The sequence below is a fragment of the Sciurus carolinensis genome, chromosome X (assembly GCF_902686445.1).
Source record: "Sciurus carolinensis chromosome X, mSciCar1.2, whole genome shotgun sequence".
Classification (NCBI taxonomy): Eukaryota; Metazoa; Chordata; class Mammalia; order Rodentia; family Sciuridae; genus Sciurus; species Sciurus carolinensis.
The window spans coordinates 104,028,180-105,181,612 of NC_062232.1; the positions used below are offsets into that span (position 1 = coordinate 104,028,180).

The window sequence follows — 1,153,433 nt, forward strand, 5'->3', positions numbered from 1 at the left end:
TTTTTAAAACAATTATTTTAAATAAAACAGATGCAGAGAATAAATAAAACAAACAGCTCAATAAACTATGTGAAAAGAACTTTCTTGTAATTGTTACCCAGATCAAGAAACCTAGAAGAGGCCGGGCACAGTGGTACATGCCTGTACCCTCAGTGGTTTGGGAGGCTGAGGCAGGAGGATAGAGAATTCAAAGCCAGCTTCAGCAAAAGTGAGGCACTAAGCAACTCAGTGAGGTTCTGTCTGTAAATAAAATACAAAAAAGGGCTGGGGATGTGACTCAGTGGTTGTGTGCCCCTGAGTTCAATCCCTGGTATCCGCCCCCCAAAAAAAGAAACCCAGAAGAAGCCAGTCACCCCAGAAATCCTTTTGTATTTCCCACATTCCCATTCTAAGTTGCCATCTGACTTTCAGTGTAATCATTTTCTCGTGTTTTAAAGAGTTTAATTTATTAAGGCATTCATATTTTTATATATGTTTTCAAGTATATTTTAATCTGTGGTTTACCCTTTGTCCAATTCTTTCCTTGAAATTTTAACTCTTGATGAACTTGTAAGATTTGTAGTTTCCTATAGTCTGGGGTTTGCTAATTTCACATGGTGGAGTACAACATGTTTCTCTGTTCTCTGTGTTTCTGGTAAATTGGCAGTTAGATTCAGAAACTGGCTCAAACTTCAGTTTGATTCCTTTGGCAAAATTATAGGTGATGTTTGACAAGATTGTGGGAGGCATATATTGTCTGTTCATCTCTCTTTGAGATGTTAGCAGGTACTGATTGCTTAATGCCTATATTTATTTAGTAATAGAGGTTGCAAAACTGTGGTGTTTTAATTGTTTCTTTTTTATATTCATTATTTTCTATAGTTCATAAAGAGCAATTTGCCTCATTTACTATTGGGTTACCCAGTGCTACAGTTCATATGATTTAAACATATTACATGAGATTCAATGCTTCATAATTTTCATCAGTTTGGCTAAGCTAGAGTTGTTTTCTAAAACCCCTTCCCCTGATGGTATCAGGTTAGGGTTCGCCAAAAGAGACATTTGTGCAAGATTTGGAAGGCAGAATTACAGCAGCTATTTCATGCCCTGAGGGTTGCTGTAATGTTCAGTGACAGCTAGATAGATGCAGAGGTGGGTTCTAGCTTATCCTTGCTTTCTGCCACTCAGAGGCCAGCTCTTCTTCTAAACTGCTAGCCTTGCTGACTAAGAGTGAGCAATCTTGGGCAACTGCTATGGGTTCCCAAATAAAATGTAGGATATCCAATTATACCTGAGTTTCAGCTTTTATAAAGTGTTAAGTATGGCCCATGCCCCATGCTATATATACACATACATATGTGTATACATTTTACATGTATTTTTCACATGTATTTTACATGTCCTATTTATATATATACATATAGATAAATCTATGTGTATATATTGCATATATGAATGTATATATTATGTTCTATTAAATCATATGTACATGTATATGTATACATTCATATCCTCTGGTAACTCTATACCAGACCACTATCAGATACAGACTAAGCAGTCTTCTGTAGACGTCTCCATCATCAATCCTTTCTATTTCCACTCTGGCAGCTGGACATGTCTGGCTCTTTAGTGACATACCTCTGATCTTCCAATTCTCTGTGATCCTTACTTTCAACTTCTTTTATAAGTATGCAGTTTTATTCCTATAACAAATTTCTTATTCTGTAATACTCATAATGATTCATTTTTTCATGATCAAATACTATTATAATTCTGCAAATACAACCATGATTTTCATACTCTGTCCATAGGCTAACTCCAAAATTTGAGAGCCAGGTAAAATAGCATATATATGTTTGCATAATGATTATCCATTGCTCAGACATGTAATGTTGGGCCAATAAATGTCAAGTTAGTCAGTGTGCTAAAATTAATTTACATCTTCTATGAATCCTAGTATCAAAGTGAAATGAATTTACGGTGTGTGAATGTTTTATATTTTCTTATAATTTGTCAATTGAATAAAACCTATCTTCTTTTAGTTTGCTGATGTTTGGATCATGATTTTCCTGTACTTTAAAAAATGTCTTTTAGAATTTTAAATTACTTTTATTTATTTCCCTCCCTCCTTCCCTTTCTCCCATCATTCCTCCCTTCCTTCTTCTATCATTCTAATTTTGGCCAGAGAGTCAGATGAAATCTCAGAAAAAAACACAAAATTCAATTTGTTGTAAATTAGGCTTATAACATTTTAGACTTTTATCAGGAAATAAATATTGAGATGATAGAATCAGATAATCATGTGATGAAATATCCAGGATGTGGGGGTACAGACTTAGATTAGAAAGAAAAAATAGGTAATGTGTAAACCTAATTTTGCATATTTGGGCTGTAAGAGTATTCCATTTGGAAAGTTTGAACCACAAGGGTTTCTTCTGGCATAATTGTTACTGCCTAGGGATCTTGGGTTTGTTGTCTCCATTCAGCAACAAATTGAAAAATAGAACCCAGAGATAGCAAGCAAGCAGCAGGTTTATTGCAAAAGTAACAGTAACAGACTTCTCTAAAGAGAAAGGGACCTGAAGCCAGGGGTTTGGTGGGGGAAGTTTTGGCTTGTTCTTTTTATGGTCCCTGGAACTTTCTTCTTTCCTTATCTCCATCCTGTCCTTGTTCTTCTTGCTATTTTTCATTGCCCACTATCCTGCCCACCCTGTTTCCATGCATGTATTTTCACCTTCCTTTTGGATCCCCACTTAGGAGCATGAGTAGGGAAGTATCTGTCTAATTGGGTCCCCTGCTTGTGTCCATGAGCCCTTCTGTCAACTGGGAAGTTGACCTTATTGGAAGACCCTCTCCATGCTCCTTTGGTTTCACCCCCAACTTCTTCATTCCCCATCTTGCCCTGGCTGCCTCCACCCCTCTATGTCTCCCTCATGATGGCATTAGAAAAAAAAGTGTTCAACTTATCCATTGATGTTGTGGAAAGTATCAAAATCTTAGGTCCTGGCCTCAAACTTTGGTCAATAGAAAACTTAAATCCTTTGTGACGGGGACCCTGACTTTAGGAAAACATTTCTTACTTACATATGGTTGTCTTTTTAACTTTGGGAAAGCTTTTGATTAAGTACAGAAATCATGAAATAGATGAAAACTGGACAGACCTGGTGGTGCATGCTTGTAAACATGGCGATTTGGGAGGCAGAAGGTTCACAAGTTCAAGGTGAGAGTGTGTCTCAAAAAGGACTGGAAATATAGCTCAGTGGTACAGTGTCCTGGTACCAACTAAATAAATAAATAAAACCAGTACTTCCATGTTCAGTTCAGGAATGGGAGTTTTTAAATCATTGGGAAAATTTGTACATATGGTATTTTAAACATTTGCAATGTTTAATGGATTTGGACACATAAAAGTATCAGATTAACTTTATGATTTTCATTGAGTAATTGATTTTAGATTTGTGGTTTTAGCCTGAAAGAAATAATAGAATTCTAAGTTTCTAAATAATAGTAGGATATTCACATAGAGAAGATTCACCTATATTTATACATTTCATTTATTATTTACTAGAATTGTTTAATTCTTCAGTGCTTGCTAAGGGTATTTAAATTTATGATTACACAAATGGTATGCCTTTACGCCATGTACAGACAGAGAAACAACATGTATCCCATTTGTTTACAATAAAAAAAAATTACTATTATGTAAACAGAAAAAAAATAAAGTATTTAAAAAGAAAATTAAATATACTTACAAATGCACTTGAAAACATTTAAGGAAACTTAGTTATGAATTAGACCAATTAATAAATAAAATAACATTAATAGATTGAAATTAAAAGTTCAAGAAAAACCTCTGTACAAATATACTAATTTAAATAAAGTGAAAGAAATTCATGAAATCAAGTCTTTCTTGTGTACATGGGTAAAAGTCACTCTTAATCACATTGAGAAACTTGCACTATGACTTTCTTTTAGTTCTATTTAACTTTGCAATGTCTTGAGATTTTTCTGAAAATTTTCATTATACCATTTATCCCATTGAGGCCACATTCTTCTTGTAGAGCCTGTTTTTCTGTACTTACCTGGATTGGTTGTCCTTCAGGCCTATTGCACAACTATAGTACTAGACCTTCATTCTCCTTAGGTTATGACCAAGACTGCTGGTTGCTATTCAATTTTTATTCTCTCCTTGTCTGTTATTAATTTTTACGTTCATTTTTATCAATGTTCAGAGAAGACACTTTGGATGATTTCAATCTTTTCAAATTTATTGAGATTTGTTTTGTAGTCTACTATGTGGTTTATCCCAAAGAATATTCCACATGGACTTGAGAAGCATATGTATTCTGCTATTTTTGTATGAAATGTTCTGTAGAGGTCTGTTAGTTCTAGGTGGCTTATATTATTGATCTCTATTTTCTTAATGTTTTGTCTAATGTTTTGAAGGGGAGATTTAACTTTTCAACTATTACTGTTGAATTTTCCATTTTGTCAATTTTTGTTTCATACATTTTTGGCCTCTGATGTTAGGTGTATATATAATTGTTTTATCTTCTTGATGGATTGATTTATCAGTAAAGTACTTCTTAGTTTCATAATAATTTTTGACTTAAAGACCACTTTGGTGTTTGTATAGCTACCCTGGCTCTCTTTTGGATACACTTGCAATGGAACATCTTTTTGCATGGAACATCTTTTACCATCCTTACACTCTTATAGAAAGCACAGAGTTGGGCCACATGTTTATATCCATTCTCCCAATCTCTTTTAATTACACAGTTAATACCTTTATAGTTAATATAATTACTGATAAGGAAGGACTTCTGTCATTTTGGTATTTTCTATATGTCTCACATCTACTTTGCTCTTTAATTTCTTTATTCATGTTTAATTTTTTAGTGTACTATTTTAGTCCTTTCTAACTTTTCTCCTTTGTATATTTTCTAGTTACCCTGAGTATTAACAACTGACAAATTTATAACAAACAAGTTTGAGTTAATACTAAATTGGCTTCAATAGTGTACAAAAATTTTATGTAAAACTCTGATCCTATATAGGTGTATCCTTCTCCCATTTTGCTGTATTTTACATCATATTTTACATCTTTATTGTGTATAGATTAGCATACATTTATAATTATTGTTTTATTTATTACTATTTGAAGTCATAGAAAAAAGGAGTTACGAACCAAATATATAACAATATCAGATTTTTCCCAGCTTTGTTGAAGTATAATTCACATAAAAACTGTGTATGTTTAAGGTATACAACATAATTTTTGACATAATATTTTATATTTACCTATATAGTGACATTTACTGGTATACTTTATTTTTTAATGGATTTCAAATTACTGTCTAGTGTTCTTTCTTTTTCTCTAATTAAAAATGTAAGATATCAATGACAGTAGAATGTATTCTGACATGTTATATATACATGGAATATAATTTGTTATAATTAGGATCCCATTCTTGTGATTGTACATGATGTGGAGATTCACTGGTGGTGTATTAATATATGAACATTGGAAAGTTGTCTGATTCATTCCATTGTCTTTCCTATTCCCCTCTCCCTCATTTTCCTTTGTCTAATCCAATGAATTTCCATTCTTCCCTCCCCCTCCCTTATTGTGTGTTAGCATCCACATATCAGGTTGAACATTCAGCCTTTGGTTTTTTGGGATTGGTTTATTTCACTTAGAATGATAGCCTCCAGTTCCATCCACTTACCTGCAAATGCCATAATTTCATTCTTGTTTAAGGCTGAGTAATATTCCATTGTGTATATATACCACAATTTCTTTATCCATTCATCTGTTGAAGGACACCTAGGTTGGTTCCGTAGTTGAGATATTGTGAATTGAGCTGCTATAAACATTGATGTGACTGTGTCACTGTAGTATATTGATTTTAAGTCCTTTGGGTATAAATCGAGGAGTGGGATAACTGGGTCAAATGGCAGCTCCATTCAAAGTTTTCTGAGGAATCTTCATACAGCTTTCCATAGTGATTACACCCAATTTGCAGTTCCACCAGCAATGTATGAGTGAAAATTTTCCCCCACATCCTCAGCAACATTTATTGTTACTTGTATTCTTGATAATTGCCATTCTGACTGGAGTGAGTTGAAATATCAGTGTAGTTTTAATTTTCATTTCTCTAATTGCTAGGGAGGTTGAACATTTTTTCATATATTTGTTGACCAATTATATTTCTTCTTCTGTGAAGTGCCTGTTCAGTTCTTTGCCCATTTATTGATTGGGATATTAGGTTTTTTTTAGTGTTTTTTGAGTTCTTTATATATCCTGGAGATTAACGCTCTATCTGAGGTACAGGTGGCAATGGATTTCTCCTGTTCTGTAGGCACTCTCTTCACGTTCTTAATTGTTTCCTTTGCTGTTAAGAAGCTTTTTAGTTTGATACCATTGTGTTTATTTATGCTTGATTTTACTTCTTGAGCTTTAGGAGTCTTGTTGAGGAAGTCGGTTCCTAAGCCAACATGATGCAGAGTTGGGTCTAATTTTTCTTCTAGAAGGCACAGGTTCTCTGGTCTGATGCCTCAGTCATTGATCAAATTTGAGTTTTGTGGAGGGTGAGAGATAGGGGTTCAAATTCATTCTACTACATACGGATTTATAGTTTTCTCAGCAACATTTATTGAAGAGGCTCTCTTTATGGCACCTTTGTCTAGTATGAGGTAACTGTATTTATGTGGGTTTGTCTCTGTGTCTTCTATTCTGTTCCATTGGTCTTCATGTCTGTTTTGGTGCCAAATTCATGCTGTTTTTGTTTCTATTGCTTTGCACTATAGTTTAAGGTCTGGTATTGTGATGCTTCTTGCTTCACTCTTCTTGCTAAGGATTTCTTTTCTATTCTAGGCCTCTTATTTTTCCAAATGAATTTCATGACTGCTTTTTCTATTTCTATGAACAATGTCATTGGAATTTTAATAGGAATTGCATTGAATCTGTATAGAGCTTTTGGTAGTATTGCCATTTTGGCAATATTAATTCTACCTATCCAAGAACATGGGAGATCTTTCCATCTTCTAAGGTCTTCTTCAATTTCTTTCTTTAGCATTCTGTAGTTTTCATTGTACAGATCTTTTACTTCTTTTGTTAGATTGATTCCAAAATATTTCATATATTTTTTAAGGTTATTGTGAATGGGATAGTTTTCCTGATTTCTCTAGCTGATTCACCATTGGTGTATAGGAATGTAATTGATTTGTGTGTATTAATTTTATGTCCTGCTAGTTTGTTGAATTTATTTATGAATTTTGTAAGCTTTCTGGTGAAGTTTTTTTGGGTTTTTTTTGTTTTATTTTTTTTTTTTTTTTGGTCTTCTAAATATTGAATCATGTCATCAGCAAATAGGGATATTTTGAATTCTTCGTTTCCTATTCATATCCTTTTAATTTCTTTCTTTTGTCTAATTGCTTTGGCTAGGGTTTCAAGGACTATGTTAAATAGAAGTGGTGAAAGAGGGCATCCTTGTGTTGTTCCAGTTTTTAGAGGAAATGCTTTCAATTTTTCTTTATTTAGAATGATGTTGACCTTGGGTTTAACATATATAACTTTTACAATGTTGAGGAATGTTCCTACTATCACTAGTTTTTCTAGTGTTTTGAGCATGAATGGATGGTGATTTTTGTCAAATGGAGATAATCGTGTGATTCTTCTCTTTAAGTTTATTATTGTGATGAATTACATTTATCGATTTCCATATGTTGGACCAACATTGCATCCCTGGGATGAGCCCCACTTGATTGTGGTGCACTATCTTTTAACATGATTTTGTATGCAAATTGCCAGTATTTTATTAAGGAATTTTGTGTTCATGTTCATCAGGGATATTGGTCTGAAGTTTTTTTCCATGATGAGTCTTTGTTAGGTTTTGATATCAGAGTGATACTAGCTTCATAGAATGAGTTTGGAAGGGTTCCCTCCTTTTCTTTTCATTGAATAATTTGAGGAGGATTGGCGTTAGTTCTATTTGAAGGACTGGTAAAACTTGACTGAGAATCCATGTAGTCCTGAGCTTCTCTTTGTTGGTAGGCTCTAGAGGGCATCTTCAAATTTTTTTTTTTTTTTTTTTTTTTTGCGGTACTGGGGATCGAACTCAGGGCCTTGTGCTTACGAGGTAAGCACTCTACCAGCTGAGCTATCTCCCCAGCCCGGCATCTTCAAATTCTTTGCTTGAAATTGATCTTCTTAAATTTTCCATGTCTTCCTGCTTCAATCTATGGAGGACATATGTCTCTAGAAGTTTGTAAATGTCTTCATGATTTTCTATTTTATTGGAATATAGATTTTGTAGTTTTTGATAATCATCTGAATTTCAGTAGTGTCTGTGGTGATATTTCCTTCATTATCATGACTTTTAGGAATTGGAGTTTTCTTTCTTTCTTTGTTATCAGGCCTTTGGTTTACCAATATTATTTATTTTTTCAAAGAACCAACTTTTGTTTCATTCATTCTTTTGAAAAAATTTTTTCAATTTCATTGATTTTGGCTCTGATTTTAATTATTTTCTCCTTTCTCTGCTTTTGATATTCATTTATACTTCTTTTTCTAGGACTTTGAGATGTAATGTTAGGTTATTTATTTGGTGTCTTTCTATTCCTTTAATGCATGAGTTCAATGCAAGGAACTTTTAGAACTGCCTTCTGTAGTGTCTCAGTTATTTTTTATTTTTAAAAATATTTATTGGCCTTTCTGAACAAAACCAGCTCCAAGTCCCGGAGCCAGCACGGCGAGCTCTGGCCTGCAAGTGACTTCAGGGACCAGGACAGGGCAGCCAGGGACTTCCCCAAGCAGCCCGGACACCTCCAGCGGGAGGTGCCTTTCAAGGCTAGCTTCTTGGAGCAGACCGCCCAGTGAGAGACTTTCTACACAGAGCCAGCCACAAGTCCCCAGGCCAATGGAGAGCTTCGATCCGCAAGCATCCTCTGAGATCAGAGCAGGGCAGCCAGAGAATTCTCCAGGTGGCCCTGCCCCCTCTGACCGCAGGCTCTTTCCACGGGGTGATCCAAGATGGCGGACTGGAGGGTGACTGCATCTCCAGTAGCTCCAGAACCCAGGACTCAAGAAGGAGAGGCATTGAGAGACTCGGACTAAAATAGAGCCACGGGGTGAGTCTCCCCCACCGGGTGAAGCTCGGCCTGGGTGGCAGGCACGGATAGGGGTGGCTTATCAGAGCAGGGCAGGGCAGCTAGAGTCTTCCCCAGGTAGCCCTGCTCACTCCGGTGGTGGGCTCCTCCCACACGGCCAGCTTCCTGGAGCAGGCCCCCCAGTGAAAGCCTTTCTGCACAGAGCCAGCAAGCCCTGGAACCAGTAGGGGGCTAGGGGCAGCTTTCTTCGGAAGCACTGCATTATCAAGTTCCTCCAAGACTTCAGGCTACTTAAGGCTGGGAGGTGATACACTGGAAATCTACAGAGACACTATAAGCCAATAGAGGAAATCTGCAATATCTCAGAGTCCCACTGACATCTGACCAATATGAGAAAACAAGGGAAGAAAATGTCCCAAACAAACCTAGATACTATATCAATAAAACCCAATGACAGCACAGCAGAAGAAATGTCAGAAAGGGAGTTCAGAATGTACGTAATTAAAACGATCAGGGAAGCTAATGAGGAGATGAAAGAGCAAATGCAGGCATTGAAGGAGGAGATGAAAGAGCAAATGCAGGCATTAAATGATTGCACCAATCAACAGTTAAAAGAGCAAATATGGGAAGCAAGAGATCATTACAATAAAGAGTTAGAGATACTGAAAAAAAACAAACAAACAGAAATCATTGAAATGAAGGAAACAATAAACCAAGTTAAAAACTCCATAGAAAGCATAACCAATAGGATAGAACACCTGGAAGACAGAACCTCAGACACTGAAAACAAAATATTTAATCTTGAAAACAAAGTTGACCAAACAGAGAAGATGGTAAGAAATCATGAACAGAAACTACAAGAATTATGGGATATCATGAAAAGGCCAAATTTAAGAATTATCGGGATTGAGGAAGGCTTAGAGAAACAAACCAAAGGAATGAACAATCTATTCAATGAAATAATATCAGAAAATTTCCCAAATCTGAAAAATGAAATGGAAAACCAGGTACAAGAGGCTTATAGGACTCCAAATATACAAAATTACAACAGACCCACACCAAGGCACATTATTATGAAAATACCTACATACAAAATAAAGACAAAATTTTAAAGGCTGCGAGAGAAAAGAATCAAATTACATTCAGGGGGAAACCAATAAGAATATCAGCAGATTTTTCAATCCAGACCCTAAGCTAGAAGGGCCTGGAACAACATTTACCAAACCCTGAAAGAAAATGGATGCCAACCAAGAATCTTATACCCAGAAAAACTTACTTTCAGAATTGACGACGAAATAAGATCCTTCCATGATAAACAAAAGCTAAAGGAATTTACGAAAAGAGAGGCGGCATTACAGAACATTCTCAGCAAAATATTCCATGAGGAAGACATGAAAAACAACGATGCAAATCAGCAATGGGAGGAAGTAGCCTAAAGGAATAGCCAAATAAAGGAGAAACCAAATCATGTCAAAAAACAAAAATGAGTCAAATGACTGGGAATAAAAATCATATCACAATAATAACCCTGAATGTTAATGGCCTGAACTCATCAATCAAAAGACATAGACTGGCAGATTAGATTAAAAAGAAAAATCCAACAATATACTGCCTGCAAGAGACTCATCTCATAGAAACAGATACCCATAGACTAAAGGTGAAAGGATGGGAAAAAACACACCATGCACATGGACACAGCAAAAAAGCTGGAATATCCATCCTCATTTCAGATAATGTGGACTTCAAGCCAAAACTAGTCAGAAGGGATAAAGAAGGACATTACATACTGCTTAAGGGAAGCATAAATCAGCAAGACATAACAGTCATAAATATCTATGCCCCGAACAGTGGCTCATCCATGTACGTCAAACAAATCCTTCTCAATTCCAGAAATCGAATAGATCACAACACAATAATATTAGGTGATTTTAACACACCTCTCTCACCACTGAATAGATCTTCCAAACAAAAATTGAATAAAGAAACCATACATCTCAATAACACAATCAACAATTTAGACATAATGGACATATATAGAATATACCATCCAACAAAGAACGAATACACTTTCTTCTCATCAGCACATGGATCCTTCTCTAAAATAGACCATATATTATGCCACAAAGCTACTGTTAGCAAATACAAGAAGATAGAGATACTACCTTGTATTCTATCAGATCATAATGGATTGAAGTTAGAAATAAATGACAGAATAAAAAACAGAAACTACTCCAACACCTGGAGATTAAATAATATGCTATTATATGATGAATGGATAACAGAAGACATCAGGAGGGAAATTTAAAAATTCTTAGAAGTAAATGAGAACAAAGACACATCATATCAAAATCTCTGGGACACTATGAAAGCAGTACTTAGAGGAAGATTTATTTCATGGGGCGCATTCAACAAAAGAAGTAGAAATCAACAAATAAACGACTTACCACTACAGCTCAAAGCCCTAGAAAAACAAGAGCAGACCAACACCAAAAGTAGTAGAAGACAGGAAATAGATAAAATCAGAGCCGAAATCAATGAAATTGAAACAAAAGAAACAATTGGAAAAATTAACAAAATAAAGAGTTGGTTCTTTGAAAAAATAAACAAAATTGATAAACCCTTAGCCACACTAACAAAGAGAAAGAGAGAGAAAACTCAAATTACTAAAATTCGGAATGAACAAGGAAATATCACAACAGACACGACTGAAATACAAAACATAATTAGAAGCTATTTTGAAAATCTATACTCCAACAAAACAGAAAACCTCAAAGACATCAACAAGTTTCTAGAGACATATGAATTACCTAAACTGAACCAGGAGGACATACACAACTTAAATAAATCAATTTCAAGCAATGAAATAGAAGAGGTCATCCAAAGCCTACCAACAAAGAAAAGTCCGGGACCAGATGGATTCTCAGTCGAGTTCTACAAAACCTTTAAAGAAGAGCTCATTCCAATACTCCTCAAAGTATTCCATGAAATAGAAGAGGAGGGAACCCTCCCAAACTCGTTCTATGAAGCCAATGTCACCCTGATACCTAAACCAGACAGAGACACATCGAGGAAAGAAAATTTCAGACCAATATCCTTAATGAACTTCGACGCAAAATTCTCAACAAAATTTTAGCAAATCGCATACAAAAATATATTAAAAAGATAGTGCACCATGATCAAGTGGGTTTTATCTCAGGGATGCAAGGTTGGTTCAACATTCGGAAATCAATAAATGTCATTCACCATATCAACAAACTTAAAGTCAAGAATCACATGATTATTTCAATAGATGCAGAAAAAGCATTTGATTAAATACAGCATCCCTTCAGGCTCAAAACACTAGAAAAAATTGGGGTAGTGGGAACATTCCTTAACATTATAAAGGCCATCTATGCTAAGCCCATGGCCAATATCATTCTAAATGGTGAAAAACTGAAAGCGTTCCCCCTAAAAACTGGAACAAGGCAGGGATGCCCTCTTTCCCCACTTCTATTCAACATCGTCCTTGAGACTCTAGCCAGAGCAATTAGACAAACCGAAGAAATTAAAGGAATACGAATAGGAAAAGAAGAACTCAAACTATCCCTGTTCGCTGATGACATGATTATATATTTAGAGGAACCTAGAAATTCCACCAGAAAACTTTTAGAACTCATAAGTGAATTCAGTAAAGTAGCAGGATATAAGATCAATGCTCATAAATCCAATGCATTTTTATACATAAGTGATGAATCTTCAGAAAGAGAAATTAGGAAAACTACCCCATTCACAATAGCCTCAAAAAAAACCAAAATACTTGGGACTCAATCTCACAAAAGAGGTGAAAGACCTCTACATTGAGAACTACAGAACACTAAAGAAAGAAATTAAAGAAAACCTTAGAAGATGGAAAGTTCTCCCATGTTCTTGGATAGGCAGAATTAATATTGTCAAAATGGCCATACTACCTAAAGTGCTATACAGATTCAATGCAATTCCAATTAAAATCCCAATGATGTACCTTGCAGAAATAGAGCAAGCAATTATGAAATTCATCTGGAAGAATAAAAAACCCAGAATAGCTAAAGCAATCCTCAGTAGAGAGAGTGAAGCAGAGGGTATCACAATACCAGATCTTCAACTCTACTACAAAGTAATAGTAACAAAAACAGCTTGGTATTGGTACCAAAATAGACAGGTAAATCAATGATACAGAATAGAGGACATGGACACAAACCCAAATAAATACAATGTTCAACATCTCTAGTAATAAGAGAAATGAAAATCAAAACTACCCTAAGATTTCATCTCACCCCAATTAGAATGGCAATTATCAAGAACACAAGCACCAATAGGTGTTGGAGAGGATGTGGGGAAAAAAGTACACTCATACATTGCTGGTCGGGTTGCAAATTAGTGCAGCCACTCTGGAAAGCAGTATGGAGATTCCTTAGAAAACTTGGAATGGAAACACCATTTGACCCAGCTATCCCACTCCTTGGCCTATACCCAAAGGACTTAAAATCAGCATACTACAGAGATACAGCCACATCAATGTTCATAACTGCTCAATTCACCATAGCCAGATTGTGGAACCAACCTAGATACCCTTCAGTTGATGAATGGATAAAGAAACTGTGGCATATATATACAATGGAATATTACTCAGCCATAAAGAATGATAAAATTATGGCATTTGCAGGCAAATGGATGAAATTGGAGAATATCATGCTAAGTGAGATAAGCCAATCTCAAAAAACCAAAGGACAAATGATCTCACTGATAAGTGGATGAGGACATATAATGGGGGGTGGGAGGGGTTAGCGTTAGGGTTAGGTTTAGGGTTGGGGATAAGGAGGGTGGTAAGAATGGAGGAAGGAAGGACTGTATAGAGGGAAGAGAGGGGTGGGAGGGTTTGGAGGGGTTGGGGGGAAGGGAAAAAATAACAATGAATCAACCAACATTACCTTATGTAAATTTTTGATTACACAAATGGTATGCCTTTACTCCATGTACAAACAGAGAAACAACATGTATCCCATTTGTTTACAATAATAAAAAAAAAGTAAAATAGAAGTATGGTTAAAAAAATATTTATTGGTTCTTTTTAGTTACACATGACAATAGAATTCATTTTGATATTTATTGTACAAGCATGGGATATATTCTATTAGGACCATAGTCTTTTTTTCAATTTATTTTTTTAATTTGAAAAAAAAATTTTTATACATGTATATTGGGTAGTAATGTCTGTCTTATTCTACTGTCCTTCCCAATCCCACTGCCACACCACTCTCCTCACTCCCCTCTGCATAATCCAAAGTTTCTTCATTCTTCCGTACCCACCCCCGACTATGGATCAGCATCCACTTATCAGAGAATATTTGGACTTTGGTTTTTTGGGATTGGTTTGTTTCACTTAGTATGATATTCTCTGGTTCCATCCATTTACCTGCAAATGGCATAATTTCATTCTTTAAGACTGAGTAATATTCCATTGGGTATATATACTACAGTTTCTTTATCAATTCATCTATTGAAGGACACCTAGGTTGGTTCCATAGTTTAGCTATTGTGAATTGAGCTGCTCTAAACATTTATGTGGCTGCGTCATTGTAGTGTGCTGATTTTAAGTCCTTTGGGTATAAACCGAGGAGTGGTAGAGCTGGCTCAAATGGTGGTTCCATTCCAAGTTTTCCTAGGAATCTCTATAGTGCTTTCCAAAGAGGTTACACCAATCTGCCATCCCACCAACCATGTATGAGTGAACCTTTTCCCCCCATCCTCGCCAACACTTATTATTGCCTGTATTCTTGATAATTGGCATTACTATTGGAGTGAGATGTAATCTTAGAGTAGGTTTGAGTTGCATTTCTCTAATTTCAAGAGATGATGAATATTTTTTCATGTTTGTTGATTGATTGTAGATCTTCTTCTGTGAAGTGTCTGTTCAGTTCCTTAGCCCATTTATTGATTGGGTTATTTGTTTTTTTGGTGTTAAGTATTTTGAGTTCTTTATATATCCTGGAGATTAATGCTCTATCTGAGGTGTGCATGGTAAAGATTTTCTCCCATTCTGTAGGCTCTCTCTTCACAAAAATATGAAACACTTCATGAATTTGCATGTCATTGTTGTGCAGGGGCCCTGCTAATCTTCTCTGTATCATTCCAATTTTAGTATTATTTGTTGCTGAAGAGAGCACTGTCCAAGGTATTTTGATATGTTGTTTTGCTATACTCACTAATGTCTAAGAATTTTTTATTTCATCTCTGATTTCTTCAGCTATTCACTGGTCATTCAATTATTGTTTAGTCTCCAGTGGTTAGAGTAGCTTCTGTTTTTAATTTTATCATTGATTTCTAATTTTATTCATTATGATCTGATAAGATACAAGATATTATCTTTATATTTTGTTTTTGCTAAGAGTTGCTTTGTGACCTATTTTAGAGAAGGATGTGTGTGTTGCTGAGAAGACAGCGTATTCAGTAATTGATGGATGAAATATTCTATAATGTCAAGTCCAAATTATTTGTATTTTTTTAGTTCTATAGCTTCTTTATTTAGTTTTTGTTTGGAGGATCTATCAATGATGAGAGAGCATGTTGAAGTCACCCGTTATTATTGTGTTGTGGTCTGTTTGATTCTTGAAATTGAGAAGGGTTTGTTTGATGTACATAGATGCTCCATTGTTTGGGACATAAATATTTATGACTGTTATGTCTCATTGATGTACAATTCCCATAAGCATTATGAAATGTCCTTCTTTGTCCCTTTTGATTAACCTTGACTTAAAGTCCACTTTATCTGATATGAGGATAGAAACCCCGGCTTGTATATGAGATCTTTGAGAATGATAAGTTTTTTCCTCATCCTTTCACCTTCAGTCTGTGGATGATTTTGCCTATGAGGTGAGTGTCTTGGAGACAGCATATTGTTGGGCATTATTTTTAATCTAATCTGCCCATCTATGTCTTTTGATTGATGAATTAGGCTATTTACATTCAATATTATTATTGAAAAATGATTTTTATTCTGTATCATTTCAATTTATTTCTAGTTTTTAATTTGAATTAGTTTCTCCTTCAATTGAATATTCTTCTAGTGTAGTTCTTCCCTGTGCTGGTTTTCACTTTTGTTTTTCATTTCTTCTTGATGAAATATTTTATTGATTATGTTTTGTAGTGCAGGCTTTCAAGCTGTGAATTCTTTTAACTTTTGTTCGTCAAAGAAGGTTTTTATTTTTTTATTTTTATTTTTGGGTGCTGGGGATCGAACCCAGGGCCTTGTGCTTACAAGGCAAGCACTCTACCAACTGAGCTATCTCCCCAGCCCTGGAAGGTTTTTTAATCATCAATTCTGAAGATTGATTTTGCTGGGTATATTTTTCTTGGTTTGTGTCCATTTTCTTTCACAACTTGGTTTATATTATTTCAAGACCTCCTAGGTTTAAGGGTCTAGGTTTGGAAATCAGCTGATATCCACGTTGGTTTCCCTCTACATGTGTCCTGACATTTTTTCTGGCAGCCTTTAAAATTCTATCCTTATTCTGTATGTTTGGCATTTTCATAATAATGTGCCTTGGTGTGTCTCTTGTAATTTTGTATATTTGTGGTCCTATATGGCTATTGTATTTGATTTTCCATTTCATTCTTAAGGTTTGGGATATTTTCTCATATTATTTCATTGAAAAGATTGTGCATTCATTTGGTTTGTATCTCCAAGGTTTCATCTATCCCAGTAAATCTTAAATTTCGTCTTTTTATGTTATCCCATATTTCCTGGAAGTTCTGTTCATGGTTCTTAACATCTTTTCTCCATGGTCAACTTTATTTTCAAGATTATACATTTTGTCTTCATTGCCTGAAACTGTCTTCCAAATGGTCTAGTCTACTGGTGATGCTTTCCAATGAATTTTTAGTTTGGTTTATTGATTCTTTCATTTTGAAGATTTCAGCTGTTTTTTTCTTTCAGAATCTGTATCTCTTTATTCGTGATGTTTTCATTCCTGTATTTTGTCCCTTTTATCATCCTTTACCTCACAGATTAGTTTAACTATGTACATTCAAAACTCCTCTGACTTTTCTTCCAATGTGGTGTTGAAGGATTCTATTATTAAAGTATTTTGGTTTGTTTGTCATGAATTATTTCCTTGCTTTTTCATGTTGTTTGTGTGTCTACCCATCTAACGTTTGGTTTTGAGGCAGTAGAGTTTCTACCCTCTGGATTTACAGTGTCTCTGAAGGTTTCTAGAACCTCACAGTTTAGGAAGAGAAAAATAACAACAACAGATGCAAACAATTATAGCACTAAGCTAAATAGTTCTTGTTATGAAATCTACACTATTGATTGTCACATAAATCAGAAATGATATGATCAGTTATTGCCTATGGTAAAAACAGTAAGTTTACAAAAGGGTTTATAATTTCCTGTGGTGACCAGGGATAGACCAGAAGTGGTGTAGGATGTGATTATTATGAGAGTGGCAGAGAAAAAATAGAAGTAAATAATTAAAGGAAAAAATGAAAGAGAGATTAGTAGAGATTGGTTTTTAGCAGAGGAAAAGAGAGAAAGAGAGTCAAGGGAAACCAATATGTAAGAGAAGTGTATAAATTAAAATTAAAAATAAAATAATACAAGAACATAATCAATATGTACTAATCAAACATCTTAGTCCTCAAAATACTGATCCATGAAAAATAACTGTCTTCAAAAAATGTTAGAAATGAAAAAAATAAATAGATATGAAAATATATAAGTAGTCAGTTAAAGGTAGAGTTCAGTAAGAAGAAGAAGAGATGGGGGTTGAAAAGGGTTTGTAGACTCAAGAGTTGAATAGAGCATTGAAAAGGGTTTGTAAACTCAAGAGTTGAATAGAGCAGATGCAGAGTCAACTTAGGATGCATTTATGAGGGAGGAGAAGAAAAAATTAGAAGTTAAAAAATGAAAGGAAGAGTGAAAGAGGGAACAACAGAGTTTGGCTGTTAGCAAGAATAAAGAGAGAAATAGAAATAAAGGAAAACAGAGTTGTGAAACAGACAATAGTAAATCAATCCAAAATATAGTGGAAAAAATTCCTAACTCTAAAAAATCAGAGCATGGAAAAATAACTACCTTCAAGAAATGCTGAAAATGAAAGAGCGAAAACAAATATGTATGTACACAAATGTGTAAATGTCCATCTTGTATTAATTAGTACCCATTCAAAACTAAACAAAAACAAAAACAAAATAATAGAAGTCAATGAGTGTACTTGTCTGCTGTCTTTGCCAAACTGTCTTTCCATTCTTTAGCTTCCCTTCTTAGTGGGATAGCGTGAGAAGCTGTGGAAGATGGTTTTGGTTTTACTTCCAGAGTATAGTAGCCACTGGGTTCTATGAGATGAGTTTCTGCAAGTGAAGCTCCCAGGGGCTTCTAGAAGTGTACCCCACTACTCTCCCTAGGGCACCACTTGTGGGAAGGGGAGTTGGTCCTACACTGGTTCTCTTGTTTGGGATACTGTCCTTTTTGACCTTCCTAGAACTGTTTTCAAGTACTAAGCCCAGTCACTCTGTTGCTGGTCCTGCATGCTGCTGGGTTCAAGGAGCCTTGGAGGGTGGGCTTTCTCTAGCCTCTCCAACCCGTATTACCCTCAGGCAAAATGGTCTCCCTGCCAGAAATTCTCCATGCTAGAAACTCTCCTGGTTTTCTAGGCTCAGTTTATATCTCATGGTTGGCGTCTGCTGGAGTCATGTACTGGACTCAGCCCCAAACTCACTGATCTTCATTCGTAGTCTGAGTTGGTGCTGCTTTCCGCTGTAGCATGGAGGTACCAATTCGTCTCCAGCTTTGACTCACGTGCACAGCAGGTAGACTGGAGTGACTTTCATGTACTAGTTTTAAGCATGGAATAACCTCTGGATTGGCCCAGGGCAGGCTGACCCTCTGATCCTAGAATTCCCCATGCCAAGACTTTCCCAGCACTTTTCAGTCTTTTCCAAATTTATGTATTAATTTTCCCCACTCCCGCCTGGAGCTCAGCTCCAATTCTGTTACTCATCCTTGTCTTCATACACCCAATATTTCCCAGTCTTCATGTCTCTGTCCAATATTGAGTATCAGTGGAGTGCTTTTTCTCACTCACCTCACAGAGAAGTAGTTTTCTCACTGTTTGAATCCCAAGTCATGGAGCCATGAGAAAAGCCACTTCCCACTAATCTGCCATCTTGTCTCTACTACTGTGCTTTCATTTCAGGATGAAGGACTCCTTTTAGCAGTTCATGTAGATTAAGAGTACTAGCAATGACATTCCTATAGCTTTTGTTTATCTGGGAATGTCTTAAATTCTACATCACATTTGAAAGATTTTTTTTTCAAATATAGAATTCTTGGTTGATGTATTAGTCAGGTTTCTATAGAGGAACAGAATCAACAGGAAGTATGATTATAAAAGAGGATTTATTAGGTTGGGTTACATGACCAGAAGCTGGAGAGTCCACAATGACCATCTGTAGGCTGGAGAGCTGGAAGAACCAGTAGCTGCACAGTCCAAGATGCAGATGCCCCAGAACAAGAGGGATCAACAGTGCTACCCTAGTACCAGACCAAGGCTTCTGGAAACTCCCTGGAGAATCACTGGCAGAGTCCACTTTGGAAGAGTTGAAGAAGTGAGAGTCTGATATCCTCAGATGATCAAAGCAGCCATCAAGTACCTGTTTAAGAAGAACCCAGCTTGTATCTGCATCTGCTTCCTTGTTCTTCCAACTGTTATTCCATCTTATTGGATGATGCTGCCCATGCTTAGGGAGGGGTTCCACTTCATTTCACTATCCCACATTCCAATCATTCCTAGACACGCCCTCATTGACACACCCAGAAGCCTCTTTATCATAGGCATCACTTAATCCAATTGATAATTCAAATTCACCATTACAGTTGACAAGGTTTTGTTTCCTTTAAGTGCTTTAAGTATTTCATAGTACTACCTTTTGGAATCCCTGGTTTCTGGAGAGAAATTGGCCGTTGATGTTTATGAGAATCCCTTATAAACATGAGTTATTTCTTTTCATGATTTCAAGATTCTTTCACTGTCTTTTTAACAATTTGATTATAAAGTGTTTCAGCATAAGTTTCACTGAGTTTATCCTACTTGGCATTGGGTGATCTTCTTAGATGTTTAGATTCATGCATTTCTTCCAATTTGGGAATTATTTTGCCCTTATTTCTTCAAGTTTTCTTTTTGTTCATTTATCTCTATCCTCGTCTGACACTTCCAGTATGCTTATATTAGTATATTTGATACTGTCCCACATGTCCTTCATGCTATTCATTTTTTTTTCATTATTTTTTCTTTCTGCTCCTCAGTCTGGATCATTTCAATTAACTTATCTTCAAGTTTTCTCATTCATTTTTCTACCTGCTTAAGTCTTCTGTTGAATTGCTATAGTGAATTTTTTATTTTGGTTATTTTGATTTTTGGCTCTATAATTTCTGCTTTCTTTTTATAATTTCTTTAGCCTTTTTGAATATTCTGTTTTTGATGACACAGTATTCTCAGTTCTTTTTTTTCCTTCCAGGGATTGATCATAGGGTCACTTAAGCCACATCTATGTCCTCAGTCCTTTTTATTTTTAATTTTTAATTTTGAGACAGAGTCTTGCTAAGATGCTTAGGGTCTTGCTAAGTTGCTGAGACTGACTTTGAACTCATGATCCTCCTGCTGTAGCCTTCTAAACTGCTGGGATTACAGGTGTGCACCACCTGGTTTCTTTAATTCTTAATTCATGGTTTTCTTTAGCTCTTTGAGTATAAAGATACCTGATTTAAAGTCTCTGTCTCGTAGGTTCATTGTCTGGAATTTCCTCTGGAATAACTTCTATTGATTTCATATTTTCCTGGGAACTAGTCACACTTTTTTGTTTCTTTGCATACTTAGTAATTTTTGTTGAAACCTGGACCTTTTAAATATTATGTGGTAATTCTAGAGATTACCTTCTCTCCATATCCCATGTTTTTTTGTTATTGTTTATTTGTAGCTGTTTGTTGTATTCTCCCCCTCACCCCACCTCTGCTGGGTATTGAATCCAGGGTCTTAACACTTGCTAAGCAAAAACTCTACCATTGAACTACATCTTCAGTCTGTTTATCTAGTAGTTTTTATAAATTAATTTTGTAGACCGGGCATTTTTTTGCTATGTGCAAATCACTGAAGTACATGGTCCATTAACTTGGTGGTAGCTAGTGTGTTAAAGTTTTTTTAAATGCATGGAGCCAGAGAAAGAAAAAAAAAATCTACTCTCAGTCTTGACACTGCCTTTGTGTTGGGGACACATTCAAAGTTTAGCCTCATTGTTTAAAATTCTGCCTCTGCCTTCACTTCATGCTTGTGCAGAAACTGAAGATCATAAGTGAAAGCTTAGATTTCTCCTGGCCTTTTCTGCACATGCATCCAGTCTGAGTATGCTTATAGCTTTCATAATCCACCAATATATCTGAAGCTTTAAAAATGATTATACCCACACATAAGTCTTTTCTAATCCTCTTCCTTCCCATGCTTCTTAGTCTGTTTGTTGCTTGTTCCCACTATGGTACTTAGCCACAGTCTTCTGCATCCAATAATTATGCCTTTAAATACTTTTGGTAAATGCTGCCTAAGAAGTTGCCCTATCTATGCAGATGTACCGAGTCATGTGACACAAAGGCAAGCCCTTGTGCCTGTTCTTCAGGGAGTCACCAACCAGGTAGATATGGATAACCACAATTCTTTGAAAATAAGTTCTGTATTGCACTGTGTGGTACTCATAATATGTGCCAGGGATTCAGGCTGACATCATTATTGCTTCTGCTGATCTGAAGGTTGGAGGATGGTAGGCAGGCAATTTGAAATGCTATATCCCTCTTTTATTACATTGCAGCCACTTCTTTATCAACACTTCCTTGACTTTTGTAAGTTTTTGGCTAGATTCCACAATCTTGCAAAAGTTAATGCTGTGAAAATAGAAGGGAGAGTAGTGGGATAAAGGAAGGTGATCAAGGGGGAGGGAGGAAGGATCAAAGAACTGTGAAAAGAAATTGAACAAATTATACTATGTGTATATATGAATATATCACAATGAATTCCACTTTTGTGTATAACTATGATGCATCAATTAAAAATGAATTAATAGAAGGAAGACCAATAGAGGAAAGATAGGGGCTCAGGGGAAAGAGGAGAGGGAAGGGGTTAGAACTAGGGATTGAAATGGAACAAATTATGTTATATGCATTTATGAATATGTCAAAATAAACTTCAAAATTATGTAAAACTATAATGCACTAAGGAATAATTACTGGGTAGCTGGTATAGGTTTTCACTTTGCTGTTGCCTAAGGCAGTTTTGATTTCTAGGTAGTTCTCCCTTCTGGGGCTGGCTGGGATTTCTGATCAGGAAAACTTTATGAGGTAGGGTTGTCTGGCAAGTTTTGTTCTGTGGTGAATTTGTTGAGAATTTGCAGTTTGACTATGAGCCCTCTAAATGGCTAGTAAGATAGGTATTTCTCTGAGAGGCTAATATACAGGGTGAGAGTCTTTTTTGTGTGGTGCTGGGGTTCAAATCCTGGGTTCCTTGCATGCTAAGGCAAGCACTCTACCACTGACCTAAATCCCCAGCCTTCAAAGTGGTAGTCTTAACTTTCTCAATAGCATTAATTTTTTTCAGATAAAAGTCTTCTAGTATTTGTCTTGTTTTTTGATTTTTTTTTTTGTTGTTGTTGGCAAATGCCAATAAATAGTACTCTGGACAAGAGACTTAGTAGGAATATGGTGATAGTGACTGTAGCTGTTCTGTTTACAAATCTTCAATTAATTTCTCAGTTTAAAGCCCCATTTTCATTCCTATTCTTACTGTATTTGCTGACTCAGAACCCAGAATATCTCCAGGGTTCTGCCAGGAATGCTGCCTCCTGTATCTTCTACAACTTCCTCTTAATATAATCTAGGCTGTGGTTTTATCCATCTGTTTAACCTGCCAACCTGCTCTGATCCACTTTCCTTCTTCCCAAAATGTATTGTGATCTGTGTGGTTGGCAAACTTCTCAATTTCCCTTTCATTGTTTTTACTCTTAGAGGTTTATTTCCTATGTATCATTGTATTTTTATTGGAATGGAATTTAGGAGGGATTGGAAGCAACACATGTACTTTTCCCACCATCTTTAACTAAGATCAACAAATAGTTTTGAGCACCTTCCCTGTACTAAGTATCATGCTAGGTAATGGGAGTATAAATATGAATGAAACTTATTTCTCATATCAGGAGGCCTATAAAATAGTAGTAGATGCAGTCCTATGCAATGGATGTTAAAATGGACCTTTTTCTGTTGCCTCAGTTTTGGATAAGGATGCAAAGCTCAAAACAGAGGGGATTAAGGACTTACAGATACTAAAGAAAGGTGACATACCATATGTATAGAACTTGGAAAAAAGATAATTTCCAAAATGTGGTCTGTGACTCCTTAGTCCATTACTCACCTTGAAGTTATATGTGAGAAACTGGGGATTAATTGAAAGGAAAATGGTAAAGTGTATTGTTTTGAACAGAGGTATGCTATGGAGTTTTTCCTTCCCATGGAGGAGCAAAGGAAGTGCTTCTCATACATTAAATGAAATGGTGCTTTATCAGAATCACTCCAAAAGCTGGACATGTGTTCCCTGTGGATTGATATTTGTAGGAAATGGCAACTGATTTATACCTGAAAGTAAATAAAGGAAAGAGAGAATGCCTGGAATAGTGGCACATGCCTGTAACCCAAGTGACTTGGGAGGTTAAGACAGAAGGATTTCAAGTTTGAGGCCAGTCTCAGCAACTTGGCAAGACCCTGTCTCAAAACAACAAGAACAACAACAACAACATAATAATAACAAAAAAATGGGAATGTAGTTCAGTGGCAAAGTGTTTCTGGGTTCAATCCCCAGTACCACGAATGAATAAAAGAAAGAGAGGCTATGACTAAAGCAACCAGGAAGTTCTATATTTGCCAATGTGTGGGTAAAGTTTTGTTTCCTGGAGTCCAACTGTCATTTCCATGATAGGAAGTTAGTGTTGTATCAATTTAAAAGGGATCTCCCCTAAAAGGATTGCTCAGAGTTGTGAACTGATGGAAACCCAGGACACAGGAGTTGAAATTGGCTGACCAGCAGAAGTGTTTCTCAGATCAAGGAAACTTCATGAGAGAGATCTTCTGTGACAGGAGGTTCCAAAGAAACAGACAAAAAAATATCAACCTTGTACATCTGCCACACTCTTCAATCAATGCCAGGATAAAATTGAACCAGTCAAGGAAAGTTTATTTTTGTTCTTTACTTTCTAGTCCTTCCTGGTATCCTAATCCTGGAGGCAATACTGTGTGTGTGTGTGTGTGTGTGTGTGTGTGTGTGTGTGTGTTTGTGTAGGGGAGGGCTAGGAAGAAATGAACCACTGGGGAAAACTGACCATGTTCCCTACTCTTCCCCCACTACAAGTCTCCTGGCTAAGTTAGATCTGAGCTAGGGAAGGAGTGATGCTCAGAAATGAGCAACAGATTGAAGCTGTTCTGTATTAGACTTGACTGAAATTTTTAATGCTTAAAAAACAAGAACTATTTTTTAATATCTGAGAGTGACTGAAAAAGGTATGAGATCTGTCTGAAATTTCATGCAGGGGTGGGAAAAATGATTCCCCAGAGTTTGTGGTGTAAAGCAGTGATGTGAAAGAATTATATTGCTTTTTGCTTACACCCTACTGTGTCTAGCTCATTCAATAAACTACTTTATATAAGGCCACACTATATGTATAGTCAAGGTTCAGTGAATGGGTAGCACATAGGAGAAAGTAATAACCTCTTCCCAGGGAGGCCAGGGAAGCCCTGATAACATTCTCTGAGAGGAGTTAGTACCTGAGCTGCATCTTAAAGAACAAGAAAGAATTTTCCAGAGGAGGATGAGGTGGGAAGACCGTCCAGGGAAAAGGTAGCAGCATGTATAAAGGTAGGAGATATATACAGGCAACAGCATGTGGTTCAGTGATCCTCAATCATTGTGGGATGAATTACTATTGGGTTGGGGAGGAGTGGATTACATTTAGGACACTGCTTAGGATAATATTTTTTTTTTTCGGAAAGTGATAGAGGGCTAAAAGAGCCAAGTATTTTAAGTAGGGGAGTGACAAATCATAGTTTCATTTTAAAGGATCATTGTATTCACAGTAGAGTGGGTGGATGGGTAGTAATTGTAGAGACTGGGAGGTAATGCCAGGTGAAAATTGACCCAGTTGAGGAGAGCACATGATTATCTAGAAATATACTAACAAGATGATGTATTTTTAAAAAAAATATTTCATTTAAATATAGCAGGATACCCAACTTGAGTCCTGGCTGGGATTTGAACTTGTCTGGGTATATGCAATGAACTGCAAAGATAGGCATCTGCTTTTTAGCACTAGGCCCTGTATGGATTCCCTAAAGAGAACTTATTCTAAGGCAATGGTTCTTAACCTGGGGTCCAAGAATAGAATTCATGGGGTCTGTGAACTTGGAAGGGAAAACAATTACATCACTGAAATGCAATTCTCCCCTAATTATGAACATAGGCATTAAACAAGAATAATCTTAGTAGTATCTATGACTCTGTTGACAGAAATCAGATATTTTTACATTATATTACAATATTTCCAGATTACTCAAAATATTCTATTCAGTGTACTACTTTTGTTTTTTTGGTACCAGAGATTGAACCAAGAGGCCCTTTACCTCTAAACCAAATCCTCAGACCTTTTTATTTTTTATTTTGAGATAGGAACTTGCTAGTTATTGAGCCTAGCAATTGTGATCTTCCTGCCTCAGCTTCCTGAGTCTCTGGGTTATAGGTTTGTGCCACTGTGTTCTGCCTAATAAATTTTAAAAATGGCCTGAGGATATAGCTCAAGGGTAAAGTGCCTCTGAGTTCCATCCCCACTACAGCTTGTACTCTACTTTCAATTGTGGTATGAGATCTGGATCATTTATTTAATGTGTTAATGTTAGAAATAGCAAGGTGCCTTAGGAAATCAAACATGTGCTCAGAAGTGGGTGGGCAAGGCATTTACTCCTGCCAGAACAGTGTGCTAACTGGAACAGCCTAGCAAATGCCCCTGGGAAGGCAGTCCACCTGCTTATATCCCTAAACACAGTACTGCCCTTCACCCTGATTAGAGGAGCCTGGGGTATAATCTACACGATTAGCTAATTTTAAAAATTGGGGCTGGCAAAGGTAAGGGCTATAATTAAAAATATAATTGGATCCAATTAAGGCTATATTCTGAAAACAGACCATCAGACTTTTTATTTCTCACAGTTAATAAAAGGCATTTACATTATCAGATAGAAGTTGTTTTAAAAATAGCATGATCATTATGTTTCAATGAAACTGGTTTCTTTTGAAATTCTAGTTATTGTATGTATTTAAGAACATTATTCATGTAAGGGCCCATAGGGTTCACCAGACTGCCAAAGTTGGGTGCCTGGCACAAAAATGTTCAAGTGTCAGGCACTGTGGTGTACATCTGTAATCCCAGTGACTTAGGAGGCTGAGGCAGGAAGATCCCAAGTTTAAGGTCAGTTGCAGCAACTTAGTGAGCCCTAATCAACTCAGCCAGATCCTGTCTCTAAATAAAATTTTAAAAAGGCTGGGGATGTGACTCAGTGGTTAAGCACTCCTGGGATTAATCCTGGGTACCAAATAAAACAAACAAACAAAAAAGGTCAGGAACTCCTGTTCCTTTTTAAGTAGATATTATTTTAATTTTTTATTTTAAATTTGTTATTGTATAAATTAATGGGATTTAGTGATTTCCATATAGGCATCCATAGTGTACTGAATATTATATTAATCAGTTTTGTCATTGGGCTCCAAATACCTGACTGGAACAACTTAGATGAAGCACACTTTATTTTGAGCTCATGGTTTCAGAGGTTATGTCCATGGTTGGCTGACTCTCTAACTCTGGGCCCCAGTGAGGTAGAGGAGTGTGGCAGAGGAGAGCTTAGTTTGTTACAGCCAGGAAGCAGAGAGAGCTTGAGTACAAGGATCCAGAGATCATATAATCCCCAATAGCACACCCCCAGGGACCTACTTCCTTTAGCCATGTCTTACCTGCTTATATTTACCATCCATTAACTATTTTGAATTATTAATCCATCAAATGGATTAATCCACTGATTAGATTACACCTCTCATAATCTGATCATTTTACCTCTGAACATTCCCGCATTGTCTAACATGAACTTTTGGGGGGATACTTCATATCCAAACCATAACAATCATGTTTATCTACTTGTCTACCTTTGCCTACCCTCCTGTCACCCCTACATTCTTCTAAGTTCTTGCTTCTACTTTCTGGTCAATATTTTTTATTTATTTCTGCTTTATTTTTAGTTTCCATATATGAGAGAGAACACATGATACTTGCCTTCCAGTGTCTGACTTAGTTCGTTCAACCTAACATTCTACAGTTTCATCCATTTTGCTACAAAAGAGGATTTCATTCTCCTTTATGGTTGAATAATTGTCCATTGTATAAGTATATATTATGTTTTAAAATTATTCCTCTGTTGATAAGCACTTAGTCTCATTCCATATCTTGGTGATTGTGAATAATGTTGCAATAAACATGGGCATGTGGTTATCTCTTTTGCATATTGACTTCACTTCTTTGGATGTATAATCAGGAATGGGATAGCAGGATAACTGGCAATTCTATTTGTAATTTTTTAAAGAACCTCTATAATGATTTCCATAGGCGCTGCACTTGTTTAAATTCTCATCAACAGTGTACAATGGTTTCCTTTTCTCACCAGCATTTGTTATTATTTTTTTTACATATTGTTGGGGGCTGTGCCATGTGGGCTGCGCCGGGATGGCGCCTGGCAGCCAGCTGGAGGTTGCTTTGATCACATTGGTAGTGAGGAGGTTAATTAACATAAGCACACTCAGGTGATTTATCATTGGCCGTATTCAATTAAGTCCATGCACACAACGCATGCACAGGTGTTCCCTAGTGCTCCTGCTTGTGCCTGCTTGCTTTAACCTTTGCCGTGATAGGGCAGCTGGCTCCTCACCTGATCTCAACTGGCGTGTACCCACCCTCCGCCTCCTGGAGGGAATATAAGCAGGCAGTAGGCAGAAGGCAAGTAGCAGCAGCTAGCAGTAAGAAGCAGCAGAGAAGCAGCAGCAGCTAGCAGAGAAAAGCAGAAGCAGCTAGTGGAGAGAAGAAGCAGCTAGCCCTCAGATAGATAGCACCTAGTTCACAGGATGCAGGATGCAACTCTAAGAAGAAATAGATCTCTGAGAAGCGTAGAAGCCTCTCTTTCTCTAAAAACTTTCTCTCTAAGCAAAGTCTCTCTTTCTATAAGCAAAGCCTATCTTTCTTTCAAAGTTTCTCTTCCTCTAAGCAAAGTCTCTCTTCCTCTCACAGTCTCTCTTCATCTATAAATTAGGGAATATAGGAAAAGTAGTTTATTTTCAGTCCACCTCTGATAAATACCTGTGCAATTGTTGCTGTGGGCGGCGACAACATATCATTTTTTTAAACAATATTAATTCTCCCAACCCATGAACATGGGAAATATTTCTACTGTTTAGTGTCATCTTTCTTTCTTTAGTGTTTTAAAATTTTTTTATTATAGAGGTCTTTCACATCCTCAATTAAGTCATTCCTAGGGTTTTTTTTTTTTCTCTGTGCATGTGTGACTATTGTGAATAGGATTTCCTTTATGGTTTCTTTTTCAGAAAATTTGTTACCACAATGTAGAAATGCTACTGATTTTATATGTTGTTTTTGTATCCTGTTGATTATTTCTATGTATATGACTATATCATCAGGAGATGATTTCCTATTTGTGTACCTTTGATTTCCTTCTCTTGTCTTATTTCTCTGGCTAAAATTACTAGACTTTATTGAATAAGGGTGGTGAGAGTGAATATTCTTGTCTTGTTTCTGAATGTAGAGGAAATACTTTCAGCTCTTCCCCATTCAATATCATGTTGGCTATGTATTGTCATCTATAACCTTTATTATGTTAAGATCTGAGTCTTCTATACCTAATAATATTTTCAAAGCTGTTACCATGAGAGGATGTTGAATTTTATCAAATACTTTTCTGCATCTATGGAGATGATCATAAGATTTTTATTCTTTTTTCTATTTATATACTTTATTACATTTATCAATTTGTGTACATTGAATCATACTTGCATCCCTGAAGTGAAATTAACTTGATCATGGTGATCATGCAAATGTGCTGTTAAATTTGATTTGTAGAGGATTTTTACACCTATGTTCATCAGGATACTGGTCTATAATTTTCTTTTTATGCCATGCCCTTATCAGGTTTTGGTAGCAAAGAATGCTGGCCTCACAGAACAAGTTTCAACATGTTTTCTTCCTTTCAATTTCATGGGAAAGTTTAAGAAGCAGTGGTATTAGTTCTTAAAAAGTTTGGCAAAATTCATCTGGTCCTGGGATTTACTTTGTTAGGAATCTTTGTTACTCATTCAATCTCATTGCTTTTTATTGGTCTGTTCAATTTGTTTGATTTAGTTTGTAATTCTCTTGGTTCAATTTTGGTAGATCACATAAACATTTTTTAGATTTTAATTTGTTAGTATGTAGTTTCTAAAAATAATCCCTAATGATCCTTTGAATTTCTATATTATCAATTGTAATGCCTCCTTTTTACCTCTAATTTTATTTCTTTGGGTTCTCTCTCTCTTCTTTTTGCTTAGGCTAGCTAAAGGGTTGTCAATTTGTTTATCATTTCAAAGAAACAATACTTTCTTTCATGATCCTTTGCATTGTTTTTCAGTCTCTATTTCATTTATTTCTGCTCTGATCTTTATTAATTCTTTTCTTATACCGATTTTCTGCTTGGTTTCTTATTGTCTTTATAAGAACTTGACATGAATTATCAGGTTATTTATTTCAGATATTTCTATTTATTTGATGTAGGCACTCATAAACTTTCTTTTTACTACCACTTTTGCTGTATCCCACAGGTTTTAGTAACTTACATTTCCATCATCTTTTTTTCAAGGAATTTAAAATTTTCTCTTCTGACTTCAATAGCCCACTGTTCAAAGGAATAGTCTAGTCTCCATGTATTTGTATAATTTCTAAGAATTCTCTTGCTATTGACTTGCAGTTTTGACTTGTAGTTTCATTCCACAGTGATCCAAAAACATGCAGGATATGATTTAGATTTTTTAAAAAAATTGTTAAGGCTTATTTTGTGGCCTAATATGTGTTCTATTCTAGAAAAAGTTATATGAATTAATATAAAGAATGTGTGTTCTATAGCTGTTGTATGGAATTTCTGTAAATGTTAAGTTCATTTAATCTATAGTGTAATTTAAATCTGAAGTTTCTGTATTGATTTTATGTCTGGATGATGTATCTGTTGGTGAAAATGGAGTATTAAAATTCCCCACCATTATTTTTTGAAGCCTCTCTCTCCCTTTAGGTCAAAATAATGTGTGTTTTATAACATTTGGTATAACATTTGGTGCTCTGACATTTGGTATACATAGATTTATAATCATTATATCTTCTTAATGAATTGATCCTTTGATCATTATATGGTGAAAAACTTGGTATCTCTTGTTTTTGTTTTAAAGTCTATTTTGTTGGGTGTAAGCATAGCTACCCCTGCTTGCTTTTGAATTTCATTTGCTTTAAATATTATTTTCTATTCTTTTATTTTAATTTTTTTTTAAAAAAAACAGGTTAGGTGAATTTCTTGTAGGCAGTTTATTGTTGGGTCTTTTTTAAAAAATCTGTTGAACTCATCTGTATCTTTTAATTGGCAAAATCAAGTCAATTTACATTAGGGTTATTATTGAAAGGTATGAACCTCTTGTCATTTTGTTCATTTTCTTGCAGTTTTTAAATTTTTCTCTTATTCATCTTTGAGACTTGATGGTTTATTGTATTGATAAAATTTGATTCTTTTCTATTTCTTATTGTCTATCTATTCTTCTAGTGGAATTTATATTTTCACGATGGTGGTAGTTATCTTTTTTCCACTTCTTGGTGTAGGACTCCCTTAAACATCTTTAGTAAGGCTGGTCTGGTGATCATGAATTCCCTTCATTTATTCTTTTTATCTTGGAAGATCTGTATTTCTTCTTTGATTCTGAAGGATAGCCTTGCTAGGTATGTCAATCATAGCAGATATTTTCTTTCAGGACTTGAAATACATTATTCCATCCCCTCCTGACCTTTAGGGTTTCTTCTGGAAAATTTGCTGTTAATCTAATGGCCTTGACTTTAAATATGACTTTGCAAATATTTCTTGAAGATCTAAAAGTTCTTTCTTTGTACAGAAATTTCGATAGTTTGATTATAATGTGTCATTGTGAGGCTCCTTTCTGGTCATGTCTATTTTGATTTCTAAAGGCCTCCTGAACCTGAATATCCTCATCTTTCTCAAGATTTGGAATTTTTTTTGCTGTTATTTAATTGAATAGATTTTCTATGCCTTTATCCTTTATTTCTTCTACTTTGGGTATGCCAATAATACAAATGTTTGTTCTTTTATTGGTGTCCCAAAGACTGGAATGCTCTCTTCAATTTTTATATTTTTCTTTATTTATGTCTGAATGTAATACTTCAAAAGACCTGATTTGAAGCTCTAATATTTCTTCTGCTTGATCTAATCTGTTGAAGTTTTCAATTGAATTTTTCTGACTTACTGAGCTTTTAATTTCCAAGATTTCTGATTGATTTTTTTTTTTTTTTTACAAAATCTCTACCTTTTTGCTGAATTTCTCATTCACATTCTATATTGTCATTTTTATTTCATTTAACTGTTTATTCTCTTGGATCTCATTGAACTTTTAAAAATGATTCTTTTGAAATTGTTATCAGGTATTACATACTTCAATATCTTCAGAATATGCTACTAAATAGTTATGAATATCAGGAGTTATCATATTACCTTGTTTTTCATATTACTTATTTCTATGTTGAGATTTGTGTATCTGTTGGGATGAATGTCTACTGCTTTTATAGGATAGATTTGTTAGTAAGCATCTTTCTCTGGATGATGTGTCTTGGGGTATCAGATTTTAGTTTGACACCAGAGTGTAATCTCCTTTTAGCTTCTTTGGTAGTGTCAGCAAAAGTTGTGTTATTTCTCTCAGCTCAAACTGGGCTTATCTGCCCAGGAGCAGGACCTCAGAAACCCACTGCCCATCACTGTGCATACCTGTGGAAAAATGAAAAGCTAGGGGCTTTTCTCCTATCAATTTTTAAACCTAAAGTGCCTGCCAGGGTTTGAGTAGGAGTAGGTTATGACTGAAGCTAGGCAAAGTTCCTCTCAGCTGTGTGTGGGATATAGCTGAGTGCCCACTTAGTGTGTATGAGACCCTGGGCTTGATTACTAGCTTTGCAAAAACAACAGAATAAAAAAAATAAGCTCCCTCTCAGCTGAGGTGCTCTGAGGAGTAAGCAAAAATGGAATGTAGATTACGCTGAGAAAAATTTCTTTCTGGACTTTCTTAGGCTCTACACTTCAGGGGAAGAACTTTGGCCAGGAATTTTTCCTTGCCTTGAATATTTCAGTTGTTATATCTGACAGGCATCAAGTGGCTATATGCCTTGGGGGATGGAACAAAAGCTGGAGCCATGTCAGTTTGGTTGTTACTATCCTAGGATGCCTCTGTTGGTAGGGGAGCTGTGTAACCACCAAGTTATGTGCTGGGAGAGGGGTGATAGGAATCATGTGGGCTACCACCTTTGATCCTGGCACCTCAGTTCTGTCATCTGTGCAAAACCACAAATGACTGGGTACTTCCCAGGAATCAAAAGAGCAGGCTTCACAATCTCTTGATTCTAGAGGGTAGTTCTCTCCTCTCCTCTCCTCTCCTCTGCTCTCCTCTTCCATATTGTACCTTCTATTCCCCACAACATAGTAGTCTTAGCAGCTTTCTCTGAGTTACTCGACCAAGTCATATCTGTCTCTTGAGGTGGCTACTCACTGAGGCAGTATAGTGGAATGTCTGTGGGGTCACAGAGATGGGGCTATGTGGTAGTATCAGACCCCTACAGAAGACTATACTCAGATAATAGGTACCTTTTTCAAGATGGTTCTTGGCTACAGCATCCTGACGGTTTGCTGGAAGATTTAGTGAATTCCATGTCCAGACCCACTTTAATGTAGACCCCAGGCCTCTTATCCATTTAGGCCTAAGCCTACAAGCTGCAAGCACTTGTGCCCTCAGGGCTTGCTGGAATTCTGTTTCACCTTTATCTCCATGGAGAGGAGAATGTCCCTTCTCCCAGCTGTGGAGCCAGATGACAGGTGCTGGAGTATTTTGTTTCTTTTGGCATGCTGTTGTCTCAGGTCTCTGTATTTCACAAGATTTCTGCATTTCTACTGTCGAATTCCAATGTTCTTGTTCAGCCACTCACTTCAATAACCAGCTAAACACCTGTTGCTTTGGTTCTTCCTCGTGGAGGTGCAGACAAATGCCATGTGCCTCTATTCCACCATCTTGTCCCATCTCATTGATAGAACTTCTTTTAAGGAAAATAGCATCAAAGTTTGTCTTCTTGTCCATTTATGTTTGAGGCTGAGTAGTTGTTCATGAAAAGCGTTATTTATATGCTCCTAATAAGAAAAAGGCTTTGGTTAATTTATACTCCTCATTTTTCCTCCTTTGACTGGAAAAAAATAATAGGGCACAAGCAATCTTATTTCCCACTTTTCAGCAAAGAAACATGAAGATTTGACATCTCTAGACTCTAGTGCTTCAGATGCAGTGAGACATTGGTGAGAGATGGTGGAGATACCCAGTGGCAGGAGGTGGGAGACAGGTACTGGGCTGATGCTACAATGTCCAGCTAAGAGAGTAAAGGGGAAGGTATAAATGGAAGAAACATCTGAAGTATCAGTAGTTTTTTGGATAGCTGGATAGATTAGTATGTACTCATGGTTGTATTCACTCTCCATGAGCACCTAGAAACACTCTGGAAGGGCCTTCATTGAAGGAAGCTAGTTTGATGTATTGAAAGTAAGAACTGGTAAAATTGGTGATTAAATTTAATTGAACTCCTATAATATAATATAATATAATATAATATAATATAATATAATATAGGAGAAGCCTAAAGAAATGTGGGTGTCAAAGCTATTTTTTCTGGGAGTGACAGTTATAATGGTTTTATCATTACTATTTTGTATAAAAGATAAAAAGTGAGTTCTTTCATGTTCAATATTCTAATAGTTAAATTTCTTATACATGTGTTTATAGGAATATTTTGTGACATGAGAATAACATCAGGGATTGAGAGTATATTTCCCCCAGCATTTGCTTTAGAGCTCACTTGAGTAATCAGCACTCAGCTTCCAAACACCAGTATTATCAGTCATTTATTGACATATATTTGAATGGAAAAGGTGCCAAGTGTCTGAACTTATCCTCAACATGTTTATAATTAAGCTTTCTGAAGCTTGCTATTGACTTTATATACTAAAAAGTAAATCCATAATCCCTTGGGTGGAGATGTGCCACTGGAAAGGCTTTTTATCCTATGACAAAAGATGTTGAATGTACCATGAGTTGTGACTGTTGAAATATATTAATCATAAATTAAAGTCCCTTGTATTATAAATGCAGAGTATTTTTAAAAGTAGACCATGGTTTTAAATAAAATGGTATGCAACAGATGCCTAGAACAGTGCATATCGGCACAGAGTGAGTGCTTGATAACTATTAGCTATCTTAATCACCATCACATTCCACCCAATAAGTGTAGATTTGAAAATAACACCACAAACTGCCATCCTTCTATATAGAGTATATATGGCAAAGGAGGTAAAATAATGGCTCAGTTAGCTTGGTAAGTGCTTAATTTGTATAGAAGAGCATTGCTTAAACCGTTTTCTGTGGAAAATTAGCCCTGCAAGGTTCTTAGGAGAAAAGGGATACTTTGTCAAATATGTTTATAAAGTTCTCTCTTTAACTCACCTTAGAGGGCCATGTCATTTAGTACATTAAGCAAGCTAAGTAGTCCCCAGAAAAGATATTTAATTTTAAAAACTCAGTTTGACAAATTTCCTTGATAACAGCTCCTTTTTCATGTAACCCATCTTAATACCCTTGGCACTAGTGTTCTACATGCAGTAGGATGTCCTATCAGAGGTATTTTTTTTCCTCTTGAGAAAGGAGCTGCCAGTTAATTTCCATACAGGCAGAGTTGAATGGGTATCCTGGAGTAGTTCTGTTTTAGTCAACTTTTCAATACTCTGACCAATATATCCAACAAGAGCAATTTAAAAGAGGAAAAGTTTATTTTGGCTCATGGTTTCAGAGGTTCAGTTCATAGTTGGCCAATTCCATAGCTCTGGGTCTGGGGTGAGGCAGAACATTATGGTGGAAGGGTGTGGTGCAAGAAAGTTGCTTAGTTCATGGTAGCCAGGAAACAGCTCATGTGTTAAGGAGCCAGGAATAATATAATGCCCAAAGTCATGCCTCCAGTGACCTACTTCTTCCTGCTATACCCTACCTGCCTACAGGAACCACCCATCCATTCAAATTAGTCCAACTAATGGATTAATTCACTGATTAAGTTATGCTCTCCTAATCAAATCACATCACCATATCTCACACATTAACTTTTGGGAGACACTCCCAAAAGTTATATTCAAATCATAATAAGATTTTGAGAGATGATTTGACTTATGCCAATGCTCACCAGTTAGATGTGCGGATGTCTGGAGAGAGAATGGGTCAATCACTGTGAGAAGTCCAAGGAAAGAACTTCTAGCTGCTTTGTCCCAAGATTTGAAGTTAGGGGGACTGATCAAAGTACAGAAGGTGGCCTCTTTCAAGGCATGATTTCAGGAAATAATGTTAACATAAATTTAAGAGAGGGAGGTCTGGTGAGTTGGTCCTGTTGCTCAGTAAAGAGGAAGGAAGGAGATAATGGTAGGATTGACTATTTAATTTGTAGGATCCAGTACAAAATGAAAATGTGGGGTCCTTTAATTTTTTTTTTCAAAAAACCTTAATAAAGATTTGAGGACAGCAACAATGAAGCATTAAACCAAGGGTGAAACTGCACAATTTTTCATGCTTTAAGCATGCCCTGGATTGTGATCTTGGTTTTCTGAGGATGTACACAAAAGAACTGTTTTGGTCTTGGTTCACTTGGAGATGCCTTAAGTCCTGAGAAAGTAATTGGGTGTGAACTAAAATTTCTGGTCACTAAACTATAACAAAATTTTAAAAAATTTTACTTTATATATATTTTTTCTCTCATGTTGCCGCCTGCAGCAACAATCCCGCGGGAAGGAATCGGAGGCGAACTGGGAATGAACTACTTCTATTATCTTTTTCTGGGCTGCTTTCTTGCTTGCTTGCTTGTTCGCTAGTTTATAGAGGAAGAGAGGCTTCCTTGCTTTTAGAGGAAGAGAGGCTTGCTTGCTTTTACTATGCTTTCAGAGAGGCTACACTTATCAGAGAGACTACATTTTCAGAGGAGCTATTTCTTAGAGGTCTGCTGCTGCTTCTTAGAGGTGTGTCCTGCATCCTGCATCCTAAAGGTGCGTGCTAGAGGTGCGTGCTATCAGAGGTGCTTCTTAGTGGTGCGTCCAGCGTACTGCGTCCTTCATTCTGTGATCTAGAGGTGTGTGTGTCCTTCCGAGGTGAAGAGAATGTCTTATATACACTAAAGCAGACAATCAGCTTGGATTAAATAGCATGATTGGAGCATGCACCACGGTACCAATCAATCTTTAGCTGTTCATTCACATAGATCTTGTAAACAAGCAGGGATTTCTATCCTCATATCAGATAAAGTGAACTTCAAGCCAAAGTTAGTCATAAGGGACAAAGAAGGACATTTCATACTGCCTGTGGGAATAATACATCAACAAGATGTAATAATTATAAATATTTATGTCACCAAAAATGGAGCATCTATGTACATCAAACAAACCCTTCTCAATTTCAAGAATCAAACAGACCACAACACAATAATACTGGGTAACTTTAACAACCCTTTGATAGATCCTCCAAGCAAAAACTAAATAAAGAAGTCATAGAACTAAAAGACACAATAATTTAGACTTAACCAACACAAACAGAATATTTCACCCATCAATGGCTGAATACACTTTATTCTCATCAGCACATGGATTCTTCTCTAAAATAGACCATATCTTAGGCCATAAATCAACTCTTAGTAAATGTAAAAAAGAGATAATACCTTGCATTCTATAAGATTATAATGGAATGAAATTAGAAATCAACAATAAAAAAATAGAACCTACTATAACATCTGGAAACTAAATAATACACTTTCAAATGACTAATGGATAGCAGAAGAAATGAGGGATGAAATTAAGAAAACTTAGAGATAAATGAAAAGAACAACACAGTGTATCAAAATCTCTGGGATATTATAAATGCAGTTCTAAGAGGAAAGTTTATTACATTGAGCTCACTAATGAAAAGAATGTTTAGTGACTGCCAAATAAATAACATTACATTTCAAAGCCCTAGAAAAAGAAGAACAAATCAACACCAAAACAAGTAGAAGACAAGAAATAATTAAAGTCAGAGCCAAAATCAATCAAATTGAAATAAAAAAAAAATTAAAAAAATCAAACAAAAGTTTGGATCTTTGAAAAAATAAATAATATTGATAAATTGTTAGCCAAGGTAATGAAGATAAAGAGAGAGAAAACTCAAATTACTAAAATGCCTGCTGAAAAAGGAAACATCATAATACTAGGGAAATGAGACAATCAGAAACTATTTTGAAAATTTATACTCTAATAGAAAATCTTGAAGACATCAGAAAATTTCTGGAGATATATTATCTACTCAAATCGAAACAAGAGGACATAGAAAATTTAAACAGATCAATTGCAAGCAATGAAATTGAAGACCATCAAAAGGCTACCAAAAAAGATAAGCCCAAGATCAGATGGATTCTCAACTAAGTTCTACCAGACCTTCAAATAGAACTAATGCCAATCCTCCTCAAATTATTCAATGAAAAAGAAAAGGAGGGAACCCTTCCAAACTCATTCTATGAAGCTAGTATCACTCTGATACCAAAACCTGACAAACACTCATCAAGGAAAGAAAACTTCAGACCAATATCCCTGATGAATATAGATGCAAAAATTTCTTAATAAAATACTGGCAAATTGCATACAAAAACATTAAAAAGATAGTGCACCATGATCAAGTGGGGTTTATCCCAGGGATGCAATGTTGGTTCAACATATGGAAATCGATAAATGTAACTCATCACAATAATAAACTTAAGACAAGAATCTCATAATTATCTCCATAGATGCAGAAAAAGCACTTGACAAAAATCACCATCCATTCATGCTCAAAACACTAGAAAAACTAGTGATAGTAGGAACATTCCTCAACATTGTAAAAGTTATATATGTTAAACCCAAGGTCAACATCATTCTAAATAAAGAAAAATTGAAAGCATTTCCTCTAAAAACTGGAACAACACAAGGATGCCCTCTTTCACCACTTCTATTTAACATAGTCCTTGAAACCCTAGCCAAAGCAATTAGACAAAAGAAAGAAATTAAAAGGATATGAATAGGAAAAGAAGAATTCAAAATATCCCTATTTGCTGATGACATGATTCAATATTTAGAAGACCAAAAAAAAAATAAAATAAAACAAAAAAAAACCCAAAAAAACTTCACCAGAAAGCTTATAAAATTCATAAATAAATTCAACAAACTAGCAGGACATAAAATTAATACACACAAATCAATTGCATTCCTATACACCAATGGTGAATCAGCTAGAGAAATCAGGAAAACTATCCCATTCACAATAACCTTAAAAAATATATGAAATATTTTGGAATCAATCTAACAAAAGAAGTAAAAGACCTGTACAATGAAAACTACAGAACGCTAAAGAAAGAAATTGAAGAAGACCTTAGAAGATGGAAAGACCTGTTTTCTTGGATAGGTAGAATTAATATTGTCAAAATGACCATACTACCAAAAGCTCTATACAAATTCAATGCAATTCCTATTAAAATTCCAATGACATTGTTCATAGAAATAGAAAAAGCAGTCATGAAATTCATTTGGAAAAATAAGAGGCCTAGAATAGAAATCCTTAGCAAGAAGAGTGAAGCAAGAAGCATCACAATACCAGACCTTAAACTATAGTGCAAAGCAATAGTAACAAAAACAGCATGAATTTGGCACCAAAACAGACATGAAGACCAATGGAACAGAATAGAAGACACAGAGACAAACCCACATAAATACAGTTACCTCATACTAGACAAAGGTGCCATAAAGAGAGCCTCTTCAATAAACGTTGCTGAGAAAACTGTAAATCCGTATGTAGTAGAATGAATTTGAACCCCTATCTCTCACCTTCCACAAAACTCAATTTGATCAAGGACTGAGGCATCAGACCAGAGAACCTGTGCCTTCTAGAAGAAAAATTAGACCCAACTCTGCATCATGTTGGCTTAGGAACCGACTTCCTCAACAAGACTCCTAAAGCTCAAGAAGTAAAATCAAGCATAAATAAACACAATGGTATCAAACTAAAAAGCTTCTTAACAGCAAAGGAAACAATTAAGAACGTGAAGAGAGTGCCTACAGAACAGGAGAAATCCATTGCCACCTGTACCTCAGATAGAGCGTTAATCTCCAGGATATATAAAGAACTCAAAAAACACTAAAAAAACCTAATATCCCAATCAATAAATGGGCAAAGAACTGAACAGGCACTTCACAGAAGAAGAAATATAATTGGTCAACAAATATATGAAAAAATGTTCAACCTCCCTAGCAATTAGAGAAATGAAAATTAAAACTACACTGATATTTCAACTCACTCCAGTCAGAATGGCAATTATCAAGAATACAAGTAACAATAAATGTTGCTGAGGATGTGGGGAAAAAGTTTCACTCATACATTGCTGGTGGAACTGCAAATTGGTGTAAGCACTCTTGCAGTATGGCAATCCCTCAGAAAACTTGGAATGAAACCATCATTAGATGCAGTTATCCCACTCCTTAATGTATACCCAATTAACTTAAAATCAATATACTACAGTGACACAGTCACATCAGTGTTTACAGCAGCTCAATTCACAATATCTAAACTATGGAACCAACCTAGGTGTCCTTCAACAGATGAATGGATAAAGAAATTGTGGTATATATACACAATGGAATATTACTCAACCTTAAAGAAAAATGAAATGATGGCTTTTGCTGGTAAATGATGGAAGTGGAGAATATCATGCTAAGTGAAATAAGTCAATCCCCAAAACAAAGGCCAGATGTTCTCTCTACTATGTGGATGCTAACACACAACAAAGGAGGGTAGGGAGGTGAAGAATAGCAGTTCATTGGATTAGACAATGGGGAATGGAGGGAAGGGAGTGGGCTGGGAATGGGAAAGACAGTGGAATGAATCAGACAGCATTCCTATGTTCATATATGAATATGCAACCAGTGTAACTCCACATCATGTACAACCACAAGAATGGGAAGGTATACTCTATGTATATATATATGTCAAAATACATTCTACTGTCATACTTAACTAAAAAGAACAAATTAAAAAATAAATTGTAATAAGATGCATTGAGGTCAGTTTCTTTGCAACAGTGACCCATTTTCCCCTCTATTCCTGTTATAACAAATTACCACAAACTTAGTGGCTTAATATAAATTAATTTTCTCATAGTTCTTTAGTTCAGAAGTTTGAAATGGATCTCATGGGCTAAAATCAAGCCACTGATTTAAGTTAGGGCTTACTCTAGAGGAGAATCTTTTTACTTTTCTGGCTTCAAGAGGCCATCTGAATTCTTTAGCTGTTCATGGTCTCCCATCTTCAAGACCAGTAATGTTGTGTCTCTCTGGTTTTGTAGTCACATCTCTCTCTGATTCTATTCTTGTACCTCTTGCTTTTATTTTTAAGGATATTGGATCCCCCTGGTTAATCCACATTAACCCCTGTATCTGTGGACCAGCAACCTTAATTTCATATGTAATATTTATTTCCCATTTCCATGTAAACTGACATATTCACACATTCCAAGGATTAGGGCATCACTGGAAGCCTACCACACTTAATACCGAACCAAACTGGGCCTTGCCTTTAAAACAGACTATTGGAATATAACATACAAAACATGCCTAAATCTTAAGTGTGCATCTTGCAGAATTTTTACATAAATACTGTTTTAGTCAGCTTTTTTCACTGCTGTGACTAAAAGACCTGACCAGTACAATTTTAGAGGAGGAAAAGTTTATTTGAGGGCTCAGAGTTTCAGAGGTCTGAGTCCATAGACAACCAGCTCCATTCCTCAGGGCTCTAGATGAGGTTGAACATTGTGGCAGAAGAGTGTGGTAGAAAGAAGTGGCTCACATGATGATCAGGAAGCAGAGAGAGACTCCACTCACCAGATATGAAATATAAACCCCAAAGGCATACCTCCACTAAACCACTTCCTCCAGCTATACCCTAACCACCTTCAGTTACCACTCAGTTAATCCCTATCAGGGGATTAATCCACTGATTGGGTTAAGGTTCTCATAACCCAATCATTTCACCTCTGAATGTTCTTGCATTGTGTAATACATGAGCCTTCAGGGGACAACTCACTTCCGAACCATAACAAATACAAACCTGTTTAGCTTGTAAACATATCTTTGTATAAAGCACAACTCAGATCAAGATATAAAATATATCCAACACCTCAGAAGACTCTCATGTGCTCCTTTTCAGTAAATATCTATACCCTAGAAATAACCATTTTTCTGCCTTCTAACTTTACATCAGTTATTGAACTACTTCAAAACTTTGTGGTTTAAAATAGCAACCATTTTAGTTGCTTATGATTCTATGAGTCAGAAATTTAGACTGGGCTCAGTTGGGTAATTCTTCCACTGACATCATTTGGGTTCATTTATGTGGTTGTAGTCATTTGGTTGCTTGACTGGAATATTCTTGGTGGTCTCATGTGCCTCGTGGTCTGGTGGTTAGTGCTAGTGATTAGGTGGGCCTGCCTCTCCATGTTGGCCTAACTCTCAAAGAGGTTAGACTGGGTTGCTTTACATGCAGATCTCAAAGCAGCAAAAGGGCAATAGCAGAGCACTCAAAAGTCACATGATATCACATACACTGCTACAGTCCATTGTTCAAAGAAATCACAAAACCATCTGAGATTCTAGGGGTAGAAAATTAATTCTACCTCTTGATGGCAGGAACTTTAAAAGTCATCTCCATAAACATATGTTAATGGCCCATTTTTGAACATCATATAAATGAAATCATACAGTACTTTTGGAACTGTCTTGTTTCATTCAACATTACATGAGATTCAATTGTGTTTTGTGTGTGGCAGTAGTCTGCTATTTTTATTATTGCTACGGTTCCTATTCTATTGTCTGAAAATATCACAACATATTTACCCATGCTACCATTGATGAACATTTGACTTGTTTCTAGTTTGTGGCTATTATAAGTAAAGCTAATCTTAAGTGACTATAGTACATTTATAAAAACTAAGAACTTAACATTGTTTCATTACTATTAATGATTGTGCAGACTTTATTTAGATTTCATCAGTTTTTCCACTAATATCCTTTTTCTTTTGCCAGCATTCAGTCCAGGACACCACATTGCATTTGTCTTGTCTTGTTTACCTTCTCTGAGCTGTCAGAGTTTCTGTCTTTGTTTTTCATTATTGATTTTGAATGGCCAAGAACTTGGTACACTGTCCCTCAATTTGGTCTTTTTGATGTGATACTTTCTCATGATTAGTCTGGGACTATGGAATTTTGGAAAGACCACCATAGAGGTGAATTACCCATCTCATTCCATGAGATCAGTGGGTATTTGATTTCAACATGACTCGTCATTGGTGGTGTTAAATCTAATCACTTGGTTAAGGTAGCATCTTCTAGGTTTCTCCACTATGAATGTACTGTTTTTCCCTTTCCAAACATTATTCTTTGGAATTGTCATTAAGCACAATCTACATACAAGGAGTAGGGAGTTATGCTTCTTTTACTTTGGGGTAGGGTATCTTCATAATTTATTTCAAATTCTTTTGCATGGGAGATTTATTCCTTTCCCCATTTATATATTTATTAAATCATTTGCTTATATTAATAACAGTTAATAGCATTCATTTTACTGTATTATAATCCAATATTATTGATTTTTTTGTTCAAATTGTATAATGAACAACTTTGACCTAATGTAAAGGTATAGACTACTATACCAAAAGCTGCAAATAGAATTGTTTTCAAACTTGTATGAGCTTGACCATGAATTGAGTCATGACAGTCCTGATACACCTCAAATCATTGAAATCATAATTTGTTTTCTAACTTCAATGCCACTGATATCAATAACAAAATATATACCCAGAAATTCCCTACATTTTGGAATTAAGAAATGGATTTTGAAATAACCCTTGGATCAAAGAAGACATCACAATGGCTATATCACATATCAAAATGTGTGGTGTGCAACTAAACTGTTACCTGCAGGGAATGGTATAGCCTTATATGTCTATATTAAAAGAAGAAAAGTCAATTTTCTTAATTGAACATTTTTATTTTGTGTCTCTTACATGAGCCACTAAAGCCAAATTACTTTCAGCAGATTAAGGATTTTTCATTTTTAACATTTAAAACTTTTAATTGACAGATAATTGCACACACATATGGGATATAGTGTGATATTTCAATACATGTGAATAATGGATAGCAATCAGATCTCAGTAATTGGCACATCCATCACCTCAAACATTTATCATTTCCCTGTGTTGTGAACATTAAGAATTCTCTCTAGTAGCTATTTTGAGATATACAGTTAAGTGTTTTTGACCATAGATACTCTACTTTGCACTAGAGTATTAGCAATTATTCTTCATATCCAACTTCACCTCTGTACCCATTAATCATCTTTCCATCCACTGCTGTCCCACACCTTTCCCAGGCACTGGTGACCACTATTCTACTCTTCACTTCTATGAGAACCACCTTTTTAGCTTTAATATGTGAGAACACATGGTTGAAATTGAATATACTAAATTCATAAAGTTAAAAAAATTCCAGAGATAATAGAAATAAGAAAACAGTAAAAAAGACAAAATACACTGGCCAATTAAGGAGATGATTTTATCCAGGCTATTACAATCAAGTAAAATTTCCTAGTGAAAGGGAAATATTCTTGGCCAGCTGTGGGGGTGCAGGCTTGTAATCCCAGTGGCTTGGGAGGCTGAGACAGGGGATTGCAAATTCAAAGCCAGTCTTAGCAACTTAGTGAGGTCCTAAGCAACTCAGCAAGACCATGTCTCTAAATAAAAATAAAAAGGGTTAGGGATGTAGTTCAGTGGTTAAGCACCCCTGGGTTCAATCCCTGGCACCACACACACACAAAAGGAAATATTCCTAGTGAAAGGGACCTGGGGTTTCAATAGAGGCAGGTAAACAAGGGAATTATAGGTAAGTCTTATGGAATATGAAGGATGGATATTGGACTTATCTGCTTTGAAGGAGAGTTGAAATAGGTGTTTTCTTGGGATACATAAAAAGAGGATGGTGTCTTGAAAGTTAGCCAGAATGCAAAAGACTCAGATAATGTATGACATTGTCAGTAAGAACAGAAATTAGTGAAGTAGAACAAAATAATAATGCAACAGAGTGGACCATCAGTGCCAAAAATTGTTCCTTTGAAAAGTCAATAAAATTGATAGATCTCCAACAAGACTGATCAAGGAAACAAAATGCCTAAATAATCAATACTGAAAATAAAAAATGGAATATCATTACATATAGTGTGGGTACGAGATAATAACAGTACATTATAAAAGACTATATTCAAAAATTTAGATGAAGTTGAGAATTTTCTAGAAAGTATTACTTACCAAACTGAGTCAAGAAAAATTAGGAAATTTTACTCTTACACACCATTATAGGCCACATCTTTCTAAGTTGAAATTAGTGAAAGTTATCAGACTTTCGTTAATACTTCTTCTTGTTCTAGTATCAATTATGGGAATGGAGGTGAGCTTGGGAGCACCAGAAACTTTCCCCTAGTTATTTTTTCTTTTGAAAGTTTATAGCACAAGGTTGTTTCCCTTTCCTTGTGTAGTTGCTTTTGGTGAATTTAACAGCTAAAATAGGTATTTCCTTAATTTAATTAGGAATCTTAACACAGAATACAACAGAATGAAACAATTACAAAATTTAAACCCTCTCAAATCTTGTATGTGTCTTCTACAATAGCCCTTAGTAAAATTCGAGCACATATTCTATGGTAATGGGCAAAGGGGAGAAGTTAATGCAGCCACATGTGTTGCTTTCTAATGTCTAATATATGGTTAAAGAGAAAAATCTAGTATACGGGATGGTCAGAATTTAGCTGAGATAGTGGTCTATAAACTCTAGTTTACAGATCATCTGCATCAAGATCACCTGGTGAGCCTTTCAAGGTATTATTCTTAGAGAATCCAATTCAGAAGGTTTGGGTCCAGGCCTGGAAATCTGCATTCTATAAGCTCACAGGGTAATTTTCATGGACATTTAGGTTTAGGATATCATACTATCTTTCTTATGTATTAGTTGTCTTAACTGTGCTATCACACTTAATATGCCTCTCTTCAGTAAGTTCCTGGAACATAGGAACTCTGTATTTGTAACCAGAGTGTAGTGTAAACTCATGAGAACATTCTGGAGAACAATAGCATTATCTAGTAAAATTGTCAATGCAGTCATAGGGGAAATTCCACTTTTTTTCCTTTTTTTATTATTATTTAAAAAAATTTTTTACAGACCATTTTGATTCATTGTACACATATAGGGTACATCATTTTGTTTCTATGGTTGTGCATGATGTAGATTCATACCATTCATGTGATCATACATGTACATAGGGTAATGATGTCTATCTCATTCCACCATTTTTCATACCCCCTTCCCTCTCATTTCTCTCTACGTAATCTAAAGTTCCTCCACACTCCCAACCCCCATTATATATCATCATTCACTTATCAGGCAAAAAATTTGACCTTTGGCTTTTTGGGATTGGCTTATTTCACTCTGCATGATATTTTCCAATTCCATGCATTTATCTGCAAATTCCATAATATTTTTCTTCTTTATGGCTGAATAACATTCCATTGTGCATATATACCAGTTTCATTTTTTTATTGTAAACAAATGGGATACATGTTGTTTCTCTGTTTGTACATGGAGTAAAGGCATACCATTTGTGTAATCATAAATTTACATAGGGTAATGTTGTTTGATTCATTCTGTTATTTTTCCCCTTCCCCCACCCCTCCCACCCCTCTTTTCCCTCTATACAGTCCTTCCTTCCTCCATTCTTGTCCCCCTCCCTAACCCTAACCCTAAACCTAACCCTAACCCTAACATTGACCCCTCCCACCCCCCATTATGTGTCATCATCCACTTATCAGCAAGATCATTCATCCTTTGTTTTTATGAGATTGGCTTATCTCACTTAGCATGATATTCTCCATTCATCCATTTGCCTGCAAATGTCATAATTTTATCATTCTTTATGGCTGAGTAATATTCCATTATATATATATATATATATATATATACCACAGTTTCTTTATCCATTCATCAATTAAAGGACATCTAGGTTGGTTCCACAATCTGGCTATTGTGAATTGAGCAGCTATGAACATTGATGTGGCTGCATCACTGTAGTATGCTGATCTTAAGTCCTTTGGGTATAGGCCAAGGAGTGGAATAGCTGGGTCAAATGGTGGTTCCATTCCAAGTTTTCTGAGGAATCTCCATACTGCTTTCCAGAGTGGCTGCACTAATTTGCAACCCCACCAGCAATGTATGAGTGTACCTTTTTCCCCACATCCTCGCCAACACCTATTTTTGCTTGTGTTCTTGATAATCGCCATTCTAATTGGGGTGAGATGGAATCTTAGGGTGGTTTTGATTTGCATTTCTCTTATTACTAGAGATGTTGAACACTTTTTCATATATCTGTTGATTGCTTGTTGATCTTCTTCTGTGAAGTGTCTGTTCATATCCTTAGCCCATTTGTTGATTGGTTTATTTGTATTCTTGCTGTAGACTTTTTTCAGTTCTTTATATAGTCTGGAAATTAGTGCTCTATCTGAAGTATGAGTGGCAAAGATTTTCTCCCACTCTGTAGGCTATCTCTTCGCATTGCTGATAGTTTCCTTTGCTGAGAGAAAGCTTTTTGGTTTGAATCTATCCCAGTTGTTGATTCTTGCTTTTATTTCTTGTGCTATGGGAGTCCTGTTAAGGAAGTCTGGTCCTAAGCTGACATGTTGAAGATTTGGACTGTCAGGGACCAAGAAGAAGTTCTCATTCTGAGAACATTCTGACCTTTACGATAAGCAGCAGCGCCCCTCCCCCCTCCTGGCTGATAGTTCTGACAAAATGGCGCCTATGGCACCGTCCCTGCTTCTCTTCCAGGATTTCACCTTCCCGCCGGTGCGAACTTGCACCCTATCAGGAGCCCAATAGAAGAACACAGCCAACCAGCCTGTGTCTCATCATACCCCTCATTCCCTCAGCATAAATACCCGTGAGAACAATAAAAATTTGCAGCTTGATCAGAATTCCTGTCTTGCTGTCACTCCCTGCGTCTCTTGTCCCTTTCATTCCTTCTCTCTTAGGTTTGCTGTCCCCGTTGATGTCCCGCAGGCTGGGACAGTTGGCGCCCAACGTGGTTGATTGGAACCTTTGCCTGAGAAGCGAACGCTGCCCTCCGGGGAAGCCTTGGCCAAGTGGGATTCGGGATCGCCTCGGTTAACGCCACCGGGAGTCAGATCCAGGAGGAGAGTGAGGCCGGCGCAAAGTGAGTGACACACCATGGGACAAGCAGTTTCGTCACATGATTTGTTTCTGACGGGTCTCAAGGAGGCCCTCAAGACTCGGGGAGCACATGTTAAGAAAAAGGATTTAAGATCATTCTTTTCATACATAGAGGAATTGTGTCCTTGGTTTCCCCTCAAGGGGTCAATTGATGGTAAAAGGTGGCTCAGAGTAGGAGACTGCCTCAAAGATTATTATGAGACTTTTGGTCCTCAAAAGGTGCCTGTCACTGCCTTTACTTATTGGAATTTAATTAATGAGATTCTTAAAAGTTTACCCTTTGACAGTGGTACTTTAAAACTTGTAAAAATTGGGGAGCAGGCAATGCAATCTACCTCTCGCCCCCCATCGGCATGCCCTTCGGTTAGTATTCAAATGCCCCCTACTCAGCCTTCTCAGGACCCTGGGACCCTCCCAGACCCCGGGAACCTCCCAGACCCCACCTTACCAAAAAGTCCCCTAAAAGTCCCCCTAAGATTTATCCGGTTTTAAATCCCCATGATGAGTTGACCCCAGAGGATGAGGCTACCCTGGAGGAGGCAGCGGCTCGATACCATTCTCCAGACCTGCCACTCTTAAAAATCCACTTCCCTCTTATACACCCCCTGCCTTTTGTGCTCCGGCCCTTCAGGACCTACTGCCCCCCCCCAGATATTTTTTCCCCGCTTCCCTTGCCTAATCTAACCCCTTTACGCGAGTCTCTTCAACATAGGCGGGAACAAATCCAACTTTTAAAAGAACTAAAAGCCCTTGATGCCGAACTTCGCTCACTGGCCTTGGGCACGGAGTTAACACAAACTGGCCCCAAACCCCTTAATACTCGTAAGGTGAAGCCACGTGGTCAGCCTGTTCTTGCCTTTCCAGTCACTCGCAGTCAAGCAGATCAACCCGCACAAACTGAGGCAGAGAATTTAAAAGGAAGTCAGGAAGAGGAATCAGGGGAGGAACAAGAGGTAGAACCAGAGAGAGAACAAGAGGAGGACCAGGAATCAGGGGATGAGGAGGAGCCCACCTCTGGACAGAGTGGAGCCCTTGGTTCTTATAAAAGGCTGAGCCTCCGCTTTCTTGAAAGACTTAAAAAGGCTTGTGCTCAGTATGGTCCCACTGCACCTTATACACTGACCTTGCTAGAGAACCATAGTACACAATGGCTCACCCCTAATGATTGGAAATTTTTGGCCCGAGTCACCCTCAGTGCGGGTGACTTCCTGTTATGGAATGCAGATTTTAAGGAATATTGTCGGGAAACTGCTCAAAAAAATTCAACCAAGGCTTCCTCTAAATCCTGGACCTATGTTAAACTAGTGGGTAATGCGCCATTTGATACTAACCCTAAACAGGCGCGCTTCCTTACTGGGCTCCTAGCACAGGTTCAAACTGCTGGTTAGCACGCTTGGAGACGGCTCCCTCAAAAGGGCTCGGCCACCACCTCCCTAGCAAAAATTCGTCAGGGTCCTGACGAGCCTTACAGTGACTTTGTTGCCCGGCTTAATCTAGCTGCAGAGCGCTTACTTGAACCAAGTGAAAGCGAGAGCTCCTTTGTAAAATATCTTGCCTTTGAAAATGCCAACCCAATGTGTCAAGATGTTCTTCGGCCCCATAAAGATAAAGGGGACCTTTCTGACTTCATTAGGCTGTGTGCCGGGGTGGGAATGGCCCATGCCATGGGTCTCGCCATTGGCGCCGCCTTCACCAAGGCCCTTCACAACCCTGGCCCACGTACTTGATTTACTTGCAAACAACCTGGCCATTTTGCGCGAGAGTGCCCAACAGGGAGACTGGGTCAAGGACCCATATCTCCTGAAACAGGGGCTAAACCACCTCCACTCACCCTTTGCCCTAAGTGTGGTAAAGGTTGCCACTGGGCCAAGGAATGTAGATCCAAGACCAATGCCCTTGGACAGCCTATTCCCTCTAACTTCTTGGAAACTCCTCTCGGGGCCAGCCCCTGGCCCCGACCGCCCCCAGAACAAACCCAGGGGCAATAAGGTTTGTTCCCTCTCAGACTCCCAACCCAATCCAGGCCCCCTGTCCTTCTCCACAATCACCTCCCTCCAACGTGCTACCCCAGGCAGCGCAGGATTGGACCTCTGTGCCTCCACCGATACAATATTAGACTCTATGCAAGGACCCCAAATAATACCCACTGGGGTTGTAGGCCCCCCTCCACCTCATATGTGTGCTCTTATTCTTGGGAGAGCTTCTACCCCCTTACAAGGTGTTCAGATCTTCCCTGGCATCATTGATAATGATTACACTGGAGAAATTAAAATACTGGCCACAGCTATTAACAGAATAGCGGCCATCCCTGCAGTATTAATTGCACAATTAATACTCCTTCCCCTCAATTCAGGAAACACTCCCGCTGCCCAAAGTTCACCACGAAACAGGGCCTCTTTAGGTTCCTCTGATGTGTATTGGGTCCAACCTATCTCCCACAAAAGACCCACTCTTACCTTATTTATTGAAGGAAAGAAATTCCAAGGGATCCTAGATACTGGTGCGGACACCACAGTTATTTCTCAAAAATATTGGCCATCAGAATGGCCCCTCACCTCATCACTAACTGACCTTAAAGGAATAGGGCAATCAAAAAACCCCTTAGTTAGCTCCAGGGTGCTCAATTGGACTGACACAAAAGATAACACAGGAAATAAAGGAACCGTTACCCCCTTCGTTGTTCCTGATCTCCCTGTCAACCTTTGGGGACGAGACATTCTAAGCCAAATGGAAGTTATTCTTGCTAGTCCCGACTCTTTAGTCACTCATCAAATGCTTCATATGGGCTTTATCCCTGGTACAGGCCTTGGGAGGCTAGGACAAGGACAGGTTGAGCCTGTACAGCCCATACAAAAAACAGACAAATTTGGACTTGGGTATGTGGATTTTTAGTGTCGGTCCCTGACCCTCCTGTACCCCATGCAGACAAAATTATTTGGGAAACTCAAACTCCTGTGTGGGTGGATCAGTGGCCCCTTACCCAAGAAAAATTAGAGGATGCCTCCGTGTTAGTACAGGAACAGTTGACAGCCGGCCATGTGGAACCCTCAACCTCACCCTGGAATACTCTTATTTTTGTTATTAAGAAGAAATCAGGCAAATGGCGCCTTTTACAGGATTTGCGCGCTATCAATAAGGTTATGCGCCCGATGGGGGCACTACAGCCAGGCATCCCTACACCGGTAGCTATTCCTAGGGACTATTATAAAATGGTCATCGACTTAAAAGATTGCTTTTTTACTATTCCTTTACATCCTGAGGACAGACCCTATTTTGCTTTCAGCCTTCCCCGCATCAATTTTCAGGGCCCTATGCAAAGATTTCAATGGAAGGTCCTTCCCCAGGGTATGGCTAACAGCCCTAGTCTTTGCCAAAAATATGTTGCTCAAGCAGTAGACCCTGTGAGAGAGCAGTGGCCACAAGTTTATATATTACATTATATGGATGATTTGTTAATCGCTGCACCTAATACCTATGATCTTAACAATTGTTATTTGGATCTCTATAAAGCCCTTACTGCCTTGGGACTTCAGATAGCCCCTGATAAGGTTCAGACACAGGACCCCTACACCTACTTGGGCCTCAAACTTCAAACTAATCAAATTCAAATCCCTAATATACAATTGCGTGTGGACCATCTCCACACTCTTAACGATTTCCAAAAATTACTAGGGGATATCCAATGGCTAAGACCATATTTAAAACTACCCACCTATGTGCTTTTGCCTCTTAATGATATTTAAGGGGAGATTCTGACCCTTCTTCTCCTCGAGAGCTTACTCCCGAGGCGTGGCAAGCATTAATTCAAGTCACAGAAGCCATTGCTCAACAATTTGTTACACAAATATCTTATAACCTTCCTTTGGTTTTGGTTATATTACACACCCCTCATACACCCACGGGACTATTCTGGCAGTGGGATCCACATTTTAAAAATAAAGGTTGCCCCTTGCTTTGGGTTTATTTGCCCGCCACATCCTTTAAAGTTATTGCTGTCTATCCTGCTCAGGTAGCTTCTATCATATCCAGACAATTGATTTCTGATGTACAGATACTCTCAAGCACCATACAAGATCTTCAAGATCAGGTGGATTCCTTAGCAGAAGTGGTCCTACAAAATAGGAGAGGTTTAGACCTTCTAACTGCCGAACAGGGAGGCATTTGTCTGGCTTTGCAGGAAAAATGCTGTTTCTATGCCAACAAGTCAGGAATTGTTAAGGACAAGATCAAACAGCTGCAGGAAGACTTAGAAAAACGCCGACGAGCACTGGCTGATAATCCACTATGGACTGGATTCAGTGGACTCCTTCCCTATCTCCTTCCCTTCCTAGGTCCCCTCCTTTGCTTGCTGCTTATCGTATCTATAGGTCCTTTGATATTCAAAAAGATCATGGCTTTTCTTAGAGCTGAAATTGAGGCTATACAGGCGAAACCTATTCAGGTTCATTACCATCAACTGGAGATGATGGATCGCGATGGTGATCTTAAAAAACCATCACCCCTGTGAGCTGAACTGGACAGCCAATGACGGGTAGGATTCGTGAGAGCTCATACCAACCTAAGACAGGAAATGAGGGCTAGAGCCTCATTAGCCAATGACGGGTAAGGATGTTGCTCTGTCACGGACAACCTAAGACAGGCGCAGTTCCCGAGGGATTGTCACTCCAGCGCTGTACCTGTTCGGGTAAGCCGCGCCCCCGCCTCACCACATAGCCTCTATCACCCCCTTAAAATATGGCTATCAAAATATGGTCAATAATTTTATATAAGAAAGGGGGAAATGTCAGGGACCAAGAAGAAGTTCTCATTCTGAGAACATTCTGACCTTTACGATAAGCAGCAGCACCCCTCCCCCCTCCTGGCTGATAGTTCTGACAAAATGGTGCCTATGGCACCGTCCCTGCTTCTCTTCCGGGATCTCACCTTCCCGCCGGCGTGAACTTCACCTTCCCACCTGCGTGAACTTGCACCTATCAGGAGCCCAGTAGAAGAACACAACCAACCAGCCTGCACCTCGTCATACCCCTCATTCCCTCAGCATAAATACCCGTGAGAACAATAAAAATTTGCAGCTTGATCAGAATTCCTGTCTTGCTGTCACTCCCTGCGTCTCTTGTCCCTTTCATTCCTCCTCTCTTAGGTTCGCCATCCCCGTTGATGTTCTGCAGGCCGGGACATTGAACCTACTTTTTCTTCTATAAGAAGAAGCGTCTCTGGTCTGATTCCGAGGTCCTTGATCCATTTTGAGTTGAGTTTTGTGCAGGGTGAGAGATAGGGGTTTAATTTCATTCTGTTGCATATGGATTTCCACTTTTCCCAGCACCATTTGTTGAAGAGGCTATCTTTTCTCCATTGTATGTTTTTGGCACCTTTGTCTAGTATGAGAAAATTGTACTTATTTGGGTTTGTGTCCATGTCCTCTATCCTGTACCATTGATCTACCTGGATATTTTGGTACCTATACCATGCCGTTTTTGTTGCTATTACTTTGTAATAGAGTTGAAGATCTGGTATTGCAATACCCTCTGCTTCGCTCTTTCTGCTAAGGATTGCTTTAGCTATTCTGGGTTTCTTATTCTTCCAGATGAATTTCATAATTGCTTGCTCTATTTCTGTAAGGTACATCATTGGGATTTTAATTGGAATTGCATTGAATCTGTATAGCACTTTTGGTAGTATGCCCATTTTGACATTATTAATTCTGCCTATCCAAGAACATGGGAGATCTTTCCATCTTCTAAGATTTTTTAAAATTTCTTTCTTTAGTGTTCTGTAGTTCTCATTGTAGAGGTCTTTCACCTCTTTTGTGAGATTGATTCCCAAGTATTTTATTTTTTTCGAAGCTATTGTGAATGGGGTAGTTTTCCTAACTTCTCTTTCTGAAGATTGATCACTTATGTATAAAAATGCATTGGATTTATGAGCATTCATCTTGTAACCTGCTACTTTACTGAATTCACTTATGAATTCTAAAAGTTTTCTGGTGGAATTTCCAGGTTCCTCTAAATATATAATCATGTTATCAGCGAACAGGGATAGTTTGAGTTCTTCTTTTCCTATTCATATCCCTTTAATTTTTTGGGTTTGTCTAATTGCTCTGGCTAGAGTTTCAAGGATGATGTTGAATAGAAGTGGTGAAAGAGGGCATCCCTGCCTTGTTCCAGTTTTTTGGAGGAATGCTTTCAGTTTTTCTCCATTTAGAATGATATTGGCCATGGGCTTAGTGTAGATGGCCTTTACAATGTTAAGGAATGTTCCCACTATCCCTATTTTTTCTAGGGTTTTGAGCATAAGGGATGCTCTATTGTATCGAATGTTCTTTCTGCATCTATCAAAATAATCATGTGATTCTTAACTTTAAGTCTGTTGATATGGTGAATGACATTTATTGATTTCCGGATGTTGAACCAACCTTGCATCCCTGGGATAAAACCCACTTGATCATGGTGCACTATCTTTTTAATATATTTTTGTATGCGATTTGCTAAAATTTTGTTGAGAATTTTTGCGTCGATGCTCATTAAGGATATTGGTCTGAAATTTTCTTTCCTCGATGTGTCTCTGTCTCTGGTTTAGGTATCGGGTGATATTGGCTTCACAGAATGAGTTTCGGAGGGTTCCCTCCTCTTCTATTTCATGGAATACTTTGAGGAGTATTGGCATGAGCTCTTCTTTAAAGGTTTTGTAGAACTCGGCTGAGAACCCATCTGGTCCCGGACTTTTCTTTGTTGGTAGGCTTTTGATGACTTCTTCTATTTCATTGCTTGAAATTGATTGATTTAAGTTGTGTATGTCCTCCTGGTTCAGTTTAGGTAATTCACATGTCTCTAGAAACTTGTTGATGTCTTCGAGGTTTTCTGTTTTGTTGGAGTATAGATTTTCAAAATAGCTTCTAATTATGTTTTGTATTTCAGTCGTGTCTGTTGTGATATTTCCTTGTTCATTCCGAATTTTAGTAATTTGAGTTTTCTCTCTCTTTCTCTTTGTTAGTGTGGCTAAGGGTTTTAACAATTTTATTTTTTCAAAGAACCAACTCTTTATTTTGTTATTTTTTTTAATTGTTTCTTTTGTTTCAATTTCATTGATTTTGGCTCTGATTTTAACTATTTTCTGTCTTCTACTACTTTTGGTATTGGTTTGATCTTCTTTTTCTAGGGCTTTGAACTGTAGTGGTAAGTCGTTTATTTGTTGATTTCTACTTCTTTTGTTGAATGCGCCCCATGAAATAAATCTTCCTCTAAGTACTGCTTCCATAGTGTCCCAGAGATTTTGATATGATGTGTCTTTGTTCTCATTTACTTATAAGAATTTTTAAATTCCCCTACTGATGTCTTCTGTTATCCATTCATCATATAATAGTGTATTATTTAATCTCCAAGTATTGGAGAAGTTTCTGTTTTTTATTCTGTCATTTATTTCTAACTTCAATCCATTATGATCTGATAGAATACAAGGTAGTATCTCTATCTTCTTGTATTTGCTAACAGTAGCTTTGTGGCATAAAATATGGTCTATTTTAGAGAAGGATCCATGTGCTGCTGCGAAGAAAGTGTATTCGTTCTTTGTTGGATGGTATATTCTATATATGTTGGTTAAGTCTAAATTGTTGATTGTGTTATTGAGATGTATGGTTTCTTTATTCAATTTTTGTTTGGAAGATCTATCCAGTGGTGAGATAGGTGTGTTAAAATCACCTACTATTATTGTGTTGTGGTCTATTTGATTTCTGGAATTGAGAAGGATTTGTTTGACGTCTATGGATGAGCCACTGTTCGGGGCATAGATATTTATGACTGTTATGTCTTGCTGATTTATGCTTCCCTTAAGCAGTATGTAATGTCCTTCTTTATCCCTTCTGACTAGTTTTGGCTTGAAGTCCACATTATCTGAAATGAGGATGGATACTCCAGCTTTTTTGCTGCGTCCATGTGCATGGTGTGTTTTTTCCCATCCTTTCACCTTTAGTCTGTGGGTATCTCTTTCTATGAGATGAGTCTCTTGCAGGCAGCATATTGTTGGATTTTCTTTTTTAATCCAATCTGCCAGTCTATGTCTTTTGATTGATGAGTTCAGGCCATTAACATTCAGGATTATTATTGTGATATGATTTTTATTCCCAGTCATTTGACTCATTTTTGTTTTTTGACATGATTTGGTTTCTCCTTTATTTGACTATTCCTTTAGGCTATTTCCTCCCTTTGCTGATTTGCATCATTGTTTTTCATCTCTTCCTCATGTAATATTTTGTTGAGAATGTTCTATAATGCTGGCTTTCTTTTTGTAAATTCCTTTAGCTTTTGTTTATCATGGAAGGATCTTATTTCATCGTCAAATTTGAAGGTAAGTTTTTCTGGGTATAAGATTCTTGGTTGGCATCCCTTTTCTTTCAGGGCTTGGTAAATGTTGTTCCAGGCCCTTCTAGCTTTTAGGGTCTGGATTGAAAAATCTGCTGATATTCTTATTGGTTTCCCCCTGAATGTAATTTGATTCTTTTCTCTCGCAGCCTTTAAAATTCTGTGTTTATTTTGTATGTTAGGTTTTTTCATAATAATGTGCCTTGGTGTGGGTCTGTTGTAATTTTGTATATTTGGAGTCCTATAAGCCTCTTGTACCTGGTTTTCCATTTCATTCTTCAGATCTGGGAAGTTTTCTGATATTATTTCATTGAATAGATTGTTCATTCCTTTGGTGTGTTTCTCTGTGTCTTCCTCAGTCCCAATAATTCTTAAATTTGGCCTTTTCATGATATCCCGTAATTCTTGTAGATTCTGTTCATGATTTCTTACCATCTTCTCTGTTTGGTCAATTTTGTTTTCAAGATTAAATATTTTGTCTTCAATGCCTGAGGTTCTGTCTTCCAGGTGTTCTATCCTATTGATTATGCTTACTGTGGAGTTTTTAACTTGGTTTATTGTTTCCTTTATTTCAAGGATTTCTGTTTTTTTTTTTCAGCTTCTCTCTTTATTGAAATGATCTTTTGCTTTCCTGTATTGCTCTTTTAACTGTTGATTGGTGTGATCATTTAATGCCTGCATTTGCTCTTTCATCTCCTTGTTTGCTTCCCTGATTGTTTTAATTATGTACATTCTGAACTCCCTTTCTGACATTTCTTCTGCTGTGCTGTCATTGATTTTATTGATATAGTATCTAGGTTTGTTTGGGACATTTTCTTCCCTTGTTTTCTTATATTGGTCAAATGTCAGTGGGACTCTGAGATATTGCAGATTTCCTCTATTGACTTATAGTGTCTCTGTAGATTTCCAGTGTATCACCTCCCAGCCTTAAGTAGCCTGAAGTCTTGGAGGAACTTGATAATGCAGTGCTTCCAAAGAAAGCTGCCCCTAGCCCGCTACTGGGTCCAGGGCTGGGGGCTGGTTCTGCGTGGAAATCCTCTCACGGGCGGTCCCTACTCCTAGAAGCTGGCTGTAGACAGGGCCTGACTCCGCCTGCGGGAGCCGGGCTGCTCAGGAAAAGCCTCTCCCTGACCTGCCTTGGTCCCAGAAGCCACCTGCGTGCCGGTGCCGCTTCTGGGTTCAGGGCTTGGGGTTGGCTCTATGCAGAAAAGATCTCTCTGGGCGGGCCTGCTCCTAGAAGCTGGCTGTGGATCGAGCTTGCCACCGGAGAAAGCAGGGCTGCTTGGGGAAGACTCTCGCTGCCCTGCTCCGAGAAGCTGCCCCTGTCCGGGTCTGCCACCCAGCTGAGCTTCACCCAGTGGGAGAGACTCACCACGCGACTGTATGTTGGTTCAAGTCTCTCAATATACCTCCCCTTCTTGAATCCTGAGTTCTGGAGTGACAGGAGATGCAGTCACCCTCTCGTCTGCCATCTTGGATCTTCCCATACTACAGTTTCTTTATCCATTCATCTGTTGAAGGGCATCTAGGTTGGTTCCACAATCTAGCTATTGTGAATTGAACTGCTATAATATTGATATGGCTGTGTTACTGTAGTATGCTAATTTTAAGTCCTCTGGGTATAAACCATGGAGTAGGATAACTGGGTCAAAAGGTGGGTCCATTCCAAGCTTTCTGAGGATTCTCCACACTGCTTTCCAGAGTGGCTGTACCAATTTGCAACTCTACCAGCAATGTACAAGTGTGCCTTTTTCCCCACATCCACACCAACATCTATTATTGTTTGTGTTCTTGATAATAGTCATTGTAATTGGAGTAAGATGAAATCTTAGAGTTGTTTTAATTTGCATTTTTCTAATTACTAGAGACATTGAACACTTTTTCATATATTTATTAATCGCCTATATGTCTAACAATAGTAACAAAGGACATGGTATTGGCACCAAAATAAAGAGGCAGATCAATGGTACAGAATAGAAGACATAGAGACAAACCCACATAAATACAATTACCTCATACTAGACAAAGGAGTCAAAAACATACAATGGAGAAAAGATAGTCTGTTCAACAAATGGTGCTAGTAAAACTGGAAATCCATATGTAGTAAGATGAAATTAATCTCTATCTCTCACCCTGCACAAAAACTCAACTCAAGATGAATCAAGGACTTAGGAATTAGACAGAGACCCTGAACCAATTAGAAATTCCACTTTTAAATAGATGTACACCACCAGACATAGACAATGTCATTTATTTGCAACTGTTGCTACTGGTTAAAAATAAACAAACCCTGTTAAATAAGCTAAATATACATTGAAAGGGTGAACTCTTAAACAGTAGTTAAAATGAATGAACTAATCTGTAAGTATCAATGTAGGAAGATCTAGAAAGCATCATGCAAAGTGAAAAATGGAAGTTTGAAGAAAGTTGATAACCTGTTTATACCAGAGGTAATACTGCATATTGTTTACAGATATATACATATCTATACTAAACACAGAGGAATGTATATTCCAACCATGGGTTACTTTTGGAAAGGGAAGGAGAAGGAAGGAAAGAAGAAAATGTGATGGAGGAGAGCTCTAATTGTATCATTAATAATGAAGTCCCTTAAAAATATTTGAAGCAAGTGTGACAAAGTTTTCATAAAAGTGCTAAGTCTGTTTCTTGGATATGTGATGTTGGGCAAATTACTTAGCCTTCATAAACTCCTGTTTTTCCTGTCTGCAAAACAATCTAGTAATTGTACCTCTAATTAATTGAGTTGTTCTGAGGATCAAATGAAATAATATATATCTTTTTTTTATAGTAACCACATAGTAAGCATTCCCCAAACCACAGCTGCTATTTTGACAATGAGTTATTCAGCTGTGGGTCAGTAAGGTGCATTCCAGAGAGAGATGGCATTATCAGAGCATAAGAACCTCTGATGAGAGTACAGAATTCTGAGTGTGCCCTTGGGCAGAGAGAGCAGGGTTGAAATATTGCCTTTTTGTTGTTCGCTCTGTTGAGTACAGTCTGTCTCCCCTGAAGTGTATGTAAGAGAGAGAAAGAGTTTGTTTATTTGAATGGTGGGTTATGAGTGCCCTAATCTGGAACAAAGCATTGTATGATCTGGATTCTTCCAAGCTCCAGTCAATTCTAATTTCCAGAGGATGACACAGAACCTAAGGGAGAAGTTTGCAGTCTTCTGAGCCATTACCTTGGGAAAAGCATTATAATAGTGGAATGCAGAACCCGGGTGCTGGCAGAGTTGGTGAGGTCACCACCCTCTCTTCTCATCCAGCCAAATGTGGAAGGAAACCGATTACTTCTATTAATGCCTTTTTGGGCCTCTCACTCTCAGAAAAATTTGAATAAAGTCCCTACTGCTCTCCACATCAACCTATTCCTTTCTAGTAGTAATCTTGAGCTCACTTTTCAAGGTTCCAAGAGAGGTGATGGAAAAATCACAAGCATAGCTTAAATGGCATTTCAAAAGAGACTGTGGGGTGTTTGTGGTATTCACTTGTTGGTTCTACTCTCATCAGTGAAAATAGTCACTTCTTACTATAGACATAGCCTATTGACCTTCAGGTATATAGTGCCCTCAAAAGTCTTCCTCTTGCCATCAGATTAGAACTATACAGTTATAGTACTTCTACCCTCTAGTATACATGCATTTATATTAACAATACGAGTGTACATTGGATGTGGCATTATTGATAGGCAGTTTCAAAGAACTGTTGAAGCTTGTCAATTTCCTCCATTCTGGTCCAGAGATTTTTCTTAAGAGCTGTGCCTACCCACATTATTATGTACCATTCAGTCTATGCTTGTCCTGAGGTTATTAACTGTTCATAGAATGGCAACCTAGTTGTTCTTCCCCTTCTGCTACAGCCTCCTACCTTTTGCCTCAACCTTAAGACTCTCTACTCCTTGGGGATTCAGGATCCGTCCTCTTGTTTCACACTGCCACATTTGGCTGATTCATGTCTCTGCTTTCCCTTCCAAGTGTGATAATCCAAGCATGACTTACTAGCTAGTCAATCAACTAGTGCTTTAATGTCCCAGAGTCCCTGCTTCCTTGTGCCCTCCAGGCACTTTGAAATGTGAGCAGACATAAGAGATTATGAGTATGAGTGTATTTGTTGGGGATAGGTGGAGATGGGAAGACAAATTTGTGAAAAGTTTCTGTGAAAATATTCAATAGTGATGTTTCACAGATTTTGGAGATCTAACAAGGAGAAAGGAAATATGAATATCCAGTTTGAATAAAATGAGTTTGTGTCTACTTACTCTTTATGATTAATTTTACCATGTGTACAATAATAATTTTGTGTGATATCAGTATGGGTCAGATGACCCATTCATTTGCTTACAATGTGACATTGTGTTCAGCTCTGCTTGCACTTGTGTTGACTATGTACTATGGGCTTCTGCATGTGTATTATGCTCATGTGGAAAAAATTCAGGGAATGTTGCTCTGGTATTTTTGAGATTAGCTGCCTAGCTGCTTCTATTTCTTGGCATTTGTTGGGCAGCTGTATTGAAGAGGTCACTGTGGGTGCAAAATACAAGAAAGAAAGCATGTTATAAAAGGTGTAAATTTTCCTAAAGCAGTATTAAAACCGTCCTCAGTACTCAGCATATATAGCTATATTTACTGTACATGCCTTTTTCTCTATTCTATTTACCACTTTGACTCCTGGGAGATTAAATCTACACACGCGTAGATACCATACTATATGATGAACTTTAAAATGTTTTTTCCTTTCTTTATCACCAATGATATCATTTAAAGTTGTATGAAGGCTTTGTGACAGAGGTTATACTAAATTGAAAGTATATGAACTTACTGAAAATCATGTAAAATTATGTATGTTTTTAATGTGGTTTCTCAGATTGATTAATTTATGCAATTGAATTGTTTTACTCTCCTGTAAACATACATTCACACTTTGCAAACTTGCTTACCTGCAAAGTAAAGTGTGGTGGTATCTGTGATATTATCATTGTTTCACCAAGAATGATAACTTAGTCAAGTTACCTTTTAAACCTCACTTTATAGGCCATTATATATCACCTTCCTGTTTCAATGCAGTGTAAATGGATTCCATAAAGGTCTCAAAGGCCAAATGCATTTTAAACTTAATACTTTTAAAACACCTTGGCATTTATGAACTGTTGTTACATTAATTTGGAAATAGTTTGAAGTTGTTGTAAAGTTTAACAGTATATGAAACCACTTTCCCATTAGATAAATGCATCCGTTTGGATGTAGTTTTTAGGAGTGTTTATATGTTTAAGGAAATTGCTTTTCTCTGGATTGAAACCATGACATGGATATGCCCTTATGTTTCACTCTGAATTTTAACCAGGACTATAGGAATCATGGAATAGTCTTTGTTTCTCCTTCTTTCTTTTCCCCATCTTCTATATATTTCTTTGTTCCCTCATTTTGGCATTTAAGCATTATATGTAACAGAAACCCTGTTAGGTGCTAGGAATTTAGAGATGAAAGGATAAAATTTCTGCTCTCAATGGACTAAGACTTGTTGGTAAAAAGAAGAATAAAAAGTAATTACAGTATTGGAGATTGGTCATGAAAGGCTTCCTGGAGGAGGTGGTTGTTGAGCTGGAAGGATTAGAGATGACTGACAAGGAGAGGAAATTAATCTTATTTGGGATATTAATGGTTTTGATGTCTGATAGTTCTCTTTATACAAACATGGGCAGAGTAGTTAACACCAGGGTCCCATCTCTCAATACATAAATACATTAATAGCTAATGAGCTATTAAAAAATGTCAGAATCAACTTGTGCAGAACTCAAATCTAGTCAAAACTCACAACAATTATGGGAAAGTTTAATGAAGAAAGAAACTGCTACATTTCAATATGGGAGTTCTCTGGTGCTTTAAATTGCCTGCCTCTTATTCTCCCACACATCAGATGGGAGGCAGCCATGAAGATAGCAGCCTGAACTCCTGGTGCAGGTTGCCAAGTGCCAGAGGGAGCAATGTGGAACTTATTCTTAAAGAACTGTGGTTATGTGTTTCAATTTCTCCTGTAGCTCCCTGAAGGACTGATACAAGGGCTTGCCTTGTTTGCCTGTCCAGGTCAGAGCATTCTCAGAACTGGGGCAGCTTGCCAGGTGGCATTTGTTCAAAAGCATTTAAAGGTGAAAGTATTGGCTACAGCAGCTTGAAGTAATGCATAGCAGTTAGGAAAAGCAACAGATAGACCAAAAACCTGGGAAATAAGCTATGTGAAGAAATGAAGGCTTTAAAACAGCCCTTGAATAAATTAGGGTCTCGAGAAGGTCATGCACATGCAATAAACTGGACACATATTCAGAAAAGGCCGAGAAGACCCTAAGGTACCACTTGCCACATTTTAGGTTGTGCAGAAGCAGGAAGGGTGAAGGCAATGTATAACTGATCCGGTAAACATTGAAGGAGTGTCCCAAAATGAAGCCAATCTTCAAAGAGTGGAAAAATTCTCTCTTTTAAAAAATGCATTTTGGATCTACATGATTATGAAAAATCTGTCATATATATTATCTGACAACTAAACTAGTGGAATACAGACATCAGTGGTCACATTAAGACAAGTAGAAACTACAAAACTGTTTAGGAAAGGAATAAAACAACAACCACCACCCCAAAATAGCAACAAAGAAAACAAAGCAAATTTGAGTTAATTTTTGTATGTAGGTTCACATAGTAGTCCATCTTCATTCTTTCAAATGTGGTTATTCAGCTATCTTAGAACCCATTTGATGAGGATATTATTCTTCCTCATTGAATTCTCCTGGGGACCCGTGTCATAAGTCAGTTTACCATAGATACATGAGTTTATTGCTGAACTCTTAATTTTTTCCTATTAACCTATATGTCTAGCCTTATGCCAGGATCATTTGTTTGCATACTCTTACCTTGGAGTAAAAAATTTAAAACCAGGAAGTGTGAATACTCCAAATTTGTTCTTTTAAAGATTGTTTTGATTATTCAGTGTACCTTATAATTGCATGTAAATTTATGATCACTTTTTATATTTCTGCTCAAAAGGCAATTAGGATTTTGAGAGGGATTGTATTGAATCTATAGAACACTTTTGGGGAGTATCTTAAAAATATGAAGTCTTCCAGTCCAGATGTCTTTCCACTCTTTAGGATTTCTTAATTTCAGCAGGTTTTATTGCATAAGTCTTTCAGTATATAAGTATTTCACCCCTTTGTATAAATTTATCCCTAAATATTTTATTTGTTATTATTTTTAAGGCTATTATAAATGGAATTATTTTCTTCATTTTCTGGAAATGAAATTGCTCACTGCTAGTGCAAAGAAATACCATTGATTTCTGTGTGTTGATACTGTATTTTGCCACTTTGCTGAATTTATTTATTAGCTTCAGTAATTTTCCTATGGATTCTTTGAGGTCTTCTATGGGATTGTGTCCTCAACAGAGATAATTTATTTCTTTTTAATTTTGATGCCTTTTCTTTCTTTTTCTTGAATAACTGCTCTCAAGGGAGTACCATGACAACATTGAATAACAATGATGAAAGCAGAATTTCTTGTCTATTCCTGATCTTAGAGGGTAAGTTTTCAGTCTTTCACCATTAAGTCTAATGTCGGCTATGGATTTTTCATAAATGCTCTCCTTCAAGTTGAAAAGCCATTCTTTTTTTTTTTTTTTTTTTGGTATCAGGGATTGAGACCAGAAGCACTTTATCATTGAGCCATATTTCCAGCTCTTTTTAAATTTTATTTTGAGACAAGGTCTCATGGAGTTGCTTAGTGCCTTGCTAAATTGCTGAGGCTGGCTTTGAACTCATGATCCTCCTGCCTCAACCTCCTGAGCCACTAGGATCACTGGTGTGTACCACTGCACCCACCTTGAGGAGGTATTCTAAAAAGTTTGTTGCTTTTCTATTTCTAGTTCATTTAGCTTTTCTCCTATTGAAAGAGTGTTGGATTTTGTCACTTTTTCTACATCTATAGATTATCAGGTAGGTTTATCCCTTTCATTCTAGTAGTTTGATGCATTGCATTGACGGATTTTCATATATGAAACACCATTGTATTCCTGAGACAAATCTCATCTGGTCATGTTTTATAATACCTTTAATATGCTTGTGTTTGTTGCTTGTATTTTGTTAAGGAGTTTTGTAGCTTATTTATAATGATATTGGTCTATAGTTTTCTTGTGATGTTTTTGTCTGGCTTTGGTATCAGGGCAATACCAGAATTATAGAATGAGCTAGAAATTCTTCAATTTTCTTATATTTTTAGAAGCATTTGAGATGAATTTCCATTTATTGTTCTTTGAATATTTGGTAGAATTTAGCTGTGAAGCTATCTGGTCCTGGGCCTTTTGTGTGTGTGTGTGTTGTTGGTTTTTTGATTACCGATTCAATCCTTTTATTGTGAAGGGTCTATTCAGATATTCTATTTCTCTTTAGTCAGTTTTGATAGTTTGTGTTTTTCTATGAATTTGTCCATTCATCTAAATATTTAAGTAATTGGAATATAATTGTATTCTCCTTTGATCTCTCTTATTTCTGTAAGATGAGTAGTAAATGTCTTGCTTTCATTCCAGATTTCAGCAATTTGAATCTTGCTCTTTTTTCTTCAATGATCCATGAAAATGTTTATCAATTCTGTTGATATTTCTAAAGAACCAAGTTCAGTTTAATTTTCTTCTATTGTTTATCTTTGCTCTATTTAGTTTCTCTTCACTCTAATCTCACCATTTCCTTTCTTCTGCTTGTGTTAGGTTTAGTTTTATTTTTCTAATTCCTAAGGTAGGTAGGTGGTTGGGTTAATAATGTGACATGGAAGAGGGAATTGGTGGACTAGGGGAACCTATCATATGGTGGTTTCTGAGACTGAATCAAAACAAGAGTTCCATGATGGCATGTTGAGATAGGAAGGCTGCAGGAAAATGATGGAAAGCAAAGTAGAGAGCTAGCAACCGGGTAAAAACTAGAAATATCAGTTTTTTGATTAGAAAGAGAATTAATAAAAGGGACATATTATGGCAATACAGGGTACATGTTGGCTCAATGAGTGAGTGAAAGGTCCCTTCTAACAACCTGAAAGAAATTTCCCCAGAGAATTTGAGAAAAATAGGCTCCACTGTCCAACAAATTCACAATCTGAACAGAAGCAATGCTCAGATACTGTGAAGTGACCCAGCATGGGAGAGTCCATGCACTTCCGAGCAGTTAGTGAAAGTGGAGAATTGCTAATTTATAAAGCCTTTGTTTAGACTTCCTGAGCAGGGGATTAGAAATTCCTGCAGTACCCCCACTTTTTAATTTTTCTCTACATTTTTTTTCTTTTTAGTCTTATTCTTAGTGTGCTGTATTTTTGAGTACCCAGGATCCAATAGCCAATTGTGCTTTGCTTTTCATCAGAGCAGTGGGCACCCAAGCCATGGGTCAATATGAGCACAGGAGTGAGAATGTGGCATTGGACATGTGGGAAGCTCTGAGTGGTAACAGCTCTGCAGATACTGTCTGGTGAATCTGCAGAGTGGAGAAGAGCAAATGGCACCTTCACTTGAAATTAGTGGTCTGAACTTTGTGATAATGAGCAAAGTTGACAGGGAGGTGGAACTAGGACGGATCAGGATGGAAAGCAGCAACCTGAAGCATCCTCCTGAAGCCCCCACCACCTCTCCTATGCCTAGAAGGTCTGGAAGGTCTGTTTCCCCAACCTGGATACCTTCCATGTACATTGTCTCAGTGCATGAATTATGGCTTTCAGAATGAGCATCATGGCACCATCTGGATCCGTCTATGGGTTACTTGGGTGAGAGTGCTGAATGATAACACCTACCAGATTGCAGTCTCATCCCTGGTTGCAGCAACATAGCTATATGGAAGGTAAATTCTGCTTTGAAATCATCAGTGTCCCCCTAATAATTGCTGCTAGCCAAGAAGTGGGTGGAACTCATCATACAGACTCCCCTAACAAGTTTGGCTGCTTTGGGTCAGAGCTGAAAATTAACAAATGATATTAACTGTGCTATACAACCACCCTCATAGCTGGGGGATTCCAAAATTGAAACCCCAGAAAGAAAGGTTTCCTTTTTGAACCCAGAGGTGCATAACCACTGAGCAGCATCTCCAGCCCTTTTTATTTTTTTATTTTGAGACAGGGTCTTTATAAGTTGCTTAGGCTGCTTTGAACTTGCCATCCTTCTGCCTCACCTCTAGAGCCTCTGGGATTTCAGGTATGTGCCACCTTGAATGGCAGAAATATCTCCATTTAAAGAAGAAATCTGAATTATTTTAAGATTATTGTTGTAGTAGCTGCTCTCTAAAGAGATTTCTACTGTCTTCCTTCATTATGTGTTTTTTCAGAGTTCTATATAATTTTATGTATTTTTCAACTAATTGGATCCTTTCTCAATACCTATTTCTTTCTTTTTCAAGTCCATTCCCTTCATTTTTCTTTCTCTTTCCACATTTTATCTTCCATTTTCTTCCCTCCCTCACCTTTGTTTTATCTTTTCCCTTTTCCTCTCTTCTTTATTTTTTGTTCCTTTTCCCATTACAACTTAAAATTCAGTGTACTATCATTAATGTTTAATATTTCAGTCTATTAAATATATTATCATTAATGCTTAACCTTTCAGCTTATACTATATTCTTTTTCACACACTTTTATCATTGGTTAACCAATTTGTAGAGATGGTTAGTAATAAGTTTTTAAATACATGTTGATGTATAGTTTGCTATTAAGTTTGCACTGTTATTGAAAGTTAATTTTCCCTCTTAAAGTGGTATTGGTGGTTGAACTTAAAACCTTGATTATGCCAACTGGATGTTTTGAAGCTAAGATAAACCCCCAGATCAGGGCAGATTGTAAAGAGATAACTATTCACTAAAAGACTATCATAATACAAGTGGAACCCATGATAACAAATGTGCAAATAACACAGAACTTCCAAAAGACATGAGGAAACAAGCCAACAAGGTGCCTCCAAAGTTTATAACCCTTTAATAACTAAAACACATCAATACACCTTAGAGGTAATGACATCCACAGGCTGAAAATGAAAGATGGGTATCCTTATGTAGAAAACTAGACCCCTATCTCTCACCCTGCACGAAAGTCTACTCAAAATGGAGTAAAGACCTAGAGGTAGAGCAGAAAGTTTGCAACTGCTAGAAGAAAAAACATAGGGTCAACACTTCAACATATAGGTGCAGGCAACAACTTCTTCAATGGGACTCCCAAAGCTCAGAAAATAATGCCAAGAATTAATAAGTGGTATAATATCCAATTAAAAAGCTTCTGCTTGGCAAGGGAAACAATAGCAAGAGGAAGGAGCCCATAGAATGGGACAAAATCTTTGTGAGCTACTCTTCTGATAGAGGATTTATATTCAGAATATAAAAAGAACTCAAATAACTTAAAATTAACAAAAAAATCCACCAATAACATAATCAATAAGTGGGCAAATGAACCAGACATTTATCAAAAGAAGAAGTACAAATGGCCAATGGATATGTGAAAAAATGTTCAACATCTTTAGCAATTAGGGAAATGCAAATCAAAATTACACTGATATTTTATCTCAATCTGGTTAGAATGGCAATCATCAAAAATACAAATAATAATGCTGGCAAGGAGGTGGGGAAAAAGAAACACATACACTGTCAATGGCATTGTAAATTAGTACAACCACTGTAGAAATCAGTATGGAGGTTCCTCAAAAGACTAGGAGTGGAAGCACCATATGAACTTCCTATACCACTCCTGGTATCTATCCAAAATAAAATAAGCATAGTGTATGGATACATGCATATCCATGTCTATAACAGCATACTTCACAATTGCCAAATCATAGACCGGCCTAGGTTTCTGTCAAAAGATGAATGGATAAAGAAAATGTGGTATATATTCACAATAGAGTTTTATTCCACCTTAAAAAAGAATGAAATTGTGTTACATGTAGGAAAATAGATGGAATTTGAGAGTATCATATTATGTAAAATAAGCCGGACTCAGAAAGTCAAGGGCTATATGTTTTCCCTCAATTGTGAAAGTTAGAAACAGAGGAGGTGGGGCAAAGGAATCACAAGTTCAAAGCCAGCCTCAGCAACTTAGTGAGAGCCTGTCTCTAAATAAAAAATTCAAAAAAGGGCTGGGGATGTGGCTCAGTGGTTAAGTGCCCCTGGGTTCAATCTCCCTGGTACAAAAGAAGGGGGGATCTTGGTACCTTTTTAGCACATCTCCTGTGAGGGGCTGCAGGATTTCCACATCCACCACGGACTGTGCAATGGTGCTGGACTCACATGAATTTCAAGGTGAGAGGCCTGCTACTTGCCAGGTAGCTGAGCTTGCACAAAAGAGGTCTTCTTGGGCAGATTCAGGAAGAACCTAGCAAAGGTGAACTTAATGAAATCAATCCCTTTGTGAGACTCATGGAAAAGTTCTGAAAAGAGTATGTGTGGTTTTCTTTGTCATCACCAATTCCCGTTGTTGCTTGGGACTTTCTAGCACCAAGTACAAGTGGCTGGAGCAGAACATCAGCTTGAATGGGTCCATCACATTGACTCTGGCAGCAGAGTGAGCTATCATCTCAGAATCAGTTGACTGGGGATTCTATCTGGTCATTTCTGGAGGAGGAAGGAGGCTTGCTTACTTTTATGAGAACTTGGAAAGTCCTTTTTGAAAATGCCAGAGAGCCTTTTCCAAATGTCCTTTGAGAAGTTGCAGTAAGGTTCAAGGGTATCCAGCTGCTCCCACAAGAGCCTCCATCTCCCAAACTCAAGCTGTGCTGTAGAAGAGGAGTACACAGAGGCTGATATTTTCTAGAAATTCTAAGAGGCAAAGCACCTGTGGGTACCTGGTGTCAGTCTCATGCAGATCTTAAGTGCAGGATGAGGAAAAGATATTGCAGTGACTGAGGGCATATCACACCATCAAGTTTCCTAAGGGGAGACACAAAAAAATGACATTCTTTTAAAATTTTTTTTTATTTTTACAGACTGCATTTGATTCATTGTACACAAATGGGGTACACCATTTTGTTTCTATGGTTGTGCATGATGTAGATTCACACCATTTGTGTAATCATACATGTACATAGGGTAATGATGTCTGTCTTGTTCCACCATTTTTCATACCCCCCCATTTCCCTCTATGTAATCTAAAATTCCTCATTCTTCTCTCACTCCTCACCCCCACCCTCATTATATATCATCATCCACTTACCAGAAAAAACATTTGTCCTTTGGTTTTTTGGGATTGGCTTATTTCACTTAGCATGATATTCTCCAATTCCATCCATTTATCTGCAAATGCCATAATATTATTCTTCTTTATGGCTAAATAATATTCCATTTTTGAATTGGGTTTTGTGCAGGGTGAGAGAGAAAGGTTTAATTTCATTTTACTGCATATGGATTTCCAGTTTTCCCAGCACCATTTGTTGAAGAGGCTATCTTTTCTCCATTGTATGTTTTTGGCACCTTTGTCTAGTATGAGGTAAGTGTATTTTTGTGGGTTTGTCTCTGTGTCTTCTAGTCTATATCATTGGTCTACCTGTCTATTTTGGTGCTGTTTTCTTACTATTGCTCTATAGTACAGTTTAAGGTCTGGTATTGTGATACCCTCTGCTTCACTCTTCCTGCTCAGGATTGCTTTGGCTATTCTGGGTCTCTTATTCTTCCAGATGAATTTCATGATTGCTTGCTCTATTTCTATGAGGAACATCATTGGAAATCTAATTGGAATTGCATTGTATGGCACCTTTGGTAGTATGGTCATTTTGACAATATTAATTCTGCCTATCCAAGAACATGAGAGATCTTTCATCTTCTAAGGATTTCTTTAATTTCATTCTTTAGTGTTCTGTAGTTCTCATTGTAGAGGTCTTTTACCTTTTAAAAAATGACGGAAGATAAATGGAGAAGAGGTACAAAGTTGTTTAACATCCAAGTGTCAGGTGATTATTCTCGGATTTCCTGTCAAATATATATAAAATGCATAAATACACAAAATTTTACATGTTTTAATATTATTTTGAGATGTATTTTTTTTTTTTTTTGGGTGCTGGGGATTGATCCCAGGGCCTTGTGCTTGCGAGGCAGGCACTCTACCAAGTAAGCTATACCTCCAGTCCCTGAGATGGATATTTTTAAGATGCAGAGGGTCTCACTAAGATGCTGAGACTGGTTTTAAATTTGTGATCCTCCTGCCTCAGCCTCTTGAGGACCTGGGGTTACAGGCATGTGCCACCACACCTGGCTTATCATTCAGCTTTTTTTTTTTTTTTTGTGGTGCTGGGGATTTGAACCCAGGGACTTGAGCTTATTAGGCAAGTACTCTACCAACTGAGCTATATCCCCAACCAATAATTCAGGTTTTATAAAGAAGGATACTATAGGTGGAAGTGGTAGCAAAAGTTCAAGGTCAGCTTCAGCAATTTAGCAAGATACTATCTTAAAAGTAAAACATAAAAATGACTGGGGATACATCTTAGTGGCAAAGCAACCCTAGGTTCAAACCTTAGTAACAAAAGAATATACTACCATTTAAAATAATGTGAATGAAGCTGGAGGACTTCATGGTAAGTGAAATGATCCAGTCACAGAAAGAAATACATTACATACTGTATGTGTGGAATCTGGAAAAAAAAAGCTGAGTGCATAGAGAATGGTGGATACTAGAGGACAATAGTTAATGAATGATACTGTATCATATATTAGAAATTCCAGAGAGAGTAGAATTTTAGATGTTCTCACTGCAGAATGAATAATTATGTGACATAATGGATATTATTAACACATATCTACTATACATAATAATGAAATTTGGTGCGATATTTTCATAGATACTTACACATATACTGATAGTGTCCAACCACCCTTCTTCCACTCTTGATGCCCTAGAACCCTTCCCAGTCAGAGTCAATGCTTTCACATCAATTTATTTTAGCTACCATATATAGTAGGCAACAGGTGATACTTTGCCTTCTGTGTCTGTCTTTCATCACTTAGCATTACATCATTCATTTTGCTGAAAATTTCAGGATCTCATTTTTGTTTATGGCTGGATAATAATACACCATTTTGAATACATAACATACTTTCTGATACATGTGTTAAGTTGCTTACATATGGCACTAATTTTTCTCTGTATGTATTGCTAAACATACTATTATACAACTTAAATTTATACAACAAAAAAAGAGAAACAAAGAATAAAATAAATTAGGAAACAAAAAAATAAGAAAGGGATCTCATGAAAATAGATAGGAGATCAGTAACATAGAGGAAGAGGGTCAGGGGAAGGAAAAGGGAGGTACCAGATGGGGAATGAAATTGACTAAATTATGTTATATACATGTATCAATTGTCACAATAAATCCCACTATTATGTATAGTTATTATATGCCCATAAAAACAATGTAGCAATGATATTACCATATACTATAGTATAAACTCAAAATATAACAATTTAATATTTTTTCTCATATATAATAATGATAACCCTTTGCATTTAACCTTCATGTAGCTATATATAGAAGCAGTAATGGAATTTTAATTTGTAGCTAAAGGCAGGTGTTTTCGTTTACACAAAAATATAATATTAACCAATTTTGGAGTGTCATAGGAACATATTTAATATTGTATACAAAAATAATAGGTCATTTATATTAAGTAGTTTTGAATATTCAATTGTCTGCATGCATTCTTTCAGATTACATCATTGTGTGGATACCAAAATTATAATGCACACAAATCCATTCACTGATGAATTTCACTTTTCCACAGCATAAATATTTTAACAAAAATAATAACAGGCAAAAAGAGGAAACAGCTAGGAATGGTGGTGCACACCTGTAATTCCAATAGCTTAGGAGTCTGAGACCAGTGCATCAGGAGTTCAAAGCCAGCCTTAGTAATTTAGTGAGGCCTGTCTCTAAATAAAAAATAAAAATAGCTAGGGATGTGGTCAGTGGTTAAGCACCCATGTAAATCATACAATGTGTGGCCAAAAAACATAAAAATAAAAACAAAAACAAAAAACTGGACAACAATAACAACAACAAAACCCTAATTGTTCAATGAATAGGCAGAAGGAAAGAAGTACTGATTAATACTTCAACATAAATGAGCCTTGAAAACATTATGCTAAATGAAAGAGGACAGACACCAAAGGCCACATATTGTATGATTCTATTCTCATGGAATGTTCAGAAGTGGCAAGTCCGTAGAGGCAGAAAGTGGAGTAATGCTTGCCAGGGACTGGGAGAGGAAGGAAAATGTATTACTGCTGATGGGTACAGGGTTTATTTCTAAGGTGATGACAATATTCTAAGATTGATTGTAATGATACAACTCAATATATTGTTAAAACTTTGAATTGTAGAACTTATGTGGATGACTATGAATATGCACTCTATCATAATATACTGCCAATATGAAAAATAACATATGCTTCTTTGTTAAAAAACAGATATTCATAAACATAAATTATCTTCTAAACAATACTTTTGCTGAATTCCATTAATTTTTGTATGTTGTGTTTTGTTTTCATTCATCTCAATGTGTTTTAAAATTTCTCTGTGACATTTTAGTTGACCCAGTGGTTATTTCAGAGTATGTTGCTTAATTTTCACATATTTTATATTTGGAAAATTTCTTTCTGTTTGGCAAGTTTCATTCTGTTGTGGTCAGAGGACATAGTATGGTTTCAATCTCTTCAAGTTTAAAAATTGAAGCTTGTTTTGTGGCCCAATATACGGTCCATTCTGGAATCTTTCATACTCCCTTGAGAAGAAAATGTAGCTTCCTGTTTGGGTTTGACTATTTTATAGATGTCTATTAGGTCTATTTGTTTTATGATGTTTGTGTTAGTTAGCTTTTCATCACTGTGATAAATTCCTGAGAAAAACAATATAGAGGAGGGAAGATCTATTTTTAGCTCATGGTTTCAGTCTATGGCAAGCTGGCTCCAAGGCAGAAATATCATTTTGGAAGGGCATGGCATAGGAAATCTGCTCAGCTTGTGGCAGCCAAGAAGCAGAAAGAGAAGAGGAACCAAGGATAAGATATGTTCCATAAGAGCATGCCCCCAGTGACCTACTTCCTCCAAGCATGCTCTGGCTGCCAATAGTTTCTACCAGCTTTCAGTAGTCTGTTCAGCTATCAATGGATTAATCCACAGATGAGGTCAAAGCCTCATGATCCAATCAATTCCCAAAACTTCTGAATAGTGCTTCATTGGGGAATAAGCCTTCAACACATGAGCTTTTGGGGAACATTCCAGATGCAAATTATAACATTCTCTTCCATACTCTAAAAGCTCATGCCCATCTCATAAAGCAAAATTCAGTCAATCTCCAAGAGTCCTTGTAGTCTTAATAGTTCTAGCATTGCACAAAAGTTGTAGTCCAAAGTCTGCTCTGAGACTCAGGTCACTTTAAGTTCTGAGTCCCTGTAAAAATCAAAAAGCAAATTGTATGTTTCCAAACATACAATGGCCTGGGGTAAACATTCTCATTCCAGAAGGGAGGAATAGTGGTATAGAAAAGAAGGATGGACCAAAGCAAGACTGAAATGCACCAGGGTAAACATTAAGTCCTGTAGCCCCATGTCCTGTATCCAAGGCTCATGATGGCAGGATGTGGGTCCCAAAGGGCTTGACCTTTTTGATTGCAGTCCACATGTTCTCTCTCTTGGGATGACTGCTTGCTGCCCATAGCTTTCTTCAGCAGATGTTTCCATACTCCTGGCATCGCTAACTTCCTGGGGGCCTCCACTGCAATTGTGGCTTCACTCTCATTGCTCTACACATCACCCTCTCAGGGGTTGCTTGCAGGTATTCCAACCCTGGGATATGCTGCCTGGCCTAGATTACCTTCATTTGAAATCTTGGTGCAAGCCTCCATGACCCCTTGATTCTTGCTTTCCTCATGCCTGCCAAATCAGCACCATGTGGATGATGCCAAGGCTTGCCACCAGCAGAGCAATAACTGGGCCCTCTTGGATCATGGCTGTAGTGGCCTCAGAGTACCTGGGAACCTGTTATGGTGAAATGAAGCCTGGGGAAACAGCTTCCTAGGGAGCCCTATGGAAGCAAGGCACTTCAACATTCTTTCCTCAAAGCAAAATCTTTCAAACGAGTTCTCACTTTTATACCTTTGTGCCTGAGATGGTGGGGGTCTTGCTTACTCCTGAGATGCCCTTAAGTCATCTTTCCTACTTCTCAGTGCAAAGTGCTTATTTCTGTTTAATGGTGCTAATCTTCTCAGACACCACACACTTTTCTTGGCCCCAATTTTAGTGCAGTTATTGAACCAATCTGCATAAAAGCAGCTTCGAATCTTTCTCCTATGCTTTTTGCTCATGATTATCACGGTAAACCTGGCTGAAGGCAGCCAGCAATACCTATACAACCAGCTGACTGCTGTAGTGCCTTGATATTTCCTCTGCCGGGTGAAGTGTCCTGTCAGGTTTAAACTCATCCTCATGAAAAAATAATCATCCTCACACAGTCTTAGGGCATGGACAAAATAAAGACAAATTCTTTGCCAGAATGTAACACAAATGACCTCTTGTTCAATTCCCAATAGAGTCCTTGTTCCCATCTAAAACCCTACGAGTACAGTCTTTGCTATTTACATTCCTATCACCATTCAGGTCTTCTAAAATCATGCCAGCATTGCCCATTTAAACTCTGTTTACAACATTCTCTGACTTATCTAGCCTGCATCTCTAAACTTTTCTAAATTCCTCCTGTAAAGGAGTTCCAAAGGCTTCTGAACCACATGGTCAGGTATAGGCACAATAGTATACCTTCTCTGTATTCACTTCTGTGTTAGCTTTTTGTTGCTGTGACAAATACCCAAGAAAAACAACATAGAGGAGAAAAGATTTATTTTCACCTGTGGTTTCAGAAGTTTCAGCCAATGGTCAGATGGCTCCATCACTTGGGACCTGAGGTGAGGCATAATATGGTCAAGGAGCCTGGTGAAGAAAAGCTACTCAGCTTATGTTAGCTGGGAAGCAGAGAGAGAAAGGAGCCGAGGACAAGATATAGTCTCCAAGGGCATGCTCCCAGAGACCTACCTCCTCCAACCATGCCCCACCTGCCTAAAGTTTCCACCACTTCCTAGTAGTTCATTTAGCTATCAATAGATTAAAGCACTGATGAGGTCAGAGTTCTTATCTGATCACTTTCCAAAAGCCCCACCTCTAGACATTGCTAAAATGGGGAACAAGCCTTCAACATATGAACTACTGGAAGACATTCCAGATCCACACTGTAACAGTGTTCACGTCTCATATTTCCCTACTGATATTTTGGTAAGTCCTTCTATCTATTATTAAAAGTGGGATAATGGAATCACCACCTATTATTGTAGAACTGTTATATCTCTCCATAGTCTGCCCATTTTGCATATATTTTGGGACTTTGCTGTTAGATGCATGTTTATAACTGATATATTTTATTGATAGATTATCATTTTAAATATTATATAATCTTCTGTTTATAACTTATATCTTACTCATAAGAGTAACCATTTTAATATCCCCTTCTATCTAACAATTTTTGTGTTAAAGCCTACTTTATTTGTAGAGGTACTGTAGTTCTCAATAGATTATAATTGATTATTTGCATGGAATAACCTTTTCCACCCATTTACTTTACACCTATTTGTGTCTTTGGGTCTAAAATTAGTCTCTTGTGGATGAAATATATTTGGAACTTTTTTTTAGTTATCCATCCTTCTAATCTTTGCCTTTTAAAATTTATTCACATTTGATATACTCACTGATAGGAACAACTTCTGACATTTTGCTATTTGAATTTTAATATGTCATGTCTTCTCCTCTCCATTTTCTCCATTACTGACTTTTTTGTGTTTCATTAATTTAAAAAAATTATTTTGTAGTTTTACATGGACAGGAAGACTTTATTTTATTTGTTTATTTTTATATGGTGCTAAAGATTGAACCCAGCACCACATGCATGCTAGTCAAGTGCTCTGCCACTGAGCTACAGCCCCAACCCCCCTAAATTTTTATAGTATACAATTTTGATTCCCTTCTCAGCTCCTTTTATGTATATGTAATATGTATATTTACATGTATATAAATATATATACATTAAATTTTCTTAGTAGTTACCCTGGGAATTACAATTATAATGTTAATTATAAGAATATGGTCCAGAGTAATGCCAACTTAATTTGAAAAACCTATCAAAAACTTTGCTCTGATATAGTTCCACCCCCTTCAATGTTGTTATTGTCATAGATTACATATTTATATATTATATATCCAGCGTATATTTATATTGTTTAATGCAGTAGTTTTTAAAATCATATATTAAAGAGGAGTTACATTCTAAAAATGAGTTAATACTCTCTTTTGTGTTATTCTATATAGTTACCTTTACCATGTGCTTTATTTCTTTGCTTGGATTCCAGCCTAGTTTAGGCTGGAAGTCTCCCTTTTGTATTTCTACTAGGGAAGGTCCAGTTCATAGGAGGAACATTTAGTCTAAAAAAAAGACAAATACCATCTGAGGTCAGAGTTGACCAGATAAAGATAGGAATGAATTTACAGACAAGGGCTCAGGGATGTCATGGCTCAATCACCTGATTTTCTTGATCACAGGAATTCTAAGTTCATCTGCTCAGGATGAGGAAGGAAGTGTGCAGAGAGCATGGCTGACCCAATAGGAGGTTTGAAGTAGTAACCAAGAGTACAAAGAGATGGAGCTGAGACTAAAGCAGTCCTCATACATTCATCTATTCAACTTTGACACCTGGCTATGTATCATTTCCTGGTACTGGATATTTTCCTAAGCTCTTATAAACACCTGCTATTGGCTCACTGCAATTCCTACCTCAGCCACTTTGCCTGTTCTTCCAGTAGGTGGTGCTGTGCGGAGGGAGGCTAGTCCCAGCAGGCCTTGCGGCATGACTCAGAGCTTCTCTCTGTGACGTGTCACGACGTCCTTGCGGCGCAGAGGTTGGCGTGGTGAGAGGATCAGCTTTGTTCTTCGTGAGGGGGAGAGTGTGGGGGTTGAGGGAGGAGGAGGCCGGACTCGGCCAGGACTGGGCAGAGACTGAAGGAGGACTGAGGAGGACGTGTTGGGGAGAGCGCGTTGGTGGCTGCAGCCTACCCGGGAGCGGGCGGAAGTGGCAGCGGCCGGGCTCGGGGGAGCGGTCGCTCTACTAGGCCGCAGCAGCCATGGCAGTGGAATTTGGGGACCATGCCAGTGGCTTCCGACACAACGAGGTGATCCGATTCATTAATAATGAAGTCCTCATGAACGGAGGTGGCCCAGAGTTCTACATGGCCTTTCGCTCTCGTCCCTGGAACGAGGTGGAGGACCGGCTTCGCACTGTTGTGATGGACCCGCAGGTGCCTCGTGCCCTCAAGAGGGCGTGCACCTGGAGCGCCCTGGCCCTGGGCGTGCGAGTGGTGGCGAGGCAGCGGGAGCAGCAGGGGCGTCGGGTCCGTCGGCTGCAGGATCAGGTGGAGGAGCGCGAGGCGGCTTGCTGGGCTTTGGCTTCCGAGTTGCAGCAGCTGCGTGAGGAGCGTGATGAAGTGGTTACACAGTTGCTCTTCACCCGGGCTGCCTTGCAGCAGGCAACGAATGAGTGTGATATGCTGCGTGGGAGGCTGTTCCAGGTTGAAGGGTTGACACAGGTTACCCCCCTGGTCCATGCTATAGTTCCTGGGCTGCGAGCCGATCAATTTGGCCCTGCAGTTTGGCCCCTGAATGCAGAGCAGCAGAGAGAAGTGGGGGCCATAGGGAGAAACGACAGGGTGTGTTTCGAGGCTCCAACACCAGCTCCGACAACTGTCCTTTATGTGCCGGGACACCCGAGTCCCTGGGCCCCGCCCATGCAACCCCCTCTGCAGATCCCATTGCCGTACCCAATCCCTTTCCAGCCACCATTACCAGTGGGATTCCCGTACTTGCCACCTCCAACACCTGCAGTAGTCATGGAAGCAGAAGCAGGAGTAGTCCCACTTCACATGCCACCTGTGGGGATCTATCCACCTGGTCCCTGGGTTGCAGGGGGCTTCCAGAATGAAATGGCCCCTCTGAGTGACCAGAGATACTATGTCCAGGCAGAAGGTCCTGTGAACCTTCAGGAGTCTGTCCTAGGGGACAACAGAAGCCTCAGTCAAGCAGGTCTAGAGAGACCCCAGGTGACGCCTCCCCTGGTCAACATGGGGAACTATAGCCAGGAAGGAGGCCCACTGAGGCATCAGGGGACACTTTCCATGGTCAATTCTGGGAAGCACAATGCAGAAGAAGGTCCACAAAGGTCCCAGGGAATGCCTGCTTCTGGGGACAGTGTGTGCCACAGCCAACAGGAAGGACCAGAGCAGTTTCAAGGGATGAACCCCCTGGTGAACAGAGGGAGTCACATCCAGGAAGAAGGTTCGGAAATACCCCAGGGATTGGTCTCCCTGGGAGACAGAGGGACCCATAGCCAAGAAGGTCCACAAAGTCCTCAGGGGATGGTCCCCCTGGTTGACATAGGTAACCACAGCCAGGAAAAAAGTCCACAAATGTCCCAGGTAACATACCTAGTTGAAGAAAATGGGCACCACAGCCAAGAAGAAGATCAACAGATGTCAGAGGGAATATATTCCCTGGAGCACAGCAGAAGCCACTGCCAGGAAGAAGGTTCAGAGAGGTTCCAGGGAATGGCACCCCTTGGATTTAGTGTGAGCCACAACCAGGAAGAACAATATCCAGAGAGAGTCCAGAGGATAACACTCCCAAGGTTGAACAGAAGATACAGTCTGGAAGAAGGTGCAGAGAGGCCCCGGAAAACCACTGTGTGGGAAAGCTGGAGTCAAGCTATGAGAGAAAGCCCAAGGAAACAGCACAAGGCCAAGCAACCACAAGGTAGAAGAGCCTTGGGTTCCTACCATCAGGAGAAGTATGCATCACGCTACAGTCAAGAGAATTGGATCTGCCTATGGTGTAAAGCGATGAATTTTTCATGGCGCACAATTTGTTACAAATGCAAGGAAGCCTGTGTGCCAGTTGAGGGTGGAGGTGTCAACACAGGACAAATTCACTGATTTCAGGAAGGTAAGTAAGACTGGAATCGCTTTAAAGAAAAACCAATTTCCTAAGACACACCCCTGGTTTCTGACCAAAAAGTAACTTCACAGACAATTTAAAATCAAAATTATAGAGAAAATCAAGTAAAGTAACCTGTTATCCCATTATACAGATTAACTACTTTTTTTCATTGTGGACACATATGTAGCTATTTACATTATTTCATTCATTTACTTCAACAAAGAGAGACTATTGAATAACACTCTTTAAATTGGAAATTTCTCCTAATTGCATTTAAATTTTGCAGGTAGTGGCTTCTTGATGGCTGTTATGAAGTGGTTGACATCCTGGAGAAACTGGTTATGAAGACTTTCCCCATGCACCTCCTTCTTTCTGTTTTCTTCTTAACCCCCTTTTCCTGAAAATGCCATATATTTGGGAACAGCCTTATGGTTAGAGAGTTATAAGCTGTGTTGAATTTTAGAAACCACTTTTTCTTAAAAACACTCTTGTCCCATTGAAAACTACTGTAGTGTTCATGTTTGCTTCTTTGTGGTTTTTAAGTTTTATAGGTGAGGTCCTGATTTTGTCTTAATCCAACTGAACTTATTTGTTGCTGAAGAAGCTGAATCTGTCCCACAAGAAGATCTCACCGGAGCTGAAAGAAATAACACCTTTGTTTTGATGTACCCATACTTCACCACCCCTGGCTGGAGCTGAGAAGAGAGGAAATCAAAGAAGAGATGCCTTGGTACTCATTAGGTGGACAATGGAAGAACAAAATAGTTTTGTTAGAAATTAATTTCTCCATTGGGACAAGGAATTAACTTGCAAGAGTTTGGCAGGGGATTGAAGTGTTAAAATCTATATATGGCAGCAAGTTGATTAATTTCATTTAACTTAAAATGCTATTAACTGCTTAGTATTTGTTAGTTGGAACAAATACTTAGTATTTGTTAGTCTGATATTATCTGGTGCCTACAGGATAATCTTTTTCTGTTGTTTACATGACAGGAAAGAATGTAATTTGAGATATAATGTAGATCAGGAATGTCTTTTTTGCCTAGCATGTAGTATAGCCTTGGAAAAAGCCAATTGAGATAAGAGTCAGATCATTTTGTATTCTGGGGATAGAGGACTTGAGTGACCAAGCTACTCATCTCCTTGGTCACAAGGGAGATAAAATGAGCAGTGGCAAATACCTGCAAGGTGTCCTAATGAAAGTGTGGGCCAGCCATTTTCCTGGCTGCCTTGCAATCCACCTGAAAGATCACTGGGCTGTCTTGAAAACAGACAGTGGTTGGGGAATGTTGACTACACATTCTAGCCTTTCAGGCTGCCCACATCTCAAGTACCTTTCCATCCAACAGTGAAGAACAAAATGCATTCCAAAGATAGTCACCTGGGCCACTGCTCTTTGTATGAATAGTACTTCTCTTGGGAGAACTAATTTGGTTAAAAATATGACTGAATCAGGGCTAGCATTCCAGAATGCCCTTGGGCCCTTTGCCTTCCACTGGGTGTGTTATCTGCCAGCTCTTTGCTTCCCCAAGATAGCTGCAAGGCAAGGAGGAGCCAGGGCTCTACCTAGGGGATGGGAGGTGAGATCTACCTTCAGTATGAACAAAAGGTTTCCCAAAGCTCCCTTGGAGATCCTGCCCAGCTCGTCAACATTAACCATTGTTGGGGGTTTTCTGATTATAACTAGCAATAAAGAGTTTACACTTCTATCATGTGTATTCTGTGTAGTGTGTGTCATGGGGGAATATAGTGGGAGGGCGCGTGAGGCAGTTTTGCTCAGAGATGGCAGATTAAATCCTTCCCTCCATCTCAGTGAGGCGAAGGGAATTTCAATCTCATTGCCCCTTCTTGCCAGTCACCAATAATTGGAAGTAACTTTTTGGGGTCTTCACTATCCAAGTTTACATGATCCCTTGAAGGTGGGCATATCTGCTGCTCCAAGGCTGGTGGGGCATGGTGGGCATAAAGGGAGCTTAGGTTGGGAGGATGCTTCTGCCTAGTCTGGAACCCTGAAGCCTGGGGTCCAGCTTTCCTCAGTGTATGGAGAAGCCATTTCCCTGAGGCCGTGTTTCCCCCAGGTCCCCTGATATCTCATGAGCAGAAATTTCCCTCCTGCCTTTCTGCCCTCCAAGGCACTGTCCCCTCCTATATATAACCTTATTAAGGTGCTTATGATTCTGGGAAGCAGCCATGCTGTAGGCTGTTCAGAACAAATATTACATGAAGCTAAGGGGAGTAGAGACTGGCTACCTCATTGGTTTAGGGACAGGAATGGGGACAGAGAACAAAAGAGACCTTGCCTCACCAGCACGTTCACTTCCCTAAGTGTTTATGATTATTGGGGGGTCTTGGTTACTTGGGAGGGGAGCATTGGAGAGGAAGGGATTCAACATGGACATCAAACCCAAAGCTAGGTTGTCTGTGTTGGGGAAGATTTTGTAATATTCATATTTATAGATAGTTCCTTAAAATTTTTGGAATATAGGACACAGATGAGACTTGGGAATGTTCCAGCATAATCTATTTTCATGTACTTGCAGGTCATTCTAGATCTCACTATAATTGCTTCTTTTATGGCTTCAAAACAGACTCTGCTATTCATTGGTACACATTTAGGTCTATATGAAAATAGACTATGTGTAGCTTTTATATATTTTAATATGATTATACAGTCTTTCAGGGATGACCTTTTTCAAAGCAACCTGAATTCATTGAGGTTGACAAATCACTATTTTCTTCTAGGCTTGGTACACAAAAGAAAGGGCAACAGGTTTCTGTGACAAGAGCCTGGGCTTTGGAGCAACAAAGACCTGAGTTCAGAAACTTGCTGTTACTCACTAGCCATGTGACCTCAAATTACTAAACTTCTCTGGGCCCCCCAAAATTTTAGTTACTATTCCTTACCATCGGAGTTCTGCTCTTGATGCTATGGTAATGAGTATAAGGTTTTATTACAGGCTAATGGTGAGAGCTACCATGGGGTACTTACTGTGTGCCAGGCTCTCTGAGCATATTATTCCTTTTGTTGACTGTAGTTATGATAAATATCCATATTACTATTTCTTCAAAGCGGGCACTATCATTCCATTTTAGAAATGAGTTAAGTCAATACCCAAATTTTGTGATTGGTGAAGCCTGACTTCAAAATGAAATTTTACTGACTCCATGTATCTGTTCTTCCCATTACAATATATCACACTACCTTAATCTTTTACCCCTACTGAGTAACATATATGCATATCAACAGGGATCATCAGTGCCTCAGCCAAATGAAATGACTATAATGGAAGGACTTTGAGGTATGGTGGCAGTCTGTTGATCACGGAACCACTTTTAAAATCTCCAAGTTTTAAGATGTGTGATCACCTAGGCTACCAGTGAGTACGACCATTTATAATCTTAATCATGAAGAGTAAGTGATAGTTTAGTGAGAATGAGTTGTGTTTGATTAAGCAGACCAGCCTTATGAAAAGTTTATATGTGAATTTAATTGATTAAGAGAACACATCTTGACTGTTTAAAGCCTGTCCAAATTATTCAGTTTTTGTTTTAAATGGATAAGGTATCAGCTGTACCAGATGTTTACATTTTTTTTGGTGAGGAAGGAGGAAAAGAGTCTTCAAAAACATCAAACTCATGTTGCAAAATAGGGAACAAAATTGATGCTTTTGAAATCAATCATGGTGCTAAATCTGTGACAGTGGCAAAGAAATACATAATTTCCTTATCACATGCCTTTCAAAGTCTCAACACCAATGGTAGCAGATTTCTGTTTCGTGGTACAGGCATTGTGCATAGCATTCTGAGGGGTTTTCTCACTTCTGGCAAACAATAGAGTGATTGCATCTGTTGGTACTAAACCTCCCATGCATTTAAAGATCTTAAAGAACTGTAGTCTCTGACCTTATAAAGTTGCTCATGAACAGGTTTCCTCATTGACTAATGTTTATTTTTGATATTTAATAAAAATATTCACAAACACATTGCAATAAGCATATAAAGTGTTGCTGCACTAGTTATCAGTATCCAGGATCCCTCATACAATTCCTTGAGTACAACACCCCATTTGGTTCACTGTTGGAAACATTCTCTTCAATGGACCTAGGAATTCCTTCAGTCAATTAAATTCTGACCTCTCTAGTCTAACTTCTCTGGGGTATAAAACAATTGTTGATAAACATTGTGTCATCCCAAGTGTCAATATTAGAGGTAAGCAATGCAACTAGGAATCTCTAGTTTTTTAAAAAAATTATTTGCAGATCAAGTAACCAGCATGTATTCAGGACAGTGTTGTTATGAGTTGAGCAATGTACTCTACTCTCTAGAAGTAATTGTTATTGCCTTCATTAACCTCGTGTTCCATTAGAAAAAATAAGGTAAGTGTGCAACAAATGGAAGTTCTCAGCCTTTTCCTCAATTGTTCCATCCTATTTTTGGCCTGTAGATGTCAATTTTTGAAAGACTCCATATGTCAAATGGCATAAATTAGTAAATTATTATTTTCTCATTTAAAATTAAGAAAGCCTATATGAAGTTCCCTCACACAGTCAATATACTTCTAACAAAAAGCAGTCTTTTACCATTTGAGTATAGGATTTTTGTGAGGATTCATTGAATTCTGTTATTACTGTTATTGTTACATGCAGCTGAATCACAGGCAAATGAACCATTTTTGTAGGCTCTTTGTAATAGTGAAACTACCTTAGAATCCCTCAATATTGCCATCTTAAAAGTCTACCTAGTGTCTTGGAAGGCTGAGGCAGAAGGATTGTAAGTTCAAAGCCAGCACCAGCAACTCAGTGAAGCCCTAGGCAACTTAGCGAGACCCTGCCTCTAAGTAGAAAATTAAAAAGGGTTGAGGATGTGGCTGAATGCTTAAGTGCCCCTGGGTTCAATCCCCAGGACCAAAAAAGAAACCCAAAGAACAAACAAACAAAAAGTCTATAAAGTTTGGGAACACACGTTTGGAACAACCTCTAGAAAGATAGTATTTTAAATACATACTAAATCCCAGTATGTGCTAAAGGATTTTAGAAGTGTCCAAAGTCAGTATGTACCATTTTGGGTTGCAAAGCTTCCATGGTAGCCAGATGGTTTCAAATTGTGCCCCCAGTGAACCACAACATTGTTAAGAAAGTTGGCTTTGAGTTACTTCAAAGTAATGTGCAGTATTACAGCTTCACTTAGACAAAGTGTCCAGGTCTTTGCTTTTTATGTCTATATCTACTATTTTAGGCTTTATTTTTCATTATGCACTACATTACAAAAATTATTACACACAAGGCAGAAGCCTATGATTACTTTTGTGGTAGGCAGCATTAAACCATATCCTAGTGCTTATTAAATGATGACAAAGTACTCTCTGAGGGTTCTGTCTACAAGTAAAAGTTTTAGGAGATTTAATCTCATTTTTTTACTTGATATATATTTATTTTTATCATTTTGATGAACAATATTGGTTCCAGAAAAGGAATGAACAAATATTGAAAATCTCATACCATTACCACTAAAATTCCTTATATTGCATAGACAGTTTTGAAATTTTAGAATATATGTAACTTGCTTTGTATAAGACTCATACTAGTGAATTCCTCATTGATCAAAGATTCTAGCATTTTTCATGATATCCTTATTACTGAGAAGGAAAAGAAAAACAATGCTAATGTTGCCTTATGTAACTACACAATGCATTTAGAAATCCATCATTAGCTATTTTGTTTACCAGATTATACCAGTTAGTTTGTATTTTCAAGCCTGCTTAGGTGGATGTTTATAGTCCATTTCATTTTATTTCTTTTCCAAATTTTGGTGTTTGTGATGTATAGATCAAAGTGATAATTCATGTCTTAAAACATCAAAAATTTTAAAAAAATGTTCAGACAAAAATTATTGACAAGATAACAGTCTCTTGGACTTTAATCTTTTAGATTAAGTTCCAGTGGTGGAACTTTAGTCTTTTTTAAAATATTTTTTTACATGTTGATAGACCTTTATTTTATTCACTTATTTATATGCAGTGCTGAGAATCAAACCCAGTGCCTCATGCATGCTAGACAAGCACTGTAGCACTGAGCCACAGCCCAGCCCATGGAAACTTTATTCTTGAGCTTCCAAAAAAGGGAACAATTTTTTGATAGAAATTTGGAGGCTCATTTACATAGAAGTGATATTTGCTTGTGCTGATGTCATACCGTGAGGGCCCCCACCCAGGGTCGAAGGAGACAGAGAGATTTTGTCACAATCCAAAGGCAACTGGGTTGATGAGGCTGAAAGAGCTACATGATGATTTATTTCTCTGTTAGGTGCTGAGGTGTGGAATGTGAAGAGTTGTTTACCAAAATGAGGCAGACCTCAGGGTAGATGTTGTTAAATGATGAATGTGGAAAGTCAATGTCAGAAATGATACACAGGAGGCAAATTAGAAGTTTCTCTCCTTGTAAAGGGTTCTCTCTACACAGGGAAAGAGGAAGGGGAAATGGAGGGTGCTAACTACACTTTAGGTACTATACTAAGATCTAGGCTAAGATCTTCCAGGGGTTCACAAAGTATAGTAAAAGCAATCTTAAGTATCTGTTAGGTTCAAGGGACATTGTATACTCACTCTCATTTATCCTCATGGGAAAGATAAGAAAAAAACTGTCAAAGAGTTGCCTTCATTTGGTTTACAAAGGAACAAAAAGGAGAATTGGGCAATAAGACTATCTGTATGCTCACATTGTCTCAGGATAGAAGGTGCCTATATCACTTAATTTTTCAAAGAAATGGGGTCTTGGTTTGTTGCCCACGCTGACACTGAACTTTCGGGCTCAAGCAATCCTCCTGAGTAGGTGGGACTATAGGTACATGCCACTGTACCTGGCTTGATCACTCTAAAAACAAAACAAACCCCAAATTACTCAGTGTTCTGTTACTTTGAATAGATGAACTGATGATCCAGATTATAGGCTTATAAGCTTGGAAAACAAACCTTGACTCTAAAGAACATTCCACAACACAGTAACCATTGAGATCCAGGCTAAAACAGTGTGTCTGATCTAATAAGGGATATCAGATGCCTTATTTTACTGTTATCCCAAGAATAAGACCTCAGAAGCAGAAAGTTTCAACTAGAGTTAGGGGGCTTTCTTTTAGGAGTAAAAGGGTTTATGCATAGCAGACAGAAATATAAACAACTTGCCATCTTGAAGAAATCATGCAGGTGCTGAATGTCAGTTGAGTTAGATGTACCACTATAGAGCCCCATCCTTTCCTCCATCACAGCTCTTAAGTGAATTGTAATATTCTGTTTGCTTGTCTTCTTCACTAGATTGTGATGTACTTGAGTGCAGGTCATATGCTTTTCTTCTCTCTAACCTAAGTACCTACTGTATTATCTGGTATCTAGTAGGTATTCATAAATGATTGAAAGAACAAATATATTTAAAACAGGTTTAATAAATACAACAACCCTGTCTTTGGCTTCTCACTTACAAAAAGGGCTTTTAGAGAAAAATAGCCTCATATAGCCAGTTATTATCTAAAGGAGGTGCTTTTATTTTTTTAAAGAGACATTTAAATTTTCTCTTTACACATTTTTGTAGAGGAAGTGAATTTTAGTAAGTGCTGAGAGAATGTGTAAACTCATCACAGGTGACAATGTCATAACACTGTCACAGGAGAATTCACACCTATAGATAAGCTAGTGGAAGAAGAAAGTTAGCTTGGAAAGGTTAGAGAAAAAGATTTTGAAATGTCAGATCCACTGTATAAAACTGACCACCCTTGGCATGGTTCTTTTAATCTACTTGGGTTTGAGAACAGCCTAGGGCATTTGAAATGAAGACAATTAACACCTCAGACAGGGCATCCACATGCAAATTTCTGTCACCTCTCAGAGACCTCAGGAGGTGACAAGTTTAGATAAGAAGACACTTTCAACCTTGGCTGATGGTTTTTCTAACTTGCAATGCTTTTATATTTGATTTAAATGGCATCTATATTCTAAAAGATTGTAGTTTTCTTTAAATTGTGATGCTTTCTTCTTCCACCCTATGATTTTCATTTCTTAGGTTATTTGAAAACAAGAACAAAAATCTTTCCCTTATTGAGTGAGCCTTGAGGAAACAGATCTTGTTTCTTGCACACAAACGAGAAACAGCTCATTTCCCCTGTTTCTCTCTAAAGAAGCACCTTTGGTCCTCATTTAGAGCACAGGCTGGAAGTGACATTAGGGGTCATCTGGTCCAACTTCATCTGACAGATGGACAGAACGAGGCTCGGAGAGAAAGGAAGTGATTTAGTGGTAAAACATCAAGTATTGTTGAACTAGTGTTCCTTCCAGTTAATCTTGATGTTTTAAAGGTGGGCCTGAGGTATGTAGAATGAATTGTGTGGATGTGTGTGTGTGTGTGTGTGTGTGTGTGTGTGTGTATAAAAGATCATTTCTGTGTTTTTATTGTTTTATTTTTATTTTATTCATAAATTTATTCACTCAGAAAATACATTTAGTATCTACTATGTGCCAGACACTGAGGATACAATATTGAACAAAGCACACAAAATCCTACCATCATAGACCTTAAAGTCAAGTGGAGGAGATGAATAAACAATTAGTTATTCTGTTCCGTAGTGGTTTATATTTGTTCTTGGGGCCCATTCCTAACTATTTGTGTAAGAGTGCCTCTACCATTGCCATTGTTCCCTTGTCTCATTCCATCCCCCTTCCCCTCTTTGGGTATGGGGAGAGTGAAGGAAGACAGCCATTTCAATTCCACTTTTCTCATATTTCAAGCTCAGCATGAAGGTTTGAATTTGCTAAAATCAGGTTTAGTACCAGTGTAGCTCTAGAGTGAAGATGTCAGTATTTTTCATCAACACTCCACTAGTGGGCTGACTCAGCTGTCAGCTTGCTTGTGAGATGACAATGAGGTACTGGATGTGAGAGTTGTACTATTACCTTATAATTTATCTGTTCTTTTTTTATACAATTTTAGTTGTGCTGAACCCCGCTGTACCTGGCTGCTTTGACAGGTGTGCTATTTTAGCAACACAGAACAAAACAGAGAAAGAAAAGAAGAATGCATGGTACGCTTGTGCTGTCAGATCCAGGTTTCTCTGTTCCTAAGTTTGTAGATGATTTGTTCAGAGCTGTTCAGACAGACACACACACACACACACAAAGAAAGAAAAAGAGAAAAGAAAAACAACTACCAACACCAAAACTGGTTAGTTAGGTTTAGTTTTTAACCTATGTAACACTGAATGTTCTCACAGTTCATATGACAGCTAGGATGTTGCCCATATTGACCAATGTAAGAGAATTCTCTTCCTTGTCTTTTCTTCTCATATCTGAAATATCATCATTGTGATTAATTTCTCTGGGCTTACCATTTGCTTACTCAAAATGCAGAGTCCTGAGTGGACTAATTTCTCATGTCTTTAACATTGGAGTATGCATTTACATATCACACTAGTTTCCTTCTTGACCCAAGGTGTGAAAAGATGTGGCAGGGAGTTGGTCAAAAACACATGAGGTTGGAAGATGATGAGATAATCAGTTTCCTAGAGGCATCCCCAAATGTCACCTTGAATGCTGTTTTTAAAGTGTTGAAAATGACTGTAGGAGGCTTTTGCTGATACTAAGCTACTAAGGCTGGGCCCTCTTCAATCAAGCAGTTACTACTGGCTACCACCAAAATGTTAGAGGGTTGTTATTAACTCTAGTAGGTAGGGAGTAAATACCTGCCTTTGGTGCAAACTCTGTGCCTTGCAAAAGGCAGATATTGAGCTTCACTGAGGATTTAATATCACTTTCTTTATTGAGATCCCAGCTTTGCCATACTCTTAAGGAACTAGATTCTGAAGCAGTGGAAGCAATACAACAGACAACATAGCTTAGCTCTTCAAACTCCAATTTTAAAAAGTCTATTACATAATCTAAAGGTACACATATAAAGCTGTTCAGCTTTAAGCATTAAATAAAGTCTTATTTTGGTGAAAAGTGGAGGACATTTTTGGGAAATATTACTTAGCATATTTTGAAATAGAAGCAACACTTTATATAAGAGAAGGAAATGAAGGTTGAAAGGCTTTTTTTTTTAAATGACAGTTTAGCATTAATTGTAGAAGAAACATTCTCTAGAAATGACAGAGAATAAAAATTACAACATAGTCATCAACACTTGCAAAATGATATATAACAAATTATGTGGCCAAAATGCTGAAATCTGAGCCCTATACACCAAAGGGCACAACCACATCCACATAAACACAAAGTACCAATGAAATGATGTATTCTCTCATCTAAGGCCTTTTACATAGATAAATTTGGAACAGTTTTGCACATGCTTTTATTTTTCCTGTCTTGCTAAGTTACTGAGGCTGGCTTTGAAATTGTGATTCTCCTCCCTCAGCCTCTTGAGTTGCTGGGGTTACAGGCATGTGTCACTGTGCTTGGATCTGCACATGCATTTTGATTTTTGTGCCTCAATCAGTATTTTTGGATCTTGGATAAGGTGTCAAGAAAAATCAGTATATGTTCAGGACCAAGACTGTTCAATGGACCAGGGGTATAGCTCACTGCTTAGCATCTGTGAGGCTCTGGGTTCCATCCCCAGCACCAAGAAAACAATAACAATTAAAAAAAAATAACCTGTTCATGAGGTAGGAGGAGGAAGGAGACAAAGTCTGCTGTTCACCTCTGACTTCTGATGTTACAGAAGCCTCATGGCCATGTTCAGTAGTGATTGTATACTTATAGTTTTGGTGTTTTAGTTTTAGAGCTTCTGGGTCTTTCATTTTATCATTGTTTCTGTCGCACACGATGACATACACAACTTGCCTCTATCATCAACCCCTTTGGGGAAAAATCATCCCCAGGGGTCTTGGTGGGAAAATGCAAGCACAGAAGCATTACCAAGCACTCTTTTCAGAGCACAAGGGCTACACAAGCAGTACAGTCCAAATCTTGTAAGGTCCTATTTCCAATGTTCCTCTCCTCTCCATATGAACCCTATATTGGAGAGCAGGGCATCAAGCCTTGTGGAAAGTTTGAAGGAACCTAGCTGCTAAGTTGCTGAGCTGGTTTTAATTGAAGTGTGAAAAGGAGGTTTTAAAGCAGGTAGACAACATCCTGTTGTTCGGGCGCTTGTCTCTTTTTTGCACATGTGGCTGAACTGGGAGTCAGGTGGCTGACTTGTGCCTGGCTGCAGCAGCAGCAGCAGCAGCAGCAGCAGCAGAGATATCTCCCTTTTACAGTCCCCTGCCTGGGCCCACTCAAGAGTCCACCAGGTCATGGATGCAGTGACTGTGTATCATGGGAAAATTAGCAGGGAGACTGGAGAGAAGCTCCTGCTCGCCACAGGGCTGGATGGCAGCTATTTGCTGAGGGACAGCGAGAGTGTCCCAGGCGTGTACTGCCTGTGTGTGCTGTAAGTATATTGTGGCATGCCCTGAGCCTGCCAAGGGTATAGGTGGTAGTGGGTTGAAGCCAAGCACACAGAGGTCTATTCCAAGGCCCATCTCATGGCCCCTGGGTTTGGTCCAGGGAAATGATGGAAGGTGCTTTGGCCGAAGTCTCTCTCTGGAGATTTTGTCCCCTAAGCCTCCTGCTTTCCAGATGGACTTCACTAGGGTCTTTTGTGGTGGCTGTATTGCCTTTACAGTGGGCAAACATTGTCTAAAATTTACCTTCACTCTGAGAAAGACCTGGGCTTTGGACTTCTGTTTTGATGTCTAGTAGAGGTCACCAGCTTCTGAGAGAAGTAAAGGCCTCTCTCCAGCTTTCCAGCTTTCTATAAAAGGGTTTGAAAGTGTTATCCCAAAGGAAGAGCATCAAATTCAGGGAAGAGGCAGAAAGGAGTCCATTATTTTAAGAATGCAATACTGGTTAAGTCAGAATGCTGAGGGGTGGTGTGTGTGTGTGTGAAAACTACCTCTCTGAATCTGCTTATTTAGCTTCATTTAGAGGAATAGTGTGGGGGGGCAGGACGTTTCAGAAACAAGACCCTTCTTGATAAAAGCTAGGACTGACAATAGTTGTAAAGAGCGTGGAGGGGAAAACACCCTTGTTATGATTCAGCTTTGTTCTTTGTCTAGGCATGTCTCAGTCTAAGGCCCATTTTGAATCAGATGTGCCTATCTCTTTGCTCCAGTGCTGTAGAAGTGAGCATTTCTGAGACCTAAACTTGCATTAGTTAGATGCTAGGCTTGTGACCTCAGCAAATTAATCTCATAGACCCTCAGTTTTCTCATCTATTAAGTAGATACTATATTATAATGTATATTATAGGATTGTGATGATTAAATTCCATAATGCACATAAAAATGAGCATAGGACTTGAGACATAATAAATGTTTGGTAAATATAAGCTCTTGATATTATTTTTATAATATCCTTCTCTTTTCAGTTGATTTCATTTAGTTCTCATGGGCATATTTGTATGGAATGACCTAGCACAGTTATTGTTGTCAGTAGGATAAGAATACCCATGAAAACACCAGTCCTGCACAGTAGGATCTAGACAGAAACAAAACAAAGGAAAATGCTTGGTAGTTACATCAGTATCTGATGATACACAGCAAGATTTTGAAGTGCTTTATAGATCAGTGAAGAGAGATTATATACTGAGGCCGGTGGTAGAGGATTTTCCTTGTATGTTGGTTTGAAAATGGTCAAGTCTTGTTTGTGGCAGTTATCAGGTCATGCTTAAGTACATTTGTCATAAAGTCTTCAAGGTGAACACGTGGAAGCTACTCAATCTCTTAGACTTGCATCTTGATGTTTTGCTTATATGATTGTTTTCCTTAAGAGGAGCCCAAGGAAGGGCAATAAAACCAACTATGATTCTTATGTTCTTTTTCTTATCAAAAAAAGATGAAGGAAGCCAGGAATAGTGATGAATGCCTGTAATCACAGCAACTCAGGAGGCTGAGGCAGATTGCAAGTTTGAGGCCAACCTCAGAAACTTAGTGAGGCATTGTCTCAAAATTAAAAATAGAAAGAACTGGGGATGTGACTCCATGGTTAAGGGCCCTGGGTTCAATGCCTGGTACCGCCCTCCCCCAACAAAAAAGACGGCGTGATCAGCAAGCAAAATAAGCTGTTTTAGGGAAGCTGATGATGAAAGAGGTAATGTGTTCCTTAACTCCTTAACCTAGAGGAAAAGTGAGGATTCAAAAGAAGTCTGAGCAGGTGAGAGAGGGCAGGAGACAGTGTGTGACAAGATAAATCTAAGGATTCAGCCTCAACAGTCACCTGGCCATTTCTCAAAAGCATTACGCGTGGTTCCCAGTTAGGATTTTTATGCTATTGTTCTTTCTGCCAAATATACATTTGGTTCACATAGTTGTTCAACTGGTTCTTTCCTCTGAGAGGACTTCCATGACCACCCTATCTAGAATTAGTGCCCTCATCTTGTTGCTGTCACACTCTTATTTTTTTCTCCAAGGGGCCTCAAACTGTCTGACATTCACTTGTTTACTTATTTATTGTTGGGCTCTCAGGCAAAAATGTAATCTCCATGAGAGCAGAAACATTATTTCTGGTACCAGGAGCACATTCCTAGGTTCTAATAGGCACTCAGCAAATATTTTTGAATTAAATGAATGAACTGTTCGGGCAAATTCTATTCTTTACTGCAAAGAGCTTTGGACTGATATCAGAAGGCCAGGGTATGGGAAGTTACTCAAATTTTCTGGGCCTCAGTTTCCATATTTATAAAACAGGAATAGTAATTTATGTCTTAATGTCTGCAAAGCATTGCAATAAGTGAAATATTCAAGAGGAGGCCTTTAGCTTTTTGACCATGTAGGACAGAACCACATGAGGAATTAACTTAGGCTGGCAGGAAATTCTCAGACACTCAAGTTTCTACGTAGAATGGATCTTGCATAAACGCAGTTTTTTGACTCTGAGTTCTCCATGAAATCCTCCTCATGAAGGAGCAGAAAATAGCAGGGAAGTTGGGAGTTGTCTTACTGTGTCTTCAGAATGGAAGGCACACTGGGGCTTCAAAGTCTTATGGGGCTTTACGGCAATAGCCAGACTGCTGCAGAAGGAAGACAGTGATACAATGCCTTTATCAGAGTTTCTCAACTTATTTGAGCTGAGTGTTCCTTTAGATGAACATAAATGTTTCCTTCCTTCTTTTGGACACTACACAGTAATTACAAAATCAAATTTTATTTTGGAATAAACTATGAACTCATTTAAAACCAAAACATTTATGCCTACGATAAACAGTAGAAATAACAATGTAAATTTTGTCATATATGCATGAACAACAAGGTACAGCTAATAAACATGTATTGATTACAGAGCTTACCCAGAATGCTTGCTCATTCTCCACTGTTTATTCCTATTAATCAAGAAGGTTTAGTTGTGCTTTAGTTTCTGTATTTTTATTGATGAGATACAAATTTCAAATGCCTTTCAAACTGTACTTTAAATTGTACTCTCAAACTATTCTTGCCCCTTTGCCCAGTTCTGAACCCTCTGATCATGGCTCTCAGATGTGGCTTTTCTTTCTGATCAGGTTTAAAAAAGAGTCACTCAAGGGCTGGGGAGATAGCTCAACTGGTAGAGTGCTTGCCTTGCAAGCACAAGGCCCTGAGTTCAATCTCCAGTACCACAAAAAAAAAAAAAAAAAGTCTCTTAAGGCACTAAAGAAGAAGTTTCCTATTGATAGAATTGCTCACCTTCATTTCAAATGACTAGTTTTTCTTGCAACTATTTTCTCTAAATAAATTTTGATTTTTGTATAAGTCTGTTAAAAGACTTATACTTATTGATGATAGAAAATTTGAAAAACATAGATTAATGGAACTGAGGGAAAAATCATCTAGAGTTAATAACCTAATGACAACTGCCATTGAAAATTAAGTGAGCATTCTTCTTTATTTTAATAAGATAAATTGCAATTCCAAGCATGGGTATGCTTTTATGATATTGTATTCTGCTGTATTTCCCACTGAACATGAAAAAATTCCACTCATATATTTTAAGGCATTATTTTTAGTGGCTGCATGATAGTTCAGCTAACTACTGAACATATTGTATTTTTCTTAACTGGGCACCTATTTTTGGACATTTGAACAGTTCATTTTTAAATTATAAAATTTATCATGATTAATATTTCAGAGCACAAGGTTTCCTTGTATTTATGATTATTTCCTTATGTAATTTTCAGATGTGGAATTTTGAGAGCACAAAATATGAATGGTTTGGGATTCTTTACATACATACCAAATATTTTTTTCCTAAGTGCTTTATTCCAGTTTGTATACTTACTAGTAATGCATGAGAGTGCCTGTTTTACTGTACCCTTCCTAGAAATGGGTACTCTTGTTAAAAAAATAATTCTTGAAATTTGGTGTCTCATTCTTTATTTTATATTTGCACTTTATTTTTCACTTTTTAGATTTCCTTGAATAGCAATTGAGTGTCTTTTAATGTGGTGGTTATGCAGCTGTATTTTTTCATTCATGAATTGACAGTTTGTGTACTTTTCTCATTTAATGTACTGTATTTAGGTTCTAGCACAATTTTTCAAACTGAATTACTAAGAAAGTTGCTTAGAAACTACTTTAGAAGACAAGACACTCATTTTAGGAATCCTATTGAACACTTGAGGACTTATTTGACCAAATATATAATAAAATTGACTGCTATAATTCTTAATACATTATAAATATAAATATACATACATTTCTATATGTATACATATGTATATATAATATATACTCTATATCTATGTCTATGTACACTTATACATACACACGAATTCTTGATCTATTGCAGATACCCTTTGTCAGTGTGGTGTTTGCCATTACTTTTTTGATGCACAAAAAATTAACACTTTTAGTGACAAAATCTAATACTAATTTTCTCTGTGTTTGATTTCTTCCTTTATTTCATAGCTTAGAAAGTCCATGTTTTTGCTAATACCAAAAAAAGTAAAATAAAATAAAACCAACTGCATCCCAACTCCCCTACATTTTCCCTGCACATTTGCCCTTCTATATTGAGGTTTTGCTTTTGTGAGGTGGAATATTAGCTGTAGGATTATTGATCAAACAAATGCTCATTTTACATCTTAATCAGTCTATCAGATCAGTTTCCCACAGCACAGACCTCCCTAATATGAACAGGATGTGTCCTCAATTTGCTCTCATTAAAGCAGGACCATGCACTCAAATTACCTTGGGAATCCCCAAATTTATATGACCCTGCTCCAACGTCCTTTGTAGAACCTCCCTGTAGAACCTCCCTCTTTCCTGAACAGGAAGTCTCAGGAGAGGCTAGGCTGGCTTCCTCAAATTTGAATGGACTAGGATAATTCTTAGAATTTTTGATCAGGGTTTAGCCCACTATTCCTTGTAAGCTGCAGTAGCAGTTTACAGGCCTACTTAACTTCTCTGATCCTCAATCTCCTCATCTAAAATGGGGATATAAAGAGTGCAATAAAGAGTGCAAAAAAAAGTGCATTGCTTATTGGGCTGTGAGAATTCAGAGAAAGTCAATGTGCAGAGAGCATACCTGATGGTGCACAGAATGTACAGGAAAGGTACAGGAAAGGGTAATTTCTATGGAAAATGAACAAAAGTACCAGTTAGACTTAAAAGTAACTTGTTTTGTAAACTTTTTAGACTAGTCTAATTGGATATGGGAAATGACCCTACCTCTCCAATCCAATCCAAATTCTGGGTAGGCAGGAAGAACTTAATGAAAAATTGATATGAAGCAAATAGGAAACATGGAATCACAGCTTGCTGGTTCAATGTGATTCCACTCACATAAAAACCAGTGTATAACTCAGAAACTCAAAGGTCAAATATTTTCTCTCATATTTGGAAGCTAGAGTAAAATAAAGGAAAGGAGGAGGAAAGGATACAATTACATTAAGAACCAATCAAATACAAATTAATAGAAGAGCAAAAGGAAGTCTAGTAGAGGAAGGAGAAGGGAGTGGGGAAGGGGGAGGGAACAGAGGGGATCATGAACTGAAATCAATTTCCTTGCATGTATGAATTTGTCAGGATGACCCCAAAACTATGAATAACTATGAAGCTCTAATTAAAAAAAAGCAGTACGTAAGAAATTGAGGTTATTAGCCTATAAGACTAAAAGGAAGGACTTGCATTTTTGTGGTATGCCTGGTAGACCTCAGGCTTCCAGTAGCATGAGGATCTGAGGACAGTGCTTCTAGAGTCTAATTGGGAGGACATTTGGACCATCTATTTACCCAAAGCTGGAGCCCCAGTCTGGTTCATTTAGCCTTGGGGCTGGTGGTAGAGAACTTACCACCTCAAAAAGAGACCCCTCCTCCTTTGTATTTTTTAATTATTTTTTTTATTTTTACGGAGTGGCTGCACCAATTTGCAACTACACCAGCAATGTAAAAGTGTGCCCTTTCCCTCACATCCACACCAATATCTATTATTGTTTTTTTCTTTTGTTTTCTAGGTATATCATGTTTCTTCTCATTGAGGTGCATGTGTTCCCTCTCATTTCTTCCCTTCTTATCCTCTGTAGATATAGCCATTGGGAAAGACCTGACTGCCCACTGGGATTAACTGATGGTATAAAGAGGAAAACTAATTTAAAATATTTTATATATTAGCTTGAAGAGACAACTTACTTTCATAATTATCATCCTTCTGTACATAACTGACTTTGCTACTTATCTGATGGAAGATTTAGAAAAAAGCTATTATGGTTCTTTTGCCTCATGGACTCATAATAAAATCATTTGACATATGTATGTTTAGGTAAAAGTATAACTATCTTTTTGTCTTTTAAGATATTAAAGGGAGCCAGGCATGGTGGTGCATGCCTGTAATCCCAGCAGTTTTGGAGTCTGAGGCAGGAGGATTTCAAGTTTGAGGTCAGCCTTACCAACTTCGTGAAGCCTTAAGTAACTTAGTGAGACCCTGTCTCAAAATAAAAAAATAGAAATGGACTGGGAATGTAGCTCAGTGGTCAAGTGCCCCTGGGTTCAAGTTCTAGGAACCAAAAATAAATAAATAAAAGGAAGAAGAAGAAAACAACAAGAAGAAGAAAGAACAGAAGAAAGAGGAAAGAAGAAGAAGAAGAAGAAGAAGAAGAAGAAGAAGAAGAAGAAGAAGAAGAAGAAAAGAAGAAGAAAGAACAAAGAAGAAAGAGGAAAGAAAAAGAAGAAGAAGAAGAAGAAGAAGAAGAAGAAGAAGAAGAAGAAGAAGAAGAAGAAGAGGAGGAGGAGGAGGAGGAGGAGGAGGAGGAGGAGGAGGAGGAGGAGGAGGAGGAGGGGGAGGAGGAGGAGGAGGAGGGGGGAGGAGGAGGGGGAGGAGGAGGAGGAGGAGGGGGGAGGAGGAGGAGGAGGAGGAGGAGGAGGAGGAGAAAGAAAAAGATTTAAAGGAATGACCAGGAACAAAGCGCCTATCAAATAACTGGAGAAATGGGGGAGGAGCAGTGATGAAATGAAATTCCAGCTTATCAGTTATAATGCATAGAGGGGAACAGTGTGGCAAAGAACTTGACATTATAACTTAACTTCATTTAGTGAGAAACTACAACTTAAGTTGCATTTAGTTTTTGAATTTTGTTGGATATATGTATTGGTGCCACATCTTCATGATAACTTGTGTTACCAAAATTATTTGGAATTATCTGAGCACAGTTCATTAATGGCAGAGGGAGCTTCAATACCAGCCTAGGATTCACATTTACCATATATAAACCACCAAATAAGCAATTCACAGGCAATTAAACCAAATGCTGATTTTGGTTGATAATGTAAAATTGAAGTTGCAAAATTAGTATGAAGATGTCATTAGCTTAAGCAAAGTAGGTATTCTGGGTTGACCTCTTTTGGGCTCCTCACCTGGCTTTTTTCCTTTGGCTCCCTCCCGTGCACTCTCCCTCAGTGCACAACTCCAGTCCTATGTCCAAGCAAATTCCCTCTCTTTTTGAGAATTATGCTTCTGGAATTGCCTTTAAGACCCATCTATTAATACATTCCTTCCTGTATCACAGAGGCATCATAGAATGCCAGTTAAGAACCCAATCTCCCAGCTAGATCCTCTCAATATGCATCCCAGTTCTGACCCTTAACTTGATATTTTACCTTAAGCAAGTTGAACTTCCTGTGCCTCTGGTTTCTTATCAATAAAACAGGGAATGGAGATAATAATAGTACCTACCTCATAGTGTTGTTACAAGGGTTATTACATGAGTTCATATGTAGAAGGTTACCTAATAAGTGTTGGCCAGTATAAGTAAGATATCTATACAAAATTGTTAAAAAAGTTAAACTATCAAAATTGTACATAAATAAAACTTTAGTTTCAGTTCAGAGGGAGAAGAGATTAAATTTATTGTTCTGACTTACCAAAACTGATATTACACAGTTTTACCTTTAGTTTTGAAGCTGAATGACTTTTGACTATTCCAAAAATTCAGATTCACTGTGAAAGAAATTTTCACCGTAGGAAATTCAGAAATCTTTCGAATCAGAACATAGTCTCAAAGATGATGGTTTTACATAGGTTATTATTCCTCTGGATATAAAATATTTATTTAAAAAATCAATCACATGATTGTGCCTTGGATTTTGTACCTACAGTTACTTAGTATAGACAGTAAGGGAACTAGCTTGTTTTATTTGCAGTGTCACAAAGAAGCCAGATGTAGCTAAGCCTTTTCTTTTCTTTTGTGTAGTCCTTGAAGTGGTAACTGGGAAGGAATTGATGTGGTTTTGTCAGTTTGAAATCATGATCTGACCCCACACTGACCCACTGAGAAAATAAGAAATAAGTTGAATGGTTTTCTTCTTATGTATTTCTAATTTGAGCACTTTTTAGAGGGTTAGGGGCAGCTTTTGATGAAATACAGACAAATTTTAATATCAGCAAAGACAGGATAAACACAAGCATGTGGTCATTAAAATACAAAATATTAATTATAAAAATAAAATAATACTAACAATTTTTTAAAATTCCATGGATCTCTACCAATTATTCATTTCCTGGGTTTTTTCATGACAAATTTTAAATTCCAGACTTATCAACAAGTTCACAAAACAAATTAATGGGAAAAGAAAGTTAAAATTACACTACATTCTCTCCCACCCTGCTTTGGTACGGGGGATTGAACCCAGGGGCACTTAACCACTGAGTCACATCCCCACTTTTTTTTTAAATATTTTACTTTGAGACAGGATCTCACTAAGTCGCTTAGTGCCTTGATAAATTTCTGAGGTTGGTTTTGAACTTGCAATCCTCCTGCCTCAGGCTCCTGAACCACTGGGATTACAAGTGTGTAATCTTATTTTTCTGATTTGTTATTTATAAAGTGCAAAATTATAATTCTATGGGGTATTTTTGTTTAAAATTTTGTTTTAGTCACTTGACCTCATAGGGAGCCAAGCAGAGTGGTACATGCCTATAATCCCAGTGACTCTGGAGGCCAATACAGGAAGATGGCTAGTTTGAGGGTGGCCTCAGCAACTTAATGAGACCCTGTCTCAAAAACTAAAAAAAAAAAAATTGAAAGAGCTATGGATGTAGCTCAGTGGTATAGTGCCCCTGGGTTCAATTCCCAGTACAGTAAACAAATAATTACTTTTCGTACTACAAGCTATAGAAAATAAAACTATGAAATTAGGTTTGGGAAGAAGTAGGTAAATGGTTCAGTTACATGTCTCTATGAAGACTGAAACAATTGACAAAACTTCAGCATATATTATAATAAAATTAAATTAAAGCATACACTGAGTGACTATGGGAGAGATGGTATAGAAGTACCCTGGGTAGATGAAATAGGCCAGTTTGACTTTGGGGAAGTTATCATCAATATTGCCAATAAGGCATGGACATTCTCTTTGTACTTTAATCAGTTCTTCTGTGACTTTAATGTTTATACAATTCCCATGGAAATGTTCAAATACAGATTCTAATTCAGCAAATCTGGGTTAGGGTCTGAGAGTCTACATTTTCCACAAGCTCCTAGGTGATGCCAATGCTATTACCCTAGGAATGCAATCTGAGTTGCATCTTCCATCCATGACATACTATAATGAGAATTGGCTACAGGAGATCCTTGGTCAGTTACTTAAGTGACTTAAAAATGGAAGTCATGAATTGCTGGCTCATTTGAGGGGCAAAACTATTTTACCCATTCAGAAATTTGAGAGGTTTGTGGTGGTGGGGTGGGGGAGGATATTGTTAATATTAGATGCATTAATCATGAGAAATTTTGTGTGCCATTGACACCAAGTTGTTCAGAGTCTGAGGGAGGTAAGAACTTTTGAAGTGGTACTTAGGTTCCTGCTGCTTAACTGAAAGTGAGATAAGATCAGATTCGTTAGGAAACAATTTTGAAAACAGAGTCATTTATTTTGACTAAATGAGGCTGAATGATGGTAAGGAAATAGATTCATTGTATGTTTTAGACACTCACTGCTTTAGAATGTGGGAAGCCAGTTGCTTACCATTTTACTTGCATTGTTGTGGACATTTTAAACTGCATTTCCATACCACCCTTCTTGTCGCTAAATTTTTGCCATTAATTGCTTCCCATTGGGAAAATGGAAAGTAAAGACCTATGTTGATTCCCTACTTTCATCTCCATTTTGCTGTGTGGCTTAAAGAAAGAAACTTAAAGCTTATGTTTCAAATTCAATGGTGAAAAATGGTAATCAAATCTATTGTTCCCTGTATAGGATTTACTAAAATAAGTGGGCTTTATGGTAGATTTCCATGGCTACAAACAAAACAAAATAAAACAAAAAGACTTTAACAGTGTCATATTTTATATTTATTCAGCATGTTATATATGATCTACACATTCTGACAAATCTTCATAACTAAAATGAAACATGTCTTATGATCACACCAGCAGTTAAGTTGACATTTTGTTCAATGTCAGAAATCAAATGAACCTGATTAGAATATTTTAGATGTATTTCTTTGTTTTTTAGGTCATCTTTGCTGATCAATATTGGTTAAAGGGATAGTGTTTAACCCACATTTTAAAGACTTTTACTTTTATAAGGGAGTTAAAGCAAATGTGGTCATTGACTCAAGCATGACCCTGTCTTTGTAATACTTTAGCATCATCTTTAACTTTAAAAACACTGATTTTTAACCAGATTTTAGTGTGTCTTAACCAAAGATCTCTGTTGATCCAAACATGTGCTCAAGAACAACAAATAGAGCTAGGCATGGTGGTGCACACCAGAAACCCCAGTGGTTTGGGAAGCTGAAGCAGGAGTATTGTGAGCTTGAAGCCAACCTCAGCAACTTAGTGAGGCCCTGAGTCAAAATTTAGAAAAAATGGGCTGGGGATGTGGTTCAGTGGTTAAGAGCCCCTGGTTTAATCCCCTGGTACCAAAAAAAAAAAAAAAAAAAAGACCCCTGAAAGCAAAAAATATATAAATAACAAATAGAAACTATATTATATAAAACTCTATTAATTCACATTCATATTCAGATTCAAAATTTAAAATAATTCAGTATGAAGTCTACCTTACTTTTCAATGAATTTAAAGTTTGTTAGGCAAATTATGAAAAAATGTTCAACACCACTAATCATCAGTGAAATGCAAATCAAAACCAAATGACATATTACCTCACTCAATAAGAATGGTTATAACTAAAATGACTAAAGATAACAAGTGCTGGTGAGGATGTGGAGAAAAGGGAACACTTGCACATTGTTGGTGAGGGTATAAATTGGAACAGCCATTATGGAAAACACTCCTCAAAAAATTAAATATAGAAATACTCTATGATCCAGCAATCCAACTACTAAGAATCTATCTAAAGAAAATGAAATTAATATGTTGAAGAGACATCTGCACCCCCATGTTCATTGCAACATGATTCACAATAGCCAAGATAGGGAAACAACTTAAGTGTCCATAAACAGATGTCTAGATAAAGGAAATGTGGTACATATGCACATGGAACACTATTCAGTCGTAAAAAGAATGAGATTTTGTCATTTGTGACAACATGGATGGAACTGGAGATTATTATGTTAAGTGAAATAAGCCAGGTACAGTGAGACAAGTACTGCGTAATCTCACTCATATAAGAATCTAAAAAAGTTGATCACATAGAGACTGAAAGTAGAATGGTGGTTATCAGAGACTGGGAAACACAGGTGGGGGAGGGAGAGATGGGGAGAGGTTGATCAGTGGGTACTAAGTTACAAATAAATATGGAGCAAGTTTTGGCATGTTGCACAGTAGGGTGATTATAGATAACAATAATGTGTTTTACTTTTCTAAGAGCTAGGAGAGAGGACTTTGAAAGTTTTTGACATAAAGAAACAATAAATATTTGAGGAGATAAACATGTTTAATTTGATTTAAGCATTATAAAATGTATACATGTATCATAACATCACATTACCCTGTTAATACATGCAATTTTTATTTTAAAATTATTTTTAGTTGTAGTTGGACACAATACCTTTATTTATTTATTTTTTATGTAATGTTGAGGATCGAACCCAGTGCCTCACATGTGCTAGGCAAGCACTCTACCACTCAGTCACAAACCCAGTCCAATATATGTAATTTTTATGTTCTTATTTACCAGCTAAAATAAATTTAAATATTAAAATTTAGGGAAGTTTATTAGGCAAATTCAATAGCATTACCACATATCCTAAAATAAATTTTTATCCATTGCAGGAGGGATCAAGAACCCAAGCTCTAGAAGCAAGTCTGATTCAAGTCCTATCTTTGCTACTTGATTTCTGCTCTGGCTTTAGTTGCTTAACTTTTCAAAATTTCAGTTTCTTTATAATGAATTTCATAATATAAAGCTTGTAAAATTTTTGTGGGATCCAAAGGAGATAATGCATGTGCTATGAACTTGTGTTCCCCCCAAATTCATGTTTAAATTCTGATACTAATGTGCCTGTATTTTGAGTTAGGAAATCTAGGAGGTACTCAAGGTTAAATGAGTTCATAAGGATAGAGCCCTAATATGATAGGACTGGTGACTATAAGGTCACACACTAAGAAGAGGTCATAGGAGCACACCACAAGAAGGTGACTGCCTACAAGCCAAGAAAAGGTTCTGAGAATAAAACCTACCTTGCTGGCACTTTGATGGTAGACTTTCCAGCCTCTAGAACTTTAAGAAATAAATTGTTTAAGTCACGCAGTCTACCATATTGTGTTATAGCAAACAAGTTTAGTACCACAGATTTTGGTATTGTGGAATAAGGTGCTGCTGTAACACATACCTAAAAATGTGGAAGTGGCATTGGAACTAGTTAATGGGTAGAGGCTGGAAGAATTTTTGGATGCATTCTAGAGAAATCCTATTACAATGAATAGAATTTTGGTAGAACTGTGGATGTTAAAGGCCATTATGATGAGGTCTCAAGTGAAAATGAAGATCATATCATTGGAAACTGGAAGAAAGATGATCTTTGTTATAAACTGGCAAAGAACTGAACTGTGTTCTGGTATTTTGTGGAAAATAAAATTGTGAGCAATGAAATTGGATAATTGGATATTTGTTTGAGGTCTTTCTTTTCTCTCTCTCTCTCTCTCTCTCTCTCTCTCTCTCTCTCTCTCTCTCTCTCTTTCTTTTCTCTCTTTCTTTCATGCTGGGAATCCCAAGGCTCACATAGGGTAGGGAAGAGCTCTACCACTGGACTACACTCTCAGCTCCCTGAACTGAAATTTCTAAACACAGTTTTTAAGGGGTGACTTGGTTCCTTTGGTTTGCTTATAGTAAAATGCAAAAGAAGAGAGGTGAGTTGAAGAAGAAATTGGTAAGCAAAAATTAAGTGCTTAAGGACCTCTGGGAACTGAACCCAGGGGCCCATAACCACTGAGCCACATCTCTAGCCCTTTTTATTTTTTATTTTGAGACAGGGTCTCATTAAGTTGCTGAGGCTGGCCTCAAAGTAGTGCTCCTCCTGCCTTAGCCTCCTGAACCCCTAGGATTCACAGGTGTGCACCACTGTGCCCAGCTTCTCAGCATATTTACATTGCAAAAAAGTGAGGAAAATTATTCTGAAGAGAACATCAAGGGTGTGACTGTACTCACTCCTTAAGGAGATTATCCATGATGTTAACTAGATATCTCAGCAGAATCCATGAAGAAGTTTGGACCAAATTACAGAGATACTGACAGTTTGTAGCAAAAGGAACAAGACGGCATGGCAGACCTATTTGACTGCAAACATGCTTCATCCTTCAAGAAAAGGAAAGAATGACCTGAAGGCAATTCAGAAATCGCCAGGGCTAGTCTGGTGTGGTGGCGCCACCTATGATCCCAGTGGCACAGGAGGCTGAGGCAGGAGGATTGTGAGTTCAAAGCCAGCTTCAGAAAAAGCAAGACACTAAGCAACCTAATGAGACCCTGTCTCTAAATAAAATACAAAATAGGACTGGGGATGTGACTCAGTGGTTGAGTGCCCCTGAGTTCAATCCCTGGTACCCACCCCCCAAAAAAGAGAAATCACCAGGGCTACCACTCCCACAACAGAACCAGAGTGCACAGGCTAGTTGTGCCAAAGGGCAATACTGAGGACTGAAAGAGATGCATGGACAGGGCTGACTCTCCAACAAAGTGGGGTGGGTGCGGCTCCACGGAGATGTGAAGGTGACTCTGTTATTCCTATGGGCTTAAAGGGCAGTGTGTTGAACTAAAGATTATTCAGTAACCTTAAGTTCTAATGGAATTTGTCTTGCTATATTTTGGATTTGCTTGAGACCTCTCATCCCTTTATTCCTTCTAATTTCCATCTATTGGAATAGGATTATCTAGCCTACGTCTCTCGTACCCTTGCATTTTGGAAGCATGTAACTTGTCTGGTTTCATAGGAGAGAAATTTTGCTTTGAGGTAAATAGTACCTTGAATCTCATCCATATCTGATTAGATGATATTTAGATGAGACTTTGGACTTCAGACTTTAGAGTTGATGCTGCAATGTGTTAAGCCTTTTGGGATGGAATGAATATATTTTTCATGTATTTTCAAGGGGCTAGGGATGAAATTCTATGAACCGAATTATGTGCCCCTAAAACATGTTTCAATCAGTTCCCCTCAATTTGACTGTATTTGGAGATAGGTTTTCTAGAAGGCAATTAAGGTTAAATGTAGGTATAAGAGTAGGGCCCTAGTCTGATAGGATTGGTGGTCTTGTAAGAAGAGGAAGAGAGAGAGATTTTACTCTCTTTCCCTGTACTCATGCACTGAGGAAAGGCCACATGAGCACACTGGGAGAAGTCGGCTGCTCACGAGTCAAGAGACAAGACCTCAGAATAAAAACTTTCTTCCTGGTAACTTGATCCTGGGCTACTAACTTCCAGAAGTATGAGAAATAAATTTATGCTGCTTAAGTCATCCAGTCTATGATATTTTATGGCAGCTGAGCAACATGTGAAAATCTTGGCATAATAGAAACCAATTGTATAGATATGCAATATGCATATAAACTAAATAATGAGGGAGATTGTTGACTGCATTTAAAATGAAAAACTTTTTCAAATACATTAGTAGCACTCCTTTTTTCTCATTAACACATTCTTATTTTATTTGAATCATAATAATTGTCCAAATTTATGGGATACTGTATGAGATTTCAGTGCATGTGTACAATATGTATAATGATCAGATCAGGGTAACTGGCACACCCATCACCTTAAACATTTATCATTCCTTATGTTGAGAATATGTGAAATCTTCTCTACTAGCTAATTAGAAATATACAATTATAGTTGTTTTCAACCATGGTTATCCTGCCATGCTATAGAACATTAGAATTAATTCTTTCTATTCAATGGTATCCTTGTACTAATTATCTACCCTCTTCAACTCTTTCCCTCCTCCACACCCTCCCTGTTCCCTGGTAACTACTGTTGTATTTTGTACTTCTTTGAAATCAACCTTTTTTATTTGCACGTATAAGTGAGAATGTGTGATGTTTGTCGTTCTGTGCTTGACTTGTTTCACATAATGTAATGTCCTCCAGTTCTATCCATTTGCTGCAAATGACAGAATTTCATTCTTTGTTAAGACTGAATAATATTTCACAGTACAGGATTCTTTTAAAATTCCAATTACTATGACTAGTATATTGTAATATGTTATATAGAGTAATTTAGTAATATGTTACTGTTATAAAGAATAGTAATTTAAGAAGAGTTATATTCTTACAGTATTATATACTTATAATATTACTATTATATTATTTTTATAACTAAGAATATCAATATTCCTATTAATTTCAGTGGGCCTGGTAGTCCTTATCCCAGTGAAAAATTTTCACCTTATGGCCCTCTGTATATTTAAAAACAATAAGACTATAGTTTGTTAAACCTATTTAATAAATTATGGTTTTTATCAATTACAACAGGTCTCTAGTTCATTTCCATCCAAGCAGTCTACCAACTAGAAAAATCCTTAGAAGTGTGAATTCCCACTTTTAAAAAACATGGAAAGAGAAGGAAGGTTCTCTGGAAGCTGCACTTAGGCATATACAATATGTAAGCAAGGTAGATTCGCTGGCCTTTGCTTCCTATGAATACAATGGCACCATACTTGTGTATCGTAGTATATATGACATTTATATATAATAGTAAACTCAAATTTGGAGCATTCATTGTTCTTTTGGAATTTTCAGTAATGGACATTTATTCTTTCACAGGTATCAAGGTTACATTTATACATACCGAGTGTCCCAGACAGAAACAGGTTCTTGGAGTGCTGAGGTATAGCTCTTTTATTTACTTTTGCTTCTGTGGGTATCGGGAGGTGTTTGAAATTTAGGTTGGCTTTATAAAAGAGAAGTCATATTAAACATTATCAAAATATTCATCATATTTAAATCACTAAAGCTTCTATCCAAAAATTTTCATGACTTATTAAGAAATCTTTAGAGAATTTTGGTCCCAGTCCTGTTCAGCCACCATTGTGTGAAGTGGTTTGACTTTGGGGAAAGATAAAAAACTTGAAAGATTGTATCAAACTTTTAGTGCCTAAATGAAGTTTCAGAAAGCCTATAAAAGTCAATGAAATAGCTGGGCACAGTGGAGCTTGCCTGTAATCCCAGCAATTTGGTAGGCTGAGACTGGAGGATCTCAAGTTCAAAGTCAGCCTCAGCAACCTAGCCAGACCCAGTCTCAAAATTGAAAAAAATAAAAAGAAAGGACTATGGATGTGGTTCAGTGGTTAAGCACCTCTGGTTTCAATCCCTGTTTAAAAAAAGAAGAAGAAAAGAAAAAGGAAAAAATAAAATAATTAAATCAGACATTTTCTGAATGACCCCAATAGAAGTTTAGTACTGTTGGGAATTAAAAAAAGACAAATTTCTCTTTTCTAGGAGTTTATAAAATCTTTCAGAGATATAACATGTAATTAAACAGCAGTGGGCTTCATTGTCAAGTACATCCAAGTTCCATTCAGGTCTGGTCTCTATTCTTCCCCCAAAGGTCTGAGACTTAGGATAAGTTACTTCACTGTTTTGTGAATCAGTTCCTTCATTTGTAAAATGAACTTGAAAATACTCAAAGGACTCATTTTCAGGACTAATTGAGATAATGCATATGAAGAATTTTTTAGCCATAGGGTCAGTCACATAGTGAACCTGCAAAACTGTGAACTCTTGAAAATTGCTGAGCAAAGTGATTATATTAGCCCGGTGCTAAGTTACCTGGAAGTTCAAAGAGAGAATTTCCAAGTATTAGGGTGGAAAATGATGCTGTGTGTAAAGAGGCAGCATGCCTAGCTGAGCCCTGATGGAAGCCTATGGAGAGTTGGAATAGAGAAGAGGAAATATTGTTGTGTTTTTAATATATGACCTACAAAATCCTAGCGCTCATCTGTCTGGAACATTGGGGCTTCTGGGGTGGGTGCAGAAGGAGAAGAGGAGGTAAGTAGGTATATTTCTTGGTACCTATCTTGGCTTCAATCTGAGCTGTTCCCTTTTTATTTTACTTATGATCTAGGGCTCAGAATAAGATTTCTTTAGAACAAGAGTTCTTGTGACTTTGAAAATGTTTGAAACTCACCGTACCATTATAAGAAATGCCTATAGAGTGAAATCTATTTCCATAGTATTGTATATCACTTCTTATCAATCACTGAGGCCTCTACTGAAACTTTCAATTACATATGTTTTCTATGGATTCTCTTTACTGCTGTCCATCTTTATAATGAAAATACTTCATTATGAACTTTTGGAAACCTAAGTGCTAATATCAACCTTTATTAAGAGCTTAGATTATGCATTTAGGAAACTCTAAAGTATGCATTTAAAAAAATTAAAATCTCGAAGCTTTACAAATTCATCAGTAAACTTGAAAGTACTAATTAGAGATTACAAACATTTTGAACTATTGAGATGTATTAGGGCAAGTTTTCAAATACACTGTTACTTTATACTAGGATAATTAATGCTGTACTACTAACTAAAGGAAAAGCAATATCATTTCTAATCAAAACTATACCTGCTTATTTTTTGAAATTCTCTGTATCACTGCAGAGATATTAAATAAGAAATTAAACTTCATTTATCATGAAGGATAGTTACAAATATATATATACACATATGCGTGTGTACACACACACACACACACACACACTCACACACACACACACGATTTGACTAGATATTGTCCTTGTCTCTAGAGAAGTACACTTTAGTTGTTGAAAAATGCTTTTCAGATCAGAAAGATCTTAGATTCTTAGGGTTTAACAACCTTGTTTTTAAACGTGTTTTCCTCCATTTCAAGCATAACATCATATGCAGATTGTTACACCCTTGTGATCAAGTTAAAGAGAGGGTTTATTGAACATAAAGACCCCTCCTCCTTCTGTTTGATCTGACCCTGTTTATACAATGATATTGCAATTATCTGCACCAAGAGAGCAGAAGATTGGCATGGATTATCCCCCAATACAAAACAGTTCAAAAATTGCTTAATTTTTGAAATGCATATTACATTTTTTTCTGTCTGCTAAATTTGCCCTCTTGTGTTTTGCTAAGGTGAATATAAAACTAGTGTGTATTCTCGGAGCTCATATCACCTGACTAGAAAAAATTTCTCTAGAGCATATTGAAGACCAGCTGTGATCCAAAACATGTTTCCTTGGATAGCTAAGAGGTGACAATATGGGAAATGTACAGATTTGAATAACAGCTGAGTTCAGTGACAGGATGAGAGTTGTCAGTGGTACTATTTTTGTGGTAAATATATTTCAAAATTGGATAAATGATAGATATTTATACTGCTTTTTGGAACAACATTTTAGTTTGCCACTCTGCAGGAAGAATCGTGGCAGTGACATGCCATCCTTTGTGAAAAGATTATGCTAGAAATCTAAGCAAGTCTGAGGTTTGTTTTGAGCAGTGGGATGAAATTGAAACTTGGATCCAGTTAATTACAAAAGACAAATATTATGTGTATTTTAATTTTAGGTAGACTTTTAGTCTAAGCTATTAACTTAGCTCCTGTGACTCAGGCTAAAAATTTGCTGAATTGTTAATTTAAAAAATTCTATATATAGCTAACTATCATTTCTTTAAAAAATTTTTTTAGTTGTTGATAGACCTTTATTTTATTTATTTTTATGTGGTGCTGAGGATAAGATCCAGTGCCTCACACATGCTAGGCAAGCACTCTTCCACTGAGCCACAGGTCCCAGCCCACTATTGTTTCTTAATATGTGAATCATCAGCAGTACGTTGTAAAGAATGTATTGACCTCTCCCTGCCAACTTTAGTGCCTTTGGGCTTTTCTGGGTATTTGATCATGAGATCAGTGGATACTAAATAATTTTACTTATTCGTCTAAGCAAAACACTATAAATTAGGTCAATCATGTGCTAAGGAAATATTGCATTCCAAATTGAAATTATTTATACACATGCAGTGCTGTCATTCTTCTCTGTCAGCATGGATAATCAGTCCCCATAAAAATGATGCTTCTGTTGATAAATGGTTTTATGAATCACTGGAATAGTTAAAAAGATGTGTGATTTGAAGTCTTTCCACAGAGGGGAGTGCAGTTTCTCCTCTTGGTGTTGACCCTGACTTTATTAGAACCGTGTTGCTTTGGATGAAGTCTCAATAGAGTCTTAGGAAGGTGTCTGGAACATAGAGGTTGAGCTGGGTGGGAGACTATTCCACATCTACTAGAAACATATGAATGGACATTAATTGGGAGCTAAAAGAACTTCTGCAGTGTTTTCAATGAAAAATTACGTACCCCAACGTAGGAAATGACCAAGAGTTAGAATGGACCATCTAGTTATTTCTAGCATACTGTCTATTTGATAGAAGTCTGCATGCCAGTCTTCATGTTTTCTCATTAAATACTAAAAAACAAACAGCTTCCACCTCAAATAATTTCCAGATAGAATAGCCAAAAAGTAACTTTCTAAAAGAAAAAAACTAGTCATTGTTCAATTGCTCGTAGCAATATTATTTTATTTTATGTAGAATGACAGTTTCGAACTAAAGCTTGGCTCATAAACTTTTATGGGAAATTGTTGTTGATTTCAGGCAGTATCTTTGCAAAGGAACTGATGTTAGGGAAGAAAAACATTTCAATAGTCACCTGCAAATAATGATCTCCTTAAAAACAAATAAATAAAGGTGACCTTATATAGCTTTTCATTTTCATGTCACAGAGAAACCTTGTCACAGTGCAGTGCTAATGGAAAGAGCAGTTTGGGGGAGGATAGAGAAGTTTCCCAAAGAAGAAAAATTTTAATGTGAAGGATGAAGCAGGACACAGGAAGTGAAAGAGTATGAGGACTAACCAGCCATGCGTTGTGTATATCCTAACAGTCAATTTTTAATTTCCTTTGTAGTATTTTGTATTGTGAAATAATGCCAGGGACAAGGGATTGTTGGTTGTTTTGGGGTTCCTCAGGCTTTTTATTAATGACCTGTAGGATCTGTGCTTTTTCTATGTTTAACTGCATCCCCTTTGCTGCTGAATTCATTGTGGGTAATGGCCTGTATACCCTTAGAGGTTCAGGATGTACGATGGGTAGCAGGGAGGAAGGGCAGGGCGATGAGCAAGAGCTTGTACAAACTAATACCACCCTAGGGAGAACTGAAATGACAGCTCATTAGCTCTTCTTGCAGGGAAATTCAACCAACCAAAGTAAGCTCTTCTGGGATGTTGTTTTTCCTTCTTTATGTTTTCAAATATTTGAAGAAGTTACACAAATGTTACTTCTCTAAGCATCCCTCCTGCATTTTGTAGGCCTTTTTGTAGTATTATGAGGTAGGTAAATAATTTGCTTGGCCTTTTATTTTCCAGACAGCACCTGGGGTACATAAAAGATTTTTCCGGAAAATAAAAAATCTCATTTCAGCATTTCAGAAGCCAGATCAAGGCATTGTAATACCTCTGCAATATCCAGTTGAGAAGAAGTCCTCAGCTAGAAGTACACAGGGTACTACAGGTAGGGTTTGCTGTTGATTTTTTACAGGGTTTGGAAGCTGTTAAGGAGTCAGCCTATTCATAACCATGTAATCAACTGCAAGTTCTATAACAAAAATACAATGAATAGATGTAGCCAGCAAATCAAGAGAGGTGACTATATGCCATAATTTCAACATGCTATACTATAAGCTTTTAATAAAACTACAAAAATATAAAAAGTCCCATAAAGTCACACTCCTTTATTTTGTTCTTTGCAGTACTTGGGGATTGAACCCAGGGCCTCGTATATACTAGGCAAGCATTTTACCACTGAGCTACATTCCCAGCCCTAAGATGATATGACATTTTAATCTCTTTTGGCCCATCTTGTTCTTTCAGTCCCTTTTTATAGATATACACTTGAACTTAGCCAAAAGGCTGAGAAGCAGTTCCCTTTTGTAGCTATGTAAGTACCATTTCACTTTGGTCATCCAGACATAATTTGAAAGATGGGATAATTCAGAGAACTCCTGGACTGTCCTTCACCATTGCCTGGTTCACTGGTTTTTTTTCTTTAAGAATGTAAAGGCTAACGTTAGCCTAGTCCATGTGGTTCTTATTTCTGAATTGGTGGTGCTAGAATGAATTGTATTTTATTATCGAAAAGGAAATTCAATTAGTAAATGTTTTTGTTCCACTGCCACAAATTAACTAATTGTTCTTTTCTGCTCAATATGCCAGTCTTTATAACTCAGCTTTAAATAATAGTTGCTTGAAATCTATTAATGCTTTGCATCATTGTGAGTTTCAAGTTGTTGGAAATTTTACAAGTTAACCTGTAATTGTAATACTTTGTAAATTGATCTTTTCTTGATTTTTGTATTCATTTTCACTAGGAAGAAGAGATTCTGATGTCTGCCTGAAAGCACCGTGAAGAAAAATAAAACATCTTGTACTTTATTTTCAATAATTTAAATATATGTTAAGTCTTATATATTGCAGATGATACAGTTCAGTGAGCTACAAATGCATTTCTAACATCATCATAGTCCTGTGTTGGAAGCATCAAGTCTGATGTTAAAGTTGAAATGGATATTGTAGATAATGAGAAGTTTTGAAATGAGGATAGGGAAAAAATAATTCCTTAGATTATTTTTAGTTATTATATTTACAAATAGGAGACAATTTAAAGCATAACAAATACTTTATAGATTAATGTCAGTTCTTGCCAAGTATAAATAAAAATAATCCTCCATATTTTTTAAAAGCACCATTTTTAGTGAAATATTATATGATAGTTACCAATTTTTAAATTCTTGCTTGATTATATGGTAGAAAGATGTTGGTGTCCCTCATCTCTGTCACATGCAGTCCTCTACTTGGTATGGTGTCCTAGGCTCTTTTGCGAATTATGAATAAGTATGCTAAAACAAATACTAAAGCATAAAGAATTTTTATTTAAATCTGAAAGAAAACTTCTTGCCACGTTCTGATGTTGGACAGTAAATTTCACAGACAAATCTGGAGTTTAAAATCCTATGCTTTAAATGTTTATTGGTTTACAGGTTTTGAGATTATATCTGAAATTCTATGACCAGATTTTTCTTTTCATTTTTCTCTGTCCCAGTTGTTTGTACTACATGTAAACACTCATTTGGAAGGGGCTCTTCAACAGCTGTGGCTCATGATTAACTGATTTGTAAGCAGTCTCCCTACTAGGTAACCTTATAAAGCATTGGAAAGCTTATGGCATGTTAATTTTTAACAATTCCGAATGATTGAAACCTGAGTGAGAATCAAAATTGTATGCAGTATTTTCTTCTCACATTTATATATTCATTACTTTTGTGATTGATTATATGCCAAATTGCTTCCAGGCTCCCAGAATTCACTCACTCAACAAACATAATAGTGCACTGGGGATACAGAAGTAAAAACACCTGGGCCCTACCCTCAGGTAATTCACTGTATAGCTGGACAAGAAGACAATAATAATAAAAGACAATAAAGGAAAGTAAAAATGACAAAAAAAAAACCACAATAAAAGTTCCAAAGTACTTAAGTGAGGTTCTCAATGTGTAGGTAGATCTGTCTTTAGAGTTAGAAAGAATCACCACAAATACTTTGGCCCATGGTCTATAGGAAAAACTATAAGCTGATAACTGTAAACTAATATATTGGAATTCTTCATTTTACATGAATGTCATGAGCTTTATTAGGAGTTAGTGAACTGTTGAGAGAGTTACTCTTTGTGTGCTGATTAGATCTAATTTTTGAGTATTTAACATGGATGCTATGGGAATGCAAAGGTGGAGTATGGTCACAGTAATGCATCATGGTGGTTCATCATTTCTTGAAGTAAGAGCCTTGCTTTAACTTGTAAAGGAATTCAGAAAGCCTACATTCAGAATAAAACTTATATGATTAAATAAACTTTATTTGTAGTTTGCATTTAAATTTTTAATACATGTATTTTTTTACTTTCTCTAACTTGTTCATTCTGGAATAATCTTAAAAACATGAATGATATTTGCATGTTTTTCTGAGGTTCTTTTTTGGAAAAAGCTTTCTACAATTATTAGAGCTTTTTTGCATTCTAATAAAGTATTTGGATTCTTTATTTACCTAACTTGTCTTAAAATATTCCCTTAAAAATATTCAGAGACAGATGCTAATTAATAAACTAAGTAAAGCATTCATGAAGGCTACCTTACTTATCTTACCGGACTGATTTCCCGGAAAAGATAAGTGCTTTTCTGATTTTACTATTGTCAAACTTTCCAGTTGATGAGCCTATCCTATCTTCTTTGCCTTATCTTTTATTCATCAAGTTTTTTTCACTTTTGCATTACCAACATGAGCATCATTATTATTTCTCAGTATGTAATAGGTTGCACCTATACAGAAAGGTCATTTTCTTGCCATGTCTAAAATATTGCCATGCTAACATGAACTGGTAAGATGCTGAGTCGAGGTAGAAAAATGCAGATCTATTTTCAAGTATACACCTCTCTTTAGAAAAAAAATGTCAGCAAGCCCACAAGGAGCATGACAGCTTATCAAATACTAGTTTATTTCCTCTTAAATTTGTTCTTAAGAGATAAGGTCAGCTGGGAGACAAGCTTAGGTAATTGTTTGTTACAGGCAGGGAACCTCGTGGCAGTGCACAGGTAGAATAAGTCTACAGAGGATACTGCTGATTAAGTCCTCTGGTATAAATAAAGGGCTGGATTTAAGGTACTCTTTGGTACAGAATGGATAGAAAATTTTTTAAATGTTAGAAATGTTTTCAAATCTATTAAGAATATTTTGACATTAGCTCATGTTTTATTTGATTTATTTTATTGAGCTCAGAATCCAATGTCTATTGATAATAAAACCCAGATTTGCCCTTGAGCATTTCAAGGTTGCAAGATGCCTAGTTTTCCTGTGAGGGTATTATAAATTCAACTTTCCCACCTGTTTGCCCTTACAGTAAATGGAATACCATTGTTTTACTGTTTGCAGCTAACGACGAAATTAAATTACCTATTTGGAACATTTTTATAATTTGGGATCACTGGTCAAACTTGTAGTAAAAGGTTGAATTCTTATCACGGGGTTATTTATTTATTTATTTGTTTTTTGTACCAGGGATTGAACTCAGGGGCACTTGACCACTTAGTCACATCCCCAGCCCTATTTTGTATTTCATTTAGAGACAGGGTCTCACTGAATTGCTTAGCGTCTTGCTTTTGCTGAAGCTGGCTTTGAACTCTCCATCCTCCTGCCTCAGCCTTTGGAGTCACTGGGATTACAGGCTTGTGCCACTGCACCTGGCAGGGTTATTTGGGTCTTGAATGAAAAAAATTTTTCATGTATGAGGATAAAACAAACGTGAGAAACTGGATAGAGCACATTAACATACACACACACGTACATATGCATATATATCTTGACTACATGTCCCACTATACACACAGAAATTGAATTGTTCTCTCACAAGATGACAGGAAGTGGTGCCACACTCAGTATTGAACAGAGAGTAAAAACAGTGATACATGAGACCTGAATTTTCCTTTCACCTCAGTTATTGAAAATCCATGTAAACTACTTCATTTGCTAAATCCTACTCACCTCAGAGGATTATTGAGGTATTAGAATTATATAACCTGTGCAGGCTGTATAGCCCATCTCGTAGAATTATATAACTTGAAGATAGTAACATTATTAAATATTTGATTACATTGATATTTAAAGATCTCTACAAGTGAGGGTGAATAGGGAAGGAAAATGGAGAAAGTCCTTATTTCTTTGAATAATTCTGCCAATGTAGGAATCCCTGCCTTTTTATTATTTATTATTATATTTTTGGTGCCAGAGATTGAACCCAGGGATGCTTAAACCCTGCACCACATCTCTAACCCTTCTGTTTTTGTTCTTTAAATTTTGAGACAGGGCTTTGCTAAGTTGCAGAGGCTGGCTTTGAATTTGCAATCCTCCTGCCTCAGCTTCCCAAGCTGCTGGGATTAAAGGCATGTGCCACTGCACCTGACTTCTTCTTTTTTAAATACTCTGAGAGTTTGGTGTGGTGTATATTTTGAAGAAAATCCCCAGGTGATGCTAATGTCAACCTCCTTTTGCTGACAGGTTATGAATCTTCACTGTATCTGTGTATATGTGTGTGTACACACAACTATATACATATATATGTTTATATGTACACATATGCACATATATACATATATGTACATATATATGTCCATACATGTGTATTACATATATATATAAATAAGAAATCAACAGAGCAATTTGAAGTGGTGTACATTTCAGCAAGGGATAGTTGGACTCTATCTGCCCCACTAGATGATTTTTTTATCAAGATGATTTTTTTCTTTTGGCCAATTTCCCCAGTGTCACTTGGAAATATCTTGTGAAAAACAGTGACAAATGGGGATTGTAATTGTTTATGGCATAGTGCCTTGGAAGAGTTGTTGTATTTTTTAGCCTATTATGAGTGACACCCCCTCTACCCCAAACATCCATTTTTTGCCAAATGTATTTGGGCACCCTGGTCTCCTAACTGTCCTTCCCCCACATTTTCTGCAATTTTTAATTTTCTTTCTATTGCTTAAAAAAGCATCAAAGGGATAGAGTAAAACCTTTGAAAATGTCATAGCCTAGAGGCATTTAAATTCACAGCAGCTACTCTTCTTTGTTTATTAAGTGGTCATTTGTGTCAGAGATCCTATTTGTATGAATAATAAAAATGAAGAGACATCTGACTAGGATTAGTGCCTTTTTGATTTCTGCACCTACATTTTCAAGATGATGTGGATTTTATTGTTCCCCATCAGGGAGTTACTTTTCCTATCTCAGGTGACCAGACTGACTTGAGAATGCAGTTTGGCGCATGAATAAACTGGGACACAGTGTTCGTTTGCAATTTTATTTTTTAAAAATGAAATATTCAAAGTACTTTTCTTTCAAATATCGACACATAATGTTTAACTTTAAATATTTACAGCATGTTGTTGTGATGCTCTTGTAGAAAAATGCATGCTTCTGGCCTGAAAGCCAGAGCAAAATGCAAAAGACCATTTAACTGCAGCCAGAGAACATGAACCTGTACAGTATCCAGTCACTTTTCAGCACAGGAGTGAGAGCAGGAATACAAAATTGGAACCTATTGTTTCCTAGCAACATGGCTCAGGCCATTATAACACAATTTTCAGTATGATTAGAACCTCTAACTGTTGTTATATAGAAACTGAAAATCTTGGCATACACTGTAAACATCTTTACTTTTCATGAGAAAGTAAGCAGCTAAAAAGAATATTTTTCTGACATAAAGGCTATACTTCTTTTTCACCTTCTCTCTTACTGATGCTTTTGCCAGAAGAATAGTAAAGATTTAGACATTGTCATGATTCATACAAGTAAAATATTTTTCAAGGACACAATCTGATATACTAACATGTATTTAAGAGGTTAAAGTCCACCACTAAATCTAAGGAAAGATTTTCAACTGCCAAACACACTTCCTTTGACAAATAATGTAAGGTGACAACTGCCAAGACAACATCCACAGCAAGTTTAACTAAGTATTTTCAGTTACTGTTTAGGAAGTAATTTCTTCTTACACATAGTTATATATTTGGTCCCCAATAGCTTTCACACAGAGGACACACTGAAATAATAGTCACTATTTTATGGTTGATTTTTTTGTTCTTGTTTTCTTTTTTTTTGTTTGTTTGTTTTGCTTTGCTTTTTTGTGTTTTGCTTTTTTTGTTTTGTTTTGTTTTCTTTGCAGAATAAAGAACCATACAGAAGGCTGTGGAAGAGCAGTCTGGGATCTGAAGTACTAGTCAGGTCAGCTATGTGTATGTGACTTCCTCTAAGAAAGCAAGAATGTTGCATCCAATCTGTAGCCTTATGTTTTCCCCCAAAGTTATATGTTCCAATCTCTCTGGATTTTTCTTTCAATATTTTACTACTGTATTTTGCTTCCATTACCACTGAACTCTATTAAATTGCCTTTAACATGAATACATCTTTATAAATGCAAAAACTTCGCCCTGACTCTCTCAGGTGATATTATAGTGGGGCCTGGTCTGTTTAAAAATATAGTTTGAAAAAAAGAAAGGGAAAAAGAGAGAAACAAAGAAAGAAGAAAAACCATGATGGAATGTCAGAAACTGTGTCAACAGTGATGAATAAGAAGTCTTATGAAAATTATAACTTAATTTTATACCTCTCTATGGAGGTTGTACATGAATTCCAAATTATACATTGTCAAGTTTTTATATATTTGGCTATGTTGTATATATATATATATTATATTATATATGTGTAGTCTATATATTATAAATCTTTTAGATAAATTGACAATAAATGACATGTTTATTTTATACATTATTTTGTTGGGTTAAAAATAAAATGTACTTATTTCTATGGTATGAGTTTTGTTGAAAGTTAGTGTGAACTGAGCTTTATTTCCCTTTTCTTTGGGAGTCATGCTTCAAATCAATAATGATTAGAATGATAACTAAAAGTAAACATACTTAAATATGTCTTAAACTGAACTTTTCAACTCATTTGGATCCCTATACTATAGTGCAAGAGTCAAAACAAAACAAAATAAATAACACAAATAAAATGGCCCTAACTTAGAAAAAGAAATGAGCATAGAGTATTCCCTGCCTCCAGTCCAGAATGTTCTTCACAGGAGAGTCCAACTACTGTGCTCTCACTTTAACTTACTTGAATGGTATGTGGCTATGCAGTGTTAGCCACCTGTCTTCTGGGTATGAGAAATCCATATATTTCTCTTAACAATGTTGTTATTTTTATCAGGAAATGCAACTGAATTATTCTTCCATTAATTTAAACTTCAAAGTACAAGTCAAAGAAGGCATTCTTTCTATTCAGTTGAATAGGAAGCAGTGTACTCAATATCTCTATATTCTTAAGAAATGCCAAAATGTTTCTCTTAGATTTACTACTCATTAGTGCTAATGTTTTGGTTTTTTTTTCTTTTCTCCCCAAAATTTTAGAGAACAGTAATAGTTCAAGGCAGTATTAAAACCACAGCAGTAAGTGATAAAAAGTGCATTTCCTGAATATAATACAAATACAACATTAAGAAACTAAAGGCACAAACTAACTAAATATGTATTACAAACTAGAAATGCACAGTTCAAGGTAATTACTATTAAGTAAAAGCTTCAAATACTTGTTTCTAATGAATATTTAAAGGAGTTTGAAAATGATACATCATCAGTGAATTGCAAAAACATGTAATCACTTAAAATATAAGCAAAATAGACTCTAATATTGACATCTTGGATTAGTGATAAAATACATCATCACATTTAAGAATGCACTCTTTATATACAGTTCACAAATTATTTTTCCATTGATTTAAAATAACATCAGAGGTTCTAGGAACTTAGAGTTTATTTTTAGGTTGGTGTGGAGGTATTCAAATTTTCTACAAGAGTGTGAGTCATTTTAGAATTCCATCCTGAAAAAATACTGCACCAATAAACAGGTCTGATTCAGGAAAAACCCAATAATATGATTTTAGTCTGGATTAGCAATATCTTGAGTTGGTGTGCTTCCAATTACAAAGAGATGAGTTCATCATGAAGTTTCTGTCTCTCTCTGTCTCAATACTTGTGTAAGAATGGAATAATCCCAGCCTGAAGGCTTTGAAAATGAAATATTTGAATATACCCTCACCTATTGTCTGCTGGGTTCCTTTCCTATTCCTTTTGGTCTCCTTTGTGTAATAAGAGGCAGACTCTTTAAAAACCTTAACATGAGCTGGGATTCGGACTTTGCATATTTTCAAAGAAACTGTCATCACAAAGCAAGGCAATGACCCCAAACTACATTTAGATAGTAGCTGGAAAGAATCCAAACAAACATTCTATCATAAATTCTCCTTTAGACATAGTAAATGTTCAGGCTCGGTGATAAAAGTGCAGAAGCTGGCTCAGGAAATTTTCTATAGGCCATACTGCGCTGTCATGTATTTTCATTTGTGGTAACTTACAATTACACAGCATTTTACAAACTGCCTTTGTGTCACTGGGCACAAATCTCCCAGCTTACCAAGAGGCTTCTTTTTACTGCAGGGGTTCATAGAGATTGAGAAACTGCAGCTGCTATTAACACTAATCCTGACCTTTCTCCAAATTTTAATGATCATGGAACAAATAACCCATCCTAGAAAATAGTTATTTTCATAGGCAGAAGAGAAGATTAAATAAAAATAAATGGGTAAAGACAGAGAACTAAAATAACCATATAAATTATGTTACTAAAAATTAGTCTGCCTCTCTATAATTAGTTGAAATGTTTTAGGTTGGAAAAGGTTCACTCAATTCGATTTTCTGAATATGGCTGGGAGAGGTTCAATACAGAATTGTACATTTGAAAGATAAATCTAAGTGAGATGAAACAATGTGGCATCAACTACTGTGATGTTTCTTTTGGTTTTCCCCTTGGTACTTCCCTTTTACTTTAGTACTAGGTCTATTTTTTAAGGTTGGCTCTTATGAATTTCTGCACTAGTAGTTAATGTATTTATGGGCGTCCCAGGCACATATGCCTGCTAAAGCCTCATTTTTTTGTACCAGAATCATACGTTTTAGTAAATTACCTTTCATGTGCACAAAACCATTGGATTAGTGTATAAATACTGAGTCACTAAAGTGAAACTATGACCAAAACACACCCTATATATAAATGAGAGATTCCTACCCAGGTTAATAAAAACTGTTTACATGACCCCAAAAGAGCTGGACAACTTGGTAAAAAATTGAGTCAAAACAGGTTATGTGAGCAAAGTCACATCGGCCAGCTGCTTTGGTATCATGTACACACAAGCAAATAGTGGCAATTCAGTCTGCTTACCCCACTCACAGGGAGGCATGGTAGACAGAATCCAGCCACCACACGCCAAAACACAGCACAACAACATGGCATTTACTTTAACAAGCAAGGAGGAATAATCAGGTAGGGAGGGAAATGGGTCCTGATCCTAGGAGATGGTGACTAAGGACATTTTACACTTCTTTTTAAGTTCCCTATAACAGATCTGGGAAATGTGAAAGGGTTGGCAGTCTTTGAGATGCAAGGTTCAGATACTATTGCACCACTTTTTCAAATAGCCAGCAAGTTCTGCCAACAGTTAAATATGAAACTTGGTGTCACAATCGAGATAGAGAACCTTGGGTTCTTTCTGTATAGTTGAACATATGCATGGCTTGACAAATTTTAAGTGGTGATTTCTGAAAACGTTTTTTAGCTATTTGAGTTCTGCTTGTGTTATTTTGAATACTGCCACACAAGAACTAAAAATCTCTGTCATTTCTTAAAGAGTTTAAACAAACAATATTAAAATACCATCTTCCGTCACATTGAAAGGCAGTTGGATATGTTTTTCCTCCATATTTACATATACAGAGTTCTGATCTAGAAAACCAATACAATAAACCATTTTATGTTTTAAAAACAGGCAGTCTTTGGTGACGCAAAGGCAGAGGTTTTTTTCGTTACCTCCTGCCTATTTCGCTCTGTCTCATAAAGTGAATATTGTTGGCACTGTCAGAAAGTTCTAAATACTGCTCAACGGACAAAACAAAATACCCATCATAACCTTGTACCCTCCCAGTGCTCAAAAGCTGCTGCTTTTCCCCCTCTGTCCATGCCCGAATCCCCTCTTCCCCTTCCTGCAGCCTTCTTTGTTCCTTAGTCCAGGCCTGAGCGACAGCGCGCTGTCTGGCAATCTCCAACACATGATTCTTTTCCTCTTCGACAGTTGTCCCGTATCGGATGTTGAAGCACAGGGCCCCATGTTGGAGCTGAATATCTGCAAACCGTCTAGTCCTCCCGTTCAACACCGAAGTCATCTGGGACACAGTGACATTGACACCATTCTCCAGAATTCGCCTCCCCCCAGTGTTACCAATGAGCACCAGGTCTTCCTCCAGAGACCCAAGCTTAATGAAGTAGTGAGTGTCCCTCCCCTCTATGGTAAAATGTAGGTTTTCCAGGTAATGAGCATTATTGAGAATGGCAGCAAGCCGACGGCTATCTTCATTGGCTACCCCTATAATATCAGCTGTTACTATGCCATCCTTGATGGCAAATTTTATACCTTTTCCGAAGACAGAAGGGACAGCCGCAAACCTTGGTTGTTTCCCTCCTTCAAGGCACCGTCCCTCATTGTACTGGGGAGTCATAGGAAGTTGGTCCAAGGAAATGAAATTCCTGAGCTGTTTCTGGAGCTCACACTGAATGCCCAGGATCATCTATGAAAGAAGAAGGCAGAGTATGACTGTATCAGGGTTAGACACCTGCCTTATGCTTGGTGATTGTCAACAGGAAAGGCTGCAGGGTTGCTTCTTTCTAATATGTTGGTAAGTCATTATTAAAAAACAAAACAAAAAAGAAACAACAACAACAAAAAAACAAGCCAAGTCTGGAATCTCTAACAGAGAAAGGGAAAAGACTAGTGATCCAATTACCTAGCATTCTTATATCTTGGTTGAGTTTAAGAATGTTAAAAAAAATATGTTCAAACTTGGTATCATAGAATTTTGGAGCTAGAATGCTTCCCCCAAACACACATATTTTATTTCCACCAATTTAATTGACACCGACTAGACGTTATTACTGCATGTAGAATAATACATTAGGCACAGTGAGGTATAAAGAAATGCATAAGACTTAGTTCCTGCTTTCAACAGCTTATGACCTTATAAACAACTATGGCAAAACAGCAAGACATTCACTGCTCTTTTTATATGTACTTTCAAAAAACCTTTTCATTTGGGCGATTTTCAAACATGCCAAGAAATGAAGAGAAAAGACTAATGAACCTCTAAGTATCAATTAGGAAGCTTCAGCAATTTTCAACATTTTGCTAAAATTTGTTACGAAGGATTTTTGAGGGATTTGGGATTTAGCTCAGTGGCAGAGTGCTTGCCTAGCATGCACAAGGCCCTGGGTTCGATCCTCAGCACTGGGAGGAAGAAAAGAAGAAGGACTTTTAATTATGAAGAGTATTCACATGTTATATGTATTTACAAAAAGGGAAAAGCCTTCAGTACCTCCTTAAAGTTTCCTTTCCTTTGTAACTTTTGACTTAAATTTCAAGTCCTTCTACCTAAATTTCAGTTTTATTTTATTAAAGACTTTTTTTTCAAACACAGGTATTCCTAGTTCCTTCTTTCTTTTATTTGTACCTCATATTCCTGATGAAATAACCTGCTGAATCTTGAATGCTTTTGATATTCCTATTTTTCAGACTTTATCCCTGTAATATTTATTTTTCTCATTTATTGTGCTTATATACTTTTTATTTATCAGAATAATTTTATTCTGTTATTCTTATGCTCTTAAGGCACCATCCTTTAAAATTATTTCACAGCCAGAAGTCTGATGTTTTCATGTCTCTTAGTGAACAATTTTCTCTGTACAGAATTCATATGCCCTTGGAAGCCCATTTCAGAATTTGAAAAGTTTGGTTCCTTTTTCCTCTTGTTTATCTTATTGCAGCAGACATCAAGTAACCTTTTAGTTTTTCATATTTCAAAAGCTCCAATTCCCTGGTCTTTTCGTCATGGAAGCCTCCTCCTAAATCATACACATTTTAGTGATTATTCAAAACTCAAAAATAAATAAGCAAAAATATGTAAATATATTACATGGTGTTAGATGTGCTTCTCTCTTTTTTTCCAGCTAAATAGAGAAGGTAAAACTTTTACTAACCTTTCCAGGATCCCACTCTTGAGTTTTTGTCTGAAGCTGTAGAAGCTCATAAGTTAATTCCAGATTTTCTAATTCTGGTTTGGGAAATCCAGGTAGTACATTGTGTAACTGGAAACCAAATAGCTCCAACCAACTTCCAATATCTGTAAGATACAACATTTAAAAGAAAACAACATTCACAAAGCTCATACTTTGAATCCTATATTGAAAACTTGAGGCATGCCCCTCCTGCCTTCAAAGTATTTAGAAAATGGGGAGGCAGGGATACAACTTCCCTGCGTGACTCACTTTAAAACAGATTATCTCTCTATATGGAAACCTTTTGACTTGTGGAGGATCCCAGAGATAGGCTCAGTTTACTGCATTGCAACTCTTAATGTGGTAGTGGCCTAAGACCACATGGACTGTGATATTAGAGATATTACATGCAACATAGTCCTGAATTTTTCTTTTATGAAATTACTCAGACAAATTTTTAAGAGGGAAACACAGAAACAGAAACAGTTTAAAGAGAAAAAATAGTGGGAGGCAAAAGCATCAAGTTTGAAGTTAACTGGTACATTTTGCTCACTCTAGAAAACTAAGGAAGAGAGTAAATGCACAATACTTGTGGGCTAACTGGCAGGAAGAGGAAACATTTACAAAGGCATTGAGATTATGTGATAAAATAAACAGCACTGAGTTATCTCGAGTTTAGCTTAAAGTTTTACACCATTCAAATACCTGTGGTATACTTTGCAACATCTTGAATTTTGCCAACTGGGTAGTTATTTTCAAAGGAGTAGAGGTTGAATGGTTTAGGAAGGAGGTTCAACTGTTTCCATATGTGATGATTAGGCGTGGTCCATCTACCAGCGACAACATCATAATCCCTTTGCCCCAGGTGCACTAATTTAGTAAGGAAATCATAGAGTCCTCCATGAAAACCTATGATGACCTGAAAGTCAGGGTAAGTGTCATGATAGATGTCACCATAAGGTGTGTACAGTATCTCCTTTATGACCTGACCTCGACTGCTGAACACAGCTAGTGGGGTACCTGTATTATCACAGGCTACATAATATTCTTCACCACTGCTTAACTCCATGGCAATAAGGTGACCTTGGAGATCATAATACAGAGATGTAATTTCCGAGCTTGTGTGGTTATACAGATGAGTAACTCTTATGGGGTTGGCAAGGTCTGCATAAAAGAATTGGAGGTGCTGCCCTAGGCTGGACTTACTGGCAACACGTCTCCCAAGCCCGTCATAGTAATACTGCACAGTCCAGCCAGAAACCTTATTGTAGGCTTTCTGCAGCAGACCATTAGAATTATATTCAAATATGTCATTTCCTCTCTGCCTCAGAAAGCCATCTTCATCCATTTTATACTGAATTTCTCCTAGTCTGGTGATGCGGTCTCGGAGGTCATATCGGAGAGGAGTGAGACGAGCACTATTCCCATGGCTCAGAAGGTTGATGTTTCCATTCAGATCATAACTATAACGCCACTGGGTTTTGTCATTTACAGAAACAGTTTGCAGTTGTCCATCAGCATCATATTCATAGAAATACCTAGTTATATTGGCGTCTACTCCCACCCTTATATCACATATTACCATACGGCCCATGTTGTCATATTGAATAGTCATCCAGTAGGCAATTGCCTTTAGGATTTCATATTGGACTTCAATGACCTGTCCATTGGCACTGAAGATCTTGGTGTGCTTCATCACTGTAGTAGTTATGACTTGATTTAAATCATAATTAATTACACTGAATTTTCCAAACTGCTCTGTTCTACCAGAGACATCAACATATCGGTACAGATCTATGGGCAAAGGGGTTTCATTGATCACAGCTTGCATGCTAGTGACACGGAAGTTGTTGTAACTGTAGTCAAATCGTGCATTCACAAGACCTTCTTCACTGAATCTGAAAATTTGACGTCCAATAAGAGGCCCTGTAGGAATAAAAATAATGAGAAAAAAAGTTGGTGATAGATGTAGAACAATCGGGTAGGTCTAGTGTTACTCAGTACTGACAATACTACATTCAAAATGAAATAGTATAGGCTGATCTATGATGTCTGAGGTCTGGGCATATCATCTCATATATATTCTTAACATGGTGATCACAATATATGGAAAAAAATACTGTATAGCATAGTTATAGAATGATTTAATTATAGACACTATAGAAGTAACAACATCCAGGAACCTGGGTGGTGAAACTGGTATCATGACTATGCATTCTTGCTATAATCGCTGATACAAATGCTTTCATTTCATTTAACCTTTCCTACAAAGTCAGAGGATTAGGTTTTCCCAATGTCCAGCATCAAAGTAACTGGATTCGGGCACGTTATAAACCCAAAGAATGAAATACATTAGAAAGTTGTGACTCTTGTCATCAACTGAGGCTTACAGAGGTTACCTAGGGTTTGAGCTAGTTTCACTGAGATTCATATCTTGCAGCTGCCTCTTTGGGAAGATTTGGTGGTGAGAAGGAACGGATATACAGTTAGACTAGGTACTTAGATCTCAACTTTCTTGAGAGCTGAAGGAAAGAAACAGAAATGTACTACATGTTTGTAAGGAATCCACTTTCGGGCAAACTATAAAACGTTTTAATTTTCAATGCAAGATAATTTGAAAAGTAGAGCAAGGTTTTTGAATTGAATGTGCATAGGATAACACTTCTATTTCCAAATGTGGCCAGCTAAAATTGTATAAAATACTGACATATGCATCACCACACTTTCATAACAAACCTGTTTGCCTATATCTGATTGTGCAGATGAATCCATCGTGCATCAGGTGTATTGTCTTGATCACTCCAGAAGACTCTTCATAAGTTAATGTGACCTGAGTGGTATCATAGAGAATCTCAGATAGCCTTGCTTGCTTGGTGTACTTGTATAAAACTCTGCGCCCTGTCCCCAGATGCAGAGTCTGTAGTAATCTGCCATCTCGACTATAGTCTTGGATGAAAGAAGTGCTGCTGTCTGGTGGGGTGTAGATGTTCCGGTAGTACCCCACTGAAAGCATGGTTTGTAAGCTGTGGCGCACCATGCTAGGCATGGTGACTGACAGCAGACAATCCGATTGGTCATACTCAAAGATGTAACGCCGCTGGCTATGTAAGAGAAGCATGACAGACTGAAACGAGACAAAGGCAATATAGCATAATATGTACCACTAAAGTTGAGATTAAAGGAAATATACACTCATCCATTCAACACAAATTTATTAAGCATCTGTTATGTGCCAGGCACTGTGGTAGACCCTAGCAGATATAGTAGTGTGCAATAATGGTGCCTACCCTCAAGTAATTTACAGTTTAATGGAGGATAAAGGCAAGTAACCAAGCAATCAAAGTAGAGTGTGAAACATGCTATGACAAGGAAAGTATAGAGTACTTATGAGAGGTAGGGGAAGAACAGACTTAAGGGGTCAGAGAAAGTTTCCTGGAGAAAAGAACATCTGAATGAGGACTTAAAGGATGACTAAAGATTGGCCAGGTAAAGGCAGGGAGGGGTCTGGGGATTTGGAGAGATTGCTCCAGATAGAGGAACATCATTGTGACAGTCTGAATATTGAAGAGAACACATAGTGGAACTTTGTGTGGCCAGAGCATGGATGTGCTGGGGGTCAGGGTGGTGAATGGCAAGAGGTGAGTACAACTGGGTCTATATCATGTGGGGCTTTTGAAGCCATTCAAAGGGGCTTGAACTTAAAGCATGTTGGTAACCAAGAGTCATTGAGAGGTTTCAAACAAGTTGAGGGTTGGTGCTTGCACAGCTTGGAGAAATAGTCAAGTTGGTATTTTAGAAAGGTCATGGTTGGTTCAATGTGGAGATATATTGGAGGGAAGTAAATGGAGGTTAGGGGATGTCACATATTAACTTATAGTCACCAAAAAGTGTTGATTTCACATGGTAGATGTTTTTCTGAAAAGTTGCTCATTGAACATTACTGTCGTTTTGTATTACATGTTTCAACTAGTCATGTTTCAGTATTTGGGGAGCATAAGATTAAAAGTAAAGAATTCTCTGGTTATGCAATTCCTCTTCCCCAAACTGATTTATATTTCAGGAACAAACATTTGTTGAGGTATAATACCTTACATGTAATAAGTGTTTCATAAATATTGGTTGATTTTATTTTAATTTAAAATATAGACATAAAAAGTACTGTTTTAGGGAGGACTTTAATTCACTAGCATTGAAATCTCATCTTTTAATAAATATTTCTGATATAACTCCCTAAGAGAGTTTTACCCCTCCCCTCTTGGGAATCACCTTATCAAGCAAAAGAATTTAGTTGAGCCTTATTTTCTGGACTTTGTGTTATGAAAACAAGTAGTTTTCATTTTCTAGATACAAATTACATAAATATTTATGATGGTGAATTATATAAACATATAATGTACATTTGTATCTTCCAAATATGAAACTATATTCTAATACCGAATGTGCTTTTTGGAACCACATAGCTTTCCTATCCTTTGAGAATTACTGATTTTGAGTTATATATCAGTACCAGGAAGTGAAAAGTCAGTGGTGGTTTGCTTTTTCCTTCAGTCTTGTTCAGTCTTTCTTTTCCACCAACATGCCTGGGGATCCAGAGGTGAATGCAGAAATCCTGTCAGTTTGTCATCTGTGGACAACCTGTATCTCTCCACAGCCTGTAGTTCCACCATTGTGACCTCTGAAAAACCTCCAGAACAAAGGCAGAAGACCTGGAAATCCTGTATGAGCCTTGAGGGCAGGAAGGCAAAACTGTTTCCCTTGATCAAGGTGGAACTCAATAAAACCATCAGGGATCTTTTTCCTATTAATGGAGCAGCATGTGGCAGTGGCTGAGGGCAGAGGGGCTTTATACAGGAATTGGTGGAAAATGCCTTTGGATTATTTTTATGCTGAAAGATTTCCAAGCTCCTCTGCACTCTTCTGTCAATTTGCCATGGACAAATGACATCTGTCACCTGTGATGCTGGCCAGGGACGACAACCATATGGCCTCCTCATATTATCTAGTACCAGCTTGCTTGGGCCATGCCTTTTCCAGTTGCTGTATCAACCTTGCCAAAAATTTATAGCACATCATTATTGTATTCTCTCCTCTGTTCTCATTCTCCAGCATGCAGTAAAACACTGCCTGAACCCTGTTCCTAGGTGGTGCTGATGCTGAACTGTCTCAAAAGCTCTCTAGTCTATTTTAAAGCTTCCTGCCAATGGCAAGAATGTGGATGACGTGATTAGCAATCTTGTGAATGTAACTGTCATGTTGCCAGAATACCATTTAGCTCTCACTTGGCTGCTTTTTCACTTTGGGTGGGCATTATTATCAGTTTGTTCATAAACAACGCTTATGAATCTATCCAATGTCCACATTGCTGTTGCAGGATAAAAGACCATATCTTATTAGTTCACATAATAGAGTGGGAGGCTTTTATTCCTTTAATTGATCATTATATCCTAAAAAGAGATCCTTGTAAAGAAAAAAAAATAAAAAAGAACAATCATGGCCGTATACTTACTTGAACAAAAATAGAAATGAGAGCAAAATTTGAAAAGTTAAAGCATTTGAATGACCACCAGATGGCAATGTGGGGCCATATGGAGGCTGAAGCCAGAGACAGCGTTTTGTCCCTGTAGGCAGCCTTTCTTTGAAAACCTCAGTCCCAAAGAGGCAATTTTGTATAAATGTGTAAGACTAAAGCAGCTTATTAAATGATTATAAAATTTATTTAAATGCATTTTAAAAATGAAGTTCATAAGAATGATTTTGAGAAACTGAAAGATTTACATTTACAGTAATACAAAATTTTAGCTCCACAGGTCTTCAAAATATAATTAACTCAGAGAAGTGTCATAAATCAAGACAGAGAATTAATGACTACATAGAGAAAATTTAAGAAACAATAATTGATTTTTTAATAGAGGAGAGATCATTTAAGCAACTTCAGCCATTACCCAAACAATTATTTTTCTCCTAATAGCTACAAACCATTGTTCACAAAAATGATATGTATAACTTTGAATTACTCTAGAGGAAGTCAAATTATTTCTACAAGATTTTCTGCATGTTAAGGTTAACAATGTGCTGCTTCTTTTAAAATATATAATGGCAAAAGTATGGCAAGCAAATTTGCAGAGGTGAAAACAGAATTATTTTGGGGTGAAAAAGAGAAATACATTTTACAGTTTGGGGGGTTCTTATTTTAAAACATATCACGAGGACAAGCCTCTTTGTCCCTTCTCTTCCCCTTTCTTGAAAGGATGTGTCAGGAAAGGCCATGTTAAACAAAGAACTAGAGAGAACACAAGGAATCCCAAAGCCTCATCAAGTCACTGAAAAAATTACAAGTAAATTGGATTTTAGCAAATTCAATATTCTTTCATTTTTTCCTTGAATCACAATTTCAAGGATGTTTTAATTTCTTTTCTTCCTTCTTTTCTATCTCTCTCCATTTCTTTGTTTTTTTTTCCCCAGTTTTGATCTATCTTCAAGTGGCAGTGAGTGCTAACTAACATTTAAATTCTCTAGTTTGGTACTTTATATTATTTCATTTAATCACCATATCAATCCAGTGAATTAGTTATTATCATCAGTAATAACAATATTAATAAAACAAGTTTCATGATAAATGATTTTTGGAAAGTAAGGAAATATTCCATAATTATGTGTTTTGTAGGTTCTGAGTTTTGCATAATAGGATTGCTTAAATAAGGAGCTGCCCTTTTAATTAGAGAACAAATTAAACATTAAATAAAGAGAGGAACAAAATCAAATAAAAGGCCAAATGATTTCGCTTGTCTCACTGGTCAGTAAATTAGTCTTTGGAAGTCACTAGGGTTTTTCTTGATACATCATTCTAGGTCAATATGGTCTTATTTCTGTCCACTGAAAACATTGACAATCTCATAAAGCTTTTTGTTTGGTATTTTTAAAAAATAATTATTGCTCACTAAGTTTCTACAGCAAAGAGAACTCATATGAAGTGTGCTTCAAAAGATTCTTTGCTCAAGCCAATTTGATGAAATAATCAGCTAATTCAGAAAAGAGAAATAATAAGATGTTCTCATTGGTGTTTGAGAAGACTGCATGCAGAGCAGAAATTTAAATTTTCAATAGGTTCTTTTGTTATTGTACAGACAGCCTAAAGGGAAAGTCTTAGGAGACCTAGTTGTGACTGTCTGTAAGCAATTAGCTCCATTGGTCACACTCTGGTGCTACTGAGGTTGGGGTTAAGAGTTCAAACCTGCATATGCTCCTAAGGAGTTTTGGCTATCTCACTAGTCACATGGAGGACCTGTGTAAGGATTATTCCTGGAAGACTAAGTCAGTCAATATGATGTTAATGATCAGTGGCATCTTTTTAAAATGAAGGTCATCAATACATGCCTTAAGAAACACTTTGCCTATGTATACATACCACCATAAATTTGGGTTCCATTAATGTTTTAACAACTTTGACACTTTGTAGACCTAAAGCTACATTATTTGCCAGTCATTCTTGTTATACAAATTCAAAAAAGGAAAGCCTTGCTTTGTAAGATTCAAATTTTCCCAGTGTAGATGATGGATCATAAATTTCATCAGAAGAAAACAACACAGGGTTGATATAGCAAAGGACTCCCTTCTTTTACACTGGCTCCCAAGTGAACTCTGTTTTATCTCCTAAGCATATCCAACTTGGTAAAATCCCTAGCAACACACTCTGGGAAGTAGTAAAGAGTTTTATGACATACAGCAACTGACATTATTATCATTATCATCATCATCATCATCATCATCATCATCATTATTATCATTATTACTTTGATGGGTATATCAGAAAGGCCTGGCATCATTCTGCACAAATAGTGACATTTTGCTATGTGAGATATGAACTCATGTCTAAGAGCGTCTATAAGTTACCGTGCACTGATTGCCCTTGAATCCTTAAGTGAAGATATTTAAAAATTTTCCCAGAAATTAATTCAGGACTAATTATTCAGTTGAATGGGTAAATGTGGGAAAGAAGAGGCACTATCTTAGGAGATCAGAAGTGAAAATGGCAGAGAGAAGTCAATTGCTCTTATTGTTCCCTGGTACTGATCTGACCAGAAACCATTTTGCTGTTGTAGGGACTGATGATTGCAAATGGTTCCCGTGGTGGGATTAACATCCTTTTCTTTTTTTCCAGACACAAGCCACAAGCTCCCATTATGGATGCTACTGGAGACTTACTCCACACAAAAGCCTATTACCAATGAGGCCTCCCTGCCACCATTTCCTCAGGCTGATTATTTTGAAAATTAGTCCTCAAATGTATACAACTAAAATTTCACTGACTTTGCTAAGAAAATTAGAATTCCTTATCCACTGGGTAAGAGACCTTTACCAGAGTTGAGATACATTAACACACAGTTTTATAATTTTCTAGGTATTTTCCCTCAGTATGAGATTTCTTAATAATAAAGATACCTTTTCAAGAGCATGAACAAATAGGCTCAAATGAGGAAAAAGCCAAACCATTATCCTGACTTCAGTTTGAATCAGTACTTGGCAGAGGATGGAACTGGGGAAAGTTTTCAACTGAAAAATAGCTTATCATCATTGGCTCACCATTTTTTGTTGTCATTTATATAGAACAGCTAAAACAGATTTTTCTCTGTAGGTCCTCACCAAGGTGGGTAATTAGGGCTACTATCAATATTCTCATTCAGGAATCTCAAAACTAGGTTTTCCCCCTACATACTTACTTACCTTTTCTAAGTAGGTATAGCTCCAAATTTTCCCATCGGCCCAAGTTCTTGAAATTATTTTCCCACTCTGATCATATTCCATTTTTTCATTCCATGTCCCTCTTTGAATAAAAGTAACCAATCCTGAAGGTGAATATGTGATGTTCACTTCATTATATCTGCTTACAGGAGACCAAAGAATAGGTCGCCCAGTCTGGTCATAAAGAATTCGAAGGGTGAATTTTCGATGGTCATCATAGATTTTTCCAGTGCGGGTAATATGATCAAAATCTATGGAAAGCAGGTTCCTGTTATGGGCCTACAAAAAAGAGATATGAAGTAACATTTTAAGCACTGCCTTGATTCCTAAACTAGTGTTTTCACAATCCTGAAGCTTTTTCTGATTCTCCAATGATCAGTCTCTCTTCACCTCTGAATCTTCATGGCTTCACATTCCTCGGATGCCAGTTATCTCTATTTCCTCACAAGTGTGCACTCCTGGAGGGCCAAAGCTATGTTTGAATTCCTGGGACAGTATTTGACATACTCTTTGCATTCGATTTATGGTTGTTGATTGTTTTTTCTGTAGCTCAAGCTTCAAGTGAACTACCACAATTTTCAATAATTATGTGATATTATTTTATGTGAATCAGATACCTACTCAAGAGTGGGGGTTCATGGTTGGCTTCTCCCCCTTTCCCTTTCAAGAGGCTAGACATAAAATGGTGAATTATTTATGCAATAAGAAATCAGTAAAAAGGAACATAGTGAGTCCTAATTTATACAGAGATTCTCTTCTTTGACTTCGTTGTACACCTGGGAATAGGGAACTTCATATCTGTCACAGGAGAACTCAGATTCTCTAGAGATGGAACCCCACTCAACAATATTTCCATTGAGGCAGTTAAGTAAACCTGGTAAGTGTTGGTAGGTCCCCAGCATTTGAAAGGGTGGTACAACTAACCAGTTAAATTTGGATTCCAAATTAAGCAAATTAGTACAAGCACTTTGGAAAGCAGCATGGAGATTCCTCAAACTACTAGGAATGGAACCACCACACCACCCAGCTATCCCACTCCTTGGTATTTACTCAAAAGAACTAAAATTAGCATAGTATAGTGATAAAAGGCACATCAATGTTTGTAGCAGCATAATCCACAAGAGCCAAGTTATGGAACCAGGCTGCATGCCTATCAATAGACAAATAGTTAAAGAAAATGTGGTGTATATACACAATAGAGTTATACTCAGCCATGAAAGAATTAAATTATGTCATTTCCTAGTAAATGGATGGAACTGGAGTACATCATGCTAAGTAAAATAAGCCAGATTCAGAAAAGTTAAGGGTGAAATGTTTTCTCTCATACACAAAAGCTAGAGAAAATAAAAATAAAAAGGAGATCTCATGAAAATAGAAGGAAAATCAGTAGAGTAGAAAGGGGATGAACTGGGGAATGAAGTTCGCCAAAATTATTCTATGTGCATGTATGAATATATTACAATGCATTCTAATTTTATATATAACTAAAATGCATCAATTTAAACACTAAATAAATAGAAGGAAGATCAGTAGAGTAGAGAAAGGGTATCATAGGGAAGGAGGAGAGAAGGGAAGGGAATGTTACTGGGGATTGAAACAAAGAACACTATGTTATGTGCATTTATGAATTTGTCAAATGAACCCCAAAAGTATGTATGATAATAATGCACTAACAAATAAAAAAAGAAACAATTCATTGTTTGGTTTGGTTCTGGTTTTAGTCTTCTCCTACTGCATGTTATTATTCTGTCTGGTTGTCCTAAAACCTGGCAGTTGATCCAGAGTGAGGCTGATTCAAGGGACCTCAAATTAGAGTCTATGAAAGACAGCACTTGATGGCACCTGACTGTATGGAAATTCAGCTAAGTCTACATGAGATAACCAAGTATCTAAATGACTTGGTAAAAACATTAAAACTCAGCAAAAAGACTTTTAATGGGTTTTCAAACAACCAGACAAATGACCTGAAGTTTTCCACTTTTTAGTTATGTTAGCGTTTGGCAAATCCATCAGTATATTCTGCTATGTCCAGCTGATTATAGCACAACCACTTAGAAAATCCAGTACTCAAGTTATTTTGTGTTTCAGAAAAAAGTTGTTCTCTTTGTGCTTTTATTGATGCATTATGATTATATACAACAGTGAGATTCATTGCTATGTGTTCATATATTCATATAACATAATTTGTTCCATTTAATTCCCCAATACTTCCTCTTTTCCTCTCCTCCTCCTTCCCTTGGTCCCCATTTCTCTACTTTACTGGTTTTCCTTATATGTGTGGTTTTTTTTAAATACTGGCGCTTTATAATTACACATAAAAGTCCTCATATATAAAGAAGAATAAAATTATGTCATTATCTGATAAGTGGGTGGAACTGGAGAACAGCATGCTAAGTGAAAAAAATTGCTTTTCTTGATTTTAGTCATTAAGGGTGTTCAGTTCCTGCTGGTCAGTGTGCTGAAGAAGACTCTGGAAAGGGAGCTCTGAAGGAGAGGTAGGTAGGAGGTTCAGGGGAGGGCTTTTAAAATTAATCCAATTTATTTTAATTTAGTTTGATTAATTTTTACTTTTACTGTTTTTTTTTTTGTTTTACCATAACTTTTTATTTTGCAATAATCTGACTTACAAACAGTTGTGAAATGGTAGTGTTACCTGTACCCTTCACCGAGTTTCCAAGGAACACCTTTTGATTTGAATGGAGGAAGGTCAAGCATATTTGGCAGAAACAAAGTCAAGAATAAAAAAGGAGAGACTTTGAGAAGTGTAAGTAGTGGTGAATGGAGTCAGGAGACATTTAACTAACTGCCAGTTACATGGATGTACCAGTCATTTCTTCTATCTGGACCTTAGTTTTCCTGTCTGTGAAATGGGAATGATATTACCACTGTATGCCACAGAATTGTGCCAAGCTTTAAACAATACACAGGTACTTGGTAAACTGTGAAACACCATTAGTAATTGTTATTTTTATAATATGTAATGATTAATTTTCTCATTTTATTTCAGCTTTTGAATAGGCCCATGTGTCACATATCCATGTGATTTAAACTCAGTTTATATTTGTGAACTTTATATCTGTGAGAACTGTCAACACAATCCCAAACAGAATGTTAAATGGTTAATGAGATAGGAGGGGGAAAAACCTATGTTAGGGTTTGACTATATTAAATATAGTCAGACCAAACTGATTCAACAAAACAATACTAATTTTTAACTTTTGTGGTCAAGAATTCCTTCTATATCTGAAAACTATACATTGTGTCTCTGAAAAAATGCACATAAGCATATTCATGAATATTTTGGATATCATCTCACAACAACTCCACAAATCATATCTTTTTCAACTAAAGTGGGGACTCCAATGTCTCTCACAGGGCAACATTTTACGGTAGAGATGCCTGCTTTACAGTCCTTTGCTGTAAAAGCATCAATTTCTGCAATATTAGCTATTAGAGTGTTCTAATTAATCAATCATTAATTGGATCCAAAAACATTCTTATTACTATTAATATGGTATCGTCATGAAACACTGCCAATGAATCATCAAATGCATTGAAAAGAAAACCTGAAGATGATGATGATGACTACGATAATTTTTAATCTAGCCTCAGTGCATGTACCTGTATACTTGGTTTTGAATTCATTGTAATGAAATTAAAGAAGCATGCTGGTTGTTTTCAAGTTATGTTTCAGAAAACTTCTTAAACAGTATTTAATGAGTAATTAAGAGTTACTATTTTTGATAGAAAAGAAAACTTCTACACTCACTCCTTGATTAGAAGAGTGATAACTTTTTTGTTGCAAAAAGACTTTGGAAAATGTAGAAATGTACAGGAAAAATATAATAATCTGTAATTCGCCCTTCCAATGAGGATTACTATTAATACTAGGCTGCATTTCATTCTATTTTATCTTGGTTTTTTGCATAATATTTGTTCATAAATTTAAAACATATGACTAGGGCTATACTGAAAGTTTTGTGCCCTATATTTTCAGCCAATGTTTTATCTTTAGCATTCCTCATGTTATCAAATAATATTAAACTATGACTTTTAACGATTGCATAATATTTTACAATATGATAAATATTTATTTATCCATTCTCCCTCAGTTGGAAATTAGATTTCCTTTTTTCCATTTTTTCATATCTTATGTGCTGTTGAACATTTTTTGTATATAAATATTTTCTTAATACAGAACCCCTGGGGCAAAATTACTGGGTCAAATGAGAAGAGCATATGAAATGACTCCTGACACAAGTTGAGAGATTATTCTGCCCCAAGGCTCTACAAATTCATACTCCCATTGACTACTAGTTGGATAGCCCATCTCTTTTCTTTCCTAGAGTATTATTGTTCATAAATGTTTCCCAATATGAGAGAGTGGGAAAAGGATACATTACTGTGATTTAAATTTGCATTTATTTCATTACTACTGAGATTGAGCGTCTTTTAACATCTATTGGTCTATGAATGTCTTCCATGAATTGTCTGTTCCTGACGTTTGTCCATTATTCCATAGGGCTGTGGCACTTGGCTCTTTTGGTTTTAGTTTCTTCATGAACAGGCTGGGACTAATGATATTTGACCTTAATTTTGAAGTTCTGCAAAAAAAAGCACTTATCAAACGTTAAATGCCATCAATTATATGTAAAGATTAGAGGTAAGATACTCAAATTATTTGAGGAATGAGCTGTTAGTCTCAGGAGTAGGTTTAATTCAGTAAATAGAGCCACAGATCAGGAATCATGACTATTTAAACCATCTGTAGCAAATGCATGCAGTGTCATAAATATATAGACTGCATAAATATATAGTAACCCGCTGTGATCACCTAAAAGGTGATAGAGAAGCACATATTCCCTGTATTTTGATACGCAGCACTTGGAAGCCTTTAGGAAACCAGGTGTTCTTTCTTCAACTACCTTTCCTGTGGTTTTATAGCCACATATCTCCAACTGTAATGCCGTTCATTTACAATAGCTGTAAAATATCCATGTACTCCTGGAGACGATTGTAACTGTTACAATTTATGTTATAATGATAGTTAAAGAGCCAAAGTAACAAGTGATTTCCAGTTCAACTAAATTTGTGGTTTTATTTGTCTGATAGATTAAGTTTACTACTCAAGAACACATTTCTTAATAAAGTCATTATCGCTACACAAGCAGTGATCACTGTTGAAAATTCACTACAAAGCAGGCAGAGGAGGGCAGTGTGATGTTCTTTTTCTGCTTGTCAGGACTTCTACATCCATGATCCTCTATTTCTGGATAATGCACCCTGATATTCAGATGCTGCTGAAACACTGGTTTCAAAGTCAAGTTTGGAAGTTAATGCAAAATTCAGCAAGAGTTGAAAGGGGATGAAGGGATCAAAGATGCCACAGGCTCCCGGCCACCCCTGCCAAGTCCCCTGTGGAAATCATGTGTGAGAAGCCTGGGAAGGTGAATGCTTTTCTAGGTGAGTCCTCTCAACCTCCCTCTGGAGTGCTTATGTGCGACCAACCCCTAGAGCAGAAATCAGAACTGGGCTGAATGCCACTGACTGCTGGCATCACCGGCAGGGCTGGGAAAGCTTCATATTCATGTATGTGCTTGCTTTTCTGAAAGACAATAGCCCTTGATCTAAGCATAGGTGAAAAAACCTTTTTTCCACCCTTTCTCCAAACATTCTACATCAGTCCTTCCCTGTAAAAAGCTGAGGGTGGGGAGGAGAAGGGGAAGGATTGAAATTTGGGAATATCCCGAGTATAAAAGGGTCTTTTCAGACCACTACACATTGAGCAAGACCTCTGAGTTTGGCCACTGATGAGGTGTTATGATGCGGTAAGAAAGCTGGACTGCATTTTTTTTTTTAAACGGGGGAATATGCTTCTATGCTGCAATTTATCCTTCAGTTTCCCTTAATTGTTTTCTGGCTATACTAAGGAGAAGAAGGGTTTGATTTTTGTTCACACTGATCAAAGAGGAAAGAGGGAAGAGTGTGTTCTGGAAAACCCTGGATAGTGTTGACAGCAGAAGTGAAAGTGCTTGTGAAGTGTGGGTACCAGGAAGCTGCAAGGCATGTGTTCTTTGTCTCCCATTCCTTTTCTTTCTAGGATTTTGGAATTTCCTGGATTTTCTAGGAATTGCTCAAGAGAAAGCCCCTCAACTCTTCTAGTTTGAAACTCATTTGGTTGTTGAATTGAATATACTACTTGTAACATTTTATCAGGTGGGTTTAGATCACATATTTGGTTGATCTACAGGCAGTTCCTGATATTTGACCGTTTTGGCCTTCACAAAGGGAAATTCACTATGTTTTAACCGAACGCGCGCGCACACACACACACACACACACACACACACACACATATGCTGTATTCTGAACTATGAGCATGACAGCTGATTTTCTTTCCTTTATACAAAGGAAAAGACTGATTTTCAAGGACACTCTCTGGCATTTGTGCACAGCACAACTGAGTCGCCTGTAATTTTTGCTGAAGAAATCAGAAAGTGAATAAGTGAGATGAACCAAATAGCCACATCAGAGTTTGGAAGATGCATTGCATTTAATTTTCATGAAATTATATGAATGGATAGAAGAGTCACAGCTGACTTTAAAGTAGCACATGCTACTCTACTCCCACTGGTTTTAAGGTAATTAGAACTGGATTTAAAAATTAATAACTACATTAATTCCACAGATTTTATTTTTTATTGATAGCTTTAATTTGACAATCAAAAGTTTACTTAGGTTTGCTTTTATTTCACATAATTGCCTACAAATGCACAGAGCATGTATTCAGTGTTAGTTGACCAGCCTCTAATATTTTATTTGGAATTTCCTTTTTCCTTTTCCTTTTTTTTTTTTTTTTTTCCTATTTTACTCTCAAAATACTTCTCTACTTTGCCAGCCCACAAAATCTTAGTCCTGGAAAGGGATCTTAGTTGCCTCAGATTTATTGGGTCAGACTGCCTGAATTTCACTTTTGTCATCACTACTAGTAAACTGTGACCTCTCTGTGCTTCAATTTCTTCATCTGTTAAATGGGAATGGTAATTTAAAGACCCACCTAATAAAATTCTGAGTAGTAAATGAGTTACTATTGGCAATACAAAGAGTAATACCTGGGGGCAGAGGTTGTGGCTCAGTGGTAGAGCACTTGCCTAGCATGTGTGAGGCGCTGGGTTCAATTCTCAGCACCACATATAAATAAATAAATAAAATAAATGTCTATCAACATCTAAAATATACATTTAAAAAAGAGTACTACCTGAATGAATGTTAGTTGCTGTTTATGTGGCTCATGGAACTACTACTACTACTGCTACTACTACAAATAAGAGATTGTACAATCTATACTCCTCATTTTGTAGATGAGAAAATGACAAAATTATGGGCATGCCAGTTCTTTCTCAAAATGTTACCTATTCTTCTCACCTGAATTTGACCAGATCATTGAACTTGTACCCTTTTTGCACTATATTAATTTGCTCTTGTTTACTTTACTGCTGATTAAGTCACCTGTGTAACCATAAACACATTTAAAAAATTATATCGAATTAAAGCTTACATATAGGTGAAGGAGTATGTGAAATCATTCTTTCTAGTTACATTAGAAGGGTTGACCCAAGATTAACAAAAATTGTAGTTTTTATGACTTGAAGTCCCTAAGAATCCTCTGACCCCAAAACCTAACATTGCTGAGTAGTTTGGTTGCCTGAAATCTACTGCCTCTGGATGACTCATTGAAGTACTGTTATTTGGGACTGAAAATTACAGATGCATTTTTAAAATCTATTAATCTATTCCTAAGCAGCTCCTTATATTAATCATCACAAAACAAATGCCTTCACCATACCTGAAGAGAAGGAAGTTATAATAATGTGAAGTGAGACGTTCAACTTGGAGAACCTTGTAGCTGAGTGTTCTGTCAGCAAAGGTGATGTCTGAGAAACAAGGAAGAGGCTAGAACCTTCTTGACCACCTCCCAATTCCCCATCATTTGTCAGTCTGGAGCCCTGTGTTTCAACTGGGCTTATTTTCCCTTTCAGAGCTCAGCTTGTATTTGAACATTCACATGTACACTTAAAAACTAGCCTGTGTTGGGGCTGGGGTTTTGGCTCAGTGGTAGATCACTTGCCTAGCACTATGTGAGGCCCTGGGTTCGATCCTCAGCACTGCATGAGCAATAAATAAAATAAAGGTATGGTGTCCATCTACAGGTAAAAATATTTTTTAAAAAAGTAACTTGTGCAATTTTCAGTTATCTTTTAGGGGAAGAAAAAAAATCAGTTGTGAGGTTTTAGTCTTTGCTTCATTTTGCTTGTAAGTACATAACCACCACCCTTGATTTCATGACTTTGGTTTTAAGTGGTAAGCTGTCTCCAGTTTTGAAAGCTAAAGTAGGCTGCAGTTCTGGGGTTTTGCTATAATCTTACAATTTAGTCTGCAAAATCTTATAAAGAACACTGGGATTCAATGCTGGGATAAGTCTCATATGACAACATTATTATCCACGGACACAGCAAGGTGCAATCTGGTTGTAGTTCCTAAACCAGTTTGCTTTTGGTAACTGTCCAATTCTTTTACAATTGCCTCTCTTGTTATATGCACTCTAATTTCTCTATTGTCCAGGGAAATGTATTTATGGGGACAGATTGATGCAGCAGATGAGAAGATACATGGATTGGATGCAAAAGTACTTTGCAAGGAAGATGATTCAAACACAACTCAGGTTGGAGGAAATGGATTTTTTACATAAATGAAATTTAAGGATGTTAATGTGATTTATTTCACTTAATGGTGCTGGTGAAGGATGGCCCAGAGGTAACAAATCCCTTGCCTGCTCAGGCTGAGCAGGATATCATGTTTCCCAATAGTTTGCCTCTCTCACTTGGAAGGGGATCCTGACTTTGTGTGAAAAAAATCACTCTTTTTTGGAGAAAAACAACTCTTATTGTTTTATCTCCAAGAAGGGGTCTATTGCTTTCTGATTTCTTTCTTTTCAGCTAGAAGGTCTGGTGTAGGTATGATTGGTAGCTCTTTGGAACACTTGATGCCCATCATCTTACCAAATGGGCCTTTAAATGAACATGTCACTTTGTGCCTGAACAATTAGTGCTTTATGACCTGCTGCCTAAACATATTTATAGATTAAAACCACACCTTTGTGTGGGTTTTCAGAGGAGTCACATTTCCCATAATACAGCAGGGCCTTCTATGTTGTGTGACTATTTGAAATTCTGTCTCAAAGGCTTTGATGATCCCATGTTCTGGAGTGGTAGCTTCAGCAAGAGAAATACATGATCAGTTGAGGTATTCAGATACTTGAGGGCATCAGAGAGGCTTATTCTTTACAGGTATATTTAAAATGGGGTCACTGCATTTTTAGCTTGAAAAAAGATAAAGTTGTCATTCGTGTGTCCCTTGATAAACTACCAGAAGAGCAGGGCCATCTCCTCTGAAATAACATGGTCAGTGGGAACAGAGAATTTGCTTGCTCAAAATTGGATCCATGCCTATCTTCTGGGAGCATATTCATTCCGTTCAATTGGCTATATGTCTAATCTAGGGAAACTGAGGCAGCAGCATAAACAAAAATCCCCATGAACAGGGAGGGCAGATAAGAACTAAGTTAAACAGCCTGCTTCCTCCTTTTGTCTCCTTCATGCTTCCTCTGCCTGGAGGTCAGCCAGTTGCCCTATACCACCCACACTTGCCAGTACATTAGAGTCGATTATTTGTCTCTTTGTCAGCATTGAAATGAGGAGTCAGGCCCTGCCAAGGTGGCTCTACTGAGTGGGGCAATGATTTATAGATTAATTATTGTAAGGAACAAGGCAGTTCAGAATGATGCAGTGGAAAGAGTGCTGCACTAGGTGAAGACCTGCATTTTGGCTCTGCTCTGACTCTTAATAGCTGTTTGACTTTGGGCAAATCACTTAACCTCTCTGGGCCTCAGTCTCCTTATCCATAAATTGGGAATAACAACAATTGATCTATGTGGAGGTCAAATAAAATTCTGGCTGTGAAAGCACTTTGTTAACTCTAAGGCCCTAAGTATATGTAAAGGATTGTTATTGTTATTAGATGTCTAGGGAAATGCACAGTTAAAACCCCTTAGCCAGTAAGGAGTTCCATTCTTCAGTTCTAGGACCTTAAGGAGTACCATAGAGGTCACACAGAGGAGGAGGCCTTGAATTTGTTGCCTTTATAACCCAGTGCACAAATCTGTTCAACTGTATCACAAGATGTGAAATGAGTCAAATTACAATTAGTACTAAACAGAATACGTCACTCCTTGACACTCTAAAGAGCTCCAGAATGTTTTATGGCCATTCACTTGTCAATACTGTATGTATAATATGTCAAAATACACACTACTGTCATGTGTATCTAAAAAGAACAAATAAAAAAAATCTATGCAGGGGAAAAAAAGAACAATTTGGGATACAGGCTATATATTATTTTACAGTTTTTCTCCATTATCTGTGCATATGAAGGGGAGAACACAGGGTAAGTTTCCTTGAAATTGGAAAATCCCAAGATCGCAGTACAGGTGGTTATCCTAAAGAACTGAAAATTCCAAAGTCACTCAGTATATAATTTTGTTTGCAATGTTTTACCAAGGCTATACACTGGGGGAATCACTAAGAGATCACTTATTCACTGCAATCTTTCTGTGCAATCTGTGAGGTTGAGAAGCCATTTGTAGATAATCCTTACTTTTCTCTAGTACTGTTTATTTCACATGTAAAAATATAAAAGAATTTTAAAACTAGGTATAAAACTGAGTATGAAGTCCAGGTCATCTAACTTTCCCATCTAAGCTTTTCTGCCCAGGAGATCCCATTTCTTGAAGAACTCTGATAAAAACCCTTTCTCTCTCTCTCTCTCTCTCTCTCTCTCTCTCTCTCTCTCTCTCTCTCACACACACACACACACACACACACACACACACACACACACGGTTTGACTACTTGGACTGGCTTCAACTTTCAATTCAGTGGCATATCTGGTAAATGCTCTGTTAGAAACTGAGCAATAGAATCAAAACATACAAATTGATGTGTGCACTTAGACAACTTCAGTTGCTATTATAAAAAACAACCACTGACATCTGTGTCTCTGTGTCACCAACAATTGAAAGAAAAGTGAGCTCAGTTGCAGATTCCTTTGTCCATATCAAACCATATGACTGGTTTGACTGCTTCTCCCTAGAACTGGATGGTTGCTTGGCAGTTGCATTTCCACAGCCTTAAGGTTACTGTTTTATACCATGAATGAAGAAAGGGCAAGCATTTCTACTATCCTAGATGTGACACAGGTTGTTCCTCACAGGCCTGGCCTCAATAGTGATTGAGTGTTTCCTGCAGGCTGGCAGTTGCTCTAGGGCTAATACTGAAAGTTACTATATTTGGAAAGTTGGTCATGTCATCCTAATATTGGTTAGTATTGAAGAAGGGACAGGTGGACAGTGCTGTGGTGTTTATAGGCTTCATGTATCGCAGAAAAGTGATTATGACAGAGATTTCTGGTTACCAAGGAGAACTGTGCCAGGTAAGGACTTGAAAACTTCCAAATCATTAATTTCCTTCTCGCAGCTCTCTCTAAGTGTTCTCAGTCCTAGTTTTTTGCTCATCTGGTCCTGAATATGTATTCACAGCAATGAGATCATGTACAGAGTTTTCCTCCTATCTTGCCTTATATCTCTTATCCTTTTGTGTGTGCCTGCCTGGTATTTCCAAAAACTACCCCAAAGTAGGGACCTGGGTCAAAGTGTAGAACCTGATAAGCATCTCCAGGGCATGCTGAGATGGGTACTGGAGGGTCTCCTGACTAGACATATTTCTCCAGCCCGACTTTCTTGGTGCTTGAAATTGCTACTATTAGAGCACTTTAGCTGGCTAATGACAAAGAAAGCTCCTATTAGAATGCTCATTTAAGGATACTGAACCATTATCAGCCATTAGTACCTTCTCTTGAATTTGTATATCATATAAGCTAGTCAGTCACCTAGAAAAGCTTTGGAGAATTGGGACTTCCAATCAGGAAGGTTCTGCAGTTTCCAAAGAAACCCATATAATTTGAGAAGGTCAAACCTTACCCTCAACCTCCTTTCAAAAGCTGAAATATTGCCTTTGCTTTGCTCCTTCCTCTGCCGCCACTCAATGAGGTTTGCATTGTGCTCTCCCGGCAATGAGATGTTGCATTTGCCCAGGGTGGGGTTGACTGCTCCGGCCAGGATGTGGGGCTCTGAGCTGAGGCTGATCTCCATCCCGCTAGCAAAGGTTACACGTAGCGAACCATCTGGACTCACCCGATAGGTACTTTGAGTATTTTCTGTAGACAGAAAAGGAAGAGGGTGAAGAAAAGGGAAGAGTAGGAAGCCAGTTAGAGACACATTTAGTTGCTTTAGTATGCACATTGGGAAGGGATGAGCAGGTGGGGCGCTGAGGACCTAAGTGCCTTCCAGGCTAGACCACCACTCTAACAGGTAGATGTGCTTTCTGTCCATTTGGGTCTTGTTAGTTTCACAGCTGGGGTATCTTGTTTCTAGGATCAAAGAGTGCTATCTAACACCATGGGCTGTTTTGTTTTTATTTTTTATTTCATTTTAAAAACATTGCCTTATAAATTCCCTGACTTCTTGGATCAACCACCTCAGTTTGATATGCTGGGAGCTAGAATGAGAAGAGTATGAAGTTCAATTCAGCATCCTTACCACCCGGGACACCATCACAGTTGCTGTACCCTACAAAATGCTAACACTGATAAAAGTTGATATTGTCCTCCTCTGAGCATCTGAGCCCACAACACAAAAATAGAATGAGTCCTGCATGGTGTTTCTAATAACTACCCCAAAGCAGGGAACTGGCAGAGGGAAAGCACTTTCTCAGTCTACTCCCCCTTTGGTTTTCAGCACATTCCTTCCAGATTGACCTTTTTTCTTCCATTCTTTCTTCTCTTTGCATAGAATGACTCTTTAATTCTCTCATTTTACTCATAGTTTTCCCTGGTGTGTATCATAATTTTTCTTTTTATTCACCCATGTCAATGCTAATCTAGAATGTTAAATTCAGTAATAAGATAGTATTACTTTCATGTAACCTAGTCAGACCTTAAAAGAGCTTTACAAACAGCTGGGTGTTGGGAACTGACCTGATGGAAGAGCAGACTTGGCAGGGATTTAACCTCATTACACCCTCAGAGATGTGATCCAAAGTTGATATGTGAAATTGTGAAAGGTGTGAATTTGTCTGGGTCTTAGCTGGAAAATAGGGGGAAGACTCCATCTTCTCAGTCAGAAGTGAATTCTATTTATTAATGGTGTGCACAGGTTTGAGGGTACACAGGGTGCTATGCTAGTCAGGTGAAGTTGTAAACATTCTTACCTTGTTTTAAAATATATATGGTACTAGTTGCTGTCAGGTTGGTTGACATGAGGACATTCTCACGGTTGGAAGTATCTAGTTCCACTTTTGTCAGCTTCTCCAGGTCACTGTGGAAGTTGCTGACTTCTCCAGTGGGAAATGTTGCATTGGTCAAATGTCCCTCGGGGTCATACCTGAGGAATATAACCAATCCCAACTCTGAAGCTTCTTGGCAGTGATAACAGGCCTTTGCAAAGTAAAAATCACTTGGCAGCTAATACAGTTTAACTTTGAGTGATAACAAGTATTATTAACCTTGTTCAATAAGAGGAAAAAGGTCAGAGAGATGATTAATCAAACGAAGGTATTTTTTGCAGCTTCTGAATTCCTGATGACTTCCTTGAGCTGTGCTGTTTTACAGAAAAAATATATCTGGTAATGAATCACCAGGGTGGAAAACTGATTTATGAATCATGTCCTGCTGTGTGCAATGTTGCAGGGAGGCCTCCTTTTGCAATTTGGGTCGATCCCACTAGATGTGATGGATTACAAAAACCAGCAGAGGGTGCCATTGTCAAAGAAAAAGAAGGCACAAAAAAAGGGCCCACAAAGCCTGAGCAGGCCAATAAACTGCCTTTGCATTGTGATGAGAAAATTATAATTTGCTGCTGTTTAAGTTGCCAAATTTGAAATGAATGAATCATTCTTCCAACAAAATGAACAAGCACAGAGGATAATGGAAACATGTTCATTAAAACATTCTGGAGCCCCCTGATCTTGGTGTCATATTCTTTTTATCTTTTTGGAGTATGGTGCATAATGTTTTGTAATTTGCCTATATGAGTAAGAGACAAAAAATAATAATTACCTGGAATAATAGGCAATAACCCATATCTAGAAATATAGTCTAGCGAGTTTACTTTTTTGAAAAAAAAAATCAGAATTATTGGCAATCTCACTGTCCTCCAAATGGAAACTGCTTCCCTGAAGGCTTTTGATGTGAAGCTGTTCTTTTATTGCCAATAGAACCATGAAAAATAAACACTTCATTAAAAGTAAAGACATGCACTTGGAAACCCATTACTGTTTTCTTTTCAAGTTGCAAATTGCAAAATATTTAAGCACTTTTATTTGCTTTTAAAATGTTAAACAATTATATCCTTTTTACCCAAAGTGAGCAGGATAGAGCCTTGACACAATGGTGTAGTCTGGCTCTACTATCCCTTCCTCTGACAATTATGCAAAATGGCATAGTAATTCAGTGTTAATCCACTAGGTTTTAAAGAACTCAGCCTGGGTAGTTGCTGAAATTTTAAAACCTATACCAGTCTGTGGTAGGCTTGGGAAAAGGGGTTAGCCCATAATTTATAGGACAGAACTGAACTTGGGGCTATAGCCAATGCTTTATTGTGTTTGTATGTATGTACACAGACTATCAATTAAAAGTCTTGTGTAAAAAAATAACCAAACCAGTCATTTGACATCATAGATATGCCAAATGTTAGTTGGGTGCCTCCTTTGTTTAAATGGATTTTGGTCAAAATGCTTGTGTGTTGCTTATCTGCTCTTAAGGATTCATTATAAAAAAAAAGCCAAAGGATGCTATTTGTGCCTAGGGTTAATGGCAAAATGCCTCCTCTGCCCAGCCTGTTTGCTCCTGGCTTGCTTTGGGGCTCCTTGACTGTAAGAAGCAGACCCCTGGTGAGAAAGGAGCACAGAAAGGCTTGCAAATCCTGTGCTGCCCCAACCTTTTCTGCCTGGTGTTCCTTCCAGGGGAGGAAAACAATGTCCAGCCTTTACTCTCCCAAGGTATCAACCTGCTTTTCCCTGCAAGGAGGAGTTTCCAGGCAGCAAATAGAAAGAAGCTGCCTTATGTCTTCCTCACAAGGGAGTCTGGATTATGCAGGCAATTCCTCTCCGTTCACTATTCAGCACCAGCAACTGTCCCTCATTCATTTCCCTTTCCTGATTTCCAAGGGGTTTCCTCAACCCTTGGCCAGTGTGGCTCTTTACCATGCCTCCATGAAATCTGACTTAGGGTGCTATGGATGCAGGTTGTCAATAGGCTTTCCAGCTTGGGGCAGTTGCCTTCTTTCTCAGTCACACAGTCCCTTGTTTTATTTTATTTTAAAAAAAAACATTTATTGATTTGAGGTGCTGGGAATGGAATCCAGGGCCTTGCATGTTCTAGGCAAGCACACAGTCACTGACCTAAACTCTTAGTCCTCCCCTTGTTTTAAAGCAACATTTCATGTAAATGAGAGATCAATGGTTGTGTTTACTCTTGAGAGTAAGATGACAAGACCAGGTACCAACTGAGTCATTCACTGAGTAGAAGAACAAGAGTCAAAAGTCCCACCTTTTAAGTCAAGTTGCTGGTGCTCTTTGAGATATATTTTAGTTTTAAGGTTTATTCCCAATAGCACAGACATGTTCCCACATATTCTGTTCCCATTCCTACTTTCCAACTGACTTGTACATTTAGAGAGGACAGCTGAAGAGTCTAGGACAAGACTATAATTATCCAGTTAAGTCCACTGGGGAGGAGGCTGCTTTTCTGGTGAAAGAGTCAATGGTTTGGGGAATAAGGTATCATTTCCTACAGGACTGTCCAGCTGCTGAGTAGCTAAAATGTTGAAAAGTTTTATTGCCTCATGTCCTTTCTGTGGCTGCCTAGGTGTCCTTATTTCAAAGTGTATGTTTGGTTGCCACTCTATCAATAAACAAAGCACCCCAACCCAACACACTCATGCACCCCAAATTCTGCTAGTTACAGTCAAAGCAGTCACATTTGAAGGTGTCTGCAGTATGACATTTCTCATGTGTTCAATCATTTATATGGTCCTGGATCAAAACATATAGACCCACCTCTGTTCTGTGGGGTCATTTCCAAAGGAAGAGTGACAGGCAGATGTATATACATCAGTGGGTAATTCCCACAACTTTGGAAAATTGCTCAAAGTGGATAAGAAAGAAAGGAGTCTTTGATTTCCTATGGCTTGCTCGGTCCCCCCACCAACCACCACAGGGGAATGCATCTTTCCAGACTGAATGTCAAAGAAACAAGTTTAATCAAAATCTCTCATGTTGTGTGTTTCCCTTTGGCGCCTACATCCTTTGGTGTAAAGTATAAGCCAATATGCTCCAACGGATCCCCTCAGGCCACAACACGGGAGCAACCCCCTCCTTCTACCTGGCAGGGTGCAGCATTCGCCTAGCCAGGCATGCAAATCTTAGGTGTTCGTGTGCATGTGTCTATGTCCCAATGGAATAAAGAAAACATTTCTAAAGGAAATTGAGAATTCCTTCTTGTCCTTGAGGAGCATATAGTTTAGTTGGGAAAATTATATTTATATATTATTAAAGTATATTTGGTCTCATATTTTCTCAGAAACGATAGCCTGCTCTTTCCCTTGAGGACTATTTAAGCCACAGCTAAACTCCAGAGTAGAAACTAGATGCTCCACCACCTTTGCTTTTAAGAAAATATTGCAGATTATAAAAGGAAAATTCATTACTTATTTTTAAAGGAAATATAAAGGTGTCAGATCCTGTTTACACTTTCATGTCAGAAAACTGACCAACCTAAAAAATTTTTTTATGAAATACCAGATTCCCTTTTCCTCACCAAGAATTTCATATGAAATTTCTTATGATTTACTTCCAGGGCTAGGAGTTTAGGTCAGTGGCTGTGTGCTTGCTTAGAACATGCAAGGCCTCTTATGTCATTTTATCTTCATTTGTCCTTCATTCAGTAAATATGAGAGTCTCATGCTAGGTATTGGGGATATACTATTATATGAAGTTCAGAGTCTAGTAGGGCAGGTAAGATAAACACACAAACTCTAATGGCAGAATATTTCCAAGTACTTATGTAAAGAAAGAACTGGAGAAGCTCAGAAGAGGCAGAGGTCATTTCCAACTGGGTGAGCAGAAGAGGAGGAAGAAGAGTGGGAGAAGGTAGGGTTTGAATCCTGAAAGGTAGGTAGAAATGGAAGAATGAAGGAAGGCATGGAAAACAGAGGCAAGATCATAGAAAGCAGACAGGAGGGTGGAGTACAGGTTCCTCCTGGAGGGTGATGAGAGGTGAGTCTAGAGAGGCATGCTGACACCAGAGCACAGGGGAACTTGCATACTGACTTTGGAGGTAAGCACGTAGTTAGTAGACAATGGAAAGTCATAGAAAGCTCTTCAGGGGGAGACTAGGAAGATCCAAGCAGTGCTTTGGTCATAATGACTTGTGGAAGGGGTGACACGGGGCAGGGAGAACTGTTAGGAGGCTGCAGCCTCAGTTGGTGTTAAGATAAGATGGTGCACTCTTGCCTGTATCAAATGTACCGTGAGTGCCTATCACTGGGACTTGTCTTCTGCACTAGTCCGTCAACTCTCACATTTTCCAAGCAAGAGTACCAGTGTCTCATTAATCTTTGTATTTTCAGTGTCTGGCAAAGAGTGAATTCTCACAGCCTACCCTTGCTGAGTGAGTGTAAATATGATGCTGTCAGTGGAAATGGAAAGGATGGGGTGAATGTGAGAGCCAAAGTGGTTATAGAACAGACAGAACCATCTATAGAGGGTTTGGGAGCTACACTTAGCTTACTTAGATGTCCTGTGCAGTGAAGCTTTCTTAGCAGCTTCTGAAAGCTTTTTCTGCCAGTAGCCCCTTGTTACTTGTTTGCTCTTGTTATTTCAGTTCTCCCTAACATTACCCATGACATTTTTTTTTGCCTCATTCTTGATCCTTATCAAGGGCATAAAGCACAAAGAGAATAGTGTCTGAGCAAAGGTATTGAGTCCTGTCTCTTGAGATCTGAAGGAACACTCAATGATTCTCTATTCTTGTTCAAATAAAATAATGTACGTACCTAGAAGCAGGGGGCTAGACCCTATGGTTCCTTAGTTCCCGTTCTACTCTGGGATTCTAGAAGGCATTGAAAACATTTCATGTACTTGGACTGACTGATCATTACATAAGCATTTCTGCATGGGAATCACATCTTATCCCCAGGCAAATATCCTACAGAGATGTGGCTTATTTACCTGGTCCCCTCCCTCCTTTCTAATCTTACGGGGAGAAGGGGAAATTCTTTATTAGCCATACTTGATAAAATCAAACTTTTGTAAAATAGCCTAGAAGGCTTTTCTAACTTGTCAAGGGGTAGCTTGTTTGTGTGTGTGTGTGTGTGTGTGTGTGTGTGTGTAAGGAGGAGATGCACTAACAAAGACCAATAACAGAGGGAATGCAGAATATCAAGGATAAAAGATTATTTTAATTTACTTGCTTATTGTGGTGCTGGGGATGGAACCCAGGGCCTTGGACATGTTGGGCAAGCACACTACCATTGAGTCATATCCCCAGACCCATCAAGAGATTCTGTAAATGAAGAATGTCCTTAAAGTTGGAGAGGCTTGCCATAAAGGGAAAGGGGACTGAGGAACTGTCAACTTAGCCTGGACTTGCAGTAGTGACACAACTGATGCTCTGACTTTAGTCTGGGGTCTTTTCCATTTAGTAGAGCACACACCTTTGCCACAGTCATGAGCAAAAGCATCACGGCTGCTCTTACAGTCTTGGGCGGAAGAAGGTTTGCCTGTTGTGTGAGTCATGGGACTTATCCTTTGGATTCCAACTGTGGCAGGGTCATTATTAGAAACTCACTAATCCCTCAGTGGGAATGCCTGCCAAGTATTCTTGTCTTGATAATCATCTTCTTGTTAGCCATTTCTCTATGGTCAGCTTTCCCCTGATACTACAGAATTCTTATGGGCAGTGAGGCATAGAGTACTGATACTTTGGATGTGCAATTTTGATCCTGGTCCAAGTTAAATGGGATTATGGGAATGAACTGTTTAAACAACATCACACTACACAATAAAAGTTAACACACTACCACTGCTCAAGATACATTTCCAAATCTCATTCGGATTATCCACTGTTCAGGGTCATCTGTGTCATCTCTCCTTTCAATAGCTGCAGATAATCAATAATGGATTACTGGTTTGGCTACCTTTAGTAAACACAGTAGTTTTCCATCCCACAAACAAACCCTGTACTCATTAACAGTCACTCCCATTCACCTTTCTCCCCAGTTCTTGACAATGACTGGTCTATTTTTTGTCTTTATAGATTTGACTTTTCTGAATATTTCATATAAATTTATGTGCTGAAATGTAATTGCCAATTGTCTTCCTACTTTGCTGGCCTTTCCTTTTCACTCTTTTGCTGCTTCCTCTTCATACATCCCACTTTAAGCTTTGAAGTGCTCCAGAATAAGCTTGTAGATCTCTTTTCTTCCTTGTCTACACTCACTTTCATGGTGATCTCATCCCATATCAATCTAAATACAATCTAAACACTAATGGATGCCAAATGTCACCCTTCTCTACTCATTTCCAGACTCATCTATTCACCAGCCTACTTGATATTTACACTTAGATGTCTAACTAAATTGCTCATATCCCAGGTTTAATTCTTGATCTTCCACCTCCTTGCATAATCATCTTTTCTGGGAAATTGAAACCCCAATATCTACTTGCTTAGGCCCAAAACTTTGCTGTTGTCTTTGACTTCTCTTTCTCACAAATAACATATCTAATCTATCAGTAAGTCCTGATAGTTCTATTGTTGAAATGTATTCTGAATTTTAACACTTCTTATTGTCCCTAATCTGGTTCAGGACATCATCTTTTGCTCAGTTTATTGCAATAATACCCCCCACACCTCTTAGTTTTTCCTGTTTCTTATACTGTTTTCAATTCAGAATGACTTGGAAAATGTAAGTCAGACACATCAAGCCTTTACTCAAAACTCAACTCTTAGAATAAAAAGCAAAGTCTTTATAGTGACCCACAATGCCCTACATGAAGGAGCTCTATCCAGGCATGGTGGCACATGCCTGAAATCCCAGCAACTTGGGAGGCTTAGGCAGGAGGATCACAAGTTTGAGACCAGACTCAGCAATTCAGCAAGGCCCTAAATAACTTAGAGAGACTACGCCTCAAAAGAAAAACAAACAAACAAACAAAAAGGGCTGGGGATGTGAGTCAGTGGTAAAGCACCCTAGGTTCAAATTCCTCTACCAAGAAAAAAAAAAAAAGAAGTAGCTCTGGCCACTTAATGGATTTCATCTCCCCATTACTCTTTTGTTTATTTGTCTAATGTTGTGATTTGTGCCTTATAATTATATATAACACTCCCCCTTGCCTCCTTTCTCCCTCCCCACCTCTCTCTCCCACTACGCGTACACATTCAGTTCCATACATACATGACTATTTCTTGAACATGTTAGGCTTATTCCCATCGCAGGGCCTTTGCACTTGCTGTTCGCTCTTCCTTTAATACCCGCTTCCTGCCAGATATTCACATGGCTTACTCTTTTACCTTCTACAGGTCTTTGCTCCAATGTCACCTTCTTTGTGAGCTGTCCTGCTCACCCTTTTCTCTCACACATTTCATCTCCCTTATCCTACTGTATTCTTCATATAACTTATCACCACCTGAAGTTCTACATATCTTACTTGTTTCCCTCCAATAAAATGTAAGCTCCACGTTTATCTTTTCTGTTCATGGCTATATCCCCAGCCCCTAGAAAATTGTGTAGCAGAGAGTAGATGCTCAGGAAATATTTGTTGAATAAATAAATGGTTGAACTTGTTATTTTGAAAATGAGTCAATACTTTGGCCCTTTCTTATTAGGGGACTGAGTTAAACCAGTAGCTTTCAAAATAGTTGTTTGCCTAAGGTCAGCTACAATGTGACCAGGTATGAGTTTTAAAAAAGACATTAAAATTTCTCATTAGAAACAAAGTTTCCTAAAGGTAGTATATTTTGAAATGTGGGTTTTTGAGACAGACTTTTAGGGTTTGAATTGTGGGCTTTGGTGTGAAATACTCATCCAGAAAATGGACATACTAGGGGCATTGATCCCATGTTACTATAAAAGGAGTCAATTAAAGCAATGTACATTAATCACCTAGTCCAGCACCTAACACTTAGCAAATCCTTAGTGAATAGTAGCTTTTATTGCTCTCATTAAGAGGTAAGAGAATTTTTCAAAAAATAAGGAAGACTTGCAACAGGAACAAGTGAATACATTTTTCTAAGTGAAACTAGAATAGCTGTCCAACTCTTTTGTATAAATGGCACTTCTTTGGGACATGATCCAAAACTTGAAGGCCAAGTGTTTTTTCCCTTTCCTCAGGAGGCTTTTGTGGGACTGGCCATATTCTCTACATCCTCATAAGAGTGGTCAAACTTGGAAACCTTCATACTTAATATCTCTACTTCTCACAGTCTTCAACTTTAATGCCATTCCAGGCTCTGGGTTCAGATTCCACAGATCGCCCTCCCTCAGTATTTTGGCCCCAAATTCAGCAATTCCATTTGTGGGGAAAATGCTTTCTGAGTGCTGGCAGACTAGCTTACTAACTGCATTGGTGTGCATACAAGGTTGTCCATGCTTTAAGAGGCAAGGACAATGGTCTCTATTTCCGTGCCTTGACACCCTCCTAGTAGCTTGCTGTCAAACACATTTTGTGTTTGTTGCAAGTTAAACAAAGTTGTCACAGATTTGGTCTGCAACTAATATGTGCTGAATTCTTTGACTTGTGAAGGGACACTGAGGAAGCCCAAGCCCATAACAGGAGCATTTGGCTCCACGTTTCACAGAAGCAGTCAATGGAATGGAGCCACTATTCAGCATTTGATCCACAGGTTACACTTGCTTTTCAGGGTTCACTTCTTATATTCTAACTTCTCTCTTACCTCCCACAGCAACTTACACTGAGTTGGGCTGGGCAGGGCTGGGCACACATTCATGTATTCATTCATTAAACTCCACAGGGATCAATAAATACTTGTTAAATCACACTGCTTCTTTACTGCTTTAGAACTATCCTCTCACTTTGTTATTTAAATGCAATTTTACCTTGTCTTCCCAGGTATGCTGTAGATTGTTTGAGTACATGGACTTCTACCTCATTCCTGACTCCTGCAGTGCTACACTTGATTCCTCCTTCATTCAGTCTATGCTTTTATTATTATGCTCTACAATCTGCTATGGGAAAATGGGTCCAAACCCTAGGAGTTGGGTAAAATTTTCTCCTTGACTATTTACTTTTTATTGTGATTGTTAGGAGAAAAGAGCATACAACACCCAGCAATTACTAAGCCATTTTCTACTGTCATGCAATTGCAAATAAAAATCTAACAAAGACTATGTTGAGAATCTAGAAACTTACTCATAAACAGTTGTCCATCCATTTTCATTACTTTTGGTAGCTAGAAGTCCCGTGTTCCCAGGATAGGTCATCAAGGCCAGATTATAGCCTTGGGCTGACACTCTTTTTAGGACTCCATTGCTGCTTATGGTCAGCCAGTACACCTGCCCGCCAGGCACCACAAGCCAAAGGGGCATCCCCCCTGCATCACGGCGTATGTGCACTGAGTTGCCATTGCTGCTGGTAATGGCACCCAAATCACCTTCAGCATTGTAGGTGAAGTTGTACACATAGTCCCTTGTTATCAAGTTCAGGGTGTGCAGGTGGGTTCCATTGACAGTGAACTGATAGAGTTCCTGATCAGCAGGTGAGGCAATCTCATAAAGGTTCATGTCATTCAGATGGGCTTGGTTCCTGCTGATGGTACGAATTCGAACGTTTCCAAGGTCTGCCACATAGAGGGTACCATCAGGTGACACTGCTAAGGAGGAAGGTGCTTTCATCTTTGCATCTTTGGCATAGCCCCCATCACCTACGGGAGAAAGATCTGGATTTTAGTAATTGGTATCAAAAACATTTATATGAACACACCATAGACAGAAAGGACTGCACGTCAAGAATCATTTTAAAAGGAATAATCAGTGAACCAACATTCTCTGCATGGTCTCCTTGATGATTTTGAAACCCATTATTCGAAAAATTGTAATTCTTGAGTCAGTACCACTAAAGATGAACAGTAAGATGTAATTATCTCAGTTACACCAATTTTGTGAAATCCTCAATCCTGCTGTTCAGAATCTATTGTATTGTAAGACACAAGAAAAGCAAATAATGATAGCTACACAAAATTTGGCTAGAAATCCATGAGAACTATGCCTGTCAATGCTTGTAGGATCTGTTTCATAATTTTCCAGTCCTACCATGCCTCGAGGCCCTTTCTTCTGTTAATTCCCATTTTTGTACTGTTAGAGTACACTAAGTCTATAAGTGTAACAATGATTGAGTACATCAAATTTGATAACTAGACTAAACATTAGATTTGCCTTGAATGAAAGATACAAATTAGCAAAATATCTATAAAACTTATTGTCCAGGAAATCATTGGAAATATTGATCAAAAGTCCTTTTGACCAAATTGCTGGCTCCTGATTGCTGTGGCCTAAGGAAAGGCAAAAGATAAGAGAAACATTTGGGCTTGGATGAGTAGTTTAATAGGGCTGCATGTAGCAAGGAGGGGTTTCTATATAATGTATCTGTTGACATTTAGAGGTCTGTTTGCTATCTGGAATATCCACTGCATGCTTTGGGGAAAAGACTCTTTCCTCCCCATTTCAAATAAACTAAAGGGCCCTATAGGTTATGGAGATAATTTTAGGTTTTTAAAAAACAAGGTAGGTAGCAGAGTGCTGTCCTTAGAACCCTCCATTGTGGGGTTTAATTTTGTCATTCTATTCCCAGGGCATTCTGTTCTTAGACCCTCTGAATCTCAAATAGCATCATGCTTTTAATCTGGAAACCAGTCACCTAGGGCAATTATTTTTTCCTTAGCTAAATCAGTAAATGTGGTTTTTACCTATTTTTCTTTTCTCTAAATTACAAATAATGTCATACTCTTACATTGGCATAATGACCTTAACTTTTGAAGAGTCTAAAATTTTTCCTTTAACTAGTTTATCTTCAGAATAACAAGGTAACAAAACTGAGACAAGTACTTATCTCAATTTGAGAAATAAGGCAAATAAGTCATGAAGAGGTTTCATGGCTTTCCTAGGGTCATTCAGTGATTCAAGTGTCAGAAGAGCTAGGTGATCTGACTGAACCCATTCGTTTCTTTGCTAGCCCACACCAATGTTTACAAGGAACCCTTTTGACTTTTCTGATGCATGTTTTTCTTTTGAAAACAGAGAGGGGGAGCTGGTGAATTGCTACAAGGGTCATACCTGAAAAACAGTCACAGTTAGGATCAATTTTGCAGTCACAGTCAGTGGGGGCACCAGCGATGATGGAGATCTCCCCATTGGTGGTCACTTGCTGAATTCGGTTTACTTTCCTCTCATCTGTTTCAGCTATGAAGAGCAGCCCGCTGTGGGAGACGCTGATGGCCCTAGCTGACTCCAGAGTAGAGTGAATTGCTACCTTGCTGACCAAGAAATGATCGATGCCTGGCACCTGGCAGTGAATGGGGCGCCCTGCAATGATCCGCACACGCCTGTTCTCAGAAATTTGCAGCACAATGTTGTTATCCAAGACATACAATGAATTGTCCATGGGATTGACTGCAAGGTCTGTTGGCCACTCTAATCGCACCTGCAAAAAGAATAGAACACACACCATTAGGCAGTTTTACCTTGAAAGAAACATTGGCTTATTGTTTCTCCCCACCTCTTAAAAATTTCAGCAAATGTTGGTGCATGGTTAATCACATGTTCTGGTAAACATATTTATGATTTATACTATTGCCACCATAATAAAAAGTTTTTTTTTCCCCCAATTCCAGAAGATCCTCTAAGTAGTGGTTTTCAGGGTGTAGTCTCTGGACCAGTAGCAATGGCATCACCTGGGAACTTGTTAGAAATGCAAATTCTCAGGCTCTACAATAGTCCTATTGAATCAAAACCCCTGGGAGTGGGGACCCAGTCACCTATGTTTTAATAAGCCTTCTAGGTGATTCTGAGGACCACTGCCCTAGGGCTTCTGGATTGCTATAAACACAAATCTTTCTCATTGTGTGGTAGATGCATTGAAAAAAGTCATAGAGTCTTTTGGACAACAGAGTGAAGGAAAAACTGATTTTACTTAGCAGTCATTAGCATAGATGTAATAGTCATCTTGTGGATTACTCAGGTGTAGTACATCAGCTGTTGATTTGGAATCCTAGATTGTACCACACCACTCACATAGCTTGGCCTGTGATGTGACTCTATGTGCCACCTTTTTCAGCAAAGAAACAGGTTGTTTTTTTCACTGGATGTTTGCTGAGCATATTCTCTGGGCTAAGCCTTATGCTAGACTTTGGGGATTGAAAAATGACTATCACACAGCCTCCACCCTCAAATGACTTTTGGTCTGATACAGCCCTTGGAGGAACCATTAGCAATTACTCTCCATGTTATGAGAAGGAGGCAGCAGAGAGGGTATGAGAGCACTTCACCTGAACTGGGAGTCAGGAGGCAGGATATTACTAGAGAACGTGATAGCTTAGTAGGGACTGAGATGACCAGTAGGAAAGGAGTGGGTTGGAAGTTGAGGAGACAGCAGAGCTGAAGTCAATGTGTCCAGAGGGAACGGCAAGGGTGAAGGCCCAGACATTAGAGACAGAATGGCCTATTTAGGTTACTACAAATAATTCAGAAACACTAATGTATGAAAATATTGAGTGATGTAGACCAGAAGGTAGACAGTAACCAGGTGGTATGAACTAAATTGTGTCCTCCCCAAATTCATTTATCGAAGTCCTAAATCCTAATGTGACTATATTTAGAAACAGGGCCTTTAAAGAGTAAATTAAGATTAATTGAGGTCACTAGGGTGGGGCCTTAATCCAAAGGACAGGTTTCTCTATAATAAGAGGAAGAGATGCCAGGAATGTACACACACAGAGGGACATAGCACAAAGCTGGCCATCTGCATGCCAAAGAGAGAGTCCTCAGGAGAAATCAAACATGTCAACACCTTGATCTTGAATTCTAGCCTCTGGAAATGTGAGAAAACAAGTCTCTATTGTTTAAGTTACCATTTGTTATGGTAGCCCAAGCAAACTAATATACTAGGCAACAGAGGGAAGGACATGTCCAATTTAATTCTGATGACTGGGGAAAGCTACTAAAGGGCTTTAAGTAGGAGTGTGACATGGTCATATTTGGCTTTTAGATGGATCATATTTGGGTTTTAGCTGTTGTTGAGATCATATTGGAGGTGGAGGCAAGTTTGGAGGCTCCTGCAGGGGCCCAGTAAGGGATTATGGTGCCTGAACTAGAATGATAATGGAGGGCATGGAAAAAAGATGGATTTGAGCCACGTTAAACATATAGAAGCAAAAGGACTGTGTGTGTGTGTGTGTGTAGGGGGGTGTACTAAGTGCTGTGCTAGGTACTGGTGTACATGTGAATTCCTGCCTGGACATTGGAGTTGGTGCAATGCCTGCCCTGACATCTTGAAAGTGAATATTTATCCCTGGGCATTTCTCAGAGAACTGTGTTCCCTGCCCCTCTCCACCTCACCACTCTAGTTTCTCTTTCTCTCCTTTTAGGCTAGACAAAGGCAGAAAAAATAATACATTTGTGGCCAAAATAGTAGCAGTAATGTAGCTACTTTATTTTTGCTTTGAGTGAAAAACCCCAGGAAGGCTTTGCTATTCTCATAGAAGCTGAAAGTCTCAAGACAAGATATGGGCTGTTATTGCATTCTGAGGCCCACTGCTTCCCCAGCTGGAAGAGGTATGATATGTACTTAGTAAGGAAGGCCAGGTATAGTGAGATAAGGTCCTTCCTCTGCTTGTGTCTCAAAATGGAGGGCAACTGGTAACGGTGTAAAGAGGACAAAGGTTGACTTTGACCTTCCCTATTGCACCACCTGGGGCTCTTTGCCCCTGCCTCTGGGTGTTTCCCAGATAGCTAGCGAAGTTCATTCTGTCTCTACATCTCTGCATGCCCTCCACCTCCACATCCACACAGGCTGGCCTTCTCTGGTCAGTACCATATGCCTCTGGGCAGTTAGGAATTTGAGTGCTAATGGGGTATAAAGCTCAGCTTGTGTTATGCATGTTCTACAGTGCCTTTCAGACTGAGGCCATTGGATAAACATTAAACACCAGCCTTAACAGCTCCCAGAGCAGTTTGTGATGATGTGTTCCTCAGCACGTCTGTCTGAGGCCTTTGCATGTCAGTGCCCTGCCACGGAGAGAGCCAGCAAGTGCCTGCTGCTGCTGAAGGTGCTGACTCTTCCTCCGCCATGTGCCCCTGCCTTGGACCTCTATATACACTATCATGCTTGTACAGAAACTGTCTGTGTGCACTGGTCCTATGGAGCGTGGTCTCCCAGGAAATAAGCCAGGGCTGGCTGAGGAAGAGGAAATAAATTTATTTCATACAACACTCCTATCTTGATGGAGTCTGAAGTCAGTGACCCAGAAAAAACAAACCTGGCAGAAATGACATTCTAATTATCCCCACTCTGGGAGCCAAGGCCAGGGCAGAGGCTGGGGATGGCACACACCTGGCAGGAGCAAGAGAAGGAGCACATTTTGGACTCTGTTCTCAGCTATCAAGACTGCTTCTGAGATAAAGGCTGGTAGTTGGAAACTAAGCTGTTAAATTCTCCAACTCAGTCAACCTGATTTAGGCCAATACTATTGGTGTCATGTTTATTAGATTTAATATTGCCTCAAAATACAGCAGCTATTGTGTCTGTTTGTTTTCTTCTCCATCAAATAAGCCACCCTCTGGCAGTTTCCTATGACTAAAGTGGCCTTTGTGCTTCTGAGACACTTTCTATACCAACTACACAGAATCCCTTTAATTCCCATCTGATTTGGCTGCGCAGCTTGTCTATGAAATCTGCTCAGATGAAAGATGTGTGGCTACTTAGTAGTCGAGGGGCTGCCTTTTTAGAAGATGGGCCTTTTCACCTGTTTTAAGTTGTCAGTTCCTTTTAGTACCTTCTCATGTTAAATACTTCCATTTCCAGGTAATTTTTCAAGGAACTGCTGCCTTATACCCACACAATAGAAGCAAAGTATTTACTATCAAGGTATTTCTATAACATACAACCTAACATATGGGATGGAGTCTTTGAGCTGATTCTGGCACTCAGAATTAACATCTATTAGTTGCAGAGAGAGCCTAGAATTATATGCTACTAAGATCAGGCTAAGGTTAACTCCTGAGAACTGCTGGCATTTGTCCAAGTAGTTTCTCAGGGGGAGGGTGACAGAAAAGATTCCTTTTGTGGTGGGGAGCAGAAAGAGTTTGAAAAGCAGCAGTGAAGCTCTATAAACTCTGCCTAGTGACCTGGCCTACAGGCAAGCCATTTGGCCTAATTTGTGGTGCTTGCCCCACCTTGTAAAAATACATTAATTTGTTTGAAATGTCAAAATGTATTTAAGCTAAACTTGAATTAAAGGTCACTGGCACAGCCGCCAGCTGGTGGAATGTGCCCATCTCCCAACAATCTTCCCTGGAAAATAACCCCAAGCAGGAAGGAGCTTTTGGTCTTGATGTCAACCCTTGACAGCACTATGTCTTCTGCTGCTAATTGAAAACTTGCCTTGAAGGGAGCTGACTCTTAGGTCAACCAGTTCCCTGGTTGGTTTAAGGATCGAGCTAATTTTGACCTAAGTAGAAGTTTATAGTAGCAGAACACTATGTGAAAAATCCAGGTGTAAAATCTAAAAATGGGCTCTTGACTAGATTAGGTTAGAATATCCCTCAATTATAAACCTAACCCCACTCCATAGACACAAACTATCATTTGTGTACTCGGGCTCTCTTGAACAGTTTGACTTCGCGTTTACTCCTTCCACTAGTATACAACCCTAGGAAAATTAGATTATCCTCTTTGCATGTCTTGTTTCCTTATCTATGACAAGGAAAAAAGGCTAATGATTGTGTATGGCATTTCTAAAGTGTAGAAGTAGTATTATCTATTTGTGTGGATTAAATAATACAGTGATGTAGGGTGCTCAACGTGGTGTCTGGCACATAGTAAGGGATGATAAGTGGCATTAATATAACAGTTTCATAATTACAGACATTTAGAGCTAGAAGAAACCTAAACCAGTTACCATTCAATGTAGTTCCCTTTCAACTATTTCTTGGACTTGTTTGTCCACATAGCACTTTTATGAATTTTGCCTTACTCCTATGTCAAGTGCAATATAATTGACTTAATAATTTTCTTTAAATTGACCTACTTTTTAAACACGATTAGGTGTGCTGCCCCTTTCTTTTAACTGGTCCTAATTTATAGTACCTATAAAATTACAGAACCACTAATACAGCCTATTAATAAAACTAACTACTATTTATTGAGTACTTCCTCGGTGTCAGGCAGTTTATATGGATTATTAGTTTATATACTTGAGAAAAAATTCACTTGAAAAAATTATTACTATCTCAGTTTTTAGATGTGTTCTTAGCCCCTATGTCATCAGATTTCCTCATTCAGAAGAATGGTCACATTCTTTACTCTCTTCTCACCAAGTCTGACCTCCCCTTTACCAATGTTAAATCAATCTAAAGGTTGCTCTCTGACTGAGAAGGTCAAAAACTTGTTAGGAGTCGAGTGACTTGTCTTTCTGTTTGCAATCTGTTATCTTTTAGTTCAATGCCTTGTGGGTGCCTACTATGTGCCAGGCACAGTTATAAAGGTGAACAAAATGGGTTTCTGCCCTTCATTAGTTCACAGTTAAGTGCTAGCAGGCAGATACAGAAATAGATCATTTAATATAGTGTGGTTAAGTGTCATGATAGATGCCCCGGTGGAGGGGCATGGGAACACAGAGGAGGGAATTTGGGTGAGATACCTAAGAGAGAAATGTAAATGACATGAAGGATGAAACAAAGATATCTAAAGCAAGGTGGGAGGAGTGATCTCAGCAGAGGAATAGGAATAAACAGAAGCACGGAAGCATAAAATGAGGTAGGTAGCGATGAGTTGTAGACAAAGTTCTAAATGTTTACTAGGGACTATGTCCAGGTTTCTCTACTGAGTCACTAATTTTGGGTGTGGTTAGTACTGTGCATTATAGAATGTTTAACAGCATTGCTGGTCTTTGTTCTTTTTATAATATGAGGGTTTTAAAATTTATTATATTTATTTATTTGTTTTTATGTGGCACTAAGGATTGAATCCAGTGCCTCACACATGCTAGGCAAGCGGTCTACCACTGAGCTACAGCCCCAGCTCCGGTCCTTATTCTTTAGGCCAGTAACAGTTTATCTCCAATCATGATGACCCAAAATGTCTCCATGCATTGGAGAATGTCCCCTGAGGGGTAAAACCATCCGTTGTTGAGAATCTCTGGACTAAGTCATGGTGGGCTGTGTATGCTAAGACCTTCAGACTTAGACTGTAGGTGTTGAGGCATTAGTGAAGATCTTTAAAATAGAGAGCTGACATGGTCAGTTTAGTATTTTCAAAGGATTCCTTAGGCTGTAGTCTGGAGGACAGGCTGGAAGAAAACCAGACTAGATATGAGAAAATGAATTTGAAGGCTAGCCATTCATTAGTACTACCATCCATTAATATATCCTTCCATCCAACCATGTGTCATATTAAGTGTGGATCCGGGTAGACATAGTCTCTGCCTTCTTGGTACTTGGAGTCTAAAATATTGCTTTGCATACTTTTTTGATTTACAGAGATGTTTGAGAATTGATAAAACCTATGTTATTCTCTCTCTAGAAAAAAGTCCCAGATGTAGTAGAATGAAGTGGTAAGGAACCCAGGCTCTGGAGTTAAGACTTCCAGGGTCAAAAAATTTGACTATATTATTTGCTATTTCTGTGACCTTGGAGCAAATAAATGAGCGTACCTGAATTTGTTTCCTCATGTAGAAATTGACTAAAATTCTCAAAAATATTATAAGAATTTGATGAAAAAAATTTACATAAACCACCAAGCATAGTGCCTGAAACATAGAAAGAGGTTCATCAAGGTTATTTATTGTGGAACATGTCTGTAATTCCTCTGGTCACTTTCTGACTATCACAATGTTTCTTCCTTGGCTATCTTATAAACTCTTAGGTTTAATTCTATAGTCATGCTCTTTTAAGATTTCCCCTGATTATACATCAATAGGCATTTCCTCCTGGCTCATTTATTCTATTCTTGGGGGATCTTTCTAATCTATATATCCTCCAAGAAATATTTAGCTTATGTTGGGATATGTTATCTCACATTTGTCAGCCAATTTCAATTTCATGGCTAATATTTTAGCTTATTACTTGGATTCGAACTATTATGTGTAACAGTACTCTTGGTACAATTCTAAGCACAGTCCGTACTATTTTAATTTCCTTTATTCTATCAATAGTTTATTTGTCCCATGTTATACACGATACTAGGCACTAAAAAAATCAGCTCTAATAAAGACAGAATGAATTACTCCCCTCATGGAGTTTACGGTCTTTTGCTAACCTAACTTCTTTTCCCTTATTTTCCAGTATGTCCAAGGGGTTGCCAGTGGCATAGAACAATAGATTACTGCTGTTCCATTACACTCATTTTAAGAAATTAATTTTCATGAAGAGCTTCCAAAACACAGCACAACTGTTAATATCTTACAATTTACACCAACTGCTTATAATTCTTTTCCCCAAAGTTCGACTATGCTGAAGAAACCAGTTGTTTCCCCAAAAGTCTTGTGTCCCCACCCCAAATATGACACCTCTAATCTCCCTCTTGTACTCTATATTTGGAGCCTTGTAGCTCATTTTAAAAGTGACTCTGCTTGAGTTTGATCTCTGAGGCCTCTTCAGTAGGAGTTTCCAGGAAGTATATGATTATCTCTTCTGTAGTATGCCAGCCCTGGGGAAGATACAGTGAAGGGACTGAATGCTCTCTGCCAGGTGTTCTGCCAGCTCTACATTAGATTTCCTCATGCTTCTAAAAGCTGACAACTCCACATTGTTAGCATCACTTTTTTGTCAGTTTTCAAATGGTCTTCTCATTTCTTGACACTGATACTGCCAGAGCATCTTTAAATTTATAAAAAAGGGGTAAAAAGTCTGGAGAAAGTTTGGTTTTTTTGTACTTGGAAAGCACAATGACACCTTTGAGAGTGAGAGCTCCTATTGATCTTGCTTTAAAAAGTAGAAATTATTAGAAGATGAAATACACCAAGATTATATGGCCTTGTCAACAGGTAAATTATTTCCCATTATCTCAGATCCACGCTCTTGTATACCTCTGCATAATGGCTGGAGAGTTTGAAGAACCTCTTGACCTTTGGTCAAATGCATCTGCATAGTCTGTCTCCATGGCTGTCCAATGAAAATAACTGACACTTAAATTGCATTATGCATTGCAAATGAATAGTTAGTATCAATGTAATCAAAATTTACAATAGGATTGAACTTTAGAATTATTTTACTAGACAGGATATACATTAAATTGCATCTACCTCAGTGTCCCTAAAGCATTTTGGAAGTAGAGGAAACAAAGCAGAAAAAAAAAAAAAAAAAAAAAAAAAACCTCTACAACAATACAGAAACTGCAAAGTAGTCCTGGTGTATTTTATCTTCTACTAATTTCCACTTGTTATGAGCAATATCAGTAAGGGCCATCACTCTTTTAGTTGTCATTGTGCTTTCTGATTGCAGAAAACCAAACTTTCTCTAGATGGATTTTCTCTCTCTTTATAAATCTGAAGAAGCTCAGGAAGTATCAGGGTCAAAACAAAATGTTAAATTTGTGGTTGCTAAGATTCCTGTGGCAGAGACTGCTAGTTTTAGGCCTACCCCATCATTAATTCACTCTTTTCTCCATAGTAGACCCCTGATTTTTTATTTGGGTACACTGCTGTCTAGAATTCTTATTTGCAATTATCTGTAGTGTGATAAAGTTCCAGGTAGCACCATTCAAGAAGAAGTATGGAAGCATTGATACTTTCAAATGAATGCTTTTAAAAACTGGTTAAGGAAAGTCGACCCCTGGAAGGAGCCTCTTTTTGCCCTTGCTTCCATTCTGCCATATGAAATACTGGTGAGAAATTTAGCAGACATCTTGGACCATGTAGAGGTCCAGAACATGGAAGTTATATGCTAGGATGGCAGGTTAGAAATACAGGAGCCTGGGTCCCAAATGATATTGTGGTGCTTCCACCTCAGTTCTTAACTATAGATCTAGTCTGGCTCCTATCTTGCTTACATCAGTGTTATTAGAGGCTTTCTATTGTACTCAGTTGAATATAATCACAATGAAGACAATGCTTGGTTGGACTTTGTTCTTAAATGGACCTTTGTTCTTAACTGGACCTACTAGTCAAATTGGTCCAACACATTTCTAGTTTTACACTTCTGAATAAATCACCCATTTGCAAAATTAAATTAAATTAAACTGAAATAAATTAATATCTAAAAGTGACTGACATATGTAGCAAAGTTCATTAGGACACTCCTTTAAATTTTTTCTTTTGTTAATTGATACATAGAAAAAATTGTACATAATAACGAAGTACCATGTACAGCTTTGGTTTTTGTACCAGGGATCAAACCCAGAGGCACCTAACCACATCCCCAGTCCATTTTATTTTCTGTTTTGATGCAGGGTCTCATTAAGTTGCTTAGGGCCTCACTAATTTGTGTAGGCTGGTCTGGAACTTGTAATCCTCCTGTCTCAGCCTCCTGAATATCTGGGATTACAGGAGTGTGCCACCATGCTGGGCCCATGTAAAGTTTTGAGATTAATCTATATATATATATATATATATATATATTACACTATATAGTGTAATGTTTAAATGAAATTAAATATTTTTTCTCCTCAGACATTTATCATTTCTTTATTGTAAAAATCAGTATGTTATTATCTATACTTACACTATTGTGCAATATAGCATACCAGGATTCCTTGCTCCTATCTAACTGTAACTTGGTACCCATTGATAAGCTTTCCTATCCCTTCCTCTCCCCTAATCCCCGTGGCCTCTGATAACCACCATTCTATTTCCAATTCCTATGAGGTTAACTTTTAGAGATTCCACATGTGAGTGAGATCATGTGATACTTGTCTTTCTATGCCTGACTTGTTTCACTTAACATAATGATGTCCAGTTCTATTCATGTTGAAGGTCGGTCCTTTGTTAAGAGGATGACTAATTGCTTAAATTTAGTGATTAACCTCAAGCATTCTTTATTACCCAGGGTTCATTTATGGGCCCTTCAAGCTGTTCTTCCAGCTCCATGACTGACTCAATCAGAACCAGTGCTTCTTCATTATATTGTAAATACTGCTTTGCCTTCCTATGTCTTTTACCTGGTCTGAGACCTTCAAGACAAGGATGAGGACTCATTCATTTTTGTGTTTCCAGTATCTAGTATTACAGTTGGCAAATGTTTGTTGCATGAAAACACAGGTGCTTCATTGATTGTAATAATTTCAGTCCACGTAAGAATTTAAAAATTATGACATGTAAACAGCCTCTCTCCATCGTGTAAATCCACAAGACTGGAATCCTAATTAGAATAAGATAAATTATATGCTTGTATAAATATATCAAAATATTCTACTGTCACATATAACTAAAAAAATCTACAAAAAATGTAAATAAAATAGCCTCTAAGAAACTGTTTTGCATCAATGTGTTCAAGCTACTATATCTGGGTTTCTAGAGACTCACTGAGCTTAGTGGGAGTTGCCATAGTTCCTCAATTTTAAGAATCATATTTTCTACTTCTATGTATTAACATTTATAAAATGATAATGTGTCTTACAACTGATGCATATGTTTAATGGAACACATATCACCACCTCCCACAGTTATCAGACTAATGCTATGTCTTTCAGTCCATGATATCTTAAAGTTGAGGAAATACAAAATTCCAATTTGGTCTGGGGACTTTGGAGACCCCTGAGACTCTTTCAGTAGGACTATGAGGTCAAAGTTACCCTATAATAATACTAATTTGCTTTTTCTACTTGCACATGTGTGTACAGTGGAGTTTTCTGGAGGCTACTTTAGGCTGGTATATCCTTAGTTAAAAAACCTTCACATTCTTAATTTCTAATAAAGTAAATATTAGCATCGTAAAATTCATACAAAGAAAAGTTCTTATAGGACCTCCCAAAAAGTTTAGGAATATAAAGGTAGACCTGAACCGAAAACTTAAGAATGGTTATTTTAGAGGAAAGAAACAGTGAAAGAAGCCATCCTTCATATAAGGAATTCATTCAAGGTCATTAAGAAAAAAGCACATATCCTTTCCAAGATGGTTGCTGGGGCTATAAGCCCTGTCCAAAAGCATACTGATGGAGTGCCTGAAAATTTTCACTTCCTCTGGAGACTCAAGGTCTGATGGGTGCTATAAAAGTTTGTTTTTACAGGCTCCCTCAGAACAATCAGCATGTACACACTCCCTATGAGTCTGCTGTATAATTGCCACTACCTCATCTTAATAACAGGCATAATTGCTCTGAGTTTCCGTCAACCCTTTCTTGCATCTTCTTTCTGAAGCTTCAATTTTGGAAATGGCACTTGTGAATACACAGAATGTTTAACTACTTCCAGTTTTCAATTTACAGCCAAAGTCATCTATCAGCAGGAGATGAAGGCCCAGTGTGAAAACTACAGAATGTCCTTCAGACTCCACAGCTAATTTGTTTGTAAATTTGATTGTTATTGTAAGAAGAACATATTGTACATGATGCTACTTACATGATGCTACTTGCCAATTTACTATTTGTATCTCTGTATTTTCGGTTTTATCATTAGAACTGGAGAACGTAACCCTTTCAGCACTTCTGGGATGGGAACAGGAATATGAAAACTTTATCATTTTGTCTTTCAAGTCTCTATTTCAATTTAATTGTACAAATGTTTTTAAGTGCCTACTGTGTATTCAGCACTGTTGGGGACACAGATACAGAAGGAAAGGCAACTAGAGAACAGTCCAAGGTAAAATGAAATCCTAAGTGAGCCTGGGTGATGAGACTAAATTCTGGGATAATTCAGAATGAGGACTGCTATCCGTCTTCATGCAGTAGGAGGTGGGATTCTTGTACTCCTGAGAGCCAAGGCTTTGGCCACATCAGAGCCAGGGACTTATAAAGAAGCCCTTGAAATCATTTTGCAGTTTCTTCCTGCTGAGAAGTTGCAGAAACTTGTCTGTTGTAGGTTGTTAATATTACAGTATTGGCTCAACAGGATAGACTAAGCTTCCAATTCCCTTTGGCACCTAAAGCAATTTACAGGCCAGAAGTATGACTGCACAGCTTTTATGAAATGGTCTGATTTCATTGATCAGCCACTCTGAGATTATGTTTTCATTTCTGTAGCTACTGCTAACCCTTCTTTGTGGTATAATATTTCAGGAGGAAACTATTAAAAAATTTCACCATGGAGATGTTAAGATATAAGTGGGCATGGCTCTGAATGGGAAGCGAAACATCACAATTCATGATTGCTCTACTCAGAAGTTCATTTCAAGTTAGACCAGAATTCCACAGACTGTCTCTCTCATCTTAACTCTGTAATGTTTCCAAATGATAAGGACGCTAATAAGAGCAGATGGCCTAATGAACATTTAGAGGGAGGATTTGACTGGTCGAATTTTCATTAGGCCTCCAGTGTGCTTCTGGGTTCTGCCCACTACTTCCCTGTGTGTAATACAAAACTGCACACACTCAACAGATGGCCCAGCTCAAGCTTCATGCTTCCAGAACTCTGGAGATGGACACCTGACCACTTATCATGTGTAAAGAATCATTTAAGGAAGCACGCAGGTCACAGACTTGAGTCTGAACAATAGCAAAACTGGTGATGAATATTGAATACCTGAGTTTCAATAAGAGGGGAGTCAAAATCACCCTCACAAACACATTGAGCAGCTCTGGTTGAGGTCTACTAATAACAGCTTCTTATAGAGTCAGTAATGATGAAATCCTCTGTGGCAAACAGTCCACTCTAATTAATGTTTCATCCAAACTGTAAGCATATCTGAGTGACTCCAGCAGCAGCAACAATGACATGAAAATCTAACACCTCATTGCACAGTATGCTAGTTATTAAGCTACTGTCTCACAGCTCCAAACTCACCCCTTTAAAGATGTTGCTTTGTGATGCTGGGGTTGAGACTCTGCAATCTACATTTTTCTTTTGCTAGCTAGATTTCTGATAGATCCTGACAATATGGGAAATAAAGCAATCTTGGGAGGCTAGAGGAGTGAGAAGGGACTTGCTCCTTCCTGCTTGCTTTCTATTCCTATCAGCATTGTCCCCAAAGTAGCCCTTCATCTTGGCAGCAGTAGCTGGCAGCACTTATCAGCTTGTGCATTCTGAGAATCAGTTTTATCATGCCCCCTCAGAGGTACCAGAGGCAAATTTGATTGTTACTGTAAGAAGAACATTGTTATTATAAGAAGACTGCCATCCTCTTCTCAAAGGACTAGGTCCTAACTCCCTGTGAGCAAACCCCCCACATTTCTAGGTTCTGACAACTCCAAACTCTTCCCTTTATTTCTGCAGTCCTAGAGGTGGTGGCCACTTCTTGAAGATATTCTTTCTATTTAACCCTTTAACACCTGTGGAGCCCATCCCCTATATTAAATCCAGTTAGAAAAACTAATGTGATTCTGATTTTTTTTTTTGTACCAGGGATTGAACCAGGGGTGCTTAACCATTGAGCCACATTTTCAGCCCTATTTTATATTTTATTTAGAGCCAGGGTCTCACTGAGTTGCCGAGGGCCTCGCTGACTTGCTGAGGCTGGCTTTGAACTTTAGATCCTCCTGTTTTAGCCTCCCAAGCTGCTGGATTATAGGCATGCACCACCATGTCCAGCAGGTTTCTGTTTTTATGACTGGGTCTTGACTAGATTCATAACATGAACCCATACACAAATATAGAGGAAGAGTAATACACTATTGTAGGCCGGGGTAACAGTAAACTAGTAGAAGTGAACAAGAGCCAGCAAGGACCCTCTTGTTATTAGTCAATAGCATCTTTTACCCATGTACTGGCCTAGGTACTTTCTAACTAATAGATACTGAAATTGCCATGAAAATTCAGAAAGTATCCATAAAAATAAATTCATTGTGGCTGGAGATTATAAAGTTGTTTGCGATTGACTTTAACTTTAGCCTCTGTGACCCTCTGGAAATGCCATGTTGATGTCATTATTTTCTAGAAACTTCTCATTCTTGTGATTTTTGAGGATGATTTCATGGTGTGCTTCATGTAAATCTCCCATAGGCCTTCTAAAGACACAATTCTGTACTGAATAGTTCATGAGGCTGACCTAAAACAGTGTTTTCTGTATGTTTGAAATTTATAAATAGTAATAAATTGGGTATTTTTTTTTTACTAGATTTCTTTTATACTCCCACTTGCTAGTTTCCCTGTCAGACATTGGAATTGCTCCTTCAGAATCATCTCTTTGATTTGCTGTTGGGAGAATCCTCTGAGGTGGACCAGATGAATATCTGTTCTTACGTATCTCAAGATAAAAATCTCTCAACAAATATGGTGTGTTGGTAAATGCTTTATATGTCCTCTGTTCACTTTTCCAAATAGAATAATTTTTGCATGAAAAGATGGCACTTTTGCTAGGTGGAATGCTTCCTCTGAATTATATTTTAATTTGATACAGAAAATTTGGCATTGATTTGTGCACTTTTCCCTCCCATAGTCAATAGAGACTGGGGCTATGCCTAAAGATACAGTCTGAAATATAGCTAGGGTCAACTGGTTTAAGTTGTGACTTAGCTGAGGATGTTGGCCCCAAAACCTCTGGACATTAACCACTGAATTTACCAACCAGACATCTGTATCTAAGAGAGCTTTGGGTTCATCTCAGGTCATGGGGCATGCTGAGCAAAATGTGTGAAAGACTGAGCAGATCAAAAGTAGTTTGCAAGCATTGCATCTTGTGACTCTCCCTGAACTTTGAAGATGCTTTTCCTCTGGTGCTTAATAGTTTTAATAAGAGCTAACGTGCCATTGTCCTTTGTGTGGAAAGAGGACACTGCTGAGGGAGTTTTATTTATGTGATAAATTACATTTTCGATACAGCATTGAGCACGGTACTTGACTTTTATTTTAAGGCTCCTGACAACTCTGGCTATTTGCTTCTGTGCAGACATTTCAGCAGAATTTGGATATGCTGGAGTTGAAGATGTTGGCCTGCTATCCTCTACTTCTTATATAAACAACCTGAGCTGTCATTTTGGAGGAAGCAAAGTAAATATCTCTGATTAAATTTATTATATTATATTTTACTGATTATGCTTTTACCTAGAGATACAGGTAAAAAAAGTGCAGTTAAAAAAGTGTTTAAGTGAATGTGGAGAAGGGAAACAATATTTAAAATAACTCTGGATAATCTTATTACAATATTTCTCCCAGTTTATCAGTTTGTTAAATTTGTATTTTTATGTACTAAAATCTTTAAAACTGATAGACATGCTTGGAACCTGAATATCTTGATTAAAACAGAAGAGTCATTGGCTGGATGAAGGAACTCATAGACTAAACTTGCTTCAAAAATCCTACTTAGGACACTGTTTTCTTCTTATGATACATCAGCTTCACAACTTTTCCTTTTGATTTTATACTAAGCTGGGAGCCTTTTTGTTTCATCTTGAGAGAGTCATATTTTTCATATTGACCTAGATAAACTGACTTCTTTATTATCTACTGTAATATTTATTTATTTCTTTGAGAAATTGACCCACCTAGAATGGCTGCAGGCTACTCACTGCATAACCTGCTCTTTACCTCTTGATTTCAAAGAGATGGAAGATGTTCTAAAATCTCACATTCAAAGATTATGAAACTCACATTACTTTCTAGCCTTAACTCTGTATAATCATCATATTACTTCTTGAAAGTAGAAAAAAATGAAGGATTTGGGACACCTATTCAGTGACTATTGTGAACATTCACTAAGTGGTCTACATAGAACTTCACATCACCACTAGGCAGATAAAACATTCTGTGAAGGTCAAAGTAGGTTAAGACTAGTGTCTGGAGTATGTTTTCTATAATCCATTGAAATAACTGTGGATATAGGGCTATCTGAAAAGGTAAACCCATGTGAAAAGACAGAAGGGCAGATTACACAATTTATCAGTTCCAATCCCAGTTTTACACAATTTATCAGTTTATCCCAGTTTTGTAACACAAGTTTAACTGTTTTGAGAGCAAAAGGTCAAATACTACTACTGGTAGTAGTAATAATGATTTATTGTGCACTTAGAGTCAAACACTTTGCTAAGTGGTTTATATATATTGTTTCATTGAATCTTCACAACCTCAGTATTGGGGAGGTAACATTATCATCCGTATATATAGATAAAGAATTTGTCCCCCAGGGGCACACAATGAGTGTGGATCCAGGATTCAAACCCAGGCAATCTCTGTTCCCAACTACTATGCTTTAGTGACTTTTTGTATTGATATAATTATGAAGGAGTATCTACCTTCAAGACCTGACTTTGTCTCTTGCATCCTCTATTAAAGAATTAGAGAAAGGTTTGGCTCTCCTTTGCAGTTCCAGAGGTGCTTTTTTCTGCATTTGACAGAGCCAGGAGACTAGGTCTGGGCTGCATGAGCAATAAATAACATTATCCATGAATGCATTTAAATTAGAGACTGACAGCGACAGATATTACAAAATCAGAACAACCACCTTGCAGACTTATTTTGTTCTTGTGTCCTCCCATTTTAGCAAGTGTATGATGAATCAACAGAAAATATTTCCTGAAGATGCCAATTAGCATCTTACATCATCCCTTATATTTGTAAAGCACTTCATACTTTTCCAAGTGCTTTCACATTAAAAAAGAGAGGCCACTTAATCAACAATTGGGTAATTTATTGAATTAGCCTTCATAAGGAAGAATAATTAGCCAGCTCTGAAATTCTAGTGTCAGTTTTCCAAGTGTACTGCTGAATCTAAAATTACAGAGAACCCTCTTCTAGGTCAGGAAGCAAAGTGATTGAATTTTTCTATATTACCAAATTTCAGATGAGAGCAGAATAAATGATAAAGCTCTTTTCCTTACATATAGAAATGGCAACTGAAAGTGTATTTATTTAACATTATGCAATTTCAGCCATAATATCTAACGTATCTTTCATTTATAGGCAAGTAACATGGAAAGCCACTAGGAACATTGAAGGAAAACTTTTCAAATGGTTTTTGGTGGTGCTGTCAAATCAGAGTCTAAACAACAGTGTCATCTTATATTCTGCGACAGCATGATTTGATTGCTGTGTAGATTGAGGTTTGTGCCACTTCCCTTTCACATGCCCATCTAACTAGTGTGGCAAATGAACACATAAAAGTCAAGGTTATATGCAATGCCATATGGTCCCTTGCTTCAGTTCAACAATTTACAGTTGCAAACACCTTTCAAAACAGAAAGTTCTTTCATGTGTGTTTTGACTGTTTGGTGATTTTACTGAGTGCATGTGGCACAAATGAATAGAGCTGAATGTTGCTGATTTAAGATGCATATGTTTGGACTATTGCAATAACCAGTTGCTGAGCAGTTATATCACTGTACTATTGATGTTGTCTAGGTATGAGAATAGTGGAAGAAAATATGAAAATTCATTGCAAATTTGGTTGCTATGACTTTTAATGGCATCTCAACCATTATTTGATGTTTATTATAAAGATGGTTGGTTCAGTTGATTAAATGAACCATGGATGATTAGGATGGAGTTAAGTGTTTGGCATAAGGCTATGGAATAACTATTTCAGTTCCATTCTGCTACTCCCTGGGTCTCATTAATCTGCTGTTTTATCCTCTTTCTACTCCCTTCTCTTATCCTTTTTGTCATTTCTCCTTTACTCCCATGTAGCTGAACCTGTTGCCCATTGGTATTGTTGGCCCCTGAGAGATCTGTTTCCAGTTATTTCAGATACCTTGGTTTCATCTTCCTTGTCTTGCTGTTGACTTGCAACTCATTCTTTCATTTTACCACATATGCCTGTAGCTGAATTATCTGGAGTATGACCAGAGACATTTCCTTTGAGTTGACAGTGCAATTGGCTCCACAGTCACTGAAGCATTGAGAGGGTGTGGTAGGGGTGGAGGTGGTGAGATTTTCATCTCTAGTGGCAAGAACTTTTAAAATAAACTTTCCTTTTTCCCCTGGGAGATCCCTTTATTCAAGCAAACTTATTATAATTCAGATTTTCTTGATTCCCTACAGAGCTTCACAAAACTCAGAAGTCTGTCCCTGCAGGGAATTTCACTTATAATGGCCTCCATTCGAAAGATCTAATTCTGTTCTCTTCTAGTGTGCACATGGGAGAGTGATGGAAGTGCACAAAGAAAGGCAAGTAACCCTTGAAAAACTTGAGTTTCAATATCATCCATATCACTCAGGGTGATGGAGGACATTCTATAGACATGAAAGGGCTGGCAGGGGAGAGAGAGAGACAATGAGAAACATTAGGCAAGAGTTTAAGAAGGGGAAAAGAAGGTGCCTTTTCTCCTCTTAAACTACTGTTTCTTTTCTTTTTTTTTCTTCTCAGATGCTGTGACTTTTCATGCTTGGATGTTATTATACATATTTTTTGAAAACAACAGAAAATGCTGAATCTACTTGTGTAAAGTCGAATTGACATGTAGATTTTGAAAAGGAGGCTTTATATTCCCCCTTATATCCAGTTGTGGTTAGTTTAGTTGAAGCTTGCAAAAAAATTCTAAGGACAATAGAAAATGGATTTTTCAGTTATATAGAGAGTGGAAGACAACCAGGGAAGGCATAGGTCTGCTGCTTGGGGCAGGTGGCATAATGCTGATGGATGAGAGAGAAAGGGAAAGTATTGTTTTCTCTGTTAAGGAAAAATACCACAAAGAATATTGATTCAAAGTTACCAAAGCCCAAGATGAGTGAAGGAATTTTAACTGAGTTTGAATAATATTTTCCAGGAAGAATTACCTCATAGAACTTAAAAATGGGATTTAAGAATCTGTGTGTGTGTGTGTGTGTGTGTGTGTGTTTTGATTATTATGAAGTAGTGAGCAATCAAAGATGTGATGGAAGATCAGAGGTGGTTATACTTGAATGTGACTTCAAGAAGAATCAGTTATGTTACACAAACTGCATGAAGGGAGCTTGATTTGGAAAAGATTCTCAAACATTATTTCTTAGATGAGAAAGTGGTGTTGATAGCTAGTATGACTGGAAACAGATTTTTGTCAAGCAGTTCTTATTGCCTTTTAAATAGAGTTACCAATATGGTAAGGAATCTTTTAATTTTATGACACCTTTGTGTATGAGTTGGGGGAAAATTGGTGAGAATAGCTTTCAGACCTGTTTGTTTTGGTTGTGACTCTCACTCAGAACTATTTTTTACACTATCATCCAGTTTAAATAAAAAGTATGAACTAATACTACCCTTATTACACATGATACATTCTGAATTTTTTTTGTTGTGTTTCATTTTTAAAAAAGCTCTTCAAGGTCTGCTATGAATCATAGGCCATAAGTGATAGTTCAGATAGAAGTGTCCATATCCTAAAAGATAACTGGTTCACTGATGCCACAATTGTATTTTGGCTTATCTATTTATCAATTTTATCATGAATGAAGACATAAAAGACATTCTTCAAGTCTGTAGGTGACACAAGGCTGGGAAGGATGGTAAAGACATTGGATAATAGCAGAAAAATATAAAACAAAATGGACTGAACCAAATGACATGGAATTGAAGGCATGCTAATAGAAAACCCTGTTGTTTTATTTAGATAACCAACTGTACAAGTATAAGATGAGGACACAGGGATGAGAGAAATGAATTTTTAGTCCACAACAATAATATCTACCAAAAGTGTGATGTAGTTGTGAAAAAATCCAAATGAACTTTAGCTGTTGTTTCTTTACCTGTGCTCTTAGCATTTTGCAAAAGTGTCTTGGTAGTCACCAAAAGAACTATCACTGGATGAGAGTAAGACTAATAGGGAAGGTTCTGGGACATCACTTATTTGAATTTGCTGTTTTTCAACATTTTAATAAATTGGTAATTATTTTGTTTGAAGTAAATATTCTGTGTCTAAAGTCCTTTTAAAAACTACTGGGACAGAGGAACAGAAACAGAGAATGTAAAGAATTGTGATAGTCTCCATTCTATTTCCAAGTGGTCAGAGCATACTTGGATTACTTTATTCATTTCTAGAAGCCACACTTTCAAAGAGATATGGATAAATGGAAAGATGTTCAGAGGTGAGTGAGGAGAGTGATGAAGGAACTCAAAACCATGACAAGTGAGATACAGTTAAATTAATTTGGGATTTGATTATGGAGGAGACAGTTTGATAGAGCATTTTGCTGAAAATAATGTGGATTTTGGCATCAGGTTAAACAGGTTCAAATTCCAACTCTGTCCATCTTATTGGCTGTGGGGCCTTGACCAAATTACTCAATTCCCCTGAATCTTTTTTCACAGTTATTAAAAATGGGTAAATGTAATACCTATCTTGAAGGATTGTCAGGAGGATTAAATAAGAAAATACGCATGAAAGAATCCAGCACAGTACTTGATTCACTGGTATATTAGTTTAATAGAAAAAAGATTAAATTTATCACTATAGTCTGAAGAGTCACAGTAAGACTGGTGGAAAAAGTTAAAGGAACAAAACATTACAGTTAAAGGGATCTATCAGTCAGAAAAATTCAAAGATGGAATGAACTGCTTGGGGGAAGGTAGTAACTTACTTATCACAAAAAGCATTTGAGAAGAAGCTGGATTGTTTCTATATGGTGAGAATATTCTGGAGGGGAGTCCAGCATCAAGCAACTGGGATTATTCCCAGTTTCAGGACTACTAGTAGACTAGCTTGATAGACTAAATGTATTGGGCTAATGTTTCTTTCTCTGAAGAATCCATTACCTTTCTTCCTTCTTCACCATGGATGATCCCCCTGCCTTTCATTACGCCCATCTGAGAAATGGGTACTATTGGGAACCAGTGAGGAGTGTACAAATCATCCAACAAGCATTTGTGTAGGCCCAGCTATGTATTGGACCCTTTAGACAAATAAATCAAAGTGTGCGCCTTATGGGAAGTGGGTCAACAGGATTATCTATGCATGCAAAAGATCCTTGTTGCTAGTGTATTTGCTATTGGGCTGATTTTTGAATGGCCATTGGGGTGGCTTCATGAAGCAAATCCAGTGTTTAGATTTGCTATCCTACCAAGAGACTTGGTCAAATCCCAATTCCATTCTAGTCAGGCATGAGATGGAAATGCAGAGCAGGAAGATTCAAACACAACAACGGAAATAAAGAGCCAATCTCTTTATAATCAACTCATCTCCTGAAGTGAAAGGCCTGGTTGTTTATAGCAGTGCTTAGAAAGGGAAGTTATGCTTCAGAGTTTATACTGAGAGTTCAGTTTCACATTTCAGTAAATAAAAAAAGAAAAGATATTGATTTTGAACAAATGGCTGATTTTATTGTCAAAGCAAATTTCATTTCTTGAGATGATTAGATTTTATTAAACTATTTCCTAAGTGCCACTAAACACACATTCTGCAAATCAACAACACATTCCTCAACCAAGCAGCATTTTTCACTCAGCTAAATACAATGACATTTGGTCAACTCCAATTGTCATTGAAAATATGGAAGCTGGAGAAATACATGCTTGAGGTCAGAATGCTTGTGCTCAATTTGCTTGTATCACTGAATAACTCTATGATCACAGCACAAAACATACCAGTTAAAGGGTGGTTGGGTGTTGGAGATAAAATGCAGCAGTATGAGTAAGATGCTCAGCATAGTTCCTGGCCCATAGTATGCTCTCAATAGGTGACGGAAGTTATTCTTAGTACTACTAGAGGACATCAAGATCTACTGAAGTCTAGGACAGGCCACAGAGGATTGTTTCTTTCTAGAGCTCTAGTTTGTCTCAGAAAGTACAAAAGACAAAACAACTATGAGAAAAAGAACCATTTTGTTGCATGACTTCCCAACCTCCACAGATATTTTACTAGCATAGATAGGACTTTCCTTGTTGGTGACCTTTTGGTTTCAAAATGATGGGAAGATAACAAGGAACTTTAGGAATGTAGTTATATTTCGGTAGAGAAGCCTTCAAGAAGTGAGGATAGTTGGTACATCTTCCTAATTCCAAAAAGTCCTGGATGCCAAGCATTTATAGATTTTTGCTATCCAACATTTGCATGAGAAGTTCCAAGAAGCAGGAACTCTACAGAAAGTTTTGATAATACATGGTGCTGCCACACAGTCTTAGAAACAGTAAGCTCTTCTTAAAGTCTGAATCAGATCTTCATGCTGCAGCACAGGCCTCTATTTTCTTTCCTGTCTGTTCCTGTCAGCAAAAACCATGTGCTCTCATTTAGACATTTGTCTCTGCCCTCATCCATCAATATATTTTGATTTACTGAAATATGAAACTGAGCGCTGTGTAAGCTCAGCTGGATCACTGTAAGTACTACTATAAACAACTGGGCCTTTGCTCTTGGAAGGTGTTGCGAAGCTCTTTACTCAGCTTTCTTCTTTCAAACTGAAGACAGCCCCAGTTTTTAAGTACAGTCATGGGAAACATTGGTCGCCAACCTGCCACGGTTGTCTAAACAGACAGGAAGTTTTGGCCACAAAGGCTGAGCATCTAGGCAGCTGTGCCACACACAAGCCTCCCCCTGGTAAACACTCTATCCACTCACTCATATGATTTCATTCAGTGTTCTCCAGCTTTTGTCCATCTGTGTCCCACCTGGATGCTGATTTGCTCACACCTGGGAGCTCTGATTTCTTTCAAATCCAAAGCCTCCCCTTCCCAGTAAACAACTCAAAAGAAGTGATCTGTTTTCATTTTATCTATTTCCTCACTTCTCATTCTATCGCTCACTCCAGTTCCCATTAATTCGTACCCTACAAAAGGCACTCTAATTACAGTCCCTAATGCTTAAAACCAAAAGGCTTCTTGAAAAAAAACACTTTATTTTCCATGACCTCTGAGCAGCATTTGACAGTGACCTTGAAAAGCTTGCTTCCCTTGGCTTTTTTTTTTTTTTTGTCCACAAAACGTTTTGGTCTTCCTCTAATTTGTCAGGTCCCTTCCTTTCAGCCACCTTTGTGGGTTGGTTTTAATTTCTCATCTTTCTCTTGACTATTGGTGTTCTTCAGTTTGATCTTAAGCCTTCTCTCTCTCTCTTTTTTAATTTGGTACCAGGGATTGTACCCAAGGGCACTTAACCACTGAGGCACATTCCTAGACTTATTTTTTTGAGTCAGGGTCTCACTAGGTTGCTTACAGTCTTGCTAAATTGCTGAGAGTGACTTCAAACCTGCAATACTTGTGCCTCAGCATCCTGAGCTGCTGGGATTACAGGCTTGCACCACCACACCCAGCTAAGCCTTCTGTTCTTTTCATGTAATGTACCCTATCTATGAGGACTTGTCCACTCCCCTATTTGCCATAGCTAAATGTAAAATAATAATGACAAATCTGGTCTTCATTTCAGACCTTGAGATTTAGACCTACATCCAGGTATTTTTACCTGGATGCCAAAGAGGCACCTCAAAATCAACATGCCTCTAATAGAACCCATCTTCTAACCCTTGCTCAAACCTGCTTCTCTTGTATTCTCTGAGTGAATGATACTACCATCTGTGTACTTCTTTAAGTCTGAAATAGAGTCAGTCAAAAACTTCTTTGATTTTGGCTTCAGCATTTCAAGAATCTGTATAGTTTTCTCAACGCATACTGTGATCCTTTGAATTCAGTCATTATCCTTGCTTGCCTCTGTAACATCATAAAACTGAGCAGCATCGTGGTCAGTCTCACCATAGAGTTGTATTCCAAAGAAATATCAGCTGAACATCCAAAAAAGCATTGGAAAGCAATTTAATCTGTATGGATTTTTTTGAAAAAGTGCTAATCATTGCTATATTCCTATGTTTTGTTCCTGTCACACTCATATTACTTCAATTGCCTCTTAAGTGATCTCCCTGCCTCTACCACTGATTTGCTCCACCCTATTCTCCATATTATATCTAGAATTATCTTTTAAAAATGAATTTCCCTGCTCAATGGCTGTTTTTGGTTTCTGATTGTCCACTGGATAAAATAAAAACTCTATCATGCTTATAGGGTCCTTCACCATTTCACCCCTGCTAACCACATTAGTTTCATCTCTCACCACTCCTCATATTTTTTTCACCACAGTGTTCTTTTGGTATAGGAATATATGTTAACTGTGTCTGCTGAGTACTTACTACACACATTCAAAGAACATATAGTCTATGTCTCAAACCAGAAGAGATGAGGTAGTTTTTACCGTGGTAATTATGGAGATGAGGATCATGTTCGCTCTATTTAGCCAAAGGATTCTCTTTTTCGGCCTAACTTTTGCACACAGAAACAGATAAGTTGTTTAGAGTTGACTGATCACAGTATAAAGTGTCCTATTTTAAGTTAAAAATACCCCACAAGTGAATCATATATATGCATCTTTTCTCTCCCCCTCCCCCACATAAATACATTCACACCCTTCTTTATTGTCATAAATAAAGTTTCTTTTCTTTGCCTTCTGCAGGATTGAATCACAGAAAACTTAAGACTATTCTAGGACTTGACAGTCTGACCCACTCAAATATGTATTAATGGTTTGTTAATTTTGTCTGTTTTCCAGGCATTCCAACTACCCATTTTATTATTGATGACTATATTTGACCATTTTCTGAGTTTCTGGGGTGAGGCAGGAGGCACACACAGAAGGAGAAACCCCAAATAGGTACATCTCTAGTTTTTTATAGATTAGTCATGGTGGGTAGAGGTGGGAGGAAGACATTAGAACTAATGACTAAAGTAAGGTTTCTGAGTGATGCATCCATTTTCTTTTTCTTTTTTATCCTGGTTTTCAGGTGGTATGACAATGGAGCAACAGGAATATCCTAACTGTGGAAGACACCACTAGTTGCCTATGCAGTAGCAACTTTAAAACTCCTTGCTTAACAGAACTCTGATACTGATTCAAGAATCAGGCAGCAATACATGTAAGGAAGGTGTCCCGGTTCTGGAAGGTCTTAATCTATTACAAAAATCATATTTCCCCTTTGTCAGTGACTAGTGAAAGCAAAATGCATGTGACTGAATTCTAGCCAATGTGACCTAAGAAGGGAATCTACTAGTGTCTTTAGTTATATCATTATGTGAGATGATGAAGCCTTATTTTGTAAACTACTTTTAGACAAGTGTTTTATTATTTGCACCCAAACCATCCTCTCTGAGACAATAACCAATCATAAAACTCTCAATATCTACTCTAATTTCCTTGAAAAGATTATCTTTTCAATAATATACTTCATCAGAGTCACAGATTTATGAAATATTAGAGCAATGAAAGTCCCTCTGAGGATTGTGTAGTCTATTTCCTTTACTTCACATACCAACCTCTTGTCTATAGACTAAGCATCCACACAATACTGGGACCATGTGGTATGCTCCATAATCTCCCTATATATATAGAATGGTGATAGTATCAGAATTTTGGACCCAGATGACAGTTACAGTCATTTTTTTCTTACTGGCTAAAAATTTTTGCTAAACAAATGTAAAACAGAACTCAGAGAGGATACTGCTTTTACTTAGGTAAATTTTAGAACATCCTAGGTGTTTATACATATATGAATAACAAGTCATGCTCATATTCATTATAAAAAGATTTCTAAAGACATTTAGTGGTCACCACTTTTTGAAATTTGAGTTATTGTTTCATTTAAAAACAATAAAATTATATATCTTGGAAAATGTTCAATAAACAAGATTGGCTTTACCCTCTAATTGTTTCCAATTTGGGAAACTTTGTTATGCCAGCATTCCACCTAGCATTACCATTTTCTCCCAACTAAGTTTTTCTGAGGAAGCAAAAAGTAACTTACATAAAAAGCAACTTCTGCTATCTGGCATTTTAACAAATACACCAGGCTTCCTTTCTACCTAATTTCTGTATGAGAAAATTGTTATCCATTTCCATGATGCCAAATGATGATAACACTTGAAAACCAGTGGTGCCTACCTGAGTGATGTCCATTCCTGAGTCACAGCTCAGTGGCTGTGTGGAAGTCAGACCGTTTGAGCCGATTACAGTTGTGATCACAGCATTCTCATCAATTCTCCGAATCATAGTCCCATCCACAAAGTAAATGAATCCATGCCTATCAACTGTGATGCCTGTTGGGAAAGAATAAATGAGCATTAGTAGTCTGGTGGGTCACATTTGCACTAAGATCAGTATTTTGAAAGAAATCATAGAAATGGGAAGGCATTTTAAAGACATATGGATTCAATTTTGCTCAACATAGACGGGACAGTAATGGGAGAGGTTTGTTGGGACACATATTCCCTTCTTTGTATTTTAAAAAGAAATGACAAAGATAACATAAAGAGATAAAGCCAGGTCTAATAATTTTGTTGTATCCTGTTTATATTTTCATCACCTTGATACTTGCTTACTCCCACAAACAGAAAAATGTTCTTTTTAAAATAAATGAAAAAAGACAGGATAGGTGTTCTATGTTACATTTCTTTTAGAGTATGGATATATGAGCCACTACTTATTTTCATGGTTATATTAGGAAATAACTGTCTTGAAAGATATTAGAATTATTTTTATTAATTTATACTCAGTTAACAGTGTGTTTCTAATAATTCTGATAAACTGGGTTGAGGTTTTTCCCTCTGTATTATCTATTAAGAAGGGGTTGGAGAGCAAAATTGTGGCTAAGTGTCTAGAAAAAATAAGTCAAAAAATTTCATAGTAGTTTTTGCACACCATGTTAATTATAGTCTGGTTTCTTGGAAAGTATAATAGCAGCTAGAAGGCCTGGGCTCTAATATTGAATATATCACTTAAAACTGATGCGTTACTTTGAGTTATTGTCTCTAAATTTCAGCCTCCTCTTTGATAAAATAGGGAAAATATGATCTGCATTACCTAACTAAGGTCACCTAAGGTAGGGCTCAGTTTTAAAACCTAGTCAGTCCTAAACAAACTGGGATAAAGTTTAATTTATAAATTAGGCACAGTAAAGGATTAACCACAATAACTGAATGAAAAGGGAATAATTATAATAGTATACTGCAACAAAATTTATGTGAATGTGGTCTCTCTAAGTATCTTATTGCATCATACTTACCCTTCTTGTGATGATGTTAATGATACAATGCTTACATTATGAAATGAAATGAGGTGAACGATGTAAGCATTGTGACACAGCATTAAGCTTCTACATAAGGATTACTTGAACACAACACTGTGATACCCCAATGGTTGATCTGGTAACTAAATGGTTACTAAGTGACTGATGAGCAGGTTGCATATACAGTGTGGATACTCTGGACAGAGGGATGATTCACATCCCAGTCAGACAGAGCAGGATGGTGCAAGATTTTAACATGATACTTAGAATGATGTGCAATTTAAAACTTTTGAATTATTAATATTACATTTTCCATTTACTATTTTTGAACCATGTTTGACCACAGATAACTAAAACTGTAGAAAGTGAAACTGTGGATAAGGAGGAGACTATTGTACTCTCAAATTAGTCTAAAACCTGTAATTTTTCATCTCCCCTTTATTGAGATCTGGTAAAACTTACTGCGCATGTGTAAAAGTTAGAAACTTCTATGCTAACAAGCATGTTTTTCTAATACAAGATTTTACACACACACACACACACACACACACATACACACACTCGCATGTATTAATCTCATCTGAAGACAATTTATAAACTCAAGAAATTGCTTTTATATGAGCTAATTCCTTGGCAGGAGGTTAATATTAGAACTTGGATCTATCATATATTTGATTAGTCCTTATTTTCCTTATAAAGAACTAATCCTTAACATCTATAAAACTTACAGATTCATTTTAACTTCCCCTGAATGCCTAAAAAGTAATCTGCTAAAGTGAGTTCTCCAAGAAAACCAGGATTTCCAAACAAGTAAATTCTACATCAATGAATGCCATTATCATTTTTCGAGACATAAGGACCTTTAAAGTTTATAAGCAGACTCTTAAGATTGAAGCAGGTCAAACAATAATGAACATTTATTTCCTCTGCAGAATATTTCAGTTGAAGATGAACCAAGGGGAAACTCTGCCTTTTATTTTTGTATGTGTTTTGGCAAAATCAATTTTTAACTGCCTAAAATTTGGTCTGGTTTGTGACAGGCCTATGCTATATGAATACCTTCTATGAACTGACTTCTATATTAAATATTAGTATGTGTAAAATTTAAAAATTGGTTGTCAGAAGAGGGAGGACTGAAGGATTGAGATTCAAGCAAGGAGAAGGGGTGAGAGTAAATGTGCTCAAAGTGTATGAAATTATAAATCACTTATTAAACATTCAGTAAATGCCACTATGCTAGATCTTTTGAGACCCAAAGGACCAAGATTCTGGGTATACTGAAACCAAGAGTAAGAGGAGTACTATGAAACTTTACTAAGGTATTAAAGATAAAATTAAGTATTGCTCCTTTTAGAAAGTAGTAAACTTAGAGAATCTGATCCTCTGAAAATTTAAGCAGGTTCATGAAAGGTATAAATAAATAAATATTTATTTAAAGTATTTGTGGAGAGGCATTAATCAGCTTTCTGTTACTGTAACAAAAATCTGAGATAATATACTTAAAAAAGGAGAGGTTTATTTGGCTGTGTCAGAATTTTAGCCCATGGTTAGTTTGCCCCATTTTTTTTGACGTGTGGTGAGGCAACTCATCATGGTGGGAATGTATAGTGCATTAAGTCTTCTCATAGCTAGAAGTGAAAAAGAGGAAGGAGTGAGGTCCCACTACCTACTTCAAGGGCATGATTTCAATGACCAGAAGACCTTCCCATAAGTCTTAATACTTAAAGTTTCCACCACATCTCAATAGTGCTATGCTAGAGACCAATACATAAGACCTTTAACACATGGGACTTTTGGGGGACATTTTAGATTCTAACTGTAACTGTCGGTATATTTATGCTGACAACAGAGAAGGACAAGTCTGTTCCTTAAGTACATTATTATCCCCATCAGAGTACAAGATTTGGGATGACCCAGGGAGAATAATGTTGGACTGTACATGGTTTTCCTACTTTTAACTTTTGTAAAATTTTAAACACTGTGAACTTATCTCTCTCTGTTCATGTCAGCTGAGTTCCACAGATGAGTGAGTGCCCTTTGAAATAAGTCTGGGCTTATTAAATACTCACTACTGTATTTGCCTTCAGGGCTTATTCTGCTGATAGTTTGTAAAATGTTCTCCTTTCATATATTTGTGTAGCAACTTCTTTTATCATGGTCCAAATTCCAACACACTCTTTTTTCCTTGACAGTCTTTAATTAACTTTGATTGGGTTACACTTAGGCTTGGGGTTGAAAAGATACAGTAGAAGGGCTTTGAGGAAACTGGGGGTATATGTGCTTTATAAATGAATATAGGCATATTTTAAATGTACATATTTTCCTCTCATTTTCTTTCCCTTACCAACCAACCAACCAGCCAACCAACCAACACCCAAACTATTTCCCAAACAACTAGTTTTACAAACTCTTTGCTGGTGGGATTTAAGGGATGTTTAATTTTCACTGAGGATAGAAATCAAATTGGAAATGCCAGGCAGGAAAAATATAATTATTTTTGTCCATCATTTGGAGAGGTTTTCCTTCCTATAATGAGTATTGCTATAACCTAGGGATAGTGATGATGTAGTTTGATCTATTACTGCTTGTTAGACTGAGTGGGAGGAGGTGACACATACCCACTATATTTTAAACTTTATTCTTCAGAGATGGAGATGTGAGTGATTTCAGATCACATAAAGCCATCTGGGGCTAGCAGCATCTGAAGATTAAATTTACTTTAGTATTTTGATGTTGTTGTATCCAGATCTCTAAAACTTGTTACCCAATGTTGTAGGCATAGCTTGTTCCAATAGTCATGTTCATTGATGTGCTTACTGACAGTGTTTTCATTAGCACTTAAAACACAATTAAGGCACAGTCTTTGGATAAAGAAATAGTTCTTCATTAAGAAAACCACTTTCAGGGTTTATTTTTTTTTTTAAATTTTAACCAGTATTCATGTTTAAAGCAAGCAAGAAAATATATATCTGTCATATTACCACAAGTTTAGACAGTGATGCTGGGAGGGTGGGCATGGAGGTGGAAAGAACAACACACAACAGCTTGAGTCCTCATACCCACCCACCTCCACCAAGGAAAATATTAGGCTCAGACGCCCATGCAGCATGTTTAGCTTGGAGCACATTTTTACATTTGTGAGAAAATAAATAAATCCTTGTAAATTAGTGCACATAATGAAAGCACTGACAGACCATAACCTGGAAGTGTGAATGGTGCTGCCTCCATTCATCAGCATTAAGCCCTAACAAGCTCCTTCTATGGAGGGACCTGCTCATAAATAAAGTGCATCTTGTAAAAAAATTATTCACAATGTCTTATGCAAAGTAGGGGACATTATATAATATCTGAACTGCAGGTTCTCTTCTCTGTGAAGCATCCCTCTGTATGAAATGGCTGCAAATTACAGGTGAAATTATTTGACTTCCTTCCTTGTCTTATTATCCTCCAATGAATAAATGCTATAATTCTTAAGAAGACAATTGCCTAAAGCTTGGACAGTCAGGAAAGTTACTAATAAATTTATCACCTTTTGGGGAAGAGGATGCTGCTGATCAATATTAAAGGAACAAGGGCATGCTGATGTGATCACCAGAAGTCCAAATGTGGAACTTAATAGCCTGGAAATAGTAGGTAAAATCCCAAATTAGATAACAGCAAAGATGAGTTTTGGACTGTGCACAATGCCAGTTTCAAAAGTTGGCAGAAGGCATCTTTACACTTAATTTAAAAAAATTACAGCTGATAAGCGGATGATGACATATAATGGGGGGTGGGAGGAGTTAGCGTTAGGGTTAGGGTTAGGTTTAGGGTTAGGGTTAAGGAGGGGGGCAAGAATGGAGGAAGGAAGGACTGTATAGAGGGAAAAGAGGGGTGGGAGGGGTGGGGGGAAGGGAAAAATAACAGAATGAATCAAACAACATTACCCTATGTAAATTTATGATTACACAAATGGTTCGCCTTTACTCCATGTACAGAGAAACAACATGTATCCCATTTGTTTACAATAAAATTTAAAAAATTACAGCTGTTGAGGCCACCTACATTTTTATTATTTCTATATGAAAAATTAAGCCTCTTTTAGAATATAAGCTTTGGAAAGTAGTCATAAAATTCTTTTCATCTATGGCCCTGACAATCACGAAACTGAAATACTGGATTTTTTTTCCTGCCACAATCTGCTCTTTAATTTTATGAGACAGAGATAAATGGTTAAAATCAACTTCCAGGAAATGTCCTAAGCTCAATATAGTGTCTGCTCAATCACCAATACTGAGAGTGCTGAACTGTAAATGACATTAGCCAGTTGATCCTAAAGTGTTCTTTAAGTTAGAGACACTTTGCTTTGTTTTTGTGCATTCCAATTCTCTGAAAATTGGTATCATATATGTGATATATATGGAATCTCTACTAGACAGAAAAATCTTTTCTCCAACTGATCTGACTACTGTCCACTTAATTAACCACTGGGATCAGAAAGGGCCAACTTACTTCTGCTCCATAAGCCTGTGAAGTTCTCTTGCTAAGTAACCACTAAATGAAGCTTCTAGAACTCAGAGGACTTATAGATACAAGTGTGTCATTAGGGGTTGGAAAGAGGCAGAATTTAATGAACAGCTGAGGTGATTTCACTGAGTAGTTAACAATGAGATCAGAATTTTTCCAATAGAAGGCTTTAATAAACTCATTGTAATATTGCAAGTCTAGTGACTAAGTATTTAATCAGGTATTCTGTTTAATAAAGAAGTGATAGTCTATTTTAAACAATAAAAGTAATTTCCAAAGCATTTAAATACAAATTTAAAATGATAAACACTCAAACTAATGTTCTTCTGCTTAGAATATCCTTTTCTTGATGACTCAGAAAGTATTTTAAAAGGCTTCAGAGACATCATAAGGAACAATAGATTTATGGACTAGTTAACCAAGAATTCTGATTGAGAGAAAGATATACAGGGCCAGTTTTTAAAAATTCAGTTCTCAAAGTTTTAGATTTCAGCTTTGCTGCAAGGTGAGGTGTATAAACAGTTCTTCTACTGCTATCAACCACTATTTTCTAAGAGCTTACTGAGGAAGCTGTTTTTCCCTTACTAATTTATTCAAAATTTATGCTAAATATATTATATATCAGGCACTGTGTTAGGCACTAGGAGTAAAATACAATTTAAAATAGGTATGATATTGCCCTTGAGGAGCTCAGAGATGTGGGGGAGAAGGGCAAATAGCCAGGCACAAAGCCATTAGATAAGCACTAGTTTGGGGCGAATTCAGGGTGCTATGGGAGTACTTGGGGCCTGGGCTGGGGATATTAAGGTTGCAAGTGGTATCTGTGTTGAGTGATGTGTAAGCTTAAATCTAAAGAAAGATGTTTAATTTCTGATGATTCTAGTATGAAATCCAGGTAAACAACAATGAAAATTCATGAAGTAGGACTAATATTATTAAATAATGACTATTCCCATTTGTTGAGGGCACTGTGGTATTTCAGATACTGTGAATTCTTTCATGTATTTTATCACTTAATACTCATAATAGACTTGGGAGTAGGTGTTATTTTCATTTTTTTAGATAAGAAAATGGAAATGCAGAGAAGTAAAGTGACTAACTCTAGGCTACATACTAGCTCATGTTTATTTGAGTTCAATACCAGTTCTCTTAATCACTATATCATTTAGCTTAAATAAGGCTATCAATTGCTTTACCATAGGAGTACTGTATAAGACTAGTTTAAGAAGGTTCAGAAACTCCATCAGATTATCTACAAAGTGTTTTGTTTAAGGGTATATTGTCATAGGGAGAGGAGTCATTGGTTTTTTTACATTGTCAAAGGGATCGATGCAAAAATATTGTTAAGAATCTTTGTATTTCTGTATATCTCCTAGACTTCTTCAGAATTGTTCTTCAAAGACATTCTGTAACTTTATCCCGGCAAAATTAGTGAATTTGATGGAAGTAATAAGAGTTTCCATGTGGTAGGAAGTTTGATTACTTGGTTATTATTATATGAGCTGCCACTTAAAAAGGAGGTCCCAGAAACTCATATACATTCAAGGGTCTGGTAGGTGACATAAATGTAAAAGTTAGGCTAGGTGTTAGACCATAATGGTTATAGGGGAAATGAAAGTTAACTAAAGAGAACATTTCCCACCTAAACGCTTTCATTTTTTTAAAAAATTAAAGGCACGATGTAAACCAAATGAATTATATCTTTGAACTGAATCTTATCCTTTACTTTCCAGTTCATGATTCTTGCTAGAGCATAATCAGGAAGGATATATCAATACTGAAGAGGCTGCTATAACTAGAGTAGATCTATGAACTTAGAGTAATTCTAAATTACTAATTTAGTACTGCTGTTAAAAGTTATGTCTTGGTAAAAGAACCATGAAACCAAAGATAACCAAAGCTAGTTGTGATTCTCACCTCTGGAAAATGAAATAATTGGATAACTGTTAATATAATACTTTTTAAGAACACAGTCTCTTTTCTTCCCACCAAGATTAAATCCCATAGTTTGTGACAAGTTCATCAAATTTAGTCAAATCAAGTGAGAATAGTAGGTATTCAAGTTGAATTCATCTTGTTTTTGCTCTGGCCCCCTTTCTCTTCTTCATTACTATTTCAGAAGGTCATTTCCTTTTTAGTATGGCACAGACAGTACTACGTATTCAGATCATTCATTTTTTCCTTCTGAGAATAAAGTTAGATTGCATTTCCTAGGTTCCTCTACAGTTAGGTGTAGGCAGAAGTGATGTATGTCACCTCTAGGCCTGACCCCTAACAAAACCTCTGTTGAGTTCCTCTATGAATCTTTTTCTCCTCCTGTGGTCTAGCTGGATACAGAGAATCCAGTAGAAAAGTGAAAGGCCTAAAGTATCTAGAATCCACTAGATGGAAGGAGATGGGTTGCCTGAATAACTATTTGGAGCAGAGATTCTACATCCCACCACTTGGCAATGCATATTGGACTGTGATGTGAATAAGAAATACATTATTGGTTTTTTAAGCCTCCAGGATGATGTAAGTGTGTTTAATATAGTTTTTAGGTTGGCCTGACTATTATATTCACCAGCCCCAAATCATATTCACCTTTCAAGGCTTTTATAAGATATTTCTCTTTATATTTTAAAGTAACAGAAAATTATACATATTAGTGGTATACCATATAATATTCAATACATGTACACATTGTGTAATGTTCAAATTAGCATAAACCTATCTCCTTAAACATTTGTTATTTCTTTGTGGCAAAAACATTTAAAATCCTTTCTTCTAGTCTTTTGGAATATATAGTAGATTATTATAGTTACCCTTCTCTGGAACAAAACATCAGAACGTATTTCTTTCATCTAACTGTAATTTAGTACCTGGTGACCAACTTTCATCCCCTTCCCACATTCTCCTCAGCCTCTGATAATGTCTATTCTACACTCAACTTCTGTGAGATTAAGATGTTTCTCTTTCATGAAATCTTCCCTGAAAACCCAATTCATCATGGTCTCTCTGGTTTCTAAACCTCAGAAACTGTGGGTTACATATTTTTTTTTTGAAATTTTGAAGATTATTTTTCTTTTCAGTGTACTGTAGTTTTACATAATAGTGGAGTTCATTTTGATGTATTTATGAATACATAAAATTATTTGTTTCATTTTAATCACCAGTATTACCCCCTTTCCTTCACTTTTCCCTACCCTGATCTCCTTCTTCTACTCTATTGGTCTTCCTTCTATTTATTTATTTTTAAAATTTGTGCATTATTGTTACAGATAAAATTGGAATGCATTGTGATATATTAATACATGCACATAGCATAATTTGGTCAACTTTATTCCACAGCTCTTCTCCTTTTCCTTCCCTTATTTATATATTTTTAATGTGAATTCTCCAATCATGCTAAGCTAAACTCCTTGAGGGCAAGAACTTGATTTTGTGGTTTATTTTTATATCTCAACAAATCCAGACCTGGACACAAATGTTGAATAAACCTTCCTGAATTACAGACTAAATTTCCACATGTTTATGTTGAAACACAGCTAACTTGAATAAAATAAAGCATGCCAGGAGGTCAAAAGTGCATACCAATATCTCTAAAAATGTGTTTAGAAAGGATGCAATGATAATCTATTTTTCCCAAGAGCTTTAACAAGAGTATAGCACTTAACAATTAGTGATGATTGTTGTATGGAAAGAGGGGATTTGACAGTTAAGGGCAAATAGATGAAGGACCATGGATTAAATTAACTGCAAATGAATGTGATCTATGTGGGTAACCATACTGAATAACTTAGTGCTCCCTCACCATGCCAAATCCATTTTGCTCTGCCAACACATCCTCGTTGTTATGATCTTGTAATCTTGTTCATCCTTACCATGTCAAGAGTTATAAAGAAACACAAACGCCTCAAGATATTACCTTAATTTGCTTCACTACACACCACAGAAGGGAGAGCAGAGAGAACACTGGCTCTAAGGTTAGGCTGGGAATCAGAGTTTCAGTCTGCCTTACACTGCAGATCAGCTGTAGGACTTTGGGTAAGGCACTTAACTACTCAGTGTCTTGATTTCCTAGTCCATACATTATTACTGATTATACAGAGTAAAACTGTCTGAAGCTCACAAGAGCCAATGGAATGAAAAGACTTTGAAGAGGATAAAGTGTGGTAGTGCTAAGTGGTGTCCTAATTGCATAGTCACTGCTGTAATTCTTTCTGAAAGTGACTTTTCTAAGCCTAGAATGATAGACGAAGATTTCTACGCAGGCTCTGTTTCAACATTTTAAGCTTTTCTGTGTTGTACAGATAAAACAGTATATGATTTAAGTCCATAAAGTCTTACGTAACCTTTGCCAGCACAGTGCCCTATGTTAGATTTGCCACAGAGACAAGGCAGTAGTTGAAACAATTTTGTTAACTCAGGGGAAATACTGTACTATTGAACTATTGATGTAGAAACTTTCAAGCTTTTATAAGATGATTAAAGTTTTCATACAGAGAATCAAATAAATAAAGCTCCGTGCTGTGCAATTGGCTAAGGAAGACACTGGGCCAAGGGTCATAGTGGCATTTCAACATTTAACAGTGAAACCAGACACTAATAATGATAGGAGTTAGTTTTCCTTGCTTTATAGAGGTGTGTGTGTGTGTGTGTGTGTGTGTGTGTGTGTGTGTGTAAAAGAGATTGGGGTAAGTAGAATGTTGTAGTTCAAATCAAAATGCATATATTTTGTTTTACTTTTGTGCTACAATTCCTGCCCAAAAGATTCCTGGAGAGTGAGATTTAATGGAACGCAGTACTTAGTATTTAGTATGGGCTAAGATAAATGAGATTTACTAAATTTGAGCTAGAATTTTATTGCCCCCCCCATTAAAAATTCTTCAAACCTCAAGCAACTGTATACAGGACAAAACTCAGATACATTTTGAAGCAATGCCTCTATCATCTTAAGAAAACAAACCATCTCATAAGATCCTTATGTGAACAATTAGCCCGAGGAAATAAAGTTCATTTATTGCCCATGGGCCAGCAAAAAACTAATTGCGTTTGTTCCACTCTAGGGAAAATGAGTCTCTCTCAAGGTATGTGAGCATCCAAGAAGTTCTAATAAAAAAAAAGCAAACTAAGTAGAATATCTTGTCCTGAATACTCTGTAAAGGCAGGATATGAGGAACAATCCAACAGTGCTTAATATTCACAAAAGTGGGCAAACTCAAGAAGAATTAAAATTTCTTTAGCATAATTATTTGCCCATTCAAAACAACACAGAAGGCCCATCTAAAATTCTTGCAACATCTGAACATCTTGACTAATGAAGCTAATGCTAAAATGGAAGTTCACCAAGTCAGGAGTGGTACAGTCATTTGTGAAAGGTAAAGCACTCTGTGAATACAATTTTTCAGCCTTTCTAATGGAAGTTCAAGAGGCATTTAGGAGGACTGATTTGGGCTCAATCAATAATACATGAATATAGTAACAGCATGTATGTATGCGCACACACAAATGTGACAGCTGAGTAAAAGCAAAAGATAGCCAAATCAGTTGTATGAGACAACTCATTGCACTGTTTTCTCTTTTCCATGCTCTGACCTACAAGTTTGACAATCTGTGGGCATGAGAAGGTTATACCAAAAGGTATGAAAAAAAACTCAATGCCTTTTTCACAGGGGCTGACAACTTCCTTAGCCTTGTCTTCATGAGAGTGGGCTTTCTGAGGCTATCTCCTTACCTTTTTCCTCTAATTCAATCACAAAGATAGCTTCATGAGAGATCCAAGAGAAAGAAAGAGTCTGGAGTCTGGTGGTAGAAGTTGGAAGATGTGTCTGTGAGACTGTGATTCAAATGAATTTATATAATTTCCCAGAGTTCAGGTTTTCCCTTTGTCTATGGTGAGAATAAAAGCTGAGCTGCCCATGTCAGTGGATTACTGTAAAGGCCAAATCAAATAACAGCTGTTCTGTCTGTGAAATCTTTCCAAAAGGTTAACACAAGTGATGTTAACATTTATTTATGTTTTTGATTAACAGTTTTCTAGTATCATGCTCTGGTTTATCTGTTATATGATTGCCTGCTTCAACATGGTTCTCCTTAGGTGCCAGGAGCCTGATGTGTATTTCTGTCGGTATCTCCTCCAGGCTCATGGTGATGATCAGTTTGTACAGGATCCTATATTATTTCTTCAGCCAAACTGGTCTATGTGCTGGTTCTGAAGAATACCACTCTTTCCCTTCATTACAGGTTTGCTTGCACCATTCCCTGAGCCTGGAATGAGCTTTTCTTCTAGTATTTAATTCCAGTTCATCTTTCAAGGCACAGCACAAACCTCAAGAATTTTGATACACAAACTGACTCAGGGACTTTCAAATATATTGATGGAAGTATTTCCTTGTCAATTACATCAAAAAATTTCATTGGTCTTGTCACTACTTTATTCTCCACTGCCCTATCTTCTCTCCTTTACCTTATTATTTTTTAAAATTGGTTCTTTTTAGTTATACAGAATATACTATGATATAATTATGGGATATAACATGTAATATAATTTGCTCATTCAGTCCCTAATACTTCCCTTTTCCCTCTCTTCCTCCCACTCCCTGTTTCCTTCGCTCTACTCTACTGATCTTTCTGCTCTAAACTTATTTTTTTTTAAATTAGCATCTTCTGGATGTACCTTACTCTTTCATTTCTTATGCTTTTTGGAGTTCACTTGACTTATTAGGAATAGAGGTTAAAATCCGTTTCCCAGTTTTTCTTTACCTTTGTGTCCAGCTCTTCTTCAGATTAAATTCTTTTCTTCTACATCTTCCTCTTCTGCTTATTTCCCTCTCCTTTTCTATCCAAACCCCAAACCATTCTCCATTCCCTGAACTCTTGTAATGTTTAAAGTTTATATCACAAAACTTAATGCTCAATTATGGTCTTCTCTAATAAGTCCCTCCCTTGCCTTCCCAACCAGCTTATATTCCACTCCAAGGCAGGGACCATATCATTTTACTTCACTTATAAATCTTGATTTTGCTGCTTGGGAAGCTTAACAAAATAGTAGATCTCAGGGAACTTTGTTCTTTATCTGACAAGATATACTGGGAGCATGATGTGGGTTTGACAGAATAGTTAAAACCAGTGGGAGTTTTATGAATAGGAAAGCAAGGCCATTGGCCCTAGTGTCTTATTGACATCAGTTAAATAGTTTGAAAGCCTTAATTAAAATGACAGCATCTCTTGATACCTGTCTAATAACCAGGAGGTTTTTGTGTAACAAGAGATGGTCACAGTGTTGACCTATAGTATTGGCATAGTTCCTGCATTGGGGGAGTACTTTGTATGTTTATAGAATTAATGACTAAGATCTTTATTAGAAACAGAACAATTTGAGCAATTAAAAAAGTAATTAATAATAGCCAGTGAGTTTTATAAAGGAGCTAAAACAAAATCAAACAGAAGCATATTAAAATAATGTCACATCCTATTTTTCCAATGGCAATGGTTGTTAATCCAAAACTTCAAACACATCCAGAATTTCTAGAAACTAGGGAAATATATTTATGGCTAATTTGGGAGCCAGTAGTCTTGGTCATCTCTTAATTGACTAGTTTCATTTAAAATATTCAAATTGATTATTTGAATAAAGCCATACTGTTAAAACGGAACCAGATATACTTGGGAAATAAAAGTGCCCAGCATTGGTAAAAAACAGGTTTTTAACTGTTGCTCTGGGTTTTTAAAAAAATTCCAAGTTTAATGAGCTAAAATCAGAAGATGTAAGATATAAAGTAGTCTTTTTTCAGTTCACTTTCCTCAGAAATGCCCCCAGTTTTACAACTCTGGGAAAGGTGAGAAGGTACCCTGTGAAAGACTCAAAGTCCTAAAGCAGGGCTGGAGCAGGAGCATTCCTGCAGTTCTGATTTTGCTTTGTTCAAGAGAACACAGAGAAAGGATTGTGGAAACCAATGCAGGTAGTCCTTGTAGAATCCATTCTGATGAATTTTGGCTTGGGGAAGGACAAAACAGACATCAATTTATTACTATGCCTTCAATTTCCTTGGGTTAGACATGCTTTCCAAAATGAGAAATGATTCCTACCCACTCAGGGAAATTACCACTGTAATCAGTTTCCCTTCCTGAGTAAATACTGGTAAAAAGGGGCACCTACCCACCTTCTTTTTCCCCCAAACCCTTACACAGTCTAACAAGATTTTTGAAAAACCAACTGGAATAGCTAGCAAATGAAACTGGAAGAAAAATAGAGCAAATAACACTGGGGCTTCCTAGCTAGGTTTGATAGTTGAGGCTTGAAGATAAGCTCACATTTGAGTTATTAAGCCTGCAATTCCTCAGGGAAAAACTTTAAATGGGCCAGAACTCACTCCCAAGGAAACAGTGACTTTCTTTGGTCAATGATAAAATTGACTATATTCAGGCTCTTCCAGGAATTTCATAGGGAACTCCGCATATGGATACATACTAGAGGTGCTGATGAGTTAATGAAAGTCTTAAATCTAGTCAGTTCAAAATATAAGAGATTAATGCCAGTCACTTACAGGGGGTCTTGAAGACTGTTCTCATATGTTGGTACCTATATCTTACAGGTCATTAAATACTCTATCATCTCTTTATGAGTGAAAACCTTATTTAAAACAAAACAAATCAATTTTTGAAATGGTTTCGTCAGGCATAAAATTTCCAGTTGCTCTCTCACCCTTCTTTTTATATATTTCAAAATTATGAAATATTTCAAATGGGAGCCGAGTTGGAAAATGATACTACAGACTGCCATGTATACATCACCGGAATTTAATAGGTACTAACACTTAGTTCACCTATCTTACAAAGAGGAAATGTTATTGATAGAGCCAAAACTCCATCTCCTTATCCCTTTACCCTTTCCCTTCCTTCCCTAGATGTAACCACTATCTTGAAATTAGTATCTTCCTGTGGATATTTTTGTAAATTTTCTACATTTGTATATCTACAAATAATATATGGTATTGTTTTTGTGCTTTAAAAATTTGTGTAGGTAGGCTTAGAGTGTGGCTCAGTAGTAGCATATGTGTTTAAGCATGCATGAAGCCTAGGGTTCCATCTCCAGGAATAAAAAAAAGTAGGAAATAGATGGATTAATGGTTGCACAGTAATATGAATATACTCAATGTTTCAGAACTGTACATTTAAAATGGTTAAAATGATAAAATTATGTTATATACTGTTTATTTTACTACAACAAAATATGTAAGTGATATTATACTTTATATATCCCTTTGCAATTTTCTCTTTTATTCATCCAACATTGTTTTTGTGATTATGGATGCTTTTGCATGTACACCTAGTTCATTCTTTTTTTTCTGTTGTATAATGTTCCATCATTTGAGTAAGCACTTATTAGATTGTTTCTATTTTATACTTTAATGAATATTTTAGGACGTGTCCTTATCCCATATGTACTTGTGACTTTCCATACTATTTTCTTCAGCTGAGCACTTCCCAGTAACTCTCTCTGACATGGTTACCATTTTTTTCTTTAGTTGGCTAGTTAGTTTTGCAAGGCTTAGAATTAAATTACAACTGTGTATATCCAATCAATGAAGTTTGAAAGAGAATTTGAATACAAACAACATTGAAAACAAAACAATACTAATCTTGAAAACAATCCAGTTAATAATAGTAATTAGTCTAAAATATATTTCAATTTTTATCATTATTCTCATCATACTTTATTTGTACAAGGTATTAGTTTAACTCATCTTTGTGTAATTTCATCCTATATAACCCTATAAAGAAGGTAGGTACTATTTCCATTTTACAGATGAGAAAGTAACAGCTCAGTGATGGGTCCAAAATAGGTTTGAAGTCAATTTTAACTGAAGTTTCTAGTTTTAACTGTTCTAAATATTTCCTAAGATTTCCAAATTTCCAAGGGATCAAATGGGAAAGACACATGGAATGATTTAAGGTTCACTGAAAGGCCTGTCTTAAAAATAACTTTATCATTGGAGGACTTTTCTAGCAGGACACAAACAGTAGAGATGTTAAGGAAATATGTTGATAATCCAATGCTATCAAATTACAAAATTTCTATAGGATTTTGAGTGGCTGGTGATGTAGCTCAGTGGCAGAGTAGCTTCCTACACATGAGCAAGGTTCTGAGTTTGCTCCCCAGCACGAAAAAAGAAAAAAGGAGGAGGAGAGATAACAAACGTGGAAAAATATTTGCAACACATGAGAAACAAAGGGATGTTTTTCTTATATTTCAAATACTGAAAGAACTTGATAGAAAAATTAGCAAAGGATATGAAAGTGAGCTTACCAAAAAGAAAATACAGATGGTCACAAAACATGTGAAAATGACATTCAACTTCATTGATAATTAATAAAATACCAATTAAAGCTACAAGATATCATTTCCCACTGATGAGATGCACATGCATTCAATAAAAAGTTTATATTCAGAGCATCTGAAGGTATGGTAAACAAGTACTCTTAGTAACTATGAGTTAGAGTATAAATATATTCAATCTTTTGTGAGGATGATTTGGTAATATGCACTACAGTTATAATTTAATGCCATTTATTCACAAAATTTCTTCAAAATACATGAACTATGTTATTCCCTGAAGAAGTGTAATAATACAAAATTAAAATAAAAAAGTTCATCATGATGTAACTGGCTTAATAAATTATGATAATTCCATGTTATAATATTAAGCAGGTCTTAAAAATGAAGAGGTAATTATGTACATGCTTTTATGGAAAGATATTCAAGATATATTATTAAATGAAAGAAGCAAGGTGAGTAGTTATCTATATGGTATGATTCTTAATATATAAGGAAAATTAAATATAAAGGTCTAGAAGGAATCTGAAGACTGTTAAAATAGGTTACATTTAGAGAGATGGACTGGAGTGTTTGTGGTAAAGAAGTTTAAAAGTTTCTTTTAGTATTTTTCTATACAGTTAAAAAATTTAAACCATATATATGTTATTTTTATATTTTTATTTCTCAATATCAGTAGGGCTTATCTAGATTATAAGATTATGGATTATTTAAATTTTTTATTTATACTACTCTCTTAAAATAGGTGCAATTAATATCTTTCACTATTGATGTACCGGGATTCCAAGGATTTCCATTTAGGTCTCTCTCTTTTTTTTTTTTTTTTGCGGTGCTGGGGATTGAACCCAAAGGTTTCTTTCTTGACTTATGGTATTAACCCTTTAGCAGGTGTCCTGTAACATGCTCAGAATGAGAATAACCCATTGTCAACCATCAGAAATATGCCTCTCCTTCTTTGGAGTGCTATCATCCATGAAAAGAGAGAACTGATTCCTCAGAGATCAGGCCATAGGACAGGACAGTGTGTGCGTGTGTGTGTGTGTGTGTGTGTGTGTGTGTGTGTGTGTGTGAGAGAGAGAGAGAGAGAGAGAGAGAGAGAGAGAGAGAGAGAGAGAGAGAGAGAGAAAATATCCTATTTTTGAGGCTGCGCACAGTGGTGTGTGCCTGTAATTCCAGCGACTTGAGAGGCTGAGGCAGGAGGATCATGAGTTCAAGACCAGCCTCAGCAACTTAGTGAGGCCCTAAGCAACTTAGTGAGATCCTGTCTCAAAATAAAAAGGGCTGAGGATGTGGCTCAGGGGTTAAGTACCCCTGGGTTCAATCTCCAGTACACCTAAAAGAATAATAACTTATTTTTAAAGAATACAAAAGTTATATTTTATTTCATAACTAAGCACTTGATCATTTGAAAAATAACATTTTTGTTTTGTTGAATTACAAAAATGAATGCTCAGAAAATGAAAGAGAAAGTAAAATCAATTATAATTCATTATTCAGAAATTATTATTGCCATGAAAGAATGAAGAGAAGACATTTCAAACATTCTTCACTTTACCAGTTTGCTGCTTAGATTCATCTAACTTATATATCTTGTAAAAAATCTGCTTTTTCTTGATTACAAAGAAGCAGCAGCTGTCCTTCTTACATGCATATAACTTAGGTCATTAGTGATGTTGGTGTAAATGCCCTGTGTGATGCCATCTATAATCCTTGGGCAGAAGTGGTCAACAATGCAATAAGTTGTTCAATTCTAAAATAAAAATAGACTTCCTGACTCCATTTCCAGCTATGTTTTAGTCCACGATGATGTTAAATTCATGGATTTCCAAAGACATCTTGGTTTACTGTATGTCATTTGAGTTTTACATTATATATCTGCTCATTTATCCAGTATTTCTGGAGGATCGATGAAGCTAAAAATATATTCTGATGACCCCTCCATTGTGGAGTGAATATTCTGGATTCCCTGAGAAGTCAGTGCAGTTTGCAGATTCCTTCAAAAATCAGCAAAGCATGCTACACTCACCAGGAAATTACTACTGTTTCTTTGTTTTTATAGTGAGCTCTGTGCATTTGGTAAACTTGGAATTGTGGGGCCATCTTATATTGAAGATGGAGCAATAAGGGACCATGATCAAAGTTTTAACTCTAATACAATTTCATGTTTTAGAACCTTAAAAACAAACATTTTGCATTGAAAGAGATTTCCTAATTAACTTCTGAAGAATTTGTACATTAAAACATCTTACCCTGCTGGAGAAGACTGATAAAGCAAATGCACTACCTTCTGCTGAGGAGAAACTGTATTTAGAAGGAACTTGCTATTCTCATAAAACTTTTAATAGGAAGAAGTGAATCAAATTCCTTAATTACCATTTTATGGTTGGTAAAAGGGCAAATTACATGCCATCCATTTCTAAACTTCTAAATGTCTCTGGTGCTTTTAATTAAAGCTGCCATCTAGAAACTACTAAAGCAATTTTATGCAATTAGTTATTTATAGGTTACCATAATACACCACTCAAAATATGATTTAAGTGATTTGCAGCCTGTTAGTGTGTGATCTCTGTCATTTTTTTTTTGACCAGAGACTCTTCTTTTCAATCTGTGGAGGCAATTCTTAAGTGGACAGATAAGAAAGGTGTACATTGAAGAACTGTGATAAGGAAGCAAAGTTATTTTGGCTAGTGATCTTAAATAAAAAGAATCATCATTCTATGCTATCAGTCTTTACAAACAAGAGGTCCAAGTTTCATTCTAGACAAGACTGTGGAGGTGAAGCATAGTCAGCCCTCTGAATCCATAGGTTCCACACCCTTGGATCAGCCAACTACATATTTAATAAATTAAAAAGAAATTGTATCTGTACTGAACATGTACAGACTATTTTCCTTGTCATCATTCCCTAACGATACAATATAACAACTATTTACATAGCATCTATGTTTTATTAGATTATAGCTTTTCAGAATAGCATGTACATGCCAGAGGAAGGAGTAGAGCTTCAGGATACATCTCAGCTAGATCTAGGAAGGGATGGAAATTGTTTGCATCTAAACTTTATTAAACCAAGATTTCATAATTGACAATAAAGTTAAATACATTCTGTATATCTGGTGTTATGAATACCTAAAACCACTTTTGGAAGCTGTCAAGATTTAAGGATCATTTCTCTCCTATGGAATAACCATTTGCAGTCACCTGGTATTGCTTAAGTCCTGCTGACTTCTGAGGTCACTTTGCTTAAAGATATGCATGAAAACAGAGATATAATCCTTGGTGAGATCCAAGAAAACCAAGTTAAGTCATTGATTAATTTCATCCTGTCCAGTCACTCCTTCACCCTCTGTATGTACTTAAAAAAATAAATGCATTCAAGCTTGTCACAAATTTTATTTTATATCCCCACCTAGTACCATTTCACATTCTGCTTAAGTACTTGGTCATCTATTACATGACTCATTAGTTTGAGTTCTCCGTAGAATTAAAGAAAGTTGCAGTAAAAATAATAAATGGAACCTAAGTTTCAACTACATCATCCATGCATGTTTTAAAAGCATCTTTCAAAGTCAATTCGAACTCATATACAATGCAGGGATTAGCACTCCATCAACCTCTTTGCTAAACTTTTTTCTTTGCCCCATTACATTGAAGTATTGATGAGTAAAATGGCAAATGTTTCTCTTTATTGGGATTCAAATCAAAGTGCATAAAACTGGATCAGATAAAGCCTTCTTCCCAGGAGAAGTAGCCAAGGGCTATCATATGAAATTCTATTTGGAGACGCTTCCATTTTTCCTTCAAACAAAATTTGTAGTTAATACTGTAGTCAGGAAATTTAATAAAATGAAAGTTTCCTGTCTTGGTCCCTTAAGTAAAATTTGGTGATGTTCCTAATTGCAGAATCTTCCAAAGAGAAGTGACAAGGTTTCCTGGAGATTTATTTAAATAATTACATTCATAGACTATGTAAGTGCTATGTAGTTCACTATGCATACAATCTTAGGTTAGAAAAATCAGAGAAATGAGTTCAATAGAAAAGAAAACTAGAATAAAGGTTATTTATCTTGTAAATAAAGCTACTTTATTTCCATTGAATACATGTCATTAGATTGAAAACTATTTCCCAATATATCTATCCTTCCCAGAGATCATGGATTTTAGCAGAAAGGCAAGCAGTGTGAGATAGTTGAGGTATCACGATTCTTTATTTCTTTTTCATCATTTTTTTTCTTTTTTTAAATCAGGCAGACTTGGTTTGAATTCCAGGATTACACTGTAAACTATCTGACCTTGGGTAAATTTCTTAACCTACCAGTTTCCTTGTTTGTATGATGGGAATAATATTACAGTACAAACTTGTGCATTATTGTGAAGATCATAGATACTGTGTATAAAATATCTAGTACAGAGTATGACACAAAATAGGCACCCGGTAAGTTATCTATGGCTATTGTAATACTTTTGGGCTTGGGGAAAGAACATTCTGAGCTTTCAGTTTACAATTGAGGAATCTCAGGACCCAGTGTTGGAATGGCTAATGTCACCAAACCAGTAATGGCATCATTAAGTTGTGTTCAGAAGATCACAGTGAGGTACAGTGACTTGCACAGAATCATTCAAAGAATCACAGGCATTACATGAATTGAACAAGAAAGTCCAGGCTCCCTCACTGGGTATGTATCACAATATTGCTGCAATTTTTCAAAAACAAAAAGCCCCCAATAAACAAAACACTCCATGGCTTCTGACTTTTTATGTTTTGCTATTTTTTTAATTCCATTTGGTAATTGACTCTGACTTTAGGATGAGTGATCTCAAAAGCAAATTTTATTTCATCCTATTTTTAGAATAGATTTGGAAAGTAAATTAGCTGTCTTACAGATTAACATTTGCTTGACTTACCTTGCATAATTAAGGACATGTTGGAGAGTCTGCCTATAACTGCAATATGTTGCTTGTTAAAGTCTTAGAGCAAGCTCTCTTTTCTAACCTAGAAATTGTACTCCCTAGATGTACATTTCCATTTTCTACTGATCCACACTTTTTCTTTATGAGCTTCTGAATAGAGGGGAAAAATTCAAACCTTTCCTTAAAGATATCCATTAAACAGTTGCTGTCTTTTAAGGGGGAAGGAAGAAGCTGATGTGCATAGTAGTTGTAAAGCAAAAACCAAATTGGGCTTTCTTGAGAGACAAAGAACCTGCAGGAGAACTTCAAAGATGAAATTAGCAATTAGCCATACTCTTCTCTCAATTTTCACACTGTGCTTTAATAACTTCTTGCATGATTTTTTCCTTCTACGGAAGTCTATGAAATTGCCCTGCAGCATTCAATATAATGAGAATCTCACTTCTGATTCACTGACAAGGGTGAGTACTATCTATATTCAGCATAGAGATAGGTGCCATAGCTAGGCACCTAAGTTTCTGAGCAGCATTTTCAGAGAAACTTATGTCTGAACATAGGGTCTGCCATGTGAATGATTTTATATAGCACTATCAGGGTTTTAAATACTGTCAGCATGGTTGAAGGTTATGTGGTGGATATCTAGCATAACCCATACATCCCATTCTGATAAGTATTCTTGTTTACTTGCTGAATTACGACAGATGTTGACAACGCAAATTTCAAGAATGTTATATGAAAGCTTTCCTGGACGGATTATGCATTCAGCTATCTGAAGCATAAGCTAGGTGTTCTTAGGACAATTTGCTGCTCTAGATGAATAAAGTGTACCAAATTATAGTAAAGACCACTTTTGGAAAGAAGGATAAATAAATCAAGCCAAAGGAAAATATACCACCAGCTATGACAAGGAGAAAAACTTAGTTTAATATTAGCTTTAATAGATATATAAATTTTGGCACTCTCATTACCAGTGCTTCAAGAGTTCATGCAAATCCTGTTCATCAGAACTCTATTATTGCTGCTTTGCAGGCAAAAAAGATGCAGTGAACCAATTATTTGCTTTATTTGGAAAAGCTGAGATATTCATTCTCTATGAGACAGGTTGAATGTGGTAGGTGAGATGAGTGGTTTTCATACTAGCAGCAACTCAGGAGGATGTCAATTTCAGGCACAATACAAGCTTGATTCCTCCCTATTTCTTATGCAGAAATCATTATGATACCCACAGAGTTTTAAACCTGTGCAAAAGGTGGGACCCAGCCTGATGTACTTCTGTGAAAGATGAGCTGATTATAAGCTGCACCTGAGTTATTCATTCATTCATTAAATATTTATTGTGGACCTACTATGTATAAGAAATGAGAGCTGGCACAGGGAAGAACGCTTTACTGTAATACTTGTGGGGCTTATGTTCTTCAAGGTAAAATTCATTCCCTTTAAACATCACTGAAATTACCTTTTAGGGATACCTGGCATAAGAACTAGTTAATTAATTGATCAATTACACAATAAGAACCTATAGAATATACTGTGCTAAAAATTGGAGTAGTGGGGAAGGTTAAGAACATAAGATGTAGTTTCTCATCTCAAGCAATTTACTTCTGTAAAAAAATCTCCCATTTGTGACAGAAGTGGAAAACAAAAGAAGGCAAAATATAATAGAGTACTAATTTGATAGTGTAGACACTGCTGAAGAAATTCAGATTTAATGGATTGGGGCTAGCTGGAAGGACTTTATGAAAGACAGAGACCTTAAAGAAAGAAAAGGCTTTAAACTCTCATATTTGTTGGTACTTAGTCTCAAAATGGCTATGTCAAAGGTTAAAAAGTAACTTCTTAATATTTGAAATAATAAGTGACCAACAATTCAAACACATTAATCTCACTGTATTTGTTGGCATGGGAAGATATTCATAATATGTTAAGTGTGAAAATCAAGTTATAGAATAGCATCGCATAATATGATCCTACTCTTAGAGAATTAAAATATATGATGGGCCTGGAAAAGAGTAAAAATGGATAAACACTAAAACATTAATGGTGGTTTTCTATAGGAGGTAGTTTATAGCTATTTTTTCATTCTCTTTTCTAAGTTTTCTGCAACAAATATGTATTATTTATGTATCAATTTTAAAAATTGGTTTCATATAACCCAATGAAATGAGCACTTTGAAAAGCTCACTAAAATAAATGTACACACATATTCATACTTCTTGGAGAAGGAATACAGAAAAGTGATTAAATAATAAAGCAGATGGGGTAGACAGACTTAAAAGTTGACTATCCTTCAGCATAGTGGCCTAACCTAGGAATATAAACCAAGTCTACAAAATCATGAAGTTCACTGGGAGACAAATTTGTTCACTAACTTTTAGGCAACCAAACTTGGTCCTTAAAGATTGAGAAATAAATTTAGGACAAATAAGAGTAAGATCGACTTACCACAGAAGGCAAACAAAAAATGCAATTTGTTATCCTAGAGGGGGATACAAGTGAAATACAAGTAGCTTCAGGAATGATCTAGATAAATTAGTGGAAGAAAGATATGTTAAAGATTGTGAAGCAAAAGGTAGGAATGGTAAGGGTCTGTGAGATAGATATTCAACACACTTGACAGTGGTAGAAGGTGGGTACAGAACTGATCTCACTAAATGCAGACCACTGACCTAAAGCAGGGGTCTGAAGGCTCCCTGCTGTGCCAGCTTAACTCTTTAGTTGCTGGATTGTGGGGAGTTTTCAGGAGGTAGTCCCTGGGAGAAGTTGGGAGACAGGGAGGCAATCAAAGGGTTTTGGTCAATAGTTATTTATCAACCAGAAAGGGAGTGTTTCAATCTTTTACTATCAATTATGACCATACTAATGTATATTGGCTAAAAATTCACCATGTATGTGCCTATCTTCTAGGATAGAGTTCAAAGTTGTCTGTTAGAAGCAAGAATTGAGATGGATGGATGAAGTACAGTGTGGCAGCAGCCTTAGGATTTTGTGAAGTCAAATGAAATCTTTAGTTGATGAATGGATGATTTTTTGTTTTTACCTCGAGGGCTGTTCAAAGAAGCTTCTGATGCTCTCCCACCATCTCCGCAGTGACTCTGGTCAAAGGGAAGGCACTGGTCACCTGTTCCTGCCACCACTTCAAAATTCTTTGACAGATCTTTTGTCTCCACAAGAGACTTCAACTTGTAGACTTTTCGAGTATTGGTGTCTGAGAGATACAGTGATTCAGACACTGGGTCCATAGCCAGATAGTATTTGTGAGCAGGACTTGTGCTAAGAAAGAGAAAAATAAAGTTACTCAAAGCAATTTGTCCAACATGCACCCCCTGGGGTCTGCCTTGTGTCACAAATTGAAAAAATCTCTTAGAAGAAAGAATTCTTGAATCTTCCTGCTTATGTAAGGAGGGGACAGATACTTTGATTTTCTCCTCATGGGTCTAGGTATGAAAAAAAGTTCAATGTGTACTGCTAACTTGAAATGATGCTGGCATTTTAATATTATCCATTTGAGGGTAGAAAGAAACAGAGGAGAAAAAAAAATCCCAGGAGAGAACTTTTCTCATACTTTTCATACCCTGTTATCCAATTACCAATTGGGAGACTGCCTGGATACCTCACAGTCACTTCAAACTCAAAAATCCAAAACAGAAGTTATTTTCTTCTACCTTCCCCATCTCTCATAAATGTACTCCTTTTCTGGGCTTTCTGCCTTACTTGGGGACACTGCCATCCTCCTAAGGCTCTTGCTGTCAATTAAAAGGCATGGCCAAAGGTAGAGGAGTGTTGCTGGAAGGGCTGTGCTGTAGATACACTGCCAAACTTTTCCTCTCCAAAGTTTCCTTTTGTAGCTGATGATCAATTCTCTTATCGATTTTTCTTCTTTCAGGAATAATAATAATAGAATTGATTATATATAACTTCATTTAAGGTATAATCCTATCACAGGATTATGTAATCAAATGCCTTACCTCCTAAAGGCAACACTGAAGTTACCTCGACTGATTTTTGGCATTCTTGAATCTCTTCAATTGCAAAAAACCATAGGATCTCATGTTACTTTTATCTGCATAGATGATTAAGCTCATTATTTTTGAGTCTTGCTAATTTCAGTGATTTGATTGCTGCAATATTTTACTTGAATGCAAGGTTCATGTAAGACCGGCGTCACTCAAGCTGCAAACCTGGAAGTCATCCCTGATTCTTTTCTCTCCGCAGGCACTTGTGTCTGTAAACTAGCTTTCAGAAACATTCTCTTCTTTCATCCCTTCTGCCATTGCATTAGTTTTAGCTTTCATCATCTCTGGCCTGGAGTATTTTCTATAGTCTGGCATATAGATGTTTTTGAATATTTAAGTCCATTTTCTCCCACACTGCTTTCAGGATTATTCTGATTATTTGGCTCTCATCTTTAAAAACTTTTTAATGTTCTTTGGTGTGGTATACAAGCTTTCTACACTTGATTCATTCTCATATGCCTTTTGAGGCTTTACTCCTTAAGGAAACCTTCCCTAAATCTCCAACTTGAGTTATTTGTACTGTGCTTAAGGGGATTATATATTATGCTAAATTATTTATGTGTCAGTATCCCCCCAAATAAACCATGAGATCTTGAAGTAGAGCAAACTTTTGTTGTTTATCTCTAAAATGTTCAATGCCCAGAACTCTGCCTAGCACCCAGTTGTCAAGTCAGAAACTAGAAGTCACTCTTTTCCAACTCTTTCTTTTCACCATTACTCAAATCCAGCAACACACCATGGGCTTTTGTTTATTCTACCTCCTAAATTCTTCTCCAGTTTGCCCACTTTACCTCTGCTATCATTAGTTCAAGGCTCCATCACCTTTCATCTGAACTCTTTACTTGGCACCATTTCTGTATTATGTGTTTGTTTATTAATTCATTAAAAATCATTTACTAACTGCTTATAATGTGCCCAAGATCTGTGCTATGGTCTAGAGGCCTATCTTTGTGTAAGATACAACCCCTTTTTTCATGAAACTCATAGTCTAGTGGGGGAGACAGATAAGTAATCAAGGTCTGACTGTCATTAATCCAAATATTATGACAGGAGAGGTAGAGGGAGAGAAATGAGCAGAGAGGAGGGAGTCATGGCCTAGTAGAACCTATCACGTTGTATTAGCATTATTTTTTAAAATTATTAACTGAAGTTAATAGTTTATTGAGGTTTCCTTAGTTTTTACCTAATGTCCTTTCTGTTCCAGGATTCCATTCAGGGTAACAAATTATATTTAGTTATCATGTTTCCTTATGCTCTTCTGGACTGTCACAGTTTCTCAGAATTTTCTTGTTTTTGATGACCTTAACAGTTTTGAGGAGTACTGGTCAGGTATTTTGTAGAATGATCCTCTATTGGACTTTCTGTGACATTTTTCTCATGGCTAGACAGGAGTTGTGGGCTCTTAGAGGAAGACCACAAATGTCAAGTGCTGTTTTGATCAAATAATATCAATGGTACAAACCTATCAACATGACTTATCACTGATGGGGTTGACATTCACTTCCTGGCTGAGACAGTGTCCCCCCACTGGAAAGGTATTCTTTCTTTCCCACGTTCCATGTTTTCTGCTTTGGAGAGAAGTAACTATGTACACCCAACATTTGAGGTATAGGAAGTTATATTCTACCTCCTTGAAGGTGGAACATTTACATAAATTATTTTGAATTCTTCTGAATGTGAGCTTTATCTCTTTTTCATTTATTTAAGAATTCATCAGTTTATTTATATCAGTATGGACTCATATTTATTTTATACTTTGCATTAAATATAATGCAATTTTATTCTGTTGCTCAAATTGTTCCAGCTTTAGCCATTCAAAGCTCTTTCTGTTGGCTCATGTGCCCCTTTGCCATACTTGCATCAGTGTTTATCTTTTTGATAGCATTTCTATACTTTCTGGCACTATAAGATGTTCCACAGACTCATCTTGTAGTTGCCCCGATCCTTGAATCAGTTATTTCTCCAAGGATCTCTGGTTCCTTTTATTGGAGAATGGTATTAGAAACCAAAATCTGGCTGGGCACAGTGGCCCACACCTTTAATCCTAGTGACTCAGGGGACTGAGGTAGGAGGATCACAAGTTCAAAGCCAGCCTCAGAAATGGTGAGGTGCTGAGGAACTCAGTGAGACCCTGTCTCTAAATAAAATACAAATTAGGGCTGGAGATGTAGCTCATGATAGAGCACCCTTGGGTTCAGTCCCTAGTACCAAAAAAAAAAAAAAAAAAAAAAAAAGAAAGAAAAGAAAAGAAAAAAGAAAGAAAGAAACCAAGATCTTAAACACACTATTTTTGCCACACAGCTCTCTCTCTCCAACTACAGTGTGAGCTCCTTGCAGGCAGTTACCATATTCATCTTTCTATTTTTGGTGCCAAACAGAGTGCCTGACAGACTTGGTGTTTGGTAAGTACTGAACTAAACTGGACTGTGGGACATGAAACTAAGACATAAGAGAGTTCAGGCCTTGGCTACTTAACCAAGCAAAATGGAGGGGGGAGAGTCATCAGAACAAAGCTATCTTTAAGGACTGGTTTGTTCTTAATTGTACTTGTAATTGCATTTGCCCTCTAAGCATATTTATGTATGTTAATAATAATAAAGGTGGAAAATATTAATGAGATTCAGTTTATAGTTTCTATTGGAAAGAAATGAGGTCCAGTTGGAAAACTTGACTTTTCTCTACTTACCTTCATCAAGTAAGATAATCCGGTAGATTCCAGGGATATCTTCAACCCTGGAACCACCATGACAGGTGCTGTAAATACACTGTAAAGGGACCCAACAGACTCCAGACTGATTTGGCAATTTTATCAGACAAGGCATCTCTGTAGCAGAGACTTCTTAAATAGGGGTTTGAGTGAAAGTTTTTACATATTTAGTTGAATATATACCTGCAGGATAAATTTTTTCCTATGTGCTTAGATCTTTCTAGAATAAAGAAGGGGTCACAACCATTCCCTAAAACAACCATCAATACTTTGGTAGCCAGTTTGTGGAGTTTCAACTAAGCCAGATTAATCCTGCTTTGTTTAGAAAAAGTCCATAAGCTATTTCTCCAAGAGAAATGTTATCCACACAAAAGTACTTTGGAATGCATTACATTCATTCATTATTGAATATCTCCAATGTGCCTGTGAGGGAAGTCAGAATTAGCATTCCCCTCAAACCTCAGCTGGGGAAACCCAGACACAGGGGGGGCTTGCCCAGGGTCACTAACAAATCTGGGCCTGTACTAAGATTAGATTAGATCAGATCATATGTGACTATATGTGCAACATGCCTTCAGAATACTCTTGTTCTGAAATTGGAACAAAAATCAGTGTTCCTGCCTTCTGAGTAACATGTCCTATTTTGCTCAGTGAGGCTATTCTCAAACTTTGTGTACTGGCATTTAGAAAGTGGAATAGTCTACCATAGCAAATTTAAATCTGATTAATGTTATTTTTTTTTTTGACAGTCAACAGTCAGGAACATCCCCTATATTGGCATGTAATTTCTTGCCATTTCATGCCATTGCCCAAGTGCATTTCAGTTCTTTTGAAACTGATTACTTTCTACTTCCTGAAAACATGCCATACCTTAGAAAGAAAAGCCACTGCACTACATTCCAATTTGCTTTAATCCCTCGTGTCTAAATACATATTGCAATTTGAGAAATGTGAAGATTACTTTTATAATTTGGGTGTTAGACTTACTGTCACCTTCTGGTTAGTTTTACATTCAAGCAGTGTCCTTCAACTTAGCAAAGTTCACTTCATTCATGCTAGTTAAAATCACACAGATTATTAAATGGACAATTAATGCTTATAATTAATACTGTGCAACACTTTACCAGTAAGCAATTTGACAACCAACTTAATTTGCTTAAGGAATCGGTTATGCCAAAGTAGTGAGACTGATCTTGTGCATTGGCATTTGGAAGTGGCATCTCCCAAACAAAATCCAAATTAAAAACTCTATCGGTGCCATTTTGATGACAATTGGCATTTGGGAGTGAATAAATTCAATTTTCTCCTTTGCAGTTTCAGGAATTTAGAATAGTTTTGACAAGTTTAATGAACAAAAAATTGAATAGAAATACTCATTATAATTAATTTCAGAGTTCTGTGATGTTGATGGTAAATGGTAAACAGTTAATTCAGAATTTTCCTATTCTTTTTGGTGGGAAGAAATAGAAACCATAAGGTTATGTCAAAGAAAGAAAGAAAACTCTTATTAAAGAAGGTCATCATATACTTGACAACTCAATTTCTGGATCTAGGGAGATTGCCGTATTATTCCTCCCTTTACCTGCATCTTGAAAACAATCAATCTGTTTGAACTTACAGACTAACTTGTGATATCACCTTAGGGAAACATGATGAGACTTATGACCTTGCTTTCCCATGAAGTACTGAACTGCCAGATTTCACTTATCTTGTTTTCTTTTCAGTGTGTTCTGCTCCTCTAGCAAATTTCTACTTAGTGGCGGAGCCCTCTTCTTTTGGAAGACACTTACCTGCATCATAATTTCCAAACTCACTTTCACATCATTTCTTTAACCTTATTTAAGAAGCAAAATTTCTGTTAGCACATTATTAGGAGGTGGCCTTTCAGGCAAGAGGGAGTAATAGGCAGCTGCCCACATGATTTGCTTACCTATGTCTGGTATCTCTGTTTCTAGGGTGCACAAGGTATCCACGAGTGGCAAGTAAAAGCAAATAGAGAGTTATCAGTATCATTCAACAAGCCAAATATAACCAGACACACCAACTCCTAATTCAGTTTGTAGCAGCAAGAGACTTCACAGGGATCATTTAGTCAGGTGTGCAAGCTAAAGTTCGCCCAATCCTCGAGGCTTCTCCCCACATGGTGTCAAGGTAGTTGTGCCAGGTTCTAAGGCAGGTTTTTCAAAAAGTTTTCCCTGGACCATCTGTATCAGAATCACTTGAGTTCTTGTCCATGTGCAGTTTCCTGGTGCTCTTCCCAGTCCTACTATATCAGAATCCTGATATGGGGGTGGGGTCTGGGAATTTTATTTTTAACAAACTCAGCTGGTGATTCTGATGCAGAGTTAGGTTCAAGAACCACTGGGCTAGGAACTGAAAATCAGCCACTGCAAAGGATCTAACCATTATAAGTTCTGCTGTGATGGCCTTAATAACCCTATTAAATGCAAAACCATTGTATTTTATTATTAACTGGTGTGTTGGACAGGCATCCCAACCCTAACCCTAAGCCTCTTATTTAATCTTAGAAGTAAGATACAGATATCTGTTGTGTACCTTCCTTAATATTAAAAAAAATAAACTTCCTAATGGGCCAGGCATGGTGGCACATGCCTGTAATTCCAGGTACTTAGGAGGCTGAGGCATTTGGATCCTAAGATTGAGGCTAGCCTGGGTAAATTAAGACCCAGAATGAAAAGGGTTGAGGTTGTAGTTTAGGTTTAGAGTGCTTGCCTAGCATGTACAAGGCCCTTGGTTCAATCCCCAGAAACACACATGCACACACACACACACACACACACAAAGTTAACAAGTTGAAAGTATGAGGGTTTTTTCTTAGACCGTGACAGAACGTTCATGGTATCAAAACTGCTGCATCAAAACAACCTCAACAAAACATCATGTGTATCAACTATTAAAATTTTATCTTCCAATCATCCATGCTCCAAGTGGTAATTGGGGTGGGAAAACCAGAATTGTCAGTCCAGACTCAGCAGAACACTTTGGAGGCCCCTGATTCATGAGCCTCTTGGCACAGGGTATTACCTAGGGTGTTTCACTCCAGAACATGGTATGAGGCTTCTTACACTGGGGGCACAGTTTGTGTAAAGGCCTGACTTTGGGTCAAGTCTGCTTGGAATTAAAAGGCTATAATCATCTGTGAAATACAGTTATTTTAATTTTAAAATCCTTTTAAATCTGGCCCTTATGTCATTTTGAAAATGTGAAGATAACAAATCTTTTAATCTAAAGTAGAAAACATTCTTGTTCTTTGGAACATTAGAGAAAAAGAAAAGATCCAAAATTATTTCATTTAAAATTATCTGCTAAAAAGAATTCAACTCTTTTGAAAAAGAACCTTTCTGGGATTTTACTAGCATGGCCACAGGTCAGGGTCTGCTGACTTTTCTGTTTCCATGGCTCATCTCAAAAGGATAGTATCCTGTGGGTTGACAGGAAGGTCAAGCTGTAAGGATACAGAGCTCTGATTAGAAACCCAGCCTCAGGCATTTGCACCTCTTTCAGTTTTCTTTGTCTCTTAGGCACCTGCTTGTTTTCTAGGCCTCTAAATTGTAAGGTGAGTACACTGGAGCTGGTTCTCTTCACTGTAATGTAGTTGATCCTCCTGAAGGAAGTTCAGTTGTGAAAATACTAGAAGGACCTCATTAAAACATGGTCCCATCTGCAACAGATTCTTATGGCACAGAACCATTTGCGTGGCTACAACGGGTTTTGAAATTCTTAGGTGATGGCAAGGAGTAGGGAGGGGGATGGTTTGATTTTCTTGCAGCTGCTTCTGATCCTGCCAATAATGTCATTGTGAATTTGGAAAGATGTCCCATATTATGCAGAGCAGCTTCTCTCATTAACATCTCAGAGGGAGGAAGTGAAAATGACGGAATTTATTTCCAGTGTGTGACCTTGTTCTGTCTCAGAATTACTTTTAGTTAAGGATTTAGGATTGAGCCACGACCAAAGTCAGCCTGCTGCGCAGCTAGCAACTGATTACACACTGAGGTGCCAGTGTGTGAGCTCTTCACAAGTGCCTAGGCCCATCAGCGGGCATCACCACCTGGCAACTGACTGACTTGAAGCTTGCCATGAATTATGAGGAGAAAGGAGTGGAATCACAAATCTTTTTAGAGCAAGCAATGCTTCTAATGATAGGGTCTCTGAGTTGGTCTTTGATTTTCTCAGGATCCACATGATGGAAAGGGCCATCTACTTTTCTTTTTTAATTTAAAAGAAAATCATTGAGACATGATTTATGTACCATGAAATTCACCCTTCTAAAACATACAATTCAGCAATTTCCAGCACATTCAGAGAGTTGTACAACTGTTACCATCATCTAATTCCAGAACATTTTCATCACCCTGTGAAGAAATTCTGTACCTATTTGCTGATAATTACTTCCCATTCACCCCTCCCTCAACTCCAGGTGACGAAAAATCTGATTTCTGTCTCTATTGATCTGCCTATTTTTGGTATTTAACATAAATAAACCATAAAATATTTGTCTCTTTGGGCCTGGATTCATTAACACAATGTCCTGTTTATTCTTTTTGTATTTTTGTGAGGTGAGTTGCAGAAAAGAGGAGATATACAAACTTTGAAGCTACTGTCTAGTGAGTTAGCATCATAAGAGTTTGAATGGCCTGCTTCGTGGTAGCTGCAGCCCTGTCTTTGTTCTTCATGCTGTTCTTGACTTCTTTCCTCATTCTTCGCCACAAATATTTGGTGTTGAAGAATGGACTGCCTTCCCTGCTCATCTTTCCATGGTCTTATTCCTTTGAATACTCAGTGTCCACTCTTCCTTTCACTACATCCTAGCGCTCACTCCTTATTCTATCAACTGTTATCTAAGACTACCTTTGGTATTCTTTGGCTCTGTCCCTCTCTCTTATCTCTCTTGTGTTTTAGAGCCCTGCTTTCAGCTAGCAGCCCCTTTGAAAAGTAATCTGATAAATGAATGAATGTTGAAGGACTAATGGATGAGTTTAGTTTGAGGGGCCACTCTTAAAGAAGTTATTATATTGGGAACTCATAAAAATGCAATGTATCAACTCAAAATATCCCATTTCTTACAGTGGAAAGTTTGAACACTGTGGAAGAACAGCGAAGATGTTTTTGGGTGAAGTGGAAGGAGCCTTTCAGTGCCACTGCTAACACAGATCAAGCTGGGGAAGTAACCACCTGTGTCATCTAAATATAGTATTTCTACTATTTGTAGCGCCAGTGCTGCGGATAAGAGAATGTTTCATGAACATTTCTCAGCCATTTTCAGAGCTCTCCAAAGCCCAGGCTCTATTTGTTCCTGCAGCAGAGTGCTCTACAAGTTCCACTGCCCCTCAGCATACTAACTGCCCCTAAATGGGTGCTATCTCAGGTCTACTCCATTTCCAGTCAATGACAGGAGCCAAGTACTAAGAACAATATGAGAAATATTAACCAGTCACTGGAAAAAAATAGTAAAATCTCAAGAGAAATTTTCATGTCACGTTGACATTTGTCGAGTTCAAATTACTCAAGGTACCAAGAAGCATTTACCAGTCTCCTATTTTTTCTCTCTTTCATTTTGAAGAGAAGGACAAAATAAATATCTAGAGACTAACAGAATCCTTAACAATAGCAGCATGAGGTATTTATAAAGAATAAATCACTTCTAGTCATGCTTAATAGGTTTTCTAATAGAATTGTGAAATGATAAGATGAGAGGAGAGGAAGGGAATGCTACATGTTTGAATTCTTGCAAAGTGCTTTATATGGTGTCTCCTATTTTTACTTATTTAATTATCCCTGTGAGTTTTGGAAAACCAAAAAGTGGCCCTGAGGCCATGATCAAAGAAAAAAGAAGCAGTCATAATTGATGAGAAATAGTTAAAAGACTTAGGGATGTTTGAACTGAAGAAGAGAAAGCTTGGAAAACTACAACAGTTGTCTTCACACTTGTGAAAAGTTTGTCAAGTGAGTGACTTGTGTGCTGCTTCAGATGCTAACATTTGCCTCTACTAAGTGGATGTTTCATGAAGGCAGATTTAAATTGAATATAAGGAAGAAATTATTAATGGGGCAATCCAAAGGTGAAATGGATTTACTTGAGAAGTATTTAAGCTTCCTATTACTGAAAGGGACCAAACAAAGTAGAGATGACAAACTGTTATCACTTTTATGCTAAAGAAGTGTGTGTGTGTGTGTGTGTGTGTGTGTGTGTGTGTGTGTGTAAAGTTTTAACATGAGAAGCAAATCCCTTAGGGAAATCAAGACCTGAACTATCTCACAGAGTAATGAATCTATCTTCAAAAGTCTTTAGAGAATGTATTTTTGAAACTTCTTTAGGTTTAATTGCATGATTTTATAAGCTTCTTTATTATCTTATCTCCATATCCCACTGTTATGATTTGGATGTGAGGTGGCCCCCAAAAGCTCACATTTGAAACAATGCAGGAAGGTTTAGAGGTGAAATTATTGGGTTATAAGAGCTTAACCCAATCCATGAATTAATCCCCTAACAGGGATTAATTGGGTGGTGACTGTAGGCTGGTGGTGTATGGTAGAAGGAAGTTGGTCATTGGAGTGTGACTTTGGGGTTTATGTTTTGTCTTGTGAGTCAACTCTCTGCTTTCTGATCTTCATGTGAGCTCCTTCCCTTACCACACTCTTCTGCCATGATATTCTGCCTCATCCCAGGCCCTGAGGTATAGAGTCAGCCATCTATGGACTGAGATCCCTGAAATTGTGAGCCCCAAAATAATTTTTTCCTCCTTAAAATTGTTCTTGTCAGGTCTTTTGGTCACAGTATTGAAAAATCTGGCTGAAACACCCACACTGAAAGGTAGCATTAAGATATTAATAAAGCACTAACTTGTATTTTTATGGATAAAATCTGCTAGAAACAGGCAAAGGGTTATTATAGGCTTAAATAACAAGAAATATTGTTTCTCTAAGCAGATTTCTAATGATAATGACATCATTGACTTTTCCTTTCCCTCCTTGTTCAGCCAATGGGTGACAACTACAGGAAATAAATGACTGGCAACCAACAAATATTAAATTATTTTTTAGGTCAGGTGAAAGAAACTCAATTGGGGAGAATTTGAATTGGCATGGTTGAGGATGGAAAAATCTACAGTCTTCCAATTTTTGAAATGTCAAGGGGCATCTGGAATGGTTCGTTGTGGTCAAAATATTGAATAAAAGGATGGCAGAGAGGGAAATATGACAGGGTATTCATTAGAACCAAACTTTATGTCCTCCCAAAATATCAAACATTGGGCTGAGAACTACCCATCTGTGGATCTCAAAACAAGTGGAAATGTGTGAGACATGTAAGAAGATATTCAAATATAAACCTGAATGCAATTTTATGGATAAGGAAATAGAAGATGGAGTAATTAAGTTGAATAATATATAATCTGACAAAGGGTAAAGATCTAGAAAATTCTCTATCCTTTTCTATTATAACCTGTTAATAATATTGTTCTTCCATTCACAACTTTGAATATAAGCAACAACATAATGACTATGTTAGTATGTGTTTCCAAGGAAACAGATGATTCAACCAAGTAAAATGACTAATATGCATGGGGCAGGGAGCAATTAAATTAACTACTCTTAATAACAACAACAAAACTGGCACAGAATGAAGTTTCTACCTAAACACAGGAGAAACTAAATAAGTATTATGGTTCTTAAGCTATCATGGCCTTATTAAATCAACTTATTTCTCCCTAGGAAGTTTAAATCTGGAGGTTATAAAGTAAATATATAAATCCACCAATATATGAAAGATTCAGTGTATACATATAAGCTACTGATCTGGATAGATGCTTTAAAAAATGAGTCTAATAAGAACTATATTAGTTTCTGAGTAAATATGACAACTAATATATGCTGTCATAAACTAGCTTGATGGTTTTGATTAAAGTCAAATAGGGAGTTACCTGTCAATTAGTTCAAAATGATCACTCATATTCAATCAGTTTTTTTCTCTCATTGGCCAATCACAGGAATATTGGAATAGAGAAGGGAGAATTGCTTTTTTCCTTGAACTTACTGCAGGAGATCTTAACCATGACTCGATGATAGCATTTGTGTGGAGAGTCAGGGGAGGGAAAAATGCAACCCTGTAAATCATTATGTACAATTTTGGGTAATGTGTATTTTCTGAGAGGGTCTATATCCTTAAACAGATTCTCAAAGAAGCTTGAGACTAACAAAAAGAAAATGCTTTAAAAGATCCTAACTCAAAAAGTCAGCTAAGGAGCCTTATGCTAAGTGGGAGAGCTTGGGTGTATGAGTTCATGGTGTATACATGCCTATGTGTTTGAAGACCTGTGACAATGAGAGAAAACAGTGTTGTGGAGTAAGACTGCATAGAGGCATTGGACAATACTTCAAACTGTCAGGAACTAATTTTTCTTTATACTGAGAAAATCACTTTGCAATTAAGGTTCAAGATATTCTATTTCATACTTCAAATGACTTTGTGTTGAAGGTCATAAGGTACTTTGGACTAAAATGCAAATTTGTGAACTGTTAAGGATCCTTGACCAAGAGAGAATCTCATCAATGAATGACAATTGCTCCACCTTATATAAATTTACATTTAAATTACAAAGGAAAAGACTAAACTTAGCTGGGGCTTCTTTACGTTAATATTATTTTTAAATATTTTACTATCTTTCCTTCACGGAGTTAGCTATATAAGGACTAGATATAAAGGCTTTGTACAGTTCGCTATTTAAGCTCAGACAAAGTCTTTGTCTACCTGACAACGAATATCTGCATGACTGGAAATGTTCAGATGTTGAATGAATTGTTCAGTGCTCCCATCCATGTTTGGAATCATGTGAATTGAACACCCATAGGGTTTTTAAGACAATGTATAATGTTGTACAAATCATTTCCATATCCAGGCATACAACCATCTTGGCCTTCCTGTTGACTTTTCAGTGAGTAGGTGCCCAAAGAGATATACTATTGGAAATAACAAGTCCCTGTGACTTCCTGAGTTACTTGAACCCTTGATTAGGGTAGGGCAGTATGAATTAGTACCTCTCCGTACTCTCCGGATGTGCTTTGTCTTTATAAAATCTTAACTTTACAGTCTATTTTTATTAGCCAAGGGATTTAACAGCTTTCTTCCCTATGACAGCGTTTGCAATTATAATTAAGAAATGTATTAAAACTGGAGTGAATTAATGTGAAAATGGATGGGGGCTTGGGACTAGAAGATTTCCCCAGCTAGGTGTGAAGGAATAACTCAGTCTGAGAAAAGGGAGGTAGGTTCCCAAGCAAGTATAAGAATCTGAAAAATATCAAGGAATATCCTTATAAATTCAAATTTACCTGCTACTGTGAATGTAAGTGTTAAATGAAAATGGCCTGAGACTTCTCATGTATTTTGACAGGCCTTCACAGTTCTCTGTACATACAAGTTGCTCTATTGATGGGTCTGCTCTACCAGTTACTATTTTGGAGGTCATTGAGGAGATGTCTGAGGTGAAATTTTTTCTGTGGTATAGTTCATAGGACAGCATCAAAATCTTCTGGAATATCGAGAACCTTTCAGTCTAAATTTCCAGAGGCATATATCAGTGATAGAGCAGTCATAATCAATTAGAAGGAAAGCTCTATCAATTTACCCAGGGACAAGAGCAGATTTGTCTATACCTAATGAGATGGGAGTGGATGCTTCTCTTTTCTTAGACTCCAGAAGACATATATTGTGTCTAATAGCTTCAGAAAGGGAAAAAAGATAAGCTGATTAGGCCATGGTCTACTTATTTGTAATCTTTATGTAAACTTGAGAATGCAGAACACCAAAGGTATGAATTCCTTACAAAAGACATCAAAATTCTTTTTATTCTGGTGAAATTCTAAGGGTGAATGCTTCGCTCATCATGGAGTTGAGCTTTTAAAGGTAAAGACCTAGTTCTTTCCTTATCAGGTCATGAAAAAGCAGACTGACATTTTATTCTTTATTGAAGGACCACTTCAAAAGATTGAACCCAAAGAATTTAGAAAGTTTAGGTTTTTGGATATGATGATACCTCTACTTGCTAAAATGGAATAGATACTTTTATTAGTCTTCATAGTGACCAGCAGTGGGTGGGTGACTTACCTGAACACTTGGAAGTATTGAGATCAATGTCAGTCACAGCAGAGTACATAGGAAAGGCACCACATACAGGGATGGGATGTCAACACTTCCTGGTTCTCCAAAGCAGTGCTCAGAGGTTCCTTCAAATAGGAGGTGTGGGCCCGTTGTCTACTGTTCCTATTCCTGCATCTTAACTCAGTGCTACAATACAGGCAACTGCATTTGCCGCTCCTTCTGGCAATATTTTGTCTCTTCATGTTATCTTAGTTTTGCTTTTTCCTTTATCCGCTAAGCAAACATAGTGATTAGAGGAGACTTACCTTAATTCCAAAATACTAACGGAGTTTCCCGAGGGAAATATTCGCCTTACAAAATTGAAGTCACCAACATACACACTGCCATCCGGGCCAGAAGCTAAGGCAACAGGAGCAAAGAGTTTGTTGTTGTGGGCTGGACCATTGCAGTTGGTGCAAGCTACACTCCTTTGGTGTCCATTACCCATTATGGTTGATATGACCGGGGGCTGCTGGGAAATGAACATATTTTCTCCATTCCCTTTATGTATGATTCCTAGACACAAGGAAAAAATATTTTTTTTTAAAAAAAGCTATTACCACAAAATAATCTCAGCTACATTTAAATTCCTTTCTCATTGTTCAAAACAGGAAGGAGCTTTGGCCTGGTATAAAAGAATCTGAGAGTGAAACACACTGCCCTTGGTTCTGTTTAACTGCATAACTACAACAAATCTGTTTGTCTATCTGTGAAGTGGAGAAATACAATGAGATCCTTTAATGCTGATTCTGAATGCCTCAATAAGGCATTCAATGACTAACTTTTGGTAACTGCCTCTTCTCTGTAGCCTCTGTGCAACATCTATGTCTATTTTTTCATCTCTGATTGGCTTTCTCCTGATGCTGGCACACACCTGTCTGATTTCAAATTACCTTCACTATACAACTGGTTCTTGAAAGGAGACTATCAGTCAATTTTAATATTAACCTCAGCAAAACACAATCAGGAAGGTAATCTACTTTTGTGAAAAAGAAAAGAAATTCTACTGCTAGAATGCAGTGCAAAGATACATGAAAGGGACTTGAATTTTTCACTCTTTTGGACCATATCTCACTATCATCAGTGCAGGAAATAGATATACTGACTTATGAAAATGCTTTGCAGTCATTTTGTTTGGGCAATCTCATCCATACCCACAGTTTAAACTCTGCTCTCCATATGTCTCAAATTTCTCCTGTCCAGAGTTTTTACCTGGCATACAATTTCCTATTAGACCTCTTTATTTGGATGCCCCACAGGCACCTCAAACTGGAAAAGTTTCAAACTGAACTCATTATTTTTCTGTAACTCCTACCAAATCCTGCTCTTCTCATGTTCCCTACTCATCCATGAATGGTATTTCTGTCATGTAGTTACCTAAATTGGAAATCTGAGCATCACCATGAGTCATCTTTTCCTCTCATTCTCCAAACCTAATTAATTACTTATTCCTGTGGAGCCTATCTTCTAAAATGTATTAAAGCTATCTTTTCCCTATTCCTACTATTATGGCTTTAATTTAATCTTTCTTAACTTGTTGGTCTCCTGGTCTCCATTTCCAAACCATTCTTCACATTCCTGCCATAGAGGTTCTTTCAGTCTGTGGCTTCAAATCTTTCAATAGCTCCACATCCCCTAGAGGATTAGGGGCACACTCCTTACTGTTAAGACATACAGTCTTTCATGGTTTGGCCCTTGTCTGCTTCTTCAGGCTCTTCTCTCATTACACCCTCATTTGTATCTTCAGATCCAGCCACAGCAAACTATTTACAGTTATATTTACACATTTCCTTTCCTCTCTGCTTTTGTACATGTCATTCTGTCTATCGTGAATGTCCTCATCTTGCCTGCTCAGGGAACTCTTTTTTTTTTTTTTTTTTTTGATACCAGGAATTGAACCCAGGGGTGCTTAACCACTGAGCAACATTGCCAGCCCTTTTTATTTTGAGACAGGGTCTTGCTGAGTTGCTTAGGTCCTTGCTAGGTTGCTGAGACTGACCTTGAACTCACAATACTCCTGCCTCAGCCTGCCAAGCCACTGGGATTATGCCTGGCTGCTTGGGGAACTTCTACTTATCCTTAAAGGCTCAGCTCAAATCTCCCCCAGTGCTCCATCCAGGCAGAATTAGTCACTCCCTCCTCTGTGTGCCCATAGGTTGTTTTCTATAGCTCTATTACAACACTTACCACATTGTATGATACAGTTTTCATTACTTCTCTATCTTCCCCATTAGAACATGAATGAGCTCCTTGAAGGCAGACCCTCTGTCTTACTCCTTTCTGTATTTTAGTGCCAATCCCTGTGGCCAAGTCATTATAAGTGCTCAGTAAATGTTGAAAATAGGCTTTGAGTCTCTTGTAGTTTCCTTGTCCAAATCCCAATGATTTTGCAAACCCGCTGAGCCTGGGCAGAAAATCCAAGGAACAAGTACTGCTGTGCTAAATAGCTCAAGTCAGCCCAGAATGAGCCAGGGTAGGTAAAACATCCATGTTGTGAGAAGGCATGCCAATGTGTCAGACCAATGTAACTGACAGCAAATAAATGAATGCAGTTATACTGTACAGCCCTATTTTTTCTCCCTAGCCCCCTGCTATCTGTCTCCTCAGAGTGCCTGTTACTCTCCCTAAACATTTCCTGAAATTTCTTCCTAAGTTTTTCCCCCTAACTTTTGGTCCTATAGACCTATGACAGAAGCTTTTGATCACTGTGAGGTAGAAACACTGCTGGTAAAAATAAGAGGGTAAAACATGCATACCATGGTACCAATATATATTTGGAAGGGGCCTTCCAGGAAACAGAAATCCTGTCTATCATCTGGTCTTTGTATTTCAAATTTAAGTAACTTTACTTTCCCTCCCAGGGTGATTTCTGGCTACTTTTCAACATCTGATTGGCAAGAGCAGCTGTGTGTTTACACCCTAGTAAACTGCTCTTTTATTACAGAACTATGAGATATGTTGAGGACCACAAATTTCTCATTATTTTATTAATAACTTTATTAGTTACTAAGGAAACTTCTCACTATTTAGAATAGTTCCTGTTAAGTAAGATTAATAGGACTGAATTTCATTTCCCCCCAAAACACTGAATTGCATTGTGATCAATATTGCAATTTAAATGAACAGAGGAAGTGAATGAGAATTGGAATGACAGTTGCACAACATTGTTGAAATCTCCTGATGATGTCTAACTTAATATCCTACCAATGAAACTATGATACGTTCTTTAATAAATGAGGAAACCACTGTTTAGTATTTTAGTATTTGAGCAATGCACTATGAGGTATATTATTCAAAAATATTTCCAATTATTGGCTTAGAAATACCAGATTTGTTATTAACATCAATTTTCACAGGTAGATCTCCATTTTTTTATATCAATATAATGGTATAGTTAACAATTACCCTCAAAATGACATGTTATTACCAGGATCCTGGCAATTTAAAAACTAAAGATGGCTATTCTAACCTATTCTTCTAAGCCTGCAATTGTAAAACTCCCCTTTTCGATTAGAAAGTCTAGTACTCCATCAAAAAAGAAGAATGATTAAAGGAAATAAAACATAAGGCAATGTACTTTCTGATTACATCTCAACAATTGATGTCTTGCTTTCATGCAAGGTACTAAAGTGCTCGTGTACTGAAATTACCATTCCTGTTTAAAGCTGAAGCAATCAAAACGAAAATGGGCAAACCCCTTTTGTATAGCCCTGGAAAAATAGATCATTTTGAAGGGTGTTTTTGTTGTTTCAAGAATCTGTTTAACCTTCCATTACATAGAACCAGGCCATACCATCTAGCAACAATGATTTAACACCAATTCTTCTGCAAAAGGTTGCTCTGAAAATATTTTGTTTATGTTCCTGGAAATCTTGATCAATTACTGCTGCCTCCCTTCTAGTTTATTCTGCCACACATGCTCATTTTCAAAACAGAATCAAATGATCCTAGGACAACACACATTATTTATATGAAGGCCAACTTCCTGCTAAGGATTGGGTGTCCTGTTTATAGTCAACAATGAAACCCCACAGGATGGGGCCTACTGCACATTTCCTCTCCTAAGCTTTCCTTTTCTCTGCCTAAATCTAAGTGTGTTGTGTAATAAGGTAAGAACACTTTTAAACACACTATTCATACCCTCCCACTACCTTGCTCAGAACTTCTTTTTTGAAGCTTATAAATAAGTCTGAAATAAAAATTCCCCTTGGAAGCCAGTGGGTGGTGCTTTATGCTGATTTCAAAGAAGAAACCATTCTTCAGACTTATGAACAACAAGGGACACAATACATATTTCTCTTACTACTTGACTGAGAGGATATAAACACAAACTGGGAGATATGTCAGTGTGATCAATGGGAGTTTACTTCCTTTCCCAGTAAAAGCATTTGTTGACAAACTACTAGCCTATCTTGGAGGCTAAGTTAAAGGAAATTCTTTACCCATTTCAGACAGATGACAATGCCCAATTAGTACCCTAGATAGTTCTTTCTAATAATTTTTAATACTCAACTGGTAGGAAACACTAGGGGATATGTTTGATTACAAAATACTAAACAAATAGCTGCTCTGTAAGTAGATGATTCATGTGCCCATTTTCTCAGAATTTAAAAAACTAAGTTTTCTTGAAAGGAATGAATATGCATTCTATATAAACACTAACAGGATATATTTTGAGAGAATGATGTTGAAAAACACATGTTCTTAGTGATTTTATCTCAGTGAAAGTATGCTCTATCTATCTATCTGGCATAATATTTGGAAACAATTCTCCCCAACCAATGGTTAATTGTCAGATAAATATAATTGCTGCAACTGAAATGACAAATGGTCTGAAAACACTGCCTACTGGAAACTACCCACTGCATAATGATTTGGGAACCAAAGAAAAATTGGAGAATAGAATGGCAGCAGACATCCAATCTAATTATAGGTGTCTCTTTAACCAGTGAGAGGAAATTGGAGGAAGAGAGATTCTTGTTTCTAATCTACTATCTGTCTCAGATCAAAAAAGCAGGGTGCCTAAAGAGTTAGTGGGAGATTTGGAAAGATGGTGCTCTTGCCTTAATCAGTCAGAAAAGACCATCTGACCTCAGGGAGAAAGAGCATTGCTTTCTAAATTGATGTTCCCAAAGCTGCTCCCTCACACTTATCATTCCTGCTTCTAAAACTGCCTTTGTGGGTGGGATTTAGACTTCAGAAACATCCTAAACGGGGTGTTCATGTCCAAGGTCAGACCAAAAGGTAAGGGCAGTACTGGCTTCAGATCTGTTTCTGGCAAGTGTGACCAGTTCTTGGTTAGAAACACAATACCTTTACAAATGAGATGATAAAAAGAACAAATGTTCCTTTTTAAAAAACTATCAAAAGCAGGGTTTCTTTCTCAGGATAAAATTATCAGAAAGGTAGAGAGAGAGAGAGCAGATTTAGTGGGGTTGCAGATAAGCATAAGAAATCTTTTTGGTGGGATAAAATATTCTAAAACTGGGTTTTGGTTCTGGTACCACAATTACAGATTTACTAAAAATCTGTACACTTAAAATGGGTGGAATTTATGGTGTATAAACCATACTTCAATAAAGCTTCTAAAAATCTCTCAGAAGTAATGTGGTACCTGTTACCTTAAAACTAATTATGGGTGAATTAGGAGCGGACGGAACACATGGGCTGAAATCAGGTGGCCCCTAAAGCTGACTTTCAGAATGGCTCCCCTCTGTTCTAAAGTCTGTGTGAAGCAAATGATAAGAAGATACAGGACTGGGAGCACACAGCTGGGGGCTAGCTCGATTGAGGTCATTTCCCACTTTGTGTTTAATGTCAATGACAGGCATTTGAAAGAGACAATCCATATACGCCAATAAAAGTGAGTGGAAAAGAAACGGCTGCTTAAAATGTCAAACTCTTTCAAATCAAAACAAAAAACCTAATAATTTAATAAGTGGCATCTGCCCTTTCGTTTTTGTACTTTTAGAACTGTGGCTCTCCTTTTGACAACAAAAAAAGTTGACATTTTCTATCTGCCTGAATCTTTGCTGTTAAAAAAATTGGAAATGGAATTTGGAATCTTCCCTGAAGGAGGGGAAGGAGGTACAATGGAGGCATACAGAAATGGTTTTATTCACCTTCAGTGGCTCACACTGGGACTATGATTGGTTGTCTCATTCTATGTTGAAGGAAGCCTGGTTAGTTTTGCCAATCAAAATTTCCCAACCTATGTGGCTGGTTAGCATGGCTGATTTGACTACGGTGCAAATGAAGTTAAGATCATGGGCATGATTAAAAATGGATCTCTCAGCCTCATAAGATAACTCAACTGTTCCATAAAGGTAGAATGAATACAAGGATGGCTGGAAGAGTGTAGATAACCTGGATACATTCTCACTTTCTGGAAAAATAACCCCATGTACATGTCCTTCCAGAGTACATGTTTGCTCAGAATCTGTCTCTTTAGATGGAAAGGAATATAACTCCATGTGAAAAGTTATGAATATATGTTCATAGGAAAGTTGGATGGAAATACCGATGATTGCTTTCTTAGTAGGATGCAAAAGTAATTTGGATGAAGGAGTTATAACCAGAGAAATAAAATTCTGTTTGGGAGAAGCATGAGCTCAGGGACTGCATGTGGTCCCTTCTCCTGATTCATTTAACATTTAAATTATAAACTAGGAGGAAGTGACAGCAGGAAAAGTAGTCCAAAGAAGGGAGACACTGAAGATGAGAGTATTCTGATTCCTGTATGCTAACACTAATTCAAAATCAAATTATAGTACTTGAAAGGAAATTTACTAACTTGGTCATCTCTATGTGGTGTTATTAAGGTATTTTTCCTTTTGTAGTTTTCCAAGTTTTGTGCAATGAATATATATTAAATAGCATTAGGACACCAGTATTAATACAAATTGAAAAAGTTGCTTACCACTTTGAGGATTCAAAATGTGATGCTTATTCAAGGACCAGCCTCCTAGGTTAGAAGCATCCATTTCAAAACCCTGTAAAATGACTGTCCTTTGCTCCCAGAGAATAAAGTCAGGACACATCTCATATTCATATCCCACAGACACTGCAAACAAAGAGTTAAGAGCACATTAGAAAATTTTAAAACATTTGCTTCATGTTCACACTGGTTGATAATCCTGTGGTTATTGCATTTGATGTGAATTCTGATGCAGATTAATTTCTATTTATTTTTATTTTTACATACTGCATTTTGATTCATTGTACACAAAGGGGGTACAACTTTTCCTTTCTATGGTTATACATGGCAAGTTAAAATTTTATGGCAAATGCCTTTTAACTAGCATGGTACAGCATTACACCTAGCATAATATTGGTTACCAAAAAGTGATCAGTCAGTGTACACCGGGTAAGTATAAGGAGGTAAGAATGAATGAATGCTGTCATTAGGTACATACTGTAAATTTATGGGCATTAAGTTTTATTCTGGGCTTTTGGGTTGGAGTCTGTGCTATAAAACTGAAGAGAAGCTCTCCGCAGTATTAAGCTGTAGTAGTATAATTTCTTTCCACCTTTGTAGAAGAAGTACAGGAAAAGCTGTTTTCTTACTTCTCTAGAGAGCAAAATGTATTGGGTCACTTATACAATGACTGAGTACACATAAAACTAATAAAAATTGATTTTCCAAATTTATATTTTTTCTGTACTAACTGGCCTTTAGTTTGCTGAGAAGACTGAGCTTGCTTAGAGTGCCGCAAGTATAAATTTCACTCAGTGTACATTATGTTTTGGTTTCTGCATATAACTAACCAATGGGACATCATCCAACATTTGGCACCAACTCCTATGAAGCACAGATGTTGTGCATTAAACTTGGAACCCTGGTATGCCACTAAAATGGAAAGTGCAGAATGTAGGATCTTGGGTATCTCTGCTCCACTGAAATATGTATAGCCCAATTATACCAAGTCCTACCCATTTTCCCAGTTGGTAAACCTGTTTACCTGTTGGACCCCCAAATTTCTGCTTCCTGAATTTATAATACTTTCTATCCTCATAATATTCTAAGCCTGAGAGTACTGGTTCATTACACTGCCTATCCCAAAGCTGCTTACCCCTTTCTGGCAGCTTAAAATGATCCCAGTTGGTCTGTCATCTGCCACTGCTTTTGAGTACCTGTCTTTACCTGACTCTTTAGATGCCCCTGGAGGGATCAGCCCTTCTTTTGTCATTTGATTATGAAAACTGGTAATGAAAACAGGTGCTTAAACAATGCCAACACAATAAGTCCAAAAAATGAAAAAAAAGAAAGCAAACTAGCTTTGGATTTGGCCTCATGTGAAGGGAAAAATGATAATTTAGTCAAAATGATTTATGTGTACATGTGCATGTGTGTGTGAGGCCACATGCACAGATAAGCCAAAAATCCTTATGAGTATGAATATAAGAGTCTCCAACTTTGTGGACCATATGAAGCCTATTTTAAAACACAGGCTGGTTTCTCTTTGTTCTCTACTCCTCCCAAGTTTGTAGTAGGTATCAGGGTGGTCTTCAGAGGGGTGGCCCATGTACAGAAGAGCCCCACAATTGGTTTAAGGTGCTGATGTCACCATCTTGAAACCCTTAATATTTTTTAGACAAAAGGCTCTGTATTTATTCATTTCCATTTCACTGGGGCCCACAAATTATGTAGCTAGTCAGTCTTTATGGAGATGTACTTCTATCAACCATCAACAGATGAAGATTTATGTAATGAAAACTCATTTGAATATTAGTCTCAACCAAGTATTATTAGCAAAGAAGATCAGTGGAGTGGGGGAGACTGATCATAAAATGGAAAAAAATTCTAAGTGGAAATTATTGTGGGACCACCCATGAAATTCTGTTCTCCATTAATGTGGGTGGAAAGAGGATCTCAGAGGTGAAAGGAAGACAAAGATAATCTAGTTCAGGTTACGCTCATGGCACAAATCAATGCCTTCCTCAATCCCCCAATATCTCATTATAGCCCCTATACTTGCTAAAAAACTCCAAAGAAATGGTTTTAGACTAAGAGACAGAAAAGGTTTCAACTCTCAGAACTGCCATTAACTAACCATGTGGGCTCAGGAAAATTATTCTTCATCTCTGGGAGTTGTGTTCTCAATTGGTAGCAAAGTGAGGACAGAGTGGCTAGAATTGGTAGTTCTTTGAACTTTTGGGTCAGGAAGCACTTTATTATGAATCTGGTGAAAGTAATGGCTATTCTTTCTCAAAAAGGGCAAATGCACACAAAATTATGTGTCTAATTCTAGGGGGCTCACTGACTTCCTGAAATCCAAATAAAAATCTCATATTAAAGACTTCTGTACTAGATAATGTTTTCATCCCCCATTTAGTACTAATACTCTATGATTCTAAATTGCATTCCTTTTAAATTGTGTTTGGTAAGTGCAAATTGAGGATCAAACCCCAAATCCAAGTAGAGCATTATATCTCATGTTAGAAAAATCAGGTGGTTAGAGAACATACCAATGGTCGTATTGATGTGTAGAATAACATGATTTCTGCTTCTCTTGCCAACATTTAAAAGTCTTGATTAATAAATAATCACAACACCAATTACAAGTTCTCTTAAAGCCATCATCTCCTTCCCCACAGTATGCCTGGCAATTACTGGATCTGCCTTCTGTACACTGTAAGCCTGGTGAGCTCTCCTAGAATTCCTTCTCCGGAAGGTGATTGCACAGTTTTGCAAATAAGTAGTGTGCCCTGGTGACCTCTGATGGTGGTTTGGAGCCTGCTTTCTCCCTCTCAGTAATAGTTAAAGATCATCCCAACTCTGCAGCAGGAAATGCTTACATAAAGCATCAATTAAAGAGTTCTCAATGAAATGGTAATGAGACATACATACCCTTTTCACCTCCTCCTATTTGCTCTCTGAATTGCTCTCTAGTCCACAACAAAAAAGTGCATTGGCTGCAAACCCCACACTTATATTACTTTTTTCTCCCTAGTCACAGCAAATAGCAACAAGGCAGCCACTTAATAAGTTCCCTCTAATTTTTATTAGATTTACTTTCTCCTGAGAAAGCTCTATGAACTAATAAAGTTATAATTTATACTTAAGACTTGTCCAAAATTCCAACTGACTTTAATGAGAATGGCTGTGTGTTGGGGTATTTTTGTATGTGGCTCCTTTCTCAGAGTAACAAGGCAAGGTTTCTTTCTGACAGTAGCCCACTTTAACATAATCCTGGAACATGCAATCGGCTTATGAGAAGGCAGAAATTTCACCCCACAGAGTTGAGCTGCTCTCCAAATGCATGGGAACTGGCAAATACAGTAGCGACTAATCCTAGACTTCCTCTCATGGAAGCTGACTGCAAAGAACTAAACGCCTACTTTTTTCATATGATTAAATATGGGGGAGAAAGGGATTATACTGGAGCTGGTAAGGAAAATGCTGAGTCTTGACACCATGCTCAGATACTGTGACAACTGAGCTTCAGCTAAGTAAGCAGAGTGGACCAGTAGCATTTTTCAGGCAGCCTATTGTCTATCACATCTGATAATCAACACAGCCTGGTATAGGGCATGGATGTAGCCTCTGGCACTCTAGAGTGAGTACAAGTAAGACTACTCTAATAGGAAGGAAAAATGATTCATCAGCATTTCAGAAGAACCATGGAAGATTGACTAGACTGGCATTGAGCAGGGGTAGGGAGGTAAGGAGTCTTGGGCAATATATCACAGGGGCTGGCATAGGGTGCCATGCTGGTGCATATATTGGGAAGGTAGTTAAGAAAGAGTCATTAATATGGAAGAGTACTTTCTCTGAGTCATGTAACCATGTCTCTTTTGATGGTTAATTCCATCTAGATTTCTATCTTCATGTATTCTCTTCTTCACCTCCACACAGAGATACTAATGGAATACTCCTTAACCAAAAGTCATTCATTGTCAAGTTACATATATTATTTTTGCAGAGGATCTGTCCTCTGGTCATAGGACTGCATATCTGACTTCAGCATTAGTCATCTTTCAAACATTATGCTGGTTTACAAAGAAAACTGAGTGAAAGACTACAGATTGTTCCCCAAAAGGCATCTGACACGGGAAAAATAACTCTGAATGCCCATTCTACTTATCCAAGTAGCAATATTTGTATGGCATGGGAACTGCAAGAAGGCTGAGGGCCATAGAGTCCTAACATCCAGTTTAATGACTATACCATTAATCTATAAGGGCTTGGATAAGAGATTGACATTAAATAGTCAAAGTAAAGACACCATGCAATGAAAAGCTGATGTGTGAAATATGACATGATTAAGCAGATGATTTTCAATAGCTTCAGGCTAAGGCTTCAGAATTCATAATGGTTGCATTTATGAAGGCAATATATAATAAAAAGTAGTCTGATAGTATGAGAAATTTACATGTTACCTTTGTGAACTCAAGGTAAAAATAATTTCGTGACATTGAAAGGGTAACTAACAAGGTGAAAATCTTTTTTTTCCAATAGGAGTCATTAATAGAGCAATAAATATTTCCAATTCTTTGAAAATACAAGATTAATGCAAAACGAAACAACAACAGAAGACTAAAGACCTAAAGAACCAAATGAAAGACAACAATAGACCCAGATATGCAGATAAAATGCTATCTATTAAAAAAAGTGTCAAAGTTTTTCTATTTCTTTTCCTATTCTCTAGTGATTTATAATGGGATAGTCTGACCCTAGAGGCTCCTCAGTTTGACACATTGCTCAGAGACCTTAAATACCTTATCTATTATTCCTAGCTTACTAAGAGTGTCATCATCAGGTGTTAAATTTTTAACAAGCACCTTTTTAGCACTTGCGGAGATATTTACATAGTTTTCTTCTTTAATGTATTTAAATAGTTATAGCAATAGATTTCCCAATGTTGAACCATTTTTGTGGTCTTAAATTAAACTCCATCTGGTTCTGATATAGTATCCTCTCAGTTAATCACTGGATTTGATTTGGTAATGCTTTACTTAGGATTTTGTTATGGTTTGGATATGAAGTGTCTTCTAACAGCTCTTGTGTTAATGCAGGAACGTTCAGAAGTGAAATGATTGGATTACAGGAGCTGTAACTTAATCAATCCATCTTAGTTTGAATGGACTAACTGGGTGGTAATTCTGGGAAGGAGAGGCATGGCTGGAGGAGGTGAGGCACTAGGGGCATGTCTTGAGGATTATATATTTTGTCCCTGGCTCCTTCTGCATTTGCTCTGCTTCCTCCTCTGCCTTCTCCTTTGCCACACACTTCTGTCATGATGTTCTCCCTCATCTTGGGTCCAGAGCAGTAGAATTGGCCAATGATGAACCGAACCTCTGAAACTGTGAACCAAAATAAACCTATCTTCCTCTCAATTGTTCTTATCAGGTATTTTTGTCATAATGATGAAAAACTGACTTACACAGATTTCTACACTAAACCATTTACAAAAATAAGGGTTAAACAAGATACTGTAAAGAGTTAGATAGTTGAATGTAAAGAAAGTACACATGGGAAAAAGTAAAATCATCCAGAAGAGTAGCAACTTTTTTGCCAAGAGATCTTGCAAACAGAAACCAAATATCATGAGATTGTTTCTGGGTGCTTTGTCCAAACCTGGCTGGGTAAAAGCCAACCTGGATGGCCTATTTGTCATGGAAGGCAGAGTGGTGTACTGGTTCATGTATATATTTGTGAGTGCCCTTTGTGTACCTGTGTACTCCTCTTCCTGACAGGTCCACCACCCCATTATATAGGCAAAGCAAAGGGGTCACCTTGGTCCTTTGACTTCATTTACTTGTTTATTCAGTCATTCAACAAAAGTGCAATATTTATTGAGTATCTTCTGTTGATAGGCACTTGTATGAGGCATTGGTGATATAAGGATGATCAAGATGGAGTAAGATAGCAATAACCCAGCTGGAATTTATATTCTAGTGGAAAAAAATTAAAAAACCCATGCACACATATACAAATAAATTGTGATAAATGTTATAATGGGAAAATGTGGGGTACTATAAAACAATCTAACAAAGGGATTTAGATTGAATGGGGGAGCCTAGAAAAATCTTTTCATGGGAGAAGGGGTTTACCTCATGAGGTATAGTAATACCCCATCACCTGCAAGGGACACGTTCCAAGAACTCCTACAGGATTTTTGAAATGGAGGATAGTATTGAACTCTATATATGCTGTATTTTCCTGTGTTCCCTGTAGTGTTGCCACACAGGAACAGTTAATCTGTCCTTCCATGTTTTATGCCTTGGTGTCTCCTTTGCATTATTATTCTTGTGTTTTGTAAAATAAGGTTTAACTGAACACAAGCAGTGTGATATCATGACAGGTGATCTGATAACTGAGATGGTTGTTACATGATTATGGCTTGGTAGTATATAGGGTATGATATGTTGGACAAAGGGATGATTCTTGTTCTAGACAGGATGGAAAGGGATGGTGGAAGATCTCATGACACGATTCAGAATGATATGCTACTTAAAACTTATGAAGTGTTTATTTCTGAAAATTTCCATTTAATATTTCCAGACTTCAATTAACTGTGGGTAACTGAAACCAAGGAAAGCAAAACCATAGATAAAAGAGGACTACAGTACAGAAGCTCCTTGACTTTTAATGGGAACATGTTTATAAGTTGAAAATATTGTAAGCAAAAATGCATTTAATACACTTAATATGCTGAATATCATTTGCAACACAGCAAACTGCAGGGTTTCAATTATTTACCCTTGCAATCCAGTGGCTGACTAGGGACTATGGCTTACTGCTCCTCCCCAGCATTGATAGAGAGTATCATACTCTTATGGAAGAAGGGGTTCACCTCATGAATTGTAGTCATACCCCATCACCTGCAAGAATCCCCAAAAGGATTTCTGAAATGGTGGACAGTATTGAGTTCTGTATATGCTGTATTTTCCTGTGTGTCCTGCAGTATTGCTTCACAGGAGCAGTTAATCTGTCTTTCCACGTTTTATGCCTTGGTATCTCCTTTGCATTATTACTTTTGTACTTTGTACTATGTAGCATATCATTAGCCTGGGAAAAGATTAAAAACCTCAAAATTCAAAGTAAAGACCCTACTAAATACATATTGCTTTTATAACATTGTAAATTTGAAAAATTGTAAGTCAGCTTCTCATGAATTGGGGACCATCCATATGGGGAAGAGCATTCTAGGCAAAGAACAGGATTTGTGAAAGGTCTTGAGATTTGGTATCTTTGGGAAATTTAAACAAGGTCATGGTGGCTAGAGAGTTAGTTTCTCTGTACTGCATCAAAAATAAGTGAACAAAAATAACCCTCCCTACCTTCACCCAGGAAAAATAAAAATAAAACAGAAGATCACTGCCCTCTACCACAGTATTAAGGTATTTTTCTTTGGATAGGGATTTAAGAAATAAATTCACTTTGTAAATGAACTTGCTATCTTTAGAAATGATGAGATTGATCGAAAAGGCTACAGTGTTGTAATAGAAAGAATAGTATTGATATTTAATGACTTAATCATTGTTGTCTTGATGTAATTATTAACAGCATCTCCATTTACTCTAAAAAATATCGGGTTTGAATGATAAATTATATGGTCACTCAATCTTAATGAGATATCTACATAATGCCCTCTGATGGACAGGTAGAAGGGACTTGGATGCTGAAGTGGAAAATAAGTCATATGATTTGACAAATCATTTAATTTTTTCTCTTGGCTCTATCATCTTACCAATGGCTTTCAAACTTTTATGTCTGAAAGTCATTGTAAGAAACACAATTTGTTAATTGTGGTCCAGTATACACATGGACACATACATAATTGAAACAATGTTTTCCAAAACAATACTCTCTTGATAGAATCAAGATAATTGATATTTGTTACTTTTGGATATTTTATATTCTATTCTGTTCTGTTCATTTTGTTCTATTACATTCTATTCCACTATGTAAAAAAAATTCTAATTGACTCACTAAATGGATTTCACAATTTACTAATAGGTGTGAACTATAGTTTGAAATGGGCAGAGACCACTTGTTTATCAGTATTAGTCTGATACATTTGAAAATGTTAGTAGGCCCTAGGATTGCCTACTTTTGGAGGTCCTATTATATAACTTGTCAGAAATATTAAAATGAATACAACTCATATCTCACATTAAACATATTTTCTTATGTAAGTATGAAAACTGAGTTGCAGTTACCAACCTGACATAATGTTCGATTTGCACACTTAACATTTATTAACATTGGTTTTCTAGTTTTCCTTTTATACTTTGGTGCCAATAAACTTGCTTTTTAAGTTACAAACATTTAGTAGGTCCTTGAACTACTCATGTCCTTGGTCCTGTGCCCATAAAGTTGAATGGGTAAAAGAGCCCTGCTCTCAGTTAACAATTATGAATTCATGAGTGGGAGAAAATGATGAAAGATTATTTTCTTTACTAGCTTCACTGACAAAGTCACTGGGGCATTGAACTGGATACTTGATAAGGTGGGTTGGTCACTTTGTTGAGGAGAAGCAGCAGTAAAAGGCATATGGAATTGAGCAACTTGCGTTGAAATCCCTGTTCTGTATAAGACTTGAGGCAAGTCACTTGCTCTTTCTGAACCTCAGTTTTCCCCTCTGTAAAATGAAGACCATATTAAATCCTGCCATGCCTACCAGGCAGGAATGTTATATGGATTAAAGTGAGATAATGTATGTGAAAGTACTTTGCAAATTGTAAAGCACTACCCCTTTATTATTAAAATATTCAGTGGATGCTATTTTCGTGGCTGCCCAGCCTGCTTAGGTTTTACTGAAGGGAAATTTATGAACACTAACGCATGGTACTCAGGAATGTTTTGTGTGCACAAAGCAACTGTAGCTTAGCACCTATTACTATTAATGTCCCCCAGTTTCTCTCTAACACAATTTAGACAGACTCCTATGTGTTGTGAACCTTTAGGAAGTCTAGTTCTCCCAGAAACACCACTCTTCTTGCCAAACTACTGTACTAAATAATTATGCAATTGCTGTTGCCAATAAACGTGAAGAAAAATAGAATTGTTTATAGCAGTGCTACTAAAGGCGGATGGCTGATTTCCTGAACTTCCAGGACTCCAAACCACTGCAATTTAATTTAATTAAAATGAAGACCAGGCAGAATGCATTATTACACATTGATAATGTATGCAGACACAGGCGGACATAGGGAATTATTTTGACAAAATTCACATAATGGATGCAGATCAGAGGCCCTGAACAAGCCAGTTTGTCAAATTAAATAAGCCATCTCTAGAATTTTAACAGCACTATGAACTTAACAATAATGATTTTTTTACATTGTTTTGCAAGCAGCAGAGTAGGGAGAGAAACTAAATAAAATACAATGATTTCCAGACACTGTACCTTATTTAGAGCCAGAGGATAAAATGCTAAAGCCAAATTATTTTAAATGCTCACATGGAGTTTTTAGCAGGGGAGCCTCGTTTGTGTATTAGACAACAAAATCTTTAAGCTGGATGAACTAGTGATTGTGGCTTTTGTAGTGGAACCCTGGGGTGATTTTACTCTTCTTCCACTTGATCGATATTGTACTTGAATTAATCAATCTTATCAGTTGCCATTGATACTTCACCAAGGAAGGAGTTCACACAACCTGTGCTGATAATTTATTCACTTTGGTATTATCCCAATTGTATAGTCTGTTTCATTACCAAAACATGATGGGATATTCTAGGATCTCGAGCACTCCCTTTTTCTTTTTGGCTGTCCTTCAACACTTTATTCTTCTTTTGTGACATTCTGGTCTGTAGAGATCACACCAATTCCCCAGAGCTGAGCTATGTGGGAAACAAGATTCCTCCATTTCAAACTAAACAGACATTTCAACTTAGATATTCACAATCATTTCAAATTCAGCTTCTTTAAATTTGAACCCCTCTTTGTCCATCACCCAGAAATGGGTGGGCTATAGATTCATATTTAAATGCCATGAGAAGAAAGAACAGTGGGAAACTTTTCTAGCCATAGTCTTAACCAAAATCCTTGCTATAACTGGGATTCAGTTGATGTTTGTATTAATTTCCTATTGCTGCTGTAAAGAAGTACCACAAACTGAAAGACTTCACACTATCTTACAGGTAAGGAGATCAGAAATTCAAAGGGGTGTCAATAAGTAAAAATCAAGGGCCAGGATTGTGGGCAAGTGGTAGAGCACTTGCCTAGGTTGTGTGAGGCACTGTGTTTGACCCTCTGCACCACATTAAAAAAAATAAATAAAGGTATTGGATCCATAAAAACATGAGCAAAACTCAAGGTGTGAGTGGGGGTGAATTTCTTCTAGGGACTCTAAGGGGAAAAAAAAAAACATTTCTTTGCCTTTTCCCCCTTCTAGTGGCCACACATATTCCTTATTTTGTGGCTCCTGTTCCTCATCTTTAAAGTCAGCAGTGTTTCATCTCTCTGTGTTTTTTCTTTCATAGTTATGTCCACTGTAAATCTGACCTCTTCTCCTGCCTCTCTCTTCCACTTTTAAGAACACTTTTGATGATTTGGGGCCTACTCAGGTAAAACTAGGATAATCTCCAATCTCAAATCTAACGCTGATTAGCAACCTTAATTTCACCTGCAATCGTTTTTGTTTGTTTTGTTTTCTTTTTCTTTAGCATTGGAGATGGAACCCAGGGCTTCACACATGCTAGGCAAGCACTCAACTACTGAGCTATATCCCCAGTTTATCTGCAGTCTTGATTCTCTTTTGGCATGCGACATAACTTATTCATAGGTTCCAAGGAGGAACACATTGAGAGCAGTGGGCTATTTTGCCTACCAAATAGCTATATTAGAATTCTGAATTCAAAGCAATCTGAGAAATGTCATGTATAGCACCACTGTTAATATCTGGTGGAAAATTTAGTCTATCTCTACCTGTATCAGTTAAGTAACTATAAAATATTATGAGGAGTACAAATAATATGTTTGTTGGTTCAGAGTCAATCATAGATATTAAGATATCAACTTAATGGTTACATATTTGATCTCTTTGTCTGTAGTCATCTATCACTTGAAATTTCTATTGCCTATTGTGTTCTTAAGGGGTTCAAAAGCCATCTTCAGAATAGCAGTTTCTTTAAACTCATACTGCCAGCAGTTCAAAATGCTTTTCCATTGTCAGAAAATTCTCTGTGTCTCCATGGAGATGGTGATGAAGACTAGGTAGTAAATAAAATCCGTTTAACCATTAATTCATTAAATAATGATTAAATTACCAGGGACATTTTCTACAAGGCAAATAATCTATATTTAAGCCTAGGTAATACTGGCACAATTATTTTGGCTGTTTTCTTTGGGAATCTTGCCAGTTTTCTTTCTGTACACTAAAAAATATGTCTATGAAGTACATAGAGAAATGTTTTTCACTCCTGCTTTGGATATTTCTGAGTGGGTACATTATATCTTGCTTTTATTACTGTTATTAGCTTTAAAAAGAAAACCAGTAGTATATATTTTTACATTTTAATCAAGGCCATTTTATAGTTGGAATGCATGAAGGCACACATAGGCAAATAATAGGAATGGAGTTTTCACTACCCATGTCCATACCAGAAAGTCTTTGTTTATGTCTTTGGTTTAGATGTTTACTCAATTATTCACAGATATATTAGAGACTAAGTCATTGAGGGTGGTTATCTGGAACAAGGAGGAAGATTTAGAACCTTTAGCACTGGAGGTATTTATAAGAAGAAATGTAGGGCTGGAGTTGTGGCTCAGTGGTAGAGCACTTGCCTAGCATGTGTGAGGCACTGGGTTCCACCCTCTGGACCACATAAAAGTAAATAAAATAAAGGTCCATCAACAACTAAAAAGTATTAACAAAAAAGAACAGATGTAATACATCTTATGTATAAAGTAAGGTTGATTAAAGAGTACAGTGACTTTGGGAAAATAGTTTGGTGGTTCTTTAGTAATTTAAACATAGGATTATCATATAACCCAAATAATTCTACTTCTAAATATATACTCTAAAGAACTGAAAACAGGTATTGAAACAAATACTTTTATATAAATGTTTATGGTAGCACTATTCAAAATTGCCAAAAAGTAAAAAAAAGTCTCAATGTCCATGAGTTAATAAATATACAAATGGCACATCCATACAAGACAATTGTTATTCAATCTAAAAAATGAATGAATTATAGAATATGCTATCAGATGGATGAGCCTTGGGATGCTTTGTCAAGTGAAAGAAGCCAGACACAAACAAATCCCATATATTAATGATACTGTTTGTTCGAAAAATCCAGAATAAGGAAATATATAAAGACAGAAAGGAGATTAGTAGATTCTAGGGCCAAAGGGTGGCATGGGAGATGTGTGGAGTGACTGCTAACATGTATAGTGTTACTTTGTAAAGTGATGGAGAAATTGTTCTGGAATTAGATATTGGTGATGGTTGTACAACCTTGTGAATTATAGCAAATCATACACATTAAATGGGTGAACTTTATGGAATGTAAATTATATCTCAATAAAGTTGTTATATAAAAAAGTTCAGTTGCCTTAGTAAGAAATGATTGCTAGATATGGTACTACTCAAATCTTCATGAGGATATTGGGTAACTTAGTGTTACAGCTTAAGAAAAAAGTAAACAAAACAAAACAGACAAATCCCCCATATCAGCAAGTTTCTAAGGAGACTCTTAAAGAATGAGAAGGTAAAGAACTATAGAGGAAAAGGGAGAGGATTTGGGATTATTCTGCCTAGTGAAGCAAATGCTACAAAATAATATCCTGGAAAGGAGAACATGAAGCTGAGTGCACATCAGTCAGAGTTCCAGAAGGAATCAGATATCATATTAGTAGTTGCCGCAGAGAGTTTGAATGAAGGTGTGCGCACAGTTAAGGGAATCCTTAAGGGATAGAGACCCACCAGGGAACTGGCAACATTGAGAGGCCTTCTGGGCTTGCAGGGTCAAGAGGAGGGAATGATGATATAGAAGAATAAAGAAAGCTTGGAGATGTACAGGAGGGGCTGCTAACTGTCATCAATGGCAGGAGTACAGTAAAGCAGGAAAAACAATAAATACCTTTTATCTACTCTGTAATATCCACGTGGTGCCACCCATTGACCAAATCATATGGGAATTCAGAAAACAAAGGCATGCAGGCAATGTGGTGCATAGGACCCAGCATCTCAGCATTCAGAGAGGGGCAGATAAAAGTTGTTTGTGTGTTGGAGGGTGGTGTGGAAGGGAAATGGAGAATGAGTAGCACAGAGTGCCTGCCACTATACCTATGGCCATCTTCATACAGCAAGAGAGCTAACAAACACCCACATAGGCTCCATGCCTTATATTATGTGATTGCAATACCCTGGCCACAGCAACATTGATGAAAACAATACTAGCTGCCAACATGTGTTGAGTGCTTACAAGATGCCAGGTACTTTACATTACTCATCTAATTGTCATATAATAACAGTATTATGAACAGGATTAACTGTATGATACCCATCTTATAATGGAGAAACTGTGGCACTTCAGAGTTGAGGCAATTTTCCTCATGTAACACAGCTACTAAGTAGAGAAGGGAAGATTTGAACCCTGGGAGGAAGCCTGGCTCCCAAGTTGTTCTCTTACCCATTACACAGGGACTAAGCAGGGCTCTGTTGACTGGCCAGCAACCTCATTGGTAGTTACTTTAATGGTAGAGTTCTGCCTTACAGAGATTTTCTATGCTGTATGGTGACACACTGTCATAATCCAAGAGGAAAATGAATGTAAGAGCAGGTCAGCTGACTTAAGTCAGTGAAGAGCTGAGAGAAAAAGGGTAGTTACTATGGCAGAAGAGATGGGCTATCATATGACTGAGTAACTATTCTGAGAAGCAGTGGACTCTTACTACAGAAGGAACAACTAGAACTGTTATTGAGTTGACAGAGCAGATGCTGGCCTCCTAGAAGTACAACACATCCTAAACAAGGCTGTAATTCTAGAGATTTGCCTGTGAAGCTGCTGTTGCTATTTCTTTCTTACTTTTCCATGTGTGTTTACATTAACTCTTCATTAAGTGAGGAAATCTGAACCTGTCCATGTTCCCTGCATCCCATAAATTACAACAGAGATGAGATGATTATTTAAATATATGAGGGTATTCAAGGCAGAGAAAGATCACCAGTCTTTTTTTGTCTCTCCATATTTTCCTCTGGAAAGAGATGAAATCGACACACTGTACTCTAGAAAATATAGGTCAGTTATATGGGAGTTGTATCATGATAGACACTTCCAAGGGAGGATGTGAAAACAGCGCCACTGGAGAGTTTTAAAATAGGCTCATCATCTGTCCAAGGGTGGTTTCTATGAGTTACTGCCTGAGGGCTCAAGGATCAATGGCTCCCAACTGCAGGCCGACAGACCTGTATCCAGTCCTTTAGGAAGTTTTCACTGCCTTCTACAGAGTAAAAGAAATAAAGACTTTGGTGTCAACCTGTCTGTCTCTCTCTGTGTCAATGCTAGATAGCTTACCATTATTTCTTAAAACAGATTGTTTTGATTTGTTTTTGGTGTTAAGGTATCTTACCTTTATGAAATTATGGAAGTGATAGGACACTAGATTATAACCCCTGTAGATTATACAGGGGTTTCTTCATTTAAAAAAATAGTCTTGTTTGGCAGTATAAAAAACTGGCAAATATTTCAAACTCATTTTTGTAAAAACATCATTTGTTTGAGAGAATTAAATATCTAAAACCTGTGGGCCCAAAGGACCTCTTAAGATCCCTGCTATCTATAAGATTTTAGGTTTTGAAGTCTTGAGATTAAAGAAAATCTGAAGGAAGAGAAAGGCAGGATGATTTTTTATTTAACCTACTGAAGTAACAAGTTAATGGAGTCTAACCATTTTTGACATAAAAGATAATAAGTAAAGATGCCTATAAGTTAGAATTTTGTAGTTTCTAAGTGGAAATGACAATCTAAATGTCAAATCTAAAAACATGGCCTAAAGAACACCATACCAAAGGTCACAGTTAGAAGGCAACATTCAGCTCTGGAGACAGTTACAAGTCAGAAATTGTGTGATTCTACTGTTTGCAGTCATCATGAAAGGGGAACTAAAATCATTTTGAAGTAAAAATGTGTCAAAAGGGAACATTAAACAGGCCCAAAGGGAGTATCTAAATAAAAGAGTCTTAGATCATTTAAAAAGAAGAAAATCAATAATTATTCCAAATACAAATTAATATGCAACTAGTATTTTCTCTGTTGTGAGCATAATACTGCTGTTTACATTAGAATTAGTTCAACATACCCAAAGCTTCTGCCAGACCCCAAACCTTCTGTCCATAGATGTCTGTCTTGTTCCAGGCAAATGTGTAGACAAGATTAATTGCAGCAGGAAACCACTTCTGTGTGAGTCTCCCTTCTACAGCTACTGTGAGGTGTACTTTAATCATCCCCACAGGAATTGTTGAATGTGTCAAAAGGATCCGTAGCAGGGTTTTATACCCAGGGGTTCGGCTGCTCAGGTAACTTAGCCTCACAAAACTGGAAGGAATGGGGATTTCCTCCTGTACAACCTGAAAGAAAAAAAAGTCCAATTGGCTTTAATGAATGGCCACAGTGGATGAAGATGTTACATGGTTTGTTTTCTTTGAAACATGTCAAAAGAGAGAGCCTAATGGGATGCAAGCCACTTGTTCCCAGATTATTTGACCAAGGTTTCAAATTTTGTACCAAATCTACACAGGGACAAGGCATTAGCTAACACTAGGGATTGCTCTCAGTTTTCTCCTGCCAGGAAAGACTATGTAAAGAATAATTTCAGTTTTTTGACAGTGTTCCAAAAATTTCTTGGTAGGAGTTGGAAAAGATCACACTGCTGAATGTCAAGCAATTCAGTGCTATGAGCTCCATTAAAGGGTCTCTTTACTTATATATACATACTCAAAACCTTGTTTGATGTTAAGTCATATATCACAAACCCATTGCTGTAATCCTTATTCAGGTTAAGCTCTCTAAGAGAAAGGACTCCAGAAGAAGGCCTAGCAAGTGATATTTTGTGACAGAGATTGTGGTATCCCTAGAATTAATCTTTACTGATGTCATCAAATCTATTTTCCTGTGGAACTCTGGGATGACTCTGAGGTAAAATTTTTAATCAAACATTTTTCTTACAACCACAAGAATGGGAAGTTATACTCCATGTATGTATAATATGTCAAAATGCATTCTACTGTCATCTATAACTAAAAAGAACAAATAGAAAGTAAAATTTAAAAAAAAATTCTTTTGCCTGTATGTACCAATGGTTGGGAACATAGTTCTTCAAGTTGGCACCTGTGAGTGAGAAGCAAATAACTCCCACTAATTCCTCTGCAAATTTTATACTAAACATTGGTCTCAGAGTGAAAATACTTTTGTCATTTCTTTGTTTACAACTATGGATGGAGTTAAATGACCAAGAATGGTAGCTAAAATTGAATCTTGTGTTCCATGACTGTCGTCTTTTAAAATGGAGAAGCTGAAGAAAAAGTCCATCCTATTCAAGGAATTTAAAGTGTATGGGTAGTACGGGTATTTCTGTGCCCCCCTTATTTTTTGCCTTAGAACCTTGTCTTTTCTTACTTCCCAAACTTGTGTGTAAGATGGTCAACAGAATTGTTAAACACGTGGCCTCCCATATTATCCAGGATTCTTGGTCATTTTGCTGTTTCTGAGGACTTAATCCTTCTTGGATTCTCTTTGCCCAATTTTCCTTCCTGTTTATTAGCTATTTGATACAAAAGTTGTGCACTGACTGTCTTCTCAGATAGTGAAAGAAGTACAATAGTAAAGAACAAAATGACACTTGCTACCTTAATATTTCATTTCCCTAAGGAAACATATGATCCTAAATCAGTTTGAAAACTTTCCATACCTCCTAAATGATATCCATGAAAGAATTGGTATATCAATCTAATAAACTAATTACTGTCAATTTTTGTTCCTTTCTAAGGCAAAGCAATGGGAAAGCTAGAAGAGGGCAACTCTTTGGACTGTTTTTACCTTAGAGCACTAGTGTGTGTGTGTGTGTGTGTGTGTGTGTGTGTGTGTGTGTTTGAGCCTTTTCTAAGTGGTATTCTCTGGGCACTGCTAATAGCTGGTGGGGATGTTGTGATAGAAGAAAAATCAATTCATTCTTGGAATATCCATTTACCTCCTTTCTGAGTGTGCTTATAGATTTCCAGATATGTAAGACTAGGAGTCCATTTTGGTGACTTCTGTATTTAACTATTACTAAAATGTTTCTATAATGTGGAATGGGAATTTTACTATGGCTATTTGGCTTAATATTGAAATTACAATATTGAATGCTCAATAAAAAAGAATTCTCAGGAATGCCAAAATATTTTGGTTCAAAAATGTCTTCTCTTAACTATAAAGCTTAGATACTCTGAAGCGAAGTTTAAAAAAATCCCACATTTGGAAACTACCTTTTCTAAACACAGCTAACTAAGTGTTGTCATGATTTCTGAAAACTATGAAAATGGATGCATAATAAACAATGGAAGAAAACTAGGTTTTGTAAGGACCTTTAATCTCAAAATCACAAATGCTCCAAGCTCATTGTTTATACTTTTATCACTATTAAGCCAGTTACCTCTGTTCTTTTTTTTCATTGGTTGTTCTTTAGAGTACAGCATTCATTAGGTCAAAGTTGGGGGTTTAATTCTCATAACAGCTGGTTTATTTTGTTGTTTCATGGACACAGCACCCTAATGCCCTGGTCAATCACCTTGCAAATGTGTATTGGAGAAACTACATTTAAAGGTCTTGACAAAAGAAGGACCACATGATATAGTGCTGGCAGGAACAATAGGAACATTAATTAAGCAATTATACACTGTTGACCACTCCATGACACTGTGACTTTACAAAACAAAGGCCAAAATACTCACCTGTAGTTCAGGAACAATTGTTCCCCTTTCTGGACAGGACCCTCCAAATGATGTTAGCGGTGAAGGAAGCACTATAGGGTTTGGGCTCACAAAATTGGAGATATCACAGGATGGTGGGTCTGGAACAACTCTCTGCATGATTACTTTCTCCACCACAATAAACTGATTCCAAGGCAACCAGAGTGTCCTCTTTTCAGATAGGAATGGTGATCGGTCAAAGATTAAGACGACAGAGATTCCACCAACGGCTACAAGGTCAAAGCTGAGAAGCAAAAAGTATAAGACAATATCAACCAAAGAAGTAAACAAAATAAAATTAAAGTTGGGGGCATGTGTCCCTTGTGTTGGTTGTGGTAAAGGTTTATTGGCTGTTTACTTATATCAAAACTTATCAAATTGTATACTTTAAATATGTGTAGTTTATTGTGTATCAATTATATCTGAATAAAGCTGTTTAAAATTTAAAAAAAAATTAAAGTTAAAATTGGTTAATTTTAGTGCTCTTTCCTTCTTTTGAGACTCAATTATATCCAATTGTATTTTCTATTTTACAAATTCCTTCCAGCTAAATATTAATTCCATGGATGATTTCTTTTCATTATCTAGTAGACTTCTGAGAAGAAATTCCATACCACCAGTTGATATCCACCCAGAATTCAAAGCTAATTTTAATACTATCTTAAAATAACTGCATGCATTTCTGAAAAGCCAAAACTGACATTGCTGCTCTCCCTTGTACTAAAGCTAACAGAAAGATGGCCATTTAATATTCAGCAACATCTTTAATATAATGCATTATTCATCCTCAAAAAATTATTATAATGAACATAAGAAAAGTTAAGAGTAAAAGGTTAAATATCTTGTTCAGGGTCACAAACGTGGTGTCAGAAACCAGACAGTGTCTTTGAGATAACTTTTGGAGAAAGATACCAGCAGAGGAAAACTGTTTAGTGAAATCTGCTTGAACTATAGCATGCATGATCCAGCCACATCTGACAACCCCCTTTGGCTCCCTATTCTGCCTGAATCCCATATTTAGGATTTCTGGTTTGCTCCAGTATGACTCTAAACTTCCTTTTGTAAGACAGTCTATAATGGACCCTGCTTATCTCTGCCAATGACTCTTTCTCTATCTGACAAAGCAAGACTACCTCTCCAGTAAGCCAACTCTGTCCATTTGTAGATGTGGTCTCTGACAAGACTATTGTATTGAAGCATAAAAGACTCAGATTTCAGTTCATTCTACACTAGATGGTCCTATCTTCCTTCTCTTTTAAGTATAAAGATGTCTTTGAGATAATGTACTTGAGAGCATTCAAAAAGATAAAATACTATATGAAAGTAAGATAATGATAAATTATTATCATTATATCTTAAAAATGGATAAAGGGCAATATGATGCTCCTTAAAATTCAAAGCAACGTAAATCCACAGGAGAGCGATGTAAGCATTTCCCTGCATTAAAAAAGATCTTTCAGTAAAACACTTCTTCAATGATAAAAAGCCCTGATAGGGAATCGGACTTAATTATGGACATCTCATCACTCCCTTCCTATGACATTTATTATATTTATTAGAGTATTACCCATCATCTCTTGTTGCAGAAATCTTCCAGATAAAAATAAATGGACAGTAACAAAGGATGGATAACACTGTATTTTTTATTGTTGCTTTTTCGGTGAAGTAGCTGCAATATTAAGGCAGTTTCCAAAAAGAGGATTTGAAGAAATGTGTTAGCTATAGAAAACAATCTAGGTTTGAACTAAAAAAGAAAAAACAAAATGGCTTATTGTTTAAGACAGAGAAGCTGAATTCATGAAAATAAGGGAAAGTTTAAGACAAGTGTAGTGGGGAAAATCCAACACTGTTCATCAGGAAACCTTTCCTTTAGTTCACCTTCTACATAGATTTAACTGTGTCCTTGGGCAAATCTATTTGCTTCGCCCAAACATTGACTTGACTCCTTAAACTAAAGGGTTTATTTATTTAAAAACATAAAACAAAAAACAAACACAAACACAAAAACGAAACTATTCAAACTAGAATATATGTATCTGAGAATTATTCTCTACTTGTAGAAAGATTAACCAGGCTGGGTAGTCATTTGTTTTGTAGTCATCATGTTTTATTTGGCTTCATACATATAAGAGTTGAAATCTCAGCTCTATCTTATTAACTTTGTATTTTTGAACTAATTATTTAACCTCCATAAACTGCAGTTTTCTTATTAGTAAAATGGGAGCAATGTGGTACACCTCTTAGTTACTACTGTAAAAGTTTAAATGAGATAAGACTTAAGGGTCAAACATATAGTAGGGACTCAATAAATGTTGACTTTCTCCACAAACCAAATCAAATACCTCACTAAACTTACCATGTATTTTTTTCTTGTAGTTGAAATAGAGGCCAATTCTTTTTTGAAAAAATACTTTTAGTTGTAAGTGGACCCAATATCTTTATTTATTTATTTATTTATTTATTTATTTATTTATTTATTTATTTTTTATGTGGTGTCGAGACTTGAACCCAGTGCCTCACACATGCTAGGCAAATGCTCTACCTCTGAGCCATGAACCCAGGCCCTAGGCCAACTCTTGATTACCTTCATGAACAGATCTGAATTGTAAGTTCTTGGAACTTCATCTAGTTTTCTTATGATAACTAGTTTTATGTCTCAACTTAGGTAGGTTATAGTATCAAGTTATTCAAACAAACACCAACCTAGGTGGCACTGTAAATGTGGTTTGCAGATGTGGGTAATATCTTAAAATTGACTTTTAAGGAGATTTTCTTTGATAAGTGGGTGGGTCTCATCCACTCAGTTACAAAATTGATGTTTCTCTGAGGAAGAAGAAATTCTGTCTCAAGACTGATGCATCACCTCCTTTCTGAAAGATTTCAATCTGCCATCCTGCTCTATGGATTTTGGATTTGCCAGGCCCATGATCAAACAAACCAATTCCTTGAAATCTTCCTCTACCTCTCTTTCTATAAGTAATATATAGAGAGATATATTATATAACATACTTAATATATATTATATACACACATAAATATGTGTATATATTACACATATATATCATATATAATATAATATATAATGTTACATATAATATATTTATTTATATTTCCCTGGAGATTCCTGATACATTTCTCTTACCACTTAGCTGTTATGTGGTACACACTGTCCAGCTTACTCATTAGTGGACATGGAGGTGGAAGGAGGATCTGTGGCCAAAAAATCTATCTAAACCATTACATTGCTAAGTAGAACAAATAGAATGATCTCTGAATGATTAATTCTTTGGGATTTCTCCTACCATAAATCCTCTTTGTTTTCATGGATCATTAAAAGAAGAGGTTTCCAAGAGTGGATATAAAAGACCCAAGGGAGAGTATTGGTTTGCAGATTGTTGTCAGTCCACAATATGTCAAATTAGTCTTATCCATAGATGGAAGATGGCTGAAGCCTATCCAAGGTCTTATGGTATCCCTAAATAAAAAACTTTTATCTTGAGGGGAACCAGAGGGAGCACTCTCTTCATCTTCCAGTCTTCAGAACAAAGTTCTTCAGACATTTAATGTTTCTGAAGAACCTTCTAAGAAAGCTATCACTTCACCTGTTTTGCTTATCATTAACTGAACTATTTATGAATAGTTCTCTTTCAGCACTTTATTGAGTACCAGTTATAAATCTCAGATGAAGTTGGTAAATCAAAGAAGATAAAATCTAGATCATTTGGATTCAAATCTTGGTAGCTATCTTTATTAGCTATGTCAATCTGGATAAGTTTTCTCATTTGCCAAATGGGGATGGTGAAAATAATGTTGACTTCATAGGGGTGTGAGAATGAAGATAGAATGACATTAATGAAAGTGTCTGTCACAATAAGAGACACTCATAAATGTTTTTACTTCAGATTTATGTTTTCTGTTCTGCTGGTCCCTCTCTATCTGAATATCTGTTCTTAATACTTTCGAAGGGTTCAGTCTTCCACCATCATCCTTCTTTTTTATCTTCTTCATTTTGTTCCCATAACATACGTGTGTGTGTGTGTGTGTGTGTGTGTGTGTGTGTGTGTGTATTCTAGTTCTCTAAGGAAAGCTGTCAAATAGTAAGGTGTTGATAATGGGGTAAGTAGTTCTACATCCCTCACCGGATATTTGCATATAAGGTGGACTTTGAAAAAGTCAGTAGCTTAACCCAACACAGTAACACAACTGCAGCAGATTGTTGGGCTTGATATTTGGAAATGGAGGCCTCTTTCAACATTTCACATATCACACTGTCTACTAGGTATCAAAATGCTAAACTCAGTCTTTCAAAAATCTTTTACCCTCAGGTATATTTTCCTTATGATTTTCTATTTTTGAAGTGTACTTAATCTGAGGTAGTAATAAGAAGAGACATATAAATGGAAACTTTCATCACACTGTCACTTTATGTTCAAGAAATGACAGTGGGACAGTCTGGTTGGCATTTGGGGTACATTTTTGAACACTTACACCCTTTATAGTGCCTGAGAGGAGAGTTATTGCCACAGGGGACTCTGGCTAGTAGCTGTCATCTACATAAACCTAGTTCTCACAGACAGCTCAGCAGAAGAGGGTCTTGACATTTCACATAAAAATAAAAACACAAAAATAACAACAAATTACCCTTTTAATATTCTCTGTAATCCAGAAACAAATTTAGATTTTTTTAGACATTAAGATTCTTTTGTAAATATCAAATAATTGAAACCTTTGGCTCTAAGCTTAAAAAAGCAAAACAAAACAAAACTGAAGTCATGAGAAGTCAAATGTCTTCAGCATATTCTATTTTAAAAATAATCTATTTCTCAATTTATGCTGGATGCTTGAAGATGCTCACAAGGGGGAGGCTAGTTTTGTGTACCAGTTACCAGTAAGTGAACTACAAAAATCCCATCATTCAAACTAATTGGGAGAAAGGTTCATTTGAATTAATAAAGAGTTCCAATTATCGAATATCTGACAGGAAATATAGTGTGTGTGTGTGTGTGTGTGTGTGTGTGTGTGTACTACCTGTTACCCAAGTGGTTTTGCTGAGCTTGTTATAATGAATAGATGCTAGTTACTATTAGCAATGTAATTTACATTCAAATAATTCACTGAACTCTAAAATGGTTTGTTTTCTTAAGTAGGTTAAAACTTCCTTATCTTCTTTAACTAAATTTTATAAGCACTTTCTTGACAAGCAATTGATAAAGTAAATTCAGCACAGCCCAAATTGAATAACTAGCATTTCTGAAATGGTTAGGACTAATAAGGTATGACCGTGGGTTCTTAAAATGAGATAGTCTCTCATATTGTGATAAAGCTCCTAGCTATCAGGTCTTTTTGTAAGTATTGAAGTGCCTTGTTATAAGTAGGACATTTTAAGGGTATCCACCTGGAGAACAGAGTACCTTAAGGTCATTATTACAGTATTCCTGAGAGTCATAAATATGTACCTTCAAGGTGGACATGTGGGCCTATTGACTCAAATATTATGAACAAGTGTCTATCTAAATGACAGCAACAAAAATGTTTTTTTGTGAGTAAATCATTTTCCAGGATGAAAATGTTTTACTTGGAGGTCTTGCTTCCCAGGTCTCAGAGAACCTAGAGAAGCCCTCAGAGTGTCACTGGCTGGTTGATGATTAAGGTTAACTCACTACAGTTATATAGGCTGGCCATGCTTGTCGATCAGTTGTAGTTACTAGGCAAATAGGCAGCCTTGGGAGGACACATTAAAAAATCCCTTTAATATGGTTGAAATTTGAGCTTTTAGAAGAAATCTTTTGGACATGTTCATTTCTGAAATATTTTGGGCCTATTTTGGAATAATAGCCAGAGTGTTCCTCAGTTCCCTATTTATTATCTGCATCATCACACTGAACTTTGAAGTTGGAATTATAAATGGAAATAGATTAAAGATACAAAAGTTTCCACATGGCCAGTGGTTCAAGAAAACTTGAGAATAACAGTGAAATGTTCAAGAGTAGTTTGGTGTGACTTAGAATGAAAATTGGAGGAAATAAATATTACCAGTGACTTTCCTAGATGTATCTGGGAGATGGGCTTACTACCACTATATTGTCTTGAGCCCTGGGTTTACCCATGGTTAGAAGTCAGTACTTGGTTCCCACAATGATCAGAAGCAATCATGTTGTACCTTCCATCTTGCCGGCTGATGGTAAACCCATAATCATTGTGGTGCAAGAAGCTGACATTCACCCCCACAAGAGGGGTTCCATCTACAGCCACCACTTGGCCTCGAATCACACAAGCACGCCTGAAACACAAAACCAAAGGCACATGACAAAGCACATTAAAGCTAAATCTAGAAGTCAAGATGCAGAAGCTTCAGAAAACAGTCAAGTATAACCAAGAAAACAATAATTTTGCCAATCAGTAGTAAGTACTAATAACATTTTGGAGAGGTTATGTGTACCATTTTTAACCATCAAAGTTGGGATCACAGAAAAGATATGGTTATATTTTTAAGATGATAGTACATTATCAACATCATCCAATGTAATTAGAAGTTCATCAACATATATTTTGTTATTATATACCCTTAAAATAGTACCTCAAAACTTGTTTAACTCACCCCTCATTTTAGGACATTTAGTCGTTTCTTATTTTTTTTCTACATGGAATTTCTTATTTCTTTGGGAAGAGAGCCCTAGTTGTGGAAGGACACTTTCCTTTCATCTAAATCAAAATTAATTGTTAGTTAATACATAAATACATTGTAAATATGACTAAAGTCCTATTGACCACCTACCGCCCCCCCCCCCTTTCTTTTTCTGGTGTTTTCACCAGAAGGTAATCAGCAGTAGCAATTTGTTGTGTGTGTTTTCTGTGCATGTGCATACACAGGTATGAAAATTTTTAATGCTCTTGATGCACACTGCTAAATTGCTTTATCTGAAAAAAAAAAAAAACACAACCAAACAAACATATATTGGTGAACCTTAAGTTAAAGTCTGCAAAGGAGACACGATCCTTGATTATGGTATCCTATTTTTCTTGCCCAATTTAATAAAATATATCAGGACATTTCCTCTTTAAACAAATGAGTGGCATACTTGCCAAAGAATGGGATTCCATTAAACTAACCCCTAAATAGGGCTGTCTCTCAGGGACTTAGTCCACTAAAATGTCCATTACTTTCAACGCTGGCTTGGCTGACAAGCTTTAACAAATTCCTGGAGTCTGGCAGTTAAGAAGAGGGCCCTGGGACAAATTCCAAGCAAAGATTTTTCACTGGTCTACCATTATTTGGGGTGGGGGAGGAGATAGTTTTTTCACTAGAGTCCAATCCTAGTCTTGGCAGCTCTTAGCTCTTGGCTATGCATTTTATAGCTGGAGTTGGCAGGGTTGAGGAAGGTTGAACAAGGTCAATGTTTTTTTTTCTAGGGCACAAATATCATTTTTTTTTCACCAAGTGGGATTTAGGGTATCCTGGGCAGCTCAATCTTGGATTAAAAGGAGCCATGTTATTTTGGCCAACGCGGCTTTTCAGAATAATGCTAATAATTTCACCCTGGGATTATACATTTATCTAACAGAATCAGCAAGCTGAGGGAAGTGTCTAAAGGCTCAAGACCACAAGGATCATTTGAGGAAAAATAAAGCAAAGCAGAAAAACCAAAACACCTCAGAATAAGAAAAAGACAGTTAACAAAGTCTGTTTTATATGTTTCAGCTGATAAACCTCATTACTAAATTTTATTGCAATCAGAGGAATTGGTTATAAATTATGCTAATAGGATTTATCCTGAATTACCTAAGACTTTTCCTTAACACAAATTACAAACCATTAAGTATTACACAAAGGTAAGCTAATATAATTGTTGCTATTAGTGTTTGTGTATATTCTGAGCTCTCAGACCAACATTCCTAGTTCAATGATATAGATAAGTGGCTTTCTTCTTTCCATGAATTATGCAAATCATGGTTTGGAATGGCATGTAAATGGCATATGGACACTTGCTTTATTTCCATGTTTGATTTTCCTAATTTATCATTCTGAAATCCATTTGTTCTAATACTAAAGACATTTGAAGTCCTTGAGTTTTGGAATTTGAACTAATCCTGATCAATCTGATCCCAGTTTCCAAGTTCAATGTAAGAAAAAATGAAAATAAAGAACATTTTTGGTTTTATATAGTAAAATTTTAGAGGTCTTTACAAAGCAATATTGGACAAGAGGGGTATAGATTAAGTGGAAAGGAGCTGTGGAAATCTCCTTTGAATTACACAGGGATTAGAGTCAGGGAGACTGAGAAGAGATTATGTGTTAGGGAGACCAAATAATTTAAAAATTAAACATTGTCTCCTGAGCTCTTAATGTTGTTGGTGATTTTGGGGGTTTGGCAGGAGTTGATTATGAACTTGCCAAACCTTTCTACTAGCTAACAAGGTGGACTTTGCAACAGTAATGCCTACCTAGAAACTTGCTGATTCCCTATTGGCAATACAATTCTACACTTGCTCATTTTATTTGTTCATATTAATCTAGACATTGTGTCTTTCCACAGCTGTAGTAGGTTCAATTATTTTTGTTTTTATTTTGTCAAGTCTAGTTGGCATTATTTCCTCATTATTTTATGACAAACACAGATCTGTCTCTTCATTTTGCTGCTTTTTTATTTTCTATATGGCTTATATTTATGAAGGATCCAGGCTGGTGAGTGAAAGTCTCATAAAAGTCATCATTATTCTGTGCATTTCCCTTGTATTCTTCTCTTCCTTCATTCCATATCTCACTCTGAGTAGACTTGTCTTTTGACTCTTCTGCTCCTTAATATTCCTCATATTTTATGAAGCACACAGATTTGTGTGATAATGACTCATCAAAGTCATCATTATTCAAGACATTGTCTACCTGCTCTTCTTCTCATTCGTTTCACTCTTCATCATTCATAAATAATGTGCACAGACTTGTCTTTCAACTCCCCTACTTTTTTATTCCTCATATTTTATGATCCACACTAACTCACAGCATATGATAAAGCCCCATAAAACTTATTATTCTACATTTATCAGTATTGAAATCTCTTTGTAATGTACTCGACTTTAAATGTTCTAAGATTCTTTGTATCTTACTGCATTTGCTCCCATTATTTACATACTCCATGTCAACCATTTTTCACAAGAATAACTCTTAGCTACTTTTATTCCTGGATTACTAGTACTGTAATCTTTGACCAATATCAGTCATCCAGTGTCAGTATAAATTGTCTAAATTTTGGGACAGTATTAAAGTATTATTTTTAATTTGCAATAATATTCACTGACACTGCATGTAGAAACCTAGGGGAAAAATTTACTTCTCAGGCAAACTCTCTTTCTCAAAAAGTCTACTCACTTCCCTGGGTTATACCAACTCCAGATGATTCTTGGGGAGCATTTGTGTGTATTCTTGCTTAATATGGTGTATTGAGTTTTGTTCAGCTCAACTGCCATTTTGTGAACTCCCAGATTCTAAACTCAATTTTCTTCCCAGTTGTGGATGATAGCTATGTCTCTGCCTTGTGTTTCCTGATTCACAATGGCACTAAAATGTAGTTTCTCCCCATTTATATAACTTATTCTGATTATCCTTCTCAGATTCAGGGCAGATGCTATAATTCATCTATTTCCAAGGATATACCCTAGCTGAATAGTGAGGTGTATATGGCAGGGGTCTGCCTTTGGTAGTACCACGATCCTAATTCCTGTGTTTTTCTTTACCCTCACTGGCATGCCTCCCCATTTTCTATTCTGTAGAGTTCTCATTTCTTTCAATCACATCAAAATTAGACAGTCCTTCTTGGTCCATCCGTGGCCTACCTCAAAACCTCTTAAACTCTTAAATTTTTGCCACATCAAAACTACTTCAATCTGAATCCTAGTCCTTCAAGGGCCCATCTTTTTCTGAGATCTTTTCAACTCAATAATATAGAGAAATCTTCAGAATCTTTCAAGTCTGATGATAGGAGCTTCTGTCTGGACTGTCATGAGGATGGACAAGTACATATGTACAACAGGTATCTACCCAGTGTAATTGTCTTTTGTGTTGGTTGTGTGTGTGTGTGTGTGTGTGTATGTGTGTGTGTTTGTGTGTGCATCCACTTTCATGTATGGGGGCTTTTATACTCTCAATGGCTGGCATTGCATGCTACCCATCTTTGCCTGGGGCTCTCCTTTGATTCACATACATGGATGGGATGTTTTGCCTCCTTGAACCTTTAAAAACAAGAATTTCTTCCTGATGTTGTTGGTCATAGCAAAATAACTTGAACTTAGATGGGCATGTCCAATGTGACTTTAAAAACATATATGGGGAAGATCGCCCCTCACAAATGTCTGTTTCCCTATTCTCTAGAGAATACAGGCTGCTGCCAAACTGTCTACCTGCTGTCACTATGCAAAAGCAGCAACCCCAAAGGAATTGCTTCTCCACTTTAACTAAATGCTGAATCTTCCAAGTGTTTGGAGCTTGGACTGAGGAAGAGGGCATCTTGGGAAATGCAAGTCAGAATAAACTTTACTGAGAGGCTTATTTAACTAACAAGCTGCTTGTTAGACAGCCCTGATGCAAAAGGTCTAATTCATTCTGTATTTGTTATTTTCAAGGCATAGTCAAATTATCCCTAGCCTTCAATCAGCTCTTGGTTCCATTCTCCTCTTCCCTTATTTGTTGTCTTTTGTCTTCTGTGTCAAATTTCCAATATTCATTCAACACCTCAGGCAACAACATTAACCTCAAGCACAAAAGTTGGTTTGAAAAACAAGGCTGAAAACTAAATTGCTGAAAGAAGATGTAATTTACTGCTTTGTATTTCTGATTAAAATCTTTCGTAGGGAAAATGAGGCTTGGGGCTAGGGAAGTTATAGCTATTTGCTTTTGTTGCAAACATGAGCATAAGCAACTTTGAAGGGTAACATTCAAAATCAAGGACCTAGCCAGCAGGGGACCTAGCAGGAGGTGGGCAAGTTAGTCTGCTTTCTCCATAGGAAGAGATGAAATCCTTTCCAGAAGCTGACAGGTCTGGTCAAGAGATAGCATTGAGAAGGCCTGGACTGGAAGAAGCCATATGAATCCTCTGCTCACTAGTGTTTGAATCCTGCCCTTTAAAATCCTTGAGGAGTTGTCAGTTGGTTTGACTCTTCAAGGGACAGAAACCTACTGCATATGAGGTGTGGTTGGAGGGTTCCCCAGACATTTTCTCCCTGGACTTATTATTCCCTAAATCCCACAGTCATTGATCCCATATATCATTTGGGTTAAAGCACTGCTTCCAGGGGCCCTGATGGAATCCAAATATCTCTGAGTGGTTAGAACAAAGGGCTTATGATATTTCTGTTATTCAGTGCCATCATGTAATGACTAAAAGGGCCTATTCTTCAGAGTCCCATTGTGGGACTCCAGTGTTTGTCCTCAGTAGTTCCTGGTAACCTTTCCTATTGGCCAGTGATTCTCAAGCTTGACCATGCTGGCCATGCACCAGAATCCCCTGGAGGGCTTGTTAACATACAGATTGTTGAGCCTTATCCCCAGAGTTTATGATGCAATAAGGTCTGGTGTGGGACCTGAGAATTTGCATTTCTAACAAGTTCCTAAGTGATGTGATCCTGCTGGTCTAAAGGCCAAACTTTGAGAATTGCTGCTTTAGTAAAAGCAAGACCATAGCATAATCAGCCAATTAAGGTGTATGAACCCCTTGGGGAAGAAGGCAGGAAGAATAAACCACATAAAGGAAGGCAAATCAACAACTGATTCACAATCTTACCATTACAAAATCTGTAACATGAATTTTAACTCTTCCACATTAACCTCTGGATAAAGGTTTGCAACAACTGCAATTTGGGGAGTCATAGTAAAACTGTCACCACAAAGTGCTGGCTGAACAATAAAACGAACAGTCGGGACCCTTCAAATCCAGAGATCATGAAATGGAAATACGTTTTAACCCAATTTATCTGCCCCAAATAACGTCAATTTCTCCCTCATTCCTATTATTTTCATTATACAATGCTTGTACCCACGTTATTACACTTGTCACAGCCCATGTTGGATGACAGTTATAGATCTGTTTGTCTTTCCTATTAGTCACTCCAGGACAAGGACTGTATGATTTTCTTTGTATCCTTCCCACTGCCTGGAGTAGACAACATGGGCTTAACGAAGATTCATAGGATCTCAACTCCAGTATTTTTTGAATAAAGTTGTAATGTACTTGCAACTCATTCTCATGGCACTACTTCAAGGGTTGTAGAGACTACTTTGAAGTTCCAGTGTGATAGATGCCTTAACAGTTCATTTATCAGAAGCCAACATTCTGGACTGTACATTATGACATTCTCATCATGAGAGTTTTGTTTGATAATTGACTACTTCAGGGAATTAAATAGCACCTGTGTTATTGGGAGAAATGAATGAATAGCTCTCCTCAAATGCTTAATTTATGCACACTAACTTCATTATGCCTGTATATATTATCACAAAATTACTATTTGGTATTTTATAATTTAAATATATTTGATGTTTCTAATATCCAGGTTTTTGGGGGGTTCCCACAGAACACATGCTGTTTTGTTATATATTATCTAAGCTGGTGCGGCACCATGAAAACACCTAATGTTCTAGCATAAACTAGTTTTCATGTTCTAAAAATGTGAATGCAGTGAAAGTTCATATGCAAACCCAATAAAATCTCATTAGTTTTTACTTAAATATAGCAGGCTGATTTAATCCTACTCCATTGATCACCAGCCCAAATAAATAACACCTACCAAATGGTAACACTAAAAGCAGCTGGAAGCATTACCCATCAACATTCTAGGACTCGGGGAAAGGTGGTGCTATTGAAAATGCAGATAGCTTTTTAAGCAGAATTATTTTCCTCATGGCTAGTGATGTTTCAAGTAAAACAAAATGGGGGCACTCACCCTGAGGTAGGGTGGCTATTTTCCCATCTGCCCTGGTAATTGCTTGTCAAAAGTAGGCTTGCTTTGGATGCCTGAGATCCCCAAAGTAATGGGAAAAAGATCAAGTGTTTTGAAGCAATAAGAAAACTGACGACACAGTCACATTTTCAGGACTGCATAAGTGCCACTTTGCTTCATTTAGACACATGATTACTTCTGTCCAGAATTTGAATCTGAAATATTTGTCCTGTAAGCCCTTGCAACTCTTGAATAGTCTGAAGTTAGGTTTTTTTTTTTTTTTTTTTTTTTGGCTTGTGTTTTGCCTGTTCTACACATTACTCAAATTGTTTATCTTTGTAATCAGCCTTATGGGGTTTTGTTAACCTCATTAACCTCTCCTGACACTTCTCTGTTGATCTGCCTTTCAAATAATGGATAGTCATTAAACATAGGCCAGGTCCTTCTTGTTGGCTATTTCCTGGGCATGGATTATTCTTCCTGCCATGAGGAAAATGTTTGGCCTAGCTGTAGCCACTGTTCTAGCTCTGCCTTGCTAGTGATCACCACTATGACTTTCCTACAAAACAGAATTACTTTTGACTTCATTTGCTCCTTATATAAAGTAGGAATAATAGTTCTTTCCAGTTCTCTATCACCACACAAATATATCATAACAATAAAATTACCCAGTAAAATGACCATATTTAGAATTGAATCTTCCAAATTATTTCTAACCCTGATAATTATTTTCCGAATGCTGATAATTATGATATAATTGTATAAAACACTGCACACTTACTATGAGTCAGGGACTATGCAAGTCACTTTCCTTACTTTATTTCACTTAATGTCCATATAACCTTGAGTGAGGACAACTATTAGGCCTGTTTTAAAAATGAAGAAACTAATTTAGGATTTGTTAAAAAACCAAGATATCAAGTGGTGGAGTGGTGGAGATCTCTTGATCTGGGCTTTCCAAAGAGCCTGAGCTGTAATGCAGATCTTTCTGTCAAGATGTAAATGATGTGGCTACAATTGACAGTGCTCACCTACAAACATGGTGATATCCATAGGAAATCATTACCTACAGAAATTTACCAACCACTGAGCACTTTCTAAGTGTAGGGTGTTGTGGAAATGAGCTACAGAATGCTATTCATTCTTATCACCAAAGTACTGGTTCTTCCCTCTATAGGAACAAGATCAGAGGATTTAATTAGCTAGAGTCACTGCAAGCACATAGTATGGCTGAGAAGTAGGTAATAAGGATTTGAGCTTTTTTACTTTTGATCCTAATTGAGCAGAAAGTGGGAAAGATAAAATATTAGAAAAAAAATTTGCACTAAATTATAGATAGTTACTGGTATTACTAATTATTAAGCATCTCAAAATATCTAAGTTTCAAAATATCATAAATAATCAGAATGAATAACATTTTGAAGATTTACTCTCTGGTTTCTTTCAGTCTTTTTGTCCAAGAGCATTTGCAAAGAAGTGAAATTCGCACATTCTTTCTTTTTGGTACCTTTAGGTGTTGACTGCTGATTTCAGAAGCTAGTCAACACTATAAATCTGGGAACCTTCAGCACTTTGTAATTTTTTAAAATGTGTCTTGAACATGTGTTTCCAGAATTTTAGCATTAGACAAAACTCATTTGAAAATCAGGAGATCCTGTCTTCACATGAGTAATACCTTTTACATAAACGAGATCAAAGTGCTTTATTAGCATGTATCAACAACTTTACTTCCTACTTAGGATGACAACTGCAGAAGCTATGAACAAAGGAGGCTGCTCAGGGAAAGCAAGATGAAATGACAAGCAGAACACAAAGAACCCTGGTCAAGCCAAACCATGCTTGGATACCTTTCCCAAATGTGGACAAGTTATGTGCAGTGTCTCTTTTTAGAAAGAAAGGTGACTACAAAGCAGATTTGAGGATGTTGATGATGTGTGAAGAGATTCCTCCAGTCCTTAGTCTATTCAATTTATTTGGCAATTGTTGCTTTGTATGTTTATCTAGTCCCAGTTGTGTACCCGGTATAATGTTTTTCATGTTCCTAGATTAAAAATACACAAAAACCTGCCATTAGCAAATAGACTTAGAGTTCTTTAACAAACAGATTCATGAAAATGTTAAACACAAAGCATATGGATACAAATGGGTACCTCAGCAAAATTATAAATGATTACGTTATGGATCTTCTGGGGTTACTTGTAGATACACAAAACTATGAATACTAATTCTTCAAATGCTTAAATACTGTAACAACATTGTATTTCCTTTTATATATTCTAAAATATAAACTGTCTTTATTTTTTATAAGTGTAAGTAGTTGTTGAAGATCTGCTATTTTTTCCCTTTCATGACTAAATGGTCTAGAGCTGCTGCTGAGTTTTTTTCTAGGGTTTGTTCAGTTTGTCTGAGGTATTCAAATTCTCTGGATGGGCAGGCACTCCAAGCATTTATCAATAAAACCTAGTACAGTAACAATAAGTAGTAATTCCTGGAGAAAGGTTTGTTTTACCTTCCTATTGCACATAATGGCACAGAATCTTTAATTCGACAGTCTCCTAAATGTCAATGTCAGGCTCTAGCTTGTGTGAAAATCTATTTCAAATGGGTCCAAGTGGCAAGATGTATTCATGCCCAAATCATCTAGCATATAGATGAATGCTATTAGGGTTTGCCCAAGTGTTATGTCCACAGACTAGATTCTCTGAACCACTCTGTCTAAAATGGTGATTCTCTGTCCCTAACTTTCCTTTATCTCATTTGACAGTATTTATACCTTCCTGATGTTTACCTTTTTCATTATTGTCTGTGAGCCTCATTATAATGAAGAGAGGTCAGAGCCTAGGAGAGTGCCTACCACTGAATGAAGAAATCAACCAAAAAAAAAAAAAACCAACATTCGAATGTACATAAACCTCAAGAGTGAGATGATTATCAACCTTCTCTAATACAGATTATCTTGAAATTATAGAATCCATTATTATAAAATGAATCCTACGTGTAGTTAATAGGAATGCTTTATTGTTTTAAATGGAATTTTTTGATGACTGATTGTTTTCCCCCTGAATTTGTTTAATATGAACACTTTAAATTGTAGAAAAATTTGTAGCCCTAAATGTCAAAGGATGAAACTACCTGTGTATAGTTAAACTGTTCCCTGTTCAAATAAGCTTCATATTTTTATTGCATGTCATCAATAGTCTCCTGTGTGTATCAATTTTAACAGCTCTTTGTGCTCACCTGAATCAATTATGTCTATGTCATAGCTGAAAATGTCCAGGTCAGTTTCATTTCTGTTACTGTTTAATGACTTTGTCCTATTTGCTAGAATATGTCTTGTCTTGCATCAACTTAGGGTACATATCTGCCCCAACAAATCAGTTAAATTTGAGACCCTCTGAGTTGATGAACTTTAAGTTCCTTTAGAAACCTGGTGTTCTAGGTCATGTGGTCTCCATTATTCCCTGAAATTCCTGTCCAGCCTGTGCCAGGCTCACTGCTTTCTTTATGCTCTCTGTCTTAGGTTCACAGAACTTATTCCATGTGCAATTATTTTAATTATTTATGTATTTTTCTTATTTTCATTTTTAACTGATGTAACATTTATACATGTTTATGTTGTACAGTATGGTAATTTGATATCTACACACTCATATGCACAATGTGCAATGATCAAATCTTGATGTGTGACTGCCTCTTTCACTAGAATGTAAACTCTGTGAAAAACGGGACTGTGCGTTTCTTTTGTTTATCTTCACCCATATAATTCTTGGTACAGAGTAGGTACAAGAAATATGACTTAAATGAATGAATGAATACATATTCTCATCACTCTTTTAAAAATGAATTGATATCAGGGTACAAGATTACATTAAGAATGGCAGAGGAGTCTGATATCTGAGTACTTATAAAATCATCATTTACTCTGGAAATACCAAAATTTTGATAAAAACATATTTAAGTCTGCAATTAGTATTTGTCAAGTACAGTTATTCTTAAGTCTTAGTCTTTATTCACAATCAATAGCTTTGCAGAAATGACCACCTTCCTGCAACCTTCCTTTAACCTCAGTCTTAGGTCAATAATTTGTTTTGATATTCACATAATTTCAAATGGTATTCATTCCCAGCTCAACCAAGTGCAGAAAAGCATGTTTTATTAAACAAGTTATGATAAGCAATTATGGCTATTACCAGGTATTATGACTAATCAGGAGCAGGAATCAAGATTTTATTATTAAGTGGGGTGTAGTAAAAGAAGAAAAGAGCTTGGATAAGTGAAGTTTGCCGGGGATTCCATACTTTAGGCATCTGTAGTACCTCAATTTGTCTGGCAGCACTTCTCTTTAGTTTTCTAGCGAGAAGCAATAATGATGCATACCAAAATTAGCCAATTAACAGCAGTCTTCCTACTGACTTTTTGATAATGCTCCCTAATTTATCCTTGTTGCTACATTTTGATTATATATCCCATTGAAGGCAGATGCTTCTACAAAGTTATAAATGATATCAGTTATTGGCAGGCTGTGACAGTGGTGGAAGGTCTTTTAAGTTTTAAAAAAAGTAATCACTTTGGTACTGTTACATAATAACTTCATCTTTTATGAATTTAGTTCTTGTACTATTTAGAGAATTGTAATCTTACCTTTAGGCTGATGCTACATTAGGGAATTGGCTTATTTAAGGTCCTGATATCATCTGTGTGTTCTGGGCAATCAAAATGTTTTTCATTAGCAAATGTGGAAAGAACACTTGCACTTCAAAATTACTATAACTAAACCACCTACCCATTTAATCACTCACTCATTTTTTACTTGTTATATGCTGGGTACTAGTTAGGATCTTGGAATACAGTGGTATGATAGATTAAAGATGATCAAAGATTCTTTGGTACTTCTCCCTTCAAGAGGCAGGACCTATGTCCTTCCCCTTGAATATGGGCAAGCTCATTGACTGCTCTGACCAATACTATATGACACAAATGACACCATGGCGACTTTTAGACTCAGGACTTAAGAGATTGGCATCTTCCATTTCTTATATTTTCGAACAGTCCCTCTCAGAACCCTGAGCCTCCATGTAAGAGCTCTAACAAATTCAAGGCTTGCTACCATGCTAACAGGAATCCCAAGTAATCAACAGAGAGTTTGTATGTGGAATGATTCCTAGACATTGTCCAGATGTTTTAGTCCCCAGCTATTTGAGTTATCTTGGCTGAGGATCCAAATATCATAGAGCAGATATGAGACATTCTGGTCAAGTCCTGCCTGTATTTTTGACCCATAGAATCATGAGATTTAATAACAAAAATTTATTTTAATATACTACTTGAAGTAGATTGCCACAGAGCAATTGCTAAGGTTTGGATCTGAAATGTCCCACGAAAAGCTCATGAGTTGGGCAATGCAGCAATATTCAGAGGGAAAAAGATTGGATTATAAGAGCTGTAACCTCATTTGTAGATTAACCAATGGCTGATAATATGAATGGACTACTGGCTGGTAACTGTAGGAAGGTTGGACATGGCTGGAGGAAGTACATCACAGGGAACTTGACCCTGGGGACTGTATTATGTCCCTGGCTTCTGCTGCTCCTCCTGCTCTTCCTGTTCCTCCTCCTCCTCCTGTTCCTCCTTCTTTTTCTGTTTCTCTCTCTCTCTCTCTCTCTCTCTCTCTCTCTCTCTCTCTCTCTCTCTCTCTCTCCCCCTCCCCCTCCCTCCCTCCCTCCCTCTCTCTTTCTCTCTCCCCTTCCTGGTTACAATGAGCTGAGCAGCTTTCCTCTGCCACACCCCATGCCATGATTTCTGCCTTACCTCAGTCCTCGGGCAATGGCTCTGGCTGACCATGAACTCTGAAACTGTGAGCCAAAATGAACTTTACTTTCTTTAATGTGTCTTTGTTAGGTATTTTGGTCATAGTGATGAAAATCTATCACAGTCATAGATATTCAAAAAACAAGAGAAGAAATCAGACTTACTTCTTGTCCTCACAAAAATATTAACTAATGAGAACAATTCAGAGCTAACAATGTACATCCCAGTGTGAATCAAGAAACTGAAATGTAACAACTCCACAAAAAGTTAGAACTAGAATAAAGTTATCATTGTGTTTAACTTCTTAATTTTTTAGCCTGTTCAGAATGCTTAGTGCAACCACTTAGTGCAACCAGAATGCTTTAGCCTGTTCAGGTACTTAGTGCCATACTAATTTGGTCCCAATTTTAGAACTTTTCAACTAAGGGTAGGTGTTCCATAAGTGGTTGGCAGAAAAGTCACCACAATTTCATTCAGCAGCACTGCTGTGAAGTTTTAGATCTTTAAACTGATCATAAAACTTGCTCAAAATGATAAACACAATAATCAAATGCCTGTGAACATACACATTCTTCTCATAAAAATGCACTTTTTGTTACTATAGTGAAACCTGGATTGATACCATGATATGTGGGATATAAGACACCGTATATTAAGACCCCTGACCCCAGAGGAGTTTATCAGCCTCATGAGGCAGAGTATATACCATATATGCCAACATATTCATGAGGTGTACAAAAGTATTATGTGTACTATGGGTAGAACTATTGTTCCATTAATGTGATTCCTATTTCATGTTTGGTCATCTTTTTTTTAACTGATATAATAAGCAAAAATGATGATATCTAAAGACTCTCAGGGAAAGAGATCAGAATATACACACCTGTACATGCACACACACATACACACACACTTGAGCTCTTTCTAAGGAAAGTTATAGCTATAGAAAGTGTACAGAGCAGAGGTCAGGAGCTCAAAGAGCAGGGGTAGGCATGACAATGGAAGTGAGTAAAATCAATCGGGTGTAAGGGAAACAGTGGATAGTGATTTAGAGAGGCATGTTATGTCCAATTCTGAGTGGTAGCTGGCCCTCAGTTCCAGATTACTTATGCCATGTCCACGAGCCCAGACAAAATTTGTGAATTTTCTAGAGAAGGAATATATTCCAATGTTTATGTTAGATCTTGATTTCTAAATGTCAGGCCATCTATGGGCTAATTTTAAGCAACGTCTGATATAGACACTTGATGTAGATTGATGTGGGGATCATTCTTTCATGATTACAAAATGGACAAATGAGTTTGGCCAGACCTTGCTGTCAGTGGTTGCACTAACCTGGGTAGGATTTTGTTTTTTAAATGCACTTCTCCATTAGTGATGGTGAGTGAAATGTCTGGCTTTGCAAATTACTGCTGTCATTTAGTTTAATGTACTCTTGTTTTTACATATTTATAAAAACCTTTTACATTATTAATAGTGATTAAATGCTTAGACACTGAAGATCAATAATGCTTCTGTTCACCTATTTACATTATTAAAAAGTAATAAGTCATCCAGGGCACATAGAATATGTGGCTTACTTTGTAGTTATGTTTGAAGAAAACATAGATTGAAGAAAAGAAAGCAACACAGGTAACAGGGTAAATGGTCTTTAGAAAAAACAGTGAGTTGAGTTTGCTAGAGACTTCACCATGGGCAAGTTGCATGTCCACACTGACATTACACCAAACATGGGCATACATGTTCTATGTGCTTTCACATGCCAGTGCAGCAAATTCAGAACAAGAAAGTTCAGTCTCCCTTGGATGCACAAGGATGAACAGTTATTTAATATCTGTGAGTCCTTGTAACTCTTAGTTACCTATATGCCACTGTCTTTAGTTCCAGAGACTTCTGATTGTGGCAGTGCTAGGCAGCAAGTCAGCTGTGTGGGTCATCTTTTGCCAGTAGGCAAATCAGCCCTGTAGCAATGCTTTCTTCACCTGCCTCCCCAGCTATCTCCTCTCAGTTATGCAGCAACAGCAAAAAAAAAAAGGGAAATGGTTCATCTGATTATGACATACAAGTGCCCTAGATCTGTTGGAGGAGAGCAACCCCATAGTCAGGAATGTTTAAGAGTCATTAAGTCTTTGTGGAGACTGTCATCCCAGCTTTCTGACTAGCCAAAGTGGCTCAGTACTGTAGTTTAGAGACCAGGCTTTTACCACTCATCTGCTTGGGTTCAAATCCTGCCTCTGACACTCTGATTTTGACTCTGATCAAGTCATTTACTTGACATCTCAGTTCTTGTTTCCTTGCCCAAAAAGTTTAGCTAGTAATAGTACCTGCTATGAAGAGTTTTTGTGGAGTAGCATAAGTAAAAACTTAGTATGAGGCCTAACATATAACAAGTGAACAATAACAATTTACATGTAGTAAAACTTCCATTTCATATCATTCAATTGTCTTCTACAAAGAAGTAGTGCATTAGCACTGATTGGAAATTTGTAGATGATGCCATTGGAGTGTATTAAAATGAACTGGATTTTTTAAAACCACTTGGTTTCTGAGTTTCTTTTGTTGACCCAGATGCCATTTACCTGGGATAAATTTGGACCATGTCATTAGACTTATTTAAGGGCAAGCTAAAAGGGGGCAGCTGTGGCATAATGGAAAGGTTACAGGAGTTGCTACAAATGCCAATTTATGGTCTGTGTGATTTTGAGCAAGTTATTTAACCTCTCTGAACTTCAGTTCCCTCATATATAAAATATACCTAGTATAATTACCTACTTAATGGGATACTATCAGGTAAAATTAAATAATGTTTGCTTGAAGCCTTCGCAAACTAAAAAGTACTGTATGGATTTAAGAGATTCTAATAATTATTATTCATATGTGTGATCAGAATTGGACTTATTTCACCCAGAGATACCCAAAATTAAAAACTATATTTTTTGAGGAAACAGATTGCTTGTTTTTTAACTACTTTCCTTGGAAAAGACCTGCACCTATTCTGACAGAATGTACAAATCTGTAATTCTGAGACCACTGGATGGAGACCCATCACTCTGAATTTAAATGTGACTTGCAGAGTCAAATGATAACTTGGAGCATTTTACAAAAGAATGGGAAAACTCAGTCAAACCAGGAGGAGGAGAAGGGCATTAACCACCACAAGTAATAGGTTTGTACACTCTGTGAGCTGCGGGCAAGCTCTGCTGAAGCATGAAGCTGAACCGCAGGGGTTTAAGTTTGTCCTGACTTTTCAAAGTTTATTGCTCAAATGTCCTGCTCTGGGTTACAATGACTTGTCTCTTGTCTCTCTCAGGCCCTGACTTCTTCCTCTTACTTGGATTTAGTGTCTTTTAACACATCTCCATGAATCTCCATGTCACGGAAGTGGTTATTATTTCTCTCATTTTTTAAAACTGACTTGTCTTTAAGTGTAGAGGAAACTACAACATTGATGAGTTACCTCTACTTTCAATAGAAAAATGTGGACAATGGCTGTTTTTGTTCTCTTTGTTCCTCTGGTGTATAATAAATAAATCTTCACTATCTAAATAATTACTATGACTACACATCATCTGAAAGTTACTCCAAGTTTTTATTGCGCTAGGAGAAACATTTCAAAATAAGGCTCACTGAATCTCTTGGAAGGAGGCAAACTTTGACAAGATCCCCTGGCAGAAAATTCCTTTCTTGTGATATATTGGCATTTGAGTTTTGATTTCTGTCACAGGCCTAAAAGGTCAAAACTGCACAAAAATAAAAATAATGAAAAATATTTTAGTTTCAATAAGAGTTCTAGTAGACAACTGAAGGGAAGGGAGTTGAGTGTTTCAAATTTTCATGCATATCTTCATTTTCCCTTTTTCTACTGTGTACTTGTCTGTGACTTGTCTCTTTTCTCTCTCAGGTCCTGACTTTCTCCCCTTACTTGAGTTCAGTGTGTCATTTAATATATCTGCATGCATCTTCATGTCATGGAGCTTATTATTTCTCTCACTCAAGATTGAATTTCAGCTTTCTTAGAATGTCACTGATATCAATATAAACTTGACCAAAGAATTCTTGGGCACTGATAATGCTCATCAGGCTGCAATTGAGTGAGTTCAGTGAGTAGGGTGTAGCTGTGCACTTCTAGAAAAACATTTTCCATGTTTTCATGTTTTTGTTTGCAATAGTCTAGAAAGCCACTGAAATAGCAACTTACAGAATGAATAGAGGAGGAAATTTTTAAGATGGAAATATTGACTTCAGTGAATTACCAAAATATAGTAATAATTAATTAATTATATCATTGATGAATATGAAGCAATGAATATTAATGAGCAAATTCATGTTATTGTACTTCAAATAAGTCAGTCAATTTTTAAAATTTCTTTGCCCAAAAGGCTGAGCTTGGTCTCAGGTCTTTAGTGACAACTGATGCATTTGAGCTTTCCTAGAAGACAGATTTTTACAAGTCTTGCATTTCACCCAATCCTTTCATATGGAAATATTTTTCATCATGGAACAAAACTTAAAATTTAGCTTTTCAAACTCAAGAGTTTTTCAAGGAGTCAACACAATAAATCCAAATTGTCCTTCCTTCCTTTCTGTCATTAAAAGTTGTGTGTGTATGTGTTTATATGCATGTATTCACATACACACATAACTTTTGTGATACAGAATCTCTAGAAATGAATATTTTCCTCAGTAATTGGTAAGGACTTAGGCATTCTAGTGAAGTCTGAAGAAAGATATCAATATGGATTGTGTGGAATGGGAAGTAGTCTGATCTTTAGAAGATATCTTCTTTTCACAGTTAAAAAAAAAACATGACCACAGTTCATTAAGAAGTAAAATAAATATACATGTACCTGCTGTCAAATGAGATCTCTGGAGGAATGACATGAGTACTGTCTTTTCCAATGAGGAATTTGATTCGATCATAGAAGAGTCTTGAAGTGTGCTGAGAGAAGAGGGGTTGGCTTTGCTGAATGAGGTCAAGAGGATCTGGTGAGCCCTGACAGAGAGGACTTGCATAACAGTTGCTTTGCTGACAACAGTCAGGGTCCACACAGTCAGTCAAACCATCTGGAAAAAAAAAAAAAAAACCAAAATTGATGTTTAGCTTCAAGAGAAACATCATTTAAAATCTGCAAAATGGAGAAAAATCTAGAATATAAGGGTAACCAACCATATTCGAGTTTAGAATCTGCTAAATGTGCATGTATTTCATGAATTATTGCTCACTGGGTTTATATGGTGCCTCAGAGAAATTCAAAGTATTTCATGCATGAATCTTTCTTTTTGGAATTCTCCAGCATTTTTCAGTTGAGGAATAGTTTATATAGTTAATAGTATGCTTTGGGGTAGAGTATTCTGTTAAGTCTCACTCTTTAGAAGTGTCCTTCTTCAATGAGACCATTCCTTCAGAATAGCAAGTATTTGTTGTAGTTCTCTTGAATTCCTCACACCTAGTACATCAATGAGCACAGAATTAAAAAGTAATTGCCAACCTGAATTTGTTTGTATTTTCTAAAAAATCCTCCCAATATTGTTGTCTACTGACACTTCCCCAAACAGAAATTGAGATTTTCATGATAACAAAATATTTAGGGCAGTAATTGTCAAATGTGCACTCAATTACCTGAGAGTTTATTAAATATGCATATGCTGGAGATCCACCTACTTAATCATAATTTCTACAGAGCACAGGATTATGTATGGTTAATCTGGCTGTTTCTGAAGCATAGCAGAATTGCCAAACCACTTTTTTTTTAGGAATCTGTAGAAGCAACTAGAGTTACACCTAGCAGCAGTTATTTAATACAATTACTGCTAAAGTTGAGGTATATGAATGTAATCAGTTGCTCTCTTTCATTTTCTGAGCCTTCACCATTTTCTCCAGACTCCTGAACCCACTGTTGGACCAATAAAAGGAAAATCATATAAAGGCTTCTCTCTTTGGTCAATAGATGATGGGATACACAGGGGTTACACGAAGAGGAGAGACTATTGAGAATCTAATAGATTCAAAACACTGTTAGGTGTTTGAGGAGGTAAAGAGAGAAAGAAATCCTTTTCCTATTTCTGTGAGCTCAGAGATTAGTAGGAAAAATAGGTGTGTAAACAGCTGACTCTTAAACTAGTGAAATGTAAGAAGTGCTATGAGTTCTGTGCAAAGAGAAGGGTTTGGAGAGATTAACTGAGCATATGGGCACTCCATACCCAATAAGAAAAAAAAAAAAAATTTAAAGTCCTTCCAAGGTCCTTAAAGCAGGCAAGTGGCTCTAATTCAGTTGTTTAACAAGGGTAAATATAAAGATGCTAATCTTCTTGACTTGCAGTGGAATAGGGAGGTTCAGATGGATCCCTGGCTCTTTAAAGCTGCTGATGAAAGATACTGACACTGGTTTCCTGCAGCTCCATGCTTGCTCTCTCTCCCCCACTTCGTTGCTCCTGTTGAGCAAGAGGGGGGTGTACCACAGCTGGGGGCAATGAAAGCCAGAAACACCAAGAGAGTAGGCGGTTGGAACAGTAGCCCCAGGGCACCCAGGAAATATTTTTCCCCACATGTGGTCTTTTCAAATTCCCTGTACCACAGACACTACTTTGATTTAAAATGCAGTTTGCTTCTTTCTTGCTTTTCCTGTTTGTTCAGTATATTTTTGTCCCTGATTTCTATTTCTCCATACACATATTTCTTATTCACTGATGACTAACTTTTAAGTGTGGATCTGTTTCAAAAAGAAATTCCCCTCCTCACCCAATTCAGCAAATTACATTAACAGATTTTCTATAGACTTTAGATGCCACTGCCACCTCTCCCTCCAATATATTGTTCTCAATCTCTTATTAGCACATTATCTCTTTACTCTGCTAATTAAACATCTGGATGCACTGAAAAGCTGGCAAAAATATCAGACTGATTAAAAGAACACTCTGATATCTGGAATTGGTGCATGATACACTAAACAATGAAAAACTTCATTTCAAATGGGCAACCACCTTTACCTTGCATTTTTATTGAATAGTGAATTTGTTATTATTGAGATAATATATGTGGAAGCACTAATGTCATGCCTGGCAAATATTAACAAATGCACTAGTAATAATCAGATTGGGCATTCACAAGCTTCATCCTATCAACTACAGGATTCCAATTCATTATGGAAAAGAAATAGATTTTAAATACACACTAATGCCAAAATAATCTTTAAAGTTGAATTCTAAAACTAAACATAGAACCAATTCAAAATCTGGACTCACATTCTCATATAGTTAAGTGCTATAGATTCCAAGCTGATGTTTCATATTAGTAATTGCCTATCACACAGAGTTGACCCTCTAAGACCTCTGTTTTTCTGAGAAAACAGCAAGGCTTCTGTTGAATATAAAAGGCCACAGGCAAGCAGACTAATAATGGCACACAACCCCTAAATTATAATTCATAGGCAAACCAGTACATGGGTAAAAATCTACTTACCAATTATCACATTTAATAACACCCCATACAGTATGTTTAGACTGTTGCAAAGAAGTGCAAATGATAGTCACACTGGATGTGTGTGTTCTCTCTCTCTCTCTCCTCGCACTTTTGGGCTAATAGCAGTTCTTTTATTGTTCTAAATTAGAAGATGTGGCACCCTACTGACAGTTAAGTTATGGGCATATCAAATGTTAACTATTTTTACTTTTAGGGCTTTTCCCCTTTAAGTTAATAAAGCACAAGGTAGCTAAAAAGAGGGAGGTTACATTGTTTTGAAGGACTAAATGTGGCATTCATTGATCCTAGCTTTGCTTCCCAATTTGGGACTATGCCATTTGGCTCAATTGGTGCTGATGATGAAAATCAAGGACACTAGTTTTTTTTTTTTGTTGTTGTTGTTTTTTGTTAAGTGATCAAGTCATCACTATTAAACTATTGCCTACTAGATGTCTGCCCTTGGTTGAGAAAGATAATGGAGAAGGGAATATGAATGATAAAGGAGAAACCCATATTTTCCTAGTTCATTATATATATCCTTTGGATACTGTATCCATATTATCACCTTGATAAAAATAAAAGCTAACTCTTGATAGGTGATCCCAAGGGATGTGGAACCACATATATACATTAGTTAATATTTGCTAAGCACTAGGTACTTCCACATATATTTTCTCAGTTAATCCCTGCAATAACCCCATTAAGTAGATACTCTCATCTTCATTTTACAAATAAAGGGGAAGCTAAATGTGATTGCAGTAATCTGAGAGTCATATTAACACAAAGCTTTCTGATTACAAATCATACATTCGATATCATCATTTAAGCAGTACTGACCTATGCTGTAGGACTTCTAAGTGCCTGACTATGAATAGGTATTTAGAGCACACGAAGTGGTTAAAATTAAAATACCCAGACTACTTTTGTTCTAATTTTGACTTCGCCACTTACATTCTACATGATTCTGGACAAACTGGTTCAACCCTTGGATTCTCAGTTTCCTCATATATATAATGTAGATAACAATAATATCTACTCTCTAGAGTTATAAGAATCACATGCTATAAAAACCATACAGATGACATTGTGTGCATTCAGGGTGGTATGGCAATAGACTGAAGGACATTATGCTAAATAAAATAAGTAAGCCATGATAGACAAATATTCCATGATTCTTATATGGGGCATCTAAAATAGTCAAATATATAGAAGTAATAATAGAATGGTGGTTCCCAGGAGCATGGGGGAGGAAGACATGGGAATTTGTCATTCAGTGGGTAGTAAGTAACCATTATACAAGATGAGCAAATTCCTGTACAACATAGTACTTACTTAGAGTTAACAATAAAGTACTGCACATTTAAACTAAGAAGATAGACCTTATGTTAACTGCTATTACCACAAAAACAAAATAACCCATACCCCCAAAACCCAAACAGATGCAAGGAAACTTTGGAGATGATGTATATGTTTATTATTTTGATTTTGGTCATGATAACACAAATGTATAATATGTCTGAACTCATTATATTTATTATGTATTTTATACCCTTTATAACTCAATAAAGCTATAAAAAAGTCAAAGAGCTGAGCTAGCTTAGTGCATAGCTAGCACTTAAAAATGTCAGCTATTGTTATTATTTCAAATTCTGATATATACAGACTGTAGGGTGGCTAAGGATAGAGTCCTACAGGTAGGTGACAATGACCTCCAATGGCAGCTTAAAGTGCTCGTCCTTTTATTAAAGTTGCCTTAATGCTGACCAGAGGGCAATTTATTTCTGGGTAGCACATTCAGTTCACTGTAGTGTACTCAAACTACATTTGGTTATGTTGTCATGTAGATAGAATCCTATATGATTTTGAGTAGACAGACAATAATACTACAGAAATTTCTCTTTGATTGAATTTCACTGATTCAGAACTTGTCACCATAAGATAGGGGCTGGATTAAAGTATGACCTTTTCATCGCCTACAGGATAGAGGGTATGCCAAACCTGAAAAATCCTATTTCATTTACATTTACATTTACATTCATTTACATTTGTAAATTTGCTTTGAGATTAACTAACAGACAACTAATTCATCAAAACATATGTTGAGCCAGGCACAGTGGCCCACCCCTGTATTCCAAGCAGTTTAAGAGGCTGAGGCAAGAGGATCTCAAGTTCAAAGACAGTCTTGGAAAATTAGTAAGGCCCTAAGCAACTTAGAAAGATGCTGCCTCCAAATAAAATATAACAAAGGCTGGGTATGTGGCTCAAGGGTTAAGAGCCTCTGGGTTCAATCCCTGCTGTGTGTGTGTGTGTGTATATATATATATGTATATATATATGCTAATAGATTCTTCATTGATGCCACATGTTTATTACCCACTTTAAATTACTTTATTTCAAGTATTATCTCATTAATTTTCAAATGCAAAGTGTGCAGATGGATGTCAAGTATTATCAGTCTTAGTTGATAAATACTGTGTCAGGCTCAGTCATAGAGGAGTGAATTCAGTCACAGTGTGTGAATTTTCTACCTTCTAAGTGCACCTGGAAGCACTTGGAAATTTAGGCTTTCATTACTAAGTGAAGATCCTTTAATAAATAGGTTTCTTGAAAATGCAGTGGTTATGATCAGAAAAGAATAATTTAGAATATGCTTTCTGGGTGCCAGGTCTTTTATCTCCAACCAAATCTTAAAAGTAAATGGGGAGAATGTGTCTGGTCCTTAAATAGAGCTAATGTTATCAGTTCACTGCTCCTCTTTTATTTTCCTACTTATTAAATACTGCATTATTCTGGTGACATTCTAAACATGAGGTTCATTGATCCATGAGCTTATATGCGTTCATAACTCAGCCATGGTGCTGTTGTCTAGATCTAGAAACACTATACTATAAAAGACTTGCAAATAACTATTGCTTTTAATGAATGGTGACTTGTTATGAAGAATGATTCCTGGAAGATCATTCTCTTTTAGGCAATTAACTCATTGATTTTGCCAATGAATATGAATATAGACCTCTGGAAGAATTTGTACAAGAGAAGCTTGGGCAAACATGTGACAAACACTCAAAAGATTGTGGGGGGCATTTAATTAAACCCTCTTATTGTACATCTTTTTAACCTCCTTGACAATCTTCCCACAACATCACAATTTTCCCACTTTTGTTCCTCTGTAACTAGAGTGAATAAAATGGATTCTTTATCCGATGACTGAAAAGCTTATAAAAGTCATAATGCTCTATATGATCTGGCTTCTGCCCAGACTAATACCTCCCTCACTGTGTTCCAGCAATAATTACTTGCCTTCCACTTCCTAAAAGAGCCTAGTTACCCAGGGCATTTTTACATGCTGTTTCCTCTGCCTGAAACATTCTTTCCTTAAATCATGTGAGCCTTGTCCTACTATCCAGACTTAGGTCCTGTATATGGTTAGGTCCTCCATATACATTTATGTCACCCTCAAATTTTTATAGCACTCTTCGCAATTTTAAATATGTAACCATTTATGTAGGTTCTTGTTTAATATATGTTCCTACTAGACCATATGTTCAATAGAGGCAGAACCTTGTCATGTGTATCATCCTTCCAAGTGCCAAGCACAATACTAGGCAAGAAGTGGTAATGAATGGAAACAGTACTCACTGTGAAATGTTTGACTGAATGGTAAACATTTGAGTCAAATATTTGAATCAGCAGTACCCGATAGAGTATTTTACCACATAATCATCACCACTATATTAACACATATTAACAAGTATTCCTTGCATCCTAATCTTGCAAAAAAGACAGTTTAGTAAGACATGACTTTTAAGTAATACTAGCACCATTTTTTTAAAGCTTCATATAATGGTACCCCATTGAATCTGTGATGATTATGCAGAGAAACGCAGTGAAAGGTTTTCCAAAGTTGGGGATGCTGTAGCACTGAGCTAATACAAGTCACTAGTCTCATGTGTCTATTCCACTTGAGATGTGCCTAGTGAAACTAAAAAAAAACAAAAACAACAACAAAAAAACAAATTTTAAATAAAATTAAAATACTAACATGTGGCAGGTGACCAGACAATGCAGAATTTGATTTCTCCAAATATTTAGATATTGGATGGTTTATAAATTTAACCCAAAATCATAACATTGTTTTCAATTTTTACTGTCAAATGTATCATTTTTCCCTACTGTGGTTTCTTTCTTTGATTTGAAGATCTCTTTTCCAATGTAGTATCTGTTACCTCTATTTTCTTTTCATTGTATTTGAAGTTTCTTTTACCTTTAACTGAACAATCTAGCTGAAGTGTTTTTATTTATCTTATTCTTTTGGCATATGCTATGAACCGAATCTAAGTTTTTTCTTTTAATAGTTATTCTAGCACCATTTATTCCACAATGCTTCATTTCCCCACAGATTTTTGAGCTGGTTTTATGATACACCAAAATTTTATTTGTGATTGGGTGTGTTCTAGAGCTTTTATTTCATTGTCTTGATCTATTATAATATCAGCAACACTTTATTTTAATTATCATATCTTTGAATTATACTTTAATGTCTGGTGGTTACCTTCACTAGTCTTTGTTTTAGCTACTGCAATATAGCACTTAAAATTTTTCTCATATCAATTCATATGTGTGTGTAATGTATGATAATCATATTTGCTAAACTCCAAATTAGACCACAATGAACTAATGAAAATGTGTTCACCATAATACCAATGTTAGTCTCCTCCTCCAAGCATAGGGTTGTGTACATGCTAGGTACTTGTTAACTAATAGGATAAATGAACTCAACACATTTGATAGGTGTGTGACTTCTATAGTAATTAGTTTTTATAGTAAGATAGCTTTCCTTTTTTCAAGTTAAGAAAAAATGCAAAGGTTATTTGCTGTTTTGTTTTTACTGTTCAAGGATCTCTTAGGTGGCTTATAGTGAAGCTGTGTCACCCACATATTCAACACAACCCAATTAGTTACTAAGAGTCACAATGCATTGAATCAGAGTGTAACTAAAGTCAAAGCTGCAGGAAGTAGCAGCAATACTAATGAATATTCAAAGATGATTAGGATGCAAAAAAATTCCACCATGCTTAAAGTATCAGCTATAATATGGAGTAATCAGGTAGCAACTACTTGAAGCAACTGCTTAAAAGTGATGTTTTTGATTGGAAGATTTCTTAAGTATTACAGTTAAAAAATTAGGACTACTTTTTTAAAAAAGGTTCAATTGACACTTTCTGATTTAATTAAAACATACACACACATATACAAACAAGTATGCAAATGTTAATCATTAGTCATATCCAACTAAATGAATCCAGCTGTTCCGATAAGCTGAGATCACCAAATGAAGGGCATTTAATGTATTCTTAGGGGTAATACTTAAATATTATGAAAGTGGAATTGGTCTAAAAGCTTAGTCATGGGGCTTTCAGAGGTTATTCTATCTATCTTTCTATCTCCAAGTAGAACTGAATCTATATTTATCATCAATATCATCTTAATCCTACTAAAGGAATAAAATGGTAATTGAAACTCTCAAGGAGCCTTCCACCCTGCTCCCTAAAGAGACAATCATAAAAATACACTGAGCTCATATCAGGGTCTTTGATTTTTAATTTGCATATAGATACACAGTTTTTAAAGAATGTTCAGAGGTCAATACAAATTCAGAAAAAAATCTTCTATACTCTGTGTATCCACATATGCCACAGACATTGAGAATTGATAATCCATTAATTCATTAATATTTAATTGATCCATTCATTAAACATTTTTGGCTGCCTTGAGGTGAACTTGAGGTCATAAAAATGCTTGATAATTAAATATTCAATTATTTTTATTACTTGACTAATACAGGAAACTTATTTTGGCTCAACCTTAACTGAGCCAGAAATTATAATTGCATAGATTTTTAATGTGTTTTTTTCTGAGCATAATCTTTTACTCAATACATCAACTGAGAAATCTCTATAACTGCACTAGTGAGGCAGATCACCTACTTTTACATCCTGGATCTATCATTTGCTTTCTGTATGATATTTTGTTACTTTCTCAATTTCTCTGTGCTTCGGTTCCCTAATTTGTAACATAGCATCCGTGGTAGATCCTACATCATGGGGATTAAATGAAATAATTCACATAAAGGGCTCAACACAGTGACTTGTACTTAGTAAAAGGCTTGTCTTCAGCTGGTATTGTTATTGAGAGCTAGTGGAAACTTTAAGAGTTGGGGCCTAGTCAGAGTAAGTAGGTCACTGGATATGTGCCTTTGAACCATGACCCCTTTTCTCTATTTCTTCTTCCCTTTACTTCTCCCTCTCCTCTGCTTTCTGGCCACCATGAGCATGAGAGACAAGTGAGCAGCTCTGATTTGCCACACCCTTCTACCATAATATATCACCTCATCACAGGCCAGAACAATGGCGCCAAGTGACCATGAACTCAAACCTCTGAAACTGTAAGCCAAAATAAATATTTCTTCCTTTAAATTTATTTTATCATGGGTTTTGTTATGGTCATGGAAATCTGACAAAGTCGACCAAGTAAGAGGAATATAATGAAAAGGAAGAAAATGAAGGTGAAGATGAGTTGTGGAGGGCCATAAAAGTCAGCTAAGTAGTTTATCAGTTTATCATTTAATTTGGTTTCCCAAAGAATGTTTTCATTTATATGGGGAGTAAATAGTCTCTTTAGATAATGGTCTGTTCTAAGGCGTGTGCCCTGTGTATGTGTTTGTGTGTTGTTTATTGTCCTTTCACTATTTCAATCGAATTGTCTCATTTAATAATTATAACCACCCTTTTAGACAGTTAGTATTATTATCAACCCATTTTAATTTTGTTCTAGTTATAATAAGTAAATGAAAAAAAAAACTCTTAACATCTAATTTAGTACTTAACTCATGATTCCTAACTCATTGATTTAAGCTCCATGTTTGGATTCAAATGACAACGAATTCAATTGTCTAAGTAATACAGAAAACTACAGAGTCAAATTGAATAATTGACTTCATTATTAACTAAGACACAAAAATTAGAATTTTTTGATATTTCATGTTTTCTTGGGAAGGAAGTATGGAAAAAGTGAAGATTTGTTATTTTAAGCATACTCAGAGGTGGTTTGGGCTGTTTTGAAGTCTGATTGTACAATGTATTAGATATTTTTGTAGACTTGACTAAAATAGAAGTGGTTGCCTTCTAGCCTAGGGGGCACATGTAGCTTTTTAAAATGTCATGTGCACAGAAACTAAAAGTTGATTTCATAGAAGAATGGAATGGAATAGCAGCTAGTAGACACTGAGGAGGATAGGAGAGAGGAGGACAGAAAGAAGTTAAATAAAGTAGTATCAAAATACAGTGGGATAGGAGAATTTAGTTTTGATTTTCTATAGCACAGCAGGGTATCTATTGGTTATACTGATCTACGATATGTTTAATATAAATAGAAGAGTATGACAATTCCCAACAAACAGAAATGATTGATGTTTGAGAAGATGGAAATGCTCTTTACCTTGATTTGATTATTTATTATATATTACATATGTGTATCACATTATTGTACTAAAAACTATAAATAGGTACAATATTATGTTTCAATAAAAATAATAAAACAAAAACATCATATGTAGATCTTGAATTAAATACACAAAAAAATCTGTTGTGAATTTTTTCCATGCTGTGTCCTCTGAAAGATGTTACTAAGAGAGATGTAGATAATTAAGAACAAAGAATATTTTGAAGTGTGTATAGTCCCAAGTACACTAACATCTGACAGCTTGGACTGTGGTACATTAATTCAATTTAGTAAAATAAATGCATGTGGCAGCATGTTGTAGCAGTTAAGAAAAACATCTCTGAAGTCATGAGTTGGAAACTTGGCTCTGCTACTTTCTAGCTGTGTGACCTTGGAAAAGTCATTTACCACTCTACCCTGAGCCTTAGTTTTCCTATTTACAAATAGGAAAAATAATATTTCCTATATCTCACAGAGATATTGGGGAAATTAAAGGAGATATAACATACCAAATGGATTTAGAGTATTGTCTAGTCATTTATTCAACAAATGATCTTTTTAATATTATTGAGATTAAGCAGTAGTATAACCTCAATATAATTTATACTGAGGATTCCTAATTTTCACCCTTGTCCAGGTTGGTTACCACTGTGCTAGAAGTTGGGCTAACCCTTTCTTATATGAACATTTTATAAATTACTGACCTCCATCATTGTCCAAGTTGTCACCACAAAGCATTTCCATGACAACATTGCAACCTGTCCCACTCCATCCCACCTGACACACACAGTGCCAACCATTTTGATCCAGGGTACATCGTCCATTTCCAAAGCAGAGCCCTGGGCAGCCATCTGAAAAGACAGCAGAGAGTAACAATCACAGAGACATCAGAATGGGATTGGCCAACAATGATGTATCTGCCTACAGGGAAACATCTAATCATCTGGGCCCCCTTCAGATGAGGTGTTGAATAAATGGAAGAGGAGCTTGCTTACTTGCAAAACCTTCCCAGGGAACTTGTTATCCCTTATTTTGCAGTGTTTTTCCTTAGAGAGCCAATTAAGCATTATTAATGCTAACCCCAATTCCCAACCTCTAGTTTGGACAGGATGAAAGCTATGGTGGGGATAAGAAATGTTTTTTATTTCTTTTCGAAAAACATATCTCCTCATCTCAATCAAAACAGGAAAGATGATGCTGTATGTAGTTTGGGACAATAAGTTTGGGGAAAAGAACAGTTTCTGTGAAGAGCATCTTTCCCTGTCTACCTCTAGCCTATGCTGATTTTTCCCTTGTGATATATTGTTTCAGTTTTTAGGTATGTCAGTATACAGTTCAAACCATACCATTAACTGTTTGTTCATATGGTGCCTTAGAAAAGTGATGCAATTGCTTTGCATCTATTTGTCTTTTCAAGATTATTATTGATCCAAGTGTCAATTGGAATATTCACTTCTCTCATGTCTCCTGCAGAAGCTAGCATAATATTATGCCTGTAACAATAATAGTACATGCTCAAAGAATGTTTATGGATTGATTCATGTCTGATTTAGACTTTCAGAAATCTAGAGAGTAACTGGAAATATATTTAAAAGGAAATTGTTGGGGCTGGAGTTGTGGCTTAGTGGTAGAGCACTTACCTGGCATGTGTGAGGCCCTGGGTTCAATCCTCTGTATTACATATAAATAAATAAAGCAAATAAAAGATCCATTGACAACTAAAAATATTTTTTAAAAAGAGGAAATTGTAATGTTTAAATGGTCTTTATCCATTGATAAAGTACCACCATCAACAAAGGTCCTTATTTAGACTTTTGTTTTTTCTTTAATTTTCTTTTTTCAAATGCCCTACTCTTTCTATCAGTAGTTCAGAGATAGTTTCTATTAAAAGGTAACTGTGCATGTGCCAAGTGATCAGTGGCAGATGAATGTAGACAGCAATAATACATATATCTTCTGGATATTTTCCCAGTAGCAATACAAGGTCAGAGACCTGGATTTTACTGGGGATAATACAATCAAGATTTTTTTTATTTTCTGCCTTTGAAAGAAAATCTCAGAAGTATGAAGAACAAAAAATAAATTTAAAAATTTTTAGAAGTAATCCAGTGTTCCTTTCAAATGGTTTTCCATGCAGTTATCAACAGACCAGAGGAAGAAAAAAAATTTAAATAAAATGACAGATGGCTGTTGGAAAATATGAAAAGTTTGATGTACATAATATCTTCAAGTCATGGCATAGGATGAACATACATAGACTTGAGAAAGTAATATATCCAGAATCATTCTAATGGATATTTAATGGATAAGGAGAAATTAGGGATAATTTTAGATGTATTCAACTTCTGAAGCTGAAGTGATTAAAGGCACTAGCATATTTGACAGAAAAGTCATTGTCTCTGTCAAAGGCAGATCCCTGCAGGGATGGATGATAGGGCACTTCTAAGTGGATAATTTTGCCTTTGTAAGGATTTAAAAATCCTGGTATATGGGCTTAGAGATATGTTGTTATGCTAAATAGATAGTTCAGCTAACTAAACCTAGTTTATTTAATGGTTACCTGTCTTTGTGTGTTGTACACACACACACACAGACACACACACACACACACATACACACAGGCACACTCAATAAAAAGACAAAAAAAGTATTCCTTAAAGCTTCTCATCATGGGGGCTGTGGTCGTAGCTCAGTGGTGGAGCCCTTGCCTAGCATGTGTGAGGCAGTAGATTCAATTCTCAGCACTGCATAAAAATAAATCAATAAAATAATGGTCCATCAATAATTTAAAAAAATTAAAAAACCTTCTCATCGGTCCATTCTATACTATGTGTAAAAGTGACTCTTGAAAGTTGGTAAAACAAATTATCTTTTAGTTCAACTATTACAGTCTAAATCTGACAATATGACTCTTAGACAAGGTTGCCAAAAGCAAAAACAAACCAAATAAAACATAAAACAAGAAAAACAACCAAAACACCACCCTTCTTTTCCCACATGCATATTTTCTGCTTAAAGTTTATTTCTGCTATAAAACTGATGAGAAAAGTCTTACCTCGAACAGCATCTAAGTAGTGAGCTAAAAAAAGGAGGGAAAAGAGTGATTGAATGAATTTCTGGGAGACCAAAACCATACAACATGTACTAATGGTTTACCATCTGTTGCCTGGGAGGAGAACAGCAAACTGTGAACTGCTGAAATGCCTGCAGCTCAAAAGTTGGTACACTGGCCTGTGAAGTTTGTGAATAATATTTTCTGTGGGAAAAATATTAATGGCTTTTCTGCAAGAAACTCTATTAGGCTTCCTAAAAAAGTGTCATATTTCATTAAAAGCATAAGAACCGCATTTTTACATTTCAGTAATAACTGCTGTGAAAGAGCACTAGCTTCAACTTCTTATTAGTAATATCTTTAGAAGGGAATTCTGGAGTAACCACCTTTGGTAATCATCACAATATTTAAATCCTCTTATGTGAAGGCAATAAACTTACCGTAGTGCAGGAATGTAATTACTTAAGCTGCATCTGAATCTCACCCCTCACCACCTTTTTAATGAATCTTAACTATTTTTCACAGTCACAGAATAAGACTTACTATACTTATAGTGGAGTAGTAATGCAGTTTATTAAGATTATATGTTATATATATTATATATATTATACATTACTTTGGCAGGTTCAAACCATTATAACAAAATACTTTAACCTAAACATAAAAGTTGAAGTGCAGTCTACTGGGGAGAAAAGTACACAGCTAATGAATTGTATATCTAGAAACCCCCCTCTTGCCTTTGCAGTGTGAATTTTTTGTCTAGTCATGGAGTGCCTCTGGAACACTATGACCTATTTTCCTTAGCTGAACAATGGGAATTGTATGTGTCCCTCTTTCTATGCAAGAAACCTTTGTGGCAGGCATGTGTATGTGTCAAGGGCTTTGATTTATTTTTTGGAAAAAGTGTTTTATTGTGGAAATCTTAATTATTATTACTGTATTTTATAATGTGAATATCAAATGATAAATTAATTATTATATAGGCATTCCTATGCCTACTGAATGTTCTTATAGGCAGTATCCTGAAAATTCATGAAATTGTTGAAAGAGGGTGGATGCTTCAGTACTAACTCTGCAATATAGAATAAGGACAAACAATTCAACACAGATGTTCTATTGATGATAGGTCAGGAGTGCCTTCCTCATATACATTAAAGACAGCTTCTAATGATATCAAATGACCCCTGTTACAGTAGTCCCATTTAATGAAATTGCCTGTAAGTGCTTTCAACTGAAACAACCTATACTTTTCAAAAGGAAAAAGTGGACAGTGAATGTTACCTTCACAACAAAAGCACTTCTCTTATTAGCTAATGACACTTTACTCCAATGTATCATCTTTTGTTTGAATAACTCATAGCACTTGAAAGCAGAAAATATAAGGAATACTGAGGTAATGAGTAAGAAAAACGACATAAGGAATAAGTGGGATATTATCAACAAAATATGAACTCTTCCTGTTCACAAGAATTGGAAACTTATAGCCAAACCTCTACTTCCTCCTCTTTTCCAGCCTTGAGTTCTATTAAGATTCTGGCAACTGACTCACTAGATGGCTCTTACTTCTCATTAGCCCAATTTACTTTAGTCAAAGTATAGTGGTACTTACCAATTGTGCAGTGGTCGCCCTCCCATCCAGGGCTGCACTCACATTTTCCATCTTTGCATTGGCCATGCTCAGCACAGTGAGAATGACAGGAGCGTTCCTCACATGTTGGTCCTACCCAGCCTTCTTCACATTGGCAAATTCCCCTTGAGCAGACCCCATGGCTACCACACTCCATGGTACAGAGCTCTATGGAAAATTCAAAGAACATATATTAAAATATTTTGTTAACTATAGCATTCATTCTTTCCAAAAACACAAGAATTAACAATTATCCAGTCCATACACACATTTTAAACAAAGTGGTTATGAACACTGATCCCTATGTCACAAAGATCCCTAGCATCTTGGTGAACATACAAGAAATTCTGTAAGAAAGGTAGTTAAGTATCCAAGTATAAAATAAACCTTAAGCCAAGTTGATTTTGAGAATTCCATAGGATTATATTGACATTCAAGGCTTAGAACTGCAATGGATGTCCAACAAATGCCAAGGAGTTTTCCCCCAAAATTCATTAAGATCACAGATAATGTTGCAGGGAATTTTTGATACTAAAAGTAATCACTGGGGGAAAAACAATAAAATAGTTTCCTAAATTCATTCAGGAAGACAACCTCAATAGTTGGAAAGATAACTTTCTAATACCATTCATAATATACAAAAGGTAAAACTGCCAATGACAGTAATCAACTGATTTCTCTGATCATACAATCAAATAAAATGACTCCTTGTGGATTAAAGTACACAGCCTTATTATTCTGAAATGTAATTCAGTATTAGGCACTATAATGATGGTGTGTAGTGGCTCTGCTGAAGTTCTCTCCCTTGTCCCCTTGACTTTTTGATGACAAATGTTGAATATCAATAGAGAAACCAAAAGAAAAACTTGCCAAGTCCTTTTTTGGTGTAAATTCCTTTGTTGGAGGAGAAGTCTGATACTGAAAGAATGCAATAGATTTGGGGTTTAATGGCCATGAAGAACAAGAGGGTGTTATAGAGGCCAAGTTGTCTGGTTCATAGACTCCAATTCTGAAACTGGTTTTATATGTTAAGAGGTATTGAGATGCAATGATATTAATAAACTTCATTGGTAGAAGAGTACTTTTTTAGTGAGAGGAAATATTTTTCTGATAAACACTTGATTATAGACATTATGATAATTTGTATCAATTTATTCACTAATTTATTCACAAATATTTTTAAAGGTAAGGGAATGATGGAAAGACTAGTAGATTTGAAATAAAGATACCTACATACCAGTTAACTCTGTTTAATAGGTATGCACCTTTGAACAGCATACCAACATGCTCTCTTAATCTCTGCTTGTGTAAGTACACAATGCAAATAAATATTTATACCTCAAAGGTCCACTGGAGAGATTTGAGATTTATTTTAGAGGCAGAACCATCAGTACTTCCTCGATGTTACATATGGGTGATAAAGAAAAGGAAAAATAAAAGTTTGTCTTAAAGAAATGAAAGGATAATGCTGCTATCAATTGAATGGGAAAGGCTAGGGGAGGAGTAAGAGTGTAAGACTAACAAATCACCTTAAGATAACATATAGAGAGCCAAGTAGAAATGTCCATTAAGCAGTAAGATATATGATTTTGACAGGTTAGGAATGAGATATAAAATTGGTAGTATTTAGTATATAGGTGGTATTTAAAAGCACGGATCTGGTTGATATCCCTAAAGAGAGAAACAGAAGAGACTTAGGAATGAACCCTGGAATAGTAAAAAAATTATCAAATGGACAGATTGTTTTAATACATACAATTATTATTTGTCATTTAAAAAATAAAAAGATCAGGTAGAAAAAGGGGCACCAAGCAAAGGATACTGGGAAGGAGTGGTCAATGAGTAATAGGAGGAAATCCAGTGAGACTGCAGTGTAACTAAACAAAGAAGACACTATTTCAAGAAAGGAGTGGTTAAATATAATCAATAATGCTGAGAGGTCAAGTAAGAAACAGGCAGAGAAGGGTTAATTGGGTTTATCAATATGGAAATTGTGTAACTATAGGAAGAGCTGTATCTATAAAGTAGGAGTTTGTAAAGGCAGACTGGAAGAGGGTGAAGAGTGAATGGAAGTTAGACAGGGGATCATCAGGTTGTAAGAAAAGTCTAGGTCACAGAAAAAAATGTATTTTAAAAAGTTCAGTCTTGGTCTAATAAGTGATAGCTCAGATAAAATTATCCCGAAATAGTCCCTGGTTCCTATATCTTAGTTCTGAATCTCTGATTGACAATAAGGGCTTGTAATTTCAATTTTTGTAGTGAATCTGAGATTATCATTCTGTTCCCCTAAATGGTCTCCTCCAAGAGACTAAAAAACTGAACTTAAAGTGCCATTCTAAGATTAAAGGGCTAATATGCCAAATCCAATCAAGTCAGAACTTACTAGAAAAAGTAGAGACAAACAATTTATGTATATATTGCTTTGTATTGCTACAAATCTTAGGCATAGAGAAATATACCACTCTGTTTTGCTTGAAAAGTAAAAGGATTAGATGAAACGTATCAGAAGATGGTAGACTAGGCAATTCTCAATGTAAGCTCTTGGATATAATGCAACAATTTTCAAATCCTACTCACAAGAAAGAGAAATCCTCAAGTGCCAGAGGCAAAGCGGATGCTATGAGCCTAAGCAGTAAGAATATGAGTCCATTCTCTGGCACCCTTGAGGATTATCAGACACAAAAATGACTATGGGATTGTGTATTTATGCCCACAGAGGGAAAAGAGAGGCAGCTTTGGGTCCATTGAAGTTAGGAAGTCAGACTGAAACTCCTGCAGAAAGCCAGGACTCTTGAAAAACTGCAATTTCAGTGAAATGGTGACGGATAAATTCCACTCACTATCTCAGAGAGATGGTCAGGAAACCTTGATGATATGATAAAAATGATGATAATGGTCACAGCAATAAACTGGAGAGTTAGAAAACAATGTGTGAATAAAATACTATGATATAATAATATATAAGGTGGAATGCCTTGATGGAAATATTTGTAAAGTCTCATATCATTTAGGAGTTAGATAAGAGATACTTTATCAACTATGCATATGAAACCCTAAGGTGAAATTTCTTTCTAGTAATAGAGGACAAAGTAATTTTTTACTACTCCTTCCTGATAAGAACCAGAAAGTTTGTAAAAAAATACTTAAAAATCTTTTGGAAGATACTGGATTTCACAAAAGAGTAAAGAATTACTGTGTCAAGTTCCAGGAGAAAAAGTAAACCCAGAGAGGTGAGCCTGACATTTATGAATGCTTTTCCTGTATAAGTGTCTGTCTGTTATGGTAGAGGAAGCTAGAAAGACTCAGAAGCTGGGTCGAGCTTTGTCAGTCTCATGGGTGCAGAAAAAGTATTTGAATAGATAATGACTAAGAAATGTTCAATATTAAAGAAAACATTGGGCTGGGGATATAGCTCAGTTGGTAGCGTGCTTGCCTCATAAGCACAAGGCCCTGGGTTCAATCCCCAGCACCGCAAAAAAAAAAAAAAAAAAAAAAAAAAAAAAAAAAAAAAAAAAAAAATTAATACAAATATATGAAGTAAAATTGAAGAAATATAAAATAGGACAAATTTATTCTTTTTATATTTGTTCTAATTAGTAAACACTTTCCTGTCTCCCCTGCTCATTAACTGATAGAATAAACACACAAATTAGACAAAAATGGAATATTTGAACATGATTAACGAATTTGATCTAATTGACATATATAGAACAGTGCAATAAATGACTACAAAATACACATAATTTTCAAATGCATATGGGACATTTACAAATATTAACCATATGCTGGGCTCTAAACCAAATCTCAACATATTTCAAAGTATTGAAATCATATATAGGATGTTTTCTGCTTACTAAGGTATTAAACTTAAAAGCAGAAACAGAAGATGACTATAAAATTCACATTAGAAAATCAAGACTACACTTCTGAATAAATTATGGAAACAAGTAAAAAATCATAAAAATTGTAAAATAGTTTTAAATGAATAAAAAGGAAACTATCCCATATAAAAACTTGTATACTGTAACTAAATACATGTGTACAGGAAAATTTATAAGGTTGAAAGGAAAATCAGTGGAAAGCAATGACCTAAGCAGACATTCAAAGAAATTTTAGAAGAAGAGCAAAAACTAAAACTAAAAACTAAACTAAACTAAAAGAAGGCAGAATAAATAAAATAATAATTATAAGAGCTGAAAGTGGGAAAATAGGAGCATATACTAGAAAGGATAAACAAAGCTAATACTTGATTTGCCTAAACCAATAAAATTGATTAATCCCTGGCAGGGACTGATCAGGAAGAAAATGCAAAAGACCCTAATATTCAATATCAGAAATGAAAACTATGACACTGGTATAGATATTTTACCTTTCTGTCAATACGTTTGAAAATTTTGATGAAATGAACAATTCCAGGAAAAGTCAACTTACAAAGACAGCAACACAAGAAAAAATGGGGACTGAATAGTTTCTATAAAGAAACTTAATCCATAGTGAAGGTTATTTCTGTAAAGAAAACTTCAGTCTCAGATGACCTCAATTGTAAACATGCCAAATTTTTAAGGAAGAAAAATTGTTAATCTTAAATATACTTTTCCAAATAGAAAAAGATGAGATACTTCACAATGTGCTTTATGAGGTCAGTATAACCTGGATATAAAATTCCAACAAGGAGATAATGAAAAACATTGGACAATTTATGCATATGAGTGAAAAATCCTAAAAAAAAATTAAAATAGCAATCAAGCATTAGATAAGAAGAAACAATATCATGATTGATTTGTGTATTTTTTCTAGGAATAGAGATCAGTTTAACATTTGAAAAATAAATTAATGTAGTTACAGAATAACAAATCATATGACCATCTCAATAGATATATAGTAATAGAATAATAAACATCCATTTATGATAAAAACTAAGACTAAAAGGAACTTTAAATCTGGTAAAGGTTAGCTACAACAAACCTACATAAAACATCATATTTAATAGTGAGATATTAAAATTATTTTTATATCATTGAGACTGAGAAAGTACCTATGATCACTTACATACAACACAATTTTAAAGGTCTTAGCCAGTGAAGTAGTGTAAGAAAAATAAAGAAAATAAAAATTGAAAAGGAATAATGTTGTAATTGTTTAAAGATAGCATTATGGGTAAAGCCCCCCAATAATCTATGTAATTTTAATTCACATATAAATTTAGGAAGATGTCTAGATACTAGGTTAATATATGTTTCTATATATCAACAAAAGATGGTGAGAAAAATTTTAAATACTATTTACAACTGCATCACAATAACATGTACCTAGTAAAACATTCTTTTAAAAAGGTACAATGTCTACACTGAAAAAAAAATCTTGGGGCTGGGGAGATAGCTCTGTTGGTAGAGTGCTTGCTTTGTAAGCACAAGGCCCTGGGTTTGATCCCCAGAACCCCCCCCAAAAAAAAAAATCTTTATGAGTGAAATTAAGGAAGACCTGGATAAATGAGAAGTTATATCATATTTATGGATTAGAAAATGCAATTTTGAAAGATGATAGTTTATTCCAATTGTTTTGTACATTCAATGTAATGCCAATCAATATCTCAGAACCTTTGTATGTGTGTGTGTGTGTGTGTGTGTGTGTGTGTGTTTTATCAACTAAAGAATAAAGTATAACAAGGTAAGAAAATGTTCTGTAGTTAATAGGAGGACTTCTTACAAAGATCAGTTAAACTAGATAGTAGGTATTGGCACACTAGCAAACAGTCCAAAGAGCCACTCATAAGAACACTTGATTTATAATAAAGATGGCACTGTAGATAAGTTGGAAAAGACTGTTATGTAAAATTTTGTGGTTGTGAGAAACTGAATATCTAGTAGAAAAAAAAAAATCTCTATCTCTCCCTGTACATGAAATCAATTCTAAATAGAATGTGGTAAACGTAAACAGACAAAGTTTCTAGAACACAACGTAAGAAAATAATTTCATGATCTTAGGGTACAAAGAAAATTTTAAAGAATACTCAAAAATACCATAAAGGTAAGAAATAGCAAATTGGGCTACATCAAAATTAAGAGCTTATTAAAAGAGAAAAGATATGCTACAAGTGGCAGAATATATTCACAGAAAACATAAGTAAAAAAGAACTTATATCCAGAATACACAACTTCTTCAAATTAATAATTAAAAGACACATGGTTCATTGGAAAAATGGGCAAGAGAACTAATCAGGCACTACACGAAAAAGGATATCTAAATGGCCAAATACAGATGTAAAGGTGCTTAGCATCACCACATATCAGGGAAATACAAATTAAAGTAATAATGAAATGCCACTGCACATTCACAAGAATTTAAATGACCCACAATAATATCGATAAGTGTTATTGACAATGAGAGGTAACAGAGAATTTCACAAACCACATGTGTTTGTCTAAGTTGCTACAACCCATTTGGAAAACAATTTGAAATTATCTGCTTAAGTTGGTTATATGTATACTTTGTTATTCCATAATCCAATTTCTTAGTCTTTTCTTGACAAATCAAGCAAATGTTCATGAAAAGATGTATACAAGAACTTGTAGGAGAATTATATGTACTAGAAAAAAATGGAAACATCTCAAATATCTACCAGCAAGAGAATGAATAATTAATTGTAAAGCAATAACATACAAAAGTAGAAACAGATGATCCATAGCAACATGCCACAATAGGATTACATCTCAACAAATAAGTTGAGTGAAATAAATAAGACCCCAAATCAAAAGAGTTCATTAAAAATTACCCAAAAGCAGGCAAGTATTAGAAACAGGGTAGTTACCCTGGGAAGGAGAGAAAGAGGAAGGAAATCGGGGAAAGAAACTGAAGGGGACATCCGAGTGTAGTGTCCTATATTTTGACTCGGGTAGTGGTTAACAGGTATTTCATACTTGAATCATTTATTGAGCTGTACACTTATGTACTCATACTTTTCTGTATTTGTGTTGTATTTTAATAAAATGCTAAAACATTAAAAGTAACCACCAAAAGAAGAGCAACAGAATATATAGTTATCTAACCATAAGAAGTTGGAAATAAATAAAGATAACTCATTCAATCAAAGAAAAGGCTTAAAGGAGGGCAAGTCAAAGAAAAAATAAATACTGTAAATAGGAGACACAAAAGAAGGTGATTGTATATCAATCTAAACACATCAATAATCCTAGTAAATAAAAACCAATTGAATGTACAATTTAAAAGAAAAATATCTGGAACTGAATGAAAAAGAAAATTTAGTTTCTTTCTGTTAAGAACACACGTGCTGAAAACATTCTAATACAGAAAAGTTACTAATAAAAGGAAGAAGCATAATAGAAGAATGGCAACCTAGAGAAACTTGAGGTCTCCATAATAAAAGAAAATAGAATTCGAGGCATAAAGCATTATTATGGATAAAGATAGTCATTATATAATGACAAAAGAATAATTCAGCAAGAAGATTTAACAATCCAGACCCTGTAAGAAAATGGAGCTTCAAAATTTATAAAGCAAAACCTCACAGACTTGTAGTAAGTTACATAGATAATTTCATAATCAGTAAAAGAAAGTAAAAAATTGGTGAGGATGTTGAAAATTTGAATAGCACACTTAACAACTTTAATATAATGGACATATTTAGAATCCTGAAGTTATAATCCTACAATATGTATTCTATTCGAACACACGCTGTACCCGCAGAAACTGAAAAAGAGTAGTACACAAAACAAGGTTCAACAAATGCAAAGATACCATATCATACAGATCAAGCTGTTTTAGCAAAATGAAATAAAATTGGAAATCCTAAATGAAAAGATAATGAGAAACCCAAGAAGTGTTTATTAACAACACGCTTAAAAATAATTTGTGGGTTACAGTTAAAGATTTTATTGGAACTTAGGAACAGAAAAACAATGAAAATACTATTTATAAAAACTTGTGCGATGAAGCTTAGATAGTAACTTAGAAGAAATATATAGCCTGAAATGCATTTAGTAGAATACAATTAAAATGTAGGGAGCAAAGTGCCCAATTCAAGGAGTTCTGAAGGGAACTACAAATAAAAAGATGAAGGGAAAAATAGAAGGAAAGAGCAGAAGTCAATAGAATCAGAAAAAATAGAAAAGATCATTGAAACCAAAATTTGGGTCTTTGACATGAATACCAAAATAGAGAAACTTCTGACAAGGTAGAGCAAGGAAAAAAAGAAATGAAAAGATACAAATAAATAATTAAAATTTAAATTTAAAATGCTACTAACAACTTTATTCTAGGAAATCTGAAACTTTAGATGAAGTAGATATTTTTCAAGCAAACAAACTTGAGAAGAAATAAACAATTAACACACATAATGGGTGTCTCCTCAAATTTTCAGAGGACAGATATCAACATTTTATAAGCTGTACTACAGAATAGGGAAAGGGGGAAAGCTTACTGTATCATCTTCTGAGATTACTCTACTGCAGTTCCAAAATAGGGTAAGAAAAAGAGAACGAATTTTTAAAAAATAGACCAATCTCAATTATAAATATGACTACAAAAATCTCCAATAAAATATCTGAAAATCAAGTCAATAATATACACATACACCCTAGTATATAAATAAAAATCAAAACCAAGTAAGCACAAATTCCAAAATGGTTAACTTTAGAAAAATCTATCAATGTAATCACGATTGAATTAATTCATTTTACTTTAATCCATTTCATAATAATTTGAAGAAATATAACCTTATGTATAAGGAGCACTAAAATTTAGATACTATGTATGATAGACTCTTCTAGAAAAATAGGTCTACAAGGAATCTAGTGAATATGAAAAATGTGATTTACCAAAATCCTATAGTAAGCATTATACTTACTAATAAAATAATAGAGATATTCCCCTTAAAATTGGAAGTACTAGAATTAACCACCGCTTCTATTTCAGTGTTGTATTGTAGATCTTAGCCACCACAATAAAACAACCAAAAATATAAAATGTGTGATACCTGGACAGGGAGAGACAAAACTGAATACAAAGTTAAACTATGAAGACTGGAAAAGAGGATAACAAGACTACTATATACAAGATCAAAAGAAAAAGATCAACAACATGCCTGTGTATCTGGGACAACCAATTAGAACATGTAATTTTTTAAAAGACCCCATTCACAATAATAACAAGTCTAAAAAAAGTATGACATTCTTTAAATCCAAATTTTTAAATTATGTTGAAGAACACATATGAAGGACCAAATCAATGGGGAGAAAAATTGTACTGTGTTCATGATTCACAAGACTCAATATAATTAGGGTATAAACTTTCCTCTGCTAGTTCTATAAATTCAATGTAATTCCAGTTACTATCACAATATTTTTAAACACAAGTAGAATAATGCAATATATTTTATAGATATATGCATATTCAGAAAAGCCTAAAAATGTGTATGAAAATGATTAAATTTAGGATAGTGGTTTCTCGGGCAGGGAAGGGCAGCTGATGGAATCACATGACAACTACCGTGATCATTACATACTGTATAAATGTGTCAAATTACCACACCATTCCCCATAAATATGTATAATTAAAATATTTATTAATAAATAATTCATAAAACAAAGGCTACATAGAGATTTTGTATTTGTTAATTTTTAAAAACAAAGTAGTGGTTTTAGAGCTGTTCATTATGGTAAGTTATATGCCTGAAACATTTAGTAATAAATTTAGAAAATAAAAAAAATCAGTAAGAAACAACTGTCTTTAGGGGCTGCTCTACAGAATAAAAAAGCACAGATATGGCTTAACCTGACTCTTACACTCCTCAACACAAAACCCTTTACAGATAGAAGCCACAACCACCAGTGTGATTTATAGTTTCAGCACTGAAAGTATCCAGGTGGGAAGCAATATCCTCATGAGTAAAGGAATCCTCTAACAAATAAATTACTACAAATGGAGCAGCAGATCTTAAACAATAAGCATTTCTCATTTTGAATGGCATCAACATTCCTTCAATTGTATCCAGTTTCAGAGGGAGTATCTGGACGGATATTAAGATGTTTTCAATCCAACCTTTGTATAATCAGTAGCGGGGTTGGTGTGGGGGAAAGACCAACAGAAAACAGATGCTGGCAACTGTATAATTTATAAACATGATAGAAAAGATATTTTTCTCTAATATATTTTTCTCATGAATAGTTCTGTTCCATATGTAATATTTTCTATCTGATTGAAAATACATTAACATTACAGGCTACAAAATTTGACAAAAGAATCCTAAAATATAAACATTCTTCCATGAGAATATATTGGAAAAGAACATGAAAAATATAGGTAGACAATTTAAAGTTCTATTGAGACATTTCATTTTTAATAAGTTTCTTTATGCATGTCAACAACGAACAACACTCATATAAAATGAACTAGGATACAACTGGAATACTTCTTTTTTTGCATGCTGACAAAAGAACAACTTGATTAAATAGTAAATCCTTCAGAGCCTCCCTTAGAACAATTTCTCCAAGATTTACTTTTTAGGCAAAAGTTCCTAGTAAAGTAAATTCTGTTATTCCTGGCACTACAGCTGTTCTTAATATTGGGCAATGATAATATTGGACCCCTTAAATATTAAATCTGGTTATCAGGTTCTAAACTATGCATTTATGTAAAACTTTCAATACTACAACATGCCATTCTAAACAAGGAAGGGATACCTCTGATTTAAAAATTTCTTAAAATTAAGATATTATTACTTATTTTTCTGCCCAGCACCTAGTAGAATCGGTTAAATGACATCAGGCAGGGAGGGAAAATCAAGAATGGGGAATGATCATAACAGGAAAAAGTAGTAAGTTGATACTGGTAACTCTGGGCAGTTCCAACCTATTATGGTTTAGATATGTGTTTTCCCCCAAAAGCTCATGTGTGAGATGATGCATGAAGGTTTAGAGGTGCAATGATTGAGTTATGAGAGCCTTAACCTAACCTGTGCCTTAATCCATTAATAGGGATTATCTCGGTGGTAACTGTATACAGGTAGGGTGTGGCTGGAGGAGGTTGGTCCCTAAAGTGTGCCTTTGGGATATATATTTTGTCGTTGTTGAGCAGAGCTTGCTTCTCTCTCTCTCTCTCTCTCTCTCTCTCTCTCTCCTTCCTGGTGCCATGCTCCCAACTGCTTTCCTCTACCACATTCTTCTGCCATGATGTCTTGTCTCACCTCAGGACCTGAGGAATGGAGTCATCCATCTATGGACTGAGACCTCTGAACTCTGAGTCCCCAAATAAACTTTTCCTCCTTAAAATTAAAGAACTGACAAAAATTTCAGTGTATATATCAGGCACCTCACTAGAATCAAGCACTGCAGTCAAGAATAATATTAAGAACACAAGTATGTAGTCTACATTGTTTAACCAAATATCTGAATCACTTTCATTTTACTGCTTTTCATTTTTTATTCCCTCCATCAGCACATATAATATATCCCTTCAGCAATATATAGTCTATTAGAGAGTGGGACTATTGTAAGTAACTGTCAATTTACACATGTATGCACATTTGCACACAAAACAGGCACATGTGCATGCATATATACATGCATGTACATATGTACAATTTTTGGTCCCCATATCCATGAAAAGTAATTTGAAAAAAATATTATTTGATGGTGAATCTTATCTACTTTATTGCACACAGTAGTTCAATAAAACCTCTACACAATCTTTACAAGTCCCTGGCTAGGACAAATATTGGTTCCACTGAGAGCTATATCACATTTCCTGTGTACTGTAGTTTGGATCTTTTTAAAAAAATTTTTTAGTTGTAGATGGAAACAATAACTTTATTTTATTTATTTATATGTGGTGCTGAGGATGGAACCCAGTGCCTCACATGTGCAAGGCAAGAACTCTATCACTGAGCTACAACCCCAGCCCTCTAGTTTGGATCTTGAATGTCCCCCAAAGACCTGTGTGTTGAAGGGTTGGCCCCAATTTGGTGCTGATGGGAGGTGATGGAAACTAAAAGTAGGGCCTACTGGGAGGTCTTTAGATCATTGGGAATATGTCCTCCAAGGAATACTGGAGCCCTGGTCTATTCTTTCTCTTTTTAGTTCCCTGGTCATGAGGTGAGCGGTTTTGCTCCATCATATGACTCTGCCATGATTTTCTATCTTCAACAGGTTCAAAAGCAACAGGGGTAATTGATTATTGAGAGACCTCTAAAACTGTGATTCCAAATAAACCTTTTTTCTTTATATGTTGATTATCTCAGGTATTTGTTACAGTGACAGAAAGCTAACACACTGTCTTTGAGGCATAACAATATATCCCATTTGAATACAGAAAATCGATGGCATAAGCATAATACTTGCCCTTCAGTCTCAATATTACAATGGTGCTTCAATATATTTTAGTCGTCTTAACATTATCTTACACAAAGAACAACAATCTAACTGAAGATACAACAAAGTGTCAGATACCTCTATCTACACAAATAGCAGCATACAAGCAGCAGTAACAAGAACAACAACAATATATTCTAGCCTATACACAGTTTTGATTCTCAAATTCTTGATGGATAAGAACAGAAATTCCAAACAATATACTTGAAGAACAAGAACTGTATGACTTTTAGCTTAATGTTTCTTGGATCTTGGTTACCACATATGGCCTTTATAAAATGGCTCACTGTTGTTTGGTAGATATAAAAATCCTGCAAGGAAGAAGTATCCAAGCTGGGCTTATCATTTTTGAATATAATAAAATAGTCAGCTGGCTTTTTCACTATGTAGAATCTTTCCTTTGGAATAAATCATGTTTCATTGTTGGTTAAATAACATGTTCTCTTCTAACTCTACATGTCCCATTTTGCTTTGGTCAATCTTCTGGAACTTTGGAGAATAAGGCAAACTTTTACTCATTTACGACTGCAGATTGTGAGACAGTGTTTTAATCCTTTGATTGTGAACCTGACACTCTTACCTACACAATAGCATACATCAATTCCAAAACAAAATGTTAAAATCTGGACACTATCTCACAAATGCTTATCACTCAAACCAATAGGTTCCAGAACGTCTGGGTAAAATCATCACTCTTAAGGAGCAAATGTTAATTTTGAAGATCTTAATCATTTGAGGTAGGCCATGTGTTTTGAACTGATTATTTAGCTATGAGAAAATTTATTTTGGTCTATCCACAGTTTTCCAGACTTTCTTAACACCATTGCTACATATTTTGTAGTTTTTGACTACCATCAAAGGCAAGCTTATCTATGTATAACTACCAATAGAATAATTATTGCTACATTTTGGCTCAGAGTGGCTATTTAGAATGTATGTCTTGATAAGTTAGAAAGATAGTCTTTATATATGAGGTTTAGCACCCTTTTGTCATAGTTTGGTATAACATTAAAACTGCAATAGGGAAAAGTTTATCTCCCTTCCCTGACTGATATTTCATGTGTTTTTTGTTCACAAATTTCTGACAATACCTCTCCTCTCTGCAAAATGGATTTTCATCAGTCCACTTGAGGCCCATCTAAATTTGTCTGCATGGTGTTTTTTAAAGACAATAGGCCTTCCCCTTTAGCACACAAGTGTCCATATTCCCTGAACCTCTACAAATGATAAAGAGATTTCCAAGTCCCCAAATGCATCTGATGCATACTTCAGTGGAGAAGTTAAAGCTGTTTGTTGGAAGGACACTTCATGCAGACTGAAAATTTTACTCTGAATGAAAAAGAACTTCAGAGAGTTGTCTCCTTACTCCCACATTCAATTCTCTTGGTAAGGGCTCTCCATGCTTTAGAAAATGAAGTCTAAATGGAATCTATGAGAGAAACCATACTAGCAATCATCAGGCAACCTCTGTAATTGTGGTAGGCTCCTGCAAGCTTAATGCAGAAGGTGAGTTCAAGGCATTCCAAAGGCATGGAAAGCAGCTTTCTGTCAAAGACTTGGGCAAAGGCTGCATACATATTTACAAAGCTGCCATCATTGCCCAGCAGAGCATGCATCTACAATTTATTTTTACCCCTATAAATAAATATGACAAGGAGAAAATATATATAAAGAACCCAGAGTCAACAAAATCCTTAGCATGATAAAGACAAAGGCATGTAAATGCCCATATATAGCATTTGAATGTACAGCTTCACATCATTTAATATATTTAGTGGGTTTTAAAAAGAATTTATACTTTTATTCTGTGACAATCACTAAAATGTTTGAAAGGCTATGTGGTTGGTTATTAGTGCCATCTGCTTTCAGAGATATATTTTGCATGTTTCATAAAAGTTGCCACACCCATTTTTCTAAGGATTAAATGAATAAAGAATTTGACTTTACATCTACCGTATCCCCTAATACCAACATTCTAGTGAGGTTACACCATAGTGTAGGGAAACTATGTGTAGGTAGTATACTAATTAGTTACATTTAGTCAAGTTAAAAATCCTTTACTCACTCAATTTCCCAAGGAGCATGCTACATTTTTGTACCTGTGTAGGCCACTAGAATCTTTAACTCAACACTTTTATAATCAACCTTTCAATCTACTCACAAACCAGTTCTTTCTCCTGATTTCAGTATTTTTGTTAATACCACAATGATATTCCTGACTTCCAAGGCAGGAACCCTGGCATTACACTTTCATCTTCTTTTTGCATTATACTCTTATCTAACTAGGTCTTACGATTGTTCTTTTTTAAATACTCCTTGAAAGTGTTATTTCTCCCCCACCCATAGAGTGTGTATAATTTGGTGATTGAGAGTCTGGCCTTTGGAACCTGATTTCCTGGGCTGAAATCCTATCTCAGTCTTAGGTATATGACATTGGGCAAATCAATACATCTCTCTGTGCTTTGATTCCCATGAATAAGGAGATCTAGGAAAGGCAGTGATTGGAATAAGAGTTAAATTTGGTATTTGCTAAGCTAAGATTCTATTCTTCTAGTTTATAGTTGTATATGGGGAATAACCATACCAAGTGCTGCCATTATGAATGTAAACAATGGTAAGCAGAAGGCGAGCAAATTAATCCAGGCCTTAGACTTGACACTGAGTACCATGACAACCATAGTGAACCCCAATTTTGGGTAGAGCCCATGGCTTCTGTCCCCATGTCAGGTCCCAGAGACTGAGCCTCTAGACCCACATTGGCCAGGTGGTCAGTGGACTGCCTCCACCACCTATTCCCCAAACTTGGGTAGCATACGGAGCTGAACAGAACTCCCGAACAGATGGAGGTAGAATGGGAAAGTGAGTGTGAAGATAGTCAACTTCTGCTGAGATTTCAAAGGTCCATTATCACAAGTTCAACCGCCCAATACTTGTAAACTATCAATAAATACATTAGACAAATATCCTTGCTCTTTTGTGGGACAAAATGTATTCCTTTGAGGTTTGTTTTCCAACCTTTAAAAACACCTAGAGCCTTCCAAACTCAAAGGGGAGCAACTTCTTTTCCCTCTGTTGTTAGCCATCTCCTTGGGAAATGTTTTTCCAAGTGTTTTTACACACTTCTAAGTCATTCACCCCAAGAAACCAAGGTGTCCTTTAAATAAAAATAATATGAGTACACTTGAAATTTGCTGAGAGAGTAAATCTTAAGTGCTCTCACCACATACACAAAGGTAACTGTGAGGTGATGAAATGTTAACTAACCTGATTGTGGTGCATTTCACAATGTATCAGTATATAAAATCATCACATTGTATACCTTAAATATATGCAATCGTTTTTGTGAATTGCACTTCAATAAAGCTAGAACAAAAAATGAAACAATTTAAAATGTAAATGATCAGCTAATGATTTCCAGTTATGTGAAATATCCTTTTACAAAACAGAAAACATGGACTTGAAAATTATACTGTATTCACAGAAAACAAATGTTGATCGATTATATTAGAAATAAAAATATCCCCTTAATATTTTTAATTTTATTATCTAAGTCTGGGTTGAGGTTTATTTGGTTAGCTCTTACGAAAAGTAATGAAAATCCAAACTCTTATTTAGGTTTTAATATATTCAACCACATTTTGGATTTTCCTTAACAAGCTTAAATATTAAAACAGCTTTTAAAAATGAGCACATAAAATAAACAAATCATCTTTATCATGAAAGTACTCTGATTTTACATCCCCTGAATATTTAAATGATGACCCTTTTAGAGTTATCCAAACCCAGTAACTGTCAAAATCTTAACTTTCCATTTTTTAATAAAAGTGATTTCCATAAAGATTAGAAATTAATCTAACCTGACTCTCAAACTTAATATAGTTTAGTGCTGGAAGCTGTAAAAATTCACCTATCTTGGTTTAATAAAGAAAGTTTTTCAATTTAAATATACATTGCATTTAATAAGCTTGCATGATAATTTCAACAATGTTCATGGGTTCTTTAAATTGCCTTCCTGCTGTGCCCAGGATACAATCCAATTTCATTTTGAGCAACTGAGTTAAGAAAAGCTTTCAAAATCACAAAGCGATTTCTGAATGACACAGGGTGAAATGACTAGAAGCTAGCCAATCAGATTGTTCTAGTGCCTGGTATAAAAGAAAAAAAAGTTTATATTTATGTAAACCTAGAATATGTGTCTGTTTGGACATATCTGAATTTTTGACTGATTTTTTTTACCCAAACACTTGTTATTATGAGGATCAGCAACCCATCCTTCTTTCCTGCCTTTCAACTTTCTATACACTTATACATCTCATAAATATTTATTATGTGTGTACCATTAGTTAAGCACTATGCTAACTGGTAAAATATAATAACAAAGACAGATATAGCCAAGTCTTCCTGGAGCATGAAATCTACTGCATAAACACTTAAACATATGTACTACAAACTGAAAAATACTATGAATGAACAATGCAGAGTGAAATGGGAGACTGTAACAGGGTGACCTAATTTAATTGGGGTATGTCAGGATTTTGACTTCTTTTAGGCATTGATATTTAAATTCAAAGCTATAGAATGAGTGGGTATATTCTGTATGTAGTGATTAAGGAAATGCAATGAATAATATGTGTCTACACCAACATAAGAGAAGCAGAATGGTAATGACATGGCACTGGAGAACGCAGAGGTCAGTGAATTCCATGCCTTATAGACATTGCTAAAAATTTTGGACTTTATTGTACCAGCAATGGAAAAATATTGAGCAGTCATAGAGAGTAATAAAAATATTTATATCAAAACCTTCTTTGAATATAATATAGAGACTGGTATAAAAGGAAGAAGAGATTCAAAGAGATCATTTAGGAGACTACTGTAAGAATCTACTGAAAGAAGACTACTAGGTGAGAGACAGTGGTCACTAGGGATAGAGTGGTGAAAATGGAGAAAGAGAGGGGGGAGAGGGGAATGGATACATGCAAAATATTTTTTGGAAGCAGATTCACAAGACTTTGTGATTGATTAGATCAAGTGAATAAAGGATATGGAGATGATGTGAGTGACATCTAGGTTTGTCAGGGGCAACTCTGTGAGAGGTTATGCTCTTTTTGTCACTATGGAACCACTGAAGGAGAGGAGATTAAGGGTACAATCATGAGTTAAACTTTAGACACGTTGATCTGCAGTGCCTGTGAAAAACCTAAGTAAAAGTGTCAAGTAGGCAGATGGATCTGCGAGTCTACATTTAAGAAGAGAGGTCAGAGCTAGCTACTGAGATTTTGATTCTTCAGTAAAAATGGTAATTGAAGCCAAGGGATGAGTGTTGAATAAGATGAGAAACAAATGGGGCCCAAGATTGAGTAACTTTAACATTTAAAGTTCACACAGAGGAGGAATATTCAGCAAATGAGAGTGAGAGGAACTTCCCCCAGATATGAGGAAAATCAAGAGAATGTACCATCATAGAAATCAGTGGAAGAGAGTTTTCCATAAATATGAAACATTTAGTTTGTAAAATGCTACTGAAAATCAAGTAGGAAGATGATCTTTAAAAAATGTTCATTTTATTTAGTAAAATGGTGATCACTGATAACTTATGGACAGTTGTTTTAGTGAAGTGATGGGGACAGAAGCCAGGATGAAATAAATTGACAAATGACTGTAACAAATATATTAGGATAAGGGGATCCAGGTTTCACAGTGTTAGAAAAGAATGTTACAAATATGATAAAGAACAGCATAAGAATTGACCTTGTGGTGTTGAATTGAAATTTGAGTAACCATGGTGAGTCATGGTTCTCAACAGATTAATATAGACATAAATTACTATGATGCGTATGCAAATATGCATTCATTTTTCCTATCTCTGGTCACCATGAGGTCTGGAAATAGCAGCATCCCAATAGCAAAGAACACTTATACTCCAAACTTGGCTTCTAAATTCCTTCCACCAAAAAGCATAAGGCTCCTTCGGAAATGCTTGATTTCAAGGACATGGCACAGAAAGGACAAGATGAAACTGGAGCATCTTCTTGTGGTAGAAAGTAAGGAAATTCTCAAAGAATGAAGAGGACATGTGAAAAAGAGCCAAAAGCCACTGGCCAAAACAAAACAACATGAGCATCAAAATAAACAGACAGAAAAATATAATCTATTGAATAATATGAGAAACCATTAATTCACACTGGTATAAATAAATGAATGAAAAAATTGCAAGTTTGATGAATAATTGAACACTTATAGTTTCAAATTTCTCCTTACGAAACACTTGTTAATTATAAAGGGAAAGGAGAAAAATACAGGGGAAAAGCCTGATGAATACCATCTTAATTAAACAAAGTTAACATCGTCAGTAGTGGGACAAATCAATAATGGGCACTGTCTGGTAAGGTCAAATGAGAAGAATACAGTATTTTGTGATATTCTGCTAAAGATGCATATCCTGAATCTATTTATGAGGAAACATTAGAAAACCTCAATTTGAGGGCATTCTACAAAACAACTGATGTACAACCTTTAACAGTGCCATTCATGCAGTTAAAGAAATATTGTGGCAATATTTTAAGCTGAAGGAGACTAGAGGGATATGACAATAAAAATCAATGCTTGGTTCTGAACCAAATTCTTTTGTTATGAAGGACATTACTGAAATAATTAGCAAAACAGGGAGTCTGAGTATTAGATGGTAGCAATGTATGAATGGTAATTTCTTGATTTTGAAAATATATTGTGATTATGCAGAATAATGTCCTTGTTTCTAGGAGATAAACAACTAAAAATCAGGAGGAAATGGGACCATAACTTTTTCTTAAGTGCGACAGGAAAAAAAAACCTTTTGCTCATACTTTCCAGTAAGCTTATGATTGTACAGTAAGAAAGTAGAGAAAAGAAGTTGAAGAATTAAAAGGAGGCAAGAGATAATTAGGTGATTAGAGGAGAATGTAGGATTAAAAAAGGCATTTTTTTTTAAAGTGGGAGAGACAAGATCATGTTTAAAAGTCCTAGAGAAAGGTATAGTAGAAACTTTGGGGATTAAATTTATATGCAAGAGAAAGTGGGACAACGGTGTGATCCAGAGCATGGGTGGAGGGACTGACTTTTAAGAGGATACTTGCTGCATTGTAACCAGAGGAAGAAAGAAAGAAAGCATGTGTTCAGACACAATATGGTTATCACAGCAAACTGGGGGAATTCTTGTGTATAGTTATCATAAAATACATGATCATGGATGGGTGGGCATTCATTGAGAATGAACAGACAAAGGTAATGTTGGAAGTTTGAGAAAAATAGAGAAGTTCTGAAAAAGTAATCATGAAGATCATAGAATGAGGTAATTTGAGGAATACAGTAATATTGCTGGGCAGTGTTGATGGCCCTGGTGAGACTGGTGACTTCCATGGTCAGAATGGGTGTCTCCCAAAGGCTCATGTGTTAAAGGCTTTGTTCCCAGCCCATAGTACTGTTGGGAGATGGAGGAAGGTTTAAGAGGTGTATCCTAATTGTAAGTGTTCTGGACATATGGGAGTATACACTTGAAGGAGATATTGGGACGCTGGCCCCTTCTCTTCTCTTTTGTTCTGCATTTGAGATGAAAGGCTTTTTCTGTCACAAACTCCCAACATGGTACACTACCTCACCACAGCCTAGATGCAATGGGATCAACTGACCATGGACTGAAATCTATAAAACTATGAGCCAAATTAAACCTTTCCTCTTTTAGGTTGATTACCTCAGGTATTTTGTTATAGTAATGTAGAGTTACTAACTCAGTCACTATGAAGTATTATTGGTACTGATGAATCTGAACTATGATTTTTGTCCAATAGAGCTTTGTTGCTGGGTATAGGCAAGGATAAATCTTAGAGTTGACATTATTCATTGCTTGAGTTTTGCCAGGGAGAGCCAGTGGATCAAGACATATTAGGGCATTTCCAAGGTAAATTGAAACAATATACTATTTGTGTTGGAACATTGGAGAAATATGTTTTTCTAGATTCTGTCTTAAAGGAATGCATATATATATGTATGTATATATATATATACATATAAATGTGTACATATAAAGATATATGTATATATACATGTGTGCATCTGTGTATGTGTCTATATATAGACATATACACGTATATATATGTGTGTATATATATACATATATACATATATGTATATATATATATATATATATATATCCTGAAACCATTTACTGATAGAAAGCACCAAAACTAAAGTTTAGTAAAATTCCAAAGTGTCAGAATAAATGCAAAATTGAATATTCTCCACACTGAAAATCTCACTCTTCCCAATAAATTACAATAATGGTTTCTAGTTTGCTTATCATTTTGAATCATTAACCAGAACTTTGAAGTGCTGGAAAATAATTACACATTTTAGGATGAGAGAGTCCTATCTTTTCATTGTCATTAGAACTGGGTTAAAGACAAAAGACTCTGGAGACAGATTACAGCTAGTCCACAGTGCCTGAAATCCCAACAAGATATTATTCCATCGCAACATAAAAATACTTGCATTCCCACATGAGCCATTTCATTTTTCAATTGATGTTCTGAAGAAGACTTAATTTTCTGTTGTCAGAAAATGAAATTCAAAAATATTGACCAGTCTATTTAAATGAATCCTTAGTCAGTGTGTCAGTTTTTTTCCCCCAAAATTTTCACAATAATATCTGCATTATTTTTCTTACCAGATTTTTTGGGAGAATGAGCTGATGAAGCTCATTAAAATTTATAAGATTATTGGGAAGTTAAGGAAAATGTAAGTTTAGAGTTTGAGGCACCACTCATGGTAAGTTAAGAGCTGGTTGGGATGGCAATTGGAGGTCTTACACAGAATGAAGATGCTATGGGTAAGGGAGAAAAACATGGAATGATGAGCCACATAGAGGAAGGCTAGGAGCCTAGGGGGAGGCCACTGAAAATGAACTTGCTATTTTCTCAATTTTGATGATATTTGGTTCCTCATGTAGGATAATCTGATAAAAAGGATATAAATCTTTCCCAGGATGTATCGTTTTAAAAGATTATGAAGAAAGAGGAAATGAAACTAAAGATGTCTTACAAATGTTAATGGGTTGAATGATATGTCTGTGTCGTAACCCCTGGAACCTGTGCATGAGACCCTATTTTGAAAAATGGTCTTTGCAGATGTGATAAAGAATCTTGAGATGAGATCATTTTGGATTAACCTACTGGACACTAAATCCAATGTCAAGTGTCCTTATAAGAGACGGAAAAGGAGAACAGAAGTAGATAAAGTCATATGAGACAGGCAGAAATTGGAGTTACATAGTTAGTCACAAGCTAGGGAATATTGACAGCCACCAGAAGGTGGAGAAGTCAAGAAGGGTCTTTCCCCTAAGTCTCCAGAGGGTCTACTGATACCCTGATTTCATTCTTTTAGTGTCCAGAACTGTGAGAAAATACATTTCTGTGGTTTTGATACACTGATTTTGGGGTAATTTGTTTTGGCAACCATAGAAAACTGACATACTGAACATATCATTTAAGCATGTTCCACTATAGTTATGAAGACCATATAATACATTCTGAATCTGCAGGTTTTTTCAAACTATGCAATAAGAGTAGTACTAGGCACTGCTTACATTTATTGAGGATTTTAGAAAATAGGTATTGTATAAAATAATGTAAATGAATTGTTTTCAAGGATTTGAACCCACATAGTGTAACTTTAGAGCCCACCCTTTGAACATCTATCCTGGATTGCTTTCAGGAGTTCTTTGGATATACAGTAGTTGGTTAAAGCTTATGGGCTAATAAGTCTGATTAGATAGACAATAAATGGAATTTTGTTTTCAAGTTCAAAAAAATTTAAAATCAGAAAGTTCATTCCTATACAATAAATACAAGTGTATATCACAGCAAAATGGAAACTTTTCAAGACACTACTTGTCATTTACTTTGAGTGACTAAAATTGACTACAACAATAACAACATCTATAATAGCAGAGTTCACTCAGCTAGCATTATTCTGAGATGTTATTCTAAGAAAAATGCAAAATGTTTCTTTCATATATTTAAGCTATTTTCCTTATAATATATGCAAAGAGCTTTTTAATAAAATCATTATACCTTGTGAAGTAGTTATTTCTTTTTTATATCATAATAACATTTCACCCTTTAATTTGACCATAGACTTTCTTTCTTCTCAAATCTTTATGCTGACTCTTATTATAAATTTAGTTATTATACATATATTAATGAGTATAATTGAAAAAAAGACCTAGTAATAATGGTGTAATCTCAAAATTAGCAGCTCGTCCTCAAAAATGAAGGTGCTGTGCTCTGCCTTGACATTTGGATTGCTCAGATGTAATAGGAAATCCTCCCACCAAGATGCCTTTCATTCTATTGTCATTATCTCTTTATATTTTTATTTTGGAAACTATCAATGACATAAAAGAGTACCACAGTGTTGTTGGTTCTATCTCATATTTTAAATATCTCTGTATGTTTGAGATGTCTTGAAATGTTGTCTTCCTCAAATAGAATCACATTGTTTATTTTTTCTAAAATTTCATTCCTTCAGGGGATAGAGTCATTTACTTTTCTTAAACCAAAATGCCCCAAATGATCAGTTTGAAGCTGTTAGGACAAAAACTTATCTACAGATATAAAGTCAATGATGTGTGAGTAGAATCAACAGACCTAACTAGGAGTCCCATATCGCCTAATTATTAGCCATGTGAACCTGAACGTGTTATTTAGTTTTTCTGAGCCTGTGTCTTCATTTGCAAAATGAGGAAGCTATGTCCCATCCTAATTTACAGAAGTGCTGAAAATAGAGTGTAAATGTGTGAGAATGCTTTCAAAACTCAAGTAGTAAACCAAAGTGATCTTTAATATAAGAAAAAGTAAGCTTTCATAGAGACAAGGATTTGAATCCTCCATATGCCACTAATAGCTGTGTGGATTTGGGTAAATGCTTTAAGCTTAACTTTTCAATTTGTCAGATAACTGTTTACTAAACTATCCAATGAGATACCTACTTGGAAGGGTTGTTTTAAATAGACATTTATCTAAGTTTTTAGTACCTTGAGTGGCACATATTATTTCCCTTCTCTATTCCTACCTCTTATGCCCTTTCTATTTCTGAAGAATATCTCTACATCTAGGGAAAATATGGTATTCTATTTAGGACGAGTGGCAAGTTTCCCTTACATGGGTCTCTTCAAAAAAAAAAAAAAAAAAGGCCCCAAAGGCAAAGCCCTGGGGACTGCTGTAAAGTCAAAGCATCAGGTTCCAAATTTTCTAAGAAAAATCAATTTAAGTTCAACCAAAAAGGAGACTGCATTTCAGAAAATTGGCCTTTAATATCTAGAATATAAGTTTTCAAAGTGTTCTCTAAAGTTCAATACCACTTACACCATACTAGATGGGCTTTTCTTTCAGTAATGATAATAAAAGGGGTGAATTTTACTACTTTTGACTAGGTGGCTTTACTTTATGTGTATAAGAAGAGTTTTGTCCTTCCTAGGTCCAGCAGAAAGTTTTACCTTAAAAATCACAGATAAAATACTTTTTTTCTCCTTTGGTCTATTCCCTCAAATAACTCCAGGTGTGATCTATGGGACCTCCCATTATATATGGAGTCAAGGGGCAAGAGAATTGTTGGTGAGCTTTGGGAGCAAATTCTATTTTCTAATCTCCAGTATCTTTTTCTAATATTGAAAGCACAGCTAGCTAACATTTACAAATAGCCTTCTGGTTTTGCTTTGCCAATTTTATCTTCAGTAATGTTTGCTTTTCAGTGTTGTCTTTCTGTATTTTCAGTCTCTGAGGACTGATATCACTTGTCCAGTAACCCAACGATGATTGTAAACTTGATTTTTTCATAATGAAACATTATTAATCCTTGGGGTATTTACTGCAATACAATGCATTGGTTAATAAGGAACATGATCTACTATTCCACTGGAATTCCAGTGTCATGCATCATTAATAAATGCACATTTCCCATTAAGTGTGAGACTTTTAATTACCATACATTTTTTTGTCATCATATATCAAACCAGGCTGACTTTTTATCATCTTGTGTTATTTTTAGTGTCTTGAAAAGTTGAATTCTTACTGTAGCAGTGTATATTAAAGCTTGAACTTTGCAAACCACTGCAAATAATTTTTGGTATCAAAATGACAATTTGATTTTCTCTAAGCTTTCTAAAAGGAGCAATGTAATAATTTTTCTTCTTAAAAACCATTGCTATGGTACCTTTACTAAAGGATCATATGCTGTTAATCTAAACTTTGCATATTTGAATTATACAGGGTCTTGCCAAGAATGGCCCACAAACTGTCTGCTGGTGATTCTTAGGACTCACCCCAGAAATACTGAAGGAAATGTGGGAGTGGAGCCTGTGAACTTTCCTTGCAACAATAATCCATGTAATTTTCACGAACTTCTAAAATTTCAGAATCACTAATTTGATGCAGGGAGAGTAGGCATTTTTTCATTTCTCTTTACTTTGCCTAAGAACCTTTATCATTTCAATCTGAATACTTTCTCTGTAAACTTACTTATGTGGTGTTTTTGACTATTTAAATATCTTTATGTGTAAATATAGTGTGCCAATTAAAAAGTATAGAAGACAAAAAAGATTATTTCAATTGTTTTACTGAGTTTCTATATACTCACTAACAATTGCCAACTAAATAAACATCTCTATGTGTCCTAAATGGAACACAGGACTGGGAATAAGAAGGTTCTAGTCCTCATTTGCCAATTAACACCCATGTAACATTGGACAGATCTTAATATTTCTAAGCTTTAGTTTTACCAACTGCATTATAGTAGAAAATATGAAAGAAAGAAGAGGAAGAAAGATGGTTAGTGATTTAATGTCTAAGGTTTTTTAGCATCTTGGATGTCATGAGTGTTCAAGCTAGTAGAGGGAGAGTAGCAAAGACAAGATGAATACAGGAAGATAGAACAAAGACATTGGTGGGTTTGGAAGAGTAGAGTGACCATGGATTTTAGATTCAGACAGACTATGGTATAGATCATATAACTCTGATGTACTAATTATGCCATCTTGAGCAAATTTTATCACCCTTTGAGTTATAGTTTCCTTATTTATTAGCATGGGGATATTATATACCTCAGAGAATCCTTACAGTGATTAACAGAGATAGCATAGTACGCATATCAGTAGCCAGCAATAGGTGCCTAACAAGTAATAGACATGATGTAGAAGAGAGGAGGAAGAAGAGGTGGAGAAGGAGGAGGAGGGAGGGAGGAAGGAAGGAAGGGATAGAGGAAATAACAGGGAATGAGACAAAATAGTTGGCACTTAATATCTTATTGGATTTATTTGAAAATAAATATTTGTTGGAAACCTTTGATGCATCAAGTACTGTTCCAGGCAGTGGAGGTAAAGTGGTGGTCTACCTTTGAGGGGGGTTTCATATTGTGTATGTATATACAGAGGAGGCATGGGTATGGCAGACAACCATAAATGAATATGGGATATTTCAGGTGGCGATAATGGTCATGAAGAAAACTAAAGCAGAGTAAGTGGAACAGAGAGTGGAGGGCAAGAAGTTGAAGTGAAGGTGGTTACTGGTCCCTATAACAATAAATCAGTTTGAGACTTGGGGGTCTTATAACTACTTGAGGGAAAAGGCAAAAGAAATAGTAAGTAGAAAGGTCCTGAACTAAGAGTCCGACAGAATGTTGAAGAATAAAACAGAAAGTGGGAGTCCAGAATATAAAGATGAAGCAGAGTAAAAGAGGGGAAGAGAGGGTGGTAGAAATAGGAGACTGTGTGAGGGAGGTCATGGGGGTGAGAGGGAACAGATTGGATAGGACCTGGTAGACCATGATAAAGACATCAGCTTTTACTCTGAATGAAACTGGGAGACTATGGAAAGGTCTGAGCAGAGGAATGATATGATCTAATTAAAAAGGACCACTTTTGCTTCTGTGTTGAGAACAGACTCTAGGGGAACAAGACAAAAACTGGAGGCTATTATTGCAATAAATCTAGGCAAGAGGTGATAGTGGCCTGGGTCTAAGATAGTAGCAGTTTAAGTGGTGAGATTTAGTCACATTCTGGATATATTTTGAGGCTGGAGCTAGTAAGATTTGCTGATTGACTATATGTAAATGTGAGAGATAATGATGACCTTGTGGTTTTTGGTCTGAGAAATGGAAGAATGGAGTTGCATTTCCTGAGATGGGGAAGACTATGGCAGTAGCAGGTGCAGGGAGGACAAGTCTGTGTGAATCAGTTGAGACAGTAGAAAACATCAGTCAACTAACATTTGGTGAGCATTTCCTGTGTGAGGAGCCCTGTAACAGGTGCTCTGAGATTTTGTTATTGAAGAGCTTTTGTTAGTATCATAAGGGAGCCAGGGAACACTGTCTTTAGTTTTAGTCTAGTGCTTATAAAATTATTTTGGGAATAAGCTGCAGTCTTTCTCACGCATGGAAAGTCCACATTCAGAGTTAATATACATCACTTTTCAGCTTTCCAAAGCCATATTCATTATCTCTGAACTTCAGCTTTAACCAAATCAAATGAAAACTAGTACAAGTTGAAGGGCTGCAACTTTGCTATTTGCTTACTCACAGTGATGCCTTACCATCGCTCCAGTAACTGCCTTAATTGCTTTCTGGAAATAATCCTACCCCATCTGGTGGGATGTTTCTGAAGCATTAAGTGCTCCAGGAAAAAGAGCTTCTGTGCTTTACAGCAAGCACACTGCCGTCAGGAGCCTCACTGGCTGTTTTGTACATCAGTTTGTGCTGTTTCCCAAAGAGCTGAATGGAATGCTATTGTGTCATTTAAATCTAAAGAAGGCATTTGCACGCTGATGATGTTATCTGAAGTCCTAATTTGTGCGAACATTGATCTGCTTTGAGTAGAAAAGAAATCTCTACTCAGACAGCAAGGACTGAGCTCAGATTAATGGGGGAAAGAACTGAAGCACCAGGAATGTTAAACTTTTTTTTTTCATTTTAGGATGCTTTATCTGATTTTCTTTCCAGATTTATTTCTGCTCCAAAGAAGAATATTCTTTTTGAGCTAAATCCAATTTGTATATAAAAAATACACACCCATATTGATTTTACTCTGGTTTAAAATGGTATTTTTGCAGTGCAAAAATCTAATCAATACAATCTTATGAGTTGGACTGGTAATGGTAAACATACTAACAGATATTTCATTTCATGGGGCCAAAGCTCTGGAAATTGATACTACTGAAAAGGATTACTCATTCACCATTGGGTATAACTTTGTTTACCCAACCATGATATAGGTGTAAAGCAGAAATACAATTATGCTGTGACCAACACACAAGGGGTTTTTGAATGGTAGAACTTGCCTTCCCTATTCCCCTAAGGGCCATAGATTGTACAAGCTGGCAGTTCAAATAAGGATATTGTGGGGAATCATTTACAATAAATGAAATAAAAGCTTTATGTGATAGGGTAGAAAATTAGACTGACATAGACATTGAAGAAGTAAAAGTCTCTAAGATCAACCTGTTAAAAATTAAGCATTTAGAGGAGATAGATATGCAGATTTTTGAATCAGGGCTGCTCATTCTCTCACGTGTATCTAAAGCATTTGGTCTTGAGGAAGGCATGCTACAAGTGAAAACTCTAAGACAGTAGTTGCCAAAGTTTCAAATTGCAGCCAACAAGCCTTTTAACATGCTTAATCAAAGCTGCAGCAATACCAAAGGAACTATGTTTCATCATTTCTAGTGGACTTAGAGAGGGAGATGAAATTAATTAAAAGATAACCTGGACCTGCTTCTACCTCATGTTCATGTAACTCTTGCTTGTCCTTGCTGGAGTAAAATGTAGTGGAAACCTACTGTGTGGAAACAAACATAGGGTTGAGAATGGGAGAAATAATTCAGCTAGAGTACAAAAAAAGCAACCTGTCCCTAAGGATTATGACCCTTGAATATAAGATTGATGTGAAGCCAAGGCAGCATGAAGGTAAGGAAAATGTATAGCTATTTCTGTAGATATATAGTCACCATAGGGAGTGGATACTAAAAATTCAGACATAGATTTTACTCTGAAAACATTAAAGAGCAGTCTAGGCGTAAGATAATGCCAGCAATACCATGTTGTAAACACTGTGGGTGATCAGAAGATAATAATCAATATTTTCTATAATCAATTTATGAGAGTCTTTCTCACAGTACCTCACAATGTTTTCTAATTTACTGGCTAAAGTTAACACAGGGACAGATCACTCCATCAGACAGAGAGGAAATAAAAGTAGCTATTTTCATTTTGATAACTGGGAAACAGAAGCCCAGAATAATTTGTCCAAAATCCTATAGCACTTTAGTTGTACTACTTTAAACCTTCAGAAAGCTAAGAATATATGAGCCTTAAACCTTCAGAAAGCTGAGAATATATAAGCTCAAAATATCTTCAGATTCTCTCAAAATGGATCAAGGACCTCGGAATCAGACCGGAGACCCTGCATCTTATAGAAGAAAAAGTAGGTCCAAATCTTCAACTTGTTGGCTTAGGATCAGACTTCCTTAACAGGACTCCCATAGCACAAGAAATAAAAGCAAGAATCAACAATTGGGATAGATTCAAACTAAAAAGCTTTCTCTCAGCAAAGGAAACTATCAGAAATGTGAAGAGAGAGCCTACAGAGTGGGAGAATATCTTTGCCAACCATACCTCAGATAGAGCACTAATTTCCAGAATCTATAAAGAACTCAAAAACTCTACACGAAGAATACAAATAATCCAATCAACAAATGGGCTAAGGAAATGAACAGACACTTCACAGAAGAAGATGTACAAGTAATCAACAGATATATGAAAAAATGTTCAACATCCCTAGTAATAAGGGAAATGCAAATCAAAACTACCCTAAGATTTCATCTCACCCCAATTAGAATGGCGATTATCAAGAATACAAGCAACAATAGGTGTTGGCGAGGATGTGGTGAAAAAGGAACACTCATACATTGCTGGTGGGGTTGCAAATTAGTGCAGCCACTCTGGAAAGCAGTGTGGAGATTCCTTAGAAAGCTTGGAATGGAAACACCATTTGACCCAGCTATCCCACTCCTTGGCCTATACCCAAAGGGCTTAAAATCAGCATACTACAGAGATACAGCCACATCAATGTTCATTGCTGCTCAATTCACCATAGCCAGATTGTGGAACCAACCTAGGTGCCCTTCAATAGATGATTGGATAAAGAAGCTGTGGTATATATACACAATGGAATATTACTTAGCCATAAAGAAGAATAAAGTTATGGCATTTGCAGGTAAATGGATGAAATTGGAGAATATCATGCTAAGTAAGATAAGCCAATCCCAAAAAACCGAAGGATGAATGATCTCACTGATAAGCGGATGAGGACATATAATGGGGGGTGGGAGGGGTTAGCATTAGGTTTAGGGTTAGGTTTGGGGTTAGGGATAAGGAGAGCAGTAAGAATGAAGGAAAGAAGGACTGTATAGAGGGAAAAGAGGGGTGGGAGGGGTGGGGGGGAAGGAAAAAAAAATAAACATCATTGCCCTATGTAAACGTATGATTACACAAATGGTATGCCTTGACTCTATGTACAAATAGAGAAACAACATGCATCCCATTTGTATACAATAAAAAAAATAATGACATAGTAAAAAAAAATTTAAAAGTAGCAGCAACTTTATCATGTGTGAGAGTTTATCCTTAAATGTGTCTGCCTCACTTGGTGGCTAATACATCCTGGCCCCTGATTTAGGATTGTGGAAAGAAATGAGGGATAAGGGGAGGGGCAGAGGGAAGGAAAGACAATGGAATGAGACAAACATCATTACCCTTGGTACATGTATGATTACACAAATGGTTGACTCTACTTTGTGTACAACCAGAGAAATGAAAATTGTACCCCATTTGTGTACATTGAATTAAAAATAAAAAATAAAGTGACTAAGGAAAAAAATATCTTCAGATTCAGTTTATTGTGCAATAATAGGAGGCAATACTTCAGAAATGAGTAGAGAAAAAGACTGCCTCCCATGCAATATAAATTAATATAATTTGGAGAGTGGGTATTCACCCTCTACCTTTGAACATATGAAGTCACTGTAAGAGGAACACAGCACTGCCATTGTCCAGACTTCACTGCCTTAAGAATCTATTTTGTAGTAAATGTTATAATACAGAAAAGCTATGAATTCTACCTTAGTCTGGTCTTTAATGAACTTTGTAAAGTTTACTATCATTTAAACTCTTTGATTAAAATAAGTATTGCATTTGTGTATAGTAAGTGTGTGTAATCAAATTTCAACAGAAAATATGATTTCTTGGTGGATCCTTACTCAGTAAAATGAATCAGCCAGATTTTGATATTAAGAATGGCTTAAATAAAGGATGATACCTCCTTTGCACAAGATCTTTTATGCCAGGGAGGCATTCTTGAGAGAGCAAATTTAAGAATTTGGTTTTTTTTGTTTTTCTATTCTTAGAAATTTTGAGGGTTATATTTATTTGCAAACATTTATAGTGGTAAGCGTTCCTAAAATAATATCATAATTAAATTATTCCTTTCATACTGAATATATCATTTAATCCTGTATACATTCTAAGAAGCATTCATAATGTTTATTTCTGCCTAAAGTGAGGCTCAAACAAATGAGCTACCTACTAAAGTCTTAGGGCTAGTCAGTAGCAGAGTTGGAACTAGATATAGGACTACTGACTTAATTTCAGACTCTAATATAGCAGTGGCTTTGAAAGGATACTTGTACCAGTCAATAGATTAGGTAACAAAGGACCCACTCCAAGCAAATGACAGTGCTGGAAACAATAGACATTTACTTTTCATTTATGCTGTGTCCAACATGGTTGTGAAGGTGATGCTCTGACCAACATTTAGGACACTCTCATCTCAACATAAGACTTTCAGGGTCTTCCAAGGCAGCCTAAAAAAGCATGGAGAACTGTGCAGTGCTCTTAAATGTTTCACTCAGAAATAAATGCTAATTGTACCTGTGCTCACCTTTCATAGGCCAGAGCAACTCACATTGTCATGCCTAATAACAAAAGAGCACTGTAATCCAAAGGAGAAAACAATGAGAATATTGCTGAACACTTATATGTACACCAAAACATCCTTTGTTCAAATTAAATCTTATTCAGAATTCCATGATATAAAATATATATATATATAAAGTGGTAGGGAGATTCAAACCTCCTGAAATTGCCCCTTGCTTCTTTGGAAGTTTTTAAAGTGCTTTCAAGTAACCTCAGGATTTAATGAACATAATTCAATACCAACTGCCTCTAATGTACATAGGAAGAGGCATATGGAATAGTATCTTTATACTAAAGATAAGAAAACCAATAATCTCTTTCAGGGTCATGAGATAAAACAGAAGTTAAATTTGGAACATCATACAGAATGATCCAGTATTTCTAGTTCTACTTACTAGACTTTGGTTCTTCCACTGTGATCCAGAAAATCCTCAAGAATATTGTAACTTTTCATGTCACAATGTATTAGGTGCACATAATGTTACCTGTAATGAATGCTAAGTCTCAAGTGCACAGCATGGTTTAGAAACTAATTTCTAAAGGAGGTGCACATTTTTAGATTCATTTTGAACTCCACAGCTGCCTCTTAGCACTAAGCAACTTGCCTTGCATGCAAGGGTAAATGCTTTAATATAATATGCCTATAAGTTTTCGGCTTTGCTGAATTTTAAAATATGATTTGTTCAGAAAACAAAAATTCTTTTATTGGATTATGGTAGGAAGGAAAATGATCCCTTCAAATGTGATGAAGGTCATTCAGTGTCACTGGCTTTTATGAAAAATGTTTTCAATCAAGACAGAAAAATCAAATTGTATGTATTTTTCAGGGATGCTAGTTTAGACATAGAATAAAAATGGTTAGAACACTGATCTCAAGGTAGGGGTGTGTGTGTGTGTGTGTGTGTGTGTGTGTGTGTGTGTGTGTGTGTGTTGGAGGAATATCAAAATCATCTGGAGGGGGTTGGCGTTGTGACTCATTCCTTGCCTGGCATGTGGGAGGCCCTGGGTTCAATACTCAGCACCACATATAAATAAATAAAACAAAAGATCCATTGACACCTAAAATATATTTTAAAAAATCATCTGGAGGTGACTATTCAAATTATACACACTCCACCTCCCATTCTGATAATTTCCCCAAATTGAGAATCTATGTAGTACCACCACAAGTCACCCTTACTGATAGGCAGAGCCAATCACAGTCTCCTTTGGGCTGGCTAGCATAAAAAGATTGAAATCTACTAGGTTAGACAATATTTTGTACTGCAAACATCTGTGGCAACATTTTTCCTAGGAAATTAAACACAGAATTCTTCTCCTTCCAGCAGTGTCATCCATCCCTGTGGTAATAAAAATTATACTAGCATTTTTTACCCCAAAAAGTTCTCAAGAAAGAAAAGATTTATTGTTGTGCCATATGTTTGCAAAAACAACTGGTCACAGAATTATATACAGAACAAGAATATTTTTGTTTAAGACCTCGAGTTTGGAGAGATGGAAGGAAGTGGAAGACCTATTAACCTCCCCTCCCATATTTCCTCTTATGTATCTGTCTACCCACTCATCTACCTACCTACTTACCTACCTGCCTACCTATCACTATCTATCAAAGTATATTTCCACATCAATTTTATGTTTTCATATGAATCCAAATACTTTGAAGTATGAGATATATGCAGTTAATCATCCTGGTGCTTACTAAAACAATTTACCAGTCCTGCAATCTATTTTTACCCTGAGTTGGAAAGAAAACAAAATCCACATTCCATCCTACTAACTGAATGTTGTTTGTCTTTTCCTTCTACGATCTGGAGCGAAGGCCCTACCTCAAAGTTCCCTTTTGGTGTTGAGTGAAAAGTACCATTTGAAATAAGGTTGCCATGGAAAGATGCTGCCTGCTGAGATGATCAACAACTGACATTTGTATAGAACTTTACCCTTTGCAAGCACTTTCGGATCCATTATCATAATGACTTGAGTCATGTATATCACCTTAAAATTTCCCTGCTTCCCAGGCCTGAGGCATTATAAGAAAAAAAAAAATAGAAATGACCAGGATAAGAAATTAAGTTGAGAAAAATCTGGGAAATGGACACCTGCTGATTCCAGTATGTTTGGTTTTAATGTATATGTAAGCTGAACTTATTCTGAAAACAATGCAAAGGAAGAATGGAGTGGTTTCCCAGGTTCTCTTTCATCAACAAACCATTAAAAAATCACATGTGCTTGAAAATTCAGATAGGTCTTGGGCATGGAGTAAAGAGGCAATGGGAAATGGAAGATTGAACTATAATGTGGGCCAGGTGGTCATAAAGTATTTACTTCTTAAATTATTCTTATAATCTTTAAAACTGCCTATCTCATCCTGTCTGATACTATTTCACCAGATAATATCATGAGAATCTTTTCCTCAATATTTTTCTATAGTCCAAGGTAACTGGGATTGAATTAATAATACTAAAATCTTCAAGACTATGTATTATTTCTGACCCTAGTATTACTCCTAGATCTGGGGCATTAGAGTCTCCTTTCTGAGTCCATTTAAAATGGCTCTATCTCACCTCCCTTGGAGTAAGAAGTTCACTGGGCCAGTGGTATATGTGTACCTGGAATTTGAACCATGGTTCATAATTAGACCTCTCCCTGGGCAGTTGGGCATACAAAATTCCTCATCTATATGGTCCTGAGACTACTTCCAGAGCCTATGAAGAACTCTTCCCAGTCTGAACTGTGTTGCTAATGTATGTACCCATAGGCTTGAGGAATGCCAAAGGACAACCATTTCTGGAGTTGGGGGCATGACATATGGTGAGAGTTTGGCTGGTGATGTCAAGTTCATGTGTACGAAGCCACTCATAATGTAGAACAAAGTTAAGCCTGGGAGGAGACGGGAGTCAGGACATAGACAGGAGGTCTCCATTTGTATTCTTGCCCCAGGCTTGACCAATGTTGGGGATGGCCCTAGAAAAGTTCTGTCCCATAAAAATTCTCTCCTGATCACCCAGTGTGTGGAATATCAAATTAATCTAGCAAAATTATCCATAACATCAATCATTGCTCCTAAAAAGTTAATATATCTACCTCCTAAGAAGCTTCATGCTATGCTTGATGGTCCACGAAAGCAATATCCCATTCTTTCCACTTCTAGGTCATGCATATAAATCAAAACTAAACTGAAATGGGGTGGTTGCCCATGGGATGGCATAGAGGAGGAGGAGAGGATCTAGAGTTTATTCAAGCTAGAAGGGATGTTAACCAGATAGCATTTTAGAAGTACTAAGTGGTAATTTGAAGGCAGAACCAAGAATAGAGACTAGGGGAAATTGACCATGCCTTCAACTGGAGGGGATTTGATTGAAAGTATAAATATAAGAGGGGTATAAATATCATAAATAAAGAAGTTAAGAGGAAAGAAGCAAGAACTGAGGCATGAGATGGACAAAACCAAATGTTTTAGGGTCTAAATCTATAAATTTTGAGCTCAAAGTCATTTGTATGTCTTGGCTTGTTTAATACATTAGGCCAAATGCCCCAATCTGGTAAGTTATGATAAAGGTATTTTCAAGAGCAAAACATGGTCCTTTTGGTAGGAAGAGGACCAAGATTTAACATCAGGTCAGTAACTATTAAGTATCAAATGTTATGCCTAGAAGCCATCTTCCTAACAGCATTCTTAACTTCTGTTTTCTTCATCAAACAGGAGAAAGAGGGGCTGCAGCTGTAGCTCAGTGGTAGAGCACTTGACTAGCATGTGTGAGACCCTGGATTCAATTCTCAGCACCACATATAAATAAATAAAATAAAGTTCCATCAACAGCTAAAAAAATATTTTAAAAAAGAAGAAAGAACCAGGTGTGATGGCACTTGTTTGTAATCCCAAGGACTCAGGAGGCTGAGGCAGGAGTATTGCAAGTTCAAGAACAGTCTCAGCAAATTATCAAGTCCCTAAGGACTTGGTGAGACCTTGTCTCAAAATAAAAATATTTTTAAAAAAAGAGCTGGGGATGTAGCTCAGTGGTTAAGTGACCCTGGATTCAATTACCATAACCAAAAAAAAAAAAAGGAAAAAGAAAGAAATATGTCTTGATGATAACACAAAGACTAATGCTTAAAAAATGTAGCTTTAGGTATAGAAGGACAAGCAAAGCAGTCAAGTCAATGTTGGTTGAGATATCATTTCATGCATAGATCAGAGGAGATTTTGCATTAAAGATATCTTGTTTTTAAACCTGGAATTGAAAAGTTGCTAGAATTCTAGAATTCAAACTCATTTATTTATACTTGAGCATGAACTTAGTTATTAAGCAATCTGTAGAAAGAGAGCTGCAATAATTTAAGAAACTTAGTATTTATTATGGGCACTTTATGATTGGGTGAATTGGAGCAAACCACTTATCCTCTCTGTGCCTTGGTTTGCTAAATGGTCAAATAATATTATCACTTGTTCACAAGGTTTTATCGTATGCAATAATGTTTGGGGAAGAGCTTTGAAAAGTGTAATGCCATGCAAAGGTAAGGTAGTACTTATATTTGGCAAAAACCTTTTTCAAAAACCAAGTTTCTAGGAAGAAACAAGAAAATGATAATGCTATGTCACAACATATCCAACTATTGTGTATAAGTATGATGTAGCAATTAAAAATGGCAATGCATGAATTACCTGAGTGGGGTTTTTTGTTATTCCCATTCCTCCCTTTTTATTTTGGTTTTAGGAGTGTCAGGCATAGTCCTATCACAGTTACTTGACAACTTTTGGATATCAATTAGTTTCTATGAAGTGTGGATGACTCCTATAGGGAAAAGATACGTATTGAGCATCTTTTGGAGCTCTATAATAAGTATTTTTAATTTTGGTGGGGAATAAGTCTTTAATCTAGAAGTACTTTACTATTGAACCACATCCTCAGAATTTTTTATTTTTTAATTTTTTATTTTGAGACAGGGTTTTATTAAGTTGCTTAGGGCCTCACTAAATTGTTGAGGCTGGCCTTGAACTTGTGATGCTCCTGCTATAATAAGTATTTTTACATGTTATGTCATTTCATCATCAAACAAGTTAGTAGTAGTATGTTCCTTTAGGAATGAAGACATAAACATTCCTTGAAGTGACTAGCTGCCAAAACTCAGATCTGAACAGGCTTTTGTTAGGTCATAAAAATGAACTACTTCAATGGAAATCACTTAGAGTATTCTTTAATCTTTGTCACTATGATAAGGAAATAATTAAATAAAGCTGTCTTTGCTGTGATTTTCCAGACATTGGTTATGTCTAAGTGTTAGCATGGCACCACCAGCTCATTTTCCTGGCCATCTTAATGGTTGAATTGACCACATACCTATTCTGATTGATTGCACAACAACTGGCTATTAATATGGCAAAAAGCCCCAAATTAACCACAATATGGTCAATTTCAGGCTATGTCTAGACTTCTTATATGAAGAAGATGCTGAGCATCTATTTTGTGTCCAGAGACAAAAGTCAATGGCCTTAAATTAAAATACGTGAAATACTAATTAGCTATAAAAGGAAGAGTAGAAGCAATGTTTTCAACATGTTGTCCTTGTACTGCCTGCATTACAATAATCTGGGTAGCCTGGTAAACATGGTGATATCTGATCCTCATTCCAGACCCCCTATGTGAGAATCATGGATTAGAGAAGAAAGAAGAAATCTGTATGTGCCTTAAGCACTCCAGTTATTTCTAATACATACTCAAACTTAAGAAACACTGCTGCAGAATCTGTCCCCTTGTAGAGCTTTAAGAAACACACTTAACAACTATATGAGTGTTTATTTTTTGTGAGAATGTTATAATGAAAATAGAACACAAGGGTTCTACATATTGCATCACTCAGAGTATGAGTTTTATAAAGGAAATTGGCTTGGAGTTTTTCTTTTCCACCATTACATATGTGGTCTAAGCACAGTGCTTGGCACATACTGAGTACTTGGCAAATATCTATAGGACGGATCAGTGCAAGACTTTACATAGACAAGCGACTTCACATGTATGTACAGGAATCCAAAGGGGAAAAAAGAAAAACTACCTAAGATGTTCCTATCTAAATGGGACAGAATGTAAAGAGATATGTTGAGATCCTCGCCCACTTCATCTCTTTGTGCTAAGGAAAGAAAAGCCTCTAATGAAGGTTAAGTGTTCTTTAGAAAGACAAGAACCCTAAGACATGAAGTATCACTATTATTAAAATTCTTAGTCTTAAAATTTTTAGGTTTATAGTTGGCAGTACCAGTTTGAAGTGCTATTACTCTTGATGTTGTTAAATAGGTTTCCTTTTTTAAGTAAAAATTAAGGTGCTTGCTATCTTGCCATATGCCTTAATCAGTACCCCTGAACAGATATCACTAAATCGGAATGACAAGAGTGGCTGGAGACTACACAATACTAATGGATTTCTAATTGTGTGCTCCCAAATTTTCATAGCTGACTAAATTGAAAAGTGGCAAGTATGAGGAAAATGATATATGTGTAATAAAGGCAGACTTTCCGGAGAAGGTTTATTTTTGAGGTAACTGGAGCTGAATCAGAGGGGAATTGAGAATTGACTAGCTATAATACAGAGAGGAAAGGGGGCAGGGAAGAGGTAATATTTCTGACCCTCCTGCCAGTAATATCAAGCAGCAAATGATCAAGTAAAGGTTGGCAGGCTAGCCTCTGCCTTGTAGGTTGCCTCGTTGTAACTCTAATACCTTTGACATATCCTATCTCTCAAATCAATGAATGACTGCATTAGGCCCTTCTGGTTCAGCTTGGATTAGGTCCAAAAACCTAGGGGTTTCCATCCTGCTGCCCTATGATTTTTACTTTAAATTCCTCTGGGACTTGAATTAAGCTTTTCTTCCTGTTATGATGATGATGTTTTCTAATTTTTTCCCAGAAAGGAAACTAGTTCACCAGTTAGTTTTTCCCCTGAGTTCTTTTAGAGTCTATAAGAAATACTAGGTTCCTGGACAGAAAGAGTCTCTGGAAGAGGCAAGAGACTGTTAATGAATTGGAAGAGAGGATTCAATAATTAAGGGAAAGGAAAACCTTGACTCTACTCATAACCACAATGGTCCTTAGAAACCTCCCTTATCCCTTTTGTGTCATCACAAGAAAGTAAAATCTTTAAGTAAAAACAGAGACCCAAGCTTCCTTATCCTGTGGAATTACTCCTATTCTGGGGAATTCTGTGATTGACCTATTCCATCCATCATTTTCCTACTTAGAGAGGCTTTCTTGTCAGGTATTCTTTCATGCTGCTTGAGCTAAGATGAAGCTTTTTTTTTTTTTTTAGTATATATTGGTTTATCTATCCTATCTTTACTGATTTATCATACCTGAAATTGTTATCTCCACTCAGTTGCTTTCCAGACTTTCTATCCTGTTCCATAATCTGTCTTTCAGTAACAACTTGTTTCATTTACTTAAGCTTGATGACATGTTTTTGACACCTGATAGTGCAAGTTCTCATTCATTAATCAGTACAGTTTTATATTTTTCTTCACGGTTCTACACATTTTGAACTATTTAATCCTAAGATTATTTTTGCTTTTGTGTGTGTGTGTGTGTTTTCCATTATATTTTCTGCCTCCCTCTGCAACCCTGTTGCCCCCACCCCTTCTAGCTTTGTTGTAATCCTTTTCCTTTGTCAAATGCCACAAACATCTATTTTAATCACTTGTTTTCATTCACATATTATGTATGTGTCTTAATTTTTCTTTTATTTGTCTTTAATTACATGCTATTATAAGTAATTAGAAATAACATTCATATTGTAAAACTTTCCCCTATGGATGAAGAAATAATCCACTTTGAGCTGCCAATTATATTGCCTTCTCAAGAGGGAAACCACTAAATCTGTTTTGTCACATACTCTTTCTAGATGCCTTTCTCTACATTTACACTAATGTATGAACACAGAGATATATAACTAGGTTATGGGTATGTTTTAATCTGAATGATATAATTTGTATATATTTGTCTAGAACTGAGAAATATTTCCAAGACATACTATTAAGCCTAGATGACATTAACCCTTCCTTTAAACTCATATTTCATGGCATTATAGTCTAGATAGGTTCTTTAATTTAATCTTTTTCAAACAGACATTAGATTATTTTAAAACTTTTTTTCTATTATATACAATGTCACTTTGTGCACTTATGCCAATATTTCTCTGGGATATTTCTTACAAATGAAATTAATGGGAGGCTATAGGATATATGCATTTTAAATTTTGGTAGATACTGATAAAACGCTATACCAATTCAAATATTCACAGTCAGAGTAAGAGAACAATACTTTCTCCACATTCTTTACCAATATGTCAATATGATGAGTTAAAAAGTCTCTTTTCCATTTGTATGTCCCTAATAACAAGTGAATTGAGCATCTTCTCCTGTTGCTTTCCTAAAGAGTATCAAAATAAGTTTGAACATATTTCAGAATGTCTCATTGTAAAAGGTACAAAGTTTAGAGGTCAGAGATGTACCATGTACTGTGTAGGCACAGAACAAATGATGCAATCAAAGAACTTTAAGCGACTTCAAGAGTACAGTCAACTAACACTTCTGCATAAAAATGCTGCCTGGATTGTTCCTGAATCTGTATAAGTAAATGAAAAGTTGCTGATTATAACTTCCAAAAAAGGGAATGCCATATTTATCATCATAAACTGTCATATTTAAATTATTCTCTTCCCCACTGAAGATTTGATTTCTAGCCAATTTTGATTTCTCTGTATTTTGCTTACTTCTTCTTCTGTTTTTTTAAGGGATTGGAGACAACCTGGTCACCCTACCCTACCCCAGAACTTTTCAAATTCTCGAATTCTATTGTTAAGTCTCTTCTAAACCCTCTTTTATCTAAATGAATAAGGGCCTTAATATATCCTCAGGGATCTTATTATTCAGGTTTTAAAATCATGTTGCTTTGTATATTCTAAATCCTGAGTCCCTTAATACAAAAACGAAGAAAAAAATATTTCCCAATTTAGCAGAAACTCTTGTAGATATTTTGCCATCTTTCTTTCAGTTCTGTAATTTATACACCTGTTGTGACATTAGATACACATTTTAGCTTATTTTTGGACTTCCCATGTTATCTTAAGAACTTTCTATTATAAATTAAAAATCATTCCCAAACATTTAAAATGGTAACAGTATTCCAAAATGTACCCTAATTTACCTACCCATTCTGATACTGTTATGATTTATGTTGTGGCTGATATTTTTCTCTTCTGAAAAATTGCTGTGAATAGCCAAATTGCCAAATTGCTGTCTGGGAAGACTACACAGGTTACTATTATGTTTGTATATCTTGTTCCTAGAAGCTACAGGATTCAACACATAGTAGGTGCTTAATATATGCTTGTTTCCTTACACAGAGCCTAAATCAAGCTCTCTTTAAGGGATGAAATAATAATAGTAGTAATAATAATCATTTTTATTATGATTGTTTAAGACCATAACCAAAGTATGAAATATCTTCATTATTTCATTGAAGAATAAATAATACAAGGAGTTAACGAGTGGATAGAGTATATCTTGCCACTCCATTTGATAAGGAGTTGTTAGAGACTCAAGTAAATAAGAGAAAGATAACAGAACAGAATTGCAGGCACCTGTATGGACAGAGAATGGGTTGAGTACATCTAAGAGAGAAATCCAGATAATGTTGAAGATTTCACTAATCCCTCTCATGAAGGAGTAGCTGGAGAGAAATGTTTTTAACATGCAAATAATTCAATTGTAAAGTATTTGGTCTTGATAGTACAAATAGAGAAACCCTTTGCACAAGCAAGTTTGCACCCAAGAATAGTCCATAAAAATGAAACATCAAGGTAGATCACATAAGTTCATTTGTGCTGGAATGTGGACTATCTAAAAACATACCTGTGGGGAAGTAATAGGGAATGAAATCTTCCAAATTATGCTATATCCATGTATATCACAATTAATCTTGGTTATATATGTAATTAAAATGTAATAATAACAATAATAAAAACAATAGAAGGGAGGTCAGTAGAGTAGAGCAAGATGATTAGAGGAGGAAGGAAGAGAGGGAGAAGGAAGGTAGTAGGGAATGAGATTGATTAGATTATGTTATGGGCATGTACAAATATGTCATAATGAATTCCACTGTTATGTGTAGTTATAATACACCAATTAAAACCACACCTGTTGTTTCATTTTATCTTACTAACTTTTGAGTTATGTATGGTAGGCTGGAATTATTCCCATTTTTTAAATTAATGAGATAATATCAGTCAAGCATCTAGTTACATGTCTCAAAAATGATTTTTAGGTCACTTTTCACTCTACAGTTGAGATCAGAACTGGAAGGCCACTTCCTAGATAATTACAATGCCTTTCCCTCCTAAATCCAGTTACACTGAAAATATTAGGTTGAATCATAGGAAAATATTAATAAGTTTAACATCAGCAATTTCATACAGTTCAATCTATTATTAGGAGTGGGAAAAGAGGAGGAGATGCATAGCCTGACCATTTCTTCCAGTGTAGGGTCATGAGCTTCCTTTGCACAAGGCTCCCAGGGTCAAGTTTCCCAATGATAAAAGGTTTGAAAATTCTTTAGTGAATGAAGCTCTCACACTGATATGTAATACAAGTGAAAGAAAGACCCAATCTAGAAACCAAAACAAAGTAGCAAACCTTAGGCACAATTCAGTTTTCAAGAATATTTTAAGTAGCGGATGTTTTCTTTTCATTGACAATCCTTGCCCTTGCCAAATCAGGATGACTGACACCGTTAATTTGCAATTTCCTAAATTTCAAGAGGTTTTTTTCTTTTTGATTGCTACATAATGGTTTACCTAATTATTTTTTTCAAGTTGCAATTTTTGATGTTTAATTTCAAAATCAATTTAAGATGTCTCAAGCTCCATTAATACACTGTGATATTGCTTCACTCATTTTCTAGCGAAGCACTTACTTTAAAAAATGCATCGTTCTAATGATTTTAAATTACTCTACAGTGCACATACCAATTTACAACTATTACAAAATTTTACATTTTTTTCCCACAGCACTTCAGTTTTAAAGATGTTCTGTATTTCAAGATAGAATTAGAGTCAACTTTTAAAAGGGCATGAATCCAATTTAGATTCTTTAAAATTGTCTTCCCTCTTTGATGTAGAATATAACTTAAGCAAATAAAAACGTAAGTGCTCAATGGGCATATAAAATAAGCTTAGAATGAGGACATTATTATAAAATAATTCTTTTTATACAAACTAATAATATTCTTTATAGATATACAAAAACTCATTGTGTGTATATGTGAGTACAGAAATGCATACGTGAATTCATGGCAAATGTGTGTGAGTATATATGAGTGGGCGAGCATGTGTTCAAATGCATGAATAAGTATGCAAACATGTTTAAGTATATGAGTAGCTGTGTAACAGTGTGCACATGTGTGCGAGAGTGTAAGTGTATATATGCACACAAGGATGTGAGGGTAGTATGTATGCATGTACATAAGTGTGTTTAAAAGCATTGTATGAGAGTTTGGATGTAGATCTATTTGTGTATTCACATGCTTGATAGTTTGAGTGTGCAAGAGTGTGTGTCTTTCTGGATTAAATACATGCTTGGAGATTAAATGTCACTTGCATTTTTATATAGGTAGTCATTATAGTGTGCCCTAGGAATTATTTTACTAATTTCATATAGAATGGGAGAATGACTCCCTAACTCTCTGTAACATATCTACAAGATATTTGCATTAAACATGCACACAATTTTTACCCTGCTTGAAATTTGTATGGAAAAATAGCTATACTCAAGCTTGTTCCCAGGATTTTGTACCTGGTCATATCAGTTTAATAGATGTAAATCAGTTGCCAAAGTTGGGAAACGTTCCTTCTTCATCACTTAAAACTTTTTTTGATTACTTTATTCTCTCAGGATTCTTCATTCACAGTGGTACATGCCACTCTTGAAGCAATTGAAGGCACTTTGGGATTAATAGTTAGAAGACTGTAATTACCATCCATTTTTTTTTACCCCAGACCACCCTTGAAGTTGCAGAGGGCAACAGCCACGTTTCTGGAACCAGATTAATGCTCGTTCATTGACAGATATCTCTTCTGTTGATTAAAGCACACTGCTCTAGAAAGCAGAAGGGAAAGCCCTAGGGGCCAAAGTTACTATGTACTGAGTGTCAGGTTTAGGGATAGAATCTCTACATATATTATCTCATTTAATCTTCTCCACAACCATGCAAAGTTGTGTTAGTTCTGTTTTTTAGATGTGGTGCTGTGGCTCAGAGAGGTTAAATGAGTTGTCTAGGGTTGTGTGGCAAATTAGGGGTGAAGCTGGCATCAAATTCAGATCTATCTTTGCATTATACCAGATTGAATCTTTTTGAATGAATCTCAAGGGATGACCTTTCCAGAATTTATATCTTCTCTTACTGGGCACAGGGTTTATTGGACTGCCTGCTACTCTCTGCCTCTCAATTGCCTTCTCTAATGATGCCTAAAACTAGATGGACATCAAGTTCATATCCACCTTCAAGGCAATAAATAAATTCATGAACCATACTTCCAGTGTAAAGCCTCACTTTGTACTCATTTTAAAGTATACTGGCTGAATTGATGTCATTACTAAACTATTATGTGCCAGAGGTTTTACATGAATTACACCCATTTTACAGATATGGATATTGAAATTTCAATATATTAGATAATTTGCTTAAGGATTCATAACCAGAACCAACCAACTCTACATCCCTGCTGACAGTCCTGGATAAGTTTCTTTGCCAAGATCTGAGTAAGTCAATGGATCTAACAAGCTTGTTTTTCCAGTTATAAAATGAGGACAATAGTATTCTTATTGCATGAATTATAGGATGAGAGAGTATACAAAAACACCTTGAAGAAAACGGTGAGTTATTGTATAATAGCTTTTATTTGAGCCATAATAGTTAATGATAACTGTGGGCATTGTCATTAATCCATTAAGTTACATTTTTTTCAATTCTGCCAATATTGTAATGAAATTGATGAAGATGCATTAAAATAGGTGAGAAATCATAACTTAGAGCTTATATATTATTATATTAATTAATAGTATATAATAATCATTATATTATAATTATATAATTAGTTATGTTATATATTATATAGCTACATTATATGTTATATACTATAAGCTTTTATAGGTGTTCCACATCTGGGATAATGGGACAAAATGGGTTAAATAAACTTAAAAGCCTCTGCCTCCTACTGAGTATGTGTTTCAAGGCTATTGAACATCTCTAAGAGTTAATTCCTCATTTAAAAAACAAAGGTAGTATTTTATAGTACCTTCTCCAAACTGTGTTCCAAAGAACAATACTAAGTCCGTAAGATAGAAAGAAATGTGAGGTAATGATTATGTTTCCTAATCAAAGATTTGTGGGAAACTTTGAACAGATTTTCTTATGAAGAGTTTTTTCAGCATCTGTAATGTGGGAATGTGCTTTGTGAATTTCCAAGTTGGGGGTAGTACATGTAAATTTTTCCTTCCCCTCCCCATTGCAGAATGTTTTATATTTGCCTATTCTATTTTTTAGTAAAATGGTTGTATAGGAAATATATTGAAAATATTGACTTGTCATAAAGTTCACATGGATACTATTTTTAAAGCATATATATATTAACAGCTCAATAAATTTAACATTATTGTTATCCTTATCATAATCAACAGTATAATCATAAAGAAAGAATAAGATAGGAGAGATAGACTCAAGAGATTTATTATATACCATGGCAACTACTGTTAATAACAATATGTCATACAGTTGGAAATTGCTAAGAGAGTAGACTTGAAGTGTTTTCACAACAAAAAAAGTATGTGAGGTGATGCATATTTCAAATAGTTTGATTTGGCCATCCCATGATGTATACAGATGTCACAATAACATGTTGTACACCATAAATAAATTTTTACTTATCAGTTAAAAGAACTAATTAACTTACAAATAAAATTCCACCATGGAACAGATGATCCATACCAGAAAATGTAAGTCTAACAGATTCCTACAAATCGAGATCTACAGGCTCTGCAGCAAGAAGTTTCTGTTTGTTAGACTGGGGTGAGCAGGTACAACAGAGATAGAGGCTTCTGTAGACAATATACTACATAATAATTCTATTTAATGTATTTATTTAGGTTACATAACTTTCTTAAGAGTCACCAAATGGTTCTATGATGACTAAGATTTTTTTGCAAAATCCTGGGTTGGAATTTCAAGTAAGCACCCTGTTCTTGCACTGCATTTTCTGAATAGTTTTAGCGTACTCATGAGATTTCTATTTAGCATCACTATCTTTGCATGTATGAGAATTTTACCTCTTTCCCACTCCACTTACTGAAGAAAGACAAACAACTAAAAACATGGTAGTGTAAGGTAGTCTGCTGCTGAATGCCTGCCTTATACAACTGGACTATCTTCCTTTTCATCCTGATTCAGTTCCCTGGCAATCTTGAAATAATTTGCTTTTGCCCTTGTATATCTCCTGTCAAGGGTACACACAGTTTGCTTAGATATATGGTCCTTTTAAAATCATCTTTAAACTTTTATCCATTCTAGGTTCCTTGTGGTAGAGTTAATCATATCTTAGGAGCTGAATTCCAGGATGGTGGTGGATCCTATTGCTTTCTGGTAGAAGTCTTAAGGGACTGTGTGGGTTGCTTTCCCATGAACCAATCTTTTAGAGAAAGATATATTAACCCAAAAGGAAAATTCCTCACACAAATAAAGAATGTATTTCTGCATTAAACCTGCTGGTCCTGAAAAAGATAAGATGTGGGATAAATCTGCAAAAAACTTTGTCTATATCCAGCCTAGGGGCAAACTATAGATTGTATTTGCTGTAGAAGATTATTGAGTAGGGTTGGATTCTCCTTTTTAACTACCATCCTTAAGATGGATATTCTGAGAAAAGAAGAAAATAACACTATTTTAACCCTTTGTTTAGTAGTTCCAGAGCTTGTCTGCATTTATGATTTGACCAATGATGTAAGAGGTCTGAAAGGCTGAAATGGACTGAGAGGCTTTCACACTCTATTGGGAATCCGTTGACTCCCAGGAACCATTTCAACCCTGCCTTTATGTGTTGGAAGTGAGGGACATGGCTCATTATGGATGGGTTGATGATAGTTCAAATGAACATATTCATTCTCTGTCTTACTGTCTCACTATTTGATTTAATATGAATGTTAGAAAAAAACTGAAAAAAATTCTGGTAAGGTTAATGTGCTGACCTGCAAAAATAAAATTAGAAGAGGATATGTGGATTTTTCACACACAAGTCTATTGATGAACAGCTTTTTGCTAGAACTCACCTTTAATATAACCTTGTGGGAAGATCTGAATGTGGTTGTCATACTCCATAAAGAGGCCAGGCACTATGGCAGTTACACAAGATATGAATTTGGAGAATAAGGCCATGGCAGCTGACATGCCAACTGACAACAGGTGATTCCATGCAGGCTCTATTTTCTAGTCATTTCTCCTTATAGGACACACTTGATTTTTTTTTAAAGCTCAAGCTAAATAAAGCACTGAAGAAGATTTCTTGGCCTGGGAATCATCCAAGGACAACCCTGAATGATGAGGTATAATCCTTGTCAGTTTGTTTACTGTTATTATCCCTACAGGTCTTCCGTCTGAGTGAACCCAGAATGTGCCTAACTCATTTTATTCCATTCAAGTTATAAACCTATTAGTTTATTAATATATGTTTAAAACATATGTCGATTTCCATCATTTTTTTTTCTTTTTACAGTCTGCATCTTGATTCATTGTACACAAATTGGGTACATCTTTTCATTTCTGTGGTTGCACATGATATAGATTCATACCATTCATGTAATCATACATGTACATAAGGTAATGATGTCTGTCTCATTCCATCATTTTTCATACTCCCCTTCCCTCTCATTTCCCTCTACATAATCTAAAGTTCCTCCATTCTTCTCTCACCCCCTTCCCCCCACCCCCATTATATATCATCATCCACTTACCAGGGAAAACATTGACCTTCGGTTTTTTGGGATTGGCTTATTTCACCCTACTCAATAATCTTCTACAGCAAATACAATCTATAGTTTGCCCCTAGGCTGGATATAGACAAAGTTTTTTGCAGATTTATCCCACATCTTATCTTTTTCAGGACCAGCAGGTTTAATGCAGAAATACATTCTTTATTTGTGTGAGGAATTTTCCTTTTGGGTTAATATATCTTTCTCTAAAAGATTGGTTCATGGGAAAGCAACCCACACAGTCCCTTAAGACTTCTACCAGAAAGCAATAGGATCCACCACCATCCTGGAATTCAGCTCCTAAGATATGATTAACTCTACCACAAGGAACCTCCAATTCCATCAATAGACTTAAAGTTAAGAATCATATGATTATTTCAATAGATGCTGAGAAAGCATTTGATAAAATACAGCACCCTTTCATGCTTAAAACACTAGAAAAAATAGGGATAGTAGGAACATCCTCAACATTTTAAAGTCTATCTACGCTAAGCCCACGGCCAACATCATTCTAAACAGAGAAAAACTGAAAGCATTCCCTCTAAAAACTGGAACAAGGCAGGGATGCCCTCTTTCACCACTTCTATTCAACATGGTCCTTGAAACACTTGCCCGAGCAATTAGACAGATCAAAGAAATTAAAGGGATACAAATAGGAAAAGAAGAACTGAAGTTGTCACTATTTGCTGATGACATCATTCTACATTTAGAGGATCCACAAAACTCCACTTGATATTCATCTTGAGAAATTGAAAGCCTAGGTTTTTCTGGTCTATGTTCTATATAAGAAGTAAAATGGTAGGAATTTAATTATTCTACTATTTTTACATATCTGTATTTTTATCATCCTGTGCAGAACTCTTATCACTGAATTAATGCTTCTCCTGCCTTAAGAAATGTAAATATAAGAATTCTTATATAGAGCTGGGGAGATAGCTCAGTCGGTAGAGTGCTTGCCTTGCAAGCACAAGGCCCTGGGTTCGATCCCCAGCACCGCAAAAAAAAAAAAAAAAAAAAAAAAAAAAGGAATTCTTATATACTTCATTTATAAATTTTTATTGTCAAACTAGAAGTAGATTTAATAATGATTGCCTTGATGTGTTATTATTGCCAAAGAGGATTGCTGCACAATTATATTAAAAGTCAAATCATCATTTTTGGTGGACCATCTCTGTATTTAACTGACTTTGTGTGGCATTTGTAAATAATTGGTTAAATTTGGTTATATTTTCCAGGGTAAACTTAGTACTGGTACATGCTAAAGCAGCACTGTCCAACTGAATTGTAATGTATTCCTCAGTATGAACCACATATGTTTTATATTTAAAATTCTCTAGTGGCCACATTAAAGAGTAAAAAACAATACAAGTGGAATTAATTTTAATTACATATTTTATTTAATCCAATGTATCTAAGATATCATTTAAGCCTATGATCAACATAAAATTAATTAAGAGCTATGTTAATTAACTTTGTGTAAATATTGAAGAGTTTTATAGAGAAGTGCCTCACTGATTTCATTGCAAATAATTTTTTTCCCATTTGTCTCTGTCTTGAGGACACTGACTCATATAACCGATCAGGTCCTTTTATAGTGGTTGGCAGAGAGCTAGAAACCTATATTGAAATTATATGTTAATTAATTGTGCATGTGGCTTCCTTAAATAAGGATTATATTTTCCAGCTTTCTGTGGAATTAGGTGCATTCACATGACCAAGTCATTAGTGAATGAGATATAAGTGAATGTTTCTAGCAGTAGCTTCAGCGAAGTCTTAAGAGAGGGTAGAAAAATCCTCCCTTCCCCATTGCTTTGTCTTTCTTAAAATGAGGATGTTGTAAGAGCTGGAGCATTGACTAACATTGTGAACTATGAGGAAAAGGGCCCCATCCTAGGCATAGTAGAGTGGTTAACTGAAAGCTTTCTTCATGGAGTCACCAGATAAGCTCTGTACTGCCTACTCCTAAATTTCTGTTGTCTGAGAGAAAATCATACTTCTATCTTGTTTAAGTCACTCTTGTTTTTTTCTTGAGGGAGGTAATTCATGTCACTGAACTCTAATCTTAGCTGACACGCAGAGAATATAAATTTTCCTTCAATGTGATTTTATAATGAATAGCAGAGCTCAAAGTAAAGGCAGTGAAGAGAGAGAACAACTACTTTATAGCTAGATTTTCAATCATACATCTATCTGTGTTCTACAAACACAGGAAACAACACCATTTGGGTAGGGACAAAAGAATGTAATGACTTTGAAATAGAAAGAATTTTCACACTCCTTTAAATTAATTCAGCTTTACAATGTCTGAAAATGAATTTCTTTGAGACAGCTACTAATTTATCTCCTACTTACAAAAGATTTGTCTTTGAAATGTGTCTTTACAATGAGAATTGAAATATAATGACAATAATAGCTACCATTTTTTATTATAATTTAGTGTCTACTAGGAGAGAAGCATTATACCAGGTGATGTTCATATATTATGTTATTTAACCCTTGCAACTACCTTACAAAATATGAATAATTTTCCCATTCTGTAGGAGAGGCTCAGAGAAGCCAAATAACTTACTGAAGGTCACACACATACAAGCACAGCTGCGATTTGAATTCATTTCTGTCTGAATTTTTCTATGCTGAATATCTGACAATTCTCATAACATTCCAATTGATAAGGAAAAGATTCTGAGATTTTTCTCTGTATATATGCATTGCAAAATTTCTAGATATTCAGTGGAAGTGTTCATATGTTGAATTAAGTTTCTCTGAATGGTATATTGGTCAAAATGTCTAAACTGGAAATCATGAGACTTGTTTGTCATATTAAATATTTACCTAATGAGCTACATGACGATACAGAGTTATTTAACATTTTGAGGACTCAGTTTCCTAATCTATAAAATAGGATGCAGAATTAGGTGATGTCTAAAATCTCATCTAGTGTCAACATTCCACAATTGTGGCAATGAGTCTGTCAAAGAAGAAATGAACAAAAGGAAGACTGTTGGAAAATAAAATAGGCAATAGTATTTAGAGTGCCTGAATTCCTATTACTTGACATGCAGAATTCAATTTTAAAAATGAATGAACCTAGTAAAAAGTGTGGGAGGCTTGCTTTGATTGTTGAAACTTCCTACTCTTGACTCCATTGTTAACCTCACTGTCTTTGAATGCTGCGGTTTCCAAATTATGTTTTGAACAGTACTTCTCAGAATATTCTTCCATTGCACACTAGTAGAATTGTTTTGCTAGCAGAGTGACCTCTTCTGGGTTTGTTAATGTTTACCCATACCTTAGTAGAATAAACTTTTGATTTAACTGGAACTTAACAAAAATATTTATCTTCTTAGAGTACAAAATGCTAATTACTAAAAATAAGTCAAAATGTGAATTTAACTTAAAAGCACAGTTTGTAGATGTATAATTGAGACCCATAGTGGTTGATATGTCTAAGACTCCATGGTGAATCAAAGGTTTTCCAGGACACTTGGGGTCATTTGATTATTTGGGTGACCTAGAGTTTTGATGAAGGTCCAGAGTAGGTAACAAATGCTTAGCTAAATTTTGTATGCATATAAGGTCAAGGATCGATACAGGGAATTAATCTAGAAGAAATAGTACAATGCACGTCAGAGTAGAAGATAATAATCTACTTCAGGCATGGGTCTATGAGGATGTTAAATAACAAGCCTACTCTAAAACTTAACGGCCACTAGCCAAGTTTAATATGAGTTTGGGTCTGAATGGATACTGTTTGCCAGCCCCTAATAAGGAGTTGACTTTAAAGTAAGATATTTAAAGTTTACCCTAATTTTATATTACAGGCAAGTTCTTGACCTAAACAAATGTATTACAGAGGAATACTTTGTTCACACATGACTTAGGAAGAATTCCAGTCCATTTGGGCCTACAAGTGAAAAAAATCAAAGAAGTAATTCATATACAAGGGTTGAGAGAAACAACAAACAATAAACTCAGACCCACAAAACCTATGTTATAATTTATCAGATATGGTATATAAAAGACATATTTACTGTATTTAGAAGAAAAGTAACCAAAAACAGGATTAAGGAGCTAAGAATTACCCAAAATAATGAGGCATATTTGAGAAAAACCAAAACATGTATTTTAATAACAAAAAGTAATCACTGAAATTAAAAATTTAATGGAAGGGTTAACAGCCAAAGAGAGGTTTAGTGAGCTAGAAGACCAATGTGAAGAAATTATCTATAAGATAACCCAGGAAAGGAAAGAAATGGAAAATAAGAAATAGAAGTAAAAGAGACAGAGGATAGATGGGACAATCAAAGGGGACTTCCAAAAACAGATCACAAAAAAATGGGGAAAAATAAAGATTCATGAAGATGATGACCAAATTTTTCTGTAATTTATTAAGTCATGGGTCCTTAGATTCAAGAAGCTCAGTAAGTACCAAAAAGAATAAAAAATTAATTTACATTGAACTTTAAGAAAGGACATTGGGGTATGAATACATCTGGCCTCAACTCTGAAGTATGCAGAAAAAGTAATTTGCTCTGCCTCTCATAGTGAATTTGTTTTTTTCACCTATAAGATGAAAAAACTATTATCTACTTTACTTACACCTCATAGGCATTTGATAGTAAGGAAAACCTTTGTGCTAGGTTACTGGAATCTTGGTAGCAAGGGGGAAAGTCAATTTCCTTACAATAGACTCAACCACCCACTTAGAGTCTTTATGAATTCAACTTTATAGGTTTCTAAGTGAAACCTATTGTCTTTCCTAATAACTCATCTCTGTTATTCCTATCCCTCTTGTTCTTGTATCCCATAATTCAAAGGAATATGGACATAAACCTGTTATCTGAAGCATTCCTATAGGTATTTTGTATCATTAGAGTTCAATATGAATCCCGATTCTAACAACAACGTTGGATTGTGGCCATGATGATGAAATAAAGAAAATGGGTCAATAAACATTTGGAGAAAAAGTAAAACTATCAGATAAAGGCAATATATTTTTATTACAGGAATAATATCATCCAGCTTATTTGGGGGAGACATAAGGGGTGCTGCCAACATCTGATTTTGGCACACAGGATTGGGACAATTAACTATGATTCATCCCTAAATCCTGGTCACTGTTTTTGCACGATTGAATACTGGTTTCCTTCTACCTCTTAACCACCTCTACAACAAAATCTTTCTATGTGTTCCTCCCCTGTCAGAAGACTATTATGGAAGCAGGGCATACTGTGAAAGTAGGCATCCAGGTAGCCACTTTCTCCACAGGATCTCATGCACAGGGAAAATTACACGTTTTAGATACATCCTTTTCTGGGTCTATTTTCACTTCATATAGCTAAATATTAATTGAGAAAAATGCCAAATAGCAAATTAACCTGGAATTTAGAATAAGAGTTTGAGTAAATTAGAGGAATACATTTAACAGTGAAACACAACATGTGCTTGGTTTTCTTTGATGTTCCTATTGGTTGGTCCAAATGTGTCGCTTATTGTACTATACTTTAACCATGTAAATAAGCACACATTCTCACTCTCAGGCTTGCTTACACTTTTTTGCTTCACCATTGCCAACTTACTTAAATATGTCCCTGGTTTGAAAAACAAATTTAAAGCTTAATATCCTGAAATAGTCAGCAGAGTTAGCTCAGATTTACAGAGAAGTATCTGCAAATTTATCTCTAACTTCAATCTTGTCAAATTGTCAAAACTTTCACTGCAGTTTTACATTGCTGCCTGCTAATGATGGCATAACAGGTGTGGTTTTTATTGTCTCAGAACAAAATGTAAAACCATTCTTTTGAAAATATTAGATATTTGATGTTCTTTAAATTACTTCACTATATATATGTATATACACACACACACACATATGTTACTACCATTAAATGAGCTCTTTTAAAAAAATAAGAAATTTTTAATATCGCAGAATATTTTGGTTCAATTTCTATTTTCACTTGAGCCAAAAAAAAGGCTTGGGGGTGGCAAACCATGTCTGAGTAGAATGTGTTGCTAGGAAATCATTATAATAGTGTGATTTTTTTTCCTATTTCATTTCTACCTCCCAAAGATATTTCTGTGCATTCAGTCTTAATTTAACTTGCAATTTTCTTAAGGATGCTTTTGGGTTGCATTTCTAATGTCACCAATGAACTTCATTTACTTCAATAAACTCGAGTTAATGTTTTGACCTCACTTTAGTGTTAGTGGCATAGCTGCCATGTTTGAAATAGAGGGTTGTTTTATTCAATCAATCAAATCAAAGTCACCTTAAATTTTATCTTATTTTTACTGAGTAGAAAAATAATTACTTTAAAATGAATTTGAACACAGGCTATTATACCTTGAATATCAAGTTAAAGATAATTAAGCCTATATGCAAGTCATAAGTCTTTTATCTTTTTACACTAAAAAGCATTATAACCCTTTCTCCCCCATCATGTTTCAGTGATGAGTGTTATCTGAAATTTTTTTTTAAGTCCAGGGGATCTGTAGCATTATGATATATTAACACTCTTACTCACTAATAAAAAAAGGGTTTATTTTTTTCTGAGAATTTTAGCTACCATTCCTAATAAATATGGATATGTTTCCAGAACACAGAAGGAAAATTACCTGCAATCATGGGTTCCAATTCTAGTTACATTAATGATTTCTTTTCTATTGAAGTTGCCAAATTCTAGGTACTTAATATTTGAGTATGTCCACACCCTTCAGTTACATGATGAATGAATGCTACTCAGTCATTCCTAGAGCACCTGCATTACATTTTTAACAAAGCTTCTTTATCAAACAGCATGTATGACCCTGCCATAACTATAATATTTGGAAGAAAATAATACTTCTGTACACACAAGTCAATTTAAAAGGCCTTAGCAATTTCTGGAAATTGCGAAAAAGTGATGCATTACATGTACTAGACATATAGTCAGATGAAAACCTTTTGATTATTGGCACTTTAAAGACAGGAGGAAACTAATAATGTTTTTAAAGCATATGGTACTTGTATAATCAAGGAAAGTTTCCCTAGCAACAATAATTATATGAGCCTCTTACAACTTCCTGCTCTAATTATCTGTTTTATTAGTAGATGCATATCACCATCCTTTAGGGAACATTTAAAAACATAATGAGACATTGTTATAATGAAGATATATGCATATATATATATACACATATATATATATACACATTTATATTTGTATGTATGTGAATCTCCACATACACAGGTAAATCCTCCAACAACAAGATCTATATATCAAAATGGGAATATACTTAATGAGAACAAAAATATTTTCGATTAATATTATCTCACCATAAACATTATGGAGTTAAAGAAGTTTATAGACTATATCCATGAACAATTCATAATCAGCCTCAATAGCCTAATATACAGGATCAAGAGTCATAGAACTCAGTGTTGAAAAAGACCTCCAGGGCCTTTTGGCTAATCAGCCATTTTACAAATGAGGCAGCTAATATTCAATGAAATAAAGTGAGATACTCAAAGTCATCATTCTGTGAATACATGCATGTACACATGTGCATGCACACACATACTGAGTTTTCTATATGGACAAGATAAAAACATGTTATAGGATGGCTTAAAAACAAGTGTCTTTTTAACAGATCCTTTTAACATCTTCAGGAACTAATCCTCTTTGGATGAAGTACATAATGATAGTACTTTGTACTTTATTCTCATAGTAAACAGTATGTTTAGAAACATCTAAACATCTATGCAACTGATTAATTCTTTTCTAAGACGCAAAGAATAAGAAGATATTGTGGTAGAGAAAGAGCAAGAGTTGTCTTCTTTTTGTAAATGCTTACCTCTCATGATTTTTTCTGTTATATTCAACAATACAGGGAATGGGTGAGAAGACTATAAAGTTCTAACTTTATTTTATGCTTTTTCTCAAAGACCATGTGACCAGGAGAAGCCAGATTTTACAAAAGAAATATTGTAGACACATTTTACAATGCTGATCTCAGATGCTAGGGCCAGTACACTTAGAAAAAGCTAAATGTATTACTGTGATTTTTACAGCAAGGAGTTATCTTTTAAGGGAGCATGATTTGACCTGTGGTATATCCACATCCAAACCATGATCTAACAAGCTTCTATTGTATTCCCTTTGAGGTATTTTTAAAGACTAATGAGTTAAACTTTGTGAAGTGCCATGAGACTATCAGGTTAAAGAAGTCTATATCAAGTATCAATTTAGGGCTGCTAACTATATTCATACTTAGAAAAACAGACTGAAAATAATCAGTAAACCATTCACTGAAGTCCCCTTGGTATAAGAGCAGCACAGTTAACATGCTAACAGCTAAGCTTCATGTGCCTAGAGGAAGAAAATGATCAATGGCAAAGAGCATATCCACCTTTGAAATGACATGATCCATTATAAGAATCAGATGTTAAATTGCTTCCTGTACTGAGCACACTCAATTAAAAGTATGCACAGTGAGATCATCTAGATGGTTAAATATTCTCTGTGGGAACAACCTTTATGGAGCTTAAAAATCACAGAAGGACCATTCCTACCATGACACTGGAGATTTGGAAGGCATTTCCTTTTCCTATTTTCCAATTTGGTAGTTTTATTAGGAAGCCTTTTGCCTGAGAGGCTGCTGAGTTTGAGATCATACCTATTCACCCTTTTGCTTCTGTGAGCAAGATATGTTTCTAGTGAGCTTTTCTATTGGGCCCAGAATAGATGAATGCAGCTTTGGTTCAGGATCTCTGTACAAAAATGTGCCATTCATGCCCTTGGTATTTGAGGTCCTTCATCTTCTTTTTCAGTAAGCTAATTTACTCACCTGAGTTCTATATCCTTCTCTAACTTCTGTCTTCCATGGGCAGGGGTGGAGACAGTGGGGTGAAAAGAACGCTAGACATAGCATGAAATCAGCAGACCTGGTTTTTACTCACAGCTTTGCAACTAACCAGGTCTTTGATCTTAGACCGAGTTATTTAACCTCTATGATTCTCAGTCTCCTCATGTTTCAAATACTCACATATTTCTTTATCATTGTTTGCTACCTCTCCATGCCAGACTGCAAGCTCCACTAGTGGAGAAATCTGTTTTCCTTACTGATGCAGCCCAAGAGCACAGGACATGGCACAAAGTAGGTGCTCAATGAAAATTTCTTTAACAGATAAACATTTCATGTCTCAATTAGTGGTGTTACCTATACATGCAATATTCCAATGTAGAAAACAGAGTTAAAGTCCCTGACTCCATTTATACCCATAGAGTCACCAAGTACTATTTCTTAACTTGTATCACAGCTGTTCTTTCCTTTGCACATGCACTTAAATTCCTTTATAACAAATTCTCCACAATTTTTTAGTATATTCTCCAAACCATTTCCAGGGTGATTTAAAATGGTCACCCTCTTTAAACTCCTCCTATGATTTTTCCATTGTTTCAGAACCAAGTAAACTCTTAAGCATGACATACATGAACATTCACAATCTAAATTTTTTTTATAATCACATCCTAGACCTTAAGATAATGTTAAACACTCCTGTACATTGCATCTCTCTCTGTTAGCACTTAGTGCATGATATTTAATGTTCACATGCGTCTCCTAAATCATATTTATTATGTTTCATCCTTCATTATATAATATTGCCTCAAATACTGATGGAGATATAGTAGTGGCTCAATAAATATTTGGCAAATGAAAGGAAGAGATTAGGCTAGTGCAGCAGTTCTCACCATTTGCCTTGGGAAAAACCACCTAACCTCTTTTCTTTGGTTGGTGCGTTAGAATCCTCAGGGATGCTGAGGCAATTGGACTAGACACTACCATATTTGAGAAGCACTGGACCAGATTATCTCTATACTTCCTTCCAAATCCAATATTATATGGACCTGTGTTAGCTTTCTGTTACTGTAACACATATCTGAGATAATCAACCTACAAGGAGGAAAGGTCTATTTTGTCTCACAGCTTCAGAGGTTTTAATCTGTGGTTCGTGGATCTGTTGCTTTTGGGTGTGTGCAGAGGCAGTACTTCATTATGGGAGTGTGTGGCAGAGGAAACCACTCACCTTATGATGACCAGGGAGCAAAGGAGAGAGAAGGAAGAAACCAGCACCCCTCCTGAGGCATGCACTCAGTGACCTAACTTCCTCCTACTAGGTCCTATCTCTTTTCGGTTCTACCATCTTCCAATAGTGTCATGGGCTGGGAAAAAATCCTTTCACACATGGGCCTTTGGGGGACATTACATATCCAAACTAAAATAGAAGCTACCATTTTCTCTCATCATTTGACTTGCTTTTGTGAGTTAAGGATTTTTGGGGGTGAGGGAGGAGTAGGGTGGTGTTTAGGGTACTAAGTCTGGAAGAAGAAAGGAGGGGGATTTTAGAGGAATGTTCACACTTAGCCTTTTTATCTCCTGTGATTTTCTTTGCCAAGAGAACAGGTACATGACTTTTCATGTTAGGGAGTATGGGTGAGAGGGGAAAAAAACTCTATATTAAATTTAATATTAATTCATTGTAGATATAAATATTTGAATTTATGCAACTGGTGAGTGGTGCTTTACCAGAAAGTTTACTCAATTTTGAGGTATTAGGAAGGGATCTGTGTGGTCTGAAGGAACAATTATATGACATGGAATCACTATTCAATCAATACACACTTATGCAGTCACATACGAAGAGATAAATATTTGACACAATGTGAAGAACACTATTATTGTAAATACATGTTGATCTTCTCCAGGGTTCTGACTTTCTTTATTCTCAATTTCTGTATTTTCCGTGGATAATCAAGGACATGCCACAGGCCTATGATCCAAACTACATAATAATGTTTGCCTCTAGGTCAGGATTCTTCTGTAAGTTTCTTTCTTGATTATCAGGCACTCACTGGACATGTATGTCTATCTGGATCTTCTGTGTATGCCTCCAATATCAGATCTACAAATCAGCACCTTATCTGGCCCCTCTGTCTTAAATAAGGTTTTCTGCCTGTATTCTCTTTCTTCCTCAGTTGGTGGTACTTCCTTTAAATCAATCACCTGGCTCCCCCTCCAATCTGCCATGAAAACTCACTCTCTGATTTGTCTCCACCTCATCATTCTTATAACTGCAGTTTCAATTCAGACTCTTCCCACCATAATGTTCTTAGATCACTCCAAAACACCACACAGTATTTGTCTCTTAGTTGCGTATACCATTCATCTCCAACTGGTCTTTTCAGTTGCCATTAGATTGAACAATCTTAACTATAGTTTGTTTTAAAGCACTCAGTGCTTTCCTGTTGTATCAAGAGGAAATGTAAGTGTCTTAGCAAACTTTGTTAAGCTCTCTCTGTTCTGGTCCCTGCTTTCTCACAGGTTTAATCTCCTTCACCCTTTGTCTATAACTAATCCAATGGTTTATAAATCTCCAAGTGTTTTATTTAGATTTATATCTTTTATTTCATTAGTTAAACTATTCCTTCTGCTTAAAAATCTCTTTTCTCTCTTTCCAACTGATGAATATGAATCATCTTTCTAGAGTTAGAATGTACAGACTTCTATAACATCTTATCTGACTTAAGGCCTTTCCCACAGAAACAACTTACTGCTCCCTCTTTTTCGATCTGTGGCTCATGGCCCTGGACATGTCCCAACAATGATTTTTTTATATATGATTAATTAGACAAGAGACACCTAGAGTACAGTACAGTATTGTGATTAAATGCAGGGACTGTAAAGCCAGAACAACTTAGTCCAAATTCTGACTCCAATACTTGTTATATGGGTAACTTTGGGCAAGTTATTTCCCTCACCTCTCTGTGCCTCAGTTTGATCATCTGCAAAGTGGGTATAACTATTACACTTAACTCAAAATAAATTCATATATGTGCAACACTTAGAATAGTGACTACCATGTGTATACTAATAATAATGCTAACATTAATATTATTTTACTTGAAGCTCTAGACTGAATACTATAACTGAAACATGGAAAGTTGGAGGTATTCAGTAACATTTAATAAAAAATTAATAATCATATTAGGTCTTTACTATGCAATACCACAATACCCAGTAACTCTGCTTTTGTAACCCTCTCTTAACATGTTCAATGTGTCACTTGCACTATACCATAAGATCATCTGTGCAAGAACCACATCCATCTCATTTACCACTACATCCCTGGCACAAAACACCAAGCCAAACTCATAACAAATACTTCTATATTTGTTAGATATATAAATGAATGGTTTTTAAGATTTGCATTTATTATTACCTTTAGCATTTTGATAATTTTCTGAAATTTTAAAATCTTGTCTCTCATATTATTTCTATGTGAGGCAAAAAAATTTTAGTGAAGTTTGGTTAGAATTATGGTAAAATGTTAAGTTAGAATTAAATATCTTATCATTCTCCTCCTGTTTCCTTAGTGTAGATCATGAGCTAATTTAGTGGTACCAACAGTTCCACAGTACACTGATTCCTTCTGCTTACCACATGTAATTATGCATCCTTGACAAAATTCATAGGCAAAGCCTTTTTAGGAGTTTTCGTTTACTAATTCTACTCATTTAATGAGCATGAAATCTGGAGATAAGAAAAATGTATAAAGAATGGCCAATTTTTTTCAGTGTTTATAATTCAGGTAGAAAAACAAGCCATGTGCACAAATACCTACATCACAATGTCTTGTGTGCTCTCTAGCAATGCAGATGGGATGCATTTCAGGGATTCTTATTGATGTGATCAGGAATGGTTTTATGGAATGACTAAAATTGTAATTGGTCTTGGTGTATTTTCCTAGGGGGAATGAAAATAACATTCCATGATGAGAAAAAGACATAGAAAACAAGTGTGAAAATAAGATGCCTTGGGAGTAAAGAGTGCATACAGATTATTTGGGCAGAAGGAGGAATTTATGAAGGAAACAGAAGTAGACTACAGGCTGGACATAAGAGATTTGAATAGTTTATGGTGAACTTTTGATAACAGGATAAGATACTTAAAAGTTTATTCTCAGACAATGGAGAAGTGTGGAAGATGTTGGGGCAGGGAAAGGGAAAAGGAAAGCGATGTTGTGAAAATAGGAATTGTGTAGCAATATGGCAATATATAAAATGGAGAGGAGTTCTTGGCTAAGTTGTGTTTTCAAGTGATGGGACATCAAATGCAAATGCCTGATTTCCCAAGTTTGGGGAGATAAGAGATTTGAAACAATCTCCATAGCACTGATAGTAGGAGACTTGAAATGAATGAAATAACGAGAGAAGAATACAGAATATGAACAAAAGCTGCAAGACACAAACCTACCATAACAAAAAATAAGATGAAGAAACAAACAGTAGCATCATGTTGTAAATGAAATGCAGTAAATACTAAACTTCATACCTGAAAGGATCTTATGATTCACAAAGCTCAGTATACTTCAGGAAGGATAAAACTAAAAAGACACATATCAAGGCATATCAGAATTTAAGGAGTACTTTAAGGTAGTTCTCTGTGTTAAATAAAGGATCATTTAGAACTTAGGAGCAGAGGAAGGAAGAAAAGGAAATAACTCCAATGTACCTGTTGAGCAGTCAGATCCTGTCCACTTGGGATCACAGCTGCATACTCCAGTATCCAGAAGAAAAGTTCCATGTCCTGAGCACTGCTCTTGACATATAGGAAGTGGAGTTTCACAGTTGACTCCTCCCCAGCCAGTGGAACAGTGACATTCTCCTTTTACACAGATGCCATGGCTGGAACACATTGGATCTAAGCAATCCTCTGAAGGTCCAAATAAAGGGAGAGGGAAGGTTAATAGGGAACAGGTGCAGGATAATGAAACTGAGATACTCACATTGATTTCCTAGTATCATATCATTAATGTAGCTTTAATTGGGCAATAAAATGACTCATGCAAACACTGTGTTCAAATCATAAGATTATTAACACTTAAAAATATGGTAGAGTATCATAAAGGTTGCAACCTACATTTAGGAGAAGAAAATCACACATGGTATGTGAAATTGTGAACAGTGTGTAGCAACCCTACAAAAATGGGGGGGTGGACTCCACTGTGGGCCTTCAACAGGAATTCCTCAGTTTTGAAGAAAGGCCCAAGAATTTGTGGTAAGTCATTCCTTATCTTTTCTGAAATTGGAATTAGAACTCCAGAAATGACTTTAAGTTGATGTGCCTAGTGGAGTCAACAAAAAAAAAATTAAATTTGGATTGTTCAAGTTATTAGGCTAGGTGACTGCGGTTTGTATGAAATAATGAAATTTATAACAATTTATTTTAATCTCTCATTTATTCCAATCTCTCATTTATTCCTTAGAAGCACTAAAAACGCAACACTTTAAACCTAATTCAAAAATTATTTTATTTATGATTTCTCCTATCAGGATACTGTGACATAGTTTCTAGCGTCTGAGAATATCACAGACCTGATTCCATTTGTCTCTGTTTCTATGATTCTGGAAAATTTTCTACATTTTAACAAAGTTATAAGCCTTTCTGGAGGTAGGTTCCTGTATGTGCCTTGGGGAAAATTGTTTTGGGCTTTTAACCAAGTAACCTTTTTATAGCAAAATGGGAAGGTTACTTCCAAAGTTCCAGTCTTTGTATACAAATGAGATTAAAATATTTATCGAGCATGCATACTTTGAATTACTTTTGCAGAAATAGAAATAGACAGACTGATACAAACTGCTTGCATTTGAAAGACTGGTTTAGCTGTAAGGTGTGACTTGTGGCCATGGAACAGACTAAGTCTAACTAAGATAACTAGTGTTATTGCCATTATAATTAACCCAAGATCTCAGAGTCATTAGCACAATACATTAATACCTGAGCTAGTCAGTAAATAAACACACAAAGGCACATCTAATTTGATTCATCATTTGAACAGAGAGAGAAAGTATATAGATTGTTTTAGAAGGAGCCCCTTTTGTTATATTAAAGGAAAATAATCTTAATAAACAAAATATTTAACAATACATCTTATTTTCTTAAGAGGCCTGCTGCACTGTATTCATGTAAGTCATCACAAAGTTATATTTAAATCAGAGGCACAAAATCATGGAGCTAAAGGGGCCATATATGGATGAAATGGGCTGGATGTAAGAAAACAGTATGTTTGGAGCAAACTGAAACCAAGTATCCTGATTAAAGGGAACAGCTGCTGCTACTTGGATCTAGCAGATTGCCATCATGTAGCAATGTGGGCTCAAGGTCATCAGATTTTATAGTAGTCAAGAGTGACCAGAAATAGCAATTTTTATATGACACTCCTCTACTTTTAAATTTTGGCAACTAAGTCACATTGAACAACAACAAAACAACATGGCATATGTGAGTCAAACAAAATCCATCTGTAGGCTCAATTCAGCCTGTGGTTTGCTGCTCAGTCATGTCTGAAGAATACTTTTTTCCTATTGTATTTGAAAAGTGTACACCATTAAATCTGATGAGCATCGTCCCTTGCTATTTTGGTTGTACTAACAATTTTCTTAGTGACCTCAGAGAAGGCAAATTTAAGATAAATCTTTCTTCAACTGCTTACAAAATTTAAATTAGAAGAGTCTAAAATAATTAGTTACATGATTTTCATGGCAAGGTGTAGATATTGTAATAGACACCATTTTTGTTAGCAGTGTGTGTGTCCATGTGGTATCTGAATTTACAAGTTAAATATAATGACTATAGTTGGATCGTCACTAAAACAACTTTTAAAACAAACTTAGGAACTCCAGTGCCTTGTGGAGGCCCAATACCATTCACTGGAACACATATCATTGGAACACATAAAATCTTCAAACCCAAATTCTACTATTGCTAATGGGAGGTAGAAAGCTGAAGTCTTTCTTGTTCATGGACTGGAATGAGATTAAACCCTTTAGAATGCTGTGTAATAGTCTTTAATGAGCCATCTTTAAAAAGCAATTATAGTGCATTTTTGGCAGCCTCTTTCCTGAACAACAGTTGTGATGAGACCATCTCCCATGGTAATGGTTTAATATTATTTGTGAAATCAGTCTTGTTTGAGGAATGTGGCATGAAAAAGGTCTGATTACTAGTAAACTTATTTTCCAAAGCATCTCTTTAAATGATGAAACTATTGCCATTTCAAAATATTTTTGTAAAGACTCCTTTGGGGTAAATTTAATATAAAGGCACTGGTTTGAAACTCATTAGTGGTAAGCCTGCTTCCTTAGGCACAGAGGTCAAGTTTCAGCATGAGGTATGTAAAAATAAAAAATTTAAAGCAATAATAATAATAATGGTAATTACAAATTACTCCCAAAGAAAACATTTGCATAATGGCTCCAAATGTGCATATATCATTATTTTTATTGCTTTCTTTAAAGTGAGATGTAGCATAATGCACTCTGTAATCAGGAAAGCATATGAATTAACAGAGAAAAATCATCCGTATGGAAATTCTAAATTCTCAAATTTATTAAACAATATTAGAAATAAGTAGGAAAACAATTTTTTTCATTTCTGCTCTGCAGGTGTTTTAGATACAGTCTCATGTAAAATATTAGACTGTCAGAAGAGACATGAGCTTTCCTAATCCCACCCCTCTGCACATGTACTAAGGATATGTTAGCATTTATTGTTCACAAAGAATACTTGCATCCCTATTAGAAGCACAGACTGAAAATTCAGAGAGAAAAGGCTGTAGCAATAGATTTAAATGGGGCTCTCACCTTCCTCACATATTTCTCCTTTGTATCCTGGCACACAGATGCAGACTCCCATGATGCAGGTGCCGTGGCCAAAGCACGTTGGGTCAATGCATTGCTCTTCTGGAACATCGCATTCTGGTCCCTTCCAGCCATTCCGGCAGACGCAGTGTCCTTTCTCATATTCTCCATTCCCACCACACAGAACAGGGCATGAATCTGAAGGTTGGTAAATGAACTTGTAATGTCCTCGTAATGCTTTCAAAATCTCCAAAGAGCAATTTTTTATTGATTCTTATATAATATTTCAGGCTAAAAAAGCACTATTTCTGTCCTACTCTTTATTAAATAAATAGGCATATGTTCGTGATTACAAACATAGAATTTTCCTCTTACAGGAGTGGGGTAAACGATAAAGATACCCTGAATGGAGATATTATATTGAGTATTTGCTGTTGATTCTACCATTTTCTCCATTTTATTCATCATCATCATCATCAGCAGCAGCAGCAGCAGCAGCTAGGGGTTTTCTCTTTTATGGTTTTTCTTCCTCAAGCAGATATATACTGCTCTTAGGAAGCAAAACCTGAAAATTTAGAGCTAATAAATAGGGAATTATTTATACTATACAACATTATCTTTAAAAAGTTGTGCAGTTAAATTTATAATGGACAGATGTCTACATCTGTAATATATTGTGCAGACTTTTATTAGAACATTTGTTCTGTTTTGTCATTGTTTGTCTCCCTATGAAAATTATGGGTTTTTTTCTTCAGTATAAAGCCTGTATTTTCTATTTTATTCACTTTTTAAATGTCAACTATCACCACTCTCCCTATCTCCCATTCTTTGTGATCTATCATGGTGCTGGGAACCTAGCTAGTGCTTTAGAATTCTGTGGCAAATGGGATTTAATCTAAGGAAACTGAGTGTCTGAGAAATTTGAGATTAAAGTATTAGCCTACTGGGAACCTTAAGAATACATTGAAAATAATCAGAAAGCATCTCTAAAACAATAAGTGCAAGCCTATGAGAAAACATGGTGTGATTTACCATAGGCTTTTCAAGAATTAAACTATGGGCAAGTCTAAGAAATGGTCATTTCCTGAAATTAATTTCTGACTTGCCAGTCTTTACTTTCTAGGCTACTTACAAAATTGTGATCACCCACCCCTTTCAGTTACACTGGTGTGTATAAGCACACAGTAACTTTGCCCACTTTTAAACTCAGTCTATTATGAATGAATTTATGAAGATAATATAAGTATGACAGAGTGGTTTGGTTGACAATCTGGGTATAAATTCCAGCTATTAGGTAAATTTTGATGTTATATAACCTCTTTGAAATCTTCCTTTGCTCACAAAACTGGGATTAATATAGACCTACCTCATAAGGCTATCGTAGGACACAGGAATTAAAAGAGATAATGCAAAGCATTTAGAACAGCACCTGGTAGAGTAGGTACTTTGCATTTGGTGGCAGTGGTGGAGCACAGCTGCTACTTCTATTATTACTACTAGTACTAATTCAGAGTTCTCAAATGACATCTATTTCCCTAGACCAATCAGAATCACAGAGCAACATTACCTCTAGCACAGTCAGGTCCAAGGAATCCTGGGAAACAATGACAATGGCCAGAGATACACTCTCCATTTCCATTGCAATTAGTTGAACAGTCATCCATTATTTCTATTAATATAAAGAAAAAAAAGAACAAACCTCTCAACCATAGAGTCTTTAATTTATTTAAGTTGCAAGAACTCTGGGCCTATAACAATCTTTCCCTATGCTATCTACAGAGCATTTGCTGTTAAAAATCAGATGCCAAAGACTTTTGTAAGATGTCACATGCAGTACAGGATTATTAAAAGGGCCCTGGACTTGCTGAATTGGTTATTCGAGAGCAGAACTAAAAACCAACCTTACCTCTCAAATGTGTAAAGGGTATAGATGAATTATATTCTTAAGAGACATTCATTATAAAGCTAAAAATGTCTGAGGATTATAGAACATTTCTCCAAAGCAAAACAGGCTTAAAAATATAACCCAAAAGACAAAGACAACTGTTTATTTTTCAATCTTAGGTTCTAGCAAATAAAGCTTCTTCTCTAGCAACTTAGAAGATTTAATCTACTATCTTGACAGCTTAAATATGACAATCAGTATTTCATTTTCATTAATAAGTGACAATGGAAGGCTTTTAAAGTAAGTGTTCATATTAAATTCACCACCACTAAAAGCATTAGAACCTCAGTATTTGTTGAGAAATGCCTTCTTGGCTATAAATGCTTATCAGTTCTCTGCAACTAATTTCCTTTTAATCCATTCTTGGAGGAGATTTCAGGGGAATTGAGAAACCTTTGAATGTGCCCATAGGTAGATCTGGTAACATAAAGATGTGCAGAATTCCCATTCCTCCCTTCTATAAATTTTTCATAGTTAGCACTCTTGAACTCAGTGTTTTATATTGTGGCCTATTAAACTCATACTTCTCTTATGTACCAATTTTTCCTTTTTCAAACCAATTTTCACTTGGATAAGATATTTCCAATTAGAAGGAGAGTTCTCAGAGGTGATCCTGGCAACTTTCATTGAATGATGAGAATGAGAACTCACATTGATGGTTGAAAAATACACTTTCTATATTGTCATCTGTGAACCATTTACATCAGTAGGATCATCAGAAGCATTTAAAATACAGATATCTGGGCTTTAGCTCCAGATCTACTGAATCTGTCTCTGAAGAATGTAGCCCAGTAATCAACATTCTAGTAAATATCACAGTTGAACTTGCATGTGCTCACAATTGAGAACCAATGCTTTAAATAGTTACGTTCCCTAGTTAGAGAACTTGTGGTTTAGATGTTAGAGTTCTTCCTTGAGCAGGATAGAGACAAGAGAAAGAAAGTAGTATCTAGTCCATCTGAGAGATTCTTAGAAAGTTGAGAAGGAATCCAGTGGTTGTATATTTAGCTACCTATTATCAGAGGAGATTACTCTTTTCACCCACATATGAATATATCAGATTGTCCTTTGCAGGGTTATGATAGTCCATTCTCTGATCATTGTGTTAGAAAACTGAACTCAATAAGCAAGTGACACATGACATTAACTGAACTACAACTGGGCTGGCTAGAATGTAATATTCAGCAAAGAGCCAGTCATTGTTAACTTAATAAAACATTAGTTATTTCCAGAAAGTCATTAATGTATTTAACGAGTAATTACAAAAAATATAAAGAATCTTTTTTCATTCAGAGATGGAAAATTATTTCTCTATTTTCTACTTAACTGAATTTAATTTACCAAGCAGTGGTAGCAGTTCTTAAATCCACATTTGGATTTCTCCTACCCTGGATGGTTAATAGGAGGCCATGGAGGAAGCTTTCAAAAGTAAATATATTTGAATTTAATTTCACACAAGATCCCATTGAAAATTTTATGGAAGCAGCCTTGTGGGAATGTAGCTATTCTGAAAAAAATATTTAATAAAGTTTGCTATCACAATAAATAAAAATCCCTATATCTTATTGATTTATATAAGAACTGTCCCAGAGCTCACGCTGCTGCACAGAGCTTAACTCCAGCAATGCAAATGAGAAGAGAAGGCAATAAAGGAAGATTTTGAAGTTGCCATCTCCACTGGGTGTGAAAGGGATATTGGGACAGTCTAGGGACTCCAAGAAGGTGACTGTAGCAGGAAAACATAAACAACTATTGATAAAAAAAGGAAAGAATTTTTCTATTTATTTTGGCCTCCAGTAAACTTTGCCTTCTATCTTTTAAATGTTATTTCAGAATCATTTCTCAGACTTCAGTTTATTAGAGTTAAGAATAATTTTGAAGCTATATGTTTAAAACCCCATTCATATGATACAGTAAAAGGCCCCTTAGTATTCGCATCTGTACTGATGATAGAATTTGCTTCTGGCAGTTTTTCTCATGGGAGAAATTTAAGGCAATAAATAATCTTGTGGAGTGAGTAGAGTCTAAAGGGCATGGACTTTGGAATCAGACATAGTGGGTCTCAAATCTCCATTTTGCCTCTTGCTGTCTGAGAGACCTTGCCAAATGATTTACTCTTTCTAAGTTTCTGTTTCCTTATTTGTGATATATGTATCACCGTACCTGAGCTATCAGGGTTATGATGAGAATCCAACAAGCTAACTGAATATAAAGCATCTAGTACAGTGCTTGGGGCAGAGTGACACTCCATGAGTGGTATACATTATCATGTTACAGGCAAGTTGCCTGAGGTTAGGGAATATTGACAACTCTGCCTATACTACTAGAAAATAATATATATTAATATAAGTCATTTAACTTTCAATAAATATTAACTGTTAATTCTGTCTTGATCCTCATTAGTAGTGGACCAAATATAGTCAGGATCAAGAGATTCTAATGTCATGAACTAGATGAATGAGCATCATTTAGAACAAATTCACACAAAACCTAATTTGTTTAATGAAATATAATAGCCTCTTTTTATTTTGAGTAAGATATATTATATAAATGTTAAAAATCAATGGAGAGAATTCAGGGTTACTTTATATGACTGTAATTGTTTTTGGAAATTTACTTGATTTTTTAAAATAAACAGTAGGAGAAATGTTTCCATTGCTTCTAATCTTAAAAAGACAATGGAAAGGTAAAGAAACTTTCTTGCATAAGCAAAAGGCAAATACAGAAACTGGATCTCAAATATTACATTCCTTGTGGTAAAGTAAGGTATAGGAAAAAGCTCCAAATATATTTCTGGGTCTACTGATTTTTGAAAAGTTAATCACTAGGTCAGTATTTTTAAAAAGTTATTGTGTTGAAATAACAGGAAGAGAGAAAATCTTCACAAATATTTCATATCTTCTAATTTCTTAGAGTAGTTACTTGACCTCTAATAATTTAAAACCAGGCCTGGATAGAAAAATGTGAAATGTCCATCCATTGAAACTTCTGCACTGAGTTGATGAGTAGCAAAACAGTGATGTGATTAAAAAATGTATATATATTTGCATATAGATAGATAGATAGATTGATTTAACAAGCACTTTGTTTTTGGAAGATGTAAGAGAAGTGGAGGTTTTCTCTAGGAGAAAAATCATCAGTGCAATTTTATTGCCTTTCTGATTACTTTAGAGTTAAGGTTTAATAATTGTATGGCTGGAATGCCATTTTCTACTCACTGAAGGTCTTCAGCATCAAGTAAAAATAGAATATAATTATTATAAAGAGCAGATGGTATATCTATTAACAGTCAACACATCTTACTAAACATATGGCTGAACAGGTTAACTAAAGGATAAAGTGGTGAGGTTTGTATAGAAAACTAACAGCTGTAAAATATTTTCTTCTTTTAAAAGACACGTGTTTTAGGAAAATTCACACAATAGTATACGGTGTCTATGAGTTGTTTACCCTCAGGACCCTACAATTGCTAAAGAACTCAGCTTTCTTCACACAAAGGGTCATGGGGAATGAATTTAGCAGAAAATGACAGAAGAGTGAGATGTCTCTGACTAACCAGGGTGACAGTGAATAAGAGTTTGTGTAGGCATTGTATTTAAAAAGAACATGTTTTAAAAGGTCTTGAATACACTGAGGGAGCCATTGTGAATATTTTCAAACTAAAAAATTCTGAAAGAAAGGAATTTGAATGACTGAAGTTATTATCCTTAATACCCTTCTCTAAATACTCTCATGTTGTATTTTGACGCCTTAATGGTTCTAGAATCAGTTGTTCTAAAGAATTGTATTGATGCCAGTTTGCCTATTTTAAAAGGTATTATTTGCCTTTTATTTTATTATAGAACTTAAAATAATAGGGCTTCTCTTGCTTATTCCCTTCTTCACTGAAGTTGTTATTCACCTATGTAGCCTCGGTAATATTACCCAGGTAATTATTTTTGTTGAGAACATGTTAAAAAGATGAAAACAGTAAGTATTCTGGAAGGTCAACAAATAATGGAGAATTTTAAAAAAATCTTAACCAGTATTTAAACAATATCAATAACAATAACATAAACTTTTCTCATAGTGACCTATTCTGAATAATTACTTTAAGGTAGAATGAGCAATAAGTTTACATAGCACCTGTATGACTTTCATTACTTGTGTCTTCTAGAATTATACTGTGAATTCAAATTATAGCCAAGGCAGCTTACCAATTGCTGTAGTTAACACAAATACTTGTTCCACCTTTTTTCCATCATTGTAAAATGCCAGATACCAAGGTCCTTGGTCCATATACTCTATGAAACCTGTCTCCTGAAGGGAGGTTAAGATTAGGTTCCGAGGGGAGTGCTGGGTATCATCAGAGCTCTTGGAGTCCTGCTTCACCAACTGTTTGCCATCCATTAGTTTTACAAAATCAAACTGGAACAAATACAGACACAAATATAAGCACTACTTTTACTTCTAGACTGACAAACATCCCTAATTCACCTGATCTATTCCACATTTCTTTGTTTTGGAGGTGGGGAAAGTGGAAGACATGGTTATTAATTCCTAAGTATATTTGAACTCAAAAACTTATTAATTTTGAAAAACATTAATTTTGAAAAAAAATCTCACTATGTTTATAAATGTTATAAACAGATTTGGAGCATTCAAAATAATTGTTTAAAAGCCACAAACTAAGAAATAGAAAAATCTTTTAGTATTATGCAAGAGAATCTTGACATTTTGCTAAAGTATCTGATAGAAGATACTTGAAAACACACATTCTGCTCAGAAATGTTACTGTGACCTTCTCTACAAATTAAAAACAGTTTTTATGGTTTTTAAAACAAATAAATGAACAGTCAAAAATTTGAGAACATTCATCATAATTTAATACCTTTGTGGTAACACATTTAGAATATTCAAAATCTCTCCCCACCATCAGTACAAAAGCACATGGCACATGTTTCTTTGAACATTTTATTTTTTTAAGAGATACCATTGATAGGATTCTGATTCCCTGCCTATTCTGGCCAAGAAGGTAAGATTTTGATTCTAGTCATATCTGTTGGATAAAAAGCAAGGCTGAAATGTTTGATTCTTTTTGCTACTTCTTAGATGGAGCAGGAATCCAAATGGACTATGGAGGGAAGAAATAAGGGAAAGAAAACAAGAGAAATGAGGTTGCTAAGGTTTATGAAAAGTTATGTAAATGGTACAGGTTTTACATATTTGAGTTATTATTCACAATAAAAAAGGAACATCTACCTGTTAGTTATAAACAGGCCTTATGAAATTTTTACTGACTGCATTTTGATTCATTGTACACAAATGGGGTACATCTCTTTTCTATGGTTGTGCATTATGTAGATTCATACCATTAGTGTAATCATACATGTACCTAAGGCATGATGTCTGTCTCATTCTACCATCTTTCATACCTCCTTCCCTCTCATTTCCCTCTACATTCCCTCTAAAGTTCCTCCATTCTTCTCTTACCCACACCGCTCACCATCATTATGTGTCATCATCCAATTAGCACGGAAAACATTTGGCCTTTGGTTTTTTGGAATTGGCTTATTTCACTTAGCATGGTATTTTCCAATTCCATCCATTTATCTGCAAATGCCATAATATTATTTTTCTTTATGGCCAAATAATATTTCATTGTGTATATATACCACAGTTTTCTTTATCCATTCATCTGTTCAAGGGCATCTAGGTTGGTTCCACAATCTAGCTATTGTGAATTGAGCTGCAATAAACATTGTGGTGGCTGCATTTAAACAGCCCTTTTTTAAAAACTTATTTCCCACCAACTCCTGATTGATATTCATTCCTTTGTTGGGGTGAGGGGGTAAGGATGTATGAACCAGTGAAGGAACTGAGGGCACTAAAGCTAACTAAAAGGAGAAGGCTCATGATTAACCTATTCCAGGAAGCAGAGGTCAAATTTAAAGAATATTTTCTTAAAGTCTCTTTTCTGAATCTGCCCTGATAAATGCTATTCCTTTTCATGCCATTTTTTGATCAGAATGTGATTATTCTGGATATTTCTTTGTATATTTTCCTGCCCTTACCTTTGATACTTATACACTTCAAAATCATAACCTCTGAACTGCTCAACCTATAAGCCTCTAAAAGGGTTCAAGAAAATATGTATAATATCAAATACCTGAGTATGTGTAGGTGGAATGTTTCTTCTGCCATAAATTCCCAGCAGAGAGTCCTTGGCTAGTGAAATATTGAATTTCAGGTATATAGGATGGTGGATAGTAATCTGGAAACGCCAGAATAAGCCAGGTGGAATGGTTTGCATGACCTGTGCACCAATGTCAACTTCTCCAGTGTCAATTGCTCGTCCCTTCTGAAACACTAGTTTTGAAGGTAGAGAAAATTACATACATATTAATCTTAATTTATAATGCAATAGATTTAGCATTTTAGGAATGGGCATATTAAACAACTTACTCAGCTTTTTCTTCATCCCCACCCTCCCCCATCTTTCAAAGTCTTACACAAATTAAATATCTTCTAAGGAGCCTTCCCTTACCAACCACTATGTCAGTCTTCCTTTTCTTAAACTTCTATTGCATTTATTTCGATCAACTTGATTCATTTTAACTATTATTTACCAAGTGCCATCTTAGTAGCTGCAAGAATTACAAAGATGAATAAGATGCAGTTGTTTCTCTCAAGGAGCTTTGAAAATAGCAGAGGAAATAGGACAAGTACACAAATAACCACATTGTAAAGGGAAATAAGTGTTCTGGGCATTTGAAGGAGGGAAAAGTATTTGACTAAGGGATAATTCTCAATCCTATCTCTACCCCCTTTATTATCTTTTATTTATTCTTAGCATCTATCACCATCAACATACCATGTATTTTACTTATTTATTGTTTATTGCCTGCTTCCCCCAAAGAATGAAAGCTCTGGGAAGAAAGGACTGTTGTTGCTTTGTTCATCGATTTATCCCCAGTACATAGAAGACTGTAGGTAAATGTAGGTCAAGAATATATGTGATAAATACATATTTATTTAATGAGTGAGTGAATGATAATAGGACTCTTGTGAGAGGTGACATTAAAGATGAGCCTTAGAGCAGGTACAAAATTTCAACATGGCTACTGGAAAGGGTGTCAGGGATAAGAAAGCTAAAAGATAAAGGGAACTGTAAAGCTAAGGTGTAGAGTATGTTTATAAATAGAGGAGCAGTTAGAAATAGGACTGGAGGGAAATAATGATGTCATATTCTATAAACCCTTGAATGCCAGTTGAATGGGTTTATTTAGTAAAGTATGGAAAGCCATTATGGTAGACTGCTTGCTTAGCATGCAGGCAGCCCTGGTTTGATATCCAACACTGAAAAAAAAGAGGTTAGGGTACATAAGATAGACTAATCTTGAGGCAGAAAGTAGAATGAATTAGAGAAGGGAGATACAAAAATAATATAAGATTTATAGGGCAATGACTCAGGTGAAGTGACATGAAGATCTAAATTTAGTGTCAACCCAAACGACTCATGTAGAAAAGGTATATTTTCAGTGAAAAATAATTTAGCATGAATAAAAAGAAGGAGGAATGCCTGAGAAACAATGCAAAGGAAAATTCTATAGCAGAACTTCTCAAACTTTAATTGTAGAAGAAAGGGAGGGTCTTGTTAAAATGCAAATTCAGGTTCAGTTCTTATAATTTCCCAAGTGATATGCACGCTGCATGGTTCACAATTCACACCCTGAGAAGCAATGTTCTTGAGGACCTTACATGTGAAGGCTAAGGGAGAGTCAAAATTGATCCCATAATTCTGAGTTTTGGTGATTTAGACAGTGCTAATAGCCAAAACAAGAAACCCAGAAGAGTTCTGTAAGAGAAGATGTTGTCCTTTTCTAATTCTGATGTTGTAGTTTAATATGCATTTTTGTGGAATCCTTTGTCATGTGGAGGGAAGGGATACAAGGGATAGAAGAAGAGGAAAGGGAATTAGTTTGCCTTGATTTTAAGCAAGGAGGATTACACCTCAGGAGGGAAAGTTCAATTTGGCCTCGTTTCATCCTGCCTTTATATTTTTCAGCCATCAACTCCGTCTCCATACCAAACAGTTTAAAAACACACATGGTCTCTGTCCTTTGTGTTCACCAGCTATAAAATTAACAGCCCATTAAGAAACACACCTGCGGTGGCTTTATTCAGAGGCCAGTGCCTTGCAGCTCTTAACTCCCTAAAATACTTCCATTATTGCTTTTTGTGTTAAGGCCAAGAGTAATAACTATTTTAAGAATGTTCACTGTTAACTGTTAATAATAGATTTCAAATGCAATTTTGAACATAATTATGTATTACAGGACACATAATTTTGTGGAATTGACATTTATAATAAAATACACCCTTTGAGATAATAAATGACCAACTGAGGACCTTATTTTTCACTGAAAGTTACATTTTTCCATGTGAGACAGAGCAATTTGGTTCCCAAAGGGTTGATTAAACATTTAACTCTTAAGGTCCTAGAACTGACAAATGTCTTCAATGAGCAGATGATTAACAGACCATGTTTATGTGGACACTTCTGTTCTCAACTAACTGTTCAGTTTATTCAACTGCTCTCCTCATTAGAGGCTTTTATCACTTCTTAAAATGCATCATTTGGCTGTGCAAGCTAGTATAAATCTAAAACAATTATAAATGTTCTAGAGCCAACAGATACTATTTTGTAGGTGCTAAAAAACAGTCCTTAATGAATACATGCAATTTTTAAAATCCTAATCAAAACTGGTCGATAGAGATTAACCTTTCTATATCAACTTTATCAAATGCTAGAACATCTCCTCCTTGTATACCTTATGGCATCACATGTTACATAATGAGGCTACTTAAATGTTATTCACTAAATCAAAAGAAACTCATAAAGTTGTGTTGTTGGGATTTCCTCATTATTAACAATCATTGTATATCTAGAGCACATCTGCACAGGTTATTTATGAAAATAATTTAAAAAGAAGATGATCCTACCCTTTGAGAGCTTACATTTAAGACCAGTGAACAGAGATGACAATATAGTAAATGAATGTGTGGACCATGATATAAATAAAGATAGTAAAGCAAGGTAGTTGCAGTGACTTGGTATTAGAGAAGAGAAATTCCCTTAGTGTACAGAGGAAAAACTTCTCAGTCTCTAACTTTTCAGAGCAACATACATCAGAAAGGAAGATATCTCCCTTTTTGAAATGTATACCACTAAGTAACCTGCTCCATTTTTATCAACTCTCAAAATAAGTTATGGATTACAATATCATGATTATGATGAGCCCATTTATTATTTCACTATCTACTTACTATAGTTCAAAGGTGGAGCAAACTAAAAAGAAGGAAATTATATGCAGAAATACTACAAAGTGTGATGTTTTGAAGAAATTCTACATTAATGTAGGTAAGTGAAATAGATCTAGCCAAACTTAACATTGACTGTGATCCTTTGCAAATTGTTAGTAGCAGAACACTAAGGTACAGTTTGTATAATGTTCATATTTCACTTATTATTTAATCACTTGTTTTGCTGAAGCATATCAAAAGACCTAAGAAGATCATATTCTCCAGTAACAGAAAACTTTTCCTTGTACAAATTCAGAATGAAATGCAGAGAGCCACAAATCATATCACACTGTGCAGTACTATAGTTATCACAGTTTCACCAATATCCCCCAATTTAGTTTGAGGTAAACACCCTCTTTATAGGTTGCAACACAGGCATCAACTGCTGAGCAGGAAAAGCCAATGGCAGAGAGGTTGTGTTGAAGTATGGCACATTAAGTGATGGTAGTTTAGTTCAAGAAGAAGAGGTCAAACTTCCTGGAAGGTAAAAAAAGGGAGGGGGACTGGAATTGATGTCAGGCACTGTGCAGTGACTGTATCACTTAAACCAATGTTTCATATATCTGGACCCATATATGATTATTAATAATTTCATTTATCTGTACCTGGACAAAATGATTATTAATAACATTGTCCACATAAAATAGGGGGTAATTAACTATATTTTGGACATATATACATATTTATTTTTTCTACTTAATCTAGATAGATATGCTTCAATCAGTGATTCCATGACAAACTCAATCAAACACCGGTAGAGGATTCTGACATGTGGTTATTTAAAAATATCCGCTATTAGTTCTTCATGTAAAATGACCAGGTTAAAGGCTATGCTATTGCCCATAACAGTAATCCAAGTAGCCTTTAGAGACATTTGGAAATTCCATGAGACGTATCTAAGCCTGTCCAAAGAAAAGAAAAAAAATATGCACTAAGAGAATATTTATTCTTCATTTCATCCTACAGTATGTTCAAAATTTTGAAAAGACATCAGTGTGGTCTTTAGCTGAATTAATTCTAGTGTATGTCTCATGATTTATGTACCATCTTTATGGTCCTTCAAATATAATATTAGTTTCATAGTAACAAGTGTTTGTAAATTTTAGACTATCAGTACTTGGAGTAAAATGGGGAGGTGAAATCAGCCTCCATTCCCTGTGATCAAAAGCTATGAAGTGATGAGGAGGATAGAGCATAAGCTTATCATTTCTATCTATGTAGCTTCATACAACTTTTCATGTATGAACTATTGAAGAAAAATACGTAATGAATTCTCAATTCTTCAGGGTAAGATTATTCATATTATATATCAATCATGTTTTTATATCCATTATATAACCCAAGAGAGGTCAAGATAAAGAAAATAATGAACCTTGCACATAGTGGACACTTCCTTAATAACTACTTGAATGAATTAATAAAATAGAAATATTGATAAAATTTAAAACTTTCTTGCTTCAAAGGATACTATTAAGAAAATGGAAAGATGCCAGGCACAGTGGCATATGCCTGTATTTCAGCAGCTTGGGAGGCTGAAGTAGAAGGACTGGGAGTTCAACGCCAGCCTCAGCAACTTAGCAAGACTCTAAGCAACTTTGTGAGACCCCGTTTCAATTCCCAGTACAAATAAAAAATGAAAAGACAGCCTACAGAATGGGAGAATATATTTGCCAATCATAAATTGTGTAAGGGATTTTTAATGTAGAACACATTAAGAAGATATATACGTCAACAGTAAAAAGACACATAATTGAAAAATGGGTAAATTACTTGAATAGATATTTCCTTAAAGAAGATATATAAACGGTCAGTAAGCACAGCCATAGAAATTCCACATCATTAGACAGTGGAGATATGTGAATCAAAGCCACAATGAGATGCCACTTTACACCCATGAGGGTGGCTAACATAAAAACAACATAAAATAACAATGTTGGCAAAGATGTGGAGCAATTCACATTCTTACAAATGCTGGTGGCAATAGAAAATTATGAAGCTACTTTGGAAAACTGTTCACAAGTTCCTCAAAGAGTTAAACATAACCACATGATCCAGTTATTCTACTACTTGGCATATACCCCAAAGAAATGAAAGCAGGTGCTCTATCAAAAACTTGTGCACAAATGTTCATAGCAGATCATTCATAATTGCCAAAAAGTGAGACTCCACAAAAGTTCTATCAATTGATGAATGCATTAAAAATGTAATATATTCATCCAATGGAATGTTATTCATCCATAAAAAAGAATGAAGTATTGATATATGCTATAACATTCATTATCCTTGAAAACATAAAAGTGAAAGAAATCAGACCCAAATGTCACATGTTATATGATTCTATTTATATGAAATGTGGAAGTATGCAAATCTAAAGATACAACATGTAAAGTAGTGATTTCCAGGGTTTGGGTGGAGGTGGGGATGTGGGGATATGGAGTGATGGCTAATGCCTGTGAGGTTTCCTTTTGGTATGATGAAGACGACTTAGAATTAAGTAGTAGTGATGGCTACACAATTCTGTGAATATACAAAATTTAGTGAATTGTAAATTTTAAATCTGAAAATAATATATAAATTACATCTCAACAAATCTCTTATAAAATATGGCTATAAAGCATAAATTGACATGGTATACTCACACATACACATATAAACTATAGTGTACTGTCACAAGAGATCTGAGTTATTTCCAAGTGGTTTCAGAATGTCACTTGCTACAAGATGAACTATTCCCTGGATGGTTCTTTTAAAACATGTGATTGGGAATAAGCAGAATAAATGCCTATTTTATATATTTTATACAATGCTAAATTTTGTTGTATATAGATATGTAAGTTATTAAGTTCACATCATCTGGACTTTAGAATGTTGGTAGGAAGGTTAGTCATAATTCAGTTTATCCAGATCTTCCTACTTTAACTTAGAATAAAACTCTCCAAAGGTTAAGGTACTCACATCTACTCACTGACATTTAATTAAAAACAATTATATGATGATCTACCTATCATGTAGTTGAGAGTAATAAAGGAGTTGTACAACCTCTTGTACTTGATGTTCAGACAGAAAAGCATCTGGCATAAGCACCGGTTTTCATAGGCTGCATATGGTTGCAGTCTTTGATGTCTATCTTTAGGAACCCAGAAAAAATCTTCAATAATATCAAATTAAAATTTCTCAAAGACAAAATTCACTGCAGAAAGTAACAATAACAATATGGATAAAAATAGATGCTAACATTTATTGAACACTTACTGTGTCCTCTTTTCGAATTTATATATATATAGTTTCTTTCATATTCAATGCCATACAGTTTGATGTCCCTCTTTTATTTCCAAGGCTCATCAGTTCTCTTTTGCTCTGCTTCCTCTGGGACTTTTGTTCCTTCAAAATCTCCTTTCTTACAAGCATACTCAGTCTCTCCCTCTCTGTTGACTTTCTATTCTTTGTTTTTCAACAAGCACGAATCTCTCTTCTTTTGAAAAAACAGAATAAAATAACCCAATGTCCCCTTTTCTAGTTATCATACTATTTATCTCCTTCCTTTCCTTGCCAAATTGCCTCCATCTGCTTGATTATGCCCTTATCTTTTAGACTATTTCCCTCTATATTTTCTCCTTACCACTCTATTATTTCATTCTCCTATTTATGTACTCCTTAAGGTCACCAGGATTGATTTTTCTTGTTTCCCAACACCTTAGCCAAACCATTTCTAAAAAATAGTGACCTTTTCAACTTTCTTTAAAGCCTTTAAATATCTTATTTTTATTTCTGTACAACAGTTTATTGTATGTTATTTTGCATTGTGCATATATGTTTGCAAGTTTTTTCAAGTTCTCCCATTTAATAGGAATCTTCTCAAGGGCAAACTATGTCTTCTGCTTCATATTTAGTACAGTTAAATTGCCAAGTTGGTTGATACAGCATTAAAGATCATGAGTTTCTGTGTTTCTGAATAGTAATATTTAAATTTTTCTTCTCTTGTTATTATTTTAATGAAGAGTTTAAGTGGTTAAGCATGTCTTTGTCAACCCAACTTTTTACTTTTATTCTTCCCTTCCTAGAGGAAAATTGTACCTCTGGTCAAGACACTTTCAGGAGGACATACAATGGAAATAAAAAGGCATCTCAAATGACTAAGTTAACCCAAAGACTCTTAATATTAGGTGGAGGCTGAGAGGAGATATGATTATTATACATGGGATTACAAAAGTTATACACTAGGAAAATGTAGAGTTGTGCATTAAATTCCAGAACTCTAGAACTTTATTTTCAAAATTAAATTTCACATAAACTAGAAGTACAATTAACTTCACAAAAACCTAGTAATGTTTTGAACTTCCTCCAAAAGTAACATAGGCTGAAACAGATAAATAGATCCTCAACTGAATGATATACACATGGATGATAAATTTCTATAATGGCCTGGCTACTCCAAAAAACTAAGATGTTATAAAGATGCTATGGGAAGATCCCCTCACTTGGAAGCACAAGTCCAGGAGGATAAACATTCAATTCTATAGTATACCACTTAGTGTCCCTATTAGATAGAGCCTATTGAACTGTAAGGACCACATGTTAAGACCATTTTTTTTCTGGTATCACAGGAAAGGTATGTATTAGTTTTTTTAAAATAAGTAAAATATAATTAAAATGAAATAAGAATGAAACATTAAACATATATGACCAAGAACATTTAACATGAATTTTTTATACAATAAATAAGTTTGCCTCTTAGCATAGGGAACCCTTTCCATAAATCTGTTTTAGAAGTCAGGTCTCCAGTATGCTTTAGAAAAGCTTTTGTTAAAACTGAAGTATATTGATAAAGTGATTTAATATAGTTGAAAACAAGCTGCAGCACTCTAGCTGGGCCCTCTGAAACCTTGTGTTAGAGAAACATCTATATAGCATTATAGGAAACATTTACTGTAATTTGCCATCAATCTTTAAAAATAATAATGTTAAGCTCCCAACAATGTTGTCTTTGTTAGTGCATTACTACTATTTTATTCATGTGGTTTGCTGTGCTTATATGAATTATTCCCAATTCTACCACAATGTCCTGGGCTATGATATCCTTTAAGTAAAAGATACTGCAACTATGGGTTGACTCAAAGGGCAGCTGAGTGCATTTTAATATCCACATGTCCTTTGAACCAATACTGAAGAACCACAGCATTATGCTGCAGGACTGTGTTCCATCTGAATGCACAATGATTACCTAGGTAGGGTACGTGCAGTTCTTTAGTTTCATACCACAAAATGAATATTTACCTGCTGATTGAGTCTGTGAAAAAATATCTGTGAAATTCTAAGCAAATATAAAATTTAACCTGTTATTCAAAGGTCACAACTATCATTGCATAAATTGTTTCAATCTCTCTGTGCTGTCAGGTTAGACAAAACAAAGGGGAAAAAGGCACACACACACACACACACACACACGCACACACATACACACACACATACACACACACACACACACACACACACACACATACACACACGTGCACGATCTTTCCACTAGGTCCACAAGGAAAGGTAGTTGCTAAATGTATATTTTGCACTGTCAGTTAAATTTCAAAGTCCCTATGGCACCATGTGTGTTTGTTTGTGTACATGTATCTTTTAGTTTGAGGAAAAGGACTGAGAGCATCTGAACAAAGGTCTTTTATATGAAATTTGAAATTTGCAAAGTACTCTTAGGGAAGGGATAGATATTTCGACTGGATGCTTGGAGATCTGAAATCAAGATAGCTGTTAAACAATTGGCCTTGAAAAAAATGATTTTATGGAAAAGAAAGAAAGGACCCAAAGAAGAGTAATGAACTAACTGTGAGGAAAAATTAGATCCCAATCTCGGCTCTACTTGTACTTACTATGTTGAATATGCAAGGCAAATTACTTAACTTCTTGTGTTTCATTTTCAACTATAAAACAGGGTAACAATAGCTGCCACAGCATAAAACCGTTATGTGGTAAAATACACTAAAATATTTTGAAATTGCAAATGGTTTCTAAGTGCCCTCTGTTATTGTTATATACCTGTCAGAAATCCAAACTTGCACTGCAGAAAACTGGGGATTAATTATTTGAATTATGGCAGAATTTGCAGCAAGTACTTTAAATGGTGAATGTGGTTTACAAACATACTTTTCACCCACTTTTCCAGAGTGTATCCCTTTTGTAAAATAAGTCCATTTTTATTTGAATTGGCTAATTGTTCTTCCTTAACAGCAGAATTTGAATTCACTGACTCATGACATGCACAACTGGACAGGACCTTAGAGATAAACGGAGTGTGAGGTTTGACAGAGTTGTGTACCCTTCCCTCTTCTTATTTGTTTTATATTTAAATTTCTAATTTTCAAAATTTCAAATTTGCAAAAAAGGATTCACCGATACATTGGTCCTGTTCTCCAGCCCCTGAGAGGGTTGAAAGACAAGCTCCCTTATTTTTCAGATGAGAAAGTGGAATATAGAGATGAAACTATAGTCACTATCGGGTCTTGGCTAAAGCATCTTCATGACAGGCTATAAATTGTGTCATATCAATCAAATGAGTGTTGTTTACATGGTCATATATTCAGCAGACACTGACTAGAAGTGTCATTTTTTTTCCTTCAGCTTTGTGGAGATAGATCTTGTAGGATGAATTTCAAAGAAATGCCACTCCCAGTCAAGGCCAGCCTTTTGCAAAACTGTAAAGCAGACAAAATCTGCCTTTAGTATCCTTCAGTTTTCTCTCCCCATCAGCCTTCTTAGTTTTCGGTGTTCTATTTTTGCATCGACCTGCAGGAATTCAGAACCCTTGGACTTAATGAATTTCATCCTCGTTGAGATGGCTACTGAAAATGTTGGACTCTACGTGGGCCCTAAGTTTCTGGAAAACACTATTGGCCCAAAATTCCCTCTACTCTTTTGTTTTCTGAAAAAATGGTTTGCTGGAAAAAAAATCTACACACACACACACACACACACACACACACACACAACCCCAAACACACATGACATACTTTCTCTACATGACTTATTAGATAAAGCTCTCTCTTCATTCTTTGTCATGACTTCTGCAATTGATATATTTAGTTTGTGTTCCACTATTACAATAACAGATGAAAAACAAGATGTGGAACCAGGTGTCCTCAGTTTTAGACACAGACACAGGTTCTCTAATTTCCCATTATTTGTCTCATAAATAATTACCTGAGATTAAAACTGTACCCCAAAACTAAGTACAGAGATAAACATTTCCTGTACAGTTAACTGAAGGAGACTTCTCCTCAGTACGAAACAGTCCCCCTGTGGATTATCCCACACGAAACTTATATATTCCTCCTTATAAAAGACTAAGCTAAACCTCTGTATTGCATTAGCCTGAAAAAATCAATTTCCTTACTTTTTCTGTTTGTGTCTTTGACACTTCCTGATTGAGAACTTCTTCAGAAATATATATATTTAGTTTATGTTACATCATTACGGCAACAGTCGAAAAACATAAGATGTGGAACCAGGTGTCTGCAGTTCTAGTCCCAGTTCTTTCTGTATGATCTTGACCTTTTTGGGATTAATTTCCTTCAACTTTAAATAAGGATGTTGGACTCGATAATCATTAAGATTTTAAGGGCTGGGGATGTAACTCAGTTGGTAGAGTGCTTGCCTCATAAGGCCCTGGGTTCAATCCCCAGCACCACAAAAAAAAAAAAAAAAAAGATTTTAATATGCTATACTTGTTGATATTCCATTTTGCAATTATTTCAATTATTTATGAATGTTACACAATGCAGATTTAGGAGTAAGCCTTATTTGTTCCTATCTTCCCTGCTCTGTTTCAAGTAGCTGCTATATAATGTTTCCTAGTTAAATAGAAAGAGTTGTGACTAGTTTGTAAGCTTCAAAGATAGTTAGGGATTTTATTAGTATGATGCCTTGAATTCTATATGTGTTTACTGAACAATGACAACTTAGGTTTGTTTAAAATTTTTATTTTGGCATATGCCAGTGTGAGGGTGTGACATGTCTCTAACCAAATGCCCCTTTTTTCCTTTCATTAAGAAAATTAAGAGGTGAGAAAATAATCTATTTCCTACTGAGAGACATATACATATAATAAATGTTCATGAGGAACCAATTATAGTAGAATTTGATTTTTTTTAAAGTGCCATTTTACTTATCCATCATCTGATGATGGCGATAATTTAAAAAGAATAGATGTTAAATTGGTAAATAAAAATAGCCCAAATTTTAAGGAAAGAAAACATAATTTCACAAGAAGGTCATAATAAATATAGAAAAGTTGTTAACAGAGTTGTAGGTCCTAATAGAATGTAAATGAATATTTTAAAAACTCAAGGTAATTTTTTGGTGCAATAATATTTATTGTGAAATTAAACACTGTGCCAGGAATTGTGATATATGCTTTACAGCCATTGTCTCATTTAGTCCTCCCTACAACCATATGAGACAAGTACTATTATCATCCTTATATTACAGATAAGGACACTGGTTCAGCAAGGTAGTATCAATTATTAAGGTTGGAGAGTCAGTAAATGACACAGTCAGTATTCAAAACCATGTCTGCCTGACTTGAGAGTCCAGGCTTTTAACCATAATGCTACAATGCCCAGTCCTCCAGGAGAGTAAAGAAAATAATGTTAAAAAAAGATGTGGTTTTCAGTTTCAGAATTTAGGGCATAAAGCATCAAGACAACCTAGAACTGTATTTACAGGGTGTGTGCTAACTAGAAAATTATAAAGGATTCAGCTGATCATTTGAAAATATCTGTATACTGTATTACATCTTCTGCAAGATTTGCTTTACTATACACATGGCATTATCAAAAACAGAGCTCTGTTTTATTTGATAAGTAATAAGCAGTAAAGACCAAGTATAGTAGAAACTATGATGTGCATTTATAGTTAAGTTTTTGTCCAGGCTTCATAAAAAGTCAGTTTAAGATGATACTTGGTTTATATGGTATTAACCTATAATGATTTTTCATAAAATATTAAATTGAAATTGTTTTGCCCTGTGTGTTATAATTGAGTAGAAGACAACTTATTTTTAATTTATAAAATTTGTCACAACACTTTAAAAATATAGGTGAATAGGATTTCTCTAAATTCTATTGTGAATAGACTCTAGGGTTTTGTTTTATTGTGTAGAAAATTTTTGTGGTCTTCATACACATTTCATGTGTAGATTCAGTATACAGTTGACCCTTGAACCATTTGGAGGTTAGGGGCACTGATCCCTACATGGGAAAAAAATTCATGTAAAACTTATGACCCCCCCAACAAATCTTAACTGCTAGTAGCCTGCCATTGATAAGAAGACTTACCAATAACATAATCAATGATTGGCCCATATTTTGTATGGTATATGTATTACAAATGGTGAAAATATTCAAGAATTGTAAGAGATCACTTTTTACTGTGCAACACAATTCACTGGAGAAACTGCTGACATTGAGATGATCAGTGTCACATGGTGTTTGAAGCAGATATTCTCATACCTGAGCTCACTACAACAGGTACAAGAGGTGGCAACAAAGGTATTACACTACTACTGTATGCACTACAGTTAATTTTATGTAATTACAATTTAATACTGCAGCTTCATGTTTACATTATTCTCGACAATGATAATGCCACCTATGATCTATAAGTATTTGTGAGCATATGTTTTGATAAATTTTAACTTTTAAAAGTTTTTTACATATTTTATGATAGTAAATTATAAATAAGCTCTTATCTACATATATTTTCTGCATTCATGACATACATATTTTTTCTTAATTTTGTTTTTGCTATTATATGCTACATGTTTGATCTGTGAGTTCTTTCAAATTGCGTCACATCTTCAAATAATAATGGGCATGTAAAGGACCCTAATATATCAAACACCTGGTGTTCCAGGGTTAATTGTAGCGTAGAAGTTAAGTTATGGCCTCCATAATCAGTTCACCAGCTTCTAGCTCTGTGATCTGGGGCAAATTACTTACCCTCTCTGTGCTTTTGTTTCTCATTTGGAAAACTGCAATCATAATATTACTTTCATGATATAATCCAGGTAGTGTCTATGACAATTCTTGAAACCTGATAGTTGTTAAATTTTGGCCATCATCATCAACCTACTTTATAGAAAGGTATCATACGAGATCTAAGTTAGAATACAAAATTAAATATACCCTGATGATACCTGTGTGATAACATACTCCTAACTTACATTTTTCATTTTCTTCAGATGTTTCTGATTCTCAATGTGAATGATAAGAAATCCTAGGCAGATATATATTCCTTCAGATATAGAGGAATAACATAATAAGAGAGAAAGGAAATGAGAAAAAGCAGGTAATGGAAGTTAGGAAGAAAAATCTGAGCATACTCAGACCCCTTCTACTATCACCTCTGAATCCTTTACTCCCCTCAACTCCTCTCAACAGTAACAATGAAACTGCTGAGAAAGATCAGTCTAGCCAAGAAACGAATATTTTCAAACAAGATGTAAAGCAACCTGTATCATTAACTGAAAACTAGAACAAAGCTATTAGCTCTTCCTGAACCATAAGTATTATTTTTTTATTGAAGCATGGACTACAACAAAGTGGCCTGTTTCAGAAGCAAAGAAAAAACGAAACCTACAAAGAACCCTCCAAAAGGAATTGAACACACACATGAAGAGTACTAGCTGAAGCAACCAAAACCCAACATATCTTATGTGGAAGTAATGAACCAAAACAAAATTGTCCTATTACCCCTATAAAATCATAAGCTTCCTGAGTGTAAGGTTTGGATCACTCATATATTTATTTGTTTATTTTTGATCTCCTAAAAATACCTATGATAGTGCTGGTTACATGTTCTCAATTTCTATGTTTCAAATTGGCTTTCTGATATTTTACATAGCTTGGGTCCTTCGTACTGAATACTATTTCAAGAGTAGTCATAATACAAACACCCATCTGTTTTTAATGCTTGTATATTAAAATTAAGACGATTCAATGTGAATAAGAAGTTGGAAGTGCTGTATTATGATATTGATTTTAAATAAGTCAGATAGTTCAAGTCCATGTTGGTTAAAGTTACCAAATCAGAACTCAAAGTAATTCTCTCTCCTTCTCACTCTAATTTCTCCTCTCTGTCTCTCATATCTCCTCTTTCTCTCTCTCTCTTCTTTCTCCTCTTTTTCTCTAACATTTCCTCAACTAGAAAGATTCAAGGTCTCCAGCTAGAAAAAGTCATGTTCTCTTATTTTCACATAAACATTCAATCTTATATTAAGCAGAAAAAAAGCCTTTTTTTTTTTACTGTAAACAGAAGAAATTCCTGTGTACCTTTGTAAATTGTTATATATAAATGTTGAGCTTGGACACAGAGAACTTAATCAAAATCCCATGTTGCTTCAGGGTAGCTATATGTGAAATGTAATTTCCATTGTATTGAAAGTTCCATTCAGTAAATATTTATCTATTTTCAAAATTGCCAACGTATTTGAAAAGTTTAATTGGTTTATACTCAAGGCACTGGAGAAAAGAAAAATTTGTTTTCACAATACATTTACATGTATTTATTCAGTTCACATAGAGTACTTCTTTCAAGTGATCATGAAATGTTATGTGAAGTGAAACCATCCACATATGGTCTTAATGACCAATTTAGAAGAAAAGTAATCAATAATCAATTATTTTGATAACTGTACCTTTTTTCTCTGATTTGTCAGAAACTTTTCCTCCAATTGGAGAGTAAGTAGTATCCATGGATTCGGTCCCTCTGTTCCCTTTGCTAATTCCATTTTCATAGAGCTGTCCTTCAACTGGTTGCAATTGCCAAGTCAGGCCAAACAAATGTACTGCTGCAAGAAAACGAGTCATATATTAACTTATTCCAACTCACTGACAAGGTCTCCAAAACCTGCTATCCTTTTGCACCTAAAAACACCATAACAAGTTGTCTTCTAACTAGGTCAAGCAACTAGGAGTACACACCTACACCATACATGTCGCTACTTTTCCAAGTAGCTGCTGTTAAAGCTCTGAAGCTAAAGCTATCCAAGCAATAGGATTAGAAATGGAAGGATTTAGGAGCTGGGGAGTTGTGGCTCAGCAGTAGAGTGCTTGCCTGGCAAGTATGAGGGCCCTGGGTTCAATTCTCAGCACCACAAATAAATGAAAATAAATAAAAGATCCACTGACAACTAAAAAACATATTAAAAAAAAGAAATGGGAGGATTAGTTAAGCAGTAATAGTGGGATTGAACTCAGCTCCTCAGTACCGTGACCCCTTCCCTCTCCATTTACCTTAGTTATATAACTCTAGTTTTCACAAGGAATCTACTGCAAGTAATGTGGATAGACTATAATGAGAACATGGGAAATCTTCCCTATGGTTGTGATTCAATTCAATTCAATTCAGAAAATATTTCCTGAATGCCTCCTGTGCATAAGGCCCTATGATAGCTGCTACACATGTTAAAGTCTAGATGTCAATTGGCATGATGTTTGGTAGTATTGCAAGTATAAAATAACCTTAATATTATGTGGAAGAATTGACACAAGAGGTTCAGATTTACATAAGAAGATTAAAAAGTATATGCAGGGAAATGGGCACACTTATACAATATTGGTGAAAATATAAAATACAGTGATCTTTATGGAGGGCAATGTGGCACCATTTCCCAAAAACAAATAAACAAAACCCTTAAAATTTGACTTACCATTTGAACCAATAATTCAATGTCTATGAATTAACTGTGAATGCATCAAACTATGACTACCCATTGTAATATTTGAAAATAATACTAAAATGTTCTGATAAATCTAAATATTCACTAAGTGAGGATTCATCAAATAACTGACTAAATATAGTAAATAATAAAAGACTGTGGCTATTGAAATCATGTTGCAGAAGATCAAGCAATGAAATGGGAAATATTCATGATGCATCAAATATAAAATATTAGGTTCCTAAAAAGATGAATAGTATGATCTGAAATGTGTGTTTTGTGTGTGTGTGCTCATTTCTGGAGAGAGAATATACTAGGAGGATATAGTACAGGGATCTTACAGAGGATTTTTAATTCCCTCTTTATGGTTTCTGTTTTTTTCTGTGTATTTTACAATGAATATGTGATATTTGCCATCTGGAGTAAAAGAAAATTTCATTAGAAAGGAAACAGTTTAAAGGAATGATAGGATAAATTTGGATGAGCTGATCAAGGATGATTTTATGAATGAAAAAATTTTAGAGATGGACTTTGAAGAATGTGTAGAATTTTGATGGGTAACAGTTGAGTGGGGAGAAGAGGCTGGTTGAACAAATATGAATTTGTCTAGTACAGGATGTACTTGAGGCAAAAGATGTGAGGTGTCCCCCAAAAGCTCACGTGTGAGACAATGAAGGAAAGTTTAGAGGTGAAATGATTGGGTTATGAGAGTTTTAACCTAATCAGTGCATTCATTCACTGATAGGGATTAATTGGATGGTAACTGTAGGCAGATAGGATGTGGCTGGATGAGGTAGGTCCCTAGTGTATATGTATACATTCCTTGTTGGGCAGAGCTCTCTCTCTACTTCCTGGTGACCATGTCCTGAGCCACTTTCCTGTACCACACTCCTCTACCATAATGTTCTGCCTTACATTGGACCCAGAGCCATGGAGCTGACCATGTATGAACTGAAATCCCGGAACTGTGAGCTCCCAAATAAACCTTTCCTCCTGTAATTGTTCTTGTCAGATCTTTTGGTTATAGCAGTGAAAATTTTGACTAAAACAATAAGTTTCTGGGGTTCATTAGAACTTAGTTATGTGTAGGTAGTAGTGGAAGATAAAGCCAGTAAGGTAGATTAGGGCCATATTGTAGAAAGACAATGAATGCCACACTTGGATATTTGGATTCAATAACTTAAGTAAAAAAGCAACTATTGCTATTTTCTGAGCAGATGAATGATCATCAGAGTTTTCTTTAAGAAGAGTAATAAGATAGCAATGAGGAGAAAATGAGAGTTTTAGGCAAATAGACACCATCAGAATACCTTTCATAGAAAGATAAACCCAGTAATAGAGTTGGGGAAGGATGGACAGGAGGCCTAAAGATATGTCAAGGAAACATACAATTCAGATGGCATTGCAATAATATAGATGAGAAATCATTAGTGTCTCAATTAAGGTAGTGTCCAAAGAATGTCTCAACTACTTAGAATGAGAAAGCAAGGAAGGCAATTCCTTAAGAAGAAACTGTGTAAGGCAACTTAGAATTTGGCAACAGGCTCTATTTGTGTTCATGGTGTGTGTTTGTACATATTCTATACAGGTATGTAGGTATACTAGGAAAAAGCATAAAGAATGTGAGGGTAAATTTGTAATTCAAAATGATTGAGATTTTCAACTACAGTAACTGAAAGAATGGTGGGATTGTTAATAAATTTAGGGAAATGCTTCACTTAGCCTATGAATACTTGGTATTAGATATGTTTTATTTAATGATGACTAGTTGAACATATGTTTTGAGGGGATTAGAGAATGTAATGAATTCAACTTTGGGGATGTTGGACTCCAGGGATGGGTGGAATATGTACATAGCTATATGAACTACACAAGAGTTGAAGTTCTGGGGAAATATTTAAACTAGAACAAGACTACAATGTCATATATGGACAGAGGCAATGGTTTAAGTTGTGAGAATGAATGAGGTAATTTAAGGGAGAGAATATTAGGAGAGAATAGTGCCTGGGGCAGAAGCTAGAGAATTCTCTTGTCTTTTTTCTCATTATATTTTTCAATATCAACTATATGCTATCAAAAGGCAAAAAAAGTGAACCCACTTTTAAGCCATCTTATGTTTTTCTTTATGTTCTCAGGCAGTCTGAAAGGGCTCATTTGTATGTCTAATAATCATGTAGTATATGAACTAGTGACCGATAACTGAGCAGCTAAGCAGATAAACTATTTAAAAATCATTCATCTACTTTTAGTTGGAGCTAAACAGATTGCACCTACTTTTTAATTTGTCCTTAAAACTTTTAAGCATTTAATTGGTTTCTATCCTTTTCTTTGGATTAATGCCAGTACTGTCTGATGAATTTCTCTTGCAATTACTGGAAACAACTAAAACCAAATGACAGTGGTTCTGAGTAAAGTATAGTATGGCATGTTAATAAAGCTGTATTAGTGACATAATTGAAATTTCCTTGCCAAAGCACTCAAAGTTTGGTTTAACATACTTGTTCCAGATAAAGGTGTCTATCAGTATTACAGAAAATTTGGTATTTTCTGTGGCCCCCAATAATTTGAATATTATGGATATTACTAATCATATTGAAAATGTGTTTAATTTTCTTAGTTAAATTGCTTTTTATGAAATTAGATGAACCATATGTAACAAAAGGCAACTGTGGCTCTCATTTTGAAGACCTATTTTACGAAATTTAAGTTAAGCCAGTTTCCTGAGGGCACTAGAAAGTGTTAGAAAAATTCATGTGGTAAGAGATTCACTTTCAAATACATAAGGTAAGCATTAGTTTTTCACCATCAAATTAAAGAGTCTGCTTGCAGCCAATCAAGGCAGGTACAGAGGTACAGACACATTTACTGAATACTCTCTGAGAGCAGTGAGGCTTTATAATTCTTTAAATTTAATATATTTTCCTGGGGAACAAACTATATGGAATGTGTATTTGAATATATAATGAAAGTTAATTATTTGTTATAGATCTAGAGTTCCATGGCAAGGTTACTGGCCTTTTCTCTCTGCCAAATTGAACTTCTGTATTGTTGAGTTGTGAAAGAAAGTCAAAAGTGCATTTATATGCAGGGTAGATTGCGGTTACTAAACAACTCCAGTGTTTCAGTTTTATTAGAAATAAATAGTAGATTTTTCATACTAAGAAAATAATTAAAATTATGTTGACCTGTGGGATATATCAATGGACAACTAAAAAGATATGCTAGTACTTCTCCTATGGGGATTATTTATTGATTTATTTAACACATATATTCAAAGCATATGCCAAGCACACTGGGAATGTATTTTCCATATTTTATACAGGGGAATACAGGAAATATAATATAAAAATAATTAATTGTCAAGACAGAGTAGGTACATGCCAACCAAAAGGTATTATCAGATATAAATAACCAAGATTGCTTAATTAGTACACACTGGCTATGTTTCAGCTTTGGGTAGAACATATATATATGCATAGAGAATATGGACATGAATCCTTAGATTTTAGCACATCAACATTCACAGCTGCACTAGTTACGTGAGTCCCTCAATTCCAAGTATAAGCATTATGAGCTAACTGGCTAGAATTAAGGGTAATGAAAAACAGGGTGATATTTTATATTCATATATTAATTCAACAAATATTTTGAGGACCTTCTTTGTGCCATGAACTATTTTATTTTTGTTTATAACAGTGCCTACAATGAAAAATCTTTACCTCCCAGAACTTATATGACAGGGTAATGGATTAAGACTGGCAAAGAAAAATATGATAAAATATAAATTATGAAATAGGATATAAATGCTATGGAAACATAGAAAAAATTAGATATTTTAAGATAGTTATAAGTGCTATGAAGAAAAAACAGGTAAAGGTGGTCAGCAAAGGCCTCTCAGAGGAGGTGATATTTGAACCAAGATTGAAATGATGTGAATTTATTATGAATATCTAATGGTAGAACCTTCTGGGCAGAGGAAAGAGAGATTACAAAAATCCCTGAAGTCTTACATGGGCTGTGGGAGGAAGGCTAAAGAATGAAAGAGTGATAGAAAACTCATACACATAAGGATTGGATTCACAATTCTGTTATGTCAGTGCTCTAACCCATTTGAAGAAATTGCCGCCAAGAAACAGGAAGTGACTAGAAAGTAATAAAAGCAAAATTTCTCATACCAGAACACATACATACAATGAGCATTGTTAGTTAAAGTACATGTAATATAACCTCAAACAAATTAAAATTATTCTTCTAAAACATATACAAATATACATTCTCCAATGGTTTGGAAGGCTGAGCAAGAAGATCACAAGTTCAAGGTCAGCTGCAGCAACTTAGTGATGCCCTAAGCAACTTAGTGAAACCCTGTCTCAAAGTAAAAAAAAAAAAAAAAATTTAAAAAGGCTGGAGGATGTGGTTCAGTGGTTTGAATGCCCTGGAATTCAATCCCCAGTACACACACACACACACACACACACACACACACATACATGTATACATATATATGCATATATACATATACATTTATAAACTCAGTAAGTAGAGATGGAGACTATCAAGCTCTCTCAGGGAATATGGCTCTCATTATTTTCATTTCACTGAAGTCCAATAGCTGGGCAGAATATGTATGCCTATTTAGATATCCCAGGAGTAATGCTTTTTCAGTTGATTAAGAATGGCAGTCCCTTAATGGTCTTTTAACAAATGTTCCTTTCCAATGAACTCTGTATGTTTTATAATTACTACTCTTCTTGTTTTATCCAATTACAAAGAACTATGCTCCAAAATTATAAATTCATTACAAAGTTAAGGTAACAAATGGATTATATTGCTGTTTTCAATTGCCAAACTCAATCAAGCACCTTGGATCTCGAGGCAGGCTGACTCCACTGAAGCTCTTCTTAGCTTGCACATATCTATAGAAACCTCCAACTCTTGCTTCAGTTATATCTCTACACTCAGGATGTTGGACTTTGTTTCTCTAATGTTAGACTGCTGGTGTCCACTAAAATATATAACAAATAATACTTCCCTATTCTACTCCCTTCAAAAAACAAATTCTCACTTATAAGGAGACCACAAGAATGCTTCAGAAGTAGATGTGGGAAATACAATCTGAATGACTTAGGCCTATGCTATCCAATTCAACAGCCACTCACCACATGTGTCTACTGAGCTCTTGGAATTTGACTAGTCAAATACAGTATGAAAGAAAGAATGTAAAATATCACATTAATAATTTTACACTGATTACATATTGAAATGATAATGTTTTAGATATATTGGATTAAATAAAATTTTTATGAAATTTAATTTCATCTGTTTCTTTTCACTTTTTTAATATGGCTACTATAAAATCTTAAATTACATGTGTGGTTCGTATTACATTTTTATTGGACAGTGAAGATTTTGACTAGAACATTACACAGAGATGTTTCTCTTTTAGCACTCTGTCATAGAATCTACCAAATTAAATTGCAGCTATTTGATTACATATTTGCCTCATCATTATTAAGCTCTTAAAAGACAGGAACCATGTCTTATTCATTTTTCTGTCCTTGGTACCTAACTCAGCACTTGGGTATTAGCAAGTACTCCATTTATACATTGCTTATAGGAATGTGATGTGATAAAGTGACCTTACAAGGCAATTTTGATACCTATCACAATTTAAATTGGGAATTTTCCTTGAATGAGGAATTCTATTTCTGGGAGTCTATACTAAAGAAACAATTACATATGTCATAAAGAAGAATGTATAAGAAAATTCATTACACTGTTATTAAGACTATTGGCTTTGTTAATGTTTAAACAATCAGAACAGCCAATATATCAAATTATGGGAGAGAATGCTGTATCTATACTATGAAATCTTATGTAAAGTTGATTTAAACATTACATAATGCATATGTGTATCAGAATATCACATGGAAACTTTTATGTTTCAGTTAAAATAAATTTAAGTTTAAAATTCTTGGAAAGGGGGATCTGAGAGGGCAAACTAGAGGGAGGCGGCATTGCTTGTCATTCCAAGACTTGGGATTCAAGCAGAGGAAATACTGTATGCAAGGCAGTTGTTGCTGCTCACTGATTCTCTGCTGTATGCTCTCCCACTCCCCATTATTTTGCCATAGACTACCCGCCTTTTGCCTACCCATCACCCTCCACCTTACATTCACCTGCTGGTCGCCCGCTGCCTGCTGCTGCTTGGAAGTTCATTGTCAGGGTACCCACAGGTTTGGTTACACATGGCCACTGCCATCTTGGGATACTGGTCAGGGCTTAGGAGTCCAGGGCTAAGGGGCCTGCAGGTTTGCCACCAAAACTGCCACCATCTTGGGATGCTGCCTCCTCAGTCTGGGGACACCTGCCAGGGCCTAGAGATATATTGTCGGGGTACCTACAGTTCTGGTTGCACCTGAGGTCTTCCTGCTGGGTGTGCTAGTGGCCACCATCTGGCTGCATCTTTGCAGGGCACTTCTTTGTGTGAGTGCATCCCCAGTGGTCTCTCTGCAAGTTGAAACAGCACTGAGATCTTGGGACTGCAGCAAGGCAGAGCCTGGGGAATCTGAAGCCCAGATAAATCGGATTGCAGCTGGGTTTGGGTGGACCAGTTTGGATCTGGCAGGACTGTGGCAAACCACAGACTGAGGGCATTTCCTGGGGACAGGTTGGAGAAACTGGAGAAAACTGGGCTCTCTCCAGTTCAGTGAGTCCTGAAGTGCAAGGGGACAGAAGTGGCTGGCTAAAAGGGGTGGGAAGACTGGATGAGGTTGGGAGGGCATCTTGCTTTTGGCTCACCCACCCAGCCAGTCCAGCACCCACTGAATGAGAGTACCATGAAACTTCACACAACCAAACCTATTGGAAGGGAAGGGAAGCTGAGAAAATTTTTGAAAGTCAACTGAAGCAATCATTCAAGATTCCATTGAGTGTTTCCTTCTTCCTTTTCTTTTCTTTTTTTGCCCTCTCTCACACATCTACCATCTTTGAATCCAAATATTTTTCATGCATCAGTTTATTGAGGAAGGGAATATGTGAATAGTATCTTACAGTTTTGTTGTGTATTCTTATATTTATACTTAAAAAAAAAATCTGTGTATATTTTTTTCTCTCATCTATCTGTCTCCCTGGATTCTCTTTCTCAGTCTTTCATGCTAACAGCCAACCTCTATTAATTCCTCCTTCACTCTTATTATAAATTTTTACCTCTATCTTCTCTCCTCCCTCATGAACATCACATCTTACACATCTTCCTTCATTGTCCATCATTTGAAACAGTAAACAGTTTTAGGTAACTTACTGTTTATATTGTAGACAATAATTGAACACTTCATTTCTGTTTATTGTGACAAAACTGTAGATGCCTTAATGGGAGTCATTTGATGTAAGGTGGTATGTCATTTGCAATGGGTACTGTTAATATCAGTCTTCTCCTTAAAAGTGAGGTACTGGAAGCCTTCAGGGACACTATAAGACTACAGGGTAGAATCTGTACTCCCTCAGATCCATATCACTAAATGAGAAGACACACAAACAACATGAAAAAACAAGGGAAGAAAGTGCCTTGAACAAACCAAGATGTTCCAATAATAGAATCCATAGACAACACAGTAGAATAAATGTCAGAGAAGGAGTTTAGAAGGTACATAGTTAGACTGATCTTCAAAATCAAGGAGTTAAAAACCAAAATAAATGATGGTATCAGAGAGAAAATATAGGAAGTGAAAGATTACTTCAATAAAGAGGCAGAAATTAAGAAGGAATCAAGCAGAAATCCTCAAAATGAAGGAAACAATAAACCAAATTAAAAATTCAATGAAAAGTATCACCAACAGACTAGACTGGTTGAAAGACAACCTCTGGCAGTGAAGACGAAATATATACTCTTGAAAATAAAGTCACCTGCACAGAGATGGTAAGAAACCATGAATAGAACTCTTAAGAAATATGGGATAACATGAAAAGATCAAATTTAAGATTTATCAGAATAGATGAAGGTGTGGAGATACAAACCAAAGGAATGTACAATCTTTTCAATGACATGATATCAGAAAATTTCCCAGATCTAAAGAAGGAAATGGCAAATCAACTACAAAAGGCTTACAGGACCCTAAATATACAAAATTACAGCAGGCCAACACCAACCCACATTATAATGAGACTGATTAACATACAGAATAAGGATAGAATGTTAAAGGCTGTGAGAGAAAAAAATCAAATTATATATAGGGGGAACCAATTTGGATCTCAGCTGATTTCTCAACCCAGACCCTCAATGTCAGGAGGTCCTGGAATAACATATCAAGCCCTGAAAGAAAATGCATGCCAACTGAGAGTTTTATATCCAGCAAAACTAAGCTTCAGATTTGAAGATGAAAAAAAAATTCCATGATAAACAAAAGTTAAAAGAATTCACAACTAGAAAGCCTGCACTACAGAACATTCTCAGCAAAATATTCCATGAGGAGGAAATGAAAAAAAATGACAATGTAAATCAGCAAAGGGAGGAACTACACTAAAGGAAAAGTCAATCAAAGGAGAAACTAAGTCAAGTTAAAAACCAAAAATAAACCAAAATGACTGGGAATACATATCTCAATAATAACCCTGAATGCTAATGGCCTAAACTCATCAATCAAATACATAGACTGGCAGATTGGATTTAAAATATGATCCAACAATATGCAGTCTTCAAGAGACTCACCTCCTAGGAAAAGAGATCCACAGACTGAAGGTGAAAGGATGGGGAAAACCCTAACACTCACATGGACTGTGTAAACAAGCAGGGGTTTCCATACTCATGTCAGATAAAGTGGACTTCATGACAAAGTTAGAAGGGATGAAGAAGGACATTTCATACTGCTTAAGGGAACCATAAATCAGCAAGACATAACAATCATAAATATATATGCCCCAAACAATGGATCATCTATGTACATCAAATCGTTCTCAATTTCAAGAAGCAAGCAGAGCACAACACAATAAAACTGGGTGACTTTAACATACTTCTCTCATCACTGGATAGATCTTCCAAACAAAACTAAACAAAGAAAGTATAGAACTAAATAATACAATGAATATTTTAGACTTAATGGACATATATAGTGTATTTCATCCATCAACAAGCAAATACACTTTCTTCTCAGCAGCACATGGAATCTTCTCTCAAATAGACCATATGTTATGCCACAAAGCAACTCTTAGCAAATACAAAAAACTAAAAATAGTACCCTGCATTCTACCAGATCATAATGGAATGAAACTAGAAGTCAACTATAAAATAAACAAACTACTCCAAAACTTGGAGACTAAATAACATGCTATTGAATGATGAATAGATAGCAGAAGAAATCAGAGAGGAAAGAAAAAATACTTAGAGGTAAATGAGAATACCAATGCAACATATCAAAATCTATAGGACACTATGAAGGCAGTGCTAAGAAGAAAGTTCATTGCATTGAACTCATTCATTGAAAGAATAAAAAGTCAACACATAAATGACCTAACATTACATGTCAAAGCCCTGGAAAAATGAACAAATCAACACGAATAGCAATAGGAGTCAGGAAATAATTAAAATTAGAGTTGAAATCAATGAAATTGAAACAAAACAATTCAAAAAATTGACAAAACAAAAAGTTGGTTCTTTGAAAAATAAATAAAATTGAAAAAACCTTAGCTACACTAATGAAGAGAGAGAGGAAATACAAATTACCAAAATTCTTGATGAAAAAGGAAATACCACAATAGACACCACTGAAATACAGAAGATAATTAGAAATTATTTTGAAAATGTATACTCAAATAACATAGAAAATCTCTAAGACATCAATCGACATATTTCTAGAGACATATGATCTACTCAAACTGAATCAGGAGGACATATACAATTTAAACAGGTCTATTTCAAGCAATGAAATAGAAGACACCATCAAAAGCCTACCAAGAAAACCCAGGACAAGACAGATTCTCAGCTGAGTTCTACAAAACCTTTAAAGAAGAATTACCACCAATAGTCCTCAAAATATTCCACGAAATAGAAAAGAGGGAACCCTTCCAAATTCATTCTATGAGGCTAGTATCACCCTGATACCAAAACCAGACAAAAACACACCAAGGAAAGAAAACTTCAGACCAATATCCCTGATAAACATAGATGCAAAAATTCTCAATAAAATTCTGGAAAATGTCACACAAAAACATATTAAAAAGATAGTGCACCATGAACAAGTGGGGTTCATCCCAGGGATGCAAGTTTGGTTCAATATTTGGAAATCAATAAACACAATTCATTATATCAATAGACTTGAAGACCAGAATCATCTCAATAGATGCAGAGAAAGCATTTGACAAAACACAGCACCCCTTCGTGTTCAAAACACTGGAAAACCCAGGGATAGTAGGAACATACCACAACACTGTAAGGGTTATCTATGCTAAGCCCAAGGCCAACATCATTCTAAATGGAGAAAAATTGAAAGTATTCCCTCTAAAAACTGGAACAAGACAGGGCTGCCTCCTTTCACCACATTTATTCAACATAGTCCTTGAAACTCTAGCTTAGAGCAATCAGACATACAAAAAAATTAAAGGAATACAAATAGGAAAAGAGGAACTCAAACTATCACTATTTGCCTATGACATGATTCTATATTTAGAAGGTCCAAAAAATTCCACCAGAAAAATCTTAGAACTCATAAATGAATTCAGCAAAGTTTCAGGATATAAAATCAATATCCATAAATCAAATGAATTTCTATACATCACTGATGAATCCACTACAAGAGAAATTAGGGGGCTGGGGAGAAGGTTCAGTTGGTACAGTGCTTGCCTAGCACGCACAAGGCCCTGGGTTCAATCCCCAGCACCACAACTTATGTTATATTACAAGCTTCCCTCTGTGAATAAAACAGGGCTGTCTCTCAGAGCTGCATTCATGTTACCTGATGAGATCAATGTAGAGTAGAATATGTTGAATGGAACTGACTTTTCATTGTGATTGTACCATTACAATGTTTAGCACATATTGAGTGCTTACTGCATGTTAGAAACTGTTCTATGTACTTTCTGTGTATTAACTTGCTCAAGTTTCTGAACAACCTTGTAGGAAAATGCCGCTTTTATATTTGTGAAGAAAAGTAGGCAAAAAGAGATTGCATAGTTTGCAAAATTAAATGACACAACTAAATAAAAAAAGAGAAATTAGGAAAACTACCCCATATGCAATAGCCTCAAAAAAAAAAAAAACTTGGGAATCATTCTAACAAAAGACATGAAAGACTTCTACAATGAAAACTACAGAACACTAAAGAAAAATATTGAAGACCATAGGAGATGGAAAGTTCTCCCATGCTCTTGGATAGGCAGAATTAATATTGTCAAAATGGCCATACTACCAAAAGTATTACACAGATTTAATGCAATTCCTAGTAAAATCCCAATGAAATTCTTGAAATGGAATGACCTACAAGTTCTGACATAGATAATTCTATGGTAAATGTTATAGAACAATGTATATTCTAATATCCCATTTCAGCAGAAAATATGTATCTTTATATATGAAAATGCATAAAGAGTATCAAAATGATGCATACTAAAATAATGATTTTTTTCTGTGGGGGGCTTGGGGAACTGGAAGAATACTTTAATATTTTCATATTATTATTAAAATCTTTCTGGGACTGGGGTTGTAGTTCAGTAGTAGAATGCTTGCCTAGCACATGTGAGGCACTGGGTTCAATCGCACCACATATAAATAAATAAATAAATAAATAAATAAATAAATAAATACGTAAATAAAAGAGTGGTAGTAATATAGTGTAACACTATAGTATATAAAAAGCAATAAAAGTAGAACAGGAGTCTTACAATGATGATATATTCATGTATTATTACATAATATAAAAACTGGATGCTCAACAAACTTTGTTAAGATGAATGGATAAAGGCATTGTTTTCTTCCATCTGTTTTTGCTGTTTTCTGAAATAGAAGTTTTCAATTTTTTGTTTATTTATTTATTTTGATTCATTGTATACAAATGGGGTACAACTGTTGTATCTCTGGTTGTACATGAAGAAGAGTCACATGTAATCATACATGTACATAGGGTAATGATGTTTGTCTCATTCTGTTATTTTTCCTTCTCCCCACCCTCTCCCCACCCTTAAAACAGCACAACTATTTAGTAATTAAATATAAATAACTCCCAAACACATAAAACAGACAAAATAGAATTCTTCTGATTGAAATGACTTGAGAATCCAAAAGCCTTGACCAAAGGCTCTATACAATATGGTTTGAAATCTAGTGACCTAAAGGCTGATGCAGGAGGATGGCAAGTTCAAAGCCAGCCTCAGTAATAGCAAGGTACTAAGCAACTCAGCAAGACCCTGTCTCTAAATAAAATACAAAGTAGGGTATGGGATGTGGCTCAGTGGTTGAGTGCCCCTGAGTTCAATCCCCAGTACCAAAAAAAATCTGAATAAGGAAAATTTGGATGCTAGGAAGAATTCCTTTTACGTATTTAAACTTATGGAATTACATTATGGTGCTAGTGTCAAGAATTAGGACTAATATTTCATGCTATTCTCTATCTTTTGGTACTTTGTGTCAACTCTCTTACAGAAAATATTTAAATCCATTTAATAACAAAGTAAATAGGACTTTGATAAAAAGTGTGCTATTGAACCTTGAAATTGCAAGATTTTAAAGACAAATATAACTCCACTTCTAAGAAATTCATCTTGCATCTTAAAATGCATACATATTCAGATCAGGATATTTTATTTATTTGTTGAAAGAATTTTGGAGATTATTTTCTAATTCTACCAAATAAACCTATGTAGAAAGTTTAAAATCTATCTCACAAAGTGTGACTATTACAGTTGATGCCATAAATTTTAATCATGTTCAGTTAAAAGCATGCAATATTTTTGAAGTAATTTATTTTCCAATCTTGCCAGCATTTCCCCCCTACCTGTTCTTTTACGTATCTTGCTTTGTGTTCTTTAAGGCTAGGGAATGCTACAGATTTTGTACTTTACTTACAAAGCTTGTCAAAGCTACAGATCTACTGGTATGTTGGACAGTTTCCTTTCTGAAAAATACACCAAATACATTACCCAGATGGTGACCCCTGATGACTTCAGGCTTTCAACTTATCTTTTAGGGGAAACAATTTCACCAGACTGATACTTTGTGGACATCATCTGAACTAGATGTTTCTGCAACAAGGAATATCACTGCAGATATAAATGCTATTTGAATTAAATGCAGTGACTACAAACATTACAGAAACCAGGTTATCATTCCATTTTAAAATAAATCCCATTTGTATTACATTAAACATCAAATTGGTATATGGGTGAACTATGGCCCTTTAGATCTCAGTTTTATCCTGGTAATAACCAGATTACATGCAGAATTGAAAACCATTAGTTTTCAGCAAAGCATTTTTTAAGAACTAAATAAAGGAAGCAATGCATATTTATTTATGGTACCTTACTTTTGCCTCAGCAATTTAATTCAAGTTTTCTTTTTTCCTAGGGTCATACATATACATTTTCTACTAAAAATATTATCTCTCCTTGCCCTACATCATGAACATAAATAAAACATACTTAAATGTTCCTTTTCAAAGCAATTTGAAGGTAGTCAATATGTCTTTGCAATCCCTTTCAAACATTTTTGAAAGCACAGAAAGCTGTTGTGTCGGGTATGGGTAGAATTTCTTTTGGAAGATAGAACTTTACTAATTTAAACAAAAACAATCAAAAGGAAGAAGAGAAAGAAAGGAAGAAAGGAGGAAAGAAAAAAGAAAGAGCAAGCATTTCAACTTGAATAATTTTACAGAACACATTTTGCAAGTCTGCCATAATGAAAAAGTAAAATTAAATGCTAATTAAGATTGAGAGAGTACAACAGAGGCATTGAGTGCATCTTTCTTGTTGCTGCACAGATTCAAATTCCTACTTTTCTTCTCCTAAATGAAATGAATTACTATCTATTGCAACATACATTTTTTGCCTTAGTATGGTCCTAGTTTTATTCAATACTCAGGCTAGAAAAGATTCTATCAAAGTAATAAATCATTTTAATGTTCTAGTTCTATATTATATTATCTTAAAACTTTCATTTACTATGTATTTTATATTTTCCATTCCAAGGCTGCAGCAATATTTATAAATAACATGTCTATTTGGGTACCTTATCATAGGTTTAATATATGATCTCCATTTGTAGTTGCATACAGGCCCATCTGTGGATTCCTTATCAGCAGACACAATTATTTAGTGGTTTCATCTCAAGTCAGAGTACCAATAAGTGTTATTCATAACTCAAATCTTATTTATTTTTGTATTGGTATTTGCTTTGTGAAGTCAGGAGGAATAAGCAGCATAATGATGGATAAATTAAAAAAAACAATTTAATAAATAATGCAGCAAAATATCAGTTTGGCTAGGAATCAGCACTTCTTTTTTTTTTTCTTTTTCTTTCCAATGTTACTTCACATTTTATTCAACTAATTCTTCCTTTCCCTGTGGTCCAAATCACTATTCATCATTATGATGATGGGAGTCTCTTAGATTCCTTAACAATCTGTCACCTCTATCCTGGCTTGAGTACATATTAATATTATCAAGGTTTTTTCTAAAAGATTCAAATAAAACTAGTGACTATGGAATGTAAGAAATGGACCTACACAGTTCTTCTCTCTTCTTACTCATTTTCCCTATAATGTTTAAGTTTTAAAAAGGTAAATGTATTAAATGATTCATGTCCACACCCCCTGTTGGTTGATCTTCTGAAACTCACTTTTCTGATTATTTAAGATCATGTAGTAATTGCCACAGATATAATGTATGTATTTTATGCCAATTTTTGACTATTGAGACTTTCAAACTCTTTCCAATCTTTGATTATTCATAGTTAATATTAAAGAACAGGGGTTAAGTGAGGCTATGGAGGCAAGAGATATAATAAAGAAGATGGATAGTAGAGAAGTGGTAGAAAACTACTGAACCTTCTAAGCTGCCTTTAAGATGTGATCCATGGGGAGGTACATAGAATGAAGTGTTGGTGAGTCTAATGATTCAGTTCGTTCAGGGTTTTCTGAGGTGCCACTATAACAGTGTTCTTCTGAAAGAGTCACCAATATTTAATGAAATGAGGTTGATTCATGATCAGGATCCTCAAGCCATTCCTCTTTCATGCGATTATTATTTGTTGCTTTACTACTATGCACTAGACATTGTTTTAGGTGCAGAAGATACAGTAGTAACTGTTTGATTACAAAAAAAATCATCTTTTCCCTCCTAGAGCTTACACGCTATACAGTGGGGTGTTTGTCATGTGGTATAGTAAAGAGGAGAGGCTCTGGAGCCAAGTTTCCTTGATTCAAATCAAACTCTGCTACTAACTAGCTATGTGACCTGGGAAAACTACTTAATCTCTGTGTCATAGTACCTCAACATAAAATGTACATGATAATTGCATCTTCTCTATAAAGTTCTTATGAGGACAAAATGAATCAGTCAAGCAAAACATCTAGAAGTGCCTGGCACATACTCAATGCCCAATAATTGTTAGCCATTATTATTGTCTGGATAATGCTCCCTTTAGGCAAGCCTTTCCAAACCATCTTGGAGTAGATAAGGCAGAAGGTCATTTCCTCATTGAATCCTCTGCTTTCTTCCTCTAATAGAGGACTGTACAGTTTTATTTTTTTCTGGAAAGTGTAAAGGGATTCAAATCTTTGAGGGAACTTCAACTTCCATTTTAACACAGCAGTACAGCAGATTAAAAAATAAACTCTCACCTTATTTTCTAATTCCAAATTTAGAACAGACTTTCATATCTCTTCCCTCATCAACATTCCCCAATGCTTATTTCCTTTTTTCTACCATCAAGTTCCTGGGGTCTAAAAATTGTACATTTTGGATAATTTTGGTAAAACATTTTTAGGAATTAGAACAATTCTTAATATTTTAAATATGTCATCATTTTGGTAGAATACACATTTTATAAAGGTTAACATAAAGGAGTTATAGTCTCACTTTATGAAACATAACTGAAGATTTTCACATAGTCACATATTATGAAAAGGGTTCCAAAAAAATTCTCAGCTGAGTTACTAGCACAAGTATGCAATCCTGAGTGATAGATTCAACTCTAAAATTGATCTGTGCAGATGAGGAAATCTGTCTGCAATGCAATAAGATTATTGTATGTTAGAATTCAAAAAAACCACAAATCAGTTGGCTGGGGAGGTAACTCAGTGAAAGAGCCTAGTGTGTGCAAAGCCCTGTGTTCCATCTCTAGCACCAGCTGCAAAAACAAAACCCCCACAAACTAGTTGAGTAAACTGTGAAAAGGAGGCAGGAAAATAAGGTTAAAGAAACTTTGCTAATACTACGTCATCTGGGTGATTAAAGTTACCATCACTAGTGATAACATATACACTTAACACGATGCATGACAATGGCACCTCAGGGATCTTCCTTCTAAAACTCATAACTCCAGTATAAACACAAGAGCAACATTAGCAAAATCCAAATTGAAGGACATTTTGCTAAAATTCAGACCAGGGCCTGGTATGTGACTCAGTGGTAAAGCACTTGTCTAGCATGAGCAAGGCCCCAGTTCAATTCCCAGCACTGAAAAAAAAATCAGACCACTCAAAACTGGCAAGGTTATCTTGTATAGGAAATTGTTACAGGCCAGAGGAAGATAAGGAGGCATGACATTTAATGTAATATCCTATCCTGGAATGGAAAAACCACATTGGGGAAAACTGGCAATACCTAAATCAAGGATCAAGTTCAGTTAATAATAATTATCAATGTTGGTTTCTTAGTTGTGACAAATGTACCATGATGATATAAGATATTAACAACAGGAGAAAGCAAATGAGAAGCTTATGGTAATTCTTGGTACTATCTTTGCAACTTTAATGTAAGTCTAAAAGTGTTCTAAAATTAACAGCTTGTTTTGGAAATAAAACACCACAGACAAACCATGTGGTTCAATCTCTTTGTTTTAGAGAAGAAGAAACTAAAACTTAGAGGAAATGATTTGTTCTAGGACACACAGAGTTCACACTGAGCCCTTATTTTTTTCTACCTCAGTTTGATTTTAATAAACTCACTGCTTCTGCCTTGTTCAGGCCAAGAGAAGATGGAATTCATTTCTTCTATTCAATGCCTTTCAGTACCAAAATAATTTGGCTGAAATATTTGGTTAATGAGGCCAATGGTATAGGTTAAATTTTTATGCCAACCAGTTGCTTTTACATAGAAAAAGCTCTGAACTTTGCCACAGATTGATTATTCAAACTAATTTTGTCCATTCATCTCAGGTAAGTGCATAGGACAGTCTGGAAGGTCTACGTTTAAAAAATCACTACAATTCAAAATGGAAATATCAGTAAAATAATATTTTTATGAAAAACTCTGATCGCTTTATTGCATTACTAGGCCTATGTAACCAAAGTCAAACATTATATATATGTATTGTATCTACAGTCTCAATCTTCTTAGGATTTTTCTTAAAACTGATAGCTTTGCTCTCCAAATTCTTGTTGTCTATTTTTGAAATATATACAGATTCAAGTTTTTCTTTAAAGAAAAGGTAGGTAATAGGAAGTTTACCCACTTCATATGATCCTTGAAAATGGACCTAAATTTATTCCTTTTGTGGGGGTACCAGGGACTGAACTCAGGGACACTCAATCACTAAGCCACATTCCCAGCCCTATTTTGTATTTTATTTAGAGACAGGGTCTCATTGAGTTGCTTGGCACCTCACCATTACTGAGGCTGGCTTTGAACTCACAATCCTCCTGCCTCAGCCTTCCAAGCTGCTGGATTACCCAGCTAAATTTATTCTTAATGTTTCTGGAAATGTCTTGGCATGATATCAGTAGATATGGGAAAAGAATTTGGCAGTCTCTTGTTTTCATTATTTTCCTATGGTTTAAAATTTTAATTTTCATTTTTATATAACATTAAAATAAGCAATTAATGTTAAAATTTTAATATATAAAAATTCCTTATGAATTAATAATAAATATCAGTTGGACCCTCCAATAGAAACACAGGCAAAAGATATCAAAAGGCAATTCACAAAAGAAGAAAAGTAAATTAACAGTCATAATCTGTTCAACCATAGTGGTAATTTAATTATGCAACCTAGAGGAGTATTTCATTAAGATGGTGGAATAAGAATTTCTAGTGCTCATTTTCTCACAGAAACATCAATTTTAATAATTATCCATGGTAAAAAATTCCTTCACAAGAGCTAAAGAACCAAATTGGGAGATTATGGCACCTGCATAGAGCACAGAGATAAGCAAATGCATTAAAGAATGTGGGAAGGACAGTTTTATATGACCAACATCACCCCTCCTACAAGCCCATGCAGCACAGTGTGGAGAGAATTACTCTTCATATGGAGGAAGAAGAGGGAAATGAGGACCCCAATTCATTGTGGACCCCAGCAGCAGATCCACTGTTATGTTGACTCCCATAGACCAAAGATCCTGGAATTGCCCAGTTCCAGGTAAGCCCTTGTAGCCCAAGGCTCCAAGATGCCCTCAGAGTCTCAGGCTCTAGGTCTGCCGCTGGGTTTATATGACCTCTATGACTCTAGGTTTAAGGTCTGATCCTACAAACCCAGGTTCTCAGCCTGCCTTATTACCAGGTAGCTTCACAAGGCTTTAGCCTATAGTCTGACTACTACAGACCCAGTCTTCAGACCTACTTTAGCACCAGGCTGGAACTCAGAGCCCCAAGTTCTAGGCTCACCTCTGTGGCCCCAGGTTCCAGGCCTGTTCCAGGCTATCCTGACTGGCCCAAGGTATCAGTGGGACACCTGTGGCCTCAGGCTCCAAGTCTGCCTGTCTACTAACTCAGTCATCAGACCCACCTGCCTCAAGCATTCCAGTAAACAAGTTTGCCTGCAGATCCTCCAAGATGGCCCACAGAGAATCTGTGGAGGAGCTGACTGATTAAGCACTTTCCTTGCTAAAACTGGTTTATAAGGTCTGGAATAGGTGACAAAGCCACAAAGATCATGAATAATCAAGGAAAATGACACCTCCAAAGGAACTAGATAAAGCACTTATAACGAACCCTAAAGAAATCAGAATTTATGAACTTCCTGAAAAATACTGAAAATAATCAACTTTAGGAAGCTGAGTGAGGTATAAGAGAACACAAAGAACTAAATAAAACCAAGAAAACAATACATGAACACCATGAGAAGCTCAACAAAGAAACAAACAAAACAAACTAACAAAATTCTCGTGCTGGAAAACACGATGTATGAACTGAAGAATTCCATCAGGAGCTTCAATAGCAAACCTGGTAAGGCAGAATGGATTAGTGAGCTGGAAGATATCTCATTAGAATTTACTCAGTAAGAGAAACAAAAATTTAAAAGATGAAAACAGAATGAATAAATGGATATGGAATACCATTAAGTTAACCAACATATACATTTGGAAGTTATAGGAGGAGCAAAGAATGAGAAAGGAATAGGAATATCATTTTTTTAAAATCCAGAGAGGGAAATAAGCATCTAGATTAACCAAGTTTAAAGAACTCCAAATAGATTAAACATAAAGAAAAGTGCATTGAGACATAATCAAATTATGAAAAGTCAAAGAAAAAGAGAAAATGATAACAAACAAACAGAAAAGCAACTCATCACATAAAGGGAACTGCCATAAATAAATCAGTGGATTTCTCAGCAGAAACCTTGCAAGTGATGCGGGTGGAATGATACATTTGAAGTTCTTTCTTTTTTTTTTTTGGCATTCCATTTTCCTTTATTCATTTTTGTTATATATATTTAAAGAGTATTATATGATGCTTTGAGAGACAAATACATAGTGAAATGGCTACTATGCTCTAGTAAATTAACATCATTTCACATAGCCACCCTTTTTGGTGTATGTGGCAAAAGTACCTAAAATTTGTTTTAGTGAAAATTCCAAATACAGTATCACTAGCTACAGTCCTCATGCTGTATACTTATTGGAGCTGAAGATATGCGACATTGTATTCTTTGACCTGCATCTCCCATTAGAAGTTCTGAAAGGTGGAAAAACTTCCAATCAACAATATTATAATTCACAAAGATGTCCTTTAGACATGAAGAAGATGTAAAGACTTTCAGGGACAAACAAAAGGGAGTTCATCATCACTTGCAAGAAATACTAAAGGATGTTCTTCAAGTAGAAAAGAAAGGATTCTAATGTCAAATTCAGAGTTTCATTTTGCCATTCCACAGAGTATCTATATTTCAAAGAAGTGTATACAATAAGCATATTCAATTCTTAATTGTCATTTATAATAAATAAAAGAAAAATAGAGGAAAATAAAATTCAGCAGAAAGGTAAAATACAAATTCAGAACACTAATACTCTGAGAGTGTTACATAAACCACTTTTAATTGTAGTATGAAATTTAAGAGGCAGAAGTATTAAAATAAAGCGAAAATAATTTATTGATGGATATACAATATCAAAATATGTAAACTGCCATCAATAACAAAAAAAGTGGGAAGAGAAGTTAAATTGCAGAATTCTGTATGCAGAATTCTGTATGCAATTGAAGTGAAATTGTTATCATCTTAAAATTAACAGCTGCAACTTTATGGTATTTCATGTAAGTCACTAAGTAACCAGAATAAAAACTGTAAGTAGATACACAAAATATAAGAAAAAAAGAATGAAGGCATATAACTACAAAAAATCATATCATAAAAAAGAGAGAAAGAAACAAAAGAAGTACAAAATAGTAAACAAAATAGCAATAGCAAGTCCCTCCAATCAATAATTTATAAGTGGATTAAATTTTCCAATCAAAAGATATAGATTGACTGAATGGATTAAAAACAAAACAAACAAAAAATAAAAACAAGATCCAACTATATCCTCCCTACAAGGGACTTGTTTTTACCTTAAGACTGCACACAGGCTGACTGGGAAGGGAAGAGAAGAGATATTCCATGGAAATGGTAATCAGAAGAGAGCAAGGGTGATTATATTAATATCAGACAAAATAGACCTTAATTCAAGATACAGAAACAATCTAAGTGCCTGTCAAAAGATGACAGGATAAAGAAAATGTTATACATATAACCACACACAAATACACATACACAGAGGATACTGTATTATACGTTTATGTCCTTAAGAAATAGGAAAATCTTTTCACTTGCAAAAGATGGATGGACCTAGAGGATATTACACTGAATTAAATAAGCCAGAGACAGAAAGATAAATACTGCCTTATCTCATTTATATATGGTATCCAAACAATTCAAGCCAACAGAAGCAGAGAGACAACTGGTAGGTGTTAGTGACTAGGGATAGGAGAAATGGGAAGATAATGGTTAAAATGTGCAGTTACAGTTATGTAGGATGAATATATTCTGGAGATCTAAAATGTATAGCATGGTCACAATACATTAATATAGTATAGGTACTTGAAATTTTCTTTCTTTTTTTTTTTTTTGCATTGCTGGAGATTGAACCTATGACCTCAAGCACTCAAGCATGCTAAGTGTATACTTTACCTCTGAACTGTATGCTTGAATCTTCTTAGATAAGATCTTAAATGCTTTCACCACCAAAAAAGATTTAACTATATGAAAACTATGTGAGGTGACAGATATGTCATTTAATTTGATTATGGCCATCATTTCACAGTGTATACATGCATTAAAACATCATGATATATACCTGAAATACATTTTGTCATTTTCATCTCAATAAATATGGGTGGGGAAAATGCATGCTAAAACACTGAAATATCCTTTTGCTTATCAAAATGGTTTCTTTTTGATTTTGAATAAATTATGATATCAAAAGTTTTCAAGCATTCAGAGAAATGAGCACCCCCACATACTGTTGGTAGTGCAAAGTGTCAGAAAACATTTGGGACAAATTGGCAATTAGCTTGGGAAATGCTTTAAAATATTTTCATTCCAGAAATTACATATTTAAAAATTTATATTAAGAAAAGATACAGGATATTTTATATAATAGCAAGATATTGAAAATTACTAAAATGTCCAACAACTGGGATTGATTAAAGCAATAACTATACACAATATAGAAGGGTGTTACCATTAAAAATAATGTTGCAGAAAATATTTCATAACATAGAAAGATGTTCAAAAAGCAGGTAATAGATAGTATATAACAACAGCTCATTTTAGAGACTATTTAGTATAATAAGTGAAGGCACAGACTCTCTTTAAGTCAGAGAGAGAACCAGGAGTGTAGCAAAGTGGTTGTCTAGTCTGTAAGAGGCCCTGGGTTGGATACCCACCACTAAAAATGAAAAGCCAGATAGACCTGAAAAATAATGACCCTTCCATTTACTAGTTTATGACATGGGGTGGATTAAACTTTCTGAAACTCAGTCTCCTCATATGTAAATTAGAAATAATAATTATTCAAAAATATGTTAAACAATAATTCATGCCTATTTTGAGAAATTAAGCACTGGATATTTTTAGTACTACAACACTATATTCTTTTTCTGGTTGTTCTCATTGTTGTTCTTTTTGATGATCATATTTCTCCAAGGGGAGTCCCTTCAATTTGACTCATATCATTTTGAGATGCCCGAACATTTCTTGCTTTCTGGAACAAGATAATCCAGGTTTACTTTGTACTTACTTTTCCTGTCAAAGACCTAGAAATAGTTATTTATTCAAGGACATTTCAGTAGGAATGTATTAAGAAACCAAAGTTTAGATATGAGGTGTGCTCATTACTACTTAGGTGCCATTGCTTTTAAGTCCTTTCAGGAGGCAGAGCAAGGATATATACATAGAAAAAAGCTTTTAGGTTTTATAATCAACTTTGTAAATATGCACATGTATACAAGCATATTTATACACATGTATGTTTTTAAAAGCACATATTCACTTTGATAATTTCAATTGTAGTCCCAAATCACAGTTCTTCCTCTCCCTCAATCCACGTGCTGAAAACTGAACCCACAGCTTTGTATATGCTAGGCAAGTGCTCTAATGCTGAGTTACATTCCCAGTCCTCATTCCATATTATTTTCTTTTTCACACAGCAAACCTTGCTTCCAATTAGATCAGCATACTTAATTTACTTATCCTAAAAGACATATAAAATAGTATTAGAATTATTACACCAAAACCATTATTAGACCTAAGCATACAACAGTAATTTCCAAGTTTGTGTTTTTGACCTTAGAACGTATCTCCCTAAGAGTGTACAGTCAGAATTACATGTTGAAAAGGATGAATCTTTTTAAGTACATAAAACTCTTAAAATTTGTAATGAAATACAAAAAATAGAGAAGTAGGCAACAGATGTGAATATAAAATTCACAAAACTATCCTCAAACATTATAAAAAGATACTCAATTTCACTCAAAATAAGATAAATACAAAATAAGACTATATGGAGATACCATTTCTAAACTGTTAAATTGACAAAGATTCAAAAGCTTACAACATAGTCAGTGGCAAAGTCCATAAAGATTTAGGCACTTTCATAAATTGCTGGTGGATATAGAAAATAGTATAACCACAATGCAGAGGATTGATGCAAAGTAGATAATTACTTGAAAGTTTCTTTTTCCAATATTTATTCCTCCTTATTTCTTATTTTTCATGTATTACTCTCCCCTTTTTGATTTAAGGTTGTTTGTGTTCTCCCTGTTCATTGATTTGAATACCATTTTATTTATTATTCCTTACTTTTCTGTTTAGCACACCATGAACTTTTGCTTTATCTGTATTATTTTCTTCTTGAGATCTTCTTGATTGTGAAGATTTAGTTCCTTCATTTTTATATGAATATTTCTTATTTAAATGTTTTAATTTAGGTTTCCATAAATTTTGAGATAGGATATGTTTATTAACATTACTTCTTGGAAATTTTGTAATTTTACACTTTATTCCCCCAGATATATAAGGGTTGCTAAAATTTTTAAACTTTTCCAGGTGGAACAGTTTCTCTGGGTTTTAAATTTTTTGTTACTTTATAGTTTCATCTCACCATGATGTGGGAAAGATATTTGCATAGTTTCTAATTTATGAAATTCACTGAGACTCCCTTTGTGACATAATATATGATCAAATTTTGTGGATGTTCTACGAAACTTTGAGAAGAAAGTATACTTTTTATTACCAAGGTGTTGTAGTCAACACATAGCCATAAGATCTGTCTTACCAATTTCACTTTTGTTTTAGGTCTTCTGCATACTTATTTTTGGTTCACATGACATGTACTGAATTGAGCCCGGTGGGATAAAATTTCTTAGTACTGGTGTTTTTTTTTTTTTTTTTTTTTTTTTACAGTTTCTTTGCATTTCTTTTTAGTTTTTGGCTTTATAAAGGTGGTTATTGGGTTATTTAATATATAGTCATAGTTTGTTATAAAGTATCCTCTTTGTTGTCTTTAATGGTTTTTGTAAACCAGAGTTCTACTTTGTTTGGTATGAAGTTTGTAGTCTTTCTTACAGTTTCCATTGGCTTAGTAAATCCTTTGCTTACCCTTTAATTTTTTGCTGTTTCTGACTCCTTTAATCTCAGCCATGACTCTTAGAAGCTCATGGGTTTTATTTTTTGAGCTATTTGAAAATCTTTTCCTTTTAATACATGACTTAGATCTATTTACATTTATTGATGTGACAGACAAATTTGGTTTCAACTCAATTGTATAAATATTTTATCATATATTTATATCATTATGCTAATTCTTTTACATATTTATAGTTCGTTTACACTTTTAAAACTTGCTATTTGAGGTTGTACTTTTGTTCTACTGATTACCTTTATACTATTATCTTTTCTAATTCCTTTAGTCTTCCTTTCACTAGCTTTCATAGTACTTGCTTTCTTACCTTGATTGTCTATGTGAACTTATTCTACTTTCCCTTTTTTCCTTCTTTCTTCTCCCATTTTTTATCTGCATTGAGTACTCTGTGGGGTACCGGTAAAACAGCATTTTCAAATATCACAAGAAAGAGAATGTAAGCCAAGGATTTTACATACTAGTCTTCCTCTATTGGCCCCACCTTTGTTTAAATCTTAAATATACAATAAAGGAGATATAGCATTCACCACCACAGTTTTTACCAGAGTTCCTCATGTCTTAGTTGGATAAAACTTGTCTTCCAGAACAGTTCAATAAATTACAATTCTTTGCCAAAAATGGGCCCATTGTCTGGTATGCAAGCTAAGAGTAGGTGTTACATTTTTACATGATTGAAAAAAATTGAAGAGCCATAATATTTCAGGGCACATGAAAATTTTGTGGATTTCATATTTGTATGTTTATAAACAAAATTTTATCTGAACATAGTCAAACTTACTTGTTTACATATAATCTATGGCTGCTGTAGGTTATAAGTTGAGTAGTTGTGACAGAGACATCCAAAGCTTACAATATTTACCATATGGTCCTTTATAGAAAAAATTCACTGACTCATAGCCTAGTAAGGTTGTAAGTAGAGTATTACCTAAGCTCTTGCATGTTACCACCATTTTTCTATGCCCTTAATAATGAAAGGATACCTGATTTGATTCAAATCCTTAGCTCACACTCTTTCTTATGAGATTTGAAAATGCTGTTTTACCCTTACCTCACTTTGTTGTTACAATGCATGATGTCAATCTGATTTTCTTTCTTTCACTCCAAGATCCAAAGGATTATTATTTTTTCTTTATCATTAGAGCTCAATATTTTTAATAGGATAAGTCCTGAAGTTGACTGTTTTGACAGTTTTCCAAGGAACTTGAGGATGTTTTAGGTTATTTCCTTTGTTACTTACCATCAGGTCTCTTATTTCTGGAAAGTTTTCTTTGATTATAATTTTTAATATTAGTTATACTTCATTGTTTTGTTTTTTCGTTGGAAATTATAGTGATATGCAGTCTAGGTGTCTTTGCCTACCTCCTGTATCAATAATTTTCTCTGAACTTTTTTATACTTCTTTCTTCATTTCAACTCATTTTTTTTGCTATTCTAGGGTCTTTTATCATTATGTTTCCTTATATTTTAAAATCTTTTATCCCTTGGTCACCATTAAGTATAGTCTTCATTTTGAAGATGGTTTTATCTTTTTATTCAATTTATTTTCTGCATTCAGTTAACTCCTATTTTGCACGTTTCTGGTCTGAGATGAAAGATTTATTATTTGAGCCTTTTTTCATATCTTCAAATGTTTGTTTAAAGATTCTTTATTAAGATTGAAATGTTTTATTACTGTTTTATTCTGCTTTTGGATTGGTTACTTAGGTTTCTCATCTGGTGAAATGACATTCTTATTTTCTACTCTCTTATGGAGCTTCGTGGGAATGTTATCTGCCTTTTTATGTTCATTCTGAAATATTTTATTTTGCTGGACCAACAATAAGAGTTGTATGCAGATAGAAGTCAGGAGTTTGGGTGACTTGCTAGGTTACTTAATTGCCTAGTTCTTATCAAAATGCAGTTTTTAAAATTGATGATACTTTTTTGGATAGAGGTTAGATATATCCCTTAATTTGTAATTGACTTTTATTTCTATAGTGTCTTAAAATTCTACCTTCTGCTTCCTCCTTTCTTTTCACCATTAAGCCTCCAACAGATACCCTGGCAAAGTCAGGGACCCCACCACTTCAGAGGTGTTTCCCCAAGGACACCAACTCTAGTTCTCTGCACTTTAAAGCACATTCCTCTCAATTTTCAGTAGGCAGTGCCCTGTATGAGAACTGTTCTTAGTATCAGCCTATCAAGGATGAGACTTCTAGTGGGAACCATTTGATCAATGCTGGTATAGGTAGGCCCAGGTTTTAGACTTTCTTTTCCATTTAATTTTTCTGACTGTCAGGTCTGGCATGGGCTATAGAGCTACTCTGCTTAATTTGGGTGTTAATTTTTCTACTTATGTATAATTTAAAGTTTGAAGAGTTCTCTGTTTACTGGTTATTTTATTGGAGTGGGTTATGTGTGGTTTTGTTTGCTTTCCTTGTTGATTTGAATTGCTTTTTGAAGTACAGTGGAGATATTTCAATTTAAGAGGCTAATGCTGTCCTGTAGGAACTCAGAATTCACTCTCTCTATATATATTTTGATTTATGTAATACATATGAAAATACATACATCTGAACATTATATATTTGGTATCTATAGCCCATTCATTTGAAAAGAATCTCTAGTAATAGGAATGTAATAAAATTTTAAATATCTGGTGCTCTTTTCCTTCAATTCCATAAAAATAGTTGTCCATGTTTAGGACTATCATTTGTAAATATGAAAAGGGCCAGATTTACTAATAGGGTGATTGTGTTGGGCTTTCAGGCCATGTTTTCCTGCCCTTCACATAATAGTTCCACCAGGATTTCCAAGGCTTGGCAATCCATGAGTATCTCATTTCTTTGACTTGAAGTACTGATGGCTAACATATATCAACTTCTGAGCCAACTCTAATTACAGAATCTAGACTGAGAAGAAAAGAATGTTTGTTTGAATTTGATTACTTATATATTCCATGGGTCTGGGACAGTGAAGTAATGAAATCAATGTCAGGGATTTGCCATTCATAATTTAAGACTGTCTTCTGATAAAATGCAAATGACCTAAGGGAGATATAATACATTTTACTTCAGTGTGAGTTAACATATTACATGGTTGCAAGCTTAAATGTCTGTCTAAAAGGAAGGCAGGTCATGTAAACGAATGAAGAGGTGGGATGAGTATTCTGATGGACTGGTGAGTTCATGGTCCTGTAGGAAGCAGCCCCTACTTGGTTCTAGTCAATGACAGCCATATTATCTTTGCCACACCAAATACTGAAGTAATGCTTGGAACATAGTATGTACTCAATAAATGTGTGGTCAAATGGATGAATCCAGGTCTAGGGGTGTCAGATATTTGTTTTTCAAGAGAAAACAAATTTTATGTAAAACCACAAGTTTTAGGTAAAATCTCTTGACTCACATTTTTGAAAAATTTTAATAGCATTTAACAAATTCTATGTGTGCCAAGTAAAAACTGACTAGTTCATCATATGAATCTCTGAATTCAGTTTTTGTTAGGGAGTAGAAAGCAAGACCAGGTTGCTGATTTGGGGAGTAAAACACAAAGGAAGATTAAGGCTACAGGTTTTGGTAATGAAGCAGAACAAAGCTAACAGGTTGAAATAGTAACTTAGCCCATGACCTTAGACTCATTACCAGGATTCTACTGAGATAGTATGTAATGTAAATATTTTATGTCATTCCTCTGTACTCAAATCACAAAAGCATGTACATTATTATTGCCTATAAAAATAGGACTATTTGTTCACCTTGTTATATATGCTAATAAGGAATAATGTTTTCCAAAATACATCCCTATTGCTGGCCTTCATCTTCTTTATTTTATCATGTTTTTCAAAGTATAGTTAGTTGTTGATTGTTCATTAATTTCTTATTCTTTAAATTACCCCCAATTATTATGTTCTGCATTTACTATTTCACTGATTCAAAGACTCCATTGTTGCCTATCAGCAAGTAGAGATACATGTTGACTAATCCAAGGGTAGGATATGGCCTGGGAAACCAATCTAAAAACATTCAGCACACTGGAAGAGAAAACAAAGATACTAATTATTTGTTTGGGTTTTGTTCAGTCTTGGAACAGTCTGTGTTTTAGCCATGACAAAGAAAGGATCTATTTGTTCCATCTGGCTTTCAAATACACCCACAGCCTCTTATGTTGGTAAATCTTGACTAGTGCCATCTCAGCAACATTCTATATGATAATGTTTGAGCATGTGCTATATAGCCTTGAATAGCACCGAGTATGTGGAATACTTTACCACATTTTCCGACTGGCATAAGAACTTTCATTTCCAAGAAATCAAATAATTCAACTAGGCTCAAAAGTCATCTGATCCACTGGGCATGGTGATGCACACTTGTAATCCTAGTAACTCAGAAGGCTGAGGCAGAAGGATTGCAATTCAAGGACAGCCTCAGGAGCTTAGCAAGGCCTTAAGCAACTTAGCAAAATTCTGTCTACAAAAAGGGGTGAGTGGGGATGTGGCTTAGTAGTTAAGTGCCCCTGGGTTGAATCTCTGGTACCAAAAAAAAAAAGTCATCTGACCCTCAACTACTTAAGGACTGCCAGACTGAGGCTAGCTTTACCTCCATGATTAAGACAAAGCATATTTTTGAAGTCATCTTGACTCTCTGGTAGTTAGTGGGGAGATCACTACACTGTTAGCTTCAAAGTATTTGGTTCATAAGGATTCTATGTCTGAAGGTAGAACATTATTTTTAACAAAACCATTCCATTTCAAAAATGTCCATTTTCTTTCCTAGTACAAGACAATTGATCCTTCATATCCATGAGCTCTGTATCTGTAGATTCAACCAACTGCAGATGGAAAATATTTGGAAAACTTTATATCCATACTGAACATGTACAGACTTTTTCTTGTCAATATTCCCTAAATAACACAGTATGAGAACTATACACAGAGCATTTACAATGTATTTGTATTTACAAGTGATCTAGAGATGATTTAAAATATATAGTAGGGTGCACATTGTTCATATGCAAATACTATGCCACTCTGTATAAGGAACTTGAACATCTATAGACTTTGGCATCTGCAGCAGGTCCTGGAACCAATCTCCCATGGATACCAGGGGACAGCTGTATACTTGTTTCTAACTTGACAGCTAGGATCTATCTCTCTATAAAGAATTATAAAATTAGTATTAATTTGAGTAAACTCCAAAATCTTTACTCTGTTATCTTTACTTAATATTATATTCATTTAACTCCATAATGTTTTTAGTCAATTCTGCAAAGCATTTGTAGATACACTATACAAAAGACAATAATGGGAATGGGGTTATAGCTCAGTGACAGAATGCTCTTCTAGCATGTACAAGGTCCTAGTTCAATCTGCAGTATCAAATAAAAAGACAATTATGTATTATTGTTATTTGTCACATTTAATATCTATTTGGTTAAAATTAAGGTTCAAGATCAAAGGGACTCTCGGTTCTTCCTTAAATGAACAAAAGGCAAAACTAAATTAAGCACTTTGTCTAAAACAATGGAGCAAGTTGATTTGATAAAACCTATGACTATTAATGAGTAAAATCTTGCCTCATCAGTAAGAGGTAGTAAAGCAGTACAGACTGGTTGCTGTCAAAATCGTATTTGTAATGATTTGAGGTCAGAACCAGAACTAGTTTATCTGGGAGTTCAAAAACCTTCTCTGAAGTTATATGTACATATGCTTGCTTGAAGTTTCCTGATCATTTCATCAGGACACCAAGGTCCTTTAGTGTAAAAGGAATGACATAGAATCAATGTTTCTTTACAAGGCACCAGATCATATGTGTTTTCTTTCAGTTGAATTTCCTGTTGTCACAGTCAATCAAATATCAGATTATTTTGAAGGCCATCCTTAGAAACTCTCATGGTGGGCAATTACTTTGAAAGTTAACTATGCTGCATAAGGTTTATATTAACTAGATTGGTAATGCTTTGATGAGATTTTGATCAACAGAAAATTACAGTGGGACATTGAGACCCTCTTAATTTGTTCATTATTATCCCATAGAGAGCAATAGAATCCCCAAGGGAGTTTATTTTTTTCTTTTCCATTGCATTTTATTAATATGGATTAATTTTACACACTAATGGGACTCTTGATATTTCCATACATGCATAGAGCATGCATTGAAAAAATCAAAAAATCCAACCACCTTTTCCTACTTCTTGCCCCCCACCAACACATACCCACACAATATTATGGTCAAATAATATTTCATTGTACACATATAAACATTTTCTTTTTATAATTTATTTATTTTGATTCATTGTACACAAATGGGTTACAACTATTGTTTCTCTGGTTGTACATGAAGTAGAGTTGCACCATTTGTGTAATCATACATGTACATAGGGTAATGATGTTCATCTGATTCTGTTACTTTTCCTTCCCCCCACCTCTTCCACTCCTCTTTTTCTTCTATACAATCCATCCTTCCTCCATTCTTGCCTCCCTTCCACACCCAGTTATGTATCATCATTCGTTTATCAGAGAGATCATTTGATCTTTGGTTTTGGGGAATTTGTTTATCTCACTAAGCATGATACACATTTTCTTTATCCATTCATTATTGACAGACACCTAGGCTAGTTACATATCTTAGCTATTTTGAGTAATGCTGCAATAAACATAGGTGTGCAGCTATCTCCTTGATATGCTGGCTTTATTTCATTTGAATATACACCTAGAGTGGGACAGCTGGATCATATGGTAGATTTGCATTTTTTGAGGAAACTCCATGCTTTTCTCCATAGTGACTGTACTTATTCACATACTCCAAGGTAGGAGTTTTTGAGAAGCCATTATATGATATAGATTTCCAGGTGGGTCTTGTGTGCATGGAGATTCTAATACAATATCGTGTTCTAATTTATATGTTCTCTGTACTTCTGTGTAACTTGTTAATGTGCCTATGAATCCAACCAGGAAAGACTATCCTGTGGGATCATTCTTGGCCAAGAATCTAGCCTTCTCAGAACAAATGATTCATCTGGAAAGAACTCTTCATACCTCTTCCTTAACTAGGTCCAAAATAAAAAGGGAATCACATTTCATGCTGTAGGTCAGAAATCTAAAATTCTGATATGTTACCATGACTATCTTAAGCTTTTCGATTCACTCACAGTCATAACTCCCCTACAATATCATTAAGATCTCTAAACATGTGGGCCCATCTCATATTTTTCATACTATCAGCTTCCTCCTGTTATTTTCCTCCTCTGTTAAGATTTTTTTTTTACTCCAGTGTACTCTGTGGTATCTATCTGTGCTAGAAGTAACCCATAAAGTTAGAAATATTGAATATGATACTATTATGAACATTTTAAAGTATTTTGTTGCCATTGTATTCTTCCACTGATCACTTCAAAACCTATCACCAGTAACTGTTATGTCCTTACCCCTCTTGTCTTCTTGCTGTACTTGCCTATTTTGGTGCAAACAATAAACCCTTATTTCACTTAATTACTATTCTTGAATTTTTCTATGCAGTTGTTTTCTCTACCTTAGCCTTTTACAAAATATTCTCAGGACCTCTTTATGCTCTGAAAAAAATTACTGAGGAGGTCAAAGAGCTTGCAATGATATGGGTTATAGTTCTTGATATTTACTGCATTAGAAATTATGGCCCATAACCTCTAAATATTTGTTGAATTAGGAGAAACCTTTACATTTTAGGATAAAGCCATATTTCATGATAAACTAATATACTTTGGAAAACCACAAAAAATAGTGAGAATGACACTGCTTTACATTTTTTAATATCTCTTTAGTAAAATAAGTCCCAACATTCTAGATGTAGGACACCTATAAAAACTGAAATTTACCCACAAATATAACACACCTGAAATGCTATTTTTAGAATTCTATTCTTTTGAGAGAAGTAATAGATGAATGATCAGAGCACTTGAATATATATATATATATCCATATATAAAATATAGATAAAGGATATATAAGCTCTAGAGTATTACCAACCTATTAATGCGCCTTTTTCAATTTTGTTGAAATATTAGCAGAAATAAATTTGGGGGTTAATGTCTGACTTAAAAAAGAGTTAGATTTTCATGTATGCTTTTGTATGTAATTTTTTATGATACAAATATCATGCAGTTTCTGGAAAACTACACTTTGAGAATAATAGTGAAAAAGATAAATCTCTTTGTCATTAAGATAGTTTTATTTTAGAGATCCATGGGAGGTGTTGGGGTCATTCCTAGTCCCCAGACCACACACTGAAAACCACTATTTCATCTCTACCATCTAATGGTTCTCTTCCAATCTTTCTAGTTGCTCCTTAGTCTGTTTAGAGGATTCTGTTTATTAAGCCTTCTTGAATATCAATATCACCAAAAGATAGTGTTCATGATCTTTTATTCTTTTCAATTAGTTTTTTTAGTTGTACATAACAATAGGGTTCATTATGACATAATCATAAAAGCATGGAATATAATTTGTTCTAATTCAGTCCCCAGAATTTCCCCTTTCCCTCCCACCCTCTCTCCCCCTGTTCCCTTCCCTCTACTCCACTGATTTTTCTATTATAGTTTTATTTTTTCAAATTAGTGTCTTGTGACTGTGCATGATGTGGAGATTCACTGTGGTGTATCCACATATGTACATAGGAAAATTAGGTCAGATTCATTCAACTGTCCTTCATATAGTAGTTCTATTTTTAGTTTTTTGAGGAGACTCTATATTGTTTTCCATAATGCTTGTTACTATTTTACATTCCCACCAACTGTGTTCAAAGGTTTCTTTTTCTCCATATCCTTACCAGCACTTGCTACTTTTAGGTCTTTTTGTAGTATCCATCACATGGTTCAGTGAGGTGATATCTCATTGTGGTTTTATTTTGCATTTCCCTGATGCTTAGTGATGTTGAGCATCTTCTCATATACCTGTTGACTATGTGTGTGTCTTCTTTTGAGAAATGTATAGTCAAGTGCTCTGCCTATTTTACATTGGGTTATTTGTTTTCTTAGTACTGAATTATCTGATTTCCTTATGTATTTTGGAAATTAACTGTTTATCAGATGATATATCATAAATATTTTCTCCCATTCTTTAGGTTATCTGTTCACTCTTGATTTTTTTCCTTTGGTGTGCAAACGTCATTTAGCATAATGCAAAATCATTTGTCTATTTTTGCTTTTGTTGCCTGTGATTTTGAGATCAAATCCGAAATGTTACTGCCCAGACCAGTGACATAGAGCTTTTCCCCTGTGTTTTCTTCTAGTAGTTTCATAGTTTTGGGTCTTTAATCCATTCTTTTGTATATGATATTAGATAAGGATCTAATTTCATTGTTCAGCATGTAGATATCCTGTTTTCCCAGTCCTATTTATTGAAGATACTGTCCTTTCTCTATTTTGTGTTCTTGGTGCCTTTGTCAAAAATCAGTTTGATGTAAATGTGTAGATTTACTTCTAAGTTGTCTATTCTATCTATTCTGTGAGTCTGTTTTTATACAAGTAGCATGTTGTTTTGTTTAGTATATTTTGTAATAAATTTTAAGGTCAGGTATTGTGATACTTCTAGCTTTGATATCTGTGCTCAAAATTGTTTTATTTATTTAGGGTCTTCACAGTTGCATAAAATTTTAAGGTTTACTTTTCTATTTTTAAGAATATCATTGGTATTTTGATGGAGATTGCACTAATTCTGTAGATCTCTTTGGGTAGAATGGAAACTTAAAAATTTTGATTCTTCATGGGAGCCCTTTACACTTTTTTTATATTCTCTTCAATGTTGATATTTATATTTATATGTGTGTGTGAATTTTTTTTTTGGTACTGGGAATTGTACTCTAGGGTACTTTACTTCTGAGCTATATCTCCAGTCCTTTTTATAATTTTTTTTTAAATTTTGAGACAGGGTCTCACTAAGTTGCTTAGGGCCTCATTAAGTTGCTTAGGGCTTCGTTAAGCTGCCAAGACTAGCCTTAAACTCACAATATTCCTTAGTCTCCTGAGTCACTGAGATTACAGGGGTGCAATACTGCATCTAGTAGTTTTTCCTTAGAGATCTTATGCTTTGTTTGTTAAATTTATTCCTGTCATTTTATTTTATTTTAATTTTTGTAGCTAATGTAGATGGAATTGTTTTCTTGAATTCTTTTTCAAATAATTCACTGTTAGGGTAGAGCAATGATACAAATTTTTGTATGTTGATTTGGTATCCTGCAACTTTACTGAATGCATTTATTAGTTCTAATAGTTTTTTTTTTCATGGAGTCTAGGGTTTTTTAATACATAAGTCCCCGCTGTATCTACGGTTCCCTTTTAGTGGTTTTAGGTACTTGCAGTCAACTGCAGCCTGAAAATATTACCATAGTATAATGAGGAATTAAGATATTTGGAGAGAGAGAAAGAGACAGCACATGCTCACAACTTTTATTATAATATAGTGTTCTGGTTGTTCTATTATACTACTAACTATTATTGTTAATCTCTGACTATACCTAATTTATAAATTAAACTTAGACATGCACGTATAGGGAAAAAACATGATATATGTAGGGTTCAGTACTATCTGTAGTTTTAAGCATCTGCTGGAGGTCCTAGAATGTGTCCCCCATAAGTAGGGTGGAACTACTATACATATAAGATTATATTGAAAGAATATATGATACAGGTACACAATGGAATTCATCCATAAAATGAATGGAATCATTTTATTTACAAGAACATGGAAGGAACAAGAGCTTATTATGCTAAGTGAAATAAACCAGGCACAGAAAGACAAGTACCACATGATGTTACTCATGTGGAATCTAAAAAAGTTCTCATAGAGGATGAGTAGAATGATGGTTACCAGAGGTGAGGGAGAGTAGGAGGGAAGGAGGGATTGGGAAAAGTTGATAAAAGGATACTAAGTTACAGTTAGGAGCAAGAAACTCTGGTGTGCTATTGTAGAGTAGGGTGACTATAGATGACAATAATGTACTGTACACTTCAAAAAGATGGATGGATTTTGAAAGTTTTTGCTATGAATAGTAAATATTTGAGAATATACATATGTTCAACCTCATTTAAACACATAATATATATAAGTATTGAAACCTCCTAAATAAGAATTATTTCTATTTTTATGTATCATTTAAATATAAATTAAGTATGAAAAAGGATGATGCTATCTGCAAATGGTGATGATTTGACTTTCTCATTTCTAATTTGGATGCCATTTATTTCTTTTGCCTCCTTTCTATGACTGGGAAATTCAGTATTGTATTGAACAGAAGTGGTAAGAGTGGGCATCTCTGTCTTACTCTGAATCTTAGGGGAAAATCTCTCAAATTTTCCCCATTGAATATGATATTAGCCGTTGTCTTGTCATTTATGGTCTTAGTCTGTTGAAAAACATTCCTTCTATGCCTAATTTTTTGAAATCTTTTAATCAGAAAGTGATACTGAATTGTTAAATGTTTTTCATGCATGCATTGAAATGATCACATGTCTTTGACCTTCATTTTGTTAATGTAATGTATCACCTACTGATTTATATACATTGAAATATCCTTGCATCGGTGGGGTGAATCCCACTTGATCATGGCTAGTGAAATTTTCAATGTGCTCTTGAATTAAGTTTCCTACTATCTTGTTGAGGATTTTTACAGCTATGGTCATTGGGGATATTGGCTGAAGTTTTTCTTTTATCTTTATTTTTTTCTTTTTTGTAGTGTCTTTGTTTGGCTTTGGTATTAGGGTGATGCAGGCCTTGTAAAATCAGTTTGGAAGTATTCTCTCTTTTTCATTTTTTTGAAATAGTTTAAGAATAATTGGAATTCATTCTTCTTTAAGTGTTTGGTGGAATTCATCAGTGAAGCCATCTGATCCTGGACTTTGCATTGACAGGAGGCTTTTTTATTATTAATTCAATCTCCTTACTCTATTTATTTGTTAAGATCTTCTATATCTTTATAATTCAGTCTTGGTAGGTGATATGCATAAGGAAGTTTATTCATTTCTTCTAAGTTATCCAATTTGTTGATGCACAATTGTTCATAATAGTCTTTTATGATCCTTTTTATTTCTATTATATCTATTTCCTCAATTTCCTACCTTGGCTAACATTATCACCAGCTACCCAGGCCCTATATCAGACAACAACTCTTCTTTTTCCTGCCACATCTAATAAGTCAGTAAGTCAAGTGTGTTTTATCTTCTAAGTACCTCTTAACTCCATCTCCTTTTCCATTCCCAGAAGTTTATGCTCTCACTATCACTCACCTGTATTACTATTATAGTTTCCTAATTTGTCTTCATGGCTTCAGTTTTACAACTTTCATCACACTGCCTACCAAACCCAACTCAGTACTGCCATTAGGGTGATTTTTCTAAATGTAAATTGGACCAAATAATTTTCACGCCCTAATGAAAAACCATTAAAAAAAACCCTCCCCATTTGTTCTTGGAATAAATTTCAAGCTCCTTACCATGACTTAAAATACCTTTCATGATCTGTCTCTGCTTACTATCTTCATTTCCTGCCAGGCATTTGTGTCCTTCATTTTTTTTGCAACATTTGCTATTACTATATATTTGCATTTATGAAAACATATGTTTTCACTTCTCTCTGAAGGGAATACTGCTGAACCTCAAATAGATAAGTCCCCACTTTGTAAGATGCCACCTCTTGGTGCTCACTGCAACAAGTCAGATATTTTATTGGTGATAGTTTACCCCCATTCTGAGTGTTCTACATGAAAATTTATTCACATTTCTGGAGTTTAAAATGGGTTAACCTCCAAAAGACTTAATATCAGCACACTACAGTGATTCAGTCACATCAATGTTTATAGCAGCTCAATTAAAAATAGCTAAACTATGCAACCAACCCAGATACCCTTCAACAGATGAATGGATAAAGGAATTGTAGTACATATAAACAATGGAATATTACTCAGCTTTAAAGGAGAATAAAATTATGACATTTGCAGGTAAATGGGATGGCATTGGATAATATCAGGCTAAGGGAAATAAGCCAATCCCAAAACACTAAAGGCCAAATGTTTTCTCTGAAATGTGGATGCTGATTCCTAATGGGGGGGGGGTGGCAAGGGATGAATGGAGGAACTTTGGATTGGCCAGAGGCAAGTGAGCGGAGGGAAGGGGTCAGGGGAGTGGGAAAGATGTTGGAATGTGATTGACATCATTACCTCGGTACTTGTATGATTGCACTAATGATATGACTATACATCATGTACAACCAGGGAAATGAGAAGTTGTGCCCAATTAGTGTACAATGAATCAAAATGCATTCTGATGTCGAATTTTTAAAAGGTCAAAAAAATAAATAAACTGGGTTAACCTGTTATCTGTTTAAAAGCCATTGCTCTAATTTAGTTTATTCTTGATAAGTTTGGAATACATATAGCTTAACAACTTTTGTGATATGCATCTAAAATATTTATATAACATATCTATATATTTATTATATACATAAAATTGGGTGAGGTAGAAATTGTGTTAAATAAGAGCAAAACTTCTTTATGTGATAGAAATAAAATCATTCATTATAAAGTCATAAATTTATTGAGAGATTTTTTTCTGAATTTGCAACATTGATTCTTGCTCTTTTACAATTTCTTAAGCATGTGAATCTCCCAAATTACTAACCTGCTGTACATGTCCCTTTTACTATGCCTTCCAGTGGATATTTATGTAATTTACATGTATTTCATTTTAACTTCCCTACCCTAAGAGGTCTAAGAAATTTCTATATGAGAAGAAGTTAGAAGGGTAACTTCTTCTCCTTGAGAAAGTATCTCTTGATGCAAGACCTGTATTTAGTGTCCACCAGTCATTTATTCATGAAATAACACCTCTTACTATATATCTTAAGTACACAGCATTCTGGGGTTCTAAGAAAAAAAAAAGTATAGTATTTGCCTTTCATCAAAATGCCTTCATTCTGAGCACCAAGAGCTAACTATAGTTCTGGAAATTAGTTTTATGTGACGAGGTCCATCCTGTCATTTTAGAATGTTTAATTTATATTGAATTTATACTTTTATTTTTGGCAGGTAAAACTGCCACTTAACATAACAGAGATAAAACTTATGGAACATATTACACCAAAAGGTGATGTATGATGAATATACAAATTATTTTAAAGTAGGGCTGTGATAAATGCACAAATGGCAGATTTGTAATTAGACTGTTATACCACCATTTTCCAGATTCTTGCTTAGAGAGATTGCTAGAAAGTTGGTAGATTCTTGAATTGAAGAAAAAGTCAGTGGTAAGACAGGATCTGCCATTATGGTCATTATTACTGCAAGAAGTAATTGGATATTAAGCATGACACCAAAAGGATTGATCGTTTTCTATAGGATAATGTAAAATGCTTTTTTACCATTTTATGCTGAATCACTTTTTGAATGTTATAAGCTATAATAAGTTATAATAAAAATATTTTTCAACCTAGACATGGCTTCTAGATAAAATTACAAAATCATTTGAAAGGTGAAACACCACAGAAGAAGAAAATTAGCAAAATGAAGGAAAAGTGATAGCTATTTTAGAACAGGCAGAAGTAAATAACAAACTCATTAGAGGATTCTGGTGAGACATACATTTAGGCTCTGAAAATTGTTTTAGATGACTTTGGAAAGAAAGGAAATGAGCAGTTCATGTTAGGATAAATTATATGCTGATTATGCTTATCTCATCTCAAATTAATAATCTTCATAAAAATCCTACAACACTGATAATATCATTAATCTTTATTTAGATCTGCTAAGCAATGTCCTGGGTGTTTTACATGCTTCTGTTTCCTTTAATCATGAAGAAAACCCTGGAGGAAGTTATTATCAACATTCCCATTTTAAAGATGAGGAAACATAGGCACAGAGACACTAATGAAGTGGCTAGCAATTAAAATGTATGGTTTTGGCAAGCATATTTAGCAAATATTGTATTAGGGGATATTGTGCTTTTGATTGAATGGGGAAAAACCTCCATTTCTATTTTCTTATTAAAAATCTTGAATATTCCAAAATTAGAAATGCCACATTCCATTATATTGCTTCCCTTGATAGGCAGGTTCTTGCACTTTTGTTGTGAGATGGGAAAAATGAAGCAACTGCACTCCTCTGACTATATAACATTTTCACCTTTCCTACTTTACTGTAAAAACAGCCACAGAAAAGAAGGACAATTTGGGCTAGTATAAAGGAGGTAGAAGAAAGCACTAAAATCAGTGTTACTTGCAGAGAATAATGCGAAGTAGGCCCTTTTCCCTTTTGCATAGTTTCATTCCTAAACTTTGAATCAGATAACTGGGTTCTGTATTCTATCTTTCCTAATTCTGTATTGCTAATATCCATTCTCATCAACCTTTTACATGTGGACCATACAACATATTATGGCAAAATTTATGGAAAAAATGATTTCATCTGTACAATTTGAACACCACCTGCATCCTCTCAACGGGGTAGGAATCACTGCTAATTACATGGCAAAGCAAAAAGATCATTCATGTCATTAACTGATGATATTGGGTCTGAGAGCCAGAAACTTCTACTCCCCAAGTGGTTCAATGCAAGAGCCCATCTGACCCCAGTCACAATGTATTCTTGTAAGTTTCTATTGCCTCTTTTATAAACTGCTGACTGTGGAGAAAGTTGTTCAAAACATCAGAGATTGCCAGAGAAAGTGTGTTTGTACCCTTCACAACCACTGATGAAGTGTCTTAACCTCGCCTTTTCTTGATGCCTTGCATATGGTCATCTGTCTTTCTGACTACTACTTCACATGGCTGATTTGTAAATTCAAGCAAATGTGTTTCTGACTGGCACTGATACATCACTGATGCCAAAATATCAGAGAGGATGAAGCATAGGGGCATACTTTTTTATTCAGATCAAAAATAATACAGATTTATGGAGAAGTGATGACAATAGTCAGTCCATGATGTCTTCATATAATCAGTACCACTCCGTGTCTTTCTTTACCAAATTTTATGACTTCAAAACTTATTCAAAGGAATTATTTTCATTCTGATCCAAAAGGTATAGTGGGTAGATATGGGGATGGGGTTGGTTGCCATGCTTTTCATGTACTGGATTTCCTTTGCTTTCCAATGACCACTTATAGAGCCATAATGCATAGAACATCTATTGATGTCCCTTTGATATTGATGTAATTTCCTCTAGTGGATTGAGGGCAGCATAGCATACAACCATTACTATCTAAAGGTTAGGTATAATGGATAATAGAGGGAAATGAAATAGCAGAAAGGAATTTGCATGGAAAACAGAAACAGTAAATAGTTTCAGTGAAAGATTTTACTTGGGTTGTAGAGAAACTGCAAAAGGGATTGTAAAAAATGATGACTCTTACAGATTCAACAAGAGTCAAAAGTGAAATGGTTTTATATTTTGAAATATAATACTATTTTATTTCAACCACAGAAAGTCATTTAAAAATCATCTTATATATTACAGTTCTTATGGGGCATCTTTCACCTGAATGTGTATTTATGAATTCTTACTCTACCCTCCTGAGATGGTCAGCAATATAGCACTGATGGAATAAATCAAGGAAGAGATTTTTAGTAATTTATCCAAAGTCACACAATGTCTGGATTGTGACAGAAACAGGAAGAAAGTTACAGTGTTTGACAAAAACATCTCCTCATTTTTTCATTCACTAAACCTTCTGTGCCAGTATTTGGCCTGATATTTCTTTCTGCATCTAGAAAATCGCATAGTAAATAATTTCAAAAGGTAACTGTCACCGATCAACATATCAGTTGCACTCACCATTGCAATTGAGGACCTGGTACATCTAATTGAATTTGTAATTTAAAGAAAAAAATCTGCTGGATTTATTTAGTAGTCCAAGAAGTAAATGAAGTATGAAGTTTACTACAGTGCTAAAAAAGAGGCAGCTAGGCCTAGTGCTCAAGGGTGTGTGCTCTGAAATCAGTCTGCTCTCAAAGCTCAGGAGATTCACTTCTTAGTAATGTGACCTCTTAAATTTGCTGTGCCTCAGTTTCCTCATAAAACTGATACTCTCAAGGAATGTTGTGAGAATTAAGTGAGCTAATACAGGTAAATATATTAGCATAATTCATTTTTTCGACAAACTTTTATTGAAAGGAATGTTATGTGCCAGGCCCTGTCAGTAAAACAGTCATGGTCCATTCTGAGTGAATTTTAGTACTCAATAATAATTATAATGATAATAATGGTAATAGTAATAATATTTAACATTTGAAGGCCACTTTCCATATTTTAAGCCCCATTTCAGTGCTTTGGTTATATTAACTCATTTCATTCTCATCACAATCCCATCTTATAGGCACTATTTAATAACTATTCTACAGATGAGAAATTGGAAGCTTGAAAAGGTTAAATAATTTGCCCATGGCAACATACCTAAGTGACAGAGGTTTGAAAATCTATGCTCATAACCTTACTCACAGTCTACACTGCCTTACTGTCATGCCATGTTGATATACCATTGTTTACCTATTCAAAAAGGCAGTTCTTGAAATGAATGAATTCTACTTTCATTTAGTAAATGAATAAATGCACAGCCTAATTAAACATGTCTCAGAATACATAATGAAAATTTTGATCCAGGAATCGCCTTCAGAATAAATTTAAATAGAAACATAGTTATAAATGTCATGCAAACACGTGAATGATGAGTTTGCTATTACCTGGATTTGTTTATACCAAGGGTTCATTCTTGTATCTAAAACATTACCTCTCTATACAGTAAAAGGTAATGGAAATGAACCCAGAACACAATAGTTGATCTCATAATTGAATAAGAACATTTTAAATAGTCTTTAATTATATTTAAATTTCTCAAATTATTTCTTGTATTGAATGATTTCATATTAAAATCATTTTTGAGGTACAGTAATTTTTCATCTCCCACCTTCATCCCTTAAGTAGTAATTCATATTACAGGTATTATAAACCAAATAAACATACATGTTGGTTTATACTGAAATACCTGAGATAAAAGATACCACACATTTTAATATTATAGGGTAATATTCACATTTAATAGCATCATTATTTAAATATATCTAGATTATGTGATGGAAATATAAAAGAGAGAATCCTGAACATCAACATAGGCTATGATCCTATATTGTTGACATCTTCAGTAACCTTCCTACAAAACATGTTTTTTCACTTACCATCCCCTATTTTATGACTCCAATGGAAAATGGTTATGTGAACTCTCTTATTATTCACACTCTAGATAAATGGGAACCAACCAAACATAGTTTATTATTTATAATTATAATAAAGGCCAATTCCCATTTTAACTACTTCTCAGAATCATATTCATTATATCTTAGTGGGTAATTCTTCTTCAATTAGCAAACTGGTTTAAACCTGAAAATAAGTTACTAGTGACATATCTGGATAGAATTTTTTTTCTATCATGACATTCTATTCATTCTAAGAATAGTACTTCCACAAAATACATTTTCTTAATTTACATTTTAGACTTCAGAACCACTCAAGCAAGTAAATTAATATTAAGTCAAAATACAATTCTATCCAGAAAAAAATCAATATAATTTGCTATTAAATGAGGACAACTTTAATCAGGGTTACTCAAGAACAGCAGCAATATTTTTCCTTTAAGTATAACAAGTGCCTTACAACTGTTTTTACACCTTCTCAAACACAGTAACCACACAATTTTCAATTACCTAATGAAAATAAGGATACAATTTTTTATCTCAGTGTAAAAATCTGAATTCTTGGGAAAAATTATGCACTGGATTTTCTGATAGCTTCCAAATAACTACTGCTTTAATGAAATTGCTACCTGAAAATTCAATGGCAGTATTATCGTTTAACTGTAATTTAAGAAGCTATTGTAGATTAGTACTTATGACTTCTAATGAGAAAACCATAACAACCTTTTAATTGAAAGGAAAATGGCTAACTACAGTAATTGCAATCAATAAGACTGTGTTAGTAGTATAAATATTTCTTCTCAAAGAGCATTCCTTACTCTCTGCAGCAGTATTTAAGGTTAAGAAATGAAAAAAAAAAAACAAATTAGAAATCCATTTGTTATTTATAATACTAAGCTGTGATCCAAATTTGTACATCCCAGAGTGGAGAGAGAAACCCCCACCCTCATCATGAGTAAAATAAGACTTTGATTAAGAAGAAAATGTAGGCATGTAAAGGGCTTACCAATCACATAGGCTAGTAACAAGGCCAAAGTCACCGTAATTGCAGTGGCGCTCAAGGCTGTGCACTTCCAATTACAGCACCTATAAGGTTTGTTAAAGGTAAAGGCAGGTCGAGAAAAGGTGCTTCGAGGAAGTGGTCTGGGAGGGGGCGAGTACACGGTATTGGATGTCAGAGGGTAGTTCTGACTGGCAGCACTGAAGATAGCAGAAGAACCAGATCCATGCTTGAACAGGAAATGCCTGTAGGGGAGACAACACAAAAGTTTGCGCTATAATACCAAATCTCACTGCTACAAAAACACAAACTCCACTAATTTCAAATAATGCTATGACAGAGCTCAGAGGAATCAGAGGGGCTTAGAAATTTTCATATACCCAAGAGGGAACTTTAAATTGCCTGTGGTGGTCTTTGTCTTCTTTTCTTCTTTTCTTTTCTCATTTACAGCTTTCCTCATTTAGACTTTCAAGAGGAACAAAGAAGTCTTGCATTTCCTGACTTTCTGGCTAGTGAACACTAACAATCCACATTTCTTATTATTTGCTATATTTCTGTCTTTTATTCAATACAGAAAGATAAGCATCATCAGGAATTTTGAAAATTAGAATGGGCTGAACACCACTGTTCCTCACTATCAAACCTTGGAAACTAGCTTTTTGTCAAATTTTCACCCAACATTTTGCCTTAAAAAATTATCTAACACACAGTCAAATCAAAGAACTTTATAATAAACACCCATACACTCAACTAGATTCTACAGTTAAGATTTGGCTATATTCACTTTATCAACTACCTATATATCACTTCACTCTTCTACCCATCAGTTCCTCTCAGTTATTTAAGCATTTTGAAGTATACTGCATACAGCAGTTTATTTCCATTCACATATTTCAGCTTCATATTATTATCTAGAGTTTGATACTTTTACAGATATTTCAATGTAATTTTTTACATGATCAAATGCACAATTTAAAGTACACATTTGCTGAGATTTGACAAATGCAAGCCCTTTTGCAAACCAAACCCCTATCAAGATGTAGAACATTCTCATCACACTAGGAAGTTTCCTCTCAACTTCTTAAGAACATTCCTATCTCCATTACCAGAGACAACCACTATTCTGTATTTTTTCCACCAAACATTCATATTGCTTCTCATAGAACTTCATACAAATGGGGTTATGCTGCTGACAGATTTGAATTACTGCAAGATGATTATTGACTGTTTCATAAATATTGTAATGTAGGTCTTCCATAAACAGTAGTGCTATATTTACCTGGAAGAAGTTGCCAAAAAAAAATAAAATTTTGGATAAGAGGTGTCCCCCTAAAAGTTCATGGGTTATCCAATGTAGTAATATTTAGAGGTGAAATGATTAGATGATGAGAGTTGTAAGGTAATTGGTGGATTAATCCATTTGATGAATTAGTAATTAAAAAGACTGTACTGGGTGGTAACTGTAGGCAGATGGGACATGGCTGGAGGAAGCAGGTTTTTGGGAGCATGTCCTTGGGGATTACATCTTGTCCTCACCCTCCTGCCCTCTGCTTCCTGGATGCCATGATGTGAGCAGCATTCCTCTTTCATACCCTTCTGCCATGATGTTCAGCCTTACCTCAGGCCCAGAGCAATGGAGTTGACTAACCGTGGACTAAACCTCCAAAACCATGAGTCCCAAAGCAAAGTTTTGCTCCTCTAAATTGTTCTTGTCAGGCATTTTTAGTCACAGTGATACAAATCTGACTAGCACAGGAAGTATATTTCTTTCCACATATACTTTATGCCAACTGAGGGCTAGGTGCTATGTGTTGTGATGGAGTCATTATCTCCTATTTCATATGAAATAGGTCATGTTATTTTCTTCATTGTGTATTTAAGGAAATGAAGGCCTAAAGATGTTAAGCGACATACCTAAATTCACCTGGTAAGTGAATGACAGAATTGGAACCCAAGTCATCTGGGTTCAAAAGTCCTTAATATTAATTACTCTAATGTGTCACCTGGGGCAGTGAAATACACTGCTAAACAAAGCAGTGCATTCTGTTGCTACAATTAAATGTACAAAACAAAATCTCCTTGCTAAGGAAAAAGTGCACAAATGCATAAATCACTAGATGATTTTAAGACTGATTTCTAGCTTCCATATTTATAGAACAAAAGCATATGCATTTAAAGGGGAAAAGCACAACTCTACCTGCCAGTTATTGAAAAATATTCACAATGGAGAATTTTGATTTAGTATTCTGAGGTTAAAGAAATTTTTAGAGTTGAGTTGCAGAGAGGAGTTGGGATTCACAAGTCTTTCTGGAGGGCAATTTGACATTATGTATCAAAACACTAACTATATACACATTTGTTTACACAATAATTATGCTTATAGGGGTTTATCTTCAGGAAACAATGTGTATGACAATGTATATAAAAACCATTCATTGCAATGTTATTTAAAACAGCAAAAACCTCCACCCAAATACCTAATGATTGGTATTTTATTAAGTCAATTATTTTACAAACATAGAATTCTATACAATCATTTCAGATTGTGTTGTAAAAGAATATCTGTTCACTAGGAAAAGTGTTTATAAATAATGCCTAGTGAAAGAAGGCAGGCCATAAAAGAACATGAGCAATAGGACATAATCTTTCAAAGAAAAAAGTATATGTGTTCATGGAAAAATAATAATTTGTGTTATGTTTGGATGGGAGGGTTATTTCCTGACCTTTTCTGTCTTGAGCTTGCATTGATTTTGTAACTAAGATAAAAAAGATTGGTGGGGAGGGAAGTGGAAAATTCGCTGGAAAGTACCAACTACAGGAACAGTTGCTTCCATTTAAGTGGACTTGATTTATTGAGCACCTACAAAGGTCAGGCATCAGCTTATGCAATTTATATGCATTATTTTGATCCTCATATGTCTGCAAAATTGATACTATTTTCCTAATCTTACAGATGATTAAACTGAGACACAAACAGGTTTATTAGAAGTAGAGTAGTGATAAAAATAATTATCATAATACTGTTGAGAGATGACATTTGAGTGCTTGCTTGTGTCACACATCATTTTAAATATTGCACAAAGCATTTTATCATTTAATATTTTTCAACAACTTTATTACAGTTAGTATCTTCATTTTCCAGAGGGAGAAACAAAACACAAAGTAATTAAGTAACTTTTCCACAGTCCCACAGCTAGTAACTGGTGGAACTGAATTTCAAACCCAGGCAAATGGCTCCAGAGGCATTGCTCTCAACAGATACACTACGATACACTCTGCTAGGTTGTGCAGTTAGGGAGTACATTAAGACTTGAATCTAGGCCTTTCAAGGCACAGGACAAGCATGCCTTTTATAGGATCTGGCATGTAGATGATATTGAATTGAGCCACATTATTACCCTTTTCCATTTGGGACTAATGACAAGAGTGTGATAATGAGGGCTTACAGAATCAGAGTTAGAAGGAACCTCAGAAATCATCCAGAAGCCAAATCCTTCATTTTTCAATTAGAGTAACTAAGATCCAGAAGATGAAAGTGACTTAACCTAAAAATAATGTAGGTCATTAGGCACATGGATAAAATTGGTATCTGGAACTTCCAAAATGGTATATTTATCTTTTCCTCTTATACCTGTACTCCAGTCTTCACCAGATTAATACCAAGTTCTAATCACCTGGGTTAAAAGACCCAGGCTTAACAAATATTATCCATTTAAACAGTACTACATAACATATGTCTCTTCTTTTGTTTGTAACATGTTCGTGCAGTAAGATTTAAAGACCATCCTAATTATTTTGGATGCATGGGTGAGCACTACAAAGAAGCCACCCTTTAGTTGATGAGAACCTAAAAGAGTTATTGCTGCTTCTAAAGGCACCTAATTTATCCCCAGGATAGAGAAACAGTATATAAATAGTAATAAGAATAACTATATTTTATTGAAGAAGTGACTCATAGCATTGTGCTCTTTTCATTTGATTGTGCTTCCTTTTTCAGGTTTTGAAATAATCTCCTCTGTGCCATAAAGAGGCAGATTTCTTCTTTAATGTCTGCTTAGCAATCCCAGCCTGTGTTTTCCCCTCTGGCCATCTGATTTACTAGTAAGCAAGAAGTAGAGTTCTTTGCAGGCAGCATAAGGGAGTAGCCTCCCTACCTCCCTGCCCCTACCCCATGGTTACTTTGGAGGTGACAAAATGTCAATTACATATAGCTAATCCTATAAAGCAATACTCTCGTATGTTCATATGGGAAGTTCAGCAGCATGCAGCTCTCTTACTCAATGTTTGGAGATAAAATCTTCAATCCTTTGCATATTTATGAAGGTGAACAATTGGATTTTTAAGACAATGTAAGTGGCCCAATATGTTGGATATTGATTTGGTTTGGTATATCATTAAGAAGTAGAAGAAAGACAAAGAAAGAATTGTTGGCTATTATGATGGCAATTACAAGCAATAATCAATATCCCTGAGCACTGTAATTTCATCTGATGTACACCAAAGGATTTCCAAATGCAGTTTCATAAGTAAAATATTACAGCATAATGAATAAATTCAACACTAGTCATAGCAGAGCAACATTTAAACTAATTCATATTTGAGTGGAATCCAAATTACAGTCCTTGGTGAGGATAGATAATAAAGTAAATTCATATAGTATGGTTCTTGTTTTCTTATTAACAAGCTCAGATTAAGATTCAATGCTGAAAGTTATCTATACTTTGATGTTCATCATGAAAAACAGCAATGCAAATGCTAGGTAGTGTCATAGGCTTTGTAGTCCATTGTTGGAAAGTGAAATCAGTGCCTAATATGCTTTCATAGTCCTTGAAAAAAGTAGGAGCATAAAGACAAATGTTCAGTGCTAGACTTCAGCTATGTGCTCATAAAATCAGATCATCTGTCTAAGCACATTGCTTTTCCCTGGGGACCTGAGGATATACTAAAATGTTGCTATCAATTTCATACAATTGGTTTTTTTCCACAGAGCAAATGATAAAAATGCAGTTCAAGAGTTTATGTGTAAGTAGTAGTCTTCTTTGCATCTGTTTTAATATTCAAGTTCAAATTTAAAAAGGAAAAGCAAGATATTGCCAAAAGGAAATGGGCATATAAGGAAATTGAAAAAAAATCTTCAAAACTAATGAGACCCAGTGGTGGTAAATGGGAATATAATAAATGTTCCTGTAAGGATTTTAAAGTCATCTATAAAAAAGGGGAAAATGTACTCTCTCCTTTTAAACCCCTCATACTACATAATTCTGAGGGTATCTGTTAGCATTAAATATCGTGATTTAATGTGGCACTTAAAATTCTACAGGAAACAAATCTACAGCTTTTTAAACAACAGATGTATAAATAACCAATTTTTTTTTTTACATCTTGTAAACATTCTTATGCAACACATAGCTAAACCTATATTCCTGTAGCTATAAGCATTTGACTCATTTTTATACCCAGAGGAAGGAATGCATATGCTTTTGGAAGGAGCTGAACTTGATTTAAAAAAAAAATGTAAATAGGTCCAAATCACATTTGGATAAGGTAGTGAAATTTGGATAATTGCTTATATTTTAAAAATTATTAAATGTATTTTGTGATAAAAACCACATGACACAAAATTTTCCATCTTAAGCATTTTAAGCATATTGTGCATATTGTTCAGTACTGTTAAGGATATTCACTTTGCTGTGTAACATCTCTGGAAAGTTCTTCTTACAAATCTGAAACACTATACCCATTATAAACTCCTTTTTTTCCTCTCCCCCAACAACCATCATTCCACTCTTCTTAAAATTCGACTACTTTACATACTTCATAATCATACTCTTTATGTGCTTGGTTTATTTCACTTAACATAATGTCCTGAAGGTTCATTCATGTTGTAGCATGTGACAGAATTTTCTTCCTTTTTAGGGTCAAGTTATATTCCACAATATGTCTTTATCACTTTCTGTTTATCTGTTCATCCACTGACAGACACTTGGGTTGCTTCTACCTCTTGACTATTGTGAATAGCATTTCTATGAATGTAGTGGCATGAATATCTCTTCAAGGTCTGCTTTCAATTCTTTGGGATAAGTACCAGAAGAGGGATTGCTGCATCATAGGGTAGTTCTATTTTCACATTTCTGAGACACTTTCATGCCATTTTCCATAGTGATTGCTACTTTTCAATCCCACCAACTGTGTACAGAGGTTCCATTTTGCCACATCTTTGATGTTTGATATTATTATTATTATGGGTTTTAGTAGTATCCTAATGGGTGAGGTGATATTTCACTGTGGTTTCAATATACTTATCTGACTACTAGTTGTTGAACACCTTTTCATATGTCTTTTGATCATTTGTATGATGTCTTTGGAGAAATGTCTATTCACAGGTATTTATCACAAGGGCTCCAAATAACACATGCAAATAAAGAAAATGCTATTTGGGATCTGCCCTATTTTCTTCTCTGACAAGGATACCTAGCATTGTTTTGTGGAAAAGGATGATTTCTGGCCAAGTATCAACCTCAACATCCCTAGTTTTCCCTTAATAACCCTTTCCTGTATTCCTCTTTAGGAAAAACACTCCTAAAGAGTATTTATCTAAATTCTTCTTGAGCCTAATTGTATTATCAGTTTAGAAAACTTCCTGAATTATCAAATTGTGCTCCTCTACTAACAGCAACACAAAGGAGGATTTTGATTTGTCCTGGGACTCTCCCAACTATTATGCTACTATTATCTGTACATCTCCTCTAAACCTTATATACCAAATGTGGGGGGGATTAAAAAAATAGAAGATCAGTGGAGTAGACAGAGGGGAATGAAAGGAAGGGAGGGGGACAGGAAAAGGAAAGACAGTGGAATGAATCTGCCATAAATTTCCTATATACATATATGCAGAAAGATCAGTAGAATAGAGAGAAGGGAAGGGAACAAACAGCAGAAGGAAGGCAGGGAAGTAAAGCGGAAGTACTGAGGAATGAATTAGAGCAAAGTATATCCCATGCTTTTATCATTATATCAAAATGAATTCTATTGTCATGTATAACTAAAATGAACCAATACAAACACGTGCTTTGTGTCATTCATTATTTTTAAAGGAGTTTTAAGGTACCTATTGAAGCCTTAAGGCTTAAGTCTTAGCTCTATAATCTGTTTTCAAATGGAGATACTCTATGGTCTTTATTATTATTATTGTGATTGTACAAATGGATTATTCAATAGCAGAAGCAATACCTGTAGTACCTCGTCAACTTCCTCTAAATTGCATATGTCTTGAAGGCCAGAAACAGGTCTTAGTTTTTGGTATGGTATAGAAGACATCAATGTTTATAGCAGCTCAACTCAAAATAGCTAAACTCTGGAACCAACCTAGATGCCCTTCAACAGATGAATGGATAAAGAAACTGTGGCATACATACACAATGGAATATTATTCAGCTTTAAAGAATAACGAAATTATGGCATTTGCTGGTAAATAGATGATGGAGTTGGAGAATATCATGCTAAGTAAAATAAGCCAGTTCCAAAAATCCAAAGGCCTAATGTTTTCTCTGATATACGGGTGCTAATTCACAATAAGGTGGGGGGTGGGTAGGGAAAAACAGAGGTACTTTGGATTGGACAGCGGGGAGTAAAGGGAAGGGATGGGGTATGGTGGTAGGAAGGATAGTAGAATGAATCAGACATTATTACCCTATGTGCATATATGATTACATGACCTGTGTAACTACACCATGTACAACCAGAAGAATGACAAGTTATACTCCATTTATGTATGATGTGTCAAAATGCATTCTACTGTCATATGTAACTAATTAGAATAAAAAAGTTATAGAAGAAATATGTATTACTTTGTGTGATATCTTTGCTTCTTTTCAAAGGCTCTTGTTTCATTGTGCAGAATGAACAAAGCTTGGGGATTTTAAAGAAGAGAAATATGAAAGATATTATTCATTCATATCACAACTCTTTTAAAATATTTTTTAGTTGTCGATGGACCTTATTTATTTGTTTTTAATGTGCTGCTGATTCTATCCCACTACCTCACACATGGTAGGCAAACACTCTACCACTAAGCCACAACCCCAGTCCCTCTCAACTCTTTTTATGAGTCATTTTGGTAAGAAAAGAATTACTGTTAATAGAAAGAGTAACAATTTTTAAATAATTGCTGTTTATGATAATGGCAAAAGCAATGACCACTACTGAACATATAGTATGTACTAGGCACTTGATAAAGTACTTCATGACACTGAATCCTCAAAATAGCCCTCTTAGATAGATTATCTGCATTTTACAGGTGATGCACCCAAGAATCAGGTATGAAGACATATAAATTTCCTAATATCACACAACCAAAAAGGGAGAGTTAGAAAATGTCTTCAGTTTTATTGTTTAGTAAAATGAAAGCCACATGAGAGTAGGGATATCTTACTCACTGCTGTATTCCTAGCATCTAAAATGATGCACGGACAACAGATACTCAATAAATATTTTAAAATCCATGCATGAATAACAAAATCTATTTACTTAACCACTGAGCATACATTAGTTCACAATATCAGTCATACTATTAATCATTAAGGTAATACAGTATTCTTAAGTCAAACAACCATCGGGTATTTCTCTTTTCAAAGATGACTATATATTTAAGCTGAGTAAATCATTGAATATGTGTTCATGAAAATATTTCTTTCATTTCTTGAAATTACAGAAATTACAAGATGATATTAGGAGGGCAGAATATACTTATAACCATTATGAAAGTGAGCTAATCATCATGCCTCCTTGTTTAGAATGACAGATATCAGAAAATTTTCAAGCAAGAGTACATTGGACTATCCTACAGAACATAAACATTTTTGTTACAGGATATTTGTAGGTAAAATGAAACCAGGAGTGCTGGTGTAGAAATATAAATGCTAGAGAATGAAAATACTGCATATTTTACAATATTTGACAAAGTTGTCTCAGTAGACCCCAAAATAAATTAAAATAAATAATTCTGTACCACTTCATAATAATGTCCTTTCAAGTCCAACCACCTCTCATTCTCTTTCTTCCAGTTAGACTCTGTGGATTTGACTTTAATTTAAAAATTGATATTTAAAAACTCTACACCAGTTGAAAGGTAAATATCAAATTAATATTTTCTATCAATGCAAATGTTCTCAGGTCAATATATAAACTTATTTACTTAGATAAGCAAGCTTACCTTATTTTTTTTCACTTTTCACTTAATAATAATTTAGATCTTGAGATGTGATGTGGAAGGTACAATCCTTTCAAAGCAGAAAAGTTTAGAAAGCTATTGATGGGTGCATTTTCAATCTTCTTTTCATTTTATATATGGTTCCCATGAAGAAATAACAGAAGGCCACCTCACAGTTTTTAGTAATTCACTTCCTTATAGGACTACTTAAAAGAGGAACAAACAAACATGTGACCTGGGACAAATTTGTAACTACACCTTTAAAACTAACCAGACTCTATATTTTCTGGTACTTCTTAATAAAAAACTCTTCTTTTATAAAAGAAATTCAATTATTTTTCGTTTTGCAAATGCTGAAAGCCAGGTCCCAATTTAACTCATCAGAACCACCCTCTGATTTTATAGAATTCTCTTTACTGGCTATTTACTTTGGTTGTTTTTTTTTCTTTTTAAAGGAGGGGGTAGTGGGCAGAGTAGTACATACTTTGATTACCCTTTTATTCATCCTCATTTTCTAGACATGTATTTTTTTCATTTATTTTATGAACCTGTTGACATAGTATACTTTTCTGTATCATTTGTTTTTATTGAATTGTAATCTACATTAGCAAGGGCATCTTATTTTAAAGAAATATTGTTTAAAATTAATTACAAAGTAGTGCAAGAAGGACGGAGCCTAAGAGTTTCTCATTAAACTCTTCAACTTGAAAATCAAGATTGTTCTAATGTAGCCTTTTTTTTTCTTCTTGCAGTACTAGGGATTGAACTCAGGGGGGCGCCACTTTAACAATGCGCTACATCTGCAGTCCTTTTCATTTTTTAATTTCAAGACAAGGTCTCATTAAGTTTCTGAGGCTAGCCTCAACCTCGAGATCCTCCTGCATCAACCTCCTGAGTCCCTAGGATCATAAGTGTGCACCACTGTACTGAGCCCTTAATGCAACTTTTAAAGGATGTTTATGAACATCCTGTACTGAGCCCTTAATGTAACTTTTAAAGGATGTTCATAAACATCCTTTAAAAGTTGTTTTTAAAACTGGTATTGCTTAATACCAGTTCTTATTTCTTTGACAGTCTTACTCATGCATGTAATTTAAAGGTAAAAATGTTTTATCATGTCATAAAATATTAAGAAATGCCACTCAATTCAGTCTCTTAATCTCTGTGGCATAAAATTTTCCTAAAAGACAAGCATATAAAAGGATTGGTCATTATTTGAAATAATAGTCACAAAATCAAGGAGGTGGCCTGAGGCAGAGAATGCCTGCTCCTAACAAACAGCTCCATTCTCTCCTCCAGGGCACACAGGTAGAATACATTTCCCATTTCTCTTAGGTGTAGTCATGTGACTGAGTTCTGGATGAAGAAATATAAAGTGTGTGCAAAGTGATGTTTTGATACTTCCAGGTTTAAAAATTTCCAAACTCAGGGTCCTCAATCTACTTATGGGAAGTAAATAGACCCAAGAAAGAAAGGAACCTAATAATTAATTCCATGGAATACTGTGCAACATAGAAAATACAAAAAATTTGCAACCATATAAGCATATCAGATATGCAGATTATTCTCTCTCAGCACAGAGCCTTTGACAAGGCATTCCTATCCATGATTTCCCCATCCCTCAATTCCCATTCCATGTAGCCATAGTTAATTGAACAAGAATTAGGTAGCCAACTTGAGAGAAATTGTATTCCTTCTCTGAAATCTAGACACGGAGACACAGTCTACTGGAGAATCCAAATGCAAGGTCATCTTGATCCAGAGATGAGGATACAATATAATAAGGGAAGAAAGAAAGAAATTGCATCTAAAGTAAAGCCTGAAAATAGAACAAATATGTAGAAAGAAACAAAAATGATACATCCATGTGGCCCTAGAAAGACAAAGAATGATGGAAAGAGTTCCATCCTTTATTAGGTTTTTATTGTGCTTTTTTCATTGCGAGAATAGAATACCCATTATCATTTTTTAAAACCTCCTTTTTATTTGATTTAGTTTGAAATGTTATCTGCTCTCAGTTACTGCAAAATTCCTAAGGCAATAACAATCTTCCATGTTGGGGGGAAAAAACTGAATTCTTAGAGTATATATTTTCAACATAGCCCTGTGCTGTCCTCTTCCACCCCAAAACTAAAAACAAATAAAGCTCAAATACCTACTCCACAGAAATTTAATTTAGAGCAAAACACATGGAAATATTAGTGATAATGATCTTTGGGTGACGGAAATTGTAGCTATTTGAGACTGTATGTGTTCTTTCTATGTTTGAAATGAAGGTATACCACTTTTATAAGATCTTTCATGTTGTGCCCTGCCCTCTGTGGGCCTGTCAGCCTCACCACTACTATTGTCTCCAATGCCCTCTATGCTTCTAGTCATCCTATGCCATATGCGTCTTTTCAAATATGCCATTTATTTTTCAGGCCTCTGAGTCTGTATAACTTTTTGGTGAAGAACAATATCAGAACAGCCTGGAAATCCCCCAAAGCAGTATAGGTCTGAAGGAAGGCAGAAGATAGAGAATAAAGAGTAAACATGGGGAGAATGAAGAGTATTGAAGAGAGAGGAATAAGATAAGAAAAGAGATGCTATACATAGGTTGATGATAAATAAATATAAAATGGTTATATTTACAAGGTTATAGAATTTTTTTTTAGTTGCTCTAGTGATCACCTGGCCTCCTTTGCTATAGGCTGTCTTCATAAGATCTAAACTGTCACCAAGGATACAGTATAACCTTCCATTCTTATGTAGTTCCAGTCAACAAACCAATTAAATGTAGTACAAAGCCATGTATATATCCAATGTGTCCCTATACACTCCTCTTGCTTGAGACTCTAACAAAGACAAGTTTATTAATTAAAAATTATATGAAAGCAATAGGAGGAGGTTTAGAGTTACATGGATTTAATTTTGTGGTTTCCACTCATAATCACAGTATAAACTGGAGAACTATCTAAATAAACAAATGCCTCAGAAGTAGGGATAGGAAGAGGGAAGAAGGGAAGGTAAACACGGAATTGTAAGAGTCTGAATAGGGGTTGCATAAAAAGGGAACAAGTAACAATAAATTGTCTCAGTAATACCAAGAATAGGTTGGGAAACATCAGTGACAAAGAATGTTTCTTGACTGTGGATAAATTGACCCATGGGGAACATTTGGTAATGTCTGGAGACATTTTGGGTTGTCATGATTGGGGAAAGGGCCACTGGCATCTAGTAGGTACAGGCCAGACATGCTGCTAAACATCTTACAATGCACTGGACAATCTGCTTCCTGACGGCATATATGCAATGAATTATTCAGCCTGAAATGTCAATAGTGGCAAGGTTGAGAAATCTTGGTCTAAAACTATTCATTCAATTGGAACATGCAGTTTTGAGTATTCAACATCTCTATGGGAGGGAATCTGCCATTAAAGATTTCTAGAAAAATATTTTCTTTCCAGGCACTCAGGATCTTATCTTCCTCTCTCAAGCTCACAGCTATTCTTCTTTGAGACTACTTTCACTTGGAATTTGTATATTATCCAAACAAATACACTGAACCTTGGAGCCAGGGTGCATATACAACTCACTCATAAATGCCTGAAACATTCACCCTTGCTGACCAAACAAGGAAATATTTTTAAGATATGGAGAATAGAAAGCATTTTTATTTCAATTTTTAAAATTGCCTCTCAAATTGTTTCCCTCCTGCACCTGTCACAAGTCATAAATTTAAAAACTGAACTACTGATTAAAACATGCAGAATATATAATAATCATAGCAACTGAAACAGTATTAACTCCCCTCAGGTTAGGTCACCTAAGAAACGGTCAAATTCAGCTTTGTGCTATGCTTTAAAGCTCAGTAGCCACAATCCCATTTGAGCACAGGATAATTTGTGGGAATCAGGACTTTCTTCCCATGAAATGTTCTCTTCCTACTTCCTTATTGTGGTGATTTAAGAGTTCAAAGACAAAACACATCAGTTTGCTTTAATTATTTAGTGACGGCAGAGGGAGATAAACAAGGAAAGGTCAACTTCAAAATAATAGTGAATTTATGCACTTCTTTGACCTCTAAATATGCATCTTATTTGGCAAATATATTAAACTAGACTTTATTTTCTGCATACATCATTTTCAATACTTAGGAAAAACATCATGAATTCACAGGACCCAGAATAGATATGGCCAGCTGGAACCTAAACCAACACAATTTTTATTTTTCAGTACAAAACATAAAGTTTTATTTATTTCATATTAGACTTAGAATGACAATACAAGGAAAGACATTGAAATTGAATCAGAGGTTTATAGTATGAACCAAGGAATGGTAGATTGCTATAGAAGTTGTTACATCTTAAATCTTGTGTCCATGAAGGGTTTTGTTTTCTAAATGGATTTATTTAACAAAGTTTTAATGACAACCTATTTTGTATCCGGCAAAATGACTTCACAGACTAGTCTTGCACTGCCCTAACACTGTTCCCTTCCCTACACTTGCCTGCCATTAGTATTACCCCCTGACAAACAGGCAAATGTAGTATCTTCTTCATTTTGTTTCGGATATCGGAAATTCTGAAGAAATCACAATTGTTCAATTTTATTTCACTTGTTTGGGGGTTTCACCTTGAATTAACAAACTTGTGATTAATTAGACTACAACTAACTGGAAAGCTCAATTGATCAGTATTCTTTCAATGGAGGAGCAAGAAATAAGAAGCAAGTCACAGAATGACAGAGATTGTAAAATCAGAGTATCTCAAATATTTAACTTCATTCCCTCATATGACTATTGAGGAAAATGAGGTTGAGAGGCAAAAAGTGATGTTGAGTTTGCAGTTATTGAGTGGCAGAACTGGCCTTGGACTCAAGATTTGTAACTCTAAACCCATTGCTTTTTTACCCAATCAGAGGAGGACATTCAAAATTGGTAGAGGATATCCTGGGGCCACTAGATATTTTGCTCATCTACAATATCCTCTATATCTAGAGCACTGTACAATAAAATTTCATGTTTGAAATGACAACTCTGGTAACTATAATATTTTCAATTATAAAAGATTAAATTATGATCATTTGGATTAAAATGGAAAGTGTATTCATAATTAAGAATAGTTTTCAACAAGAATGGCAATTTTTGAAAAGTTCCATTTAACCTTAAGCTAATCACCAAATCCAATTAACCAGATCTTCCCAGTTTTCTGGGCATTTAAGCTCATCAAGATTTTAATATAAATAGAATAAAAACTGGATGATGTCTCCAGGCAGGGAAATTTAACTGAACCATAAATATTCACCAGAAGATAAAAAGGGAGACTTGTGGTTCTTTATATACCAGAGATGAATTGTTAACAATTGGAATAGTTGTATGGAGACTTCCATTTCAGCTCGAAATCTTATTCCAGCTACCAATAGGATACATTAATAAAATTTTCTGAGACCCTGTTACACATCTTTAAATTGGGCATAATTTCTATTATGTCTACTTCCCAGGGCTGTTTAGAGTTTGAAATTAGATAATAAGTGTAAGTATTTTAGATGATTGAAAATTATCCATACATACTTACATATGCACATGCCTATATGTGCATATACACACACATACTTACATGTACACATTACATAAAATCTGAGTTTTTTAACAAAATTTATTCAGCTACTAAAAATGAACCAGCCATGCTGCCATAAATTTTCTAAGTAATTGACCATTCACTATGTTAATTACAAAATTTGAAAGATTAGACTGTCATAGATAAAAGATAATTATTTTAGTTGAAAGTTAGGGGAAATAAAAGATTGTAAACATTTTATGCCAAAAGAAATTAAATTTACTTTAGAAGCTAATATCATATTGTAGTTGATATTTTCACAAACTAGAAATAGTCATTTATATTAGCATCTATTTTGTTAATGCAAGTCTTGAGAATACATATCACTATTAAATATTTTCATCAATAACAAGTCATTATCTAGTATATTGTGTATGTCTGATATAGATGAGAAGTTTGAGTTAAGATCATGGATTGGCCAATGACAGTTATTTGCTTTTGGGAATATGATTTATATTTGAAAGTCAATTTTAAGTAAAGGTAGGAGGATATATTATCACTTTCTACTGTGAGAATAACCGAGGCAAATTTTTGCACATATGATATATATTAATTCCTGAAGTTTCTGTCATCATCAGTTATGTGCTCTTGTTGTGACTTGGCAACTTTGGAAGCCTCTACTGCTATGTGGAATCACACAGTTTCTTCAGCACTATGTAATGATGCCTGCACATTTCTATGTCCTTTACCATTAAAGACACTTGCTCTCTAACTTGATATGCCAATTTCTTCCTGTTCTTCCTATTCATAACATCACCATCCTGATGACCACTGTGTACCTCCTCATGGAATATAGTTCTTTTTTTATTCCTCTTCCAATTTGCATGAAACTTTTACCTAGATTCAGCTTCCTTTCAATCTTCTATCCCATTTCAAAAGAGGAGTCTATTTTATGTTTCCATTTTCTTATCTCTTACCCATTCTTCAAACCCAAGGCAGTGTAGCTTTAGTTTCACCACATTACTGAAATTGGCTGCTTAAAAGTTTGTAATTGACAGATTCAATTAATAGTCTCTTCTCATCCATGTTTTATTTGGCTCCTTTGTGGCATTTGAAAATCATGATCACCATCTCCTTGCAATTTTTCCCTCTCTTGTTTGTGCTCTTGCATGATTATTTACTCAATTATTTACTCTGGCTTTTTCTCCTTCTTGGACTGCTATGATAAAAGTGTTTTCATGGTGTTGTTTATGTCCTTCTCTTAGTCTTGCATTGAACTTACTAAGTTATTCAAGATTTCCTCTATCATTCACAGAAATTCAATTACTATATCTACCAATTAACCATGCCTATCATGAGCGCTAGAATCAGATATATCTGGTTTGAACTAGTTCCACTACTTACTAACTGGTGACCTTGTGGCATGTTGTTCAACTTTTCTACACCTCAGCTTTTAAAACTGCAAGTTGGAATAAATGGTATAATTCCTTAGCAAATACTTGGCACGTGGTAAACATTCAGTAAGTGGGAGGAGAAAATGTTTCTCTCCCTTCCTCTCTGCACCTAGATACATATTTTTAACAATTTATTGGATATAGGACACTTTGACCTGGATATCCCACACAGATATTCCAGTATTTCCAAAGCAGAATTCATTCTTTGCTTCTACCAACTTCTGTTCTTGATTTTAAATATTTACTCCATCTATAGTTTCCTGCTCAGATGTCTGTCTATGCATCCTATAAAATTTTTGTTGAAAAGTATGAGCCAAGTGCTAAAGAATATTAGTAAGAAAAGACATAATTCTTTATTTAAGTTGTGATTGGGGATAAAGACAAATAAATAAAAGATTTGTGGTGCAAATATACAATGAACTAAAGGTTCTAGTAGATATATGTGCAGGGAGCTATGAGATCACAGATTAAGAATTTCTATATGGGGCTGGGGAGATAGCTCACTCGGTAGAGTGCTTGCCTTGCATGCACAAAGCCCTGGGTTCGATCCCCAGCACCAAGAAAAAAAAAAAAAAAGAATTTCTATATGAAAGTTGAGGTGGGGAGGTTGCTAAATTCTGAATGTTTGTGTCCCTCTAAAATTCATAAGGTGGAATCTAATCCCTCATTTGTTACATTAAGAGGTGGGGCTTTTGAGAGGTGATTCGGTTGTAAGGGTTCCACATTTATGGATAGGATTAATGCCCTCATAAAAGAGACTTCAGGGAACTTGTTGTCCCCTTCTTCCATTTAAAGACACCATAAGAAGGGGCCATCTATGAGGAATGGGCCGTCACCAGAAATTAAGTCTTCTGGGGCCTTGATCTTAAGATTTCACAGCCTTCAGAACTGTTAGGAATAATTTTATATGGTTCATAGAATACCCAGTCTAAGTTATTTTGTTAAAGTACTTGAATTGACTAAGATAGAGGTAAAGGCAGGTAAAGTAAGACATCTAAGAGGTATCTTTGACTTCTTTCTCCCTTCTTTTTGAATCTCCTCTCCCATCTTCCAAATTCCATTCAACCAAGTACTACAACATTATTAGCCTCAATAAGATTAACATTTTTGGCTTCAACAACTAAAATGTTAATCTTATTGAGGCTAATAGTATCATCAATAATACAAGTAACAATAACTGCTAGCAAGGATGTGAGGAAAATGTACACTTATATATTGCTGGTGAAACTGCAAATTAATTCAACCACTTTGGAAAGTAGTATGAAAGTACCTCAAACTAGGAATAGAACAACCATATGACCCAGCCATCCCACTCCATGATATTTATCTAAAATAATTAAAATTAGAATACTATAGTGATAAAAATATGTCAATGTTTATAGCAGCACAATTCACAAGACTCAAGTTATGGAACCATTCCTAGTGCCAGTTGATAGATGAATGGATTAAGAAAATGTGGTATATGTATACAATGGAGTTCTGTTCAGTCATAAGGAAGAATGAAATTGTCATTTGCTGGTAAATGGATGGAACTGAAGAATATCATGCTAAGTGAAATAAGCCAGAATCAGAAAATTGAGGGTCAAATATTTCCTCTCATATGTTGAAGCTAGAAGAAAAGAGGAATAAAAAGAGGGGTCTCAGAAAAATAGAAGGGAGATCAGTAGAGTAGAATGGGGAGAGAGGAAGAGAGGAAAAATAGAAGTAGAGAATGAAGTTAACCAAATTATGCTATGTGCATGCAGGAATATATCACAATGCATTTCAATTTTATATATAACTTTAATGTATCAATTAAAAATGAATAAAATAGAGACCAATAGAGTAGAATAACTGCATCAAGGGGAGGGAGGAAGGGAAGAAACGAGGAAGTACTGGGGATCAAAATGGAGCAAACTATGTTATATTATTCATTTATGAATATGGCAAAATGAACCACACTGTTATGTATAAATATAATGCACTAAAACAAACATTAAAAAGCTTAACATTTTAGACGAAAGGTGGCTCTCTCCCCTACTACAATGTAAGCTCATTAAAGGCAGGGTTTTTGTCGTTTTTTTTTTTTTCTTTGTTGTAGCCTCAGCAAATAGAACAGGGATGGCATGGGGTAGAAGCATAATAAATATTTGTTGAAATCTGCTGAAACTTACCTACACTAAAATTAATTCATCATTATTTATCAAACACTAGTTTTCATTTAAAGTACTTTCATTATATACTTTCTTATATCTTTGCATACACACAAAATTTTTTTTAACGGAACAGAGATACAGATGTTACTGTTTATTTGCTTATCTGTTTGCCAAAGGGAGCAATTCTTTTTGAGCTTTCCTGTTCTTTAAATGGAATACTGAGTACCACCCTTTCACAACTCTTGCAGAGACATTTCAAAGACCCCAAGACTTAACCTGATCTTATCTTTCAGGTTTAAAGCTACAAACATTTCTGTGTTGTGGAATTAATAAAGAACTAGCTGGTTTCTCCCAAAGGGAGAGGTTTACTGTTATGTCTTTGATACACACACACACACACCTGTTGAAAATCAGAATAATGAACAGGAAAATCACTTTCTGCTACTTCAAATGTACTTTATACTTTCTGTAAAATATAATACGCAAGTGTCTGTTAACAACATGATAATGAAAATATGTATTATGATTAACTAGATAAGTAACTTTGTAGTTAATAAAGTTGTTAAAAATTGTTTTCTCTCTTGCTCAAAACCCTACATTTCTGTTTTAAATATACAATCTAAGGTAGGAAAGTATATAAGGTAAGGGGAGGCAAAAAGGAGATACAGAGATTCCTCTAAAATTTAAGTGTTGGTTGATATATAGTACATCAACCAACAAACTTTTAAAAATTCTCTAAAATACCTATTTATGTTCACATTTGGATTGCTAAATAAATCTTCTCCTTAATAATATCAGATATTATTTCACCTATGGTGAAATTTTCTTTCCTTATAAAATGAAATAAATTGTGTTTGCTTATGGCTTTGTTTTGAAATGAACTTAAGAATAAACAATTAAAAAGAATGTTTAAAAATAATACGACCACCAAAGAGATTAGTAACTGCATCATAATGACCTCCAAAATATTGTTTCTCAATGCCTAAGTACTTAGACTATTATAGATATATTTTTACTCTCAATATGTAAAACACATTTTTGAGGATACAGAATTCTTTTTCATGTAAATTTAACATATTCTACATCCATCATTTGGTGTAGACTGAAAAGCATGGTTGATTCCTGCTCATGTGTAGTAAACAGGATTTATAGGTCATAGAATAGTTCTAAGAAGTCTTTTCCTGTCTTAAAAAGAATCTTTAAATCTGTGGCTGAAGATAGATTTTGCTAACCCCAGTGCTGTTAAAGGATTAAAGCATGAGATATTGTTAGATCTAAGCTCTGCATATGTACATTCTGAGGTTTTTTTTTCCTCGCTACTCATTATTGAAGGAAAAAATATGTCTGTAAATTGATTTTTCCATTGCAAATGTCCTATGGAAAATGCTACTTATAAATATTAGGTAGATTTTAGTACTACTAAATAATAAAGAATTATAACTGGTACTAGAGAACTTACATTTATGGGTTAACATGTAAAGGCTATTACTCCATAGATATTTAAATCACTGCCATTGCCCTTAATGAATATTTCTTCCAAATGGTTCTTATTTCCCCAAGACAGACACTAGCTCTATGAGTGTGGAAACAAGCATTAGTCATATAGATTTCTTTTCCCTTTTCAGTCCTTGACAACATCTCCTCCACCAATGGCCTTTGCTCTTCTTTCATAAAAATAACCCTGTGGACTCCATTTAGTTGTCACATTGGCCTAAAGCCAGCAAGGACAGTTAGCCTCATACCAAACTACAGCCATCTGTCAGAATATGCTAAAAATCAATAAAGATGGTTGCTAACCACTTTTCTGGCAGATGTGACTACTCCATGCAATTCTGATTTGTCTTTGTGAGCTGGGTGATCATGTTAATCTGAAACTTAGGTTTCTAAATTTAAAGCAAAATCTTTAACCAGGATACATTTTGTTGAATAGATCGTGGCTAATATTTATCAACAATGCTCTGAGAAAAAATACCATCTAAGAGTAGGTCAAGCACAATTAGTTGGGGTATTGAACCAATGCTTGGCCAAAAATTCTAATAAGCAACAGATTATCAAATAAACTTTGAGTTAGGAATATGAACTGAGGGACAGCAAAGAGAATAATGTAGGGAAACCAAAAATGACTACAATTCCACTTAGAAGTGAATCTAGATTAGGGGGATGAGGAGCTAAGGGAACTATTCCAGTGCTATGCAGGGAGTGAGTTAGGTTTGAATCCTGATTAAAATAAGCATCACTCCACTTAACCAAGTGTTAAAGGCAGGCCAGACCACTTGTACTCAAAGTGCTTGGATTGGAGAAACAGATAAATGAAAGCAGTTAATTAGGATTCTGAAAAGCCAAAAGGAATAAAACTGATGTCAAGGGGATGAAAAAGGGAGGGATATGACACAGGGGAAGAAAATCAGAAATGAGGGGGAAGGAAACAGAAATGAGAGTGCAAACTATAAGTGAGGTTTAAAACACTCCCTGTGATAACCAAATTATGTGAATGCTATTAACCTATTTTTAAAATCAGAAAACATATTAAGAAAGGTTCTGTAATTTGACTAAGTTCACACTGCTAATTAGCAGCAAAACTGAACCTTAAAGCCATATCTGTTGGCTTCTAAAATCCAAACACTTAACTACTTTTAAACATTTTTTATCAAGAAGGTACAAGGCTGTGCCATCAAAGCTAAATGATATGGTTGGGACTGAGACTCACTTGGCAGGGAGAAAAAGAAGCTTTCTGAAGGAGAATTAAAGCATGAGAGGATCTGTAAACTCTAATATATCCATAGATGGACCCCTGAACAAGGATGGAAAAAACAGCAGTTTAATAATATGAATTTTAGCATGAAATTTCAACTTTTGGCCTTTACCTTGAGAATGATAGTTCATTGGTTCCATAGTGATTATCTCTCATTAGTACTAGAAAGAAAATACTTTCTCAAAGAATAATTAACCTGGTCAAAAGGGTCTAAATGGCAGTGGAGGAAAAGGGAGAGGAATAATATGAAGAATTGTGCCTAATATGACTTAAATGGATACTGCTGACTATGTATGACTTTGTGTTATGATATGCTTTTACCAGAATACCCTTTTCTCCATTTTCATCTCATTTCTCCTAATTTTATAAAAATGATTTCAGGTAATTTTCTCAAGGAAATTTCCACTTTTCCCCTTTTACCTACTTCAACACTTCCTTGGCCATCATTATTCCCATTTTGGTTAGGTCCGCTATCCCCAAATGTTTCTACTTTTGGATTACTTAAATATAACAAAGCACACATCATGGTTTTATTTATCTCGCTTTGCCCCCACACACTACTACAGAAAGGCATTAATGCATAGTGGTTAAATGTGAAGACCTTAGATTCATAAGCTGTATTCAAACCTGATGTGGTTCCATTTTATTGTATTATGGGATCTTATAAACTCTTTAACTTCTCAGAACCTCAGTTTCTTCATCTCTCAGTTGTGTATGGTGGCACTAATAGTAACTACCACAGGGGCTGGGGTTGTAACTCAGTGGTAGAGGGCTTGCCTAGCACATGTAAGGCACTGGGTTTGATCCTCAGCACCACATAAAAATAAATAAATAAAATAAAGGTACCATGTCCACCTATGACTAAAAAAAAAAATTAAGAAAAAAATAGTACCAGGGCTGGGATCGTAGTTCAGTGGTGGAGCACTGTGTGAGGCACTGAGTTTGATTCTCAGCACCACATATAAGTAAATGAATAAAATAAAGGTTCATCAACAACTAAAATTTTTTTAATAGTACCTGCCATAAAGGGGCACTAGTGTAAGGATTATAGGAACTGGTTCATAAGGGACTTGGAGCAGTGCTTCATATATAGCGATGCTATATATTGAGCTATTATTGTTATGAATACTAGACCTTAAGTTTTTGAAGTTCATGGATTCCTATTCTTCATAGTAGCCTCAGTGCACAAGAATTACCAATAAATGCTTGCTGAATACCTTACTGGGTGGGATGCACTCAAAATCCACAGACTGGGAGATATATGTGAATACTGAATTTTTAAAGAACAGATTAAAACTAATGTGACTCTCTAAATGGTAGTGACTCTGAATTCTTCTCCTTTGCCAGAAGATCAGTGCTAGGTCTTTATATCAAATAAATAATATTTATTGTACACTATCTAGGATTCTGGCTCTGAACAGATATTTCACATGTGTTTTCTTATTCAGTTCTTAAAACAATCCCACGAGGTAGGGCTGTCATTTTCTCCACATAAAGGATGGCATAATTGAGGTCCAGAGAAGTTGGGTGATATGTCTAGGTTGACAACAATATAGGTAGCTTAGTCCTGAGATGTTGAAGCACACACACATTAGTCAGCCTCTCCAGCTTTGGCAACATGCCCATCTTCCCAGGTTGCAAAAGATCCCTCACCCAAAATAGATAATCCAGGTATTGGGTATACTAAAAGAAGGTCTGGAGGTATAGTAAAAATGCTAATGATTTCTGAGAAAGGGAAGGATCAGGACAGAGAACAGCTCTGAATGTACTAAGTAGCCAGGGCATTGATTCTCTGAATGACAGTAAGCAGGCAGCAATCCAAAAGATGTTTTGGAGTTGATCACAGCACAGTCTCACAAAGCCTCACAAGTATGTATCATCAAAACATGGGGAAGGGGGTTGGTGCTAAAGAGTGGAATACAGTGATGAAAGAGTATATTCTACTTAAAAGTTTACCAAGAAAGGAAGTGGAATAATGTTGTATGTGTTTACTTAGGGGATATTGTGAACATAAGGACGGAAACACTTTTAATTAGAGAAAGGGACAAAAAGTAGAAGCATTATGTATGGTTATTATTATTGCTATTATTATTACTACCATTTATCAAGTGCTTACTATGTTCCTTGGTGCTCTAAGCACATTGCAAGTATAAACTCATTTAATCCTCACAACAGCCTTATGAAGTTGTTGTTCATTAAAAGGCATCTGACTGTTCTAAATGAATTAAAATTCTATCCCAGAGTGGTGAAAGGTCTTGTAGATTGGATCACCTAGTCACAGTTGATAAAGTTTCAGAGACTATGGCATGGGTAAAATGTGGCAAAAGACTGGAGATGGCACGAGGCATGGTGGCATATGCCTGTAATCCTAGCAATTCTGGAGGGTAAGGCAGGAGGATCTTGAGTTCAAAGTAAGCCTTAGCAAAAGTGAGATGCTAAGCAACTCAATGAGACCCTGTCTCTCTAAATAAAATGCAAAATAGGGCTGGGGATATGGTTCAGTGGTCGAGTGCCTTGAGTTCAATCCCCAGTAACTTCCCCCCCAAAAAAAGAGAGACTGGAGATGGCAAACACTAGCTTTAGTTTTCAAAAGTGATAGGAAGTATATGGGCTCCTTTGACCAGATCATGAAACATCATGAGGATTAAATTAAGTATTTTAGAACAGGTTATTAAAAGAAAGGTTTGTGTGCACCTAAGGGAAAAAGTAGTAACCATGAGAAGACAGAATAAATTCTCTACGAAGAAGTCATATTAAATAAATATAATTTCATTTATATTTTTGAATGGTTATTAGATTGTCAAATCAGTAAAAATGGAGGCATACGGTATCTAAATATTAGCAAATCATGTGACAAGGTCCCTTGATATACCTGTGAACAGATGGAGACGTATAGGTTATATGCTAGTAAAAGAATGCTGCCTGACAGATAAAGGTCAACCTGCAGGAAGGTTTCTAATGGCATGCCACAGAGCTCTGATCTTGATCTAGTTCTAAGTAAAAATTTTTTAATGACTTAGATAAAAATGAGAAGCATATCAAGCAAACTGACATAATGCACAAATATTGGAGTAAAGCAAACACCATGCATTGCAGAATCAGAATTTGGCTATACCTCCACATGCTAACAACATGAAACTGAATTAGGCCAGATCAAGGCCCTTAACATATTTCTACCAACACTCCCTTTCTCAAACATACAATTAAAAGTTTCAGTTTTATTATTGTCGAATAAAATATGGCTTAGCCCTGGAACTTGTTAAAAAAAGTTTAGGTGTTTATTTACTAGTATTCTCAATGTACATCATTATTGCCATGTGATCAACCAAAGAAATAATTATTAAACAAGGGAGGTGACTGATTGTTGGTCATAGCCCACAACTGTAATGCATCAGTCAAGGTGACTGGTAAGAGTTTCATTTAAGGGGCATCAATCAGATCTGTTCTCAGCTCTTGCTCAAGATGCATCCACAGGTGGTCATGTTACTTTGTTTGAACATATCATTTTTGTCTCCCTGTAGCCTCAGGTGACTGAAAGAATACCTGACAGGATTTACTAAGACACTTAAACACAGTATAGTACAAAAGAGATGAATTGGGTTAATCAAATTTCCTTTCTTAGATTTCTGAACCTATAAATATAAAGAGAATTAAACAGTTAGAAATGAGACATTATAGCTAAAGGAATAAGGTGAAAGGTGTCAGGAGGTACACTTGGAGTCATGTGGTACAGTGGAACCATATATTTCTATGAAAAATTAGAAAATCTGCAATAGAAAAAAGAAAGATTGGGCCAATAGAAAAAAATATGCTATTAGGCAAAGAAAGATATTGGAAAAAAAATGGAAAGCATTTCTGGGTTTTATTTATGTTAGAGATCTCTAGGCTGTGCTCTTCCTTTGGATGTTGACCAGTGCTTTCTGGGTTCCCAGGGACTAATATCACACACATTGAAAAGATATTCTCAATTAGTCAAGGCAACCAGAATTCACTCTGCTCCCTGCAACCAGAAAACCTAATAATCCACACCTGCATTCAGTCTTGAACATTACCTTTCAAGAACTGTTTGGACAGACCAGAGTGTGTTTTAAAGGAGACCAAGAAGGGAGATTTGAAACCAGTAAATTGTGAAGAACAGGTGAAGGAACTGGGGAACCATTTCACCCAAAGAGTAGACTCAATAGTGAAGGGCTATCAGGTATGAGAGGGGTTTTATTTATTCTATGAGACCCTAAAATTAGATCAGGGGAAAATGGGCGGAATTAAGAAGGGTCAGGTTTTGGTTCAAAAATAACCTTCCAACCATTAGAGTAGACAGAGGGGAACAGGGGAGGGAGAAAAAAAGAAAGAGGAAGCACTGGGCAATAAAATGGAGGAAATTATATTCCATTCATGTATGATTATGTCAAAATGGACCCCTATTATGTATAACTAGAATGCACTAATAAACATTTTTAAAAAAGACAAAAAAAGAGGGGAAATACCTTTTAGTAGTGGTTTGAGGCATAATAACATTACTTTTCAATTGTGTAGTGCTTTACAGTATATGAGGCACTGTATAAAGTATCTCTACTAACTTGACTTTCCTAACAACTGGCTATGGAAGGCATTTTTTGGGGGGGTGAGGGTGGAGGAATAAACCTAGGGCCTTATATAGACCAACTACACACTCTACCACTGTGCTACAGTTCCAGCCCTAGCAGGTATTTTTGTATTATTTTTTACAGATGAGGAATCTGAGAATTGGAGAGGTTCTGCTACACAGCTCATGTACAAGTTCCTATACACCCACAGTAACCTTTTATTGACTAAATTTGAAATGAACATTTTAAAGTATATATTTGGAAAATTCTAGCTGATCAACCTGATAAGGCTTCTAGATATTTTTAACTCATTTTTGTGATGCTGTATATATTTTCAAATGTACTAAAAAGGGTCTCTGCTCAATCTTACATGAAAACTTATGTTCTTCTCTACGTCTTATGAAACTGAGACCAATTAATATATTCCTTGCATAGATACAGAAGGTCCGTGGGTGCAGTTTGTACAAACATGCCTAGATGTACATTTCAAATAAGAATAGTTTTCTCTCTCCATTTGCCTGAGCTCATGCCCACCCTCCTTCCAGATTTCCTGTTATTTGGATTCAAAGAGGAAAGGAGTATGTGTGCTTGTCAGAATTGCTAGTTAACCATATTTGCCCACTGTTTCCTCAGTACTCTATCACTAAGCTTTGCAAATGAAATCAAAAGAATGAGGAAATCACCACTGTTTGAAAACTCTTTGAAGAAGATATACATTATTCTGTTTTTCTGTTTGCTCATTTCCCTCTTTTAATTGAAAAAAATACGCAAATCCTGCTATTAGTACTGTTCCATTTGTGTTATCTTCCCTATAGGTGCTGACTGCCATGTTTTCTCTTGGGAGATGGCAGGGAAAAAAACAGTTTATGAGCCCACTTAATCTGATAAGTGATAGATGATACAGAGTTTATCTGTCTTGAGCCATAGTACTTTCCAATTGTTGATGGTGACATACTCTGATGCCACAGCTGGCATTTAATTTAATATGCTGCTAAGGAAAAAAACAGTTTTGTAATATGATTTTATTAGTGCTTCCTTTCTGTTCTGATTCTCAGAAGATATTAGAAGTGTATATCAGACACTGTCTATCAAGTGGTATATTATACCCATTGCTAACATACAAATGTCTTTAGGAAAAGTTAAAGCATACAGAAGACGGTGTAAACTTCTTGAATTTAAAAGATGAACAGAATTCTGGGTTTTATTAGTTCATGTTTTGCTAATAGAAAGTTGAAATTTTTTGGTGATACTAAGGATTGAACCTAGGGCCTTGTGCATGCCAGGACTTGCTCTACTACTGAACCACACCTCTAGTCCTGAAAGCTGTAATTTTGATTTAAGAACAAGTAACTAGAAATGATGATTAATTTCTCAATTAATCACATTTAGTGCTAAAGTCTATCATGACTAAGGGACCGAGAACTGTGGAGGAGTAGAATTTTAATCACATGACTTAGAGTACAGGACTGAATCTGGAAACCTAAACTGTGAAGTGACAGAAAAACAACAGCATTTCTTTTTCTCAAAAGACCAAACTTCATCCCAAAGGCTGAATCCAGTTTTTTAAAGTCACACTTATACTTCTCCTTCATGAGACCAATCCTTTTAAAAAAAATATTTAAAGGCAATTTACTTTTTCAAATGACCTTATAATAAAATGGAAACTATCACTGTTCCTTTGATTGGTTGGATTTTCCTGTAATAGTGCAGGACAATTTAACATATTCAAACAAGGGACAAATGCATTTCACTTTGAAGCTGCAGTGACAGCTTAGATAATTGTGTCATTTCATGTTTTCGTGGGTATCTGACAGTGAAGTGTTTATGCATCTGCAATTTCATCTGTACATGTGTATCTGATTTGATCCATGTCTGTGAGTGTGCCCAGATCTAGATGTATGTGCCTGAGTGCTGTGGAGTTCCCTGCCCTTTTGCCCATGCTTCTGGGTGTAAATTTGTGTGTCTCGGCAGATAACTATGGTGAGATGAGTTTCTGCAATCAGTGGAATCATCCTCTGCCAATATTTAAGTTGAGTGTGATCAATAATAGTTCAAGTACCTGGTCTCCAGTGGTATGTTGCTATTCAAGACCCAGCTGTTATGCAGATGAACTGAATCCTGTGTACTGGTTGGGGGAGCTGGAGCAGCTGGGCTGGGCTGGCTCCGAGTAGTCATTGATCTCCTTTGAAGAGAGTCCGCTGTAGGGGGTGGCTTCCTGGCACAGGTGCAGGCATGTGGAGGTGGAGGTGGCGGTGGGAGGGGTCTGAAGGTGAACTGGTTGTGTGGGCTGCTCTGCATTTCTAAAAAAGAAAGAAGAAAAACACAAAATAGAGACTTACTCTCCCTCTTGGCAGACAGGGAAACACAGCATGACAGGCTTACCAGGATTTCAGATAATATAACCTGTGGTGGGAGGGAAGAGTTTTAAGTTCAGTCTATCTGTAAAAATGCCACTTAACTTACAAAAGCACGTGCAGCATGCTCATGAAATGTAAAACATTCACAGTTGCATTTCCATGTAAATTCTTCAGGGCTGTAGCAACTAAAAAGTAAATGAGGTCGCCTCACACAATTTGTCATAGTTTCTGCTACTGAACAAATAAATCATCAACAAGACACTAAGTTACAGAACAGAAGTGAGCTGATTTCCATCAGTTGCAAAAATCTCACTTTGGAAAATACCAGTGAAAGGCACAAATTCATTGCAAGGAAAATCATTTGGCACTTCAAATAAAAATATAAGGCCACCTTCTGGCTTACCTGAGAAAAAGAGCAAATCCATACTTCAGAAAAACAGCTCACAAGTGTGTAACTCATCTATGTGAAACTAATCTTTTCACCAGCCCCCTACTTTAGAGTGCTACTTGTAAAAGGTAGGCTAAAAGGAGTGTGTTCCAGTTACTATACATATTTCCAAGGCCACGCAAAGAGTAGTCTGCACCCTCCCCCGGCCACACCTTTCTAGGAGCCCTGCCATGTTAGCAGCAGCTTAGGCAGCAGGGAGACTGTTATAATTTTTTTTCTGCTTGTTTGCTGAGGGGGCAGCCTGGGACAGCAGTCCTCAGACTTCCGTTTTTGCTATTGTTTGGTATTTTTCCACTGCTTTCCTGGCAGACACACATAAAGACAGTGAGGTAGCTTTGGCCCAATGAGAAATACCCCAATTAAACCCCTTTGAAAAGAAATCGCTATTGTAGCTGATAGCCACCTCTCTTCCATAGGAGAAACATAATAGATGTCAAGTGATTGCTTGTAACACCAGCACGTTCTGGATAAACTTTGTAGACAGCATGGCTTTGTCCCACCTCCCCAATGACTGAGAGCTGAAAAGCAGAAAAATGCTAGAGGCTTTCAATGCCTAGCAAAGGACTCAGCTGCTTTGTGCTGAGGCCCACTATGCAGTGACTGATCACAGAATAAAATTACTTCTTTCGATTCTTCCACCTCAGACACAAATTTTAAAGACATTGGCATTTTTTTTCATATTTTAAAACAATATTACTGTCCCCCGAGCATGACAAATTTTTGGTTGAATTTTCTAGTACAGGTGGCACCGCTTTTAAATAAACTTGCTTTATGACAATTTGAACAGGATAAAGAAGGGAGTGATGATCATTCATTCATATAAAGGATTCTTTTAGGTGGTCAGCTTTCTTTGTGTATTTAAAATGCTTCATGAATTTTCTAAATCACCCCCATTATTCCAGGCTCAGCCCAAATCCCATATCCACTAAAATGTCATCACTAGTACTTAACATCTCATTAATTTTTTAAGTCTCTGTGCTCATACTCATAACCATAACCATAAGTATGCTCTCCAATCTTGGAACTCAGGGAAGCATAGAATACTGGAACCCAAAGGACCTCAGAGATTCTTTCATTTTGCAGATGAGAAGACTTGTCCAGGGACACTTGGCAAAAGTATAGTGGAGACTAGAACCCACATCTCCTGACTTTTTAGTCAATGATCTATTCCCTGTATTGCAGATTTCAGTAATACAAGTTCTCTTTTCCTTCTTAAGACTGAGAGACACTGAATCCTTCAAGTTTTCCGGAATTTTCATTTATGTTTACATATCTGCTTTCCTCTTAGACCATAACTCATGAAATGTAGATCAGAAGGCAGGGTAGTGTGATGCTATGTATACTGGAAAGAGCATAAGATTTGGAGGTGTGACAAATCTGGGTTTAAGTTCTGCCTGTCACATAGAAGTTTAACCTCTCATTTGTAAAATAGAGATAATGATACTTTTTCTTAATGATTAAATTTATTCATATAAAGTATATTTGAACGTAGTACATCAGTAGCTATTTGTTTACTAAATGTAAAATCATAGGGTCATCTAGTTCAGCTACAGATGAGGAACCCATGGCCCAGAGAGGTGATGTAACTTGCTCAGTTATTCAACTAGTATGAATTTGCCTGCCCATGTCTGATGATTCCCAGTTCAGGACTTTTTCTATTATGCTATTTTGGTAAGTAAATGTGACTCTTCTCTGACTAACACTTACTGTTCTTGCCATAAATTTGGTCCCTGAGTTTGCAATATTATGACATTCTCTTGATGTCCTATGTGTTTTATCTTATCATCCATAATAGACGAAATGTTTCTTAAAGCAAGGCCATCTGCTACTTCTCTTATACATCATATAGCACTGAACACAGTCCTGGGTAGAGAGCAAGAACCCTAAATGTTTTTACTAATTGAAAAGGATTTGACTGGTAGAGGGTAGTGTACCCTTTGACTCTCATTCTAAAGCAGCCACTGGATATACATTCAATTGTTCACTGAGAAGTAGGTTTCTCCCTTGGAGGTCTTTTCGTCGATTCTCTTCCAAAGCCATGGGGAAAAACAATACCCCGAAGGAGGACTTTAAAGTAATGCCCCTCCAAGATGTCAAAGGAGTAGTAGTGACAAACTACAGATTTGCTATCTAAAACCATGTACAGGAAAGGGTTTAATGACCTAAGGAAAGGTAAACAAAGCATGAGATCCAGGGTTAGAGGAAGAATTACTCTTAGATAAAGGCTCAGAAAACTTTGAAACAACACATATGACATCTACTCTACTAATTGCTAGGCATTTCTATCAGCACGGTTGTTCAAAATAAAGTTTCTATTCAGTACATTTGTTCAAAGGAAGGATAATCATTTATGATCACTTGGATTCACTGCTTCATAGATTTCCTTACAATCTTTGCAACTCTTATTTTATGAAAAATGACAAAAAATTATTTCATTGAAAATTGCAATTGTGGTATTATAATATTTATATTAATTATATTATAATATAATTATAAAGCAGGAAGAATTGCTTTATATAGTCACTTTGATTATTTATATATATGTATGTTTATACATGCATATGTGCACATACATATATATGCATATTTTATGTTTATCTATTTTGCTGTATGTTTTTATTCCCATATTTCATATGATAAGTTTTCTTTATTAGTTAATACTATCTTTAACACTTTCACAATATTGGATTGTTACACTAAGTGGAATATATCCAGACCTTAAGCCCTTATGAAATGCAAATGATCTCAGATTCATTCTTTCTTTTAACCTCAGGAAAAAGATGGGGAATGCACTTGTTCCCTCCCAAATGAAGTAATTTAATCCTTGGTCTCTGTGAAATGGGATTTCCCAACATTAAACACTAATGAAAAATACATTAGTGTTCAGTGTCAGGAGCTCTAGAACACCAATTCCAGGGGGTTAAGAGTCACATGCACTCACTTGCAAATGTATCTGGCAAATGTATACTTCTGTGCTCAAGAGAGAGAAGCAAGGGAGAAGGAGGGAGTGGTAATTATGCAAATGTAGATATCCAGACATACTTATAGAGCTTTCTGAAAGTAAATTAAGTTTTCAGATGGAAAGGTCTAATTCACAGAATATACTTGGAGAGGAGCCAGTTTCAGGTTTGAGGTCCCTAAAAAAACTTGGAAAGATAATTTCTCAGAGGGAAAATTCCTCCAAACTGTAGATCTAAGACACTTTTGGTGGGGGTGAGCTGTTAAGAGAAGTTTCAGCCTTCAGAAACAACACTCTCCTTGTCTCCAAAAGGTAAGTGGGAAAGTGGTTAAACATATATTTTTTTTCTCTTCTTGCAAATAAACCTTAATTTGGATCATGTGTTAGAGAAAGTTTTCACGAAAAATTAGAGTATCTCTGCTCAGAAACACCATGTGGCAACCTATCAGGGTGTCTATCAGGGTGTTTTGACCCTTACATTTCATTAACACATATAGTCAGTTCTGCTATAAGGTGATGCATGCATTTCTAAAATTCACTGCTCTGTGCAAAATCACACATGGGAAAAAAGTTGATGAGAAAAATGGTATTGGGGCACTACACTAAATAACACTATGATTGACACATTTTTTAAAAAAGGAATCTAGTAGAAATGCTGCCAGTTTTATACATATTACTAGTTAAGAAATACATGAATGACATACCAAATATGACAATTTACCTTTAAAATGATCTGAAGCTTGCTTTTGACACTGGGTGTTGGAAGAGTTAAAAATACTGAGTTATCGTAAAGTGGTAGAAGGAGAGTTATCTGACTAGGTCCAAAAGTTCTAACACCAGATATGGATGGGCAAGGCTCCTAGCACATGTGGTGAACTGAGATAGCCGGTAACTATTTCAGGTGTATGCATGTATGTGTTCATTTGTCTTCTTACACAGCTCATTCTGTTGTATGCAGTTTTCTGCATTTATCTAGTGCTTTTAACAGATGGAAAAACCACAGAACTTGCCTTAAGTTCAAACTGTTCTCAAATATACCTATAGCAAGAGAACAAATTAACATTTTGAAAACAACCATTGTGGCAGAATTGACTGAATATGCAAAATAATTTTATGTAGGTGTTAAAAATAAAAATTGCCAGCATTATGGTAATGACAAAGAGATTATTTTTCTTGAAAAATTTGACCCCAGTAGACAGATGCCCAGTTTTCCCCAGATCTAGGTAATAAACTTATCATTCTTTTCTTTAGAGAGCCTATGATACTATTCCCCCAAATACATTTTTTTTTCAAAAGTTACCATGCAGTATATGTTACCAAAAGGGGCACATATATTCCTGTAGCTCATGGTCAGAAGCCATGTCTGCACTTCCTGGGCTTAGTTTGTGTTTCACTATCTCATTGGCCACCAGGAAGGTAGTTCCCCAATTCTTTATCTGCAACTCTGGAATAAAGAGATCCCTGAAAACTGTTGTTTTAATTTTCCAATTCTTTTGGTGGAAAATCCTGACATGAAGGGATATATATATATATATATATATATATATATATATATATATATGGTCTTTATCTCATTTAGTGAATTTATATACACTTATCTGTGAATGTACTAATGCATTTTATTAAGAGGTGCTAGCCAATATCCCACATGGTGTTATATAACATTTAGAATATACACAGTACTACCTTTGCTAAATCTGAAAAATTCTAAATTCTGAGACAAGTGGACCCCGAAGGTTTTCTTGATAAGGGATTATAAGCCTATATTAGTTTCAATCACTTTCCTTAGCTCTTATGGGGCAATATTAATTAATACTTATGAAGACCATAGTAATCTACATGTGCAAAGAACATCAGAAAACCAAGGGTTATTGCCATAATTACTTATGTCAAGTGTCTCAAGGCCAATTATGCCTGTGGTTCTTTTGGTTGCTTTTCTGAGTTGTCCTCCTAGATAAGAGAGGGAATAAAAGGAATCAGGTTTAAGGAAACAAAAGAGGTTTATTATTAGCATTAACTATTACTACTAAGTTCTGAACATATATTTACAGTACTTTACTTGTCATGAGGAGTTTTCATATTCTGTGAGGAGGTACTTTATAAATTTGCATGTTTGGGCTAATATTCATTAACTTCATAGTGCTTAAGTATCATTAAATTAATCTTAAGTGTACCTGGCTGTGGACATTTCTATTCTCAAGCTTATAATTGCTATTAGAGGCTTAAATAAAATAAAGAAAATCGATTGTCAGAAGAAAACAGAGTAAACAAGTATAGTTTATCACTTCTCTGGTTAAAATACTGCTTTAATATTAATGTAACAACAATCTTTAATAAAAGTAGATTCATCAGCTAAATAAACCCTTATATTGAAAACAGAAATAAAATATATAAAAAGAGCTAATGTTTAATAAATATTTGTGTATGTATGGGCCTGTGTATGTGCAAGCCACAGTCAACAACCAAAAAATACAGGAGGGAGAAACAGGAGAATTCACAATTAAAGCAGATGACTGAATGATAAGAGTCACAGAAGCTCTGGGGGAAGGCTAGCAATAAATTATGATGTTTCCTAATTTGAATGGGTTCAGTAGGGTTTTGGAGTATTGCATTCTGCAAGGCTCCCACTACCCTGAGACACCATGCACCCTTTGAGATTTTATAGTACATCTTTTTGAGAACTTTGAATGGTCCTCTTGCTAAAGTGAACAAGTTAGTATGCTCTGTAAATTTCTGAGTTGTTTTTGTTAAAGACACTAGAAGTAAAGGTCAATACTGAAGCACTTAAGAATCCTTTTACATGTTTGTGCTGATACCAATATTTGTACTTTCGTCTCTTCATAATCTGATGTTCATCTTCAAAGGATGTGCTGGTCTACCTCCAGAAAGTCTAAACTTTCTATTTTGGAGGGCTAATTCATCAGTTTTCCTGTTTTCTAATGTGTTATACAAGCATGATGATGAGCCAAAGAACCACAAAGAGCCCTCCCCAAGTCTATCTCTCCCTGTTTCTGTTGTAGAGGAAATATAACTGTGCTGTGCACTATGTTATCATTACATGATGAAATTAACTCAATCTTAGGCACAGTAGTTAATATTATGCCAATAAGTGGCTAGTGTATTAATTCAATCTCAGATATAGATTAAGACAAAGTAGAACTTTATAATCTGGGAACAGAGAGAGAGAGAGAGAGAGAGAGAGAGAGAGGGAGAGAGAGAGAGAGAGAGAGAGAGAGAATGACAGCTTTGGCTGTGTCAAATGCTATTTTGCTTAAGTTAAAGTAAGTCCTCAAACTAATTTTCTCTGCTGTGAAAATAAAGGATGTATACATCTTGCTTATATTTTCAAAGTAGTTTGGCAAAGTTAAAAAAAAGAGAAAAATGGAACCAATATATTTATTACCTTACAAAAATTATCATTTCTAAGTAGAATGGTAAATGCTCTACTTAATTGTACAATTTGGAATTATAAATGTCAATACTTAAATATTAATATATGATACTAATTAGCAATTAAAATTAGTGGTTGACCAAAGCCTTTTCACTATGGTCTTGAAGGAATCTCTATTATCCATTATGTACCATGAAACATGAAATAGATAATTGCCCTGTTTTATCTTATGCTGACAATGGTGCTGTGGCTTCCATTATTAGCCAGTGAAGTATATCAAAAAGAAAATATAAAAATGTAATGATCCTTAAAAATTTCATATTTAGTTTATATTCAAACTAAAGTTGTATGTAGGTATTTCAATTACTTTCAATCCCCAAGTTCATTATTTATTTGAAAGTAGGTAATGAAGGGTTATGAATTAATTGACAGTGAATTATTTAATAAATTAGCTAATAAGAGATATTCTGGAATTTTACAAAGTTTTCATTTTCAGTGCTTCATTTTTATTATGCTATTACAAATGGTTACCCGATATTTGTTCAAAAAGCAATGAATGAAAATCATTCTACTCTTATTTACGAAAATGAAATTCTAAATGTTTGAAGCACAAATCAAGAAAACATTACGACTGTGTCTAAAGCTCTAAGAAAAATATTTCTCAAACTACCATATGTTAAATAGTGAGGCTATATTAAGAGTAATGGAAAAGAAAAAACAGAAGACAGAATGTCCAGGAGGATTAAAACAAAGCATGAAGATTAGGGCAGCCTGGAAAGGTTTCACCTACTGCCCAGACTTTTCAAATGAAGTCTGAAGAAAAAGTTCTGATTATTATTAATACCACAACCTAACCACCATTGGCTGGTTGTTTGGTGAGAAAGGTGCCCTATAGTCTAGTTCTTCCCTATCAGCACAATTTTAGAGACAAAGAGGACCTGAAGACTTCCAGTGGAGTGGTGAAAAGGAGTCCTAGTTTTTGTACATGAGGGGCTGAACATGTATACAGCTCCCCACCCCCTGCCAATGTGGGACAATGGGAAGAGATGGCACTGTTATAGCAGTATTCAGAAGACCCACAGGCTTAAATTTCACCCATATTTTGGCCTATTGCTCTAGCTCAACAGTTCCCAACCACAAGATTGAAATATAGCAGTGTTTTTTAATGATTTATTACCACAATAAAGGAAATTTACAAAATATTTATTTTTAAAATAATAGGTGAGAGTGGTTTCAAGGCAGTATCTCTTGATAGTGCCACTCTCACTGAGTTGCAATTGAATGCTTACTGGGATAGGTGAGGAAGAGGTGTGCTTATACATTGTGACAGGAATTGGGTAAAACCCTGATCTTATAAACCATTTCAATAGGTGATTTCCATATCCACATGCTTGTAAAATGATTCAGTGCATATTATGGGAATGATGGTTTGGTTATTCCTGTCCCCACTCCTACCCCACCCCCAAAAAACCTGAAAATTAGAGGATTGAAAAAAAAGTCCTGTCATTCTCACAGGAATGTTTTGCACATTTACATGTTATTCAAATGTATTGGGGCCAAAAAGTTGAGAATTGTGATCTTGATGGCTTCTGTAGAACATTACTGGCTGCCACCAATCTTTCTGCCTGACATCTTTTGGGTTATAGAAGGAATCTATTAAGAAATACGAGCAGGAAAGTAACAGTTCTATGTGAAGGAGGAAGTTTTATTTCCTGTCTTGCTTTCAAGCTATGCATATACAAGTCTTGTATTAGGATCTGGGTCTGAATCATATTTATATCTCCCACACATGGCCCATAATTTTACTCAATACATTTATTATTCTGATTATTTTCAAATTTAACTGATTTGAGTGAATTTAAAATTTTAAAGTTTGAATTGATTGAAGTTTTATTTTACAAAAAAATTACAGGTACTATGGTGGGAGAGAGTGTTTTATGACTGCAAATAACTTATTTTATTGAATTCTTCACTTTCCTACCAGTTGCATAGCCCATGCCTGAAAAGGTTTCTTCTTGAAATGTTCATTGAATAGTTCTCATTATTACAAATTTTCATTTTCTTGTTTTTAACACGGTATTTTAGTGAGATATTAAATAGACCTATTTTTTTGGAGAGGTGCCAATATGAAGACCTATTACTAAGCCAACCTTGTAAACTTTGCTTATGCTAACCTATGCATATTTAACTAATTTATTTTTCCTTCAAACTCTGATTCATTCCTTCAATTACATTACTGCTTATCTCCCTGGACTCTCTAATTTAACTAGGTCTTTATGGTTCCCCAAACAAAATGCAGATGAACATCACCAAGAATACAAAAAGTTACCTGATAAATTCTTTTGTAACGATGTGTTTTCACATGTACCCTTGAACTATGTATAGAATGCACTTGAGACTTCATTAACTAGAACATGGCTAATGAAGTCATGAGAAAGCAGTTCAATTAGAAATATACTGATATATTGATATAGATGTTTTTGCTAGTGGATCAAATAAAAAATGTCCATCAAAAATAAATAAATTAGTGGAATGTAGTATAACAAATCTAGGATGGACTGAACAATGGTGATTTCAGAGACTGCCCCACACTGAAATTAACGTAATGGATGAATGCCTTAGGGAAGCTGAAAAATTAGCTTATCTCAAAGAGAAGAAAGTCAGCCTGCATAAAATAAGGGAAAAAATGAGAATATGCATTGAGGAAATTATGAGACTATAGTAATAAAAATAAATGGTGATTTTGGAAATTAAGAAAATATTTCATAGGTAGTGATTGCTGAATGTTTCCTTTAAGCAAGTATCTTAAACAAGTGAATTTTTAGTTGAGTTAATTTAAATAAATTTTTCAAAAAGTACCCAGGGAAACATTTTATGTATGATAGGTGGGATGCCGAGAGGGACAAAGCATTAAGCACATATTGCTTACGTGCTCAGAGAAATCTTTTGTAGAAACTGAAATCAATGATTGAGTGCACAGACACTCCTATCTATGTATTAATATGGGAGGTTTACACCAGCCTGGACCACAGGATGTGATTTGGGTTCATGGATGGGCATAATGACAACCTAAATTTGATCCAACTTTGCTTTTACTTAGGTTTACTCTTGAATGGCAAATAAGTACTGCAAAGGATACAGATAAAAATTAGGATGTAGGTGTGTGCACTGACTCTGTTTTGTCTCCCTTGTACTTCATGAAGAAAAGCTTTTGTTTGTTGGCTTTGGTAAACTACACAGTGAGATGATATTCTCTCAGTGTAAAACAACATATTATTATGGGATTGCTGCTTTTTTATATTCCCAGACCATCTGCAATTGGAAACTGCTATGCAAAATATGATTCTGTTATTTAGGAAGTCAAGTCACCCAGGGTTAATGGAGAGCTCACTGATGTGCAAATTCTTCCAATGGCAGCTCTAGGGCAATTTTCTCTTGTCATTACTCAATACAGGGCCTAGGTGTTTTTCATTCACTCCTGCTTAGGGATTTCCATTGATCTGACTACAGTCCATCACAAGTGGACTTCTAGTGGTGATCATAAAAAGTCACTTGAGGGTCAAGGTGTACAAATACATAAGATAAAAGGCCAAGTGTCATCCATATTGAACTACTGCATGATCTTCTTTAAAGCTGAACTAATGCCTTGCTAATATGTTTATTTCTACTTATAACTTTGAAAATGAATGATGGGGGAAGCAAAAGAAAAGAGAGAATCAAACTAATAGGTCATGAAACACTTGGTTTCAGAAGCAGAAGACAGAGAGGGGTGTGTTGGTTTCATTTGTTTTCTTTCAATAAGGTTTATCAAGTACTTTCTCCTTTACTACTTTACTTATTTGCACATGACATCTGTACATAACTTGTTTAAATTAGTTACATCATGACATTTCAAAATGATATTGTAGTTAAGTATCAGATATTAAAATCAGATCAATGTGGGTTTAAATCACAGTTTTAGCATTTATTTTCAGTTTGAGTATGAGCAATCAAATCATTTCAAGTCTGTTTCTTTATCTATAAAATAGGGATAATAATAAACATCTTTTAATGTTTATGAGATTTAAATGAGGTCAAGTGTATACAACACTTAGAGTGCCTGGCACGGGGTGAATTTAAATAATATTAAATGAAGGATGAATTAAGGAGCCCAACAAAATTCATAAAATTCAAGTACAATCTGATAAATAAGCTAAGAGAAAACCTATATGACTCCAAGATACTTGGTTATTTAACACTTCATTATAGTTAAAAAATTTAAAATTTTTATATTTCCCAATCTTTCCCAATAGTTCTAAGCAGCTATTATTGAAGTCATTAGTCAATAGAAGAATAGTTGACTCCTATCCTTTACTCTTCCAAGCTAAACCAAATACCCTCTATTGATTAGCTTTCTTATTATGTTCTCAGTTTCTTTTACTTTAGATAACAGTCTTTGTTTCATGACTTTTAAGATCTTTGAATGTGTTCACTTGCATTTTCCATTATACTAAATGATCTGAGGGCATACATACATTTCTAAAGTACTTATTGCAATAACACCCCAGGACTCAGACATTAGAGCAAAGGATGTGAAGAAAAAACATTTCCACAAATATGGCATTAGTGCTTTGTATTTGGGAAGCACCTTTCATCTACATCCCTCAAAGACTTTCACAAATATTATCTGATGCTTTATTCACTGGGCCCAGCTGCAAGCAAAACTATCTTTCAAAGAATTCCCTCAAAGAGCAGCAAACCCCATGAGGGAAGGAGTTGTGGATAGCTGGTTAAAACGTCAGAATGCTCAGAGACAGACATTTAAAAATAGTATATACAAAAATACTACTTAACAAACTACGACTGCTGCTTAGAAGTATAGTGTTTCATAGGTAGAACTTTCACAGTGAATAAATAAACAGAAGTTTTATCATACAGGCATCAAGACCAACAACCACATTATAAGCTAATGATATCTGATCAATTTTGTAACTATATATCAACCTAATTTGGGGCAGATGATTTGTCTCACAGTGTATTCAATTATTTATTAAAGCTTTGTGTATCAACAAATAGTCTATATTATATGTAAAGGGCATAGGCATCAGACCAGGATTTTATGCCAAGTGCTAAGCATAGTGCCTGGTACATGTGACAAACTCAGTTAATGTTAATTACCAATATAATTACTGTTGCAATTGTTACCACTAAGAATTTAGATTAGTTTTTTTTTCAAAAAGAATTCAGTGAAGACTAACATAAATTTGCATTTATTGTTGTTGTTTCTGATGATGATGATAATGCTACTAGTAGTAGAATTTTTATTTCCTATTAAGATATGTACCTGTAAAATAAAAACCAGAAAAATAGTCCCTGTTTCTCTCTAGGAGCAATCACTCAAGATGAGGAGAAGCAAGGCAAGACAGATGTTACAACCTCTTTCCACCTTCCAACTGAAGTCATTTATATAGTCTTCTTGTCATGGAGACTTATGACTATGAGTATGTCATTAAAACATGTGCTAATTATTTTTGGGGGAAGGCAGAATAAAATTAGGTACTTTCAATAATTCAAAGGAAATAATTGACCTAAAAATTTTTAATCAATTCTACTGATGCCATGAAAACACAACATTAATCTATAGACACTTACTATGGAATACCAGTAGTTTAGTTTATTACTTCTTCTTACTGTGATTATTTTTAGGTTCTCTATTCTCTCTTATTATACCTTCTTGCTTACCTAACTAGTATGTCGTAAACTGGACTATATGAAAAAATGTCATTATTAAGAATGTAGGATTATTAAAATCTTCCGAGGATAAGAATACTTTTCACTTTCTTGATGAAAACACAGTATTTTAAAGTCATATGCTGTGATAAAGATGAAGAATATAAGACTCAGAGACGTGAAGATGCTAGTCCAAGGCTCTGGTTACTACATTATACTGACTCAATTTTCTGCCATTCAGGCATCTTTCCTGGGCTTCAGATCAAACCACATCAACCGTGCTTATACTATACTTGGCTATCATCTTTATCGCAATCAATGAAGATATAACATAGAATTGGAATCTGTATGTAATAATGAATAATTCAATTTGCATAATGGTTACTCTGTTAGTTCCATTTAGTTTGTTTATGTGCATATTATTAAATGTTTCTTTTAATTTTTTGGTAACAAATATCCTTATTTCAACAGTACCTATATAATTTATGTGAGCCATAGTAACAGTCTTCGACTTATTTGGTGTGTGATTTTAATCCCAAGTTGATCTTGAAAATACCAGAAAAGACTGCTTAATGGATCTGCTTTTAAAAAACAGCTGAGCAATTTATTTTTGCTGTTTTTCTTTGTATGAATTAAAACCTAGCTGTATATACTAATGAAATAAGAATTATTTTATATAGCAACTGTCATTTCTGATAACCATCTCTATTTATGGAGAGTACCAACTGATCTCAAATAAATGCTATTTAAATAAAATGAATTTTCTTATACTATGAATCACATGTAGAGATTTTCCTCCCCTAAATACACGTTAGAATTACAACAAGGGGTAATTATGAGGATGGTTTAAGATTATGTTAATTCAAATAGTAATCCTACAAATAAAACCATTACATATGTTACTAAATACATTCTTCTAATGATAGGCTATCTTATATAAATTAATAGTGTAATGTTCCATGGATATGCCAAATTCTAAAGTCTAATAATCCTACGGGAAAAAAATAAAAAACAGTGAAAATCCTGTGGATGTTATATCTGACTTTTAAAATATATGAATTGTTATTTTACATTTTATGGATTTTGGTAACTTGTTATACATGAATTACTATATCCTTCACAACACAATATGCTAATGCAATCAATATGTATAGCACCTCCATTTGATATAACTGAAAATGTAAAACAAACATACCCTAGAGCCCTAAACATTACAACAAACATTTGTTTATATAGAAGTCTAATGAGTATAAATAGCCAAACAACAGAATTTTTAAAAAAAAATTACCTTAAAAATGATCGCTCATTTGTGCAGCAAAAAATGGAGTGAAAATTCTCATTGGAAAGAGAGAAAACATTTACAATGCATACATCTGATAAGGGATTAATATCCATAATATATGAGGAACTCATACAACAATAGTAAAAATAAATAACCTGATTAAGAAATGGGCAAGGATCTGAACAGACATTTTCCCAAAGAAGACATATAAATGGCCAATAGGTATAAGAATGGATGCTCAGCATTACTAATAATCAGAGAACTACAAATCAAAACTACAAATCAAAACTCACAAACATGCTAGAATGAGCAGCATATAAAAACAAGGAAATAGGTCTTGGTGAGAAATTGGAACACATAGGTACCATGTGTGAAAATGTGAAATGGTGCCCCTGTTATGGAAAACAATATGACAGTTTCTAAAAAGTTAAAAATAAAATTACCATATGATCTATGAATCTCACTTCAGGGAATATATTTTTAAAAATTGAAAACAGAATCTCAAATAGATACTTGTACATCCATATTCACTGCAGCATGAGTCACAATAGTCAAGAACTAGAAATAACCCAAAATGTCAATCAACAGATGAATGGATAAACAAAAGGGGGTATATACATACAATGGAATATTACTAAGCCTTAAAAAGGATATCCAGTCATTTGCAATGATGTGTATGAACTTTTATGCTGTGAAATAAACCAGCACACAAAAGGATAAATACTACATGATACCACTTAAATGAGTAATCTAAAATAGTCACTCTTTAGAAAGTAAATTATGGCTTCCAGGTCTGAGGGAATGGGGAACAGGAAAACTGGTCAATAAACATAGATTTTTAATTTTTCTATATGAAAAAGTTCTAGAAATATTGTTGCACAACACTGCACACATAATTAACACTATTGTACATTAAAAATTATTAATTCTTAATATGGTTAACATTATGGTATTTTTAAATGGCAATAGAAAATTATGCCATCCCTTCATCAATTGAATCACTTATTTTACTTCAATCTTGTGCTTGGGTGGGGATATCACAGTGACCAAATGTAAGCATTATGGAGGAGACAGACAAATTATAATAAACTATTACAAAAAGAAAAGAAAAACAGAAAAAAAAGGAAAAACAATAAATTATTACATGGTTATAGACAGGGAACTTGCTGGTCAGCATAAGAATTGTGATGTTCTTAATAATTTATTAACTTTGATAGGTAATAAAGTAATTAATTGAACTGTGCAAACATATATAGTCTTTAAGCTGTATAATAGAAGGAGAAACAAGTTATTGCATTTGGAAAATTTGGGAAGTTTCAAGTGATGACAAAATTAAAAGACATGTACTTACTAGACACCAAAACCTGGAGGTATAAATGTATATATCTATATAAATGAGATGATAAATAGTTATCTTGGTTCAGGTTGCCATTACAAAATACCACAGACCAAGTGTGTCTTAAACCACAGAAACTTATTTTCTCACAGCCTGGAGGCTAAAGTCCAAATTCAAAGAGCTAGAAATTGTTGACCTCTGGTGAGGGCTCCATTTATAGCTAGGTATACAGTGGCCTTCTTGCTGTATTCCCACATAGTGAGGAAGAGTAGGTCTCTTCTCATAAGGGCACTAATATCATAATGAGGGCCCTACTTTCATGGCCTTATCTAAATGGAATCATCCCTCAGAGGTCCATCTCCAAATACTATTAATTGATTGGTTATGGTTTCCTTATCATAGAATTTTCCTTGCTAGGGCTTCAACCTATGAATTTTGGGGGAAACACAATTCAATGCACAGTACCAACTAATCTGGGTAGTATTTTGACATGCAGTAAACATTTTCTAAGATGTACACTTAAAAACGTCTTCATTTTCCACTATCTTTATTCCAAATTATGTATTATACTTTCAAAGACACAGGAGATTTTAAAACTTATTTCTCAATATACTTTGCATCCCACACTATATAGCATAATTTATGAGCTAACATGCCTTTAAAATTGTGATGCTCATTTGGAATTACGATATCTAAATTCTAATATAATTAATCTGGAACATATCAGGTCTCAGACACTCAAAGTAAGTGGTTTTCTACTGATTTAATTAATTTCAGTTCTCTGACAGACAGAGAGGTGCAAATATCATTGCATTTATTTATCCTTCCCATGATCATTCTCATTGTAATATGTAGTAAGTTATTGTGAGTGTAAAGTTGCTGGTGCAATAAATACATTTAAATAAATGATGAGGAGAATGAAGCATGGGAAATTTATATTATTTGCCCAAGATCACAAGGTTAATCTTTGGTAGCATTTGAGATGAACATGCCCTTCCTCCAAATCATAAGTACTTTCCACCTTTGCACCATATGGTCAGCATCATACATCCTTCAGAAAATACCCTATATGTTGGAGCTAGAAAAACAAAGACATATTTCTGTTCTCTTTACTAAATAAGCTCATCCCAAAGATTATAGAAATCTGTCTGCCATTCAGCCCTTCCATCTTTTTTCCTAACAGATGTCTCTGCCTGCAAAATAACCACAAGAAACAGTGGGTGGTCATCAAAATAGAAGGTCATACAAGGTGACATGGGGAGAGGGTAAGCACATGAATATTAATACAATTGACTGAATGAACAGGGAATAGTAAATAGGGGCAGAGTTGAAAAGGAAAAAGAGAACAAACTAGTCTAAAAGGTTTCATAGAGAAGTTGAATGATACACAGGGAAGAGCAATGGCACAATTCAATTGGGAGCAGAGTATCTTGGTGGTTTGGGGAATTAATGACATAGGGGAGTAGTAGAGAAGAAGAAGGAAATAAAGAAATAAAGACAGGAATAAAAACAATAGACATGCTAATGGTGATTTAATACATTCCCTATCCCAGATAAAAATTTTTAGACAGTCTATTAAGTGTTAGGTTTAGTATGTTCCCACGAGTATAAGAGTAAAAGTAAATGTCACTTCTCTCAAAAGCTCACAGTGAGGTATGGACAGGGGCATGAGGAAAGTCAGATGTACCATTAAAGTACTTTATCTAACCCTAATTGGAGTCACATTTTTAAGTGCCAATTCCATTCATTATAGAAATTTTGCCTTATCATTGCACATTATTGTCCACAAAGAATCTATTATGATGTATTATAATGAAGTAGGATTATCTTGTTTTGCTATCTTGTGTGTTCTTAACACAAAGTTCTAAAGTGAATTTCAACAAAAAATAAATATTTTTAAACATTCAGAATACATGACAAAGCCAAATTCTATTATCATGTGTGTGTGCAGACACACACACATCTTTAAGAAGCTTGGATTCAGGGGAAGACATGATGAGATGAGGTTTTCTTGTCTCCTCAGAAGCTCACCTGCAATTTTCAGTAGAGTTACTACTACTGTCACATCATTGATCCATGTATTATCATTTTACAAATATTCTCGGTTTCAGGTGAGGATAGTTACCTATTTTTAGAACCATTTACATATGTGCTTTATAAGGTGATCAATGCTGTGTCAATATCTGAATAGCTGGATTAGGTAATAGGCACTGTTATATCTTAGATTTGAAATTTAGTTGGAATATTCTTGGATGTGACCTTCTCTTTCTCGAGGACATTCAAAAAGAGCAAGAAGATACTTTTCTACCTGAAGCAGACTGAGATTTTTTGAATCCCATTTTAACCATGTCACCTTAGATTACTTATTCTCTATCACCTGGAGAATTAGTTGGGGTGGGAAGACTTTTTCTGGTTCATTTTATTTAACATAAAACTGTTATTTTGAGGGTTTGGCTAAGCTTTGGCCCAAAATTTATTAATGAAATTGTGTTTTAAACCTTTGTTCATATTACTTTATCAAAGGTGTTTAAATTTTATCAGTGATTCATTATTAGCTCTCCTGACTTAAGACATTGACATTCTCAAAAGACAATATTTTTCAGTGACAAATAAGTTTGCCTCCCTGGAAAAGAGAGAATGGCTGGGTAGAAATGAGAAATGAATATAGTTAGATGAGTACAGGAGTGGGGACAGCAATTGATAGGTGGCCTTTAAACCCAGCACTAGATTTTTCCATTTGAGAACCAATTAGGGGTCTGAGGAGCTGTGCAGAGTAGAGCAGACTAAGAAGTAAGGGATCTAAAAAAGATAAGGGAGTAAGAAAGGTAATGAAGGAGACTGTGTAGTACTACTTGTGTACAGTGGTTAGAGATTATGCAAGAAAGCATTTGGTTAGAGTTGTATATATGTACTTGCCTCTGGTATCTTTATGTATGTGTTTGATCTAGTCGATCTTGTCCCTAAATTCTAAGGACAGGGAAGTTATTTTACCAATCCACACACTATCCACTGCCATGCCTCACTAGATAAGCTTGTCGATGGAGTGATAAATGTGCTCCAGTTTCTGCAAAATAAACTGAAGCAAAGGCCAATAGAAGACATTTTTGAGGAATGCTTTGTTTGAAATATTTCTTAAATCAGAAAATACCAGATATTTTAAAAATATGTACATACAGATTGATTACATTACAATTCAATACAAAGGTTTAAAAATGTTTTTAAGAGACCAGAAAAGCATGGTTTGGGACCAGTCTTCCTTTCCATACTTCCTGTTATTCTGTCAAATGCAAAGTATGCCATTGAATAGACAAAATTGAACCTTTACAATCACAATTTACTTGCCACTTTGAATGTTTTTTACATCCCAAATTTTGTCTACATCTCAATTCTTCAAGGATCAATATCAGTGCTATCCCTTTCATTAAGCATGCTTTGAAGACTAAAGAAAGACGCAAGTTTTCTCTTCAGATCTCTTAGAGCACTGTATTCATCTTATGCACACCAAACTCCTAAGACACGTGAAGCCAGATGGCAGCAGGAAGGGAACAGGCAGATACAGAAAAAAGCAGACGTGAGGCCAGTCAATGTGTCATATGAATAGCAGAACTGTAGGATGAAGATACATAAATTCCTGAACTGGATTCATTTTCAGTTTTTGGACATGCACCCTTAAATTGTAATCACTTAAGCTAGTCTGAGTAAGTCATGAAGCCCAGGAGACCTGGTATGGTGCCTTACATTTTTCGAATTATTGTGCCTCTCCTAAAACAGGTTAAAGCTCTGTGAAAGGCAGTGACTACCATAGTACTTCCAGTGGCACACAGTCAGTACTCAACAAATGCTCATTGAAAGAATGAATGGAGAAAACTTGACAACTCAACTTCAAATCATATTGAATTTCAGGTCATTTTTAGTGAAACAAGAACTGAATACAGGTAGTTCATAATAATATTTTACTAAACATTGCTTTTTCAAATGAATGACTTGCCTGCCTTCCTCTTTACTGTTATAGATGTCTTTCTATTAGAGTTCTGCAAACGTGTTTATGACATATCTTTGCCAAAGGCTAACTTTAGCAGTAGAACCATGTATCAAAAAAGATATGTCATATAAGCAAATTATATAATAGAAAGCCATGCATTTCTCCCATTATTTTAACAAGCATCTTTTTAGTTTAAAGGGTGGTGTTCTGTATCAGATTCTTTCCTGAGAGGCTAAAACTGTAAACTGTTCTTGAACTGATGTCACTCTTGTCTCTTACTCAGGATGAGAAGCACTTTGTCAGCCTTATTTTCATATATATCTGGTGTAACTAGATACCTTCAAGGAAATTATTTTTCAAGAATGAATTTGAAGGATTAAAAGATTCACCAAAGTCACATGAAATACATAACTATGAAGTATAGTCTCATTTTATGGATATCATCTCCTTACACTTACATAGTGTTTTATGGTTTGCAAAGCACTTTGAAATATATTATCTTGTTTACTCCTTACAACAGGAACCTGTGTGATAGACATGGAAAGCATCTTTCCATTTTGTATATAAAAACCAAAGAAGTTAACTGACTTTACCAAGGTCATGGAGATAATAAGTAGTGAAATCAGGAAAAGAACCCAAGTCTTTTAACTTTTAATGCAGTATTCTTTTAACTTTGAATCTAGTTTTATTTCAACTCTTCCATTTATAACAGTGTTTTTCAGGTGTCTGGCTATGATCAATTGATGGGTTATGAAACCAGATTTGACCAGCAATAAAAAATGAAAGAGAATAGAATATATCATACAACATCACATTTAGTAATGGTATGAATTATTCCATGAAGCTTTTGTTTCAGTTTTGTATATTATGATGTAAAATATATTTCTGACTGTGGGAAAATATACTGGAAGTCTCCAGTTTATATCATGTCCTGTATTAAAATCATTAAGTTGCTCATAATTTATGATGGCAAAAGTGCACATTTTATTGGTTTTAACATTAAAATAATTATGGATAAAAATATATTTTTGGCAGTCCTTGAGTTGGGTATTAATTATGTGGAGTTAGTTTCATTGCTTGACCCTTTTAAGAGTTCTACTTGAATATTGTATTTTTAAAATCAGGCTTTGTATATAGTCATGATACTGCTTTTACTCCTGTTCTTGTGAGAAAAAGTGCTAACTGTGCTTTATGAAGAAATCATGTTATAATTTCTTTACCCTACTTAAATATATTCCAGGGACTACGGAAAACATTGACTGTAGATGACACCCTACTATTCACACATTTGATTCTTATCAAAATAAAGATATCTTACATTTCTGAAATGTATTAACAGATAATTGTATGTATTATCAATGAATAATCAAAAGGAATGACTATGCAACTGTGTTCTTAATGATAATGAAGGCAATGTATCTTCATTGCCTAAAAAATACAGCACAAAATCCTTAGGGCATGTAAGCACAACAGTCTTATCTACTGTTCCTTTACCATGCATAGATCCTGAACTTCTTTATCTCCATGGTACTGCATAAGCTGCCTTTGCTTGGGTGTTACTGATTCCCACCATCCTTACTGGAGCTAGGTCTCAAAGGATACTCCTTTTAGGAAATATTACCTCCTTTGATGCCTCTATCCATTCCTGTTTTTGTATTCTCACATCACATATTTCAGTTATCTATCAGAAACTTCACAATATTATTATAATTATTTACTCATTTGTGTTTCTTCAGTTAGGCAGTGTGATACTTGAGGGTGACGTCTATATATTATTCATCTTTGAGTCCTTAGTGCCCAGCAAAATGCCTAGGTCATATTAGGACCTGATTCTTTGTTAAATGTGGGAACAAATATTATTTAGCATGAATATGCTAAATATACCAAAAAGACATACAGCCATCTTATATGTGCTCAATAGAATTTTTAGATCTATCTATCTATCTATCTATCTATCTATCTTCTAATCTTTTCACAGTGAAGGCTTCATCATTCTTTTCTAAACGTGTAAATATTAAAATAGTAATTCGGGTGTAGGAAATTATTTAAACATATTATTCTATAGTTCATATAGTGGCAAAAGAGCTGGCTGATTTGGTTAAAGTCAACACCCTATCAAAATCAAATTACTAGTTGGACACTGTGACATATGCCTGTAATCCCAGAAACTCAGGAGGCTGATGAAAGAAGAAAGCAAGTTTAAAGCCAGTCTCAGCAACTTAGTGAGGCCCTAAGCAAATTAGTGAGAACCTGTCTCTAAATAGAAAAATATAAAAGTGGCTGTGGATGTGGCTCAGTGGATGAGCACCTCTGAGTTCAATTCTCTCCTCCCCCACAAAGAAAATCAAATTACTGATACAAAGGAGTTCAGGAGGTTGAGATGGCAGGATTGCAAGTTCAAGATCAACCTCAGCAACTTATTGAGACCCTAAGCAACTTAGTGACACCCTGTCTCAAAATAAAATACAAAAAGGGTTGGGGATGTGGCTCACCCCTGGGTTAAATCTCCAGTACTCCAAGAAATTACTGATATGATTTTATATGCTTATGTGCATAAGCTAGACCAAGGCATGTTTATTTCCCACAGGTTGAAATGGTGAATTAGAGATATAACATAAATGTTAGAATTTTCTCTCTGTGTTTTAGTCATCGTTGTATTATGAAAAAAAGAAAACCTAAAAGATAAGCAATTTTTTATGGATAGTTGGGTCATTTAATATTTTCTGATATGGTGCCACTAAAGTTTCATTTATATTCCTATGGGGTTTTCTCCTCACTGTTTCAGCTAATAGAGTTTGAAGTCCCAATGTGTCTATCACTCCTTTGAGGGATTTTTAAAATTGTTGTTCTGAAAATATAGCACTAAGTTTCTCAACAGATAAAACAGAGGAACCACAGCTGGAGAAGTGTGAACGTCAATTTACCCTTCACAGCACATAAAATTACACTCTATGAGTAGAGAAAGGCTATATTTAATTGACAGATATTTTAATACATAAATGTATTAGGACACCATCTGTTTGAGAGTTCTACTGTGGGTATCTATGCTATAAAACATTTTTCGAAAAAATATATATGGTAAGATAAGGAGAATCTTATTTGAATTTGGGAGATAAGTGTTTTTTATTTATTTTCCTGACTTGAATTCTTCATACAGTTTTCCCACATATTATCATTGATTGTTTACATGTCTAACCTAAATAGTAAGCTTAGGATGGTTTCCAAATCTTACTCATTTCCAGATTCCCAGAGTGGTCAACATTTTGATGGCATATTATAAGGGTTTAGCAAATGTTTATGGAGAAAACAAATGAGTACACTATGAAACCCTTGCTTTTTAAAACATTTCCCCTAGGATTCATTTGATATTTTCTCTTGTGTTACTATGCCACAAAGATGAAAACTCCAGTATTTTTTCTCTGCCTATTGAAACACATGTCAGTTATAATAGAGGGAGAAATTGAATTATTCATAGTACACAAGATAATCTTTCATAGCAATATGGGTCTCCATGTACGAAACATATGAACCAATGGTGAAAAAGCAGTAAAATATTTGAATTTATATCTTCAGCTGAAAATCAAACTGCAAGATAGTAGGAAATATCTGGGTGATTAATTCATTCATATATTCACTATTACATACTCAGGTCCTCAAAAGTCTAAACATTGGCTAATTGCTTTCAGGTTACTTGTGGAAATCACAATTGACTTTCCTATCTTTTCATTTATATTCCTCTTTAACAACATGTTATATTCCTTAAATATATACAAAAACTTTGTTTAGTGAAAATGTAAGTGTAACTGAGAATTCACTGTGGTTTATATTTTAAGATGTTTAAAGGTCATATTGTATATTTTTCTTACTTATTTTTTTAAAAATCCCTTATCTTTGAGGTTATTGAAATGCTTTTAACTAACTTTTTTGGATAATAATAGAAATCACACCTATCTGATATTAAATAAAACAGCTCTTATAACAAATAAAAGTAACTATTCAGGGAAACATACTTTGTCATCTGATTCTAACCAACAAAATATTTTTAATGAGTACACATCTATTAAAAGAATCCTCAAGATGCTGTAATCATTATTCATTTTCTAGAATTGTTTTACCATGAAGCTTTATGCTTCTATGGGGACTTTAATGTTTATGTTTTGTGACGGCTGCATTGACTATTAAAAAGCAATTTGGCTGACATTTTAGGTCTTTTGTTGCCAGTTTTAATTGGATTGTTCATCAAGCATCAACTCCCCCGTTAACTGCAAAAATTTCAGGCCAACGTCAGTTTACAGTAATGATTGTTTAATGATTTTATCCTGTCAGTATGCAAGCTTCGTATGGATATATGCATGATTAGTTTCATATCAAGACCTGTAATTAAATAATTGAAACCTAAACAGAATGGATATCAAACATGAACACATATTTAATAAAGACTCAGAAGCTTATCAAAATACTGATTAGCAATTAAAAGTCAATGTTTTGAGTTCATCTGGTGTTAGTACATTTATTATACTTCAGCAAATATTTGTACAAAGTTTTTGCCTAAGGTTAAATGACAGAAATTCTTTTTAGCATGGCAGTAGAATTGGGTTTTTGAAGGGTAATTTATATCCAGTGTATACCTATCTGCCATTTTAACTACTATTTAGTTTAGAGAAAAAAATTATCTAAAACAGAAAAACCCTAGAGTAACAATAAATACTCTTACCAATCACACACAATTCTAGTCCTCAGGAAGTTGTCTATATACATCATACTATGCTGTCAAACCTGTTTCCATGTCACAGGATGTTAGAGCTATGAGGAACCTTGGAAACCATTTATTCTAATTTCATTATTTTACAAATACTGAAGTCTAGATGGGTTAAATGACTTGCCTAAGGACACAGAGTTAATTAGTGGCAGAGCCAAGAGAAAGATTCAGGTCCAACATTTAAACTTATATATTCCTGGCAGGGAGAATCAGCAGCCAAAAGTTCTTGTGTATTGGTTGATTCTTTTTCTCCTCATTTCATTAAATTACTGTGTTTCCAAACTAAAGCAAACAAAGGTATTTAGAAAGGTATACATTGAGAAGCTTCACTTTTTCCTTTATCCCCATCTATCCATTTCTTCCTTTACTCCCTGTAAGTAACCATTTTACTAGTTTTTTTCTTCATTTTCCCAGTAAGTGTTAAGATATCTCAGGGGCTAGGCTTGTGGCTCAGTGGTAGAGTGCTTGCCTGGCAAGTGTGGGGCACTGGGTTTGATTGTCAGCACCGGATATAAATAAATGAATAAAATAAAAGTCTATCAACATCTTAAAAATATTTTTTAAAAAAGATATCTCCGTATCAGTGTATAGAAATCTCTTTTTTCCTGTTAAATGACATCATATTTCCTAACATGGATACTACAGTTTATTCAATGTGTTTGCAAATTATTAATAACTATTTAAAAATATTTTAAATACCAAAATTTATTTTGCCCCTCATATATAAGAAATACTTATTTGCATAACTGAAATTTTGAACATACAGAGATCAAGGTGAAGCCTAAACTCCAGTGCATTGTGCACAGCACTGAGGAACAATTAGAAAAACTGTTACTTTCTCTTTGAATTAAAGTTCTACCTCTAAAGCTCACTGAATAAGGAAGATGCTTTCCAGATTTTACTGTCCCGGGTAGGTGTAACTATGTTTTATTATTTTAAATATTTACAATTGAAGCAAATAGAACTTTTTAACTTTTATGCTATATTCAGTAAGCACAACATTTTAGAATCTTTCCATCTTTGGTCCAATAGATCATACTACTTGCCTTCTATTCATGGTAACCCACATATATCTCCTGCATTTTAAAATAGTTTCATTTCACATTAGAATGGAAGGTCTGCCCATGCTGCTGTAGTATAGTGAAAGGCATTAGGGAGCCAGACCATTTAAGGTAGAAGCAGTTTTCTTATTAAATGACAGATCCCAGATTCCCATTTCATGAAACATGTACTTTGCCACATGCCAAATTCCCATTAACTTCAGGAAGGAATTATGCACAGAAGAAATATGTAGGCTAAAGAGGGCAGGGTAAATTAGTTCAGAGCAATCCTTAAACATCAGTTTAGAATGCAGCAAATGCTTTAAATTATGTGTAGTCAAGATGTTTGAATTGAATATTATTCACTCACCCCCATCTGACCACATCCTCAAAATGAGAGGGGCAAAGAATTGCTTAAAATAGAGAAAGAAGCCATGGACAGCTCGATTTGGAATTGTTAATAAATATGGAATTCTTAGGTGTGAGTCATGAAAATTAACATTTATTCAAGAAAATAGCTTAAGAAACTGTTTTCCCTCAGCATATAAACTATTTGCATTTAAGAAAATAGGTAGAAATATTATTTAAAACCCTTAATTTATACTAATTTAGAAAGGTAGGTTTTATAAATTGTTAGGTCCAAGTGACATTTAAAAATATAAGTATATGATAGCTATGTTTAAGTACATTGTATGAATGTTACTATTACCAATGTCCCATAGAGGTCTTTAGGCTCACTGGTTTAAAGAAAAACAATAAATATGACAATTGTATTCTTATTGCTTTTAAAGTGTTTAATATAGATTGTTCTGTTAAGCAAATAAAACAAATGTCCTATATTCTTCATAGTACCCTTTCCATGGAATGGTGCAGATTAAGTTTCATCTTAATGTTGTCAAAGTGATAGTCAGTTTTAAAATTATGAGAATTTAATATGTTAAATTCACCAAAACTCCCCCTTAAATGGCATATAAAAGGTGTTAACATTTTAAAAATCAATCTCTAATTTAGAATTGGTACTTAGTAGATAATTTGAAATTACCTTAATAGGAATTCTAAAACAATATTATGACAAACCATAAATGAGATTTTCATTAAAAAGCTGATGTCAAAAGAACTGATATAAGTCATTCTTTGTCAACTGTACCAAAAATAGAAACTTTTAAAATGTTCATCAATTGTACTGACCTGAGATTGCATGACATTTGCCACTAGATGGGACCTTGCATCTGTGATAATAATCTAGAAGCTGACTTCTTTTCATTCAGCTTTTATAGGACTCAGTAACACAAACCTTCTTAAGAAAACTAAGTCTTTATAGACAAAATAAAACTTTACAACTTACACAACTAGCCAGCTGGGTCACTGTAGGATTATTTCTTCACTGTTTCTTAGTAGATGATAGAAAACAGATAACATTTAGAGGAATTTCCTTGAAACAAACAATAACCTACACTAAAAAAAAGGAACCATATGCCTTTCTAGTACTCTCTCCAAACAAGACCTCTGCTCTTTCTTCAGTGACACAATAGTAATCTTGGTCAAAACATTTTCTAGCAGCCCTCTGTCTAGCATGTCCATGACCTCTTCTAGTTGCCCTGGAAGCACTGCAGTTTTCTCTGAAGCTGGTTGTATCCAGACTTCTTTGTAACATCATGATTTCTTATGCTATAAAGAGAAGGTTTGCTGGTGGCAAGCAAACTTTTCTGTTTGATTGGAAAGCAAACTACAGGGCAGCAGTAGAGAGAAGGAATTAGGAATGAAGTTTCTGGTCATAATGATGGACAAGGAAACCTAAACACTTTCACTCTATAAAACCCATAGAAATACTGGATAAACATAACATGCATCCTTTTAAGTAGAGAATTGAGCTCAAAAGAAGTGGGGAAAAAAATAAAACCCAAGAGCTAAAACCAAGGTGGTAATTCTAAACAATATTGGTATGCCTGGGAGTCTATGTTGAAGCTCTTCTGCTAGTGGGTCATCTAAAGACATGTGTTTATAAAAGCTAAGATGGGAAATCTGGGAGAGGAGGTCTAGGGGCTTCACAGGGAAGGAAGCTGCAATTGAGTTCTCATATATAGTCGATATCTATATCTATATATTTATGTATATATGTAGAATACTACACTTCGAAAAAGGGTATATTGGAAAATATCTACCCATTGCACAAGGTGACAACAAAGAAGTTTGTCTGTCCTGGACTGAGCTCCAGATAAAAAGAATAAAAATATTTCCTTGAAATGTATAATCATGGGATAATATTAAGCATGGATTTAGAGTATGTGTTCTAGCAACTACTAACAAGAGAAATTAATATAATAGTATCTGGAGTCCTGGCAGAGGCAAATGCAAATAAGAACACAATACAAAGTTAAAAATGATATAAGGAAACAACTCAGAAGGAAAGTGTGAGCTGCAAGAAGGAATGGTGAGTAAAGCAATTGATGAATATATAAGTACATCTAAACAAGTACTGAATGGGGAAAATGTTATTAACAAATAATTTCAGGGCGTTAAGAAAAAGTAGAATCAGGATACTGGATAATAATTACGTATAAGTGAAGGGGGATGATAAAAATTAAAGCATTTTAATCTCCATCTATTGTTATTAAAATGATAAAGACAATGATTAATTTTAGATTTTAAGTAGGGATGATTAAAAATTAAAGATATCTGCTAAAATAGTACAAATAACAAAAATTTTCAGTGAATATTCACTTACAAGCATACCAAAGATGTTTTTACTGTCTATGCATAGTCCTTAGCTTTAACATTTTATAAATTTTTAAAAGTAATTATTAACTTTTCTTCAGTATGTCATCAATAATTTCATAACAGAAAAGTAAAGGTCAAAAGAAATAGAAGATAGGAAAAGTGCATAAGAAATGTGTCAGGATGTGTTGGAAGTTAGATGAGCTGGGCACAAAAATATTTCTTCTCTTCGAGTAACATTTCTGATCCACTTTCAGTAATATTCTGCTATTTAAAAGTATATAGTTTTTTTCCACAGAGGAGATAGTCATAGAGAGGGAGAGGGATCCAATCAAGTAGAATTATATTCCAAGCAAGCAAAACTTTAAGATTCCTCCTCCAAAGCTTCATCAGCACCTTAAGTTTTTTATTTTTCATATCTTGGGTTTCTACTTAAAAAAATATTGTTTAAATAAAGGTTTCAGCAAATGAAGTCTAAAGACACTTTAGCTTAAGAATCAAGGGGATTTCTTCATTTTCTAATATATTTTAAGCTATAAAAAGTGAAAGAAAGTGTCTTATCTATATATATGATTAAGTAATTCCTCATTATCATGTTTCCCCCAGTCTTCCTGACAATTAGCTCCAGTATAATGAAACCCACATTCTGCTTATTGCCTCAAATTCTGTCATGATAGCTCCCTCTGTGGGATGGCTTGAGATGTGTGTTGGCATTTTTTTCCCCTCTTCATCAGGTGTTCAAGGATTCTGTTGAAAATTGGTGCTTGTGGGGTGTGGTGGTACATATCTGCAATCCCAGCAACTTGGAGGGCTGAGGCAAGAGAATCTCGATTTCCAAGCTAGTCTCAGCAACTTAGTGAGGCCCTGAGCAACTTAGCCAGACCCTGTTTCTCAAAATTAAATAAGTAAAAAAGGCTGGGGATGTGACTCAGTGGTAAAGTTTCAATGGGTTTGATCCCCAGGACCTGCCCCCGAAAAAGAGTTGATGCTCATTGGCCTTTCTAACTTCAAATATTTTTTAAATCACCATGGCATGCTTTATTTCCCCTGATATAAGGGTCCCCTACCTTGTTTGGTCTAAATTCATTATCCTTCTCTAAATTTTATTCACTTCCATTTTCTATATCTTGAGGTATGGTGATTGAGAGTTTGGTTGCACTGGAGTTGTATAGAATGGAGGAAAAATATTCTATTTAATTTCCAGTATTTCCAGATAATAATTAACATTTAAAGTATGAGATAGCCTTTCCTATGTTTATAAATTTGCTCATGCAAACATGTATAATGTTTTATTTGTCATGTGAAATAATTCTATATTACATAGGTCAGCAAACCTTTTCTATGAAAAGCTGGATAGTAAATATTTTAGGCTTTGAAGGTTATATGGTAACTGGTGTGTAGCAGCAAAGCAGTCATAGAGAGAGGTGAATGAATGAGTATGACTTTGTTCCAATAAAACATTTACAAAACAGGCAGTGGGCCAGATTTGGCCCATGGGTCACAGTTAGCTGACCCTTGGTTGTATTGGCTTGGTTTTCATTACCAATGGATTAATTTCACAAAACAGAGTTTAATACTAATATTACTTAATCAGTTTCTTAAGTTATAAACTACATTTGTTCCAATGAATAGAACTTTTGTTAAAAACTTGCTTTTGAGGACTGAAATAAAAGAACATTGCCTTGGCTTTTCAATATTCTAAAGGTACTTCTGTTTCACAGTCAAGGGGATTCATTTATATTTCCAATATATTCTTAAGTCATAAAAAGGTAAAAGAAGGAGTTTCATATGTCAATGTGAGTAAATCATATTCAATTCAATCATCTTGAGGAAGATTATTTACAAATTTTACATTTAAATTCATAGATAGTGCCTAATCTACTTATAATTTTGTTGACAGCTGAATTTCTGCGATTTTGTCTACCTACAGAAAAGCCCTTGAAATTCAAGAATCTGTATGGTTTAGTGCTTTATTTAAACTCTATTTCTAAAGCATTTGTATAAAATTTTAAGAAACCATTATATTTTTAATTAGCTGCCATTTATAATCACCCAAACAACTCATCTTCATTAAAAAATATGGATAGTGGCAGAATCATGGCATAATGAATGCAGACTGCACACTACATAAGAGTGCTCCATCCCAGACCATGCCATTCACACTGGAGACACTGAAAATCGACAAATTCATTAAAACAGTTCTCTGGAAGATGACTAGACACAGTATTATTCGAACAACCAGTATTTTGCAGTAATTTTCTGATGGAATACAGTGAAATGTTTGGAAGAAAGAGTGTTGTTCAATAATTTTGGGCACACGTTATAGCTCACCTCTTTAGGAAGAGTATAGGAAATTTAGGAAACCATGAAAAGTTTATACTTCTCCATTCTAAAGAACAACTATTTCCCATATATTTCTTTCTGAAATGGTAGGTCAGAAGGCATAGTACACAATTTTCTCTTAAGTCTCTATTACGGTGCTTTTTATCACACTTACCATAAAAGAAATATTTAGGTCATATAGAGATCTACCAGAAACTACACAATGCTTTCTTAAGTATGTTCTATGTTTTCCTAATACTTTTAAAAGTGTACCACTGAGGGAATAGTTTTCAAATTGTATTTCAAGAACATGTCTTAGGGACTAAGATGGTGACTGGACAGAGGGTCCCTCACATTCACTTTTACCTGGAAGCTAGACATTATGATGCAAAGGGGAAAATTTTTTAAAGTTGTTACAGTAGTCCTTCCCCTCCACAATCCATGTTTTCACTTTTCATGTTTTTAGCTACTCATGCTCAACTGAGGTTTGAAACCATAAAAGAGAAGTTTTCAGAAATAAATAACCCCTCAGTTTTAAACTATGTGCCATTCTGAGTAGCATGAGAAAATCTCATGCCTTCCTGCCTGAGACACGCCTCATCCCTTTGTCCAGCAGGTTTACACTGTGTATGTTACCTGCCCATTAGTCATTTAGTAGCTGTCTTAGTTATCAGTTCAGCTGTTAAGCTATTGGTATATGTTCAAATAGCACTTATTTTATTTAGTAATGACCCAAAAGTACAAGAATAATGATACAGGGAATTTCATTACTATTACTATTATTATTTCATTATTATTAAAATTCTTCTATTTTTATTTGTTATTGTTCTTTATCGCTTACTGTGCCTAATTTATAATAAAAATTTTATCATAGGAAGGTATGCATAGAAAAAAACATAGAATATAGGGTTCAGTACTGTTTACAATTTCAGAAATCCCCTGGGGATCTTGGAAGATATTCCCTATGGATAAGGCAGGGGGGATAGTGTATATATAAAGGGCAGTTCCAAATATACTTGCTCTCCCAGAAGTATGAATGTAATTGAAAGATGCTAACAACAACTTTGGTGACAGAGTTTTCATTTTTTAAACACCTTATACGTGGTAGTTCCCACAATATTATTGCTTACTCTCACAAATAACCTGTAAGGAGGTAGTTGATACTATTCCTATTTCATAAATGAAAAATTCAAGGCTCAGAGAGTTCAGTAAGTTATTTAAGGCCACACTGTTTGGAAGTAGCAAACCAGGGAAGTGAATATAAATCAGTCTGACTTCAAATATCTACCCTCCCCTACTTTTATTTTGATGCAAGGCGTTTATTATGAGGAAAGCACAAAAGAGTTTCTAGGTATTCCTAATTTTAAAAGTATATCATTCTGCTTGGTGTGGATTAGAGACTGGGCTTAAGCAAAATTAGACCAAAAGGTCTAAATTATAATAGATACTTATTTTGTGCATAAACATACAAATGAGGACAGACACGAAAATGCCAATGAAATAGAATTGCACTTTTCAAACTCCTTGCCCCAGTATTCATTTCTTAACTTATTATCTTGTTCTGAAATATTTCAGGTTAAAATTATTACCCTTCAAGGACCAAAGTGTACTTATACACTTCAAACAGTAAATTTCACTATGAAAATATGGTTGTTAGGTTTTAAGAAATATAGTTCTGCTACAGTAAGAGAAATTCAAACCTTTGGTGATTCACATCACATAAAACTTTATTTGTTGCCTCAATCTGATTTTGAATTCAAGATGGTGTTTGGTGACACTATTATTTCAGTTAGGCATTTCACTTTGTACAGAAATTGGGACTTAGATGGCTTATATCAGTGATAGTTTGCAACTGTGATTTAAAGCAACCACATACATCTGCAAATGACTGTGTAGCCTTAGGGGAATGCAAAGTGAGGTCACCAACAGGGACAAGCAGAGCCTTCAACCACTGATGGAAAAATCATTATTTCACCACCTCTGTTAATTAGTTAGATGTCTGAAGTTGGAGACAAGTAAACTAGACATACTAGCAAGGACTATGGGGAAGGCATACAAGAATAGAATTCAATATTTTCTGAGCATCTGCAAAGGGCCAAGAATAATGTGGAAGTTTCAGATATTAACAAGACCTGGTCCCTCCCCTCTTTACTTCCTCTTTGTCTCTGCATTGCAAAGACCTTCCTTCTCTCAGTTTTTACTTTTAGTTTGTATGGGCACTTGTATTCTTATTCCATGACAAACTAAAGAGACTCTTCCTCTAAAATATTTCTCTGAACACTCCTTCTGTTTTGCCCCAACCAGACTCTTGTATCATAGTGCCTGTTAAATTTTATCATAATAGCTTGTTTGCCTCCATGTTAGCCATACTGGACCATATTGTTTCTTTCCAGTAAATCCCTCGAAAGCAAAGTCTGTGTTTGTCTCATTAAACAACTAATATTTCTCTTAACAAAAATTATTTTAGCCTTTGTATCAACAAGGCAGTATAATTATCTCATATACTACATGCTTAACATATTTGTCAAATGAAGAATAAAATCCAAACTTCAAACATGTGTGCAAATGATCCCATGTGTTCCTGATCACAACTCTTCCCCCAAATCTGTTAGCTACTTTGGATTCAGTTTGTATTGAATTAATTTGCATTTACTGATATACACATACATAAAAATTCTTAAGTTGCCGTTTGGATAAATTCTCCCTCCTAAGGTAGATTAAAAAATTCCTTGATAAAAAGGGACATAAAAGGATTCCTACCCTACTTTCCCATAGTTCTTTTTCTTTTCATTCTTTCTCCTCCCTTCCATGTGTGTGTGCATACATGCTAGTAATGGAACCCAGAACCTCATACCTACTAGGCAAGCACTCTACCACTGAGCAACATCCCTGGCCCTCCTATAGTTCTTAATAAAGGGCTCTGATTTATTAAACACTCAATAATTATGAGTCTAAGAAAGCAACCATTCACCTTGGGATAAATATAGAAATCAGTATTAGTCTATTTTATCAGTATGTTGTTCAAGTCAACAACCTCCCTACCCCGAAATTCTGTCACCAAACCCTATTTCTGAAGTGTATCTCTGTCTTATCTCCCAGATGCCTTAAGCATTGCCTTTGGCACCTCATTATCTCTACTTAAACTATTAAAATACCTTTTTAATGACTGTTTTGGCCTTTAGTATCTCCCCATTGAATCCATCATCAACACTGCAACCAGAATGTGCTTTCTAAAAACTAAATCTAAACATGTATGTCAAAGACTATGCTGCTGTTCATTAAACCCTTTCCCACTTTTTTTTCAAGGAACGCAAACTATGTTTCCAGCCTTTTCTGCATATAGGTGTAGACAAATTATGAGTCTAGAAATGAAGTGTTGAGTACCACCTTCCAGGTCTGGTCCATAAAAACCTTTCATTCATGATCATGTTTGCTCTTCTCCCTCTAGCTTGATGTACACAAACATGGGAACTTTTCAAGCCATGTGCTGAAGATAGTGGTGGTGTATGGATGAAAAGAACTTGGGCCCTGAGTCAAAGCTGGGAGAACTGCCTATTTATCAGGAATTCTCAGGTAGCATTAGGTGAGTGAAAAAAATCAACCAGTATTTTTGAACCACTGTACATTTTTAGGCTTGTTTATAACAGAAACTAGCATTGTCATAACTAATACACCATGCTATTTCTCTAGTAAAAATCTTTCACCCATTGACTATTATACTCTAAGCAATTACTTAGAATGACATATATAAGAACCTTCATAATCTAAATGTGACTTACTCTATAGTCTCATTCTACTTTCAATCCTTGATTCACTCTTTCCCATGACCATATAAATCATACCCTATATGCTTCAACCACAATGAATTATTTAATATTACCAGAAAAACATACTTTCATTCTTCAGTTATGCTGCTTTTTTACCCTACAGTGGGAAAATGTCCAATAAGTGATTAGAAGGGTTGAATTAAGTAACTTTCCACTATAACCTACCCTTCTACAGATAATAACTTCTAGACACATTTCAATAAAAAAAATTCAATGTCCTGCAGGTCCCAGAGAATGAACAAAAGAAGCAGATTCTGGTGGGGAATCAACACTTGGAAAAAGGAAAGGCAAAGGTGAGTGTCTAGTTTTTGTTTTATCTTAACCTGAGGGTAGTTTGTTTTATCTTAACCTGAGGGTAGAAAACAATCAGAACTGTATATGGTGGTCAATACCTTGACTAAACTCTTAAAGGACCAGGGCACAGAGTTCAGACAGTCACAGCCTATAGAAAGTTAAAGCGATATGCCTAAAAGAAGATAAAGAAAAAGGATGTAACCCACATTCTGTATATAAACTCTGCCCAAATTTCTGGTTTACCTGAAAACCATGCAGGTAGGGGGCAGATTCCAACTGAGAATGAAGAAATGAACTGAGATTTGAGCTGAAACTCAAGAGATGGAGTTTGCCATTTGAATCAAAAACTTTAAACACTTTCTAAACCAAAAAGAAAAATCAAAACTTTTTAGAGTAATATGATAGAATCCAGAGTTTCCACAAATAAGTACAATGTCCAAGATATAATCCAAAATTATTTCACATATGATAAAAGAAAAATGTTACTGAGTATTGAGATAAAATAATTATATGTAGAGACTAATTCCAAAATAACTCAGATATTAAAATTAGAAGACCAGGATTTTAAAGTAGTTACTGTAATAACTATACTCATAGATATGAAGGAAAAAGCTCACAAGACATGGGAAGAAGAGAGATCTTACTAGAGAAAGAGAAATCATTAAAAAAAAAAAGGCGGGGGTAGCTGTGACTGTGGCTCAGTGGTAGAGTGCTTACCTCACACGTGTAGGGCACTAAGTTCGATCCTCAGCACCACATAAAAATAAAGATATTGTGTCCATCTACAACTAAAAATATTTTTTAAAAAACAAGTGGGAATTCTAAAATGGAAATCACAGTATTTGAAATGAAAAGTGAAGACATCCAAGCCAAGAACATGCCCATGCCCAGTTTTCATTAGTTTCTTCATATACAATACCCAATTTAGGGGTATTTGTTAAGTTCACTCTCCTGCTTCTCTGAAAATTACCTACCACACACAGAGATAAAGCTTCTCTAGCAGGTTTGTTACTATTTCTCTAATATTCTGAGTCCAAATATTCTGTTAGTAGGTCCCTAATCTAAGCTTTACTAATAAGATGATCTTTCCTGGGATTTGAAAATTGGAACAGAACCTTAGACTCAGGTCTTAACAATTAGATGTCATATACATCCACTATCAAAAGTGTGGCACTTTCTGGCAATGTGCAGACAGAAGCTGACAGATCATGTCTAGAAAGAGAGATGAACAAATGTGCACAGAAAATTACACAGAGTAATTGAGACTTTGGGAACTACTAAGTTTTTTCCAATTCCTGATTCCAGTCCCTTGGCCTTATACTGATTTCTGTGCTTCAGTTCTGAGATAATTCCATAATCTTGTAGCAAATTCATCTCCCCACATTTTTGGTATATACTTCTGTAGTTTACCATCATGAGTCTTGATTACATTGCAATGTACATTTTTATTCATTTGACATTCACTTAGGAAGAGTTGGATAGGGCAATGGCTCAAGGCTGAATATTAGAAGTAGAATGGACATGAAAATAAAACAATCTTACAAATTCCAAAGTAAAGGCTACTAATAGAGAATAAATTTAGGGGAAATGTAATAAATGTGATCCGTTATTTGTGGAATGAACCCATTCTAAACAATAATCTGCAAATGAGTGGCTAAGTATTTTAGGGATAGCCAGATGGGATCAAATTGATATAACAAGAGTTTATAGTAGTTTGTCTGAAGGAGTGTGCTATCAGAAACTTGGGACATGCGTAAAAGGGAATCATAGAAAGACTTTATCATTGTTATCCTTTCCAATTTGTCTAGTTAAAGGGGTCCTCTGATTCAGGTATCTGAGTATATCTGGTGTTGGTTCAGGCATACCACATATTGGGATATTCATAATTTGCTCTTGTAACTAACTCTCTCATATTCCTTGTGAAGGAATCTACTGGTTAATATTTGATTTTCAATGTAGATTCCCAACAAGAAATAAATACAGTGGCACGAATAGCTTGACCTGCTTGAAATTTATACAGTTGATCCTTGAACAATACTGGGTTTAAGGGCACTGATCCCCCATACACAGTGGACTATCCACCTATAATTTTGACCCCAAAGTTTTTAATGTTTTTATTAGTACATTATAGTTATACATAACTTTGTGACTCTTTGGGTATAATCATACATAGACTGTTGTTGATCAGAAGCCTTCCTGATAATATAAACGATTGAGTCACATTTTATATGAAATATGTATTATATATAGTGAAAAATATATGAGAACCACATGATATCACTTTTCATTATGATGCACAAATTACTGGAGAGATGAACTGATCATGCAGAGATGTTTAAAGTCATACTGTGTTTTAAGCAGATACTCCCAGCATTTGAGCTCAAGGCAAAGCAATAGGAAGTGGCTACGGAATTATTAAAATATGATATTACTACAGTTAATTTTATGCAGTTATGGTTTAAGACCGCATTTTTTTTTGTAGGAAATGATCAAGACTTTGTCTTTTATTTCTAGAAGTCTGGGAAGCCATCATAGAGCCTGGGCAGAAAAGTTACTGAAGGAGGCCGACTTGAGGACCTTGCTTCTGAACCTAATGTCTCAATGTCTGGAGATAGCACACCATTAAAAAATAAGAGACAGAGTATATATGGGTGCTGAAAAGCCTAGAACATTATCTGGACTTCTTCAGGATAAGTAATTTTAGGGAATTAGATAAAGTTGGACAAGGAAAAGAGAGAGGAAGGAAGGAGAGAGAAAAGAGAAAGGGGGAGAGGTGGGAGGGAGAAAGGAAAGAAAGGAATTAAGACTGTATCTTTACACTCACTTATATTTCTGTTGACTGAATAGTGTCACATATGGTCTGTAAGGGTTTGCATACCTTTTAATATAATTTAACTTTTGTAATATATTTGTGTATATTTTGTGGCAGTAAATGATAAATAAGCTATTATTTACATATATTTTCTGGATTCATGACATACCTAGCTATGTTATTCATCTGCAAGTTTTTAAAAATTGTTCTGAATCACCAAAAAACAAACAAAAAAATCTGAGTATGAGTAGACCTATGCAATTCAAACTCATATTCTTGAAGGGTCAATTGTATTTCTTTTTTGTCGTTGTTGTTGTTTTTGAGGTACTGGGAATTGAACCAAGGGCCTTGTGCTTGTAAGGCAAGCACTTTACCAACTGAGCTATATCCCCAACCCTCAACTGTATTTCATATTATAAATCAATCAATTGAACTATGAATTTAATATATCAGTCTCTTATGAGTGTGGTTATGGCAAGGAAGATCCCTGGTGATCAATTAACTCCAGATGAGATAACAAAACAGAATGGACTTGAGGTACCAAACAGTGGAACAGGACAGTACTTCCCCTAAGAGATCCTGATTTACCAGTCCAGGCTTCTTGACAATGATTCTATTTTGTCATTTTTCATAATGACTATCTTAGATAGTGAAATTTCAAATTATTTGCAAATATTGTACTTTGTTCAAGAGTGTTTACTTTGGTTTTGAATCGTCCATGAATATTTCTAACATCTCATAGTAGTTTCATATGGTAAATACATATGTCTCAAGTAGCAACTTTATAAGACTAATTTATTTTATTATTAGTAAGTAGGTCAATGTTACTCTTGTATACAAAAAATCTATATATACAAATTATTGAAGCATTTCCAAGTAAAGCTGAAAAATGCATTGTTAAGAATTTATAATATGAAGTGTAATATATATTCACTATGATATTCTTTTTTCAAAAGCAGGAAGAAAAAGATGCTCTATATTCTCTACCATAACCCTGTTTCAAAGTGGGAAGCAGTCAATATTGGTACAGGAAGACAAATGAATAAGTGGTTATTTTCTTCTGCCATTGAATTTTCAGATGGATCTCTTCAATTTCTAACATATATACTCTGCCAAATGTATATACATAATCAGCATTCTGTTGAATTATATTTTAACCACATGATTTAAAATGAACTTTAGTAATTCTACAAAACAAAGCATCTCTTTTTTTGATATAGATTGTCCCCTTCTAATTCCTACACACACCAATATAGGTTTGTATTATGAAGAGGTCTATTTGGTCAATTTCAAGGATTTATTGGACTATTATACAACATGCAAATTATTTTCTCAAACATTCATGAAATTCTTTAGTGAACACTACCCACAAATTTAGCATCTCTATAAATCAACTATATCCAAGTGAAAGATCTTAACAGAAATGTGTGTGTGTGTGTGTGTGTGTGTGTGTGTGTGTGTTATACTACAAAGCAAACCTGGAAAATCAATGGGGGCTTGCTGTTCCTGTGACTGAGTTTTAACATGAAATATAAAATTATTATGGTTCAACTACTGGTTTCATTTAAGCCAATGTGTATATGAAGAATGCAAGTTATTTCAGAAGGCTTATCTCTTCTCTTCCTATCCATGATAAGGCAAAAAGTAAACCAGCAAGACAAAGCAAAGGAATGAATATGACCTAACAACTCAATAAAAACAAGTGATCAAGAAACTTCCTTCTATTCTTTCAAAAATAATGTAACCCAATATGAAAATATGATACCAAAATGTCATTTTGAAAGGAGTGTATAGTTCTGTAATCTTATGATTTCTATATATACCTTTCAGTATTACTGAAAACATTAGTAATTTCATGGAATATGTTCTGTCATTTAAATAAAATGACATAACCCACCCATCACAACTCTCAAAAGATTGTGCAGCATTTCATTACAGTGCTAATCAGTTACATTTTTCTGTACAAAAACAGATGAATATTAGTTAGAACTGATCTGAGATCATCAGTTATGGTATTGATCAGGCATTGAAGTTAATATTCTGTGAAAACATATGGGAACTGTATTCATGCTATTAATATATCTCTACAAACATTTTGGGTGTGCTTTCAAGGTATGAAACAGATTCAGATAAAGGATTTCACAAACTTTTGGAAAATTTGTCCTCTTATAAATCTTTCCTTGATATTATTGGTTATAGGCAGAATTTGGAATGAGTTTGCTTTTGTACCCTTTTCTTATTCTTTAATCCTGTAACGTCAGGCTGTATATTTAGTGATTGCAGACAGATATATATTGTTTAGTACTTGGGTCAACCTCCCTCCAAAAGGTATTGGAGAGACACCAGTTTTCAATAGGCTCTCTCTTATCCCTAGAGATCATACTCTAATAATAGCAATAAACTTTGTCTGTCTGGGGCTAAAGATATTCTGACAATGATGTAAGCTTTTCTATTACTTTCTAAAATTTGCTGGGGAAAGATTTTAATATTACTTTTATAATTTTTCAATAAAAATACTAAATCTGATAAATGATTTGCAATGACTCAGAATTCTATAGAACAATGAAATAAGGAAATGGGTTGCATAAGGTAGCATATGCACTTCAACAGTAGCAAATCCACTAGTGATTTAAAGGGAGCACAAATGTAGTTCAAATGTGGCTAAAGGTTCAATTTGGAAGTATACTTTTGCATTTCGTCATACCTTACCACATTCTACTACTTCTGATAATACTTGAAGACATTTGTATAATACTTTATATTTTACAAAATGCTTTCATTTGATTATCTTTGTGTATAAAGTCACTCAGAGGATGTCACAGGCTACAAAAAATACTTCATAAACCACTTTCAAATGTGCTGCACTTTTCTCCAAAAGCTATGAGGCATACTATTTCTGTAGTAACTTTTCATTGTGAACATATCCAAAAGAAAGAAAAGTACTGAGAAAGAAGAACATGAATGATTATTAATTTTATTAGCTCCCCTAGATTGAATACAAGTTAACTTGGTTGAATAAAGGTGTTTATTTCAACTTCTCATTCAGCAAGGAAGAAAAATTCGTAAGTAAAATAAAAGATGAGAATGTAGTTTGAACTGAAAGAATTTCATTGTTTTACCATTTAAGCATTTATTATTTATTCAATACATACTTATCTATATAATGTTGACAACCATAGGCCAAACAGTAGGTAATGCCCATAGCAGAGATAAAGAATTAGTAGATGAATTAATCAGCATTTTACTAAGGCTTCTACTGTGAAGAATTCTAATTTGTTAATGTGCAAGGAGCCGCATTAAAGTGCTAAATTAGCCTCAGCCCTTGTTGTAAAATTTAGGCAAGCAGAAAAGTTCAAATACATTATCATATATTAATTGCCAATAATGACTTGTATCAAGGTAACTTGTGTTATTTAAAATAAATTAACTGATACAGAAGGAATACTAATTAATGAATTTACCAATTATCTTCCTTGATATAAATATGAGTTCGTTGTTCGTTTTTAGTCATATCCTACTCACATATGACTATGCATTCTATTTATCATGATTTCTGAAGATACAAAGGTTATCTACATGATCCATGGTATTCTCTTCACTCAATGCTTTCTCATAAAAATGAAAACATCAAAGTAAATTTGGATGGCAGTCCATGTATACACAAAATATTTTTTAAGGAATGACTTCTTTTTAAAAAAGTATCTTCATGAGGTACTCAGACAATATCATACAGAAAAGAGAAATAATTCAAGTGAGTCACTATATGGTGAGACTCAATTTTCTTTCATTCTCTTAATATGCATGGACAAAAAACGATTCTTTTCAATTACTTCATCTTAAGTAGTTTTTCAAATCAAACCCATACTCACACTCATGCTGTCACTGATAATGGATCTTGTGTCAAAGAAAACGAGTAGAGAGGACCTGATAATAAGTGCAATTATCAAACATCAAAAATGTAGATCAAAGTGTATTTCTCAACTCTTCTATATGCAGTCACTTCATAGCATTTCACTATTCATATCATGTGGTCCTGACAGGATATATTAATTTTCTCCATTATGAGAGGAATGGGATTGGCATGCTTCAGTCAAAAGCTGGCAATAAGTAGAGTCATTATTTCTCTTATTTTAATGGTTTGCATGTATGTGTGTAATTGTGTGTATGTGTGTGTATTTGTGTTTGTGTGTGAAAAATATATTCCCCAGACACACCACACTGTGTCCCCAGAGGATAGAAAGCCTTCAGGGAGATATTAACTTCCCTATGAAGGATGGATCCAGGCAAGGATTTTATTTCTTTCAGATAGTATAATATTTCCTCTCTCTGAGAAACACCCGACTTATCTTTGGGAGGACTGAATTATTTCAGAGGGAAACTGGGAGTACTTCTAGAAACTTGCCAGCCAGAATCATTTCAATAACTCAAGTAATCTAATTTCCACCACCCTCACCCCATCCTATACTCCTTCAATTCCTCAAAACTTTCCCTGATGTATGTTTTTCTTAAAAGAATTTGCATGTTCTTTTTCTATCAAATGCTGAGGTATTGAGTTGTGAATTTCCAGTCTATACAGCCCATCAACCACCAGTACCTGTAGTTCACTTTGTTTTAAAATTGTGTCTGTCTCTGGGTCAGTGCATTATAAAAGCATGTCAGTGACATAGGAATTAACACTTCTAAACTCACCTTCACCTGAAATATTGATGGTGATCAGAAAAAAGAAAATTCTCTGGTTCTTTTTGCAAAGATTCAACTATAACTCTTTAAGACAGATGTTCTCAGTAATAAACTCATAAGAGTCATAAGTTTATGCCATTTTTCAGTCAGAGTAAGAGCAAACATTATTTCATATTTGTTATGAAAATCTGGTACATATTTGTTAAAAAGGAAATAGACCATTTGCAAAAGAAAAAGGGTAAACTCATACGCACAATGACAGATGGGACTTAGCCATGAGAAAAAAAAAATCCCTAGGATTGAAAAAATAACTTCAAAAGGCAAAATACATTCAAATTAGTAATTTGAACATCAATTGTAACAAAATTTCAAATGGGTTGTAAGTATTTTGAGGTTACAAATTAACTGATCATTAACATTATTTTAAACTCAATAAAAGATAATTTTTGTTTTATCTTACACACTTCAATCAAGCTTTTGCTTTATGTTTGGGAAGTTCTTACATGCTGGTTTGAAAATAGGCTAGTTTTTACACATGGACTCTCACATATGGCTACACTAACTTAAAACTACATCATTAAAAAATTAATATTATTATGCATATAGGTTAGCCAATTAGTATACTTCATTTTACTCTCTGGAGTAAAATGGCTCTGAATCTGGAACAGCTGCTGGAGTTGTTCACCACAATGGTTGTTAGATACAAGTTTCTGGAATTAAATGTGCTAAGTAAGAAAATAACATTATAGCCTTTTCCTCATGGGAAGAACTATGGATAAAGAGTTTGAGATGGCAGATATCATCAATAGATTATGATCAATATAATGAGGTTTTAGAAATGAGTGTGGTTTCTATAATGATAAGTAAATACTACTCAGCACTCTTATCAAAGGACAAAAGGATAAGAAATATGAGAAGAAAGCAAAAATACAATTAAATAGAACAAATCAAAGAATATATAGGTTAGAAGCAGATATCTCAGTATTTTAGAAACATAAATATAGTTATTCTCTAAGTCAAACTATTTGGAGCTCACAGAATAAAAATAATGAACATTAAGATGTCAAAAACACTTGGCAAAAAACCTACTTATCAAAGACACAAAACACCATATGCAGTCACATTTTATGTTATACTCAAATGCATAATATAGTGGTTCAGACCATGGGTTCTGAAAATTGACCACTAAGGATAAAATAAAAATGAAACACTTAATACCTTGGTTGATTAAGAAATTATCTAACCTCTATGTGCTTGTTTCTTCATCTACACAAGTGGTCAAATAACATCCCATAGCTTTCTGCAAAGATCTAAATGAGTTAGTGCATGTACTGTAGTTAGAGCAGTTCCTGGAACACAGTAAATGTTCACTAAGTATTGAAATTTTTATTAATAAAAAGGAACTCAGAAAAATATAAAGATAAATATTTAGTAGCATGGCAAAACTCTGCAAAGTTTTGAAATTACTCAAAGCTTCTTTCATAGCACATTTCCTCTCCCTTCACAGTTTATTCTTCTCCCAAGTGCTCCTTCAACTCTGTAGTGTAAAATTCCACTCCACTCAAATCTTCTGTCTTAAATAGAATCATGTAATTATGACGTCTCTTATCAAACACGCATCCTAACAAATATTATGCATCTTTTGACATATTCTCTCAAGGCAGTGTAATGAGACAGTATCTAATATCTCAAACCACCATTGAGGTGGTGCTGATATTTTTAGTGAGTCATTAATGCCTGAATACAAAGGAGTTAAGTATTCAGGGATTATGAAGAGCTGTGATGATTTTATAGGCTGTAGAATTCTCCCAGTTAGTTGAAGGCTAACTCTAGTGCTCCTTGAGCTCAGGTTCATATATTCAGTTTAAACTCCACATATAGTTTGGATATCTCATACACATGCATTTAATATACCTAAAATGTAACTCTTGTTTCCCTTAATCTGTGTCATTTTCCTTTCATAACCTAGGAGACGCCATAAGATATTTAGTTACTTAAGCAAGAAAGTGGAATCATACTGGACTTCTCCTTTCTCCTTGCCTTTCACATTCAATCCATAAACAGATTCTATGGCTTCCTTCATAAATATACCTTTTCTCTATCCACTTTTCTCTGTTTGCACTCTGATATTTCATTTGCACAACTGTAAGAGTTCTCTGGTCTCCCCACTTCCAATCTTACCCCCTTCAGTCTATTTCCTGTATAACAACCAGCACTAGAGTAATCTTTTTAAAAATTTCCTGGAGTTCCAGCAAGTTAGCTAATTAGAGGTTCTAGATGCATTGCTCCTGAGAAAGAAAAATCAAAAACAAAGAACAAACACCTACTATCCAGCTAGTATATTTGGGAAACGTACCACAACACAGAGCAAATTAAACCAGAGAAATAGTGGGATGTGGAGACTCCAAAAGGTCTGGTAAAGAAAGGAATGAAGTGTCTTGCATCAACGGCCCCATCGCCCTAGTCTGGACTGCTTTGAACTTGGGAAATATGAGATACACATTATTTTCATCATAACATAGAACATGAAACATTCTCATCAGAACACAAAATGTTCTCATCAGAACATTTTATCCAACAGTTTCATAATGCATATCCTTCTCATTCGAACATGGAATCTTGAATGTGGACCAAAATATAGTCCCAAAGCAGGTGTTTACAATTAAAAAAATTGAAATCACATAATGTATCTTCTCTGATAATAATGAACTAAAACTAGAAATCAACAGCAAAGGGCTGGGGATATAGCTCAGTTGGTAGAGTGCTTGCCTTGCAAGCACAAGGCCCTGGGTTCAATCCCCAACACCGCAAAAAAAAAAAAAAAAAATCAACAGCAAAGGGAACTTTAGAAATTTTATGTATACATGGAAATTAAACAATATGTTCTTGAACAATGAGTTACTGAAGAAATCAAAAGGGAAATTTAAAAACTCCTTGAAATAAATAAAAATGGAAGTAAAACATATTAAAATACAACTAATAATACAACTATAAACCAATGTCCCTAATTAGGTTAGATGCAAAAATTCTCAACAAAAGTGTGGCAAATAATCAAATCCAACAGCACATCAAATAGGTCATTCACCAGGATCAAGTGGGATTTATCCTAGAGATGAAAGGATGGTTCAACATGCACAAATCAATAAATGTGATACATCACAATAACAGAATGAAGGATAAAAATCAGATGATCATCTCAATGCACAAAAAGCATTCAATAAAATTCAATATCCCTTCATGATTAAAAGAAATCTCTGAACAAATTAGATCCAGAAGGAATATACCTCAATATAAAAGAGTCAACATATGATAGCCCAACGCCAACATCATACTAAATGGGGAAAACCTGAAAATCTTTCCTGTAAGATATGGAAGACAACAAGGAAATTCACTTTCACCACTCTTATTCAACACAGTATTGGAAATCTTAGCCAGAGTAGTTAGGCAAGAGAAAGAAATACAAGGCATATGAAAATAAAGGGAAGAAGTCAAATTATACCTATTTGTAAACAATATGTTTTTATATAGAGATGAAACTAAACACTCCATCAAAATGTTATTAGAAATGATAAATGAAATCAGGAAAGTTATAGGACATAGAATCAACATACAAAAATCAGTAGCAATTTTATATAAAAATGAGGAACTTGCTAAGGAAGAAACCACGAAAGCAATCCTATTTATAATAACTAAAAAATAAAATGAAATACCTAGTAAAAAAAATTAACCAAGGAAGTAATTACTTCTACAGTGAAAATTACAAAACACTGGTGAAAGAAACTGAAGGAAATACACACAAAAAAGATAGAAAGATTTTCCACATTCCTTGATTGGAAGAATTGATATTATTAAAATGCCTATATTAAAAAATGCCTATATTACCTGAAGCAATTTATATATCTGATTTAATCCTCATCAAAATACCAATGGCATACTTCACAGAACTTGAAAAAATTAAAATTCATATAGAAGCATAAAAGACCCCCAAAAGCAATAATAATAGTAAACATAAAAAACACAAAGCTAGAGATAACACAATATTTGACCTCAAGACAAATTACAGGGCTATAGTAACCAAGAAATCATGGTTTTGGCATAAAAACTGACACATAGACCAATGAAATGGAATTAAGGTCTCAGAAATAAACCCATGCATCTGTAGCCAACCAATTCTCAACAAAGACACCAAAAATATACACTGGACAATGGAAAGCCTCTTCAATAAATGGTGGAGACAAAATCGGATATCCATATGCAGAAAAATCAAAGTTGACCACTATCTCTCACAAAAACCATCTCAAAATAGATCAAAGTCTTAAATGTGTAACCTCAAACTATGAAACTATTTTAAGAAAATATAGGGGAAACAATTCAAGATATCAGTGTAGGTGATATTTTTTGGATAAGACCCCAAAAGCACAGGCAGCATAAGTAAAAAGAGACAAATGGGACTATGTCAAACTAAAAAGCTTCTGTACTGCAAAGAAAATAATCAACAGAGTGAAGAGGCAATCTCTATAATGGAATGGCTATCATGAAAAAGCAAAATCAATAAATACTGTACTATCTTGAGTGTGAAGAAAAAGGAGAACTCTCATATACTGGTGATAATGTAAATGGTCAGAATGTAAATTAATCTAATCATTAGGAAAATAGTATGGAAACTCCTCCAAATACTAAAAAAAATAAATCTACCATATGATCCAACAATTCTTCATCTGTGTGTATGTTCAAAGTAAATAAAATCAGCATATTTACTGCAGCACTGTTCACAATAGTCAAGATATGGGATCAACATAGGTGCCTGTGGATAAAGAAAATGTGGTACATACACATGGAAGATTATTCAGCCATAAAAGGGATAAAATCTTGTCATTGTGGGAACATAGATGGAATTGGAGGACATTATGCTAAGTGATACAAGCCAGATACAGAAAAGCAAATACTGCATATTCTCTCTCATATGTTGAAACTAAAAACGACTTTGTGTGACCTGGATGCTACTTAGCTTACAGATTCCTAATCAACTGTTCTCCCCTTAGTTTACCACATTTTTGGCATACTGTCTTCTCGTAGTTCCTATACAGGGTCATCTTTTGCTACCACAGGCCCTCTGCATGCACTGGAAAGAGTCTTTTCACCTCATCATCCTTTGAGTGATTGATTATTTTTCCTCAAAAATCAAGTTACACCTTAATTATCATCACCTAAAAGAGGTCTTCTCCAACCTTCCCTGTCACTTTAGCAGATTTTTCAATTATCTCCTTTATTCTCTGCAATTAATGCTATCAGAACATCTTGTATATTTCCATTATACACACTTATATCTTCGATTAAAAATTTTCTGCTTTTGTAATTTCCGCCTTTCTCCCACTAGAATATAAGCTCCATAAGCAACATCATTGAATGCCATATCTGCAGCATCAAGTGCAGTGCCTGGCATGTAGTAGGTATTCAACAAATACATACTAAATTCATGAATAAAGAACAGTATTAATTTTTTGTTGAATGGATGGTTATAAAGGGCCACCTTTTATCTCATTAAACTAAAATAAGTAATAGCTTCTCGTTTCCACCTCAAATAAGTAAACCATCACCTAAAAATTGTTACTATAATATTGACACAATCCAGGTGGCATTTTGATAATATAAAAGCTATACTACATTGCAGAGGGAGCTAATAGTTTAGGGATAAACATAACTAATTGTAATTTTGTTTTTCTTTGTCATGCTGTGTTCCAGATAATTCCTACCATACATGAAAGAATGTCTGCTTCAAACCTCCTGTGTAGTAGTAGGTTCAATCATTTTTTTACAGAAAATTTGGGGGAAAAAATCGTTGGAGATGAAGTGTCACTTTAATCTAAGACGGTACATTTTTTTCTTTCTTCATTCCTTATTTTTAGGTGATAGTTTCTGTGTACTTAGCATGCCAACTAAAGACAAAATTTTTCACAGCCAAAATGTGAAACAAAACTGAGTTTAAAATGATAGGTTTGAGATAACTCTCAACTCAAATTTATTTTGGAGATCTGCTTCAGAAGCTGGACTCAGAAAATAACAGAAATAAATCATAATGATAACTTGTTTATATGCTCTTTCCTTTTTAAAGATTAACAATGTTTACTTGGTTCTATTTTATCCTAATAATACTCTAATAATGTCAATTAAAAGTCACTCTCATCTTCTCTCAAGGACTGAGATAGTCTCTTAATCAAAATCATTTTATTAGCTATAGTTTTGATTCATGCCAGTATATTCAAAGAGAATTATTTTTCTTTTCATAAGAAATATCAACAAAATTCAAAAGAGATAGTCTCTTAATCAAAATCATTTTATTAGCTATAGTTTTGATTCATGCCATTACATTCAAAGAGAATTATTTTTCTTTTCATAAGAAATATCAAGAAAATTCAAAAAGGAGCCAACAATATACTTTTACCTCCAGAATTACTGTTTAAACCTAAAGAGAATATGACAATCTTATTTGTGTTATCTTTGCAGTAACATAATTGCTCTCTGTGAGAAAGAAGTAATTTCTTATGAGGAACTCATATCCCTAACTCCTTTAAGTGCTTTTGGTATCAGATTAAATATTAATTTGAATACATCTGTGCTTACTCAGTTCAGCAGGTCCTGCTTACAAACAGTGGTACAACATATTTTCATTTTGCAGCACATGGCGATATGCACTACTTTGCTTTTCCACCAGGGATCACTATTTTGGAACAGATAACAGATCCATATGACCTCTGCATTATATTTTATGTACTTTTCTATCCAAGTCAATTTATAAAACTCAAGATTTTTCAACTTAAAAACACAGGGTAATCTCCTTGTTTTGTTCTTTCTAAAACAAGTACCTTGAGTACCACTCTTGAGACCTGCATCAAACATTAGATTTCAAGAATACTGTGTTCTGCTGGGAAGAGCTCATTATTATACTAAATATAGAAGATACAGTAAATCAGACAGGATAAAATTTCTATACAATGTATCAACTTGTGTTTTTTGGAGTATCAGATACAGCCTTAGCTGCTGAAGGCTCATCTGTAAGATTTATATTTAAGGAATGTAGATATTCATTGCTAATTGGACATTTTATGACACAAGAGAGACCTTTTCCTAAATTGTGAATGATGATAATTATATAGGTGAATATTGCCTTGATATTTAAAACAGTTATTCCACTACAATGAATATTTCTAGATTTCTACTAATTTCTTTTCCATGAGAATATTAAAAGAATAAGGAGCATCAATTTAATTTGAATCACTTTATCTATGAAAGAACAGTCATTTCCCATTCCCTAGCCACCTGGCCACAAGTACACTTCCATTCTTATTTCAGCTCTAACATGGATTAGATATGAATTTGTTTCATTACAAAAGTAAACATTAAACTCTGCATGTATTAGAGTTGTATTTTACCCAATCTGTAGCCCATAAAGTGCCCTGTATGTTGTAATGACTCAAATATCTGTTTTAGTGAAATTTGTGCTGAATTGGGTGGGTCCACTTCCCTCTCTTTAGTAAGTGAGTAGGACAAGGTTACTATTCACTCAATTATTCTTTGAGTGGTTTTCCATATCACCTAATTACTTGGTGCTGCCCAAGATGGTTTCAGGATCCTTTTCTCCCCTGATCTTTTTGTCACTAGGCATTCCTAGAGAATTGTCAATCCAGAAATAATATTACCTGGATAGGACAGGAGGTTTAAAACATGGCCCCACCTTTACTTGGTTGCAATTTTCAGACATGGTAGCATGACTTATTCTTCCCTGGACACATAATTAAAGAATTAACACTATAACAGAGCTGGCTAAGTGATAATAGTGTTTAATGCAGGATGGGATTATTTAGTTGTTTTTAATAAAGGGATTTGGTTTTCTGACAGTTAGCTATAAAGGTATCATTCTAAGTTCCACGTTTTAACCCCCAAGTGGCCCTATTACTATAAAAACAAAATACTGTAACTCTAAAGTAGGGTGCAACAAAATGATGTGTTTGCTGCCTAGTTACATCTAATGATAGCAAAGTATTTATGTTGTCAATAGATTGTAGGATACACTAGTAAGTGTTTTTTGCTCCCTTGCTCCCTAGAGGTAACCACTATGTTGAAGTAGGAATATATTCTTTTTGTCAATTTCTTAATGGCATGGAGCTCTTTTCTTGTTTTCAGCCCTCCTAAGCACTGTTATATCTTGCTGGTATACTCTTGCCCAGTCTTTACCTGTATATCATCCACTCTCCCTTCAGATTTGAGCAGAAATGTTGCTTATTCATAGATAGCTTCTGAACTCTCTCTGTCCAAACTGTGTACCCCACTCCATCATGTTTTCTAATGATACTCATTTTACATAGGATTGCATCTAACAATTTATGTATTTGTGTGTTTACTTGTAGAGGCCAATCTGATTAACCACCCTGGAGGCAGAGGCCACTCTGCTCTGTTCATCAATGAATACTCTGCACCTAACACAGTTCCTTACACATATCAAGAGCTCAATACATATTTGCTGAAGGAAAAATCAATATAATCTGACAATCGATTTAACCCATAATCAAATCTCAATATTTGGCTATGATCATAAACCCAGCAACACACTTTTACTTTCCATTCTAACAACGTATGTGGCATTCTGCGAAGGAAAGAAACTTGAAGCACTGTGTAATTAAGACCACAAGTTATGCTATATGCCTTGTAGGAACCTAAAGCACTAAGATGTATATATTTTTAAAATTTTTATAGGTGATATAACTGTGTTCCCACAGATTTTAATGTTTTTTAAAAAACTTAATTGGCAGTAATTACACTATTTACATGTTAATGAACAACACCTGGCCCCAGCTGGGTATAAAGAGGCTGACAATGTTTTGCTCTCACCTCCCTGGCAAGGAACTAAGCATATGCAATTTTAAAGAGACCTGCTTGCCAGAAATAACACATTCATAATTGGTAGGACAATATGAAATTAGTTCACACGTTTCACCATTCTCAAACAAATGCATAATATTTTTCATGTTTAAAAGCTTTATGACTCAAAGAGGACCTTATTTCCTACACTTGGTGATTATTCACAATCATTAAATTATTCCTGTCAATGAATGTGCCAGAAACTGGCTAAATAAAAGCCCAAGTGGCCTCCTGTAATAAGGGCCCAGTGCCTGGCTTAATCCCTTGAAAAAACTGAGTTTCCTTTGAAGTCATTCAATATCTATAATTAAATATGTTAATTTCCTGCTTCCTCTATCCTATGATATTTTGAATCACTACAGTTTGATTCCATTTTCCCCTACAAGCCCAAAGTCAATTAAGAGGTATTGAAAAGTGACTACCAATAACCAAGATTTTTTGAGTCATAAAATGGTTCTTGCTAAATGTTGGTATATCATCATCTGTGAACCAACAGACATTAGCAAGGACCACAACAAGATGAAGAAGAGAACCAAGTTCATGAATTACATGTGTTCCTAGAATTATATTTTACCAGCAGATATAATGCTAGTTCTAGTCTATGTCCAAATATAGAAAAACAAACCAAGTATTTATTGAGTGCCTGGTAGTCAGGGTATTATGGTAGGTGCATTGCAGAGGGGAGTAATGGATGAATGAGGATCGGAGCTTTAAATAAATATGTTTATTATCTAGTTAGGAAGAAAAAGATTGAAAATAACATCATTGTAAGATATCATTGGTTAGCATGACATTGGGAGTATTTTTAATTCAGAAAAAAGAGATCAGAGGAAAGTGTGTTCAGGGAAGTCTTCATGGAAAACCTCATGGAATGAGACAGAAAATGTCAGTGTCTTCTATGTGCCAGGATACATGTTAGCTGTTTTATCTCATTTAGCTTCCTCAAGGTCACAGTTATTAAGAGCAGGTAAGAGCTGGAACAGGAACTCAGACACACCATTATGTGCCTTTCTAACTCAGTCAAATGCCAACCCTGAAGGATAGAGAAAAAATGATAAGGTGAAAAGAATAATACAAGTAATGAGAGGAATTATTTTGAAGTATGCTGTGCTGAGGAGATTATTGCAAAAGCAAATATGTTGAGGAGACATAGGAAATAACATCAAATAGACACTAAGGGAAGTGACATGATATTTCTAACCTTGAAAGCACAGAAGAGGAGTCAAATGAGCTACATGGTGAAGTGGAATACTAGTTTTTCAGATGTCTGTGGGTAAAAGGTCGTAAAGGAGGAGCAGAGTCAGTGCTATATTATTAATTGGAAATGGAGTGTGATGATAAAGAAGGCAACTTCACTAACTAAACCAGAATATAAGCTCTTCAATGAACTTGCATCTCCAGTCCCTAAGTGCTTGTGTATTAAGTGCTCAATAAAATAATGTCAAAGTAGCATAATGAAGGAATAGTTATGAGAGATATTTGTTGCTTCATTGATATATATCAGACTGAAAATTAGCTTGACACTAAGAAAACATTTTGAATGCAAATGAAATTAAGAAGGTAAATAATGCATGAACATTAGTTCAAAGTTTTCAAATAGGCTTCAAAATAATGAGTGCACAAAATAGTATTTCGAAATTTAAACTAGCTAAAGTAATATAGTATTTGAAATATCACTGTCAATAATTTGTTAAAATATTGATATTTGATGGGAATTAAAAGACCTAGGTAATGTCAATTATTGCTAAATATGAAAATTTTATTTTACATTTTTCCAGATACATACAATTCTAACATTTACCTAATGAATACCATGACTTTGTTAGTAGAATAAATGATAGCATTAGTATCATAAAATTTGATTACTTTTTATTACTGCTTTTGGTAAAAGCCTTCCAAAACGTTTTCACAAATCAGGAAGGGGATCATAATAAAAAAATGTTGAAGGACCTTCTTTTTTCTTATTCTATTTTTCCTTTTACATGACAGTTTACCAAGCATATATTAATCATGAATATGAAAACATAGTTAGACTTAAAATACAAATTAAACATTTGAATAGCAGACATAAGTAGTCAGGAATAAAATAAGGAAAAAAAACACTTCAACTTTTCCAATTATATCCAGAATATTCCCACCAATTTTGAAACTCTTAACAATATAACATTTTCTTTCATATTTGTTGATTAGTAGGTATATCTGCTTTTGCTAGCAAGGGCATTTTTAAAGATCATAGAACATTTTTTAAAACAATTATACACATAAGTCCATATATATATCATAAAAAGGAGAAAAGATAAATAAGAAACTGGGAAAAGTAATTGAAAATCAAATCCTAAATAAACAACTAATTTATTTAACATATAAAAGTATTGATGAATGAATAATAAAAGATCAAAAATTCAATGTAGTAAATAATGTGAATAGTTTACAGATAATGTAATATTAATGAGTTTTGAACATATGAAAATCGCCTATTTTATTCATAAGAGAAATACAAAAATAAAAATACAGTAATATGGGATTTAGGGCCCATCAAATTGGCATAACCCAAAAAGTTTTATAATACCAAGTGTCTTCAAGTGTTTGGGGAAACAGGCATTCTCAAATGCTGATAATGGGAATTTGCGTTGGTCCAACTTCTGTGGAAAGCAATTTGACACTGTTTGTCAAATACTATGAGTATTTATCAAGAAAGGCACAAATGCTTCGAAACAAATTCTACTTCTTGTAATTTACTTGTGTAAAGAAAAAAAATTAACTTCATTATGTTTTTGTAATATCAAATGAATGAAAATAACTTCAATTTTCATCATGTGTTTGCTACAGTTTAGATCTTAAATGTCTACCAAAGTCCCATGTGTTGGAGACTCAGTCACCAGTGAGGTGGTACTGGGAGGTAGTGAAACCTTTAACAGGAGAGACCTAGTCAGAGACCTATAGGTCACTGGGAGCATGCCCTTGAAGGGAATAGTGGGACCCTGGCCCTATCCTCTCTTTCTTTTGTCCCCCACCATGAGGTAAGTAGTTATGCTCTGCTACACACTGTCACTATGATGTACTGCCTCACTGCAGGCCCCAAAGCAACAGGGCTAATGAATCATGGACTGTAACATCTAAAACCATGATCCAAATTAGACCCTTTCTTTTTATGAGTTAATGATTGCAGGTATTTTTTTAGTGAGCAAAAACTGACACCATGGTCCTATTAAACATATTATATGTGTGCAATTGGAAACTTTTCAGCTGTTGAAAATAATGATCTCTAAGATATTCTGTCAAATGACAAAACAGAGTACTAAACTGTGGGTACCATGTGCTTCTATTTGCCCCAAAATTAAGACAGATATCTGCATATATAATTGTATACTTGCAGAATATCTCTGGAAATATACCTACAAAATGAGAGGGAGTGACTGATTTCAGAATAACTGGGGTGAAGGAGATATTTACCTTTACTGTATACCCTCCACATTAGGTTAAAGTATAAGAAATTGCCAATATTCAACTTTTCTGACATGCATACCCAGCAATTTCATATGGTTTAAAAAATACCATTACAATTTGTACCACACAGATACGTTATCTATTATGAAAAAGGAAGAGTTTTAATAAAAGTTACTCTGCATGCAAAAGATTTTGTTGTTTCTTTTTTAAAAAAATAATGCTATTGTATTGTTATACCTTTATTTTATTTATTCATTTTTATGTGGTGTGGAGGATCAAACCCACATGGTAGGCAAGTGTTCCATCACTGAGCTACAATCACAGCCCCAGATTTTGTTGTTTCTTAACACAACCAGTTACGGCATCAAGCAAACCAAACATGATCAGCTGTGTACATGGGTAGAAAATGGAACAACTAAGAAGGTAGCAGCATAGTTTTCTTTTTAGGAGGTAGCTGTAGTGTAGAGTTTAAGAGCTCCATTACTTGAGTCAGATTGCCAAGAAGTTTGAATCCCAGCTACATGATCCTGGGCAAGTAACTGCACACACCTTCATCAGTACAGAGAAAATAACAGAGCCTAACACAGCAAGCAATTGTTGGAATAAAACACACAGAGTGCACAATGTTCTTGTAATAATTCCTAACCCATAGTGCTCCACAGTGTTGCCTGCTATCATCATCATCATCATCACCATCATCATCATCATCACTGTCATAACTATTGTTACTGGTGTTATTATTATCATCCTTAACATGGCTTATACCCTTGTCAATATTTCAACTCACTTTCATTCTTTTGATTTCTCATTTTTCTTCCAAACCCCCACTAAAACTGGCCTGGTTTGGGGTCTATTTTTCTCAGTTCAATTACATTTCTCTTCCTTTGGGTCTTATCCCTGTCTCTCATTCTATGTTGAAATGTCAGTGGATTCTTTTGTCCTTCTACACTGGAAGCACTGATGGCTTCCTACTGTTGCTTATAGATGGATGGCTGCAATGTACCATATTCATCTTCTCAGTTTGTCAATGACCTGCATGATTAAGTTCTAATATTACATATCTTTGTTTTAATTTCTATTTATTTTCCTGGGTAGACCTTAACTGATAGAGCAGGGCAAACAAAAAGAGGTGTGATCAAGAATAGAGGATATCATGCTAAGTGAAATAAGCCAAACCCAGAAAACCAAAGGCAGAATGTTTTCTCTGATATGCTGAAGCTAATTCACAATAAGTGGAGGGCGGGTAAAGAAGAATAGAGTTACTTTATATTAGGTAGAGGAGAGTGAAGGGAGGGGAAGGGGTACAAGGGAAGGAATGATAGTAGAGTGAAGCAAATATTATTACCTCATGTACATATATGACTGCATGACCAATGTGATCCTGCAATATGTATAATCAGAAAATTTATGTATGATCTATCAAAATGCATAAATGCATTCTACTGTCATGTACAACTAACTAGAACAAATAAAATAAAATAATTTTTTTAAAAAGAATGGAGAAAAGGGAAGATATAATTGCCACTGCTGGCCAAGAATGATTCCAGTTCCTGACTTGCCTTGTTAATTGAATTCTATGAGGTGTGCTGAAACCAAGTAACGTACAGTGTCAGGATTGTGGTAACCAAGCCTCAGCAGGATTTAACGTTTTCACTAAATCAAACAAAGAAGTTATTCTATCTTGATGGTGTATATTCAATGTTTCCATCAGCAAGTGCTTCCAACTATTAATTAAAAGTCTAGAGTAGACGCCTATCCAGTACTGAAAACGAATGCAAGCATCAGTAGTAATGCATAATCAATCGAATGTATTTATGAGTGTTCCCTCATTATTTCCTAATGAGGAGTTCAAGAAGCTATGCATGGCTGTAGATTGCTGGCAAGTTACTACATCAATACCTTGGATCTGTCAGTGTCAGTTCAGGGTTTTAGAAATGCTTATTTATACACTTCATGAAGCCAATGTGCATAGAATAAAAGCTTTGCTCTCTACTTATACTCCATCAAATCACATGCTGTTGCCTGATAGCAAATACATTATAAACAAAACCATGGAAGCTATATTGTTCTTCAATATTCATAAAGACAATTCTGAGTTTAGTGGAAGGAAAAAATGCATTAAAGAAACTTTCTAAAACCAAAACAAAACTGAGTTGCTCTGTTAATGCTAGGGACTTTTATTCCAACATTGATTTCATTATATAGCAAATGATAATGCCCTAATTGGGACTTTCTAAAACACTAGACAATATTAAATTTTAAATGACTATTGTCCTTTGAAATAGTTGCCAGAAGAATTATGGGCAGAAGCTAAACAGATTCTATTTTTTCTCTAAAATACCATCAGTATGAACATAGCATTTTATATTTTAAAGATAATTTTCAATAATAAAAGAATCTTTGTTAATTAAAAAAGAGTATTTTAGGTGAATAAGGGAAATTTTATCTAAACACTGTACTCAGGGAAATAAAGCTGATTTAAGGCATTGTGAATTTTGTTTCAATGAAACCGAATCACTGAATGAAACCGAATCACTGAATGAAACAATCTGCAGAGACTTGGTAAATATTTATTTAAACATTAGATAGACTAGCAAGACCTCTGTGCAACAATAGAAAATAGCTAAGAGAAGGATTCTTTTGTATAAATATGGTATTTGTATCAAATTTTAAGCAATTTAATAGAAAATTTGCTTATTTTGGGGTTAAATACATTTGAAAATAAATAATTATAATATTTTCAACTATGTTAGTAAAAAAGTATTGGGTTTAAAGTTTGAAAATGAACAGGACATTCTTTCTGTTTCTCCCTGTATATTTTGGGAATTGTTCTATTTGTGAATATACTTAAGAGATAATTACAAAGATGAGAATCATACAGGTATCATAAAGACAATCAACTATTGGGCATAAAAAGGTAGTTATGTTAGCAACACTGGAAAAAAGGAGGGTGATAAAAAAAGATTTTGATCAAATACAAGAAAATAAGCATTTCTTTAGAGAAATTTGTAGAAAAAATTGTGAATGACATGATTAAAAAATAAATGCATAATATATGTATGCATATATATACATGTGTGTATACATGCATCTGTACACACACACCATATTAAAGGTATACAATAGTTCAAAATATGCTAATGAAATATCTATAAACACTTTTTCTCCTGTATTTTATGCTCTCTGCCACCTTACTTCAAGTCTAAATTTGCTTATCAATACATAGACAAAGCAAGGGGATGTAGCCCAGCCACTGTATTCATAATCATAAATAATTAATGGTTTCAGGATGAATATATATAGAAAATTTATAAAATGGACCATTTGCTCTTAGACTAAAAAATTACCTAAGTTATTTTGGATTAGAATTTTATTATTGTCATTTCTCATAAACAGAAAAAAGTACCTTTGTATGTAATTATTTTCATACATCTCATATAAGTTCTGCTAATTTTCAAAGGATGTTCTTATCATCTGTGTATCATACTTCATGTATTTCTGAAGGAACTTATGTTTTTACATTGTCTTCAAATCATTTTTCACATCTTAGGGCAGTGGCAGCAGCTATGTGAGAAGAGCTTTTCATATATGACCTTATTCAGTTGTCACAACAAACCTTACACCAAGCTTTTTTAATCCCCATTTCATAGAAGAGGAAACTAAGGCTCTGACATATTAAGAAACATGCCCAAATCACATAGCATTTACAAAACAAAAACGAAGATTCTAATGTTATTTCACACTCCAAAGTCTGGTCTTTCTCCTCTGTGTTCTGCTTATCACCTGTCCATGACATATCTGCACTGACTGAGGGGCTTGGAAGAGGATAACAAGATTATATGTGCTAAAGCTTTAACAATATAACCCCATCCACATCCCCAAAGATAAAAACTTCTAGAGAACTTATGGGATTATTTATGCATTTATCTAATGTATAACACCGCTTCCATTTATGATTCTGTATAAAACAACTGATGCTTGGAGTTTCACCTAAAATAATCCTGGAAATATCTTCAATCAGTTAAGCAAAACTTCAAGAATATCTTCTAGATTCTCTATCTTGAGGCAGGGAAGCAAAAGCCACTGATATGGTTGTTTTAAATTTGCAAATTAAAGGGGTTAAAATAAAAAATAATTGAAGTATAATGTTCTGTTAACTAGAAAACTCAATTAGTATACTTTGTTTTCTTAACATCTATATTAATAAGGTTTTGTTCTATTTAATTTGCCTTTTTCATAGATTTATACTATGATCAAATGTGATAATACACATGGAGAGTTTAGAACAATACTTGACTCATCAGTTCCTCAAATTGTAGCAATTGTTTATTGGTTCATTCAGAAAATGTACTAAGTTCCTACTATGCTCTAGGAATGAGTCTAGATGCTGGAAATACAGTTGTGAATAAAACAAAGTTTCTGCCCTTATGAAATTTAACTTTTTGGGACATAAGTATGATGTAACAATGCAGTGGCTACTTTTATTGTCATTTTATTGTCATCATCATTAATGTTGTTTATCAACCAACCAAAATCCAAGGATACACCATCTCTGAACTTAAGGTCACATGTATATACAATTTTTCTCACTATTAGTATTTTTGTGACAAGATTAGAGCATGAACTCTTTAAATAATTTTATTGGTGTATTATACTTACACATAATATTGGGATTCATTGTGATATATTTGCACCTGCACATAATGTACTTTGGTTCAATTTCATTACCTAGAAACTTCCCTTTCCCTTCCCTCATCCCTCCCCTGATCCACATATTCTATTCTACTGTTATCCCTTCTATTTTCATGAGATTCCCTTTTCCTCTCTATCTAGCTTCCACATATGAAAGAAAACTTAGAATCCTTGACTTTTTGAGTCTGGCTTTTTTCACCTGGCATGATGTTCTCCAGTTCCATCCATTTATCAGCAAATGCCATAATTTCATTCTTCTTTATGGTTGAGTAAAACTATATATATATGAATGTCATACATTCATATGACATTTTCTTTATCCATTTGTTTGTTGACAGGCACCTACACTGTTCTGTAACTTGGCTATTATCCACTGCTATAAACATTGGTATACATGTATCACTATAGTATGCTAACTTTAATTCTTTTGGACAAATACCAAGGAGTGGTATAACTGGACCATATGGTGGTTCCATTGATATTCTCTTGAAGAACCTACATACTGCCTTCTCCTGTGGCCGTACTAATTTAAATGCGTGTATAAATGTTCCTTTTCCCCCAATCCTTGCCAGCATTTATTATTATTTGCGTTCTTGATGATTGTCATTCTAACTGGAGTGAGATAAAATCTGTGCAGTTTGAATTTGCATTTCCCTGATATCATGCAGTCTATATAGTTCTTTTCCTTCAGAGAATCTATTTCTATGAATCTCTGGAGCATCTAAAACGGATATGACCTGAGATTATCTTAAGCTTACAGACTAAGTTGAATGAGTTGTTTTATACTCTCAAATGCTAAAAATGTTTAAATCATAAATACGTGTATGGCAGGATTTGGTTTAAGATTGTATTTTATTATACCCATATTGAGATTTTGGAGAGAATAACCCACTCCAAATTATCTCAATGATATCAAGACTTTTTCAGAGACTGCCCCCCCTTATTTATCAAAAGAACCTAAAAATTTTGTGTGATCAAATTGGTTCAGGTCATTCCACAATAGAAAGCCATTGAATTGTATAAGAAAAAAAACAATGTTCCTAAGAACAAAAAAATAATAAAATAATTTTCCTAAGAGTAAGTACAGTAAAGTTAGAGTAAGGTTCTTGCAAGGGTATGCACCCCAGGTCAGTGCCAGACAATATAAAGCAATGATGACAACGATTCTGAGGAGAAAATGCAAATTTCATATAATCTAACAAATATTAAACAATTCAATAACAGAATTCAGTATCTGCCCTTGAGTTAAGTGAATTATATTCAAATCATGAAAATAGTTCTAGAAATTCATGTGAATTTCTACATGCTTCTATTGGTCCTAAGACTAAAAATATTTTCATTGTACAGCCTTCTGAAACAAGTCACCTAAAATATAAAATAGAACAGTAATATAGCAAAGAAGAAGGTATAGGAAATCAGTAAACTCATTTTTTGCTTTAAAATTTGGAGGTGATTTTATCCTACAAAGTGATTATCTCTATTAGTTATAGGAGAAAATTTATATAGAAAGACTTAGTGACATGGCTAAAGTAATTTGACATGTTATTGTTAGGGTATAGACCAGACACTAGATCATATGGTCTCAATGATTTAATACCTACAGTCTTAAAATGCTGATTATTTCCTTACTACAGAGTGATGTAAATAAAACTTTACCAACACAGTCTCCTCTTCAGTCAAGAGAATATAGGTATGAGAGGTTTGAGGGAAATGTTGGTGGCCTACTTAATTGTGGAAACTTCAACTTTTTTTAGTTATTGATAATCTTAAATTTTTCTTGCCAATGTCATAAAATTTTCAAGCTCCAAATTTTTAATTAATCTGAATGACGTTGGGTCATATGATTTTAAAAGATTCCAGTCCCATTCATGTTTCATTTATTGGTCAGTGATTTTTGTCCTAGTCTTCTCTGATTTTGCTTTGCAGAAATGCAGCCCATCACTTCCATTCCAAGTCTTCTCTTCCTGCCTGCCATTTACTTAAACTTTTCAGCTAGTTATACATAACTTTCATGCCTTTCCTTACAGGGATGATGTAAATTAAAGTTTTTATCTTATCTAAAGTCAAAGAATTTCTTCCCCCTTCACATACCTTCATTTTTTATTTATTTCCTTTGTGTTCTCTCTAATTTGTCAAATGAGTATAGAAACAGATGTGAAGACAATATCCAATTTAAATCTTCTAGGCATTTTGAGGGAAAGATCTTTTTGCCTACCAATAATCATAAAGTCCCAGTGTTAGAAGGGTCCTAGGAGGTCAGTGAAAGCAATCATTCAAAAATTTAGATAATCTTCATCCACTAAAATTTGTCATTACTGGGCGTATGAATGACTCACACTTTTCCCCAATACTGTATTATTTTTTCTCAATGCTCTGCATTCTCACAAGGTAAGTAAATAATTTGTACTATGTATGCAGTTACAAAATTTGAATAATCACAATCTTAAGAACCATAATTCATTTAATTTAACCTCCTTAAGTTGCAAGTGGGGAAACAAGCCTAGAGAGGAAAAATCTGCTCAGGGTCACATATCCTGCTGGTGGATGTTCTGAAAGTCACATCTCCTGCCTTGCAGGCTAGCTCTTGTCTTCTGATGTAACCTATACTTAACATATTGCCTTGTCAGTATTGCTTCCCCTTTTGTGAGTACATGTTATCTTCTATTAGATAAAGGCAAAGATCAACCAAAGGTTAAATTCAATCTTTCTTTTTATTTAACCCTCTACAACATTTAGAATATCTGGGGAACAGCAGATAATTCATTTATAAAATTTCATAAATATGCTCTTATTTCCTTCTAATTTTCAAATTAATCAACACATTAAGATAAAACGGATTTACCAATGACTTACCAAATACTTCCCTTATTTGTAATTTATCAATATCTTGTACTTATCTTGTACAGTTGACTGTACCACTAGCTCCAGGACTAAATTAGCATTGCAATTAAGAGTCCATAAGACATGTAATCACCACAGACAGGAGGCTCGTCCCTCCATATCTGAGTCTCAAATAAATCATTATGTCAACAGAATACAGAATGAAAAGTTGCTTAAAAATAAACATTTCTACACAGCACTCAAAATCCCCACTTGATAAAATTCCTGAGCTTGGACTAAGATAATATGCCACTTCAGATAACCAAGAAAAATTAAAACAATTAGAAAAATATATTTTGTGAAATTATGCACTTCCCATGGCATTATTACCCATGTAATTTTCTACCAAATATTCTGCAAAAAGAACTACGATTTGAGTATCCCATAATGAACATGCTGAAGTGTTCTTCCCCAGTAAACAACTTTTAAAAGGCAAAAGAAAATCACTGAGTATAAGATAAGAAAGTTCCACCAATCTTCCTTTGTGAAAGGTATTGGTAGAAGGGAGGATGGACCAGATCAAAGCATGGTATATGCATACATGGAAATGTCACAGTGAAACCTACTTGCTTGTATGATTGATATGCATTAATAATTATGATGTTTTGTAGTTGAGTACTGAACTCAGGACCTCACTCATACTAGGCAAGCACTCTACTATTCTCCCAGCTTAATAATAATAATTTTTAAAAGATAAAAACATGTGATAATTCAATACCAGTGGATGAACTGGCTTTGTAATTCACTCTTTTATAACCTGTTTCTTCACAGCTTGGGACACTGAGGGACAAAGATAGGAGTCTTAAGCAGTTAAGGAAGTTTACTCATTGATAGTTTGAGCTAGGCCTTGGGAATCATTTGGATTCTATTCCATAGTAATAGTTACAAGAATATCTTGAGCTTAAGTCACTTGTACAGTAGAAAATTCACTGCTTAGGGAATTCAACTTCCCATCTCAGATTGCTAGGGTATGCTTATAGCATAGTGATAACAACATATTGTGCAATAATAATAGCTGGGGAAGAATATTAGCTATCCACCAAAATTTGTTCTACCCTTCTTCCGTAGTAATAGAGTTATAGAAATATGATGGTTGTTCAGCAAGAGAACACATTTCCTGGTCCTGGTAGGGGTAGGGAATCAGGTGATCACCAATAGAAGCCTTAACACATCACAAGTATACTCCTCCACTCTTTCCCCTTCCTACCTATTGGAATCAGGATATAGTCAGAAAATTTTCAAACCTCCAAGCTGACAATGGCCTTAACAGATATTGGAACAACCTAAAAAGACGAATCTGAGTTCCTACATAGTCACAGACTATGTTCAGTGGAGGTGTCCGCTCACCCTCTGTTGACTGTTACACAAGAGTGTAATAATAGTCTTTGTTGGGCCATTTTGTTACAGTGACTAAGCCTTTACCATAGTAAATGTAGATAATGCTTTTATGTACCAGAGACAGTTTAAAGAGTTTATGATAACATGCTCATTGCATCCATCCATCCACTTGTGCTGAAGTATTCCTATACTTTAGGTCATAAATGAAGCACAACTTCTCTACATTTTTACCTGATATACCTCCAAGGTTGCACCAGCTGAACATAAACTTGTTTGCCCCTTTCTCATAGAATTTCCCGTTTTCTAACCTCACATTGTAAGTTTTGTTTGTATATGTCTTATCTCTTCTACCAGAGCAAGCGTCATGAGCCTGAGTTCAATCTTATTCTCCTGTGTAACCTCTAAAGTGCCAGTACTGTGCCTCTCTCATGAAGTACTTATTGACCAAATGAAGGACTGAAACATTTGAGCTTCACTCTGATTGTTTATAATCTACTGTTGTAGCTGAATAAGCCTGCAGCAAGTACACAGTTGTCATGGGCAACAAAAGCAGAAAAGAATCTAGGTCCCAGAATTGACAACAAGTTGAACTCAAAACAACATTTACCTACAACTCTGCTGTCTGATGTTTAAGCTGCTGCCTTCCATTTCTAAAATTCCATAGCACCAAAGAAGATATAGGACAATAGCAAATGGTAGTTAATATAAGAGCTTACATTCTGCTAGTGGTCAAATCCTAAATTGACAGTGGGAAAGTACCAATTGCTAACAGCTTTTGTCCTATTACAAGGCTTACTGGAGTCAAGAACTAATAGGCCAAGTACCATTTGAGTTCAACACCTACTCTTTATTTATTTTACTTGTCTTCAGATCTCACCACTATTTCTATAATTAGGTAGAGATGTATATGCTGTATTTGGTACTAAAGAGCAATAGACATTGGTAAAAATGGACATATACTTAGATGAGAAACCCAGCATGAAAATGTAACTATTTCAGCTAAAGTAATTTACAAATATATTATTTGGAAAAAAATATGCTTACAAATTTGCACATGGGATCTTGGGCTGATATTTATTTATTTATTGTTACCATTTTAAATCAATGTAAACTAAAAAGGATGGAGTAAAGCAGTCTACCAAATTTGTTTGTTCTTTTTACTTTAATATATCATTATGCATTAACATTTCTTAATTCCTTGTGCTACACAAAGGAGAAAATTAAAAGACAAAAGTGTAAAACACTAAAAGGTAGCTTTTATCTGTGAGTTCAAGATTGTAGTATGTGACTATACCACTTTATAGAGTCTCTGTTTTGCCTAAAAATATGAGTTTAAATTTACAAAATTAATACAGGTTTCACATGTAAATTTAGGAAAATATTCAAATACTATTAAACAATAGATAAATTTCTATAATGAATGAAAAAAATCTCATTACCAGAGAAAACCATCATAAACAATAAATAGACATTCTTCTAGTCAATTTAGAAAGTATGTTTTCCAAGAAATGATGATCATCACTCAGATACTGTATTATTATCAGTGTTATTCCACTACCATACCATGAAAAATGTCTATATCAGTCTTCTAAAGCATTTTGGTTAATGCTGCATGATGTTCTATCATATACATACACCATATTTTATTTAAAAAGATCTACATTATAGGATTTCCTTTCTTTCTTTATCTTCACACCTTCATATTTATTTCACTTATACCTAATTGCCAGAAATGAAGAGGGTAAAAATATTTATCAATTATTTAATGAAGCATATTATGAGAAATTGTTTTTTTGGCAAATATTTCCATCAAAATGTTTAAAAGAAAATTATTCCCTATTTAGCTCAGCTGATTAAAGGTAAGGAGGCAAATCTCATGGGACTATTTTTTCAGCATCTCTTTTTCTTAGCTACTATTTCCACTTGACACATTTTTTCCCATGTACTCCATGAACAATCACAAAAGAAACTCAAAATTAAGTGTCGTTAGTAGACACCTGATGAAAGGAAGAACCAAAAGGGGAAGTACAAAGAGTGCCACACACATGCTTGTATTGGGCAGACTATGACAAAAAGTGTGCCATACCTAATTAACAGTACTCTTATAATTTTTACACTCAGCCTGAGAGGTGCTAGTATTTTCATTTTACAGATTGAAAAAAAAATCTTAGTTTCTGGAGCCAGGGGTGTAGCTCAGTGATAGAGCATGTTTAGCATGGGAGATGACCTGGGTTCAATCCCCAGCACCTCAAACGACAGCAGCAACAACAAAAGGAAAGGAAAAGAAAGGAAACTTGATTTCCACGAAGTTAGACATTAAACTGTCTGAAGTCATACAGTTGGTCAGGTGGTAAGGGGCAGCACCTGAACTGGAAACATGTCAGTTTGCTTTAAGTCTATGCTCTTAACCATTGTGAAGTTGTTGTTAAAATGTCCAGATAAAATAAGAAGAAATAATAAAACTTCAAATATTAAAAATATGAATCATTTACTGTGTAATACTCCTAATATGTAATATTACATTTTACCTTTACACATTTTAAGATCAGAGTCATGTTCTTCTTAAGGGTAGCACTTTTTCTAACTTGAGAATTTATAGAAATAAATTAATCTCACATCCCAACCTTTGCATTTCCAAAAATGAAATTGAAAAATAAACAGATTCCTTTCTCATTAAAGAAATGTTACTTCCCCTGAAGTAAAAATGATGAAATGGGAAGGAGATGAAATTGGGAAGTAAGGAAAATATTATAATCCTATAGATTGATTTTGGATTGAATGATATTCTTTTAGTAGAAACTGACAAGTTTCTCTTTCATGTAAGAGCTTACTGACTTTGTAGACTTCTAGGTAGAATACTGGGCAAAAAATATTCAACCAAAAAATCCAAGGAATTCAGGTTTCCTACTTCTGCACTTTTTTTTTTTTAATTTTTAAGCCTACGGACTATGATATCAATGATTAAAATAGAAAAAGAATCAAGCATAAATTATGCAAGTGTTTTTCCTTTTGTGCTTTGTAATCTCTAAGCATTTTTTGCATTTATATACGTCTTACCATGGTATACTTTTTATATATCATTTCGGTCATACATCAATGCTTAATAAATCATTCTTACTGTAAAGAAAGAGTCTTATCTCCTGTGAAAGGGCCTTTAGGGTAGAATGTGGCTCTCGAGTTTGCCTTGAGTTTACACTAGTTTGTAAACTATTCAAACACAGAAATGATAATTAAAACACAAACCATCCTTTATCAACAAAATTAATACAGCCAAAAATTTAAAAAGAAAGAATAAAATTTAGTACTGATGAAAGTATGTAATCGGTAGGTTCTCTCATACACTTGATTGTAACTTAATTTAGTTGTTTTCTGAAAATTAATTTGAATCCATACAATAGACATTTGAAAACTACTCACTCTGTTTGACTTATTATTTTATTGCTGAAAGTTCTACTGGGAAGATAATGTGAAATGCAAGCAAATATTCAGGGAAAATAAGTGCTCAACATACAATTATTTTCAGTGCTGAAAAATTGAAGACACCCTAAATATTCATCATTAGGGGAGTATTTAAGTAAATTATGGACCACATTAAATTATTACCAAAAAAGCTATTTACTGTTGCTCTAACTTACATGTGACTAGGGTAAAACAAAATGCAAGATGTAAAGCTCCATAAATAATATGATCCAATTTATATAAAAATTTTTTTAAAACCTGTAAGAAAATAAACCAAAATGTTATCAGAACTTCAGGGTTGTGGGAGAATTGTTTCCCCCTTGCATTTTCAAACTTTTCAGTACTTTAGAAACTTACTGATCTATGCTTTCTAAATTTCTACAGAAATTATCTGTTTTCTCAAAAATCAGGGGAAAGAAAACTAAGAAGCACTTGAATTCAAAGTTTAGAATCCAAGTTTTACAAACAGAACCAATATACATATACTTTTTTACTGTTGGGGATTAAACCCAGGGTTGCTCTACCACAGACCCCAGTCCTTTTCTTATTTTTGTTTTGAGACATGGTCTTGCTAAGTTGCCCAGACTGACCTCAAACTTGCCATCCTATTGCTTCAGCCTAGTGCGTAGCTGGGATTATATGTATGCATCACTGGGTCCTGCAAACAGGACCAACATTTGTGAAGGTCACACATTTTGCTCACTGTCATATCCCTTGGTTGTTTCTTACATTGCTGTTGTTAAAAACAGAACAAAACGAATGTTTTCCACAGTAAGAGAAAGTGTTATTTCTGTGAGTTGCAGAATCTTTATAACAGTAATGTCAGCCAAGAAAGGTTGATTTGTTAAAACTTTTACATAGGTTTCCTCATTTTTATCAACCCTACCAGGGTTATTTTAACTTTTGAGCTGAGAAGTTTGCAGGTACTCAATATGGAAGTGTAAATACTGCACAAGCAGCCATATATAACACAGGGATTTCTGACACTAAAAATGGGAGGGAGTGAAAATGGCTTTCATTTTGTACTGATGTGAATGTATGGAGATCCTTTGTGAAAATTTTGTATGGTGATCCCAAATACAACTCAGATCTTTGGCTTAGATCCAAGGTCTGTGACCTTCCTAGCAGTCACCATTCACATTATTGTTTTTTATATGAAGGAAGCCCTGACTATTGGATTTAAACTGAAGTCAATAAAAATATCTCCTGCTTCTGAAAGGAGTGTCAATCAGATGAGCTACATGGGCCCTTATTACAAGAGGAGCATGGTTATAATGACAACTCAGAACTTCATAGCTTCATTGCCTTAAAAATTAACATGCAACTTAAAACACCTTAGATCTAAATGAACACTTCACAAGTTTTCCCTATTTAAATAAAGTCAATATATTTAATACAGACTTAAAGAACAAGCAAAAAGTAGCAAATTATTTTTCCATACTGTAGGTCAGACCTTTAAATGTGTATTTCAACAGACGGCTACCCAGTCAAATATGAAGGAACCCAGTGCTAGTTTCATCAGCTGATAAAGAAAAGGGGAATTCAAACCTAGGATAAAACATTGGAAGCTATGGTTGATTTAAGAATTCAGAAAAGAATGTAACAGATCTTGAAATTGAATGTAATAAAATGAATTTTAAAATGGGCTTTGAATAATGACCATTTATACACATTTTTCCAACAATGTTTTCATTTCAGTGACATGTCTTACCCTAGGCTTATTTTCTGGAATACCAGTCCTTCTTTTGCTCTGATATTAATATACAAGCAATTATAATAGCTAAAGAGTACATTAGAATATCATCTTTTGAAACACATTTGTCATAATTCTCAGATCTTTCAGGAACAAGCATGGGATAGCAGCAGTGACTACTATATGTTACATTCCTAGTATCCTTGTTGTTGCATTGATTTAGCCACGACTAAAATAGACATATATTTAATTTCTGGTAAGCATTTGCAATTTATGAGTCAACAACTCTCTAAGAAGAGTATTTGATGTACTTTCCACCTGCCCGTTTTATCAACATTAAATAAATAGTATGTTTTACTACAATTCACTCCTGACATTTATCAGTTGCTTTTATTTGTTTCTCTGCCAACCTTACCCTTGTCAGCAGGACTTCAGTGTGACAGCAACAGCAGCTCCTGCCAATTAGGCCCTTTTCAAATAAACTGTTCTTTTTACTGTATACATTTGAATAAACCAAAAACTGATAAAAGAATGATTATCACAGAGGCCAAGAGTAAGGAATTAACTCATTCTGTATGTACCTGTACTTCTCCTTATTGAAGTCACACAGACTTTCAACAAAAGAAAGAAAGAAGGAAGAAAGGAGACACAAAATGTGTCATGTGTAGAAATTATTTAGTAGTTTGAAATAAACCACAATATTTATGTGTTGTTTAGAAACAATATTGATGATTAGAGTATATTTCCAGGGCTTAAATTAATAACAAGTGAGAGAACTCAATTTTTCATGAATTATTATGAAAGTAGTAGATGGGAAATTTCTGTCCTGAGGATTACACCCACACTCTTCCCACACACATATGTACAAATCCTCTGAAAAATGGCTTCAAGAAAGTCTCCTCTCTCTTTTATTTAACAAAGCAGCGATGCAGCTTGCCTTCCTGGGCTAACAGCCAGAAGAAGATTATGGCAAAAATAATCACCTTTGCAACATTAAGGAAAACATGAAACTGGCACTATGATTCAGGGGCTTACTTCTTTCCCTCTAAATATGATACCACGTTTTCAAAACTTTTTATTTGGAAAATGGTTTTCCACAAGATGTATCTAAAAAAAGAGTTGTTTTCTTTTCAAAAATAGCTAGAGGTGCTGAGAGATTTCCTGTTAAAATTGTGTAAGGCATTCAACTACTTAAAAGGGAATTTAGTGCTGATGAAAGATGCCAGTTTGACAGCCATGGAAAATGAGGAAGCATTCTTTATTCCCAGGGCATATCATCTCAAAACAAGGAATCATCTCTTACGGTTAAGAGGGTCACACCTTATTATTTAATATTCATTGAGAGTACATGCCTGCTAGATGATGGAAAGATACACATGAGACACAGTCACCGTCCTCTAAGATATTACATTCTTCAAACCACCATATTCCTAGTTTCAAGGGCATAATATACAAGACCAGTGGCTTCTATTTTGAAAGGGACCAAGACAACAAAAGCTGGTACCTGAGGGATGCAAAAGAAGAGTAAAACAGTTCAGTTTGGATATCTATACTGTTTCCTGTGAGTGTTCTTGCTCTGTATATTTGAAAACTTGAAACTGCTTGAACTCAGGGTTGTGGTAGTTGTTTCTTAATTATTTATAACCCATGGGCAATATTCATCACAAACTCTATCTACTTCTACCCCCCCTCCAAAAATACATAATACTATATATCTTCTTAAACAATCATTCCTTGCATATCTTCAGATAGCGTATAACCCATGAGAAACATTCAGTCCCAGTACCTCTATACTTGATGTATCAATGGCATTTGGGATACCTATGTGGTTAGGTGGTCCCAGCTTACTATAAACTGAAAGTGAGCATGGTAAATATAACAACTTCCAGGGGAGTTTATTTTTGTTAGGTAATTGGATTTGAAGTATAGGGGAAAGGTCTCTGAGTATATGATATAAGTAAATTGGCAGTGGGGGATGTCTGTGGATAGAGATGCAGAACTGAGGAAGACCTGACATGATATTTGACATGTGTCTGCTTCCTTGAATCTGTACACTGGTAAGTGCTGCTGACAGAAGTTGGAGTTGTGTGTTCATGAAAAACTGGTCCTAAATGGTGCTGCTTCAGGGATTAGGTGACACAATTTGACTTAGAACAGGGAAGAGGAACAGCCTCCCCATTTCTGCATGGACCACAGTCACTCTGGCAACTAAGGTTTGAGAAGCACTAACAGAATTTCGTACATTGATGGGCAGACAGCTTTGGGATACCCACATGGGAAACAGTCTACACAGAGGTAGACTGTGGCAATACCAATGGTAAGGCTCCCTCATATTTCTTGCTATGTAGTGACTATTGACATGATTTTTAAAGGAGAAACCATGAAAGGATTACTTTGAGTATGTGAGATACTAGGTCATTCAAGAAATCATTAGGAGAGGATCAGGAAGTAAAAAACCTATGAACATACAAATTGCAGGGAAAGGCTTTGTTGGTTGGTATGCTTGGGAAGTCTGAGTATTGACATTCATGTATCTACCTTTGTTCCCAAATGGATGAAAGTTTAAGACACTTATATAATGAAGAAAAAGATCTGTATGTTTCTTGCCTTTTTTTTTTCTTGTTCCCCAAAATCATTCTAACAACTTCATTCTCTGTCAACTGTGTGCTCTGTCTCTGGAGACTGTTTCTTTAATTTCACAAATCCACTGCAGCCTTCCTATTCTCCTCACCTAAATTTCTTCTTAGGGACTGAGACTGGAGAACTCCCCTAGACACCCTGTCTCTCCTAATGTCTTACTTGAAAGTTCTGAAACATCTGGAAGTTCCCCTGATTTAAGGGAGCTTATTGTACTACTAATTCACAGGCTGCACGGAATATCACAGTATGTACGTGTGTGATGAAAAATGGTATTCAATGACTCTTGCAAAATTGGAAGCAGCTTCTTTTCATTTTCATATTTTATTCATCAGCAAACAGAAGGCTGACACTAACAAACTTTGTACCAACAAAAATGTGTTATGTAAGGAACTTTACTCACTGTTTATCCCATAGTCCAGAGAAAAAAACAGGTTTACAATCTAGTAAGGAATAATGATAATGAACTTTGGAATATTCTTCAAAACCAAGTAGTGTTTCAAGGACATGAAACACTGGAAGTGCTTTCATGTAGGCTTTACTGCTGTTTTAAACAATGAAACCCAGAGTTGCCATCTTGAGAACTAACAATACAAAAAGGTAGCATCGAACTTCAAATGGATGGGCATTTATTGCATTATTAAAATTGAACCTTCTGTAAAGTCATCTAAGCATTGTGTGGGGGAAAAGAGGAATCATTAAAATGGGTCATGGTATGGCAGCAGTCAAAGACTTTTCCCTCCTATTCAAATATATGTTTGTCTCAGAGAAATATTTCACTGACTAGCACTGTGTCATGCAGCTCAATCCTCATTACCATTTCAAATGCACTTTCTGTGCTCTAAGGCACCTCTCTGCTGCCCCAGAGCTTTGCCAAGACACTAAAAAGTTTAGTTGCCATGCATAATATACAACACAAGTTACTAGTATGAATTTTTAACAGTGTTTGGCTTTATCACATCCCAAAGTCCCTTGTGATCCAAGAAATGAGGGAGGACTTATTTATTTACTTATTTATTCTCCCTCCCCCTTTTTATAATGCAACCTTGCCATTGCCCTGGGTGTATATTCATAATAACAATCTTAAACAAAATTAGAAAAAATGGAAACATACGCATCTTAAGGCAATTGTCAAAACAGAAATAATTGCTTGGATGAAAATTTAGCAGAGGAAAATGAGAGAAATAAATAATGTTAAGGGAGTCCATAATTATACCTGAACAGACCAGTGCTGTGTAATGCTTAATATAGTGTCAGTTTCTTAGTGTACACAAGTTATTGGTCAGTATGATGAGGTGGCTAAGAGCATGGACTCTGGGTTGGACTGCCACTGCCTGTGTCTGAAATAGGCTTGCAATGTACTAGCTATGTGACCTTGGAAAAACTATTTAAGACTTCTGGCTTTGGTTTCCTCTTTTATAAAATGGGAATAATAGTAACTATCTCATGTAAGGATTATAGGAGTTCATATATGTAAAGTTCTTAAAAGAGTGTCTGGAGGTTATGTAAAAAAATTAGGTGTTTTTATTAGTCTTTATTAGATGAAATAAAAAATTTGGTTGCATGAATTTTGGCCATCAAACCACATCTTCTTGTATGGAAAACAGCAAAAAATAAAAAGGGCTGGAAGCAAGTTCAATAGCAATTCTTTGTCCTTAATAACAAGTGGGAATTAGTAAGAACCAATAGCTAAAGGATTATAGGTTAAATTGGTGGGTTTATAAGAGAGAATGTTGAACTTCTAAACCTAGGATGAATCAGCTCAAGAGGTGTCTACCGACATTTTTCAATGACAAATCTCTGATTGGTTACCAAAGGATTCCTCTGAGTTTGGAGAAATATTTCATGGGAAATGACCACCATACTTTCCAAAAAATAATCTATGACTAGGAAGATGTGCTGAATGAACAATATGGTAGCTTTTGTGCAGCAATGCTTATATTCATCATAGGAACATAGAGCTGTAATGTTGGTGATTGAACCAGAGGGGCCATGCAAGTCATTTCAACTTTAAAATACTATTAGTTTATGACTCCCAAAATTTTTCAAATTTTTATTACATTACTTGCATTCTTAAAAACCTTACATTAGCTTTTAGTTGAAAACTATGAAGAGTAATTCCATGCCTCCAGATATCTCATCAATCTTTTTAAAATTATTTATTTACTTATTTTGGTGGTGGGGATGGAACCCAGGGTCTCAAGCATTCTAAGCAAGAACTCTACTGCTGAATTATATCCCCAACTCTGTGTCTTCATTCTTGCTTAGCTTTTGTTTTCTACCCTACAGTCATAGCCATGTTCCTATTTTTAAACCATATCCTCAAATATAAATATAAGATTGTACACTTTTTCTCTTATTATTGAGAACCATTTATGGCACTTTTAAATTATCAGGGTCTTTGCCATTGATGATTTTATCTGAAGAGAAACTGTGGAGCTCATTGCAGATTATGTCCTTTCTCTCAACCCCTGCATATATCTGGTTACCAGGTTCTGTACGTACCATCCAAATAGTAAAATCATATGAGCACTGTAGGATCAAGAAAGTTAGTAAGCTACCAAAAGCCCACAAAGTTAGTAAATCATATTGGAGGAATTAAAAGTTATTTCTTGAAAACTCTAAGCCGGTGCTCATAACATGATGCCTCTCCTTATCTTGTTTTTTCTTCCATAGTTTTAGGTCAAACCAATATTTCTCATTTGAAGCAATGAAATAATCTCCTAATCAGCTACCTTGTCTCCAGATTAACCATCTCTCACTCACTTTTTATTTCAGGCAGCTGCTAGACTTAGCTTTCTGAAATGCAAAATGTAATTATGTCATGTGCACAATCTCCAATGGCTTCAGGATAAAGTCAGAATTCCATAGATGACATAGAAGGCCCTTTGAAAAGTAGTCCCTGCCTACTTATCTAGCCTTATTTCACCCACAGGCACCTTTCTCCCTGGTTAAACAAAATTAGTTTTAATTTTTCCAACAAATTCCATGACCTCAATTGCCTATGGGTTTTTGCACATGTGATTTTCATTTCCTGGAAAGGTAGACCCCATTTTGTCATCTAGCAAACTCCTGACTATCCTTTAAGTCTCTTTAGCACATAAGAGGTACTTAGTAAATATCTTCTGAATAAAACAGTAATATATTTTATTTCCTTTTTTAAAATTAAGGATAGATATGAACATGGATAAATACAGTAATCTGATTTGCTAAAATGCTATAAAAAGTACATTTAGGGCTTATGCTTCTAGAAATTATTTTCCCAGCCTTGACCTCTCATCTGTGAAATGTTGCCCAGTGAGCAGATCATAATTATGAAATATAATGTTTGAATATTAGGCAGTATAATGCATGCTATGTTCATTAAATATACATTAGTTGATATTTATAAATGTTTTATATATATATATTACAAAATGTTAAAATACATTTCTGCTCTATGAATGAATTCATTACAACATTTCTACTCTAGTTTTTATTAACCTCTTATCCTAAGTGTTAATATTTCCCATTCCATTGGGAGTGATAGGACACATTCCCCACATTAGCTTCTAAGAGGTCACTGATTTGTTTTCACTTTGTCTGGTCACTGAGAATTGGCAGAGTTGCCTTCATAAATGATTCAAGTTATGGGAAATATTAAAATTAAAGAAATAATAGCAACAACAGGGCCCCACATGTGAGAAATGATCATTGTACTATCATTTTTCAGGGGAATCATCCCACATAATCATTCATTAAAAGTAGATTCAAGGAGATAGGAAAGAGGCATAGTTCTATAGTTCTTGCATATCTGATAGGGACAGTTTTGGGGGGAAGTGAAGTTGGGTTCAAAATACATAGTGTGGACAATGGAAAGGCTCATATTGACTTTGCCAATAAAGTGATTTTCCATGGACCATAGGTGGCTTAGTGACAATGGTTTAAGGGATACTTAGGCCAATATTTAGTCACAATTCTATGTCATAACATTAAAGTTTGTTCAACATAATTCAGTATTAAGAATTATTGTTTAAACTCTGTCTATATCAATACTTTCTATAGACGAGTACATATCTGCATGGATGATAAATATATTTGTGATTATGCAGGATAATGAGTGCACCCTCTTATAAAAGTGTCTTCTATTATCTCCTTACAGGTCCTATACAATATTCTTTGTTGTTAGTTTCTGAACCTATCACCTAGATTCCTTACTCCAGAATACAAGTCTCCATGGTGACTCCTGGTTTGCTGCTACTTGATCTTTCCTTTTCTCCTACTCTTTTGGCTTTCTGAGTTTGGTTCTTTACTCTGTCACTCTCACAGTATTTGTTCTGGATCCTTGCTTTCTCTCTGAATTTCAGTTCTTACTCTACTGATTCCAGTTAGTTAATCCCATGACTTCTAATTTCAATTAGGTTATATTCCTGTGTTTCTCACCTGCCTCAAACTGGTATAATCTAAATTCTAGTCTGAGTCCTAGGTTTTTCCATCCAAAAATGACTCATAGATTTTATTTTCTCTATCATTCCTTGATCAATTGATTCGGTGACACAGAATTTTATAAAATGGAGTTTGAAAAACTACTTCCTTCACTTTAAGGCAATTATATCTAAAGAGTTGAATATGGCTCCATCAGTGTAAGAAACAAAGGCAGAAATGTTCTCTGCTTGGTGAAAATCAGTGAAGTGTAAAATGGGTTATGTTCAAACCATATAAATGCTGCCTCTAAACATATCATATTACCATCCATTTAGAAACCTTAAACAATCACATTTGAGGAAATGTGACACAGCTTCCACCACATCTAAACTGCCTACTGGGCCTATGGGCACAGAAAAAAATAATTATGGAAACTCACAGAGATGTTGACAATGGAAAAAATATTTTAAATGCAGTGCTATTTTAATTATAGGTTAGATAGGAATAAACAGAGAAAGAGTTCAGCAATATTTCAGAGATTAATGATAACTGCTCTCTATTAGGTGTAGAAAACCAAAAGTGTGTTGCCAAATATTTTCATTTTATAGATGTGTATTTTAAAAGTATGCTCCCTAATCTTATTCACAAAAAAGAACATACCTTCTTCCACTTAAGGAAAATGAAATCAAACAGGACAAAACATGAGCAAAGAGACTTTAGACATGTCCTCCAGACATACCAGTTCTTTAACATTTTATTTTTTTTAAAAAGAAAAAGCGCAAAGAAGCAAAACTGGCAGATGTTAATACAGGGGGTTTTGTTTTGTTTTTGTTTTTGATACTGGAGATTTAACCCAGGGGTGCTTTAATACTGAGCTAGATCCACAGTCCTTTTTATTGTTTTGTTTTAAGACAGAGTCTTGCTAAGTTGCTGAGGGTCCGGCTAAGCAGCCCAGACTGGTCTCAAACTCGAATCCTTCTACCTCAGTCTCCCAAATCACTTGGATTACAGGTGTGCACCACCAAACACATCCAGCTACTATAGGTTTAATATTGATTGCAGAACATAAATATCATATTTTCTTCAATTTGGGGGTATGTTTAAAAGCTTTCATCTAGGAAAATAATGTATGAGTTGTTTGTACATATTTCTGTGTGTGTGTTTGGACAATGGACAGAAAATGGAGTGTCTCAATGTAAAAAGGATAATGGAAAGATTTGAATTGGGCAGAAGTGATATCATTAGGTCCAATTATTCAATAAAAATGTTTATCAAATAGTTACAAAAATGTTCTATATTCAAAACAGGGAAATTAATGAAATATTATCTTTATAGCATTTTTTCTAAGTGAAGTAATTCAATGGTCATTTTAGGCATAGACCCAAAAAAAAAAAAAAAAAAAGGATCCTTTTAAATCATCCGGCCCATGTCCTTCAGATGCAATCAGCCTCAATCCATTCTGTCAAGTGATTGGACCTTATCTTTTTGATACATCACAAGTGAAGGAGATCCTGCTGTTTTTGGTTCTGCTTATAGTAAATCCTTGATGGCTCAGAGTTGAGTGACAGTAGTGGATAGAGTACAGGATTGGAGCCTTGAGAATTCAATCTCTGGCAATGACTTCTTAGAAGTTGAACATGTGGCTTGACCTCTTGGGCCCTCTCTTCTGCCATCTTTCAAATGAGGATAATAATATCGACCATCAGACATAACTTTTAAAATATACTTCTTTTCTTAGATGCTCACCATTAGATAAAAGCAAGATGCTAAACAATAACATGACAATGATGTCATTGGGACTTGTAGCATATGATTCTCTTAGAGGCAAAAAGTACTTATATAAGTTCTTTGGTACCCCCATCAACTAAACTATGTTGGGAAAGGCTCAAGACTGATCTGCTTCATAAAGAATACCTTGAGTGCATAATATGATTATCAACTATTTCAATATTCCATAAGATTTAGTAATAAACATGGGAAAACATTTAAACATCTATTTAACTTCCAAAATTTATGCTCTAGTATTTGCATACAAATTAAGGGTACAAATTTGGGATAACAATTATGGTTAACTTTAGAAACAGTTTAAGACTAACCCTCTAAGTGCACATTTGCATATAAATACACAAAAAGAAAGAGAGGCTGCTATATAGCTTAAAAAATTACATCAATCTGCAAATGCACCCGGTACATCTCTGAAATGTCCTATCTTCCAAAAAGCTTAAAGTATGTGGTAATTAGAACCCAACTGCCTATTTGATCTTGTCAAGTGAAGCTCTGGTTGCTCAATAATAATGAAATTTGCCAAAGGAGAGGTAAAATACCTGAAGATACATATTTATATATAATTCATATTATAATTTTATAATATATGTTTATATATTACAATTGGATTTAGGTATTAATATGTTATGGCAAAGCCAATATGCCATCTTACTTGTATATTTCAGTTCAATTTCTCTAGCAGAACAGGAGTGAAATTAAGATATGATTTGCTGTGCTTATTTCAAGGTGATTTACACTTTTCTGTTGATCAAAATAGGGACACAGTTACCATGGAAAAGATATTTCTATGCCTAAAATTACTTCCAGAGAATTTGTACCTGAGGGTTCAGAAAACTAAAATCTTGTCATTTAACTAGATACTTTTTAGTAAAATGGTAGGCAACAAAAATAGTCAGAAAATAGTTAGCAGTCTCAACATTACCTCTGTTGGGTGGAGAAAGTATTTTCCCCCCATGCCTTTCTCCTTTGATGGAAAGCACACACATTTAGATAAACACAGCATCTTTTGTTCTTTTGGTTAAAGAAAGAAAGGGAAAGCAGAAGCAAACAGATAAGCAATAGGATTTAAACTAAAACTAAACCCAGCTTAGATATTGAGGGAGCTTAGATTCTGTAAATGAAAGCAAGGACTCCTGCAAAGGCAAAAAGACTTCCTCGGCACGCAACATGTGTTCCCTGTTATTAGGAAAGAGTGGATAAAATTCAGCACAGAGGAGGACCAATCACAAACAATTGCTTTTGCACCATTCCCAGTAACCTGGGGCTTCTCAAAAGCTCTGCATGCAGAGCATAGGTTATGACCCATCTCGACTAGCAGGTGAGTAATCTGACTGCCTCTTTCTGAGAATGATAAAAAGAAAAAGTAAAAAAAGAGAAAAGGAATGGATCTGGAGAGGATTCAGGAGACACAGAATCAATATGCCATCTACTGGTTCTTTTGCTTGTGGTAAAGGCTCACTATCACCTCAGATCCTCTACTAAACAGTAAGGAATATGACTTCAGTGTCTTCTTGAAGGAAATAGAGGCCCTGATAGAAACTACATAAACTTTGGAATATCTGTAAGCAAAGCCTACATCAAAGACATATTCAGTAACTCTCTCTCATGCATGATCACCCTAGGCTGGCTTTTTTGTGGTCCATTTTGTAATAGCAAGTCATACTTACTGTTGAACAGTTTACTTTTAGAGAGTCAAATTGGTTCCCTAGAGAAATATTCTGAAGTTTGCAGCATTTAATGTCATATTTGTAGTGTCATCAGGGATAAGTGTAGAAAAAATGACATAGGTGTTTCCTTTCAGTCTCCCTCAGTTCTCCATGTCTTGTGATATTTCTTCCTCATCACCCACTGGGATTTCTGAATTCTTGATCTACTGCCTAGGACTACAAATTACCATGACCCAATGCCTAGTGTATCTTCTGATGCAAAATAAATACTCAATAAATTATTTGTGAAATGAATAAAAGAACTTATGCAAAGCCCCTGAGGCCTGACAGAATTCCCAAGGGCTCTGCTGAATGGCTGGAGAAATCAAACTCCTGGGCTTGAAATAATCAAGGTCAATATGCATATGTCACTCATTTTCACTCACAAGCAGATTCCTTTTCCCGATGCTCTCTTTATGAAAATGAAACCAAGGTGCAAGTTGAATGGCAATTACTCAGGTTACTATAACACAATATTATAGACTGGGTGGCTTCAACAACAGATATTTTCTCAATTTTGGAGGCTGGAAGCCTGAGATTGAGGATACCAGCAATGAACAGGTTCCTGGTGAAAGCTCTCCTCCTTGCTTGTAGATGGCCATCTTCTTACTGTGCTGTCACATGGCAGAGAGAGTGTCCTGGTGTTTCTCATGAGTACAGTATTTCCATCATGAGAGTCTCACCTTTATGACCTCATCTAGACATAATTACCCATCTCCAAATACCATTACATCAGAGATTAAGGCTTCCACATATAAATTTTGAGAAGGACACAATAGAGTTCAAAGCATGATGCTTTCATTTTCGGGCTAACTACCAAGAATTTCTAAGTTGAAGGTCAGAGAACATGGGGACCATGTTCCTGAAAAAAGAAACCCAAATCTTTTTTCCTTGAGTCCATCAAACTGCACAGAATTCTTGACACCATTACTCTCAGTCATTCCCTTTCGGTTCCCTTGCATTAAATGATGCAATTCCCTGTACAGTTCTATCTCTTCTTTTAAACCTCAGTCCTTTCATCAAGCATGGACATACCAGTGGTAGTGAAAGCTTCAAATGTAGATATGCTGACATGGAGGGTATCACCTTTGCCTTGCCCAAGCTTGAAAGTAGTGATCATGTACTAGGTATTCCTACTGTCATACCAGCCATGTTAGAATTACATAACAGTGCATCTGTAATAAACAAAACTTGTTCCCTTTAAGCATTGCCTTCACTCTCAAAATGAAATAGTATTTTTATCTGACATGCATTATCATTCACTTTTCCAGACCTATGCCAACTTCATTAATTTCCTGAGAAGTTTTGCCAAGAATTTTGTTCATCTAGAATCCCTTGTTCTTACCTTTATTTGCAATATCTTCAGTTCTTGAAAATCTAAAGAATGTGAACTTAGAAATATATTAACTACAGCTGATTCCTCTTTCCTCTTTGCTCTCCTACCCCTTCCACCCTCTCCTTCATTTGAGAGATCTACTCTTCACCTCATAAATCCTCCACAGTGATTCTTCAACTAATTTGAACAATGCTTGAGGTTGTGTAGAGCTAGTGGATTTATTTTTCACATATTTCATAAAATACTGCAGCAGTCTGAAGGAAATTCAGACATTCTTAGCACTTTCATTCCAGTGAAAACCACTTTTATTTTAAAAAAGGAGGTTACAAGCTTGATTATCTTTCTTCTTTATAAATCCATATAAGTCATGGAGCAGATGTTGACCAAACTTTCCTACCTCCTAAGCAATATTACATGGCACTTGTAGCTCCATTCAATGAGATGTCCACTTTCTTTAGTGTGTTTTCTTCATTTGTGGTGCCATTTTACTTCCTTGAGGTTTTATATTTAATGTTGCTCTCCTTTTGGGACGCCAAAGGAATGCAAGGGACAGATGCAGTCAATGATTCAATACCATCAAGAATGCTGACTGTTCCCCAGCTCACTTTTTCTGTTCACAGGGGAACTATATTATGCATCAGTGGCTCTCCTTACCTTCCTCTCCAAATGCATAGTTTACATAAGAGACATCTTACTCTAATTCAGTGCTCTATGAAATCTTAGCTATAAGCAAAGCATCTTTACTGCTGTATCTGGATCTTCTAAACCAAGTAGAGAATAATTTTAAGGGCATTAAAAATAAGGAAATAGTTTGCTATTTATGGTACACAAACTATTATCAATGTGAATTTCAGGTTATCATTTCCAATATATCTCAGTTCCAGAATTTGTTGTCAGGCAAGTAGACACAAAGTGAACCCAAGTCATTCTCAAGTTCCTATAAATGCATGGGCTACAGTCTATAGAGCTATACTGGATTATCAGGAGAAAGATTATTAAATATTTCCTTTCTACAGTATTCCCTTTGTTGTTCCTAGCAGCAGTATCTTGGTCTTGTGGTTGATGGGGGTGGAAGTGGTAGAGGGGAGGGGTGGTCATTTTTGCACCATGTTTTGAATACTTCCAGTAAGACTATGCTCTGATCGATAGCTAAGGTTTTTAACCACACATCCTTTCCTAGAACTAATATTTCATGTTGAAAAATAATGTGTCACTGACTGTGGAACTTTGGCAAACATAAATAAAAGTAGTGCTGATTTTAAGTCCTTTGGATATAAACTGAGGAGTGGAATAACTGGTCAAATGGTGGATCCATACCAAGTTTTCTGAGGAATCTCCATACTGCTTTCCAGAGTGGCTGCACCAATTTGCAGTCCCACCAGCAATGTACAAGTGTACCTTTTACCCCACATCCTCGCCAACACCTGTTATTGCTTGTATTCTTGATAATAGCCATTCTAATTGGAGTTAGATAAAATTTTAGGGTGTTTTAATTTGCATTTCTCTAATTACTAGAGATGATGAGCACTTCTTCATATATTTGTTGATCACCTATATATATTCTTCTGTGAAGTGTCTGCCCAGTTCCTTAGCCAATTTATTGATTGGGTTCTTTGTATTCTTGGTGTAAAGTTGACACAGCCAAATCAATGTTCATAGCTGCTCAATTCACAATAGTTAGATTGTGGAACAAACCTAGATGCCCTTCGGTTGATGAATGGATAAAGAAACTGTGATATATATACAGAACGGAATATTACTCAGTCATAAAGAAGAATAAAATAATGGCATTTGCTGATAAATGGATGGAGTTGGAGAATTCCACGCTAAGTGAAATAAGCCAATCCCAAAAAACCAAAGGCTGAATATTTTCTCTGATAAGTGGATGATGATACATAAAGAGGTGGGGGGAAAGAACAATGAAAGAACTTTGGATGGTGTAGAGGAAAATGGGGCGGGACTGGGTGGGGGAAGGAAAGATAGTGAACTGAGACAGACATTTTTACCCTATGTACATGTATGATTATATGAATGGTGTGACTCTTTATTGTGTACAACCATAGAAATGAAAAGTTGTACCCCATTTGCGTATAGTGAATCAAAATGCAGTCTGAAAATTAAAAATAAAAAGTGCAAAAAAATGTAGTGCTGGAAATAAAATATGTTTTAACCTGGTCTTGCAAATAACCTGTCAATTGGTGGTTTATTTTTAGTGAAGTATCTACAATTGATTTGATGCAGATCATATTTAATATATTTATATTGCATTGTCTCTTATCATGTTCAACCACCCACTGTTTCTCAACATAAAGTCCATGAACCACAAGTATCAGAATCATCTATTCAGCTTGCTAGAACTGCAGAACCATAGTAGCATCACAGGTCACATAATAAAGAATCTCTGAGGCTCTGTCCTGGAAATCTGTACATATAATAAGTACTAATAGGCCCACAACTATTGGAGAATTACTGCATCCTTAAAGGAGTGAGGTAAAATAAAATAAAAATAAAAGAAACATCATTACTTTTTCTAAAATTTACAAACTGCATTTTCCAAAACAGCACTTTGGTTAATTTTGAACCTGAGAGTCTAAAAGAGTAATGCTATGCTATGTAAATAAAAGGTAATTCCCTTTTAATACGTCACACTTTTAACTAAAGAACACAGCTAGCATAAGACCACATTTTTCCTGAACTACTGCTTTTCTAGCTTTAATATGCACATAAATCATCTGGGAATCTTGTTAAATCTAGACTCTTATTCTTGGGTGGGCCCTATGTTTTACATTTCTACAAGGTCTCAGATGATACAGATGCTGCTGGTCTGTGGATCACACTTGGAGTAACAAGACTCTATAGCATCAAAGGAGGACTTATTTGATTTTAGTTTGTGTAAATTTGCAAGAGCTCTGCAATATGTAATGCCTAGTAATATTTCATGTGAACAAAAAGCTTCTGCATTAAGGTCCTATATTCAGAATGTCAAAAAAGTCCCTTGGTTTGGACTTTCTGTGACACAAATCTAACTGTACCTTGAATACCCTGAGTGATTAAGGATGACAAGATAGATATAGGAACTCAGAGCCAAACAAGGAAAGCAAACTGGCACACTGGGACTTTTTTTTTTTTTTTTTTTTGGTAATGTGGTGAAATTACAGGATGTGATAAGGTGCTTATGGAAGGGAGTAAAGGTAAACATCCTGGAGAAAGTGGCATCTATATTAAGATCTTCAGGATCCATAGAAGTCTGGCAGCTGGAAAGGAATAGGGATGAGTGGATGGGGGAAGACGGAGAAAAGAATAGAATGTTCCAGGCACAGGAAACAGATCTTAAAAGGCTAATATATAATAAACTTTTGCTTGAATATATACTTGGTCAAATTGTAGACTCCACAGAAATTATATTCAGACCCAAAGGAAAGTGTATTACACAATTTCAGGCCATGTGACAATAGTATATTTGTTTTCTTCTTGGGGGCAGTACAGTAGGTGAAAAGAGATTAGAGAGATATGTGTCCCACATCATAGTAGGTATAAGTCCTATCCATGACACAATGCATGCAAAAAAGGAACCTTTTGTTCTGCAATGAAATTTCTGACCTGCTTTTTTGATTGGGAAGAAAAAAACATCAGTAGGTGTCATGTGGCAGGTGGTGACCACTGTTTCTTTAAAGACAACATATGAAACACTGAAAATTTATTTCCCAATAAACTTGACTTTCTGAGCTGAACTAAAAAAGAAAGTGCCACAAGATAAAAGCATAGGGAACAAGGTTATTTCCAATTGCCATTAAATATAATCCAAGTGAAGTGATTCACCATGGCTCAGGTGCAGGTTTCCCATCAATACAATTTATAAGGGCTCAGCTTCTAAAACTATACTTCTATTTGACAGTAATTTCCTTTTTTATTTTGTTTTGTTTTAAGTTGATCACAATTTTCAATCATGATTATCAGTTCATCACCTGGATGAAGGTGACCTGGCAGTCCTTCTTTATCTAATTCCTGAGGTGCCCTTAGATTATCTTTCACAAGAAAAGTTAACAATGATAACAGGAAAAATAAATTAATTCAAAGATGAGGCCTTATCAAATGCCATCTTCTGAAGCCTGAATTTTTTATAAAACATGAATCAAATAATCTTTTGAAAAGAGAGGTGTGGTCCAGAATTTTCTTCTTCCCCACTTCATGGCTAATTCCACAGTCTTAATTAATAAGCCTTTTATGATGAGTTTTCTAAACAAATCTGCCATCAATTTGCCTGCCAAATATGTTATTTTAATATTTTTGGAGCACATTTGTATTTTAAAAGGAATCTAAAAATTTCATCAAGTTAATTAGAAGTAATGATGTGAAATTAGCATGGTAAATGTTGAAATAAAATTATACAGCTGAATAATGATAATTCTAGGAATGATATTTCTTAATATCTCTTAAATAGGTGAGAATGTTAGTATTTTTAGAGAAAATAGTTCTTAATCTAATTAAATTTGTGTGGTTTTCTTAATTATATGACTTCTCAGAGACTTTAATATGCTGATATGTATTGTCAATAACCAAGAATGGGATGAGTAAGCAACACTTCATAAGCACATGGACTGTTTTTCTTTTTCAGAGAATAGTCCAAACTGGGACTTCACTATAAGATATTCTGGGAAATGAGGACATATTTGAAATAATAAATTATTACTAAACTTAAGAAATAGTATAAATATTATTTAATCATTATTTTAAAAATTGGTCATATACAAAATATCTTGAAATCTTTCAGAACAGTATTCACTGATACTGTTGTATAATCAGCAACTCTCAGTGAATGCAGTGTAGTGTATCTATAACTTCAATATTGGACATGTAATTCAGGGTGATTAAACCCATTGGAGTAAGCCAAGATTACCACTTTACATGATCGATCCACAAATTGTAGACATAATTAATTGGAAGTGTGTGTGTGCAAAACAGAAAACATGGATTAAGAAGGTTTATTTCCTTATTATCTTCCCCATATATATTCCCATTCAAAGAGAAAAACTAAATGGGAATAGTTAGAATGTAACTGTCAAAAACTAGATAAAATTGAGTATTTCTGCAGCATTCATAATTACTTTTACAAGGATGAACAAGAAATGCAGGTCTCAACAAATCAGGATGGTTAAAAAAGAGCCTTGAGATTCTGAGTAGGTTTTGTAATCAGCAAATTGAAAAATCACTATGCATCCCCAGAAATACCACCCTAGAAAATAACCTTTGATATTATTATATATTATCAAAGAAATTGCATTTCTTTTTTGGGGGGGTACAAATTGTGACATTTTTACATGATAGTGCTCAGCAGGCTTTTTAGTACTCTGTTAGATAACCTAGTTTACAGAACTATTTTACTTGTTTTAAGAGGTCTCTAATCATGTAATCATAGGTGATTTGGAAATGGCTTTGAAGAAGGTCTCTTAGAGCTGTTGAGTTAATAATATGCATTACCAACATTCCATGATATTTTTTACACTTCTAAAATGTTCACTCTCTAAATGAGCTGTTCTCATTCTCACTCCCTTTTCCTTCCTTCCCTAACATATAAGTATGTGTACATAATGTGGGCTGAATTACAATGAGTACTCTAATTTCATATAACGCGAGAAATAGCATCTCCTGATATAATACAGACTTGGAAATAGTTTCCAAAAACTATTAGTGGACTTAAATTTTCTGTGGCCAGTCAAATGGGCACTACTCCTGCCCACAGTTTCCAGTGTTCTCTTCTACTCATTCCCATCTTTGCTAACTTATATTGCGCCCTCTATCGTGCTGCTAACAGCAATGCACTTTGGAAAAGACAATGTGGAAAAACACCAGAGCACTCTCATACACATACTTTTGGAAGGATTGTAAACACATATAGTCTCTTTGGAGGATATTTTACCAGTTTCTAAATATAAGACATCTTCCATTTATTTTTCAATTAAAATATTAAATATCTATAACCTTTCATCAACTCCACATTTAGGGAATCTACTCCTATAGGATAACTCCTACTGGGACATAAATATGTATATGAAAGTCATTGTAGTATTGCTCATTAAAGTTTAATTCAAAATTGCCTAATTGTCCATACACACAGAGGAATACCAATAAAACAGGCAGATCTATATGAACTGACACAGAAAAATGTTCAAAAACATTGTTTGAAAATAAAGGCAGGTTATAGAACAATAGATATAGCATGATCCCATTTTTTTTAATTCAGAAAAGGATAAGTACCAAAATATTATTAATGATCATTTCTGCATCAAGAAATGTGTTGATACAGGATGCTAATGAAGAATAAAGAACTTTTTTCATTTTATAATGTTGCAGGGTTTAAATTTTTACAATAAGCTTATAACCATATATTACTTGTGTAGCTAATATTTTTAAAATCAAATGGTTCTACAATAATCTCTAAAACATTAGTTTCAAAAATTATACACTCAGGAAAAAGTAATGTGGGGCATTTGACATTTAGTTCTCATTAGGCACATTAAATTATTATCAAGGGATGCTACTCATTATTTCTTTTAGGCCAGTGAATTATCTATTATTCTTTGAGTACTGTAGCACATAGACCCTAGAATGGGCCCTCCTTTTGAGTATGGGTGCAATCTGTGACTTGCTTCTAACCAATAGTATATGGTAAAGGTGATAGAACATTATTCCTGTAATTATACTACCATATACACATACAACTCATTTTATTAGGACGTAAAAACCTCTCTCTCTCTCTCTCTCTCTCTCTCTCTCTCTCTCTCTCGCTCTCTCTCGCTCTCCCTCGCTCTGCTCTGTCTCCCCCACCTCTCAGATGCTGCCTTTGAAGCTGCCATGCTGCAAATAGGCCTATAGAGGGGACCATATAGCAAGGACTAAAGAGTTACTTCTAGGAACTAAGAGTGAACCCTAGCTAACAGCTAGCAAAAAAATGGAAATTTATGTCCTAAAATCAAAGAAATTGAATTTTGCAAATAACCACATGCCCTCAGAAGGGGATCATCAGAAGAGACCTCAGTCCCAGTTGGCAACATGATTTTCCCCGATGAGACCCCCAAGCAGGGAACCCAGTTGGGTGTGTCCAGCAGGCTGACTCACAGAAACTGGGAAATAATAACTGTGTGTTGTTTTAAGTCTTAAAGTTTGTGATAATTTTATACATCAACAAAAATCTAATATAATTAATTTGTTCTGATAATCTGATGTTATACTAACTGGTAGAAGATGAGAGAATGCTCTCAATCAGTCATTTTATATACCAACTCTCATGACATACCACTATCAAATGCATACACCTAAACTATTTCTAATCTCACACAATCCTCACAACACTCTTATGAAGTGACCTGTTATGATTTGGATGTGAGGTGTCCCCCAAATCTCCCTCTCCTCTCTCTCTTCCCCTCCCGCTCCCTCTCCCTCTCTCTCCTTTCTGATCACCCTGTGAGCTACTTCCCTCCACCACACCCTTCTGCCATTATGTCCTGGCTCACCTTGAACCCCAAGGAATGGAGCTGGCTATCCATGGACTTAGACCTCTGAAACCGTGAACTCCCAAATAAACCTTTCCTTCTCTATAGTTGTGCTGGTTGGGTCTTTTAGTCACAGCAGAAAAAAAAAACCTGACTAAAACATGACCATATTTGATAATTCTAAAGATTTTAAGAGTTTACAAGTTTACCCTATGTGGCATGGCTAGTAGGTAATTAAGGGCAGGATTAATACTCAAAGCTTGTGTTTAAAAATACATAAAAGGGGCTGGGGAGATAGCTCAGCTGGTAGAGTGCTTGCCTCGCAAGCACAAGGCCCTGAGTTCGATTCCTGGTACCACAAAAAAAAAAACCATAAAAAATGAAAACAACCAACCAAATTTATTTATTTGTTTGCTTTGTTTGTTAAGGTACTGAGTATTGAACCCAGAGGTGCTTAAACACTGAGAAACATCTCCAGTCCATTTTTTACTTATAGATAGGGTCTTACTAAGTTGCTTAGGGTCTCAATCCTCCTGCCTCAGCCTCCTGAGTTTCTGGGATTACAGATACACGCCACCACACCCAGCTTCAACCTAATGTTTAAATCTCACTTCCTTTTCTGAAAATACTTTAAAAATAAATGACTAAAAGGAGTTAGTCATCTGGTCATTGACCCAGAGATAGTAGTTCTAATCCTACTTCTCTTCCCCCAAATATGTTACATTTTCCAGTGCTCACTAAAAATTTAGTTATTATCATAGAGCCTGGTTAGAATGTGGCTTATTATTACACAGCTTTATATATTCTGCCATTCACAGAATTTCCTCTTTGAATAATGCCCTAATGTAGTCATGGCTAATAACCATAACTGGTAGTCCTATTCCTTAGCATCAGGGGATCAGTGACTTCTTAAGTTCACACAGTCTTTCTTTTAAAGGAAGTAAACTCTACAAATCTAAAAAGCCAGAAGCATAGAGCTGCATACTAGAATACACCACAATCAATGTAATCATCAATAGGAAAGTTGAGATAAACATCATACTGACAGGATGTGTAGTTGAAGGCCAAAGGAAGAATGACTCAATTTTATTTTTCCCATGGGCAAAGACAGAAACAGTGTCATCGTGAACAAATTAAAGTCCCACCACAAAGCATTTGTACAATTTGCCATGCCAGAAAGTAAAGGGCAAAGCACTAACCTCAACAAATAATAATTAGGAAAAAAAAGTGCAGAAAAAAGGAAGAATACTAGGACACAAGGACATTAGGAAATATCACTATCAACTGTGTTGACTCTTCTAGAATGTGCATTTTGACTGATTTTATAGGTTGTGATTTTTCTTACCACAGGCATTTAGAATGGGCACTTGAACACTAGGAGAGCCAAGTTTAATTAACTTAAACTTCTGAATAAAGAGACAACCAGAAAGGAAGAAGGACTTCCAATGCTATAGCTACAATTTGCTGTTCAAACTGCAGAACCTCATGTACTGCTGTTTTTATTGCCTCTTTGCCTTATCAGCTGAAAATTGTTGCCACATCAACAAAATGATCTCTACAATCCAAACTGCATTCCATTATGACCCCCTCTCTTCTTTCTGTTTTCCTGTCAGAATAAGTACAATATCTACTTTGGCCCCTGACATCAGAGCCTGAGATGAAAAGAAACTGAATTGAGACTTCTTTGAATAATATACGATAATGTAAGAGGAATAATCAGATTCTCTGAAGACTTCAGAAAAACTTTCAGTTGAGATCTGATTGTTTTAGGACGACAATGGGTTGAAATGGATGGGCAATAGATCAAAATATATCTTGTATCTCACACATAATTCACAATACAATAACAAATTCATGACATTCATTCAATTCACAGTCAAGTTCAAATCTTCCTATTCAATGTATACCTCACTCTTCTTCTACTTGAGTTTTATGTTCTAGTCCTATCTCTTCATATTGTCTCAGAGCATAATCCTCAAGTGAAATGCTGGATGAAAGTTGTTCATCATTCAACAATAATAACAATAACAAAAAAAAAAAACCCAGCTACTTCATCCGTGCAGTCTTTCCTGACCATCTATTCCCAAGAATCAATCCTGACTGCTTCCATTTCTCCATTCTTAGTCCATTTCAATCATATGAGCATCATTATATCATGGGCATACTTTACACTGTTTAGTTTTTCAAATATGTCTTCAATCTTCTCACCTAAGCTATCTTCACTTAGGAACTGGGATCTCACAGTCCAGTGAGAAAGACAAATATTTAAACAAATTTCTCAAACACAATGTGAACACGTTTTCAATATAATTATATGATACATAATAATCTAAGATTAGAAAGCAAGATGACTTACTCTGAGAGACTTGGAGAAGCTCTACCATGGAGCTGATATTGAACTGTCTGCTGAATAGTGCTTTAGAGGTTTGTCAGATGTTTGGCAAGGAAACTGACATTTCAGGTAAAAGGAACTGTATATTTATATTTGAGAAAGTGTATGTTATATTTGGGGAAAAAGTGAATAAGTGAATGTATCTGTAGAGTTTAAGAGGTTGGAAGCAGGTTGAGGCTAGACTTTATAGCACAGAAGAGCTTATCTCATAGTGTAATGGATGGCCATTGAAAGTTTCAAGAGGGAACTAGCATTGTAATATCTGCATTATTGAAGATATTTCTGGTGACAGTATAAAAGCTGACTGGGTGTGTGAAGGTAGAAAAATCAGTTAGCTAACTACTGTTACATCACATGCGAAAAATTATGTGGGCTAGATTTAAGGACCAAGGTGGTGGAGATGGACAATAAAGGATAAGTTAGAAATGGAATTAGGAAGTAGATTTGTTAGAATTTGGAGAAGTTGAGGTGAGAGAGAAGGAGCCTAGAATAAATTTAAAATGTGTATGCCTTGTAAGAAAGAATAGATGTTGATGTCACTAGGCATTCTGGAAGAAAGGAAAATAATGCTTTGGTTTTGGCTGTGTGTGTTTGAAGAACATGTTTGTCATCCAGAAAATGTCCACAGGCACTTAGACATAATTCTAGAGGAATGTGGCAACTATAGTTCTAGACTGGGAAGCCTACTGGAATATCCAGTTTAAGAAACATGGATATGGATAGTATTTCTCAGAAAGATCATATTAAAAGAATAAAAATGTCCAAGGACAGATCTCCAGAAAATGCTATCTTTAATGGATGGTATGATGAGGAGACATTGGTGAAGGAGTCTAGAAACTAGATTAGAGATAAAGAAATGATTTACCTCAAGAGAACAATTGGAAAATAGCACTGACTTCTATTGAGGGTAAGAAGAGAACTACATTGAGGACTGAATTTAGTCATAATGCTCATGGTGAACTTTTTTAAAAAAAATTTTAGTTGCAGATGAATACCATTTTTATTTATTTATTTTTATCTGGTGCTAAGGATTGAACCCAGTGCCTCACACATGCTAGGCAAGCTCCCTCCCACTGAGCTACAGCCCCAGCCCCCTCATGATGATCTTCAGGCCTACAAAATAATAATAGAAAATAGAAGTCAAATTATAGTTAATTTATTCATTTTATTCAATAAGTACCTATTTTGCTTTTACAACATGCTCAACATTGTTCTACTTGATAAGAATCCATACAAAAATCTCTGACTTATTGAATTTATATTCTACAGGGGAATGTGAATAATAAGAAAAAATAAGTCAGAAGACGTTAGTGACAAGGAATAAAGAAAAAAGGTGGGTAAGTTTTAATTGTGTGGATAGGCTATCTGAAGTTATAGTTTTAGATAGTGTGGTCATGGAAGTCCTTGCAGAGTAGGTCATATTTGAATAAAGGCCTGAAAAAAAGGAGCAATTCATCAATACTGGGGACTGGATGGTAATGGAGAAAGTATAAGACAATGGAGAAATTAATAATGAAACTTAAAGGACACTGAAGATGCAAGCTCCAGAGGAGGTAGGGATGGTATGGGATATAAAACACGGAATGAGAACTGACACTGAAAGAGGGCAGGACACTTCTGACTGTGAAGCAAGTGGTAAGACCAAATATAAATACTGATATGTTTAAGGTAGAGTGGAAGGAAGTTGAGGAAACTTCAAGAATGATGGCTTCTATTTTTTGTGTGAGGTAGGAAACAACACAGTCTGCTGTCTGTGAAAGTAAGGGTGGAATAAGTAGTTCATAGAGAACGGCTTTAAAGCAGTAAGAATGGGAAGCCTGATCAGACTCTGCCTTTGGGATAAAAATAGAAAAACTGGTAGGCAGTCTTAAGGTCTTAGATTAAGTTGGATATTGTGAATTTGCAGGGTAACACCAAACAATCAGCTATTTGATTTTCTGTGGCAAAGATTAGCATACTAGAAGAAAGAAGTGAAACTGGTTCATAAGTGAGCATTGGGAAGATGGTGCAACACAACAGTATCAACTAGTTCATGGTTGAAGTAGGATTAGTAAGAAAGAATGTATTTAAAAAATCAGAACAGTAAGTGTTAGCTAGGGAGGTGTGAGGGCTTCCATGAGACCAGAGGTGATTGATAGAGTGAAGCAGTGGGAGCAGTGCAAGTGAGCTGAGGGAGTGGAGTGAAGGCAATGATCATTGGCCAGAAGAGGGTCAAGGAATCATAAAGTTGGGGTTTCAGATAAGTTATCTGTCAGAAAAAGAGGCAGATTATTTCAGGAAAATGTTTTTCCTGTCAGAAGAGTAGATTTACCAGTCCAAACCCTAAGTAAGAAAGAGAACAGCCAGGCATGGTGGCATAAGAGGCTGAGACAGGAGGATTGCAAATTAAAGCCAGCCTCAGCAACTCAGCGACCCTGACTTTAAATAAAATACAAAAAAAGGGCTGGGAATCTGGCTCAGTGGGTAAGCATCTTTAGGTTCAATGCCCAGTACTGAAAAAAAAAAAAAAGAATGAGTATAAATCTAGTATATGAACTATCATTCTCATGGTCCAGAAAACATTAAAATACCTATTATGAAAAGCTTCCTGCAACAGAACTACAAAAATGTGTTTTGTAAATATTATCTGGGGAAGGAATCTCAAAATCTAAAGACATACTTCAACTAAATAGATACTCTAAACTGTTGTTAGGCAAAATAGTGGAAAACACATTTAAGTTTAAATAATCATTTTCAAAATAGTAAAATGCATTAGCTCTGCACAAGTAGGATAAACTTTTTCAATAAAAATAACATGAGTCCAATCACACTGCTTACAATCTTACCTGGTAGAATAATAGAAAAATGCAAAATTGAATTGGGTTAAAAATGATCCACTTTTCTAATGGACATCTAAAAATATTTTATATTTGAAGACTGAATATTAGGCAACAGTCCTAAAAAAATAAAATCATTAATTCAAATCCAGTTTATAGGGTGTTTTTACCTATGTAATTTTCATTAGTTATTTTGAGATGTTCCAGCTTAATTAAAGTTATTAGTGCCCAAATAAGTACAAGAGTATTTGGTATTTTAATTTTCTATAAGATATTAATATATTTTGCATTCGGCAACTTGAATCCAAACTTTTTTGTAATTCCCATTTTGTCATGATTTTTCAATGCATTCCTATGTAATTAAAAGTAATTGACACATAATTGTACATATTTATTGTGTATAGTGTGATATTTCAATACATGTATAGAATGTGTAATGATTGTATCAGGGTAACTGGCATGATCATTACCTCAAATATTTATCATTTCTTCATGTTTGTAACTTCTGCAATGATCTTTATTAACTATTTTGAAATATACAATTAATTATTATTGACCATAGTTATCCTACTGTGCTACAGAATATCAGAAGTTATTCCTTCTTATCCAACTGCACTCCTGTACTACTTACCCATCTTCTCTCCATTCCCTCCACCCCTTCCTAGCCTTTAGTAACCACTATTTTCTGTCTACTTCTATGAGATCATAATGCTTAATTGAAATCAGAAGAAGTCTTAACTGTAGAAGCATATACTAAACTTTCTTTTTTTGTTTTGCTTTTTTGTTTTAAATTGCTTTTTTAAATTCATTTTCTAAACTTTCATTTATAGTTTTTCTGTCTTTTCTTACCTGATTTGGGAATTACCTGCTATTTAGAAAGTATATGTATGAAACCATCTTTTTGAGCTATTATTGGCATGACTTAAATGCACTGCTTTGTGTGAAATTCTCCACCCACAGCAATAATCATTTCACACATAAAAATACAAAAACTGAATGCTTGATTGAGCTGGTATGATAAATCAGTTTGGATATATAGACTTCAAAATGATAGAGTTTGAATAAGTGAAGGAAGGGGACTGTAAAAAGATGGAGGGTTCTACTATCTTTATTTCTTCCTATTTCAGATTCTTTGAACACTGCACTGTGCATACATTAAAATCTTAATTTTGCAATTTCCAATTAAGTTCTCTGACAGTTCAGGGTGACAGGTAAAGAGGAAAAAAAGGGAAGCTGAAGTTTCTGCCCTTTCCTCTAGTTCAGATTGTGTTCCTTGACAATTTTATATTTTGAATTCTTTTGAAAATGACCCCCAAATTACAAGAAGGAGGGAAAGGAAGACTGTGAAGATATTTGTTTAGGATGTAGGGAGGTATTTTGGAGGAGATTTTTCCAAATTTTATATGTTTGGAAAGAAATGTGAGGAGGGAGAAAGTAGTGAAGTTGGCAAAGAAGTCATCACAGGAAGAGAATAAGAGTGTTTATATTTAGGAACTAAGTAGAGGTATTTTGTAAGGTGGTGGGAGTTGTAGTTTTTTAAAAAAGATTCCCACTATCTGTGATGATATATTATGTCCTATAGATACATTTTATTCACTGCCATTTCAGTTGTGACTATGAATTATATTTCCTTCTAGAATGTAAACTGTTAAAGACAAACTTGAGAAAGCAGGTTATTTGAAAATTGAGTCTCAACAATCTTTAAGGTTGGTCTGTCACTTTCCATAGGATATATTTTGGCTGTGTTTCCTTTATACTTGTCACTCCAGAGAAACCTTATCACCCAAGGCATCCTTTAACATACAAAGGGAAAGGCCTATAAAATACCCATCTGTCTGTTAAAAGATGCCTTAAAATGTCTTAAACTGAAGTGGCAAATATTAGATTCCTAGTACAAAGAAACCATTATAGATCATAATAGGGAAGCTAATTCCCAAAAGAAGGAGATAATATACATAGCACAATTGCTCTAGTTGTTCTTAAGGTGATACTCTTTTGCTTCTGAAGGTCAGAGGATTAGGAACAGAGATGTCAACATAGAGGCTTTCTATATCTACCAACATTTGATGAGTATCAGTCAATAAAAAAATCATTCTTTAACCATCACCTCAGAAAGATTGGGAAGTATATTTATGGACAGTAATTTTGAAATTGCAGGTAGTGTTCCAGTAGTACACTGTGATATCAATACATAGGGTCAGTTAAGGCAACTTCAAAACAACAGAATAAAATGTAAGGTATAATGTAGGGTGGAACAGAATAGAAGAATAGAAAAGAACAGGTTAGGATAAAGTAGACCAGAGTAGAATAGGATATCACAATGCATTTATAACAAGAAAAAGCATTATTTTGTGAAACTTTTGCATAGTATATACACACACATATAATGTGTGTACTAGATAGCAATGGCCTCCTCTATCTCAGCAATAGAGACCCCTTTTTGCATTGAACTCTTTTCACTCTTCAAATCTCTCTGAATTTTCCTCTGTCAGCAGTTCCTCTGTGTTCCAAGTACACATGATACTCCCTTAATCTGAAATTCAACTGATTAGTAACCTTTATTACATCTGCAAAATCCCATTTGTAATGTAATCTAACATAATCCCAGAACAGACATGACAGTGGGGAGATCATAGGAACCACTTAGAAATCTGTCTAGAAGAAAACTATGTTCTGTGACTCATTCCTTTTATTCCTTTATGTTGTTTTGTTATAACTTTAATGAGAATTAGTCACCCTCCTTTGAGAACTCTGCTTTATATACTATGTCCTTTCATGGCAATATGTTTTATTCCGCTTTTTTCAGCTTGGAGATAAAATGTCTCTGATAAGTGCTTATCTTTCATTTGTTTTCCTATTTATTTCCTTCTTTTACTTACAGTTTCTCTGTATAGATTTTATTCCTTTTCCTTTCCAGTTACTACTCATATTCCAATGAGGATAGTTCTTCCTAGACTAGATATTAATGCTAGATTCATGCAGGAAACAGGCCAGTGCACTGTTCCTGACTAACACAAATTCTCACTGATTCAGAGTGTAGTTTATTTTGACATTAAGTGTGTGACAGGGAGGAAGGAAGGGAGGGAGGGAGAAAATATGTGTGATAATGTGTCTAGGGGAAGAGAGAAAGAGCAGTTTTACTTTTATGTACCTCAAGTCAATAAATATTGGAAGCTGCAGTGTTACTCAAAATTCATTCTCTCTCCTCTACCATTCTTCAAAATTCTTCCTGCAAAGATGATGTGTATATGGGTTTCCTTGTTCAGACCTGAATTCCCTTTGGCCCATGCAAACCTCTACCAACAGTCTACATATCCTATTCCCATTTTTCAAAATAAACGATTGTTGGTTTAATTCACAGTGTGAACCAATTACTTTGTAGAAGTATGCTCAGCTCTGTCTAAAACAGAACCATTTGTAGGCATCTCCGTACATCCCATGATCATTACTGCATTTGGCAGCCTCTATTCATCTATTGTGGTTCATATTTAGTTATTGCTTTTAATCTCATTGTATTTGAGTAATTTCAGAGAAGAGAGAGCAGGGTCAACTTTATTCTGCCACCCTAAAACTAAAATCACCTCTAGATTTTCCTTATGCCACAAATGTTTTTTATTTTCACTGCCCCTGCAACAAATTCATACTTATCCTTTAAAACTCAGCTCTACTGGTACATACTCTATGCTTCTTCTGACTTTCTCAAGATAATTTGACTCTTCCTGTATTTTGGACATAGCAATATTACATTGAATTGTAATTGTTTACACCTTTGTCTTTCTCCAGTTTTAAGTTTGTGAATCCAAGAATTGTGATTTCTTGGTCTTTTTTCCCCTACAGCACTGCTTGACAAATAGTAGGTATTTAATAAATATTTGTTGAACTAGTGAAGGAATTCCAATCCATATTCTAAATGCCTTTAGAGTTGTCTTTCTGAAGTTCAAAACCTGTCTTGTTGAAAAACATGTTTGTGGCCCCACTTTTAGAGGAGAAACATATCCAAAGTCTTTAGTGTGGCATATGAGGTACTTATGAACTGGTATTAAATTACCATGAAGCATAATCTCTTACCTGTGACTGTTAGCATGCTATCATTTAGCCACACTACTTCTTGCAGTTTCTAGGATATGTTATGCTCTTTAGTGCTTCTGTGTTCATGTACATTCTGTTCACCATGACTGAACTGTCTTTTTCTACCTGGTGAATTCGTATTCATATTTCAAGTTATAGTTCAAATATCACCTTTTATGTGAAATCGTCCCAGATTTCCCCAGGCAGTTTATTTCCTTCTCCGAGCTTCCATTGCATGCATTTTGCATATATTTCTATTATAAAACTTGCTATATTGCACCATAATTATCTATTTATATGTCTACTCCCCCAACTTGCTCACTGATTGTGAACTTTTCAAGGTCAGGGAAAATGTCTAATTATTCATTTCTGGGTCCCTAGTCCTGTGCACATGGTAGGTATTTGACTGATTTTTGCTGAATAAATTCCAGTCTTGAAACAAATTCTAATAAATGCAAATAAAAGTTTTCACTTTAAATTTTAAAAAGCACTTTTTCTACTTTATATCTTGCAGACCCTTCAAATGACTTTACTCTCTGAATCAATCCTGTATATAAATAATGACTTGCAAAAATCATTTGATGAGCTTATTCTTACAGAATTCTTCCACTACTTGGCACTTGTCCACTAACTTGCATTTGAATTTCTCCAAGTGTGGTTTATTTCAGTAATCTTAACTAATGAATTGGATCGACCATGCAATGATCCAATCAAAACTGTGGTGACTGGCTGTCTTGACAATGGGGAAAAATATTGATCTTATGCTGGTCAATTGACCAAGTTGTATAGAGACAGGCTAATAATGACATCAGAATTATTTTTTATCAGCACCATTTAGTCTAAGTAAGCACACTGCTAAATAGAAGGCTTGTGACCATATCTGTTTCTAATCTTTAGCTTTCCCTACATCTCCCCATTACTCCTCTGCAACACTGCCTTGCATCCAGAAGGAATTTTAAAATGTTTAATAACATAAGTCTCACAAATGGTAATGCTATTTCATATACTACCTGAAGTAAAGTAAGTTTATATATTTAAGTTAATTATTTTTAAGGTATCAAATGATACTTTTTAAATTTGCTGGCATATACAACATGCTGTTAATTTATATAGGAAAATTGTGCCACCATGGCATGGTTTATAATAGAATAAGGTTCCAACATTTCTATTTAGTAGTCTCAATCATATATCTATAATAAATTTTGCCCTTTTACAGAAATGTTTTCTAGAAGAAATGTATTTCCCCATGAGACAATAATATTGGGTTAAACTGAATTTTTACTGAAATTCTTTCTTTTATAAATATATGTACCATTTCTAACTTAATATTTTTACCTTTTGACTAGAGGCCCCTGTGAATTTAAATCCTGTTGTTTAGATGAGCAATTAAACCTATTCAGGCTTTAATTTGGTATGGGGTGCAACATATAGGAAACATTTATTACTATTTAATATGCATACTATTCTCAAAATGTATAAAAAGTTTGAGGTTCATTTCTTTATTACACTGATAAAAACTGTTGAGGTAGGATTATAATAAACCTTAGGTTTTTCAAAATATGTGGGATAATACAACAACTAATTTAAATATTGTTCATAATGCCGTGACTTGAGAAATGATTCTGCCTGAAGCAAGTATTTGGTTTTCTTATGTCCATATACCTTTTGGGTTAATTAAAAGTGATGTTTTATCATATCCATGTTAGAAATGTGACATTTAATATGACTAATTTATTTAACAAAAAACAACAAATTGCTGACCTAATATTTCTGCCACATAGGTCACTTTTGTACTTCATGCCTATCACATGGAATAAAAATTATGTGATGAAACAATTAAAAATTAGAAGAAATATGTAAAGAAACAATGCTAAATAATTTTGATTTTAAAAACACCACATTCCCCCATTCCTTAAAATGGGTAGTAAGTTTGAATTATACCAGAGATAGGGCTTACCTTAAAAAACAAAATGGGCAAAAACCCCAAGTTATGCAAGTCATAAATTTGGGAGTAGTGTCATTATTCATATTAAACATGATCAGATTTTCTAAAAAGATTCCTTTATACATTGATCTCATACAGCATATGGAACTATGAAATGACGTGCATACAACACCTTAGGAATGTGCTCCATGCATGTACTGAAAGACACCTAAATCTCAACAGAGCATTTAACAATACACATTCTTCTTAGGCATGCTGGCAAGTACTCAATTGTACCATGATAAGGGAGCAGTGCAATGGCATTAAAGTTACAAGACCTATAAACGTATTATTGGAGAATAATTTTCTGGAGCAAAACAAAAATTGAACTGGCATAGAGAGGGAAAGAGCAAGAACAGTAGAGAACAAGCAGCAGTCTTTTCTCATCCATATCAGAACTGTGTAATAAATTACTCTCTTCTCTCTCCTACTGTCAGGAGAAAACGATGTTTAGATTAAACCTCGCTAAGGCCTAAAAGGATAATTTGTCAGTATTTTCCAGTTTACTACCAATGCAGTATTGATTTGCTTGGGCCCTTCTTTCTATTTTATTTACACTAATTCAATCTGGAACAACTGAAACCCCACTTGTTGAAAAGCAAGATATTTCTTTATTTTAAGTCTCATGGGCCCAAGGTATAAGGTACAAGAAAATATGTCCAAATTATTCTTCCTAGTTCTTGTGGGTAAAGACCAATCTCTTTGTTGGAGGCAAATTGTTATCAGAGAAAACCACTTCTCTGCTGAGATTTACCTTGGGCTAATTCCTTTTTATAAAATTATGGGTCTTAGAAGAATGTGATAAAAAAATGTTCCAAATGTCTGCCCAATTTAGCACACTCGTGACTAGTTCTAGGCAGCTGCTTAGAAATGAAAAGTAAAACAGAAACATCTTGATAAACCTTCATGTGGCTGAAGCTGATAAAAAAAATTGCAGAATTTAGTTTGTTGTACAAATGACAATGCTTAGGGACTAAACTATACTTGAGGCAAAAGATAAAATTAATTTTCAAATCCATACCAATCCCAACATAAGTTATCAACAATGGCAAATGATATCCTATAGACCCAGGAATACAATGAAAGTAGTCAACAGTTAAAATAATTTATATACATTGAGATCAAGTAAAAATGCACATTAAGTACTTAATACAGGGAGCTAATATTGTCTATTTCTTTTCTTTTTTGTGCTTTTCATTTTGTTCTGTTTTCAGGTTCTTCTTAAGGTATCCTGGTGTTAGCAATGGCACTGTTTGGACTCCAACTAAGTATGGAAGACAGGCAAAAATGTCATGAATTGATAGGTTTACAACTTCTGCAAGGCAGAAATGATGAACTTCACTTGTCAATATTTTTTTTTTACTTTTACAGACATTTTCTCAAACTCTGACATGACCTGGGATTAGTAAAATCTCACTTTAACATCTTCTATACTTTATTATCCTAGTTCTACTTAGGTGTGACTGTCCTATAGATTCACATTTCTTGACAACTTGACTGGATTGATTGATCAATTCTAATTGGAATGCCTTAAAAATCGATGCATTATTTGATAATATATGGTTATGTCTTCATGAACAAAGGGTTCAATGGTTTCCACTGGAAGGACCAGGCAATTCAGCCAGACAACATATCAATTTAGAAAATATCTTAAATAAATCAACTCATTTGACAATTTTGATTCACTTATTTTCATGAATTACTCAAAAAGATACATGCATATGCTTCTTTATGGACACTCAATTTGTTTTTACTATTTCTTAGTCTTAAATTATGCTGACCATAAAGTTCTCCTACAATACAAATTTGACTTGTGATTAATTTTGATTGAAAATAGTTATGTCTATATGCATTGATTTGACACATCAATTGCAACTCTTTCTCCATTTACAAGTTAGCTAGACTATTTTACCTATAAAGGTCAGTACTGCCATCATAAACTGAAACTAAACAAACCTAGGAAACCAGAAAAAATGATTCTTACTGACTAAACTATTAACCTAGGGATTTAAAAACTACTACCTTTATTGAGTTGTTTGACCAAGTTACTCAGAAACCAAACTGGTTTACACATACAGACAAACCCTTGAAAGCTCAATTGTGTAAGAAATAATAGTTAAAATAAATAAAAAATAGTCATTTGGTTCTGTTTAAATATACAGCTAAAATTTGTATACCAAGGATTACATATCTCTCTTTGTTCTTTCTTAAGTATTTTTTGAACCCTAAGTGCTACAAACTACTATAGGAGCTTTACATACTTCAATGAAAAAAAGCATACAAGAATCCCAATCCTCATAATAAAGCAATCTTGTAAGAGGGAAGCAGACAATAAACAATATGCATAATATATAAGAAAATGATATAGTAACTGCTGGGTATGGTGGAGCAGGCCTTTAATCTCAGATACTTAGGAGGCTGAGGAAGGAAGATCACAAGATCAAGGCCAGTCTCAGCAGTTTACCAAAACCCATCTGAAAATAAAACAAATAGGACTGGGAATGTAGCTCAGTAGTAAGGCACCCCTAAATTTAATTCCCAGTACCACAATTACAAGATAGATAGATAGATAGATAGATAGATAGATAGATAGATAGATAGATAAAATTACATAGTAGATGATGCATTCTGTGGAAAAAAGCAAAAAGGTAGAGTAGTGAAAGGTATTATGAATTCAGGGATAGGGATACACATTGTAGTACCACATGGTAGGGTCAGAGTAAGCATAATGGGAAGGAAACATCTGAGTAAAGGCTTGAAGGAGTGTGAGTTAAATATGAAAAACTGGAGGAAGAAAATTCCAAGCAGAGGAATCAGCTAGATTGAAGTCCCTAAGGCAACAGTTTTTTTTAAGAGATTAACAAAGATGCCAATTTCATTAGAATGGAGTTAACAAAGGAAAATATAGAAGGAGTTGAGGTTAGAGAGATCACAGGAACCTGGGTTATAGAGTGCATTTTGGCCTCTGTAAATATTGTACTCAGAGTGAAATGAGAAACTGATTGTAATATTTTTAGCATAGGAGATATATATTTTTAAAAGATCCCTTTTAGAAGCATGGAGACCTATTAGGAGACTATTGAATTAATCTAATGATAAATGATAGTAACTCAGACAGGGTGGTAAGCAGTTGAGGTCATAGGATAGTGCACAGAATTTGGTGATGAGTGGGATGTAAAGTATGAGAGAAAGAGAGCTTTCAAATAACTTTGGCCTTACCCAGTGATATGATGGAGATTCCATCAACTAAAATGGAGAAGTCTGCAAGTGGAGCAAGTTTCAGGTAGTGAGGAAGATCATAAGTTTAGTTTTTTGTTGTTGCTGTTCTTTTTAGATATACTTATTGGATTAGACAAAGGGGAATGAGGGGAAGGGAGGGGGATGAAAATAGGAAAGACAGTGGAATGAATTGGACATAACTTTCCTATGTTCATATATGAATACATGACCAAAAGTTTAGTTTTGCATAATGATGTTAATATTGCTATTAAAATTCAAGTGAAATTATTAAGCAGTAGTTGAAAATGGAGGTTGGAAGAAAGGCTTTGTTTGAGAAGTAAACTTGGGAGTTATTCAGTATATAAGATGGTGTTTAAGTCTCAAGACCATTTGAGATCACTAAGTGAGTGAGTATAAATTTAAAGATTCATGGGTTAAGACTTGAGTCCTGGGTTATGCCAATGTTAAAAGTTCATAGAGAATAGGAAGAATCAGCAAATAACATTGGAAATTGACAGTGAGATTAAAAAGATAGTGCAACATGATCAAGTAGGGTTCAACTCAGGGATGCAAGGTGGTTCAACATACACAAATCAATAAACATAATTCATCATATCAATAGACATAAGATAAGGATCACATGATTATCTCAATAGAAGCAGAAAAAGCATTTGACAAAATTCAGCATCCACTCATGTTCAAAACACTAGAAAAACTAGGGATAGTAGGAACATACCTCAAAATTTTAAAAGCTATCTATGCAAGCCCAAGGCCAACACTATTCTAAATGGAGAAAAACTAAAAGGATTCCTTCTAAGAACCTGAACAAGACAGGGAAACCCTCTTTCCCCACTTCTGTTCAACATAGTCCTGGAAACTCTAACCAGAGCAATTAGAAAAAAGAAATTGAAGGGATATGAATAGGATAAGAAAAACTCAAACTATCCCTATCTGCCAATGACATGATTCTATATTTAGAAGACCAAAAAAAAAAAAAAAACAACTCCACCAGTAGCAGGATATAAAATTAACACCCATAAGTCAATTGTGTTCCTATATATCAGTGATGAATCAACTGAAAGAGAAATTAGGAAAACTATTCCATTCTCAATAGCCACAAAATGAAAACTACAGAACCCTAAAGAAAGAAATTGGAGAAGACCTTAGAAGATGGAAAGATCTCCCATGTTCTTGGATAGGCAGAATTAATATTGTCAAAATGGCCATACTACCAAAAGTGCTATACAGATTTAATGCAATTCCTGTTAAAATTCTAATGATGTTCTTCATAGAAACAGAAAAAGCAGGTATGAAATCCGTTTGAAAAATTAAGAGGCCCAGAATAGCCAAAGCAATCCTCAGTGAGAAAAGTGAAGCAAGAGGTATAAAAATACCAGAACTTAAATTATGCTACAGAGCTATAGTAACAAAAACAGCATGGTATTGACTTCAAAACAGACATGCAGACCAATGGTACAGAATAGAAGAGAGACAAACCCACATTAATACAAGCTTATCTCATACTAGAAGAAGGTGCCATAAATATGCATTGGAGAAAAGATAGCCTCTTCATCAAATGGTGCTGGGAAAACTGAAAATCCACATGTAACAAAATGATAGTAGACCCCTATCTCTCACCCTGCACAAAACTCAAAGTAGATCAAGGACCTTGGCATTAGACCAAAGACCCTATGCATACTAGAAGAAAAAATAGGTCCAACTACCTATCATATTGGCTCAGGAACAGACTTCCTCAATAAGACTCCCAAAGCACAAGAAGTAAAATCAAGAATCAATACATGGGATGGCATCAAACTAAACGACTTCTTCTCAGCAAAGTAAACAGTCAATAACATGAAGAGAGAGCCTACAGAATGGGAAAATATCTTTGCCACCTGCAGCTCAGATAGAGCATTAATCTCCAGGATACAAAGAACTCAAACAATCTAACACCAAAAAAACAAATAACCCAATCAATAAATGGGCTAAGGAACTGAACAGACACTTCACAGAAGAAGAAATATAATCAGTTGACAAATATATGAAAAAATGTTCAACATCACTAGTAATTAGGGAAGTGCAAATTAAAACTACACTGAAATTTCATCTCACTCCAGTCAGAATGGCAATTATCAAGAATACAAGTAACAATAAATGTTGGTGAGGATGTTGGGACAAAGGTACACTCATACATTGCTGGTGGGACTGTAAATTGATGTGATCACTCTGGAAAGCAGTATGGAGATTTCTCAGAAAATTGCAATGGAACCACCATTTGGTCCAATCATCCCACTCCTTGGCATATACCCAAAAGAGTTAAAATCAGCATACGATAGTAACATGGCTACATCAATGTTTATAGCAGCTCAGTTCACAATAGCTAAGCTATGGAACCAACCTAAGTGCCCTTCAACAGATGAATGAATAAAGAAAATGTACCTACACACAATCAAATATTACTCAGCCATAAAGAAGAATGAAATTATGGCATTTGCCAGTAAATAGATGGAACTGGAGATTATCATGCTAAGTGAAATAGCCAATCCCCCAAAACGTTCTCTCTGAAATGTGGCTGCTAACTCACAATAGGTAGTGGGGGAGGGAGGATTGAAGGTTCAGGAGATTGGTCAGGGAGGAATGGGGGAAGGGAGGGGGGATGGGAATGGGAAAGACAGTAGAATAAATCAGACATAACTTTCCTATATTCATTCTTCAATGAACCAATGTAATTCCAAATCAGGTACAACCACAAACATGGGAAGTTGTATTCCATGTATGTATGATATGTCAAAATACTAAACTAAAAAGAACAAATAAAAATTTTTAAAATAAGAAATCACCAAAGAGATAAGAGGAAAACTAAGAGAACTTGATATCCTGGAAGCCATGTGAAACAAGTATAGAGAACACAGGATACTCCATAAGACTTACATTTTTTTGTTTTGGCCCTTTTTTAACAGTGGTAATCAAGTGTACAAAACGTGGTAGAAAAGAAATTTTTGGATTATTTCACAACACTGTCAATTTTCTTATGGTAAAAAGGATTAAACAATTATATAGATTTCTTGTTAGGTCACACAATCTCTCTAGCTTTAGAAGAATTATTTTAGCAAATATAAACCTGTCAAGGAGCAATGAAAAAATAAGTTGTGTATAAAAAAATGGTTTTGCACTTAGAAACATCAAAATAAACAAAAGAGATTTAAGGAAAAATTCCAGATGATAGTGACCATAACATTGAAAAAATTAATTATGGATTTGGTAAATAAGGAAATGTTATTTAAAGTCAACCACTTGGTATAATAGTTTTTTTTTTTTCATGGAAACACAATTATGTACAAACTGCTAAAATTGAAAAATGACAAATATATGGTTTGGGTTTTAAAGGAAAATGCTATGGTATATATTACTTGAAAGGGTTGAAGGTTTCAGCTATTTTTTTATTTTACAATTGTTAATTTCAGCAGACAACTTAGAAACACACAACTGCTTGTCTACAGGATAACAATATGTTCATGGTTTGCTTCCTCTGCAAGACAAAAACTTGATCAACAAACAGAATGATATATAAATGTATATAAATGTATATAAATGAATTTGTCCCTTCTACATATGACCCTCTAATTTCAAGAGGACAATCAAAATAAGCAGGTGACTTAACAGTTAAAATATCACCTAATAATGTTGTTGTCTGATAGATTTGTTTCCCACTTCATTTTCAAAAGGATCTCTCTCTCTCTCTCTCTCTCTCTCTCTCTCTCTCTCTCACACACACACACACACACACACACACACACACAGCTATTTTAAAGAAATAAATCAAGAGCTAAAGATGGGAATTGCCCTAAAGGTAGTATTTTATAACCTTATTCTTTTATTTTTTTCCAGAGAAGATTTTGTTTCTTAAATTTTATCTTAAAACATTTGAAAGAGCTCCATAAGCACCAATTATTGGCTATTTTAAAACTGGTCCAGAAAACAGGTGAATTGAATTCATTCTTCATTTTTATTTCACTTATTTAAAAAACTTTGTTAAATAAAATAAATTAATAAAATTAATAGCACAAGATACTAAGTTCAAAAGGGAGAAAAACACATAAGTTAAAAGAAACCTCTCTCTGACTTCTGTCTCACAGCCATCTAATTCCTCTCCAGAAATGTACTTAAAATCATTCATTTATTGTGAATGTTTCCAGAAAAGTTCTATGCATATAAAAGCATGTTTGCACAGTTTCATTAAATATCACACATAAAGTAATATGGTGGCTATCATGGTTTTAAAAGTGCAGATTAAAACATATTAGTGAGTTACAAAATGAATTTACTAGACCATAATTAACATTATAAAGAAATGAATAGAAGAAAATATGTCACAGGGTAATTTTCTTAAAAAGGTAGGCATATTACTAAATTTTTGTTTCTGGTTTTTATTTATACATTCATCATGATCTTGGTTACAACATAAAATGTATTTCTCATACTGGGTCATAGACAAAAATCCACTCCTTTATGCAATGATTCAAACCCTGTGTTTTTTGTTTAATGATGCATCTCAAAAACTGTGCCATTTCAATACATATAGAGTTGTCTCATTTTGTGCTAAATTTATTTGAAAACATTTCAGACATCCATTAAAGGGTATAAAGAGCAATAATATAGTCACCTATATACCCATCACCTAGTTTAGGTAATAAAATATTATAAACCAACACATCAATAGAGTGTCAATTGAGTAGAAACCCCTGTGCAATTCCACCTGAGCTATCCCCACTTTTCCACCTGACTTGTATGTCTCATTCTTTTTAAGGCTGCAGAACATTCCAATGCATGAATAAACTATAAATTATTCAAGTGGCTTCCTACTGATAAACACTTTTATTTGTATCCCTATTTTTTTGATATCCCAAAAAATGCTACAGTGACCACCACCCATATGTATCATTGAATGCTCATTCAATATTTGTAGGATAAATTACAAGAAGTGAAATTTCTGGGTCAAAGAAGATAATTTTTTTCTAGATATTGTTAAATTTTCTTTCATAGAGATTACACTTGTACTCCTGTAACCAATGTTTTATGCACAGTTTTCAAAAAGCATATTATCAAAATTTGCCAAGATTATAGGTGATACATGATAATGTATTATAATGTTAATAGAAATTTCTCTTAAGAGTAAGGTTAAACATTTTTTTTCCATATGTTCAAGAACCACTCTCATTTCCTTTTCTATGGCTTAAATCCACTTTGTTTTCTATTTTGTTACTGGAATTTTTCTTATTGATTGTAAGTAGAAAACTGGGCAAAGGATGTCAACAGGCAATTCAGAGAAGAAGAGATGCAAAGGGGCCATTACATATAAAAACATGCCCAAGCTCATTCATAAATAAATACAAAATAATACCATAAAGAGCTCTCATATTTCACCCAGCAGATTGGGTATTAGAAATCTTTTTCATCATTGCCAGGGTTGATAAGGATATGGAAAAACAGATACTCTTCATATATCATTAGTAGGTAGTACTTTTTTTAAGGGGCAAATTTGGTATTATCTATGAAAAAGATTAAACGCACATATCATTGATCCATCATTTCTAGTACTAAGAAATTATTAAAGAGGTATGCAAAAAGATGTATACAAGGATATTAAATGCTTCACTACTTTTAAGATCAAAGCACTGGAAAATTAGATGTGCATCAATAGGAGATGGCTAAATAAAAATTGATATAGTTGGGTACAGTGGTACATGCCTACAATCCCAGCAACTCAGGAAGCTAAGGCAAGAAGACCGTAAATTCAAGGTCAACTTCAGCAACTTAGTGAGATCCTGTCTCAAAATTTTAAAAAATATAAATAGGATGGGGGAAAATAACTCAGTGGTAAAATTTTCCTGGGTTCAATCCCATGTGCCTAGAAAAGTGGCATTCACGTAAACAAAATTCCATACATTAAAAAAGAATGGGGCAGATCTCTACTACAAATATGGGGATATATTCAAGATATCTGAACTGGGAAATGTTGTTGGATTTTCTGTAGTATGTGATCCCATCTGTACACGCACACACAAATTTGGTAATGATACACAGAACACTATTAACTCTAGCTGTCTCTCAAGAATGACTCTTGAAGGGTAAAGAGGGAGAAGGATATTTCACTTTAACATTTTATACCTGTTTTTATTGTTGTAATTTTAAGCCATCAGCTGATAATACTTTAATACTAAAAGTACTAGTTCAAATTACCTACTGAAAAAATATGACTTTGTTATATCTACCTTGATAATGGCTTGAAGTTCAATGTCATGAAAGTGGTTTTCAATTGTAAGAGCATAACATTCACCATAGAAGTGTCTCACCCACATGTAAACTAATCCCAATGACTTATGCACTTCCTCTGATAGTGTAACATCTCCAAAGGAGCTATTACAAAGTCAACTGCACTGTCTCATACATGCCTAATGGGTCCAACAGAGCCATTAGGATGTCAGTTATATGGCAGGGCTCCTGCCAAAGCTATTACCAAGTCATTGCATTGTTTCACACACTTCCTTTGACATTCAGATGGTTCCTGAGGAACTGTTATCACTGCTATGGAAGTGTCCTGTATAACTTACATTACCAGGGGAAAACAAAAAGCAAAGGAAAGAAAACTAAAACAAACAAACAAATTTCCTCCACTAAATGTACATGAATGGCCCCATATGGTCAAATATCACAAGGAATAACTCCTCATTTGGGTATAACTATTATATGTCATTCAAAAACCCCAGGTGTTAGTTGGGCCATTTTTTCACAACTCCAGCTGTTCCCTTGAAGCAATTTAGGATCTGAGAACAGTATATGCATGGCTATGATGGTATGGTGTTTATTGGTAGCACATGCTATATTGCCAGGGTTCTGTGGCATGCAGTAGAGAAACAATGGGGAGCAGTACTAATGGATTCCTTAGCTGTGATGGGATTGTATCAGATATTTCCTTACCTGTAAAGTTCCTGAGCAGTACACAGGGACCACAACTGCCCAAGAATCATGGAAATCAACAGGGCTTCTAAATAGTTGAAATCCCAGCTCTACTTTAAGGGTTACTACAATGACAGTAGGAATTACAATAGCAGGAATTAACCCTCACCCAGGTCTGAAGTGCTTTAGTGAATTTTCTCTCATAGTCCTCTCAGAACAAGATTGCTAGCTATTGAAATGATGTATTATTTAATATAAGACAAGTCCAAGGATTTTTACCTAGTTTGAAATAAGCAGAAAGTAGGATAAATTCTGCTAGGCTAGAGAGTTTCCAAGGACACAAGATGTTTCAGAAGGTTCAACACATGTCTGTCTAATCCTTGATAACAGAAATGTCACCCTATAGCACCTATCCAATCCAATAATATGTGCATAATAAATGAACAGTGATAGATAAAACTACAACTGACATTTATTAAACATTTAGTTAAAATAGATACCATAAAGTGCTATATATCCATTTTATCAGATAATCTTCATAAAACTTCAAAATTTTTTGGTACTAGAGATTGAACCCAGGGGTGCTTCACCACTGAGCCACATCCCAGTCCTTTTTATTTTAATTTTTTTTAATGACAGGAGCTCACTAAGTTGCTTAGAGCCTCACTAAGTTGAGGCTGGCTTTGAACTTGTGATCCTCCTGCCTAGGTCTCCCAAGTTGTTGGGATTATAGACAAGCATCAGCACCAGTAGCCCAAAACTTTGAATAGGTAATGCCTCAATTTGACAGACTAGGAAACTAAGATTTAGAAAGCTTTCATTTATCTATCCAAAGTCAAACATCAGAAAATTTCCTTGAGGTTGGAGATTGTGCATTATTCAACTTTCATATATCTCTATTATATAACATAAATTGCTCTAATTTGGTCCCTGACACTTCCCTTTTCCTCCCCTCCTCTCTCTTTCTGTTCCCTTCCCCTGTTTCTTTCCCTCTACTGATTTTTCTGCTATTTATTTATAGTCTTTTTAAAAATAGTACCTTGTGGATATGCATGAAGGTGAGACTCATTGTGTTATATTCATATATGTACATAGGAAAGCTAGGTCAGATTCAGTCTACTGGTTTTCCCTTTGGCCATTCCTCCTCCTTCCCCCTCAATTCCCTTCTTCTACTTCACAGGTAAGATCCCAAATTATATGAAAACAGTAATAAGAGTCAGAGTATGACATACAGAACTATAAAGTAAGCAGTGGAGAGTTGTTCAAGTTCACATTATATATATACATGATACAAGGAAGAAAAAATGGCTAACTTGTTTCTGAATTGTTCTCTTAACACTTCCTCGTATGCCAAATAGGGATGATAATAGATGTATTTCACAGTATTTGTTAGGATGAAATGAGTTACCTCATTTTATATCCTTATAGATACAAATTACATGTTTGCAAATTTTGAAATGCTGATACAATAATCATGAGCATTCATATCATACTTGTATGTTACAAGTACTGTTACAAACCCTACATACCAGTCTTCTAAGTTTGAATCACTGTGGTTGGATACCAGGAGCTTAACTGCAAAATGTTTGAGAAGGGCTCAATACAGACTAAGTAATGAAAATCATATGTAATGTTGCTTTTAGTATTCCTCTGCATTGGGGCAAACCCAATGAGCAAAATAAAGGCAAAAGTAAAAGAATAATAATGCCCTCCTTGCTGAAAAATTACTATATAAGTGGAAATAGATGAAACTGATGTCCTGCTAGGTACGCTTCCATGAATTGATGACATAAATAGAAAATTTAAAAAATGAACATTTGTTTCTTGATTTTAAGGTTTTAGTTATAACTGATGACATGAGAAAAATGTGATTCTGATGTGAACTGAGAGTATCTCAAAGAAAAGACCAAGGCTATCTGCTTGGTTACATTGGAAAGTTATAACAATATTGGATCTATACTGAGTTAATGTTAAAACCATGCAAAAAAAATGGTAGATCTGTAGGAAATGAGGAAGCTCAGCTCAACCCAACCTGACTCCAATCTCTACCTGCAAGCTAAATCAATGTTTCCCCATCCCAACTTAAATCATGTCTTCTCCTTCTCCTCAGATCCTCTTTCACCTCCTCTTCACCAAAATACAAACATGATTTCCAGAGTAAAAGAAAACAAAAAACTGACACTGGGCTAATCTTTAGCAAGTTCATGTTGTTGTTAGAGGGACAGGGTTCCCCTTTGAGGGGTGAGGGTCAGGGATGGGGTGAGATAAAAATAATTTTTAGTTGAATATTTGCAAACACTTGCCTTGAGTAGACCCGGCTTGAGCCTCCATGTCACAACAAACAGGAGAGAATTTGAAACCTGTAATAGCAAACATTTTACTAATTAATCCTTGTCCAAGTCACCTGGAACTTCCCCAACTTCAACCTTAACCTTTCCCAGTGATTTTTTTTTAAATAAAAAGCTTTATTGAACTGTACTTCAGATACCATAATATTCCCCCTTTTAAGGCATGCAATTCAGTAGTTTGCAGTTATTTTCTGGGGTTGTGCAGCCATCACCAATATCTAATTCTAGAATATTTTCATCACTGAAAATATTCTCATACTAAGGGTCTTGCAGAAGAAGAATGAGAGAGCCCAGTGTGGAAATATCTTTCTTTTATTTTAATGGTTCAATCTATTGAATTTGCTGTAAATTCCTATGTCAGGAATATAGAATGAAGAACAAGATGTCTTAATAGAAGAGATCAAATACTACTCCATTTCATATAATTTTGTTCACTGTTTTACTTAAATAATAGATGAAGCCCCCAAAATGTAGTGACCATACCAAAGTCTCCTAACTTCCACCTTAAAATTCTTTCACTTACATGAATATGCATAAATATATCAATACATTCTCTTCTCATTTCCATTGTCTACATTCTGTACTCTTGATCAATACAGCATTACACACACACACATAGGAAAATAATCTTAAAAAGTTGAGTTCCCAAAAATGCTTGGTAATATTGTGAAATGTTATGTCCTATTATTAGAAAATGATTCTGGTGGGCAATCACTCATTCCTGATTATATTCTTGTGGCCAGTGTCTACATTGGGCTGAATAAGGCAGAAAAGGATAGACTACAAGAAACTGCCAGTTCAGGACAGTTGGCTATCTCTGCCATCTGAGAAAACAGTAATTAGACACTGCTAAAAGACTACCATTTGCATTCATGGTGATGGAGACATGTGAAATTTGGACAAACTGAAGGATGGAATGAACAGATTAATGTGGTTAATAAGAATTAATGTGCTTTTTATGCAAGTATTTTATTTGTTGGTAGGGACAGAAGAACAGAAATGTTAGCCCCTTCACAACAAATTAAAAAGATAAAACTTTTCTTTTTCTAAAAATTGTAAGAAAATAATATATAATTACAATATAATGATGATGTTGTTAGTGCTTATTTCCTAGAACATGATTGATGTTAATTTACCATCTATTTTTAAACCATTTCAGCCTAACCTGATTAATTTGAATCAATGTGTATATTCAACAGGTTAATCTAAGTCAAAATAGGAAACACATAATTAGTATGCTTGCTATACAACTGTTCATCTCATTGTTCATACATTGATATAAAGCCAAAATACATAAAATGAGTATTTTCTATAATAAATCCTACTAGAATTGTATTGGAAAATAAAGATGAAAATAAAACACAAGCAATAAATAAGACATGCACAATATTGCTGACCAAATGAGATTATTTCCCTGGGGACTCCCTAGAAATGAAAAGAATTTTGTCTATCATTGTGAATAAATGTGTCTATTTTCCAGATACTTAGGTATATGCTTTGTCCATGGGACCCTATTAACTTGCAATCACATTTCGCATGTTAAATGACAGATGGGAAGATACAGGAAAGGAAAACAAAAAAAGGTAAGAGTATTCTTTGTATATTACTGAAACCACGTAAATGATTTTATTACCATTTTCCCCATCAGACTTCCGTTCGTGGTCAGTGTCAGTCAAGGACAAAGCAGAGTTCGCCCTGCTGGACAAACAGGAACTATGCTCTGATTTCATTCCTCTTATCCACATTCTCAGTGCATGATCAGGTGAGGCTGCACCTTCAGTCTCTGTGTCCACATCAGATCCCATCTCTAGCTGATAGCCATGCCGAGAAACACTGTGCATGTCTGTCTGGTAGCCAGAGCACAAAGTGTGAGGGGTTTCACAGAATTCCATCTCTGAGAAGAAACAAAGTTCAGGGAAAAAATTTAGAATTATGAAGTAGTATCCCATAAAACTCCACTTTTTGCGCTCACACCTCCCATCCTCCATTGCTAATAATTATGAGTTTTTGCAAAGTTAGAATTCTGGCCTTTTATTTATGGTAGCTAGAATTCTGTGCTTATTTTGCACTTCTGTAGCTTAAAATTATGCTCCTGTTGATTCTTACAAGTTCTGGAAAAAGCATGTCCAAAATAGCTTTATAGCTACAATTTTAGGTTGCACAAAATGTAATGAAATAAGTGAGTGCAGAAGAGTATAAAGTGTAGAGAGCTCTCCTTTAAAAGACATTCCTCTTCTAGAAAGTAATGATCTATAGAGCACACCTCTGCTTAAAATATTAAAGTTATTTACTTTTTTAAGTATTTCACATGCATTGGATTTAAGAACAAATAATTCAATATGAAAGCTCTGAGAGGAAAGCATTAACTTCAAATATACTTTTCTAAAGTATTTTCCCTAAAACATGCCCATTAAAACCCTAAAATCAGAATACCTAATATTACTTCCCATTTTCTCCAACAGAGTTTAAGGTTTACTTTTTACTAATTGTTGTTTAGTTTATTCTTTTACCAAATATATACAAAATATTCAGTCATGTATTGTGCTTTGGTGTTGCTTTGTGATTTTGATTTTTTCCACCTTTCCCCCCAAGTCTTAGAATTCAAAATGTTTAGAATCTTAAAGATGATGTAACAAATTCTTCCTTTTAATAGTTGAGGAAAAAACAGTCCAAATGTAAATGCTATTTATCCACAGACCACATCAGATGTCAACAGAGCCCTTTTTCCCCTAAAACATCCATCTGGGCATTATTTCTATTAGATACCAATGAAGCCCCATCAACTTACTGCATGAATATCAGGCATTCATTCTTATAGTCAATTTTATATTCAATTATGGCAAGGTGTCAAAAAGGGGAAAAGATGCTTTAACAATCCCTAATAAGTTAATGAAAAATGACCACATGCCAAGACATATCATCTGAAATGTCCATGTACCACTTAGATAAGGTAATCCGGAGATGTAGTACACTATACAGGATTTTCTCAAACTGACATCAGACAGGGTATGTCATTTGGCCAGGAAGAAGCTTAACTGAGTGCATCTAATCCTTAGCACATATCAATAAAATGCAAACCCTAACATGAATTTAACTCTTAGAATACAGAAAGTGCTAAATCTTAGACCATATACTAGAGAAAAGAATATAGTATATGAATATATTTGTTATAATAACTATTTCTATGACACATAAATGGTCAAATAAGGGCTTAAAATTTTAGTGCTTATTTAATAACTACTAGGTGCCCAGCACTGTGCTTTGTAAAACAGGTATTATAAACAAATAAAGCTATTATGATGTATTAGAAACATCTAATTAAAAGTTAACTCTTCAGGGTTATAAGACACTGCTGAGAGTGGAATATTATGATTTCTGTGATGAATGTATTTAAGTATAACTCTACTTTTCTATAAAGACATCTAAATTTCAAAGGAATGAAGTTTTTAAAAAATGCGTGGTTTCCACTTATCAAACATAAAACATTATCAAACCATGTTTCTCCTTGCCATAAGGCTGAAAGTAAAAATCCATTTTACCCAATATATCTCTTAGGGATTTAGAGTTTGGGGATGGGTTAATGTTCATGCCTCTTAATTTCACAATGTCTCATTATTCAATCCTACTGTGCAGTTGTTGCCACAGCAACCTGGTAATGAACCTGTCAGCTTGAAGCTGTAAGAAATGAATTTTATATAGGTTTGCAGTCACAACTTCCTTCATTAACGTACATCAGAAGTTCTCAAACTTGGAGGCTTCAGACTCACCTGGAAGGCTTGTTAAGAGATTGCTGTGCCCACCCCACCCTGCCCCCTAGTTTTTGTTTCTGATGCAGTAAGGCAAGGAGGAGGGTCAGAGAATTTGCATTTCTAATGAGTCTCCAGGTGAGGCCCAAACTGCTGATGGCCCTGGAAATTTCTCTGAAGTTGATGGGAGCCAGGAAAAGGGGAGTAGTGAGCATAAAACCTCATCGTGGCATTACCACAATTTTGCCCCACATTCTAATTCTATTTGAAGACACAGAAGGAAAGCATTTGCTCCAAATTTCTGTGAAGGACCTGTTTATATTCCACGAATTCAGGGTGTTAACTAGCATATTCACTTCTAAAAAATACATATTCACATTTAGTTTCACTCAGACAATGGCATATGAGATGTGACTTTCCAGAGATTTTGATATGTACATCTGAGTCATGACATTTGTTGGAAAAGGATGAGCAAATAAAAATAAATACATGGCCATTTGTCTTTCCAGATTAATATAACACCAGATAAGTTTTTTTTTTTTTTAAGGAGCACTGACAGACTTAAGCAGATGCCTTTTTTGTTAAAGAGATTTTTTCTCATTCAAAGGGAAATTTGAACATGGATTCTTCATTCCCTTTTAAGGAAATGTCATGTAAAATGATCAAAAATTGCATAAGATAAAGAACTTATTTTCTATTGGAAGTATATCCTGTTTTGAAAACAAAGACTAAATCATAAGTTTTCTAACTAAATGTACCTTGTCAATCTAATTAGAAAAGTAACATTTCAAGTATGCTCTCAGATGCTCTTTTTAAAAAAACTGATAAAGAAAAATGGGAAAACTTTCATTTATTTACAGTAAATGCTGTTCACTGAACTGCCTCATTTCCCTTTCTTGAAATCAATGGCACCCTTGTAAAATATTTCCTTAAATACACAAAGTATTTTTGTTGCTTAAAATTCCCATAGGATGCATTATCTATAAAGCACTTACACCCTAAGTGGTTGGTTTTTTAGCCTTGCACATATAACCTTGTTACCTAAAATACTGTATATTCTCTAGAGAAGTTAAAGTTCAACTGGATTTATCATAGATCTATTCTTACCAAAAAGCTGTACACAAGAGAAATGTAAGTACAATCTTAGGATATCCAAAGTTTAAATAGACTGGTACCATGAGAAACTACCTTTCAAGAATAAACAGGTATAGATGTGACCAAGTGAATGATGAATTTGCAGTCTCACAAACATATATATAATTTTTATTCTGAAGAAAACTTATTTTGCAGTCTTTTGAGAGATGAAATCTAAGTGTACTAATAAAAGGTAGAAATGGGCAAAAAGGTTTTAAATGGGCAAAAGGTTTGAAGAAATGCTTTACAGCAAAAGATATATAGGAATGATCAATAAGCAAATGAGAAGATGCTTAACATCATTACTTACAGGAAAATGCATACTAAAACCACAATGTGATGCAAATAAACACCTATAAGAAAAACATTTCCTACTTGAAAAAATTTTTTTCACCACATTAATTGTTAATAAGGATATAGAGCACCAAGAATTCTCACACGTTGGCAGTACAACTGCTTGGTTAACAGTTTGGCAGTTTCCTAAAAAGTTAAAGGTACACTTATCATGAGGGCAATAGTACACATGAACATTTTTTGTAAGAAATTAAAACTTCCATAAACATAAGAATCTATACAAGGTTGTTCATAGCAGCTTTATTCATAACAGCTAAAAATTAGAAATGAACCAAGTGTCCATGAATAGGTGAATGAATAAATCAACTGTGTTATATCTACACAATGGAATATTAGTCATTCCTCAAAGAGAATGAATTGTTGATGATTAATATCATGGATGGACTTCAAAATAATTATTCTGATGGAAAGAAGATAAAGAGTCTATGTACAGTGTGTTTCTATTTATGTAAAATTCTAGAAATGCAAACAAATATATGGGGACTAGCTCCCTGGGGAATAAAGTGAACAGAGACATTAATAAAAAGGGACACAAAGAAATTTGGGGGATGATCTAAATGTCTGCTATCTGGATTATGACAATAATTTTACAGTTATACATATGCCAAATTTTATCATATTTCACTTTTTAAGAAAATTCTGGTACTGGTACTGGGGGCTTAAACCCAAGGGCTCCTTACCAATGAGTTACACATCTCCAGTTCTTTTTTTCTTTCTTTCTTTCTTTTTTTTATTTATTTATTTTTTTTTGAGACAGGGTATCCCTAAGTTGCCCTGGCTGGCCTTGAACTTGCAATCCTCTTGCCTAAATCTCTTGAGTCACTGTGATTACAGGCATGCACTGACACTCCTGGCTCATATTGCACATTTTAAACAAGTGTAGTTTTTCATTTATACTTCTCTAAAGGCATTTTTTAAAATTTCTAGTTGTGGATGAATCTTTATTTTTATTTATTTATTTACATGTGGTGCTGAGGATCGAACCCAGTGCCTCACTCGTGCCAGGCAAGCATTCTACCTCTGAGCCACAATCCCAGCTCCTCTAAAGGCATTTTTATTGAACTGTACACCACTAGTCTTTAAAACACTGAGGAGATTTTAGTCAATTTTCACAGGTGGAAACAAGAGTCTCAGAGTTGGAAGGAGGTCCTGCTCTTTCCCCCCTAGTAAAAGAAAGTACAAGTACGATGAACAAAAAGATAGTCAAAATGTTATCTTTCTCACATCTAAGCCAAGAAGAAATCAAGACTAACTGATGCATGATTTCTCAGTGATTCTCTAGGGAGCACTTTGGTCCTAGGAACACTACCAGTTGGAAGCCAAATTTAGCAGAGAATTAAGGATGAAATTGATCACTGCTGAGCATCCAGCAGGTAGGGGAACATCTTCTAGCTGGGGATGATGAGACTAACATAAATGGTTCTGGCACATAGGATCACCTTAGGCCTGTATAAATGTTAATAAATTAATAAATTTAATTGCTGTGAAATGCTCAATAAAATAAACTAGTATATTTTCTCTATGAATCTAGGGGTTGATCTTCAGGTGTTCAACCTAAATAAGTCATTTATCAAATATTGAATGGGAAAGCAATAGTTATCTATATCAGCATTTTTCTAGAAATGCCATTTCTGAGTTTCTCATGAGCTCAAGATTGTATTTTTCTTAAAATTCTACCCATCTACACTTCCTCAAAAAAGGAGGTTAAAAGCATAAAACTCCAGATAAATAATTGGAGGTCAAAAAGCATGATTAATCTTGGCCATGACCAGAAAAATTAGGGGTATAACTTTTAAGGAGTATCAACTATTTTTGTAATAAGGAAGGGAAGATACAATTATCAGTTTTAATTACTATGACTCATAGCAACCCTATAGATAGTATGCAAAAGCAGATATTATTAATTATTCATGTGGTTTTTGGATATGTCATTTCAGAGAACTTGTTTCTTCAATTACACAATGTATAAGTCCATGCAGAAATAAATCTCTAGGTAACTGCTTTGTTCTAAAATCCTACAGTTATAAACTGAGTTTGTTATGGCAAAATGTGAAATGGTCAATATTTCAATAGGAAAATTATTAGTGGTTTTGTGAATCAAGTTGCTGTTTATACTTCTCTTGTGAAGGATAATCACACGTATTAGTTAACATGATCTTGTGTCATGATTACAAGCTTTGCTACATTAAAATATTAATGCAGCCTAGGTAACCACTGTGAATTGCAAGATTATTGCTAAATAAATACAAAATATAAAAAATAAAATGTAAAAAAGCAACTGAGTAAATGGTTACTCATCAAAAATAAATTTATCAGTTTATAGACATGGATACTGTAAGCAGTAGTACTCTGGCATTATGGATAAAAATTCAAAGCTTACTTAAAAATTTAAGCTTACTTAAAGTTTCACTTAATAACCCACTCAGTTTCAAATCAAGGAAACAAAATTGTCCTCTCTGATTTTTCTCAGTCTTAAAAAATTAGTTTGATTTAATTTCTTCTCTTCATGAAAAAGCTTATCAAATGTACAGTGCTATACTAGACAGTGAACAGAGTGAATTAACAGGAACAAGTAATAAAGGTATATCAACCAAACCTGCCCTTTATTTTTCTACTCAGTCAGGGCTCATCAGCCCTTTCTGGGGCACAGCAATGAGAGATGGAGTGCTCCTAATGTGTAAGACTGGGGCCTGCGATTATCAGAGGACTTAAATAAAATAACTAAGCCTCCTGAAACCTAATCTTCTCCTCACAGTTCCAAATACACCCATTATCTCGACACTCAGGACCTACCAATTATGCCTTATTTAATTTTCAAGATTTCTCCATCTGTCAGTATACTGAAAAGCATGGCAACAAATCTGGGCAGAGTTAAATGCCTGAAGTATAAACATTCATGCTTTGTGACTAACCAATATTGGCTAACTGGAGACATCCCAGAACATAGTTAAAAGACCATGTTAATGTCAAAAAGAATGTTCTCAGAAGTACAGTGAATTGCAAATCTGCAAAAATGGCCCAAATGAGAGGACAAAATATCATAGCACAAAATCAAAAGGGAGATGAGGTAGGAACCTGGAAGAAATCAAAACAAACTTCAATCATACTTACAGAGAGAGATTAAAATATCCTCCGCCAATCTAAGGAGAGGAAGGAAATTTGATGTGGTTATAAGGAATTGCTATTTCCTAGAACTAATTTTCACCCTAGAGGTTGGTTGACTCCATTTAGACTGTATTCACATAAGATGGGAGAACTCATTTTGAAACTAACTCAAACAGTAGTTACCGCTACAATGCAAAGGTGGATGCCTGCTTTACAATCTTTGTAACAAGAGTCTGAAAAAAGAATCAGGTACCAGAAGAGATAGTGGGAGGTCCTGGACAACAACAGAAATTTAGAGCAATGAGAACCTGCGCATGTTCCCTTTATTTCTATATTTTGAACAAGACAGGAACTTCCTGGCCTAAATGAGAAATTTTCAGGGCTACTGAACACTGCAAATGCATGGTGCTCAATGGCCCTAAAAATTTCTCATTTCTTACCTGTGTTGGTTCAATTTTCTGGCTGTTCATAACACTTTGGAGCTTGAATCATTATTGCCCACTGTGGTTTTCCAGGTACACTTGTCTATTTCCATTATGCTCACTAAGCATGTGAAGCTGTTTGCTCAATGTTTGTGTGCGTGTCTGAAATTTTAAACTACATTAATCTGCTGTGCAATTCCATCTAGAGGAGTGAGACTAATGAGCTAAAGAGTTAAATAACCATTAAAAATACTTCTGAATGCTTCACACACATACTCATAAAGGCAAACAATGTGACTTCTGTAACATCCTACATTTCTCTGTTAGTATTTATTTTGTGATGAATGAGTAAAGATGCCAAGGTAGAACTATGCACCAGAGTCAGTGTACATGAAGAACTACTCAATAAACTACATTCTGCTCTATCGAAGGATTCTTCTTACCACCTTTTGAAAATGCTGTATTTATTTTTGCCTCTGTATCTTTGAACGTATAATGCCAACCACCTAGAATACTTCCCTCTGATTTTTCACTAACCTAATGTTAAATGTTCAGCTTAAGAGTCCTCACAGAGTATTTTCTTTAACTTTTCTTCATCCCAATAATTTCACCATTCCCTATAGCATTTCTAATCCATATACATGATTTATACCTCATTGCATATTTCTTTTCACTCTACAATTATATCATATACATTATCTCTTGAATTAGACCTCCAGATCCTATAGTGTCTCCTCAATTTTTAACCTCTTTTAATATTAAAAGCATTTTAAGTACTCTCACCTCCCTCCCTCCACACACACACACACACACACACACACACACACAACGTAACCATGGTATGATGGGCATGGTAATTTTCTTAACTGTAGTAATCACTTTACTATGTATATAAATATCAAGATAAGACTATCAAAATACCATGTGCATACCTTAAGTATATACAAAAACAAAAGAAAAAAGTCAAATGCAAAGTGTCATGTGATCTGTGAAGGACTCCATAAATATAAGGTAGTTTTGAGATCACCTCAGTTTCTAGAAAACTTCTAGGCAAAGAGTTATCATTAAATACCAAAGTTTGAAAATCAGTCAATATGAAACCACTCTTGAAAGGATTACCCTCTTGAACACATTATTCTAATACATATGAGATAGTTTTGCTTAACAAAACAATGCCACTAGTGCAAATTGAAAATTGGTATTTTGGTAAATTAGCTATTTATTTCAAATAATAGATGCTCCCCATATTCGTCAAGAAGGGGAAGACAGTAGTCTACTCTATGTGGATTCAGGAAAAGGCAATTTATAGTAAAATTAGACTAATGGGGAATAAGGTCCCTGCATAGATTTCTGACTAAAATAGTCTCACAATAGTTTTCACTACACTTTTTGGCTTAATGAGTTGGAAAATGACCCCTCTTTTTGGGGGAGGGTACTGGGGATTGAACTCAGGGGCACTCAAACACTGAGCCACATCCCAGACCTATTTTATTTAGAGATAGGATCTCACCGAGTTGCTTAGTGCCTCACTTTTGTTGAGATTGGCTTTAAACTCAAGATTCTCCTGCCTTGGCCTCATGAGCCACTGGGATTACAGGCGTGTGGCACTCCACCTAGCTGTCTACTAAAATTATTCGGAAACATAGCCTACAGTTTAAGACTGAGGTGGAGGGATTTTACAGATACCAGTCACAAAATTCTACTAAAAGACAATCTTGAAGCTGGCTTGAATAGAATCTTCTTTTATCCTTGTCTTCAATCAGCGTCATGCCACATACAATACAGAAATTACCATCTCGATAAGATTGTAGTGTCCTGGAATGGTTATGTAGCTCTCTTGAGAGCTTCTATTTTCAGGAACTAAGAGAAGGTTACTCAAAATATTTTTCAGGTATAGAAAGAAGAAACTCTCCAAGTGAGCAAAGTTTAAAGAAATGACTCCCTGGACACTCATCAGGAAGTATTCAATTTGAATTATATTTACAGGAAAACATTAAATTATGAAGAAGACTTTCACTTTCAGGCAAGATAGGATGACAGAAACTAAAATCACTCTCCTCCCTGGTATGACAACACAAACCATACCAAATTGTTTTCAAACATCAGGCAATAGAAAATGGATAGTGATTCCGGAGGTATGGAAAACAAATTAAGTAAGCCCTATGATTGCTCCAACTTACTCCCTGCAAAGAGTTGGGCCTCAGAACAAAGTGGAGTACATAGGTGGACCCTTGTGAGTTGAGAAGATGGATTTAGTAGTCCAGGAAGGTCAAGACAGCTAGAGTTTGATATAACTAATACCCTGGTGGAGAGAACCATGTGGGAAAAGGTATTCAAAAGTACCCTGTGATTATTCTCCTACATTCTGGATAGCACACGCAGGGAAGAAAACCACCTGAGACTGGAGAAAGATCACATGAAGGGAATAAAGACAACAACTTCTAAATCTGAAATAGGACTGTTTCAAATAGACCTGGTTCCCAATAGCCAGAGTAGAAACCTTCATAATTCATGGGCATTGAGTAGAATGCACTGGGTATTCTACTCTCTCTATATATATACACATACACACATACATACACACACACACACACACACACACACACACACATATATATATATATATAAACACAAGCATGAGTATATTTATACATGTATATGCACACTTGTATGCATATATACATATATCTCTATTCTCTGTATATACATATATACACACACAGGAATATATATACATGTACATGTATTCATATGTGTGTATATGTATGTGTGTATACACATAGTGAGTATATATACACATATATACACATACCTGCATATGTACACATGGATGTATACATAAAATATATAATGGAGATTTTTTCTGGCATGTGGATAAATTATTAGCAATAGTTTTATCCTTTTGTGTCTTGCCATTAAGCTCTATTAGGTGGGTTGGGAGCATGCTTGGCTCTAGGGCTAATTAGACCTTAATGCCCTATATATCTCCCATATGATCTAGTCAATCCACCCCTCAATCTTTTTTTTGGTACCAGGGATTAAACCAAGGGGGCACTTAACCACTGAGCTATACTCCAGCACTTTTTAATTTTTTTTTATTTTGAGATAAGGTCTCACTAAGTTGCTGAGGCTGCTTTGAACTTGTGATCCTCCTGCTGCAGTCAACCAAGATGCTGGGATTACAGGCATGTGCCACTGTGTCTGGCCCACCCCTCAATCTTCACCAAAGAGAAATGCAATCATGTGTCCAAAGAGAGATCTGTATGTGAATGCTCGTAGCAGCTTTATTTGTAAGAGCTAAAAGTTAAAAACAACTCACAAGGCCATCAACAAGTGAAGGAATGTATACTCAGGTACATCCATACAATGAAATACTACTAAGACAAAAAGGAATGAACTATTAATATATATGCAATCTTGGATAAATATCATAATAATAATGCTATATTAAAGAAGCTACACACAATGTCTACATGCTGTAGGCTTCCATTTAGGTAAAACACTAGAGAATATAAAATAACTTATAGTGATAGAGAACAGATCAGTTGTTGCTTTGGGGTGGGTGGATGGGGAGTGGAGAGTAGAAAGGCATTACAAAAGGGCTAGAGGAATGTTTGAGGATAATAAGAGATAGGTTCACTATAATTGTGGTGATGTTTTCATGGGTATATACACCCATCAAATTTACTGAATCGCACACTCCTAAATATGTGAATTTTATTTTATGTTGATTATATTTCAATAAAAACATCTTTAGAAAATACAAGGGGAACAAAACAATGTTATCTGTGTACTTAATTTAAAATTCCCAGTAGAACAGTGGGAGTAATGAAACAAAGCAGCAAAGTTGATGAAACAAAAACAGCAATATGTGTTTACAAATTGCCACAAATAAGAGAAATAACAGATATCTCTTGATTTGTCTGCCATTTTGCATTCACTCCAGTGGAATCAGCAGGGCTTAAATTCTGTACACTGAAATCTTGAATGCTTAGATTGTTATAGACTGATGCTAATATGACCACCAAATTAAGTTTAATCTTAACCATGGTAGGAAGTACTATTGGGTCAATCTGGGCTCAGTGAATAAGTATGGTAGCAGATAAAGTGAACTCAACAATATTGGTGCCACATATTTCCCATTTCCACCTTAATATGGTGGCTTTATTTTATTCCACAGCTGCAGGTTTTGCCCATGATCCTGCCTATTTGTTCCAGTCAAATATATGCTATTTGTTCCAAAGAAGACTAGAGGAGAGGATGTGGTTAACTTAATGCAAATGCAGCCCTGCTATCTAAATAACCCTTCAAATCTACCTCTCATTTATGGAGGTTAGTAAAGCTTCATTTCTTTACCATTAATTTATACAAGGGTTTTTTAGTAGCATAGTATGTATACAAATTGTCAAAGACAGAATGAGCTAAATGTACACCTACCATGTGACTGAACCTTTGCACCCTTCATATTTACTGAAAAGAAAGGAAATTATATGGGGAAACTGGCATAATAGTCAAATGCTCTTGTCATCAGGGTCAATCTTGACCTCATTCTGAAGTGTAGTTGATCTGAACTGATACATTTTTGATAGTTGTGTTTACAATACAGTCCCACTATTACAAACTTCTAGCTAGAATGAAAGGGAATTCTCCATTAACTGTGAAAAAATGAGAAACTAATTTACCTCAGTTACCAGGAAATTTTCTTGTAAATGAATAAACACAAGGTTTTAAACTTGACCACTGGAGCTAGTAGTTCTGATTTCAAAGTACACATTCCATAGTTCTGGGGCACAAGTGAATGGACGTCCATTTGCCAAGGAACATGCAGTTTTATGTATTTAAAATGGAAGAATAAAGTAAATCCAAATGTGAATTTAGCGTCTTCTATGTACCATGCTCTGAAACATTATTTCATTTAATGTTCACAGCAAGCCTTGTAAGAAAAGTTATTTTTATTCCTATTTTTCAAATAAAGCAACTGAGGCTCAAAGAAAGATTAAGGAAATTGTCCAAGGTCACATAAATAATAGGTAGCAAAGCTAACTCAGAACAATTTTAACACTGAGTCCTAATCACCTTATACAGCATTTGAAGTTATAAGTAGCACATTCAAATTCACAGCCTTGTTCTCATTTGTGCAATGTGCATGTGGCTAATGCTAGAACTTCCTGTTTCTGGCCTCCCAGGTTTCATTCAGTTTGCTGCTATTTCCATCTGGATTTTCACAGCCAGTCACCCAAATACTTGAAGGGATATGGTAGCCAGGAGACAATGGGCATTTCCTCTGTCACTGATAGTATGAAAAGAGACCTTTACACTATGAATATATTAGTTCATTGTTTTTATGTGATTTAAATATATCTTAAGCTTTCTTTTGAAATATATTCCACTTTGTCCTAATTCTTATGGAATCACTTCACCATCTTCATGTCATTCTGACTTATTGAAAACAACAATGATATTTCAGAGCATATTCTGTGCTTCCAGACAACACAAACAACATCTGTGTCTTCAGGCAGACAAATAAAAGAAAGTGTTGGCCTCTCCTGTGTTAAGCTTCCTAGCACGGAGCAGATGCCTTGAGGAGAGTTTTGAAATTATTTAACAACATTAACAAAGATGAGAGGAATATTATTCACTGGGAAATGTGTGTTGGGTATTACTTCAGCACATTATCACCCAGCCAGAGGAGACAATCAGATCAAAATTTGGGATGGGAGCATCTCCTTTCTACAAGGTAGCATTACAATCACAAGCTAAGTAGATCAAGCCTAAATCTGTGATTTACATTAAGAGTTTTACATGCATCACAGCACTCAGAGAAAGGTTCTAAGTTGAAAATATTGTCCAGTTTCTCATTAAATGTTTAGAAACATTTGTCTTTATTTTAAATTTGTCAAGGAAGTATGAAATTGAATAAAGGCATGCTTCTTTTTGGCTCACATACTACCATATAGTGCTAACACTGCAGGCAATTTCTGCAAAATGCATTTTCTAAAAGCTCTTAAAGCTAGAAAGCAAATACAAACAACAACAATAGCATTAGCACTTTTGAATCAGAAACTTATGCAGTCCAAATCCTTATTAACATGCCCTAAACATTTAACCTCAACAATCAAATTAACATTTCAGGAACTTTTAAAAATGGACAATCTATATACATGAATGCTTGTTCATTTTACAGATTCTGAAAAGATGTTCAGGTCAAACAATCTATGAAGATTGCCCAAGGATGTTAATGATATACTGGACAGATGTAATATGAGTCTACACAAGGACTGTATGGTTGACTCCATTTGGATCATCACCTTGGGGGAAAAACTCAGAGTCAAACATTGATTTGATGTTGTATTCAGAAAACACCTGCCTGGCTGAATTTTCACTTTCAATAGTTATTTGACTCTGTCACTGGTTGCAAGGTTTGTCCCAGGCATGATTCTTTTTTTAAAAACCTTCTTATTATGTAAAAATTTAAACAAGGCAAAATAACATGCTAAAATCCAAGATAGACATCACCAAGACTCAACAATTAGAAACTAAGATCTCCTTTCAAGTATATCATCTACCCTCTCATATCCCCAGTTTCTTATAGAACATCATTTCATTTGTGCATACATAGTTGAATATATTACTCTAAAAAATAAGAATTTTTAATTTTCTTTAAACAGAACCAATGTATCATTGCATATTTTAAAAATTAACATTAATTCCTTAACATCATCCATTATTCAGTCAGTATTAAATTTACAAATTGATAAAGGATTTTAAATGTGCATATTTAAGTTGTTCAAAATGGTAAATGAGGAAGCAACTTCTCTAATTTATAAAAAAAATTATGAAAAAAATTACGAATTTGAAAAGGCAAACCCCCAAACAGATAAATATTATATACTCAAAAATTTTAAAATACAACAGCTAACAGAAAACCTAACCTGACATCAGTAAGGGGAAAATTAGTGAACCAGGTATAGTATAGAAGTCTGAGTCTAGGCATGATTATAAGGGAGATCTGCTCCTTTTGTGCCTCCACTGCTCAAGGCTCTTACCCCATACCCAGCATTCATTATTTTATGGCATCTCCATTTGCATTTTTCTTCATTTAATTTTCAAATATTCCTGTTTCATGGTTAGTACCTAAGAGCATAGCATTGTGTCAACAAATCTGATCAGTTTAACCTACATTTATTATATTTTTCTTCCCAAACTCATGCCAAGTTATATAATTTTAGTAAAGCACCTCAATCCTTAGTTTTCATGCACTCAGTTCTTAAGTTATTCAATAAGCACTTATGGGGCACCTACTGTGTGATATGATATGATGTGATCTAGGCAGATTAGAGAGAAGGAAAAAAATATCCCCTGCAACAGAGAAGCTGGCAATCCAGTGCAGATGTGAAAATGATGACAGGATAAGGAAATAAGCACCATGACAGATCTATGCATAGATGGCTGTAGAGTCCAAGGAATGTGAGGGATTCACTCTGCTAGAAGACTGAGACAGGCTCCAAAGAACAAGTGATATTTTGAAATACATCTTAAAGGATGAACAGTTAAATAGGGGTTAACACTCCTAGCACAGAGAAGTACCTATTCAGAGACAAAGATATGCAAGGGAATAGTGGATTTAAGGAATAGTAAATAATTTTCTGTGTCTGTACTATAGGTTTTGGGGTAGAGGAACCAGTAAGGCAGGATGAAGCCAGTGTGCAAAGACCCTTATATGCCATGGAAAAGAACTGGCCTTATTTGGCTAAAATTATATTCTCTATTACTTACTGTTCCTACATGTAAGGGCTGCAGAATTATTAATCCAAACACAAATAACTGAATTTTAAGCATTTTTCAGAAATCTAGAAAGCAGCCTAGAAATTTTGGACCTATGAGTTTTAATCCAGAATGTAAGCAAGTTCATTTAATTAGAAAATATTAACCGTTTAATATGGCAGGCACTGTTTGAGAAACTAGAGGAAAAGTACTAAACAAAACATAAAAATCCAGACCACTACAGATCTCATTTTCTCATGGGGATAAATTTTTAATAATGGTGTAGAGACCAAATTCAGTCTTGGAATCCTACTAATCTGTATATTAATCTATATGTTATTGTTTATGTATTTCACCTGAGTATTAAATCAGAGTTTTTCCAGAAGTTCAGGAAAACAGTACTGTATAACAGCAGCAACACACAAGAATTTAGTTTCTTCCATCCAACTTAAATCTACTAGGTAAAAACCATGAGTATCCTCCATTAGGGGACGTTGAGGACCCTGGGAGGCTATGCTGAGATATACCACATTTGGCCCTACATTATGTGTTCACTTTGTTTCCAGAAAGATTTTTTTGGCTAAATATTTGGTAACTTCAAATCTTGGTGGAGAGGGGAGACAGAGAAGAAGGCATAAAAGGAGATGGGTAGAATGACAAATGGGAGAAGAGTTGTTTTTTTCCTCAGAGATCAGGATCTGGGGTAGGGTGGGTGGGGGTAAGGAAAAGAAAAATTAAGATACTACACAGGTTATCTAAAAAACTATAATCATGTCACTGTTCTACTTCATGGTGTATAATCAATGAATAAATGTTTAGTCTGCATAGGGTAAATGCCACATAATATTTTCTCTGAGAATTCCAAATCTGAACAACATTGTTTAAAACATTCTACTTGTGAACAGTTTAATTTTAGCATTAGGCTAAAATTATAGAAAGATAACTTTCATTCACCTAGGAAATCAGTTTTATTTCTTAACCTACATAAAATTCAAATGGGTCTTAGGAGAGGTGTGAAAAGAAAACTAACTGGAATGGCCATTTTGGATTCTAATTATTCATATATGAAATTGAAATACATATTATCTGCTGGTATATTAAAAATGTCACTACATTACCAGGCCACATTTAAAAATAAAAGGCCTTTACAATAAGAATTAGTAAAAGAAGTATAAAATTGAATTCATTGGTATTTAAAAGTTGGAAAAATACTTTTGTCTTATTATCACCATGCATTTAAAAGAGATACTGTGTTTTATATGTAGCAACTTATATCCAATATATGCTTATATATACTCTCAAGGTGAATTCATAAGTAAATATTTCATTAAACAAGGAAAAAAAAAACCTTCCACACTCCTCACAAGGCTTTTCATGCTAAAAAAGAAATATTCGAGTTCTCCTGGTGAGGTGACAGAAAACTACTTAGTGTTCATGTACACATTAGTGTTGGGTAACCAGAGCATCATTAAAGCAACTAGAAGAAGTAATTTACTAAAATGACCCCCTACTAATTTGATGAGTTAATGTACTCTTCTCCCCAAAGTACACAGAGAAGAGGAAGATTTCTTAACTTTCCAGAATCATAATGACCAATGTATTCTACACACCATGAGCAATGGATCTTTTTAATAAAATTATTAATAAGTACATGTGTCTGAACACACATAGAGATAGATAGGTAGATAGATAGGTAGACGTGCACACAACTTACACAGTATGAGTTTTGGCTATTCTTAAATTATGCTTTATAAAGTACAGGAGATGGGCTTTATAATATAATTTCCTCTAAAATCAGAGGCCAACCTCCATTCATGGATACAAAGGACAAATTGATGGCTGCTTTCTGAAGTAGAGATGGGAAATTTTACTATATTAAAAGGCATGAAGAAACAGATATATGCTTTTACCAATTTTTGTATTTACTAATATCATGTAATATGACATTTATATGCACTTGCTGTCATATAAAATTATGGTACTTTTGGATTCCCAAAAACTTAATAGTAAACAACTAACTATTCTATTTATTCTAGTGTTTACATACATGACATATGTAATAGCCACAATAACTCTCTGAAGCAGGTATTATTATTATCTTGGTCTCACATTTGTCAGATGAAGAAAGTGACTTTGAAGGGGTAAAAATACTTGACCATGGACACTGTTGCTAGTAAGAGGTGAACTGAATATTCAAATTCATGTTTGTCTGTATTTAATACCTTTTGCTTGTAATACCAATTTAGTAGCAGAAAGTTATTCATTCACTTTGTTTCATATAAAATCAACTCTTACTACATGTATAGCTGCTGGCAATAGTGAGGGATAGACTAATAAGAATCTTTAATTTCAAGGAACTTAATTTCTAGTTATGGAAACAAGACCTATCCCCATATATGTCATAGAGGATATAACTGGAGCCTAATGAGTGGTCTGGGTACTAACCATTAGGAGAGAGAACAAAGAAAAGTAAGATTAGGATGGGAAAAATGGGTCAGTGGTATCTTGCTCCGGAGGTGGTAGATTAAGCTAGGATTTAAAGAACAAGTAACATTTGAATAACAAGAGGGGACAGTTTAATCTCTGATACTGTGCTCCAGATTTGTATATCCACCTTTCTTTTGACATATAACTTAGATGTTTAAATTGTATCTCAAATTTTTAAATACCATTATCATCTCCTTCAATTTCGATCCTCCTCTTGGCATTGTCTTTCAGTGAGTAGAACATACCATCTACTCATTTGCATAGGCCAGCAACTAGGATTCACTCTCCATATTCAGCACATCAAATCCTATCATTTTTATCTCCTAATTATACTTTGAACTTATTCAGTTCTTTCCATTTCCACATTCAATAATTTGAATCTAGATGACTGCAAATAACCTAACTGGTTTCTTTGCATCTAATCTTGTCCCCCTTTAATCCATCCTTTGTGATACTGTTAGAGAGATGATAAAAGTGGATCGTATCGCCCCTTCAATGATTTCCCATTACATAGAGAATAGATACCAAAATCCTCAACATCTTCTACAAATCCTATATTACTGCTTCCCAATCAACCTCTCTCACCTGTTACTCTCTCCAGCATCAGTTTACATATGGTTTGTCAAATGTCCCATCCTTCTTTTCACCTCAGGACATTTGTGCATGTTATTGCCTCTTCTCCTTTCTGTCCCTTCCATCTCTTTCCTTGATTAATTATTTCTTATCTTTCAGATTTCAGCTTACTTCTTTGACCCTCCAGAATAGCTTAAGTCATTCTTAGGATCACTTACATGAATACATATTGCCTAATTTTACCAGAATGTACAATTCTTTGAGGGCAAGAAATATGTCTGTCTTGTTCATCATTGTCTATTCAGTATACGAAAAGAATATTTTGCACTTAGAAGTATAACTTAATATTTGGTGACTAAAAAGGTGCATTGAAAAAGCATTCTAAGAAAAGACAAAAGCAAAAGCTCACAGATAGGAATGAGGATGCCCTATCTAGAGAATTGATTATAGCATGAGTGTAGCTTTAGCACAGGGCTCTTTGCTCAGTAAATACACTAGTCTGACTGGTTCAGAGAGTTCATTTAGAGGGCAATAAGGAAGGCAATATTAGCAAGGAAGTTTGTGAGGGATCTAAAATATTAACATCAGTACTTCAGAATTTAGTCTGCTAACAATGGAGAACAACTGAAGGCTTAATGTTGTTCAGAACAGCCTATCAGAATAGGCTGCTATTCCAGCTGTACTTGTATTCTCCATTTCGATCTAGTTTTTTTTTTTTTTTCTGGGTACTAGGAATTGAACTCAGGGACACTCAACCAATGAGCTACATCCCAGCCCTTTTCGTTTTTTATTCTGAGACAGGGTCTCACTGCGTTGCTTAGCACCTTGCTGTTGCTAAGGCTGGCTTTGAACTTGCCATCTTCCTGCCTCAGCCTCCCAAGCCACTGAGCATGCACCAGCTCAGTCTAATGCTTCTTAATATCTGTCCCTATCTTCTATATCTCTATGTTTGGAGAGATTTCTGCCCAATAGAACTGCTATATGTTAGAATGATTGGCTCACAGAGATTTCCCCCACTGACTATGTCTACAATAAAATCTCATATTTTTGAAGAAACCATTCTTCTTTTTTCCCCTATTTTAGACTTGTGGTCTAAAAAGAAGTCCCTATCTTATATCTCAACCTTAGCCACAGTGATTGTTTAATAGGTGGACACCCAATACAGTGTGGGCAAATCTTACTATCCCATCTGCTATGACTTGAGTGTTCCCTCCAAAACTCATGCTGAACTTCAATTGCCAATTTTAACAGCATTATAGGCAATTAAGCCTCATGTATTGAATAATGTCACTATTAAACAGGTAGATTTATTATCATAGATTTGTTTTAAAATGGCAAGTTTATCCTGCCCTTCACTTTCCTTCCCTTCATCCCTCCTTTGCCCTTTTTTGTCCTTTTGCAATGTGATACCTTCTGCCATGTGATGACACAAGAAGCCTCCTGCCAGATGCCAGGTCCTTGAAATTGAACTTTCTAGCCTCTATAACTGTAGCCAATATATTTCTGTTCATTACAAATTACTCAAGTCTATGGTATTATGTTACAGTAGCACAAAACCTACTAACATTCTCCACCTCTGTCTACATGGATTGGTCCAGATACTGGTATGTGACACAGGTCAAGCCAAGCTAGGTTTATCCTCAGGTTTCTTTATTTTTAAAATATTTACTGAAAACAAGCAAAAGAGGATAACTTTCCTTTCAGTTAGGTAGGCTATAATAATGATAGTCCATAGCAGTCATCTGTAACCAGATGTCCACCTTGAACATAATGAAACTGACCTTCAGATACAGCTAGGTATAAAAGTGAGTCTTTGTAGGTTCAAGTGCATAGTTCTAGCCTGTTTTCCATTAAGACCTTGTCCCAACTTTTTGTTTGGTTTTATAATTTAAAAAGACTTTTTTTACTTAATCTGGTTAGAGTTCATTTTCCATCATTTACATTCTTGACTAATAAAAAAATCAGAGGAATAATGTGGAGTTGCATTAGTCTCTGCTATGGATGTTTTTTTTTTATACATCATTCCTTTTAATGTTCAAGTCTCTGCTATGGATGTTTATATATCATTCCTTAACCCCACAAAGACTTGGTGGATTTATTTTTAACTTGGATCTTTAAACTATTCTTTTCTATATCACTTCTACATTCCCAGCACCACAGGCAGAGCCTGGTCCATAATCAGTGCTTTTTAACCACATATTGAATTGAATTGTGATAGATCTCTTCCATCAATTTTTAATTGCCTTACCTCTTCAACTCCAATATGCCCTGTTTATATGACTGCTCTGCTGGCTAATAACTCCCTATTTTGCTTTCTCCTATTATGATTTGACTCTGGACACCCCTAACATATTCACACTTTTTTTTCAACTTTCTGCTTTTTCCTAGTAGACTCGGTGACTCATCTGGCTTTCTAATATTTATGCCATTTGTTCATGATGTGCTCATCATTCTTCCATGGTAGCCAAGTTAATCTATGGGCTTAGAGTCCTCTATACTCTGACATCAATTCTGTCCCTAGGAAGGCAATAGAAAAGCAACATGTAGCTCATGAGATTTGGACTCAATTTCAAACCCTGTTCTTGGTGCACTAGTTTCTTAGGTCAGGTAAACTGAACAAAAACCTGTCTACATTCTTTCTTTTTTTCTACACAAATGCTATGGTCCAAGTTTAATATTCTAACTTGAACTGTCTTTGAAGTATGGGAACTGATATTTACATGAGGGAATTAGGAAGAGGAGGATAACACAAAGAGGATGCTGAAAAGTTGAGATGGAGAATAGCCAGTTTTCTAAGAAGCAAAGAAAGGTTTGATGATAGGGATCTGAACCCAATGAAATTCCAAGAAAAATATACTATCCTTTGCCTATTCATTCAATTCCCTAAGAGAAAATAAGTGAACAAGGTCTTATTCACATCAATGTTAGAGAAATAGAAAAGAGTCAAAATTCAGTTAATTCCTACTTTGTATCAGACACTATGCAAAGCCCTTTACATATATATCTCACTTGAAGATACAATCATCACAATGACAGAGAGAGGTAGGCATTATTCAATTTGTAGATGAGAGAACAAGGTCAAGTCAGTAACCTGTTAAGTAACATCACAAGTTATAAAAACGGAGCTAGAATTTGTTCATAGATGTTCCCACTAAGACTGGATTAGTCAGACCTTTAGAGTTCCTTCACTCCAGCTACATCTACGCTAAGCATTGTTGGAATATCACCCTATACTTCCCATTTTAGTGCTCAAGTAATTCTAGGCATAGAAAGCTCTAGTTCCTTATATCTGCCCCTTGAAAGTTACATTCAGTCTTCAAGGTGCTTAAAATCATTTCCTTTCAAAGACTTGCATTAGCCAAAGATAATCTGGCCCTCTCATATTTGCACAGTCCTCTATTTAGATTTTTTTTAGTGTGATGCTCATTATTAAATGCTTTGTAATAATACTTTGGTTTGTCTCTTCCAGTAGAAGATTGAGGTATCAGATAACTATGAAAGACATAATCATCTAGTGTTCTGCATTTGTCAAATTAATAAAAATAGTAGAAATATAGTAAAATTTGGGCCTGCTGGGTTCTAATAATGAAGGTTCTATACATTAACCAACTAGTTTGAGAAATAGATTATAATCAATACTGTTTTGGATTCTCTCTTTGATGCCAACTTTCTTCCTTCACTCTGCTCCTAGGTAACCATTATCCTGACGTGTTATCATCCATTTTCTTTAATTTATGGTTTTGCCATGTACATACACACCCTCAGCCTTTCTTTGTATTGTGCTTTTCTTCCTAATTTCTACATGTAAATGTCTATTTCCATACTTCAATGACAGTCCAAGCAAGGATATTAAACTCAGGCATGGAAGTACGTATAGAAAGAAGAAAAGAATGCAGACAAAATTTCTTATTTGTTAACCTGACTAGGGCTATGTAGGTACTCAGTAGTTTGTGACATCCATGATAATGCCATTTATTTAAAGTTGTGCAATGATATTTTTCAAAAAGCATTATAGAATAAAAATATTATAGTACAGATATACAGTGGAATATTATATGACCATTAAAGTTGATGGGACTAATGACCCGTTAATTAACTCAGGCTGACTCCTTACTCCCTGGCGAGTGAGCAAGATCAAGTCCTCAAAGGCGATTTCAATAGTTAATGAAGATAAATCGGACCACCATCAGGGATTGGTTAACAACAGTTACGCGATTGTGATCAGCAACTCGTGCTTGCCATATAGTCCTATGGGACTCACCTGCCTTGCTGACCTTTAAGCTGATTGGTTCCCGCCTAGCCTCCACCCTACATAAAAGCTGTGTGACTTCCTCAATAAACGAGTTCCTGCTGTGACTGGTCTCCCTGATTGTCCTCCACCCGAAGGGCTGGGGGCAGGTGGTCAGTCGGCCCTACCTTTCGCTGTCTGACCTTGTTGGGGAGTGCCCCCTTCCCTTGCCGCTGGTCAAGAAAAGCAAGGGGGCTAAAGACCCTGACATAAAGTAAATAAATTATCCATATACATGAACATAAATGAATTGCACATAAGACACCAATTCTAAGAAAAACACATAATTTAATTTGTAAAAATTTTCAAACATGCAAAATTAAATAATATGTGTTTAAGAGTGAATATGTCCATGGTAAAAGTATAGAGAGAAACAAAATAATGATAAATACATTACAGGACATTGTAGGATAGACAGGGAATAAGTTTAGAATTTGGAGGGATCAAGGAGGAAATTTTAAAAGGTATTGATTATAATCTATTTTTTAAGTGAGACAATGAATACATAGAATCTTAACTGTCAAAACTCAAAAGATCCATATTTTCAACCAAATGTCTTCTCCCTTTCTAGCCTTCCATTATGAGGAAGAGGAAATAAAGGAAAAATGAACAACACTTTCAGGGATTTAATCACTAGCTACCAGGGGTTTTGCTATACTGATAAAAACACCCTATTATCAGAGAGATCTGGATTTGCATCCTAGTTCTATAAATACAGTAATTGTCTATTACTACTCTTAGGGATTTAGGCAAAGACAACATATATTCAAAATGATGAATGTAAGTCACTCAAAATCAACAGTCACAGAAGAAAGGTTCGAATATGTTTCCTAGATGTCACACAGGTAGAAAGTTTAATTTCAGAAAGATTTTCAATGATAAAAGGTTGAAAAAAAAATTATAATTAATTAACCAAATATATAGGCTAAGTAGATTTAACCTCTAAATTAACCAAATATACAGGTTAAGTATAATTCCTCATTTCTTAAATATAATGATGACTGAAATTTTACTATACTTATATTGTTTTCTTCACTCGATAAATGCATAAAACATATACATATACACACACGAAGACAAACACTGTTTTTGTAAGACCGGGATTATGTTAAACATATTATTCTGAAATTTATTCTCAATACTATGTTATAAATACTTTTCCATGTCAGAATATGCAGGTCTTCTTTGTTCTTTTTAATATTTATGAAGAATGCCATTATCTAAGGTTACCCTAATTTATTTAGCTAGACTCACCCATTTTCCTTGTTTCCAATGTTAAAATGACCAACCTTGTACATGTATATTTCTGTATTCATGCTATTGTTTCTATAAGGTAAATTCCTCAAAGTCTGATTGCTGGGTCACAGCATATGTGCTTTTTGAGTTTTGTTAGATTCTTATAAATAAAGACACAAAAGATCATTCTAATTCACATTTCCACCAACAGTATACATAATACCAGCTTCCACATATCTTTATCAATAATGGATACTATCAATAATCTTTTATTTTTCCTTTTACCAAATAAAAGATGAAAAAGTTATTCCATTTTTATTTCTAATTTATTTATATGCATTTATAGTTATGTTCTTTTTATTTGAACATCATTTCATGTGATTTCTAGTAATGTGTAGTTACTTCATTTTTATATGAAATGTGTTATCTATATACATAGCATTTTGTATATACCAAATATTATCATTTAACCTATTGCTTTTCCCCTACTGTTGTTTATAGGTGTTCAATTATTATATTGTCAAATCTGCCAATTTTTTCTCCTTTATGTTTCTCCTTTTGGGTTTCATGCTTCAATTAGGAAGGCCATTTATATAGATTATTTTTTAAATATATTTTTATCATTTTCCTTTAATCCCACTCCCCTTTATTAATGAACAAATAATGTTATCAACTCAAGCTTTATATGACTCTATCAAGAGAGATCAAGTCCTTTTATCACATCTAGAGCTACTGTTGTTTATTTCTCTTTCTCACTCTCTATTTTAGTCAGCTTTTATGCTGCTTTGACTAAAGGACTGGACCAGAACAATTGTAGAGGAGGAAAATTTTATTTGGGGGTTCATGGTGTCAGAGGTCTCAATCCATAAACAGCAGGTTATTAGGAATCAAGGTGTGGCAGAACAACAAGGTTGAAGAGTATGGTAGAGGGAAGTGGCTCACACGACCATCAGGAAGCAGAGAGATATCTCCACTTGCCAGATACATATCTGTACCCCAAAGTAATGCCCCTAATGTCCCACCTCCTCCAGCAACACCCAACCAGCCTTCAGTTACCATTCAGTTAATCCCTATCAGGGAATTAATTCACTGATTGGGTTAAGACTCTCACAACCCAATCATTTCTTTGAACCTTCTTGCATTGTCCCACATGTGAGCTTTTGGGGGACAACTCACATCCAAACCATAAAACATAACACTCTCTTTTATATTATATGGTTTAGAAATTACCAAAATACTCTCATTATACCAACTCAAACAATATAGAGGGGGGGCCAAGATGGCGGACTAGAGGGCGGCTGCATTTCATGTTGCTCCAGGATGCAGGATTCAAAGGAGGAGATAGTGAGAGACTTGGGACCAACTCAAAGCTGCCGGGTGAGTCTCTCCCGTTGGGGAAGCGTCCCGGATGGGGCAGTAGCCCCGGAATGCAGGGAACTTTGTGAAGTGGAGTTGCTCGGCGAGACGCCCCTCCCCCCACTGGAGCGGTAAACACGGACAACTGGGATCATCGTAGAGGAGGCGGCTCAGCATAGCGCTTGGACTCGAGCAACCACTGGGGCTCCGGGCAGCTGCCTGAGGAGGAGCTGCGTGGTGAGCTGTTTAGACCCAGAACAACCGCTTCTGAACACCGGGGGGTTGCCCGGAGGAAGAGGAGAAGCTCGGCGGGTCGCTTGGTCTGGGAGTGACTGCATCAGAGCCACAGGTGGTTGCCAGAGGAGGAGCTGCATGGTGAGCTGTTTGAACTCAGAGCGAGCACTCCTGAACACCGGGGGACTGCCCGGAGGAAGAGGAGGAGCGCAGCAGGTTGCTTGACCTAGGAGTGACTGCATCAGAGCCACAGGCAGTTGCCAAAGGAGGAGCTGCGTGGCGAGCTGTTTGAACTCAGAACAACTGCTCCAGAACACTGGTGGCCTGCCTGGAGGAGGAGAGCGGTGGGACGCTTGGTCTAGGAGTGATTGCATCAGAGCCAAAGGTGGTTGCCAGAGGAGGAGGCGAGTGGTGAGTTGATTGGACTAAAAGCGACCCCTCCTGAACACTGGTGGCCTGCCTGGAGGAGGAGCGTGGTGAGTCACCTGGTCTCGGAGCCACCGTTCCTGAACACCCGGGGGGCTACCCCAAGGAGGAGGAGGAGGAACAGGGCGGGTCACTTGGACTTGGAGTGACTGCCTAGGGCTACGGGTGGTTGGCGGGAGGAGGAGACCCGAAGTGAGTTGTTTGGATTCCTAGTGACTGCGTTGGAAACTGGGCGGCTGTCCGGAGGAGGGGTCTCTGGGTCTCGGAGCTATTGTACGGGGCTCCAGGTGATGGCTCAGAGGAGGGGCTGCATAGCCAGGCGATTGGTGCAGAGCAGGGTCCCAGGAGCTAGGTGGCTTCTTGCTGGAAGAGCCGCACAGAGACATGCCTAGGGGCGGAGTGAAGTTTCCAGGGCGGCGGGCAGATTCTCTGGGAGAGGAAGCCTAAGGAGACTCGCCTGCGCAGGGTGAGGCTCCCAGGCCCAGGACGTAGGTCCGGTCCCCTGGGATCGTTGCAGAGGAAGACAGCCCAGCCCAGGTGGTAGTTGTAGATTGAGGGGAACCTCTAGGAGGGCAACTGACCAGCGAGACGTCCCCACCAGGTGAGTCTTCCCGGCCGGGGGAGGTTTTCCCACAGGGACGGTAAAACCAGAGACACAGGCACAAACAGGCCTTGCCTCAGCCCGCAGTCTAGTTCCCCATTGGATGACCATTGGTCAACAAGTGGAGGCACCTGTGCCCACTAGCAGGGAATATACGCCACCTGAGGGTCACCACCCCTAGAGAGACAGCTTCTTCGTGTAGCTCTGCATTATCAACCTCCTCCAAGACTTCAGGCTACTGAAGGATAAGAGGGGATATACTAGCAATCTTCAGGGACACTATAAGTTGATAGAGGAAATCTGCAATATCTTAATGACCCACTGATTCCTGAACAATATGAGAAAACAAGGGAAGAAAATGCCCCAAACAAATCTAGATGTTACATCAATAAAATCCAATGACAGCATGGCAGAAGAAATGACAGAAAGGGAGTTCAGAATGTACATAATTAAAATGATTAGGGAAGCAAACGATGAGATGAAAGAGCAAATGCAGGCATTGAATGATGAGATGAATGAGCAAATGCAGGCATTGAATGATAGCACCAATCGACAGTTAACAGAGCAAATTCAGGAAGCAAAAGATCATTTCAATAAAGAGTTAGAGATATTGAAAAAAAACCAAACAGAAATCCTTGAAATGAAGGAAACAATAAACCAAATTAAGAACTCCATAGAAAGCATAACCAATAGGATAGAACACCTGGAAGACAGAACTTCAGATATTGAAGACAAAATATTTAACCTCGAAAACAAAGTTGAACAAACAGAGAAGATGGTGAGAAATCATAAACAGAATCTCCAAGAACTATGGGATATCATGAAAAGGCCAAATTTGAGAATTATTGGGATTGAGGAAAGCTTAGAGAAACAAACCAAAGGAATGAACAATCTATTTGAAGAAATAATATCAGAAAATTTCCCAAATCTGAAGAATGAAATGGAAAATCAAGTCCAAGAGGCTTATAGGACTCCAAATACACAAAATTACAACAGACCCACACCAAGGCACATTATAATGAAAATACCTAACATACAAAATAAAGACAGAATTTTAAAGGCTGCGAGAGAAAAGAACCAAATTACATTCAGGGGGAAGCCAATACGGATATCAGCAGATTTTTCAATCCAGACCCTAAAAGCTAGAAGGGCCTGGAACAACATTTTTCAAGCTCTGAAAGAAAATGGATGCCAACCAAGAATCTTATACCCAGCAAAACTTACCTTCAAATTTGACGATGAAATAAAATCATTCCATGATAAACAAAAGCTAAAAGAATTTACAAAAAGAAAGCCAGCATTACAGAACATTCTCAGCAAAATATTTCATGAGGAAGAGATAAAAAACAAAGAAGCAAATCAGCAAAGGGAGGAATTATCCTAAAGGAACTGTCAAATAAAGGAGGAACCAAGATGTGTCAAAAATTTTAAATATGAACCAAATGACTGGGAATACAAATCATATCTCAATAATACCCCTGAATGTTAATGGCCTGAACTCATCAATCAAAAGACATAGACTGGCAGATTGGATTAAAAAGAAAGATCCAACAATATGTTGCCTGCAAGAGACTCACCTCATAGAAAGAGATACCCATAGACTAAAGGTGAAAGGATGGGGAAAAACATACCATGCACATGGGCTCAGCAAAAAAGCTGGAGTATCAATCCTCATTTCAGATAATGTGGACTTCAAGCCAATGTTAGTCAGAAGGGATAAAGAAGGACATTTCATACTGCTGAAGGGAAGCATAAATCAACAAGATATAACAATCATAAACATCTATTCCCCAAACAGTGGCTCATCCACGTATGTTAAACAAATCCTTCTCAATTTTAGAAACCAAATAGACCATAACACAATAATACTAGGTGATTTTAACACGCCTCTTTCACCACTGGACAGATCTTCCAAACAAAAATTGAACAAAGAAACCATAGATCTCAAAAACACAATCAATAATTTAGACTTAACAGACATTTATAGAATATACCATCCAACCAAGAGCGAATACACTTTCTTCTCAGCAGCACATGGATTCTTCTCTAAAATAGACCATATATTATGCCACAAAGCTAATGTCAGCAAATACAAGAAGATAGAGACACTACCTTGTATTCTATCAGATCATAATGGATTGAAGTTACAAATTAATGAAAGAGTAAAAAACAGAAACTACTCCAACACCTGGAGATTAAACAATATGCTACTATATGATGAATGAATAACAGAAGATACTAGGAAGGAAATTAAAAAATTCTTAGAGGTAAACGAGAACAAAGAAACATATCAAAATCTCTGGGACATTATGAAAGCAGTACTTAGAGGAAGATTTATTTCATGTAGCACATTTAATAAAAGAAGTAAAACTCAAAAAATAAATGACCTAACACTACAGCTCAAAGCCCTAGAAAAAGAAGAACAGACCAACACCAAAAGTAGTAGAAGACAGGAAATAGTTAAACTCAGAGCTGAAATCAACGAAATTGAAACGAAAGAAACAATACAAAAAATTGACAAAATAAATAGTTGGTTCTTCGAAAAAATAAACAAAATTGATAAACCTTTAGCCACACTAACAAAGAGAAGACGAGAGAAAACCCAAATCACTAAAATTCGGAATGAACAAGGAAATATCACAACAGACATGACTGAAATACAAAACATAATTAGAAGCTATTTTGAAAATCTATACTCCAACAAAATAGAAAATTTTGAAGACATCAACAGGTTTCTAGAGACATATGAATTGCCTAAACTGAACGAGGAGGACATACACAATTTAAATGAAAAAGAAGAAGTCATCAAAAGCCTTCCAACAAAGAAAAGTCCAGGACCAGATGGGTTCTCAGCCGAGTTCTACAAAACTTTTAAAGACGAGCTCATTCCAATACTTCTCAAAGTATTCTATAAAATAGAAGAGGAGGGAACTCTCCCAAACTCATTCTATGAAGCCAATATCACCCTGATTCCTAAACCAGACAGAGACACATCAAGGAAAGAAAATTTCAGACCAATATCCTTAATGAACATCGACGCAAAAATTCTCAACAAAATTTTAGCAAATCGCATACAAAAACATATTAAAAAGATAGTGCACCATCATCAAGTGGGTTTCATCCCAGGGATGCAAGGTTGGTTCAACATCAGGAAATCAATAAATGTCATTCACCATATCAATAGACTTAAAGTCAAGAATCACATGATTATTTCGATAGATGCAGAAAAAGCATTTGATAAAATACAGCACCCCTTCATGCTCAAAACACTAGAAAAAATAGGGATAGTGGGAACATTCCTTAACATTGTAAAGGCCATCTACGCTAAACCCATGGCTAATATCATTCTAAATGGTGAAAAACTGAAAGCATTCCCTCTAAAAACTGGAACAAGGCAGGTTTGCCCTCTTTCACCACTTCTATTCAATATTGTCCTTGAAACTCTAGCCAGAGCAATTAGACAGACCAAAGAAATTAAAGGGATACGAATAGGAAAAGAAGAACTCAAACTATCCCTATTTGCTGATGATATGATGGTATACCTAGAGGAACCAGGAAATTCCACCAGAAAACTTTTAGATCTCATAAGTGAATTCAGTAAAGTAGCGGGATATAAGATCAATGCACATAAATCTAAGGCATTTTTATACATAAGCGATGAATCTTTAGAAAGAGAAATTAGGAAAACTACCCCATTCACAATAGCTTCGAAAAAAATAAAGCATTTGGGAATCAATCTCACAAAAGAGGTGAAAGACCTCTACAATGAGAACTACAGAACACTAAAGAAAGAAATTCAAGAAAACCTTAGAAGATGGAACGATCTCCCATGTTCTTGGATAGGAAGAATTAATATTGTCAAAATGGCCATACTATCAAAAGTGCTATACAGATTCAATGCAATTCCAATGAAAATCCCAATGATGTACCTTACAGAAATAGAGCAAGCAATTATGAAATTCATCTGGAAGAATAAAAAACCCAGAATAGCTAAAGCAATCCTTGGCAGAAAGAGTGAAGCAGGGGGTATCGCAATACCAGATCTTCAACTCTACTACAAAGCAATAGTAACAAAAACGGCATGGTATTGGTACCAAAATAGAAAGGTGGATCAATGGTACAGAATAGAGGACACGGACACAAACCCAAATAAATACGATTTTCTCATACTAGACAAAGGTGCCAAAAATATGCAATGGAGAAAAGATAGCCTCTTCAACAAATGGTGCTGGGAAAATTAGAAATCCATATGCAACAAAATGAAACTAAACCCATATCTCTCACCGTGCACAAAACTAAACTCAAAATGGATTAAGGACCTCGGAATCAGACCGGAGACCCTGCAGATTATAGAAGAAAAAGTAGGTCCAGATCTTCAACATGTCGGCTTAGGACCAGACTTCCTTAACAGGACTCCCATAGCACAAGAAATAAAAGCAAGAATTAATAACTGGGATAGATTCAAACTAAAAAGCTTTCTCTCAGCAAAGGAAACTATCAGCAATGCGAAGAAAGAGGCTACAGAGTGGGAGAAAATCTTTGCCAATCATACTTTAGATAGAGCACTAATCTCCAGAATCTATAAAGAACTCAAAAAACTCAACACCAAGAATACAAATAACCCAATCGACAAATGGACTAAGGAAATGAACAGACACTTCACAGAAGAAGATCTATAAGCAATCAACAAACATATGGAAAAATGTTCAACATCTCTAGTAATAAGAGAAATGCAAATCAAAACCACCCTAAGATTCCATCTCACCCCAATTAGAATGGCGATTATCAAGAATACAAGCAACAACAGGTGTTGGCGAGGATGTGGGGAAAAAGGTACACTCATACATTGCTGGTGGGGCTGCAAATTAGTGCAGCCACTCTGGAAAGCAGTGTGCAGATTCCTTAGAAAACTTGGAATGGAACCACCATTTGATCCAGCTATCCCACTCCTTGGCCTATACCCAAAGGACTTAAAATCAGCATATTACAGAGATACAGCCACATCAATGTTCATAGCTGCTCAGTTCACAATAGCCAGATTGTGGAACCAACCTAGATGTCCTTCAGTTGATGAATGGATAAAGAAAATGTGGTATATATATACAATGGAATATTACTCAGCCATAAAGAATGATAAAATTATGGCATTTGCAGGCAAATGGATGAAACTGGAGAATATCATGCTAAGTGAGATAAGCCAATCTCAAAAAACCAAAGGAAGAATGATATCGCTAATAAGTGGATGATGACACATAATGGGGGGTGGGAAGGGTTAGTGTTGTGGTTGGAGTTGGGTTTAGGGAGGGGGGCTGGAATGGAGGAAGGAAGGACTGTATAGATGGAGGGGAGGGGTGGGAGGGGTGGGGGGAGGGGAAAAATGGCAGAATGAATCAAACAACATTACCCTATGTAAATTTATGATTACACAAATGGTATGCCTTTACGCCATGTATAGACAGAGAAACAACATGTATCCCATTTGTTTACAATAAAAAAAAGAAAAAGAAAGAAAAAAAAAACAATATAGATGTTCATACAGACAAAATTAATAAAAAATTCCCTCCGTGTCTTCCAATCTTTTCATAAAGTAAGAAGAGTGTCTTTATATAACTTTATACAGACCCATAAAATATATGTACAAATATGTAAACACATATAAAGAGACTTTCCCCTTATTTTTATAAATATTGTGTAATGGTTACTCTATAGTGTCAGCTTAATAGGATTAAGAGATGTCTAGGATTAAGAGACTTCTAGGTGTGTCAATGAGGGTATTTCCAGACATGAATAGCATGTGGGAGAGGAAACAGTGGGGAGAGCTATCCTGAATGTGGGTAGCACTGCCTAATAAGTTAGGGACATGGATGGAACAAAAGGCAGAAAATGGAAGAAGCCAAGCAGATGCAAGCTTACTTTTTGAGTGGATGCTTTGATTGCTGCTACAATCAGCTGAGGACAATGGATTTCAGCTTTATTCATTCTAAAGTGAACTCTGACTAGCAATTCTCCAGGGACTGTCTAGGCTTTCAGGCTACATCATTGGTCCCTTTTGTTCTGAAGTTCCAACTTCTTGGACTCAACAGGTACTAGTTTCTCCAGCTCTTTGGTGTGCAGTTGGCAATTGTGAGACTATCCAGCTTCTGATCCTGTAAGTCAATCTAATAAATCCCTTTTTAATAATCATAAATATCTCTATATAGATTGATATGATATGCATGAAATGTATTATTGAATTTCATTTCACTCTTTTTTTACTTTTAAAAACATGGGTACTAGAAAAATCTAGAATTACATATGTAGAATATATTGTGTAGGATACATTCTAAGACCTCCACTGATGCCCACAATCTTGAATAGTATCAAGCCGTATATATATGTTTGTTTCTGTACATACATACCTTTATGATAAACTTTAATTTATAAATTAAATACAAATAGATGAACAATAGTTAATAATAAAATGGAAAAATTAGTATGATATGCTGTAATAAAAGTATTAAATTTTTACTTAAAAGAAAAAATTTATAGCATCTCTTTGGCATAACATACTGCTGGCCTCACTCTGGTGCTTTGGAGTCAATGCTAAGTAAAATAAGACTTACTTGAAGACAGACACTGTGATAACCAGACAGACATTCTGAAAACCAAGAAGGTTACTAAGTGACAAATGGGTAGGAAGCATAGAGCATGGATATATTTGTTGGTTAAAGACATAATTTATACCACTAGCAGGATGGAAAGAGACAGTATGAGATTTCATCACACTACTAAGATTTGAAATTCATGAATTGTTTACTTCTGGAATTTCCATTTAATATCTTTGTATCATGGTTGACCATGGATAGTTGAAACCGTGGAAACATAAACCAGGTATAGGGTTAAGCATGTACCGTATCTGTAATGGACAGCTCTGTTATAGAACACTTTTGTATTTCCCTTATAAAATATCCTTCTGATTAAATAACTGTAGTTGGGTGCAGTATCACAAGCAACCTTCCTTTCAGTTTAGATTTAATTATTTTTATAGAGAGCCAGGTTCATTGCACATATTTCTTCTCTCATTTGAGATATGTATTCTTATTCATATATTCTTTGGCTTGAAATTTTCCTCAAAATTTTCACTGGCATATGAGAGTGTTATACTTTTTGAATTCTGGCATATATCTCTCTGACCCACGTGGGCAAATGATGTCCTTATTAGGTACAATATGCTTGCTTGGTTTGCACTTCTTTTCTCTTAGAAATTTCAAGATGCTATTCCATTGCAATTTAGCTTCTGTGATATAGATGAGAAAACCAATAACAGTTTGATTATTTTTTTCTTTGTAGATAATTTGATCTTTCTCCCAGGAGGCCTGAAAGATTTTTTCTTTATCACTGGAGTTCAGGAAGATTATCAGTGTATATTTCACTATAAAAGAGTACCCCAATTCTACACATCCTTTTGTGGACCAGTTTTTGACTTTGTTAGTTCCAAATTTAAATTTTGTAATTAATTTTAGCTTGTATTTTTATTAGTTTTGTAGAATAACTTTTGTGAGATATGTATGTGTGTGAGATATGTATATATGTATGTATGTACATACATATATATACAAGAATATATATTATTTTTTGATTTCCCTGCATTGAATGATTTTTCAATATTTATTTAAAATCACTTAACACTAAATTTTCCTTTATATGGTTTTAGCTACATCCTTAGATTTTTAAGTAATCTTGCTTTTATTTTTAAATCATTTTGAATTTGCTTCATTTTCCTCTTTGATCTAAACATTATGTACAAAATGTATTTTATGGTTCCAAACTTTTTTATGTTTACTTTTTATCATCTTGTATCTGTTGATTTCTAGTTTTATGAAAAAATAGAGAATGTGACCTGTCTGTACTCTGCTTAAGAATTTATTTAGATTTTTGTTGTGGTAAAATGCATGATCTATTTTTTTGTACATGATTCAAGAGCACAAGATATCAATGTGCATTATTTTGCATCACAGTATATAATTCTATGTTTTTGTCAAAATATTAGGTCAAGCTTCATAATTATATTATTCAAATCCTTTGTATTGTTACATTTTGCCTAATTGCTTTTCAAATTCTAAGAGAATTGTATTCCACAACTGTCACTACAGTCTTATCAAATGCTTTGTGCATCTTTCCAAATAGTACTTACAATAAATATTTGTTTTATGAATGAAACCTTCTGGGTTCTATTTTAATGCTTTTGGCCTTGAATGCTACTTTATTTGATACTGATATCCTTATCCAACTCTATTTATTGAAACTGTCCTGGCTTATCTTTGTTCATTCTTTCATTTTGAAATACTTTCATAATTTTTGTTTGTCCCTTATATATGCTTACTTAGCTAAAATGTGCAAATCTGAGTGTTTTTTTCTGGGAATAAAAGATATCAAAGATTTACATGATTGTGACAAACACAATGTCTTAATTTATAGCTTAACAACTTATATTTACAATTTATGTTTACTTTTTTGAATATATATTTTTAAGTTGTTGATGGGTCTTTATTTTTTTAATTCCTTTATTTATATGCAGTGCTGAGGATCAAACTCAGTGTCTCACACATGCTAGGCAAGTGCTCTACCACTGAGCCACAACCCCAGCCCTTATGTTTATTTAAGGTAGGCAGAATAATTACCTAGAAATATCTGTATCTAATCCCGTTAGGTTAGGTTATATGCCAAAAGGAAATCAATTTTTCAGATAGAATTCAATGCTATTCAGCTGACCTTATGATAGGGAGACTATTCTGAATTATCTGAATGCAATACAGTCAAAAGGGTACTTAGAAGCAGAAGAGTGAGGCAGAAGAGAAGGGTTAAAAGAGATATGATATGGGTAGAAAGGTCAAAGAGATGTAGATTTACTAGATTTGAAGATGGAGGAAGAGATCATGAGCCAAGGGAGGTGGGCAGTCTTGAGAAGCTAGAAAATGGAAGAAAATAGATTTCCTTTTAGACCCTTCAGAAAGGAACACAATCCTGCTGACTCTCTCACTTTAGCCTGGTGAACTTCATTTCAAACCTCTGATATCCAGAACTGTAAGATAACATATTTATGTTGTTCTAAGCTAAATTTGTGGTAATTTGTTACAGTGGCAATACAAAATAATACAAGATTGTAAAATATAGATAACATTACATTTGTGAATGCCTAGGGGCAATGGATGGATAATGGGGAAAATTCAATTCAAAATTAAACAAGAAAATAATCTTCTATAATTTATTCTTCTTTCATTTCATTCATTTCTAATTGACTTTTTCTCCCTTATCTGTCCCTTCTTAGCAATTCGCAAATTTACTGGTATCTTTACGTTATAATATATTTCAATCAAATTAACAAATCTTTCAGTTATAATGCCCATTCCCCAAGTATTCATACAAATTGAAGTCTTATATCTTTCTTATCTATGTACAACAGAAACCATGAGTACTAGTTCCAAGGAGGAAGTGTCAAGGGAATAGATTCAACTTTAACCTTATTTCACTTACATTTCCTCTTTTCCACTGTCTCCTTCCCTTATGCACAACCCTGATCCCACAACCAAGTATGTCCTGTTCAAGGCTTTTTACCATAGAGTTTCATTGAAAGTATGAACTTCCTGGCAAAGATCTTATATTTAAACATAATTTTTCTTTTTAAAATTTTTAAATTATTGATGAACCTCTACTTAATTTATTTCTATGTGGTACTGTGAATGGAACCCAGGGCTCACACATGCCAGGTAAGAGCTCTTATACTGAGTCACCAGTCCCTAACCAAATTTTTCTATCTCCCTCCTTTACAGTTCCCTGCCCTGCATCCCGTTACCCCATGATTTGGCATGCAAATCAATGAAAAATGTATACTGCTAGTGATGTCAATAATATTTATATGTGAGACAATGGTTTACCCTTTTCTAAGTCGTTTTACTTTCCAGCAGGGCACAATAACTTCACCCAAAGAAATGACTCTTTAAGCCTGGGAATCCAGGTATTATGGAGATATCTATATCTATAGGTATATCTATATTTATATACCTATAAAAGGAGATATTTGTGGGTGGGACAAGGAAGAGGACTCCATGTCATACTTCACCATGTGCTATGTAAATGGACCCTTACTTTTACCTGTATGAAATCAAACAAGTAGCACTAGAGTATGAAACACCAAACAAACTAGATATCCTGGCCATAGAGGTTATTGTGCTTCAGGGCAGCTCTGGGGCAACCACATGAACAGATAATTGGGCCTGTGAGTTGACAAAACAACTTGTACCCACACCATTAAACAACTGTAATTCACTCTTGAGTCTAGGAGAAATTCCATTGTTTATTGCTATAAAATAAACTATAAAACTTATAAATATGGAGAAAGAATTTAACATCATGCTGCATAGGGCATCTTATATCACAGAATACTAATAAAAACTTTTATATTATAGAAATACATTTTAATAATGTGCTTAAGAATAATTATACTTTGAATGATTTTCATGAGAGATCTTTTCCTACACTCCCTTCAGTATTATGACTAAATTTTCTCTTCTAACCTATATTAGGTTAATAAATTACTTAGATTTTAAAGGCTAAGGTGAATTATAGACTCAACTAAAATATGGACTTCTAAAATGTTTTGCATCCTTCCACACTGGCAGAATTTAACTGCTATTATGAATTACTTGTTAATTATGTTGTTTATATTTTATATGCATATTTGAGACTCTTAACATGTTTAGCATGTTTCCCTTTTTCTTTTGTAAAGATTCAAAAAATGTGTGTGTGTGTTGCTGTGGATCATATTTTAAAATGGAAAAGAGAAGCTAGTATGTATATTTGATTCACCATTTATAAGGTTGCAAAACCAGAAAAACTAAAGAGGAACAAATGAAGGAAAAAATACTCAGTAAAATATAGCTAAGGTTATCAAATTAACAGTTTATAAAGCTTATAACTGAGCTGGAATTTACAGCATTGAATCATTACTTTAGAATTTGAAGAGAATTTTCAGACTCTCTGGTCTATTGAATTACAAATTAAAATTTCTACATAGGCCATGTAAGTAAGATAAAGGAGTGAAATGGGTAAGATGTGATACCATGGGCTGGGGTGGAGGGCTGTAGGAATTCAAAGAGTATGTGCTCTATTTCATGGGGATGATGCTGCTCAGCTTCAGCTGGTCATTGCCACATGGGAAAACAGGCCTGAGGTTGTTAGACTTTCTAATAACTTGAGACAAGTTGTAAATCAACAATTTTATGTGAATTCCTTTTAAATACTGATAACTAATTCCATTTTTTTAAATGTTACTATCTAAGACATATATCTTTGGGACATAAAGCGTGGATGGGATGCTAGATTTAAATCTCTGATCAAGCTCAACACACGTATTTTGCAGAGAAGAATATGGAAAAATAGGTTTGTCACTTAAATGTCAGCCATATGTAGTAAATAGAACAAGGGATCTGAACTCAAGATCAGAGTTCCAATTCTAACGCTGTTATGCAACTAGTGAGTAACCTTAGGCAAACTATTTAAACCCTCTGAGCTATAGAGGCTATAAAATGAAGATGATAGTATCTATTTCATATGATATTTGTGAATATTAAGTAAAAGTCACATGTAGAAAGTACATATGGTGGATCTTGGTAATAGAAAAATCTGTTCTTTCACCTCTTTCCATTACTCTGTGCCTCTACTTTTTTTCATTAGTATTTTTTTCAATAGCAATTCATTGTACTGGAGTTATGTTATGCCCCACCTCCCACTAGAATGTAAGTTTCATTAGGATAGGGAATATATTTATTTCTCTTTACTGCTATATTCCCAGTTCTAAAAATGCTGTCTGACACAACAAGTGTTCAAATAAATACATGCTGAATAGATTGATTAATGATTTCAACAAATTCAAATACCTGATTGTCTCTTTAATGAAGGAACAAATGCAAGTAAACAAATGTACATGTAGTCTGAGTTCATAAACCAAGTTAATGCTGTACCTGAAAATTGAATTCATATCAAGTTCCCTTTCTATGATTATTTCCATTGCATCACTGAAGTCTGCCAAAATTATTTAATGTTCTACATGAACATCAACCCTTCTTGAGGTTATAAAGGCAGTCTATTTCTCACTTCTCCTGAATTTGATGGTTAATGGCAGTTGTAGAGGTGTAAAGCTCTATTGATTCTTCTAGGTTTTTCATCCTGACAAAATATGGTTATATATAACTAGCAGAATGTACTTAAAAATACTGTCAAATGAACACTCATTACTACAAATTTTAACTGAATTTCAACTCAATCCTATAAGGTAGATAAGGCTGGATTTTCCACATTTTACAAAGATATGAGATACCTAGCAACAATAAACTCATCATAACTAAAGTTTCTAGTAATAAACTATAGTTCTAAAGTAGTATTTTATATTCACAGGACTCATCCAAGACTTTCTTGCTATAGCAACAACTTCTGTGTCCTAAAATTTGGGTTTTTCCTTCCCCTTACCTGTTACACAAAAACTCACATACCTTTGGTCCTATTCCCAATCTTGGTTACCACTTACACTTTTATTTAGTATTAATTCAATAAATATTACTGGATAAACTCCATTGAGTGATACAAAAATGAGCAAACTAAGAACCTGCCCTGAAGAGTTTTGAGTCATAAGTGTAGCATTGATTTTTAGCCTGGTTAAAATATTCATCCCTTGCAAGAAGTTTTATTCCTTGAAAGGGGGTATATGCTTCTCAACTCTGCCTACCTTTTACAACCCTATAGGGAGCTTTAGAAAATATCAAAGTTTACATTAACTTAGGGTGGCATTTGAGCAATGGACCTTTTCTCTTCTGTTCTCCTCTCTAGCCCCTACCTCTTTTGTGTATGTGTGTACTAGACATTCAGTTTAGGGCCTCACACATTCTAGGTAGGCAAGCACTGTACCACTGAACTATACTCCTAACTCTAGGCAGTGTACTTTTTAAAAGTTCTCATAGTGATCCAAATGGACAGCCAAGTTTGAACCATTGGTCTAAAGGGAAGAAAACATGGTGTAGGGCGATAACCAAGGATGGCAAAAGACTAATAAGTAAAAAATATAATTTACTCTCCTTTTTCATTATAGTGTCATTCATTTAGTTAAATAGTTTTTTAATACCAATTATATTTTTAAAATTTTTCTTAGAGAAGTAGCATTCTGGTGTTTTAATCTTCAATTTTTAAAGAAAAAATATTACCTTCCCTCAAATGAACAATCAGTTTCCTTTGATGAAGATATAAATCTGAACAAGTTTATACTTACAAAGTTTGACAAGGAAATGACCAAGTGTATGAATCAAAATTGAAATAAGTCAATTTTTTACATAAAATTCAAGTGAGACTTGGTTTATGTCCCGAGTTCTCTGTATTGCCTCTTCTGTATTTAGTTTGTCTTTATTTGGAATAACATTTGTCCTTCTATTTTCATCTACATCCTGGGTTTTGGGTCATTCACATAAATTACTTTGGTTTACTTATTTCTATGTATTTTTTTGAAAAAATACTCCATCTTTTTTTATGCTCCACATTTTGTACAATCAAAATTTCTGAGATATTCCATCAGCCTTAGAAGGAAACAATTTTTAGAGGTTGGTCTAATAAAAAGGAATGGCAATTGTATACAAATTGAATCAAATTTGAGAAATAGAGATGTTCTCTGCAGAGTCAAGTAAATGGTCCCTCCAGCCTTGGCCATGATTCTACCATTGGAATCTACGATTTTGTTGAAATGGTTTTCATGACATTGAAATTGGAGATTGAAATAAAATATGTGTGTATTCTGTAGCTATGATAATATTTGCATATCCTGCTCTTCACTCTCCAGTCTGTCTAGTATATCCATACCACATTCATATTCTTAAAATGTAGCTTCAATGATCATGCTGTACCCCTACCTTATATCTAGCAAAAGTCCCTCATTTCCTAATATATTTAATTCAAAGCATTTGACCTGGTTTTCAAGGTACTTTGATAATCTGGCCCTACCTAACTTACTTTCTATTGATCTCAAACATATCTTCCATGCCAATCAAGCTGGTTTCCATTTGTACTATAAAAATACCAGGTCTCATCTTTGCTTTCCTCTGAATTGTTCTCAATTTGAAAAGATTTCCCTTTTCACTCTGCCTCTTCCACCTATCTTTTGAGTTATAGCACAAGTTCCAATTCCTTTATGAAGACCTTCTGTATTACTCTAACTGATCTCTCCCTTTTCTAACATCCTAAAATACCTTTCCCCCATGTGGTATTTGATTAAATATAACTTTGTCATTATTTTAGTTACTTTAAGTATGTCAAGCCCTATAAAGTGCCCAAGGGAATTATTTATCCCTCTTCTTTTATATCCCATTTGTTTCTAACTAGCTCGGCACATGGCACATGGTTAAGACATAATAAATATTTCCCAACTGCTGATTGCTGTTGTTGCCTAGTAGACTGGACCTATATACACTGTCAAGTCAGTCAGCAGAGACTGCAAAAATTCTGCCAGAGATTATGTCTGCATAGAAATAAGCCTGTGGCATAAATTGTGATAACTGCCACTAGAGAATTCACCTGCAGGAAAGGGACCTCAGGCATATTGCTTGGTGCTCTTAGAGGCTCTTATGCCAGGTTTTCTACTGCCATAATACAGCTAAGCCATGTGCTAATGTGATGATGTAAGTTTCTCAAATATTTCATTATAAATCTCTGCCTCTCAATTCTCTGACATGGCTTTGGCATTCTAATTTCCAATAGGTTATGTCTCAGAATTACCATGGATTATATTTGTGGGAAATTGGACAAACTCTATGCCTTAGTCCACTTTATCTATACCAGAATTCACACAGACTAGGTAATTTTTTTCAGACTAGGTAATTTTTGAACAATAGAAGTTTGGCTCATTGTTCTGGAGGCAGGGAACTAAGCGTAGCACTAGCATCTCGGGAGGGCTTTCTGCTGCTGCATCCCATGGTGGAAGGTGGAAGAGGAGTGAGTGTGAGACAGAGAGCAAGGCAGAGCTGAATTTACTTTTATCAGGAAACCATTCCTATGATAACTACATTAATATATTCAGAAGAGTCAAGTTCTCATAACCTTATCAACTCTGAATGGTTCCACCTCTTAATACCACCACAATAGCAATTAAACTTCAATGTGAGTTTTGGAGGGGATATTCAAACCACAGCACTCTGGGAGCAAAATTTTAGCATTAAAAAAAAAGACTTTATTTTCTATAAAATGTCTACTTTCAAAGTTGAATGTTTTTCATAAATGAGAAAAATAAGCTCAAGGTTTCATTGAAAAATGGATTCAGAAGTTAAAAACTGAAATCCCATGATTTAGAACTTTCTCTGAACAGTTTTTTGTATTCCTTTCCTCACTTATATTACTATCAAGCTGTACTGTAAACTCTTAATTCCCAGAGCATGCTTGTTCTCTAATCTCTCTCTCTCTCTTTCTCTGTATCTATCACACACACACACACACACACACACACACACACACACACACAAATTTACCCACCTCCCTATCCACACTGCAACCCATGCTCAAATACTTGAAACTTTAAAAGTGTATTTCTCTACAGCTCTTATTTTCTTGTTCCATTAGGGCTTCCTTTCTTTTTGTGTTGACATGGAAGAAAAGTTGAACAAACGATAGGAAAAATCCAGTCTAAAAGAAATATCACATAAACATAACATAAAGCTATGTTACATAAAGCTACATAAAGCTATCAGATTACCAACTTTTTTCAGCACTGTATGTGGTTTTACTGATATCACTCAGGTCCCTCATGATAAAAGTTCTGGAGCTCATACCATTCACTCCTCTGAGGCTCTCACTCAGAAATGCCTACTTCCTTTTAATTGTGATCATGCATTCATTTTAATGCCCCCTAATGTATCCAGCTGGTACTCTCATCGCACTCAATGATCTAATGCCTTCAAAATGTACCCAGGTTTTTCATGTATGTGCGGTTTGTCTCCCTCTCCATTCTAAGATCTCCATCAGATCACTTGATTCCTTAACTGTTAGAATGGCATGCTAGCTTCTTTTGTACCTTACCATGGGAATGGTGTAAGTGTGCTGTACACTATTGGGGTTCAGTAAATGTTATATTGAGAGTCAAGCACATGCCTGAAAGAATCCTTTTAAAGCTAACTCTCAAATACGTACAAAATACCCAAGGGAACCCAAAAGATGCATAGGTAAGATTGAGCAGCAGAGCTTATTAAAACTGATCTGGGCTTGTGATATTTCTTTTAGACTGGATTTTTCCTTAGGCTCAGGACATGTGCTAATTCTCTCAGCTGCTTTAATCATGTAGTTATTAAACAATGTGGGGCATCAAACAGTCCTTTAGAGTTATGAGAAGTGCACACTATGAATAGAAACGAGGGAGGATGAAAGCCAAGCATGTGGTGACTGGCAGTCCCAGCAGCAGGTGTCTTGACTGAGGATGGACCCCAAGATCTACTGGAAAATGCAAAAATGGAGAAACCCAAAGCTGTCACAGAAGAAGACTTCAAAACTCCACTCAAATCAAAAAGGGTTGCTGACTTTCATGAAAACATTTAAAAGGAAAATGTTGTTTGTCTGAATTGTAAATAGAATCCATTGGAAGACATATTTTTTCCTTCTAAAAAAAATCTTCAAAACACGAAAGCAAAAAAAAAGAAATCAAAATCAACAATGACAACAATAACATTTCAACAGAATCTGAAGTCCAACATGGAAGGGTTGACAGCCAAATCTTTTTTTAAAGTAATGGTGGCCAGGAAAGAAGATGATGGGTTGTAAGAATTCACCACCTGGAAAAGGGAGTTACCTGGGGAGTGACAGCTGCCATAGGAAAAGTAGAACAAACACACCTGCTGTCAGGCACACCTGTTCTTTTCAGGGAGAGAAATCATGAGACTGAAACAGCAGAAAATGCCCAAAAGCAGAATAGGATGCCTCTTGCCACCCTTAAATATTGTCCCTGACTCCTCTTTAGTTATTTTCTTGGCAGGAATAGATGCACAGTAGCCACATAAGATTCCACTCAACTCTTTCAAATTTCATAGTCTCTGAAATCAATTTTCTGGCCAACAGAAGGAAATTGCTTAAAGGCCTGAACAGAGAAAATGAGGCAAATATTTTCTTTGCTTACCTCAAAGAAAGGAGGCAAATTTTTATGTGCTATATTAAAATATTACTTGAAAGTATTAGATCTCAGGTGGCATGAAATCTATTGGGACTGGTAGGATAGAGAGATGTTTCAGGGGTAGGGAATACACACACACACATACACACACACACACAAACTCTCCCTCCGCCTCGTATATACATATATTAATTGCCACAAGGTCCTACCTCCCCACAGGAACTGTCTGGCCTTTAAGTGTGGAAGGTCACTTAAAAACATGCCATCATTTCTTGTTCTACAAAGTTGGTACCTGGTCATTGATGTTGGCAATAGTTGAATTCTGAGCTTCCACACTAACCCAGAGAATATTGCAGCCCCATGAAAATAAATCAGACCAAAAGGGCAAGATAGCTCTGTAACAGATTAGCTATACTGGCTTTGTAAATGCTCACAATGCCCTACAGGAAAGCCTGCCGCCAGCAGATAAGCCAAACTAGAGTTCAATATCAGTGGCAATATTTTGTCCTGCCTTGTAAAAAAAATGATATAGTAAGGGATGGAACTAATTGAGGCAGTGGCACTAGTGAGATAGGAAGAATTTTAAATGTAATGTGTATAGCCCAAAAATGGACTTTAAAAATCCAATAGTGTTGAGCACCTGCTAGGTACTCTATGTTAGGTATCATAAGGATTTGAGGGACCTATCAATACAATTAAAAGTATTTGTAGTCACTACTTTTAAAGAACTTACCATTTCATTGGGGAGATCATCTTTACAACCAATGCTTAAGCCAGTAAACAGTCAACTGCAAGACTGTGAATGTCAGATAGTAAAAACTGTAAGAGTTCACAGAAGGCAGAAAGCAATATATATATATGGAATTCAGAAGTGGTAAAGGAAGACTTTATCAAAGAGGAAGATTTGAGTTAGGTCTTGAGGATAGACAGGATTTGTAAATATTAGAAAGAATTCCACAAAGACCATTTGTAACTAAGACTTAAGGGAATTATGAGATTCCAAACATGACCTTCAGTAGGCGTCACAGTCACTATATTTACTCCTGAGTGTAAGAATCAGTGTAAATATTTTTATTAATATGAAAAATAAAGTCCCTAGAGATTAAAGTGAAATAAATCACCATAATTCATGTGGAGTTTTTCTAAGCTTGCATATAATACAAATAGAAAAAATAAATTTTTAAATTTTTACCCCTAATTAAATTTCCAGGATCTCTGAATACTTAGGTTTAAGAACACCATCAGTACTAGAATAAAAAAAAAATCCCAAGAGGTGTCTCTGAACACATTCCATAATAAAGTCACTACACTTGGTGAATTTACATTCAAACCAATCATAAATTCTATTTTAAAACAATCCCAGGAGTAAACTTAAACCCAAATCCTCCAACTCTACAGCTCCATCTCTTGATTATCCTTGTTGTTATAGTAGAAAAAATTAGCCTCTGCTTTTCATGGAGTCCTACTCCTGGATTATCCTGGAGCGGCAGTATTAAGTTTGTATTTTAACTTTCTTTTCAGCTATTTGCATTCTCAAGAAGATGTTAATGAGCAGTGAAAAGTCCAATAAGCCAGCAACCAAGGACAAAAAGCACTTGAAATGCAACAACTGAAAAAACCCTCTTTCACGAACATTGTGAACATTTGGCTCCCACCAATTAAATTATACATGTTCATAACTTCAAAGAGGATAAACTTATCTAAAGACTCATCAAGAGTAAATAGAATAGTTTTGAATGTTTTGCAACTTATATGACAATATTTAATATAGTATTTCAAAGGGTACTTTAAAAAGAGGGATTAGCTATCATCCATTGTTAATTTCAAAAAGATGTTTAAAATCCTCATTAATGTTCTACAAGTCCAGAAGTTGCTATAATTTCAACAGATTTTGTTAGAAATTTACTATTACCAAAAATGTGCATATGTTAATTTAAAAATTAAATTTTGAAAAGGAAAATTTAAACTATTTAAAATAAACACTTAAAAAGCACTTTAAATATATGCATTTACATTCCAATAATTGGTAATGATTTTTTTGTTGTTTTGTTTTTAGCTTTTTTTTTTTTGTTTTATTGGTTCTTTTGAGTTATACATGATAGTAGGATCCATTTTGATATAATTATACAGGCATAGAATATATCTTATTTTAATTATTACCCCATGTATGTATATGAATATGGGATTCACTATGGTGTATTCATATATGTACATAGGAAAATTATGTCAGATTCATCCCACTGTCTTAACTATTCCTATCCCCTCTTCCTTCCCTTCATTGCAGGCATCAATGGATCTCTACTAGACCACACTTTATTTACCCAGTTTAAGTGCCACTGCATTTTAAAACCATTGTTACATATTTTAATCTATAATTTTATATAGATACATATTACTACATATAGTTTTTTGTGCAATTTATTTTCCACATAAACATTTTAATGTTAGCCCGTATTTTGGGGATGGTTTGCTAGAGACTGAACCCAGAGGTGCTTTACCACTGAGACACATCCTCAAACCTTTTTATTTTCTATTTTGAGATAGGGTCTTGCTACGTTGCTGAAGCTAGCCTTGAACTTGCTATCCCCTTGTCTCAGCCTCCAGAGTCACTGGAATTAACAGGCATGAATCATATACATGATGAAAAGTGACACTTCCTTCCATCCTTGTTACCAAGTGCTACTCCCAAGAGGAAACTATTAAAAATATTTGTGTATCTCTTACACATATATACACAGATATATCTTTGTATGTGTGTCCATGTGCCTTTTATATAACTATTAATTGTAATTTATCTGTGTATATCTGTGTAATTGTGCATATCTGTGTATTTATGAATATAGATAACATTTTCAAAGAAATTTGGGAGCTCCTAACAGACTGCTCTGTTTAACTTGTTTAACAAGATATTAGTTTAGGGGTATAACCCTACATCCTTTTTAATGACTACATAGATGAAATAATTGATTTTTAATCAATCCCTGCTGATAGAGATTTAAGGTTTGTTATTTTCAGATATTACCACAATTATCCTCCAAAGAAATCACATGAACTTGTATTACACACGAGTGTATTTCAGAATAATAAAATTTCAATTCTTACTAATGTACTCAAACATCCAGATGAGCTTCTTATTAATTACTCTAAATTTGTTAGGTCCTACTACCAAATCCTTTCCTTTGATTTTAAAGACGTTGTTGCTACCGTTACAGCATAATTTATGGTCTTTGATAAAATTTTCTGCTCACATTGTGAATTTGGCACTGCAGAAAGAAGAGGGAAAGAAAAATGGCTATGTTCTCTACTTTTGACTACTGCCTATGTGGCTTGTGAGTTGCTGTTTCTTAAATGTGTATAGTACTAGAAACAATGGTCAGTCGTGGAACAGGTAGGAAAGCAATGATTCAGGGAATCAGAGTTGGTCTGGCAAAGGATAAGAGAAGAAGAAACAAAAGAGCTATGAGACAACCAAATATAATTGAATTTTGTGTAGTCAACTCTTTCATCTTTAGCCCAAAGTAATGGTATGATTAGTGGAAGAAAATGGGGACCTATCAATGGTTTGGAAGTAAAAAGAATGTGACTACACCATTCTTTTGAAATATTTTAAATATCTATGTGGAGCACAATGATGTTTATTGTCCATTATTGAAGAATTGACTCATTGTTTATTGTGAATTAAAGAGGGAATAATAACAGAAGAAAGTTGAGGATAATGCATTATCTGAGAAAAAAATAATGTCTTATTATCATGGGCAATTTGGAGGATTACATTAATGCTTTGGGGCACCATTTAATAATTTATGACACTGACAATAAACTTAAAAGTATTGAAATGAAAAAATTTTTTAAAAGTTACAAAATTGATGATTTGGGCAGGTAAATTCTCTGAGTCCAATTCTCCATCTGTAAAATTTGGTGGCTATCCTAGATAATTTCTAACAGTTCTTTCATTTCTATGATTCTGATATTATGGACATGTTTAATAATCATCTTATAGACATAAAGATTCTGCTGTTAAAAACACTAAAATGTTTCGTATTTTCATATTTGCCTTATATCCATTATTAGTACACCTTTTCTAACAAAGATATGTCTGGAATTTCTTTTGTCCCTCTGTGCCTGGCTAGATTTTACTTTTGAACTTAATTCAGATGTTGCTTATTACAAGAATCCTTCTCTGGTTCTTCTAATCCCCTATTTGAGTTAAGATGTTCCTCAAATTGTTTTTTTCACATAACGTATTTTAAACTATTTTTTTAAATCTGCCAACTTGATTATAAAACACTCCCTATTGGCAGTGACTGTGCCTTTGTATTCCCAGTACTTGGCTCAAAATGTGCCAAGTATTAGAGATTCAACAAATGTTTGTTGAATTAATTAAAGTATAACAAACCATTATTGTCAATTATGTTCATGGTAGAAACATCCAAACTTGCTACATCACTGACAGGAAAATATAACTACCTATTTATACTTTTAGATATCTCATGGGTATCTCAAAATGAAAATGTTAAAAACAGAATTTTTGATTTCCAACCTAAAACCCATTCCCTTCTCAATCTTCCTTACTTCAATCTTTCCGGACAGAAACCTGACTCATTCTTCCCTCTCTCTTTCCAAAATGTATCTCGAATTAGTCCATTCCCTTTAACTTCACATCTTGAATGGAGTTTTGCAATAACTTTATAATTGACTTCTATTCCTTTTTGTATTCCACATCCATTATCCAAACAACTGCTAAAGAAATCTCTTAAATACATAAACATCACTCCTACCCCTGATCAAAGCCCATCAATTTCTTCCCATTATCCTTAAGATAAAGGCTAAATCTTTAGCATGGCCTACAGAGTCCTAAGTCTTGTTCTCTTTGGATTTCCCTAATGTCACTTAGCAGCACCTTTTTCCTCCCTTTCTGCAATATCAACACCCTGGCTTCCTTATAAGGTATTAATGCACACCAAACTCTTTCATGCCTTAGAGAGTTTATGCATGATGTTCCCCTGCTGGGAATGCTTGGTCCCTGAGTCATCTAATGCTTGGCTCTTTCCTATCATTCTTATATCCGCTGAAAGGATATTCTTTAGATTGAATTTCTCTGAATACATCTAGTAGACCCCTAGCCTTATCTTGTTATTTTCTAACTACAACCTGTTGGTAACCTTCATAGTGCTGGTTACCATGTCTCCCAAAATAGACTATAAGCCAAACAAGACAGTGTCTATACTCATTTCATTCACTACTATATTCTAGACTTAGCACATAGTAGATATTCTCTTTATATTTCTTGAATGCAATACTAAGAAAATGCATAATAGGTAATAATTGAGAGGGCAAATAATGACAATGTTGTACCATCTTTGCTGCAATACCAAAATATGTTTAATCATGGGGGTGCACTCTTAATGAATAGGTCTTTACTAGGCAGTCATGATTCTTAACATATCATATAACTATTAAGCACTTATTAATCACACCTTACCCATATATACTGGCAAGAACCACTGAAGACATTCACCCATTTAATCACTCATTTATTCAACAAATGATATGATAAGACTTAATCAATAATCACTATGATCACCTATATGAAGAAATACTGTTTTCATAAATGAGTAAGTTTTATTTAATTACTTAAAAACTCTTCCACAGGTGCATGTTTATTCTTCTTGTCTTTTATCTCTGTAAGGAGGAAAGAGTCCAAGATTTTTATTTTTGTTACTATTTAAGAGGGCTTATTGCAATATTTAGTGAATAGATGATGTTCCTGTGTTTTTCCCTGTACCAAGAGACATAGACTATGAGCTTATACAATACAAAACTCACACTAAGATCTGAATGGAAAATGCTATGATTTGAATACAGTTTGTCCTTCTTCTCCCTTGCCTTAGCTCATATAGGAGTTTAATCCCCCAAATCATATCTTAATAGTATTAAAACCAGGAAACTTAATTCTACTATGGTATTTAGAAGTGGATCCTTTGGGAAATGATAATATGTGGATAAAATAATTAGGGTGGAGTCTCTGTGATTGAACTCTGGTGGCTTTATAAAAAGAGTGAGAGAGACAAGAACACATGTGTGCTTGTTTTCTCATGCCATGTGATGCTCAGCACCACCTGTGACTTTGTCAGCAAGGTGATTACCAGATGAGGACCCTACACCTCACACCTCTAGAACCTTGGACCAAAATAAGCTTATTTTCTTTGTAAAGAAGCTTGCCTCAAGTATTTTATAATAGAAATAAATGGACTAATACAGAGAAATTCCCTGAAAAAGGAAAGAGAAAATATAGATGAAGAAAACTCAAATGAGAAGTTGAAAGTCTGCCTATTGTGGGCAGAATCATATTTCAAAAAGTATGGTTACCCAATACCAAATGCATATATTCACATTTAATATGTGTGGTACTAGGCTTAGCACCATACAAACTAAATTTGTTTATCCCTTCTGGTAGCTTACTATCCAAGATACTGATTTTATTGCAAGGTGCATAAATAACTTGAAGGGCTATTATTCATGCTGCCTCATATAGCAACTCGATGGACTATGTCATTGCAGTATATTATTTGTTATTGAATTTCCTCATTTTCATTTACTGAGCTGATTTTTATCAATACTATTACAGCTTCTTTTTATTTATAGCTTCTATTAATCTTGACTGTGTATTGTTTGCATTAAAGTGTGATCTGAAGTGTTTCTATTAAAATGATTAACACTTTATCACTGAAATTTAGTCAAAAGGTTAAAGAAAATGCATTTTGATATAATTTCATATATGTTGGTAGAAAGCAAGCATATTTTAATTCCAGTTGTAAACCAGAACCACCCATTCTCCATAATATCATAAAACAAAAACACAATATAAACCCATAAATGCCTGCACATAGTGCCATTCCCCAAATAGCATGGCAATTAAGTAATATTCGGCCAGAGAGGAAAAGCAAGAGTTTTGGAAATGATTCTCCTGGAGGTAGTAATCTCCTCACAATTTCAAATGAAGTTCACATTATAAGGGCAAACTAGTCACTAAACTATTTCCAATAAGAAAAAGGAATTTAGAAGTATTCCCATTGTTTTCTCTGCCCATGCAATGTCAAGTATCTGGTTTATTTAAACTGTTCAACTTTCATTTGGCTGTTTCCGTATCACCTAAACATTGTCTAAAAACGATTTTTACAATGAGCAATACTGTGATATGTGTAGATAACTACTGCAATTTTAGGTTTCACAATAGCGTCAGTAAATGATTTGCCTCTAGCAACTCCATCTACTTATATGTCAGGAGAGGAATATGGTTTAATAAATCTGAATTGGTTCTGAAATGGGAATTGTGTAAGAATGACGATAGTGAGAAATATGGTAAAATGGAAGAATTGTTTTTGAAATCTCTTTTCTTAATGCAGAAGACTACCAAGAGTTTGTAGAATTGCCAAAAAAGCATAGAAACTACATTTGTGGATTTCTTGGTGAACATAATCTCTCCATAGATTTCTGGCTAAACTGTAAAACTGCAGCATTCTGGTGAGTAATTGTATATACATCAATGCTCAAATGAAGGCATTCTGTAGAAGTTGTATGCACAATAAATCACCATCTGTACTTGGCCCTTGGAGTCTATTTGAATGCCCATTCAGTCCAAGCCGGCTGGCTAGATATGTCATTGATTTTCTTCTTCAGTGCCATCCCTGGGAAAAAAGCCAATGTTTAATAATGGAAAAGATCACAATTTAAAAAGGGAGGGGGGAAGAGAGGGTATTTTGAACCCACATCAGCAAGTTCCTGGAACTAGGTACACTAACAAGATATTCATGGACTTAGGTGGGATATAAATAAATATATAAAAAGAAATATTCATCTGAATAAGAAAGACTATTCCAACACCTTTGATTAGGAAATCTCTCTCTGCCAGTCTGACTCTCCTATGTATTGACTTTCCAATGGACATAAAATCTACTCTTCAACCTTGACAAAGACCACAAGATCAATAACCCCTTTCTAATATCCCAGTCTACCAGACTCCCTTCTAACTTCAGTCCTTTTCTAGAGTGTTTTGAATCCAAGATCAGTTGTTTTAACTAGTCACTCAGCCACATTACCTTTGCTTTCTCCCTCATCTTTCTACTTGATCTGTCCTGTCAATGCTCTCAGAGATTTTACCTTAGTTCTTACTATTCCTGTGTCTGAACTGATAAGAAATCTCATGTTACTGTGCTTCACATTACTTTCCTAGGCATGTTTCTCTCCACCTATCTTGTTACTTGGTATAAGAACTGCTCTTTGGTTGGGCACAGTGGCACACATCTGTAATCCCAGCAGCTCAGGAGGTTGACACAAGAGGATCACAATTTCATAACCAGCCTCATCAATTCAGCAAGGCTGTAAGCAATTTAGTGAGACCCTGTCTCAAAATAAAACATAAAAAGGTCTGGGGATGTGACTCAGTGGTTAAGCACCCCTAGGTTTAATCCCTGTTACAAAAAAAAAAAAAGAACTGGCTTTTTGATTTAACTGGATCAACCCTCAACCCCAGCAGACATTTCTTACATCAACTATAAGGTCTTATGGGATCTAGTTCCCGCCCACTTCTCTCATTCCATCTCATTCTTTCATTCATCATAACCCATTCAAAATTTCCTTCTTTCCATTAATTAAATATGCCAAGTCCATTCCTATGTAGAGATTTTGCAATTTTTCTTCCTTCTGCCTCAATGATCTTCATTCATATCTTCCAATAGCTTGTTGCTTTTGTGATCATTGTGTCATCTATTCAGAATTCTTTGAAACACCCAGGGTGAAGTAGACCCCATCACCAGTTACTCTCCATTGTAAGCCTGTTTTAATATCTTTAGGGAATATATCAGTAACCAGAATTAAATTGTTTATTATCAATTTCTCTTTACAAGAGAGTAAGCTCACCAAACTGGGGGCCATGTCTATGCTTTTCATTGCTACATTTCCAATATCTACAGGAAGACCTGGAACACTGTAAATACCAAACAAATAATAGTTGAATGATGAAATGAACTTCCATAGTCAATCAGTTCATGTGTGGACATCTGACCTGAGCTTTACCAATGTAGGTACATTTCATAGATCCTACTTCTGGCCATGATTGATTGCCCCAGCAGTGGGCAATTGAACAAAGCATGGCTAATCAGAGTCCTTGTTTAGGACTTGGATCCTATCAAATGGAATCCTCCCCTATCAAGGTTGCTGTAAGAGGAAAAACTCAAGATCCTTTACCATCCATATTTCTCACTGTAGAGAAAGTCTACATGTGAAAACAAATGAAGCTTAAATACAAAGACCACTAGAAATATTTAAAAACTATGCTGATAGTATGTAAATTCATTAGCTGTAGTTATTTCTAATGTCAGTCCTATCTTTCTGCCCTTTTTGCAGTTTGATATGCAAATTTTTCTAAAATATCCTGAGTGGGTAATTTTCCCCTTTCTGTTTAAGCTACTTAGAGTTGACTTCCTGTCACTTAAAACCAACATCCTAACTTATATGTTAACATTCCCTGCAACCCTATAACCTCTTATTATATTTGTTCCTAGTCTGTTCCATCTCTCATTATTCACTCTGCTAATGTTTCTTATTCTATTCTGGACCTCTCTCACCAAATCTTGGCAGATGACATCGTTTCCTATACTTAACAAATAAAACAGATGCTATGAGACATGATAAACTCCTTCAATTATCCCTCCTCCTCTCATATTTCAGAGATTAAACCTTCAATGTGTACTCTGGATCCTAATCCCTTTAGACTTCCTTTAGGACTTTGCTCCATCAGGTACTACCTCTTTTTCCTACCACCTCACTTTTTTCTTCATTTGTCCTTTTTTCTCAGTCTATAAGCATTCATTCATTCATACATCAAATATTTGTTCATTGCCACTGTGGAAGGTACAGGACAAGAATATCTTATATGTTTAATTTTCTTTCCATACAGAAACAAATAAATAAGACAACAAAAATTCCTTCCCAAAACCTGTGTTCTCTTTTAGCTATTGCTTCCTTCTTTAACCATCTCATCCCTTCTCAGCCAAGCATGTTTTTGTATAAACCTAGAGTTGCTTTACCACTGAGTGCCATCCCCAGTCCTTTTTAGTTTTTTTGTTTGTTTGTTTGTGGGATTTTTTTGGTTTTTTTAACCTTTTTTATTTTTATTTTTTATGTGGTGCTGAGGATTGAACCCAGTGTCTCATACATGTGAGGCAAGTGCTCCACTACTGAGCCACAACCCCAGACCCCTTTTTAATTTTTATTTAGAAACAGGGTCTCACTAAGTTACTGAAGGTCTCACTAAGTTACATAAGCTGGTTTTGAATTTTTGAGCCTCCTGCTCCAACCTCCTGAGTCACTAGGATTATAGGTGTGCACCACCACATCCTGCTTCAGCCCAAGCGTCTTAAAACCTACACTTGTGTCTCCACTTCCTTCCTTTCCATTTGTTCTTCCACCCACTGAAATTTGCCTTCAACACCAAAAACTCACTTGTCGAAGCCAGCAAAGAACTCCTAAATGCTAAATCTTATAAGGATTTTAGAGTTTGTATTCTTCATTGTTTCCTGACTTCTGGAATGCTACACTGTCTTGATTCACCATTATTTCTCTATTTCTCAGCATTTCCCTGTAATCCTCTTCTTACTGGTGCTTAAATATTGATGTGTGATCACATCCAATATCATGTATCAGTTGGATTTAACAATTTTTAAATCCATTTTCGGGTTCCACTACTCCAAGTCTTGTATATCTAAGTTCATACTAGGTATTTCTACATGGAGAGCCTACAGTCCCTACAAAGTCAAGTTGAAAAGAGAATAGTTTTTCCTCAAACATTCTGCATTTTTTGCTTCCTCTACCTTGATTGCCAATTTTCTGTCCTGTTATCAATTTTTTTCAAAGATAGAAATCTTGATTTCCTTTCTATCTCACATCTAGTCAGTCACTAAGTCTGCAATGGTAATCTCTCTTTCTCATGCATGTCTCCTTTTCATTATTTGGAGATTCAATGTCTAAATTAAATACTTCATCATCTATTTCTCTAGATTATTGTACTATCATCATACCTGTACACTTTCCAACCCATTTTTCACTTTTCCTCCATATCTAACTTACTGCCAATAGAAACAAAAAAAGTTCTGAAAATCTCCCTCCTATGGATTAATGTGCTTAAAGCATACCAAAGTCTACCTTGAACATTTTTTCCACTGGGCTCACTATGAATAGTTCAAAGATGTACCTTTGCATATTTCACAGTTATTTTGATAAGGCTATAATTAACTAAGTAAAGTAAAAGTCTCTTAATGGCAACACAAAGCAACTGAATAATGGTAAAGGAGTTGGGAAAAGAGGTAAAAACAATGGGGAAAAAGAGATGACAAAGTAATTTACAGGAGAACTAAATTTTTACCTGACTTTGTGTCACAATTTAGATTTTGCTAGGGTTCAATCACTTCTGCTCAACCATGTCCACATGCATATCAATCCTGATGACACATGATTAGAATATAACTTGGAAGTCATTTCTGGATTTTTTATCTCAACACAAGCATCATAAAGAAATATCATAAGCTTTATTATTTTTATGTCAAATAGATAACTTTCTTGTCTCTTTCTAAGGTCTGTTCTTCAAATGAGAAATCATAAAGAAGACTTTCATGAAATGATTATTTCAGTTTTAGGAGACTAAGGAGGATCAGAGAGGAGAGTGCTGAAAGGAAAATCATCACACAGAGATATTGTTGATTATCCTAGCAAATCTCCCTTTCCATTCTACTTTTCTTCTTTGGTTCAAAGATTTTTCTCTAGGGGTAGAAGAGAGGGCTGTACATTTCAAATTATTTTTAGGACTTTGATTAACTGTGCCACCAGACCCCAGGTGACTATTAATATACTAGTAAAGGCAGTTAAAAGAAGACCTCAGGTCATTCAGTGAGTGAATGAAGCAAAATTGAAAGCATGGGTCTTGACCCAGTGATGTGATCTTTCTGGTAGACCATATAGTAGAAGCAATCCAAAAGGGGGGCAAAATGGGAATAAGGGACACTGCCTGCACAAAAGGTTAGAAGACAAGGCTCCTCAGCATGGATTCAGTATTAAAATGAAAGAACTTACCAAGTGAACTTTCAATTCATCCATTCTCTCAATAAAGCACAATCCTATTATAACACAGCCTACGATTATAAAGCTACCGATGTACTATAGAGAAAATGTTGTGTCTTGAAATAAAAAAGCTCAGTAAATCAAAAGTCAAAATAAAAGAACTATCAGTTATACTTCCCAACATAAGCTTTATAAAGGGGTCCTGCTACATTAAATTTGTGTGTATGACCAAAAAAAATTGCTTGAATAGTAAGTGCTCCATAAATGCTTGTCCAATTGAATTAGCTAATTGGCCAATGTCAATTTTTTAATGTTTAAGGATCATTTGGGATTATACATTGATTAGTTAACAAGTACTTCTCATCCAAAGAAAACTGGAAGCTCATGCCGTAGCTTGCTAGGATTTTTGTGAGAGGAGACAAATATTCATAAGAATGCTGTTAATTATGTTTCCACTTCTCACGAATTGTTTACTTTTATTATTTACCTATGTCTTGAATGGTATTGAAGCAAGCCATGTAAGTCCCTTTGTCAACTGCCAGAAGTATAATTCTCCACAATTAATCAGTAAAAAGAGAATTAAGCATTGCTTCTTTAGAATTAGGGAAAACCTGCTGCTGATAAATTGAATGCATTAAGAAATTAACATACCAGTAAATGATTGATCATTACAATTATCTGAATTTGCATTTCTAGAATTCTACTGAAAGAACTCAAAATCACTCTTCTAAGATATTTTTAGCCACAGTTCCCAACTGGATTAAGTATACAAGAATGTGCTATGTATTCTTACAATTGGAAGTTCAAGCATCTTTTTAAAGTATTCACAACTGGACTTTAAATAAATTAATCCAATGTATTTTTAATATGAACTCACACTAGGTTCTACCAGTTAATTTTTATCTATCCTGATGTGTAAAATAACAATTCATTGGTATGTCATGAATCACAAAGGACTGCAATCACCTAACTACTAGGCATCCTGATTAAAAAGCTACAGGAGAGCAAACCATTTAAATAAAAATTATTTGGCAGTTGCAAGCATCTCAGTATAGGAAGCCTATGAAAATATTACTGAAGAGTAAATAAAATAGAGTAATGCCACCCAAGAAACACCATTCTAAGAGCTAAAAGCAATCACTTTTGTTTGATGACAAAGAACAATAATATTAGGCATTGATAAAAATAACTAACATTGAGAGCTAATTATGTGCCAATGACAAAGAATAATAACAATAATAATGAGTATTAAAAATAACTAACATTAATTGAGAGCTAATTATGTGCCAGACACTATTTTAGTATTCTATTGGTTTGCATTAATTAAATAAATTTTAACCACATGCATAGTACGTTCAGGCACAGTTCTGACAACTGGGAGCAGGCTGAGAACAAAATAGACAAAAATTCCTGCTCTCACAGAACTTTGTTTCAGTGAGTGAAATAAAAATATATTAATAAATATGAAAAAATATACAGTATACTCCAGATAATACATACATAAGGTATAGTGTGCCTATACATACACATTTATATATGTTTAAGTAAAATAAAGTATAAATAAAAATAAGTCAAATAGTATATTAGATGCTGATAAGCAGGGTGATCATAATAATCTTAGTTTTTCTCAGTTTTGGTTTATACCAGGGGTCTTAATGTGATTGTTCCTAGTGCACCCATTCACTCTTAAAAATTTCCCAGTTCATATAATAAATTATATGGTCATCTAAGTTATAAGTACTATGGAGAGGAAAAAAAGCAAGAAAAGCAATATGTATGGGAGGTTGGCTATTTCTAAAAGTATGGTCAGGAAATGCCTCACTGAGATGGTAGTATCTGAATAGGTATCTGCATTAGGTGAGAGTCCAAGTCCGATAGACATAAGAGGAAGAACATTTCAGGCAGAGAGGCCATAATGACTGCAAAGGCAGAAATATTCCTAATTTGAGAAACATTACAGAATAGTTACATGAGGAAGAGATAGTAGGAGATGGGTGTCTCAAATAGAAAGGGAAGTCACATTAGTAGAGTCTGGGTTCTGAGTGAGGGTAGTCATTGAAATGTTATCTGTTGGAACACAGAAGAGGGAGGTAGTAGGGAATGGCTCTCTTTCTCCTATAGGTCAATGGTTATCCCACTTCCATATTTACACATGCCTCAGAATGGCTGAGTGGGTTGCAACAGGCATTTCATATAGAGATAGCAGGAAATTAGAACTATCTCTTATAGCTAACAGGGAAGAGCTGTTGTTCATCTATGTCTAATGCAGCTGGTACTTGTAGCAACACATGGAATTCAAAAGCGAGATGAGAAAATTTGAGATGGAGAACAAGTGATGTACAATTTAGATATGTTAATTTTGAAATACTTATTAGACATCCAAGTATAGTTATAGGAAGCTGGATATATGAATCTGAATTTCGGGGGAGAGGTGAACTTTTTCAGCATCTAAATGATACTAATAGCATGAGTCAGAATATTCTGATCACAAGAATAAATGTGGCAAAGGTAAGAGAAGAGGTCTGAAGGTTGGGTCATCAGACTCACCAATAGTTAATGGTGGCAAAGATAAAAAGAATACAATAAAGAAAAGTAAGAAGGAATATTAAATGGGATAGGAGGAAACTCAGAAGGATATAATATCCTGAAAAGCAAGTAAAAATGTGATCGATGGCATCAAATGTTCCTGAAAGGTAAAGATGAAAATGAAGGAGTGGCCATTGCCTTTAGTACCATGGAGGTATTGTTGATCTTGACAAGAGCATTTGCTGAAGATGTCAAGGAACTATAAGGCTTAGAGATTAGAAAAAATATTTACCTGAACATTGGATTTCCTGAAGATAGTAGGAAATAAAATGAAGACCATAATGCAACAATCAGATACTGAAAATGCCTGTCAGTTTGAAGATTGATAAACCATTTTAATGAGGTAGAAAGAAGGAGAAAAAACAAAAGTTAGATGTCATGAACTTCAAAAGAAGCAAGGTTTTTAAACTTAAGACCTTGAAATAAATTGGTTACCAATGAGTAAATTATGTCTGGCTCAGTTAATTTAGGTAGTTAGTGCATAATGATAGAACAAAGTAGGGAATTTGATCTTTATCCTAGATAGCTATCGGGACAAGAAAATGACATTTTTCCATGGTTATAGAATATATTTTAGCTTTTCACAGTTATCTTGGAAATTATATTGGCCTAATGGAAATCACATTGGATTTTTGATATTAAAGTGCAGAAGACTAAGGTTATACCTGAAAACCACACAAGGAAAATCAGGCACAAATTTCTAATGGGATAAGAAGCATCATCATCCTTTAACGAATCTGAATAGCAAGTACTATATCTTATAAGTATCTTTTAACACACACGGTATATTGATTAAAAGCATAAACTTCAGTGGCCAGCAGACATATGTTAGAGTTCCAACTGGGCCACCTACTGGGTCATCTTAGGAAAATTAAACTCCTTCCCTAAACCTCAATTTTGTAACCTGCAAAATGGGAATCAGAAGTGTGTCTAGGGCTGGGGAGATAGCTCAGTCACTAGAGTGCTTGCGTTGCAAGCACAAGTCCCTGAGTTCGATCCCCAACACCACAAAAAAAAAAAAAAAAGTGTGTCTAAATGACATACGTCCGTTTTAAAGATTGGATGTGACCGTGTATATTGTCTGAAACATAATAAATTTAGTTAATTTATGATTTATTTATTTATTTTTAGATACCGGGGATTGAACTGAGGGGCACTCAAACACTGAGCCACATCCCCAGCCCTATTTTGTATTTTATTTAAAGACAGAGTTTCACTGAGTTGCTTTAGCTCCTCATTGTTGCAGAGGCTGATTTTGAACTCATGATCCTCCTGCCTCAGCATCCAGAGTCGTTGGCATTATAGGCGTGTGGCACCACCATGCCTGATATTAATTTATTCTTGAAAATGGATAATCATGAGGATATATTTGCTGAAATATAATTGTTTACAAGGTTCCACCCTGCTGTTTTTTAGTTTGAACACTTCTTTTTTCTGTAACAGCTTTTAACTTTATTTTAAACTTGGGATCTCACAAGAGACTGATTTTTGTTTTGTTTCAGCTGCTCAGAAGTCACCTATGAAGTTAAGCCTCTTATGTGGATTAAGTCAATGGCAATATTGATTGGGGCATTTTATAAGGTACCATTTCTAGTTATCATAACTTTTCAAGGAAGAAGGAAAAAAATCCCCTAGAAGATTAGAAACTCTCCCATTCTCACTTTAAGTAGACTTAATTGTAAAATAATCCAGTGGATGCTTAGTTATGAATGTCATCAAGTTCATAAACTAAAAAGCAGTATTTCTATTTATTCAAACTACAATATCAATAGATTGTGCTTCCTATAGTCAACCAATGAAGGAAACTTTTCAGACTAATTTGTTCAGTTCCTGAGCATTCCAAATATAATGGATCCATTAGAATACACAGAATTTTGGAAAACTATGGGTGTGTAATTATAGTAACTGAAATAAGATTGGATCATTAACTATTTCAAATAGGTCTGTGGCATGAAGGCAGTAGATGGTAATGAAGAACCCAATGGGAAAACACTCATCTGTTGCTGAAGAGTCATTAATCCAAATTCTTGGGGTCAATGCCATCAGTAAGTATTAGAAGGAACACAGGCTCTGCAGCCAAACTACTTTGGATACAGTTTAAGAACCTATGAAAGCCATGATGGTTTGGGCAAGTTGTAGCAGAGTTAGACTTTTCTAATCCAACTGGTTAATGTGTATGACTACAGTACTGGAAAAGATAGATTTTAGGAATTTCATTTTCATCAATACTCTTTCATGATATAAAATTTCATTATCTGATATTCATCATGTCATTTTTTTAGCAGAGATATTCTCAAGAATATTTGAACTGAAAATTATTCTATAGTGTTTCACAGGAGTTTAATCAGAGGTGTTACAGCTATAGTCACCATTACAGGATGAACATCTTATAAAACCTGTTTCCACTATTCATATCTTAAACTAACAGCACAGGCTTGGGAAACTGTGATCCTCAATGAAATCAAATTAGCTGGTGTGGAGACAAGAGATTCCTTTACTCCCATGTATAAAATTCCAATTGATTCTTTTGTTTCTCATGACACAATTTCCTAGATACTATGAAGGTGGAGGAGGTCACTCTCCGAAAATGAATGTAATTGGCAATCTATGAGTTGAAGTCACCTGTGAAAGGATTTGATAATCCTGAATAATATTTGTTTCCTGGAAGTTTTCAGAATGACTTATGTGTACAATCTCAGTTGATCTGTACCACAGTAAGGAAATATTATCTTCACCTTATGTAAGTGGAAATACAACTTTATAAAGATAATCGTATTAAAAGAATTCATTGAGCACTTACTATATAGCAGAATTTATAAAGGGGTAAGACATGATCTCTGACCTCAAGAAGTTTACAGTAAATCAAACAATAGTCAATTATAATATAGGGTGATTGGTGCCATAGTAGTAATAAGTAGAGTGTATAGGAGCACCTAAAAGTGGCATACAGCCAAGACTGTACAGATCCAAGGAAGGCATCTCAGAGCAGACAGTGTCTAGGTGGAGATTTGAAGGCTGAGAAGGACCTAGCCAGGTGAAGACAGGAAAAGAATGGGTTTAGAAGCAGTGCTTCAGTCAGAGATGAAAGCTGGTACAAATATACCCAGGATTATAGCAAACTGCCATTAGTAGGAAGAATTCTGAACATTTTAAAACCTTAAAGAAATGAGGACACATGAATGTTAAATATTTTAAAACATTAAATAAACCAGGGATCATGGCTGTAAGGTTGATAATGGTATAGCTATACCATCTATAAGGAGGTTTATTGTTTTATTGAGTTTGATTGACTTTTAACATAAGGACAAAGGAGTTTCAATACTGTAGTGAAGATTTAGGTTTGTGGAGTGTGGAATAGTGAAGTCTCCAAAGGAATGATCGATGGAGAACAGTGGCCTCAGAGGAAAGCTATGCTTTATGCAGGATGGAAAGTGAGAGGAATCAACTAGAAGGGTTGCAGGGTAAGAGGTGTCCAAGACTTTGTTCACTTAATTCAATTCATTCATTCAGGAAATATTTGCTAAGCACTAATTCTGTGATGACACTGCACTAGGCTATTAAGTAAAAGATCAATTTGAACCTAAATTGCTATTAGGTCAATACTCCTTCTATTATACCACCCTGAATAATTCAGCATCAAATACATCAAAACAAAGGTACTCAATTTTTAAACTCGGTTTACTGAATATTTGTTAAATGTCTAAACAATTATATGCAAGATGCTGCACAATATCAAAGTTTCCAGATATCGGTTAATGGTAGCTGATTATAATGCCTGTTCTCCAAGGACAGGACAAGGGAAAAGGGACTTGGAATGTTATTGGTGGAAGTTTTGTAAAATACACTTAGCAATATTGATTGTCAAATGGTAGAAATTTCTTGGTGGCTTCAGGATCAACCAATACTTAGCGAATGCTTTTTTTGGAAAATAGTAACTGCCAAGTTGAACTCTGGTGACACTTGTATATAGAATGAAAAATTAGAATTCTTGTGATAATGTAGGGATGGAAAAATCAACACAGCACACTATCAGGAAAGTTTGGTGATAGGACAGAAATAGACTCAAATTTTCTGTATCTTTTAGGGGGGCAGGCTTAGTGTGGTCCTGCCTGCAAGGCGTGTTCTCTGAAGGCCCTTTACATTCTTTGTGATTCAATTTTAAGTGCTTTGAACTTTGGTTCTAAACCTGAGTAATAAAACCTGCTTAATTGTGTTTTTTTTAATAGCTTCTGTATTTTAAAGCTTTATTTTAGCAAAGGTGCAAGTATTTTACCAAAAATAAAATACTTATGAGAAGTTCATTTGACTAGTTGAAAAAATAACTTTTGATGATATTTTTGTTGAATCCAGAGTCAGGTAATTCTGGGTCATGTTGAATGCAGATCCTACAATGTTCTTATGAAGGTACAATTCTAACAACGTAAGCCCAAAAGTGTACACTGAAATGTAAATTTCAATCCCATAATACAGAGACACATGTAAATATGAGTAATACACATACATTTTAGACAATCATATTAGTACATTACAACCATTAACAAAAACAAAAGGTCTCATTTTATTAGGGTATTTCTGTTTCCATTCACTCCTGGCAGATGGAATTGATAAAGAGTAAAACAGATATGAAGCTACCTCCAAGTTTTCAGGTTCTTTTAATTTCTACATTGTGTCCATTCTTGAAAGACTTCTATGTCTAAAATCTAGTGCACTAAAAGTAGAAGTAACTGACCAAACTCTTACCCTTCTACATACTCATGTAGTCTTAAACCAATTCCATATTCAAACCCAATTAAAGGCAATTGGAAAAAAGCAGAAACATACATGTTAGAAAGTTTTTGTTGGGGCTGGGACAGAGCTCAGTTGGTAGAGTACCTGCCTCACATGCACAGGGCACTGGGGGTTCAATCCCCTGTACCGCCAAAAAAAAAAAAAAAAAAGGTTTTGTCACTGAATTTTAGGCTAAATATTATTAACTGCAAAATTTATGAAATCACATTTCAGTTGTGTAATTATTTTATCTAGACTTGATCTTTGTCAAGATCAAGATACTAAAATGATCACATACTTTTCTCAAACCATTCAGACAAAGCACCATAAAACTATAGTCATTTTCTCTGAAAATAAAAAAAATGTATTTAGCAATCAATGTGGTCAATATTCAAATTTGAACCTCTTTTCAATTACCAGAAGCTCAGTGTTATACATTTAATAAATGTATTTGTCCAATAAATATTTATTTAATGCTAGTAGGTGTCGAATACTATCCCAAGTTCTAATGTAAATTCTAAAAACATGATGGCAGAAAGATGACACAACCAGCCCACTAATATTTTTAAGTCAAAGTGATCAGTCATGTTCCATGGTCAATCAGCAAAATGTACTGGTTCTGTCAATTCAAATGTGGTTTGGAAAGAACACACTAACTGACCATGTTGGCTATGTGATCCAGTTTGGATGCTTCAGAAATCAGCTTTATTGCCATCTATCCAACTGGTAGTCTGAGGGTAACCACTGCAAAATCATTGCCACCCACTAACACTTTACAAGCATACCTAGGGCTTAGAGTACTTGAGATGGGAAGCTATGGGAGCAACAGGAGGCTTAAGTATCCATGCATGAATTTGAGATTCTGCTTCTCTTCCGTTTTGTCTTATGTACAAGTATGTCTTTCTTAAGAAAATGTAATCAATGGAAAAAATCAGAAAGCAATTCTGTTACAAACTAATTCACTTCATTGTCCCATATACATAACTATATGTATAAATACATATCATTACCAAATACATGACAGAAATGTGTAGGTAGCACATAAAACACACAGTAAAATTCTTCATTTCTTGTGACTACTCCAATTATCAAAGCCATGGATTACTTTTTTTCCAATTAGAGAAGGTGATTTGGGGCCATATTTATTGATTAATTTGAGACACATTAGCATTCAGCCTGCTTATATGTAAATGTGATCATTTTTCCAAGTGTTCTTGAAATTCTGGAGTTGAACCATTAATGAGAAGACATAATTGGACTTTAGGAGTGAAGACTTCTGTCTCAGTTGAAGCTTGGGAAATGATTCTTAATTCAAACCTTTAAATTCTATAAAGGGTTTGGGCGTGTCCTTATTAATATTTTTTGCCTTTGAGCTCATTTCTAAGGCTTTTTTCCATGACATAAAAGACACAAAGGGTCATTTGCTCAGTTAGACTCAAGAGCAATAAAATTAAATACTTCATATGTTACAGGAATGATTGGCAGCAGAATAGCACTGCATATGGTTCAGCTTATACTGACAGGGCAGGAGAAGCCTCAGCTTTTAGTATAAAGGCTTCAAATGAGAATATATCCAAGATTTCAAGGGATTCAAGATTTATCTTCTGTCACCACTAAAACCTTTTCAGAATTATAATGAGAAATAAAAAGTGCTGAAAATAAATAGAACTTATTTGTATATATGCCAGTTCTGCATCACAGATGACCAAAACGCAGAATAAGTTTTCTGACAGGACACATTGGTTTTCCTCATAGTTATGCTTTTGCAGATATTTAAAACTGCTTTTGATTGTTGAAATGAATATAAAGCTACATTTCAAAATGCAATTCTGACTCTTCCTCAAATCTTTATAATAAAAGAGAATCAGCACATAATACAGAAATAAAATAAACTCTCAATTAACCCTATAAACTAAAACCCTTCAAGATACTGCAGAGGTTCCCTGTTATCTATTCAACCAAATTTCTGCCTTTTTCCTTTATTTTTCACGTTTAGCAACTGCTTGCTCCTATATTTTACCAGCCTCTGTTTTTCATCATTCTTCTAAGGTCTTATCTTTCAGTCATGTTATCTATTGTGTTTGTCATTCAAATTACCCACCTTACCCTTGTCTGTCTTTGTGTTAACCATACAGTAAGTGGGCCCCAAAGGGTTAAGAGGAACAAAACAAAGCTTGTTTCCTTAGTCTTCACAATCCCAGAAACAGATATCCCCTTTGATCCTGGCTTGTACCTGAAGCAATTCAAAAGGAGAAACCAAATTATGTTCCCAGAAAAGGATAGTTGCTTTGTCTCCCAGGGAATAGTCATCTATGTGACACTTAGCCCAACAGCTAGTCTTTTCCTTCTGAAAATATGAAGATCCTCAAAGGCAATACAAAATTCTACAGAGTAAGGTTATTTAAAAAGAGAACCCCAGAATCATCATGGGTAGCTTTAAAACTAGATTTAGAAAGAAATATTAAAATGTTAAACATAGCATTAAGCAAAGTGCAGAGGTAAGAGATAATTTCTGACTGAAAGCAAAAAGCCATGTGACTTTAAAAGTAGCAAAATAATTGAAAAACTGACCCAGCTCTGTAGCAAATGCATGTCCAACAAGAGACTTGAAGGTCAAAGGCATAATTGCAATTTTAAAAAATGTCTATGATTACCTGTAATTGTATAAAGTTAAAGCATCTACACAGAGAATTATTTCAATAAGATTTAGTCCTACTAAGTGACTCATTTGCTAATATATTGGCATCGGGAGTTAATGAGTTATGAAGGACTATGGCTACCCAAACTCATAACTGACTGATAAAGAGTAAAAGAGCTTTACAGAAATGATGAACTTCAAAAAGATGCATGAAAATAAAACTTCTATGCTTCACCACTGTTAACGCCCCTTCCATTTTTCTACTTATCCACCTCCCTTTCTTTCTCCAAATTCAGGTTTCAAAAGTACCTGTACAATATTTTTGGTACTCATCAGCATAACTTGACAATATCATTTGTGTGAAGAGTGTGTTGTATAAATATTTATATGACATATCACTTCCCTTGTTAGAAACAAAACTCCAAATCTTTAAATTTGGTACTGGATGGAAAACTTACTAGTTTGATGATATTGTACCAAGATGACATAATGACACCAAGCATCATGGCACACATCTGTAATCCCAGGGGCTCAGGAGGCTGAGGCAAGAGGATCTCAATTTCAAAGTCATCCTCAGCAACTTAGTGAGGCCCTAAGCTACTTAGTGAGAACATGTCTCAAATAAAAAAATATATATATAAAAAAGGGTTGGGGATGTGGCTCAGTGGTAAAGCACCTTTGGGTTCAATCCCTGGTATTTAAAAAAATGAGAATGCCAATTGAAGGTGAAACTCAGAGGCAGATTTCACTTCTTAGTAGCCTCATACCCCTAATGCCTTGTAACTTTGCCTTCAGTGCTAAATCTTAGAGGAAATAAGTTCTGTTAACTAAGGGGAGTAAAATTCCATTAAGATAGAATCTTAACCCATGGCCTGTGGATATAGTCTTCAACAGCTTCCTGAATCTCATGAAATGTATGACAAACATTACACACAAATATTGTATGTGCATACTTTTCTGAAAATACCCAGAGAGTTAATCAGATTCTTAAAGCATTTAGTAGCCCTCATTCCCACTAGGCATTGGAACACATTGAAGAATTTTTCAAAGAATGGAATAATGTGATTTGTGTTTTAGAAAAATCACTGGTAACAACATGGAAGGGAGTCTGGAGCTTGTTTCTTTTGAAGAAAATTTAACACACAACATGTAAGTCCTATCTTAAATCAGTTACACAAAGTGGCAATCAAAAAGTATAGAATTTCCAACTTCAGTTTGGCACTCAGTACGTTTCGAAAACATTTTTCCAAACGAGAATGTCTATTTAAATCTCACAGTACAGTGTGGACATCATCTACTAGAGATGTGTAATAAGAGTACCATGAGTATACATCTCAGCTCCGTGAATTACTCAAGCTGTGTGACTCTACAAATATAGGGGTCATAAATAAGAATTTAAATATTAAGTATTTGCACAAAATCTTAACTGTCTCAAAAATTAAAGAAATAAAATAGGGGTCATGATGATTATCTTTACATCATACAGTTGCAATAAAGACTAAAGAAAAATCATATGCAAACCCACTTAAAAGAGTACCTAACACTGATTAAAAGAGTAATTTTTTTAATGTTCCTACATATCCATCGTCAGTCCTACCTTACCTGGGCTCCAGATATGTATGTAAAACTTTCCCTTTGCCTAGTCTGAAACCTTTCTCACTATTCATCTGAAGCTCTTCACTCAAACTACACATTCAGAGGAAATCTTGTCTCTTCTTTATCCAGGAAAGTTGAGAACATCAAGACATGAATTTCTTTAACTTCATGCCACTTTATTTGAGTTACTTCCTCTCTTGGAGTTTGCAAAGAGATCCAGAAACATTCTTCAATAGAGCCTTATTCCAGCAATTTTATTCACTTGCATGTACTCTTCAAATCCTTATGATTTTCCATCTTTCTCTAAAACCACTGAAATTGCTACTCTAAAGCAGTGGATCCCAGTCTCAGATGCACACTGGAATCCCCTGAGGAGATTTTTTTTAAAAGCTTGAGTCCCATCCCCTGCAAATTCTGATTTAATTGGTGTAAGGAGGAGGCTTGGCATGTATTTGTAGAAATCTCTGGATGATTTTAATATCCAGTGAAGGTAGAAACTCTCTGGTCTGAAGTCAGTAAAGATGTGTGAAACCACCTGTTTTACTGCCTTTTGTCAATTTTAATTCTATTTGTTAATTCTGAGGAATTTGAAAATAGCAGTTACATCTTCTTGCTGGAAAAATCTTCTCTATTAGCTTATGTGATATTCTTTCCTTTTGATTCTTCTCTGAAATCAAGACCACTTCTTTTCTGTTCCCTATTTTAAACTCAAGTGGTCTCAGGGTATAATACTTGGCTCTCTATTTCTAACTGTACATATTCTCACTGGATGTTACCTCCTACTCCTACAACTTCAAGAACCACTTGGTTATATTTCTGTGAATAACGACAGTAGAATTTTTTTTTGACAGTAGAATTTTAATACTAATTGTATTGAATCTGTAGATCATTTGGGTAGTATGGATATTTTAATGGTATTAACTGTCTCCACACACACACAAACAGACAATGCTCAAACTTGACATGGGAATTTAGAGCTGTCTATTTGTGCATACTAGTTATGGCAATGGGCTCTAATGTCGAATTGCCTCGATCTCAATCCCAGTTTTATTCATTTGTAAAATGAGCATAATAATGATCTCAACCTCATAGCATTGTTGGGAAGAATAACATAATCCAGCTAAAGTAACTTACTCAGTGCCTGATGTTTCATAATTGTTAATATTATTCTTAATCATTGACATAATTCTCTAAAAAGAGTACATGGTTGTAGCTTCCAGACCCCCAAAGTATATACTTTACACATACCACCATTATAATATTGATCATTTTGCATCAATATTGTTGATATATACCTGTCTTCCAAACTGTACTTTGAATTCTTTGAGGGAAATGATTGCTTCTTATTCAGAGTTTAACATAGAACTTGGCACAGGCAGACCATTCATTAGAAATAGGTTTCATCTAACTCTAGAGTTTCACTGACTTTAATTGATTATCAATGCTTGCATGGAATGCCATACTGAAGAGCATGTCAGTCTACATCTGAACTCAACAGACAAAAGTACCATGAAAAATTAGGAGAATCTGCCATGGGACAGGTAGAGGAAGCAAAGGCACAATTGCCATGGACATTTCATTCCAGTTTTAGATGCTATATAAGAAAATTGTTATGGAATAAGTTTTCATGAACAAATGTTACTGGCTGAAAGACTGAGCCAATTGGAGTGATTACTAAATAATTTGGTTAACTTTCCCTTATAGTCTAAGTTCTTTTAGAGCACTTATAGATTTTTATGCTAGAAACTTAGGACAACTATGGGAATAACATGCTCACAGCAGAAAATCCATTATATTTGATCAAATGCTGTTGAAATTTTCATTTTATTGCTACATAATATTACACCTGCCATCTGTGATCTTTACTACATAAATACAGATCCTGAGATTAAGAGTTCTTTCAAGGAAAGATTTTTGCAGGAACTCTTATCCAAACCATCTAGATATAAGCAAAGGGTATTTTAAAATTCTGATAAGTGCTTAAAATAAGAACAAAGAAATTTACTTTTCAAGTTTAGGCTTCTGTCTATTCCTTAAATCCACAAGTGGCAATGCTGCATAAGCAGCTTCTTGTTGTGGGGATGAAGTGGTTCATTAACCTGGGGCAAGGAGGGAGAAAATAACAATCATGAGGGTGCGTTTATTTCAAGGTGAAGTTCATCCACCTAGCACAGTACCTGGAACATAGTTGACACTAAATGAATGTGGATGCATAAATGAATAAATTACCAAAAGGATGGATGGATGCATGATAGGTAAACTGTCTTCATGCAATCAGAATAAATACAAATCAGCAGTATTAATTTTTTCCACCAGATGGCGATGGTGGGAGATACAGGTTTACATTGTAATTGTGAAGAGGAAAACAATCAACCAAACAAAAATCACATTAGGACAAAAAGAAGTCATAAAAGAGCAGATTAAGAAGGGACAAATGAAATGCTTGGGTCTATGATCTTGTGTGATGTGTAAAAGTTCTTACCATCTCTCCTTTTTATGCAGTCCCAATTATACCCAGTTAAAAATTTATATTCAAAACTAATATTGTCTGTATAAAAATCATAGGGCAACTCTCATAACTAAAATTATTGTCATTTGGTTTATGTATTCATACATCTATATTTTCTTCTGTTTTATTCTAATTTCTTAGTTGATGCTCCTTTTGGAAGTGAGGTTACTTGGGAAATTCCAAGCTTGATCATCTCCAAGAAAACTATGCCTGCTATCCAACACTCCAAAAATTATAAAATAAGTCTTACTAGAGCTCATTGGTAAAGAATTGTAAATAATATTAGATTAGTGTCCATTCTTTCATTCGAAGGCTTTTGAAAGATAAGAATATCAGTTTTAGAATCTAGTACTCCAGTGTGCCGGGGGAAGCGGGTAGCTACTTTCTTGGTAAATTAAGATAAGAATATGAACATACTTTAAGATGGAATAAAGTATGCCCTCAAAACTAGCCCTGAATTGAATAAAATATTAACTTCCTTTCTAAATGTAGAATCAGGCTCAGAAATATGTCTTCACAAATTATATAGCATATCATCCTTTTAACCTCTTTGTAAACCCTTGGTCACTGGAACATAAAGAGGCTGGCAAGGTTGCTACAGAAGGAAAGTAACATTTTATGAGTTCTTAAACATTTTCACATTTGTGTTGGCAATCAATCCCTATCACAATCCCCTGAGGTAGGTATGGGAGGCAATATAGTGTATGAAGAATGGGGGACTTTGGAGCCATACACTTGATTTCCAATCTTCTCATTACCTAGGCATGGAAATTCTGATAAGTTATTTCTAAGTTTTGGTTACCTCATCTGATAGACAATACCTCATGAAGTGTTTATCAAGAGCAAATATAAAACACCAAACCTAGCAGAGCCCTAGAACAGAATAGGTACAGTGATGATGATGATGATGATGATGATGATGATGATGTCAGTTTTTCAGTCAAGACATGATCATTGCACAGCTAGTAAATTTGCAAAGCATCAAGCACAGTACCTAGCACTATAGCAAGTACCCAATCGATATTATGTTTGCTTTCTTCCTTCCTGACCTAAAGCTCAATGATTTTTTGAGAACCTATAGGCACTTTAAAATATCATGCTATACACATTAAATATGTACAATTTTATGTGGCAATTTATTGATGTTGCTGCAGAATGAACCCAGGGCCTCAAGCATGCTAAGCAAAGAGTTTTACCATTGATCTATACCCCCAGCCCTTTTAACTTTTATTTTGAGACACTGTCTTGCTAAGTTGTCCAGACTAGCCTCCAACTTGTGATCCTCTTGCCTCAAGTCTCCTGTGTCATTGGAATTATAGGTGTGTCAATTTAAAAAATAAAAATTCAAAAATAATAATTTAAACTCCACTGCAATTAGGTTAGTGCAAGATGTAAGCCACTGCTATATGTTTTTGAAAGTTAATGTTTCCTGTTTACAGGCAGTGATACACAGAGAATTCCAGACCTCACAGAAAAGATGATAACTGAATCGACGTTTTGCCTAACATAGAGTAATTCATTTCTCTCGTACGTAACAAATTCTCCCTCTTAGGTATCTCTGCAGATCAGGCAAGTAGTGGCAGATGAAATCCCAAGTACCCAGATATTCAGCTCCTATTTTTTAATACACTAATTTATATAAATGTGCACTGAAGGATGGTGCTGACTAAAATTATAAATAGATTTAAAATGTGTTCATGTCAATTCATGGATGACAGATTCAGGTTTTTGTCCTTAGCCTCTTCAAGTCTCACCCTATAAATTTTCCCTGGGTGAGACTGCTTGCTCTAAGATGCTCATGAGATCAAATCTGTTTATATCCACAGTCCAGATCTGTTCTGAACCTTAGATACCCATTTCTAACTGTCTGATGGAAAATCCACCTGTATGTCACATTAGCTTCTTAAACTTAACATGTCCAAAAAAAAAAAAAAACAAAAACACAACTTCTGCCCATCTAAGCCCACTCATATTATGTTCCTTTCTTGGTAAATGGATCACCATCCTCCCAATTTCCCAAACTTGAAACTTTAGAGTTATCCTTAACTCTTTTTTCTCTTTCAGTCTTGACCATCAATCAATTACCAAGTCCTCTCAACTTGACCACACTATTGACCACATCTCTTGAATGTGTCTCTTCACCTCTTCAGTCATTGTTTAGACCTCCACTGCCATTCTTTTTTTTTTTTAGTTCTCAATGGACCTTTATTTTATTTACTTAATTTTATGTGGTGCTGAGGATAAAAGTCAGTGCCTCACACATGCTAGGGGAGTGCTCTACCACTGAGGTACAACCCCAGCCCACTCTACTGCCATTCTTAACTTCAGGTTAATTCAGTGGCCTCATATATCTTCTCCCTGCATCAAGTTATTCTCAATTGCAGTCCGCCTTCTGCTTTGCTGTCTACACTTGTACAAATCTCCTGTACACCTCTCATCCCCAAAATTATAATCCATAGTAGAATTCTGCATCAATTGAATGTTTTTTGTCATTCTTTTCTTCCTTCCTTTCTTTCTTTGTTTCATTCTTTGTTATTTCTTTCTTTTTTTTTTTTTTTTTTTGGTACCATGGATTGAACTCAGGAGCACTCAACCACTGAGCCACATCCCCAGTCCTATTTTGTATTTTATTCAGATAAAGGGTCTCACTGAGTTGTTTAGTGTCTAAGCTAAATTGGTGAGGCTGGCTTTGAACTCACAATCCTCCTGCCTCAGCCTCCCAAGCCACGGGGATTACAAAAGTGCACCACCATGCAATGCTGTTTTTTGTTTTTTGTTTTTTTCATTCTTAAAGACAAACAAAAATAAAGGAAGAAAGAAAGAAAAGAAAAAGGAAAACCATGCCAAATGTGGCATGCAAGTGACTTCATGATCTGGCTCCAATGTACCTTGCTCTAGTCATATTGAATGTTTCACCATTCCAGACCTTTTTATGGCTTTGCATTTTTCACCTGCTAATCTACATCTTGGAATGTTCTCCTGGTAAAATGCTCATTCAAAATTTAAGAACTAGATCAAATATTCTCTTTCTAAAGATTCTGATTCCCCTGAAGAAGTTAGCTCTTTTATCCTGTGTACTTCCATGTTACTGTATCAACAAAGAAGCTCCCACTTATCTGTGAGGAATACATTCCAAGACCCCCAGTGGATGCCTAAAACTTTCAATAATACTAAACCCTATATATACAATTTTTCCTAACCTACAGACCTATGAGAAAGCTTATTTATAAATTATTCACAGTATAAGATTAATAATAAAAACAATAAAATGGAAAAATATAATAACATCCTGTGATAGAAGTTATGTCGACACGTGTGTGTACACTCTAAGTATCCTATTGTATATACTCACCCTTCTTTTGTGATGATTTGAAATGATACAATGCCTATTTGTTGATATGAAGTGAGGTGAATGACAGTCATTGTGTCATGTGTTAGGGTACTATTAACCTTCTGGTGATAGGTCTGAAGGAGGATCATTTGCTTTGGGTGATCATGTGTCATTGAATTATGATGTGGTCGATGGTTGGATGTTCAAAGCAGTCAATGTTGTTGGATGAGAATACATAAGCTTGAAATTTTCATTTTCATAGCAAACAGATTTAGTATGGCCAGGTGCACAGTCTATTATTAATGGGACTTTAAATTTCAACCCTTTCTCCTCCAAGTATTTTTTAACTTCTGGGATAAGCATTGGTGGAGCCATTCCATAAACAAGATGACTATCACTCACACTTTCTGATTATATTGCCAGATCATGAACAGACGGCTTTCGCTTTTTTTTTTTTTTATCTTTGAGAGAGTGTGAGTTTTTCACTCTGTACACTATGCCTGGCTTTATCACAAGTCCTGCAGCATTAAAACACAGTACCAAGGTTAATCTGTCCTTCCATGTTTTATACTCTGGTGCCTCCTTTGCACTTTCATGAACATAGGTTCTACTGAGCCAGCCCAATTTTACCACAAGTGAAAACTTGCTTTGAATGATATTCTTTCTCCATAATCAACTTCTTTAATTCTCCTAGAAATGAGGCAGTAGCTTCATCATCAACGGAAGTAACCTCTCCAGAAATTTATATATTTTCTTGTACAAACATATTCCTGAATCTGTGTAACTATTCCTTTCTTTCAGCAAATGTCTTTGTGTCACTTGTTTCCAAGGATTCCTTGCTGAAGTCCTTATAAAGGTTCAATACTTTCTGGCTGAAAATGTTGCCATTAATTGAAACACATTTTATGTTCATGTCTTCCACCCAATTTAATGTCATTTCTATATTAACTTAGCACTCATCATGTGTTGTAGCTGTAACTTTCATGGTTTGAGTTGCAAAAGAAAAACTACTTTCCTTCTTCACAAGTTTACAGATAGAAGCTTTGTTCTTACCACAGATTTTAAAATCCAAAGCATATGATTCTTTTTCCTTCATTAAGTCAAGAACACTCCCCTTTTCATTTAAAGGAGGTATTTTGTGACTTCTCTTCGGTATACACAAATGGTCAATATCACTAATCCTATGCTTTGTAATCATTATTAAGTAAAACAAAGATTACTTGAACTTAAGCCCTGCAATACCACAACAGTCAATCTGATAACTAAAACAGTTACAAAACGGCAAAGGGACCTTTGCATATACAGGACAAATACACTGGACAAAGGAATGATTCTATCTGCAGGATAGAGAAGTGTGGTGGTAGATTTCATTATCCTACTCAGAATGGCATGCAATTTAAAATTTATGATTTATGAATTGTTATTTCTGGAATTTCTCAGTTAATATTTTTGGACCTTAGTTGACTGGATAACTGAAATCATGCAAAAAAAAAAAAAAAGCCATGAATAAGCAGGGAAACTATTAGGAAAGAACTTTTTATACTTTTAATTATAATGATTTATTTGAACATCTATTTCTCTAACATATATGAATTTTCTATAAGCAATAATCTTCATCCCTAGCATAGGACTCAGGGTCCTGGTACATATTAAATGCTAAATAAAAGCTTATTGCTTAAAAACATTTTGATAGGGAGTTAGCCTGGCATCATAGAAGACAAACTCACCTCACCCCAAATTCCTTTGGATCACACTACACAGACAAAATCTAGGGCTGGCTAGCATTTTACACTGACATTGTACAAAGTTGTTTATACTTTTAGAACTGTCACCAGAGTGCATTCTTACTTAAAGTCACAAAATATTAAGTCAACCATTCTATACCCCACCTCACACTCACAATTCACAATTAGGAGTTCATCTTCTGTAAGAATAAATTTATGGATGAATAGTTTAATGCAAACTACATCTTTCTTGTGTCATAATAGAGCCCAAAATATCCCCGCAAGAAAACATTTATCAGTTGTCAGGTAGGTACAAGAAAATTATTTTTGAACAAATGACATAATCTTTAGTTGAAAAAATAGGAGAGATTCAAATACATCAGTTGAAAAGACATATACAAAAGCTTTGTCAATTATGTTGAGATAAAAATCAATAATACAGTTAGCATCACATTTAATATATATTTAAATGTTATTATGAATATCTTAAATCTTTGCCTCAATTTAATTTTTTTTAATGTAAGATTTCAGCACTAATTAGAATACAGTAATTTTCCTTTGTAATAACTGCATTTGACAAGGTAATATTGGACAAGCAGTTTTTAATGCATGGTAAGCACTTGCATTTCATTTGATAGCAACTAATTCCTTAAAACAATTATGAGACATATACTACATGCAAGGTTTATAGAAAAACACTTATCAATAAAGAAATCATGATCCTCATCCTCATTGAGTGTACAATGTAGGAGGATATATATAATCATAATGAGAAGTAGGAAAGGGTACAAATAAAGTACACTCAAAGTTCATGGAGAAAGAAATTCCCTACACAATGGTATAGTGATAACGATGGGGGTGATGGTACAACAAGGGTTTTGTGGTGGTTGATGCTTTTAAGTTAGGCCTTGAGAGATAGTAGGATGTGGATAAAGGGAGATAGCAGGCAAAGACAATCCAAGATAGAGTCTGGGGAGGGAGATATAGCTCAGAGGTACAGCACTTGCTTCCCATGTATAAGACCCTGAGTTTGAACCCCAGCACTGCCAAAACAAATTTTCCTCAACAGGAAAGGAGACAACAGGAAAGGAGACAACACAACACAGGCATTAAAGAGAGATGTGGTGAGATACAGGCAAATTAGTAAGGAAACAAAAACAATCTAGGTAAGTTATAACAACAATAAGGATGATGAGAATGGAGGGAAGGTGGATTTGAGACATGCAGAGATCAATTCTACTGGATGAGACATCTCATAAGATATAGGAAATATGTGGTTGCTTGGGAGAATGGGGGCACCATTAACAGATGTCTAGTGATGGAAAGAGGACTGGGATTGAGGGTGTTAAGATGATTGCTTCCATTTTAGATATCCTGAGTGGCCAGTGTGCTATTCATGTGGTAGTGTCCAGAAGATAACTGAAAACTTAGGACTAGAATTCAGGAAGAAGTTCAGGGCTAAAAATAAATTTTGGGAAATCACCCAAGTAGATGTGATCATCAAGGCACCTGAGTAAGGAAATTTCAAAGGAATGATTCAATGGTCTTTAAACTTGAGCAGACATCAGATCCCCTAGAGGGCTTGTTAAACCACAAATTGCTAAGTTTCACCCCCAGGGTTTCTGACTCAATAGGTCTGAGGTGGGGCTTGAGAATTTACATCTTTAACCAATTCCCAATTAATGCTGATGCTGCTAGGTCAGGGTTCACACTTTGAGAACCATTAAACTAGATAAACAAATCTATTTTTTTTTTATCTCAGCATGACTTATTCATAACAAATGATCTGTGCCAATGCCAATACCCATTTTTCTATAAAGTTAAAATAATGCCTGATACTGTTTATCAATTGAAAAGAAATGGAAAATCATATTTCTACCTACCTGTTAGATATTTCCTGTTAGATATTTTTTTGTCAATTCATAATTGAGAAGGCAAGGCTGTCCAAAAAATGCTCCAAAATATCACTGTGCTTAAAAAGGGGTGGAGCTCCAAAAATGCTTACTTTCCCTTTAGACTGTCCAGCACAAGGTTTCTGCAATCTGTTGATAGACTTTCTGAACCTTTGTTTGGTGGTCTCCACTAACCTGCAAGCTTTTTCAACAGCTACATATTTACTTGAGACTTTTGTCCCATATAGGCAATGGCTTGAAAAGCACTTAGCTGTTTACTTTTCATCTTACTATAAATTATTTATCCTTTAGTCTGTAAATGGCTATTTGTAGGATTAGACAAATTTTGAATGCTCTGATAAGAGGATTGTTGCACCCAAATTCATGCATAATCCATAAAAAGCACATGTAACCCACAACCTCAGCTGGGTTAGCATATGAAACAGATTCACTGAGCAGTGCAAATTATTAACCAGTTAACATCAGCAAATTTGTTTTTGAAACACAGGTTTAAAAACACAGCATTCCCTAATGAGAAGTAATATTAGTTTTAAAAATCCAATAAAAACATACCTTGAGTAGACTTCTCTACCTCTTTCCTCTTCCTATTCTGGCTATTGTAATTCATCCTCAGCTCTTGGTTGTACTCATGCAGAGTTTCCCTGGAGTTGTAAGACTGTCTTGGTTTTCTTCCATCTTCACTCTCATCTGAAGAACTGGTATAAGCTAGATCCATTTCATGCTTGACTTTAGACAGCGGCTGGTAAGGTTTGCAGTCTGTTTGCTCCATCTCTGATTAAGCTCAGTTTCATGAAAAAAAGGAAGAACTCCTTTAATGAAAGCACTCCTGGAAGAGATAGGGAAAACACAAGCCTTCTTAGATTTGTCCTTTTGCAAGGAAACACATCTGGCAGATTCACAATTGGTCCTGATAATACTATCAAAGGAGTGAGGCAAAAGACAAACTAGATGACATGAAGCTAGCCGGAGGCAATAATAATACTGTGTTACATGCATACATTGTCAAGCATTTAGGATTAAGCTGGAGGTTGCAGCATCAGAAAATACTCAAAGTGAAAGACAGTCTTCCTTCAAAAACAGTTGTATTTGAATGCAAATAAAGGACAATTAGACAATGTACTTTACAATGCACGTGTGTTTTCACTGCTGAAGTCAGTATTTAGATTAAAAAAAAACAATATTATCAGATTTGGTAGTGGCCAGGAGTGCAAATATTAACCCAGCACAACCCACGCTTGAAATAAAAACTGCTAAGAGAACTACATTCAGAAAGAACACATTCTTGCCTCTGGTTTAATATTACATTTAAGGTAGGGACTCTGAGGAAGGGAATGATTCTGAGTGAGAAAGGCAGAACCAGAGCTCATGAAATGAAGTGTCCTTGAGGGGGACTGAGCTCTTTGTGTTCATATTGTGACTTTTGAGCCTCCAGGCTGCAGAGGATTTTTAATGAGTTAGGTGGTGGTAAATTTTTGTTCTTCATAGTACTGAAAGAATGTAAACAACACTTCTTGTGACTATAATGGTAAGGAAGAGCAGGATCTAAATCGGGTTTAGAAATGCCAACATTAAATTTCTTGATAAATCACTGAAAGAACCCCCTTTCCTTACAGAATGCTGAGCTAGGAGCCACTGAAGCTCTTAGGACCAATAGAAGCATTAGCTGCCCTACTTAGCACTGAGAGGTTTGAGAAGATCAAGTGCCATCTGAGATGTCAAAGTCTTCTGTAAAGCTAAAAGCCCTGTAAAAATGCTCTTATTTTCCTTTTTCACATTATTTTATCAGCATTTCCATCCACTGCTGAAACTTTGCAATCTGGTCCTTACATAAAATGTAAAAAAATAAATAAATAAAAAAACCTAGTTTGAAACCAAATGAATATGATTCTATTTTGCAGTGGAATTGACTCCTTTATCTTTCTTCAGCTCTTCACCTTATGTACTTTCAAAGAAACTTACAAATATCTAGATAGTGGCTTCTCTATCTTGTACAGGATCTCACTTTTTGGAATTTCCATTGCTTTTATGGCAGGCACATAGAACACAAAAATCACTTAGTAAAGTTTTATGGACTGATTGATATGCATTAAATGGTACATCCTGCTTTGTAGTGTGAACAGTTTTACAGGTTGAGGTCTTATCACCCTAACTAAATGTTAAGATCATTGAAGGCCAAATTTGAGTCTTATGTCCCTTCATATTCTCTATAGCACTTAGCACAACTATAGACCCATACTGTAAAAACTATTTAACTCGTAAACCTACAAATTCCAGAAATGTTTTGTGTAAATACCTGGTTTGGTTTGGATTAACATCAGAGATGAGCATACTTAAATAGAACTTAGAAGGTGGATACAATATTACACCGTATGATCCAAAATCATTCAAATCCAATGCCATCTCATGGTTCATAGGTTGTCTAAATACTCATAACTTCTTAACTTGTAGCCCCAGAATTAAACTCTCCCCTGAAAAATGGGCTTGAATATTCAACTGACTACTCAGCATTTCCACTTGGTTATCCAAAATATATCTCAAATTTGGTATGTTCAAAATCACATTCCTGATTTCCACCCCTTTCCAAAACCACTCCTTTCCCAGTCTTTTCTATTTTGATAGACAGTCAGTCAGTTCTTCTATTTGTTCAAGTCAAATAAAAGCAAAGTTATCCCGGGCTCCTATTTTTATTTTTTTAATTCATTATTTCTTTTTAGTTATACATATCAGCAGAATCCATTTTGATATAATTATACAAGCATGGACTCCTGTTTTTTTAATCTCATAGGCAATCCATCTATAAATCCTGTTAGTGCTACCTTTGAAATATATCCAGAATCCAACCATACTTTTCCACATTCTCATTACCACATTGGTTTAAGCCATCATTTCCCACCAGGATTATTATGACAGTCTTCTATGCGATTTCATTTATTTATTGATTTTGTGGTGCTTGGGATCAAACCCAGGGTCTCCTGCATACTAGATACTTGTATACTACCATTGAGCTACACCCCCCAATCCATGACATTCCCCTAATTGGACATCTGCTAACACCATTACTCCCTGATGGCACATTCTTCACACTGCAATAGAATGAAAGTTTTAAAATACAAGCCATTCACGCCTCTCCTTTGCTCAGAAACAGCAAGAATATCCTATTTCCTTCTAAACAAAAGTCAAAATCCTTTCAATGGTCTACAAGGGCCCTAGCCTAACCTCTCCAACTTCATTCCATTATATCTTCCCCCTACATCATGTACTGCAGCTACACTAACCTTACTGATTCTGAAAACATTAGGCATGTTTCTACCTCAGGGCTTTTGCAACCTCCCATTGAAAAACCACCCAAATGTGCTACTGCTAATCCTTATTTGTTTATTATCTGCCACATTTAAAATGTAAGCTCCATGGGGGTAGGCTTTATCTTTCCTATTCATTGTTAATTCTCTTAGAAAAGAAAAATGTCTGGCATACAGTAGAGACTTAACATATTTTGAATGAGTGAACAAACAACTGTTGAATACTCTCAAAAGGGCCTAGGAAGATTGTGTAAATGAATAAACTGTAGTTTCTGCTCCCCCCACCCCTGCCACCGCAAGGAACTCACAGCCTAATGCAAGCAATTAAAAAACAACTCTGAAGAATGGAGGAACTTTAGATTATGTAGAAGGAAATGAGAGGGAAGGGGTATGAAAGATGGTGGACTGAGAGAGACATCATTTCCCTATGCACATGTATGATTACATGAATGGTATGAATCTACATTGTGTACAACCATAGAAACGAAATGATGTACCCCATTTGTGTACAATGAATCAAAATGCAGTCTGTAAAAAATAAATAAATAATTTTTAAAAAGAAAAAAAACCATCTCTGGCACAAAGGAGATTGAAAAGACTCTTTGTGAAACTAATAAAGTAGTGCTTGAGCATCAAAGAGTAATGTATTAAGGACTTCATTTGGTTTAGTTTCCTCTTCACCAACACTGTTACCACAACCACTGAAATGCCCTTGAGCACATACTTTGAGTTATCAGGTTAACTTTATTCTCTTTCTTCTTAGGTTCCCAGAGCATGTTCTTCAGAAGACAGTTATCTGAATTTTAGACCTTGATTTTGCTATAAACAGTGCAACATGAGAAACATACCAACAGCAGGATTTCATAGATGTATTTTTGCAGCCAAGGATTGGAACTTTCTCCCAGAAAAGGAGGTATCAATAAAATTCATCTAAAGTCATTTCAACCAACATACACCTTTTTTGTTCATTAAAGAAAAAGAGTTTAACAATGGAGGGTGGAGAGTTATTTTCCACATAGGGCCATTGACAATGCAAAAATATCAGTCAAGGATCTTATAACTAAAAAAAGCTTAATAAAATGTTTTGTTACAATATAGAAATTAATAAATGTCATTTTCCATTTCTTCACTTATTCTTTCAAGTTTCTGATTCACATAGATCAGGATTATGATGAAAATAATGTAAGACTGGCCAGAATAACACTCCTCTTTAAGCCTAAGTTGATTACAAATCTACTTTTTTTTTTTTTTTGGTACTTGTAGATGGACAGCATGACTTTATTGTGTGTTTATTTTTATGTGGTGCTAAGGGTCAAACCCAGTGCCTTACACATGCTAGGCAAGTGCTCTGCCACTGAGCTACAGCCCCAATCCCTACATTTATGTTAATGCCACTCAAAACTAATAAGTTAAACTTAAAAATGAAGCAAATCTAATTTCTAATGCCTAATTTTGTGTTTTGACAGCTATAATTTATTGTGTTAAAATTTTTATGTATGGAAACCTAGACATTCTCTTTTCTCTCAGTATGTTTACTTACATCCTCTATGAGAGAGAGAGAGAAAATGACAGAGAGAGAGACAGAGAGAGAGAGAAAGAGCTTAATTTAGCTATGACTGATCATTTTCAAATTTCTAATTGTAGCCATTCCCAAGCACAAATCAGTAAGGAATGTCACACCTATTCAAGGTTATCCAGTGTCTTTGGAAGCAATCTTTCTTTAAACAAACAAACAAACAAAAAACCCTGTTAAAAAATTCCTAACGCCTCCACAACTTTTTTTTGATACCAGGAATTGAACTCAGGGGCACTTAGACACTGAACCACATCCCCAGCCCTATTTTGTATTTTTTTTAGAGATACGTTGTCACTGAGTTGCTTAGGGCCTTGCTAAGTTGCTGAGGCTGGCTTTGAACTTACCATCCTCCTGTCTCAGCCTCAGCCTCCTGAGTCACTGGGATTATGGGCATGTGCCACCATGACTGGCAACCCCCTCCAAAATTTTTCAACTTAAAATTTGTGTTAGTGGACCCAGATGATCAGGAGAACATTCTCTATCTTTAGGCACAGAGAGAAGGGCACAGAGTTCTGGATGCCTGGGGCTTTCAAAGTATTTAATTGTGATATTTATCAAAGCCTTGAGAAGCAGAGTCTGAATTCACTGGTATCTAGTACATTTTTGAAAATAAATAAATAATACTTTTAAAAAGATTAGTATTTTAAATCTAGCAAAGTTTGAAAGTAAAATAATTTTGAAAAGATGTTGTTCCAGATATTCTACAGTAAGGGGCAAGCCCAGTGTGGTGGTGTGGGTCTGTAATGTCAGAAACTTGGGAGAATGGCCAAGGTCTTTGCAAATTCAAGACTAGTCTTGGCAACTTAAAGAGACACTGTCTAAAAAGATAAAAGTTCCAGGTAAAAAGTAGTCTAATAACTGCTTAACTGACTTTTCCATTCAGTGCCCAACACGGCACCCTGAAAGTCCAATGTCAAATAAATGTTATTCAGACATCATGATGATACTGTCAACTCATAGAAAAACCAAATGTACATATCATACTAATCTCATTTTAACAATTTTTAAATTTCTCTATTATTTCAATATTGATAAATTTTTAAACAAAGCAAATGAGCATTGTAAAGCACATGATCTTATGGAACAGTGAAAAACAAAGAAGTCAATTATCTTTGCTACTGCAGCAGATCCATTCAGACAGTTCACATAGGATAAATTCAAATGTCACTACCTGTGGTTTGCCCTTGTGTTTTGACTTTATACTTGTTAACAAGATGAAATCCAAGAGACTTCAGAAGAGAACTGGGATGTTTCCCTCCTCACCTGAGTCCACTGACACAAAATTTAAGATCATGGAGGTATTTATGCTCATGAGACAACTTGGTATGTGGAAATCATTGGCCTTAGATTGACGGATTTATTACAATAAAAGCAACAGCAGCAGCAGAGGCAGCAGCTAACTTGTACAGCAGTCACCAGGCATGAAGCACTATTGTAGTGTGTTTCATATATTAACTCCTTTAATTCTTATAGTACCCTATGAGGTAGATGCTGTTTTAATCCCCATTTAATGGATAAAGAAAACCATGGAACAGAGCAGTTACATGACTTGCTAAAGTCCCACAGGTAGTAAGCTACAAAGCTGAGATTTCAATTCTTATAATTTATCTCCAATTGTCAGGCTTTTAACCAGTTCCATGTTGTCTTTCAGAGGAACATCTGGTAGAATGATCCTACGTAAATAACCTCTCCTCTCTCAAAGCATTGTTTCTAAATGTAAAATAAGGAGATTGAATTAACTCAAAGAAATCTTGCAGCTCTGGAATTCTATGACTGCATATGAAATTGAAGAGACATTCAGATTGATATGATAAAAAAAGTGGTGAGTGTATGAAAGGCTATGTTACATTATCTAACACTACCCCTCTTCTCCCCTCCTCTGCCTATTTCTCCCCAACCCTCTCATCTATACTCCAATCTACCACAAAGTAGTTGATGTAAAATATTGCTTTTGTATCCATAGGTCTGTGTGTATACATGTATGCGTGCACCTCACTTCCCTATCCTATTATTTTCTTGGTATTTCTCATTCTTAATACATATATTTCCCCCTCAAAATGGAACCCTGTTGCTTGTTTACCTTTAACACAGAAAAGCCTATCCCACACATAGCATCTGCTTTTAAGTTGGTGCCTTCACCAAAAAGTCTCACTTCACTTCAGAAAAACAAAAATTTTTAAAAAGATACATACAACAGTGCCTAAGGAGAGCAAGCCTTCATAGCACAATGGGAGACAGTACTCTTTGAAAATATTACAATACTTTTTCTTCAATAAAGACCTTCTACCTTACTGCAGATTTACAGATTCAGAAAATGCTGAATTTATGAAACTCTTAAAAGGAATGTGAAATCCTGACCAATTCCCTATCTTTGTTTTTCTTAAGGAAATACTTATGGAGTGAACTGCAAGGACGGAGTAGGCTACAAATGTAACACAATCACTTGATTCTTTACAAAAATGAAGGAGAAATCTCCCTTAGAATCCTCCTACCAGCCTATAAGGGTAACTGTTGTCATTCTGGCCCATTTCCTTCTAGTCATACTATACACACAAATTTTTTCATGTTGCTTCCTTCATTCTAGATTTTTAGATCTTTTTACATGTTTCTACACAATTTCTACAACCATCATTTTAATGGTTTTGCAGAGTGAATATTCCATATTTTACATGTATATTCCCTCACTGAGATATTTACATTCCTCCCTCCCCATTTATATCAAAACTGAAGCCATATAAAGATACCATGAACATCTTATTTTCTTAGGGTAGATTCTAAGAAGTTGAATTAATGAGCCAAAAGGTTTGAACATTTTTGTGGCTTTGGGGATTATAATGATATACACTGGCATTAGCAATGTGTGTGAACAATTTCCTTTCATTGTACCCTTGCCAACTTTAAGTTTTACTTTTAATGTCTCTTTAAAATAAGTAAATTAATGGCAACTTCTTTTAGTTTGCATTTCCTTGATTATAAATGAGGCTGAATATTTTTTCTGAATGTTTGCTAGTTCTATTTCCTCTTGTGAACTATTTACAATTTTTACATATTATTCTATTTGGAATCTTAAGGAATTTTTTAAAAATTAAATTGTATTGATGTTATGTAACAAATTAACCCTTTACCTAGAGTATTTGCTGAAAGTTTCATAGTCTGTTCTTTGGAACTTTAATTTTTGTTCCTTTTTGATGAACATTAATTAAAGCCAAACAAAGCACTAGTGTCATTTTCCTCATGCAGTTGTCCAGTTCTTTTGGTGTTGCATGGAGGCAACCTAACATTTTGGTAAATAAAGAGAGAAATAAATCACCAGTTTTTAGAATACAGATTGAGAATTTTATGTTCTGAATATGGGTCTTCTTTTCCAGAAAACGGTGTCTTTGAAGTAGACTGCTTTTGGGGCCCATAGGTATTTTTTCACATTCAAGACTTTGAAATTATTTAATGCATCTGGTTCACATGTATTTGTTTAAAGTAATTGTTTTATTAGCATTTTAAAAATCTAACAATGAAAGGATAGAAAATCCCTCCTGGAAAAATATGCCTCCAAAACAGATTTGACTCATTTGTGAGAATAGCTGCAGTCAATATCCTCATGGTACCCTGGCAGGCTCTTTAGGCCACTTTTTAATCTAACTTTTAATAAATGGTTCATTTGGAAATCAATAAATAATGCACACATATTAAACCTAACACTTTAGAAATGACTACATTAGTAATCCACATACATATAAAATGACTCCATTTACAGGCTGGAATATTAAGTAAATAGCATTCATTCCATACATACACCCTAAACATACCATTTATAACCTTATTACTACCAACTTTTCTCAGAAAGGATGGATTTTTCTTAGTCCATCCTTTGTTCCTTAGTCAAAATACAGTACATTCCAAATTAATAAATTCATCATTTTTGAGAACTGGCAACATATTGATTTCTTTAGGTATTTGTTTCCTACTTAGATATGTATTGATGAATAAGTCATAGGGTTGTTATTGCTTTTGTTTTTGAAACCAACAGTGTATCTTAGTACATGCCTATGCAAAATTATCCTTTGGTTCTATTCTAAACTTACAGTCCAGTTGATTTTACTGTCTTCACCTGAGTATGTACATTATCATACATTGGAGAAAAGTACCGGGATCTTGAGTCAAGGTGGTCATTTTCACAATTTTGCTGAAGAATGTTATTTAGTTATAATCAAGAAATTAATCTACATAGTCTGAAGGATCATTTTAGAACGCCATGTTCTGACCCATACTTGAAGAAAAATGATGCACAAGTTTTGGATAATTCAGAGAGAAGTTACATTTTCCAGTTAGTTTTCTTTTTCCTCCTTTTTCCCCCCCATAGATTGATCCCAGGGATGATTTATCACTGAGGTACATCCCTGGTCCTTTTTATTTTTTATTTTGAAACAGGGTCTTGCTAAGTTGCTAAGGCTGGCCTTGAACTGGAATTTCCTGCTTCAGCTTCCCAAATTGCTGGTATTATAAGTATACACCAATGTGCCCAGCTCCAGCTTATTTTAAAAAGAACAATTCCATCTATCAAATTTCTGAATTTATCTTTCTGAATTTACTGGATCCTAAAACTGGCCTTAAGCCAGAAGTTAAAACCTAGGGAACTATCAAGAACCATGTAACCTAGCCCAAGAAGATGCTTAAACAGACCAAGAAGGTGCTTCAAAGTGTCTCAGAATCGTTTTTCAACTTACAAGAAACAACAGATTCCATGAAATCCTGAAATCAGGTGTGGAAAAAAGCCTGTACATGCCTGATTATTCCAGGACAATTTTACATTTTACAAGAGAGCCTTAAAAAGTTCTGTTTTGAATATAAATAATGGCTACCATTCACACCACATATTCTTTACTATATATTTAAAAAGAAGAGTAATTTTTGGAATAAAAAGTATATTTTTAATTAAATAGCACCAAATATAACAACCAACTTATGAAAGAATAGGAAAACTAAAATTGGAGAGTTTCAGATTATCTCAAATTAAATATTAAATCATTTACATATATTTTTCTCTTTACATGAATGGTACTAAATCAATTTAACTGTTTACATTTAACTGTTTTACTTATTTTTAAACAAAAGAAAATCAGATACTTCTTACATAAGAAAAAGTACAAATTATATAGACTATGAGGAGTAAGGGTAAAGGATGAGGTATATATCCAATGCAAATTATATTAAAATCCAAATGCAAAACATAAACATAAGTGAAATTTTCCTAAAAGAAAGAATATATTCACTAATTTTTTTCCCAAGTAGGTAAATCACACTACAAAGAAATCTACAGGGAGATACTTCCCTTCATACATGTAAGCAAAAATAAAATTCAGGTTATCTAAATTTTTAGAGTTACAGTTAGAAATGTATAATGCTACTTTAAAGAAAAGACAGCTAGTTGAAGTAAGTTAGCACAATCATTTGAATTGGTTGTCTGCACACTGGACAGGGCTTATTCCTTTTTTTCAGTTTCTTTGCACATGTGAAACATGACATAAGATGTCCTGTTTTGCCATGAACAATGCAACCATTTTTAGGTCGACCTTGGCATATCACACAAGGTTCAATGGCATTATGGAGAAAACTGGATTCCATACTTTCTTCTGTGTCTTTTGTTTCTTCCCTCTCAAACCGTCTGACATCGTTTTGGGTGCCACAAATAATGCTACTGGAAGTTGATGGGTGAGAATATTCCTTGCTTTCTTGTGATTGGGAGGTTCGTGGGAATTTATAACCATTTTGTTCAACACAAGACTCTTTGGAATCATTCACTGTAAAATTTTTACCATCAGGTACATCAAAGTTCTCTTCTGCTTGTGTTGCATTTTCCAGTTTGTTTTTTTCAGGGATTTCCACTTTATCTTTCCCTTTATCTTCAGGAAGCCAGTTCTCACAAAGGCCAGGATTCATTTCATTGCGTGAAGTAAATTTCCAATAGTCAGCTAAGGAAATTTCAGAATCTTCTTCAAATGAATTTGTATCACTATCCACTGCCTGATGCACAGTAACTAGACTTTCCTCATCATCTTCTTCTGACAGTTCCTGTTCTTCTTCACTAAGGTTATAATCTTCTGAATCAAGAGATTCAACTTCAAATTCTACACTAAATTGATCTGAAACTGAGTCCTGATCCAAAAAATCACCTGAATGTTCACTCACACCACCATCATGATCTGGATGTGAGGGAGTCTCTGTCAATTCAGTGGTACTGCTTCTTTCACAGGGAGCAAGGCTTTCATCTGAGGAAAGGGAAATACTATCAGATTTGTGGCGCTTTCTCTGTCCTTCACCAGATAATTCATCTGAATTTTCTTCTGTCTCACTAATTGTTCTCCTTCTAGATGAGATACATGGGCTAGAAACCAAACTGGAAGATGAAGGCTTCTCTTCCTGTGGCGCTTGCACAGGGTCTTTCTGATCACTCAAGGTGTCACCATCAAGGTGACATCTGCTCTCACTGGTAGATGTGCTGGAATTTGATGGTTCCCGCGGATTGACTATTACCAAGTTTCTGTAAATCATTGCATATATTTTCCTATGTTCTTTCACAGAGAAGCTTGGCACTCCGAACAAATCTCCTAGAAGATCATTTGAACAATATACCATATGCTGTTCCTTCTCATCATACAATCGTTTAGTCATAATATACTGGCCCAGATAAAATATAATCTCTTTCATAGTATAAGTGTCTTTTTGTGCACCAACAGACTTCAACAACTTCAAAAACAATGGCTTTGGTGTAAACAGGGTGTCCAGTTCCGAAGCTGGAGTCTGTGAGGTGTTTGTGGCCTCATCAGTAGAAAGAGACATGTTGGTACTGATTAACCGCGTGGATCAGTTGAGAAAACGTACCTCACGTCTGAGACTACAGGTGTCCGTCTCCAATCGCCAGGGAATAGAGCTGCTCCTCACCGCACGGGTTTTTTCAGCCTTTGGGGGTGGGGGGCTCGTTCACCGCGCTCGTTTTCCCTCACGGGATGTGCGGAAGTCCGACGCCTTGGACCTCAGCTACCACTCCATTCGCAGGTTCCAAGTCACCGGGCGCTCGAACTAAGTCCGGAGAGAAAGGAGGCTCCTGGCGGCGGAAGCGGCAGGACCTCAGCAGAGGGTTCAGAGCCGCCCCTCAAACTCGGTTTGCAACTCTGTCTTCTAGTCACACAGAGTCGCACACGCCCCCTCAAGAGCCGTGGTCCGCGGTGCGCTGAAGTCACCAAAGAGCCCAGGTGACCAATACGCCAGGGTCCGCCGTGCGGTGGGGTCCGGGCTGTGTCGGGGTAACCAATGCGCCAGGGCTCACGGTGCGCCGAGGTCACCAATGCGCCGGGGTCACCAATGCGCCGGGGTCACCAATGCGCCAGAGCCTGGGATGCGCCGGGGTCCGCGGTGCGCTGAAGTCACCAAAGCGCCCAGGTCACCAACGTGCCGGGGTCCGTTATGCGCTGGGGTACGTTGTGCGCCGCGGTCCGCTGTGCGCCGAGGTTACCAATTCACAGAGGTGTGCGGTGCGCCTAAGCCCGCGGTGCGCCCTACTCCGCAAAGTCCGGGGTGAGCGTTCCCTACCGGTCCGCGGGGAGCGCGCCGGAAGCTACGGCCCATCCGGGCGTTTGCGCGCGCGCCGGGCCCTGCCTGCTCAGGCCATTTTGAAAGAGAAAAGTGGAATTTGCCTAATTCCGCAACTAAACAGTGAAGGTCTCGCAAGTTTTTCTGTAAACTACTGACTTTTCTGGTTGCTTGTGTCTATTTTTTCTCTTTGTTTTTGTTAAAACCTGAAAATTTTTAATGGACAATACTGCATCACATGAGACAAGTGTAAAGAGGGAAAGAATCAGTGAATTGGGAAGCTGACAGAGATACTAGACTCCATAAACTCTAACCCATTATTTCGGACACTGAAAAATTATTCTAACTATTTTTGAAGTTGTACCTCTGCCAGCTCTCTCTTTCTCTCTCTCTCTACACACACACACACACACACACACACGTGTTTGCACAAAGTTCTTAGGGACTGGCACTATACATATTATGATTTTTGAGCACTGAGTACTTCCTACTATGCCATTAAATAAATGGCAAGAGCTTACTGCATTCCAAAATGAGGGCCCAGAATCTCATTAAGGAAGAGTTTTTTTTTTGTTGGTTTTTTTTTTGGTAATTGTGTAAAACCTAGCACATTTCTATCCCTTAGTAATTCACAAATAATAAAATATCTTTGAATTACAGTGACATCTATCTCCATCACGCCATCTCTTTTGGAACTCTAACAGCCTCCTAAAGTAATTTTAAATTATCTTTCTCTTATTACTTCTCAATATCCTTTGTGGTGGATTATGTAGATCATCTAAACACTTAATAAAGGGAACAATCTTCAAGAAAATTGAAGGTAACTCAATATATAAAAGCTTTTTTACTCTTTAGAGAAGAACAATAGCTGCTTATTTCCCCAAGTAAACAATCATATTCAATTCATTTTTCATACAATGAAATCCATTGGGGTTTTGTAAATTCATAGTAATTTTAGCATTAACATACTTATCCAAAATGTAGCATCAAATTTAATACAGCATCTTGAAAAGTAATGGGCTTTAAATATGGTATTATATAACCAGAGATATCACTTTCTTCCACAGTTTACCAACAGCAAGTATTAATCAAAGCTCTCTATTGCCATCCATCTTCAGCCTTAGTTTAGCACTTGATCAGTGACCCTTTCAAGTTGCATGTATGAACATTGGAAGCATGATTTTTACTGCTTACTATTGGAATTTCATTTTCAATTATGCTAAAGATTAGATTGAAAAGGGGATGTTGAAACATGCTACAAAGATATGGACCCTCTAGTAACTTAACTGCAGAGGTGGATACAGGGGTTGATGATGATTCATGGGATTTGCAGTAAGTTGTTTACTGCTATGGGCAAATGATAACTATGTCAAAGGTGGCAGGCTAATACTAGCAAAAGTCCTATATGAGTCCTAAAATGTAGGTTCTAGCTTTACAACAAGGTAGTGAGTCTCCACAGGAGTAACACAGGGGAAATACCAAATATCATTAATCCCATGAACCTCACATAGGTATTATGGCTGGCACATGAAAATAATATTGAACATACTAACAAGCAAGTACCAGAGTAAACCCTAGCATAAATTAAAATTTTCAACTTTAATAAACATTATTATTGCTAATAATATTTATAGTATTTAATATTGTAATTAGTTAATATTAATAATTCAGAAGTTTTGCCAGAAGTCAAAGGACTGGAAAGAAGTTCCAGGTATTCTTTTAAGCATCTTACCTGTCACATTTCATGCTTAAAATTTCATAATGAGATAGGTTTCCTCATTTTACAGGTCAGGAAACCAAGGCACAGAGAGATTAAGTAATTTCACCAAGGTCACACAGCCAGTGGATCCAGCTAGAATTCAAATTCAACATGTCCAGCTCCAGAGACTGAACTCAATCTCTTTGCCATAAGAGAGTCATTGAGTTTCTGAAATAAGATTCAAAGGAAGCAGGTGGAATCAGAGTGAGCAACTCAGCCATGACTTTCATTCAGATGAATCTTAGAATGAGACCAGATAGCTTATTCAAGGTACCAAAGCTAAGATGTTTTCCATCTCACTTATGTGACAAATGGAATAAGCTTCTTGGACAAGGATGTCATAAAGATGCCCAGGAAAGAAAATCTATATTTGATTTCATTTACATGACTGCAAGGTTATAAAGTCCGTTTGCAATAAAATTTTCCCTGCCTACCATACATTGCACATAGACTGGATGAACAGATGAAAGAGGGATAGAATTGACTTGGTGTCATTGGGTCAATGTGTGATCAGTTTGATGCCTATCTCTGTACCATTTCTGGCCACAAGCTAGGTTTCCTCAACCTCCCTACCAACAAATGGTTAGTTAAGAACACACAGGAAGGAACTGTAATTTTTGCCATTGTGATTACCTCTTTTAACATGTAAGTTTTCACTTTCCCCTACTGGGAGTAATACAATGGAGTTGCAAATGTGTTGCTATCTTAGAAAGGAGAGTCAGCATAATGTAGTAGAATAGGCACTCAACTTGGAGTCTGGAATTCTGAGTTTGGGAAGGTTAAATGCCCTTCCTCCCTCAGTGTGCTGGAAGATGACTCTAATAACAGAAAACATATGAAAGTACCATGTAAACTATACTATAATTTATACAGTTATGAATGATTTTTCCAACTACAAATATGTAGGACAAGTAGGCTAGCTATTGTCTTGAGGAAATACTATTCAGGAAGTCAATTTTTTATGTCAGATATTATGACCATACTAGAATAACTAAGCACCAGATCAAATTATGATTTTGTTGTTGGTTTGCTTACTATGTCTTTCTCTAATCATTTTTATTAAGGTATACTTTTTATAACACACAATTTACCACTTTTAGGTATCAGATTAAATGATATAGTGTTTGTTTACAGTTATGAGTGCATTACTATCAGTCAGTTTTAAAACTTTGAATCACCCTAAAAAGAATCCTAACCTCCATTAGGCAATCATTCCTAACATGCCTTAACCTCAATCCCTGACAATCACTTATATGCTTTCTGTGTCTATGGATTTGCCTATTCTGAACACTTTCTATAAATGGAATCATACAATATGTCGTCTTTTGCACCTGGCTTCTTTTACAGAGTTTTCATTTTCTTCTTCAGGTTCATCTGTGTTGTATATTATACCAGTATTGTCCTTTTTATTTCTTAGTATAATCCTTTTTACATTTTCTGTTATTCTGCCTTTCTCTTTTGCCTTCTAGGACTCACATTATGCATCTGTCAGCATGTTTGATGTTCTCATATATGAGAACATCATATGTGAGGTTCTGTTCATTTTTCTTTAATCCTGGTCCTTTTTCTTTCTGTTCTTTAGATTGAATAATTTCTATAGATCAGTCTTAAAGTTAATTGATTGCTTCTTTTGCCATCTTGAATATACTGTTGAGTCCCTCCAGTGAAGTTTTCATTTAAATTCTTGTGCTTTTCAGTCATGCAGTTTGCTGCTGTTTCTTTTCATAATTTCTGCTTCCTTTTCAAAAAATTACTAGACTGTTCATTTTGTAATATTTTTCATTAAGTCTTAATGATTCACTTTACAATTTTTTTATGGTTTGGGGCTGGAGTTTCTTCAAATGTCTCATGTGCTGAAGGCTTGGTACACAATATGGCAATGTTCAGAGGTGGGACTTTGGAGAAGTGATTGGATCATGAGGGCTCCAACTTCATCAGTGAATTAATTCATCCATAGCTGAATGGACAATTGGAAGGTTGTAGAAACTGTAGGAGGTGGGAACTAGTTGAAGGGAGTGCATCCTTAGTGACTTGTCCTTGGGAAATACTTCTTGTTCCCAATCCTTTCCCCTTGTTCTGTTTCCCAGATACCATGAGGTAAACAGTTTCCTCCACCATACCCTTCCACCATGATGTTCTGCCTCACCACAGGCCCAGAAGTAATGCAGTCAGCTTACCATGGATTGAAACAACTGAAATAGTGAGCCAGTGAAGGGATGGGGAAGGGGCGACATAATGTGGAATGAATTATGTGCATATATAAATATACCACAAGGAATTTCACCTTTATGTGTAAGTAAAAAGAACCAATCAAATATAAATAAATAGATGAGCAAAAGGAGGTCTAGTAGAGTACAGGAAGGACAACAGTGAAAGGGGAGGGAAAGGAGGGGATCATGAACTGAAATTGAATTCCATGCATGTGTGAGTTTGTTGGGATGAACCCAACTACCATGCATAACAATAAAGCTCTAATTTTCAAAAAGTCATGCAAATAATGCTAAGGAGCAATATTGGATAATGGAGAAATTTATATGATATAGTGTTGGTGAAAATATTAAAAACAATATGTACAGGATGATTCCATTTTTATGAATGAACCAAAACAAAACTAAGCATCTATATTCATAGAAAGAAAAAACACCCTGCTGTGAATGAGAAATAACAAGGGAACATGATATTCTCTAATTGCAAGGGAATTGTGGTTAGATCTGATTTTTTTTCCTTTTGGTACCAGGGATTTAACCCAGGGAAGCTTAACCATTGAGCCACATCCCCAGCCCTTTTTTATATTTTATTTTGAGACAGGATCTCACTGAGTTTCTTAGGGCCTCACTAAGTTGATGAGGCTAGCTTTGAACTTGTGATCCTCCTGCCTCAGTGTACTGAGCCACTGAGATGACTGGCATGCACCACTGCACCTGGCCTTTATTTTCTTATTTTTGCTTGTCTGTATGTTCTTAAATACCCATGTACACGTTTTGCAATAAGAAATAAATGATGGGCTGGGGAGATAGCTCAGCTGGTAGAGTGCCTGCCTCGCAAGCACAAGGCCCTTAGTTCAATCCCCAGTACCAAAAAAAAAAAAAAGAAAGAAAGAAATGATGATTTTTTAAGTTATTTTTCTCAATTATGTCAATTTTCTGTTGAAGATTGTATATCTTAGATAATATATAGAAAATCTGGACTTTTCTCCTCTGAAGTTTATTGTAATTTTGTTTATTTACTAACTTTGTTAAGTGAAATCTTCAGACTGTGTCACACTATTGTGTGTGACTGCTAATATCTTTGGTCAGTTTTTCAGTTATATTCTTTTTTAAAGATTATTTCCTCAGGATCACCCCTATGACCTAGTAGCTCTGTGATCTGTCATGCACTACTCAGAGGTTGTACGTAATCACCTTGAACCTATAAGAGTTGTATCCTCTGCCAGTGAATCTGTGTGTGGGAAAGTGAATTCATTCAAGATTCATGTCATTTTCAACACCTTTCACTTTTTGTTACACCTTTCACTTTCCACTGGGAAAATATCATCCCTATGCACTATCTCAGGTATATGGCTAGCTTGGGTCTTTTTGGGTCTCTGTTGTCCACAGCACACAGGCACAGTCTTAACTAGGAATGTCTTTCATAACCACAAACACAACCATAGGTTATCAGAAATGTTGGTTCGCTCCACTAGCCTATCTCTGAGATTGCCACTTCTACCAACATTGCCACTGAACATGGGTATCATGTAACATTTCATATCAAGTGAATGATATTCACTGTGTCGGTGAAGCAACAGTCCTTACAGCCTATCTAACAATGGCAGAACCTTGGCATGGGACGTGGGGTGCATAAGCAGCCACAGTCCAAAACAATATAGAGTCCCATTTTTATTACCCAAAATCCAAAAGTTTATTCAAGTATAATTGATTCTTGGATTGCTGTAAGCTTTTGGTTGACTTCCAAGGTGCTTAAAAGGGTTCATTTTGTCAATTTTTTGAGTTTTATATTTATTTTGGGGAAAATGCATTTGCAGAGCTCCTCAATAGACCACAATCAGAAATTCTGCCCAAATGACTCATTTTATTAACAGGATTTTATTAAAATGTTATACATTAAGAATTTTTTTGCTAGAATTTTAAAGACAATGCAATAAAAATAATGCAAAATGTTTCATTAATAACTTCATATTAATTATACTTTGATTTAATATTTTGAATATATTAGATTATATAAAATACAATATTGGAACTAATTTCACATTGTTTTATTTCTAACCCAAGTTTTCAATTCTGCATATATTTCAAATAAATTGATGAACATGCATTAAAATAGGCTGGAAATAATAATCTAGAGCTTAAATATCCTTTATATATTTCCTATATATATGGAAATGTTGTTCAAATGCTCTAATCATTTACCCCTTCCCTTTCTCAAAAGTATAGAACTTGAGAAACAATAACTATTTCAAAAGTTACTATAAGTGGTATGTTTGATTCTCAATTTAAGTTTTTATATATTATCCACCTTATAAGAAATACTAGATACAGTATCCTGAAAAAAATGATCCATTTCGTCCACAGAAAAGTTTCAAGAAAAAAAAAAGAGGGAAGGGAAATATAGGACATATCAATAAATTGTGATGTGTGCATTTTATTCAGATATTATTTGACCAAAGATATAAAAATATTTATGAGATATCTAAGAAATTTAGAATTGAACAGATATCTGATACTTTAAATTTTTTCATAAAAAATCAGATATGGCATTGTACTTAGGGTAAAGATAGTTTTTTAAAAATATTTTTAGTTGTAGATGGATAAAATACCTTTCTTTTGTGCCAAAAATATGCAATGGAGAAAAGATAGCCTCTTCAACAAATGGTGCTGGGAAAATTGGAAATCCATATGCAACAGAATGAAACTAAACCCATATCTCTCACTGTGCACGAAACTAAACTCAAAATGGATTAAGGACCTCGGAATCAGACCGGAGACCCTGCAGATTATAGAAGAAAAAGTAGGTCCAGATCTTCAACATGTCGGCTTAGGACCAGACTTCCTTAACAGGACTCCCATAGCACAAGAAATAAAAGCAAGAATCAATAACTGGGATAGATTCAAACTAAAAAGCTTTCTCTCAGCAAAGGAAACTATCAGCAATGCGAAGAAAGAGGCTACAGAGTGGGAGAAAATCTTTGCCAATCATACTTTAGATAGAGCACTAATCTCCAGAATCTATAAAGAACTCAAAAAACTCAACACCAAGAATACAAATAACCCAATCGACAAATGGACTAAGGAAATGAACAGACACTTCACAGAAGAAGATCTATAAGCAATCAACAAACATATGGAAAAATGTTCAACATCTCTAGTAATAAGAGAAATGCAAATCAAAACCACCCTAAGATTCCATCTCACCCCAATTAGAATGGCGATTATCAAGAATACAAGCAACAACAGGTGTTGGCGAGGATGTGGGGAAAAAGGTACACTCATACATTGCTGGTGGGGCTGCAAATTAGTGCAGCCACTCTGGAAAGCAGTGTGGAGATTCCTTAGAAAACTTGGAATGGAACCACCATTTGACCCAGCTATCCCACTCCTTGGCCTATACCCAAAGGACTTACAATCAGCATACTACAGAGATACAGCCACATCAATGTTCATAGCTGCTCAATTCACAATAGCCAGAGTGTGGAACCAACCTTAGTGCCCTTCAATTGATGAATGGATAAAAAAACTGTGGTATATATATACAATGGAATATTACTCAGCCTAAAGAATGATAAAATTATGGCATTTGCAGGAAAATGGATGAAATTGGAGAATATCATGCTAAGTGAGATAAGCCAATCTCAAAAAACCAAAGGAAGAATGATCTCGCTGATAATGATGACACATAATGGGGCATGGGAGGGGTTAGTTTTAGGGTTAGAGTGAGGGTTAGGGAGGGGGGCAAGAATGGGGGAAGGAAGGACTGTATAGAGGGAAAAGAGGGGTAGGAGGGGTGGGGGGAAGGGAAAAAATAACAGAATGAATCAAACAACATTACCCTATGTAAATTTATGATTACACAAATGGTATGCTTTTACTCCATGTACAAACAGAGAAACAACATGTATCCCACTTGTTTACAATAAAACAAATACCTTTCTTTTATTTATTTATTTTTATGTGGTGCTGATAATCAAACCCAGTGCCTCACACATGTTAGGCTCTACCACTGAGCCACAACCCCAGCCCCAAGATAGTTTTTAGATCTTGTGAACATATACTAAAATTTTATGGATGAGAGTATATGATATTTGGAATTACTTTAAAATCCATGGAGGAAAAATAAGGAATTGGATAGCATATAGATAGATGAAGCAAAAGTGTCCATGGGTTGAAAATCACTGAAGCTATGTTTTGGTTCAGTGTTGGGTTCATTTAATCATGTACTTTACTTTTGTATAGTTTTAAGATTTTAGATAATAAAATGTTAAAATACTTTTGGATAGTTTGTTTTTGTTTTGTTTTCTTTTGTTTTGTACCAGGGGTTGAACCACTGATCCACATCCCCAACTCTTTTGATTTATTTATTTATTTTTTGAGACAGGGTCTCACTAGATTGCTCAGGGCCTCACTAAGTTGGTGGGACTGGCTTTGAACCTGTGATCCTCCTGCCTCAGCCTCTCAAACTACTGGGATTACAGGTGTGCACCACCATGCCTGGCTGGAGAGTTTTTAATGATGTCAGATAAAAGTAGAATATAATTTGAAATGAAAAAAAAAAGTCAGAATTAATGATGAAAAATTTTTAATACTAGTTTCATGGGAAGAGGGGATAATTTTCTATTAAATTTTCTGTAGTGAACCTCTATTCATTTGTCATCCAAAAAACTGCACTCCTTACACACAGATGCAGATTTGTTACTAATTATTTGAAAAAATTAAAAGACTGAAAATAAAGAAACACACCAGAATACTAATGGCACTTATCTTTCCATTGTGTGATTACAAATAATTTTTCCTTCTATTTTATTCATTCTCTACATTGAGGATGTATTATTTTTTCATCATAAAATAGAGATGATAAGGTTTGGGTGAAATTTAGAAATATTTTTCCTTTCTTCCCTTCTTATCCATGTTCATATAGATGTGTACCTTTTCTCGAAGCATATATTAACAATACCTCACACTTTGCAAAGCACTTTAGACTTTCTCAAACTTTTAATGTTCACAAATAGTATTATAATTTATATGTGTGACACCTCTCTTACATAGCATGTCAGGAGGATAGTATTACTCCCACTTTCAGATGAAAAAAAAACAGAGGATCAGATATTTGCCAAAGGTCACATAGCTAGATGGTGGCAAAACTTGGACAAGAACCCAGGATTCATTACTCCTCATCTGGTACTCTTCACTATATATGATACCTCCCATGAAAAGTATGGAACTCAACATACTATTCATTTATCATATAACTAACTTTGCCCAATTGAATTCAAGTTCCTTACATCAATTAAATGTACTATCCATTTTACTTAACTACAACCAAGAGCCCTGTGCAGGAAAGAAGCACTCAGATGAAATAACAGAGAGGAAGCAGTAGAATTTTGTGACATATGGCATGCTTGCTGGTGAAATCAAAGGTATGTTTCATGCCAGCTTTTTGTCTGTAAAGTGTCTTTCATTTCACTAAGAGGTATACCCCATGCCAGGAAATGCATAACCTCCTAGCCCTTTCTTTTGAAACCTGAACCCATGAAAGCATATACTTGGCATGACTTGATAGAACATTGAATGCAATATGTGTGACCCATTTGTGGGTACAAACTATCCAGATTATCTACTGCAGAGGACTGTAAGTTGTCTTCTGGATTCCCAATCAGTCCAGAAAAATACAAATGTGTCTTAGGTTTATCCCTGGCTAGGAAATAAGATTTTTTTTTTAATTTCAGAGAATGAAAATAACCCATGGAAAAGAAAACAAAAGCTAAAATGAGAAGCAATCAAGTGCACTAGAAGTATAAGGCAAAAGGAATTGTAGAATATATTTGTCCTATTTTCCCTAGGGAGTTATAAAATGTCCAAATAGACCCTAGTTTAGGCCAAAAGATCTAATCTTTGGAAGTCGGTCTACCTCTTGTGGATCAGGGAAGGGAGATGTTGGAGAGCAGGGCACCAATGTACATTTGAAGAAGACATCTCTGTAGATTTTTAAGAACACATAGTTTTAACTTCAGTGCTATAATATCTATGAATATGCCACAATGAAACCCACTACTCTATATGATTATTATATAACAATAAATTTTTTAAAAAGTCTTTAATACCAGTGCAATAGAAACTCTCAGGGAAAATACCCACTTAGAATGAAGTAGGGGGAGCACTGTGTGAGATGGGAGGCTTTTACAAAAACATAGCTGCCAATTTCAATAACTTGGTCCTCCAGCCGGTATGGTTGATCATCTTCATTTAGTAACCTAGTCTTAAATGACAATATTCCTTACTGGGATTTTGGTTGGTAATGAGGGAAGAAATATCTGAGTTCATTGTAAGTGTGGATTTAACTGGCTAAAGGGAGAGGTATGAGTCCTTAAACCTTTCTACTACAAAAGAATGAGGTGCAATCTAATGGAAAAAGCTTTTGGGTTGAGTAGGGAGCTGGGTTCTACTACAGAGTTCCTCTATTCATTGAATGTTGTGTTTCCTCATCTATAAAATTAGAATAACAATACCTATCTCACAATGTTGATGTGACAATTAGGAAATGCATATGCCATACATACTTTGAAGCAAAATTCTGAAGTACATATACTACTGAAGTATTAACAATGGTCAGATGGTAGAATACTCAGGTAGATTATTAGATGGTGGCACTAAGGGCAATTTTTTATTATTTTCTTTCTTCTTGCAATGAAAACATTCTAATATTATAATGAAAAGAAACAATATGTAATATTTTTAAATGACCTATATATTTCCAGTCTAATGTTGTTTACTCAATGAGCACTCACTTCCTCATTATTGGTTGCCATCACTGTTACCACTAACATCATCATCATCATTACCATCATCATCACTATTATTATTACTTGTGGGAAAATACAGGTTTAGAGAGGTTAAGTTACTTAAGTCCATAAACCTCAGAAGCAAGTAAAATGCCTAGCATACTTCTTGAAATGTTCACATGTATAGACCCATTTTATGAATCATCAGTAAGTTGATCTGATTGACAAAGTCACCAACCCAAATTTAACCAAAACATAATAGGCTATCTGTGAATCATACTGCTTAGAATGCAGCATAATTTTGACAGAAGGATACTTAATACAAGAAGTGATATTAAGATTTGAAGGAGACACGTAATCACCTCAAGTAAAGGACCAGGGCTGGAGTTGTAGCTCAGTGGTAGAACACTTGCTTAGCATGTATGAGGCACTGGGTTCAATTCTGAGCACCACATTAAAAAATAAATAAAATAAAGATACTGTGTTCATCTACAGCTAAAAAATATTTTTAAAAAGGACAAAATTTCCAATAAAAATTAAATAACCAACCATGCTCTCAGTAACAACTTACTGATTCTCAAAGGTTATAACCAGTAATCAGTAGGTAAAGTTTTCTCTGTAACCAACATCTTCCCTCTTTCTCAAACAGGCATGCACATGCTCACACACACACACACACACACACACACACACACAGGAAATCCCTTCCCATCACTCCTTCAGAATCACAGTGGCTTCTTGTTAATCACAAACTGAACAAATTTTCTACTATCGCACCTTTACTTCATCCCTACCCCATATCCATCTCCCTCCTTCATCAAAGGTTACTTGATCTGTCTCTGTCCCTTTCTCTCGTCTTTTCCAGATGTCTACCTGTCAACAACTTATTTGAAGTGATTAATGACTAATTGGAATTAAATGGGTTATCTCTCCCAGAAGAAGTTAATTTTTATAGAGGTCATCTGGAAATTCAGCATCTTTGTCTAAAGGTATTAATTTGTAGTTTGAAATGTTAGGCCCCATAGTAGACCATTAAGGGAGATATCTTGTCACTGGAGAGTACTTTCTTTTGTGCTCCCAAAGTCAAAGCGTTCCAGCAACTACTGATTTTATGGGGCTGAGTTCTTATTGGGCCTGATATTTTGACCCTCAGGGCAGAGAAAGGATTGGCCTAAATCTTTATGGAATGTCTTCTGTGGATTTAATTTTATGTGAGGAGAATTGAGCTCATCCCTAGATAGAAGCTAACAATGATGAATTTTTTCCCCTCCACAGACTAGAGGGAATCACTATTACATCGTTGGTAGCTTGAACATATGAATTAACACTGCTGAATAGTTTCAGAATTTGGAATTTCCTATGAATTTTAGTATTCATATTCTTAAATAAAATCCTTCTAATAGAATTCAGAGATACAAAACTGAGGTTTTTCCCCCTCTGCCTATGTTACATGAGTCCTGAAGTAGATCCAGGCTTCAAGTTACTGAAATTGGTATTTCTAAAATGTTGTTTTTCATTGTTTCTTCTTTTGTATTTATTTAAAATATCTAAAGTTAAAATCCCACAGAACTGACTCTTACCCTTATTTCTTCAATAAAGCATGTGAATTATAGTCAACATTCTGTCATCAAGAAATCCCTACTGATTAGGATTTCAGCCAATATCATAATAGATATTTCCAATGATGACCCTGAAGAACAGCATAAATTTGGAATAACTTCTGAAGATTCAAAGAAAGACTATAATTCATTAATTGTAGTTTTATATTTAAATGTAGTTTACTTACTTCTCATTCCTCAGAAGTGGTACAAAGCATATCATTTGATTAAGTAAGGCACCTGATTCTTCAATCATACCATGTTTTAAAAAAACTACCATCAAAAAAATTTAAAATAAGAAAAAAAAAAAAAACTACCATCAACATTTAGACCTTTGAATCACCCTCTAGGTTCATTATAACTTTATTTGATGAAGTGGTACTTTTAAATATTTACTCACAGGCAAGTGGGACTAACACATGGATGACATCCACTATGCTTAGTGATAAGTAGTCATTTATATCTCTGAGGTAATTTGACATCAGAATATGCATAGCTTGACAAATGTGGCAAGGACTATAATCATTTACAAACTACTTGTCACAGAAAAACGAACTGGGTGTGGACTATATTTTGGCAATGTTGTCAGTGTTTTATATGATATGTGGCTTGGACATGCAACTGTGCTTAATTTAAGAAAATATTATTAACACTAATTAGCCACATTTAATTTTTAAGGCAATGTAAATTTCATAATTTAAGGGGAAAATCCTAGAAACAATAGACATGATCTCTATGCAATGTAATTAACGTTTGGGAAGCAGTCACTGGGGCACGGCATAACGAGGTTAACAAATCAGTAGCACTGACATTTCTACACAACATCACAACTCAAATATTATTTTAAGAAGCAATAAAAATTTAAAGTGACACATCAAATGTATTGATCTGCAGCACCAGTTTGGAGGAGGGGAGGGAAATACAGTTATTAAAAGTTTGCAATCTCTATCTGACAGGATATAAGCTAGAAAGAATTGTATACGAGCTGAAATACAAGAGAACCTAAGGAGAGGCAGCCACTATTATTTATTTGAAATTATAATACTAATAATAGCCCTACTCAAAACCAGACATATCTTAAATAAAGAATTATTTCAGTTCTATCTCCTGTATTCCTTTTTCCTTGATCCTAAGACCTTTCAGTCAGTGAAAATGAAATATTAAGGTATGTGATTTCTTTGGTAAGGGCTAGCCCAATGATATCATATCATATATATTTGAACTATTTTCACAAATCTTTCTGAGTATGATGGTCAGGGTGACCTTTCTCTTATTAGAAAATGAAATAGAGTTGTCACTCCCATGTAATACTCAAATCTTCATGTTGAAGAAAAAGTTGAAAGATCCCTTAACTCTTTTAAGCATGGAGGCTGCTGCTTGGGGGTTTACTTGATCATACAACACTCTCTTTCAGATATCTTCTTATGAAATACTGGCCATCATTCCCTCTGAACAAAAGATAATATGTCCAACAACGTTAGAAGCAATCATATTGTTACAGCATCTACTTCATATAGATAATTCAGTATTTTAAAATGACTTTTCTATAGAACAAGAGTTTTCTCAATGGATATATCTCAGAACTCAGAATTTTCAGATGTAGGACTTCTTGAACTGCTATATTACTTTTTATTCTTCACTGGAATTAACTATACATCCCTTCCCCACCATTCCTTCACCACATTTTTCTCCTAGTCCTGAATTTCTTACAAATCCTTGATCTTGGGAGGCTTAAAGTTTTCCTATATTTCTGCTACAATATGCCTTAATATGCTCTCAAGCATTTTTTCTTTATCATGCCAAATTAAAAATCCCACAATATCAATAATAACCACCACCCTCAAATATACGAAGAAATCTAATAATAAGTTCATGATGAAAAAGTCTCTGTGGTTAGCAAAACAAAAAAAATGTGATTTTCTTCTTTTATGCTGTATTATAATCTCACTTTTATATTAAATAATACCAAATGCAGAGGAAAATTACATGTATGAAGATATAATCTCAGTGTTGTTTAAGAGAACTGAAAAACTGGAAAAATCCATTGGACCAAAGTATGGAAATAATTATATGCTATTTTACCCTCGTGATTGACTATTATGCCATCACTACAAGTGAAGGCAAGGAAAAATATGTAAAAACTTGAAAACATGTTTATGATATAATGTTCAGTAAAGAAAAATAAATATACCCTATAGTTTACAACTAAGTCAAAACAAATCTGTGCATTAAAAAGCACCAAATGGAAATGCATAAGAAAGGACCAAATGAAAATATATTACAATGATAGCAGTTAAGATTATAGAATGATGTATCACATATGTTGTCCAATATTTTGCCTTATGTGTGTGTGTGTGTGTGTGTGTGTGTGTGTATCGTTACAAACTTCTTTAGGTTTAAAAGGCAGTTTGGGATTGTCTTTAAATACACTTACTTAGTTTTTACTTAAGATTTCATACTTCCTAATACTTTTCTGTTTCATCCCCCATGACTTTAGAAAGACACATCTGAACCTTGAACTCTGCATTATTAAATCAAGCATTTTCATTAACATCAGATTCTTTGTTGCTCTTTGAACAGACTGAACTATTATTTTTTTTTACTTTTAAAATAATGTTACATATTTTTTTAGTTTTTATCTTTACTTTTCTTTCTTTTTTTTTCACAGGGGATTGAACCCAATGGTGCTTAACCACTGAGCCCCATCCCCAACACTTTTTGGGCTTTTGTTTGTGTTTTGAGACAGGATCTTGCTAAGTTGCTGAGGTGGCCTTGAAACTGTGATCTTCCTGATTTAGGTTTCTGAGTTGCTGGGAATACAGGCATGCACCACTATGCCAGGCCAATTTTATTTTTAATTGCCATATAATTGTACAAATTTATGGAGTACAATATCATGTTTTAATGTATACATATATATATCTATATCTATACATATATACACACACACACAATATGTATTGTAATGATCAAATCAGAGCAATTAGCATATTCCTTCCTTAAACATTTATCATTTCTTTGTGGTGAAATATTCAAAATTTTCTCTTTTAGCTAATTTGAAATATACATTATTATTAACTAATGTCACTCTAGTGTGCAACAGGATACCAAAGTGAACTAATGCATTTTATCAAAGTTAAAGATGGTTGCTATTCTTTACATCAAGTTTAACTGTTTTAAGATATTTGATTTCTTTTTATTGGTTAAAAAATACATTTCCTAGAATAAAATTTTATAGTAGTATGTATAGCACATACCCTTTTCTGGACAATTCTAGTATTTTGAGAGTGACAGATCAGTGGATTATAAAGGAGAGAGAAAAACAAGTATCTGGAGATTAAGAGCCACTGGCTCTAGAAAACAAAACAGAGAGATAAATAAAACAAATAATTTATAAAAAAATTATAAATTATTCAGAACTGATCAATTTATTTTTAACCACCACCAAATAAAGTGTAAAAATATCAGGAATTAAGGTGGAGGCATCACTATAGATCCTGTAAACTTTTATGAATAACTTTATAACAATAAATTCAGCATCATACATGAAATTGACACATTCCTTTAAAAATTGACAAAACTAACATAAAAAGCAATATAAACACCAGTTACCCAGATAGCTATTAAACCCATTGAATCTTTAATTTTCAAACTAAACCGAAAGGAGAATGTTTGACTTACATGGTTTTACTGGTGAATTCTACTGAACATTTATAAAACAAATGTTACCAATCTTACAGTATGTCAGATGAGAGAGAAGAAACTATGTGTAACACTTTTTACCAGGTCAGTATAAGCCCAATACTCAAATTTGACAGTGACACTATATGAAAAAAATATCAATATCTATCATAAATATAAACATAAGACAATATTATCAAATGTTATCATGCAACATATGAAAAAGGTAATAAATCACATCCAAATAGGGTTTACCCCAGGGATGCAAGGTTGGTACAACATTAAAAAAGCAAACAGTGTCACTCATACTACGGAGAGGATAAAAGAGAAAAATCATGATCACCTTGATAAGTACAAAAAAACACCTGAAAAAATTGAATACCCATTTGGGACAAAAAGAAACTTTTCAGCAAACTTGGAATAAAAGAGAACATTCTCAACCTGTAAAGTGCATCTATTTAAAAACTTATTGTTAATATTAGTCTTAATATTAAAAGACTGAAAAAAATTTTCCTAAGAAAAAGAAAAATAATATCTTGTTTAACTACTTCTATTCAATAGTGAATTAAAGGTCCTAGATCACACAATAAGTTCAGCAAGGGAACAAAAAGAATACAGATTTTTAAAGAGAGTAGTAAAAGTATTTGCAAATGACATGACTACCTATATAGGGAATCCTAAATTTTCAAAATTTAGCTACTAGATTCATTAAGTTAAATTTGGGAGTTTGGAGGATTCATGGTCAGTATTTGAAAGTTGATTTTATTTCTACATACTAATAAAAAACAAAACATTAAAATTAAAATGCCAATTATAATAGTAACAAAATTGTAAAATATTTAAGAAAAATCTTAACAAATATTTGTAAGACCTCTATTAAAATATAAAATACAACTAAGAGAAATTAAATGCAGAAACATACTATGTTCATTGATTGGAGGACTCAGCATTAAGTTCTCAATGCTCTCCAAATTTCCATCTCAATCAATATTATGGAATGATCTTCTTTTTTTGTAGAAAGTATAAAGCCAATTTTGAAATTTAGGTAGAAAAAGCAAAGGACTAAGAATAGCCAAAACAATCCTGAAAAAAAATAATGTTAAGGAATTATACTGCCTGATCTTAAGACTTATGGCAAAATGACAACAGTCAAGAATGTGTGGTATTGATGTAAGAATAGATAAATAGATCCATGAAAACAAATGGAAGCATTTTCTAAAAGAAGTCTCCTGCAGGAAAAAGAAGTCTAAAACCCCAGATCTGGCTCATGGTTATATGACATATATTTATTTATTAGTAACCTTTTATTTCCATTTTACCTTTCATTTTCTGGAACAGTTTATGTTCATCAGATATTTGCTGAATAAATGACCATCTTAAGCATTCATACTATGTCAATAAACCATTTAGTAGCTCTTTCATTAATTCTTTGTTATAAGTTACAATATCTTGTTACTTGAAAATCATATCATTGATCTAAAACACACCATTTGTGTAAAAGGTAACTGTGTATATGTCTTAGAAAACTGAACATACTAAAACATTTAAAAGATTCAGTAGTACATTCCATATAGACATCTTAAAGAAATCATTGACCAAAATGGAATATACCATGGTAAGATAAACTGAGGCCTACATTTAAGAGTATAAAGGGAGATTTTTCTCTCTCTTCTGAACAGTCTCATTATTTGCTCCCCTTGCCAGCTTCAGGAGAAGCAATGTTGACACTGCGGAAAATATTTCATAAAAATATTTTTGGACACATTTTATCTTGAAAACAACCTAAATTCTAATCCTACTTAATTAATCTAATTTCACAGCACCATGCATCATATTAGACTTAGCCATTTGTCTTTGCCCAAAAGGGCTTAAGGTTTTCCTCTAGAGAATTGACAAATCGAATATAAAACTAAGAAAATACAGAAGTAGATCATAATCTTGGCTTTTAAAAATTATATTCATCAAAGTTGGAACAATACGTAAATAGCTTCACTTCTGAGACCTGCATGTCACCACCTTCTTTCCCCATCCCCACAACTGCAGGTTGGCACAGAATCTGGATTTCTCACCCTCAAGATTCATTCCTTTGCCTTAAGGGATTATGGGCAGAATTGCTCCATTAAAATGCAAATAAGTTATGTAGGAGGGGTGACACATTAACATACTCACAGTAATTATCTGCTACTATCATCCTATCAAGATTAATTTATCAATTGTCCAGTAGAAATAAGGTCCAGAAGGTATTTAATGTAGAAAAGATACAATTAAATATGGGCAGGGCTAGAAAACCCAGCTCAGGTGTTCAAGCATAGGTAGCACAATGTGGTTGGGGCCTTTGAGCATCAGGGGGAAACATTTATTCATTCAACCAGCAAACCCCCTTGAGTGCCCATGACAGCCACTGTGCTAGTCACTATGGCTACAAACAAGGATAAATTCTTTTTAACTTTATTCCTAGACATAGAGAGGAAGTAGGTGCTTAAAGAGAGGAAATAGGGCACAGAATCCTGAACCTCAAATTTCCTATCTATAAATTGGAGTAACTATTAGTGCTTCCATCATAGAATTGTTAAGAACTGAATGTGATAATGCATGTGAAATGCTTCATACAGTCCCTTACATAAAACAGAAGCTGAAAAATGACTACTTACATCATTATTATCTAGTATCACTGAGTGATGAATAAGAAAGAATTTCTAAAAGTGGGGAGGGGAGATATTGAAATAGGTCCAAACCATGTAAAATGGCAAGACGACTTTCAAGAAAGAGAATTTTTAAGATATGATCATAAAAATAGTTACTATATATTGAACATTTCCTACATGTTAGGCACCATGTGCCTAGAGTCTCAGAAGTGACGCTACTTACGTATTGTTCCAGCTTTGATGAATATAATTTTTAAAAGTCAAGGTTATGATCTACTTCTGTATTTTCTTAGTTTCATTTGTTATCACATTCAATTCTCACAATGATTCCCACAAGGAAGGCATTACTTATCTCCATTTTATAAGAATAATAAGGAAATCAAAGTTCTAAGAAGGTGAAGTAACTTACAGTCACACAGTAAGTGGAGGAGCTGTGGTGTAGCTTTGTAGAATGGATGATTTCAGGAGGCAATGATGGAAGCCCTACAAGGGAGTTTCCAGGCAGTGGGAATAATATTAAAAAAAACAGGGTGGTATGAATGTGTTGATACTTTTCACAGAATACTGAGTAGGTTTGTTTGCCTAACGTCAAAAGACAATATAGAAAAGGAAGACATGGTAAGGCTGGAAAGACTGAAGCCACAAGATTTTGAGCTTTACTGTCGAACAGAGGAATTATACCTTAATCTGGTAGAGCTGCCTTGGGAAGAAGGTTACTTAAAGGTAAGATGAGAGAGAGGTAAAGATAGATTCCACCCTATTTGAGAACCTTGTATAGGATCAGCCCTGAACGAACCGATTCTTCCTACTCCTTCTGCATCATCCCTGAAATACCCAGAATACATTTCCCCTCAAACAACCATGCAGCAGCCATCTCTTTTACTTCACAAAGGAGTAGCCAGGAGAGGGATCTGCCAGTCATTGTGGGACATAGTGTTGGGGAAGAATACATCAAACCACAAGGAAGAATATGTATATTTAAGGTAAGCTCTTATCTCCTTGTGGATCTTCATATTTGTGAGGGTGTGAGTGGTGTGTGTGTGTGTGTGTGTGTGTGTGTGTGTGTGTGTGAGAGAGAGAGAGAGAGAGAGAGAGAGAGAGAGAGAGAGAGAGAGAGACAAGTGAAGTTTATCTAACAAAGTAGTTCTTATGACTATGTTTCTATCAATTTTCAGTCAAATGATTGATGGAGATAAAAGGAATTTGTGCTTATAATGATAGGAACCTTAGTTTTGTGACTTCATATTCTAATATAAGCAGACAATGTCACTAGACCCTACATTTATGTTCAGTGACCCCATCCCCGAATCTGGGATCAATCTCACATTAGGCAAGTGGAAAAATAAAAAAGTTCTAAGTGATTCAACTGTCTGACATCAAATTAGCTTTGTTGCTGGAACTGTTCTAACTCTGTGAACTTTTATATTTCAGCCTTGTTTCTTTAAAATTAAGCTCTATTGTTGATCCCGGTTCCAGGAACCAAGTCTTGCCTCAATGCTTTCTAACTCCCTTGCCTAAAATACAGCTTTCCAAATCCAAGAGTAATGCCTTCACTCCAATCCCTCTAAGGAACAGAAATCTAACTCCAAATTTTCAGTTATTTCATCTCCTGATAGAGCCAATATGAAGTTCACTGACTACCAGAATACTTAAGTATCTGCTACTGGCCTTCCTTTATGCATGTTTAGCCTTCTTATTAGGTTTTAATTCATTGTTAGGCTTCCTTAAGTGTAATTATGCATATATCTAAACTTCCTTCTATTCTGCACTGCCAAAACCTTCCTTTATCTTTGTAATGCTCTGCTTACCTCTTCTCTGTGTTCCTGGTTCCCAAATTTTGACCATTCTTAATTTGGGCTCCTCTAGTGCTGGCCATGTTCCAGGCATAATGTGCAGGGCTGGTGGCTTTGATTCAGTGCTACAACTAAAATTTTTGCTCATAACTCATGTAAACAAAAATTTGACGAGCTCTTTTTCTCTCCTCCACCCATCCTAGATTATAATGTTTGATAAATATTAAATAACAATAATATAGCATAGGAGAGAAGGTATCTCATTAAATAAATCATAGAAATGTCAAGTTACCTGTCACCATTTGAAAGAATTTTGTGAAAAATATCTTTGGCTTTAGGCTTAGCTTTCGTATATTCATTCATAACAAGCTGTGAGAATGGAAATGAACTACTATTTCATAAGAATGGATTATGGGTATGGTTGGATTAAAATTTTTACCTTTTTCTGAGATAGTCAATTATTCACCCAATTGCCATAATCCATATACTTAGAAGCTTCATTTTGCATAACTATTACATAAATCATGATATGGTTAACCCTTGATCATCCTTGTTAATGTTAACGAGCAGAAAATCATTTCATCTAAAATGGTGTATTATTCAAATTTTAAACATATTGAGCTTTGGGAGAACATTATATGATGCTTCTACCCTCCCCCAACAGAAACATTTATTGGCAGTGGCCACAGACAAAGTATGCACCAATCAATAGTGAGAGGAAGCTATGTCTGAAAAATATTGGTTGGCAAGGACAAAGGCAAATGGAAATTAAACACAGACATGCCACAAAGTTGAGAATAATCATCATTTCAACAAAAGGTTAATAAATTGAACCAATATCTAAAACATCAAACTAATAAAGCAGATTATCATGTTTATTAGATAAGATTATTTACCTAAATGTGCACATACAAATATATATAGTGTCTCCATTGCAGAGCTATTTCAAAATATTTACACCTGATGCCCCAAGACAGTGGCAGCAACAACATCCATGACTGGAACAGGTGTTACATCAGCAATAACAGTAACTTCTACTGAGAGACTAAGTGTCCAGTTTTGTCTTCTTTTCAGGATGACAGCGCTGATCTGCTTTATTTAGTTTTTGCATTGGTGGATAAGCCATACTCTCCTGGTTGTCACCCAATAGATGGTGACAGGGTTTATTATACAGATAATGTGGATATTTATTTCTACTCAAGTGTATTGTATCAACTCATTTTACTGTTTAGATTCATTCATTCATTCATTCATGACACAATCAGTTCTTCATTGAATTGATTGATTATTTCCTGTAATTGGTCAAGTCAATTGGCAAGTTTATGTTGACGTGGTCTGATTATTTTAACTGAGGTTTGATACTTTAATCCAGTTACAACAGTCGAGTGGAGTTCCACAAAGATGTAGAAAAATGTCCATCAACCCCTGTTCTAGAAGAGTCCTGAGAGATTCATCATCCTTAGGAAACTTGAGGCCCAAATAGGTTAAAATGACTAAAACTGAAAAAATTTAAGTGGCTTCTATTTAATATCCTGCCCCCCTCAAAAATCATGCTTCTTCTATAGTGTTCCTCAATTCAGTGAATGACATACCAACCACCTAGTTAAGTCTAAAATCTAAAAGTTATCTTTGAAGTACCTTCCCTCTTCAACACCCGCAGTCTAGTTAACCTATGTTCTTCCAATCTTAAATTATCTTTATTGTATCTTTCCATCTCTCTCCTCTGCCACCATCCTAGTCCATGCTATTATCATCATCACTCTCTTGGATATGTGCCACAGTCTCCTGAGTGACCTCCCTGCTTCTTCTCCTCTGGCTACTTTCTAACTTGTTCTTCACACCATTGTTGGAGTGATCTATTTAAACACAAATGTGGTCTCATCATACCTTTGCATAAAACTCTTCAAAGACATCCCATTGATCTTAGGATAGATAGCAAACTGTTAAATATTATCTGGAAGGTCCTATACTCCCATGGCCTGAGCCTCATCTAGTGTGGCCTACTTCCTCCCTCCTCCTCCTCTAACCACTCTGACCTGTTTTTAGTCCCTTAAATTCATCAAGCAACCTCAAACCACATGACATTTGTACATGTTTTCCCTCCACCTAAAATGCTCTCCCCTCACCCTTTGCTTAATTGTATCTTCAGACATTAATCATCATTTCCTCAAGGAATCCTATTCTGACATTCTTGACTTGGTCAAATTCTTCTCTTATATGCTCTTATATGGCATTGTATATTTCCTTCTATGTGCTTATCACAGGGGCATTGTTATATTTCATATGTGTGACTATTTTAATAATGTTTACCTTCACCACTGTACAGGAAGTTGTATCAGGGTAGAGATCCTATATATTTAATTTGACCATATCCCCAATACTCAGCCAATGTCTATCCTCAATTCAATAAATAGTAACCTAATAAATTAATACACGAATATCCAAAAGTTCACATAGCTAGAATTCAAGTTTCCTGAGTCCTAGTTCAGGAATCTTCATGGTAAAATACCAATTCGATTTAGGTCAACCATACAGGTTTGGGGCATTTAGCTCTTTCTATTTCTTGGCTACAAACTAACCCCCTAACTTCTGCCAGCAGCTACACATATACATAACATTTTTCACCAAAAGGAGGTGTATGAATGCATCAGCAACTTAGTCCCACCATGAGAACAATAAATCATATACTTTAAAGAAGGCAAGTACAGAGTGTTGTTATTACCATCAAAGTAGTGTATATGTGAATTCTCAAGGGAAGTATTTTTAAGAATTAACCATAAGGAAAACATGCAGTGCTGTCACAAGCATATTTAACTTCCTTTTGAAAAAAAAAATTCCTAACACTTTGAATTTGCTGACCTGGGATTCCTGAATTTCTTTTTTCTTTAAAATACTTAATGTTTTTATAGAAACTTTACAAATATCCTTTCTCAGAATGTTGTTACTTATTTTCAGATAGAAAAAGCAAATGGAAGACTGTTCTTCCTTGAAAAATAAGCTGAAATATGTGCATTTTATGCTTTCAAAGCTAAGTAGAATAATAAAGAAAAATTATGAAATGCTTTCCTGGAAAAGCTACTTATAGAAGGTTTTTATTTTAAATGAATAAGTGGACTTTTAATAGTGAAATCTGAGAATTGTGTTTATTCCTTAGAAAATCCAAATTATAATCCTGAAGTACTATAATCATCTAATAGGTACATGATAGTTCAAATTCTTTAATCCTTCTCCATACTAACTTTCTGACCTAGGTTTTTGCACTCTTAAGTCCCTGAAAATATTTTCATGAGACAAATCCGTAATTTCTTGAGGTTATCCTATGTTAGCATCTATCTTACAGATGTAGTTGTGTTCAGAATAGTTCATACCAAAACATGTGTCTAATACAGCACTGCTATAAATAGATACTCCAGTTTTAAATTCAATTTTATTTTCTGGATTTCAGGATTAGAATCCTAACAGCTGCTTACCAACAGATTCCATGTTAAATCATGGGGGATTTACTGATTCCATTATAGCTAAAAGGTGACCCCCCCAAAACACACTTTTATTCTTCCAGAATAATATAATTGGATTTTCAAATGAAATTCAAACCCATATTTCATCAGTCATTCCCAAATCCTCAGAAACCCCCTTGGTAGGCAAGATGTCTATATTCTTCAAATAAATAGTAGCTTTTTTACTTTTTTATTGGTGCATTATAATTATACATAATAGTGGGATTAATTATACCTTATTTGTATTTATACATAACATAATTTGATCATTCTCTTTCCCCTTCCTGCCCCTCCTGCCTCTCCCTAATATTTTTGTTCTCCTCTACTGATCAAATAAACCATTTCAAATGCAGTAGGCCAATCAATCTCCTGATCATAGATCAGTATGTGTTGTTTAGAAGCTTAGCCCTGTGACAGACATTTTGGAGGATACGTAAGTCTATAACAGGATGTAGTCCATGCCCACTTTGTCATCATATTCTTGTTGAGAAGATCTACCCATGTGAAATATTTATCAACTAACAACAGTGTCTAGTACTAAGCCCCAAAGAAATTAATAAAGAGAGTGCAGAGAGCCTATATTCGAGAAAGGTTTTTGAAGAAAGAGTGGAATTTCAGTAGCCTTTCAAGAATGGGTGGAGACATCTGTCTAATTAAAGCACAATAGGGAAGGTTAGGGAGAAAGACAGATATAACTGATTTATTAAGCAACTACCATGTACAAGGAATATACAAGGTATTTTTTGAAACAATAAGGCAAATCAGGGCAAGATTATGGAAGCCACTGAATGCTAGATTAAGGAGTTCGAATTTGAGCCAATAGCAATTACAACAGTATTCCAGAACTCCTCCAAAGCACAGCTTTAGTTGAGAGCTCCATTTGTCTATGGCCTTAGATAATGTTAATTCCAACTCTTCAAGGTGCTTGAGCTGAATAATGGTGCAGAATATGGTATGTATAATTAATTAAAGGAAGAGGGTCTTTTAATTTCATGTTAGGGCAACTGGATGCTCAACTATAAAATGAAATTCAAACGGCAGCAAATAAGTTGTATCTCAGGACATTTCAATCTATATTATATTCTGGTCCTCTTTAATCTCACTTTAAAACTAAAAAATCAAGTTATCAACAAACATAGATATACATAGTGATTTGGTTGTTTCATTATTTTTGTGTAACGAGAAATCTTAGAACGGAACATTATTCTGCAGAGATGAAAAGTTTCGGTTGAATGTGCTTTAACATTACTGGTACACTCTGGTCATGAACACGGCCATTAATTTAGGTCAAGTGAATGATAAGAACATGGACAGTGTGCTCAGTCAAATGCCTGAGTCTCTTATTTGCTGGTACATTTTGTGCTGGTGTGAGGCAGAAGCTCCAGACACCAACAGGAGACAGAAAGGAGACCTGTAAGTAAACTGGCCTGTACTTTTCTTCTTTAGATGTAATTGTTCCCTTGTCCCATTTTCAACATGGATAGTAAGGTTGTTCAAGTAGAACAACTTCTGACCATTTTTTAAACCACTAGAAAGCTTCCATCTCTGAAACTATTATTTTCATCTATGTACAAGGTCAAGGCAGTGATCCCTGAGTTTGTTTATGAAAAGCATCAGTTGTCTATGTTCATTTTAGAAGAGGTAAGTTTTCCAACTGCTTCATATGATTATTGCATTATGTCTACTCACCATGTAGTTTTAAAGTAACTTCATTTTAGGAAAAAAAATGGGATTTCCAAGGATTTCACCTGACTTTCAGATGGCTGCTAGTTTTTGATATAGCTCATTATGGTATTATTGTTACTTATTAATGTAATGCACATGATACTTGATACCATAAAGATGTTTAGTTCCTGACTTCAAGGAGCATAATAGCATATCAGACTTGAAACTGGTTTTAAGGGGTTTGTAGTTATAACTGAATTGAATAGGAAACCACTAACAGAGTTTCATAAAAGGAATAAGCTTAGAAACAGATAAAGATGGATTTCAGAAGAGTGTTCTGTGTGGTCATCGCAATGTAACACCAGGGTCCAAAATATGATATTTAACCATAGAATGAGAAAAGATAATGGACATAAACAGATATTTCCAAAGAACCAATGATAGCATTAACAACAATAGCATTTACTGGGAGAGTACTTACTGCCAAGCAGGACTCACCCAGAAAGCAGTATAACTGCTTTCCATGCATTCTCACTTAGCCTACATAGTATCTGATGAGATAAGCTTTATTATAATTATTTGATTTATGGAGAAAATGAAGCACAGAGAAAACTTTGGTAACTTTTCTGAGGTTACATGCCTGTTTGAGGCATGAGGTTACCTTCTAGTTGAAGCAAAATAAGACCTGGATATATGCTTTAATTTATGCCTCCTGTGAACACAGTAATCATGAGTTTATTTTAACAACATAAAAAATTAAACAGGGATTATCTTCTTTAAAGTAGTCACCTTAGGGAACCATGCACTTACTAGATTGATGCAAACATTTCTGGAATTTTTCTTTAGTAATTGTGTTCTAAACCTGAAACATAGTCTTATACTATTTGCTAGTGGAAACTCTTCTTTGAGATTGGATTCAAATTTTATAAATGTCTAAAAATCAAGTCGAAATCAAGTTGATCACATGAAGTGAGTAATCAAGCTAAATAATTTCATTTGGGTCTAAGAATATGACATGACATGAAGAAATGAGATAAGATTCTTCTTGAAAGTATCCCCCCAAAATTCTGGAGCAGTTGCAACATCTTCCAAATTGGTAATAACTTTCCTAGAAGAAAATTTCCTAAATATCAATTCTGGTTCTAGTAATGTTCATATTAAAATATTAATGTGGTTTATATTAAAATTAACAGGTTATACATTTTAAATCAGACTTTATGTAAAATTGTTAGAGAATAATACTCTTACATGAGATAGTCAAGCACAGATATATTATAAGTACTCTGGGTATTCAAATATGTGGATATCAACAAGGACTACATTAGTTGTCAAGTGTTTCATGCAAGAAAGTAGAGATGTACTGGGTTTGAAGAACAAGTTAAATTTCCATACCTACCAAGTACAGAAGAGGAATATGATTTGATTAGCTAATAAAACTAGAAAAATTATTCTAATCCAAATGAAATAAACCAAGTTTTAAAACTTTTATGTTTTCATTGGTGCATTATAATTATAATATGGGTGGGATTCATTATGCCATATTTACACATGCACTTAACATAAGTTGATCAATCTCATTTCCCAATACCTTCCTTTTCCCTCCTCTCCTTCCTTTCCCTGATCCCCTTGTTCTACTCTACTGATCTCCTTCTATTATTATTGTTAAAATTATTATTTTAATTAATATACTATAATTATATAAAAATATCATTATTTTAACTAGTATAATATAATTACATATAAAAGGGAGATTCACTGTTGTATATTTGTACATGGACATAATATAATTGGGTAGATTTCTTGCTCCAGTACTTTCTCTACCCTCTCTTACAATCTCCCTTTAGATCACGTTCCTTTACTCTATGGGTTTCTCTTCTATCTAAAACTAATTTTTTTTCTGGTACCAGGGATTGAACCCAGGGGTGCTTAACACTGAGTTACATCCCCAGCCCTTTATATTTTGTATTGTGTGACAGGGCCTCACTTAAGTTGCTTAGGGCCTCCCTAAATTGCTGAAGCTGGCTTTGAACTTGTATCTTCCTGCCTCAGCCTGGCAAGCTGCTGGAATTACAGGTGAGTGCCACCACACCAAGCAAAACCAATTTTTAAAGCAAGCATAAACCAAAGCAGATGTCAATATGGCAAAGCAGTAAGAGACTAGCATAGATAGAATGGTGGGTCCAGATTACAGGAGGAGGTGTTACTGAATGAATTCTAGCTGAGGAGTTGAACATGATCTTAAGTTATCCTATTATCCCTTCACCAGTGATTTTGTAAGTCTCAAGGATCTGTCAAGGCCCACTAATAAATGTCTTGCTCTACAAAGGCAATTTAAGAAAAGAAAAGAAAAGTAACATGGATACTTCAAATTCTCTCTCCCTTGAGTAAAGGCCCTCCTACTGACCTTGCTTTAAAGACAGGGCCAGCTGGCAAGAACTGAAAAGGGCCATCAGCAGTGTGTAGATAAGCTTTTAGAAATGCCTTATTTTCTCTCAAATGGATGAACAGATTTTCTGGTAGAACTCAGTAAATGTTAAGAAGTCTTTTGACCAAGTATGAACTTTCTGGTTATTAGAGAATTATTTTCAATGTAAAATAGTTCTCTACAAAAATCCTTGCTATTTTCTTAATTAAAGTAAATACTTGTTTGCATTACTCTACTGCAAATTTATAAAATTCAAGATAACTGTGAATCCTATTCTTGCAGTGCACTGTAAATCTTATTAGTAACTTCTGGTGCTCTCCAGGTTTAATAGGTGATAGTTTATTATTCATGTTCAGCATAAACTAAATCATTAAAATTACAAATTTACAAGTAAGCTACAAAAATTATGCTTGTCTTCAAGATTATGGTTTTAATAATTGAAAATACTATCTAACCTAGAGCAAGGAAGTGTTGAAACTTCAAAGTTCACCAGAAACTTATGGCTAAGAATAATAGAAATCCCTGAACAGTGGGGCCATCTTTTTATTTGTGTCAAGACAAAAAACTAATCAATGAACAAAGGAAGGTTAGGTTGTTTTGTGGGATTTATATTCCCAGAATTCCTTTAAAAGCATCATATTTCCAAAATGCACATGTTACAAATATGAGAGGAGACACCTTAATGTACCTCAAGTTACATTCTGGCATGAACAGAAGATGCTTGCCTTAACAGTAAAATGGTCTCTTCTTTTCACTGAGTGCTAAACTGCAGGGAAAATTCTAAACTCTGTGTGAATCTAGTTTTTCACATAAAATGAGAGACGATTATGCATATGTTAGACTGGTTGCAACCAAATGGCTTTTTGCTGGTCAGTAAGCCCAGCCACTTGACAGATAGATTTCTTCCAAAATAAAACCCTTACCAAATTCATCTTCTTCTGATTTCTCCATAAAATGGAGGCTCCATTTTGTCATTTTTGAGACCTCCAGAGGCTTCCAATCACAACCAGAGACTGACTCCTCTGGAATTCAATTTACTGTAGTTGAAGGAGCTTTCTTTTTTTCTTCCCAATTGTTTCAATTCAAATTAGTGTCCTGATTAAATGCCAGAGGGGAGTTTTCTCATAACAAGCCTGCCAAAGGTTTACCCTATATACTAAAAGCCTGTACTTCAGACATCCCATAAGTACATGAGTGACTTTTTTTTAGGTTTTACTTTTATTTATTTTTTTATCTAACTTCAATTCTTTTCAAATTTTGCTACATATTATTGAAATGATCCTTTTACAGATAAATTTATGGGATGAGGGAGTCCAGGTACCACAGTGAATACAGTGGACTAGCTAAAACACCCTTGTATTCCACTTTGTAAGATAAATAGAAACTAGGCCAAACCATAGTTAATTATCTGTTATCACCCCAGGTCCCACAATACCATTTTCATATGAGATAGCCTTCCAGTTGACTGACTTAAGTCAAGTGAGACCTACTGAGATAAATAATCATCTTTAGGACTATTTTCTGGATCTCACTTTCCTCATCTGTGAAATGAGATGGTTGAGATTAAATAATCATTAAGTTCTTTACCTTATGCTATGGTATGGGTATGGTTTGAATGTTTCCCCCAAGGATTTATATTTTTGGAGCTTGGTTACCAGTGCAATGCTGTTGAAAGGTGGTGGAACCTGTTGAAACACCTGGGGTCCAGTTGGAGGTCACAAAAATGTTCCCTCTCCTTCACTATGAATTCATGTCTGGCAATGTGGTTTCTCCTTCATACTCTTGCTGTTATGATAACAGTTCAGCAAGAGGCCCTCACCAGAATCAAGCTAATTTTGGCACCACGACCTGGAACCTCCATAACTATGGATTAATAAACCTCTGTTCTTTATAAAGTTGGCTATCTTTAGGTACTTCATTAGAGTAATAAAAAATGGAGTGATATAACTTGCTTTAACCATTTAAATCAACTTGCTTTGAAACTGTTCCATTATTTGATTTAATAATCCATAAACATTTATAAAATTATCTTCAATGGATATATGTTAGGCATTAGAAAAACAAAGATGTCTAAGAATCTAAATTAGGGTAGAAACCTAATAGTGGAGATAAAATATGTCCTTAAAATAATACATAACAATGAAGGTGAGGAAAAGGCTATGTGCCAAAATGAGAGGAACAGGTGCAGAGAGAAAAATCCCTCAACCCCTAACCACACTGCCACCGGTTCTCTTTGGAATATGAATTTTAATTGTGTGTAGCCACTGTGATGCCAGGGTTATTTGTTAGAGAAGTTAGTATTACTCATCCTAAGTAGGCTGTATATATCACTACACAAACACACACACACACACACACACACACACACACACACACACACGACCAACAACTCAGGTCAAAAAATGAGACCCTGCTTCTTGTCATGAAATGACTAAATTGATTAGAACTAGGAAGTATAGCTATTTAACTTACTTCCTCCCAGACAGTAAGCCTCAGGGAGGCAGGGGTCATATTTTTTTTATTCACCACTGTATTATCTGCATCTAGTGTACATAGTACACCTAATGAACACAGAAGGTGTACAGTAAATGGTAGTTTAATGAATAAATTAGGGCTTCAATTATATAGAGCTTTTCAACTTGGCTCTTACAACACCATGTGCTGGCACTATCACTATATCTATTACTTTATATTATAATTGCTATATAATATGTCTCCTCTAAAGAGCAAAATTATCCATAACTATTTAATCAAGGTCTGAATGTGGTAATTTTAAAAATACTGTAAGTGAGTCACATCTATGGCCAACAGAAGAGTCCTTTCATTTTATACATAAAGACCCTTGATCAGAGTTGTCCTCTATATCATTTTCTCTACCTCTGAGTTTTATCTGCAGTCATTTCCTGCTTCACTAGAAACTCAAAGGTATCTTGGTACCCCAAAATTATCCTTATTCATCACAAACTTACATTTAACCTCTCTTAGACTGACTGCCCAGTTTCCTGTTCAAAGTCCCCAAATCAAAATAGCTTCAACATTCACTGATGCATATTTGACACATAAAATCAAGCTCTTGACAGATGGGTTTCAGTTAAATTGTTTCATATAGATTTAGGTGAAAATAAAGCAAAAGAAGAAAATGGACCACTTCATAAGACTTGCTTCTTTAGCTTTTCTTCCTCACTAGAATTTTTTGTAGCAACTGCCAGATACTCAGGAATGGGTCCTGCCTTCACAAAGGGTTCTCTGGTTTTTATTTCTCACTTCTTTATAATTTGCCTTAACTCTCAACTTTCTCAAGAGATTTGTTAGTTGAATTTACAATTTTTAGTCCTTAATTTAGTACATAGTAAGTAAACTAAACGTAGGCAGGAAAGGAAATGTTGAAAAACCTACTACTATACTGATTCAACATACAATGCTTAGAATGTGTCCTTGATTTGCCAGCAGGACAGTGCCAGTGAATCTCACAGTACAGCTGTCCAGATTATAAATAGCCATGGTCTCTACAGAACCAGACTCTTTTGCCATTTTTTGGTGAGACAACAGAGGTAGGAAAAAGGGTTAAGAAAATTAACCTGTGCTGTTATGCCTGATTCCACATTTCCATGAAGATTTAGGGAAGAAATTCTGTCAAGTGGCAGCACAAAAAATGAAATACAATTATCACAATTCCTCTCTTCATTTAAAAAATGTAAGAATAGAGGGTTATATTACTTTGAATTTAGAATACATACATAATACCAAATATTCAATTAGAAAAGGGTTCCCCAATTTTCATTTCTTCATCAACTTCTACCCATATAGAAATAACTGTTTTTGTCTTTAATCCAATAATTTAATAGTGGAGCATAAAACAATAAATTCTTTTGAAGAATTTACATCAATAATATTATTTTAAAGAAATGTTAGCCATCTCTATCAAAGGCTTAAGGGGAAAGAGTTTGTGAGCTGCTTTATGACTTGTGGAAACCTCAATCTGATGGCTATGGATTCCTTTTGCTTTTTTCCAAAACTGAAAGGGAACTTTCCATGTTAGTGATCAGCTCCTGGTTAACTGACAACCAAGCCAAACTCTGATTCAATAACTTGTGTACTCTTATACATGCTGTAGGCATAGAGATAGGCTGTCATCCACCATCCACAGATAAGCAAACACCACTAGAGAATATCCTTGTCACAAAACCAAGATAATAAGCCATCAAAAACAACCACAATGTTGAGTCTAAACATTCCTTCACAATGAAAAGTTTTCATTCCATTCAGTAAGTATACCTTGTGGAAGGGGCCATTGTGGCCTGCATCAACCACCCAGGTCATTAAAACAGAACATGCATTCTCAAGTCCTAACTTAATGGACTCAAACAATGCTCAAAGGATGGAAAAGAAGCAGGTTAAGTTAACCAATGAAAGAATCCCTGTTGACTGTCTTCTATTACAAAGTTAAGAAAGAATTGACACCATGTATGACAACACAATGCTAATGATAGAAATAGAATGTTTTCATATTACAATTCAACCTTGTATTGTAGATCAACATAATGGGTTAGAACAGAGATTTTCAATGCTCAGCAAAAATCAAAATTGTTTTGGGGATTTGTTAAAATGCAGATCATTGACCCTCACTTCTAGGCTTTCTGATTCAGGATGTGTGGAATAATGCCTGTAGATTGGTATTCTGAGCAAGTTCCCAGGAATATTCTTTTTTTTTGGTCCATGGAACATACTTTGAGAATTACTGTGCTAGAGCATGGTCATAATGAGCCTTAGGATTTAAGTTCAAATCTCATTTCAGCCAGCTGGTTTTATACAGAGGAAAATTATGGTTTGACCACCATAATCAGACATTACAGTTCAACGAATGTCTGCCTTTAGTTAGAGGGAAGACAAGATGACAAAATAATCATGCTTCTTTGCAATCCTATGTACTGTTTTATGAATTCAATTGAAAACATGTCTGAATTAGTAATTGTAGTTTTATATGCAGAGTATATTTTTGAACTTTAGCTTTTCTGAAAAATTTCAAACACACATAAAATGGAGATAACAGAATAATCAACACATGCCTATCACCTAAATTGAATAATTATTAATATTAGTATTTTGCTTAGTTGCTTCATTTTTTTTAGTTGTAAATGGACAGACTATCTTTATTTTATTTCTTTATGTGGTGCTGAGGATCGTACCCAGTGCCTCACATGGGCTAGGTAAGTGCTGTACAACTGAGCTACAACCCAACCCTGCTTCATTTATTTTAGCTGATGTATTTTTTTAAACTTTGTTTTATTTATTTTTTATGTGGTGATGAGGATGTGAACCCAGTGTCTCACACATACTAGGCAAGTGCTCCACCACTAAGCCATAACCTCAGACCTAGCTGATGTATTTTAAAATAACTCCTAGATATTTCTTCCCCAAATATTTCTGTATGTGAAAGAGGCAAAACATTTTAAATTATTTTTACTTTCAAAATATTTTCATTTCTATTATTTTCTCACCACCTATTAAATAATTAGGGAAAGTGACTTTACCTTTTTAAGATAAGGAAATTCAAGAATCAAACACAACATTCAAAAAACTAGCTCAAGATACTAAATCAAGTTAGTGAGAGAACCATCTCTAATTTATTCTCATCACTAATTTATTTACTTACCAAATACGTGCCTTTTCTATTCCTAACATTGTGCTAGATATTAGTAATATGAAAGTGAAAATCTTCTGCTTCTTAGTGAAGGGTTATGGAAAATAATACTCCTGCAAGATAGCCTCCAAAGAAAAATGGAGAGAGGTGCTGCTCTGGATAGGGAGGGGAAACTAACAAAAGATTAACCTATCAGCAGTCCTGGGGGGAAGGGGCGGATACTGAACTCTGGACCCTAAACCTTGACCTTCCCCCATGCCTAATTAGTCCTAAATGGAGGCACAGCAAATACCAATGGGCAATATTTGTGTATTCATCCCTCAGGGGTCTGGACTCTTATCTCTAAAGACAAGGAGTTTCAACCTTTTTACAACTACCTCCTAAACTAAAGTTCTAACCTGTACAACTAGCCCCTGATGGTCAAAACTGCACTTACACAATTACATCATTCTCATCGGACCCTATAAAACCAAAATCCCCTCCGTAATTGATGGCCACGTTTGCATCTGGAAAATGAGCCCCAATGGTGCCCGCCTGAGTCCGCGAAGGAATAAAAACTTCTCTGAATCCGTTGAGGTCTGCTTCACGCCCTTTTGTGCTTACTCTTAGCTCTATGCTCTTCCGGAAAAACTAAGTTGACCTTCAGAATTCAGTCTAATGGAATATTGAAGGACCAGCATTAGTCAAAGTGGATTCCACATAATATTTGTTCCTTGGGATGCTAATAGGTATATACATTCCCACAAAGGGTTCTATGGTTAAATCAGGAAATCCTAGGAAATGAACGAGTTTCTTTGTTAAGGAACTTTTTTTAGAGAGACTCTAATTCTAATAAATTTACATGCACTGGAAATCTCTAAGACTCCTTATGGCTTTTTTTTTTTTAACTGTGGATTTAACTCAGGAATGCTTAACCACTAAGCCACATCCCCAGCCACTTTTTTTTTTTTTTTTTTTTTGAGACAGGATCTTACTAAATTGCTGAGGGTCTCCCTAATTTGCTGAGGCTAGCATCAATTCTCGTGCCTCCCCCTCAGTCTCCGAGCTGTTGGAATTATAGGCGTGCACCACCATTCAGGGTTTCCTATATACATGTTGATTACTGTTGCGGCTGGTGTGTGTGTGTGTGTGTGTGTGTGTGTGTGTGTGTGTGTGTGTGTTGGTTGGTTTTATTGTTTAAGGAATATTGCCACAAAACACATCCAATATCTACAGTTCTATCTAGTGCTGACTGAGGAAAAAAGCTTTATAAAGGTCTTTTGTGAAGTTACTTATTCTTCCTGTGTCTAATGGACCTCATTTCTAAAGCCGTTTGTAACATAACCCTTTGAATGTTCTATGAGGATAAACAGAAGACTAAACTCTCAAAAATCAAGATGTCTAGGCAAATGGGAATGGGCAATCATAAATGAAGATTAACTACAAAATGATTGCTTTAGGTTAGGATTTTTGACATTTTATCTAAATTTCATTGCTGCAGAAATTTTGTTTCAAGACAGACTATGCATTTTAAAGTGAGCCTGATAAATATCTTAGTATTTAATTTTAATAATAATCAGAACTTAATACTTTAGTCTGCAATAACCTTAAATATAATTTATATTACACTAACCAGGAAAGATCGTGGTTCTTTGTTTCTGCTTTTTGTTAACATACAGTACTAATATTGAGTATTTAATTAAATAGTAAAATGATGTTTTCTTATTTTTCAACTGAAAAATTTTACTCAGTAATTTGTTTTCTTTCATTTAGGGGGCCTGGATATGCCACAATGATAAATGATAGTCCCCACTTGAGTGATATTATGTGATAAACTCAGAAATCACTTTAAGTTTGGTATTTATTTTAGGTTGATTAAATCAGAGAGTAAAGATTTCTGAGTCATTCTATTCTCCAAGTTGAAAAAAAAAAATCAATAAATCCTAGTTAATCGGCAGGCAACAGCCTAACCAGATTAAGTGTGTGAACCCTGGCCTGCTACAACAGCTCAGCAAGCTTAATCCATAAGTGAATAATATAGTACAAAACAGTTTTGTTAAATATTTCTTTGCCTGATACTAAACCTATCATTTGTGTGAAAATGAAACAAATATCTATAAAGGAGAATTGACACATATATCTAAGCTTCTCTCCTAGGGTTATAATTGCTTGATATTCATCTTCTCACAAAAAAAAACTTATGCCATTAAATCTATAGTTCATCTATCAATAGATACTTGACTGACAGAAATGTACAATAATATAGGCTTTAAAAGAAATTCAACGGAAATTAAAACAACCTGTGGCTTAGACTAAGATTATAATCTGATCCTCATTAGCACAATCAGGCATCTCTTCACTCTGAGTTTTATCACATTAATCTGCAAAATGGGACTAAGATAAATGTATCTCCATGTTGAAAGGGTAAATAAAAACAAATGCAATACACCACAGTGAATCTCCACATTCATGTTTGTATAAATATGTCAAAATATACTCTACTGCCAAGTATAACTAAAAAGAACAACAAAAATGCATGATATTATAATGTTACAAGGGTGGACAACAAAATTTTTTTTTCATATTTGTATGTGGCCTGTTAGCTTAAAGGCACAATCTGCTTACCTACAGAAGACCCAAACAGTTGACCAATTTAGGAGGAAAGTTAATAGAATTTTTAAGGGAAGACCATTGTTTAATTTTTATGTGGACCAGTGATATAAAAACTAAAACATTTTTATCACTACAACATAAGAGAAAGCCAGTATTTTTGAATACACCTTAAAATAATTATTTAGCCAGTTTTGATGTGATACTTTGAGAAATACTGAGTTAGAAAAAATATTATTTAGATATTTTTAAATGGGTAGCTTGATTGAATACTTTTCACTAATTTGTTTTGATATCTCATAGACTGCTGATTCTCAACCAGGGACCTTGTTCTATAGGGGTAGATTTCAAAATCTCTAGAGTAGTGTTATATGGAGTATGGCTTAGAAAAGCATGCTTACTATCATAATATAATTTTATATTTGTAAAATGGAAAAGATAAAATATTTTCATAAAGAAGCTACAGAAAATAACGCTCTCAATGGAGTTCAGGGACATAAGTTTTTATGTTTATCAAAAGGAGATATGTGTTTGAATAGGCTGAAAAACAGTGTGAAAGACTTAGCCCCAGCTCCCAAATGGCTCTAGGAAAGGGTTTCTGTTATGCCTGGATCACTAATCTGTTAACAAGTCATGTAAATTGACAGCATTAGCAACTGGCCCACAACAATGCTCAGCAGATTCACTAACACAATGGAGAAGGTGGTGAGCAAATAATTCACAACTACTAAATCCAAGCAATGAAGGGCAGGCTGTCAGAAAGCAAACCAAGACATCCTGGGGCGTTTCTGCAGGATAGATTATCTTGGGCTGCCAGTTTTAGCAAATAAATCCCACTTGGGACATACTTATACTGAAAAAATTAGTTTTTCAGAAGTTAAAATTTAACTGGGCATCTTGCATTATATCTGGCAAAGCTTAGTGAAACCTTATTACCCTTAGCACATCAATGAGATAACACTTCCTGAAGGATTATGCAGTGTGTCACAGCAGCAGATAAGTAAAAATATCAGAGCAAGCAACTCAGCTTGATAATACTCCCAATGTTTCCCAATAGCTCTTTAATGAGAAAAGGTTGTGTGACAACCTTTAGTTGTCATTAGTTTCAGTTGTTAGTGCTAAGATTCAATCTACAGTATGGAGAGAAAATAAACACAGATCTGTTTTTGGGAAGAATAATTATTCATCCCAAAGGTAGATGTATATGCTTTGATATAATATCTGTATTTTGTTTGTTTTGAGAGCACAGCCTTATGTTGGGATAAAGTCTTCATAGCCTTTCACCTGCTCAACTCAAGTCTCTTCAAATTAGAATTGAAGAAGCAAGATCAATAAATTAGAAGAAACATGGTCCTATTGAGGAAACAGCAATGAATTAATTAGTATGTAAGATACCAGAGTTCTTATTCCTCTTCTACCATTAACTTGTTTTGTGACCATGTAAAATCATTTCACTTCAGGCCTCAAGTTCAAAACAAAAACAGTAAAATTAAGTTAAACTAGCAACTTCCTTATAAACTCTTTATTGAGCACCTATTATAGACTAGATCCAGAGCAAAGCATTTGAGCTACTTCTCTCAAAAAGCTCAGAGTTCATTACCCTTCTAGTTTGAACATTCTATAATTTGGGGTTTTGTGTGTGTGTGTGTGTGTGTGTGTGTGTGCACTTAAGCTTTAAGAGGAGTTCCACAAATCTTTTAGGATTCATATTGTTTGACAGTGGCTAGAAGAAACGGAAAAGGGCAGGCTTTTGTGAATACCAGCATCACCCTGGTTTTAAAAGTGGGGATCAAGTTTAACACATGTTGACTTTAAAATAATCAGGAGAAAACTCAAAGTTTTGCTTTATACTATGAAAAGAGAGATAATTTAAATATCAGGATATCTGTTTTCTATACTTAAGTCATAGCCAGAATGAATCAAAGCAATGAATCGTGCTAGACACTCAAATTATGACCATTACTAGGAAAATGAATTTGATCATTTCAAGGTAACTTTAATGATCCTGAAACAAGTTCACAGAACTCAGAGGTTAAGCTTTACCAGGAATTACTTTGGCTCCAGAGCATTTGTTCAGTTTCTCATTACAATGCCAAACTCACATCAAAAGGATGATTGCTTCCATTTTTATTTTATGCATATTATTCATGTTGAATTATTTTTAAAAATTCACAACAGTAAACTATTTTGAAAACAATTTTGAGGTCCTATTTGAAGAGAACATCTCTCAAACTCACTGTTATTTATGCAAACTTCCCCAAATTCTTGGTAAAAGTTTGAATAATTTACAAATTAATTAAAAACATGCTTTTTATTCCCCTTAGTACCAAGGATTGAACCCAGGGGCACTTACCCACTGAGGCACATTCCCAGCCATTTTTATGTTTTATTTAGTAACAGGGTCTCACTAAGTTACTTGAAGGTCTAGCTAAATTGGTGAGGTTGGCTTTGAACTTGCAATCTCCTGCCTCAGCCTCCAGAGCTGCTGCGATGACAGGTGCACAGCTAAGCATACTATTTTTGATGGTAAATTTCCTAACTCCTTCCTCAAAGTGAATATTAACCCATTTAAAATTAAATTACAAACCTTAATGATTGTGAAATAGGAGTCTTTGAATTTCTATCCTATGTTTCTAGTGTGACACAAAAGTAATGTTAAAGAGTAGATAACCTTTTGAATACTGTTTTATAAAGAATTATTTGAATTATAGGTCACATGTAAAGCATTTTAAAGGCAGTATTGACAAACACATCGTTAAAGACTAATAAGAGTGGACAGATCTTAGCTTCTCGGTTTAGCTTGGATGAAAAAATACAATTAACAGATTGAACAAACAATATAGATGTTTCTCATCAACTTTTGACAAATGAAAGGTAAGCAGAGTTGTGCGTGTCTCATAAGTTGCTGACTTTGTTATGCTGAGGCTTGTGCTATGTTGAAAACGCTTTACATCTGTGTATAGAAAATGAAAATCCTGTCAACCATAGCCAAGTGTGTTTTGCACATTAGATGTTGTGCACTACTTTACTATGGACATAAAGTCAATGAATACCCCACAAGCCCAAGCCAATTCAGGTGGGCATTTTAGCATTAGTGCTAGGGCAGCTCAAAACCAAACAACAAACAAACAAATCACTACTTAATGACAATTTCACACTGTGACAAATTTCATGTTCAAGCGATAATTCTCCTTCTAAAACAAACCAATCAAGAGACTGGGGAAGTAGCTCAGTGCTTAGCACACACAAATCTGTGGTCAATGGCCAGCATAAATAAACAGATAACGATGTTGACATTTACAAATTTGAGTTCCTTTGAAAAGAGATCACAAAAATTAACATGGATGAACATGTGATACTATATAAAGTCAGTTACATCCTTTATTTTGATCATAAGCCATCATGAAGATTCAGACTAAAAATTCTATTCTGATTACTTCTCCTAAAGCAGCAGATATTAAACAATAATTTATTGGTCAGAAATATGTTGTTTTCTGTGGATATTAATTAGCATTCAGATTCATAATTACAGGTGTGAACTTAGATAGAATGATGTAATAAAATGATCAGTTTGGGTATCTAGAATGGAAGGTGGGGCTTCCAGGTCCTGTCTCCACAATTGCACTCCTCCAGGTGGTTTTGGGCAAACTACTTGGTCTCCTTGAACCCTTATCCTTCTTCTTCATAAACTGGAGAAATTATTACTATTAGTAACCCCACCTCAAGAATTTCAAATGAAATGATATGTGTGCAACCATCTTTTAACTTATTTGGGTAATTAAAATGTTGATTATAATATAACAAAATAATGACAGTAATAAATCCATGTCATAATTGTCCCTCACAGGTATTTCTTAGTATTGATTTGAAAACATAAGTTGGATTCGGATGCCTAGCACAATGAAATAGTCTCTGGAATGAATCTTTCTCATGTTGGGGTTAATTTTACATATTTGGATGAATCTTCTGTAAGATATTCCTGTGTTGGGCTCCTTTCCATTATTCAGGTATCAGCCCAAAGCTAGCACCTCAGAAAGGCCTTCTGTTGTCCATACTAACTAGAGTACTTCCAACAATTTATTCTAGTACATGGTGTGTGTCCCCACCTGAAATTAATTTTTAAATGGTAACTAATGTCTGTTTCTCCCCTGTGAGAATGTGAGCTCCCAAAAGATGAAATGTAATAAATTTTGACAACAATGTGAATATGAATGGATACAGAAAATGTAGTACATATACACAATAGATTACTATTCAGCCTTAAAAAATGAAATTCTGTTATTTGCAGCAATATGGATGGAACTGGAAATCATTATGTTAAGTAAAATAAACCAGGCACAGAAAGACAAATACCACATGATGTCACTCATTTGCAGTTTATCACATAGAATTTGAAAGTACTCTGGTGGTTACCATAGGTTGGGGAGAGGAACAGAGAGAGAAGAATGCGGAGAGGTTGATAACTGGGCACTAAGTTACTATTAGATAGGAAAAATAAGTTGTGGTGTACTATTGCACTGTAGAGTGACTACAGATGACAACAAGGTACTATACATTTCAAAAAGCTAAAAGAAAGGATTTTGAAAGTTTTCACCATAACAAAATAATGAATGTTTGAGGAAAAAAGTTTAACCTTGATTTATACATTATACAATGTATATGTGTTTTAAACATTACATAGTACCCCACTAATATATACAATTTTGTTTTTATGTATCAGTTGAAAACAAATTTTAAAAATTAAATTGAAAAAATAAACTTTCCACAAAATAGAAAGGAAAAGAAAGTAAACTCCAAAACAGGAGGAAACCTATTTGTCCTGTTCACTTGTTCACCTTTGTATTCATAATGGTTTGAATTTAATAGTATGTATATAACAGTAAAATAACAAACAGAGAGTAATAGACTTCTAAAGAAACACCACTTTCATATTTTCATGTTAAAAAAAGTACTTCACACAGGTGGGAAGGGATGTAGCTCAATGTTAGAGCATTTGCCTAGCATGAGTGAAGTCCTGGGTTCAATCCCCAGCACCACAAAAAAGTGTTTGGTACATAGTAGGGTTTCATAAATAATTACTAAGTAAAGAAGCGAATGGATCTGCATCGTCACAAGACAATATATTTGACTCTATTTTTTATTTTTAAAAAACAGGCATCGTGCCTGTTGTTAATGGGCACATATTTTACCAAAGTTTTTTTCCTGGAGAGTTTTTCTAAATGCAAGTCCCAGGTTTATTTATTTTTTTGCTCATCAAATGCTTGAAAATTTGAGTTAATTCTCCAGGTGAGTAACTAGGATAAAACTTAACTCTTCAGATGAATTGTAAAGAATTGATTATTCCTTTAGAGGTCATTGGGCTGCATTTAAATCACCATTTCACTTTGGACTCTGAATGATCCAATGTACAAATACCAACGAATCAAATTAACTAAATAACTACCAAAATGTAATCCTATTCAGGGAGTGAAATATATAGTTTTATAGTTTTATTGTCTATGCTAGTTAAATGAAGTCCATTAGTTAAACTTCACTTCCATTTTTGCTATTTTAACATAACCTATGTTGTAAGCTTTTAACCCTAAATATGGATAGAGATCTAAAAATCTATTCCATTTTCCTTACATTATTCTAACTTTAATGTTTAACTCCTCTCCCTTCTCCACCACTGATTTAAGACTATAATACTTACCACCATAGGAATATAAACATCTCCCTAAAGCTTTATATTATAATTATAAATAAATTGCCAACATATTCTATATGACTCAATGTTAATAAAAATAAAATGTAACTTTTGCTTGAACTGGTTGATATTATGTAAATTTTAAAGAAATTAATGTTGTTTTTGCCTCAGAAGAGGAAATTGTTTTATGGTCTTGTAAAATTTCTTGAGATTTTTGGGAGACTATCTATTAAAAATCTGTAACAGAGGTTACACACATGAATTAAAGACAAATAATTCCTTTGGCTGTGTTTTTTAGCAGGTCATAGATGCAATTCCTAGATTAGGTCTACATTTTTTCCCATAAAGACTTTAGCGTTTTCATTTCAGTTCCCATTCTTTAAACATCTGGCTGCAGCTATACCTGCAGTTTTCTTTGAATGTGGATAATTATGGTAGGAGTTATTGTTCTATTCTTGTGCATTAGCACCTGTTACTATTATAAGGCCTATAAGCAAATAGCTCAGAAACAATAGCAATAGATTTAGAAATGAAATAGTCACACTGTTTTTCCCCTAGTACATTTCTTTATTAAAATCATTTCATCAATCCTGTAAGTCAGGGATTGGCAAACATTTCTTTCTATAAAGAGCCCAAGAGTAAATGTTTTAGGCCTTTGTGACACAAAAGCTATGTATAAACAAATGAACATAGCTGTGTCTCAGTGAAGCTGTTTTTATGGGCACTGAAATTGGAATTTCATATAATTTTCACATGTCACAAACTATTATATTTCTTCTGACTTTAAACCATTTAAAAGGTAAAATCCATTCTACGCTCATGAACCATACAAAAATATACAGCAGGATGCATTTAGCTAAGGGTCACAGTTTGCCAAACCCTGCTCTAAATTGTCCATGACACTAAGAGATGACAGAAATTATTATCCTTTTCCCCTAATCTGGTGTTGACAAATATGGCATGAAGAAGTGGAGGAAGTGTATCCAGTTATGAAAGAATTTATAATTATCTGTTAAATCAGCAAATACTTGTATACTTATTTGGCTAGACATGAATGTTGTTAACCTGTGTGTAACATCAAGTGTCCTCTTGAACATTAAAGCGCTAATATGTGCTTCAACCCAATAGGTCAAATCTCCATGAAAAAGATGGCCTTGCCTTAGATCTTAGTGACTTTAGACTCACTGGCTGGAAGATCCATATAAATTTTTCAAGGAAACTAAAATTGCAGGAAAAAATACAACCTGAACTCACAGGTTTTAGTCCTATATATTTACCTCAACTAGTGTTCATTTATAAAAGCAGAAGAAACAAAAAAAGAAAGGCAGGTGCTTAAAGGTTCAGTAAAATTAGGCTAGAAGCAACATGAAAACTTACAGGACAAAATGTATAAAATATGTGGTCTAATTTTACATTCATTCCTCAGGGGTTTGGGTGGCATTATCATGTGGGGGTCCAGTAGCAAAATTATTACTATAAATAGAGTTTGATTCTTGCTTTTAGAAATTTTACAGCCTAGTGCTCCAAAAGCTCCAACCTCAAATATGATATATAAGGAACTATTTTAAAATATTTCTATAACTACAAGATTTCATTTAAAAATTTTTCTTTAGCATCTCAAGCATCAAGGGGCCTAATTAATTTAGAGCAAGTTAGCTCATACTGAAACAGACCATCCATGCCTCTGAGGTATGAGTTCTAGTACAAATGATTTTATATTTGAGAAACTTATGGATACCTTAATTGTGCATATGTTCTATGTGCATCCCCAAGAAATACAACTTTCTTTTATAACCCTTTTCCATTTCTCTTTTCTTATGTTCAGCAATCATATTTGCAATTGTAGATTAATTGCAAATCGGATATACTGCATATTGAGTTAAGAAAATGCAAGATGCAGGATTAAAATAAGGTCATCCACTAAGCTTTGGAAAGACACAAGTAAAAAGCTGTGGAATGGACTATTTGGCTACCTTTTTGGCATAGACATGTGCTGACTTTAAAGAACTGGCAAAGTTCTTATGGCTCTGCATCAACTAGCTAGGTAAGATTCTTGAGAAGACAAGGGAAACTAGTGCTTTAGGAAAGTAATGTTGGATGATGATAGATGATGACACACATACAATTTTAATGACTTGCTTGTGCTTCATGAATAAGGACTGAAGAATCTAAAAAAATTCTCTGGATGGGTCAGTGGTATATAGAGAATGCTCCTGGGTGAAACAGTAGAAAGCTTGCAACCACTATTCTTTCTTATGCATGGTGGGAGAGAAGATCGAGTCTTCAATGCCTCCCTTAAACCAAGACTTAGAATCTTATTACCCATTAAAATATGTTTCACATAAAGCAATTTGTTAGCTTTATTATTCCCATCTACTTATTATCAATATGCTTTACCAAATGCAAAGAGGATCTTTACAGTTTTAGCTGTTTTTACTCTGAAGTGATTAGCTTTCACTAAAACTCCTGATAAGCCTTGAGAATGCAGAGCGGCCTGCCAATTTCCAATCAATTCTGTTCAGCCTTATGATTCACTGTTCCTTGAGTGAGCTAGTTATCAACAGGCAGTGTGACCTTCAGTTTTACACTTGAAAGCTGAAATTTTTTAAAAAGTGTTTTATCTAGACAATTTGACAGAAAGCAAAAGCATTAATTTCATTTGGGAATAATCATTTTTGGAGGCTCCAAAAACAAAGGAAATATTCCTGTGAATAAATATTGTGCTGCATGACTACTGAAGCAAAAAGCAATTTTCAATATTGCATGAAGAAAGGTGTTTAGTCAAAACAAAAGATTAATTGAGACCATATAAGTACGCATAGAGTTGTTTTCTTGGGAGGGGTGGAAGAGAGTGGGAAGTGAGGGTGATATTTCAGTTACTCATCTTTACAGAGGAGTTAATGTTTTAAAACTATGAAATATACTTAAATTCAAAATGACTCATCTTTCCACTCAAATATGTAGAAATGATAAAAAGAGAAAAGCAGCAAAATATAGTTGGGTTCAAAAACAAGATTAACATCTTCTTGAACCAGGAAAAGAAGAGAAACTACAAAGCAATTTCTGAATCAAATGTCGTGCTGGGCTCTGAGTCCAGAAGCATGCAGTGTTACCCAAGACTTCAGTTTCAGAGGGATGTCCATAACAAAAGTCCTCAGAGGCAGGCCGGGTGAAAAACAAAAAGCCCTGATATTGAGCCTCCTGAACAGGGCCATAGATGTAAAAGAAACTGTTGTGCTAGGGAGAAAAGAACTGTAGGTACAGGCTTACACTCTAGATCACACCCACTCAGAGTCAGGATTGGTGAGAGCCCTAAAACACAATTATGAACGCTAAGAAATCAACACTAAAATTACAGTCTCCAAACCCTACAAGGATTTAAAAGCACTGCTAAATACCTAAAGAGATAACAATGAATTCACATGTGTTTTAAATATATATTTAGAACTTAAGGACAGCAAAAGTAGTATATGTCAAAATTTATAGGATATAACTAAATATAAATTGAGGAAAATATATAGAATGAAATGCCTTCATTAACTAATAAGAAGGATGGAAAAATAAGTAAATTAAATATTTATTTCAAGAAATTGGAAAAATAACCTTAGACTAAACCAAAAGAGATGAAAAGGAAAACAAAAATAAATATAACAACTAGTAAAATAGAAAAAAAAAATAAGCATGGAAAGCTAACAATAAAACCAAAACCTGGTTTATTAAAAATGTATAAAATAAACAATCCTCTGGCAAAACTGATGAATAAATAGGGAGACAAGGCAAAATAGAAGATTTTTAAAAATTAAATAAGATATTTAAAAACCATCAAATAAGGCTATAAACAACTTCATGCAAATATATTTGAAAAATTACAAAAATACATTAATTTTTAGAGAAATATAAACTAGCTGGGCATGGCAGCACATGCCTTTAATTCCAGCTACTCAGAGGTTGAGGCAGGAGGATTGCAAATTCAAGGCTAGCCACAGTAACTTAGTGAGACTGGCCTCAAAATATATTAAAAAGGGATGAGGCAGTCTAACTCAGTGGTAAAGCACTCATGAGTTCAATCCCCAGTACCAAAAAAAAAAAATTGAAAAAGAAAACCATAAATTATCAAATATTCTAGGAAAAAAATTAAGAAATTAAGATAAAAAATAATCATAAGATGAATTGAAATTGAAATAAAGATCTCCCACTCTCAGACACAAAAGGCTCAGACAATATTTAATGCAAAATTTATCAGACTTACAAGGAATAATCCCCTGTCTATATAAACTGTTTTAGAGACTAAAATAAAAGGGAAAACTATCCATTTACTGAGTCTTATATAAACATCATACAAAAACCTGACAAGGACAATTTGAGAAACGAAAATTACAGATTAATTTTATGCAAAAAAAATCCTTCAAAGAAATAGTGAACCAAATCTATAAGTGTGTAAAAAATATAAATATTATGGCTAAGTTGAGTTTATCCAGGAAATGAAAGGCTGAGTCAGCATCAGAAAAAAATAACCAAATAATTAACCTAGTTAACCAAATAATAAAAACAAAAATATGTGATTTGAATACATTCAGAAGTAACATTTAACAAAAATCAGCATTCACTCATAATTTAAAACATTTTAATAGAAAATTAAGAATACAGCAGTAGTCCCTTGACTTCTTAAAGAGTATCTATTAAAAACTTACAGTAAACATAATAATCAATGGTATAATTTTAGATTTGTTCCCATTAAAATCAGGACAAAGACGCTGTCATCACTTCTATTTAAAAATTTAATGGAGGTTTTAGACAATGCAATAAAACATGGAAAATAAATCAGGTATAAAAATGGAACAGATTAGATAAAACTGTCATTACTTGGAAATGATATAACAGCCTACATAGAAAAATCCAAGAGTACAAACTATTAGAACTAACAAGAAAGTTTAGCAAGGTTGCTGGAAACAAAATCAATGTACCAAAATCAATAACAAACCCCTATACAAGTAATAACCAATTAGATCATTTACTAGGGGAAAAATACAAGATTATATTTATAGTATTAACAAACTGAAAAGAACATAAAAATAAATCTAACAAAATCTGTGCAAAATCTTTGTGGAGTGAGCAAAAATTATTGAAGGATGTAAAAGATTTGAGTGAAAGGAGAGAGAAAAAACGTTCACATATTGGAAGTCTCAATATCATGAATTGTACTCAAGTCTGATGCAATGCAAAAGATATATGAGACAATCTGAAAACACAAGTAGTAAACATGGAGAAGAGAACTGCAAGGAGCATATCTGATAAAGAATTTTTTTAAAAAAATCTACAATCAAGCAAAAAGAAGAAAAATGAACAAATGATATGAAGAGTCGATTCTCAGAAAAGGAATCCATTGTACCATACACTTGTGTAAAAACACTTTACTTCACAAGCAATAAATGAAATCAGTGAAGACTTACAGCATACTCGCTGACTGGCAAAAATTTAACCACACTAAATATTTATAGAGATATAGAGAATTAGGAATTTCATGTTTTGCTAGTAGTGGTCTAATCCTGTGCACTTTGGAAAGCAATTTGGCAATATTTAGTAAAGTTGGGGATATTCATGCATTCTGTCCCAGAAATTCTACTTATAGATGTATTCTCTAAAAATCTCACAAGGATGTTTACTGTGGCACTGTTTGCATAATTAAATTTTGGAAACAATCTCAATGTCCAGCAATAAGGGAAAATTAGTATTTTCAACAAAGAGACTACTTTTGTAAATTAGCAATGAAACAGTCTCAGGTATTACCATAGTTAAATCACAGAAGCAATGATAAGAGAGAAAATAAAGTTGAAGGAGGATATGTATTTAATGAAAACCTATATGGATACAGTAAAAAATATACCTGGAATGATAAATATCCAATTCAGGATTCTGGTTACATTTGGATGAAAGAAAGGGAAATGTAAGGGAGTAACATAAGAAGGTCACAATTTTGTCTGTAATATTTTATTCCTGAAAGCAAAACTTAAAAATATAAGGTAGCATATTAAATTTGATAGAACTGGGTAAAAAAAATGATTAGTATGTGAAAATGTGCTATATAAAATCTCTATACACTTGGGGCACATGCCTGTAATCCCAGTGGCTCTGGAGCCTGGGGCAGGAAGGTTGCAAATTCAAAGTCAGCCTCAGCAAAAGCGAGGCACTAAGCAACTCAGTGAGACCCTGTCTCTAAATAAAATATAAAAAAGGGACTGGGGATGTGGCTCAGTGGTTGAGTGCCTCTGAGATCAATTGCCAGTACCCCCCAAAAGCAAAAACTATTTCAACCAAGGTTCCTGAACATTTCCCTGAAGTTCTCATCCTTGCAAGAGTACACACTGAATAATCATAGCACCTGTCTTCAGATTGGACTTCAGGCTGCATGACATTGACCTTTATAGTAGTTCTTTCACCCTTATGAAAGCTCTCTGGCTTCAGTCCCTTAAAGTCTTACTTTTATCCTCATCTAAGCCTTATTTGAGTTTCCTTAAATTTATTCATTAGCCAGTTGTTAAGAAGAGTTCTAATTTATCCTTAGGCTAAATCTCAATAGCAGGTACTAATCACTCTTTCTTGGAACCATTTTATATTACATCAACTCCTTCCAATAACTAAAAGAAGATATCCCATCTCTTCTCATGTGTTAATGCATTATAAAATTAACACATCCTAGCAGGACTGTAGGCATGCTTTAGGTCATTTTACAGAGAAGAAACAAAGACTCAGAATGGTACAGCCATCTGCCTGAAGTAACACAGCAAAGTTCATGCTTGTCAAACGAGGGACTGCAAGTCCATATTCTTTTTCCTGTGTTTAATAAAATTTAGTAAACCTCGAATGTGTGTGGTATTTCTGTTTTCTCTTTATTTCTTGGAACTCATGCAGCTGGTACAGTAAAGCAGAGTGTACACACACGCGCACGCGCGCACACACACACACACACACACACACACACACACACACGCACACAGGGAAACAGTCCGAAGTTAACCACAAGTCTCATTTACAAAGCCAAGAGGAAACTGATGGGGCTGTATACATACCTGTAGTCTGCCCATGGCCTAGGCAAAAAAGTCCTTACAACTGACATACAGTCCAACCCAGTTAACCAGGATGGGGGCATTGATCAGAATTTAGGACAAAAGGAACCACCAAGCAAGGAACTGTGACCATGGTAGATTTTTGGAAGAGGATTGGAAATCATTATCCTCATCCATTTACTGGCATAAGGGAAAGATCTGTATACATATAAGACTTTTGTCATTGGTATATTCTAAGTGATTGAAGTTTATAAGTGACTATCAACAGTATATCTGTTATTTTTTAACTAATGTGTATTTCAAGGCATTTTAAATAAATTCCTGTGGCACATCAGCTGCTTAATGAAATTAATCTTTTGAGAGTTCACATATGGTATGAGGCCTTGTTTCTTCTTCTTCAAAGAACAGAATCATAATTAGATAAACATTATCAAACTTAAATCCCAAGAGATTTGAAGAAGGTTGGCATTTAGGAACCCATGAAGGTGTAATGGACTCTTACAGAAACATACATTTCTCATTATTTACCACATTATTTTCTTTGGCCCATAAATGCATTTACTCTAACTATTCTTTAGTTGGCCTACTAGAAAACTTCAGTTTGAAAAGGTGTTAAAGGCAATGTAACTGCCAAGCTCTAATTTTCTCTAGTTTTCAACCAGAAGGTTTTCTACATCATCTAGGATTTGACATTCTAGACTTTGATAACCACTTCTTCATGAAAACATGTTCTAGTTCATCCCTTCTTTTCCCCAGAATACTCTTTCAAGTTATGTATGACACATGCCAAATGTAAATTTAGATATACCTAAATAGACTAACAGTTGTTTTGCTTAATGCTATATGTTAACACATAATATTCAGAGAGTAAAATCTTAATGATGTGAGAAAACTGTGAATTATTAAAAAGGAAATGTCCCAATGTTAAAGTAGTCCAATTAATGCAATTTTTGCATTATTTTAATCCACAAACAATGATTCTTCCTATCTGTAATGTATTGCCAGTGATGGTTCCTTAGGACACATGATATGAGTACATAAGAAAAATTTGAAACTAGATTCTATATATATGGGTGCTTGGGTAAAATTTGTTTTGGAACTGCAGTGCTATAAAAGTTTAAATAACATATAAATCTTGTGTTAGTATATTAATTTGAATCTTATAAATCAATGAGTTATATATTATATTACTGTTTTAACTATATTGCCTATTTTCTGGTCATCTCAAGTAACCCCCCCCCACTGAAATTTAAAATATTGTCAATTGAATAAAAGAATCTGCAAAGAAAAACATGAGTTAATATAATCCAAGTAACTATCAGGTTACTCTTTCAGAAATTGGAAGGTGTTTCTCTTCTGTAAATGTCGTTCATTCATAGTTTAGAACCTGCATATTTAGCATTAAATATTCCCTTTTATTCTCCCACTTATAGAAGAAGAGCCAGTTAATCACTGAGTTGATTCTAGTTCTGTCCTCCAGTACTTTAATTTTAAGGTTTTTAAACTATATGGGTTAGAGGACGAAATTAAGCAGATTTTTAAAAAATTGTACAAGTAATATAATACGTTTCATTGGTATTAGAAGGGTAAGGAAAGTGAAATAAAATATTAATGCATTTAGGTATCAAAAATATTCCACTACCTAAAAATGATGAAGAAATAAAAGAAAAAATGTGTCTGAGAAGAGACAAAGAACCTTATCCTTTTCCAACAAGATTACGGTAATAACTTCCTAACTACTCACCAGTCTCCGGTATGTCCCATCCTAAATCTGACTTCTATTAAATTGCCAAATTTGGCTCTATAAGATAAAATGTCCATGTTGTTATAATACTGTGCATGAGTCTTTGGAAATATACTGTTGATTACAGGATCAAGTCCATCCCCCAGTCTTTCAACCAGTCAAAATGGTTCCCTGCACACACTATTATTAATTTTGCTACCCTTGCTTTTGTGGTGGCCCTCTCTCCCATTCCCTTTTGAAAGACCACCTATCCTTTAAGGCACAAAGACAATAACTTATATAGCTTAGCACAACACAGTCTTACTTCCCAGAGCCCTAATGAACTAGTATTCTGCCCCAAAGATTTTAGCTTGTGATTTTATGCCTCACTGAATTATTCTACAATTGCTGTTTTATGTATTCATTCTTTTGGAAAATATTGATGGATCTCATTTCAAGTGCAAGGTAACATCTATGATGCTATAAAAATAATGCCTCTCAGTTGAGGGAACAGTTCTTCCAAATCTGGAAAGGTGTGGGTTGTTTTGGTTGTTACAGTGACTGATGAGAGATGATATTTATTGAATAGGAGGTAGGAATAATACTTATTCAGTTGTGTGGGATAGTCTCATAATGTGAAGAATGTTCCTTCCCAAAATATGTTTTAGACCCCAAGATGAATCAGACATAGCTTGTAGTCTCAAAGAACTCATAGTTTCAAAAGGGAGATGATATGCATGTTATACACGAAAATGTTTTGTTTCAATATATAAAGCTTTTTGTCTGAGGACTGTATTTGTTATTTTTGATTTATCCCTCATGTTGTATTATTAGTGTGAACACATGGTAGGTACTAAAGACTTACTTACTTGAACCATGTGAATGAAACCCTAAAACTCAATGTTGTTATCCAGGGGAGAGATGGTTCTACAGATAATGTCATCTTCACTGCATTTAGACATTAATGAAGAAGACAAATCTGTGACAAAAGAGTCCGTTAAACCTCCCAAGGGGCAGCTGTGAAATCCTGAGAATGAAAAAAGGCAGCTCTGACAAGTACAGGGGAAAGGGAACAAAAGAGGGTTGGTAAAACATTAGAAGCCATAATCCCTTTTCTTGAACCATGGGTTTGCTATGGAACATTTTACCTTATAAAGATTAGTGCCGAATAGCTGCAGATTTGCTTTCTTTTTTCATATCCTCTTCCTGACTATAACGATCATAAACTGCATACATTGCAGAAGAAAAATTTACTCAGCTCATCTACACAATATTCTTTCTTTGTTTATAACCAAATTTTATTCATGTGCACCTCCTGTTGGGTTGCAAGTTACATAAAATGACAAACAGTGTTCATTATACATGTCAACAGTGAAAAAACACATAGGTGCACATCAAAGAGCAGTACTTTGAATGTATGCTATGATTTTCTGAAAGGAACATAACCTTTTTGCATTTGTCCTTATAATAGCACTATGAGATAGACATCATCATCCCATTTTATACCTACAGAAACTATGACTCCCAGAGATAAAATAACTTTCCAGAAGTCACATAGTGTGTCAAGGCCTGGACCAGAAGCCAGAGCACTTGATTCCCTAGACAACATATTACTCAGGAGACTGTACTGATTGCTTCACAGATAGGAAAAGTAACAAATCTACAAATCTACATATGCTAGACTTCTGCAATCTGTTTAGTTTTGTAGAATTTTCTATGTTACACTTCTCTTAGTTAACTATACACCAGAGAAGGCAGGAGACCAAAAATTGTCATCTGCAAAAGTTGGCATTAATCTTCACTGTTCAACAAATTCTTGCTCAATAAGTTCAGTGTGCTGTAAGGAAACAAGTTTAAGAGTGTCTCATGCCTGCAACTCCCAGGGAAAATAATGAAAATTTTGATCAAAGATCACTAGTAGAATTATAGCAGACTCACAAACTAATGCAAGTCCAACAGGGCTGCAAAATCTTCTTTACCAAACAATAAAGATCTTGTGGGACACAACAGAATGGGTTTGAATAAAAAGCATAAAAGTGATTGATTTAATGATGATTAAATTTTCACTCACATCTTACTATTGATATTTGTGACAAATCCTTAAAATTACATATATATAGGTTTGCTTCAGAGATATTCACCTGAATTACCAGGAATTCTAAGTTAATCAGTTTATGGAAAGAGGAAAATGCAGTTACCTTGGGAAATTGGATATTAAAAGTCTAGTACATCTTTGGAAGAAAACCCTTTATGCCTTTCAGCCCATCCTAAGACACCAACCAAATCTAACCTTTATGATTTATCACTTCAAATAGATTATAAACTCTTCAAAGGGTAAGGAGAATTCCTTACAGGCCTATCACTAGGAGTAATGAGGTACAGATGTAAAATGATTAACCAATGCCTGACATGTGATGTGATCAACAAATGAATGTTTCCATATTAATATTTTCATTCACTACAGTACAAGCACAGTATTCTATATAGCAGGTGGTTAATGCTTACGCATACTATTTGGTATCTAATTTTCAGATCAAGAGAACAGCTTCTAAATTCCTAATACCAAATTAAACAAGTGAAGTTTACTAGAAATGCATGCACCTGCATTCAACAGTATCAGAAAGTGAACTTGGATAGTATCAAAGCCAGTGTTGGTCTTCAATACCTGTGACTCAAAATCAATTTTCCAGATTTCTTTGTAGAGTTGATATGAGCACCAAGAGTACATTAAGACTCAAATGCTTTTGATACTGTACTATAACAGTGGGAAGCAACTTCCAAGCTCATTATGCTAGTAATTACAGGATATTCTTGGAATTTTGGGTTTAACATTTGCAGTTTTGACTATTCATGAATATTCCATGACCTACAGTAACTTTTAATGTTGCTGACATCGAATTTGGATATTTGGAGAGGTTGTCATACTAGAGTTGAGATAGCTAGTGAGTGAGTTGGCCAACTCCCCAACTATTTGGTAAGTTTTGGCTTCACCAAAACTCTATGTTCTCCTATACATGTCGGGATGCATGTAGCAACTCTACCAAGGGATAACAGTTGACTTTATTTCTATGTGAAAATGACCCTTTAAAGAAAAACAATTGCTAGTGCTAATGCTGGCAATGAAAAAAAAGTGCTAGTTCTTAGCCAGAAAAATGGCTTTGTAAATGACTTTAGTCTTGTATTTATAGAATCATTAATGGTCTGAAAAGGGTCTGTTAAATTTTTCAGTTATACTTTACTGCATTTTATGAGGGAAATTATATGCTAGAGTGACATTTGAGGATATGGAGAGTCAAAAAGGTCCCGGGGTCTATCCCTGGTGAATGGAGAAGGTGTGCTGTTCTCCCATTCTGGTACTCCATTAGGAACAACAGCATGTCACTCTCAGTGGATAAGTTTAAAAAAACACTGCATGAAATATTATGTGTTATCTCAGTATACTCTGGAGACTGAGTGTTAGTAATCCGGTTACAAGGACAATCAAATCATTATTCAAATTCCACAGAAACAATTAAAATGCATGCTCTCTCTAACAAAAACTGCAGGTCCTTATTAATTGACATTTCACAAACAGAGATACCTTTAATCTTCACTAAATAAATGTAAATGTATTCTTTAAGTCATTGCAACATTATGTGGCAGTTGGCATTTAGTCAAAATTTTCTATTTTCACCTGATTTATCTTAAATGTAATTTATGCTTGCTATTGCTTTTGTTATATTCATTTTAAGGATGCATTGGTTGAAAACTCAAACCCTATATCTTTAAAAAGAATTCTTTTTTCACTCTTAAGTACAGCATACAGCATCATGGTTTCACAACATATTCGTGTGGATTTTTAATACCTGATAACTAAAACACATTTAAGTTTGAGATACTTGTGAATTAAAGTATCAAAACACACAAAGAATTGTAAAGGGGAAACAAAGACAAAGACCATGTACAGTTTGAATACAATCCAGGGTGTTGGCAAAAGGTTAGGTCACTGTGTATTTGTTTTCATATGTACTGAAATTCCCTCCAAAACTTGGAGAATCAATGAGACTATTCCAAAGGCTAACTAAGTGTTTTCAGTTTTATGAATAGGGGTGATTTCTACTGACAGAGAATCAAAAGGGTAGGAAACCTCTTTGACAACCTATAGCATAAAATGATCTTTATTTCTTCTACCAGATCAATGGTATGAAACATGTTAATTCATTTTCCTTTTCAGCAGCATCATCAGGCTTCCACTATGTACAAAATGACTTAATTTGAATCTCAAAGTGAATACTTCAGTATTGGCTCACTCTGAACTCCTCACATCCTTCACGTATTTTAAGTATTGTGCTTCCTCTCTATACCATTCTGATGAGGTAGGCATAATAAGGAATGCAAAGGGGAAGGAAGTAGTCAAAAGGAAGAATTGAAATAGTACTGTCTACCAGTCGAGTGAGCAACAGATAATGATAGCTCCCATTATTGATCATATACCTTTTCTTCAGGCTTCATATACAGGAGTTAATTTAAAATTGTTGGTATTTTGACAAACTATATTTTACAGGTGAGAATAATTTGAATCAGTAAGATTAGTTCATTCAGCCAGGAATGGTGGGGCATGCCTATAATCCCAGGCTAAGGAGTAGGATTGCAAGTTTGAGGCCAGCCTCAGCTACTTAGGGAAGCCCTGTCTCAAAATAAAAAATAAAAAGTGTTGGATATGTGGCTCAGTGCTTAAGTGCCCTGAGTTCACTCCCTGGTACCCAATCCCCCCAAAAAAGATTTGTTCATTCATCCATTTATTCATTCTATAAATAATAACTGAATACCTACTATGTCAAGTAAAATGCCCAATTTGTATTCTCTAATCTCCTGGGTTTCAGCATCTGGTTCTCTACTGGAAACAATACTTCTTCCCTCAAGAGAACAGTTTTTGATTCCTACTGATAACCCTTCTCCTTCTGAAGCAACACCCATCCAGAGAACCAGGCATATAACTACTTCACATGCCTCTAGGCTGTAAGAAGCCAGACACAGTATCTTTAACTTACATTGTAACACTCTCATGGGGTTGGATGGGTAGTACCTTCCCAGCTGTAAGGGCCATCATACTCTAGAACCACAGAATTGAATCGAGGCTATATCTTCTTACTAAACATCACTGTGCCTTCCTCAAAGCCCGGCTCAAATTCTTAAAGGCCACACTAGACCCTTTTTCCATTTGTTTTATGTTCTGAATCTATTTTACAGTATAATAGATATTACCTGTCAAAAAGTTTTATATGCTATTGTGCCAAAATGATCCTCCCTGTGATTTTATCCAATGTTTCTGGTTTTCTCTGTTTGTGCCCACTAAGTAAATCCCTTCTCTCCTTCACATATTTGTTCTTCAGACACTTATAGACAGTTCTCATGTTCCTCATTAGTCATCACTTAGCCAAGTTGTATATAATTAATCCTTTTAATCTTTCCTCATAAATTAGTCTCTCTAGGCCCATGGAATGCTCTCAGCTTGGTGTACTGCATTTTGCTAGTTCCCCAGACTTTTGTTTAAGGTGCTCTAGGTCCCACATGTCATTTAAATAGAATCAAAAAACTTTATCTATTTCACATTGGCATATGGAACTGCACATTCACAGGAGCACTTATGCAAGAGATGTATTCATGACTCAAAGGCACTAAGATGGTCACTGAAACCACTAGGCCTCATGGTACTTTTTTCATGTACTTAAAATTTTCCTTTCTGAAACATAATAATTGTGCACATTCATGAGGTACAATGTGACAATTCAATACATGGATACAATGTGTAATATTAAGTCAGGGTATTTAGCATTACCATCTCCTTAAACATTTATCATTTCTTTGTGCTGGGAACCAGCCAATCCTCCTATTTATTCTTTAAGAAACATATAATAAATTGTTGTAAACTGCAGTTACCCTGTGAACATTAGAACTTATTTCTCCTATGTAACTGTATTTTGTTACCTATTATCTGCATCTCTGTATTCACCCTCCCCACTAACCTTCCCAGTCTGTATTAATCTCTAATCTACTCTCTTCTGTGAAATCAACTTTTTAGCTTTCACATATGAGCAAAAGATGATTTATTTCACTTAACATAACATCTTCCAGTTCCATCCATGTTGCCACATGACAAGACTTCATTCCCTTTTATCAACTTTTCACATTTACCTAGCCATGTTTGTCTCACATTTCCTCTTTAGCTCATACCAGGCACTCCAGTAGATTAGTACTATAAATAGCACCTAACCACTGTATATAGTTAAGCATATTTTTTCTAGGTGTGAAACAGCTTTGCTTGGCTACTTATGGAAATGTTTCTATGTTCTTTGATAATTTAGTCTTCCTTTGTTTTCCTTACTACACCTACTCCATTAGTAAGACTCTACACCAGACTAACTCTCCCACCTGCCATTATGAGTTGTGCAACCTTGGGCATAACTTGGCTTCTTCGTGTCTCAACCTCATCATCCATAAAATGGAGACAGTAATAGTGCCAAATCTCAGTAACAAATTATAAAAATCAAACTGGTCAATATATTAAAGCATTGAAAATAGTGCCTGGCTCACAGTGAGTGCTATTTATATACTTGCTTCATAAAATCACCTTAATTTTTATAATAGTTATTATAGGCACATGGCATTCTCCACTACTTAAGCTGGCACCTTTACTATAATTTTACTTCATGTCCCCACCCAACTATATGTAATAGATACCATTGCATAATGGACACCCAAATTTGTCTTTAATATGATATGCATTTATCTACAGTAGGTAACATTGAAATTAAAATTTTATCTGCCTATAAAGTTGTCATTTTCCAGTTATTTTCATCTCACAAAACAACTATTATTGACCTAGATCGCTACATCAAAAACTAATATTGGAAAAAGGGAAGTGAATAAAATTTAGTAGTATATCAGCAAAAAATAAGTTCAAGGACATCAGTGTCAAATGGTTTACAGACCTGCATTTATAGAACTCTGCTTTAATATTCCAGAATTCTAAACTACAAAACATTTGATGCTCAATATGTATTTAAATAGACTTGTGACACTGGAAGGGATCAACTTTTTCAAGTTACAGAGAATTCAATGACTTTCCTGAAGTCACACAGTTAGCCAATAACCAAATCAGGAAGGACTAGAACCAACATCTTCTTCCCAATGAGTCAATTTATTACAACTGTATCCCTAAACTCTAGCTGTATGCCTAAAAATGCATTACAATAGCACCCACTCTCTTCCTCTTGACTGTATTCACTTTGCTGGATTTAGAGCTATGGTCTTATCAGTTTGGGGCATGGACAGATAACAGATGAGTTCTTTTTTTTTTCATTTTAACACGATTAATTTATGATGTTTGGCATTTTTAGGCCAGTGTTTTAAATCTAAACCATAAGTAAAAACAGGAGAATTTTCAGACACCCAAGCAGGACATAGGGTAAGATACTCTAGCAGCTAGATCTTGGGGCAGCCCTCAAATGCAACCTAGGCAGAGGGTCAAATGCTTCCTCAGCTAATCCCCAAAGCATGAATCAATTGTGTTCCTCCACCACTATAAAACCATCAGTATATATTCTGATCATCCTGGTAGTAATTATGTTCATAGAACTAAAACTAAGCTGCCAATAATTTAAAGAAAAAGCAGACATGAGTAAATCGGGCCCTAATAGAAAATATATATGTGCACCAAGATTCTTAGTGAGCATGAAGATAACCAGATGCTGTTTTTTATTGACCAACTCAGACAAAAGAATCAGATGCCTAAAAGTATACTGATTCTAGATTAAATTGCAGTTTGTATCACAAATTTAAAAATGACTCATTAATCCTAGTTTTCACTTTACATGTTACAGAAGACCATCTGTTTATAGGGCATTATGAAAATACTGAGCCTTTTCTTATTAACCTTGATCAGATTGAATGTATTCCTTGATAATTCCCATTTAATTGGTATAAAATGTAAATCAGTGATTTAAAATAATTGTAACTAAATTTCTCAAGATGCACTGCATAAAGACATTCCAGATTGTCACAGCACCATCAAAGTTTAATTGATCTAATTTAGATCTCATCAAACTGTGCATTATAATTCTCTTTCTTTGACCAAATGATTGCAATCTTGTCACTTATATTTATACATGTCATTAACATATCAAACTGTTCCAATATCAAAGGGTTGTGGTTGCTGAAAAACTTCACTCTCCTTTACTGATCAACTACTAAATTATTTAGTGGTGTGTTCTGCATGAAGGGGTGTATTTACCTTGAAGTATAAACCTCAGGAAACCTCACTTGCACACACCTCTTCTAAATACTTAACTTTCAAACCTAATTTGGCATTTGTGATCTTGTGTTTTTTTTTTTTTAAAGAGGGACACCCAAACTGTATAAACTCAGATGCCCACAAACCCTGGATCTTCACCTATCTGCATGTCTTACAGAAAGAAAAGTTTTTCTGAAAGCAAAGCTGTAGAACTCAGGACAACAAAAACCAAAGAATTGGAACTCTATGAAAGTTAGGACCATAAAATGTCACGATATGAAATTTATTTTTCTCCCTCATGGTCAGTACCTCTCTAACACTCAGATTGCAGTTTACCACAAACTAGGAAATTGAAAATATCCATTCTTTGCAAATATCCATTCATAAGCTTAGTATAGCCAACTATCATAGTTAATTTTAAAATGTCTCTAGATGTATATTATACCATTATCTGTCCTCCTAATTAATATAACATATTCTGGTTAATAAGAATCCATTTGGATACAGTGTTTCCTAGACAAAACAATTGTATTTGGATTTGCTGATTATATATATTTTGCTGTTTACAACATCCTTCCTTTTGATGTTAAAAATCTGAACTGAAGGAAAAAATTGATACTATTCATCATTTGGAACTCTGCAATAAAATTTAGGCTCATGACCTCAATAAACTGGTTTCTACCAGATATTGCTATTTGTTTTCAGAAAGTAATCTTCTGGAGTTGGGAGAATCTGACCTACAATTCATTCCCCTTTCTATTAAAGGCCACTTTACTTGGATATTGCTTTAATGTCAATTGGGGAGTCATTAAAATAAAACAAGAATTACCAATAATACAACATCCCTACCCAATCTTCATACTCAGCTGTATTTTAGATTCTCTTAGAAATTGTAGGTCCTTCCAGGTGAGTTCTGTTTCAGAATCACTTGTGCCCCTTCTCCTTTGGATTATTTTCCTCATGGTCACCATTTTACTATTTATTACTGCTATAGTATTATCATACATTCATGCTAACAAGAATATTTCCAGAATAGAAGAACTTTGGGCAAAGTTTAAGGAAAAAAACAACTATTGGGACCAGTCAAATGAATGGAAAGAATCTTAGATTAGGAATCATAAAAATGGGCTTCTGGTCACACACTTTCTTTGCAAAGTGGCTCAAACTGTGAGTTCATTTGAAACTCCATGGAACCTCTAATCTTCCACAGAATCAATAATGAGCAGAGAAGGTGAGCCCTAGTGTTCTCCAAAAATATTGAACTTTCACATCAAATATCATTTAAAGAAACAACTCTGAAACAAAACAATTCAACTTTAATTAAAAACTGGAGATGACCTCAAAGATTCTTTCCAACTCTAACATTCTAGTTTACATGAGTCATAAAGAAATGGAACATTTTATCTTCTCTCTACTTTCTAAGGAATAAATCTGAGTGTACTTGATTTGGATATTTGTACTATCCTTATGATTTTGGGAGTTAGTGCCTTTAACCATAAATCATAACCAAAATGTTGGGAATTTAAAACAGTAGTGTTAGAAGGGAAAAGACTCTCTAACAAGCAGATCTTGTAGCAGCACTTCAAATGCATCACACACAGGATTACATATTCCTTTAAGTTAGTGGTGTTCAGCACAGGTGAAGAAAGCATGAATGAACAGTATGGAGGATAGAGAGGAAAAGTAGAAGAAAAAAATGAAGAGGATATAACAACAAGGGTAAATGCTAGTAAAGCTTATGTAAATACAGCAGGTCAAGTAGAATCTGTATGCTTTAACAACTTTTAGAGATCATACAATTCATTGTACTTTTCACTGGATAATAAACCTCTCATATCTGGATATATCCTATACTTCACTTAATGGGTACTTTTATTCAACAGCTTTAAGTATGACTTCAGTGCTCTTAGAGGAAAAAAAAAACTACTTGAAAGCTGAAATTGTTCATTAATTTCTCCTCATCACAGAATTAGAGTTTATGTTTAAAAGGAGCAATATAGACAGAGTTTAACCTTAAAAGGAGCAATGTACCTTGAAGTGAATGCCAGTGATGAACTGAGTTATTTCTAGATGCTTGAATCAGGTTTGGGAAGAACAAAATTTGGGTAACTTTGGTCTCTATAGCTCTGTTTTTCCTTCCTAAGTGCTTTTTCCCTATTTCCATATCCCTCTACTTGTTTATCTTAGTAGGTAATTTTACAAATTCATCTGACTTAACAGTGAAATCAACCGTAATATGATCTTTAAACTTGTCCCTCTCTTTCTCTCTCATTAGAGAGCCAAGCCAAAACTTACCTTTCCTTTAGGAACCTGCTCAAGTGAAAAACCTAAAAATGACCTGGACAAGCTAATTAGACAAAATATTTCAACACATGTAATTTTAATTTAGCACACGACTCTTAAAGCAATAATGCCTTAACTCTAAAAATGGAATTTCAACCATCATAGTGGGGTAGGTGGGAGCTGTTTGGGGAGGGAAAAAACAAACAAATATGCAAATACCAAAGGGGGGGCACTAATGTCAAATCCTTTCTTTTTGTAGTATAGTGTGAATCAAACAAGTCTGATAAAATAAATATGATTGATCATTTAGTAGAGGATATCAATGGGCAACACACAGACAATACTAAGTAACAAATTTCAATGGTCTTACCAAATGCTGAAACATTTTTAAATGTAAAAAGTCAAATTCAGGCCTAGCTTGAACAATGAGTTGCTCAGTACAGTAAGTAAACTTGAGTAAATGTTTCTCAGGAAGAAAATCAAATCTGGGTAGAAATATTAGGAACAGGTTACATTGACCTTGACCTTTAAGGGTGAATAGGTATTTATCAGATTGTAGAGATTTTTTAAAATTATACAATCATCATAGTCTATGGTATCTTCCTTAATAAAGTCAAATTAAATCCAAAATAAGGGGGGATAAAAAAAGAATAGAAGATCAGAGGATTAAACAAAGGGGAATAAAAGGAAGGGAGGAGGGATGAGATAGGTACAATCAGTGGAATGAATCTGACTTAACACTCCTATGTACATATATGAATATTCCACAGTGAATCTCACCATCATGTATATCAACAATACACTAATTCAAAAATAAACTATAAGGAAACAGCAGAAAGATCAACAGAGTCGAGGGAAAAGAATGAGGTGGGAGGAAAGGAGAGGAAGGGGAAATACTGGGGGATTGAATTAGAACAAATTATATTCCATGCTTCACGCCATAGTATATTCTATTATCATGTATAGCTAAAAGTAACCAATAAAATCTTTTTAAAATTTTTAAAAATAAAAAAATAGTATGCATTTCTTTAGCCTAAGTATTATTCATCAATAACAATATATTTTGCATAAATTCCTGGAAACAGTTACACTTTTCTATTAAATCCCAGTCATATACAAAGATATACTTCTACGAATGGCAAATGAACTGTAGGAGAGAATGGAGATCTAACATACCGTCAAATCTTTTATCCAAATGAATAATTTGAAATTTGTTAGAAGATATGACAATTGCTATTTTATGATTTTAACACTATGTTAGTATCCCATTAGTGATTCATTTCTTAATAATTGTTTCTTTTAACTGTTTCTAAAATATACCTAAAACTAATGCTATTGTACTAAATAGCAAAGCTATAGAGTAGACTCTGGTTTTATTAGTGGTTGCAAGCAGACTAGATTATAGATTAAGACATAGTCTATCCCTATGCACATATCCAGAGGGAAAGTTGGAACTAGGTTTGCATTTTGTTTTCCCCTTTCCTCCTAAATACTTTACAATTGACTACTGCCCATCAGTATTAAATGTCAGAGAAATTGTGAAATCTACATTCTGGATTCATAAAGCTGCATCTAAATTACTCTGCATAATCCTTTCCCATGGATATTCTTACCATCACATTGTAACATCCCGTGCAGGTAGAATATTATCTGTTCCCAACAATCAAGATAGTGAATTATCATTATCAGTCAGCTCCAGATCCTTTTTTACCATCAAGTTCTTAATTTATTACAAGAGTTTAAAACACATCAGTGACTCATTCATCTTAAGCCAAAAAACAGTTTCACCAATTAATTTCAATTTAATTTCAATTAAAAGACCCCCTACATACGCATTACTACACCATTTTTCATTTACAAAGCACTTGAAGCATACTCTACTATTTTTTTCTCTCTGGAAGAAGCAGAACTGCCAGTTCCCTCATTTGTACTCCTGATAGTAGGAGGTAGTTTGGAAAAAAAACCCAAAATATTGAAAAAGCAGTGTTAAAACATAAAAACATGGAAATTTAAACAGTTCTGATCTATTTATGGTGATATAAACTAAATCAAGGGGTGGTCCCCTAAATAGCCAAATCTGTTCATTTTTTTTTTACAGATGTAATGAAGAAGGAAGGAAATAAGTACAAATACATTACCTTCTTAAAATGTTTTATTTTTACCTTATTTTTACTCCTATGCATGCATTTTCAGAAAAGTCAAGATCATACACCAATTAAATATATTTTCCAGATTCAGTAAAAAAGATCCTACAATCCGAATACTGTTGTAAGTTTAGACATGTGGTGTCGTAGATGGTTCACTGAAGAAATGTAAGAGCCTTCACAGGCATTTCTAATGAAAAAGAATATATCCTAGATACCTACCCTATGTCTCTGTCAATAGTCATAAAATTCTTACACTTGTTCTTTGCTACTTGTTCTCTTCTATATAATCATATAACTGCTGATTAAAGTCTAACACTAATGTGACCAAGATTGGGATTCAACTGTCAAATGAACCACTTATTTTTGTTCCATGGACATAGAAGAAAACCTAACTACAAGCAATGATTGTAGAAATGTGTGCCATGGGTCACAAAGGACCTGACAAGGCCATCTGCATTTCTAAACAACTCAAAGGAATATTCCGTTGACTATGGGTCAGCAGGATCATTATGACTTCCCCTCTAAGCCTATCTATGTCCCCCAAAGAACTAACTTCTCTAAAAGCCAGGCAACTGAGGAGGTTAAGAAAAAGGAAGCAACCACAGACCTCAGTTTTACTCATCTGAGTGTATGCACTGGGGCAAAGGGGAATACATTGAAATAAATAAATGAGGCTTATTACTGCCCAAGAACCATTTTATAAAAATATTTGAAGAGAGAGTATGTACAACTGTGGGAACAATTCTGTGCTGAATATTCACAAATCAGCAATGATGGTTTTCCATCCCTTTCCAAACTTCCTATCCAGTAGATGTTTATGATATTTATAATACTTAGCTTCTAAAGGCCACAAACTGACTTTGATAAAATGGGATTCTAATTGCTATTTTAGACCAAGAACCTTGCTGCTTTTAGAACCAGTTTTTAGAAATATTGAAAAAACATTAGCAGTTCTGAATTCTTAAATATTTTAAGCATCCACCATGCTTTGAACATATCCAGTATAACATGAGTTTTTAAAGTTTACATAGTAAGAACAATAACAATATTGTTTCCCACTTTTAGTTCAGAATTGACAAGCTGTAGGCATTCATTACAAGAAATATATATTAGTTAGAATTTACTACTATGCTATAAAAGTTCACTATAAATCATTTTTAGAGACCTCAGCTGCTTTTATTATGTCACCTTTAAAAATAAATCATCAAAGAAATTTCTCATGGAAATACGATGTTGCCAAATATCTGACCAGGTTAAATGAGAAAGCATAATTTTTAATTCAAATAATGTAATACTCACAAGCATATTTCAGAAATTAGTGGTAATTAAAACTGAAGGACATTATTATGTGCACTGCAAGTGAGTGTTATCACAGAAAAATGCTCCTAGAAAGAATTTTTCTATTCATTTTGCATTAGCCACTAATCACCACTAAACTACACTATATATATCCTCCTTCAAATACCTTGCTTGGTGCATAGTCAAGTACGGTCAGTTTCATTAATTCGAAGGTGACTTTCTAAATCCAACTCTAATTCAGAAACTCCCTTTATGTTTTTGTTATACTTAATGAGGATTTTAAACTCCACCTTTTAATTTTTAGGTTAATTGTAACCCAGGGGACACTAGTTACCTTTTGACACTCCCCCAAATTACTTGTTAACTGGAAGACATACACTCAAACTGAAGTCAAGAGGGTCAGGAGGAAAAGCAGTAGCTTCAGGACAAGGAGGGTAGGAAAGGTTTCCAGCAAAGCCACTTAGCAAAACCATTTAGCTAGAGGGCATTGTGTCAATTTTAAAGGCAAAGAAAGTTCCTGACAATTTCTGCAATCTTTCCCAGAAGCAAAATATACTTTCTGCAATCAGGTTTTCTTTTTCTTGAGTAGATTCAACTCCTCAGTAAAACAATACAGGTAATTCCAAACACAGGACAAATCAAAACCTGTAATGTTCCTCCTTTGCCTTTAGGAGTTCACTGAAATGATATTCATTTTTTCTCTTTTCTAAGAACAGATGTTTCCAAGTCATTTTTAAAAGGAATCCCACTGCCTCATAATACCTTGGTTCTACCTACACTGACTAACACAGTTTGAACACACAATACAACAATGCAAATAGCTATAGGCAGGAGTATCATTCTACCACCATGGAGACAGATTAGTGGTTGTTTAGGGCTGGGGGGGGTGAGGAAATAGGAAGGTGATACTTCAAGAATGCAGGTGAGTTTTTTCCAAAACAGCTTTACTAAGATATAGTTCATATACAATTCACCTGTTTTAAATGAGGATTATATTTAAGATAACTAAAATGTTTTAAAAGTGACAGTGGTGATGGCTTCACATATCCATGAATATACTAAAAACAATAATTATATTGATGACATGATATATTTATGATAATTATATCAATAAAGATATCATAACAAATAAAGGCAGGAAGTAAATGTAGTTCAGGGTAACTACTGAGATTCTAAATTGTAGTTCTCGGGTTTAAGCAAAGTTTTAAGTAATGTGGATAACATTACTGAGCTTTAATTTTCAAACCTATAACATGGAGAAATAACAGCACCTATGCATATATAGTTGTGAACATTAAATATGAGCACATATGTAAAAGTACTCAGTTCAATGCCTGAAACTCAGTAAGCACTCAATGTTGGCTATTTTTATTCTCTTTTTTTTAAAATCAGCTTTATTGAGATATAATTCACATACCATAAAACTTACCATTTTAAAGTGCACGATTCAATTGTTTTTATGTATTCACAAAATTGTGCAACCATCACCAGTATCTAATTGCAGAACATTCCCATCATTATATAAAGAAATTCTTTACTCATAAGCAGTCACTCCCCATTCCTATTAACCCCCAATGGCAACCACTAATCTACTTTCTCTCTCTGAATTAGCTATTCTATATATTTCAAATGAATGGAATCATACAGCATGTTGTCTATTGCTATTGTCTGTGGCTTCTTACACTTAGCATGCTTCAAGGTTTACCCATGTTGCAGAATGTAATGATATTTCATTCCTTTTGATGGCTGAATAATGTTCCATTATAAGGATGCTTGGTGGATTTCCACTTCTTGGCTATCATGAGTAATGCTGCTAAGTACATATGAGTACAAATTTTGTGTGTGCTTTTAATTGGGTATATACATATTCATGGAATTTCTGGGCCATATAACAATCATGTTTAACATTTTATTTCTGAAGGACTGACAAAACTATTTTTCACAGTGGCTGCACCATTGCCCATTTTCACCAGTGATGTGTAAGATATCTAATTTCTCCACATCCTCATCAAGGCATGTTACTGTCTGTCTTTTTTATTATAGTCATCCTAGTGAGTGTGACATGGTATCTCCTTGTGGCTGATTTGCATTTCCTTGATGGGTAACAATATTAAGCCTCTTTTCATACACTTACTGGTCAGCAGTGTTATCTTCTTCAAGGGTCTTTTCCCCATTTTTGTCATATTTTTTGTCTTATTGACTTCTATGAGTTCTTCATACACTCTGGAAACATGTCCCTTCTATAGTTTGCAATTTTTTCTCCAATCTGTGCATTGTCATTTTATTTTTTATTTTCTTGATGTTGTCTATCTCCTTTTTTATTATTTTTACTATCATTATTATCTTTAGAAAGTAAGAGTGCTTATTAAAAATATCAATGCAAAATGGCATCCTTATTCATATTTCCTTGTAATTTCTAAATGGTTCTGAGGCAAGCAACACAAGCAGAATACTCCAGAACCTGACAGCTGGAGAAGTAAAGAATCTTAAAAGCAACAGCAGAAACAATATCAAATGTCAGCCAGAAAGCAACATCTCAGGGGACGTTTAATGTGCTGTTGAAAATAACAAGTGAAACTAACAAACCATGTATAGGGAGATGGACCAAAATCACAGAAAATCTGGAAATCTCAAATGGACAGGGTCAAACAGGAACAGTACCAAATGGCTCTTCAAATGGTTGTTTTCTGCACTGCTTTACTTTTTATCGTTCCATAAATTAAAAGAAATGCAGAAACGAGAACACATAATTAAACTGGAATGCTGTCCTTTTCAATTAACTAAGTAATTGGATGCAGTGGAGAAATTTAATGCATTTGGTTTTAACTGGAGACACATTATACTGGGAGGAGCCCAACCCAAATTACCAAAACCCTTGCTTGCCCTCTTATAGGAACAAACTCAACTCCTGCCATAGTGTCACACACTCAAATATCTAATTGAAAAAATGACCACAATTATCACCTCCTTTAAAGGTGCAATATTAATGATTATAATAATGTGGAAAAGAATATGCAGTTCATTTTTCATATGAAGACAAATTATTAAAATAATTTTAGAAACCTCCTACCCAATACACAGATCCCTCAAATAAAACAGATAATATGACTCCCATTCTTTTGTCTACCAGCACCAAGTATGTTTAAGAGAAGGAAATTTCAGACTTTGTCAGCATAAAACAGAAGCATAAAAGTGCTTGTTCCTTCAAGCACATTTTGCAAAGTGGCACGATTTTAATTGTGGTTTTTTTTTCAGTTTTATCAAGGTATAACTTACATGTAAATTTTTATTATTATTATTATTTTTTTGCAGTGCTGTGGATTAACCACGAACTTTGCACATGCTAGGCAAGCATTCCACCACTGTGTCACATCCCCAGCCCCTGCCAAGTAAAATTTTAAATATTCAAGGTATATGTTTACATGATATTTTGATGCACATACATATTATGAAATGATTACCACAATCAAACTAATTAACATACCCATTATCTCACAGCTAGCTTTCCTTAAATTAAAAAAAAATTAAGGTAGCATGTTGACATTACAGTTTCTAAGACTATGACAAAAAAGTAGGAGACTGTGAAAATCTTAGAAAATAATGATTAAACCTTTATTCTGTTCTAAATGATTAAACCTTTATTCTGTTCTAGTTTAGTGTGCTTTCATTTAGTTGAGATTAAACAAAACCAACAGATGACTCCAGAGTCAAACAGCTAATCTGTGGCTGACAAATACTTCTTTGGGGGAAATTCCTATGTTCTTTGAAGTTGAAAGCCAGCATGTAAAAATGTTTGTACACCTTGTCTAGCTTTTCTGCATGGATTCAAATTCTATCTCTGCAGTTTGCTAGTGATCTTGAGCCTAAGCAGCAAAAAGGGAACTATCGTTTAGATTAAACGAGTTAATGTGCCTAAAGCAATTTTCTCATTTGTAAAAAGAAGTGGTTGGTCTACATTAATAGCTATTACAGTATTTCCAGATTTTCAAAGTATGTCCAGGTTGTTTATATTGATGGGAAAATGAAGGGAGCCCCTGTGGCAGTGGCTACAGTGTAGAGAGTAGCTTGTGGCAGGTCAGCACTATTACCTACCTCTGCCATTCTCTCTTCAATTCAACCAGAGTAGATTTTCTTTTGCTTGCTTTATCACTTTGGGTTTTATAAAAGAATACTTTTATTTTGGATATATCAAACATATAAATGGTCCCTTCTTCATGCTGAGCAGTGTTCTAAATGCAATTTGTATATCAGTTGATTTAATCTTCACCCCCAAAAACCCATTAGTGGGAGTTAATATGATCCATTTCTCAGATGAGAATTAAGGCACAGAGAAGTCAAAGAACTTGCCAAAGTTCTGAGAGTTAGGAAATAAAATATGTAGAATTGAGATCCAGGCAATCTGGCTCCACTATCCTTACTTATAACCACTATATTACACTAGTCCCAAAATAAAAAGTTTCTCTTGCTTCAAAAATGAAAGGTGAACTTGTAAGCTCTATTCAACTAAAGAGCTTTAAAAATTCCACAGTTCTATAATCAGTTAAGCAAACTAATTTCAGAATTTAGTCACAGCATAGGTCCAAGATCAACTAATCTCCTATATCATCACTAGCTATAATTATTGCACAGCCAAAAAAAATCAGGAGGATGAATAGTAGGTACTTCAAATTCAGAATTACATTGAAGACATACCCACTTATCTGCTTATACTTCTGCATTGTTTCCTTTGCCAGGAGAAGTTATACAAGAAGTTCCTTGGTAGCAATGTCTCCCGATTACTCACCTGAAGTTATGTTAATCCAGAGTATACCCACTAACTAAAATTAACCTGTTTTCTGTGCTTTTTACACCCGACTGCTGCCAAACACCAACCTCTATTTTCTGGGTCTTGGCTGATAGCCATGTTGCTGTGGACCTCCTGTTTAGAAAGCCCTAAGTTGGTTTTCATCTAGACACTTCCCTGATCACTGGATGAAAATTCTACAAAGCCTGGGAGCTATGCCCACACCAAGTTTGCTCCTTCCCTCCATCCAGACTATGTTGTGGTCACAATTCTCTGCCCAAATGGTCCACACAGAGCTGGAGATGGGTTCCATGACCCATTGTGATGAGCCTGCTTGCTAGATTATGGCATATCATAATACTCTTGTTTTATGTTCCAAAGTCTTAATTTTGGCTCCCTAGTTCATTTCTAAATGTTTATATCTGCAACTCTATGCCACCAATGATTCTAGAAATTTCAGAAAGATTAATTCCTATCCACAATTTAAAATATATTAAAATGTTGTGTCTATGAGGAGACTTTTCATGACTTCTTAGAGATGTGTTAGGTATCCTTTCATGCTTTCTTAGCACAGTGTGATTATTTCTATCACTTACTATACTATTCCTGGATTTTCTTTACTAGATTGAGCTCATTAAGAATGGAATGATGTTTTCCCACAACACACATCAAGGACATAATGGGTATTCAATAAAGTTTGATAAAATAAACTCATATTTTTATACTATTTCTGTACTTTCTGTTAGTACACTGACCTTCCTCTCGTCTTCCAGAATCTAAGGCAGTTTCTCAACTTCTTTACTCTTGACATTTGCAGTAAGAAATTTTTTGTAAGGGGGTTCCCTTTATTGCAGGAGCAAGATGTTAAGCAGCATCCCTGATCTATACCTATTGAATTCTGGTGGCACCTCTTCCCATGCTGTGACAAACACGTCTCCAGGAATATCAAAATGTCCCCTGTGGGAGTAAAATCACCCCCTAATTGAGAACTACTGTTCTAATGTGACCATAATTATCTGACCTTCTTTGATTACCCTTCCTTCATTTTTCAGCATAAATGTTACTTACTTAGGGAAGCCTTTCCTGCCCATCATACTAGATTTTAGGTCCCTTTTATATTTTCTAATAGCAGCTGGTAGTTATTCTTTAGTATAGTATCACAATTTTAATTTTATAGCTATTTGCATGTCTCCTTAAATTCCATGAAGGCAGAAATTTGGTCTATCTATGTCATTGCTCTATCCATCATGCTTTGCATAGTAAGCAGCATATGGTAGCTGCTCAAGAAGTATTTCTTGAACCAATGAATGATAGTTAATTACCTTATCCTTTCTGTTCATATTTCTAACACTCATCAAATTTCTACAGTAAGTTTCTCTTTGTACCATGACCCTCATTTATGATGAGGAAAGGAGGGAACATCGTTTTGGTTCACTCAGTGAAGTATCACAATATTTGACCCATGATAGACACATGTTTCTTAGCATATACATATTCAATGTGCTTTCCAATCCTTTAATGAACTTGGGAAGTAAAATTACTACTGGACTTTTAATTACTGAAAACTAAAAGTGAATTTAGGATTTATGTTCAGTTAACCAAAAAAATGTGATTAAGTTGACACTCCTGCCTCAAGGCAAATATTATCTTTCACTAGAGAGACACAGTTAAGTATATCATAAAGTCAAAAAGTTCTGAAAGTTCAGTCAGCTAAAAATTCTGTCCGTAAATGGTCAACTAATCCAGCTGATTTTTTTTTCAAATGATTAAACATTTCAACATTAAGTAGAGAAAGCTTGGAACCAGCAACCTGAAAGACAGAGAGAGGAAAACACCAAGAGAAGCAAGTTGCTACAATAAGTCAGGTTGAAGTATTTTTGTTTCTTTATTCAGTGCTGGCTTTTGATGTCTTAAAGTGAGTCCAATTTCAAGGCTTCAATTTGACAGGGAAGATATCAGAGAATAGAAAGGAGACATGTAGAGGAGGGGAGGGTACCATTTTTCTGGGCACTGCCTTTCCTGGCATGACCCTTCCAAGGGAAGTATGAAGGGAAAATGTGTGAGACAGAAGTTAAGTGGCAAGTGAAATTATTGTGTTTAAGGAAAGCATAATATGCATGCCATGCTGGACAGATACAAAATGTATCACCATAAAAGCATACTTGGTATATTCTACAAGTGCTCATAAAGCTTTGAGAAAATACAGTCATTTTCTTCTCCAATGTCTGTCACTTTTTAAATTGTAAAAATCTTGTTTCCCAAAAGGCAAAAAACCCTCAGTCATACATTATGCAATCCACATAAGCAAATTATGTATAAATAAGCATCATTATAGCTGTCATTTATTGACTATTCACAAAAAACTAGTCATACTATATGCATAAATTACAAACCTCCATCAAACTCAATAGTTATGATCATCCCTATTTCACAAAGAGATAACTGAGACGAAAACAACTTGAGTTAACTTACATAGGTTTTGCAACTAGCAAGTGGCAAGGTTAGAGATTCAAAATTGGGTTTGCCTTTACTTATTCTTCTAATGGAAGAAGAGATTGAGAAAGGCTTTGTAATAGCCAGTCAATGCCATGAGATATTTCTTTCCCAGCACATTTTATATGTTATTGCCCTGATTACTACATCTCCCCCTACTCCAACCTCTATGCTTAGATTAGAAGCTTCTTAAGTTTAGATGCCACCTTCTTCATTTCTATATTCCCAATAGCTACCAGTGTCTGTCACAGAGTAGATATTCAATACATGTTCTGTGAGAAAAGAATGACATTTTTGTGAATATAAATTCAATAAAATAATCTGAAGACACTCCTACCTACATCTTGCCTATCTCTTTGCAGTGACAAGCCACATTCCAAAAAGGAACAAATTAGAGCAAAGGATCATGGGCACCATAAATGACTAGAAGCTCAAGCTGCCTGACAAAAGGCTTCATTATAGACCTGAATAATTATGTATTTAAAACAAAGTTAATCAACATCAGGTTGCCATATCTTGTCTATTCTGGAAAAAAAAATGTGGAAGGAAATATGCACTACTGCTTTATTTTGGAAATCTGGGACTGTTTTCAGAACTACTAAGAGTCCAAAACATTGGCCTCCTCACATCTATCCTTTCATGCTTAAAAATAAAGTTTCACTTTTTATGAATAGCTTTTTATGATTTCTTTCATGCTCTACATACAGTATCACAAATTCTCTTCACAAATCATACTGCAATGTTTTTCCTATTTTTTGCACCTAGCATTTTCATATATTACAGAAATTAAAAGATCAATTATTTGCCACATTATTACCTTAACTAGGCAATATTTACCAGATTATTACTGGGCCCTTCATTGATTTAAATTGTAAACTTCTACACTGGCCATTAAAACCAATGAAAATAGAGGCTGACTTTAAGAAAGAATTCTTGGAACTATAATAATTTTATTAAGTGACAGCTTTTAAAAAGCTTTTATAAAAAGCATCTCAATGTGAATAATGAGAATGGTGACAAGGAATGTCTTAAGATATGTATCTTCTCTATAAAGATAAGAAATTAGGTTAAGTTGAATTAAAACAATATATCTGCTCCAGAAACAAATTTTTTTTTCAGAATTTTCATTGAGAGAGAGAGAGAAAGAGAAAGAGTCATCGTATAATAGGTAATTAAAGACCTGTGGAAAAATTCAGGGGCTCTTTCTCACCTCTAAGTTTGTCATTATGCCCCTCAGGGATACTGCCAGAAGCCAAAGTCTGTGCTGGATGCACCATATTGCTGACCTAGAATGATGTTTCTTAGGCTCTTAGGGAGGGGAAATAAGGTGAATTTTGTAATCAGAACAGCACAATTCTGACATCCAAAAACCAGCACAGCAAAATTCATACATTCAAATGAACTCCAGTTCCTTAATTGAGTGTGTCATCTTGTGATGCTATAAACATACAAACAATGCTGTTATTGCTCAAAACATTTTGGAATTTCTCATTGATGATTATCTGTAATGTTTGTTTACAAGCTTAAGACAATCAGACTTATTGTCCTACTGTTTTTGATCAGAAGTCAGACTACATATATTGAGTACATATATTCAACACACTTGGCTCCAAATAGTGTTTAGTTGTTCCCAAAGATTGCATTCATCCTTGAAAAAAAAATCCTCCTAGTAAAAAATTTAATGGCAATTCCCAAGGTCTTAAAGCAATACCACAAAAAAGTCCCAAGAAAATTGTTAGTAAAGATAGCACTGAAATTAAAGCCTGAGATAATTATTCTTAGGTCATTATTCCTAGGGGGATCATACTCATTTATATGCATATATTCTTGCAATATAATATATTACATTGTACACATGCATATTTGCATTCCCATAGAAAATTTCAAAAATATACATAAAGAAAACTTACACCTTCTGTCGTGAATTGAGAGTTGGGGGGGGGTGAGTAGGGAAGCTTTTATTATTACATTATATACACTGCAATGATATAACTATATATACATACACATACATATACATATTTTGAGTGAGCGTGTATTGCTTTCAGGATAACAAGGGAGAAGAGAAGGAAAAAAGGAAGAAAAAATGAAAGTAGAAATTAGAAAGAGAAGAAAGGAAAAGGGAGGAATGAGGGAAGGAAGAGAAATGCAAATTAATCCTAATATCCTGTTGTCAGGTCTTTTATGTTTATAATTGCATTTTCTACATTCAACCATTCTATGTGTCATTTCATCTTCATGTTAAAATTGTGTGTTGTAAAGACCCTTATGTAGTATATGAGAAAGGAGTAATATAGTTAAATTAGCAAATAATGTAAGCACTGTGACAGCTGTTACACTGAGTGAAGTGAGAATACCCTGGCAAAGGAAACAAAGATGAAATCTGTTCAAAGTTATCATGTTTTTATTGATCAATCTGTGACAAATTAAAAAATAAACAACAAAAATCACCCTTATCTAAGAGAAAACGTCAGGATGAAAATTAAGGGATATCTGATATTCATGAGGATAAGGGTCTGTGCAGTGAAACATTGACACCACTGGTGATTTGAAAGTTTCCTCTAGCAAGGACTTTATAGACATTCAAAGAATAGTCATTTGAACTGTGACTTTGGTTTGGGCAATATGTTCCATTGTATATTACAATCTATTTGAAAGCAACAGAATGAATACCTCAAAAAGTACCCACCCCAAAAGTACCATAAACACATATAAAGACAAATGAAAAGTAGGGAATTTTGGCAGCTTCTGTGATAGACAAGGGGGTAAATTCCTTAATGCTTGAAGAGGTCTTACAAATCAATATAAAAAGACCAATAACACAACAGAAATGTGAACAGAGCACACTGTAAATTAACATAAAAATGCATATAAAATAAGATGCTTAATTTCATTTGTAATTAAAAGTATGATTAAAAAGTAACATGTGAAAATGTTTTTACCTATCATATCAACAATGTTTAAAGAATTTGATAATATCCAGTATTAATTTGGAGAAACAATTTGATTTCAAGTACTTTCAGTGAGAGAATTAATTGGTCCCACTATTGTATAGTGCAAGATAGCAATATCTATCAAAATCCAAAATGTACATTTCTTTGGATAAGACAATTTCATGGGCAACAATTTATCCTATGGATATATGTTTGTATCTTCTTGGAGACAAATATCAAGGAATGTCCATGTGGCACTTTTGCAAGCACTGGTAAGAACAAAGAATTCCTCAGGAGAAAAATGTTCATAAAGATTTTGATACATTCACATAAAGGAACACTAGACAGCTGTTTAAAAGAATGTTAAAGATGTTTATATGCTGATTCATGAAGCTTCTGAAAACATTACAAGAGTGAAAAAATCAAGAGACTACAGTGTTTTGGGGAAAAGTATGAAATATTGACAGTGGTTCCAAGGTAGCACTAGTATTGGGTGTCGTGAGTGCAGACTGGGGTGGTAGTAACAGGGAGATTTCAACTTTCCAATATATACTCTTTGATGTTTCTTGAATCTTTCCCTATGTATATGCTACTTTTAATAGCTTTATTTAGATATATTTCACATACCATAGAATTCATTCATTTAAAGAGTAAAATTCAATTTTTTATATTCACAGAATTGTATAACCACCATCATAATCAAATTTAAAACATTTTTATTACCTCACAAAGAAACCTGTACCAATTAGTATACCCCATTTCCTGCTCTCTCCTTAACCCCTTACCCTCACAACAACTAATCTAATTTCTGTACTATGGATTTACCTATTTTCCCTTTTTTTTCCTTTATTGGCACATTGTAATTATACATAACACTAGGATTTGATGTTACATATTCATACATGCACACAATATAACAGTATAATTTGGTCAATTTCATTACCTATTCTTTTTAAAATTTATTCTTTTTAAAATTGACAGTTAAATTATATGTATTTATCATATAAATATGTGATGTGTTAAAGTCTATATGCCTTATGCAATGGTTAAATCTGGCTAAGTAACATATGCATTACCTCACATAGCTAACATTTTGTGGTGAGAACACTTCACACTCAGTCTCTTAGCACTTTTCAAGAATACAATATAGTGTTAACTATAGTCACAACTGTATAATAATAGCTCTCTTAAATTTATATCTCATATCTAACCATAATTTTGCATCCTTTGACCAACATCTCCCCCAACCCCCACAAACTGCCTCAGCCTCTAGTAACCACCAGTCTACCCTCAATTTTTATGAGATCAACTCTTTTAGAGTCTGCATTTAATGGGACAATGAGATAATTATCTTTCTATGCCAAGCTTATTTTACATTCTTGATACTTCATATAAATGGATTTGTGTCTGATATATTTCAGTGGGTGAAAGGTTTTCAAGGTTAATACGTGTTGTAGCATGTATCAGAGTTTCATTTCTTCTCTGGCTGAATTATATTCCATTGTATGTATATATCACATTTTGTTTATCCATTTACCAGATGATGGGCAGGTGGTTTGTTTCTACTTTTTGGCTATTATGAATAGTGTGGCTATGAGCATTCACGCACCTTTGGATGCACTTCTTTTTAAATACAAACTAGTTTAAATTTTTTTAAAAAATTAATGTAGTCATGATAAATATTAGTTGCTCAGGGAAAATATACATAAGATGGTGGAAAAGTAGATAGGGTGGGTTTTCTATGGAGACTTAGTGTATCATCAGTTAATTTAGAGAATGGAAAGCTTGAAGAAATTTTCAATAGAAAATAAATTAAATACATCATTTTCATTTTTGGAAAGCTTTTTAAGAAAAAGATCTTAATTGGCTTCATTTGCATTTCTAGAATTGGGCAACACTTCATCCTATAAGTACAATAATTATTCCTGAAATGATTTCTTAAGGCCAGTTTGTTAAAAATAATAAAAACTCTTTCATTATAATGCATTGATGACAATATATCAAAGTTTCAAAGTTAAAGCTTCACCTTTGTGATTTTTATTTAACTTTCAAAAAGATAATCCACATCTGGAAAAGATTGACCTCAGTAATATCACATTCTTTCACCATACAGACTTATAATTGTTAATTTTTTATATAAACTTGTCTAAGTCATAGTACCTACCTACTTTCTGGTCATACACTGGTCTAGATATTGCTGGGAAGAAATATGATAGATGTGGCAAACTTTTAAGTCAGTAGATACCGAGTAAAGTTGATTAACTTCCATAATATTGGTGAGCTTTATCCAATCACTTAATGACCTTAAGAGAACAGACCTGAGGTTCTTCAAAGAAGAAAGAATTTTGCCTCCAGACTGCCTTCAGACTCATACTGCAACATCAACTCTTTCACTGATGTCCAGTCTGCCAGCCCACCCTGCAGATTTCAGACTTGCCAGCCCCATGAGTGCATGAGCCAATACTTCAGACTGGTGTTCTCTCTCTCTCCCTATCTTTATCTATAGTAATATCTATAACTACACACTCCATTGCCTCTGTTTCCCTGAAGAACCCTGAATAATACAAGAGTCAGTGAGGGCTGGGGTTGTGGCTCAGTGGTAGAGCACTTGCCTAGCATGTGGGAGGCACTGGGTTTGATTATCAGCACCACATATAAATAAATAAAGGTATTGTGTCCATCTACAACTAAATATATATGCACATATATACATATATATATATATTTAAAAAGATTCAATGAGTGTTGGTGTTAGGAAGTACTTTACAGATCATCTAAGTCAAGTCTAATCATTTTATAGTTGAGAAAACTGATGACTGAAGAGTTGAGTTTATGTATATACAGACAGACTACAGTGGAAGGAGAATAATCTAAGGACCTCCTAAACTGATGATTTGTTCTGAAAGTTTTGAAAAGTACAAGGGAATCAGGTCACAAAGGTTTCCCCAAACCTATGTGGCTAGAAAGGTAAGAGGTAAAGTAAAATTATTAAATTATCATTTTAAACATATACAATGTGTTGAAAAACATTCAGTTTCCTAGTTTCCTCAAACTACTTTATAATATAATTATATGGTTCCTGGAGGCTAGTTATAATTGAATTATAGGGTGTCTTGTTCACATTCTAGCTGGTGAAAAAAATTGCTCAGCTCTGCTTTACAGTTCTCTAAACACCAGCTAGAATACTCATGAGGCAGCTTATAATTCAATTATAACTCCCCTCTGGGAACCATATAATTATATATAAAAGACCTAAGCCATCATATGTTCTCCATTTATTTTTTGTTATGAAAGGATTTGTCTAAAGTCTGATATTAAATTTGAATAGGTCTGAGTCAATTTGTACCTCAAGATTTACCCAGATACTAAAATAATAAAACATATTCACCCAGCTGAAAGATACTAGGAGTCAATCTGTTTACCCAAACAAAAAACCTATAAAGTATAATATCTATACCTTTCTTTGGATACATATATACACATATATATGCATATGTGTATATATGTACACAAACACACACACACACACACACAGACCTCCACAATCAACTGCAGATCAAAAATATTCCATCAAAACTGCATCTGTATCAAATATATGCAGACTTTTTCACGTATCATTATTTCCTAAATAATACAGCATAGCAACTATTTACACAGCATTTACCCTGCATTGGGTATTATAAGTAATCTAGGGATAACTTAGAATATATGTATAGATGTGCACAAATTATTTGCAAATACTGTGCCATTTTATATGAGGGACCTGAGTACATGCAGATTTTGGCATCGGAGGGAGGTCCCAGGAATCACAAATACCCCATGGATATGTATCTCACACAGATCCACACTCACATTTTTAATCAAACTTGTAATAGTATTGAAAATCGCTAGCACAATTACTATGACTCAGATCTGCAAAATATTCAGGGCAATGTATCTAATAGTTAATGGTTCAAAAGACTATATATTTTGTAGAAATAAGGCAAGAGGATTGATACTGATCTTATTCCAGGAAAAACATTTCTCTCTCTCTCTCTCTCTCTCTCTCTCTCTCTCTCTCTCTCTCTCCCTGATTTATTTATTCATTTGCCAGATAGCCACAGAACTTGTTCTATGGTAGGCATCACATTTTCCCTCACTACTCACAGTTTATTTGACTGCATCTTAGCTTACAAATGTTCATGCACACACACACACCCCTCCTGTAGGAATGAATTGCAAAGTATGTCACTTATTTCATTTCACAAGGATATCATATATGCCCTGTGCTTAGTATTGTGGTGGTCTACAGTATATGGGAAACAAAGAAATATCTATAACATAGAAAATACTTTCTAGAACCTTACAGTTTAGCTGAAAAGCTAAGGATAGCCTACAAGTAGAGGAAACTCTAAGGTTGGCAGCAAGAAGCATTGAAGGTAGTTAAATGTGCAGAAGCAGAAGGGAGGCATGCCAAAAAATGAATTCTGCATACTTTACAAGTTTGCCTATGAGATATTCTGAGACTGCAACATGATTTTCCTAACAATTTAATTGTTCAGTGTCTAACCTGTGTCCTCAAGCAATACAGTGAAAGGTTTAGATCCCAGGATATAAAATCAGAATGCAGGGCTTCCAGCTCTGACACTAACTAACCATGAGATTTTGGACAAGTTATTTGACCTCTTTATGCCTTATTATGCTCATATATAAGATAGAGATAATAATAGAATTTATTTCAATGGATTTTTTAAAAAAAATTAAAGAATTATTATGGTAAAAGCATTTTGTATAGTTCCTGGCACATTGTAAGTGCTTAATAATAGGTGTTAGCTATTATAATACTTTTGTTGTTGTCATTGACATCTCCATAATTATCATCATCATTATCCTGGTAACATTGACAGGAGATAAAGGGGAAAATTACATTAGGATTAAGATACAGCTGTAACGGAAATTTTTAAAAAGGTGATGCTAAAAGATAAAAATAATTGCAAGTAACCTCAATAGTTAAACTAGTTAAACCTAATACAACTTTAAAAAGATATGGATATTGCCCCAAAAAAGGCAAGGGTGGAGGCTTTTCTAGATACAACTAGGACAAAATTAAAAGTGAGTGAATAAGAGCACTGCTAAAGTCAATGATGTACTGATGATAGTTGTCAAACAAGTCCTGGAATCAATAAGTGGATAACCCCTATTTTGCATCTGTCTTTTCTGTCAAAGAGATTTATTTTGGACTAGAAATAATAATGGAATCATTAATAAGAATAAATTAAAGGCTTGGATTCATCATGAAGTAGAATTTTAAAAATTCATGTTTCTGGGACTTGAAAGATTTCTAAGAATATTGATTTAGCTCTGAGACTAGGAAGCAACCAGCACCATAAACCAGCACAGGCATAATCTGAATATGCCTTGACAGACTAATTTGCTTCCCTTTTGGGCAGATTGACTAAACTAACAGGGCAGGGAAATGGGTAGATATGTTTCATACTCCATAAGGCATTTAGGAAAGTTCTTCATGATATACTTTTGGATGATTTTAAAAAAATATACAGATGGGGTTAAGGATGGTACAATTAGGTTGACACATAATTGAATGAACAACCATTCCAGCGTAGGTAATTAATTTGTCTTTAGTGATCTTTCTTCCCTTTTTCTACTTAACATTTTAATCCATGCCATGGATGAGGAAATAAAGTTTGTAGATACCAGAACCAGTATAGTATCTAACCTCTTGAATGACATGATTATGACATTTCAAATTCAGGCCAGAATGGAACTATGATGCAAATATAACTTGTTGTAATTTCAAAGACAGATATTTCAAGTCTGGTATTTACATTAGAAATAACTATATTATATAAACTCATGGTAGAAGAAACTGGCTTAAAATATCTGTGTATAGAGACTAAAATATCTTAGTTGACTGAAAGCACATTGAGGAGGCAGGATGATGAGGGTGATGTGAACATAAGATGTGTGAATGGAAATGTAGACTCTAGAAAGAAAAAAATGGATTATCTGATTTTGGCTTCCAAAAGCAGACCTGAATATTTTGTTCAATTGTAGACTTTTCATCTTCAAAAGACCAAATAGAATGTGTACAGAAAAGAGTGACTGTGATAGTTGAATAGCATGAAGATGTATTATCCTTGCATAGGTTCAATGGCTACTTGTCAAGAAAGTCCTGGTAAGGACTCAAGCAAGAGGAATAGATGACTTAATTCAATGGATTCTTTTAAGTCTAAGTCTATGCTTAAAAGAGGGCAAACTGATAAAAAGCTGGAAGATACAAATGAAAGCTGGTCCGGAGCAGGGAACCAAGGAACACAGCATCGCCGCGAAATTAAGGATATTCCAAGGATAATTTCTATCTGGGTCAGCTTTTTTTGAAACTCAGGTGGTCCAGGATTACTTCCCCAGTTCCATCTCATTCTGGTTCCTAGCCCAGATTCCCTCTCCCCAAAATATGATTCTGAACCTAGTTACTTATGTCGATGAACCTAGAGACTTAGGAGAAATTTTTAATTTCCTTCATTGTTATTCCCTTCCATATAATCCCCAAAGATTAGATTGCCTAGGGGACCCATGATGCACTATTAGTAAGATCAGTGAACTGAGAGAATATTAATTGTATTAGAATTCATTTTCTATGTCTCAATTTTTTCATATGAAAAAGGAGGTGGTCAGATTAAATGGTCATGGTCACCAAGGTCACTTTCAGATTGAAAATATATTTTACTTCTATCAATATTGTGTTAATTTGAAAACAATGTTTTATGATTTTTCAAAGGTGTAAACAAAAGCATGAAAATCAACTATTATTTCACTTATTGAATTAAACTGAATTAATTCTTTCCATATTATATATTCAGTTTAAAGAAAGTTAAAAACTTTAAGTTCAGAGATTTGGGCAAATACAGTTTTACTTCCAGTCCGAATTGTTTCACAAGTTTTCTTATTTGTTAATTGCTTAGTTTGTTTCAACTTAAGTACATTTTATAAACATTAGTTCAGTTTGGTGGAATTTCACACAATCATTCTTTAATCAACTGCCTCTTTACATGGCAAATGCCAGATCATGCAAAAAGTGGTCATAATTCAATACTTAGGGAAGAAGGCCCTAGAAGCCTACAGAGGAAGTATGAGCCTAGGACCTCCTACTCTGACTGTCCCCAAGCAAGGATTCTTCAAATTATAATGGCACCTTCCAGTTTTTTATTCAATTTACATGAGGTAAAATGTGTCATTTATTTAAAGGTAAAAATACTTGGCATAGAGCAAAAGTGAAAGGCCCAAAGATATACTATTTATACATGCAGGATTTAAGGCTGAAATGCCTTAAGTGCTTCATTTTCAATGATTTTCAAATGCAGTTTTTCTCAGAAACAGAAATACGTAGCTCAGAAAATCACTGCTCACTTTTCACCATATGAGAACACTGGTTTCCAGAGATGAACAATAACTATTAACAGCTCACTCTTGTTTCAACATCCCCAAGGAAATGGTTTATTTCCTTAGATTCTACATCAAGGCATCTTGGGAAAAATCCAATCTTATCAAAAATCCAATGACAGGAGTAGCTTCCTAAGCATTTTAGACCATTTACTCCCAAAATAACATTGGTGCTCAAATAGATTTCATTTTATTATATTGGAGCCTTTTGGGTAAGGGAAATTTCACCAGAAACACCAAGGGAAAGAATTTGAAATGCTATTTGTTGATGGGGATGGTGAATGCATAGTTTATGTAATGAAAGTTTTTCCTATTGCTCCCCTCTATTTTTAAAAGAAAAAAGCCCATTAATCTCTGCTCATCATTTTTGGGGTTTCAGTTGATCTATTGTCTCACCTTTCTGGGCTTTCAGTAACTCAAATTAAGTTATCAAAGAGAAAACTCAAAAAGAATATTGGTGAGGCAGGCAAACTTCTATCATAGCTGAACTAGGTAGCACATATAGCTTTTTAGATGCTGCAAAATATGGAGTGGCTTCTGTAGGTTGTTGCTTGGTATTTTTTCAGATTTTTAAAAATATTATTAGTTGTCAATGGACAATTATTTATATATGTGCATTGCTGAGAATCAAACCCAGTGCCTCACAAATGCTAGGCAAGTGCTCTACCACTGAGCCACAACCCCAGCCCAGCAATTGCTTCTTGTTTTTGCTTTTTGTTTCAGAATGGGGTTGTTTTGATTTTTGAACTTTTACCTAAAGAAAATGACTTCAGATCCAATTCAACCCTTTATACTCTCCTTCTGCCCCTTCCCTTCCTTTTTTGTGAGTATAAAAGTTGGCTTTGAAATATCCTATAATTTTCTAAAATTCCAGTAAAAAATTGATTCAGAATTGACCTGAAAGACACATGCTCAAAGCAAGAGTAAGAACTAACATTCTAGTACCATACACTGAAATTCACATAAGTTTATGTAAAACATTCTCTGATTTGCATCGTTGAGCAAAGAAATACAAACCAATAATCAACAACTGACTTGGAAATAATCATAACTGTTATGTGATTCAGTAAGAATTATAAACTGTTCTGGGAGAAGCAAGCTAGAATGAAAAGAAGTGGAAATGGTGGTGTGACAACATCTAGGATATTTAACATGGAATGAATGATGCTACCAGTTGCCATTGTGCTCCCTGATTAGATCTGCTTAAGGTCCTGCTCCTCAACAGATATGGAAAAAATCCAGAATAAAAATAGTGAAATAGGGAAGAGACAAAAAGAACTTATGCTTCTTCAACCTGGAAAGACAAATGCTAAGAAGAAAGGTATATTATGGAAGTCTAACAAATTAAGTTGTGGATTGAATGATTTAAAATGTCATCACATTTCAGTCAGGTAAAAGTAAGTAACATTCCATGAAATCGATGAACAGAGTTTATGACCAATGAATAAGATATTATAAATATCATTTATATATTAATTTTTTCAAATATTTTAAATCTAGGGGAAAATATAAACTAAATTTGGTTTGAAAAATCAAGACTTCATCTTCTATCTGGGATAAGAGAGAAAAACTAAATGTGATAAAATATTGGAAATGATTTAATAGAGGCATGGGCTATAATAATTAAGAATTAAGGAAACACTGGGAATTTTTTTCTGTTTGAAGGAGATAAGTTTGAAGAAAACACTATGAAAATTTGACAAAAGATAGAACATTTGAATAGGGCCATAAAGATTTAATTACTTGAGGGCTGGGGAGATAGTTCAGCTGGTAGAGTGCTTGCCTCACAAGCAGAAAACCTTGGGTTCAATCCCCCAAAATGATTTAATTACTTGAAAGTTCACTAGGCTCAGAAGAAAAGAAGGGTATTAGAGAAGAAGAAAAAGATCAGCAAAACATGAATGAAGGCAAAATGAATGACTTATTAATGAAAGAGAAAGGTTCAGGGTAGCTGGATTATAGACTCCATGGAAGAAATAATGAAAATCAAGGTCAAAGGCAGGCAGAGCCTTAAATGTCATGATAAAAGACTTTCACATTATCTTTTGGGCAACAGAAAGTAGTTTTTGAGCAGGAGAGTAATCTTGGTACTAGCTCTACTTTCTGTACTAGTCTACTTACTCAGATTTAGGAATGTAAAAATTAGAACCAAAGAGAGCGTGATAAACTATGTTTAAATATCTAAAGATGTCTGAAGGAGTGGAAAGGAGTTAGGTATACTCTTATGTCTCAAACTGGTTGACAGATTTGAGTTCCATATGAAATAGGCTAACTAGGGCAGTCACAAATGAAATGGCTGCTCTAGAAGTTCTCCAGGTTCCTAGTCACCTAAAAGAATACTGTCGAAGGGATTCAAATACTATGTGAATTTCCATAAGATGAGAATAATTAGACCAGACAATCTTTTAGGTCCTTTCTAAACTGGGCATTTTATTCATTCTTCCACAAAAGAGCTTGTCAAATAGATATTATTTCCCATTCATCATTTTTCTTCACTACAAATAATTTAACCTCATTTCACTATTATTCATATTACATGCTTCACCTTCACCTTACTGGTTGATCTCTTCTGAATACCATGTAGCCAGCGCATGTTCCTAACCAATTCTCACAACCAAAACTGAATATAATACTTGCCCCAAAAGTAGCCAGATCTCTGTTACTCATTATGATCTTATATAGAGTAAAGCCTCAGTTAACTACAGCTCAGCTAATGAAACATTTTATTTCATGTGCTACACTCAACTTTTATGAGAAAAAGAAACATGGTGACTAAGCCAACAGATATCTAGGATTTACTGAAAGAAAAACAAATTCATCTCTCAAGAAGTGATCTGGTGCCAGAAGAGATTCATTTCAATCTACTTTTCCAGCACAATAAGAACTGATTTTGCAATAATGAATTTGAGACCCTGAAAAAATATTCCAAAAATTAAAGTAAAATCCAATTATGTTCACTGAACTGTACTCATTAAGATCATAAAATAGACTAGTTTTATAAAACATTTCAACCACAAAGACTGAAATAAAACAGACTGATACTTAACTTTGAAAAGCCTCAATTAACATCCCCTTCCCTAAGTATTATAGTTAATCAAGACTTTTCTGTTTTAAAGATCCATGTCCTTTACTCCTATGTGTGAAGGAAAAAAGAATATTTCATCTTTACCTCTATACCTACCACTGATATGACATGTAGGTATTTGTAAATATTTTTGAGCAAATAATATTTGAGTGTATTAACACAAATATTAGTTACTATATTAACCTGCCTCAGTAGCCCCATTGCTTCTTTTCATCTTCAAAAAGTTGCTGTCTCTGCATTCATATATTACTGTCAAGCCACATAAATTAGATTCATAATTATCCATATGGTACATACTGGGGTGTGCATTTATCTTCTTAAACTATAGGATATTAAAACTAAAAGTGATATTGAGGGTTATCAAGTTCAACCATCTAATTTTATAGAGGTGGAAACTAAGGCACAGGGAACTTAGATGCCATGTTTAAGATACAAATGTAGCATGAAAATATTGAGTTTTCTCTCTGGATCCTGTGTTTTTTCATATACAACAAACTGACTCTGCATTCTGTATACTCAAGTAGGAAACAGATACACAATTTTTGTACTGAAACAAGAAATACTCAGAGATGTTATGCCCTTTTGATTCTAGAATTCTCAGGCACAAAGAAGGCTGGTTTTCCTCTCTTTTATTGGAAAGGTATCTTGTGTATTTATTTTATATCCTTGCTACTCTAAAATCAATCTGACGATGTTTTAAGAGACAATAAAAGCCAGAATAATATGGCATAGATTTATCTATCAGTGGCGGCAGTGCAGGAATTGCCATCTACTGTAATTTGTCAGTAATTTATAAGAGTACCTGTTGGGGATCAAGACATGAAAGGCTGCTTTGTGTTATCAAACCAATAACTTCTCACTTCATTTTAAGAAATTGTAATTCTTGGTAAATGAATTGCTTGCACAGGGACTACCATGAGGCAAGGTTTAGGACTGTAGTATTAAGGGTTTTTTATGTAGTATTACAAATTTTGTTTTGTTTTGTGTTTTTGTACTGGAGATTGAACCCATGGACACTTTAACACTGATATAATATCTCAAGCCCTTTTTATTTCTTTTATTTTGAGACAAGGTCTCACTAAGTTGCTTAGTGCCTCACTAAGTTGCTGAGGCTAGTCTTAAACTTACTATCCTCCTGCCTAAGTGCACTGCCACTGGGATTACAGGCATGCACCACCACACCCAGAATATTACAAGTTTTGAGGGGTGGAGTGAACAGGAAATCTTCAGATGTTTAAGGAAGAAATTGCAAGGCAACACTGTTAAACCTTTGGGTGTGATGGAATTTGTCATGGCCCCTACTTGGTTTTACACTTTATTTGGGTTTGAACGCTATGAAAACTGTGCTTTAGTTCACATAATAATATTGTGTATAGTCTTTTTGTTGTTTGAGAGAGAGGTCTTAGTCATTTCCTTTATGATCATATTGGGACATTATCTTTAAAAAGAGACTTCAAAGATTATAATCTGGAATGATGAGGTAAAATTTAACCTGGACAATAAAAAAAGATACTCATGGCAAACAAATCTCAATAGGAATTCGTGAGTTGCTAGCCTATAAAACATTACATATTTCATAGCTAACCTTGTTGTCACATTGAAGCACAAAGCAGAAGAAAGGAAAATTGGCATGCTGTGTGCAGCAGATCCTCTAAGTACTCAATAATCTATGTGGACATAGAGGTAAATATTACCAAACAGGAAGAAACCTGATAACTTATGAAAATCTTAAGAAAAGCAATAAAACCAAAAATAATCCCATTTCTTCAGTTTGTGAACTGTGGTGTCTGTGATCTTTGGGGAAATGGGCTACATTGATGGAGAAGGGATTAAAAGCATTCTAAAACTTAATGGATGATCAACTCAAAAATATCACATACTTACTTTGCTGTTATGGCCAATCATAAAGTGTACCTGAAAAAAATAAAAATGCAATTTCAATTTCCTTGATCTTTTATGTTTATATTATCAAAAATGATGGCATAGTTTTTAAATTTATACATCAGAAAGGTTATCTAAGGAAAAATGGTTTTTCACAATGCTAATCCTTTATGAGCATTTTTAACTTTTATAACAGTGATTAAAACTCAAAATAGGAGTTACCTGAAATATTTTTCATTACTGTGTCTGTTGATTGTCAACACTGGTTTTTCTGTGGCACTATGGGGATGTAGGTAAGAAAATGAGCAGTCATCATTTTCAAAATAAATCATGGTATGATAGTAGGCAGGAGGCACTAATGTCTGCCAAGGTTCCTGTCCAGTTTATCACTTCAAGGTCTACCTAGTGCATTTTCCATTCATTTATCAATGGTTGAACACTTATTAAGTTCCTTCCAAGTCAAGGTACATTATTCACTAGCCCCCATCACTACAGGACTGAGTTGAAGCAGATTATTGCCACAACAGATTACTGAGATGCCTGACAAACTAGCTTATAATGTTTCATTCTTACCCTGTCAAGTGAAATTTAACAGAATTAGGATTGACATCAAAGGTATTTCTGAAAAGGTCATGATCTTATCACATCACTTAGATTAAGCACTTAAGATTTGCTTCAGGTTGGGTGGGAAATCTTGAAAATTCTACACAACTTCAAGAAGACATTCAGAGACTTTTATCTCAGTGACCCACTTAATTTTTTCAAAAGGTGGAGGACATAATGTTGACAGGGCTGATTACTTAAATAACTTATAAGACTGGAAGGCAGCTTAGCCAGAGCTTATGATTCCACCAACCACCAGAGAAAAGACAGCCAGCTGGAACACTATTTTTTTTTCATATACATGGTTCCACAATACTATCTTTACCTGAAAGATGCCCAAGCTGGACATTTTGGGCTTTCCTCCTCAGGTTGGCCCTTCTGGCCTACTTGTTCAGATATAAAATTGATCTTACATAAATTACTGCTTGGGTACCTGCCATAATACACCACATCACATCCTATTACCTAAGCTCTTCCCAACTTGACCTGTAAATGGTTTGGATTATAATCTTCCAGTTTCAGCCAGAATAGCTCTATTCCTAGCACCATTGCTCTTCCACAGGATACATTTCTTAACTATCACTGGGGCATCTATCACTCAAACATCTTAATTTTACCTAATCATCAATGGCAATATGTCAACTATATTCTACCAGTACTTTTCCAGTCTCAGATCTGATTCCAACAGTTTCCTATCTCCAAATATTCCTAACATCCCTGAATACAGACTCCCTATTCTAGTAAGTTCTATAGCAAGACAAATTAACACCATCCTTATTTCTCACTTGAGGCCATATTATTTCCCTCTCATTTGTTCTCATCCCCATTTCCTCATCATCTACCCAAACCCTACCCATCACCTATCATTAAAAGTTTGGTTCCTTCAGAAGACCTTCCCTGATTGTTTCAACAATGATAAAAAGCTACCATTTGTTAAGTATATATTACTTGCTGCTTAGAATCCATTATACCTTTAATATATAATCAGTAAGCCATTAAAATTCACCCACTTAAAAATCTACAATTTAATAATTTTAATGTATTGAGTTTTACAACAAAACCACAAATCAATATTGTAATATTAATGCCACCCCTAAAACATCCCTTGGGCTCATTTGTTGTCCCTGTTCTAACCTCCAACCCCTGGCAACCTTTAATCTATTTTTGGTCTCTTCAGGTTTACCTTTTCAGAACTTTTCATATGAATGGGATCATACGATCCTCTTTGTATTTGGCTTCTTTTACTTAGTATAATGACTTGCAGATTCATTCATGTTACAGCACATATCAAAACTTCAATCTTCTTTATGGCTGAATAATATTCCATTATCTGAATATGCTATATTGTGTTTAACCATTTATCAGTTGTTGGACATATGGATTATGGTTATTTTTCAGCTATTAGGAGCAATGCTGCTCTGAACACTGGATTATAAGCTTCTGTGAGGAAGCATGTTTTTATTGCTTTTGTGTATGTACATAGAGGAATTGCTCAATACTAAGGTAAATTTTTCACATGGTAATTTTATGTTAAACTTTTTTGATAACAGATTTATTGAAAATATGTGTGTATACAACCTTACAATTCATCCATTTCAAGTGTACATTTGGTGGATTTTAATATGTTCATAGAGTTGTGCAACCATTACCACATTCAACTTTTGAACATTTGCACTACTCCTAAAAGAGGCCCCATATCCTTACATGTATTATCGACAATTTTCACAGGACCCCTACAGGTTAGATATTCTTTTACTAGTTGTACAGATAAAGAGATGCTCAGCAAAACTGCCAGCTGGTAAGTATCAGGGTCTGCATTTGCCCCAATCTATTTGACTCCATAGCTTGTAGTATTTCTGCATCTTTCTGTTGTCACTTGTCCTGGGTCCCTCTTCATAGGGGTGATTCTAGAATTCTCATTTAATTTTTTGTTTATGTCCCTCTTTTGTCACATAATCATCAATTTCCTTATTTTTATATTATACCTCAAAATGAATATATTCTCTCTTCTAAAGTATAAGCTACTAGACAACATGGAGTATATATTTCCTTTAACTACTTCTCAGTCCCAAAACTACTGTAAGAAAGAAAAGTATGGTAGGAAAATTAGGAGCTCAATATTATTTTCATAATCAGTGAAAATTATTCCTTAGGATTAATGTAAACCTCTACTCTAGTAAAGGTCAGTTTTGTCTTTTCCTTTAGTAACAACATAGCACCAGCAGTTGAAGCTCCATCACATTCTAGAGTCACCTTACTCCATAACAACTTGTCCTTTACTTAGAATTGCTACAGCAATATGAATGTGGTCTGCATGGTGCAGTCTTTTATATCCTTGTATTTAACCTGAACTTGGAGATGTCCTCTAGGTTTTAATGTAAATATGTTAGGCTTTGTCCTCTGAAATTGACTTCAACAAATTTTCAGGGGAAATACTGTGTCTTTTTGTTTTGGATCTCCTGTGTTAGTCAATATAGTGACAAACACACACATTTCTACTAAATGCTTCTACCAGAGTTCAAAGCATCATTGTGAAGTTTTCCTGATGATGTGTTGCTCTAGGAGTGTGGAGTCTGGTATTCTGTTATGTGCAGAGACTGCCACTATTGTGCTGTGCCTCTTTGGGAAAATTGCTGAGCAGCCCTGAGCCTCTGTTTTGCTATCAGAAATATGAACAGTGTTTAGATGAGAAAATTTCATCACTGCTTCCTATTCCTGAATCCTATTCCCAGAGAATGTTTACACATTCTCAGTCACATACATCTAGTAATTTCAATAAGCAATCATTTTTGTCTTGATATTAATGAGGTGCCTACAAAAACTGTTATCATTTTTTACATTTATTTAACATGAAATAATTTTCATCTTTTTGTAATAAGTGTACAATGTCTTTTATTTGTCCTTAAATGCATCCATATCCTACTTTAAAAGTTTCAAGAATATTTTCTTATATCTAAAACTCCTTTCTTCATAGGACAATTTGTCCTCCCAGATTCCCTCCTTAGGATACATCCTTAGGATACAGCTTTCCTACTTCATTAAGTTTGTTTTCATTTTTCTTTTCTGCTAGTTTTTTTTTCTTAAAAAAAAAGTAAGGCATAAATACAACTCATGGACATTAAACTGTCATATTTCAAAAGCAATGGAGCATTTTCTCATTAACTGATAGAAAAATGAGCATAAAATTTGATAAGCAATAAAATAATTGAAGAAACTGGAAGTTTTCCAAAATTTTCATCTAGATAAACTATTTAAACAAGATATTTTATTTTAAACAGCACCTTACCTTATATATAGTCCTGAAAGTACCTAAACTAGCATCTTAATTTCAAAATGTTATTAGATAACATTTATATGGTTAATAATAGATCCTGTTGCCATGGAACCTTAACCGAATTTTGTAGCTCCCAGGGTTGATTTTTCAGCAATTAAGCCCTGAGCTCTAATGTTTCATTACCAGATTTTTTATATGAATGTAATTATTTGGATGAGGATATTGAAAACATTTTCTAGTTTGCAAATGATACTCAAATTGGAAGAAAAGCAAAGGATGAAGGAGCTGTAATCAAAACCTTAAAGACCCATATGATTCAGGTGACTGAGATAATATAAGGCAAAATGTAATCTCATGTAAAAATGCTTGGGACTAAGAAAGTACATTCACAGATACTCCTGCAGTGTGACATAACACCATCTCTGCTCCTACTGTAATCACCTTCTCCTCTCAATACACAGTTCACTACAGGAAAACACAGAAGTGATGGGAGAGAGAGGGGAATCCATTGATATTATTGGCCCCCAGGCAAACTAGAACAAGGAGATTATTAGTTGCTTAATAATATGCCAATTCTAAACCTATAAATCAAGTGAAATAATCCTGTTTTTGTCCAAGATTCTCGTTATAGTAGATCTGTACTTGAATCAGCAGTATTGATCATTCTCTTTCTGTTCTGGACCACTGCTTCAAAGTAGTACTTACTAATTAAAATGTGATAGCCCTAGTGTTGAAACTGATAGAGAAAGACAATGTTTTCATATTTGCATTATTTCTCACTGAATGGAAAATCAGAAATACATTATCATAACTCAAACCTATGGAGGAAAGGAGGACAAATCCTGAGGCATAAGAGAGGATGTGCTGTCTTTGGTTGGCAGTGACTAGGAAATTTGGAGCAAATGATCAACTCATGTGGTTCTGGAGGCAGGAGAAGCAGCTTGGCAGAGAAATGGCAGAGGATGAAGTCTCTTACAAAGAAGCTTTAGATTTAGATTTAGAGTGTCTTTCTGTAAAAACAAGGGTTCTGAATTCCAAGTTGTCACATGGTTAGTGAGAAGCAGAACTGTTACGTGAACCCAATTCATCTGTTTTAACTACAAGTCGGGGGCTGGGGTTGTAGCTCAGTTGTAGAGTGCTTGCCTAGCAAGTGTGGGGTACCACATAAGAATAAATAAATAAAATAAAGGTATTGTGCTTATCTACAACTAAAATAAATATTTAAAAAAAATAATGAGGCAGTGTCATATTAGCTTTAAAATCAGTTTCAGTCTTAGGTGAGTGGCCTGAAATGTGTTACTAAACCTGAGTTTCAGTTTCCTAATTCACAGAATTACTGGGAAGAATAAAAGTGATGATATAAAGTCTCTAATACAGAAAAATTGGTGCTTGATAAATAGGTGTTATTATAATTAGTATTAATTATTGGTAAAATATGTGCTTTCCATTTACCCTAGCTCATTATTTACTGCTTATTGGTGGCAGTTTTTCTTAATTGCAGCTTCCAATTTTTTTATTTATAATGCACCTCTTGGTAGTTGCATCTGCAAACCAAATCCATAGTGATGATGGCAAACAGTAGAGAAATAATAAATGTTCTAAGAAAATACACAGAAAATAAATAAATTGCTCTCATACTCAAAATGTGTTTGCAGTCTGAGGAGATAAAGACGGACATTGATATGAAACAGTTTACCATGCATCATTAATAAGATCAGTCAATAGATTTTAAATGCTTAGTAAGTGTTCTAAAATATACAGGCCACAATTTTGGCTATTTTACATGTACTGATGCATTTACTATCCATAACAAGCTTATAAGTAAGGACTACTATTATTCTCATTTTACAGATAAAGACACTGACACCTGGGACTTAAATTAGTCCTCCAAAGTCACACTAGTAATAGTGTCAGGATACCAATGTGTCTCTAAAGCTCGTGCTCTTAGACACTTTACTATACTGCCTGTAGTATCAATCAAATACAGATAAAATACCTAAAGTGTTGCAGCTTGAATACCAAATGAATTTAAACATCAGTGAAATACTGAATAAGATATAGAGATAATAAATGCATCTAAAATAAGCAAATGAAACTCAACATTTCATTCATAAAAAGGGCAGATCGCAGTGAAAAAGCCAACAAACCAAAAACACTGTCACCATCAATTTCTGGTTTACTTTCTGAAAAGCAAGACATCTGAGGGTATTCAGTAGCATCTGGAGACACTGTCTGTTTCAATCTGCATTTATCAAAGTCTTGAGGAAGGACTATTTTTGCATTAAAATATGCTGGTCACCATGTACAGACAGAGAAAAAACATGTATCCCATTTGTTTACAATAAAAAAAAATATGCTGGTCATATTGAAACAGTATATTTGAAAGCCACATTTTTATCTCAATAATTGTAATGAAAATCTTTCTGTATTTCTGATAAACAATATACAATTGATATGGAATGATTTTTCATATTGCCCAAATTTCATTTCTAATGGTTGTTACATTCTGCCACAAACATTTCTCAGATAAACTTCTTTTAGTTGTGGGAACACTTTCTTGACTACATTATTTCTCCATTGCCCTATCCATTCAAACAGGCTACAATAAAATCCTATTATGTGATTTTTCATGGGATTGAGAAAAGAAAACATCATAAAGAGGAAAATGATAAAAGCAAGATATGTTGCTCCATGGAGATTTTTCTCAGAAGCTCTCTTTGTAGTAGACAGATGTGCACTCACATCTGTTTTAGGACAACATGGAGGCTGTAAGAAATCATGCAGCATTCCTGCTTTTTTAACCTCATAACCCACTCCCAAATACTCACTGTATTGGATGTAATGTAAGACAATCCCTTGAGGCCAAAATGAGAGGCAGGAGTCAACCTCACTTATTTGAGACTCACGTCACTGATTACCCCAGATCTGCTATACTTTCTAGTGCTCTCCAGACAGTCCTCCTAGCTCCATGCTACTCAAAGTTTGGTGCATGGAATCATCACTTGGAAACTTCTGTTCTCATTAGGGTTTAAGAAGCATTGCTCTAGAGATGACAAGATGTCCAGCTGAAGTAAATATTTTGTACCTCTTAGCTGAGGGATACATGAAAAGATCTTGACCAATAGTTTTGAAACACAAAAGGGTGACATTAACAAAAATTACAAGATGCAAAATGAAGTCAGACATATTTACAAAGCACATCCAAAGTCCAATAGCATACATCAAAGTTTCTTGATTGACACAGTTTACCTAGGGGTCTCATTAACCCTACTTCTTCCCTCTTTTCCTTGAGAGGAAATATCTACCTTGTAGAGACCCATGCTAGCCCCAATGTGGAAGATTCTCAAACTTCATTATCATCATCAGAATTGGTATTATTATAAGCTAACATTTATTTAGTGATTTGTATACAGGCATCTTGTGAGGTACTGCCTATGCTTCCCCTTGCCCCATAGTGCAGGTGTGAAAACTGAGATTCAGGAAGAATAAGTTACCTAAATCACAAAGCTAACAGTGTCAAATATAAAGTCATTAATTTCTGCCTTTGCAGTTTTAGCTGGTAACCATTTTCCACCTTTCTGGTCTTTTCTCTACTTGTGACTCTAGGCTTTCTTTCATGTCACTTCTATGTCTACTCAGAAAAAGACATTTTCCCAGTAGGCTCAAAATGCCTGCCCAAGGTTTCAGTTCTGCCGGCATGTATGTGTTACAGAGGCATCTAACCCTAGCCCTGGAGGTATTCCTGGATCTCATCCTCTCCTACTTCCCCAGTCCAACCACTAACCCCATGCTCATTTTCTCTGTCCTAATGGCTCAAATAGAGCATTTTGACTTAGTGATTGTTGTTTCTTCTATTATTTGAAAAGCTCAACCTTTTAACCCATTATTCTCTGCTATACTTTTGCCCTGATCCTCTTATTATTCATTTAACTTTGTATTCTAAGTTCTATGAGGACAGCAATTTATCTGTTTGGTTCTCCATTATATCCTAGGTCACAGAACAATGTTTAGCATTTAATAAGCACTCAAAAATATTTCTTAACTGTCTTGGTGATAGCAATGTCTAAGGGATTTTCTATGTGTTTTTTGGATCTTTTCTCCACATTCATTCCCTGTTTCCTTATCTTGTTCAATAGTTCGAATAACCTGTATTCACTCCTCAAATTATAACTTTAATCCTAACCATATCACGAACTCAGGTATCAGCTGCTTACCCCTAATCTGTTTGGTCACAGTATAGATGGTTCAAATTTAACATGTCACAAATCTGTTTCTCAATTTCCCACCCTTATAACTCTATACATGTAAATGGCATCATTAAGACCAAAAACATAGTCACTCAGACACAAAAACCTTGATTCATTCCCCAATTCCTTTTCCCTTCCTATTCCACATCTAATCAACCAGCAAGTTAAATCCAGTTTCCTTTCAAAATGCATTCTGAATCTAGTCACTCCTCCCCATATCCACCACACCCATCTTGGCCACACCCCCATTAAGCTGCATCTGGACTTAAGTAATAAACTCTTAAATGGACTCCCTGCTTGAAGTCCTGCCTCTATAAAATCTTGTTTTACCCAGAAGGTGGGGTAATCATGTTAAAGTATAAATCATGTCACTTGACTCTTCTGCAAAAAAGACTTCAAAGTCATTCCATCATTCTTAACATAAAATGAATGTCTCACAATGGCCTACCTACAGTGCTCCACACAAACTGTACCTGCCTCCCTAATATTGCCAAGATCCAACCACACTGGCTTGCCCTTTGTTCTTTTAATATTACAAACTTATTTCTACCTCAGGAATTAATATTCACTTATTAATCTGTTTGGAATTCCATCTACTTCCACCCAGATTTTGTATGGCTGGCTCCTGCATTGAGTGTTACCCCCTCAGAGAGAAGGCCCCTGATCATCATAGCTAAAATAGTGCCCTAGCTCTACAACACCATTGTTTATCTTCTTGTCTTGGTTGACTTTTCTTTATAGCATCTATCACTATGTAACACATTACATATCTTTTTATTCATTTATTGTTTGTCTTGCCACTAGAATGCAAGCTCCATGATAGTAAAAAATTGAGCAATCTAGTTTATTCTGGTGCCTGGAACACTATCTGGCACATAGTAGGCATACCAAAAACTTTGTTGTCTGAATGAGTAGTGCTGGACACCAATTTTATCTTTGAAATCTCCTAAATTCTGTTCCCATTCAAGCCAACTGAATATGTGCACTTTTGTTCTTTCATAAAGCCCAACATCTCCTGGAATCTTTGCACAAAATTCAGTTTCCCATTGAAAAATTTGCATCTATGTCTTGGTTTATTTATTTAGCATAAATCATTGTCATATTCCAATCCCAATGAATGATTAATCCTTTTTTTCAGTCCTGTTTTTATTCTCCAATTCCTGGACTCTAGAGTCTAGATTGTACTCTTAATAGTCAAGCATACTTAAATCATAGCCACTCTTCCCTGTTCTACTATCCCTAAGGCTCCATGTGTCCCTCCATTCCTCTACCTGAACTACTGTACCCTGGTCATGACTGGAAAAAATATAAACAATATGAATTCCTAGCAGGACTTCCTAAACTATGTGTGTGTGTGTGTGTGTGTGTGTGTGTGTGTGTGTGTGTATACAAGTACATCCATCATCCATGAGATTACCAAAACTTTGAAAGTCAAAGAAACCTCATATTTAAAAAGATTCCCAAAACCATGGCAACCATATGCTTCCACCTTTTTTAGAACAGCCCTAATTTCAGAGAACTTATTATTTCCAATAATGGTAAAATCATTCAAGGCAGATACAGATATCTCTTGAGACTGTTAACATGAATCCATCCACATATTGGAAAAAAATTTGGTCAGATCATGTGTCCCAATTTAGGGCTAGAAAAATAGGTCATTAAAGCCATGGTCCTATTGTCCTGTTAGCCTAGATTCTGGATCTCCATAGACTTCAGAAATAGCTCCCAGGAGTAGTCTCTGTCTTGTCATCTTGTTACTAATTTTTACTTTGGACATTAGAAACGGAAGAGGGTATTCTTAAGACCATGAGACCACAGGAGCTTTCTTTTCTTATCATGTGGTCTCAACTGTTTTAGCTGGGTGTGAAAACAGGGTTCCAAACAATATAAAAGACAGAAAGCATTGTAGCTCAAAGTGTGGGGAGGCATCTTTTCAATATCCTTCCATATTCCTTTGTCTCACTCTTCCCCTCCCTTCCCTTCTCCATACTTACATCTTCCCTTTATGCACATGCACTAGATTCCTTCACATTGCCTCTCAACTATCAGAGATCCCCTGAACCTCAGACATCCATCCACCCATTCATCCATCCATTCAATAAATCTGTATTGAGCACTACTATGTGCTGGGAGCTGTGCTAGGTGGTAGGGACAGAGCAGTGGATAAAGCTTGATCTGTAAGGATAACCTTGCTTAGAGTGTCACCTGAAAACTAGTTCTTTCTTTTATGCCTTACATGCATAATATTGTGTCCCACTGATAGCAGTGTTTATTAATACCTTTTCCTAAAAATGATAGCATTCTATTTAAAAATTCACTAGTGCTATGGTTTAGATATGAGGTGTCCCCAAAAAACTCATGTGTGACACAATGAAAGGATTAGAGATTAAATGATTGGTTTAGAAGAGGTTTAACCTAATCAGTGCATTAATCCATAAATAGGAATAAACTGGGTGGTAACTGTAAGCAGGTGGAGTATGGCTGGAGTAGGTGGGTCACTGGAGGTATGCCTTTGGGGTTTATTTTTTGTCCCTGGTGAGCACACTTCTCTCTGCTTCCTCATTGTCATTCTGAGTAGCTTTCCTCTTCAAAACACTTTCCACCATGATGTTCTTCTGTTTCACCTTGGGCCAGAGTTACTGACTCAACTGTCTCTGGGCTGAGACCTCTGAAACCATGAGCACCAAGTAAAGTTTTCCTGCTGTATCTGTTCTTGTCAAGTCTTTTGGTCATATGGACAAAAGAGCTGACTAAAATAAATGCTCTTTCACATAATACGTAATAGTAATAAGAGTAATAGCTACCATTTTAACAGTCTACTATATTCTAGGCAATTAACTGTTTTATATGGTTTTAATGCACAACACTAAGACTCAGAGAGGTAAAGTCATTTTTCCAAAGCCACTCAACTAACTAGCAGTAGGGATGTAGTCCCTCTGACCCCAAGTTCCACCCTCACTATACCATATAATGATGTATTAGGTGTCTTAATATAATGACATATTAGGTGCCTTAACCCAAAGCACAGCATTGTGATTGGTTGGCAACTATTTGAGGGATTTATAAGCTACTATCCACATTACACTAGGAAGATATCAGAGGATCAATCAGAAATGAATGACATCTCCTAGTAAGTGACCAGAAGAGGATAGTGACCCAGAAGTCAATAGGAGAGAATTTCAGAAAAGTTAATGGTCAACCTTTTTTTGTGACTATTTAGGAACAGAACCTGAGTTCATTGCTGGCATATAATTTCTGGAGTCTTTTTAGGGTTAGGTTCTCTAAACAAGTGGCAAGTGTAATTTGATACCTTTAAAAGGTACCGTTCTTTCCCAGGCCAAAAGAACCAATAGGAAACCAGGATATAATCATGCTCTAGAGTTTTGGAAATTCTATGAGGTCTCATTGATTCAAATTCCTATCTTTCATTTAATTTTAACAAACTCAAGAATGAAATATGCAGAAAAGAAAGTTATCTACTCCAATGACAACTAAAACCATGTATATAAGGTGATCATAAATTCCTGTACATTATTCTATCATAATAGATATACTGTGCTTTTAGTATTTCCTTATCATTGGAATTAAGATTTTTTCAGTCTTTCAACATTAGTAATCAAATACAATGATTTTCTTTGCATATGGATATTCATCAACATCCTGATTATTTCTTCTTGAGAATTTTTTCTATACATGATATTTGGGTTAAATTTTAATAGGTTTTAAGACTCTTTGTACATATTACTATTTACTTTCCAGAAAGATTACAGTAATTTATACTCCCCTGGAAGTCTACTGTGAGAACACCTGTCTCACTACACCCTCATAAGAACTTAATTTATTTCTAATCTCCATGAATATGATTTGTCAAAAATTGCTTTTAATTTATATTTTTCAAACATTTATTTTCTATTTGCATTTCCTTCCAATTTCCTAGTCATATCTTAGCCATTTTCTATTATAAATGTTCATCTTTTTCTTAATTGATTTATATGAAATATTCATATAATAAAGGTAGTAGGTCTTTTTTATGTGCATTAGTAGTATATTTTCCCTGTTTATGATTTGCATTTTTATTCTAATGATGCTTTCGGACTAAGAAAAAATATTGGTTCTTACAGACTGAAATCCAGCCTCATTTTGTTGTGATTTCTTCTACATACTTATGATTTGAGTATAATTCATCACCTTAAAAATCAAGAGTCAATCTATTTTTAAAAATTTAAACCTTTAATTCTTAAATATTTCAAAGTTTATTTAGATTCATATTGAATTAAGAATTTAACCTGAGATTTTATGGTTTACTCCTATCTCCCAAACAACAAATTTTCAAAGAACTATTTATTAAATAAATATTTAATTAAATTATTATTTTCCCTATTGTCAATTTTGTTTCCTTTATTATAAAAGACATCTTTTTTCCAGGTAATCTGGTTCATTTTATTCACCACTCCATTCTTACCACTTTAGTACACCACTATGTATTATAACTCTTCTAATCTGTTTATTATCCCAAAATGAACTTCAAAATCATCATTTAAAAAGAGAACAGATTTTTTGTTGAATTTATATGAAACCTATGAATTAATTTGAGATGTCCTACACCTATAGCCCACAAACCAGTTAAATTGGAAAACTAATATATTTTAAAATATTCAGACATTCTAGTCAAGAGTACAGTGCATATTTCTATTTTCTCAAGTTTTACTTTATGCTCCTTATGAAAACTTGGTAATTTCCAATAAAATGCAAGTCTTACATTTTTTTGTATTAACATTGTTCCTTGATATTTATTTTAAAGATATTGATTTTAAAAATTCTGTCAATAAATTTCTTCATAATTTCTATCCATCTGTCACTGGCACATCAACAGAGAAGTACAGCACAACCCATAGGGACTATATTAATAGGCCATTAAAAAAGAAGAAACATTTATTGCCATTTAGGAAATGCATTCTCTGTTAGAAGCTGCCTGCCATCGAATCAAAGAGTTATGATATTACACACTACCCATCAAACTCAGAGAATTTAAGGCCATGTTCTCATTCAAAAGTCATCATTCTCAGATGAGAGAGAAACCATTTATCAAGACACAGGAAGAAAGAAAGCAGCTATCAAACAAGTCAAAGCACTGGGACAAAAACAATGATTCTGATTAAATTTTCAAAAGAAAATTTCAGTCTACAATTGTGTTTGGCAAGTTTAAATCCCAAATGAAATTTTAGAGAAGGTATTATATGCCCTTGAAAAGCAGATTTATAATGAAAATGCTGACAGACCTTACGAGAGAAGATTGCAATATCACAAGCACCTCTAATGTGACTTATGTGTAGAGTAACAGAATATTTGTATACATAGACAGAATACATAAACTGGTCTTTTTAAAAAGCATTGCCTTACTTACTATCTTCGACGTCCATTGCTTTTCCTTACTTTATGTCACTATTAGCATATAATCTACATAGCTTTTTAATTACTTAAAAATAAGCCATAAATAATTTATGTAGAAAATATAAAATATTCCTAAAATAACTTAAGTTCTTTTCTAACTCTTCAATAATTATAGGTAATGCCTATACTATCTGGGTGCAAACATATTAGCTATTTTCCTCTAAAGATAAGTATCAATTCAGTGAATCTAAAATCCACTGAAAACTGTAAATTGAAAGGCATCAACAACAAATTTTAGTTTTCTACTATAGAAAGCAGCTAGATTTGGGGGGAAGTCAATATAAAACACAAGAAAAATTCTGGTTGACTATAATCTGAAGACATAGATGAAAAACTAGTAAAGGCATGAGATCACACTGATTTTATAAGCCATTATTCAACTTTGTCTAGTCATCTGTAATCTTTTAGCAGTTTCTATGAAGATCACTGAGATTATAAACGAAGAAGCACATATGCAAAATGAGGTGGGAGCATCCTGTTGTGACAGAAAGTAATTGCTCAAATAAAACCTCAAAGTCCTACATTGAAGAGGTATGTCAAAGGGACACAAGAGCCAAATGAAAGAGTTCCCAAAGGCTGAAGCAGGAACAAAAATAAAGTAGTATTGGATTAGAATCCAAAGTATAAAATAAATATTCATAGGTCCATACCTATATAAATGCATGGTTAAATAAATAAATGAATGGAGAAAAGGCAAATGTACTTTGAAGTAATCCAAATTATATATGTAGATACTCTGTCTTCACAGAGATGGAATATAACTCCCTTCTAATTAGGTGTATGTTACACAGATTGCCTTCTTTCCAAAGAATACTATATAGAAATGTGGGAGGAAGAGGAAGAGATTAACTTTCCAGTGGAGAAATCTGACATGTACTACCTAAGCCAGGTGATCCAAGGCCAACATCAATAATACTGTAGATAATCTCTGCTTGGATATGGTGTGAAGTAAACAGCATATTTCATGCCTCTGTGATCTTCCTCCCTAAAATTCCAACCCCGGTCTAACCATTTTTACATATGATTTTCCTTTTTATAAATTTTTTAATTTGTTCTTTTTAGTTAGTCTTGATATTAGAATGTATTTTGATGTATCATGTATACATGGAGTATAACTTTCCATTTTTGTGGTTGTTCATGATGTAGAGTTACACTGGTCATGTATTCATAGATGAACATAGGAAAATTATGGCCAACTCATTCTACTGTCTTTCCCATTCCCATTCCCCTCCCTTTCCCCCACTCTGTCCTATCCATTCCTATGAACCTCCCCTTCTCTTCCCCTCCCCCTCTTCCTGCCTATTGTGAATCAGCATCTGCATATCAGAGGAATATTTGCCCTTTAGTTTTTGGGGACTGGCTTATTTCTCTTAGAATGAGAGTCTTCAGTTCTATTCATTTACCTGTAAATGCCACAGTTTCATTCTTTATAGCTGAGTTATATTCCATTGTGTATATATACCACATTTTCTTTTATCCATTCATCTGTTGAAGGGTATCTAGGTTGGTTCCATATCTTTGCTATTGTGAATTGTGCTACTATAAACATTGATGTAGCTGCATCACTGTAGTATGCTGATTTTAAGTCTTTGGGGTATAAACAGAGTAGTGGGATAACTGGGTCAAATGGTGGTTCCATTCCAAGTTTTCTGAGAAATCTCCATATTGCTCTTCATAGTGGTTGCACCAATTTGCAGTCTCACCAGCAATGTATGAGTGTAGCTTTTTCCCCCACATCCTCACCAACATATATTGTTACTTGTATTTTTGAAAATTGCCATTTTGACCCCAGTCTAATCATAAAAACAAAAGACAAATGTGACAGAGTATCGTTCTACAAATTGCCTGATCAGTACTCCTCAAAGTGACCAAACTCATCAAAAAGAAGAAACTGTCATAGCAACAGAAGCCTAAGAGACATGACAACGAATTGTAATGCAGTACCCTGGATGGGATCCTGCAACAAAAAAGGGATGCTGGGTAAGTAAAACTAAATAAACTATGAACTTTAGCCAATAATAATGTATCAATATTTGTTCATTAATTGTGACAAATATACCATGACAATGCAAGATGCTAATAGTAAGGGAAATCATGTAAAGGGTATAGCAAATCTCTATCTTACACTGTTTAAATTTTTCTGCAAACTTAAAATTGATCTGTAAATAAAGTCTTTATGTTTATTTAAAACATGGCAACATGAAAAAGTAAGATGTCATAGCAAAGAAACAGGTAATATTAAACTCTAGCAGGAAATTGGATACACAACAAGACCAGGCAAGTTTTTCCTAACAACAAATCTACTATATATAAATGTCAATTGTATAGTTCATTATAATAGGAAATGAGATATCTCAAGTCAAATCATAGCTTCAAAACTACCTATCCACAGTAAAATATTGATGTGAAATAGCTCTTTCTCCATCACTGTTAATGTGAAGAAGACTCACTGTATTCCAAATTAGCACAAAGACCACTTACTTTAGTTCATGTTCCTAAAGGAGATGCCAAAAAATAGATCCAAAAAGTGAATAGTGCTTTGACTTAAAATCTGTGACATAAAACACAGATTCTAACCATAGAGTCTTAATGTTCAAAGGAACTCAAGAAGACAGTTTATCCAAGATTGTGATTGTCTATAACATTTTACTGGGGTATTGGTATCTTATAAAGATCTTCAAAGAAAACTCATAAATCTTCAAGGTCATCCTCAAGTTAAGGTTACCTCTGTTATGGTTTTCCCATCTTTCTTGTTGAAACCAATTATTTTGTCAGACCACATTTTGTCAAATTTTCCTGGAGGTAAGTATAATGAAATCATTTTAAGATTTCTGGGTTTAAGATTATTGATTAGGAACACCTAACTTTATCCATGGATGGTAACCAAACTACAAAAATACGCTTAAAAATTAAAAAGCAGAAGGTATACATCATTTCAGTTGATATGTGAAAACCTACCATCCCCTGAGGATATGATAAACATATTTCTAAGTACTATGTGGTTTGGCAAACAAAAAGCACTCATAATCTAATTGTTGCTTTTATAAATAAATGAATAAATGGGCAGTCTTTCAACAGATTTGGTTTAAAGGCTCATAATTTAAACATATGTCATGCATCTTATTTGGCAGTTGATCTATTTAGAGCCTTTTGAGATACATAGTACTCAAGAAAATTATTTGGCATGCTATATGAGGTAAAGTCAAATTGGAGGAAACTGAAGATAGTAGTAGTTATGGAAAAGACTAAATTAATCCATCTTCTTTTTGTTGTTTCTGCCATAGAGGAGCATAGAGAAGGATAATGAGGAAAACGAGTGGTAAACATGGTCCTTTGAGAAAATACTACTGGGGAGAAATGGAAAACACTGATTTATTATATTTATTATATTATATAATATTTATAGTAATAAACATATTATCATAAATATATTATTATAATTATATATATTTATTATATTAGTGCTTAAGAGGATAAAAGAGGTGCCAGATAGATAATGTAGATATATGGTGTGGTGTGGTGTGTGTGGTTTGGTATGTGTTTGTGTGTAGGATTCCATCACTGCCAGTCACTTATTCCATTTTCCTACTTCTCTGACCCTTGCTTCCTTCCCTACTCCCTCCCATTCCACACAAAACTTCAGCTAGTATATGTTAGAATTCCAGTAATTACCTCTATCACTATTGATGTCATTTCCTTCTCTGATTTTGCCATTTTTTTTCTGTAATGCTATTTATCCTTCAAGGAACTTGAAGTTGAGGCTTTAAGCTGTGTTTGAGTATTCATAATGAAACCCAAGCTGCTTACCTGTCCTTTCTCCATTTGTTCACTTACCAGTATGTGCATAGTATCTATTGTATGTTATGCACTACACTAGAATCTGGAGAAACAAAGTTGATTGAGATACATATTCATTCACCTAGTGAGGACAGAAAGGTTAGTAAACACATAATTGCAAGGTAATGTAGAGATGTTCTAATGAAAGTGTGCAAATAGGACCATGAAAGTATAGACAAATTAATGTTTCCCAGGGTGAATTGGAAAAGACTTCACATGGAGACAATATTTCATGTAGTTCTTGCAGGAGCTCGCTGTGATCAGAGGGTATCCAAAATACTCTAGATAAAGGGAATAGAGATAGATGCATGGAGAAAAGAACAAAGATATGAAAGTACGTGGCATGGTCAGAAAACAGTGATTGCATCAAGGACAATGGTGGGAAATGAGATTATAAACACAAATAAAGCACAACCCTCTAGGATGTGCCTGATTAGGAAAGACCTTGTTCATTACATTAAGTATTTTAGATTTTAATTTGCAGGCAATGAAGAGGTGGAAGCAGAGGAGTGACATAATTTGAGTGGTAAATTGCTTTGGGTATATTGTGCAGAATGGACTGGAAGATTGAAGCACAAGACTGGAGACAATGATAGTTAAAAAATGACATGTGATGATAGCCTGAGTTAAGGGACCTGCAGCAAGAAACTAGAAAGAAAAAGGACAGATGAAAAAATAGTGGCAAACAGCCTTGTTACTTGTAAACAAGAAGAAATGAGAAAAATATGCTCAATGATATTTTGAAAATGAAGATGAAGAAAGTTGAGGAAGTTCATGCTGGATGATTTCCACTCTCTTGGAGAAATCAGAAAGCCTAATCATCTACTGTGAAGGAGCAAGACACAGCCAGAGATAGCTATTAGAAAGGGAAAAGAAGCTTAACTGTGGATGTATATAAGGAATTCCCAAGGGTTCAGCTAAGTTTAGACACCTTAAATTGTAGTATATCCAACTAACAGGAAACCAGGTAGGTTAAGTGTGTTAAGAAACCGATGCTACCTGGGTGCAGTTGCACATACCTGTAATCCCAGTGACTCAGGAGGCTGAGGCAGGAAGCTTATCAGTTCAAAGTCAGCCTGAGCAACTTAGTGAGGCTCTAAGCAACTCACTGAGACCCTGTCTCTAAATAAGATACAAAAAAGGGATGGCTGGGGATGAGGCTCAGTGTTTGATCACTCCTGAGGGAGTATAAGGACAGATACCCAGAAACCTGCCCTCAGTAGACAGAAAACCAAGAGAGCCTTTTAGGGATTAGGAGCACTAGCCCAGGGTGCATTCACAGTATAGCTTTATTACATGCAAATATTTCAGCTAGGGATAGCCACCATCCAAACCAAATAAAACAGAACAGAAAAATTCCTTTAGTATCTAAGATGAAGTTCTACTTTAAAACATGAATATTATTTTTAGGGGCAAAATGGATGATTTCCTGATTATTAAGGCAATGGATGGCTTAAAGTTTTATTTTCCTTTTTTTCTTTGTGGCCTGGGTAAATTTACACCACTATCTGCTAATGTGATGTTTTGAAAAGAAATAAACCTCACGAAAGTAGAAAACCTATTTTTCCAGTCTCTACTAATTGTAGAAATCATGCCAAATCATTGTATACAAAATCCTCTTAACCAAAACACAAATCAAGGCACAACTCTCTAAAATGTGAAAACTGAGTCTACCCAACAAACATATTCCTGTTTAACAGGCTTGTCAAGTTAAGGATTCCCAAAAGAAGGAAGCTATTCATTATAAGACTATTATTATTATTGATGTTACTTTGCAGGTAAAGCTTTGTAGACTTTAGAGCAGCCAAAAATGTGTAGAATTAATTAGACATGATTCCAAAAATGTTATCAATATAAATGGAAACAATAACAAAAACCCAAAGACACATTAAAAGGAGTCATATATAAAGCAGTGCTCTTAAAGGAACTAAAATCCAGTCACAAATGTGATATCAAGAAATGTAGGTACTCAAAAGAACAATATGAGGACAAAACTTAATTCTATGGTATAATATGGAAGCAAAGTGTTCCAGAGAAGTAGGAATTTGTGAGCCAGGGAAATCATAAATGAATATGGGTGTTGATCCAACTCCCACCAGAAAATAACAAGGAACAGATAGGGAACAGAATTAAATATGTGAGTCACAGATGAAATAAAAACTACTAGCAAACAACACACAGAATATCCTCTATGATTTGAGGTTATTTACTAAAAGTGTTTATAATTAATGGCAATCACTTTCCACAGGGCTTCTTTCCATAATCTTGGAGCCAAAAAGAATTATATGGATATTACTGGAGCTTGATTTTATAGTTATTTATTCTTAGGCTACTTTTTAGAATTCCAGCAGAACAATTTATGACTGGCTAACCTAGGGAGAATTTATTAATATAGTGTATATACTGATAATGAAAGTTACCTAGAACCTCCTATTAATCTTCCCATTTCTGTATAAATAACACCTTAGGATACTATTGCTGATAAGCATATTCTATACGTAAAGGGCTCTCCTTCATAGAATTATTCCTACTTAGGAAATTAAAGAAAAAATAACTTTGTTAGCACAATAGGATTTTTTAAGGCCTTCTATCAACTTCTGAAATGTGTTTGTAGGTTTAGCACATAACATCAACTATTTTCTCTGATCTCATTTGCTATACTCAAATCTCAAAATATTCAAACTGTAGTGCTGCTGGACATCTCCTAGTTGCAGTTCCAATTCTAACAGGCCATATTACAACATGGATAGGTACTTCCTCTACGTCCCAGAGGCAGTCATTATATAAGAAATGATTCCCTGAATTCCTAAATTCACACAATTGTAAGGAATCATACATATATTCTATCAGTCAATGTAGACCACAGATGATTTTTACCTAAGGTAAATATTGCAGGTAGGATAACTATTTTGTTTTACACTAGCTAAAAAAGGTATTTCCTTGACTTATAAATCATTCATTTCTTTCAATTCAGGCACCAAATTTCATTTAATAAAATTTACAGTGCATATGACCATCTACAATGTTAGAGTCAATCTGATTTATTTATGTTCCCCACATTTTCCATTAATTTAACCAAGGTCACAAAGCCAGCAAGTGTTGGAATTTGGATTAAAATCCTGTACTTTCTAACTACAAAGTCACAGTTCTTTCCATCAGAATACTAAAGTAATCTTTGTATCATTTCCAGAAATGTTGTGGAACAAAGAGCAACATTTTAGAAGGAACCAGGTTATCCTTTCTCAGTCCCTACCATAAGGTCTCTATTGAAGGGTCCTATCCTTTTAAGATACAGTCAGAAGGCAACAACATTAAAGGCAGAGTGGAGATGAGGGTAAGTGTGTACTCCCCCTGAAGCACCTTTGCATGAAATAGAAAATAGACTCTATGGGTAGAAAAATTACCATCTTTAGAGAGAACAACTAAGGACCCACTGAAGTGCAGGTTATATTTCAGCCCAAACTCATGTCCCTTCAACAAGGCTTCCTTGTGCAGAACGGAAACTGTATGAGCATCCTAGGAACTTGCTGATTGTATGGATACCGTGTACTAGATGTTTTCTCTGAGGATGCCTCTTCAGAGGGCTTAGACTGCTGGCTGCTCTGTTTATCTGGGCCCTTACAGGACTGATCATCATTAAACTTCATTGTCTTTGTAGTATTAAATAGAAGCATATTTCACCCAAAGAAATTTTACCCAGACCCCTCCCATTGTGTTTTTGTAACTTCAGCTGTATTTATGAAAAATATCCCAATGAAATTTTAATCAAATTAGCTAGCTTTGAAAGGGAAACAAAATATCTGGAGCCATGTCCTCAACTTAAATTATTTTACAGAAGCCCATTTCCTACTTGATAAATTCTGAACAGCGGGCGTTCAATGGGCAGGGATCACTGTTTTGTTTTGTTTGTTTTCTTACAGACTGTTTGGACCATGTAAAGGCAGTAGACCCTATCCCACTTAAAATATGCATTTCAGCCCAATGTGGTAAGTGTTATGATTGAAATATGTCTGGGATGCTATCAGTATGGTGGTTATATGAAATACTTTTGGAATATTCTGAATTTAAGATACACAGCCATGTTGTATGAATTAGATAGTATAATCCATAGTAATCATAAAAATAAAAAAACTTTTGAGAAATATGTCCGTTTTGATTGCCAGAGCCCTATGTAAATAAAAGTTTAATTTTTGTCATGTCAACATTTTCTGGATATTTTATTGCTTACCAATAAAATGTAAAAGCTTGATAATCACTTTATCCAACACTTAATGTGTGTAAGGCAATGTGGTAAGCACTTTACTTGAATACATCCCATGTAGTCTTTAAAGCAATTCTATGATATAGGTATCCATCACCATCCTGATGTCCATTTTACAAATGGGGAGCTGATATTTAGATACGAGAAAAAACTTATGGAAGATGCCTCAGTCAGGAAATGGCATAGTGTCAATCATGAACTCAGGACTTTTCAACCTTAGATTTTGAGCTCTGTTCTACTTCTGACACTCCTTTCTAAATAATGTTAACAATGAAAATTCAAAGATGATATGCTACTGAAAAGAAGATTTAAAATTTCAGTAATACTACCCTAGTGATTTGCACAAAAAGCAAAACTCCTTCTCCAGGATATAAGTTAATGGAAATGAATAGTTGGGGCTAATCCTTTGCAAATATACTTATATAAATATAAACAAACTACATTAAAAATATGAATGTTTGGGGAAAATTTTAGCAACACATTAGATTTTTTGCTTTGTGTAGAGATAAATTAACAATAGACCACTCCAAACCTGTAGTTATAAGAAAAATTAATTAATACTCATCTTTTAAGTGAGATGATGTTTAAACAGCAATTATATTTAAATGCTTAATTGGAAAGCCTTACATCCCACGCATTCAAAAGTATCTGTTATTTAACAAACTACACTAATTAGTGTATACAATTTCATGTCGCTATTATTTCAGATAAAAATTTACAATACAAATACACTGAAATCACACAAACTAAATTATCTAAGCACTGAATGACACTGGATGTTATAAGATATCCCAGAAATATTTTCTGCAAAATAAAAAGCAAGATCTTGACCAATGTTATGTCTTTAAAAGAGATGGCATCAATTTCATGAAGGGTTCCTGATTCACTATCCTTAGAAACCAGATTGTTAACAATTTTTCTATGGAAAAACTGGGGGAGTTAAAAAAATAGAAAAAGATGATTTGCCTCTTGAATAAAAGGTTTGCAAACCACAAAGATGAGAGGTATGAGCCATGGGAAACTCCTTTCTGAAGATTTTGTTACTAATTAATGAGATTAGTAGTCACAGCCAAAGGGTGATGGTTTATAGAATGGCTCTGATATTGCCTATTCCCACTCCACATCTCTATTCCATGATTTGAATAAAGATGCTCATGACATTGTTTTTTTTTTTTTTTTTTTTTTTTTTGCGGTGCTGGGGATTGAACTCAGGGCCTTTACCAGTTGAGCTATCTCCCCAGCCCCATGACATTGTTGAATGGCACAGATCTTAAACTGATGATGAATGCATAATATGAAATAGCCGGGATCCAAAATGGTAAGCTGGAAATGTGAGTTGGCTTCAACAAAATAAAATTTTTTAAAAAGAAAGAAAAAATGAAGAAAACTGGTATTCAAGTCCAAGAAGTCAAGCAAAGCAAAACATGAAAATGTGGTAAATAGTAAGTTGTACTAAAGAACAAAACCCAAGGAGTCAAATAACAGCTTGACATGAGTCCAAAAGACAATGCAATTTTAAGTTGCCTTAATAAATATGTATTACCTGGAAAAACATATACTGAAACATTTTCTCTGAATAGAATACTAAATAGAATACTAAAACATGGTATGTGAAAGAAAGTTTTCATAACCAAATTGGTTGGTACAAAATCCAGGTTAATTTAAGTAGGTTTATTTTTGGCAGGAATATTCAGAGCCTATATGGTAGCTATTGCTTCTCCAACTTACTTGACCTTGGAACAGTTCTTTTTGCATAGTACTAATTGGGAATGGCATTAAAAAGAACATCCTTGAGGAAACACTATAAGGGCAATGAGTTTTGTAAATGGGACTCTGTTTAAAAACAGAAGCTATCTGAACATCAGATGAGTGTCCAGATAAATCACAAAGTTTTCTCCTACCCTGGGAGTCTGTAGCACTTGATCACCTACATATGATAAAGAGTTCTAATTCCCATGGTACCTTGAGCAGAATTTCTAGTAAGCAAAATTTCTCTAGAGAGCTACCATAGTACAGTGATGGGGAAAAAAAAAACAATTCCTCCAATGAGCACTTCAGAAGGCTGGTCTTTCAACTATTTAAATTTTTGGTAAAAGGCATTCGAGAGAGCAGTATGTAAACAAGAGCTTGGCAAGACCGAGAAATTAGTTAAAGAGTGACATTCTGTGATGAGTACTCAGATGCCATATAGCCAGACGGGTGACCAGCTTTCTAACACAATGGTAGGGTGGTGAATGTAGGTGAGCTCTGGATCCTCTCTGGTGCTGATCACTCTCTGAACTCAGTACCTACCACCACTATACCCTCACATTAGGAAGCTTGTTACCCATTTGGTCCTACCTGCTGAAGACTAGGTTTTGGTAGTCAGTAATAATTGTGACCTGATGTCTGAGAACAAGTTTAAGTGAGAAGGTATTTTCTTTTCTTTCTTTACCCCTTTCTGAATAATATAAACTAGCTCACATTTCAGAGTATTTTGCTACCCTGTTCCTTAACCAATCAGAAAGTTATACTCTGAATTAGACATATTCATTCATTAACTTTGTTTTCTTTTCTGGTCCTGAATACATTCAATCTTATGTTTTTCAACCAGAGTGTGTGTGTGTGTGTGTGTGTGTGTGTGTGTGTGTGTGTAAGCATGCTCACACGTGTACATGTAAAAACAGTTGCAGAAGCTTATTTTTACAAATTTAAGGAATATTGTCAAACACAAAACATTTTATTAAATCTAACCTAAGGTACAAAGAGTTGTTACCAAAACTTCTTAAAAACCTGACAACCCAACATCCCACTGTGTTTTAATTCCTTCAATTTACTGTACTATGTGTTAAAATTGAGGTATGTAACACAAACATACTACTGTATTTACTATTTTGATCCTGAGCAAATGGGTTTCCCAGGAAAAAATGCTTAACAATATGAAACACATGATTGCACAGACCCTAACAGAAAAGTGTATCCGTGTTTTTTTAAAGGGCTATCAGTCAAGCAATTTAAATTTCCCTAATGTCACTAATTCAGCAAATATGTTGATGTTGTCACAATTATTTACTACTGTAGTTGTGAAAATGCATGATGTTTACTGATATTTCATCATCAATTTAGCCTCCTTCGGCTAAAAATTTGACATTTTAAAATTTTAATTTCACTAATTTCATATTGCCTTTGTCTTTCTGTGCCCTCAAATAACACCTTAAGGTCTATTTAGCCCAATACTTTAAAGAGTACAGGCATACATAAATATTTGTTGAATGACAGAATAAATGAATGAACAGATAAGTTTTGATGTTGAAATTTATTTTAGGTAGCATTTGCAGACAAATTAACGGACTGATTTTGATTGTGCATCACATTTATTTAGGAAGAACAAAATACTGACTAAAACTGCAATAAAAAGAACTCCTTTTCAAGTTAATAAGGTAGGAACTTTCAAGCATAAAGACAACATCAAGGAACAGAAAACATTATCTAAACAAATGGGAGCATCTTCATTCCTGTATCCCTAAAAATGGGGTGTAGACAACTTTTGCTTAGCAAGCTGATGCCAAGGGCTTGTTCTGCAGCTTTGTGGATCAGAGACTGTTATTAGACACTATCTTTTGCCCAGGAAAACAAGCTAATGAAATTTACCATCCAATTCATGTAACAGCGATTGCTGATTAGGGACTAAAAACTAGTTGTAACAACATTTTAATTACATTTCAATGCAAGACTATAAATTAATTTATCCAGATGAAATACTGTACTGTATTGGTTTACAAAAATGGCTAATTAGCCCATCCAGAACTTGAAGGAGACCAAAGGACTCCCATTTAATATGTAAGGACAATAATAAATGAACAACCACCAACAAATTATTTCAAGGACGTAAACATTCATTCCAAGCCAGAATCAATATTGAAATAGATCCAGTTTCAGTCTCAGGCCTTCCAAAGTCACTGCTTAGCAGCAGAAGGCTCAGTACTTAATAAGTACTTCTGATAGTTGCTTCACTTTTTTTTTTAGATGAACAAAGAGCAAAGGGGTTTGAAAGGAGCGGAGGTTTTTGTTTGCCTGTTTTTCATTGTTTATCCCATCCAGTCCCCTAAGCTTTGCTGAGCAGATTCTGACAGAATCATTAATGTACCTAAAGAGTTGTCATTAGAGAAATATGTTTGTTATAAACTCATCTAGGTGATGTACAGATTGTGTGGCAGTTACCTTTTTTTAATGTATTGAAACCATTCCTTAAATAATGGCATTATTTCTCTTCTGCTTTTTACAGTAAAGAGACAGACACCTTTCAAGAAATCAGTTATCAGAGAATGAAGCTTGTTATTTGGGGCTGTAACAAAGGAACCAGAATGGCATCACATCACAGGCAGCAGTTCTGCCCTCTCCAGCACATCCAGCATTACCCCTCAGAGACCAAGTGGCCGAAGAAAGCAGCGTCCAACGAATCTGAATGCTATCAGTCCCATCTCCTCCTTTTTAGTGATGCATTCTGTGTGTCTAGAAACCAGAGGTGACAATAGTGCTTTACCATATCAGAAACTTTTTAAAGGTTAATGAATTCTGGCATAAAATAATGTCAGAGCCATAAACAACTCATAAAAACAAAATCTAGGAAAACCACAGAAGCACTCATCACACTTCTGAGAATGGTAGGACCCTGGATGATAAAACCACTATGGACTTCTAAATTATTCTTTTAATAAACTTGGTGGAGTATTATACTATATATCAATATTTATGATATCAGCTAATGACAGTTCAGGGATGCGGAATGTAAAAAGCAGTCTGCTTCAGTTCAATTGTGCTCTGCCTAGGTAATTACTTCTAGATTGAAAACGGGATTTAGTTCAACTTGGGTAACAAGGAAATCAGTTTACAATTTGGCAAGGTAGACGTCTAATTAGCAGTCCTCTTCCTCTTTATCATAAACCCATCTCACATTCAGGCTGGTATGTAGAATAAGCCTAGAGAGAGCTGGAATTAGCATGTGTTATATATTGTGTTATTTACTTATTTATAGAATTTATAAGTAGAACGATATTAAAGACTCAAAATTAAGGGGGAAACTGTATCTACATCAAAATCATTAAAAATTAATCTTATAAAGGGGAAAGGAGAAATAGTTTTACCTCAGATGGTAAATTTGACAAACCAAGAGGGACAATGGAATCCTAACAATTAGGTACCATGCAGGGGTAGAATGAGGCAGTCACAAGTGGGTTACCTTGTATCAATTTAAGGAATGATAAAAATAAAATGCAAGAATCTCAGCTTCTGATCTAAAGCCACAGAAGCAAGGAAGGTTGCAGTTAAGGATCAAAGCTCCAAAATCTAGTGAAAACGTATTTCTAGTCTTAACATTTCAAAACAGCACCACTGGGTGCCTTAAGAGTACACTATGCAATTTGATCAGTTTGTGAATCTGACTATACCAAAAGTGCACAATACTATAAATGAAATTGTATGTGTTCTGGTGACCATTTGGGGCAGTTACAACTATGTGTTTGTTTACAGTTGTTCTTAGAAGTCTAGCACTTAGCATAATATGTTTTGAGAGAATATGTTGTTTCATAGAACTCCTTTTTATCCTCCTCCTCTTAGTAATTTTGCAAAGTAGGTAATTTTGCTACTTACGTGGCACATTTTCTTTCACAATACAATAATATAAATTCAGTTTGTTTCATTTTAAAATCAACCTTACTATCCTTTTTTATTTTTATTGGTACATATTAATGATAGACAATACTGGGCTTCATTGTGGCATATTTGTATGTGCGAATAACAATTATTATTTAAATGTGACCGACAAATAAGAATATTAAGCAAGTTTGATTTATTTGTACAAAATGGTTATACACAGCTAATTAGCAGCAGAGTCAGCCTAAGAACTGACTACACAAAACTCTATCACTGTAGGACTTGGAACATGTTCTTTAGCAGCAGAAACCCAATTTCCCCTCCTTAAATATGGATAATAATACCAAATTTAGAGCATTAGCATAAAGATTCAATAAGCTAATTGTGTTAGCTTTTTTATCACTGTGACTAAAATAACTGACGTGAACAACTTAAAAGAGGAAAATTTTATTTTGGCTTACAGTTTCAGAGGTTTCAATCCATTGTCAACTCTCTCCATTCCTTTGGGTCCAAGGTAAGGCAAAACATCATTGTGAAAGGGTATAGTAAAGCAAAGCTACTCAACTTGTGACAGCCAGGAGAGAGGTAAAGGAATAGACAGGAAAGAGAGAGAGAGAGAGGGAGGAAAGGTGATAGAGAAAAGAGAGAAAGGGAAGGGGTCAGGGACAAGATACAGCATTCCAAGACATACCCTTAGTGACTTACTCCCCCAAGTAGGTCCCATTTCCTATAGTTTCCACCACCTTCTAATTTCATCAAATTATGAATCCATCAATGGGTTACTCCACTGATAAGGCTAGAATCAATGATTCAATCCTCTTCCTGACATCTCCACCTCTGTACACTGCTGTACTGGAGACCAAGACCTCAACACATATACCTTTGGAAGATATTTCAGATTCAATGTATAACACTAATATATGCCTGGTACAGAGTTCCCACAAAATGTTATTTCTCTTCCTAAAATAAAATATGTTTTCTAAATGCCAAGTTAAACAAATTGAACAGATCTTTTTACTGAAGGACTCCTTGGAGCCTTTAATATGGTATATGATGACCCAAGAGGCAGAACATGTAACATTTCTATGAAGAACCAAAAATATTTTTTCCAAGTGGCATCTATTTGTATATTGTGAACTACTAATATTCCATAGGGTACATTATGGGAACTCTTCTACAGACCACAAAATGCTTTGGGGAATGTGTGAAATGTGTTATTTGGAAATGATTACTAAATCCCTGGTTTAAACAACCTGGTATATATAACTTAATTATGTTTTTGAGGTCACCCAAAACATTTCATACATAGGAAATAATAGTAACTAGAAAATGGAACCCCAACTTTGCTTGAAAAGATACCAGAATGTGTCAATTTTATTGTAGGTCTGTGTGAAGGTTGGATAAATTGTATGATTATTTGTGCTTCCAAAATAAAAATAGAGACTGTTTTCAAAAGAAGAAAGGTTCTTAGTGATTCTGTCTATTTTCCCCCAATGTGTTATTTAACCTTTTCTGTGATTTGCTACTATATGGGTCAAATCTTCAGGACAGTAAGGAAAAGAGCAGAGAGTTTTTTATTTATTTATTTTTATTTTTTATACCCATTTTAAGAAATTAGAATCCTTTGTCACAATGTATGAATTCTGTTCCTTTAATGGGATACTGACCATTAAATCTTTGCTCCAATGTGTGGGAACTGTGACCTACATATAGGTTATCAAGTCAACAAATAGTTACTAAATGCCAATTCTGTGTTAAGCAGTACAAGTTGGAAGAAAATAGGTTTGAGCTATTTACAATCTTCTAGGTGAAACTTAAATCTAAAGGGAGAGGTCTGGGAAAGGGCTAATAACAAACAGAAGAGCTATATCTTGAAGTACAAACTGTGATTCATATGGGCCCAAAGAAATCTCATCAAGCATCATGGGCTAGAGTTGGCACTTAAACTAGACCCTGAAAGCCTTAAGATGTTGCCACAGAGCTTCAGTAAACTAAGTCAGTTCCATCACCCCCTATTGTGCACCAACTGTCAAGGGAATATAAGGGCCTCCCTTCTTTTTCAGGAAGAATAGAGGGAATGCAAAGATTTGTGTTTCTTTGCCTCCTTTTTTCTGCAATGGGTGGATATATTATCTAAAGATTCTGAAATGCAGTAGCCCTTCCCTCTGGGTCGGAGTAAGGATCTGGTTCCTTTCCTACCCAATAAGTAACCAACAACACCCCAAAAAAAACCCAACCATAACAACAATTTAAGAGTTAGAACTGTGTAAGAACAATTCAGGAATGAGAGAATCTACAAGAGCTTGTGTGAAAGACAAGTGCTATTTTCTGCTTGAGTCTGTGACTGGTAGAGAATCACTCAACCCTATGATTGTATTATTTATACAGAACTCACTAGGGCACCATCTGGTGCTAAGCTAACCGCAAAAACAGGAAAATCAAACCCAAAGCCAATTGTCTTCATTGGAGTTTTCGCTAATGACCTGTTCCTCGCCAATATTCCAACTGATCACACTCTAGTTTGAAACAGGAAAAGACATTTAATGTTCTAAAGGGAAGTCTTAAAGGGAATTTAGTTATACCCTTGAAAAGATTCTGTACCTATCTAGATCTTCTCAGTTGAAAGGGCACTGCCCCTATTTCAGGTCTTATTACATCTTATTAAGTTGTCAGATCAAGTTCATAATGTCCCATCTCTGCGCCCAGTCACCAAGAGATAAAGGTGAGAGGTGATCTTACAAGGTTATGTCCTTGAGATGGAAACTTATGCCAAAATTGTGAGGAAAATTCTGTTGAAATATAAGAAACAAACTAGCAAGTGTCAATGATGAAAATAATTCCAATTTCAAACTATTTGAAAATTCCAGTGTGAATCTTGATAAAGTTTTCTCACTGAGGTAGCAAACTTGATATTGCAAAATATATTTTCCTTTTAATAAAAACCTTTTATAACTTTAACACAGAAAACAGGTGATTGTTTTGAATTTATATACTACTAGTTTTAAAAATTGGATCATAAAAAGTTTCCTTTTCAGGTTTCATTGATTTATCCTAGATTATCTTAGCTCCAGTAATTTTTTCTTTTGATGTAGACATTATAAACTGGCATCATAAATTAATTTGGTGAGAATTTCATGAATTCATCATGAAAGCTCTGCACATTTCTAATTCTATTTTGTTTTCATTTGGAACTGACACTGTAGGTCTTAATGGTACCTAAATGCATAATCAGGTGTCTTGATTCCCATGTTCATGGGTATTTTTACTCGCATCCCTTGGTGTGACTTTACTCATTTTAAGGCTCTATTTCACTGTAGATATTTTGACAATTCCATCCAAACTTAATCAAATATCAAGAAACCATGATATTAAGGGGCATTGCCCTAGTGAACCTAACAGTAAAAGTATCATATAAAGTGGTTCCATAAAGCATCTTTCCATAACTGAAATATTTGATTTATAGAATTAGGGAGGTCAATATTACTTGCCTAATGTATAAATAAGACAACTACATCAAAACCTAGTTTATCCAGTCAAAATGACAAAAACCAAGAATACAAGTAACAATAAATGTTGGCAAGGATGTGGGAAAAAGGGTCATTAGTACACTGTTGATGGGACTGAAATTGGTGCAAACACTCTGGAAAGAAGTACATAGAGTCCTCAAACAACTAGGAATGGAACCACTATATGACCCAGTTAACCCACTCCTCAGTATATATCCAGAAGATTTAAAATCAGCATACTACATTGATGCAACCTCATCAATATTCATAGCACAATTCACAATAGCCAAGCTCTGGAGCCTACGTGCCCTTCAACAGATAAATGTATCAAGAAAATGTGGTATAGATGCACAATCAGTATTATCCAGCCATAAAGAAGAATGACTTTATGGCATTTGCTGGTAAATGGATGAAATTGGAGACTATCATGCTAAGTGAAATAAGCCAGTCCCAAAAAGTTAAAGGTCCGATGTTTTCTCTGATAAGCAGAAGCTAATCCAAAATAAGGGGGAGGGAGAATAGAAGAAAGATCAGTAGAGTAGATGAAGAGGAATGAAGGGAAGAGAGTGGGAAGGGATAAGGAGAGACAGTGGAATGAATGAATCTGACCTAATTCTCCTATGGACATATATGAATATACCACAGTGAATCTCACTATCATGTACATTCACAAGACACTAATTTAAAAATATATAAGTAAATAGCAGAGAGATCAATAGAATAGAGAGAAGAGAATGGGGAGAGGTAGAAGGGGAGGAGAAGGGAAAGTACTGGAGACTGAATTAGAACAAATTATATTCCAGACTTTCATAATTATGTCAAAATGAATTCTACTGTCATGTGTAGCTAAAAAGAACCAATAAAGAAAAAGAATAAAAAAGCTAATTTATGGTGCACAAATCAAGTACAAAGAAGTCACTCATACTTCAGATAGAGCACTAATTTCCAGAATATATAATAACTCAAAAAACTTCACACCAAGGATACAAATAACCCAATCAACAAATGGGCTAAGAAAATGAACAGACACTTCACAGAAGAACATCTACAAATAAGCAAGAGACATATGAAGAAATGTTCAACATCCCTAGTAATAAGATAAATACAAATCAAAACTACCCTAAGATTCCATCTCACCCCAATTAGAATGGCAATTATCAAGAATACAAGCAATAATAGGTGTTTGCGAGGATGTGGGGAAAAGGGTACACTCACACACTACTGGTGGGGTTGCAAATTAGTGCAGTCACTCTGGAAAGCAGTGTGGAGATTCCTCAGACAGCTTGGAATGGAACCACCATTTCACCCAGCTATCCCACTCCTTGGCCTATACCCAAAGGACTTAAAATCAGCATACTATAGTATAGTGATGCAGTCACATCAATGTTCATAGCTGCTCAATTCACCATAGCCAGACTGTGGAACCAACCTAGAGGCCCTTCAATTGATGAATGGATAAAGAAACTGTGGTATATATATACAATGGAATATTACTCAACCATAAAGAATGATAAAATTATGGCATTTGCAGGCAAATGGATGAAATTGGAGAATATCATGTTAAGTGAGATAAGCCAATCTCAAAAAACCAAAGGACGAACGATCTCGCTGATAAGCGATGATGACACATAATGGGGGGGTGAGAGGGGGCAAGAATGGAGGAAGGAGGGACTGTATAGGGGAAAAGAGGGGTGGGAGGGGTGAGGGGAAGGAAAAAGTAACAGAATGAATCAAAAACGATTATCCTAGGTAAATGTATGATTACACAAATGGTATGCCTCCACTTCATGTACAGAGAAACAAGATGTATCCCATTTGTTTACAATAAAAAAAGTACAAATAAGTTATCGATCACAATTAAGAAAATCCATTCAAGCCATCATAATGGGTGTAATCTAGAAAATATGCTTTGAACATTGAAGTTTCCGCTTACCAGATTTGTCCCTTGAGCATGGCACTTAACTTCTTTACAGGTCAGTGGCATTCTCTCCTCTGGAAAATGAACTTAGTATGCCCTCCCAGTATCTGTGTGTTTGTGTGTGGGGGGGAGTAGATAGGATGGCATTAAAAATAAAAATTCTGCCAAGGTTCCTGTCACATTATAGGAGGTCTAAAAATATGAGTTCAATCCCTCTTTCATGGTAGTTTCCCAAACTCTTCCTTAAAACCAAAAATTCTATGAAGAGGATATGATTTACACAGAGCACAACACTGATTACAAAAACCTAGGGAAACTGTGGTCTATCTTTAATTCCATCCCTCCAACTAAGACACTGTAAAATTCTGTGCCTCCTTTGATCCCATTTGTCATTGCACGACTCAAGTCTACTCTTCATTAGTAAGACCTTCTCCTATTTCAAAGGTTTGTTACTTCCACTCCAACCACATCTCTTGACCTACAAATGAAATAGCCAATTTCTTTACAATAAAATAAAAACTTTCTGCATTACTAAACAGAGTACTTAACATCAGAAAACAATACGTATAATTGGATGACTTAACCTAGAGCTATAACAGGGATGAAATAACTAATAAGAAAAAAATATATAAAGAAATGGAAATGCCTTTCTAAAATTTTATTTTAGCTGCTAAAAAATAGAACATTAAAAACTGTTAGAAGAATTAATAGCTATCTTATAGCAACAACTATGGACTAACCTTAACCTAAATCAATTTTTCTGTCTGTAGGAATGACAAAGATGCTATATTATTAATCTTCCACCACTACATTTTTAAAAAATACTATTGGTTCTATTTCCAAGGTATTTACCACATTTGTTCATGTCCCTACATTTTATGTAGGGAGTCTTTTCTATAAAAGTTCAGTTTCATAATGTTCAACAAAGAATAAAATGTACATTGTAGGGTTGTTTGGATAATGAAATTAGGTTACATATGTTAAAATGTTGGTGAACTGGAGAGAACATCACAATTGGACGAACTATTTTGACAATAAGAAGGTACTTTGGTGCACATAGAATCTGAGAAAAGGGAACTATAGAATTTTGTAAGCAAATTTTCCCCACTCAGAATTCCAAATGACAGAAGTTGACTTTCTAAGGACACAAAACCAATACACACACACACACACACATAGTCTCTCTCCTAGGACCAAGCTGGAAATGTGAAGTTATCTCAGATCTCTAGCTCACTCTTTTCAAGATTCTTATTAGACATCGAAAGTTTCGATCATCCTGACATTTCCCCTTGAAGCACATGTTGAAATCATGAATTCTTTCCAAGATGTAGTTCTTCCTGGGGATATTTCTTGACCTTGGCAGCTCTCCCTTCATGTATCGGTCTGAGGGAGGCTGCTGAAAGAAACTGCAGTTATCTACATCAGGAAGATTCATGTTGCCTTTCATTTCACAGGGAGTCCTTTTCTGACTTTATCCTCAAATTCTGGGCATGCTCATCTGTTGAAAACAACAAGGAAGCCCCACTCAGAGCCAGGACAGGGAAAGGTGAAACTGGGAAAGAGAAGTGACAACAGAAAAAGGATGCTTCTAAATGTATGGAGACAAAGTCACTCCTCCGGGACAGCAAAAATATAAATATCATTCACTATAGAAAGCAGCAGGATATAAGGCAACAAGGGGGGGCTAAGGCAAACTTCAGAAGCAAGTATAGTAAACCCAACAAGGTTTTCCCACTATTCTACATATCATGGCCTGTGAGGCCCTGAGTGATCAGAACTCCACCTGCTTTTCCAGCATCAAAGGAGATCCTCACCCCTCTCTACCTCACTACACTCCATTCAGATAGTTCTTTTGATTCTTAGACCTGCCAACTCATTCCAAGCTTGAAGGCCTTGCACTTGCTATTCCTTCTGTGAAGGACTTGCCTGGTCAAGTCCTTCCCATCACTCACTTTTCAGCTCAAATGTCACCTCCTCAGAGAAACCTTCTCTGATATCAAGTTTAGTTAATCTTTCACAGCAATTCACTTATCACCACCACTAAAACACTCTGTCCCATTATCTTGGTGTATTGTCTTCGTAGTGTGAATAACTATTTGGATTCATCTAGTTTACTTATCTATTTGTTTGCATGTTTTCTCCATCACTATACAATGTATGGATAGGTTCCTTGACAATTTTGTAAACCACTAGAACTCTAAATGCCTACTATACTATATGACACATAGCAGGTTTTCAATATATAATTGTTAAATTTTGAATAATTCAATGAATATTTAGGGATATGAGAAATAGTGATTTGTAAAACTATTTGGAAGGGATCTGGAACTGTAGCTCAGTGGTAGAGCACTTGCCTCACGTGTGGGAGGCATTGGATTTGATCCTTAGCACCACATACAAATAAAATAAAATAAAGGTATTGTGCTCATCTATACTAAAAATATTTTTAAAGAACTATTTAGAATATTAACAAAGAAAACAACCATTAATGCAATGCAAAGTACCACTGAGGGTAGGAAGGCCTCATTTATGAGATGTGCTATAAAATGAGTATTAGAAGTAGGAGAAAGGAAAGGGTCATGGAAATGCCAATTAGTTAAAATTCTGCTGGCATAATTCTGCAGCTACTCTGGACAAAATGATAGTTAGAAAACTAGCTTGGGCAGCAGCACAACTCCACACTTTACAAATAAGCTCTGCACCAGTTAATTCTCTATTTCTAAATGTTACTATTGTGGGTTAGGTTGTGGTCCTGCATTTAGTTAATCTGAGGTTAAAGATTTGCATGGCTGGATATACTAATTCAGAGTAATCAAGTATTGATTTTGTCTTTTAGCTACAATGAAATAACAATACTTGGCTTTTATTCAGTTCCCGGCATCTTCTCAAATCCCAGAATAATCAGTGACTAGTTCATTTAAACTGTCACATTATGATACATAGTTGAAACATAATTCTTAAATTTAAAAGAAATCAAATGCTCAGTTTGTTATTTACTACAATTGGAAGTTCGCTTCAAAATGTACAAGCTGAAGTTGAAGAACTTTTCCCTGCCTCCACTAAATTCTATCAAACATCAAGCCTGAAAATAAAACACGACACTTATACTTTTTGGCATAACTATGTTGCCACATTTCAATGAGGGAAATGGGCTAGAGCAGTAGTAGGTACTTTCTTCTCATCTGTATTACTCCTAATGTATAGCTCTTGCTCTGGCTCTTAGTTGATATCCTAAAGCTTCTCAGATAGGTCCTTCATGGTCCCATCCCTAACAACATTCAATGATCTGAGATGATTCAGTGAAATGAAATTACACTACACACAAGGCTAAATGTTGTTTAGTTTACAGAAATTAATCATGTACGTCTCTGTCTTCTAGCAGGTTATAATCCAATAGATGTCAGATAAATTTTTTAAAAATCCTTACATAACACTAGAAAGCATATACTATTTAGCAAGGAAAACACTAAAATAAAATTCAGAGGAAGGATGACTCCCTCTTGGGTGTTCTTCTCTTTTCACATTTACCTTTACACATTTTCCCTGAGTAATCTGATCCATAATCATCTATAATCACACCTCCTTATGTTGATGGTTCCAGGCCTATACGTCCATTCTAGACCTTTTGACCAGTATTTATGAATGTCTGATAACTACTTTCAGTCCATTTCAAATCTTAAAGTTCACGAAACATCTAAATTGGCTAATACCTCTGTCATTCTTCACCTAAATTTACCATCTCTCCTAGTGGGATTACTGTATTTCCCCAAACTACAACCCCTAAACTAGAAACTTTAGAGTCATCATTCGTAGTTAAGGCATATATGGCATTTTACATAGTAAAATACAGAATATATTAAGTGCTCAATAAATGACCATCACAACTATTATTGTAATATAATTCCCAGACTGGCTCCAACCTATGGTTATAACCTCATTTCTCATTATTTTACACTCCTAATCCTGATCTTGTGCTGAAACCTCATTAGACTCTGTGGTTCCCCTGAACGCATCAATGTCTCTCACACCTCTATCCCTTTGTATCTTCTGCTCCCCTGGTCTCAAATGTCTTCCTCTCTCACCATTATCCAATGCTCTTATTCTCTATTAAATGTCACACACCTCAAGTTCACTCTCAACAGCTAACTCTTAGTGAATGATTACTGATATCAATTTGTCACACTTCCCTCTATATTTCTACAGGATATACACATGCACAAAAATATTCATATACACACAGAGACATACTCGTGCACACATATACAAGCACCTACAGGAGCAGTATCACATCATACATTTATAAAAAGTACTGTTTTCTTGTCTGTCTTCTCTTTGTGATTGACAATGGCTTTAGAGTCTTCATTCCTCTGATAATGTTTTACACAGAGTCAGTGTCCAGGAACTGGTCTTGTAAAGAAACAATCCATGGTTAAGATAATCTAGGCATATTTTCAAATATCAAAGAAGGATATTTTAGGAGAACAGATGGTGAAAAAAATATTTTTTTCCTCTGGCCCTTCCCTCCCTTGTCTGAAATGTTATCAGCACCCCCACTATCATTCCACCAGCCTTTCCTCTAAATTAAAGCTCTCACTGTCCTTAAACAACAAGTTCTCAGACCTGCTAGAGAAACACTAGTGTTGACTAATGGGGCATGAGTGAAATGTTCATGTAGGGTGGTAGAGAAGAAATATTTAGGCTCTGATTGTGGAGGACCTTGAATTAACCTAAGAAGTTTGAGTGTTCCCCAGAAGGTAACAGGGAACCATTGGAAATCATTTGGTATAGCACAACACAATCTAAAAGATAATTTTTAGGAGATTCCTATGGCTATAGTATGTACGATAGTTTGGAATGGGGAAGGACAAGATGTATAGGCATTTTTTGAAGAATCAAATTAATTCTTAAGGGCTGAAGAAAAGAAGAGGATGAACATTTGCAAGGACCTTCTACGTGCCAGTTACTCTTGTAAGCACTTGATATACCTTATCTCATTTGATGAGATATGAATATGAACAGTATCTATAAGGTGCTTTCATTAACTCTGAATTGAAGAAGGAAGGATTTAGAGTAGTTAAATGACTTGCCCAAATTAAAAAGGCAATAAAATGGATAAGCTGGGATTCAAATTCTGTTCTGTTTAATGTCGAAGTTTAGAATGGTTTTTCCTGACTTATGTATATACCCTGGAAGTGCTTGAGAACAGAAAATCCCTTACTTCAGTAGTGTATATTCCTGGGACTTCCCTTTATTCCCTTTGCATCCTGAAAGTCTGAAATCCCATTTTTGCGTGTGTGTGCGTGTGTGTATGTGTATGTGTGTTTACTCAGAAAACTCCACCAAAAGATAAGAAGTGGCAAGGCTCTCAGGAGTACTGTTCTAGCTGCTTCTATCCAGGTCCCCATTTCTTCCCAACCACAGCCAAAGTCCCATTCAGGTTCTGTGAGAAAATGTGTATTATAGCTTAAAACTGTTCCCTCTCTGAAATGAAGCTAATGCTAACTTCATCTTGAGTAGCCAAAGACCCAGTACTAGTTTTTGTGTGCCAACTTACTTCTCCAGAGACAAAGTTAATGAAAAGAACAAGAAAGTTTGGAAGGGAACTTCCTTGAATCTGTTATCTTTCTTACCACCTTACCATGAAAATTCCTTAGGGATCCTCCAAAGTTCTGTGTATCTGCTTTAAGTTTGAAAAGTGGAGGCAGAAAACTGTAAGAAACTGTAAGATTGTTGTAAAGAATGCCTATCTTTTCCCTCTAGAATATTAACACTTCAAGTGCAGAATCTTTTTTTTGTTTACGGATGTACACTAAGCATCTAATCATGCTTGACATATGGTAAGCACTCAATAAATATTTGTTGAATAATTGAAGAAAATTATTATGCAATAACTGGATTATAGAGTACCCAACATAATAATATAGTTAACAGATTTTGCATTAAGTTGTTCTAGCTGGGGACTGACCTAATAATTTCATCATCATTTATAACACAATTTCTATGACAAAATTTAAGTGATGTATCAATCAACATACATATGATTTTTTTAGTACAGATTCAGTACTATAGTATTGAAGATAAAGAGTAATTACAGAGTTTCAAGGGGGCCAGAAATGAAGGAAAATATTTGTGATATTATACTGATAATTGCAAATATTTATTGAATATTTTGCTGGTTATAAAACAAATCTGGTTTATATTTGTCTTTGACACTAGGCTCTAAACTGATCTTTGTTTATCAGATACTAGCAATATGTTGGTTGAATGTGTGTGTGTGTGTGTGTGTGTGTGTGTGTGTGTGTCTATGTATGTGTGAGGTATGAGGTGCTGGTTTCAGACATGCTCAAATTAACAAGTTCTTACATGTGGAAATGACTTAGCAAGATATAGGTGATTTAGAACTCAGGCTTGGTAAAATGTTGGGCTGGACATGAAGGCTTCTGGGTTTCAGTAGCAGCTAAAGGTGTGAGAGAGACTTCTGAAGAAGGGAAAAGTATTCTCATAGTCTTTATTTCAATAGGTCAGTGAACAGATAATATGAAGAAGGCAGCAATGAAATATAAGTAAAACCCTTTTAGGAGAGAGTGAAAGGCTGATTTGGAGATTCTCCTTAAGGAAAACATATGCCTGTAGCTTAAAAAACATTTATATCAAAAGCTTAAAAATAAATATATATACAAATTGGGATTATTCATGAGAACACTTGAAATTTCAAATCAGAAAGTTTGTTGGTGTCAACTAAAGATTAATCAAACTTACAAAATCAGGTTGTACTTGCAGATAAATTGTTAACACTCTCTCTCTCTCTGCCCTTCATGCTCTCTCTCTCTCTCTCTCTCTCTCTCTTAAATGGAGAGAGAGAGAGAGACAATATTTAATTTCAAAAGTTTGTTCTAATAACATAGCATAATTTTAACAGAAGAAAATGCTGTCAAGTAAAGGTAAAGACTGAAATAAAAACTGGAGAGATATACCATGTTCTGGGATTGCAAGGCTCAAGTTGTTAAGGTATCAATTTTTTTCAAATTAATCTATCAGTTCTAAGCAAATCCGGTCAAAATCCTATTAGGCTCTTGTAATGGAAATTGACAAGTTAATTTTTTAAATAATATGAATACATAAGACCTAGAATAGCTTAAATGGTTTAAAAAAAAGAATAAATTGGGAGGAAAGACTTCAAAAATTACAACTACACTAATCAGAATAGCTTAGCCATTGGCATAATTGCACACATGTGATCAATGGAACAAAATTGAGAACTCAAAAATAGATTCACATATAGATGGCCAAATGATTTTTCAATAAAAATCAAAGGCAAACTTCAATGAGGCAATGATAATATTTCAAAATGATACTAGCATTAACTGTACAGTCATATGGCAAAATTAAACATAAACTCTTACATCACACACAAAAATTACCTCAAGTGTACTATAGATATAAATGTAGAAGCTAAAATTATAAAACTACTAGAGGAGAACAAAAGAGAAAACTGTTATGATATTGGTATACATAAAGACACACAGGACCCGAAAAAAAGCAAAAATCATTCATGAAAATAAGTTGTGTTGAACTTCATCAATATTAATATGTTTAGGTCTTCAAATGTTACCATTAAGAAAATTAAAAAGGCAAGCCACAGACTAGCAGAAAGTGTCAAGATACATATAGCTGGCAAAGGACTTGTATCTGGAATACATAAAGGACTCTTAGAACTTAATAATGGGCAAATAACTCAATTTTTAAAAATAGGCATAAGATTTGAAGTGACCAAAATCTACATAAATGGCCAATAAGAACATGAAGGGATGCCCAATATCATTTGTTACTAGTGAAATGAAAATTAAAATCACAAGGAAATACCAATATACGTTCATTAGAGGTCTCACATTAAGACAGATAATACCAAGTGTTATAAGGATGTGGAAACAAAAAGCAAAACAACCCTTGTTCTGAGTGAAAGAAGTCACACACAGAAGAGTAAATACTGTATTATTCCTCCAGTATGAAATTTCAGAAAAGACAAATATAATCTGTAGTGACAGAAAGCTGACTGGTGAGTCCCTGCTGCTGGGGATAGTGAGAATCAACTCCAAGAAGCACAAGAGAATCCAAACTGGTGATGGGAACAACCTATGTCCTGAACAGTAGTGATGTTTCCATGGGTATATATGTATTTGTCAAAACTCTTCAGTGTATGGACTTAAAATGGGTACATTTTATTGCATAGCAATTATGCCTAAAGTTGATTTTTAAAAAAAGATTGTTCTAGTTCCCTCAAAATTTGTTGTTCATGTTTTCCAATTTAAATTTTAGAGTTAAGTGGAAAAGACATGGAACAGTTATTTTTAAATGAAAAAGGATTATGTAAAAACATTATAATACTTGCTTAGTATGGTTTTCTGAATACACACTTATTTGGGGTCTCAAAAATCAATCATTTTTGTCATTTACTGCGTTTTTATGGTATTGGACCCAACACCTTCTATTCACATTTGTTTACTACAGAACATAAAGATGATCAGACCCAAGACAGGATTTGTAATCTAATTGTCCAATGTACTTGTGAGGGGTGCTTTGACTTTAAGTTAAGAAATGCAAAATGCTTTCCAAGTTTGTTAATTAATAGCATCCCTAGACAAATATCTTCTTACTGCTGTGCCTGATTACTAAATCTCTCTGCTTCAAGGCAACAGATGGTTTAAGTTCTCTCAGAATTAAAAAGGAAATAATCTAGAATTCCTTGTGATTCAAAGGACTAAATTTAATCAGGTTTTCCTATTCTATAAACTATGAATATCCTAGAAAAATGAAGATGATCACATTGGAAACCAATGTTTGTTATCTTCTAATTGTGTGGGTCGTATGTAATTGTCTTTAACTAGTTTATGACATAGAGCTACTTTAATATGAGCATGTACTAAACTCAACCAAATCTTCTCTCTTTGTTCATAAACTTTTTCTTTTAACAGTATTCTTCATCTCTAAACTTGGAAAATAATATAGATGCAGGGTTCCTGGAGCAGTCTTTAATATATGTGCTTCAAAAATAAGACTCTGAATAAGGTAACCCTTCCCCGGAAACTTCACCTTAAGGTTCCTCTGGGTCAGAGACTTACCCAGAGTAACACAGTGTACATCAGTTCCATATGCTAACAACATTTTAGATATCTGTCTAAGCAACATTTAAAATATGCTTTCTTCTTTATGATTAGTATATCAGCATGTCATGTGGTCCATCAAGACTGAAAGCCTTCTAAAGGCAGGAGTTAAAAATCTCTACATCGATTTTATTTAAAATGCACATTGCTCACAGATGCCCAACAAATGCATAATTACCAACACAACCTTAACATCTGCTTATTGTATAGGATATATGGTGGAGAATATGGCCTTACCAGTTTATCACACACTGGCACATTTCTACTATCATTCTACTCACTCAAGTTTTTATCTATTACTATATATGTATATTCAGGCAGGTCACTTACAAATGTAGGGCCTGTTTTATATGCAAAGATCTCTCTGAATTGATCACATCTTTCCCATAATGATATGAGTAAATTTTATCCTTTACAGATGTTCTGCCCTTTCCACTGTATTATCCAAGATGTTATCTTTGACATTGGATTATTGTTTAGTTTCAAAAGTACATTTCTCAATAGGTATCCTTTATTATTTAGCCATATCAAGCAATTCTTTAAAAAGTTTTAGAATTTTTATTTGTTTTATAACAAACAAGCAAGGAGCCAAAAGAAAAAGAATCAAGAAAAATGATGTCCAACCTCAGACCAACTGTCTACTCCATGCTCCAAGCCACTGCACCCACCAGGACATACTCAGAAAAAAATATCCTGATTTATAATACATCTCTCTATCATTTTGTATTTTGTTATAGAGAAGATACAAGTACATAAAAAAGAATCGAAGAAGGTAACTGATATTTTGATAATGTGACAAAGTTTATATTCATATTATTTTAAATAAGCAGTATGTGAAGCAACATCCCCAACCTATCTTTGAACTTCACCCTATACCTTATCTATAGACCAGAACAGTATAGGGTGACAAGAAGCTCAGAAATGGGGTAAAGAATGAGTTTGGGATTAGGCACCATCTGGCATCCATATGACATAAAATTAGGAGTCACACGCTTTTCACACCTGATTTTCGCACAAAGGGGCATCAGTCATAATTCATTTTGTTTGCTGAAAGGTCATCATTTCAAATGATCTGATCTTTTAAAATTACAAATACCATTCTTATGTAATCTCTATTGAAATACAGATTTAGCAATGTAATTATGTACTTTTTCCCTTTTTTCAGAAAATATTTTTCTAAATAGCTACTTTTTTGAAGTAGACTTCTTGATTTTTCTAACTCCGTAAGACACAAGGGATAGGATCTGAGAATACTGCCTTTAAAAATCTCTATGTTGGAATACATGTATAATAAGGTAACACTCTTTCATAGGAATGGTTTTGGGGAATAAAGCCATCCCTTTCCTTGAAAGTTATTTCAATTTGATATGTATTTAAAATATTTCTTTTTTGGTTACATTTTAATGAAAAAAATGAAACACTAAACATATGAGTAAAGCAAAAACATGCTGTCTGGGTGGCACTTATAGATAGATCTAGGTTTAGAAATGTTTGATATGCAATACAATCCTTTGAAGAAAAAATAGTAATTTTATAATTGGTACAGCTATTTGGATGTGGTTATGCCAATATGGTTCCATAAAAATAGTCATATCAAACAGCTATATCAAAACGCTGTACTTTGAAAGTGAAACTAATGCAACACAAGAGAGTATAGGGTAAGATCTAACAAAAGAGGTGTGATATTGAGAGGTCTATATCATTTTGATCAACACTGAGGAAGCAATCAAAGGAACATGATAAGCAGCTGCACTGTAATTGACATTTCATTCATTTTGAAAATCAATTTCTGCGTCAGACTGTGGATGTTCTTAAATCCTATTTCAAATACGGTGGATTACATGCACAACATATTAACTGATTAAATAACAATTCGATACCTACTAATTGCCAGGCACTACACTATTCATTGCCCCTTCCATACTTTATGTTATTTAATTATCAATAGTTACCCCAGGGAAATAGTTACTATCTAACTTCATAGATAAGAAAACTGGGCTCAGGGAAGTTCCAGAACTACATGGTCATATGAACTTGGAAGATCATGGTAAGTAATTAACACTGACTTATTTGGTAAGGATATAGGAACTTATTTTCTCCACATTATTGAGTAATTACTACTTCTAATAAACAGTATACATTCCTAGGGCTCACCTATCATTCTCCAAAAAATATGATTTAGATTGAAATTGAAAAAAAATAAAATGCCTTAAATCTTCATAAATGATTAGCATAAAATAACAAGAATGAAATTATATTGCAATATTTCTACATATGTAGAATCATACAATTGCTTTCCATAGTGATTGGGCTTTTATTCCAGCAGAAATATGTCAATATTGAATCACAGTAAAATAATTGATTGCATTATAACCTATAGCCAAAAGTCTATTATACAAATGGATATACTTAATTTAAGCCTTCTTTTTAAAGATTAATTTGCATCATACTATCTTTAACAACCCTCATACCTAGCAACAGATAGTTCATATATGAAGGCATATCATTTTTCTATTTTGGAAGTTGGCTTGTTTTATATATGAGGTTATGAAAATAGAAATACCAACTTTGAAAATCATAATTTTATGAAAACAAGGATGCAAATAACCTTACCTAACTTATTTTTCCTATTAAATATTTGTATTGACTGTTCCTAGATAAAATCATTATGAAAATTGGTAAAACAGCATTAACATAACAAACACAATTCTCTAAATTTTTATATCATTCATGCATTTCATTTACTTGGGTACAATTTAACAAACTGCATACTTTCACCTTGATGAACAGTATTATACAAATTTACTCCAATGTATTTTGATTTAGCCATTATTATCAAACTTATTTCCCACATTTATTTAAAATCTATGTAATATAGTAGTTAAAATCAAGCAGATGTACATTTGAATATTGGCTCTATCACAGTGAAGCTGGTGTGACGCTGGAAAAGCTACTTAACTTCTCTGTGACTGGGTTTCTTCCTCCATAAAAATGGGGATAAAAATAACTCCTGCTCAATGTTTTTTTGAGGTTGCTGTTGAATAAGTTTACATATATGACAGTGTAACAGAGAAGGCATTCAATACATGTATCTTTCCCTTCTTAAAATACTATAGCACTTAGAATTCAGTGATTCCAATTATTCAATTAAAAAGTTTATCTAGAAGTTTAAATGTATACTATATAAGCAACCAATGCTCAACATTGCTTAAAATCAGAATTAGTGCAAAAAATGTACTCTAGCAATTATTTATGAGTTGTCACAAAATACAAGAACTTAGATGCCATGCTTTTGGGGCAGAATCAAAAAATAAGTTTTCTTAAAATAATGACTATGTGTATGTGGTTGAAGGATGGAAACAATATAAATGAATGCTGGGTCATTAGGTTCATCTTCTGGCTTTTCCATTGTTTAAAAAGATAGATAAAATAATAATTACAAAAATCACTTGGGTGCTGTGATGAGAGAATGTGATTAGGAAGGAGCTTTATTACCAATCTATAAATGTGTCATGAAAGTACAAAGTCACTTTATTGCTTTTCCATTTCAAGCAGCTGTCATATTAGTCATATGTGTTTTCTGCTATCCATGATGCATGTTTGTATTTTCAGTATTTCTAACCAATTAACAAGACAGGTAGTTAAAAGGCAGACGTTTTCAAGTCTGAACTCAAAGGTTTTAAGACATTAAGGCAAACCTATTTTTTTAAACAAGTCATTTGATTCATGAACTTAACCCTTTGACTAATCTAATGAATTGTAGACATCTTAGAGTGGAAATGACTTCTCAGTGTCTTTTGACAGTTGGTGAATATTTCTGTCTGCATTCCACAAATTAACCAAGTGTTACCTGTTTTAAATTACTACATCAAAATGGCTTTTAATTTGTATTTCAAAGGATACTACGACCCCCCTCAGAGTAAACAACTCTGTTAATGATGGTCTATACAAATAGAACCAAATTTCTGAGTCATTTGATCATGTCATTGAAGAGGCTGGTCAAGATATTGTAGAAAATAAATGTCAAAAATATTATTAAAATTAAATTAATGGGTTTTAAATTACATTGAGTCATATCTAGAGAGTTCTGGATGAGATCAACACATATGCTACCTTAAATAAGTGTATTCCTTTGATTCTGTCAAGAAATGAACATATAACTTAATCAGGTTTGGCTAATGATGGATTAATAAAAAAATAACTTTAAACAAATATACAATACAGTCCCTGATCATTTTACACCTAACACAAACAAGTGTTTTTCAAAACTAGTATGTAGGATTCATTCTTAAAACTCTCTTTGGAACTGCCATCCTATGATTCACTAAACTTTTAGACAAGAATTTCTATTAAAAAGAACTTATCTCTTGCTTTAGTTTAACTGTTACTCCTCTTATCTGTCCTGTGTTCAAATTTCAAGAAAACAAGGGAATAGTAAATACAGAGCCAAAATGACACTTTGAGTTTTACCTTTTCTATAGGAAAGAAATCCAAGACTTAGGACTTTTCACCTCCTTTGGAAGGATGTACACTTTGTGGCCCTGCCTTTGCTAGTGAATGCCAGAGAGGTTTAACCTTGCCTCACTGTTTCAGTTACCTCTATGTCTTAAATTTCCCCTTCACAGAGACCTTGATGTGCTTGTCTAATGTACAGCTGCACTCTCCTGAGTAGGCAGGTTCCTCCCACAACACAGTTAGTAACTTAGTGGTATAGAATCAATACATCATAAGAATCATTTGACTCACTCTGGAGGAAGGCAGTTAAACTTGACATCTGCAGTCACAATTCTTTACTTTCCAACCAACGAGAAACTTTAAAGCATATCAAAAGATGTCATTCAAATACTATGGTTGCAAATAAATAAAACCTATCCTGACCGATATGTCAGTCCCAAAGCATTGCTTTTTCCCCCATCTTAAACCAAAAAATATAGTTTTTTAAATGGTTCAAACTGGCTGTTTCTAAACATTGACTTCAATGCACACTAAGCCTTCAGAAATAATTATTCATAGCAAACTAATTTATGTGTAATGTGAGTCTAGGAGATTATCACACTTATCTTACCATTTATTTGAAAATACTTTATTCCAGGAAGACTCCTTCTGTGTCACATTTAATTGCCTTTGAAGCTCCTGCCATTTGAATCTGTCTTCTGGAACATGCATTTCATCATTATTTTTTAGCCTTGTTACATCAATCACCACAACTGCTATAGAAGATTTCTGGGCTGTGAAGTGATAATTTGTTCCAGTGGTATTAATGAGGCAAGCGGTGGTCTTGAGGGAGGTGACAGCCCATTGCTTTACAGACAGCACCAGATTAAGGTGCTGGACTATATATATGGTTTTAAGCTTCTACTCTAGCTAGAGCCTTTGGAGCATTTTCTAACTTCCCTTATCAAACTTAACATAGACGAGGTACCTCCAACACCTTATCTGCAATGAGTTAGGCATATCTAACCACCAAGAGGGGAGCATTAATAGTGCTACTCAACTTATCTTGAGTTACAGACACATCAGAAAAACTTTGTACTGCTCCCAATTTGAAGGCTCCCTGCTGCCTTATAAGCTCTGAATTGGTCTATTTCCGTTACCATAGTTGTAATGGCATATCCCTAGCCACAGAAGAGTTTAATTCCCTGAAGTGCAGCCAATGAAAATTTGTATTTCTGGGAATTTGGTCCCAGAACTAGGAATGCCGATTTGTTGATGTTGTAATACCGTGCCCATGAATACCGCCTCTAGGAAGTAGTGCATCTGGAAACAACAGATGGTACATGTGGAAATGGGTTGGATGGAGTATTTTAATACACACACATCTCTAATTCAGTTCTACAAGTCTGATTTCAATGTTTTCTCAGATTATAGGGTGTTTCAGATTGTAAGACAGTCTTTATCTATATTATTGTGACTATCAACACTGCCAGATGAAGCCTAATGTAATATCATTGTGAATGATAACCAATGAATTCTCATTTGGTTTTATATATATATATATGCACATGAAATACTCCTGACTTAGCTTTTAATAAAGGAATAGGTCAGTCAAGTGCATTTCCTTAACCTGTTACCATCAACCACAGAATTCAAATTTATTTTAAGATGAAACCATCCCAGAGTGCTATTCTTCTTAATATAGGAAGGAAACTTTTAAGCTCTTTCACACACTTCTAAATAGTCCACTCCCCCCACCACCACACCACCTTCAAAAGCCACCAGGACTATTATAGTATTAGAGAAATTTGACTTAATATGGCAAATGAATAGCTTTGTCAGAGAAGTAATTCCTTCTTGTACTTTAGGAAAGCTGAATTAAATTGTTTTGGGACTATGCTGACATTTTATAAAACATATCATCTGAATGGTAGGAAGATATCTTTTAGAAGTTTAGAATTTTATAATTTGTAGTTTGTGCAACTTAGCTACAAGTAGGGTATTCTTGTGTTATCTATCAAAAGAAAATGAACTCTCAAGTAAAGTATAAGAATAGAGAACTATAGATGTTTGTTGGTTGAATAATATAAACCAACCAATAAACTATGTAATAGAATACAATGGAGAGGCTATCTGGTCCAGGTGGCTATAAGGTCTACTAAGACCAAATAAACAAGTGGAAGCCTAATGTAATTTATGTTCAGCACTGTAACCACTTAGATGAAAGAGAAGATATATCTCCCATCCTTTCTGTTTTGGATCAGTTCAGAAATCCCTTAGCTCAACAGGGAATAGTATTCCAGTCCTTGACCTTCCAATGTGTGTTCAATATGGACAAATATATTTCAATTCTGAGATAAATTCATATGGTTTCTGTACAGTACAAACTCCCTTTTGAAGAGGCACTTATGCTTAGACAAACAAAGAATTCCATATACTTTGATATCATGACTGTTCCCTAAACATATTCAAAATTTCTCTATAACTTATACCAATGAAGGAAAAGACCATAATTGTGAGTAAGCTAGCATCAACAAGTATATATAAGATCATATGCAACAAATGGTATCAAGCCTCTCCCACAAAAACTCATTATTCTTGTTTGTTCCTCCTCCCTCCCTCCTTTTTTACTTTCCTTCCTTCCTTTAGCAACAAAACAAATTAAGACAAAACAAAATCCTTGATCTATTAGCCAAACGTTGTGCTTTTTTGAGGAAAGGTCAAACATTTCAAAGAGTCACTGTATTAATGAAATGATACTCTTTTTCCCTAGTTCATAAAGAATAGCACCAGGATTAAAAGCAAACCTCTGAAACTAGATGAAGTTCAAATCCAAATTACTGGTGGTGGGACAATGAGCAAATATCTCACTCTTTCTTCACTGTAAAATAGGAACAATGAACACATATACCTACCACACTGGGTTACTGTGGAGATTAAATAAGTGTGCTAAAACACTGCTAATGCTCACAAGTATCCACATTTCCCTGTTCTTTGACATACAAGTTGACTGCATTTCTCAGTCATTAAGTATAGTCATGTGATTAAGTACTTGCTAATGAAAAGCAGTCATGTTTCAATTTTAATCATGAACCTTATAAACTTCCTACATGCAACCTCACTTTCTTTACCCATTGATTGGCTAAATGGAGGAGACTTCTAGAACTCTGAGGAGGCTAGGAAAACAAGATGGAAAGAAGCTGGGTCTTAAATAATTACACTGAGAAGAGCCCCTACCAGTGGCATTGATGGGATTGTGATAAACTAAATCTTCAGAAATATTTGACAAATAAAATGAGATATTCTCTAAAAAGTATTTGTCATTGTACCTGGGATACACACAAAAATGCTCAATAAAAAGAAATTACTATAAACAATGTGGTGATGCTCTTGGTGTTTGTTGCAGACTGTTTGTACTCCCCCCAAATTCACATGTGGAAGCCCTAATCCCCAACATGACTATACTTGGAGATGGGACCTCTAAAGAAACAATGAAAGTTAAACAGGGTCATAAAAGTTGAGCTCTGATCCAATAGGATTCATATTTTTATCAAAAGAGACACTAGAGAATGGCACAAGCCCCAAAGAGAGTAAAAGCCACGTGAAGAAATAAAGAGGCTACCTACAAGCCAGGTAAAGTGCACTGTCTAGAAAGTGAGTTGACTAGAACCTTGAACTTGTACTTCCAGACTCAAGAACTGTGAAAAAAAATGAATTTTGGCTGCTGAAGTCAGCCATCTATGGTATTTTGTTATGGTAGCCTGAACTAAACTAGGGTTCATATTCAAAATCCTTCAAGATAGCACTAGAAATAAAGTATTTGAAACCAAATCAATGAATGGGCAAAATAACTGAACAGATACTTCACAGAAGAAATATGAATGGTCAAAAATATATGAAATAATGTTCGACATCTCTAGCAACTAGAGAAATGCAAATTAAAACTGCACTGAGATTTCATCTCCAGCCAAAATGTAAATTTTCAAGGATACGAGTAATAATAAATGTTGGCAAGCATGTGGGGGGAAAGGTACACTCATACATTGCTGGTGGGACTGCAAGTTGGTGCAACCACTCTGGAAAGTATGGAGTTACCTCAAAAACTAGGAATGGAACTGCCATATAAACCAGATATTCCACTCCTCAGCATATATCCAAAGGATTTAAAATCAGCATACTACAGGTGACACAGCTACATCAATATTTATAGCAGCACAATTCACAATAACTAAGCTATGGAACCAACCTAGGTGCCCTTCAACAGATGAATGAAGATAATATGGTATATATACACAATGGAATATTACTCAAATATAAAGAAGAGACTCTATGATGTTTGCCATTAAATGGAAGGATCTGGAAACAATCATGTTAAGTGAAATAAGCCAGTCCCAAAAAGTCAAAGGTCAAATGTTTCCTCTGATATGTGGAAGTTAAACCACAATAAGGGGTGGGGGTATGGTAGTTCAGTGGATTAGACAAAGGAGAATGAAGAAGAGAGAGGGAGGTTGGGAAAAGGAAATAGTGGAATGAATTCAACATAATTTTCCTATGGACCATATGAAAATATCACAGTGAATTCCACCATGATGTACATCCAAAAGAATGGGGTTCTAAGTAGAATAAGATATATTCCATGCTTGTATAATTATATTGAAGTGGATTCTACTGTCATATAAAACTAAGAAGAACCAATACATTAAAAAAGAAATAAAGTATTTGAGAGATTTTGTATTACTGAAGAGGAATTTAAGTTTCATCTATGCTGAATATCCAATGAGAACTTGAGAAGCAGTTCAAAGTTTATTGCTCTCATACAGACTAGTCTTTTGTAATTTGAAAGAGTAGTCCATGACCAAGACTAGGTAAAACCAAAATCTCTCTTCATCTCTGCTGCCTATCTACACTTGGTTCAACAAACTACAAAGATATATGCTCACCCACAGGCAAAATACACTAGACTCAGATAAAAGCAATAGCCCACAACCATGCTGATGTGCATCTTAAAACTGTATGACACCACCAACTACCCCTCAGGAAACTTTCTCTGTTATATAACTTCCTTGGTTAATAATTTGTCACCTTCTGTTTTGACCTAAGATCTACTTTCTTAAGTCTTTGACTGTGGCACCCTTCTAAGCTTACATCAACCTTCTCCACCTTGCCTTAGGGACATTTTAGATAACAGCAACTTGACCTCTCACCTCAGACCATTTTTCAGTAAGCTGACTCAGAAATCCTCCTATTCCATCTCGCCTTTTCAGCCAAGTTTGAAATTGTCAGCTTCATGAGCAAGTGTCAGATTTTTTATGCTTTCCAACCACACAATAAAGTGCTTTTTTTTGCCTATTTCCATCTTATGTTCGACCTTCTAAAATTTAGTTTCCAATGCCACAATACTGAAATCAATAATATCCTATAAGACAAGCACAGTGTCGGTTTTATTTTTTAGCTTTCTCCTTTCCTCATCTCCCTCTAATGAAGCTGAATCTGATGCCCATATCCTTAGAAAGCATGACCAATCACAAATACTTTCTTTGCCCCTGCATTTCTTCTAACATTAATATACTCCTCAATTCATTTTTTTCATTCTAAAGAATCAATTGAGTATACTGCACATTTTCAAGTAAAACCTTTTAACTGAAGGCAAAATCATTAGATAAATTTGTAATTATTTCCTAGAAACATGACTACTTATATTTGAATATTTTACATTTCACAGAAAATTTCTGTTATTTCTCAATTTTATGAATGAGAAAGACAGAAATAATTATCTGAGTTTATATAAAAGAAAATTGAGGCTTGCATATATTCAGTGCTGTGTTCAAAGTCATGGCGGGTAAGCCTCTTTTATCATACTTCTAATAAAATTTTAAAAATGAATTTGCAAAGGCAGTTTGGATCCTTAAAAATTAGTAAGACACACATGCTCTAAACTCACCTATTTCATTTTACCTCCATTTTAGTCCCTTATTTTCTAAAATCTTAATCAAGTTCTCAAAACAGAAATACAAACTGAAATAAAAGAGCAAAATACTAGTAAATTGTAATGTTATCTATGGTAAGGTTCATTATCTTGATTAATGAAATAAGAACAGCAAGTAAATTTAGCATAATTACTTAAAATTAATTACTTGAGATATCATCAAGTGTTAAAATGAAGACTTATCCCCTCAGGTTACAGTATTTTATATTTTTATGGTTATAGAAAAATAAGATTAGGACATTTATATGATAAAACGATTTATTTTGATTATTTTTAATTTTTATTATAATTACTTGAAAGTAATTTTTAAAAGAAAAATTTAAATTCAACTTTAAAGTCAGCTTGTCTTTACATTCATTTCTTTATGGGCCTTCATTCATTTATTCAACACACATGTGGAACACTGATTATGTACCAGTTCTAGGTAGGAGGAACACAATAATGAATAAAACGAAAGAACTGTTCCCAGGAAACTATATTCCTAGAGGGTATAGTGAAGACATACAATAAACAAGCAAGCAAAATATAAAGTATGTCAGAAGAACAATGGATGCTGTGGAGAAAAAGCAATATCAGGGGGTTAGGATGTACTAGAAGGAGTAAGGCACTTGTGATAAAATGATGTTTTAGCAGAGATATAAATGGAGTAAGTTTTCACACAGCAAAACACAGTAGAATAAAGTATTTTATTAATTCACTCCTTTTTGGCTAAACTACTACTGGAATATCTTCAAATTGGTATTATTTAAAGGAACAATTATCTTGTTCTACTATTAAATCCTCAACTGCTGTGCTTAACACAGAGGATTTCTTTCCTCACAAGCTGTTTTAATATTTCATGGGTTCACATTTTCATGTATTCTACTTTCTCTAAAAGACAGCTTTACTGATACACTAGTCTAAACCTGTTTATAGAAATCTCTTCCTTTTATATTAAGGAGTTCCAGACACCTAGTGAATAAAGTTAACACTGCTTTCGTCAAAATATCAGTTGCCTCACCATGTATTCAAATTTCACAATTGCATAAATTTTCAGAACTTACAAGTCCCTCCTGGTAAAAAGAAAAAAAAACGAGTTAAATCCTCATCAGTTATTGTATGATACTTTTGTTATGTTGAACTTCAATACTCATGAAGGTAATCTGAGCTTGGAACCAGGGACTTCTCAGGTAGAAGGAATCTGCTGGTTTCCCTTAGAGAATAGGGTAGTGAGTGAGAATTAGTCCAAATGATGAAAATTACTAGAGAAACAAGTAAAAAGAGTTCTATCTACTGTCATTTTATGTTGAAATGAAGGTCAAACCAACAATCACAGGGAAGATGAATTCATCAGGCTAATTTATCTCCATATGGCCTACAGGAAGTTAGCTTCCCTATACCTCAAGACATATTGTAAGTATTCCTATTCTGAGGGCTGCACATAATGTAGTGCTTTGTTGAATACTACTGTGTAGAATATCCATAAGAAACAAAATCAAAGTTCATGCAAATTATATTAATTTGAGTTAAAGTGGCCCAACATAATGCTTTTCACACAGAATTTGCATGATATGAACTTTTTTTGGCACCCAGGAAATCCATGGAACATGACTCAATTGACAGTTGAATTGAATTAAGGGTTGAACAGATTTAATTAATTAATTTAATACCTTAATGATCAATCATTCCTTTTGTCCTACAGGTCATGAGACTTAACAGGCATGAGACTTATTAAGTCAAATGAAATATGATAGTTGACCATGTTTTTCATGACATGTGCATGGCCTTAAAACTAGTTTTTTGGGTTAGAGCTCAGACCTATTAGATGGACTCTAGTGGATTTCTCTAGAATAGCTTACTGACAGTCTGTCCATCAGTTTCATTGATTGATTATTGAAGTTCCTTTCTCCACAATCTAGTGAATTTAGTGGTTCAGAAAGCAAAGGTTTTTCTAGTAAAAGACACACTGAATGTGACATCTGAGGTAGTTGTTGGCCAGTGACCTTCCAATAACCATACTTCAAAATATAAAGCTCCCTTTATCTTTCATTTTAAATTTTGTCTTTCCTTTTTTTTTTTCTCATCTCATATCCCTGTCTTTTCATCTTCCACTTGTACAAATTGGCTTTCTCTGGCTCCACTACTCTTACTACCACTAGAAGGCACTATCATGTTGTCCACACAACAGTATGGGTCTTGGTTTCTGATAATTGAGGTGGTGGTGATGATAACAACAATAACAAGTATAAAACAGATGCCCTTTATTGAGCACTTACTGAGAGTCTGGAACACTTTTAAATCACTTACATGCATTATCTCATTAAACAGCCACACAATTCTACAATTATAAGTATTATTACTCTTATTTTATCAATGAGGAAGCTAAGGCAGAGAAAGTTTAAGTACCTATCTCAAGGTCATACTGCTAGATAATAGGGGAAGCCAGAATTCAAGCTTACTTTGTGCCTCCAGTGCCCTAATTCTTATCCATAGTGTTTGAACAAGTTATTTCACCTCTCTGAGCTTTGGTTTACTCAATTATAAAATGAGTATGATAGTATATACCCACTCATAAATGTTAGTATAAAGATCAAAGTTACAAATAGCAGGATCCTTTCTCTTCCATTTCTCCCTCTTTCTTAGAAACCCAGGAAACTGTTAATTCTCCAGATACCACTGAGACCATTTTTTTTCAAACTGAAGTTCAGCCTTAACCTTTCTTGAACTGATTGCCTCCAGAGTTCTTTAGAACAATCTCAGGACCACCTCACTCCTATCCCCAGGGTTCCAGGCAATACTCTCCAGATCATTATTCCAATCTCAAGATAATCCTTACATACATACAGAAGTATAATTCCATGAAGTGTAATTTCCTTTCTGGAAAGTCTATTGCCTTTAGGGAATAAAAAGTTGGGGTAAAAAGTTCTATTCAGAGAGCAATTGGTTTCCTCAGTTATAAATGTTAAAAGCTACTCTGATGGAAGTCAGCTTGTACTCATTGACAAAAATGAGGGAATCCTAATAAAAGGTTCAGATACACTGAAACCCTGAGACACTAGATATAATTTGACCTTCAAATGAATGTTTTGTTCACAATTATGTTGTCTCAAAGGCAAGATTACAAGAGTTCACTGCAGGATCTCAGTTTGTGTTGCAACACTCAGCATCTGTAGCATCCTGCCTCACCCGACGAAGTAGCCCAAACCTGTACTCCTGATCAAAACACATGAAAAAGTCTCTTGAAAATCAAGGGCAAATGAAGAAATATAGATTCCCACTATGGCTATGTAACTAGTGGACATACCTATTTTTAATCTGGGCCCAAGCTATTCCATTTCCTCTAGATTGACATGAATTCTAACCAGCATGCTTGTGTGCTTGGACTCTACTCTTGCTTGTACCCTTACCGGGCTTGATTGTCTCAATACAGTTCACCAGTATACACATCTTAACTGGGCTATTGTTTCTGACCCCTACATGGCTAGACTTTTCCTAGTTTCCCTGAAATTTCCAATTGTGACAAAGGACCTGTGGCTTGGATTGACACCTCTGCCCCCTGAGATCATGCATCATCCTGTCCTTCAGCATTGATCCACACAACCTGGTATTCACCCTTAAACTTGAATGCTCAGATGGCAGAAAACATGTCTGTAATTCTCCTGACATAGCACACATGCGGTTAAGTGCTTTTTGATTATGATAACTAAATGTACTCAAAAGTTCTCATAATGGAAACAAATTAAGTCCTTTCACAATGAAATTTATGAAGGGTTAGCAGATTAATACTACACCAGAGTGGTGCATGAAAATGCTTTTTCAACACTGGTAGAAATGAATCACCCTGAACTAACAAGGCAATCACTTTAAGTATAGGTAGAAGAGGAAAGTCACTGGGGGAGGTGAGCAGAGAACACCCTAAACAGCAAAAGCCACAAAGATGTCTACAGAATCCTGACAAGAATGTAACATTCACTGCTTTAAATCTTCTTTATCTAGATTTACTTGTGATAGTATAATTTCTTTCAAAAGATCCAAAAAATAGTACTGAGTATGGATTCTATGAACGATGGTTGCAAAAATTTTAATGACTAAAATTTGCTGAATTTCCTCTTTAACAGACTTTTTTTTTCAAAGTTAAAATTATAAAATGGCCTCAAAAGAAGATCATTCTAATGTGTGTGATCTGCTGTGATTTTGGCTTCCTGGGGATGTGACCATTGCTGACACAGATCTATAAAGTATATTCTGTATTGCTGGCTTTGAAATGTTTTGCAGCAATGATGGAAATAAGTTGGATTGGAAGTTTAAAAATTAAAATTCTCATAATGATAATTTGTTATGTGTAGGATTTTAGATTCACAAGACAACTACTAAATGATATCTATCAAATCCTGGGACTAATTATCTTTTCCCCCATCTGAATATGCATCACTTTTACCAACACCAGAAACTACATAAAGCATGTGTTTCTGTAAACTTCGCATTAACAGGAGTTCTACAAGCGACATTAAATACAGAAACCAAAGGAAATTCTGGATTGAAGTTATTAACATGCAATGAATGCTAAAAATCTTCTACCTTAGTACTTTTCAATGATATTCAAATGGTTGCTGATATACTTTTACACAAAGAAGAATGTGGAGGATCATGTGTCCCTGTTTTAGGAGAGTTCAATATTATAGACTACTATATTCTTCTCAATGAAGGTGATTCATAAAATATACAGATAAATGTACTTTGATTTTTATGCTTTCATAAATCTTATCCTATAAATCAGATTGCAAGTAAAAATAAATTTGTTGTTGGACCATGTATCAAAATTTTTGTTTGGGAATATATGAGAATCACAGGGCTAGATAAATAGGCATGAGTTTCCCTATTGTACTATTTTAATGATATATGCTAGAATATATATGGTTTGGTTTTATTGGAGTTAGATTTTTATTTTCATGGTTATTGTTTGGATTATAAGGATGAAAGGTTAGGCCACTAAATCTAAATGTGAGAACCCAAGTTATTTTGTGATGTTAGCCTCGGTCCAATATACATACTTTACCTCTGTGTGTATGTAAGAATTATCTTGAGATTGGAGTGATGATCCAGAAAACGTGGAAGGTAACATATTCTGGCCCTGATGGCTTCTGAAGGAGGTAACTGAGTTAATTCCTGAACAGGGAAAGAGAGGCTGCCAAGATTCTAGTTCAAAAACAACTCCCAATGTTACTGTTATTAATAATTATTGAACATCTACTATATACTCTATTATTTTGATATGATTTTACTTTCATCATCTCTTTTATCTGGAAACACCTCTATGAAGTTAATTCTGTTATTCAATTGACTTTTTGGAAGCGGAAACTGAAATTCAGAGATGTTAAGTAACTTGTTACAGGTCACACAGGTGGCAAGTAGCAAAGGCACGTTTCACCATTCAACCCGAGGACTGCACAATTCTGAAATTCACACAGGCCGCTATTTCAAAAGTCAGCTAGGAAACAAACCAGAAGAACCTAGCCAAAACAGAAGTTGCACTTGTTTCATAATCTTATTTAAAGTAGGTCAAGGTTCTCAAATTATTAGGAAAGAACAGCAAAGAGAAGGAATTTGAGTCTTGGAGCCAGACAGACCAGAGTTCATACTTCAGTGCTTGAATGAGCTACCTATGTAACTGAGGGCCAGTTATCCTTCTTGGACAAGACTCACTTCCCTCATTTATAGTTGCAATGATAGTGATATCTGCCTTGCCAGATTGTTGAGAAAATTAAATGAGATGATGTATATAAAATGCCTACCAATTCCCGGCACCTAGTGTGCACCCAATAAATAGACTAAGTGGTATTGATTATTATTGTGTATGGAGCCACAGTGGCCTACAAAGATCTTGCAAGTGGTGTCTGGACTGATTCAATATGCAGGTCACACAGAATTGTGGGTTTTAAAAGTGTCATTTTGACCACTTTAAAAAGCAATAAAAACATTTTAAAATGAGGCCTAGTAAATAATAGCTCTTTACTCAAATGGTAGCACAATACTTTTCTTGTTTTTCCTCCTTTTTAAAAAAATGTGTGATGCTAGGAGTGGAAGGAGTGAAATTAATGATGCCTTTTGCTTCCAAGTGGTCTCTGGCATAAAGTGTGAAAATGCTTGATAGGGAGGGGGAGACAGACACATGGCATGAGTCGAAGGAGTGCTTTATTTCTTAAGTTTTAAGGCATTTTTTAAGCTTGAAGAAATTTGATAATCATCAAATGAAAAAGGAAAGAGCTTTTCTTTCTAAAAGTTCATGTCATCCAGCCCCCTGGCTCCAAGCACACTTGCATGAGAACCATGCTGAACAGATGGCCATCGATTCCCCAGCCTTCTTTAGTAATTTTTGCAAGTGCTTGGCAACCTTCTCTGTCAGGGAGTGCTTCCTCATTATATAGGACTATAGAAGAGTTACTCTACAGCTTCCATAGACTGATGTCACATTTATTTTAAAAAGGGATTTTCTAAGGGAAGGTTATTAAGGTGTGTTTAATTAAAGCTTCTCCCTTTCACTGTCACAAAAAATATATAACTCATGATTAATAACTCAAAGAGATTTCTTCATACTGAAGGTCTGTCCTTGCCAATTTTAAATCATGCATAGTCTCCTATTTTTATCTGTTTCTGTGTAAAGTCCAGAAATTTAATCAGTTTTTCATCACCCCTCCCTAGTAGGTCTTCTCATAAACTCATGCACTGAGATGGAAAGAACAAAGTCCCTAAACTCAGTTTAATAAACACCTTCAGGACATATGCATTAAGAATCAATAATTAAATGCTGCCCCTGGTAAAAAGAAATGGGACTAGTGACACACATCAGGGAAAGAGCATGGACTCAAAAGATTTTTTCTCAGGAGCAGAGATGAATTTTCAGTGGATCAGTCAGTGTTTTCCCAAGGGCAGATATTTGTACAAGCTGCATGTTTAGAATCTGGGAAGTGAAGCTAGAGGAAGCAGAAAAGGCAAAGTGAATTTATATAACATGGCTCACTTAAACACATAAATCTCCAATCTTCACTATGTGATCAATTTCCTTTTTCCACCTCCTTGTCCTCTTATTGTGTCTTGGGATTAGTTTCTACCTGTTTAAAAATATTAAGTGTGGGTAAAGCAACAATATGGCTGATGGATGAATCTCACAAATATAAAATGGAAAGAGTAGAAAATGAATGATTCCATTATAGAAAGGAAAAATGAACTAATGTATACTGTTGGAAGACAGGGTACTAATTATCTAAACAAGGCAGTGACTAGAAGCAAGAATGATACCAGCTTTCAGAGTACTGAAAATATTTACCTTCTTGATCTGGGTGCTGGCTACTTGTGTATGCTCAGTGTATGAAAAATGATCAGCATGCACACTCATGATAAGGGTGCTTTTCTATAAATACACTAAACACCAGCAATTATTCTTTTGAAAAGATAGGTGTGAAGATTTACTTTGTTATATGACTTGCCCAAATCCCTTATCCCTTTATCCATGGATGAGCCTTATACTAACCATGTGAACATAAGAGACACAACCAGTATGCTGATAGGTTTCTTGCATGATTTTCAAAGTGAAAACAATAACTTTCATGGCTCTCGTGCTCATGGAAAATAGTGCTCTACTGCTTTCTTCATTCATCCATTCCTCAAATACTTATTGAGCACTTTTTATGGGCTAGGCATTGTATAAGGTGCTGGGGATACCAATGGTGATTGACACATATATGGTCCTTGCCCTCTCAGAGCTTACCATCAGATGAGGAAGACATTCAATGGCACATAAAATGATTAAATAAAATAACTTCAGATTGTGATGAGTAAAATGTAGAAAATAAAATAGAGTATAAAGTGAGAGAATGAAGAGAGGGTGAGGCAGTCTGCTTTAAACGGGATTGTTAGGGAGACCTCCCTGAAGTGAGAGGTCATCATCTCTGAAATGTGGAATTACCATATATGAAGACTCTGAAGTAGAAAATCTTGAGCAACTACAAAGTGGCTATCCCTTCCTAAGCTACCACCAAACCTGATAAGACTATAGGGAATGCACTGCAGTTTAGAAGCAAAACATTTCCAGAAAATACTTTCAAATATAAAAATGAGATGCTGCCAGTTTGGTGGGCTTATTGACTATGAACTTCTTTTTTACTTCCTTAGCTAAATGTTCAGGATGAAAGATGGCTGAAGAGTTTCAAGGAAAGATTTTTAGCTTCTTTAGGAAATTGAGGATTGCAGCCAGCAGAGTTGGTACATCTATAATCCAAGCAGCTCAGGAGGCTGAGGTAGGAGGATCACGAGTTCAAAGTCAGCAACAGCAACTGAGCAAGACCCTAAGCAACTTAGTGCAACCCTGTCTTGAAATAAAAATAAAAAGGGCTGGGGATGTGGCTCAGTGTTTAAGCACCCCTGGGTTCAATCCCTGGTAAAACAACAACAACAACAACAAAAAAAAAAAACCCTCATGTGCTACATGATACATTAAGACTAGAATAATGTACCCTAGAATTATCTTAACCAAGTTCTTTTATATCATTATCCTTAAAATCTACTAAAGTCAGAACTCCTAGAGACACAGTTTGAAATGACCTCATTAGCCTACAACATGAGCATTGCTCCAGTTGAATACTACAATTATCCATCCCCAATGCATGCACATGCACACACATACACACACTATTAAAGAACTGCACTACAGTTTGAGGATGATGGAAATTACTTTAAAATAACTTTGTAATATATCAAACTACAGCAGCATCAAAAGTACTTCTTTTTTAAATATGGATGAATTCATTAAGTACAAATTATCCAGCACATCTGATTCATAGAAATCTGGTTTCTTACACAGGCTAGAAAATTTCAGGCAAGGTGAACTACATTCATGTTTCTGATCCATGTCTAAAGCAGCTGGGACAAATGATAAAAGCTTTTCACATTGTTCATTCTAATTCAAAAAAAATTTTTTTTTAAGGATTGACTCCATGTAAACACTACCAAATTTTTTTCCCACTTAGTATCCTACAAAGGTTTCTGGCCTTCTGCTACACTCTGGAATGTCCAGTCTGGATGAGCTAAATGTCTCCCACATGTCTTGAATGAAACAACCTGACCTCCTTTGTAGGAAAACTTTTCCTAGCCAAAGGAGTCTCTTCTTCCTTCCTTTTCTAAAGTGATTAGGGTAAAAGGGAGGAGAGTATACTTAGAAACAAAATCTATTATCAATGAAAGCATACTAATATTGTCTTGGGGTTTAGGCCCTACCTTTAGTCTATATTGAAGGGACCATATTTGAACCTATGACATGCCATACAAATAGCTGACTGGATCAGGGATGAGCACAAACATCAGAGCCTACTCATGAACCAATCATATGCCCACAGGAATTTAAACTAGAGATGTGAATGAAATTTCCAGGTACTCAACATAAAAGCTTATTAAGAGTTAGGCTTAGACATCTATACTGACCAATGCTGAAGATGTCTAAGCAAAGGGGACAAAGTGAGAGGGATTGAGAAGATGTGCAGAGAGAACCCATAAGAGAGAAGGAGATAAAGGAAAAGCTATGCATTCTCAGAAACATGGAAAGAGCCCTTCAGTTCCTGACATGGCATTTGCATTCTACCCTTGCATTTGGTGAAGTGTCTCTATATTCTTTTTTTTTTTTTTTTAGAGGGGACACTAGAGAATGAACTCAGGGCCATTCAACCACTGAGCCACATCCCCAGCCCTATTTTGTATTTTATTTAGAGACAGGGTCTCACTGAGTTGCTTACCTTGCTTTTGCTGAGGTTGGTTTTGAACTCATGATTCTCTTGCCTCAGCCTCCCGAGCCATCTATATTCTTTTAAAAAACTTCCACTTTATTTTATTAAGTAATTAATCATTTTTTGCAGCCAAAAGAACTTTAACTAGAGGAGGGGAGGACCTAGTTCTCGTAAGACTGTGTAACTGTGAGTGTGACAGGAGACAGACAAGAAAAAGGAGAAAGAAAAGAGAGGCATGGGAGAAGAGGAATGAGGAAGGGAGAATATACCAAACATATTGAAAATAAAATAAAAGGAAGAGATGCAGATATAGTGGTATAGAGGTATTGAGTAAAAAACATTGTATTTATGGTCAACGACATCTTAAGGCACATTTCTCGGAATAACCTTGTGTTTACCTTTCATTACATCCTTGCCTACCATTATGTTATTATTGGAAAGACAACAGAACATTGGAGAAAGGGTATAAACATTTAAGCCAGCTAGATCAGGATTTGGAATCCAGATCCTTTACCTCCTAGCTGTGTGACCTTAGCTAAAAGGTTATTTCTTTTTTATCTCCAGCAGCAAAATTTCCATTATTTGGAAAATAGGAAAAATTTCCAACTCCTACAGTTAATATGAGATTTTTAAAAATTAGAGAATATAATACACATGATAGAGCACCTGGCAGATAATGGATGCTCATCAAACACTATTTCTCTTTCTGTGTACACATTAGATATAGAGGTGGAATATGGAATCTTTCATATTACTTAAAAAAATTCATTGATTTTTATGCTAACTTTTGTTAGGATGACAAAAACAAACAGGCTTTTAATTTTTCCTGATTCCAGTTTGGATAGCAGGGCTATTTTCATGTGAATTCATATGTTTTGCCTACCTCGCTAATATCTCAACTTTGAAATGTAAAAATGTAAAACCAAAAAAAAAGCCAAAGTCAATAATGAATGATTTTTTTTTAAAAAAGTTATTAAGTGCCACAGTAGATTTCCATGTTAGTCCTCAGAACTCTTGGAGTTCACAGAAGTTCTTGATACCTTATGGTGTGGGATGAAGAGGAGGCCAAAGCAGATGAGTGGCTGGACCTCATTTCTTTCTAATCCATGCAACTCGATTTTCTAAACTGTTTTACCTATTGGTGTCCTACATGTAGATTTTACTTAAAAATACAGTTGTTCTTCTTTAAGAAAAGACACTGTAAAACCCCACTGTGGTACTATATGGTTTCTGTACATTAGCATGAACAGTCAGGCTTGGACTGCAATTCTACTTAAGTCTGACTCTTTCACTTGCTACTCATACTAATACAGCTAAAACCATAATGTTTCAGCTCATTCTAACAAACTGGCATCTGAAATATAATAACTGATCTTAAGTATATCAGTGCAGTGTATTCTGTCTATACACTACCAAGAAAATAACCTTATCTAAAGGAAATAGCAGTGGGAGTATGCAAGAGCCCTTGGGAAATACGATGTAGGCCCCTGAACTGGTCCACCAAGAAATGATCTGTTATTGATCCATGATGTTTGACAGTGTCTACCAGGAAGAAAATGAGATAAAAGAAAATAAACAATAAATACGATTCAAATATGAAGCATCATCATGGAATGTATACATATGCAAAAAGGAAAAAGCAAAAAATACTTGATAATCTCATAAAAAGATAGAGTTAAGCTGAGGGGTTTTCAGGCAAGAGGAGTTATCTCAGAGAGTCCTTCTGAAACTGAAAAAAACTTGATTGTTTTTCAAGTCGCTCAGAGTGTGTATGTCTATTAATAATATGATTAGTCTCAGAGCCAGAGATAAATGGGTTCCCAACAGAGCAAGAGTATGTATCTCTACCATACACAGTTTTCCTGTGTATTTTTTATTCAGCCTCAAACCGACTCACTCTAATTTTATTTAAAAGAAAGGTTGTTATTCATGAATGTGTAATGATATCAAAGCATAAAAGAGTTCCTGATACAGGCTCAGTTGGGATTTTGCTCTAATATTATTAACCTAAATGAAAACTTTCTGGAGCAAAGCTGATCCTACTTCTACATTGTCAAGATTGACAATAGCTTACGCATCTTCTGCCACAGGTTAAAGTAGTATAACCACTTAGATCTTTCTTTTGAAGCACCTATCACCCAATACCTATATGCTCACATGGGGTATTATAAATTAGAAATCCTGTGAAAGAGAAACTAAGGTTTTTGCACAAAGCAAAGGCACACATTCTTGTTCATGAAATAAAATTTTTTCCAATACTGAGAAAAAACAGCTGCATGTTTTCTTGGAAAAAAGACTAACATAACATTTACTTATTCTCCCTTATATCATCTAAAATATCAATTTGGGGTTTTTACATATTAATGTTTAATAACATAGAGTTCACAGCCAAAAATTACTAGAGAAAATGTTTCATTATCTAATGACAAAAGAATTTATTCACTAGGACATTATGATTCTAAATGTATACACATCAAACAACAGATTCTCAAAATACATGAATCAAAAACTGATAGAGTTGTAGGACAAATAGACAAGTAGACAATTATAGCTCAGAACTTTAACATTCACTTCTGCACCTGATAGAACTAATAGATATAGAATCAGAAAGTATTTAAAATATATAAAATGCACATAGTTTCTAATTGACATATAGAGAAAGTTCCAGGTGCCCATGGAACATTCACCAAGATTTGCCAGATCTTGAGTTACAAAAGAGATTCCCCCAAATTTAGAAGAATCAAAATCATCCAAAGTATGTTCACTAACCACATCTGAATCAAACTAGAAATAGATAACAAGATGTCAACAAGAAAATCTCTAAATGTGAGAATTAATTAACATACTTTTAAATACTTCATTGGTCAGAAAAGAAATTTTGAAGAAAATTTAAAATGCATAGAAACAAATTAAATTGAAATCACATACACATACACAATGTATATAAAGCAGTACTGTGAGTGACAAATTCAGTTATTTTTAATTAAACACCTGGAAGTTTCAAAAACTCTTGGTAACATAGATTTTTAGTTTTCATAGGTATCTCTCATAGGTCTCATCAACACAAAGTAACTTTGGTCATAAAGCAAATCCTTTCACTTAAGAATGCAAGAAGTAACAAAATCACTCCAAACAAACTGGTTTTAGCTGGAAGTGGTGGTATACACCTATAATCCCAGCAACTCAGGAGGCTGAGACAGGAGGAACCCAGTTTGAGGCTGGTCTGGGGAACTTAAGGAGACTCTGTCTCAAAATGAAAAAATGTAAAGGGGTGGGAATGTAACTCAGTGGTAGAATACCCCTGCGTTCAATTTCCAGTACCTGCCCCTTAAACATGGTTTTGTTCCCTATTGGTGGTGTGTTACCAAATCCAAATGTACACAGTTCTGAGGATCAATCTAAAGATAATTTTTTTTATCAAACTAATTAGCCTTGTCAGTAAACTTGAGTCATTTATAAATTTGTTAGGTAAACTTACCTTGCAATAAATTCAGGTGATACGATTTTTATATTTCATGCCTCTGTTATACATTAATGCTTGATCCAATGACATATAAATTTAAACACTAGATAATATAGTTATAATTGTGTTCACAGATTACACCATAAAACTGAAAGGGAAAGCATGATCTGGGATAAATGTCACCCCAACCTCCTGTCCTGCCAAGAATCGGTTTCTAATTCCTGATACTTTCCAAAATGATCACGAAAAACTTGAAGTGGAATCATGTGCTGCCTACAGTGAATTTCACATTTGCCAACCCACTGTGAAAGCTAGGCAGGGAGTGAAGAGGAGAAGAGATAAAGAAAAAACACAGTTGAGCTCTTCACTGCTCTTTTGTTCAGCTACAACTCTTTGCACCTCACATTTGCACCTTAACTAAATTATGATATGGACCAGAAACAGCCAGCTAACTTTCCTCAACCACTAACAGAACACCACAAGACCATCCATATCTGAGAAGTAGAAGTAAAGTGATGGATATAAATGAGGGTAAGAACCTCACCTGTCATATTCATAGCACCTAGAACAGGACTTGGCATATGAGAAGTGCTCACAAACATTTAATGAATGAATGAATGAATGAGAGGAAGTGAAGGCATATCCAAGTCCTTCTCCCTTCCCATTTTCCACCTAAGTATTAATTTAATCCCATGTCCCATAGAAAAGCTGGCCCTGATTTCTTTTTGGAGACTATAAGCATTTCATTGTAGTCAGAACATGTGTCTTCCCTATGGCTTTCATAGTGAAGGGCACTGACTTGTATTAAACCCAACCAAATTCTGCTTCTCAATTACTATTCATTCTCATTATTTTAAGTATGATGATTGGGACATCACTACAAATACTGGAAATCACCAAGGTTGTTACTCAATTTCCTCTCAGATATTTCAAATAAAATCTACATTATTCTCCAATTTTTAAAAGTTTGCCAATAATTGAAACACATCTGAAAAATTACAACTTGGCCTTAAGCTCTATAATTGCTAAAGATACTTAATTTGCAAAGTTTGCAAAATGTAACCCCATATTTACTTAGCAAAGCTACATTATGTGCAACATTAATATTAATAAAACAAGCTATCTCATTTATCTTTATTAACAAGACTGTCACTTCATAAATTTTCAACTAACACCCAATGACTTTTTATATTTGAATGCAAAAAAGACAAATTAAAATTCTTCATCCATTTCACTTCAACTGAGCAGAAAACGGAGTAAGAACAAATGCCTTTTTGGAGCTGAGAATTTGAGTTAGCTTGGATTGAGGTTGAACTCACTAGTATAGGACAAAGTTAAATTTTTATAACTTGCTTTCAAACATTCTTAATGACAAATTTCATTGACTCAGGAAATCACGATAGTTAAACTATTAAAACATTGTGCTCATTCAGAGAGAACTTTTATCCCCAGAGTACTACCTTTTAATATGCACAAATGACTTACAAAATTTTGTTAGGTGCTATATGCAAATTGTGTACAATCACAAGGCCAGTTCTACCTATAAGTAGCATAAACAGTAATGTGACAAGATGATAGAGTCATTGTAAAACCTGTCTACTCAAAGGAAATAGTGTTTTTCACATGTTGGCCTTGATATCTGAGACTTATACCCCTGTCGTCTTTTCTTTGGGTTGAAATAAGTTTTTTCAGAAGGCTCTTATCAATAATTCAACATATTATATCATTGGTACCAATTACTTTACCAGATTATTGTGAATTGGGCAAAAATGTGATAGACTGTGATGAAGACAAAAGATCAGGAGGGAGAATTCAAGGTGGAAAACAGACTTTCAGGGAGAGGGGTTAAATTCTGAGGGGCAAAATAAGAAGATCAAAAGCTTTGGAATTAAAAGTAAGTATTCCCTAAACCACCCATATAAAATTAGCCATTGCCTCTTTCAGATACCATAGTAATTTTTATACCTCAATTATAGAATGTATAATACTTATTGTTATTTAGATTTTTATCTATATTTCTAATTAGTTGCCAGTAAATACACTAGGTACAGAGATTAGAACCAGTGACATGTGCTACTGAAAATATGACATTGCATTTGAGCAGATATTTCTGAGGTAGAGAGTTAAGGGTAAATAGAATGAAGGATAGAGAGTTAATTGGCAGTTTTCCCTATTAACAAGGAAATACATTTTAAATACCATTGAACTGACTCACATTTAAAGTTACTATAACACATATTTATGGAGGCATAAAAAAGTTAAAGTGTTTATGATTAACAAGCCAGATATCCCCTAGTCATGGTTTGTTTTTGCTTCCCCAACCCCCTAAAAATATTCTAGTTGAATTTGATTAGCTTTTAGTCATTTCTTCAATATATTAAGTCATTTTCAATTCTGTACCCACCTACAACCTAAGCATAGTCCCAAATAATTTCTGTTATTGCCTCACAGGTCCAATCTTTCACTTTTCACTTAAATACAGATTCTTAAATTTTTTCACATATGTATTGATTCAAGTAAGTTGAAAGAAAAATATATTTTGTATAAAATATATGTAAAAATATATATTCATAAACACATACATATGTGTATATATAGATATATATGTATATATGTATCTCTATATATAGATAGATACATATATATGTGTGTGTGTGTGTGTGTGTGTGTGTAGAGAGAGAGAGAGTTCATTTTCAGCTTCAGTTTTTCTGATCTTACTCCTATAAGCTTTCACAGCTCTAATCACAGGCACATAACTCACAGGAGTTTAAAGATTCTTTTCATGTTTTACTCAACATTACTCTTTAGTTATAAAAATTAGTTGAACCATAATAGACTCTCTATTTAAATCTGCAAGACTCTAACCTTATAATTAGACTTTAAAATATACTTCTTCACTCCCATTAAATCTGTTCTTCAACCTCAATGAGATGTCCAATCACATCCCTGTCTCTGTGTTCCTAGCCTATCAGCCTCTTCCTGACTTCACATCTACCTACCTGCCCCTCACTAGTAATCACAGGTCGTTTATAAATCTTACCTGGTACCATATCAGTCCTGCAAATTCACGATCCTCCATTTATCCCTCCTCCATTATATTTTTTTCCCTCTTTCTGCTCACAAGCAGCTGAAAACAAGAGAAAACCCATATTATCTTGCTAATGGGTTCCACTGCAGATGTATGAATTTTTAAATACCACTTATTCCTCAAAAACCTATCATTGATGTTGTTTCTCTACCCTACTTCACTTGTGCCAACTCACTCTCGTGGCCATCCATGACTTTTCTCTCATTCTTATATTAGGAAATCAAGTCATCAGGTCTGAACTTTCATCTTCTCTTAACTATACTTTCAAAATGTATCTTTATTTATTCTTACTCCTTTATTTTCTGCACCAGAGAAAGAAATGTCCTCCTAATTTTCCAAGAATCTTTCTCATATGTGCTTTTACCCCTTATCTTTGCTTTTAACCTGAAAAAACTTCTGAAATTTTGTATATTTCCTCTCACAATCCCTCCTTTATATCCCTCACTCCCACTCTCCTTTTAAATCTTTTCTTGTTCCTCTTTTCCAAGCATTCAATCTCTCTTGTTCTAGCACTCAAACTTTCTAAATCTCTCTAAATAAATTTCCTTGTCAGTCTTTGCGATTTCTTAATTTCTCTCTCTTTTCTCCCATTTCTGCTCATTCTCTTCTTTCAGTTCCTCAACAGCACTGTATCCTCATTGTCCTCTAGTCCAATTACATTCACAGTCCAAAAACTTGATCCCTTTGCTTCTCTTTCTCTACTAGCTTCTTAAAAGCTGTCTTTTTTCCTGAGACCTGTCCTCTTCCCTTTCTATATATTCTTGTTGAGTAACTTCACTAGGTCCATGTTTTTAACAACCCCATTTATGTTAATGACTCTCAAATCTATATCCCTAGTTCTGAATTCTCTCTTGGACTCAAATTCCATGTTCTAAATACCTAACATCCTATAGTAATCTTACAACAAACACATCCAAACCACCTTTCCCAATCAACACTGTTTTTTCTCCTCCTCCTCTATTTCCCTGGATAGTAGCTGAAACTTGAAGCCTTAAGATCATTATTCTCTATAGTTCCTTGTTCTTCATACATAATTGTTGTATCACAACTATGAAATATTTTAAAAATTATTTTAGTTGTAGGTGGACACATAGCTTTATTTATTTTTATGTGGTGCTGAAGATCAAACCCAGTGCTTCACAAGTGCTAGGCAAGTCCTCCACCGCTGAGTCATAACCCCAGCCCTGCAAAATACTTCTTCATTTCCATTTACAATATCCATGTCTTAATCCAGGCACTCTTCCTCTCTCACCTGGGTAAATTCAGTAAACTCATGATTGTTTTACAACCCATTTCCTCTCCCTTCAATCATCTGTCAATATTGCTACGAAAATCCTCTCTTTAAATTGGAAAACAGAGTATGCCAGACCCCTATTTAAAACACACTAATGGCTCTCCTTCATCTTTAAGATAAAATCCAAATTCGTTAATAGGCATTCAAGGTCTATCTTTCTAGTTGTCCCAATGCCATACTGGCACACATGACATATATACAAGTCATGTACTTCCATGTTTTTATCTTATACTCTCCCAGCAGCTTGGAATGGAGCTAATCTCCTCTCTAGCACACACTCTTATTTCTTTTATTGGCAAACTCCTGTTCATTTTTCCAAACAAACTAGAATGTCACTTTCTTCCTCTACAGCCAATTATTTTGTCCCCAATAACTAAATTAACTTTCTCTGTTTGCCATGGAACATTGTGTATGTCTATATTATAACTTTTGTTCCATCAAACATAATTATTTGTATCTCTTTCTCTTCCACTAGATTGTTAGTTCCTGAACATAGGAATAGTATCTCATCCATTTGCATCCATAGAACCCAGCAAAGGGTGTACTAAATATTTAGATTTCAATGAATTTGTAGGTAGTAAATTAATTAATATATTTGATTATTAAGGAAAATAGATTCTATGTAGCAAAGAATAGATTCTAATGCATTTAAGTGCCACTTAATTGGGTACGTATTTAAGATAATGTATTATAAAGTTATATAAAGCATTTCTGTCCTCATATACAAAGATAGAACTATGATTATTGAAGTACCTAAGAGTAGAAGAAAACAGAATTATTTTTTCACTTCACTTCTGTAAGGATACCCTGCTCAAATAAAAAAACAAAATTAAGCACCTTTTATATGTGAGGCACTGATTTAGGAAGGAATCATACAATAAAAATGCTATCCAACACAAGTTGTACCTTTTAAGTTTCTTTAATCCCATTTGCCCTATGGTCCAACACAGGCAAAAATTTTCTTATTTTTGAGCCCAATTAGATTAGTATTTCAGCAATGAATACATATTTGTAGCACCCAGGTAGGGTTTTCAGAATCTCTACATAATATTGAAGGACAAAAAATTTTGAGGATCACCAGCAGCTTAAAACTGCTATGAAGACCTGGGTGCAATGGTGCATGCCTTTAATCCCAGTGACTCAGGAGGCTGAGGCAGGAGGATTGTGAGTTGAAACCCAACCTCAGCAATTTAGGGAGGCCCTAAGCAACTCAATGATACCCTGTCTCTAAATAAAATACAAAAAGTGCTGGGGAGGGCTGGGGATATAGCTCAGTTGGTAGAGTGCTTGCCTTGCATACACAAGGCCCTGGGTTCAATCCCCAGCACCACAAACAAACAAACAAACAAAAAAGGACTGGGGATGTAGCTTGGTGGTTAAGCATCCCTGGGTTTAATCCCTGCTACCAAAACCAAAACAAAACAAAATTAAAAAACAAAGAACTGCTAAAAAGAAAGGAAGCAAAAAGGAAGGAAATGACAAATCCAAAATGGTGGTTAGCTGTGAAAAGGGACTTTGCGCATCACACATGCAGACTGTACTTACATGAAGCCAGAATGCGTAATCTGAGTTATTTGTTTGGTTTGGATTTTTATTTCCCCTTCTCAATTGTTCTAAATACATATCTACGAGTTGGACAGATTAAAGCTTATTCAAAACTTATAGCATATTGTGCTTGAAAAATACCAAAATAAATAAAACTAGTAATGTATATTATTCGAGTGATTTTTTGTAGTGGTGACTGAACTCTGATGAGACTACATTCCTTCCACATCATGTCTGTTGTGAGACAGCTGGTCTGGGTTACAGGGCACAGACTGGCAAGAAGAGAGTGAAAATTAGTGGCTCATTTGGGGGAATTCTAGTTTATTTGTTTCAAAGCTTTTAGTCACCATACTATTAACATACGTGTGACTATTAATCACCTCTCCTTGTGAACACCTAACCTGTTTTGTCTCTGAATATATCTATACATAAAATTAAGTAAGTTTAAGGCTAGCAACATATTTAAAGCATGTCTTTTCTTCATAAAACCCTTGGTAAACAAGCTGTACAAGACATTGCAAAAGATTTTAACCAGACATAACTTCTGGCAAAATATGAGCAAGGATAAAACTTCTGTGTGATGAAAGTCTTTCTAAGAAAAATTGCTTTAGTAAGATCGTGATTCAATGTTTGACATTCCCTATTGTTTTCTATTAAAAGGCTTTTAGCAGTTCTCAGCAGAAAGTCAAACCAATTCATGCACCAATATTTATTACTTAAATGGCACAGTGAGGTTTATACAAAATCAAAGTTATCTTTAAATAGAAAATCTGTCTACGTAATATTCCTGTGAATGTCAGGGGGAAAAATCAAAATTTCAGAGGAACTACAGGCCTTGAAAATGTATGATATGTCTAGTGTTGGCAAATGCCTATAATCCCAGTGGCTCGGGAGGCTGAGGCAGGAGGATTGTGAATTCAAGGCCAGCCTGAGCAACTTAGTGAGACCCTGTCTCAAAATAAAAAATAAAAAGGGCTGAGGATGTGTCTCAGTGGTTAAGTGCTCCTGGGTCCAATTCAGAGTACCAACAAAAAAGAGAGAAAAAAAACAGAAAACATAGGATGTATCTCAAGCTTATAGCAACAATTATGTTGAAAGGGTAAACATAACAAATAAATCATCAGAACATGATATCTTGAAAACCAGTGCCAGCTGAAAATACATAGTAGAAAAGAAATCTCCCAAAATACTGTAATTGGTTCCTTAATCTTTCTAACAAAGTTACAAAGCAGTGAAAGTATTTATCCAAAATAATTTAGCATCCCTGTTTTAAAAATAAAGTCAGTCTAATACAATAGATCAGAGACCAGTACAGAAAACATCAAAGACGAATTATTTGTAGTATTTTATAATTATTGCTTTGTGAGAGAAAATGATCATTGAAGGGGCCTGGGTGAGGACAATATCAATTAGTATATAATCTTGTCACATTCATGGAAAATAGGTGATACTTTTTTATATTTTATATTATTTTATTTATTTTTGGTACTGGGGATTTAATTCATTTTATCACTGAGTTTCATCTTCAGCCCTTTTTTATTTTGAGACAGTATCTTGCTACGTTGCTTAGGGCCTCGCTAACTTGCTGAGGCTGACTTTGAATTTGAGATCCTCCTTCCTCAGCCTCCCAATTCACTGGGATTACAGGTGTACATGACCACACCAAGCTATGGGATGCTATTTTTAAATCTTCATGTATAGGAAGTATATGGAGGGCCATGGGGGTGATATCAATAAACAATGTAAGTTGCAGTAATCGAAAATTGTATAGATGGTTTATATTGAAAAGTGATTGTATCTTTTCAGCGAAAGGTCAGACCACAGATACTTTAAACCAGTATTTCTCAGGTGCGAACAGTTTATCATACCTTCCCTATTTTGGGGACATCTGGCAATGCTAGAGACATTTTTGAATGTCAGGTGTTAGTGGGAGCTGTGCAACAAGCATGCCACAGGGGCCAGGGATGCCTCTCAATGTCCTACAATACACTGGAAAGCTCCCTCACAACAAAGAACTATCGAACTCCAAATGACAACAGTGCTGAAGTGGAGAAACTAGCCTAAGTGAATATATTAAGACTTCACAACAACCTTAGCTTAACACAGACTGAAAATTACCATAAAGAATATTATACTGGATGTCACATCCAAGCCTCTTGGATCTCACATCCAAGCACTTTTAACATATTAAAAGGTGTTTTGCCTATAAATTGACTTTCTTCTTAATTTATGGGTTTTCCTGGAAAGCATTATAATAAAATTATTTAGTATTCATCTAGTACAGCATTATCCTCTACAGAAGGCAATAAAGTGTGAGTGTTCAGAGGAATGTGTGTAAATGCCTACAGGTATAAGATGGTTAAAGGGGAATATGGAATAGTTATTTGCACTGAAAGAATAAGATGTGAATCATAGAAAAAAGTGATTTTGTTCATTTGATCAAAAAACAACACATGCACCTAGATTCTCTGATTTCAGTATTCAGCTAACACAATTCTATATAGTTTAGGAGTCATCCTTCCATAGGGTAATTTCTGAGGAAAGCCATAGCCATAAATTCTGGAACACATAGAACCAGACTTGCCAGAATTATTTGTGCAAACTATGACATCATGAATAAAGAAGCTCGTGAGGGCAAAGATTATTGCCACCAAAAAATACCTTCTGAATTAAAGAAGCTGGCAGATGCTATTGAAGAGGGCAATACCACAAGCCTAATCCAAATCATACCAGCTGAGAGAGTTGCTCAAGAGAAGGGACAAAAGAAGAGAGGGCAATTAAATCAGTGATAGCACAAAAGAATGGAAGTGTGTCTTTTAATCCCAAAGATACAGTTTCTTCCCAAGCAAGTTGAATCTCTAATAAAAAAGCAATCATAAGACTAGAGTGTCCCAACTGCTGTTTCTTCACTGAAGGAAATATCTTAGTAATATTCACTTACTGCTTCAAGGAGAAAGGAATCTGTCAGGAGCCCAGGAGAAGCTTGAGGAGACTCTTTTGTTTCCCCCACGAAAGAACTAAATCAAGAAAATTTGGTGCTTAAGGAGGACTGCTACCATGTGTTCTCTTTCAACATAGAAAAAGGGGAAAAAAAGCAAAGGTCTCTCCTTGAGCTTTAACCATTAGAACACCCTTGCAGTGTATGACTGGTGGGGTGGGGAGGGGAATTCTATTCAAAAGCAATTTCCAAAACCACTTACTGCATTAATTATAGGTCTTTCTACACAAGTTCAGCTCTTTAAGAAAAAAGTTATTTTGCTATTATGCATGTAAAGTGAATTAATCTCCTGAGGGGGAAAAAAAACCAAAAATGTAACTAGCTTAAATTCCTCAGGTGAGACTACTAAAATAGGATTGAAAGTTATTTTTCCCCCTCTTTCTTGATGGGGAATTAGAGAAAGTTTAATAATCAGCAAAACAGAGGGTGTTTTAATGCCAAGCATACCTGAGTAAAAATAATCCCATCTAACATGTGTAGAGCTTTTACTTTCACAAAGCACTTCCTCACTGAAGTCCTCTTAGACCAACTATATAAAGCTGGGATTTTCAGATTAAGCTCTTCTTTGACCCTTAGTTTCTGCCCTACTTTGCTACTGTGGTTCTGCAAAGAGTCAAATTGGGTGTTAAATATAAGACACCAACTTACAGACAGCAATTCAGCATGAAAGTGCTTCAAAAGGGAATACTTGGAAAAGATTTGAATGTTGTGCTTGCGCAAAGATGAATAATGCACACACACGTTTCCCAGCAATGACACAGAAATCTTTACACAGGACATCTGTTTTCTGCACTTAATAGATCAGTCGATTGTCATTTTCACCACATGTATGTTGTATCAACTATTGTTAAGGGGAATGTCTTCCATCAGCTAAAGCTGCATTCTAATCCTCCAGTCATCTCTAAACATTAGTATTCTTAAGATTTTGTGTTATAAAATATAACACCATTTTCAAAGAACAGTGGGATGTTTTTACTGCTTCATACATAATTCATTTGCAAACATGGAATTAATAAAAAGAAAATGCAATCAATTAGTTAAATGTTACCTGATATACTACCAAACTATATTTACTATAGGCCAAAGTAATTATCAAGGGCTGGGGATGTGGCTCAGTGGTAGAGCACTTGCCTCACATGTGTGAGGCACTGGGTTTGATCCTCAGCACCACGTAAAAATAAATAAAATAAAGGTATCTATCTACAACTAAAATAAAAAAAAACACACAGTAATTATCAAGTCCCAGCTATGCCGGTGTTTATAGACATATCTACTCTAAAAAAAAAAAAGGACACTGGTATTACATTTCCTCAATTTACATATTTAAATTGGAGTCATAACACAGGGTTTGGGATAAGACTCCAAAGTCATGGAAGTCCTGACAAATAGTATGAGATGGAAATCAGTTTGATAGTTTTCTGTTTGGAAAAGTGTTTTGGGACACAATTAAGTGCATACCCAGATCTCCAAAAAGGAAGACACAGCAAAATTATAACTAAAAAACCTCACTGTGCTAACAGACTAGCAAACTTCCTTGGAAATTACACAGAGATCAACAAAATTTTCCCTTCCTCCCCTCCCCTTCACATTATTATAAAAAGAAACAGCAGGTCTACCTGGTATATAGTATTTGTCCAAATTAATCATTTTTTCTTTTTTAATTTATTTTTTATTTTTATTTTAAGACAAATTCTCACTCAGTTGTTTAGGGCCTTGCTAAATTGCTGGGGCTGTCCTCCAAATTGTGATCCTCCTGCCTCAGCCTCCTGAGTTGCTGGCATTACAGGCATGTGCTTCACATCTTTTAATTTAAGTGTATTTTAACTGATAACTTAAAACAACCACTTACCATGTGATTTCTTGTTGTTGTTACTGAGGATTGAACCCAGGGGCATTTAACCACTGAGCTACATCCCCATCCCTTTTAAAAATTTTTTTATTCTAAGACAGGGTTTCACTAAATTGCTTACAACCTCATTAAGTTGTTGAGGCTGGTCTCAAACTTTTGATCCTCCTATCTTGGCTATCTCGGTCTCCCGAGTTGTTGGGATTATAGTCTTGTTCCACTACATCCAGCCCCCATGATGTTTTGATACATGTATACATTAAGTAATTTTAAATTAGGTTAAACTATCTCCACAAGCATTTATCACTTTTATGGTGTGAATATTCAAAATCCTTTCTTCCAGCTTTTTGAAATGTACAGACCATTATCGTTATCTGCAGTCATCCTGCTGTGCAACTGCACATCAGAGCTTCTTGCTCCTTTTTAACTGTAACTTTGTACCCATAGATCAATCTGTCTCCAGTTCTCCCTCCCCTCTACTCTCCTCAGCTTCTTGGAACCATCCATCGTTCCACTCTCAGCTTCTATGAGATCAACTTTTTTTAGATTCCACATGAGCAAGATTATGTGATAACTTGTCTTTCTGTGCCTTCTACACTTTCCTAATGGATTTAAGAACAGAAAGAAGGTCACAGAAGGAAAATGTGGGGAATTAGTCTGTGTAGATTACAAACAAATCGAGGTCAGATCTCAGGTAACTTTTGTTTTGGACACTTACATTTTAAGCAAAAGACAGGCATAGTACACCATTAGTTAAGAAGCCTTCCTAATGAGGGTTTTGTGAGATATTTTTTGTAACCATCCAAAGGCCTCTGAGTACTCTAAACATTTAGCAAATGTTGCTATTTGAATGCCTGAACAACCAAGTCTAAATGTTTAGCTCACCCCCAATTCTAACAGCTGGTAACTTTGCATGAAACACATATTTGTTGAATTACTATATGCCAGGCACTAGCCTGGACACAAGGAATACAGCAATAAAGAACATACACAATGGTCCCTATCTTTGCAAGGCATATAACCAAGTTCAATAATTCTCAACTTTGGTTGCATATGAGAGTCACTTGGGGGATTTAAAATACCAATATCTGGGCCCCATTCCAGACCATATACATCATAGAATCTGTGAGAGTAGACTCCAGCTATCATTATTTTAAAAAAATCTCCCTAGCTGGTCCTAATATGCAGTCAGAGTTGAGAACTGCTGGTTTAGCTGATCATTTTTACTTAATCACTTGGAAAATGTTTCCATAGTCATACACAATATAGGTTGTTTGCTTAATATTAGAAGTTCTGGGACAGTTTTTTTGCTTCTGTTTAACTAGATTGTTAAAGCCATCACTCCAATATGAAAATATGAATGTCAGCACCAGGTCACAATGCAAGTACTCAGCATAATGCTGCTTGCAGGTAGACACATATTACACATGTTTTTGTATCTATCAATTGATAGCATGTTTTTGTTAGGGTAATAGATCTTTTGAGCACTTTGAAACAAGCACATGTAATAAATTCTGATGATGACAGGTTTCTCTAGAAGCAATTTCCAAGATTGGTTGACCTCTGTACAAGTCTATTTGGTAGGAAGAAACTAACATGCCTTGATTTCCAAACAACTGCATTATGAATTCACCACTAATTGCCATGTTTAGAATGCACTCCTAAAGTGAAAAGAGTTCATCATCAAGGTAGAAAAATGCATATGTTATTCAGAACTTAATTAGGGTAAAATTCATGGAAGAAAACCTGGACATTCTTAAATATGTTCCTTGAAACACTTCAGTTGAACAGTTATCTGAATGAGAATCTCCCTAAATCAGGGAGTGAACAAACTCACTCACCGGTAAAAGGCAAAAATGGAAGGATATTTGATCTGCTTCAGTATTCCTAAAATCCATCTTTTAAACCAAATGTACATAGTATATATCACACCAAAATGAAGGCATTTAACTTTCTAAAACATCCATCCTTAAACTGAAAACAGACACCAAATTTCTGAAGGGGAAGGAAAATTTCTGGGCATGTTCTTGCCTACATCCTGATATAGATAATAAGTATACATTTTTAAAATCATGCAAAATATCAAACTGAGTCAATCATGGTCTTTGCTCAGTCAAAATAATCTTTATAGAGATATGAAGGAACATTCTGGAATAGAGATAAGGGGTTACAGTTGTCTAAGTGATATCAATCAGAAAATTAAGGATTGTACCTAAGAATAGTGGTTCATTGACATTAACATCCATGCTCCTCAAAGCCTTTTTGTGTGTGAAGTTAACCTCTCCCACAGATTTTTCAACACCAGATGCACATTTAACTATTCTTGGGAGGTTGTAAGTACTAGTGTTTGGGTTTCACCCTGAGAAACTCTGATTTAATAGCTTCCCAAGGGAGAGCAAGACAGAGTATTAGTAGGCAAGTCATCCACACTGATGCTCATACTGATGTCAGGAACCAAAGAACTCTGTGTATTCGTGGATATGAGTCCTAATGGTGGTGAGTGCTTGACATACCAGGTGCAACTGGAGGGTATAGGCTCAAATGCAATTTTCACAGCTAGAAAATGAGGACAAAACGACTTCTAAGTTCCCTTCCATTTATAAAATAAACCGTGGTTATGACTCTAGGAGTCTAGGATACCTGAAAAAATTCAACATGTTAACAACAAAGAAAAAAGAAATGATTGTTGGACAGGGAAATAGAATGTCTAATATCAAATACATATTGTATGCTTATTTAAATAAGGAGGACTAGAGTCAGCCTCTGAAGACACTGTTTTTATGCACACGAGTAGTGATATTCTGAGACTCAAAAGGGGCACAACCAACCAAAAGGAAACTGAGTTAAATCAAAAAAGAAATTTGGTATAATGGCCCACAAATGGTCAGGAAGGTACACACAATAGCATTCTGGGCAAACAATTGCTCATCACAAGAAATAAATGTAAAGTGATCCAGACACTGTGGAAAACAGTTTAGTAGTTCATCAAAGTATTAAACATGGAGTTCCCATATGACCTAGTAAGTCCACTCTGAGTCATATACCTGAAATAACTGAAACATATGTTTATACAAATATTTATACACTAATGCTCACAATAGCATTTTTATAATACCTAAGAGGTAGAAACATCCAAAAGCCAACCAACTGATAAATGGGTTACCAAATGTGGCATATCCATACAGTGGAATATTATATAGCCATAAAAAATGAAGTGCTAATAATACCCACTACAATATGGAGGAAGTTTGAAAATATTATGCTAAGTGAAAGGCTAGTCTTAGAAGATCATATATTATGATTCCATTCATATGAAATATCCCATAGAGAAAAATTCATGTGGACAGAAAGTATATTAGTGTTTGCCAGGGGTAGAAGAAGGGACAATAAAGAGTGACTATTTGGGCTGGGGTTGTAACTCAATGGTAGAACACTTGCCTACTATGTGTGAGGCTATGGATTTAATCCTCAGCACCACATAAACATAAATAAATAAAGGTATTATGTCCATCTACAACTAAAAAAATATTTTAAGAAAAAGAGTGACTGTTTAATGGGTATGGAATTTCCTTTAGGAGTGATGAAATCATTCTATAATTGCCTATGCTGATGGATACACAACTCTGTGTATAGACCAAAATCCACTGAATTGTATACTTTGAATGGATGGATTTTATTGTATGTGAATTGTATATCAGTAAAGCTGTTAAGCCTGGGATGGTTGTGCACACCTGTAATCCCAACAACTCAGGAGGCTGAGGCAGGAGGATCCCAAGATTGAGGCTGGCCTTAACAAGTTCAAGGCCAGTCTAAGCAAGACCCTCAGCAACTAAGTGAGACCTTGTCTCAAAATAAAAAAGTTGAAAGAGTTGGGGATGTGACTCAATGGTAAAGCCCCTCTGGGTTCAATATCTCTTTTCCAAAAATAAATAAATAAAAATAAAGCTCTTAAAAAAGAAAGTCTTTCCCCAGCCCAAGACCTTGTCCCAGCTGAAGCTATAGCCTCGACCTCAATCACAGAGGGTTAATATTGAATGGTGTAGGTAGGTTTTGGTAATTCAATGCTCTTGTAGCAGTGTTAGGATAAGGAAGATTCATGTGACATAATTGTGGCCAATGAGATGTAAGGGGAAGGCTTTTTGGGATGGGAAATTTTTTTAGCATTTAATGGGTCAGAAGAAACAGTCAGTTATTTTTTCCTGCTCCTTCCTGCGTTGTTGTATGAGGATGTCATGCCTGGAGTTGTTGTGGCCATATTAATATTATGTGGGAAAAATTATTCCAAATATTGTGGAAGGAACCTCAGGGAATAAAATGACATCTTTAATCCACAGAAGTGACTAATGTACCTTAAGTTTAGGAGGTCTTATTATATGACATAATAAATCTTTTTATTGCTTTAGCCATTTTAAAAATTTTTTATTAGTTGTTGATGAACCGTTATTTATTTATTTGTATGCAGTGCTGAGAGTCGAACCCAATGCCTCACATATACTAGGCAAGTGCTCTACCCTGAGCCACAATCCCAGTCCCTATTTTAGCGATTTTGAGTTGAATGTTTTCAACTTGTAATCAAGAGCATCCTAAATAATAAAATTTATTTATTTACATTCCATCTTATTTAAAATAACTTGAAGTGACTAAATAATCTTTTAAACTTAAGAATTAGAAAAATCCATATGAGGTCCTATTACCATGGCCATCAGCTCTATTTGACCAGCAAAACTTGTATCTCATTATCAGAGAAATAATTGTTTAAACCATTAGTATACTTCTAGGGCAGAAACATGTAATTTTCTTAGTCTCTGTCTCTCTCCATCACTTTTCAGTGTTTAACAGGTTTCCCAGAAAATTCTTCCTTGTGTGTGACCTTATGGGAAATGGTAGAGAAACATTCAAAAACAAAGTCAATATGAAATTTATGTACTACAAATATTTAGAATCTGTAAGTTAAAAGTGGTATAATAATAAGGTTAAGTAGATTTGGCACAAGTGCCTAAGGCTAGATGGTAATTCAGTAAGAGGAAATAACTTCAGCAATAATTTGTTTGTGAAATCACAGCAAATACTTAATGAAAAAAATTATAAATCATGCTAAGTTACAGACAGAAAATCAGTCATTGCATAATAGACTTCATGGTTCTGTATGTTTGCGTGTGTGTATTTATGTGAAGACTTTTCTGGAAGTTTTCGTTAAGATCATTTGCTGATACACACCAAGTTCTTGGTTATTAAAACCACTATGAAGCCTGGGCATGGTGGCACACACCTGCAATCCTAGTAACTGGGGAGGCTGAGGCAGGTGGATAACAAAATTTGAGGCCAGACTTGGCAACTTAGCAAGACCCTGCCTCAAAAAAAAGGGATGAGGTGTACCATGGTAGAGCACTCCTGGATTTAATTTCCAGCACTACAAAAATTCATTTGAAAAATTAGACAATGAGAAACTGGAGGTATTTTACCGCCAAGTACCAAATACTGGCACTGAAGAATTAAAACATCAACTTCTTTCCCAAAAGACATAGTAGTATGTGTAGCCCTGGCCAGCAGAAAAGCATTTATTTAGTTGTTTTTTCCCTAATGTAATCAGCATATTAAGATAGTCTAGAGGAATTGTCTTCAATTCAACAAACAGTTGTTGAGTGCTTATTATGTGCTAGGAATTGAGAGATCCAGAGGAACTCAGTAAGGAGTGGCTTTCTTGACTCCATTTGTGTTGGTTCCTTATCGTTTATTGTCAAATTACAGTTCTTATATACATATATATGTACACATACATCACATGTACATATACATGTACAAACACATGAGATACAAAGTGGTGTTTCATACAATGCAGAACTATTAAATAAGCTATTAACATAGTCATAATCTCAAATATTTAACATTTTTTGTGATGAGAACATTTAAAATTTACCTTCTAAGTGATATTGAAATGTATAGTACTGAATGATTATTTATAATCTCCACACTATACAATGGATCTAAAAAAATCAAATTCCTCATGCCAGGTACAGGGACATACACTTGTAATCCCAACAACTCGGGAGGGTCAGGCATGAGAATCACACATTCAAGGCCAGCCTTGGCAAATCAGTGAAACCTTCAGCAATTTAGTGTATCAAAATAAATAAATAAATAAAAAGGCTCAGTGATAGAGTGCCCTGGATTAAATTCCCAAATCCCCAATATCATCAAAAGAATCCTTACTCTAGCTATGTAACTGATGTTTTGTATTCCTTGATCTAATCTCTCCATTCCTCTCAACCCCCAGCCTCTGGTGATTCACATTCTATTCTCTGATCTTGTGAGTTCAATTTTTTTAGATTCCACATATAAATGAGAACATACTGTATTTGAATTTCTGTTTGTCTATTTCACTTAGCATAATATCCTCCAATTCCATCCATGATGTCAAAAATGACAATATTTCTTTCTTTTAGTAGCTGATGCAATGGTTTGAATATGAGGTGTCTCCCAAAAGCTCACATATGACTCAATGCAAGGTTTGGAGGAGAGATGATTGGGTCATGCCTTAAACTAATCAGTGAATTGATCCCCTGGTGGGATTAACTGAATGGTAACTGGAAGCAGGTGGGGTGTGGTTGGAGGAAGTGGTTCATTGGGGGTGTGACTATGGGATATATATTTCGTATCTGGAGAGTGCAGCCTCTCTGCTTCCTGATCACCATGATGTGAGCTGCTTCCCTCCATCACCCTCTCCTGCCATAATGTTCTTCTTCACTTTGAGCCCCAGGAATGGAGCCAACTTTCTATGGACTAAGACCTCTAAAACCATGAGCCCTCAAATAAATTCTTCCTCCTCTATAGTTGTGTTGGTGGGGTCATTTAGTCACAGCAGTGAAAAAGCTGACTAAAAAGAGCTGAATAGTATTCTATTGCATATATCTATTCATCCTTTGATTAATACTTAGTTTAATTCCATAACTTGGCTACTATGAAAGGTGCTGCAATTAACATGGGAGTGCATGCTTACCATTTTAACTATGAAAACTATAATGACTTTTGGCAGAATTTTACCATGCTACACTGAATTAGTGGTGGATAAGCATAAGGACTGGGAATGCCACTTAATGAAGAATTTGTGCACTGTCAGAATTAAATAAATTGATTGAAATTTTCTTATTTCTTTTCGCTTTATCCCTATAGCTCCTATCATTGATGATATGTACTACGGAATATATTGCTTACTTCTACTTCTTTAGTAACTCACTGCAATCTGATTTGTGCTCTTTCCACTCCACTGAATCTGTTCCTTAAATATAGTTCACCAATATGCCAAATCTTAGTGCCTTTTTTCAGTCTTTGGCCTGTTCAACTTTTCTGCAGTTGCTGATGATGTCAATTAGCACCACACCTCTTAATTTTTTCTTTTCCTTTAGAACCCAAAACATTACATTTTCCTTATTCTCATTGAATCATGCTTAACTATCTCTTCTCTAACTCTTTCATTGACTACACTTACCCTGCCAGTTCTTCAGGTCTTTTTCTCAGTTCATTTTATTTTGTTGGCTCTCTACATGAGCAGTTGTATCCATTGTTACAGTTTCAATTAACACAAATTCTGAAGAAATAGGTGAGTCCCATATCTACATTCATAACCTCCATCCCTTTCCTAACCCCAACCTTACAAGCCTGAAACTTGTCCTCTTGGACATCTAAAAGACAACATGTCCTGAATGGAACATCTTTCCTCATCACAAACCTACTAGAATCCAATTTCCTCCTGAATGTTCAATTTCATTTAACAGTACTCATACTCCCAGCCCCCAAGACTGGAATCTTAGTATCATTCTGACCCTTACTCTTCCCATTCTTAGCACTGAATCTTACTGAAGTTACCAACACTTGAATATTTAACTGTCACAATTTCTCTTCCATATGTGCATCTCTTGCAACCCCTACTGCTACTACCTTAATTCAGGTTGCCACCAACATTTTCCCTGGACTGTGTCAGTGGCCTGTTGAATGGTATTCCTCCCTCTAGTCTCTCTGGATCCCATATTACTAATATAAATATTAACTGGAAAGTGAAGAAAAATCAATACTGGCAGAATATAGTTGACTTCTTGGACAAGAATTGCTACAAAGAAGTGGCCCTTTTCTCAAAGGGACTTTCTTGCATCATATTGCCCCAATCACCATAGGATCACTGAGCCAGCGAGCCATGCTTTCCCCAGGTTGTCACTATCACATAACTCATTTGGCATTGCCAATGCCACCATACTAACTTTATATAAAGTATCACCAACTAATGATCAAGAGAGACTGGTGTTAACTATTATATTTAGATTGGCTCTAAGGGCAGAAATATATATGACCTAGGGTATCATTAAGAATAGAATGTTAAGGAACGTCCCCACTATCCCTATTTTTTCTAGTGTTTTGAGCATGAGGGATGCTGTATTTTATCAAATGCTTTTTCTGCATCTATTGAAATAATCATATGATTCTTGACTTTAAGTCTATTGATATGGTGAATTACATTTATTGATTTCCTGATGTTGAACCAACCTTGCATCCCTGGGATGAAACCCACTTGATCATGGTGCACTATCTTTTTAATATGCTTTTGTATGCGATTTGCTAAAATTTTGTTGAGAATTTTTGCGTCGATGTTCATTAAGGATATTGGTCTGAAATTTTCTTTCCTCGATGTGTCTCTGTCTGGTTTAGGTATCAGGGTGATATTGGCTTCGTAGAATGAGTTTGGGAGAATTCCCTCCTCTTCTATTTCATGGAATACTTTGAAAAGTATTGGAATGAGCTCTTCTTTAAAGGTTTTGTAGAACTTGGCTGAGAAACCATCAGGTCCTGGACTTTTCTTTGTTGGTAGGCTTTTGATGACTTCTTCTATTTCATTACTTGAAATTGGTCTATTTAAATTGTGTATGTCCTCCTTGTTTAGTTTAGGCAATTCATAGGTCTCTAGAAACTTGTTGATATCTTCGAAATTTTCTATTTTGTTGGAGTATAGATTTTCAAAATAGCTTCTAATTATGTTTTGTATTTCAATCGTGTCTGTTGTGATATTTCCTTGTTTATTCCGAATTTTGGTAATTTGGGTTTTCTCTCGTCTTCTCTTTGTTAGTGTGGCTAAAGGTTTATCAATAGGGATAGTGGGAACGTTCCTTAACATTGTAAAGGCCATCTATGCTAAGCCCATGGCTAATATCATTCTTAATGGTGAAAAACTGAAAGCATTCCCCCTAAAATCTGGAACAAGGCAGGGATGCCCTCTCTCACCACTCCTATTCAATATCGTCCTTGAAACTCTAGCCAGAGCAATTAGACAGACCAAAGAAATTAAAGGGATACGAATAGGAAAAGAAGAACTCAAACTATCCCTATTTGCTGATGATATGATTGTATACTTAGAGGAACCAGGAAATTCCACCAGAAAACTTTTAGATCTCATAAGTGAATTCAGTAAAGTAGCGGGATATAAGATCAATGCTCATAAATCTAAGGCATTTTTATACATAAGTGATGAATCTTCAGAAAGAGAAATTAGGAAAACTACCCCATTCACAATAGCCTCGAAAAAAATAAAATACTTGGGAATCAATCTCACAAAAGAGGTGAAAGACCTCTACAATGAGAACTACAGAATACTAAAGAAAGAAATTAAAGAACACCTTAGAAGATGGAAAGATCTCCCATGTTCCTGGATAGGCAGAATTAATATTGTCAAAATGGCCATACTACCAAAAGTGCTATACACATTCAATGCAATTCCAATTAAAATCCCAACGATCTACCTTACAGAAGTAGAACAAGCAATCATGAAATTCATCTGGAAGAATAAGAAACCCAGAATAGCTAAAGCAATCCTTGGCAGAAAGAGTGAAGCAGGGGGTATTGCAATACCAGAACTTCAACTGTACTACAAAGCAATAGTAACAAAAACGGCATGGTATTGGTACCAAAATAGACAGGTAGATCAATGGTACAGAATAGAGGATACGGACACAAACCCAAATAAATATAATTTTCTCATACTAGACAAAGGGGCCAAAAATATGCAATGGAGAAAAGATAGCCTCTTCAACAAATGGTGCTGGGAAAATTAGAAATCCATATGCAACAAAATGAAACTAAACCCATATCTCTCACCGTGCACAAAACTAAACTCAAAATGGATTAAGGACCTCGGAATCAGACCAGAGACCCTGCATCTTATCGAAGAAAAAGTAGGTCCAGATCTTCAACATGTCAGCTTGGGACCAGACTTTCTCAACAGGACTCCCATAGCACAAGAAATAAAAGCAAGAATCAACAACTGGGATAGATTCAAACTAAAAAGCTTTCTCTCAGCAAAGGAAACTATCAGCAATGCGAAGAAAGAGCCTACAGAGTGGGAGAAAATCTTTGCCAATCATACTTCAGATAGAGCACTAATTTCCAGAATCTATAAAGAACTCAAAAAACTCTACACCAAGAATGCAAATAATCCAATCGACAAATGGTCTAAGGAAATGAACAGACACTTCACAGAAGAAGACTTACAAACAATCAACAAACATATGGAAAAATGTTCAACATCTCTAGTAATAAGAGAAATGCAAATCGAAACCACCCTAAGATTCCATCTCACCCCAATCAGAATGGCGATTATCAAGAATACAAGCAACAACAGGTGTTGGCGAGGATGTGGGGAGAAAGGTACACTCATACATTGCTGGTGGGGTTGCAAATTAGTGCAGCCACTCTGGAAGGCAGTATGGAGATTCCTTAGAAAACTTGGAATGGAACTACCATTTGACCCAGCTATCCCACTCCTTGGCCTATACCCAAAGGACTTAAAATCAGCATACTACAGAGATACAGCCACATCAATGTTCATTGCTGCTCAATTCACCATAGCCAGATTGTGGAACCAACCTAGATGTCCTTCAATTGATGAATGGATAATGAAACTGTGGTATATATATACAATGGAATATTACTCAGCCATATAGAATGATAAAATTATGGCATTTGCAGGCAAATGGACGAAATTGGAGAATATCATGCTAAGCGAGATAAGCCAATCTCAAAAAACCAAAGGAAGAATGATCTCGCTGATAAGTGGATGATGACACATAATGGGGCGTGGGAGGGGTTAGTTTTAGGGTTAGAGTGAGGGTTAGGGAGGGGGGCAAGAATGGGGGAAGGAAGGACTGTATAGAGGGAAAAGAGGGGTGGGAGGGGTGGGGGGGGGATGGGAAAAATAACAGAATGAATCAACCAACATCACCCTATGCAAATTTATGATTACACAAATGGTATGCCTTTATGCCACGTACAAACAGAGAAACAACACGTATCCCATTTGTTTACAATAAAAAAAAAAGAATAGAATGGTTCATGTCTTTTCAGGAAAAAGTAAGTTTGAAAGAACATTCAGATCTGAGACAATAAACGTTTAATAAATATCCACTTTTGCTTAAGGTTTAGCCTGACACTAACAATTTGAAATGCGTTTTTGACAAGTGCTCTCCCTTTTTTCAAAAAAGCCTATGTCTTAACAATAACCATGTTCATCAATGCAGATTATTTTAAACATACATAAAAAAGTGTCTTTTGGTCACATTTTCCTTCTCATTCATCATTATCCATTCTCTAATTTTTAAGTCAGTAAATTCTAAACCACTGAAAATAATTTAATAAAATATACCATATGATTTTGGTTGCCTTGCTGAAGGATTTATTTTCCTATGGGTAATAACTTAAATCTGTTTCCTAACACCTTGTGATTCTATCATATCTCAGAACCACCTGCCAATATCTATAAAACTCGTACAAGGTACTATTGATACACCACTGAAAATTCCAGCTAAAAAGCCAAAGTTTTAGGTAATCTACAAGCTGGTTTACCTAAAAGTTATGAAATAATAAGCTCAAGTGATTTTTCTGCATGTAATTAACACAGTGATTCTGTAAGAATGAACTGATTTGGGGGGAGAGCAAATGAATTCAATGAAACTGGTTGTTTTCATAATAGTTCCTAGTCAGTTATTTTCTAAATAACTAGTTCACAATCAACTAGTTTGTTTATAGCCATGCATGTACACAAAGTCTGGACTTGCCATTTATTTAAGTGACTCATGGGCATAGCTTACAGTAGCACTGTTCTAAATGATCAACCTCACCCTCTTTCAGTCACTTTTAATATCTCTTGTGATATTATTTTACAATGTCACATACCTCCTTAAAATCCTGAGATAATCTCTTCTTGCTTGTGCAACAAAGTCTGAGCCCTTAATTATGTCATTCTGCCCAAGTGGAATGTTTTCCACTCCTCAATCTCTTCAAATTATAGATTTTCCTCAAGTCCCAGTATCTCAACTCCTCTACAAAGCCACCCAGAAATACTACAGGCTTCACTAAGTTTCTCTTCTCTGAATTCATATTATATTAAAAGGCTAAAATACATAAATGTAGTACTTGAAATGTCAAAATTATCACCTTGTCCCTGGCAGAACATTTAGCACACAGTCACTTCATGAACACTTGTAAACTTACCTCAAGGACTTACCATTTTACTTACTTACCATTGGATCAAGAATGTACCAAAGGCAAAATAACAACCTTACAAATCATAATTCAAGGAAAAGTTATTTTCCTCTATCTCTGTCATTCTCCTCTGACTCCTTAACTTTGACAAGTATATCATAGTTGTAGGCACTGTTCTAAATATAACAGAATGGAGCCAATTTTCATTGATCCTGAGTAGAGGAAGTTTCTGGAAAGGGAACACGGCTTACTTCTAACACTAACCATCACCTTCCCTCAACTTCTACAAAAAAAAGTGTTGGGTTGGGGAGATAGCTCAGCTGGTAGAGTGCTTGCCCTACAAGCACAAGGCCCTGAGTTCGTTTCCCAGTACCGCAAAAAAAAAAAAAAAAAAAAAAGTGTTCATGAGTGAATATCATGTTCATAACTAGAAAACAAACCCATTCAGTAGGACAAAAGTTGCTAAAGCTGGCACAAAAAGCTATCAGTGGCACAAATGACATTAAAAGAGTATCTGTCATTGCAGATTAGTTTACAGTGAGGAAGTGATTCTCATTCATATTATCTAGGTCATCAAAAGAAACATTCTGTATTAATTTGCATAACCTCTAGCTAATGAAATTATACCAATTCTTAACACCATTATGAGCATGGAAGAAACACAGGAGGAGATGACAGGAGAGAACAGGATGGAGAAGGATTAGTTTTGCATATAAAACAGTAATGTGGAGGAAGTTGAATTTTTGTCATATTCTCTGGCACTATTAATAGCCAATATACCCATGATTCAAAGCAAAACCATTAGACACTAACATTGAGATATGTATATGTATATCTGAGATATTATTTTATTTGTAAGATGTCCTCTCCATAGGAAGTCAAAATTTACTGCACTGCATGAAATAAGAGAGTAGGAAAAGAAAAATCTAGACACCTGCATCATAAATGAATCACAATGACAGATAATGTTCCTTGATGTGGTAAGACTCCCAACTCCCATGGATACAGATAGGGGAAAGAAGCAGAGATGCTTTTAATGACAGTAGGTACACAAAAGCTGAGCTGCTTTTCTGCTCAGCTTTTGAGAGCTTGATGGCACTAGGCCCACAATTCAGGTAGAACATTATGCTAACTTCTTAAACTTGCTTCAACAGAGAACCCAGGTAGTAAAAATTACATGGTCATTTCTTTTGGAAAACATTTTGCAGTCTCCCTGTTCATCATATATTTTATCACTGCCATGATTAATAAAGTAGTCATACATTTAAGTCATCATGGTTGTCCTGAGTTACTTTCTGAGTGCTTTTAAGAGCCACAATTCTTTCCATTGGAGAGAAAAATAAATGGAGTAAAGAATAACTTGGATGATTTGGCATCAATGGCACTTGAGTTTTGAGCAGGTGATATATGTAGAGAGAGTGTACTTTGAAAATGAATATGGGTAAATAATAGCATTACAAACAGAACAAACCAATACCTGTTCCTTATCTTGTACCCGTTTAGCTAGGAAGCAGACTCTAAATATATATAGTACTTTATGTAAAAAATATATTAGAAATATTTGAAAAAAAACTTGGCAGTATCACAACTTCCTAAGAAACATTTAAGTTCAAATGAAAAAATTTCAACTTAAGAATGCCTATGTTCACATTAAGAAGTGATCATTTTCAAAAGTTTTACCATGAGCTAAATTTAGGTAGCAACCCCATCCGAGTTACCAACATTTATAATTATTATTGTTAATAATTACTCTGTCCATCATACTCAATGAAGCTTCTCTATGCACAATTCTTGATTTTCTTCTCAGAAAGTCTTAGGAGATAGACTAGGAAACCAAGGCCTAGACAAATCAATTGACTTTCTCATCATTACAAAGCTAGTCAGTAATAAAGCAATTAACTAAAATCCAAGGACCCAGATTACTAGTGTAATGTTTTTAGAGGGTAAAATGAGAAGTTCATGAACTACATGCTATAAACAGATTAAATACAAAGATGCTAGAAAAATTTTAGCTTTGTAAAGAAAGTTTTGGAATAACAGGGCACTAAAATGTTTGGATAAGAAAGTTGGTGGGTCTTTAACATGTCTGTGAAATGATTTACAAATCATTTAAGTCAGATGAAATTGTACATTAGCTGGTATTATGAATTCCATTTTCCCTATAATCAAATCCCTATAAATAGATTGGTTTAGCACTTTTAGTTTCAGTCAGAAAGGACATAGTTGTTTTTACTTTGCGTTTTACCAGCAGAAAACAAACATTTCCGTGGACTCCTAAGAAGGGCCTTGTTTTTGAGATACCTATATGAAGCAAATGCCTATTCCTTTTGGGATTTAGTGCCCAATTCACTTTTCTGTTTACAGTATGGAGCAACTATTCAGTATACTATGTAAAAACACAGATGCAGACACTAAAGCTACAAAATGAAAAAGTGACCAAACATTTGCCTAAAGTAGCTGGAATTATAGAAAGAACATAAAATCTGGGGGAAAACTGAATGAAGTGAAAACACTCCAAAGTAGATTTGAACAAGCAGTCAGCAGTGTCCTAAAATTTATTATCCTAACTGTCAGTTGTGCAATAGCCTATGTGAACTGATTCAATTTTAGTTTCTCATTCCCAATGGGCAAATGTTCACATCATTACAATTATTGTGGAAATGGGAAGCTTGTTTGTGCTCTCAGTAGAGAGATCAACTAACTAATGGGGCACAGAGAAACTATTCATTGGAAGTTGTCCCTCCACATGAGTCTGAGGGTCTTTTTGGGGTCAACGACTTTTACTTTCATCAACTCTTAAGTATAATACTCTGACTCTATAAGGTGTGGTGATCTGGAGCATAAAATCCACAAGGAGGGGAGAAATGCCCACTGAACACAAAATTAGGTGACGTATCTTAAATCATACCACAGTAGTGAGGATGGATACTTTTGTTTTCTATATTATTGTTTTCTTATATACGATTTCCTTGTTATTAGCTCAAGCATGGTATAGAAAACTCCTAATTTAGAGTGAGAAGATCTACATTTCAGTCCTTGTTTTCCACTATCCTGCTTATCCAAATCTGAACAAATAATTGCTCTATTATGTCAGAGTGGTAAACTTTGCACAAAAAAATCAAATTATGTGATAGGATTGGTGTCCAAATTCAATAAACTAATAAACAGAAAAAGATTCACACCAAATTTAAGAGATATATAAATGTCCTGACTGAACTGAGAAACTGCTTTTTTCACCATGAGCAATACCTGAATAGATTCAATACTGAGATCTCCAAACCCTGGGCTTATGGAATTTTCCACCTTCCACACAAAGTAGATAAAGAGGCCAGAATAAAGCAATTGCAATTTTGTGTCAGAGGATATATTTGGCAATAGTTATATTCAGCCAAACCCACTTACCTTCCTACATAAACAAGTTTCTCTCTCTCTCTCTCTCTCTCCCCCTCTTTCTCTCTCTCTCTCTCTCTCTCTCTCTCTCTCTTTCTGTGTGTGTGTGTGTGTGTGTGTGTGTGTGTGTGTTTGTTGTACCTACACAGCAAAATATAAGGAACTCATGGGTATAAGATAACATTTATATACTTATTATCATCTATTTATTCAGTATCTCCTTTTCAGACAAAAGTATGTAATAGGATTCTGAAGTCCTCTGGAGTTGGACATTGTATATCTTCAAGAGTTACCTAAAGCACTTGGCATTCAGCATTTGCTTTATCTTTAAAGCTTAGCACAGGGCCTAGTACATAATTAAATACATAGTAAACTTTCACTGAATAAATAAGTCACCACCATGCAGGGTTCACTCTTTGCACTGTGTTCCCTCAAGTCCTTATACATAATTTCCACTTAGATTTGTTGTCCATACCAAGGCACCTATATCATCATTGCTTGTATTTAGTGTTTGCCATGGTGGCAAACACATCCTTGGGCAATATTCGATAAGTTGAGTTCTTGTTCCCTTGAGTACAGGCAGAACCTATAACTTATTACTAACCAATATGATACATGGCAAAAGCAAAATAACTTTTCAGGTATAATTAGGGCCCCAATGAGATAACTTTGACTTTACTGAAAGAGAGATTATCCTGAGTGGATCTAGCCTAATCATAAAAACCCTTTAAAAGAGGGTTAAGGTAATCCCTGAAGTTAGAGATTTGAAGCAGCAGAGACTCTTTCCATTGCTGGCTTTGAAGAGATAAACGACCATAAATTTTACAGCCACAAAGAAATTTATTCTGCCACCAACCTGAGGAAGTTGGGCATGTATTCTTTCCTAACCAACCTTCAGATGAGAATAAACTCAGCTGATACCTTGACTACAGCCTTGTGGGACTGAGTAGATAAATCATTTGGGCCATGCCCAGATTTCTAACTTACCAAAATTGTAAAATAATAAATGGGCATCATTTCAAGTCACTCAATTTTTGATAGTTACATAAAGAAAACTGATATGCCCTGTGTGTACAGGTCATGCTTGTCATTCTAGAGGGTAAGCATTTTGAGGGAAGAAGCTACACCTTTTGCTTTGCAGCTAGTGCCCAGCCAATATGCCACAGGAATACTTATAGGCTCAAATGAATTGTTTGTACTGTTTGTACTTGGGAGAACTAGATATTATACTGTACCTCCTGCTGAAACTGGTTTCTACTAAGGAAGTAAAATGCAATATACTGACTTCAGTTTTGTCACATATTTTTCAGCAGAGTGGCAAAAATTAGACACACATGAAAAACAGTGAGAGTTGTGTACCTACTTATCAATGCATGAAGCTGAAAAATGACCACATTCCTTTTAAAGATGGCAATAATGTAGGATGAAAAAAAATAATTCAGAAATCCAATTACAATGAACTGACTAACAAACTGGCTATGGTGGCCACACATGGCTGGTATAAATCAGAGTTATTTTCCTCTTTCTTAATTTGCTTCACAGTCAGGCTTTGGCTTTGCTTGTAAAGGAACTGAGATATCTAGTTTATATCTGACCCCCGGATATTTTTAATAGGTTTAGTTTTATGTCGAAACTAAACATCCTTAGCCCATCCTGTTTTGCTCATCTAAAATACAATTCTTTTAATAGCTAAGCTTCTATTCAAAATCTTAAAATCTCCTTGCCAATTGAAAGTCAGTTTCTTAGACACAGAAACCAAAGAAGCCAAAATTAAGTTCGCATAGGAAAAAAACAAAGGCCCAGAAAGTCATTTCTTGGATTTATTCTTTTTTGCCCCATTCTCACTCACTCTCTTTCTCTGAGAGAATACCTAATTTTTATTCATTACTATAAAGGGTAGCAATAAGGGTGGGAATTCAAATCTTTCATATACATATCATTACCATAACAATTTAGCTATGTATTTTCATTTCAGTCGCCATAACTATCAAACTTTAAATAGCTTAATATTACTGGATAAGATAACAAGACAGGAGGTATTATCAGAGATTTGATAATGTTAATATTGAGGTAACCATTCCGATTAAGACTAGATACCAAATACCTCCCTCTGTGGACTAGGAAATATTGAAAATGGAAAAGTCTATTATTTAAATTAAGCATTGACTTTAGTTCCTTCTTATAATGCAAACAGCTTTTGGAAAGGATCTCACTGAGTTCTAAGGGTCACTCAAAGTCCAAATGACTAAGTCTGTTCCTTTTCTTAGAGCAGAACTTGTATTCATGGAGAAGGGCATATACGCAAAATAAGAGAATAAATATAAAGTCCCTGTTTTTATGAAATTAATAGATGTCTACCACTGGGACTTGAAAAGGTACACAAGAAAAAATTCTGAATTCCAAACTAGCTGAATACACTTCTTGTATTCACGTCTTAATACAATATAGTGTCAGTTGTCTATACTGCTGTCTACTGTTATGAGTTGTAACAGCTCTGTATGAGATAAATATTCAGATTTCTTTCCTGCTTTAATTAATTTAAATAATTTAATAAAATGACTTAAGACAATCTCAGCATATCTAATATACATGAAAGAGAAAAGGACAAAAATTATTGTCTTGAATATATAGGAAAATCAAAGAAGCTAATTCTGAAAATTTCATGAGAGAAGGAATATAATTCCAAAAGTTCTTCTTGAGGATCATCTCTCCTAATTCATGGACTGTCTTACTTTTAGAAAAGTTTAATGATAATCTGGGAAGCTGACCTGCCATTCTAGTCCCTTCTTCAGAAATGCTTTTCCTAAATATCCTACAATCTAACTAATACCAGATGGTCCCTCATAGATGCATACCTTCGTGTTTTACTTATTCTAACATATCCATCTTGGATGTATTTCCCCATCTTTTCTGATAGACAGATTTCTAGTCATTTTCTAAAACTCAAGTAATTGTCATTATTTAGTACTCTTTCTGATACATAAACCCTAAGATAGATGCTGGTTGCCTATGATTTCAAATCACTTCATATATACCTCTATTACTCTTCTTATTACATTATACTATAGGAGTTATTTTGTGTGTTTTTTTTGTCAGTTATACCCCAACTCCTTCACTGCAAACTCCATGGTGACAAAAATTCTTATTTACATACTAATCTCTCTCCAACCTGCCACAGTGTTTATCACAATAACTGACACATAATGTATGCTCTATTTATATAGGGTAGATTGCATTAGAAAGTTGACATTAGAGATCCAGAAAAGAAAAATTATCAAAATAATTCCTTCCTGTCAAATAGGATCTTGCTTTCCAGAACCAATCATTTTATTGTAATATTAATTCAGTTTCAGGACTCTAAAGGAATAATATCAGAGGAGGTGCTATGGTCTCAATGATTATTCTCCCCACTCCCAAATTCATATGTTGAAATTCTAATTCCCAGGGTGAATGTTAGGAGATGTGGCTTTTGGGAAGTCACTAGGTCATGAGGGATAGCCATCATTAGTTGGACTAATGCCCCATAAAGAAGATTCCAGAGAAAGTCCCTATCCTTCCATCATGTGATGACACAGTGAGAAGTTGCCATCAATGCCCACAAAGTAGATCTTTGTGAAACAGAAAGTGGTCCTTCACCTGACGCTGTTTGCCAGCACCTTGATCTTGGACCTCCCAGCTTCCAGAGCTTTGAGAAATCAATTTCTACTGTTCATAAGTCACACTTTTGTTATAGAATCCCAAAGACCCAAAGATAGGAGGCCTCTATACTCTTTTTTATCTACCATGTTACTTAACCTCCCATGAAAAATGGTTGCCTTTATTCACACTCAAAGTTCTTTCAACCTAGGTGATAAGTGATTAGCCTTTAATTCAAGTCAATTGACAATTTTATGCACTTCATAATGTAACAGATTCCATGAAAGAAATAGAGAATTATAAGACAGTGCCTATATTCAAGACTCTTGCAATTTATTAGGGGAGACAATTATTAATGCATAAAAAGAAAAAGATAAAAACATATAAAAAGAATGAGGTAAACATGACTACATAAGCATGCAAACTACTGTATTCTGACTATATAAATGCTGTAGGAATTCAAAAACTGTGAATGTCAAGTTGGAATTATGAACCTTGGAATATTTCATGTGTGAATAGAATTTAAGAATGTAAAAACAGTTGAAAGAGAGGCTGCCTTAAGACTTTAAAATGTCTCAAAGTATTCTTGAGCATGCAGGGAAACTAAGAGCTGATTCAGCCTAAACTCAGCACCTTACATGAGAAGATATGAACCTTGATAGAGCAATTGACTTACCCAAGGTCCCACTGTGGATGGATGCAGTGCTGGGAGAGATTCTGCATTGCTCCCATTGCTTCCAGTTGTCTCCCACAACCTAGCTTAAATTACATAGATGCTGTTGTGTGTTTTCCATTTATGTCAGGGAAGATGAGCTCAGATGCATAATTTCTCAGTAGGAAAAAACACCGTGTTAAAACATCATCTAGACCAATTTTTAAAAGAGAAACTGGAAATGTTGATGGTATAATCATAAAAATTCGAGTAAATCTATTGCATTTGAAAAGCAACAGAAAATGTCTTCTGAGGAGAAGGAGGCGTGAAACTAGAATAACATATCTATTATAGACTCTGTGTTATGGAGATGTGGAGTTACGTCATCATGTACACAGGGAACAGGATTTCCCCTGAAATGTAATTGAGCTTATTTTATGAATGAAATACTCATTTTTCCCAAAATTAACCAATGATTTTAAAAATGGCATTGTCCAGTAGAGATTACACTGATAATGGCTATCTAAAAGATTTCTTTCCTTTTTACATGCTGATCCTTGATATGCGACACCAATTTTAATTTATGTTCTGGCAGCATCTGAGCTGCAAGAAACTGAGGGTACCGACATCTGGCTTGATAAACCACATAGCTGTAAGCAAGCTTATAAATTAAATTATTTAAGTATCCCCATTTAATTTTCAACATCTCTAAGGATGGGATGACAGACTAAAATGTGTCAAACCCAAAGAAACCAGCCCAAACTCATCTCAAATATGACACTTAAAGTAATTCAATAACATTCCACATTTTACAAACAGACATGAAAACACATTTCACCCCATCAATATAATTTGTGGTACCCAAGCACAATCATGCCATTCTGTCCCACAAGAAGTATAATTTAGCATGAACATAAATTTTACTTAATTATTGCTTTAAATATTTGACTGTGAAAAACATTTCAGCATGTTAGGTACAAACCCCTCAACAGAATATATTAGAGCAAATAAGGAAAGTCATGAGATTTTCATTTTCCCTTTTTGAGATAGCACAGTTCTTTCACTGGCATTTATTCATTCAAGCATTCAACATACATTTGTTAAATACCTACAAGCATGAGGTACAGTGCAAGGTACTGGGTATTCATCAATGAGAGAGCCTATATCAAAGCCATTGTCACAAACTTATCTCACCCTCTCTGGATAAAATATTCTTCTAAAGCATTGGAACTCATTAATTCAGGATCAATTTCAGTTCCTTTCTTTCTAATAGTTCATGAATGGCAGGTATATAACACTGATCCTGATAAAATATATACACAAGGCTACCAAAGAGATAAAGTATACATGCAGGAAAAGATGGACTCCAAAAAGTCTGGTTCCAAAAGTGATTAGTTCATTGTTGCTGAAAGCAGTAAGTAATTGAAAAATCAAAATAGACTGAGCCCCTACTATGAATAAGGCAATATGGTATGCTTTAGCAGGGTATTAATGAGCAAGCTGTTAAACTGTCTAAACCAGTTGTAAATTCATGGCAGTGGTAGAAAAAAGTAAGAAATGATGGACATCATGAAGCACTGATGGGCCATAATGACTGATTATATATGGAACACAATGTACAAGAATGGGTGCAAAGAAAACCTTAAGGTTATAAGTCTGGGTAGCTGGAAAAATGATGTTATCACTGACAGAAACTGAGAAGATGAACAGGAGATCCAACCTTGACAATACAAGGGGCTCAACTTTAGAAACAGTGAATTTCAAAGATCAGGAGAATATCCAAGTGCACATGTGTGATGGGAGGTTGGAAATATGGTGCCTTTCTGTGAATAATTCTTTTTAAATATCATTTATACATGAAATAGCAGTTAGAGTCATAAACGTAATGATGGATCTTGATTATACCCTTAATTTGAGCATAGGAAACAGAAGATAATTCAGGAGGAAATACCTATGTTTTTAACTCATGGAAACTTTATGAGAAATGAAGAACATTGACAAAGGGAAGACAAACCGTTCTTCTCGTAATGGTCCTATGGGTAGCAAAAGACAATGGCAAAGCAGAAAAATCAGGCTACTCAGTTCACTTTATTGTAGCTTGTGCTACTGCAAAATATACCTACTGAACTCATAATTTACTGGGGTCACATTAGCTCCTTTAGTTGAAGTAGTCACAATAAGAGCAGTGTGCATAGGTCTGACATTTGTCTGCACTATCTAAAGTCCACTTCAAGATTAAGATATCTTATTTTAGGATTGGCCGTAGGAATGTCTAAAATTGAGCACCCAAGTAAACAAACCAACAAACAACAATGATAAATACTTATAAAAATCAGAATTCTCTTGTTAACGGATTTAGTAACAAATGGAGACCCTAGGGAATAGTAGTTAAAAACACTCTGAATACTGGCCATATCACTTACTGTGTAACCTTAGCCAAATTATTTAAACTCTCTTGGCCCCAGTCTTCTAAACATAAAAATTGAAGATGAAAACTGTACAAACATCACAGTGTTGTTGTAGAAATTCAAAGAGAAAAAAATCCTGTAAAATGAGTGGAACAGTACTTGGCACACAGTAATGTGACTTGCAAGATCACACACACAACTTGTCAATGAACAAGACATAAAGAAGGCTACATATGGAAAAAAGTGGGTCAAAAACTGACTTTTCTACTATTGTCTTAAATATGTCAGTCACATAGGTTATCTATGTCCTCAAGAGGAAAGTAGAAAGAGTAAAGTTAGCACTCATTTCTAAATATCTACTTAGTTTATTATATAAAAAACACAAACTCAAGAATGAGAAGAGAAAAATACAAATTAAGAAAGCATAATATTCTTTAAGGAATTAGACACAAGAGAAGATTTTCATGTGGTTTGGCAAACTGGACATTTAAGATGGTAAATTTTTATTTAAGAATATTCTACATACAGTCCTCTTTATAATTGTAGTCACATCCAAAGATATTATCATTTGAGCAAGTCTTATGAAGACACTGGAAGCAGCCATCAATGGATGTTATAATATACCAAATTATTCCATGCCAATTTTATTTCTTTCCATGATAAAATGAGAAGTCACAGAGATAAAAGCCGAAAGATAAAATAATTTTGATTTCTATAGGAAATTTTTACATGGATTCCATGACATTCCCAAAAGAAGTGAGAAAAAAAGAGGCATAAACTATATTTCAGTAACCTCATTATACTGGAGAGCCCCAAAAAACCTGCAACAATACTAAGAAGGATCAAATAGCGGGAAAAGCAAACAGGAAATGATGTGTAGCAAAAAATAAAGGGAAACAAAAAGAAAGAAAAGATGGAGGAAAAAGTAGCACCATGACAACTGTGCTCTATAAGTACCTGTTTGGTGCTTATCATGTGCTGGACGCAAAGTTAATTGCTAAAAAATCTGCTAAATAAAGAATTATATATTCATAATTCTATGGACATTACTCATTTGTCCTTTGTAGATATTCATGTACTTGAAAAAAGAAGCTTAGAGCAAATGATTTCTCAAAGTCCTCTACTACTCAGTTACTCCATAGTTCTATGTTTTACATTATTTTAAGAGATATTAACTAGAGGGAAAAACTGATGGAATTGTCAACACATCAGAATTCTATTTTCTATGTCATCACTTTCCATTTTAACTAAAAGTATAAATAATAAGACTATTTTTTAACAGCCAGTACCCTTTTAGTAGATTTCTTAGAATTTGTGGCATTATGTACTTCATTTGATACTAAACACATTAACAACTAGTATTATTCTTTAAACAGATCATTCATTTATAAGAACTCTGCTAGTAAGTTCTACTGTAAATCATTTAATACACCAAACTCTGTGTTCCCATCAGTAATGAAGTAGGCATTTTTATTCAAATGTAGCAGGATGTTCAGCTCCCAGGATAATGATTAAGTGAAGATCTCCTTTTTTATTCTGCAGACAAAGCAGATACCATACTTACAGTTTAAGCTCTCGGGGACAAAAATCTTGAAGGAGGCTAAGATTTCCTCAGACTTTATGGAAATAACCTTTGAAAAAGTTTGCATTCCATGTTCCCTCTCTATGGCAATTCTGATTTCTTTTTCCTGGGGTCAGAGTATTCTTGACAGGCTTCCCACTCCCTTGCTATTCTTTAGTAGTACTGTGATTTCCTCACTTCTCTTTCTAATGAATATTTCATCTGTCTGAAGGAATGATCATTGTGTATTTACCAAATGACAAAATGACTTACAAAAATGTACATAACTGAAAATCAACCTTTCTTAGAATTACCAAAGAGTGTTCTTTGAGCTTCTTCCTCTGCCTCCTCAAACTACTGTCAGCAATAAAATGAATAATAACTTCATGTGCTCTTTTGTGATTAAAACTATAATCTTGATGCAAATTAATGCTAATAGATGGTACTCACAGGCTATAGCAAGTAGATGTAACTTGGATCAGGGTTTGTACATAAGCACATCTTTAATTTTATGTTCATACGTGTATGAATATATTAAAACATCAATCTAGGTGCTTTTGAACAAATCAGGGCATAAAATTAAAGAAAATTAAAGTAATTGAAAACTTATCTTATTTATATGAACTTATCACCAAAGGTTTACATCATATACTCTGTATTATTCCCAATCCATTTAACAAGGTGAGCATTTTGCAAACAAAGAACAAAACTGGCCATCTATTACTCACAGTGACAGTCAGCCATGTCACTTAAAGTGCATTAAAGTCCATATGCAGTAGTACAGATGAGTCTGGGACAAAATAGGTAGCTGATGTATTTTCAGAAAACAGCCATTTAAAGTCATATAAGTTGAAAAGTTTCATCTGACATTTGTCAGACTTCCAGTGAAAATAGGATAATATTTGAAGGTCACCAATTCAACAACTATCCTATAGAGAAGACCCTCCCTACTTCAGATTGTGTACTACATGACAAGGGATCACATTTCCCCTTTGTACTTATTTCAGAATTCTTGTCAGTTTTTAATTCTTCTTTGCCCTTTTTTTTTTAAAAGAATACATACTGATTCTCAATTTGCTTTGGAAGTGTGTAAGGCTGAAGAAGTAGTGCTTTCAAATTCATTAAGGTGAGATGGGTGTCTATGAAAAAGTCAGGCTTTGCCTCACCCAAAAGACACATTGCTGTATTCAGATACTCCTAAGGAAGAACTTGTCCTTAGACATATTTTCCAGGAACCGTAAAAGTCATGTCTATTAACTCCAATCCCATTTCATAAATTTCCAATGTTGGGCTTGTTGGTAAACATGGATACATTTCAGATCATAGCTTATCTGTATGCATTTAGCAAAATGCCTATACTTTGTTTTCAGTTTAGTGGTTATTCTCTCTCTCTCTCTCTCTCTGTGTGTGTGTGTGTGTGTGTGTGTGTGTGTGTGTTTGGGCTAGAAGAATAAGTACCAACTGAGCAATGCTTCTATTTTCCTTGAAAAATCAAAACTAAATGTTATAAGAAACTGAATTGAATATACAAGATAGTTTCATTATGAGCCTTGCAGATGGAAGCATATGAATGGCTGTCCTATCCCCAAATTACAATTATGTAATCAGTCTCCAAGATGAGCAGCCTCCAAAGGAAAATGAATGGCACCGTTAAGTATATCTTTTCATGGAAGAATTTGGCAGTGAATGACTGTAATTGACCATCTTACCATATTTCTGCTCACCACATTAAGATGCTACAGCTTCATGGAAATGTGACAAGTGAATTGAAAATTTTAATATGTTATAATATGTACATATATACACACATATGTATACATATATTCACATAAGTATGTACATATATGTATACACATATATGCATACATCTACATACCTGTGTATATATCTGTAAGGATATACTGTGTGTCAGGAAAGATCAATGTACCATTAAAACTGCAACTTAGAAACAAATTTAAGCCTGCCTAATTCTTTTTTCTTAGTTTCCAATTCTACTACTCCTCCAAATTCTAATAGGCCCTTGTTTTATTCCTCATCTCACCACTGAATATAGGTATTTTATCTTTCTGTAAGATATTTTCTATGCCTACTCTCAACCTTAGAGAGTAACTTGTTACTTTGATGAAATATCTGACCACTACTTAAGTAGGCCAGGAAGGAAGGAAAAATGGAAGGAAGGAGAAAGAACAGAAACAAAATGAAACTAGGAAAAAAGAAAATAAATGCAATCTGTATGGTACTCTCTTACTCTCCCCTACTTAATAGCAATGGATATTCTTCCATATTTTGATTTTTATTTTTGGAAAAATAGAGAAAGTTGGGTCATAGGAATGTTCACGGAAAATTTTAAAATGAACATGTTTTAGATTCACTGATCTATACTATAAAAATGATGACTGTCAGCTCTAAGCAAATTTAACACCCAGAAATCCTTATAGGATTGACTGCAAACATACTGAAAGTCTCTATATTAAAAGTTAATCTAACTACATTTGGACCTATATCTTGACTATTTTTGGTTTTGCATGAAGAGGAGTCAATGATCAAACTGAAACAAGTAGATAAACCTATTAAATTAAAAACAAACTCTAAAGCCTAATTATTTTCAAGTTCTCTTATTTAAATGTTCCATAGGTTCTCCAAACTTAACAGGCATACTATGGAACTATTATCCTACTTTTCCCCACACCCATAATTTCACTTCTTGAATGTGAAAGGCACCAAGGAAGATAAATAGGGGTGGGGTGGGAGTAGGAGAAGCTGGCACAAAAGTATAGGGTCAAGTTGTCCAGAAGGCTGCCCAAAATCTGATCACAAATCTTTTTTTCTTTTTTCTTTTTCTTTGTTCTTTTTAGATATACATGACAGTAGAGTGTATTTTGGCATATTATACATATATGAAGTATAACTTATTCTAATTAAGATTCTATTATTGTGGTTGTACATGATGCATAGATACCCTGATCATGTGTTTAAAGATTTCTTTAGCTACCCTGCCCTTGTTAGGGGGATGAACATTTTTGTACAACTCAGTCTAAATTTACTCTTAGTAATGCTGAATTGTATCACCATCTATCTAGTTTTCCAAAACAAGAAACATTTCCCTTGATAACTATATCTCATAATTGATCCATGCCTGTCACTCTAAATAGTTAACACATCTAAAATCATCTGGTCCTCAAACTGTAATCCTTGAACCAGTCGTATCAGCATTCCCTGGGAACTTGTTAGAAATGCAAATTCTTGGGCCCCACCCCAGATCAACTGAAACAGAAAGTCAGATGTAGAATATAACAATTTATGTCTCAACACGCCCTCCAAGTAATTCTGATACAACAGTCAAGTTTGAGAACCACTAATTAAATCTATTCTTTTATCATTATTCCCATTGCTAATTGCTTTCTGGGTCTTATCTTTCATGTGGCCCATAGCAATAATCTTCTGATTGGTTTCTATTCTTCAGTCTTGACTCTTCCAATCCATTCTCCACACTACCACCAGGGTGAACTCTCTTTGTCACAAAAGTGATTATTAAAATCCTTCCCTAGTTCCTCCTTTCCCATAGCAGTGGCTTTTAGACTGTGTTCCTAGAAAGACTTGTTTCAGTGGTTGCCCTTTGACAAGACAAAAAAGGCAATACACCAAACTTCAAATTTCACAAGTGACACTAAAAAACCACTGGCCAGGGTGGAGAGAAGAATAGAAGTTCATTGATTAGATAAAGGGGAATGAAGGGAAGGGAGGGAGATGGGAATATAAAAGACAGTGGAATGAATTGAACATAACTTTCCTATGTTCATACATGAATACACGACCAGTGAATCTCCACATCATGTACAACCACAGGAATGGGATTCTAGTTAGAATAAGTTACACTCCAGTATGTATAATATGTCAAAGTATACTCTAATGCCATGCATATCTAAAAAGAACAAATAGAAAGAAAAAAAACCACTAGCCAATAGGAAAAAGGAAATACTGCTTAGTAGTACACAAGACATACAAGTCCTTATACATGATCCTCAGCATACCTCTCTCTTCTCATGCCTACCTTCCACTCATGCTCAGTCTGAATAAAATGATATGCAATTCCTCTAAGACACTAGGCTATTTGATATCTGTGGCATGGCTTCTATTCCATAGAACATCTTCCCATCCCTATCATTTGTTTATCTGATAATATCAAATTACCATTCTCTACTTCCCTCCAGTCCACCTTACAGTCCTTGCTCTAGTAGTACCAGCATTACCTCCTCCATGAAGCCCTTATGATACCTGCTTTTCATTCCCCAACCAAAAAACATTGATTGACTCCCTTGTACCATTACTATAGCAATAACAGTAGTGGGAGTAATAGATAATACTCATTGAGCACGTACTATATTCTATGGCAGCCATTATGCAAATTTCCTTATGTGTCATGTATATGCCATTTGAAACCTTACAACACTATGATGTATCATGTATAATATTTATCTTCATGTTAGAGGTGGAGAGACAGAGGTTTAACTATCTTACTTATTCTACTTGCCCAAGTTGTATAGCCAATATGCAGCAGAATTAGATCTCCTCAGGTACTTAACCCCCAAAGCATATGCACTTAATTTCTATACCTCTATAGGATCAGACTGGTAACACATGAGTCATGAAAGCATGGAATAAGATAATAGGGAGTGGCAGGTACTATGGAATTAAAAAGGACACACTTAAGCTGTAAGCATTTTTTTAAGGAAGGAGAGAGTGGAAGGGAGGAAAGAGAAGGAATAATCCTGAGTTATAAACAAAACATTTCTTTAGACTAGTCCTGAGCAGGCCAATAGCTCGAGATCCCTGTTTCACACTGTATGTAATACCCACTATTTTTCTTGTTATAAAACAAGCCAGGGGGCTGGGGTTGTGGCTCAATGGTAGAGTGCTTGCCTAGCACTCACAAGGCACTGGACTCAATCTCCAGCACCACATAAAAAACTGAATAAAATAAAACACAAGTCAGGGTGATCTCTTACAATAGTGGTACCTGTATCTTTCTCACTGCTGTAGGCACCGCATGAAAGAAAGAAGGAAATTTTTCACTTCTCATCTATGTCCTAGAAATGAAACAAAAGAGATGCGGGGCAAGGAAGAAGGGAAGAAGGGAGGAACACAAATGGACCATAAGAGAGGAAATGAAACCTAAGTACTCTGAAACTGTGAATGGAAGTGAGAGAATTGTCATGTTTTTCAGGGACCTCACAAATGGCTGTAATTATATAGAAGGGCATGTTACATATATCCAGAAAAAAATGGTCATTGGACAGATATTCCAAGATCAGCATAAACCATGCCTTTCAGCTATCCTTCCTGGCTGAAAACTAGACACTTCTCAAATTTTCTATACTGGGTAAACGTCAATTTTTTTTGTACTAGGTAAACTTCCAGTGTACTAATTTTCTATTGCTATTGTAATAAATTACCATGAATTTGATGACATAATGCATCACAGATTTATATTAGAGTTCTGGAGGTCAGAAGTCTAACATGGGTTTTGATAAGCTAAAAATCAGGATGTCAGCAGGGTAGAATTCCTTCCCAGAGGCTTCAGGGAAAAATCTGTGCCCTTGGCTTTTCAAACTTCTAGAACCTGTCCATATTCCTTGTTCCCCTTCCTTCATCTTTAAAGGTAGTAATGTCAGGTCCAGTTCTTCTCATGCTGCCATCTCTCTGCTTCCCTCTTTTCTGTTTCCTTCTTCCACTTTTAAAGACCCTTGTGATTACATTGGGTCCACCCAGACAGCCAGAATAATCTCCCTATCTTAAGGCCAGCTGATTAGTAACTTTAATTCCATATGCAATATTACTCTTTACCAAGTGATACTATACATTCACAAGTTCCTGAGATTATTACATAAAAACCTTTAAAGTGGCCATTCTGCCTACCATAACCAATGATACCTATACATTTTTTGAGCAGGGGGTTATTTTAGATTACATATATCATTGAACTACCAAGTAGGTTTTGATATATGAATTTTTCTCATTTACTTTTTTTCCTACCTGTGGTACTGGAGATGGAATCCAGGGACTCATGTACACTAGGCAAGCACTCTAACACTGAACTATATCACCAGCCCTGAATATTTTCATTTAGAAAAGTAAATGCCATGAGCAAATTAATTCACATGACTGCACACCTACAACACTGATTATTTTATTTCTCTGTGTATAGGTCAATCTTCAACTTTCTACCATGAGCTTTGGAATGAGGACCATGTCCCCTAATAGGTTTTCCTTCCCTACACCTAGCACCATGTGTGGCACCTTGTAGAGACACAATGTAGAGACACAATGTTTGCACAGTAATAAATACATGAACACTGCTTCATCTGGAAAAGAACATTTGTCAAGTTATATTTGTACCTTATTTAAAAGCTGTAGAGATTTCAAAAAATGAACCTAAGGTTTTAAAAGGGGGGAATCTCAACATACACTATTTTAAAAATTCACTTAAAATAGATATCAGAGTCATTTTTTAATTTTCAAATTGGATCACTCATCAATGGAATATGAAGCAAAAGAAAGGGAACTGCTCCTCAAAACCACATGAATTTTTACTTATATTTCATATTAAATCAATAAGGTGAAAGTCACTTCCAAAATATTATGATTCATGAACTTCATTACCACTCCCTCTTTTGGTTTGATCAGCATAGCCATCTTTATATAGTGCTAGAATTGTTGATATTTTATTGCATTGTCACATCTCATTAGTATGTATTAAATGCTATTATTTATGGCCACTATTTAATCTGATGTGAGACAGAAAAAATTATTGAAAGCTTGGCACCTCAGCAATAGGCATTTATGGGGATGAAGGACTGACTAGAAAGAGTCAATGGTCCTTTATCTGCCCCTCAGATCATTAACTCCAAGTGGTTACTTGCTCCCAGGCACTGTCCTGCGCCCAGGTTGTTATTGCTGTGATATGTAGATAAAGGAGAATATATTTTAAATGCTTTAATACAAACTCAATGCTCATGAAGGGTGCCAGATTGAAAGTACTGGGTTGTGCACTTGGCTAGTTCCAAGGTACCAAGAGATGCTTAACCTTGAATGACCACTTTGCAAGAGGGTGGAAACATATAGTTTACTGAACATTAAGAGATGACAGTAGAGCAGCATGGCAGTATCTCCCGGTTAAGTATTTTTATCAAGGAAGAAAACTTGAAATGACTAGCTAAACTTAGACTTCAATCTAGTTAGTATGATACCAGTACTGGCAATGAGGGGGTGGAAGAGTGAGTGGTAGTAGTGTTAGGATACACAATTGCTTTAAGTCAAAGAAAAATAAATGTCCTTTCACCAACTCAGAAAACCACTGAAATAAGCAGCGATCTTTAAAAGAACTAGTGTGCTTGTTCTAATTTAATAACCAATCTTGATTCCATATCATATGTAGGGAACATTCCTCAAGCTTATCTGATAGCAGTCGCTGACACCATGGTGTAAGTAAGCCAAACAGTCTGGAAAGAGAAACCGAGGTAATGGTAAAGACTCGCCATGGAATGAAGGTCTTTGCAGCTGTTGAGGCTGAGCTGGGAGCTGAGGGGAGGCCTCACCCTGTCAAGCATCCCAGCAAGTTGTGATGTGAACTCACCCGCGCTGCCTTGCCTCATGCTGTGTGCAGGAGCTTGCCATCCCCCGGGTCCTTGTCTCAGACCTGTTGCTGGGCAGAATTGCTTAGGCATGCTTGGTTTACACTACCTGGACCCTTGACGTATAGTTCACCTATAGGCTGACTCTGTTATACTTTAACAAGTGTGTTAACCTGATTGGATAATGTGCCTATATAGGTCCTGTGCAACCCTAAATAAAATTAGATCCGTGCCTTCACAGCTCCATCTCCAACGCTTGAGTAAGCACGCACTGGGTAAGGCTAGGTAGGGTAGGAGTCATTCGTCCTCACCCTCAGCGAACCCCCTCTCCGAACATCTACAATCACATACCTGAGAAAAGTCCTTAATTTTCTAAAAAAAACATAGAATGTTTGAGTAGGAAGAAAATTGGAACTATCCAACCCAAAATTTTAGTGTATATATGAGAAAACTAAGTCTCAGAGAGGAGAAGTGTGCCGAGGGAGTAACATATTACTAATATAAGACTGAGAGTAGAGCCTAGGTTTTCTGATTGACAGGCAAGAATTTTTCTACTATGCCATGTTATCTCTAAAAAAGGAAAACTAGCTGCTCTCTGAACCTTTTAAATATTCAGTGCCATTTATTTTTTATAAGTGTGCATTCTTGGGGCCTGTCAGACATTTTCTCCTCCATTCTGTTCTATTCGTTCACATTAGCTAAGAGTTTTCACACATTTAAACTTTCTTAGTTTGAAAAATACCCTACAGTTAGTATCACACAACAGGCAAACTCACAATTCCAAAATTAAGAAAACTATTTTTACAAAAGGCACAATATCTGAAAATCTTGACTACATTCCTCCATCAATTTCTATCATCTTACTTTTTGTTTTGGAGTGATCTGAATTACTGTTTTTTAAAAGATAGTACCTCTGGAAGGAGGGCAAATAGAACTATATGTAGTAAAGTCAAAACTGAGAGATATATTTTAAATTCCTGATACAGACTAATTTGAATTAATTGGAACCCAATTAATGAAACCATTAATGAGGTATTTTTAGTATATTTTTCAAGAGGCAATGCAAAGTCTAAGAATTTTGGTTTTTAAACATACTTCCATTCTTTTGTACTTTAAAGAAATTATCAAGTGATGCCACTTACCAACTTTCCACAAATTCAGGTCATCCTTTGACTTTTTTAATAACTTGGTATGTGAATTCATATTTGATCAATGGTGCATAGTACTGCCAAATATAGGGACCAAAGAGTGAAAAAAATCAATGTTTTCTATTCCCTAGTTACAACCAATTAAATATTAACAAATATTCTTAATAAGAATTTAGACCAATGAGGGAGATTCTACATCTTGATACATTTTCTTACATCCTATGCCTAACAGAAGTATGAGAGTAGAAGTAAACACATTTCCAGTACTCCAGTTGAATTCTATCTGCACTGGCACATTTATCAAAAGATAAGGCACAGCACCTTTTGCCTGATAGTTGCTCAATAAATACTTATTGGGTATATGAAGGGATAGATAAAAGAATGGAAGGATAAATAAGTTAATACAAAACCTGTGTCAATACCAATATTTTACTTGTGACATTCCTAAAGAATCAAAGGTACCAATTTCATTGGTAAATTTTCTGAGTGGAAACATTTGTTCCATTGATATGGAAAAATGCCATATTTATTTGTAGTCAGTGAAAACTACTAAATAATTTTGCAAACATCCTCACTAGCCATTGTTATTCTTACACACTCTGAAGATCGTTCCATTAGCCAAGGAGTGTCCTGGTTTTAGTAGCTGTACGTGAAAAAGGTCATGTAATTATTCAAACGTGTAGAACAGCCTGCATATCTGGTTTTGCAAAGACAATTAAGGGGTATAGGCACAAGCTTATCTATAAAATGTACGAACAGATGTCAAGAAGTTTAAAACAATGCATTTCATTTACATAAAACTCAGGAAATATAAGAGAATATCAGTGGAATATTCCATTCTTTCTACATTATATAGCTCTATGTTCAAGTTCCAAAGTAAATTTCAGTGCAGAATGTACATACCTTGATAGATCCAGAAGTTAAGGTAATCAAAAAGGAGACAGCTGAATAAAGGTCACCCTTGTAGTTCCTGTAAACAAATTAAGCCAAATTATCCTTCAAGCATATGTACAAACAAGTCCAGAGTAAACCTTACACAAGAGAAAAGAGGAAATATATGTAGCATGGGTGTGAGAGATTGGTGTAGTGACTATACAACAAATTCATTTTGTAATTCATAAGGGATGAAGAGTTGGCTTTTTAAAAAGTTCTGCTTGTAAATACAAACAATTATATTTCCTTTTTTTGCAGGTGAATAAAACCCAGGGCCTCAGGTGTGCTAAGTAAGCACCTACCACTGAACCACATTCCCACTTTCAAAGATTTTCTTATTCGTAACACAGTATGACTCAAAGAGTATGGAACTCCCACCCACTCCACATTCTCCCAACAAAACACTATACAGTTTTCACTCAACATACCACTCATTTTGAGATGAAATGCCCATGATTTTAAGACGTTTACAGCAATATAAAGTATGCTAATATAAAGTATGCTAATTGTAATTTCTTACATTAATATAGTCCTTTAGGGCTGGGGCTGTAGCTCAGTGGTAGAGTGCTTGCCTAGCATGTATGAGGCACTGGGTTCCATCATTAGCACCACATTAAAATAAACATATAAAGTAAAGGAATGCTGTTCATCTACAACATTTAAAAAAATAGTCCTTTATAGTTTACAGAAAGCATTCATATATATTTCTTTTATTTCTCAAAACAACTCTTATACAATTAGAAAACTAAGACCCAGAAATGTTAAATGGCTTACACAAAGTCACATATATTGTTAGTTGACAGAGCCAGGATTAAGATTCATATCTTCTCACTTTCAATTCATTCCTTTTTCCAATAGATCACATGACATCTTTTATTTAACAGTTATAAAAATGACTGTAAAATATGTTTCCCATGTGTCATTCTTGGTACTGAGGCAGGAGTTGTGCTATTATATGATGATCCCCACTAACTTACTCTACCTAAGAGATAAACTTCATCCTGTAATTTTTATAGTGCCCGTACAAAGTTACAGGGTATTTTAACATGCAAACTTTAAAAAATCTTTCATCAATAATGTAAAATTGGTACAATATTTATGGAGGTTAACTTGTGAACAGGGACCAAACCTTTAAAATATGTACTTCCTTTGACCTAGTTATTTTGTATTCATACATTTATTAAGGAATCATCAGAGATGTAAACAAATGTGTGTATAAGAATTTCTCATGATTTTTAATAATAATCAACATTGAAAATTGCCCAAATATCCAATAAGTGAAATTTGATTAAACAGATCAAGCAACAGCCACATGATGACTTACTAAGCAGTCCTTAAATATGACATGGGAACAGTTAAGGGAAGTTAATAATCACTTCATATAATTTCTACCCATAGCTTTCATTTGCTGCTCCTAAACTATGCTTTGAAAGTGTTAAGGGAGAAGACTATAATTTTTTCTTTATATTTGTGGTTGTTGTTTTCAATTCTGTCTCTACTCTCCACATATGTACATATATAATATATCTTATGTTGACATAAAGATGTTCACAAAATATTGATAAATAGAAAAGTACATTATAAAGTGAGTCCAGTGTAGAAAAATATTATGTATGTAAAATTTATGATTCTCTTTTTTCTGTGTATCTATATTTTTTTAACTTTTCTAAAATGAACATATATTACCCATATATAAAATAAGTTATGTGTTTTGGATTCTTTGAAATTCCATTTGGAAGAGGCAGTGTAGTGAATTAAAGCTAAAGAAAAAAGAAAAAGACAATTTTAAACTTTAACATTCTAATATTGTGTGATTGGCACTTAATTAACCTTGTGGCCCCAATTTATCAATCAAGTAATCCCCAAACCTATTATTTTTACCTATGAAGAAAAATGTAGTAGTGAGAACAAACAATTTAATTTTTCTACCAGCAAAATGAGGCAGAAGAAAACATTTAAATAATTCTTTTCAAAAATGAAGGTCAATAACATCATTGTCACCTTTGACAATGATCACCAAGGTGATCTTATAATTATGAGTATCATATTATTACTAATGATCTCCAGATCCAATGCACTATATATAAATCATTCATAATAGACTGAAGTGGTGCTCTTGATTAGTTGCAATCTAATTGCCCGATGTTCATTTTTCATCACTGTTAATGTTGCTCAAAAAAGACATAGTTCTGCTCAAGCGTTGATGTCATTCCATAATTGTGCTCAGTTAGAATATTTCAAGGGAAGACTTTTCAGAATTTACTTACATCCAGACTAGAAAAACATTTCTGGCTCTTGTGCTGCATATACCAGAGCAAGTCTGTAGAAATTGGCATCATATCCATCAGGCTGATTCTGCAAGGAGGCTAGCAAAAGATGCTTTAAAAAATAAACTGCCCGATATGTAGCATTTCGCCTTGGTGAGATACTCAGAGGTCTGGGAAGCAAAAGGGCTTTAAAAAGATATAACTCTTTTCTGCTTGCTTTTCAATTGGCTTCAACCTGAAGCCTTTAGGAGTATTTCACCCTATTTATAATTAGAAAAGGCTAGTTCACAGGTTGATCTGTATCAGATACCCCAGGTTACTTCCCATCAGTTACCAGTTCTCAACCTGTACCAATTCTCCCACTTTTATCTTTCTATTCCACTCAAGAGTTCATTTCCAAAAAAGGAACTGTCGACAGTCTTAATATAGCATGTGGACTAACTACCCTTTAAGAAAAAAATTTTGACAGCACCATCATTGGACTTAACCAAATAATGCATTCCAGAGGCAAAAATAACTGAAGCCACAAATGTTAGAAATGTATCTCACAGAACTGACTAGGTTTTGCTAGATCCTGAAAGCAGAGTCCTAAATCTAAATCTAGATAGCTCCTTAAGAAAGTATCTGGTCCAGGGCTAGGGATGTAGTTCAGTGGTAGAGTGCTTGCCTAGCATGCACAGAGGCCCTGGCTTAAAGAAATATGAGAGATCATTTAGCCCAGACTTTAAATAGTGCCACTGCTGCTTATTTAGTTCTATGTAGAGAATAATCTACTTCCTTCAAAACGAAAGAAAGTTCTCAGTCTCTTAAAATGATCTATCACTGAAGACTGACTATGCGGTCAAAATGTATAAATTGCAGGTGAGCAGAAGAAAGTCTAAATGTCTTTTTCAAAATGTTGATATAAAATATATATATTTGTGTGTGTGAATATGCATACATATGTAAATATGTATATGTAAGGATAGCGATCATTCTTAAATGGATTTTAAAAGTGTAATTATTGGCTTAGGAAATAGGAAAATTCTTACCTGTTTTTCAATAACTACTCAATTATATACTAATTATAACACGTATGTTAACACTCTCTATTTTCAGGGGACTTTGGGCTGCATGTAGGTCACACATTATTTTGCTAATGACTATATCTTTACATATTGCTACACATGCTTTGAAACCCCTAATGCTGTTTTTCTAATGGGGCATTTACTCAAATACCTTGTAGAAAATAATTGTGTTAACAATGAGGCAGTTTCCCCATTACAATTATCAGTGCTTTTAAACAATTAATGCTGCAACACTCTGTATTGTCACTTTCTTCTTCAGAGCCTAAAGAACTTCTAGGTTTATATTATTGGCTGTAGCTTCTCTTCTTTCTGGCAATATGGGCATTTCTAATGATGAGACCTGCCAAAAGTTGTCAATGCTATTTTTCTTCTTTTCCATTAGAGGTGACTGTGGCTGAATAGCTAAGTAATCTATAGTCTAACTTCACTTAATTGTTTTTACTACATGACATGAAGAAATATAGTGAGTAATCACTTCTGTTTTACATGAGGCAAATTGCTAGTGCTTTCCACAGCAATCTGAAGAAGACTTAACATGCCTAATCTCCCTTGAACATACTGTTCAAATCCTGACAGGATAAACTCAGTCCTCTTTGGTTCTCCAGTAAGTGAATACTAGATTGAATTGGTGGATCTCAATTAATTCCCTATCTATGGACATCTTCCAAAGCAAAGTAGTTAGAGAACAATTGGTACAATCAGAATCGGTGTATTCCTCTCCCTCCAGGACCTTTTCTCAAAGAGAATGGGTATATTCTTGTCACTGAAACCTCACTTCTGCTGTGATGTTTATTATTTTGCTTTTTGTTTCCTCTTTGTTTGCCTTGTAAGTATACACTGTGTGATAATGAAAGTTATATAATCTTATAGAAAATCTGGAAAATACAGGAAGTATCAAGGAAAGAAATAACCTACTATCCATCTTCCCCAGAGACCATTTCATTTTTAGCACTTCTACACATTTTCCAGTCTTCTTTTCTTTTTTACATATTGAGTATACACAATTTTCTATCCACCTTTATCATTTGATAGTAAATCATAAACATTTTCTTCTTTTCATAAAATATTTGTAAACATCATCTCCAATGGCCACAAAAATTGCATTTTCTAAATAGAAATTCCCTTGTTGAACATTTGGGTTCCTTCACTTTTTCTACTGTTAAAAATAATGCTTGGCAAAAATCTTTGTAAATGAAGCTGCTTCTATGTTTGTTCTTTAGGACAAATTGCCAGACATAGAATCAGTGGGTCAACTAGTATGAGCATTTTTTTTCAGTATTTTCTTTTTTAATTAGGATTCATTTTGACATAATTATAAAAGCCTAGAGTATAATTTGCTCTCATTCAGTCCCAGTACTTCACCTTTCCATCTTGTCCTCCTCCCTCCTCCTGTTTCCTTCCCTCTACTACTATGAACATTTGTAAGACTTTTACTGCAAACTACCAAACCTTTACCAACATTTTATCACATCTTTATTATTCATTAATTTGTGCAACCAATATTTATTAACAACCCCCACGTGTCAGGCACTATTCTAGGTGATATGGAAGTATCAACAAAAAGTGCAAAAATTTCATACCCTCATGAAGCTCATATTCTAGAAGAGTTGATAAATTGTAAATAAACAAAACATGGTGTGATACCAGGTAGTAATAAACAGTATGAAGAAAATAAATGCAGTAAATGAAGTAGGACTCATTTCACAGAGTGGTCAGGGTAGGCCTCCATGAAGGAATATTTGATCAATATTTGATGAAAAAAGTGAGGTCAGCATGTAGAAATATTGCAGAAATTCATTTCAGGAAGAAGAAAAAGCATGTGCAAAGGCCACAAGAGAAAAAAATGCATGAAATGTTTAAGGAACAAAATGGAGGGCAATGTGACTAGAAGGTTAAAAAGCAAGGTTAGAGGGAGAGAATTGTAAGACAAGAAGTCCAATAAATAGTCAGTGACTAAATCATGTATGGCAGTTGCCACATAAAATATGTTTTTAGTTTTTTTAATTGCATTTTAATTGTGATAAGAAGTCATCCATTGGAGAGCAAAGAGCAGACAAATCATATGATCTTAATTAAATTTTAAAATTACCCTGGTTACTTGGTAGAAAATATATGAGAGCAAAAAATCAATGTAGAGGCATGAATGAGAAAACCATTTCAGTAATCCAGGAAAAAGAATGATGGTGGTTTGGTCTAGAGACTTAACAATGAATGAGGAGAAAATGACTCAGATAAAGGATAGAGTTTGAAGGAAGAGTCAACAGAGTTAACCACTGCTAATTGTTTGAATTATCAAGTGTTATAAAAGGAGAATCACTAATGACTCTAAGGTTTGGAACTTGAACAATTACACTATGCATTATCTTATCCTCCCCAAATTCTTATATTTATTGTTTCTAACTTGCATATATGTATGCATTTTATTGTGGTGAGAACATTTAATATGATATCTAACCTCTTAATAAAGTTTTAGGTGTACAATATGGTATCATTATCTGTAGGCATGACATATAGGAGATCTCAAGAACTTATTAACCTTGCATAACTGAAACTTTATACCCATTGAGTAGCATTTATTTTGATTACTAAAGACTGAGTTTTTTTCACATGTATTGGTCATTTCTATTTCTTCTCTCATGAATTATCTTTTCATGTCTTTTCCCAGATGGTATTTATAAGATCCTTTCCTTCCTTAGCTTCTGCTTCATTATTTCCTTGATTGCCTCCTACCTCTCTGCTTTTATTATAACTTCTTCTTAAGGCTCATCTTATTTCACTAACCTCTAAGTGCAGTGTTTTTCAAAATTTTATCTTTACTTCTCTTCTTATTCTCTATATACTCCCTAGATGATCTCACCTACCTATTCCTACAATTTCAACTATTACATTGACTGATGACACCTAAACCTTTACCTCTAGACCTGACCTTCAGATATATAATCTCCATCTGTCACAATCCATCTCCATCTGGATGTCTAGGTGGTGTCTTGCATTTTAAAAGTCCAAATCTGACCTCATTATCCTCACCAAAACCGACTTTTTCTTTTGTGCTCTCTGTATTGCATAATAAGCCTCAGTACCACTCCTCCCTCTCATCAACTCCCTAAATATAATCAATTTTCAAGTATCATTGATTCTACCCTTAGAGTGACTTTCAAATTTGTCCCCTTCTCCCCATTGTCACTGTCACTGCCTTGGTCCATATCACCATAATTTTTCAAAGTTGCAATCCAGTCTCATTGGTCTCACTGCTTCTATTCTTAATCCACTTCAACCTGTCCTCCATACTGGTGTTACCTTTCTAAAACTCAAAACTGGTCATCCCTTCCTCACTCGAAAACCACTCATCTAATTCAGTATTTACCCAAAAGAACTAAAATTGGCACACTAGAGTGATATATACATACCAATGTTTACAGCAGTGTAATACACATTAGCTAAGCTATGGAGCCAACCTAGGCGCCCTTCAACAGAAGAATGGATAAAGAAAGTGTGGTATATATACACAATGGAGTTTTATTCATCCTTAAAGAAAAATGAAATTATATCTGAAATAAGCCAGACTCAGAAAGTCAAGGGTCAAATATTTTCTCTCATCAGTGAAAGCTAGAGAGAGAAGAAAAAAAGGAATAAAATAAAACATATCAAGAAAACAGAAGACTGACCAACAGAGTAGCGGAAAAGGATAAAGAGGGAAGAAGAGGGGAGGGCATGAGGAAATGCTAGGTAGTGAAATCTACCAAATTATGCTGTGTCCATGTATGAACATACCACAATGAACCCAGCTTATATATGTTATTATAATGTACTAGAGTAATAATAATAATAATAATGATGATGATGATAGAAAGAAGATAGTAGAGTAGAATAATCAGATCCAGAGAAGGAAGAAGGGAGAAAAGCAAAGATACTGAGAATGAGATTCATCAAATTATGTCATTTGCATTTATAAATATGGCATAATGAATCCCATTGTGTATAATTATAATGTACCAATAAGAAATAAATATGAAAATAAAATAAAAAGATTGTTCTATGATATATAAGCAAATCCATGTAATACAGGTGTTCCATAAGAGTTCAGTAAATGAGACCTAAAAAGCTTCTGTAATACTTGAGACTTTAAGACTCATTGTCCTAAAGCCCTGCATAAATGTTGAATATATTTTTCTGCCTTATTAATAATAAGGTACCACCAAATATTTTGCTAAATGTATGGCACCAGTGTTCTCTCACTATGTCTATTGCTGTTTTACACATTTTCATAAATGGGTTTTATTAAATGTTGTACAGAAATATATTGTTAAAACTTTCTGTCTTCTGTGTTAAATTAACCGTTAAAATATTTCCCTTGCACTGAATTTTAATTGTTTACATTAAAATTACCTCCCTTGCACAAGTTGTCCAATGTTTCATCTAGACAATATCTCAAATAGGGAAAAAACAAACCAATGAAAAAAATGTAGCACCCTTGTGTTAACACTTCATGGATTACAAACCAAAAATAAATGATATCACACCTAAGTGTTGAGGTTTTATAGACTATACATGAAAGGTAAATCACAAATATACTAATAACATATGAACAAATACACAGAGTAAATCTGTAATAAAGAATACCAACCCAGGAAATTACTATGTAATTTTAGCACCTACCTAAGTTAATTGAAAGAATGTATGAGTCAAAGACAATATAAATACTTATATCTCACCTTATACTTTATAACTCTCTAGGAGATACATAAAGAATTGATCAGAATCAGAAAAATAATAAAAAGAGTAATCAATACCAATACTTCAGTGAGTGTCCTAGAGCTCATAAATTTGTATGCCACCATAACCTTTGGAAATAGCAAAGAGAAGAAGAAAAAAGACAAAGGAGGAGGAGGAAGAGGACAGAAGGGAGGGAGGAAAGGGAGGAGTGATTTTATTGATATCTCAAAATACAAGTCTTCTCAAGATAAGTCATAAGTATTGACTGCCCAGTCAACTGCACAGCCTTCTCACTTAGAGGTCACTAGATCTCATTACTAAAATTAACACTATCTTCCCAGAGTTTCTGTATTTGACTTGCTTAGCCATTCTGCCAATGCTTTCCTACATTGCTTAAAACTTTAAACATATAATGAGTTACATTCACAGGAACATTTGTTTAAAGTATAGAGTAAGCAAACAGGTGATTACTTACATGATTCTGTACATAACACTTGTGAAATTCATGTCATACACATATACATTTAATAAATATTCCTTTAGAAAATATTCCATACAGCCAAGTGCAGTGGCACAAACCTATAATCCCAGCAACTCAGGAGGCTGAGGCAGGAGGATCACAAGTTCAAGGCCAGCCTCAGCAACTTAGTGAGGTCCTAAGTCACTTAGTGAGACCCTGTCTCAAAACAGAAAAATAAAAAATTGAAAAGGACTGGGATTGAGCTCAGTGGTTACACACTGCTGGTTCAATCCCTGGTACCAAAATAAAAGAAAAAATTCCATCCACACACATAAACATAAACACATTTGACCTAGATAATAGAGCAGGAGATCACACATCAATATCACTCAAATGCTTGCAATTAAGTGGAACAGCTTTGAAAAAGAAAATCATTAATGTTAAAGGCTAGAGGGGCATAATGCATAGAGTATTATTCAAAATGTTGATCAGAAACATTTTGTTGATAGTGATTGAGTTAGCTAGGAACAAAGCCAATATTTTTGGTTTAGAAGTCTTCCAGTGACTGCGTGGTTGTAGTGTATTTATACACCTCTATATTTAAACACAGGTGGTAATCAGCAAGATTGAGACACCTTTAATAAAGCATCATCATAGGTGCAAAGTATGTGTAGCATAAGATGAGTTCATTATCAATAACTTTACTGAATTAATCATCTCTTAGGACATTTAATTTTAAATGTACCTGAAAAAAATCTGGATTATTGAGATAGGCCATCTGCAGTAACTTTTTCTAATTTCTCTGAACAACTGAAGAGTTTTCTTAAAATGTCTGTATGCATCTGGGACACAGGGATTGTGATATCTAATAAACCAATTGTCCATCTAATCTGGCACCTTCTCTTTGACAGGTGTCTAAACCAGATAGAGGCATTAGAGGTAATATACACACTTAGAATCCACCAATTATGCAAAACCATGCAACTGGGAAATTTTCTCTTTGACCTTAGATGGTAATCAGATTTCCCCTGAAGTATGACACTAATAGCCATGTACTTTTATTTTGGCTGCTTTACAAACCCTTATTCATGTAAGCAGCTAAAACTGTTAAATTGATTCCAAACAAATGAAAGTGGATTTCCTTTAATATAACCACATAGGAATTCTACTGAGAGTTACAAATGATGATAGATAGATAGATAGATACATAGATAAATAGATAATCTGTATCAACATGCTAAACATTTATAAAACATTTCATGTAAACAAGAAAACAACTGAAAAGTAAATATATAGTAATTTCAAAAGGGAAACTGAGGTTATTACTCTATAAAAACTGAGCATTTGGGTGGAAAACAAAAACTTAATTATCAGATATTTGGAAACTTCCAGATGATTGAATATTTTTCATTGTTCATCCAAATGCCTTGGCATTTGCTGAATAGATTACATGAAATCAACATGGCATAGAATATACGGATATTGGGAAATACATATTTTAATGGTGATGATTGATTTTATTGTTTTAATCAGATATTTTGGTGTCACACAGATATAGCTCAAGTTAAAAAATAAATCAGTGAATAAAATTCATGCAATTCAACATCCAGTAACTGGATAATGATACCCCTAGTATTCCCTAAAATGTAAAACCGTAAACTGTATTGTCTTAGACTTTTAAATAACTACTTCATTGCATTTAATCAATCATTAAAAATTCTATCTGGGATATTTATATTTTGAAATTATATGCACTTTACAACAGAAAAAGACCTTTTGTTCCTTATATAAACACACACAAGACAGACACAAACACACACACACTTGTTTTCATTACCAAAATCTTCTGGGAATTTCTTTTTCTGGACATAATAAATTCGTTTGCAACTATAATTCAGAGGTAAATATGATTTCTCAGGACCCATAGATGGTATTGCAAAAGATTTAACATGGATTGCAATGCATCTCATATTAGAGACTGTGATTCCATGATTCAATTTCATAAATCGTAATCAGCTGCAAAAATGTTACAACAAAATACGAGAAACATTAAAAGGCAATTTCCTCATTGTTGACTACTTATCAACTGACAACTTAGTTGATTAAAATTAAAACAATCAGTATGCTTTATGGTGATAGGTAAAATGATTGTATAAAAGATTTCAAATAAATGTATTGAAATCCATTCGGTCTCTAATAAAAAAAAGTGAGAAGATATTTTCACAAAATTGGTTTCTATCTGAAAAGGAAAAAATAACCTACCTACTGGAAAATGCAAGCATCTTTTATATTTATTTTTACTAAGAATTAAGGTTCTTCAAAATATACAAAAATCACAATTTTAATGAATGTACTTTTTCAATGTAATAGTTATTAGAAAACTATTTTAGAGCTGTGAAAGTCCTATTAGAAGGAAAACACTGTAGAATACATAAATACCAATAAGAATGCACAAATCAAACCTTTATTTCTGTGACTATTTAAAAAGAACTGCTTGAGTAGGGACAAAGAAGGTAGAAGTAAGATCTTCAGGAAAAAGACTGATTTTTGTTCTGCTTAATCATTTATTTCTAGCAAATTCAATTCCCCAGCCTTTTACAGTTACTTTCAGGGATCAACAGGCTGGCATGAAATTCAATTAACAAGCAGGTTCCCATCCTGAATTAGTGACTCCCAGCTGTCTGTCCCATCTAGTTTCCATGGCAGTAGAAGAATTGGTGGAAAATGAGGCACAGGAAATTGTAAGAAGCCAATATATCAAACCCTTTAAGTTGATTTCTTTTAACTGATGGATCAGTATGGGAGGGGCAGGAGAGTATAGAAGTGAAGTTAAAATCTTTAATTTTCTAGCTTGTTAAAAAGGCCAGTGTGTTGCTGTTTTTGTAACTGTTGAGGAATGCAAAAAACATCTTTATATATGTTTAACATAAGGCTATAGATTCACAATGACATTTGGTTCCTTATGTGTTTTATAGTAAATCCAAGCATGTTTAAGATACTTCACATGTATTTAAAATATTTATTTTATTTTTTGACATGGATAGTAAGGATCATCAGCCTCAAAGTGAAGTAAAAAATTCTATTAACCAAATATTTATTTGTATCACTGCAAACAGCTGGAAGGTTGATGGGACTTTGCACACACAAATTTGGGTGTCACTTAGATATGGTCTAGAAATCGTAAGTATCAGAGAAAAAAATACTAACATTGGCACAGACATATCACAAACACAGGAAGACTCGGAGTAGGAGCTTCACAGGAATGATCCGCTAACATGAAAAAAGATTTTAAACACATTTTCATGTGTTGATTTGCCAATTAACTTCTCTACTCTTACAGTTAGAGTAGGGCGGGGGTGGAGAACCCAATATTTCAGAATCATTACATCACATTAAAAACATCATCCAAGTTTCACCATATGCTATTGTTTACCTAAAGCAGAGGCTTGGACAGGAAGTACAATTCAGAATATTTTTTTAAGTTGTAAATTATCCAAGATTATACTTTCAGGTCTAGGAATGAGTCCTGAAGTTATGTAAGAATTTAACAGACTTCATTTATTAGACTCTAAGTTGCTATCTTTTTTAAATATTAGGAATCTTTATCAACGGCAAAAATATTTACCATCTTCAATTAAAACTAGTTTACTTAAATTATGTGCATAAATGTTAGCAGAGAAATTGATATGAATATTATTTTACAGTAATTTTCAGTTTATGCTATCCTACTCCAATTTCTTCAGCCCTATTTTTCATGAGTACCGAATGTAAGCAATCTCGTTGGTCTTGCTAAATTGTACCACAGCATGTCTAGCAAACTACAAAATCTCTATACATTATATAAAATGTCATAACAAAATGCCAATACTGAAGAAAGATGCCTATGGTTGAGCCATCAAGGTTGTTAAGAATAATCAAAAGCTGTGTGAAGCCTTTTATAGCATTCACCTGCTCAAACTAAGCATGGTTCTAGCTGGTTCTATTTGATATTTACTTTCCTCTGTTCTAACAAAAATCAATGGAAAACTGAAAGGAATAGAAATAATATATGAATCCAGGGTAAATACCTTAATTATATTATATAAATAGTGCATAATTATTAAATTAAGTTTAAAAATGTATATTTTACCTTTTAGAGGAAAGAAAACTAATAGTAATCCCCATTCAAAATAGTAATCTTATCTAATACTCAGAATCTGCAGATGATTTAAAGCAACTATTGAATACATGAACAATATTGAAATTTGATTCCTTTTATTTTCATAATCAGGAGATACATTTTCAGTTATGGATATATGCTATTTATCAGAATTGCTAAATTCTGCATCTCATATTTTTCATCATTTCATTTGCCTGCAGTTGTTCTAGTAATTCGGTTCAAGCCTCTTTTCAAAAGGTAAATGATGGGAAGCTCTTTCAAAGTATGCACGGATTATTACTCTTGAGACTAAAGTTGACAGTAATTTAAAAATACATATATAATTTAAATAAAATTACCCTACATATTTTATACCTGATGCACAGCATTTACATGAAATTACTTTTGTGCATGTGTCTGTTGGTGTGTGTGTGTGTGTGTGTGTGTGTGTGTGTGTGTAAATGTGAGAAGGGGGACAAATATTACCAGTATAAGAATATTCGTTTTCATTAGAAAATTAACAATTGAGTCAGGTATTCAAAGTGCTGATCTTTAGACCAGAGGTCATTCACAAGTAAATAAATAAATGCATAAACAACAATAAATTAATGTGTTTGCAAAACCTTAAGGAATTCATTAATCACAATGTATACCAATCATTTGATAACACTACTTAAATTTGAAACTGATGGACTTTTGGGAAAAGCAAGCTTTAAGCAAACATCACAGGAATGCTAAATGTTTATCTCTAACATCAAATGTAAAAAATATTGTTATGTTAATAAACACTAAAATTTCTTATCACTTTCAAGTTTCTAAAACTGTCTTGGAAAATAAATTTTAACTAAGCCCTCTGCTGTCAGAAGTATCATCAAATAATATTTTGCAGTTTGATAATTTAAAATAATATTGTACAGTATAAACTTGAATGCTAGACTGTTCTGTTTCAGCAAGAATCTGTATTAAAGGACTCAGAAAAGTACAATGCTTATGAGGGAAACTGATCATGTCAGTGTTATTTACACTTATGATAGCTGAATTGAAACACTGAGACTCTTTAAGGTGTTCAAACTTCAAATTAGGTCTTTGAATGAAATGATGGTTCCATATAATATGATTTTCCTTTTTAATCATCAATATGTTTGGATATTTGGTATCTCACTTAATCATTCTTACAACACAATGATTCTACAAAGCAATCTTTTCTTCCTCTCCACTGTATATTTTGTCAATGACATGACTAATCCTAATTCCTAATTGGGATCTAAACCTCATGGTAAATTCCACGTTGTGTATTCAAATATTATTTATTGTTTTTCTACTGTGTTTCTGGCATTTTTCTAGGGACTGGGATTTATTACTTTTATGATGAAATGCTAAACATTTCTTCATAGAGTTGTCCTCCAGAAACACCTGTTTTTGAAAACATTCTGGTGGACAACCCAAAAACTTTCAAATAACATTGAGAGCATAGATTCATTTTAGAAATAACCTGAACCCCTTTTCAAATGTATATTGTGACTTCCTTTCCTTATCATCAAAAGTTTCCAACATTATTTTAGACATACCTGAAATCCTTTACCCTTAAAAAACAACTTTGCAATAGAAAATTATTTAACACATCACATAAAAGTCTTTGAAGTTGAGAAAAATGACAAAACTGGAATTCCGCCTTTCCAGTTATTTACTTTAAGGGTCATATTAACCCTTATGAAAATTCATTTTCCCCCACATTGCAGATACGAAGAGCAAGGGGTGGAGGTGAACCAGCAAGCAAATGCTGGATAATCATAATCGTGGAGCAGAAGTCAAAGCTGTGGATCATCTTTTTATTAAAAAATAAATAAAAAGCTATTCCCTCTTAGGTAGTACTCTTTCTCAGCAGCATTAGAGTTCTCTCTGCTCCAGATGGGAAGACTTTGGACTAGGAAGGTGGACCAGAATATTTCAGCAAAAATATATAATAAAGCAGACATTTGCAAAATTTTCCTCACACAGGCTGGGTAGCAATTGATTCTCAGAGTACAGTGTACCTGGTTTCTTAATTATAATCATAGAATAACAGCCTAAAATTCAAGGAAGCTGTCTATGATCCTTACCACAAACGCGATCAATTAAATGCTAAGCTAACAGTACCTATTAGAGTCCACTGGGGTATTTCGTTTCCTTTTGGTTTGTAAAACCGAATGGCATTTAATTTCCCTTCTATGGCACTGGGAACTTGTCTTTGTATTTCTTGGGGCCACCTTAAATACAACTCTAGATTAGCATCCAAGGAAAAAACGATAAAGTTCAAGGCATCTCCTGACCATTTGTTTCGTATTAAAGATGAAGAGTTTTCCTACCCATATTAGCATATTGCCAGTAGCAGTGATGCAGATCTGCTAAACCCGAAGCTGCGGACCGCGAGTAGAGCTGCAAACCAGCCCCCGCCCCCGCCCCTACTCTCCCAGTGGCGAAATAGACGTTGAGAAGACATCTACTAGTGGAGTGAGATAGTCCGTCTCTGCAATTGTAAACAACCGACTGTACTGGGTTCACTGAAATGTTTAAATACACTCCTGACTGCAAACACATCCACTCACCAAGTAGCGCTAACAGTCTCCCTTTCTCCACCTCTAGGCAAAGCATCCTCAAACTGAATTGGCAATCTGCCCGTTGTGGAGTGGAAGAAAGTGAAGTTACATTTCCCCAGGCATGCCCAGCGGGTGTTTGGCTCTCGGCAGATGTGCTGGCCGCTGATGATCCCAGGGACCACATCCGGAGATGCGAAAACACACTAGCCCGCGCAGTTGAGCGCGTGGTTAAAGCAAACACCGACGGCTCCCAGAGCACTGACTGCCCTGTAATGACTGAATGACTGTTTCTTTTAACAAAGATTGGAAAATAGAGAGGATTCTACGGGTGGGGCTTAGGTTAGAAGGGTCCTGGAGTTCCCCCTGGAACATGGGCTTCCTGAGTGAGGTTCGAATAGATATTCAGAAGCAAACAGGTACTCAAGTGCGTCCTAGCCCCTGAGTGTCTTCTTTCGGGTAGATGACAGGAGCCGAACCTGAGTATCTGAACCCCGGGTTGACACTCCAGGTGGGAGGGATGCCGGAGGAGAGGTTTCCCCTTATCTCTTTTCAGATGGAGCCTCTCACCCCCATCCCTAGCATTCAGATCCACTTGTTAGAGCTCCTGGTCTGCGCGAGAGACTAAGCGAGACCCCCCCCCCCCCAACTGGAGGAGTTGGTTGGTAAAAGTGCCGCCTGGGAAGCCCAGCAAACCCTTGGAGGGCAGTATCCCTAGGGCCTGCTGGAAGCTTGAACTGTGAACAAGGCCAACCTTCCACCACCCCCGAGTGGTCCAGAGCCCCCGGGCTGGTGGATATCACAAAAAGAAGGTTGCCGAGGCTGTGTTACCTCGGGCAGGAGTCCCAGAGCAGGCGCAACCCGCCGCTCACAGCTGGGAGCCGCCATCCGCCGCCGCAGCCTTGGGGCGAAGTTAGCCCAGAGTCCTTGGGGTGGAAGATGGGGGATGACGGGCGGGAGCGAGAGGGAAGGAGGTAGGAGCCAGAAGAAACGCACCTACCTAGTCCAAGTGCAAGTTTCGGTGGTGTCCTCAGGTGCGGTCCTCCCGCCCCCTCGCCAGGTGCTCAGCTCCTCTGGGTGCTGCTAGTGCCCAGGACTTCGGGTGTCTCGACCGGTTCCTGCGGGAAACGACTGTAAATCCACATTACTGTTCGAGCTGCCGCTCGGGCCCCCGCATCGCTTTCCTCTGGCTGGCGGTGGCTATGTTTTTAGCTGGCGGCCGCCTGAGGCAGGAACCGAACCTGGCTACTACCGCGCCAGCGAATGACCGCTGCCAGTAGAGTGCTTACGCCTGGGTCGTAAGTGTGAGAGAGATAGTGTATATACGTGTATGTATGAAAGAGTGTGTGCGTGTGTGTAAGCAAAAAGCATGAGCTCAGCCCCCGGGGCACTCGGAGGTGAACTCCGGGCTGAGCTGGAGCCCGCCGCGCTCCCGGGTGCGGGGCGTCTGCACGGCTAATGGCTGTGCTGATGTTGCCGTGGCCGCCGCCGCCGCGCTCTAAGGCTGGTCGAGGTGGTGCAAAAAATGTTTCTCCGCTACTCGAGACCAAAAAACCTGCCCTGTCTACTGAGCATGCCCGGTTTGACAGCTCCACAGTTTTTTTTTTTTTTTTTTTTTCCTTTTCCCCAAGACTCCAGGTTTTAGCCGCAGCTGAGAAGGGGGTGTGGGGGATGTGGTGGGGGGAACCGGAGGAGGAGGTGGAGGGCTGAAGGAGCAGGTAGCGGGCAGAAGAGAAGTCGAGATGAGAAAGATCAGAGCGTTAGAGGGTGGAGAGAAGGGAGAAAGCTGGGTATGGGAACAGAAGGAAATATGGACCAACAAAATTTAGATTTGGAACCACGGTGCATAGGTTCCTGACCAGAGGACTCGCTTAGCCAGCTTTATCAATATTTCCTCCTGCGGGTGAGATGGGGTGGGGGATTCGGAAGAATATTTCTCAACCCCACTATCAACCTGGGACAGTGTTTCCTAGTCATTACATACACAAACGCGTGTGCGTACACACACACACAAACACACACACACACACACACACACACACACACAGGACAGCGACCACTGCTTTGATGTGTAAATTCTCAGGACTGAGAAAGAATGTGAAGTATCTTGCCAGTATAACTTTGGGGTGCGGGGGAGGGGAAAGAAATTGTTTGTGTTCCTTTTCTTTTTTCCGTCTTCCTAATCTTCCAGAAAAGCCAAACCCGCGAATGCGGTGCAGAAGCTACCCAGAAGCTCTTGTGCGTCGGAGGGTGTGAAAGCACCGCCGACTGCGGCCCGCTGACAGGATGACCCCAGCGCGCCAAGGCCAGCTGCATGCAGCCTGCTGGCGGCGTGTCAGGTCAGTATCGACAAAGTCCCCATGGAGGTGGGTGAGGGAAGATAGAAGCTCTCTGGATTCTTCCCTGCCTGGCCGCCGAGGTCCCTGGGTTTCCCAAACAGCTCTGCCCCTCACCCAGCCAGGCAGGAGGGCACGTACCCCGGAGAACCTAGTGCACGGCCCCAAGCCCTGGATCCCTCCCTTTCCACTGTCCTGAGCTTCCTCGAAAAAGCGGAGAAGTGGAATCTGCACACCCAGAAACTCGCTTCAGGAGCCTTAGGAGTCCAACTGAGCATGCTCGGAACTTGGGGGCGCCTTGCATCAAGGCACTTTCCAGCCGCTAACATCTGCATGGCTGGGCCAGATGTGACCAAAGTGGGAGGCGTTGGCCCTGCTTCTTGGAGCAGGCTCCAGTTCCGGGAAGGGTGGTGGCGACGCCCATAGCAGCCTTCTTCCCGGCTTCCTAGCGAGAGCAAGACCGTGGGAGATACCAAGTGGCGAGCCAGGGGAGCCGGACGAGCTGGAAAAAAAATTCAAGAGTCTTGCGGACTCCCAAACCCCTTACCCCCCAGCGCCACCCCAGCCATGGCCAGGTAGGGGGCGCGCAGAGCAGTGAATAGAGCCCTGCTTGTGTTCTTAGGGACTGCTAATCTCTTAGTAAAGAAATAATAGCGCGAAGCACCGAACCTTCTTTGGGCGAAGGGCATTTGCTGATGCTTTTCTTGAGTAAAGAAAGAAGGGCGTGTATAAATATGAATGTGTGCACGCGCGTTTTTAATTTTCCTCCGCAAAAACAGGAAGGAGAGCATGAAGCTTTTGCCCAGTTGGGAGCCCGCCAGGGGTTGCGATAAAGCACGTTTGGAGAAGTGGCTGGCGCTAATTACCGGGAAGAGTTGCTTTCGGCGCGCACCAAAGCTTCCAGCTGTTCCCCCTCCCTGGGTGGCATCAGCTGCCGGAGGAAGACGGCTTCCGGGCTGGATTGGTCTCTGCACTCCTGAGCAGCAGGACTGGGTTTGGTTTCCCAAAGAGAGGTAGTAAAGGGTGACGCCAGGGGGAGATCTTGGAACCCGGTCTTCCCATCTTCCTAGCTTTTGAAACAGGTATTTGCAGAGAAGGAGCATTGTCAGCCCATCACACCACCGAGGGGAGGAAATACATCGAACTGAACACTCTCGGGGGAAGAATCAGGGAATCAAGAGCACATTTATTCCCATCGTCCTTTTTCCAACACCGCCTTAAGCTTCAGGCGGGAATCATTCAGATCCCTATGGCCTAACACAGCCCCCCCCCATCCCGTCCCGCCCCACCGCCCTGCCAACAAAGAAACAAAAGATGACAACCAGACTCTGTAGGGGAATAGCAAGTGCTTCCTCCGTGGTCTCCCTGTTGGGCTGTTGAAAAAGCAGTGGGGGAAAGGATGGTTATAAAACAAGTCTTGTCTCCTGTATGTAAATGAACCTTCCTAAAACCCACTACCCTCCTTGAAAACAAAAACAAGCTCTTTATATAAATACCCATAATTTTATAAATCCTTAAAAAATGAGATTCCACATTAAGAACTGCCCAAACCCTGAACTGTGGAGGGAAAAGACATTCAGGTTACCTCTTCTATCCCCACGTCAGAGGTCTAGAAGGAGGAAAAAAACATCTGACCAGTCACTTCTTCAACTGGAAACATTCTAAGGAAATTCTGTAACTGTTAATTCAGGAAAAGATTCCCTACTAAGGAAAAAGGAATTCTGTCAGGACATAGACACCCATGACAGCCATGGAAATATAATACAGGATTTAAAATCATGATCATTTCACTTTTATTCTGACTCTTTGTCACTCTTTTTAAAGACATTTGGAGAAATGGACAGTTGATACCTAGGGACTTCATGAAAGGAGACTCTGCTTGTTTCTTTCCTGTCAGTTCAGCAATCTATTTTTTTGTCATTTAAAAACAAAAACAAAAAACTTTCCCCTACTGCCTCTTGATATTTTCTCTCACATTCTTTCTCTCATTTTCCTTACTGGTCTCCTAAGGTTCCCTGGTGTCCCTCATTCATTTGTTCTGCACTGGTCTCCCTTTAGTTTCTTCAAAACATTGTTTTCTGTTCTAATTCCAAAGTACAGAAAGCTGTGTCACATTCTCCTTTTCCTAAGAACAGATTTGCTGCTTCTAGTGGTCCATATCCTGATATTGCAGGTGGATTTCCTAAAGCATTTATTCAATTTTAGAGATGTCCCTGACATGTTTAAGCAACAAGAAATTGCAGAATTTTAAGTAGTTTTGCTCATGGGATCAAGAATTTCCATTTCAAATATGGATATCAGAAAGAAGCACACTAAATTTCTAGTTTTGGAATGGCCAATGCAAAGGGCAATATAATTAATTGTAATGGAGCATGCAATCTCTGTATGACAGTCACCCAGTTGCCTACTTTATAGTATTTAAACATTGTATTAGAAATTCACAAAGAGATATGTCTTTTGATTAACAAACACACACACACACACACACACACACACACACACACACACTTTTATATGTTTAATCCCAGAACTAATGTAATCACATAAATTTAAATCAGCAAACAATTGTGGAATACCTATTCCAGGAAGTGTGCCAGCACTGAGAATAGGCAAAGAAACTGAGACTTAAAGAAACTAAGAGATGTTCAAAGATTAGTAAACAGTTCACTAATCAACAAATATATATTGAGAAACTATTACCATGCACCTAGAACAATTAAGTCTTAGAGAACAATATTTAGATCTTCTGGCTTTTTAAAAAATGTATTTGTTTAATCATATAGGTTGCATTTTGTGAGAAGAACACATAATGGAAATACCACTTATTTCAATCTTGTTTCTAAGTACCCTCATAAGTAAGAGTGTAAGTACAATAATATTAGAAGACTAAAGTCAATAACAATTACATAAAAAAAATCAATGTGTACCATTTGAAATGAAGTTTTGTTTGTTTGCTTGACTAATGGAATGATGTTTTCAAAGGCATACTTTCAATATGTACTTGTTGTGGCAAGCCATTATTTCCTATTGCAATTGGTAATACCATCCAGAAATCAGCTACCAGAGGTTATGAATGGTTCTGACACTTTAAATTTTGGCTACAGTGATTAGAAGCAGGAAAGGTGGCTTAATGATTTTCTACCCAAACAGCTTTTTCATAAACAGGTCTGTAAAATTACATTCACCAGCTTGTTGCTAGGGAGTGCCCATATCCCTCGACTGTGCCCCTCTGGGGAAAGCAGCTACTTTGGAGAGAGCTCACTTGAACCTGGATGTGAACAGTTGGTGGCCAGGATTCTGCATCCATCTGTTCACAATAGAATCAGATGAGTTATTTTTCATACACCCAAGTAAGACTCAGGAGGACAACTGACAAGCCAATTAAAGTCTTCTCTTTACCTATTCCCATTTAGTTTCCAAATGGACCCTGTGGAACCTCTTCTCAGCTAAACTACCAAGGAAAAGCAAAATGCTTTTTGTGGAGCTTCTTCTCAGCTAAACTACCAAGGAAAAGCAAAATGCTTTTTGTTTTAATTTTGGGCTTTAGCAATCTACTTTGTATTCCATATAGCAAGCCCTACTCAAGGAAGTGTACGTTCATATAGTATATCCTTCACTAGAAAGCCTCCATAAATGCTGCTGTACCCTACTCTTAGAATAAAAGGTACCCTAATACAAATTAATCATAACATTCAGAAACCAAGTCTTCTCAATAGGATGCAGTGGCAATTCATTTGTCTTATTGCCATAATGGATTCAAATAACTGCCTAAATTTAAAATTACAGACAATTAAAAGAATAGGACCTTGGTCTTTAATTTATATAAGATTCACTTATGTTTGATATTTGTACACATAAACAAATATAGCAATAACAATAACTTGTACCCTCATAAAGATAATATAGTGTCTTCCTTTGCAGATCTGAAAGCTGGCTTTATGCTAGTGTTTGTCTTTTTATTGAAAATACTTTTAAGAATATTACTTTCTGGCACTTTTTAACTATCACAGTTGTTGAAAAGAGGAAAATTGATTTCAAAATGTACTATGGTTTCTGTTTTTGAGAGATGAAATTGCACTCCAGAAAAAAAGAATTTGAAAAGAGTATAGAGCAATTATGATTGTTCTTTTGGCATTTAAATGCACTTGAACTTCTCTCTAACTTTGTGACCTCATCATCATAACCTTTTAAGTGAATTATTATTATGATTGACTTACAGGTAACTATTACTTTATACTGAAATAATAAGGCATTTTGTGCTTCTAAAACACATGTTTAATAATGACCCAAAGACGACTTCATAGTCACATACGTTAACAATTGCTATTAGATGCTAACAATCATTAGGATAGTCTATCATAAACCTTATTGGATTTTAAAATAAAATTTGTCTGGAAATTGAGAACTAGGATCTCACCATTTTCCATACAACACAATAAATGTGAATAATTTCTTCTCAGATTAATAGGCTCTCCATATGTCTTCATTCTCTCATTCATACTTTCACTAAGCAAAGATTTCAAAACACCTACTATGTGCCTATTCAGTGTTATGTACTGGGAAGACAGTGGTAAACAAAACAGACCTATCCTACTCTTGTGGAGATTGCAGTCTACTGGCAGAGGATAAACATAACCAATCCTTTAATCGAAGACACAATTCTAAACTGATGGATGTTCTGAATGAACAGAACAAGGTATCTGCAAGAGAGCAGAGGAGACTCAAATTAGGTTGGGCTTGAAGTGGTTAGGTAGAATTCCCTGAGACAGTGGTTATTAATTAGAAGCCTGAAGAATGTATAGTAGTTAGCATTCCAGGCAGAGAGAGAGAGAAGAGAGACAATGGTAATTGATGTGAGAAATATCTGGACACAGCAAAGATTACAAGGACAACCTGTGTATGTAAAGTGTCATGAGCATGAGTAGTTCAGGGAGAGAGCAACATAGGATGACACAAGGATAGGCAGAAAATTGCTAAGTTATCCAGGGCCTTAGGAATCTTGATAAGGATTTTGGGTTTTACACTTATGGACAATGGAAAGTCAGGGTATGTGTGATATGATCTGATATGCAGCTCAAATGATCTTTATCCATGTCAATCAAATTCTTATTACTTACTGAATGTAAATAAACATTTTCTATCCTTATTCTTCCTTTTCTCTTTGTAGCATATGCCATATTCTCAAAGTGTGGTCCAAAAATTCCTGGGGGAGGTTTCCTTTAGAGACTTTTAAGATGTCTGCAAAGTCAAATTTATTTTCATAATACTTAGATATTGTTTGCTTTTCACTCATATTGTTCTGCCTGTCTACATCAATTAATTTAAAACAGAAGCAGGCTGGACATAGTGGCACATGCCTGTAATACAGTAACTGGGGACATTGAGGCAGGAGGAAAGAACATTTGAGGCATATCTCAACAACATAGTGAGACCCTATCTCAAAATAAATAAAAATTAAAAGTAAAAGGGCTGGGGATGTGGCTTAGTGGTAAAATGCCCCAATCCCCAGTATGAAAAAAGAAAAAAAGAAAAGAAAAAGAGAAAAACAGAAGCAGATAGAACACAACTGTGTTCTATTAACCCAGACAATAAAGATAATAATACTACTCTTCTCAATAATATTTTCTTTTGGAAATAATATTTTCTTTTGGAAAATATAGCAATTTTCATGAAAATGATATTTATGTTAACATGTAATATATTTATTACTGGTATTTTAAGTGCATCAATACATAATTATTTAATTTCTGTCTGTTTTAATATATTTCTGTCTAATATATAAATATCAGTAGGTATAATCTACAAAGACAACTGCATTTTGGATTCCTCAATAATTTTTAAAAGTGTAAGAGGGAGTTATACTCCATGTACGCTTAACATGTCAAAATGCATTCTACTGTCATGTATAACTAAAAAGAACAAATAAAAAATTTTTTAAATTTTTAAAAAAGTATATGAGGGATCTAGAGACCAACAACAACCATCAGTCTTTTTTTCTTAAAACTATCTGTGACTCCCATCCTGCCACTCTCTTTTTTGTTCCTAAATGTTCAGTCTTTAGACTCACAATGAGAAATTGATTTTGTATTACGATCAAGTATAAATACTTACAGGAACCATGTGATGCATTCTGAAATTACCTATTCTATTCCAACTGAATCAACTGCTTTTTTAATCCACTAACTCACAATTGAGAACATGTGGATGACCTTACCCATTTCCTGGTTTTATTAGTTACTTCTAGATTGACATCTTCCAGATAACATCCCTTGTCCCAACATTCCTCCTTGACTGCATCTGTAACAGCTAACTGGATATATTCCATTAATATTTCAATATTAATAATTAATTCAAATTCAACTAGTTTAAAACTGAATTGATATATATACTATATATACACAATATATATATACAATATATACATATACATATACCTATACAATATATACACCATATATATAGTACTGGGGCTAGAAAGCAGGTGCTCTCTATCACTGAGCTACATCTCCAAAACCTTTTTATTTATTTTGAGACAGTGGCTCTCTAAGTTGCTGATGGTTTCAATAAGGTGCTGAGGTTGACCTCAAACTTGTGTTCCTCCAGCCTTAGACTCCCAAGTTGCTGGGATTACAGGCATGGGCCACTGTGCCCAGTCCATCCCCATATATTATTAAATAAAAAATGAGAGATGTCAATAGTGTATAATCCTACCTTTGCATGAATAGGGTCTAATAAAATATTTGTAAGTAGATGAATGGAGAAAGGAGTAGGAGACAGAAATCACAATATTAATTATAATTCAGAAATTTTCTGTTGACTTAAATTTTCTTTCTTATATAATTTTCTTTTATTTTTCATAACTTGTGTTGTATAGTCAAAGTTATAATTTAAAAAATAAAGATATAGCTATTATTTTTTTACAATTTTTTTACCTCTCCTTGACCTTCATTTTAAAGGCATGATTTTATCTCAAAATTTACTATAAACTCAGTTTTACATAATATCATTATAGTAATGCAGACTCCTCCAGGACCACTATGATTTATCACCAAAGTAATTTCAATCACGGGATAGGTATAGTCAGTAGTTACCCAACACCAAAGAAGTAGGCTCATCCATTTTGGGGGTATTTGAAGCCTTGGTTGAAGTTCTAGATGCTGCAGGTTACTGCTGCTCTGCCTTGAAATTATGTGAAGTATAGTTTATCCCATAGGCCATCAGATGGATGTTTGGGTACAATGGTACCATCTGTCCTTCTGTTTAAATATGATTATGAGTAAAACTTAAAATCCATGGTTCAAAACCCTCTTTCATCTGCCTGAAATGCACTCCATCATTTCTAGCTGTCTATTCATATTTGTCAGTCTCATATCTTTTTCTCTTTTCCAATATTCTCTCCCTGAACTTCCATCCTGAAATGATCTCTTCTGAGCTTCTAAAGCCCGTTTCCTTTCTGGGCTCTTATCCCATTCTTTTTTGTATCATGGTTATTTACATGCTTATTTATCCTATTGTACTTTTATTTCCCTGAGGGCAGGGATATGTCCTTAATACATTTTGGTTATAGATCATACATCATTTAGAATGAAGTGGAGATAAATTTTGAATTAACAACTTTATTTCTAATACAAAGAACTAAAATAATAATGAAAATAACTGAGAGGAAATATAATGATTAAGTCTAAATAATTAGAATTACCACGTTTTGTACCCCATACAGGAAATTTTCTTTAAAATATGGTACCTTTTTGGGCACAGAGGTGCATGCCTATAAATCCCATTGACTCCGGAGGCTGAGGCAAGAAGATCACAAGTTTGAGGTCAGCCTCAGCAACTTAGCATGACCCTGTGTAAATTTTTTTTTAAAAAAGAAAGTACTAGGGATATAACTCAGGGATAAAGTACTCCTTGGGGCGGGGGAAATCTAGCATGTTGATAGAACATTGTTCCAGGTGATGGGAATGTCTAAGAGATAATACTGAATTTAAAAGAGATTCTTTCTGTATTAGTCCATTTTCCATTGCTATAATAAAGTACCTGAGGCTGGCAATTAATATAAAAGCAGTTTATTTAGCACACAATTTTGGAGGCTGAGAGTCCAAATTGCATGGTACAGGCATTTACTCAGCTATGATGAAGAGCTCATGGCAGATGGCATCATGGAAGGAGTATGTACAAGATGGAGAGATCACATGGTGAGAGAGGAAACCAGAGTCATTTAGGGGTTAGGCTTGCTGTTTTATAACAACACTCTCATGAGAACTAACCAGAGTTTCAGGAGAACTACATCAAATCCTTCTAAGGGCAGCATGCCCAATGACCTAATCACCTTTTTGTAGGCCTCACCTCTTAAACTTTCCACATCATCTGCCAACACACCAACACACTGGGAACCAAGCTTCTAATATAAGAACCCTTGGGTGACAATCCATATCCAAACTACAGCACTTTTTATGTATCTAGTAAATTGGGCTTCTTAGATATGGTGTCAATTATCTATTGCAGCTTAATAAGTTACTGTAAAAGTAAGTAGTTTAAAAGAGCAACCTACCATTTCTCACAGCTTTGTGGGTTAAATGTGAATCTTTCTAGTGGACTTGTCTGGGCTTATGAAAGAGGTTGCCTTCAGGTCATCTGGAACTGAGTTCTTCCCACATACCCTCACATATATGTCTGGTGCTTCAGACATGGTGACTGGAACAACTGAGGTTTCTAGGTCTTTCTCTCCATACTGTCCCACTCAATGACATATCATAACTTTTGTATCAGTAAATTATTTAAAACTTAGTGAGTTAAAACAATAGCAGTTTATTATTTCTCATGATTCTGTGGTTTAATCACACTTTTGCCCTACTAGTTTTCTTTTTTTCATAGACAAATTTGTGCAGCTACATTCAGCTGGAATGTCAACAGTGTTGGAAGGTACAAGATAGACTTACTCTTGTTTGGCAAGAGGTTGCCTGGATGCCTCAGTTCTCAGTTCTTGTCCACATGGTCTTTCACTACCTAGTAGGCTACACTAATTGCCTTATATGGTGGAGTCAGAGCAGCATTCCATAATGACAAAAGAAGAACATGTATAGCCTCAAAAGGCCTAGGCTCTAGAACATACACAGTGTTGCTTCTGCCATATTCTGTTAGTAGAAGAAAATCACAGGCCTAGTTTGGATCTGAAGGGTAGAGAATTGCCTTCATCTCTTGATAAGAGGAGTTGCAAAATATTGCAACCATGATTATATTTCTATCAAAGGAACAATTTAAGATATATATCATTGACCAGGCATGGTGGTACACACTTGTAATCCCAGCAGCTCAGGAGGCTGAGACAGGAGGATCACAAGTCCAAAGCCAATCTCAGCAACTTAGTGAGGCCCAAAGCCACATAGTGAGACCCTGTTTCAAAATGAAACATAAAAAAAGGGCTGGGGAGGTGGCTCAATGGTAAATCACTCCTGGGTTCAATTCTAGTACAAAAGAAAAAAAAGATCTGTAGTATGAATCCTGTGTTCTCCTGGGATAGGGTATAGTTAAATTCCAGTACAAGCAACTTATTTTTCCCTTTTTCTTTTTGAATTTAGAAGCATTTCTGTCCAATGCTCATTTCCATTTCTTACTTTTTTCTTTTTTATTACATAGGCAATCTATGAATGCATTCTTATTGAAAAATATTTAAGAACATAATAATAGCAACTTCTTACATAGTAAGTGTACTATGTTGAGGCTCCATTTTTATTAGTTCATTTATGTTATACATAATATTAAGAATCATTTGGCATGATTATAGAAGCATGGAATATTTTTTGTTCTAATTCATTACCCAGTACTTCCCCTTTCCCTTTCCTCCTCCTCCTCCTTGTTCTTTTTCCTCTACTGATCTTTCTGTTTATTTATAGTATTTTAAAAATTAATGTCATAGATATAAACAGAGGTGAGGTTTATTGTGTTATATTCATATATGTACATAGAGAAGTCAGGTCAGATTTATTCCACCAATTTTCCTATCCCTCCTCTCTCCTCTTCAATACCATTTTCCCACCCCACTAATCTCTCTTCCATTTTCATAGAATCCCCCTATTTTCTTCTTCTTTGTTTTTTCCTTATTTTGGTCTAGCTTCTGCATATCAGAGAAAACATTTAACCTTTGACTTGCTGGATCTAGATTATTTCACTTACCATGATCATCTACAGTTCCATTCATTTACTGGCAAATGCCACAGTTTCATTCTTCTGAAATGAGTATATATTGTATATATGTATATATATTGTATATTGTGGTATTGTATTGTGTGTGTGTGTATATATATATCACATTTTCCTTATCTATTCATCTGTTGAAAAGCACCTAATTTGATTCCATTATTTGGCTATTGTTAATTGCACTGCTATAAACATTGATATGGCTGCATCCTTATAGTATGCTGATTTTAGATATTTTAGATATACACAGCAGAGTGGGATTACTGGGTCATATGATTGTTTCATTCCTAGTTTTCTGACGAATCTACATACCACTTTCCAGAGTGGTTGTGTTACTTGGCAGTCCCATCAACAATGTATGAGTATACATTTTTCCCCATATCATTGCCAACATTTATTATTATTTGTATTCTTGATAATTGCCATTCTGACTGGAGTGATATGAAATCTTAATGTAGTTTTGATTTACAGGTCCGTGATTGCTAGAAATGTTGAAGAGTTTTTCATATATTTATTGGCTATTTGTATTTCTTCTTTTGAGAAATATCTGTTTAGCTCTTTTGCTCATTTATTAATTGGGTTATTCGAAGGTTTTTTTGGTGTTGAATTCTTTATATATTCTGGATATTAATCCTATATCTGAAGAGCAGGTGGCAAAGATGTTCTCCCATTCTGTAGGCTGTCTATTCACACTCTTAGTCATTTTCTTTGCTGTGCAGAAGCTTTTTAATTTGATGCCATCCCACTTAATGGTTTTGGTTTTATTTCATGCATTTTGGGAGTCTCCTTAAGGAAGTTGATGGCCAGGCTTCATTTTAAGTGCTTTACATACATTGCTTTATTTTATCTTCACAAAATGTCTTTGAAGTAAGAATTTTGTACATAAACTGAGCCATAGAGAATTTACATAACTTGCCAAAGACCACATAACTGTTCTCTCCTCTACTCTGCTGTAGCTGTCTTAGTTTTGCCCCTCCAATAATTTGGCATGCATTTCTTTAATCTATGTATTTCTACACATTTATGTGTCTAATATGTTCATATGTACTTCCTTGCCTAAATTGGATCACCTTATATGGAGGATTCTGAAACTTGCTTTTTCAACTTAAAATACAGCAGAATGGCACATCAATATGTATAGATCTACCTCATTTAAAAAATAGCTGCATAACATTCCACTATGTGGATATACTGTAATTTATTTAACAACTTCTCTATTACCAGACGCTCAGGTTGTTTCCAATTATTTCATATTGCAAATAATGCTACAATAAACCTTCTTCAATTTATTCTTTATTTTTAATATCAATCTTTGTGGACTTGTATGAGAATTTCTTTAGAAAAGATCCCTAGAGTGGATTTGATGGATCAAATTCTTTGAGGTAGATACTGCTGATTGTCCCTTTAATAAGACTTCAACAAGAAGTGTGAAAGTGTCCATTTCCCCAATACTCAACATTTTACATAATAAATAGTTTAAGTTTTATGGACAATGTTATTGGACAAAAGTATCTCATGATGTTTTAATATAAATATGCTTGATTGCTAGTAATTGAAATTTTTTCTTAAAGTTATGATTTTTTCCTTTTTTAATGTGTCATTTTATCATAGATATAATGTTATTCTGGTAATTAGTCTTTTATTTTGTATGTTACATATATATTTATTTATGTATAGTTTTATGGTTTTAAATTTTATATGTTCTTTTATATACATTTTCTCTCATTCTACCACTTGATGTTATCAAATCTCTCCATCTTCTCCTTCTTGGAGACTGGGTTTTGTACTTTGCTTAGGCACAACTTACCACCCAATAAATTTTAAAAGTATCCATACTTTCTTCTATTGTTTTTAATACTTTATAAAAATCATGTCTTTAAAGATTTTTGTTCATGGTTTTAATTGGGGGCAGCCTATTTTCTTCCTCCTCTTGTCCGTTTGACAAACCAATCCTTTCCTCAGTGATCTTAAGTTCATTATGAAACAATATTAGCACACCTTTATACATCTGATTTAAAAAAAATTCTCAGTTCTGGTCCACTGATGAGTGACTGTCTCTGAGCTAATACCATGCTGTATTATTATTTTTTCATAGTATGTTTTGACATCTTTGAAGTAAAACATTCCTCTTTCTCTTTCACTTTTTAAAAAACTTATTATTTGTAGTTAAAAAGTTATTCGTTGAACTTTCTCACCTATATGAACTTTTTTGTCTAGTATGGGGGATTGAACCTGAGGGTGCTTTATCACTTAGATAGAACTCCAGCCTTTTATTTATTTTTTTAAATTTTGGTACAGGGTCTCACTATGTTGCCCAGGCTGGCTTCAAATTTGATCCTCCTGCCTTAGCCTCCCTTTCAAGTATCTGGACTTGCAGGCATGTGCTTTCACACCCAGCTCACCTGTATGAACACCACCTAGAATTTTTTTTTTACTGATATCACCTCTCTTTCAGGAGTGCAATGGAAAATTTTGGATTTAGGTTATCATGAAAAGAGAATTAAAATTTAAGAAAGTATTTGTATTTACCAGAGGAAAGTTATCTGTAATACCAAGGAATAACCTTATTTCAGAGGGGAGTATCCATAAGAGAAATCCACAAAGAAATTAGGAGGGGAGACTGCCTTGAAATGTAGTCACTCACCAGATATCTTTAATTCTTAGCAGGGTTTGACTCTCACCGTCCACTTATGCACTAAGGGGCCCCAAACTCCTTGAACCTGACTTTCCACCTGTAGGGGACTCTTGCCTTTACCAAATGTAAGTAAACCAAACAGTAAATAACTGGCAGTTTGTCATTGTTTCCTCCTTTCCTTATGATTTGCAGAACAAAAGGGAAGGAGAAAGTAAGAACAGGCAATAAAGCCACATAAAGGAATACACAATCCTCTATGGTCATGGTAGAATCTCTATAAAAATGGGGAGAAAACCACTAGCTACATCATTTTATAGAGTTGTTGTTGCTTCATCTTCTTCTTTTATGCCTCCTTTTCTTCTACTTGAGATACACACACACACACACACACACACACACCTATTTATAATTATATATGTTATTAACAGAATGTTGGTTAATAAGTATATTCAACTCATACTTTTAAGCCCTTGGATCTCCTTAATTTCAGGGGTAGACTATTTATGTTCAATCTCTAAAATTATCCCACAAACAAAGCAAATATGCTCTATTAGTTTTCAGTATGCCTCTTTTCTTAGTAATGTAAAGATGTTGCATTCCATGTTATTCCATCACAGGAACACTGCCAAAATTATTAATATAATTTCTTTAGAGGAATGGAGGAGAAATTGTTTCCCTGATGTCTGCGTAAAATTTAAATGAAAATGAATGTGATTTGAGTGTTAGTATTCATGGCTGCTAGTTCTTCTCTGTTAATTTACATTTATATTCTTAATGTCTAGTTTGAGCCTAGGGAAATTTAAAACTCAATTTCATTAATGCTATAACTTCCATAGGAATCTCAATATGCACACAAGTTCCTAGATTGTGGAGTTATTGGATGAGACTATAGCAGCTAAGCATAATTGCTGAGTGGTTATGATAGTTAAATATGTACTGTCAATTTTGATTTTCAAAATTCCTCTGGGCCTAAGTCCAATGTCCAAAAAGTTTTAAAAACATGAATCTAATATAGTAATGAATTTTAACATCTTTAAAATGGAAACATTACATTTCTGAACCATTGCCCATCTCTGATTAAATGATTTAAACTAGATCATGTTTCATATTTTCAACAATTACATTGACATACATGATGTTTGTGATTACTTCAAACCTGAGATTTTCAAGTTCAGCTCACCAGAGTTAGGATTTTTTTTCATTTAATTGTTTTTATTACAAATATGACAAACTACTTCCAGTTGGGATTGGGATTATTTATAATAATAAATGATCAAACAATAATGACGTCCACTGAGTTTCAGATAGATATACTTTTTCCACATTGATAGGGTAGATGTAGACAGATTTTAAACATATAACATGCAAAGATTACATTTTTGATTTAAACTTTTTGGTAGGAAAATCCCTGAACCTCCCAGAATTCCTTAACTAAAAGAAAAGACACTTTATCCTTAATCTCACATCAATCATTTTGATTAGGCTACTCCCTAGATCACCCTCAATGGTGTCTTAGAATTATAACCATTTTGGAGAGGCTCTAAGTCCTAATAATAAGTCTTTTAACCTTTTGCAACTCCAGGACACCAGAATTTTGGCTGAAATATTCATTATCTTACTGCCTTCTTTTATAACCTGGAGTTGAAGTTCTTCATATAAATTTCATTAACTTGCAACAGTAATAAGGTAGGAAGAAGAGAAAAGAAAAAAAGGAGAGAAGAGAAAGGGTAGGAAAGGTATTGGAAGAAAATATTATATACCATTGTATAGGGGTGATCAATTTCTCTGCCTCCAGGCTACACTCAATGATAGAATCATGATTCTTGGCCAAACTGGGACACAGGTAAAAATTCCAGGCCCCACCTGACACCTACTGCATAAGAGTCTTCAAGAAAAGGGGATTTTAAAATGTGTTTTATCAATAATGCATTTTAGTGCGTCATAAATTTGGACATACTGGTGTGCATTCTGGAAAGAGTATGGAGATTTCTCAAAAAACTTGGAATGGAACCACCATTTGACCCAGCTATCCCACTCCTTGGTATCTATCCAAAAGATTTAAAATCAGCATGCTGCAGTGACATAGTCACATCAATTTTTATAGCAGCTCAGTTCACAATCGCTAAGGTATGGAACCAGTCTAGGTGCCCTTCAACAGATGAATGGATAAAGAAAATGTGGTATATATACACAATGTAGTTTTACTCAGCCATAAAGAAGAATAACTTCATAACTTTTGAAAGTAAATGAATGGATCTGGTGACTATCATGCTAAATGAAATAAGCTAGTCCCAAAAAGTCAAAGGTTGAATGCTTTCACTGATCTGTGGAAGCTAATCCACAATAAGGAAGTGGGAGAGGGGAACAATAGATATTCAGTAGATTAGAAAAGGGGGAATGAAGGGAAGTGAGGAAGTATAGGAAAAGGAAAGAATGTAGAATGAATCCGAAATAATTTTCCTATGTGCATATATGAATACACCATAGTGAATTCCATCATCCTCATGTACATCCATAAGAATGGGGTCCTAATTATAATAAGATATAGTCCATGCTTGCATAATTATAACAAAATGAATTCTATGATCATGTATAATGAAAATGAACCAATAAAATAAAATAAATAAATTATAAAAGCTAAGAAAAATAAATAAACATACACAATGTAACTTGATGTTAATTTATCAGTTATTTTTCTATTGTCCTACCACCTTGTCCCTGCCTTATAAGGAAAGCAAGTTTGAAGGGACTAAATTGTTTTCTTTTGTTTCTACCTTTTTCTCAAACATTTTTTTTGTCTATAAAACAAACCTCCTTTGTTTAGACCATTAGAACACTTATTGTTTTATTTTTTGATGAACATGTATTAATTGTACATATTAATGAGATTCAGTGTGATATTTCAACAAATGCATATAGCATACACAGATCAAATCAGGGTGATTTAACATTTCTCTCATCATTTCTTTATGTGTGGAGTCTTCGAGCTTCTCTCTTATAGATCTTAATAAAATAAAATATACCATATATTATTCTGAACTCTATCCATTCCACTGTGCTGTAGAACTACAGAACTTATACCTTCTATCTAGCTGTGTTCTGTAGCCATTATCTATCTACCCTCCCTTTATCAACCCCATTCTTCCCAATGCCTAGTAATTACATTCCTATGCTCAGTTCAAAGTTTTTTCGTGTTATCGAAATATTTATTTTGTGGAATTAAATGTTACTCCATACTAGAATTGAAAACTAAAGTCAATTGTGATCTTCAAATTAGATTGTTGTGATTTCATTCTTATTAAAATATTTTTCTTGTACTTGTAGATGGACAGTATATCTTTATTTAATTAATTTATTTATTTTAAAATATTTTTTAGTTGTAGATGAACATAATACCTTTATTTTATTTATTCGTTGTTATGTGGTGCTGAGGATGGAACCCAGTGCCTCACCTGTGGCAGGTAAGCGCTCTACCACTGAACCACAACCCTAGCCCTTATTAATTTATTTTTATGTGGTGCTAAGGCTCCAACCCAGTGCTTCACTCATGTTAGGCAAGCACTCTACCACTGAGACACAGCCCCAGCCCATGATTTTCATTCTTTGACAGAGGTAAGTAAATTTTATAAAGCCATCCAACTCTCTCTGATATTTTAGGAGAGTGTTTGTATGTATATAAACCAAATTCTATCTGTATTCAACCTTTCTTTCTTTCAACTATTAGTTATCTACTCTGTGCCATAATAAATATTCAAGAATCAGGGATACAATATATATTCAAGATACTTGGATAAAACTGTTTTGCTCTTTAAACTAAATTGTTGTCATGTGCTAAAATAACAATTCTATACAGCAAAAACTATTTCTTAGATCATGAAGCAGTAGAGCATCCTTCCTATATGTCAGGGATCAGCATTTTTTTTCTCTAAAGGGTCAGATAATACATATTTTTGGCTTTTCAAGTCACATAGTCTCTTAAAACTACTCAACTCTGCAGTTGTAGTATAAAATCTAATAGACAATACATAAATGACTATACATAGCTATGTTCCAATAAAATTTATTTATGGGCAAAAAACCCCCTGGTTTATCAATAAATCGTTTTACAGCATCTTAAACTTGGACATGCTGGTTTATACCATGGTCCTGAAAAATAGTTAATCATATTGGACAATAGCTATGGAACTATCTGACTGACAACCATATTATTTTAATTCTTCCCAAATTATGGTATTCAAATGGAAACACATGAAAATTTTATCTATATTCCAACTCCTTCCATCTCCTATCCAAGAATTATATAATTATCAATGATTTATTAATATTCAACTCTAGTAATAAGACATACTCTCTGGTATACCACTTGTATTTGCCTCCTCTTTACCTTCATTGATGAGAGAGGGATTCTCATCTTAGGTTTATGGATGTGGTTAAACACATGCCACCTGACACTGAACAGATGAGATTGGTAGCAGTTTAATCACAATATTCACACTACAGGCCATCCAGAGCCACACAAGGGTTGCACTCTGGAATTGAGTGAACAACCAGGGGCTATAGGAAGCATGCTTTGTAGTATTGGGAGGGTGATGTGACCCTTAGTCCCAGTAGGAAGTAGTGATTGACTTGTTTGAATAATTTTAAGGACTGCCAAAGAAAAGAAATCCATGACTCAGGGATAAGCTGGAACTGTTTCTGATCTCCTTTATAAGAATGATTATTACATTTAAAGGGCCTTTTCCCTAGAAGAAGAGTGGGAAGGAAAACTTTTTGTTAGATCTTTTGAAATTAGTCAAGAGACTTCGCAGAGCAAGATTTCTTGAGCTGAACTTTAGGGCTCAGATAGAATTAGACTGATTTTGAATTAGGGGTAAATATTGGTGAATGGAGTAAGATGAGAAAAAAGGGATTTTGATTCTAGAAGATATAATATGAAGTAAAATGAGAATAGATCCTGGGACAGATTTTCTTTTACTTAAAATAAAAAAAACTTGGGACTGGGAATTGAACCCAGGAGTGATTTACCACTGAGTCATATTTCTAGTCCTTTTATTTATTTTGAGACTGGATCTCACTAAGTTACTAAGGCTGTCTTTGAACTCATGATCCTCCTGTCTCAGCCTCCCAAATCACTAGGATTACAGGCCTGTACCACTGCACCTGGCACTGGGACAGAATTCTGAGGAACACCAACTTTCAGGGGAGGGTCAGAAGTCTACAAGAGAAAGGAGGAGAACCTAGAGAGAAATAGTTAATGGAAGACAAAGTAAGAGATCATTTAAGAATGAAGAATAGCCTACAGTTTTTGATTGTTATGTCAAATAAATTGGATTTGTCAACTAGTAGTCACTGCGGACTTGTTGAAAATCCTTTTCTTGTAGGGGTAGTGCGAATGCCTGATTGTGGTCTAGGATATATAGTTTAGCAAAATGTGGGAAGGAAGCAGATATGGAGACAATGGGTGAATGTATGTTAGATATCAGGACAGGCAATAGCAGGTGGCAATAGACTCTGGGTCCAGTCTTATATTTTTTTGTTTTATTCTTTTAGATATGACTATCTGATATTCCAGAAAAAAATCTGTAAGCTGATTTGGCACCTGAAAGTTTAACAGTGATGAACTCACCAAAAAATAAAGATATATCAGTAATGAGAAGGTTTAGGTAATGGCAAAATCATATTGAAGGACAAGATATTTTAACAAGAGAGTGAAAAGTAATGGTTTGAAAGTGGTAAAGGGGACATAGAAAAATATTGCTTCCCAGGAACACCCTTCCCTCTCCCCTCACCCAAGGTGTAATGATGAGTAACTTTCCCTCCAAGGGACTCCTTGGTGAAGGTCCTTGGAAAAGAACAAAACCTTTTAAAAAGTCGGAGAGGTGGATGGAGTTTTTCATGAAATAGAGGCATAGTGGAAAGCATTGAAAGAGGGAGAAGATGCTAAAAATGATGAGAAAACATACAAGATGAAGATATTGGAAACAAGTTAAAATTAAATGACTTCAGTGTTCTAAATAAAATGTTGGTCTCAGGTTGTTTCAGCATTAGTGCATCTATAAGAATGATGGAAGAGAAAAACATAAAGTCTATCTCCTTAACTTTCAAGTGCTTGAATTTGAAGCCTTCTCTCCACCTTGTCTAGAGTAGGATACACACAAGGAAAACAAAACCTCAAGTTTATGACATCATCCATGTTCATGATTGTGGCTGATGCCATCAATAAGATAAAACTGATAGATTATGTACAAGGCCAAAGTAATCAATGATAAAAGAAAAGGACATGCTGGGGCTAGGGATATAGCTCCGTGATAGAGCACTTACCTAGCATGAGGCTGGGCAGATACATGAGGTGGAAAACCCTTTGACTACATGGATGCATGATCAGATCAAATAAATTCAAATGCCTGTGAATCGAGCAATGATTTGGCAAAAGTTTTCTCTTTTTAGACTGCTTAAGAGCAAACAGTGAGATATCAAAGGAAGATGATTTTCTCATGAAATTTTGTTCAGGAAAAAAAAGACAGACAATAACTTCAAGATGGAGAAAAACTGCAGATGACTCCATTCCCACTTATAATTTATAAGGCTCATCTTATGGTCTTTGGCCCATAAAAATTGGCTAGCAAATTAAGTTTTGTGTTCTTTCTGTGAAAACATTCCTGCAAAGGTTTGGATGTGTCCCCAGAGGCCCATGTGTTGACATCCTCATTCCTAGCCTGTGGCACTACAGGGAGCTGATGGAACCTTAGGAGGTAATGCCTAGTGGAAGGAATTAAGTCACTGGTGGTGTGCCCTTGAAAAAGATATTGGGACCCTGACCTTTTCCTCTTTGCCTCTTGGCTTCTATTAGGTAAGCAGTTTCCATGCCACATGCTCCCACCATGATGTACTGCCTTGCTGCAGACCCAAAAGCAATGGATCCAGTTGACCATGAACTAAAACTTCTGAAACTGTGACCCAAAATAAAACTTTCCTTATTTTAATTTGTTTATCTCAGGTATTTTGTGACAGTGGTGGAAACCTGACTAACACAATTTTACATGATAAATGGTTCACAGAACTTGGGGTGATCAGTTAAAGAATGGAAAGAACATAATTGCTACCTTCAAGTACTTTCATGGGGAGAAGAAATTAAGCATTTTTCTTCCTTTCCAAAGCCCAATTAGACCTACTAGATGGAAGTACAGACAGTTTGGTAGGGCAACAAAATCTTAATATTTTTACTGTAAAATAATGGCCTGGGTTGCATTTCATGCTGTCCTGTGGGCTTCTTGTCATTGGCAGCATTAAGCAGAAACTGTATGTTCACCTGTCAGGTGTAGAGTAGAGGGAAACCACACTGCTCATAAGTTGAACTTGGTTAGTCTTACAGTCTCTTCCTACTTCTACATTTTATAGCATCAAAATTACTTGTGAATTTGGGAAGAGTGACAGGGTAAGCCAAACAATGCTTGGCATGTTGCAAATATTTGCATTTGTATTATTGTTGTTGTTATTGTTAGTGTTGTTGTGTTTTATTTCTTCTGGCATGACATAGTAACTGAGACACTCCCATCTTTAATTAGCAATGCACAGCACACAGTGCTTTCAGTTAAAGTTTATAGTTCTTTTACACATTAATATTGTCCTTCAAATATGTGACATTTTTGTCACCTCTTCAATGGGACAGAATCTTTGATTGGTTATCTTCATAGTAGAAAGAACAGATTTCCTATGAATTATTCATTCTTTCTACCCAAATCATCTTTGTGTCTTTCATACATTTACAAAATTAACTGGAATTGCTGGAAAAGACTGTGGCTTTGTAACAAAGTAAAACTAAAAGCTTCACCCACAAAGGTATCAAAACTTTCCCTTTTTATTTGCCATCTCCAATCAACTAAACTAAATATACACTATCCAATGCAAACTTCAGTAGATATTTTATATATGTTCCATATTTGATTCATGACATGTTGGTGTATCCTTAGTTGAACTTGATTGATAGTTTACTGTTGTATTAGTCAGGGTTCTCTAGAGGAACAGAATCAATGGGAAATATGATTATAAAAAGGGGATTTATTAGATTGGCATACACAACCAGAAGCTGGATAGTCCACAACAGTCATAAGCAGTTGGAGAGCTGGAAGAACAAGTAGCTGTGCAGTCCAAGAGGCGGAAGCCCCAGAACAAGAAAGATCAACAGTGCTACCCTAGTCCCAGACCAGAGCTTCTGGAAACTACCTGGAGAATCACTGGCAGAGTTCACTTTGGAAGCGTGAAGAAACAAGAATCCAATATCCTCAGATGATTGAAGCAGCAATAAAGAACCCGTTCAAGAAGAGTCGAGCTTGCATCTGCATTTGCTTCCTTGTTCTTCCAACTGTTATTCCACCCAAGGCACCATCCTATTGGGCAGTGCTACCTACACTTAGGGAAGGTCTCCACTTCAGTTCACTATCCCACATTCCAATCATTCCTAGACAAGCCCTCATTAAAACACCCAGAAGTCCCTTAATAATCCTTGGCATCTCTTAATCCAATCAAGTTGACAATTCAAATTAACCATTACAAGTCCAACCCTTGTCAACCTAATAGCCAAATATGACTCTTACATCATAATCTTCAAATCAACCCAATAACAGTTCAAATTGCACCTAACAAAACTATCATTCATACAACCGAAAACATAGTAGTTCTCTCCCAAGAATAGAAGAAAAACAAGAAATATTGCTGATGTTGTCAATCAATACTACATTATATGATGAAGAATAGGAGACTGCAGTGTGGATAATCCTCAGAAAACTTGGAATGGACCCACCTTTTGACCCACTTATCCCACTCCTTGGTTTATACCCAAAGGACTTAAAATTAGCATACTACAGTAATGCAGCCACATCAATGTTTATAGCAGCTCACTTCACAATAGCTAGACTATGGAACCAACCTAGATGCCTTTCAGTAGATGAATGGATAAAGAAACTGTGGTATATATACACAATGGAATATTATTTAGTCATAAAGAAGAATAATATTATGGCATTTGCAAATAGATGGATGGAATTGGAGAATATCATGCTGAGTGAAATAAGCTGATCCCCAAAAAACCAAAGGCTAAATGTTTTCCCTGATAAGTGGAGGATGATATATAATGGGGGTTGGGGGGTGGGGAGTGAGAGAAGAATGGAGGAACTTTAGATTATGTAGAAGGAAATGAGAGGGGGTATGAAAAATCGTGGAATGAGACAGACATCATCACCCTATGTACATGTATGATTACATGAATGGTATGAATCTACATCGTGAACCATAGAAATGAAATGATGTACCTCATGTGTACAATGTATCAAAATACAGTGTGTATAAAATTAAAAAAAATAAATAATAAAAGAAAAAGAACAGGAGAGTAACAAATATTTCCTCTTAATGAATGTATAAGTATGTACAAACATATTCTTTATGAAATAGGGAAGAAATATCCATAGCAACTACAATTCTCCTTTCTGTAACTGGTCACATGGTCATACTTGGTATTTATAACTACCTTCTTCTACTACCCATTCTGTATTCCCTCTACCTTCAGCAAGCACCTCAGCAGGTCTTGGCTCTTTAACTGTAGGTGTGACCCACACCTTCATTCCTGAAGGGTCTGAGACATTTGTCACTTGCCTGGATTGGGTTGTTGTAGTTTCCCATTGACCTTGATAACAGGACAGGGTAATACCAAGAGATACCCTAAGGGATCGCCTTCACTCCAGGAGTATGCTTCCTTACCTCCATTGTGGAGTAACAGTCCAATGTCCCCTTGGTAATCTGGGTCAATCACCCCTGCCTGCACCATAACTCCCTTCATAGTTTGTTGACTCAGAGGCATGAGGAGCCCAAAGTGGCTAGGGGGAAGTCTTAACTCCAAGTTTAATGAAATCATTGTTGTGTCTCCTGGTAGAAGCATTCCTCCTTCTGGAACTAGGACTTCTAGGTTTGCAGAGCATGAGTTTGTAGGGACAGGAAGCAAAAACTTTCCTTATGGGTTACTAGGGATAATGGTGAGTGGTACCATTCCTGACTCTACCCCTTGAATTCTGGGCCCATAAATTCTAGCAATAGGAGAGACAGTACCATATAGTGGACACTGATTCAGAGTATAAACAGCCTTCTGATGAATCTTGCCCCAGCCCTGCAAGGTATTGCCACTTAGCTGGTGCTGTAATTGCATCTTCAAGTGTCCATTCCACCATTCTACCAAACCAGCTGCTTCAGGATGGTGGGGTACATGGTAAGACCAGTGAATCCCATGAGAATGAGCCCCTTGCCTCACTTTCTTTGGCTGTAAAGTGAGTTAGTTGATCAGAAGCCATGCTGTGCGGAATACCATGATGCTGGATGAAGCATTCTGTAAGTCCATAGATGGTGGTTTGGCTGAAGCACTATGTGCAGGAAAAGCAAATCCATACCCAGAATAAGTGTCTATTCCAGTGAGGACAAATTGGTGCCCCTTCCATGATGGAAGTGGTACAATAAAATTGACCAGCCACCAGGTTGCTGGCTGATCTCCCCGGGGAACGATGCCATATCAGGGGCTTAGGGTCAATCTCTGTTGCTGGCAAATCAGGCACTCAGCAATGGCTGCCCTAATGAGTGGAAGTCCATGCTGCCGAGCCCATGCATAACTGCCATCCCTGCCACCATGACCACTTTGCTCATGAGCTCACTGGGGAATGATGAGGTGGCTGGGGAAAGAGGCTGACTGCTATCCACAGATTGGGTCATCCTAGCTATCTGATTATTAAAATCCTCCTCTGCTGAGGTCACCTTTTGGTGGCATTTACATGAGACACAAATATCTTCACACCCTTTGCCCATTCAGAGAGGTCTATCCACATACCTCTTCCCCAAATGTCCTTGTCACCAATTTTCCAATAATGTTTTTTTCCAGTTCCCTAATCAGCAAGCCGAACCATTGGCTACAGTCCGTGAGTCAGTGTACAGTTGCATATCTGGCCATTTTTCCCTTCCAGGCAAAATGCACAACCAGATGCACTGCCTGAAGTTCTACCCATTGTGAAGAGTTGCCTTCACCACTGTCCTTCAGGGTCATTCCAGAAAGGGGCAGCAGTGCTGCAACTGTCCACTTCTGGGTGGTACCTATGGATTGTGCAGAACCATCCATGAACCAGGCCCTAGTCTTCTCTTCCTCTGTTAATTCATCATAAGGTACCCCCCATGAAGTCATAGGCTCATGCTGAGGGACAGAAGGTACTGCAGTTGGAATAAGAACCACGGGAATTTGGATCACTTCCTCATGCAATTTACTTGTACCCTTGAGTCCTGTCCATGCCCCATCATGTATGTACCACTTTCAATTGATGATGGAGTGCTGTTATGTATGTCCAACTTTATGGCTTGGTGGGTCAGATAACACCCTGTTCATGATGGGCAATTCAGGTTGCATAGTAACCTGATGACCCATGGCCAAACAATCAGTTTCCACTAAGGTACAGTAGTTGGCCAAGAGCTGTTTTTCAAAGGGACAGTAGTTGTATGAAGATGATGGCAGGACCTTGTCCCAAAGTTCCAGTGGCCTCCTCTGTGATTCACCTGTGGGACTGCCAACGACTGCAGACAGCATCCCTATCTGCCATTGACACTTCAAGTACCATTGAGTCTGCCGGGCCATATGGCCCAAGTAGCAGAGCAACCTGCACAGCCTGGACCTGTTGCAGAGCCTTCTCCTGTTCTGGACCTCACTCAAAACAAGAAGCTTTTCTAGTTACTGGGTAGTTGGGCTGAAGTAACACACCCAAGTGAGGACTGTGCTGCCTCCAAAATCCAAATAGGCCCACAAGGCTTGTGCTTCTTTCTTATTTGTAGGAGGGGCAGATGCAACAACTTATCCTTTACCTTGGAAGGAATATCTCAGCAGGTACCACACCACTAGATTCCTAGAAACTTTACTGAAGTTGAAGACCCCTGAAATTTAGTGGAATTTATTTCCCATCCTTGGACATGCAAATGCTCCACTAGCAAGTTCAAAGTGGTTGTTATCTCCTGCTCAGATGGTCCAATCTACATAATGTCATTAATTCAATCAAGTTGACAATTAAAATTAACCATTACAACAGTCAATCAAAAAAGTTTTATGAACATTGGAATTTCCCTAAAAATAGATTTTTAGAATATACAAACATGAAAAATACTCCATGTGGAGAGAGTGTAATATGGTGGTTATATGTATAGACTGTATTCACACAGACATGGTTTAGATTTAAGTCTCAACTTTATTACTTACTAGTTCTGTGATCTTGGGCAAATTAACTGCTCTGTGCCTCAGTGTCCTCACCTGTAAAACACAATAATAAAGGAGCCTGTTTCAAAATCTGTATTGGTGCATTATAATTATACATACTAGTGGAATTCATTATGCCATAGTCATACACGCATATAACATAATTTGCTTAATTACGTTCCCCTGTATACCCCTTTTCTTCCTTCCTCTCTCTCCCTCAATCTTCAGCCTACACTCAACATGTTTTCCTTCTATCACACTTTAAAATTAGTACATTAAAATTGTATATTAAAGTGGGATTCAATGTGGTACATTCATACATGGACATAGCAAAATTTGGTTGATTTTATTTCCCAGTATTTTCCCATGCCCTCCCATCCTTCCTTAAATTTTTGACATGAACAGTGAATGAGATAATACATGTAAATTATTTATTTCTGAGATTTCATAAATATGTGAAACTTAAAATGTTCTGTACTATATAATAATGCAAGACATTTAATTCAACTTGAAAATGTAAGTATATTTTAAAATATGTTCCTTTATCCTATTTCATATTTTAAAAAGTTATACATTCTGTTCTCCCAAAGAAAGCAATGAATGAATACAGCAATAATGCCTTTTAGTCTAGGTGTACCTAAAACTATCCTGACAATAATGAAATTCAATACAAAATACTGCCCATTGCATAATCTAAATCATAAGCAGTTTATTGAAACAAATGAACTGAGCTTTTGAAACAAAGTTTACATGTTAGAGAATGAATGGTTGTAGAATTACTAGTCAGAAAGCAATGCACAATAATAATAGCATTTTCCTACTAAAGGAGGAAAACCAAACTTTGATTTGCTCTTAGTTACCCAAGCTGTGATTTCTTTGATTAACATAATCTTTCATAACACACTGAAAATAAAAATCTGTATGATTTCTCACTCTCCTTGTATTGCCAAAGGAAATGTAGTTCTGCAAACCACAAATGAACTGTGTTAGCAATTATAAACCGTTTGACAGTAGAACAACATTATTTTTGAGAAACCTAATTTGAAAGAAACATAAATTGGGTGGCGTCCAACCAGGTCACATTGAAGCTGTGTGATTTAGTTCAATGTTATGAGTATTACTTATATCTTACCTCCAACCTTTAAAAATTAAAAAAATATACAAAATGGACTATGTATTGTTACAGAACCTGCAGTGGCATGACAGAATGAAACCATTTTTATCACATTTTAAAAAGATCTTGCACATTTTTTATTCAATGAGGTATGAAGGAAATAGGCCTTTTAAAAAAGGTTTTATCTTTCCTTTTTATACAGGTCACATGATGGAAAAATGATACAGTTTAGAAAATGGAACTCTTATCTGAATAGAAACAGAAATCTTGTGAATTTTGAAAATCCAAGTGCAATTAAGAAACCTATATATGTGGGCTGACTCTTTCGTTAGGCCTAGTGTCAATGATATTTTAAAGAGTTCACAAAAATATTTTTATTTTAATTTATTTTAAAGTCAGAAGACAAATGATAATAATGCATATGTATTACTGATAGCTGTGAATATATGAATATTCACCTTTATATCAATGCAGTCATAAAGTATGATTTTTAATTTCTTTTTTTGCAGGAAAGGACCACAAAGGCAAAAGTGCTTATGGCCCACAGAAGTCATAATGTGACCTTGTATGCACTTTAAGAGGGTATGGTTGGTTGGATGAAATCAAAATGTCCTAATACCTAGAACTTGTAAATGTTATTGAATATGGCAAAGAAAGGACTTTGCATGTGTGCTTACATTAAGAATCTTTCTTTTGTTTTTTGGTACTGGGGATTGAACCCGGGGCACTTAAGCACTGAGCCACATCACCAGGCTTTTTTTTTATTTTTTATTTTGAGACAAGGTCTCCCTACATTGCTGAGGGCCTTGTTAAATTTTTGAGGCTGACTTTGAACTTGGAATCCTCCTACCTCAGCCTCCTGAGGCACTGGGATAAGAAGCATACTCCACCATGCCTGGCAAATTAGGAATCTTGAAATGGAGAGACCATTTTGGATTATATGGGTAGGCCCTAAATGTAATCACATATTTTTGTAAGAAAGAAGCAGAGAGCCTGGGGTTGTGGATCAGTGGTTGAGTGCTTACCTAGTATGTGTGAGGCACTGGGTTGGATCCTCAGCACCACATAAAAATAAATAAAACAAAGGTATTGTGTCCATTTAAAACTAAAAATTTTAAAAAAAGAAGATAAGAGCAGAGGAAATTTTCATACATGGAATAGAAATGTCAATGTGGCCATGAAGGCAGAGATTGACTATGAACCAAGGAATGCTGGAAGCCACCAAATGCTGGAAGAGACAAGGAATATATTCTTCCCTAGAGCATCTGGAAAAAAAAAATAAAAACCTAGACCAGTAAACAACTTCATCTTATCAATGTGAAACTCTTTTAGAAATCTGATCTCCAGAACTGTAAGAGACTAAGTATATGCTGTTTTAAGTAACTAAGTTTATAGTATTTTTTATAGCAACCATAGGGAACTAATAAAAAGTGTTCAACTTTAATTTGGATTTCTCCTTCCTTAAATATAATTTTTTTCTATTTGTACTCAAAAAATGGTATGTCAAGAAAATAAACATTGATGAAAGAATAAACCATACATAATATTTAGAGAGAGCAAAAAAGTTAAATTATGCCTGCAACAAATATGAATTATGGTTGAATGTATATAATTCATTTTGTTCATGCTAATTAACAAATGATTAAAAATGTTATAAAAATAATAGTAATTGTAATAAGAGATTCCTACAACATACAAAGGCATTTCTTTAAAAAGACAAGGCTACTAACTTCAGAAACCAATGACAATCCTGAACACCAAACCATTACCTCATTACCCTTTCCCTGTTAGAAAAAAAAGGATTTCTTTTCAACACAAGAGGAATGGAAGGGTACAAATTTTCTGAGCTGCTGAACCTTGCGATTGAAATTAAGCTTTATGACACTGCTTACAGAAATAAGAAGGGCAAATGTCAATGCTCTTTCAGAAGCAAAGGCAAGGAATGGATTGTTAAATGGGCAGAGTTAAGTGGTCTTCTGAAAAGGGCATCTACTAAAAGTGATATGTCAAAGAAGTAGTCTTAATGTGTTGCTACAGATCTGTTACTGTAAACTCTGCATTCAGCGATATCTTTGCTTTAACATTTAATATCTTTGAATCTCAATGGTTTTCAGCAAGATTGATCCATTTAAAGGCTGAATGACTTGGAAAATACCTGACCCTTTGCTCATCTTTAAATAAAGAGATGTGTATTTCAGTTTATCAAGAAGCAGGGAAGTAGTTTCCTTATTTTTCTTACACAATCTAGTCAATTTTCTTTTCACATGTACAGAACCCAATAAACCATATTGATGTGAACATTTTCCAAAGTTGCTTATTCAAAAAGTAATTCATTTTGGAAGAATGCTTTCTAATTCATAATACTTCATTTTAGAGTTTTCATCAGTTTCTACCTCTTCAGGAAAACAAAGCATGTCTCCAGTATGATTTAAATATTTTACAGCAAGGCAATAAGAAATGTTTTGCTTATGGTATATTTGTGGACAGAAGTAGCCATTTATTGTTTTAAATTTGTTCAGACACAAATGGAGTATAACTTCTCATTCTTCTGGTTGTATATGATGTAGAGTTACACAAGTCATGCAGACATATATGCACACAGGATAATAACGTCCAATTCATTCTACTGTCATTCCTACCTCCATACCACTCCCCTCACTTCACTTCCCTCTGCCTAATCCACAGTACTTATATTCTTCCCTAGCCCCTCTCTTAGTGTGAATTAGCATCTGCATATCAGAGAACACATTTGGCCTTTTATTTTTTGGGATTGGCTTATTTCACTTATCATGATGTTCTCCAGTTCCATCCATTTACCAGCAAACAGAAGGAACCATTTCTGTATGCTCTAGAAAATATCTTAAACTGAAAAATCATCTCTAATTATCCTGTAACCCTAGAGTAAAGACAATATCAGTCTTTTCCTAACCATGCATTTCCAGTATCTAGCATAGTGCCTGCCACTTCATACTTATTGAGTGCATGAATGGATAAATAAGTGAATCAGTGAATGAATGGATTAACTAAATAATCAGTATACATATTAGAAACTGTGAACTTTGTGTTGAAAAGATGTGACAGGTAGAGAACTCAACATCAACCTTTACACATTTAGTGAAAGTGCCTAAAATCACCTACCTCTTATTGTTTTAGAACTACAATGAATTGTTTCAATGGATGTGAAAATGGTGCCACTCTTTCTCTTTAGTCCTAGCAACTCAACAATTAGAGACTCACTCCTTTTAGAATGAATGATTTGGATTCTTCAATGCTGCCTATTGAAATGCAGATTCCCAGGGAGAAGATATTGCCTTTTATTCTTAACTGTTAACACAATGACAAGAATTTGTCTGCAGACTCAGCACACTTAGAGTTAAGATACTTTGAAGTCAGATAGATCTGGGTTGGGATGCTATTCTTCCCCTTAAGAGATATGGAATATCAGCCAAATTAACCTGACTGAGCCTCATTTTCCCTATCTGAAAAGGAGGAAGAAAATATCTTTTTCCAGGGTTATGAAAAGTAATGAGATATTATATGTACGTAGGAAATAACAAATGGTAGCCCTAACTATATTTATAGTAATCTCCAATAAATTGTCAATTTTGAAAAGGAACAGAGTGAGGAAGGAAATGCTGCTTTTAGGGAGGAATTTTGGATCCTGAGAAGGACAATAAGTAATTTAGAATCTGGAATGGTGGATTCTGAAAAGAGCAAGAAGAAACAAAAAGAAACTTCACTGATCTAGAAATGTAATTTGGGGTCAATTTTGTCTATTCATGGAATCAAGGGTATTAAGATTACTTTAGTTTTCCAATCTAAGGCACTCTTCTTGTTTGTTTTGTTTTGGAAAAGTTTCTGTTTTGTTTGTGTTGTGGTTTAAATATGACATGTCTACCCAAAGTAATGCAAGAATGATTGGAGGTGAAGTGATTAGATTATGAAAGCTTTAATCTGTGGATTGATCCACTGGTATGAATTAACTGTGTGGTAACTATAGGCAGGTAGGGTGTGGTTAGAGGAAGCAGGTCACGGAAGGTGTGCCTTTGGGGTTTATATTTTGCCTCTAATTGGCAGTAGGCAGAGCTTGTGTCCCTCTCCCTGATCTCAGATCTCACCTTGCTGGTTGCCATGTCCTGAACAGTTTTCCTTCACTTCACCCTTTGGCCATGATATTCTACCCAGAGCTGTTGAGTCCGCTATGTACTGAACCTCTGAAACCATGAGCCAAAATAAACTTTTCCTCTTCTAACTTGTACTTCTCAGATGGTTTGGTCACACACAGTGATGAAAAGCTGACTAAGGTTTGGGTTTTTTAAATATTCTGTTCACATATGGCAATATTTTTACCAAGTAAAAGTGGTACTTGAAAAATAGTCTATGATCAACATGCCAAAGGCTTTTAATTGTTAAAAGTAAAGAGACTTCTTCTGACAGTCTTAGTTGAGGGAGAAACTTTATACTTCTGCCACTGGTAATTTACCTTTATCTTTCCATTGGTACCATATATTAATATTATCTGTTTTCTTCCGGCCTCCTCTGCTAGACTTTAAGGTATTTAAAGGTAGGGACCATGCCTTATTTATTTTTATATCCCCTATTCCTAGCACAGAGCCTGGCAGATATTGGGTGCTCAATGAATATTGGATGAATTGAAGCAAATATGAAAATTCATAATACTCAACAAAACTTTGAAAAACATACAAAATAACTCAAATGAGCTCTATCTTGTGTCTCCTGATTTCAAAGGTGAGGGATGCAATTAAAGCTCACATAATACAATCAGTTCACTTCTGAAGATTCTGTCAGTGTCTCACACATGAACTACCGTAAGACCACTTCGTTTACAATGCAGCCCCATGAAATGAACCCCAAAGACAACATCATAGTAAGGACTTCATCTCAGGATGGCATATGTGCTTGTTTGTTATCAGACAATACATACTGCCTCTTAGAGAGTTTCTTTAATGAACTTGTTATGAATTAAACACTTTGTTCACTTAGTAGAATTTAATATTCCTAATGCATACTTTGATTATCTATGTCTTTGTCTTCATTCTGAATTTCTGGAGAGTTTCCTTCTTTGGGGAACATCAGCTTTCCAGTGTAAACCATTTGGGTTCTGCCTGGGGTATTTTATTTCATCTTTTTCAAGTGCTGCTTTTGTTCAAATAGTCTTTTTTTGACTTGGAGGTTTTTTTTTTTTTTAAATCAAGCTTTTTGTTCATGTTTTCACCCCTTACAGAGGATATGTATCAATTTACTTCTTTCCTGTCTCCTTTTCCATCATCACATTTTGACTTAATCTTGGTCGTACATGTTAAGCTTACGTCTCACTAGTGCTTTTTCAAACTCCCATCTTTGATTAGTCTGTTGAGTGAGGTTCTTTGATATTGAGAAGGATAAACATTCACATAGTTTTGTATTTTTTGAAGTAGTCACTCTTTTACTCCATAGTGAAGTGAATATTATGAGAAAAAGTAAGATCAAATATTTCAAATAGTTGAGAGGACTCCAAATAATGTGTTTATATATTATCAATAATGGCACTTATCCAGGATTGCATTGTTTCTTGACTCTTGTGTTCTTGCAGGAGAAAATTTCAGGCAAGACACAAAAAGTAGTGTTTTAGTCAGTTTTCTATTTTTGTGACCAAAAGATTGAAGAAAAATAACTTAGAGAGGGGAAAGTTTTTTGGCTCATGGTTTCAGAGGTTCAGACCATGTTTGGCCGGCCCCATAGTTCTGGACCTGAGGTGAGGAAGCACACCATGGCAAAAGGTATGGGAGAGAAAAGCAGCTCAGAACACAGAAATCAGGAAACAGAGCAGAGTTCTACTCACCAGGGACAAAATATAAACCCCAAAGACATACCTCCAGTGACCTACTTCCTCTAGCCACACCCTACCAGCCTATAATTACCACCCAGTTAATCCATATCAGTGGATCAATCTGCTGATTAGGTTAAAGCTCTCATATACAATCAGTTCACTTTTGAAGATTCTGGAACTGTCTCACACATGAACTTTTGGGAGACACTTCATAGCTAAAACATAACAAGTAGAAAGGTTACAACAAAGTTTATTAGAAAAGAAAACACTCTCAAGAGGAGGAAGAGCTGTGTGTGATTATTTCCTATAATCCCAGTGACTCAGGAGGCTAAGACAGGAGAATCACAAGTTCAAAGTCAGCCTCAGCAACTTAGTAAGGCCTAAACAACTTAGTGAGACTCTGTCTCAAAATAAAAAATAAAAATGGGTGGAGATGTGGCTCAGTGATAAAGTACCCCTGAGCTTAATCCCTTGTACCAAAAAAAAAAAAAAAAAAAAAAAAAACAAGAGAGCAAGAGAGACAGTGAATCAGTGGGTCATCTCTAAGAGGAGGGAGTGTCCCCATGTTCTCTTTGTTCCACAGTTTTATTGGGGGTCTTAGGGAAGTTTCTACAGAGTCCTGCTAAGGTACCACCTCTCAACATTTGACCATAGAATTGCATCGGATTTTAAGTCCCTACTGCAAATGGTCTTACCCACAGGTGTCCAAGCAAAATCCATAGGGCGAATTTTACTGTTGTAATGAGATTAAAATCATATGGTAACTATCTAAAGGCAGCTCTTGGTTACCTTGACCCACACTGACTGGTTCTATTGGGAGCTTGTTCTTTTTACTGATTTTATGGTTGGTGGATTTTGCTTTCAATTATTCTGTCTTCTTCACTCTTGGAGTCTTTGGTCTGTATAAGGGTCTTAAAAGTCTGGCCTTTTTGTAATTTGTATTCCTATGGACAGTGAGGAGCCTTAAATTCCATAAGCCTGAGAATAGCTCTGCAGATAATAGGTTGTTTTGGAGGAATATAACATATACAGGGCGAGAGTGGCCTTAGACAAATTGCTTTTAAAAAGAAAGCATATAGCAGGGACCAGTACAGTAGACCCAGCTTATAAAATTGTCCTTTAAGTACATATTCCTACTGCTCATGTCTATGTGCTACCTATCATTATCATTAGACTTTCCTGTTTATCATCCCTGCTTTTCCATATAAATCTGCACCCTTCTCCCATCAGAAACCTGGGATCTGCAACTGTTTGCAAGACTATTGCCAATAACCTAGATAACTGAAAATCTGCACTCAGAATTGGAAAAACTACTTTTATTTTAAATTTGTATTAGTTATAGTAGCACTGTACTCCTTTCTTTTTTGGTTGGTAACCCATATTACATAAAGACAGGTCAGAGGGAGAAGTAAAATCCTGGCTGAATTTGTTTCCCAGGCCTAATCTCATTTAAAAAGTTATTGAATGGAATGAAAAAATAAGCACTCATATTTTCTGAAAAACTACTGAAACAGTCTATACCATGGCTGTCTAAAATTGACAGCAATATCCTCACGTTGAGAGTGAAGGTTGAGAGGCTGCCTTACCCTCTTGAGATAGGAATTTTGGGATACAGGAAAAGACGGAGTATCAAAAGATAAGCACTCATGAGCCACTGGAACACGGAAAATGCCCATAAACCATTAAAATAATTTAAAAAAAGTGTTCCTGAGCAACCCAACCCATAGTGCCCTTGGCCTCTATCCTTGACCTATGTCTTTGCCTGCAAAAAGTAACATGAGAGCTATGTGCAAGTGCTGGAAAAACTGGTTCCAAATTGTGTAGTTTCACTTTGGCTTCACTTCTACTTCAACCCTTAGTAACTATCCCTCTATAAATATTAACACCCCATACCAAGTGTAGGGAACATCCCTCAAGCTTATCTGACAGTAGTTGCTGACACCATGGTCTAAGTAAGCCAGTTTGGACAGAGAAACTGAGGTAATGGTAAAAGACTCACCATGGAATGAAGGTCTTTGCAGTTGTTGAGGCTGAGCTAGAGCTGAGGGGAGGCCTCGCTCTGTCAAGCATCCCAGCAAGCTGTGATGTGAACTCACCCGCGCTGCCTTGCCTCATGCTGTGTGCTAGAGCTTGCCATTCCCCCAGTCCTTTGCCTCAGACCTGTTGCTGGGCAGAATTACTTAGGCATACTTGGTTTGTTTACACTACCTGGACCCTTGACGTATAGTTCACCTATAGGCTGACTCTGTTACACTTTAACAAGCGTGTTAACCTGATTGGATAATATGTCTATATATGTCCTGTGCAACCCTAAATAAAATTATATCCGTGCCTTCAGAGCTCGATCTCTGATGCCTGAGTAAGCACACGCTGGGTAAGACTAGGTAGGATAAGTGTCATTCATCCTCACCCTCAGTGAACCCAGTCTCTGAACATCTACAACCAAGGTGTTGCTGTCTCTCCCTCTGGAGATGGCCAGCATTCTCTCTTGAATGTATCATTCCTTGTTTGCCAACAAAGCTCATCATTCTCAAGATGACTGGCATTCTCCCTTGAATGTGAATCTGCTTTTCTACATAAATCTGTGTCTCTAACTGGTGCATGCTGAAATCCTTTTCCATTGGGTAGGTCAAAGACTGGATAGAACCATTCACAACTCTCAGTGTAGACTGCATCTAGTATTCATGTCATATGTACGCTAGTAGAATAACATAATTCCTGTGTTTTGAATCCCTTTTAGAAATTCAGATGTTATTCATATCTTCAAAATGGAAAAATTATTTGCCAAGCAATACTTCAATGGGGGGAAAAATCCTTGGTACATTTTTATACAATTGGAGTTCCTCTTGTGCTTCACCACACACACACCTTGTTTTCCACTTTGGTAAAGAAGGAATTTTTCTACATCAACATCAAAGTCAGTAAACAGTTCTGAAAGAAGTGTCCTTACTGTTCTGAACACCTGTTGCTCAGCCAGGGAGTCAGAGAGAAACAGTGACTGGGGATTGGAAGGTTTTTGAGCACCTGTCTCTATATGTTGTCACAGCACAGCCAAATTGGCAAAGGTTAACTTCTTTGAAAACTTTACTTATTTATTTAATATGTATTTTTATTTATGTATAATATGTTCATATATTTATATTTATTTATTTTTTATATTTTATGAGCAAATCTATTTTTTCATTATTCACCTTTTAAAATTTAAATTGAAAAATAATAATTGCATATATTTATAGGGTGGAATGGGATGTTTTGACATAGATAAAATCTTAGAATGATTAAATGAACCAAATTCAATGCATATCCATTGCTTCGCATACTAATCATTTTTTTGTGCAATGGATCTCAGAAACTAATTCTTTGTACCTAACTGAAATTTTATATTTTTAACAAAATATTTGTTTAAATAATTTTTAATTTAATTATTGGTGCATATAAAATATAAAAATTAATGGAATTCACTGTGATATTTTCATACATGCATATAACGTATTTGATTGTATCCACCCTCCCTAATATCCTACTTCACTCGCCCAACACCCATCACCTATCCTCCTTCTCCATTTCCTAAAAGTTCATCTTCTACTTTCATCTTTAATGTTGCTTTTATTTTTTTTTAAGATTACACATATGAGAAGAAACATATGATACTCATCTTTCTGTCTGACTTATTTGGTTTAAAATGATGATCTCCTGTTCCATCTTCCTGCAAATGCTATGATTTCCTTTTTCTTAATGGGTATCTTTGACTAACATGTCCCATTTTCTCCCCTTCCCCAGCTTCTGATAACCACTAGTCTATTCTATACAAATATGAGTTTGAATATTTTAGATTCCACATATAGTGAGATTATGCAGTATTTGTCTTTCCATGTCTACCTTATCTTAGGAAGCATAATGTCCTCTTGGTTCATCCTTGTTGTTGCCAATGACAGAATTTTTCTTTTTTTCAGGCTGAATAGTAATCTGTTGAGTACAAACACCACATTTCCTTTATCTATTCATCTGTTGATAGGCATGTAGGTTGACTCCATATCTTAGCTATATTCACAAATTGTGCTGCAGTGGGAGCTAGGGTTTTAGCACAGTGATACAGCACTTGCCTAGCATGTAGGAGGCACCACATGAAAATAAATAAATTAATTAAAGATATTGTGCCCATCTACAACTAAAATAATATTTTAAAAATAGTGCTGCGATGCACAAGGGAGTGTAGATATCTGTTTGATATACTAATTTCATTTCCTTTGGAGGTATACCTAGTAGTAGAATAGCTGAATCATGTGGTGGTTATATTTTTAGTTTTTAGAGGAACTTCCATACTGTTTTGCATGATGGCTATACCAATTTACATTCCCACCAATGATATTAAAGGATGCCCTTCTCCATGCATTTGTGAAAATTTGGAAAACTAATATCTTGTCTTTTTTAAATTTTTTTTAAATTTTTATTATTATTGTATACAAATGGGATACATGTTGTTTCTCTATTTGTACATGGAGTCAAGGCATACCATTTGTGTAATCATACGTTTACATAGGGCAATGATGTTTGATTCATTATTTTTTTTCCCTTCCCCCACCCCTCCCACCCCTCTTTTCCCTCTATACAGTCCTTCTTTCCTTCATTCTTACCACACTCCTTATCCCTAACCCTAAACCTAACCCTAAACCTAATGCTAACCCCTCCCACCCCCCATTATATGTCCTCATCCGCTTATCAGAGAGATCATTCGAATATCTTGTCTTTTTGATACTAGCAATTCTAATGGATGTGAGGTGATATCTTGTTATGGTTTTGGTTTACATTTCCCTGGTGATTAATGAGGTTGAGCATTTTTTATATACTTGTTGATCATTTGTATCTATTCTTTGGGAAAATGTCTATTCAGGTCTTTTTTGGGAAAAAGCTAGATTATTTACTGTGCCTTTGTACATTGTACATTGGAACCTTATGTCTCCTACTGTTCTCTTTTAGATAGACCTATAATACAGGAGAATTTATCAACTTGCTGATAAGTTGGCCTGAAATCACCCTTTAAAAAAAGAGATAGAAAAAGAAATGGAAACAGAATTTGAATTTTCTTACTACAGAGGATATTCCTGGCTCTCTAAAAAATAAGTCCTGAAGTGCTTGATTGAAGTAGATGAAGAAGTTTTATTTATTTATATATTTACTTAGAGTGAGCTCACTTTCATAACAATAGGTTGGCTTATTTGATGATTTCTGGTGATAACAATAAGAGAAATCTTTTGATTCAAGGCCCTGCAGTCATCTATTGCTGTTACCATGGAAATAATTTACAAGACTTTTCTTAAATTATTTTTTGGACAAGCTTGCTATTCTGGAAGAGAAGACTGAAAGCTAGGAACTCTATAAACTTTGTAAACTGAAAAATTCTTACTGCTGACTGGAGCCAAGATGGTTAAAATTTGGTCATTTTTCTGCAGGCAGAAATTTGTGCATGCCTAAAATCATTACAAAATTCTTTCAAAGTTTCTTTTCGCTCAAATGATTTTGAAATTTAAACTTTGATTTATAACCACTCCTTTGCTAAAATGGATAGCATCAACAATGGAGATTTTGGCAGAAGGTTTTCATTTGAGAACAAAGGACATGTTGGGGACATGATTTCAACTGAAAAATTCTTGGAGAATTTTGTACACTTTGATACAAGTTCATTCTCATCTGTCAAAGTTACATGGGCTCTGATTCTATTTGTTATACAACATAATCGTATTTGTGTTTTCACCATTTGCAGCCATTGAAAATAGTCATTTTTGATCTCCAATTGCATGTGTTGCTATGTAAACTTTAAATTCTTATTTGAAACAAATATATATTTACTAAAATAAACCTTTCAGCAAGATTAAATAAACTTTGCTACTTTAATTTTCAAATTTGTAATTTTATGAGCAAAAGAAACATAATTTTAAAAATGCCATTTTATATTATGCTTATGGGAAGGAAACAATATAATTATTAGCATTTTCTGAAAGAATGCAAAATTTATTTCAAATTCTCAGAGGGGTCTGCAAATCCAAGGAGGTTAGGAACCTCAGCACTATGTGTTCTTGTTTTAAAAAAGAATTATTATTCCAATAGTTCTGCTTCTAGGAACTTACCCTGAGGAAATTATGAGAAATTTAAGTATCAAGATGTTTATCATAGTGTTACTAATAATAATGAAAAAATAAATACTACTTAAATTCTCAACATGTTTAAAATTTATGGAATGTTCACTATCGAATATTTTATAGCTTTTAGTATTATTTTTAAAAACTTCTTAATAACATAGTAGGGTTCTTATAGTATAATCATGAATTAAAATGATATTAAATCATAAATATTTTAACTGCATAAAATTTATTGAAATATTTGAAAAGATATTTGCTGAAATGTTATAAGTGGTCATCTCAAAATGATACAATTATGAAAAGACTATTTCTTTTACTTCATAACATTTTGCAAATTTCACAAAAAGGACATGCATTATTTTAATAATCAATGTTGAAAACATAATAAAGAAAAACTAGTCAGGCATGGTGGTACACACCAGTTACTAAGGCAGGATGATCACAAGTTCAAAGCTAGCTCTGACAACTTATCAAGAATGTCTTAAAATAAAAAATAAAAGGGACTCAGTATATAGCTCAGTGGTAAAGTGCTGTTGGGTTCTATCCCTAGTATCAAAAATAAAAATAAAATAAAATAATAAAAAAGAAAGAAATAGAAAATAGTCCATGTACAAACATTTGGTACAGTATTTTTCTTGTAACATATATGTAATATTTTTCAATTAAAGAAGGAATATGATTTAAAGAAAAATATATTTGAAGAGAAATTTTATTCACTTTCAGCATTAAGTAGCCATTTAGATACTGAAGAACTAAGACTGGTGTTTTCTCTGAATTTTGTGACAGACACATGAAATTCTGAGTCTAAGAGACTGTACTTAACAATGAACACATAAGTCAGGAATTTTTGTTTGTTTTCACTGCAAGTTTAAGATATATTGGAATTTGAATTCTTCAAATAATTTGCACTCAGTGGCCATGAAATATGGAAAGAAAATGTGGCCTGTATCTATTTTTAAATCACTGCAATTCTTCCTGGAGCATTTCCACTGAAAGCACAAAGGATATAGAAATCTAAGTTAAGCACATTTGGGAGTACAGAAGAATCTCAGGCAACATAGTCTCTCATCAACTAGATGTACTCAGATAGGTTGGTAGAATTTTGCCTATGGCTACATGAGCTGTTTTGCCCAGAGACATCAATTTCTATTCTCTCTTTGGGACTCACTAGTATATAAAGTTCTTGAGAGGATTCTTTTTCTCACTAGAAATACATTCTCTTCTTTTCCCAACCCACCTGCTATCCCTCAAAATATATAAGCCATTTACCTAGAATTTTCATAAGACTTGATAGCAGAAAGAGTTCAAAAACTGAGAAGGAAGAAAGCATATCATAAAACCATGGAGACATTTATTTTGTTACACATAAGTTTAATGTGTGGAGATATACCACGTGATACATATGGCTCAATTCAAAGAATATATAATTGATGTGGATAGACATGATGATATATTAACTTAGTGAAAGATATAACAAAATTACCCTAAAATAATGTCATGGTAGCCAGTCATGGAGGCACACACCTGTAACACCAGCAAATCAGAAGACTGAGCAGGAGAATGACAAGTTCAAGGCCAGCCTGGGCAACTTAGCAAGAACCTGTCTCAAAATAAAATAAAATAAAAAAATAAAAGGACTGGGTTTGCAGCTTAGTGGTAAAATGTCTCTAGGTTTAATTCCCTGTACTAAAAATAAACAAACGTCATGAGAATTCTGTCAGTGATTTACTTCAGCTCCCTAAATTCAGGTTCAATGTTAAGAAGAATTTTATTTCATCCTTTCAAAAACCTGAACTTGTAGTTTTTGTGGATCACCACTACATGGCAGTGGTAATTTGGTTATTATTAAAATCAAACAAACAAAACTATAGGGTATGTGGTTTCTTGGAGTTTAATGTGGTATTTAAAGATTTCAGACAGGACAGGGAAGGGCTTGCTTGCTGATGGAGTGCTTTAGCAGTGGACTGTGGCTGATACAGGAAGGAACAGGTCAAATATCTGTGCGTGTGTGTTTGGACCCGGTGAGTGTGTAGGAGGTAATAGTGTGTGAGGTTCACCAATTTCTAAGGAATTTCAAATGGGAAATCATTCTATCCTTTCTCAGAAAATGCTTTGTTCTGAGGAAAGAGCTGGGGAGACAACTCAATAAATAATATAATTAGACAGTTTGTTCTATAGAAGTAGTACTTTTCATGATATTGGGGAACAAACACAGAGGCACTCTACCACTCAGCTATATCCCAACCCTTTTTACTTTTTATTTTGAACTATACTGTCACTAAGTTGATCAGGTTGGCCTCAAATTTGTATCATCCTGCCTCAGTCTCTGGGATTACAGGCATGCACCACCACACCTGACTACAGAAGTAGTACTTGAATCATGGGAGCAGAGGAGCCAAGAACCAGAAATACAAAGACAACAGGGTGAAAAATCAAGTCCAATTAAGGTCACTTAAGAGGCATGCCAAAGTAAATTGGATTTTAGAGAGAAGAAGTGATAGGAGCCGAATCCTCAAAATAGAGATGCAAGGACAGTTACTGTTACAGACTGAATTGTGTTCCTCCTGAACTCAGATGTTGAATCTCTAACCCCTGAAGTGAATGTATTTGTAAAGAGGGCTTTTAAAGATGTAAAAGTTAAGTGAGGTCATAAGGTTAGAGCCCTAATCTGATTGATAGGACTGATATTCTTATAAGAAGAAATTCATCCTCTCTCTCTCTCTCTCTCTCTCTCTCTCTCTCTCTCTCCCTCTGTCTCTCTCTCTCTCTGCAAGCCAGGAAGAGAGCTCTCACTTGTAATCAGTCTTGGCACCTTGATTTTGGACTTCTAGCCTCCAGAAGTGTGAGAAAATAAATTTTGATACAGAAGCCATGCAGTCTGTTGTGTATTGTTATGGTAGCCCCAGCAGACTAATACAAGTACATAATCCATGAACCTGAGCAGTTGGAGAGGAGCCAAAGAGATAATTGATTCTGATGGTGAGCTCATCTGAAGTGCTGAGTTGGGGACTCTTACCTCTGGCTTTTCTGGTTTATTAGGGCTGAGGTGCCTCAAGGTTATGTTAGGTGGGTTCTGATAGCTACTTCCTCAGTAATAGCATTGCTCAGACACTGAGCACTGAGTACTTTTAAAATAAATTTTTATTTATTGGATTTAAAGTGAGTTTTTGATGGACCTAAAGGTCACAACAGATAAAGAGATGAGGATTAAGGGAAAAGTGGAAATATTTTTGCAGTAGAGAGTATAGACATATTAAGGCTGTGAAAATGGAAATGAGAAAATGTTTGTGTGTCACATAGATAGAAAGCAGCAGTGGAGAACCTGTATAATGACTCCCACAAGAATGAGATATTATAAAGAATGACAGAAATCATTTTCTAAAGAATAGTTTTAAAATAGTCCCACTAAATGAAATTGGCACTCTAAGGAGAAGGAAAGACAATTAGTAAAGGGAATTTTTTTCCTTCCCTCCATAGATACAAAAGCACAAAGAACTCTGTCAGAACAGCAATTACAGCAATTCTTCCCAGAACATCAGTTTTATGATTTACCAGAACCCATTCTGACCCTTAGAGAAAAGAGTAATATGTTCTGTGATATCAAGAATTAAGAATTCAGAGATAAATGAATATATCTTGTATGCAGAAGAGAGGTGGGCAGGAAGAATAAAACTGGTAAGGTTCTGGCAATCTTGAAGTCATGAGCGTGAATCAAAGACAATATGTACTGTCTATCATATACAAAGATGGCATCTCTGACTCATTACCAGGAGAAGTATTGTTTCATAGACCAGGGAATACTCTGTTCTGAGTCCTCCACATCCTTTTAAGTGCATACATTGGCACAGTGGGTAATGGGTATAGTCTGTGGCAGGGGAGAAGTGATTTTCTGATTATCAAACAGCCTGTAAAAGGAACAAACCGGAAATTCTGTTATTCAAGCTCACAAATGGTAGAATAACTATTCCAGACAAAGAGAAAGGAAGTCCACTAGTAAGGACATTTACAGACACATTTATAATTAAACACTATGATAACATTTTAACATATCAGCTTTTCCTTCTCTAGCATGAATTTCTCTTCAGAACACAGAAAGTATATATTTAATAATTACTGTGTTTGACTGAAATTTCTTTCATCTGCTTTGTTTAATATACATCATCATTCAAATTTCTTAGGCTTTGCCAGCTAATGCTTTTATTCTTTGTATTATTCACAACTCAAATAAATGTGTACATTCTATTTTCTGTGCTTCTAAAATATATTGTTATCTGTTATTAATTGGAAGGAAAATAATATTGTGTTTTTTAACCACTTGTACAAGGCCCAGGGCCAGCAGGGCCTAAAACCCAAATAGGAAGGGTTGACCATACAATACATGGGATAAGTTTGTACCACTGTTAATTACTGTATTATTTTAGGAAAGGGGTAAGAAAAAAAGAAATTGCCATTAATTTGATTTCTATGCTTTTGTGCTGAAATGAACAGGTTTTTTTTTTTGCAATCAACCTAAATGAGAGGATATATAATCAAAAATGAAATTCATTAAGGTTAGAACAAGATTCAAGGCCAGGCAAGTTTTAAACCCAATTCCTTAACTTATTTGAAAGTAGGAAGTACTGTTCAAGGCAGGATATATCTGTTATAAAACACAGTAATCTTCTTAAAAGTAAAACTTTAAACGAAAGTACTTTACTGTGCAGCCTATAAGTAATTTGCTATTCATTTTTTATGAATTTATATCGCTTTCCAACTTTTTCATGTTTTACATTTGTTAAATGCCAAATGTGATATCATCTTCTAAAGTAGAGATCATTGTTTAAATAACTGACATGTCTCAAGTGTTTAAAACATTTTTGCACATAGAAAAAATTAATATTTAATAAATAATTAGAGCATTTTTGTCCCAACTAAGCTATAGTATTTTCAAGAATAGACCTTTGTATTGAAGTAGTTTGTAAGACATGTAATGTGTGATAGTATGTAAGATTTTGAAAATACACAATCGTCACTATTCTAGGTTTTTCATGTCCAAAATCAAGTACAAGTCATGCATACATATGGGAATGCAATTAATTAGTGGTACTTAAAGTTTTAGGGCTAAGTTATACATCTTTTTCTCAGGGAAATATGTTCCCATACCTTTTTCAGACAGTTTCAGGGAATTTAAGAACAACACCTCTGAAGCTGCCTGTGTACACCTTAGAGTCCACAGACCAAGAACCCAAAAAGGATGTGGATCTGTCAGGGGAAGACTGAGACCCTTTCATCAGAAACATGAAGGCAATAGAAAAGTGCATTAGTATCTGGAATGAAACAAGGCAGGATATGCCCAGAAGGCTATAACTGCATGGGCCCAGTTCAAATTGGCTAGAGATAATCTGTATATTTTTTCTTCTTATTTTTTCCCTAAAAAAAGCCACTGTGCCTGGGGTACTTGTAAATGTTTCCAAGTGTTATGCTCTTTTGAAGGTTCATCTGGCTCTTTTATAGTCAGATCACCTTTACATAGAACTCTAGTTTCTAGTTTCTTTGGTACCTGACATTTGCTTGGAAATTGACCAACTGTATATGTAAAACATGTCAGAGTATATAAGTACAAATATGACTTGAAAAAAACCATTGAAAAAGAACATTGTTTTATTATTATTGCTCAGTTTTATTCTTGGCAATCTGTCAATTCTGATCTGGCATGTTCTGCCCCTTCGGTGTGCATTCATCCCTACGGCTCTTTGGTAACTACTTTTTCTTTTTAAATCTCATTGTAAAGTCTAGTGCTTTCTCCATCTGCATGGCTGATATAATATTTCTGATTCCAGAATGTTAAACAATGGAACATATTGTTTTAGTTAGAAAGAATAAAAACTCCCTAAGTCTGAATATGTAACTCCAGATTTTAAAATATAATAACTTGTTCCTAACTTTCATTTATTAATTTCCAGCTTTTAAATATCCTGGTGGTTTACAGTATTGAAATAGACAATGTACCACTAGAATTTAAGTATTCAATAAAAATGATGAATTTTCACCCACAAACACCATAATCAAAACAAAGGGATGACAGCCAGTAATATAAGTTAATAGCAAATCTTTAAATATTTTTAAAGTTGTTCTGTCACTCATTTCTCTTCTACCATGTTTTACACTTTTGTTGTTTCTACAGGGATTTTTGTTTCCAGAAGGGAGATAAGATCAAAGATCTTTCTCAATTCTGTTTGAAAGCAATCTGTTATTGTCACTATTTTAACAGGAAGATTTGAGACAGAATTGTGTGACTAACTGAAATTACACTGATTCCTCTGACCTTAAAAGCATTTTTTCAATACCTTTTAAGTAGCTAATATTTCTTTAGTCTTAACTTCATCTTTCTCTTTTCTCCCTATCAAGAATCTCTTCTAGGGGCTGGAGAGATAGCTCAGCTGGTAGAGTGCTTGCCTCGAAAGCACAAGGCCCTGAGTTCAATCCCCAGTACCAAAAAAAAAAAAAAAAAAAAAAAACTCTTCTATTCTACACTATACTACACTACACTATACTATACTATACTATACTATATTAAATTAAAAGTTGCAGAGAAAAAGAAATTCTATTCTATGGAGAAGAAAAGAATTTATCTGTGGGTGTACCATAAATCTGCTAAAGGAACAAAATTTGCTCCCCAGTTAACTTTGCCAAGGAGCAAAAGCTAAGACCTGATTTGCCTATAGATCAAGAATACTTGTAAAAACTAGGTGTGATGTCACATGCCTATAATCCCAGGGATTTGGGAGCCTGAGGCAGTAGGATTGCATTTTGAAGGATAGTGTGGGCAATTTAATGAGACCCCAACAATTTAGGAAAACTCTGTCTCAAAATTAAAAAATTAAAAGGACTGGGAATGTAGCTCATTGGTAAAGCAACCCTGGGTTCAATTCTCAGTACCACAAAAATTGTAAAGATCTATAAACTTAGATCACTATTACATTGATTTGGCAAATTGTAAATGAAATTGTATTCATTGAAATATAACACTAATGATATAATTTAGTAAAAACATGTGGACATACAAATTTAGTATGGAAAGGATTCTACAACTTTTTTTAAGAAGTACTTCATTTAGTTGTTGGACCTTTATTTTATTCACTTATTTCTATGCAGTGCCGAGAATTGAATCCAGTGCCTCACACGAGAGGCAAGCAAGCACTCTACCACTGAGTCACAAACCCAGTCCCAGGATTCTACAACTTTAAGGACAGTTGGGATTATATTTGGCTCACCCACAGAATCCAGGATAATCTCCTATCTCTTACCTTTAATCACATCTGTAAAATCCTTCATGCCATGTAATATGACATATTAACAGTTTCTAGGTATTAGGATATAGACTTCTTTGGAAGGCCATTATCATGCCTGCTGTATTAACCCTGACTAGTTACTAAGAGAGGGGACAAAACCTTTTGATATGAGTTAAATTTTCATTCATAGTAATGATTAAATATAGAAACCTCATGGTATTGCCTATGAATCAAGAATCAAGAATGTAGTGTTTAGAACTGGGCATGGTGCATACCTATAATCCCTCCTCCCTACTGAAGAGACTGAGGCATAATGATTACAAATTTGAGGCCAGTCTGGACAATTTAGCAAGACTGTGACTCAAAATAAAAGGTGTGGGGGTGTAGCTGAGTGGCAAAGTGCCCCTGTTCAATCCCTAGTGGCCTACCACCCCCAAAATAATATAGTGCTTGGCATAGAAGAAGGAAATAAGTTTTTATAAATTGTTAATACTAATATAAGGAGAATATAGGAAAGGATAGACTAAATTAATAACAAAATTCTTCTTCAGAATTTTGAAAATGGGTGTATCAGGAAATCTCAACTTGAGAAATAGACTAATCATCCTAGGAGCTATGATACCTGGGAATTTCTGAAAGGTTAGTGTGATGGAGTTGCAAAGATACAATTTTCGTGAAGGGTCATAGAACATCCTAGATTGGGAGGGAGAAGTGGGCTCATTATTAGTGAAGAGAAAACTATAGCAAGTAAAACTTGTCCAAGTGTAATAGTTGGTTTCAAACCAAAATAGTTATATTGTCAGGTTCATTATCCCATTGTCTAATTCTCATGCTCTTCTGCTACAGTCTTAGGGAGAAGAGTTGCAATGTAGCTTTAAAAATCTACTTAACTAACCTCTGTAAGACTTAGTTAGCACAAGTAAGATGATAGACATGTTCTCCATTTGTAGTCACTGTCAGAATACAAAATGTACACAACATGCTGATCAACAAGCCATGCCAGATTACAGAAGGTGTAAAGAAGAAAGTAAAAAGGACATCACCCATTTGAGCACTTGAAATGGCAGGAAAGGGCTATCAATCATAACAACCAGAGGAAGAAAATGGCAGAACACTTCCAAGAAGATTTAGAGGCCTAAAAGTCAGAGTGCATCTGAGAACATGGTTGGCACCATATGTTAATCAAACAATGCACATGTTCAAATTCATGTTAGCTATTCCTCAGGGACTCACTGAATTGGAGCAAGTTGAAGGGAGCAGGAGTTCCAGCAATTCCACAAGTGCCAGCAAGGCCAGTGAAATACTGTTTGGATATTATTATCTTTCCCTGATTAGAATGCAAGGATAGGGTATATTAGGTTTATTATTTTTAAGCAGTGGCAGCAAAAAACTAGTTTCTAGTTCTGACTATGATATAAAGTAGTTTAGTGATCTTGGACATGCCATTTACTCTCATTAGGACCATTTACTCATTTGTAAGATGAGGAATTTAGACTAGATGGTCTCTGAGTTTCCTTGGCACTAAACTATGATATATAAGATGTGAGGTTAATGTATTCAGCAGCACAGACTAATTGTTAGCCGAGTATTACCAGATACAAGCTCTCTAAAACAGGTTAGAAAGACTTATAAGAACTGATACATATGCATTATCAAGGGGAATTAGAGAGGGGGACGATGTTTAGGGTCATTTCAAAAACAAAATGTTGAATGAAAAATAAAGGGTACATATAATAGAATGATTTATGTAAGTGTAAAAATCACATGGAGCAATATAATTATATGCACATATATAAATAGTAAGAGCCTAAAGATCATGTGCAGGAATAATATACGTATCAGTTCTGGATAATGGAATCTTAAAAAATTTGGTTGGTGTTCAAGAGGTAGAACTTTAGATGTATCTAATATTGAGTTATTTCTGAAGGATGAACTAAAACAAACTATAACAAGTTTAGTGTTGAAAATAACTAAAGTAAAAGTATTAATATTATAAATATTTTTGAATATTTGAGATGCTTTGTATTTAAAATAATAAGTTTTAAAAGAAAAATTATTGTTAGGTATATATACTAAAAAGTATATGCAAGCTACAGACTATTAACCAAGTCTAGCCCAAGATCTGTTTTTGTGTTGCAGTTGAGCTAGAAATGGTTTTTGTATTTTAGAAGGATTGCTATAAACAATACAAAACTGAGGACATATAAGTGACAAAGAACTTCTGTGTCTCACAAAGACTGAAATATTTATTCACTGGTTCTTTACATAAAAACTTTTCCAACCCTTATTTTCTAAAATATCACTTTTGTTTATCCCTGGGTCATTAAATTTGGGGAGATTTTGATTTTCCTCTTCCTACTTTTGTATTTTTTCAAAGTTTTCTATTCTACTTTTATGATGAGAAAAATATAAACAATGACTTTTAAAGAAGCCTTGAAAAGTGTGCCTGCCTATAGGATTCAACATTTCTTCTACTATCTGATTCAAACCCTCAATTGCATAGAAAATATTTTTATCATAGCTATTACAAAAAGACAAACATCAATCCCACCACATTCATCTTGATTATCAGAAATTCTGAATTAGTCATTTGTAGATGAATGAGGTGTTGATACATCTGATAAGAGTCATTACAAAAAAAATCTACCTCATTTGAATAAGGTACAACTTCTTTAAGGAAACCTAAGCTAGGTCTCCTAACCTCTTCAAACCTTTTCCCAGTCTCTGATTCTGTCAGTGATTTTTATCTCCATCAGAAATTTCAATGGACTTCTAACTTTGTGTTACTGACATGTGGTAAAGTTGTGTTAAATTTTTTTATTATTGGTTTATTTATATTATCATTTGCTTTGCAAATGACCTATAATAAAATCCTTATGATTTATCTGACATTTTTGACTTTAGAAATGTCTTTGTTAATCATGTTCCCATATCCTTCAAATACTCTGCAACTTGGAGCAGCGTTTTGTGTGAAACATGATTAACTTCTCTATATCATGCACACATTTTTTAATTAATAAAAGTTTTGCACAAATGTGTACTGCCCTTTCCCAGAATGTTCCAAGGGTGTATGAGTTTCCTGTAAACCAATATCTGAAATATAAAAGCAGTGAGAAGTTCTTTGCCAGTAAAAGCCCTGAAATATACTGTGGGGAAGAGTTTGGCCCATAAATGAAGAAAGTAGAGTGCAGTGCAAGTATTACCTTAAAACAATGTTTTCAATTTGGGTATTTGAAAAAGGATAGTTTATAAGCATAATGCTTTTTAAATATTCCAAAATCACAAAGACAAGCATATTAAACACACAGAGTGCTAACACATAGCACTTTCCTGGAAAGTGCATGTTTCTGTAGGTTGTAATTTTATAGATTCTGGTTCTGCGGTTTGGGATGTATTCATTTGGGAAATGGAATGAATGAATAAAGAGAATTGTGAAATGCTAAATGACTTGCTCTTTCTTTGATTCATTTGAGAGTTACTTCCCTATATAATTTCTTCATGCATCAGTGGAAGAATAGGTCCCACAGAATTTATTTATTTTTACCCTCTAAATGAAAAATATTAATGCATTCTCTTCATAGTTGAAATTCTCTTCATAGAACACAAAGCTCTGAGTGTTTTTTTCCACTGTGTACCAATGCCCTAGTTGTTTTTCTACTTTTAATTTAAAAGATTAAAAGTCATTTCCACATGGGTGTATCTCTTTCAGACTTGAGTCAGATGCCCCACTGCTCTGATATGTCATGCCTAGTTCTCATAATCTTTTTGCATAGTATGTCAATCAGACTGCATTTTGCCACATATTTTGCCAATAATTGTTGTTGATTATAAATAAATAATGATTTCCTCATGTTAAAAACATTGTCTTTTCCTTTTTTCCTTCTTTCCTTTCTCTTCCCCTTCCTCCCTTCCTTCCTTACTTTGTTTTTTTCCTCCCTCCCTCCCTTCCTTCCCTCTCTCCTTTTCTTTTATTCTTTCTTATTAAAAATATTCAATTCTTTAAACACACAGGCTAAAAATTATAAATCAAAAGTCGTTACAAAGTAAACACTGGATCTTATCTTTTATGAAAGATATGATAGACAATATTGCATTTTGAATAAGATGGGTCTCTCTTAGAGATCATTCATCTATTAAGTGAGAGAAGTTTAAAGTCTTTGCTAGATTAAATACACATTCTAAATTACAGTAGCAAAAGATAAATATATCCCAATATCTGCTTAGAGATTTATATAAACAATTTTCCATATATGTCAAAGGAGAGAGGGTTTTTTTGTATGTGAGGGAGGGTAGGAGAACATATAAAACAATGAAATCATTGATTCATATCAATTATTCATTACCAAAACTTGTGTTTTTAAAATGTAAGATATCTATACTGAATAGTGAATAGTAGGCCACTAAATATTAACAGTTGCTATTCTAGGTAGCAGGATTTGGGGATTAATTTTTCTTCTAAATAGAAAACATACTGCTATAAGAATAAGAAAAAGCACAAAAGGACACAATAAAATTCGCTTAAAAATAAAATACATTAAAAATACAAAAGAATGACAATGCTATAAACATATAGCAATAAGAAAAATATTTAAACATAATAAGGACACCAAATACTGATCTGCACTGTGCATGATGGCACATGTCTGTAATCCCAGCAACTCAGGAGACTGAAGCAAGAGGATGGCAAGTTCGAGGCCAGCCTCAGGAACTTAGCAAGATCCTGTCTCTAAATAAGAAATAAAAAGGGCTGGGATGTGGCTCAGTAATAAAATGCCCTGGGTTCAATCCCAAGTAAACCCCTTCCCCCTAAAAAATCTGATCTAAGATAGTAGACATAATCCTATGGCATATGACAGAGCAACAGAGACCCACCCTTAGCTGAACTGTTAAATAATTCTTTCTTTATGAGAAAATAAGAATATTCATGTGTCCCAGGTAGCTTACCTCCTATTTCTTCCTTTGGGAAATATGGCCCACTGTAGTTTCTGGAGCATTTTTTCCCCAGCTAGGATAAGAGTTACATCTTGCAGGTTGTATTTCTTCTATATCTAGAATAATACTTCCTTTGTACCTTTAGCACTCGATCAAGCTTTTTATGTAATTTGGAAGTTAATATTCCCAGTAAGTCTCTCCTTAGGAGTAAGTTAGGGGCTCAGGGAGACCACTAAGGTACTAACCTCTTCCAGCAGTCATGCAGTAAGTAGCCTAAAAACATTAATGCACCTCCTTAACCACTTTGCTCACTTCCCAGGGAGAGACTTAGGCACAGGAGAGTATATGGCCAAATATATTTTATTCTATTCATTGCATTTATAGTGCTTATTACCCTCTAGGCACACATAAATACTGTACAAAAATCTGGTTTGGATAAAGTCAGCTTTGATCAAGGAAAGATTTGCTGATAAGGTTCAAAAACTGCTTATGCTTTTGTTGTTGTTGTTGTTGTTAAGATCTGGTTCCTCTATTTGGAAACTTCTGCTGCACAATCATGAACTAAGAAATGACAGTAACAGAATGAGATAGAACCTTGCTTGTTCTTCAGCAATTGAAATGATTTTGTAAGGTCCAATATAAGACTTTGATTTTTATTGACTGTACCTCTCCAAATCCTATCATTGTGTTGAATTGCATGATAACTGGAAATTTCTTGTTGGACTGGAAAAGTTGATCTGTAAGTATTTGGTGCCACTAAAAACTGTCACAAAGTAAGCAAAGTCTAAGGGATTATCTTTCAATGCCCTGAAAGATAATCAGTAAAAACAATTACTTTCATTCTACATCACTGTTCTGACAAAGGTTCTTTTTCAAAAAATATCCTCCCTCCTTTTGGGTCAGTAACCTAATAATACCTTTGCAGTATGACCTAAGTTTTCAATTCTTTATTTAACAACATATTTATACACTTCCTTCATCCTTAATATTTCATTCTGACTACTGTTATTTTTTCATATAACCATATACTTAATGCAGTCATGGCAATTTGATTGCTTTCTGTTAGCTGAATGGGAGTAATGAGGGCAGTTTTGCACAGCATTTTTTATTTGTAATGCTCCTGAAAAATGCTTTTATGAAGAAGTGTATTAGTGGTCTGAAACTCAATTTATCAGTACAAATTACTGTCTATTTTTACGTATTAAGAATATGCCAATAAGGCACTGCTATGCACTTGGATTTATAGCATATGTGACTGATGTATCTGCAAAGGACTTGGATTAAACAAATTCTTCTGAATATGAGTTGCTCTAATAAGGCAACATTCTCTGAGGGTGGAACTCAGGAAAAAGTCCAATTAAGGATATCTTTTCTTTTTCTTCAAGGAGCAAAAGTATTCTATTCAGTTTTCTTTTGCAGTGTTAGGGATCTAACGCAGGGTTTCATGTTTGCTAGGCAAGTGCTTTACCAGTAAACTACACCCCCAATTCTAATGTATATTATTTTAGCCAACATGAATGGATTTTAGTGAAGGAGCATCATGCATCATGCAGTGATGTAAAAACACCAGGACGTAAGAGACTTGGCTTCTTGTATAGATTCTCAGATTATATTATTTCTAGATTACTTTATATGTCATTGCTTTATATATAAACCGTAAGTTATACATCTATAAAATGGGAAAGTCAATATTGGACAATGCTACCTCAGATGATTTCTCTTAGTGTTAAATAACATAAGATAAAGCATGTAAACATTTTTGAATGTTTACCTAACCCTAACCATAAAGCACCAGAGATTAGCTTTTTTTTAACAGGCTATGTTTTACTTTTGTATATTGAGATAAGGTCTTACTATGTTGCCCACGCTGGCCTTGATCTCCTAGGCTCAAACAGTCCTCATGCCTTAACCTTCCAAGTAGCTGGGATTACAGGATCATGCTACAGCACCTGACAAAAGGCTTCTTGTGTAGCTGTTTTTATATTTCCCTTGAGAGAACTATCAGTTCTCATATAATTTCATTTATTAATGATAAAGAAAAAAACGATAGATTGGTAAGGTTAATTAGCTTGATTAGATCTTCCTATAATGTTATGCATAAATAAAAACATCACATTGTATATCATAAATATACACAATTATTATTCATCAATTAAAATAATTGAACAGTTCAAAATAACTAAAGTTCAGCTCTTACCACCTCTCAATTCATGAGAAATAAATTTATTCACGTTGGCTTCAAGTTTTTTATTCTAGACTTTATGCACATTAAAGCTATTCACAGCAGATCATTTATATTGGCTGTTAATATTTAGTAAAACTTGTGTGTCCTGATCCATTTGCACAATGAGCTTAGCAAAAATTAGTGTCAGTGGAATCAGTGATATTTTGCTGCACTGTTATGACACAAGAGATGTCGTAATGATCAACGGTTTTATCAATTTCCTAAACAAAACAAAACAAAAATCACACAATTTCATTTTATGACAGACTCAGGGACATTAGAAAGATATCTAGGTAGAAAGGAGAGTTAGTTCATAATGATATTCTTGGATTGTCATGTAGTGTAGGACAGTTGTTTCAAAAGATCTAATCATCAAAATCACCTGAAAATGTTAAAAATTGAGAGATTTCCAGGCCCTGTCCCCAGAAATTCTGATTGAGTAGGTGTTGTGTGGGACATGAAATGTTGTACTTTAGAAAACTGCCGGGAAATTCTGAGAAATAATCAGATTTGAGATGCACTAGTCTAAGTTACCATGAGATGCATAATGACAGGGATTTGTCCTCAGTACTTTGCTCTTTAGAGACAATTGAGTACTTAATTCAAATCTCTACATTATAACTGCATCTTCCATAACAGTTCTGTACTGCAAATATAAATTGTCATTGTCAGGCACTAAATCTTACTCCTAGTATAAGGATTCTCCAACTTTAGTGTGCTGTAGAACCACTTAGGATGCATGTTGAAAATTTATTTACCATCATCCCACTCCCAGAGATTTTGATTCTGTTAGTCTGGGAGGGAGACCCAGGACTTTGCATTTTAAACAAGTATCACAGATGATTCTGATACAGATGATCTAGGTAATCACAATTTGAAACACTGGTTTAGGCAGTAGACATTTTATCAACACAAAAATATTGACTTTATTAAATATGATCTTATTTTTAAATTAATATGTATGTATTTGAACAGGGATTGAACCCAGAGGTGCTTGTTCAACCACTGAACCACACCCCAGCCCTTTTATTTTTTATTTTGAGACGGGTTCTCACTAAGTTGCTGAAGCTGGCTTTGAACTCACAATCTTCCTGCCTTGGTCTCCTGAGTTGCTAAGATTACAGGAATGTGCCACCATGCATGGCTCAGATTAATATTTTTAGTGAATTTTCTTCTGTCAAGGAAATAATTACCTCTTTCAAATTCATTACACTTCTTTCAAATTCTTTTCAATATGGGTTCAAATTAAATAGGCATCTTTGAACTTAGTAGAACAAAGTTGAAAAGTCCTCTTGGATTCTATTTTTGTTCCCCTAGCTTTGCATTCTTCAACCTAATATTAGAAGAGTAGAAATGGATCATTAAGGATTACATAAATGATCATTCGACTCATTAGAACAAATAAAAATGCTTAAATTTTCTCCCACACATTTCACTATGAACTAAATATAGACTTGGTATATTCTTCCAGAGTCACCAGAACATTAGCTGAAGCTGGATCAACAATTCCTGTAGCTTAGTCTTTTTTTTTTCTTTAGAGTATCAATAATTAAAATATAATACATTTATCTTGGCATAGTGGAGCACACCTATAATCTCAGTGGCTTGGGAGGCTAAAGTAGGAGGATTACAAGTTCAAAGCCAACCTCAGCAACTTGCAAGTTCCTGTGCAACTTAGCGAGACCCTGTCTCTAAATAAAATATAAAAAAGGACTGGGGATGTGGCTCAGTGGTTAAGTGCCCTTGGTTCAATCCCCAGTACCAAAAAAGAAAAATATGTTACATTTTCTGCCAGTCCTGTTCACATATTCCACATGATTTTTGTTAGGATTCTCTTAAGTCTAACATTTCAAGCTTACGAGTGTTGCCTAGATTCAAATCATAACACAGTGTATAAGAAAGAAAATGAAAGGGTTGGGGAGATAGCTCGGTTGGTAGAGTGCTTGCTTCGCAAGCACAAAGCCCTGGGTTCAATCCCCAGCACTGCAAAAAAAAAAAAAAAAAGAAAATGAAAATCACCTGAAATTTCCTAATCTAGAAGGGACACTATTAATATGTATGTGTGTGTGTTTATATATGTAAAACAGAGCTTGTATGACTGTACACAAAACTTTAATACACAGAATTAAATCATGTGTGCTTTTCTATATCATTAAATGATTTATTAAAACCTCATTTTTAGCTAGGGGCCATGACACACAGGAATAATCCTGGGGACTTGGGAGGCTGAGGCAGGAGGATCATGCGTTTAAAGCCAGCCTCAGCAACTTAGCGAGGCCCTAAGCAACTTAGTCAGACCCTGTCTCTCAATAAAACATAAAAATAGGTTGGGGATGTGGCTCAGTGTTTAAGTTCCCCTGGGTTCAATCTCTGGTATCAAACAAACAAAAAACCAAAAAAACCTCATTTTCAGATTTCTATTTTAGTGGTAATATGAAACCATAGGGGGGAAAAAAAGAGGACTAAACCCAGAAGTGGTTAGGCATATTTATTTGTTTGTTTACTATTCAAAGTTTCTCCATCATTAGATTGTTTTGAATATTAAATGAATTACTACATATTTGGCATTTGGAACAGTGTGTCACACACACATATAGTGCCTACTTATTATTAACTATTATAGTATATGATTCAAAAATAGTTTTGTTCTCCTTATATTAGTAAAAGTTACTAATGCCTAAAATAAACAGATGACATTTCTCCTGGTTTCTCTCATTAGAACAGCAAAATTGAATATTAATGAGTATAGAGAATTATGTTGTCATGCATGTTAGTCTGGTAAATGTAAATTCATCTCATAAAAAGTCAAAGGATCAAAGAAGTTTTTTTTTATTAATTGGAAACAAAGTGTCACTGGTGTCCTGATTCAAAGGGCACTCAAGTATGATTATCCAGGAACAGAAAGAAAAAAAAAAAAGAAAGAAAGAAAGAACGAAAATAAAAAGAAAGAAAAAGAATTTAACTTAAAGTGAAGCTACTATTAACCTTTATTTCACTAAAATCTTCTCAAAGCCCATGACACCAAGTAAAATTAAATATAGAAAAGTTTCATAATTTACAATGACATCCTTAGTGATAAGACATTTTAAAATAAAAAATGCATTACTGAAAGCATACTTCAAAATTATTAGGCGTAGTATTTTCATAGCCATAAGCATTTAAAATTTAAGAATTGAAAAACTGGAGGACTAAATACTATTTATGGATTTAGAAAGATTTAGTCACTTTCATAAGTTAAATTTCTTTCTCTAAGCCACCTGTTCTCTCCCCTCAAAAATGGCTTTGTTAAAAATAATCTCAAAACTGACTCTTCTCTCTTCCAAAAGAACTACATCAAGAACAAAGTAGGATATTTTTCTTAATTATTGGTAAAGACTCTGGGCAGGTTTATGGCTGGTCTACTAAGTTATATTCTTTCTCATAATATTTTAAAAAATGGTCAGGAACATCTCAGATTAGACACTGTCTAAAATAAAACCAAGCAGCTGACCTAAGTTCAGTGAAATGCTGAAAATATATGTTACCTGGAATTTTAGCTTATGAGTTCCTTAATTATGGAAGACATAATTTAAGGTGAAAAAAATTCATGTGGCTGAGTATTTGAATTATTGTATGTTTACACCAATTTAGCTAAAAGCCATAATTATCAATTAGGAGAAATCCAAATTAAAATTCTACTCCTGTTTTCCCACTTTCACAATGACAAAAGTATTTCTGAGGAATATTTTATTTTTATTCATCTTGGTGCTGGGGATTAAACACAGAACCTTGTTCATGCCATGCAAGCACTCTACCACTAAGCAACAGCCCCTCTGAGTAGTCATTAATGATATTCTTTAGACACATTTATTTATACTTTTTCATATCTCATAAATGAGAATTCAAATAAATGACCAATACTTAAAAGAATAATCGGCCAGCCCGCCTGAGTCCCACACTGAGGTTGGACGCCATCGCTGAGCCTGCCCGCCTGTCCCTCTACTGCTGAGGGACACTGCACTTGCCTCTGTGCTGACTCAGGGCCCCCCAGCTTCTTTGGAGGCTGGTGCAGGCATTTTGAATTATTCCTGAGGATGTGACCATCAGCATTGGAAGGGCAGCTCCCTTCCTGAGACACCTATAGGAAGCTAGAGGACCTTTGACAGGACCCAGGAGTCAAGAAGAGGAGGTATTGAGAGAATTGGGAACAACTCAGAGCTGCCAGGTGAGTCTCTCCCACTGGGTGAGGTTCCCTGGATGGGGCAGTAATCCCGAAATGCAGGAAACATTGTGGAGTAGAGTGACTCAGTGAGACTCCCCCACTGGAGCCAGGAACACAGACAACCAGGAGCATTGCAGAGGAGGGCCGCACAACGAGAGACTTCAATGCAGAGTGAGGGTCCGAGGCCCAGGCAATAGGTCCGTTCCCCAGGGAACGTCACAGAGGAGAGCCACTCAGCAAAAGAGTCCCTCACAGGGCCGGGTTCCCCAGCCCAGGTGGTAGTTCTGGACCTTCTGGACTGAAGGGAACTTCTCCGAGGAGAGCTGCCCAGTGAAACTTCCCCACTGGGTGAGTCTTCCCTGCCAGGCAAGGCTTTCCCATCAGGGCAGTAGAACCAGAGATTCAGGCCCAGATCAGACGTGCCCCAGTCTGCTGTCTAGTCCCCCTTTGGCTGACCATCGGTCAACAAGGGGAGGCGCCTCTGCCCACCAGCAGGGAATACACCCCACCTGAAGGTCACCACCCCTACAGGGGCAACTTCCTAGTGGACCACCGCATTATCAAGTTCCTTCAAGACTTCAGGTTACTGAAGGCTAAGAGGAGAGTTATTGGAAATCTACAGGGACAATATGTCAATAGAGGAAATCTGCAATATCCCAGAGTTTCACTACTAGAGGGGTAGATACCTGAGCAATATGAGAAAACAAGGGAAGAAAATGTCCAAAACAAACCTAGATTCTATATAAATAAAATCCAATGACAGCATGACAGAAGAAATGACAGAAAGGGAGTTCAGAATGTACATAATTAAAATGATCAGGGAAGCAAATGATGAGATGAAAGAGCGAATGCAGGCATTGAATGATCGCACCAATAAACAGTTAAAAGAGCAAATAAGGGAAGCAAAAGATCATTTCAATAAAGAGAGAAGCTGAAAAAAAAAAACCAGAAATCCTTGAAATAAAGGAAACAATAAACCACGTTAAAAACTCCATAGAAAGCATAATCAATAGGATAGAACACCTGGAAGACAGAACCTCAGACATTGAAGACAAAATATTTAATCTTGAAAACAAAATTGACCAGAGAAGATGGTAAGAAATCATGAACAGAATCTACAAGAATTATGGGATATCATGAAAAGGCCAAATTTAAGAATTATTGGGATTGAGGAAGACACAGAGAAACAAACCAAAGGAATGAACAACCTATTCAATGAAATAATATCAGAAAATTTCCCAAATCTAAAGAATGAAATGGAAAATCAAGTACAAGAGGCTTATAGGACTCCAAATATACAAAATTACAACAGAACCACACCAAGGCACATTGTAATGAAAATAACTAACATACAAAATAAAGACAGAATTTTAAAGGCTGAGGGAGAAAAAAAAAATCAAATTACATCCAGGGGAAAACCCATACGGATATCAGCAGATTTTTCAATCCAGACCCTAAAAGCTAGAAGGGCCTGGAACAACATTTTTCAAGCTCTGAAAGAAAACGGATGCCAACCAAAAATCTTATACCCAGCAAAACTTACCTTCAGATTTGATGACCAAATAAAATCCTTCCATGATAAACAAAAGGTAAAAGAATTTACAAAAAGAAAGCCAGCACTACAGAACATTCTCAGCAAAATATTCCATGAGGACGAGATGAAAAACAAAGATGTAAATCAGCAAGGGAAGGAACTCCCCTAAAGGAACAGCCAAATAAAGGAGAAACCAATCATGTCAAAAATAAATAAATGAACCAAATGATGGGGAATACAAATCATATCTCAATAATAACTCTGAATGTTGATGGCCTGAACTCACCAATCAAAAGACATAGACTGGCAGATTGGAATAAAAGAAAGATCCAACAATATGCTGCCTGCAAGAGACTCACCTCAGAGTAAGAGATAACCACAGACTAAAGGTGAAAGGATGGGAAAAAACATACCATGCAAATGGATACAGCAAAAAGGCCAGAGTATCCATCCTCATATCAGATAATGTGGACTTCAGCCAAAGTTAGTCAGAAGGGAGAAAGAAGGACATTTCATACTGCTTAAGGGAAACATAAACCAGCAAGACATAACAATCATAAATATCTATGCCCCAAACATTGGCTCATCCATGTACGTCAAACAAATCCTTCTCAATTCCAGAAATCAAATAGACCACAACACAATAACACTAGGTGATTTTAAACACATCTCTCACCACTGGATAGATCGTCCAAACAAAAATTGAACAAAGAAACGATAGATCTCAATAACACAATAATTTAGAATATAAAATACAATATACCATCCAACAAATAGCGAATACACTTTCTTCTCAGCAGCACATGGATCCTTCTCTAAAATAGACCACATATTATGCCACAAAGCTACTGTTAGCAAATACAAGAAGATAGAGATACTACCTTGTATTCTATCAGATCATAATGGATTGAAATTAGAAATAAATGACAGAATAAAAAACAAACTACTCCAACACCTGGAGAATAAATAATATGTTATTGAATGATGAATGGATAACAGAAGACATCAGGGGGGAAATAAAAAAATTCTTAGAGGTAAACAAAAACAAAGATACATCATATCAAAATCTCTGGGACACTATGAAAGCAGAACTTAGGGGTAGATTCATTTCATGGAGTGCATTCGCTAAAAGAAGAAAAAAATCAACAAATAAACGACCTAACACTACAACTCAAAGCCCTAGAAAAAGAAGAACAGAGTAACTCCAAAAGTAGTAGAAGACAGGAAATAGATAAAATCAGAGCTGAAATCAATGAAATTGAGACAAAAGAAACAATTGAAAAAATTGACAAAATAGAAAGTTGGTTCTTTGAAAAAATAAACAAAACTGATAAACCCTTAACCACATTAACAAAGAGAAGGAGGGAGAAAGCTCAAATTACTAAAATTCAGAATGAACAAGGAAATATCACGACAGACACATAAGAAATACAAAACATAATTAGAAGCTATTTTGAAAATCTATACTCCAACAAAATAGAAAATTTCAAAGACATAACAGGTTTCTAGAGACATATGAATTACCTAAACTGAACCAGGAGGACATACACAATTTAAATAAATCAATTTCAAGTAATGAAATAGGAGAAGTCATTAAAAGCCTACCAACAAAGAAAAGTCCGGAACCAGATGGGTTCTCAGAAGAGTTCTACAAAACCTTTAAAAGAAGAGCTCATCCCAATAGTCCTCAAAGTATTCCATGGAATAGAAGAGGAGGGAACCTTTCCAAACTTGTTCTATGAAGCCGATATCACCCTGACACCTAAACCAGACAGAGGCACATTGAGGAAAGAAAATTTCAGACCAATATCCTTAATGAATATCATTGCAAAAATTCATAACAAAATTTTAGCAAATCACATACAAAAATATATTAAAAAGATAGTGCACCATGATCAAGTGGATATTATCCCAGGGATGCAAGGATGATCAACATCAGAAAATCAATAAATGTAATTCACCATATCAACAGACTTAAAGTCAAGAATCACATGATTATTTTGATAGATGCAGAAGAAGCATTTGATAAAATACAGCAACTCTTCATGCTCAAAACACTAGAGAAAAAGGGTTAGTGGGAACATTCCTTAACATTGTAAGGGCCATCTATGCTAATAAGCCCATGGCCAATATCATTCTAAATGGTGAAAAACTGAAAACATTCCCCCTAAAAACTGGAACAAGGCAGGGATGCCCTTTTTCACCACTTCTATTCAACATTGTCCTTGAAACTCTAGCCAGAGCAATTAGACAAACCAAAGAAATTAAATGGATATGAATAGGAAAAGAAGAACTCATATCCCTATTTGCTGATGACATATATTTGAAGAAAGTAGGAAATTCCACCAGAAAACTTTTAGAACTCATAAGTGAATTCAGTAAAGTAGCAGGATATAAGATCAATGCTCATAAATCTACTGCATTTTTATACATAAGTATTGAATCCTCAGAAAGAGAAGTTAGGAAAACTATCCCATTCACAATAGCCTAAAAAAAAATACTTGGGAATCAATCTAACAAAAGAGGAGAAAGACCTCTACAATGAGAACTACAGAACACTAAAGAAAGAAATTAAAGAAAACCTTAGAAGATGGAAAGATCTCCCATGTTCTTGGATAGGCAGAATTAATACTGTCAAAATGGTCATACTACCTAAAGTGCTATACAGATTCAATGCAATTCCAATTAAAATCCCAAAGATGTACCTCACAGAAATAGAGCAAGCAATCATGATATTCATCTGGAAGAATAAGAAACCCAGAATAGCTCAAGTAATCCTTAGCAAGAAGATTCACTCTTACAGGAGTATCACAATACCAGACCTTCAACTATACTACAAAACAATAGTAACAAAAACGGCATGGTATTGGCACCAAAATAGACAGACAGATCAGTGGTTCAGAATAGAAGACACAGAGACAAAACCACATAAATACAGTTTTCTCTTACTAGGCAAAGGAGCCAAAAACATGCAATGGAGAAAAGATAGCCTCTTCAACAAATGGTGCTGGGAAAACTGGAAATCCATATGCAATAGAATGAAACTAAACCCCTATCTCTCACCCTGCACAAAAATCAACTCACAATGGATCAAGGACCTTGGAATCAGACCAGAGACCCTGCATCTTATAGAAGAAAAAGTAGGTCCAAATCTTTAACATGTCGGCTTGGGATCAGAGTTCCTTAACATGACTCCCAAAGCACAAGAAATAAAAGCAAGAATCAATAATTGGGGTAGATTCACACTGAAAAGCTTTCTCTCAGCAAAGGAAACTGTCAGCAATGTGAAGAGAGAGCCTACAGAATGGGAGAAAATCTTTGCCACTCATACTTCAGATAGAGCACTAATTTCCAGAATATATAAAGAACTCAAAAAACTCTACGTCAAGAATACAAATAACCCAATCAACAAATGGGCTAAGGATATGAACAGACAGTTCACAGAAGAAGATCTACAAGCAATCAACAGATATATGAAAAAATGTTCAACATCTCTAGTAATAAGAGAAATGCAAATCAATACTACCCTAAGATTCCATCTCACCCCAATTAGAATGGTGATGATCAAGAATACAAGCAACAATAGGTGTTGGCGGGGATGTGGGGAAAAAGGTCCACTCATACATTGCTGGTGGGGTTGCAAATTAGTCCAGCCACTCTGGAAAACACTGTGGAGGTTCATTAGAAAACTTAGAATGGAACCACCATTTGACCCAGCTATCCCACTCTTTGGCCTATACCCAAAGGACTTAAAATCAGCACACTACAGTGACTGAGCCACATCAATGTTCATAGCTGCTCAATTCACAATAACCAGATTGTGGAACCAACCTAGATGCCCCTCAATTGATGAATGGATAAAGAAACTGTGGTATATATATACAATGGAATATTACTCAGCCATAAAGAAGAATAAAATTATGGCATTTGCAGGCAAATGGATGGAGTTGGAGAATATCATGGTAAGTGAGTTAAGCCAATTTCAAAAAACCAAAGGACTAATGATCTCACTGATAAGCAGATGATGACACATAATGGGGGATGGGAGGAAGGCAAGAATGGAGGAAGGAGGAACTGTATAGAGGTGAAAGAGTTGTAGGAGGGATCAGGGGGAAGGAAAAATAACAGAATGAATCAAACACCATTACCCTATGTAAATGTATGATCACACAAATGGTATGCCTTTATTTCATGTGCAAACAGAGAGCAAGTTGTACTCCATTTGTTTACAATAAAAAAAAATCATTTTAAAATATAGTATTACATAACAAACAACAGATAGTCTCTGGTTACATGTGTCATTTGCTAGCATAGTAGTGTACATTTTTAAATATGTCTAATATTTTGAGGTGTAACCATTTATTTAGCGCTATTGTAAAATGTTACCACTAAAAATAGCATGGTATCGGTACCAAAACAGACATGTAGACCAATGTTACAGAATAGAAGACACAGAGACAAACCCACATAAATACAGTTACCTCATACTAGACAAAGGCACCAAAAACATTCACTGGAGTAAAGATAGCCTATTCAACAAATGGTGCTGGTAAAAATGGAAAGCCACATGTAGAAACTGAAATTAAACGTTTATCTCTCACCCTGCATGAAACTCAACTCAAAGTGGATCAAAGACTTAGGCACTAGAACAGATACCCTGCACGTACTAGTAGAAAAAATAGGCCCAAATCTTAACCATGTCAGCCTAGATTTGACTTCCGTAACAAGACCCCTAAACCACAAGAAATTAAATCAAGAATCAATAAATGGGAAGGATTAAATCTATAAAGCTTCTTCTCAGCCAAAAAAACAATCAATAATGTGAAGAAATAGCCTACAGAATGGGAGAAATCTTTACTATATGCACCTCAGATAAAGCATTAATCTCTAGGATATATAAAGAATTAAAAAAAACTTGACACCTAAAAGATAAATAACCCATTCAGTAAATGGGCTAAGGAATTGAATAGACACTTCACAGAAGAAGATATACAATCGATCAACAAATACTTGAAAAAAAGTTCAACATCTCTAGGAATTACAGAAATGCAAGTCAAAACTAAGATTTCATCTCACTCCAATCAGAAAGGCAATTATCAAGAATTCAAGCAACTACAGGTGTTGGCGAGGATGTGGGGAGAAATGTACACTCATACATTGCTGGTGGGGCTGCAAATTAGTGCAGCCACTCTGGAAAGCAGTGTGGAGATTCCTCATAAAACTTGGAATGGACCCACCTTTTGACCCAGCTATCCCACTCCTTGGCCTATACCCAAATGACTTAAAATCAGCATACTACAGAAATACAGCCACATCAATGTTCATAGCTGCTCAATTCACAGTAGCCAATAGCCAAGCTGTGGAACCAACATAGGTGCCCTTCAACAGATGAATAGATAAAGAAAATGTGGTGTGTGTGTGTGTGTGTGTGTGTGTGTGTGTATATATATATAGAGAGAGAGAGAGAGAGTGCACTTACCATGAGAAGTCAGAATTGGTATGGATTCAGATATCCTAAACTCCATTTCTTATACAATGCCTAGGAAAAGATCAGTGGAATCAAGTAAATCATTATGAAAATAATAATGATCATGCTTTACACTTCTGGAAATTTTATTTTAATGAATTGTGATTATAAAGACTATTCAATTCTTAACCAGTGATATAATTATATAAACAGTAATCTTTAAGAGCAGCAAATAGAAATTGGGCTAATTTTAAGAACTGATCAATAAAAAGAAGAGAATTTACAGAAATACATTACAATTGGACAAGATTTAGGATGATTATAGTTACTTTTTATTGTTTGTTTATTTATTTATTTATTTATTTATTTATTTATTTTTGTGCCAAGGATGGAACCCATGTGCACTTAACTAGTGAGCCACATCCTCAGTCCTTTTTTGTATTATGTTTAGAGGCAGGCTCTCCCTGAGTTGCTTAGGGCCTTGCTGAGTTCTGAGGCTGGATTTGAACTCATTATCCTCCTGCCTCAGCCTCCTGACTTTCTGGGATTACAGGTGTGCACCACCACGCCAGAATGTAGTTACTTTTAGAGCTATACACTCAGGTTTACTTTCTAAATACAATCTTTATGTATATACATCTACCAGGATTGTAAAATACAAAAAAAAAAAAATGGAAGTAATATTCTGTATATATAAAAAAAAACTTTTCACTAGGTGCAGTGATACATGCCTGCATTCACAGTGACTTAGGAGGTGGAGGCAGCAGAATTGTAAATTAGAGGCCAGCTTAAGCAATTTAATGAGACCCTTTTGCAAAATAAAAACATAAATGAAAAGCACTGGGTTTGTAGCTCAGAGGTAAAGCACCCCTGGGTTCAATGCCTAGTACCAAAAACCAAAACCAAAGTTTAAAAATTAAAAAAAAAAAGTTTTCATAGTCAGGTTCCAAGAACGGCACAGGATGGGGATAACAGTTTTAGGAAATTGTGTGAACTTATTGAGTAGACCCTGTGCCTCAAGAAGCATAAAGTTTATCATTCTTTACCCTCATTTGGTCACTTACAAAAGGCTTTTTTCATGACATTTATGTACTTCTAGATATAAATTCATTTCCTGATTTATAATTATTAATGAATATTTGTTTGATACCTGATTCACTTCCAACTAAATAACAATAAAACATGGAATTAAAGGAAGGAAAAAGCTTTGACATTAGACCCCATGTTGGCAAATTATTTTCCTCAAAACCCTATGGCAAAGATGTACCTTGTACTAAAATTTATTCTAACATTTGAAATATTTTATTAGTTTTCATGAAGCATACCCAACTATAACTTAATCATATTAAATCAAATTATTTTAATTAAAATTTTATTGAAATATAGTTCACATGCTTTTAATGTATACAATTCAGTGTTATTTAGACATTCACAAAATTGTGCATTGATCATGTATATATGATTCCAGATAATTTTCTTCATCTACAAAAGAAACCACATATCCATTAGCAGTCACTCATTATTCCCCCACCTCCCATGCCCTGACAAGAATTAATGCATTTTTTTTCACTGAGTTTGCCTATTCTTGCAATTTCATATAAATGGAATCACATACAATATGTGATCTTTGTGTCTTACTTTTTATACCCAGTGAAATATTTTTGAGGTTCATCAATGGTATAGTATAGATCAGTACTTCATTCCCTTTTCTGAGTGAATATTTCATTGCATGGATATATCACATTTTGTTTTTCCATTCATCTACTGATGGATATTTGGTTGCTTCCAATTTTTGTTTGTTTGTGGGGAACTGTTATGAACATTTGTTTACATTTTGAACACCTATTTTCAATTATTTTCTGTATGTATCTGGGTGTGGAATTGCTGGGTCATATGGTAACTGTATGTTTAGTTTATTGAGGAAATGAAAAACGATTTCCCAAAGTGGCTGTACTGTTTTACATTACTTGAATTACTGCTAACATTATATAAGGGTTCCAGTTTCTCCACATTTTCATCAATACTTGCTTTTCTCTTTTTTTATGATAGCCATTTGAGTATGTGACATGGTATATCATTGTAGTTTTTTGTTTGTTTGTTTGTGTTTAGCAACCAAGTAGCAGGTTTATTACAAGAGCAAACGTCACAAACACACTTCTCCAAAGAGAAGGGGTCCCTCATTGTGGTTTGATGTACATTTCCCTAATGACTAATGGTGAGCATTTCATGTGCTATTCTGCCATTTGGGTCTTTTCTTTAGAAAAAATGTCTATTCAGACTTTTTGCCCAATTTTAATTGGAATATTTGTCTTCTTGTTGAGTTGTAAGATTTTTTTTTGTAGAGGGTGAAAAGTTTACTTTGCTAAAGGATTCAGAAGTCTCTGTCCATAGATGGTCAACTCCATAACTCTGGCCTAAGGTGAGGCAGAACATCATGGTGGAAGGGCATGGGAGGAAAGTAGCTCAGTACATAGCAACAAGGAAGCAGACAGGACTTTGCTTACCAGGAACAAAATATAAACCCCAAGGGCACACCGCCCGTGACCTACTTCCTCCAGCCATACCCTGCCTAGGATTACTACCCAGTTAATCATATCAGTGCATTTATCCATTGATTATGTTACAACTCTCACAATCCAAGCATTCCACCTCCTAATAATTCTTGCATTGTCTTACACATGAGCCTTTGGGGAACATCTCATATCCAAACCACATCACACAATGATTTGTAAATATTTTCTCCAATTCTATGGACTGTCCTTTCATTTTCATCATGGTATCCTTTGAAGAATGAAGATTTTTGTTTAATTTTTTTACTTCTACTTTTTTGATGAACAATTATGCTGAAAAATAGCTTTTTAAAATTTCTCTTAAATATGTCATCAAGGAATGACCATTTTATTTTATTTTTTTGGTTGGCAACATTTTAAAATTTTATTTTATTTTATTTTTTGATTCGCTGTACACAAAAGGGGTACAACTTTTCATTTCTCTCTACACAATGTAGAGTAACATCATTTGTGTAATTGTACATGTACATAGGGTAATGATGTTTGTCTCATTCCATTATCTTTCTCCCCACCCCTCTCCACCCCTCAATTCCCTCTACACAATCCAACATCCCTTCATTCTTGCCTTACTTGCCCCCCGTTATGTATCATCATCCACTTATTAGAGATAATATTCAGCCTTTGGTTTTTTGGGATTGGCTTATCTCACTTAGCATGATATTCTCCAACTCCATCCATTTACTTGCAAATGCCATAATTTTATTATTCTTTATGGCTGAATAATATGCCATTGTGTATATATACCACAGTTTCTTTATCTATTCATCTGTTGAAGGGCAGCTAGGTTGGTTCTACAATCTAGCTATTTGACTTGAGCTGCTATGAACATTGATGTGGTTGCATCACTGTAGTATGCTGATTTTAAGTCCTTTGGGTATAAGCCTAGAATAACTGGGTCAAAAGGTAGGTTCATTCCAAGTTCTCTAAGGAATCTCCATACTGCTTTCCAGAGTGGATGCACCAATTTGAAACTCCACCAGCAATGTATGAGTGTACCTTTTTCCCCACATCCTCGCCAACCACCAGTTGTTGCTTGTATTCTTGATAATCGCCATTCTAATTGGGGTGAGATGGAATCTTAGTACAAATAATCCAATCAATAAATGGGCTAAGGACCTGGGCAGACACTTCACAGAAGAAGATCTACATGCAATCAACAGATATATGAAAAAATGTTCAACATCTTTAGCGAATTTTAATAATTAAATTTTGACAAAGTTCTGTTTATTTTTTGATTACTTGTGCTTTAGGTATCACTTTTAAGGAACTGTTGAAAATATCATACTGGAGACTAGAAATATGGTTCCTAGTTTACACAAGAAAGAAAATGGGAAATTTAATCATTTTATGTGTTTATTAAAATGGATTTGGTAACATCTGAGCTACACTTAGGTACGTGTTCATATATAATGTTAATGTGTTGTAATACAGATTACTGGACTGTGGCTCAGTGGTATGGTGTCTGCCTGGCATGCATGAGGTCCTGGGTTTAATCCCCAGCATCACACACAAAAAAATACAGATTACATGGCTCCCTCCAACATACCAAAACAAATCTCCTGAGCCTAGAACTTAGGAATATAAATCCTAAACAAGTTCTCAAATATGTTCTGCTGTATATAGAAATTTAAGAACCACTGAACTATGTCATTTTGTCTTCCAGTAGGCATAAAAGATGTATTTCCTTATTTCTTAACTGATACCAACATCTTTGTCATCTTCCACTGGATTCACTGCAACATTATTTAAGTTTGAACTTACTATGTGTTGAGCACTCTGATAAGCACTAAAGATATACTAAACATAAAATTTAATGAGAATATTTAAGTGTGTGAATTACTGTGCTACATATGTATACACACACACATAGATACACCACACAGGCACATGCATTAGGCAAAAAATTTCCATTTTGAAGCTAATTTAGTTGATTCATTTGTGAGTTCACAAGCAAAATGTCATTATGGGAGACTAGATGTCAGTTTCTATTTGGTCATTACAATGATTTAATAATGAGAATAACATTTTAGAATATTTGATAATTATTGGTCAATATAAGAATAAGAGCACAACAACAATTTGTGAACTCTCCTTGAGGCATTCATGTCTTAAACATAGTTATTTTATTTGAGAAAGGAAACTACATAGACTTGTGTATATTTGAGCCTCTGTGCATGTTGTGGTTTGCATTGTAATTAAGGTCTTTTTGCAAAAGAAATCATATGTGAAATGTGCATTAGTTTAGACATTACTGTAATGTAAACATCCTAAGGAGAAAATGAAAAAGGCATAGAAAGCATCTAGATGCCAATTCATCTAAACTCATAGTCATTAATTGTGGTGGCCAGCTTCAAAGATGATCTCCAGTGATAACCATCTACTGGCACCCTCACCTTTGTGTAGCACTCTCCCCATAGCACTGGCATGTGACTACCATTTTACACATGTTCTCACTCACTTGCATGCACTCTCTTTTTCTGTCTCTGTCTCTGTCTGTCTTTCTCTCTCTCTGTCACTCACTCTGTGGAATCCAAGGCATAAACAGTCCTGTGGAGCAGCCCATGTGGTGACAAAGCAAAGCCTCTTACTGAAAGCTACATGAATGAGCTTAGAAGTGAATCCTTCAAAATCAACCAAATAAAAGATATGAATCTTTCAATGACCCCCACTGTGTAAAATCTTCAAAGACCAAAGCTCTACATGACATCTTCAGGCTCATGAGAGACTCTGAGCCAAACCACCCAGCTATCCTGCCTCTGGATTTCTCACAACCATTTTGAGAAAATAAATTTTTATTGTTTCATATGTGTTAAGTTTTGTGGTAGTCTGTAATGCAGTGATTGATAACTAGCATGTAGGTCAAGGATATATTATTAAATGCAAATGAACAGTTTACTATAAAATAAATCTTTGAGGAAAAGTACAACCTTAAAACTCCTATAATTATCTTAGTCTAAAAGCAGGTAATTTTTTTCTACCACATGGTTACAACTTATTCTAAGATAATATTTCTTATTGAAAACATTTCATGAAAGGTACATAAAAATTCTGGTCATAAAGAAACACTATGAATTCTATGTGAACCAAATTCTCTCTTCGTCATATAATGTTTACATTCTTGAATTATTGTTATTACTATTAATAGCAATTAACATTTAACTGTTTATTATGTAGTGGACATTTTACTTTGTACTTTCATGCCCTTTATACTTATTGACTGTAATATGTTCCCATCTGATTCTCATAATAAACCCATGAGAGAGGCACTATTATTCCAGATTGTCTAAGTTTACACAGCTAACAAAGAACAGAATATGGATTTAAATATAAGTCCTTTCCCAGAAACTGAGTTTATTATATAGTATGTCATAGCTTTCTTTTCTTTTCTCTTTTCTTCTTTTTTTTCTCTTTTCTTCATGGGGGAGTCACTGGGGATTGAAACCAGGGGCACTTTAACACTGACCTATATCCCCTGTCATTTTTATTTCATTCTTTTTATTTTGCGATAGGGTCTTGCTAAGTTGCTGAGGTTGACCTGGAACTTGTGATCCTCCTGCCTTAGCATCCTGGATTCCTGAGATTATAGGTGTGTGCTACTGCAGCTGGCTGTTGAAATAGATTTTTAAAAATGAAGTCATCTCCATAGATTTCATCCTTCCCTAATTTTTGAAACCAAATTATTGTAGTTCTTTTTCAATCTCAGATTTGGGAAGAAAGTTATACACAGCCTTCTAAATTAAAAGAGAAACTCTTCATATGTTCTGAAAGCATGGTGACATTAGCTTATTTCAGTGACTGGTGGAACATATAAAGGACCCTATGTTGCTTGGATAAATATTTTGTTGTTGTTAAGGTTACCAAATTATTATTCTGGGATCATTATGAAAGGGTTCCTTAGCTTTGTCTTTGCTTTTTAAATAATAATGAAATTTATTTTAGAGCAGTTTTAGGCACAAAGTAAAATTAACATTAAGTACTACAGCTGATGAACTTACATAAACACATCATTATTACTCAGAATCATTTACTTTAGGACTCAGTACTGGTATTGTACAGTGTATGGGTTTTGAGAAATGTAGAAAGACATGCATCCACCATTATAGTACCACACAGAATACTTTCATGTTTATTCCTTGTAATTTCACATGCACAACCTCCTCCACTATCAGCAAGAGAAACTCTTCATATGTTGTACCACACGGAAGTTTCATTGCTCCAAGAAAATTCTCTGTGCTCTACCTTTTAATCCCTTCCACTCCACTAACTTCTGGCAACCAAAGATCTTTCTTAGTATCTCCAGAACCTTTTTGCCTTTTTTCAGAATGTCATATAGTTACAATCATACAGTAGATAGCCTTTTCAGATTGACTTCTTTCACTTGGTAACATGAATTTAAGTTTTCTCCAGGTCTTTTCATGGCTTTATAGGTCACTTGTTTTTTAGCATTGAATGATGTTCCATTGTCTGGATGCACCACAGTTCATTAATCCACTCATCTACTGAAGAACATTTTGTTTTATTCCATGTTTTAACAATTCTGAATAAAGCTTCTATACAGTGTGCAAGCTTCTCTGGATGTAAAGTTTAAATATATTTGGTTAAGAACCAAGGAGTATGATTACTAGATCATATGACTAAAGTATGTTTATTTTTTTAAGTGTCAGTGAGGACATGGGGAAAAAGGTACACTCATACATTGCTGGTGGGGCTGCAAATTAATGCAGCCACTCTGGAAAGCAGTGTGGAGATTCCTTAGAAAACTTGGAATAGATCCATCATTTGACCCAGCTATCCCACTCCTTGACCTATACCCAAAGGACTTAAAATTAGCATACTACAGTGACTGAGCCACATCAATGTTCATAGCTGCTCAATTCACCATAGCCAGATTGTGGAACCAACCTAGATGCCCTTCAGTTGATGAATGGATAAAGAAACTGTGGTACATATATACAATGGAATATTACTCAGCCATAAAGAAGAGTAAAATTATGGCATTTGCAGGCAAATGGATGAAATTGGAGAATATCATGCTAAGTGAGATAAGCCAATCTCAAAAAAACAAAGGACAAATGATCTCGCTGATAAGTGGATGATGACACATAATGGGGGGTGGGAGGGGGGCAAGAATGGAGGAAGGAGGGATTGTATAGAGGGAAAAGAGGGGTGGGAGGGGTGGGGGAAAGGAAAAATAACAGAATGAATCAAACACCATTACCCTATGTAAATGTATCATTACACAAATGATATGCCTCTACGTCATGTACAAACAGAGAAACAACATGTATCCCATTTGTTTACAATAAAAATAAATTATAAAGAAAGAATGGGGAAATAAAAGAAACTGACAAACTCTTTTACAAAGTAACCGTGTCATTTTTGCATTGCCTCACTAGTGAGTGAGAGGTCCTGTTGTTCCACATCTTCACCAGTACTTTTTTCAGTGTTTTGGAATTTGGCCATCTAAAATGTATATAGTGATATCTCATTGTTTTAATTTGTACTTTCTTCATATCATATGATATTGAAATATTTTCATAATTGCTATCTGTATATCTTTGTTGGTGAGTTATTGAGATCTTTAGCTTTTTTTTTTTTTGATACTAGGGATTTAACCCAGGAGTGCTTTACCACTGACTCAGTGGGATTACCTCTACTACACCCAGCTATAATAAGTCTTTAAGTTTGGTAGTTTCAATCCTCTGACATTGTTTTTATCATTCAATATTGAGTTGCTTATTCTAAAGTTTATAATCACCTTGTCAATATTCACAAAAGATCTTACTGGAATTTTGATTGGGATGACATTGAATCTATAGGTCAAGTGGGGAAGAACTAACAACTTGACAACACTGAATTTTCCTATACATGAACGTGTATAGTTCTCCTTTGGTATCTTTCATAAGAGTTTTGTAGTTTTTCTCATACAGATATTGTACAATTTTTTAAGATTTATACCTATCAAGAAAGGTTGGTGGTGCTAATATAAATGACAATGTTTTAAATTTTAAATTCCTCTTGGTCATTTTTGGTATACAGGGAAGTGGTTGACTTTTGTATGTTAACTCAGTTAACTTGCAACATTGATATAATTAACTTATTAGTTCCATATTCCTTACTGTTGATTTTTCTGAAGTTTTATATGATATGCCTACAGCTGGTGATTTTTGGCATTGATCCTTCTTGGTGTTCTCTGAACTTCTGGATCTGTGGTTTGTTGTCTGACATTAAGTTGAGGAAAATTTCTCAGTCATTGCTTCAAATATTTATTCTGTTTCTTTCTTCTTTTTCTAATGTGGTCATTTTGTGGATGCTACCCCTTTTGTATTTCTTCAGTAGTTTGTTCCGATTGGACTTTTCAAGTATTTTTATCCTTGTTTTCAGCTTCAAAGGTTTCTTTTGTCAGCTAGGTTTAGTGGTCAGTGCTCCAGTCCCCGGTACTCAAGAGGCTGAGGCAGGAGGATCACTTGAGTTCAGGAGTTTAAGGTCAGCCTGGGCGATATGGCAAGCCTGTCTATCTGTCTGTCTGTCTGTCTCTCTCTCAAAATAAAAATACATTTCTATTATCCTATACTGAAGCAGAGATTTTTTTCCCCAACTAGGTCTTAGTGTCAGAGCTCATCAAAATCATTTTTCATTTCCTTTATGGTATTTCTGAACTCTAACATTTTTTCATTAATTCTTAGATTTTCCATTTCTTGGCTTGCATTACCATCTATTCTTGTATGTTGTCTAATATAATACTTAAAGCTCTTAGGTTATCAATCATAACGTTTTTCAAAAAATCCTGATCTGATATTGCTAACATCTTTGCCAAATCTGAGACCAGTTTTGATATATTCTATGCCTTTAAATTTTTTAAAAATTTATTATGCCCAGCAATTTCTCGTTGATAATTGGACATGACATACTAAGTGAAGCTGCAAATAAGCCTTTAATAATGCATTTGTAAAATATGTGGGGAGAGAAAGAATTCTATGGTTCTTTGACTAGGTCTCAATCTTTAGGTGAACCTGTCCTCTGCACAATGAACTCTATCAGTGCTTTTTGACTTTTTTCCCATTAGTGGGATAGGATGCTGGAGAGATGTAGAGTTATGTATTTTTATTTCACCAGTGGAAGCCTAGAGAGGGCTGGAAGTGTTTATTTCCAGGTCAGTTGGGCTGTGGTAAAACTCTGGCAGGTTAGATATTGGGTATATAGTTCCTCCTAAGGGTAGGCTTTCAAAGATGAACCTAATATTCTTTTGTATTTCAAAATGGTCTCTTTTCCCTCCCCTTGTTGAAAGAAAGAGGGGATTTTTCTTTGGTATTCACTGTGAAAATCTGGCAGAACTCCTGAGGTAAATTCAATAAAAGTGTGAAGGCTTCACCATGATATTTGCTTATCTCCAAGTCTTGAGCAATTTGCCATTTGTAGTATAGATTTTCCTACCTTTGAAAGTTTCCACTCATGGGTTTCTGCTCCAGTAAATTGTGATCCTCTATATCAACCCATTTTGGTCTCCAGTTTTTAGGATAATGCTTAATTCTCACCTTTCTGAAAGATAGATGTTAAGGAGAGTTGATTTTTCAGTTGAGTTTTTTACTTGTTTAGATAGAGTGAAGATTTCTAAGCTCCTTACATGTCAAACAGGAAGTGAAGTTCTGGGGACATATTTCATGGTTGTCATTTGCTTCTGAGAGCCAAAGTAGCACATTTCTTTGAAACACAATGGGTGCTTCTTATTGCAAATTTTGCAACAGCAGTTTACTTCCATTCCACATTAAATTTTTCAAGTGATTCAAAATCAAAAACCTCTAACGAGGACAACTTTAAATAAGTTTTCATTCTTATCCTGGCTGCCTTGGCAAGGCTTGAAAGGTTGAAGGGCATTCATGTGAGACTGCTGGGACTAGGCAGCAACAGAAATTTGAGATTTTGCCAATGGAATTTAAATTAGAAGGACTGTGTAGAGGGAAAAGAGGGGTGGGAGGGGTGGGAGGGGTGGGAGGGGTGGGGGGGAGGGGAAAAATATAATAAACATCATTACCCTATGTAAACGTAAAAAAAATAAAATAAAAAAAAATTAAAAAAAAAAAAAATAAATAAATTCCTATTTTTCCCTATCAACTACTTTTACTGCATCACAGTTTTCTGTCATGGTCTTATATTTTACTTTTGAGTCTGTGGAAGAAATGGCTACATGAAAAATATTTCTGTGCCTTGTATCAAAGCAAAGTGGGGGTCAATGCCTGTCATATCCCTTAATTTCTATGTCACACTCCTGAAAGGATTCATATGATGGCTTAAACACTGGTAATGTTTGTCTTTGCAAACAAATACTTTTGGCTCCTCTTATCAGACAATAAAAACTATATAACTCCACAATGTTCTCATTTATCTTTGAGTCCAGGAAAATCAGCTTTAAATTTAGGGCTCAACTGCAATGGAGATCAATTCTAATCTTTCAGCAGAATTCAATTGTCACATATGCTTTATCATTTAAGTCAATTCAAATAATTTTAATGGATGGTGGATATTATCAATTAATACTAATCAGTTTAAAGTAAGTTCAAACATATTGTACCCATCAGAATAATTTTCAGATTTTGCAAAAACGTTATGAGCAAGAATAGAGAAAAATAATTTTAATTCAGAAGAACTAGAAATGGTGATAATTTCAGCATATTTTAAGTGCTTCTGCTTGCATTTAAAAGTTTCTGCATTTGGAATTTAAAGGTCTCTGCTTTCTTTAAATTTATAACAGATTAACTAAGAATGTCAAATACTTTAGTTGTTTTACCTGTTTACTACAGGACAAATGTGATTAAGGAAGGGTTACACTTGTTCATTGATGTGGAATTGTCAATAATGTGTTTTTGATGGAAATAAAAAATTCAATTCTTTAGTGCTTCTCCTTTAAAGCTATGTCTTCAGTCATGTTTTCTTCAAGGTTATGCTATGTAGCTATATTATAGGCAAAATGCCCTTACAGATATATAGGTCCTTCTGATAGTTAAGGAACTACACTCTTGTACTAGTACCATTGTGTGAGCTTTAATTTTCCATTTCACAGAAACCAGTTTTATGTCATATGGGGAACAAATGCTGGGTCATTGTTTCTTTTTAGATTTGAGACAATTATCTGTACTATTTAAGTAAAAGAAAACTGCATGTGTGCTCCAGAGTAGCTGTCAATATTGACTAAATTGACAGAGCAATTACTTAACTTTCTATTTCATTTGCCTTTGTACACAGCCACAAATCAACTGGCTCAGTTAACTTACTCTGAGGAATTAATTTGCTATGAAAAGCTAACTTTTAACTTGATACACTTTAATAATAGAGTGGAAACCTTCACAGTGGGCAAACTTTGAAAGTAAGGATAATATTAAATTTGGTGCTCGGATACTTGAGAGCTATTATGATTATATTCATTTTAACCATTTCAATGACTCTGGCAGATTTATTCATTCAGCATGCATTCACTGAGACCATTCACAGTACTAGGTCTGGGGATACAATTTAAAATGTCAAGTGTCAGCCCTCAACAAATTCGCAATCCAGTGTGAAAATCAGACAAGGAAAGAGATAATTATACAACAATATGGTAAGTGCAGTCAGTAATGGGGTTGCATAAAATAGTGCTTAAGAAAATTAATGTGGTAGCACCATGTAAAGTGCACTTGAGATAAGGATATCAAATTAGTAATATAAAGTAGATATTATTCCTATTTTATACATAAGGAAACTTCAGGAGCTCAGAAAAATTCAGTAATAGCCTGGGATGACTCAGTTTTTTTCATTAATGTGTTCATTCACTGATCCATTCATTCATCAAAAACTGCTGTGAGTCATAAACAGGGTGGTGATCAAGATAGACTGGACTCTACCCTTATGAATCTTATAAAAGATCCAGAATGTTGTGAGAATTCAGAGAAGAAAATAATGCTACTGCATTTGGAATTCTTATAGGGGCATTGAACATAAGTACCCAATTATACATTAAGGGATAGAACTGACAGGATGGGTTCATTCCATTTGTCTATGGAAGGTAGCTCTCCTACATTCTGCAAGCCAGTTGTTGGAGGATGAGGAGGGCTTTAATGATGGACCTGTGGAGTTGCTGAGTTAGATTGTCTAGGTGGGAATTTATTTTAAAATTCTTCGGGACTCAATAAGCAGTGTGATGAATAAGAGGGAAAAAGTTAATTCTAATTAAAATCCTAGAGGTGACTAATCAACATATTAAATGTCTACCTGAAGAAACACTTTGGGGCTAGATAATTAGCAGATAAAGTATCTTAAAGGAAACTATCATATTAGGGTTATCCAATTTGCACATTAATAATTTTTATTGAAAAAAATAGCAGTGTTTAACATTGGTTAGGATTAGTGCACAGAGACCAACTTTCTTCATATGAATGAAAGGTTGGAAATCTGCAAGCCCAAAAATTTGTGCCATAGGTACAATGTTGTAATTCTGAAGCTTATTGGCCCTGCACCTCCACTTCACTGAAAATCTTGCCACTTGCCAGGACTATAGGGATCCTACATTCTGCCATTTTGAGGGAAACAATGTAATTGCATTGTTTTTTCAGATATGCCTTTCATGTAATGTGGACTTAAGAAGACAGAAAAGATTATTTTATCTATAAACTAATGCTAACTAATATTAGTACCTTTGTTGGGGTTTGGTCTGACAATCATAGTCTTCTGGTAGTTGGGCTTTTGTGCTTAAAAATAGGCAGCCTCCAGCAATTTTTCCCAATCACTGGAGGCCACTAATTTTTATCTGAAAAACCTGAAGTTTACAGAACTGCTAAAATAGCTCATGAGTGTTTGTTATGGTGGGGAATTCATTGCCAAAGTGGAATCAGAATCATCAATTTCCCAAATATCAAAGTATTCATGAACAGAATCTTGGGGAGTCAATGAGAGGGATGGGGTTGATGTTCTTGAAGAAACTCAGCAGGCATATGAGTTCCATTATAGGTCTACCCTTGGGGATGTCAGAACAGAACAAAAATACTTTATCTTACTCCTGAAAGCTTCACAAAGATGGTGAGTGTTCATCATTTCAATTCAACCAATACTTATGCTTCTATGCTATATGGGGTATTTGATCATTAACCTAAATAGCATTCAACCCCAATTGCATACTGAAATTGATTTTGTTTGGACCTGTAACTGGATGTAGATTTTGATCAAAACATTCCAGAGCATTGTAAATTTCACTTTTTCAGATTTACTGGTGGTTTCCAAATTTCTCCTTCCCAGCAATCATCTTGCAATTTAAACTTTTCTTTCTATATTGCAGTTTTGGAGATTGCATAACCCTAAACTAAGGCTAAGTAACTATTACATTTTTTAACCTGTAAAACTGCTCTTTCATTCAGGAAATATAATTTCTCCTCAGTCTATCTGAGGAACAGCCTGACTGGTGAAGTACTTCTTCTTTAGGCAATTTTCATTATTTTAGAGGATTTCACCAAAGATATTTATAAAGGTAGCAAATGGTAACTAATTCGATATTGGGAGTCATTTTGAAAGAGGAGTTAGATATAGTACCTAGGTTTCTAACTTAAGATTCCAGAAATATATTAGTGCTGTTGATACAAGGGAAACTGGGGATAGGAGCTGGTATAGTAGGCAGCCAGAGAAAATGTGACAGTGTCTTACAGATACTATTTTAAAATTATTGGAATCAAAGTGAATTCAAGCTTCCTGTAAGCATACTTCTTAATAGGATCAAGAATGAAGGCTGTGGCACGAATGGATACAGAAAATGTGGTATATATACACATTGGATTATTATTGAGCCATAAAAAATGAAATCATGTTATTTGCAGAAAAATGGATGGAACAAGAGACCATCATTTTAAATGAAATAAGTCAGACTAAAAAGGACAAGTAGTATCACATGTTTTCTCTCCTATTTGGAATCTAGAAATAAAAAGGAAAAAGGAAGGGAACCATGGTGTGGGGGTATTGGGGTAAAAGAGGGTAAAAGGGAGGGTGGATATGATTGAAGTATGTTGTAAGCATGCATGAAATTGTCATAATAAAACCCATTATTTTGTACTATTACTATGCACTAATAATTATAATAAAGATAATTAAGACTGTTGATATTGACATTACTATTCCAGGAAATTCTTGCCTAGGAGAATAAAGTTACAAAAATATTTATATGAAAAATTAGCTGCTCAACTTGCTGTCTTTCTAAAGATAAGAAATTACTCATCAGGGTAAAAGTCCTCATTCTTGGGATAATGAATCACTAAATGGGCAAATTGCTAGCTTATCAAATGATTACTCATCAACACACTTTAAAAATCTTGCCTTGTATATTCACCAGTCTAAAAATTGACTTCACGAGTTTTGTCCAATTGTATTCAGATTCCTACATTCAAAGACCTTTGTTAAACCAAACCCCCAGGTTCTAGAAAAACCTACACCTGTTCATCCCCTTCCAAGAGACTGCTAAGATTATGTCATGGTTGTAGGTTCTCTTACTACAAGTAATGCATTTAGCTGTTTTATCAACAGGATATTTCAGGGATTTTTTTTTTTGTAGTCAAGAGACATAGATGTGACAGTTAAAGCTACAAGAATGAGTTTTATGTGAACACCCATAACATGTGAATAGAAGAGCCAAGGAGAACTTTTGCAGAAAGTGAGAGGAAGAAGAGCTATAAAAGTCTAAAGAAGGGTAAGAAAATATTATCATATTCTTCTTCTTCTTCTTCTTTTTCTTCTTATTATTATAATCTCAGAGCCAAGAAACGAGACAGGTCTTTTTCTTAGTGGTGTGATCATAATTGTCAGGCATGAGAGTTTTAGAATAATGAAGATTAAAAGGAGACTGCTAAATTTGTTCACAATAAGTTTAGAAAACTCCAAAAAGAATAGTTTGTCATGGAGTGGATATCTGGTTATTAAATGTGGTCAATGGGTGTGTAGTAAATTTCAGCAAGTTGGATTGAGAAAAGAAAGTGAAAATGAATTATCATAGTTGAAATGATTCCCTCCAAAAGATAAAATAATACCTAATGATGATTTTATTGGCATTGGGAAAATTCAAGGAATTAGAGGAACTATGTAATGATCTGAATAATTTAAATCAGAACTCAGTATTTTTTCTGTAAAGGGTGGTTCTAGCTCTCTCACAACTACTTAGTTTCTCATAAAGGCAAAAGAAGTAGCCAATATAAAACAAATGGGTGTGAGACAATGTGTTCCAATAGTGGTTTATTTTTAAAAATCAGTTTGCATGTGAGATGTCCGCCAAAAGTGCAAGTGTGAAAGAAACAATGCAATAAATTTTATAGGTAAAGTGATTCGGTTGTGAGATCCTTAACTTAATTAGTGAATTAATTCCCTGCTAAGAATTAACTGAGTGATAACTGAAGGCAGGTAGGGTGTGACTGGAGGGGGTTGGTCACTGGGGGCATGCCTTTGGAGTGTACACTTTGGTGAGTGAAACCTCTCTCTCTCTCTCTCTCTCTCTCTCTCTCTCTCTCTCTCTCTTCTTCCTGGAGCTATGCTCTCAGCTGCTTTCCTTTGCCACGTGTTTCTGCCATGATGTTCTGCCTTACTTCTCAACCCAAGGAATGGCTCTAGCTATCTATGGACTGAGACATCTGCATCTGTGAGCCCCCAAATAACCTTTTCCTCCTGTAAAATTGTTCTTGTCAGGTCTTTCAGTCATGGCCGTGAAAAAGCTGCCCAAAGAAGTCTGTACCAAGCCAAAATATCCATGATAGTTGTTGACATTAATTACATTCACTGGACCTGAGCAAATTTTCAGTGTTTATGAAGAGTGCCCAAAATTGCAGGGTCTGGAGATAGCACTTGATTTTTCCCTAAGGAATATTACAGGGCTGACATTTGTATCTGACCTGCATGCATCTTGATCACCATACTGGATCATCCTATGCTGAAATAAATGATTCCCAAATTGACAGCCTTTGTCAATTTAGAATTTTAATCAACCCATGCTTCTTTGTTATTCAAATCTCCTGAAACTAAAATAGAAAAAATAATTATGTATTACTAAAAATTAACAAGATAGTACAGGCACAGTGGCACACACCTATAATCTCAGTGGCTCAGGAGGCTGAGGCAGGAGTATTGAGTTCAAAGCCAGCCTCAGCAACTTAACAAGGCCCTAAACAACTCAGTGAGACCCAATCTGAAAATATAATATAAGGGCTGGGATGTAGTTCACTGGCAATCCCTTGCCTCACATACACAAAACCATGGGTTTGATCCTCAGTTCCATAAAAGAAAAGACAAAAAAGGACTCTCCCCACCAAAAAATAGAAAAGAAAAAACATGTGGAAAAAAGGCTAGGAATGCAGCTCAGTGTTGAAGCATTTCTTGGTTCAATCCTTAATACCAAAACAAAACAACAAAACTATATTTAGTCCTTACAACAAATTCCATGAGAAAAGCATTGTTATTATACCCATACCACAGATAAGAAAAGTGAAAAATGATTATGATACTTTGTAATAGTAATGAAGCTCACTAGTAGCAGAACTGGAACTTACCCAGCTCTGGCTTGAGAACCCAATTTCTTAACCACCCTAATGTACCACTTGAGAGTAAAACCATTGGAGGTGGGGGTCGGGAATGCAACAATACAACTAAGTCTTCAGTGTCTAGGAAGTAGCAGGTTCTGGTCTTGCACTGGTTGTGGCAAATTTCCTATGGTGGATCTTTTTCATACAGTACATTCTTTTATCATTTGATGAAAATAAAAATATGAGGAAATATAAACATCTCAACATCCACTTGAAGATATGTTAGTAATATGAAGTAGTTTTACATCAAACCTATCACCAGGTCAGTGATTTCCATAGGATGGAATGGAGGATGTGAGAATCCTCAGAAGGTCTCTTCCTCCCTCCCTCCCTCCCTCCCTCCCTTCCTTCCTTCCTTCCTTCCTTCGTTCCTTCCTTCCTTCCTTCCTTCCTTCCGTTTCCACATACAAGAGAATACATGCCATACTTGTCTTTCTGTTTCTGGCTTATTTTACTCAACATAATGTCTTCCAGTTCCATCCACATGCCTACAAATAACAAGATTTCATTTCCCTTTATAGCTGAATAATGTTCCATTATTTTCTTTATCCATTCATCTGTTGATGGATACCTAGTTTGATTCCACATCTTGGCTACTGTGAATAGTGCCACAATAAATGTGGGTGTACAGGTATCTTTTTCATATGCTGACTTCATCAGCTATATACTGAGGAGAGGAACAGAACATGTGGATGGTATGGTAGATTCTTATTTTTATTTTTTAGCTGTAGATGGATACAATACCTTTATTTATTTTTACATGGTGTTGAGGATGGAACCCAGTGCCTCACACATGCTAGGCAATCACTCCACCACTGATCTACAACCCCAGCCCCTACACATTTTGTTTTTGAGGAAGCTTCATAGTTTACATTCCCACCAATAGAATATATAGATTCCTTTTTTTCCCCACATCCTCGCTAGTATTAGCTTTTTAATATAACAGTTATTCTAACTGAAGGAAGATATACTGCATGGTTTTTCTCATATGTGGAAACTGAAAAATGAAAAAAACAAAATAAAACCCCATAATAGAAGAGGGAATATTAGGAAATAAGGAAGGGGATGAGGAGAAAGGGAAGAGAAGGGAAAGTAGAGAGGGTAGAAAAAAAAGAGTGAATGAACATGTTCAGTATACAATATATGTATGAATGGAAATATCATAGCAAAACCCATTAATTTATATAATTAATGTACTAATAATTATAATATTAAACATTTTAAAAATTAAAAAAAAACCTGAGAAGTATTTCATTGTGAAGTATTGAATTATTTGAGAGCAGAGACTAGAATCATGCTCACCTTTGCATTTTAATTATCAAACACAGGGCCTGTTACAAAACAGAAAATGCTGTATGTCCAGGGGAACCAGTCTCTGTATAGTCATTTAACAATTTATGTAACCTTGGATCAATCCTATCTCTAAAGTCTCAGTTTTATTATTTCTAAAATATAATTGGTAGTGGGTAATTATAATATTTGAAAAAGACACAATTTTTCCCTATTTAGCTTGTCATCATATTATCATATGGAAGACAGTCATGTAATGATACTTATCCTACCTTGCTCACAAAATTGGTGTAAAGATAAATGAGATTGTATGCAATTTGCACATTATAAACTGCAGTACAAAGATTAGCATTAAAACTTTGATGATGTTTGATAATTATAGTTCAATTATTATTGAAGTAATGGTGTGGGTTAGTCAGAGTTTCTAGGTATATTATGAAATGCTCACACATATGAAGTTGTCATCCATCTATTATTCTTAATTGGTTGTGAGAGATAGAAATACAACTCCAACTAGCTGAACAGGGAAAAATAAAAACATTCAAAGTCTATGGAGTAATTATGCAAATCAAAAAATAAAGAAAAATATAAAATATAAGGGCATGGTCTTGATAGAGTGGGTCTCTTCTTTGTCACGCCTCCATGACACATTGGTTTCCAGGGGTGTTGGTTTCTGTCTCCCAGGCTTCTCTACATCCTGGACAAGATAACCCCTGGGACTCCTAAAGTCACATATTTTTTTTTTCAGTTCCTTGGTATCCTTACAATTCCTTGACTAAAGAGAAGAAAAACACTTTCCTACCACTCCAGCTGAAAAACCTCAAGGAAGTACTCTGATCCTTCTGGCATGTTTATCCTTAGGAGGAGGTGAAACAGTGGCACACACCTGTAATCCCAGTGACTTGGGAAGCTGAGGCAGGAGGATTGCCTTGACCACTGAGCAAAACCTTTTCTCAGAATGAAATAAAATGGACTAGGGATGTAGCTTTGTGGTAGATCATTCCTGGGTTTAATCACCAGGATTGCCAAAAAAAAAATATATATATAATATATATATATATATATATAGATATAGATATATATAATATGTCTATATATACATATTTATATATAGTGACAACATTTCTGATAAATTAGTTCTAAATATATTTTAGTACATTTAGAGCTGATATTTCTCACAAAACATTTTTTCTAAAAGGATTTAACTCTTTATACAAGTCAGCTTCATTTATATCTGAATTTAATTTTAAATATAAGTTTATATAATGGAATTTTAATGTTTCTTTGAATATTTTCTGTGATTTGTGAGGGTTGAGGAAGAAATTGAAAGTGTTTTAATGATTTATATCTAATTCAAATCCTTATTTATGCATTCTATTACTATATCTTCAACTAAAACGAAAAATAATTTAAATTTTTTCTTCCCTATTAATAATTGATTCACATGAACCTTCAGATGAAAAGTGTGCTTTAAATTTAATTTCTATTACTAAGTCTGTGAATATTTGTTTTGCAATATTGCAGCAGTTTTCAAATGCAGAAAATTTAAACTCTTTAAAGAATTCCACTAATGTGATATATTTTATTGCAGTATCCATGCATATATTTTTATTTTATAATGATTCATAGACAAAGTTTGCTGCCTGGTCTCTGGTAGTTCTTGCACAGAGAGTTAATATTTGTAAGATACTGTAGGAATTAGATGCCAGAATGAACAAGCAATTTTGCCTCACTTCAGGTCCCAGCATTGCCCCCATGTGGACCCTTCTTTTCCCCCTGAATATAGTTACTGCTACCACCACTGCTATTTCTACTGATGCTGCAATCAACATAGCTGCCCATCTGGGTTCAACCATTCCCATAGGTCCCTGCAGTGACTTAGCCTGCCCTAATCAAGCACATGCTAACTGCTCAGTGCCCGCTATACTCCTGAGTTTAAACTTGTGGTGTGCACACTGCTTCCAGTCATATATTCTTTACTAAAGTGCATACCTGATTGTTCCATTGGAGTTCACTTTCAAAACACAAGTTGAAAGACAAAATTATTAAGGACTTCATGATGGCAAAAGAAGAGCATTAAATTAAATGTGCAGCTGCTTTGTGATCAAGCACTGTTTACTCTACAGGTCTCATGCACATGAAAGAAAAAAAAAGTAAATTGAAGCTGGGCAAGATCGCTCATGCTTGTAATCCCAGCAGCTCAGGAGTATGAGGAAGGAGGATCATGAGTTCAAAGCCAGCCTCAGCAAAAGCAAGGTGCTAAGCAACTCAGTAATACTCTGTCTCTAAATAAAATACAAAATAGGGCTGGGGATGTGGCTCAGTGATGGTTGAGTGCCCCTGAGTTCAATCCCTGGTACCCAAAAACTAAAAAATAAAATAAAATAAAAATAAATTGAGGCAAATAAAATTTTATAGAATTTATTTGAGCAAATAACTCATGAATAGGTAGCTCCAAATCAGAAGTGGTACTGGGAGTTCTATCCCTAAGGAATGCAAAGGAGAAGCTTTTATAGGACTCAGAAGTAAAACAAAGAAACCCATAAAGCCTGTCTTGTTTGCAAGATGTGTTCACTTTGGACAACATCCCCATTTATTCTCAGAAGAAGAGATAGTTCAAAATTGCTTAGGAAATGTTGAAATCAGACATGGGAAAATATTTGATTTGATTTTCACTCATAAAAGTATGCAGGGATGTATGTGTATGTGTGCTTGCTTACACACATGTGCATGCACACATGAAGCTTGCCTTCCTGAAATAAAAAGTTATGAAAGAATACTTGGGCTGACTATATGTAATGCATTCCTCTCTTCTTAAAAATGCTGTTCCTGGCACTTTGAAGTAATACAATTTCCCTGAAAGATGACTAATCTTGGTTTCTCTGTAACATTCCCGGTTTTAGCACTATGTCCTGTGTTCCAGAAAAGCAGGAGTGGTCACCTATCACCATGTTTCTCTGTTGTGTGCAAGCAAGCTCCCTTCCTTGTTTGACTTTTTAAACTCCCACTTGAAGTCTCTAAGTATTCCTCCTCTATGAATATTTCTCTGAAATACTCAAGTAGAGGTAAGTGTTCTGTCCTCTCTACTCCATTAGAGCATTCTGGGTATCTTTTTTATACAATTTTTACATTGTTTTAAAATTATCTGTTTCCTTGGTTGTTTCTCCATTAAATAAGAGCCCCTGGTGTAAGGGCAAGAAATGTGTTTTATGTCTGCTTCGTTAGTGCCTAACATAGTGTTGGGTACATAATGAATAGTTAATAACAGTTGTTGAAAAGATAAATGAAACACTAAGTCTAAAACTGAGCTTTGTCATGAGAATTGAAAAAGTAAACTGAGCACCAATGGTCAATAATCCTTCACACTGATAGATCGGAAAGTCTCAATTTCCTTCCAAAACACTAATGAATTGACCCACTCTCTAAACATTGGGGGCAAGTTCAACTAATTCCTTGTTTTCTAGATTTCTTATTTCACCCTTGCCTTCTTTTACTCAATGGGATATGTTTTACTTAATTTACGTATAGAAAATCCATTATAGTCAACGATAAATGGTTTTCTATTGTTTTGATAACAGATTTCAATACTACTGGACATAGTTGTAGAACTGTAATGTTACTAAAAATTCAACATTGTAACATATATATTGCACACTTAAAACCTGTTTCTAACCATATTGATGTTACTGTCATTTGAATTTAAAGAATAGAGATAGAAGATTAAAGTTTGGATTTAGACTCAGTGAAAGTAAAATTAAGTTTTGTTTTGAAATTACCTGTCTAATGCTGACATAAAGTTGATGGATATAATAAGTTTATTTTGTGTGATGAAAATATCTTGGTTGAAAGGCTTTGATTTTCATGAAGAAAAAGTAATAGTGAATGTCTTGGTTTATACCAAGAAATTCAGCTTTGTGTACTGAAGTGTATAATTTAATAGATTATGAGTTTGGTTTAATGACTGGCTGTAAAAGTAGTATTTTAAAGTTCAACATTGTTATGATTTATGGTTTTGACAAATTTGAAAATATATGAAAATCTATTTGTACAATCCTAGTACATTAGGCAAATTTGCAGTGGTCAAGTTCTCTTAAATATTTCTGGTTTTATATACCAAGTAAGTTCATATAGAACTATAGCAATGACATCTGGTGCTAATTAATTAAAGTTAGGCCAAACATCACAGGTTAAGGGCAGAATCTCCACAAGACTTTCCTCTTTTCACGGCCAAGTTACCAGCTTTGGTACTTCTCAGACCACCCACACTTCTGACCAACAGATTCATGGTTTTCCATTCTTATCTCATTTCCATAATTGACTACAATGATTCACAGGATTCAGAAATATGCTACACTTATGATTACAGTATTATAGCATATTGAAACAAGCTGAAAGAAGAAGTGTATAGAACGAGGTCTGGGAAGGTCACACATATGAAATGTCCAGTTTTCTTTCCCTGTGAATCAGGTCATATTAATTGTAGGCACAGAGTATTGTTAACCAGGGAATTACACATGAGGTTCAGGGTTCAGATTTTTTTGGTGTTTCATTATGTAGGCTTGATTGATTGAATCATTGGCCAAGTGATATAAACAAAATCTCCAGGCCTGTGATCCCAGTGACTAGGTAGACTGAGGAAGGAGTATTCCAAGTTGAAGGCCATCCTGAACCACTTAGTGAGGCCCTAAGAAACTTAGTGAGACCATGTCTCAAAATAAAAAAAATAAAAAGGGGTGGGGGTGTAGCTCAGTGGTTAAGCACCCGTCAGTTCAATCCACAGTATCAAAAAAAAAAACCAAATGAAACAACAAAAAAAGATTTCTTATATTCATACATATTCTTTATATAGAGTGTACACTTTATTTTATATTTTCAAAAGAGAATATACCAAGAGGACAGTATTTCATATATACACTGTTGCAAGAACTTTGATCAACTTTCTGGAATGCAAGCCAGGAAATACAGATTTGCTTTGCTTTTTATCTTAATTGTATTGGATAACCTTTAGAACTGTAAAATAGTTCCCTGAGTGACTCCCATTGCTCCATGTTATTAATATCAGTTAAGGTCTTGACATATATTATTGAATATGCAATTGCTGAAATGTTTTGCTCTTACTTTTGTATTGTTGCATCTTCTCTGCTTGCAAATACATTCATTTCCTATGTTTCCTTATTACTTCACTGGTTAATTTTAGACTCTGTAGCTGGACTGCCTAGGTTCAAATCTCTGTTCTTCCACCCATTAGCGGTATGACCTTGGTCAAATTACTTTTCTATGGCTCAGTTTTTTAAATCTGTGAAACAGGGATAATACTAATATTTACCTCACAGGGTTTTAGTGTGGATTCAAATAAATAATATATGTAAAACACACAAAAAGTTGCAATGTAAGCAACTTCTAAATGTTAGCAATTATACTTTCAATTTGAGAGTAGTGGATATTTTGGTAGCTCAAGGATATCAACTGCTCTATAGAATTACAAGGTTCTCTTAAAAGGAATGTGGCTCAGTGGTAGATGACTTGCCTGACATGCATGAAAACTTGGGTTCAATTCCTAGCAACACACACACACACACACACACACACACAGATTTTGTTGAGATCAGTTAGTCTAAACTTTAATTTTTTAAAATAATTTTTTAGTTGTCAATGTACTTTTATTTATTTATAAGTGGTGCTGAGAATTGAACCCAGTTCCTCACTCATGTTAGGCAAGTGCTGTACTACTAAGCCACAACCACAGCCCTGTCTAAACTTTCTTTACTTTAAAAAATTCTTATCTTTTACTTCTCATATTAGTAGTATGCATACACTATTTCTTTCTGTCCATTATGAATGTCAGTGACAATCCACAGATAGTTTCTAATTGAAGAAGCTGAAAATCAAGGAAGGAAAAATGACTTGCTTAAAGTCACACAGTGAATGACATAGTTGAGATTGGAATTCTAATTTTTTGTTTCGAAGCTCAGTGTTCTTTTCACCACATTGTACTGCATCAAGTTGAATGCAGCTTATCTTTTGTAAGGTAATACCCACTCAAATGTACGAGGAAAGAAAGATTCAAAAGGACTGCTACAGTGAAAAAATTCTTTCACTAAGAATCTGTAAAAGAGCATATTTCAATTTCTCCAAATATGAGTATATGTGTGTACATTTGTGAAGACATTCCTGTACATACTCATGGTGAATATTTATTTATTTTTGCTAAGTTCCTTTAAATTGATTCCTTTTCTCTTCAGAACATTTTAATTTTTTTCTTTTGCTTTGGTTGTTGACAGATTTATTTTCAATTCGGTGCAGCTCACTGAATTGCAAAGGAAAATAATGAGCAAGAAAGTGCTACAGTACACCCACATACCCCTTCCACCTGGTTGCCTTATCCTTCAAAACAGGCACTATCCCAAACCATTTTGCTCAAAAACAGTGATGAAAGAAGAGTGGTAAGAAGTTGCTGAAATATTTAATTCAAATGCTATCTTGAGTGTTTTTCATGGATGTTGTGAGAAGGGCTAACGTGATCCTGTGATGAACAAGGCAGCATTTTCAAAGTGGATTCTGTGAAATATAAGTTCTTTTGAAATACAATAAATATTCCACAGAAATATGTAGATTTTTAGGGGTGAACTATCTTGGACAAGTCTGAGCTAGAGATTTTGTTTTTGTTTTTTTCAATCCTTGACTTCACAGAACCTTTGGAAACACACATTGAAAAACAATTTGGAAAATACTTTATCAAGATTTTGGTAGTGTAGGAGTTCTGAATACAAATATTTAATTATTTTAGTTGTAGTTGGACACTATACTTTTATTTTATTTATTCATTTATTTTTATGTGGTGCTGAGGATCAAACCCAGTGCCTCACACATGCTAAGCAAGTGCTCTACCACTGAGTTACAACACCAGCCCCTTATTTTTGTTCTTTTTATTTTGAGATAGGGTTTGCCTAACTTGCTTAGGAGCTCACTAAAGTGCTGAAGCTGGCCATGAACTTCAGCCTCTCAAGGTGCTGGGAGTAAGCTTAAGTTTCTGAAAACAGTGTCCTCCTTATTGGCTTGGCCTCTGGAAGAAGGACCAAGCTTTTATTAACACAGATACACAACCCTAAATATGATGAAACTGTGTAGAACTAACATACAGACACACACACACACACACACACACACAAAACACATAAATACAAAACTAGTGATATGCAAACAGGAACAGTACAATGTACAAATGTTAATAATCTGTCTATGATATTGTATTATAGTTTTATAAGATAATACCATTGGAAAATTGGGTAAAAAGTACACAAAATTTCTCTGTACCTTAAAACATCATGTAAATCTACAATTATCATAGAAAAAACTTCTGTTGCTCTTAAATTGATGGTTGCCATTCTGACTGGAGTGAGATGAAATCTCAGTGTAGTTTTGATATGCATTTCCTTAATTGCTAATGATGTTGAACATTTTTTCATGTATTTCTTCTTTTTCTGATTTATTATTTTTTTATTTGTTCTTTTTAGATATATGTGATGGTAGTGTATTTTGACATTTTATACATACATTGAGTATAACTTGTCCTAATTAGGATCCTATTCTTGCCAGGCGCAGTGGCACACTTCTGTAATCCCAGAGGCTTGGGAGGCTGAGGCAGGAAGATTGCAAGTTCAAACATAGCTTTAGCAACTCAGTGAGACCCTGTCTCAAAATAAAAAAAAATACAATAAAAGGGCTGGGGATGTGGCTCAGTGGTTAAGTGTCCCTGAGTTCAATCCTGGGTACCAAAAAAAATCCCATTCATGTATTTCTTCTTTTGAGAAGTGTCTGTTTCATTCATTAGCCCATTTATTATTAATAGGGATATTTTATTTTTTGGCATAAAGTTTTTTGAACTTGCTACATATTTTGGATATGAATCCTCTATCTAAAGACTAGCTAGCATGGATTTTGTTCCATTCTCTGGGTTCTCTCTTTATGTTTCTAATTGTTTACTTTGCTGTGCAGAAGCTTTTAATTTGATGCTGTCCCATTCATGAACTTTTGGCACTATTTTCTGAGCTTTAGGGGTCTTATTGTAACGGTGGTCAACTTTATGCTTTGAATATACCCCTAGCTGCTCTGCCCCTGCAAATTATTTTTTTTTAATTTTGATTCATTGTACACAAATGGTGTACAACTATCGTTTTTCTGGTTGTACATGAAGTAGATTCAAGCCATTTGCATAATCATGCATGTACATGGGGTAATGATGTTTGTCTCATTCTGTTATTTTTCCTTCCCCACCCCCTCCCCACCACCTCCCCACAGCTCATTTCCCTCTACACGATCAATCCTTCTTCCATTCTTCCCTTACCTTCCTCCCTCATTATGCATCATCTTTCACTTATCAGAGAAATCATTCAGCCTTTGGTTTTTTGGGATTGGTTTATTTCACTTAGCATGATATTCTCCAGTTCCATCCCTTTACCTGAAAATGCCATAATTTTATTCTTCTTTATGGCTGAATAATATTCCATTGTGTATATATACCACAGTTTCTTTATCCATTCATCTATTGAAGGGCATCTAGGTTGGTTCCACAACCTAGCTATTGTGAATTGAGCTGCTATAAACATTGATGTGGCCGTGTCACTCACTGTAGTGTGCTGATTTTAAGTCCTTTGGGTATAGACCAAGGAGTGGGATAGCTGGGTCAAATGGTGGGTCCATTCCAAATTTTCTAAGGACTCTCCATACTACTTTCCAGAGTGGCTGCACTAATTTGCAACCCCACCAGCAATGTATGAGTGTACCTTTTTCCCCACATCCTCACCAACACCAATTGTTGCTTGTATTCTTGATAACAGCCATTCTAATTGGGGTGAGATGAAATCTTAGGGAAGTTTTGATTTGCATTTCTCTTGTTACTAGAAATGTTGATCATTTTTTCATATATCTGTTGATTGCTTGTAGATCTTCTGTGAAGTATCTACTCATTTCCTTAGCCCATTTATTGATTGGATTATTTGTATTCTTGGTGTAATTTTTTTTTAGTTCTTTATAGATTCTGAAGATTAGTGCTCTATCTGATGTGTGTGTGGCAAAGATTTTCTCCCACTCTGTAGGCTCTCTCTTCACATTGTTGATTATTTCCTTTGCTGAGAAAAAGTTTTTTAGTTTGAATCTATCCCAATTATTGATTCCTGCTTTTATTTCTTGCGCTTTGGGAGTCAAGTTAAGGAAGTCTGTTCCTAAGCTGACATGATGAAGATTTTTTTTCATGATGAAGATTTGAACTTAGCTTTTCTTCTATTAGGTGCAGGGTCTCTTGTCAAATTCTGAGGTCCTTGATCCATTTGAGTTGAGTTTTATGCAGGATGAGAGATAGGGGTTTAGTTTTATTTTGCTGCATATGGTTTTCCAGTTTTCCCATCACCATTTGTGGAAAAGGCTATCTTTTCTCCATTGTATGTTTTTGACACCTTTGTTTAGTATGTGATAACTGTATTTATGTGGGTTTGTCTCTGTGTCCTCTACTCTGTACCATTGATCTACCTGTCTATTTTGGTGCCAATACCATGCTGTTTTTGTTACTATTGCTCTGTAGTATAGTTGAAGGTCTGGTACTGTGATACCCCCTGCTTCACTCTTCCTGCTACGAATTGCTTTAGTTAGTCTGGATCTCTTATTCTTACACATGAATTTCAAGATTGCTTGCTCTGTTTCTATGAGTTACATCATTGGAATTTTAATTGGAATCGCAATGAATTTGTATAGTGCTTTTGGTAGTATGGCCATTTTGACAATATTAATTCTTCCTATCCAAGAACATGGGAGATCTTTCCATCTTCTAAGGTTTTCTTTAATTTCTTTATTTAGTGTTCTGTAGTTCTCATTATAGAGGTCTTTCACCTCTTTTTTTAGATTGATTCCCAAGCATTTTGTGTGGGGGGGCTATTGTGAATGGGGTAGTTTTCCTAATTTGTCTTTCAGAGGGTTCATCACTTATAAATAAAAATGCATTATACTTATGTGTGTTGATTTTATATCTTGCTATTTTACTGAATTCATTTATTAGTTCTAGAAGTTTTCTGGTGAAATTTTTTGGATCCTTTAAAAACAGAATCATGTCATCTGCAAATAGTGATAGCTTGAGTCTTCTTTTCCTTTTTGTATCCCTTTAATTTCTTTGGTCTAATTGCTCTGGCTAGTATTTGAAACACAATGTTGAATAGAAGTGGTAAAAAAGGGCATCTGTCTTGTTCCAATTTTAGGGGTAATGCTTTCAGTTTTTCTCCATTTAAAAATGATGTTTGCCATGGGCTTAGCATAGAAAGCCTTTACAATGTTGAGGTATGTTCCTACTATCCCCATTTTTTCTAGTGTTTTGAGCGTGAAGGGGTGCTGTATTTTATCAAATGCTTTTTCTGCATCTATTGAAATAATCATGTGGTTCTTAACTTTAAGCCTGTTGATGTGGTGAATTACATTTATTGATTTCCAGATGTTGAACCAACCTTGCATCCTGGCATGAAACTATCATTTTAATATGTTTTCATATGTAATTTGCTAAAATTTTGTTAAGAATTTTTTGCATCTATATTCATTAGGGATATTGGTCTGAAGTTTTCTTTCCTTGATGTGTCTTTGTCTGGTTTTGGTATCAGGGTGATATTAGCTTTGAGAATGATTTTGGAAGGGTTCCCTCCTTTTCTATTTCATGGAATATTTTGAGGAGTATTGGAATGAGTTCTTCTTTGAAGGTTTTGTAGAAGTTGACTGGTAATCCATCTGGTCACGGGTTTTTCTTCATTGGTAGGCTTTTGATGACTTCTTCTATTTCATTGCTTGAAATTAATCTATTTAAATTGTGTATGTCCTCCACTTTTAGTTTGGGTGGATCATATGTCTTTAGAAACCTATCAATGCATTCAATATTTTCTATTTTGTTGCAGTATAGCTTTTCAAAATAGCTTCTAATTATGTTTTGTAATTCAATAGTGTCTTTCATAATATTTCATTTTTCATCACAAATTTTAGTAATTTGAGTTTTCTCTCTCCTTCTCTTTGTTAGTGTGGCCACGATTTTATCCATTTTGTTTATTTTTTCAAAGAACCAACTTTTTGTTTTGTCAATTTTTTCAATTTTTTTTTGTTTCAATTTCATTGATTTCAGCTCTGATTTTAATTATTTCCTGTCTTCTACTACTTTTGGTGTTGATCTGTTCTTCTTTTTCTAGGTATTTGAGTTATAATATTAGGCCATTTATTTGTTGACTCTTTCTTCTTTTATTGAATGTGCTCCATGCAATGAATTTTCCTCTTAGTACTGCTTTCATAGCGTCCCAAATATTTTGATATGTTGTATCATTGTTCTCATTTACCTCTAAGAATTTTTTTTTATCTCCCCCTATGTCTTCTGTTATCCAAGCATCATTCAAGAGTATATTATTTAGTCTCCAGGTGTTGGAGTAGTTTCTGTTTTTTATTTTATCATTGATTTCTAATTTCATTCCATTAGGATGTGATAGAATGCAAGGTAGTATCTCTATTTTTTTGTATTTGCTAAGAGTAGCTTTGTGGCATGACATATGGTCTATTTTAGAGAAGGATCCATGTGCTGCTGAGATGAAAGTGTATTCACTTTTTGATGGATGGAATATTCTATATATATCTGTTATGACTAAATTATTGATTGTGTTATTGAGTTCTGTGGTTTCTTTGTTTAATTATTGTTTAGAAGATCTGTCCAGTGGTGAGAGAAGTGTGCTAAAGTCAGCTAGTATTATTGTGTTTTGGTCTATTTTTTCCTGGAATTGAGAAGGATTTGTTTAACATACATGGATGCACTATTGTTTGGGGCATAAATATTTATGATTGTTATGTCTTGCTGACTTATGCTTCCCTTTAGCATTATGAAGTGTCCTTCTTTATCCCTTTTGACTAACTTTGGCTTGAAGTCTGCTTTATCTGATATGAGGATGGAAACCCTTGCTTGTTTACTGAGTCTATGTGCGTGGTATGTTTTTTCCCATCCTTTCACCTTTGGTCTGTGGGTATATTTTTCAATGAGATGAGTTTCTTGAAGGCAGCATATTGTTCGGTCTTTCTTTTTAATTCAATCTGTCAATCTATATCTTTTGATTGATGAGTTCATGCCATTACAGTTCAGGGTTATTATTGAGATATGACTTGTATTCCCAGTTATTAGGGCTTATTTTTTGCTTTTAACTTGACTCGGTTTCTCCTTTAATTGGCTATTCCTTTAGGGCAATTCCTCACTTTGCTGACTTACATTGTTGTTTTTCATTTCTTCCTCATGGAATATTTTGCTGAGCATGTTCTGTAGTGCAGGCTTTCTATTTTTTAAATTGTTTTGACTTTAGTTTATTATGGAAGAATATTATTTCATCATCAAATCCATCAAATCTGAAAGTAAGTTTTGCTAGGTATAAGTTTCTTGGTTGGCATCCATGTTCTTTCAGAGCTTGAAATATGTTGTTCCAGGTCCTTCTTGCTTTTGGGGTCTGGGCTGAGAAATTGGCTGATATCTGTAATGGTTTCCCCCTATATGTGATCTGATGCTTTTCTCTCCAAGTCTTTAACATTCTATCTTTATTTTGCATGTTAGTTATTTTCATTATAATGTGCCTTGGTGTGGATTTGTTGTAATTTTGTACATTTTGGTGTCCTGTAATCCTCTTGTATTTGAAAGATTAAATTGTTAACTATGCTCATTTGATATCTTGGTTTTCATGTATAATCTGTGACCCATGCCTTTGTCTTTTAAAAGTAACTTGAGGGCAATGTGCAAGAGCAGGGAAGACTGGTGTGAAATTTGGTAGCTCCACCCTGACTCCACCCTAGCAACCATCCTTTTATAAATATTAACACCCTACATCCTATACAAATGGGTTTCTCTTTTTCCCTCTGAAGGTGGTCCACATTCTCCTTTGAATGTGTATTTGTTGCTTTACACTCAAAGATTTTGGCTCTTGAGATAGCCCATATTCTCCTTTGAATGTGTACCTACTTTCCTAAATAGACCTCTGTCTGTGTCTCTGACTGGCACATGCTGAAATTCTTTTTCCATCACATATGCCAAGAACCCAGCTTGTCCTGAGCCAAGTTACCCCTCCTCTCTGGAAACTCCTCAGACCCTTCTTCAGAAACTTTTCTTCTCCTGTGACAATATTTCCACTTTATTCTGAACTAGTTGATATCTTTAAAATTAAGTTTTTCATTTGAACTTCTAATGATATATAGAAAATATGGAGAATTTTCAGAAAATATCATCCAACAATAAATTTGTTTACTCAAATATAATCTCTATCACATTCTACATCCAAAAAAACAAAGCACCTGGAGTCATGGAAACACCTAAGAAGGGTAACTATACCAAAGTTGGGAAGAATTGTTATGAGTGAAGGATTTCTGGAGTAGATTCCCTTTGAATTGAGTCATGGAAGGGCTCTAAGACATTCTAAGTAAAACAAATTATGTGAGTAATTGCACTGAGCAATGAGAGCTTGGTACACTTGAAAAAGAGCAAGTAGTTCTCTATATTTTGTGAAAGGGTCATAAGACAATCCTGGAGAGATAGACATGTCTCTGTTTTCATCATGGGCCTTCTTTTGTCTCCTAAGCCATGCTAAGAAATGATGCATCTTATCTTGAAGTTGGCGGTTAACAGTTTTTAAAGACAGGTAAGTAATACCATCTCATTTGTTTTTAGAAGGATCCTTTGCCAGTAGACCAAAGGAAAAACTACAGGGAAATAAGACTAAAGGTAGAGAAACTACTTAGGAGATTTGCCACAGTCCCGTTGTAGTACCTTGAGGACTTCAAACAAAGACCTGGCGGTGGGGATATAGACTACGTAGTACAGTTGATAGAAATGCAGGAGGAGTCAATTACGGCTTCTAGGTTTCTAGCTTAGAAAACTGGGTAGGCAACAAAATTAGGAAACACAGAACAAAAATAAATTGGGGAAACAGGGAGGAAAGAGCCATTGCTTTAAATTATATTTGACAACCAGCTACAGTGGCACATGCCTTTAATCCCAGCAACTCAGAAGGTTAAGGCAGGAGGATTGCAAGTTCAAAAGCAGCTTCAGCAACTTAGTGAGGCTCTAATCAAATTAGTGAGATTGTGTCTCAAAATAAAAAGGGCTGTGGATGTGGCTCAGTGGTTCAATGCCCCTCGGGTCATCTCTAGTACTAAAAAATAAAATAAAAATAAACTGAAAAGAACAAGGCTACAGCCATTTCTCCCCTGATTCTGCCCCTCCAAACACATACAACTTTATAATCTACATTGTTAACTTCCTTGTCAGTCATTGGTCCAATTAGCCCACTGGATTTTACTACTTAAGGGTAGTTCCCCTTCCATTTGCTCTTTTTATCTCTCTCTCCCTCTCAACCTCAAGGGTAGACACTCTGTACATCTGCTTATTAAAATCTTTTGTGTGAGTTGCGACATCTGGAGTGGTTTTCTGGGTGCTTTCATAAACTTCATTTGACTTTGGGAAATTCCATAACAACAAAATGGAAATGTTCATTGGCTAATTGGAAACTTAAATATGAAGGTCAGGAATGTATGGTGGACTCAAAATAATAGATGTGAGAATTATATTTATCTATAGTGTTAATTGATGGATGCCCCAGAAGTGAACACTATCATTTAGAGAAATCATGAAAAGAGAAAAACACTATTCTCTAAATTTTATTGGCAATATATTTCATCCATTAAAAAGGTAAACTTATATGTATATGTGCACATTCGTTTAGTTGCATAGTATGTCTTATAAATACTTCTCTTTAGTATATTAAGTGTGTTTTTCAGTCCACTTTCTGAATGGTAGTTTCCAAATAAATGGGTCTGATAGTCTATAGTTTTTGTATATACTACAAAAATGTCAATACTAGATAGATAAGACATATACACATAAAAGTTCTAATGTTTTCCACACCCTAACGCATCATCTTACATACCTCCTCAGGTGTGCAAACATCATTATGGAAATCAATGGAGATTAGGAATAACTATGGAAACCTGGAACCTTAAATGATTAGTAGCCAAGAGGTGGAGACAACTTGATATGGGTACTGCAATCAAGGAGAACCTTTTGAGCAAGGGCACATGGGTCAATAGTAGTTGTTATGTTTTGGATATGAGGTGTCCCATAAAACTCCTGTGTTAATGCAGGAATGGTGGGAAGTGAAATCACTGGATTGTGAGAGCTGTAACCTAATCAGGTTGTCTTAGTTTGAATGGACTGACTGGGTGCTAATTGCAGGCAGGAGGGTCATGACTGATGGATGCCCTAAAAGCATGCATCTCTCCCCCCCGCCCCACTGCAGTTATCACCCTCCCCCGCCATCTTGCCCCTCCCCCTTCTTGGCTGCCCTGAGCAGAACAGCTTTCCTCCACTTCCCTTCCCCAAGATGTTCTGCCTCACCTTGGCGCAAAGCGTGAAATTGGGCCCAAAGCAATGGAGTAGTGGACCAGGCACTGAACCTCCATAACTGTGAACCCCAAATAAAGTTTTCCTCTAAGTTGTTCCTGTATTTTGTTCATAGCCGTCTAAAACTGACTGACTAGAACAGAAATATAGAGTTGCTGGAGCATAGAGTGCAAGACAGAAAGTAGCAAGAGTTGAAGTAGAAGAATTTGGTAGAGGTTATGTTGTTGGTGTCTGGTGTACTGCATTAATGAGATTCAGTTATATCCTAAGGTGAATGAGCAATAAGGGAAGTGTTTCAGGTAGGCAATTAAATACACTTCTGTTTACATTTGTTTCAAATCCAATCACTGGTGGTGGTAGGGATTTAAGTGGGTGAGACTGCAGGCAGGGAGCTATAATGATACAGAAAATTTGTAAAGGTAAGTGAAATGAAATAAGCTTATTTCTCCTGGAGAATGGACAGTTAAGGGGTGACTTGGTTACACTCCTCCAGTGTAAAGTTCATAATGCTAAGAGATTTTCCTAGTCTTTCATCACTGAAGAGTGGAAAACAGGAAAGAAAATGGAAAAAGTGGAGACATTTAAGCTGATTACCAAGTAAACTCTTGATCATGAAGATGATGAGTTGTATAAAGTCTGTCTTCAGACCTCATGACAATGGGATTAGTGGTTGTAATATGCCAGATAGACAACAAAGGTTAAAAAAGGTTAGCGGTGTGAATGTAGAACTATTTATATAATTTCTTTTAAAAATCTGGAGATTATTATTATATGAAGGCTACATTCAGCTTGAGAACTCTCAGTTTTTGTGGCCTGTGGTTTATTCATTTACATGATTTTAGGAAGAGATCTGAACTAGTTAAGTGCTTGTGATCCTCTGAGAACACAATCAACCAAATATGTACACTTAAGGACAAATTACTAGATATTGGGTAGAAAACAAATGATTTCAGATTTAGTTTCTGCTGTTTAGGAACTGACTATCTACTTTTGAAAAATAGGGTGTATGGGTGGGATTCTAACAATAAAATGGAGAATCTAAGCACAAAGTTAAGTTTCTGATTTGTCCATAAACTTCTTTTGAGTAATATTAGGTGCTGAACCACATTTAAAAGTCAATGTGTTACTGGAAGTTTTTTTCCTAATGACATTTCTAAGAAACTTGGGTCTACAGAAATAAATGCATTTTAGAGTTGAGTTTCCCCCTTTACAGAGAAATCTGACATATCTGGTTCTGTTTTGTTAAAGGGTAAAAGGGTTAGAAATGAATAACAATACCATTAATTCTATTTGATAATTCAAGAATTAAATTAACATTTATTCTATATTATTCTGGTTTAGTACAAATGGATTATATATTCAGCAGAATAAAGATGTTCTACAATGCATAATAGCTAACAATTTGTTTATTAATCTGAAAAAGAATTTATAATTGTTTAATGCAAGCTGAGAAGCAGTAGCATGGTAGAAAGAGCACTGAACTGAGAATTAATAATTAAAAAATTATTCCTGCCTCTAACTAGTTCTATAATTATACTGATTAAAATACTGTTATAGTAATACTGATCAATTCTCCCCAGAGCATAACAAATTGGATAACTCCACCATTCTCTATCCTACAAAAATATTGATATTTAAAAGCTCCTTTTTTAAATGGAAAAATACAAAAAATACAAAACATTAGTGAGGAAAGGATTAAGCTAAATGTCTAAGTAAAATTCAGCTAACAGGAATGTTTGACATAATAGATAATATTGGCATTTTGGTGAGCGTATTAGGATTATATGGCAAAATTGTGGGAGGAGACCACAATGAAATGTAAGAGCTTGATTCTAGTTTCACACAGGCTGTAAAACTTTAGAAGTAAGATAAAAAACCTCCTTAGATATCACGATTTCGTGAAGGGACTATAAAAACAAGGGAGAAAGAGAAAGGAACAAAAATATTTAATGAATACCAAGTATTTGTGAAAATCTTTAACATTCATTTTCATAGGCAGTATGTCTTACTAGGGAAGTAATATAGACAATTGTTTTCTCAACCTGTCAAGGCATTATATTCACCTGAGATAATTGTTAAGAATATAGATTCCCTGTCCTCAGTCCATTTTCAGAATGGTAGTTTTCAAAGGAGAGAGCCTGATGATCTATATTTCTTGCACGTGACTCAGGTGATACTTGTGATTAGGCAGTTTTAGGAAATACTGCTGTACACTTTTAAAGGTCACAAAATACATATCCAGAGAATTTGGAAATTCTCAGTGTTGAAAATACGAATATAATCACTATAATCTCAAATACAAGTTCTATTTTTCTGGTTAAGACCCATCACTTTCTTACATCTTTCCACTTTCTCTTCATTGCCATTGTCAACACTAACAGTTGGATCATTTTGGGGTAATTTTTTTTTTCATAATGAAACGAAAGTTGTGTTACTTTCAGGGAGTTTCTCCCCTGTACCTGTACAGAAGATTGAACCCAAGGGTGCTCTGCCAATGAGCTACACTTGCCACTCCTTTTTATTTTAATTTTGAGACAGGATTTCACTAAGTTGCTGAGGTTGGCCTCAATCTTGCAATCCTCCTCCCACAACCTGCCAAGTAGCTGGGATTGTGCACCATTGCCCTATGTGAGCATATAGGAGAAGGGAGCTCTTAAGACACACTGATGCCAGCCATGTACTTCTAGGTAGAGAAGTGCAAACTTAGTTGACTCACAGGTACAAATGCTGAGACTAATTTTATTTTTCATAAATCTGTAATATGTTTACTAAATATATGTTGAATAAAACTATGTAGAAAAGTGAGTCTACAATATAGATCTACCAAGCTGGCAGTTAGTAAACACTAAAATCTTGTACTGAAATACTAAGTCATCACACTAATTTTGTCTAATGTGAATAGATGAATCCAATCAGGGGCAGTTTGAGACCACTTTTAACATTTTCCTGACTCATATTAGAAGATATGTCATGCTAATTAAAGAATTTTGTTTTTGAAAAGTAAGTGGACAGGAAAGGAGTTACCTAGAGTTGGAGTGAGATTCAGCATGCATTTGAGGGATATGATCCAAATTCTAGTTATAGGCTGATGGGTTTCTAGTTTATCAGTTCTAGCTATAGAAAAGACTTATAAGTCTATCTAAATTAGCTTCTCTGGGCACCCAGGAATTATCATATCCACTTATATTTTTTTGTATCATTTTCCATGTACATATTTTGTTCTTTCCTTGTTTATTGTCTGTGTCCATGTCTTCAATCCCCCCCAAAAATGTAAACTCCATGAGAGTAGGACCTTGTTTTTGGTGGTTATTGTTGGTTGTATCTTATGATAAGCTCTTAGCAGAAAATAGACATTAAATATTAGACTGCATGACTAACCTAAAGGTATCAACTTAGCATGCTGCTATGGCTAAAATGATCAATAAAATAATTAGCATAACAATGGTATATTAACATAAAATATACTATTCTTTTTTTTTTTTTTTGGTACTTGGGATTAACCCAGGGGTGCTTAACATCTGAGCCACATCCTCAGCCCTTTTTATTTTATATTTTGAGACAGGGTCTCACTACAGTGTTTAGGGCCTTGCTAAATTGCTGAGGCTGGCCTTGAACTTGCCATCCTCCTGCCTCAGCTTCCCAAGCAACTGGGTTTACAGGCATGCACCAGCACACTTGGCTATACTATTCCCCTTTTTAATATTAGACAAATGGTTTGCCTAAATATCTTGTGATGTGTCTGAACTGGAGAAAATCTAAACTTAAGTAACAAAGAACTACAATGTTACAAGGTAGTCAACAGTAGAGTTACACGAAGTAGGCTTTTTTAATCTGAGAAGGTAGAAACTGAAGGTTAGACATTATAGGAGAAAGGATAAGATGATGTTAGGTCTGTTCATTAAATCTCCATGTTTAATAACTTCTAGATAACATTTAATTCTTATATTTAATAGGCATGCATCATGTAACAAGTACTGTGCTTAGCCAGGGATGCAAAGATGAATAAGAGAGTAAATCATCGAATAGTAAAAAATAAAGGCTGATGTGGATGTCACGGAATGCCCTCTGGGTGAGGTGTCACCCATACTCAAATGTTAAAATATGATTAGAAGTTAACCAGGTGAAGAGTGTTTGGAACTAGGCAGGGAAGAAAATGGGAAACAATATATATATATATAATACATGTACATGAGAAACAATAAGGTATGCATGAGAGAATGAAAACAGCTCAGCATTGCTTGAGTGCAGCATTTGGTAGATGAATGGATAAAAATAATGTTGGAAAAACCAATAAGTAAAACTATGAGCAGCTTAAATAACATGAGTTTAGGCCTTATTGTGTGGGAAATGTAGACATTGAATAATTTTTAAGCATGGCACTTAGATGAAAAATTTTAAATAGATCAATTTGGAAGCTTTCTGGAAAATAAATTTGAAGGGGAATAAATGAGAGGTACAGAGAACAGTCATGACTCCATTGCATTAGTCTGAGTAAATAAATGGTGATGGTTGCTTTGGGAAGTGGTATTGTGAATGTTAAACTGATGAAAGACCATAGGAATATGAAGGAAGTCATAGTGACCAACTGGATATAGGTAGAGTGAAGGAGATAAAAGAGTGCAGTTACTTAAAACTTATAGTTTTGGTGACTGAGTAGATGGCAATAGATAGCAACTAACTATAGGAAGAGAACAGGATGTGACATGATTTTAAAGATAAGTTGTTTGTGGCATTGAGATTTTGATGAGACATTGGGGGACATTCATCATGTACTTAGTACAATTCTTAATCCTGAATGAGAGGATTAAAGATATAGATTAGAGATATAAATATAGATTAGAGATATAGATGTAGCAGTTATTGGCATATAGGTGACATTTAATAACTTGCATAAATTTTGTCATCTGAGAAAAGGATCAACTGAGAAGATAAAAGGAAAAACACAGATTCGGGAACACCAATATTTATTGAGCAAATGCAAGAATGGGAGGTCACAATAAAAAATAAAAAGAATGGTTGGAGTTATTCTGTATTAACTAGAGGAGTTTGTCCTGGAGTTTGATAACCCAGAGGTCATGAGGGGTGAATTTCAGGAAAGAAGGTGTGATTGTTAGTAGCAAGTACAGCAGAGAGGTCCAGTAGAGTAATGGTTGAAAATCTCCCTTGGATCTAAGAATTGGGTTTGCTTGTTTGTTTTTGCTGTATTAGGGACTGAAATCAGGACCTCACATATGCTAGCCATTGCTCTACTACTGAGCTATATCTCCAGCCCTTGGATGACCTTAGCAAAATCAGTTATGGTATCGTAGTGATAAAGACTCTAGAATTCAGGAAATAGAGGATTTAGTGGGAACCTAAAAGGATAATAGGATAAATGGAAAGATGTTCTTTTCCTTTTTTTTTACATAGAGTAGATGAAAGAGCACTGGAACTTCTAAGACATGGTACAAGTTGAAAAAGAATGCTTCAAGTTTTGAGATAATTTTGTAAGTTGCAAATCCATAATATTAATTAAAGAAAGATTGCCTATGGGGACATTGTTAACATGTGAAATGGATAGAATGAAAAGGAATTTCATATTTATCATAACACTCAACCACAGGACCATTTGTAACAAGGTCTGTGTTGATGTCAAATGGATTAATGTCACTCATTATTTGCCATCCTGAAAAACAACTATGGGGGTCTAGGATGGGGACATATGACTGCATCCTAATTTTCTTGTCAAATTAAAACACTGAGAAGGATAATACAACATGTCTAGTTCTCTGACAAATATTTGAAGGAGTGCAGCACAACAACAAAAGGGGTAGAATAGAAAAGAACTTCTGGGAAATGCAATACACTATGCTTGCCACTACAAATATGAGCAATGATGACCAAAAAAAGTGACTTTAAAACAATAATATTCTATTGTAGGCATCTGAAATTAAGAGTAATGTTCTTCAGATGTAGAAGGTCAGCTCTTTTTTTTTTTTTTGGTACCAGATATCGAACCCAGGAATGCTTAACCACTGAGCCACATCCCCAGTTCTATTTTTTTATTATTTATTTTGAGACAGGGTCTTGGTAAGTTGCTTAGGGCCTTGCTATGTTGCTGAGACTGGCTTTGAACTTGTGGTCTTCCTGCCTAAGCCTCCTGAGTCACTAGGATTACAGACATGTGCCATCATGCCCAGTCAGAAGATAAATGCTTGAAATAGCATTTATCATGATGGAGTATTGCTTTAGTGGAATGTTGGCAGTACTTTAGCATGTAACTCAACTTTTTAAAAATTCAGATTCTATTATTTCTAATCTCAAGTATTTTGTAGAGCTTTTACACAAGAAAGGCTGCAAATAACTCTGTGATTCTCTCAGAAATTGTGATGATTACTTTATCAATCTAGGTCAAGTAGGTGAACCTGTGGCTTTGTGAATCAATGGCATATAGTTGTCACCTGAAGTGGATTTATCTTGGCTTGGATACCCCATTCCAGGATATGCTCTTTGGCTCTGTAGGTACAATGCTCAATTTAGTCAGGTACTGGAATGTTACCAAATACTCAGAAAATAGCTTAAACCAGTTTAATTCAAATGGATCATGTACAAAGTCCAAGTGCTGGCTTCTTTACAATGATAAGTATAAACTGTCAAGTCGACTAAAGCTCTTTGGACTTCTATACTTTAAGTTATACTATAAGTCAAATTGTATCAGGAAACATAAGTCAAATGTGATGAAAAGACTGGAATTGGTTTAGTGATTTTCATGAATTTTTGCCATGGAAATTTTATGACTTGATGACTCCATCACCACAGGAATAAATCTGATCAGGGGAGACCTAAAAGTTTCCATCCATCAGATAGAGCACCCTCTATGTTGGACAGCTTTGTTATGCCAGTTTCAATGTGTGCTCTGATTTCTGTTTTCTATGTTTCAAATTGATAACTTATTTGATTCATTTTTAGATACATTTGGGTTATCTCACAGGTTATAGATAAACTTTGTTCTTCTTGTTTTGAAGTGAAATGCATTTTCAGTATAACATTTGCACAAGGGATATTACATTGATTGTGTCATTTTTATTAGTTTGGGCCTCAGAGTTCCGGGAAATAATATCATTGTACACAAAACACATGATCCTAATTCAGACCAATCAAGGCAGTAATTTGGACCACTAGCTATGGGTATTTATAAAAGATATTAAGCTTTCTCAAGTTCCAGTTTACTTATTTTAAAAAATGGAAGTAATATTGTAACTTATATGGTTGTTGTGATGATCACATAAGGTAATATACACAAAGTGTTCACAGCACCTAGTACATACTAAACTGTAAAACATTATTATTTATCAGTGTATTAAAGCCAGAAGACAGACTTTTTATTAGTACCTCTTAGTATTTATAATATGAATATACAAAAGACAATATAAAAGATAATCAGTAGCAGTATGCAGGGGTACATGCCTGTAAGTCCAGATACTCAGGAGACTGAGGTAGAAGGATTGAAAGTTCCAGGCCAGCCTTGGAAATTTAGGGAGACCCTATCTCAAAGTAAAATTTGAAACAAAGGTCTGGGGGTATAATTTGGTGGTAAAGCATGTGTCCTAGTACTGCAAAAATAAAAACAAAAGAAAAAGAATAAAAAGACAATATGAACAACTTTAGTTTTAATTTCAATGGGATTATTTCTACCTTCATGTAATATGCAATAATGATTAGTATTTCTTACATCTGAGTGTTTTTTTTATAGGTCTAGTGTTATGTTTTGGATATTAGGTATCCCCCAAAAGCTCATGTGTGATACAATGCAACGTTTAGAGTTAAAATTATTATGTTTTGGTAACCTTAATCCAGTCAGTGAATTATTCCCCTGATAGGGATTAAATGAGTGGTAACTGTAGACTGGTAGGGTGTGGCTGGAGGAGGTGGGTCCCTGGGGGTGTGCCTTGAGATATATATTTGTCCTTGATGAGCAGAGCTCTCGCTCTGCTTCCTGATCACCATAGCTTGAGCTGCTTCTCTCCACCATGCTTTCACTCACCTAGAGCCCCAAGGAATGGAGCAGCTGTCCATGGACTGAGACCTCTGAACTCTGAGCCCCCAAATAAAATTTTCCTCCTCCAATTGTTCTTGTCAGGTTTTTAAGTCACGATAACAAAAAAGCTGACTGAAACAGAATTTGGTACTTAGAAGTGAGGTCATTGCTGTAACTAACCTGACCATGTGGTTCAGAAACTTTTGGAGCTTTTTTGGAATTTGGTGGAAAGAATTTTGAAAAGTATAATGATGCAAGCTGGAAAAGCTTTAGAATATTGTAAGTGGACCTTAATGGGTGATTCTGGTGGAAGCTAAGAAGACCAGAATGCTGATAGGATTGTGCACAGTAAAACCAGGCTCCTGTTTCAGAGGAGGATTCTATTGGAAAATGGACTAAAGGCCATTCATATTATGTTTTGGCTAAAAAGTTGTCTGCATTTTGTCGATGTCCTCAAACTTTCTGTGATGCAGAATTTTTAAAATGTGATGCACTTCTTAATCTGATGGAAGAAATTTGTAAGCAGCGTAGTGAGTGGCATGGGTATTGTTGGTGGCTTTTAGCCAAATTTATTGTGATAATCAGGGGCAGGAAGCCAAACAGAAAGAGTAGTAAAATTCGGACTTGAAAGGTAAGAATAAAACTGGGGCTAAGGAAGTGGTAGTTGTTAAAGACATTACCACATACCACAAAAGAAATGTAGAGACTTTACCCAAAGACAAAAAGAAAGATAGCTTGAGGGCATCTAAGAAATTGGTGAGACCACATTCATCTCAAGGTCAACTGTGTAAAAGGAAAAATTCCTTTGAGAAGAGACCAGTGGGGCACCCTTCTTGCACATAGGGACCTAGGAAGTTGTTTCACCATGGGCAATCCTGCAGGCATTCAAAGGCTGCTATTGCCGGGGTCTCTAGAGGCTTTATCACTGCTAGGGATGGTGGCAGTCCTTGGTTGCAACCACCTGGTGCCGGTTTTGCAGGATTGCAGGATGCTGGAATTAGTGGGTCATGGAAGTTCCATTGAGATTTTAAAGGAAGGCCTGGGAGGCCAGGCAAAGTGTAGCAGGGTCAGAGTCCCTGCAGGCACCCCCTGAGAGGGCAGTGCATAGGGATGTGTGGGAGGAAGCTGAAGCTGCAGTGGAGGACCCCCAAATTAAGAAATGCTAGTACCTAAGAATGTCTGCCTAGGTAAGCTGCAGGAATTGAGCAGAGACAAGCCAACAGAGAGGCCATGTGGGCTGCAACCAGCAAGACCATAGGGACAGAGCTACATAGCCCTTTGGAGAGAACATCTTGATGTCATGTGCTCCAGATGACAGACCTGGACTTTTTTGGTCAGATGGATTTCAGTCTTGCTTTCATCCCATCCCTTCTTTCTATACCCCTATTTCTCCCTTGAGAAATGGAAATGTTTACTCTGTACCTTTATATAATGGATATATGTAACTTGCTTTTGATATTTACAGGGGCTCACATTTAGAGTTTGCCTTGAGTCTCAGTGGAGACTTTGGACTTGGACTCCTGGGAAATCTTGGAACTGTTGTGACTGTTGGGACTCTTGGAAATGGACTAAATGTATTTTGCATTGTGAGATGGTTGTGAGCTTCTCAGGGCCAGGGGCAGAATGTTATGGTTTACATATTAGATGTTCCCCAAAAGCTCATGTGCAAGACAATGCAAGACAGCCTAGAGGTAAAATGATTGGGTTATGAGAGCCTTAACCCAATCCATGAATTAATCCCCTAATAGGTAACTTAATGGCAGGTAGGGTGTTACTGAAGCAGGTTGGTGCCTTTAGGGTATATATTTTGTCCATGGTGAGTGGAATTTCTTTCTTTTTGCCTCCTAGTGTGATGTCTTGAGCATCTTTTGTCCACCACACCATTCTGCCATGATATTCTGCCTCACCTTGAGCCATGAGGAATGGAAAGAAAGGAGTCAGTCATCTATGGATTGAGACCTCTGAAACTGTGAGCCCCCAAATAAACTTTTCCTCCTAGAATTTTTCTTGTCAGATCTTTTTGTCATAGCACTGAAAAAGCTGACTAAAACATCTGGCTAAACAGTGCTGCTCCTTATAATATTTATTTAAAACTTGGCATATTGAAATGTTCCAAGTATGAAAATGTTATTTTCAGGGAAAACTGTTGATCTGTTTATTTATGTAGATAAATGCATTGAATTTATTTGTAATATTTCAGAGTATCAGAACTTCCCATTTTCTTTTCTGTCATTACTAACTTTATAGATATTATTGATATTACAATTATATGAAATCATTTGCCCTCAAATATTTCTTCTTAATATGGGTTTTAATTTTTCTGTATGTTCTAAGTATATGCATAATTTCATTCCCCAACAAATCCATTGTTTTTGCTTTCATATACAGAATTTCTAATCAGAGGCAGATGATGACAATGTAGATCCTGGAACTATCACAAATGCCAGTACACACATGGTGCTTCCTTGGTGATATCAGATGTGTAGCTCTAGCAAAGAGCATCCATGGAAATAGCTGAAGTGTACAAGGCAGGTAGGTGGGGGACCAGATGCCAGCTTCTAAAAACATAATGGAATGAAAACACAAGAGACAGTTGTCATATGAATTGAGCAATATAATTCAAATGGATATGGCAGAACAGGGTGACCTGGTACAGATCTCGACCAAGCAATGAATTGGAAAATAACAGATATATTTTGTCAATTTCAGGTTTGTTTTCTCCCTCACTATTCTCATCTGATTCTATCCATTGTTCAAATCCCAGTTTAAGTACTACTTTCTCCATGAAGGCTTCTTTAATAATTATAAGCGTGATAATGATGAAAATGATAATTACTTTACACATGCAGTAGTCTCTCTAGCTATCATTTTAACTTTTTGCAGTTTCAGTTACTCATAGTCAACTGAAAATTTTAAATGGAAACTTCCTGACATAATTTATAACTTTTATTTTGCATCTTGTTCTTAGTGTGATGAAATGTCACACCATTCTGCTCCATCCAATCCTGGACATGAATCATTCCTCTATCTAGCATGTACACACTGTACATACTACCTGCTTCTTAGTAGTTGTTTAAGTTATCAAATCACCCATTGAAGTATTGGAATTCTTATGTTCAAGTAAACTTTATTTTACTTAATGGTGCAAAAGTGCAAGAGTGGTGATGTTGAAAACAGATATGACAAAGAGAAACCATATAGTTTTTCCTTTAAGTGAAAAATAAAAGTTTTCAACTTAATTTAATGAAAAAAATTATGCTAAGGTGGTTAAGATCCACATAAATATGAATCTTCTATCTGTGAAATTTTGAAGGAAAAAATTGTTCCAGTTTTGCTGTTGTACCTCAAACTGCAAAAGTTGTGACCACAGTGTGTTTACTTAAGATGGAAAGGGCATTAAATTTGTATATGTAAAAGAAAATATCATAGTATATATAAAGTTCAGTACTATCTGAAATTTCAGGCATCCACTGGGGTCTTGAAAGGTATCACTTATAGATAAGGGGAGACGACTGGATGTTCTTCTGTCATCCTTGTAAGAACTCTTGGGAGGAAATGTACCTTCAGAAATGGTACCAAACTTGATAAGAAATTTGTCCAAAGTTGTACTGATGAGTTTCGGACTTGTGAAAAATCTGGAAGTTCCAGGTGAAGGTTTTTAGGAGGTTGTTGTTTAGGTGAGTCTGAAATTTGAGGGACAAACCAGGACTGGGTATAATGTTTCAGGAGTGTTAGCAATTAATGACGGTAGTTGAGAACAACAGAATAGATGGGATAACAGCATGTGCAAGGAGAGAGAATTCTGAAGTTTCAGGTTTATAAGGACAAACCTCAGATAGACCCCAGTATTTAAGGGGTGAATGGAAGCATATAGTGGGCAGCAAAGGGGGAGGATTGATTTTTGAAAAGGAAATGGTCAAAAGTCAGTGCTATAGAAAGGTGAAGTTGGAAGAAACTTGGTTTATTGGGTAAGGAAAGTCACTGATTGTACCCTTAGATCATTCTGTTTAGTTTTATGTTTGGAAATTAAGGTACAGAAAATTTAGACAAGAATATAATATCGCATGTAAGAAACCTGGAAATGCTTATATCATGTTGGGAAAGGGGCTAGTAGAGGAGAAGAGATTGGAGAGGACAGTGACTCTGAACTTCCTAAGGAATTCAAACATCTTCCCTAAAGAGATAAGAAAGGCAGGGATCCACATCAAAGTATTAAGACTTTTTTTCCTTTTGCTATACTGAAGATTGAATCTAGGGGTGCTCTACCAGTGAGCCATGTTCCCAATCCTTTATATTTTTTTAAATTTTGAGACAGGCTATTGCTGTGTTGCTGAAGCTGATCTAAAACTTGCTTTCCTTCTGTCTCAACCTCCCGAGTTGTTGGGTTTACTAGCACGTGCCACCACCCCTGGCACAGAAGTATTTAAAGTTGGGAAGAGAAAATTCTTTCTGTGGGACTCAGTGAGGTAGGAACTATGTAGGAATTGAGCAAAGAGCAGTCCCTTCTCTCCACTCCCTAATGGAAAACCCCTGTCCATGGCTTACAGTATCCTCCAGAAACTCTTGGAAATATCTGAGATTCAGCATCTTCTCTAGGATTCACTTCTCCCACACATTATCTCATCATTCATCACAGGACTCCAATCCAAAATGTGGAGTTCTGAGGTGTCTTTTCCCTGAGTCAGAGCATGCACCTGTGTTGTGGCCTCCTGTCTTCCATAGCTCCCTGTCTTCTCAGAATATTGTCTTGGTCTGGGTTCCCTTTCTTCCTTTATTCAACCATTGCAGTGGTGCTTTCTAGTGCCCCTTACTATCTTTAACCTATGGCTTCACTTTGTAATCTACAACTGCCAAGTTCTTACTTCACTTCTCCACAGGGTATACAACTGAGCTTGGTTCCCATTGCTGCCAAATCTGCCCACAGCAGCAGTGCAAACCCAGCTTTCTCTCTCACACGTGTCATTGCCCCTTCCTCTCCTGAGTTTTGATAAAATTCCTTCTTGCACCTTTTCACCTCCCTAAAGTGAGAGCTCCACAACCCTATTCTCCATCTAACTATCCACCTGTCATGCATCCTTCCATTTGTCCCTCCATCCTAGCATCCTACCTCAGAAATTCTCTGATCTCCACTGACCAATCCTCCTTTTAGATTAGGAGTGTGTATATGATTGAAGGACCCATCCCACCTTCTGTGTTAGAGTCTCTGAAGAACCTACTTTCATCCCTCCCTGATTTGGTTCACTGCAATTCCTACCTCAGCCACCTTGCTCATAGTCCCTCCCAGTAGGTGGCACTGTGTCAAAGGAGGCTAGTCCCAGCAGGCCTTGCGGCATGACTCAGCATCTGTCTGTGACGTGTCACATTGTCGCGGCGCAGAGGTTGGCGTGGTGAGAGGATCAGCTTTGTTCTTCGTGAGGGGGAGACTGTGGGGGTTGAGGGAGGAGGAGGCCGGACTCGGCCAGGACTGGGCAGAGACTGAAGGAGGACTGAGGAGGACGTGTTGGGGAGAGCGCGTTGGTGGCTGCAGCCTACCCGGGAGCGGGCGGAAGTGGCAGCGGCCGGGCTCGGGGGAGCGGTCGCTCTACTAGGCCGCAGCAGCCATGGCAGTGGAATTTGGGGACCATGCCAGTGGCTTCCGACACAACGAGGTGATCCGATTCATTAATAATGAAGTCCTCATGAACGGAGGTGGCCCAGAGTTCTACATGGCCTTTCGCTCTCGTCCCTGGAACGAGGTGGAGGACCGGCTTCGCACTGTTGTGATGGACCCGCAGGTGCCTCGTGCCCTCAAGAGGGCGTGCACCTGGAGCGCCCTGGCCCTGGGCGTGCGAGTGGTGGCGAGGCAGCGGGAGCAGCAGGGGCGTCGGGTCCGTCGGCTGCAGGATCAGGTGGAGGAGCGCGAGGCGGCTTGCTGGGCTTTGGCTTCCGAGTTGCAGCGGTTGCGTGAGGAGCGCGACGATGCTGCCACTCAGCTGCGCTTCACTCAGGCTGCTTTGCTGCAGGCGATGGATGAGCGTGAAGTGCTACGAGGGAGGCTACTTCAGGCTGAGAGGTCAGCATTGGCCGATCCGTTGCCCTCGAAGGTTGTACCTATTATGGGGGCCGAACGGCATGGTGCTGTGGCATGGTCCCTGGAAAGAGAGGAGCAAGCAGAGGTGGTGGCAGCTGGGGCACAGGGCATGTCACATTTGGAGGCCCAAATGCCAGCCCCAGCACCTTTGCTTTACGTGCAAGGACACCCGTGTTCTTGCACCCAGGCAATGCAGCCTCATCTGCAAATGCCTGTGCCACATCAGGTGCCATTGCCAGTGGGATTCCCGTACTCAACACCTCTACAATCCCCTGTAGTAATGCAATCAGAATCAGCAGGAGCAACAGCAACAGCAGTGGCAGCAGTTGCACCTCAGGTGCCTCCTGCAGCAACCTATCCACCTGGCTTGTGGGCTCCAGTGGGGTATCAGGAGGGAATGCCTCCTCCATGTGTCCAGAGTTGTGGATGTGTCCAGAGTAGCCTGAGTTTCCAGGGCCAGGATGAATATCCTGAGAACCTCCCATGCAGAGGCAACCTGGGAGACCTAACAAGCCCCAAGCAAAAAGAATGTCCTGAGTGTCCCCAGGGAGTGACTTGCCTGGGGGAAAGCATTAGCCATAGCCAGAAGGAGGGTCCAGAGAAGCCCCAGGGGAAATACTCCCTGGGGGAGAGCATTAGCTATACTCAGAAAGAGGATCAGGAGAGGCCCCAGGGGACAGACGCCTTGGAGGAGAGCAGCAGCCACATTGAGAAAGAAGATAAAATGGTGCCCCAGGGGATTGCTCTCCTGGTGGCTAACAGGAGCTATAGGCAGCAGAGAGGTCCAGATAGACCCCAGGCAAACCCCCTGGGGAGCAGTAAGAGTCAGGGTATGAAAAAAAGCCCAAAGAAACAGCAGTCTCAGGGTCAGAAGGCCAAGCAACCACAAGGGAAAAAAGCATTGGAATCCCAGCAGCCAGAGAAGTCTGCCTCATGCTCCAATCAAGTGAATTGGATCTGCTCATGGTGTAAAGCTGTGAATCTTCCATGGCGCCTAGCCTGCTATAAATGCAAGAGAGCCTACATGCCAATTGAGAGTGGAAGTGTTGACCCAGGAAAAACTTACTGATTTTAGAAAGGTAAGTAAGGGTGGAAACATTCCAAAGAGAAAACAGTTTCCTAAAGTAATTCACAGAAAATTTGAAACAAAAATTTTTGAAACACTGAACTTCTATTCTCTCTTCACTCCCTTGTTGGGTGTTAGCATCCACATATCAGAGAGAACATTCCACCTTTGGTTTTTTGGAACAAAAATTATAGAGAATAAATATAATTCTGTTACCCAAATTCACCATTTTTAATAATTTTGGGCCCACATACATACAAAAATGTATGCAATTTTTTTTATTCATTTACTTTAACAAAGGTGGGACTATAGAATATCAAATTCTTTAATTGGAGATTTCTCCTCATTACATTTAAGTTTTAAAGGTTTAGGTGGTGGATTCCTTTTTATTTTTATTTTTTGTACTGGGAATTGAACTCAAAGGCACTTTACCACTGAGCCACATTCCCAGCCTTATTTGTTTTGTTTCCTACTTGGGGCCTCACTGAATTGCTGAGGCTGCCCTCAAGCTTACAATCCTTCTGCCTCAGCCTCCTGAGCCATGTGCATCACTGTGCTTTGCAGTGGATTCTTCTTTTTGTTTTTGGGTACTAGGGATTGAACCCAGGGGGGTGCTTGACCACTGAGCTATATCCCTAGTCCTGTTTATTTTTTGAGACAGGTCTCACTAAGTTGCTGAGGCTGTCTCAGTCTCCAGAGTCACCACACCTAGCTTGCTTTTTTTTTTAAGGTGATAGATTGTTGGCTATAATGAACTGGTTGACACCCCAGAGAAGCTGAAGTTATGAAGCTTTCCCCACTCCTTTCTATTTTCTTCTTAACCTCTTTTTCCTGAAAATGCCACGTATTTGTTAGCAGCCATATGGCTCTAGAGTTATGAACTATGTTGAATTTTAGGAACACCACTTTTCCTTGAAAATGTTCTTGACCCTTTGGAAACTACTATGGTGTTCATGTTTGCTTCTTAAGGTTTGTAGGTGAGGTCCTGGTTTTGCATCTCAACCCCACCAAATTTGTTACTGAAGAAGACGTCCTGTTCTATTAGAAGATCTTCCCTGAGCTGAAAGAATACCTCGATTTTGATTGATGCACACTTCACTGAGACCCCTTCTTCCCCACTGCCTGGAGCCAAGAAGAGGTGGAGCCAAGAAGAGAGAGAAAATCAAGGAAGAGGAGATGCTTTGGTACTCATTAGTGGGACAATGAAGAACAAAATAGTTTTGTTAGAATTTAATTTCTTTAAGGTGTTAACTTGGAGCTGTTGGGGGGTGTATTGTTAAATTCTGTACATGATAGAAAATTTGATTAATTTCATTTAACTCATTACATATTGATTACTTAGTGCTTTTTAGGAGTTGGAACTATATGATATTATCTGTTGTATACATTGTAATCTTTTTTGGTGTGTTTGGTTTTATAGGAAGGAACATAATTTGGAATACACATTAGACCCAAAAGTTTTTTATTTTCCTCGTATGTAGTGTGACCTTGGGTAAAACTAACTGAAATAAGTCAGATCCATTTCTGTATTTCTGGGAGGCAACCTGAAAAAGATTTACATGAAAGGACCAAACCGCACATCTCATTGGTCCCAGGGGAGACAAATGAGCAGTGGCAAAAATTAGGAATGTATCCTGGCAAAATCACAGGCAGGGCTTTTCTGATCCTCTGTTGATTTCCTTTCTCGAGTCATACCTGTTTTCCTGACTGACCTATAGATTGTCTGAAAGATAACTGGGTTGTCTTTAAAAAAGTGCTGTTTTAGAGGGGAAGGGAGAGTGTTGGGGACAGTCTCAACCCAGGCTGTCCCCATCCCAAGTCCCTTCTATTCAAGAGTGTATGGATGGTGCACTCCTGTAATCCCAGTTACTTGGGAGGCTGAGGCAGGAGGATCACGAGTTCAAAGCCAGCCTCAAAAACTTAGCAAGGCCCTAAGAAAATCAATGAGACACTGTCTCTAATTAAAATATATGGGGCTGGGGAGATAGCTCAGTTGGTAGAGTGCTTGCCTCGTAAGCATAAGGCCCTGGGTTCAATCTCCAGCACCGCAAAAAAAAAAAAAAAAAAAAAAAAATATATATATATATATATGAAAAAGGGCTGGGATGTTGCTTGGTGGTTATGTGTCCCTGGGTTCAACCCCTGGTACCAAAAAAAAAAAAAAGGAGAGATTAGAGAACAAAATGCATTCCAAAGATCCAAAGACAGATAATGGGGCTACTGCTTTATGTATGAATGGTGCTTCTCTAGGGAGGACTATTTGGATTAATAATAGAATTGGATGAGGTCAGCACTCTCCAGAATGCCCCTGGGTCTCTTGCCTTCTACTGGTGTGTTATCTGCAGTTCTCTGCTCCTCCAAGGCAGCAGCAGGAAGGCAAGGAGGAAACAGGGTAGAGCGTAAGGGGTGGGAGGTTAGATCTGCCTCCAGTCTGAACAAAAGTTATCACAGAGTTCATCTGGAGATCCTGCCCAGCTCACCAACATTTTCTGGGTTTTCTGATCGTAACTAGCAATAAAGCGTTTGTACTTGCCTTGTATGTCTTGTGTCGTGTATGGGGTTAGTTTGGGGAAGCTAATTTGCTCAGCCTTCCCTTCATTTCACTGATGTTAAAGAAAGTTCAATCTCATTTACTATTGGAGGGGTGCATAAGGGATTTTTATTCCACAATGATTAATCCTTACTACTTGCACTGTCCAAATTCACATAGTACCTTGAAGATGGGAGTGTCTGCTCTCCCAGGAGCACTTGTGGGGGTTGGGAGTATCTGCCAGTACTGCAAGTCCTGACCTGTAAGGCCTAGCCTCCCTACATGTACAATGCAGTCATTCCCTTCTGGTTTCTGCCTTCTCCCTGTGGTCCTGGCAGGAAGAAAGGGGTGTTCAGGTATTATAAACAGGAATCTACCTAACTTTCTCTCTGTTCTCTAAGTCACTCCCCTCTCAGTAATTCAAGATATTTGGGATTATAGAAAACCAAATACAAACTAGCAGCATAAACCTCTTTTGAGATAAGGGGTAGGGGGGAGGCAAAGATCTAGTTACCTTCTTAGAATGTGTGTAGTGAGATGAGAGGATGAGCAACAAAAATGCTGTGAGACTAGAATTTCTCTTAGAGATATGAATAAGAAACAGTAAATGTCCAGGTGCATTGGCATATGCCTGCAATACCAGCAGTTTGGGAGGCTGAGGCAGGAGGATAGAAGGTTTAAAGCCAGCCTCAGCAAAAGCGAGGCACTAAGCAGGTCTAAATATAGTGCCGGTACAGTAAAGGCGAAAAGAAATGGTAGAGGAAAAAGAAAAGGAATTAGGTGTGGCCATAGTTGCTGCCAGTAGTGATGGAGGGGTGGACCTTGAAAACTTGCCCCCTGTACCCTTTGGAAGGAGATGGTGATGGAGGAGGGATATGTGTATTTCTTGAGCAAGGTAGTACAGTGGAGGTAGCAAGAGGCCAGTTAGTCCATGAGGAAGCAGGAAAAACAGCAGAAAAGCAAAACTGTATTTAGAAAAGTGGAGGACAATAGCAATAGTCTCCCTCACATAACCTCCTCACCTCTTCCTTTACTTCATTGTACCTCCTACTGGAGACAGCAGAAGTGTTGCTTTCAAATTCCCATTTTTATTTCTACCTTAAGTACTAGTAAAAGCAGAACCAAAAGAAGCAGCTTGACTAAGTGTGTCCTCTGGGGCATCTTCAGCTAGCTTGTTGGCAGGTATAGGAAGAACTTCTCTGGTAGGCAATATGAGGCAAAAACCTCAGTAGCAGAAGGGACAAGAACAAAAGGCTCAGCATGACTCAAGATCCCTTATGGAGGAAAGAACTATGCCTGGGAAAAACCAGGGGACCAGAATGATGACAGTGGTTTTTAAAAAAGTATTTCATGGATGAATTCATCCTTCAAATAAAATATCTGATCCTGGACTGGAGTTGGAGCTTTGTGTTCTGATTGGTCCAGTCCTCTTTGATTTTACAAATGTAAGAAAGAACCAAGGAGATCTGAAGCAGATTCTTATGTGAAGTATTTTCCAACTTCATCTTTAATTATAAATGTATTTTAATGTCACTTGAGAAAATATATAAAACAAAGAAAAAGAAAACAATGATTCAACTGTAATCTCACTACCAGAGGTTGAAGTCTTTGTATTTTCATGCATTTAATTCCATAAATGTATGCAGAGATGTCCTATTTTTAAATATCTTATATGTTCTATAGCCTTAATTTTTAATTGCAATAAAAAGCATACAATGAAATCTATCATCTTAACAAATTTGTGTGGTATACTTAACTATAAGCAAAATGTACAGTAGTTCTTAAGAACTATTTCATCTTGAATGGCTGAAACTTTTTACATGTGACTTTAGTTAACATATTACAATTATAAGATGTATATTTAAATATTATTCAAGAACCTGGATTTGAGAATCTGCAGCTGAATAGAGTTTGACTACCTGAATAGAACAACCCTACTGTAACAGGAAATTAAGGGGAGATGGACATGGGTGATTACAGTGTGCCTTTCACAGGATATATTTTTTACCTGCAAAAGACCTAATACCTAGTTATCTAACCAAAGGGCTTCTCACATCGGAGGCTTATTTGCATTGGCAGATGCCCCTGTGGTTCTTGTCTGACTTATGTTCAGTTTATGCCTGCTTGACCATCACTCTGGTGGTGGGAACCTGACCTTGTATTCTCTCCTATCCTAGGGGTAATGTGGCTTGGAACAACTCCTGGTTTTTTGGATAGAAGGAACAATTTTAATACCCCACCACATTAGGAAACAAACCCAAAGATTTTTTTTACTGACAGTCTTTTCTCTATGGATCACATAAAGCAGGAATAAAGAGTAAGGCAGATAAAGAGGTAGGGATATAGAGATAGAGCAACAACTTAGCAGTATATATAAGGGAATAGGGTATGGGTCACTTCATGTTTGCAGGCAAATGCCTGAATAATTTCATTTAAAGGAAGTGGTGAGAATACCAGGGAGCTCAGTCTCCTGAGTAGGAGACATGTCTCTGTATTTTCTTTGGCAACAGCCTTGAGCCCTTTGGGCACGGTGTTTAACTTCCAACACCCTGGTAGCAATTTTGGCTCTGTTTTTCCTGTTACACATGAGTTCTAATGATAACTTTGTATAATATGAATTCAGTGATTTTATTTAAACCATTATTAATGGGCATTTGGGTGGTTTTCAGTTTTTTAAAATCTGCATTTCAATTAGTGGAGTATTAGAATACCCTCTTCTCTTCACATTGGAAACAGAATAGAGAATTTTAAGGAGGTAGTGATTGATAGTGGCAAATTCAAAGGTCCAGTATAATACTTGATGTTTGGGGATGTAGCTCAGGGACAGAGTGCTTGCCTAGCATGTGGAGGCACTGAGTTCTATCCTTAGCACCACGTAAAAATAAATTTAAAAATACTAGAATGACAATATCTCTTGAGTTTCACAAGACATTTACAACCTTAGTTAGAAAGGTTCAACTATAGTAGAAATAATAGGAACCAGAACACAGAGTAGTGAATGGGAGATATGAAATTAAGTACAATTAATATGACTCTTTTTCAAGGAGTTTGGTTGGAAAGAAAAAATGAAGCTCAAACATAGACAGAAGGAAATGTGGGGTCAAGGGATTTCTCTCCCCCCTCCATATTTTTTAATGGTGCTTTATAGTTCTACATAATGTTGGGATTTGTTGTCACATATTCATACATGCACAAAATGTAATAATATACTTTGGTCAATATCACTCCCTAGCACTTCCTCCCTCCCTCCCTGCCTTCTACCACCTCGTCTCTTTCTTCTATTGATATTCCTTTGATTTTCATAAGATGCCCCCACATTTATTTTCCTTTTTCCTCTCTAGCTCCCACATACGAGAGAAAATGTATGACCCTTTACCTTCGGAATTTGGCTTATTTCACTTAACATAATGGTCTCTAGTTCCATCCATTTTCCTCCAAATGCCATGATTTCATTTTTCTTTATGGCTGAATAAAACCTCATTGTGTATAAATACCACATTTAATTCACACATTGATGGACACCTAGGCAGTTTCCATAGTTTGGATATTGTGAATTGTGCTGCTATGAACATGGGTATGCATGTATCACTATACTATGATGACTTTTTTCTTCTCTCTTTTTTCCTTTGGTACTGGAGATTTAACACAGGGGTGTTTTACCACTGAGCTACATCCCTGGCCCTTTTTTAAAAATTTGAGACAGGGTCTCCCTTAAGTTGCTTACAACCTTGCTGAGTTGCTGAGGCTGGCCTTGAACTTGCATCCTCCTGTCTCAGCCTCCAAAGCCACTGGGATTACAAATATGCAGAACCATTCACAGATGTTGACTTTAATTCTTTAGTATAAATACTAAGGGGAGGTGCAGCTGGGTCATATGGTAGTTCTATGCCTAGGTTTTTGAGGAACCTCCATATTGATTTCCATAGTGGTTTTACCTTGCAATTATTACTACTGTGTATGACATAGTTGACACCTATTGTGTGCTTTAATGCCAGACCTAGTTTATGGTTATTGTTTTTGGTCATTGCTGATACCACCATTTCTGGTTTGTGTGTGTGTGCAAGCATGCATGCATGTGTGTGTATATGAGAGAGAGAGAGAGAATTGTAGATGTCATAGTAGGAACCAACTACTATGGAACTATGTACCAACAATGAATCTGCTGAGAAAGAAACCAGGAAAAGAATTCCATTCACAATAGTCTCAAAAAATTAAACACCTAGAAATAAATCTAACCAAGGAGGTGAAAGATGTATACAGTGAAAAAATCAAAACGTGAGAAAAGAAATTGAAGAAGAACTCAGAAGATGGAAAGACCTTCCAGATTCATGAATAGGCAGAATTAATATTATTAAAATGGTCATATTGCCGAAAGCAATATACAAACTCAGTGCAGTCCATATCAGAATACAAATGATATTTTCCAAAAAAACTAGAAAAAAAAGTCTTAAAATTCATTAGGAAGATTAAAAGACTCAGAATACCCAAAGCAATTCTAAACCAAAAAAGCAATGCTGGAGGCATCACAATACCTGGTTTCTAATTATACTACAGAGCTACAGAAACAAAAACTGCATGGTACTGGCATGAAAATACACATAGGCTAATGTTACAGAATAGAAGACACAGAGACAAACCCACAAAGTCATCTTTTACAAAGGCACCAAAAGCATACAGTGGAGAAAAGACAGCCTTCTAAAGCAATGGTGCTGGGAAAACTGGTTATCCATATGTAGAAGAATTAAACTAGTCCCTTACTTTCAACGTACACAAAAATCAACTCAAAGTGGATTAATAGCCTTGAAATTAGACCAGAAACTATGCAACTTTTAGAAGAAAATGTAGGGTTAACACTCCAGAATAGAGACATAGGCAAGGACTTTCTCAATAAGACCCGTAAGCTCAGGAAATAATGCCAAGAGTTAATAAATGGAACAGCATCAAATTAAAAAGTTCTGCACAATAAAGGAAACAATTAGGAATGTGAAGAATGAACCCTCAGAATAGGAGAAAATCTTTTCTAGATACTCTTCTGACATAGGGTTAACATTTAGAATATATAAAGAACTAAAAAAAAACTTTTCACCAAAAAATCAAATAACACAATTAATAAATGTGCAAATGAGTTAGACACTTCTCCAAAGAAGATATATAAGTGGTCAACAAATACATGAAAAAATGTTCAACATCATTAGCAACTAGGGAAATGCAAACCAAACTACAAATTTCTTCTCATAACAGTCACGGGCAGTCATCAAGAATATATACAATAATAAATGCTGAAGAGGATGTGGAGAGAGAGAGAGAGAGAGAGAGACAGAGAGAGAGAGAGAGAGAGAGAGAGAGAGAGAGAGAGAGAGAGAGAGAAAGACTGATTGGGTTGTGAACCCCTTCCTCTTTCTATGTTGTTCTCTGAGCTGCCAGTTGGAGTGTCCTAGGACTTGAAGTTTGTTGAAATAATTTGAGGTTTCTTTTCTCCACAGTATGAGGTAGGATGGGATAGGAAGTACTGTCAGTTGGAATTTGGTCTGAATAAACCAGATTGATACACTCCCAGGGTGGTTCGCAGTGAAATTCAGTCAGGTGGGGCTTAGGTCCAATTAGGCCTCAAGAGCTTTGTTGGGTGGTTCCTGCTCTGGAAAGATTAGATCTACACACACCTAGGGCCTGACAGTTGCCAATTTCTGATGGCAGTCTGGATCTCAGGAGCCTTCCAAGTGTCCTACTCATGGGGGAGGGGAACCAATCCTCCACACACTTTGCTGCCTGGGAAGGAACACAGCCTTCCAAGGCTTAGTTTCTGAGTGTATTCACACCCACCTGTTCAGATTCCCAGCCCACTTCAGCTGGTCATGTGGGCCTCCAAACTCAAAGGAACATCACGTTGGGCTTCCCTTTGCTTTTCCCAATTCCCCCGGGTATAATCTTTCCTGTGCCAGTTTCACTCATGTTCTGCTAAAGAAGAGCCAAGGCCACATAGTAGGTACTCTGCTGGAACAGTGTGGTAGCGTTCGCTATGACTTCCGAGCTCCATAGCAGCAACTGCAGCAAGGCCGCCTCAAGATGGCTGCTGCCTCAAGATGGCTCCCGCCTCAGCTCTCCCTGGCTACTTTAGAAACAGTATTTTTCAAACAGCAGTTCACAGTGCAACCTCTAGATAGGTAAGTTGGGGCTGCTTTTCTGATCTCAGTTTTTTCCATACCAAATCTGTCCATTGTTTCTTTGTTCTCCCTCCCTCTGTGGTGAACCAGACCACTACTGCTGCTGTAACTGACTTGGTGCCAACATACTCTTTCTTTTTTGTTTAATGTACCCAGATTTCCAAGTCTCTGAGATATTCTGAATGTCAAATATTGAATTTTAGTGAAATCCCTCTTTCACTCACCTTGCTGAGAAGCAATACTACTGGGGCTTGTATCCTGAGCAACAGAGCAACTAGAGATCCAGCTGTCCTCTAATTCGCCATTTTGAAACCTCTGGGATTTCTCTTTTAGGCAAGGATATGTTTGAACGCATATGCTGAGGACAGTGATTCATTAGAGCAGGAGAGGTGGGCCATGAAGAACAAAAATGGAACTAGGTTGTTGGGGCGATGAGAGTTTCAGAAAAGGAAAGAAGGTAGGGTTGACTTTGAACAGAAAGGTGGCTCTCTTTTTCTGAGACTGGAGGGAAGCAAGTGAGGATGAGCTTGACTTAGAAAATTTTGAGGTAATAAGCATGCAAAATTGAAAGTGTCCTTCTTTAATTGCCTTTTCTCAATAAAGGAGAAGGCAAAACTTAGGGCTGGTAGTTGAAGGGGACTGGAGTTGAGATAATTGAAATTAAAGAGGTAAACTTTTAATATACTTTGCATATTTTATAAGACTTTTACATAATGAGTTTGCAGAACAGGAAGAAATAAATCATTTTTCAGGCTATAATATTTCGGGTCCTCTAGGGTTATATTTATCTTTTCATTGGAAGAATACTTTTTGTATTTGTTTGTAAAGAGGGAACATCCATGGGATTTGATCAAGTTTAACAGGGGACTGCATAATTTGCTTCCAAAAGTAATGCTTTTAACTACCAACTAGAATAAAACTTAAATTTAGTTGGAAAACAGTGCAGGTCTAGCATTCAACAGTCAGATTACAGTCTTCTCAGAGGAATTTCCATAGTTGACTATCATCTAGAAGAAATTAATACTACTTGTATTAGTTTACTAGGGCTGCCATAACAAAGTACTACAAACTGGCTAGCTTAAACAATAGAAATTTAACCCCACAGTTCTGGGGCAAGGTATTAGAAGGGTTAGTTCTTTCGAAGGGATGAGAAGGAAGGACCTGTTCTGGACCTCATCTTGGATTATAGATGGCTATCTTTCCCCTGTGTATGCTCATATAAATTTCTGTTTATATGTGTCTGTCCCTGTGTCTAAAATTTCCTTTTTTATAAGTAAAATAGTAATCTTGGGTTAGGAACCATGCTAATGGCCTAATTTGAATTAATTAATTGTATTAGCAGTGACCCTGTTTCCAAATAAATTCCAGATATTCTGGAGTTTAGGGCTTCAATAGGTGAATGGAAGAGTGGCATAATTCAATCCATAACACTCCTAAATATAGTTTTTTCCAGTGGAATGAATCTGACCTAACTTTCGTATGTACATATATGAATATACTGTAGTGAATCTCACCATCACGTACATCCACAAGACACTAATTATAAAACAAACAAATGTAAGTAAATAACAGAAAGATCAGTAGAGTAGAGGAAACAGAACAAGGAAAAGGATAAGGGAGAATGTAAAGGTAAGTACTTGGGACTGAATTGAAATTACAGGCATGTACCACCACGCCTGGCCAAATGTAAACTTTCTTATTAGACAATGATGAACAAAATTTATTTTAATATTCATAATGATATTTTTAAAAACCTACTTATTTGGTTCATAGTAACATAGTGCTCATAGTCTTGGGTTCAGTTCTACCTACGGCAATTAACTTCACTCATTAGCTCCATGGTTTAACAACTTAAGTGAATCAGCTACAGATCAATTGGTATATATATTACCCACTGAATATACAAAAAACATTGAAAGATAAATCAACTCTCCATTTATTATAGTAATTTCATCTCATGGTGCTCCATGTTTTACAAAAAAAGAAAGCATCCTTAATTTCTAAGGAAGAGAAAATGTAACTAACAATACATTAATTTGATTCCAGCAGCTAAAATTTCAGTTGAATGCACCACAATTTCTTTATAATTACAAGCATTGTGGTGTAGCTGGGCTACCATGCCTTTTCTTCTGACTGATCATCTCTCCATACTGTAATCATATTTAGAGGATCAGTCTGTAGCTAAAGGAAGAGGAATTTTTATTGTTGATGTGATAGTATTATTGTGTGAGTGTAGCAAATTGGAGCTTTTCATTACAAACACTAACATAATTGATCATTTTAGCTATTGGTTTGGATAACTTAAATGTAACCTGTAATTTCCACAACTTGAAATCAATGGAGTACATTTGTTTTTAATTAAATGAATGCAAAAATAAAACCCAGGGAAATGTGCAAATAAAAATAGTAATTTGGTTTTAAGTACTGTACTAGTTATCTATTGCTGTGTAACAAATTACCAAGAATTTAGCAGTTTAAAGCCATCCACATTTATTATCTCACAGTTTCTGTGGGTCAGGCTAATCTGGGTCCTCTGTTCCAGGGTGTCTCACAATGCTACAATCAAATTTTCATCTAGGGTAGAAGCTTATCTGATGTCTTCATTGTAGACTTGAGATAGAAAAGTAGGGAAGGGACAGTAAAAGTCAACAAAAAGGCAAGCATGAGAACAGCCATTTTAAGATGCATCAACACGATATAAAATAGTTCCTGTTTCTCAAAGGGTATAAGTTTCCATCTTGCAGAGAGGGACTGCATAATCAGAACCATGCCCAATGCCTGACAATTGAAATATCAAGAGCCAATAAAGAGGAGCTCATCAACTTATGTGCTTTTAAAAGAAGGAATGCTGTTTGGCACAGTGGCACACACCTGTAATTCCAGCAACTCAGGAGGCTGAGGCAGGAGGATTGCAAGTTCAAGGCCAGCCTCAGCAATTTGGTGAGACCCTAAGCAACTTAGGGAATAACTTAGGGAATAAGTCAAAATAAAAAATAAAAAGGGCCAGAGATATGGCTCAGTGGTTAAGAGCTTCTGGGTTATATTCCTGATACCAAACACACACACACACACACACACACACACACATATATATATAGGCAAAATAAAAACAAACAAACAAATAAATAAATAAAAGATGGAATGCTGTAAGACTTAAATGGTACTCTTGTTCCTCCCAGGTGCACTGCACTGGAGTTCTGAAATTTTACTCTCCTTTAAGTAAAATTCCTGCTTGCCTGCTTAACTCAGTGTTGTTTGCACTGTTCATTCCTCAACTCTGGAACACAAATCCAATCCTGACTCCTGCTGGTAATAGAATGATCCACTTCTAAGTCACATATGTAATTATTGGCAGGTGTGATAGGCAGAGTAATGGTTCCTGAAGCTGAGTCCTAAACCCTGGAATGTGAACTTGTTATATTACTTGGCAAAGGGTGAATACATTTTGGATGGAATTGAGATTGCTCATCTGCTGGCTTTTTTTTTTTTTTTTGGCACTGAGGATTTAATCCAGTGGTGCTTTACCATTGAGCTGCATCCTCAACCTTTTTTTACTTTTTTCAAATTTTGAGACAGGGTCTTACTAAGTTTATTAGGGTCTGGCTAAATTGCTGTGACTGGCCTCCAAGTTGTGATTCTCCTGCCTCAGCCTTCTGAGTCACTGGGATTACAGGCATGTGCTGCCATGCCCACCTGACCTAAGGAGTTTAAGGTAAAAAGATTATTTTGGATTATCAGGGTGGGTCCAATGTCATCATAACAGGCATTAAAGGTGGAAGTGGGAGGTAGAAAAGTTAGTGTGAGGGTGAGTGACACAGATGTAAGGCAGACTCATCTGGTTGTTGCTAGCTTGGAAGATTGAAGGGGTGGGATGCAAACCAAGGAATGCAGGTAATCTATAAAAGCTGAGAAAGGCCAGGAAATGAATTGTCTAGTCTCTCCAAAATGGAATCCAGCATCACTGATACCTTGATTTTAGTCCAGTAAGATTCATCTCAAGCTTCTGATTTCCAGAAATGTAGGATAATAAATTTATTTTTGTTTTAAGCTAAGTTTGTGATAATTTGTCATACCAGCAAAACAAATGAATACAGCAGGAATCATTTCCTAAGAGCTATGGAATTGAGAGTCTCAGTTACTCAGTGTATTTCTATGTGAACTTGTTGAGCTTGATTTATCAGAACAAAGGCTCAAGAAGAAACAGAGCCAGAGTGAGAGCAAGAGCAAGGGATGGTGGTGTAAGCAAGATTGAAAACAGTCTTTACTAACTTGGTTATAGAAGTGATATTCCCATTACTTTAGAAGCAGTCAGTTTCTTAGAGGCGAATTACTAGGTCCAACCCAAAAGGAAAAAAAAGTGACTATCCAAGGTTTTGAATTTCGGGAAGTAGGGATCACTGGGGGTCACATTAGAATCTGCCTACCACAAGTACTGATACAATACTCACGGCATTTTCCTTATGCTTAAAACCATGAGAACTCTGGCTAGCTCATGCTTCTTAATTATATAGTTTTCTTTTTCATTTTATAAAATTTCTTTTAGAAGATACTTTGTGCATTCATATTTATGTATAAAAATATGAAAAAGTAAATATTAAAGGTGATGATCTCTGACCTAGAGAACATTATGTTAAAAAAAAATAAGCCAAACACAGAAAAACAAATACGTATATCACTCAAATGTAGAATCTATAAAAGATCTCATAGGAGTTGAGTAGAATGTTAGTTACAGAGAAAAAGGAGAGTAGAGAGATCAATGGGTACCAAGATTTAGTTAGGGGCAAAACATTCTGGTGCTATTGCCCTGTAAGGTGACTATAGAATAAAAATAATGTAATATGCATTTCAAAAAGCTAATGTAAGATCAGACTGGGGTAACCTGATCAGACAATGGTAACTGGAGAACAGACAGGCCAGATGTGCATAAAAAAGAAAAACTTTATTGGGATGGCTCTCAGTCAAGTTTCGCTGGTACACCAGGGTGCTGGGCCAGAGAATTCGCAGGCGGCCCCTATGGGGGCAGTATTTTTGCAACCTGCAGTGGAGGAGGGGAGGCTCAAGGACTCCGTTGTCCTCCTGGGATTGGCTGGGGTCGTTTGTCAGCGCCTGATTGGTTGCTCCTTCAGGTATGCGCAGGCTACATTGTTTCTCTGTGCATGTGCAAGCTGCTTGATGCCCTGCTCCCATCCAGCCACCCTGAAATGCCCGAAGAGCTAATAAGAAAGTTTTGAAAGTTTTCACAAGAGAAATGATGTTTGAGGTAATTGATAGACTAATTGTTCTGATATGATCATTGCACACATATACATAATCAAACAACACATTGTACCCCATAAATTTGTACAATTATTATGTCAATTAAAAATAGAGTGCAATCTCTGATGAAACAATATCAAGATATGATTTCTTTTAAATATCACTACATTTATAATGTTCATCCTTGATTTTATATATATAAATCAAAATTAATTTTATAAAATTTCCAGATGTATGAATGGTCTATACTAATTTTCATACGACCACTGAGTTTTTAACTTACTTTTGTTGAGTACAGGTTATATTCTGTATGCAGTGAACTGTGTACATCAACTCTGTTTTTCAGTGCATTGTAAGTTGATCATGGTTTTCACTGGAAAAATAACTGGGATTAGTTATTATGAAAATACAAGATCTCTTCTAGTCTCTTACAGGAAAGAGGGAATGATCTTTGAATTAAGAAAACTCATTCTTAAAAACCGCACACACAAAGGTCTTCATTTGTCTAAGGCCTTCAGTTATTTCTTGTGGAGTTTATTATGATCCTGGATAGCTCAATATTTAGACAGGTAAAAACAAGTCCCAACTTGGAGAACCTACATTTCCACTGATTTGACTTGAGTAAGAAGTTTGGTAGGAACACTGAAACTGAAGAATATACATGTTGGATTCTCTGAAAATATGACAACTTGGCAATAATTCAAACTGAACATCCTTTTGTCCTTATAAGAAAAACAATGTGAATATATTGATTTAATTTCTTAATCCTAGTAATGAGTTATATGACCAAATAAATTTCTAGTAAAGAAAAATTCTCACATAGTCATATTCAGTTCCTGGAAAAAATTGAGCATTCTTTCTTTTTTTAAATATCAATAAAATATCTTTAATGCATATAATTTTTTAAAATCGAATGTTCTATAGAGCTGCTTTGAGCTAAGATCATATAGAAAAAAGAACACCCAAAACATAATATTATTTGGAAAAAAAGTATTCACAGTATTGCCTTTTATATATTTCTCACTTTAAAAAGAAATATATGGCTTCCATTACTTGATTGGGGTGAGTGAGTCACTTTCTCTTTTGCCTAGAGTTTGATTTTATGTGTTGAATACTTTGTTTGATTAAAATAATGTGAGTGTTCATATGATTTCTCTAATATGTGAAATGAATAAGAGACTGATTTTTCTCTGAAGCTTAAGGTCCTCAATTTTCCTGGCCAGAGAAAGATGACTAAATAAACAAATTATTATCTGCTGTGGCATTGTATAAATGCATACAACATTCATTTTGTCTTTGTTCCCATTGTTTGCACTCAAAATATTTTGTGAGATTTTATAAAGTCAAAATAAAATTAACACTACCCAATAATATTGATGGGGACATATAGCTACTGGAAATATAACTATTCTTTATAGTATGAGAGAAGACATGGGATGTTGTGGGATTATTCTTTTTACTGAATTTAAAAATCTACTTAACTGCAAAGGTGCATAAGATTACCAAGGTAAGATGTTAGGGTAGTCATGTTCACTCATTACTACAATTTTCTGTTATCTTTTGATATGTATAGCTTTGGATTTAAGGTGAACTAATTGTAGCATTCCCAGAAATCATTAATTCATCTATAAATATGTATGCTCATTTGGATCTCAAATATTTTAGGGATTTTTGCTTCATTATAGTTGGATGGTAGGCTATGTGTTGGTAAGCCAAACTGCTACTAGGAAGGATCCTTTATTACCTAGAATCTAGAAATGTAGCAATGGCTGTGTGTAGTGGGGCACACCTGTAATCTCAGCCACTTGGCAGACAGACAGGAGGATCACAAGTTCCAGGCCAGGCTTGGCAATTTAGGGTGGCCATCAGCAACTAGTGAGATCCTGTCTAAAAAAAAAAAAGTCCTGAGGATATAGTTCGATAGTAAAGTGCCCCTGGGTTCAGTACCCAGTACCAGAATAATAACAACAGCAACAACAATGATGATGTGATTATGGGAACCTGTCATTTTATTTGGGATGCTTTTTTAAACTCTATTGACAAAAAGCCCATCAGGGGAATCAGAAAAAATGATGAAAAATCAGCAATGCTTTGGTAACCCAACTTTTTGGTGATTTACATATTGTTTTTGTTCTTTTAATGATTGAATAATCTAAAGACTATTATCTTATTAGCAATGCTCCTAAGGGGATTTTTCTTTACAATAAAAATGCAGTCTGCCAAAATGGGCAGTATTTGAACTAGTTGGGCTGTTTGCCAGCTCCCTAATGAATCGAACATCTGGATGTCTGTTGCTAAGTAAAATTTACTCCCAGCAGATCAAATCTGCAATTGGGGATTCAGATTCCATTTATTCAACACCAAAATAAAGTGAAAAAATGTGACATACCTTGTTTTTTTAAAATGTGTGGAGAAAATATACATATATTTTTTAAATATTCAAACTAAATATTTTTGTTCTTTCTAATCTGTTAGTCATCAGAGACATGTTGTTAGTTTTCATATAACTACTTGAACTTTTTTGTGGAGTTTATTACATTTTTCCTTTAGAATACACATTTTTATTGGTTCTTTTTTATTGTTTGTTCTATTTAGTTACACACGACAGCAGAAGGCATTTTGATTCATTGTACACAAATGGAGTACACATTTTCATTTTTCTGGTTGTACACAATGTAGAGTCACACCATTTGTGTAATCATACATGTACATAGGGTAATGATATTTGTCTATTTCCATTATCTTTCTTTCCCCCTGCCTCCTCCCCACCCCTTTTTTCCCTCTACATAATCCAGCGTTCTTCCATTCTTCCCCTCCTCCCTTCCCCTCCCCCATTATGTATCATCATCCCCTAAAAAGAGCAAATATTTGGAATTTGGTTTTTGGGGATTGACTTATTTCATTTAGCATGATATTCTCCAATTTCATCCATTTGCCTGCAAATGCCATAATTTTATCATTCTTTATGGCTGAGTAATATTCCATTGTATATATATACCACAGTTTCTTTATCCATTCATCTATTGAAGGGCATCTAGGTTCGTTCCACAATCTAGCTATTGTGAATTGAGCTGCTATAAACATTGATGTGGCTGCGTCACTGTAGTATACTGATTATAAGTCATTGGTTCTTTTTAGTTATACCTGAAAGTAGAATCTATTTTGATATAATTATAAAAGCATGGAGTACATCTTATTCTGATTAGGACCCCAGTCTTGTGGATGTACATGATAGTGGACTTCACTGTGGTGTATTCACATATACATATAGGAAAATTATTTCATTGTCTTTCCTTTTCCTGTCCCCTTTCCCTCCCCTTCATTCCCCTTTGTCTAACTTACTGAACTTCAATTCTTCCCCTTCCACCCCTTATTTTGGGTTAGCTTATAAATATCAGAGAGAACATTTGCCTTTTGATTTTTTTAGGATTGGCTTATTTACTTAGCATGATAGTCTCCAGATCTGTAAATTTACTGGCAAATGTCATAAAGTAACTCTTCTTTATGGTTGAGTAATATTCCATTATGTATATATACCACAATTTCTTCTTCCATTCATTTGTTGATAAACATCTAGGTTGGTTCCATAGCTTAGCTATTGTGAATTGTGCTGCTATAAACATTGAGGTGACTCTGTTACTGCAGTATGCTGATTTTTAAATCCTTTGGATACATAATGAGGAGTAGGATAACTGGGTTAAATGATAGTTCCATTCTGAGTTTTTTGAGGAATCTCTATACTGCTTCCCAAAGTGGTTGCACTAATTTGCATTCCTACCAACAATGTACCCTTTCCTCCTCATCCTTGATAACATTTATTATTGTTGCTTATATTGTTGATATTTGCCATTCTGACTGGAGTGAAATGAAATCTCAGTGCAGTTTTAATTTGCATTTTTCTAATTGCTAGAGATGTTGAACATCTTTTCCTATATTTGTTGACCATATTTCTTCTTACTGAGAAGTGTCCATTTATTGATTGTGTTATTTTTTTTTTGGTGTTAAGCTTATTGGGTTTTTGTATATTCTGGAAATTAACTCCTTATCTGAGGTGTGGGTCATTCTATAGACTCTCTCTTCATGCTCTTGATTGTTTCCTTTGCTGTGAAGAAGCCGTATAGTTTGATACCATCCTCTTTTTGATTTCACTTTGTGTGCTCTATCAGTCTTGTTGAAAAAGTCAGTTCCTAAGGTGACATGTTGGAGTGTTGGGCCTACATAAAATACACACTGCTACTAATAAAAGTTTCAAGTTTGCTTGATGCTAAAATAGTGACAGTTAATACAGATCATACAATATGTTTAACATATGGATTTTTAATCCTTTGAAGTTTTAATATTTTGTCATTTTGTTGTTATTTAGAGACAATCCTAAGGCCACAAAATGATGCATTACATACTCAATATTTATTGATTTTTAATGTTTATTAATATTTATTGATTATGCATATTAGCGGAGTTCAGTGTGATATTTTCCTACATGTATACAGCATTCACTAATCAAATGCAACCTTTCTTTTTCCACCTTCTAATTTCCCACACTTCCCAAACTCTATTAATCACTGTTGTACATTTGGGTCTACATTTTAAGTTTCCATGGAATACTTGTCTTTTTAAGTCTGGCTTATTTTTTTTTTCAATATCCTTCAGTTTCATGCATTTTTTTACTGCAAATGACAGAATTTCCTTCTTCTTTATGGCTAATACTATTCCATTGTGTATATGAACCATGATTTCTTTATGCATTCATCAGTTGATGGGCGCCTTGATTGATTCTATATCTGAGCTGTTATCAATAGTGTTGCTATAAACATGGACATGTAGGTATCTCCCTGGTATACTGATTTCACTTCCTTTGAATATATACCCAGAAATGAGAAAGCTGGATCATATACTAGAGGTATTTTTGATTTTTTGAGGAACCTCCATACTGTTCTCCATAATGACTGTAACTAAGAGTTTCTTTTTCTCCATATTCTCACCACCATTTGTTTTTCATGGTTTCTTTCTTTCTTTTTTTTTGATAATAGCCATTCTTACTGGGGTGAGATTATATCTCATTGTTTTTATTTGTATATCTCTGATGGCTAGCAATATTGATCATTTTTTTTCAGATATTTGTTGGAAATCTCAATGTCTTAAAAATTATTATTTATTTCTAAGTTTGAAAGGATTTTGAAGGTCATTATAGAGAAGACCATTCTATTACTTTAATTTGCAACATTCTTACAAAGTGATTATTTGATTTCTAGGTGAATACTTTACTACTTTAATCCAGTCAGTAATTTATAACCTCTGGAGGAAGTTTTTTTTTTTTTTTCTGTAGGAAGATGAAAGTTGATATGTGGTAACTTTCACTCAACATCCCCAATTTTCTCTTTTAGGAGTTTATAGAAGTAATTTAGTACCTTTCCACTAGCCTACTTTTTTCATATTGAATATTTCTAGTTCCCTTACCTGTTACATAAAATTGTTTCAATTCTTTCATCACTTTGACTGCTTTCATATAAACAAATTATGACTCACAGAATTGAGCTCTAGAGTTAACTATACTTAGGTGTGGTCTTAAGATTATGAACTCCCATTATTTAAAATATTATGGTTGTGTTAATAAAACCTGAACTGTGATAATGTGGGACACATTTTGAAGGTGTCCTTATTTTGTGTTCATTTTTAACTGAAGTATTCACGTGTCCATGTCTCTCTCTCTCTCTCTCTCAATCTCTCTCTCTCTCTCTCTTTCTGTATCCTGGAAATTGAACCCAGGGCCTTGTGGATGCTAGGCCAGCACTTTACTACTGAGTGGCATCCCCAGCCCTCTTCATCTTTAAAATATATATTGCTACTAAGCCATGTCTTTATCATACTTTATTGCTATAGTTGGTTATTTGGATTCAAATCCATGACTTCATGCTTATCTTATTATAATTTAACTTCTTAGATTTCACCTATCATTTACTAACCTATGATAATTCACTGGTATTCTGGTTTTTATCATCAAAAGCATTTTCTCCCTCACCTCGATTTTTGGTATCCACAAATGTACAAGATATGCCATTCACTATTTTTTTGTTCCCAGGATTTAACCCAGGGGCACTTAACCACTGAGCTACATCAACAATCCTTTTTGTTTTTTTGTTTTTATTTTGAGACAGGTCTCTCTAAATGGCTTAGGGCCTCACTAAGTTGCTGAGGCTGGCTTTGAACTTGTGATCTTTCTGCCCTATCCTCCTGACCTGCTGGGATCATAGGTGCACACCATCACACCCAGCAGCCATTCACATTTTTTAGAGAATTCACTATTCAAAGTATTTAACAGGTCAGAGGCCAGAGCAGAACTTGTGGGCATTTTATTGGAGTTCTTTTAGGTTGATGTTAATCCATTTCAGGTTGACATAATTCCATTATATTGCATACTTTAGTCATTCAACTGGTTACACATTCCCCTAACTACTATCATCTGGTCCATATTTCTTTTTCCTGTTAATATCTGATAAAAATTTTATAATGAGACATTATTTTGGGATGTATTCTTGGTCTACCAATTATTGACCCTTCCAGAAGAGAAAATAGATATTAAAATGAAGATTTTTCTTTTCAAAATCTATTGAGGCAACATAAAAATTTTTCCTTGGATGGTTGTTGAGGTCATGGTTATGAATGTATTAAGTGCTTTATCTATTATTACATTGCTTCATGAAATCAAATAATTTGGGCATTTATGGACTGCCTACCTGATTCTGAGTATTCTCATAGGCAAATAGAGCATCAAGAAATAAATATATGAACGTTTTCATTGAAACACATCATGTTTTCATGGTCTTAGAGTCTTAGACTTCCGTACCCCAATGTTGGTGAATCACACTACAATTTTATGTCTGTGATCATGAAGGGGCAGAAGTTATGAATGGTATATTGTGGACACATTCAAACTGTTATAAACAAAAATAAAATCCCCAACTCTAATATAGTACTTTTCAAATTTTTAATCACAAAAGTGTGGTGGGCAAGACCCGGGGCCCAGGGTTACGCCACATGCATCCAAGATGGTGACTGGCAAAGAATGCACCTTGAGAAAACAGGAAGCGTTTACTATTGGCTGTAGGATAATTAGTTCAGCCGCCTAGCGTGTGGACAGATATATCTTACATGTGTGCTTGAGCTCGTGGTCGCTTGACCTTTAATAGGATTGGATGGACATATCTGATTACAATTGCTGAGGAGATCCAAGATGGCGGACTAGAGGGAGGCTGCGTTTCTTGTCGCTCCATAACGCCGGTTTCAAGCAGAGGATATCTGTTTCTCAGTGGGGCAGTTTTTGCTGCTTATCAATCCCCTGCTGTTTACCCCATTTGTCTGCTGTGATGACCTGCAGTCTGCCAGCATATCGATGCCTTTTTTGAGAGCAGATTGCTCACTGTCAGGCGCCTATCATCCGCCATTTGCCTGCCTCTCCCCTGTCCATCGCCTGCCTTACACCTATCCATCACCTAACTCACGAGGTTCACCTCCTGATTGACCGACAACAGTGAGCAAACTGATTGCCGACCGCCAGTGGAGCACCAGCTGCCTGCTGTTGCCTGGAAGTTCACTGTTACAGTACCTGCGGGTTTGATTACACGTGGCTGCCGCCATTTTGAGACAACAGCCAGGCCCCGTAGGACCCCTGGTCACACTGACTGAGCCCCGTCTCCAGGATCCCTCAGCCTGACCGATCACTCCCTGCCTCTGGGGCCCTCACATCGACTGATTGCTCCCTGTAGCCAGGACCTCTAGACCAACTGACTGTGCCTTATCACCGGGACCCCAGATCAACTGATTGCACCTGACCTCCAGGATCCCACAACCACACCAAACACACCGGACCTCCAGGACCCCTGCCGGACCAACTGCATCCCATCTCCAGGACCTCCAGCTGACCACGTCCACCCCTGAGCTGCAGCTCCCCATTTGCCAACACATTTTGAAGCCAGAGCGGCCATCTTGGATAATCCTGGAAGCTGGAGCTCCGATCTTTGGGTGGGGCAAATCCCATCCTGCGACACCTGCTAGAGGCTTGAAGCTCATTGTCAGGTACCTCTCATGCATCAGGTTACTGAACACTGGGAGGTTTCATTAGTATATGACTGTTATACAGTACATTTTCTTTTTTCTCCTTTTTAAAAAAATTTAAGTTTTTATTTCTTTACTTTTCTTGCTTTCTTTTCCTTTTGTTTACCTGTTCCCTCAGAATCTCTTTCTCCCTTTTTGCATGCTAACATGTGATTTCTTTTGATTACACTCTCACCCTTTCTATTTTCTAGAACTTCTGTATATTCTTTTCTTATCCCATTAACAGCCACATTCTACATCCCTCTGCATCCTCTTTGTCCTCCATTAGAAACTGCAGACCTTATTGCAAACCTGTTTGTTTTACCGAAGATAATATTTGAACTCATTTTGTTTATTATGACAATTTTGTTATTGTCCCCATAGGGGCTATTTGGTCTAGGATTGCATAGTGTCTGAATTGGGCACTGCTAATATTGATATCCCCTTAAAGAAAGGGTTTTGAAAACCTATAGGGCCACTGTAAGCCTATAGGGGGAAATCTGCAGTACCCCAGATCTGCACTGCTAGACGGGAAGATACATGAACAACATGAAAAAACAAGGGAAGAAAATGATCCAAACAAATCTGATTACAATTGCGTATACATGAGACTGCTTATATATTGAGGGTGTTATCCGAATAAAGTGGAAGATGCTTCATGAACCTCTGAAGTGTACGTGTCTTGTCCCGCTGGTTGGCGGCAAGTGGCACAAAATAAATGAATTTTATTATTTATGTGTGTTTGTGTGTGTGAATATTTATACCCGTGTGTGTGTGTGTGTGTGTGTGTGTGTGTGTATGTGTATAAATGTCTGTGTTTGCTCATTTTGTCATTTGTTTAGGGGTTCAAGGAGGTTTACCAAAGTAGAGCAAACCTCTACTCAGACCTTCCAGCTTCTTGTCCACTTCGCAGGAAAGAATTTATGGATATATCAGTTATGAGTAGCAAAGCAAGAGGTTTATTATAAACAGAAACTACATACTTGAGAATGGGAGTGCAGATGATTTCAACGAGAGACAGAGTGAGTTGCCAAGTGTTGGGTTGGAGTTTAAACTTTTATAGTGGAACAGTACCTAGGGTACTGAACTAAAGGTGGACTTACGGTAGTGTTACACAATTTCACGTCAGTTTTGTGCTCCCGTAGTGCCCTCACATACTCTAATCATGACACTTCCCACATTGCATGTCTCATTAGCATCTTAAATCTCTACCCAGGGATGTGCTTCTAATGATTATAATGAGGTTAGGGTCATTTCTTGGTTACCTAAGTCGTTAAAGTGCATTCTTCCTAAAGGACTGATTACACTAGATTCCTTATTGTTGTCTTATAGTTTTGTTGCCTTTTCATTAGCCAGTCTGAAAGGATGGGGGTTGGGTTTCTCAAAAGCTGTTTGTTCTGCATTCCAACAGTTCACGGGCTTTTCTATTATACGACTCAGTGTTCTCTCTGTATCACTAAATTCCTATCTCATTTTGTGTATATGTGTGTATAATGCCAAAAAGAAATATTTCTCAATAAAGTATTTATCCTGATTGCTGGATTCTCTAAAATATTTCATTAAAAATTTATTTGGTAACAACTAAAATTTTTTTTCTTAACCATGGGTCATGAGTGTTTAAAGGTGGAATATCTAATCATGTTATGTCTACCACATCATCCTTATTCTTACAATAAGGAGACATATATCCAATGGTAGCTGAGATATTGTGTTAGTCAACTTTCTATTAATGTAACAAACAAATACCTCAGATAAATTAACTTATAAGGAGGAAAGTTTATTTTTATCTCAGGATTTCAGAGGTTTCAGTTTGCTGTTGCTTGTTCCCATTATTTTGGTCATATGGGAGCTCAGTATATCATGATGGAGTATGTAGTAGAAGAAGTTTGTTTACCTCATGAAAACTTGAATAGAGTTGTGGGGGTGGGGTATAGAGTGAGAGAGAAAAGGGGTTCAAGGTTCTAAAATCCCCTTCAAGGGCATGCCTTCATCCAATGACCTAACTTCCTTCTACTAGGTCCTACCTCCTAAAGGTTCCACCACTTTCCAATAGTCCCACAGGCTGGTGGCCAAACCTTTAGCATATGGGCTTTTTGGGGACATTTAAGATCCAAACTGTAATAGATATATTCTTAGTCAAAGCACAGTGAGGATTTATAACTCTATTGTCTAGGCCACCATTTCCTCTATATCATCTAGGACATATTTTTGTAGAACAGGGTACTTCAGAGGACAATGATTTTTTAGTTGCCTTTAGATAAAGGAAGATGCGGGCAGAATGTTGAGAGCAAGGATGAAGCTGAACATTTATAAAGTACCTTTTACGTACCAGGCATAGTTCAATGTATTTTCAAATTTGGCTAATTTGACCTTCAAAAAATTGAGGAACAGAGAGACTATAGTAATCTACCCAAGTCACTAAACTCCTTTATCCAAACGTCTGGATTTAAGAGGTCCAGCATCTTTCTGACCACAAAGCCCATGAATATTCATTCTACAATGCTATAACTTCCATTTTAAACTCTCATTTACTTTTATGCATTGAAACTATACCTTTTTCTTATTCAATTCATAAATCTCCAATTGCTATCCTAACAATATTTCCCCATTTGGAGTACATATGATTGCAGTCTAAGTCTCCTTAATATTCTTTCTTTGAGACCGAATTGTATAGTGGTTAACAGCACAGACTGTGTAGACATTGGAACCAGATATCATGGGTTGCATAACGGCCCTTATACTTTGTTATCTATGTGAACTTGGGCAAGTTATTAGTTTCTCAGTGCCCAAATTTTCCCAACAATTAAAAGAACATATTAATAGCTACCTCAAAGGGTTTATGTGAGAATTACATAAGAATGTAAAACATTTATATAGAATAGTGCATCACATATATTGCAACTGGAGAATTTGTTATTATAACTCTTCTATGTGCTTAGCTATGGGATGTGTTCTATCTCAAAGAACAGATAATTACCTACATGGTATATTGTGGGAGATGCTGACAGGACCAAGCAGAAGGAAACTGTTGCTTGTGATGTACTTTCATGGTGCTTCTTCCTACTGGGGCTGGAAGTCTAGCCGTTAGTCACTAATGGGAAGCATAATGAAGAGAAGGAGACACTATCTCTGAAAGGACTCAAAAAATGACACAAGTTATTAGGGAATTGCTTTCGAGTTCTCTAACATTAAACTTTATTATTCCTATTTTAAAGATGAGGGCACTCAAAATGATTAAACAATTTGCCTTATTACCAAGGTTTCTTAGTCTGGACCTAACTGATGACTCTTTGTTTTAGGGGACTATTCTATGCATTAGAGGGTATTCAGCAGCCTCTCTGATTTCTCTCTAGTGTAGGCTGGTTGTATTCATTGCATATTGCCAAATATCCCTGCCCAAGATAGGACAGGGTACAAAATTATTCAATGTTGAAAACCACTTGCCTTAGATGATAAGTTTCCAATAGTCCCACAGGCTGGTGTCCAAACCTTTAGCATATGGGCTTTTGGGGGACATTTAAGATCCGAACTGTAACAGATAAATCCTTAGTCAAAGCACAGTGAGGATTTATAACTCTATTGTCTAGGCCACCATTTCCTCTATATCATCTAGGACATAACTGGGGAGCTAGGATTCAAACCTAAGTCTATCCAATTTAGAATTCCATGTTTTTAAAGCTTATGTGACACTATAGAATGTGCCATAGGTTATCACTGAATGTCAAGCAGAAGAAAATGACACATGCCAAGGGAAGCCAAATCTGGATGCCAAACAGGTCCTAACTTTTATTTTTTGTTTTGCTGGCAAACTCATAAGAAAAACTCCTTATGTTAGAGCTTCACATTACTAAGGGGAAGGCAACAAGTGGGAGGGCTCCAAGCCCTTTCAGAAATGAACTGAAAAACTTTCAGAGCAAGGACACAAACGTGCAGGTTGTAATACAAAGCTGCTCACCCGCCCTTTAGTTGCATCACAACCTAGCTTGTCAGTCTGAAAGCTGCTCTCTCCGCCCTTTCTGCTGCAGTCAATTCCCCGTCTCCCAACTACTGTCAGTCTGTGAACATCCTAGCTAGCTATTGGTTCATCAGTTAGCTTGCAAGTATCCTTCTTTGTTATTGGTTCCCTGTTAGCCCAGTGGAATTCAACTGCTTAAGAATAGCTTCCCGCCATCTTTTCTCTTGCTTTCTCTCTCCACCTCGCTTTTCACACTCTCTCGTGTGTTCTCTTTGTCTTTTCCTCTCATTTTCTCTCTTATCCTGCAGGGAGACACTCTGTTTGCTTAATAAACCCTCTTATGTGATTTTCCATGTCTGGTGTGGTTTTTGTGGGTTTCTTACACAGGTGATTGCAAAAATCAGAATATTGACCCTTTGGCATATTCACAAAGTATCCAAGGTATTAGAAGTAATTTTCAGATTTGTAACATTTAGCAAGATACCTGGATATACCCAATGTACTTCTTGTTTACTCACCAGAGTGAAGATACCAAAGGAAGTGGTCAGAGATCTTTAAATGTATTTGTAAGTCATAGGGATGTGAGATTCTTCTGTTAATGTGCTTAGTTTCTGGAGAGAGTTATGTTATAAACTCTCTTTTAGTCATTACAAAACACTAAAGAACAAAATGAAAACAAAAAAGAGGCAAATTTTGAATCCTGGAAATCTACATCTAGGCGTCTTCCACATGCTTTACTGCTCACAGTGCAGGATACAAATAATGGTCATGCCAGCATGTGAAAGCTTAAAATACATTCTAATGAAGATCACATTGTGAGCATTGCCAAGGCAGAATAAAATGCAATCAGGATTTAAATGTAGCTAAAATAATAGCTCCTTGTACTCAAGCACACTGATTAATACCAGAGACACTTATGAGATGCTGTTGTCTGGTCATCAGTGTTATTTTTCTTGTGAAACACTTTGTAATAAAGGAAGACTAATAAACTAAGAAAAGAAGACTTTATTCTATAAAATTAACATGACTCTTGTGAAGTGTTTTCGTTATAGATGATCTATGTTCTAAGATTGACAGGTTATCAGCATAACCTAGTTTGAAATATGCACCCTCCAAATATTTCTGAAATATCCACCTATCAACAGATTTCTCACTTTCTTCATGTCTGCATATAAATGTCTATTTTGTGCTTACTGTATACTCAGCCTTTCTTTTAATTTGAGGATCCAAAATTAGCTTTAAAGATGTCGCTTATATTATTTGAAGAGAAAAATATGCCTAAACTATAAGAAAAATATTGAAGCAACTTGTAAGCACTCACTGCTTCAATTTCATAACCTGAGACTAGTTAAATAAACACATATTCATAAAGGCTGACATGCTTAAAAGACTGGGTCACTCGAATTAGTGATAAGAGTACATGATAAATGTTCTCTATTACTATACTTTTGTGTAAAAAGCAAGACAATAATGAACACAACAAAACAAAAACCACTGGGTACATCTCTCATATTTTATATATACTCTCTCTTTATTGTAAGAATAAAGTTGTTAGGGAGATAGAAGAAACTTGTTTATACTTATAAAAACACCTACTGAAATGATCATCCATTGCTCAGACTGAATTCAAATTAATAAAATTGTTCACTGTTGCTCTTTTCAAATAACACTTTAACGTTATTGACTTAGTGAGAGAAAATACTGATCATGATGAAATTTCAATGTAGCACAGTAAAATTAACTGTATCTTTACTAATCTTCTAACTATATCCTATCATTATAATGTAGCACAAAGAGGAAGGGCTTGTGAATAGTCACTTATATCCTAATTCTGGCTCTATTTCTATTTAAATTTTTATTTTTCCATCATTTGTAACATGTGGTTTTGAAAAAAGACAATATAAGAAAGTACATAAAATGAGTGGACCATTGTAAGAGAAAAACAGTTGGTAAGTCCTATTTACAAAATCATTACTGTAACTACTAGGCTTGATCTGTTATGATACAGTAGGAAAACTATTGAACTGAGATCCAAAAGACTTGGATACTAGTCATGCTAATGTTATTAATTAGCTATATAACTATAAAAATAAAAGCATTTAGGTTTTCTGTGACTCAGTTTCTTTATCTTTTAAATCAAACTTTGAATCAGATGATATATTACCATGATTCCTTCCCCTCCAATGTCTATTATTCCAGTGACCTTGCTTTATGTTGAAAGAATGGGTCTTTGCTATAACTTGTAATACAAAGCTGCTCCTCTGCCCTTTACATTGCATCACAACCTAGATTGTCAGTCTGAAAGCTGCTCTCCCCACCCTTTCTGCTGCAGCCATTTCCCCACCTCCCAACTACTGTCAATCTGTGAACATCCTAGCTAGCTATTGGTTCATCAGTCAGCTTGCAAGTATCCTTCTCCGTTATTGGTCCCCTGTTAACCTGGCAGAATTCAACTGCTTAAGGATAGCTTCCCTGCCATCTTTTCTCATGCTTTCTCTCTCCTATTCACTTCTTTCTCTTTCCTCCTGCTTTTCCACTCTCTCCAGCATGTGCCCTTTCTCTTTCCTTTCTCTTTTTCTCTCATTTTCTCTCTTACCCTGCAGGGAGACACTTTGTTTGCTTAATAAACTCCCTTACGCAATTCCCCATGTCTGGCGTGGTTTTCGTGGGTTTTCTTACATTGGTGCCATGACTCGGGATGGGCTCTTCCACTGTCTCTTAAGCAAGTGAAACCCCATCTGATGCCCAGTGGCCCGGGCACAGCCTCACCTTCCATTTTGTCCAGACTTTCTGCTCTGCATCCGTCACCAGACTTCAGATTGGTAAGTCCTCTAGTCCCGATTTATCTGGGACCCTTGAGGTGGCTGAGGGGTGGGGGTACCCCCAGCCACGATGGCTGGCACCCTTAGTCGGTCTTATCTGCTGGGTGGGTTCCTGATTTTATGGTGGAGATTCTCTCTCAGGGTTGAGGCTCATCTTCGTGCACGTTTTTCTTGAAAATCCTAATGTCAGGTCCTCAACCCTCTTGACTTTTGCCTGGCACACATTGGTGCTTGTGTGACGACACAATCAATGTGCTGCCTCCTCATCTCCAGCCAATTACTCTGGCCTCAGGACGCCCTGTCCACAGACTTGGCTGTATCAGTCTCCACCATGGGATCTGGGTCCTCCATTCCAGCAGATTTAAACCTGGAAACCCTTCGCCTGACCCCCTGGCTTAAAATTCACTTGTGTAATGACACACAGCTTCTGTGAGCAAGCGGGCAGATGGAAAGAGATTCCTTATCTTCAAGTCTCTTCGTTCTTGCTTCTTGGCTCTTCCTCCAGGCTCAAGCCCTCCGGCCCCTGCTTCACCATCTCCCCCTGCTTCTCCATCTCCTTTACCCCGTTCTGTTTTTGCTTCCATTCCCCGGTCCAGCCCACCTAGTCTGCCTGCCACGAGGTCCCACATACGCAGGTGTGGAGGGAGTAACCAGCCCAACCATCAGTGGCGTGTCCCAGTAAGGAGTATATATAGCAACCCCATTCCCCACAAGTAGTGGGAGATAATGTTTAACAATTTTCTGCATCCAAACCTGAATTGATTACTAATGAGTAAAAAGGTTTAAAATGCCCTGGGCATCAAGTTTCTGCTAGAACCTGTTAGCCCCTTTCAGATCTAAGTCAAGGCCTACATTGAAATGTAAATGGAGGAAGCAAAAATGCTCAGTGGGAGACCAGTCTCAAACCCAAGGGGAAAAAAAAAGGTGTCCATTTTAAATTTCTCCTGGGCTGTAACACAACACTTTGTCTCTCCCTTTTACCTCTTCTCTCTGCCCTTCTCCTTCTCATTCTCTCATGCCATAATTAATGGCCATTATCATTTTTCTTCTAGGACTTTTGATTTTCTTAAATGCTATAATTTTGAGCTCACAATTTTGATCCTACATACCTTGGTTAATGATTTTTTGATCAGTTCTTTTTATTCAACTCTAGAGTTATTTTTGAACATCTGTTACATTGCAATGGAGGTAAACATTACCAGACCTTTGCTTTTGTGTTAAATATAAGAACACATAAAAATTAAAATAAAAAAAATGGATCCAAATACTTTTAATTCACGTGATTTAAAAACATTCAATTTAAATTGGGTAAACTAATAGAAGTAAAATGTCTTTAAAATTAACTCATAAGTCTCTAGGTGGTCAAACTCATTAAATGTTGATGTTTATAAAATGTCTAACATCAATTTTTCTAGGACTTTTCTTCAACAGGAAAGAGACAGCAAATATTGTTGGTACACTTGTCTGATATCTTGCTTTTTACAATAAGATGAGTGAATTAGAGTCAACATGTATGGGATTACTCAAACATGTTTGTTAGAGACATCTGATTAATTTATAAAGTTATTCCATGGAGTAACATACTTAAACATTATTCATTATATATTAAATGTGTTCATATTTTCCAGGTATACAAGCCTTTAAAGCAGAAAACTTATCAAGCTGCTATTCTCCAAATTAAACTTGTCTGTAATGGTAATTTTAAACTTATCATTTAAACTTAAATTTAAACTTATCATTTAAACTTAATTTTTTGTGAGGCTTTGCCTCACAACCCTGCTGCATGTTAGAATGACTCCAAAGTAAGCCAGACTTTAACTCATTTAAAGTGTTCAAAAGTTTGATGATTGTTGTAAAGATTACTGTGATCTCAAATAGGGGATATAATGAATAACTCAGCCAAAATTCAAGATAGCTATTGCACAAACTGAATGTTTTACTCTTGGTGATTCCATTTTGTATTTTCCTTGTAAACTCTGAATGTTGCCTGATTAATATTTTGCAGAAGTACCGCTTCAAGAGCAAACACCGTAAATTAACTTGAAATAAAGAGTAAGCCACCATCACCTATAGGACAGATAATGTAGACCCCAATTAGATAAAAGGGGGTAAATAACTGTAAACATAGACATTGAAATTAAAGCCCAGCAGTCTTACTTTATGACTGGTGAGACTGGCTTGCTGGATGGTTAAGATCAAACTTAGAGATTGAGATTAAATACAGAGGCCGAGAAAAGCCAGTATTTGGGTCTTGCCCTCAGTCAGCCTGAATCTAGGGAACAAGAGGACTTCTCTAAGGAGCTTTGCAACTCTGGGTCACATGGCCTCCCTGTCAGGGAGATTGTTGAGGACACTAGAGGATGAAAAGTCAATCAGTGCACCTGCTGCAGAGGAGGGTCAAGGAAAAAGGGAGACATCCCTGGTGCTTTCAAGGGAAGCCACGTCATTGAGGAGACCCTGCCTAACGAACAGCACTAAAGCTGAGGCTCTCAAATTCTCTATGAGTGACCCCTGTGGAACTCAGCTGATTCTTTAACAGACAGGAACAGGTCACTTTGACCAGCTTGATCTTAACACCTAGCAAAACAGTTAAAACCAAAATATAGCCATTCTTGGGCATTTAAAAGAAATAATAGTTAAATGTAACTTAAGATGTACACTTGTGTTAGCCCATTAGAATAAAGACTAAAAGCAACAAAAGAGATTCTTAGGCAAATGTGCCTGATAACTATCAAGAGAAACTGCCAGAGTCAGAAGTATTTAGTTAGTTTAAGGCCTATAGACCTTCCTAAGCTACACAGGTAGGCTTAATCTATGTTTGCTAGTATGATTATCTAGCCCTAAGTAACAGAAGTATAGAGATCTCTACTAAACACAGGTTATACCAATAAAGGGATATTTTACAAAAATCAGATGACATTAAGTAGCTTAACAATATTTTCTGGGGACATCAATGACATTAAGAGTTAAATGTTGTGTTTACATTCCTGATACCTGGACAATGTTAAAGTTCCCAAATAAAGGCCTTGTCCTCTCCAGCCTTTGCTAGACCTTGTTATGGGAAAAACTTCTCAGTTCTTCCACCCCCTGGTGAGGAATTATTGACTTCTGTCATCTTTATGATATTCATTGGCATGTTCCAGATTCTGCAACATTTATATTGTATCAACCTCATTTCAGTACTCATGTCTTTTTGTTCTTCTCTCATAGAAGCACCCATCTCCAGACACCTTTACAACCTGCTCTTCCCAACCAGACTTCTACCATGGACCCCTCGATTAAAAAGGGATCTCCAAACTTCTTTCCCCACACTGCTCTGCCCCCTTCCAGCTCGAAGAAACCAGAGTGGTCATCGCCCCCCTTTCCCTACAGCAGTAAAGGAGTTCCTAAAATTAGAGGGGTGAATGAAGCCAGAATTGGGGACAGGCAGTTAGTGTAGAAATAGGGGATCAGTGAAATCGAGGAAATGAAGTCCATGAAAACCATCTGCCTCTGGAAGTCTGGAAGTTGGAGACTGCCCCTGGGAGAATGGACTTTTTACATCTCACCTGCAAAACCAGCCCTCGTCACTTAGGCAGGAAGGAAGGAGCGATAAGGTGGGAACGAACTGGAGAACAAAAGATTTTCTTATAAAAACAGAAAGGGGGTAATGTAATACAAAGCTGTACTCCTGCCCTTTCTGCTGCATCACAATGTAGCTTTTTAGTCTGAAAGCTGCTCTCCCTGCCTTTTCTGCTGCATCACAACCTAGCTTGTCAGTCTGAAAGCTGCTCTCCCTGCCCTTTCCACTGCAGCCATTTCCCCCGCCTCCCAACTACTTGTCAGTCTGTGCACATCCTAACTAGCTATTGGTTCATCAGTCAGCTTGCAAATATCCTTCTCCATTATTGGTCCTCTGTTAGCCCGGCAGAATTCAACTGCTAAAGGATAGCTTCCCTGCCATCTTTTCTCGTGCTTTCTCTCTCCTATTCACTTTCTTTCTCTTCCTCGCTTTTCCACTCTCTCTAGCGTGCGCCCTTCTCTTTTCCTCTCATTTCTCTCTTACCCTGCAGGGAGACACTTCGTTTGCTTAATAAACTCCCTTATGTGATTACCCATGTCCGGCATGGTTTTTGTGGGTTTCTTACATAACTAACTAGGAACAACCTTATTACCAATCACTGTGAAGTAACTACTAGGGTGTAAAAGAATTTTTCAAGAATAGTTGAAATATAAATTTTCAGCTTGATGCTCTTTGGTAAAGAGCTAAGCATAGTAATTCAGGCAACATGGCATATTGAACTAACACATACGCCTTTCTACAATGTGTTATATAAATGAGCCAAAGATGGCTTCTGAATACTGGCCCCAGGTTGTTTATTTTTTCAAAGCAGGCTGAGACTCATTAGCTCAAATGCCCTCTGGCACCAACTTAAATTTTTACACACCCAATTGTTTTAAGCATACCCCAAATAAGCATATTTTTAGCCATTCAGAGTCTGCTGGCTTTGCATACCCTGTGAAAATGCACATCTGTTAGCCACAGATAAGATAAACCCTGTGGCTATAAAGGACCCAAGCTACTGCTGTCCTTCAGAGTTCTCTGACCTGGAGGTTTCCCAAAGTGCTGCTGAGTGACATCACCTAGACACATAAGTCCCATCTCCAATTCTCCTCTCCCCTGGGAGTTTTCCTTGCCCTCATTTTCTTTGGATGGTTCTATAGTGGCACAGCCTTTGGGCAAACTCAGGCTGTGAAGAACTTCCTCTGTATGCAAAACAGTTGACCAATATGTTACCAAAATAAAGTTTGGTCATGTAACTGTTATATTTGGGGATGAAAAACATCCAAAGGAAAAATTTACTAAATAATGACCTAAATAATACACCATAATGACAATAATAAAATACTTACAATGAAAAATAATGAAACAATTGTAAATCAAAACATGTACAATGTAGAAAAAGTAATATTGAGAAGGACCTAAAATTAATGTATTTAGGAAAGAAGATTGAAAATTACTGAGGTAAATATTCAATTTTAAAATTTAGACAAAAATATTAGAATTTTAGATATTAATGCAAAGTCAAGAGAAGAAGAATATTATAAATAGAAGAGCAGATATTAATTCAAAATAAAGACAATAGAGAGAATAAAAATCCTGAAATACTAAATATTAAGATGTATGAACATTTGACAATATTGTTGAACAAATAGAAGGCACGATAAAGTAATGTTAGTATAAAAAGTGGGTCATAGTATTGCTTTTCAATAAACTTTTAAAATTATGACAATAATTATGAATAACTATGCCATTAAATGGGAAACCAGGTTGAAATGGGAAATATTTAAGATCACTATTAATAAAAGTGGATCAGAGTTTACTTAATTTTTCTAAATGGACCAGAAGCATCAAATATGCTGCATTATTATTACAAGTATATCCAAAAGTACTAGGTCCAGAGTATGTCAAGATGCATGCTTTGTGGCAGCTGTCTCAGTGCCAGGCACTGAAGGCCCCTGGGAGGGGTCAGGAAGCTGCACTGCCCACACCAAGGTGGGGCTGAGAACTGAGGACCCAGGGCCTGGTGTCTTCTTAGAATAAAATATTGGCAAAGTAAAAAAATAAAAAAAAGAGCCATGCTTTGCATGCTTTTCAAACCCTCCAGGAACATATAATCCCTTTCTTTGTACACACAGTTCCAGACAGTAGAGAAGAATGTGTTTCACCCAGTTTCACCTGAGACAGTGATGCACAAAGTTGTGAAAGTGAAGCCAAAGCTGCAATGGAAACCCAAGGAAGTTAGAAATACCAAAAATAGGGGAATATCAGTCAGGAAAGCTACAGGCAGCAAGTAGAGCCAGCCCAAGAGAAAGCCCATGTACACTACAGGTTTCTAGATCATCAGGATAGGGCTGCCAAGCCCATTGGAGCTCACATTCTGCCACTGTGTTCCCTGGCTGCTGGACATGGAGCTATAGGATTTAATGTTTGCCTTGATGGATTTTTTCTTGTTTTGGTCCCCTTCCTCCTTTCTGTGTCCCCACTCCTCCCTTTTAAAATTGACTGTTTACCTTATTCCTATCCCACCAATGTATGTTGGAAGTACATAACTTGCTGTTTTAATTTTTTATAGGGGCTGAAATCTAAGTTTTCTTGAGTTTCAGAAGAGACTTTGGACATGGACTTTTGAGAAATGCTGGAAATGTTAATATTGTGGGGATTCTTAGAGATGGACTAAATGCATTTTACATTATAAGATGGACGTGAATCATTGGAGGCCAGGTGTAGAATGTTCTGTTTTGGATATAAAGTTTCCCCAAATTCTCATGTGTTGAAGGTTTGGTCCCCAGTGCAGCAATGTTCCCAAAATCTCCATTGATTGGTTCATGGGGTATCTGATTTCATCAAATAATTAATTCATTGAAGGATTCATATTTGATGACATTGGTGGGAAGTGGTACAGACTGTAATGGCTATATCCTAAATGGAGGATATAGGTCACTGGGGGCATACCCTGGAAAGGTATACCATTTCCTTGGCCCATTTCTTGCTTTCTTTCTGCTTCATGGCTGCCATGAGGTGAGCAGATTTCCTCTGTCATGTTTTCTGCCTTAGAGTCAAGTGACCATGAACTAGAACCTCTGAAACAATGAGCCAAAATAAATTGTTCCTCTTAAATTGTTTTATCAGGTATTTTTTCCTAGTGATGGAAAGCTGACTGACATACCCTGATACAGAAAATTGATAAATATACTAAAAGAAAGGAAAATAACAGGTGAATCTCAAAACATAAATTTAAAAATACCGAGTAGGATAGTTTTAAACATAATTCTGCAAATGTATTTTTAAAATGTAATTTAAGGCTGGGCATGGTGGTGAATGCCTATAGTCCCAGCAACTAGGGAGGCTAAAGCGGGAGGAATTCAAGTTCCAGGGCAGCCTCAGCAACTTAGTGTGACTCTGTTGGAAAATAAAAAAATATAAAGATTTTGGGATGTAGCTCAGTGGTTAAGAGTCCCTGGTACCAATAAGTAAGTAAAGAGTAATCTAAGTACAATTTATTTCAGAAATTGAGAATGATTTAATATTAGAAAATTAATGAATAAAATTCACAGTTTAAGAAAAATAAGACAGTATTTTCTTAACAGATACAGTTCAAATGAAATTAACCTGTAATTATAGGAAATTATAAACTTATTTAACCCTATCAATGGTATCTACTAAAAGTTTCTTTCAACACCATGTTTATTAGTGAAATATTACATCCTTTAAAGGTCATCAAGCAGATCAACATGCCCATTGTCATATTTCCACATAGGAGAGGTTCTACAGAGTACAAAAAGGAAAGAAAAATAATAGGCATGAGAAAGGAAAGAATGTGAATTGTCTTCATTCAAAGATGATTTAATTATCTAAATATACAATTTAAACAAATATTGAGACTAAATATTAAAACTAATGAGCAACATTGCTAGACACAATGTCAATAGTGAATTTATATACCATAAAAACAGATGAAAACTCAATTGAAATACAGAAGATCATATTCTCAGACAATTGATATGGTAACTACTAGTAAATCTAATGAAAGATGTATAAGACACATTTGGAGAAAACTATATATAGTGAAAAGGATAGTGTAAATTACATACACAATGGAATAAAGCAAGGATTCATTATTGTCAAGATAGCAATTTTTGTCAAATTACTTATAAATTCAGTGTAATTTCACTGAAGAACCCATTTAAAATGACAACTTGGTATTTTACACATTCATGGAAAAATGGAAAGGAATTTTCAAAACAATTTGAAATGGGCTCATTTTAGTCAGTAGTTTCCAAAGTTTACAAAGGATACAAGCAAAAGGTATGTGATATTAGAGAGAGGGGTTGGGGGAGTGAAGAAAGGGGGGATAAATTAATGGAATAGAACTGCACATAAATGAGAAATTGGCATATGACAACAGTAGCATTTAGATCAGGAGAAAGGAAGGATTCCTCACTAAAATGTTTAGGAGTAAAACAAAGGTTTAAAGGTTGCCACTGCTGAGTGTTCATCATAGTGATTACTCCAAATTAATTACTAAACATTTTATTATTAATGTAAAGCTACTTAGCTCTTGATTGTTCAGAAGATCTACTATCCAGATTGTGCATTATTCTTCATTTTTAGACTTCTCCTCTTCGTCTTGGTTTATTTTTGGGTAATAGGTCAGGGAAAGGAGAAAATAATCAAGTTTCAACATACTAATCAGAAGAAGTTTGAATTTTTAATTCAAGTTCTATTTAGGAAAATTTTAACCTGTTCTAATGGCAGTCTAGGTAATGGTGACAAACTTTCCTACTGAGAACAGGTTGAACACCCAAAGTGTCTTAATATCTTCTACTTCTAGAGAAGGATCTTGAGAGGTTGACAAATTGAATATAATTTATAGGGCTCTCTAGGTCCAACCAAAGAGTGGGACATCTCATAAACCCCTTATACTCTGTATTGAGACACCAAAGAGACCTGACTTAGATTAATGCTAAGCCAGACATACTGTGTGAGCTCAACAGGATCTAAAGGTATGCTTCAAATAATCTCAAAATATGACTAGAGTTAATTGATCTTTATTGTTAGTATCATATTTGTTTTCCCAGAAGCAAGTGCAGATTTGTTTGATAATATCATCTCAGCTCTCAATGTATTTTTAAGTGATTTTAATATATAATAGTCATCTCCCAGTTAAGGAAAAACCAGGCACATGAACATATGGAGATAAAGACTCAAAAACCAAGCAACGGGAGAAAAGAAATATAGTAGGCAACATAGACACATAAATTTATAATCCAAAAATTATGAAAACAAAACTTTAAAATAATTATACTTATTATCACCAAGGAACATAATAAACAGTAAACAAACAGAAAACTGGAAAGTATATGAACCAAAAAGAAATTCTAACATTGAAAAATACAATGAACAAAATTAAGATTTCAATGGATGGCTTTAACAGAAGATTAGATACAACTGAATAGTTAATTAGTGTAATATAGTATGATAGAGTAGATACCTAGACTGAAAACCAGAAATATAAAATGATTTTAAACACAGACACACAAATGGAATATAAGTGGCATAGGTGATATCATGAGTAAATCTAATACATATGCAAATGGACTGTAGTGTCAAAAGAAGACAGTGAAGCAGAAACTGTATTTATTAGGCAAGCAGTCTACCACTGAGCCATAGTGTCAACCCAAAATCAGTTCCTTGTAAACAATATATATTTTGGTCTTGATTTTATCCAATTACTCTGTATTTTAATTTGATAATTTAATTAAGTTATATACAAGGTAATTATTGATAAATCATTAATATAACTATTTTGGTTGCTTGTTTTCTGGTTTTGTTATATTTTATGTCTTTGTTTCTCACTTTTTTAGTATATCTTTGTGGTTAAGTAATTTACTCTAGTAATGTGTTTTGATTCCTCTCTTATTTTTGCTTTGTTTATAATAGATTTTTGCTTTTGGTTACAAAGTTACAAGAACATCCTTTGAATATACCAAGTTATTTTTGAAATGATAATAAATCTACATGATAACAAAGATACAATGAAAAAAAAGTGAGAAAATATACTAATAATTAAGGTCTATGCTTGCATTCTATTCTTCCCCACATTTTGGATATTTTATCTAATTTTTGGGGGGGTGCACTAGGGGTTGAACCCAGGGGCCTTAACCACTGAGCAACATCCCCAGCCCTTTTAATATTTTATTTAGAGACAGGATTTAACTAAGTTACTTAAAGCCTCATTAGTTTGCTGAGGCTGGTCTTGAACTTGAGATCCTCCTGCCTCAGCCTACTGAACCACTGGGATTCCAGGCCTGTACTACCACTCCCAGCCACATTTTTTTATTTTTGATAGACCATTTTTCTAAATTGCCTGTGGTGTATGCCTGTAATCCCAGTGGCAACTTAGTAAGGTACTATGCAACTCAGTGAGACCCTGTCTCTAAATAAAATACAAAATAGGGCTGGAGATGTGACTCAGTGCCCGAGTACCCCTGAGTTCAATCTCTGGTACCAAAAAAAAGATATTAATAGTTTATGCACAATATTTACAATAGTACAACATTCTGAATTCATCTGTATAATTACTCTTACCAGTAAGTTTTATACCTTCTATGTTCTCTTACTCGTTAATGTCTCTTTCTTTCAATTGACGCACTCCCTTCAGCACTTCTTGTTGAGTGGGTTTGGTGGACCTATTTTCTCTCAGCTTTTGATTTTCTGGGATATCTTTATATTTTCCATTTCTAAAGGGATAGGATTGCTAGGCACAGTATTCTTTGTTGGCAATTATGTCTCTCTCTCCTAGCTTATAAGTTTTCTACTGAAAAGTCTGCTGTCAAGTGTTATGTTATGTGCTTCTCTTCTTTTGCAGCTTTGTGAATCTTTATCTTTCAACTTGGAAAGCTTGATTATAAGATATCTTGGGGTAGATTTTGTTAAGTTTGATTGGTGACCTTTGCCCTTTCTGTACTTGGATATTTGTTTTCTTTAGTTTTGTGAAATTTCATGTTTTTATCCCTTTTTGGAAATTTATTTTTGATTGTAGATGGACACAATGCCTTTATTTTATTTGTTTATTTTTACCTGTTGCTGAGGTTCAAACCCAGTGCCTTACACATACAAGGCAAGGACTCTACCACTGAGCTACAACCCCAGCCCCATATTTTTAATCCCTTTGAATAAACTGTCTACCCCTTTGCATTCTCAAGTACCAGTTTAATCCAAATAACCCAATATTTGCCTCTAGTACTGTCAAAAATTCCTGTATGTTTTCTTCATTCATCTTCGGTCTTTATTCTTTTGTATTCTTTGAATATGTATTTTTGAATAGCCTGTCTTTGAGCTTACTAACTCTTTTTTTCTGTTTGATCAATCCTAGTATTGATTCCATCTATTGCATTTTTAATTTCACTGAGATTATTTTTCAGCTCAAGAATTTCTGTTTGATTTTTTTAGTTGTTTCCATTTCTTTGTTAAACTTCTCTGTTGATGATATTGAGTTGTTTCTCTGTGTTTCCTTTGAGCTCATGGAGGTTGAAATTCTTCGAGAGTTCTCCTGTACTGATAACTATATGGTCAGTTTCTGCCACCCCATTTAGACTCTTAGGGGCACCATGGTTTCCTGGAAGCTATTGATACTTATTCACATGTGATATCATCTGAGCATTGAAAAATCAGGTATTTATTCCAGTGCTCCTAATCTGTCTTTGAACCTAACTTTCCAGAAGTTCTAAGGAGGCTGCTTATTTTCTCAGAGCCTGCAGTTCTATTTTAGCACTAGGTGGTACCTAGGACCAGTTTTGCCAGGAGTCTACCATTGGTGTCTTATCACTGTCTGAGCGATAGAGAGTTATATAAACACAAATACAGATAATTCCAAATGTCAAAAAATGAACCAGAGAAGTAACTAGAAAGAGTAGTCCTTCCCCACAGTCCTCTTTCTGGGTCCTGGCTAAGCCAAGATGCTTTGTCTATAGTCACCAGCTTGTGGCCAGGCACTGAAGAATTCTACCTGGCTCTGGACAGAATTACTATGTATTGACTAGTCCCAGGTTCCTATTCCATGCCCGTGGCCACATACCACTAATCTGTACACCTTCTTCCTGTAGCCTACCAAACCCATCAGAGCACTGGGGAGGGTCTATGGTTCATGATGTTATAGGATGCCTACACTGAGGTGAACTCAATGACCTAAAACTTTAGTAACCAGGCAGTAATGATCCTGACTGGAATAGAATTCTGATAATCTTGGGCTGCATCTTTTTCCTTGGCACAGAGGCTGTTGCAGAGGCTCTGACCCTAAGAAGGCCTTGGAATGGGAATCATTAGATTCTTTCCAGTGTTAGGTTTCACGAGCCTTGCATTAGGTCCTAAGCTTATAACCCTATTCTAGCCTCAAAGAATGGAATCTTGCACCAACCATGCCTCACTTCTTATTCTTTTAAGAAATTTTTTATACCTTTATTTTTATTTATTTATTTTATATGGTGCTGAGGATCAAACCCAGTGCCTCACATGTGCCAGGCAAATGCTCTACCACTGAGCTACCCCAGCCCCAATACCCCACTTCTTACAATTTCTACCACCTCACAATAGTCCATTCAACTGTCAATGGATTACTCTGCTGATGAGGTTAAAGCCCTCATGATCCAGTGACTTCCCAAAAGTCTCACTTCTGAACATTGGTGCACTGGGGACCAATCCATAAACACACAAGACTTTGGGAGACATTGCACATCTAAACCATAGAAGTGTTATTACAAAATAACCAGTAAGTTTAAAAAATTAAAAAAATACATGAAGTACAAGATTACAGCAATCTAAACTAATTTATTACTGGAGAAATTTAAAAATCTAACAATGTAACCTAAGTGTATAGTGTTTAAAATGCCAATATTATTATATGGTAATGTCCTAGACATTCACATTCACTCATTACTCACTGATTTAGAGAAAATTCCAGTTCTGTAAGCTCCATTCATGTTAAATACCAAATAGAGGTGTAACATTTTTATCTTTTTCACCATATTTTTGCAGTGTCTTTTCTATGTTTAGATTTTGATGTACAAATACTAACCATTGTATTATAATTGTTTACAGTATCAGTGCAATAACATGTTGTATAGGTTCATATTCCTAGGATCAAAACACTATACTAATATAACCTACATATGAAATGAATGGACTATACCATCTAGGTTTATATAAGTATGCTTTATGTTGTTTGCACAATGATGAAATTGCTTAATGATATATTTTTTAGCATGTTTTCCCATTGTTCAGTGATATGTGATGTGTGTGTGTGTGTGTGTGTGTGTGTGTGTGTGTTTTGTGTGTGTTTGTGCACATTCTTTCTCTGGGGGAGCCTAACTAATACACACATCTAGATAGGTCTTAATAAAACTGCTATAAGGCTGAAAGGGAAAGAAACAGCTTAGAAGCAAAGAGAAGGAAAGGAAGCATACATCACATTCCTGGCCTGGAAGACCATGTGTAATATCCCCCAAAGTGATATAAATAGTCCATGATTTGCAGAAATTGAAAAGCTTATTTTAAATGCAAGGGGCCCTTAATAACCAGAACAATATCACAATAGAACAAAACAATGAAAAAATACAAAACAGAAGTACACAGAAGAACAAAGTTGGAAAACTCACAATTTCCCATATCAATACTTCATACCTGTCCACAGTACTCAAGATGGCATATAACTTAGAGACACAAAAATTAATGGAAGATAACTGACAGTCAATAAATAAACATATGTATTTAAAATCAATTGACTTTTTTAGCAATTGACTTTTGATAAGGGTGTCAGTACCATTCATTTGGATAAGAATAGTATTTTCAACAAATGATTCTGGGACTTCACATGTGAAACAATGAATTTTGATCCATACTTCACACAACTTGTATAATCTAACTCAAAATGGACCTAAAATAAAAGTTAAAGCCATAAAAATCTTAGAAGAAGACACATGCATAAGTGTTCTTAACCTTGGATCAGCTTGTGATTTCTTAGATATGATATTTTAAGAACATAATCAAAAAATAAAAAAGATAACTGGACTTCATCAAAATTAAAAACTTTTGTGTCTGTATCAAGGAAGTGAAAATAACCTAAGATGTGTGAAAGGATATTTTCCCATGATTTATATGATAAGGAATTTATAACCAGAATACAAAAATAAATTTTACAACTTGACCACAATAATATAGACAACCCAAGTGTAAAATGAATGAAGAATCTTCTTTCTCCAAAGAAGATATACGAATGGGCCAGTAAGTACTTAAAAACATGTGCAACATCATTGATTGTTGGGAATGAAAATCAAAACTGCAGCCAAGTGTAGTGGTGCATTTCTGTAATCCCAGCAGCTCCAGAGGCTGAGGCAGGAAGATCATGTGTTCAAAGCCAGCCTCAGCAACTTAGCGAGACCCTAGGCAACTTAGTGAGACTCTGTCTCTGAATAAAAAAAAAAAACTGAAGTGAGTTATCATTTCACATCCATAGAATGGCTATAATATGAAAACAAACATCAAAAAAAATTGTTGGCAAGGATCTTGTAGAATTTGATATATCTTCCATTGGGGTGGTAGTGTGAAATGGTACAGGTGCCATGGAAAATGACCTGACATTTCCTCAAATGGTTGAACATAGTTATGCTACATGGATCCAGAAATTCTACTCCTGGGTATATACACAATAGAAATGAAAATATACATCTACATAAAGTGTTGTACACAAATATACTTAGCAACATTTTTCAAAATAGCCAAAATTTGGAAACAGTTCAAGTGTCCGTCAATCGATGAATGAATCAACAGAGTGATATGTCCATAGAGTGGGATAATATTTAGCTATTAAAAAATGAAATTTTGACACATATAACATGGATAAATCTTGGAAACACAGCACATTGTGGATAAAGCCAGGCTCAAAAAGATTTGAATCATATTATACAATTTATATGATGTTTACAGAATAGACATATTCATAAATACAGAAAGGAGATGTGTTGCTACAAAATTGGGAGAAAGGAAATTTGGGGGTGACTTTTGTCAGATATAATATTTCTGTTTGTGATGATGGAGATATCCTGTAATTAGATAGTGGTGATGGTTGATTAACATGGTGAATAAACTAAAAACCACTGAAGTATACATTTTTTAAATGGTGAATTTTATGTTATACAAATCATGTCCCAATAAAAAATGCAATTTAGAAAAGAATCAATGCAATTTCAATTAAATATCAATACACTCTTTTAGTGGAACTTGAAATAACTACTTCTAAAATTTATATTGAAAAGCAAAGGATCAAGAAAAGGGCAAAAATGTTGAGGGAGACAGCTAGAGGACTTGATTTATACCAGTGTCTCTTTTAAAGCTACAATAATGAAGAGTATAGTTTTGGCAGTGATAGACAAATAGATACATGGAACAGAAGAGGATAATATAATTGACCTGTACATATATAGACAAAGGAAACACTGCAGAGTGATGAAAAAAGATCACTTCTTCATCAGGAGGCTGAGGCAGGAGGATCATGAGTTCAAAGCCAGCCTCAGCAGATTATTGAGGAACTTAGCGACTCAGTGAAACCCTGTCTCTAAATAAAATATAAAAAGGGCTGGAGCTGTGGTTCAGTGGTTTAGCACCCCTGGGTTCAATCACTGGAACAACAAAAAAATCATTTCTTCAATAACTGCTGCTGAGTCTGTTGGATATTTACACGCATGCAAAGTAAAGTAAATGTGGCTCCTTCCATGATATGCAAGCTAAGATTTCACATCTAAAGATCAAGGGTAAATCCACAACGTATCTACCAGATAACCCCAGACTATCTATATGAACTCATGAACTTCATAAGGAAAATATTTAATAAAAGAATAAGCACTAATATAAAAAATGCTTGAAAAAATAGATACCATTAATACAGTGATCAGCGAAGACACAGAATGGAAAAATAATTTGTAGCACACACAACAGGCAAAAAGTTTATATACAGAATATGTAAAGAATACAAATGGAGTCTGTGATTATGGTTCAGTGGTAGAATGCTTGCCTAGCATACGTGGGGCACTGGGTTCTGTCCTCAGGAACACACTAAAATAAAGTTATTATGTCCATCTACAACTAAAAAATTTTTTTAAAGAGTTAGTACAAATAAATAAGGAGTGTGGACCACCTAATAAAACTGGGTGAGAATTTAAACTGACACTTCACATAAGAAGACATTCAGGGGCTGGGATTGTGACTCAGTGGTAGAGCACCTGCCTGGCATGTGTGAAGCACTGGGTTCAATGCTCAGCACCACATAAAAACGAATGTATAAAGGTATTATGTCCATTTACAACCAGAAAATATTTTTAAAAAAGACATTCAAATGACCAATAAATATATGTAAAGGTATCTTTCCTCCCTAGCAATTAGAAAAATGCAAATTATGGTTACAATAAGACTGCATCAGCAGAAAAACTAAAAAGAGAAAGTTGGAAAATACCAAACATTGGCAAGAATAAGGAGCAACTAGCAGTCTGTTTATCAGACTGAAAACTGGTACAAGCTCTTTGGAAAATAGTTTGGCAGTATACACTAAATTTGTATATATCCATATGATTCAGGATTTTTACTTTTAGAAAAATACCCTAAAATATGCATTACATTTGCACCAAGATATATATAAGAACATTCATAGCAGCATTGTTTAGAATATCCTTATGCTCAAAATAATAAAAATGCCCATCAAGAGCAGAACTTAATCAATAAGTTGTATTATATATTCACAAATAAATACTATACAGTAATGAAATCGAATAAATTACAGCTACTTGTAACCAAACACCAGTGACTTGATATCACACATTGATATATGTGAATGAGATATGCCAGGCACAAAAGAATATGTATTATGTGAATTCATTTACAAAAACCTCCAAGCCTGAAAAAATGAACTATTGTGTTTAGAAATTAAAATACTGGTTAAATTCAGAGAGGAATTAAAGAATGATGATCAGAAGAAGGGTAGGATTTTGAGAGGCTTCTGGATAATTACTTGACTAGGTGGGGGTTATAAGAATATTTGCTTTATGAAAATTTGAGTCCTTCATTTCTGTTTTGTACACTCTCCTTGATGTGTGATAGACTTCAATGGAAATACAGCAATTGCGTTTCTGGGTATATGTCCAAAAGAATTGAAAATTGTGTCTAAAACAGAGATTTGTACATCCATGCTCATAGCAGCATGTTGCACAATAGCAAAAAGGTGAAAACAACTCAAAAGTACATTCACAGATGAATGAATAAACAAAATGTTGTATATAAATACAATGGAATATTATTCAGCCTTACAATGGAAGAAAATACCTATATTTGCAAAAATGTGGATGAACCTTGAACATTATGCTAAGTGAAATAATCCAGTCACAAATACACACATGCAAAAAGATAAATACAGCAATATTCCTCTTATATAAAGTATCTAGAACATTCATGCTCAAAGAAATAAAAGATGGAATAGTGGTCATCAGAGGTTGGGGGAAAAGGGAAATAGGGAGTCAGTGTTTAATGGGAATAATCTTTTTTTTTCTTCCAGAGGCATAGACAAACATTTATTTAGGAAAGTAGATACATATTCAAGGAATAATGGAGGCAATCTTCAGAGAGTTCTTTGGGTAAAGCAAGGAATATGCATTCAAGGGAGAGACAGCCTAATGGGAATAGTCTTTAAGTTTTGCAAGATGAAAAACTTATGGAAATTGATAGAACAGCAATGTGAATATACTTAAAATATTTTAATTTAAAAATATGTTTTGAAAAAAGAATTATTGGAAAAACTGGTAAAATTTGAAGTTTGAAATTTAGCTGATAATATTATGCCAAAGTCAGTTTTTAGTTTTGATAATTGTACTACGGGTATGCGAAATGGCATAATCAATTGAAAGCATTAAAGTAGAACTGTGTAATCTTTTTTACACATTTTCTGTAGGTCTAAAATTATTTCAAAATAAGATAAAGATATGAATGATAGAGAACAATAGATGATAGAGTTTGGGAATTTCCATGCCAAATTGGGGAAGAACATGAATTTAGAGAGCTAGACAGAAAATCTGAGCACCAAAGCCTCCTTTCCATTTTGATTTATTTCATTCTGTTTTCCTCACAAAATGACCAAACATTTCAAGTTCCCCAGATCCCCAACATTCACAGGCAATCTAAATATCCTGTTTACATATATGATCAGGAGGTTTTGGGGTATAGAGACCACTTAATTTTCTGTGTACATTTCCTTTGGTCACTTCAGTGTTTTTATTCAAAATACAGCAGAGGTCTTGCTATTCCATTCTCATAACAGAATCAATAGAAAAACATGTGTCTTTACCAGGAAATGTTTCTAATGCTATATAATATGGTGTACTATTTTTTTCTGCAGTCAACATTGCAAGTTCTTCTTAAGTATAAAAAAACATAAAACAACCAACTAACCAACCAACAAACATTTTCTGATTTTCTGAAATATGTAAGTATATCCATATATGTATATACTCCTAAAGTGAGTAAAGGAGTAACAGTGAATATGTAATGCTCTTGATGAACAATCCCATTTGTTTATAATAATTTCAATAAATATAGTTTAGTGGTCATAGATATTTTTCCTTGAAGTCTTTATAGTATTAACTTTATTTTATTTATTTATTTTTATGTGGTGCCAGTCTACAGTATTAACTTTAAACAATGTGATATTTCCTGTATCAGCTGGTTCAATTCATTTTTAGTAACACCTAAGATTTTTTCTTTCTTAATGCTATCATTTTAATTATTTAATTTTATTCAAATTAATAGATTAAACTTAAATATGCTACTACAACAGATTATGTTTGTGTAGATCTCAATTTTCCTTTCCCCAAGTTTCAACCCACCAGAAATAAGAGGTGTTTCCATATTTAATAGTTTTTCAGTTAATTATAACCCTGAAATAATATAAAGTATTTAGTTGACTTTGAATTGTTGAGCAAGTAACTCTACTGTTTTATTTTTATCAGTAAGCATATTCTACTAGAGTCAAATTCTTTGAAGATGGTGATCAGTGTGTGGCATATATGATCACATTATATTAGTAAAAATGATTAATTTGAATGTCTAGTCATTTGACTTTCCAAAAAATAGCAGCTAATATTTGTAGTAATCTTTTGTTCTTGGTTTTCCACCAAAATCATAGAGCAATGTAGTCTATCTTTGATCCTTTTATTTAAGGAAAGTTTCTGATATATAGTAATAGTGGTAGTGGTTAGTGGTGGCAACAACAGAAGTAATAGCAACTAACATTTATTGAGTGCTTACTATATGCCAGACACTTTTATAAGTGTTATACCAGTATTAACTCATTTAATTCTCACGACACATATGTGTGTATGCATTATTAGTAATCTTCTTTTACAGATGAAGAAACTAATGCACAGAGAAGTCAAAAACTCTCCTAAGGTAACAGAGCTTGTTATTGATTGAGTAAGGATTCAAACCCAGATAGTCTATTTTTTGGTTTCTCTTAAAAGAACATTCCCTGTAATAATTATGCAGAGCTCTATTTATTCCTTTTGGCATTACTAGAATATAGCAGTTTACTCAAACTTTATTATTTACCCTATAAATTCATTTATTATTTATTCTAGAGTAACTGGTGCCCTACTATGTTGTAACCATTGTGCCAAAGACAAGAAAGGCATAGTCATAGCTTTCATTACATTCTACTAAGGAAAACAGCCATTAAATATGTTTTCATAACAAATTGATTATAATTACAATAAAATATGGCTTACCATTAAAGCTATATTTTATATTTTTATAAAACATCTGTAGATTGCTCAGTTATTTGTTTTATTTTCCTCTTCTGAGTTATTCCAGCATTCTGTACCACTCAAATGAGAGTATGGTTTGCTTTATATTGCAGGTATTGAGACATTTTCCCTTTATATTTTTCTAAAGGTCAAGTTCATTGACAACAGAAATGGCTTTTTATTTATCTATGACCAATGGAATGTCTTTTATATTAGTAGGCAGAGCTGGTCTTCAATATTTATTGATTGGTTAAATTAAAGTAAGTTAAGTATTACTGGTTTGTTAAAAGAACGAAGATGATAAGTGAACTACATGAAAAATAAGTCAACTTTTCCCTTACTCTCAATTATTTAAGAAACTTCAGTAGGCTCAGGTTGGAACCCACTTTTACACTTGCTATCTGAATAATCTAAACGTGGTAAAAGCAGAATAGTCATTGAATTAATGGATTGCTATTAACAGTCTGTTTAACCATGAGAATCATTGTAAAGCATACAAACTCTCTTAATGCTGAAACATTTCTAAAAAGATTTTCATGATCACTTGAATATACTCTGTTAATTTGCATGATGAACTAAGGACATGGAAGATTAGAAGCATCCAGACTTATTTAAATAAAAAATATGTAAGGTACATGTGACAGTGTGATAGCACACAATCTGGAAGTTAAAGAGACTATAGTACCACACCCAGAGGTGGCTTGGTATGCCAGTGAAATGATATCAAAGAAAAATTCACTGCTAAAACAAGATACACATTTTAAAATTCACCATTAAAACCATATAGTCTATGTTTTGAAAAAGGGATAGGCAAACAAGCATTGTGTGTCAGCATCTGAGATTGTTAATCATGACCATCACTTTTAAATAGTGGAATACTTATCTTTCATTTGCAACACTAATTATGTTCTTTTCAGTGATGGAGGCAAAGTCTTCCTATGAGCTAATTACTGATAACAAAAATCAAAATGAAAAGCTGATTAGCTTTGTTATGAAAAACTTGGACATTTATTTATAAATCCGTAATGATGTGCAATTTCTGAGAAATACTAAATTCAGATCTCCCCCACTACTTCTAACTAGAGAACCAGAAAATGGAAAAAGAAACTTGTCAAATGATTTCCACTACAGTAGCTGCTGAACAGCATCTTGTTTGCTTACTGAAGTTATCTCTTCTATTTAAAATATACACATGACTGAATAAAATCTGTTTTATCACTTGAAAAGATCTCTTTAATTAAAATGGCTGCATTTTGTAAAATAAAAAAAGGAACATGATACAAAGAAATACAGAAAGTTTTTAGTTTTTCTAAGGTTTTTAGATAAAATAATCCAATAATATACCAGAAACAGGGTTCTGGCTTGCAGTTACTCAAGGAAAACATATTTATATGTATAAAATACACTATATGTGTGCACAGGCATATTCTAACTACAGGCAAACTGTCACCTACTTTAAAACAGCTTGTTACATAAAAATACATATTTAAAAGAAATAGAGCAGGAAATTGAGAGATAATTATAATTAGGGTTTAAATGAGCACTAAGTATTTCTAATTAAAACTCTTAGCTTCCAGTATATGATGCTTCTATGTAAGTTCTGTTTTCAAATGACAGAAATTGAACAGTGGGTTCTAAAAGACATATTTCATTTTCTTAAGAGCAAATTGTTTTATGGAATCCTTCTAATGGCATGCCAAACCACCCTGTATGGGTACCATTATAAGGAAGTTTTTTTGGATTTAATACTAGTAGAACATGTTTCATGTTCAGTTTGTACTACAAAATGATTCCTTGGTGCATGAGACTAAGAGATGTGGTTCTTCAGGCACTTCACAGAAGAAATGGGAATGGTCAACAAATAAATGGAAAAAATGTTCAGCATCTCTAGCAATTAGATAAATGCAAATTAAAACTACACTGAGATTCCATCTCGATCCAGTCAGAAAGGCAATTATTAAGAATACAAATAGCAATAAATGTTGATAAGGATGTAGGGAAAAATGTTCACTCATATATTGCAGTTGGGACTGCAAATTGGTGCAGCCACTCTGGAAAGCAGTACAGAGATTCCTTAGAAAACTTGGAATGGAACCACCATTTGACCCAGCTATCCCACTCCTCAGTATATACCCAAAGGACTTAAAATCAGCATACTACAGTGACACAGTCACATCAATGTTTGTAGCATCTCAATTCACAATAGTCAAGCTATGGAAACAACCTAGGTACCCTACAACAGATGAATGTATAAAGAAATTGTGGTATATACACGCAATGGAATAGTACTCAGCCATGAAGAAGAAAGAAATTCTGGCATTTGCCAGTAAATAGATGGAACTGAAGAATATCATGATAAGTGATATAAGCCAGTCCACCCAAAGCTAAGGCCAAATATTCTCTCTGATATATGGAAGCTAACCCATGACAAGGGAGTGGAAGAATAGAAGTTCACTGGATTAGACAAAGGGGAATGAAAGGAAGTGAGAGGGGATGGGAATGGGAAAGACAGTGGAATGAATCGAAAATAAATTTTCTATCCTTATATGGGCATTCACAACCAGTTTAATGACACATCATGTACAACTACAAGAATGGGATCCTAAGTAGAACAAATTGTACTTATTTTATATACGTATAATGTGTCAAAGTACACTCTACTGTCATGTATATCTATAAAGAACAAATAAATTAAAAAAGAAAAAAAGATGTGGTTCCTATAACATAATTCTATTGACAAAAACATAATTTGAACTTTTAGAAATGTCACAATTTTATATAAAGAAGACCAATTATACAGGGCAATACTAACCATAGCATAGAATAGGGGTTGGAAAATTTTTTCTGTAAAGGACCAGATGGTAAATATTTTAGGCTTTGAAGGATTTGATCTTAGTAGCATCTACTCAACTTTGCCTTTATACCATGAAAGTAGACCTAGATGACACATAAATGAATGAATGTGTCCATATTCCAATTACTCTTTAATAAAAACCAGTGAAAATTCCATTTGGCTCTGGGATATAATTTGCTAATCTCTTGAACTTTGTGTTTCTCCTAGGCCCCCTGATTATATGCAAAATATGTTAACAACGAATTAATGGAGGAATGAATGAACAAGAAAATAAATAAAGTAGATCCATTTTGTCCCATCATCCCACATGTGGACCATCTATAAAAATTATATATAATATATTTATATAATTAAAATAGTGTAATCATATTATAATTTGATAATATCAATTAATACAATATTATATAAACTCTAGATCATGGTTTCAAACTTATTTTAATGCACCCATGTCAATTATGTTGAATATGGACAGAATTGAAAACTAAAATTATAGGATATCTAGCTAGAACTTTCTCTAGTGAAGTATGTTATTGTAAAAACAGATATAGTTTACATGTTTGATTACTATTAAAATGAAAATAAGACACATGTTTTTGGGTCCTGGAAAGACCTAATTTAACCTACAGTTAGTCATGTCTTTTGCATGAGAATGAAAATAATACTCCCAAGTATTTCTATCCTTACCCTACCAGTCAAGATGAGGCTTGCACAAGAATGAAATTAGAAAATTAGCCAAATAAGAAGCTTCAGATTCTCATTCTTTCCATGGATACACTAATTTCAACAATAATAGATGGACCACTTTGCTTTGTAAGAAATTCAGACACCAGTTAAGAGATTTGTCTTAGCCCATTCAGACTGCATTTTTTAAAGCACCATAAAACAGGGAGGATTATAACAGATATTATTTCTCACATTTCTGGAGGCAGGAAAGTTCAAGATCAAGATGCTAGAAGCTTTGGCCACTTATGTGGGTTCTTGCTTAGAAATAGTGGTTTTTCTCTGTGTCATCACATAATACAAGGGACAGAGGACCTCTCCTTGGTCTGTTTTATATTGGCAGTAATCCCATTCCTCATCCCCTCATCACCTTCAAATGCCTTCACATTAGGGATTAGATTTCAATATGTGGATTTTGGGAAGACACAAATATTCAGACCATACATAGCATTCCCTGCCCCCCAGATTCATGTATTCTCACATGCAAAATATACAGATTCTATCCCAATAGCTGTCAAAGGCTTAACTTACTTTAGCATTTGCCAAGAATTGCAAAGTTTCATCTAAATGCCATCTAAATAAAATATGAGGAGACTGAAGTTATAATTCACACTAAGGCAAATTACTCTACAGATATGAATCTGTAAAATCAAACATGTTATGTGTTTCTGATGTTAAATAATGGGATATATAAAAAATAGACATTGCCATTCCAAAAGATAGAAATAATATAGACAAAAGAAGTGACAGATTTCTAGCAAGTTCAATACTTAAAGACTTGAAAATAATCTTTGGCTGTGTGCTCTTCCCTCCACACCCACTGGGGCAATGTTTCTACCTTCTGGACGCACTGAGATGGTGAACTCAACTTCCAGACATATTGGGACTGTTCCCTGAAGCTTTGTCATGCAGGAGTGGAATCCTAAAGCCTCTGGGTGGTCGTGCTACTATGGCTTTGCTGGGTGCAACCCATGCTGCAGTCATCACAGGTTGGAATTTTCTGACTGTGGATCTGCCAGAATTGAATGATAGTGCTTCTACTGGTCTGCAGTTTAAGAGGAAGCCCCATCCCTATGGATCTGGTGAGTTTTTTCCTAGTAGGGGCTCTGGTAGTCCTGTGCAGCTATTCTCTGCATGGGCCTCACAGCTCTCAGGAGTATTCTTTGGAAAATAAGTAGAGTCAGGCACACCTCTAAAACTTTGTTGGTCACAGCGCCCTCTGGAGCCACACATGGGTAGCCCAGGGGTCACAGTGAGAGAATGTGGGGAGTAGAGCCTATGTATGAAGCATGACCTGGCAGAAGTGATCCCTCCTGTGAAAGTGTTCTTCCTCAGGTTCTTGCATTCTGGGCCTGTGATTGTAGGGTAACCTTGATTATTTCTTATATGATTTCAGGGTCATTCTTCCATTGTCTTGAATAGTAGGTCCTGACTTCTGTGGTTGGGAGACTAATATCCTCAGTGTTTTGATGAATAACAACTAACTTCTGTTGAGATGAATGATTCATTCTAATCTCTTTATCCAATGGTTATTTGACCACACTTTGTTTTTCTCTCTTGAAAATGCTTTCTCACTATTTAGTATGTACCTAAAAGAATTTCCCATATTCTCTAAGTTTTGCTTCTCTTTAGATTAATAGTTCTGAGAATGAAGAAATGATTTTTTCTCTCTTCTTGCATTTTCCTATAAGCAACCAAGAGGAACCAAGATACACCTTCCACACTTTGCTTATAAATAGCTTCAATTAAATATATAATATACGAAAAGAACATATGGATAGATATATTTATATTAGGCAGGTAGATTTTATGTCAGAAATTGTCATAAGAAAAAAAGTAGAACATAATTTACTAGAAAAAGTGTTATGTCATGGTTTTAATGTTTGTATGAGATTTAATATGTTAGAAATTTGTCCTCAATGCAACAATATTGAGAGTGGGACCTTTAAGAGATAATTAGACCATCAACAGCTTTGTTGCCATTAATGGATTAATGGCACTATTGTGGGCTTGGGTATGTTATGAAACTGAGTTATATCAAACTTAAAAGCTTCTTCTCAGCAAAGGAAAAGAATAATGTAAAGAGAGAGCCTACGGATTGGGAAAAAATCTTTACCACATGCACCTCAGATAAAACATTAATCTCCAGGATATATAAAGAACTCAAAAAACTTGACACCAAAAAGAAAATAAACCAATCAATAAATGGGCAGAGGAACTGAACAGACATTTCACAGAAGAAGAAATACAATCAATCAACAAATATAGGAAAAAAGTTCAACATCTCTTGCATAGAGAAATGCAAATCAAAATTACACTGAGATTCCATCTCAGTGATCAGGTTTCATCTCCGGTCAGAATGGCAATTATCAAGAATACAACAATAAATATTAGTGAGGATATGGGGGAAAAGGTACACTCACACATTGCTGGTGGGAATGCAAATTGGTGCAATCATTTTGGAAAGCAGTATGGATATTCCTCAAAAAACTTGGAATGGAACCAACATTTGATTCAATCATCCCATCGTTTATAAAGGCTAGAGATTAGTGCTCTATCTGAGACACATGTGGTAAAGATTTTTTCCCATTCTGTAAGCCCTCTCTTCAAATTGTTGATTGTTTCCTTTCCTGAGAAGAAGTTTTTTAAGTTTGAATCCATTTCTTTTATTGATTTTTAATTTTACATCTTGCACTTTAGGAGTCTTGTTAAGGAAGTCAGGTCCTGTGCTGACATGATGAAGATTTGGTCCACTTTTACTTCTGATAGGTGCAGGATCTCTGTTCTAGTTCCTAAGACTGTGATCCACTTTGAGTTGATTTTTGTGCAGGGTGAGAGATAGGGGTTTAATTTTATTTTGTTACATATGAATTTCCAGTTTTCTCAGCACTATTTGTTGAATAGGCTATCTTTTCTCCAATGTATATTTTTGGCACCTTTGTCTAGTATGAGCTACAATATTTATGTGGGTTGTCTCTGTGTCTTCTATTTTATATCATTGTTCTACATGTCTATTTTGGTGCCAATACCATGCCATTTTTGTTATTATTGCTCTGTAGTATAATTTATGTTCTGGTAGCATAATACCTCCTGCTTCACTCTTCTTGCTAAGGATTACCTTGGTTTTTCTGGGTCTCTTATTTTTCCAAATGAATTTCATGATTGCTTTTTCTATTTCTATGAAGAATGTCATTGGGATTTTAATAGAAATTGCAGTGAATCTGCATAACGCTTTTGGTAGTATGGCCATTTTGACAATATTAACCCTGCCTATCCAAGAGCATGGGAGATTTTTTTTCCATCTTCTAAGGTCTTCTCAAATTTCTTTCTTTAGTGTTCTGTAGTTTTCACTGTAGAGGTATTTCTCCTCTTTTGTTGGACTGATTCCCAAGTATTTTATTTTTGTTGAGGCTATTGTGAATGGGGTAGTTTTCCTAATTTCTCCTGTAGTGGATTTGTTGCTTATGTATAGAAATGAATTTGATTTATGGGTATTGATTTTATATCCTGTTACTTTGCTGAATTCATTTATGAATTCTAGAAGTTTTCTGGTGGAATTTTTTGGACCTTCTAAATAGAGAATCAGGTTGCTGGCAAATAGTGATAACTTGAGTTCTTTTCCTATTCATATCCCTTTAATTTGTTTCATTTGATTACTCTAGCTATGGTTTCAAGGATGATGTTGAATAGAAGTGGTGAAAGAGGACATTCCTATCTTATTCCAGGTTTTAGGGGGAATGTTTTCATTTTTTCTCCATTTAGAATGATGTTGACTATGGGCTTAACATAGATAACTCTTATAATGTTGAGGTATGTTCCTACTATCCCTACTTTTTCTAGTGTTTTGAATATGAAGAGGTGCTGTATTTTGTCAAATGCTTTCTCTGCATCTATTGAGATAATCATGATTCTTGTATTTAAGACTATTGATGTGATACATTATGTTTATTGATTTCTATATTTTGAACCAACCTTGCATTCCAGGGATGAACCCCACTTGATTGTGGTGCACTATCTTTTTAATATATTTTTGTATGTGATTTGCTAAAATTTTGTTTTGAATTTTTGCATCTATGTTCATGAGGGATATTGACCTGAAGTTTTCTTTCCTTGATGTGTCTTTGTCTGGTTTTGGTATCAGGGTGATACTAGCATAATAGAATGAGATTAGAAGTGTTCCCCCCTTTTCTATTTCATGGAATAATTTGAGGAGTATTGGTGTTAATTCTTCTTTGAAGGTCTTGTAGAACTTGGGTGAGAATCTGTCTGGTTCTAGGCTTTTCTTGGTTGGTAGGCTTTTGATGCTGTCTTCTATTTAATAGCTTGAAATTGATCTGTTTAAATTGTGTATGTCCTCCTGCATCAGTTTGGTTAGATCATATGTCTGTAGAAATTTGTTAATGTCTTCAATATTTTCTATTTTATTTGGGTATAAATTTTCAAAATAGTTTCTAATTATCTTCTGTATTTATCTCTAAGTATTTTTTTTTATTTTCTCCTTGATGTTTTCTGCTATCCATTCATCATTAAATAGCATGCTATTTAGTCTCCAGATGTTGGAGTAGCTTCTATTTTTCATTTTATTATTTATTTCTAGTTTCATTCTGTTATGATCTGATAGAATGCAGGGTAGAATTTCGTTTTTTTTGTACTTGCTGTGTTGCTTTGTCGGATGAGACATGGTCTATTTTAGAGAAGGATCCATGTGCTGCAGAGAAGAAAGTGTATTCACTTGATGATGGGTGAAATACTCTATATAAGTCAGTTAAGTCTATATCATTGGTTGTATCATTTAATTCTATAATTTCTTTGTTTAGTTTTTGTTTGCAAGATCTGTCCAGTGGTGAGAGAGGTGTATTAAAGTCACCAAGTATTATTGTGTTGTGGTCTATTTGATTCTTGAAATTGAGAAGGGTTTGTTTGATGTATGTAGATGCTCCATTATTTGGAGCATATATATTTATGATTGTTGTGTCTTATTGGTGTATGTTTCTTTTAAGCAGTGTGAAATTTCCTTTATCCCTTCTGACTAACTTTGGTTTGAAGTCCACTTTGTCTGATATGGGGATGGAAACTCCTGCTTGTTTGCACAGTCCATGTGAGTGGTATGTTTTTTCCCAACCTTTCACCTTCAGTCTGTGGATGTCTTTTCCTAGGAGGTGAGTCTCTTGAAACAGCATATTGTTGGGTAAATTTTTTTTAATCCAATCTGCCAGTCTATGTCTTTTGATTGATGAGCTTAGGCCATGCCATTAATATTCAGGGTTATTATTGAGATATGTATTCCTGGTCATTTTGGTTTATTTTTGGTTTTTAATTTGACTTAGTTTCTCCTTTGACTGACCTTTCCTTAAGTGTAGTTCCTCCATTTGCTGATTTTCCTTTTTTTTTTCATTTCCTCCTCATGGAATATTTTGCTGAGAATGTTCTGTAGTGCAGACTTTCTAGTTTTTAATTCTTTTAACTTTTGTTTATCATGGAAGATTTTAATTTCATCTTCAAATCTGAAGTTTAATTTTGCTGGATATAAAATGCTTGGTTGGCATTCACTTTGTTTCAGAGCTGATAAATGTTATTCAAGGGTCTCCTGGTGTTGAGGATCTGAGTTGAGAAATTAACTGAGATCTGAATTGGTTTCCCCCTATATGTAGTTTGATTTTTTTCTTTTGCAGCCTTTAAAAATCTATCCTTATTCTGTGTTTTAGTCATTCTCATCATAATGTGTGTTGGTGTGGGTCTGCTGTAATTTTGTACATTTGGAGTCTTGAAAGCCTCTTGTACTTGATTATTCATTTCATTTTTTAGACTTGGTAAGTTTTCTGATATTATGTCATTGAAAATATTATGTATTCCTTTGGTTTTATCTCCATGTTTTCATCTATTCCAATAAATCTTAAATTTGTCCTTTTCATGTTATTCCATATTTCTTTAAAGTTCTGTTCATGGTTTATTACCATCTTCTCTGTGCAGTCAACTTTATTTTCAAGAGTACGTATTTTGTCTTCATTATCTGAGGTTCTGTCTTCCAAGTGATCTAGTCTGTTGGTGACAGTTTCCATTTAATTTTTAATTTGGTTCATTGTTTCCTTCATTTAAAAAAATTATGCTTGATTCTTTTGTATAATCTCTGTCTTAGTCATCTTTTGCTTCCTATATTTTCTCTCCAATAACATTCTTTATTTCAAAGATCAATCTAACTATGCAGTTTCTAAACTTCTTCTCTGACATTTCCTCTACTATGTTGTCTATGGATTCTATTGTTGGAACATCTTGGTCTGTTTGATACACTTTGTTTCCTTGTTTTTTCATGTTGTTTGTGTGTCTTCTCATCTAGTGGTAGGGAGCTGAGGCAATACAGATTCTACCCTGTAGTCTTATAGTGTCCTTGAAGACTTCCAGTACCTCACCTTGAAGGGGGACACCAATATTAACAGCACCCAATGCAAACAATATACTGCCTTACACCAAATGGCTCCTCTTAAGGCATTTACAGTTTTGTCACAACAGACAGAAATAAGGTGTTCAATTACTGTCTACAATATAAACAGTAAGTTTGCTAAAATGGTTTACTGTTTTAAATGATAGGCAGTGAGGGAACAGAAGTAGTGCAAGATGTGATGTTTATGAGGGTGAAGGAAAGAAGATATAGGCAAAAATTTATAGTAAGAGCAAGGAGAGAAGTGAGAGAATTTAGGGAGACAGGTGAGAGAAAAAATATATACAGATATATTTATAAAGTAAAAATATAGGAATACACAATACTGTCATATACTATGCAGATATTCTATTCCTCAATAAATTAATGCTTGAAAAATATTTGGATTTAAAGATGGTAGAGGTGTGAGAGAGAGGGCAAGAAAAATATAAAAGGAGGAAAGTCTCAATGGAAAATTGAATAATTGCTTCCATTGGCTTTCAAAATTTTTCTCAGCATTTCTTTACCAATAGATAGGGTTGTCTGAAGTTTGATGTTAGCTCCAGTCCAGTGGATGCCCGATGGGTTGGGTGCATGAGCCAATAGGAAAATGTCCTCATACCTTCTTATAGTCTTCCCAACCATTGTATCTGGTCCCTTCTGTACCTGAACAATTCACTGATCTGGAGAGAGCCCAGTTTTCTCTAGTTTCTTCAACCTGTGCTCCTTACAGGGAACTGCCCCTGGTGTCCAGCTTTCCATAAGCTTGCCAGATCCAGACTGGCCCACACAAACCCAGCTGCAAGCTGATGGACCTGGACTCAGGTTCCCCAGGCTCCATCTTACTGTAGCCCCAACACCTCAATGTCCTTTCAGTTTGCAGAGAGACCACCAGGGATGTGCTCACACAAAGGAACAACCCTGCAAAGAGGCAGCCAGATGGCAGCCACTACCACACCAAGAAGAAAGACCTCAGGTGCATCCAGACCTGCCGGTACCCAGATGTATCTCCAGGTCCTGGCCTCAGTCCCCAGACTGAGGTGACCATGCCCTGGCATGTCCACAGCCTTGGCAGCAAACCTGCAGGCTCTGGCTGTTGTCCTCAAATGACAGCAGTCACATGTAACCAAACCTGCAGGTACTGTGACAATGAACTTCCAGGCAACAGCAGGTAGCAGGTGATCCACTGGTGGTCTGCAGGTGGTCAGCAGGCTAACTGCAGAGAGTCGGCTGGTGGACTTTGGGCAGTGGGTGATGTGCAGGCAAGAGGCGGGCAAATGGGCAAATGGCAGATGATAGGCAGCAGTCAGTGAGCAATCTGCATTCAAAAAGTAGGTGATATGCTGGCCAGTGATCGCTGTGGATGAATGGGGAAACAGCACAGGATCAGCGAGCAGTGATGACTTCCTCACAGAGAAACAGTATTTCCTCTGCTTGAATCCCAAGTTACAGAGTGACAAGGAATGCAGCCTCCCTCTAGGGTGCCATCTTGGCTCCTTTGCTATTTTAAATTTCCATAAAATTTGTTTTATCAAGTTTGAAAATCAAACTTACTTGATTATGGCAATGTCACACTTCATCATTCAGAATTGAATACATGACAAGCTTCACACATTAATACCAAATTGTTTTGAATCATTTAACAGTGAGAAAAGCATATAAATAATTTCTAACTGATTAGGATATGTATTTTAGGCCAAATTAATCACAAAACAGTGACACATTTCCCCAAAAACTTTCTAAAATAAAATGGCTAAGAAGAACCATGGAAAGTTTAACCTTCCCAAATCTTTCTGTGAGAAATAAAAGCCTTATCATTATTTCCTTATAGTTTCCTTGGTATTTTAGCCTTAATTATGTAACATTCATGGTGACACTTCATTTTTTGATATGATGCATATTTGAATGTATTTTCAATGTTAATTTCCTCTTATAACAAGACTCTTGAGTTATTTTAGAAATGACCATGCTAACAAATGTCCTGAAACTAGGAATTGACAACACAATTTAAGGGAAAAGACAATGGCAAAACAATATTTGCAGTTTTAGATACTGATCTTTAACTTAGGCAAATTTTATGCTATGTATGTAACCTGCATTGTTAGATATGATATTTATGTGTGCTTGTTGTGTATTTCTAGGAGAAACATTGTCCTTTAGATGTTTGTTCATTCATTGAGTAACACTTTACTGTGAGCCTAATGAATGGCAAGCTTTTGTTAGAGATACAGAGGCAAAACACAGTCAGATCTCAGAGGCACCACACTTCAGAGGCATTCCAGTCCACAATAAACTAGCTAATAATGACAATTTATAATGGAATCTTTAACAGGTTAGAGAAAGTGACATCCAAATATCAACAGTTGAAACAGGAGGAACAACTGTATAATTGATATCAAGTACTGACCAATATTTATACAGCAATTATGATGTTTAAAGTACTATATGCATATATGAATGCATATATTTGATGGTCTGCCTTCGGGGAGTCTATAATGTAGTGGGAGTTGAGGAGGAGACATATGCATAAAATACTAAGCATAATTGAAGATGGAACAAGGTATGGTGAATTTTTTTTTTTTGTACCTGGGATTGAACTCAGGGGCACTCAACCACTGAGCCACATCCCAGCCCTATTTTGTATTTTATTTAGAGACATGGTTGCACTGAGTTGCTCAGTGCCTCACTTTTGCAAAGGCTGTCTTTGAACCTGAGGTCCTCCTGCCTCAGCCTCCCCAGACCCTGGGATTACAGGGGTGCACCACCGTGCCCGACTGAAATGTTTCTTAATAGTAGTACACAAAGCTGATGTAGAGTGCAGAGGAAGGAATGAATAATACCAAGTGGATGGGCAAAGCTCTGTGGTGGAGGTATAATTTCAGTTGAGCCATGAAAATTGCTTTTCTTTTCATGAGAAGGGAGAGATGAACATTCCTTACTGGAACCATGACAGAAGAGATAGAAACCTGAAAAGATTTGGTTTACTATGGATAGAGCATAGGGTTTATGTTAGGATGTACTCACTGAAAAAGCTGGGTGATTCTTTTAAGGGCAGATGGTGATAGGCCTTCAGGACCTGTGATAGGAAGTTTGTATATCCTTCTCTAGGCAATGTGAAATATAAAGACAGCAGTGAAGGATTTTTAGTAGTTTCTAAAAATGTTATTTCCAAGTCCTTTTTGGTTACTTCATAGTTATAATGCTTTGTGGAATAAGTTTTGTAAATGTTCTACAACACCGCTTTTATACAATAAATCCCTCTTTGATCCCCTTCTCTGTACTTTATGTCAACTTTCTATAACTCTTTTATAATACTCATTTTATTTTGTCTTTCATAATGCTTGCCTTTTTAGGCATGTATTTTCCCTATGCTAGATTTGAAGTTCTCTAAGGTCAGAGACCATGTCTATGTGTTCCTCATTCATTTGTCCATAATATGCACTTAATAATACTCATATGTCTGGGTTATTGTAAAGATAAAACAAATAATACATATTAATGATTGAGGGTATACTTATTAAAAGTTCTGACTCAGTGACCCAAACTTCTGAGTTTGAAATTCAGTTCTGCCACTTGCTGTGAAAGCTTGAATAAATTATTCTTTTTTTAAAAATCAAGTTTATTGAAGGATAATTTAAACCATACAATGTAGTCATTTAGAGAATAAAATTTAATTGTCGATTATATATACTCAGATATGTGCAAACATCACTGTGGAATATTTTTGTGACTAAAAGAAATGCCCATACTTTTTAACTATCATGAGGGAAGGAGAGGAGAGGAGACAAAAGAAGAGGAAAAAAAAGGAGACACTGGGGATTGCAGCTAGGTCAACACATGGGTTTCATCATCAAAGCACAAAATAACAGCAGCGACTCACAAAGCTTAAGAAAGAGGATGGTAGTTTTCAGGACCGAAGTTTAGTCAGACCCTGTCTCAAAATAAAATTAATCAAATGTATGAATGAATGAATGAAAAGTAACTATTAGTTTACTTTCTGCTGTAGATTTCCCTGTTCTATATATTTTGTACAAATTAAATCATATAACATCTATACTTTGTGTGCGATTGGCTTCATTCATTTTGTACAGTTTCCAAAACTCATCTATGCTCTCACATTAACCAAAACTTCATTCGTTTAAATGTCTGAATAATTTTCAATTGTATGACTGGACCACATTTTGTTTGTTCATTTGTTAGGTTATGAGCTTTTGGATTGTTTCCATATTTTGACTATTATGAATAATAGTGCTATAAACATTTGTTTACAAGTTTTTGTGTGGACACAAGCTTTCATTTCTCTTGGTGATTAGCTAGAAATGGAATTGCTGGATCAGATGGTAACTCTGTTTAATAATTTGTAGAACTGACGGATTGTTTTCCAAAGCATTGGCACCATTTTTCATTCCCACCATAACTGTATGAGAGTTCCAATTTGTCCATGTACTTGTCTGACACTTGATTTAAGCCCATTATAATGTGTGTAAGAGGTGTGTCATTGTGTTTTTTTTAATTGAGGCTTTTAAAAAACTATTTTTAGTTGTTGATGGACCATTATTTCATTAATTTATTTATATGTGGTGCTTAGAATTGAACCCAATGCTTCACACATGGTAGGAAAACATTATACCACTGAGCCACAACCCCAGCACCTCATTGTAGTTTTGATTTCCATTTTCATAATGATTAATGCTGTTGAACATCTATTCATATTCATTGGCTACTTTATGTCTTCTTAATAAAAGTATATATTCAGGACCTTTGCCCATTTTTAGTTGGGCTATTGGCTATTTGTTGTTTTATGCAAGACATAAGTTTCTCATCAGATATATGATTTTCAAACAGTTTCTCCCATTTTATAGGTTGTCTTTTCACCTTCCTTGTGGTGTCCTTTGAAGAACAAAAGACTTAAATTTTGATAAAGTTGGATTTAACTATTTTTTGTTGTTTTTCTTGCTTTTGATACCATGTTACTTAATCTTGATTAACCCCAACTAATCTGTAAAATAGTGATGATTAAAGTTGATTAGGGATATATCCTAGGGTTATTAAAATTAATTAATACATATAACTTAAGTAACACTTTACATATAGTAAGCACTCAAAAATGTTTCTGTCATTATTGACATTACTTTTATTATTATATAGAACATTTAAAATGAAGCTTGGCAAATTGTAATTATTCAGTAATTTTAGTTGTTGTTATGTAACATTAATTTCCTATATATGATAAATAAAAAATTTTCATTGAGCAGAAAATAAATATAAATATTTGGGGAAAAGATTTAAGATTTAAAACTATATAGGATCCTGAGATATTATAGGTTCACTCATTTTTCATAAAAAGTTTAAAAGAGGATTACCTCTCTAAATATTTAATCTAAAGTTGTTTATATTAAAAAATCAAACTTGGACAGTGATGAATGGTTTTAAATTTTCCTTTTATATTATCCCTTTTATTCTGTCTTTACTTTTGACTTGGATGATCATCAGTGATAATTTGAATTTTATGATAATGAAGGAAATTGGCAAGTCACTTGTGAAATATTATGGCAATAATGGTTTTGTGCTAAAGATAAATCCTTTGTTTTCTCCAAAGTAATATGATGTGTTAATAAATGTAAAGTAAAAATCACATACATATTTGTTTATCCAACAACCTTTAGGGAAACTTGTCATGCATAACAATAAAATAATTTTAATAATTTCCATTATAGGCAAAAGAAATTTAGATAAACATATCAAAATTCCTTTCTGTTTTTTCTTCAGTTTTAGTCCTAAGCATCTGTGCTATACAGATAAACCTTCATTCAAATGAAAATATAATTATGTCAATATGATAAAAAAATACAATGAGGGGAAATATGCATGTAAATTATTTACACAGAAGAGAAAGATGGAAATAGAAGATACATAGCTAAAGAAAACTTGAGGCCCTCATTAAAAACAGTAGTTATGAACTCATTGGTTGATTATGTTCATAGTTCACCACAATTCATTCCTGTCATTTTATATATATATATATATACACACACACACACACACACACACACACATACACTCCCACACACCCCCCCACACACACATATACACACACCCCCCCACACACATTTGGTTATTACAGCCATTCATGGCTGTCAGTGATGGACAGTGTTTCTGAATTTCACAACTATGTTAAATTGCACACTTGCTTTGTCTCTCTGGGCTCTTCTGAAACTGAAGTTGTCCAAATGATCTTGAGGAGACTTCCTGAGCTAAGGAGTGAATATTTTTCTCTCTTTAATAATAATGTAAAACTAGAGTTTTGTTATTAAGTGTAGTTAATTAGTAGATATGAACAGAGAGGGAGGTTGCAGTCTGAGAGAGGGGTTTTGATATTGTCCATTAGACTGGGAAATGGCGAGGCTGTCCTTTCTCATGTGAAAATCTAATATGAATGTGTCTGAATCGAGGCTCTGTTGAGAAGAGGGAATCCCTGTCTCATTCCACTATCTTTCCTTCCCCCCAACTCCCTCCCCTCTTTTCCCACTACACAATCCAATTTCCATTCATTCTTCTCTTACCCCCTCTCCCCATTATGTATCAGCATCCACTTATCAGAGAAAATATTCAGCCTTTAGTTTTTTTGGATTGGCTTATTTCACTTAGCATGATGTTCTACAACTCTATCCATTTACCTGCAAATGCCATAATTTTATTCTTCTTTGTGGTTAAGAAATATTCCATTGTGTATATATACCACAATTTCTTTATCCATTCATCTACTGAAGGGCATCTAGGTTGGTTCCACAATCTAGCTATTGTGATGTGGCTACATCACCATAGTATGCTGATTTTAAGTCCTTTGGGTATAAACCGTTGAGTGGAATAGCTGGGTCAAATGGTGAGTGCACTCTCAGTTTTCTGAGGAATCTCCACACTGCTTTCCAGAGTGACTGCACTAATTTGCAACCACACTAGCAATGTATGAGTGTACCTTTTCCCCCACATCCTCACCAACACCTATTGTTGCTTGTATTCTTGATAATCACCATTCTAATTGGAGTGAGATGAAATCTTAGGGTGGTTTTGATTTGCATTTCTCTTATTACTAGAGATGTTGTAGACATGTTTTTACATATGTTTGTTGATCACTTGTATATCTTTGTCTGTGAAGTGTCTGCTCAGTTCCTTAGCCCATTTGTTGATTGGGTTCTTTGTATTTTGGGTGTAAAGGTTTTTGAGTTCTTTATAAATTCTGAAGATTAGTGCTCTATCTGAAGTGCATGTGGTAAAGATCTTCCACTATGTAGGCTGTCTCTTCACATTCTTGATTGTTTCCTTTGCTGTGAAGAAGCTTTTAAGTTTGATGCCATCCCACTTATTGATTCTTGATTTTATTTCCTGTGCTTTAGGAGTTTTATTGAGGAAGTCTGTTCCTAAACTGACATGATGGAGGATTGGGCATAATTTTTCTTCTAGTAATTGCAGGGTCTCTGGTCTAATGCCTAGGTCCATGATACAATTAGATTTGAATTTTCTGCAGAGTGAAAAGGGTTCAATTTCATTCTATTACATATGGATTTCCTGTTTTCCCAGCACCTTTTGTTGAAGAGGTAATCTTTTCTCCAACATATGTTTATGGTGCCTTTGTCTAGTAGGAGATAACTGTATTTATGAGAATTTGTCTCTGTGTCTTCTACTCAATTCCATTGGTCTTCATGTCTTTTTTGGTCCCAACATCATGCTGTTTTTGTTACGATTGCTCTGTAGTATAAATTAAGGTCTGGTATTGTGATGCTTCCTGCTTCACTTTTCACACTAAGATTGCTTTGTCTATTCTGGGCTTCTTATTTTTCCAAATGAATTTCATGATTACTTTTTCTATTTCTGAGAAGAAGGTCTTTGGGATCTTGATAGGAATTGCACTAAATCTGTATAGTGCTTTTGGTAGTATGGCCATTTTGACAATATTAATTCTGCCTATCCAAGAACATGGAAGGTAATATTCCATTGTGTTTATATACTACAGTTTCTTTATCCATTCATCTGTTGAAGGGCACGTAGGTTGGTTCCACAATCTAGCTATTGTGAACTGAGCTGCTATAAACATTGATGTGGCTGCATCACTGCAGTATGCTAACTTTAAGTCTTTTGTGTATAAACTGAGGAGTGGGATAACTGGGTCAAAAGGTGGGTCCATTCCAAGTTTTATGAGTATTTGACACACTGCTTTCCAGAGTGGCTGCACCAATTTGCAACTCCCCCAGCAATGTACAAGTGTGCCTTTTTCCCCACATCCTCGCCAACACCTATTATTTGATAAGAACTTCCACCACAGACTCTCAAGAGCCTGAGCTGCCATGTAAGAAGTGCAATTACATGACTGGAAAGAACTTGAAATGACATGCAAAGGGAGAGGAGTCCAGGTATGCCTAGCCTCCTAACTGGTCCTGTGAAGAATCAGGCATTTGAATGAAGTTATTGCATATTCTCCAGATGTGTCCATCTGCTAACTCAATATTACACAGTACCCTAATCAAAAACATGTGGAGCAAAACTATCAAATTACATGCTTTCTGTATCTGCGATACTAAAAATCATGAAGAAAAATAAAGTATCTCTCATTTTAAGTCATCAAGTTTGGGGATAATAGTATTAGATAACTAAAAGACCAAGTCTCAACAATTATATATTTTTCCAACATTGTGAATAAAAAAAATCAAATATAGAAAGGTAGAAAGAATTATACAGTGAAAAGTCACATACCCATCACCTAAATATTATAGTGTAATTTTCACCATATGTACTTCCTCACATATTTATCTGACCATTCCTCTATTGATTTATCAAAGTACCTTATTTTGATGCATTTCAAGATGAGTTGACATCAGTAACTTTATTCCTAAACATTTCAGAATGGGTATCATTCACTAGAGTTCAATATGTGGTTGTACATGCATTTTCCTTTTAAGAGAAAATTGACATAGAATAAAATGCCCAGAAATTAACTTAACATTTGCTGAGTTTTGACAAATGCATACACTTGTGTAGTATAATCCTTTATGAATAGATAGAACACTAACATTATCTCAGAAAGTTCCTCCATGCCCCTTTTAAGTTGATCACTACATCTAGCACCTCAAGAAAGTATTTTTAAATGTTTTGCACCATAGGTTTAGTGTATTATAGAACTTATATAAAAGCACAGATTTTCTGATATTCTAAGAGTTCTTTCATTTAGATTGATGTTTTTGAAATCCATTCATGTTGTATTTATCAGAGGCTCATATTCCTTTTACTATTGAATAGAATTACATTATATGAATGTACTTCAGTCTGTCTATTCATTTTCCTTTTCTTGGGGTAGGAATTCTGGGGATTAGACCTAGAGGCACTTTATCACTGAGTCACATCTCCAGCCCTTTTTACTTTTTATTTTGAGACAGGGTCTTGCGAAGTTGCTTAAGGCCTATGTTGCTGAGCCTGGCCTCAAACTTGTGATCCTCCTGCCTCAGTTTTCTGAGACACTAGAATTATAGGCATGCACCACCTCTCCTGACTGTCTATCCATTTTCCTAATGATGAACACTTGTGTCAATTCCAGATTTGTTATTATGAGTAGAGTTGCTTTGAAAATTCTTTGCCTTTTTTAACCATATACTTTCTTTCATTTTTTTTTGCATAAAGATGAAGGAGTAGTGCATGTATGTTTACTTTTATAAGAAACTGTTAGATGCTTTTAAAATGTAATCATGTTGGGCTGAGAAAGTAGCGCAGTGGTAGAGCACTGGCCAATCATGTGTGAGTCTCTTTGTTTAATCCTCACTACAGCAAAAAAAATAGTCATATCATTTTATACTACTAACAATGAAGATTACTGTTTACCCTATATCTTTGCCAACATTTGTTATTGTCCTTTTACTCATAAAAATTTAGAAGAGTGTATCATGATAGATCATTGTGGTTTTAATATCCATTTTCTTGACAACTAATGATATCAAACATTTTTTTTTCATGTGCTGCATTGACCATCTGTGTATGTTCTTTGGTAAAATATCTGTTTGAGTCTTTTTCCATTTACAACTGCTTTTTTGTCCCTTTATTATTGAGTTAGAGGAGTTCCTTTACAATTTTTGAGATGATTTCATTATATGATTGGGCTTTGCAAATATTTTCTTCCACCTTGTGTTTTGCCTTCGCATTTACTTATGTCTTTTGATGAGCAGAAATTTTATTTTAAAAAAAGATTTAATTTTTTATGGCTATTGATTTTGTGCCATGGATAAGAAACCTATGTCAACACCCAATTGACAAAAATATTCTGTTTTCTACTAGAAATTTTATAGTGTTAATTTTTTACATTGAGACTATGGCTCATGTTCAATTAATTTTTGTGTGTGGCATGAAGTAGAACTTAAGCATCAAATTTCTCCATGAGGATATTCAGTTGTTCTAGTCTTCTTATTGAAAAAATTCTCTTTTGCCCATTTGATTGCTTTTGGACCTTTATCAAAAATCAGTACTTCATGTAACATGTGTCTCTTTTAGGGTCTCTATTCTGTTCCTTTGACTTACTTGTCCGTCCTTAAGCTAGTACCATATTACCTTGATTCCTATAGTTTTATAATAAGCCATGATATCATCTAACTTTATTCTTTTTTTGCAAGATTGTTTTAGATATTTTAGGTCATTTGGAATTTCACTATATTTTAGTACCAACTTTTCAAAATCCATAAAATGCTTAATGAGATATCTATTTATCTATCTACTTTGATGAATCAGCATCTTAAGAACATATTGTCTTTACAATCCATGAATATGGTATATATGTTCCTATTTTTTTTTCTTTTACACATAAGGGAGTTTATTAAGCAAACAGAGTGTCTCCCTGCAGGGTAAGAGAGAAAATGAGAGGAAAAGAGAAAGGGTGAACGCTAGAGAGAGTGGAAAAGAGAGGAGGAGAGAGAAAGCAAGTGAGTAGGAGAGAGAAAAGCAAGAGAAAAGATGGCAGGGAAGCTATCCTTAAGCAGTTTAATTCTGCCGGGCTAACAGGGGACCAATAACAGAGAAGGATACTTGCAAGCTGACTGATGAACCAATAGCTAGCTAGGATGTTCACAGACTGACAAGTAGTTGGGATGCGGGGAAATGGCTGCAGTGGAAAGGTGGAAGAGCAGCTTTGTATTACTTTCCCCCATTTCTGTTTTTATAAGAAAATCTTTTTTTCTCCAGTTCTTTCCTGCCTTATCTCTCCTTTCTTCCTAAGTGACTAGGGCTGGTTTTGCAGGTGAGATGTAAAAAGTCCATTCTCCCAGGGGCAGTCTTCAACTTGCAGACTTCCAGAGGCAAATGGTTTTCATGGACTTCATTTCCTTGATTTGACTGATTCCCTATTTCTACACTAACTGCCTGTCCCCAATTCTGGCTTCATTCACCCCTCTAATTTTAGGGACTCCTTTATTGCTGTAAGGAAAGGGGGGCGATGACCACTCTGGCTTCTTTGAGCTGGAAGGGGGCAGCGTGGGGCAAGTAGTTTGGAGTTCCCTTTTTAGAAATTGGGTTAATTGAGGGGTTCATGGTAGAAGTCTGGTTGGGAAGAGCAGGTTGTAAAGGCATCTGAGGGTGGGTGCTTCTATGAGAGAAGAACAAAAAGACATGAGTGAGTACTGAAATGAGATTAATGCAATATAAATATTGCAGAATCTGGAATATGCCAATGAATATCATAAAGATGACAGAAGTCAATAATTCCTTACCAAGGGGTGGAAGAACTGAGAAGTTGTTCCTATAACAAGGCCTAGCAAAGGCTGGAGAGGACAAGGCCTTTATTTGGGAACTTTAACATTGTCTAGGTTATCAGGAATGTAAACACGACATTTAGTAGAGATACTAGCAAACATAGATTAAGCCTACCTGTGTCTGTAGGCCTTAAACTGACTAAAACTTCTGACTCTCTTGATAGTTATCAGGCACATTTGCCTAAGAATCTCTCTTTTGTAGCTTTTAGTCTTTATTCTAGTGGGCTAACACAAGTGTACATCTTAAGTTACACTTAACTATTATTTGTTTTAAATGCCCAAGAATGGCTATATTTTGGTTTCAACTGTTTTGCTAGGTGTTTAAGATCAAGCTGGTCAAAGTGACCTGTTCCTGTCTGTTAATGAGTCAGCTGAGTTCCCACAGGGGTCACTCATAGAGAACTTGAGAGCCTCAGCTTTAGTGCTGTCTGTTAGGCAGGGTCTTGTTGGGACTAATGACATGTTAACTAACTCAGGCTGACTCATTACTCCCTGGTGAGTGAGCAAGATCAAGGCCTCAAAGGCGGTTTCAATAGTTAATGATGATAAATCGGACCACTGTCAGGGATTGGTTAACTACAGTTCCACGAACATGATCAGCTCGTGCTTGCCATATAGTCCTATGGGACTCTCACCTGCGTGAAACCCCCATGCCTTGCTGACCTTTAAGCTGATTGGTTCCTGCCTAGCCCCCACCCTACATAAAAGTTGTGTGACTTCCTCAATAAACGAGTTCCTGCTGTGACTGGTCTCCCTGACGCGTCTGATTGTCCTCTGCCCGGAGGGTCAGGAGCAGGCGGTCAGTCGGCCCTACCTATCCCGGTCTGACCTTGTTGGGGAGTGTCCGCTTCCATTGTTGCTGGTCAAGAAGAGCAAGGGGGCTTAAAACCCCGACATCTGGCTCCCAACGTGGGGCATCTCAAGGCTGATCCGCAGCCAAAGTAAAGAGGCAGCTTCGAAACCGAAAGTACCAGCAGATTGGGCCAAGCGAGTTCCGAGGTAAGGGCATCCCTGAAAAGATGGGGCAAACACACACCACACATGGTGACCCTGTGCTCTCAGCTCTTAGACTCATGCTGAAGAGTAGGGGCCTTGAGTGGTCTGTTAACACAGGTGGAAAAAGCCTGGGACACCTTTACTCGGGTGGCCCCTTGGCTTCCTGCTGCTAATCTTTTTGGTCCACATGGGATCACGTAGAACAACTTGTTAGGAAGAGGGAAATCAATTTAGGGGAGGGTCCCCCATTGGGAGTCTACCCTACATTATCCACCCTTAAGGCCTGCTTCTCTCCAGGACCTCCCAAAGGGGGCTCCAAGTTTCTCCCCAAAGAGCTGCTGCCTAAAGAACTGCTGGCTCCTCCCATTGCATCTCCTTCCAGAAACTTGCCACATAGTAAACAACGTTGGGAGACCTTTAATGAGGAGCCCCATCCATCTCCATCTGCTCTTCCCAAGGTTGAGGAACCATGAGGGCAACCAGCCTCTACACATAGCAAGGGTCCACTACCACCCCGGGGAGGATCATTGCCGCCATCTTGTATTCTGGGGCCACATCAGACTCCAATGAAAGCCCTCGCCCTCCTCCTTCCGGATGGTGGAAAATCTTCCCAGTGACCATTTTATAATACTGGGAGAGAACTCACTGACTCTAACCTCCCCCCTCCCTTTATGGCCTTCCTGGTAAATGCTAAAATGTTAGTTTGGGAAGGAATGACTACTGCTCACAAATTGGCCTGTGCAGGGATGAAAGATCGCTCCATGGGAAGGTGGATTGTGGCTACCAAAGATATTGGTACACAGCTTCCACAAGTAAGCGAGCACATGGAAAGGGATTCCTTATCTTCAAATCTCTTCTTTCTTATGATTCTATGCTCTTCCTGCAAACTCGAACACCTCCTTCTTCTCCTCCTCTTAATCCCTCCTCCTCCTCCAACTTTGACTCTGCTGTTTCTGTTTCCATTCCCCAGCCCAGCCCACCTAGTCCTCCTGCCATGAGGTTCCACATACGCCGGTGTGGAGAGAGTAACCAGCCCAACCATCAGTGGCGTGTCCTAGTAAGGAGTATGATATAGTAGCCCCATTCCCCACAAGTAGTGGGAGATAATTGTTTCACAATTTTCTGTGTCCAACCCTGAATTGAACCAGGAAAAAGGGTTAAAATGCCCTAGGCACAAAGTTTATGCTAAAACCTGTCAGCTCCTTCCAGATCTCAGTCAAGGCTTACATTGAAATGTAAATGGGGAAGCCAGAATGCTTAGTAGGAGACGGGTATCAAACCCAAGAGAATAAAAAAAAAAAAAGAGCAAAAAGAGTCTTACCTGAACTCCAGAGAAAGTAAATTTTATGGTGCTTTACTAAAGAAATTAACAGCTGTATCATTTTTCCAGGACTCTTGTTTATTTTGAATTCTACATTTTTTTGAGGTCATGACTTTTTTGATCAGATCTATTTTTTGTTATTCAATTAGAGTTTTTGAACATCTGTTACATTGCAATGGAGATTCACCTATAAAGTTACAAGGTCTTTGATTTTGTGTTATTTGTATATTGTGCTGTCTGTCATGGTTGTACCAAAATTGAGCGCTCCTAAAATTAAAATTTAAAAATGGATCCAAATATTTTTAATTCACATGATTTAAAAAGGTTCAATTTAAATTGAGTAAACTAATAGAAGTAAAATGTCTTTAAAATTAACTCACAAGTCCCTAAGTGGTCAACTAATAAAATGTTGATGTTTATAAAACGTCTAACATCAATTTTTCTAGGAATTTTCTTCCACAGGAAAGAGACAGCAAATATTGTTGGTATGCTTGTCTGATATCTTGTTTTTTTTTTTACAATAAGATAAGTGAATTAGAGTTCACATGTATGAGATTACTCAAATGTGTTTGTAGAGAAAATTGCTTTGTAAACTAGAAACAAGGTTACTAAGAGTTATTTCCTAACAGGTACAATTCTATATACAAAGGGTTCCAAAGGTTTCAGCTGTGTTTCAATTAGAGTGCTATAAATAACAAAATATTTAGTATTATTAAAATGGAGTAATTTATATAAATCAAGAAATTTCTTAAGAGTTTCAGAATGTGAACAAAAAGGTCAACACATAGGAAAGAAAAAATGGAGGATTCTACATATGGAAATATATTGGGTGAAGAACAAAATGTTTCTGAGTGAGAAAGTGCTTGTGTGATGAAATACATGAGGGTCTAAGTAAGTGCTAAGAAAGTCTGTGAAGGGCAAGTTTCAACACGTTCGCATGTAACTAAGTTGGTTGTATGTATGTGACACAGTTGGAGCTATTTAAGGTTTTTCCTAAGGTGAAATCCTAATGTTCTGATATAAACTAAAGTTTAATCTATATGGTAAGATGAGAAGGATTTCTTAGAAACACTGATTTACTCTTGGCTTTGTGTCTATTAAGTTTTATTCTTTAGAACAATTAGTCTTAAAAATTGGGGTTTGTGCAATTATGGTTAAACAACTGTTAGAGTATTGGACTATGTTACAGAGTCTATATTTTTCTTTAAAAACTAAATTTGGTAAGATAAAAATGTCACAGTAATTGTGAAATGGTCACTCTTTGTATATTAAATGTGTTTATATTTTCCAGGTATACAAGTTTTTAAAAAAAGGAAATTTATCAAGCTGCTATTCTACAAATCAAACTTGTCTGTAATGATAATTATAAAGAGTAAATTTTATTGGGGATTTATTTCTATCATTTAATATTCTATTATAGGACCTGTTATCAATAGGGTATATGTAAAATTTGTTACTTTTTACACTGAGAAAATTTTAAGTGTAAATATATTTCTAAAAGTTAGAGCCTGATTTGTTTAAAGGTTAATATTGTGAAACATGAAAACATTTAACCACTTTGCCACACAAAAGGAAACTTAAAAGCTGTCTCAGACTTTCTTTAATTCATGTTTTAGATATAATGCTAAATTGTGTTAACTAATGTTCATATAGACTCAGGAGTCAATATATGAAAACTTCTTAAAATGACATTTAAGAAAGAGTGTAATGTGCAGTAGCAAAAAATGGACAACAGCAATTAAGATTGGGGTCTCTGACCTCATGACTTTGGACAGTGGACTTCCTTGAGAGCTACACAGAGCTCCTAACATTGCACTTTGCAGCTCTATCATTTTAGATCTACAGGTTCAACTTGATTCCTTGGCCACTGTCATCCTGCAATGGCGAAGGAAGGAGGGCTTTGCCTGTTCCTTGGTGAAGAGTGCTGTTTCTACGCCAACCATTCTGGCATTGTACAAGATAAAATCAAAAACCTACAAGAAGATCTGGAACATTGTAGAGTGAGCTCCACTCTAATTTCCTCTGGACTGGGTTACCCGGGTGGCTCCCCTACCTCCTCCCACTTAAGAGACCGCTAATCACCTTTATCCTTGTGTTCACCTTTGGGCCTTGCATAATCAATAAGCTTATCCATTTCCTGAAAAGCTAGGCTGTCTGTGCAGCTCATGGTGGTCTGACAGCATTATACCGCCCTTCATGATGATGATTGGGAGCCCAGTAGGATCATGGATCACTCGTATCAGAACACTGGAGTCTAAGTGTCTCTCCCTTAAGCCCTGCTCCTCCTGAGGGGCCCGCCTGAAGTGCTAAGGTGGTAGTCAATGACAGGTAAGATCCTCAGAGGAGGACAACATAAGACAGGCACACCTTCGAGTAAGGCAGACCCCCAAACTGCTAGGGTGATGTTCCATGATGGGTAAGACCCTCCCAGGGGCAACCTAAGACAGACACACCCTTAATATAAAACAAAAAAAGGGGATATGTTGGGACTAATGACACGTTAACTAACTCAGGCTGACTCATCACTCCCTGACGAGTGAGCTACATCAAGGCCTCAAAGGCGGTTTCAAAAGTTAATGACGATAAATCAGACCACCGTCAGGGATTGGTTAACTACAGTTCTGCGAACGTAATCAGCTCATGTTTGCCATATAGTCCTATGGGACTCTCACCTGCGTGACTCCCCCCATGCCTTGCTAACCTTTAAGCTGATTGGTTCCCGCCTGGCCCCCACCCTACATAAAAGTTGTGTGACTTCCTCAATAAACGAGTTCCTGCTGTGACTGGTCTCCGTGCCACGTCTAATTGTCCTCCGCCTGGTGGGTCGGGAGCAGGCGGTCAGTCGGCCCTACCTATCCCGGTCTGACCTTGTTGGGGAGTGTCCCCTTCTGTTGTCGCTGGTCGAGAAGAGCAAGGGGGTTTAAGACCCCAACAAGGTCTCCTCAATGAGGTGGCTTCCCTTGAAAGCATTAGTGGTGTCTCCCTTTTTCCTTCACCCTCCTCTGTAGCAGGTGCACTCAGTGGCTTTTCATCCTCTAGTGGCCTCATCAAGCTCCCTGTTTGGGAGGTCGTGTGTCCCAGAGTTGCAAACCTCCTTAGAGAAGTACTCTTGTTCCCTGGATTCAGGCTGACTGAGGGCAAGACCCAAATATGGACTTTTCTTGACCTCTGTATTTAATCTTAATCTCTAAATTTGATCTTAACCATCAAGCAAGCCAGTCTCACCAGTTGTAAAGTAAGAGTACTAGGCTTTAACATCAATGTCTATAACTTTACAGTTATTTACCTCCTTTTATCTAATTGGGGTCTACATTATCTGTCCTATAGGTGATGGTTTACCATTTGTTTCAAGTTAATCTATGGTGTACTTCTGCAAAATATTAATCAGGCAACATTCAGAGTTTACAAGGAAAATACAAAATGGAATCACCAAGAGTAAAACATTCAGTGTGTGCAATAGTTATCTTGAATTTTGGCTGAGTTATTCATTATATCCCCTGTTTGAGATCACAGTAATCTTTACATCAAATATCAAACTTTTGAACACAATTTAAATGAGTTAAAGTCTGGCTTAGTTTGGAGCCATTCTAACGTGCAGCAGGGTTGTGAGGCAGAGCCTTATCTCAGGTAAGATGGAGCTTTTCCTGAAGCTAATTTTTTTCTCTTTTGCCATGAGCAGCATGACCAAATTCTCAAGTTCAGTGAGGGGCACAGAAGTATTAGAAAATAAAGGTTTATAAGCACAGATTTTGAAGATTAAGCTGAGATCAGATGGAGCTCTGTTCTCTGATGGAAATGCAGATCTAAAGAGTTATGTCAGCAATCTTTATATATGTATGTAAGCATTAGTCTTTGTTTTCAGGAAAGTTACAGAGACTAGGACATTAACGTAGCTTTTTTTTTTCAGAGCTGCAAAGTGCAATGGTAGGAGCTCTGTGTAGCTCTCAAGGAAGTCGACTGTCCAAAGTTATTGTAAGGTGGGCAGGAACCAGAGAAGGGAGCTGATGAAACACGGGTTATCTAGCAAAAGAATTCCTTCCTGCCCAAGAGCTGTGTTCCTGAGATCAATGTCAGAGCTGATAGGACTCCTGTATAGAGCCTCCCCAGGGAGGGTACTGCCACAGCAGTTAGGCATCTTGTGTGCCCGCACAGGAACACTCCCAGGCACCAGGCATGCCACAGCCATGAGGTCAGAGACCCCAAACTCAACCCCTGTTGTTCCATTTTCACTACTGTGCATTACACTCTTTCTTAAATGTCATTTTAAGAAGTTTACATATATTGACTCCTGAGTCTATATGAACATTAGTTAACACAATTTAACATTATATCTAAAACTTGAATCAAAGAAAAGCTGAGAGAGTTTTTAAGTTTCCTTTTGTGTGGCAAAGTGGCAAAATGCTTTCATGTTTCATGATATTAACCTTTAAACAAATAAGGCTCTCACTAATTTTTAGAAATACATTTACATTTAAATTTTTTTTAAATCTCAGTGTAACCGATTTTACATATACCCTATTGATGACAGGTACAGACAAGGTTAATTTGTAGAATAGCAGCTTGATAAGTTTTCTGCTTTAAAGGCTTGTATACCTGCAACATATGAACACATTTAATATACAAAGAATAATGTTTAAGTATGTTACTCCTTGGAATAACTTTATAAATTAATCAGATGTCTCTAACAAACACATTTGAGTAATCCCACACATGTCAACTCTAATTCACTCATCTTATTGTAAATAAACCAAGATATCAGACAAGTGTAAAAAAACCAAATTATCAGACAAATGTACCAACAGTATTTGCTGTCTCTTTCCTGTGGAAGAAAAGTCCTAGAAAAAATGATGTTAGACATTTTATAAACATCAACATTTAATGAGTTTGACCACCTAGAGACTTGTGAGTTAATTTTAAAGACATTTTGCTTCTATTAGTTTACCCAATTTAAATTGAACATTTTGAAATCATGTGAATTAAAAGTATTTGGATCCATTTTTTTAAATTTTAATTTTTATGCACTCTTATATTTAACACAAAAGCAATGGCCTTGTATGTTTATCTCCATTGCAATGTAACAGATGTTCAAAAATAACTCTAGAGTTGGATAAAAAGAACTGATCAAAAATCATTAATCTAGATATGTAGGATAAAAACTGTGAGCTCAAAAATATAGCATTTAAGAAAATCAAGAGTTCTAGAAGAAAAATGATAATGGCCATTAATTATAGCATGAGAAAATGAGAAAGAGAAGGGCAGAGAGAAGAGGTAAAAGGGAGAGATAAAGTGTTCTCCTAGGAGAAATTTAAAATGGACACTTTTTTCCTTGGGTTTGAGACTGGTCTCCCACTGAGCATTTTGGCTTCCTCCATTTACATTTAAATGTAAGTCTTGACTTAGATCTGAAAGGGGCTAACAGGTTCTAGCAGAAACTTGACGCATAGGGCATTTTAACCCTTTTTCCTCATTAGTATTCAATTCAGGTTTGGATGCAAAAAATTGTTAAGTATTATCTCCCACTACTTGTGGGGAATGGGGTTGCTATATCATACTTCTTACTGGGACACGCCACTGATGGTTGGGCTGGTTACTCCCTCCACATGGGAGTATATGGGACCTCGTGGCAGGCAGACTAGGCGATCTGGGCAGCGGAATGGAAGCAGAAACAGAAGGGGGTAAAGGAGATGGAGAAGCAGGGGGAGATAGAGAAGCAGGGGCCGGAGGCGCCAGAGCCTGCAGGAAGAGCCAAGAAGCAAGAATGAAGAGACTTGAAGATAAGGAATCCCTTTCCATCTGCCCGCTTGCTCACAGAAGCTGTGTGTCATTATACAAGTGAATTTTGATGGCTTTAAGCCGGGGGTCAGGTAAAGGGATCCCAGGGTTGAATCTGCTGGATTGGAGGACCCAGATCCCATGGTGGAGACTGATACAGCCGAGTCTGTGGACAGGGCGTCCTGAGGCCAGAGTAATTGGCTGGAGATGAGGAGGCAGCACATTGATTGTGTCGTCACACAAGCACCAATGTGTGCCAGGCAAAAGTCAAGATGGTTGAGGACCTGACATTAGGATTTTCAAGAAAAATGTGCACGAAGATGAGCCTCAACCCTGAGAGAGAATCTCCACCATGAAATCAGGAACCCACCCAGCAGATAAGACCAACTAAGGGTGCCAGCCATCATGGCTGGGGGTACCCTCACCCCTCAGCCACTTCAAGAGTCCCAGATAAATTGGCCTAGGGGGCCCGGCCTAGAGGACTCACCAATCTGAAGTCCGGTGATGGATGCAGAGCAGAGTGTCCGGGCAAAATGGAACGTGAGGCTGTGCCCGGGGAGGGGGGGGGGGCACTGGGGCATCAGATGGGGTTTCACTTGCTTAAGAAACAGTGGAAGAGCCCATCCCGAGTCATGGCACCAATGTAAGAAAACCCACGAAAACGACGTCAGACTTGGGGAATCACATAAGGGAGTTTATTAAGCAAACAAAGTGTCTCCCTGCAGGGTAAGAGAGAAAATGAGAGGAAAAGAGAAAGGAAAGAGAAAGGGCACATGCTGGAGAGAGTGGAAAAGTGAGGAGGAGAGTGAAAGCAAGTGAGTAGGAGAGAGAAAAGCAAGAGAAAATATCTATGTTCCTATTTTTTAAGGAAAATAAAAATTGAATTTACATAATTGCATTTTGAAAGTGATTCCATTTTCTAAATGATTGCTAATGTTCTAAAAGTGAGGTTGATTTTTACATGTAAGTCTTGTATCAAAGAACCATGTTACATTTACCTTTTAATTCTAGTAATCCATTAAGCTCTGGATGTCATTTATAGTACACCTATGTGTGTTACGAACCCCATAATAAAATATAATTTATCTTGAAAGATGTATATGCATTATAAAATTAGTGAAAGGAAAACAATCTTTTATATTTATAGATATATTTACATTGATGGCGTTCTTTGTTCCTTTCTGAAGGTTAAAATTGCCATCTTGTATCATTTCCATTCAACCTGAGGAATTTTCTTCAAAACAAATTTGTTATTTTTTATATAAAAATCTTGCTATAATGTTGTCTACCTTCGTTGTTTCTTATGAGATATCAACAGTAGTTTGTATAGATTTTCCCCTCTATGCAATTTATCATTTCTCTTAAGTTGCTTTCAGGATTTTCTCTTTATGTCTAGTTTTTCACAAAATGACATGGTGTGCCTAGGTATGTTTTTTCTTGTATTAACTTGCTTGGAACTTAGTCTCTACATTTTTTTTTTTTTACCAAATTTGAGAAAATTTTCTTCATTTTCTCCTCAAATATTTTCTTTTTCTGACTCATCTTCTCTTCTCCTCATGGTACTTCATTAATGTGCATGTTAAAAGTTTTTATATTATACCTTAGGTCACTTTTCAGTTTAGTTTCACTATGAACTTATTTTCAACAATTTCCTCTCTGTTTATTTTATGGATAATTTCTATCGCTCTGTATACATGATCATTTACCTTTTCTTCTGTAATTTCCTATTTGATTTTAAGTTCACCCAGTACATTTTTTCTCAGAAAAAAATTTTATAGTTTCTGTTTCTTTGCTGAAATTTCTGGTATGTAATTCTATTTATTTATTTATTTATTTATTTATTTATTTATGTGTTTATTTGTTGCCAGGGATTGAAACCAGAGGTGCTTTACCAATGAGCCACACCCCCAGTCCTTTTTATTTTTTTATTTTTGAGGCAGGATCTCACTAAATTACTTAGGGCCTGGCACTTTGATCCTCTGCCTCAGCCTCCTGAGTAGCTAGGATTACAGACATGGGCTACCACACCTGGCTCTAGTGTGTGATTTCTTTCAAGTATATTTCTCTTTTGTTTTTGAGCATAATTATAGTAGGTACTTTAAAATTGTTTTCGGCTAAATCTAACACCTGGATCATCTTGATGTAGTATCAGTTGATTATTTTTTCATTTGAATGTGGGTGGTATTATCCTTTTTTAATAATTTTGCATTGTACACTGGCCATCATAAATAATACAATTGAGAAAGTCTGAATTCTGTGCAATGGTTTTTGTTATTTTTGTTACAGCAGGCAGTTGATTTGACTGAACTCCTATCTCCCCCATGGGAGGGATGGAGTTGAAATTTTTAGGTCTTTTAGGTGTAGCTAGGATTCTTTTTTTTTTTTTTCTTTTTATTGTAAACAAATGGGATACATGTTGTTTCTCTGTCTGTACATGGCGTAAAGGCATACCATTTGTGTAATCATAAATTTACATAGGGTAATGTTGTTTGATTCATTCTGTTATTTTTTTCCTTCCCCCCTCCCCTCCCATCCTTCCCCTCCATCTATACAGTCCTTCCTTCCTCCATTCCTGCCCCCCTCCCTAAACCCAACTCCAACCCCAACATTAACCCTTCCCACCCCCCATTATGTGTCATCATCCAATTATTAGCGATATCATTCTTCCTTTGGTTTTTTGAGATTGGCTTATCTCACTTAGCATGATATTCTCCAGTTTCATCCATTTGCCTGCAAATGCCAGAATTTTATCATTCTTTATGGCTGAGTAATATTCCATTGTGTATATATACCACAGTTTCTTTATCCATTCATCAATTGAAGGACATCTAGGTTGGTTCCACAATCTGGCTATTGTGAACTGAGCAGCTATGAACATTGATGTGGCTGTATCTCTGTAATATGCTGATTTTAAGTCCTTCGGGTATAGGCCAAGGAGTGGGATAGCTGGGTCAAATGGTGGTTCCATTCCAAGTTTTCTAAGGAATCTCCACACTGCTTTCCAGAGTGGCTGCACTAATTTGCAGCCCCACCAGCAATGTAAGAGTGTACCTTTCTCCCCACATCCTCGCCAACACCTGTTGTTGGTTGTATTCTTGATAATTGCCATTCTAATTGGGGTGAGATGGAATCTTAGGGTGGTTTTGATTTGCATTTCTCTTATTACTAGAGATGTTGAACATTTTTCCATATGTTTGTTGATTGCTTGCATATCTTCTTCTGTGAAGTGTCTATTCATTTCCTTAGCCCATTTGTCAATTGGATTATTTACATTCTTGGTGTAGAGTTTTTTGAGTTCTTTATAGATTCTGGAGATTAGCGCTCTATCTGAAGTATGATTGGCAAAGATTTTCTCCCACTCTGTAGGCTCTTTCTTTGCATTGCTGATAGTTTCCTTTGCTGAGAGAAAGCTTTTTAGTTTGAATCTATCCCAGTTATTAATTCTTGCTTTTATTTCTTGTGCTATGGGAGTCCTGTTGAGGAAGTCTGGTCCTAAGCCGACATGTTGAAGCTCTGGACCTACTTTTTCTTCTATAAGATGCAAGGTCTCTGGTCTGATTCCGAGATCCTTAATTCATTTTGAGTTTAGTTTCGTGCATGGTGAGAGATATGGGTTTAGTTTCATTCTGTTGCATATGGATTTCCAATTCTCCCAGCACCATTTGTTGAAGAGGCTATCTTTTCTCCATTGCATATTTTTGGCCCCTTTGTCTAGTATGAGAAAATTGTATTTATTTGGGTTTGTGTCCGTGTCCTCTATTCTGTACCATTGATCCACCTTTCTATTTTGGTACCAATACCATGCCGTTTTTGTTACTATTGCTTTGTAGTAGAGTTGAAGATCTGGTATTGCGATACCCCCTGCTTCACTCTTTCTGCCAAGGATTGCTTTAGCTATTCTGGGTTTTTTATTCTTCCAGATGAATTTCATAATTGCTTGCTCTATTTCTGTAAGGTACATCATTGGGATTTTAATTGGAATTGCATTGAATCTGTATAGCACTTTTGTTAGTATGGCCATTTTGACAATATTAATTCTTCCTATCCAAGAACATGGGAGATCTTTCCATCTTCTAAGGTTTTCTTGAATTTCTTTCTTTAGTGTTTTGTAGTTCTCATTGTAGAGGTCTTTCACCTCTTTTGTGAGATTGATTCCCAAATACTTTATTTTTTTCGATGCTATTGTGAATGGGGTAGTTTTCCTAATTTCTCTTTCTGAAGATTCATCGCTTATATATAAAAATGCCTTCGATTTATGTGCATTGATCTTATATCCCGCTACTTTACTGAATTCACTTATGAGATCTAAAAGTTTTCTGGTGGAATTTCCTGGTTCCTCTAAGTATACCATCATATCATCAGCAAATAGGGATAGTTTGAGTTCTTCTTTTCCTATTCGTATCCCTTTAATTTCTTTGGTCTGTCTAATTGCTCTGGCTAGAGTTTCAAGGACGATATTGAAAAGAAGTGGTGAAAGAGGGCATCCCTGCCTTGTTCCAGTTTTTAGAGGGAATGCTTTCAGTTTTTCACCATTTAGAATGATATTAGCAATGGGTTTAGTGTAGATGGCCTTTACAATGTTAAGGAATGTTCCCACTATCCCTATTATTTCTAGTGTTTTGAGCATGAAGGGGTGCTGTATTTTATCAAATGCTTTTTCTGCATCTATCGAAATAATCATGTGATTCTTGACTTTAAGTCTATTGATATGGTGAATGACATTTATTGATTTTCTGATGTTGAACCAACCTTGCATCCCTGGGATGAAACCCATTTGATCATGGTGCACTATCTTTTTAATATGTTTTTGTATGCGATTTGCTAAAATTTTGTTGAGAATTTTTGCGTCGATGTTCATTAAGGATATTGGTCTGAAATTTTCTTTCCTCGATGTGTCTCTGTCTGGTTTAGGAATCAGGGTAATATTGGCTTCATAGAATGAGTTTGGGAGAGTTCCCTCCTCTTCTATTTTCTGGAATACTTTGAGAAGTATTGGAATGAGTTCTTCTTTAAAAGTTTTGTAGAACTCGGCTGAGAACCCATCTGGTCCTGGACTTTTCTTTGTTGGAAGGCTTTTGATGACTTCTTCTATTTCATTACTTGAAATTGGTCTATTTAAATTGTGTATGTCCTCCTCGTTCAGTTTAGGCAATTCATATGTCTCTAGAAACCTGTTGATGTCTTCGAAATTTTCTATTTTGTTGGAGTATAGATTTTCAAAATAGCTTCTAATTATGTTTTGTATTTCAGTCGTGTCTGTTGTGATATTTCCTTGTTCATTCCGAATTTTAGTGATTTGGGTTTTCTCTCGTCTTCTCTTTGTTAGTGTGGCTAAAGGTTTATCAATTTTGTTTATTTTTTCGAAGAACCAACTATTTATATTGTCAATTTTTGTATTGTTTCTTTCGTTTCAATTTCGTTGATTTCAGCTCTCAGTTTAACTATTTCCTGTCTTCTACTACTTTTGGTGTTGGTCTGTTCTTCTTTTTCTAGGGCTTTGAGCTGTAGTGTTAGGTCATTTATTTTTTGAGTTTTACTTCTTTTATTAAATGCGCTCCATGAAATAAATCTTCCTCTAAGTACCGCTTTCATAGTGTCCCAGAGATTTTGATATGTTGTTTCTTTGTTCTCATTTACCTCTAAGAATTTTTTAATTTCCTTCCTAATATCTTCTGTTATCCATTCATCATATAGTAGCATATTGTTTAATCTCCAGGTGTTGGAGTAGTTTCTGTTTTTTACACTTTCATTAATTTGTAACTTCAATCCATTATGATCTGATAGAAAACAAGGTAGTGTCTCTATCTTCTTGTATTTGCTGACATTAGCTTTGTGGCATAATATATGGTCTATTTTAGAGAAGGATCCATGTGCTGCTGAGAAGAAAGTGTATTCGCTCTTGGTTGGATGGTATATTCTTTAAATGTCTGTTAAGTCTAAATTATTGATTGTGTTATTGAAATCTATGGTTTCTTTGTTCAATTTTTGTTTGGAAGATCTGTCCAGTGGTGAAAGAGGCGTGTTAAAATCACCTAGTATTATTGTGTTATGGTCTATTTGGTTTCTAAAATTGAGAAGGATTTGTTTAACATACATGGATGAGCCACTGTTTGGGGCATAGATGTTTATGATTGTTATATCTTGCTGATTTATGCTTCCCTTAAGCAGTATGAAATGTCCTTCTTTATCCCTTCTAACTAACATTGGCTTGAAGTCCACATTATCTGAAATGAGGATGGATACTCCAGCTTTTTTGCTGAGCCCATGTGCATGGTATGTTTTTCCCCACCCTTTCACCTTAAGTCTATGGGTATCTCTTTCTATGAGGTGAGTCTCTTGCAGGCAACATATTGTTGGATCTTTCTTTTTAATCCAATCTGCCAGTCTATGTCTTTTGATTGATGAATTCAGGCCATTAACATTCAGGGTTATTATTGAGATATGATTTGTATTCCCAGTCATTTGGTTCATATTTAAAATTTTGACACATCTTGGTTCCTCCTTTATTTGACAGTTCCTTTAGGATAATTCCTCCCTTTGCTGATTTGCTTCTTTGTTTTTCATCTCTTCCTCATGAAATATTTTGCTGAGAATGTTCTGTAATGCTGGCTTTCTTTTTGTAAATTCTTTTAGCTTTTGTTTATCATGGAATGATCTTATTTCATCATCAAATTTGAAGGTAAGTTTTGCTGGGTATAAGATTCTTGGTTGGCATCCATTTTCTTTCAGAGCTTGAAAAATGTTGTTCCAGGCCCTTCTAGCTTTTAGGGTCTGGTTTGAAAAATCTGCTGATATCCGTATTGGCTTCCCCCTGAATGTAATTTGGTTCTTTTCTCTCACAGCCTTTAAAATTCTGTCTTTATTTTGTATGTTAGGTATTTTCATTATAATGTGCCTTGGTGTGGGTCTGTTGTAATTTTGTGTATTTGGAGTCCTATAAGCCTCTTGTACTTGATTTTCCATTTCATTCTTCAGATTTGGGAAATTTTCTGATATTATTTCTTCAAATAGATTGTTCATTCCTTTGGTTTGTTTCTCTAAGCCTTCCTCTATCCCAATAATTCTCAAATTTGGCCTTTTCATGATATCCCATAGTTCTTGGAGATTCTGTTCATGATTTCTCACCATCTTCTCTGTTTGTTCAACTTTGTTTTCGAGGTTAAATATTTTGTCTTCAATATCTGAAGTTCTGTCTTCCAATTGTTCTATCCTATTGGTTATGCTTTCTATGGAGTTCTTAATTTGGTTTATTGTTTCCTTCATTTCAAGGATTTCTGTTTGGTTTTTTTTCAATATCTCTAACTCTTTATTGAAATGATCTTTTGCTTCCTGAATTTGCTCTGTTAACTGTCGATTGGTGCGATCGTTCAATGCCTGCATTTGCTCTTTCATCTCATCGTTTGCTTCCCTAATCATTTTAATTATGTACATTCTGAACTCCCTTTCTGTCATTTCTTCTGCCATGCTGTCGTTGGATTTTATTGATGTAACATCTAGATTTGTTTGGGGCATTTTCTTCCTTGTTTTCTCATATTGTTCAGGGATCAGTGGGTCATTAAGATATTGCAGATTTCCTCTATCAACTTATAATGTCCCTGAAGATTGCTAATATATCCCCTCTTATCCTTCAGTAGCCTGAAGTCTTGGAGGAGGTTGATAATGCAGAGCTCCACGAAGAAGCTGCCTCTCTAGGTGTGGTAACCCTCAGGTGGCGTATATTCCCTGCTAGTGGGCGGAGGTGCCTCCACTTGTTGACCAATGGTCATCCAATGGGGAAGTAGACTGTGGGCTGAGGCAAGGCCTGTTTGTGCCTATGTCTCTGGCTTTACCGTCCCTGTGGGAAAACCTCCCCCGGCCGGGAAGAGTCACTCGGTGGGGACGTCTCGCTGGTCAGTTGCCCTCCTAGAGGTTCCCCTCAATCTACAACTAACACCTGGGCTGGGCTGTCTTCTTCTGCAACGATCCCAGGGGCCCGGACCTACGTCCTGGGCCTGGGAGCCTCACCCTTCGCAGGCGAGTCTCCTTAGGCTGCCTCTCCCAGAGAATCTGCCCGCAGCCCTGGAAACTTCGCTCCGCCCCTAGGCGTGTCTCTGTGCGGCTCTTCCAGCAAGAAGCCACCTAGCTCCTGGGACCCTGCTCTGCACCAATCGCCTGGCTATGCAGCCCCTCCCCTGAGCCACCACCTGGAGCCCCGTACAATAGCTCCGATACCCAGAGACCCGCCACACACCTCCTCCTCCGGACAGCCGCCCGGTTTCCGACGCAGTCACTAGGAATCCAAACAACTCACTTCGGGTCTCCTCCTCCCGCCAACCACCCGTAGCCCTAGGCAGTCACTCCAAGTCCAAGTGACCCGCCCTGTTCCTCCTCCTCCTCCTTGGGGTAGCCCCCCGGGTGTTCAGGAGCGGTGGCTCCGAGACCAGGTGACTCACCACGCTCCTCCTCCAGGCAGGCCACCGGTGTTCAGGAGCGGTTGCTTTTAGTCCAATCAGCTCACCACTCGCCTCCTCCTCTGGCAACCGCCTGTGGTTCTGATGCAGTCACTCCCAGACTAAGTGTCCCACCGCTCTCCTCCTCCAGGCAGGCCACCAGTGTTCTGGAGCAGCTGCTCCGAGTTCAAACAGCTCGTCACGCAGCTCCTCCTCTGGCAACCGCCCGTGGCTCTGATGCAGTCACTCCTAGACCCAAGCGACCCGCCGGACCTCTCCTCCTCCTCCGGGCAACCCCCCGGTGTTCGGAAGCGGTCACTCTGGGTCCAAACAGCTCGCCACGCAGCTCCTCCCCAGGCAGCCGCCCGGAGCCCCAGCGGCTGCTCGAGTCCAAGCGCTATGCTGAGCCTCCTCCTCTACGATGATCCCAGTTGTCCGTGTTTACCGCTCCAGTGGGGGGAGGGGCGTCTCGCCGAGCAACTCCACTTCACAAATTCCCTGTGTTCCGGGGCTACCGCCCCATCCGGGACGCCTCCCCAACAGGAGAGACTCACCCGGCAGCTTTGAGTTGGTCCCAAGTCTCTCACTATCTCCTCTTTGAATCTTGCGTCCTGGAGCAGCGTGAAATGCAGCCGCCCTCTAGTCCGTCATCTTGGCCCGCCCCTAGGATTCTTATAATCTGCCTCACACATGTGTATTTCAGGAGGCAGTTATAGGAAGATTTCACACATTGAGTTTAGGGGGCTTCTTTGTGGCTCTGTATTTTTCACTTTTTATCTGCTGTATTTGCCCATAAATCTGTTATAATAATTTGTTCCTTCAAATCATTATGGTTTTGGGTTTTCTATTTAATTTTATCTATCCCAGGTGGCATTGATTATGACCTTCCTCAGGTAAAAGCTCTAAAATATGGGACTCAAGCAGTGTTTTTTCCTTCTTCCAAGTGTAATCTCTCTAAAGTATTTGCCTGCCTTTGCTTGTTTGTTAGTGCCTTAAGACCCTTTTCCTGAGTTATTATCTGTGAGCAAATTGGCATGCTATGAGTCCTCCATTATAAGATAGGAGACCTAAAAATTACTTGATTTAATGATATATAAATAAGATAATGAATAGTATTAATCATTTCCCAGTTGATCTTTTGTTGACTGTGTACAAGGATAAACTTATTTTAGATTTAGTATAAAACAAATTATATGTACATAAACACACACATACTTTTAACAACTCCTAATTTCTTGTGATTTTTCCTTTTTTATTGTGAATTTTAAGAAAGAAATTAAGTATTTTAATTTCTCTCACTTTTTTTCTCAATGACCTTAAAGTTTTAAAATTTGTTTATATTTTTATTATTGGCTAGTTTTTCTGCTACAACGAAATGAGATCAGATTAATAAATAATTGTAATAACAAATGTAAAATAAATATTAAATAATATATGTTTACAATAGATGAAAAATTTAAGTCAAAATTAAAAATACCTATTTTTCTTAACAAAGTAAAATAGTAAATCGAATGGTTAACTTTACATTTTATGTGTTGTCAAATCTGTTTTAAAAACAAAAATGACATACTTAGTGCGACATTTTGCTACAGTTCATATTTCACGTCTAAACATTTGGAAGTGAGAGTATGATTCTTAAAATAACCTCAAATGCACTGTAAATTATAAATTTCTAGTACACTGTAAACAGGATGTGTTGTTTACAGCTGTTTAGATCCACTAAATATCTGTAGATTTGCTTCCTCAGCTACAGCAAGAACTTACTGGCTATAACTCCCTGCCTTGTTCAATAACTTCCAGTAATTATCAGGAATAAAATGCAATAAATTTATGTAATAGACTGCCCCTTTGCTATAATATACAATCAGAGGCGATCAATGCTTCTTACAATAAGGGGAAGAATTACAACTGTGTTTTATTTTATAGCTTTGGTAATACAGCTTTGGAAACCACCAGAGGGAGTAGAGTTAAACTTCAGTGGTCAAATTCCAATGCCGTAAAACATAGCCTCAGGCTGACATTTTACAAAGTAGCAACACAACATGGGGTTGTGTACTTCTTAGCAGACTATTTTATTTGTTCACCCATCTAGCTAGTCAAAGAGCTCTGGGTATTGCTGCTCTTTTAGTTCATATGCTTGGAATAATAAGAATCTCTTTGAATGTAATAAATAATTTTCAAGTTTACTCTTTGACCACATTATTACAAGAAGGAAAAGATAGACATAGTTAATAATGAAACCGCCAGTGTTTCAGTAACCCAAAAGGACTTGTTCATTACAAAATTATATTCTTCACAGTTTAAAAAATATACTTTTATTGTAGTTTAAATCAAAGGGCATTTTTGAGCCCTGCCTAGTTATGCTTAAAGTGTAATTACACGCTACATATCTTGGTAAGTAAATGAAAGTCTTTTCTTGGTTATTTGTTATATATTTCTACTTTGCCTGTAGCTAAGTGAAGGCCAGGACTCTAAAGTGTTTCAAGTATAATGCACAGTGAATATAAAACAGTCCATTAATTGGGATAATAGGTCCCAGCATGTAATTGCATTTCTTAGGTACTATGGATAGCAACTGAGTGAAGTGGTATTTATTCAAGGTTGTTAGTCACCCGTGGATAACTTTATTTGTCCACTGATGCTTAAATAAATGCATCATTCATCAGTAAGAATATTTATGAAGAAATTTATAACAAAAATCATTATTGCATCTCAAATTATGAAAGGAAACAGTATATAAAAGTTACTGAAGAATGCCACAATAAAATCTTGCCAATGCCTCAGGTTACTTGTTTTTATGTTGGTGGACAGTTAAATATTGTAGATACTCAAGAATAAATGTGAACCTAACATGATTATTGAATTTTTCTTGATGTGCTACCCAACAAAATATCTGTAAGACATGAAATAAATTCCACCAGCAATTACTAGCCCTGAGAACTTGCATAGTTTCTCAAGAAAAAAAAATGAATCTGTCAACAGACAATATGTCAAAGTGTCACATATCCTTGCAATCTCTCAAATGGTATGTGTAAAGCTTTGTTCTGTATAGTTGTAAAAATGCTTTCTTTGATTTTCATTTGATAGATTGTTGGGTATTTCTAAGATGTTAAAATGCACATTCTATTTTGTCATGTAGAGATCTCCACATCTTATTCGAGAAGAGTCAAGAAGTTCCAGAGTTCCATGAATATAGGTCAAGATTGTCCTGTTTCCCAGAATATTTGGCAGGACTTCAGGGGAGGGCCTGAAACATTGATCAGTTCACACCTTTCTGGATCCCACCATATCCCATATATGTCTCCATTATATACCCTAATGCCACCTGGAAGAATCACAGGAATATTCTTTGTACCATTTCCATCAGCTCCTAAATGAAATCCAGAATTCCTAGAATCTAAGATCACCTTATTCCTTACTATAAGGCTCAGAAGACTCTGTGGTCTGGGAAGCAACCTCTCTATCCCCTCCTACACATGACTTCCTATGTCTTTGTTTTATCCTTCTCCACCTCATTCACCAGCTTTTCATTTATTAAGTAATCTACTTCTCTATTTTATTGTCATACAAGATACACTAAAAGTATTTTTTGAAAGACTGACTGAATAAATGGAGCTTTCGCTCTTTTTGATGCAAAATAAGGCATTTCTAAAATTAAAATGGAGAAAATGTTCTATTGAAAGAGGAGGACTTTATTGAGCTCTAATGGAAAGTGTTTAACATCTTCTGGTATAACTAAATAACCTTTGGGAAACAAATATTTTCCTACTGGTACCAGGAGTTTTTGTACTCGTGTTACTGATCACATCATGCCCATAAATATGAGAACCATCTATTCTATTGACTTGAGAGGTCCTTTGCTGCTCCTGGAGTTTCTGTTAGACTACAATAATTTGTACTACCTAGATTTCCCCATCCTGTGTTCATATGATGTTTATAATGTATTACAAGATTAATTAGTCTAGAAACTTTCAAAATTTGCATTGATATAACACCTCATTGATTGAGATCAAAATTTTAAATTTTCCCCTTCTTCTCAATTGTATTAAACATTTAAAGTATTGAAATGAGGTCATAAGCATATTGGGTGTAGAACATAAAATTGATGAAAAAGTCTGTTAAGGATTATATCAATTTTAATGGCAAATTCACTCTTACACACAAATGAAACAATATTCTAAGTCTTGGAATTTTCCTTTTAGTTACAAAAGAAATATGAAACACTAATTACTTTACCCTAAAAAGGCTTCAGATGCATTTTGTTTTAGGAAGGCGAGATTTACTTATTTACCAGGTTCTTCTAGGAGTAAAAATTTTTTCTAATGACAAAGAATATACAAGTGTTCTATTACAACATTGGATAGCAAGGAAAATATAAGTTTTTAAGACTTGGAGTCAGTTATTTTGAAACTAGAGTTCATCGATAGCTTACCATTATATCATCATTAACTAATGTTTATGGGTGTCTAATGTTGTTAATATTTTAGTACCTTTTCCATTACAAGTCAGAAAGGAGAGGTATTATGTTTATGATATGATATCCTTCCAACCTATTGATAACCAAAGTCATATTTCTGGGAAATATAATGAGGCATACTGTCTTTCAGAATTTTATTGGATATGGTCATTAAAATTTTTTTAAAAAACTGTGTTTTTCAGGCTTCCATCTGGTTTATGTGTTCTTACTATCATTTTATGATTAGTAGATGAGTATACTAATGTGTTGTTTTACTATTGAAAAGGGTTATGAATTAAAGCAATAAAATAAGATGTCTTTCAGCATCCTAGTGTAGTATACTTTTAAAAAATTTGTTTTTGTTACCAGGGATTGAACCCAGGGGCACATAGGCACTGAGCCACATCCCTAGCCCTTTTTATTTTTTATTTTGAGACAGGTTCTCCTTAAGTTATTTAGAGTCTCACTAAGTTGCTGAGGCTGGCCTTGAACTTGCAATCCTTCTACCTCAGCCTTCTGAGTTGCTGGGATTATAGTCATGGACCACCAAACCAGGCCTAGTGTAATACACTTTAAGAAGTTTTCAGTGAGAAAAATTTTGTTCTGTTCCCAGATCTTCCTTATCAGAAAATAGGCAGTCAAAAACTATTGCTAAGTAGCATATGGAAATCTCCCATCTTAGCATAATTCCTTCTCTTCAGAGCTTCCTTCTAATACCAAGTTTTTTATTTTTGTTTGAAATGTAAGTCGATATATGGAAATCAATAAACACAATTTGCCACATCAATAAACTTAAAGACAAGAATGATATGATCATCTCAATAGATGCAGCAAAGCATTTGACAAAATACAACACCCCTTCATTTTCAAAACACTAGAAAACCTAGGGATAGTAGGAATGTAACTCAACATTTTAAAAACTATATATGCTAAACCCAAGACCAACATCATTCTAAACAGAGAAAAATTGAAAGCCTTCCCTCAAAATTCTGGAATAAGTCAAGGATACCCTCTTTCACCACTTCTCTTCAACAAAGTCCTTGAAACTCTTGCCAGAGCAATTAGAAGAAATAAATTAAAAGTATATGAATAGGAAATAACATGGATTCAAACTAAAAAGCTTCTTCACAGCAATACTTGGTTCCTATTATTATTCAGTCATAAAGAAGAATAAAATTATGGCATTTGCAGGCAAATGGATGGAGTTGGAGAATGTCATGCTAAGTGAGATAAGCCAATCAAAAAACCAAAGGCCAAATGTTTTCTCTGATATGTGGATGTTAATTCATAATAAGGCGGTAGGGGCTAGGGAAGAATACAGGTACTTTTTGTTAGACAGAGGGGAGTGAAAGCAGGGGAGGGGATAAGGGGGTAGGAGTAGGAAGGATAGTAGAATGAATTGGACATTATTACCCTATATGTGTATTTGATTACATGACTGGTGTGATTTTATATCCTGCCCAACTAGGAGAGTGAGAAGTTGTACTCCATTTATATATGATGTATCAAAAATGCATTCTATTCTCATGTATAATTAATTAGAACAAATAAAAAATGTATTCAACATTAAAAATAAATAAATAGTTTTATATATCACAATTTAAAAAAAGAAAGTGGAAAATCCTAAGAAAATAAGAAATAGGGGAAAATATTTGAAAATCATATATCTTATACAGGTATAGTTTTTAAAACTTAAAGAACACGTGAAACTCAACAACAAAAAGAGAAACAAATCAATTTTTTTTGGTAGCCAAGGATTGAGTCTAGGTGTGCTTAACCACTGAACTACATCCCCAGACATTTTTACATTTTTAAAAAAATTTTGAAACAGGATCTCACTTATTTGCTTAGGGCCTTGCTAAATTGCTGAGACTGACTTTGAACACTCAATCCTCCTATCTCAGCCTCTCAAGCTGCTGGGATTATAGGTATGTGCCACTATGCTAAGTGAACAACTTAATTTTTAAAACCATGCAAATAACTTGCATAGATATTTCTCCAAAGAAGCTATACAAATGTTTGAAAAGTTCATTGGAAATATTCATTGTCATTAGTCATTAAGTAATGCAAATCAAAGTCATGTATCCCCAGTGAAAAATAGGTGATGAAAGACCAGAAAGTTGTCTGGAAGCATACAATAAATAGGTGAATTGTGAAGATTTAAGGTATTTTATTCTTTAATAAATGCTTTTTCAATATAAGTAATTGTTCTGCAATAGGTGGTTAATCAAATATTCAGTGATTGAACAGATTATTAATTACAAAAGAAAAAAAATAACTGAAGCATTGGACCATTTACCAATTACCCCAAAAGGTACACAACAGGGAATTTTTGAAGTTTTGCTAGGCACAAATTTGAATAATATTGACCCTTCATTATATGTATGAGCGAGTAAATCACTTAGTGAATGAAACTGTACATATATCGACACAAATATTGTAGCAAGACAGTATTATTTTCAATTTGCCCCTTGATATTTGTGTTAATCAGCTTTTTTGTCACTGTGACCAAAATACCTGACGAGAATGACTTAGAGGAGGAAAAATTTGTTTTGGCTCATGGTGCTTTCAGAGCTTCAGTTCATTGCAATCCAACTCCATTGCTGTGGGTTTGAAGTGAGGCAGATTTTCTTGGTAGAAGGGTATGGTTGAGGAAGTCTGTTTATTTGATGACAGCTAGAAGGCAGAGATGGGGAGTTTGGATTGTTTTGCTGGAAATTATAATGAATCTTTGGTAGAGTCTTCACTTTTGATCTTTCCCACTCTTTCTCATATGAGCAGAACATAGATACAGTTACACAATTTCCTAAAGTATTCTGGTTACTTTAGCTTTTCCATCAATCTTGAATTGGTTAACAACAGATGAAGTAATCCCATGAGGAAAACTTAAGTGATTTTAGATAATAAATATTCTAGTAGAAAAAAATCAAAATTTAAAAACTTTCTAGAATTGTAGCAACATTTTATTCTCTGTTTGATTCCTTTCTCCTAAGAGAACGTACAAGGCATTTTACCTATTACTGAAGTTATTTTTTGTTTGTTTTAGAAATTTGGAAGTATAAAAATGTGTGAAGAAAAAATATAAATCAGTCATAATCTCACTTTGTTTTCCTATCTTCTATTTCTTTTATAGAACTGAAATTGAAGTTCATATGAAATGTTCTGTCTTGTTTATCATATGTTCATATATTTAAAATTAATTACAGTAAAGATATTATTCATATTTAGAAAATTTTGTTATTAAATTACATATCATATTTCAAAATAAGGGAATAGACTCAGAGCAAGAGAACAGGTCAGAAAAATATGATGTCAGAGGTTTGAATTTAGAACTTACCCTTCTGGAGCTTGGAAAACTTTTGGCAACTGTTTTATATTTCACTGGTCAGTGGAGTTGTAGGATTCAAAGAGAACTTGTTTATTCCAGGATATATCTATTTTGCTTAGGATCCTTATTTTTTCCTACTCTTCTTCCTCTCCTATCCTCTCTTCTTTTCTCTTCCCTTCTATTTTTCCTCTTCTCTCTATTCTCCTCTCTCCTCTTCTCTTCTTGGCAGAGCAAATAATTATAATTTCTACCTGGTTTATAAGGGTTTTTTTTATAATAAATAACTTCCAGTGGCCTAGGATTTTGCAATCTATAGGTTTGAAACTAAATGTTTAGGTTACTCCCTATATCTACAAGCAGAACTGCCCTTCATCTGAACTGGAAAATAAATATGTATTATTAGTATTATTAAGAAGTAATTCAGGCTAAATTGCCAAAGTTTCTGTTCTCTAGCTTTAGATTTGAGTATTTTCTGATTAGGAATGGATCTTGCAGAATAATAACAAAGCAACCCTATGAATAGCGAATAATTTGTTCAGTAATCTATTTGCACAATAATAAAAAGAAACATTAGGAATTTATTGTGCACTTACTATGTACTTAGAACTCTGCTAGATGCTTCATGAGGGAAAAGCAATAACCAAATCAAACACAATGTGTATCGTTTATTGATCTCCCAATTCTGAATTCCAAAATCAAAGTAACACTATTTGTTTGACTATTCTTTTGCAATACGCTATGTTAGTGCCTTGTGTACATTTACTTTTTTTCCTTTACAAATCCCAAGTTCTTTGCTATTCCTATTGCAAAGTAAAAAACAAAGTGGATCTATCTTAGATGTGGACAACCAAGGGAAATCTCATTCAGGGACAGCAGGGCAGGAGGGGAGTTCTTTATAATCACCAAGATCACTTATTTTCTATCTTAGGGACACTAAAGAAACTATTGTAATTACATCAAAAATTCTTCCATGGGAAGAATCACAATGATTCTCATGTTTGTTTCTTACTCCAATTCTAGTACCATAAGAGGAATGAGGACTTTGACTTCCAGATGTGCAGATATTCACCTGCTTTGAAAGTAAGGTGTTGTCATCTGAAGTTCTAGTTAATACTTGCTGCAAAAGGTGTGAATCAACTTCCTAGAAATTATTGGAAAGAGTGATCAAATTTTCTAAAGTTTATTTTAGATCCTCTTTTATGTTGCTGGTTTCAAACTGAAAGGGCAAACCTAGTCCTGAGGTGAACTTAAAAGAGGCCAGTGGAATCTTAACTTTGTAATAGTTCATAAAATTTATTAAAACTTTAAAAAATTAAAATGTTAAGTAGAGAAACTTTTTTATTCAGGGTGGTTTATCATTCTAAATAAAGTGCAATTCATTGCAATATAGTGTTATAGGAAAAATACCCAAATAATCCTAACTTTATGAATTGAAGCAAGGGATTAATGCATTGAATAATTCTTTCTAACATCTATCATTTAGTTCTTGTAGACCCACTGCTTATTAGAGTCTATGAGCATATATAGCAAAAAAGAATAAAATGATGGTTTCTTCCATCTACAGCAGGCCTTTTCTCACTTGATCTCATTCTTACAAACACACATTTTCCATTGTTTAAATAAAACTCTGATTTCTATTAAATGTGTGTTTGTGCATTATCCACCTGCTATCTTGCTCTTTTAAGTCATTCACCTCCTGTCTCACAGATTCCTTAGGAACATTTTGGGAACTGGTATTTAAACCACCTATTTTACTCTCCTTTAATTCTCACAACTCACAACTTTAGTCTGAGAAGAGGAAGATAATATAGGCTACAGTTTTTTTGACTGACTCATTCATATATCATTTCTTGACATAATTAATATTTACTCTGACATAGCTTGTACTTCTTCCAAATAAAATGTGTCTCTTGTCCCCTGCTGTTTTCCATGCCTGGCAGAGGACAGGATTTCCTGAAAGGACAGTTGCTTGGCATTTATGAGTGCTTATTGGTGACCCAAATAAAAGGGAGTCTTTAATTACCCATTTGCCCAGTTGGTGAGGGAGGGATTCTTGACCTGGAGTTATGAGTGTATACAAAATACTGTACCCAACACTAGCAGGATGAGATCAACAGCAACTATTAGTCACATGTATTCTGTGGAAGAAGGACAGTGCCTACCACACAGACCTTGCATTTGAGAACAGATAAACAACTGTTGTGATTTAGATATGAGGTGTCCCCCAGAAGCTCATGTGTGAGACAATGCAAGAAAGTTTAGAAGTGCAATGATTGGGTTATGAAAGCTTTAACCTATTCACATTAATTCCCTGATAAGGATTAACTTATCAGGGAATTAACTTATGCAGGCAGGTAGGGTGTGGCTGGAAGAGGTGGGTCCTGGGGGTGTGTCTTCGGGGTTTGTACTTTGTCCTTCATGAGAGGACAATCTCTCTTTCTCTCTCTCTCTCTCTCCTACATACACCCTATCTCCTCTCTTCCTCCAGGGGTGATGTTCTGGACTGCTTTCCTCTGCCACTCTTCTGCCATGATGTCCTGTCTTACCTTGAACCCTGAGGAATGGAGTTGGTCATCCATGGATTGAGACCTCTGAATCTGTGAGCCCCAAATGAACTTTTCCTCCTTAAAATTGTTCTTGTGAGGTCTTTTGGTCACAGCAATGAAAAAGTTGACTAAAACAACAGCTTTGGGCTACAGGAAACATGTTTTGTTGTGTTTAGAGGGCTGGATAATTCCATGGTTCTCACAGAAGTATATTCTTGGTTCATTTAAATAGTTCAGGCTGGCAGGGAACTGAAACATAACACTTGGGAATAAGTAGGAATTATGTATGGAAGGAGAGTTGTTTGGTTAAGAACTTATCTGAAAGAACAGAGTGGGGAAGGAAACTTACAATTAGGTCATATGAGGCTCTCCCAGTTTTTCCAGATGTTAAAGCAGCACATAATATTGAACTATCATTTTAGGACTTATATCACAACTGATTTCTTGATGCCTTTACATCAATTTAAACCTTGCTGTAGCTGGGGACTTCTAAGGAGCTGGGGAAGTGCTTCCTTAAGAAGCAAAGTAGGCATTTGATGAACATGTAGAGGGCCAAATTGGAGCTGATAGTTAAGACCATGAACTTTAGTGTCTTACTCCTTAATGGCCAATAAAGTCAATTAAAGGGACTGTGCAGCATTGGTGTAGGACATGCATATTCCCAGTTTTCAGAATTTAGACTGATGCTTATGGCAATAGTGACACACAAGGAGTGAATACACTTGCCATCTTTAACTTAAATAGGAGTTCTTTGAGGGAATTTGAAGTTCACAATTAAACCAGTTGCCTGGGGCATATATAAGGGAGGTGGAAATTCCATTGAATATTTTTTTTCAAGAGTCAAACATTGTGAATTATAAAAGGTGGAATACACTGGACACTTTCAGCAATATCTGAAGCTCTGATAAAGATTGTTCTGCTGAGGCCTTGTATTGTGACCTTAGTTTATATAGAGTCATTTTTTTACCTTATCTGTATGGCAAGGCATTTACAGATTTCTTTACCCCAAAGTGTATAACTTAGGCAATGGCCCAAGAACTTGCAGAACGATATAGGTGGGGCAATGTGATGACTGGAGCATTCAATGCTAAGGTGACTTAATGAAATATAGTCATTTATGTTGGCTGTTCAGTTTGGTCATTCTTCAGAGATATTCTGGTTAAGAGGTAAAATGGTAGCAACTCTCCATTATCACCTATATGGGTGGCAGTATTATCTGTATAGTGCATGAACTTCCATTGTTGTCTACTCATTTGATCCCAAGGAGATTAGAGGGATGACCTTCTCTATCACTATGACATTTAGAAAAGGACTGAAAGCAGGGGAGGCCACTCCTTCCTACAGGTACAATATACCCAATAGTACAGCTTTGCTTTTCTCCTATAGCAATTAAACCTTGGAAGCCTTGTCAAGATTTTGGGATGTTGCTTTTATAACCCAAAGTATAATGGACAGCTGAGTATGGAGGGTCATGAGTTCAGGGTCTGAAAGGGTCTTTATTTCAGAAGAGACCAGCATGTGGCCAGCAATTTCTGCTTTTACTCATCAGGATTTTCCAGAGAAACAAAATCTATATATGTTGTATTTTTCTATTGTATATGTAGAAATAGACTTATTATAAGATATTGACTCAGGCAAGTATGGAGGCTGAAAAGTCCAATGATCTGCCATCTGCAAATTGAAGACAAGGGAAGCCTGGTGGTATAGTTTGAAAACCTGAGACCCAAAGAGCCAATGGTGTAGATCCAGTCTACATCTGTAGGCCTGAGAACCAGGAATGTTAACAGAAGAATCAGATAAATTTATAGCTCATGCAGTAGGGTAGTGAATGAATTGAAGTTCTTTACCTTTTTGTTCTACTTAATCCCTTAATAGGTTTGATGATGCCCACCTGCTTTTGAGAGGATACTGTGCTTTAATCAGTTCACCATTTCAAATGCTAATTCTCTTCCAGAAACACCCTCATGGGCATCCAGAAATAATATTTAACCAGGTATCTGGGCATCTGTGGCTCAGTCAAATTGATACATAAAATTAAACGTCACATTGCTCTAAAGGTGAAATATATAAAAACAATTTAATGTTTGGTATGGTTTGAATTACCCCCAAAATTAATATTTTGAAACTTAATTACCAGTGAGGTAGTATTAGAATATATGGCCTTTAGATTAATTTGTGAGGGCAGAAATCTTCAGGAATGGGATTAATGATTTTATAAAAGAGGTTTGAGTGAGCTGTTTCTCCCTTTTTGCTCTTCTATGAAGTGAGGGCAGAGCATTAAGGTACCATAAATGGAGCAGGAGGTGGTGGCTTTCATCAGTCACAGAATCTACCAGTGCCTTAATCTTGGTCTTAGCCTCTAGAGCTATGAGAAATACATTTCTATTATTTATTTAAAAAGCTTATATGGGCAACTTATGGTTATCATGGTTCATCCAGAAACTCTAGGAGGTGTGAAAGGAGGTTGCCTCTACAAGTGAAGGAGGTTGCCCCTATAAATTAAGGAGTCTCAGGGACATTAATGACTGAGACTGGCAAATAAGCATTAAATATAATATATTGGGCAAATACAATAGCTAAATATCTGCCAGTTGCTGATTGAATGGATTTTCAATATTGGTAATATTGAGTATTGGGTATAGAGGCCTTAATGGATGGGAGTACATCTTTAACCTAGTGTGAGATGCCATGATTTCCAAGTTTAAACACAGGCAATTGGGTTGTTAAGTAGAGGAAGAGTAAAGGAAATGATCCTTTAACTAAATAGGTCTCATGTAATGGGTTTCAATCCTAGAGAGTCATGCTTTGATTTATATTGGGATTTATATTGTGATATATTAACTATTGTAAATGGGAATATGATTCATGGAGTCACATTTTCTCTAAGCAATTTGTATTAAATACTTAAGTACTCTTAATTTACTGCTCATTCTGTTGGAGCATCCACGCTAATTATAGATCTGTCCTAAAATTAGGTTGATGGGTGCTATGACCACCAGAAATTTAGGCAAAATATTAGTTTCAATGGTTAAGGAGAAGCATCTCTTTTTGTTTTCTATGTTATATTCAGTAACTTTGCTAAGATTATGAGGAGTGCCATGTTTAAATTTAGTGAGTATAACTATAATCTCAGCCCCAGTATTAAGGTCATGAAACCTTGCTAATTGGTGAATTTTAGTGGATATTAAAGTTAATTCACAATCTATGTTGCAGAGGAGCAAAAGCCAATTGGCACCTTTGTATTTTTGTTGTATTAATACTTGTATTAATTTTGAATTTATGATTTGGTCCAATTGTGGACTTCTGTTTAAGCCCTTTATTTACTGATCAGTATCCTTGTTTCTTTCTTTCCTATTCCCCACCCCCAGTCTCACTGGATGTATTTGAGGAGGTGACCCCTCTACTTTGCTCTTATTTATGAATTTATTCCTTCAGAGAACCTGAAATCAATATTGTCAGGATGAGGAGCCTTCTCCACAGCAATAGTTGTTTTATAAATTTAAGAACTACAGACATAAGTCAGGTTTGAATTAATTTCTTCACCATGCCATGAGTGCCATAGACATTTCCCTACAACTCTAAAATTGAGAACTTTGTTGCTATGAAGTCATAGGTGGCAGCATTAGAGGATATTTAAGGATCCTGGCATACCCTGCTCTATGTGGAGTGTGGACTTCAGTATACTACCTAATGGCTATTTTATTTCCTTTCCTTTCTGAACAAATTTCCTTAAAATATTTTGTGCTTCTAGACATCTGAAGACAGGCATAATAGTTAATTTGAACTGGCAACTTGATTGGATTAAGAGATGCTGAAGATTAAGAGGCTTCTGGGTGTGTCAATGTGGGTGTGTCTAGGAATGATTGGCACGTGGGACAGTAAACTGCCCTAAGCATGGGCAGCACTGTCTAATAGTTTAGAGGCTTGGATGGAATAAAAGTTGGAAGAACAAGGAAGAAGTCACAGATGCAAACTCAATTCTTCTCTATGGGGTTTTTGAATGCTGCTATGATTGCCTGAGAACATCAGACTCTCACTTCTTCACTCTTCCAAAGTGAACTCTGCCAGTGATTCTCCAGGGAGTTTCCAGAAGCCTTGGTCTCAGATTAGGGTAGCACTATTGATCTTTCTTGTTCTGAGGCTTCCACCTCTTGGACTGTGCAGCTCCTGGTTCTTCAAGCTCTCTAGCCTGCATATGGCCATTGTGGACTATCCAGCTTCTGGGTGTGCAAGCGAATCTAATAAAATCCCTTTTTATAATCATTCTTCCTGTTGATTTTGTTCCTCTTGAGAACCCTGACTATTACGACAGGGAATTCAGTTTCTTTGTCCATCTAATCACCCATAGCACATATCTTTTGGTTGTTTAAAGGCACAGAGGCTTACCTCATAGGGAGCTTCCCCTGCTCCTCCTCCCCCTCCCCCTACTTTTCTATTCCTTCATATCCTCTAGGGAACTTCATCAGTCTTCCTAAGGTTAGGGTACTCAGTAAACTTAATTGACTCATGGCCTAAGTGGAGGCCATCAAGTCTCATGATCACAAGATTAGCTCTTTAGCATGTTGGTAAGGAACAGTGCTAAGCAAGTCTAGTCACATTGGCTAGGGGTTTTGCATTGGGAGAGTAATTGAGTTACCTTCTTCAGTGCTTTTGGGAGGACTGGTATCAAATACTTCCCTTTTAATTTTATTATCAGCATTTGGACCATGGAATAGCATGATATGCACCTTGATACTTTGGGGGATCAGAAGAGCCCATATGGTAGCAGTAAGGAAAGCAGCAGCACAGGGGACAGGAAAAGCTACAACTTGCCTGAACAACAAAGACTTCTGTTAGGCAAATGGGGTGCCATGATTTATTCTCCCCTGCAGTATTGGCATCTTAATTTTCCAGAAAACTTACAATGGGTCTTTCTCAGGCCCATCCTAGGGGTGCACAATCACAAGTGATTTATACATAATGATGGTCATGAGGCTAGATATGATGCTCATAAAGATCTTGCCTGCCTGTTGGTAAGTGGAACTTAAGTTTTCACTGGATAAGACACTGTTTTGTCACTGATTTTGCAGGTAAGAACCTCCGAGATCCCTTGCGAAACATAGGCTGAACCCCATCATATATCTTGTTTGGCTACAGTCCATTAACAACAATTCTTACCTGAGAACAAGATCATATTAATAAAAATAACAAAGTGCTGCTTAGGCCAAGGTACAAGTTCATCACCAACTTAGAGTTTCATTCCAGGTAATCTTCACTATATCATGGAGATAGCTGAAAACAGGGAATGCGAACTGTGTCCTTAGTCATGGTTGAGCTTCTTTGTTCGTGGTGAAAATTGTTTCAGTTGTCTTGTATTCAGTCCTTTGGTGGAGAATGGATCATGTTCTAGGGTTTTAGGGATTGCCAAATATGTGATACTTGATACTCTGCAGATGATATCTATAACAGTTTATTAATAACATAACCATAGCCTCAGGGAAGAAGACATAGCATGCCATGTAAGAATACAATAGGAGCTGTATTTGTGAACAAAGAGGACAAGCCAGGGTTGTGGAAGGCAACATTTAAATTTTCAAGAGGGTGAGGTGATCCCAATTACCTAAGGAAAATGTGATTGGTTTATTTGAATAATTCCATGTGCTGGCACATACTGAAACTGCATACTAAGGTATAAGCAGGAACTGCTACCTAGTACCTCTGACAAGGAGGGCTGTTTGGCTTGGGGGCCTTATTTGCTGGAGCAGTTTGGGAGCAGGAATTTGCAGTAAGTACATTTGACTATTTTCAAGTTTTGCCAGATGTTAAAGCAGCACATAATATTGGGTCTTGATTTTAGACTTTACACCACAGGTTATAAGCAACCTAACAGGGCAACAGAAAGAGAAAAGTTGAAATAAAGAACTATGAAAAGAATCTTTTGACTTGAAGTTGACTTGGTGGGCAGTTTAAGTCCTGAACTCAAACATACCCCTTATGGATATTAACAAAACTTTATTGCTTGCATCCAGGCATGAGTATGGGTTGGATGTGGAGTTGAACACAACTGACTTCTTTTCTCTGATCCAACTGTGGGGCATTAGATTAGGTTGGCTCAGAAATTTAACATTTCATTCCAATATTGAAATTGAGAGCCTAGCACCCCAATTAACAGAAATATTTAATCAAATGCATTGGTGTTTAAAGGAATTACATACCCACTCATTTGGGATCCCCTTCTTTGGAACTTGCTTTCTCTGGAACAGTGCTCATATTCTGCAACAGGTTGTAACTGCTATAATTGCCCCAATTACATCTCATTAAATGTAGTCCCATCACTTTTTCTCTTCTGGACAGTCTCTCTGGGCCTTTTGAGGTGACAATTACTTAAATTAAGAACAAGTTTGATCTGATGTGCTAATAAGAGGAGGACATTGGTCTTTCCCAATGGGTATATGTGCATTTCAGTGGTGTTTTGCAGAAAGAACACTTGCTCTAACTTTGTGAATCAGATGAAGTTCTACTTGGTGGCTAAATATCCAGGCTATATTCTCAAGCTACTGAATTCTGATCTGGATCTATTATGACTCTTACAACATTGGACATGTTACTTAATGCATTTTGTGCTTCAGTTTCCACATATGCAAAATGAAAGCAATAATAGCTAACATTTATCAAGCACTTAATATGTGTAGGTCTTATGTATGTGAAATCTTCATAACATTTCTATGAGGTAATTACTGGTGCCACCCCTTTTCACACAGGAGAAAATTATTATTGTTATGTCTTTTCTTTCAAGGTCTAATAGTTAGAATAATATAACTGACATTTATTTAGCACTTATTATGTGCTAATAATAACTCCAAGTGTTTTTATAAACATCTTCTCATTTAATCTTCATAACTTTTGGATGCATTTTCTGAATGATTCAGCAAGCAAATTAGCATACATTCAGTTTCTCCATTAGCAGGAAAGGGATAATAATACTACTGACTTTATAAAGTTGAGATAGAAGTTTTGCAACTTCATAAGACTGGTGAGATAATAAAATGAAGTAATATGGGTAAAGTATAGCTTAATAACACAGAACATGCCCAATAAACAGAAACTCTACTTTGAATTCTATGGTTTAGTCTCTCTGAGTGTCTCAGTTTATTTGGATTGCTATAGCAAAATACCATAAACTGGGTGGATTAAAACAACAAACATTTATTTCTCACAGTTCTATAGCCTGTAAAGACCCAGATCAAGGCACCAGAAAATTTACTGTTTGGTGAGGGTTCACTTCCTCATTCACAGGTGGCCATGTTCTCATTGTTTCCCTACATAAAAAAGGACAAGGGAACTGTTTTGGAATTTTTAAATAAGGGAACTGATCCCACTTATCTGCCTTCCATGCTCAATCACCTTCCAAAGGCTTTACCTTCTAATACCATCATGTAGGGAGTTTGGAGTTTAAAACATGAAGTTCAAGGGAACACAACATTCAGACCATTCTCTGGGCCAGGGCCATATGTGGCAATGGTTTCTTACCTCCCTTGTGCAAGATGTTTTATTTTCCCACTGTCCATCTTTGTACAAATGAACATTCCTCTGGTAGACTTAATAATCTGGAAGAATTTTCACAGCTCATAACTTCCACATTAACCATTTATTTTTGTTTGCCACATTTATTTGCCACATTTTCAGTAATAGATGCAATTATTTTTTAACAGCAAACTGTATGCAAAATAACTGAAAGTAAATACCTTCTACAAATTCTGAGAATGAGCTATGGTACTGGTAGGGTGTAGATGCAAGCATTTATTGAACTTACTGGAACATGTTACTTAGGTTAATCATAGAATAAAAAATGAATAAATGCTTGTGGTATTACTATGTTTCATATGCCATAAGAAGATGTCTAATAATTAGAGGGTTATCTCTGCTACTCCTCTAAGTCATTCTATGAATAAGGTATTATTATTACTACTCTATTTTAAAGAGGACAAAATGTATATACTTAGCTAGATTATGTTACTTGCCCAATATCTTAAACTTGTAAGCTGCTAGTAATTTCATCAGACTCAAAAACCCAAGTGACTACTTCCCTTTCTTTTCCAGTTTTAACTTGAGTTCAATCTAATTTCTGATATATAGCATATGCCAATAAGAATTCTCATAAATAAAACAAAACCCTCATATTTTTTTTTACAAAAAATGATAGTAAGAAATTTCCTTTTCAATCTCTGAGAATACTGTCAAAATTCATTTTCAAGTCTATGAATTATGAATCACAAAAGGGATAACAGGTTTTTGTTGTTGTTCTGTGTTGTAAAGATTTAATTTAGTCTGACTTAAAGATTGCTTTAGGTGGAAGAATTAGACTTATGATATAATCTTTGAAAAACAGTTCTATGTTCAAATATGTTTGGAAAGTTCTGCATATTATCTCCTTCTTTGAAGACTAATAACATTCATTAATGTCTTAAAAGATCAAGAATTTTTACAGCAAAAGAATCTGTTTATGTGTTATTTGAAATATATTGGGACATGGAAACTTTTTATGGCATTTTCAGGTAAGTGGATGGAGCTGGAGAATATCATACTAAACAAAATAAGTGAAACCCCAAAAAACAAAGGCTGAATGTTTTCTCTGATAAGCAGATGCTGATCCATAATGGGGGTGGTGGATAGGGAAGAATGAAGGAAGTTTGGATTGGGCAGAGCAGAGTAAGGGGAGGGGAGGAGTGTGGGGATGGGAAAGATGGTGGAATGAGATGGTCATTATTACCCTATATACATGTATGATTACACTACTGGTGTGACTCTGCACCATATTCAGCCAGAGGAAGGAGAAATTGTGCTCCATTTCTGTACAATGTGTCAAAATGCATTCTACTGTCATGTACAACTAATTAAAACAAATTTAAAAATAAAAAATTGTTAGGCCATTGGAAAATGCAAAAGAGTGTGAATAAATTAAATTAGTCCATATTCTTACATTCCAGAAATTACAGCTTTTATCCAGTATTTTTTGTTCACATATACAATTCAAGCAACACTCATTTTAGCTGGGCATTGTCTTAGAGACTACAACATATATCTAATAAAATGATACTATGATGGTTAATCTGGATTTTCATCTTGATTGGATTAAGAGATGACTAAGATTAAGAGAATTCTGGGGGTATGTCAATGAGGGTACTTCCAGAAATGATTGACCTATGGGACAGCAAATTGGAGTAGGAGACCTGTCCTAAATGTGGGCAGCACAGTCCAAAAGACTGGGGCCTGAATGGAACAAAAGGTGGAAGAAAGAGGAAGCTTGATTGTTTTCAGTAGGGTGCTTTGATTACTCTTGTAATCATCTGAGGACACTGGACTCCAGCTCCTTCACTCTTTCAAAGTAAACTCTGGCTAGTGACTCTCCAGGGAGTTTCCAGACTTCTGGACTGGGGCTGCATCATTGATCTTTCCTTTGAGGTTCTATCTTCTTGAAAGGAGCAGCTACTTGTTCCTCTGGTTCTGCAACCTGCAGATGACCATTGTGGAATGATCTAATTTCTGATCCTGTAAGTCAATCTAATAAATCCCCTTTTAGGATTCTAGAGAACCCTGACTAAAAAATTACATAATCTGGTCATAACACATACCTGTAATTGCAGCTACTTTCCCAGCTATTTGGGAGGTTGAGGAAAGGAGGATTCCTTGAGCCTGGGAGTTAGGGACAGTCTGAGCAACATAGCATCACCCTGTCTCTTTAAAAATAATATTATATTTGCCTTAAAAATAATACCTTTTAATATCTTAAGGAACTCTTATTGTGAAGAACATATACAATAGTAACTTACTGTCATAATAATGGCTAGATATTTCTCAAGGGAAGTAGGGTAGGTACAGGGACTAATAACTATATGCTGTGATTCCTGTAGGAAGATTATACTTGGAAACAAGTTGAGTATATATTAGTTTTTTTAGTGTAGTCTAGTTATATAGAATACCTCTTATTGGTACCAATTTCTCCCTATATGGAAAGGCAAAATTATAAGTTATAGTCCAGTGTGGTCAGGGAACATGCTTTGTATAATTTTAGTCCTTTAAAATTTATTGACACTTCTTTTATTGTCTCACATATGGTCTGTCCTCAAGAATGATCCTTGCACACTTGAGAAGAATGTACATTATGCTGGTGTTGGGTGAATTGGTTGATAGATATCAGTTAAGTCCAGTGAATTATAATATTGTTCAAGTATTATATCTTTTCTTTTTTTCTAATTTTCTATCCATTATTGAAACTGAGATATTGAATCTCCAACTAGTATCTTCTCTTCTTCCTTTCAATTATATCAGGTTTGCTTCATGTGTTCTGTGCTCTGCTGCTACGTACATGTACGTTTATAATTTTTGTTTTCCTGAAGGATTAAATCTTTTATCAATCTAAAGTATCTTTCTTCATTTCTACTAACAAATTTTATCTTAGAGTTTATTTTTTCTGATATTGGTATAGCTACTACAGCTTTCTTACTATAACTTTCTTTGTGTTACTGTTTATTCAACATACAATTTTTCATCTTTTTTTTATATACTCTGTCAAGCTCTAACTTTTAATTGGAGTGTTTAGTTCATTTAAACATACCTTTCTCCCCTTCTCCATTTCTGTCTTTTGTGTTAATTAGGTATTTTCTGGTATATTATTTTCTATTTTCATTTCTTTTACCATTTTTAAGTTATTTTATTGTGGTTGTCATAGATTGAAATTAACATGTTAACTTACCTAAATTTGTTCAGATTAATACTAATTTGATGTCAATATACTATATAGCTCCATTCCCTACTTTCCTCTCTAATTTTATTTTCATAAAAATACATTTATATACATTTTGTGCCTATCAAATATATTTGTAATTGTTGTTACAGGCAGTGTCTTTTTAAGCAGATAGGACAAAGTACTTGTTAAAAACAGAACTGTATTTATGCTGTATTTTATCTATACATACATAGTTTATCTTTGCTCTTTATTTCCTCATATGTATTTGAGATGCTTTCCAATGCACTTCCATTTTAGCTAGAAGCATTCTCTTTAGTGTTTCTTATAGGGCTGCTTTGCTAGCATTGAATTCTTTCAGTTTTTGTTTATCTGGGTATATCTTAAAATTTTATTCTTTGAAGGATAGTTTTTCTGTATATGAAATTTTTGGTTCATAGTCTTTATTTTATCAATTTGAGCATATTGTTCTACTTTCTTCAGGTCTCTGGTTTCCAATTAGAAACTGACTGTTAATCTTAATGAATATTCCTTATATTTGATAAGATGATTCGCTCTTGCTGCTTTTAAGACTTTGTCTTTAGACAGATTTTTTTATGCACATAGGTGTGAATCTCTTTAAAATTATCCTTATTAGAATTTTTGAAGCTTCTTGGATGTTACTTAAATGTTTTCCACCACAGTTTGGAAGTTTCATCCTTTTGTTTCTCAAAAAAAATTTTTTTCTCTCTATTTTCTTTCTCCTTTCCTTCTAGGACTCTCCTCATACATATTTGGCACTGCTGATGGCAACCCACAAGTCTGTTAGACTGTGTTAACTTTTTCCTTTCTCCTGAGACTGAATAATTTTAGTTGGTCTATCTTCAAGTATGTTGATTTTTTTCTTATGCATTCTTAATTCTGATATTTAACCTCCAAGTTAATTTTTTATTTTAGTAGCATAATGTACAACTCTAGAATTTCTATTTGGTTCCTTTTTATAATATCTATTTATTTTAAAATAATGATGAAACATCATCCTCATACATACCTTTAATTCTCTAAGTATGGTTAATTTTAGTGATTTGAACATATTTATGATGACTGACTTGGAGCCCTTGTCTAGTAAGTCCAATGTCTGGGCTTCATCAAAGACAATTTCTATTTATTGCTTTTATCCTGTGCATGGACCACATTTTCTTATTTCTCTGTATATCATGTGTTTTTGGTTGAAAACTTCACACTTTAAATAACATAATGTAGCTGGGTGTGGTGGCACACACCTGTAATCCCAGTGGCTCAGGAGGCTGAGGCAAGAGAATTGCAAGTTCAAAGCCAGCCTCTGCAAAAGTGAGGTGCTAAGCAACTCAGTGAGAGCCTGTGTCTAAATAAAATACAAAATAGGGCTGGGGATATGGCTCACGGGTTAAGTGCCCCTGAGTTCAAGCCTCGGTACCAAAAAAAAAATTTTTTTTTTCATTAAAGATTTCTGGAAGCCTATTATAGGCCAACAGGTACCCTCTGCCTTAGGAAATGACAATGTTAAACATTTTTTGCAGTTTTTTGTTTTGTTTTGTTTTGTTTTAGTTGTAAGTGGACACAATACCTTTATTTTATTTTTATGTGGTGCTGAGGATTGAACCCAGGACCTCACGCATACTAGGTAAGTGCTCTACCACTGAGCCACAACCCCAGCCCCTGCAGTTGTTTTTGACCAAAGTTCTTAGGGAAATAGATTTCACACTTGGTGAATTCCTAAAATGAAGATATAATTATGAACAGAATCTTTAAAGAAATATCTAATAAATTAGATAATTATAATTAGCTGGGAATGAGGCTTAGCAGGGTTTCCAGTTCCACATTAACTTTTTCTGTGCCTTCCAAGCTGCTAGTTTTCACCATGATTGTGGGATATTTGTTTTCAAGTGTATTGTTGATCTGGATAGGGGTAGATTATAATGAAGCTAAAACACAACAAAGATTGATGTTCTTACTGATGTTTTCATTGAATAATTGCTACCAGATTGCTGTCTTTCAGAGTTATGAAAAGGTTGATTTCACAAATTTTGTAAGTGTTATCAATGCTTTATGGAGAAGTAACTTTGGGGGCACTTTGTCATTTTCACTGATGTTGCCTTAAAATATTATATTATCTTTCTCTTTTAGGCCATTTATTGTATGAAGTTGATGGCAATACATTGTATATGTTCTATTTTTAAATTTGCCTAATATTCCTCTGTTCTTTGTATTGTCATAAGGTTATTGTTAACTATAGGATAAAGAGTTATTTGTTTGATTTCTGAATGTAAGAATAAAAAACTTAGGATATTTCATAAATTAAAATTAAAAGGACGCAATTTTCATAACTACAAACTGTTAACAAAAGGTTAAGTTCCCATGGCTAGTTATGCACATATGCAGAATTTAAAATTTTAAGTCTTTAACATGAAGTATGAAGAACTGACTGAGAGAACATTATTCCCTACTCACCTCAAGATAATTTAGTAGGAGTTACTGATATCCACATATAGTATCTATAACTGAACAATTTATTTGATAAAATATGTTCTGTATATAATCTATAAAGGAGAGAGAAGTGATTTTTTCCATGAAAATAAAAAGACTTTGGTATCCTTTCTAGGCTTGTACTTCTATTACATATTTGACTAAAATTTTCTGAACCTGGAGAAAAAATACATTAATTAAAATGCTGTATTTTAGGATGATATTGGGAAGATTGAATTTGAATGTAAGACAAATAATCTGGGTAACTACTTGTGGATGAAGGGACTAATGACTCCTATAAAGAGTGAAAAATCATAATCAGAAGTTGAAATATTTTAGAATGAAAAACCAGATGATACTTTATCATATTTGATAAGCACAGTGAAATGAATGCATGACTCTCCAATGAAACTAATATTTAAGCTATATGTACAGTTTTTTAAGATTAGACCATTATTGGTTACCAAAAGTCATATCATTAAAAATGAATATGACCTTAAAAGAGAAGTGGCCATATTTCTTACCTAGCTGAACACATAAAGAAAAAAAAGCTTAACATCAATATTTTTTTTCCTGTTGTAACACCACACATTGCAGTGTTACAAATAGGGGTAAAGTATCCTGTATTGATTGCTTTTTTTTCCAAGATGGATGTTTAGTGAATAATATACAGATTACCTATTTCTTCCATTGGGCTCTTAGAACTAAATAAAGTGAGTATATGAGTTATAAAAGTAAAATTTTATAAATAAAAAATGAATAAATGCACAATACCTGTGAAAATTATTTATATATTAAAATAAGGATTTTATTGACAATATAAAGGGAAAAACTGCCATTATTAGAGAAATTTGTAGAAGAAAATTCATATTTATCCTTAAACAAACAGTTCTGGCAAATATAGTGCAATCCGTAGAATTTTTTTTTCTGTGGGCCAATATTCTTTCTGGACCCTTTATTTCCTATTTAGTACCTCCAGTGTTCCTCCAGGGTTTTCTTATTTCTTTTTATTTGGTGGGACTGGAGATTGAACTGATGGCCTTCCATATGCTAGACAGTGCACTACCACTGAACTATATCCCTTGTCCCTCCTCAAGGGTTTTCAAATTGATATCTTGTTCTTCCTTAGAGTAAAAATAAGTAGATGAATATTCTTACCATTATGGTGTTAGGATATTATTAGTTTTCTCTTCAAGGGTGATTTCATCTTAAGAAAATTGATATTTAAAAGTGGTATTCCTCATATCAATAACCAAAAAGCAGAGAAAAGATTCTTTCGGATAATTCCTTTCCAAAAAGCCTCAAATTTCAGTGTTTAATTTATCATCTCTTACAGTAATTCACAAGAACCTACAGATTCCAAAGTTAATGACTGTTTTCAAAAAATATATATGCATATAGGCCTCAGGGAATTTTGAAATGCATATTAAATTGAAATGGACAAATTTTTGTGGGAAGACTTTTCTGAAGTTTCATAACTGTACATTTAAATGTTTGTTCTAACAGCATGAGCAGAGTTTTTTCCTAGAGTTTTCTTGAATAGATTTCAAAAATAAATAATTGGTTATGACATTTGTTGAATGATTTCCCAGAGCAGGAGAAAAATGTTTAAAATAATCACTTGCCTTTATTATTAGTGTTAAATATTTTATGGTTTTAGCCTTTAGGCAAAAGAAAAAAAAGATTCATTCTTTTGGTGTCATGATCAATATAATAAACCCAAAACATAATGATAAAAGTATGAATATTTTTCTAGTCAATAATTGATAGTTCTTTTACTTAGAAGGATACTTTATGTAGTTCATATACTTGGATGTTTCACCAAAAGTAGTTTTTGAAAGTTTTATGGTGCAGCTAGTTAAAATCTCTACTGTTTGTAAAATTTCAAACTTTCATACTTTAATCCCTTATTAAGGTCAGTATTACATTATTTTTGTGAGAACTGAGAGAAGATATTTATTAATTGATTAGATCCAGACAACAGCAGAGGAAAAATAAGAATGGTATGGTCATCATATGCTACACAAACAAATATTGAGAGGCTTTTTTCCACATTTTTATTGGTGCATTATAGTGGTACATAATGGTGGGACTTGTTATGTGTTAGTACATGCAAGCAATATAACAATATAATTTGGTCAATTTCATTCCTCAATACTTCCCTCCTCCCCTCCTTCTATTCCCTATTTTCTTTCTTCTATTCTACTGATCTTCTTTTGCTTTCATGAGACCTCCCCCCTTTCTTTTCTTTTTTTCTGTCTAGCTTCCATAAATGAGAGAAAAGGTATGACCCTTGACCTACTGAGTGTGGTTTATTTTGCATAGCATAATGGTCTTAAATCCCATCCATTCCTGAAAATGACATATTTTCATTTTTCTTAATGGCTGCATAAAACTCCAGTGTGTATATATCCCACATTTTCTTTACCCATTCATTCATTGATGGACACCTATGCTGTTCCAAGTTTGGCTATTGTGAATTGTGCTGCTATAAACATGGGTATGCATGTATCATTATAATATGATGACTTGATAAATACTGAGGGGTGGTACAGGTGGGTCAAATGGTGTTTCCATGCCTCGTCTTTTGAGGAAACTCCATACTGATTTCCATAGTGATTGCCCAATTTGCAGTCCCACCAATAGTGTAAAAGTATTCTTTTTTTCTTCATATTCTTTCTAGCATTTATTATTTTTATTGAAGAGTGCCATTCTTTGAATATTTTTTTATTTACTTGTTAGTGATTTGTATTTCTTCTTTGGAGAAGTGACTGTTTAATTCATTTCACCATCTTTTGATTGGTTTATTTGTTTTTTGTTATTAAGATTCTTGAGTTCTTTATATATTCTAGATATTAATCCTATCAGATATGTTACTATCAAAGATTTTTCACCATTCTCTGATTTCTTTCTTCACATTTCTAATTGTTTCCTTTGCTGTGCAAAAACTTTTTAATTTGATGCTATTCCATTTATTAACTCTTGGCATTTCCTGAGCTTGAAGGATCCTACTGAGACAATCATTGCCTGAGACTATGCTGGCGTTTTGGTTGTCTTCTAGAAGTTGCTTAGTTTAGGGTCTAATTCCTAGGTCTGTGATCCATTTTGAACTTATTTTGTGCAGAGTGACAGATAAGAATCTAGTTTCATTCTTCTACATATGGGTAACCAGTTGTCTCAGCACCATTTGTTAAAAAGGCTGTCTTTCCTCCAATGTATGTTTTTGACACTGTTGTCAAGAATCAGATGGCTGTAGATGTGTAGGTTTGTCTCAGAGTTTTCTATTCTGTGCCTTTTGGTCTATGTGTCTATTTTTATGCTGTATCATACAGTTATTACTAAAACTCTATTGTATAATTTGAAGTCAGGTATTGTGATGTCTCCAGCATTGCTTTTATGTCTTAGAATTGCTTTGACTATTCTGGATCTTTTAATTTTCTAAATGAATTTTAAGACTATTTTTTTCTAGTTCTTTGAAGAAAGTCATTGTTATTTTGATGGGGATTGCATTAAATTTTTATTTTGCTTTTGGCAGTATGCCATTTTAACAACAATAATTTTAAAGATCAGATTCATTGAGGTATCATTTACTTACTATAAAATTCTATCTTTCTTGATGCAGAATTCAATGGGTTTGAGTATGGTGATGCTGTGCTTGTTGGTCATATAAAACATGATGGTCCTATGACTACCACTGAAATTGTTATGATATTATTATCATTTAAAAATTTCCCTTGCCCCATTTGTAGTCAATCACTAATTTTATGTCTTTTGGAATATTATATCTATTTCTGCTTCTCTCATTTGGCATAATAGTACTTTTTAATATATTTTTCCTCAAAAATTTTATCATTTCTTTATTATGAAACTTTCAAAACCTTTCTTCTAACCTATCAAAATATATACTACAATATCATTATCTACAATCAGAATACCAAAAACTTACTTCTCCTAACTACAACCCAGTATTTGCTGGTCACCCCTTCCCTGTTTGTCCCTCCCCCTACTCACCTGAGCCTCTTAACACCATTCTACTCCATCAATTACAGGAGATCAATGTTTACTCCATTTTAATTACTTTTTATTTCCTTGTGATTTATTCTTTAAGTTATTTTTACTTGAAAACATCTTGTTCAATTTCAAATATTTGGATTTTTCTGGGTATGCTTTTATTGATTTTTAATTTAACACCACTATGGACAGACAACATTCTATACATCATTTTATTTCTTTTATGTTCATTAAGATTTTTTCTGTAGGTCAAAATATGGTATGCCTTTGGAAAGGTGCCACGTACACTTCAAAGAAAATGTGTATATAACAATTTTATGTGAAATATCCTACAACTTTTAGTTAGGTTGCATTGGGCCTAAGTATTGTTCAAGTCTTCTTTATACTTACTGATTTTCTGTTTCCTTGATCTATTGATTACTGAAACAGAACTGCTGAAAACTCTAATGGTAATTGTGGATTTGTATATTTCTTCCTTCAGTTTTGTCTTTTTTATTAATTTTTATTTGTTTTAATTAATTGTACATGACAGTAAAATGCATTTTGACACATCATATATAAATGGAGCATAACTTCTCATTCTTCTGGTTGTACATGTTGTAGAATCACACTGGTCATGTAATCATATATGTACATAGATTGTTAATGTTAGATTCATTCTACTATTCTTCCTAACCCTATACCCCCTCCTCTATCTTCACCCCACTTTGCCTAATCCAAAGTACATCTATTTTTCCCTAGCTCCATCCCCCTTATTGTGAATTAGCATTCACATATCACAGAAAACATTCAACCTTTGGTTTTTTGTAATTGGCTTATTTCACTTAGCATGATATTCTCCAGGTCCATCCATTTACCTGCAAATGCCATAATTTCATTTTTCCTTAAGACTGAGTAATACTCCATTGTGCATATATACCACATTTTCTTTATCCATTCATCTGTTGAAGGGCATTTAGGTTGGTTCCATAGTTTGATTATTCTGAATTGAGCTGCTATAAACATTGATGTGGGTGCATCACTATAGTATGCTGATTTTAAGTTCTTTGGGTATAAACTGAGGAGTGGGATAGCTGAGTCAAATGGTGGTTCCATTCCAGGTTTTCTGATGAATCTCCATACTGCTTTTGATAATGGTTGCACCAATTTGCAGTCCCAACAGCAATCTCTGTACCTTTTTCCCTCATCCTCGACAACATTTATCATTGCTTGTATTCTTGATAATAGCCATTCTAATTGGAGTAATTTTGATTTGCATTTCTCTTATTACTAGAGATGTTGAACCCTTTTTCATATATTTGTTGATTGATTATATTTCTTCTTCTGTGAGTGTCTGTTCAGTTCCTTAACCCATTTATTGATTGGGTTATTCTTTTTTTGTTGTTGTTAAGTTTTTTGAGTTCTTTCTAATGCTGTATATGAGGTGGATGTGGTAATGACTTTCTCCTATTCTTTAGGCTCTCTCTTCACATTATTGAGTGTTTCCTTTGCTGAGAAGAATCTTTTTAGTTTGAATCCATTCCATTTGTTGATTCTTGATTTTACTTCTTGCACTTTAGGAGACTTGTTGAAGACATCAGTACCTAAGAAGACACGGTGAAGATTTGAGCTTACTTTTTCTTCTATTCGGTACAGGGTCTTTGTTGTAGTGTCTAAGTCCTTGATTCATTTTGACTTGCAATTCATGCAGCCTGAGAGATAGGGTTTAATTTCATTTTTCTACATATGGATTTCCCATTTCCCTAAGTGCCATTTGTTGAAGAGGCTATCTCTTCTCCAATGTATGTTTTTGACATCTTTTTCTAGCATGAGATAACTGTATTTATGTAGATCTGTCTGTGTCTTCTGTTCTGTACCGTTGGTCTATAGGTCTGTTTTGGTGTCAATACCATGTCATTTTTGTTACTATAGCTCTGTAGTATAGTTTAAAGTCTGGTATTGTGATGCCTCCTGCTTCACTCTTCTTGCTAAGGATTGCTTTGGCTATTTTGGGTCTCTTATTTTTCCAAATGAATTTCACAATTGCATTTCTATTTCTTTGAATAATGTCTTTGGGATCTTAATAGGAATTGCATTAAATCTGTATAATGCTTTTGGTAATATGGCCGTTTTGACAATATTAACTCTGCCTATCTAGGAGCATGGGAGAACTTGCCATCTTTTACAGTCGTCTTCAATTTCTTTCTTTAGTGTTCTGTAGTTTTCATTGTAGTGGTCTTTTATCTCTTTTATTGAATTGATTTCCAAGACTTTTTTCCCCCTGAGGAGTTTTGAATTTTTTTCCCTAATTTCCCCTTCAACGGATTCATCACTGATGTATACAAATGCATTTGATTTATGGGTGTTGATTTTATACCCTGCTATTTTGCCAAACTCATTTATTAGTTCTAGGATATTTCTGGTGGACTTTTTGTATCTTCTAAATATAGAATCATGTCATCAGCAAATAGTGATAGTTTGAGTTCTTCTATTCCTATTCATATTGCTTTAATTTCTTCCTTTTGCCTAATTGCTCTGGCTAGAGTGTCCAGGACTACGTTGAATAGAAGTGGTAAAAGAGGGCATCCTTGTCTTATTCTAGGTTTTAGAGGGAATGCTTTCAATTTTTGTCTGTTTAGAATGATGTTGGCCTTGGGTATAGCATATATAGCTTTTGCAATGTTGAGGCATGTTCCTACTATTCCTAGTTTTCTAACATGAAGGAGTGTTGCATTTTGTCAAATGCTTTTTCTGCATCTATTGATATTATCATTTGATTCTTGTTTTTTAGGCTATTGATGTAATGAATTTCATTTATTGATTTCCATATGTTGAACCAACTTTACATCCTTGTGATGAACCCCACTTCATTGTGGTGCACTATTTTTTTTAATATGCTTTCTATGAGATTTTCCAGAATTTTATTGAGAATTTTTGTTCACCATGGATATAGGTCTGAAGTTTTCTTTCCTTGATGTGTCTTTGTCTGGTTTTGTATCATGGTGGTAGTAGCCTCATAGAATGAGTTTGGAAGAATTCCCTCCTTTTATATTTCATGGAATAATCTGTAGGTCTTGTAGAACTTGACTGAGAATCTGCTTGGTCCTGGACTTTTCTTGGTGGTAGGTTTTTGATGGCTTCTTCTATTTCATTGCTTGAAATTTATCTGATGAAATTGCATATGTCCTCCTGATTCAATTTGGGTAGGTAGTATGTCTCCAGAAATTTGTTGACATATTCAAGATATTCTATTTCATTGGAGTATAAATTTTCAAAATGTTTTCTAATTATTGTCTGTATTTCAGTGGTGTCCATTGTGGTATTTCCTTTTTCATCACTAATTTTAGTAATTTGAGTTTTCACTCTCTTTCTCTTCATCAGCATGGCTAAGGGTTAATCAATTTTATTTATTTTTTCAAAGTACCATCTTTTCATTTTGTCAATTTTTTAAATTGTTTCTTTTATTTCAGTTTCATTGATTTCAGATCTGATGTTCATTATTTCTGGTCTTCTATTGCTTTTGGTATTGATTTGTTCTTCCTTTACTAGGGCTTTGAGATATAATGTCAGGTCATTTATTCCTTGAATTGCATTCTTTTAATGAATGAGCTCAATGCAATGAACTTTCCTCTTAGCACTGCCTTCATAGTGTTCCAGAGATTTTGTTATGTTGTATCAGTGTTCTTATTTACCTCTCAGTATTTTTTATTTCATTTCTGTTTTCTTCTGTTATCCATTGGTCATTCAATAGCATGATATTTAGTTTCCAGGGGTTTGATTAGCTTCTATTTTTTCTTTTATCATTGATTTCTAATTTCATTCCATTACAATATGATAGAATGTAGGGTAGTATTTCTATTTTTTGTATTTGCTAAGAGTTGCTTCATGGTATAAGGTATGGTCTATTAGAGAAAGATTCATGTGGCGCTGAGAAGAAAGCACATTCATTTGTTGATGGGTGAAATATTCTATATATGTCCCTTAAGTCCAAATTATTGATTTTAGTATTTAGTTCTATAGTGTCTGTTTAGTCTTTGTTTGGAAGATCTGTCCAGTAGTAAGAGAAGTGTACTAAAGTCACCCAGTATTATCGTGTTGTGGGCTATTTTATTCATGAAATTGAGAAGGATTTGTTTGATGTATGTGGATGCTCCATTGTTCTGGGCATAAATATTTATGATTGCTATGTCTTATTGATGCTTTCTAGATTCATCATTGTTGCAGGAATCAGTAGTTTGATGTTATTAAGGAGTAATATTGAATTTTATTGAGGTATCTAAATTTGTACCTCCATTCAATAACTGAGCAAGGTTTTAAGAGTTTTTAGTAAGCTATGTGAATGCTCAAACATAGCTCTTCAGGTGCGTGCATGGATAAAAACCCAGGGCGGGGATTGATGAGAAGCATGGTGAATACGAGTAAGTTTTACTTTATAAGAATCTTCTAAACTGTTTTTAAAAATGGCTTCACCATAGTGCATTTTCAACAATTATATGAGACTTTCTATTTAGCTTACATTCTTACTATTGCTTTATTTTGCCAGTGTTTTAGAAACTCTATAACCCATTCTAGTAGGTGTGTTGTAATATGATCTTTCAGATTTTGTTTGGATATTTCTAATCACCAATGATGTTGAACATGTGTTCAAATGCATGTTGACCATCTTTTCTTCAGTGGAGCATATATTCAAATATTTTGCTCATTTTTATTAGGTTTTTTATTTCTTATCATTTGTCTATATTTTTCATATATTATAGATGTCTCATAAAAATGTTATTTATCAATATTTACCCTAGTATGTGACAGTGGAAGCTAAAAATTCAATGAATATTTCTTTTACATTTATGCTTTCTGTGACTTTTCTGAGAATTTCTTTGCTAACCTACAACCACAAAGATTTTCTTCTATGTTTTCACTGGAGGTTTTGTAGTTTCATGTCTTACAATTGAATTTATAATTCATTGTGTGTTAACTTTTGTACATGGTGTAAGATAATGGTTGAAGTTTTTTTCTTTGATATGAATCTTAATTTCTTCTAGGAAAATTTGTTGATAAATATATGTCTTCTCCATTGAATAGTTTGACAACTTTTTGATAAGCAGTTGTATTTAAAACAATACAAATTTGGGTTAAATTTAAAAATTTTTGAAAGTTCATTAAATGAAAAATAAAAGCCTCCCCACCAATATCTTTCTTCACAATGTAAATAGTAATAATCTGCAACATGTTTTAGAAAACTAGCCTTTATTTTTTACAGCTCATAAACTACTTATCATTAAGTATTTTAAATGTTCAAAACTATTGAAATATTTTGTGACATTGAAATTACGTGAAATTCAAATTTGTATTAGTAAATTAAATGGAAAGGTCTCAACCCAAAAATCTGAGTTTCTAACTCTTGAAAGAACAAAAAGAAGAGCAAATCAAAACCATACAAAGAAGAGTAAATAACAATGCTAAAGAAAGAAATAAATCAATAAAACTGAAAACAGAAGAACCATATATTAAACCAATGAAATAAAAGCTGGTTGTATGAAAAAAAAATGATTGAGAAAATTTTACTAAGACTGTTAGAGGAAAAGAGAGAAATTCAAATTACCAATAACAGAACTGTCTTTCATCATTGGGATTTTAATTGGAATTGCATTGAATCTGTATAGCACTTTAGGTAGTATGGCCATTTTGACAATATTAATTCTGCCTATCCAGGAACATGGGAGATCTTTCCATCTTCTAAGGTTTTCTTTAATTTCTTTCTTTAGTGTTCTGTAGTTCTCATTGTAGAGGTCTTTCACCTCTTTTGTGAGATTGATTCCCAAGTATTTTATTTTTTTTGATGCTATTGTGAATGGGGTAGTTTTCCTAATTTCTCTTTCTGAAGATTCATCACATGTATAAAAATGCATTGGATTTATGAGCATTGATCTTGTAACCTGATACTTTACTGAATTGACTTATGAGTTCTAAAAGTTTTCTGGTGGAATTTCCAGGTTCCTTTAAATATATAATCATGTCAACAACAAACAGGGATAGTTTGAGTTCTTCTTTTCCAATTCGTATCCCTTTAATTTCTTTGGTTTGTCTAATTGCTCTGGCTAGAGTTTCAAGGACGATGTTGAATAGAAGTGGTGAAAGAGGGCATCCCTGCCTTGCTCCAGTTTTTAGGGGGAACACTTTCAGTTTTTCACCATTTAGAATGATATTGGCCATGGGCTTAGTGTAGATGGCCTTTATAATGTTAAGGAATGTTCCCACTATCCCATTTTTTTCTAGTGTTTTGAGCATGAAGGAATGCTGTATTTTATCGAATGTTTTTTCTGCATCTATTGAAATAATCATGTGATTGGGAGAATATCTTTGCCAACCATACTTCAGATAGAGCGCTAATTTCCAGAATCTATAAAGAACTCAAAAAACTCTACACCAAGAATACAAATAATCCAATCAACAAATGAGCTAAGGAAATGAACAGACACTTCACAGAAGAAGATGTACAAGCAATCAACAGATATATGAAAAAATGTTCAACATCCCTACTAATAAGGGAAATGCAAATCAAAACTACCCTAAGATTTCATCTCACCCCAATTAGAATGGCTATTATCAAGAACACAAGCAACAATAGGTGTTGGCGAGGATGTGGTGAAAAAGGACAGTCATACATTGCTGGTGGGGTTGCAAATTAGTGCAGCCACTCTGGAAAGCAGTATGGAGATTCCTCAGAAAGCTTGGAATGGAAACACCATTTGACCCAGCTACCCCACTCCTTGGCCTATACCCAAAGGACTTAAAATCAGCATACTACAGAGATACAGCCACATCAATGTTCATAGCTGCTCAATTCACCATAGCCAGATTGTGGAACCAACCTAGATGCCCTTCAGTTGATGAATGGATAAAGAAACTGTGGCATATATATACAATGGAATATTACTCCACAACGAAGAATGATAAAATTATGGCATTTGCAGGCAAATGGATGAAATTGGAATATCATGCTAAGTGAGATAAGCCAATCTCAAAAAACTAAAGGACGAATGATCTCGCTGATAAGCGGACGAGGACATATAATGGGGGGTGGGAGGGGTTAGCATTAGGTTTGGGGTTAGGTTTATGGTTAGGGATAAGGAGTGTGGTAAGAATGGAGGAAAGAAGGACTGTATAGAGAGGGAAAAGAGTGGTGGGAGGGGTGGGGGGAGGGAAAAAATAGTGAATCAAACATCATCGCCCTATGTAAACGTATGATTACACAAATGGTATGCCTTGACTCCATGTACAAATAGAGAAACAACATGTATCCCATTTGTGTACAATAATAAAAAAAAAACAGCCAAAAAAAAAAAGAACTGTCTTTCAGACACAAAAAAGATAATGAAGAAACACTACAAATAACTACAACATAAATTTAATATTAAATATTTTTGATGAAATAGACCAATTCATAAACCAATCACAAGTTAGCCTGATGTGGTGGAGTATACCCGTAATACCAGAGGCTTGGGAGCCTGAGGCAGGAGGATCACAAGTTTAAAGCCAGCCTCAGCAACTTAGTGAGGCCCTTACCAACTTAAGGAGATCCTGTCTCAAAATAAAGTATAAAAAGGGGTGGGGATATGGCTTAGTGGTTAAGCTCCCTGGGCTCAATTCTTGGTACCCCCTGCCCCAAATCGCAATTGACCCACAGATATTTGATTAATCCAAGAAAGTTTAAGAAAATGGAATTCATAATCAAAGAACTCACTACAAATAAATCTTTAGACTTACTTGGTTTCATTGGTGAGTTCCACCATATGTTTACAGAATAACAGTCAATTCTACATGGTCTCTTTCAGAAAACAGAAGTCTAATGAACACATTTTAATTTATTTTATAAAGCTTGTATTACCTTGATACCCAAATCAGACACAGTACAAGAAAACTACAGAGAAATATCCCTCATGAGTATGCCCATGAAAATCCTTAATTAAATAATAGCATGTAGAATTCAGCAATATAGAAAAATAATTATATATCATGAATGAGAGGGATATATTCTAGTGATGCAAGACTGGTTCAGTATTTGAAAATCAAGCAATGTAATCCACTATACTAACAGGCTAAAGAAAAAAAATCACATCATAATACTCTTCCATATAGAAAATTACTTGCCAATACCCATTCATGATGTAAACTCTCAGGAAAATAGGAATAGAAGGAGAATTTCTCAAATTGCTAAAGGGAACTGACTAAAGGCAATACCTAACATTCTACTCATTAATGAAAGATGAATGCCTTTCCAGAACCCAAAAACCTTCGAGAAGTGATATATGGGTTGAGTAATATCACAGGATACCAAGAAAATATAAAAAAATAAGATTTTCTTTCTGAATATTGAAATAAACATGTGGCTATAGAAATTCAAAACTCAAAGCCTTTATCAATTGTTCACAATTTTAAATACTTAGGTATAAATATAACAAAACATGTACATGTTGAAATCTGCACAACAGTGATGAAAGAAATCAAGAAGCCCTAAATAATGGAGAAATAAGTCAGGTACCTAGATTGGAAAACTTAACTTAGTAAAAATGTTAGTTTTCTCCAAATTGCTTTAAATGCTTAATGTAAGTTTTATTAAATGTCAGTGATTTTAATTTGTATATATGGACAAGATTATTTTAACATTTGTATGAGAAACCAATAACTAAAATGACTTTGAAAAGTCAGACAAGGGAAGAATTTATCTACTTGATTTTATAATTTATTATATAACTACTCTAATAGAAACTGGTAGTTGCAGAGGTATAGATGCATATGTCATTAGAACAGAACACAACTCATAAATACAATGATACAATTATGAACAACTAAATTTTGGCAAGGTTGAAAAACAGATAAAATGATCAAAGGCTACCTTTATCAACAAAAAGTGCTGGAGTGTCTGGATCTCCATAGGAAAACAAATGAACCTTATATCTTATACAAAGACTAGCTCAAGATGGATCACATATTTAAATATCGAATGTAAAACTATAGAACTTCTAGCAGAAAAAAAGAAGAAAAAATCTTTGAAATATAGGATTAGGAAAGTACTCTTAGATTTGACATTAGATTCATGATAAATTCAGGAAAAATTTTTAAAAATGGTCTTCATGAAAAGTAGAAACTTTATCCCTTTAAGATACTTTTAAGACAAAAAAAGGATGAACTCTAGACAGAGAAATAATATTTGCAAAATGATAAACTATAGACTGAGGAAAAACAATTTTAAAGCACATATCCAACAAAGACTAATATCTGGAATCTGTAACTCAAAACTCGGCAGTAAAAATACCCCAAAACAATCCAATTAGAGAATTGGGCAAAATACATAAAGAGATATTTTACCTAGGAATATATACATGTGGCAAATAATCATAGAATAAGTTGGTTCAATCTTATTAGCTATTAAGTAAATGCAAATTAATCACATTAACTACAATTTAAACAATGGTGTTGAGAACATGGAGATCCTGGTCATCATACATCGATCCAGACACTTTAGAAAACAGGTTGGCATACTTTACAAAACTAAATGTGAGTTTTACATACAACTAGCAATAGCACCTTTTGGGATTTATCCCATCAAAATGAAAATATGTTCACACAGAACCTGTGTGTGAATGTTTATACAAAATTTGTTCATAATAGCCCTAAACTGGAAACAGTACAGATGCATTTCGACAGGTGAATGATTACACAAACTGTAAAACATACATGTCATGAAATACTTCTCAGAAATAAAAAGACTAGTGATTCACAGAACAATATTGATCTCGAAAGAATTACACTGAGTAAAAAAAGTCAATCCAAAAATGTTATATACTGTATGATTCTACTTATGTAACACTCTTGATATTTTAACACTGTATAAGTGGAGAACAAGGTATTGGTTGCCATAGATTAAGCAGGGATTGGAGGTATGGTTATAAAAGGGATCTTTCTGTTGATGGAAATGTTTGACTCTATGTCAATACTCTGGATGTGATATCGTACTATGCTTTTCCCAAGACATTATCATTGGGAGAGTCAGGTTGTCAGTGACAAAGATATATTGATAGCTCTCTGTAAAATTTCTTCTTTTTCTTTTTCTTTTATACTGGGGATTGAATGCAGGAGAACTTTACCACTGAGTTATATCCCCAGCCCTTTTATTTTTTATTTCGAGATAGGGTCTAATTAGCTGAAGTTCTCATTAAGTTGCCCAGGCTGAATTTGAAATCCTCCTGCCTCAGAATCCCAGGTTCCTAGGATTATGGTGTGAACCAATATGCCTGGTTCTCTGTATAATTTCTTTAAACTGTATGTTTGTCTATAGTAATCTCAAAATAAAATGTTTAATTAAAAATCTCTTGTTATGATTTGGATCTTTAATGTGACTCCAAAAGTTCATGGGTTAGGTAATGTGGGAATGTTCAGAGGTGAAAATATTGGATTATTAGAGCTATAACCTCATCAATGGATTAATCCATTTGATAATACTTTGAATGGACTACTAGGGTGGTAACTGTAGGTAGTTGGGGTGTGAGTGGAGTAAGTAGGTCACTGGGGGTATGCCCTTGGGGAATATATCTTGTCCCTATCTTCTTGTTCTCTCTCTCTTTGCTTACTGGCTGACATGAGATGAGCAGCTTTCCTCTGCTGTGCCCTTCCACTATGATGATTTCTTTCACCTTACCACATGCCCAGAGAAATTGAGTTAGCTGATGTTGGACTTAATCTTTGATACTGATAATCCAAAATAAAATTTTATTTCTCCAAGTTGCTCTTGTCAGGTATTTTGGTTATGGCAATGAAAAGTTGACTAACTCCTGAAGACTTACTGGTACCAAGTTTGTTCTCATGCTGAAACAATAATAAAAATAAATTAAATATGTGATAAATATTTTCAGACATTTTAGAATAAGGAACTGTTAGGAAATGGATTGTATTCTGCTCAAATTCATATATTGAAGTCCTAACCTCCACCTGACAATGTCACTTTATCTAAAGATAAGATTCTCTAAACAATTGGTTAATTATAATAAGGCTTTTATGTTGGGTCCTACTCCAATGACTGGTTTTCTTATAAGAAGTAGAAATTTGGACACACCAAATGGACACCATGGATACGTGTGCATGGAGAAAATTTCATGCGAGGATGCAGCAAAAACAGTGACCATGTTCAAGCCAAGTGAGAGGCCTCAAGAGAAACTAACATCACTGCCCCTTGGTATTGGACTTCTAGCCTCCAGAACAGTAAGAAAATAAATTTCTGTTTTTTAAGCTCCCCCATCTGTGGTATTTATCATGGTAGCCTAGCAAACTAATATAGGAGCTAATGATTGATCTTTCAGAGAAGTAAAATGAATTATGTGAGTCCTATGGCTATTTCGACTTTATCCCAGGGTGGCTTCCCAGACAGTAGCATTGGGAGTGATACCCAAGAGAAGCATGTCTATGTCAATGATCCAAGGAGACAGGTATCAGAGTAAATGGAGCCCAAAAGAACTGAAATTTGCAGGGAAGAATGTGGATAGAAGGAAAATGCACAGAAAAAAAGGGAGCTCCAGAAATCTGCCTGAGAGGTTCTCCTTAAGTTTTCCTTTATATCAAAAACATGCTTTTAAAATTATGAAAAAATCTCATTAATGTTCCATGATTAGTGAGAATGTAGAAACAATATTTCTCTATAGTTCTCTTTTTTTCTTCATGTGACATGATATTTTTTATTGGTTATTTTTAGTTAAACATGACAGGAGAATCCATTTTGATCTAATTATATAAGCATGGAATATATCTTGTTCTAATTCAGTCCCCAGTACCTCTCCATCCCCTTTCCTCTCCCCACCCTCCGATCTCCTCTCTCTATTAATCTTCCTGCCATTTACTCAAAGTTATTTTTGTAAATTAATTTTTTGTGGATGTATGAGATTCACTGTAGTATATTCATGTATGTACTTAGGAAAATTATGTCAGATTAATTCCACTGTCTTTCCTTGTCCCATCCTTCCTCCCTTCCCTTAATTCCACTTTCTCTACTCCATTGAACTTCTATTCTCCTCTCATCTTTATTGCAGATTAGTTTATTTATTTACTTTTAATATTTGTCTGTTGGTTCTTTTTAGTTATAAATGTTGGCATGGATATGGGGAAAAGGTACACTCATACATTGCTGGTGGGACTGCAAATTGGTGCAATCACTCTGGAAAGCAGGATGGAGGTTCCTTAGAAAACTTGGAATGGAACCACCATTTGATCCAGCTATCCCACTTCTTGGTATATATCCAAAGGACTTAAAATCAGCATAGTTCAGTGAGTCAAACACATCAATGTTTATAGCAGCTCAATTCACAATAGCTAGGCTATGGAGTCAAACTAGGTGCCCTTCAACAGATGAATGGATAAAGAAAATGTTGTATATATACATAATGGAGTATTACTTAGCCTTAAAGAAGAATGAAATTATGGCATGTGCTGGTAAATGAATGGAACTGGAGACTATCTTGCTAAGTGAAATAAGCCAGTTCCCAAATGTCAAAGGTCCAATGTTTTCTCTGATATGTGGAAGCTAATCCAAAATTAGGAGATCCGTGGAATAGACAAGGGGGAATGAAGGGAAGTGGGAGTGAGGGGATAGGGAAAGACAGTGGACTGGATCTGATCTAACATTCCTATGTATATATATAAATATAGTTCTCTAATTCTTAAATTGTGTTTTATCATGGTAAAAGACACATAGTGTATTATTTTCATTTTAACTATTTGCAAATGTTCAATTCAGTGGCATTAAAAACATTCAAAGTGTTGTGTGCCTATCACCACTACCTGTACTTAATTGTTTTCATTATATATCCAGCATAAGATTTATACACATTAAACAAAAATGTCACTTCCTACCACCACCCTGGTCTCTGGTAACCTCTGTTCTGCTTTTCGTCTTTAAGAATTTATCTACTCTGGATACCTTATATAAGGGAAATCAAATTATGTTTTTTTCCCTTTTTTGTTTTTTTTGGTGCTGGGGATCAAACCCAGGACCTTATGCTTGCAAGGCAAGCACTCTACCAACTGAGCTATATCCCCAGTCCTTTTTTTCCCTTTTGTCTGGATTATTCCATTGAGTATAATGTCATTGTTCATTCATGTTGTAGCATATATTAAAATTTCTTTATTTTAATGACCGAATAGTTTTCCACTGTGTGTATGTAACACATTTTGTATATCCATTTATTTATTGATGTACTTTGGATTGCTTCCACCTTCTGGCTATTATAAATAGTGTTACAATGAATATCAGTATACCACTTTACGTTTTTGACTTAATTTCAAGCTGTGAATTGTGGGGTGAATATACACAAGGCTGAGCCAAAGAACAGCTATGGTGGAACTTTAAGCTGAACAATTACCAAAGCTCACCTAGAGATGTTAGGTGTTTATTTTATGACTAGCCAGATTAGAAAAACTCATCAAAAAACTTAGGAATTCAGTGGGAACACAAGAAGAGCCTTACATTGAAAGGGATAAACCAGTCATAGAATAGAGACTGCCCTAGGCCTGATCTAACAAATCTTCAAATCAATCATAAAAAAAAAATCAAAGGAATCTCCAGGTAAATTAAGTGCTTTCCAGAATGAAATTTAGCCACTAACTTACATGACATTCCTTTTTGAGGAACCTTTAATACTGCTTTTGATAGTGGTTGCACAATCACTTAAAATTTTTCTAGAAAGGCAAAGAAACTGAAAATTGTGACCTATTATCAGAAGAAGTAGTCATAGAGAGATACAAAAAAGATTCCCATGATGGAATTATCAAAGGCTTTAAAACAACTAATGTAAATTCATTCAAGAATTTAAAGGAAATTATTAATATATTGAAGTGAGAAATGCAATCTTTAAAAAATAAATTTTGAAACAACACATGGTTCAAAGAAGAAATCACAAGAGCAGTTAAAAACTTTTTGAAGTGAATGAAAATGAAAATTCATCATACCAAAATTTTGGGAATGTGATTCAAGCAGTGTTTGGAGAGAAATTTATAACTTCAAAAGTTTACATTAGGAAAGATTAAAAGTTTCAAAAGTGGGACTGGGACTGTAGCTCAGTAGCAGAGAGCTTGCCTCGCAAGTGTGAGGCACTGGGTTTGATCCTCAGCACCACATAAAAATAAACAAATAAAATAAAGGCATACTCTTCATCTACAACTACAAGAAAGGTTCAAAAGTCATAATTTACACTTCTACCTTAAAACCTTATAAATAGAAAAGTAATTTAAACTTAACACACATAGAAGAAGGAAATAATACAAAGTTGAAATTGATAGAGATAGACAACAAACAATAATGATAAATAAGGAAAGCAAAAGTTGATTCTTTGACTAGACCATAACATTGGAAGAGGGGCATCATTATTGACATTGAAGCAATAATAAGGAAATTTTGCAACCAATTTTATGCCAGTAAATTTGACAAATTAGATGAAATGATACATTTCTTGAAAAACACAAATTACTAAAATTGGAACAAGAATTAAAAAAAGTTATAGGAGTCCTATACATGTTGGCAAAATTAAAGGTACAATTAAAAAATAACATACTACAAGGAAAACTTCAGACCTAGATAACTTCAATGGTTACTTCTACCAAATATTTAAGTAATTAGAATCCTAATCTTACATCTTTCAGAATATACTGGAAAATGAAAAACCTCCCAACTCATTTTATAAGGATAGAAATATCCTATAACCAAATCAAAGACATTACAAGAAGAGAAAATCAAAGGCCATTATTACTAATTAATGTTCATCAACTTAATCAAATTTTAGCCAATCTGATCAGCAGTATGTAAAAATGCAAAAAGGATAATACATTATGGCTAATTGTGAACATTAGCTTGGTTTAATATTCAAAAATCAATTTATTTCACCATACTAACAGAATAAAGAAGAGAAAATGTTCCTATGCATATAGAAAGTAAATTTGACAAATTTAACACTCATGTATGATAAGAATTTATCATGTATGATAAGAATAAGAAGAACCATCCTGTCTCAGATTAATAGTGTGTACAAAACAAAAGATCCTATGATATATATCATGCTTGATGAAATATTGAATTCTTCTGCTTGACACTTTCATTCAACATTGTATAGTGTAAGGGTTTAAAGGCATATGGCAAATGAAGAAGAAAAACTATGTAATTTGTTTGCAGATGACATGTTTATGCTCATACAGAATCATAAGTAGTCTACAAAAAGCTATTAAAATAAATTAATGCAATATTGAAAGAAAAGAACAAAGTTGGAGAATTGACACTACTTGAATTTAAGTCTTAATATAAAGCCAAATAAATCAAGGAAGTGTGATATTTGCAAAATAATAGACAAAAAGAAGCAGAATTGAGAGTCCAGACATAGACTCACATAAATTTAGTTAACTGTTCTTTGACATAGAAACAAAGATAATACAATGGAGGCAAGCCTGTGTTTTCAACAAATGGTGATGAAACAACTGGACATTCACATCCAAAAAAGAAAAATGAATTTAACTATAGGTATTTTACCTTTCACAAACATTAACTCATAATGGATCACAGAGCTTGATATAAAGTTCAAAACTATAAAACTCACAGTAGCTAACACAGGAGAAAATCGAGATTACTTTGGGGTTGGAGATGACTTTTTATTTTATTTATAAATTATTTTTTAATTTTTATTTGTTCTAATTAGTTATACATGACAGTAGAATGCATTTTGACACATCATATATAAATTGAGTATAACTTCTCATTTTTCTGGTTGTACATGATGTAGACACAGGTCATGTAGTCATATATGCACATAGACTAATAATCTCAGATCCATTCTATTATCCTTCTTACTCCCATACCCCCTCACCACCCGTTCACTCCCCTCTGTCTAATCCAAAATACCTCCCTTCATCCCTAGCCTTGCATTAGTATCTGCATATCAGAGAAAACATTTAGCCTTTAGTTCTTTGGGATTGGCTTATTTTACTTAGCATGATATTGGAGATGACTTTTTAGATACAACAGTAAAGGCATAACCTATGAAACAAAGAATTGATAACTGTGATGGGCTGACGGATCTGACTCCATGAGATGTTATAGGCCAGACTCTAAGGGAAATGACTAAACAGACTCCATTTTGCTCTGAGACTCCATGTTATGTAGGAAATAAGCTTCTCCCATGGGAACACCCTGCCTCTGTGCCCATCATCAGTTACTTAGTGTGACATGTTTAATAATATACAATGGCAACTCCTATGTAGTAACCAATGTACCATGTAAACGGTAATTGTGTGGATGTTAGCAACCATTCTTTAGTTTGTACCTAGGTAAGGGTCAGTTTGACCCACTTCCCCCTCTGGTGATGATCTCATGATGTTAGTTTGTAATTTTGAATCATAGCAACAGACACTTATGATTGATGTGATTTTTGGTATAAGAACCCCTACAACCCTGTGGTTGGGGCTGTTCTCCCAATAGCCATTTTTTGGGGCATTGTGTGAGACAGTCAGTCGGCTGGCTTAATAAAGATTCTCAAATTTGGACTTCTCAGTGGTGATCGGTCTGTTCTTAAGTTGCGCCCCATAACATTTGGAGGCCCCAGAGAGATCCTCGCTGCCTGGTGGGTAACCACCGCTCACCACTGACCTGGAATCTCCAGCAGAGGGGAGAGGCCACAACGTTGCTCTTAGGGGAAGGCCTCTGAGAGATGTTCCTCAGCCCCAGGCTGCATGGTCTGTGGAGCCCCGCCCCAGGACTGAACTAAATTCTTCAAGAGAGTCCCCTGTTCCTGCACCCCTGGGGGACTGGTAAGTCTGTTTCTGGCTGATCCGCATCTGGGGACTCTGAGGAAGGCTGGACGCAGCATTACTTCCCGAGTCCAGGACTGGCAAGATGTTACTCAGTTCCGCTGGTCTGGAATCTGGAGTGGCCACTTGTCTACGTCTTTGGTGTTTTATCTGTTCTGTGTTTGTTTGTCCTTTTCTGGTTTTTTTTTGTTGCCCTTAAGTGTAAGCATGGGTCAGTCTCCCTCATGTCAGTCATGTACTCCCCTCCAGAGCATGATAACTAATTTCCAGGAATTCCAGAAGAGAGCCAGTGACTACGGAACCCGCTGCAATGTCTTTTCTCTCCCTAAATTCTGTGAGAGAGAATGACCAAATTTTGAGGTCAGATGGCCCCCTCAGGGGACCACCAAATTGTCTTTGGGCAACCTGAACATCCTGATCAAATGTTTTATAGTCAAATTTGGACAAAAATGGTTAAAAAGTTTTTTAACCATGTTCACTAAAGCTTACATTAAAATATAAACTGCTGCCAATTGGAACTTCCAACTATTGGAGTTGGTCCACCAAAATGCTAGGCTAAAATTTTGATGGCTGCTATCCAGGAGACCAGAAAACCTGGTTTAGAATAAGACCCCAACCTGAGTGGGCTCTCCCAAGGAGACCAATGGAAGCAGCTCCCTTGCTGTCTCTTGGGGAAACTCCTTCAGGGAGGAATAGGGCATGACCTTTGTCTATATTCTCTTAATTCATTTTCATCTCTGATGAAAAGAACCACATCAGGATGGAGGCCAAAGACTTTTAAAAGTTCTATTTTTTGAGTTCATAATTTTGATCTGGTGCGCCTAAGTTAATTTTTTATCAGACCTATTTTATTCAACTGTAAGGTTTTCTTAATGTTCTGTTTCATTCAGAGGGCCAGTTTACAAGGGTTAACTCTCAATCTAATGGGTTTTAAAAAATTAGCTATAAGGCCTTTGTCCTTCTGTTTATTTTATGTATATGTACACTGATGAATTGTCATGTCTACATATATTTGGTACCAAAATTGACATATGAGCTCATAAATTAAAATTCTAAAAAATGGATCCAAATGCTTTTGATTTACATAATTTAAAAGGTTTTTAAATTGAGTAAACAAAAATATGACTTTCAAGTTAGTAACACAGTTTTGTTTCCAGGTGGTCAAAATAAATAAATAAATAAAATGTTAGTTTTATAAAATGTCTAATATCCATTGTTTCTAGGTTTTTCTTCAACAGGAAAGAAATGACTGATACGGCTCAATACAATTCTCTGATATCTTGGCTTTTAAAAAATAACTTAATTAGATTTAACATATATGGGATTGATTGTGGATGTGTTTGTTAGAGACATCTGATTGGTTTAAAAAGTTAAAATGCTAACTGTTAAATATAACATCAAGTACTCTTAACTCCTTAAGTTCCACAGAGTAACATACTTAAAACATTTTTGGTGTTTTCGTAAATTGGTAAATAAAAAAAAGGTTTAAATTTACTTTATGTTATCACTAAAAACATGATTACTTAAAGTCTTAACAGGTATTATTCTATATAAAGGGTCCAAAAGTTTCAACTGTATTTAAATAGAATTCTATAAGTAACAAATTATTTCATCGGATTAAAATGGAGTAATTTATCTGAATTCAGAAATTTATAAGGGTTGTTTCAAAATATAAATTTAAAAAAGAAGATCAACAGATTAAAACATTATAAAGTTTTAGATATAAAAATATATTTAATAAATATTTCTCTAGGTAAAAATGTCTTTATGTGATAAAATAAGGCTATAATACATCTAAGTAAACAATAAGAGTGTCTAAGTGATTAAAAATGTTAATTAAGAGTAAATTTTAAAAGGTTTACATGTATATGTAAGTAACACAAGAGTTAAAACTATTCAAGGTTTCTTCCTAAGGTCAAATATTAATGTACTGATATAAACCAAATTTCAGTCTATATGCCAAAATGACCAATAATTCTGAAAGAATTAATTTACTCTTAACATTGTATCCATTATGTTTTATTCTCTAGAGCAACTAGTCTTAAAAATTAGAGCTTTGTACAACTCTGGTTAAAAAGCAACTGTTAGAGTGTTGTACTACATTACAAAGTCTAAATTTTCTTTAAAAGTTAAACATGGTTAATAGAAAAACATCAATGTAATTATGATTCTATTATTCTTACTCATATATTAAATGTGTTCATATCTTCCAGGTATACAAGTCTTCAAAAGGTTTAAAAAAAACATTTTATCAAGCTGGTGTTCTCCAACCTAAAGTTGTAATGGTAAATTTAAACTTAACAGAGTAAGAAATTTTATTGGGGATTTATTTATATCATTTGGTGTTCTGGAACTGGACCTGAACCTTATGTTACCTTCTACACTGGGATAAAAACGTAAATGTATTTCTAAAAGATAATGAGAGCCTGATCTGTTTAAAAGTTAATATCATGAAACAGGAAAACATTTTGCCACTTTACTAAACAAAAGGAAAGTTAAAAGCTCTCTCAGCTTTCTTTGATTCATGTTTTAGGTGTAATATCATACTGTGTTAACTAACATTCATATAGACATAGGAAACAATATATGTAAACTTTATAAAATGATATTTAAAAAAAAAGATAAAGATCAGCTTCAGAACTAGACCACTTTACCTAAGATTTATGAAGAGCCCCACCTTACCTGAGATAAGGCTCTGCTTCCTATATTCTAAAGATGATTTTTTTGTTATAAAATTACTGTGATCTCAAACAGGGAATATAATATATAGCTCAGCTAAAATTTAAGATAGCTATTACACAACTAACACCCCACCTCTGTAAACTCTGTAACTGTTAACTGATTAATGTTTTACAGAGGTACTGCTTCAAGAACAATCTAAATTAATTTGAGATAATAAGCCATCACCTATGGGACAGATAATATAGTCCCCAATTTAATAAAATTCAGTAAATGACTGTAAAGTCATCGACGTTAAAGTTAAAACCCCGTACTCTTACTGTATGACTGGTGAAACTGACTTGCTGGATGTTTAAGATCAAGACTTAAAGATTAAGATTAAAACAAAGGGGTCAAGAGAATCAGTATTTGGTTCTTGCCCTCAGAGTCATCCTAAATACAGGGAACAAGAGAACTTCTCTAAGGAGCTTTGCAACTCTGGGCCACACAACCTTCTGATCAGGGAGATTGAGACCACTGGAGGATTAAAAGCCAATCAGTGCACCTGCTGCAAAGGAGGGTCCTTGGGAAAGGGAGTCATCCCTAATGCTTCCAAAGGAAGCCACTTCATCAAGGAGACCCTACCAGGTGAATGGCACTAAAGGAGCTAAAAAGCTGCTCTCAAGTTCCCCAAGAGTGACCCCTGTGGGAACTCAGTTGACTCTTAACAGCAGATAGGAACAAGGTCAATTTGACAAGCTTGGTCTTAAACACCTAGCAAAAGAGTTAAAACCAAAACACAGTCATTCCTGGACATTTTAAAAACAAAACAATAGTCATTTTCATGTAACTTAAGATGTACACTTGTGTTAGCCCCCAAAATAAATAAAACTGGAGGTAACAAAAAATATTATTAGACAAAAATGCCTGATAACTATCAAGAGAAACTGTTAGTTACAAGCTTTTAGTCAGTTTAAGGCCTACATATCATCCTAACCTCCAGTACAGGTAGATTTAATCCATGTTTGCTGGTATGATTCTCTAGCCCTGAGTAACAAAAATAAAGGGATCTGTACTAAACAAAAAGATCATATCAGTAAAAAGATATTTTACAAAAATCAGGTGACATTAAGTAACTTAACTAAGTGTTGTGCTTACATTACTGATAACTCTAACAGTGTTAAAGATTTACAATTGAGGCCTTATCCTCACCAGACTTGTTAGGCTTTGTTAGGCCTTTTTATGGGAACAACCTGTCAGTTCTTCCACCTCCTGGTAAGATATTATTAATTTCTATCAGCTTCATGATATTCATTGACATGTTTCAGATGCTATTTATTTTGTACTCATGGTTTTTTGTTTCTTTCATAGAACAAGATTTTTGCCCCTAGAAAGGAACTTTTTACTGCTCACCCCACCCCACATCGCCCCCTCTCAGCTCGAAGCAGCAAGAGCAGTCATCGCCCTTTTTCCTTATAGCAGTAAAAAGTCCCTAAAATTAGAGGGGTAATAATAAAAATTTTAAAAGACAGTCACTATAGATAGGAAAATTGGGTTATATCACAAAAATAAGGGCCAGTTTGGATCCAGAAAGTTGGAGGCAAATGACCTCTGAGTGATTAAAATGTTAATGCTTTCAGAGCCCTTCCTCCACCCTTACCAAGAACCTGCTCCTGTTCTAACCTGTTGTTAAGTCTCTCCAACAGGTCCAACTTATGAGAGAACCAGCCCCAAGAGACCACTGATTTCCAACACCCATTTCAGTCAGAAGACTATGTCTACATCAAATTGTTCCAGAAAGGACTAACACCCGGCTGAAATGGAAGGGACCTTACTCACAACATGGACTGATCACATCTGAGTCAAAACAACAGAAAAATGGACAGCTTTCAGAGACCCCAACCACCATCTAAAGATAAGACTGAAAAAATGTTAAACATGTTTTTTCTCTTGCTTGAACTGTCAGGAATAACTCCATGCTTAACCGTTCAACTTTTTGAGATTACCAAATAGACTAAATTCTGTATACTATTATGATGGGGAGGGATGGAAAAAAAAAACATATGGAGCTAGTATCTAAATGAGTGACCCCTGTCTTAGTTTCCCTCCTAGTGGAAATAAATATAACTGACTCCACAACAATAAGGACCACTACAATCACCTATGCAATACTAATGAATCAATGATTTGATTATGTACAAAAAACCAGTGGGGAATGTAATGGGCTGACAGATCTGACTCCATGAGATGTTATAGGCCAGACTCTAAGGGAAATGACTAAACAGACTCCATTTTGCTCTGAGACTCCATGTTATGTAGGAAATAAGTTTCTCCCATGGGAACACCCTGCCTCTGTGCCCATCATCAGTTACTTAGTGTGACATGTTTAATAATATACAATGGCAACTCCTATGTAGTAACCAATGTACCATGTAAACGGTAATTGTGTGGATGTTAGCAACCATTCTTTAGTTTGTACCTAGGCAAGGGTCAATTTGACCCACGTCCCCCTCTGTCGATGATCTCATGATGTTAGTTTGTAATTTTGAATCATAGCAACAGACACTTATGATTGATGTGATTTTTGGTATAAGAACCCCTACAACTGGTCAGGGCTGTTCTCCCAATAGCCATTTTTTGGGGCATTGTGTGAGACAGTCAGCTGGCCAGCTTAATAAAGACTCTCAAATTTGGACTTCTCAGGGGTGATCGGTCTGTTCTTCAGTTGTGCCCCATAACAATAACCTGGATTTCACTAAAATTAAAAATATGTCTTGTCAGGCACGATGGCACATGCCTGTAATGCGGCTTGGGAGGCTTGAGGCAGGAGGATGGTGAGTTCAAATCCAACCTTAGCAAAAACAAGGCACTAAGCAACTCAGTGAGACCCTGTCTCTAAATAAAATACAAAATAGGACTGGGGATGTGGTTCAGTGGTTGAGGGCCCCTGAGTTCAATTCCTGGTACTCCATTTCCACAAAAGCTCCTTTGCAAGAGATTGAAAAGACCAACTAAATATTAGGAGAAAGTATTTTCAAAATACTTACATGTGAAAAATACTCTTAAAATTCAACAAGGAGAAAAAAACCTAATTAAATGATGGACCAAAGACCTCAATAAACAACATGCCAAGGAAGATATACACACAATTAAGCATATGAACATGTATTCCATATCAAATGTTATGAGGAAATGCAAGCAACAAGATACCATGACACACCTGATAGAATGGCCAAAATCCAGAGCACCGATGATATCAACAGCTAGCTAGGATGTGTACCAACAGGAGCTCTAATTTACTACTTGTGGGAATGGAAAACGGTACAGGCACTTTGGAAGATCATTTTGTGGTTTCCTATAAAACTAAACCAATTCTTACTATATCATCAAGAAGTTTAGCTTCTTCACATTTACCAAAAGGAATTAAAAACTTAATTCCATGTGGCTTAGTTAGTTTTTTGTCACTGACCCAAATACCCATCATGAACAATTTAGAAGAAAAAAAGTTTATTTTGGCTTAGTTTGAGAAGTTTAATCTCTAGTGGGCTGACCCCATTTCTCTGGACCCAAGTAAGGCAGAATATCATGGTTAAGGGCATGGTGGAAGAGAACTACTTCATTCATGGTGGACAGTAAGCAGAAAGAGAAGGCAGAAGGGGCCACCGGGAAAATGAACTCTTTCAGATGTTGCCCCCATTGACCTACCTCCTCCAGTCATGCTCCATTTGCCATTCAGTTACCACCCAATAAGTCCATTCAAACTAGAATGGACTGATTAGGCTACAGCTCTCACAATTTAGTAATTTCACTTCCAAATATTCCTGCATTAACACAGAAGCTTCTGGGGGACATCTCATAACCAAACCATAATACCATATATAAACCTACATGCAGATATTTATAGCAGTTCTATTAATAATGGCCAGAACTTGGAATAAACCAATATGTTCCTCAGTAGGTGAATGGATTAATAAAATTTGGTACACCCAGATGATGAGGGAATTATTTAGTGCTGAAAAGAAACAAGTATAGAGCCATGTGAGGATGTGGAGGAAACTTAAAGGCATATTGCTCAGTGAAAGCAGCCATTTCCAAAAGGTAACATAGAGTTTGATTCAATCTTTATATGACATTTTGAAAAGTAAAACTATGGAGACTCTAAAAAGATTAGTGGTTGTCAAGAATTAGTGGAGAGGGATGAATAGACAGGACACAGGATTTTTAGGTCAGGTGGAGATTCATTATTACAAATTTGTGCTTACCCATAGAATGTACAAGAGTGAACCCTCATGTAAACTACTGAGGTTGAAAAATTATGTGTCAATGTAGGTTCATAGAATGTAAGAAATTTACCACCAGGGTTCAGGGTGTAGATGATTGGGGAGGCTATGCATGTGAGAGCCAGCAGGGATAAGTGGGAAACTCTATTTTCTGATCAGTGTTTCCGTGAACCCAAAACAAAAGTCTATTACAAAACAGAAGTTATCACAAAAATCTGACCCTATTTTTTTCAGATCAGGAATATTTGCAGTAAATGATTTTTTCTTTTAGGATGTTTGCTTAATGTAGGGTCTTGATGTAAAATGCTTCCATAATAATATTACTTCTAACTTTTATTTTGTACTACAGGTGTATATGAATAACATATATATATAATGTGACTAATCATTAATGACCTAAATTTTCCATGCATGTACATTATTTCTTTGAGAACTAAAAATTGTCTTTGGCCCTTTTCTAACTGCTTTTATATTAGTCAATATTTATACCTTTTCTGCTGCTTACTACATTGCTGGCATTAGTTATCCTGCTCTACCAAAGGATGCCTCATGGGGTTAGGGTTGTAGTTCAGTGGCACAGCACTTGCCTAGCAGGTGTGAGGCACTGGGTTCAATGCTCAAAACTGCATACAAATAAAATAAAGACATGGTGTCCATCTACAACTACAAAACAATTTTAAAAAAGGATGTCTAAACTGCTTAAAATGTTTTGTTTAGAGGATACTAATCTACATTTGCACCTACTAAGGTCTTTATTAAACTAGTACCTATACCCTTGGTCCCAAATGCAGCGTAAATATGTATAATTTATACCATGATCAGACCTTTTTTTTATTTTCTCTATTTCTTATGATTTTACTGTCAGTTGTAAAAACCACCAAAAATAACTACATTGGCCAAATTTGTAATTGATTTTTAGCACCCACTGAAGGGATACTATATTCTCCTTCTGATTGTTACCATAAAAATGATGAATATTCTTTTCCTAATTTTGCACAGATGTTAGATTTTTCAATAAAGAGACATCATTATCTCCTATTGATTGCCTAAGTTCCCTGTTTTATACTAGCTAGATAATTTGGATTCAAGTAAAAAAGAACTGTTAGAGAGATTATTGCAAACAATAGCAACAAAACCAATAGATTTGTTTCAGTATAGAGATCCCAGAAATAGATCCACATGTCTGTAGTCAACTAATTCTTCACAAAGGTGCCCAAAACACATGTTGGAGAAAGGACAACCTCTTCAACAAATGGTGCTGGGAAAACTGGATATCCATATGCAGAAGATTGAATTAAGTTGCTGCTGAGATTGGTCTCAAACTTGCAATTCTCCTACCTTAGCCTCCTGAATCACTGGGATTACAGGCATGTGCCACTGCACCTGGTTCAAAATGGATCAAAGACTTAAATGTAAACTTGAAACTCTCAAAATACTGGTAGAAAACATAGGGGAAACACTTGAAGGCATTGACACAGGCAATGATTTTCTGGATACAACACCAAAAGTGCAGGAAACAAAACCAAAAATTGACAAATGAGATTTAATTGAACTCAACAGTTTCTGTACAGCAAGAGAAGGAATCAACAGAGTGAAAAAGAACCTATAGAATGGAGGAAGATATTTGCCAACTATTCATCTGTCAAAGTGTTAATATCCAGAATATATAAGGGTATGAAAAAAAAATCCAAGAAATGAGTAATCCAGTTAAAAAAATGGGCACATGATCTGAGTAGATATTTCTTAAAAGAAACACAAATGACCACCAAATACTTGAAAAATACTCTGTATCATTAGCAATCAGGGAAATACAATTAAAAACTTCATTGAGATACTACCTGAACTCAGAATGATTATTATGAAAAACAATCAAACAAACAAAAAAACCATGCAGGCAAGGATGTGGAGAAAAGGGAATTCTTCTTATTCACTGTTGGTAAATTAGTACAGCCATTAGGGAAAACAGTTTGGAGTTTCCACAAAATGTTAAAAATTAGGTCTACCACTTCTGGATATATAAATCCAAAGGAAATAAAATAAGTATACTGAAGAGATATTTGTATGCCCACATTGCTTGTGGCCTTAGTCACAATAGCCAAGATATCAGATTAACTTACGTGCCCAGCTACAGATGAATGGATAAAGAATATATAGTACATAATGGAACATTGTTCAGCCATCAAGAATAATGAAATCCTGTCATTTGCAGAAAAATGGATGGAACTGGAAGACAGAATGTGAAATAAGCCAGATATAGAAAGACATGTAATGTGTATTCTTTGTCATATTTGTAAACTAAAAAAATAAAAGTCAACGTACAAGTAGAATAATGATTTCTAAAGATTTGGAATGGTGTGGGAAAGGAGAGTGGAAAACCATGGTTAGATTTGGTCAGTGCATACTGTATGAATGTATGGAAACATTATACTGAATATCACTAATATGTACAATTAATACTTATTAATAATAAAGAGATTTGTTTCTCATGCTGATCAGAAAACTTATATAATGATGAAAATGTTATTTTCCTTTGGCGAGTTGCAACTATTTCAGAATAACACTCATCATTGTCCTTTTTCAGAAATGTTTCTACTAGCTTCAGTGATAACATCAATATTTTAAGTAATTGTATCAAAGTAGAAATTTTGAGAACATTAAAAAATTTAAAACAATTCATTTGTGTGCATGAAAATCTAAGTCAAATTTAAAGACTGCTAAGTTTTCTGTGGAATTAATAAAGAGTACCTTACACAAGGCAACATTTAATTTTTAAACAAGAACATTAAATTAAGAAATATCTTTTTTAAAGGAAGATAAATACAATGCAGGAAAAGGCATTCTGCAAACTGAAATAAATCAGTAACAATTTATTTTCAAAAAATATACTTTAAAAATTAAATCTATCATGTAAAGCAGGGAGAAAAAGGCATGATTTGAAAGAATACATTTTTAAAAGAAGTACAGAAATACTCTGATTTTATCTAATTTTATAGAAATTTTATGGAGAGCAACTGTCAGCCACTTAATTGAAACAGAATGATAAAGGAATGCAAGTAATTTATTTTTGTTTTATTGTGATGTATAACTTCAGTAAAATATAACAGAACAAAACCCATCTGTCAGATGAATGTAGAGAATAGTGGTGTTCAATTACAGGCATGCTTATGAAAGCAACCAATAAAAGTTACTACAAAAGTAAAATTTATGTCAGCAGTTGGAACACCAAAAACACTATGAAAATAAATTTTGAAAATCTCATAGGTCAAAATAAAAAAGGAAATATGCATTAAAGAACACTATCAAGAAAGTGAAAAGATAACCTAGAGAATGCAAGAAAAAATTTGTGAATCATACATCTCATAGGGTTCTAATATCCAGAATATACAAATAATTCTTACGACTCAAAAGAAAGACAAATGAACCAATTAAAAAGAGTCAAGAGATTTGGTTAGCCATTTCTCAAAGGAAAACACAAAAATGGCCAGCAAATATATGGGCAGAACCCCATAGTAATTAGTCATTAGGGAAATCACTAGATACCTCTTCATATCTAACAGGATGGCTGTAATAATAACTAAAACAAAATAGTGTGAGGATGTGGAGATATTGGGACCATCATACACTGCTGGTGGAATTGTAAAATGGTACAGCCACTTTGGAAAATAGTTCAAAGGTTCCTCATTAAATTAAACATAGAATTGTTCTATGATCTAGCAATCTCACTCTCAGGTATGTATTCCAGATAATGGGAAAACATGTGCCCACAAAATCTTGTACATAAGTGTTAATAGCACTATTATATATAACAGCCAAAAACTGTAAATAATTCAAATGTACATGGATAAACAAAAGGCAGCGTATCCACCCAATTCATTCGAAGAAAGGACTGAAATACTGATACAGGCAGCAATATGAATATAATTTGAAAACAGCATGCTAAGCAAAGGAAACCCAAAACACAAGGAATCACATATTGTATGATTCCATTTATAGGAAATATCCCCAATAGGTAAATCTATAGTGTTGGAAAGTAAATTAGTGATTGCAAGGGACTGGGGTTAGGGAGAAATAGGGAGTAATTAAGTAAACTTAATGGTATAGGGTTTCTTTTTTGAATGATGAATCATTTGTAGCTAGGTAGATGTTGCAGTTACACATCATTGAGAAAGTACTAAACATCACTAACTTGTACACTTTAAACTGGTTAATGATTAATTTTATGTCGTATGAATTTTGCCTCAAAAACAATGAAAAAATAAAAATTTATAAGAAGTTCTTAATAAGGTAGAAACATATTTTGTATTCATATTTTAGATAAAATTCAATAACCCACATTAATTAAATACCTGAAAAATAATTTTCTTCTAGAAGAACAGATTGGTCTAATTAAGCATAGGAAACTTGAAACATGAGTCCTGGATATTCCAGTATTGAGCCCTGTGATCTAAGATAAGTCATTTATCTTTTTTCTTCTTTGATAGTTGTTCCTGTTAGCCTGAAGAACCTATAATAACCCATATGAGTAATTTTTATATGTAGGAATGGGAATATCATGCTTAGTCCCAGAAACTCAAGATACAAATGGCAGTCACTTTACACATATTGAAAGAAGGACAAAAAGTCTGCAAACAAATTTCCTTATATAAGCACTGGGTGTGTTGTTATTTATAGGTGGATCAGCAAGCATCAAAACTGGAAGAAGCCTAAAGTTTGGAGGATGGTGGGGGCTTGATACAAAGGAATTCCCTAACTATTCAGATGATCTAAGGAAGTATTTTGAGGCCATTGTTGAGGGTTCCATTAAAGATTACTTCTGTATCTTTGTTCTCACCACATATTTTTTGAGAGTGAAAAGTTACGATAGCTTTTTTTTCCTTTGTCATTTCAATTGGTATTTTAATCAATTTTCTCAGTATTCTTCACTTTGAGCTGGCTTATCCAGGAAGGTAAGGATGTAGTCACATTATCAGGAATTTATTTATTTACATGAACTCAGCTATAGAGTGGATCACTTATTTTTACCCAACTTCCTTTCTCCCTTTGTAGAATAGTGCTTGAAATTTTCTATAAATACTGTATATATGCCTAGAGGCCATTTGTAGATTGGGTACATGTATGAATCAAAATATAACTAAATAAACACTTCTTTCCTGCTATTTTGAATAACAACAATCTCATTTCTTATTCTACACGTGTGGGGTGTTGTATTGTGCTTTCAAATAGCTTCTGGGTCCAAACCCAGAAGTGACTACATTTCAGTGTAGAGTGACATGATTAAAGTATATATTCAGGAGAAGTGATTTTGTAATCAGTTTTTTTTTTTTTTGGCAAAGAATTTCCAATGAAGTTAGTGAAGAGATGTGTGCATGGGGTGATTGCAGATTTTGTCTCATTATATATAGTTTATGAAGTGACTTAGGATACTTTGAGATGAAAAGCTGCATATAACACTCTAAAATTTTCTTATTATGCTATCCTTCAAGCAAATTGCAATACAGAATATTTGGCAAAGATGAATAATGAAAGTTTAGTTAAATAATAGGAATAGGAATAGGAGAGGAAGATGAAAGATAATAAAGAAAGGAAATATACATGACAGGTTTGAGCTGTATTGCAAAAGAGGTGGAGATACATAGAAATATAAATATACTTATTAGTAATATTAATAATTCAATAGATCTTTTGGGTTAGGAATTTGCATTTAAATATTCTAATGTCAAATACTCATATTCGATGCAGATATATTATAGAAAAGAAAATATTTATCCAACTTACTCTAAAAAGTGCCTTGAGTTATCCAAACTAGTTGAAAAAAATGTTTTTCTCTTCCTATACTGTCTATAGAAAAAAAAAGGCCATCTTGTTAAGAAACTCCAAATCTACTTCAAGTTGAATTGCACTTTCAAAGAAAACTCTACATATGTGGAGATATTTTCAAAGGATGTGATTAGTTTAGACAAAGCAGGAAATATGATAAATTCTATGCCAGGTTGCTTTCTTATCCTGAAGAAAACAAATTTGTAATGGAGCAAAGAAATTCTATGATTGGAGCAGAATATGAACAAAGATACAAAGAAAATGTGTAATAATAAGTTTTTCAGAAGTGAAAATGAAAGAAACAAAACTGTAATATAAAAGCAGCATGAAAGAAAAAGCATACTCCAAAAATGTACAATTTTCACAAACAATTTTTTTTCCATTTCCCTAAAATAAGTGCTGTATCCCTCTATATTTCCTCTGGCTAAAGAAATGATACAAACTATGAAATTCACTGATAAATTAACATAAAATACTAATATAGCACACTTCTTTCTGAAATATTTATCTTTTCATGCAGTTTCTATTATAAACTCATCCATATACATTTTAATTGTTCAAATTAATGTGCAGGATAAAAGTTAATTTATAGTTAGTATTATTCCAGCAGTGTTTGAAATACTTAATTTCAGAACTAAATTGTTAGGAAATGATGTTAAAGTTTCTCATTGCAAATGTTTCTATCATTGTCAGCAAGGAAATATTGAGTAATTATAGATCTGTTACAATTTACAATCCTCCTCAAGGCAGTGTTTTTTGTTCAAATACAAACTCATTTAGACTGGATTTGATCATTTAACAGATTCAAACAACTTCTTTCTTTTGCTAAGAGTATAATAGAACATTTATAATTTAACTCAGGGTCTCATTTTCTACATCTATAATATCGAGGTTGTACCAATATTTCTGAGACTCATTTTAGGACCTGATATATTCTCAGAGAGATCCTTGTAGATGTGTTGGTAAAACTTTAGTATCAATGTAAATTACCATAATGTAAAATCTTGCTACTTCTGTGTCACATCATCATTGTCTGTGTATTGTTTTCTAACCACATGTTTAACATTGACTTCATTAAATCAAGTGTGAGAGGATAAAATAACACCAAATTGACACAAAAAATTGGCAACCAGTGAAATAGGCCTTATAATAGTTGTGAAAATTTCAGACTACTTTAAGTTCAGTAGAAGTAAAAGTATACACAGGAGAAGGATATCATCTCGGTGACATGATAGATCTCTAGTAACATCTGATAATTTAAAAGAAAGATTATATCTATTGCATTAGCTGGTTAAACTACTTGTGGCAAATCCTATAGCAACAAGCTTGGTGAAATCCTTTGGTGAGCTGTGTTATTTGATTAGGGTTTATAGTTTTGATAGTGCTTGAAGTAAAAGAAAAAATTCCCTTCCAAAATGGAAGCATAACAAGAAAAGCAGAAATACAATTGGGGGCTACAGAGGTAACATAGTCTAAGTTACAGCCATGGCTGTCAGTGGTGCTACCTTGTCAATATTGCAGATGCCTAAAAAATAACTTCCTAAAGATAATATATATTCCTCATACCACTGCTTTGCCAAAAGCCTTTAAACAGCTACTTTTACTTTTGAACATTTGCTCTGAAACACAAACATCTGTCTACTTCTGTCGGAGCAGGTCTATTTATAATTACCAAATCATGGCCTTTGCTGGATGAAATATTCATGTATACTGCACTTCCAAACTGCACTTATGGCATAGTAAACTGAAAACATTTTCATATTAAAAGCAATTTAGAAACATGGTTTGTGCCAACTTAATAAAAATGTCATTTTACATATTGTTTAAGAGCACTGGCTTAACAACTTTTACAATGCTGGACTACCATAATGTATTTATTATCTATAAGTATGTTTGAATAACTAAAATGGAAATGAAAAGAAAATGGGTGAACTCAGTCATATAGCTTACAGGTAATGACAAAACTTTAATAAAAGGTCTTCACTCATTTCTAAGAAATATTGGAACATGAAAATGATATAGTTTTGAATTTGTTCTCAAGACCTAGGCTGCATTTTACCTAGCACGTATATACACCATAATGCTTTGCAGGGCCATAAACTACACAAAGACAATAATGGAAATTTTGGCTTATTTGGAGGGAATGTATCTTCCAAAGGATTAATACTAAGATGTGCTATTCCCCAAAGATACTTCCTTAGTTTATTTTCCAAGGAGTCAAACCAAAGTGTTATGTGTATGTATATGTATATGTATTGAAAATTTAAGATATACTATGTGTAATTCAGAGGTAGGTATGGAATTATGGATTCTCCAGTGCAATTTTTAGTGATACTCTGCTATTTTTAATACATTGTGATCTCTTTCCACTTGTCCTTTTCTTTACTTCCTTTCACTTCCTTCCCTGGGCAGCACAAAAGGCAATAAAGAACATAAGTATCCACTGGGCTATACAAATCAATAAAGGAAAAATAAGTTTCAGAGTGAATCTGTGGTTCTGAATGTGGATAATATAATATTATCTCATCAGTTATTTTCACCAGAATGTCTTAAAAGGGATGATTTGTCATCCAAAACTTGTAGTATTTAAATGTTATCTAATCAGATTATTTCATATATAAATACTAGAGAGTGTTCGCTGACTTAGTTACTTTACAAGACTCTATGATGAAAATAAGATGACTAGCAAACTCATTTTTTGGAAAATTATTTTTACACAAATAAAAATCTAATGCAGAACATGATACCAGATGGTCTTTCATATATGGCAGATTGATATAGAATCATTTTAAGCCAACTGCAACTATGAACATTATTGTGCTTCAGTATTGACTCAGAAAGTTAGGAACCACTTATAGAAATGGCAGTGTTTAATCAATATAGTGAAATATTTGACTATATAATTTATACATTATATCTTTCAACAAGAATCATATGTAACTCTGTCTCAAATCAGTAAAAATGTATTGACCTCCACTTTGTCTCTTGTTGATTTTGTGATGGAAAAAGAAATAGCATGACTTGGTGAATGTAATAGTATATCATTTCTAAGAACATAAAAAGAAACCCAGAAATACATTAGGCACCTGTAATTCTAACCTGTATAGTTCAACATTTAGTTGTATTCTGAATAGAGAGCATTCATTTGATGTGCTGTGCAGTTCTTTTAAAATAACAGATTATTAGGAATAAGGATGAACAATCTCAGTTAAAATATTAATAAATGGAACAATTATGATGTAATAGTATAAGTCCAGTAACTTTTGGTAATAATATACTAAGTGTAGAAAGAAGAAATATTTAGTTGACATACAATGAACCTTTAAAATTGTTAGAATTTAACAGGTCTGTTCTTTTTCTATCAGCTTCTGATAGAAACCTGTGACCTTAAAATGGTACACATTATTTCATGCTAATTTAGTGAAATATGGTATACATTTTTCAGCGAAATTACATGGTGATATTTTGCCATTCAACAGACATTTTTGATCACCAAGTAAGTACAAGAATTTTGTAATAATTGGTGATCATTTTCATTAGTGAAACAAAAAAACTTGGTTACTCCTTAAAAGTGGTATTTTAAATAATTTCCATAAACTTTAGATGGAATTTTAAAATTCAATCTTTGTTTTATAAGTACTTACCCCTCCTTTTGTTGAAGGCCATCCCACTGGAATATTTCTCTAATTTAAAAACATAAAGCCAGAGGGAAAAATAATGTTTTTATGATCAGGAAGATAAAATCTATTTTCAGGAACTCATTTGTTTTGTTAAAAATATTCACAAGAACAATATTGGTACACCACAGTACTAAAAGAGTGTCAACAGGCTATCTCTTTACCCATCAGTTTTATTTACTCCCAGTAGTAATTATTGGCTAAACAGTGGTAATTATTCAGGTGTTGAAAGTACTAAAAGATTTTCCAGGTACTTAAGGAAAGAAAGATAATTCTATTTGTAACCAACAGATCAAGGACACAAAGTAGTTGAATGGAAAAACCTCAGCAAAGTAACCTTTTAAAAAATTGTTAAAAAGAATCAGTTTTTCATTCTAGTTACTGTGAGTTTTATGAAATTGGCTAAGGGGAAAAGAACTTTGAATAATATAATATCTGAACTGTGAATGATTTCTAAGAGGGAATTAAAAACCTGCAATTATCATATCAGAAAATGTGTGTCTTTTTTGGTACAATAGGGACATGAAATAGTGACAGATGTGGAAGTACCATGCAGTCTAGATACCAGTGAAAAGTGATCAACTTTTGCATATCAGATAATATAGCACATATGTGTAAATTAATATGCAGCAAAGTGTGTATTCATTACCTACTCCATATTTTGTTCTAGTTAATATGCTTGTGATTATTATAAAGTTTTTAAAAAAAATATTTTTATTAATTGTCAATGAATCCTTATTTTATTTATTTATTTTTATGTGGTGCTAAGAATCTAACCCAGTGCCTTGCACATGCTAGGCAAGTGCTCTAACACTGAGCCACAAACTCAGTCTGCTGTTATAAAAGTTTTTAATTTAAAATATTAATTTATGTTTTAAGAAGACATTTAGATTGGATAAGATGCAATTGTTAATTCAGTTAGGATTCTGGTGATTATAAGAAAAATCCTTACTTGGAGTTTGTTCCTATATGGGTGGACCACTCTAACGAAGCTCTTTGTAAATGAATAACTAAGGTAACAACTACTTGAAAAATTTAAGTATTCCAGTGCCTTCGTCTGGAAAATGGGATGATTAATATAGACCTGTTTCTGTAGATACCTATGAAAAATTATATATATACATATATAAATTATTATAAAGCATTTGTTAAAATATAAAGTGCTACATAAATGTTTGTTCAACCAGAATAACAGGAACAATACTTTACATCCTAGCAATAACCTCCACTTTAAATAAAGTAAGTTCTCTCCTCTAAGCCTCTCTATAATTTATTGCCAAGTACAAAAAGAGTCTTAATTTACCTATGCTCACTGATATGGACATGTAACTCATTATCATGTAAAGTGTTTGGAAAGAGTTTTGAGAATTAATGAAACTAAATCTGAAATCCAATTCTTTTATTTTATCCCTCAACCACTACTCCATTTTCTCATTTTTAATGAACAAATATCAGTATTTCTCTGAATTCTTCAGAAATGCTGTGGATAGAGAAAAATAAATTGCTTGAATTCTAAATTCCTCTGGCATTTCTACCTCAATCTCACTCGCATTCTGATCTTAGATGACACTGGAGCTTAATTTTAAAATAAATTATAAAAACCAAAGTCTGCCTTTCAAAGGAGTGTTTGTTATGACATATAGGAATATGCATTGTTTGGAATTTAAATAGGCATCTAACTGAAGTAGGGGAAGTAGGCAGTCATTGTAGGAGGACACAGTGGGGGTCATTGAAGGAACCTCAGAGGACATTTGTTTTTTAAAAGAAGGAACATTGTTTTTCAAAGGAAGGAATGAAGAGTTGTTGCTCAGTTACCATCACCTTCCCAAGCTAATGAAATCACTAGTGGACAGAAACAAAGGACCTGATCAGGTAAACATTTCCTATAGAAAGACTAAGGCCAATAAAAATTACTGAAAGGAGCATGGCCAGGGAGGAGGCAGAGAGAAAGGAAGTTTCAGAAATTATAAAAAGGTGTGCCCCTTCCCTGGGACTTTAAGCTCCTGCAGCTTCAAAGTTCCCTTCTTTTTGGAGAAGCTTTGCTTCTTTCTTTTAAATAAACTCTCTTGTTTGGTTACCTCAGCATTCATGGTGCTTATTCTTTGACTCAGTGCAACACGGACCCAATTTCTACTGGCAACATTATCCATGTTACCTAGGGAAAATGGTGGGGCAGAGACAGAGTGATTAAGGACAAGTATCAGGGTAACTGAACTGAAGTAACTGAACTGAAGATCCCTCAGGTTTAGAATCCTATAACCCAAATATCTGTCTACAAGCTTCTCTTAAATTCTCTCTCTTGGAAAATGGTATTCCCTCTATAATTTCAACTTGTTTTATAGAGTTAACATAAGAGGCATTCCCTCACCCAGAATAAATTAGGTAAATGCCCAGAACTGTAAGATATTAAGCCTTAGAGGAGGGATTCACATTTGGTCTCTGCTTTTCCTACCAATATGTTCTATCAATGAGCTAATTTGACTTCAGTTACTGTCACTATATTCCTTTTTGCACTCTTCTCCATATTGTATGATTATTTTAATGCCTATTTTTTTCTCTTCCTTCTGTAGGTTTATAATGGTAATATGTTTTATCACTCCAAACAATGGATCTCACAATAGGTTAGCATTTTTGCATGTATCAGTGGGTGAAATATGAGCTTCTCTTCCTTTGCAAAAGTTGGGTGGAATTCTCCAGCTTTCCTTCCTTTCTGTTCTCACATGAGTATTCCATTGTTTTGCATAAAAATGGTTCCTTTTTGCTGATTATGTACAATAAAGATGCTCAATGATCATCCTGGTAATGTGCTTCAGTGACTGGTCCTTCTATAATTAACACAATGTTCCTTCCTGAACAAATGTACACAAAAAAAGGAGTGGGGGAGAACAGAGAAGTAACTACCATGGAGTTACTAGATCAATACTGCCACTAATATCATTATTTCTAATTGAAATGAGAACAGCAACTGTACGGGTGGTGGGAGTAATACCATTTATTGAGCTCGTACCATGAGCTATTCTAACTGTATTTACTATATTTCCTTTTTAAAAGCCTCATAAATATAGCTTAATTGACTCAGAATATGATTAAAAATAAACTGTTTTAATAAAAGTTCAAACTTGAGTATTGTTTTTAGCCAACATTTTTGGTAATCTGGCATTATTTTGAATGGTTTAAATAAAAGCACTGGCATTTTATGATAGCCTCATTTTATTCTTTGAAACCATAAAAGCTCAAATTTTCCAACACTGAGGTGTTTGATATTTCAGTGTATATCTGGATGAAGGTAGAAGTTTCCATATGACAAATTTTATTATGGTGATGATTTAGTGAACTAAAGGATGAAGTGGACAGTGTAAGTTTTTCAATGTTATTTTTTACCTAATAACAATTAGATGGAAATGCTTCCTGCTACATTGCAGGTAAAAGAATCAAGGAGTAAAAATGTATATCATGAGAACACAAGGGATTTTTAAAAGTGAGGTGGATAAAGGCAGATATTGTATTTTATAACATTGGCCAACTGTCACCTTGTCAATTGAATTTACCTTTTCTCCAAGCCTGTTCATGGTTCACTTTGAATAAATATAATAGCTAAACGAAGGTAAGAGGTCCAGCTTTCTGATTTGTCAGTTTGAAAAATACTGATGGCAATCAAAATGGATGGGGGAGTGCATTTTAAGTAGCTTATGTTTGGGAGAGCATTCATCTCCATTTTTTAAAGTTTTATTTACAGATAGGTAACATTATGTCTCTGTGATACTTAAAAGCACTTTTTGTTTGGTTCTTTCACTTCCATCAATGGTTATGATTCTAGGAATAGTAAAATATGCCGAATGTTTTACAAATGATTATTAGTCTAGAGGGGATTAGAAATAATGCCTAGGAATAAGTGATAGGAAACTACCTGTTTGGTATGAAAAATACTTCTTTATTAAAGAATTTCTGAAAGCCACCAGCACCAGTAATCCAGAGTAAACACATCTTAAAAGATTAATTTTTGAGGAAAAAATATATATTAGCCAAGATGCCAGCCAGGGCTGCAGTTATTTGAAGGATTATTTGGGTAGCTGGATGATCTACCTGCAAGTTCATTCATTTGACTGTTGGGAGGAGTCTTTAAATTCCTCAGTGGCTTTTAGATGTAGGTCTCAGTTTCTTACCATGAGAGCCTCTGAATAAATGTCTTTGAGGTATAGCATTTGACATTTTCTAAAGTGAATGATGACAGAAAGAGAGAGAGGAAGACAGGAGAGAATTCAGAAGTTGAAGTGCTTTTTGTGAACTACTCAAGAGTAACAAAACACTTCATTCTGTTCATTATAAGCAGGTCACTAATTCTAGTTCACACTCAAGTGGAGGGAGATTAGCCTTGGCCTCTGGAAGTGTAGTATCAAACAATTTGTGCACCTATTTTAAAAACCACCATAGTATTGGTCACTTATCCCTCTTAGTTATTATCCATAGCCATTAAGAAAACCAGCTGAACTTGTGATTTTACTTTTCCATGGTTTTAATGACAACTGTGGTAGTAGGTACCATAGGTTTTCCTATGGTTCCATTAATAGCTTAATATTCTATATTTTATTAAAAGTGCTTCCAAATGAACATTTTAGTATCTTTCCTGGGTTTCCATAGCCATATTCAAAGCAGCAATCTATGTCAATTTTTCAGGAAATATTTTGTTGGCTCTGTGTTTAGTTCCTAACATAGGTGATGAGTATGGCACTTCCTTAGTTCTACCAGTGGTTTTGTGTTTCACTAGAACCTTTTATGATACCATTATGGATTAGACCTTTGTATTAAATAGGAGGTTATTTTATTATCAGTGATCCAAAAAGATTAGTAGAGCACTGAACTTCTAATAATTAGTTCTGTAAATAAAATATTTAATAAAGTTAACAGTAATTTTATGGCAGCATAAAAATATACTGTGAACAGTTATTTGGTTTATACAATCTAGAAAAGCAATAAAATCATAGATTTGGTGTAGAAGAGAACATGAGGAACATGTAGTTTAATGGTTCTAATTTACAGACAAGGAAACTGAATAACCTGTTTTCTGGATTAAAGCACTCAGGATTGTAGCAGAACATTTTGTGAACATTGAAAAGTAATAAAAATATTAAATAACTGATAATAATACTTAACTTCATATTGTCCCCAAAACTTAGGATAAAACCACAAATAATCTGTGTCTTTTTCTTAGATGGCTATTTTTTCAATGTGATTGCAGGATATAATTATTAATATATTATTCTACTAATCATTATTTATGTTCTTCTTGAAACATTACAATGTTATGGTTGTTTTAAAATTGAGAGTTAATCTACTGTTCATAGTGTTTTCATAATAATAGCTGCCCTGTTCACAAAGATCATGAATGATAGAAGAAGTGTAGCATTTTTCAGACTAGAAATTAAGAAGCCCTGTTAAATGTCCTTAGCAGTTGTTCTTGCCACTAGTCCATGATTTCCTCTTTGTCCATAATATACAGTATCTTTACTGATTTGTATGATATTCTCTTCCCCAAAGATTTTAGGATGGCCTACAAAATTTATACAAAATGGAAGTGTTGAATCAAAAAGTAAAGTAGCTCTACTAGGACAAAAATAAATGTTGAAAAATAAAGCAAAGCCAAGGTGATATAAATGCACAAAATTAGAGTCATAATGTCTGTAGACCTTCTAGACCTGGAACAAAATTTACCTATGAGCTTGCTATCCTCTATGCAAAGATAGGTATAGGATTCACAGAAAACAGAAGGTAAAATAAGGCAGTGATGTAGGACAGATATAGTTATACATGGTAATGGAATGTAGGAGATATTTTCCCAATGTATTGGTATAGTGAAGATGTTATGTGATAAACAATGTTCTCAACAATAACTTTACATTAAATACAATGGAGTGTTTCATAAGAATTTTCCTTACAGTTTTCTTCAAGAAAACAAATTGGCATTAATGACAACAGTCCTGTATGAGTTCTAAATAATATGATTGAAGTGTGTCACTCTCTGCTGGTCTAGCTTAATGCAAGCATACAGTTTTGGTAAATAGAGAAATACATGATTTGTATAACTGTTACACAATCCTCTATAAGCTCTGGTTCAATCAATCATTTTTAGTTCAATATTTATTTGGAATAGATCTGTGTTGGGCAATATTGAGTAATGAATTAAACTTATGCAACTTCCTTCTCGAGAAACAGAACAGTAAGGCAAAAATATACTAAAGGTCTCATTGGGGCAAATTACAAAACCCCTGTGTTATTGGTGGCTTAAAGATGGTGCAGTCATCTGATTGGATAGGAACCAAATAAAAGAGTGTGCTGTTTCCGCAATAAAGGAGTCAGCAACTTCTCGCCTTAGCCTGCTCTTACCTGAGTCCTGCTGTCTGTGTGCTTATTGACACTGCGCCCTTCAAACCCCGCTTTACACGAGTCCCCGTGGTACAACAGGTCTGAAATGTATATTTTAGCTTGCAATATTGATGATACTACTTACAGACCCATGTACTTTAGCGATCCACGCAACGTAGTAAAAGACTTCTTATCATGTAAAGAAACCTAATGACAGAATATGTTTGAAAAGAAGACCCTTTTGCCTGTGTAAAGGTGGGTTGAAGGTTGGCAAGGTCAATATATTTATATACGTTTATCTTTGGTACATAGATATAATTGTTTATTTAAGAAATTGCCTCATATCTTTGTAGCAGTTTGGTGAGTCCAAACTCTGATGATGATCCAAAATCAGTCTGGAGACTTAGCAAAGAGCTGATGTTGCAGAAGCATTCTTTTTTTTGTTTGTTTTTTGCTTGATAGAGATATTTTACCCATGTAGATTTCCTTTATAGATATAAATTTCCTTACAAAAGAATAGCATTTCAGAGGTACTCATGTCTGCAATTTCTTATAATAACCTAAAGTTTAAGTGTGTTTTTTTTTGTTCACTTGTTTTTAGTTTCCCCATATGAGAGAAAACACATGGCACTTGTCTTTCTGAATCTAGTTTATCTTGCTTAATAGGTTGTCCTCCAGTTCTATTAATTTTTCTGAAAATGACAGGACTTCACTCATATTTATGACTGAATAATATTCCATTGTGTATATGTGCATATTTTGACTAGACTGATTCCATATCTTAGCTACTGTGAATGGTGCCACAATAATGTGGGTATCTCTTTTGTATGCTGACTTCATTTTCTTCAGATATATAGTGAGCAGAGAGACATCTGGATCATTTGATATTTCTATTTTTAGTGTTTGAGGAATCTTCATACTAATTTCCACAGTGGCTAAACTAATTTATATCCCTATCAACAGTTTATATATCCTTGCCAGCAAGTTTTGTATCCTAGTACTTTGCTGAATTCATTTATCACCTCTAAGAGTCTTTCAGTGAAACTTTTGATTTTCAAAGTATTGAATCATATCATCTGCAAACTGATAACTTGATTTTCTCATTTCTAAATTTATATCCCTTTGTTTTTATCTTACCTAATTACTATAAGTCGCAGATGAATTCTGAAAGTGGTATGCTGCAGAATTGCCTGTCGCTTAGGGACATAGAGGATGAGAGATCTTTTTTTCTATTCAGTCCTTCAACTGATTGGATAAGGCCCACCCATAATATGGAGGATGATCAACTTCAAAGGCAACAGATTCAAATGTAAACCTCACCCAAAATACCTTCACAGAAATACCCACAATAGTCTTTGATAAAATATCTGGGCATGTGGCCCAACCAAGTTAAAATACAAAATTACCCATAACATTACAAATATTTACATCAATTAACATTCAGATGGTCGGTCCCTTATTGTTACCTGAGATCATTTTTACATTTCCCAGTTAATTCTCTCTTCTATTTGCTACAGCAGCTATTTCAAAATATTTTTACTCATTGAAACTCCAGACTTCTATAGTTGATTACCTCGTCTATTTCATAGAGAAAACAGATGTCATAACATTTTGCCTCTCACTTCTCCACCTCCAAATCTCACTACAAATGAACCAAAAATGATGTCTCCATCCACATCCATATTACCCTCTTTCCCTTAATTTAGGGTGGAAAAGATTGTTTCCTCCTTTCTAAGGCTAACTACATCTATGAGCCGATTCTCCCCTTTCTTACCTTTGTAGGAAATTTGTTCTATGGATCATTTCTCTCCTTTTTAGAATTTATTTGATTGTATATATTTAAGATATACAACATGGAACTTTGATATACATGCATACAGTAAAATGATTACTATATACAAACTAATATATCCTTCAACTTACATAGTTACTCCATGTGTGTGTGTGTGGGAGCATGCATTAAGAGGATTGAAAAATCGAATCTCAGCAACTTTCGAGATATAATTATTAACTATTGTTAAGACATGCATTCAATCTCTCTCTCTCTCTGCATATACTATCACAATCTTTATCAATTCATTCATCATCCATCAATGGACATTTCTATACCTTGGCTAATGTGAATACTGACGCAGTGAACATAGAAGGGTAGAAATTTCTGTGAGTTGCTAATTTTATTTTGTGTGTGTGTGTTTATATCCACCAGAGTGATTTCTGGATACATATGATAATTTTCTCTCTTGCATTGTCAAATTTCTTTTTTGTTGACTCATTCATTCTAAGCTTCTACCCCATTAAGAGAACTTATAGACAAATACAAGTTCTCACCTAAATATTCATATATTTACATTTTTAGGAATGGGAGATTTGTTTAGATTCCATGTAACTTTCGGTTCTATTTGTGACTATATTTGTATGCTGTCTCACTGAACAGTCAAGAGTATTTAGACTTGTTCCTTTTGTTACCATATAGATCTTGACCAAGTAAGTATTAGGGAGGAATTTCATCCAAAGTTTTCCAGAGTAAAATTATGTGAATTCAAAAATCCTAGATTTTTGTTTATATATTTTTAATTTGTGAAAGTTTGAGCAAGTTATCCCCTTGTTAAGTCTTAATTTCTTCATTTGATTGGGAACAAAAATAGTACTTCCTCATGGGGATGTTGTAGGAAATTAATGAGAGAAAGAAAAATATTCAAAGTGTTTAGTGTGGTTTCTGTCACATAAGCAATGAATACACATTGATTTTATTATTTTTTCCATGATGGTAAAACTGGTCTAAAATGATCACCAATCTTAAGAAGCATATGAGAAAAGAGTCCACATTGGATAACCTTTCTTGTTACTTTTTTTTTTTTTTCAGTTTTTCACCATTTATGTATAATCTTAGCTTTTAGTTAATAATTTTTGTGTGGGTACTCTTTATTGAGTTGATGAAATTCCTTTGTATTCCTAATTTTCTGAGCACTTTTTAAAATTTTTACAGACTGCATTTTGACTCACTGTACACAACTTGGAGCACAACTTTTCATTTCTATGGTTGTGCATGATATAGATTCATACCATTCATGTAATCATACATGTACATAGGGTAATGATGTCTGTCTCATTCCACCATCTTTCATACCCCCACCCCCTCTTCCCTCTCATTTCCCTCTACATATTCTAAAGTTCCTCCATTCTTCTCTCACCTGCTACCCCCCAACTCCCATTATATATCATCTTCCACTTATCAGGGAAAACATTCGACCTTTTGGTTTTTTGTGATTGGCTTATTTCACTTAGCATGATATTCTCCAACTCCATCCATTTACCTGCAAATGCCATAATATTAATGTAATAAATAATATTTATGGCTGAATAATATTCCATTATGTATATATACCACAGTTTATTTATCCATTCATCTGTTGAAGCACATCTAGGTTGGTTTCATGGGATAACTGGGTCAAAATGTGGTTCCATTCTAAGTTTTCTGAGGATTCTCCACACTGCTTTCCAGAGTGGCTGCACCAATTTGCTACTCCACCAGCAATGTATGAGTGTGCCTTTTTCCCCACATCCATGCTAATGTCTATTATTGTTTGTGTTCTTGATAATCGCCATCCTAATTGGAGTAAGAAGAAATCTTAGAGCTATTTTAATTTGCATTTCTTTAATTACTAGAGATTTTCAATACTTTTTCATATACTTACTAATTGTCTGTATATCTTCTGTAAAGTATCTGTCCAGTTCTTTGGCTCATTTCTTGATTGAGTTCTTGTTACTTTTTAATGAAAATTAGCCTGGAAGAGGTTGAGCCTGATTCTAACAAACAAATAATTTTGTAGCACTTAAGTGATGCTTGTATTACACTCTAAAATGTTACTACTTTTCCGCTTATTTATTTTGTGACTTTTGACAACTGTTGTCTCTGTCTCTCTTTTTTAAAGTACTTTCAGTTTAGACGGGCACAATACTTTTATTTTTATGTGGTGCTAAGGGTCAAATCCAGTGCTTCACACGTGCTTGGCAAGTATTCTATCACTGAGCTACAACCCAAGCCCAACTGTTGTCTCTCTTGACCTCATTCTCCTTGTTTTAGAAATGAAAAAGATTGACTAGTTGCATTCTATGCTTCATTGTAGATCTAATATGCTGCATTTCTATAATTTTGAAAAATATATTTGAGTGAAAAGTGATTATGTTATTCTTTGTTTTTTCTTATATTAGCTTTTTTTCCTCTTGGCAATTTATTATGTATTTTATGCCCCTTCTATATACTGTTTTATCATATTATATATTTTCTTTCTATAGTAAAACTTCCTCCTCTCTTAATGTAACCACCATTTCAATCTGTCACTTAACATAATGTTCTCAATTGTAACATCCATACTCACTTTTTTCCGGTTTTTAAAGTTTATCATGGTAACATGCATCTTAACCTCACTCTCAGTTTGTGGGGGTACAGCCGTTCTTTATCAATTTTCTTGTTTTGACTGATAATCTGGAATAATATACACTCACTTGTAAAGGTAACTTAATAGAAATTTCACACTAAATTACACACAGTTTTAGTCTAATAGAATCCCTATATTCCTATATCACCTTACTGTTTTCTGTTCATTTGTATAATGTACTAGTTGATTTTGCAAGAATTATTGGTAAAATAAACTGGTAGATGTACCCTTACTATATATCTTATGATGAATAATTATACAGTTGACAACTCTGTATTCTTTTGTTTTCAATCAAAGTAGCCTGAAAAATAAAAACTGTAACAATTTGGTAGCTTAAGAATATTTTAGATTAATATTCATAAAAATGGACAAACTTTAGATTCTTCCATAAAAGAATAGATCAATTCCTTTCCACAGTCACACAATGTGGATATGTATATTTTGTTTTGATCCAGGTCACTTTCTATCGGAGACACCTATCTCAATTATTTTACTTTCCTGGGTCTATGAATTCATTGTATCAATTATCATTTGGTGAAGTTGCAACTTTCACATTTTAATAAATGCATTAGGCCAAAAATACAATAATATGGTAATCAACTAATGTTGCTTATGAATTAATACTGTCATACAAGACATTGTATTTCTATAAAACCTATATTAAGATGCAGATGCAGTATCTTAGAAAAATTATACTTTAGCAATAATTACAATGGATTCACTATTTTGATCACCTGTCTGTTGAAATCGATCATCTGCTGAAGGAAATAAAACCAAAGTTCTGGTGTATGGAATATCACCCACATGAGGAAGAAAAGTATGAAAACATTAAAGGATATTGGGAACTGAGGAGCATTATACATGCAGGTACTACAGATATCAAAGTAGGGTTACCATTTTAACTATAGTCAAAAGTTTTGCTCAGAGTTTTTTTTACATTTGTAATTTTTTTTATTTTTACAGACTGCATTTTGATTCATTGTATAAAAAAAATACTTGGGAATTGAACTAACATGAGAGGTGAAAGACCTCTACAGATGAAAACTACAGAACACTGAAGAAAGAAATTGAAGAAGATGGAATGGTCTCCCATGTTCTTGGACAAGCAGAATTAATATTGTCAAAATGGTCATTGGACCAAAGGCACTGTACACATTCAATGCAAGTCCAATTAAAATCCCAATGACATTCCTCATAGAAATAGAGAAAGCAATCATGAACTTCATCTGGAAGAATAAGAGACCTCCAACAGCCAAAGCAATCCTGAGCAGAAAGAGTGAAGCAGAAAGTATTACAATACTAGGCCTTAAACTATACTACAGAGCCATAGTAACAAAAATGGCATGGTATTGGCACCAAAAGAGACAGGCAGATCAATGGTATAGAATAGAAGACACAGAGACATCCCACAAAAATACAGTTACCCTACACTAGACAAAGGAGTCAAAACATACAATGGAGAAAAGATACCCTCTTCAACAAATGGTGCTGGGAAAACTGGAAATCCATATGAAGTAAAATGAAATTAACCCCCTATCTCTCACCCTGCACAAAACTCAACTCAGAATGGACCAAGGACTTAGGTATTTGAACAGAGACCCTGCACCAAATAGAAGGCAAAGTAGGCCTGAATCTTCATCATGTTGGCTTAGGACCAGACTTCCTTAACAAGACTCTCAAAGTACAAGAAATCAAAGCAAGAATAAATAAATGGAATGAATTCAAACTAAAAAACTTTTTCTCAGCAAAGTATACAATCAATAATATGAAAAGAAAGCCTACAGAGTAGGAGAAAATCCTTTCCATATGCACTTCAGATAGTTCACTAATCTCCAAAATTTATAAAGAACTTACAAAACTTTACACCAAAAATGCAAAGAACCCAATCAATAATTGGGCCAAGGAACTGGACAGACACTTCACAGAAGAAGATATACAGGTGATTAACAAACATATGAAAAAGTATTCAACATCTCGTAATTAGAGAATTGCTCAGTGTTTTATACTTCGACCTTACTTATAACATAAAAGATTAAACATTGGTTAATACTTCATTTGAAAGATAAAGTCAGTAAAAACTAGGATCATTATCTTGTAGATGTTTCAATTCAGAGATCAGTTGCTGTTCACTGAAAATTTTGAGACATTTGGTAGTGACTGCCTTTGTTGAAAGTTAGAAGGGAGTGGAGCAAATGGCAACTGAGTAAGAACATCTAGCATTCATGTTCTCTAGAAACACCAATTTGAACATCTATTCATGTCCCAAACTACCTACACAAGGGCTAAGGAAATTCAGAGTGGGATAATAGTACCTGGATTTAGCATAAAAATATCAAACAATTCATCATAGAAAACAGGGAAGAAAGAGTTGCCTGTGTCACTCTGAGCTTAATGCCAAGCAGCATGGAAAGAGATGCCTCCCACTTGGGAAAGAGAAAGGGAATTAGACAAGGTCTTAGACTGAAGACCCAGTAGTAGGCCCACCATGGTGAAACCCAATACTGAACAGAGGCCCATGGACCCCACTGCCAGACCAGAGAACAAGTCTTTGGACCCATGTTAGTCATGTGGACAACAAACTGCCTTTACCACCCCTCCTTCAACTCAAGTAGTATAGCACAGAGCAAGGATTCATCCACTGGGGACAGGGCAGGGAACTTAACAACTTCCTCTTGGAACTCAGAGTGAGGCTGGTGAAACCCAACACTGGGTAGATCTCAATAGCCTTCTTTCCCAGGCCAATCTCCATAGATGGAGACTCTGGACCTACCCCCCAGGAACCCATGTTCCAGTCAGAAGGAATTTAATTTCAACTAGCAACTTGTAGCTATTTGCAGCAGTCAGGCCCAAAATATACCACAGCAGCAAGGAGGTCACAGCAGCATGGAACTGTGCTATGCAGGTCTCAGCAGGCTGTGGATACTGAATATGATGCAGTGTTTTGGAATTAGTAGTCATAAGACTCTCCACTCCTACACTATCCCAATCCCATGTAGCACAACACAGAGGGAGTAATTGTCCATCTAGGGGCAGGGGAGAAGATTTTAGGTTCCAAGCCATTGCATAGGATCCTGGATCTGGTTCCTCGATGGCATGGCACAAAATTTGGCAGAATTCTGGGATAACTTACTATTATAGTTTAGATATGGAATGTCACCCAAAAGCTTATATATTAAAGACTTCATCATCAGATGATGGTGCTAAAATTAGGAGGTGGTGCCTATTTGGAGAAAGTAACTGGGACATGTCCTTGAAAGATATATATGCCTTTGGCCCCTTCCTCACTCTCTCTCTGTGCTTTCTGGCCACCATGATGGTGTGAGTCAAAATAAGTATTTCCTCCTTTTCAGGTATTTTGTGAGAGAAACAAGAAGTTGACTAACACACTGAACATGGGTTCATGACTGAAGCATGTGGGCATGCTCCAGTCCCAGACAGAGACTTAAGGGAATGAAAAATTATTTTTGGGAATTTCCTGGGTTCTTTCTGAATAACACATAAACTGCAGATGCAGATTTGGGACAAAATTGGGCTTGGGGAACCCTATAGTGCTCAAATGGTGACAAGACAACTAAAGCAGACTCATGGTAAACCTGAACTTAGACCATCATCTAGTGCTTAGTGGAAGTAACCACAGACTTAGAGAGATTAAGTGGTCTGCTTAGAACTGCTGGAAGGATAGCCACAAACAAAGCCAGATTATGAGAACTGGAATCCTTTAATGTCCAGATGATGTAACATACCAACAAGCATAAAAGACTTTCTGGAAAAAAATGACCTCACCTAATAATCAAAATTGAGTGCCAGAAGCTGACCAGACAGAAATCAATATGTGCAAACTGTTGAACAGAGAATGCAAAAGAGCTGTTTTAAGGAAACTCAATAACTTTAAGAAAATACAGAGAAATAATTCAGTACTTTATCAAAGAAACTTAATAAATTAAAGCAATCAAAAGAATCAAATGAATCCTTGAAATTAAAAGTACAATGAATGAAACAAACAATGTGATAGAAGGCACAAGTAATAGTATAGATAAACCACAAGAAAGAATCAATGGGCTAAAAGACACGCTATTAGAAAATGCAAAATTGTAGGAGAAGAAAGAAAAATGAATGAGTAGGAATGTAGGCATATTACATGAATATTTGGATGGAACTAGAAAAGCAATTATTAATGTTATTGGGGTTCAAGAGGGCCTTGAGAATATCAAAGGATTAGAAAATTTTTCCAAAGAGATAATAACAGAAAATTTCCCAAATCTACAAAAGGATACAAATATATGGGTAAAGGAACATGAAAGGTCACTAGTCAGATTCAACTCAACCAAATCTACCCTGAGACATAAAAAAGTTCACAATATTTAAAGACAAATAGCAATACAAAAGAAATAACACCTAAGGGTGTTTCTATTTGTTTGACAGCAGATTTTTTCAACTTAAATCTTACAACTCAGGATGGATAGAGATGAGATTTGCAGGAAAAATATGGCCAAGAAAGCAGACTGTACCCAGGAAAGCAATCCTTTAGAGATGGAGAAATAAAGACATTCTCAGACAAACAAAATACGAATCTCCACCAGACCTGTCCAACATGAAATGATAAAGGGAGTTCTTCTCCAAGTAAAGGAGACACTAGTGAGTAAGAAGAAAATATTGAAATATAAATAAGAGTAATTATACAGACAAATTCAGAATGCTTTAAGATTATAAACATGGTGTGTAAACTGTTCATATCTTAATAAGATAAAAACAAAGTAATAAAATTAGTAATAACTATATTAATATGTTAAGATATAGCAATGTAGAAAAATGTAAAATGGTACATTAAAATTTCAAAATGTGGGAGGAATGGAGAGCAAGTGTAGAGCACTTTATCACTTTTTTCTTTTAAAGGTTTCTTTTCCTATCTTTATAATCAATAATCAATGTTAACCTGCTATTATTTCAAAATAACTTGTTATGATCAAAAGAGTTTTTGTAAGTTTGCTGATAAACACAAAGTAATGTTTTATAGTAGACACACCAAATATAATAAATAAGTAATCAAAACAGATTATTAAAGTCATTTAAACACAAAGGAATAATGTAAGAGAAGTAGAAAGAAACAGTAAGACTAGAAAACAAGTAACAAATTGGCAGTAGTAAGACTTCATTTACTGAAAGTTCACTTAAATATAAATGCATAAATTCCCCAATTAAGAGGCACAGTAGGGAGAATGTAGATACTTAATAATGTAGTGTATGGTTCAATAAGGTAGAATGAAATATTTTGAATGCTTTTACCATAAAAAAGAAAATATTTTCCAGACACAGAGGCACATGTCACTTATCTCAGTTAATCAGGAAGCTGAGATAGGAAGATTGGAAGATTGAGGCCAATCTGAGCAACTTAGAGATAGTTTGTCTCACAATAAAATTTTAAAAAGATCTGGGAATATAACACAGTGGTAGAATGCCTCCGTGTTCAGTCCCAAGTACAAAAAGACAAATGACAGCAACAAAGTAAATATTGGATGAGACAGATATGTTTAACTTGATTTAAATATTACATAATGTATATATGTATTGATGCTTAACATGATACCCCCAAATATGTTGAATTTTAATGTTAGTGTAGCATTTAAAAATAAATTTAAATGAAGTAAAAAATAAAGTGTGACGGAAAGTTAACAAACAAGAAATCATTCATTGCTTACAGGAAACTCATTTTACCTTTAAGGACATGTGTAAACTGGAGGTGAATGGATAGAATAAAATATTCTATGCAGATAGAATCCATTAGCTATGATTATATCAGATAATATAAACTTTAAATCAAAAGCCATTAAAAACTCAAGGAAAGTAATTTTATAATGATAATTAACTCAATTAAACAATAGAAAATAACTACAAAGCTTATGCAAAGCAAAGAAAACATTCCAGAGAGCACAGCCTAGAGAATGGGAGAAAATATTTGCAATGTATATGTGGCAAGGAGTTAATATCCAGAACATGTAAAAAAATCCAAAAACTCAATAGTCAAAAATAATAATAATGTAATTTAAAAAAAATGGACAATAGCTCTAACTAGAGTTTTCTCAAAAGAAGATGTACAAATGGCCAGAGGTACATGAAAAAATACTCCATATTACTAGTCAGGGCAATGCACATCAGAATCTCAATATCAATTCACTCCAGTAAGAAGAGTTATTATTAACAAGACAAAAGATAACAAGTTATGGTGAGGATGTGGAGAAAAGGAAACCATTGTACATTGTTGTATAGTCATTATGGAATACAGTATGGACATTCCTCAAAAGATTAAAAAGGTAACCATTATATGACCCAGCCAGCAATCTCACTACTGTGTATATATCTTAATTCAATCACTATAGCAAAGCAATGCCTGCAGTCCCGTGCAACACTAATTGTAGCACTATGCACTGTAAGTAAAAACTGGGTGTACCTTTTTCCCCACATCCTTACCAACACCTATTGTTGCTTGTATTCTTTTTTTTATTGTAAACAAATGGGATACATGTTGTTTCTCTGTTTGTACATGGAGTCAAGGCATACCATTTGTGAATCATAAATTTACATAGAGTAATGTTGATTGATTCATTCTGTTATTTTTTTCCTTCCCCCCAACCCCCCCCACCACTCTTTTCCCTCTATACAGTCCTTCCTTTCTCCATTCTTGCCACCCTCCTTAACCCTAACCCTAAACCTAACCCTAATCCTAACACTAACCACTTGCACCCCCCATTATATGTCATCATTCACTTATCAGCGAGATCATTCGTCCTTTGGTTTTTTGAGATTGGCTTATCTCACTTAGCATGATATTCTCCAATTTCATCCATTTGCCTGCAAATGCCATAATTTTATCTTTCTTTATGGCGGAATAATATTCCATTGTATATATATGCCACAGTTTCTTTATCCATTCAATCAATTGAAGGACATCTAGGTTGGTTCCACAATCTGGCTATGGTGAATTGAGCAGCAATGAACATTGATGTGGCTGTATCTCTGTAGTATGCTGATTGTAAGTCCTTTGGGTATAGGTCAAGGAGTGGGATAGCTGGGTCAAATGGTGTTTCCATTCCAAGCTTTCTGAGGAATCTCCATACTGCTTTCCAGAGTGGCTGCACTAATTTGCAACCCCACCAGCAATGTATGAGTGTTCCTTTTTCACCACATCCTCGCCAACACCTATTGTTGCTTGTGTTCTTGATAATAGCCATTCTAATTGGGGTGAGATAGAATCTTAGGGTAGTTTTGATTTGCATTTCTTTTATTGCTAGAGATGTTGAACAATTTTCCATATGTTTGTTGATTGCTTGTACATCTTCTTCTGTGAAGTGTCTGTTCATTTCCGTAGCCCATTTGTTGATTGGATTATTTGTATTCTTGGTGTAGAGTTTTTTAAGTTCTTTATATGTTCTGGAAATTAGCACTCTATGTGAAGTATGAGTGGCAAAGATGTTCTCCCACTGTGTAAGATCTCTCTTCGCATTACTGATAGTTTCCTTTGCTGAGAGAAAGCTTTTAAGTTTGAATCTATCCCAGTTGTTGATTCTTGCTTTTATTTCTTGTGCTATGGGAGTCTTGTTAAAGAAGTTTGATCCTAAGAAAACAAGTTGAAGATTTGGACCTACTTTTTCTTCTATAATATGCAGGGTCTCTGGTCTGATTTCGAGGTCCTTGATCCATTTTGAGTTGAGTTTTGTGTAGAGTGAGAGACAGGGGTTTAATTTCATTCTGTTGCATATGGTTTTCTAGTTTTCCCAGCACCATTTGTTGAAGAGGCTATCTTTTCTCCATTGCATTTTTTGGCCCCTTTGTCTAGTATGAGAAAATTGTATTTATTTGGGTTTGTGTCCGTGTCCTCTATTCTGTACCATTGATCTACCTGTCTATTTTGGTACCAATACCATGCTGTTTTTGTTTGTAATAGACTTGAAGATCTGGTATTGTGATACCCCCCTGCTTCACTCTTCCTGCTGAGGATTGCTTTAGCTATTCTGGGTTTCTTATTCTTCCAGATGAATTTCATAATTGCTTGCTCTATTACTATAAGGAACGTCATTGGGATTTTAATTGGAATTGCATTGAATCTGTATAGCACTTTTGGTAGTATGGCCATTTTGACAATATTAATTCTACCTATCCAAGAACATGGAAGATCTTTCCATCTTCTAAGTTTTTCTTTAATTTCTTTCTTTAGTGTTCTGTAGTTCTCATTGTAGAGGTCTTTCACCTCTTTTGTGAGATTGATTCCCAAGTATTTTATTTTTTCGAGGGTATTGTGAATGGGGTAGATTTCCTAACTTCTGTTTCTGAAGATTCATCACTTATGTATAAAAATACATTGGATTTATGAGCATTGATCTTGTAACCTGCTACTTTACTGAATTCACTTATGAGTTCTAAAAGTTTTCTGGTGGAATTTCCTGGTTCCTCTAAATATATAATCATGTCATCAGCGAACAGGGATAGTTTCAGTTCTTCTTTTCCAATTCGTATCCCTTTAATTTCTTTGGTTCGTCTAATTGCTCTGGCTAGAGTTTCAAGGACGATGTTGAATAGAAGTGGTGAAAGAGGGCATGCCTGCCTTGTTCCAGTTTTTAGGGGGAATGCTTTCAGTTTTTCACCATTTAGAATGATATTGGCCATGGGCTTAGTGTAGATGGCCTTTACAATGTTAAGAAATGTTCCCACTATCCCAATTTTTTCTAGTGTCTTGAGCATGAAGGGATGCTGTATTTTATCAAATGCTTTTTCTGCATCCATCGAAATAATCATGTGATTCTTAACTTTAAGTCTGTCGATATGGTGAATGCCATTTATTGATTTCTGGATGTTGAACCAACCTTGCATCCCTGGGATAAAACCCACTTAATCGTGGTGCACTATCTTTTTAATATATTTTTGTATGCAATTTGCTAAAATTTTGTTGAGAATTTTTGCATCGATATTCATTAAGGATATTGGTCTGAAATTTTCTTTCCTCAATGTTTCTCTGTCTGGTTTAGGTATCAGGGTGATATTGGCTTCATAGAATGAGTTTGGGAGAGTTCCCTCCTCTTCTATTTCATGGAATCCTTTGAGGAGTATTGGAATGAGCTCTTTAAAGGTTTTGTAGAACTCGGCTGAGAACCCATCTGGTCCCTGACTTTTCTTTGTTGGTAGGCTTTTGATGACCTCTTCTATTTCATTGCTTGAAATTGATTTATTTAAGTTGGGTATATCCTCCTCGTTCAGTTTAGGTAATTCATATGTCTCTAGAAATTTGTTGATGTCTTCGAGGTTTTCTGTTTTGTTGGAGTATAGATTTTCAAAATAGCTTCTAATTATGTTTTGTATTTCACTCGTGTCTGTTGTAATATTTCCTTATTCATTCCGAATTTTAGTAATTTGAGTTTTCTCCCTCTTTCTCTTTGTTAGTGTGGCTAAAGGTTTATCAATTTTGTTTATTTTTTCAAAGAACCAACTATTTATTTTGTTAATTTTTCTGATTGTTGCTTTTGTTTCGATTTCGTTGATTTCAGCTCTGATTTTAACTATTTCCTGTCTTCTACTACTTTTGGTATTGGTGTGCTCTTCTTTTTCTATGGCTTTGAGCTGTAGTGTTAAGTCGTTTATTTGTTGATTTCTACTTCTTTTGTTGAATGCGCCCCATGACATAAATCTTCCTCTAAGTACTGCTTTCATAGTGTCCCAGAGATTTTGATATGATGTCTTTGTTCTTGTTTACTTCTAAGAATTTTTTTATTTCCCTTCTGATGTCTTCTGTTATTCATTCATCATATAATAGCATATTATTTATTCTCCAGGTATTGAAGAAGTCTCTGTTTTTTATTCTGTCATTTATTTCTAATTTCAATCCATTATGATCTGATAGAATACAAGATAGTATCTCTATCTTCTTGTATTTCCTAACAATAGCTTTGTGGCATAAAATATGGTCTATTTTAGAGAAGGATCCATGTGCTGCTGAGAAGAAAGTGTATTCGTTCTTTGTTGGATGGTATATTCTATATATGTCCGTTAAGTCTAAATTGTTGATTGTGTGTTTGAGATCTATGGTTTCTTTATTCAATTTTTGTTTGGACGATCTATCCAGTGGTGAGAGAGGTGTGTTAAAATCGCCTAGTATTATTGTGTTGTGGTCTATTTGATTTCTGGAATTGGGAAGGATTTCTCTGACATTCATGGATGAGCCAATGTTCAGACGTAGATATTTATGATTGTTATGTCTTGCTGATTTATGCTTCCCTTAAGCAGCATGTAATGTCCTTCTTTATCCCTTCTGACTAGTTTTGGCTTGAAGTCCACATTATCTGAAATGAGGATGTTTACTCCAGCTTTTTACTGTGTCCATGTGCATGGTATGTTTTTTCCCATCCTTTCACCTTTAGTCTGTGGGTATCTCTTTCTATGAGATGAGTCTCTTGCAGGCAGCATATTGTTGGATTTTTCTTTTTAATCCAATCTGCCAGTCTATGTCTTTTAACTGATGAGTTCAGGCCGTTAACATTCAGGGTTATTATTGTGATATGATTTGCATTCCCAGTCATTTGACTCATTTTTGTTTTTTGACATGATTTGGTTTCTCCTTTATTTGGCTATTCCTTCAGGCTAGTTTCTCCTGTTGCAAATTTGCATCATTGTTTTTCATCTCTTCCTCATGGAATATTTTGCTGAGAATGTTCTGTAATGCCGGCTTTCTTTTTGTAAATTCCTTTAGCTTTTGTTTATCATGGAAGGATCTTATTTCATTGTCAAATCTGAAAGTAAGTTTTTCTGGGTATAAGATTCTTGGTTGACTTGGTTTTCTTTCAGGGCTTGGTAAATGTTGTTCCAGGCCCTTCTAGCTTTTAGGGTCTGGATTGAAAAATCTGCTGATATTCTTATTGGTTTCCCCCTGAATGTAATTTGATTCTTTTCTCTTGTAGCTGTTAAAATTCTGTCTTTATTTTGTATGTTAGGTATTTTCATTATAATGTGCCTTGGTGTGGTTCTGTTGTAATTTTGTATATTTGGAGTCCTATAAGCCTCTTGTACTTGATTTTCCATTTCATTCTTCAGATTTGGGAAATTTTCTGATATTATTTCATTGAGTAGATTGTTCATTCCTTTGGTTTGTTTCTCCAAGCCTTCCTCAATCCCAATATTTCCTAAATTTGGCCTTTTCATGATATCCCATAATTCTTGTAGATTCTGTTCATGATTTCTTACCATCTTCTCTGTTTGGTCAACTTTGTTTTCAAGATCAAATATTTTGTCTTCATTGACTGAGGTTCTGTCTTCCTGGGGTTCTATCCTATTGGTTATGCTTTCTATGGAGTTTTTAACTTGTTTTATTGTTTCCTTCATTTCAAGGATTTCTGTTCATTTTTTTTTTCAGTATCTCTAACTCTTTATTAAAATGATCTCTTGCTTCCTGTATTTGGTCTTTTAAATGTTGATTGGTGTGATCATTTAATGCCTGCATTTGCTCTTTCATCTCCTCCTTCAATGCCTGCATTTGCTGTTTCATCTCCTCATTTACTTCCCTGATTGTTTTAAGTATGTACATTCTGAACTCCATTTCTGACATTTCTTCTGCTGTGCTGTCATTGGGTTTTATTGATGTAGTATCTAGGTTTGTTTGGGACATTTTCTTCCCTTGTTTTCTCATATTGGTCAGATGTCAGTGGGACTCTGAGATATTGCAGATTTCCTCTTTGGCTTATAGTGTCTCTGTAGATTTCCAGTGTATCACCGCCCAGCCTTCAGTAGCCTGAAGTCTTGGAGGAACTTGAAAATGCAGTGTTTTCAAAGAAAGCTGCCCCTAGCCCGCTACTGGGTCCAGGGATTGGAGCCGGTTCTGTGTGGAAAGGTTCTCACTGGGCGGCCCTCTCCGAGATGCTGGCCGTGGAAGCAGCCTGCCACTGGAGGGAGCAGGGCTTTTTGGGGAAGTCCCTGGCTGCTCTGCCCTGGTCTCTGAAGCTGCCTGCAGGTGGGGCCTGCTGCTGGGTCTGGGGCTTGGAGCTGGCTCTGTGTGGAAAGGCTCTCAGTGTCAGCCTGCTCTGAGAAGCTGGCTGTGGAAGGAGCCTGCCACTGGAGGGAGCAGGGCTGATTGGAGAATTTTCTGGGCTGCTTGGAGAAGTCCTTGACTGCCCTGTCCTGTCCCTGAAGCCGCCTGCAGGCTTGGGTCCGCCACTGTGTCTGGAACTTGGAGCTGACTCTGTGCAGAAAGGCTCTCACTGGATGGACTGCTCCAAGAAGCTGGCCGTGGAAGGAGCCCGCCGCCAGAGGGAGCAGTGCTGCTTGGGGAAGACTCTAGCTGCCCTACCCTGCTCCAAGAAGCTGCCCCTGTCTGGGCCTGCCGCCCGGGCCAAGCTTCACCTGGTGGGAGAGACTCACCCTGTGGCTCTATGTGAGTCTGAGTCTCTCAATGCCTCCCCTTGTTGAGTCCTGGGTCTGGAGCGACTGGAGATGCAGTCACCCTCTAGTCTGCCATCTTGGATCCTTGCTTCTGTTCTTGATAATCGCCATTCTAATTGGGGTGAGATGGAATCTTAGGGTGGTTTTGATTTGCATTTCTCTTATTACTAGAGATGTTGAACATTTTTTCATATCTCTGTTGATTGCTTGTACATCTGTGAAGTGTCTGTTCATTTCCGTAGCCCATTTGTTGATTGGATTATTTGTATTCTTGGTGTAGAGTTTTTGAGTTCTTTATAGATTCTGGAGATTAGTGCTCTGTCTGAAGTATGGGTGGCAAAGATTTTCCCCCACTCTGTAGGCTCTCTCTTCACACTACTGATAATTTCCTTTGCTGAGAGAAAGCTTTTTAGTTTGAATCTATCCCAGTTATTGATTCTTGCTTTTATTTCTTGTGCTATGGGAGTCCTGTGAAGGAAGTCTGATCCTTGGCCTACATGTTGAAGATTTGGACCTACTTTTCTTTTATAAGATGGTCTCTGGTCTGATTCTGAGGTCCTTGATCCATTTTTAGTTGATTTTTGTGCCGGGTGAGAGATAGGGGTTTAGTTTCATTCTATTGCATATGAATTTACAGTTTTCCCATCATACATTGCTGGTGGGGTTGCAAATTAGTGCAGCCAATCTGGAAAGCAGTGTAGAGATTCCTCAGAAAGCTTGGAATGGAATCACCATTTGACCCAGCTATCCTACTGTTTGGCCTATACCCAAAGGACTTAAAATCAGCATATTACAGAGATACAGCCACATCAATGTTCATAGCCCCTCAATTCACCATAGCCAGATTGTGGAACCAACCTAGGTGCCCTTCAATTGATGAATGGATAAAGAAACTGTGGTATATTTATACAATGGAATATTACTCAACCATAAAGAAGAATAAAACTATGGCATTTGCAGGCAAATGGATGAAATTGGAGAATATCATGGTAAGTGAGATAAGCCAATCTCAAAAAAACCAAAGGAAGGATGATCTCGCTGATAAGTGTATGATGACACATAATGGGAATTGGGAGGGGGGCAAGAATGGAGGAAGGAGGGACTGTATAGAGGGAAAAGAGGGGTGGGAGGGGTGGGGGGAAGGGAAAAAATAACAGAATGAATCAAACATTATCCTATGTTAATGTATGATTACACAAATGGTATGCCTCTACTTCATGTATAAACAGAAACAACATGTATCCCATTTATTTACAACACAAATAAATTTCAAAAAAACCAAAACAGAACCAAAAAAACAAGAACAAAAACTGGGAAGAACCTAAGTGTCCATCAACAAATGAACAGGTAAAGAAAATGTGGTACTTATACACATTGGAGTACTATTAGGTCATAAAAAATTATAAAATTCTGTCATTTGTGACAGCATAGATGGAGTCAGAGACCCTTATGTGGCATGAAATAAGTCTGGTATAAAAAGATATATACTGCATGCTCTCATTCATATTCTAAAATCTAAAAATGTTGATCCCATGAAAGTTGAAGGCAGAAGGGTGGTGGGAGAATAAAGGAGAGGAAAGATGGGTAAATGTTGATCAACAGATGTTAAGTTATAGTTAGAAGAAATAAATTTGGTATTCTATTACAGTAGTGTTACTACAGAAAATATTCATGTACTCCATATTTTTTAATAACAAGAAGAATGAATTTAAAGTGTTTTCATCATGAAGGAATGAGAAATGTTTAGGGAAGTAGACATATTTTTCCCTGGTTTGAATATTGCACAATGTATGCCTTTATTGAAACATCACTTGGTACCCCATATGTATGTGCAATTTTTTGTGTCAAATTTAAAAAAAAATAATTATTTCAATATTAAAAAGTTTTCTGTTTTAATCCTGCCATTTGTCACTTAGGGCTAAAAAATATTTTGATGAGACAAATAAGGAAGTACTTAATGTCTGATATTAGTAGACTGACCTTTCTGAGAGGTAAAAGCACTTGAGCAAGGACATTTAAAATAAAAATCATCAATGCTGCTTATATGCGTTGTGGTTAACCATAGATAGTTCTATTTTATTTTTTCCTTGAAGGTAAGACATATATAATAGCTATTATTAACTCTTTGCTGATTCACTACTATTCCTCTTTGAAACTTTAGCCAGGGGAAATCAAATAATGTTATCTCATGCTCTAATAAAAACAATATGCTTGTGTGCCACTAAAGTCATTTTGATGCATAAGCATCAGGTTGTCATTACTGCAAAGTAGGAATGCAGACTTAGATTCCATAAAATTTAGAGTAATGCATGTATTCAAATATTGATCATTTTAATGAAAGCAGTAAATATAATATTGTAGGAAGATGATGGAATTTGAACATCAAGGGTTTCATGTGTTTGTCTTACAGAACTTATCTCAGGGTTTCTCACTCAACCTGGCCCTACTGACACTGGGTCAGATAATTTTTTTTAATAACAGAAATTAATTTTCTCACAGTTCTGGAGGTTGGAAGTCTGAGATCAAATTGTTAGCAGGTTTAGTTACCATTCTAATCCTTCATTCACTAAAGTAGCCTTTGTATTTTTTTTCTTCTGAAAACTGAAACTTGAATGTTTTTATTACAGTATTTTTAAGTGGTTTTGACTTGAATTTTATGACTGTTCCTTTCTACATAAATTACACCACTTATGGGTACTTAAGAAGACATGTTTTCTAACCCCCTCATAATGCATGATACAGTGCTGTGAATAAAATAAGATCTTCAAAAATGTTAATTGCTATTGATAACAAATGGACTTAGGAAACGTATTGCTCTTTTGTCTCTGCATATTTCAAGGGCTTTTACTGTTATGTTTATAAACATTTCATGAACACACAGCTCAGTCTGCTATTATGTGAAGAACTTTTAGCTTATGGGTCTTAAAATAGAAATACACCTTAACTTGTTTTCAAAGTCTTTACAAGAAGAAAACTTATCTCTTACTTGCATAAGAAATCATGAATGGGGTTGGTATTGTGGCTCAGTGGTAGAGTGCTTGCCTACCATGTGTGAGGCACTGGGTTTGATTCTTAACACCACATATAAATAAATATATTAAATAAAGTTTTGTCAATTACTAAAACAAATTTTAAACAATCATGAGTAAATGAAATGTTATGAGACAGTCACTAATGAATTTTCAGTCATTTTCACCTTATAAAAATAAAATAAAATAAAGAATCTTGATCTGCTTTCTTTATTGATACATCCTGACCTTATCATGGATTTTTTAGTCCATTTTAAAAGCTTTCAGTGCAAAGATCTTGGCTCACTGTCTGGAGAGGAGAAAGATGACAAGTTAATCAAGCAGACTGATGGTGTGGTTGGTATAATAAAAAAGGTCAAAATCATGTATTATTTCTTGAAATGTATCTACTGATATGATGATAATGTCAAGTTCAAACCTTAAAAGGCCATTTAATAGAGTACAAAAAGAATTTTTCTTGGGGCTAAGCAATTTTGACCTCATAAAGTGAAGTCTGTGACCTATTTCAGCTGTTCATCTGAAGTGATTTTATTCATTTGTTAATTAAATAATTCATCCATCCATCCATCCATCCATCCATCCTCCTACCCACCCACCCATTGGCCTATCCATTGATATGCCACTTATTAGACACTAGCAATCAGGTGGATACTGGCAGTATTGCATAGAAAAATAAATCATGGTCACTGACCTTGAGCAGCTCAATATTTCCTAGTATATGTTCTGAACAACAATGCTCATATAAAATATTAGTTATTCATTACACATTATTTTTATTCATTTTGTGAATTTTATGGAATAATCTCAGTCTTCTAATATGCAAACTAGTTTTCTAATGTCATGATATCTTAATAGAAAGTATTTTAATATTGACCTTGGTCAATGGGAGGATTCAAAATACCTGGTATAAAACTCTAGAGTTAGAATGCAATCTGGTGGTACTTTTGCAATTTTGTTGGATGTTGTCTCCTTCATGAAGGGGTACAAAATTTCCTTAGGGTAAATTAGCAGGGAAATATGACCTGATAGAGACAATCTGAGATATTAATTTCTCAGTATGGGCACATGTGTGGGTAACACTCAAAAATGTATTTCAAAATAAATCTAGTTTCTTTCTGAAATGAAGGCAAAGATTACTAGTTGTAATTAATTTCAATCAGACTTTAAAAGTATACTTACACTTTAGAATGATAACCATGATAAACATACTGTTTTATTTTATTTTATTATTTTTTTTTGCAGTGCTGGGGATTGAACCCAGGGCCTTCTGCAGGTGAGGTAAGCACTCTACCAACTGAGCTATATCCCCAACCTATAACTTTATTTTAAAAAGAGTAGCATGAGTTGAACATTCAAAATATTTTCTTTCTTTTATGAAGAATTTTATTTCTGTAAGTGTTTAAGATCATAATTTTGTGTCCTCACTTTAGGTCAATAGATCACTTCCATTTGTATATGTTTATTAATCTATAAAAAGAAGCTAGCAAATTATTTCCATGTAATTTTAATGATAGATTCATGATTCATACAGATATAAACATGAAACATAAAATCATTAATATTGTGGATGGCTAAACTTCAAAGTTTCAGTAGTATTTCCCTTCTATCAGCAGTTAAATGAACCTGATATCAATTAGGAGCTAATATAAATGTTTTCTTATCTGGAACTGTTGTAAATTGTTGTAAATTTCTGTTAAGTAAGTGAAAATAGAGAGTTTCTAGTTTTATGGGATTTTAATGGCATTGGGGAAAAGTTACTCTTTGCAAGCAAATTAATTGGTAATCTTATATTTGTGTCTAGCGTTATAAGTACCTCAAAGATAATAGTAAAGACATTATTTCTGTAATACTGGTGTTTATGGTGGCAAAATGAAATTTCTGTGCCTTCACTGATACCTTATACTGTACTATGTTACACAGAGTGTGATATTTTTACCAGGCACAGAGGCTCATGTCTTTAATCCCAGTGGCTTGGGAGAGTGAGACAGAAGGATCTTGAGTTCAAAGCCAGCCTCAGAAATTTATTGAGGCCCTAAGAAACTCAGTCAGAACCTGTCTCTAAATAAAATATAAAAATGACTGGGGATGTGGCTCAGTGATTAAGTGCCCCTAGTTTCAATCCCCAATACCAAAAAAAAAGGGTCTGATGTTTTAATTAGCACCCCCATTTTAAACTGCTCCTTCCTCGAAGATTATGGCTATAATCACCAAACAATCCATTGGCATAATCTGTTAGAACTCAAATAATATATTAAATGTCTTGAAAGTGTAAGAATCACTCATATTGGAATATTTAATTTCTTGCCACATAATGACCTTACTAAGTAGAAGAGAAGTTAAGCAGATATCCTAATATTATCATTCTTAATGTTGGTCTTGTATGTTATCGTCCACATAAAGTGTTTTCAGGTGTGTTATGGTTTGGATGTGGTTTTACCCCAAAACTCATGTGCTTAAAATTTGGTCCCCGATGTAACTGTTTTGAGAGGTGGTGGGATCCTTAAGAAGCAGGTCCTAGTGGGAGGTGACTAGGACATGGGAGCTACCCTCATGAATTGATTAATGTTTTTTTCTTAAGAAACTAGTTTAGTTTTCTTGAGACTAGATAAGGTCTCATGGGAGTGAGTTACATCTAGAGATAGACAGAATTAATTAATGCAAGAGTTGTCAAGAAGCAGGATAGTGTCTCATCTGTCTCCCTCACATGTGTTCTCCTTCTACACACTGTCATTTCCCCTTCTGCTTCTCCAAGACTGTATAACACTGCATGAGGACCTATTCAGAAACTAAGCAGAAGCTGGTACCATGCTCCTAGACTTCCAGATCTGTGAATCAAATAAACCTTTTCCCTTTATAAAGTATTTGGCCTCAGATATTTTTACAACACAAAATGGGTTAAGACAAAGTAAAACCTACTTTTCCTTAAGATTTAAAATTTATTGTATTGTAGATTATACTTGTAATAACAAGTAAAATGTTTGTGATCCAAAGTAAATCCATACAGGGTAAAGAAGACAAGAAAACATTGGGAGAGTCTGTGAAAACCTGGGATCTGTGTTTACTACAAATATAGTGGACTATAGCATAGATAAAGATGTGCACATTGATTGAGAATTTACTTTATACCAAATGCTATACATTTATAAATTATCTTTCTTTTTTTCATAGTTTTTCATAGTCAATAAAGACATTTCCATGAGACTTAGATATATTCCACTTTAAAGTTATTATTTCTTGTCTATGCCTTTCTTCTAAGACTTTTGAGGTTAGACCACATGATCACATGAAAGAGCATATATGAAAGCTCTCCATACACTGCAATACAATATAATCTTTATTATTTTTAGTATAGAATTCATAGTTTATTCTTCACCTTCAGTATATAGTGAAGAATTTCCAGTGATGTGACCAACTTTCAAAAACAAAGGTGAAATACAAAATGCATTTTGTTATTTGGTGACAAAATGATAGAATTCAAATGTATATATTGACTTGTTTCAAAAGGAAAAATTATTGCTTAATAAAACATAGGACGAAGTAGAATATACTTAACTGTCATAGGAGTTGGGGAAGGAGTTATAATGGAATCTAATACAGAAATGAATGCCAAGGTTGAGTGGGGCATGATAGCACAGACTTGTAATACCAGCAGCTTGGGAGACTGAGGCAGGAGTATCACAGGTTTGAAGCTAACCTCAGCCGCTTAGTGAGGCTTTCAGCATCCTAATGAGACCCTGTCTCAAAATAAAAAGTAAAAGGACTGGGAATGTTGCTCAGTGGTTAAGCACTTTTAGGTTCAGTCCCTGGTACAAAAAAAAAAAACACCAAGGTTCAACAATAGGAAATATTTGTTCCAAAGACAATGTAATATTTAAAATAATAAACGTTAAACATGGGAGACTTTTTCAATATTTTTATTGGTGCATTAAAATTGTACACAATGGTGGGATTTGTTGTTAAGTATTTGTACATGCACACAATATAACAAAATAATTTGTCTAATATCATTACACAGTTTTTCCCCTTTCCGTCCCCTCCTCCTTCCTTCTAGTCCCTTTCCTCTATTGTACTGATCTCCCTTGGATTTTCATGAGGACCCTCCCACCTTTCTTTTCTTTTTTCCTCTCTGGCTTCCACATATGAGAGAAAACACAACCTTTGACCTGAGCTTGATTTATTTTGCTTAACATAATGTTCTTACGTTCCATCCATTTTCCTACAAATGACATAATTTTATTTTTTTATGGCTGAATAAAACTCCATTTTGCATATATACCACATTCTCTTTATTCATTGATGAATACCTAGGCTGATTCCATAGTTTGGCTATTGTGAATTGTGCTGCAATAAACATGGGTATCCATATATCACTGTAGTTTGACAACTTTAATTCTTCAGGATAAATACCAAGGACTAGTGCTATGCTAGGCAAGGGTCCATGCCTAGTCTTTTGAGGAACTCCCATACTGATTCCCATAGTGACTGTACTAATTCACAATCCCACCACTAGTGGAAAAGTCTTCCTTTTTCTCCACATTGTCTCCAGCATTTATTATTGTTTGTTTTGATGATAGTCATTCTGACTGGAGAGAGATGAAATCTCAGGGTAGTTTTGATTTGCATTTCCCTAATTGCTAATGATGTTGAACATTTTGTTTCATAATTTTTGTCTTTTGTATTTTTTCTTTTGAGAAGTTAATACATGAGACTTTTAATAACCTCTACAATATGTTCAGCATTTGTGATATTTCTTTAGTTCCCATTGTCAAAGTGGGATATTCATACTTCAAATAAATATTAATATCAAAGGGACCAATATTGCTCTTGAAATGAAGTGCCAAGAAACAGGAATTAAATTGTAGTGAATCTTTCTCTGTCTTATTTTCCACTATTCTGAGGAACATTAAGACATTCCTGAAGGGAAAAAAAAGGTTTTAAATGATTTACTACCTGTGAACTATAAAAGTGTCACCACGAACATGATCTGAGATAGAAGCAAAGATGAACAATCAGCTGCAGATTTTGAATCTCTATATCTGGGCATCATATATTTAGTGATTTTTTTTTTGGTTCTAGGGATAGAACTCAGGGCACTCGACCACTGAATCACATCCCTAGCCCTATTTTGTATTTTATTTAGAGACAGGGTCTCACTGAGTTGTTTAATGCCTCACTACTGCCGAAGCTGGCTTTGAACTCACAATCCACCTGCCTCAGCCTCCCGAGCTGCTGGGATTACAGGTGAGTGCCACCATGTCCAGCATATATTCAGTGTCTTGATGAAACTTACTCTACTGAGGGATGGGCCCACTTTAACTATGTCATTTGCAAAATACTAAATAATATAGGTAGATACTTCCCCCTTCAAGATGTGGAGCTTATTCTCATTCCTCCTAGTGTGAACTTGATATAAAGACTTGTTTCACAGGAATAGAATATGGAAAATGAGAAAATCCAACTTCATAGTAGAGAACATGGAAAATGCCATCTTAAACTATTGATATAGATTAATATTACAAGAGATATAACATGAATATCACATATTTCTTTATATGATATCATGAGAATAGCACTTGATCTCTATGGTATTCTTCCCCCAAATTCACAATCCTAGTCTAATTATGGGGAAAAAATCAGAAAACTCAAATTTGGATACATTCTTCAAAATACATGATCAGTTTTCAAAACAGTCCCTGTTATTGAAAAAAGGAAAGACTCTATCACAGACCAGAGGATATTACGGAGACATGGCAACTATTTTAGTATGTTTCTGCTGCTGTAACAAAATGCCTGAGACAGGGTAATTTATTAAAACGTAGAAATTTATTTCTCACATTTCTGGAGACTAAGAAGTCTAGGATCAGGGGCTCAGCAAGACTGGTATCTGGTGAAGGCTACTCTTTACTTCTAACATGGTGCCTTATTTCAGCATCTTCCAGAAGGAAGGAATGCTGTGCTTTCCCAAGGAAAAAAGGGATGGAATGACAGAAGGGTGCTTGTTTCAAACTTGAACCCTTTTATAATGATGATAATCTTAGACACAAGAGCAGACACTTTCTGACTTAATCACCTCCTAGAAGCCACAATTTTTAATACTGTTGCATTGAAGATTAGGCTTCAACATGAATTTTGGAGGGGCACCATCAATCAAACCAGAGCAGCAAATAGATGCAATGTGATAACCTAGATGAGATCCTGGAAGAGGAAAAGTACATGGAGGTGAAACT

General features: G+C 35.3%; 5 protein-coding genes, 1 long non-coding RNA gene, 1 other non-coding gene and 1 pseudogene across 8 annotated transcripts; 4 read left to right on the top strand and 4 right to left on the bottom strand.

The window, feature by feature from the left end:
- Positions 1–15,164: 15,164 nt before the first annotated feature.
- LOC124972812 (U6 spliceosomal RNA) lies at positions 15,165–15,268 on the bottom strand. Its single transcript, XR_007106584.1, has one exon. It is a non-coding gene; the product is annotated as a U6 spliceosomal RNA (small nuclear RNA).
- Positions 15,269–77,541: 62,273 nt separating this feature from the next.
- Positions 77,542–79,401, top strand: Tex13d (TEX13 family member D). Its single transcript, XM_047535309.1, has one exon. It carries the CDS (start codon positions 77,542–77,544, stop codon positions 79,399–79,401), a length of 1,860 nt encoding a protein of 619 aa, XP_047391265.1.
- Positions 79,402–90,604: 11,203 nt separating this feature from the next.
- Sh2d1a (SH2 domain containing 1A) lies at positions 90,605–113,846 on the top strand. The gene is made up of 4 exons (XM_047535398.1): positions 90,605–90,813; positions 107,044–107,107; positions 111,671–111,815; positions 112,672–113,846. Exons 1-4 carry the CDS (start codon positions 90,677–90,679, stop codon positions 112,707–112,709), a joined length of 384 nt encoding a protein of 127 aa, XP_047391354.1. The 5' UTR covers positions 90,605–90,676; the 3' UTR covers positions 112,710–113,846.
- A 4,076-nt stretch (positions 113,847–117,922) lies between these two features.
- Tenm1 (teneurin transmembrane protein 1) lies at positions 117,923–859,900 on the bottom strand. 2 transcript variants are annotated; one of them, XM_047535395.1, is made up of 35 exons: positions 859,529–859,900; positions 843,281–843,347; positions 733,141–733,170; positions 633,857–634,130; positions 556,870–557,130; positions 555,192–555,248; positions 443,816–444,056; positions 416,091–416,329; positions 371,279–371,431; positions 356,381–356,580; positions 354,429–354,639; positions 349,855–349,956; positions 348,291–348,485; positions 345,160–345,360; positions 284,098–284,283; positions 282,492–282,515; positions 280,141–280,287; positions 269,325–269,541; positions 251,903–252,022; positions 245,725–245,986; positions 243,096–243,363; positions 227,756–227,899; positions 221,103–221,352; positions 212,608–212,628; positions 206,995–207,227; positions 183,100–183,254; positions 157,317–157,683; positions 155,398–155,908; positions 146,179–146,351; positions 144,891–145,126; positions 132,779–133,075; positions 126,794–127,181; positions 124,763–125,983; positions 124,040–124,182; positions 117,923–122,577 (listed from the first exon to the last, which is right to left on the bottom strand). In XM_047535395.1, the coding sequence occupies exons 4-35, from the start codon at positions 634,071–634,073 to the stop codon at positions 121,819–121,821; spliced, it is 8,199 nt and encodes a 2,732-aa protein (XP_047391351.1). In that variant the 5' UTR covers positions 634,074–634,130; positions 733,141–733,170; positions 843,281–843,347; positions 859,529–859,900; the 3' UTR covers positions 117,923–121,818. The 2 variants fall into 2 exon arrangements, with proteins under 2 accessions (XP_047391351.1, XP_047391352.1); XM_047535396.1 differs by lacking the exon at positions 733,141–733,170.
- On the bottom strand, positions 643,392–645,576 carry LOC124971738 (E3 ubiquitin-protein ligase Mdm2-like). Its single transcript, XM_047535397.1, has one exon. It carries the CDS (start codon positions 645,011–645,013, stop codon positions 643,598–643,600), a length of 1,416 nt encoding a protein of 471 aa, XP_047391353.1. The 5' UTR covers positions 645,014–645,576; the 3' UTR covers positions 643,392–643,597.
- A 396-nt stretch (positions 859,901–860,296) lies between the features above and the next one.
- Positions 860,297–861,406, top strand: LOC124971741 (uncharacterized). Its single transcript, XR_007106341.1, has 3 exons — positions 860,297–860,431; positions 860,720–860,867; positions 861,065–861,406. It is a non-coding gene; the product is annotated as an uncharacterized LOC124971741 (long non-coding RNA).
- Positions 861,407–883,163: 21,757 nt separating this feature from the next.
- LOC124971642 (uncharacterized) lies at positions 883,164–885,756 on the bottom strand (annotated as a pseudogene).
- Positions 885,757–972,157: 86,401 nt separating this feature from the next.
- On the top strand, positions 972,158–973,696 carry LOC124971643 (putative testis-expressed protein 13C). The gene has a single exon (XM_047535311.1). The coding sequence runs from the start codon at positions 972,158–972,160 to the stop codon at positions 973,694–973,696; it is 1,539 nt and encodes a 512-aa protein (XP_047391267.1).
- Positions 973,697–1,153,433: the final 179,737 nt, after the last annotated feature.

Bases quoted from the DNA above. Each gene is read 5' to 3' on its own strand.
- LOC124971643 (XM_047535311.1), top strand. From the start codon at position 972,158: ATGGCAGTGGAATTTGGGGACCATGCCAGTGGCTTCCGACACAACGAG.
- Tenm1 (XM_047535396.1), bottom strand. From the start codon at position 634,073: ATGGAGCAAACAGACTGCAAACCTTACCAGCCGCTGTCTAAAGTCAAG. The intron at 345,361-348,290 runs GTGAGAGCCCCA...TTGGACCTTCAG, and splicing joins AGGAGAAATATGTGAGGAAG to AGGATTGCTTAGATCCAATG. The intron at 183,255-206,994 runs GTAAAAACAAAA...CTTTCCCAACAG, and splicing joins TTCTTTGAACAGCCCTCGAG to GCATCACAGTTGATAGGCAT.
- Tex13d (XM_047535309.1), top strand. From the start codon at position 77,542: ATGGCAGTGGAATTTGGGGACCATGCCAGTGGCTTCCGACACAACGAG.
- Sh2d1a (XM_047535398.1), top strand. From the start codon at position 90,677: ATGGATGCAGTGACTGTGTATCATGGGAAAATTAGCAGGGAGACTGGA. The intron at 90,814-107,043 runs GTAAGTATATTG...ATTCTTTCACAG, and splicing joins GTGTACTGCCTGTGTGTGCT to GTATCAAGGTTACATTTATA. The intron at 111,816-112,671 runs GTAGGGTTTGCT...CATTTTCACTAG, and splicing joins AAGTACACAGGGTACTACAG to GAAGAAGAGATTCTGATGTC.
- LOC124971738 (XM_047535397.1), bottom strand. From the start codon at position 645,013: ATGTCTCTTTCTACTGATGAGGCCACAAACACCTCACAGACTCCAGCT.